The sequence below is a fragment of the Homo sapiens genome, chromosome 17 (assembly GCF_000001405.40).
Source record: "Homo sapiens chromosome 17, GRCh38.p14 Primary Assembly".
NCBI lineage: Eukaryota > Metazoa > Chordata > Mammalia > Primates > Hominidae > Homo > Homo sapiens.
In genome coordinates this window covers 73,145,377-74,181,939 of record NC_000017.11, presented here as the reverse complement: position 1 = coordinate 74,181,939, position 1,036,563 = coordinate 73,145,377, and the positions used below count along the sequence as shown (strand labels likewise).

At 49.6% G+C, this 1,036,563-nt stretch overlaps 7 protein-coding genes, 8 long non-coding RNA genes and 1 pseudogene across 44 annotated transcripts, besides 105 other annotated features; 8 read left to right on the top strand and 8 right to left on the bottom strand.

Moving 5' to 3' along the window:
* Positions 1,397-1,973: an enhancer, noted in NCBI's record as "H3K4me1 hESC enhancer chr17:72176106-72176682 (GRCh37/hg19 assembly coordinates)". NCBI's record gives its function as "activates a minimal SCP1, AML or CMV promoter by ChIP-STARR-seq in primed H9 embryonic stem cells {active_cell/tissue: H9 hESC(primed)}" and the evidence as "EXISTENCE:reporter gene assay evidence [ECO:0000049][PMID:30033119]".
* Positions 18,052-18,553: an enhancer, noted in NCBI's record as "NANOG hESC enhancer chr17:72159526-72160027 (GRCh37/hg19 assembly coordinates)". NCBI's record gives its function as "activates a minimal SCP1, AML or CMV promoter by ChIP-STARR-seq in primed H9 embryonic stem cells {active_cell/tissue: H9 hESC(primed)}" and the evidence as "EXISTENCE:reporter gene assay evidence [ECO:0000049][PMID:30033119]".
* Positions 29,844-30,398: an enhancer, noted in NCBI's record as "H3K4me1 hESC enhancer chr17:72147681-72148235 (GRCh37/hg19 assembly coordinates)". NCBI's record gives its function as "activates a minimal SCP1, AML or CMV promoter by ChIP-STARR-seq in naive H9 embryonic stem cells {active_cell/tissue: H9 hESC(naive)}" and the evidence as "EXISTENCE:reporter gene assay evidence [ECO:0000049][PMID:30033119]".
* Positions 31,913-32,414: an enhancer, noted in NCBI's record as "H3K4me1 hESC enhancer chr17:72145665-72146166 (GRCh37/hg19 assembly coordinates)". NCBI's record gives its function as "activates a minimal SCP1, AML or CMV promoter by ChIP-STARR-seq in naive H9 embryonic stem cells {active_cell/tissue: H9 hESC(naive)}" and the evidence as "EXISTENCE:reporter gene assay evidence [ECO:0000049][PMID:30033119]".
* LINC02074 (long intergenic non-protein coding RNA 2074) lies at positions 69,041-119,829 on the top strand. Of its 2 annotated transcripts, NR_184085.1 has the most exons (5): positions 69,041-69,294; positions 74,959-75,060; positions 85,212-85,307; positions 90,764-90,918; positions 119,096-119,829. It is a non-coding gene; the product is annotated as a long intergenic non-protein coding RNA 2074 (long non-coding RNA). The 2 variants fall into 2 exon arrangements; NR_184084.1 differs by lacking the exon at positions 85,212-85,307 and having other exon boundaries at positions 117,526-119,829.
* Positions 100,917-101,416: an enhancer, noted in NCBI's record as "H3K4me1 hESC enhancer chr17:72076663-72077162 (GRCh37/hg19 assembly coordinates)". NCBI's record gives its function as "activates a minimal SCP1, AML or CMV promoter by ChIP-STARR-seq in naive H9 embryonic stem cells {active_cell/tissue: H9 hESC(naive)}" and the evidence as "EXISTENCE:reporter gene assay evidence [ECO:0000049][PMID:30033119]".
* Positions 101,417-101,918: an enhancer, noted in NCBI's record as "H3K4me1 hESC enhancer chr17:72076161-72076662 (GRCh37/hg19 assembly coordinates)". NCBI's record gives its function as "activates a minimal SCP1, AML or CMV promoter by ChIP-STARR-seq in naive H9 embryonic stem cells {active_cell/tissue: H9 hESC(naive)}" and the evidence as "EXISTENCE:reporter gene assay evidence [ECO:0000049][PMID:30033119]".
* Positions 140,275-140,775: an enhancer, noted in NCBI's record as "H3K4me1 hESC enhancer chr17:72037304-72037804 (GRCh37/hg19 assembly coordinates)". NCBI's record gives its function as "activates a minimal SCP1, AML or CMV promoter by ChIP-STARR-seq in primed H9 embryonic stem cells {active_cell/tissue: H9 hESC(primed)}" and the evidence as "EXISTENCE:reporter gene assay evidence [ECO:0000049][PMID:30033119]".
* Positions 172,175-172,675: an enhancer, noted in NCBI's record as "H3K4me1 hESC enhancer chr17:72005404-72005904 (GRCh37/hg19 assembly coordinates)". NCBI's record gives its function as "activates a minimal SCP1, AML or CMV promoter by ChIP-STARR-seq in primed H9 embryonic stem cells {active_cell/tissue: H9 hESC(primed)}" and the evidence as "EXISTENCE:reporter gene assay evidence [ECO:0000049][PMID:30033119]".
* Positions 175,250-176,246: an enhancer, noted in NCBI's record as "H3K4me1 hESC enhancer chr17:72001833-72002829 (GRCh37/hg19 assembly coordinates)". NCBI's record gives its function as "activates a minimal SCP1, AML or CMV promoter by ChIP-STARR-seq in naive H9 embryonic stem cells {active_cell/tissue: H9 hESC(naive)}" and the evidence as "EXISTENCE:reporter gene assay evidence [ECO:0000049][PMID:30033119]".
* Positions 193,901-194,740: an enhancer, noted in NCBI's record as "H3K4me1 hESC enhancer chr17:71983339-71984178 (GRCh37/hg19 assembly coordinates)". NCBI's record gives its function as "activates a minimal SCP1, AML or CMV promoter by ChIP-STARR-seq in primed H9 embryonic stem cells {active_cell/tissue: H9 hESC(primed)}" and the evidence as "EXISTENCE:reporter gene assay evidence [ECO:0000049][PMID:30033119]".
* Positions 206,893-207,590: an enhancer, noted in NCBI's record as "NANOG-H3K4me1 hESC enhancer chr17:71970489-71971186 (GRCh37/hg19 assembly coordinates)". NCBI's record gives its function as "activates a minimal SCP1, AML or CMV promoter by ChIP-STARR-seq in primed H9 embryonic stem cells {active_cell/tissue: H9 hESC(primed)}" and the evidence as "EXISTENCE:reporter gene assay evidence [ECO:0000049][PMID:30033119]".
* Positions 207,591-208,290: an enhancer, noted in NCBI's record as "H3K4me1 hESC enhancer chr17:71969789-71970488 (GRCh37/hg19 assembly coordinates)". NCBI's record gives its function as "activates a minimal SCP1, AML or CMV promoter by ChIP-STARR-seq in naive H9 embryonic stem cells {active_cell/tissue: H9 hESC(naive)}" and the evidence as "EXISTENCE:reporter gene assay evidence [ECO:0000049][PMID:30033119]".
* Positions 231,080-256,384, top strand: LOC105371888 (uncharacterized). Of its 2 annotated transcripts, none has more exons than XR_001752997.1 (6): positions 231,080-231,259; positions 232,103-232,196; positions 234,851-235,066; positions 237,426-237,657; positions 239,767-239,940; positions 255,284-256,384. It is a non-coding gene; the product is annotated as an uncharacterized LOC105371888 (long non-coding RNA). The 2 variants fall into 2 exon arrangements; XR_934962.2 differs by having other exon boundaries at positions 231,988-232,196.
* Positions 248,294-269,816, bottom strand: LOC107985081 (uncharacterized). 2 transcript variants are annotated; one of them, XR_001752999.1, is made up of 3 exons: positions 269,705-269,816; positions 268,717-268,787; positions 248,294-248,422 (listed from the first exon to the last, which is right to left on the bottom strand). It is a non-coding gene; the product is annotated as an uncharacterized LOC107985081 (long non-coding RNA). The 2 variants fall into 2 exon arrangements; XR_001752998.2 differs by lacking the exon at positions 248,294-248,422 and adding an exon at positions 266,110-267,747.
* Positions 270,903-271,103: a silencer, noted in NCBI's record as "peak2991 fragment used in MPRA reporter construct". NCBI's record gives its function as "represses an SCP1 promoter by STARR-seq MPRAs in K562 erythroleukemia cells {active_cell/tissue: K562}" and the evidence as "EXISTENCE:reporter gene assay evidence [ECO:0000049][PMID:32103011]".
* Positions 275,129-275,630: an enhancer, noted in NCBI's record as "H3K4me1 hESC enhancer chr17:71902449-71902950 (GRCh37/hg19 assembly coordinates)". NCBI's record gives its function as "activates a minimal SCP1, AML or CMV promoter by ChIP-STARR-seq in naive H9 embryonic stem cells {active_cell/tissue: H9 hESC(naive)}" and the evidence as "EXISTENCE:reporter gene assay evidence [ECO:0000049][PMID:30033119]".
* Positions 303,382-303,882: an enhancer, noted in NCBI's record as "H3K4me1 hESC enhancer chr17:71874197-71874697 (GRCh37/hg19 assembly coordinates)". NCBI's record gives its function as "activates a minimal SCP1, AML or CMV promoter by ChIP-STARR-seq in naive H9 embryonic stem cells {active_cell/tissue: H9 hESC(naive)}" and the evidence as "EXISTENCE:reporter gene assay evidence [ECO:0000049][PMID:30033119]".
* Positions 303,883-304,383: an enhancer, noted in NCBI's record as "H3K4me1 hESC enhancer chr17:71873696-71874196 (GRCh37/hg19 assembly coordinates)". NCBI's record gives its function as "activates a minimal SCP1, AML or CMV promoter by ChIP-STARR-seq in naive H9 embryonic stem cells {active_cell/tissue: H9 hESC(naive)}" and the evidence as "EXISTENCE:reporter gene assay evidence [ECO:0000049][PMID:30033119]".
* Positions 307,698-307,877: an enhancer, noted in NCBI's record as "active region_12700". NCBI's record gives its function as "activates an Ori minimal core promoter by ATAC-STARR-seq in GM12878 lymphoblastoid cells {active_cell/tissue: GM12878}" and the evidence as "EXISTENCE:reporter gene assay evidence [ECO:0000049][PMID:35858748]".
* Positions 323,293-323,906: an enhancer, noted in NCBI's record as "H3K4me1 hESC enhancer chr17:71854173-71854786 (GRCh37/hg19 assembly coordinates)". NCBI's record gives its function as "activates a minimal SCP1, AML or CMV promoter by ChIP-STARR-seq in primed H9 embryonic stem cells {active_cell/tissue: H9 hESC(primed)}" and the evidence as "EXISTENCE:reporter gene assay evidence [ECO:0000049][PMID:30033119]".
* Positions 323,907-324,521: an enhancer, noted in NCBI's record as "H3K4me1 hESC enhancer chr17:71853558-71854172 (GRCh37/hg19 assembly coordinates)". NCBI's record gives its function as "activates a minimal SCP1, AML or CMV promoter by ChIP-STARR-seq in primed H9 embryonic stem cells {active_cell/tissue: H9 hESC(primed)}" and the evidence as "EXISTENCE:reporter gene assay evidence [ECO:0000049][PMID:30033119]".
* Positions 338,576-339,076: an enhancer, noted in NCBI's record as "H3K4me1 hESC enhancer chr17:71839003-71839503 (GRCh37/hg19 assembly coordinates)". NCBI's record gives its function as "activates a minimal SCP1, AML or CMV promoter by ChIP-STARR-seq in naive H9 embryonic stem cells {active_cell/tissue: H9 hESC(naive)}" and the evidence as "EXISTENCE:reporter gene assay evidence [ECO:0000049][PMID:30033119]".
* Positions 351,565-352,064: an enhancer, noted in NCBI's record as "H3K4me1 hESC enhancer chr17:71826015-71826514 (GRCh37/hg19 assembly coordinates)". NCBI's record gives its function as "activates a minimal SCP1, AML or CMV promoter by ChIP-STARR-seq in naive H9 embryonic stem cells {active_cell/tissue: H9 hESC(naive)}" and the evidence as "EXISTENCE:reporter gene assay evidence [ECO:0000049][PMID:30033119]".
* Positions 352,065-352,566: an enhancer, noted in NCBI's record as "H3K4me1 hESC enhancer chr17:71825513-71826014 (GRCh37/hg19 assembly coordinates)". NCBI's record gives its function as "activates a minimal SCP1, AML or CMV promoter by ChIP-STARR-seq in naive H9 embryonic stem cells {active_cell/tissue: H9 hESC(naive)}" and the evidence as "EXISTENCE:reporter gene assay evidence [ECO:0000049][PMID:30033119]".
* LINC00469 (long intergenic non-protein coding RNA 469) lies at positions 353,403-432,670 on the top strand. Its single transcript, NR_027146.1, has 4 exons — positions 353,403-353,492; positions 358,115-358,252; positions 420,914-421,005; positions 431,442-432,670. It is a non-coding gene; the product is annotated as a long intergenic non-protein coding RNA 469 (long non-coding RNA).
* Positions 353,557-354,066: an enhancer, noted in NCBI's record as "NANOG-H3K27ac-H3K4me1 hESC enhancer chr17:71824013-71824522 (GRCh37/hg19 assembly coordinates)". NCBI's record gives its function as "activates a minimal SCP1, AML or CMV promoter by ChIP-STARR-seq in naive H9 embryonic stem cells {active_cell/tissue: H9 hESC(naive)}" and the evidence as "EXISTENCE:reporter gene assay evidence [ECO:0000049][PMID:30033119]".
* Positions 360,431-361,007: an enhancer, noted in NCBI's record as "OCT4-NANOG hESC enhancer chr17:71817072-71817648 (GRCh37/hg19 assembly coordinates)". NCBI's record gives its function as "activates a minimal SCP1, AML or CMV promoter by ChIP-STARR-seq in naive H9 embryonic stem cells {active_cell/tissue: H9 hESC(naive)}" and the evidence as "EXISTENCE:reporter gene assay evidence [ECO:0000049][PMID:30033119]".
* Positions 361,199-361,820: an enhancer, noted in NCBI's record as "H3K27ac-H3K4me1 hESC enhancer chr17:71816259-71816880 (GRCh37/hg19 assembly coordinates)". NCBI's record gives its function as "activates a minimal SCP1, AML or CMV promoter by ChIP-STARR-seq in primed H9 embryonic stem cells {active_cell/tissue: H9 hESC(primed)}" and the evidence as "EXISTENCE:reporter gene assay evidence [ECO:0000049][PMID:30033119]".
* LINC02092 (long intergenic non-protein coding RNA 2092) lies at positions 381,145-395,118 on the bottom strand. The gene is made up of 7 exons (NR_040020.1): positions 394,126-395,118; positions 391,766-391,888; positions 391,230-391,377; positions 390,138-390,227; positions 387,293-387,615; positions 382,272-382,710; positions 381,145-381,502 (listed from the first exon to the last, which is right to left on the bottom strand). It is a non-coding gene; the product is annotated as a long intergenic non-protein coding RNA 2092 (long non-coding RNA).
* Positions 384,185-384,685: an enhancer, noted in NCBI's record as "H3K4me1 hESC enhancer chr17:71793394-71793894 (GRCh37/hg19 assembly coordinates)". NCBI's record gives its function as "activates a minimal SCP1, AML or CMV promoter by ChIP-STARR-seq in primed H9 embryonic stem cells {active_cell/tissue: H9 hESC(primed)}" and the evidence as "EXISTENCE:reporter gene assay evidence [ECO:0000049][PMID:30033119]".
* Positions 410,707-411,206: an enhancer, noted in NCBI's record as "H3K4me1 hESC enhancer chr17:71766873-71767372 (GRCh37/hg19 assembly coordinates)". NCBI's record gives its function as "activates a minimal SCP1, AML or CMV promoter by ChIP-STARR-seq in naive H9 embryonic stem cells {active_cell/tissue: H9 hESC(naive)}" and the evidence as "EXISTENCE:reporter gene assay evidence [ECO:0000049][PMID:30033119]".
* Positions 411,207-411,708: an enhancer, noted in NCBI's record as "H3K4me1 hESC enhancer chr17:71766371-71766872 (GRCh37/hg19 assembly coordinates)". NCBI's record gives its function as "activates a minimal SCP1, AML or CMV promoter by ChIP-STARR-seq in naive H9 embryonic stem cells {active_cell/tissue: H9 hESC(naive)}" and the evidence as "EXISTENCE:reporter gene assay evidence [ECO:0000049][PMID:30033119]".
* Positions 414,059-414,559: an enhancer, noted in NCBI's record as "H3K4me1 hESC enhancer chr17:71763520-71764020 (GRCh37/hg19 assembly coordinates)". NCBI's record gives its function as "activates a minimal SCP1, AML or CMV promoter by ChIP-STARR-seq in primed H9 embryonic stem cells {active_cell/tissue: H9 hESC(primed)}" and the evidence as "EXISTENCE:reporter gene assay evidence [ECO:0000049][PMID:30033119]".
* Positions 425,383-444,086, bottom strand: LOC100134391 (uncharacterized). The gene is made up of 6 exons (NR_164140.1): positions 443,985-444,086; positions 438,849-438,912; positions 431,213-431,355; positions 430,560-430,895; positions 426,020-426,266; positions 425,383-425,630 (listed from the first exon to the last, which is right to left on the bottom strand). It is a non-coding gene; the product is annotated as an uncharacterized LOC100134391 (long non-coding RNA).
* Positions 445,613-446,125: an enhancer, noted in NCBI's record as "NANOG hESC enhancer chr17:71731954-71732466 (GRCh37/hg19 assembly coordinates)". NCBI's record gives its function as "activates a minimal SCP1, AML or CMV promoter by ChIP-STARR-seq in primed H9 embryonic stem cells {active_cell/tissue: H9 hESC(primed)}" and the evidence as "EXISTENCE:reporter gene assay evidence [ECO:0000049][PMID:30033119]".
* Positions 495,363-495,941: an enhancer, noted in NCBI's record as "OCT4-NANOG-H3K27ac hESC enhancer chr17:71682138-71682716 (GRCh37/hg19 assembly coordinates)". NCBI's record gives its function as "activates a minimal SCP1, AML or CMV promoter by ChIP-STARR-seq in primed H9 embryonic stem cells {active_cell/tissue: H9 hESC(primed)}" and the evidence as "EXISTENCE:reporter gene assay evidence [ECO:0000049][PMID:30033119]".
* Positions 528,235-528,763: an enhancer, noted in NCBI's record as "NANOG hESC enhancer chr17:71649316-71649844 (GRCh37/hg19 assembly coordinates)". NCBI's record gives its function as "activates a minimal SCP1, AML or CMV promoter by ChIP-STARR-seq in primed H9 embryonic stem cells {active_cell/tissue: H9 hESC(primed)}" and the evidence as "EXISTENCE:reporter gene assay evidence [ECO:0000049][PMID:30033119]".
* LOC124904054 (uncharacterized) lies at positions 535,836-536,466 on the bottom strand. The gene is made up of 2 exons (XR_007065893.1): positions 536,246-536,466; positions 535,836-536,119 (listed from the first exon to the last, which is right to left on the bottom strand). It is a non-coding gene; the product is annotated as an uncharacterized LOC124904054 (long non-coding RNA).
* A 1,028-nt stretch (positions 536,467-537,494) lies between these two features.
* Positions 537,495-847,556, top strand: SDK2 (sidekick cell adhesion molecule 2). 5 transcript variants are annotated; one of them, XM_011524915.3, is made up of 46 exons: positions 537,495-537,915; positions 674,343-674,502; positions 709,722-709,828; positions 725,887-726,034; positions 734,192-734,325; positions 741,017-741,128; positions 743,786-743,976; positions 744,118-744,201; positions 746,296-746,490; positions 748,092-748,208; positions 750,271-750,438; positions 751,327-751,429; positions 757,848-758,024; positions 758,418-758,554; positions 759,506-759,653; positions 762,634-762,774; positions 765,948-766,129; positions 767,181-767,296; positions 779,799-779,994; positions 780,188-780,286; positions 780,729-780,920; positions 782,651-782,772; positions 783,511-783,620; positions 783,755-783,905; positions 786,548-786,785; positions 787,616-787,731; positions 788,191-788,380; positions 790,402-790,500; positions 791,459-791,653; positions 793,903-794,104; positions 795,392-795,495; positions 796,023-796,093; positions 797,929-798,064; positions 800,990-801,046; positions 802,391-802,492; positions 802,648-802,763; positions 813,347-813,533; positions 816,545-816,682; positions 820,095-820,256; positions 823,736-823,861; positions 829,303-829,467; positions 831,150-831,290; positions 831,565-831,703; positions 833,215-833,341; positions 843,000-843,156; positions 843,486-847,556. In XM_011524915.3, the coding sequence occupies exons 1-46, from the start codon at positions 537,852-537,854 to the stop codon at positions 843,569-843,571; spliced, it is 6,408 nt and encodes a 2,135-aa protein (XP_011523217.1). In that variant the 5' UTR covers positions 537,495-537,851; the 3' UTR covers positions 843,572-847,556. The 5 variants fall into 5 exon arrangements, with proteins under 5 accessions (XP_011523217.1, XP_047292269.1, NP_001138424.1 ...); XM_047436313.1 differs by lacking the exon at positions 800,990-801,046; NM_001144952.2 differs by having other exon boundaries at positions 843,000-847,556.
* Positions 555,999-556,524: an enhancer, noted in NCBI's record as "H3K4me1 hESC enhancer chr17:71621555-71622080 (GRCh37/hg19 assembly coordinates)". NCBI's record gives its function as "activates a minimal SCP1, AML or CMV promoter by ChIP-STARR-seq in naive H9 embryonic stem cells {active_cell/tissue: H9 hESC(naive)}" and the evidence as "EXISTENCE:reporter gene assay evidence [ECO:0000049][PMID:30033119]".
* Positions 569,365-569,901: an enhancer, noted in NCBI's record as "H3K27ac-H3K4me1 hESC enhancer chr17:71608178-71608714 (GRCh37/hg19 assembly coordinates)". NCBI's record gives its function as "activates a minimal SCP1, AML or CMV promoter by ChIP-STARR-seq in primed H9 embryonic stem cells {active_cell/tissue: H9 hESC(primed)}" and the evidence as "EXISTENCE:reporter gene assay evidence [ECO:0000049][PMID:30033119]".
* Positions 586,245-586,790: an enhancer, noted in NCBI's record as "H3K4me1 hESC enhancer chr17:71591289-71591834 (GRCh37/hg19 assembly coordinates)". NCBI's record gives its function as "activates a minimal SCP1, AML or CMV promoter by ChIP-STARR-seq in naive H9 embryonic stem cells {active_cell/tissue: H9 hESC(naive)}" and the evidence as "EXISTENCE:reporter gene assay evidence [ECO:0000049][PMID:30033119]".
* Positions 591,531-592,035: an enhancer, noted in NCBI's record as "NANOG-H3K4me1 hESC enhancer chr17:71586044-71586548 (GRCh37/hg19 assembly coordinates)". NCBI's record gives its function as "activates a minimal SCP1, AML or CMV promoter by ChIP-STARR-seq in naive H9 embryonic stem cells {active_cell/tissue: H9 hESC(naive)}" and the evidence as "EXISTENCE:reporter gene assay evidence [ECO:0000049][PMID:30033119]".
* Positions 592,036-592,539: an enhancer, noted in NCBI's record as "NANOG-H3K4me1 hESC enhancer chr17:71585540-71586043 (GRCh37/hg19 assembly coordinates)". NCBI's record gives its function as "activates a minimal SCP1, AML or CMV promoter by ChIP-STARR-seq in naive H9 embryonic stem cells {active_cell/tissue: H9 hESC(naive)}" and the evidence as "EXISTENCE:reporter gene assay evidence [ECO:0000049][PMID:30033119]".
* Positions 592,540-593,044: an enhancer, noted in NCBI's record as "H3K4me1 hESC enhancer chr17:71585035-71585539 (GRCh37/hg19 assembly coordinates)". NCBI's record gives its function as "activates a minimal SCP1, AML or CMV promoter by ChIP-STARR-seq in naive H9 embryonic stem cells {active_cell/tissue: H9 hESC(naive)}" and the evidence as "EXISTENCE:reporter gene assay evidence [ECO:0000049][PMID:30033119]".
* Positions 593,045-593,548: an enhancer, noted in NCBI's record as "H3K4me1 hESC enhancer chr17:71584531-71585034 (GRCh37/hg19 assembly coordinates)". NCBI's record gives its function as "activates a minimal SCP1, AML or CMV promoter by ChIP-STARR-seq in naive H9 embryonic stem cells {active_cell/tissue: H9 hESC(naive)}" and the evidence as "EXISTENCE:reporter gene assay evidence [ECO:0000049][PMID:30033119]".
* Positions 613,940-614,528: an enhancer, noted in NCBI's record as "NANOG-H3K27ac-H3K4me1 hESC enhancer chr17:71563551-71564139 (GRCh37/hg19 assembly coordinates)". NCBI's record gives its function as "activates a minimal SCP1, AML or CMV promoter by ChIP-STARR-seq in primed H9 embryonic stem cells {active_cell/tissue: H9 hESC(primed)}" and the evidence as "EXISTENCE:reporter gene assay evidence [ECO:0000049][PMID:30033119]".
* Positions 615,119-615,708: an enhancer, noted in NCBI's record as "OCT4-NANOG-H3K27ac hESC enhancer chr17:71562371-71562960 (GRCh37/hg19 assembly coordinates)". NCBI's record gives its function as "activates a minimal SCP1, AML or CMV promoter by ChIP-STARR-seq in primed H9 embryonic stem cells {active_cell/tissue: H9 hESC(primed)}" and the evidence as "EXISTENCE:reporter gene assay evidence [ECO:0000049][PMID:30033119]".
* Positions 615,709-616,299: an enhancer, noted in NCBI's record as "H3K27ac hESC enhancer chr17:71561780-71562370 (GRCh37/hg19 assembly coordinates)". NCBI's record gives its function as "activates a minimal SCP1, AML or CMV promoter by ChIP-STARR-seq in primed H9 embryonic stem cells {active_cell/tissue: H9 hESC(primed)}" and the evidence as "EXISTENCE:reporter gene assay evidence [ECO:0000049][PMID:30033119]".
* Positions 617,275-617,775: an enhancer, noted in NCBI's record as "H3K4me1 hESC enhancer chr17:71560304-71560804 (GRCh37/hg19 assembly coordinates)". NCBI's record gives its function as "activates a minimal SCP1, AML or CMV promoter by ChIP-STARR-seq in primed H9 embryonic stem cells {active_cell/tissue: H9 hESC(primed)}" and the evidence as "EXISTENCE:reporter gene assay evidence [ECO:0000049][PMID:30033119]".
* Positions 620,462-621,068: an enhancer, noted in NCBI's record as "H3K27ac-H3K4me1 hESC enhancer chr17:71557011-71557617 (GRCh37/hg19 assembly coordinates)". NCBI's record gives its function as "activates a minimal SCP1, AML or CMV promoter by ChIP-STARR-seq in naive H9 embryonic stem cells {active_cell/tissue: H9 hESC(naive)}" and the evidence as "EXISTENCE:reporter gene assay evidence [ECO:0000049][PMID:30033119]".
* Positions 621,069-621,674: an enhancer, noted in NCBI's record as "H3K27ac-H3K4me1 hESC enhancer chr17:71556405-71557010 (GRCh37/hg19 assembly coordinates)". NCBI's record gives its function as "activates a minimal SCP1, AML or CMV promoter by ChIP-STARR-seq in naive H9 embryonic stem cells {active_cell/tissue: H9 hESC(naive)}" and the evidence as "EXISTENCE:reporter gene assay evidence [ECO:0000049][PMID:30033119]".
* Positions 632,618-633,118: an enhancer, noted in NCBI's record as "H3K4me1 hESC enhancer chr17:71544961-71545461 (GRCh37/hg19 assembly coordinates)". NCBI's record gives its function as "activates a minimal SCP1, AML or CMV promoter by ChIP-STARR-seq in naive H9 embryonic stem cells {active_cell/tissue: H9 hESC(naive)}" and the evidence as "EXISTENCE:reporter gene assay evidence [ECO:0000049][PMID:30033119]".
* Positions 633,119-633,619: an enhancer, noted in NCBI's record as "H3K4me1 hESC enhancer chr17:71544460-71544960 (GRCh37/hg19 assembly coordinates)". NCBI's record gives its function as "activates a minimal SCP1, AML or CMV promoter by ChIP-STARR-seq in naive H9 embryonic stem cells {active_cell/tissue: H9 hESC(naive)}" and the evidence as "EXISTENCE:reporter gene assay evidence [ECO:0000049][PMID:30033119]".
* Positions 635,187-635,723: an enhancer, noted in NCBI's record as "H3K4me1 hESC enhancer chr17:71542356-71542892 (GRCh37/hg19 assembly coordinates)". NCBI's record gives its function as "activates a minimal SCP1, AML or CMV promoter by ChIP-STARR-seq in primed H9 embryonic stem cells {active_cell/tissue: H9 hESC(primed)}" and the evidence as "EXISTENCE:reporter gene assay evidence [ECO:0000049][PMID:30033119]".
* Positions 640,616-641,180: an enhancer, noted in NCBI's record as "H3K4me1 hESC enhancer chr17:71536899-71537463 (GRCh37/hg19 assembly coordinates)". NCBI's record gives its function as "activates a minimal SCP1, AML or CMV promoter by ChIP-STARR-seq in naive H9 embryonic stem cells {active_cell/tissue: H9 hESC(naive)}" and the evidence as "EXISTENCE:reporter gene assay evidence [ECO:0000049][PMID:30033119]".
* Positions 644,302-645,074: an enhancer, noted in NCBI's record as "H3K27ac-H3K4me1 hESC enhancer chr17:71533005-71533777 (GRCh37/hg19 assembly coordinates)". NCBI's record gives its function as "activates a minimal SCP1, AML or CMV promoter by ChIP-STARR-seq in primed H9 embryonic stem cells {active_cell/tissue: H9 hESC(primed)}" and the evidence as "EXISTENCE:reporter gene assay evidence [ECO:0000049][PMID:30033119]".
* Positions 646,642-647,354: an enhancer, noted in NCBI's record as "H3K4me1 hESC enhancer chr17:71530725-71531437 (GRCh37/hg19 assembly coordinates)". NCBI's record gives its function as "activates a minimal SCP1, AML or CMV promoter by ChIP-STARR-seq in naive H9 embryonic stem cells {active_cell/tissue: H9 hESC(naive)}" and the evidence as "EXISTENCE:reporter gene assay evidence [ECO:0000049][PMID:30033119]".
* SDK2-AS1 (SDK2 antisense RNA 1) lies at positions 663,170-668,257 on the bottom strand. Its single transcript, NR_135635.1, has 2 exons — positions 668,150-668,257; positions 663,170-665,339 (listed from the first exon to the last, which is right to left on the bottom strand). It is a non-coding gene; the product is annotated as an SDK2 antisense RNA 1 (long non-coding RNA).
* Positions 670,177-671,046: an enhancer, noted in NCBI's record as "H3K4me1 hESC enhancer chr17:71507033-71507902 (GRCh37/hg19 assembly coordinates)". NCBI's record gives its function as "activates a minimal SCP1, AML or CMV promoter by ChIP-STARR-seq in naive H9 embryonic stem cells {active_cell/tissue: H9 hESC(naive)}" and the evidence as "EXISTENCE:reporter gene assay evidence [ECO:0000049][PMID:30033119]".
* Positions 673,397-674,334: an enhancer, noted in NCBI's record as "H3K4me1 hESC enhancer chr17:71503745-71504682 (GRCh37/hg19 assembly coordinates)". NCBI's record gives its function as "activates a minimal SCP1, AML or CMV promoter by ChIP-STARR-seq in primed H9 embryonic stem cells {active_cell/tissue: H9 hESC(primed)}" and the evidence as "EXISTENCE:reporter gene assay evidence [ECO:0000049][PMID:30033119]".
* Positions 675,272-676,209: an enhancer, noted in NCBI's record as "H3K4me1 hESC enhancer chr17:71501870-71502807 (GRCh37/hg19 assembly coordinates)". NCBI's record gives its function as "activates a minimal SCP1, AML or CMV promoter by ChIP-STARR-seq in naive and primed H9 embryonic stem cells {active_cell/tissue: H9 hESC(naive and primed)}" and the evidence as "EXISTENCE:reporter gene assay evidence [ECO:0000049][PMID:30033119]".
* Positions 688,862-689,720: an enhancer, noted in NCBI's record as "H3K27ac-H3K4me1 hESC enhancer chr17:71488359-71489217 (GRCh37/hg19 assembly coordinates)". NCBI's record gives its function as "activates a minimal SCP1, AML or CMV promoter by ChIP-STARR-seq in naive H9 embryonic stem cells {active_cell/tissue: H9 hESC(naive)}" and the evidence as "EXISTENCE:reporter gene assay evidence [ECO:0000049][PMID:30033119]".
* Positions 689,721-690,579: an enhancer, noted in NCBI's record as "H3K27ac-H3K4me1 hESC enhancer chr17:71487500-71488358 (GRCh37/hg19 assembly coordinates)". NCBI's record gives its function as "activates a minimal SCP1, AML or CMV promoter by ChIP-STARR-seq in naive H9 embryonic stem cells {active_cell/tissue: H9 hESC(naive)}" and the evidence as "EXISTENCE:reporter gene assay evidence [ECO:0000049][PMID:30033119]".
* Positions 700,645-700,814: an enhancer, noted in NCBI's record as "experimental_47326 CRE fragment used in MPRA reporter constructs". NCBI's record gives its function as "activates a minimal promoter by MPRAs in K562 erythroleukemia cells, with activity observed for the introgressed 17:71477350 or rs372035646 variant allele {active_cell/tissue: K562}" and the evidence as "EXISTENCE:reporter gene assay evidence [ECO:0000049][PMID:34662402]".
* Position 700,729: a transcriptional cis regulatory region, noted in NCBI's record as "Neanderthal adaptively introgressed variant 17:71477350 (GRCh37/hg19 assembly coordinates) or rs372035646 in the experimental_47326 CRE". NCBI's record gives its function as "modulates activity of the experimental_47326 enhancer by MPRAs in K562 erythroleukemia cells {active_cell/tissue: K562}" and the evidence as "EXISTENCE:reporter gene assay evidence [ECO:0000049][PMID:34662402]".
* Positions 701,107-701,156: an enhancer, noted in NCBI's record as "active region_12699". NCBI's record gives its function as "activates an Ori minimal core promoter by ATAC-STARR-seq in GM12878 lymphoblastoid cells {active_cell/tissue: GM12878}" and the evidence as "EXISTENCE:reporter gene assay evidence [ECO:0000049][PMID:35858748]".
* Positions 743,386-743,886: an enhancer, noted in NCBI's record as "H3K4me1 hESC enhancer chr17:71434193-71434693 (GRCh37/hg19 assembly coordinates)". NCBI's record gives its function as "activates a minimal SCP1, AML or CMV promoter by ChIP-STARR-seq in primed H9 embryonic stem cells {active_cell/tissue: H9 hESC(primed)}" and the evidence as "EXISTENCE:reporter gene assay evidence [ECO:0000049][PMID:30033119]".
* Positions 752,436-752,485: an enhancer, noted in NCBI's record as "active region_12698". NCBI's record gives its function as "activates an Ori minimal core promoter by ATAC-STARR-seq in GM12878 lymphoblastoid cells {active_cell/tissue: GM12878}" and the evidence as "EXISTENCE:reporter gene assay evidence [ECO:0000049][PMID:35858748]".
* Positions 780,246-780,749: an enhancer, noted in NCBI's record as "H3K4me1 hESC enhancer chr17:71397330-71397833 (GRCh37/hg19 assembly coordinates)". NCBI's record gives its function as "activates a minimal SCP1, AML or CMV promoter by ChIP-STARR-seq in naive H9 embryonic stem cells {active_cell/tissue: H9 hESC(naive)}" and the evidence as "EXISTENCE:reporter gene assay evidence [ECO:0000049][PMID:30033119]".
* Positions 780,750-781,254: an enhancer, noted in NCBI's record as "H3K4me1 hESC enhancer chr17:71396825-71397329 (GRCh37/hg19 assembly coordinates)". NCBI's record gives its function as "activates a minimal SCP1, AML or CMV promoter by ChIP-STARR-seq in naive H9 embryonic stem cells {active_cell/tissue: H9 hESC(naive)}" and the evidence as "EXISTENCE:reporter gene assay evidence [ECO:0000049][PMID:30033119]".
* Positions 800,849-801,348: an enhancer, noted in NCBI's record as "H3K4me1 hESC enhancer chr17:71376731-71377230 (GRCh37/hg19 assembly coordinates)". NCBI's record gives its function as "activates a minimal SCP1, AML or CMV promoter by ChIP-STARR-seq in naive H9 embryonic stem cells {active_cell/tissue: H9 hESC(naive)}" and the evidence as "EXISTENCE:reporter gene assay evidence [ECO:0000049][PMID:30033119]".
* Positions 801,349-801,850: an enhancer, noted in NCBI's record as "H3K4me1 hESC enhancer chr17:71376229-71376730 (GRCh37/hg19 assembly coordinates)". NCBI's record gives its function as "activates a minimal SCP1, AML or CMV promoter by ChIP-STARR-seq in naive H9 embryonic stem cells {active_cell/tissue: H9 hESC(naive)}" and the evidence as "EXISTENCE:reporter gene assay evidence [ECO:0000049][PMID:30033119]".
* Positions 802,399-802,900: an enhancer, noted in NCBI's record as "H3K4me1 hESC enhancer chr17:71375179-71375680 (GRCh37/hg19 assembly coordinates)". NCBI's record gives its function as "activates a minimal SCP1, AML or CMV promoter by ChIP-STARR-seq in naive H9 embryonic stem cells {active_cell/tissue: H9 hESC(naive)}" and the evidence as "EXISTENCE:reporter gene assay evidence [ECO:0000049][PMID:30033119]".
* Positions 816,451-816,953: an enhancer, noted in NCBI's record as "H3K27ac-H3K4me1 hESC enhancer chr17:71361126-71361628 (GRCh37/hg19 assembly coordinates)". NCBI's record gives its function as "activates a minimal SCP1, AML or CMV promoter by ChIP-STARR-seq in primed H9 embryonic stem cells {active_cell/tissue: H9 hESC(primed)}" and the evidence as "EXISTENCE:reporter gene assay evidence [ECO:0000049][PMID:30033119]".
* Positions 817,418-818,393: an enhancer, noted in NCBI's record as "H3K4me1 hESC enhancer chr17:71359686-71360661 (GRCh37/hg19 assembly coordinates)". NCBI's record gives its function as "activates a minimal SCP1, AML or CMV promoter by ChIP-STARR-seq in primed H9 embryonic stem cells {active_cell/tissue: H9 hESC(primed)}" and the evidence as "EXISTENCE:reporter gene assay evidence [ECO:0000049][PMID:30033119]".
* Positions 820,211-820,882: an enhancer, noted in NCBI's record as "H3K27ac-H3K4me1 hESC enhancer chr17:71357197-71357868 (GRCh37/hg19 assembly coordinates)". NCBI's record gives its function as "activates a minimal SCP1, AML or CMV promoter by ChIP-STARR-seq in primed H9 embryonic stem cells {active_cell/tissue: H9 hESC(primed)}" and the evidence as "EXISTENCE:reporter gene assay evidence [ECO:0000049][PMID:30033119]".
* Positions 825,516-825,810: a silencer, noted in NCBI's record as "tiled region #1327; K562 Repressive non-DNase unmatched - State 21:Repr". NCBI's record gives its function as "represses a minimal TATA promoter and a strong SV40 promoter by Sharpr-MPRA in K562 cells {active_cell/tissue: K562}" and the evidence as "EXISTENCE:reporter gene assay evidence [ECO:0000049][PMID:27701403]".
* Positions 828,981-829,480: an enhancer, noted in NCBI's record as "H3K4me1 hESC enhancer chr17:71348599-71349098 (GRCh37/hg19 assembly coordinates)". NCBI's record gives its function as "activates a minimal SCP1, AML or CMV promoter by ChIP-STARR-seq in naive H9 embryonic stem cells {active_cell/tissue: H9 hESC(naive)}" and the evidence as "EXISTENCE:reporter gene assay evidence [ECO:0000049][PMID:30033119]".
* Positions 829,481-829,982: an enhancer, noted in NCBI's record as "H3K4me1 hESC enhancer chr17:71348097-71348598 (GRCh37/hg19 assembly coordinates)". NCBI's record gives its function as "activates a minimal SCP1, AML or CMV promoter by ChIP-STARR-seq in naive H9 embryonic stem cells {active_cell/tissue: H9 hESC(naive)}" and the evidence as "EXISTENCE:reporter gene assay evidence [ECO:0000049][PMID:30033119]".
* Positions 833,769-834,618: an enhancer, noted in NCBI's record as "H3K27ac-H3K4me1 hESC enhancer chr17:71343461-71344310 (GRCh37/hg19 assembly coordinates)". NCBI's record gives its function as "activates a minimal SCP1, AML or CMV promoter by ChIP-STARR-seq in primed H9 embryonic stem cells {active_cell/tissue: H9 hESC(primed)}" and the evidence as "EXISTENCE:reporter gene assay evidence [ECO:0000049][PMID:30033119]".
* Positions 844,309-845,208: an enhancer, noted in NCBI's record as "H3K4me1 hESC enhancer chr17:71332871-71333770 (GRCh37/hg19 assembly coordinates)". NCBI's record gives its function as "activates a minimal SCP1, AML or CMV promoter by ChIP-STARR-seq in naive H9 embryonic stem cells {active_cell/tissue: H9 hESC(naive)}" and the evidence as "EXISTENCE:reporter gene assay evidence [ECO:0000049][PMID:30033119]".
* Positions 863,241-863,993: an enhancer, noted in NCBI's record as "H3K4me1 hESC enhancer chr17:71314086-71314838 (GRCh37/hg19 assembly coordinates)". NCBI's record gives its function as "activates a minimal SCP1, AML or CMV promoter by ChIP-STARR-seq in naive H9 embryonic stem cells {active_cell/tissue: H9 hESC(naive)}" and the evidence as "EXISTENCE:reporter gene assay evidence [ECO:0000049][PMID:30033119]".
* Positions 869,561-869,720: a silencer, noted in NCBI's record as "silent region_8925". NCBI's record gives its function as "represses an Ori minimal core promoter by ATAC-STARR-seq in GM12878 lymphoblastoid cells {active_cell/tissue: GM12878}" and the evidence as "EXISTENCE:reporter gene assay evidence [ECO:0000049][PMID:35858748]".
* Positions 869,791-870,050: a silencer, noted in NCBI's record as "silent region_8924". NCBI's record gives its function as "represses an Ori minimal core promoter by ATAC-STARR-seq in GM12878 lymphoblastoid cells {active_cell/tissue: GM12878}" and the evidence as "EXISTENCE:reporter gene assay evidence [ECO:0000049][PMID:35858748]".
* Positions 869,939-898,316, top strand: CDC42EP4 (CDC42 effector protein 4). 2 transcript variants are annotated; one of them, NM_012121.5, is made up of 2 exons: positions 869,939-870,047; positions 895,328-898,316. In NM_012121.5, the coding sequence occupies exon 2, from the start codon at positions 895,440-895,442 to the stop codon at positions 896,508-896,510; it is 1,071 nt and encodes a 356-aa protein (NP_036253.2). In that variant the 5' UTR covers positions 869,939-870,047; positions 895,328-895,439; the 3' UTR covers positions 896,511-898,316. The 2 variants fall into 2 exon arrangements, with proteins under 2 accessions (NP_036253.2, XP_005257239.1); XM_005257182.3 differs by having other exon boundaries at positions 869,939-871,059.
* Positions 870,501-871,050: a silencer, noted in NCBI's record as "silent region_8923". NCBI's record gives its function as "represses an Ori minimal core promoter by ATAC-STARR-seq in GM12878 lymphoblastoid cells {active_cell/tissue: GM12878}" and the evidence as "EXISTENCE:reporter gene assay evidence [ECO:0000049][PMID:35858748]".
* Positions 871,061-871,190: a silencer, noted in NCBI's record as "silent region_8922". NCBI's record gives its function as "represses an Ori minimal core promoter by ATAC-STARR-seq in GM12878 lymphoblastoid cells {active_cell/tissue: GM12878}" and the evidence as "EXISTENCE:reporter gene assay evidence [ECO:0000049][PMID:35858748]".
* Positions 889,291-890,172: an enhancer, noted in NCBI's record as "H3K27ac-H3K4me1 hESC enhancer chr17:71287907-71288788 (GRCh37/hg19 assembly coordinates)". NCBI's record gives its function as "activates a minimal SCP1, AML or CMV promoter by ChIP-STARR-seq in naive H9 embryonic stem cells {active_cell/tissue: H9 hESC(naive)}" and the evidence as "EXISTENCE:reporter gene assay evidence [ECO:0000049][PMID:30033119]".
* Positions 889,955-890,024: an enhancer, noted in NCBI's record as "active region_12697". NCBI's record gives its function as "activates an Ori minimal core promoter by ATAC-STARR-seq in GM12878 lymphoblastoid cells {active_cell/tissue: GM12878}" and the evidence as "EXISTENCE:reporter gene assay evidence [ECO:0000049][PMID:35858748]".
* Positions 890,156-890,450: an enhancer, noted in NCBI's record as "tiled region #4436; K562 Activating DNase matched - State 5:Enh, and HepG2 Activating non-DNase unmatched - State 14:Gen5'". NCBI's record gives its function as "activates a minimal TATA promoter and a strong SV40 promoter by Sharpr-MPRA in K562 cells, with weaker activation in HepG2 cells {active_cell/tissue: HepG2 | K562}" and the evidence as "EXISTENCE:reporter gene assay evidence [ECO:0000049][PMID:27701403]".
* Positions 890,156-890,504: a biological region, named in NCBI's record as "Sharpr-MPRA regulatory region 4436".
* Positions 890,425-890,504: an enhancer, noted in NCBI's record as "active region_12696". NCBI's record gives its function as "activates an Ori minimal core promoter by ATAC-STARR-seq in GM12878 lymphoblastoid cells {active_cell/tissue: GM12878}" and the evidence as "EXISTENCE:reporter gene assay evidence [ECO:0000049][PMID:35858748]".
* Positions 890,795-891,014: an enhancer, noted in NCBI's record as "active region_12695". NCBI's record gives its function as "activates an Ori minimal core promoter by ATAC-STARR-seq in GM12878 lymphoblastoid cells {active_cell/tissue: GM12878}" and the evidence as "EXISTENCE:reporter gene assay evidence [ECO:0000049][PMID:35858748]".
* Positions 894,971-895,525: an enhancer, noted in NCBI's record as "H3K27ac-H3K4me1 hESC enhancer chr17:71282554-71283108 (GRCh37/hg19 assembly coordinates)". NCBI's record gives its function as "activates a minimal SCP1, AML or CMV promoter by ChIP-STARR-seq in primed H9 embryonic stem cells {active_cell/tissue: H9 hESC(primed)}" and the evidence as "EXISTENCE:reporter gene assay evidence [ECO:0000049][PMID:30033119]".
* Positions 895,526-896,081: an enhancer, noted in NCBI's record as "H3K27ac-H3K4me1 hESC enhancer chr17:71281998-71282553 (GRCh37/hg19 assembly coordinates)". NCBI's record gives its function as "activates a minimal SCP1, AML or CMV promoter by ChIP-STARR-seq in primed H9 embryonic stem cells {active_cell/tissue: H9 hESC(primed)}" and the evidence as "EXISTENCE:reporter gene assay evidence [ECO:0000049][PMID:30033119]".
* Positions 896,637-897,193: an enhancer, noted in NCBI's record as "H3K4me1 hESC enhancer chr17:71280886-71281442 (GRCh37/hg19 assembly coordinates)". NCBI's record gives its function as "activates a minimal SCP1, AML or CMV promoter by ChIP-STARR-seq in primed H9 embryonic stem cells {active_cell/tissue: H9 hESC(primed)}" and the evidence as "EXISTENCE:reporter gene assay evidence [ECO:0000049][PMID:30033119]".
* Positions 900,046-900,175: an enhancer, noted in NCBI's record as "active region_12694". NCBI's record gives its function as "activates an Ori minimal core promoter by ATAC-STARR-seq in GM12878 lymphoblastoid cells {active_cell/tissue: GM12878}" and the evidence as "EXISTENCE:reporter gene assay evidence [ECO:0000049][PMID:35858748]".
* Positions 910,442-910,791: an enhancer, noted in NCBI's record as "active region_12693". NCBI's record gives its function as "activates an Ori minimal core promoter by ATAC-STARR-seq in GM12878 lymphoblastoid cells {active_cell/tissue: GM12878}" and the evidence as "EXISTENCE:reporter gene assay evidence [ECO:0000049][PMID:35858748]".
* CPSF4L (cleavage and polyadenylation specific factor 4 like) lies at positions 918,162-939,839 on the top strand. Of its 2 annotated transcripts, none has more exons than XM_011525115.3 (6): positions 918,162-920,224; positions 920,957-921,007; positions 924,107-924,259; positions 927,914-928,009; positions 929,217-929,310; positions 939,508-939,839. In XM_011525115.3, the coding sequence occupies exons 1-6, from the start codon at positions 920,056-920,058 to the stop codon at positions 939,515-939,517; spliced, it is 573 nt and encodes a 190-aa protein (XP_011523417.1). In that variant the 5' UTR covers positions 918,162-920,055; the 3' UTR covers positions 939,518-939,839. The 2 variants fall into 2 exon arrangements, with proteins under 2 accessions (XP_011523417.1, NP_001123357.1); NM_001129885.1 differs by lacking the exon at positions 939,508-939,839 and adding an exon at positions 933,404-933,491 and having other exon boundaries at positions 920,060-920,224.
* Positions 926,240-926,369: an enhancer, noted in NCBI's record as "active region_12692". NCBI's record gives its function as "activates an Ori minimal core promoter by ATAC-STARR-seq in GM12878 lymphoblastoid cells {active_cell/tissue: GM12878}" and the evidence as "EXISTENCE:reporter gene assay evidence [ECO:0000049][PMID:35858748]".
* MTNAP1 (mitochondrial nucleoid associated protein 1) lies at positions 932,981-949,507 on the bottom strand. Of its 15 annotated transcripts, none has more exons than XM_011524961.2 (6): positions 949,311-949,507; positions 948,615-948,720; positions 944,945-946,464; positions 939,589-939,696; positions 938,937-939,044; positions 932,981-934,699 (listed from the first exon to the last, which is right to left on the bottom strand). In XM_011524961.2, the coding sequence occupies exons 3-6, from the start codon at positions 946,455-946,457 to the stop codon at positions 934,599-934,601; spliced, it is 1,830 nt and encodes a 609-aa protein (XP_011523263.1). In that variant the 5' UTR covers positions 946,458-946,464; positions 948,615-948,720; positions 949,311-949,507; the 3' UTR covers positions 932,981-934,598. The 15 variants fall into 15 exon arrangements, 14 of the variants coding, with proteins under 14 accessions (XP_011523263.1, NP_001338193.2, XP_047292293.1 ...); NM_001351264.2 differs by having other exon boundaries at positions 949,451-949,507; XM_047436337.1 differs by lacking the exon at positions 949,311-949,507 and adding an exon at positions 949,223-949,279 and having other exon boundaries at positions 948,615-948,784.
* VCF1 (VCP nuclear cofactor family member 1) lies at positions 949,546-974,587 on the top strand. Of its 7 annotated transcripts, none has more exons than NM_001098832.2 (4): positions 949,546-949,854; positions 954,676-954,775; positions 969,200-969,262; positions 972,172-974,575. In NM_001098832.2, exons 1-4 carry the CDS (start codon positions 949,634-949,636, stop codon positions 972,409-972,411), a joined length of 624 nt encoding a protein of 207 aa, NP_001092302.1. In that variant the 5' UTR covers positions 949,546-949,633; the 3' UTR covers positions 972,412-974,575. The 7 variants fall into 7 exon arrangements, with proteins under 7 accessions (NP_001092302.1, NP_001276340.1, NP_116226.2 ...); XM_024451008.2 differs by lacking the exon at positions 949,546-949,854 and adding an exon at positions 952,324-952,703 and having other exon boundaries at positions 972,172-974,587; NM_001289412.2 differs by lacking the exon at positions 949,546-949,854 and adding an exon at positions 954,227-954,304.
* Positions 950,053-950,829: an enhancer, noted in NCBI's record as "H3K27ac hESC enhancer chr17:71227250-71228026 (GRCh37/hg19 assembly coordinates)". NCBI's record gives its function as "activates a minimal SCP1, AML or CMV promoter by ChIP-STARR-seq in primed H9 embryonic stem cells {active_cell/tissue: H9 hESC(primed)}" and the evidence as "EXISTENCE:reporter gene assay evidence [ECO:0000049][PMID:30033119]".
* Positions 952,911-952,960: an enhancer, noted in NCBI's record as "active region_12691". NCBI's record gives its function as "activates an Ori minimal core promoter by ATAC-STARR-seq in GM12878 lymphoblastoid cells {active_cell/tissue: GM12878}" and the evidence as "EXISTENCE:reporter gene assay evidence [ECO:0000049][PMID:35858748]".
* COG1 (component of oligomeric golgi complex 1) lies at positions 973,433-988,885 on the bottom strand. Its single transcript, NM_018714.3, has 14 exons — positions 988,556-988,885; positions 985,189-985,433; positions 984,859-985,040; positions 984,544-984,714; positions 981,919-982,075; positions 981,164-981,374; positions 980,040-980,831; positions 978,794-978,940; positions 978,147-978,308; positions 976,260-976,387; positions 975,678-975,786; positions 975,123-975,232; positions 974,684-974,759; positions 973,433-973,626 (listed from the first exon to the last, which is right to left on the bottom strand). The coding sequence occupies exons 1-14, from the start codon at positions 988,868-988,870 to the stop codon at positions 973,489-973,491; spliced, it is 2,943 nt and encodes a 980-aa protein (NP_061184.1). The 5' UTR covers positions 988,871-988,885; the 3' UTR covers positions 973,433-973,488.
* Positions 978,236-978,530: a silencer, noted in NCBI's record as "tiled region #2581; K562 Repressive non-DNase unmatched - State 17:Gen3'". NCBI's record gives its function as "represses a minimal TATA promoter and a strong SV40 promoter by Sharpr-MPRA in K562 cells {active_cell/tissue: K562}" and the evidence as "EXISTENCE:reporter gene assay evidence [ECO:0000049][PMID:27701403]".
* Positions 980,932-982,131: an enhancer, noted in NCBI's record as "CDK7 strongly-dependent group 2 enhancer chr17:71195948-71197147 (GRCh37/hg19 assembly coordinates)". NCBI's record gives its function as "activates an origin of replication core promoter dependent on BRD2, BRD4, P300/CBP, MED14 and CDK7 cofactors, with strong dependence on CDK7, by STARR-seq in HCT116 cells {active_cell/tissue: HCT116}" and the evidence as "EXISTENCE:reporter gene assay evidence [ECO:0000049][PMID:35650434]".
* Positions 988,394-988,603: a silencer, noted in NCBI's record as "silent region_8921". NCBI's record gives its function as "represses an Ori minimal core promoter by ATAC-STARR-seq in GM12878 lymphoblastoid cells {active_cell/tissue: GM12878}" and the evidence as "EXISTENCE:reporter gene assay evidence [ECO:0000049][PMID:35858748]".
* Positions 988,654-988,933: an enhancer, noted in NCBI's record as "active region_12690". NCBI's record gives its function as "activates an Ori minimal core promoter by ATAC-STARR-seq in GM12878 lymphoblastoid cells {active_cell/tissue: GM12878}" and the evidence as "EXISTENCE:reporter gene assay evidence [ECO:0000049][PMID:35858748]".
* Positions 988,899-989,658: an enhancer, noted in NCBI's record as "H3K27ac hESC enhancer chr17:71188421-71189180 (GRCh37/hg19 assembly coordinates)". NCBI's record gives its function as "activates a minimal SCP1, AML or CMV promoter by ChIP-STARR-seq in naive H9 embryonic stem cells {active_cell/tissue: H9 hESC(naive)}" and the evidence as "EXISTENCE:reporter gene assay evidence [ECO:0000049][PMID:30033119]".
* Positions 989,564-989,613: an enhancer, noted in NCBI's record as "active region_12689". NCBI's record gives its function as "activates an Ori minimal core promoter by ATAC-STARR-seq in GM12878 lymphoblastoid cells {active_cell/tissue: GM12878}" and the evidence as "EXISTENCE:reporter gene assay evidence [ECO:0000049][PMID:35858748]".
* On the bottom strand, positions 1,005,307-1,016,930 carry SSTR2 (somatostatin receptor 2). Its single transcript, NM_001050.3, has 2 exons — positions 1,016,652-1,016,930; positions 1,005,307-1,012,712 (listed from the first exon to the last, which is right to left on the bottom strand). The coding sequence occupies exon 2, from the start codon at positions 1,012,618-1,012,620 to the stop codon at positions 1,011,511-1,011,513; it is 1,110 nt and encodes a 369-aa protein (NP_001041.1). The 5' UTR covers positions 1,012,621-1,012,712; positions 1,016,652-1,016,930; the 3' UTR covers positions 1,005,307-1,011,510.
* Positions 1,011,077-1,011,655: an enhancer, noted in NCBI's record as "OCT4-NANOG hESC enhancer chr17:71166424-71167002 (GRCh37/hg19 assembly coordinates)". NCBI's record gives its function as "activates a minimal SCP1, AML or CMV promoter by ChIP-STARR-seq in naive and primed H9 embryonic stem cells {active_cell/tissue: H9 hESC(naive and primed)}" and the evidence as "EXISTENCE:reporter gene assay evidence [ECO:0000049][PMID:30033119]".
* Positions 1,016,676-1,017,015: a silencer, noted in NCBI's record as "silent region_8920". NCBI's record gives its function as "represses an Ori minimal core promoter by ATAC-STARR-seq in GM12878 lymphoblastoid cells {active_cell/tissue: GM12878}" and the evidence as "EXISTENCE:reporter gene assay evidence [ECO:0000049][PMID:35858748]".
* Positions 1,017,556-1,017,805: an enhancer, noted in NCBI's record as "active region_12688". NCBI's record gives its function as "activates an Ori minimal core promoter by ATAC-STARR-seq in GM12878 lymphoblastoid cells {active_cell/tissue: GM12878}" and the evidence as "EXISTENCE:reporter gene assay evidence [ECO:0000049][PMID:35858748]".
* On the top strand, positions 1,018,556-1,019,170 carry POLR3KP2 (RNA polymerase III subunit K pseudogene 2; annotated as a pseudogene).
* Positions 1,024,452-1,024,761: an enhancer, noted in NCBI's record as "active region_12687". NCBI's record gives its function as "activates an Ori minimal core promoter by ATAC-STARR-seq in GM12878 lymphoblastoid cells {active_cell/tissue: GM12878}" and the evidence as "EXISTENCE:reporter gene assay evidence [ECO:0000049][PMID:35858748]".
* Positions 1,025,365-1,025,434: an enhancer, noted in NCBI's record as "active region_12686". NCBI's record gives its function as "activates an Ori minimal core promoter by ATAC-STARR-seq in GM12878 lymphoblastoid cells {active_cell/tissue: GM12878}" and the evidence as "EXISTENCE:reporter gene assay evidence [ECO:0000049][PMID:35858748]".
* Positions 1,031,080-1,031,229: an enhancer, noted in NCBI's record as "active region_12685". NCBI's record gives its function as "activates an Ori minimal core promoter by ATAC-STARR-seq in GM12878 lymphoblastoid cells {active_cell/tissue: GM12878}" and the evidence as "EXISTENCE:reporter gene assay evidence [ECO:0000049][PMID:35858748]".

The window sequence follows — 1,036,563 nt, the reverse complement described above, 5'->3', positions numbered from 1 at the left end:
AAGCAGTTACATGGAGGAAACTTCCGGAAGGCAGAGCTTTCAGGCAGGGTCTGGAAGAGAAGGGAGGGAAGCCTGCAGGAGGAGGGAGGCAGAGGCTGGGGGCCAGAGGGCATTTCGGGACATCTCCACCATTATTTAACTTTCATTTTGCAACTCCACCATCACTCACTCTGAATGCAGATCATAAAAATTACAATTGATGTTTCAATTAGTTATAATTTACAGAGCGATTACATTTAATTTCTCTTTCATTGTATTTTAATGGCTTCAAATTTCTTGTTGATGAGATTCAGCCCCATGCTCTGAAGCTACAGGCCCAGGGTGGGGAGGGGGCTTGGTTCTTAAGGGGGCAGGTAGGCCTGCGGAGCTCTGGGGCCACTTGCTGCCTCGGTCTCCCCCAGCCAACCCAGCAGCCTCTCACCAGTCTTCCCAGCCTGGGGTGGGGAGTGGGAAGCAGGTAGAAGGAAAAGCTGCAGGGCCTGGGGATGGGGAGGCTTCGGGCCCTGCCCTGCAGCCATCTGTTTAAATGATGCTGCTAATGGAGAAGGAACATTTGCCTCTTCTTAACTAAGGATCCAGGGGAATGAGGTGGAGACAAGGGGAGGGGTGGGTGAGGAGCCCAGGAGAGAATCAATGATCTGTGCTCCTTTCTCAGGCTGGAGGAGCTGGAGACAGCCTGGGCTGGGAGCTCAGCAGCTCAGAGCCTAAAGTGCAGAGGAGAGAAACTGGGGAGAACAGAAGTTGAGCCTTTGCACAACTTCCATTTTCTTCGTGTGCCTAGCTCAGTGTGAGACAGCACAGGGGCACCCCTGGCGCTTAGTAAATATCAGACCAGTTGTTCACGTTTGTTCACGGGAACTCCTCAGGTGCAGTTCTTTGGAAGTGCAGTGTTCTTTGGAAGAAGTTCCTTGCAGACTCCTCTCCCTCCTCCTGCTCTTGGGTGACGATGGGCACTTGCTGCTGGCTGCAGAGGAAGGGCCCACCAAAGGCACTGACAGGGTGATGGTGGGCTTGGTAATTAGAGGTGGCCCAGGGCTGCGGGGACTTTCTGCAGCTTGGCAGCTGCTCACAACACAGTTGGCTTTGAAGAGGCTTCAAAGTGTCTCCCAGGAAGGTCCCCAAATCATCTGAAAAGCAGCCTGGAGTCTGTCAACTCTTGGGAGTGGGAGAAAGGCGAGAGCTTTGCTGGGCTTCGCAGGTGGGAGGCAGGAGTCAGTACGTCAAAGTCTCAGAAGCTGGGGACCTGGGGGGAGATTAGAGGTCCTGAATTAGGCTGTGGAACCACCTGCTGCCTGGAGAAGCTGCCTGGGATGGGCTCTGGATTTCTCTGTGGAGGGGGCTGGGAGGGCTGGAATGGGAGGAGTCAGGAGCTGGGCTCTCCATGTTTTGTGTCCACTCCTGGGCCTGGGGGCTGATGGGAGAGGCCTGATCTCAACACGTCTCTCCCCGCCCCGTGCCTCCGGGCAGCGGCCACCATCCTGCCCCAGCCCAGGTCTCCCGGCAGGGCCAGAGCAGGCAGCCCAGCAGTGAGGCTGCAGTGAGGAGCGGTGAGTGTGTGCACAGATTGCTTGCCAGCAAGGTGGAGGCCTTGCAAACTGTATCAAGGAAAGAAGAATGTTTCAAGGAATGAAATCTCAGCCTGGAAAAGAAGAAACTAGAAAGCTACTGCACTTTCTGACTTCCAAACAATTAAATTAGACAAGGAGCGCGAAGGCTCAGTGAGGGGTTGAACGTCCTCTTGACCCTGTCAAAATCTTAGGCCAAAAAAATGCCCGCTTGATCTCCAGCGCTTTGCCCGTTGCTCAGAAGCATTTAGCTTCCTGACGATTCCAGTGTTCTCAGCAGTGACTATCAAACACTCCAGCTTTTACTAATTAATCAGATTTTTTAACAAAGAAGAAAGAAAGAGGTCATGTATCAATTTTACTGAAGAATTCTTCCTTGTATTCAGAAATTCTTCTAACTATCTGAAGGGGACAGGCTGTTTAGCTTCTCTGGGCCTCAGTTTACTCATAAGTGGTTGATGGTGGTGGTGGTGGGGAGGTCCTAAAATCTCTGGACACTTTAGGGTCTGCCATGTCACACATGTGTGCAGGCTCTAGACAGACAGTTCAGGGAGGAGTGGTCCTGAGCCGAGTCTCTGCAGCAGAGTGGCGGCTGGTGGGCGTGGCTCTGGGAAGTGAGCTGACACCTCCACCAGGTGCTTTCCAGCCCCCTAAAACATCTGCCACCCCAGAAAATGGCACAGTGGACGACTTTTGGTCTTGGCCTCCTGGGTTCTTTTCTAAGAGCTGCCATCACAAATGATCACACATTTGTTGGCCTAAAACAGCAGAAATTGATACTCTCCCAGTTCTTCAGCACAGAAGTCTGAAATCCAGGTGTCGGAAGGGCTGTGCTCCCTCTGAGGCTCTAGGGGAGGGTCCCTTCTTGCCTATCCCAGTTGCTGGCGGGGCTCCTGGTGTCCCTCGGCTTGTGGCCACATCACTCGAGTCTCTGCCTCCATCCTCACGTGGTCTCCTTCCTGTGTCTGTGTGTTTCCTTTTTTGTCTCTTAAAAGGACATGCTCTCTGGATTTAGGACCCACCCTAATCCAGGATAATCTCTTCTTTTTTTTTTTTTTTTGAGACAGAGTCTCTGTTGCTCAGGCTGGAGTGCGGTGGCGCGATCTCGGCTCACTGCCACCTCTGCCTTCCAGGTTCAAGCGATTCTCTTGCTTCAGCCTCCCAAATAGCTGGTATTACAGCCACCACGTGTGCCACCACGCCTGGCTAATTTTTGTATTTTTAGTAGAGATGGGGTTTGGCCATGTTGGCCTGGCTGGTCTTGAACTCCTGGCCTCAGGTATCTGCCCACCTCAGCCTCTCAAAGTGTTGGTATTACAGGCGTCAGCCACCACGGCTGGCCCCCCAAAACACCCTTCAAAGAGATTATCAAGAGGATAATCTCTGCTTGATCCTCACCCTAACTACATCTGCAAAGACCCTATTTCCAAATTAGGTCACATCCTGAGGATCAGATGGAAGTGAATGTTTTGGGGGACACTGTTGAAACACTGCACTTTCTCGGCATGTCTCCTTCCCTCTTCCTGGTAAGATACCCTCCCTCATTTGGAAGATTCTTCTGTCCTACTTCCCATTGCACACAATTCTGATGGGCAGGTAGTAACAGTGTCCTTTCCCCTCCCCTTGACCACAGGGGCAGACATGTGTGCCCTGGGACATTGTACCTGTCTCTCAGGCCTTAAGAATGGACAGGAGGTTGGGCAGTGGGGACTCAGGGATCGGAACTGGTCCAGACAGAGTCATTCCTGAGATTTAGATATTCCTCAAGATATGTCCGGGCACAGTGGCTCACGCCTGTAATCCCAGTACTTTGGGAGGCCAAGGCGGGTGGATCTTCTGAGGTCGGGAGTTCAAGACCAGCCTGGCCAACATAGCAAACCCCCATCTCCACTAAAAAAGCATAAAATTAGCCTGGCGTGGTGGCAGGTGCCTGTAATCCCAGCTACCTGGGTACTTGGGAGGCTGAGGCAGGAGAATCACTTGCACCCAGGAGGTGGAGGATGCAGTGAGCTGAGATTGCACCATTGCACTCTAGCCTGAGCAACAGGATCAAAACGCTGTCTCAAAAAAAAAAAAAAAAGATATGTTCAACAGGAGAGGGAGAGGGAGCCTCTGGGATCCTGTGCTAGGATCGTGCAAGCCTGGAAGAGCCTGTGGCCATCTCCCTTCCTCCTGCTGCATGAAGGCAGCTGGTATGCAGAAGGGCAGGCTAGGACCAGCAACAAACAGAAGCAGAGTCTGGAGATGGGGATATGGGCATGGCAGGGGGCTAAGGAAAACAGAATAAAAGGATGGGAAAACCAGATGTGGTCATCCAGGCCTGCCAGCACCTGACTCCGTTCTCTTTCTTACCCTCAATCCGCACCTGCCAGCACCCAACTCTGCTCTCTCTGCCTGTGCAGCTCCCTTCTCTACTCCAGTGAATCCGAGTTGCTGTTCTGTCCCTTGCCACAGAAACCTGACGGACACAACAGCATACGGAATAACCGGTGGCCCTTGAGGGGGCTGGGAGAGCAGCCATCGGTGACGTTATCAGAAGGGATTCCCGCTTTGGCAGGCGCTGGACTGGATTAATGACTTCAATAAGCACATATTAGGCCCCTTCTGTGTGCTAGCTACAGGGGATGCAGAGATGCAAGCCAATGGTAAAACAGTCTTTAACGTATGCAAAGTAGGTTAACTGGAGGGTAGGAGTGCGGGGTAGACCTAGCTACAGGGGATGCAGAGATGCAAGCCAATGGTAAAACAGTCTTTAACGTATGCAAAGTAGGTTAACTGGAGGGTAGGAGTGCGGGGTAGACTATTTTCAGGTAGCTGTCAGGTGGTAGGGTTGGGGTGAGCCCTTGGTGGCTTGGGAGCAGCTCTCTCTGGTGCACAGCAGGTGTTGGGAAGTATGTGTTGAATAAATGAATTTAGATTATTTTATGGTTCACTTGCTTATGTCTGCCAGTGACTCATGCTGTGTGCCTCTTCTTTCCTCTGCACACATCTCTCCCTGTGCTCATCCATGCACACACACATGCAGGCACACACTGTCAACAGCCTGGTATGATGCTGGGCACCTGGGAGTGCTGACTAAGTGTCTGGGGGGGGGGGTCACATGATGGAGTGGCTGGCAGATTGGCAGCCACCGTGGTAGGAAGCTGTCCTATTTGTCTGGAATTTGGGCTTGTGCTCAGCTCCTAATGACTCACTTTGTGGATTGGCCATGGGGTGTTTCATCCACAGGTTCTCTCCCCTCCTCATCACCAGGGAGGTGTCTGGGTGGTCTTCAGCAAGGATGGGCAACATGGCCATTTCAACACTGGTTCTTGACTCCCATGTTGTTTGGGGGTCTTGGGGGTTCTTCAGAGGGAGAGGGAGGGATGCTGCAGAGGGCAGTATGGAATACGGGGCTCCTTGTTTCTAGATAGGGCTGTCAGAGGCTTCTCCATCTATGGGCCCTGTTCTTGGAAGCCGGGTCTGCGCTGCAGGTCCCTCACACAACCACTAGATGCCAGTGTTTCTTAATGGATGGAAGGGGGAGCCTGGGAAGGGCTGGCGGAGAGGGAAGGTCTAGATGGTCCTAGGGGGATAACAGGGCCTGGGCTGTGCCCATCTTATAGATGGGAATAGTGAGTCCTGGGAACTTAGCTAAGGCACAGGTAAGCTTCTCTAGACACTATGCAGTGAATCTGACGAAAGCGCCAGGGTTCCGGCTTCCACTTCCTTGTTCAGTGTCTTTATTCGGGATGTCTCACCTGTGCTGTCCAAGAAGGGCGTTGCAAACAGGTAAGTGGGGAGGGGCCGGAGGGGATGAGGGTGGTTCTGGGGAATCCAGCTTGGGAGGAGTGGAGCCTGACAATGAGAGAGGGGGTGAGAGAGAGGACTTGGGGGACCAGCAGCTGGAAAAGCACTGTTCATCCCATTCCGGCATTCATCCTTCCTTCCTGCCTCTCATCCTCCTTTCTGTTTTAGTTTGGTATCTCAGAAGGCAGAGAGAGAGACACACACACAGAAAGAGAGGAGGAGAATCAACCAGGTGAGGAGGCTCCACTTTTTTTTTTTTTTTTTTAGACAGAGTATCGCTTATTGCCCAGGCTGGAGTGCCATGACACGATCTTGGCTCACTGCAACCTCTGCCTCCAGGTTCAAGTGATTCTCCTGCTTCAGCCTCCCGAGTAGCTGGGATTACAGGTGCCCGCCACCATATCCAGCTAATTTTTTTTTTTTTGTATTTTTAGTAGAGACAGGGTTTCACCATGTTGGCCAGGCTGGTCTCAAACTCCTGACCTCAGGTGATCCACCAACCTCAGCCTCCCAAAGTGCTGGGATTACAGGCATGAGCCACAGTGCCCGGCCTGAGGCTCCACTATTCAAGGGAGAATCCATCTCGTGCTGAAATGAAGTGCAGGTGTGGGACTTCTGTGCTGTTCCCCATCCTTGCCCCCTGCTCCCTGGCCCTTATTCCTGGCACAGGGCCAGGTGTGCAGGAGGCCCTCCGTAAGTGTGTCTGGGTGGAGGTGGGGGCAGAGCGTGGCCAAGGACGGGAGATGGAGCTCCCTCAGTACAGTTCCTTCTGGCTTCCCATGGGGCAGACCTGGGGATTCCAAAACATGGGGCGAAGATTGACTGTTGAGCCCCCAATACAGTCCCAGCAATGTCAACACCACTCAGGGAAGTCACAGTTAAACATCGGGGGCCACGGCCTCTGCTCAGCCCCATTGGAGGGGAGGAGTGGGGGTCGGGATGGAGGGCAGATCAAGAGAGAGGCTAATGTGGTTTAAGCAGAGATAAGAAAGGCTGTGTGCTGCCTGCAATGCTTCCCGGTGAGCCTAGGATTCTATCATTAGAGACTGATTTATTTAGGTCAAGCCGTGACTCCCCCTAGGAGTTTTACATAGTTTCTTGCATGTAATAGACCATTCAGTAAATATTTGTCAACGGAGTCTCCTTAAAATGAAAATACCCCGAGGAGCGATAAACCATTTTCATTTGCTAACACTTCACCGTGAATTAGTTTATCACACTAACTAGTGTCCTAACAAGGTTTCTGAGGGGGAAACTCAGTACAGATGTGTTCTGAGGAGGCGCCTGCCTGGGAAGACGGGGGAGATGTGGAGTTTGGGCAAGTGCTGGAGATGATGTGACTTGGCCGAGAGCAAGGGCCAGCGTGCTCAAGGTGGGCACAAGGATGTTGGGTGTCTGCTGCCGGCCATACAGTCATGCCTCTTCCCTGTTGAAACTCTCTAAGATCTTCACAGTCCCTGGGAAAATGTCCCAACTCCTCTCTAAGGTTGCAGAGGTCCTTTCTGATCCAATCACCTCTCTCCTCCCCAGCCTCCCGTCTTGACACTGGCAATGCTCCAGCCGGACTCTTCCTTGAACTTAATGAGGCCTTATTACCTCCTTCCCTTTGTACTTGCTATTTATTCCCTATGCCTGGCTTACTATCTCACACTCTTTGCCTGGTTAATTTCAATGAGTTTTTCAAATTTTGTTTAGATGTCACTTCCTCCAGGAAGTCTTCCATGACCAACCCAGTGTAGAGGAGGCTCTTCTTCTTCTTCTTCTTCTTTTTTTTTTTTTTCTGAGACAGAGTCTCGCTCTATCGCTCAGGCTGGAGTGCAGTGGCGTGATCTCGGCTCACTGCAAGCTCCGCCTCCTGTGTTCACGCCATTCTTCTGCTTCAGCCTCCCGAGTAGCTGGGACTACAGGTGCCCGCCACCACGCCCAGATGATTTTTTTTGGTATTTTTTTAGTAGAGATGGGGTTTCACTGTGTTAGCCAGGATGGTCTCGATCTCCTGACCTCATGATCTGCCCGCCTTGGCCTCCCAAAGTGCTGGGATTACAGGTATGAGCCACCACGCCTGGCCGAGGAGTTTCTTCTTCTAAATGGTCTGGCAGTACTCTGTAACTGCACTCTCCTTGCAATTACATTGCAGAATTGGAAAAAAGTAACAAAAAGTAGTATACATGCAGAATTTAAACAAATTCCAATTGTATAGGAGGCTTATAATAAAAAATTACAGTTGCCTGCTTGTATTAGTCAGAGTTCAGTCAGGAAAATAGAAACCACACCAGTTATCTTAACAGAGAATTTAATATAGAGAATTGGCTAAACAGGTATTGGAGGACTGAAAAAGCCCAAAGAGAACATTGAAGTAGCATGGTTAGAGGAACTAGAGAAAGAAGCCATCATCCCTAGGATGGGCAGAACAAAAGGGAGATGTCGTGGTTATCTGACTCTACAAGCTTGAAGAAGAGGCCCCATGGAGCTGGGTTTAGACCTCAGACGCTGCAGCCTGGCTGACTGGTGCTGCTATCTCTGAAGGAGCATGATGAGATTGTGCAGTAAAAACTGGCTACTGGAATGCACTGCTGCTGCTCGGGGGGAGATCTGTTGCTGGAGAGACAGGGACAAGAAGAATAAGCCAGCAGAAAGAGCATATGCCTCTTTTCTCTCCTCCAGCCTTTGGTTTCTCTCTAGTCCTCCTACAGGCAGAACCCAACAAGGAGCCAGTTGACGAAGGAGAGATGTTATGTGCAGAGCCCCAATCTTAGCACCAAAACGTAGAGTTTAGAAGAGTGAGCTCGGGCTGGGCGTGGTGACTCATGCCCGTAATCCCAACATTTTGGGAGGCTGAGGCAGGCAGATCACCTGAGGTCATGAGTTTGAAACTAGCCTGGCCAACATGGCAAAACCCCACCTCTACTAAAAATACAAAAATTAGCCAGGTGTGGTGGCAGGCACCTGTGGTTCCAGGCACTCTGGAGGCTGAGGCAGGAGAATCACTTGAACCTGGGAAGCAGAGGTTGCAGTGTCTGAGACTGCGCCACTGCACTCCAGCCTGGGTGACAGAGCAAGACTCCATCTCAAAACAAAACAAAAAAAAAATAAAAATAAAAATAAAAATAAATGAATGAATAAATAAATAAATAGAAGGGTGAGCTCGGAGTTGAGAGATGATAGCTTGACAGCTGACACAGTCCTCCACCCCTTTGGCTACTCAGCATCCATCTACATGTACTGAACACCATCTAATGATAACAACAAACGTACACCTTTACCTTATAACATGCAATTATCTTTTGTACAAAGACACTCACAGTGTTCTCAAAGAGAGGAGACATAAAATCCCAAGAGCTCTTATATCCTCCTCTGAGTGACAGTCATGGTACTCGTTTCTAGATGATGTTGATCACCCCTCAAAACTAGTCATGGTCCCATCTGAATATTTTGTAACTTAAAGATGAAATTGTGAAGTTAACCACTGCTAATAATCTTTACATAAAATAAAAACGGCAAAGGAGAGAGAAGAGACATTAGTTAATATGTGCCAGTGCAAACATGTATACATATCAACAGGCAAGGAAGAAAATATTCCTGCTTTCTATGTTCTTGTTTTTATGAGGTCGTGTTGATATTAACTTCCTTCTCTCATTGCCTGTTCCATATCCATTAGTCTTCCCTTAGACAAGGAAGTACTACACGGGTCACCAGAGAACTTCCTGGGTTCCTTGTCTCCTTTATATAGTAGCTAACTAGTTTCTCTTTGCTAACTAGGAAAGTGATTCTCTTCTCTGCCTGTTTATTCAGCAGCATAAAGAGCCTATAAAATGTCCAGGTGTTAGCCTTGATGTCCAGTTCAGTGGAACAATCACTGGGTCTCTGGTGGAAACATTCCTCCTTTGGTTCCTAAAACCTCCAAACCAGCAGAGTTCAAAGTTAAAGAGGGGATAGGAAACAAACATTCTGTGAGAGTTGTTAGGTATGATAGTGAGAGGTGGCTGAGTGTGGTGGCTTAGGCCTGTAATCCCAGCACTTTGAGAGGCCGAGACGGGAGGATTGCTTGAGGCCAGGAGTTTGAGACCAGCCTGGGCAACATAGTGAGATTCCTTCTCTACAGAAAGTATTTTTTAAAAATAGTAAGAGGAGTCACTTCCACTTCCACTCCTTGTTTCCCTGGCCTGTGTATTCTGGTCTGGGAAAAACATGGCTGTAGATTGGACATCAATTCACAGCATATGCTGCATCCTGTAAAACAGACCAATCTTTTGGAATGTTATTGTCCAGTTGGCAGACTGAGTTTTCAGTAGGTCATTTGCTTGTTCTGTCAGACCAGCTGCTTTTGTGTGATGGGGTATGTGGGAAGACCATTGATTTCCAGGGGCATGAGCCATTGCTTTACTTTTTTATTTTTATTTTTTTGAGATAGGGCCCTTGCTCTGTTGCCCAGGCTGGGATGCAGTGGCACGATCATGGCTCACGGCAACCTTGACCTCTCTGGGCTCAAGCAACCCTCCTACTTCAGCCTCCCAAGTAGCTGGGACTACAGGTGCATGCCACCAAACCTGGCTAATTTTTGTTTGTATTTTTTTTTTGTAGAGGTGGGGTCTCACTATGTTGCCCAGGCTGGTCTCAAACTCCTGGGCTCAAGAGATCTTCCCGCCTTGGTCTCCCAAAGTGCTGGGATTGCAGGCATGAGCCTCCTCACCCAGCCCCACTTTACTTCTACAAAGTGAGTTTCTTGATCAGAAACATTGTCATGTGGGTGTATTAGTCCGTTTTCACATTGCTGATAAAGACATACCTGAGACTTGGAAGAAAAAAAGGCTTAATGGACTTACAGTTCTGTGTGGCTGGGGATGCCTCACAATCATGGTGGAAGGTGAAAGGCATGTCTCACATGGCGGCAGACAAGAGAAGAGAGCTTGTGTGGGGAAACTCCCCTTTTTACAACCATCAGATCTCGTGAGACTTATTCACTATCACGAGAACAGCATGGGAAAGACCGCCCCCATGATCCAATTACCTCCCACCAGGTCTCTCCCACAACACATGGGAATTCAAGATGAGATTCGGGTGGGGACACAGCCAAACCACATCTGTGGAATATCATGATGGTGGATAACCTTATCCTCACAGGATAAGGCACCCTATGAGGTCATGGATAGTAGTACTAGCAGAAACTTTGTCAGCAGGGAAGGTACATCTATATCCTGAATACATATTATTCTAGGGAGGGCAAATTGCTGCCCCTTTCCATATAATCAACCTGTTACCACATGTCTGGCTAATCCCCCTGCAGAATGGTACTAGAGACCAGCTCAGTGTTGGTCTCTGCTGTTGTCAGTTTGGGCATGCAGCAGAGGTGGTAGCCAGGTGGATTTTGTGAGTGGAGTTCTTATCACTAAGCCCACACATAGACTCTGCTATTGCCACTGTGACTGTTTTGTATACTCTCCTATTGCACAACCATCAGGGGCCTGGGGAAAAATGTAAATGGATATCCACAAAATGTGTCATCTTGTTGAAAACCTCCTCTACAGTGGCTAGACTTTGGTGAATATTCAGACGGCACACAAACATATTTGTCCTCTGTGCCTACTCCAAGAAGTCCATCCACATTCCTCCTTCCCAGAGCTCCTTGTCTTCATCTTCCAATCTTGTTATTTCCAAGTCCCTGAGCATCCTGTCCAGCCATTAACCACAGCCCATAAGTTAGTGTAGATCCATACTTTTGGTTATCTCTCCATTCAGCCCAAGTAGACAACCAAAGATAATGCTGGAACTTCTGTCTAGTGGGAGGATTTCCCTTAACCACTGCCTTTAAGAGATGCTCTCGATTACAGTGGTAATGTATTAATAGTAGTCTTCTTCTGGTTGATGCCAATATACCATGCAGAACCATCTGTAAATTAGATCTGATTTAATTTCCTTTTTCAGTCAGCTGATCATAAAGAACTCCCCACGAGTCTATACGTGTAGTTCTGTCCTTCAGAGGCAACCACTGTCGTGTATGTGTGTGTGTGTGTGTTGTGTGTGTGTGTGTGTGGTCTTTGGTGACCTCTAATATTGTTAAACTTCCATTTCTTGATTTGTTAACTTTAGGCCCATATTGGTTCCCTACTGTGAGATATGAAGACTTTGCTTACTTCCCCCATCTACGTCCTATTTTGGTAATTATTTCTTCTACTGGTTACCTTATCAATTTTAATTAATACACTTAAAATATCCAATTTTGTTGGTGGCTCACATCTGTAATCTCAGCAATTTGAAGGGATGAGGTGGGAGGATCATTTGAGCCCAGGAGTTGAGACCAGCCTGGGCAACATAGAAAGACCCCATCTCTACAAAAAGCAAAAAAATTAGCCAGGTGTGTGGTGGCATGTGCCTGTAGTCCCAGCTACTCAGGAGGTTGAGGCAGGAGGATCATTTGTGCTCAGGAGGTCAAGGTCGCAGTGAACCATGATCATACCACTGTACTCCAGCCTGGGCAACAGAGTGAAACCTGGTCTCAAAAAAAGTCCGATTCTTCCAATTCTGTTTTTTTTTTTTTGAGATGGAGTCTCCATCTGTCACCCAGGATGGAGTGCGGTGATATGATCTCAGCTCACCGCAACCTCCACCTCTTAGGTTCAAGCAATTCTCCTGTCTCAGCCTCCTGAGTAGCTGGGATTACAGCCACCTGCCACCACGCCTGGCAAATTTTTGTATTTTTAGTAAAGATGGGGTTTCACCATATTGGTCAGGCTGGTCTTGAACTCCTGACCTCAGGTGTTCCAAGGTGCTGGGATTACAGATGTGAGCCACCATGCCCAGCCTAAAAAGTCCAATTCTTATTCCCTTAATGTAAGCCAGTAATTCTGTGTGCCCACCCTGTAACACGAGGACATGATTAGATTTCCTATTCTCCTTTCTCCTCTTCTCCCCACCCCTTCTAACTTCCCAACTTCTGCATCCTTATCTTTCACATTGTCAAAATTGGCGACATTGAAAGTTTGTTTTTTAACCACATTTATGTCATTCATGTTTTATCTATACAATGATTTTAAAAGTTGAAATCCAGTCAACAGCCTTTGTATTTTGTGATGATATAAGCATTGTTTTCTGCAGTGAACCAGTAGTATGGTATAAAGGGATTATGTTTTTTTCCTCTCCAATCTCATATCATAACCCTTATACAAAATCAAATCTTTTTGTATTCTCCATCACTTGTTCAAAATCATGCCACATTTTAATTTGCTTCATGATTCAGATCATGATTGTTTGGTACAATTTTTTTCTTGGCATTTTTAAGTGTGTGCATGTGTGTGTGTGTGTGTATATATATATATGTGTGTATATAGATATATACTTTTTTTTTTTAGACAGAGTCTCACTCTCTTGCCCAGGCTGGAGTGCAGTGGCATGTTCTCGGCTCACGCAACCTCTGCCTCCCAGGTTTAAGCGAGTCTTCTGCCTCAGCCTCCCGAGTAGCTGGGATTACAGGCACGTGACACCACGCTGAGTAATTTTTTGTATTTTTAGTAGAGACGGGGTTTCACCATGTTGGCCAGGCTGGTCTTGAATTCCTGACCTCAGGTGATCCACCTGCCACAGCCTCCCAAAGTGCTGGAATTACAGGCGTGAGCCACTGCACCCGGCCTTAAGTGTATATTTTTCTTCTTTTTGGTGGAAGCAAAATTATCTTACTCATCATTTCACAAACATCTTCCAATTTCTTATTAAGTCTACCTATCATTTAGAATTTATTTGTTTATTTACTTTTTCTTTATTTTGAGACGGAGTCTCTGGAGTGCAGTGGTGCGACCTCAGCTATCTTGCAACCTCCACTTCCCAGGTTCAAGCAATTCTCGTGCCTCAGCTTCCTAAATAGGTGGGATTACAGGCATGCGCCACCATGCCTGGCTAATTTTTGTATTTTTAGTAGAGATGGGGTTTCACCATGTTGGCTAGGCTGGTCTCGAACTCCTGGCCTCGAGTAATCTGCCTGCCTCAGCCTCCCAAAGTGCTGGGAGTACAGGCATGAGCCACTGCGCCTGCCTCGTTCGGAATTTACTGTGCTCTTTTTGAAGAACTTGTCTTTAGAGTACACTGACATTTGGTTCCAACCAGCCATTATCCTGGGATTTCCTTTTTAGTGAGAGTTCTGCTTTTTCTTGAATCCAACTTTCTCTTTTTCTTGGTATCTTGTTTATATTGTTAGAGTACTTTTTCTGGTAATTTCTTTGGAAGTGATGCAGAGGAGGTAGTTTTTCTGCATTTTTGGATGTCTGAGACTTTTTTTTTCCTTCATTGTTTGTTTGGGTGGGCATAGTTTTCTAATTTCAAAACAAATTTTTCCTGGGAATGTTGAGGGCCTCATTTTACTTCTGGATCCAGTACTGCTGATGAGAAACCACAGGTGGTGTCTAATTCCTTTGTAAGTAACTTCTTTCCTCTCTCTGGAGACTTTCAGGGTCTTTTTGTTTGATGAACTAATGTTTCCCAATATTATATTCCGAAAGATTCTTTCTGCCTTAAATAATGGAAAACCTTCTTCTGCTTTTATTTAGTAGTTTACTTATGTATGTTTTTTTCTCTGCTCGCTTTCTATAGGGTCTATTAGTCAGACGTTGGACCTCCTGGATTGATGTGCTATGTCTCTTATCTTTTCTTTCTTTCTGCATATGCAGGTTTTCTCTTTCTTATAACATTTTGGAAATTCTCTCAACTTTACGTTCTAACCCTTCTAATGTATTTATATTTCAGCAACTATATTGTTTCTTTTTTAAAAACCACTTTATTGGGGTATGATTGACATACAAAAGCTGTACATATTTAATGTATACAACTGGATTGGTTTGGGGATAAGTATATACCAGTGAAACTATTCCTACTATCAAGGTCATAGATATATCCATCACTTCTCTAAATTTCCTCTTACTGACTTTATTTATTTGTTTTTGTGTGTGTGGGGCGGGGGAGTATGAACACTTAACATAATATTTACCCCCTTTGTTTTTCTGAACACATTTTTAGGATTTTTTTTTATTTCTGTGAAAAATGACATTGAAACTTTGATGGGGATTGCATTGAATCTGAGATACCTTTGGGTAGTATAGACATTTTAACAATATTAATTCAACCCATGAACATGGGATATCTTTCCATTTATTTGTGTTATCTTCAATTTCTTTCACTAATGTTTTATTGTTTTCAGCATGGTTCAATTAACTCCTGTGTTTTTTTTGATGCTATTAAAAATGGGGTTGTTTTCTTAATTTCTTTTGCAGATAGTTTGTTAGCAGTGTATAGAAATGCTATTGATTTTTGTAAGTCGATTTTGTATCCTGCAACCTTACTGACTTCCTTTATCAGTTCTGACAGTTTTTTGATGGAGTCTTTAGGATTTTCTATTTATAAGACCATGCCATCAGCAAGCAGAGACAATTTTACTTCTTTCTTTCTATTTCGATGCATTTTATTTCTTTTTCTTGCCTAATTGCTCTGGTTAGGGCTCCTAGTACTCTGTTGAATAGAAGTGGTGAAACTGGGCATCCTTGTCTTATTCCAGATCTTAGAGGAAAGAGCTTTCAACTTTCTGCAATTGTGTACGATGTTAGCTGTGGGCTTGCCATATGTGGCCTTTATGGTAACAACCATATGATTTAAATTCTAAGAACTTTTTCTTGTTCTCTGATAATTCCTTTTTTCATTGCAATCTGTTCTCTTTTTTGGACGTAATCGGCTTCCACATTTCTTTGATGATACATTTGGATTGCTGTTCATTTTCTTTTTTAATCTTAGAGTTTCTCTTTCATTTGTCACATGTCTAGTGAATCTCATTTTTCTGTTTCTATTTAAGAATGAAGGACGGGGGTAATTATTCTAGGAGGTTGGCGTGGGTTTCCTGATTTTTATATGTGGTTTTATTTTCCCATTGAGTACCTCCCCTATATGGAGATGCTGCCTCGGACCTCTGGGTTCATGTGCAGGGCTTGCTTTACTATCTGGCTTTGCTTTATGAGGACTGGCCAGGGACGTGGCTGTGAAGCTAGGTTGTGGGGAGGCAAAAATGGCAGAACGAGATGAACTTTACTATGGAACACCAGCAGCCACAACAGCCGCTCTGTTCTCTCTTTCTCTCTTTTTTTGAGACAGGGTTTCGCTCTGCTGCCCAGGCTGGAGTGCAGTAGAACAATCACAGCTCATTGCAGGCTTGAACTCTTGCGCTCAAGTCATCCTCCAGCCTCAGCCTCCTGAGTAGCTGGTACTACAGGCACACATCACCATGCTCAGCTAATTTAAAAAAAAATTTTGGTATAGAGGGGGTCTCCCTTTGTTACTGAGGCTGGTCTTGGACTCCTGAGCTCAAGTGATCCTCCCGTCTTGGCCTCTCAAAGGGCTGGGATTATAGGCGTGAGCCACCGCGCCGGCCTCCCATTCTCTACTAGCAGTTTCATTGATTTAGCCAGGAGTGCTTTCTGGTTTTCGCTGTGTTGCCTATTGCTCTGTTAGGTGGGAGTGGGGTTGGAGGGTGGTGAATGACAAATTTGTTCCACAGAGTTTCAATTAACCCCTGTGTTTTTGGCACCACCTCCCCCTTTTCCCTCCCACCACAGGTTGTATTTGACAACTGCAAGCCCCAATCTCTCTAGCGTTCTTTATGCAAATTCAGTGGCTGACTCAACCCAGCCTCCCGGGAGCATATTCCAGTGGCAGCTTCCTCCATCTGCACACTTCCATCATTTTTCCCTTTCCAGATATTTGTTGCACTTCTTCATCCACAAGTGACCTTTTTTTTTTTTTAAATAATGTTTGGTTTATTACCCCTTTTGCCCCTTTACTATATATTTATTATTTTCTTCTATTTTGTTAAGTGCTAACTATGTGAAAGGCACTGTTTTGGACATAGGGGACAGAAGAATAAATGAGGTCCTTACTCTCACGGAGATTATATTTTGGTGAATGATAGACCATAAAGAAATAAATACATTAGAAAAGGACAGATGCATAAACCAATAAATAAATTTGAAAAATACCGATTTCTTTCTTTCTTTTCTTTTCTTTTTTTTTTTTTTTGAGACAGTGTCTCCTTTTGTTGCCCAGGCTGGACTGCAGTGGCGTGATCTTGGCTCACTGCAACCTCCGCCTCCTGGGTTCAAATGATTCTCCTGCCACAGCCTCCTGAGTAGCTGGGATTACAGGCACGCACCACCACACCCAGCTAATTTTTGTATTTTCAGTAGAGACGGGGTTTCACCATGTTAGCCAGGATGGTCTCGATCTCCTGACCTCGTGATCTGCCTGCCTCGGCCTCCCAAAGTGCTGGGATTACAGGCATGAGCCACCACGCCTGACTGAAAAGTACTGATTTCTATGCAGAGAAATCAATAGGTGACGGATACAGATCCACTAAGCAGCTTCCTTTTCTTTTCTTTTTGTTAAGACAGGGTCTTGCTCTGTCGCCCAGGCTGGAGTGGAGTGGTGAAGTTACCGCTCACTGCAACCTCAACCTCCAGGACTCAAGCAATCCTCTCACTTCTCCCAAATTGCTGGAGGTACACAGGCGTTTGCCACCACATCCAGATTATTGAAACAAAAACCTTTTTTTTTTTTTTTTAAGTGATGGGGTCTCATTGTGTTGGCTAGCTGGTTTTAAACTCCTGGGCTCAAGCAATCCTCCTGCCTTGGCCTTCCAAAGTGTTGGGATTATAGGCGTGAGCCGCCAGGCCCAGCCCTGAGCAGTTTCTTTAGATAGAGCAATTAGGGAAGGCCCACTGGAGGGGTGACTTTTCAGTCAAGAGCTGGGAGATCAGAGGAGCTGGTCACATGAAGATGGGACTTTAGGGTTTGGTGGAAGGTGTGGAGGGGGAAAAGCTGTCTAGGCAGAGTGGGTGGTTGCAAAGGCAGGAATAAGCTTGAATTATTGGAGAAACAGAAGCTGTCCAGCGTGCCTGGAGCAGAGTGTGTGTGTGTTGTGGGGGGATGGCGTGCAGTAGCACCTGGGGGATGGGCAGTGGCAGATCCTCTAGGGCTTTGTCGGTTAAGGTAAGGAGTTAGCGTGCTGTTCTGAGTGTTAAAGAAAGGCATTTAAGTAAGGACATGACATAATCTGGCTTATACATTTGAAATCATCGCTTTGGCGTTTAAACGGAGAATGGATTGTGGGGGACAGCAGAGAAAGGGAGGAAACCAGTTAGGAGATTATTGGGGTAGTGCAGGCAAGAAGTGATGGCTGCCTGATAGTAGTGGAGATGGCTGGAGAGAAGTGGATGAATTCAGCCTATGACTGATGAGCAGAGCCTGCAGGACTTGCTGATGGATTGGGGGTAGCGGGTTAGGGAAAGAGAGGAGTCTGGGACAACTCCTATGTCACTGAATGCTATTTCAATGGCATGGGGAAGTCAGGGTAGAGGGGGTTCAATTCACTCTGCTGAGTTTACAACACCCATGTGAAGATAGCATGATATGCAGGCAGTTGGATAGAGGCATTTGGAGATCTGGGGAGAAGTTAGGGCTGGAATGGAGATGTGAAGGTCATTGGCCGTAGATGACAAAGTTACGGAAGTGGATGAGGCCCTTGGAGAGTTACTGGCTAGAGAAGCAGGTGGGCCAAGGGCTGAGTGTCGGGGCACGCCAGCACGCAGAAACATAGGCCAGTGGAGGCGGAGGAAAACTGGGAGGAGGCAGGAGCCCAATGACCAAGAGAAGGACGCACTTCAGGAAGGACAGAGTGGGCAATCATCCTGAACACTGTTGAGAAATAACACAGAAGAGGAACAGAAAACTTACCTCTGACTTTGGTGATCATTAGGAGGATGGGAACTTGGGAACTTGGATGAGTGTGACCACAGAGATGTGGTTTTACTCCACGTGGAGCAGTAAGCAGGGAACGAGAGATAAGGAAGTGAAGACTGTGGCCCTGGGCAGCTCTAAGGAAGTTTTGCTGGAGGAGGAGATAAATAGCACTGCAGGGGTCAGCTTACAGTCGCGGGAACCATTTATTGCAGCTGTTGCTGTGAGCACTTCACCAACATGATCCCGTTTCAGGGACTAGGTTTTTGTGGTGTTCCCTGTTTGTCAACTGCCCAGCTACAGCCTCCCTTGCTTTTCTGGGAAGGATGTCTCTCCTTCACCCAACACGTGCGCACGCGCACACACACACTCACACACACATTCACACACAAACACACGCACTCACACACACACTCATACACACACTCACATACACACTCACACACAAATGCACTCACACATGCACTCACCCTCACTCACACTCACACACACGCACTCTCACACACACATGTTCCAGGGTGGGGTTCTGACACTTGAATTGGCACATCACAGCCTCACCATGACTGCAGGTGCTTGGTCCAGGCTAATCTAAGTCACTCAGACTTCTCTCTCTAGATTATGGTGCCTTAGCACGGCTGATTGGCCCACACGTGTCACTTGATCCACTGGGCCAGCTACTACTAGAAATTTGGAATTGGGACAGTAGACAGACACACGTACATACAAACACACACGCACACACACACACACAGAGACTGATGTCTGTAAAAAAAAAAAGCCAAATCTTTTTTTGTTTTTGTCTTTTTTGTTGTTGTTGTTGTTTTGTTTTGCTTTGTTTTGTTTATTTGAGACAGAGTTTCACTTTTGTTGCCTGTGGAGTGCAATGGCATGGTGTCAGCTCACTGCAACCTCTGCCTCCCAGGTTCAAGTGATTCTCCTGTCTCAGCCTCCCGAGGAGCTGAGACTACAGGCACATTCCATGGTGCGTACCACCACACATGGCCAATTTTTGTATTTTTAGTAGAGATGGGGTTTCACCATGTTGGCCAGGCTGGTCTCAAATGCTAGACGTCAGGTGATCCACCTGACTCGGCCTCCCAAAGTGCTGGGATTACAGGCATGAGCCACCGTGCTTGGCTTGTTTGTTTTTGAGACAGTCTTGCTCTGTTGCCTAGGCTGGAGTACAGTGGCGCCGTCCTGGCTCACTGCAACCTCCGCCTCCCAGGTTCAAGCAATTCTTGTGCCTCAGCTTCCTGAGTAGCTGGGACTACAGGCATGTGCCACCATGCCTGGCTAATTTTTTGTATTTTTGGTAGAGACAGGGTCTTGCCATGTTGGCCAGGCTGGTCTCGAACTCCTGACCTCAGGTGATCTGCCTGCCTCGGCCTCCCAAAGTGCTGGGATTATAAGTGTGAGCCACTGTGCCTGGCCAGGAAGCCAAATCTTAACATATAAACCCAGGCTTTTTTTTTTTTGTTTTTTAAATAGGGTCTCCCTCTGGAGTGCATTGGTGCAATCACGGCTCACTACAGCCTGAAACTCCAAGGTTCAAGCATTCCACCCCTCTCAGCCTCCCAAGTAGCTGGGACTACAGGTGCGCACCACCACGCTTGGCTGATTTTTTTATTTTTATTTTTTGTAGACATGAGGTCTCACTGTGTTGCCCGGGCTGTAACCCAGGCTTTCTTTTAGTTTTCTGGCTTTCTCTACCCTGGCTGGGAAGTAGAAGGTGCTGGCTGGAGAGACAAAGAGAGGAGGAGAAACGTGCGCCTGTCTTGTTGTCTCTGGAAGACTCCTGGTGCTCTATGAGAGCAAGTTCCCCTCCTCATTTTAAGGTAGTTTGTGTGTGTTTCCCATTACTTGTGACCGAGAGTCCTAATGAATTCTGTATTATTGCCCCATTTTTCTAAACATTGGAGTTGAGTTTTGGAGAAGTTAAGTAACTTGCCCGTGGCCATTCAGCGAGTGGTGGTGGTTGTTGGAGAGAAGCCAGGTGTGTGGGCTACAAAGCTCAATGCCTCCCACTGCCCATCCCTGAATTCTTCCCCCATATCCTGGGGACAGCGATTTCTACTTTGTCTGACTCCTGCAATTTGGATTCACCATGCAGTCACGGCAACCGTACTTCTCAGAACTCTCACGACAGCTCCAATTTCAAACATTGCCCCAACCCTCCCGCGGGTGCAACAAGATTTCTCAGACCTCAGTCCTGGATGGGCTCAGAAAATACGGTCCCCACTACGATGCTGCCTCGCCTTATTGCCTCACTCTTCATGGTGTCTTTAACGGGACTTGAGGGCTAGAGAGGTCCAGGAAGCAGCCCCAGAGGTTAGCGGGTGCAAGGAGCGGGAGAGGGTCAGGTAGGCACGGGAGTCAGAGAGAATGAAAGGCGGAGAAGAGCCAGGTTATGAAAGAAAAAGGGGAGGATGTAAGACACGCAGAGACTAGATGGAACGAACACAAGCAGCCGCCGTTTTCAAAGGCATATTGAGCTGTGTGAATTCCCTTGATTCAACCCTTTGATGGCTTCCGGCTGCCCTTGGAGGAAGTCCCAGCTCTCTGGCCTTGTTCAGAAGGTCCTTCGAGGGCTGATGCCTTCTCCCTCCCTACCCTCAGGCCACTCCGGCTGCCCCTTCTTTATTCCCCAGACACATGAGCCCCTGGGACCCCTTGGATATCTGCTCCCACTCATCCTCGCTGCCTGGGGTGGTCTTCCTTCCTCTCCTCTCGGCCTGTGCAGCTCAGTCCAGCCGTCACTTGCTCAAGGAGGCCTCTGCCTCAGCCTTGATTCCCCTGAGATGAGGGCTTACTGGCATGTTGTTTATTTGGGAATATGATTCTTGGAAGTGGGAGCAAGGAAGAAGGGAGTGAAGCAGGGAAGGAGGAAAAAGCAATATTGGAGGCAGCTGCAGCCACAGGCACTGGCGCTTTGCCCCATGGGGTTGTATAATGTGCACCTCAGGCCTGCCCCCCAGGATGAAAGGGAAAAGCCTCTGTGCATGGGCTCCTGTCCCCGTCGGTCCATTGGTCGGGGTGCCTCCAAGGACGTGAAGTCGCCCACTCTCCAGGATTGCACAAGAGCGAGAGCCCTCAGATGTTTCCTTCCACCGTGACAGAGGGCCTCAGAGTCACCGTGTAGGCTGAGGCCAGGCACTGCCCTATGGCACCTATGGGAGGCTGGTCTGTGCAGGACTGGGAGCTGCAGCAGATGATGGGGTAGGAGGTGAGGCCAGGGTGGCATGGCAGGTGCTGGAAACACCTTCCCTGACTGCCTGCCTCCAGGCTGTCCCTGTGAGTTTCACTAGCTCAGCACCTCCTCACTTGTCGTCCACATAATGCCTAACACAATTTGTGTTTAGTTTATGTTTGTTCACCTATTTTATATTTGCCTTCCACTCATATCGGCTTGCCATCTTGTCTCACTGCAGCCTTGATCCCCCCAGGCTCAAGTGATCCACCTGCCTCAGTCCCCCAAATAGCTGGGACGCACCACTATATGCCAGGCTGATTTTTGCATTTTTTGTTTTTGTAGATACGAGATTTTGCCATGTTGCCCAGGCTGGTCTCGAACTCCTGGGCTCAAGTGATTATCCTGCCTCAGCCTCTTACAGTGTTGGGATTACAGGCATGAGCCACTGCACCTGGTGGCATTGATTTTTTTTTTTTTTTTTTTTTTTTTGAGACAGAGTCTTGCTCTGTTGCCCAGGCTGGAGTGCAGAGGTGCAATCTTGGCTCACTGCAAGCTCTGCCTCCCGGGTTCACGCCATTCTCCTGCCTCAGCCTCCTGAGTAGCTGGGACCACAGGCGCCCACCATCACGCCCGGCTAATTTTTTGTTTTTGGTAGAGACGGAGTTTCACCATGTTAACCAGGATGGTCTCCATCTCCTGACCTCGTGATCCACCCGCCTCAGCCTCCCAAAGTGCTGGGATTACAGGCGTGAGCCACCGCGCCCGACCCATTGGCTTTTTTAAGATTGCTTTCACTGCTGTGTGGAGAACAGACTCCAGGTGGGAAGAGTGGGATGGGGAGACCATCCAGGGGCCTCTACTGGGGTACAGGAGAGAGGTGATGGGACAGGGGTCATCTGTGGTGGAGGGGGGTGTCAGATTCAGCATGATTTTGGAGTGGAGTTGATGGGACTTACTCATGAATTAGATGTGGGCAGTGAGGAAGAGAGGGATCAAGGAAGACGTGGGGTTTGGCTTGAGAAGCGGTGGACGTGGGATTTGCTTGGTTGCTGGTGTCCCCTGATGGACAAGAGCTCACAAGATCAGGGCTGAATCTGCTGTGTCCACTGGGCTGCCCCACATTCTGCTGTATGAAGGCGCAATCAATATTTGTTAAATGAATGAATACGTGGAAAAAGACAGCAAGAGGGGGAGGGAGAAGGAGTGAGCAAGAGAGAGCAAACAAGAGGCCCACCAGGGAGGAGCTGGGCCCTGGGCACCTCTGCCCTGTGGAGGTCCTGCCCCTGGGCTGAGGCTCCCACCTTGACATTAGGCATGGTGGTCTTTTGTGCTCTTTGCCCTCTGTGCATGTGAAGGATTGCACTTGCCTACCTCTTTTAAAGTTGGCAATCACTATGCTACTCACTCTAATCAAGAAAATATGAACACACATGTTTCACTTCTGGGCAGCAACTTTCAGAACGGGTGCCTGGTCTGTGACACATCCTTCCCACTGCTGTGGGCAGGGGGAGCACTGGGGGCAGGGGGAGCAAATGTTGAAATAATGCCCTTGCCAGCTTGGCTTCCTGAGAGATCATGATAAGCTGAGCCCCTTGCTGATCTGTGATGCCCATGTAGTCTAAGAGACAAACTCTTATCTATGCTAAAGGACTAGGGTATTGGGGATATTTGTTACTGCAGCTTATCCTATTCTATCCTGACTAATACACTGGAGAAGCTGTCTGGCCAAGGGTTCCACTAACATTATGGGGAAAAGTCCCCCTTTAATTCTAGTGCCTGCTATTCCATCCTTCTCCTGATGAGGCATTCCCTATTCTATTTCTCAGCTACAGCTGCCTCTTCCCTCCCTGGATATGAGATTCCTTCCAGCTGAAGGAAGGAGGCTGTAGATCAGTTGTCAGCTTTGCTTAGGCCTTCAAAATCCTGTTGAGTTCTTAGCTGTGTGTGTGTGTGTGTGTGTGTGTGTGTGACTCCCTCCAGTTGACCAGCCTAAATCAGTGCAGACAGCTCCTGTAAACATCTCTACAGTCTAGAGGGGTTGAGATATTTACTAGGGCTAGTGCTGAGATCTCACACCCAGCTTTGTATTCTGGTGGAGGCTGCTTTAGGAAGAGCTCAGACTTGACCCCTTAAAGAATAGTTGAGTGTCTATGGGCAAAGCTACTTGAGCCCCTCAATCATGACCACTTGACCAATCATCAAACATAGACTTAGGGGCTCCCAGACCCTGGTACCAGGTACTGTGGTCCCAAAGAAGACCCTGTCTTCTAAGTTCTCGAGGCCCAAATAGAGCTATGATGTCCGTCCATGGACCCAAGGCTAAGGACCGGAAGCAGCTTGTCAACAAGCACAGGCCTAGCGATGCATGAGAACTGTGGGGTTCAGCGTAAGAGGAGAGATCATCTGTGTGGGTGGCATAACCAAGAGAACCTTCTGGAGGCAGTGCTTTGGGGGAAGCTGCCTTCTCTTGCTTATATGGACTCAGCTTCCACTAGTGATTCCTTGCCACAGGGACAAGGAATCTGTCATGGTTAGAAAATACCAAGTGCAGTTGGTTGTGGACATTATGCATGAGGTGTAATCAAAATAAAATGGGATCATATTCAGAGGGGAGCAAACAGGATGACAGGTCTGAAAATCAGGACTTTAAAGAAATCGGGGAGGTTCATGAGGCAGAAGATTAAAAGTGGGCTTCGGACCCGCAGGAGGTTGTCTAGTATATCACGTGGAAGAACAGGGATACAGAAAACTTGGCTTAACATCATGTATTAGAGGGTTCCCAGAGGTACAGAACTAATGGGATCTATGTCTATATGAAAGGGAGTTTACTAGGGTGAATTGGCTTGCATGATCACAAGGTGAAGTCCCACGATAGGCTGTCTGCAAGCTGGGGAAGAAAGAAGCTGGTATTGGCTCAGTCCGAGTCCAAAAGCCTCAAAAGCACAAAAGCAGGGAAGCCGACAGTGCAGCCTTCAGTCTGTGGCCGAAGGCCTGAGAGTCCCTGGCAAGCCACTGGTGTAAGTCCCAGAGTCCAAAGGCGGAAGAAGTTGGATTCTGGGGTCCAAGGGCAGAAGGAGCAGAAGGAAGCATCCAGCACCGGAGAAAGATGAAAGCCGGAAGATTCAGCAAGCAAGCTGATCCCACCTCCTTCTGCCTGCTGTGACCTAGCTGCGCTGGCAGCTGAATTGGACGGTGCCCACCCACACTGAGGATGGGTCTTCCTCTCCCAGTCCACTGACTCAAATGTCAATCTTCTCTGGCAACACCCGTACAGACACACCCAGAAATAATACTTTACCAGTTATCTAGGTGTCCTTCAATCCAATCAAGTTGACACCTAATATACATTGGTGCGAAAGGAATTGGGGTCGTTGCTATCACTTTTAATGATGCGCCAACCTATATTAACCATCACACACAGACAGGCAGATTCCAGCTCAAAATCAGGACAGAGGAAACCTTTTACTGGTTGCATTATCATTCCTGAGTCTTCATGCATTCCTTTTGTCACGTGATCTTGTGGGGTATATCTCCCTACCCCATTGGCATTGCTCTTGGCTGTGTGACTTGCAGTGGAATTCTGTTAGATGTGATGCGAACAGAGGCCTCCGATGTCGTGTGGTTTGGCTCATCCTCCTGAGAGCTTGTGGTCTGTCAGAAGAGTGCTTAGGTGGATTCTGGTCTCCAGAGAATGTGTAGACACATAGAGCAGACTTGAACCCAATTGGAACCAAGCTCTACCAAGCCCTCAGCTTGAAGGAGAAACATCTGAGCCACACGCAGACCTATGAGCAAGAAAATAAACTACTTGTTACTTTAAGCCACTGAGTTTTGGGATGGTTTGTTACACAGCATTATAATTGCAACAGCTAACTAATACACCGTCACTGAAGGTGATTAGCCCAGGCTTAAGATAATCTGGTAAGGCATTACAAAGGGCATCCAGCATTGGGTAACAGTTAGGGCTAGGGCATCTTTAAGGTTTTTTTCAGCCTCTGGACCTTGTGGTTTTATGTTCCAAAGGGAGTTGTGGTTAACTCTGCTTGTTGGAGGCTGGTACTTGGAATTCTAGGAGGCAGGATCAATATAAGATTAAAATTTTAAGGTCCACATGGACCAGCTTTGCACCTCCCACCTCATCCAGGCATTTCATGTACCAGTCAAGGTCCAATCAGAATTACATACACCACTCTAAATTTTTAAAGCAGACGGAATTTGGTTACACAGGTAATGGAAAAACTGAGAAACCAAACAAGGAATGATGCAGAAACCCAGAGGTTAGCAAAGGCAGGAAGTTTAACTACTTGTGGTTGGAGGAACAAGGAACAGAGATGGGTCCTTGACCCCAGGGGCTGGGGAGACCCAGCGGGAACCACAGCCAGGGGAGCTGCCTCCTGGGAGCTGGAGCCTCAGAGGAGATAACACCTGCTTCCTGGACTCTGCTTGAAGCAGAGAGGGAGGGAGATGTCCCAACTCCGCTACTCTTGCCCTTCAATCCCCTACCAGTGTCTCCCACTGGCTGAACCCAGCTGACACAGGAGCCTGGGAAATGCTGAGGTCAGCACCCCTCTGAGACACGGAGAAGGGCAAGGGCAGCATAAGGGATGGATTTGGCAGCAAACAGGCTGTGGACCAGCACTTCTGTCCTGTACATGCCTTTAGCAACCTTGTCCTCCTTGGCAGATGGCCTTCCCGTCCACCCAGCTGCTCGGACAGACTCCGGGAGCATCTGCTCCATCCTCTCCACATCGTCACACCTCCATTAACACTAATCCAGCTTGTGGCCTCTTCTCCCAAACGCAAATAGGTAAATATCCTTCTTGCTATTTCCTGTCACCTCCCAGGTCCCTGCAGCAGCCTCTGCTGGTCGCCCAGCCCGCATGTTCTCCATGTTGTCTGTTGCCCATCCATTCTTTTTTTTTTTGAGACAGAGTCTCGCTCTGTTGCCCAGGCTGGAGTGCAGTGGCACGATCTCGGCTCACTGCAACCTCCACCTCCCGGGTTCAAGTGATCCTCCCACCTCAGCCTCCCAAGTAGTTGGGATTACAAGCATGCACCACCACACCCAGCTAATTTTTGTGTTTTTTAGTAGAGACAGGGTTTCACCATGTTGGCCAGGCTGGTCTTGAACTCCTGACTTCAAGTGATCCACCCGTCTTGGCCTCCCAAAGTGCTGGGATTACAGGCGTGAGCCACCATGCCTGGCCTGCCCATCCATTCTTTACCTGGCAACCGAATTGATATTTTCCAAATACAAATCATATGATTTCGTCCCTTTGGTTAAAACCTACCAATCGGCTTCAAATCCAAACTCCTTTGTGTCATGTGGCATCTCTTCTGCTGCCTTTTCAAGCTCAGCTTATGCAATTCTCCTCTGTTCTCACTGTGTTCTGGGCACTCATTAGCTTTTACACAGCTCTAAAGGCCCAGTAAGATGTTTTTGCCCCATGGCCTTTGCATCTGCTGCCTTCTCACCTTTGACTGTAACGAACCACTTGTCCTCACCCTCATGTTTTAGTGGGCATGTCACCTCTTCAGAGACGCCTTCACTGACCACCCTAATGTGTCCCTGTGTGTTGCTATCCACCCCATCACCTGTAAGTTTTTTCTTTTCCTTTTTTCTCTTTTTCTTTTTTTTGAGACAGAATCTTGCTCTGTCACCCAGGCTGGAGTGCAATGTCACAATCTCGGCTCACCGCAACCTCCATCTCCCGGGTTCAAGTGAGTCTCCCGCCTATGCCTCCTGAGTAGCTGGGACTACAGGCACCCGCCATCATGCCCAGCTAATTTTTGTATTTTTGTAGAGATGGGGTTTCACCATGTTGGCCAGGCTGGTCTTGAACTCCTGACCTCAGGTGATCCACCCGCCTTGGTCTCCCAAAGTGCTGGGATTACAGGCGTGAGCCACTGCACCCGGCCCCTTTAAGATTTTTTCATAGTTCTGGTGATGTGCTGTGGTTCTTGTATTTACAGGTTTCCCTGTGTACTCTTTGTTTCCCAGACTGGAATGTAATCCCCAGGAGGGCAGGGCCTTGCCTGGCTTGTTCACTGCTGTGTTACTTGCTCCTCTCTCCATGGCTGCTACAGAGGTGACACTCCACAAATGTGGTTGAATAAAAGACTAAATTCGGACGAGAGCAAGGGACTGAGAGGGGCCAGGTGGCCCAGTAACACTCAGCCAGACCTCTGGGGAAAGAAAAGAAGTTGACATTTCCGTGGACAGCCAAGGGTCAGTGGCCCGATCTTTGTATGGAAAGACTGTGGAAAGGCTGTATCGAGTGTTTGCAAAACCAGGCTCCTGCTGTCACATCATGCTAAAGGGTTGGAGGTGGAGGAGTAGAAAGGTGCTAAATAAAGCCAAATTCTCATTGTCTGCGGTCTTCTGATTACCAGGCACTTAGGCTGCAGTTACACAGTCAGTGGTGATGAGCTGTAATTGCAGGCGTTTTCCATGGTTATTTTTTCCCCTGGAAAGATAAAGTGATACCTGTAATTTCCCAAAAGATACGCTCCAGGCTCCCATCCCCAAGCAGAGGCTGAGCGGCCTTCATTACCCGAGAAACAGGAGCTTTCCTTGCACCTTCCTGGTGAGTAGGTGGGCCGGCTGGGGGTGAGCGGTTCTGTGTCCTGGTCTAGATTCTGGCACTTGCTTCCCGGGTGATGCTGGGCCTCAGCTGGCCTGTCCAGAAGATGGAGGCTGTGTTGGGTCCTCAGAGAAGTGAGCTGGGGATTGGGGATTGAGTCCCAGTGGAGCCCATAGACATTGAGGGAGGAGCTTCCAGGAGCTGTGGTCTGAGCAGCAGGGGAGAATCCAGGAGGCTGGGAGTCAGCCTTAGCCACAGGCGCTGGTGACTTGTAGTGACTTCCATCTAATCCTTGGGCAGAGGCTACCCTCTTCATCCTAAGATACGGCCAGAAAGAGGGTACAGTGCCACCTTCTCCTGGGCTTTCCCCTGTGCCTCCTCAGCTCCTGGAGATGAATCTGAGCTTCAGAAGCCCCTCAAGTTCCTCCAGCTTCATCCCGGTCCTGTTTGCTGGAGTCCTCGCTCTGGCTATAAGATTGCCATCAGAAGTTTGGAGCTTGGAAACTGCCCCATGCCACTGCCCAGTAGTTGAGAGGATGGGAAGAGGAGGATCCCCTGACCTTGCTGCCTAGGGAACTCTGTGCTTCTAGCTCCCTGAGTTGTGACCGTGATTGTGCTTTCCAAGGGGACTCTATGACGTGCTCACCCCGTTGATTGCATGGTGTTTTGGTGGGCCACGCTCAGTGGGTTTCCTGTGAGTTGGGCTGGGGCCTGAGGAGCTGTGCACAGTCTTATTTCAATGAGAAGGTGCTTTCCAGTTCCAAACAGCAGATGTTTCAAAACACTTTTTGGATCCCAGCCTATTTTCAGGGTGGGGATAGCCTGTGCTGGCTTTTGGACTTAGAAAGACAGGCAGGCAGAGGGGAGCAGGGATGTCTGGCTTGCTTCTCTCCTGCCAGCCACCCTGGCTGCTGGGATCTCTGCTCCAGGCCACTTCTGAAGCAGACACGATCCCTGATTACACTGTGCTCTGTCCCCGAGCAGGCCTGCCCGTCACCGGAGGGTTTCTTGGGCTGGTAACACAGGGAAACTTAACATCAAAAGCTCTCAATCATGTGCCACCCTCTCTCTGTTTTTCTTAACCTAGACCTGCAAGGGGAAGACAAATTCCCCACCTGGGTATAAGTGATGAGTCATTCCTCAAAGGTCTGCAGAAAGATTTATCTACTGAGCAGGCAGTCTGCTGCCTGACCTGCATCTGCTCCGCCCCACCTCTGATCCAGGCCAGCCAGGAGACGGTGCCCTGCAGGCTCCCACTGTGACCACACTGATGCCATCTTGCCCCAAGCAAGGGCATACATTTCCCATCTCTGCCCCCGGCTCCTCCAACCTGGAGGATGCTGGTGGGAGCTTCTAAGGTGCTTGTCTGGTCTATGAGCATCTGCAGCCAGGCAATGTGGGGGCAGTGGGTTATTGCCCCCGCCCCTAGTCCTACAGGGCACAGTTCTGGGCAGCATTCTGTGCCATTCATTCTTCAGAGGTCCCGGAGGAAGGAGTTCCTGCTGCTCACAGTAGTGGTCTCAACAGCACTCCTGTGCTGGCTTTCTTCTGTCCCTATGTCACCCTCTTGTTCTTTCATTACTGCTCCCTGGGGTGGCCTCCCAGATAGGACACCCCTACTACAAATGTCCTCATCTCAGGCTCTGCCTTGGGGAGAACCTGGCAGGCTCAGACACTTATTTCAGGGGGTCTCCAGGAGGAACACAGAAATAAAGTGGGGCTATGGTTTCCAGGTGCCAGGCTAGTTCTGAGTCCTGGTTGGTATTCTCCCGGGGACTCAGCAGGGAATGAAATGCCTGCAGCCTGACCTTACCTGTCTCTTCCATTTGGAGTGGGAGTGGGAGGAGGCAGAGAAGACTTGGCACTGACTTGAGTCCCTGGAGCTGGGCTCAGTGGGGTCAGGAGGTGGCCCATGGCCTGGCCACTTTGACGTTGCACAAGGCAGGGCTACAGATGGAGCAAGGCAGCACTCTGGCCTGGTTGAGCATGGGAACGGCTAAAGTCCTGGCCATGTGGCTTGATGGCTGGAGCTCCATCATTTTCCCCAGCTCCAGCGGGGACCCTAGGCAGCCCCGGAGCCAGGGTGATCCACTTCGCTCCCACTCCCTCTTTTGGTTTCCACTTTTCTTGTGGTTTCTCGGTCTGATCCGCTATGTTGGCCTGGTGCATGAGTTTCTCGTTGCTGCTGGAATCAAGATCTGCAACTGGGTGGCCTCAAGCACAGAAATGCCTGGTCTCACAGCTCTGCGGGCTAGAGTCTGAAATTCAGGTGTCGGCAGGGTTATGCTTCCTCCGAAACCTACAGTGCAGGGTGCTCCGTTGCCCTTTCCTAGCTTCTGGTCTTTTCTTGTTATCTGCGGCATTCCCTGGCTCCGTAAGGATGCATGTATAACGTATCGTTCCAATCTCTGCCTCCATTGTCATACGGCTGTCTTCTCTTTGTGTCCACATTTTCCTCTTTGGCTAAGGACACTGGTCATATTAGATTAGGGCCCAACCTAACCACCCCATCTTCACTTGATTGTGTCTGCAGAGACCCTATTTCCAAATAAGGTCACATTCATAGGTACTGGGGTTTAGGAGCCCAACGTATCTTTTTTGGGGACATAATTCAACCCATAACACTGAGTGTATTCCTGGTACATTGGCAACTGGGCTGGGCTGGGCTGTCCCAATCAGTTAGCCCTGTTTCACCCAGCCCAGGTGATCAAGATAGTGGCACTGCAGGGTGGACAGAGGTGGGCACAGATGAGAGATAGGGAGTGCATGGGATGGGCTGGGCATGGATGTTGAGGGGCAGGGACCAAGAAGAAAAGTCAGGATGCCTTGGCTTCAGGAGTTTTTTTGTTTTTTTTTTTTTTTTTTTTTTGAGATGGAGTCTCCTTCTGTCACCCAGGCTGGAGTGCAGTGGCACCATCTCAGCTCACTGCAACCTCCGCCTCCTGGGTTCAAGCAATTCTCCTGCTTCAGCCTCCTGAGTAGCTGGGACTACAGGTGCATGCCACCACACCCGGCCAATTTTTTTTTTTTTTGTATTTTTATTAGAGACAGGGTTTCACCATATTGGCCAGGCTGGTGTCGAACTCCTGACCTTGTGATCCACCCGCCTCGGCCTCCCAGCCTTCAGGATTTATGTCTGCTTAATTGTTTGAAAGTGCTGCTAGCATTGAAGTGGAGCAGACAGGGGTATAGTGACAAGTCATAAGACCCAGCTTCCTCCCTGGGCAGGTGGAGACCTCATGTCACAATAGGTGTTCCGGCCTTCAGGATGGCGTCCAGCTGTTCGGGGAAGGGTCTCCCATGAGCCCCTTGAAACCTTCTTTGGAATAGGGTGATCCACCACCCTGGCTTTCGAGGATTTTCCTGGTTTCAGCACAGAAAGACCCGCATTCCGGGAATCCACTCAGTCTTGGGCAAACCAGTCCTTTTGATCACTCCCTTGGGGAACTCAGGGAGCTCTGGCCGGGCAGTGATAAGAAAAACATCAGGTCAATAAGAATTACACCCTGGTCACCGAGGAATGTGTGTGCCGCAGCCGGGGCATTCCTGGTGGCATGAAAGAGGAGGAAGTGGCCTGAGAAGGCAAGACAGGTTCTGCAGGGGAGGTGGGGTGGCGGGGGGAGGGAGGACTCAAGGCCAGGGAGCAAGGAGTACACTCCCTTCCCTCTCTCTTAGGTGAAAGGCACCCTGGTCTCATCAAATTTAGATTAAAAGAAGTCATTCTGTTGGAACGCCTGCTGCTCTGAGAGGCTGCTGTATTTCTCAGTCTCAGGCACTCCCGCCTCGTCTGCATGTGCGGACTCCCGGCCAGCCCTCCATCTCCCTCAACGCCCCTGCTTCTGCCTGGCTTTCCCAGGCAGGGGCCTTGCCTGGGGGAGGGAAAGTGGATTTTCTCTTTCTGATTCCTAATTTCTCCTTTGTTCTCAGACCCATAGTCTCTGTAGCACCCCCTGGGTGATGGGGCCCATATTATAGGGTAGAAGACCTTTTGGGTCTCAAGAAGCTGCCCAGACCCTGGAGGCCACCTCAATCCCTGAGTAGCTCCCGGTCCATCATTTCCCGAGAGCCCAAATAGAACGCAGTGTGAGTGTGTGTGGGTGCTGGGATGAGGTGGGGGTGGAGCAGGTGCCAAGAACAATGGCTTCATTAAGAGGCTCCCACAAAACAGAGATCTTCCAAGGCTAATGTTAATTGCAACCTGCAAATGCAAACATTTCTGGGATGATGAAGAACCCCGCAGGAGGGGAAGCTGAGGACCTTGTCAGCTGAGCGCAGCCAGGGAGATGTGGCCGGGCTGCTTTGCTCCCAGCAGGGCCATCCCTTTGCCCATTTTATCCCAGAAGTGCAGGGGCCCTGAGTGGGCCTCTGAGTGTGGGGCAGCCCCACAGCTGCCCTCTGAGCAAAATGCTGGGTTTGTCTTAAGTGTTCCCATCAACTTTCAGAAGGTTTTCCTCGTGCTGTTTAGGCTGGGGATATGGCTTAGGTTTGGGTTACTGTACACCTGGACAGAGATTCCCAGGGAGGCCGGGGAACAGCATGCGGAATGGGAATAAATGAGGTGGGACAACAGCCCACTTCTTTCCTTCCTTTCTTCCTTTTCTCCTTCCTTCCTTCCTTCCTTCCTTCCTTCCTTCCTTCCTTCCTTTCTTTCCTTCTTTCTTTCTTTCTGTCTTTCTTTTTTGTTTTCTGATACAGGGTCTGGCTCTGTCACTCAGGCTGGAGTGCAGTGGTGCAATCATGGCTCACTGCAGCCTCAACCTCCCAGGCTCAATCGATCCTCCCATCTCAGGCCCTGAGTAGCTTGGACTACAGATGAGCACCACCATGCCTGGCAAATTTTGTTTATTTTTTGTGGAGATGGAGTCTCACTTTGTTGCCCAGCTGGTCTCAAACTCCTAGGCTCAAGAGATCCTCCTGCCTTGGCCTCCTAGAGTGCTGGGATTACAGGCATGAGCCACGGCGCCTGGCTACTTCTTTTCTTAAGGGGTTGATCTATGCTTTCACTCAAGAAGTACTTATAGAGCATCTGCTGTGTTCCAGAAACAGATCTAGTCATTTGGGATGTATCAGCGAACCCAACGGACAACCATTGCTGCCCTCATGGGGCTTACATTCTAGTGTGGAGCTCAACCTAACAATGATCATAATAACTTAGGAAGCCATGTGGTACGTTAGAAGTCCACAGTGATATTGAAAAAAAAAAGTAGAGCAGAGAGTAAAAGGAATAGGATGATGGGGAAGGGTCAGGATGGGGAGTCGGTTGCAGAATTAATAATGTGGTCAGGGAATGACTCGCTGTGGAGGTGGGATTGGAGCACAGCTTTGGAGGAGGTGAGCCATGGTTCCCTATGCAAGCCCTGTGGGTGGCCCATCTTTGACTTGCACCAGGCAAATGATGCTTCCTGTTTCTCAGCGCCCAAGCCCTCCTCATTCAGGACTCCTGCGAGAGGAACTCAGGAACAGGTTCCCTGCAGGGAGATGAGCCTGTGTCCTGTCCACCTTGGTTTGAGGTCCCAGATGGAGACAGTCCTCTAAGAAGTTCCAGAATGGCTTCTTGGGATTTTTGGAAGCCACCCCCTCTTCCTGGCCCAGGTGGCTTTGCCTTCATTCCCTGGCAAGGTCTCCCTCCCCTCCATTTCCCCCCACCTCCCCCCAACCAATATGAGGACATCCCACAATAAGTGCATTGAGACTTGTGAGTTCATGCAAATGTATTCAAATAGCTGCAGTGCACTATGGAACAGCCATAATCCTGTAGCGTGCGATCTCTGTCTGTGGTCCCCAATGGCCCTCTCTAGCTTAGCCACTTCCTAACAAACCTTTATGCAGAAAGGAGGTGGGGAGGGCAGGAGCAGGGAGAGGCTCAGGATGGGGCACCAGCTGCAGAGGTTAAACTCACAGCCAGCAGGGTTGTGTGTCCCCACTGGGCTCCATGCTGGGGATGACAGCAAGGCCTGGGGGAGCTGATGTTTCTCCTGGGAACAAGGGTTCTTGATAAGGTTGGGGGGTGGTTATACGGCTCCTACTCTTACCGGAAGGCATCCAGGTCTGAATCTGGCTAGCAGCCAGGAGGCTTCTTTCCTCCTGGGCAGGGCCATCCTGGTCCTGGGGCTAATTTCCCAAGAAGAATGGACAGAGTGAGAATTGACTCAGTGCTGGGAATAGGTGACGCCAATTTTACGATTTACTCAAGATCACACAGACAGTGAGGAGTGGGGCTGGGATTTGAACCCAGGTTTCCCTAAATGAGGAGCTTGCCCATGTATCCAAAGCCTCCTGCTACTTCCAACCACCATCTCGGGCATGGCATCTGTTGCACCCCAGCTGTCTGAAACATGGCTAGGGACCTCCCTGTTACCCACGCCTGCACAGGGTGGGATCTGTGATGTCAGAGCCATCTGTCATGCATGGGCAGCTTCCTGCTTCCTGGATCCTTATCTACTCCCCATCCTCCTGCATCAGGAATCCCCTGCCCACCCTCAGGGCTCTATGCCATGCCCAGAGCGTGTGGCCAGTGCTGGGCTATGTGCACACAGGGCCCTCGACCCGGTAGGCGCTGACTCCAGGCCTTTCTGGGAATTGCCCCTTGCCCTCCCCTTCCCCTTTTCTACTTTAGACCTCACTTTGGCCCTTCTTATGAACCAGGGAAAGAAGTAGTCTCTCCTGGTAGGAAACATAATAAGATCTATGGGATTTAATAAGATCATCCAAGACTTGGCACTGCGGCAGTTTTCCAGTGACATTCGTTCTTTTGGGAGGTAAATTTCCTTCTCCTTAATCCACTGTTTCTTAAGCAGGTGACCCACTCCGTGTTATTACAGGCCGGTTATTATTTCCATAAATCCTTCTGCCTCCGCTTCTTCCATTTACATTAAATACAGTCTCTGTTATGGTGTCTAAATTAGCTTTCATACACGGAAATCTTTGTATAATTTAAAAGGGATGAAGACGTCGAGTGAGGCTGGGGAAGGGGAGGGCAAACGAGGGAATGCAATGAAGGTCTCGACCCCAAATAGGGGAAGGGGCCTGGGCTCACTGCTCCATGGGATGCTCCAAACCCTACAGAATGTGGGCATCTCTGAGTCCTTTCATCCATTCATTTGTGTATTTGGTAAATGTTTGTGGAAGATCTGTAGTGCCACAGGGGTCAAAATGATGGAGATACTGTGTGATTCTCACTATATGCCGTTCTGGACAAGACAAAACAATGAAGACAGTTAAAAGATCAGTGCTTGCCAGTGGCTCATGGGGAGGGCACAGAGATGGATAGGTGGAGCACAGAGTTTTTTTTAGGGGAGTGGAACTGTTCTGTATGTTATCGCAATGATGGACACATGTCATTCTACATTTGTCAAACCAGCGTAACATAGAGCAAACCCTAATGTAAAATATGGCCATTAGTGAATCATAGTGTGTCAATATCGGTCCATCAACTATAACAAGTGTTCCATACTAATACAAGGTATAAATAGCAGGGGAAATGGTGGGGGCAGGGAGAAAGGGGATTGGGGAAATTTGTACTTTCCCATCTTTTTTTTTTTTTACAAACTTAAAACTGCTGTAAAAAAAAAGTGTGTTAATTACAAAAAAAAAAAAAAAAAAAAAGTCTGGAGAGAATGTGCTAGCTTGTGTCTGGCAGCCTGCTTGGGAGGCAGTAATGTACCCATCTGCTCATTTTCTCAAAGGATTTATGGCAGACTGTGCATCTGTTTTAAGTACAAGGCACTGTTCTAGGCACTAGGGATACGTTAATAGATAGGACAGTCCCCAGATTCCTGGGGTTTATATTCTAGAGGAGGGGCGTTTGGTAAGCAGCAAGCCACCAAATAAGAAAGTAAGATGAGTTCAGGTGGCGGTAAGTACCATGAAGAAATTAAGAAGGGAACGGGACCGAATCGCTGTGTAGGTGGGAAGCCAGGGGCAGTGTCTGCATTGAATATTATGTTTGATCCCCTAAATTTCTTCTCCATCCTTCTCCACTCCGTGTCCAGGGGCTGACCTATAGCCGAGGGCTCCCTTGCCCTCTGAGTTCTGATTCAGTTTGCCCATGGGGAGCACTGACAGGGACAGGAGGGAGGAAGGAGAGTGAAGCTGGGTTTTATTTCCTGGCTCTCATCCGGACAGATCAACACTTTCTGGAAAGGGCTTCCCGTTCTCCTCCCCTACCCCTTTCAGGCCCAGGGGCATGAGCACCAGGCACTGTATTCTATCTAGTGGGCTCCCTACACTCTGGCCTCGGCTTTGGAAATGGTCTCTTTCTGAACTCACCTCCATTTTCCCTGTTTCGCCTGCCATCCCTTTTCTGCAGGAAACCTGATCCATGGAGCCTCTCTTAGGAACACAGTCCTGCAAGGATCTGGGAAAGAACTCTGGAAATGGCGGCAGGGGGTGGTGGGCGCGGGGGAACACAAATGCAAAGGTTCCCAGGGGTATGAGCTTGATGTGCTTGTGGAACTAAAAGAAAAGCTGGCAAGGCAAGAGCAAGGTGAGTAAAGGAGTGAGCTCTGCCAGATAGGGTCCTGTCTAGGTAGGGCCAGATCTTATAGGGCAGGCAAACCAGGCAAAACCCATTAGGTTTCCCATTGTGTCGTGTTCTGCTTTTTTTTTTTTTTTTTTTTTTTTTTGCTGACAGGGTCTCACTCTGTCACCGGGGCTGGAGTGCAATGGTGCAATCTTGGCTCACTGCAGCCTCTGCTTCCCTGGCTTAGGTGATTCTCCCACCTCAGCCTCCTGAGTAGCTGGAACTACAGACACATGTTACCATCATGCCTGGCTAATTTTCATATTTTTTTGTAGAGATGGGGTTTCATCATGTTGCCCATTCTGGTCTCCAACTCCTGGGCTCAAGCGATCTGCCCGCCTTGGCCTCCCAAAATGCTGGGATTACAGTTGTCAGCCATGGCACCCAGCCCAGTTCTTTTTAAACTTGTGCTTTTGTAGCATTTTTAAAGGTAAAATTAACAAAAAAAGGAAATGCACAGATCTTAAGTGTACAATTTGATGAGTTCTGACAATGGAAATACCCATGCAACCGAACCTCTCTCCAGTCAAAGTATAAAAATTCCCTGTGCTTTTTTCCCGTCAATCCCACTCTTTCCAGAGGCAATCACAGCTCTGATTTCTATTACTGTTGATGAGGCTTGCCTGCTCTTGAACCTCATATAAAGGGAACAGTACAGCAAGTACTATTTTGTGTCTTTCTTCTTTTGTTCAACACAGTATCTGTGAGACTCATTCATGCAAGTTTGTACCTATCACTAGTTTGATACTTTTAATTCCTAAGTAGTATTCCATTGTATCAGTACACATATAATTAATAAAGTACAGGCCGGGGCACAGTGGCTCACACCTGTAATCCCAGCACTTTGGGAGGCCGAGGCGGGCAGATCACCTGAGGTCAGGAGTTCAAGACCAGCCTGGCTAACGTGGTGAAACCCTGTCTCTACAAAAATACAAAAATTAGCTGGGCATGATGGCGGGTGCCTGTAGTCCCATCTACTCGGGAGGCTGAGTTGGAAGAATCATTTGAATCTGGGAGGTGGAGGTTGCAGTGAGCTGAGATTGTGCTATTGCACTCCAGCCTGGGTGACAGAGCAAGACTCCATCTAAAAAAAAAAAAAAAGTACATACATACATACATACATATAATACACATATATGTATAATTAGTACATGTTACTATATATATTTTCTCTGTATATTAATATGTACTAATATACTATCTCTTCTTCTGTTGATAGATATTTGGATTGTTTCTGGTTTGTGGCTTTTGTAAATGATGTTGCTGTGAATTTTCTTGTGCAGGTATTTCTTACGGACATTTGTTTTCCTTTCTCTTGAGTAAATACAGCTGTGGTTTAAATGTTTGCATCCCCTCCAAATTCACATGTTGAAATCCTAATTCCTAAGGTATTAGGAGTTAGGGCCTAGTGTTAGCAGTACCTCCTAGTATTAGGAGGTAGAGCCTTTGGGGCATGACTAGATCATTAGGGTGCCCTCATGATACCTATCCCCTAATAAGAGGCCCAAGAGAGACCCATGTGAGAAGACAGCAACAAGGTGCTGTCTGTGGCCAAGAAGCCAGTGATACAATCTGCCAGTGCCTTGATCTGGGACTCCCAAGCCTCCAGAATTGTGAGAAATAAATTTCTGTTTATAAGCTACCCAGTTTATGGTATTTTGTTAGAGCCACTCGAATGGACTAAGACAATATCTGGAAGTGCAGTTGCTGAGCCATAGGATAGGTAAAAGTTTAATAGTTTTCCAAAGTGGTTGCACCACTTCACTCTCCACCAGCAGTGGATGGAGTTCCATTTGGTCCACATTCTTGTCAACACTTGTTAGTCCTTTTGATTTTAGCTTTATAGTTGTATCAGTTGGTTCTCACACTGCTATAAGGACATACCCGAGACTGGATAATTTATAAAGGAAAGAGGTTTAATTGACTCACAGTTATGCAGGGCTGGGGAGGCCTCAGGAAACTTACAATCACGACAGAAGGGGAAGCAAACATGTTCTTCTTCACATGCCAGCAGCAAGGAGAAGTGCAGAGCGAAGTGGGGAAAACCCCTTATAAACCATCAGATCTTGTGAGAATTCACTCATTATCACGAAAACAGCATGTAGGTAACTGCCTCCATGATTCAATTTTCTCCCACTGGGTCCCTCCCACAGTACATGAGGATTATGGGAACTACAATTCAAGATGAGATTTGGGTGAGGACACAGACAAACCATATTAACAGTTTTATCTTTTATGTTAAGGCCTGTGATTCTTCTCAAACTAATTTTATTTGTGGTATAAGGTTGGAGTTCAAATTTTATTTTTTTCTATATGAATACCCAGTCATTCTAGCACTGTTGCAGATATTTTTTCCTTAAATTGCCTTGGTGCCTCTAAAAAATCAATTGACATGTGTGAGTCTATTTCTGGACTCACTATTCTACTGCATTGATTTATTTGTCTATCCTTACACCAATAACATATTGTCTTGTAGCTTTATAGCAAGGCTTAAAACCAGGTAGTATGAGTCCTCCAATTTCCTCCCTTTTTCAAAATTGTTTTGGCTATTCTAAGTCCTTTGTACTTCATATAGATTTCCTTTTATTTTGAAAAAAACCGTATGCAGCACCATTCCCTGTTTATTCTCAGCACCAGCAAGGGAAGAATGTGCCTTAAAAGCAGCTCTGCCCAGGGCTTGCCCAGCGGCTTCTGTGAGGTTTCCTATCAGTCCATGCAGTCATCTTCTTCCTCATTGGTGCAGTTAATGAGGCTTTCCACCCTCCTAGTGAAGGGCTCCTGAACTCTAGTTCACAAGTTTATTTTATGCAGAGAAGAGGAAAGAATTAGATATATTGATTGTTCCTCATTTAAACCATAACTTGATTTAAATACAAAAAATGGGAGGGGAAGAAGGGCCAATAGAGCATACACCATGCTGACATAGAGACTTTACATTTTAGTCTGAGTTAAGACTCATTAAAAGCCAACAGATAAATTTTAGAATCACATTATTTTCTACAAAATGCCTGCTGGGATTGTGATAGGGATGTTGAATCTACAGATCAATCTGAGGAGGAATTACATCTTAAAATACAGAGCCTTCCAATCTATGAACATGATATGTTGTTTCATTTATTTAGGTCTTTTTAGATTTTTTTCAGTTGCATTTGTAATTATCAATGTAGAGGTCTTGCAAATGTTTTGCTAGATTTATTACTAAGTATTTTACATTTCTGGATGCCATTGTTAATAGGATTTATTGCTATTTTATTTTCTAATTGTTTGCTGATTATATATAAAAATTAATTTTGGCCTTTGTCCTTCAGTTTCATTAAATTAACGTTTTAGCTCTAGTAGATCTTTTTCTTTAGTAGATTAGTTTTTTTTAATGTAACCAATCATGTCATATGTGAAAAAGAGAGTTCACTTCTCTCCCAATAAGTATACTTTTAATTTCTTTTCCTTATTTTATTGCTGTGGTTAGAACTCCAGTTTAATTTTAAGTAGAAGTGATAAAGGCAGAAATCTTTGCATTTTTCCCAATCTTAGGAGAAAAGCATTCAGTCTTTCACCATTAAGTATGATATTAACTATAGCTTTGTTGTATATGCCCTTTATTTGCTTGAATAATTTATCCTTCAATTCTTAGTTTGCTTTTCCTGAATCCTTTGAGATCTTGTGCTTATTCTCCTTTAATTCATTAATATACTGAATTACATTCCTTGGAAATTGCAGTGTTGAGCCAACCTTGCATTCCTGAGATAAACTCTACTTGGTTGAGTTTATACATTCATATGCATGAAATGTGCTATACATTTTATATATTGCTGGATTTGATTTGCTAATTTTCTTAAGAGTTTTTTTTTTAAAGCTATGCTCATAAGGGGTATTAGTCTGTAATATCATTTTCCAGGGTTTTGGTACAGAGTACCATAAAATGAATTGGGAGTATTCCCTTACCCTCTATTTTCTGAAAAAGGTTTTTGTAAGTTTTATGTATTATTTCTTTTTTAAGTGTTTAATACCATTACCAGTGAAGCTATCTGGGCCTAGCATTTTCTTTGCTGGAAGATTTTTTTTTTAATTAGGATTTTAATTACTTAAATAGTTATATAGCTATCCTCATTTTCTATTTTTTTCCTTCAGTCCGCTTTGGTAATTTGTGTTTTCCAAAGAACTTGTTCTTTTCACAGAAGTTGATAAGTATTTTGGCATAATGTTGTTTATAATATTGTTTTATTGTCCTCTGCATTTTTGTAGGATTTGTCCCTTCTTTCACTCACTGGTAAATTATGCTTTCTCTTATTTTCATTTGTTAAAAAATTTATTAATTATATCAATCTTTTAAAGGAAGAATATTTTGAGCTTTGTTAAATTTCTTCATGGTTTGTCTGTTTTCTATTTCATTTACTACTGCTCTTATCTAGTTTCTTTTCTTTTCTTTTTTTTTTTTTTTTTGAGATAGAGTCTTGCTCTGTTTTCCAGGCTGGAATGCAATGGCTCACTGCAACCTCCAATTCTCATGCAAAGCGATTCTCGTGCCTCAGCCTCCTGAGTAGTTGGGATTACAGGCATGCACCACCATGTCCGACTAATTTTACATTTTTAGTAGAGACTGGGTTTCACCATGTTGGTCAGGCAAACTCTTGACCTCAGGTGATCCATCCACCTCAGACTCTCAAAGTGCTGGGATTACAGGCATGAGCCACCATGCCCAGCCTCTCTCTTATTTACTTTCTTTTGCTTACTTGGTTTCAATTTTCTCTTCTTTTTCTAGCTTCCGAAAGTAGAAACCTAGATATTCGATTTTTAAAGCTTTCTTCTTTTCTAATAAGGGCATTTAAAGGTACAAATCTTTCAACAATCACTGCTTTGGTGACATCCCACAGTTTTTAAAAAATGACTTTATTGAAATACAAGTTGTATACAACAAAATTCACCCATTTTCAGTCTATGATTCACTGGGTTTTGACTAACGTTGTTACTCATGGGTCCACCACAACATCCAAAGTATAGAATATTCTCATCGCCCCAGAAAATTCCCTTGTGGCTGTTTTAGTCAATCCACTCCAACTGCTATGCCAACCACTGGTTTGTTTTCTGTCACTACAGTTTTGCCTTTTCTAGAATTTCACATAAATAAATTATGCAGCTTGTAGTCTTCTGTGTCTGGCCTCTTTCACTACGAATAATGCTTTTGAATTTACCCATGTTATTGTATGTATCAGTAGTTTGTTCATTTTATTGCTGTGTAGAATCCCATTTTGCACCACAAATGGTTTATCCATTCTCTTGTTGATGGGTATTTGGGTTGTTTCTAATTTGAGGCTATTATAAATAAAGCTCTTACGGACATTCATGTACAAGTCTTTGTGTGGACATATGCTTTTATATCTGGTAGAAAAAGATATTAGAATCACTGGGTCATATTGTGAGCATGTGTTTGACCTTTTTTTTTTTTTTTTTTTTTTTTTTTGAGATGGAGTTTTTTGCTCTTGTTGCCCAGGCTGTAGTGCAATGGCACAATCTTGGCTCACTGCAACCTCTGCCTCCTGGGTTAAAGCAATTCTCCTGCCTCAGCCTCCCGAATAGGTGGGATTACAGGCATGTACCACCATACCTGGCTAATTTTGTGTTTTTAGTAGAGATGGGGTTTCACCATGCTGGTCAGGCTAGTCTCGAACTCCTGACCTCAGGTGATCCGCCCACCTTGGCCTCCCAAAGTGCTGGGATTACAGGCGTGAGCCACCGTGCCCGGCCAACCTCTTAACTTTCCAAAGCAGTCGTACCATTTAGCATTTTAGAGTAAATCCATTTTCTGTTACTCCATCTTGGCCAGAAGTAGAACTATTATGTGGATTTAAGCAGCTAGTTATCTTTTGAAGAGATTGAAAAATGGATATTATAGATATCCACATATTAACCATTTCTGACATTCTTCCTTTGTATAGATTCAGATTTCCATCTGATATCCCTTTCCTTCTGCCTGAATATCTTCCTATTACATTTCTTAAAGTTCAGAACTGCTGGTGAGGAGTTCTCTCAGCTTTTGTATGTCTGAAAAAGTCTTTTTTTTTTACTTTTACTTTTGAAATATATTTTCACTAACTAAAGATTACTAGTTTGACAGTTATTTTCTTTCCCTTCTTTAAAGATGTCATTCCACTGTCTTCTGGTTTGCACAATTGTTGAAGAGTCTGCTGTCATTCTTATCTTTAATCCTCTTCAAAATGTGTCTTTTCCCCTTGGTGTGTGTGTGTGTTTTAATGTTTATTCTGTTTGGGGTTTACTGAGCTTCTGGATCTGTGGGTTTATCATTTTCATCCAATTTGTAAACAATTTGATTATTCTCTCTCTCTCTCTTTTTTTTTTTAGATGGAGTCTCTCTCTGTCACCCAGGCTGGAGTGCAGTGGTGCAATCTCAGCTCACAGAGGCCTCCTGGGTTCAAGCAATTCTCCTATCTCAGCCTCCTGAGTAACTGGGATTACAGACATGCACCACCGTGCTCAGATAATTTTTTATATTTTTAGTAGAGACAGAGTTTCACCATGTTGGCCAGGCTGGTCTTGAACTCCTGACCTCAAGTGATCCACCCACCTCAACCTCCCAAAGTGTTGGGATTACAGGCATGAGCCATGACACCTGGCCAATTATTATATCTGCAAATATATATATTTTTTGGAGTTTCAATTACACATAGGTTAGAACATTAATACTGTTCTGCAGGTCACTTATTTTCTGGTTGTTCTCTTTTTTTTCTATTCTTTTTCTATCTGTGCTCAATTTTAGATAGGACGTATTGCTCCACTTTCAAGATCAGTGATCTTCTGTAGTATCTAATCTGCTGTTAGTCCCCTCAAATGCATTTTTACTTTTTCTTTTGGATATTGCATTTTTGGTGTGTCTGAAAGATATTTTGGGGATTTTACATATATTTCATTTCTCTATTCATCATGTTCTTGTTTTCTTTCATAGTGTCTAGCCCAGGGGTCCCCAACCCTTGAGCCACAGACTGGTACTGGTCTGTGGCCTGTTAGGAATGGGGCTGCACAGTAGGAGGTAAGCAGTGGTCCAGCAAGTGAAGCTTCATCTGTATTTACAGCTGCTTACCATTGCTCACATTACCACCTGAACTCCACTTCCTATCAATGGCAGCATTAGGTTCTCATAGGAGCATCAACCCTATTGTGAACTGTGCATGTGAGGGATCTAGGTTGCACGCTCCCTGTGAGAATCTAATGCCTGATGATCTATCACTGTCTCCCATCACCCCCAGATGGGACCATCTAGTTGCAGGAAAACAAGCTCAGGGATCCCACTGATTCTACATCATGATGAATTGTATAATTATTTCATTATATATTACAATGTAATATAATAGAAATAAAATGTACAATAAATGTAATGCAGTTGAATCATCCTGAAATCATCCCCCACACTGTCCGTGGAAAAATCGTCTTCCACAAAACCAGTCTCTAGTGCCAAAAAGGCTGGGGACTGCCACTCTAGCCTATTAAAGTATTTGTCATCATTTTTAAATGCTTTTATGTCTTAATGCCATTATTTCTGTAATTTCTTGCTCTGTTTTCTCTTCGTCATGGGTTATATTTTTCCACATCTTTTCATGACTTGTTATTTTTGATTAAATGTTGAACATTGTGAATTTGTGCTGGATTTTATTTCTTTCTTTAAAATGTTTTGGATTTCATTCTGGCATACAATTAAATTAACTTGGATCAGTTTGATCCCTTTGAGGCTTGCTTTTAGTCTTTGTTCAGGCTTTTTCAGAACATCACTTAGCCTAGAGCTAATTTATCCCCACTACTAAATCAATACCTTTCTGAGGACTCTATGAAATCCTGTGTGTTATGAAGTCCTGCCACTCTGGTTTGTGGGAAAACAAGCTTGGTAAACATTCCCAGACCTGTGTGAACTTTAGGAATGGTTGAATCCACTGCTTTCAAGTGGTTCCTTCCCCTGCCTCGTGGAATTTTACTCCCCACAGAGGCAGATCAATGCTTAGCTAAAGATTTGCAGTGACTCTTTTGGACATCTTCTGCACGCTCTCTCTCTTTGTGTCTCCTTTCTGCCCAGTGTTATGCCCCCAATTTCGGTCCCTCAGCCTCCACAAACTCCAACATTTCTTTTCTTATCTTAGCCAGACCCTTTGCTCTGTTTGAGTTCCTCCTTGCTTTGCTGAGGCTTGGAAATCCTCTTAGCTGTAAGCTGGGGCTTACCTTGTTTGTTCTTTTATTTAAGGGATCACTGTTATGTTCTGTCCATAGTCCAGTATCTGAAAACAGCTGTTTTTTATATTTTCTCCAGTTCTCTGGTTGATTACAATAAGAGGGCAATTCTTGCAGCAGTTATGTCTCCATGAGTGGAAACAGAGTTTTTCCTCATAGATTTTCATATATTTTCCTTATGATTCAATTCAACATGTTTTCTTATTTTCCTTCTATGGAGAAGTATGCTGTAATATTTTAATGTTTCAAGTTTATCAAGACTAATGTTGCAGAATATAGTCTATCTTGGTGAATATTCAGTGATAATTTGAAAAGAATGTGTGCTTTGCAATTGTTGGATAGAATGTTCTATCAACATCGATTCGGCCAAGTTGATTGATAGTGCTATTCACATCTTCTATGTCCTTTGATTTTTTTTCTAGTTGTCCTATCAAGTATTAAGAGAGAAGTGTTAAGATTTCCAATTATGATTGCAAATTTGTCAATTTCTTTGTATAGTTTTGTTAGTTTCCTTCCATATATTTTGAAATTCTGTTAGTAGATACACATATTTTGGGGCTGCTATGTCTTTTTAATAGACTTATCCTTTTATCATTATGGAATGTTCTGTTCTATCTCTGGTAATATTCTTCACCTTGAAGTTTGCTTTATCTCATAGTAATATAGAGACATCACCGTTCTGATGTTTATTGTTTGCATGATATATCTTTTTTCATACTTTCACTTTTAACCTAGGTGTGATATTTAAAATATATCCTTTTTATTTTAAATAGTAAGTTACCCAATCTGATAATCTCCCCATTCAGGGGAAGAGATACGGGATACCTTATCAAGGAAGCAGAGGGCTTCTCTGCCATTTCCTTTTCAACCTGGTACCTTCCCTTTAACAACACCCAAGGGACCAGGCAATCAGAATCTGGAAACGGTGTCCTTTCAAGTGTGGCTATTTGCTGGTGGTGTCTCTCTCCACTGGGTCTTGTTCAGCAGACAGAGTCTCCCAGCCACCGATGACAGCGGGAAGTAGTCATGGGTCACAAACCGATCCAAATGAGGTGGGGGACAGGGACATAGACAGGTCCTGTCTTTATGATCTCTTCCATCCCCCCCAGCTCCAACCCTGTCCACACACTGAGCCAGATCTTCCTGGGTCACCTGCTGGGCCACAGCCCACCCTGGTTCCAGTCACATGTCTGCTCTTGAACACTCAAGCCAACCCAGGGGAGAGTCTCTGGGAGGGCTGGATCCAGGCACACTCCAGGGTGTGCTTGTTCTCTTGTAGGAAACCTGAACCCGGGTCCCAGAGCCAAGAGCTCAGGGGCACTGGCCTTGCCTCTTCCTGCTGGGACCAACATGGTTAAGATTCTGGACACCACCTCTTCACATTTATAATCCTCCTGACAGCGGCTGATGAAGGATGGGGAAGTGTGTCTATTCTGGGAGGTTCTGCCCTGAGCCAGATGCTGCGGGTTGAGGCTGTCTCTCAGCCCCTCCATCTTCTTCAGTGCCCACCCCACAGCACCTGCCACCTTGCCTCCCTTCTTGCCTGAGTCAATATCCTCCTCCCAGACAGCCTGGCCAGCGAGTGGGCACTGGGTGGCACCACTGGCCTTTCCAGCTCTTTGTGTGATGGATGAGTGGGCTGCACACCTCCTGTCCCTGCTCCCAACCTGTCCCCACCCTCCCCACCCTCACTTTCAGTGCAACGGAGCGTCCCTGGTTCTCTGGGTCCCCTGGGGCCTGAAGTCACGATGCCAAGAGTTCGTGAGGGAGGGAACTGGTTAAGGCCTGGGAGGAGCCTGGATTCCTGGGGTGAGCTCAGCTTATTTGGGGGGAGTGTATTTTGTCCTGCTCTAGACCCAGAGAAGCAGGACCCATCCTCCTTGCTCGTGGGCAGAACTTTTCTTTAGAAAAAACTCAAGCCTCTCAGCCAGTCCTTCCCAATCCAGGTCTTTCAGATGGTCTCATCCAGTCATTTTCTGACTTCAAAAAATAATCTTCAGAGCCTTATACTCAAATGCAATCAAATCCAGAGGCCTAACAGCTTAAACAGATTAAAATGGAGCTTTGCTTACTCATCTCCCTGCTACCTGCTCCTGCTCTTAGCAGCCCTCTAGGGGCCTGAGATTAAACCCCGGGGCTCCATGGAAACCAGCTTAGAAACCAGGGGTACAGGAGAAGGGGAATGGGGAGTGTTCAATGGGTGTAAAGTCTCAGTTCTGCAAGATGAAAAGGGTTCTGGAGATGGATGGTGATGACAATTAGGCAACAGTATGACTGTACCATACAAATGTGAATGAACCATATGAATGTAATACCGCCGCGCTGTACACTTAAAAATGGCAAAGATGATAATGGCATTCAGGACATGCTATACCCAGATACGCACCTTGGCATTTGAGGAAACAGCAGAAGCGGGAAGGTCTCTCTCACCTTCCCAAGACCTTGGCTTGAAGTGGGTCATTAGACCCTCATGTGAGATGAACCCTCCCTTATACCCAGAGGAAAGGAACGTCCTTATCTCCGAAGACCCAGGGATGCAGAGAAGAATCTGAACAAGCAGGCTTTGCTAAGTGCCCCCAGTGTATGACCGTTAGATCATATATATTTTTGGAGACAGAGTCTCGCTGTCACCCAGGCTGGAGTACAGTGGTGCAATCTCGGCTCACTGCAACCTCCACCTCCCGGGTTCAGGCAATTCTCATGCCTCAGCCTCCCGAGTAGCTGGGATTGCAGGCATGTGCCACCATACCCAGCTAATTTTTGTATTTTTAGTAGAAATGGGGTTTTGCCATGTTGGCCAGGCTAGTCTTGAACTCCTGAACTCAGGAAATCTGCCCATCTTGGCCTCCCAAAGTGCTAGGATTACAGGTGTGAGCCACCGTGCCCGGCCTAGATCATACTTTTTCATCTGAACATACTTCTCCACAACTGTTCACTTCTTTAGCAAACCTAGCATAAAAAATACATAGGCTTATTTGTTTTTTCGGATCTTCATTTCCTTATGAAGTCTCCTGTGTCATGTAAAACATTAAATAAATGTGTATGCTTTCTATGCTTTCCTCTTGTTAATCTGTCTTGTTACTGGGGCTTCGGCCGTGAACCTAGGATGGTGAGGAAAAGATATTTTTTTCTCCCTTACGATGGTAAGTTTTGTTATTATATTTTACTCACCCCCACACAAAAACGTAGTGGTGCAGTCCCATTTGCTGATGGGAAACAGGCCGAGAGAGAGGAGAAATGCGGCCAAGTTCATGAGCTGCTCGGCGACCAGGTTAAAACCTGAGTCTGTGGTCGCCCAAGTCCTGAGGTCATCCCACGCAGGCCCTCTCAGCCAGGCTGGGCTGAGGTCAGCGAGGCATCACGTTCAACACAGGGAGAGTAAGAGGGAGAGTGAGGCAGAACGCACCACGTTCCCGGGTAGGAAGGTGAGATGGAGGAGGCGCCGCTCTTCGAAGTTCTGGTCGGGAGGGCCCACCGGCATCGCTCGTTTTGGGTGGGTTGCTACATTTTCACCAAACGACATTTTTAATTGCTTGATTTACTTATCTCGTCTCGGATCTGCTGATATACTTTGCTGCCTTTTAATTGCTTGAAAAGTTGAGCAGTTTTTCATGTTTTAAGGAGTGCTGAATTGTATAATTAAAACACTAACAGTGTAAATCAACAGTGCAGAAGAAAGACAGCAGAGAATTAAGCAAGTGTGTTGGCATAATAATAAAATCAAACCAGCATGAAGAGGGACCATTACCGAGAAGATGCTGAATACTAATGGCGCCCTGGCCTGGGGGGCAGGGAGAAGACCCTGACCTGCCCCCTCCACCCTACCTAGAATGGCTGGGGAGAGAGGGGAGTTGAACAAAAAGATTGCAAACTGGGAAATCCTGTGTGGCTGAGGCCCAGGGCTCATGACAGATGCAAAGCCTCTGTCATGGAAATGTTTTTTGTTCTTTTTTTTTTCTTTTTTCTGAGGCAGAGTCTCGCTCTGTCACCCAGGCTGGAGTGCAGTGGCACGATCTCGGCTCACTGCGACCTCTGCCTCCCAGGCTCAAATGATTCTCATGCCCCAGCCTCCCGAGTAGCTGGGACTACTGGCATGCACTACCATGCCCAGCTATTTTTTTGTAGAGATGGGGTTTTGCCATGTTGGCCAGGTTGGTCTTGAACTCCTGCCCTCAAGTGATTCACTAGTCTTAGCCTCCCAAAGTGCTGGGATTACAGGCGTGAGCCACTGGGCTTGCCTGGAAATGGCTTTTAATTCATGTGTGATTGGTGATGTTTGGTTGGGAGGGGGTGGAGGTGGGAACTGACTGAGGAAGATGAAGGGGGTACTTGGGAGGGGGACGCCTGTGCCTGCTGAGCCTTCTCTCATGCCTGAGATTTTCTCTCACTTGAGGATGGGCTGTAGGAGCTGCAAACCCCAGGATCACGTTGACTCTCCCCACTTCTCTCTTCTCTCTGTATCTTTCTCTTCTCTCCCTTCCTCCTCCTTCTCTTCTTGTGTTCCTTTTCTTTCCTCCTTCTCTCTTCCCTCCCTCCCTTCTTTCCTCTCCTGTTTTCTTTTTTCCTCTCTCCTTCCCCCCCGTTTAGTCAATGCACCTGATAGCAATATCTTAAGCACATCCTGAGAATGACCCTGTATGGCAGACACACCTGAATGCGGTTTGGAGTTCTGAGCTAAGGAATCCGGAGTGGCCAACCCAGAGATTCATTCCTTATCTATGAGGAACATCTGAGCCGAGAGGGTGCTAAGTGAAACTGCTATAGAAACTGCATGCCTTTTGCAAACAGTTGCGGTTCTTCTCCCCAGCCTGCTGCCACTGATCTCTCTCCCCTCTGTATAAGCTCCCAGTAAAACCCCATGTCCCATTTGCTGGCTCTGGGTCCTTTCTTCAGCCTCTTGAATTTGTTGCCATTTCCATTGGAGTTGATAGGGGTCGGCCCAACACTCCCCTTCTTCCCCTGTCCTCTTTCTCCCCCTCTTTCCCTCCCTCCTCACAAAGTAATTCATGTGCTGTGTGAGACAATCAAACAATATAGAAATAGTTAATGTAAAATCTGAACATCCTTCCTGGGCTTCTCCTAAAGCCCCTCTCTCCTCTTCCTTCCTCTTACACCAAGGCAAGCTAAGTCGGAAAATGGAGTACAGCATAGAGGTCGATGGGGTTTAGGAGCCGCTACCCTAAAATATGGCACCTGGCACTTGAGGAGCAGCAGAAGCGGGAAGGTCTCTCTGGCCTTCTCCTGCCCTTCTCCCCGGAAACAGGCCATAAAGGAATTCTCTGCCCTTCCTCTGAAGCAGGTCATAGGACCCTAATGTGAGAGGTGCTCTTCCTGTGTCCAGAGAAAAGGAGCATCCTTAGACCTGAAGACCCAGGGACACAGAAGAGTCTGAACAAATGGGCCTTGCTGAGCCCCCCTAGTTTATGATGTTAACATCAGACCTTATGTGTCCCATTCACTTCTGCGCGACTGTCCGCTCTTTGACAAACCTAAGCACAGGAATACATGGGTTTGTTTCTTTGGGTCTTCATTTCCGAAGGCTCCTGTGCCACATAACACTTACATTAAATACATTTGCATGCTCTTCTCTTATTAAGCTGCCTTTAGTTACAGGTGTCTCAGCCATGAATCTAGGGGTGAGAAAAGAAACCTCCCCTCACCTACAAGGTCAAAGCGCAGGTATGGGTCCTGGCAGGACCCATCAGCAGAATCTGGCTGGAAAACTCTCACGCTAAAAACAGGTCAGTATTTCTTGACTATATAAGATGGACAACTGACCCAGGGAGATGTTCCATGAAAGAAGAGTTTTGAGGTCAATGAGTTTGCAAAATGCTGAGTTAAAATCAATTTTTTTTTGGAACTGTAGAACTGCCGAGGATCTTTGATGTCTTCCTCATGATGGCCCTCCACGCACATCTGCGGGTCACGCTTCTCCAACCGTGAAGGCAGTCCTTTCAGGTCTCACAAATACACAGCCCCTGGAATATGGGTTCCAAGGATGACACTTTGGGAAATGTTGGGTTCTGGTGAAAAGAGCATTTTGCTAGAACCGCATCCCAGGTCCACTACTGCTCAACCAGCTGTGTGAATCTGGCGAGTCCCACAGTCTCTCTGGGCCTCAGGTTCCCCACCTGACAAAGGAGGCTGACGGTGCCCACCTCTCAGGAGCTGGGTGAGGGGCAACCAGATAGTGCCAGAAAGCATGCAGCTTGGGGCTGATGCGGGTACTCCCTAGGGAGAAGGCATTGATGGCAGGAGCTCTCCTCCTTGCACTGCCTCCGCCACCAGATGCAAAGGCTGATCGTCACTGAGGTGGGTCGTGAGACCATGGGGGCTGGGGTGGGCAGTGGGGAGATGGAGTCAGAGTCTAGAAGACTAGGAAGGTCGAGTTGGAGCCAGCTGAAAGTGGGTTGGATAACTGGAAGCCGAGAGCTGGTAAGCAGGGGGAATAATCCCAGAAAATGCAGTCACTTGCAGAGCTGAGGGTGGGGTGAGGCATCATGCTGGACACAAAGTTTAAGGGGACACCAAAAATGCAGTAATCAAGATAAATAATATTTTAATGCAATATAAAAATAATCAAAAGCCAACATTAACGCAAAAAAAATTATGATGAATGAAATATCTCCCAGGCTTGGGCACAGGCTCATAGCCGTAGGTCTGGGCTCCCTCCGCGTTTGCTAAGAACAGGAACATCCCGTCCAGCTCCTGCTCTGCACGGGGCCCAGGCTGGTGGGTGAGCTTGGATCCACTCCCTCCTTTTGCTGCCGACTCTCGGCTCATTTCCAGGAAGCCCCTCTCGACTCCCCTCAGCTGGACATGACCTTGCTCTTTAAGCCCCTGGAGCACTCAGCACCCCTCCAACAGCACTTGCTCAGCCTCAGGTTTTAGGTGTTCTGGTCCCTTCCCCCACTGTAGCTTGAAATTCCCGAAGGCAGAGACCGCGTAAGGACCGGCTGATTTCCGAGCCCCATGTCCTGTGCCTTCACGAGCTGTGTGGGCATTCAAACTGAAATCCACCAGGAAAACCAAACTGGGGCTTGAGGGGTATGGCTAGGGTTAGGCTGCTCCTTCCTCAAGTGTGATGTCACTTTACTGGGCACATCTTCTGGAGGTAGTGATGGGACACTCTGGATTGGAGCTGTTCAGCGTCATGCCTCTGATATGGTTTGGCTCTGTGTCCTCACTCAAATCTCACCTTGAATTGTAATAATCCTTATGCGTCAAGGGTGGGACCAGGCAGAGGTAATTGGATCATGCTGGCAGTTTCCCACATGTTGTTCTCGTGAGAGTGAGCGAGTTCTCACGAGATCTGATGGTTTTATAAGCGTCTGGCATTTCCCCTGCTGGCACTTGTTCTCTTTCCAGCCACCCTGTGAAGAGGTGCCTTCTGCCATGATTGCAAGTTTCCTGAGGCCTCCCCAGCCATGCAGAACTGTTAGTCAATTAAACCTCTTTTCTTTATAAATTACCCAGTCTTGGGTATTTCTTCATAGCACTGTGAGAACAGGCTAATAGGTCTCATGGCACCAGGAGCCCCTGGCCACTCTGCATAGTAGTCATACCTACCATGGACACTGGTGGTTATAGACGTTGACCCATTTAATGTTCACAACCTTGCCGATTGCTGTCAACATTCCCATTTTACAGATGAGTAAAACCAATGCTTCAAGCAGTTAAACTTGTGAAGTTGACGAAGCTGGCAAACAGTGGGCAGGGCAGGATTCCATGCCCAGGTCTCCCTGACTCCACACCCACGTGCTAAACCTTAGGCTATGTTGCCTCAGCATACATGGGGATGAGAAACCCTCTCTACCCCGGGGTGGAGATTTGGGGAGCTCAGATGACGGCTTTTCCTGCCATGGTAAAGGAGAAAAGGGGAGGCTCTCTTTCTAGAATCCCTGCATATGAATATCTCCTTTCCATTTGAGGGGTCCTCTGTCTCTCCCTCCCCCTCACAAACCACACACACTGTGGCGGGGGTGGTGGCGGGAGGTTGCTGGAGTTGCTCTCATTATAAAATTGCCTTGGGGACTGTCCCAGCCTTAGACCACCTATATTGATAAGTCTTGGGCTGCAGACTTATTATTTGATATTTATAACACCCTGTTCTGCACTCTCATGATGGATGGCTCATATGTTGGGATCAATATGGCCCTCGTAACATTTACATATTTATATTATTAATAAGCAATAAGTCACCCAGGCAGCCCTGCTCTGGGTGTTCCATGCGTTCCCTACAGACAGCTAACCTTGTCCTCCGTCTCTTGGCTCAGCCCTGATGGCTGGTATTGATCCACTCGGCTGGAAGGGGGCACAGAGCAGAGCATGGAGCCATGCAGTGTCAGAGCTGGGGAAATGGCACTGGTGTCTTTTGCCTTCTGTCTGACAGACCAGCTCTTGACATTCCAGTGTGGAGGGGGACCTTCCTGTGTGGTCCTCTGCAGACAACAGCCACCCAGTTGGGGGATGGCTCTTTCCTTAATGCCTCCTTATCCACCTTGCCCTCTCTGTCCTCTCTGCCCTCCCTCCTGGTCCTCGGTGGTGCATGCCTGGATGCTGACCAGCCTCCTCTCTGCCTCCAGCCATCCACACTCCTGTGTCCCACCCGCTCTGCCGCGAGGCTTTGCTACTCGCTGCCCTGCTGAATGCCTGCCTGGGATCACCACTCTGCTCTGAAATCTCCCATGCCTTTCACATGCCGACTCCTCCACCTGCCTTCAAGACCCTTGATCATCTACCCTTGCTGGCTGACCTGATGTCCCACCTTTTCCCAACCTGCATCTCTGCTAGTCTGGCCCATCTCCTCCTGTCATCCAAAACACACACACACACACACACACACACACACACACACACACACACACACACACACGTTATACTCACCTCTTGGTTTATTCTGGTCTGTTCCACCCACCCAGAATGTCCTTCCAAATGCCTCCATCAACACAAAAATCTACCCCTCCTTTAAGGTCACCTCAAGTCCCACCCACCTCATAAAATGCTGCCCAGGTTTTCTAGCGAGTACTAACCATCTCGCCTCTCAGCATCTGCCCCACAATTATTTTTGCCCTTTCCAAAACATTTAATTTTTACTTTTTTTTAAAAATATTTATGTATTTATTTATTTTGAGACAGTGTCTCACCTTGTTGCTCAGGCTGGAGTACAGTAGCACAATCATAGCTCACTGCAGCCTCGAACTCCTGGGCTCAAGCAATCCTCCTGCCTTAGCCTCCTGAGTAGCTGGGACTACAGGCATGCACCACCACACCCAGTTAATTAAAACAATTTTTCTGGTAGAGACAGGGTCTTGCTATGTTGCCCAGGCTGGCCTCTAACCCCTGGACTCAAGTGATCCTCCTGCCTCAGCCTCCCAAAGTGCTGGGATTATAGGCGTGAGCCATGGTCCTCAGCCTACACATATTTATTGAGTGCTTACTACGGGCCAGGGCACTGAACTAGCTTTTTGGGTTATAACAGTACCAAAAAACAGTCATAATCTTCAAGAGCTTAAATTTAGCATGAAAGGAAGACATTCATCAAAGAATCACACAAAGGAATGTAAAATTAAATGGAGATTAGTGCCAGGAAAGAGCGTTACCATTTGGTACCAGTGGGGTTGGTCTGGTCAGAGAGAGCAGGAAAGGCTTCTTAAAAGTGTTGGAGGCCAAGGCGGGTGGATCACTTGAGGTCAGGAGTTTGAAACCAGCCTGGTCAACATGGTGAAACCCCATCTCTACTAAAAATGCAAAAATTAGCTGGGCATTGTGGGAGGCACCTGTAATCTCAGCTACTCTGGAGGCTGAGACACGAGAATTGCTTGAACCTGGGAGGCGGAGGTTGCAGTGAGCCAAGATTGTGCCACTGAACTCCAGCCTGAGTGACAGAGCAAGACTCCATCTCAAAAAAAAAAAAAAAAGTATGTGTTGGTTAGCTGGATGTGGTGGTGTGAGCTTGTAGGCCTAGCTACTTGGGAGGCAGGATTGCTTGAGCTCAGGAGGTTGAGGTTGCAGTGAACCAAGATTGTGCCACCGCACTGCAGCCTGGGCAACAGAGCAAGACCCTGTCTCAAAAAAAAAAAAAGATGTATGTTGGAAGGGGGTAAGTCGAATGCATCTTCGGCTGAGGTAACAACAGCATGTGCAAAGGCCCTGTGGCAGGAGGGAGCACAGAGAGTTTGGCGAGCTGAAAGAAGCCCGTGTGGCTGAAACACAGACAGCAGTGCAGGGAGTGGGAGGTGGTTACAGAGGAGGTGGAGTGGGTGGGTTTCACAGGGGCTGGGCCTTGCAGGACCCACTGTAGATAGTGACAGGACATGGGCCTTTAACCTAAGTGCACCAGGAAATCAGTGGAAAGTTTTAAGCAGAGAGATGATTTGGTATTTTACAAAGCTTGCTGTTGCTGTGAGGGCAGGTGAGAGGGGAGAGGCGATGGGGGTGGGGGAGGCTATTAAGGAGGCCATTGCAATGGCTATGCAGGAGATGGTGGTGGGGGACGGCTGTGGGATGGAAAGCAGTGGACCAGTTTGAATGGTATTTAGGAAGCAAAACCATCAGGACTCAGTGACATTTAGGATATGGGGAGGGGGGCGAGGAGGAGGAGGCAGGGTGGCTAGCTGATGACTTGTGGCCGTGGACAAGCTACTGTCTGACCTGGGCAGAGCAGAACAAAGTCAACTTGATGTTGGGAGGTGGGGGTGGGCACAAGGTTGGATCTGGACTTATTGAGGGTGAGGGTCTTTGATGCACCCAGGAGGTGATGTTGGATATACAGGTGGGGGACTCATAGGAAAGACTATCTTGGGACATACACAAAAATTAAGATGTGGCTGGCAGAGATGAGAACCCTAGGGAGAGAGAAGAGAGGGAGGAAATGGGCCAGGACTGAGCAGTGTGGGATTTCCCCGCCGTCTGCTTCCCACAGTTCTGTACTTCCTTCTACTCCTTCCCTGGGCACACGGTAGGAGCTCCAGCCCTCATTTCTAAGTGAATGCACGCTTATTCCACCGTCTTTCAGTTTCACATCTGTGTTGTCCTCCAGCCGTACTGGAGGCACGGCTGTGTTTTGGCTTAGTACCTGCCTGCCTTTGCAGTCATATCAAACACCTGCTGGCAGAGGAGGCCCTTCCCCATGCCAGGCACTCCATGGACCCTTGAAGGCTCACAATTCAGATAAGGAAACGGAGTCTGGGAGGGGTTGATTGACAGTTATTTAAAGATGTTCCAGTTATCTATTGCTGTGCAACAAGCCAATTTAAAACTTTGTGTCTAAAAACAATAAGCATTTATTTTGCTCAAGAATCTGCAGTTTGGGTAGGCGTGGTGGGGACAGCCCATTTCTGCTCCACGCAGCATCACTTTAGGAAGCTGGACTGGGGCTGGAAGATTCATTTCCAAGGTGACTCATTCACGTGGCAGGTGGGGTCTTGTTGTTGGTAAACGCTATTGATTAAAACACCTTCCCGGCCCGGCATGGTGGCAAACACCTGTAATCCCAGCACTTTGGGAGGCTGAGGATAGCGAGACCCTGCCTCTACAAAAAAAGAAAAAAAAATGCCAGATGCGATGGCAAATGCAAATGCCTGTAGTCCCAGCTGTGCTTGGGAGGCTGAGGTGGGAGGATTGCTTGAGTCTGGGATGTTGAAGCTACAGGAAGCCATGATTGTGCCATTGCACTCCAGCCTGGGAGACAGAGCAAGACTCTGTCTCTGAAACAAAAATAACAAGTGAACAAACCATCCCTTCCCTTCCCCTGACTTTCCTGTAAACAGAAAATACAACAAAACAAGATCCTTTCCTGGGGGAGGGGTTTCGACACCCTAGCCTCTGTCCATCTTCTCTCTAATCTTCCCCTCTGGAGAGTGACCCCTCTGGGTGACCCACACTCTGCCCAGACACATCGTCTGGCTCCCACCTGTCTGGTTTTGCCTTCTCGACAAGCCTTCATGCTCTGTTTGTCCTATTTCCCTCCAGGCAGGTGTCTGCCTCTCTCTGACGTCATCTCCATGAATATTTACCCTGACTGCAGTTATTTATTTAGCTCTTTGTACTCTCCCTTCTTCTAGAAAAGATTTAGGACAGATAAAAAGAATGCATAAAATATAAGAAGACTTGCATAAATGAAGAGTTTGGTCAAAGAAGAAATGATGTAAAATGGAGCAGACATAAGACTAAAGATGCATGTCCCTGTGGGATACACCCTGAAACATCTTTGATTCTAAGTTTTCCAATAATCACAGTGAAATGGGCCACATGGTCAAGTACATGGTTCACGGTGTCTAGAAGATGAAAGGGTTCAGGAGCTCTAACTGAGCCAGGGGAGAAGACTTCAAACAGATCCAGAACTGAGAAAATACTGCAAATAATACTTTAAGCATCACTCTAACCCAGCAGTTTTCATCTGGGGGTTATTTTGCCCCCAAGGTGAAGGTTGCTGATGTCTGGAGACATTTTGGTTGTCATAGCTGCAGAAGGGTTGGGGGACTTGCTACTGGCATCTAGAGAGTGGAGGCTGGGGGTGCCACTAAGCATCCTATAACGCACACAGGACAGCCCCCAAACAGAATGATTTGACCCAGAATGTCGACAGAACCCCAGTTAAGAAATCCTGATCTGCTGGGCGTGGTGGCTCATGCCTGTAATCCCAGCACTCTGGGGGGCTGAGATGGGTAGATCACCTGAGGGCAGGAGTTTGAGACCAGCCTGACCAATATGGTGAAACCCCGTCTCTACTAAAAATACAAAAGTTAGCTGGGCGTGGTGGTGGGTGCCTGTAATCCCAGCTACTCAGGAGGCTGAGGTGGGAGGATTGCTTGAACCCGGGAGGTGGAGGTTGCAGTGAGCCGAGATCGTGCCACTGCACTCCAGCCTGGGTGACAGAGTGAGACTGTCTAAAAAAAAAAAAAAGATGAAAAAAAAAAAGAAATCCTGATCTAGCTTTTTCTTTGGGCTGGAGATATGGCACTGCCTTCAAAAAAAGTCATTTGGGTTAGTCTGTAACTTATCCCTCTGGGAATGTCTCAGCACACCCTGGCCTGATACTGAATACCTTCTCTGGGGAATAGTGTGTTATCCTCCTGGAATCTTACAACAAGAAAGCTAGATGATCTCTGAAAGGCAGTGTGACTTACAGCAAAGACGTTTGAGTTCATAGTGAGCGCTGGGTTCATGGGCCAGGACAGAAGCACACCAGATGCGTGCCGCTTTCTATGATACAGCATGCGGGCAAGCCCTTACCTGTGTATTGATGATTGCAAACATCCTACGCTGAGCTCGGCACAAGTCGGGGGGCCTGGGAAAGGTTTTCTTTCTCTTCCTTTATGTGGTGGTCTTAAAAACATGGCCCTACAATTCTTTGTTGCTTCTCCATTGGAAGGTGGAGTCTATGTCTCTTCCCCTGGAATCCAGGCTCTGTGACCACTTCATCGGTAGAAAATGGTGGCAATGACACTGCATTTGTTTCTGGGACAAGGCCTTCAGAAATGGGAAGCTTGCCCTACTTGCCTCTCGGGGCAGTGCTCTTAGAACTCACCGTATTGTGAGGAAGCCAACAGCACATGAAGAGGCCAGGGTAGGGTTCTGGCTGATGAACCCAGCTGAGGTCAGAGGTGACAGCCAGTAACAACCACCAGAGAGCAGTGATGGCTTTGAGATGACTCCAGCCCCCACTGTTGGGTCACCCCTGCCTTTGAGCTTCCCCAGCCTATGTCATGTGAGCAGAGATCAGCTGTCTTCCCAGACTCTGCCCAAATTGCATATTCAGGAGCCAAATACATGATTGTTGTTGTTTTAGGCATCCTAGTTAAGGTGGATGGGTATGAAGTGGTAGATAACTGAAATACTTTTCTTCATGTTCCCTCCTTCTGGTGATTCAACAAATATTTTTTAGCATCCTGAATGAGTCAGCCACAATTCTAGATGCTATGAATAGAGTAGTGAAAAAACAGACAGGGATCTTCATGGAGCTTACGATCTGTGGGGGAGACAGACAAGTAAGAAAAACAAATAAAATAGATGGTTTGGAGGTGGTGAAACATGCTAAGAAGAAGAACAAAGGCAAAGAAGGGAATAGGAAGTTTATAAATAGGGTGGTCGGGGAAGGCCTTCCAAGCAGGGGGCACTGCATAAAGACTTGAAGGCAATGAGGAGCCAGCCAAGTGGATGCCTGGAGGAACAGCTTTCTTTTCTTTTCTTTTTTCTTTCTTTGTTTTTTTTTTTTTTTTTTTTTGAGACGGAGTCTTGCTCTGTCGCCCAGGCTGGAGTGCAGTGGTGTGATCTCGGCTCACTGCAAACTCCGCCTCCCGGGTTCACGCCATTCTCCTGCCTCAGCCTCCTGAGTAGCTGGGACTACAGGGCGGGCGCGGTGGCTCACGCCTGTAATCCCAGCACTTTGGGAGGCCGAGGCGGGTGGATCACAAGGTCAAGAGATTGAGACTATCCTGGCTAACACGGTTAAACCCCGTCTCTACTAAAAATACAAAAAATTAGCCGGGCATAGTGGTGGGAACAGCTTTCTAGACAGAGGGAAGAGCAAGTGCAAAGGGTCAGAGGCAGGAGTATGCTAGCAATATCCAGGGGGGCCGGATGGAGGGTGCAGGGCAGTCATAGGATGTGAGATTAGGATGGTGGTGGTGGGGTCAGACGGTGAAGGGCCCTGTGAGGATTTTCTGCCCTCATGAGAGGGTTTCAAGCAGAGGAGTAATGCATTTTAACAGGATCACTATGACTGCAGGGGGCTCAAAGATGGAAGCAGGGAGACTGCTGGGGAGGCCATTGCAATCATCCAGGTGAGAGATGATAAGGCAGGTGCCTTAAATCAGGATGGCAGCAATGAGGGTGGTGGAAAGTGGTCAGAATTCCAATATATTTTAAAGGGACAGCTACCAGGATTTGCTGAAGGATTAGATGTAAGTGGATGGAAGGGAAGGAGTTAAGGATGTCTCCAAGTGTTTGGCCTGAGCAGCTGGAAAGATGGATTTGCCATTCTCACTGAGATGAGGAAGACAGTGCAGATGGCTTTGTGCACGAAGGCAGAAACTTTGGGAGTTCCATTTCGGGCATGTTAAGTTTAAGATCCTGTGGTCACCAGCCTTCAATATGACCCCAGTGACCATAACCATTTTCTTTTTTTTTTTTTTGAGATAGAGTCTCACTCCATCACTCAGGCTGGGGTGCAGTGGTGTGATCATGGCTCACTGCAACCTTAACCTGCTGGGCTTAAGTGATCCTCCTCCTTAGCCTCCTGAGTAGCTGGGACTATAGGCATGCACCACCATATCCAGATACATTTAAAAAAATATTTTTCTGTAGAGATGCAGTCTCACCATGTTGCCCAGCCTTGTCTCAAACTCCTGGGCTCGAGTGATCTGACCACCTTGGCTTCCCAAAGTGTTGGGATTACAGGTGTGAGCCACTACAACTGGCCAGGCCCCACCTCTTGGTATTCACACCTGTGTGTAGTCCCCTCCCACACTGTACCAGAGTTGGTCAGTGTGACCAATAAAATGTGACAGAAGTGATGTTATGCCAGTATTTAGATTAGGTTGTAAAAGACTGTACCCCCTGCCTGTCTCATTCTCTGTCTCCCTTTCTTTCTTGGGTTATTTGCTCTGGGGGAAGCCAGCTGTGATATGATGAGCAGCCCTATGGAGAGGGTGTGTGGGAAGAACCTGAAGTCTCCAGCCAGCAGCCACATGAATACATCATCTTGGAAGCAGATCCTCCAGCCCCAGTCCAGCCTTCAGATGACTGCAGCCCTGGTCAACATCTCAACTGCAGTCTCATGAGAGACTCCAGACCAGAACCACCCTGCTGAGCCTCTTTTGGATTCTTGACCCTCAGAAACCCTGTGAGATCATAAATGCCAGTCGTTTTAAGCTGCTAAGTTTTGGGGTCATTTGTTAGCCAGCAAGATAACAAATACAGATCTGCATGAAACATACAAGCAGAAGGAAGTAGGCAGTCAGGTCTACAAGTCTGAAATTCAGGGAAGCAGTTCAGGCTGAAATATAAATTTGAGAGTTATTAACATATAGGTGATATTAAAAGCCATCAGGAGCAAAGGTTTCTCTTTTTATGGAAGCTTTCTCCACTTCCCTACTCCCTCTTCTGCGCTCTGATGTTGGCTTGCCTTTGCTGTGAGGTTGCACGGCGATGGCTTTGCTGTGCGCCCATCTGACCATTAGGTTCAGACATAACTGAGTCTTCTTTGGATCTTCTTCTAAACTTGGTACAAACTGGAAGTGCTTAATAAATGCTTTTGGGATGCTATGAATGCACAGGGGAGCTTAGAGGGTGAAGCGGACACTGTAAGTGTTATGACTCTATCCCTTTTTGCACGGTTGGGCTAACTTTCAACTGCCAGCTTTGGCCTCTCACAGCCTTGGTACCTCCAACCCCTGCATTGGGAGGCCCCAGAAAAGCCTAGAATGACCATCTCCCAGAAGCAGCCCTCAGCTGAAGATCATCATGAGTTGACATATAAACATCTCAGCTTACCCCTTATGTAGGTTTGGGAGTGGATGGTTCCAGATCCTGTGTTTTGCGTTGTTTCTCAGTTTCCTCACAGGATGCAGCCCTAGTGCCCACTTTGGCAGTGGGCTTAGAACAGCCCTTCCCTGGCTGCCTTCCCTTCTCTGGGTCATTTCCCTGCTCTCCTGCTGGGGCTCCCCCCATAGCCAGTACCTCTCAAATAAACAATTTGTGCTCAAATCCGCTCAGGAACTGCTTCTTAGGGAACCAAACCGTGATTATGGAGAGGCAGAGCGTGGATATGTGGAGAAGTAAAGCACCAGCTCAGGGCTCAGCATTGCACAGAGGGCATCTGGGGAGCTGAGCCCCTGGCGGTGTGACCTTGCCTGACCAGCAGAGAGGACACTGGGTCTTCCAAAGCTGGACCCAATTTTAGAGCGTTGCTGAGCCACACCTCTGATCTGGGAGCCCTGTGCTTGGTTTCATACTTTCACCTTGGCAAGGTCACTGTCTTCCTTGGAAGGGGAGAGCAGGTCCAAGGGTAGTGCCAGCTGCCCAAGCACACAGCCTGCAGCTGGCACCACCAGGAGGCATGACAAGCTTTCTGCACAGAAGGAGGCTGTTCCTAGGCAGATGGCACTTGGCTAACATGTTGGCGGTGTGACCGCATGGTTTCCAGTGCTGAGAGTGTTTGTGCCCCTCACAGGGGCTTCCCCTGAGGGGTTGCAGGAGGGAGTCAGACCGCATCTGGCTTCCGGAACACCCCAATTTTTACCAGCCTCACCCTCCACCTGGAGCCCCCTCAGCTCTGCCCTTAGTTCTCTCACTTTCATCCTAGTCCCTTTCTTTACCTCTTGGGGTGTGGCTGCTGTGTCCTGCGGGGCTCGGCTTGCACCTGACATATGAGACTCAGAGCTTGGTGGGCACTGGCCTGCTCGGTGTCTCCCTCCTTGTCCTTGTTCACCAGGGAATGCAGATTCCAGGGCAGCACCAGATTCACTGTGAAAGAGCTTGAGCCGGTGGCTCCCACTCACAACCAGATTCATTCAATGACTTCCATTACCTAGGTACTGGCTGTGTTCTCAGCTGGGAGATGCCACAGGGAGTGGAAAGACGTCTCCTAGTGGGTCCACCCTCAAGAGAGGAAGCAAGTTAGAGCAGAGGAACAAGAAAGTCATCAGTGCTCCAGGAAGAAGCTGAATAGCTCTCACAGGGCCTCCTTGTGCTAGACGCCTTCATGCACAAACATTCATGAGGTCCTCCCAGCGAGGCAGATAGCTGCTCATCCCCATAGCCACCCTCAGCCCTTCTCCCGCTGCTCTGCGCTCGGAGGCAGAGCTCCGTGGACCGCATCACTAGGCTCCCGACTCAGGTCACAGAGAGAGGGTGGGAATTTCCCCAGCCCTCCGACCCCTGTCAAAGCTCTGTTCCCATTCTGAGGCCTTCTACAGCGAAGGGACAGCTATGCTTTCTCCAGGCCACTCACTTGTCGCACAAGGAGTGGTTTCCCTAAACCCTGCCCACATCTTGGTAAAAAGCCCCTTCCAAGGCCAGCTTTGTGGGCCTGTGACCCATGACGTCATCCTGGGCCCGGCGCTTAGAAGGGCCCATTCCTGGTCTAATGCTCCGCTGTTATCATCTTGAAATTCTTAACACTTTTTAACCATGGGGCTCACATTTTCACTTTGCTCCAGATCTGTTGGTTATGTAGCTGCTCCTGGTCCCTTGGTTAAGGCCCTCTGGTCAGCCTGTTGGCAGGTGCCATCCGCTTCCTGCCGGGTTTGTTTTTCATCAGCAAATGGAGGTTGAAGGGAGTGCAATAACTTGCCTGAGACCACAGAACTAGTAAGTAGCAGAGCTGGGATTTGAACCTGGGACTTCCACCTTTGTAGTCCCTGTTTCTCCCGGCTTGAGTCCCCGGATGAAATGCCTGTGATGTCAATCTGCAGCACTTTGCATATACACTGATTGCTCCTCCCTGATGGGAAAGTCACGAGGCTTCCGGGGGCCTCTATTTCTCTCCTCCTGATTCTGGTGGTTTTCCTGATTGCCTTGGCCCAGCCGGCCTCAAAGCCTCCTGCTGGCCTGAATCACATATGCAGCTGCCCTGACCGCCTGATGATGGAGAAGCCAGGCCTCTCCCTGGTCACCTGAGCTGGGTTCCTCCCTCCTTGCCAGCCCCCTGTCTGCCATTTGCTGCTCCCAGCAGAGAGACCCTCACTTCCCAGTGCAGCCTCGAAGCTCCGGCCTGGACATGACGGATGAGAAAGGGAAATTTGGAAAGGACTTAATGCTCTTCCCGGCTGCCTCTAATTTTATTTTGAAGGGAAGAAAAAAGAGAGGGGCAGGGGCAGACAGGAGACGTTTCCCCTGATGGAGATGAGCTGGGAATCAAGATAAATGAAGGCTCCTTTTGGACACTTGTTCCAACCCTCAAACTGTTTTCCTGGCAGACAGGCACATGATCAAACCCCTGCCAGGCGGCCCTGGGTGAAGCTGCTGCTCAGATGCCCATCGGATGCTGGGGGTCTGGAAGGGAGGGTTCCACTCCCTTCAGCCTTTGGTCTTGGCCTTTCTGGTCAGCCCAGTCCCTTTGGAGACCACTGGTCCTCCAGAAAAATGGGAAGGGCTTCGACTCTGGATTCAGACAAATCTGGGTCCATTACTCTTTCATTTCCTGTAGGACTCCAGGTGCAATACTGAACCAAACCCGAAAGGCCCTGCTGTGCGTGAGTTTGGTTGCTGTCTCTGCCACTTCCTAGTGAGGCAGCCTTGAGCAAGCTCCTAAACCACTCAGAGCTTTGTTTTCTTCCTCAGGGACACAGGGAATGTCACACTAATTCTCAGCATAAATGTGAGCATCAGAGTTTGTGCATATAAGATCTTCGTCCTAAGTCTGACACCTTGTACCAACTCTAATACACTAACCACTGGCTTTTTTTGGGGAAAGAACGGTAGGCAAGACACGGCTTGGAGGGCAGTGGTCCAAGGGGGACGGTGTCTGGTGTCCCAAGTTTGTGCCCTGTTTATAAATGCCCAGGGCCCAGCCCCGCACGGAGGAAACAATTGAAAAAAAAAAAAAAAAAAGAAACCCTCAAGTCGGCAGCATCCTCTTCCAGCTGCAGGCTCACAGCTCCAGGGGGGACCCAGCTCTCCTTCCTCCCTTGTTATTTAAAGTCGAAGGGGTGTGTAAATCAACCAAAATAATTCACGCGAATCATTAGCGACTCCAAGGTGGCATCTTTTGACCAGCAGCATTAAATTAAAAACAGAACAAAACTGCGGCTTCTAAAAACACATCGGCTCTGTTTCCTCCCTCCGGCCTGCTGTAATCGAAAGCTGCTGGGATCTAATGAAATGGAATTAGCATCTCCAATCCCTCTCTGGCTACTGCTTACATAAAAACATCTCTCTGGATGGAGAGCTGAAGGGAGATGTCAGAATTGCAAGGGAGTCCCACCCTTCTCTGCCGGCCCCCTCGCTCTGTGGCGCCCACCTGTCCAGTGCCGCCCGAGCTGCAGCGACCATGTTGCAGAGGGGTCCGAAAGGAGTGGTCGGTTCTGTTTGTTCATCTCTCGTTTCTGCCTCTGCAGAGACCCGGCCCAGCTCAGCAGTGCTCACACCAGCTCCTTCACGGTTTCCTGTGACAACTGCACATCAAGACTGTCTCCCTCTAACCCCATTTCAGGTACCTTTCACCTGCTGTCCTCTCTCGTATCCCTAAACACTCAGCCGGCTGGGCATGCAGCCTAGAAGCTTTGCCATCCTTTCTCAGTTACCTGCCTCCCACTCCTCTTCCTGGGTGAATGGGAAGTCCTGCAACCCCCCTGTATCATTCCCCTGGGCTGTTTCTAAGTGTTCTTTCAGGGGTGTTCAATGGGGGAGCTGTGGCATTTGGGTCATGAGGAGAGTAACAGGGGCCCCTGGAAGCCTGGTGGCTTTCCCAGGCGCCAGGTCCCTGGTGCCTTGTAAATGCTTGGAAAATGATCCTTTCTTCTGTGGTTATGGTTGCAATAGGCTGTGAATTCTATGAGAGCAAGAGTGGGTGTCTCCCATTCCCTGCTTCCTCTCTGATATCCTGAACTCTACTGACGGCAGCAAACACTTGCTGAATCGTTGTTGAAAAAGGAATGAATGAACACTGGGTTTGGAATCAGGGTCTGTCTTTCATTTACCAACTGTGACTGGCCCCTGGACTGAGCGGGCCGCTCTTTGCTGCTGGGGGACTGTTGTGTGTATCGCAGGATGCCTCTCATGCCCACTTGATTCAGGAGTGCCCTCCCCGGTCATAGCAAAAAGGAAAAATGCCCAATACCTTTCAAGTGCCCTGGGAGTCTGGTGCCAGCTAGCTGAGAAACACTGATTCCTTTCCCTCCTCCCAGACGCTCTCTTGTTAACTCTCTGATTTTTCTAATATGAGATCATCTCCACATTTTCCTTAGAAAACTTTGCTGACTCCCAGGGACTTAATTCTTGGTCTCATTGTCACGGCCAGCATGAGGGTGTGTCTGCACAGCAAGGGGCAGGTGTGGGTGGAGGGAGTGGAGGGGATGTGGGCGTTACCTCTCCTTGGCAGGGGTTGTCCCTGACCTGACGCCTGCCTCCCACAAGCCACAGACTGTACATCTCCTGGCTTTGCTAGTAGGAGGATGTCCCCACATGCCTGTGATTGGTAGAAAATAGAGTCCTAACTCCTTAGCGTGGTGCCAGAGAGTTGCAGCTCCTGCCTGAGCCATTTCTCCTGCTCCCAGAGCCTAGTGCCCTCTTAGCGCATCCCTGCTGTCCTGGCTGTGATGCTCTGCCTGTGGCTTTGCATCGTCCCCTTTCCAGAGACAAAGCTGAGGCTCACACAGAGGTGATCCTCAGGCAGAGAGGAGGCTGCTTTTGCACTCCCAGGTCCACGCCCTGAAACTGTCTTAAAGTTACTCTTTCACTCCTTCATTCACTCACCCATCCGTGCTCTGAGTCTGCATGCCTCGCCCACTTCTGATTTGTCTGTAGCTGTGGGGGGCAGTCCATGCATGCTGAAACCATCTCCCAACCTCAAGTGCACCCCGAGTCTCTGCCTGGGGCTGTCCCCGGAGCAGGAAGGAGTGTCCCTGCAGGTGCAGTTGGAAAAGCAGGAGAATCAAACCTCAGCCCATGGGCAGGGGCCCGTGGGAAAATGCCTTAGTCTGCGGTCTTCCAGAGGAACCATTACAAGGCACCCCATGCCTGGCTTTGCAGAGGGGTCCCAGTGGGGTTGAGTCCCATTGTCCACAGTAGTGACAAGCCCAAGAATGCACCCCTCCTTGCTTTTCTCCCTTCCGAGTCTCACTCTTCCTGCCCCTCACTCCTGCTTCCTGGGGTCATCTCCCAAATAAAACACTTGCACCCAAGTCTTCGCTTCAGGACCAGCATCTCCAGTTTGTCTGGGGTGTGGAGAGGACTCTACATATGCTGCAGGATGAGGAGACCAAGCACTGTCCCCTCCAGCATCCACTTCCTCCTCACCGCCCCCCACCCCAAATAGAGCGACAGCATAGCTGGACCACAGATCTGCCTGAGACAGGCCTGCTAGTGACGGCCCAAGGAGGATGCGCAGACCAGCTCCACTGGCTCCCCAGCTTCCCAGTTCGGAGCCAGCTTTGCTCCGCTGTCCAGCTTTGCAGAGAAGTGATGGATTGTGTGGGGAGGTGGCGGTGATGGTGGGGAAGGCTAGGAACAGAGCCCTCTACTGTGGTGAGCAGGCCCTTTCATGGTGCAGCATGGGGTCTCCAGGAGCCTGAGGGGCACTGCACAAACTCCGGGTTGGCCCGGGGGAGGCTGAGCACCAGCCTGAAGACTCACCACCCTGGTCAGGAGCAGCTGGCAGCAAGACCACACCCTGATGGGCAGGCCAGGCAAAGCTTGAGGCTGGAGAACCCAAGGTTGGGAGCTTGACTGAAATTGGGGGTGTCTTTGATCACCTGTTGAACTGCTACACCATCGGAAGTGGCTTATCCACTGGGGGATTCCCTCCTTGCCTACTCAGCGCCTTGCAGGTGACAGGTGCTGAAATCAGTGCAAACAGAAATGAGAGGATCCCCAAATCAAAACCAGGAAATATTCCTGCCACTCAGCAGCTCTCCTTCCCGCTCCCCGGAGACAGGTGGCAGAACTCCCTATTATTGTCTTTGGGGGCAAATTGAGCCTGGGGCAGAGGAGGGAGAGAGAAAGACAGCTCAACTTGGGGTGGCAGGTCACAGATTATGTCCTGATTGTAAATGTCTGACCCCTGGCCCACCAGCTCTCCGTGTAACCCTCTTCCCCAAACAACCATCTCCTGATTTTCCTGTATCCCCGTCCCGTCTCCACCTCCCGCCTGCCCCTGCCCCCACCCCCTCCCCAGTTCAGATCTGCCTGGAGGCCTGGATGGCGACCATATGTTTAAGATGTTCCACTGCTGCTGTTGAGAGCCAGAAGGGCTGCCTGGGAGAAGGCACTCAGTCAAAGCTGTGTTTATATACACAAGGGCCGGCGTCTTTTTATTATGCATAATTATACGCTTCTTAATGTACAGGCATTTCGAGCCATTTTTCCTTCCTTGGTGAAGTCGCAGCAGAGGCGGGTGTGAGTCCGGGTGCTTGGGGGCCGGGAGATGGCTGCTCTTGTCTCCTTAACTCGGGGGTGCTGAGCCCTGAGCATGGCGGGTCCCTCGACCGATCAGCGTGCGAGGTCGCTCTGACCGAGAGAACGAATTCTTCCAAGGGGATCGGGGAGCCGGGACGCGGTGGTACATCGTGGAAATGTTGTAGATCATGAGGTGAAGCCCTCTCTCTCCCTCTTTGTCTTTGAGCCAAAGCCTCAGATACGCACTCCTGCCCTCATCCTGAAAGAAAATGTTAGATCCTTCCTACAAAGCATTGTTTTACATCTATACCCAGCGATTCTCCTCTTCTTTCTAAATTTCACAAACTTAGACTCTGAAAACCTGACATTGAGAGGTGACAGCATGCTGGCAGCCCTCACAGCCCTCGCTCGCTCTTGGTGCCTCCTCGGCCTCGGCGCCCACTGTGGCCGCGCTTGAGGAGCCCTTCAGCCCGCTGCTGCACTGTGGGAGCCCCTTCCTGGGATGGTGGAGGCTGGAGCCGGCTCCCTCAGGCTGCGGGGAGGTGTGGAGCAAGAGGCACGGGGGCTAACCGGGGCTGCGCACAGCGCTTGCTGGTAGAGTTCCCCGGGCGTGGGTTTGGCGGGTCCCGCACTCGGAGCGGCCGGCCGACAGTGAGGGGCTTAGCACCCGGGCCAGCAGCTGCGGAGGGTGCGTCGGGTCCTCCAGCAGTGCTGGCCCACCGGCGCTGCGCTCGATTTCTCGCAGGGCCTTAACTGCCTCCCCGCGGGGCAGGGCTCGGTACCTGCAGCCTGCCATGCCTGAGCCTCGCCCCTGCCCTCGCCCCCGCCCCCGCCCCCGCCGTGGGCTACTGCGCGGTCCGAGCCTCCCTGACAAGCGCCGCGCCCTGCTCCGCTGCGCCCAGTCCCATCTACCGCCCAAGGGCTGAGGAGTGCGGGCGAACGGCGCCGGGCGGGCAGGCGGCTCCACTGGGTGAAGCCAACTGGGCTCCTGAATCTGGTGGGGACTTGGAGAATCTTTATGTCTAGCTCAGGGATTGTGAATGCACCAATCGGCACTCTGTATCTAGCTCAAGGTTTGTAAATGCACCAATCAGCACTCTGTGTCTAGCTCAGGGTTTGTAAATACACCAATCGACACTGTGTATCTAGCTAATCTAGTGGGGATGTGGAGAACTTTTGTGTCTAGCTCAGGGATTGTAAACGCACCAATCAGCACCCTGTCAAAACGGACCAATCAGCTCTCTGTAAAACAGACCAATGGGCTCTCTGTAAAATGGACCAATCAGCAGGATGTGGGTGGGGCCAGATAAGAGAATAAAAGCAGGCTGCCGGAGCTAGCGGTAGCAACCCGTTTGGTTATCTTTCTGTGCTGTGGAAGGTTTGTTCTTTCACTCTGCACTATTTTGCAATAAATATTGCTATTGCTCACTTTGGGTTTATATTGCCTTTATGAGCTGTAACACTCACCATGAAGGTCTGCAGCTTTACTCTTGAAGCTTAGCGAGACCACTAACCCACCAGAAGGAAGAAACTCCGGACACGCCGCCTTTAAGAACTGTAATACTCAGTGCGAGGGTTCACGGCTTCATTCTTGAGGTTAGTAAGACCAAGAATCCACAAATTCCAGACACAACATGGTAATATATGGGGTCACTATCCTTATAGTGAGGGTTAAGCTTTAAATCATCACAATGAAAGCTTTTTGTTTCTCTAGCGTAGCAGCAAGGGAGAATAAGGCCTCTGGAGTCCAGGACTTGGGTTCAAATCCAAGCTCCACCGTAGCTGTGTGACCTGGGTTTATCATTTCGCCTTTTTGAATTTCGGTTTTCATTGAAATAATGGGAATAACATTAGTTCCTATATCATGGAAAGTACCTAGCACGGTCCTTGGTGCCTTGTAAATGCTTGGAAAATTATCCTTTCTCCTGTGGTGATGGTTCTAATAGACTGAGTTTTATGAGAGCAAGAGTGGGTGTCTCCCATCCACTGCTTTCTTTTTGATACCCTGAACTCTGCTGATGGCAGCAAACATTTGCTGAATCGTTGTTGAACAAGGAATGAATGAACACCGGGTTTGGAATCAGGGTCTTTTTTTGAGACAAGAGTCTCACTCTGTCTCCCAGGCTGGAGTGTGGGGGCTCCATCTCGGCTCACTGCAAGCTCCACCTCGGAGTCACGCCGTTCTCCTGCCTCAGCCTCCCAAGTAGCTGGGGCTACAGGCGCCCACCACCATGCCTGGCTGATTTTTTTGTATTTTTAGTAGAGACCGGGTTTCACCATGTTAGCTAGGATGGTCTCAATTTCCTGACCTCGTGATCTGCCTGCCTTGGCCTCCCAGAGTGCTGGAATTACAGGTGTGAGCCACCGCACCCGGCCAGGGTCTGTGTTTCATTTACCGACTGTGGGGCCAGGCCGTACAAGACCTCTGAGCTCCACAGATGCAAAGTGAAGAAGTTATGGATTGGCCCCATAGGCATGTGACGATGAGATTAACTGAGAGGCGCTGAGATAAAGCACGTGAAGTGTTTAGCTTGGTACTCGGTGTCAGGTCATGTCCAATTTTATTAGGAGCTTATATTCCATTCTGTAGCAGCTTGCTATTTTTATTTTTTTTTACTTTTTTTTTGAGACAGTCTTGCTCTGTCGCCCAGGCTGGAGTTCAGTGGCGCCATGTTGGCTCACTGCAAGCTCCGCTTGTCGGGTTCGCGCCATTCTTCTGCCTCCGAGTAGCCGCTTGGCTAATTTTTCTATTTTTGTTTAGTAGAGATGGGGTTTCACTGTGTTAGCCAGTATGGTCTCGAGAGATCTCCTGACCTCGTGATCCACCCGCCTCAGCCTCCCAAAGTGCTGAGATTACAGCGTGAGCCACTGTGCCCGGCCGCAGCTTGCTATTTGAAAGCATTTTTATTTCCATCACCCCATGTGATCTTCAAAACAACCTGTGGGCTGGGCAGTCTTCATCCCACAAATAAGAGGGTTTCAAGCCGGCCAGTGGAATCCCAGCGCTTTGGGAGGCGAAGCAGGGGGATCGCTTGAACCCAGGTGTTTGAGATCAGCCTGGGCAACATAACAAGATCCTTTAACTATAAAATTAAAAAAACCAGTTTCAGAAGGGTGAAATGACTTGCCAGCCACAGTGTCCAAGCCCCATGGCACTACCCGCCCCCTACCTATCCCGCCTTCCTGTTTGTCACTTTTGTTCCAATGCAACTTATTTGGTCCTTTGAGAGTGTCCCAGACTTTTAAATGTAGGAGATGCTGGAGCTCTGTGGTGTACATAAATCTTTCTTTGAAGCCTGCTTCCACCAGGAAGGCCCCCTAGGATGAAAAGACTTAACAGTCCAAAATGTTATCAGCCCACTTTGGAGAGCCCTTTTCTGGGCCCCTACCCTAGTGGGGAAGCACACACAGACTGCCAGGCTGTCATTCATACGGAGTTCACCCTGGGAGGAGCAGACAGATTACTGTGTGTGGGGCAGGGCACTTCCCACACACTTGCGTGGGGTTTCGAGCGGGGACGGTGGCCAGGGGCCCTGTGTATACACATTTTTTTTGTTTGAGACAGGGTCTTGCTCTGTCTCCCAGGCTGGAATGCGGTGGCGTGATCACGGCTCACTGCACCCTTGATCTCAACAAGCAATCCTTTCATCTCAGCCCCTCAAGTAGCTGGGACCACAGGCACGTGCCACCAGGCGTGGCTCATTTTTTTTTTTATTTTTGTAGAGACAGGGATATCCCTATGTTGTCCAGGCTGATTTTTGAAATGTGCTCAAGCGATTCTCCCACCTTGGCCTCCCAAAGTGTTGGGATTACAGGCATGAGCCGCCGTGCCCGGCCAACGCATATGCTCTGTGCTGACAGATTTCTTCTGAGCTAACAGATGTTGTCCTTTGACCCATATTGACCCTGTTGGAACACCCTAAATATTATTTAGCTGTCTCTCACCAAAACATTACAAGTTAGGCAGTTAGAGCTGTTTTTCAGATTTACCTGGCTGTTATGTCTTTTTTTTTTTTTCTTTTTTTGAGATGGAGTCTTGCTCTGTCACCCAGGCTGGAGTGCAGTGGCGTGATCTTGGCTCACAGCAACTTCTGCCTCCCGGGTTCAAGTGATTCTCCTGCCTCAGCCTCCGGAGCAGCTGGGATTACAGACACCCACCACCACGCCCAGCTAATTTTTGTATTTTTAGTAGAGGCAGGGTTTCACCGTGTTGGCCAGGCTGGTCTCGAACTCCTGACCTCAGGTGATCTACCTGCCTCGGCCTCCCAAAGTGCTGGGATTACAGGTGTGAGCCATCACACCTGGCCCATCCTGAATTTTCATCTGCTAAACGTAGCAACCCTAAGGACTGGTGACTTCCCAGCGTTGGGGCAGCTGCAGCTCTTCCCAGCTCCACTCTGAAGAGCTGGGGACCAGCCTGCCTTCCGGTCTCACCAGGAGCAAGGGAGATGCCAAGCTCCTTGGATGCTTCTCTGAGGAGACTGCGAATCCACAATAAAGGAAGCGTCCTTGGTAATGGGGAGATTTACCATCTGAAGGGCACCCCTCCCACTCGTAGGGGTGATTAGTTCCTAAGCACTTTTCTTGCAAGTGCTCTGTTTGTTCAGGGACACAGGAGGAGGCCCCCATCAATTCTTTCTCGTTCCCACCGCCCCCTGTCCCCCAGAGATTGAGAGTCAGGAGGTGATCTTCCCTCTCGCTTCCATTACTTTAGCACCTGAGTTACTGAGCCATTATCCCTTTAAGAGTTCTTTATTCGACCTCAGGCAACAAAATCCAAGGAGCTGCAGAAGCGCTTCCCTCTGCTCCGGGGCAGTACCTGCCCACTGGACTCGCCATTCATTTAGCTCTTTTATGGGCTGCCTCTGTGGCTCATGGCTAAACAACCTTGGGTGAGACCTTAAACTCCCCGAGATTTATTTTCCTAATCTGTAAAATAAGGTGGTTGAAATAGGTGCTCTCTAAGGTCCCTCATTTTCTGTGATTTCTTGCAGCCAATCTGGAGACAAAGCCCCCCATCCCAACATAATAGAGTTAAAAGGCCATGGCCCAGCCCAAGGGGCCATCAACTTTCTCCAGCTCACCTCCCCAAACCTTCACCCACCTCATCATGCAAAGCCAGCAACTCAGGAGGTGGGAAATTGACAAAGTTAATAGAAGACAGGAAAGGACAGAGTTGGGTTGAGATTCCCTCATTCAATGAGCAACGTGCATGAGGAATTGATTTCCCCCACCTCCTGTTTACTATGGTTTTTTTCCCCCTCTGGTGCAGGGAAGAAAGGCTTTGCATCAAGATGAGTCCTTCCACAGTGAGACTGCAACTTACCCAACATGTTTATTATTTCGGGAGCCCGAACACCTGTCGCAATAACTTGATTCCCTTGCCCTTGCTTTTCTTTGGCTTGTTTCTTTTTTCCTGTAGACAAACAGTTTCAGAGGAAGATCAATTCCTCCTCAGTTGTAGGTTCAGGGTTCTGTGGAGGTCTCGGGGAGGGGCCAAGGTCTCAGCAGGCCTGCTGTGGTGGGAAAGCTGCTGGTGCCTCTGTCTCTCCAGAGGGGCACTTTATTGACCGAGGACGTGAGCCTCCCAGCCAGGAGTCCAAATGGCTGAGGAGCCCCAGCGACACCTTTGCAGGCTGGGGTACCAGCAGCTCCTGCTCATGCCTTGGTCTCTGAGTAATCAAGATGGCTGGTGTGGGGGAAGGGAGAGCAGGTGGCTCTGATAAGGATGAAACAAAATGAATGTGTTTTCAAAGTTTCCCCCAGGCCCCAGCAGGATTCTGCAAAATTGTAATCCTATTTTGTAAATGGAATTGCCTTCTCTTTTTTAACCCATTGGAGATGCAAAGCCAGCTGCTCTCTCTCTGTCTTAATGCAACCGGTGAGAGTGGGGAGGCTAAGCTGTCGATTAGTCCCGGCACGTGGATGAGGTAAGGGAGCTACAGCGCGGTGAGGGCCCCAGAAACCTGTGCTGTTTGTCTCTGAAGCTTGGACGAGTCGATGCCCAAACCAGTGGTCAGTTCATACAATTCGGAATTAGACTTGGCAGACCCAGTGGGACACTGTGAGGCAGAGAGAACTGGTGGCTTCTCTGAATCTGTTCTGAGTCTTTTCTGACCAAGGGTCTGGGCTGATGTTCTTGGGACAGAGACTGGGGCCACCCACAACTGTTGCATTTCCAAAGGTGACAAGGGGACCTCAGCCAAACACCTGGCAGCAGAGCCTTAGCATGGGGACTGGACCTTACCCCAGGCACTGGAGCTGCTGGATGATGTGAAGGCTGGGCACAGTGGCTCACACCTCTAATCTCAGCCCTTTGGGAAGCTGAGACAGGCGGATAACTTGAGAACAGGAGTTTGAGTCCAGCCTGGGCAACATGGGAAAACCCTATCTCTACAAAAAATTAAAAAAAAAAAAAAAAAAAAAAGCTGGGCCTGGTGGCACGCACCTGTAGTCTCAGCTACTAGGGAGGCTGAGGTGGGAGGATCATTTGAGCCCAGGAGTTCAAGACCAGCCTGGGAACATGGCTAAACCCTGTCTCTACAAAAAATACAAGAATTAGCCAGGTGTGGTGGTGCATGCCTGTGGTCCTAGCTACCCGGGAGGCGGAGGCAGGAGGATCGCTGGAGCCCAGAAGGTCAAGGGTGCAGTGAGCTGTGATTGCACCACTGCACTCCAGCCTTGGTGACAGAGTTGGACCCTGTCTCAAAAAAGATGTTAAACCGGGCACAGCGTGATGGCATGTGTGTCTTAGATGCCTTTGCTGGCCAACTGGAGGTGGGGGTGGGTGGCTGGGACTGCAGGAAGGAAGACCAGGTGGCAGCGCTGTGGGAACCCAGCTCAGAGTGATGATGGTGGCCTTGGCCAGCGTCGCCCAAGAGCAGAGCATGAGCTCTAGGCCCGTTAAGGATGGTGGGTCATGGCTGGGTGGTGTCTGCTTGGGCACTGGGTGGGTGACAGTGTCATCCACGATGGTAGGGAGTGCAGAGGAGGAGTCCGTTTGGTGAGTGGAATTTGTGACGTCCCGCATTTGAGGTCCCTGGAACTCAGCGGCAAGGTCTGGACACGTGTCGTCGCGGGCACAGAAGGTGCGGCACGAAGACCAGCTCTTATCCAGAGGCAGAGGAAGAGGACCATCAAATTGGAGCAATTTTGATGACACATTCATTAAAATTTGTTGAATTGTACACTTAAAGTGGTGAATATTATGATGTTTAAGTTATACCTCATTAAGGTTGCTTTTTTTTTTTTCTTTCAAAGAAAGACAACGAGGAGGGAGCAGCTAGAGGGGTGGAAATGGGATCACGTGACCTTGCGAGAAGCAGGGAGAGAGAACACTGCGTCTGCTCCCTTTTAGAACAGGTGAGTGGGGTCAAAGGGCTGGAAGGTTCTGTTCTACCCAGCAGCTGGCAGCTGCCATGACCCCTGGCCAGGCAGTCTCAGGGAGGAGGTGAGAGCAGGAACTTGATCACGGTAGACTTGGGAGGCTTGGCAGGGGGTCAGATTGGGTCTCCTTCGGGATTCTTAAGTCATTTCCTAGACCTTTGCCATCTCCTGCCCTCAAAGATTGAGCTCAGGAAAGCAGAGTGAATTACTGGTGTTCAATAATTCACCAATAATTAGGGATACCACTGGCTGGAGTTTGGGGACTCTTAGGACTAATTGTGACGAGCAGTACCAGGTGTCAAAAGCTATTTATTTTTTAATTGTAATTTTTAGTTGTGGAGTACATGGGCAGGATGTGCAGGTTTGTTATGTAGGTAAATGTGTGCCATGGTGGTTTGCTGCACCTGTCAACCCACCACCTAGATATTAAGCCCAGCATGCATTGGCTATTTTCTTTTTAGCTATGTTTCCTAATGCTCTCTCTTTCCCCATCCCAACTCCCAACAGGCCCCCCCCCCCCCCGCCCATGTCCATGTGTTCTCATTGTTCAGCTTCCACTTGTGAGAACATGCGGTATTTGGTTTTCTGCTCCTACATTCGTTTGCTGAGAATAACAGCTTCCAGCTTCATCCATGTCCCTGCAAAGGACATGATCTCATTCCTTTTTATGACTGCATAGTATTCCATGGTGTATACGTACCCCATTTGTCAAAAGCTATTAAAAAAAAAAAACGTAATTCATAGGACAAGGGTTGTCATTGCACAGAGAGGGGGATGACTTGTTAGTGGGCCAGGTGCGCACCCTGGCTTGTCCCTCATCTCCAACCGGTGCCCTGACAGCCCTGCGTGATCAGGCAGGAAAAGAAGGGCTGGGGACAGCTGGAGCTTTCTCTGGGGGCTGCTGTTGTGGGGAGGAGGTGCCACTGCGTGGCTTAAATAGGTGCTGGGGGACAGTATTCACAGGCTGTCCTCTCAGGCATCTCTTCCTTCCCCTTTCCATTCTTCGAGGCTCCAAAGTCTTTTCTGAACTTCTTCAGTGAGTCAAGGCTGGGTATAATCTACAGCTGGAATGAGGTCTTTTCTGGGAAGCCACAGGGTGTGGGGCTGAGTGAGGAACAGAGCACCTGCCTGGCTTCCAGAAGAGACTTTGCCCAAGACCAAAAGCGACCTGGGGCTCCATGGAGCTTGAGGTGAGGTAGCCCAATTTCCCAAAGGTCATTTTCCTGAAATCCAGTGCACCCCATGGCCAGTCCTCCAAAGGGTCCATTTGCTGAATTTACTTGCTGCCTTCAACTCTTCATTTTTGTTGACTGGTTTTCATTTTGTCTTCATAACAGCATTTTAAGGGATTGACCTACAGCTGATAAGAGGTGCTTTAGGTTGTTAGGCCCGGAGGCTGACACAGGCTATTTCATGTAATGGGGTTTATGGACAGACAAGGCAATACGAAGACAGAAACCTCATGGGGATCTGGGAGCAGCCAGACTGTCAGGAAAGAACAGGAAGAGAAATGCAGCCAGCATCCTGGAGACTGGGATGAAGGTCATTTGGGATCATGGCAGCTCCAGGAGCCAGGTGTCCTTGCCACCCAACAGCTAGGCTGCATCCTGGTCCTTACCGATGAGTGAACACATCTGTGGCAGCTTGACCAGGTGGCTGTTGGGTTGCGTGCAACACGAGGGCAGGAACTCTGTCCCATTCCTTACTGTGTCCCCAGTGCCTGGCATGCAGCAGGTGCTCCAGGATGTTGGCGTACATGAAACTTGCCACTTCCTCTCTTGGGCTCTTCCCCTGTATTCTGAGGTTAGTTCCGATTCACATCTGCCTGTCAGGGCAACAGCACTTACATTCTTCTGCAAAGCCTCCTTGCATCCCAGGAAGTGGACAGGTGGGGACAGCCACAGTCATCCTGGAGGCTCCTGCTTCCTCTCCACCAAGCCCAAGCCCCTAGAGTTTCCTGGGCAGACCCAGGATGCCAGGACGCTGTGGAAAAGTACTCCATCCCCGCTACCACCCCTGGGCCCCTGCCCCCGGGGTAGTCTGTCTGCAGCAGCCCTGCTGGGTTTAAGTTCTTTTTCTGAGAAATAGAGGTGGCTTTGCCCCTCAGGAGGCTGGTACCTTTGGAGCCCTGATGCCCTCTACCCACCAGCCACTAGATAATGGGAAATCATTTCTGGTGGGAGGAAGCAGCATGGGGCCTTCTGTGCATTGGAGTTGTTGCTGCGTAACTGCAGCAAAGGGAAATGTAGGGCAGTAACCCTTCTGGCTCGCCACTCATGCTGTTGAGAGCAGCATCAACCAGAAAATACCCGCTAATGGCCTTCACCCAATCTCCTTCTAGATAATGATAAATTATGTGTATTTTTAGTTTGGAATTGAATTTCATCTCTCCATTGCTGGTGTTTTTCAGGTGTCTTTTTTCCTTCTCCCTCAGGGTTGGAAAACTAGACGTTTGTGCATTTACTGTGTGCATTTATTCCTGGCCAAAAATTGACATATGGACTCATTAATTCCTTTACACTTGTTCTCACCACCCCTCAAACACACATCTGGCTGGACCAGGAAGGGAGCTGTATCTAAGAGGGCTCTTCTGAAGGCATCCTGCAGACCTGGGGAACAGGTGTGTCCTGGAAGCAGGAGACTGGCCCCTCTCAGTGACCATTGGTTCCCACACTTGTGTGTGCCCCCAAGTTCCCAAGTCAGTAGGTTGGGATAGAACGCAAGAAGGTGCATTTCTAAGGAGCTCCTAGGTGATATTGAGGCTGCCAGGTCAGGGGACTGCACTCTGAGAACCAGTGGCCTAAATCCTTCCTCCTGAAAGTGTGGTCCTAGAACCAGCAGCATCAGTATCACTGGGGAGCTTGTTATAGATGAAGACTCTGGGCCCTCACCCCAGTCTAATAAAAGTTTTCATTTTAACACAATCCCAGGTGATTTGAATGAATATTAGTTTCAGAAACACTGGCCTAAACGATTTCTCAAAACTCAGCCCAGTGGCCTCGACCTTGGCTGAAAGATTAGAATCGTAGGGAGATTTTAACATTTCTGTAAGCCCAGGCTGCACCCCAGACCAGTTAAGCCAGCATTTCTGGGGCTGAAGCGCAGGTATCTGTTTTTAAAAAGCTTCCTAAGTGATTCCATGTGCGGTGACATCTGAGAACCACTGTTCAGGCTGGAGGAATCAAATCAGAAACATACCTCACCCAACCCTGACCTTGAACGGAGAAGGGCAGAGTTCTTCCATGGCCACTCATCCATACCCGGTTTTTGGCCCAGAGAGAGTTCAGCCTTGCTTGACCCCAGTGGTTGCCCATCTTTCCAGTGTGCCTTGCATGGGTTTTGGGAGCCCAGTGGCTGCAGCAGAGCATCCTTCTCTCTGATTTCAGTTTAGCCAACTGCGGCAGGTGGGGAGTGGGAGAAACAGCCAGGATTGGCCAAGCCAGCCTTTGCTCACCTCATTGGCCTAATTAGAGCAGGGCTCATGTACAGTTCTGGAATTTCACTACATAAGTCCTTTTGAATTAAATCTGGAATGTCAAATACCGAGTGAACCTACTAGGACTCTCCCCATCCTGTGTCCATGGCAGACATCACCAATTGATCAGCGTACTCTTTCTCATTGAGCCCAGAGGTGGCTTCAGAAGACTTTCCTAGTCTTCCCGGGGTGCTCTAGGCAGCCGGGGCCAGCTAGACCGGGCATGGGAGATGGAAGTTACTTGCCTTCCCAGGTCGAAAACATCAGCCCCTGTCACAGGAAGACACACCTGGGGCGAGAGTATCAAGTTCTTGTTGAGTGATTCATACTCTAGTAATACACACTCTAGTATGAATTACTTACCTGTTCCTTTCCAGGGTTAACCTAGAGCAGGTTTCTAAGTGGGCAGGAAGGAGGTGGTAGGGAGAGGTCTGAAAGGTGAGATGCTGTCCTGGGAGGCAGGGCTGGGGAAGCTCAAGTCAGCACCGGGTTTTGGGGGAAAAGAGGATCCCTTCTTCTTTGTCTTCTCCTCCTCTTGCCTCCAGTGCTAGAAGGTTTTGGCTGAGAAGACCCAAGGGTGAAATTCTCTTATCCCCTTCTCTGTACTTGAGGCTGGGGCTCAGTCTGACAATTTGGGGAAGGCTCTTTCCTCTTCTGTCATGCATTTCATTGTGGCCAGTTCTCAGACTCAGCCAGGATGGTATGGATGTGCAGAAAACAAGCGGGGTTGGTGGGGTGGAGATCCCCGTGCAGAGCCTGGCGTCCTGGGCCGGAAGCACCCTGGGGACTGTCGAGTGGATGACAGCCGGACACTGCGAGGCCAGCTAGAGGCACTATTCTATCCAGCTGCGGGGTGAGGTGAGGAGTGTGTGGAGGAGGAAGGACCGGCAGGGCCCCTCCTCCAATCCTGATCTTAACTCCTCCCGAGTGGACCTGAGGAAAAGGAAATGACATGAGAAGAAAGCAAAGAACAGATACTGGAGTGTGTCCTCCAGAGCAGCGGGAGCCTGCTCAGTAGAGTAGTGTGGCAAGCAGGTAGAACACAGCACCTGAGCTTACAGGCAGGAGAGGATATGACTTTCAGGAGGAGAAGGAAAGAAGAAAATAAAGGAGATGAGCATGAAGAGGCTTCTCCTCCAGGGCTGTGCGTTTATTCATCCACGAATGCAATACTTCTTATCAAACACCTACTCCACAAAAGGCTGGAAGCTGCTTAGCCCTTTCCCGTGTGGAGGAGTCCACTCTGTAGGAGAGGAGTGGCTTGCAGGTCATCTTGGTGCCATAGAGCTTGGGGGCAGAGGAGGTCTCACCAGCTCGAAACACAAGAGGCACTTGTAGCCTGGGAGGATGATGGAGACCCTCAGGAGACTGGTTCAGCCAAGAGCTTGGTCTTCAGAAAAGTGACAAAGCCTGGTCCCTACTTGCCCCAGTGCAGATGGAAGGCAGCCAGTTGGATGTGTGCTCAGTAGCAGACCCTCAAGGTCAAAGGATGCTAAACTAATGGAGCTTGGAACGTCCTCCAAATAGTCTGCCAAGTCACGGGGAGCTGCAGAGGAAGGGAGGTTAGGCACAAGCAGCCCTAATTGCATTTCATGACCTGATATTCATGCCGCAGAGGATGCTGGCCACTGCTGGCTGCCTGCTTCACTTCTCACCCCTTCATTCCCCTCCCCTGCCAGGCAGGCCTAGCAAGCTCTGAACTGCCCCTTTGCAGCTGGGGAGATCAAACGGAGAAGTGGACCCTGACCTCTTTGTCTAAGAGCCTTCCTTCCTTCCTTCCATATTCTATTCGTGGGCTTTGGGGAAGAGGTTGGCAGTCTCAGGCTCCATGAGTGTCCCCTGCAAGAGTGAAGGGCAGCAGCATGAAAAGGCTGGGCTGTGGGTCTTTGAGAAATGGTCGGAAGGAATTTAGGTGGGTGAAGAAGAGCCTCGCCTGTCTTCCTGGTTTTGTCCCTGGCATCTGAAAGGTACCCCCAGCTTTTCTGGCAGTTAAGAGTAGGAACGAAGTGTGGGATTGTTTTGTTTCATTGTGTGGCTGTGCAAGTGGAGCTTTGGATCTCTATGAGCAGTTTGACAGTGTATACATGTGTGCATGCATGTTTGTGTATGTATATATGTGCATGTGTATATGTGCACATGTGTAAGTGCATACATGCCTGTGCGTGTGTGTGTTCTGGAATACCTGTTTATCTGCCGTACTTGAGAATGTGTGTTGGGGTGAAGCTCTCTGCACGGACCAGGTCCTATGAATCTGTAACAGAGGAGAGGTCACCTCCGGAAGTAGAAATAGGCTACAGTCCTCATGGGAGGGGACATATTTAGAAGCTGGAGTTATTTTTCCATCCCTTAGGTGTGGAGCTCAGTGTTGCCCTGCACGGCCCCACTGAATGACCCTTTCCCTGAGAAGAAACTGACACCAGGAGAGGCTGCCATAAACTGAGGATGGGTTTAGTGAGGTGGTCCCGCTAAGAGGTGAGGCAGGGGGCTTGATGACCTCTGATGAGCCCCAGCTCACATGGACAGCCCCATCCATGTCCTGGACCTCTGCAGCCTGGCCCAGGCTCCCCTCATGTCCTAGCACCATCCTAGCCCCAGCACTCATGGACGGAGGCTTTGCTGACTTTCAGTGACCTTGACTCCTCACCCTCCCCACTTACATAGAGAGGCTTCTGCACTGCATGGTCTGTCTTTGCCACTCCAGAGCCAGCCTTTAAAATGACCTGCTTCATCTCTGCCGTGATGGGAGTCTGAGGGGTTGAGAAGCGATACCTTCCATTTCTACTTTTGATGACAGTGCCAAATGCGGTGACGCGCCCACCTCTCCCCGTACCCCACCCTATTTCATCCCTCAGAGTCCCCAGAAGCCCCTTCTCCCTCCTGCTCCCAGGGCTCCTGCCTGCCCTTCCCTGGCTGCCAGCAAAGCCCATCCTGCCTGGATGGATGGACCTGTTTGCTGGGGAGAGTATTTATTTCAAGAGGCATTTCACCTCGGCTTGGATGTGCTTGGCTTATTACCCATAAATATCAACTAACAGAAAAGGGATGGTGTCTGAAAGGAGAAGTGGATGTTTTGGAGGGAGACCAAGAGCAGACAGATTCCCAGGGGAATGAGGGAACCGTTCACGTGGCCTCTTCAGTGCCATCCAAAGGGACCCCGGATGTGCCCTGCCACTGAGCCAGGCCTGGCTGTAGCAGTGGGTCCACTACACAAGACCTGTGCCCTCCAGGACCTGGGTCTCTTGGAGCTAGATCCTAAGCCAAAATCCAGCCGGGGGCAATGGGACAGGCTAGGGGGTATGCGGAGGGCCTGGTTAGGAACCAGGGTTGAGGGACTGTGGCTTGCAGGGGTTTCATGGCAGAGACGACTGTTGGAAAGGTCTTGTTGATTGAGCGGAGGAGGGGAAGGGCATTCCAGGAGGGAGAAGAGCAAAGGCATAGGGGCCCACTGAGGAGGGCCAGGAGGCCTGCAGGGGGAAGGAAGGGTGGATGAAGAGCCGAGCATAGGGAGGGGGTAGAAAATGCCCACAGGCAGTGAAAGGCTTTGATGTCTGGGTTTCCAAACCACGCAGGGGAGTTAAAGTGGCTTTCCTTTTTGGACTCTGGGGAGTGAGCTTTGAGGGTGGTAATGATCCGAGGTTCCCTGCCTCAGCCAGGACAGATCATGCAGCTGACAAGGCAGACCCTGCCCAGGGATCGCTCTCCTCTGATTTCACGTGGGAGTCCACCATCTCCCAGCTGTGATCTCTGCAGGAGGGAAATGGAGTCGACCTCGTCGACCTGTCCCTGAGTGGGCAGCTCTGTGCTGGGTGCCATTTGATCTCTCCTGGTGTCCCCTGGGTGGCCCTCGAGGCAGGCATGTTGACTTCCACCAAGCAGGTGGAGAGAAGGACTCAGAGAGGGTGCAGAGATGGTCTGGGGGTGCACAGTTGCAACCACAGTCTAGGAATTCTCAGGCAGGGCGACGGGACAGGGACACCTTCATTGAGGATGTGCTTTTGGCTGCCAGGCAGTTTAGAGACACCTTCTTCTCTCTCCTTGCTTTCCCTGGGCATTTTCTCTGGAGGCCTTAGAAACAAGACAGAATCTTTCCCACTGGGATGCTCAGGCTAAGGTGATCCTGCCTGGAGGGGAGTGGAGGGGACAGTGTGAGACTTTCCCAGCCAGGAGGGAGATGCAGCCAGGTGGCCCCGTGTCCCCTGTGGAGCCAGGGGAGCAAACCCACAATGTGCTCTCAGTAAGGCCTGTGTGGAGGCAGTGGGGGGTACCATCTGGACCTTCAAAGAGACTACGTGACGGAGGAGTGTGTGTGTGAGAGTATGTAAGAGCATATGTGAGAAAGCGTGTGAACGTGAGCACGTGTGTGTGTGCAAATGTGTGTGAGCGTATGTGTGAGTGGGACCATATGTGAGTGCGTGTGTGTGTGTGAGCAAGTGTGTGAATGTGTGTGAATGTGAGACAACATCTGAGTATGTGTGAGACTGAGTCAGAGTGTGGGTGAGAGCATACGTGACTGAATGTGTGTGTGTGAATGTGCATGTGTGAGTGAATGTGTGAAAGTGAATGAAAGTGGTCTGAGTGAGTGCGTGTGAGAATGAATGTGTCTGAGTGTTAGTATGTGTGGGTGAATTGTGAAAGTGTTGCATGTGTAAGTGTGCATCTGCATGAATGTGTCTGTAAATTGTGTGTGTCAGTGTGAGTGCATCTGTTTGAATAGGCGCCCATGTGTCTGTATCTGAAGGAATAAGCACGTGTATGAGTGTGTCTGGTGAGCATGAGAGTGTGTGAGTGCGTCTGTGTATGTCAGTGTGTTGATTGTGTGCAAATATGTCTACAAGTGTGAGTGCGTTTGTGAGGGTATGGTGTGTCAGTGTGTGTGTGTATGCATTTCTGTGTGTGTCAGGGTATGTCTGGTGGGTATGAGGGTATGCGAGTGTGCATCTGTGTGGATGTGCGTGAGTGTGTGTGTGTGTATCCGGAGGCTGAACCTCACCAAGCATCATCCTCTGAGGGCCAGGGTGAGCTGCCCTCAGCCAGTCCTGCCTGGACCCCTCCACACACTGAAGGCAGAGCCGCCCGACTCATGGGTCAGCAGGTGTGAGGGAGGGAATCCCACAATGACTGTCAGCCCACGAGGACTTTCCCAGGGGGAGGTGAGCGGCCCCTCCTCTTTGCTCCAAGATCCTCCTTCACCACCCTCCCACTCCCCTGATGCATCCCAGGGCTGACCCTAGACCCCAGTAGAGGTTGCTATTAAGGCCCTTCACTCTTCTTGAGCCCCTAGGGACAGGCATGGAACCCACGCCTGACAAATCACAGGGCCTATCCCTCGTACAAAAGTAATCAGTCCGAGGGGGGTGGGGGGCATGAGAGCAGGGCCAATCAGAGTCCTTCCTTTGAGATTGGGCCATGGATCCTACCAGCAGGAACTTTTCTCGGGGGATGCGGGAGTGGGAAGGTGTGAATGTGAGGTGTCTGGTGGCCGTCTTCATCAGTGCGGAAGAGAGCCTGTCTGCGACCAGAGACAAGCACAGATGAAAACTGGGTAGGGGTGTGTGGGAGAGGCGACAGATGGATGGACTCATGGATGGAGTTGTAGACAGAATTGGTCCCAAAGTCCTGGTCCCCACAGTCTTTTCTTTAATTCTGTGAGCTGTCCCAGAATCCTCTTAGCTGCAAGAGCCAATAAATCCCTGTTTTGCTTAAGCTAGTTGAGTTCAGTTTCTGTCACTTGCAAATTCCAGAGTTCTGAGTGATTTATCGGTCTCCACGGGGCTGTGCCCAGCCCCACTGTGCAGCCTTATCTCTTGACTATGGGGGTGGCATTATATGCATCGGCTCTTTTCTCCTTCCTCTGCAAAATGAGAGTCAGATGTCCCCTTTCAAGCGTCTCTGTCCCTCTCCCTTCCCCTACTTGGTTGCTGATACGGTACATGGTCTCCAGTCTTCTCCCTGCTGCAGAAATACAGTAGCATACTTAGAGAAGTTTCCAAACGCCTGGGCTGGAAAAACGTTGAGAAACCCTGAGTGAAGACATAACTCAGGTTCTCCTGGGCACTCTGACATTGAGGACCAAGGGAGCAGGACTGAGACGGACGGGAATGAGGCCTCCTGGACCATGGTGTTCTGTTATCGTTTGTTTTTGTGGAGATGGGGTCTTACTACATTGTCCAGGCTGTTCTTGAATTCCCAGCCTCAAGCAATCCTCCCTCCTTGGCCTCCCAAAGTGCCGGGGTTACAGCCATTGCGCCCGGCCCCAGTGCTCTGCTTTTCTTGACATGGAAGCTACTTCATTCACAACATCCCTTCCTTCACTCTCCTTGTTTATATTCAATGACATGAATATTTATTATTAGGCTTCAGCCAGTTTATTGACTTTATTTTTTTCTAAAATGGAAATATCTGGGATTTTCCACCTCCTTCTAACAGTAATTCACAGTCATGATAATAATAGTGAAATAAAACCAAGTTACAAAAAGTGGAAAATTTCCTGACTTCAGTGCTGGCCTGTGCTGTAATTAATGCTACCTGTGTTCCCTACAAGGTCTATCTTGAGTTTGGTTTCTCACATGAGTCCTTCCCAGCAAACTCGTGTACATCTCTCCCCTTCTGGTCACTTGGCCCCTCTGGTAATCCTGGCCTCTTTTGTCCCCAGACCACGTTCTAGAATTGTAGAATCCTGGCAAGAAAAAGGCAGCTCGTCCAGCCTTCTGTCCAGTGGAACAGCCCCAGCCAGAGCAACTGACAGATGGTGAGCCGCTGATGTCTGCACACGGCTGAGCCAGGCAGCTCACTACTTTCTGTGGCAGCACTTCTACCATGGGGCAGCTCTAATTGCCAGAAAGTTCTTCCCTTTATTTAGCTGAAATCTGGCACCAGGATGCCCTTGGTTGAAGGCCTGTCCTCTGGAACACCACAAAGTCAATCTGTTATTCTTCCACATGACAGTTTTCACACCGTTGAAGACAGAATATCCCTTGTGGATTTGCTGTTAAACACCCTGATTTCTGAAAAAACACATCAGAGGAAGAACAGCGCGAGTGCCCTCACTGACCTGGTTTTCTCCTGGTCATGCTCTCTGTCTTAGTCCGTTTTGTGTTGCTATCACAGAATACCACAGATGGGTAATTGAGAAAGAAAATAATTTTATTTCTTACAGTTCTGGAGGCTGGCGAGTCCAAGGTCATGGGGCCCGCATCTAGTGAGAGCATCTAAGCTGCATCATCCCATGGCAGAAGGTGAAAAGGCAAGAGAGTGTGAGGAAGGAAGAGGGCAAGCGGGGGTCGAATTCACTTTTATAACAAGTCCACTCTCACAATAACTAACCTTTTCCTGGGATAATAACATTAATCCATTCATGAGGGCAGAGCCCTTATGACCTAATCCATTCTTAAATGTCCCACCTCCCAACCCTGTTGCATTGGGGACTAAGATTCAAACACATAAACTTTGGGGGACACATTAAAACCATAGCACCCTTTAGTATTCATCTTAAAGTGTGATACCTGGCCAGAGCAAAATTTTCCAGGGGAGTTAGACTCCAGGAATCAGCCAATGAGATGTGGTGATCCCATGCTGCAAACTTGGCACTGTGTGTGCAACAGAATCACTGGTAGCATTACACAAATACCTGGGTCTTATCCCCAGAGATTCTGCATCAGTAAGTCTGGGGTTAAGCCCAGGAATGTGTACTTTAAAGGAGAGCTTCACAGCCCTTTCCATCCAATGGTCGTTTTTCTGCAGGAAAATGGAGATGTGCAGATAAGATGCACTGGGCATGGCACTGTGAAGCCAACATATTAGTCAGGACTCACTTATTTGCAAGTGATAGATATCCAACTTAATCGGCTCAAGCAAATGGGGAATGTATTAGTCCAGGAGCTTTGAGGGATTCTGGGACAGCAGTAGGAACCTGCCTTCAGGGATGAGACTGAGGATGAAAAACTGTTGCTCCTCTGCCTGCTATCTTGTTTGGCTTCATTCTGGGAAATAATCTCTCTGTGTGGTGAGAAACATGGCCACAAGTAGCCCTAATTCATATTTTCCAAGCTTATCAACCTCAATTGGAAAGTAAATTTTGTCTTTTAGTGTATTTAAGTTAATTCTAGGGAAGGATTTTTATTGGACCAACTTGAGTCTTTTAACTGACCACTGTGTCATGTAGATGGAATGTTTTTTATTGGATCATGGACTTACCACTTCCCTAGATTGGAGAAGGCTCAGTATTGGGTGAGGGAGAATGAACCATCAGGAAAATGATGCTGGGCACATGCCCGCTATAGTCAACCTACACAAAGGGCTGGCTAGATTTTTCTCAGGGAAAGAAAGCTTTATTGCAACTTTTAGATGGAGGCAACATTTTTCTAGTAATAACCAGATTTTTAAAAGCCTTTAAGGTCACCAGATTAGGATGATGCTACTGGGATGAAAATAAGAAGAAATGTTGGTTCAAATGCTAGTTCAGTCATTTATGAAACTTGATTTATGCCAGCAGAGACTGGTGATCACATCTGTCTTGAATTAATCTCTACTTGTTTCACTGGCACAAACCTTGTCTCATCAGTCAGACTGAAAACAGCTCAAAGCCTGGAATTACAAGATACACAATTTTTATGTTTCTTCTTATACTCAGGTCCAGTATGTTGCTGGTTACCCAGTGAGTAGAATGCACATAATGTATTTCACCTCTTTAATGGACACAGCTTTATGTCTGCCTCTAGTTTGTATTCCCTCCCATGAAAGGCCTAGGTCTGCTATGGTTTGTGTGCCTCAAAATTCATGCATTAGAAACATAATCCCCAATGTGAAACTGTTGAGAAACAGGACGTTTAAGAGGTAATTAGGTCATGAAGGCTCTGCTCTCATGAATGAATTAATGGCATTATCACAAGAGTGGGATGCTGATTAAAAAAGGGTACGTTTGTCTCTGTTTCTCTCTTGGTTTTGCTCATGTGCGCTCTCTTGCTCTACCACCAACTACCATGGAATGATAACAGCAAGAAGGTCCTCACAAGATGCCGGCATCATGCTCTTAAACTTTTTGGCCTCCAGAATCATGAGTCAAATAAACTTCTATTGTTTATAAATTTCCCAGGCTGTTGTTTTCTGTTGTAGCAACACAAAATGGACTAAGACAGGAAATTGGTACTGAGAAGTGGGACTATTTTTTATAACAAATACTTGAAACTATGGAAGCAGATTTGGAACTGGGTAATGAGTAGAGGCTGGAAGCATCTAGAGAAGCCGGTTAGAAAAAGTCTAGATTGCCACGAATGGAGTAGTAAAGAGTGATTCTGCAGAGGGCTCAGAAAAAGAGAAGAAATGTAGGTAAAGTCTGAAACTTCTTAGAGATTACTTAAGTGGTTGTGATCTGAATGTTGGTAGACATATGGATGGTAGAGGCCATTCTGATGAAGTCTGAGATGGAAATGGGGAAGAAGGTATTGGGAACTGGAGTAAAAGCTATCCTTGTTATAAAGTTGCATAGAACTTGGCTGAATTATGTCCATGCCTGAGGGCCTTATGGAAGGCAAAAATTAAGAGTGGTGAACCAGGATATGTGGCAGAAGAAATTTTTAAGCAAAATAGTGAAGAAGCTGTCTACTTTTAATCATATACATTAAGGAAATAAATGATTTGAAGATGGAATTTATAATTAGCAGAAAAGAGAAGAAGAATGAAAAGATCTTAAAAATTTTCAGCCTGACCATGTGAAGAATGAAAAAACATGTTTAGGAGAGCAAACTAAGGATGTGGTTAAGTGACCATTCGCTAAGAAGGTCAGTACTGATAGGAATCAACAAGACAATGGGAGAGTGAACCTACTGTGGTTTGAATGTCTCCTCCAAAAGTCACATTGAAATTTAATCATCAATGTGACAGTATCGGGTGGCAGGAACTTTAAGAGGTAATTAGGTAATTAAGAGGTCTTTTTCCTCATGAATAGATTAATGCTATTATTGCAGGAGTGGTTTAGTTATTGCCAGAGCGGGCTCCTGATAAAGGGATAAGTTGTGCCCATTTCTTTCTGTCTTTTGTGCAAACTTCTGCATTCCACCTGTCTACCACAGGGTGGTCATTCCCTGATGCCAGCATCATGCTTTTGGACTTCCCAGCCTCCAGAACCAAATAAACTTCTTTTGTTTATAATTTACATAGTCTGTGGTGTTCTGTTACATTGGCAGAAAACAGACTAAAACAGACTCCAAATGCATTTCAGAGCTCTTTGAGGCTACTCCTCCCATTACAGGCTGAGAGCTCTAGCAGGGCAGAATGATTTTGAGGGATGATCCTGGGGTACCCTTCATGGGCTTGCTGCCCAGAGCCACGTTGGGCTTCTGTTCCCCACATTCAGGTGCAGAGCTCCTCAGCCACCCCAACCATGGCTCAAGTAGGCCCAGATGTGGCCTGACCCACTACAGAAGTTACAAGCTGTGAATCTTGGCAGCATTCACATGGTGCTGATTTTGCACATGTACAGAATATAAGAGCTATGGGGGCATGACTTTCTCTACCTAGATTTTAAAGGATGATGTGGACAGTCGAGGGCTGCAGCCACAGACTTGTCACCAGGGGCAGAGCCACCATAGAAAGCAGCCCCTACTAGGGCAATGCCAAGTGGAAATGTGAAGTCAGAGCTATGACGGAGTCCCCACTAGGGCAATGCCGAGTGGGGCCATTCCCAAGACCCCAGTACTATAGAGTAACTAGCTTGAGCTTGCAGCAACAGACTAAGAGAGCTGCTGGCGGCCAGGCATGGTGGCTCATGCTTGTGGTCGCAGCACTTTGGGAGGCCGAGGTGGGCAGATCACGAGGTCAGGAGTTCAAGACCAGCCTGACCAATATGGTGAAACCCCTCTCTACTAAAAATACAAAAATTAGCTGGGTGATGTGCACCTGTGGTCCCAGCTGCTCAGGAGGCTGAGGCAGAAGAATCACTTGAACCCTGGAGGCAGAGGTTGCAGTGAGCCGAGATTGCACCACTGCACTTGAGCCTGGGCAACAGAGCGAGACTCCATCTCAAAAAAAAAAAAAAAAAAAAGGCTGCTGGTCTGAGACTCCAGTCCATGAGATCTGCTGGGTGAACTGAGCCCAGTAAAACCATGGTTGTGGGGCCCAGTCTTTATCCTAGTGTTTCCAGAAGGCAGGGCATGGAGTCAAGAAAAGTTATTTGGAAGACTTAAGACTTAATGTTGTTTTCCCCATTGGGTTTTGGACTTACTTGGGGCTTATTACTCTTTTCATCTTGCCTATTTCTTCCTTTTGGAATGGGAGTGTCTCTTCTATACCTGTCCCACCATTGTATTTTGGAAGTAGATAACTTACATTGATTTCACAGCTCATAGCCGGAGGAAATTTGCTTTAGGATGAATCATGCCTTCCATCTCACCCACATCTACTTTAGGTGAGACTTTGGATTTTGGTCGTTTGAGCTGATGCTAGAATGAATTAAGACTTTGGAGACTATTAGAATGGGATGAATGTATTTTGCAGGGTGAAGATATAAATTTGGGGACCAGGAGTGGAATGTTATAATTTGAACACATCCCCCAAAATTCATGTATTGGAAGCACAATCCCCAATACAATTGTGTTGAGAGGTAGGACCTTTATGAGATGACTAGGTCATGAGGGCACTGCTCTTGTGAATAGGTTAATGGTATTATTGTGGGAGCGGGTTCCTGATAAAATGGATAGGTTAGGTTCCTTTCTCTCTTGCTCTTATTGGCACGTACTTTCTTGCCCTTCCCCTTTTGCCATGGGATGACATGGCAAGAAAGCCCTCATCAGATGATAGCACTATGCTCTTGGACTTCCCAACCTCCAGAACCATAAGCCAAATAAATTTCTATTGTTTATAAATTACCCAGTCTGTAGTATTCTGTTATAGCCACACAAAACAGACTAAGACAAGATCTAACATATTTTTGATATCATAGCTTCAAGTTAATACCGTACCTGAGGGTAAGAGAAATAGTTAGCTGACCAACAAAAATATGTTCCACATCCATGGTGTATCACCATTTCTGGAAAATAGCTGCTCAGTCATGGATTATATTTTCCAGCCCCTCTTGCATCTAGGTAGGTCCATATGATTAGTTCTCACCAGTGGAATTTGAATGGAAATGATGCATATTACTTCCAGGCCAAGGTGGTTGAGCATTGGGTGGGAGATTCTCCATGTTTTCTTTCTTTTCTCATCTTTCAGCTCAATATAGGGAATCCCTAACAGAGGACTTCCAGGATATCCTAGGGACAGCAGAGCCTCAAGATCCAGGGAGGATCCTGGATACCTGAGTCACCACTTGGAGGGGAATCTCCTGGAAGAACTGATTGATCAGCAACATCTACATTCAACTTGAGGTGAGTGAGAAATAAACCACTGAGCAGTTTTATTAAACCACCAAGATTTTTGGGCCAGTTGCTAGCTTTAATTACCCTAATTACTACAGTCAGTAGGCTCAGCTGGTGCTCAGTGTTGCTCCTACTCCCCCTTTCTGTGTCAAATTACCCCAGAGAACAATCAAACTTCTCATCTTAACCATTACCAAATCAGATTGTCTTGGTGATTTTAGCCTGTGCTGGGCTCTGTAAGAAGGGGGGTGCCATGTCTGGGTCTGGAACAGACTGCTCCATGGTTGATCATTTTTATTGTATTTATTAATTCTTTTGTCCATTCATTCACTTACTCCTTTATCAGTTCAGCCTAGTGTGCCGATTGAGCACTAGAGGTGGCATAGTTCTCTGCTGGTTTTTTTGCCCAGCTCTGTGGGCCAGTGGGCCACACTCCCCAACACAGGTGTGGCTGTGGCACCTCTCAACACACCTTTTCCAGTTTACAGTTGGACACCATGCAGGGTGTAGGGCAGTAAAACATCAGAAACCACACCAGTTATTTTAACAGAGAGAATTTAATAGAAGGAGTTGGAGTATTGGAGAACTGCAAAAGTTCTGTGATACTTATGAAGCAATCATAAAGGTAGCAACTGCAAGAAGCAGCCACCATCCCTAGGGCTGAGGGAACAAGGGAAGAGATTGGGATTATTGGAATTTAAAAGCTTGGTGGAGAGGCCACTAGGAGCTGGAACTCAGAGCTCTTCAGGGATGGGGCAGGTGCCAGTTGCTGCTGGGATCTCTGAGAGGGCACAATAAGGCACCTTCTGAAGTGTGGGACAAGCACATTGCAAACTAGGACCAACTACTGACAATAGAACCAGCTCCACCACCAGATTGAAGACCCATCACCAGAGAGGGACAGGAAGCAAAGGAAAGGAACAAGTCCTCCTCCCTCTTCTTGCCTGTCTCCCGAGTGCCCCCTACTGGCAGGAGCTAACTGGGTGCATCAGGCGAAGCACAACCATGGTTTGCAGAGTATGACTGGGAGGTTTGGAGGTAAGAGTCAGCAGTTTAAGAACCAGCACAGAAAGTTCTTAGCTTGGATCTCCTGATAGGTTTGCCGCGAGGGTCCTTCTTGGAGTCTGAGATCCTAGGAAACAGCTCTTGTCCACAGCCTCCCAGCCAGTCGCAGGGCTGACTTCTTGGTCACACACTGATACCTGAACCCTGGTTTCCAGGTCCTAGAGAGACTCATGTAGACAGACACCAGACTTCTCATGTGTGGTCTGTACTGTAGGCTCAGAAGGAGGAATTTTGCATCATTGGCTATTCAAGGTCAGCTGCAGATTGATGCTGGGGTGCAGGGGTAAGATCAGCCCTGTGGATCCTCCCCCTAAGAGGAGCAGCTGGAGGACTGCAGCTCCTCTTGGATTTTCCCAGGAAGGCAGCCATTACCTCTCAGTGTTCTGGCAAAGAGGACTGCAGTCCTTTCATTTATTGCCATGTGACCTTGAGCGAGTGAATTACCCTCTCCAAGTCTTGATTTCTTCCTCTGAAAAATCCCCTCCGAGGGTTGTTATGCAGATTAGGGCTAATGTATATAAAATACAGTGCCTGGCACATGGTAGATACTCCGTAAGTGGCAGGAATTGTTGTTATTTATCAGAGTGGGGGATGACAGAAGCAGCCTTTGCCCTTGAGGCCTGTGGGATGGCATCAATTCTCCGTGGTTGGTGAAGGGGTCCCAGGGAGCAGAAGCATGGGCAGAGAGAGAGCACCTCAGTGCTAGATAGTCCTGAGCCCTCCCCCAGGGGTAAGCCTTGGCCCAGAAGCCCTGGAGGGCCCAGACCCGCAGGGAGAAGGCTGCCCCACCCTGATGGGGCACTTGGAGGCCCAGGGCAAAGGAAACTGCCCTGCCTAGTGGGCGCCTGCCTTCCAGCCTGTGAGAGCCACAGGACAGCTCCTGCAGTGGTCCAGGGGAGGTGTGTGGAGATGCCTGAGCTGCATGCACAGTTTCCAGAGCCTGCTGCTGTGGAAGTTTGGATCTGAGCGAGTGGGTGTAAAGAATGTCAAGCAAGATTCGATTACAATTTTTATTTTGGAAAAACCTTCATCAAAATATGTATATCTAATTAGGACAATTACAGCACAGGAACAAAAAACTGATTAAAAATCAGACACTCCATAAATTACAAGTGTTTTGCTCCAGCTGGGGCACATCTCCGGCTGCTGAGCTGCAAGGCCAATCAATGGAGCTGGGGCTCTGGGAGCAGGAGTGGGAGGTGGTGACACTCAGGACAAGACATGGAAGGGGCTGCTGAGTGCAGGCTGCAGGGGACAGGGAGGCAGCTCAATCTGCTCAGGGCCAGAAAAAGTGGCAGTGCCCTCTCTGAGCAGGGGCCTCTGTCAGTGGGGTCTGGGGAGATGTGGACATGCCTATATGGGACAAGTGTGTGCGTGTCTGTGTGCACTTTGCTGATCTGAGTGGCAGATCATGTATGTGCACATGTGTCTGTCAGCATATGAACATCTGTGCAAACATCTGTGGCACTGCAAGAGGATGCAAATGCCTGAGCAGAAGCAAAATGCACAGCAGCATCTGGAGCCTGCGCCAGAGGCAGGCTGTGTGCAGAGGGACAGCGGGCAGCAAGCCTGTCATATGTGCCCTGGGTGCTACGTGCATGCTGGCCTTGGTGTGATGTGTGTGCAGGGGATGGGGCACAGTGTGTCACAGGCAGGCGGAGCTGCCCTTGGAAGACATCACAAAATGAGGCCATGTCCATGAATACAGCTGCCCTTTATCGAGTGGTTTCTGTGTACCAGGCATTGTGCTAAATCCTTGCCTTAAACCCGCTCAGCAACACTAAAAAGTAGATGTGGTAGGCAGAATTATACTCCCTTCTCCCAAAAGATAGGCACATCCTAATTCCTGGAGCCCTACATGGCAAAAGGGGCTTTGAAGATGTAATTAAGTTAAGGATTTGGGGCTGGGGGGTTTATTATTATCATAACTTGGGTGTGTCTTTAAAGCGGAAGAGGGGTCAGAGAAGGAGATGTGATGACAGGATGGTCAGAGAGATGCTGTGCTGCAGGCTTGGCAGACAGAGGTTAAGGGACCATGCGCCAAGGAATGTGAGCAGCCTCTAGAAGCTGGAAAAAGCAGGGGAAATGATTCCCCCCGAAGCCTCCAGAAGGAACGCAGACCTGCTGACGCCTTGCTTTTAGCCCCATGAGACCCATGGCGGACTTCTAACCTATGGAATTGTAAGATTATAAATTTGTGTTGTTTCAGGCCATTAAATTTGCGACAACATGTTACAGCAGCAATGAAAAACAAATACAGTAGGCAATGCTATCCTGCTACTTTATAGGTGAAGAAATGGGAGCTCAGAGACAGACATAAAGTGGTTTCCTGAGCTCACCCAGTCAGTAAGTGGCAGAGCCACACCCAGAGAGGCAGCCTCACCCCCAAATCTAAGCTGGCGTCTCCAGCCCGACCACTGCACTGCACTGTCTCTCACAGAGCAAATAGCAAGGGGCAGACTTATAATTTCCAGGCAAAGTTAGAGATGTCCTTCCTTAGTTGCCAGCTCAGAGAAGATGGAATTGAGGGCCCTATTCTGGGAAGAGAACATTGAAATGCCTGGACACGTTCCATTTAAAGCCTTCATTGAAAGCAGCTTGTGTATTTTCCCTCTAAGGAGGGGAAGGGGGCTTATGTCTGAGCTCGGATCTAGCTTTGACATACGGTGCTCTCGGCGTCCACAGCCAGTCCCCTCAGAGCACAACTCTGGGCCTCAGCCCCCTCCACTCCCTTTCTTCCTGCTCAACCCAAATCCCCCTTAAGTCTGCACTCTTCTGGACAGAGCTTCTGCAGCCTTTGGAAGCTCAGGGGATTGCTGTGGGCTCAGAAGCTCCCTGCCTTGGGCAGAAGGGTGGGGTGGGATGGGCTTAGAGGCCTACTGGTCTGCCCCACACTATCCTTGTCTGTGGCCATGAGCTGGCCGTGCTGTGCTGAGAGACCTAGAGCCCCTGTCTGAGACGATATGGCATTGGGAAGAGGGGGATGCTGGAAGAGAGTGTGGGGTTAGGAGACAGGTGAGCTGGGCCCCAGCCTTGGCCAGCCCAGCCGCTGATCCCTTTGGGAGGCTTTCTAGACTTACTCCCCCTACTGGGCCTCAGTTTCCTTATCTGTGAACTGAAGCACTTAAATAACATTGCTGAGATTCCGTCTAGCTCGGGGAGTGAGGGTTCTCTTCCTGCCTGCATGCTGTGGTCCAGCATCCTGGGGCCCACAGGTGTTCCTGCCCTACTTGGGTTTTTTTTCTTTTCTTTTCCTTTTTTTTTTTTTTTTTTTTTTGAGACAGAATCTTGCTCTGTCACCCAGGCTGGAGTGCAGTGGCACAATCTCGGCTCACTGCAATGGCCACCTGAGGCGATTCTCTTGCTTCAGCCTCCCGAGTAGCTGGGACTACAGGTGTGCACCACCACACCCAGCTAATTTTTGTATTTTTAGTAGAGACAGGGTTTCACTGTGTTGGCCAGGATGGTCTTGATCTCTTAACCTCGTGATCCACCCGCCTCGGCCTCCCAAAGTGCTGGGATTATAGGCGTGAGCCACTGCGCCTGGCCCCTACTTGGCATTTTCTATAGGGAGAGGTAGGTGTCACAGGAGAGGAGCAAGGGGGCCCTGAAGTGGGTGTCAGGTTTGTGTTTTGGCCTCTCGGGGACTGGGATTGGGGTGGTGAGAGCTGCTTGGCAGGAGGTTGTCCTAAACTCAATGCTAGGGGCCACCCCTGATACAAATCCCACATTGTGCATTGTTCCTCACCCCAGGAGGATGCTTTCTTCCAGGTCTGCTGTCCTGGCAGCTTCCTATAGCCGCAGGGCATGGGGGATGTTGTATAGTAGGAGAGATACTTGCCTGGAGCCACTGCCACCTGATGTAGGTGAGGCCTTCAGAGAGCTTTGTCCGCATCATCTGTGGGTGCACTGGAAGGGGACTTCTGGCTCTTCTCATTCTCTTTTTCCAGTGTGGGGGGGAGGGGATGTTAATAAAGAAATAAAAGTGAACATGACACACCTAAGGTCACACACTGGATTAATGAGAGGCTGGAATCAGACTTTTAAGCTCTTGACCTTCTAGCCTTAAACATCTTTTGGAAAACATGACTTGATCTTCCAGTTTGGGAGGCAAATATATTACAGCTCTTATTTTTTTCCAGTTGTTTGCCAGAATACTCACAATGTCCAGGATCTCCTCCTGTGGCCTCCCTCACACTGGATTTGTCCGAGAATCTCAGGGACTTACTCTGCACTAAGGGGTACAGCCCTATTCCAACAGAGACTTGACAAGTACAGTCTCATTGGTCAATCACTGCCATTACTTCCCACTGCCACCTGATGTCGCTGTTGGAGACTGGGCCTGCAGAGCTCAGTGAGTGACACTGACTAATTAATGGCAGGTGCTTCATGGTCTCAATCCCAACTCAGGGTACAGCAGTGCCACCCAAGGGCATCGAGGTCACAGCCCCCTATAGTTCAGATTTCCATGCTTGGCCAACAACTCCCACTGTGCAACCAAGTGATAGGATGATTTGATCTGGGGAGCTTCCAACATCAGCCTTAGTTTCTAGTAAAATCTACTCTTCTGAACAAACCTTTAAGCCATTGCATTGAGCTGGGTCACCAGCCTAGACTCTTCCTTTCACATGGCAGTTTTATAAAGCAAGAGTTCTCATTGTTTTTCTCAGCCACTAAGCTTTGTGCGTAGCCATGCTGGTCTATCTTGCTTTATCCACATAAATCTCTTTACCTTTGAATCTCGGGAATGGGAGTTGAAGTTTCTTTTCTTTCAAGTCTTGGGTTATATGCTCATTTATCCATTGATTTATTTCATTGGGGCTTTTTTGTTGCAAGTAACAGAAACACAACTTGAATTAGGGAATTCATTGGTCCATGTATCTGAAATGTCCAAGAGTTGTGCTGACTTTATGCATGAGTGTTTCCAGGGGTTCAAACAATGTCATCAGGACTTTCTCTCCTCTTCGAACTTCAATTTGGATTCATTCTCATGACAGGGTCCTGCACAGCACAGGCAGGATAACTACTGGCCCTGCAGGCTCTCATTCACCCAGCACTAGCAACTGTAGTGCAAAATATTATTACAATATTCAGACTCAATAAAAATGATTTTTTAAAAGATAGTTACAAAGGGCCTTTCATACCATCTCATGCCCCATACACAAAAGAAATTCAATAGCAGCTAAGCTATTTAATTCCTGTATCTAAATGCCCCTCCCAAAATATATAATTTCATAGAAAAAGCTTAGTTTGCATTTATGATTTTTAAAAAGATAGTTGCAAATGGCCTTTCCTACCATCTCATACCCCATACACAAAAGTTCAATAGAAGCTAAACTATTTAAGTAATTCCTGTATCTAAATGCCCCCCAAAATATATAATTTCATAGAAATAGCTCTTATTTTGCAAAGCGCAATTCCCAGCCCCTCTGCCTCACACACAGAAATATTTCAACATTAAATTATGATATTATTTCTTCCTTTTTTTTTTTTTTTGAGGCAGAGTCTCACTCTGTCACCCAGGCTGGAGTGCAGTGGTGCGATCTCCACTCTGCAACCTCCACCTCCTGGGTTCAACTGGTTCTCTTGCCTCAGACACCCGAGTAGCTGAGACTACGGGCATGTGTCACCATGCCCAGCTAATTTTTGTATTTTTAATAGAGACAAGGTTTAACCATGTTGGCCAGGCTGGTCTTGAACTCCTGACCTCAAGTTATTCACCCCCTTTGGCCTCCCAAAGTTCTGGGATTACAGGTGTGAGCCACCACACACAACCTGTATTTCTTTCTTTTCTATATTGGCATCTATCTGTTTTTTTTTTCCCCCGATTTAAAGACCTTAACCTTTTTGCTTTTAATAGACTTTATTTCTTAGAGAGTTTTAGGTTCACAACACAATTGAGTGGAAAATACAGTGTTCTCGTATACCCCCTGCCCCTCATACTGAGAGCCTCGCCTCCTATCTATGCAGGCACCTAGGGGTACATTTGTTACCATCTGTGAACCTGCCAAAGTATCATTTTTCCAACAGAGTCAATAGATTTGCCCCAGCAAGACTACTTGGCTGGCTTGAACTCCATGTCCATCTCTGAACCAATCACTCTGATCTGGGGAATGCAGCCCCGAGACAGTTCAGTCACACGATCACATGCATGATGTCACATGATCACTCTGTAACCAGGAGGGATCACTCAGGCCACTGTGTTTGAAGCTCATGTAGTGCATGAGGGGTCTCCCAAAAGAGCCCAAAGAAGGGCTAGAAATTTAAGCAGACAAAAGTGCTTTCCTAAATGCTCACCATGTGCCAGGTATGGTGTTAAGGCGCTGCTTTGGGCCAGCTATCCTGGGCGACCTTTGGACCATCTATTCCAAGTGACCTCTGAATCCCGGGGCTCTCAGGGCATGTCACAGTTTATACCCTTTACCTGCAACAGGTGGTGGCCTCCTTGCCATACACCTGTAGCTTTCAAGGGGTTCCCTCTTGGAAAAGGTCAGCTATGCTGCTGTGAGTTCTCCTCCACTAGATAAGGAAGGGGCTGAGACTATTTCTAAGTGCCCCCCTTCAATGAGCATCTCATTGACTCCCTGCTTTAATAGATATTCTGTTGCATTTTGACATGGTCTGGTCTGAGAGCCTTCCCAGGGAACTTTAATTCTGGGACACCTTGGTATGTTGTGCCCGCGCATGCATATAAGTGTGTCTAGTGGGGGTGGGCGCTAGGGATTTGGACACCCAGTCTTCATAGCAAGGGAGTGGTAGGGGAAGGGGCGGCCATCTGGGCTGCTGCCACACTTTCTCTGTGTCTGTGGCTCCCTGATTATCATTCTGGGCCAAGATAGAAGCAGCTGCGTGGTGGGGGGAAAGCTGACAGGCAGTGGCAGGTAACACCGGCTGCTGGGGTTGGAAGCTGACCAGATCCCAGCAGGGGTGGGAGGATGGGCCTGGAGGAGAGAGAGCCAACTCTCAACACCCCCAGCCCCTAGCTCCCTTTTTATTCAACTCAGCTGCGCTGTCTCCACTGACTCCGGTGCATGGGACAGGCCTGTGGTGCCTCTCCTCCTGGGTCTTCTTCCTCACCCTCCTCTTCACAAGTCCCCGGCAAGGCCTGAGGGAGGGAGGGGAACAACATTTGGTTTGGAAGTTCTTGTGCTGGTCAATTGCCTGCTGGTTCTCAGACCCGTTTTCGATGCTCCTGCTCTGCTTAGCACCTTGAGGGGCTGACCGTGGCAGCTGGCTCCTGACTGGTTTGGACATTAAGTCCCGGCAGGAGATGGGAGCAAGCAGGAGGGAGAAGCTAGAGTATTTTTCCTCCTCCTTTCCAGCATTGCTGGATTTCATCATTGCTTCTGCTCTCTTTAGATAGATCCACCAGCTTCCACGATGGACCTGGCTGTGGGGTCCACTGATGCCTTCTCCTCCGTTTGTCCTCCAGCCTGAGGTGGTAGCAGCTTCCCACTGTTGCTAATTCCCAAATTGCCTCCCTATCCCCTTCTCAGTTCTTCCTTCACCTGTGCAATCAAGTCCCTGCATAAATCTCCCCCTTTTAGACACTCAGAGTGGTGCCTGTTTTCTGCTTGGACTCTGATGCTGCAGCCATCTGATTGGGCCTCAGGCAAACTTGAACTCAGAGCTCCCTCTGCCACTAATGAGCTGTGTAACCTTGGCCTAGTGGCTTTGCTTCTCTGGACTCGACTTTTCTTATCTTGAAATGGAGAGGGGAGTGTAGAGAGCAGCCCCTTCTGAGCGCTGGATCCTCTGCCTGGGGCACTCAGGGCTTTTCCAGCGTTCTTCTGCTGTGGCTCCTGGGCCCCCTCCAGCTGTCTCCACCTCACTTGGAAGAGAGTGAGACACATGCTCATGGGGTGTGGCTTTGAGTCCTAAGCCCCCTTCTCCATGTATGTGGGGTTCATACCCAGGGCCCTGGGTAACACTTCTAGCCCCCAGGTGAGTTGGGAAGAAGACTAGGTGCCTCTGAGGAAAAGCAAGGGTGCCAAGGTGGGGCAGGCACCCCGAGGGCAGGGCTTCTCAGCCGCAGCACTTTCGGTATTTTGGGCTGGATCATTCTTTGTTGTTGGGGTGGCCAGGGCTGTCCTGCACATTGTAGGATACTTAGCAGCATCCATGGCCTCTACCCGCTTGATGCCAGAGCAACACTTCCCGGTCACAATCATCTTCAGACATTGCCAAACATCTCCGGGGGGGCAAAGCTCCCCCTGGTTCAAAACCCCTGATTTCCAGGGGTTTGGACCCCGAAAGTAGGGCTGAGGAGGTGGAGTTGGCTATACTGGGCAGTGGGAACCAGGGAAAATTTTCAGAAGAATCTCTTCCTCTCCTGCCTCCAGCTGCCTCCCAAAATCATTTGGGAGGTGGTAAGGGGAGAGGAGGGGAGCACGGGTGAGGGGTGCGAGGGCTGGGAGGGAGCAGCCAGAGGGTGCCAGTTGTTTTGGGCCCCTGTACTCAGGCCCCAGGTCCAAGTGAGGGGTAAGAAGGCGATGAGATCTGCTGGAAACCCCCCAGGTCCCCTCCCCCAGGAAGCCTGCCTCTCACCCTGATCAGGCCCAGATGGTTGTCATTGTGGGGAGGGGGTAACAGTCCGGGCTGGGAGCTGGGAGGGAGGGCAAGATCAGAGCAGAGCTGAGGCCTTGTTTTGGGTTTGAAATGCCCAAGCTGTTAATTTGAGAATAATCAATGCTAATTTGCACATATCTGGTTGCTACAGCAGGTTATCTATTTCCCGTCAAGATGTCCCAGAGGCTCCTGCAGCTCTTCCCGCCGCTGCCCACCCCGTCTCCCGCTCCCCACCCCGAGGTGCTGTGGGGCCAGTCCGACCAGGGGAACAGCAGCTCAGCACCCTCCCTCCAACCTCTGAGTCCACCCCAGCTGCACGGTGGGCTGGAAGAACTCTAGGGCGCAGGAGCCAGGAGCAGAGGAGTGAGGGGGCTAGCGGGGCAGCCAACTGAGCCTAGGAGGAGGAGAATTAAGCAAAAGTGCAAATTACCCAAACCCGTGATTAACATTTCTTCCAAATCTGCATGAATATTAAAGCACAACCCACCCTGGTCCCCACACAATGAATTCTGCATGAATCTTAAGATAAATCGTTTGGATAACTTAGCGGCAGCTGTACTCCCCTGCTGCCAGCTGCCTCCCAGAATCATTTTGAGGCGGGTAAGGGGAGAGGAGGAGAGTGTGGGTGAGTGGTGGGAGGGCCAGGAGAGAGCCAAGTGGTGCCTTTTGGACTCCTGCGCTCAGGCAGCAGGGCCAAGCAGGGCATCGAGCTGAGGGTGACCAGTGAGTTTCGCCAAGCCTTGGTCCCGCCCAGTTGCTGAGGCTAGAAAGGCACAGGGAGGAGCCGCGATGGAATCTCTGCCTGGCCGAGGACCCCATTCTTGGGTTTCTCCCCATGCTTGCTCTGTGCTTCTCCTAAGAAGCAAACCAGCCCAGCTAGCCCTCAGCTCATGCCCCACCATTTTGGAGGTCAGGGTTTTCAACCAGGGGGTACTCTCCCCACCAGGAGATGCTTGGCAATGTCTGGAGATGATCGTGACTGGGAAGGGGTGTTTCTGGCATCAAGTGGGTAGAGGCCACAGATGCTGCTAAATATCCTACAGTGTAGAAGACAGCCCCGGCCACCCCAACAGCAAAGAATGATCTGGCCCGGAATACCAGTCGTGCTGAGGCTGAGAAGCCCTGCCCTCGGGGTGCCTGCCCCACCTTGGCATTTTTGGACTCCTCGGAGGCATCTAGTCTTCCTCCCAACTTACCCTGGGGCTAAAAGTGAGTTACCCAGGGCCCTGGGTGGGGGTTGGGAGTCAGGCTTTTGAGCTTCAGAGCATGGCAACATCATCGTCATGACTGTCGTTGTGCCAGGCAGGGTCCCGGCGGGAAGCAGATGGTATCCTTGAGGGGTTCCAGCAAAGGCAGTTTACTAAAGAGGCCATTTATAGATTTGTGAGAAGAGTTAAGGAAACCAGCTCCCCTGGTGTAGGATCCAGGGGCCAGCAAGAGTGGGGAGGCTTTGCCACCTTTAGGTCCAAAGGGACAAGGAAAATAAGTGGAGGTATCGGAGCCTGGAGCCATGGAGAGGGAGCCACCCAACAGGAACCATGGCCCTGGTAGAAACAGCTGCTCTCAGAACAGCAGCAGGGAGGGAGGGAGAGGGTGGAATCAGTACCCCCATCGCTCCCTCCTCCTGCCCTCTGTCTCCTGCCAGTGCCTCTGATAGGCCAAACCCAATTAGAAGGCAGGAGACAAAAGGGCCCAGCTGACACAGCCTGGAGAAGTCACCCTTCCAAGGCACAGAGCAGAGGGGAGAAGAGAGCATGGTTTGGCAGGGCAATGGGAGGGGACGATGGGGGAGTCCAGTGGAGTGCAGCCAGCACAGTCATTTCCATCAGTACCAATGGAAGCTGCCTACAGGGCAGCCCCGGGAACTGCTCCTAGGAGCTCAATAAGTGGCACAGTAGTTAAAACCCATGGAACAACCCGTGACCAGGAACATGAGTGGGTCAGTACAAAATGCCTTTTGGAAAATTCTAGAGTCTTCCAGCGGTAGAGATAGGGTTAAAGTATTAGGATTCCCTGGGGAGCCAACCTCAGTGAGAGCTTGGGTAAGCCAATGGCATGCTGGGGTTCAATTTACAAAAATGCAGTTTAAGCCCAAATTTGCAGGAACACATCCATTATAAAAGGAATTCCACTTAGAGTGTCCAAAGAAACGGAAGTCAACCCCAGCCTGTCAGAAGAATGGACACAGACTGGTGGGATTGCTTCTCTGGAAAGGACTTGGTGATGGTTGGATGTAGGGGTGAGAAAAACAGGAGTCAAGAGTGAACACACGAGCTTCGGTCCTGAACAGTTGGGTGACTGTGGTGGTGCTTCCCAATATGGGGAAGACTGGGAACCCGGTTCTGTTAGACTCCAAAGCCTGGCTCAGGGTAGACAGCCACTTTCTGTTCTTGCCAGGCTGCTGGTCAGTGTCCCGGGACTGTGGTCAGGTCCTCTCCTCTTTCCAAAGATGCACTCTGTGTATCTTCTCCTCTCTGGCTACAGGCGGGATGGCAGCATTTGTGGAAACTGCTGGGGGACGTGAGGAAAGGGGTTTGGCCCAAAGAGCATGAAAGGCAAGTGGACCAGAGGGACTGCCTCCTGTTTCTGCTTTGAAGCAGCAGCCTAACAAGAAGTAGACAAACAGGAGCGCTTCTCAGCTCAGCAGGACGATGGGGGAAGCGAATTAAAATCCCATTATGAGAACACTGCGGAGGCTGCTGGCAGCCTGGCTGATGATCATTTACACCAATGTACACACACGAAAGCCTTCTTCACTGTGACTCAGGCCACAGAGGCAGCCTTGGGAAGAATTCTGAAGTCCACCTGGCTTTCTCACCTCCAAGCTTGTGTCCTTGGGCAAGTTGCGTAAAGTTTCTTAGTCTCAACTTCTTAGCCTCGGCTGTGCTGGAAGGTGTCCGTTTACTTTGCCGACCACCCTCCCTTCTTCTCCACCTGCTCTGATTGGGAGGCTGGTCTCTGAGGACCTTAGCTCTGGCTTGCACAGATGTGGCAGTGACAGAGCTCAGAGGGTAAGATGAGAGAAGTGACGACATTGGGTCCTGGCTCCTTCCAGGCCAGGCAGTGGCTTGGCAGTAGCTGTCAAGGCCTTCCCCTATAGTCCCCTCTGTCTCCAAGCTCTTCCTTTACCCACTCAGTCCTAGGGGCATACTGGCTTCCCTCTCTGGCTGGGCGCTGGGTGCGACACCCACATTCCTTGGATCTCCTTAGCCTGTTACACCATTGTCAATGGTTCTTTCATCAGGACTCTGTTAATACAGAGTCCAATTAGTCCATTTTCATGCTGCTGATAAAGACATGCCATGTGAAAGCAGAAGCCCCTTATAAAACCATCAGATCTCGTGAGACTCATTCACTAATTCACTACCATGAGAACGGTAGGGGGGAAACTGCCCCCATGAATCAATTATCTCCCACTGGGTCCCTCTCACAACACGTGGGAATTATGGGAGCTACAATTTAAGATGAGATTTGGCTGAGGACACAGCCAAACCATATCAGACTCTCTCCCATCACACCTCTAAGTAGGCCAACTGCTCCCTCCCAAGACCTCGGTAGCACACCTATTGCATAGAACTGAAGCCATCATGGAATGCAACAACTCATAGAAAGATGCAGAGTGCAGGGCCAGGCTCATAGCAAACATCGGAAGGCAAGAGGCCAGGTTGAACAGTGGTTAGCAGCTTAGACTGCCTGGGATTTGTCCAGCTCTGGCTTGGCTAGCTGTGACACTGTGGGCAGCTTGCTTGTTCTTCGTGTGTCTTGTCTACAGTTTTTCCTCCATAAAATGATGATGATGATGATTGATGATGATAACCCATGCATGATAGGGTTGCTGTGAGTTCAAATAAGTAAATTTGTGTGGTTTTTAAATGGCACATCACAAGCCATCAGAAACATTAACTATTACTTTTTACTGTAGTAAGTTCTCAAAAAATCTGTTTTCTTCCAGGCCACACAAAAGGCTTAGTCAGCAGCCAGTTTATGCATCCTTGAATAATGTGATTAAGGCACAATGTCTATGGTTAGAAGGACTCTGAAGCCATCTTTCTCTTAAGGGAGGTCCAGGCTTCCCAACTCCTAGATTAGGATACTCCTCCCTGAGAGCTTCAGGAAATACTTTTGAATCCAACTGTGGATATTTCTGGTCCTCAGTTAAACTATAGCTTGCTGAAGGGTTTGTTTGTTCATAAATGTGTATCAAGGGCCTGTTATAGGCCAGGCACTGTGCTGAGCCTTGGGAGTGATGTGTTAAACTTACAAGGACCCTCCATTTGCATTGGGTTTTTAACTTAGAATCAGTAATAGCTCTTGAGCCACAGTGAGCCAGATTTAGAACAAACATAGGAGAGAAGGCAAGTGTCAATAGCTCTGAGGCTCTTGGCTGCTGGAAGAGTTTGGAAGGGCCTTATATAATCAGCTCTATTCTATGGATGCCAAGTACCATGCCCATCTCCTTTTGTTGGACTTTAGAGGAGAGGGTTTGGCATGATCCTGGCCAGAGGCCTCCCTTTTCTGCAGAGAGGGTCCATGGCTTTTGACTAACACCAACGCCATCGTCACTGACACCACTATCAACACTACCATGCCTACCACCAACACCACCATCATTTCCACCACCACCACCATCATTACCACCACCATCATCACCACTATCACCATCACTGCTAACACCACTACCACCATCACCATGACCACATCTACAATCACCACCACTGTTGCCTCCATCATCACCACTAACACCACTACCACCATCACCACCATTACTACTATCACCATCATTGCCACCACCATTATTACCACAGCTACCATCATCACCACCACCAGCACTATCATCACCACCACTACCTCCATCACTACTATCACCACCAGCACTACCACTATTACTAGTATCACCATCACCACCACCACCATTACCATCACCATCAACATGACCAAAATCATTACCATCACCATCATTATTACCGCCACCAACATCACTACCATCACCACCACCATCACTACTATCACCATCACCACTACCACCATTATCATCACCACCATCATGACCAAAATCATTAACACCATCATCACTACCATATCCACCACCGCCACCACTATTACCACCACCACCACCACTGCTACACCACCATCACCACCATAGCCATCACCACTACCATCACCACCACCACCATCACTATGATCACCACCATCACCATTATCGCCATCATTACTATCACTACTACGATTTCCACCACCACTCACTACCATTCACCATCATCATGGCCATCTCCACCATCACCATCACCATCACCATCATGACAACAACAATACCAGCAAAACAGCTCTTCCCATTTTGGTCATTGCCTTTCCAGAACAAAAGACAGCACAGGAGGGAGGCTTCTCTCTTAGGTTCCTTGTTCTTATGTCAAAAAATAGGCTTTTCTGTAGTCCTCAGCAGGAGAATAAAGAGCAACATGTACTCCAGATAAAATCTTGAAGTGAGGCATCCAGAAAAGAGGTCAGGCTGGTGTCATGAATAGTTAAGGTCTGCCTGAGTTAATTAGGCCTAGAATTTCTATTACGTTCACTCTCAGTTTCACACTCTTACCTGTGCTCCACACCAGACGTATCATGATCATGGACGTTGAGGTCAGGAGAACCTACTCCATGCTAGCTGTGTAGCCTCAGGAACATTATTGAAACTCTCTAAATCTAAGTTACTGTTTCTATAAATGGGAATAAGAATACCAGCTTCATAAGATTGTTGTGAGAATTAAAAAAGAGATAATGTCAATAAATCCCTTGGTCTAGTGTCAATGACTACTATGAACACATAGTAAGTACTGATTTGATGTCTCTCTGTTACCCTATTCCACCTCCTCATCCATCTGTCCATCCATTCATCCATCTATCCATCCATCCACCCATTGATCCATCAATCCATCTATCAGCTTATCTATCTATAGATCATCTTCATGATTATAGCATTATTGCTTGGTTTGGGTTGCCTGTAGGTATGTAACAAACAAACTCAAATGTAGTGGTATGAAACAACTGTTGATATGCTTTGGATTTTTGTCCCCACCCAAATCTCATGTTGAATTGCAATCCCCAATGTTTGAGGAGAGGCCTGGTGGGAGGTGACTGGATCATGGGGGCAGACTTAGCCCTTGCTGTTCTTGTGATAGTGAGTGAGTTCTCAGGAGATCTGGTTGTTTAAACATGTGTAGCACCTCCCTCTTCTCTCTCTTCCTCCTGCTCCAGCCATGTAAGACGTGCCTTCTTCCTCTTCATCTTCCACCATGACTGTAAGTTTTCTGAGGCCTCCCCAGTCATGCTTCCTGCACAGCCTGCAGAACCATGAGCCAAGTAAACCTCTTTTCTTTATAAATTACCCAGTCTCAAGTGGTTCTTTGTGGCAGGGCAAGAACAGACTAATACAACTATCATTAATTATTACTATTCCTCATGATTTTTGAGGTTAACTGGTTTTAGCCAGTCAGTTATCACTTGGGTTCTCTCATGTGGTTTTATTCCGATGGTGGCTAGAGTCATCTGAAAGACTTCCTCACTCTCATGTCTGGTAGTTAATGTTGGCTATTGGCTGGGACCTTGGCTGGAGCTGTCTGACAGGACACTTACACATGGCTTCTCCGTGTGGCCTGGGGTTCCTCACAACATGGCAGCTGGGTTCCAAGAGTAAGCATCCCAAAAGAGAGGCAAGTGGAAACTGTGTCACCTGTTATGACCTAGCTTTGGAAGTCATGTAGCATCATTCCTGCTATACTTTGCTGAAGGAGTCACTAAGGTCTGATTAGGTTTCAGGGAAGATGTTGACTTTCCTTTTTGATAGGGGAAGTGGCAAAGTCACATTGTGAGAAGACCATGTAGGATGAGTGATATGGTCAGAGCCATTTTTGTAATAAAATTTTAACACTTTGATAGTGCCATTAAGCCTTGATATTTTCTTGTCCTCAGGTATTCACCCTCTCGGCCACCCTAAGCAGTCTTTTCTGGATCAGATAATGTGCTTTCTTTGCCCTTTAGGAAATCTAGTGCACTAGAAAGAGCACTGTCCTGGAAGCCCAGATTTCTAGTTCCTTGACCCAACTCTACTCTTTGTAGTGCTTTTGAGCAAATTTGGAGCTAACCACTGCTCCTTCCTTCAACTTCCGTGCCTTCCATGCCTTCAGGGCTCTGTAGCTTCAGAGGGAGGAAGATGGCATATCACATCTGATTTTTTCACTCTGGTTATCTCAGCACTTCTCCTCCATCCCAAAGAAGAAAATGAAATCATTTAATAGACTTTGGTGTTGGGATGTCTGCAGCCAAGACTTTTCAACATCAGGTCATCTGGGCTAAGTGTCATTCCCAATAAGCTCATCCCTGATCCACCATCCTGGCAGCTCAGGGTCTCCCAAGAGTATCTTTTCTTCTGTCTTCACTTTATTTAAGACTGCATAAAAATTAGCCTAAAATGGAGTAGCTTAAACCAACACACATACAATATCCTCTCACAGTCTAAGGGTCAAGAATCCTGGTGATCTTTGCTGAGTGCTGTGGCTCAGGGTGTCTCTCCAGGCTGTAATCAAGCTGTCAGCTAGGGATTCAGTCTAATCTGAAGTCTTGGTTGGGGAAGGATTCACTTTCATGCTCACTCATGTGGTTGCTGGCAAGCCCTAGTCCCTAGAGGGCTCTTGGCCAGAGGCTGTCCTTAGTTCTTTGCTACATGGGCTTCTCCATAGAAAAGATTACAACATAGCAGGTTGATTCAACAGAGAAAGTAAGTGATCAAGCAAGAGACTGAGAGCAAGCCAGAAGTTACAGTGTTTTACAGCCTAATCTTGGTAGTGACATCCCATCACTTTTGCTATATTCTGTTTCTTAGAAATAAGTCACTAGGTCCATCCCATGCTCAAGGCAAGAGGATTACACAAGAGCGTGAATACCAGGAGATGGGAGAACACTCAGAGCCATTCTAGAAGCTGCCTGCCGTACTCATCCTAACGCTGGGTTTTGGGGAAGACAAATATGAAATTCTCACTATTTCGCTAATGGTAAAAGTGGTTAGGGGTTCACGCCTATAATCTCAGCACTTTGGGAGGCCGAGGCGGGCGGATCACGAGGTCAGGAGATTGAGACCATCCTGGCTAACACGGTGAAACCCTGCCGTCTCTAATAAAAATACAAAAAATTAGCCGGGCGTGGTGGCAGGCACCTGTAGTCCCAGCTAGTCGGGAGGCTGAGGCAGGAGAATGGCGTGAACCCAGGAGGCGGAGCTTGCAGTGAGCCGAGATCACGCCACTGCATTCCAGCCTGGGAGACAGCGAGACTCCGTCTCAAAAAAAAAAAAAAAAAAAGTGGTTAGGGGTTGTTCATGAATTTTCACAGCAACGTTATTCAGAATAGCCAAAAAAAAAAAAAAAACACCCATATGTCTATCAACTGATGAATGGATAGATATGATGTTATATATCCATATTATTCAATAATTGAAAGAGACGAAATACTGATACGTACTAGAACATGGATGAACCTTGAGAACATTGTGCTAAGTGAAAAAAACCAATCACAAAGGACAGCATATTGTATGGTTCCATTCATATAAGATGTCCAGAATAGACAAATCTATATAGATCAGTGGTTGCCAGGGGCTGGGGAAGACAGAGGCAAAAGGACAATATAGTGGGTGGACGTGTGTTCCCCCAAAAGATACGTCCATATTCTAACCTGAAGAACCTGTGAATGTGGACTCATTTTTGTAAGATTCATAGCAGATATAATTAAGTTAAAGGTATCAAGATGAGGTCATCTTAGATTTAGGGGGGACCCTAAAGATGAATTCATCCTAGATTTGGGGTGGACACTGCAGATGAGGTCATCCTAGACTTAGGGTGGACCCTAAAGATGAGGTCATGCTAGATTTATGGTAGACCCTAAAGATGAGGTCATGCTAGGTTTAGGGTGGGCCCATTGACATGTGTCCTTATAAGGAAAAGGCTGAGAGAGATTTGGTCCTCAGAGGCACAGGGGAGAAGGCCGAGTGAAGACAGAGGCACAGGTTGGAGCGATGCAGCCCCAAGCCAAGGAGTGCCTGGAGCCCCCAGGAGCTGGAAGAGGCAAGGAAGGACTCTCTCCTGGAGTCTTTGGAGGGACCGCGGCCCGGACCACACCTTGATTTCAGACTCTGGCCTCCACAACAGACAGAGGACCAAGTTCTGTTATTTAAAGGCACTGAGTTTATAATTAATCTGTTACAATTGCCCCAGGAAACTAGTACAGGGGTGATGGCCAAGGGGTGCAGGGTATTTATTTGGGGTAATGAAAATGTTCGAAAATTGATCATGGTGATGTGTGTACAACTTTGTAAATACACTAAAAGCCATTGAATCGCAAATTTTATTTTTATTTATTTATTTTTGAAATGGAGTCTCACTCTGTCGCCCAGGCTGGAGTGCAGTGGTGCAATCTCTGCTCACTGCAACCTTCGCCTCCTGGGTTCAAGCGGTTCTCCTGCCTCAGCCTCCTGAATAGCTGGGATTACAGGTGCCCACCTCCATGCCCGGGTAATTTTTGTACATTTTTAGTAGAGATGGGGTTTCGCCATGTTGGCCAACTGGTCTCGAACTCCTGACCTCAAGTGATCTGCCCACCTCGGCCTCCCAAAGTGCTGGGATTACAGGTGTGAGCCACCATGCCTGGACTGAATTGCACGCTTTAAGTGGCAAATTGTATGGTATGTGAATTATATAAGACTGGTTAAAGAAAAAGTCTAGGGGATTTGCCCCTCTTACAGCCAGGTAGGGAAAGAGGCAGGACCAGAAGGTGGGATGGGAAGGTGGGTTGCTCCACGCTGCCAAGGCACTTCCCCTGGACAGCAGCACTCCTGTCCCCAGGGCCATCACCACACAAGCAGAGGTGACGCGTGCAGGTGGTAGGGAGCCTGGTCACGTGGCCTCCCCTGCCCCTCTGTCTCATGCATGTGATCATTCCCTCCTGCTGGTGTTTAACTTTATCTTTTCCCTACCTCAGTTTTCACGCCTCACTGCTCCCCACCTTCCCTTTGTGAGCTGTCTTCATCCCTGTACCCCCTTCCATCGGCCCCTCCAAATAGCAAACCTCCAGGGGCAGAATCCATTTCCAATCCCTTAGATGTCAGGGGAATTGAAAGCACGGCAAATATTTCCAAGATCTAAATTACACCGACCCCGGAAGGCTGAACTCGCAGTATAATCCAGGTTATGAATTGTAAATCAGATGCCATGCAAAGTACTCGCGAAAATTCAATAAAGCTTTCTTTGCTCCCAGCACAGCAAAGTTGGGCCTAGGGAGGCAGGAGGAGGCATGCTGGAACTTGGAGGAAAGGAGACCTGTGACTGGGGAGGAGTGGGTAGGGAGTGGGTGGGCAGGGTGTGGGGGCTCTGACCCTGCTTGGCCAAGACTTCTCAGGGGGAGGAGCTGCCCATTTTCCTGTTGGAGGAGTCAAGAGGTCTCTGTGGCCATTGGATAACATGCCCTACAAGATTTAGTCCAGCCTTGCAAATAAGAATGATACAGTTACCAGCCCGTCCAAGCTAGGGAGGCCGTGGAAGGAAAGGTGGCCTTCTAGACTACTCATGTGGCACAGACTGTCAGGCTGTATGTACATGCATGTATATAGTCAGAGGTGGAATGGATCCTGATATTAAGATGTTTTTTTTTTTTAATCCCTGCTTTAGTAAGAAAGCAGCCAGAGAACTCACTTTGGACCCACTGATGATAGGTACCCCTAGAATGGAGAAAGCAATGCACACTGGAATCTCTCAAGAGTTTTACTTGGAAGGGAGGCTGAAGAGCAAATGGCGCCACTCTATGGCTGGAAGGGGATTGCATAGAAGCTTTTATGTTTCAAAACCTGGCAATCTCTAGAGAAAGAAATGCGGGTGGGACAATGGCAGGTGTTCACTTCCAACCCTGGAGGTACACTGAGGCATGGCATCTCTACCCTGTCTGAATTGGAAGCCGGGGGTGCTGGGAGGGTTACATTTTGTATGGTTACATCCCTGGGGCACCAAGAAGGTAAATATTTACAAAAGCACTCAGCCTGCTAATCTCAGGTGTTCTCCCCTCTGCCTTGGTCTTCTGGCCATTAGAGAGTTTGAAAACATCCCCCTCACCCAAAGATAGATGGGAAATCAGAAGCTGGTGGAGACTAATTTTCCCTGCTCAAACTTGGTCTCATGGGCATCCTACCACATCTGCATAGATGACCCCTGTGGGCAGCCACTGACTCATCTCATGCACTGAGGCCCACCTGCCAGGCACTGTGCTGGCTGCCAGGGAGACAGGGCTAGGAGATGAGGCTCTTCCCTTGAGCAGGTTGGGTGGTGACGGGTTGGGTCTTTCACCCTTGTCTCCCAGATGCTCAGAAGACCAAGTTCCAGGCACACACTATACCAGCCTTGGGGAAAAGGCCAGGTGTTGCCCTTGGTTACTGCAGGTCTGTGGGGCTGGTGTAAAGAAGGTCTGGAGAAGACTTGAGCTGCTTGTGTTGGAGGGAGTGGGGGTTGCCAACCCTGGGCTTGAGCAGCCCTGAATGTTCCCAGCCTATTAATAGTCATGATGAGGAGGATGTGGCAAGTCTCCCCTTTAGGTGCTCAGGGCTCTGCCAGGCAATTAAAATATAGCCCTGCTCATGACTTTAATGAGGACACCATTAATATTGGGGGCAGCCTTAGCTCTGGGCTGTGTCCTGCAGGAACAGCCTCATCAGTGTAGCCTGGCCAGGAAGAGCTTAATGCATCTTTTTGTTCTATAGAAAAGTCTCTCTCTTTCTCTCTCCCTCTTTGCCTTCCCCCACGCCCTGCCTACCCTTGAAGAACATGGAGAAAGTATAGTGCAATGATATGGGCTTGAGCCTCCTCTACAAAGCCAGGGTGCATGTAGCTTGGCTTTCTAGCACCCACAGACCTTTGGCAAGCACGGTGGGAAGACTCCGAGATGGTCCCCCGCCCTGATTCCCACCTCGTGGTGCTCATGCCCTTGTGTTAGTCCCCTCCCCTAGAGTGTGGGCTGGACCTAGTGACTTGCTTCTAGCCAACAGAAGACAGCAAAGGTGAGGAGGTGCTCTTCGATGACAGGCTGCATCAGATGACAATCTCTGTCTTGTTAGATTCTAGTGCCTTCTTGGCTTGCCACTTTCATGAAGCAAGCTGCCATGTTGGAGAGGCTCATGTGACAAGAAACTGAGAGTGGCCTCCAGCCACCTGCCAGCTAGGATCCAAGACACTCAGTCCCTTAAGGAACTGAATCACAATGACCACATGAGCTTGGATGTGGATCTTTTCCCCAGCTGAACCTTCAGATGAGACCCCAGCCCCTCAATTGCAGCCTACGAGAGACCCTGAGACAGAGGACAGTTGAGCTCTGCCCAAATTCCCAGCCCATAGAAAGTGTGAGATAATAACTGTGTTTTAAGCCACAGTTTAAGTTTTGGGATAACTTGTTACTTAGCAATAGATAACTCATATAGCAAGTTATTTAACCTTTCACTTTTCTATTTCTCATCTTAAAACAGTTCTAATCCTACTACCTTTCAAGAATGCGGAGAAGTTTAACTGAGTAGATGCATGGAAGGTGTGTTGTGTAGTGTTGGGCACCTAGGAAGCAAGAAATAGCAGCTTCATTATTAATTTACATCATCCTAAATAGTAATGGCTGTTCTGGGCCACGGCATTTAGAGCCCCTGTGCTGGCTTGCCCTTAATACACACGCATTTATGCAGCTCACTCCCTTCATGTCCAGCCCTGCCCTGGCTGCATTCAGAATAACAATGAGATCCTAAATAATGCCCCAGTAATAATGTCTGCTTACATTTATAGAGAGCTTTATAGTTTACAAAGCTCACTTATATTGCATTGACTCAAAAGGCAGAGTGGGGACTAGGGGCCTTTGTTTTCTTATTTATTTGGGGTGTGTCTCCGGGGAAAACAGATTCCCATTTTCCTACTTTTGGGTGCCCTAGCCTGGTTCCTGTACTGCCTGGATCTTAAGCATTCACCGAAGGTTACAGCTGGAAGTTCCTTTAATTTTTTTTAGTTTAGGTAAAATTCTCATAGCATAAAATTAACCATTTTAAAGTGTATAATTCAGCAGCATTTAGTACATTCATCACCTCTATGTAGTTCTAAAATATTTTTTAAGCACCCTAAAAGGGAACCTGGGACTCATTAAGCAGTCATTCCCTACTCTCCTTCCCCCCAGCCCCTGACAACCACTAACCTGTTTTCTGTCTCTATGGATTTGCCTATCCTGGATATTTCATAGAAATGGAATCATAAAATATTTTTGTGTCTGGCTTCTTTCACGCGGCTTGTTTTTGAGGTTCATCCGTGTTGTAGCCCATATCAGTGCTTCATTCTGTTTTATGGTTGAGTAATATTCCATTGAATGGATAGACCACCTTTTGTTTATGGAAGGGGCCTTTTAAGAGAAAGAAACTGAGGCCTGGAGGAGGGACTGGCCCAGGTGAGAGGAGCCATCCATGGCAGAGTCAGGGCCAGGACCAGGAGCTGACATGGCATGGGGGTAGCTGTCCATCATATCTGGGGTTCCCTCCTTGCCCACTGCTGAGCCAGGTTCACCCTTTGCTGTTAAGTGGGGCCAGTAGCCCATGGACAGAAGTGATATCAGTCACTTCCAGGCCTGGCCCCTCAATCTCTCCACACTGCCCCTGAGCTCATTGGCCAGCTGGATGTGAATGATCCAGTGGAGGGCCCTGAGGCTGGGGGTCAGTGAGCCATGAGTGGGAGGAAGCCTGGGGCTTGAATGACTGTATGGAGTAAAACCCATTGAAGAGCAGGTCTCTTCAGAGGAGTAAGCAGTAAACCTTTGTGACGTTCAGTTGCTGGTTAAAAAAGAAAAAATTCAGCTCAGTTGTTTTCATCTGGGGGTGATTTTGCCTCCAAGGAAACATTTAGCAATGTCTGGAGACATTTTTGATTGTTATAATTGGGGGATAATTCTGGTAACTAGTGGGTAGAGGCCAGGGATGCTGCTAGACATCCTATAATGCCTGGGACAGGCCCCTGCTCCCTCCAACACAAAGAATTGTCTGACTCCAAATGTCCATAGTGCCGAGGCTGAGGAACCCTCCCTTAGCTAGTACGTCTGTCTTCCAGTTCTAGCTCCTGCTATAACACTTTGCTGCCTCCCAACTTCACCTGAGTTACGACCACTGAAGACTCGCTTGCCGACCTGCAGATGTCTGTCCTTGCCTAATTCGTGATCTGTCCTCTCTGCCTGTCTCATCTCCCATCCACTGGGATCTGTCTCTCTCAAGCATCTCACCTGCCCCTCTACTGCCTGAGAGCTGCTCTCTGCTGTCCCTATCTGGCACAGACTTCCTGCGCTTTGTACAGGTGGACATACTGGGGCCAGATTCTGGATTTCCTTCTCATGGAGTCTTCCCTAGCCTTCTGGATTTGTCACCTTACGAGACATGTCCCCAAGCCTGTGGCTTCCTCTCACAGAGGACTCTCCAGCTCACAGCTCCTCTGGTTTCTCCTGGGCCCCAAGGTGACCATGTGGGCTGCGTCTAGTCCCATCCACTCCCAGCGGGAAGCTGCCCAAGGAATGTGTCAGTGGAGCTCCTGCTTCTGTGCCACATTGACAACAGCTGATCCAATTTTTCTTAATTAGTACGTTTAATTATTAGTAACATTTTACTTAAGTAGAATTAATTACTCCATCGCCAGCTCTGGCCAACTATGTCTTCTCACCATGGTTTCCTATTGATATTCTTCTATTGAGGCCACATTTCCCCTCTCCCTCCCAGGGATGATCTCCTGGCAAAGACTCCTGGGAATAAAATCTCCCACTCCATGCATCTGTTGCGGACTCCAGCCAAAGCATCACATCGAGTCAGAAATTATGGTGGGTGTGGCTGAGCCCCAGGTGGGGACAGAGGGGCAGCTGCTCAAAGTGATTAGTGTCTCTATTCCTCTGGGCTGAGTCTAACCACTGGAAAAATCCTTTCTGCCTTTGGCTGGAAGGTTCCAGAACTGGTATCCAGCCAGGAGCATGATGAGGAGGAAGAGCGTGGAGTCCATCCCACCTTCCTCAGCTCCCTGCTTCAAGGTGGCCCAGGGAAGAGGATAGAGAGGTGGAAGCACTGGTCCCCATCCAGCCAAAAATTTGGATTTTCCCCAGGGGCTCCTGCCTTTGGATTCAGGCCCCCCACAGCGCAGGAGCTTCCCTGGGGAACAAGAAAGAGGCACTACTCAGAGACCAAATCAACTTGCATTTGCTTCTAGGTGTGCCGTTGAACAGAGCTCTGATAGCTACCTGAGCTAGCCGGTCAGGGAAGCTGCTTAAACCAGAGTTCTTAAATATTCCACAGAACCTGAGTCCCAGGAGGTGCTCTGGGACAGAACAAAGGATGGGGCAGATCCAGAGTTGAGTAAGTTTGGGAAGTGTTGTGTTGTCTACCTGCCTCTGAGTCGCTGCTGATTCTAGCTTGCTCATCTTGTCTCATCACACCAGAACTCCTGGCCTTGGGCAGGTCACCTCCTCTCTGTGTCTTGGCTTCCTGAACTGTAAAATGGGGATAGCAGTATGGAAATGAGTTAGTATTGGAACAGTGCTGGGCACATTGGGCCACAGGCAACATGGGCTGTTCTTATTAAAATCAAGATGATGGAGGTTCCAAGAAACCCTGGATCAAAATAATCTGTTTAATTTTAATTAACCCAAAGTTCCCCAAATTTATTTGACTGCAAAATTGTTTCAGAACTTCAGACCCCTTGTTCCTTGGGACACACTGTGAAAAAGGCTGGTCTAAATACTCTAGGGTTGTGCTTTCCTGGACGGTGCCTGGAGAGACCCCACAACTTATGGTACAAGTGCATTTGGGGGCTTTGGCTGCCTGACCCCTCTTCTTGGTTGGTGTTTCAGAAATGCGGGTCTTGGGCTGGGTACTGTGGCGCAGGCCTGTAATCCCAGCACTTTGGGAGGCCGAGGCGCGTGGATCACCTGAGGTCAGGAGTTTGAGACCAGCCTGACCAACATGGTGAAACCTCGTCCCTACTAAAAAAAAATATATATATATATATATGTATATATATATATATATATATATATATATGTATATATGTATAAAATTAGCCAAATGTGGTGGTGCATGCCTATAGTCCCAGCTACTCAAGAGGCTGAGGCAGGAGGCTCGCTTGAACCTGGGAGGTAGAGGTTGCAGTGAGCCGAGATTGCACCACTGCACTCTAGCCTGGGCGACAGAGTAAGATTCTGTCTCAAAAAAAAAAACAAAACAAAACAAAAAAGGAAATGCAGGTCTCAGGGGGCTAAGATGCTCCCTGTGATGTTTTGTGCTACTTTCTCAGGGTTCTTCAGCCTTTACCTTGTGCTGGTGTCATGTCAACTCAATAAACAGTTTCGGAGGGGTCATGGGTCAAGTCTACAGTGTGGCATTCTGACAGTTCCAGCTGTTAGTCTCTAAAAGCCATGTCTCCTGCTTTTCCACTTTAATACGTGCATTGAGAGCTATGGGGCATCTCCTTGAGTCTGCGTCCAGGCCTGGACAAAGAGTGGACGCATGATCCACAGCGCAGACAGCCATGCAGAAGCCCAGAGGACTCCACCCATCTCTAGTCCTGTCTGGATCAGACGCACCATTTACAGGAAAGGGCAGGTGGCATGAAAGGGGTCCCAAATTGGAAGTTGGAAACCAAGGTTCAAATTCTAGCTTATTAGCAGCATGATCTTGGATGAGTTGCTTAACTCTGCGGATCCAACCTAGAAAACTGGGAATAACTCTCTCCTTCCTGACTCCCCCACGTGGTGGTGTGGAAGATCAGTTCACATGCTAGATGGCAAAGTGTCTTGTCCTGAGTAAAATGCCATGATGTGATGCCTTGGCCACTGTATTCATCTATTTCATGTTGCTATAAAGGAATACTTGGGGCTGGGTAATTTATAAAGAGGTTTATTTGGCTCATCATTCTGCAGGCTGTGGAAGCATGGCACCAGCATCTTCTTGGCTTCTGATGAGGCCTCAGGAAGCTTTTACTCATGGTGGAAGGCAAAGTTGGAGAAGGCATGTCTCATGGTGAGAGGGGAACGAGAGAGAGGGGAGGAGTTCCTTAAACAACCAGCTCTCCTGTGAACTAGTAGAAGAAGAACTCACTCATTACCACAGAGAGGGCACCAAGCCGTTCAGGAGGCATCTGCCCCCAGGACCCAAACACCTTCCATTAGGCTCCACCTCCAACATTGTGGATCACATTTCACCATGAGATTTGGAGAGGACAAACATCCAAACCATGTCAGCAAACCCCTCCTCTCCCTTCCCACCCTCCCCTGGCCTTACCCCACCTGAGTCAGGCACGGTGAGCAGGACCAAAGCCCAAGCAGTCACAACAATGCGGGAATGAACGTTATTATGCGCTGTGACGATATTTGATGAATTCATATGCGCCTAGGGGAGCAGACTAAGTAGGTGAATAAAGTGAGACTATTCTCTGTGACAATCAATATTCCTTCAATTGAACCATCTCTGCAGATCTGACATTTTGATTTTTCTTTTTTGGACACATTAACTGGATTTATGCCTCCATATGGTGGAGACGGCAGGGAAGACGACTTGGAGACAGCGCAAGTAGAGAGATATGGTGGCGCCTCCACAGGCACCTGGGTAGGTGGGTGGGAGCAGGTGCATTTGCATAAGACCCTGGCTCAGTGGGAGCCACTGCCCCAGAGCACTGTGCTCACCTGGCCGCTGCAGCTCAGAGCTGGGAGGCCCCACCTGCCTGTGGTTCTTTCACAAGCAAGCTGAGAAAGGAGCCAGCTCCAGCTCTGGGAGTCCTTCTGCCCTGGAAGCCTGACCCAGGCTCCCGGAACACCCACTCAGCTCTGGACAGAACGGGGGCATGGTGGGGGCAGATGACTTCTTCAGGGCCCTCCCAGGGTCGACGTGAAGCCGACAGGCTCTGCTGACTGCTTGGTTTCAATTTCTGGCTCTGCCATTTGCTCATAAATAGTGCCAGGTGAGTGATCTTGGACAAAGTCCATAACATCTTTTGTCCCAGTGTACTGATCTGCAAAATGGAGCTGATGATAACACTGACTTAATAACTTGAGTACCTTTAGCTGCCAGGCATTCGTTTCAGAGCTTTACTGAATCAGTGTACCCAACTGTCACAATAATCCAGCAGGGTGGGTACTAGAATAGTCCCATTTCCAGGTGAGAAAACTGAGAGACGCAGCTATGCAGTTTAGGCACATGAGGGTTTGAAACTCAGTTCTGTCACTTAATAGATGTGTAAGTCAAGATTCTTTATGAAAAAATAAAAGTACAACTCAAAGGAGCTTAAGCACCAGAAGGATACAGAGATACTGTCTTTGGTACCCGGAAAAGGATGCTGAGGTTGCTTGAGGAATCCAAGGGAAGAAAGGCTCTAGAACCTTCTAGAACCTCCTAAAGGTTCCAGAGCCATAGGGGCTAGAACCCACCCCCAGCCCCATCTGCAATCTTGCTCTGTCATTGCCCATCATTATTTCTCTCTGCTTTTCTTTCCAGGTTGTTCCGTAAGACAGGATGGCACAGAGCTTTAAGCAACAGCTCTGGCATCTGACTTCCGTGTTTGCATCTGGCTTTGAGTGTGACTTTGGACAAGTTCCTTAGCTGGCCAGATACTCTTGTCCTCATCCATAAGATGGAGCAACAACGAAGCCTTTCTCATAGGTTATTGTGAGGATTGAATGAATTAGTATATGCCAAGCATTTGAAGCAGTGCCTGACATGTAGTAGATGCTGAGTAACACTGGGGATCTGCCTTTTCTTTTTCCTCTATGTGACTGGCAGCCTTAGCCAGACCACATCAGCTGAGATGATTTTCTCTGTAAGTTACCAGGATCACCTAGATCTGGCCAAGGACTTGCCCCTGTAAGGAAATTTGGAATAAGCAAAAAAGATCACTAGGTGTCGCCGATGGAAAACTAGGTTGTTTTGAGCATACCTTTGCATGTTATCTGATTTTAGCCTTTCAGGGTCTTTGAGCTATTTTATGGCTCTGTAGGTTGTACATAACTGATAGCAATGCAAAATAATTCTTGTCTATAGACATGCAAATAAATCCTGTCCAGCGGTTCAATTGACTACCCTCTTCCCTAAGGAAAAAGCCAGTTTCAGTCTATTTGTAAATTCATTTCCACTTTCCTTACTCCCTATAAATTTCTGCTTTTCAGATTTCTCCTTTGTTAACGTCTGCCTGGTTCCCTCATTAAGTCAAATAAAATCTTTAACACGTTAAAGTATGAGAGTCATGATCTCACCTGTTTTAGGAAAATTATCTTTTAATACTTCTGATAGGAAAGTTTCCTAAGCAGACCAAAAAGTAGGTACCACGGTCCCGTCTCCTAGTGGTGTGACCTTGATCCAGCTATTTTTCTATCCTGGTCTCAGTTTTCACATCTATGAAATGGGAGTAACATTATACACCTAAGAGTACGCCTGAGTATTTCTAAGAACTATATGGAAAGCATCCAGCCTCCACCTGGGCACAGAGAAGCTGCTTAAGGAAAAGGAGCTGGCATTGTTGCAGGGATGGTGATGTTTAATCCTGGTTATTGGTAACTCAGTCAGCAGAGGTAGCATAGGTGTCGAAACATAGGGAGAAGGACAACAGACAGGATGTGCTTTCTAAGGCTAACATGGATGGGAACAGAGAGGAGAGGAGACCTTCCTGGGCCGAGCTGCCTGTCACCTACCCGTGCACTCAGCACCTCTGCAGCTGTCACTGGACACATCCAACCCAGAGTGCAATTGACATGGGAAAAAACTGCACATGTAGACGTTTCAGTGTGGTGAGAGTATGTTGGCATGGAGATGGCTGCGTCTGCCCTCGTCAGGATGAAGGAGGGGACGGTCAGTGAGGTGCCAGGAAAAGAAGAGAAGTGCAAATCTGGGTGTGTCGGCTTGTTTCCCGGGGAGGTGTTGCTTTGCCCTGGGCAGATGTGATCATCTGGCTCTTTGTTCAGCATCTTCTGTGCTGCAACTCTTAGCTAGTCCCTAGATTATTCATCAGCCATGCAACCACTTGGTTAGCTTGAGTCTGTTCCCTCCACCTGGAGAAACCTTGGTGCACTCATAAAATGGGGTCTGCCCTGCTCAAAGGAAGAGCAGGCTGTGTGCTGGTTGTCAAATCAGGAATGTAACTGCTTTGAGGCAGCAGTAAAGTGCTAGACCAGCCTTCTAGATCTAATACATAGTCCAGCAAATTTTATCTCTAACTGTTCCTAGTTTTCACTCTCCCTGGCTTTGACCTGAGAAAGAGAGCAATCGTTTGAAAAGTATTAATGAGACTTTTCCCTTTGTTTCTTAGCCTAAATCAGCATCCAGCGGCCTTGAGGAAAAAGACTGAGGTTGCTACAGAGGAGAGCAGAAAGAAGAAGGGAGCTAACGTTCAGCTTTTGATATTCAAAATGAGATTTCTTGGCAAAATAATAGGAGAGGAAAAAATTTTTCCAAGTTTCTTTAGCTCCTATTTAACAGATCAAGACTGGCTTTGATGTGTTGCTCCAGTTCCCCTACCCTCTCCTGCCCTGCTTAGGCCTTGCCTCTTGGTTACATAGAGGGAGCAGTTGTGGGGAGGAAGAGGCCACCTCTGCTGGTCTACAGTCAAGGTATTATCTGGGGCTGGGGTCTCATCTGAAGACTCAACTGGGGAAAGATCCACATCTAAGCTCATGTGATTGTGGGGGAGGAAGGGAGGGAGAAGGATAGAGAGGGAGGTGCTGTGCTTTCTTCCCTGAGCCTTGGGAGGTGGGAGGTCTGGAGGTGGCCTTGAGACCAGCCTGCTAGGAGGTTATGGGACCTGAGGGGCAGGGGAAAGCTTTTGCCCAGCTACAGGTGGAGTGTGGTCACATCTCACATGCTCAGCCTGCTTGGGCTGAAGGAGGCCTGAACATTTCCATCCCCAAGCTGACCTCAGTTTATACTTGTTAGAGTAGCTGACGGATTGCTGAGAAGCTGGCTACTGGGGAGGACAGTCATTGTGGTTAGTCGTCTTTTTTTTTTTAACAGGTTGGGCAATGTTGAGGTCATCCTGCAAAAAGCCTGGGGTCCTGCTCTCCTAACCTTCAGCACCCCTTGAGTGTGGTGGAAGAGGGCTTTGAGTCTTGAGCAGTCAGAGAAACCACGTTGTGACTTGCTGCAAGGGCAAATGACAAATGATGGCCAGGCAAACCACCTAGGGACTTTGTCAGGCAAGACACAGGACTGTGGAAGTCACAGGAGGTATGGGGCAGCTGTCCCTCCTGGCTGGAGAACACAGCCAGCTATGCTCCTCCCCACTGACACCCAATCCCATGTGGCACACATCTCAAGGTCTGCCCTCAGTCCATTCATCCACTCAGGCTCCAAGAGACTCAAACCCAAGTGACTGAATTGGATGGAGATTAATGCATGGGGTTGCAATCAAGTACTTTCCTCCTCACCCCCACTGCTTTCTCCCTGCTACTTAGCTAGTGGGAGTTTGTGTAGACAGCACATCTCTTATAGGCAATAAAGTACTAGTGTGAGGGATTTTGTGGGCTGCTCCACAAGGCCTGTGATCCTCCTCTTACTATCCCCACCCCGATGTTTTTCCTTTGCTCACCAGGGCTGGCCAGGAAGGCTGCCTCTTTCAACGTCCCCAAGGCAACCACTCTATGTCAGCAAGGACTCCTGAACCCATGGCAACCCACCAGCTGCTGCTCTGGGAAGTGAGACCTTACCAGCTTGCTGCCTCCCCAGCAATGCAGCTGCCCTGTTGGTCAGGACAACCTCTCAGGAGGGTATCAGGCCCTGGTGTACAGTCCTTTCTTCTAGAAAGAGACAAACAGTGCAATCACCACAGCCTCCCACTTCTTCTTAGACAGATCTCACATCGGATTCACAGGGGCTTCCTGGGAACATAATTCTGTTGAGCCTTAGAAATCAGGTAGGATTTTGACTGATTTGGGAGGTTGGTTAATTTTACTTTTATTTTGTTCTCTACAGCTGCTGTTAAGCCTGGCTTAGGGGTCCACCCTTTCCCAGCCCCCTTCCCTTTCTTTATAACCTGGATTTTGCACAATCTATATCTCTCTATATCTCTGCATCCATCCATCCATCCATCCATCCATCCATCCATCCATCCATCTCCCTCCCTTTGCCCATTTGTCTCTTTCTTGATATAGGCTAGACTTTCCCAAAGTAATTTCAACAAAAAGTAAAGGAAAAAATCAAATGAGATGCACACCTTTCTCTCCAAGCCACAAACAGTGCATAACATCATCAGGTAGTCAGGCTTCTGAAGGTTCTCTACACACGCCTGATCTCTCCAATAGCTAAGGCTCTCACTTTCAGTGTGGTTAGTGGTTAGGGAAATGGACTTGAGAGCTGGACTGCCTGGGCTCAATTCTCAGCTCTGGTACTGGTCTCATGGCCTTGGGAAAGTGTTTTGTTGTTGTTGTTTTGTTTTTACATTTCTCTGCCTCAGTGCTTCTTCGGTAAAATGGGAATAAAAAGAGTAACTGTCTCATAAGATGACTGTGAGAATGAAATCAGTGAATTAATATGTACAAAGAGCTTAAACATCACTTGGAACATAGTAAGTGATATATGAGAGTCAGTTCTTATGACTAGTACTGGGCACATAAGGTGGCAAGACCCCCTTATCCCCATTTTTAGTTCTTGGCAAGTCCCCCTTTGACTCCAGGTTGCTAAGCACAGCTATGCAGGTTGCACACTACATACCCCATCTCCACAGACTCACTCACTCACTCTTCTCCTGTGCAGGGAGGAGTTAGGGTGGCGTTTCGGGCAGATCATTATGGCAAATGGAGTTTGCAGCAGGACTAACAGGGTCACCTTCAGGGTCCTGGATGAAGTTCATTCTTTCAGGGCCACAGAAGCGTAGAAAACTCTTTAGTCATAAGTTGGTGGGGGTGCCAAGAGGAAAGGCACAGCAGAGAATGCTAAGAGCCTAAGGATGTGACTGGAGAATCTCCTGAAGTTATAGATCCTGCAGGCAGGGCTGGCTTCAGGGAAGTGCAACCTGTGCAGTCGCACTGGTCCACATGCTTGGAAGAGGCCCCTTATTTTCACTTTGCACTGAGTCCTCAAGTTACATGACTGGTCAGTCCTACCCCATAAGGCATGGATTGCAAAGGAGAACAAAGAATCCACGGAGGTGATCGACTTTGAGGTGAAGCTGGGAGAGGAAGATGATGGTGCCATCAACAGAAAAAGGTCAGCCAAAGAGCTACATTTCGGTGGAAGAAAATGTTAAATTTGGATGTGGCCCCATTGTGTTAGCTTTCCCCAAGCTCACAGGGAGGCAGTGCCTTCTGTCTCCCAGGTGGAGGCCTGTGTAAACACACACACCTGGGGACGGGTTTGTATCAGACATGTCTCATACATGGCTTCAGTTCTCTGGGGACCTCTTTCTTCAGCTACTGAGGCAGCAACCAGTTCTATGCGAGCTCCGATTGCCTTTCTCAGCACCTGTCCCATCCCGGACTCCCCTTGTATCCTGTTCCTTTCTGACAGCATGGTGTGGGCTGTCCTAGGAGCCTGCTCTAGAACCCTGCACATGCAGCCTGGAAGCATGGGGAAGTTAATAGCAGTGGAGCCACCCTTGACCTCAGGGGTCAGTAGCTGATTGATGGTTAAATTCTTTCCCCTTTTGTTCCCTGGGCAAAAAAAAGTTCCCCTAGTTTTACAGGATTGAGCACTGGGTGCCTGTAGCCACGGCCAATTCCAAACAGCACGTCTTTGAGTTGTCTTTTTCTCCTTCCCTGCTGCTCCCTGAGGACACACCTGTAAATAAACTTGTGCCAGGGAGACTCTACAATGATGCCCAATCACCCCTTTCTCCTGAAATTCATTGTGCAATTCTCTCCCCTTGGGTATGGGCTCAGCTACTTGCCTTTAACCAATAGAATATGGAAAAAGTAATGGGATGTCCCTTCTGTGATTAAGTTACAAGAGAGAATAACTTCTGTCATGTTACAGAGTCTTTCTATTGCCTTCTTGGCTGGCAGGCTTTGATGACTCAGGCTGCCATACTGAAGATGCCCACATGGCCAGGAGCTGGGACCTTTATTCTAACAACCCTCAAGCAGCTGAATCCTGCCAATAATCATGTGAGCTTGGATGTGGGTCCTTCCCTACTTGAACCTTCAGATGAGACCCCAGCCCCAGCTGATACTTTGACTGCAGCTTTGTGAGAGACCCTGAGACAGAGGACCGAGATGAGCCATGCCTTGGCTGCTGGCCCACAAAAACTGTGAGATCAAAATGATGTGTTGTTTTAAGCCATTAACTGTGTGGTAACTTGTCAAACAGTGTATTAGGCCATTTGTGTTGCTACAAAGGAATACCCGAGGCTGAGTAGTTTATTAAGAAAAGAGGTTTAATTGGCTTATGGTTCTGCAGGCAATATGAGAAGCATGGTGCCAATATCTGCTTGGCTTCTGGTGTGGCCTCAAGAAGCTTACAATCACAGCGGAAGGTGACAGGGAGCCAGCATGTTACATGGCAAGAACAGGAACAAGAGAGAGGAGAGGGAGCCAGGTTCTTTTAAACAGCCAGCTCTCCAGTGAATCAGCAGAGCAAGAACTCACGCATTGCCATAGGGAGGGCACCAAGGCATTCATGAGGGACCCACTCCCATGACCTAAATACCCCCACAAGGCCCAGCTTCCAACATGGGGATTACATTTTAAGATGAAACTTGGAGGGGACAAAACATCCAAGCCATATTCCATAGCAACAGGTAACCAATACACCACATGTACCAAAGCCTTGGTCCAAGGCCCTGTCTTCATAGAGCCCAGGCTGTCCTGCGGTCTGCACTGAGCTCACCCTCCAGGAGGCATACTAGAGATCTTTGCACCTCCTTCTCCTCTTACCCACAGGACAGATATCTTGGCCAGTCTTTCTGAATGCCCAGCTGTCCGAGGATGCCTTTCTTTGCTTTTCCCCTCTGTATGGGGGCTGGAGGCAGGTGAACCCCTTGATGAACAGGGTCTCTCTCCTGGGTTTTGCCCAGTTGCAGTTCACACCCCCTTCCCCATGCTTTGTGCCTGTCTCCCAGTTGCTGGGTGGTCAGGGGAGACTCTGCAGAAGGGGCAGGTGCCTGTGCCTCTGGATGGTTCCACTGAAGAACTGATGTAAGGGATGACGTGTGGGGACTGTAGGGCTTCCAGGATCAGGAAGCGGGTGATGGAAGCACCTAGGCAATATGGCCCCAAGCTCCTGAAGACCACCTTCTCCCGTCTCCCTCCTCTCAGCCCCAAAACAACAGACAAGCAAACCTACCCTGAAACAGTGTCGTCACTGCACGAGGCACTGTGCCCATGCAATATCCCATCCGGTGCCAGCCTTGGAGGGAGGTGTCTTCATGCCCCTTTAACAGATGGGAAAGGCAGCATGGTAAGTGACTGCTGGGAAGTCACAGGGCAGCATTCGGCCCAGGTCTGTCACACTCCAAAGTCTGCGAGCTCTTCAGATTCCACTTGGAAGGCTCCTCCCCTTGGCCTAATGTCTCAGGCACACAGCAGCCAACTCAAGACGAGGGTCCCTATTTGGGGAGTCTGGATCCGTGTTTCGCAGTGTGGTCAGTCCATGGGCCAATCGCATCAGCATCAGTGTCTCCTGGGGTCTTGCCAGCAACCACAGATCCCCAGGCTCACCCCAGACCTGCTGTCTCAGCCAGCTAGGGCTGCTGTAACTACAGACCACAGACTGGGGCTTAAACAACAGGCATTGATTTTCTCATTGTTCTGGAGGCTGAAAGCCTGAGATCAGGGAGCCAGCATGGTCGGGGGTTGGGGATGCTCTCTTCCAAGGTTGTAGAGGGCTGCCTTCTCAATATGTCCTCACATGGTGGGGTGGGGTGGGATGGGGAGGGAGAGAGAGAGAGAAGGGGAAAAAGAAGGGGAGAGAGAAATAAGGAGAGAGAGAGAGGGACAGAGAGAGAGGAAGAGAAAGAGAGGGGGAGAGGCCGGGCGTGGTGGCTCATGGCTGTAATCCCAGCACTTTGGGAGGCTGAGGAGGACAGATTGCCTGAGCTCAGGAGTTCGAGACCAGCCTGGGCAACATAGTGAAACCCCATCTCTACAAAAAAGAATATATATGTATACACATATATAAAAACACAAACATTAGCCGGGCATGGTGGTGCATGCCTGTAATCCCAGCTTCTCAGGAGGCTGAAGCAGGAGAATCACTTGAACCCGGGAGGCCAAGGCTGCAGTGAGCCGAGATCGTGCCACTGCACTCCAGCCTGGGTGACAGAATGAGACTCCTTCCCATCCAAAAAAAAAAGAAAGAGGGAGAGAGAGAGAGAGAAAGAGGGAGAGAGAGAAAGGGAGAGAGAGGGAGAAAGGGAAAGGGAGAAAGACGGAGACAGAAGGAGAGAGAGAAAGGGGAGGGAGAGAGAAAGAGGGAGAGTGAGAGAAAAGGAGAGAAAGAGGGAGAGGGAGAAAGAGGGAGAGAGTGAGACAGAGAAAGAGGGAAAAAGAGGGAAAGGGAGAAAGAGGGAAACAAAGGGAGACAGGGAGAGAGAGAAAGAGGGAGAGCAGGTTCTCTGGTTTATCTTATGAGAGCACTGATCTCGTTATGAGGGCCTGGCTTTCATGACTTTAACTCATTATCCCCCCAAAAACTCCACCTCCAAATACCAGCACACTGGGGGCCAGGATGCAACATATGAATCTGGGGGGGGGACACACACATTCAGTTCGTAACAGCCACTGAGTCAGTGGTGATTCTGATGTACCCCAGCGTTTGAGAGCCACGGGAGAGTCTGTATGGAGGTTGTGGGATCTGATTGTTCCAACTGTGTCCATGCATGTCCTTGGGCTGTTCTTGAGGAAAGTTTCGTAGACAAGGAGAAAGTGTCAACATGTTTACAGAGTGCTTTGAGCTGCTGGGCACCCCAGATGCTGTCTCAGCATTTCCCAGATGGCAGGCCTTGAAATCAGTGTCCCAAACCAAGTAGGGGGCTGCTTGTGACTAATTATTGCTGGAAGAGAGATGGCTGGTAATATTCTTGCGCATCATCAGCCTTTGCAGGGAGAATGTGTGTTGGTTTGACTCAAAAAGACTGAACTGCAGTAGGAGAGACTGAAGTTAGACACCTTGAAGAACTTCCAGGCTGTTACGTATCTTACTAATTTTTCGAGTCAAAAAGGAGTAGGTAAAGGCAGCCAGGTCTGGAAGCCAGGGTCACACAAATGGCTACGTTGGATCTTTCTTAGCAGCTGGACATGTACTTCAGCAAACTAACCTCATAAGCATTCATTACGTGTGTGGCTGGGACGCTAACAGCCTTCGTTCAACATCACTTTGCTCTCTGTCTTAGCAAGAAGGAAACACATAAAATAAATAAAGGGAAGGAAGAGATTTCATGTTTTTCTAATAGAACGGGTGGGCCGGGGGGTGGAAAATGATTTCAGCCCAGCACTTCCAAGCTGCTGTCATAGCCATCCCTCCCCTCAAAGCAGCAAGAACCGCAAAGCCAAATTCAATAAAGATGAAGAACAGCATGTGTGAGCTGCTCTGGAATGAGCCCGTCATTCCCAGTGAGGCCCGAGGGGAGAGCAAGATGATGGGCTCCTGGAGTTCCACCACCGTTTTGAGATGGTGGCCTCTTCTGGCTCTGGAGATGGAAAGGCAGCAACAATCAGAGGTGCGGGCTGTCATGGGGCTGGGCCTCAGAGGCTCTCGGAGCAGCCAGGGTTGTGACTGGTGTCAATCAGGGCGGACGGTCTCCAGGTCAAGCTGCTGCAGCTCTGCTACCTTGGAGTGGCAGGTGGGAGCGAGAGAGGGAAGGCAGGAGGATGGGAAGCTGCTTTTCGGAGGCCTCGGGTTCTTGATCTGCTTTAGCTCGGAGCAGCTGTTTGCTCCCGGGCTGGTTGCCGCTCCTCTGCAAGCCTCTTATTTCCTTATCTGTAACAGGCAGGGGTGGGACAGACTGGTGGTTCTTCAACCTGGCAGGGCTGGGGTCCCAGCATTGCTACTGTTAAAAGGTTCCCAGAACATTCTCATGCTTTGGGCTGAGGACCACTGGCTTGGAGTCTGCACGGCTGAGCCTGGGGCCTCAGTGATCGCTAAAGACTCTCCAAACGAGGATACAAAACCATACTGCAACACCCTAGCCTGTCCCTCACCAGGGCTCCCGGGATCTCTCCACCAGGAACAACAGAGGGCGCTTGGAATCCCTGTAAGTGGGGTCATGCTGGCACCCCTCGACAGCCATGGAGAGGTGGTTATCAGAGTTTGCAGGGTTCCCTGGCCCGGCACTGGAACGCAATGCGCAAGTCTCGGAAGGACTTCTGATAGATCACTGCTTCTCTCTCTCTCCGGTGCCCTGGGGAAGGGAGATCAGGATTATGCAAGGACTGCGGGGAACCAGGCAGGTCCCAGCCCGGGTTCCTGTCGCTCAGGGGTCTGCAGCATCAGCACTGAGCTTCTCCAGGCCTGTTTACCCATCTGTGAAATGCAGATGAGAATCCTACCTGCCTCACAGGTGAGGGTGAATGACAGCAGTGCCTGGTGCATGGAAATGAAGCCCACTGTCCGTGTTACTGGCTTTCTGATTAAATGATGCCTTTCTGGAGGGCAGGGCTGGCCAGTGCTGGGCTGAGCTTGCACACCCGGCAAGCCGGAGAGCAGGCTGTCCACACACATCGTTGAATGTATGGAAAGAAAGACGGGAGGGGAGCAGGGAAGAAGAGATAAAGCGGGGTGGTGCTTACTACTTCTAGAACGTGACCAGCAGTAGAATATGCCCAGGAAGCTTTGAGGTGGCCCCTGCAGGGATGTGGCCCCACCGAGTGGGCCTAGACACAAGTGAAGATGGAGGAGGAGGAGGACAAGGAGGGCTGACAAGGGGACCTCCCTCCTTCCATCTCCTAAAAACCAAATCTTTGCCCCAACAAGTGGAATTCAACATGGAACACCATGGGTACCCCAAGGGTTGGTGTCAGAGCTCAGCTAGTTTTACAAGCTCGAAAACAACAACTCAGGCTGGGCGTGGTGCCTCAGGCCTGTAATCCCAGCACTTTGGGAGGCAGAGGTGGGAGGATTGCTTGAGTCCAGGAGTTCAAGACCAGCCTGGCCAACATAGTGAGACCCTTCACTATGTCTCTTCCAAAAAAAACAAAAATTATCCAGGTGTGGTGGCGCGTGCCTGTGGTCCCAGCTGCTCTTGAGGCTGAGGTGGGAGGGTCATTTGAGCCCCAGGACTTCAAGGTAGCAGTGAGCTGTGATCATGCCATGGCACTCCAGCCTGGGCGACAGGGCGAGACCCTGCCTCAAAAAAAAAAAAAAATGACAAACATTTTACTTGTTTTTTTTTCTTTCGCTGTCACATCAAAGCTATTTTGTTAGTATATGTTCAAAAAATGTTTTTTAATCTCTGAAATTATAGCTTCTCTAAGTGTTCTTGTTGTCGTAAATTACATTGTGATTCCCAAGCCAATTTTTGTTGTTGTTGTCATTTTTTGCTGGAGTCAATTAAAAAATTCCCCCCAGGGGCCTCTGCGGTGGAGTTCTGCCTGCTCATCCTACACCCCTGCAGTGATGTCCCGGCCCTGCCTCTGTTTTTTCCCACATCTTGTTTCCAGTAACCTGCAGGTGCACCAGCCTCATTTTCCTGTTCCTCCACTGGGGAAGGCTGTGATGTCTCTGCCCTCAGCCTGTGGGGAGGGCAGGGCCCTCCAAGCAAACCCAAATCCATGCTCCCTGGGAGAAGCGTGAACCCCACAGGCCCTTTGCTCTCGCGGGGCCCTAGGGCTTCCCCAGCCCGGGCAGAACTCTGGGCTCCACCAACCCCCCTGGCTGCTCCAACCTGTTGGCCTCACTAATTGCCCAGCACAGGGCAGCTCTCTACTCGTCACCCAGCCTCCCCAGCTAATGACTCATCCTCCCATTGCCATTTGTTTGTGCTGGTTTCGGACAGACTAATGGTTTTAATGGCACATAATCATTTTTCAGAAGTCATTTGATGCCACTAATCATCTCGGTAATATGCTGCGATGGAACGCAAAATGACATTTGGAATAGGACAAATGGCAGCGTGATTCCCGGCTTTCCCAACTCTGATCTATATTTTGCCACGTCCTGGGCTGCGAATGCCACCAGATGCTGTTAATAAGCAACTGCTTTAAGGATATTTTCCCCCTTTGGTGGTTGGAAGGGACGTGAGGGCACCCATTAAAGATGGTTCCTTCTGGAAGCGCCCGTGGGCAGGTGGGAGAAGGGGAGGGGATGTGGCCCTGGGGAGCCTCCCCTCCTTGCAGGGGTAAAGGCCTGGCAGGGGTTCATTTTGCCCAGGTGGGATGTGAGTTTCCAATGAGAAGATCAGGATGAAAGAGGAGAGAGTGGGAAGCCAGAGAAGGAGTGAGAATTGCTGACCAGGGAGGCTTTCAGCCACTTCCCCAGAGCCAGAAGGTTCTTCAGAGAAATGATTGTACCTGAGAGAGGTGGAGATGGGGCTCCGAGGAGACAGGTGGGGAGGGCAGAGGCGTCTTGCAGAAACCTGCTGGCCTTCTCCTTATCTGCCAAGGCCTTGGGTCACAGGGAGGGTCAGGGTCAGTGTATGGAGCCTTCGAGGGCTTTGTGGCTGCAGTAAACTCAGGAGAGACTCGATGTGAGTAGATGGGCATGTATGACACGCGTCTTGCCTACAGAGCCTCCTCAGGCTGGGGAAACTGGACTCGAGCTGTCCCTCCATTAAAATGGGCACGCGAGGCTCTTGGAAGATCTGAAAGTCAGCCACCTGCTACCTGGAGTTTCTGAGACAGTTAGTTCCATTCAGTTGCAAAGTATAAAATCAAGGATCCCCTCCTGGTCCTGAGTCTTAGGGGCCTCCAAATTGCTGTGATCAGATTTTCTCACTGACTGACTGTCCTTATGACAAAGCTTTTAACAATGATTTAAATGTGATCACATTATACCTACTGCCCGCCAGAGACTTGGTGCTCAATAAAATGCAGCAATTACAATAAATAATAATGACAGGGCAGGCTGGACACCTCTTCGGGAGACCCGTGGACAGGGCAGAGGGCAGGGACCGTGACAGCTGCCTCACCACAGCAAACGAATCCTGGCAAGCAGCCCGTTGTCATCCTCTGGGTCCTACCCACATGAAGCGGGGGATGTCCAGAGAGGAGGGCTGAGCTCGTTCCAGCATTTTCTTCCCTGTTCCTCCCTTTTTGGGCCTCCAGGGAGGATGTGAGCATAGGAAGTCGCCAGTGGTGATTCTCCCTGGGCACTCTCAGGCCAAGGGGAGCTGGGGAGGGTTTCAGAGTCGGTGGCCAGGGGCCCAGGGGGCAGCACAGTGGAGAGGTTAGGCTGGAGATGTCAGAGGGACATGGATCTTAGCCCTGGCTCTGTCACTTAGTGAGTGTGCAACACTGGGCAATAAGCCACTCTGGGTCCCACGTGCTCATTTATAAAGGGATGTGAATGACACCTCCCTTGCAGGCTCACTGTGGAGATTAAATAAGAAATGCGAGGGAAATGCTGAGCACCAAGTAGACCCTCATGCAACATTAATTATTACAGTTGCTGCTCTGGGCAGGTCTGGTGCCCCGCTGGACTCAGAGAGCCCCTTAGCAGGGGGACAAGAAGCAAAACTGACACAGGTGAGTGAACCCGACAGGAGCTTGCAGGGACAAGGTGGGCAGTCTCCACGGGGGTCCGCAATGCCTTTTCCTCCTCCAGTGCTGCATCCCCGGGCTGTGCCCAATCCCCTGTACATATCACATCAAGATGATGCACAGAGATTCAGTTGAGAGCCATCTGTTAACAAATGGCAAAGCCCCTGGCGTCCTTGCCGACGTTTAATAATTTAGCGTAAGCTGCAGGATGAGGGCCGACTGGAGCTCTGACATCCATCTTAATAAAGTCCTTCTCCATCTCTCCTCAAGCTCAGGCCTGAGGGGCCAGGGGCTCCACCAAAACCTGCAGGTCCCCAGTCACCTCAGCCTCCCACTTGCAGGTGGGCAGAGATGCGGGGGTGGAGAAAGCAATTAATCCAGACACACACAAAGCCTGGTGCTCAGAGAGTTCCAGATGCACATGGAGCTGCCAGCAGGGACAGCTGTCCTGCAGCTTGGGCAGGAATGAAGTCAGAGTCTCCAAGAGGGTCCATTCTCACCAGGGGGTCCCGGCCACGGCATGGCCTGCCCTGCTTTCAGGCCAGAACCAGGAGGCCTCTTTTGCTAAAGTCAGAAGAGCAGCAGCAATAGCTACTTTTGATTGGCGGTTATTCCATGCCGGGCATTAGGCTGAGGTCTAAAATGATCTCATGTAATCCTCCCCCAGACCCTGAGAGAGAAGTATCCATATCCTTGTCGTATAGACAAGGAAACCGAGTCTATGAAAAGTAAAGTAACTTGTGCAGCTAACAGGTGGTAGAATGGGGGTTCGGCACTGGAACCCCAAATTCCTGCTCTTCTCCAGCTGGTAAGCTTAAGATTTTTCTCTGTTTACTAAGAAACTCAGAAAGGATTGCCTCTAGGGGTTTCTCTTTCTCTCCCTCCCTCTCCCCCTCTCTCCTTGTCTTTCTCTTTCCCTTCTTCCTTTCATTCATTCATTATTGCTCAAAAGCTGCTTATTAAACCAGGCACTTGGCTAGGAGCTGAGAACAAATACAAACTGTGCACTTTCCTGAGGAGCCTTCAGAAGCCCAGTGGACTGCTCTACCGGGGGCCTCTCAGGAGGAAATGAGCCAGAGCCTTCTCCATCCCCACCCTGAAAGCCTCTATTTAGGGATTCCCTCTTATGATCTAGGCCAAAAACGCTGGAGCCCACACCCCTAGGCAGAGCTGTGGGACAACAGCCACTGCTGCCTCTTCCCCCTGGAAATCTATACATCCAGCAAATTGTTGCTTACACTGTATCGGTCAGAGGATGACCCCAGGCGTGTGTATGGCTGATAATGGCAGGCCATGAAGTGGGTGCCATCTTCCCCAGCAGGTTGGTGAGCCTCAGGGCCATGTGCCTGGAACAGGGATGGAAAAAGCCAGGAAGTGATGCCTAGACCACTTCCTCCTCCCGACCCCTGCTACTCCCCCCACCATCCTCTCTGTGGTTTTGTGGCCCAAGTCCAAACGACAGAGACTTGGTGTTGGAGGGCAGCAAGCCTCAGGGATCGCTATATTTACTTGCAGGCAGTGGCTGGCATGTCTGTCTAGTGAAACCTGCAATTTCATTGTTTTCAGAGCACAAATGTGCTGAGAAAACACGTCTCCGATCGCCTTTCTTGCGCTTCCTGCTGCCGATTCCCCAGGGTCTTACAGAAGGCTGAGTCTTTTCTCTCCCTACACATACCAGGAGGATCACCTTATGTGGGCCACACACTCACCAAATGTGGCGTCTTCAGCCTCAGGTACAAGAAAGTCCAGTGGGCTCACCCTGCAGGGCAGGTGGAAGCACAGTCCTCGACTGTAACCCCCTCTGTGCAGGGCTGTATGTGCTTCCCCATTGCACCCAGCACTGTGCCCTGTCCTGCGAAAGGGCTCCAGGAGATGCTTGTCCAACGAATGAATGATGGAGTGGATGGCCTCTCCATGGTGCTCGTGGCTGTCCCTGGCCCATCCCTTCTTTTTCTAGCTGCATGGCCCTATTCTTACCTCCAAAATGGAGATAGAGGAGTACCTACTGGCTGGGTGTGGTGGCTCATGCCCGTAATCCCAGCACTTTGGGAGGCTGAGGCCGGCAGATCACCAGAGGCTGGGAGTTCAAGACCAGTCTGACCAACATGGTGAAACCCCGTCTCTACTAAAAATACAAAAAATTAACTGGGCATGGTGGCGCATGCCTGGCATCCCAGCTACTCAGGAGGCTGAGGCAAGAGGATCACTTGAACCTGGGAGGCGGAGGTTTCAGTGAGCCGAGATCATGCCATTGCACTCCAGCCTGGGCGACAAGAGCAAAACTCCATCTCAAAAAAAAAAAAAAAAAGGAGTACTTACCTCACAGTTTTTCCTGCAGATTAATTGAAATAATGTATGTTCAAGTACCTGGCTCAGGGTAGGTGGGTGCTCAGTGAACACCCTTGGGCCTCATCCATAGCTTGTGGTTTGTCTATACAGTGAACTTCTTTTTTTTTTGAGATGGTGTTTCACTCTTGTCACCCAGGCTGGAGTGCAATGGTGTGATCTCGGCTCACTGCAACCTCTGCCTCCCAAGTTCAAGCGATTCTCCTGCCTCAGCCTCCCGAGTAGCTGGGATTACAGGTGCCCACCACCATGCCCAGCTAATTTTTTGTATTTTTAGTAGAGAGGGGGTTTCACCATGTTGGCCAGGCTGGTCTCGAACTCCTGACCTCAAGTTATCCGCCCGCCTTGGCTTCCCAAAGTGTTGAGATTACAGGCGTGATCCACCACACCCGGCCCATACAGTGAACTTCTACTCAGCACCAAAACAGAACCAACTACTGATGCACAAAAGTGCCTGGATCCATCTTAAATGCAGGTGATTAAGTGAAAGACGCTGGAATCAAAGGGCTTCCCAGTGTATATGACATGATGGCAAAGGCCAAACTATAGGGAAAGAAAACAGATCAGTGGTGGCCAGGGGCTGGGAGTGGGAGGAGAGGTTGACCATAGAAGGTGCAAGGCAACTCTCTGGGGTGACAGAACTGTTCTGTGTCTTGCCTGTCTTGGTGGCCACACAACTGTATGCACTTGTGAAAACTCTCGGAGCCATTCCCTTTTAGAAAGCGTGAGTTTTACTGTATGGAACTTCTACTTTAATTAAAAGAAATGAAAAAATCTATGGACCTGAAACAATGAAAAATCCAAAAGAGCCTCTCTGGCCTTTGGAAGACTTCTGTGGTTGGCTGCGTCTTGATTTCTCTCATCATCTTTGGCTCAGAAGGCCACGGGCGGTGTTGGTATTTCCTGCTGATGGGAAGATGGAGTCCAGGACATGGCTTGGCTCAGATGAATACTTCTCCGGGGAAACATTGCCAAAGTGGAAAATTCACACCTGGATACCTGAGAGTTGGCTAATGAGGGCCCAGTGGTTCATGTCCGGGAAATAACTAATGGTAGCAGGATCATTGGGTTAAAAAAGCCTGCGTCCGTTAGGGAGAGGGGCAGCGTGCAGCAGAGGACACGGAGCTAATGTGGAGTGTGTGTTGGGGAGGGTGGTGAGTTCCCGGCCTGATGAATGGCTTCAGTCAAGTGGCAAACCCAAGAGCATAAAATTGCCTCCTGCAATAGGTCAGTTTCGGTTCCAGCAGGCGGCAAAGGTCCTGTTAGTGCCTCCGTCATTAAGCAATGTAGACACAGGTAATTTGCTTCACTCTTCAGATGCAAAGTTAAATGGCTCATCATTATCTTATTAATGAAATCAGAGGCTGAAAATGAAGCTGCACTAGCATTTCTCCACACCAGCACTTTCTGGAGGGGTCAGATGTTCATGGCCTCTGCGGTTGACTTCCTTGACACTTTCGCTGCCATTCGAAGAGCTCATTTGTTTGCTCTCGGTCTCCCTGGGCCTCTGGGCAGGCAGTGGCATTCGGAGCCTGGAGGCAGAAGCTCTGTTGCTGCTGAGTCAGTGAGGCTTCTTCTAAATCCCAGCCACTGGGTGGCTGCCTCGGCGCCTGGGCTGGGCTCCGGAAAGAGCCCTTTTTGCCTCATAGGACTAGTTGGTTTTGGAGGCATGAAGTTTAGGTTTGGCTAAAGAGAAGAGGGGCCACGTGTTGTGGGCGTCCTTTGCATGCTGCACACTGCTGCACAATTCACAGGTGTCATGTGAACCTTCTCATGGCAACCTTCCAACGCTGGCAGTATTCCTCTCTTGACTTGATAGCTGTGCCCGTTAGGGCTTGGAAAGGGGGTGTGCTCTGCTGCAAGTAACAACATACAGCTAGAACGGACTTAAATCATTTATTTCCTCACACAAGACTCTGGAGGCGAGTGCTCTGGGGTGGCTTCAGCAGTGTGGTGATGCCAGGGCTCTGGCCGGCCTCTTTGCAGTTTTCTCAGTCTTCCCTTTGCATTAAAAGATAGCAACAAGCCAGGTGCGGTGGCTCACACCTGTAATCCCAGCACTTTGGGAGGCTGAGGCAGGTGGATCATGAGGTCAAGAGTTTGAGACCAGCCTGGCCAAGATGGTGAAACCCCATCTCTGCTGAAAATACAAAAACTAGCCAGACATGGTGGCATGTGCCTGTAATCCCAGCTATTTGGGAGGCTGAGGCAAAGAATTGCTTGAACCTGGGAGGTGGAGGTTGCAGTGAGCCGAGATCGTGCCACTCCAGCCTGGGCGACAGAGCGAGATCCGTCTCAAAAAAAAAAAAAAAAGATGGCGGCAGCAGCCCCAAGCCTCTGTCTTCACCCATCCATGTGCACAGATAGCCAGGGGCAGCAAGGGCTGCCCCTTGCCTCCCTTCTCTCACTCTCTCCCTCGCTCTTTTAAATGAGGCAGGACAGTTCATTTCTGTAGACTTTCAACAGATTCCTTGGGTCTCATGGACCAGACTGGCCACATACTCATTCCCAGCCAAAAGGGGGCAGAGATGTGAGTCCCAGTCAAGTGGCAAACCCAAGGGCCTCTTCTTACGTCTTTTAGGGGATGAAGTTATTGGACCTTCCTTAATATTCACAGAGCATTTCCTTGCCTATATTTCTGGGCTTTACCTCCAGGTCAGATGCAATTGCCGAAGTCCTCACCGTCAGACTCACGGGGGTATCACTGAGCATGCGTGGCACTAAAGGCTGAGCCATCTCAGAGGCAGGGCTGTTGCTGAGCTTTAAGCAGCTTTGAGGAAGGAGAGGGAAGCAGATGGGACCAGTGAAAAACTCAGAAAATAAAAGGGGGGCCGGGCATGGTGGCACCTGCAATTCCAGCACTTTGGGAGGCTGAGACAGGCGGATCATGAGGTCAGGAGATCAAGACCATCCTGGCTAACATGGTGAAACCCCGTCTCTACTAAAAATACAAAAAAATTAGCTGGGCATGGTGGGACGTGCCTGTAATCTCAACTACTCAGGAGGCTGAGGCAGGAGAATCACTTGAACCTGGGAGGCAGAGGTTGCAGTGAACCAAGATTGTGCAACTACACTCCAGCCTGGACGACAGAGTAAGACTCCATCTCAAAAAAAAAAAAAAAAAAAAAAAGAAGAAGAAAGAAAGTGAATATTTACTTAGTACCTGCTCTGCCAGGCCAGATTCTTGGCACACCTCTGAGGAAAGCACTTTGGCCCCATTTACAGGTGATGAAACAGAAGCAAAGAGAAACTAAGTAACTTTCCAAAGGCTGCACAGCTGGCAAGGGGTAGAGCTGGAGGACTTGAAGCCATCTACATTAACTCCAACACCCTGGCATCCAGGCAGGCAGCGTGGCCCGATGGTCTGGTCCAGAACTAGGCATGACGGTAGTGTTGGATTCTCACTGTGCCTTAGCTCTCTGCTGAGCCAAGGCCAGCCTCAGTTTCCCCACCTGTGCAGAACTGGCCTGAGACTGTGCCTGATGTTTCCAGCTGTAACTCTTGCTGGCAAGGAGTTCTTCCCTGATACATGAGCAGACCACTTGGGGCTGTGGCTTCTCACTAGGAACCAGGTGGCTAGAATCTTTGGGTCACACGGTGCCGTGCTGCTGGCCTTGGGAATCAGGGCTGGGTACATCTACAGGGTGGGCTGCCTGTATGTGTAGAGAGGTACTGGCCAGAGCCCCAGGGAGTGTGGTCACTCAGGGGCCTTGGAGCAGTCCATTGCTGAAGGCCAGGTGATGCCCCCCATATCTGATGGAGGTCATTGGGAACCCTAGAGCCTGCCAGCAGGCTGTGACCTCTGGGACCCTCCTGGTATCACCCATTTGTCCATGGCTGGGTGCTCTTTGACTTCTGATTCCTGTTGCAGGGTCTTCTTGCTTGGTGAGCCTGGTGGTTGGCCAACAGCTCTGGCATTGTGGGACCCACACCAGCCAGGTTAGCCTCCCATCCGCTGGACATCATGGGAGTACTGAGCATCAGTTCCTCCTTAGTCTTGCAACAGGTGTGTCCTGAATGTGTGGTTATGAAACCTGCAACTATTTCCTGCATGAAAGATTCTTCCTTTTCCTCCCCTGGACTTCCCCCCATCCTTCCTCCCTGCCTCCCCTCCCCAAGAAAAGTGCGGGCAGCTTAGGGAGTGGAGGGAAGGGGTGGCTTTGTCAAACACAGTCTGGCCACATTCTACCTGGAGTAGGCCAGGCCTCTAAGAAGAACATCCAGGGCTCACACCAGTTTCTCATCCTTCTCTTTCCTCTCCCCATCTGAAAGAGAAAAGAGAGGGGACCCTAGAAATCTCAGAAGATTCCAGTCCTGCTTAGGATGATGAGCCAACAAGCCATATGACAGCTATTGTCATGTGACTCATCTCAGCCTCAGGTTTCTGTCCCACTGTGCCACCTGTGAGTCATTCCTGCGAAGCCTCCAGCTCTCCATGGAGAAGGCTTTGGGCTGCCAGCAACTCCCTCACTGAGTCATCTCGCACTGCAAGTGAGGTTTTTCATGACATCCTGCTTTCCACGCAGACTCTCGGAGGGCCCAGAGAGTGAGCTGAGTTGGGCTCATGCAGTTATTTTGGGTGGCTTGAGAGAGGGCTGAAGAGAATAATAAGAACGATAAATCACGTACAGTGGGCACTGCTCACGTGTCAGATACTGGGATTTGTACGGATAACCTCGTCTAATTGTTCTGTCTTATGAGGGAGAGTCTATTACTTAGACCATTTTAGAGATGAGGATGCTGAGACTGGGGGAGGCTAAGTAACCTGCCCAAGCTCCCACAATTAGCCAGGGTGGAGATGGGGTTTGAGCCTCCTTCCTCTGGTAACCACTGCATGGCTTTTTCCACAATACTAGTTGCCTTTTTAAAACATTTCCAACATTCAAAGCAAGCTCTCTGTTTTCAGGATGGAACGGTTCCCAGGGCGCTGGCACTTCCATTGGCAGCAGCAGAAGAACCAAAATAGGACACACCAAATGGATCTAATTTTGCCTGAACCTCGGTCTGCAAGGTTTGGGGGTACACCCTGGGGGAGGATCAGAGCTGGGTCCAGAGGGGCCTTTGCTCTCCCTCCTTGCTCCTTCTACCTTCACCCCATTTGACGAGCTGTGCCATGTCAGGGCTTGGCTCCATAGTGCTGGTTTTAAAAAGGCGCCTCACTCATAGCTATTCAGATTTCAGAAATAAATGCTCTACACCACTGATCAAAACGCCTGGAGTCAACAGAGCCGGTGACATCTTAAGAAATGCACCCGGTACTTAAGGCTTTCTTCTTAATTATACATGTTCAAATCATAGACAGATTTTCTCCTTCTGGTCCTGAATATCGGAGCTGCCAAATCCAATTGAATCATCTTCTTTTAAATGCATTTTGCAGTACGCGTTTCGCCGTTTTCCCAATTTCCATTGTAAACGAGCACCAGAATTGTGCTGAGGGCCCTTTTCTTACAGGCTGCATTATTCAACCAGCAAATGAAGAAAGGAAAGTGCTGATTGCAAAAGAATTAAAAAATGGTCCCGGGCGGCCTCTGGGTTTGGCTAGGGCTTGGGTGCAGCCAGGCCCAGGAACTATCTTTGTTAGGGGGTTTGGATCCTTTTACCCCATGCAGGGACAGAGAGAGGAAGGTGTTTCTCCTAGGAGGGCATGGCCATTCTGAATGAGCCGGCTCTGAGGCTGGCTTCCAGGGCTGGGCAGGCAGGAGAGCCGTGGATGTCTGCAGGCCTGTTGTCATTGTATCACCACTGTCGTCAGCGTACAAGCCACATACTGTAACTTCTGGGGCGTCCTGGTTCAGAAGCCTGGGGAATGTGGCTGTGGATCCCCCGGGGAATGCCTTCTGATGGGCTGTACTCACCATCAGTGCCCTTCTCCACCAGCTGTGCCCACTGGTTCCATCTCCCCTGGGGTGAGAATGGGAGGTGATGGACTCTTAGACTTAGGGTGGTGACAGTAGCTGGTGGTGGAGGAGCAAGCCAGGAACCCAATGCCTGGAAGTCTGCTGAGGTTTGTCTTCCATTTCTCGCTTTCCATTCTCTTTCTGCTCAGGCGGAACTCCATTGTCAGCACACACTGTGGTTCTTTGCCTGTGTGGTGTGGTCTGCGTTCTCCTTTCCAATCACTTTCCACTTGCTGATTTCACTAAAGGCCAAAGCCCAGTGCAGTTATCAGAGCAGAGGTCTTTGGGCCCATTTTACAGAGAAGAATGTGCCTTTGCATCAGACAGGGCTCTGGATCCCAGCTGTCCCCTTAGGCAAACCAATTAACGTCTCTATTCTGCAGGCTGCTAATCTGTAAAGTGGGGGTAGAGACGATGCAGAGATTAAATGGATTCGCCCTTGTAAGGCGCCCAGGGTAGTGCCTGGCAAAGAGTGAGTGCTCAATCAGTGTTAGCTCTTGTCACAAGCTCTTGGGACATCACACAGCGTGGTGGGGGCAGAGCTGAGGGTGGAGCCCAGCCGTCCTGCACTCAGGCAAGGCTCCTCGGCCCCGCATCCATTCACCTGCTCACATGTGCGCACCATTTCTCCTTCTGTTTCGCAGGATCATGATTTGCCATCTGGGCACAAGCTTAGGGAAGCTCTGGGAACAGCTCTACTCCCAGAAAGCTGGGTGAAAATCAACTAGACCCAGCAGGGAAGTCTCCGCGTTGATCAGTGGGGCCTTGCTGGGCTGCCCTCCCAGTCCCCACAGGTGTTCCAAGGAGGGGCCTGAACACCAGGCTCTGGAAAACCTGAGGATGATGTTGCTGGAGTTGGTGCCGGGGCTCGCTCTAGGACAGGCGTGGGCTCCTCCTCTCCACTGGTGAGTGCTGGCTCTTGCCTGCCCTGCTGCAACCTCTCGCCTCCATCCTGTTGTATGTAACCACCCTGAGGAGGCCTGGGCCCCACCCGCCGGCCAGCTCCCTGTCATAGCTGGGCCTTGGAAGCAGATGGTTTGGTGTCCTGTGTCATATCCTCCAGCTGACTTGGAATTTCAGCCCTAGCTGTGGTGGGCAGTGTCCAGGTACACTCACAAGCTCCCACGGCTGGCACCATCGCGTGCTTTCCTTTTATATTCTGGATTTTTCCTCCAGCTGCTGGGGTTGCCACCTGGAGTGCATGGCAGCCCAGAAATGCAGGGGAGCTGACATCCTTGGGGGTGGGAGGTGGTGGATGAATGTCTCAGCCTCCTGATCTTCTGGGGGGCGATTCCGAGGCCCATGCTGCCTGGTTCCCCAGCAGAACTGAGGTCAGTTGCCACAGCAGGGATGCTATTTGATGCACTCTCTGTTGGCTTCTCCTCATCCCTCACTCTTCCTGCTTCTGCACACCTGCTAATGGACATTCTACATTTTTTTTTTTTTTTTTTTTTGAGACAGAATCTCCCTCTGTCGCCCAGGCTGAAGTGCAGTGGTGTGATCTCAGCTCAATGCAACCTCTACCTCCTGGGTTCAAGCCATTTTCCTGGTGCAGCTTCCTGAGTAGCTGGGATTACAGGCTCCTGCCACCACAACAGGCTAATTTTTATATTTTCAGTAGAGAAGGGGTTTCGCCATGTTGGCCAGGCTGGTCTCGAACTCCTGACCTCAGGTGATCTGCCTGCCTCAGCCTCCCAAAGTACTGGGATGACAGGCATAAGCCACCATGCCCGGCCCATTCTATGTTGTTTAATCCACATTTTTTGTTTGCTTGATTCAAGGGCAGAGAAAAGTAAAAGCTGAGACTTTAATAAACTCGAAAAGTTACATAGTAAGTAGCAGAACCAGGAACTTAACTAGCTCTGATTTAGCTCTTTTATATTTAACCACCTCAGGGCAGCACCACTGAACTACTCTACACTTAAGGACCAGGCTGATCCTGCTGGGTCTGAACTGCTACCAAGTTGCCCCCACTGGGTCACTCTCTCCTCACCTCCCCAGCTAAGTAGATGTCAGCCAGGGCTTAGGCTTGAGACATTGGCATGAGTATCTCTTTCTCTACATTTATTATTTAAAAACACATGCACAGTTGCAGAGAGGGAGCAATCGAGCCCTGAGGTTGTGGTTTTTTCAGGGGTATGTGACTTCCATCCCTCCATCCCCCATATCACCTCATCCAGAGCCTTGCACATAGCAGGGTTCGATGTGTCTGTCAAATGATTGAACGTAGTAGTCACAGCTGATCAGAGGGCTGGGGGAGCCCTGTGAAGCACCCCCAAACCTGCCCTGAAAGCAGTGGGCAGGCTCAGCTACATAGTTGGTAGAGCCCAATTTAAAATGGGGCCGGGTGTGGTGGCTCACGCCTGTAATCCCAGGACTTTAGGAGGCCGAGGTGGGAGGATCACTTGAGGTCAGGAATTTGAGACCAGCCTGGCCAACATAGTGAAACCCTGACTCTACTAAAAAAAAATAAAAAAATTAGCTGGGCATGATGGCACACGCCTGAAGTCCCAGCTACCTGGGAGGCTAAGGCGGGAGAATCGCTTGAACCTGGGAGGCAGAGGTTGCAGTAAGCTGAGATTGGGCCACTGCATTCCAGCCTGGGCAATAGAGTGAGACTTGGTCTCAATAAAAACCAACAAACAAAACAAAACAAAAAAACAAAAATAAAAGATAAATAAAATGAAAATGTAGGGATCCTTACTCAAAAAGGAAAAAAAAAGCTTGTTCCTTTCTCTTACTGTCTTTCTCTTCTACCCATCATGATGTTTATATTTGTTGTAAGTTTCCCTCCTTCAGTATGGGGATATCTGTGGGGTGACTGCAGATGCCCACAGATGCTTGGGGCCCCACTTCACAATTTGGTCCATGGGGTACACACCTCCGCAATGACCCTCTGGCACCCCAGTTTGCCACAGGGGGATGGCAGGGCAGCAGCAGTTGCTGGAGGAGGTGGAGTTAGCAGCTGAGAATCATCCCAGGGAGGTGTGGAAACAGAGGGAGGGGCCCCCACCCAGGGGCCCCAAGCCCCCAAGAATGCTCCACTGTCCCATTGACTTCGCTTACTAATCACGAGTTCAAAGATAGATAGATAGATAGTTTTTATTTTGTTTGGTTTTTTTTTTTTTTTTTGAGACAGAGTCTCAATCTGTTGCCCAGGCTGGAGTGCAATGGCAAGATCTCGGCTCACTGCAACCTCCGCCTCCCAGGTTCATGCCATTCACCTGCCTTAGACTCCCGAGTAGCTGGGGCTACAGGCACCCGCCACCACGCCTGGCTTTTTTTTTGTTTTTGTATTTTTTAGTAGAGACGGGTTTTCACCATGTTAGCCAGGATGGTCTCGATCTCCTGACCTTGTGATCCGCCCGCCTCGGCCTCCCAAAGTGCTGGGATTACAGGCGTAAGCCACCGCGCCCGGCCTTTTTTAAAAAAATTTTTTTTTGAGGCGGAGTTTCGTTCTTGTTGCCCAGGCTGGTGTGCAGTGGCACAATCTCAGCTCACTGCAACCTCTGCCTCCCGCACTCAAGCTATTCTCCTGCCTCAGCCTCCTTAGCAGCTGGGATTACAGGCACGCGCCACCATGCCTGGCTAATTTTTGTATTTTTAGTAGAGACAGGGTTTTGCCATGTTGGCCAGGCCGGTCTCGAACTCCTGACCCCAGGTGATCTGCTCGCCTCAGCCTTTCAAAGTGCTGGGATTACAGGTGTGAGCCACCGTGCCCGGCCTTAAAGATAAAATTATCAAGTTTTAAGAAGGTGACTTCAGAGGATCAAACTCCAAGCATGGGGCCCCCTCTGACTGCAGACCCTGGGTGACACTGCATTGGTCACATGATCAGGAAGCCGGCCTGGGCAATGAGTCTTGGAGCGTGGATACTTTAGGAGGTGTGTGTGTGTGTGTGTGTGTGTGTGTCACTCTTTCTCCCTGGCTACTTGGCAGTTGGCATTTCTTTGCACACACAAGATTCCCTGGGTTACTCCCACTGGCTCAGTGCCCAGGAGATTCAGTCTTCTGGTCTATGGAGGTGCAGCTATCTCTAGGCAACACACACACATCCTCCCAGCCCCTAGCGTGGGAACTCAGGAAGGCCCCTCCCTCCCGAGCCCTGCCCAGGCCCCTGGGCTCAGAGCTGCCTGATGCTCTCTGGCATTTACACTGTGTGGGGATGGGTAGATAAAGGTGCTAATAAGAGTGCTAATTAATTGCAGCAAGCTTTATAGCGTTGCTGTTTTAATGCTGAAAGAGAAAGGCATTTACGGTTTTCTCCCTTCCGCCCGCTCTTCTGTACAGTTATTTCATCTGCCGTAGAGAATATGCAGATCACTAATAATTATTGAATCTGATCATCATTGCCTCTGAGCTCCAAGGAGCATGCACAGCACATTCTTGACTCCTGCCCTCGGTCACAGAGTTCAGGCATGGACGGGAGGCAGAGGAGGGACGATGACCCGCTTTCTCGGGGGATCAGAGAAGACTTGATGTTCCTATTCTGACCTCTTGCCTTTTACTAGAAAGAAGATCTTGCTCCTGCTTTCCTGTGCATAGCTGTATATAAGACTTCCAGGGTCGGCCAGGTGTGGTGGCTCACGCCTATAATCCCAGAACTTTGGGAGGCCGAGGTGGGTGGATCACTTGAGGCCAGGAGTTTGAGACCAGCCCGGCCAACATGATGAAACTCTGTCTCTACTAAAAATATAAAACTTAGCTGGGTGTGGTGGTACGCACCTGTAATCCCAGCTACTCGGAAGGCTGAGACAGGAGAGTTGCTTAAATTCGGGAGGCTGAGGTTGCAGTGAGCTGAGATGGCAACACTGCACTCCAGCCTGGGCTACAGAGCAAGAATCCATCTCAACCAAAAAAAGAAAAAAAATACTTCCAGGGTCACTTTGTGTATGTATTGGAGGTGGGAAATCGCCTATGAAAATATCTATTAGATCTGCTTGCATATCTAAAAGCTTATTCTAGAGAGACTCGAGTTCTGTTTCAGGTGTAGTTAATGACCAAGCCCAGGGCCCAGGTGAAGAAAATCCAGGTACACTCTTGGGGAGGAGAGAACAGGGTCAAAGGTAAGCATAGGCTGCCTTTTGATTTAGTGAGGGCCCTGCAGGAAGCAGCTGGCACATTCAAAGGCTTAACAGAAAAGTTTAGTAAGAGGATGATTTTAGAAGTCTAGGGAGGCATATTAGCCATGTCCTAGCTTCTCTACACTTAGTGCTTTAATATCAGCCCTGCACCCATAGGCTGCACATGTCTGAGCAACTGGATGATGCTCGAGTCGTTTTTTTTGTTTTTTTTGTTTTTTTTTTGAGACGGAGTCTAGCTCTGTCTCCAGGGTGGAGTGCAGTGGCACGATCTCGGCTCACTGCAACCTCTGCCTCCTGGGTTCAAATGATTCTCCTGCCTCAGCCTCCTGAGTAGCTGGGACTACAGGCATGCACCACCACACCCAGCTAATTTTTTTGTGTTTTTAGTAGAGATGAGGTTTCACCATGTTGGCCAGGATGGTCTTGAACTCCTGACCTCATGATCCGCCCACCTCAGCCTCCCAAAGCGCTGGGATTACAGGTGTGAGCCACCGCGCCCAGCCATTGCCAGAATCCTCTTGCTTCAGACTCCTGCATTCCTCTTTCCCTCCCGCACCCACTTCCTCGGGAGGAATCTTCTTGGGAGGCAGTATATGAACCTTTCAAATACAAACCAACTGATCCAGAGTCTACGCCCTCAATTCCATCCCTTGCTGGGCTCTCACACTCTGACCACATCTGCCTGCACTAAACACCCCAGGGCTGGGTGCCAGACATCTAGGGATGGCTCCGATGCCTCAGAGTCCGCTGAAATTACTCACACTCACCAATGCTACACCTGCCCACTGTGCCTTGCTCATTTCATCCCAAGGAACCACAGTGAAGGCTCTTGCCCATGGTTGTCGCCTTCCTCTGTCTCAAAACCAAGCCTGTTGCCTTTCCGTGTGGCCCCTGTGAGTACCATAGACAGCCTTTTCAATGGCAGTTGTCTGCTGATCGGTTGACCTTGCAGCACCTAAGTAGTAAAACCCATTCGACAGCAGGGCTGAGGGAAACGAGGAGAATGAGACATCCAGGGAGTAGCTGTTGTGCTGAATCCCTATTAATTCCAATGGGGATGGCACCAGGTTCAGGAGACCAAAGAAGAGACCCAGAGCCAGCAGATGAGACATGGGGCTTTGCTGGGGGCTTACATGCAGGGGAGGGTTCAGCGGCAGTGAGCCCAACAGGATGAAGCACAGCTCCGTGGCTGTGGGCTGGGTGGGAGAACCATCACTGGTTACAAAAGCATGCAGTTTACATGGCATTTTTACTTAGCACCCTCCCCTAACCATCTCCACCTGGGCACCTTCACTTAACCCAAAACCATGGGCCTTGATCCCCTGTATGGCCTGTGTTCCACAGACTGGCTGGGGGCTCAGATGTTCCTCATAGATAAGGAATGACTCTCTGGGTTGGCCCCTCATGGATTCCTTAGCTCGGAATTCAGAGCGTGCATTCAGGTGCACCTGCCATACGGGCTCATTCTTGAGGTGTGATCAAGTTATTCCCATCAGATGCATCTGCTAAACAGTAGCCAGGAAGCCGCTGTGCCTCTTAGGCCTGACCAGGCAAGAGGAGGGAGCCAGGTTAATAGAGCTCAGCATAGAGCTTAGCCTTGGAGGGGGGTGCCCAGCAGATGTGAGCAGAAGGAGAAGAGCAGAGCAATTGAAGGGGCTTCAGTTTGAAGCCCTTTAGGGAGAGAGTCAGGAATACATTCCCCAGCATTTCTCTCTTCCTGCCTCCCATCGGCTGGATCCAACCAGACACCACAGGACAGTTCCTGAAGCCCCAGCAGAGCGGTGAGTGGAGGACTGATCTGCTGGGGAATGGAGTTGCATCAGAAGATATGGAACCATTGAGAGGACCTTTCTTGGTGAATGGCCAGATGCTTTAGAAATGGGTGGGGTGACCCAGAAGACTCCATGCCCTAAGGAGCCTCCACCGTTGGTGCCTGGGGAAGATCAATACAGGATGGGTGGGTCTCAGAGTGGGATAGACCAGCATCTCTCAAACCTGTACTGTGGATACAAATCCCCCCAGGAGTCTTGCTAAAATTCAGATTCTGACTGAGGGGCTTGGGGTGGGGCGTGAGATGCTGCATTTCTTACAAGCTCCCCAGGTGATGCCCGTGCAGCTCTTCCATGGACCACACACTGAGTAGCCAGCCAGCCGAAGGTGGCCTGGGTCTCTCTTCCCCTCTGCTCATGGGGACTGGGCTTGTCATGCTGTCCTAGTCACTCATTTCTCTCTGACATATCCTCCCCAGCTCTTTTCTATCTTTTCATTGCTCCTGAGTGTCTCTGAAATTTATTTTTCTCCTTCCACCTCAGGTGAGAGTAGATAAAAGCATTTCTTACCGTCTGGCCAGAAATCCACTTCCCTAAGATAGCCTGACCTGGGGTAACTTAAAACTTAAAAAAAGAAAGAAAAGAAGTTTAATTGGCGGCAGTTAACACAAACAAATTGGTTTGACACAGCTGCAATTATCAGTTTTCCCTTCTCACCCTGAATCTGCAGTTCATTTCTCCCTTTGCCAAAGACAGACCCGGGAAGGATTTTTGAGAAGCTGGTGGTCCCCACCCAGCTTGGGTGGGCTCTGTGGGTCCCTGACTGATAGTTGCCTTTGCAGTGGGGGTCTGGGGTGTGGAAGGACTGGGCAGAGGAGGGAGCTGCCATGTTACTGAGCCTCTGCTCTATGCCAGGCTCCGTGCCAAGGTCAGCATTTGTTAACCGTCTCACCATCAGCCTGCAGTGGCACTAGTAGCCCATTTTTATGGAGGAGGAATTGAGGCTTGGCTAGGTGTCATGGCAAAGCTGGACTTGGTTTTGTGTCTGATTCTTAATGTTCATTTTTCACTACCCTGTATGGCTTCCAAACAGGACCAAGGGTTGGGTGAGTAAGGCATTCCCCTTGGGCACTAGATTTGGGAGGGGGATTTTTTAAAAACTAGGTAATCAAGATATACAATATTAAAATCAAAATTCAAAGCTCCTCAATCCACAACGAAAAAAATATGCAAATTTTAAAATAAAGACAGGGTACCATAGGGCTAGGACTAGAGTGAGAGGCGGGAGGCCGAGGGCAGGGCTGGGTCTGGTCTTTATTTAACATTTGGACATTTTGTTTATCATGGATTTTTTTTTCTCAGGCCCATTCTGCACAGGTGGGGAAACTGAGTTGACCCTGTAAATGGGGGCAAATATGTCTTCCTTGGGGGTGTGCAAAGAACCTGGCCTGGCAGGGCAGGTACTAAGCGAGCATTAGCCCTCTTCGCTTCCTTTCCTTTCCCTGACTTCCTCTCTCTCCCCATCTGGCTTACTCTCCTTCCTCAAAGCTGCTTAAAACTTAGTTCTCACCTGGGCCTCTGGGAAGGTGTTGCTTTAGCAGGGATTCCCTGGGAGTCTAAAATTGAGGACCCTGGCAAGTGCATCTGCCGGGGAGACAAACCTGGCAAATATGCTGAGTTTTAGGGGGGCGCCCCCTTAAATTTGGAGGCAAATGCTTCACTGGCCTTACCCTAGTTTACCCAGCTTTTCTTCAAAAGCATAGGGAAATCTTTACCCTGTCCCTTTCCCACCTACCCTGCCGGCCTCCCTGGTTGAACTGGAGGGAAGTCGGGGGTGGTCCACAGTGTTGTTAGAGGCTGGGGGAGGGGAGGAGAGGAACCGGGACCCCTTGTAGATGCCTAATGGTGTTCATATTTTGAGATCCAATATTGCCTCCTCTACAAATGGAGAGGCTGGAATGCTCGGTGCCTTTAACACCTTTGAATGATGTAATTTCTTCCAGATGTGGTGGGTGGGGGGATGCTCCCAAATGGCCCTGCTTTCAGGCTTTATTCGTGAGTTAGTGGTGGGCAGGGGGCAGGGCCTGGGTTTACTAAGCTTAGGACACTGGGTGAGAGGAATACCGCACGGACCCTCGGCCCTCCTGAGGTCACCTGGCCTGACTCCTTCTCCCATCCTCCCAGGTGTGCCTTTGGGAAGGGTATCCTCCACCCACTGTGCACCCACCCGACCTGTGGCTTGGAGCAGGCCCTCCCTGGCCAGCAGCTCTGCTTCTGCTGAGTGAAGAGGAAGGAGCACTTGGCTCTCCCTCCAGGAGGTGCATGAAGATTAATTAGGTAAGTCTGTAAAGAATTTGGAAGTGAGAAGCATGGCCCGTGTCTTTCTCCAGGGACAAGATATTTCAACGGGGTGGGGAGAATTCCCTGACCTTGGCCAAGGTTCCTGGGGCTCAGCCCTGGGAGGGGACTGTCCCTCTGTTCCTGCCTTGCTCTCCTCGGTCTCCCAAACCCAGGGTGATCCTTTCCCTCTGTCTCCTTTCCCAGCAAATCAGTTTGGGCAGGGAAAGGAACAAGGCTATTAAAGTTAACACCCACTCCACCCGACAGTCGCTGGGCCTTCGCTATGCATCATTCCTAATTAATTAAAAAGTAATTACTTATGGATCTGACTTTCATTATTTACACCCCCCGGGCTGTGAGGATATTACTTTCCTCAGTCCCTCTGGTTCCCTAAGCTGCTCTGGCGCCAGCAATTGCAGTGGCAAATGTGACGAGGTCCAATCACACACAGCATCCCAGTAAGGGGATTTAAATCCCCATCAGAGGCCGTGCACCTGTAGCCCCTGCTGATGGCCCAGGAGGGGACTCTGAGGAGGCAGAGATACCCTGTCTGCTCCATGTGGCAGGTTAACCCTATGAAGATTGGAGCTGCCTCCAAACCTTGCTGCTCATTGTGTGGCCATCAACCAGCATCCATATCATCTGGCTGCTTATTAGAAATGCAGATGCTCAATCTCCAGCCCAGATCTGCTGAATCAGAATCTGCATTTTAACAGCATCCCCCAGGCCCCGGCAGCACATTCGAGTGTGAGAAGCGCTGCCCCAGTGGACAGAAGCAAAGCCTATCACACCCGCACCGACTCTCCCGGGTTCTGCACACAGCTGTGCAGGTTGTATACTGCACTGCACCTGGGCCCTCACTATGCCGGCGGTGGGCGGCGGGGAGGGGGGTGCTTCCTAGCCTGCTCCCCCACCATTTAGTCTTCTTCAATGGCTTTCCTGCTCTGAAAAGTTATTTGTTCAGGGCTCTATCTGCTCCCTCTTGTCTGAGGTGTCTAATCTGGTAAATGAATCCAAGCTAATTACCCATGGGTGTGTGGGTGATACATTTCCCTCCTCCTGGCCTGTAACAAAGTTGCAATATAAAAGGGCATTGGATGCCTGAGGTTTTGTCTAAGGCTCATGAACTGTGTGCATTTGGAGAGGTGATTTCTCTGGGCTTCCTTTCCTCAGTGGGAGATGCGGATGCTCCCAGTCTTAGAGCAGCTGTGAAGAGTGACCAGGCACAGGGCAGCTGTGAAGAGTCACTGGGCACAGGGCAGACACGGTTAGTTCAGTGGTTATCATCATCGTTGCCCAGCCTGAGGCTCAGCCCCAAAGTCTCCGCAAGCTGACTGGGGCACACCTGGACCTGGGACACGGTGTCTAGGGAAGGTCTATTATTTTTCTGTGTTTGAGGCTGGAGTCTTCTGGGCAGAGATGGGGGCCTTGGGGAACTCTCTAGGCAGGTCTAGAGTGCCATGAATTTCTCTAACAGAGAAAGAGTATCGAGGCTTGCCGAGTAATGGACTTGGGGTTTAAGATGAAGCCAGATATTCCATCCCGTTCCCCTGTCTCTGCTACTGGGGGTGCTGGGAGGATGAAAGGTGGAGTATGCTGTGGGTCTTGGCAGTCACCCTGCCTTGAGCAGGGACTATGAACGTTTTCAGAAGGGGGGGGTCCGAATGTTGTCAGACTCATATGGTAACACTGGCCTCACCAGGGAGGTGGCAGCCACAGCCACCCAGTTGTCTCTGGCTTTACCAGTGGATTTGTCTTAGTGTTTAACAGTGCATTAGAGATGAGCATAACAGGAGCTGGGGAGGGCATGGGATGGGCCAGGAGAGGAAGGTGGGAGCGGACCAGCGGGATGATGGAGGCAGGAGGGGGAAAGGAAAAACAGTCACGTCTGCAGGCGAGTCTCACTGTTTGTTTGTTTATTGAGCCAGGCTGGAGTGCAGTAGCGCCATCTCGGCTTACTGCAACCTCTGCCTCCCGGGTTCAAGCGATTCTCCTGCTTCAGCCTCCCGAGTAGCTGGGATTACAGGTGCGTGCCACCACGCCCAGCTAATTTTTGTATTTTTTTTAATTTTTTTTTAGTAGAGATGGGGTTTCACTATGTTGGCCAGGCTGCTCTTGAACTCCTGACCTCAGGTGATGCACCCACCTCTGCCTCCCAAAGTGCTGGGATTACAGGCATGAGCCACTGTGCCGGGCCGAGTCTTACAGTTTAGACCATGGACCCTGGGATGGGGCTTGGTATGCTGAGGAGGGAATCAACCTCAAAAAAGCTGAGTCTGCAAATGTTGTATGAGAAGGTATGACTCCAGCCTTCCCCTTCCCTGCGCGGCCTCTGGCCCTTTGTGTGCTGCTATCCAACCCTGATGACATTGCTGAGCCATCACCGGCATGGGCAGGCCACACCTGTGGTCACCACACCAGCTGCTTTCCACCCCCACAGTTCTGAGGATGGGGCTCCATCTCTCTTCCCTACAACCTTCTCCCTTTCTTCTCCTGATCACACAGGACAGGCTAACACTGATGTTAATTGGCGTGTTGTTTTTACTGGAGTGGAAGGCTCACACTGTCTGGGTTTGGTTCTTTGTATTTTCCACTCCCCTATCCCAGGGAGTCGTTCTGCCTGTTTGTCTTAGGGAACTTGCAGGGCTGAGGTAGAAGCTGTAAAGTCCAACTCACTCCTCCTGACTCCTGTGAAAGGATCGGCTCACGGAGGACGTGGTGCTGGGTGGCTGAGATTGGGAAGAGAGAGGGCTGAGGCTTTGCAGGGACAGAGATAAAAGTGGAGAAAGAAGAGATTCTCCCAGAATAGGAAGGGGATGGCCCCCACCCCTGAGTTCTGCAGCTGGCTCCCCTGAGATGCCCAGGGGTTGTGGAAAGTGGGTAGGGGTTGTGGAAAGTGGGGTGGAGGGCAGGTACCAGGGTTCCCCCTCAACACAGTCTAAGCCTTAACCTAGCACAGATGTTGAAGAGCTGCTGGACATCTAGGACCAGTGTAGACCACAGACAGGCTCCCCAGGAGTTTTACTTTGCAGGGATGTCTCTCTCCTTCAATATGACCCTGGGGAGGGAGCCCCAACATTGAACGGGATTGTTTCTTGCCATCCCCATGGGATGCGGCTTGCAGTCAGATTGAATTTGACTTAAAGAAAATAAAGTCATGCACCATTTCTTGCACCCTTGAGATGTTGATTGCAAATTTATTCATGGCATGGCCCTGGAGGGCGGGGAGGAAATGACTTCATTAAATGAATGGCTTTTCATTTCGAGGCCTCTTAACTTCTTGGTTCATCATCTCCATCTTGCCCAGCTAGTGGATGTGGTCAAGGGAAGTAACCAAAGTGGTGGCAATTTCTGGCCTTGGTTAAAGGTGTTTGCATTTAGCTGTCTGTGTTGACACGTATACAGACGTGGAGGAGCCCCACCCTGAGGCACCCTCTCTAACAGTCACACTGAGCTACCCAGAGGGTGCCCATCCTGCACGAGAAACCCGTACACTGCTCCGCCTGCCCACAGACGCATATTCTCAGGTGCCTTCCGCCAAACCTCCCATGATTCAGGAGCCAGTGAACACGGACGGACTGGAGAAACCCAAGGGTCGGGGTCTCGCAAGGCACTCTCTAACAGGCTGATGTCAGCCACGCAGGATCTAGGACTTAATGCCTGTGCTTCCCAAGTAACACTAGAGTCCCAGCCTCCACTTGAGCACAGGAAACCCAATCTGTTACAGATTCCTTAGTGCAGAGATTGTTGGGAACCCCTGAGGAATACTTCTACATTCCCAGATCAGGCCGTCCCAGCCAGTTATCAGAGCTTGCCTGCTGCTCTGCTCCTTTTTTTTTTTTTTTTTTTTTCCTCTCTCAGACAGTCTCTCTCTGTCACCCAGGCTGGAGTGCAGTGGCGCAATCTCGGCTTCACTGCAACCTCCGCCTCCTGAGTTCAAGCGGTTCTCCTGCCTCAGCCTCCTGAGTAGCTGGGGCATGTGCCACCACGCCTGGCTAATTTTTTGTATTTTTAGTAGAGACAGGGTCTCACCTTGTTAGCCAGGATGGTCTCGATCTCCTGACCTCGTGATCCGCCCACCTCGGCCTCCCAAAGTGCTGGGATTACGGGCTTGAGCCACCGCGCCCAGCCTGCTCTGCTCCTTTGGCCACTTGTAACCAGCTTCCCCAGGCTTCTGTCCACTGCTGCTCCATGTGGTTTTGCCCTAAGTGTAACAGGCGCACTGGCGCGTTGCTGGAGCTGGCTGATACCAGTATACCAGTGCTGATTGTTGAATTTCAGGAATTTCTCAAGCTCGGTAGCTTCAAATTGGCTATGGTGATTGTATTGACACCACGGAAATTGGCAAATGCTGCAAACCAGAAATCTTCCTCTCCCACTTTCCAACTCCCAGAGAGCGAGTTGTTAAATATTTGGCAGGACACCACTGGGTGCCTCCCTTTAGCTCCCCACAGGCTGGACTACCCATAGACTTCCCAAAGGCCTGGGCAGGCAGAGGGAATTATAGTTCAGAAAAGAAAACACAGGTGGCCTGCCTACTCCTGGAATCCATGGGGTTCCCTCCTTCCTCCCTCATCTCAGCCCTAACTTTGGCTTTGATTCAACCTTATGCTCCCTGCTCCAGGAGTGTCTGAGCCAGGTCTCCCTCCTAGAGTCCAGGCCTCCAATCCTCTGAAGTGCCCTGGGGAGAGGAAACTTTTATATTTTAAAGCAGCTATAATTTCAGAGGAAGTTTTCATTGCTATGCAGAGCATCTGTTCTCCATATCAAACTTGCTGGCTTCTTAGTATCTTCATTTTAATGCTGGAAGTGGGTGCCAGCTTTGCAAAACCAAGAGGCCCGTGAAGAGGGTAATCCCCTAAACAAGGGTTCAGTCTGCCCTCATTGAGAGATTCAGATTTGTGTCTGTAGATTAAAAACACACAACAGCAACTACAGGAAGCTCTAAAAATGAGGCTTTCTTGTCTGTATTTGTGTGTGCATGTGTGTGTGTGTATCCAGTGACGATGCTGAATTTCACCTGAGCCCCCCTGTTCCTGGAGAAGAGCCAAGGTTACAGGAATCCCCTCACCCTTTGTTCTGGAAAACACCTTGCTGCAAAGACTCATCTTTCTTCTCATGACTTAGATAAGACTCAGGGATGCCTCCCATGTTTACCTATGTACAGCAGGGACAGGCACAGGCCTTGCAGATTCTCGATCTTGGCCTCATAAGTGATTAGCAGAATGCTGGTCCCTATTGGTCAATGGGAACAAAGTGGCTCTTAGCCAAACTTTGGTTCTGCTTCTCTCCTTTCTCCAGACCCCTGCACTTTGGCCCACTCTCAGCACACCACCCCTCCTGAGAACAGGCTGGACTCAGGTGGAAACACTCTCTCTGTCTACTGTCCACCCAGTCTACCTTTTCATCCACTTCCCCACACTGATTCTTTCTAGCTTTGTTTTTTTTTTTTTCTGTTAAAAAAAACCTCTTTTTTTTAGATGGTATATAAATCCTTACCCCTGACTGTTCAGAGAGCCACTCCTTGTAGAGTATTCCCATGTGCATGCAACATAAACCTGCCCTTGAGACACTTGGAGATCTCTTGGTCACAGTATTCTCCCTATTGCAGTGTCCCCTAGACCCTCACCCCCTTGCAATAATAATCCTTTTGGATAAAGTCTCTCCTTACGGAGTCTGAATTTATTTATTTTTTTGTTTTGTTTTGAGATGGAGTCTCGCTCTGTCATCTAGGCTGGAGTGTAATGGTGATATCTCAGCTCACTGCAACCTCCGCCTCTCGGGTTCAAGCAATTCTCCTGCCTCAGCCTCCTGAGTAGCTGGGATTAGAGGGGCCCACCACCATGGCCAGCTAATTTTTGTATTTTTAGTAGAGACAGGGTTTCACCATGTTGGCCAGGCTGGTCTTGAACTCCTGACCTCCGGTGATCAGCCCACCTCAGCCTCCAAATTTGCTGAGATGACAGGCGTGAGCCACTGTGCCCGGCCAAAGTCTAGATTTATTTTCCCCCAACCCCAGCCTCTGTTAGAGTGTCAGGTGCATGAAAAGAATGGGCCAGTCTGGCAATAAGTCTAGTCTGGCTGGGGGACGAGACTTAGGCAAAAGAAAACACAGGTCCCATCAGAGGAGCCAGTGACGGGGAAGCAGGTCATGATCTTGCACGTTCGGAGGAAAGGGAGATCTGAAGATGAGGCTGCTGTCTGTGGGCACAGAGAGGGCTGAAGACATTCTCTGTCCTCTCCGGAACCTTATTAAGGAAACGAGAACTCCATGCTCACAGTCATATGGTGCCTGGCTCTGGTGGGAGGAGAACTTTTCCTCTACCAACTTAGGGTCGTGTAGTGGGGGACTGTGAATAAACAGGTTAACAGGAGAAAAGGCAGGTTTATGTCACATGCATGCGGGAGTACTCTGTAAGGAGGAGCTCTCTGAACAGCCAGGGCTAAGGATTTATATACCAGCTTTATGGGTGGGAGGGATGGGGTGGCTGGAGGGCAGGGTTAGGGCTTCAGTGGGAAAGTATAAAAGGCTTGGACAGGCTGGGCACAGTGGCTCACGCCTGCAATCCCAGCACTTTGGGAGGCAGAGGTGGGTGGATCACAAGATCAGGAATTCGAGACCATCCTGGCCAACATGCTGAAACCCTGTCTCTACTAAAAATACAAAAAAAAAAATAGTTGGACATGATGGCACGTGCCTGTAATCCTGGCTACTTGGGAGGCTGAGGCAGGAGAATTGCTTGAACCTGGGAGGTGGAGGTTGCAGTGAGCCGAGACTGCACCACTGCACTCCAGCCTGATGACAGAAGGAGACTCTGTCTCACAAAAAAAAAAAAAAAAAAAAAAAAAGGCTTGGACAAGGCTTATGTCATGGATGTAATGTTTGTTTCCCTATCAGATTCATGCATTGGAGCCCCAACCCCCAGTGTGATGATTAGATAAAGGGCAATTGAGGGGTCATTAGGGCAAGATGAAGTCATGGAGGCGGGGCCCTCAGAGGGGATTAGAACCCTTGTAAGAGACACCAGAGAGCCTGTTGTCTCTCCCTCTCTGCCATGTGAGGACATAGTAAGAAGGCGGCTGCCTGTAATCCAGGAAGTGAGCCCTCACCAGAACCTGACCCTGCCGATGCCCTGCTCACAGACTTCCAGCCTCCAGAACTGGGAGAAATAAACGTCTGTCATTTAAGCCACCTGGTCTATGGCATTTTGTTCCGGCAGCCTGAGCTGATGGGGACAGCTCGTTTACACAGTATTCCTGGAATGTCACAGTGTTAAAGGTCAGTTGCCTTCGTGTCTGGAGACTCCCCAAGTGGGGGCGATGGCAGCTGACTTCTCGGGAATCTCTGTTTTTGTCAGATAAGGGAAGCTCAGAAAAGGTCCCTTTGTGCATCTGCCACATCTCAAATGCCTTCAGTTTAAAAGAGTCTTTCTGTTATCCTGGTTGGCTGTCAGCCCTTCCCGCTCTGTTGTGCTTTCGGTCTTGTTACAGCTGGAGACCACCAGGCCCAGAGGCACGCAGGGCCAGGGACACTGAGGAATCAGAGAAACCTGCTGGGGGTGGGCAGGACTTGGGCTCAGCCCTTCAGCATACAGTGGCCTCCTCTCATTGGCGAGGCATCTCTCCGAAGCTTTCACATGCTTCGTCTCCATTCTCTCAACCTCTCCTTTTGACATAGGCAGGCAGCAGCATCCCACCAACTGGCAAGGAACCCTCTGACCCATGAGGTTGGAGGATTGCAGCATGGAAGCCTGCATGACTCCTGGGAGAGTCGGGAGGAGAACCAGCTTGCCCGCGATTTCCACCAGGATTTCCACCAGTCATTTCCACCAGGATTTGGATAAGCGGAGGGAAGAAGAGTCTTCTAGGATTGGGGGCTGTGGAACAGAGGCACAGGGATGAGGGCGAGCCTGCGGGGTGGCAGGGAGAAAGGATGCTACCCCAAGGGAGCAGAAGGGTGCATGGAGCGAGGTCATGAAGAACTTTACATGTCAGGCAGAGGAATTTGGTTGGATGGCATGGGGAGCTGAGTCAGGAGTGACACGTTAAAGGCCTGCAGTGGGCCGGGCGCAGTGGCTCATGCCTATAATCCCAGCACTTTGGGAGGTTGAGGCGGACGGATCACGAGGTCAGGAGTTTGAAACCAGTCTGGCCATTATGGTGAAAGCCCGTCTCTACCAAAAATACAAAAATTAGCCAGGCGTGGTGGTGCATGCCTGTAATCCCAGCTACTCAGGAAGCTGAGGCAGGAGAATCGCTTGAACCCGGGAGGTGGAGGTTGCAGTGAGCCAAGATCATGCCACTGCATTCCAGCCTGGGCCACAAAACAAGACTCCATCTCAAAAAAAAAAAAAAAAAAAAAATTGCTGCAGTGTTCTGGGATGTAATATACCCCTAGACTCTGAGATGCAGAGACTCATCATACATTGACTGCCAGTGATTCCCTACCGAGCACAGCCAGGACGTCTCAGCCCAGGGACCTGAGACTCTGCAGCCTGCAGAGCTTTGTCTACGTCTCCTCCCCTAGCCTTCCAAGGACGAGAGACTTCTCGCATAGTGGATTACACATGTGTGTGGTTTTTAACTGTCCAGTGTCCGTTCTCCTCTCTGACAGCATTCTGGTTTTCATATGCAAGGTCCCAGTTTTCATAGGCCTGTGGTTCTGCTGTAGCTGGTTCCAGCCCAGGCTGGGGTGGAGCACATGGCCTAGGCTGAACCAGTAAGTGGCTTCCACCCTCTGGCCTCTGGGATTGGCTCAGGGATGGACACATGACCTGAGTTGGACCAAGTAGAGCCAACAAGCCTTCATTCTGGGCCTTTTGAATTGAGCTCCAGGGCCCGCACACTCTCTTCGTCTGTATTGGGGGCTGGGGTTTGTGAGCTGGGGATTCTTATAGAAGCAGAATATGATACCAGTTCAGAAAGGCAGAGCCAGGAGAGGAAGAGGAGCTGGGTCCTGAGCCACTCAACACCAGTCCCACTGATCCTTGGAGGTTCAAGTTATGTTGGCCTAAAAATTCCCTTTTTTGATTGTGTCAGCTTGAGTTGGGTTCTTCCAAGTTCAAGCAGAGGAGAACCAACCTCCACCCTGGGTGGGCTCCTGGGTCCTCCTGGTTGTAAAGAATCAGGGGAGGAGGCAGACACAAAATAAAGCCAAGCACCCCTCCACACCCCGACAAAGCAAAACAAAAGCCAAACAAGGGAGTCAGGGGAACTAAGTGCATGCACCACATAAATGTTAAACCAGAGGGAGGCGGTGGGAGAAATGAGGAGTGTGGAAATGAGAGACAAGTTTCAGGAGTTGGCTGCAGGTGATGAACAGAATCACCTTTGATGTTCTTTGAGAAGTTCCAATAGAGATTTTAATTGAATTTCATTCATTCTGGGCTAACAAAGTGGCATTTACTTGTAACATTCCTCAAAGCGTAGATCGCACAGACTTTTTGCCCGGCTATAATAAGAACAACGGCTACCATTTATTGAGTATGTACTACGTGCCAGGCACCATGCTAAGTCCTTTATGTGTTTTATCCTCTTATAACAACCCTAGCAGGTGGGCACTGTCATTACCCTACTTTTATATGTGAGGGACCCAAAGTTTAGAGGATAAGTAATTTGCTAAGGTCACACAGCTGGGAAGAGGACGGGGAAGGAACATCCACCCCCAGAGGCTGAGTTATTTAATGTGATGCTTGGATGAAGCACGCCACATGTGGAAGTGTGCTTTTATTTTTTTACTTTTTTTGAAATTTTGAGACTGGGGTCTCGCTCTGACACCCAGGCTGGAGTGCAGTGGCACAATCATGGCTCACTGCAACCTCCATTTCTCAGGCTCCAGCAATCCTCCCACCTCAGCATCCCAAGTAGCTAGGACGGCAGGTGTGGGACCACACCCAGCTAATTTAAAAAAAAAATTTTTTTTTGTAGAGACAGGATCTCCCTATGTTGCCCAGGTTGGTTTCAAACTCCTGGCCTCAAGCAATCCATCTGCCTTGGCCTCCCAAAGTGTTGGGGTTACAGTTGTGAGCCATCATGCCTGGCTGAGATGTGTTTTTATTTATTTATTTATTTATTTTTATCTTACTGTAGCTCCTGGCCATCTTGGCATGGCCTGGGTGTTTATTAGAAATGCAGTCTTAGGCACCACCCCAAACTTACTGAACAAGAACCTGTATTATAACAATACCCACTGCATCCCTATACACCTAAGTGTGAGCCGTATCCCTGCAGCCAGCCTCCCGTTGCCCATTGTACACTTCCTTGCAGACCTGACCCTCATAGGCAATTTAACCCTGAGGCTGGACAAACTGCTCTTATGTCTGCAGGAGGGATTTATGGAATTCAAACCTGAGGTGCATCTTATTATACCCAAACCCTTATTATACCCAGAAAATGTTTGTCCTTTTGCCAGTGAGAGAGAGGACAACCATCCCATCCATCAGTAGGAAGATTCTGGCTCAGCTCATTTTAAGGGACCCTCCCTATTTTAACTGGGACAGCCAGTGGTAACATTCTCCAAGCCATACTCCTTTTCACATTCTACCAGTTGGCATGCTTTGTGTTACCACATACAGAAAACTTGACTCAAAGTGTCTTAAAAAAATTAAAGGGATTAATTGGTGCATGTGCAAGTCCAGAGATAAGGTACACTTCAGGTGGGAGTTGATTCAGCAGCACAGTGGTTTCTCCAAAGAACAGTATATTTCCCCTCCATTTCCATACTGTGCCTTCCATGGCATGGCCTTCTTCTGGGGCTGCCTGGCTCCTCACCACTTGGAAGGATCCATGCTTTTTTTTTTTTTTTTTTTTTTTTTTTTGATGGAGTCTCACTCTGTTACCCAGGCTGGAGTGCAATGGCGCGATCTTGGCTCACTGCAACCTCTACCTCCCAGGTTCAAGCAATTCTCCTGCCTCAGCCTCCTGAGTAGCTGAGATTGCAGGCGTGCACCACCATACCTGGCTAATTTTTGTATTTTTAGTGGAGACAGGGTTTCACCATGTTGATCAGGCTGGTCTCGAACTCCTGACTTCAGTTGATCAGCCCACCTCAGCCTCTCAAAGTGCTGGGATTGCAAGCGTGAGCCACTGCACCCAGCAGAGCCATGATCTTTCAATCCAGGTAATGTGGGATCCTGCCATCTGATTCCACCCAACTCACTGCCACTGAAGCTTCCAGAGTCTGAATTGCCCTGGCATTTCCTCCACATTCCTCCATTCACTTCTACTTCTGTGCTTTGTTAATGCTATTCCTCTCTGTTTCCTTAAAAAAATATATATCCTTTTATGATTGTAAATGTGATGCTTTTTCATTGTAGAAACTTACAAATCCACAGAAAGTTTGAAGAAGAAAGTGAAAAAACTTCCTACCCCCATCACCTCAAGATATTCACTGTGGGTGTGTTGGTGGACTCCTGATGGACACCCCAGCTTCTCAATACCTGGGAGTGCAGGCACAAACCTGTAATGTTCTGTTGTTTCATTTGCTGAGGAGGGAGGGAGCCTGGGGCAGGTGTGCGAGTAGCCCTTTGGCTGAGGCAGGAGCTGCTTGCTATTTGGCGTGGGTGCCTGGATGCAACTCTGCTGGGCTTCACGCCCCTTCCTCTGGGCACTCTCCAGAGGGGAGAGGCTTTCCTTCCTGTGTGAAGTGGCCTCTGAGTGGGAGATCAAACTTTAGAGAGAGCTGAAAAAGCAATTAACTTCACTCAAAGTGAAGGATATTGTTTTGTGCCACTAGATGATTTTCTTTCCCCAAGAAAAATTACACCCTCAAAATCAACATTTGATTTAGTCTTTGTTCGTTTTAAGAATGATGTGAGGATATGTCCAGACAACATGGGACTTTATAAAAAACTATGATGCAGTTGAAATGATTTTAAGGCTGGATATAATTTTGCATTTCCTTTCTGGAAAGCCTGTACCAATTTACACCCTACCAGCGGTGCACAAAGAAGGCCTAGTTCTTCATAACCTTAGCAGCATTGAGAATTATAATTTAGAAAACATTCATTTGATGGCAAAAATATTGCTTTCTTATATGTTTCTTTGCTTACAGTGAAGCTATTAATAAATATTCTTCCCTGTGGTTCTTACTCTCTTTCATTTTCTATCTTGTTTTTCAGAAAAGGTTTCTGTTTCTGCCCATTTTTTCTTCATTGCTTTCTATGAGCTCTTTACATTTTGTGGTTAGCATCCCTTGATCTTATACAGAGGTCCTTGGTTCTCATATTACTACAGTATCAGTTCCTGAAGTTATAATATTGCAACACAAAAATATGCATTCTTGGGCGTATTTTTGCTTGGGTGCCATGGCTTATGCCTATCATCCCAGCACTTTGGGAGGCTGAGGTGGGTGGATCACTTGAGACCAGGAGTTTGAGACCAGCCTGGACAACATGGGGAAACCCCATCTCTACTAAAAATACAAAAATTAGCCAGGCATGGTGGCGTGCCTGTAATCCCAGCTACTTGGGATGCTGAGGCAGGAGAATTGCTTGAACCCGGCAGGCAGAGGTTGCAGTGAGCCGACATCGCACCATTGCACTCCAGTCTGGGTGACAGAGCGAGACTCTGTCTCAAAAAAAAAAAAAAAAAATTCATTCTTGGCATGATCTCTTATAAACTCTGCCCGTCTTCCTGCATCCCTTAAACTTAACTCCAGCATATTTCCCCAGCCTGTATTATCATATTTGTGGGTCTGCCTGTTCCTGTTGGCCATATGTTGCAAACACTCTGGAGGATAATGCAAGACAATTTCAAATTTTGCAAAAGATGCAGAATTTCCTGAGGTTGATCAAAGTGATTACGGAGAATCACGTGCATCATGTGCAAAGCTACTGGCCAATGAGGATACGGCAGAGTTCTTAGCCGGTTAACAATTACAGAAGGGAAAATCTACAAGGCTGATGAAATGACAGGCACTTCAAACGAGAGAGATTTGAATTTTAGAGGATTAAGACAGGCCATTGGGAAAATTGATGCCTTCCAATATTTTTTTTGCAAAAATGTCCTTTTGGTGATTTTGCTGAGAAAGTCAAACGTGAAATCAAGGCTGTTGGATCATACGTGCTCTCAGACAATCTCGTCAGAAAAAGTATGTCCCCACAAATCAATATCTTGTTCTTTTTTCATCTGAAGAATTAAAAAGTTGCATTAATAGCCTACTTTGTCAAATGTAAGCTAAAATAAACTTTCATAATTTGTCTTTTTTTCTAAATATAAAGTTACAATCAAACATTTATTTCTTTCCATCTTTTTTTTTTTTTAAATGGAGTCTCACTCTGTCACCAGGCTGGAGTTCAGTGGCACGATCTCAGCTCACTGCAACCTCCACCCCCTGGGTTCAAGCAATTCTCCTGCCACAGCCTCCTGAGTGGCTGGGACTATAGGCGCGCACCACCACGCCCAGCTAATTTTTGTATTTTTAGTAGAGATAGGGTTTCACCACGTTGGCCAGGATGGTCTCGATCTCTTGACCTCATGATCCACCCACCTTGGCCTCCCAAAGTGCCGGGATTACAGTCATGAGCCACTGCGCCTGGCCTCTTTCCGTCTTTTTAAGTGGATTCACTTTGTGGTCTTTCTTTCCCCCCAATCCCAATTTTTCTTGACTAATGAGGACCTTCAATATTTTAATTTGGGCTTTCATAACAAGGATATATGCTGCCCTCAGTTCCCAGTTTGAGGCACTACAGGATCTGCCGGCCCATACCTAAAGTTCTGGTGCAGGTGTCTTCCCTTGGTTGATCCTCCTAGTGCCTGGGGATCCCCTTAGAGTACACAGGGAACCCAGGACATGAAGCATCTCTCCTGGAAGCCAATTTGTGGTGCAAAGGCTCAGAGGCCTGGCTGTACAAGCTCCCATCAATACTATGGCTGGGCCCTGCTGGACTAGACTCTGCAGCAAAAGCCAATCATGGTTCCTACTCACAGTAGAGCCGTTGCCAGGCTTGTCGCCCCTGGAAATGCTTCTGTGTCAAACAGCTCCTGGATGGACAAAGGGCGTCTTTGCTGTAGTTCTGGGTTGACCACATGCCAGGGTGGCTTCACGTGTCCTAAACTTGGATGAAGATTTCTTTTCCTGCTTCTCTCCTTAGGACTGTGTTCCTCTCTCTCCTTGATCCTAGACTTCTAGATAGAAGCTATTTCTTTTTCCCTGACATCATTTTAGCATTGTGTATTTAAAAACCTCTTCCCACCCCTCTGCCAAAGGGGGCTGCCTTGGATCCTTATACACGTCCCCTCCATGGCTGCTTGCTTTAGTGTCTTAAGGAAATGGGACTAAAACTTTTTAAGCTTAATCTTTAGCAGGTGTTATGTTATGTTTTCAATTGGCTTATAATGCTTTGTGATGCAGAGTCGTTTAATACTTCTGCAGTTAAACCCATCCATCTTGTTTCTTCATAATATTTCATTGCTTTTTAGCTTTGAGAGTCTTTTTAAAACTTATTTATGCTTTGATTTTTTTTCCTTTAGTTTTAAGTGCATCTGGAATGTATTTCTGTATGCAGCGTGAGGTGCACTGTGCCAGTGAGTCGTGGTCACGTAGAGTCCCGTAGAACAGCCGTATAATCTTGCTGGCGCACACCAGTGAGCCTCTGTTCTGGTGCTCATTTATTCTCAGCAGGTCGGCTGGGGCTCAGCTCATCCAGCCCAACCCCTGCTGACCCTGACTCCAGGCTGGGGCTGGAATCAGATCCTGCTCCATGAGTCTCTCATCTTCTTTGGACCAGCAGGCTACCAGAGTACGTTCTTTTTGTGGGGGTGGCTCAAATCTGAGGGGGCAAGGCCAGTCCTGTGGGCTCACACTGAGCCTTTGTTTCCTTAGCATCTGCTCCTACCCCACTGGCAGAAGCATTGTATGCAGCCTGAAGTCAGGGGTGGGGAGGTTCTCTCTGCCTGCCTTGGAGGCCCGGCCAAGGGCCACAGGGAGTGAAGGACCTAGACCCAAATTCTGTCTCCCACACTAGCCAATTTCACCAGCATCCGCTTGAATAAGCCACGCTTTTCCCTTAAATGATGGACCTAGAAAAGTGAGAGGAAGGAATAACTCTCCAAGGATCCTCAAACCCTCGTATAGCATGAAGAGAGGACATATATGCGTAAGACAGGACAGACAGGGGCCACTAAGGCCTGAGATGGCTCAGCTGCTGGAGCTCTGGACCCTGCAGGCAATTCTCCATCCAAACAAGACCACAGACAGCAGATCCGAGGCCCTGCCCTGGTCCTTTGGGCAGGTAACTGGTCGATCCAGGTCACTAGTTAGCCAGGTGTGGATGTATGCATGTGTACACACGTGTGTGCTTGCACACATAATTACATACATATGTGAGCGAGATTGTACCTTTCGGGTAATGAGAAGAATAGTAATAAAGGCAACTGATCTTTTTGCACACTCCCTGAGTTCGAGGCACTGTTTGAGCCTGAACATCAGGAGGCGTGGTGGGAGAGGCTGAGCATTGATTACTTTCTACAAAGAGGCCATTGTCCTAAACTTTTCCTTCTCGGTGATCAGCTGCTCCTCTCCTCTCCTCTTGGTCATTTAATAAAGATGGGGAAGGCAAGAGAGGATGATGTAAAATCCAATTAACTCAGGCTTCAAAAGGCACGATCTCCATGTGGTGCCAGTTCCCACCTCCGTAACAGTCAGGCCCAGCTGCCTTGCTGGCTTCGTAGAGGCCAGTGCTGGGGAGCAGGGCTGCTGTGAGCATCCATTCCCCAGACAGAGCAGCAGAAGTGAAGGTTGCTCCCTCCCCGTCAAGGCAGGGGTGGGGGTGGAAAGGATGGGGAGTGCATTGAAGTGCGTGGGCCCTCAGCTGCCTGTTGCTGCCCGTTGCTGCCCAGTGCCCCCACTTCTCGGCCCCTCTGTTTTGACCAAACTCTCTGCTCCCTAAAAGTCACCACATGTTTCTCTCAGCCTGAGAGTGAGCCTGTTCTGAGGTTTGCAGAGACAGTCCCAGGCCCTGTGCAGGCAGCCAAAACCCATCTTGGGCAGAGGTGGGAGAGAGGGCTTTGCTGCAGGCAGATGTTTCTGTTCTCCAGCGGAGACGGGGGATGCAGAGACTCAGCGTGTGCAGATGGGTGGGAGTGGAGAGGGAGCCTGGGGGACTGTGAGCAGGATCGATGCAGATGGTGTCAGTCGAACGCAATTTTGGTGACAGACGCCGATTTTGATAAAGCGCAGTGTGAGCTGTGCATGGCACATGAGCGCTTCTGATGTTTCCTGATGGCTCCTACTCCCTCGGTGCTGTCTCTCCTCCCTCTTCCACAGCGGTTTCCTCTGCAAACTACCATCTCCAGTGACTTCAGCTCTAGCCCCTCCGGGTCCTCCTTGCACCCAGGGCTCATGATTCCCAAATTTCCAACCTCTCTGACCTTCAGCTCCACTCCTGCCAACCTCTCCAGGCTCCTTCGTTGTCATCAGAAATTTTCTACCTCCACAGTCTCACTGTGAGCCCCTCCCTCACCGCAAGTTCCTTCCACTTTCTCCACCTCCAGTGGTTGTAAAACAAGCCCACAGATTCTTTGGCGCTCTTGTTGTGGAGAAGGTGCATCTGTTCACCCCCCTTCAATCTGGTGGACTTGTGACTGCTTCTCCTACCAGTAGATCATGGTGGAAGTAACACGATGGGGCTTCTGAGGCTAGGTCGGAAAAACCAGATAACATCTGCCTGGGTCTGTTGGGACACTCACCTTTGCAGCCCTGAGCTACCAAGTAAGAAGTTCAACAACCCAGAGGCTGCCATGATGTAAGGAAGCTCAGGTCACATGAAGAGGCTACATGCACATGCTCCTGCAGAGTCCAGCCGAGGTCGCAGCCCACAGTCAGCACCAACCGCCAGACAGGTGATGACCATGCCTCCAGATGATTCCAGCCTCCAGGAGTTATCTCCAGCCATTGAGTCTTCCCAGCTGAAGCTCCAGACATTGTGGAGCAGAGATAAGTCATTCCTGCAGTGCCCTGTCTAAATTTCTGCAGCATCTCTAAGCATAATAAAATGGTTGATGTAAGCCACTAAGTTTTAGGGTAGTTTGTTATGCAGCAGTAGTTACTGGGGCCACATCATCCTTTATATCTCTCCAAGGCTGGCACAGAAATGCACTTCAGGATCTTGAACAATTATCTTTTCCACCCCACCCCCTGTAGTTGTAGGGAACAGGAGAGGGTAGAGAGGATGTGTTGTGGAGGGAAAACATCAGAGGATCGCCGGATAAAATGCAGGACACCAAGTTAAACTGAAATTTCAGATAAACAATGAGTCATTTTTAGTATAAGTGTGTCCCATAGGATGGTTGGGATATATTTATATTAAATAAGCTATTTGCTATTTATGTGAAATCCAAATATTTTCTGGGTGTCCTCATTTTTATTTCAAAATCCAGAAACACTAAAAAGTAGAGGCCTGAGGTCCTGAACACCCTTCCCAATGTCCTGATGTCCAAGGAGGTCATGTTGCTTCTGAGATCCAGTCTCTGAGTGGTCACAGCCAGTGCTCCTGCAGTGAGGATGAGCACAGATATTTTCTGTAGATAAGATGCATCTGTTCTTCCTGCTTCAATCTGGTGGACTTGTGGCTGCTTCTCCTACCGAAGATCATGGCAGAAGTAACATGATGGGGCTTCTGAGGCTAGGTCAGCAAAGCCAGACAACGTCTGCCTGGGTTTCTTGGTACATTCACCTTTGTAGCCCTGAGCTACCAAGTAAGAAGTACTACAGGTCAGGCTGGACATGTTGTGATGGGATCGATCCTGGGCCCTCCCTCTCCAGGCAAGCCATGCCCCTTGGACTGAGGGAACCTTCATCTGAGGAAACAGGGCTTCTCCTTTTGCATTGGTTTCCACAATGGGCAGTAGGGGCTTTGCCTGTCCCCAAGACCCAGATGCTCGTGGTGCAGGCTCCAGAAAGTGTCATTCTCTGTGGTCGGCAAGCATTCTGATACTTCAGGAAGTTGTCTGCAGGGGCCAGACAATGGCTGCAACCAGAGGCAGAAGCTGGTTCTGCCCATAGGTTGATTTCCCTGTTCCTAGAGTGAGGATGTCTTCATTCTCTCCAGAGCAAAACAGAGAGATGTCCATTCGGGTTCTTCTCCTCCTCCCAGCCAGGTGCACCCCTAACTTCCTCGGCTCTTGCCTGACAAAGGAGAATGGGAAAAGGCTCTCATCCCCTTTTTCCAGCCAGCCGCCCCTTTCTTAGATCGTATGCGTTCATTAGCCAGGAATGAAAACCAGCTCACTCTCAACTTGCCGCAGTGTCTCCTAAATAATAGTGGGCAGAAAACTGTCTAGTCTACCTTTCAATCCCATAGTTCTCTCATTTAACTTCTCAGTCCCAGCATATTAGGCCAAGTGATATTAATGAGTCATTCTATTTCTTCCTTCTGCCTCCCACCCTTCCCTGAGCCCCGATTGCAGGGGAGATAAGCCCATGCTTATCTACAAGGCTGAATAAATGACTGATTTAATAGAGGCAGATGACTGGGGCCAATCTCTGAAGGTGTGCCCTAACTTTATATGTGTGTGCGTGCTCTTTCAAGAGAGTATAATCTCTTTCCTTTTTGTAGTGACCACTCTGTAATGCCACTATCATGCTCAGTTGTCCTGCTGTAGCTGAAATCATTTCTGCAGCAACCTCTTGGAATTACCTTGAAGAAGCAGCCCAGACAGATCCTCTGAACATTCTCTAAGGTAAGAAAGCTGTTTCTTTGGGGTCAGATTTGTTTTGGGGGTGGTGGTGGTCAGTCAGTCACCATTTGGAAACTGCTCCAGCCCAAACAATTTCAGAGTTCTGACACCAGAACCACCCTCACCCCGACCTTCGCCTTCGCCCCCTCCCCCTACACACACAGCCAAGGTTATGGCTTTGTGCTATAAAACATTTCTCACGAACTCACTCTAAAGGGAGTTTCAAAAGGAACATTTCAAAATAAGGTGTTTTGAGTAATGGCTACATTCCAGGAATAAGGCTACAGCCTCCCAGAGGGACAATTTGGATTTGAACTCCTCCTCTGATGGAGGAGTTCTCAAATGTTCTTTCCAAAAAGTTTGTTACTTTCTACATAGACCATATGATTTCCACCATTGGAGATCACAAGAGCCTGTCTGTGGTCTTCTTTTCTTTTCTTTTCTTTTCTTTTCTTTTCTTTTCTTTTCTTTTCTTTTCTTTTCTTTTTCTTTCCTTCCTTCCTCCCTCCCTCCCTCCCTCCCTCCCTCCCTCCCTCCCTCCCTCCCTCCCTTCCTTCCTTCCTTCCTTTCTTCCTTTCTCTCTCTCTCTTTTTCTTTTTTCTCCTCCTCCACCTCCTTCTTCTTCTTCTTCTTCCTCTCTCTCTCTCTGTCTTTCTTTCTGTATCTCTCTCTTTTTCTTGTGTTATATCTGGTTATCATAGGTTTGGTTGGGAGGGCACCTTTTCTTGGTAAAGATGAAGTGGGTAAGGACTGGCCATTCCTCTTGTCATCACCACCTTTTAGCCCCCTCCTCCTCTTTCTTCCTGGCCTGCCAGCTGGACACTCAGGCCTGGGGCTCCTTGGGGGCCGGCAGTCCCATCCTTCTGGCTCTGCAGTGCAGCTGTCTTCAAGGGCCCCCTTGCCACTTTCTTTTGGGGAGGAAGCAGATGGAAACACGCAGACTTGCTCAACTCTGTCTCTGGCACTTTGTCAACATCCTCCCCCACCCCTTTTCTCTGTCATGTCACCTAAGGATGTCCTCATCGGTTGGTAAATAATCACTCCATTTGATCTGTGTTCAGTCTGCCCTCTCTTCCTGTCAGTATGAATAATTTGGCGACATAAACAGTGTCATCGGTGATCGTTTGCAAGCTCCTTTCCATCAAGTGTGCTTTATCTATTTATTTACTTTTTTTAAAAAAAAAAAAGGGAAAGAAACTGGAAGATATCAGAGGAGGTTATGTTTCTTCTGTCTGTAGAATTTCAGGAGATTTGATAAAAAAAGTTCTGACAGCTGGTAAGCTGAGGCTACTTTTAAGTGAGGGCTAATAAATATCCCCTGGGATTCGGGGATGGTGTCTAAGGAAGGGGATTGCCCCTTCCCTGTGTTGTGGTTCTCGTGTCACATGCAAAGCCCGGCTCAGCTGAGCAGGCTGGAGTGGTGTTGAAACGAATCCAATACTTCACCATCTGGCCCTGATTGTAAACATGTGTATACAAAGTGAGTGTCACTTCAGCTAATTCACCAGAGCCAGGCTGCTTTTGTGGTGGCCGCAGCTGTCCCTGGGTGGAGGGCAGAACGGTGGCCCCAGAAGACAGCAGGTACAGGTGGCCAGCCTGTCTTCCAGCAGGGCCTGTGACCGGCAGAGGGAGGTGGCAAAGCTTCAGTCCGCTGGCCTGAGCATCGCACGTCCACATTTCCTTAGAGCTGATGGCGGCCTCCTACCCAGCTGCCTGGTCATCATCGCTTTGAGAGTTAATAATTTTCCTTCTGGACTGTAAATATCTCAAAGGCAGGTGGTATTACTCACCTGTTTCACCTCATCCAGAGACTTGCACTTGAGAAGTTATCACTGAGCTAGCAGCTACTTCTTCAAGTCGACCTAACAGCTTTTCTGTTCTCTATTATTATTATTTTTTTTATTTTATTTTCTTGAGACAGAGTCTTGCTCTGTCACCCAGGCTGGAGTGCAATGGTGCAATCTCGGCTCACTGCAACTGCTGCCTCCCATGTTCAAGTGATTCTCCTGCCTCCTCAGCAGAAGCTGGGACTACAGTTGTGTGCCACCACGCCCAGCTAATCTTTGTATTTTTAGTAGAGACAGGATTTTGCCGTGTTGGTCAGGCTGGTCTCAAACTCCCGACGTCAGGTGATCCACCTGCCTTGGCCTCCCAAAGTGCTGAGATTACAGGTGTGAGCCACCGTGTCCGGCCTCTGTTTTCTTTTGCATTGATTTCTTCTACATCTGCCTCTGTTGGGCAGAGAGAGGGTGGAGCCCTCATCCTTCTGGGGTGGAAGGATCTATTAATTAACGAGTTCTCTTTGTCTCTTGAGCAGGAAGCAGTGAGCTCTTAGTTCTCACAGTCTCCCCTAGGCCTCGGTTTTATCATCGTTCCGGTGGGATCACGGGCCCCACACCTTCACATGCATCCTCACAGGCCTCCAAACCCTCGTCCTTGTGGGAGGAGAAGGAGGCTGCAGAGTGACCTCGGATGGACAAGTGCTGCAGGGGGCTGGGTCCACTTCACAGTGACAAGTCACTACCTTTCATTCGCTGCAGCCCAGCCTCGTTCTTCCTGCACCCCCTGCAGCCTGTCTTGGAAAGTTTGGATGTCACCGGGTAGGCGTAGCTGTTGCTTTGTTCTAGGAAACTAAGAGTTGCTCCATAGGTTTGTTGGCTCCATAAATGTCTTGTTTTGAGAAGTGTCTCTTCATATCCTTTGCCCAGTTTTTGATGGGATTGTTTGTTTTTTTTTCCTTGTAAATTTGTTTAAGTTCCTTCTAGATTCTGGATATCAGACCTTTGCCAGATGGGTAGATTGCAAACATTTTCTCTCAGTCTGTAGGTTGTCTGTTCACTCTGATGATAGTTTCTTTTGCTGGGCAGAAGCTCTTTAGTTTAATTAGATCCCGTTTGTCTATTTTGGCTTTTGTTGCAATTGCTTTTGCTGTTTTAGTCATGAAGTCTTTGCCCATGCCTGTGTCCTGAGTGGTATTGCCTAGGTTTTCTTCTAGGGTTTTTATGGTTTCGGGTTTTACATTGAAGTCTTTAATCCATCCTAAGTTAATTTTTGTATAAGGTGTAAGGAAGGGGATCCAGTTTCAGTTTTCTGCACATAGCTTGCCCGTTTTCCCAGCACCATTTATTAAATAGGGAATCCTTTCCCCATTGCTTGTTTTTGTCAGGTTTGTCGAAGATCACATGGTTGTAGATGTGAGATATTATTTCTGAGGTCTCTGTTCTGTTCCATTGGTCTATATATCTGTTTTGGTACCCGTACCGTGCTGTTTTGGTTACTGTAGCACGTGTATCCCAGGACTTAAAGTTATAAAAAAAAAAAAAGAAGAGTTGCTCCAAGGAGGAGGCGGTTTCCAGGCAGGACCAAGAGGCCAAGTCTGCAGCCTGGGTCAGCTGGCACCTCCCAGCCTGTCCCTAACCAGGCATTCAGAAGACTGGAGCTTCTCCCATCCTACTTTCCACCCCCGACCCCTAGTCTGCTCGAATGAGTGAGTGACATTTCCCCCAACTCCCCCCTCCCGTGCTCCACAAAAACACAACAGATTTAATTTTCTACACATGTGAAGAAAATGTACTTTTCCAAACAGCCCCAGGGATCTGCAAAGAGGGAGAAAGCGAATCATCTTTCGTATTTTCTTCTATGAGGGAGCACAGCAGTAGGGATGGGAGAGAAGACATTGGCAGGGCTGAGAGCAGCCCTCAAGGCAGCCTCCTGGACACCAGTGCTGGGGGGCTGCACTGCTGGCATTCGGGAATGAGGGGTGAGGGGGTCACAGGGAGCCTGTACTTTCTATTCCCAGAGCCTGGCATCTGGAGGGTGCATGCAGGTCCCCACTGCCACCAGGCAGTCCCACAGTGGGGGTCTGCCAGGGTCAAGTCCCCTGGTGAGCCGGTGCTATAGGGAGGCCACCAAAATGGGACTGCTTGGGGACAAGCCCCTCCTCCTTCCTCCGGGCCCCAAACAGCAGGCGGGAGGTGAGGGTGGAGGGGAGAGTGGCCCAGGGAAGACAGAGCTGTGATTCTCAGGAAAAAGGTGTAGGTGTGGGGATCTGGCAACCCAACATCCCAAGCCTAAAGAATCAAAATGAGACAATTCCACTGCGTGACACCCTCCTTGTGACAGACGCCTAATTAAAACTGGACGGAAACAGGCAAGAAAACCACTTAATCTAGACTCTATTTGCCTTGCTAATTTAGGTGCCTGTGAATGTGTGTGCGTATGTGTTTTCCTGTTGGGTGAGTGTTTATGAAATCTTAATTAGGTTGTGCGTATTGGAACAGAGATGGAAATACGTCTTTTTTTTTTTTTTCTTTTCCTGTAATGGTCTCTTCCCCAGGGGACATTAAAGCTCCATACCCAATATTCTCTGAGTAGGGAAAGTAGTAATGGCCTTTGACGATGGGTTTCAGGGAGGAGGGAGAAGAGGCTCTCTGATTCAATCACAGATGGATGGCTGATAGCTTACATTAAAAAAAAAATCAAAACCTCAAATTGGACTCAAAGAAGCTATTTATAACCTGTCAGGAGAAGCTCGTATTTGAATATCAAACTCATTGAATACATTTTTTTTAACAACCTCTAATGTGGGAGTTCAGCAGGGACAGAAGGGACTCACTGTGCTGAGTGCATAGTAGGCGTTCAAGTGTTCCTTGAAGTGAACGGAAGGGAGCCCGTGAGGAAGGAGTCAGGGAAATCCCACAATATCCTCTTCTCTCCCTTCTCTGTCTCTGTCGCCCGGCCTGAGTCCCACTCCCGGAACTGAGGTCCGATGCCACTCTTCTCGGTGCATTTGAGGAGAGCGTGCTTAGGGAAGGCTGAAAGGGACAAGATTGCAGGAGAGAGGACGAGGGAGCAGGAGGCTTGGCTTAGATGACAATCTTGGGGCAATTCAGACTGTTACTCCTCAGGGGTGGCCCTTATAAAGCAAGCCAAGCTCCCTGGGCAGTTGCAATGGGTCCAGTTCAGCACTGGCCCATGTTCAGGGATGGTGCTAGAATGTGGTCAGCTGGGATGCAATCACCTCAGAGACACATCTTCAACTTGATCGTATGCGGATAAGGGGCTGTGCCATTTGTTTCTTGGATGACCTTTCTGGAATCTCTCTGTAGGCTCCCAGCACCTGCAGCTTGTGATCAAGGCTGAGATCTCCTGGAACAGAGTGGGGGATGGGGACATGGCCCTCGTGATGGGGGGTGATGAAGCCTGCCAGCCCTTCCCTTTTCAGGCAGTCCGTCGACTCATTTCCTGAAGAGGGCAGCACTTCTCACATTTTCCCCAGCATGCACACCCCCCGCACATCCTGTTAAAATGCAGATTCTGGCTGTTGCGGTGGCTCATACCTGTAATCCCAGCACTTCGGGAGGCCAAGGCGGGCACATCAGTCGAGGCCAGGAGTTCAAGACCAGCCTGGCCAACATGACAAAACCCTATTTCTACTAAAAATACAAACAGTAGCAGGCATGGTGGTGTGCACCTGCAGTCCTAGCTATTCGGGAAGTTGAGGCAGGAGAATCTCTTGAACCCAGGAGGTGGGGGTTGCAGTAAGCTGGCATTGTGCCACTGCACTCCAACCTGGGTGACGGAGCAATACTCCGTCTCAAAAAAATAAATAAATGAATAAATAAAGATTCTGATTTGATAGATCTGGGATATGGTGTGAGATTCTGCACATCTAACCAGTTCCCAGGTGAGGCCGAGGCCACTGGTCCAGGGACCACTCTTTGAGTAGCTGGGTCTAGAGACCAGCACAGTGACTCTGGAACAGGAACTCTCAGCAGCCTCACCCAGGGGGCTGGTGAAGACCCAGATGGCTGGGCCCCACCCCCAGGGTTTCTAACTTAGTAGGTATCGGATAGAGACTGAGAATTTGTCTCTCTAACATTTTAGAGAATGGTTGGTCTCTAGGAGTGCAGGGGCTGTTGGGGGAATAAGACAGGAAACAGGAGACAATGAACAGGGCACACCCTGTCCTGGGATCAGAGGAAGATGAACTGAAATCAGGCTTTGGAGAGTCAGTCAAATGCAGGTAAGCGGAGGGGAAGGGTGCATTCCAGATGGGGGACCATTTTGTGTAAGGCTGCAGAAGTATAAAAAAAAATACAGAAATTTTCAGCATTGAACTACCTTCTCCCTCCCAGTCCTTCTCTCCTCTTCAGGATCACAGAGGGGAAGGGCCATCCTCTGCTGGGACCAGGAGCAGCTCCACTGTGACCACACATTCCCACATTCCCAGAGTACCTGGAGAGGTGGTGGTGGTTGTTGTTTTTTCTGTTTTTTTTTTTTTTTTTTTTTTTTTTGAGACAGAGTTTTGCTCTTGTTGCCCAGGCTGGAGCACAATGGCGCAATCTCTGCTCACTGCAACCTCTGCCTCCCAGGTTTAAGCGATTCTCCTGCCTCAGCCTCCCGAGTAGCTGGGATTACAGGCATGCACTACCACACCCGGCTAATTTTTTGTATTTTTAGTAAAGATGGGGTTTCTTCATGTTGGTCAGGCTGGTCTCGAACTCCTGACCTCGGGTGATCCGCCCACCTTGGCCTCCCAAAGTGCTGGGATTATAGGTGTGAGCCACCACACCTGATCCCTGGAGAGCTTTTAAATATCATTGATGCTTCAGTCTCTTTTTCTGAGAGATTTTGAATTAATTGGTTTTAGGTGGGGCTCAGACATTTGTGTTTTATCTTTTTTTTTTTTTTTTCTCAAATAAAACTCCTTCCAAAATCAGGGCTGAGAACCGCTGGCCTAGACCCAAGCATACTGCCACGTGCCAGCTGCCGGTTAGTTGGGGAATCGGGCAGAGGATTGCCCCCTCCTTTATTCTCTGCATCCTTACAATGCCCCCTGCCCCAGAAGCAGTTAGCTGAGCAACTGGTAAGCACCTGCCCTGTTCCACCAGCATGGGGTGACCTACTTTTTTTGCCTGTGGCTTCTCTTGCACATGGGGACTCTGGGGACCGAGGGGCAGATGGAAATGTCAGCATGTCTGTATTGATGCTGCATTTGGGTGTCACCCAAGCACTTGTTTCCCTGTCAGATTCCGGATGCAGCGTTTAGGTGGTGAACCACTGCCGCCAGGCACTTGCTAGGGAGATCAGAGCACCCGGCAGCATCCTGAGACATCCTGGGTTCTGGCTGCCAAGTGCTGGCAGCTTGGGGCTCAGGGCAGAAGCGGGCCCGTGCCTGGACTGCTGCTTGAATGTGGACTCCGGGTGGACAGCAGTGTGCCTGAGGCAATCTTCACTCCCTGCAGGGCCTCCTTCACCTCCACGCTGGCTTTCCCAGCTACCAGAGAGCACGCGGGGGCACACCTGTCCACATCCAAGCTTGTCTGGGACACTGACCAGGGTGCTGTGATGCTGAGGGCTGCTTGCAGGTGTCCCCACTCAGTAGCCTTCATTGTGAGGGGACGCAGGGTCATGCAGGGCAAGACAGCCAGCCCCGGAGGGTCCATCTCGAATGGTTCCAGCATGGGACCAGACCCCTGGAAGCTGGCCCAGAGGCTCAGGACATGACACTCTTCTCCTTCTGCCTCTTCCTTTTAAGGAAAGATAAAGAGAGGCTGGATTCCATCCTTTCTGTGGGCCCAGTGAGGGCGTTTGGGCGGGACATTGCCCAGCCTTCTGATTTAGAAAGTCTTGCATGTCTGTCTCCGCCCCTGGGTGCCTCAGAGGTGTCTTCTGGGACTAGCAGACCAAAGGCAGGAGCAGGAGGAGCTGAGCCTGTGAGACGCACCAGCCCTGGGCATAAACCCAGGCATGAGCTTCCTTCTGGGAAGTGTTTCTGCTCACCGCGAGTCCCCAGCCACTGCCCTGTGTCACCCGTGTTTATTAACCTTTCTACATGCAGCAAAGAATATCGTGCCTCTCCACACAGCTCTCAAGAATTTCAATTATTTAGTGTCTGCCCCCACCATCCCCACTTTTCAGTAGGATCTGCTATGAACATCTCTTGGGCTGGGTTTCTGGAAGAATTGTTTGTCTCATTTTGACGAGAGAGTTTGAGAGAAGTGTGTGGACGTGGATGTACCTGGCTCAGGGCGGCTTTGGCCTCTCCTCCCCAGCCTTCCACTTCTCTAGAAATGTGAGTTTCCCCCCATCCTGCTCCCTAAGCGCTGCTACCAGTTCCAGAGCTGCTAGCTCTGGCCTCCCATTGGAATCACTGTTCCCCAGAAGTTTTGTCCTGGAAGGTTTGGGGGCATTTTTCTAGCCCACAGCCACTTCTCTCCCTGCTTAGAAAGGAAGGGTGGGAGGGGAGGTGAACAGGAAAGGGGCTGTTCTGGGCACACTGGAGGACACACTGATAGGAAAGGGGGCGGGGAGGGCTCCCCGCCCAGCAAAAGGTGCTGCTCGGGTTCAGCATCTTCTCCCTCCCTCCAGTTGGTCTCCAGAGAGTGTGCAGGTGTGTGTGTGAACAGGAAGTCATCCCTTGGGCTGGGCTTCAGAGGGTGGGTGGGTTTGTGGCCACGGGAGGGATGCCCCACCTGCCGCTGCAGGACTGTGCTGCTGGGCTGCAGGGGAGGAAACCATAGGTGCTGGAGCAGGAGGGGCTCCAGCCTCAGGTAGAGGCAACTGTCTTGAACATCCCTTCCAGCCACAAAAGCTAGGGCTTCTAAGGCTCTCAGAATAAGGAACAATGGAGAGGGCCTCCCAGTCCTCACCTTTGAACACTTAAACATCTATTGTTTTCCCTTCAGTGTAGAAAGAGGGAACAGCAGTGGTGGTGTAAACCTATGGAACCGGGTCAGGCTCCAGCCTAACTCAGTCCCCACACCTGCCTTCATCTCAGCCATACCCAGCACCCTCCTCCTCCCCAGCCTGCTCACACAGGCATGCTGCCAGGATGCCTCCAGCCTTGATCCTTTTCAAGGTTCAGCTCAAACGCCTTTAGCCTTCATTCGGTGTTGCCTTCATGCCTTCGGCCTCCTCTCCTGCCCCTCCCACCCTCCCAAGCAGGAAGCATTCCTTCTCCTTGGAATTCTCGGAACGCTTTCTCTACACTTTGTCAGGGTGCACATCAGTTTCTCCTTTTTATCCTAGTTTCCTACCTGCATATCTTGTATCATCTCCAAGTTGGCAAGCTTCTTAACGACAGGAGTCATAGCTCATCCGCCTTTATGGCCACACTGCACCCAGCCCTGCAAATGCTGATTGAATGAACAGAAACTCAACCTCATGACATTCTGGTATGTTTGTCATCGTGAGGTCGTTCATCTCTGCTTTGCTATTGAAGTCGGGGGCATCTCCTGGTCTAGGGAAGGTGGAGGAGAGAGATTCATTCTTCTGAGTTGTCAATTTACAGCTGTTTCCTGGGCGCTTACAGTGTGGTGTTGTTAGGTGCTGAGGGGCTACAGGCACAGACAGGACTCAGCCGGATGTCACTCTCTACCTCCCAGCCTCTCCCTCATGGATTAACAACTCCTCAGTCTAAGCTGATCCCCCATCTAGTCCAGCCACAGCCAGTGATACGGATCCTACCGTGAAGGCTTCTTGGTTCTCCTGGTACCTCTCCTAACCTTACCTCTTGACCCTCTTAGACCTGCCCTTCTTCTTTGTTTTGCATGTCTTTAATAAGAATCATTTATTTTCATTCTTAGTCACTCAGTTTGTCCATCCTCTGCACATTGTTTCATATACGAGTGTCTACTGTACTTGTGAACTTTAGAGGTTAAGGCCATACACCCCTCGCAAGCAACCTTTTGAGATTTACCCGGTAAAACATGCTGCTGCTTCCCCCAAGGTGGCTCGTGTCCATTGGTTTATTTGCCTTGTAGTATAGTTCTTGTATTAGATATTGTATTAGTATTGATAAAAGACTAAGCTGCTATAATACAATTGTTTAAGCAATAACGCAGTGGTTTAAATAACAAAGTGCCTTTCTCTCTTACCCAATACTTGAGGGGTGAGTGGTTTGGATTGCTGGGGCCTCTCTGCTCTTCATGGACATGGGAGAACAGTTTGCTCTGCTCTGTTGTTCTGCCTTCCCCTAGGTACTGTTGTCCTGCCTTCCCCTAGGTACTGTTGTCATAGACATGGCTCAAGCTGGGTTGAAGTAGGTTCAATCCAGTAGGAAGGAAAAAGAAAGCTTGGAGAAGGCTCTTGCTGAGGCGTTACTTCTCAGTGAGAGCTATCTTGGACATCGTGAGAGCCAGGTTTCTGTAGTGCTAGCACTGTGTAACAAACAGTCCCAGGAACCCTACATTATAGGTTGTGGTAGACAGAACCCTAAAAATGTTTCCAACATTCCCATCCTTTTTGTCAAACACTAATGTCTGAGCAAGGTTAACATAACCCCCACATGTCATGGGAGGGACCTGGCAGTGGGTAATTGAATCATGGGGATGGGTTTTTCCCATGCTGTTCTCGTGATAGTGAGTAAGTCTCATGAGATCTGATGGTTTTATAAAGGACAGTTCCCCTGCACATGCCCTCTTGCCCGCCACCATGTAAGACAAACCTTTGCTCCTCCTTCGCCTTCTGCCATGATTGTGAGGCCTCCCCAGCCATGTGGAACTGTGAGCCCATTAAACCTCTTTCCTTTATAAATTACTCAGTCTCAGTTATGTTCTTATAGCAGCGTGAGAATGGACAATACACTCGGGCTATCTAGGTGGACCCTGTGTAATCAAACAAGCCCTTGATAGCAGATGGAAAAGCAGAAGAAAGGAGAGATTCCAAGTATGAGAAGGCTTCAATGTGCCATTGCTGCCTCTGAGATGTCAGAACCAGAGAGAGAGGCCTCTGGATGCTGAGAGCAGCTCCCAGCCATCAGCAAGTAAAAAAATGAGAATCTTAGTTCTGCATCCACAAAGAACTGAATTTAGCCAATGATCTGAATGAGCTTGAAAGAAAATTCTTCCCACAGCCTCCCAGTAAAAGCCCAACCAGCAGACACCTTGATTTTGTCCTTCTGAAGCCTGGAGCCAAACTGGACTTCTGACTCACAGAGCTGTTGGGATCATAGATTTGTGTTGTTTTAAGTGGCTAGGTTTGTGGTAATTTGTTATGGTATCAATAGAAAACCAGTACAGAAGTCTTAAGTCATATTTTATTTCATGTTAGTGGTTGACAGATTGGCTGCGATTGGGCTGAGCAGGCTGGGTGGGGCTGAGCCAGGCTGACTGCAGGCTTCATGCACCTGGGCATGCTCTTCACATAGCAATGACAGAGGCACAGGAGGCCAAACTAAGGCTCACAAGCACACATGAAGCCTCTGATGCATCAGAGCAGTTGACATCCCGTTGGCCCAAGCAAATCACACGGCGAAGCCCAGCATCATGGGGCGGAAAAGGTATTACAACTCCTCTGGGTGGGAGGGGCACTGCTAAGTCACCCACCAAGAGCCAGGATATTAGATTCTGTTACCAGGAGGGTGTGGAAAACTGGGGACAACAATCCACTCTATCCACACTCCCTCCTGAAAATTCAAGCCAGGTTTGGTTCCTCATTCCTGAGCCTGTGATCCCAGCTACCCAGGAGGCTGAGGTGGGAGGGTTGCTTGAGCCTAGTGAGCTGCAGTGAGCTGTGATCATGCCACTGCACTCCAGCCTGGGCAACAGAGAAAGATTCCATTTCTTAAAAATAACAAAAAAAAAAAAGAAAAAGAATATTCAGTGTGCTTCCTCATTCTGCTCTATTTTATCCTAGCACTCTGCCTTCCAACATACAATTCACCTACTTCTTGTGTGTGTGTGTGTGTGTGTGTGTGTGTGTCTCCACACTAGAACACAGTAAGCCCCATGAAGGTGGGAAGTATTGTCTGTTTTGTTTTCTTATATATCCTAATCACTTAGATCAGGCTTGGAACATAAACTGAAGTCAATACATGTTTGTTGAATGAATGAATGATCTCAGTTGTGGCACCACCACCAAAGTCCTCATCATGGTCTGTGGTTCATTTTGTGTAGAAAAAGCAGCTCCTACCCCCTATACCCTAGTGAGGTGGACAGAAGCCTCATCACACTGCAGAAACAAACTTAATTCCCAGCCCTGGTTTGGAACTTCTGATGGTCTCAAGGGGTTGTAGGAAATTCTAAAAACAACTCTCCAAAAAATCCATTGTGATAGCAACCTTTTCCTCCCTCTGGCTGGTTATTGGAGGGGCCCATGTCTATAAATTCAAACAATAGGGCATGCCAAGTCCCCAAAGTCTTCACTCCTGGAGCTAAAATAATAATCAAGACTTGTTTTTGGCAGGATTTTCTGGATACCACTTAGCTTCTCTTGGGCATGAAAGGATGGGCAGTCCCTGCCAAATGTAACCACCATACCGAAAAGTTGGCCAAGGTTGTTAGCGCCTTTCTTTCCGAGTCAGCTAATTGGTGGATTTAACTGGTGTTGCGTGCCAGGCGTGGGCTTCTGTTAACCCTTTCAGTCCTCAGAAGCATAGATGTTGTTACTCCTTGTATAGATGGGAAATGGACTCACTTTTCCAAAGCTGAGCAGACAGAAGTGATGGTGCAGGGCTTCAAGGTCAAGCCTGTGACTCCAAGGCCAGTGCTCTTTCTACCACTTCGTTTATCTGGAAGATTCTAGAATTTCTAAAACTGGACTTGCCCAGGGGGTGACCAGAACAGTTCTGGGCCCTGGGGGCTGGCTGGTGGTGATGTGTACACATCTGTGTGATCTTCCATAACCCATGACCTGGCTTTTTGTGTACCCTTAACCTTGTGTGCTCTGAACTTTCCAGGACTCCCAGGCTCTGAATATAAAGGCAGTGCTAAGGCCCTGAAGGTGGTGGTGGGGGGGTGTGTACAAGAGCACAGGTGAGGGACAGAGGCTGGCTTGATAACACGGCCTTGACTGGGAACCACTGCCCTATGGACCTGGACCCATCATCATCATCACCACCTGTGATATTAGAATATCATCTATGCTATGTTGGTTTTTGTCCATGGTTCCTGGCTCATGACTCCCATGGTCCTTATTATACTGTTGGGGGGCTTTAGGCCTCAAAAGCAGGCCTCGAAAAACAGAATCTCTCTCTCTGAACTTCTCCTGCCCTCCTTTTACCTGGCCAAGGCAGGACTCCAGTCTTCCCCAGCTTTCTGTCTTGGGGCCAGCCATAAAGAAATTCTCTGACCTTCCTTGTCTGATTATAAGTCAATAGGGGCCCCCATTTCAGAAGAGGTCCTGCCCTATACCCTGGAGGAAGGAAGGCTGCACAGAGAGGCCAAGAAGAATCTGAACAGACAGGCCTGGCTGGGTTTTCCCCCTCAGTCTGTTAGTATTAAGATCAAACCCTTTTTGTTTAGTCACATATGGTTGTCTATATGGTTGTCAATCATGCCTATCCAATGAAGTCTCCATAGAGGGCCAAAGAGGACAGAGTTTGGGGAGCTTCTGGATAGCTGAGCATATGGAGGTTTCAGGAGGAAGGTATGGAAACTCCACACTCCTTCCCCCATACCTTCACCTGTGCATCTCTTCATCTCTATCCTTCATCTGTCCTTTAGAATATAGCGGTGAATGTGGTGTTTCCCTGAGTTCTGTGAGCTGCTCTAGCAGATTAATCGAACCCTAGAAGAGGATTGTGGGAAGCCAAGTTTACAGCCAGCAGGTCAGAAGCCCAGGTGAAACAAACTGGGGCTTGTGATGGGCACTGGAAATGTGGGGGTCACTCTTGTGGGACCGAGCCCCCAACCTGTGATCTGATGCTATTTCCAGGTAGATGGTGTTGGGATTGAATTGGGGTGGGAGGATACCTAGCTGATGTTCCCTGCGGAATTGATGACTTGCTTGGCATGTGGGGAAAAAGCCCACATGTCTGGGCACAGAAATCTTCTGTGTTGATTGTGATAGGAGGAGAGAGGAAAAGCAGCTTAAGTTTTTTCCACACAGACCATCATGACACGATTACTAATAATATTTATTGAGCATTTGCTGCACACCAGGCATCCACAGAAAAACCCCTAGTGTAGAGAGTAGAATGATGCTCGTTTTGCAGAAAAGGAAACTGAGGCATAGTTCAGGATCCTGACTAAGAATAGCCATTCAGTCAGTGTCGGAGCTGGGGTAGGGCTCAGCTGGCAGATTCCAGGGCCCTGAATCGTAATCTCTATGCTACATAATATCTGGAGAAAACAGATATTATGCTTTCATTGAAAATGCTACATTTATTGAGTGCTCCAGACTCACTCACTCAGAGAAGGGAACAGGAGGGCAGGGTGCCAGGTGACCTAGGATCAGAGAGGCCCTGATCTCCCCGGGATGGGGGGTGGGGGGAGTGATACCAGCAGTTGTATTAAAATGCAAATTTCTGCCTTGCTTGCTGGTTTATCATCTGACTCGTTATACAATTTGCCAGTTATAGAAGAAAAATTATCATAATATGGCCCTAGGGAATGGTTGTAAAAAGGAGACCAAACGTTACTTATCGGCCGTTCCACTACAATTATCTTCCGCGTTTGTTCTTTTTCTCTCCAGAAAAATGAAACCATCAATGCCAGCGACAGGGTGCTGACCAGGCGGAGGCAGCACGGGGGAGCACAGAGGCTGGGTGTTTACTTAGCTTCCTCCCTCTGTACTCTCTCCACCCGGCCCCTCAGCCCACCGCTCTTCTCTTCCTGGGGCAGTTCCCTCTGCTGAGCGGGCTGGATGGAGATTTTCCAAGCAGGAAGAGGAGTAGAGCCTCGGTAGATTAAGTTCAGCTGTCTCCTTCATTGTACTGGCTCAGGGCTGGCCGGGATCCTCTCTGCTAGGGGCTTGAGGTGGAGGCAGGACGGCTCAGGAGGACCCACTGAGGATCATTCTGCAGTCTCTGCAGGTGCTGGTCAGGTTCTCAGCGCTCAGGCTGCAGGTAGCTGGGCTTCCACAAGGGGGCAGGTGCTCTGCGGGGTGCACCCCTGGATCACCCGTGCCCTGGCAATAATTCATGCTCCTGAGATACCTTTCCAATCGGTATCTTCCAGCCTTCCCCTGCTCCCAGGCTCCGTGTGGGCAGGAGCTGAGTCTTCTTCAACTTGATTCTCTCTGCATCTAGTCCAGTGCTTGGAACAACATAAGCAGGAAATAAATATTGGATGAATGAATGAAAGTGTCTGTCTGCAGGCACGTGTCTGTGTATTTTCAGGTTATTCTAAAGTTGTCCTCCCCATGGGCTGCCTTCTTTTAGCTCCAGCCAAATCTTCTCCAAGCCCTGCAGCCTCCGGTGATTTATCAGGCTTCTCTACCCAGCATATTAAAACAGTCAGGGGAGCAGATAATGATGCTCTCCAGGCTGCCCTTGCATACCGTTGAGATATTTATGGTTTTTACAAACCTTGGGCTTCCCTATCATTCTTGTGCACTCCACTATGGACTGAGAACTTCCTCTGTCTTCATTCCTGGGGTACCTGCTCCTCGATTATTTATGCCACAATATGAAGGGCAAACTTTCTGTGCTTCCTCAAGTTAAATTTACAAAGGACAAATTCTAAGCAGTGCACCAGGCACTCTGTGACTATGTCTAGCAGTGAGGCCTCCAACATCCAGTGTCCTGGACTCTCTGCAAAGAGAGTCGAGGCATGGATTATTTGTTTTCTCACTTCTTTTTTTTTTGTTTTGTTTTGTTTTTTGAGACAGAGTCTTACTCTATCACCCAGGCTGGAGTTCAGTGGCATGATCTCAGCTCACTGCAACTTTCGCCTCCCAGGTTCAAGTGATTCCTCTGCCTCAGTCTCCTGAGTAGCTGGGATTACAGGTGACCATCACCACACCTGGCTAATTTTTGTATTTTTAGTAGAGATGGGGTTTTGCCATGTTGACCAGGCTTGTCTCGAACTCCTGAGCTCAGGTGATCCACCCGCCTCAGCCTCCCAAAGTGCTGGGATTACAGGCGTGAGCCACCATGCCTGGCTGCTTTCATGCAACTTCTTAGCTCAAGCTGGAGGAGCCAAATGCTGGAATCTGGGGGTTAGATGGCTTAGAACACACATTTCTAGTTTGATTTCTGGCTGTCCACCCCCATTAGAAGCTAAAAATGTGAGTATTCACATTCTCGGGTGGCAGGCGATCTAGAAGCCTCGTAGAGAAAGCAGTGCCTTGTTTGTACCTCTAAGCCTTTTGTCTGAGGGAACAGGCATCTCCCCATGGCCAGAAGGTTTTTCCAAGAGGAAGATGAGAATGTGGAGTAAGTGGATGCATGCCATCCAGTGACCATCTCACAGGTGCTTGGAGCCAGGGTCAGCAAACACAGCCCACCAGCCAAAGCCAGCTCGCCATCTTGTTTTTATAGCCTGCGTGATAAGAATAATTTTTTTTTTTACTTTTTCAAATGGTTGAAAAGCCATCAAAAGAGTATTATTCTATGACATGTGAAAATGATATCAAATTCATATTTCAGTGTCCATAAATAAAGTTTTATTGGAACACAGCCACGCTCATTCATGTACATATTGTTGAGGGCTGCTTTGGCATTACCACAGCACAGCTGAGAAGCTGTGACAAAGATGGTGGGCCTGCAGAGCCTGTACAATTTACCATCTGGTCCTTTACAGAAAACATTTGCTGACCCCTGCTTTGGAGACAAAATCACCCCTCTGCCCTCACCCCATCTCCTGGTGTGTCACCTGAACAAGCTGAACATCATGGGAAATTTTCTTGCCTCTTAGGTAGATTTTCTCCTACCTAAACTTATGCTTTTCAAAATGAAGAGAAAGAGAGATATTGAAGGATGAAGCTGGGAAGTAGTAATTCTTGGAATATCATATTTCTTGTGACCTGGCTCAAGTCATCTTAATTTCTCTCTGGGCCTCATCCTTCTCCCCCTGAAAAATAGGGCTGCTGGGAGTGAGGGGCGAGCCAGACGCACGGCCTTGTCAGTGTTCATCTTGGAGCCAGACGTCTGAGGACTGGCCTTACTTAAAGTGCTTCATCTGTGCCTGCCTTGGGTGTCCTTGTCCTAGTCAGACATGTCCCGATTTTTGTTTTTGAAGATATATATCATAACAACATGCATATGTTTTTAAATATCCCATTGAAAGACATTTATGGCCAGGCGTGATGGCTCACGCCTATAATCCCAGCACTTTGGGAGGCTGAGGTGGGTGGATCATGAGGTCAGGAGTTCAAGACCAGCCTGGCCAACATGGTGAAACCTCACCTCTCCTAAAAATACAAAAATTAGCCAGGTGTGGTGGTGGGTGCCTGTAATCACAGCTACTTGGGAGGCTGAGGCGGGTGGATCACGAGGTCAGGGGTTCAAAACCAGCCTGGCCAACATGGTGAAACCTCGTCTCTACTAAAAATACCAAAAAATTAGCCGAGCATGGTGGTGGGTGTCTGTAGTCCCAGCTACTTGGGAGGCTGAGGCAGGAGAATTGCTTGAACCCGAGAGGCGGAGGTTGCAGTGAGTCGAGATCGCGCCGCTACACTCCAGCCTGGGCGACAGAGCAAGACTCTGTCTAAACAACAACAACAACAACAAAACAACAACAACAACATTTATTTAGCACCTACCATGGGCGAACGTTGCACTGTACACTAAGGCGATGCGGGGAAATCAGTGATACAAAGGCCCTGTGCTCAGAGAGCTTTAACACGCGCGATGCTATTATGTGCACACTCGTCACAGGACAAAGACTCAGATGGCTGAACACCCATTGCAGTGTGCCCACCACTTTGCGTTCACAATTCTCACATCCACCCCCTGCAGGAAGACAAAATTAGCTCCCTTTACAGAAGAGGGAACCAAGGCTCAGTACCCAAGCTTCCCTCATCTAGTGGGTGGTCTCCAGATCTGTTGGGTCCAAAGCCCAAGTCTGTCCCACTGCTGATAAGAGTGCACAGCTTCTGCCTCCGAAAAAGAAAGATGGCGCTGCTGTTGCTCCCTAGACTCAGCTCCGCGGAAGGGGAAAAGGAAGGGTGAGCTGGTTTATTCTGGGGAAATCTCCCCATTCATTCTTAGGGTCCACTCAAGAAAGAAATTTTCTATACTCTCTGGTCCCCAGGGAGCTCTGCTTCACTTCCAGATGAGCAGCTGAGACCAAAGAAACACCAGGAAATGTACTTATTTCATTCCACCTTGAATTACTCCCCGGCACGTCTGGCTTATAAAATCCTTGGCTGCAGGGATAGTCTCTCAGTCACCCTTAGATCTCCCAAACACGCCAGGTGCGGTGGCTCATCCCAGCACTTTGGGAGGCTGAGGCGGGCGGATCACCTGAGGTCAGGAGTTTGAGACCAGCCTGGCCAACATGACGAAACCCCGTCTCTACTAAAAATATAAAAATTAGCCAGGCGTGGTGGCGCATACCTATAATCCCAGCTACTAGGGAGGCTGAGGCAGGAGAATCACTTGAACCCAGGAGGCAGAGGTTGTAGTGAGCTGAGATCGTGCCACTGTACTCCAGTCTGGGCTACAGAGCGAGACTCCATCTAAAAAAAGAAAAAAATCCTAAACAAATATTAAATACTTACTGTATGCCAGGCCTTATGCTAGCTGTGGGACACAGTGCTTTGTATATGGTAAGTGTTCACAGAATGCTTATTATGTAAATGAGTCTCTGCTGATTAAGTTCACATGAATGCCAGACTTTTTCTAGGAGCTTCCAGGAGATACTGGAGTCCTTGAAAAAAGAGGGAGGACACGGATATTCAGGGAATCTGTATTTCTCTCTTCACCTATTCCATCCTGCATCTCTGCTCTGAAAGGGATGTTCTCTCCATCGCTGGGTGGGGCCAGCAAGTTCATTCTCGGAGTTGCTGCTGCTTCCAAAGGCCATTTCTGAAAAGCCACAAAGGAGGTGAGGTTTCTCCTCCAGTCTCTTTCTCTTGATTTTTTAGCCTGTCCTGGAATCTCACTTTCACTGTAACCTCATTACCATTTTCAGTCCTCATGGACTCTTATTTTTTTTTATTTTTATTATTATTTTTTTTGAGATGGAGTCTCGCTCTGTCGCCCAGGCTGGAGTGCAGTGGCACAATCTCAGCTCACTGCAAGCTCCGCCTCCTGGGGTCATGCCATTCTCCTGCCTCAGCCTCCTGAGTAGCTGGGACTACAGGTGACTGCTGCTATGCCCAGCTAATTTGCTGTATTTTTAGTAGAGACGGGGTTTCACCGTGTTAGCCAGGATGGTCTCGATCTCCTGACCTCATGATACACCCACCTCGGCCTCCCAAAATTCTGGGATTACAGGCGTGAGCCACCGCACCCGGCCTATGGACTATTTTTAAGAGTCAAAAATCAAATGATCCCAAATAACAAAGACTTCAAGTATTACTAGGAGAGGATCCACCATTTCCCTTCATGCTCTGGCAATAGAGGAGGCATGGTGTGTCCAGAGAGAAGTCAGGCTTCCTTCCCCTCCAGCCTCTGAGAGCCTCCTTCCATGCTGGGTCTATTGGTAAAGTCTTCAGGCTGGCTGTCCCTCCTGAACCCTCTAGGTCATGCATGGACACTTGGTTGCTGAACATTTTGTCAAAACAGTACTCAGTGTCAGGGGAACCCAAAGGAAAGAAAAATGGCTGCCGGAGCCAGGTGACCCAGCTTGCAGCCGACGGTTTGCTCTCTGAAGCTCTTGGGCCCTCTTCCATCTTCCTCCCAGCATGATCCAGGTAGTGACATCACCTTGGCATCTGCCATCAGGAGTCCAAACCTGCCATCAGGAGTCCAAACCAGGGAAGGTCCAAGAGGTGAAGGCCAGAGGCTCATCTCTGTATTCCAACGTCCAGTCTGAGGTCACACTGCCACCTTGGACAATTGACAATGGGTGGCCGTGGTACTCCATGCAGAGAGGTGGGCTTCATACCTGTGGATCCACCAGGACAGCATCTCAGAACACCCTCAAGTCAACCCAACATCCATCCAAGAGATGGCCACAAATGCTAAGTGGCCATTTTGTAACTATGACTTGTCTCAAGAGTCTGGGGTGGTGGACAGAGCTCCAAAGAGAAAACACCTCCTTAACTTTCAAAGACGGTACCCTGCCACCTCTGTCCCCAGGATGTCTCTGTCTCCTCCTCTTTTCAGCTCACACAATTGTCAAAGTGCAGCTTGCTCCCCAGACACTGTCCTACTACTTTACAGGCAAACCCTGCCTTGCCGAACCTGAGAAGGGGGCAAAGTGTTTGCGGGTCCCAAGGTTACTCCCCAAAGGCTCTTAAGAACATTAAGAGAGTGTGTGAAATCATGAGCACGAAATTTTCACAGCTGCACCCACACCCTGTGTTCTCATCCCTCCCGGGTTCCATCCACTTATTTTTCTTGACCTCAGTGGGGTAGACTGAGTCACCCCATACTAGTCTTTGGGATTCATGACAATCTGCACCTGTGGATCTGGAAGGGTCTAAGTGCATGTTACAAGCAGGCAAGAAAGACCAAAGAAGAGAAGAGAATGCTGGGTCCCTCATTCTCAGCACTCCTGACACCTGGGGCCCACCCATTCTCTGTGGTGGGGGCAGGGGGCAACCTGTGAACGGTAGGATGCTGCATCCCAGAGCAGCATCCCTGGCCTGTACCCACCAGATGCCAGTAGCATCCACCCCCCAGTTGTGACAACCAAAAATGTCTCCAGACATTGCCAAATGTCGTCTGGGGGACAATGTCACCCCTGGTTGAGAACTGATGAAAAGAAGAACAAAAATGCTTAGAGGGCTTCATTTATTTAGAATTCATGACTGTGCCACGGAAGCTTCCTGCTGGCCCCCAGCCCTTGACCTTGGGCTGTTCCTTTTACATCGGTCTCTTAGCCCTGCTCACCTATACCCTACACACACAAACACACGCGCACACACACACACACACACACCCCTCCCCAGGCAGGCTTCATGTCCCCATTTCACCAAACTCCCAAAGGAAAGCTCTCTTGGCATAAGCTCTGGAAAGTGCGGTGGGGAATGCTGATGAAGGAATCAACAGGGTGGAGGGTGAAAGGGCCTGTCGTGGAGGGGCGAGCAGGCTGGCCGGGGGCCGTGATGGCCAAAACTGTAGGATGTCCTAGTTCTGAGAGAGGTGGGATGACTGAATAGGACACAGGAGGTAGCTGCGTTTGTTGGAACTTAAAATTGAAGCCATTATCTTCTTCGACCCTCTGACAAATCGACTATTTGATTAACTGTGAATCTCTTTGCCTTTTAAATGTTTGACTTTATAAACGGTTGACTCCGGGTTAATGCATGCCGTTGTCTTTCTTTCCTTCCTGGGTTGGCCTTCTCCTGGCCAGGGGTGTGGACAGCCGGAACCTTGCCCTCTGAAGGGCTAAAACGCAAGTGGAAAAGGCAAGGGGGCCCTTACAGGCTGTTCTGTTGGGTGAGAAAAGGCTCATAATATCATGTTAATTAAAAAGAGAAGGACTCAAAAGTGCATATAGTATAATCCTAACTGTGCTTTATAATGTAGACACATAGATGTTCGTGCGCGTACACACACGCACACACACACACATGCGCACACGAAAAGTCTCAAGGAGAATACACCAAAACGTTAACAGTATTTACCTCTAGCAGTGGATAAGCCGATTTTAGTATTGTTCCTTATACTACTACGCATGCTTCAGGTATTCTACAATCACTATGTATTAACTTTATAGCTTGAAAATAAAAACCATATTAAATGTTTTTTGTGTGTGTGTGTGAGAGACAGGGTCTCGCTTTGCTGCCCAGGCTGGAGTTTAGTGGTTCAGTCATCGCCCATTGCAGCCTCAACCTCCTGGGCTCAAGCGGTACCCCCACCTCAGCCTTCCAAAGTGCCGGGATTACAGGCATGAGCCACCACACCCAGCCTAAATGCTCTTTATTTTGTGTTATCATTATTATTATTACTATTATTATTATTATTTAGTGCCTGCAGAGGCTAAGAGGAATATTCATGTCTTTTCTGGAAGGGAATAATGACACTAAGACAGCTGACCCTGGGATGGGGTGAGGCAAAGGCAAGTCACATTGTTTGGGGTTCCTGTTCCTGCAACCCCCCAGAAATGAGAGGGTGCACATCTTGGGTGATGTCTGATGTGTGTCCATAGCCTCTGCTCATCTTTGGGGGCATCTGGAAGCCCAGAGCTCAGTACCCAGGGGCTGGAGTAAAGTTAGCCCCCTGCAAAGCTGCAGTCACTCCACCAGGGTCTCTGCCACTCCTGTGGCCAGCTGCAGGGGAGAGACCCAGCTGCTGGGAGGAGGAGCCCCACACCCATTACAGACAAATAGCACAAGATCAAGGGAGGGTAATGGCCCAATTTCACTGTTGAGAATGCAGTCCTGACGGCAGGGCGTGGCCTGGTAAACACTCCACAGTTGATTTGCAAGTCAGATTCCTAGGGCACCTCTGAGTCCTCCGGGTTCTAAAGTGAGTCCACCACTTCCTGCCAGGAGTGTTGGAAGAAGGTGGTCTCGGAGGGGCCAGCGAAGAGAGTTGGGCACTTGTCCACCCAAGTCCCTTGTGGTTGGCACTGGGCCCACCTGTTGGGGGAATAAGGTCAGAACGTTGTCCCTTGGCCACTGTGCAGCATCTCAATGAGTCAGATGTGGGGTGGGGTGGGGTGCGCTCCCACCTCCCACCCCTGTTGCTCCCCTGGTCCCAGGGCCCCTGCTGGCAACTATTAATATTAAGAGATGCCAGAATACAGTCCATATCTTCATACCCTGCTTAGGCCACTAACATTAGATCTGTGTAATTTGGGGTCCTTCCCAGGCCTTGGGCAGCCTCTTCTGGGGTCTCTGAGAACCTTCCAGAGCAGCAGGTTGCCCTCCTTCAAGGGATGGTTCCTGGGGCCTCGCCATCCTGCTGGTGGCTAATTCTGAAGCATGTGTGGTGGTGACCAGGCTATAGGAGGTGCCCAGGGGGCAGGTGGGGAGGTCAGGAGGAGGCCCGGCCAGGGGCTCTCTGCCCTCCATGCCGCACCCCCTAACGAGCATTCTTGCTGCCTACGTATTTTCTAATTCTACTTAGATTGTTTATATATATATTTTTTCTTAAAATAATTGAAAAAATACCCAACCAGAATATGTCTCAGTTCAAATCAACAAACATTTCTGGAGAAGCCACCACATATTATAAACATGCTGAGCACTGGGTGGGAATACGGGGAAGGTCTGAGATAGCAGAAGACAAAGGTCTCTGGCCTCTAGGAGCTTCCAGTTTTCAGGCTTAAGGAGCTACAGAAGTGTCCACATGTAGAGGGAGCAATTCAACTGGGAAAATCTGGGAGGGCTTCCTGATGGAAGTGTCATCTCAAAGCACAAGTAAGGTTTCCATAGTCCTGGAAGCAAGCGAAGGGAGGGGTGGTTGCATTCCATGCACAATCCCAGCAGCATGGAAGCTCAGCCTGTTCACCCGCGGCGCTGGAAGGGGAGCGCTCAGAGGATTCTCTAGGGCTGGTCCCAACTCCTGCCAGCGGGCTTGGGGCCCCACAGCCAGTGTCCCTCCCACCCAGATATCCCAGCCCCAACAGCAGCATTCCCATTTCACTTCCCTCCTGGGAAATGGTTACTGACCCTGAGCTCACCAGCCTTCCCCAGTCAGGTGTTCCATGTACAGTCAACTCCATTAATTTGGAAATTGTGATGATTTCATTGGAGCGAGGACGATGTTTGGCTTTGCATTAAAACTCTGGCTTATAAGCAAATTATTTCAGTAAATAAAATTTCAAGGCCAGCTGCTTGTCCTGCTCCAGCAAGCCCTTGATTCAGGCAAGGGCACTCCAGAGGGAGGACAGTGACGGACAAGAAGGAAGGCGCTGGGCTGGGCGTCTTCTTGTAGCTGGCCTGCCCTGGCGAAGCCGGGACCTTGTGGAGCAAACCTTGCCTCATCTGGAAAGTGTCAGCGGGTCCCAGAAGCGCGATCCCTGCCTGGGCTTCCTGGGAGTGTGTGTGGGTTGCTGGGGTAGGTCTAGCCACACCTCACTGACCCGCCTCCCATGCTTACACGTGGACATGAGAGAGGCCCCGTCTGCGTGTCTGTGTGCCTGTCTATCCCCACTCACAGTCAAGAGCTTTAGCGCCGACACCTGCTTTGGAATCCTGACTCCACTACTTACTAGCTGGTTGACCTTGGGCAGGAAATTTTCCCTTTCACCCATTTCTAAATCTGAGTGTTTACTAACTTCCAGCCACTGGGCTTCTCCAATAGAAGGTTATTAGTATTTCCACTTTGCAGATGAGGAAAACTGAGGTAGGGAGAAAGAGCGAGCAAGCAAGAGACAGACACACACACACACACAGAGCGAGTGAGCGAGCGCCAAGTGGTTTGCCTAAGATCACACAGCTGGTAAGGTGCCCGAGGGCCCTTTATCTTACAAGGGTGCTGCGAGAGTCAAGTGAGTAGCAGAGGTAAAGCTCCCGCATCTGGCACATAATGAGTGCTGGATAAATGGTCGTTATCATTGATATTCTATTGTCTCTACTCCCTGCCCCACCCCAGCAGAGCCTCCGTGGAGAGTGGGAGCGCAGGGCCATCTGTCCGTCCTGGGAGGCTGCACAGGTGAGGCTGGAGCCCAAGGACCAGGGCGGTGGAGAGGAAGGTTTTCTCCCTCCCAGCAGTGCTCTGATTGGAGCCCATTTACATCTTAAAACCCAACTTAGAAAACCACAATCCATCAGCCAGTGATGGTGTAAATTGCTTTGCTAAATATATTTCTGGGTACATGGTAAGTAAAAATATCATGAATTTAATAAGCCTTGGAATTCACATTTTTCCAATCCTAATTAAGTTTCTCCTCTGCTTTGGACGTGCTCCTCTCTTCGGTAAGATTGGGAAGGGAAGGCGTCTGTGCAAGGGCTGGGTCCAGCCTAGGTGCTTTACATCCGCTGACGTATTGCCTCCTTTCAGGGGCCCCGTGCAGCTGCAGTCACTATACTCATTTCATGGAGGCCAGACTGAGTCTCAGGGAGGTTCCCTGTTCTCTCCACAGTCATAGCCAAGAGCCAGGATTTAAACCCAGTTCTGGTCACCTCCTTCTACAGTCCCCACCCCCAACACTGGGTCAGTGAAGTGGTCCTTCTGGCCCCAGGATCTGGGCATAGCTTGGCTCACCTCCTGGGGGTATCCAGTGCCACGGGTCCCCTTTAGAGCTGTGTGCATGCCACATTTTCACTCGTGAGTTCCCACATCCCTAGGGATGAACCATGAACACACAAACACCAGCTGTGGGTGCCTTTGGCAGCGGCAGCATCTCTGCTCAGAACGGCCGCCACGGGTGTGTGTTCACTGTTGTGATGGCTAATTTGCTGTCAACTCGGCTGTGCCCAAATAGTTGGCCAAACATTACCCTGGATGTTGCTGTGCAGGTGTTTTTTGGATGAGATGACGTTGACAGTGATGGACTCTGAGCAAAGCAGATGGGCCTCCATGGTGTGGTGGGCCTCACCCAATCAGTGGAAGGTCTGCACAGAACAAAGCCTGACGTCCCCCGAGAAAGAGGGAGTTCTGCCAGCAACGGCCTTCGGACTCAACTGCATCTCTTCCTCCCTTTTCCATCCTGCCAGCCCACCCTGCAGATTTTGGATTTGCTGCCCTCATCAATCGAGTGAGCCAATCCCTTGAACTAAATATCTCTCTAGACCTAGATATGCACATCCCGTTGGCTCTGTTTCCCTGGAGAACCCCAATCAAATGCAGCCACGTTGCAGCCCTGTGCCAGGCCTTCTGCCAGCACGGACTCCTCGCAAACTCTGGAAAGCGGGAGCTGTCATCGGTCTTTTACAAATGAGTAACGGGAGCTCAGAGAGCATGAGTGGCTTGCCTTCTGTCCTGGCCGAGGAGCTGAGAGCCTTGAATTAATCAGAGCAGAGTTTGAATTCCCAGTCCTGATGTGTGACCACCGTGGTAGGCTTCTGTTTCCTCAATCACAGAGTGGGGAAAACACCTTCCCCACAGGGCCGTTCCAAAGGTTTAACTGGGTGAAGTCGGCAAAGCACTCGGCAAGTGGAAGCTGTTAGGAGTGGGGGGCAGAGTCAGGTTTTAACACAGGTGCACCAGCTGCTACAGCCATCTAGCTGGGTTTGTGGCCTCCGAGGGTCCCCCTCTGAGCACCATAGGGTTTTCTGGCCTCTGTCTTTGTGTTCAGGCCAGGACGGGCTCCTCCAGGATGCCGCAGGGCTGGTGCCTGGGCTCCTTTCTCATTTCCTGGGAGGCCCCAACATAGAGCAGCTGGGCGGCAGGGCAGGCCCTGTCTGCGGGAGGGGTGGCCTTCCATCCTCTGTTGCTGAGTCTGCGGTGGCACCACTGTGTAACTGTCCACAGAACATTAGTTGCACATTACAGGGTTATCTTCCATAGCTTGATGTATTCCCGAGATGGGTGGGATTCCGGAGAGCTGCGTGCAGGACCCCGAGGGAAGGAGCAAGGCAGGAAGCCTCAGCAGTCCCTTCCTTTGCTGGGCCTTAGGCTGCTGCACAGATGTTCTGAGTCACCTTAGGGAGGGTCCTCAAAGCACTGGGTAAGACCCGTCCACCTCAGTTCTCCCCCAAGACCCCCCACCTCTATTAGGTTGGATGGGGTGCAGGAAACCAGGCCAGGGCAAACCAGGCCAGGGCTCAAAGACAGCCCTGTTTGCTTTCCAGCAGCCGAGGGCCCTGTGCTAACTACTTTTCCCCTTGGGTCCAGTCTTTAGGATCTGACCTAGCTCTGCTTAAATCCTTCCAACTTTCCATTGCTCCTAAGACAAACCTCACGTCTTCAGCACAGCCTCCAAGCTATGCACAAGCTGTCACCTGCCCAGGACTCCGCCCCTCTCTCCTCTCACTCCAGGTTCCATCCCTTCCCTCCCTTCCTCCAGCAACCCAAGTGCCTCTTGCTACAGGCCCCGCCTGGTCTTTTCCATGAGGTGCCATCAGCCCCATTTCTGGAAGAAGTAAGTGTCCCTGTCACACGCTCCTGCTGCCCCCCTCTGCATCCCGGCCCTGACAGCAAGGCTGCAGGTAGCTGTCCCAGAAGGAGAGGGAAAGGGCTCAGCGCACCCATCTTACGTTTGGAAAACTGCCACCTGCTTCCACCCCACAGGGCTCAGGGAGCTGCTTCAGAGCCGGGTAAGGGTGTGAGCTGCAGAGCCAACTACTGGCACTTTCTGTGTGATCTTGAGCAAGCCACATCACCTCCCTTTGCCTCAGTTTACTCATCTCTAAAATGAAGATATTGGGCCGGATACAGTGGCTCACATCTGTAATCTCAGCACTTTGGGAGGCCTAGGTGGGCAGAGGTGGCCATGGCTGTTCGGGGTTTTGGGGTGGGGTGGGGGTCCTGTTCTTTGTACCTTGAGCTCAGGAGTTTGAGACCAACCTGGACAACATGGTAAAACCCCGTCTCTACCTAAAAAAAAAAAAAAAAAAAAAAAAAAAAAAAATTAGCTGGGCATGGTGGCAGGCACCTGTAGTCCCAGCTATTTGGGAGGCTGAGGCAGGAGAATCGCTTGAACCTGGGAGGTGGAGGTTGCAGTGAGCTGAGATCACACCACTACACTCCAGTCTGGGTGACAGAGTGAGACCCTGTCTCAAAATAAAATAAAATAAATTGAAGATATCAATAGTACTGGTATCACAGGTTGTGGTGAGGATTAAATGAGTCAGTGAGAGAGCCTGGAAAATGGGTACGGAACCTATTATTATTATTATTATTATTATTATTATTATTATTATTATCATCATCATCATCATCATCATCATCATCATCATCATCTCCCTTGCCCCAAGTCAACCAAAGGCTGGAGGAAGCTGGCCTTGCTGAAGTGTGGTTTCTGAAGGAAGGCTGTTCTCTCCCTTTCTATGGAAGAAGGAAAGGGGGACTTTCTCTCCCACATTATGGCAGCTCCCCGCTAGGCCAGCAGCGTAGCCAACAGACTGCCTAGCTATGCAGGCTGAGGACGGGAATAACTAGGGCAGCTGCGTCCAGGGAACGGTGGCCAGGATGTCACCTGCTCTCCCACCTGGCGGGCAGAGTTGTGTGCCCCTGCCTTGCATGGAGTGAACCCCATGGGAGGGAGCTGAGATGCAACCATCGTGCAGGTGCCCCACCCAGGAAGGTCCCTGGCTGGGTGAGAGGCAAGGGGCTGGAAGCGGTGGGGGCGGGGATGAAGTTGGCAGGAGCTGGACCTCCCAGATCAAGGAATGGTGCTGTGGGGGCCCCTTCAGGGTCCATGTGACCCCCATCCTCACAGTGGGACCAGGGACGGACGTTCAGACTTAGAGAGGCCACCAGCCAGAGCCTCCTGAGGTCTCCCCAGCCCCTCATGGCTGGGGGAGCCAGACAGGCAGGGAGGCAGTGGCTGGAGAGTACAAAGAGCAGGACCCCCACCCCGCCCCAAAACCCCCAACAGCCATGGCCAGGCCTGGCCTGCTGAGGATGGTGATGGGAAGGGAGGAGTGGAGCTTTGAACTTTGCAAAGACAGAAATTTTAAAACAAACTGGACCAAATACAGGGGTGAGATGGCGCTAACAGCTGGGCACAGCTGAAATGTATATAATTTGACCAGATGTCTTTAAGAGAGCAGGCAGGGGAGGCTTGACGGAATGTAGTTAGGGGGAGTTACAGGGACACATAAAACCACTTCCTATTTGCTCTAACAAACCAGAACTCCTCAGTGCATGGGTTCAGTGGATTTATTTGTCTAGTATCTGTCTTCTTATGTGAGTCGATCTGGGCTTTCCCTGGTGGAGGTGCTCGCATCCCATTGGGCACATAGTAGGCCTTTAATAAACGTGAGGTGGATGGATTAGGGAGTGGGTGGGCTTTGCTTTTCTAACCCTGGAGTCCAGGGAAGAGGAATTCTTTGCAATTGCCAGTCACCCTGAGAGTGGAGATCTCTCTGCCTCCCACCTGCCTGTGGCTAAACCTGGCCCTGTGTTTCATTCCTGGTTCCAGGTTGGAGCAGAGGGTGGGGAGGGTGAGGTGGGGGGAGGTGGGGAGGGTGAGAGGTGGGGGGAGGTGGGGAGGGTGAGAGGTGGGGGAGGGTGAGAGGTGGAAGAGAATCCTGGCGTGTGTTTCTGACACTCAAATATCTGCTCCTGGTGTTCTTTATTATTTATTTATTTTGAGACAGGGTTTTGCTCTGTTGCCCAGGCTGGAGTGCAGTAGTGCGATCTCGGCTGACTGCAACCTCCACCTCCTGGCTTCAAGCAATTCTCCTGCCTCAGCCTTCTGAGTAGCTAGGATTATAGGTGCCCGCCACCAAGCCTGGCTAATTTTTGTATTTTTAGTAGACGCAAGGTTTCACCATATTGGCCAGGCTGGTCTCGAACTCCTGACCTCAAGTGATCCACCTGCCTCAGCCTCCCTAAGTGCTGGGATTATAGGCATGAGCCAACACGCCTGGCCTCCTGGTGTTCTTTAAACTTGAGATTTTACTCAAAGTAAAAGGTGAAATAAGCATGCCATTGACAATGGCAAAACAGAGAGAGATGGAGCCACCTCTATCTTTCAGCCCGGTGGGAGCTGCATTGCAGGGGGCATGGAGGGGGATCGCTGGCTACACTGGAGGAAGGGTGCTGGCCCCAGCCGCATGCAGATCCAGGGCCCTGCGAGGAGCCAGCTCTGGATAAAATGTACCATATGTGTCTCTGGGGTGGGGGACAGAGCACATGACACTTTCCCCCAACTTCTGCTTTCTTCATTTTCCTGCAAAGCCTGGACTGTAAAGAAGGGAATCTCTGCATCTCATAAGCCCAGAGGCCCATAGATGGTTTATTTGGGAGTCCAGGTTCTGAGGCCACAGTCTGGAGAGAGCCCTGTCCGTGGCAGCTTCAAACCCGTGTCCAGCAGCCTGGTTCCTGGCAACTGGAGATCCTGGAGGAGACAGCCCCCGGTGGCTTTGTCGCTGACCTCCTCAGATCATTTTTTCAGACACATAGAACCTTCCTCGCTCCTCCTTAATAGCTCCCACAGCTGCCAGCCCTGAGGGCTTTTCTTCTGTTAAATCAAATTCCTCTCTGGGTTTAATACACACGTGCGTGCACGTGCTCAGGAGCCCACGAGGCTGAAGTGGACCGCGCCTTCTCAATTTGCCCAATTCATCCCTTTCTTGTCATGATGGCTTCTGGTCACTTGGTGAGCTGCTGCAATCACCTGTGGGCGGGTGGGGGGTGGTGGTGGGGGTGGGGTTGGTTACTGTCCAATTTGCTTCCCCTGGAGGAAAACCCTCTCCTCCACCACAGTGAGCACCCTGCTCGCTGACTGTCCCACGGCTGCCCTTGTGGGCAGGGCTGGGCGAGGGAGCATGTGTGGCTCAGGGAAAACCCATCCCCACTCCTGGTAGCACTTGAGATTTTAGTCAAAGTAAAATCTTTATGTCCCCCCATGGAGGGACATAAAGAGCAGTGGAGTCGCCTCACTTTCTCTGCCTCCTGTTTTCTTCTGTCAATCTGGCAGCCTCAGGACAGGTGCGCCTCTGTAACCAGCTGGGGACGTAGGTGCTGGTCCTCTGAGTCCAGAGCTGTTTCTCCCTCCCGAAGCTGGCTTCGTGTTCTAGAGAGGCTGGAGCCACTGAGGCTGGGACTCAGGCACGTGATCGTACTAGAGGTATTTTTAGCTTTCTCATTAACCGAGTGCTTTCAAATTAGCCTTGTATTAACCTCAAAGGAAAATGAAAGTGTTTTTTTCTCTTCCCAGAGTAAGTCTCTAATGCAGAATATCAAGGTTTCCATGATTAACGTTTCATGCGCCTTGAAGCTCTAATAAAGTTGGATTCGCTAATATCTAACTTGATGGAATAATTGGCTCATGATCTTTGCAATGGTGAGAGGGAAGCTGCCATGCGTGGGAAGTGGTCTTTCCCTTCTCATCTCACACATCTTTTGTTTCTGCCTCCCCATCCTCTCCACACCCTCATTTCAGAAGAGTCTAAGGGACCAACGCTCGGTGCCTGATCTCTGGAAAGCATTGCCTGTTCTGAGTGGATGATTCCAGACTGACACTCAGCCACCTCCTTTCTTGGAAGCCAGGAAACCAGGGTCACAGAGGAGGGCTCTTGACTTTGGCGATGTCCCTTAAAGTGGGCTTATTTCTCTGCATCCAGGGTTCAGGCTGGAGAGGGGAGTAAATAGTCTTGCAATTTCTGAGCAGTCCCAGGTATCAAGTCTGACGAGGTGAATCCAATTTCCACTCCCCCACCGGAGAGGCAGGCTTGATCTGTCTGGCCAGGATTACCTGTGAGCAGTGTCTTTGTCTCAGGAACAGCAAAGATGGGCTTTTTGGAGGGGTTGTGGTAGACCAGACCCTCAGAGGAGATTGTAGCTGGGAGTGGGTACCTGTCCCAGACAGAGTGAGCTGCTGAGACCATCTGTTCCCCCAGGTCACTGGAGGAAATGGGAGGGTTGCTTCCGAAGGACTCCAGTCACGGTTTTGATCCTTTGCTGACTGGTCTCTCCTGTCTCTGGGCCCCAGGGTGACTCCTCTCTGCCCTCCCCTTGCTCCCTCTTCTCCTTGAGTCCTCACCATTGCTTGCCTCTATCATCCCTACTTTGTCTCCTCCCTCTCTCCCTTCATTTGTGGGTCTGTGCTTTCTAGAGTTATAGCAAAGAAGGGCTCTAGGCTTCTCAACCGGAGGCCTCCTAGGGAGACAATTTGCTTCTCATCAGCATTTTGCTCCCTATGTGAGCAGCTCTGAGGAAGAAGTTTTTTGTCTTGTGTGTGGGTGTACTGCTTGGTCCCAGAGCTCCGTCTCACAAGTGGGACAGCGGGGGCTGCGGGGAGGGAGGTTTCCTCTCTGGGGATTCCCACTCAACCTCCCTTGCCATCCCAGCAGCCTCTGCCCTCCCCAAGTGGCTCACTTACTCTGCTCTAGATGTGGCCAGGTTCCTGGAGGCATAAGAAAAGACAGCAGGCCCATGATTTAAATGACTAAAGCGAAGATCCCAGAGCCAGGCATGCATGGATGACCTACATAGGCCTACACTCCTGCACCATGTATCCAATGGCCTCCTACCTGTCTCTACCTGAAGGCCCCTGCCACTCCAAAATCAACATATCCAAAAGCAAACTCAGGTCGGGCTCAGTGGCTCACACCTGTAATCCCAGCACTTTGGGAGGCTGAGACAGGTGGATCACCTGAGGTTAGGAGTTCAAGACCAGCCTGGCCAACATGGCAAAGCCCTGTCTCTACTAAAAATACAAAAAATTAGCAGGGTGTGGTGGTTCATGCCCTTAGTCTCAGCTACTTGGGAGGCTGAGACAGGCGGATCACCTGAGGTTAGGAGTTCAAGACCAGCCTGGCCAACATGGCAAAGCCCTGTCTCTACTAAAAATAAAAAAATTAGCAGGGTGTGGTGGTTCATGCCCGTAGTCTCAGCTACTTGGGAGGCTGAGACAGGAGAATCGCTTGAACCCAAAAGGTGGAGGTTGCAGTGAGCCAAGATTGCACCATTGCACTCCAGCCTGGGTGACACAGTGAGACTCTGTCTCAAAAAAAAAAAAAAAAAAAAAAAGCAAACTCATCACTTCCCTGTCAGACTCCTTCCTCCTTCTGTGTTTCTTACCCAGCTCATAGTGTCACCCTCGACCCTGTCCCCAAGTCAAATCTGGGGGTCATCCTAGGTCCCTCCACATACTTCCAAGTCATGTCAACACCCCTCAGATAGGCCCTGTTGTCCTCTGTCCCCATTACTCCTGCAGTAACTCCAGACCTTGCTACCTCTTCCTCAATTTGTCTTTCCGCTAAAAAATCCTTTTTCTGCAGTAGAGTGCTTGTTCTAAAATGTGCTTCCCCCTTGCTGGTATCTTTCAGTGGCTCCCAGTTACCTCTGGCCAAAGCCCACACCCCATGGGCAACTTGGAAATTCCCTAGGAGAGGGACCCACTGGTTTCTCCTACCTTCTCCCCAGTTGCTCTCCCTCCCTACAAATCTGTATTCATCCAGACCCATCAGCTGCACATCCCTTGACGTTTCACACTCTTGGGCTTTGTACACAATGCTGCCTCTGCCCGGAAGGCTCTTTCCTCCTGGCCCATTCAGTGAACTCCTATTCATCCTGCAAAACTTCCTCAAATGTAGCCCTCTCTGGGATGCTATTGCAGCTGAGAGGTTCTCCATGATGCCTAATGGAATCCCTGCATGTCACCATCTCATGTCCCCTAGATCTCACAGGTGTTTACACTAAGGCCTTACAGAAATGTGAGCTCAGGAGAAATGTTCCCTGGCTCTTTTGCATTCTGAGGTGCAGTTACGAGGGTGTGTCATCCTTCCAGGCTTTGCAGACATAGCCAGAGTTGTAGCTGCCCAAAGTCATATCGGTGTCTTCATTCTCCTCCTTTCTCCTCATTATCCTTCCCTCCATTTTTTTTGTTTTTTGTTTTTTTGAGACGGAGTCATCCTCTGTCACCCAGGGCTGGAGTGCAGTGGCGTGATCTTGGCTCACTGCAGCCTCTGCTTCCTGGGTTCCAGTGATTCTCCCGCCTCAGTCTCCTGGGAAGCTGGGATTACAGGTGCATGCCACCACAGCTGGCTAATTTTTGTATTTTTAGTAGAGACGGGGTTTCGCCATGTTTGCCAGGCTGGTTCCCACCTGTCTTCTATTCTGTTTATTGCAACTTTCCTTTGAGGAGAGTGAAGTCCTCACTAGGGTGTTGCTCTTGGAGGCTGGATTTGCTTTTCTAAACCAGAGCCTCCTACGGTCTTTCCCCTCTGCTGCTTCATATTCCTTGACCTCATCCTCTTCCTCCTTCTCCCCACTGGCAGAGGCATTGCCTTCTCATCTCCACGGCCTGCAGGCTCTTGTGTCTGGGAGAAGGAGCATCAACCTGTAACTACAGAACTGCCGTCACGGTCCACATCGGTACTGCGTGGCTGCTCGCAGCCCTGGGTCCCTCCAGCACTCATTAGTACCTGCACCAGAGCTAGATGGGGAAGGAGGAGGGATGGGATTCATTGGAGTCCTTGTTAGGAGGAATTCAGGCCAAAAGTTTGGAGAAGAGGAGGCTGGTCCTACTGGGCACGGCAAGGTGGGTGGATTTTCTGTTTCTCATCTGCCCATTGTCCCCCGTCCCCGCTTGGCTTCCTGCCCCTGTTCTCTATCATTAGCCTGCTTGGGAAAGGCAGCAGCACAGGTGAGGTTCATTTTGAAAAAGCCTCATACATTAAAATCTAGTCTTAAAGTCAGGTGGGGGGTAATTAGTCATATTTCAAAAGAATTCTTATGTTTCAAAGGGCTTCGTGGCAGGGAGCCTGTAATTGCCCACTCCCTGGAGTATGGACATCCGTGAGGACAGCCAGGCCACGTTGCACCCGCTGCGTTTGCCAGGTCTCACCAGCTTATTTTCCTTCCTGTGAGTTACAGAATTGTCTTTTTGTTTTAATTAACTTTTTTGTAATCAAGCCTTGGGGGAGGAGCCTGGGTTGATTTTCCTCATTTCACAGATGTAGAAAACTGAGGTTACAGTTGCACAGCCAGAAGCACAGAGAAACAGGATCCAAGGAGGGGCAGAAATGCTCATTCCACCCAAGAGCTGTCAACCTTTTCCTCCTTAGTGAGAGAATCTCTGTTATATTTGGGGAGGTAATGGAACCAGCTATAAAAGACCATATTTTCTGGCTTTCTAAGCAATGAAGTGTGGCTGTGGGAATAAATTCCAGCCTTGGGATGAGAAAGGCCATGCTCCATGGGACTTTGGGGCAGGCGGCTCAGCTAGGAGGGAGCACTGCCTTCAGATGCTCTTCCCACTCCCTCCCTCCCTGCTACCTGGAAGGTGATGGCTGGAGCTCCCGCAGCCATTTTGGACCAAGTCAGGGCCTTGGAAATGGAAGCTCAGCCCTAGGGTGGCAGAAGCAGAAAGACAGAGGGATACTGAGTTCTGATAACCCCAGAATTGCCTTACTAGCCTGAGACCACTTACCTCTGCACTTGTTCTGTATAAGAGAAGAAAGAAGTTGCCATCTTGGTTAAGCCACTGTTAGTTTGGGTTTTGTGTTGCATGTGGCTGACCCTAATTCTTGCTAATAAATTAAGTTTCCTGACTCTTATCTTCAAGACTACGTCATGCCCACAGCCTGGAGGCAGATGGGACAGAGCTGGTTTGCCCAGTCTGTGTTTACAACCCGCTTATAACTTTCCCAAAATCTAGTGTTTTTCGCCCTCTACTCCAGCTTTTCCTGTGGGCCTATGGACGTAAGTGATCTGGTAGCATCAAGGGGGTGTTACAGGAATGGGGTCCAGATTCTGACCCCAAGAGAGGGTTCTTGATCTCATGCAAGAAAGAATTCAGGGCGAGTCCCATAGAGTAAAGTAAAGGCAAGTTTATTAAGAAAGTGCAGGAATAAAAGATTGGCTGCTCCATAGAGCAGCCCTGAGGGCTGCTGGTTGCCCATTTTTATGGTTATTTCTTGAGAATATGCTAAACGAGGAGTGGATTATTTATACCTCCCCTTTTTAGACCATATAGGGTAACTTCCTGATGTTGTCAGGGCATTTGTAAAGTGTCATGGTGCTGGAGGGAGTGTAGCACTGAGGATGACCAGAGGTCACTCTCATTGCCATTTTGGTTTTGGTGGGTTTTTGTGGGGCTTCTTTACTGTCACCTGTTTTATCAGCAAAGTCTTTATGACCTGTATCTTGTGCCGACCTCCTATCTCATCTTGTGATTAGAATGCCTTAACCTCCTGGGAATGCAGCCCAATAGGGCTCAGCTTCATTTTACCCAGCTCCTATTCAAGATGGAGTTGCTCTGGTTCAAACGCCTCTGACAGGAGGACTCCTGAAAAGGGAGATAAAAGACTCTCCTGGGGCCACACCACTTAGCTGGAAGCACTAAGGGACCCCAAACCTCATGTCAGCATGTGCAGTGCCACAGAGGTGAAGCCCACTGCCCTTTTGTAGTCAGCTCTCTCTGTGGCCATGCGCACTCATTCAGGCTCCTCCCTCCTCTCCCTCTTGGCTGGGATCCCCGTTTGCTCCCACTACTTTTCAGCTAGTGCCCTTCCCTTAGCAGGTGAATACCCAGAGGGTGGGCACAAGAATCCGCACTGTGTCTTCCGTCTTACACAGGCATGTCTGACACACGTCACTTTGGCGCTCATGAGGTCCGCTGAGTCTGTGTAGCTTGGTGTGGGTTTTAGCCTATGCCAGATCTCCACTTCTCCTTCCTGTTCTCATCCCCACAGTGTAACTTTGGGCAACTCTCTTTGCATTTTTGGACCTCGCTATTTGCCCACCATAAAATAAATGAGTTGGATTGATCTCTAAGACCTTTCCCAGCTTTTAATCCCCAAGATGGCCAAGGTGGAATGAGCTCAGACAGAGAAAGTCACCAGCACCTAGTCTCCAGCCAGGACTCCGACCTGCCAAGCTGCCTCCTGGCTCCCATATCAGTGCTGGCAGGAGGCAGGCAGGTGGGGGGTTTCTTCCCCACTCTAAAGCCTTCCTTGGGTCCCTGCCAGGTGACATCTCTCACGGGAGCTCAAGTGGAGAGGAGAAGGGGTTGTGCCAGCTGGCTCTCCTCCTCACCTCCCATTACCCAGGTCCTCCAGGGCAGGAAAGCCATGGAAGGGGTGCTTTTAAAACTTAAGGATCTTCCTGAGCTCTTTAGCTGGCAAATGGTGTTAACAGTCCTCCCAGGGCCCTGGAGAGAGAGATTTGAAGGCCGCATTCATTAGCAGAAGCCGCATTAGCGGAGGTGGCCGCCGTGGCTGTGGCTCCGAGCAGGTCTTTGCGAGCGTCCTGATTTCCTGGCCTTCCTGGACAGACTTCTCAACACATTTCAGCATCGATATTTGCGGGCTTAACTTGCCGTGTGGGCCCTGATGAAGTAGCTTGCGGTTTTTAATCTATTCATTCTTTTCACATTAGCTGGGTGTTCCATCTCCTGTTCTGCCAACTCTTCCCTTCAGCCGGTGGTTATCTCAGCTTCCAGCAGTGGGTGGATGGGACTCCTCCCACTCCGAGGGCAGTGAAGCATCCACTGGGAAGCTGTCCTGGCGTCCCCTTCATGGGACATTAGTAAAAGCAGCGACCCAAGTTCTCAGAGTCCTGGATGCCGGCCAGGGGCCTGTTTTGTAGAAAATGACTGATCTTAGTTCCAAGATTCAGTGGATAGTATTTGAGTGAGATACAAGTTCCACCCCAACCCCAGGTCCTGTTGTCCCTGCTCCATCTCCCTAGGATACTGTCTATAGACTCCTTTCGATACTGACTGATGCTTTCCCTAATCCTGAAAAATTCCTAGAGGAGACTCCGCTGTATTTCTTAGAAATGCTTTTTTGTCAGGTCTCAGGACTCCTCAAAGAGAAGAACTTTTTTTTTTTCTTTATAAAATCATACAGCTAGAAGAGCCCCTAGGGATTATCTGGTGTAACCCCCTCCTTTTACAGATGAAAAAACTGAGGCTCAGAGAGGTGATGAGTCAGAGACCCAAATTTGCACAGTTTTCTCAGAGGCTAGGGCTCCTGACTCCCAGGCCACCACCGTTCTTTGACTCCTGATTAGCTCCAGGCAGCTCAAGGCCTGGCTGGAAGCACCAGGCCCTGTTGCATGCTCTAGGCCTCTGATAAAACCAACTCTCTTGAAATTGTTACTACTGTTGGGGCTCTAAGAATTCTCAGAGATTTCATCTAAGAATTTTCCTTTCCAGACTTGACCTTTAAGGATTCATCCTGCTAAGAAATTCTTCCATGGGGATCCTAGGGGGGGCTTGGATACATGCAAGCAAAGGGCCTGGGACTTCTGTGAATGCCTGGCGATCTATGCTTGTGCTTTGTGAGACAGCTGACCTCAGGGTGGGAGTGAAACCATCACTTCGTTGGGTGGGCTCACAGAAGACCTCTTGGGAAGGACAGGGACAGAGGAGAGTTTGGCAGGGGATTGGGAGGCTGCTCTCCCAGATGGCTGCCCGCTGGTATCATACCTCAGTCCTGGGAAGAGGTATTCCTGGACCAAACTGAGGGTCGGGCTGCTATTTCTCATGGCCCAATAACGAGATGCAGATGAACTGGGGAGGAAGAGAGTTTTTATTTCTGCAACTGGTGACAGGGAAAAGACCTGGAAAATATTGCCAGACGAACTCAAAATTACAAAGTTTTCTAGAGCTTACATACTTTCTAAGCTATGTATCTAAGTATAAGTGTACATTCATCTAAAGACATAAGTTGGGCTGGGTGCGGTGGCTCACGCCTGTAATCCCAGCACTTTGGGAAGCCGAGGCGGGCGGATCACGAGGTCAGGAGATCGAAACCATCCTGGCTAACGCGGTGAAACCCCCCCATCTCTCCAAAAAAAAAAAATTAGGCGTTGTGGCGGGTGCCTGTAGTTCCAGCTACTTGGGAGGCTAAGGCAGGAGAATGGCATGAACCCGGGAGGCGGAGGTTGAAGTGAGCTGAGATCGTGCCACTGTACTCCAGCCTGGGTGACAGAGCAAGACTCCGTCTCAAAAAAAAAAAAAGAAAAAAAAAAAAAAGACGTAAGTTGGCTGGGTGCAGTGGTTCATGCCTGCAGTACTTTGGGAGGCCGAGGCAGGCAGATCACCTGAGATCAGGAGTTCGAGACCAGCCTGGCCAACCTGGTAAAACCCCTGTCTCTACTAAAAATACAAAAATTAGCCACACATGGTGGCAGGCACCTGTAATCTTAGCTACTCAGGAGGCTGAGGCAGGAGAATTGCTTGAACCCAGGAGGCAGAGGTTGCAGTGAGCTGAGATCACACCATTGCACTCCAGCCTGGGTGATGATAAGAGCGAAACTTCATCTCAGGAAAAAAAAAAAAAAAAAAAAAGAAAAGACATAAGCGATTAACTTATTTTAATCTATACCTAAGGCCTGAGTCCTGAAGACCTTCCTCTGAAGCCTCAGTAAATTTACTTGATCTAAAATGGGTCCAGGTGCTGGGGTGATTACCCTTATCTTGTCTCGGGCTAAGTCACAGTGGTTTGGCAAGTTTCTTCAGACCCCCAGTAAAACTTGTTTAATCCTAAATGGGTCCTGTTAAGAATTCCTTTGTTATCTTGTCATGCTTTAAGGCCCAGGAAAGGCCTAGGCAAAACTCCTGGTGGGCCTTTGTTACATTCCAGCCTTTGTGTAAGGGTGCTGGCTTTTAATATTTAGCTTAGCCACTCAGTCAGTACTGAAACAGTTGTTATGGAAGCCTGCATCTGTGAGACCTGCCTGCCACAGAAGGACTAGAGTGGAAAGGAAGGGTGTTTGTCATACAAGACCCCCTGCCTGGTGCTGGGGATGCAATGGGATGCTTCCTGCACTCACCAGAACCGTCTGTGGGCCAAAGGGACATGGGATGGATGGGAGAGGGGATTGTCCCCTTGTCCCACCTGACCGCATTAGCAAAGGGGCTTCAGCCAGGTGGCATTGGCATTGTGAGGCTCTGGGGGCCATCAGTAGACAGGGCATGGGTGGCCCTAGGTGGCAATGGCAGCTGGTTTGTCTCAGCCAGATGGCCCCAGAAGCAGTTGTCTGGGGAGGTGATCCCAGGAAGCACTGATAAGGGACTAGGAAATGAGCGTGGAAGGGGAGCAGCTGGCTCTGGGTGTGTTCCAGGCCCACATCCTGCACCTGGATCCCTTCACAGGCCTCAGGGCCAGGTGCACCACATCATTCCAAATCATCCCTCCTGAGGGGTGAGGAGCTGAGATGTTTTAACATCCATAGGGGTTAATTCTCTGGCAGATCCGGCTTCCCCAGATGTGGGCTGTGAACATGCTCCTGGCTCCTGTGAAAGCTCCCAGACTGAGTCATGGGTGTTTGCAGTCAGAAGCCACGGGCGTTGGAACCGTCAAGGCCAAGGCTGAGTAGCTGGGGCACCGACAGTGTCTACTACAGGGGTGGTCCCCTGCCCGGAACTCCATGAGAGATGAAGGCGGCCCAAGCCGACAGGAGAGGGAGAGCAAATAGCGCAGGGCAGCTCCAGAGGCCTGGGGGGGGGCGGGACCCAGGCCAGGATGGGGAGAGCGAGGCACTTGCCTGCAGCCACGTTTAAAAGGGGCAGCCAAATACTCAGGAGTCAAGACCATCACACATAGTCGAAGCAGAGAAAATCTGTGATGAGCAAACTGTCTGCTGTCCACATGTGAAATAAAGACAGGATCTGGCCGGGCTGGGACTAGGGTGTGGGTTGTCCAAGTACAGGGACAAGGCCTGTCTTTAGTCCACATTTGGATATTTTGTTCGTTGTGGATAGTTTTTATTTCATGTTGGTTTCCTAAGAATGCCGCAATAAATATTATCTTGTTTAGTGAGTTTCTGGGGTCCCCCTAAATTTTCTGCCTGGACTGAGGGCCGGACTTGCTTCACTCTAGTCCGGGCCCTGTCGCACCCCTGAGGACTTCCCCCAAAGCTGGGAAGGCTGTGTCAGGGACAGAGCTGGGGCGATTGGAGCCAGGGCGCTGGGTGTGTGCACTCTTCTCTATGCTCCAAACCCTGCTGGCTCCCAAGGGTGAAGCAAATACAATCAGTCCCTGCTGGGAGGAACATGGCTGAATCTCAGAGCTGGAAGGACTAGGAGGTCACCTGGCCCAACTTTTCTCCTAATGCAGGAGGCCCCTCTGCAGCACTCTGGAGGGGAGAAGTGTCTGTTTCAGCCCACTGTGCACAGACAGGCTCTACTGTGTGGGGAATTTGTCTTCTCCGGTGATTGAAGCAGTGAACAATGTCTTCCTTGTCATTGCAGTAGACACCTCGTGGCTTCTCTGACATTGCTTATGGGCATGCTGGGGGCTGTTTAAGACCCTAACCTCTGTCTGCCCTGGGATTCAGGAGAGGTCCAGCCAGGAGGAGACGTGCGGGAGGAATGCAGGAGGCTTATGGGCAAAATAAACAGACCAACCCATCCTGAGAAAAGGAGTCGGAGTGTAGAGTTGGTTCTTGGGCACAGGTGCAGGGCCCGAGGGGAGGGGTCACTTAGTATGGTGGGGAGTGTTTTTTACGTTGTTGCCGTCTCTCTGTCCTGGGGTGTGGAGAAGGTAATGACAGACACAGGAACACACCAGCTGTTCTGGGAACTTCTGTCAGGCAAGGATACAAATACAGAAGCTCATATTGCTCTGTGGCCCACGTACCAGCATGTAATGCAAGGGTGATGGGGTACAGCTGGTGTCTGAGGACGACAGGGCAAAGTTCCAGAGAAGGCAGAGCACCTGGATGGCAAGGTAGAGCAGCTGCAGCCAGACCAGGAGCCACCGGCGAGTGACATGGGACTAGTGTACAGGGGACACCTCCCTTGTACCTGCATGAGCTTGAGGTCTCCCCTCTCCTCCCCTCCCCTGTCCTGCCCTTCCTTCCCCTCCTCTTTCCTTCTCAACTGATGAAACTCCGTTTTCACTCCTGTGTTGGTGTGACCTGGAGAAATATATGAGAAGTTTTCCAAACTGCTGTTGGGGAACGAAATGGAACCCATGAACCCATGAACCCAAAGTGCAGAAAGGGTGTGGTCAGGGGCTATGCTGACTGTCGCAGATGCGGGAGCAGCCCCAGAGCTTCAAAGGAGTGCAAGTTGCAGTGATCATCAGCGCGGTGGCCCCCGCTGTGGGCACGTGGCAGGACACACTCCCCAGCCCTGGAAGTAGGCACGGCTGTGTCTACTCTGTGAGCCAATGTGAGTCACTGCATCCCCTTACCCTGGCTGAGACAGCGTCTCTCGTAGCCATTGAAGTCACTGCAATGAGCAGAGCATCCATGAGCAAGATCATCATGGCATTTACTTAGCTTTTGGGGTTTCTTGTGGTCTGTTTTCACAGCACAGGGTGGCCTATCCTGAGGAGCATAGGAGGATAGGATCCACTTCTACTCGGCACTCATTGGTGCATCATTGTCCAGATGGGGACCCCATGCTATAGATTAGGGTCTTGGTTGCCACTCAGGCATCCATGCTGGGGGTGATGCTCACAGTTTTCCAAAAACAAATGCAAAGACACAGTGGGTTCAACTACCGCCTCCAGGCTGAGACATAAAACCGCCACTCAGATGTAAATCTCCCAGGTTTACCCTTGTATCCAGCTTTAGGCTCAGCTAAAAAAGAAAGTAATTAGTCTTTCTTGATTTCTTCCAACTCAATGGCAAAAAAAAAAAAAAATTCTAGTAAATAAATCTCTGGAACTGGAGAGGCAAAAGAACAAGCTGCATTGTTTACCCCCTCCATGCACTACAACTAATGATAGCAACAAAGAACTCGACTGACTTAGAAATTCTTTGTGATCCTTTAATACCACAGAAAAATAAGCCTGAGACAAGGATGGGGAAGTTGTAGGCACCCATGTGCGCAGGAGTGTGGCTGAATGCCTATTGTGTACCCTCAAGAGCTCTGTGGCATCTTCACAGTAGCAAAGATGATATGCAGACTCACTTGAAGCCAGCTTGATGGACATTGCAGGAGGAGTGTGGAATGACAGGTCACTATCTGGTCACCCACGCTGCACTTGCTGTTTCTTGCAAAGCGGAAATGTGATACTAGTTGAAAGCAGAGGCACAATTTGAAATTTCTTTTTCATTTTCAAGACTCTAGATTCATGGTGGAGTTGATACCTGTCTGTAAATACCCATGAATCTGGGGTTCAAAGGCCACCTGTCTGAGAGTCTGGAGCTGCCGTGGAAGGAAATGTGGAGTTGGATGTGAAAATACTTGTTCTTAGAATTGTTTGGTAGACTTCTGGATGGGCAGTGGCGAGGAGGGTAGCAAGATTTATGAATGGACAGATGGCTGAGAACTCAGTGTTCAAGAGAGAAGGAAAGCCGGGTGCAGTGGCTCATGCCTGTAATCCCAGCACTTTGGGAGGCCAAGGTGGGCAGATCACTTGAGGTCAGGAGTTTGAGACCAGCCTGGCCAACATGGTGAAACCCCATCTCTACTAAAAATACAAAAATTGCCAGGACTGGTGGCATGCCTGTAGTCCCAGTTACTCAGAAGGCTGAGGGAGGAGAATCACCTGAACCCGGGAGGTGGAGGTTGCAGTGAGCCGAGATCGTGCCATTGCACTCCAGCCTGGGCACCAGAGTGACACGCCGTCTCAAAAAAAAAGGAAACTCAGAGATGCAGAAATACCCAACAGATAGGGATGGGAGTGGTGACAGGGAATGCTTAAAAAACAACAGGAGATTATGAAGCAGGACATGTTCTTGGTGGCTACAGAGCATCAGGGACATGAAGACCCGAGACGGTGATGGCTGGAGGCAGATCAGTTAAGTAGGCATGAGACGAGGGAGCAGACCCCTTTGGGGGTGATCTCCAGGCTGAGCACAGACTGTTGGAGAGACAGCAGAGGCTGCATCAGGAGGGAGAGGACGTCTCCTACCCAGGCAAAAGAGACACCCTGCAGGAGCTAGAGCCAGAGAGGAGCCCAAGCAGGTGACGTGGGATGAGAGGACGGAACAGAGGGGCACCAGGAGAGGACTATCTCAAACTCGGGCAAAACATCTCATACCCTCTCTAAAGAGATGGCTCCCACTCAGGGATGACAATGAAGCGTGTCTGCAGTGATGGTGGGGGTGCATGGTGGAGGGAGACTGCTCAGTAGGCATCTATATGACACACACACAGTAGGCACTAAATAAATGCCTGTGGAAACTGATGAATACATTGCAGTAGACACAGTCGTACCAGTTTTGCGCTAGGAGCTGTTGCGTAACGGCAGCTATTCTAGAGAGTTATGGCTGTGATGAAATCAGCTGGGCTGCTGAGCGGCTCAGGAGAGTGAGGGCTGGTAGGTTTGGGACTTGGAGTTTACAATGAAGAGGAAGTGAACTAAACTAGCAGTGACCGCTGTGGCCATCTCTGAACATGAAAATGAGCAGCAGGAAAGGAGTGGGGCAGGGTGAAGCCTCCTCACAAAGACACACTCTAGGGTTGCACAAAGCGGTGGGTTGACTCCCCAGAAAACACCTCTTCGGGCCAGTGCAGAATAAAGGCAAATTCTGGTAAATATTGACCCTGTGCTCTCTGAAATTCAGGCCACTTCTTGCCACCACTGTGCTAGTGATCTCGGACCAGCAGGGTGGACCGGAAGAGGACTTTCGTGTGACTTTGCCATGTCTTGCTAGTGTAGCTAACATTAATTGAGCACTTAACATGCACCAGACATTGTGTAAGTGCTCTACAGGAATTAACTCTTCTAATCCTATGTGCCAGTAATAATTGCCTCGTTTTTACAGCTGAGTCAACTGAGGCACAGAGAGGCCATGAGCTAACCCATGTAGACCCAGGAACTGAGCACAGGCAGGTGGTACCAAGGCTTGTTTTCAGTCCCTTCCCTGTAGCTGCCTCTTCGAGTGCATGCATGTGTGTGGGTGGCTCTGGTTCCATGGAGGGCACGGCCACTGGACCCTTCAATCTTTGATGCTGCTGTTGCCTCCCTACCCGGCTCTGGAAGGCATGAGAGTATGGACTGTGGAATCGCATTTGCTGGGGTTTGGATCCCAGCTCTGCTTCTTAGGATTTGGGCAACCTCATTTATCTCATCTGTATAATTTGTGCTGTGAGGATTAGAGAAAACACATACATACAGTGTTTTGTATGTCTTGTGATGTGTAGTGGGTCTTCTATGAGAAGCCTGCACTCAGTCAACACTTGTTGTTCCTGTCCTAAGAAACATCCCCTGATGGAATTAACCAGTTCCTGCAGTGTGAGCATCTGCCTCTTCTTACCTTGGTTTTGGATCCTAATAGCATCCTTAGAGCTGATTCTTGGTTATGCCTATTATCAGTGCCTGGGATAGATTTCTCCTTGTTCACCCAGTAACTGACCTTGAATGGCCTCTATGGTCCTGACTCTTGAGTCACTGGCTGAATCAATTTGGTGTGTGCCTTCCAGACAGAGGAGGCCCGTGAGTGATGGCTGGGAGAGGAAGGAGCTCCATGCAGTGGGGCAAGTTCAGGCAGCTTGGTTGTGCTGGGGCATAAATTACAGAGAAGAGAGGCTGGAGGGGGCGCCAGTTTCAAGGAAGCCCTTGTGGTACAGCTTAAGGAGCTTGAGCTTGATCCTGCACTCAATGGAATGGAAGCATTTGAGGGTGTTACATAGGAAGGCAACCTGGTTACATCAGGGAGCTCACTCCAGTACCTGTGCGGAAAATGGGTTGGAGGCAAGCAAGACTGGAAGCCAGGATGCCTGCTAGGAAGTTGCTGCTATTGCCTCGGCATCAGCTGAAGGAGGGGCCCTACAGGATTTGGCCTCATTCAACTTCTTGGGCTCACTTCCTGCCTCCCTGCCTCCTGCTCTCTCTGCTCCTGCCTCATTTTCCCCTTGTCATTCCTCAAATTCAACAAGGATGCTCCTGCTGCAGACATTTGCCCTTACTGCAGCCTCCACCAGACACACTTCTCTAAGGTGTGTGCATGGTCTTCAGGTCTCTGCTCAAATACTATCTTACTGGGAAGGGTTTCTTAAGCACTCTGCAATAAATAACTCCTTGACTCCCTCACTTTCTAGCCTTTGATCCTACTCTATTATTTTCTTTACTTTCTCTCTTTATTTTTAGAGACAGGGTCTCACTCTGTTGCCCAGGCTGGAGTGCAGTGGTGCAATCCTAGCTCACCTGCAGCCTTGAGCTCTTGGGCTCAAGGGATCTTCCTGCCTCAGCTAGGACTATAGGCCTGAGGCACTGCACCTGTCTTCGGCTTCTCTGTTATTTTCTTCCTCAGCACTTATCACTACATGATATTATATTTATCCATTTGTTTATTATCTGTCTCACTGCACTATAATATAAGCTACTCCAGGCAGGGCCAGTGGCTATTTTGTTCACTGCTGTCTTTATACAGGTAGACCCTCAATAAGCATCGAATGAGTGAATGAATCCAAGTGATAACTTAATATGAGGGTGGCTCAACCTAATCTGCAATGAGCAGGGAGGCATTTCAGGGAAGGATTCAGTACTGCCTGTCTGCACTCACTGGCAAACATCTGATTTTTAGTTCTAAGCACTAAAGGCAAGTCTCCTTCATGGGTCCCGGGGACTGGTTCATCATTAGAAATAAATCCCCCATAGCCTTGTGCAGGTAGTTTGTAGGGACAGGCTTGCACAGATAGTTGGGGAGCAGCTGGACTCCTGTGCAGACAGTTTGTGGGTTGTTCCTCCTGCGATGACATTGTTCTTCAGTGGTAAGTAATTAGAGCCTCAGGGCCACCTCTCATTTTGTGGATAAGCACGGCTCCAACACTTTAGGCGAAGTGCCCATGATAAGAAACAGAACATTGCAATGTGCTCGCACAAAGCAAAAAGTCAATAACTGCTTGACATTCTGAGAAGCAGATGTTCACTGGTAGATCCAACACCTTGGAAGGTCTTTTCTCAGTGGGCACTAAAGTGGTTCAACGATGGTTGCCTTTTATGGAAGATAAAATGAATGAAAAGCCCTGGGCAGGTTGGAAGCTTTTGTCCAGTTTTGGGGGCAATGCAATCAGGTTTGCATGAATTTCATCTTAGGACAGGTGAATGCAAACAGCATTAATTCATTAGCCTAAGGAAGTGACGATGGAAGTTATGATGTCACAGGTTTTCTCATCTGGATACTAGATGATTTAAAGGGACTTATTTCTTGGATGATCCTGTAAATTGGAGGACTGCATTGAAAAGTGGTCTTGCACCAGGAATCCTATGAAGTATAGTTTCCATGAAACTGTAGGAAATTGAAGCAGTCCTCAGAAATTCTGAACTGAAGATGCCATGTTCAGGGTCACTCTGGGTGAGTGACAAGTATCTAGACAACTATTACTGATGTGGATAAATTTGGGGAATTTCTTTTTGCTGGTAAGACTTTTCCTCCAACTGGAATTTCAAGTGGTTAATGGTAGAGACCTCAAGTGCATTGTATACAGATCTTAAGGAAGCAGGGGAGGAAACAGAATTCTTGAGAGTCTTCTGTTAGCAACAGTATGATAGGTACTTTCTATACTTTAAAAATTTAACTTTCTTAACAACCCTACAAAATAGATACTATTATCCCAAATTTACAGATGAGAAAACTGTGGCTTAGAGCAGTTAAAAAAAATTCTCAAGACCACACAGCTAAAAAAATGGCAAGACTGGGTTCCCTACCCCCTGCCATATGCAATATGCCTTCTGAGCACCCGCATGCACATCTATCATCCGATTACTACTGAACTGTTAGGCTTCTGTATGAGCATGATCTATGCATTTAAGGAGGTGGTTTAAGGAGAATTTTGGGGGGTGGGTATAACAATGGGGGTGGGTATGATAACAATGCTGATTCGATTCTCAAGCTCTAACATTTCTTTCCATGGAAGAGAAAGCAAAAGTTGTTTCTAGGGATTGAAGGTAATTGAAGGAAAGGTTAGGTCAAGTTAGGACTGTGATATTTTCCTCTTACATAGTCTGTGTTCCTTAGTAATCACTGACAACTGTAACCTAGAGGTACTGATGACTTTGGACTCTGACAGCTAATGGTATGAGGCCAGGCTTTGCGTTTCCTCTATGCTATCAAGAAGCTTCTCCTCCTAAGATGATATGCCTTAATGTTAATAGTCTTCAGCAACACAAACTGAGTGACTATTTCAGTTTACTATAAAAAATAAAAACACAAGGTGGGAGCTACTGCCTTCTGGTAGTAGTGTAGTAATTTGGTCACAGTAAGTCTTCCACAGATGACAATTATAAACTCTGAGCAAAACACAAAACAGCACAGAGGAATACCCAAAAGTAGGCAGAAACCAGAGGTGAGTCTGCCCTTGTGAGACCGCATGAATGATATTTGTGAGTTGGAAGCGTTTTGCCTGGAACTCCCAAATCTGTGCATAAATTGAGGTGGTAGAAAGCTACAACTGTATTGGCTTGAGGTATCAGAGGACAGCATTCCGGACAGGAAGAAAGAAAGTTGGCCGGGTGCAGTAGCTTACTCCTGTAATCCCAGCACTTTAGGAGGCCAAGGTGGATGGATCACCTGAGGTCAGGAGTTCAAGACCAGCCTGGCCAACATGGTGAAACCCCATCACTACTAAAAATACAAAAATTAGCCAGGCATGGTGGTGGGCGCCTGTAATCCCAGCTACTTGGGAGGCTGAGGCACAGAATCGCTTGAACCCAGGAGGCGCAGAAGGTTGCAGTGAGCTGAGATCATGCCACTGCACTCCAGCCTGGGTGACAGAGCAAGACTCTGTGTCAAAAAAAAAAAAAAAAAAAGTTAAGAAGGAAATACTTGAAGGAAGTGTGCCTCAAAGGAGGAGAGCCCAAAATACATATGAGATTCACCCAAATTCTTGGCACATCTAAGATATGTATATTGAGAAGAGACTTGACAATTTTTTGGGTGGATTTGATAATGATATTGGTCTAATAATAATGATAAGGATCAGGAAAAAAAAAAGCAACTGGAAGTGGAAGAAACTGGTGGAGATTTTAGTTGCTACTGGTCAAGGGGGAGATGATTTTTGGAGATTGAGATACTCAATTGGCTTGCATGACTGAATAAATTGACAGAAAAACAAAACAGACTTCAGAGTCTTTACAGTGTATTTAAAAAAAATGTTTAGTATCCAATCAGAAATCACTAGACACATAAATAGGAAAATGTTGCCTCTACCAAAAAAAAAAAATCCCATCAGTAGAAATCAACCCCAGGATGATCCAAATGTTGCAATTAGTAGATAAGGAATTGAAAACAGCTATTATAAATATGCTCAAAGACTTAAAATATATACATATGGAAAATACATACAAAATGAGAAATCACAGTAAAGAAATAGAAATTATCATAGAGAGCCAAATGGAAATTCTAGAGTAATGCTGTTCAAAGAACTTTTGCAGCAATGGAACTGTTCTATATCAGCACTGTCTAACACAATAGTCACTAGCCTCATGTGGCTCTTGAGCACCTGAAATGTAGCTGCTGTGAATGAACCAAAAATTAATTAGAATTTTAAAAGGCACACAGTGATTACATTATTGGGCAGTACAGTTTTACACTTAAAATGTATATAACTGAAATAAAAGAATCCCTTGAATCATTCAGTAGTAGATTGGAAATGGAAGAAGAAAGAGTCAGTGACCTTGAAGGTAGGTCAATAGAAAGTATCCAGTGGAAAAATACAGAGAAAGAAAGTAATAGAAATGCACAGAACCTCATAAATATGTGGAAAATATCAAGCTAAAATATGTGTAATTGGAGTACTAGAAGGAGAGGGGACAGAAAATCAGGCAGAAAAATATTTGTAGAAATAATGACTGAAAATCCCCAAAATCTAGTGATGAATTTATAGATCCAAAAAGCTCAATGAATCCCAAGTAGAATAAATACAAAGTGGACCACATCTAGGCCCGTCATAATCAAATAGCTAAAATCTGAAGACAAAGGAACAACTCTTGAAAACAGAGAAAAACACCACCACATTCAATTACAAGATACTAATGGTGCCTGACATCTCATCAGAGACAAAGGAGGTTGAAGATAGGGGAACAATAACTTTAAAGTGCTGAAAGGAAAAGAAAAGAACCTACTACCCAGAATTCTACACCCAGCTAAATTGTCTCTCAAAAAATAAAAACAAAATAATCTGCTCAGGCTACCATAACAAAATACTGCAGACTGGGCAACTTAACCAACAGAAATTTATTTTCTAACAGTTCTGGAGGGTGGAAGTCTGAGGTCAGGGTGCCAGCATGGTGGGGTTCTGGTGAGGGCTTTCCTCCTGGCTTTCAGGTGGTCATCTTCTCATTGTGTTCTCACATGGCCTTGTCTAGGTTTGTGCTCATGGAGAGAGAGAATGAACTCTCTTCCTCTTCTTTTAAGCCACCAATCCTATCAGATTAGGACCCTACTCTTATGACCTCATTTAACCTTAATTACCTCCTATATCTCAGCCCTATCTCAAAATACAATCACATTGAGAGTTAAGGTTTCAACATGAGAAGTTTTAGGGAACACAGTTCAGTCCATAGCAGAAATACATTTTTTTTTTTTTTTTTTTTTTTAGTTGGAGTCTCACTCTGTTGCTCAGGCTGAAGTGCAGCGGCATAATCTCAGCTCACTGGAATCTCTGCCTCCCAGGATCAAGTGATCCTCCCACCTCAGCCTCCCAAGTAGCTGAGACTACAGGTGTGCATCACCATGGCTGGCTAACTTTTGTATTTTTAGTAGAGACGGGGTTTCATCATGTTGGCCAGGCTGGTCTCAAACTCCTGACCTCAGCTGATCTGCCTGCCTCAGCCTCCCAAAGTGCTGGGATTACAGGCATGAGCCACTGCTCCTAGCCTCATAGCAGAAATAAATTTATCAAAAGGTCTGCAAGGTCTGTATACATAAAACTACAAAATACTATTGAGACAAATGACAGGTTCTGTAATAATTTCCATAATGTATTTTTGTATTTCTATAATAATTATCTCTGTAATAAATGGAGAGACATACCATGTTCAAGAATTAGATGACTCAATATTGTTAAGATGTAAATTCTCCCCAATTATATTTCAATTCAATCCCAATCAAAACTCCTCCAGACTTTTATAAAATAGAAATTGATAATATGCTTTTAAAATTCATAAGGAAAAACAGAAGACCTAGAATAACCAACCAGTCTTGAAAAAGAAGATCAATGCTAGGAAACTTATACTTTCTAAACTTAAGACTCACTGTAAAGTAATTAAAACAGTATAATAGTAGACAAACTGGTCAATAAAAAAGAATAGGCCAGAAAGAGATTTACATGATCAATTGATTTTTGACAGTGGGACTAAAACATTTACATGGATAAAGAAAAGTCTTTTAACAAGCGCTGTTAGAACAACTTGGTGTCTACATGGGAGAATAAAAGAGAATTTCAACCTTTATCTCACACAACATACAATAATTAATATAAGATGAATGATAGACCCAAACATTAAAGCTAACATTTAAAAGCTTTTAGGAAAAAAAGAATATCTTTGTAATCTAGGGTAAGAAAAGTTTTTTGTTGTTGTTGTTGTTTTTTTACAAGACACAGAAAATAATAACTGTAAGAGAAGAAAATGGATAAATTCTTAAAATTAAAAACTTCTCATCAAAAGACACAATTAAGAAAATAGCAAGCCACAAACTGGGAGAAAACATTCACAAAATATGTATCTGATAAAGGATTTATATTTAGAATACAAAATCAACATCTAAAAGTCAATAATGAAAAGAAAATCAACTCGCTAGAAAATGGTGAAAGGATTTTAAGAGACACCTTACCAAAGAAGATTTATGAATGGACAATAAGCACATATAAAAGAGCTCAACATTGTATTCATTATCAAGTACATGCAAATTAAAGCCATAAAAAGATATACTACATAGTCACACCTACTGGAAAGTCTAAAGTGGAAAGACTTTCAACAAGAAATGTTGACAAGGATGTGAAGCAACTAGAAGTCTTATGTGCTTTGTGGGAGTGCAAAATGTTATAGCCACTTTCAAGAAAGTTTTGGCAATTTCTCATAAAGTTAATCATGTACCTATCTTTTGACCCAGTAAATCTACTTCTAGGTGTTTATCCAAGAGCAAGGAAAACATACGTCCAAAAAGTCCTATGTGTAATTATTCATTACAATCCTATTAATAATAACCCAAATTGGGAAGAGTGCAAATGTCCTTCAACAGAAGAGTAGATACACAAGTGTGGAATAAACCTACAAGGGAAAACTGCTGAGCAACAAAAAAGGAACTAGTGGTTCATGCAACAACATGGAATAATCTTACTGTAGTTAAGCAGATAGAATTAATCCAGACATAAAACTGTATATACCATATGGTTTTATTTATATACATTTTTAGAACCAGTACAACAAATCTATGGTGAAAAAAAATTTGAGTAGTGGTTGCCTGACAAAGGTGGGGGATATTGACAGGGAAGAAACACTATAGATTATTCTAATAAGATGAAAATGTCTATATTAGGCCATTTTTGCATTGCCATAAAGAAATACCTGAGGCTGGGTAATTTATAAAGAAAAGAGGTTTAATTGGCTCATAGTTCTGCAACCTGTACATGAGGCATGGCCCCAGCATCTGCTTCTGGTGAGGGCTTCAGGAAGTTTACAATCATGGTGGAAAGTGAAGGTGGAGCTGGCATATCATATGGTGTGAGAGAGAGTAAGAGACAGCAAGAGGAAAAGTGCTATATGCTTTTAAACAACCAGATCTCTTGCAAACTCAGATTGAGAACTCACTTATCACCAAAGGGATGGTGCAAAGCCATTCATGAGGGATCTACCACCATGATCCAATCACCTCCTAATAGGCCCCATCTCCAACACTGGGAATCATGTTTCAACATGAAATTTGGAGAGGACAAACACCCAAACCATATCATTCTGCCTCTGATCCCCCAAATCTCATGTTCTTCTCACGTTTCAAAATACAGTCATGACTTTGCAATAATCCTCCAAAATCTTAACTCATTCCAGTATTAACAGTCCCAAGTCAAAAGTCTAAAGTCCAAAGTCTCATCTTTCCACCTACAAACCTGAGATCAAAAACAAGTTATTTACTCCCAAGAAACAATGGTGGTGCAGGCATCGGGTATACATTCCCATTCCAAAAGGGATAAATCTACCAAGAGAAAGGGGCAACAAGTCTGAAACCCAATAGGGCAGTCATTAAATCTCAAAGCTCTAAAATCTTGAAATGACATTCCACGTTCAGGGCACAGTGGTGCAAAGGGTGGGCTCCCAAGGCCTTGGGCATCTCTGCCCCTGGGGCTTTCCAGGGTGCAGTCCCCATGGCTGCTGTCATGGGTTGGAGTTGAGCTCCTGTGGCTTTTCCAAGCTGAGGATGTAAGCTTCCAGTGGCTCTACCATTCTGGGATCTAGAGGGTGGTGGCCCCCTTCCCACAGCTTCATTAGGCAGTGAACTGTGTGGGAGTTCCAACCCCACATTTCCCCTTTGCATTTCCCTAGTAGAGTTTCTCTGTGGGGGCTTTGCCCCTGTGGCAGCTTCTGCCAGGCACCCAGGCTTTTCCATACATGCTCTGAAATCTAAATAGAAGCCACCAAGCCTTCTTTATGCTTGCATTCTGAGCACCTGCAAGTTCAACACCATGTGGAACCCACCAAGGCTTATGGCTTGCACCCTCTAGAGTGGTGGCCAGAGCTGTACCTGGGCCCCTTTGAGCTGAGGCTGGAGCAGCTGTGATGCAGGGAGCAGTGTCCTGAGGTTGAGCAGCACAATGGGGCCCCAGGCCTTGCTCCTGCAAACATTCTTTCCTCTTAGGCCTCTGGGCCTGTGATGGCAGGGGCTGCCTAGAGGATCTCTGAAATGCCTTCAAGGCCTTTTCCTCATTGTCTTGGATACTAGCACTTGGTTCCCTTTTACTCATGAGAATCTCTCTAGCAAGTGGTTGCTCTGCAGCCTGCTTGTTTTATCTCCTGAAAATGCTTTTCCCCCACTCCCAATCACATGGCCAGGCCACAAATTTTCCAATCTTTTACACTCTGCTTCCCTTTTAAGTTGGAACTTAAAGTTCCAACTTTAAGTCATTCCTTTGTCCTGAATCTGATAGTAGGTTGTTAGAAGCAACCACACTACTTCTTGAATGCTTTGCTACTTAGAAATTTCTTCCACCAGATACCCTAAATCATCACTCTTAAGTTCAACTTTCACAGATCCCTATGACCTGGATACCATGCAGCCAAGCTCTTTGCTAGGGCTTAACACAGGTGACCCTCACTCCAGTTCCCAATCTGTTCCTCATTTCCATCTGAGACTTTGTCAGCCTGGCCTTCACCGTCCATATTCCCTCAGTATTTTGGTCATAGTCACTTAACAAGTCTCTAAGAAGTTCAAAGCTTTCCCTCATCTTTCTGTCTTCTTCTGGGCCCTCCAAACTCTTCCAACCTTGCCTGTTACCCAGTTCCAAAGCTGTGTCCACATTTTCAGGTATCTGTATAGCAACACTCCACTCCTAGGCACCAATTTTGTGTAGTAGGCTATTTTTGTGTTGCTATAAAGAAATATCTGAGGCTGAGAAATTTATAAAGAAAGAAGTTTCATTGGCTCATGGTTCTGCAGGTTGCATACAAAGCATTGCACCACCATCTGCTTCTTGCAAAGACTTCAGGAAGTTTTCAATTACGGTAGAAGGTGAAAGTAGAGCCAGTGTACCACATGGTGAGAACAGGAACAAGAGAGAGCAATGGGGGGAGGTACCACACACTTTTAAACAACCAGATCTCTTGTGAACTCAGAGTAAAAGCTCACTTATCACCAAGGAGGTAGTGCTAAGCCATTCGTGAGGGATCTACCCTATGATCCAATACCTACCACAAGGCCCACCTCCAACATTGGAAATCACATTTCAACATGAGATTTGGAGGGGACAAACACCCAAACCCCATCAATGTCCTATATTGTAGTGGGGAGTTGGGTTACATGGCCGTATCCATTTGTCAAACTTGTAGAGGGAAGATTTTTGTGCATTTCAATGTATATAAATCTTATCTAAAAAACTGCAAAATAAAACCCAATAATCTAGTGTAGAGGTGTTGAGTAGGAGGGATAGATGAAACCAGAATGACAAAACAATGTTGATAATTGTTGAAGCTTCGTGATGGGTTCATGGGGATTCATCACACTCTTCTGTTTATTTGTACATATTTGTCCTTTCTTATAGTAAAAAAGTGAAAGAAAAAAATGCGGAGGATTTCACATACTTTGGCTCAGGGCCTTGTTGGAAATGATCAGAGAAATGTCCTTCGAGTGAAGCCCGAAGCCGCCAGCATTGGTGTCTTCTGACCCTCCTGGCTGTTTGTATACACCTGCAAGGACTGTAATATCCGGAGGCGTCTTGCCAAGAATTGTCTGAAAATGCCTCCCTCCTGGGCTTTGCTGTCATGTGAGGAGTCAAGATTCACTGGTGTCAGGGATGTGAGGTTCTTTGACAGTTTTCCAGGCTTCTTCTGACAAAGTTTTGAACCGACTCTTCCTCAAGGTGACCTATCTTCAGCAGAGCTGGATCTTTTCTTCCTCAACTCTGTCAGGAGCAGGAGTGGGAGCTGGTCGCCTGGACCAGGCTGCAGAGCTGAGGCACCCAGCACTTTTTCTGCTCTGTGGTTCTTACTCTCAAGAACTGAGAGGAGTCAGTTATGTTAGAAGCAGCTTTCTCCAATTCCGGGGTTTATGCCTTTTCCTTGCTCAGGACCTAGTATTGCATCATTTGTTATCCATGGCAATTTTGGTTCACTCAAGAGCCACTGCCAGAAAGTTGTCTTTCCCCACCCCCAGCAGCAAAGCAGCCCCCAAACAAGTCATCTTAGGAATTCCTCAATTCCTGCAGATGGGAAGGAGACAGCCACAGCGCAGCTCACGATGGAAGCAGCACTGTCTTCCCCAGGCTACAGCCTCCATTTGTAAAATTCAAAGCCATGCACAGAGACTGGGGGTGTGGAGCCTGTAAACCCTTTCAAGAAAAAAATAAAATAAAAACAAGCATCATAAGTAAATATCAAAACTAAGAGAGATTTAGGATGCTGGTGAGAAATGTTTTCTATTTAATCTGACCAAGTTATCTAATATCAAGTCTTAAGTGATGCTGGGAGCTGCGAATGGTCATCTCACTCTTCCAGGGGTTTGTCCTTCCTCTCCACCCCCCAGCAAACCCCACACCTGTCGGGCTCAGCGGCATCCTTGCTTACCCACCTTCACCTGAGCTTGCATATAGATGCGATGCAGGCATTTCAACACATGCATTTACCATCTCCCAGGGAAGGTGCTTGGTTTTGTTCATTTGGAAAATTCAAAAACTTTAAAAATTATTCAAAACTTTAAAATATATGTACAAATTAATAATTGAAAACTCACATCCCTAACCCCACTCAGCTCTTTTCCCATGCCCTCTCCCACAAATAACCACTGAAAAAAACTAGCACATTGTTAGCACCCGGGTTTTTTTCTTCTTGTGTACTTTTTGGATCAGGGTGGGGCAAATAAAGAGATAAACCCTAGGAAAGAAGTTGGTCAACATAAACTCTTCAGTACGGCTCCCTCCCTGCACCCCCAGCTGTGATTTTCATCCTGAGGTGTGTCCCCAGGGAGGTGGCGGAGGCAGCTGTACTCAGCGGCTTCTCTGTAGTGCTGGAGAGTGAATTAATCCTGCCTGCCATTGCAAGCAGATTCTTATCCACATTATCAGAAAAGATAGCAGGAGGAAGCCGGCAAGGGTGAGCAGGCCACCAAGCAGACGGTCCTTTATTGTGGCAAACTGCTCCTTTAATTTCTGTGACAGAGTAATACAGAGTCCCAGGCTATGACCTTTTCTCAGGCCATTATGGAAGTCAGATTTGGCTCTGTCAGGAGGCATCATTGGAAGGCTTCATCACACACTCCACACATAATGTGACCCCGCGAAGTGCTGGATAAAAATGGATGGGTGGATCCCACTCTTCCCCAAGCAGCACACACAGCAGGAGAGCCCAGACAGGCGGCAATGTGTGCTGGTACGTGGGCCTGCAGCTACCCTGGACCACACTGCCCTAGACAGGTGGTGGAGGGGAAGCAGAGGTGGAGGGCCCAGCGCTGAGCTGGGCTGAGCTGGGCTGGGCTGGGCTGGGCTGGGCTGGCAGGAACGAGGAAGGAGGAAATGAACTTGATGTTGCACCCTCTGAATAAGCTGCTGGGGCGCCCAAATCACCCCACACTGCAGCAAGGTACGTCCTGAACTCCTGCTGGCCAGAGCTTAGAGGAGCTCAGGGTATCCTTGGACTTGGCAGCTGTCTGGGACGTTGGAAGGCCTCTAGGAAAGAGGCCTAGGACTGTCAGGGGAATTGCCTGCAGCCACGGAGCCAGCCAGTGGCTTAAGTGTCCTGGAACCTGGGTCTCGTGTCCCCTACTCCCATGTTTATGCTTAATCCTGGGTGCTAAGAAGATTGGCAAGAGGAGGAGTGAGGCGGGAAGAAGACAGGCAACTGTTGACTCCAGGGAAGCCATCTTCGGAGGCAAAACCCTAGTGTCCCAGCAGCATTCCACAGAACCTGTTTTGTAGGCAAACGTTCCCACTGCTCCCAGAGGCCTCAGCCCTGAATTGAACAGTCCCAGGAGGCCAAGGCCTGCAGGGGGCACTGTTGGTTCTGTTGAGGCCCTGATGGTGCTCAGCTGGGCCTGGGGGGAGGCGTGAAGATACAAAAGCACCAGGAACTGGCAGCAAGGCTATCCAGCGTGGCCTAACTTGGAGAGACCCCTGTTCTAATTGCAGCTCTGTCACTAAGTCGCCCAGATGACCTTGGGCAAGGAGTAGTTTCTTTGCCTTCATCATCGGCCTCATCATCATCAGCCTTTATGCAGCACTTGCTATGTGGAAGGTACCATGCCAAGCGTTTTATATGGTCTGAGTCACTGAGTCCTCACAGCAATCTGTGATGTGGGTGCTATTACCACCCCATTGTACAGATGAGAAAATCAGGAAATGAAGCCTCCTTGCATTCTCTGGGGTTTCTCAGCTCCAGCACTGGAGGACTCTGTGCTGCTTCTTTGTTGATTCAATCTAATCTAGCCAGAATCAAGGGCACACCCAGGTAGTTAGAGTAAATTACTGCACTGCACCACTGCATTAATATACAAGCCTGGAGACTTCTGGCAATTTGGGGGAGTTTCTGGATCTTTCTGGAAAATTCCTGCATTTTTCTCCCTTCCTTTTCTTCTAGAAGCAGGAGTAAGGGGAGTAGGGGCATGGCAGCCAAGGTTGTAGCATGGGAAAAGGCGTGTCTGTCTGGCAGTTCCAATTCTGTACCTGCTGAGGGCCCTCTTGGGGCCCGCCTTTCCTCCTTTTTTTGGGAAATGTGGCATTGGATTCTCTGACAGCCTTGCCATCTTCTCTATAAGTAGGGGCTCTCCAGGAGGGCAATTAGATACTTCCCTAGGGTCTGAAAATGACCAGCACTCAGATACTTTCCCATAAAGGGGAAGACATGCGTGGCTGTGGCTAAGGAAGTCCCTCTCCCATTCCATCTCCATGGACACCAGCCAGAACATCTACTCCAGGAAGCATCCGAGGTGGAGCTGCCCATGCCAGAGCTTCCCCCAGCACCGTCCAACTAGGGGGTGACCCAGGTGTCTGGCTGGACACTTGCTGCTGGCAGAGTTGTGTCATCATTGCCAAAGAAATCTCAATGGAAACAGCCCGATCTGCTCAGGGGGAATTACAGACTAATGGGAGAAGAGGTGATGGCGATAGGTTCACACATACTCACACATCTAGGAAAGTGAAATGGCTAACCTCCCACAGGAATGGGGCTCAGGTTGAATTCATTACTCACCAAAACGATGCCCAATAAAGAGGGAGATCCGAGTGGAGTGGAACGATTCCAGAAAGTGCCTTAGAAGTGAGGTTTTTAGTTTTTGCTTTTCGGATCTCCCCTCCCCTTCCCGTCCCTTCCTTCTTTTCTGTCTTTTCTTCTTTTCTTCCTTTCTTTTTTTTTTTTTTTTTTTTTTTGACAACATCTTGTTCTATCATGGCTCACTGCAACCTTGACTGGAGGGGCTCAATTATTCTCCCACCTCAGCCTCCCAAAGTGCTCGGATTACAGGCATGAGCCACTGTGCCGGGCTAAGTAGTGAGCTGAGGCAGAACTCCCATCTTTTAAAGGCCACACCCACCCACTACCCTCCCATCTTGACTGATGCCTTGATTGTACCCAGACCTGTGCCAAGGTGCAGGGAAAACTGCTTGCTGATTTAGTCATTTATTTATTCATGCCACAACCCAAAGTTGAAAGTCTACTTGCCAAACACACAGTGCCTGCGGTGATGCAGGGAGATTTTCTTGGAACGGGGATTTTGTCAATCAAGGCTCTAAGTCAGGAAGTACATGGAATACAGGCAGACAATTAAGGACGTTGACATTCTCCATTCTCTTTTTTGGAGAATGGCCCAGTGGTTTTATCCAAGGCTGCTTTGAAGCTCCAAGTTCAACCTGTAAAATGGCGGCCACTATGCATTCTTACGTACATTGAAGCTTGGGTAGCTCCTGTCTGCTCATTGAAGAAACACTTATGATGAACCTGTGTGCCCTGCACTGTGCTGCATGATTTGGGCGGGGAGGGGGAAGATGCAGAGAAACAATAGGTGATGTCCTTGCCACCAAGGTGCCCTTGGGCTCATGATGCCTCTGCTCAGATCCCACCTGCCTGACCTGAATACGCCTGTACCTCTCACCACTCCACTGTCCACAATGTCTGTGTAGCTGGTAGACACTGCCTGGGCTTCAGTACGAGATTGTGTGTGTGTGTGTGTGTGTGTGTGACTGTGTGAATGTGTGTAAGCATGTCTGTTGTGAGAATGTGCATAATAGGGTGTGTGTGAATGTGCCTGTGTGAATGTGAGTGTGCCTGTGTGAGTTTGTCTCTGTCATGTATGTGAATGTGAGTCTGTGTTGCTGAGTGGGTATGCAAATGAGTATGTCTGAGTATGGGTGGGTCTGTGTGTTTATAGGTCTGTGTATGAGTGTGCCAGTATGTGTATTGGTGTGTAAGTGGGTGTGTGGTGTGCAAATGAGTGTACCTGTGTGCATTGGTGTGTGCATCTGTGAGGGGTCTATGTGTGTATTTGTGTCTGCGTGTGTCTGTGTATTTGTAAGGTATCTTGCATGAGTGTGTGAATGGTGTGTGCGTATATGTGTGTAAGTTTTGTGAGTCTGTGAATGAATGTGGGTGTTGGTGTTGTGTGTGAATGAGCATGCGTGTGGTGTGATCTTGTGTGAGGGGGTGTGTCTGTGTGTGAATGAATCTGTGTGAATGTGTGCATGAATGTGTGCCTGTGCGTCTCTGTGTGTATATGTATATGTGATTCTGTGTGTGTGTATATGTGATTGTGTGTGTCTGTGTTTATGTGATTCTGTGTGTCTCTGTGTGTATGTGATTCTGTGTGTCTGTATGTATATATGTGATTCTGTGTGTTCTGTATGTGTATATGTGTGTGTCTCTGTGTATATGTGTATGTGATTCTGTGTGTCTCTGCGTGTGTATGATTGTGTCTGTGTGTATGTGATTGTGTGTGTATATGTGATTCTGTGTGTGTCTGTGTGTGTATATGTGATTCTGCGTGCATATGTGATTATGTGTCTCTGTGATTGTGTATCTCTGTGTATATGTGATTGTGTGTCTGTGTGTATATGTGATTCCGTGTATATGTGATTGTGTGTCTGTGTATATGTGATTCTGTGTGTGTATGTGTGTGTATATGTGATTCTGTGTGTCTCTGTGTGTATGTTTATGATTCTGTGTGTGTCTGTGTGTATGTGTATATGTGATTGTGTGTTTGTGTGTGTGTGTCTGTGATTGTGTGTTAGGGTGTGTGAATGTGAGTGTGTGGGCATGGGCATGTGGGAATGTGTGTGTGAGGGTGTAAATACGTGAGGGTGTGGGGGGGGTGTGTGAATGTGTGTAAGAGAGTGTATATGAATGTGTCTACGTGTAAGTGTGTGTGTGAGCGCGTGTGAGGGTGTGTGAGCGTGAGTACCTGTGAGTGGAGGGGGGGGGGTCTGCGTTTCTGTGTGCGTGTGAGGGTGTGTGAATGTGTGTGAGGGTGTATGTGTGTGAGGGTGTTTGAATGTGTGAGGGTGTGTGTGTAAGGGTGAGTGTAGGGGGTGTCTGCATTTGCGTGTGTGAGGGCGTGTGTGTAAATGTGTGAGGGCGTGTGTGTAAATGTGTGCGTGCGTGTAGGGTGTGTGCGTGGAGGGGACTTCCTTCGGGAAGTGCAGGCTGGGATTTGCCTGAGCCAGGGCGGTCGGGCCGGGGGAGGCCGATGGACTGGAGCGTGTGAACTCCCGTGGTGGGTGACAGGAGCCTGGGTGGAGAGGGCGGCGGCAGCAGGAACGGAAGGGCGGGGAGTTGTGGAGGGCGTGGGGCGGGGAAGCGCTGACCTTGCAGCGGGAGAGGAGCCCCAGTGGGACGCGGGAGCCGGCCGGAGGGAGCCGGCAGGGGGCGCGGCCGCGGCGTCCGGGGAGCTTTGGGGGACCAGAGGGGAGGGAGGGCCCCGTCCTCTCCCGCCGTCCTGGGCGGCCCCGCGCACCCGCTAGTGTCTGAACCGGGGGCTGCGTCCACGCGGACAGAGCAAGGAGGGTGGAGGGTGGAGGGCGGAGGTTGGAGGTTGGAGGTTGGCGGGCGGGGAGCGCCCGGTCAGGCACATCGCCGAGGGGACATCCTCAAGGGCCCGGGCGTGTGGGACGCTCCCAGGTGGCGGATGGGGCGGCCTCCTGATGAGGTTGGGCGTCTTTGGGAACACGTGAGGGCGATGGCCTCGTCTTTGTCCCCGCGCAAGGGCCACATCGCGGGCCCGGGACCCAGGAGCCTCCTGGCCTGGCCACGTCTTGCGGCCGTTTTGCGTTGGCGCCTGAAGATTATCCATCCCCACCCCGCCCGGTTCGTCCAGCGCTGTCTCCTAAAGAGCGGCTCCCGTAAGCCCCGGGGGATTTGCGGCGCGCTGCAGCCCCTCCTGGGCCCCTCCAGCGCGTCTCTGGCTGATCCGGTGTCGTAATCCTGGGTTCTGGCATCGGAGCCGTTGCTATGGGGATCTCACCCACCGATTCAGCATTTTGTGGGTGGGTTCGGTGGGGGATGAATGCGAGGAACCGGGAGATGAATGGAGTGGGGGAGCAGCTCACTGCTGGAGGGCTGGGAGGAATTCTCTGATCCTCTCATGGGGGAGAGGTTTGGAAGCTGGCGCGGAGGAAGTAGGAAAGGGGATGTGTGAGTTTCCTGGGACTGCTTTTAAAAACTACCACAAACTGGTGGCTTAAAACAACAGAAATGTATTTCTCCACAATTCAGGAGGCCAGAGTCGAAATTCGAGTTGTCAGCAGAGTTGCTTTCTAAGGGAGGCTTTGCAGGAGGATCCTTTCCAGGGCTCTCTCCCAGCTTGGGGGCTGCACAGTCCTTGGCGTGGCGTGGCTCCCAGACTCGCATCCCTCCAGTCCCTGCCTCTGTCTTCTTGTGGCTTCTCTTCACAGGAGGAGTGAGCTGGGAGTCAGGGCCTGGTTAGCAGGAACACAACATCCATGGGATCAATCCTGAAGGCTGAGCACTGTGCAAAGGGCTTCCTGAAGGTTATAGGAAGGAACTATTATCATTCGTTTTGCAGATTGGGAAACTGAGGCACAGAGTCCTCTTTCCTCCTGTGGCTTTCTCTTCTGTGTCTCTGTGTCTGTTCCTTTTCTGTCTGGTATAAGAACACCCTTCCGTGGGTTTAGGGCCTACCCTAAGTCAACGATGATCTCGTCTCAAGATTTTTGTTTGTTTGTTTTTGGAGACAGGGTCTGGCTCTGTCACCCAGGCTGGAGTGCAGTGGTGTGATCTTGGCTCGCTGCAGCCTCTGCCTCCCTGGTTCAAGTGATCCTCCCCTCTCAGCCTCCTGAGTAGCTGGGACCACAGGCACACACCACCACGGCTAATTGTTGTATTCTTTGTAGTGATGGGGGTTTCACCATGTTGCCCAGGCTGGTCTCGAACTCGTCGACTCAAGTAATCCGCCCGCCTCGGCCTCCCAAAGTGCTGGGATTACAGGCCTGAGCCATCGCGCCCGTCCCTCATCTCAAGATCTTTAATTACCTGTGCAAAACCCTGTCCCCACATAAGGTCAGTGAGGTTCCCTTTACAGATTCCAGGGATTTGGGACTTGGACACACCTTTATGGAGGTCACTGTTCAACCCATTACAATGGGGAACTCATACAGAAAAGTAGCTTTGCCGTCTTGGACCCAACATGCCAGCCTGTGAGCATCAGGATCAGGGCTGATTCTGCTAGAAATCTGCCTCTTTGCATCAGCAGAGAAGCCCTTTCCTCGCTCTGGAGATCATGCTTTGGAGTGAGTGGTTAAACACACTTCCTCTGCAACGAGACTGGCTGAATTAGGGCCCCGGCTCTGCCACTGACTAGCTGTGAGATTTGGGGAAGCAATGGAAACATCTGTGTGCCTCAGTTTCCCAAGCTGCAAAACGAATGATAATAGTTCCTTCCTATAACCTTCAGGAAGCCCTTCGCACAGTGCTCAGCACTCAGGATTGATCACATGTACGTTGTGTTCCTGCTAACCAGGCCCTGACTCCCAGCTCACTCCTCCTGTGAAGAGAAGCCCTTTACTCCGTCCTCCTCAGGGAACCCTACAGAAAGCTTCCCACCTGCAGTACCTTTGTGCACCAGCATGCTTCAAATGGGTGTCAGGTGGGTGGAGACTTTGACCCCCCTCAGCCCCGGAGAGCCTGAAGCTCCGGGTCCCCGCCTCCACGGTGGGCAGCTTCTCTTGTTTGCCTGGGTGCGCCATCCCAGCCCTCTCATTTCATCATTTCACAATGTTCCCAGAGAGAAACTTCCCTTGTCTTTGGCAACATGAGAAAATCAAGGACAAGTCAGTGAGTTTTTCCTTTAAGTTCACTTTTTTTTTTTTTCAAGCTGCAAAGACTATCTTTTGTTCAGATTTTTGGCCTTCTTCCATTTTTAGCATGAAGTGTGTTCTGCCTTTGATGACAGAATAGTGACGATGGGCAAGCCACCGCTTCGTTGCTTGCTTGTGTTTCAGTGTCCTTAGGTGGCAAAATAGAACGCTGGAATCCTTATGTAAGCTCCAGATTACTGGAAACTTCCCTCGTCTATGAAATCTCAAAGTCTGGGAACCACTGCTGTGGAATTTACAAAACATTTTCAGGCACATAATCTCACTCATTTCCCATTTGACAGGTAGTGACAGATAATAAGGCTCCAGGATATTTTTTTTGACTTGGCCAAGGTCACATGGCTGGGAAACAGGGAAGGCAGGACTTCCCATCGAAAGCCACGCCTGCTTACCACGAGGAATAACTGAGACTCTTTTCTCTAGCACGGGAATCTCACACTGAGTCCCCCATTTCAGAGCAGCCGTCAGTCTAAAATGGGTCTGTCTTCTCCTCCTGTAGGAGTACAGTGTGTGCTGTTCTCAACGAACGCCCCCCTCCCAGCACCCTTTAGGTGCTGTGGATGCCCCTGAAACAAGGCCTCAGACTTGGCTTGGACTATGGGTTCCATCCATAGGGTTGGCCTCATTGATCAGCGTTACAGGAAGGCTTCGAGGTGGCTCCCTGTGACCGTGTTGTGAGCAAACCATTCCTGGCATCCCACCTTGCAGGTGAGGAGACTGCCTCCTAGCCGTGGTAAGTCCCAGCACCCCACGCTGCCTCTGTGGGTTTGGAGGTCTGGCTCATTCTGTTCACGTGGGATGGTGGGATTCAGCAAAAATGGGAGAGTTGGGCTGTGAACTCTTGAAGGTCAGCTCGTCCAGGAACTCATTTCGTGCATGTATACTGGCACCTGCTATGCAGTGGACACCGTTCTAGGCACTTGGGATACATCAGGGGACAAAACAGATGAATAGCCCTGCCTTCCTAGAGCTGACATTGTAGGAAAGAAGGAAGATGGATAATAAACAATAGATCAACAAATAAGGAAATTAAATCGCAGGTTGGCAGGTGGTAAGTGCTACAGAAAAGAGGAAAAGTGGTGGGAAAGGTGGGAGTGTCAGGAGGGGGTGAAGTGGGTCAAACCTACAATGGCCTGGCTAGAGAGTCTGCTAGTTTCCTGTTTCTCACCAAAGCATCCAAAAGATTCTTTAAGATAAGATGTAGCAAGTAGCACCCTGTTCCTCCAGCCCATGCAGTCAGCGGTTCTTTACTCTGATGGAGGAATCTACCTAACTCTGTAGCTACAACGGAGGCTTCAGCTGGTCCCCCTAGGAGCTTGTAAGCCAGATGGTCCACTTGAGGTGTCCCAAATGTGGCAGGGAAGCTGTGTCAACCGTCTCTGGGTACAGGCTGTCCCTGGGGAGGGGGTGTGACTTTCAGCATCAGCAGCCAATACTCCCAGCAACTGGGGAATGGCTGTGTTGGCCCTGACAGGGCATCGGGGCAGCACAGCACCTCACCCACAACAGGGAAGAAGACCCGTGGAGTGTGGTGATGCACACAGAGTCTTCAGCAAATTGCCTGGCCTATAAGGATGCTTGCCAGTGTGATGGGCAGTTTTCTGAAAGGTAGTGCTCCCTCCTCCACGAAGCATTTTCTTGACTTGACTTCCAGGAGCTCACAGACTCCTGGTTTCCCTCCTACCTCCCTGGCCACTGTTGCTGACTGTTGCAAACATGCCTCAGGACTCAGTCCTTGGAGCGTTTGTCCCTGCCAGCTGTGCACGCGCTCATGCATTCTCATGCCTTTAAATACCATTTATGAGCTGAAGACACTTAAATTTTTATCTCTTCCTTGAACCTTGCATTGAACTCCAGACTCATATATCTAAACTGCCTACTAGATATCTCCACTTACGTGTCTAATAGCCTGTGGCGGCTGTAAAATTGCTCCACTCACAACTTCTGTTGAGGGGACCATGGTGACCGACACCCCACCACTGCCCCAGTGGGCCCACCCCTATGGTGTGCTGAAGCCACACATGATGTGGGCTTCTCCCAGGCAATAGCTGAGCAGGTGGGATGGGGTTAGAGGGGGCAGTGTCAGGGCAGGCCCACACATGTGGGATGTTGGATACCCCCATGGGAGGTTTTGGCTCAAGGACCTCTCATCGGTCTGAATGAACACTCTTGGAGCTGTGCTGTGGACGGAAGCTCTTCCTCTCAGGCCTCCTTCCATCCCCCTCTCCTTTCACAGGTGCCAGGCCTGCATGGCAGTCTGCCAGCACCTGCTGCCTCCCCTTTGTCCTTCACAGACTTTGCCCCCAGTAAGCCTGTCCCATGTCCAATCCTGTCTTGGCATCTGCTCCTTGGGACATCCAAAGCGACACAATGGCATCTGAAATTTCACATGCCCAACACTGAATTAACCAGCAGCTCCTTCCCCTAGAAACGCTGGCTTCTCCCCTAGCCTTCCCTGGCCTCATAAGTGGCAGTGCTGTCTTTTCATCACTCAGGTCATCCTCAAGCCTCCTCTCTCATCCCTTATCTGGCCCAGCAGCAGATCCCGCCGACGCTCAGTTCAGAGGCCATTCAGCATCTGACCATATCCCACCCTCGCTGCTCCAGCTCAGGCTCCCATCCGCTCCCACCTGGTTTCTAGCAGGTTCTCCTGCCAGCTCCCTTCTCTCCTTGCCCTGCCCCTCTCACCAGCTGTTCTCAGCAAGCAGCCCAGTGGCCCTTTCAGAATGTCAGAATTCCCATTGCCCTGCCCATGGGCTCCCATGTCACTCGGTGTAAAAGCCAAAATCCTCCTGGCAGCCCACGAGGCTCCTCCCCACTCCTCCCTGTCCTCTCCTCCTTCTCTCACTAAACCCTGCGTCCTTTCCTGCTCTTGCTCAGCACCTCGGCGCTTGGGGTTCCTGCTCTCATGAGCCTCCCACCCCTACCTACCTCTTCATCCCCCCACCCCCACCGCCTCCTCTCCCCAAGTCTGTGCCCAGCTGCCACCTTCTCAAGCTTTCCCTAACCAGCCCCACCTGGCATGCCTCACTCCCCTTCCCAGCCGCCACCTTCTCAGGCTTTCCCTGACCAGTCCCACCTGGGATGGCTCACTCCCCTTCCCAGGCAGACACTGAGATGTATTTTGCTCTTGGACTTTGTTGGTCTCACTCCCGCCATGAGCACAGATGCTCCGTCGCGGCAGAATGTTGGCCTCCGTTTCTATCCCCATGCCTGCACAATGCCCAGGGCACAGCAGTTGCTCAAAAAATATTTGTTGAATGAATAAAAAGGGAAGTCTCAAAAAAAAACTGACATATAATAATATTTGATAAATATTGGCTTTATAAAATTTTGTTTGCTTTTATTTCATAAAATTCAAGAACTTGTGGAGAAGAAACAAAAATAACCCATAATCCCACTGTTTTGATGCCACTTACTGATATTTGAAAAGAGGTAAAAATAAAATATGAAGACAGAAAATCCCATCATGTATCCAAAGGCATGAATGAAAAGAAAGAGCCTTCTACCAGGACCTCCTGCACCACCCAAGAGTGCCATTTTCTCAGGGGCTGAGAAGAGCCCCTCCAACAGGGCAGGTGAGGCCGGGGAAGGAACTAGGAGCCAGCTGTGGGCAGTGATAGGACTCTATGACATCAACATCCTATGGCTTCATTTCTCTGCTTAGAACCCCTTAGGGCAGTGGTCCCCAACATTTATGGCACCAGGGACTGGTTTCGTGGAAGGCAATTTTTCCATGGGTGGGGTGGGGTGAGGATGGTCTCAGGATGAAACTGTTCCATCTCAGATCGTCAGGCATTAGATTCTTACAAGGAGTACACAACCTAGATCCCTTGCATGCTGGTTCGTAATAGGATTTGTGCTCCCATGAGAATGTTTTTGTTGTTGTTGTTTTTGGGTTTTGTTTTTGTTTTTTTTGAGACAGAGTCTTACTCTGTCACCCAGGCTGGAGCGCAGTGGTGTGATCTCGGCTTACTGCAACCTCCACCTCCCAGGTTCAAGCAATTCTTGTGCCTCAGCCTCCCAAGTAACTGGGATTACAGGCACCCGCCACCACGCCTGGCTAATTTTTGTATTTTTAGTAGAGACAGGGTTTTGCCATGTTGGCCTGGCTGGTCTCGAACTCCTAACCTCAAGTGATCCACCTGCCTTGGCCTCCCAAAGTGCTGGGATTACAGGCGTGAGCCACCACACCCAGCCTCTTATGAGAATCTAATGACATTGCTGAGCTAACAGGAGACAGAGCTCAGGCAGTAACACTCACTCGCCCACCACTCCCCTAGGCTATACGGCCCGGTTCCTAACAGGCCACAGACTGGGACCCCTGCCTTAGGGGATCCCGGTGGACTTAGAAAATTCACACTCTTTCCAGTTGTTCTAAGGCACTGAAAGGTCTGATTCTCACACTCCCTCCCTATACCCTTGCCCTGGTGGTCTTTCCTGCCTCAGGGCCCCAGTCCATGCTATCTTCTCCACCTAGAAAGCCTTCTTTCTCCCCACCACTTGGCCAGCTCCAACTCCTCCTTCCAGTCTCAGCTTACATGAGCAGTTCTCACACTTGTGGGAATATTGGAGTTACCTGGAAAGGCTGGTGCCCAAAGTTTCTGATTCAGTAGTTCTGGGGCAGCCTGAAAATGTAGATTTCTAGTAAGTTCCTGATGCTGCTGCTTCTGTGACTGAGAGAGCCCCACTTTGAGAGCCAATGGGTTATGTGATGCTTCTTTAAGATACAGGCTCCAGATTCCTCCCCCACCCCTTTCTAAATGAAATCCTCCCATATCACCCTGTGCTTTTTCTTTATCCCAGTTATCACAATTTTTAATTACACATTCGTTTGTATCTAATGATTGTCTTCTAATCTAGATTAGGCCAGAGGGAACATTTTAATTTCACCCCTCTATTCTTTTTGTGTTAAAACAATAAAAAGACCAATAAACAGACATCGTACCGAGATAGTGTCTCTAGAAGTGAGGAAACTAACATTTATTGAACATGAGTATACATCTTGCACTATCATAGATACTTCCAGAAGAATGATAACCAAGAGTGGCCACTACTTATTGAGCACCTACTGTGCACCAGGCAATGTACTTGGGCGGGATCAATGACGGCTTTGTTCACTTCTATATCCCCAGTGCCTGGCCGATAGTGATGCTTAATAAGTGAATGAATGAATGAAAATAAACAATTCTCCTTCATAGAACACTTTCTCCTCTCCTGGATGATGGAGAGCTGTTCCACTCTAGGATTTGTTTTATGGACCCATCTCCTATCTGGGGCAGGAGTTTGGGATCCTTCAAGATGGTGATCGTGGTCCCACCTCCCCAGGAAGATTGACAAGGCCCCTGGGAATACTGAGCTCTCACAGCATGGTGCAGAGATAGAGAGTCGGGCAAGACAGACGCCTTCCCCTCTGCTGTCTGTTATATAAAATAAGAAGAAAGAAAGAATCGGGGGAAAATTCATAGGCTGGTCTAATTCCATTAAATACAAAGCAGAAAATAACAAGAAGATCAAAGCAAGGCCAAAAGGAAGGAGACAGAAAAATAAAAGGAGGGGGACGGAGAGCCCGGAAGGGAGGAAGTAGAGGAAGAAAAAGAAGTGGGGGAGGATGTCCACTGAAAATTGGCTGTCCTCTTCCTAGGTGTCTGTGGACTACCTGCCAAATCAATTGATTACATCTGTAGGCAGAGTTGCCTTTTTATTTCACACCAGTTTTCACGGGCAGCGTAAGATAAAGATGGAAGAGATGAAGTGAATGGGAAAAGATGATTGAATGTTGATGTAAAAAAGGAAGGTGCAAGGAAGGGGGGGCCGCTGGACATGCAGTTACAAGAGCTTGCTGCAGAGGAGATTTTGGATCATGTGCCCCTCCCACCCCTTTATTCTTTTCTTTCCTTTATATACTCTTTGAGAACGCCTGTCTCCTATTCCCAGTGACCCGCTTGCCACAACCCACCTTGGCAAAAGCAGTGGATATGCCCCAGGACTCCAGGAAGCAGTGTGGCCTCAGAGAGCTTGGTGAGAAATGTGTGTGGGAAGCAAAGGGCAGCTGATGACTCACTGCATGCCCTTAACTCAGTCTCTTCGACTCCTGAAGCCTCAGTTTCCCCACCTGGGGTATGGTGATAATCACCCACTCAGCCACGATGCTGGGGAGTGCTAACAGGTGAGAAGTTTGAGATGTGCTTTGCAAAAATCAGGAACTATATGCAGGCTCCATAATCTCAGCAAACAAAAATCAAATCCTGCAAATGCAAAACAATGGCACCTTGTGGGAGGGTGTGTCCCATAGTGGGCTGTCCTGGTCCATGCTGGTGGGCTCTCGGGGGCTCAGTTCACTGCTCTCTCCCTGGAAGAGTCCTCCACTTATTTGGGCATCTGAGCTCTGTCTTCATAGGCCAGTGGCCAGCTATGAGGGTCTGTTTCCTAGAAACCCTTTGGTTTAGGCCTACCATCTGGGGACTGTGGAGAACAGGGCCTTGCTAAAAAGCCCTTCTGCAAAGAACTTGCCTCCCAGATCCTGAGGCTGTTCCGCACAGTGTCATAGGCAGAGACACTGGGGAACTGCCCCTCCCAGCTTCCCAGGCACCATTCCAAAGCCAGTTTTAACACGACCCTCTCTGCTGATACAAGCAGAGTTGAAGGTGGGAGAAAGGGCTGGCTTGCTGGCTGGTGTGTCACTTTAGTGAGGGGGTGTTTGACATTCTTCCCATGCTGGACCAGATCAACCTAATCCAAGGTCTTGATCTCTGCTGCAAAAAGGGCAAAGCAGGATGCCACCAACCACCCATACACCTACTTCTTTCTCCTGGCAGGCCTGGGCTATCACCATGGCAGGTCGTGTCCGAAGGTGGACTATGCCTCCTTGGAGGAGAGGGCCAACAGATGCCTCTGCTGTCCATCCATGGGACTGTAACTTCTCTGGACAGGGAGCTGAGCATCCCTGGGGGTTCTTTAGAATCATCACGACACAGAGGAGAAAAATAAGGCCCCATGAGGGCCATGACGCATCCCAGGGCTCGGAGCTACATACAGGCAGAGGGGTGGCTGGAATTTGGGCTGGCTGTCTTTTATTCAGGTGCTTTCCATGTGTGCCTCCATATGTGCGTATGTTTGTGCACACGTGCATTTGTGCATGCGCATGCATGCATGTATGTGCAGAGAGGGGCAGGGGCTAGGCACAGGGCACCTTTTGGGGAAGCAAGCCACATGGGGAGGCCCAGATTTCCAGGCTGAGGGGTGAGCTTGGCTCCTGGGACATGAGGCAGAAGTGATAAATGCATTTGCCTTGTAAACTCAGGGCATGCCCTGTCTGGGGAAAGCATGTCAGGAATTGTGTCAAACACCTGATGACTGCTGCTTGTATTTCTTCTTTATGGCCACCTGCACTGGGCACTCCTGGGCTCCCGAGTAGATCCCCGTGCACAAACCCATCATACCTGCTGGGCTGGCCAGCTCCCAGGCCCCCATCTGCCCTCCATGAGGAGCATGGGGGGCTGGGAGGGATCTGCTTCATCCTCCTATCTGTCCTGACACCCACATTGTCCCTCATTAGGAGCTCTGCAAATGGGAGGTGCCCAGCAAGAAGGGGCCCACAGAAGCAGCCAGGCTACTATGTCAGGCAGCCTTTTCTTGCACATGTGGGAGGAATGGCTGGAATGTGTGGCACCCCCAAATATCACCTGCCACATGTCATCAGACAGTGCGCTTTTCCTTATGTGCCATCAAAGTCCCCATGACGATATATATCCCTGGGGTGGGGAGAGGGTGGGGAGCACCATTCTTTCATCTGACACCTTGGAGCAGAGATTTGTTCCTATCAAAAAGAGAACCGGAAACAGATGTGAAAGAAAGTTGGGGCACCAAGGTCTACTCCCATGGATGGGCAAGTGTTTCCCAAACGTGGCATACCCTGTGGGTGGCCTGCCCTTCATTCCTTGACCCACCCAGAGGACACCCTAGCTGCGGTAGACAATTCATGCACACGCCAAGGCTCTGTACCCCCAACAACCACTGCTCTTTGCTTTTATGGGTTCTTTGGCCATGGAAGGGGGCTCAGCCCTGCAGGGCAGGCTAGAAGTGCTGGGAGTTAACTCCCTAAGTGGGGCTCTCAACCCTGAGGGACAAGGGCTCCTGGAGAAATGCCCTGGCTTCCTGGTGAGTTCTGCAGCCTCTTGGAGGCCTGGAGGGGTTGGGCCCCCAGGATGCACAAGGGAAACCTACCTCTTTAATCAGCTTTCCTCTTTCCTCTTCTTACTTCTCCCCTCCCTCACAGTGCCTCCTGCAGCCACCTCCCAGATAAACCACCAGTACTCCCATCCTTGTTGGAGGGCCTGTTTTTAGGAAAACCCTGACTAAGGCAGGAAGCTCCCCGCACTGCAGCAGAGGGAGTCAGGATGCTGAGCTCTGGGTGCCCCAGCTGTCTGGCTCACCAGCCATGAGATGCCAGGTATGCCCCTTGACTTCTCAGAGCCTGTTTCTGCATTTGTAACAGGAGGGTTAATGCTCCACAGTTCTGTGATTCTGCTTCTTAAATGCTGGAAGAATTAAATTCATTCAGGGTTGCCACCAGGCAGAAGCACAGGCTATATGCTATAGATCTGGATTACAAGATTAAAGATCAATACAACATTGTACAGAAGCAAGCGTTAAATTGGGTGACAAATGCTAAACAGAGCTGGGAGTGAGAGAAAGGAAGGATATAGTTGAAGAAGTCTTCTTGGAAGAGGTGAGGATTTAGTTGGCCTTAAAGGAGGTAGGTTGGGGCCCAAAGCTTGGGAATAGAGCTTGGGAAGAAGCCTCTGGAGCCAGCCTGCAAGGGTGTGGGAGCTCCTACACCTATCATGGACTCTTTTCAATCCTGGCCAATGGCAGTGGGTCACTAACTGCCATGTATTGTGCTACACAGGAGATGTTGGGGCTGCAGGGATGTTTCTGTTCTAATGACTGTCTGTAATTTTCTAGGAAAAAGGGGTGATGGGAGTGTATGGATAGTTTAAAAAGAGAGTGTCGGCCAGGCGCGGTGGCTCACACCTGTAATCCCAGCACTTTGGGAGGCCGAGGCGGGTGGATTGCCTGAGGTCAGGAGTTTGAGACCAGCCTGGCCAACATAATGAAACCCTGTCTCTGCTAATAATACAAAAATTAGCTGGGCGTGGTGGCGGGCGCCTGTAATCCCAGCTACTCGGGAGGCTAAGGCAGGAGAATGGCTTGAACCCGGGAGGTGGAGGTTGCAGTGAGCAGAGATCATGCCATTGCACTCCAGCCTGGGCAACAAGAGCGAAACTCTGTCTCAAAAAAAAAAAAAAAAAGCCAGTGTCCACCCTTTCCCTTCTCAACTCATCGCGTATCATTCCTTTTCTGCCCCTTTCCCCCTCTTCCCATTGTACCCTCCTATCTCATTCCATTGCGTGCCTTTCCTTCCCTTTCCTCTCATCCCACCCTGTCCCATGTTGTTCTATCCCCTCCCTTCTATCTCCTCCCCAGCACTCATTCCGTCTCATCCCTTCCCATCCCATCTCTCCTGCGTGAGAAGGGGATATTGGCACATGAGGAGACTTTGGAGACCTGTCCCCTTTATTTGGCCAGGGTGAGGGGAGCTGCAGCTGAGGCTGTGGCCACTAAGAACCACCTCTGGGGTTGTGGACCTGGAGTGACAAATGGTCTGAGGGGCTCTGACTGAGGAAGCAGCTTAGACACTGTTATTTCTAGAAGGAATGGAAGATTTTTGTCTCTGTGGCCCGAGCAGGGAATCTCTGGGAAAGCTGCTCTCCTCTGCCTGGTGAGCTGGGGGCCAGTCCTCACAGTGTAGCCACCGCCCACAGGGAACTAGGACTCTTGCCTGCTTTGAGCTGAACTCTCTCCATCTCTTTTGACTCTGACTTCCTGACCACTGTGGGAGGCAATGCGTAGAGTGGCTGAGAGCACAAACACTGGGGCCCAGCAACTGGGCTAAACCCCCAGCTCTGCCACCCACCAGTGCTGGGACCTCACAAAGTCTCTGAAAAGCTCCCTGCCTCAATTTCCCCACCTGCAAAGTGAGTCTAATAACAACGTATCTTTTTGGGTTGTTGTGAGGATGAGATGAGCTACCATATACGATGAGTTTAGAAGAGTACTTGAAACACAGTGAGCTTTGTCATTGTTAGCTGCTCTCTTCATCATCATCATCATCATCATCAATCATTTATCCATATAGGAAATGGAGGACCTGGCATTCTCTCCTCTTCTCTCTCTCTATACCTCTTCTCTCCTCCCTCCTTCCCCCTTCTCTGTATTTGTTCTCACAGAGGAGGCTGAATCTGGGAGGTCTGATAGCGCTGGTTAATGGCTTATAGATCGTTGACGCGTCAGGCCTGATGGAAGTGTCTGTTAGGGTTGGCATTGGGAGCCCGAGTCAAATGGCCCGAGACAGATTCATGGCTGTCTTCCAGCCACGGCAGGAAAACACTCCCAGAAGGATACAAGGCTCTCACAAGCTGGGGAAACTTAGAGCGATGGAGGGGGCCTTCCTGGGAGGCTGCAACCCTCCAACTATGCTGCAGGGCCCCAGGGCCCTATCTACAATGTGGGGAACCCTCCAGAAGTTAGAATGGAAGTGCTGAGTGTTAACAAAGTGTGAGCAAAGGACAGATGTCCAGATTCACTCAGAAACAAGTCCAGGAAGACCTAACTAATGAGCACTAATTTGGAAAGAGACCAGACTGACCTGGTAACAAATTGTGAATTATGGATTTTGTTTTTTTTTTTTTTTGAGACAGAGTTTTGCTCTTGTTGCCCAGACTGGAGTGCAATGGCGTGATCTCGGCTCACTGCAACCTCTGCCTCCTGGGTTCAAGCAATTCTCCTGCCTCAGCCTCCCAAGTAGCTGGGATTACAGGCATGAGCCACCATGCCCGGCTAATTTTGTATTTTTAGTACAGACAGGGTTTCACCATGTTGGTCAGGCTGTTCTCGAACTCCTGACCTCAGGTGATCCACCTGCCTCGGCCTCCCAAAGTGCTGGGATTACACGCGTGAGCCACTGTGCCCAGCCGAATTATGGAATTTTAAAGCATAGTTTCACCATTCTCAACTAAATAGACCTAAATAGAGCCCTATAGAAAGCACCTAGTGTGTGTGTGTGTGTGTGTGTGTGTGTAGGGGACAGAGAAGAGAGTCTTATCCGTGTGTGTGTGTCTGTGTGTGTGTGTGTGTGTAGGGGAGAGAGAGAGAGGAGAGAGAATCTTATCCTTGTCCTGAAGGAATTCACAAATGGGGTGATATACAATTGTATTACTTGGCACTTAGTAAAATTAAATTACCAAAATGGCAAACCAAAGGTTCTTGGGGACCCACTAGATGAATGATGTATAATTACCCATTTGTGTGTTTGCATGCAAGGCGGAGCTCTGCAGGGCTGGCATGCAGTTTGCTCTTTCCTGTAGGTTAAACACTTCTCTTTCACTCTGGTTTACACCAGAGTTTGTTTGTTGCGTGGCCCAACCCTCCCATTTCCTAACTTGCACAGGTACATTTCTGGCCCTCCAAAGTGGAAACCTGCTTGTTCTTCAATGAACAAAGGGGCTCTTGCTGAATGTGTGTGTGGCCCTGGAGTTGAAATCCATCTCCTTGACCTTGGAGGCTGGTTTTTCCCAACTCAGGGAAAATTGCTAAGAGTCCAGCAGCAGGCTCAGTGTCTTTTTGGAGTTTTCAGAGCTAGGATGCTCCTCTCTCTCAGGCTCTTTAAGAACCTTCCAGCATCCACCTCCAAGGGGGAGGTTTGGCATTTCCATATCCTTGGCTGGCAAATTGTAAATTTGGATATGAGCAGAAAATATAGTGACATCAAGGTTATGTGGTCTGCAGCTGACAAGATGGATAGCCCTCAGCTAGGCAGCATTTCCCAGCTTCTTCTTGGTTTGCACTCTCTGCACCTCTCTTTCTTTTAACCTTTTTTTTTTAAGGAAAACATTTTTAGAGACTTTAATAACTGTGGAAGGATGCTGTAAGGCGGGCAGGGAAATTGATCATTTTTATTCGGTTGTGCGTGATAAAATGTAAGTTTGAGCCATGAATCTTCTTACCTTGAGGGAAAAGAACGGTGTGCCTGGCTGTTAATATGACTCCCTTTTTGGAGATTTTAATGAAGGAATCCCGCTCCCCACCGCAGATTAATTCATAGCTGTGGACAGGGCGGGGCTGAGGCGGGAATACACTCTTTCCTCCAATCTAGCAACTGCTGGTTCCGTCTCTCTCCACATCTGCGTGTATTCGCTGTCTATTATTTTTAATCAATGTCTCACCAAACACATATAAAGCTCCCACTGTGTGCAAGACACCATGCCTAGCACCAAGGAGGGGAGATGCTGAGGAGTATCTCAGAGTCCTGTGTAAGTTGCCCAGAAGAGGGCTCCTCTCCAGGCCCTGCCTGTGAGCACCCCAGATACCTCCCCACTTGTCTTGGCCACAGCTATATCCCCCTACTGGAACATGGCAAGAGATGAGGCACACGGCTTGTGTTGGCCACAGGACTCCATTTTGGGTACCCTAAAAGGAAAGGCAGGGCTGCAGTCTCAGTCAGCTTGGGCTTCCATAACAGAATGCCATAGACGTTTATTTCTTACAGTTCTAGAAGCTGGAAGTCCAAGATCAAGGTGCCAGCTGATGTGGGTCCTGGTGAGGCCTCTCTTCCTGGCTTGCAGATGGCCACCTTCTTGCTGTGTCCTCCCGTGGCAAGGAGGGAGGGAGAGAGACTGACAGCGCATGCATGCTCTCTAGTCTTTTCCTTCCTCTTCTTATAAGGCCATTCATTCCATCATAGGGGCCTTACCCTGTGACCTCATCTAACCCTAATCACTTCCCAAAGTCCCCACATCTAAATACCATCCCACTGGAGTGTTAGGGCTTCAATATATGCATTTTGAGGGGACACACATATTCAGTCCGTAACAGACCTGTGTTGTGGAGCTCATTTCCTCTTTCTTCTTCTTAGGGGGTTGAGTATGGTGGAGTTGGAAAGTGTGATGTATGGTGTGGGGAGAGGACAGAAAGCGACCTCTGCTGCCAGGCGGAAAAATGCCCACCCAACTACTCCTGCCACATCAAGTCTGTGGCCAGAGTGTAGGAGGGTTCAGGCCACTGCTACCTCCCGCATCCTTGCCCTAGCATCCCTTCCTCAGGTCCTAATCCTAAACCTCCATCAGCTCCCTGCTTTCTGGATCCCTCCCGCAGCCAGGCCCCTCTCTTGCTGTGGCTCACCAGTCATCTGGACATTGCTGGCAATAAGCTTCCTTAAACATCCATGGTGCACACGCTGCTCTGCAAACAAAGACAGGGCATCCAATTATTCCAAAAACAACCTGTTTCTGTTTGCTTATCTGACTCGGACTGTTTGCCCCTGACATCGCTATTGATCAATTTGAACTTTTCCCCTTCAAGTCCAACATGATTCATAATTTGTGGTTGGGAAAAGCCACCTGGGCAGTGGGCCCCCTGGGACCAGGCCCTGTGCACCCATAATCTCATTTAATGCTCTATGTGGTTGGTATCATGATTTCTATCTGAAAGACAAAGAAAACAGGGGCTGGGGGAAGGTGAGCATTTATCCAAATCTCCCAGCTTATAGGTGATGGTTATCAGAATTTGAACCCAGGTCTGTCTGTTCCAAAGACTGGCCCCTCTCTAATACATTGAGATGCCTCCTGTGTAGGCACCCAGTTTTGATGGTCACCCCAATTCAGAATTGCAATCAGACAACAAACACCAGAGAATACAAAAGGCTGATTGTGACTCTGCGTAGGGAACAAGTGTACCAAGCTGTGCCGACAGTTTGATGGTGGGTCAGTGTGACATCTTGGAAAAAATAGCAGCTGATTATATTTTTCAAATCGACATGTGTTTTTAAAGACTTTTGAATCAGATGTGAGTCAGGAGCATTAGGGCAAAAGTGTAACACTTTTTTTTTTTTTTTTTTTTTGAGACGGAGTTTCGCTCTGTCGCCCAGGCTGGAGTGCAGTGGCGTGATCTCGACTCACTGCAAGCTCCACCTCCCGGGTTCACGCCATTCTCCTGCCTCAGCCTCCCGTGTAGCTGGGACTACAGGCGCACGCCACCATGCCCGGCTAATTTTTGTATTTTTTTTTTTTAGTAGAGACGGGGTTTCACCATGTTAGCCAGGATGGTCTCGATCTCCTGACCTCGTGATCCGCCCGTCTCGGCCTCCCAAAGTGCTGGGATTACAGGCGTGAGCCACCGCGCCCGGCCAGTGTCACACATTTATATTTGGTGAATGTGGGAAATTTCTCCCATGAAAACAAAGTGAGCAGTCACTCTTGAGGTCTGGGTGCATAAATTATAGTACATTTATACCATGCGATATTATGCCCTATTGAAAACAATTAGAGCAATATTGGAGGACAGAGAGAGAGTTCCCCAAGGTATTGTTGAGTGAGGAAAACAAGATGCAAGAAACTGAATATCATATATTTCTGCAAAACAAATAATGACAAAAGGCTGGCTATACATGTATAAGTGCACACATGTGTATAAGTGAATGCATGTGGGTGTGTATAAAAAGTTACATACATGTATGTACATACATGTCTACCACATGTAGTGTGTGTATGTATATATTTATACAGGATAATATGATCATGAAGAAAAATGTGGAAGGATCCCTACTAGGCTATTAGCATGAATTTCTAGTGGTTATGGGTGGAGGACAGAGGAGAGGTGTCAAGGAAAGTCAAACTAACAGGAAAAAAAACTAAGAGTCTGCACAAACACACACACACACATACACATGAATCATGTAATGACAACATTTATGCATTTAAATAAAGGTATAGGCATTCATGTAAATACATTCAAAGAAAAGTTGTAAGTTATTTTCCTACAGCAACAGAGCACTTACCCCAGAGATCTGCATGAAGGCATGACAGTGAACAGGCCTCTGCAGATCCAGACGGTACAGTCTAGAGGCTGGGGACAGCTACTAGGAAGCCACATCACTGGCTTCCCACTCCCTGCAATGGGAAGGGTTGGTTTATTCCTTGGCTTTACAGCCGGCACAAGGAAGAGGGGTACCTGTGTGATTTGGGGGTCTTCTCCAGCTGCTGCCTTAGAGTCCCCCACCTGGTTCAGGGGTAAGTGAAACAGTAGAAGGGGAAAATAAACTCTTTTCTACTTCTACTAACATTAGGGTAACCGTAACACTGATCATTTAAACAGGGACCACTTTGAGAGTGAAGAGCAGAACTATGAATAATTCAGGTGCAAACCACGACTGTCCCTAGCACACCTGGCTGTAGGGTCACCCTAGCTATAGCTCCTAAATGGGGGGTCTACATTCTAAATTTCACCATCTTCTCCATGCAAATGTGAGTATTAATTGATCCAGAACCCTGTAATTGTTGTAACTGGAGCCCAACAGGACTGAAATTACTCTTAATTATCATCCCATCCCAGGAGGGAGGGTCCTTTTCCCTCAAAGTTACAGAGACACGTGGTGAAACCAAGGGGGACGGGTGTGTGGCTTCCATGGGGCCCTGCTTAACCACAAATGTCAATGCTCTGGGCTGAGCAGGGCTGGGATTCCTGCACATGCTCTGTGTGGTTGGCCTGATCTATAAGAGACTAAATAATGACCAGGCTTGCTGCTAGAGCACTTTGTAGCTGATGTGTCTGGCATCACCAGCTTGGATTACTAAATGGGTACATGCTGATTAATCTACAAATTAGGTTGATGAACCCCCACCCTAGCTGTCTCAAGGATTTGTATATCTCCCCGGTGCCCTTCTTCCCAAGCATCCCTTTGTTAATTCAAGGGATCTACACAGAGACTGGTATTTGGACCAGGGCAGAGAGAAAGATAGAGGGGGAAAGATTATTTTTTCCCAAACTATTAATATCTACTAATCTGAAATGCCATAATTGAGGGCTAGAGGCAGCATTTTTCTTGGCTAGCAGGGGGAAAGCTATTTGAAATGGCCTTGAGAATATGACTAACATGAAGGAAGCAGACTGCAGAGATAAAGATGAAAGAAAGACCCTGATGATACTGTTTGAGCCACTTGCACCCTCTTCCTTGTGCTGGATCTTCAGGAGCACCTGAAGTCTGCTCCCCAAAGTTGGCAGAAAGAATAATGGCCCCCAAAGACATCCACATCCTCACCTCTAGAATCTGTGAATATGCTACCTTACATGACAAAAGGGGTACTGCATATATGATTAAGAATTTTGAGATGGGGAGATTACCCCAGATTATATGGGTTGGCTCAGTGTTATCACAAGGGGAAGCAGAACAGTTAGAGTCAGGGAGGGAGATGTGGCCATGGAAATAAAGGTCAAAGTTATGCCATTGCTGGAAGTGGGCTGTGAGCCAAGGAATTTCAGGCATTCTCAGAACCCAAAAGGCAAGGAATGAATTCTTCCCTACATCTTTTAGAAGGAATGCAGCCTTGCCACCATCTTGGTTTTAGCCACATAAACCCATTTCTGGATTTCTGGCCTCCAGAGCTGCAAAATAACACTTTATGTTGTTTTAATCCACTCACTTTGTGGTAATTTGTTACAACAGCAATTAGAAAACCAATACTCTCAGCTTTCTGGTGGCATGAAGCAAATTTTCTTGAGTTAGACTTGATTTTCCATCATTTGTAACCCCAAGAATCCTGTACTAGTAACCAGCTCCAGGAGGACTAACATCCCTTTCCAGAACAGCCCAACTACGATACTCTCCCAACTTGTCCTTTACCTCAGAAGTCCTATAACTAGGGCTTGAGAGGAACATGGGGACAGATTCGTCAACTTTCTCCTGCAAATGAAAAATCCAGTCAGGCTCAGATAGATCCAATGACTTGCCTGAGCAGTTGAAGGGGTTTCTACCCAGCATGGGTTCTAGATCTGGAGTCCATGGACCGGCTGCTGTGGCCCAGTGGACCTGTGAAGTCCTAGAAAAGAGTACAGGTTTGAACAAGTATGTGTGTCGATACCTTTCTTTCTGCAGCCCCTTGGGTGGTCCAGAACCACATCTCCCTGGGGCTGCTTTTGCAGCTGAGGAACCTGGAGGTCTAGCCCATCCTGACCTTGGCTCTGCCCTGTGCTCCACACCCAGCTAACCCATCTCTTTCCATGACACGCCCTAGATGGCCTCCCCCACGGAGCACATTTCTGAGTGGAGCTGCCTGGAGCAACCACTGAGATCAATCTCTTGGGATGCCAAAACGCAGACACCATCCCGCCTCCTAGATCTGATTGTTTTGACAGCTTCACCAAATTACAAAGCAAAGGCCCCATTTGGTGATGAGAAAAGCAATATTGTGGCAGGGGCGGCTCATTTCTTTGAAAATCAGCAGTAAGTGAATTTGCATCCACTTAGTAGTAAATACATCTGGCTGGCCCCCTCTACAGCAACTGCGAGGGATTTACATGCACTTGGGTTTGTTTTATTATTTTATGATGGAGAGAGGGGGGAGAGGGAAGAGGGAGGGGAGAGCAAAAGAGAGGAGATTGAGAGGGATTTCTTGGGGAGGAAAAATTGAGGATGGGAAGTTTCTCATTTTTTTTGCAAAGTTTCTTAGCCTGTGCCTGGGGTGGGTGAATCACTGAATCAGAGTGGGCAAATCATTCTTAGGAAAAGAAATAGCCCTCTTTCGGTTCTGTGCGTTATGATTTAGAAGACTCTGAAGAACCCTTGTCATGACGCGCTCTCTAAAACCCTCTTTAAAATTCAGCTGGAAAGGCCCAAGGAAAAGATATACAGGCCTTTGTAGAGAGCAGGAGAGCCAGAGACATTCTCCAGGATGGTGCCAGAGGGAATGTTCCATGCAAATGTGTTTAAAGTCCCAGGTCGGTAGCTGCTGGGAAGACCGTTTTATCCTTTTTAATAATAAAGTGGACACCATCTCTTTCTGATTGGAGAGAAGCCAGCGCCGAATGTTTTATGTTCTCTGCATAGGAGCACCCTCGGTGACCCTCTTCTCTTATTTGCTTCTGTAGCCAGGAGGAAACAGGAACCTGGGTGAGCAGACGGGGGAGCAAGTTGCCCGGGCAGTGGGTGTTCAAGGGGGTTGTTGTGCGCGTGATTTCCCAAGTAAGAACAACATCAGAAATGGAGTAGCCAGCAAGAGCCAAGACCAAACATCCTTAGCATGGCCTGCAAGGCCTCCTGGATGTGATTCCCAGCTTGCTTTCTGGTGCTTTCTATCACTGCTTAGTCAGAGAGTGTTTTTAGTTTGCAAGGTACAGAAACCCACTCACACAAACTCTAGGAAAACGCAGTTGATTGGAAATGGGCAAGGGCACTCTGAGAAAGGCATTTGGGTCACCCCTGTTTCTCCATCACTGAACGCCCTTAACTGCTTACTCCCACTGTGTTTGCTCATGGGCTCAGCTTTATTCTTCTGATACAACAGCCGAACAGACCGCTACATAGACAGTTGTTCTAGGGAAACTCATTTTATCCATAGAAGAAGCTAACATTCATTTATCACTTATGATGTAGCATAGAGAGGCAAAGGGCTCATTCAATAGGGACAGGATGAGAGGGTGGCAGGTGAGGAGCCACCTTAAATTTTACGTCCTAGGTGCCTCACTTGCCTCACCCTATTCTAGCCCAGTCATCCACGGTGACCCTAGGCCACACAGCTGGAAAGGGGCTGAACTAGGAATTTAACCCCGGGAGTCTGGCTCTTATGAACTCTGCCATATTGCCTCTCTAATAATCACAGATAATAATGTGCTCATTAAAATAATAATAATGATAGCAATATGCTTATTTAGCACCTATATGTGCCTGGCACCATGCTACTTTCATTGACATTTATCCCTTCTGGTAATCCTCACAACAACCCTATAAAGCAAAGATGATTATTATTTCCATTTTACAGATGAGGAAACCAAGACACAGAATGGTTGAGTAATGTATTAGTCTCTGCTCTCTGCTAATAAAGGCATTCCCAAGACTGGGTAATTTATAAAGGAAAGAGGTTTAATTGACTCACAGTTCTGCATGGCTGGGGAGGCCTCAGGAAACTTACAATCATGGTGGAAGGGGAAACAAACACGTCCTTCTTCACATGATGGCAGCAAGGAGAAGTGCAGAGCAAAGCAGGGGGAAAGGCTCTTATAAAACAATAAGCTCTCATGAGAACTCACTCACCATCACAAGAACAGCATAGAGGTAACTGCCCCCATGATTTAATTACTTTCCACCGGATCCCTCCCATGACACGTGGGGATTATGGGAACTACAATTCAAGAAGAGATTTGGGTGGACACACAGCCAAACCATACGAAGTAACTTACCCAAAATTGGACAGCCAATAAGTGGGAGAAAAGGCCTTTAATTCCATGCCCAGCTGACTCCAGGCCTGTATTCTTAGCCTCTAAAGGACCTGACTTCCCAAACAGCCAGGAGAGAGCCTCCCAGATTTCACAACTCAACATTTGCTGAGCCTTGTTCTGCACTGCACACCGTCCTGGGCAGTAGGGATTCCTGGTCCGTGTCCTCAGAGAATTCAGAATTGAGTGGAATGATAGACGTGTAAATGGATAATTACAAAGCAGGGAGAAGTGCTAGAGGGAATGCCAGCATTCCAAGGACTTCAGGAAGGCGAGTCTGCAAAGCCGGACTCTACTGTCTTGGCTCTGGGTTTGCAGACGTATCGCCTGTGAGTAGCCTATAGTGCTCAAACTCTCTCCTTCTTTCACATGTGGCACAGTTGTTGCTACGAATGGAGATGGCTGCTTTGCTCAGTTACTTAAAGGCATCAGGACCTGGGGGTGTGTGAGCAGGCGCTGGCAGAACTGCAGCCAAACACCATGGCTTCCCCTGCTCAAGAGACAGCCAGAAAGGCAAAGCATCGTCCTCAGCAGCCAGCCAGCTGTGCAGCCCCCACAGCGCTCACCTGGTGGCTGCCTCAGGCTTGTTTACTGTTGCTTTTATTGAATCTGACTAGTCTGGAAATAATTGTACTAATATTATTGACATTAATAGTACACCAGGATGTATTTATAACTTGCTTCTCTCTCAGTTGAAATCCAATCTCATCATCACCCTTACATGGGGTGGAAGTTGCAAGCAGAGCTGCTGCAAAAAAGGAGCTCCCTAGCATGGAAGTGGGAGAAGTCTGGCCCAGGTACCACACCTGTCTGGGAGGGACAGGCTTTGGAATCGGGGGATCTGTGCCCCAGACCGCAGAATCTTGAGTGTCTCAAGAGTTAAAGCTGCCTGGCTGTGGCTCCCACAGCCAGTAGGTGGGGTATTCTTTTAAAGGTAGTAGAAGAAAGGTTTGATGAGGTTTCAGAAAGTAAACGTGGGCTTTTCCAAAGAGCTTCCCAAACTGATGACATGGGAGATGATGTGTCTCCAGCCCTTCCCCCTGTTCCTTTTCTCTTCTCTCCTGCTGTTCCAGGAAGTTACCCACCCGCATCCTCTGCACTGGCCCACTCTGCCCCATGTCAACACGTGGATGCAGTTAGCTTTCTGTACTTACTCTGCAGTCCTGCCCCCTCCTGTCTCCTTGTCTGTCGCTGGGAGTCTTAGATGGAAAGAGGGTGCGTGTCCCGGATCTTATTTCCTGGGTGTCCAATATGGCATGACTTGCAAACTGAGATGTCTGCATGCTTTATTTCAGAGGTGCAAGTACTCCTTGATTCTCAAAATTTAGACTTTTCATAACCCACTAGATTTATTTTACTAGTCACTGGGGACTTAAATACAAAAAGGCTTCCTGTTACTTTTTTATTCAAAAGAGTGTAATGTATATATACACTGCTTAAAGAGTAATAATAAAACACCCACGTATTCACCATTCAGCTTGAGAAATAGAGCATTAGCAGCTCCTGAGAAGGCCCCTAGGTATTTATTTCCTATCACCTTCCTCTTTCCCTCCACCAGAGGTAACTTCTGTCTTGAGCTTCATATTAAGCATTTTCTTCCTTCTCTCTCTCTCTCTTTTTTTCACAAAGTTTTACAAGGTATATAAATATTCCTAAACAATATAGGCCTACCTCATAGGTATTGTGGGTTTTGTTCCAGACTACCACAATAAAGTGAATATCACATTAAAGTGAATCACACAAAATTTTTGGTTTCCCATTGCATATAAAAGTTACGTTTACACGATATTGGAATCTATTGAATGTGCAATAGCATTATGTCTTAAAAACAATGTACATACCTTAATTTTAAAATACTTTCTTGCTAACAAATGCTAACAATCCTCTGATTATTAGCAAGTCAATCATTTTTCTGGCAGAGGGTCTTGCTTTGATGCTGATGGCTGCTCACATCATCATCCAAGGGTGGTGGTTTCCAAGGGTTGGGGTGGCTGTAGCAATTTCTTTTTTATTTTTTTGAAGACAGAGTCTCAGTGTATCACCCAGGCTGGAGTGCAGTGGCACAATCATAGCTCACTACAGCCTTGAACTCCGAGGCTTAAGTTATTCTCCCACCTGAGCCTCTGAGTATCTGGGACTACAGGCACATGCCATTATGCTCATCTAATTTTAAAAAAAATTTTGTACAGATGGGGTCTTGCTATGTTTCCCAGGCTGGTCTCAAACTCCTGGGCTCAAGCATTCCTCCCATGTTGTTCACGCAAAGCACTGGGATTACAGGTGTGAGCCACCATGCCCAGCAGCAATATCTTATAATATGACAGCAATCAAGTATGCTGCATCCAGTGACTCTTCCGTTCATGAAAGATTTCCCTGCAGCATGAGATGCTATTTGATGGCTTTTTACCCACAGTGGACCTTCTTTTAAAACTGCAGTCAGTTCTCTCAAACCCTGCCTCTGCTTTATCAATAAAGTTTATGTAATGTTTTAAATCCTCTGTTGTTAATTCAACAATGTTCACAGCATCTTCACCAGGAGTAGATCCCATCTCAAGAAACCATTTTCTTTGCTCATCTGTAAGAAGCATCTCCTCATCTGTTCAAGTTTTATCATGAATTGCAGCATTTCAGTCACATCTTCAGGCTCTACTTCTAATTCTAGCTCTCTTGCTATTTCTACTGCATCTGCTGTTACTTTCTCCACTGAGATCTTAGACCCCTCAACATCAGGTTGGACTCCACTTCTTCCAAGCTCCTGTTAGTGTTGATATTTTGACCTCCTACCATAAATCTCAAATGTTCAAATGGCATCTAGAAGACAGAGTCTCTAGATGAAAAGATGGTGAATCCTTTCCAGAAAGTTTTCAATTCACGTTGCTCATCACTACTTATGGCAACTATAACTTTATGAAATGTATTTCTTAAATAGTAGGACTTGAACATCAAAATTACTTTTAGATCCATGGGCTGCAGAATGGATGTTGTGTTAGCAGGCATGAAGACAACATTAATTTTGTGCATGTTAATCAGAGCTCTTGGGTGACCAAGTGCATTGTCAATGAGCAGTAATATTTTGAAAGAATCTTTTTTTCCTGAGCAGTAGGTCTCAACAGTATGCTTAAAATATTCAGTAAACCATACTGTAAACAGAGGTGCTGTCAAAAGGCTTTCTGGTTTCACTTACAGAGCAAAGGCAGAGTAGATTCTGCATAATTCTTATGAACCCATAGGTTTTTAGAAAGGTCAGTGAGCATTAGCTTTAACTTAAAGTCATCAGCTACTTAGCTTCTAACAAGAGAGCAGCCTGTCCTTTGATGTTTTGAAGCCAGGTATTGACTTCTCTTCTCCAGCTAAGAAAAGCCTAGATGGCATCTTCTTCCAATAGAAGGCTGTTTCCTCTACATTGAAAATCTGTTGTTTAGTGGAGCCACCTTTGTCAATTATGAAGCTAGATCTTTTGGGTAACTTGCTGCATCTTCTCCATCAGCACTTGCTGCTTCACCTTGCACTTTTAGGTTATGGAGATGGCTTCTTTCCTTAAACCCACCTCTGCTAGCTTCAAACTTTTCTTCTGCAGCTTCTTGACCTCCCTCAGTCATTATAGAATTGAAGGCTAGGGCTTTGCTCTGTATTAGGCTTTGGCTTAAGGGAATGTTGTGGCTGGTTTGATCATCTATCCAGACCACTCAAACTTTCTCCATACCAGCAATAAGTCTATTTTCCTTTTTTTTTTTTTTCTCAACTTTTATTTTAGACTCAGAGGTTAAATGTACAGGTTTTGTTACAAGGGTATATTGCATGATGCTGAGGTTTGGGGTACAACTGAACCCACCACTCAGTTAGTGAGCATAGTGCTTGAGAGGGAGTTTTTCAGCCTTTACCCCCGTCCCTCTCTCCTTCTTCTTGGAGTGCCCAGTGTCCATTGTTTCCATCTTTATGTCCCTGCATATGCAATGTTCAGCCCCCACTTAAAAGTGAGAACATGCAGTATTTGATTTTCTCTTTCTGTTCACTTAGGATAATGGCCTCCAGCTACATTCATGTTGCTGCAAAGGACATGACTTCGTTCCTTTTTTTTATGACCACATGGTATTCCATGGAATATATGAACCACATTTTCTTTATCCAATCCAGCGTTCATGGACACCTAGGTTGATTCTATGTCTTTGCTATTGTGAATAGTGCTGCATTTCACTTTCTTATCACTAGTATGTTCACTGGAGTAGCCCTTTTAATTTCCTTCAAGAATTTTTCCTTTGCATTCACAACTTGGCTGTTTGATGCAAGAGGCCTGGCTTTTGACCTGTCTCAGCTTTTGACAGGCCTTCCTCACTAAGCTTAATCATTTCTAGCTTTTGACTTAAAATGGGAGAGGTACAGCTCTTCCTTTCACTTGAACACTTGGATTATTAATTGCCCTAACACCTAGGGTTACTAATTGACCTAATTTCAATATTTTTGTGTCTCAGGGAATAAGGGAACCCGAGGAGAAGGAGAGAGATGAGGGACCAGCTCCTCGGTGGAGGACGCAGAATACACACATTTATTGATGAGGTTTGCCATCTTTTATGGGCACAGTTTGTGGCACCACAAAACAATTACAATGGTGACTTTGAAGATTATTGATCACAGATCACCATAACAGATATAATGATGAAAAGGTTTGAAATATTGTGAAAATTATCAGAATATAACAACAAGACACAAAGTGGGCACATGCTGTTGGAAAAATGATGCTGATAGACTCGCTTGACACGGGGTTGCCAGAAACCTTTAATTTTTTTTTTTAAATGCAATATTTGTGAAGCACACTAAAATTAGGTGTGCCTGGGTATTATTTAGCTCTGCCTGAGTTTTGAACTTTATATAATGGAGTCATACTGTATATTTTCTTCTGTGCCTTGCTTCTTTTGCTCAAGAATATATTTGTTGGATTCATCTATTTTTAATGTGAGTGTTTGTGGTTCATTCATTCTCACTTCTAAATAATACTCCAGTGTATGAATATGCTGCAATTTATTTGCCCAGCCTACTGCTGGTGGAAATTTGGGGTTTGAGCTATTATGAATATTGCTGTGAATATGGATTTATGAAACTCAAGGTTTGCTACTCCAAGTGTAGCCCTCAGAACAGTGGCAGATTTTCAGGGTCCTATCCCAGATCTACTGAATTAGAATTTGCATATTAGCAAAATTGTATGCATGCTAGAGTTTGATAAGCACTGCTCTATGTACCTAGGTTTACACTGAGAAGTAGAGTTGTTGATCCTAAGGTAACCATGCATTAAATCTTACAATGAACAGGCAAACTGTTTTCCAAAATGGTTATGCCCATTCCCACTCTACCCTAGTGAAGGACCAGAGTTTCTGTTGGCCCACATTTCATCATCTCTTGGTATTGACAAACTTTTACATTTTACCAACCTGGTAAGTATGAGATGGTATCTCTGTAGGATTTTGCTTTTCATTTTCCTTATTACAGACATGTCCCAAAGGATACCACTGTGATCTAAGCAGGCCACGCTTGGAGTAGCAGCCGGGAGCCACAGCTTTTCATATGGTGAAGGGCCATTTTGCTTTCTTTTCTAGCAAATGCCTATTTATGTTTTTGCTCATTTTTCTGTTGGGTTTATTTCTAATGGGTTCATGAATTTTTTTTTTTTTTTTTTTTTTTTGAGACAGGGTCTCACTATGTCATCTAGGCTGGAGTACAGTGACGTGATCACTGCTCACTGCAGCCTTGACATCCTGGGGCCAAGCAATCCTCCCTCCTCAGCCTCCTGAGTAGCTGGGACTACAGGCATGTGCCACAAAGCCCGGCTAATTTTTTTATTTTTTGTAAAACAGGGTCTCACTATGTTTCCCAGACTGGTCTCGAACTACTGGGCTCAAGCAATCCTCCCACCTTAGCCTCCTGAAGTGCTGGGATTACAGGTATGAGCCACTCCACCCAGCCCATAAAAGATTTTTTGTTCATGACTTTTACATATTTGTTCATGTGGCAGAAACCACACAATGTGCTTAGCCCACCATTTCCTTGTCCTGGACATAAAGAAGAGCAAATCTGCCAGCCTCCTTTGCAGTTAGATTGGGACCATGTGACTGAGTTCCTACTAAGGGAATGATAATTGGATTAGTTTGCCAGGGCTTCCCTAACAAAATACCACAGACAGAATAGCTTAAACAATAGGTGTTAATTTTCTCACAGTTCTGGAAGCTGGAAGTCCAGGATCAGAGGGTCAGCAGATTTGGTTTCTTCTGAGGCTCCTCTCCTTGGCTGTCAGATGACCGACCTCTTGCTGTGTCTTCATATGGTCTTTCCTCTATGCATGAACAGCTGTGTCCTAATCTCTTCTTATAAGGACACCCGCCATATCGGATTAGCACCCACCCCTATGAACTTATTTTAATTACCACTTCTTTATGTCCAGGAAAAGGAAGTGGTGGGCTAAGCACATTGTGCGGTTTCTGCCACATGAACAGAGATGTAAAAGTCACAAATAAAAAATATTTTATGGGCTGGGTGGGGTGGCTCGTGCTTGTAATCCCAGCACTTCAGGAGGCTGAGGTGGGAGGACTGCTTGAGCCCAGTAGTTTGACACCAGTCTGGGAAACATAGTGAGACCCTGTTAAAAGTGGTAATTAAATAATTTAAAACATCATGAGACCCTATCTCCAAATTCAGTCACATTCTGAGGTACTCGGGGTTAGGACTTCAATAATTGAATTTTGGAGGACACAAGTCAATCCTCAACAATGGTGTAGTCACTTCTCTGCATGGACCTTAAAATCATCCCACGATTTTCCAGCCTGCACTTCCCCTTTTGTGGAAACTTTGGAAGCCGCATGTTCTAGGCGGTATAGCCATAAAAGAGAAGCAGCCTGGGTTCCTGTGTTACTGCCTGGAGCGGAGCTGCCTGTCCTGCAACAGGCTGTGACATGGAAGAGAACCAGACCTCCATAGTGCAAGACCACTGACATTTTGAAATTTGTTACTGCAAAATGATCAATTCTATCCTTACTAAGCAGTTTTTGCATGAGATTAGACTGATTTTTCTTGCCCATATCATCCTTGTCAAGTTTTGGAATTAAGATTTTGCTAATCTTTTAAACTGATGGGGGCAGGTTTCTTCTTTTTCTATGACCTGGAAAAGTAGTTCCTAAAACATTTTGTAGAAATTGCTGATAAATCATTTGGACCTAGTTTTTTTTTTTTTCTGGAAGATTTTTATCTAATAATTCAATTTCTTTAAAGGTCATTAGACTCTCCAGGTTTTCTACTGCTTCTTTGATAAATTGTATTTTTCTAGAATTTATCCACTTTTATCTAAGTTTTAAAATTTATCATAAAGTTTTTCTTAACCTCGTCTCATCTGTTTAATAATTGCAGCTTTTGCAGTAATAAGCCCTTTTTAATTCTTAATATTGTTCCTAATATTGTTTATTTTTTCATTCTTTCTCTCTCCACTCCCCATCCTGTTTATTTTCTTCTGAGTAATCTTGCTAGCTAAGGAATGGTCATTTTAAAAGCTTTTTTTTTTTTTTTCCAAAGAACCAATTTTTGGTTTTGACATTTCTTTTTATTGAACTTTATTTTTGCCTTTAGTTTTGTTCTTAGCTTGAATATTTTCTTCTTTCTGTTTTTATTGGGTTTATTCTGCTATTCTTTTGACTTTTTAAATGGAATGCTCAAGTCACTAATTTTGAGCCTTTAGTTCTAATATAAGCAGCTAAAGTTATATATTTTCCTCTAAATACTGCTTTAGCTGCACCCCCAAAATTTTTATATGAAATAATTTTATAATTCAGTTATTCATATTTCTATTTTCAAATTTTCATTATAACTCCTTTTTAAAGCCATCAGTACTTAGATATTGTAAACTTTCCAGACATAGATTTTTAATGGGTATATTTTTATTATTAAATTTCTTACTTGAGTGCATTAGAGCTAGATAATATGATATAATTGTTGAGGCTAACTCTGTGGTCAAGCACATAGTCAATTTTTGTAACTATTTCATGTATGCTTTGAAACAAATGTATATTCTTCTATTGTTGGGCACAGTATTCTATATATGACCATAAGAGCTTTCTGATTTGTACTGTCCACATTTTTAATATTCTTAGTAATTTTTTTGTCTGCTTGATCAATCACTGAGATGGATGAATTAAAAATCTCTATGTTGGCTTGGTGCTGTGGCTCATGCCTGTAATCCTTGCACTTTGGGAGGCCGAGGTGGGCAGATCACCTGAGGTGGGGAGTTTGAGACCAGCCTGGCCAACATGGTGAAACCATATCTCTACTAAAAATACAAAAAAAAAAAAAAAACTGAGTGTGTGGTGGTGCACACCTGTAATCCCAGCTACTTGGGAGGCTGAGGTGTGAGAATCGCTTGAGCCTGGGAGGCGGAGGTCGCAGTGAGCTGAGATCACGCCATTGTGCTCCAGTCAGGGTGACAGAGTGAGACTTTGTCTGAAAAAACCAAAAATAAAAATAAATAAATAAATAAAAATCTCTCACTTATGATTGTGCTTTTCTATTTCTTCCTGTAGTATTGTCAATTTTTACTTTACATATTTTGCATTTTGGTTCTGGTGCATGAAAGTTTAGAATTATTACATTTTTTTGATTAAACATTTTATCATTATGTAGAAAGTCCCAATGTTTTTAGTAATACTTTTAGTCTAAAAGTCTGTTTTATCTTATATCAATATAACTTCACCAGAATTCTTTTGTTCAGTATTTTCTTGTTAAATCTTCCTCCCTTTTTAAACTTAACTTTTATGTTTGACCTTCAAACTTCATGTTTTTTCTGTCTTGTCTAAGCCACATTTCGCTAGATTAAAGAAAATAGTCTGATAATCTTGGGCTTTTAATTCAAAAATTGAATTCATTCTTATTTATTATGAATACTGCATATAGGTTGAATATCCCCTACCCAAAATACTTGAAGCCAGAAGTGATTTTGGAATATATGCATATACATAATGAAATATATTGAGGATGGGACCCAATTCCAAACATGAAATTCATTTGTTTTATGTACATCTTATACCTATAGCCTGAAGGTAATTTTTTACAGTATTTTAAATAATTTTGTGCATGAAACCAAAGTTTTGACTGCGACTCATTACATGAGGTTGGGTGTAGAGTTTGTGGCATCATATAAGTGTTCAAAAAGTTTTGGATTTTGGAACATCGCAGATTTTGAATTTTCAGATTATAGACACCCAACCTGCATTTAGATTAATTTCTATCCCTTTAATATGCTTTTCATCTGGATTTTTGTATTTCTCTTTCTTTTAGAATGACTTTTTAATTTCTTTTTTTTTAATTATTATTCCATTTTTCCCATCTATTTCGGGATTATGTACTCTATGCCCATCTAATTTCGGAGTTATTCTAGTTATTTTGTATGCATACTTGGTTTAATAAGGCTTAAAGTTAACCAATACCTTTCCATTTCTTCTGAATCACATAAGGCTATTCTGATCGCATCTCCAAAGTTATTTGCTATAATCTTTTCTAACTACTGCTGTAGTTTCACTCCCCTAATTTCAGAATTCCCTGCCATCAGCATTCTAGTTGCTTGAGATTTGGAAGGCATGAAGAAGTTGGCAGTAAACCTTCCTCTGGCAGTGCCAGTGGACGCATCAGCAGTGATGGCAGTTTCCAAGAGCATGCACAGACTTCATGGTCCACTCTGCCTCCAGCTTTGGGGCCTCCCCTGCAGCTTCTTGCTTCTGATTTCTGAGTTTATCACCTGCAACATCTGAGTCTCACTCCTCCAGTGCTTCCAACAATTTTGCAAGCACCTAATTTCCTATGTTAATTCTTTCTTTTTTTTTTTTTGCTTAAAATATTTAGACTTATTTTTGTTTTGCTGACAGACTCTGACTGATTACATGGAATATTGAATGGTAGGTTGGCAGTAATTTTATTTCAGGATATTGAAGCTAAATTATTCTATGGTCTTCTGGCTTCCAATGTTGCTGTGGAAAAGTGAGCCACCAGCCTAATGACTGTTTCTTTGTAAGTTTTCTGTCTTCTCACTCTTGATGCTTTTAGGATAATTTCTTTTGCTTTGGCATTTCGTACATTTTTTCAAGCTAATTGAGGCATAATTTATATACAGTAAACTGTATTCCTTGTAGGTATACAGTTCTATTAATTTTGATAAATCCAGACAGTCATTTAACCATCACCATCAAAACATAGACCATTGCCTCACCCTAAAAAGTTTCCTCATGCTCCTTGATAATCAGTTCCTTCCCCACATCCCTTGCTTCTGGTGACCACTTATCTGTCTCCTATTTCTACATTTTTGCCTTTTCCATAATGTCACATAAATAAGACCATGTGGCATGGAGCTTTTTGATTCTGACTTATTTTACTTAACGTGGTGCTTTTGAGAGTCCATGTTGCTGCATGTATCATTGTTTTTTGTTTTGTTTTAATCAATGTGTAGTATTCCTTTGAATAGGTGAATCGTAATTTGTTTACTTACCAGTTGATGGGCATATTGGTTGTTTCCAGTATGGGACAATTATGAATAAAGTCATTCTAAACATTCATGTAAGGGTTTTGTTTGGATATATGAATTGATTCCTCTTGGGTAAATATGTGTGAGGGAGATTTTCTGGTTATCTCGTGCGTTCGTTCCCAAAAGCTGCCATAACAAATGACCACAAACTTGGTGCTTCAAACGACTGCAGTGTATTCTCTCACAGTTCTGGGAAGCCAGATGTTCAAAATCAAGGCATCAGCTTGGCTGCAGTACCTCAGAGGCTCTAAGAGGAGAATCTGTTCCATGACTCTCTCCCACCTGTGGGTGGCTGTGGTCGAACTTTGATGTTCCTTGACTTGCAGCTGCGTAATTTCAATCTCTGCCTCCATCTCCACATGGCCTTCTCCCTGTGCATCTGTCTCTGTCCCAGACTCCCTCTGCGTGTCTTTCTCCTTTTTTTTTTTTTTTTTTTTGGTGAGACAGGGTCTCACTCTGTTGCTGAGGCTCGAATGTAGTGGTGCAATCACGGCTGACTGCAGCCTTGACCTCCTGGGCTCAAGTGATCCTCCTGCCTTAGCCTCCTGAGTAGCTGGGACCACCATGCCGGGCTAATTTTTGTATTTTTTTGTAGAGATCGGGTCCCACTATGTTGCCCAGGCTAGTCTCAAACTCCTGGGGTCAAGTGATCAGCCCACTTTGTCCTCCCAAAGTGCTGGGATTACAGGCATGAGCCACCACACCCGGGCCCTCTACCTCTCTCTTATGACGATACATGTGATTGAACTTAGGGCCCACTGGGATAATCCAGAATTAACTATTTTCAAGGTCCTTAACTTAATTACATCTCTTGCCATATAAGATCATACTCACCCATTTGCCGTATAAGGTCATATTCACAGGTTCTGGGGATTAGCATGTGGACATATCCTTTTAGGGGGCCATTTTTCAGCCTACCACATACAGTCAGCATATGTTTAACTTTATAAGAAAATGCCAAACTGTTTTCCAAAGTGGCTGTACCATTTTTCATTCCCACTAGCAGTGTATACGGATTCCAGTGGCTCCACATCCCTGCCAGCATTTGGTATTGTCAAAGTTTTATTTTTGTTTTGTTTTTTAGCCATTCTAATAGGTATGCATGGATATCTAATTGGCTTTTAAGTTACATTTCTCTAGTATTAATGATTTTGAGCATATTTTTATGTGCTTATTTGCCATATGTATATAAGTATTAGTCCATTTTCATGCGGCTGATAAAGACATACTTGAGCCTGGGAAGAAAAGAGGTTTTAATGGACTTATAGTTCCACGTGGCTTGGGAAGCCTCACAATCATGGCAGAAGGCAAGGAGGAGCAAGTAACGTCTTACATGGATGGCAGCAGGCAGAGAGAGCTTGTTCAGGGAAACTCCCCTTTTTAAAACCATCAGATCTCATGAGACTTATTCACTAGCACAAGAAAGACCTACCCCCATGATTCAGTTACCTCTCACCAGGTCCCTGTCACAACACAAGGGAATTCAAGATGAGATTTGGGTGAGGACACAGGCAAACCATATCAGTATATCTTTTTTCATGAAATATATGTTCAAATCTTTTAACAAGTTTAAAACGTTTTTAAAATTAGGTTATTTTCTTATAATTGAGTTCTGAGAGATCAAAATGTATTCTGGTTACAGTCTTATCAGACATGTATTTTTCAAATATTTTCTCTTCCTATATGGCTCGTTCCTTTTATGTTTTAAACATGCCTTTCCAAAAGGCAGAATTTTGAGATTTTAATGAAATCTAATTTGTTAATTTTTTTCATTGTGGTTTGTGCTTTTTGTTTTCTTTCCAAAATAAAAACAAGTTTACAAAGATTTTCTCCTATGTGTTCTTCTAGAGGTTTATCATTTTAGAGCTCACATTGTCTATGATCCATTTCAAATTATTTTTTGTATATTGTGTAAGGTATGTGTCAAAGACTTTGTTTTGCACATAGATGTCAAATTATTCTAGTACTATTTGGTGAAAAATAATCCATACTCCATTGAATTACCTCGGCACTTTTGTTGAAAATCAGTTAACCATATTTTTATGGCCCTGTTTCTGGATATGTTTTCATTATTACCACACTGTCTTTATTAGTGTAGATATATAGTATGTTTTGAAATCAAATAATATAAGCCTCCAAATTTGTTCTTTTTCAGAATTGTTTCGGCAATTCTAGTTCCTTTACTTTTCTAAATGAATTTTTTAAATAAGCTTGTTGACTTTTATAAAGAAGTCTGCTGAGTTTTGATTGTAGCAAATTTATAGATCAATTTTGGGGAAATTTACATCTTGACACATCCTATATATCATCATGTATTTATTTAGATCTTTGATTCTCCTATCCGTGCTTTGTAGTTTTCAGCATATAAATCTTATACATGTATTTTATTGGTTTTGGTAATATTGTAAGTGGTACTTTAAAAAACTTTCAAAATTTCATTTTTTTTCTTTTCTCTTTTTTTTCTTTTTCTTTTTATTTTTGAGACAGGGTTACCCACTGTCACCCAGGCTGGACCAACCTTGCATTCCCACGATAAACTCCTAACTTGGTCATGATGTACTGTCATTTCATATACTGCTGAATTTATTTTTTAAATATTTTGTTAAGGATTTTTTGCACCTTTCTTCATTAAGGGTATTGGTCTGTGTTTATAGTTTTCTGTGTATTTTTTTTGTAATGTGTTTGGTTTTAGTATCAGTGTGATACTGTTCTCATCTTAAGTTAGGAGGTGTTCACTTCCTTTCTGTTTTCTGGAAGTGTTGATGTAGTGTTTACATTATTTCTTCATTAAATGTTGGAAAAACTTGCCATGGAGCACATGAAGCCATCTGGGCATACAGTTTTCTTTGTGGGAAGGTTTTTGACTACATACAGTGTGCAGTTTTTAATTATAAATTTAATATCTTTAATATATGTAGGACTATTCAACTTATCTATTGCTTTTTGAATAAGCTTTGATAGTTTCTATATTTGAGGAAAAGTGTCCATTTAATCTAAGTCACTAAATGTATTGGCATATAGTTGTCTATAGTATTTTCTTTATATCCGTTCAGTATTTGTAGGCTCTGGAGTGATAGCTCTCCTCTTTTTTCCCATCATTGGTAATTTCTGTCTTTCCCTTTTGATTTCTTATCAGTCTGACTAGAGGTTTATCAATTTGATTGACCTTTACAGAAAGCCAGTATTTCATTTTGTTAATTTTTATCAATTTTTTCTTTCAATTTTATTGGTTTCTGCTCTTATCTTTATTATTTCTTTCCTTGTGCTTTCTTTGGATTTAAATTGCTCTTCCTTTTATAGGTTTTTAAAGCCAAAACTTAGGTAATTGATCAGAGACACTTATTTTTTTCTAATACAGGTATATAATGTTATAAATTTCCCCAAACACTCTATTAGCTGCATCACACAAATTCTAATATGTTGCCTTTATTTTTACTCAGTTCAAACATATTTTAAAATTTCCCTGTGTCTTCCTCTTCAACTCACTAGAAGTGTATTATTTCATTTCAAATATTTGTTGAGTGCTCATATATCTGTCTCTTAGTGATTTCTAATTGAGTTGTGGTTAGAAAACATACTTTGTATAATTTCGGTGTTTTAAAATGTGTTTTGTGGCAAGAATATGGTCTATTCTATGGAATGATCCACATGCACTTGAAAAGAATGTGTCACGGGCTGTTGTTGATTGGGTTGTTCTATAAAATGTCAGAGTAAATTGGTCGATAATGTCATTCAGGTCTTCTATGTCCTTACTGATTTTCTGTTTACTAATTCAATCAATTAATAAGAGAGGAATGTTGACATTCTAACTCTATTCGTGGATGTATTTACTTATTTTCAGCTCTGACAGTAATTGCTTTATATGTTGTGAAGCACTGCTGTTAGGTGCATATACCTTTAAATTATTTCATTTTGATGAATTGATCCTTAATCATTATGCAATGCCCCTCTTTAATTTCGGTCATATTTCCTGATCTGAAGTCTACCTTTACTACTTTTAATGTAGCTACTCTAGTTATTTCAATTAATATTTGCATGGTTTGCATGAGTGTATCCTTTTCCATCATTTTACTTTTAACCAGTTATGTCTTTATATTAAAATTCTGTTTCTTGGATATAGCACATAGTTGAGTCTTGCTTTTTTATGCAGTCTGACAATCTTTGTCTTTTAATTGGGACATTTTAATTATTTAAATTTAGTGTTATAACTGATATGGTTTTATTTAATTTTCCTATACTGCTAAATATTTTCTATTTAGTCTCATCTCTTCTTTTTTTTCTATTTTTCTGCCTGATTTGTGACTAATTTTTATGATTCAATTTTATCTCCATTATTGGCTTATTATACTTTTTTAAGAAAAGTCTGAGCCAGGTGTGGTGGCTCATGCCTGTAATCCTAGCGCTTTGGGAGACTGAGGGAGGAGGATCACTTAAAGCCAGGAGCTTAGAGACCAGCCTGTGCAACATAGTGAGACCCCATATCAACAAAAAATAAAAATAAATAAAACTATCAGTTGTTGTCCCAGAGTTTTTAACATGTTTAATATATCACAGTCTACCTTCAAATAGTTTTATACTAAGTCACTATATTATATAAGAACTATATACTTTCAATTTCTTCCACCTATGCTTGTGCTATCGATGATACACATTTTATTTTCCACATTATAAACCCCAAAATATCTCCAAAATATAACTTTTTTTTGCTTAACAAGACAACTATTTTTAGAGTAACTAAAAATGAGAAAATAATATTTTTGTATTTACCTTTATTTTTACCATTTTTGAAGGTGTTTTTTTTTGGTATAGTTTCTGTGTGGTATCATATTCTCTGGGCCTCAAGAACTTCCTTTAACAGTACAGACCTGTTAGTAATAAATTCTTTTGGCCTTTGTCTGTAAAAGTCTTCAGTTTTTCTTGATTTTTGAAAATCATTTTCACTGGGACTCCAATTATATATATATTAGGCCATTGTGTATGTCTTTAGCTCATATATATTCTAATCCAGTTCTCTCCCCTTTCCTTTTTCTTTTTCAGTTTGTGTAATTTCTATTGACATATTTTGCTGTCTTGGGTGTACTAATGAGCCCATCAAAGGAAATTTTTTTCTCTGATTTTGTCTTTTTTCTTGTTTCTTGTATTCCCAGTTTACTCTTTCTTACAATTTCTTTCTCTTAGCTGAAATTCTACATCCATTCATGCATGCCGCCCACTTTTTCACTAGCTCCTTTAGCACTTTAATCATAATTATTTTAAAGTACTTGTCTGATAGTTCTAACATGAAGATCATATCTGAGTCTTATTTTTTTGGTTGTTTTATCTCTTTTAAATAATTTGCGTTTTCTTGCCCTTTTTTAATGTCTCATAATTTTTGATTGAATGTCAAATATCACACTAAAACTGGTTAGCAAAAGATAGATCATATGCATGCCTGGAAGTGGGCATGCTTCTTGTTTTGGGTCATTAGGTGGAGGGGTGAGTCATGCTAGCTACAGGTTGAGCTGGATTTGGATTTTGCTGTTGCTATGGTTACCATTATTGGACCGCAGGCTTCCAGGTTTCCGATCAGTGTGCTGCTGTTGCCTATATTTAGGGTCAAGGCTGGCGTGCTGGAGGGTTTTCACAGTGTGAGTGGTCCACCCTCAACTCACCCAGTCTTTCAATGCCTGTGTCACAAAGTAGATCTCTCTCCATGCTTTGTCCTTCCCCAGCAGTAGACTGCTGTTTCTGGGTACTCCCTGATAGGCTTGTGGAGGGGGCAGGAAGGTTCTCTGTTGCCTTGTCCAGCTTTAGTCTCAGGGAGACTCTGTGTACCTGAGCTTTGGGGGTAAAGCCTTTCCAGCACTGTTGCCCCATGTGGTCTCTTCCTTCAGTAGTCAAACTGCTTTGGTGGGTCTTAGACAGGCGTTTCCTGCTCTTCCTCCAGTGGTAAGAGACGTCTACTTAATATCAACATGGGCCCTTGAGCCCAAGACAGTTACCTGCTCATCACCCAGCATTGGAGTTTTTGTTACATCTTTTCATTAACCACGTTGTGTCTTTGCCTGGGTGCAAGAGGCTTTGCTCTCCCTCTTCAAGTGATTTATGGCTTTTGCTTTGTAGGAGAGAAGGGTCTGGACAGGGTGTTGCACCTGCTCTCTCCACCCCTATAGCCACTGATCACTAACTTTGTGCCCAGTGGGCAAAAGGGTTTGCACTTCCTCCTCTAGTGGTTTAAGGCTTTTGCTTCATATGAGAGGAAGCTCTAGGGAAATGGCAGAGTTTTCTGTCTCCTTCACGGTGGCAGCTGATCACCTTCTGCTGGTCTGCGCTGCAAATGGTGGCTCTCTCAGGTGTCCTGCCGGCCCAAATCTTTCTCAGAGCACCCGTCAGAGGCTCGTGGGAAATATCCTGTGAGTAAACAGGAATTCCTGTTTTAGCAGATGCTTGCATCTATTTCAGACTGATACACTAGTGCACACGGGGCCTTCAGCGGTTCTTTAAAATTGTAGCTGACTCTCCTTGCCACTTAGGCTGCAGAACCTCCTCCTCCCTTGTTCTGCCACGAGGGAGGTAGGTCATTCATGCATCTCTTCTCTCCTTGGAGGGCCTTGCTCCTTTGTGGATTCCAGGCTACTTAGTTACCTTGTGACTTCATCTCTCTGATGGGTCCAGGAAGAGTTGGTATTCTGTAATTTATCCAGCTTTTTCTTGATAGGAGGAGAGCAACTTTTTTTTTTTTTTTTTGGCAACTTTCTACAAACTAAGAAGAAGAAGTAGAAAGTAGAAGTGCCAAACATTTTTTCAAGGCACCAATCCTCCCATCCAGGAATAGCATCAGATACCACCAGAGCTTCCTGGATATAAAAATGTGTGTCTTACAAAAATATTTTGAAAGTTCTCAGCTATTATCTTTTTGAATACTATCTTTTTCTCATTTTCTTGTATCATCTCCTTCTGGAATTTTGATTAAACATATGCTAGACCTTCTCATTCTCTTTTTCCTTTTTTTAAATTCTGTCTTCCTGGAGTCCTAACAGGATAATTTCTGGGGACCTTTGACTTTGGGCCACCATATTTCTTAGAATTTTGTAAGTATTCTGTAAGTCATGTGGAAGCAGAGTTTCCCAGAGGGGATTTGCATTGGTTTCTGCCATGGTCTACCAAACTAGGACAACTTGTTTAATTTCCCCCTTGAGGTTTTTTGGACTACAGGTAGCTAAAATGATGACCATAGACCCTTGTGAAGATTGGCTCATGATTACACAGTCTCAAGTAAGTTTGTTTTCCTCCCTCCCCAAATGCCAAGGTTGAACAAGTCAAGCAAGTTTCCCCTTCACCTTTTTCTACGTGGCAGGTGTATTGCCTGCTCATCCTTACCTGATGAATACTCTCTGTGGTCCCAGATTGATGTGTGCTTCTATTAGATTGAGGATATTTCTCTTGTTGCCCTGTTTTAGACAACCATCAAAACAGAAGTCTGAGGCCAGGACAGTGGCCACGTCTGTAATCCTAGCACTTTGAGAGGCTGAGGAGGGTGGATTGCTTGAGCCCAGGAGTTCATGACCAGCCTGGGCAACACAGTGAAACCCATCTCTAAAAAAAAATACAAAATTAGCCAGGCATGGTGGTGTGTACCTGTAATCCTAGCACTTTGGGAGGCCAAGATGGGTGGATTGCTTGAGCCCAGGAGTTCAAGATCAGCCGGGAAAACATAGCAAAACCCTATCTCTACAAAAAATAGAAAAATTAGCTGAGCATAGTGGCAGGCAGTCAGCTTCTGTCCCAGCCACTTAGGAGACTGAGGTGGGAGGATCACTTGAGCCTGGGAGGTGGAGGTTGCAATGAGCCAAAATCACACCACTGAACGCCAGCCTGGGCAATAGAGTGAGACTCTGAAGACAGGAAGGAAGGAAGGAAGGGGAAGGGAGGAAGGAAAGAAAGAAGGAAAGGAAAGGAGAAGAGAAGAGAAAGAGAAAGAAAGAGAAGGAAGGAATGAAAGGGAAGGGAGGAAAGAAAGAGAAAGAAAAGTGAAAGAAAGAAAAAGAAAGAGAAAGGAAAGAAAGAAAAGGAAAGAAAGGAAGGAGAGAGGAAGGAAGGGAGGAAGGAAAGGGAGGAAGGGAAGAAGGAAAGAGGGAGGGAGGGAAGAAAGGGAGAGAGGGAGGGAGGGAGGAATTGAAGCCAAGTTCTCCAAGTTTCAGTAGAAATTCTCAGGGTAAAAGTTGGCTTGGCTACTTTCTGTTCCACTTTGGGGGTTCTGTGGAGCCCTTCCTCATGTGCCACATGGGCATTTCCAAAGTGGTATTTAAAAAAATTTCCCCCAATAATTTTAGTTGTTTCAAAAGGAATGTGAAAGTATCTAACTCACCATACTGCTGGAATGGAAGCCTATGCGTTAGTATTTCCCGGTGTGTGGCGTGACATGTTGGCGTCACACATTAGTCATCTCCCTCATCCCAGTCCTGAGCAAAGGAGCATAGTCACAGAGGAGCAGCTTGATGGGAGGGGTCCACTCTCATCTGTTATGTAAGAGGTGGGGGGTGGGGCAGGACTGTTTATGGGATGAGGGTGTTTCAATCATCAACATTTAATGTTTGCATATTACATGTGACTTTTGATGTGGCATGGAGGAAGGTGGCATGTGTCAGGGGCTATTGAAGACATCTAGAGTGAATGATGACAAGCACAGGACCCAGCACAGAATAACCATTGATTTATTGAGCATCTACTATGCATCAGATATTCTTCTGGCTCCTGAGGATATACTGGGGTTTTGAGACAAACAAGATCCACAGTTGGGGCTAATGGGAGCTTCCACGTCTGTGGCACCTGAATTAGGCAATCCGTTTTGTGAGTATAGTAAGATTGATTCTGTGTTTAATGCTTGCTGCACTCTCCTATGAGGACTGTGCTCTTCCAAGCTTGTCTGATAGCTGGAGATACTGAATCCTGATGGAGATAAGCACACTACCTAGGACTACACAATAATTGCAGAGTGTAGATACCCCAGATGAGTCTTTTCAGTATCAGAAGGTGGGGCACACCCTGGGATGAGGAGTGGGGAGCAATCCAAGTAATTTTCTCTGACAAATAGCATGTCCCTGGCCTGGACCATTTTCTCCTGGGCTGGATGGACTTGCTGCCAGGCATCTTAAAGGTGCTGTTTAGCCTTTGACAGTCTGATGATGCCAACATCAGTGAGAAACGATGGTGCAGAAAACCTAAAACAAAACAGCCACTTTGTTTAGTTGAAGAGGTTTGAATATAGTAACAAATCCTGATTGTTTGCCAAGTTTTTTTTTCACAGATGTTTCATTTTAGAACAGTTTTAGGTTTACAGAATTATCCCAAGGATCGTACAGAGAGTTCCTTTTTCCTCACTCTGCTTCCTCTATTATTTCCCTATTATTAACACCTTAAATGAGTACGGTACATTTGTCACAAATAATGAACCAATATTAATACATTATTATTAACCAAAGTCTATACTTTATTCTGATTTCTGTAGTTTTTTTTTTTTTCTGTTCCAGGATCCCATCCAGGAAACCACATTGCACTTGGTAGTCACGTCTCCCTGGCCTCCTCCTGCCTATGAGTCAGGCTTTTTTGAGGGGGTTTGATGACCTTGACAGTTTTGGGGCATGCTGGTCAGTTATTTTGTAGAACGTTCCTCAGTTGGGGTTTGTCTGATGTTTTTCCTATAATCAGATTGGGTATGTTTTGGAGGGGAAGACCACAGAGGTAAAGTGATCTTCCCCTCCAAAACATATCACCCAAGTTAATCACAGGATCATAATCTTCTTATCACATCCTATCAAGGGTGCATACAGGTAGTCATGCTGGGTTTCTACCCTGGAAAACTTCTCTTTTCTTTCTGCCTTTCCATACTATACTCTTGAAAGAAGATCACTATGCACAGCCCACACTTAAGGAGTGAAGAGCTGTTCTCTACTCCATAAGGGTGGAGTAACAAAGTCAATGATTTGAAATTCTTCAGCATGTGAGATTTGTGTCTTGTATCCACTTATTTATACCCTTCAGACAGACTGGTAGCGAAGCTAACTGTCCCCCATCTCTCTGCCCTCTCCCACCTCCTGGTTACCCTTAGTACCAGTGTTCTTTGTTCTCTGGGGCTGCAGCTGGGCCCAGACAAGCATGGTTGACTCAAGCCCATAGTCACTGTCACTTCTGTGATGACAGCCGTGATATGCCCTCAGATGCTCAGGAAGCCAGATTCTTGTCATCAAATCAGGGGACAACGAGCAGATGAGCTAATGAGTTGGGAAACAAGGCAACATTCCACTGCTGAAGTGAAGTGCCCTGGTGTTGAAATAATGGGCAAATTGAGGTCTGTGGTCCCAACTCCCTTCCCTGGATGGGGCGTCTGATGAACTGGAGGCCCTTTTGTTTGCCCAGCATCCTGATGGGTTGCAAATGTGGGCATAAAAGCTGGAGTGTAGTCAAATTGTTCAACACATAGGAGTTGAGGCAATTGACATTTCCAGAGCAGAGACCACTGGGACAGCTGCTGAGTGGAGAAAGGGGCCTGACACATGGGATTTGGAGAACAGAATGTCCAGTGTGGATGTTTTCGTTCTTGTGTCTTCAAGACAACCCCATTCTCTCCTCTCTAGAGAAGTCCAGGCTGATGATTAAAGTTGTCTGGGGAGCAGGAAAGACTCGAAGATGTGCCAGGTTCTGTGTCCAGGTGGAGGTGCGGAGACAGATAGCACATATGAACACTGGCAGCAGAGAATGCACCAATGGCTGCTATTTGGGCTGTGGGAATGATAATCACCCCTATAGCTGTAGAGTCTTCCACTTTTCTACCCACTGTGACAATGATCTTCCCAGGATTCTAAGTCAACCCGGTGAGGTAAGCAGGGGAGACAGTGCAGATGAGGAGATTGGGGCACAGAGAAGCTGCTGCCTGCCCAGAGTCACTGGTCACTGTTGTCTGGACACCCTATTCACTGCCCCTTTCCTTCTTCTACACCACAACCATCTATCCCCCTTTTTTTGGCCCCTGAGAAAGAGCCCAATTGCTTATTGCGCAGGGAACAGCAACTTTCAAGTTGGAAAATTCTGCTCAAGTCCAGGGCTCTAAAGAACATGCCCAACAAGGCAATCCACTTAAAATGCAAATTCCACTGACATTAATAAGCAATATATATACACATGCATTTACACATGCAAATGAGCAGCACGGAGCGCAGGACTTCCCTCCATTACACTCTGCACGGGATAACTACGTTCAAGACATTTCATCAGAGTGGAGCTGAGAGGCTGTCTCCCACCTCCCCTCCTCAGGCTCGGTCCTTCTGAGGTACACCTGGCTCTGCAGAAGCCAGAGCACCGCCCAAGTTCAAGGCTCCCTCTTAAGCTGGCTGGTGTGGCATAAGTCAGGCCACCTCTCTAAGCCTCAGTTGCTTGTCTTGCTGATCTTTCCCTACCTACCTGCTGAAACCTCTCTCAACCTTCAAGGTCCAGACGGATCTTCCAGAAACTCCTTAGTCATCATTGCAGCCCACACCTGAAGTCAGAACACCTGCTCTCATTCAGCCATCTTGGACTCACTGTTTAGCACTGACCCCATCATTGCCAAAACAGACCCTTCTCTGGAAAACCTCTACGTTCCTAACACCATCAAGCTTTCCCTTCAAAGGGTTTGAGATTCCTGGCAGGCAGAGAATATTTGGGGACTTTGCCTTTGGTATCCGCAGCCTAGGGACAGGGGTGAACAAAATCGATTCTCATAGGAAGGTGAGAGATGCTGATTATACTCAGGTGCACAGATATTCATCTGGAACATCAGGACATGCCCTTGTTTGTCCAACCATTTAAAGTTTCAGTAACACCTATCTCCATTCTCTTACTGTCACGACTTTTGTGGGGTCCTTTTGAATGGAAATCTTTCTAAATTACTCACACATTCGGCTGCCTTCCTAAGAGATGCTTGGCTCCAAGGTGCTTGTGATAAACATCGTTTGTTAGAGGTCTGTGTGACAACGTGGATGCTCTTGGGACCAGCAGGGTTCACAGCTCTCTCAGCCCCTACTCTCAATGATCCCATTTAGTTTTTTAATAAACTTCCCTAGACCTTTTAGGAAGAGGGGATGAGGAAGGCAATAGAATAATTACTACTATCTCATTTGTGAATAAATAAGTGTATGTATAAAAATGGCCAGAATTATACACACCAATATTATAGAAGTTATCTCTTGATGATGGTTCACAAGCTTTTTCTGTATACCAATAATTATTTTTCTTAAGTGGGAGGATCACCTGAGCCCAGGGAGGCTGAGGCTGCAGTGAGCTATGATCACACCACTGCACTTCAACCTTGGTGACAGAGCGAGACCTTGTCTTGAAGATAAATATTTTTCTACCACATGCATTTGAATGTTGGCATGGCATTTCATTATATGGATGTACCATAAGTTGCAGAACTTGTTTCCCAGTTGCTTTTCTCTGCTATAAATAATGCTCTGATAAACCTTGTACACGCATCTCTGTACACATTTAGAATAATTTCTAGATGTGGAACTGCTGGATCAAAGGGCATGCATATGGAAAGCTTTTTATACCTGATTTCAAATCACCCTCTAGCACTCTTGTACTGTTACTTCCACAGGGGTGTTTGCGGTTTCAGCCTCTAACAGCTAATGTCCCACCTCTCTTGCCCCATTGTGAGTCTGGTAGGAGGGTGTGTCCCCTGGCCCTGTGGCACCGTTTTTCTCTCTCCTTTCAGTACCTGCACTTCTATGTGCACAGCCGACTCCCAATAAATATTTGTGGCTTATTGAATGAGAGCTCCATCTCCCCAGCCCCAGCCCACCTCCTGGCACTCCCGGTGCAAGCCTGTCCTCCTCCTCCAACAGAGGCAGATAATAGATGACTACGAGCCCGCCTCAGCCTCGGCCTCCATGTGGTGATGAGGGGCAGGATAAATGCGAAGCGAATGGCAATATTTCCTGAAAGCAGGAAAAGGCAGAATCTATCACTCCACACCAGAGTCCCTGTAGCCTGCGAAGGCGCTGTCAGTGACAGAGTGCTGAGGAGGAGCATGGGGTCCAGGCTGGGGGCTGGGGCTGGGGCCACGGAGGGGGCAGGCAGCAGGACCAGGATGCCAAGGGGCAGGCTCAGTCCCCATCTCTGAGCAGGAAGGAGATTTGCAACCACCTGAGGTAAAACTAAAAATGAGAAGTTTCTGTGCAATCAGTTCCTGGCTCACCACATTCAGAGGCAGGTGTGGGTGGAGGACATGGGAGAAAAAAGGAGGGGAGGCAGACAGCCCTGTTAGATGAAGACCAAGGGCAAATTCACACCTCTGGGGCTTGCTCTGGTGTTTTATTTAACTCCTCCCTCCTCCCTTGCCCACTACCCACCATCCTTTCATCCTCAGGCCCCCCGTCGCCGGGACCCCAGGTGAGATTGGGAGGCTGGCTGGATACTGCTGATCTCCAACTAATCACAGCTGGAGATGGCTTGCCTTCCCGTGGGGGCCATTCCTGCAGCGGAAAGACTGGGCTTCTTTATCCCCAGGCTGCAGTGACCAGCACCGACTCAGAACTTGGACTCTGGCAGCAAGGCTTCCAAAGCTTTGGGGAGGGGACACCTCCAATCCCTTCTGACTGCTGCAGGTCCTGAGCTGGTCTTTGTAGGAGACTGATTGCGTTTGTGGCCTTGCGAATGGCTTCCCTCTATCCAGGCCCTGAAGTCATGACCTCCCACACTCCCCAGGAGGTTGCTTTGGTCCATGGTCGTAACTTTGACTCAAGCACAACTTGAAAAAGTGCTTGTGCATTTCCACCACACACCTATGCTCCCACTATGAGAACATGCCTAGGCGAGCCTGCTAGAGTGATGCGAGAGGCACCTGAAGGGGAGCCAAGGCGTCAAAGCCCAGATCCTGGGCCAGCCCACCATGGGCCAGCTCACGAGCTGATCACAAACGCCTTAGTAATTCCACATGAGATCAGTCGAACCCAGTCCAGTTGTCCTGTAGACGCATGATCAATAATAAATGCTTGTTTTAAGCCACTGAGACTTGGGATGTTTGGCATACAGCAATAGCTAACTGATACATCTCCCTTACTTATACATTAAAAGCCATTCCAGAGATCAGCCTGAAAGCAGTCAGCCTGGGCCCTAGAATCTGTGTAACTAGAGGGGGGCAGGGGTTCACACTATGTCTCTGATGCCCAACTTTCCATTTATGAAATGAGCCTGGAGTTGTCCTATGAAGACCCAGGAAAGTAAAGCAGGAACTGAGAGTTGCTAAAATCCTTTTCAATTCTACCTATTCCCCGTGTTTCAGATTTGATTGGTTTTCATTAAATTGCTCATCATAAAGATAACAAACCAAGTAAGAGTATAGAAAAACATTCCACTTCACTGCACCACTGCCTCCTACCACCTCCCCTGCTTGTCCCCACTCTGATCTCATTCCCTAGAGGTCACCATCATTAACAATTTGCTGTGGAACCTGCCAGATCATTTTCAATGCACACACATACAAACTGTAGATATAGTTATTTATTTTACAAAAATAGAATAATAAAATAGTGTTCGGAGACCTTCCTCTATTACTTAAAGGACCTCTGACAAGTCTCTCTCATTCTTTTTAATAGCTGTATAGTATTCCAGGGTATGTACATGCTATTTATTTATTTATTTTTGAGATAGGGTCTTACTCTGTCATCCAGGCTGGTGTGCAGTAGCATGATCACAGTTCACTGCAGCCTCAACCTCCTGGGTTCAAGCAATCCTCCCACCTCAGCCTTCCAAGTAGCTGAGCCTACAAGTGTGCACCACCACACCTGGCTGATTTTTTTTTTTTTTTTGATAGAGAAGGTCTCACTACATTGTCCAGGCTGATCTCAAACTCCTGGGCTTAAAGTGATCCTCTTGCCTTGGCTTCTCAAAGTGCTGGGATTACAGGTGTGAGCCACCATGCCTGGCCTGGATGTGCTGTACTTTAACTACATCCCTCATAGACACTTAGACTGGCTCGAATTTTGTTAGTATAACTGAAAGGAACTTCTTTGTATGTAACATCTTTGTGCATATATGGTGATACTGATATTTCTGTGGGGTACATGCCTAGCAGTGGAACTGGTCAAGGTTCATGCCCACCCTTCATGTTTAATGCATATTGCCAAACTCGTCTCTGAAAAGAGTGGACAGCCTGAGAATGTCTCTCTCCCCACACCCTCACCAACCCTGGCTGGTATCAATCTTGTAAACTTTTTGCCAATCTGATGGGGAAAGAATAATACCTTGTCTGAAATTATGTTTTATTACAAATGAGATAGAAATAGTTTTAGTTATTTATTGGCAATATGCATGTATTTTTTGGTGAACTGCCTGTTGGTATAATTTGACTGTTTTCTCTGTCAGCTTGTGATTGCTTTCTTATTGAATATGGCACGGCTTTATATATTATGGCTATAAACTCTTTTGTCATATCTATCCCAAATTTTCCTAAATTCATCATGGGTCTAGCTCTTCGACAATCCCATTAAAAACCCAGAACTATGGGTCTTAATTCATTCTCCAGGCATTTACTGTCTCTTTGTTTATTTACTTTATTTTTATTTATTTATTTATTTATTTATTTATTTATTTATTTATTTATTTATTTTGAGATGGAGTCTTGCTATGTTGCCCAGGCTGGAGCGCAATGGTGTGATCTTGGCTCACTGCAACCTCCACCTCCCGGGTTCCAGCGATTCACCCACTCCAGCCTCCCAAATAACTGGGATTACAAGAGACCACCACCACGCCTGGCTAATTTTTGTATTTTTAGTAGGGACGGGGTTATGCCATGTTGGCCAGGCTGGTCTTGAACTCCTGACCTCAGGTGATCTGCCCGCCTCAGCCTCGCAAAGTGCTGGAATTGCAGGCGTGAGCCACCACGCCCAGCATGTCTCTTTGTTGAAACACTGTAGTTGGACGATGGAAACCTTGGAACTATGTGGATAAGGAAGGCATGAGGAACTCACTCTCCCAACTCATTTGCACCCCTACCAGCAGCCCTAGAGGACTTGAATTTCTTTCTGAAATTTGCTCTGGGGCTTTTAGGGTTGGGGGTTATAGCAAACACTTTTCATAACCTCTCTGTCCACCTGTACCTGTAGCCTCAACCTCCTGGGTTCAAGCAATCTTCCCACCTGTACCTGTCTGTGCTGGCAGCCTTCTACCTCAAGCACCTGGGGTTCTCTGATGTTTTGCTTCTGATCATTCCCCAGTGCCTTAAGAGCTTGCACAGCCTGTGCAACCTATGCACTGAGCACCCTAAAGTGCTGGGAATTCAATACTGTGAATTTAATAACCCTCCGCCAAGGCAGGGCAAGTCTGAGGATAAAGGCTTCAGCTCCCCCATCCTTTGGAGGGGGACAGTCTCAAAGCATGTTCTCCATGATTCCTGAGTGGGTCCCCAGCTTCTTGGTATCCCTCTCCAAATAAGCTACCTGCAACCAAGTCCTTGTCCCAGGGTCTCCTTTGGAGAGAACCACACTAAGACAGGAGAGCAAAGCCATCTGTGAATTTCATAGTGCCTTGGTATAAACTCTGATAAAACGGTGATTTTTCCCAAGTCTCAGAGTTGGCACTGGGGTAGGCTTTACTCCTCTACATGAACGAGTCTTCCCCTGCAGACACAAGCAAGCACGCTTTGACCTCCCTTTCTGTTCTCCTGCAACCCACTGAGAAAAAGAGAAGGTTCCTGGGTAAACAGCCAAGGCTACGATTTCCCAAACTCCCAACAGGTCTCAGCACCAGGGAAGAGGGTGTGGCAGCGGGGATGAAGAGCCAGGCCTTGTGCTGACAGAGAGACCCCCAGAAAGCTGGGTCTTTTCTCAGCCAGCCATAGGAGGGACAGCACTTAGGTCAACAGGTGTCCCAGAGACACACAGCCCCCTCCTGTGAAGGCCTAACCTTAACTGGATAGCCAGAAGAGTAGAGGCTGTGGCAGTAGCTACCACATCCCAAGCCTGGGGTCCTCCAAGCAAAATTCATTCACCAGTCCTTCCTAAACAAGATTACTGGGAACCTTTCGCATGAGACAATGCAGAGGACATTCATCCATGAATTCAAACTACTGCATTATAATCAAACAGCAGCACCAGCTGGATCTCCAAGAACCACAGGCCGGAACCACTTCACCGGGAGGTCTGGAGAACAAAGACAGAGTGAAGAGTTACCAAGTGGCACTGGTTTAGGATTCCAAGTCCCGGAAAGGGGCTTCTTCTTGCACGAACTTCATTCCAAGACAAGAAACTTGGGTTACAATGATGTAGGATATCCAGCTTTGGCCAGCGTCTCGCCTGATTCCGTAGGGGTGGTGGCAGTTTCAGGGTCTAAGGTGTTTTTTCCAGGCTGTGTTTGACCGCAGCATCCAGGCTCCCTAAGCTGTAACCAGCCTGTTTTCTTCCCTCTTTATCCGCCTGGCAAGGTTCCTTTCCCTGTCCCCGCCCCCTTCCACTCCTCCCTAGCTTAGGGAACCTAAACTTCCCTTTACTTTATGATGCAGAACAGGCCAATGTTTCTTTGTCTCAATCTTCTCCCATCTAGACGGTACCCAGAGGCCAACAGGCCCATTAAGGTGTTTTCTTAAACAAAAGAACGAGTAAATCTTCCATTGCCTGCGAGTAAAAGGCTCAGAGTATGGCCAGCTTTTAAAATAACGGTTTCTGGTTTTCTCCGCAACAACACCTGTAAAGCACTTACCAGCTGCCTGGCACTGAGCCAGCCCTCGACGCGGGAAGCTCTCGCTAAGAGAAGCAGGTGGGAACTCCGAGGGGAGAGGCCGGCAGGCCGGCCTGGGGATGTGGCGCCCTGGGGTACTGGCCAGACAGGAGGCCTCTGGCACAGCCCCGGAAGACCCAATGGGGGCACACGGGGAATCAGAGGCCCTGGTCCGGTGACAGACACAGAGCCGGGAGGTGGAAAGGAGGCGCCGGATGGATCCTTGGAGTCCAACCCCTCTTTCCTTTTTCTCGGGGGACTCCAGTTGGCTTGTGGGAATCTCCTGGAAGCCTTGCCAGGAAGCCAACTTCTCTGAAGCCAAAGGAAGATCTTAGGAATCACCAGCTCCCCTGCCCAGGCCAAAGCCAGCGGTCTCCGTTGGAACTCGGGTAGGAGGAGGCTCGGGTGACCTTGAGCAGGCCACCTCTCTTCTCCTGATCTCCAGCTGGCCTGGAGCTCCCTGGCTGAGAAACTGACGGTCTGAGAAGGAAGGAAAAGGAAGCAGAGCTGGGATCCACCCTGGAGAGAAGCCGACGAGCCCCCTCAGTCCCTGCAGAACCCAGGCCACCACCGGGCGGCAAGCATCTGCCGCCTAATTGCGGACGGCAGGCGGGACCAGCAGGGCGGAGCGGGGCGGGGAGGGAGGCAGCGAGGGTGGCTGCACGCGGGGCCCAAGAATCTGCCCGCCTCTTTAATGAGGAAGTAATTCAGTTAGCTCGGATTTCCCGGTCAGCAGCTTTTATTAAATGCTGGCGCAGCCACGCCATTAGGGACATGAAGAGAAGCTCGGGAACCAGTGGAGATGGGGGGCGGGGGGAGAGCAAGCGGGAGAGCGAGGTAAGTTGTTAAGCAGGTTAGGAGCGGGGAGAACCGGCGAAATAAAGAAGAGAGAAAGCGCGCCATGGGGCGGCGAGAAGGAAACGAAGCGCAAACAGCCCAGCAAAGGCGGCGAAGGCAGGGCTGCGGGTCCGGGCGCCTCTGTTGTGTCCGCGCAGCGTAATCAGGTGCGAATGCAATCCCGCCTCCCTTGAAAGGCCCTCCTCATTCCCTCCACTCGCTGCAGAACCAAGATGTATACTAGTCACGCTGAAATAAATCATAACGCAGGTAGTCTGAGGTTCGCAGTCTCCCAGCCACGAAGTCAAAGTGATGTGCTTGGCCACAGCACTCAGCGAGGCACTGCTGGGGCCTGCCCCGCTCCTCTGGGCAAGGATGCAAGGTGAGGGATTGCCATAAAACACAAAAACCCAACATGATTGTGCAGTTGTAAGTACTTTTGTTTGTATCAACTCTCAGTGGTCATGTTAAGGCATTATTGTCCCTATATTATAGGTGAGGAAACTGGGTCAGAAGGGTAAATCAGGGTCAGCAACCTATGGTCCATGGGCTAAATGTGGCCCACCTCCTGTTCGTGTCAATAAAGTTTTATTGGCATACAGCAACACCCACTCCTTTATAGATAGTCCATGGCTGTGTTTGAGCTACAAGGGCAGAGTTGAGTAGCTATGACTGAGACTATGTGGTCCATAAAGCCTAAAGGACTTACTGTCCAGCTCTTGGCAGAGTATGTTTGCCGATCCCTGGATTAAACAGCCTGTTCAATTACAGAACCAGAAAGAGACAGACCGGGTGCCCAATCCAGCTTTATTCCTGAAGTTCTGCGACAATGGGGGGCCTTAAAAGGCCCCAAATGGGTCAGGACAAGGAGCACAGTGTACTAGGGGGAGAGAAGAGGTCAACCAGCTGGCCTGGTGCACCTCAATGCTGGATGGTGAGAGGGGAAGGTGCGGAGGACCCAGGCCATGCAGGGTGGTGTACAGGAAGCATAGTTATCTTAACTGTTCAGCAGCAGCCTTACCTGCCAGAACTCAGCCTTTTTTGGCCGGAGAGTGATGGACTAAGATCTCAGCTCTTGCAGCACCCATTCCTGGAGACTGGAGAGGGGCTCCATGAACCTGGAGCCAGCTAGACCAGGCCTGTGGGTGGAGGCTGGCAGGTTTCCCTGTATTCTCGTCCATTCCTCTTTCAGGCCAGCGGGCCTCCTCTGAACTGGACTTTGCTTCAGGCATTCCTTCAGGCTGTGTGATTAATGCTCAGTGGAAGCCTGAGAGGGCAGAGGGTGAGAGGAAGGACAACAGGGACTGCCTGCCTCCCATCCCTGATGGACGGGCAGGGCTCGCGGGCTGTGTTGGCGCTCCTGCTGGTGGTAATCACATCTGAGGAGCTTGGAACCCAGGAAATGCAATGAGCCCATCTGGAAAACTGTGGGCTGAAGCACCTCCCAGGTCGGGGAACAACTGCCCTCCTGAAACATGCAGTCTGGCAAAAGGGATAGGTTAGGGGGAGGAGGAGTCAACTCAAAAAAAAACCTCCAATGTGCTTGGCTATCCTGGCCAGTTAACTCCATACACTATTGCTAATGATGTTAGTGTATACTGTGAATAATCGTAAACTATAAAATTACGTATCATTTCATTCATTCAGGAAGTGCTGTTTGGGCACCTACCACATGCCAGGCACCGTTCTGGTCTTGGAGGACACAGTCGTGAGCAAACAAGTCCCTGACCCTGAAAATTACCTTCCAGAAAGGGAGACCAAACATCCCACTGCATCCAAATAACATATGATCTAATTTCAGGATGCAGAAGTATTAGGAAGAAACCAGGCAGGGAAGGGGCTAGAGCCAAGACCTGAGGAAAGCAAAGGAGTGATCATGCAAAAACATAAGGAAAGGTGTTCCAGGCAGAGGGAACGGTCAATGCGAAGGCCGCGAGTTTGGGAAGAGCTTGGTGTGTCTGAGGAACATGGGAAAAGAGTGGGTCGTCTGGAGGCAGTGGGAGAGGAGGTACAGAAATCAGCAGGGGACAGGTCGCGCAGAGTGTAGAGGCCATGGAAGGTCTTCGGCTATCACTGAGTCAAGAAGAAGCCCTTGGAGAAGGGAAATGGAGCTGGAGCACATAGGCAGTTTTGGAGGAGTTTTTCTATAGAGGAGCAGAAAGATGGGGTACTGGCCAGAGAGGGGAGAGGGCTGGGAAGAGATTGTTTTTCTTATTTTTAAAGAGGGAGCTGGGCGGGGCACGGTGGCTCACTCCTGTAATCCCAGCACTTTGGGAGGCTGAGGCAGGCAGATCACGAGGTCAGGAGTTCAAGACCAGCCTGACCAATATGGTGAAACCCTGTCTCTACTAAAAATACAAAAAAAATTAGCCAGATGTGGTGGTGGGCTCTAAGTAGTCCCAGCTACTCAGGAGACTGAGGCAGGAGAACTGCTTGAACCCAGGAGGCGGAGGTTGCAGTGAGCTAGGATCACACCACTACACTCCAGCCTGGGCAACAGAGCAAGACTCCATCTCAAAAAAAAAAAAAGAGGGAGCTATTAATGCGTGTTTATGGGTTGGTGAAATGGCCCAGGAGAGAGGAAGACAACAATGACGCCAAAGAGAGGGGGACAATTATAGTAGAAAGTTCTGTGTAGACAAGAAAAGCCAGGAACAGCCCACATGCTCCTGCCGTCTGTTCCAGGAACGTATCTACGTTTCCTGCTTGCATCTGTACAACGTCCCCATTTGGAGGGTGACACCACGCACTGAGATTTTTGTGGGATTATTCCCAATGATGCCTTTCTCCTGATGTAATTATGAAGAATTTTTATAAGTGTCCCAGTTTGGACAATAAATTAGGTGGTCGTTCTATCTATGAGGTAGGTAGTTTTTTTATTTTGTTTTGTTTTTTTGTTTGTTTGGAGACAGTCTCTCTCTCTTGTCCAGGCTGGAGTGCAGTGGTGCAATCTCAGCTCACTGCAACATCTGCCTCCCAGCCTTACTTGATCCTCCTGCCTCAGCCTCCTGAGTAGCTAGGACTACAGGTGTGAACCACCACACCTGGCTAATTTTTTGTATTTTTGATAGAGATGGGATTTTACCATTGCCCAGGCTGGTCTTGAACTCCTGAGCTCAAGCAATCCACCTGCCTTGGCCTCTCAAAGTGGTGGGATTACAGGTGTGAGCCACCGCGCCTGGCCTGTAGGTACTATTTTTATCCCCATTTTACAGTTGAGAACACTGAGGCTTAGAGAGGTAAAGTAAGAGGCCCAAAATTGGAGAGCTAGTAAATAAAACAAGGCCTGCAACTCCAAGTCCTTGACCCTGAACCCCCGTGGGTGGAAGTTTGGTTCTGAGCACAACAGCAGACACAAGAAGCAGAAATGAATCCCTGTAGGCACATGAAAGGGTTAGGTAATAGCTGAGCATGGGGAAGGGGCAATAGAATTTCCCCTCAAAATCACACATGGTGGCCGGGTGCGGTGGCTCACACCTGTAATTCAGCACTTTGGGAGGCCGAGACAGGTGTATCACTTGAGGTCAGGAGTTTGAGACCAGCCTGACCAACTTGGTGAAACCCCGTCTCTACTAAAAATACAAAAATTAGCCGGGCGTGATGGCACATGCCCGTAATCCCAGCTACTCTGGAGGCTGAGGCAGGAGAATCGCTTGAATCTGGGAGGCGGAGATTGCAGTGACCCAAGATCGTGCCACTGCACTCCAGCCTGGGCGACAGAGCAAGATTCAGTCTCAAAAAAAAAAAAAAAAAAAAATCACACATGGCATGAGGCCCCTTTGCTTTTTTTCGGCAAGGACCATAGGACAAATAATTTAATTATAAAGAGGTTAATATGGGTTTGGAGCTCTTCCAGAGCTGCCTGATTTTCAACGTTAGCCTGTCCTGTCTGATGCCTGCAGCTGTTACGTCGTACCCAGCTGACTGGTGACCATGTGGCTTGACCATGTTTCCAAATTCTAACTAAGAGAACCAGGAAAGGTTCAAGGCCATGGAAAACTGATCATAGACCCATAAATGCAGCCATGACTCTCCTCCTGCACCCAGAGTAGACATAACCACCCATCATGCCATCTTTCCAGCTTAGCCGGGAATGTGCAGCAGAATCCTTCTTAATGCAGTGTTCCTGTCAATTACTCTCCAAGTCAAGGCTGGTCTTGAAAAGGAACCTCGTAGCCATACTTTATTTAGGCAAAGTTTTTCCTCTAAGTAGGGAGATGGAATAAATAGTCTCTAAAGGTGCAATCCTAACATTTATTTTATGCCCCATATCCACATTTGCTTATACTATCCATTCCAGAGCCAGTGCCCTGTTCTCTGATGAGAGCAGAGAACAGGATTGAGTTAAACATGTTTCTCTCTTCCCTTAAGAAGGCACGTATTTTGCTGTGAGAATCAGCCATCATGACAACCTTCATTTTGATGCCAGACCAGCTATTTTCTTTATCCTGAAATTTTAAAAGTAGACTGTCACCTCTTCCCTCTTTCTTTTTCTCTGTTACCATTTCTACAGCAGTAAATCACAGATCAAGGTCTAGGTACATGGTCAGAAGGCTTCCAGCAAATTAGCGACGCAAACTGTGATATCAGCCAACGACCTTGATTACATTTACTTGTAAAAATCAATGGAAAAAAGTGAAAGAAAAATGCAGCCAATTCTTTTTAAGTGTAAACTATATTTGCTGGATATTGTAGTAATTATTACTCCTGTTTATTGCCTACCTAATAACCATCAGGTATGTAATGTATCATGCTGCTCCAGGTTCTTTAAATACTCCGCATCCATTATTTCATGCCATCTTTACAAAAATTCTTGCAAGATAGTGACTGTCATCTTCGTTGAACAGATGGGGACGTGTCCAAAATCTTACATCTAGTAAGAAGTGAGCCATATGTTTCAATTCTTTCTACTCCTTCAGTGCTTTAGCATTTCCAGAGATGAACAGGGGTCTGGAGTCTGGCAGACCATTCTAGAAATGAATGATCATCTAGCTCGCTGACCAGCCATCAGAGTAGGTCAGGGGAAGTCACACCAGGAGCAAAGACCAAGAAATGGAAACTGCAAATGCTGATGGAGACCAGATGTCAGAGCCATAGATCCAAGGGCAAACTTATGGCTGTTAGGGGAGGGGAGGGAACTAGACCTTTGCATGGTGAAATAGGGATACCAGGGAGGTCTGGAGTAGCCAGCCCACGAGCTTATTGCCGGAGGCTTTAAACACAATGACTCAAGAGGTAACATCTTCATTGACCTTGCTTCTAGATCCTCCTCCAAACCCTGATTAGTTGGAGGGTTAAAACCTCTGCATTTCCATTTTACTGCTAAAAACAGTGAGACCAGGAGAAGTAACTTGATCAAGGTCACACTGCTGAAAAATGACGGAGTTGGACCTACGTGGGCCTGACTCCGACTCCAGCACCCAGAGGGCAGGTTATCTCTGTGGATCGTCAGCGGAAGGTTTGTATCCTGCAGCTACCAACCAGCAGTCCAGCTTGCCTCTGGCTCCAGGGAGCTCCACCTCACCTCTGAAGACAGGGCACAGAGGAGCCTGACAGGTTACTTTTATTATGAAATAATTCTCACCTGTGGAAACAATGAGCCATGTGTATGTAAGTTAGAAAAATTAATACAGTGAGTTCCCGTGAGCCCCACTTATGAAACAGATGATTATAGGAGCTGGGAGGACCCCGGGTATCTGTCTTCCTTTCAGTTCTCCCCTAACAGAGAAGCCCTGTGCTGACTTCTGGGTATAGCATTCACACTCCTCGATATAGTTTTACCATGCACGATTGTGTTCCTAACAACAGGTTGTTTATTTTTGCACATTATTGAGCTCAATATAAATGGAATCATAGCTAACACTTACACAGGCTTACTATGTGTTTATTCAGCTTCATGTGTACTTTATGATAATCATCCCCATTTTTAAGATGAAGACACTGAGGTATGGGAAACGTAACGAACTCTCCCGAGGTCACACCACTGGCAGGGGATAGAAGCAGGATTTGAACCAGCCAAGCAGTCTGGCTCCCAAGCCGGCACTGTCACTGGGATGTGGTGTGGTGTTATCCTGGAGCTATTCCTTGGTGACTTGCTTATGTCTGTTGGTGCCTGTAGCTACCCTTCATTAGTTTTTGTACTGCATAGGGCAAGCTGCTGGGACAGGTTAGTGATGTTCACGCAGATGACTTTCAGGGGCCGGCACTGTGGGATGCCCGTCTGCTGTTTGATTCCCCTTTCCACCCCTCTTTCCTTCTCACTTAGCTGAGCTCTGTTTGAGCAAGTGTGTTCAGTGATGATGACCCCACCCACTCGCCCACAGCCCCAGGGTGTGAATTATGGTGGGTTAAAACCTATTTGATTCAGTTTGCTGGTGTTTGGTTAGGCGTGGACATGGGGTCAAGGGGACAAGAGCTAGATGGCTTTAAGAAAGGGTTTTTTATTTTTATTTTTATTTTTATTTTTATTTTCACCAATAAAAAGGTGCAGGGAGAGAGGACGGTAGTGCAACTCTACAGTGGAGAAATCTGGCAAACCCTATCCTGATCAGTTGGCCAAGGCCAACATCATTAGAAATGTCGTGTGCTATCATGTACCCCCTGATAGAGTGTGATGAGGAGGGACAACTTCCCCTCTGTGGTCCCTTCCCCAACAGCTCATAACCTCAGTTAACGGTGAGAAAAACATCAGACAAAGCCACGTGATAGTACATTCTAGTAAATCCCTAACTGGCACTTCTCAAAAGTGTCAAGATTGTCAGAACCGAGAAAAGACTGAGAAATTATCATAGACCAGAGGAGACTGAGGACACGGGACCACTAACTGCAATGCAGCATCCTGGGTGGGACCCTGGATCAGAAAAAGGGAAGAAAGTGGAAAAATTAGTGAGATCCGAATAAAACCTGCCTTTTAGTTTATAAGAGGGGAAACTAGATGGGGAGTATACAGGAACTCTGTGTGCTATGTTTGCAGCTTTTAATTACATCTAAATGTATTACAAACTAAAAAATGTAACAAAAAGGAATGAGGGGTAAAAGATGCACAGAGAGAAGCGTCCTCCTGTTTGCAAGACCCCACCCTGCATGTGGGAGAGAGCTGCAGCTGCCACCAAGTGACATCACTCACCTGTGAAGGATGGCAGAGTGGATAGAAGAGAGCTGCTAGTAGCTGACAATATCATCAAGCCTCAGATTTATCCAATTTTGCAACCCTATCTGTCCCCAAGCTTTTCTTTATGTAAGATAATAAACCCTTATTGTTAATGTTCTTTTAGGCAGGGTCTTTTTCTTTCTGTTACTTGCAGCCAAAAGCATCCTAATTTGTCCATTCCAAGACTCAGGCTTCTGACATGCCTGGATCAACTGTTACTTGCCTAGGCTGCCCTCTTGCCAGCTCGGGGTTGTGTTGCCTGGGGCAAGGCACCCTCATGGCCATCGTGTGTGTGTGTGTGTGTGTGTGTGTGTGTGTGTGCTCATCTCCAGCTTAATTAATCTTGTGTTGAGTGAGGGTGCTGGAGTGATCCCAGCAGAGCCTGGGAAATGACTATGCTGGAGTGAAACAAAAGGGACCCGCTGGACTGTGACAGCTGATATTAAAATACTACAACTCACTTCATACCCAGAGTCAATGCATTATATTCCTAATAAATAATGGGTTACTGCAGGTTAAGTGTTGCTGCATTCCAATTGTTGATATTTAATTAGCTCTAAAATTAAAGTGTTCTTTTATCACCACACTGCTAGGACTACTTTATTCCTAATTGATTGAGATTAAAGTGTCTCCCAAAGATCCCGGTGTCCCTTTGTCAGCCCAAGTGTGAGAGGATTTAATGAAAACGTTTGACATTTCAAAGTGTCATATAAATATCTTGAAATTAAGCAAAAGACAGGTTTTTTGTTATATTTTACAATCAGGGTGCTGATGGGTGAGGAAACACTTTTTAATAGGGATGAGGTTTTATGAGAGGAATAATAATGGCTGAGAGATTATGCAAGTGGGTCGTGACAAGGTGGTGGAAAAAGTCAGCTTGATGTGAGGTTTTCCTGGGGCCCATCTGATTGCCTGGAGGGTGGGTGGGAGAATGAATTCTAAGAGAAAGAGGACTGGCTTTGGGGCTCAATGTGGGTTTGAACCCAGCTCTGCCACTTACAAGCTGAATGACCTTCAGCAAGTTATTGGTCTGCCTGAATTTCACTTTCTAATCCTCAAATAGGAATAATGACACCTGCTTCTCAGAGTCATGAGAATAGAGGTCATGTTGGCAAAAGAACTGAGCCTGAGCTATAGCAGGTGCATAATAAGTGGTAGCAATTATTGGCCCCCTTAATATAGTTCTGAATGTATATTTCAGGATGACTCAACTGATCATCTATGAGTAGGACAGGGTGAGGCTCTCAGCTGGCCTGGGCTCTTTGAAAGTTAAGCTACTTCTCCATCTGGCTCCAGACCTCTCCACTTTACCGACATCTTTGGCAGGTATTAGGGGTCCCCAGCCAGGCTCAGCAAATGTTCTAGCCAACCCCTTTGCCTGAGACCCCACTTGCCACTCTCTATCTAAACTTCTTGGGTCAGAGCCTACTTGTTTTCCTCTCTGACTTATATCCAGCCACAAATCTCAAACACTAATACCTGTGCCACCCTCCCCTTCGATTGACCTCCTTGCATTAGTTACCCATTGCTGCATAACAAATTGCCATGAAACATAGTAGTTTAAAGCAACACATGTTTATTATCTCACAGTATCTGTGGGTCAAGAAACTAGGTGTGGCTTACCTAGGTCGTCTGTTTCAGAGTCTCTTGCAAACTAAAATCAAGATGTTTCCCAGGGCTGGGGTCTCATCTGATGGCTCCAATGGGGAAAGATCCACATCTAAGCTCACGTGACCTCAGATTGGGAACCAAAACCATAATTAGCCTCAGGAGCACCATGATATAAACATGGAGCTAACAAAGGGAGAACTAAGCCCACAACAGGAGTTCGTGTATTCACCTGCCTCACCTGAATCTCCAACCTCAACCCTGTCTCTCAATTTCAGTTTTTCTTTCAGATTGCTAGTCCTTCGCAAATCTGAATGACCAAATCCTTGTGACAGGGTGTCTTAGCCCGTTTGTGCTACTATAACAAAATATCTGAGACTAGGTAATTTATAAAAAACAGAAATTTATTTCTCACAGTTCTGGAGGATGGGAAGTCCAAGACCAAGGTGCCAGCAGATTCAGTGTCTGGCGAGGGTTTTGTCTCTGCCTCCAAAATGGTGCCTCATTGCTGCATTCTCCTGAGAGGACAAACACTGTGGCCTCACCTTGCAGAAGGGATGAAAAAGAGCAAAAAGGGCCCAGCTATTTCCCCCTAGCCCTTTTAGAAGGTCACTGATCCCATTCATGCAGGTGTCTGCATGCCCCCATAGGGTCTAAAGGCCCCACCTGTTAATACTGTTGCAATGGGGATTACATTTTAACATGAATTTTGGAGGGAACACACACATTCAAACCATAGCACAAGATTATTTAAGACCAGGTGAGTGGTGGAGGCTAATTTCATTCATTTGGAAGGGATCTTAAAGATTTAATTTCACCCCTAATAATTGTTGGAACCACCTCTACAAATGTCTGTGCCACCTCCACTGGTAATTCATTTCACTCAAAGAAGTCTCTGGAAGTTTGAAAGTTTATCTCTTAAGGGTATTGAATCTGCTTCCTTGTTGCTTTCTCCAATGAGCCCCTGGACCATTTTAACTACCTTTGTGATGGTCATAAGTGCCATCTTTTGCCCAATACTCTGCCTCTTCCATACTCCAGGCGTATGGTAGAAGTACACTAACTGGCCCCCTGTGGTTGGATGGAATCATGTGGCCACTTCTGGCCGATGAATTGTGTCATTTTGGGCTGGGGATTTAAGTGCTGATGGTAAGACCCACTATGGCTGTCTTTTGCCTCCATGCGGTGATCAGCAAATTTCCTGGTGGTGGCTGCTCCATCAGCTTAGATTCCAGAGCAAGGATGATGACTATGCAGGGGAAGAGCCCCATGGAAACATAGCGGGAATTAGAAAGGGGCTCTTCACGTTTCTGCAGCTGAGACTTTGGTGTTGTTTGCTACTGGAGCCTAACTCTTCCTATCCTGACTGATACACTCCTCTCCTTATCCCCACTCTTTTTTTTTAATTATTTTATTTTATTTTATTTTATTTTATTTTATTTTTGAGACTGAGTCTTGCTGTATTGCTCAGGTGGACTGCAGCGGTGTGATCTTGGCTCACTGCAAACTCCACCTCCCAGGTTCAAGTGATTCTCTTGCCTCAGCCCCCTGAGTAGCTGGGATTACAGGCACCCACCACCACACCTGGGTAATTTTTGTATTTTTAGTAGAGACCAGGTTTCACCATGTTGGCCAAGCTGGTCTCGAACTCTTGACCTCAGGTGATCCACTCGCCTCAGCCTCCCACAGTGCTGGGATTACAGGCATGAGCCACCACGCTCGGGCCTATTCCCACTCTTTAGTTTAGTAGCTCTGCCATTGAGGGAAAGGGAAGTTAGGTAAATTCTAGGGAAATTGGATGTTTCCTTGCAAGGCTACAGATGTTTGGTCCATCAAGAGTTACCTGACACAGATGCACAGCATGAAGGCTGTGGGAAGCCAGAGGTAACAAGCTGCAAACCTGTATAATCCCATTTCCCACTGAACATGGCATGAAACCTGCCGAGATCCTCACCTCAAAGAACATGACTGCCTGGAGACAGCATGCACACTGCAGATCTGATTCGAGCCCCACACGGGTGTGAGGTCTCAGCTGCTGCACTCTGGCTCTCCTTGAGCATGCCCCGGCTGTTAGGGAGAGAAATTCTGTGCCTGCGCACATCCTGCTGTTCTTTGTCCCCACTGGGTTCAACACATTCATCGAGTGAAAAACAGTCCCTGACTCTGGTGTGAGAGGGCTAATTGGCAAGTTTGTGCATCGAACGTCTGTTCAGCTTTCCTTCTATAACTTCAGTGTTTAGTTGAGAGGGACAAGATAGGATACAGGATGTATTATTTTCTGAGTTGTTGACTGTCTGCTAAAAAATCACTTGGCTTGTGAAGTTCAAACACATTTGTGAAAAATAGCAGATGCCTATGAAATTGGACAATTAGCTTTTGGAAGAGAAAGCTAATCAGAAGCATAGCTCTGACAGCAATTATTTGATCCTGTCATCCTGAGAATCTCTGTGGATGCTCATTAGCCATAACATGCACATTCATTCATATGCACTCATGCACACACCAGGTCTCATGCAGGCAACAGGCCCTTGCAGCTTCCTGCATTTTCTAACATCTCTGTACCATCACCTTGAGGGAATGGGAGAACAAAAACACAAGGCTTCATATCCCAGGAGAGGCCCAGGCGGCAACACTGGCGATACCAATCCTCAGAGGTGTCTGCGTGCCCATAAGCAATTTTACAAAGTAAATGGGGGTCAAACTCTATCAGGGGAAGCGAGTGACAGGCTCTCTGTGGCCCAGGACATAAATTGTGCTCAGACTCCCGCTTCTAGAATGCTTCTTCTCCTCTTATCCTGCCATAGAGTATTTCCATCTTCTCTCTAATACGAACAGCTGGCCTGCAGGCAATCTCGCATGTTGTGTTGACTTTGTAGGTAGCTTGACTGCAGGCTAGGGCAAGCTTCCCAGTGCAAACTGGGAAAATACAAGGTACAGAAGCCCAGGTAGAGGTGCTCAGGCCCTTGCACAGGAGGGATGGAAATCCTTCTGGTTTCCCTCCCCAGCTCCCTCCCCTCCACAACTTACACCACACCCACAGAGGCCTATGTGCTGTAGCAACCACACACCTTGAGATTTGCCAAAGTTGGCCTGGTTCTATGGTGACAGCTACAGGAGGAACCGTTCTGACTCCAGAGCAAACTCTTGCACTGAGCCTGCCCTAGACCACCACACCTCTAACAGACCCTCTTCCTGGACACAGGTAGCTCTGCTACTGGGCTGAAGTCTGGAGTCCTCCAGGCTGGAGGTACCACTCAGCTGTGAGCCCTGGGGGCAGTGAAGCTGTGGCTTGCGCTACGTTGGTGTTTTCTTGCCGAGAACTGTTTTAGGTTATGACTGTCCATAATGGGATTGAATTGTAATGATTTGGTATTGAATTCCCCTTAACATTCAAGGGAAATGGATCCTGACTGTTTGTAAATGTGTTTGCAAATAGTGGAATGATCAGACTAGACCTGTGTGTGCAACTCCTTTCTTGGTATGCCAAAAGCAGGGGTGGTCGGGATGCTGAGCAGAGAGGAGGAGGTGAGCTTTGAGGTTCCAGGACCAGGCCTTGACCTTCCTGGCTGTGGTTAGAGAAGGCTGCTGTCTGCCCCAAGGCCTTCCTTCTACTGGCTTGTGGTAGGGCTGGGTTGTATGGGTGGTGTGTGGTCAATTGCATGTGCTAATGTAAGTAGAAACTTACCATGAAGAAACTTAGCCGTGAAGAATAAATACCATCAACACTTATATGATATAATGGACAGGATGAATGTTACAAATATTATCACTGCTCTAAGCATTGTACATGTAGGATCTAATCTAATCCTCATGACAGTCCTAAGAGGTAGGTAATATTCCTATGTCCTTGATGAGAGAGCTGATGCTAAGTAACTTGCCTAAGGTCACACAGGCACAAAGTAGAGGCCCTGAGATTTGAATCCAGGCCATATGGCTCTGGCGTCTATGGCTTGACTGTCTTACTGTGCTGCTAACAGCAGAGTCAGGTATGATCTGGTGTTGATGAGCGCTTGGGAGAGCATGTTAGTTATCTACCGCGTTTAACAAATCACCCCAAATCACTCCAAAACTTCACAGCTTAAGGCGATCACATTTGTGATCTCAGTCTTTGTGGGTGGGGCCTCTGGGTGTGGCCTGGCTGGGCCCTCTGCTTTGGACTGTCTCTCAGGCTGCAATCGAGGTGTTAGCCAGGGCTGGAGAGTGGGCACTGTGCCATTTGTGAAGGCTTGACTGGAAAAGGCTTCACTTCCAAGTTCACTTTTGTGGCTGTTGGCAAAATTCAGTTCCTTGACAGTTGTTGGGCTCAGGGCTTTCGTTCCCAGCTGGCTGTAGGCTGGAGGCTTCTCTCAGTTCCTTGTCGCACCAAAGAAGCCAGCAAGAGAGAAAGTCCACTAGCAAGAGAGAAGTTACAATCTTTTAAAACTTATCTCAGAAGTGACAATCATTATTTTTGCCATATTCCTGTGATTAGAACAAGTCACCAGGCAAGACCATGTTCAAGGAGAGGAGATTACACAAGAATGTGAATACCAGGAAGTAAGGATCATCTTAGACCACCTTAGAGTCAGCCTGCCACAGAGAAGAGGGTAGCCAGCTCCAGTGCCTATGACCCAAATCTAAGATTAGGTGAACATTCTGCAAAGCTTAGAGGCATGGGTTTCCTACCTATGGGCAGGGCAGCTCACTTCTACTCCAAAGAAGCTTATTGAGAGGATGACCTCCTGATAGTTTTATCTCCTATCCTTTTGTGTAGATATCAGAATGAGTAGATAGAATCTTGTTTCTGAAAATGATGCTAAGATCTGCTACACAACCATCATTTTAAAACAATTTTCCACCATGTTCCTAACCTTCCTTCCACCTCTCCTTGTTGAGGGGTTGATCCGTTTGTTGATGCAGATATTTGCTGCTATGCAATCGGCACAGCACCTGCTAGTAAAGACCTACAGATAAAACACACAGTTCCTGGATTTAAAAGAGCTCAAGTGACATTTATTATGTTAGCCATATTCCTTTGGTTAGAACAAGTTGCCAGTCTGGCCCACATTCAAAGAGAGAAGATGACACAAACGTGAGTGCCACGAGGTGGGGATCAGCTTAGACCATCTTAGAGTCCACCTGCCACAGAGAAGAGGTATCTAAGCAGAAGATCCTCTGCAAATGCGACATAGCTCTAGGAAGAGAAGGCTCAGACTCCTTTCCATTATAACCCAGATGCCATGTGTTACAGCAGAGATTATAACAGCATGCCATGGGTAAGCTCAGGTAGGCTTGGAAACTCGGGGCCTATGGAATTTTCCCCAGGGGAGGTGATAAGATTAGCTGCATCCGGAAGGACAATGAGGAATCAGGGAGGTGGTGGATGAAGGAATCCCCAGACAACACACACAACTTCTAGAAGAGTCCAGAGGCTTGAGGGAGCTCAGCACTTTCTGGGAACTAGAAGACACCTGGTGGGGCTAAACTCAATGAGGTGGTATGAGGAAGCTGCAGGTGGTTGAGAACATGTCCCAGCCCTACTGGCTGCATTTGGAAGGTCTTTGTGTCAAGAGGAACCTTCATTATCAATACATACTTCATGAGCACTTACTGCATACCACTTGTGGTTCTATGCACTAAGAAGATAGTGGTAAATAACACTGAAAAGGTCGTGGGTTCCCAAGACCACTTCCCTTCTGACACCAATGGAAAAGTTTGGGGGTTATCCAAGACCAGCCTCAGGTTCAATGATTCACTGGAAGGACTCAGAACTCAGCAAAGGCATTATACTTATGGTTGTGATTTATTACGGTGAAAGGATACAGATGGAAATCAGTCAAGGGAAGCGGTACATGGGGCAGGGTCCAGGAGAGACCAGGCATGAACTTCTGTTGTCCTTTCCCAGTGGAACTTTGGACAGCACCTGTTTCTTCCAGCAATGATGTGCGATAACACACACAGAGTCTGGCCAACCAGAGATGCTCACCCAAATCTTGGTGTCCAGAGATTCTATTGGGGCTCAGTCACATAGACACGATTGACTGCCTGCCAGGTTGACCTTAGTCTCTAGGCCTTCCAGAAGTCAAGCTTATACCAAGTGGTCCAAGACCACCCCCCCAACCTACCACAAATCATATTGTTAGCATAGAAAATTTAGGGTGGCCCAAGACCCCAGGTAAACAAAGATGCTCTTATCAAACAGGGCATTCCAAGGACATAGAGGTTCCCTCCCAGGAGCCAGGGCCAAAGACCCAAACCTTTCTTTGGGTAAAGTTGATCCTTTACTGCACAAATACAGACTTGGTTCCTGACTTCAAAGAATATGCTTCCTAGTGGGGAAGACAGATCACACCCCTCCCCCACACACAACCACCGCCACCACCATTACTACCGCCACCAACACTCAACCAACAATATAACTACAAATGGTTATGAATGCTGTGAAATAAAGAGTCAGAGGTATAGCAGGACACTGACCTAGAAGCGCAGAGAGAGACTTCATTGATAGGGTAGGGAAGGAAGACATCTCTGAAGAGGGGACTTTGGAGTTAAGACCTGAAGAATGACAATGAACCATCATGCATGACAAGAGCTGGAGTTAAATCATTCCAGGCAGGTAGAATGGCAAGTACATAGTAAAAAGGAGAAAGGGTCTTGGTGTGTTCAAGGAGCAGAAAGGAAACAGGTATGAATGGAAATAGTGAGCCAGAGGGAGGGGTCATGTAATGGAGCTGGACAGACACATCATGCATAGCTTTGTAGGTCACTTTAGGGAATTTGAAATTTATTCCAAGAGCAATGGATATCCAGCCAGCTGATTGCATTTCATTCTAACTCTACGGAAAAGGATGATGAGTGTGAAGCACACAGAGCGTCTAAAAGCCAACCTATACAAAGCCAGTTATCATGCAGTGGTGCACCCCGGGGACAGGGCCTCTTAGAGAAAAGGCATCAGAAGGCGCTCTGGGGTCAAAGGGATAGCTGAGGAACAGAGAGACTGTCACAAAGGCAAGAAAAAGAATCTAAGACTCTCTTCTCTTTGCAGACCTGGAGAGCACTCTGGGTGTTATGTAGGTCTTAAGGGGGACCTGCTGACAGCTGCTGTGTGGCCTGAGATGGAGCATGGAGGAGCAGAATGGGCGTGAATCTCCCAGGACCTTCCCTTAGCCTCAGGAATGTCAACAGCTCCGTATAAGGTTGGAAGCCTGCAGTGAAAATCAGCATGTGTGTGCGTGTGTGTGTGTATGTGTGTGTGCGTGTTTCTAATTTTGTGGCCTCATTGACTCAATTTTTTAAGGTGAATCTTAAAAAGTCTTAAACGAATGGAGGCTGTGATTGCAAAAGCTGCAAGTGGATGAGGAGCAAGTGGCTTCATGTGGTAGAGTGTGCAAGGAAACACCTTCATGTTCCCATGCAGGAGAGGAGAAGAGAATGTGGGTGCTCGAGAGGCGCACAGAGGGCCCAAAGTGGCCATAGAGCCCTCTCCAGGGCACAGAAGAGCAGGGAGGAGCCTTCCTTTGGGAGCCTCTGCACCTGTCATTCCCCATGAATGTGCCAGAGGAGGAAGGGACCAGAGTGGCCTGAGCTTTGTTCACTTGTCTCAGTGGCTTCCCCTCCTCTCTCAGGAATTAGTGAAGACTGCATAGCAGCAGTGGGGTCGGGGGGGAGGGTGGAGGTGACCCTCACACCTCACAGAAACTGCCACCGACCCAAAGAAACTGCCACTGGCCCAGGGTAACCCTCATACCTCAGAAAAACTGCCACTTGCCTAGAGAAACTACACTGGGCCACTGGCAGTTGCCACTGTAAGACGTGGCATCGTCTTGCCGCCATGATGCCCTGAAAAGCCAGACCCGCACATCTTCAAGTAAAGACCTTGAAGCTTGGGGGAGTTAATCACCCACATCCAAGGCCACATACCCTCTTGTGGGCAGAGACATGATTTAAGATGGGCAGTGGGACTTCAGTGCCACCTGCCCAGCCATTGGGACCTCTGTCCTCCTGGTGGCTGTTATGTTCAGTCTCCACTGTAGCTGGATCTTGGGGGAAGATATTCTAGTTCCTTTGAAGGGGCAAGGACGGATCTGTGGCTGGTCACAAAGGGAGAGAAGAATAAAGCAGAGGAAGGTGTCTAGAGCGTGTCAGTGGAGGTGGGGAACAGAGATCTCAGGCTTCTGCTCAAAGGCCCCTCATTACTGGGTCTTCTCTGACCATTCTATATGGAATAGCAGTGGCCCGGAGCTGCCCAGCCTCTGCCTGACCCTCTAGGCCAGCACCCTGTCCTTCCCACCCTGCTCTGTGTCACAGGAGGCTGACTGAGTGGGCTGCATCGACCAAGCCCCCTTACCCTCTGCCTTCCAGTTGGGTTTGGCCAAACGAAGTCACCCACAGGAGACCAGAAGGCGGGAGGAGAATCAGATTGGGGTACTGACTTCTCAGCTCTCTCATTAGTGGGCCACAGGGTCACTTTCACAGCGACAGCCCACTCTCAGCTCTGGCAGCTCCTCTCTTTCCGTGCTCCTAGGTCTAGAAGTGGCAGCAGGCAGCTTCCCATGATGCTGGGTCCAGGGTGACTGGCCATCCCTGAGTGGGTCCTCTGACTCTGTCCACCTCTTTGTCCCTTTATTAATTGTCCCCATCACACTAGTTGAGGAGGGGTCTGCTTTCTGCCTTGTTACTAATATACTCTCCTCCCCTTAGTCTGTAGCCCCCCTTCCCTGCTTTATTTTGCTTTGAAGCATGGCTCATTACCTTACATTGTATTATCTATTTCCTGGTTTATTTTTATAGTCTGTCTCCCCTACTGAAATGAAATCAGAGTGAGGCAATGCCTCACTGAAATACCCTTGTTGCCCAGGACAAAATGTGCACGTGACGAATGTTTGCTGAATGAACCCCCAAGGGGAGCAATGCACCCCACTTTGCCATCACTCTGCCCTACTAGCCTTTTAGGAGTTTCTTCTGCAGAGAGCTGGGGTTCCTGATGGGGTGAGGCTCTCAGGAGCTCGGGCTTTGGGAGGGTCTCGGAAGATGCCAGAGACAAGGAGGCCGGGAGTTCATGGGGAGGAGGGAGCAAGGCGTTCTGTCGTCTAAGCCACACTCACACCAGGAAATGAAACGCTTTCACCTTTATTAGCACTGATAAGAATAATAGTCCATTCTCCAGGCTTTTAAATCTTACTCTATCATCATTTTCCAAGCAAAACTGCTGAGCATAGTGGGAAAGACAGGCTCGATGTGGTTCAATCATTCTCAGTGGCTGAAGCTTCTGTCTGCACAAGGCCTTAGGGAGCCCGGGGTCTTCCCTCTTCACCTTGGAGGTGCCCTAGAGGAAGGGGAAGATTCTTGAGGACAAGGGCTGAGCCAATGCACTTTGGGCTTGCATCTCTACTCCTAGCCTGACCCAGCACAAAAAAATAGTACCAATGGCAGGACAAAGCATGTAGGTGCAAGACCCAGACTGCCTGGGTTCAAATCCTGACACCACACTTACTAGCTCCGCAACGTTGGGTATGTTATTGACCTCTCTGGGCCTCTCTTTCCTCATTTCTAAAGTGGGAGAGATAAAAATCACAGGTAATCATGGGATCATTGCAAAGAATCAATGAGTTAATATGCATAAAGTACTTAGACAAGCATGCGGCAAATACCAGTTGAGTATCCATTATCCGAAATTCTGGGGACCAGAAGTGTTTCAGCTTTTGAATTTGTTTTGGATTTTGGCTTTTGGAATATTTGGATTATGTTCGGCATCACTAATCTGAAAATCCCAAATCTGAAATGCTCCAATGAGCATTTCCTTTGAGATCACGTTGGTGCTCAAAAAGTTTCGGATTTTGGAGCGTTTCGGATTTTGGAGCATTTCGGATTTTGGAGCATTTCGGAGTTCAGATTTGGGGATTAGGGATGCTCAGCCTATGCGCTGGCTGTTGTTGTTATTAGTTGGGTGCTTGCTCTGTGTCAGGCAGGAACCCGTGGAGGATCGCATCATCCCTGATGAACAGATGAAGACCTTGAAGCTTGGTAGGGTTCATCACCCACATCCAACACCACATACCTTCTTGAGGGCAGAGATGTGATTTAAGATAGGCAGTGGGACTTCAGTGACACCTGCCCAGCCTTTGGGACCTCTGGCCTCCTGGTGGCTGCTATGTTAGTCCCCCAAAGTTAGTCACAGGCTGATGATTTTGCCTGGGGCTTGGGAGGCAGAAGAGTGGGGCTGGAGATGGGGGTGCACAGGGCAGGGGACCCTCCTCCCAGAAACTGCACATCCCAATGTCCCCTGCACTCAGAGTGAACACACAGCCACTTCCCTGGGATTTAGGTTTACTGTCTTGTTGCTTCTGAAATGAAAAAAAAGGGTTAAGTCAGGAAATAGTGAGCAGATTCAAATAAGATGGGGAGGGTGGGGGTGGGAGAGTGAGGAAGGGAGCGGGGGTGTGGGCACCCCCGAGGGTGCGTGAGCACGGACACATGCACTGCTCATGGACACACGTGCTCCTCAGCAGATGGTGCTATTCATATTGATCTACCTGATTTTCAGAAGCAAATTGATCTTGGCTTTTCACAACTTATCTAGGACAGAGAAGTCTCTGGGAAGTCTTTTCACATGGTAGACAGCCTGGGGTGCTCATGCTTTTGACAGCAGAACCATAGACTTCATCTCCCAAGTGCCCAGGCTGGTGGCAGAGCCTCCAGCCTCAGCAGGGTCCCAGGAGAAGGCACAGTGGAGATGGCATGGAAGGGGGGTTCAGCCCTGGCTGGGGAGGGAAAGGAGGTCATCTGGGACAGTCAAGGCTCAGAGATCTGGAGAGGGGTTAGGAAGCAGACACCTCCCATTGAGGAAGTGTGGGAGGAGATCGGGAAGGACAAATGCCCAGGAGAATTCTGCAAAACAGCTTGGCCTCCTCTCTCCAGAAGCCCTGCCCAGGGGGAAGCATCTCCCCCTTTGAGAAGAGCCTGTTGCCAAAAATGCCAAGACCATTTACTTATAGAGCAGGTGACAAAAGCACCTCTCTCCAGCGATTAAACAGGAGGACAGTTATTGGAAAGCAAATATCCTCGTGTTCTCGGGCACAACAACAGTGGCAGCTGCTTTGGCATGGGCACCGCGGACAGGGGTCATGATGGGACCTTTTCAGGCCCCACGGGCAGTTGCCATGGCAGTAAAGGCACTGGTGGGTGGGCTCCAGACCCAGGAGGTGAGGAGCCCGCAGCCTCTGAGACCTCGGGGCAAGATGTGTGTGTTATTGTTCCCTCCGTGCGGAAAGACAAGAGCCATGTCTCTTCATAAAGGGAGGGAGGTGAGAGTTATTACCCATCACACGAACCCTGCATGAAATCTAGCAGCCCGAGGTGGGCATTCACCACTGATAGAAATCTGTCTCCCTGCCAGCTTAAAGTGCTACTTAAAAGGCAAATGTATAATTTACCTGCAATTTGGGAATGTGCTTCTATAGGGTGACAGCTAAGACTCTCCACCTTTGGGGAAAAGGCCCTGGAGGAACCGTCAGAGAGGGGTCATCCTTCTACAATTGACTAGGGAGGATGAGCCACATGGCGGAGGTGGGGGGGTGTGGATGGGGAAAGTTAAAGCAGGTGCTAGTTGTTTCTTTGTTTTTTGTTTTTTGTTTGTGACAGAGTCTTGCTCTGTTGCCCAGGCTGGAGTGCAGTGGCATGATCTCGGCTCACTGCAACATCTGCTTCCCGGGTTCAAGCGATTCTCATGCCTCAGCCTCCTGAGTGGCTGGGACTACAGGGGCACACCCCTACACCCGTCTAATTTTTGTATTCTTAGTAGAGATGGCGTTTCACCATGTTGGCCAGGCTGGTCTCTAACTCCTAACCTCAAGTGATCCTCCCGCCTCAGCCTCCAAATTGCTGGGATTACAGGTAGCAGGTGCTAGTTTGTTAAGAACAGGTGACCAAGGTGTGGATAGGGATCAGCTGCATCTCAGCCAAATGAGCAGCTGGCATGTTTTCAGGGCTAAGCTGTGCTTCCTTGGACTCCGTAGGGAACCCCAAGTCTTCAGGGAGTAGTTGGGCGAGGTGATGGCCTTGCCTCTGAGCAGTTCTTGGGGTGGGACAGATAGAGAAGTGTCCTTGGAGGGAGTGCTGACTGCAGGGGACCTGAAGATGACTGGGGGTGGGCCCTGTTAGGAGCCCCTCAGGCAGAGTCACCACCCCCAACTCCTGTAGCAGATTGAATGGTGTCCCCCTAAGTTCATGACCATCCAGAACCTCAGAATATGACCTTAGTTTAGAAATAAGAGCTCCACAGATATGATTAGTTAGGATGAGGCCAAACAGGGTTAGAGTGAGCCCTAAATCCAATGACCAGTGTCCTTATAAGACAAGGAGAAGAGGCCGGGCATAGTGGCTCACAGGTGTAATCCCAGCACTTTGGCAGGCCGAAGCAGGAGAATCACTTGAGCCCAGGAGTTTAAGAACAGCCTGGGCAACATATCAAGACCCTGTTTTTACAAAACAATTAAAATTTAGCCAGACGTAGTGGTGCACACCTGTAGTCCCAGCTACTAAGTAGGCTGAGGTGCGAGGATCACTTAAGCCCAGGAGGTGGAGGCTGTAGTGAGCTATGATCATGCCACTGCACTCCAACCTGGACCACAGAGCCAGACCCTGTCTCAGAAAAGGAAAAAAGAGACACACAGGGCCACGCACAGAGAGAAGGTCATGCGATGACGGAGGCAGAGATGGGAGTGATGCATCTGCAAGCCGGGAAATAACAAGGATTGCCGGCAACCTCCAAAAGCTAGGAGAGACGCACTAGGAGAGACACACTAGGAGAGAGGTATGGAACGGATTCTCCTTTGGAGCCTCCAGAGGGAACCAATCCTGCTGACACTTTGATTTCGGACTTCTGGCCTCCTGAACTGGGAGAAAACACATTTCTGTTGTTTTCAGCCTCCTGCTTTGGGAGAATTTGTTGTGGCAGCCCTAGGAGTTGGAGGCAGCCTCCACGCCCCCAGGCCCTGCAGGGCTGACCTGCTAATGTGCAGACTTGCTTAGTCCAGGCTACCCTGGAGGCATTCTGGGCACCTGGGCCCAGCCCTGGACGTCATGTTTTGGCTTCTTGCCATGTACAGCCTGCATCCTGTCCTCCCGCAGCTCTGTGGAACAGGCAGGGCTCCTGTCACAAATCCCATTTTGCAGATGGAGAAATCAAGGCCTGTGGGGCTAGGACCTAGATCTGGCTCTCTGTGATGTGCTTGTCAATAAGGAGAACGTGGAATGAGGCAGGTCGCATGGCAATTCTCAGAGTCCCCTGCACAGAGGACCTTGGCAGAGTTTGTCACTCATGTACCTTGGCCGGCACAAGGGCAGGCAGAGGACCTCTGTGTCCTGAGGCTCTCCCCGCTGTCCTCACTGGCCCTGGTCTCTCCCTGCAACCTCAGGGCTGAGGTCCCCTCCCTCCTCCTTGACTGCCACCCTCAGCTTCTCAGAGACAGGAGCCTCTCACCTCTGTCTCTCCCAGACACCAGCCCACCAACTCTTCCAGCCTCCACATGGGGCTTGTGAGCCTGCAGGATAAAGGGAGCCGCTTCCCTACAGGCTCAATGGGACCCCGGGTGGGTCGGTGCTGGTGCAGGCAGCATGGGTGCCCTATAAGCACATCGATAATCATAAAAGGAGGTAAAGTTTATTGTCTTGGCTATTTCAGGTACCAGAGGAAAAAAACAATATGAATTGCAACGATGAAAGATTTACTGCATCTGTCAGCGCAGATAGAGGGGTTGGCTGGAATTATTGCAGCCGGGAAGAATTGTGTTTTAGGATCTGCCCCAGGTATTAATTTGTGGCAGGCTTATCCTGTCAGGAACATACAATGCTCATGGTGTCGAGAAGTAATACTTTAAAGGGCCTTAATGCCAATTGGATGGGAGCTGGGAGTCGGAACCTGGGAGGCAGCTGATCCCCTTAGCGAGGTTTTCCAATAAGTTCCAGATGAAAAGCGTGAGGCTGCTGAGTAATATCATCTTCGGAGACTCTCAAACTAGATCTGTCTCCACTTATTGTGCTGGCTCGTGCATCATTCTCCTCCCTGATGCCCAAGGTGACGTCGTCTCTACTTCCAACCAGGGGCTGGACAGACCGCAGGGCGCCGGGGATCCTGGCCGATGGCCTGGACTCCCGAGTCCCTCGTGCAGGTCATGTGTGGTGGGCTCCGCCGGGTACCTTGAGACTCAGAGTCTTGCAGCCCCCAAAGACTGGCCTGAGGCCCCTGCCGACTCTTCAGGAAAGGGCATTCTGTGACCCTCAGTTCCCACCCTCTGTCATGGGGCCTGGGTGCCTCCTCTCTGTGACCTGGAGACAGGCTGTCCTGGCTCTCTGATTTTGCCAAAGACCCAGTGAACCCAATCCTCCACCTCTTTTTCTCCATCTCGGGGATGTCCAGTCCGACCTGATTTTTGCCAAATGCCACATGCAAAGATGGGGAATGGTTCAGAGAGCATACGGCTTGCACTTCCTCCTTGGAGACCTTTCCGGGTTTGAATATCATCAGGATCCTGAAGGTTTTCACACCTTAGCGGCTTCTGTGCCTTGCTTCCTCTGTATTTACCCACCTCCTTTGGTCCAGGTCTTTCTGGTGCTGGAGTAGATGGTGGGGATTGGAGCCAGTGGGAAGAGAGATGAGGAGACTAGAGTCCCGGAGCTCTCTGGGAGCAGCAGCACCACAACCACCTCCCAACCCCAGCCACAACAGCAAAGGGAGGCAGCCAGAGGCAGAAGAACACAGCTTCAGGAGGGACCACATGGAAAAGGAGCTCACATCTGTGCCAGCTCTGGTGGGCCTTATAAAGGGAAATGGTAAAGGGGCCGCCTCCAGGTTTTTCCATTTGCAAAATGGGATTGTGACACTGGCCCTGCCTGTTCCACAGAGCTGTGGGAGGACAGGATGCCATCAGTGGTTAAAAAAACGAAAAGAAAAGAAAAATCCAGGGCTGGCCCAGGTGTTCAGAATACCTCCAGGGTAGCCTGAGTGTTCTGGTGTCTACACACCCCCTGAAGACCCAGGCGGCACTAGGCTGTGGGCCTCCCTGGCTGAGAGAGGAGAGGCTCCTGGAGCAGCCCCCCTGCGGTGCTGAGCCAGGACAGGGCCTGCTGGGCACGGGGGCGGCTCCAGCCACCGAGATGGGTGGATTGTTCCTGTGGACTCAGGAGTTGCTCTGGAGGTCGGTCTCTCCCTCTGCCCTTCACCCCCGGCCGTCCCTCTCCTCCCCTGGGGCACAGGGGCAGGGGATCTACTGAGAGCAAGGCATTGGGAGGAATTGGGGCAATGTTGCCCATGTGCCAGGCATTTGGAAATGGGGCAGGGGTAAGTTGTCGCAGTGCAGAGGGGGTGCTGCTGGCATTTGGAGCATGGAGACAAAGGATGACCAGGGAGATAAGTCTGTTCTTCCACCTGGAGCCCTGGGAGTGGCTTGTGGGGGTTAATTGGCTCCTGGTCAGTGCCCCAAGGGTTTCCCCAACATAGCCCGGGCAGCTCAGCCTGGGGTCTGAACCCGAACTCACCTGGCATCTTGAGGGGCTTCCTTCCTGTCTGGGGATAGCATCTACTCGGGGACAATGGGCCGGGCTGGAGTGAGGCACACAGGGAGAGTGAGAGTCAGGGTGGGTGTGATGGCCAGAAGATGGCACAGATCCTGCTTGGGATGCATGGTGGACACTCGTGTATTGGAAGCTACATTTGGAGCAAGGCTGGGTCAGCTTCCAGAGCTGGAGTTGGAGCTGGAGGGTCTGGAAGCTGACCCAGCCTTGCTCCAGCTGTAGCCAGGATTCCTCTGTGGATGGGAGGTGAGGAAGGATTGCTTGCCTTCTTTATGAAGTGAGGCCCTCTTTCAAACAGCCACAGACGGGGACTCCAATCTCAGGCAAGCTCACCAGGGCTGAGCAGTTGAATGTGGCTGGTTTCTCACTCTCTCTGGAGCAGTGAGGCCTCCCTCTCCACCAGCAGCTCCATGGCAGGTGTCACCTCTTCTCAGGTGAGTTTTCAAACACCACAGCCCCTTGCTGTTGCCCAGGAAGAAGCAGAAAGAGCTGCAAGGGAGAGGAAGGCAGGCTAGTTCTTCCCTTGACCTTGACCAAGGTCAGAAGAGGCAGTTCTGGCCTGGACATCTGGGAACTGCCAATAAATCTGTCTTCTAGTGGTTTGGAGCCAAACACAGAACAACTGTAAAAGGTGCATGGGGTGCAGATGTCCTCATGGCCAAGAGCAATTTTAAAATGAAAGAACAATTTTCTCACATCGATCAGGTGTATCAAAGGCCTGTTTTTAGCCCTCCCTTCCCCCATTGTCCTTAGACCAAAGGAAAAGGAATCTTTTTCCAGTTCAGGTGCTGGGGCTTCATGGCTGCACCCATGATGCCCTGGGTGTCTACAGAAACCTGATCTCCAATGCACAAGGGAAGCAGCAGGGCAGAGAAGGTTATAATGAAGATACACAAAAGCGTTTCCAGTGCTCATGTTGGAGACGGGCGGGAATGCCCATTTCCTGGAAATGCCCTGGATGGGTTTTGCTGGTTGGATTTGCAGGCTCCGGGCCCAGACCCTCCTAACCTCCCCAGCAGGGTCTGTTAGGCTTTGAGCACTGGTGGTCAGTCACAACGGTGGTCCTTTCTCTGAGTTTGGAGCCAGATGAGAGAGGGACTCTGGCGTCAAACTCCTTTGGAACCAGGAGTTCAAAGATTGCAGCCTTATTACCATAAAAGCTGTATTGGCACAGCTGTGGGGCCACAGGGGGCTGCTGTGTCCTCCCTGCTGAATTGAAAATACTCCCCAGAATGGCAGCCAGCACCTGGCAGGGCAAGATATCTACAAGGATGGAAATCTTTCCGCAGCTCAGAAGGAGTGCAAGAGGCCAGAGGGGCTGAGCCAGGCATGCGTGATTAGGTCACGCTCCCTGATAGCCTGGAGAGAGTGGGGGTAGGAGGGGGTGCTGGGAAGGCCCCTGCTTCATATTTCTCAGCAGGGCAACTCGGGGATTGGGGGGTGGCGACTGGTCACCATGTGGGTCTGTGCAGGGCACTGCACGGGGCTGGTTACGCTTGGCGTCCATGCTCCAAATGCCAGCAGCACCCCCTGGCCATTGCGACAACTGCCCCTGCCCCATTTCCAAATGTCCAGTAGATGGGCAGTATTGCCCCAGTTGACAGCCACTGAGTCATGGAGTTCTAAGAGGAGGGGAATGGCCACTCCCAAGCTGCACCACCGTTTGTGGGTGAGGCACAGGTTGGAAAGTCCTTGGGGTAACTTCCTTGAATGGATAGAGAGGCAGGTCTAGCCCGAGGTTTGGGGTTTAGGAGGGTGGGTCAAGACAGGCTACGATGACAGAGGGGACAGAAGACCAACGAGATGACCATCAGATGAAGGGAGGCGTGCACAGAGGACTTGGAAACCCAGAGTGAGGAGGGGCACAGGATGCGGATGGCACTGGGGAGCCACAGGAGAGGGAAGCAGGGATGCAGCTTTTCTAAGCTGTAGGTGAGACAGAAAGGGTCCTGCCCCCTATAAGAGCCACCTATCCTCCTTGGCTCCCAAACACCTCAAAATGAGATCCTCCCTCTGTGGCATTCTTGGGGGCTCCCTGGACCCCTTAGTCCACTCTGCTGAGGATGACCTTTGATTGCACACAAGGTCACTTCCTCAGCTCACCCTGGGAATTCCCTCTGCTAGGGAGTTGCGTAATTCAGTGCTTTGCACACAGTAGAAACCCAGTAAGTGATTGTTGAAAAAACGAATGAATGAATGAATGAATGAATGAATGAATGAATGAATGTTACAGCTTTTGTTGCTGCTCCACCCTTACTTCCTACCCTCCAGTCCAACTCAGAGTTGTACCTGTTTGCCCCCAAGTCTGCTGGAGAAGCAGGTCCTCTTCTGCTTTGAGCCCAGATCTCTCCAGTTTGGCGTCTGCCTGAAGCAGCTGCCCAGCAGCCACCTTTCCCATTAACCCTCCGGAGCCCTCTGGCCTTCATCCGCCCCTAGGAATGCTAACGGCTTCATCTTTACTTTCTCTTGCCCTTCCTTCTGGCCTTTCTCCTCATCAGATCTGCTCTGCCACAAATTATCCAGCTTCCGCTGACCTCCTTCCTCTCTGAAATCATCATTTCCTAAACAGTTCCTCCTGGATCAGACCACCCTTCCTCCCTGCCCCTTGCCAAACCCCTCAGCTTAGACTCAACCCTTGCACTGCACACATTCATTTCATTAAAGCAATCCCTGTCTCTCTCTGGGAAGTCACCACCATAATCCACCACCACAATTAACTTTTCAGAAGGTTCCCTATTTATATATAAGCACAAATGCCAGTCCTGCCTGGGGAGATTCCTTTAATCCACAATTATTTCAGTGGGGCGAGAGAGGCACAGTGGGATCTAGAGATGAGTTTAGTGTTGTTTGAATGAGATTGCAGAACCTCCTAAGGGGTTCAGCTGTCTGCAAACGACATGAGTTGGATTGAGCTGCCCATGGCTGGGTGTATGCAAGAATCAGGTGGCCTCTGAGAACCCTTATGAGTTAATGGGGGTGCATTGAAAATAAAAATGGCAATGCAGATTGAAAATCTTTGGGACAGAGGGAAAAAGCAAAACCAGCTGCTTCTATGAGATTCAGTTGGTTGAAAGGAGGCTGGGGAGGCTGGGGCCGGAAAGGACCCTGAGAAGGCTTCTGTGCCTTGGAGGCAGGAGCCCAGGTGGGGATGTGGAAAGGGAAGATGATGGCAGGCTTTGGGTCATGCTCAGCAGGAGGGGAAAATGGGGAACCACGACTCTGCTCCATGGCAGGCTATAAACACAGAATTTCTCCCTTGCCCTCCTGTGAACTCAAGGGCAGGGGATGCTGCACATATGATATAGCAAGACCTCAGGGTCAGCCAGACCCCAGGTTGTCACACCCACACTGATATGGCCCACGCACTGACCTTGCTGGGGGCCAGGGTGGAGATGGACACCTGTGTCTGTACAAAGGCGGCTGCTTCTGAGGGAAAGGCCTGCAGGCAGGGACTCCCCAGCCACGCATGAACTTGTTTCTGTCTGCTTCTCCCTAGTGTGACTCAGCAGCTGCTGTGTACTTTTCTTCAAACTCCCCAAGACACAGGAGATCCCCTAGTGCACTGTCTGGCACATAACAGGCACTCAATAATATACTTCTTAAAATAACTGAATTTGAGTAGATTGCTGAGGCCCTGCTTAGGCGCAGATTACTGGGGCAAAGATGGCCCCAGTAATATCTCCTCTTCCAGATCTGTATTAGGCCATTCTCACGCTGCTAATAAAAACACACACGAGACTGGGTCATTTATAAAGAAAAAGAGGTTTAATGGACTTACAGTTCCACATGGCGGGGGAGGCCTCACAATAACAGCGGAGGGCGAAGGAGGAGGAAAGTCACGTCTTACATGGCGGCAGACAAGAGAGCATGTGCAGGGGAACTGCCCTTTATAAAACCATCAGCTCCTGTGAGACTTACTGTCACAAGAAAAGCACAGGAAAAACCCGCCCCACGATTCAATGACCATGTGTGGTGGGGTCCTTCTCATGACACGTGGGGATTATGGGAGCTACAATTCAAGAAGAGATTTGGGTGGGGACACAGCCAAACCATATCAATGTCCATCTGACCTTGACATTATTCTCCCTCAGTCCTGGAAGGACCTCTGTGATTGCCTTGACCAATAGAATATATAGAGGTGACATGAAGTGACTTCTAAGGCGAGATTATAAAAAGGCCATGCAATCCCGCCTAGCTCTCCTGGAGACTCTCATTCTTGGAACCCAGCAGCCATGATGGTGGGAAGCCCAAACTAGCCCACTTAGATACCATGGAGGTGTTCTGGTTGGAAGTCCAGCTGAGTTCCCAGCCAGTAACAGGCATCAACAACCTGACTTGTGAGTGAAGATGCCTCCAGATGATTTCAGCCTCAAACTGTTGAGTTGTTCCTAGCTTCTTGACTTCCCAGCCAAGGTCCCAGACATCAGAGAATAGAGATAAGTTCCCACTGTTGCCTGTTCAAATTCCTGACCCACAGAAATCATGAGAGATAATAAAGTGATTATTGTGTTAATCCGCTAAGTTTTGGGATGACTTGTTACCCAGTAATAGACAACTGATACAGTCAGTATCCACATGGAACACCCTGGCTGGCCTCCCTTGTGTCTGGCTTACCCATAACTGCTTTTGGCTGGAGTGCAGTCTCCCTGGCCCAGCGTGGTTGCCAAGGTAACCAGGTCCCCTGGCACAAGAGGTGGGAGCAGACTTTTCAAGGAAGCGCCTGGGGCTGCTTTCCTTAGAAGAGAATACTTGCATTTTCAAGGCCTGGCCAGTGCAGAAGAATCTAAAGCTCTTCCTTCTAGTTCTTACTCTGACACCAGTTCTCTCAGGACTTTAGACACAGCCTCATCTGTCTGCAGCTTTCAATTTCCCCCTCTACATAAGGAGCAGGTTGGATAAGGTGAACTTAGGCCCCTCTCAGCTCCAGGCTTCTATCAGTGGTTTCTTTTCTTTTCTTTTCTTTTCTTTTCTTTTCTTTTCTTTTCTTTTCTTTTCTTTTCTTATTTCTTTTTCTTTTTCTTTTTCTTTTTTTTTTTTTTTTTTTTTGAGACAGGGCCTCACTCTGTCACTTAGGCTGGAGTGCAGTGGTGTGATCGCAGCTCACTGATGCCTTGATCTCCTGGGCTCAAGCCATTCTCTCACTTCTCAGCCTCTCGAGTAGCTGGGACTACAGGCATGCGCCACCACACCCGGCTAATTTTTATATTTTTTGTAGAAATGAGATCTCACTATGTTGCCCTAGTTGGTCTTGAACTTCTGGGTTCAAGTGATCTGTCTGCCTCAGCCTGGGATTACAGGCGTGAGCCACTGAGCTCGGCCCCTATCACTTGACACCTTGACCTGGCTTTGCATGGGGGCTCTGCATCTGATCTTGGGGGTTTCACTACCCAGTGCAAAGAGGAGGGAGAGGCCTGAGACTCCATGGAGGAAGTTGGTGGGGGGGGGGGGTCTCTCCTTCCTTCAGCAATTTATTGAACATTAACAATGTGCTAGGCCTTGGTTGTAAGTAATAACGCTCTGAACACGTTGGCTTTCTTTATTATTTTCTTGTCCCCACAGAGGGTCATTTGCACATGATTAATCTAAATCATTATTTAGATTCTGTCTAATCACTTTTTTAGACCAGCATTGATAACCACAGCTGTCTGTAATCTATCTGAGAGGTGATCATTTTCCATGAAAGGGGCTGGCTCATTGGTTTATCCTCCTAAGGGGAGGGGTGATTCCCAAAATCAGGAGACTTGTGTTGACCATTGCCTCAGTTTCCTCACCTGTGAAGTTTCCCACCAGGGGACCCCAAGGGCATAGAAACTGGTCTCCCACTCATTTCCTAGTCATGTGACTTAGAATGTCTCATCTTCTCTGAGCTTCAGTTTCTTGGAAAATATTGTCCCCTCTGCCTGAAAACACTCTGCCTTTGTACCTCACTCCTCCCTCAATCCCAGCCTGTCGGCTTCTATGCATCCCTCAAGCCTTGGCTTCCATAGCACTTCCTCCAGGAAGCCCGCCCTCAACCCTTCCTTGCTGCTGCAGGCTCAGGTGCAGCAGGGACGCTGCACCAATGGATGTGTCTCCATTCCCTGCCAGAATAGAGCTGCTTTCAATAGCAGCCACCAAATCTGTTGTGCCCCCTGATCTGTTCCCAGGTCCTCACACAGCCTCAGGCTTGTAGTAGATGCTCAATAAATAGTTGCTGAACAAATGATTGATAGAGAGAATGCCAATGCCTCTGCTTCCTAGGATCTGGTGGCATAATGGATGTGCGAGCCGTCCTGCAGAGTGGGACCCAGGTGAGGCATCATTAGTATCAATAATGATGATAAGCAGCCGATGCTTATCATCAGCTGCTCCTCGGCTGAAGGACACACCCGCATCCAAAGGAATTCCAGCTCCTATCCAGATCTGCACACCGAGAATGCCTTGAATGAAAATGCCATTCCCTCATAGGCACAGCCAGGCTTCTAGAGATGGAAAGGGCTCTATCAAGGCTCCTAGATGCTGTGGGAAATCTTCCCAGGGCAGACAGGAGGGAGAAGCAACGGGCCATTCCATCTAGCCTTGGCAGCTCATCCGTCCCTTCCTCCCTCAGCTCTTTCATTTTACCTCCTCAAGGAAGAGGATGCAAAACACCACAGGGAACACAGGGCATTGGGTCTGGGGGTGGCAGGGAGTTCTGTTTCCCCATCTGGGGCTGCCAGTCAAAGGATAGTTGTAAGTAGCTTTTCAGCAGATAAGGGAGAAACGAGTGGTCATGTTTTGTGGTCTCAAGGAGGCACACTTCTCCAGGTGCACTGGACTTCCCAGGGCTTCTAGAATAACCGGGAGGCTGGACAGAGCCCTTGGTCTTATCCTGGGGAGACCCTGCAGCCATCTTCTCCAACAGGCAAGCAGCCCCTCCCCCCAGCCTATATTAGGCTCCAACTCCAGAAATTCTGCAAGTAAAACTCCAGGGCATAATCTGGTGTGGAAGGGAGAATGGAGTGTGGGTATTACACTGTGAAAACCCCCAACTGCCTGGCCTGGCAAATGAATTAACTTGTTAAACAAAATGCATACATCTGCATACATTTGAATACATGAATAGGATCAACTCAGACCCTGCCCAGGTCCAACTTATCCTCTAGGGAGGAAGAGGAGGAGAGAAGAGAGGAGAGGAGAGGAGGATCCCAGCAAAAGAGGGTTGGACAGTTCTCAAGGCTGCACCTTAAAGAGCGCATGGCTTGGCATGCTGTATTTATAAATTAAATGCAAAAGCATCTCACTGCTGCATTAAAAACTACCCATCAAGGCTGAGGACTCCAAGGAGCAGTAAAATCAATCTCATTGCATAAAGACAACAGCAAGCAATTGGCATGACATTTTAAGTAAATGCTACAGCCATTTGTAAATGTTCATTTTCTGGGAGACCCCATCTATTATATGACAGCTATTTTCTTAGCATCCCAGTGTGAATTCAGTCAGTTTACAGATAAGCCCGTTGAGGAGAATGGATATCAAGATGTAAAGTGCTATAATACGGACAATTTGTTACCGCCGTACCAACTCGCTCTGTCATTATCTATCTGCCTCTTTCAGGGCTTGGAAATCATTTGGCTATTTTTGCAGGTTGGAGTTAATAAGTGACGGTGTGTGAAGAGGGTGGAGAAGAAGTAGGTAGGGACAAAGGAGACAGCAATGGCTTAGAGGTGGATGGAAGACAGCAGACTCAGAGGCAAAGGCAACTTCCTCCATAAAGTCTTCAGGGTTGAGATTTGCCTTTTCCCTTGCTTCTTACCCAAAGAGGCCCAGGTGGGAGAGACAGTTCCCTCCCAGAGCAGCAGAGAAGGGTAGGCCCAGTACCTCTCTGGTTACCAGCAAGGCCCCAGTTCCAAGAGGAAAGGGTTCGTCAGAGGCCAGAAACATTAATTACAAGGCTGACCACTTTGTTTCTCAGGTGCCTGTGCAAAGACAGGCTCGTTGGACTGGACTCAAGGAAGAACTCTCTTTCCTAGGGTTTCATTCCCAGCACCCTGTACCTCCTGGCAGAGCCAAGAGGGCAAATTGGGGCTGAGAAATATCATAGCAGCTGCAGGGAGAACTGTTCAGGAGCTGTCCAGGTTGAAATACGTCCTGAGAGAAACTGAGGGCTCTCCAGCCTCATAACTCATCACTAACGCTGATGACAGATGTTTCCAGGGAAGAAATAAATGACCTCCTGCATGAATCCAGAGTTGTGCAGGGGAATTGCAGCATGAGATGGGTGACAGATCCAGCCAGGCTCCCCAGGGGGATGAGTTCATGGGAAAGGACTCAGGTGTCAAGAGGCCCAAATACTTGAAAATTAAAGTCCATTTTCAAAAAGGGTAGACGTCTAAAGAGATCGACCACACTGCTGGTCATTTAGGGCACAAACCTCAGGGCACCTATTTACCCATCAAGCAAGCCCCCTCCCAGAATTTACAGGTCCCTATGCTTGCAGCAGCTTCTCTTTTGCCATGCATTCATTCAGCAAACATTTGGGGGCCTATCGGGTCTTTCCCCAGGCAATCCTGACTTCCTCAGGCTTTGCTTGCAGTCAATCAGGCTGAGCATAGGGCAGACCATTTCACCTGTTAACCCTTCTAGGGTCCAAACTATATCTTCCATGCCTAGTGGTGTTTGGCACATGGCAGGACACAAATAGCTGTTGAATAAATGAACAAGCGAGCAAACAGGTGGATGAATAAACAAATCAATGAGTGCACAAAGGCATGCTTGCCTCTCCCCATCAAGTGCTAGTTCTCCAGGTGGCTGGTGCCTCAGCAGGGCCTCCCTGGGGGCATTTGACTCCTTCCTCTCCCTGTGGTTGGTTTGGACACAATTCCTCAACAGCAAGTCCCACGGCCTGAGTTTTAATCCCAGGTGTGGTGTGAGCCAGCTCTGAGCACCAGCAAGTCAAGCTGCTCCTTTGTGAAATGAGACCATGTGGTCTGTAAGAGGCCTTCCATCCATTAGATCCTGCGACTCCAGCAGAGACCAGGATAGGCAAGGAGAGGCTTCAGGGAGGGGTGTACACTCAGGACTCAGTGGGGTGGGGGACACCTCTAAAGCACTGTGCAGGTTCTGGCCCGAGGCTGGTCCCCAGGAACAGCAGCTGCTCTTTTCCTTCCTCGGGGTGGAGGGTGCAGAAGTGGCTGCCACTCACTGGGGAGTTGTGGGTCTTTCCAAGAAGTGTCCATCTGTGCTCTGATCAGGCTTGTAGAGGTGGTCTGCTCAGATCCACTCTTTCCTGGTCTGCTTTGACTCCAGCTCACAGTGAGAATGAGGATCCACTCAGCGTCCTCCTAGGAAGCTGCTCGAGGGGTCCCAAAGTCCAGAGCCTCCCCTGAACTGCTCAGTGGTGACCTCCCCTGAGCATGGCCCTCATGGTTTCAGGCTGACCACACTCCAAGGTGGACATGGTTCTGTGGAAGGGGCAAGTGAACACGCCACATGTGGGTGGCCACCAGTAGAGGGGAGCGAGCCGGGCAGAAGGTAGAGGGCTGTTCTGAGTGACGAAAGATCGCATCTGTAGAGCGCTGAATCCATGCTGGCCTGAACTGCTAAGCGTTTGGAGTTTATGAGCAAGGGTATAGGTGCAAAGATCAGCTCTTCTTTTAAGATAAACAAACGAGGCCGGGCACGATGGCTTATGCCTGTTATCCCAGCACTTTGGGAGGCTGAGGCGGGTGGATCGCCTGAGGTCAAGAGTTTGAGACCAGCCTGGTCAACGTGGTGAAACCCCGTCTCTACTAAAAATACAAAAAATAGCTGGGCGTGGTGGTGCGCATCTATAATCCCCGCTACTCAGGAGGCTGAGGCAGGAGAATTGCTTGAACCTGAGAGGCAGAGGTTGCAGTGAGCTATCACACCACTGTCCTCCAGGCTGGGCGATAGAGCAAGACTCCATCTAAAAATAAAGAAAGAAATAATAAAAAAATAAAAAACAAACTGTGGATCACATGGGAAGGAAAACCAAGGGGGACATTATTCTTTCTGGGCAAACTGAGGCAGAATAGAGTAATGATTAAGCGATGCATTGTTAATGACGATGAAATGCATTGTCAGAGATAACAATGAGTTGTAAAACGTCCCAGGCCTCCTTGTAGAGGTGGACAGTAGCATGGTGATTGCCAGGGGCCGGGGGAGTTCAAGATTTTCATTAGGATGAATGAGTTCTGGGGACCTAGCATGCAGCATGGTGGCTAGAGTTAGTAAGAGTGTGTGCCATACTTGAAAGTTGTTGAAAATTGCTGAGAGAGTAGATCTTCAATATTCTTGCCACAAAAAAATGACTGTGCCTGGGACAGAACAGACATTTAAAAAGTGGGAGCCGGCTATGGAAATGTGGGGTGACTTGGCTCGAGCAACACAGTGGGCCAGCGTGGGGATTGAGGTCCGAAACTTCAGTCTCTCCATGCTCAGTCCAACGGTTTCCATAGCAACAAATCCCAACTTGGCAGCGAGTACGCTTGGTTTTGTGACACCCCACAGTACATAAAAGTATCTGAAGGCCGTCACACGATCATTCCATCGCGTGCTCAACTGTGCTTCCTCTTTGGTGAGCATGTCATAAAGATTTAACAACAATGACAGGATGTCAGTTTGGCTCCTAAGGACTCAGACGTCTCAGGTTCAGCCCATTGAGATGATTTTTGCCTTTAACTCTGACATGCGAAAAGTTGGAGTTGGATTCGATTGTTTGGGCCTTTCTCATTTGCCTCTGGGTACTCAGCTCCAACGGCCCCAGCTCCTTTATCCCTAAATGTCCCACTCATTGCTCTGTCACCCCAGAGCTCCAGTCCATAGCTCCCACCCTCAAAAGCTCTTTCCTAACCCCTGCCCTGCCAGGCCTGAACCCAGCGCCCAAAACACCAAAGCCATGCTCCTTAAACGTTAATGGGTGAGGGAAGCACCTGGGACCCTCGTGGAACTGCTGATTCAGATTCAGCAGGTCTTGAGAAAGCTGAAGATTCTGCGCTTCTAAGAAGCTCCCGGGTGATGCTGCCTCCTCTCCCTTTGAGTTGCAAGGTAGTTAAGCAGCAATTCTCCAACTCTGGCATCAGAATCACCTCTCGAGCTTGTTAACACAGATCGCTAGGTTGTACCTCTAGAATTTCCGATTCAGCAGGCCTGAAGTGGGACCTGAGAATCTGCATTTCTAATAGCTTCCCGGGTGACGCTGATGCTGGCTGGTCCAGGGAACCATTGCACTAAAGGCCAGGGCTTTGCCAGGTGATGCAGAGAGCCTCCCCGCCCTTGCCCCTAATCCTCCCACCTGTGCGCTGACCCGGCGTCTCTCCTCTGGGCCTCCTGTTCCTGCCCTCCTTCCATCTCTCCCTGGATGAGTTTTTCTATGTGAGATTCTCTCTTATCACAGGGCAGAACCACCCCTCCGCCCCTGCATGGAGTGTGTATATATATATACACAGAGCTAGATGGAAAGAGACTAATTTTGCAAAATCTGCACAAAAATCGGCTGAATTTATGTTTCCCCTGCAAGAGAAATGCTGCTGAGTGGAAATAAAATGCAGGATTCCTGGGTACTTCTATTACCTTTTCATGTCACTGGCAGTGACTGATGGCAAAAAGTAAGATTGCAAACGGAATCGTTTTTGCTTTGCCCGGAACAAACTCCGCCCGGCGATGGAGCCTCCTTCAAATCTGCAGTTCTCCCTAGTGTCACCAACAGCAGCCGAGAAAGAAGCTGGGAGAGCAGCCAGTGTGGAGGAGAGAGCGTTCACCCAGCCCAGGCCCTGGGGGTCCGTCCTTCACCTCAAAGCAGGGGCCCCTGCGGGCAAAAGGAAATCCAGTTTGATTTAATATGGTTCATTTTTCTTCCTTGTTTTAATCACGGAGTAAAAATAATAATAAACTCGCCTTTATATAGTGTCTTTCATTGCCAGTGTATCACCGAACACTTTACAGATTTAATAATAGAGTTTCAGAAATAAATAATGGGGAATAATAACAGGAGGGATAAATAACGTATTTATGGAATTGTATTGTGGTTTATGGTGGTAAACAATTCCTCATACAGCCAGCAGCAGGAAATTAAGATGTTTGGAAGGGAAAAGGGAGAAGAAGAGAGAGATGCCTTCAGGTAAGATTTGAGCTGAGCTGAGGGGTGTCAGGGGTAGAAAGAGTGAAGATGAGAGGGTCCTGCGTGGGGCGTTCCCACAGAGGGTGGGGCTGGGAGAGCAGCGCAGTGGGCGCCTGTGCTGGGAGGAGGTGGCTGTCCTTGGTTGGGTTCTGCAGATAGAAACAGGCCAGGCACAGTGGCTCATACCTGTAATCCCAGCACTTTGGGAGGCCAAGGTGGGCAGATCACCTGAGGTCAGGAGTTTGACACCAGCCTAGCTAACATGGTGAAACCCTGTCTCTACTAAAAATACAAAAATTAGCTGGGTGTGATGGTGGGCACCTGTAATCCCAGCTACCCGGGAGGCTGAGGCAGGAGAATTGCTTGAACCTGAGAGACGGAGGTTGCTGTAAGCAGAGATCATGCCACTGCACTCCAGCCTGGGTGACACAGCAAGACTCCATTTCAAGAAAGGAAAGAAAGAAACTCCCAGAGGGCAGGTGCATGATATTTATGGGGGATCAACTTTGTATAGGGAGGGGGAGGATACAGGATTAGACAGAGGTAGAAGTTGGGCCCAAACAGCCAAGCCTTTAGCCCCCCATGACCTGGCTCAGTCATGAGATGCAGGGCTGCCCAGGAGGGCTGTGACCTCAGGTCAGGCCACTCTCTACATAGGCAGGGGGAGATGTCCTGGATCCAATCCACCTGGAACGATGCCCTTGAAAAGAAAAGCAAGTAGTGGTGCAGAAATTTCTCTGAGCAGATTGAATTTTCTCCTGAGCCTTTAGCTGGTGCCAGGCTGGAGGGATCAGTGGAGTCAGAGGTGCAAAGAAAGGAGACAGGACCTGGCCCCTCTGCCAGGCTGAACAGAAACTGGGGTTTCTTCTTGCTTTATAATAGCCATTTCTCTTCCCTGGCCGATGGTGTTGAGACTGGAGAATTCATCCCTGAGAATATCAGCAGGCCGGCTTCCTTGCTTAATTGCTATTGGCCTGGCAGTTTTCTTAGAGCTTTACATATATCGTCTCTTTTGTAGAGGAGGACACTGTGACTTGGAGGCTGAATAACTTGCCCAGGGGCAGCTGGGAAGGTGTGGCTAAGTCAAGACTTGACCCCAGCCCCATGCGAAGTCCGTTTCCCTCTGCAGACTCGAGGTTTTAGTGGAAGCCAAGATGTTGCCAACATCAAATGCTGAGGGTCGGTCAGTCCCCTGGGCCTGTTTCCAGAGGCTGAAGACCTCTGAGAGATGCCAGCTTCCATCTGTAAATGAAGTACCAGGTGCGGCAGCTGACTCCGCCGGGCCTGGAGGCTGGAGGCAGGAGCTGCTGGGGGCAGCTTGTCACCGAGGCCTTGGCCTGCTGCTGGCCGGTTCTGCAGCTCTGTGCTCTGGCAGATAACCCCATACAGGGAGACCTGCTCCAGCCGTGTGCCCTGTTTTGGCACCAGCCACTGCCCAGCAGGGAGCTACCTGGAGTTGGTCTGGCCCAGCAGAAGCTCCCGCTGGGTGGATCTTGTTTTCATCGGAAAATGCTGGACCCATACAGGCTTGTACACAAGTAATGCTCACCTCGCTGCTGCCTTATGTTGGCTTTAAATTAATTAGTCCTTTTTATTGTCTTGTAGGAGGCAGATCGCTAATTCACAAAGCACGCGTCCATCTCGCCAGAGCATCTCTGGTGTCTGGATGCTGAGCAGATGTAACTCTGTACCTGGCTGGGGGTGCAGGAGGGAAGAGGGGCCGAGTGCTGGGCTGTGGGATTCAGCCAACTCTCCCCTCTCAGTCCCCAGTTGCCACCTATTCCTGAGATGCATGTTTTTTGAGCACCTACTGTGTGTCAGTGCTGGGCAATGCCCTCTGGAGAGAGCCGTGAATAAGTCAGACAGAACCCTGGCTCACGCCTGTAAGCCCAGAACTTTGAGAGGCTAAGGTAGAATGATTGTTTGAGACCCAGAGTTCAATACCAGCCTGGGAAACAAGGTGAGACCCCTTGTCTATAAAAATCAAAATATAAAATATAATAAAATAAAACAGAACCCCGGCCCCTCAAGTGATTCTAGAACTAACTCTAGGTTTGCAATCCTGCTAAGGAGATCCAAGCGCTGGGTAGATGTTCGCACTGATGACATTGATAGAGCATCAGTTTCCACATCTGTAAAGTGGCAGGGATCCCTAGTGGTCAGTGACTTGGAAACTTGCAGGGAAACACAGCAGCCAGTGTGTGGCCCAGGCCCCCACTCTTGCCTGCGAATGCTGCGATGTGATTTTCGTGGAGATGGCATTTGTTACTGTTTCCTCCTTGTCAGCGCTGGCAGGCTGCGCAGGGATCTCCTGTTGGGCACGGTGTTTGGCATTGGAGTCAGACCACCAATTTGCACTTTATTCTTTTGAAAAACACAAAGCCTCCCTCACTGCTTCCATTCCTGGAGGTAGGTGCTCTCTATCAGGCATGATGGGCAGAGACCAAGGCCACCTTGGGCTCTCAGGTCGTCCACTCCCAAGGTTTAGTGAACTCTGGGTGACGGTGCTCCCGTACTCACCTTCCATCACTGGTCAGCCAGGCCCCCAGTGAACAGAGATCTGTCCAGGCTGTGTGGGGCAGGGTGTGGTCACTATCAAGGTGTCCCTAACCTCAAGGAGTATAGAACGATGCTCAGAAGAGAGCACAAATAGAAGAAAGCCTGTTTACAAAGCAGCAGACCAGCAAGTCCTGGTGAAAGCAGGCCCTGCTATTTATAAAGAGCCTGGTGTCACCTGCAGAGAGCTGGAGGAAGCCTCGGAGGGAATCAGGCCCCCACGCCCAGCTAGGCAGCCCTCACCCAAATGCTGCCAGCAAGGGGACACCCTCTCTGGCTGCAGACCCTCTGAATGGCTCATGTCATTGAGCCTTACTTTCTCATTACAAGTCCCACTGGCAGCATGAATGGGGGGTCTGGAGTCCCCTCTATGTGGCTGTCAGAGGTGTTTGAACAAGAGCAACTCCATCTTGAATGGGGGCTGGATAAAATGAGGCTGAGACCTACTGGGGCTGCATTCCCCAGTCAGGGTTAAGGCATTCTAAGTCACAGGATGAGACAGGAGGTCAGCACAAGATACAGGTTATAAAGACCTTGCTGATAAAACAGGTTGCAGTAAAGAAGCTGGCTAGAACCCACCAAAACCAAGATGGCAATGAGAGTGACCTCTGGTCATCCTCATTGTTCATTATATGCTAATTATAATGCATTAGCATGCTAAAAGACACTCCCACCAGCACCTTGACAGTTTACGGATGCCATGGCAACATCAGGAAGTTACCCTATATGGTCTAGAAAGGGGAGGAACCCTCAGGTCAGGGGATTGCCCACCCCTTTCCCCGAAAACTGATGAATAATCCACCCCTTGTTTAGCATATAATCAAGAAATAACCATAAAAATGGGCAACCAGCGGCACTCAGGGCTGCTCTGCCTATGGAGTAGCCATTCTTTATTCCTTTACTTTCTGAATCAACTTGCTTTCACTTTATGGACTCGCCCCAAATTATCTGGTTGTGCAGGATCCAAGAACCCCCTCTTGGGGGTCTGGATCAGGGCCCCTTCTGGTAATGTGGCTAACACAAATGTCACCACCAATATGAATCCAGGGCAAGGTCCTGAGCCTGAGTCTCTACTTTCTCATCTGTAAAATGGGGATGATGACAGCATGGACCCCAGGGTGCTTTTGGAAGATCTACCAGGTTAATGGGTGACCCCCAAGGTTCCAATTGACAAATGGGAGCATCGATCTTTCACCCACCTTGCCCTCTGAACTCATGGAGCCAAATGCGTGTCAGAGTCTTGGAGGCCCAGTAACTCTCAAGCAGATTGGCAAACTCTGGCCCACAGGTCAAATCCAGCCCTGCTGTGGCCTGCTTTTATAAATAAAGCTTTATTAGAACACAGCCACTCTCATTCATTTACATATTGTTTGTGGCTGCTTTTGCATGACAATGGCATCGAGTGGTTGCAACAGAGACTGTTTGGGGCAAAAAGCCCAAAGTATTTACTATCTAGACCTTTATGAAAACATTTGCAGACCCCTGCTTTAATGGGCAGGGTCTCCTGAAAACGCTTGAGTGGAAAATGCTCATAGGGCCAAAGTCAGAGTCTTCTACCTACTTCTCTCTCAAACTGAGACATTAGAGTCTGCCCGGAGGAGACCTGGGCCCACCAGGCAGGCTCTGGACTCACCACCTCACCCATTGGTTCCCCAAAGGGTTACTGCCTGCCTTGCAGACCCCGTCATGCATGGAACGGAGAGCTGGCACCAGGAGTAGAGAGCGGTGGGTGGTGGCCTCCAGGCTAGCCTGACCCAGCCATGAATCTGTTTATCAGGCTGGGATGTGGCCCAGTTGAGATCAGGTATCTCCCAACTAGGCCCTGATTCTCTTCGTTTAGGAGGGAGTGAGGACTCTCCCCACACACTCTGGGTCACACAGGAGGTCCTGGAAGGCTCTCACCTGTAGACCAAGGTGGAATCTTAGGGGTAGGAGGAAGAGGGCCCTGCGTGTCTGAGACATTGCTCTCCGAGGCCAGTAATTGTGTGCCATTACTGTTAGTAAGGGTTAGAAAGCCAAGTTTCTCCCTGTTCTTCTGCCTTCTGGTCCTAACACAACCTTTGAACAATTCAGAATAAATCAATTCCTTTTTAAATAGGACAACTTTAAAAAATATTTGAAGATCCCAGCCTCGAGTCACCAAGGGGGAAAGTGGCAACCGGGTCCAGCCAAGTTCTAGCAGTTTCCATCACATGGAGTCGCCTCCTGGCAAATGATGCATTTCATTGTCTCAGAGTTGAGCCTATTTACTGTCTAAAAATGTGCAAATAAGCCTAAAGCTTACGTAGGAACACTGTGAGCCACCGTGTTTCATTAGAATGTGTTCCTGGACTTTCTGTGTTCATTGATCCTGACACACCCAGAGGAATGTTTGAGTTCTCAGCTGGTCTTGGGCACATTGGGTGTGGTGTGGGGTGAAGGAGGAAGCGGATCAGAATTGGCAAGAGAGTAACTTGTTTAATTGAGTCGTTGCCTCTTTTTTTTTTTTTTTTTTTTGAGATGGAGTCTCACTCTGCCGCCCAGGCTGGAGTGCAGTGGCGTGATCTTGGCTCACTGCAACTTCTGCCTCAGCCTCCTGAGCAGCTGGGACTACAGGCACCCACCACCATGCCTGGCTAATTTTTGTTCTATTTTTTAGTAGAGACGGGGTTTCACCATGTTAGCCAGGATGGTCTCGATCTCCTGACCTCATGATCCACCCGCCTTGGCCTCCCAAAGTGCTGGGATTACAGGCGTGAGCCACCGTGCCCGGCCCGTTTTTTTTTGGCTGTACTTATACACACACTCATAGGACTTAAGGGAGTCCCTTGCCTCCCTGAGCCTCAGATGTAAAATGGAAATCCCCTCACCCACCTGTGGGATTACAGGGACCGTCTGTAAATGCATTCCCAGCCTCCTGACCACGTTGGGTGGAAACGGTGCACGCCAGGCGAGGCTGCATCTGGGTTTGCAGACACATGCCTGTCTGCACTTCAGTCCAGGTACTGCTTTCTGGGTATCTTTGATAAATGGCTGAGCTTTTATATTCTAATTGGTGACAGAGACAATACCTCAGAGGCTCAGGGGAAGCCCCAAATCCAGCTCAAAGGGGAGATGAAAGTGTTTCCAATGAGAGAGACTGATGCAGAAGAAAAATGCAGGAGGCAGTTGGGAAAATGCTCAGGAAGTGGGGACCAGGGGAAGTTTGTTCTGGCAGAGGGGAGAGTGGGCTTGTCTGGGCCTAGAGATCAGAATGGCTACTCCATAGGCAGAGCAGCCCTGAGTGCCGCTGGTTGCCCATTTTTATGGTTATTTCTTGATTATATGCTAAACAAGGGGTGGATTATTCATCAGTTTTCCAGGAAAGGGGTGGGCAATCCCCTGACCTGAGGGTTCCTCCCCTTTCTAGACCATATAGGGTAACTTCCTGATGTTGCCATGGCATCTGTAAACTGTCTTGGTGCTGGTGGGAGTGTCTTTTATCATGCCAATGCATTATAATTAGCATATAATGAACAATGAGGATGACCAGAGGTCACTCTCATTGCCATCTTGGTTTTGGTGGCTTTTAGCCAGCTTCTTTACTGCAACCTGTTTTATCAGCAAGGTCTTTATAACCTGTATCTTGTGCTGACCTCCTGTCTCATCCTGTGACTTACAATGCCTTAACCATAACTGGCGCCAGTAGGTCTCAGCCTCATTTTATCCAGCCCCCATTCAAGATGGAGTTGCTCTTGTTCAAACACCTCTGACAGTCACATATAGGGGACTCCAGACCCCCCATTCATGCTGCCAGTGGGACTTGTAATGAGAAAGTAAGGCTCAATGACATGAGCCATTCAGAGGGGCTGCAGCCAGAGAGGGTGTTCCCTTGCTGGCAGCATTTGGGTAAGGGCATTCTTTTTTCCTTTACTTTCTGAATCAACTTGCTTTCACTTTATGGACTCGCCCCAGATTATTTTCTTGTGCAGGATCCAAGAACCCTCTCTTGGGTGTCTGGATCAGGGCCCCTTCTGGTAATGTGGCTAACACAAATGCCTAGAGATCAGACCCAGCCAGCTGCCTCCACGAGCAGGAGGGGAGGGGGTCCAGGGAGTTGGAAGTAGGGGAACTTCTCAAGTGGGGAGTCAACATTCTCGAATATCCAGAGTGAAGGCCGGGATGTGGCTAGACACAGGTGTCATCCGGCCCTGGAGGTCAGCAAGTGAAACATCTGGTAAGCTGGACCAAACTGGCCCAGACGAACTCTGCACCTGCCCCCAGTTCCCTGGGTTCCTTAGAGCCTCTACATGCTCATCCCCCTCCATTCACCCCAACACCCCCCACCCTCCGGGAACGTAGCACTTGTCCTGGAGAATTGTCACTGTAATGCACCCTGAGTCCCCAGGGTCTTTATATGAAAGTGCGGATGCCAATTTCATATTCTAGGGTGGAGCTGGGATTCTGTGACTCTAACAAGCTTCCAGGTAATGCTGGTGGTGGGGCGTGTGGACCGCTCAGGGGGGCGACCAGGGGGACAGTGGGGCCCCTGCTACTAAAAGGATGGCCTTTGGAGTCAGTCGAGGGTGGGAATCCTGGGTGTCCTGCTTATTTACCAGCTCTGTGACCTTGCAGAAGTTACTTAACCTCTCTAAAACTCGGTTTCTCCATTAGTCAAATGGGAATTAAACATCGTCATGCGATGGCCGAGAAGATTTGGTGATGTGAGTTCAATACGTTGAGCTCTGGGCTCTGCTAAAAAGTAATAAATAAGGGGGCTTGCATTATTACTAATAATACATCACAGCCAGGCCAAAGCTTAACTCGGAAGATCAGGGCAAGAGGGGAAACGCCTGTTCTCCAGGCTGCTGCCTCCACAGGTCACCCCAAGCTCTGAGTGGTGACTCCAAAGGCAGGGAGCCTGCTCTCAGGGTAGCTCCACTATGAGGCCTCCTCATAGTGTGCCCAGGAGGGACAGAGCCTGGCATCAGGGCGGGAGATGACACAAACACAGCCTCACACCTCTCAGACCTGTCACCTAAAGAAGCCTGGTCCGGATTGAAGCCACTGGGCAGCGAGGGGGCCCTGAGGGAGGAGGGAGGGCTAGGCCAGGTGCCTGGGATGCCCCAGCCACCCTCCCCACACCCCTGCTTATACAGTGAATTTCCTGGGATTAAATAAGAGATGGGACCTGCAGGGGTGGGAGGGGAGGAGTACTTCATGCATTTGTTTGTTTACTACCTACCCACTAAATTCCACACCCGGTGTAGCCTGTCTTCACAGGAACCTGAAGGGTGAATGGCACTATTGCTGTGAGCACGTGAGACCCCAGCAGGAAATCTCCTGCCCCAGCCAACCCTCAACTCTATCAGGACCCCTCTGAGGCCACATCATTTGGGGGGGGGTGGGGTATGTATGGAGAACCTGCGTAGGTCGTGAATGTGCTAGTTTGAGGATCGAATATAGATGGGGAAAAAGCCAGATGACTCCACCCAGGAACAGGTTAGCCTGGTCTCAGTAAAGCCCCTGCCACTATCTGGCTTTCTTTCCATAGAGCGGGGTTTCTCAAGCTGGGCTTTGCTGACATTTGGGGAGGGATAAATCATGTTGTGGGGCTGTCCCATGCACTACAGGTTGTTTACCAACATCCCAGGCTCTGCTCACTAAATACCAGCAGCATCTCCCAACCCCAGTCGTGACCATCAGGAAAGATCTCCAGATATTGCTAAACATCCCCTAGGCGTCAAGTCGCCCCCAGGGAGAACCACTGCTATAGAATCCCGATACTTCCACTCCTTGGACTCAGACACCTGTGGAGGCGATGAGGGCTGAAGACCTGTGAACTTGGCAGTGGGCAAGGGGTTCAAGAGGCGGATGATCTCCATTTCCTCCCTGCAAGCTTCCAGGAGTCTGTGGCTGCCAGCATCTCGGAAGCCTTCTGGGTGGACTATTTAGTGCTTGGCCATCAGCTCCCTGGCTTCCTGGCCTCCTCCCGCTTTGGTCGGAGAAAGGAGCAAATAGAGGAAGCTTTGGTGGGAGGAGGGCTCCGCAGGCAGCAACCCCCACCCCACTCCCACCCCTGCATCTTCAAGGGCCCGGAGGTTCCTGGGAAAAACACCTTTGGAAAGGGCAGGGCTGGAGTTGGCACTGGGAGTTCTTGTTGGAGAAGTCAAGGGATGCGGAGGCTGAGTGGGGGAAGAGAATGTTATCACAGAAACCTGATTTTTCTACACACTCTATCAGCTCCCCATCTGTTCCTTGATTAAATGTATCGCTGCCCTCCCTCCCCACATGCCCGCTGCCAGGACGTCTCCGGAGCCCTGATTACATCTGTGGAGAGAGCCTCAAGCCTCACAGATGAGCAGGCTTATCGATCAGCCTGGCAGCTGACGTTTGTTTCAAAATGTAGAGGAGGGTGAGCAACAGAGCTGGCCGGGTAGGGTTGTCAGAGGTAGGGTCGTCAGGGGAACCTCATGCCCCAAAGGGAACATCCTCCATTCCCCTTCCGGCCTCTACAAGCCAGGGCGGCCACTTAGATTAGCATCAAATATTGATTTCCGGCTCTGTGACCTTGGGGGAGCCACCTCCCTCCTCTTGGCCTCAGTTTCCTTCTCTTTAGCATGAGGGTGTTGCAGCAGGTGATTTTAGAATTGTCTCCAGAGTCAGTGCCTTGTGACTCTGAGGATAGGCCATGGGCCAGCAGCCCGGTCATGCCCGGGGGGGACCTGTTAGAAATGCAGGCTCTCAGGCCCTGCCTAGTTCCGCTGAATCAGAAGAATCAGAATCTGCCTTTTAACAAGATCCCCTGGTGCTTCATACGCACATTACAGTGTAAGAAGCGTGTCTATGCTTCTGTTCATTTGGCTACTTCAGAGATGAACATGTATAAGAAATCTCTCAAAGGGAATGACTCACCATCTTCTCTGGCCTCAGAAAACTTCTACGGAGATTAACTTCCTGCCTGAGAACCTTAGCTCTGCGAAGGAGCCAGCTCCAATATCCCAGCCGCCTCTTGCGGTTTGAACCTCGAGATGAAAATCTTCATTCGATGAACCACTTAACAAGCCTGGGGATAAAGTGAGAAGCAGGACCCACTCCCTGTCCTCAGGGGACTGCCTCTCTCGCAGAAACAGGAAGACTCTCTCCCACGAGGCTGAAAAGATGCCAGAGAGAGAGGCTGGTCCCACGGGACTATCGCCAAGCATCTTGTCCTCTTGGCATGGGAATCTGATCACATTTCCAAGAGCAGCACCAGCCTTTTGTGGCTCTCTATATTAGTTTCCGGGGGCTGCTGTAACAAATTACCAGAAACTGGGAGGCTCCAAACCACAGAAATTCATTTTCTCACAGTTCTGGAGGCCAGAAGTCGAAATCCAAGTGTTGGCAGGACCACGTGCCTTCCAGAGGCTCTAGGGAAGACTCTTCCTCTGCCCCTTCCAGCTTATGGGGCCTACCAGTAACCCTTGGCTTGTGGCAGCACCACTCCCATATCTGCCCCTGCAGTCACAGTGCCTCCTTCTCTTCTCTGGGTGTTGAACGCCTTCTGCCTTCTTATAAAGACACTCGTGCTGGCATTCAGGGTCCGCTCAGATAATCCGGGATAATCCCATCTCAAGATCCTTCCTTATGTCTACAAAGACCCTTTTTCCAAACGAAGTCACTTTCACAAGTCCCAGGGATTTGACGTGGCTATCTTTTGCAGAGGGAGCTATTTTTCAGCCTACCACACTCTCCGACCAAGACGTGGCCTCACTGTGGGATCCTGGGTGGGTTACTTAACCTGGCTGAACCTCAGTGTCCTCCCCTGTACATTGGGGCAATTCCCCTAGGGTAGTTTTATGCTTGAATGAGTATCAGTATCACCTTGTTGAATGCAGCTGGCTGGGCCCACCCCCTGGTCTCTAATTTAGTGGCTCTGGGGAGAGCCTTAAGACTGTGCATTTCTAGGCTGGTTGGGGCGACTCACGCCTATAGTCTCAGCACTTTGAGAGGCCAAGGAGGGCGGATCACCTGAGGTGAGACCAGCCTGAACAACATGGAGAAACCCCGTCTCTACTAAAAATACAAAATTAGCCAGGCATGGTGGTGCATGCCTGTAACCCCAGCAACTCGGGAGGCTAAGGCAGGAGAATCGCTGGAACATGGGAGGCAGAGGTTGCGGTGACCCAAGATCGTGCCACTGCACTCCAGCCTAGGCAACAAGAGCGAAACTCCGTCTCAAAAAAAAAAACCAACTGTGCATTTCTAACAACTTCCCAGGTGACACTGAGAGCCACTGGATTAAATAAAGTGATGGGTCTAAAATGCCTTAAAAAGTCCCCACCCAAAATAAGTACTGAGTAAATAAATATTTATTTTTTCTAGAGACAGGGTCTTGTTCTGCTGCCCAGGCCGGAGTGCAGTGGTGCAATCATAGCTCACTTGCAGCATCAAATTCCTGGGCTCAAGTGATCCTCCTGTCTCAGCCTCCCAAGCAGCTAGGATTACAGGCAGGCACCACCATGCCTGGTCTCACTATGTTGCCCAAGTTGGTCTCAAACTCCTGGCCTCCAATGATCCTCCTGTCTTGGCTTCTCAAAGTGTTGGGATCACAGGCATGAGACGCTGTACCTGGCTAGTACTGAATAGGTAAATGTTGGTCAACAGCTGACAAAAATGTCACTCACCATGGCCACTTGGTTAATTGGAAGGCAACACAGCAAAAGGGCCAGTGTCCCATTAGAAGGTGAGCTCCCTGAGGGCAGGGCTGTGTCTATTCAGCTTCTCAGTCCCAAGTGTGCTGCTTGGGGTTCAACATGGTTATTGGCCTTGAGCTAGGCACTGCGCTGGGGCTGGGCCTTGCCTCTATTTGCCGTCAGATATGTCAAGGGTTTTCCATGTGTTAGTTTTCATGCTGTTGATAAAGACTTACCTGAGACTGGGTCATTTATAAAGAAAGAGAGGTTTAATGGACTCACAGTTCCATGTGGCTGGGAAGGCCTCACAATCATGGCAGAAGGTGAAAGGCATGTCTCACATGGCGGCAGGCAAGAGAGAATGAGAGCCAAGAAAAAGGGGAAAACCGTTATAAAACAATCAGATCTTGTGAGACTTATTTACTACCATGAGAACAGTATAGGGGAAACCGCCCCCATGATTCAGTGATCTCCACTGGGTCCCTCCCACAACACATGGGAATTATGGGAGTTGCAATTCAAGATGAGATTTGGGTGGGGACACAGCCAAACCATATCACCACGTAAGTTAACAGTGACCACATATGTGAGGACCAAAGGTATCAGAAGGTACAGAAATCATACCCAGGAGATGGGGATGATCCCTCCTGAAGGAGGCCCTGTGGAAGTGGGGATGCCTGGCAGGGTGCTGGGAGGAAAGTCAACTTGCCAGCAGTTCCAGGGAGCGGGAACAGCATGCGCTGGCCTGCGAAACATCAGTGTGGCAAAGTTATGGCATCGAAGTGCTGGGCAGTTGGGGAGATGGGCCAGAGACCTCAGCAGCAGCCAGGAAGAGACCAGCTTTTCGTGCCTTACTTCAGAGTGACTACCTGTAGCTTGTAGGTAATGGGAAGGACATTACAGGGTTTCTTTGGGAGAGTGACTTATTTAGCTTCATGTTGGGGGAAGATTGCCCTTGTGGCCCCACAGGGGGCAGGCTGGATGAGGAAGAGACTGGACACAGGAAGATCATTTAGGCAACTGGTAAAGTGATTCAGGCAACAGATGATGAGGGGCTAGACTGAAATGCACGCTTGGCACTCATCTGGCTTGATGGATGAAGGTGTGAGCGAACAAATGAGCAAATCATCAGTTAAGCCAGTTTCATCCCGTCTCAGAAGAGATGGACTCAGAGAGCAGTGGCAGCAATGCCCTGGTGTCCTTGGGCAGTTTGGAGTAGGGACACTGCTCTACCCTCCTCTGCATTCCCTCCATCCTTGAGGGGAAATGGCGCCTCCTTTGTAATTACCCAGTGCAGGTTTTGCTAAGCATCTCCCAAATGTTAAACTGGCTAATTTCTGTAGGGATTTTTCTTTAAGCCAGCATGACACAGGCTTTAAATCAATTTGAAATCTGTCGTCTACAGATCCACACAGAGAGGGTCCTTGGAGGATGGGTACCAATTATTCTCATCAGTCAATGAGGACAGAAAGACTGTGATAGGTCTGGGTGGCAGTGGGGAGACTCAGCTTTAGATTGTGGGAAACAAGTTAGGGGCCCAAGGCTGGGCCAGGAAGGTGCGATGCTGAGGACACATGGATGTCATCCAGGCTGCAGGGAAAGGGCCCCCAGTGTGACTCTGAATGAGAGGTAGAAAGATGGGAGACTTGGGTAACAAATGAAGTGATAGAGAAGAAAGGGGCAGGGTCTGGGCAGGGCGATGGTGGTGGTGGGTAGAGGGAAGGTCAAGGGGTTCTCATTAGAAGCTATTTGCAGGCTGCTTGAAGCTCAAGATCACTGAGAATATTTATGAATAAAATCCATCTTGCCCCCGATGCAGGGAGACAAGCCAGATTTACCAGCTCCATCTTCCCGTCCAAATGGCTCTCTTCTCCTTCAGAATATTGCTTTGTAATGGAGCCCATCCTCCCATCCTTCCTCCCACAAGGGAGGTTTCCAATTTGTCTGCTGTAAGTGGAGGACATGGGAAGTTGCCAATATGGCACTGCCCTAGTGGGACCAACAGGCAAACTGGGGAGGAGGCAAGGGAAAAAACTTCAAGGACAGCAGCAGACTTGTACATCTGGGGTTGCCCCCATTGTAGGCAGTGTGGCAAGGCACAGTTCCCCAGAACCTTCTGCTCAGCCCAAGGGAGAGACCTTCTTCTCATTACTCTGATAGCCTGGGTCAGTCAGGTGACCTGTCTTGACCAATCCCAACAGCCAGGACCCAGTCAGGTGACCAATGTGACCAATGTGACCAATCCTGACAGCCACAGTTGAGTGAGGTGACAGGATTGGCCAATCCCAACAGCCAGGGTCCAGTCAGGTGACCCATTATGGTCAATCCTGACAGCTAGAGTCCAGTCAGGTAACTGGTTTGGCCAATCCCAACAACCAATAATGTCAGGTGACCTGTTGTGGCCAATCCTGACTGAGTCCAGTCAGGTAACCGGTTTGGCTAATCCCAACAGCCAATAATGTCAGGTGACCCACTGCGGGCCAGTCCTGACAGTCCAGTCAGGTAACTGGTTTGGCCAGTCCCAACAACCAATACCCAGTCAAGTGACCCATTATGGTCAATCCTGACAGGTAGAGTCCTGTCAGGTGACCCATTGTGGCCAATCCTGACAGCCAGAGTCCAGTCAGGTGAGCAAGCTTAGCCAATCATACATTCTGGCTTTGACTTTGGCTGAGTAGTGAAAAGACATAGAAACAGTTAGAATTTGCTTGTAGTAGCCTCTTGACATAGCGGCTGTGTGTGGAGACCATGGAGGCAGAAGTGTCAGACAGATTCTGCTTTCCAGCTTCCAGAACCCTCTTGCTCCCTACTTTCCAAGCCTTCTTTCTTTCCTCCCATCAACAGTGTGTGCCCCCATATCCTTCCAAAACATTCCTTCAGCATCAGTTTCCATTGCTTGCAACCAGAACACTGATAGATTCAGGAGGAAGTTCCTCAAAGACTGTGAAAGGCAGACAAAAATACACTCATGTGCAGGGTGGAATGAAGTGTCCTTGGCCTGCTCAGAGGCTGAGATGAGACACTGGGTTCCCCTCCTTCTTCCTCCTGAATTTTCCACTGCAATGACTCCTTTCTGGAGGTGTATCACAGAAAGCTGACCGATTCTCCTTTTTTTTCCGCTAAAGAACTGGAAGCCCTTTATGCCCACCTCCTCCCTGTGGTCATGATGTTGCTAAGATACAGGAAGAGGAAGCTGACATCCCTGCCCATGTCAGCAAGTCAGAGGTGGCACAAAGATTAATGAAATATTATCTCCCAATCCTGAGAGCAGCAGCCTGGCCTTGTTTGTGGCAGGGGCAGCCTCAAGGGGTCAGTAGGGATAAATCATGACCCCCAGTGCTTTCAGGGCTGTCTATGCCTGGGCATTATTCCAGACACTTTGCAGTCCATGGTGTTATTATTCCCATTTTACCGTTCAGAAAACTGAGGCATAAAGAGGTTAAACAACCTGCTCAAGGTAACCCAGAGAGTATACAGTGGGATTTGGATCTGAGCATCTGACTCCAGAGTCCACGAGTTTGCAGAAAAGCCTCAGAGGAAAGAAAGGGAGGAGGCGGCCTCATGAGCCACGTGGCACACAAGTCCTGGAGAGGGTGGATTGGGGTGGGGGTCTCTGCAGCCTTTCCACTGGTCTCCCTCTGACTGGAGAGGTTAAACCAGGTGCCCAGGGCAGCCTGCCTCCCTGCTGACCAGGGCCCAGCCTTTCTTGAGTAATCTGACAAGTTTAATGATTTATCAGTTCCTATTTTGGAAGTGGCTGTGCTGTTGGCATTGTCATCCCCTGTTAGTAGGAGCGGTAACAGGTTTTCCTCTGAGTCCTGTGCTGCCTGCTCGCATGTGGCTCTGGCCTGGGGGGCTGGAAGGGGACTGAGGAGTCATGAACCCCAGGCAGCTGGTCCTCTGAGGATGTGGCCTTGACGGTCAGTCCTCCACCCTTTCCCTTCCTGGCCTGCTTCAAGGGTAGAGTGGGACTCTCTAGAAGGGCATTCCAGCCTATGCCTGTGACCCTTGCACTGACTTTCAGGATGGAAGTGGGAATGAATCCACATCTGGAAGCCCACCAGAGGCCAGGTGGATTAGACATAACCAGATGTCAGATGGAGCCTCCCTGTCCCTTGAAATCTAGAGAAAGGGTCCTATGCCCCTTTCATACCCCAGGAGGTCAAGCCATGTCCTCATGCCCCCCTCCAGCTCCAGAACCCTGCTTCTGTGGATTTGATTTCATTTCTGGACTGAATATCCACCCCCCATCCCATGTGGGCTGTCTCTGTCTTGGGCCTTGAGACAATCAAGTCCTTTCTTGGTTTTCAACAAAAAAAGGGAAGACTCACTCCTGCTCCTCTTCCAGCTTTGGGGTTTGGAGAGGGATAGAGAAACTGCACACAGCTCTGTGAACTTCCTAGACATCGAGTTCTTTGGTGGCACAACAGTGTCGACTTCCAATGGTCACTTGTCCCCAGGATGGTCTCCGCCATCTTCCTCATCTTGCTGGCCCCCCACCTTTTTTTTTTTGTTTTGTTTTTGTTTTGAGATAGAGCCTTACTTTGTTGCCCAGGCCGGAGTGCAGTGGCGCAATCTTGGCTCACTGCAAGCTCTGCCTCCCGGGTCACACCATTCTCCTGCCTCAGCCTCCCGAGTAGCTGGGACTACAGGTGCCCACCACCACGCTCGGCTAACTTTTTGTATTTTTAGTAGAGATGGGGTTTCACCGTGTTAGCCAGGATGGTCTCGATCTCCTGACCTCATGATCCGCCCGCCTCGGCCTCCCAAAGTGCTGGGATTACAGGCGTGAGCCACCGCGCCCGGCCTTCTTTTCTTAGTCATCCTCCCATCTCTTCATGTTCCCTTCCCCCCTCCGACCTCAGAGCTGTGAATTTTCCTCTGTTGTTCATTTTCCTTCTTTTGTGCAAAGAAGTTCATTCAGTGTTCTCAGGCACTCACACTAACCCCAGGCACATTTCTGTGTCTCCAGACTCATCAAAGTACTCAGAACACAGAGGCCTCCAGGGAATGAGTCCACTCTTTAGGAATCAGTTGTAGTTATACATGGAGTGGGGAGGGAAATAATCTCTCCCTTGAATGCAGTTTCATTCAACCTCATCACAACTCTGCAAGGTGGGTCCCACCCACTGCACTACACTGCACACGAAGCAGAGGCTCAGAGTTTAAATGACCTGCCCAGGGCTCACCACTGCAGGGTAGTAGAGACCAAATGTATGCCCAGGCCAGGTTCCAAAGCTCGCTCTGCATTGGTTGGCTGCCAGGAAGCAGCGAAGGAGGCCAGGCTGCAGGACATGCTCAGGGGGTGCTGGGTGGCATCTGAGTCCCGAGAGCAGAACTGTGTGGCCTCCCATGTCCAGAGAGGAGGCACCTGATGGAAGGACAATAATGAGCTGCAGTCAATGGCAGTGAGGAGGGTCAGAGGTCAGAAGTAAGTAAGGGGCTGGGTGACATGGTGGGTGTCGAGCACTGAGCAGGGAGGGGACAGAGGTGGGTGGAGAGAAGGACAGAGGGGAGGCCTTGCCAGGGAGCCAGGTCCAGGTCTGGAAGCCCATGCCTAGAACACCAAGTGCGTTTGGAAGCACTAACCTCAATCCTTTAGTCCCAGCCGTGTGTAGCCAGACACGGACCTCCAGCTTCCCAGCTTCTGTGCCTCCCATAGGCTCCAGGTGTCTGGACAACTAACAAACCTGGAGCCTGGCTGCCCCTTCTGTGCTCACACGGGCTCCTGAGCAGGGCTCCCTGTGTCTCCTGCCCATCCACAGACTGGCTGGCTCGGGTCCTCTTCATGCCGTGTTGGGGGAGGCCTTCCAGATTCATCTTGCACGTTCTCCTTTGCTCCAGGCTGCTCCTGGGAAATGAAAACCCACGAATCAATGCCAGAAAAATGACCATCTCCACTCACCCTCGCCAGGAAACCAGCTTTCAACTCTCCCACCTTGGGCACAAGAGGCGCAGTGGGGCTTAAATTCCTTAAGTTCTGTCTTCTCTTGGGGTGTGCTTCCTATAGCTCAGGGCCAACTCATTAATTTATCTGTCAGGAGCACTGAGGCGGCCACGAAACATTGATGAGGCCATTAGGGCATGAGGGTGGACGGTAAAGTGTGGTGGGGGAGCCTGGACTGTGTGCCCCTGGCGGTGGATTTGGGGTGCATTCCCAGCTCCCGAGCACGAATGTGGCGCTGCTTCAGGCAGATCATCACACGCCGCTTGGAAGGCCTGAGTTAGGATTAATGGCCGGGCATTGTGCAGCTTTTCATCTCCCGCTTGTGAATATATATGAGCACTGTGTTCTCGCCGCAGCTGGAGTTAAAGAGCTGCCACCACCTCACTGAAGACTGGGAGAGAAACATTCAGCTCAGAAGCAATTTGGCTCCCAGGCTGGTCCCTGCGTGGTGGGCTTGTTTCTGCTTTTCCCTTGCTTATTGGTATAATTAAAGCAGTGGGGGCAGAAAAGGAGTTGGGGATCTTAGTGGCTGAGGATTCCATGTCTTTGAGGTCAGTAAGACTTGGGTTTGAATCCTAGCTCCACCAAAAGCTCTGTGATCTGGGGAAAAATTACTCAACCTCTCTGAGCCTCAGTTTTGCTGAGATAAAGCCACCTTCCTCAAGGCCTGGGTAGGGCTAAAGGAGATGATGTGAGTAGACTGTGGAGTTCCTAGCCCAGAGTTGGCTGCTGCAATTAGGGTTCTAGATCCAAGCAATAGAAACTGATTCTGGCTAATTGAAGCAGCAGAGAAATTTGCTGAAAGGGTATCAGGAGGTTGCAGAATTTCTGGGAGGGCTTGTGTCTTAGTCTGTTTTCACACTGCCATAAAGACATACCTGAGGCTGGATGAGGTGGCTTACACCTGTAATCCCAGCACTTTGGGAGGCTGAGGTGGGCTGGATCACTTGAGGTCAGGAGTTTGAGACCAGCCTGGCCAACATAGTGAAATCTCCATCTCTACTAAAAATACAAAAATTAGCCGGGCCCGGTGGTGTGTGCCTGTAGTCCCAGCTACTCGGGAAGCTGAAGCAGGAGAATTGTTTGAACCTGGGAGGCGGAGGTTGCAGTGAGCCAAGATCATGCCACTGCACGCCAGCCTGGGCAACAGAGCAAGACTCTGTCCAAAAAAAAAAAAAAAAAGACTTACCTGAGATTTATAAAGGAAAAATATTTAATTGACTCACAGTTCAGCATGGCTGGGAAAGACGCAGAAAATTTACAGTCATGGCGGAAGTTGAAGGGGAAGCATGGCACCTTTTTCAGAAGGCGGCAGGAGGGAAAATGAACACAGGCGGAACTACCAAACACTTGTAAAACCAGCACATCTCGTGAGAACTCACTATCATGAGAACAGCATGGCGGAAACTGGCCCCATGATCCAATCACCTATACCTGGTCTCTCCCTTAACACATGGGGATTATGGGAATTATAATTCAAGATGAGATTTGAGTATGGACACAAAGCCTAACCATATCAGCTTGGCTTTGTGACAATGTATACAGGACCACAGCCAAAGTCACAGCCTAGGCATGGTCTGGTGAGGACCCTCCACCACCTCCATGGAGCACCAGGGGCCCCATTTTGTGGGTCCTGGATACAGGATGCCACTGCAGCCACTACGAGGCCACTGTCCCCTGGGAACTGGATAGAGGCTGTTAGTAACCACGACCACAGGTTCTCCATTCGTCCTGCATCTGTCTATCTTGCATCTGTGTATCCTGCATCTGTGTGGCCAGCTCCAGACAAAAGGTCCAGGAAGGGCACATCCGGTTGTCAAGCCTGGTCACAAGCAATGCAGGCTGGCAGAGTGCGTCACTGGCATGCTTAGATTCTATATCGGGGACTTTTTCCAAACATACAGAGGGGAGGTGGATTCTGGATGGCCCAAAATAGCCATCTTCTTTGTGCTCTAGTATTGTCACTGGAGTTGGGACATACGCAAGGCAGTTCTCACCTGCCATTTATGTCCAGAGCCAGTTCCGATGGGTTCATGCCTGTGCCGATTGCTAAATGACACCCAGTGGACCTTCCACTGCTCTTTCCTGCTACATCTCTTCAAGGCGGGTCTCCACCAGCAGCATCCCCACTATTGGCTGGAACAACAGCAGTGCCCCCAAGGAAATGGAGAACTTTGGTGCCCATGAAGGAAGTCCACAGCCTCACTGAGTCAGGGTCCTCCAGAGAAACAGAACCAACAGGAGATTTTTACATCATGTAAAATTTTATATGCGTGTGTGTGTATGTGTGTGTGTGTGTGTGTATGTGTGTGTGTGTGTGTGTGTAAAAATTTATCATGAAGAGCTGGCTCTCATGGTTATGGAGCCTGAGAATTCCCAAGATCTAGAGTCAGCAAGCTACAGACTGGAGACCCAGGAGAGCCAATAGCATAGTGACAGTCTGAGACCAAAGGCCTGAGAGCCAGGAGAGCCAGTGGTGCAAGTTCTAATCAGAAAGCCAGCCGGCTTAGGACCTAGGCTGAGTCTAGGCTGGAACAGATCCATTTCTGAGCCCAAGCAGTCAGGCAGGAGGAATTCACTCTACTCAGCCTTCTTGTTCTATTCAGGCCTTTAACTGATTGGACGAGGCCGACCCACATCAGGGAGTCCATCTATCGGCTTTACTCTGTCTACAAATTCAAATGGGAATCTCATCCAGAAACACCCTCACAAAGGCAGCCAGAATAATGCTTGACAAACGTCTGGGCACCTTGTAGGGCAGTCAAATTGACCATAGAATTAACCATCATACCCACCCAGTGAAAAACACCAAGATCTTTTTTGTTTGTTTGTTTGTTTGTTTTTGAGACAGTCTCACTCCGTCACCCAGGCTGGAGTGCAGTGGCACGATCTTGGCTCACTGCAACCTCTACCTCCCGGGTTCAAGCAATTCTTGTGCCTCGGCCTCCCTAGCAGCTGGAAGTACAGGTGCCTGCCACCACACTCACTAATTTTTGTATTTTCAGTAGAGATGGGATTTTACCATGTTGGCCAGGCTGGTCTCGAACTCCTGACCTCAAGTGATCCACCCAACTCGGCCTCCCAAAGTGCTGGGATTACAGGCGTGAGCCACCGCACCTGGCCAAAAACACCAAGATCTAAGCAGAGAGAACCAAGCAGAAGTGGGGAGAGATCCCCTTTCCAAGATCCTCTTCCGGAGCTTTGTTCTCTATCAACTTCAAGGACATTTATAATAGTGGTTAGGAGCCCACTGTGAATCCAGACCCCCTGAGTTCAAATCCTGCCTCTGCAATGGAGAAGCTGTGTGATGCTGGACAAGTCAGTGAAACAGTCTGTGCCTCCATTTTCTCATTTTCAAAGCGGGGATAATAATAACACCCTCCTCATAGAATTGCTTTGAGGGTTGAGTGAGCTCATATATGTAAAATACTAGGTGCTGGGCAAACAGTAGATACTTAATAAGTGTGAGTTACCTTCATTCCCCTCCAGGAGATAGGATGCTGCAGGATTGGGTTACAGCTGTAATGTTGAAAGTGCATAGTTAGGTGGGAATGAAGTGGCCATGAGATGGTGTGGACTTGTCAGGAGAGCTGGGACTAGGAAGCTAGCCCTGCTGCCAGCTCCAGGTCTCACAGGGGTCTTGTTGGAGATTCCAAGATGAGAAGATCCAAGGACAGGCAGATTCTGTCTGGCGGCTACCTTTGGGAAACTTAAATTCCTGCCCAGATCCTGCCTTTGCCCTGACCGAGGCATCTCCGTGAACAACAAAGACATTCATGAGTCTGGCATGAGTCTAGTGCAAAGCCTGGCACTTCGGAGTGGCCAAAGATGCCATCTTGAGCTAGCTTGAGTCCCTTGGCCCGAGCGTATTGTCTCATCTCCTAAACTGGTCCTTGGCTGTGGGCTTGGTGACCATTTTAAGGCCTTTTTGACAGCAGCAGAAATCCGATTCCTTGTCAGCACAGGCCTGCGATTCTCTGTACCCACCCTCTGCCTCCACCTGTTAGGACGCTATCCCGACAGTCATTCAAAGACAAAATCCCAGAGTTCTGATTCCTGAGCTCACTGGATTCTGAAGTAAGACTGGTGCTTCTAGCCACAGCACCCTGAATCCCACATTAGCTCTGATCAAGAACTTCAAAAAGTTAAGGAGACCACCAGTCCCTCCCCTCCTAGGTATCTAATGCAGAAAGACCTTCATCTGTGGACCCAAAGGCTTTCTTTGGGAGGGTGACAGCCTCCTAGGGAGAAAGACATTGTGGTTTCTGGAGTTCAGGTCCCTAAACCGCTTTCCTCAATTTTGAGAGAAGGGGCACTGTCTCTAGAGTATGTTGCAGCCAACAGGACAAGAGCCCCCTGGACCATGCAAACCATTCCTTTGCCTTCAGAAAACACCTGCTCCCAACCAGAAGTTGGTGCCCACACAGCACTAGTGCCAAGCTTCAGGGGAGGGGGCCTCAAGTTTGGGTTTCCCCAAAAGCAGATGCTGAGACAAGGATTTGGGTGCAGGTAGCTTATTTGGGGGCATGAGGGGAGTGGGGAGACTGCGGCAGGGAAGGTGGGAAAGCCAGTAGAAGGTGTGTAAATGAGTGGGTCACTGCTGTGGGCCTCTGGCCCATCCTGCCCCCCAAGGTGAGGGCCCCTCTGCATTAGAGACCTAGGATAGGAGGGGCTGGCAACCTCCTCAACTTCCTGAAGCTCCAGTGAGATTCAATGAGGGATTCAGGGCCGTTTGGGTACAAGTACCAGTCCCAGCTCAGAATCCAGCCCTGAGGCCCGTGGCCCACAGGGGAGCCTCTGTGAGACTGTGGGGAACATGTCTCAGGACTGGGGTCCTTCCCACGGACTCTACCACTTTGGCTGGGGGTTGCTCCTGGAGGATGAAGATGAACCCACAGGGGTTGGCAGCCTGCTCCATGACTAAGATCACCTTCAGGTCAAGGATGGGACCCGCCTACAGATGGCCTCTGCAGTAGACTAAGGGGCTATGGGTGGGCACTGACTGCGTTGGCTAGGGAGAGCTTCTGGAAGCCAAGGGACCTTGCCTGACATTCAAACAGGTGGCCAGGGGTTCATACAGGACTGTGTGGCTGCCCTGGGTGGCCCAAACACAGTGACTCCTGGGTCAAGCCCCCTTTCTCATGCTCCATCTCCCCTTCCCACCTTGCGTGATCTCTGCACGGCCAGCCCAGGGACATTTTGCTTCCTAGAAGAAGCAGGGAAACTGGCCAATGCCAGGAATCTAGCCTCTGCAGGCCAAGGGGAAAAGAAGAACAGAAAAGGAGAACCCTTAAAATATCCCTCAACTGTTTAAGGATTGGAGATCTGCACTAAATCTTGAGAAAAAGGAGTAATTACACTGTCAGCAAAGGTGATATAATTTTTAAGACTCAGTTCCACAGCCGTAATTTTTCCTCATCCTCCCCGTGTCTCCTGGGGGATTTAGGGGCCAATTACCTGTCAGTTTGCCGAGAGGTGCTGTTCCCAGGCAAGAAGCCGTCACTTGCCACAGCTTTCATAGAAAATCAGTTGGCTGGGAGGGGCACCCAGGGCTGTGAGGGCCACACCATGGGCAGCCAGAGGGGAGCGGGGGAGGACAGAGCACTGCTGGCCTCTGACCAGCCCTCAGCAAGAGAACGCCATCTAGGCCTCTATCCTAGCAAGGCCAATCCAGACAGAGGCTTGGGGTGAAGGCTTGGGGGGTCGTGCAGGGAGCAAAAAGGTTCTGGGGTCCCCGGGCAGAGGGGCTTTTCTAACAGAATCTGAGCATCTCAGGGCAGACCAGGTCCTTCCAGCCCAGTGTGAGGTTGCCATACAGAGGTGAAGCAAGGGTGGCCCTAAACACAAGAGCTCTGAAGTTGGGGGCAGCCTGAAGGGAATCCTGGCCCTATGTGATCTCAAGCAGTTTCTTAACCTCTCTGTGCCTGCAGATTCTTAGGGAAAAATGGGTTAAGAAGGAGACCCACCTTATCAGGCTGATGGTAATTACATTTTAGCCTTACCTCCACCTAGTGCTTGATTCCTGCCAGGGGTCGCCCAGCCTCTCTTGAATACCTCAGTAGACAGGGAGCTCACTAGGTGGAGAGGTGATCCATTTGCTTTGGACCACAGGGCTGACCCGGACTGAGTCAGAATTTCTTCTTAGTGTTCCCCCATTGGTGCCCCGTTAACCCATCTCAACCCTTAATCGTGTGCCCCAAGCTCTAGGGCTCAACTATCAACACCAGCTACCCACTCCCCGCCACTCAGGAGCATCACAATCAGCCACTCCAGCTGTCCTCGGGCTCTGAAACATACAAAGTTTCTACTCCACCAAGACAGTCTGGGCACCCCTGGGCTGGGGGACTTGACCCTGGGATACCCTCCCTGCCTGTTTATCCTGAACTTAGGATGTGTCTTTGAGGATCAGTGGAGTCATCTTGTCTTTATCTCTTTTCCTGCTCCCTCCTTGTTCTCAAGGCCCCAGAAATTCCTTGGAGCCTCTCTCTAAAATCATATGACTCTGGAGGCCTAATTAGCTTGGGCTTCCTTCTGGTTTGGGTTTCTCCCTGGGGCATGTTCCCATTCTGGTCAGTAGAGGATGCTGTGCTCCATGGCATCAGTGCCACCAGGCCATGCTGGGCACTGTTGGGAGGTGGGGATTCAAAGACAGGTACCACATGGTCGGGACCCACCAGGGGCTCACTTCTCCTCCAGGGACCTCTTGCTGTCCCAGGAGCATCTCATGGGAGGAATGTGGCCACTGGGCTATAGGTTAGTGTGGGGCACAGTAGGAAACCAATATTCTGCCAGGAGAGCCCCCTCCTTTGCCCTTCCCTCAGGGTGAGCACAACTTCTTCATCCAGAGACAGTATGAGTAGGTCATACTGACAGTATGAGTAGGACAGTATGAGTATGAGTATGTGAAGGTCACACAGCCCTGCAGCCAGACCATCTAGTTTAAATCCTGCCTCCTCCATTCCCAGGCTATGTAATCATTGCTCCATGCCTCCGTTTCCGCATCTGTTCAATGAGGATAATATTTGAGTTAAGTGACTTGAATGCACGTGGAGCATTTAAGAAGTGCCCCATGTGTGTCAGCCCTAAGCTTTTGGTCATTTGTCCTTGACCCCAGACTTTCTGCCCCTTGGGGATACAAAAGTCCCTCAAGTAACTGTACCATCCTCCTTGGAGAGCAAGGGGGCTGGGCTCTCTACCCCACACTGGGCTGGAAGGGCCTGGTCTGCTCTGAGATGCTCAGATTCTTGCTCTCCTTGGAGAGCAAGGAGGATAGTGCAGTTACTTGCAGGACTTTTGCATCCCCCAAGCTGCTCATCAGAAGATTCCTTTCACCCTCACCAGGATCTCTAGCAGTATTCCAGTGATTTCTACTGAGCTGTGTGAGCTGGCATTTGGGCACCTGCCCTATCTAGCTGCCCTGCCTGCTGACCTGGCTCTGATGTGGAGGTCACTTCCTCCAGGAAGCCTTCCTGGGTTTGTAGGATGAGAGGAACAGGCTCTATCCATGCCACATCTTCAAGACATCTGATGATATGTACTCCAATCTGTTCCACTCTGAGATTTTTTTAGACCTTGTCACTTGGAGACCCGGAATTTGAACCCCTGACAAAATGCATGAGTCACTAATGTCCACTCTTCTATCTAATGGCTATCTTCCCTTTTCTCTGTAGAAATACACAAAGTCATATAAGTCATTCATTTCTTTAAGTTTTGTGATTTGGGTATTTTATAGTTACAGCTTCCAACTAAGGTTGTGAATCTCAGACTGTAGGGATGGGGACTGTCTGTTTGAATTGCTGTCCCCACACCCACACCTCCACCCCCACCCCAGCCTCGGGACCAGAAGGTTCTTTACAGAAACCAACACCGGAGCTGGAAGAACTGTCTAACCCCTACCCCTTACTTTCACAGGTGGGAAGACACTGCCACTGTCAAATGCACACAGTTAGGGTGAACCCAAGGGCCCTCCCTTGTTCTGGGATCATCTTGTCTTGCTAGGCTGCTTTGATGGGGGTCTCACGTGCCCAGGTGGGTGTTTCCTCCAACTTCTGGGCCTGAGCATCCATGCTCTGTCTTCCTTTCGCCTCCCACCTTTGCCTGTGGCTCTCAGGCAGCTCTTCCTGGCTCCAGCCATTCCCCTCCACCTGGAAGAAAGAAAGAGAAAAGGGAAGGGCTGCCTGAGGGAACAGGGCCTTCCTCATGCAACCTCTTCAGCTTTGTTCCAACCTTCAGTGAGTGCTCAAGAAACGGAAGAAGTAGCAAAGAATTGGAAAAGTTTGGGGCAGGATGAGGAGGCTAGAAAAGCCTTAAAGAGCCACAGGATAATGAAAAGTGTCCATCCTAGTAACTGGGAAGGAATCTTCCCTCCATCCACTCACCTGCCCACACACCATGGACCCACAAGACACACCAGGATCTAACAGGCCACCTTTCTCTAGCAGTCCAATCTTAGGGAGCATTTGCAAAGGGTACAACCATCAATCTACCCAAGGCTCTTCCCTCATTAGAGCCATGGAGAGCTGTGGTTGAGCATGGGGTAGTGGTTAAGGGTAGGGGCTTAGTTAAGGGTAGTGGTTAAGTCAGGGCAACCTGGGTGTCATCCAGCTCATGATCCTATGGCAGGTGCCATGACTGCAAGTGCTACATCAATAGAATGGAGATGAACAGTATCAGGTTATGGGGAGATTTAAATGAAATAAGGCATCACAACACCAAGCACGTGGCACGCAGAAAGGCTCAATAAACACATTGTTTCTATTTTTACTGGAAAACAGAAGGAGAAGGAAGTTCACCGCTCTTTCTCCACTTCTCACATCTCAGAGCGCTTGATTTCCGGCCACTGGGGGGACATCCAGGTTTCTGGATGGGAAAGCAGGGACCCCTCCCCAGTACCTGAAGGCCAGCCCCGCTCCCAGGAACCACGGGAGCTGCATGTGTAAGCTCTGCGCATGATCTAAGCAGTTAGGAAAATCATTAAGTGCTAACTTTTCATTTTTTAAATGAAGTTCTGGAGTTAGAGATTTATAATTGCTAATGAGCCAGACTAATAATTAGTTGCTTTATAATAAGGGTGATGATCACTCAGACAGAGGTAGAGAGAGCCAGGCTCTGGCCTGATTTTTCTCCTGTAATTATGTGACATGCCCAACTGCATGGAACTCCTCTTCCCCTTCTGTTCTTTTGCTCCACTGTAGTGCCAAACTTCCCTGGCACTGTCCCCACACCCACACCTCCACCCCTACCCCAGCCTCGGGACCCTGAGTGCCCAGTGCCTCCTCCCGAGCAGCTGTTGTCCACTGCCTGCCTCCTCTGATGTCCTGTGACCTGAGTCCATCTACCCTTTCTCGGTACCAGGGTGGGCTGGAGGGCTGGCTCCCAGGGGATGCAGAGCCAAGCTGGGCTGGCAGCCAAGTGAAGAGGGCTGGGATTGAGCGGACTCTTGTCTGTGGGCTGCTGCCTCCAGCTGTCACCTTGGAGGGAGGTGGAGACTCCTGCTATCCTCCATGGTGGCCTACAGCCCGAGGGAGGCTGGCAGTAGAGCTGTTCCCCAGCAGACAGAACGGGGGCCTCAAAAGGCCATGAATTAAACTACCCTGGTGATGGAAAGCAGGGGGCCAGGAGAGACAGCCAGCCCAGGGGACAGGCTGCCCAACCCCCATGACCTTCAGGGGTCTTCCCAGTTTCTCGAAGGTGGATTGGAAAGAGCTCTGGAGGGCATGCTGTGACATGGTTTAGAGTCACGCCCACCATTATCTGGCTGTGCGACCTGGGCAAGCCTCTTGATGTTCCAGGGCCCAGATTCACCTGGGTGTAAGGTGACAAAGCTGGACTAAGAATAAAGTCTTCCTGGTCACTGAGCCTCTATACGTTGCTTTGACATGGGCATGGCTTTAAGAAGAATGCAGGAGAACACAAATTTGTCCCCTTCCAGCAGTGCTGAAGCCTCTAGCACCCCTTGGGACATGGGGGCTCACAGGAGGGAAGGGTCCCAGGGGAGCCAGTGAGGGAGCTGATGGAGACAGGCACAGAGACAGACAGGTCCTCTGTCACCGTTCGCTTGTGGCTCTGGACTTAAATATTTATACCGTTTGGAAGTAGACCAGCTCTCCAGCAGCCTGTGACTTTAGCCTCAAGTAATTGGTATCTGTTTTGAACCAAACAGGTTAACTATTCATTTTTCCCTGGTGAAAATGGTGATTCCCTCACTCCTACCATACATACTTCCTACAGCCTCTTGAGGCTAAGGAAGTTCTCTGTGACTTGGGAATTATTTTAGTAAGAAAGCGGACACCTCTGTGCACAAAGCACAAAAGATACACCAACCTAATGTGAGCTCTACCTTAGAGTCCATGACAGAATTCAAGGGGTCTGCACACTTGGGTGGAGAATAATACATCCTTATTCTCACTGGCCTCAAATAAAAGTTATCATTTACTTCTGTTATGAAGATGGACAACAAACCACAGAAATATTAGCAACAACCGAGACTTTTGCACCAATGGAAAACACAGATATTTTCATATTACATTTTAGTTGTCGTAGATATCTCAAAATATTGTTTCTGCTCATCACTACTTTGAAATTATGGTAGCCATTAGACCTGTTAGACCTGCTGCTAAATCTTGCTATTTAACATGTTAATAAAGGAGCACACAAATGAACAGATATTCAGTTTTTAAAATGCAAATCGGCCAAGTTTGGTGCCTTACTCCTGTAATCCCAGCACTTTGGGAGGCTGAGGCGGAAGGATTACTTGAGCCCAGGAATTCAAGACCAGCCCAAGCAACATGGAACAATCTTGTCTCTACACACACATAAAAAAATACAAAAATTAGCCAGGCATGGTGGCATGTGCCTGTAGTCCCAGCTACTCGAGAGACTAAGGTGGGAGGATCGCTTGAACCCAGGAGGTTGAGGCTGCAGTGAGTCAAGATCATACCACTGCACTCTAGCCTGGAGCAAGACCCTGTCTAAAAAAACAAAAAACAAAAAAACAAAACCACACACAAATTACTACAGATTTGCTCTTTTGAATAGTTTGATAGCCATGTCATAATATAATTTCTCTCCTTTGTAACTCTATATATTTTGTTCTCCCTCCTCCCTCTTCCCACTCCATATTTAAGATCCACACTTTCCTCCCCTCATCTCTTCCCAACACGGGGCACGTTGGAAAATCACTGTTGACCAGAGACTGACAGATCATGTTGGACACGACCCAGAGGAGGCCAGAACCCCAGGGGGAGAAGGTGTTAATGTGATCCAGGGAGAGTGTATTAGTCCATTTTCACGCTGCTGATAAAGACACACCTGGGACTGGGTTTATAAAGAAAAATTTATAAAGACTAAGAGGTTTAATGGACTTACAGTTCCATGTGGCTGGGGAGGCCTCACAATCATGGCAGAAAGTGAAAGGCACATCTTACATGGCGGCAGACAAGAGAGAATGAGAGAGCCAAGTGAAAGGGGTTTCCCCTTATAAAACCAGCAGCTCTCTTGAGACTTATTCACCACCACGAGAACAGTATGAGGGAAACTGCTCTCATGATTCAATGATCTCCCACTGGGTTCCTCTCACAGCACATGGAAATTATGGGAGCTACAATTCAAGATGAGATTTGGGTGGGGACACAGCCAAACCGTATCCGACAGGGAAGGAAAAGACATGAGGAAGACAGACACTGAGGGCTCTGCCCCCACCAGCTCCCGTGTGGCCCAGGCAATGGCCACACAGGTGCCTAAAGTCTGGGTGGGGCAGTGGCTGGCCAGAACACTAAACAAGCATCCGCACACCAGAAACAGCAAACAGACAAAACATCTTCTGGAGTCCTGAGTGGGGCTGACTGTGGGGTCCAATCCACAACTACTGCTGGTTTCCTCCAGTCTGGTGGCTAGGTATGCAGGGAGAGCCGCTGGTGGGCCCAAGTGGACAGCAAGATTTCTTGGTGCTGACTCTTCTGGTCACTTCCTACCAAGGTAAAGAGCATGTTTCAGGAATACACTTGTGTCCATTTTATTCAACAAGTATACTGAGCATCTCCTAACGGCATGATGTTGAACACAGTAGTCAGGCACAACCCCACTCAGGAGCTCAGGATAGAGCGATGGGGAGGCGGGGGGAGCACCATTAGGAAAATAGCATGCCAATAATTAATGACCGTTAATCGATAAATAATGACAAATAGTCGATGTTTGGGGCAGTGAGAGACTATAACAGAAAACCTGATATCATACAATAAGCTCAGCTCTTACAGGTGCCCCTAGACTGCCACTGTGACGTGTCATTCACTTCTGATCTTTCATTTTGTAGCAAACTTAAAATTCAAGATGAGATTCCCTGGACCCACCACGGTCACCACACTCCCTGGACTTTTCAGAACAGCTCTGATTTCAAGAATTCTATTCCTTTGTTCTCATAAACCATAGAAACGTCAATATTTTCAGCAACCAAACAATGTCTCCTAGATTGCCTTCTCTCAAATCCACTTGCACGCAAATCTTCCAGGGCTCCGGGTCCTGATTTGAGGTTTGGAAAATGTGTTGTGGGGGAATTATACTGCTCAGCCACTACTGCTTCCTCCTCCCCTAACTCCCACCCTTCTCTGTCCAGTCCCCCACCGTCTATCTCAGACAGTGCTTACGCAGGAAATGAAAAGCCGTTTGGAAATTAGAGTAAGCAAAACAGAATAAGCGAGACAGGTTGTGGTGTAGAGAGGTCACATAATTCATTCTCAAGCCCAGTGGAAAAAAAGTGTTTCTTTCCTGCCGTTTGTATAGAAAATTGAGCATTTTCTGTTTCCTCACCCAGTACAGTCTGTCTTCAAAGACTCTGGGTACACTAGAGGAGAGGAGTAAGTTGTAACGGATGGAGTAATTGGGCGAATTAAGCCTGGAAGTAAAATTCTTTCTACTTGGAAGGGGCAGGACTCTGCAGAGGAGGCAGGCAGCATTTCACTGAGGTGGGTTTGGGCAGGGGTGTTTTGCTTTTGTTTTTCAAATAAGAAGAAAGATTTCTTTATTAATGGCAGTTGTAGAATAGACTTGCAGTCCTCTAGGAAACCACCGGTGATCAGGGTCATGGTTCATGAGGATGATGGGTAACAGCTGTCATTTATTGAACACATACTACGTGCCAGGACCCAGGAAAGCGTTTTATATGGGCTGCCTCATTTAACCCTAACAGCCCTACAGAGCACGTACTGTTTCTAACGAGAAACTGAGAATTGAAAGAGATAAACATCTCATTCACTATCACACTGCAGGTGAGCCCGGGAGCCAAGATGTGAATCTCAAAGCCCGTCCCCAGCCCTCACTCTTAGACACCGCCCTGTGCTGCGAAGGGCAGGGCCATGCCAAAGTTCAATAGCACCTAGGTAGAGGGAAGACTTTCTGGAAGAGACACACCCCTAAGCAAAATTTTAGAAAGGACGTATTCTAGCCTGGCAAATGTCAAGAGGGAAGAAAAAGGAAACGGCGGCTGTGTCCATCTCACAAGTAGCTGGTATTGTGTCAGAATCTTTACCTACGCTCTTGTTTAAGCCTGAAGACGTGAGTTAGGTATAATGACTCCCATTTGACAGATGAGAAAACTGAGGCCACACCGTAATCGAAGATTCGAGTCAGTTTATGGAAGGACCAACCTCCTGACACTCATCCCCATATTCTGTTCAGGGCTTCACTTAGCAAGCCAGCAAGGCAGGGAGAGTTCAGAAGGTTGGCAGGGAACGACTGGCAGAAGCATCAAAAAATTAAGTTAAAAATCGGCTCCAAAACACCTCCTCCAAGAATCCTGCAAAAATTGGTAGCGGGCTTGGTTTTCATGGCACCTGAGAACCTTGAGCCCAGCAGACCCTTTAACAAACACTTGTTGAATAAAACCTGTGAACAAGTGACTGAATTTTAAGGTCACCTTTTTAAAAGCAGGCGTTGTCTCTTGATTGGGGTCCCTCACCCATCTCTTTGGCCCTAGTTCTGTCTTGTCTCTCTCCGCCCGCCTCTTATCTATCACGCTCGCTTTTCCTGCCTTCTCTCATTAGCGCTGGAAGGGAAATGCGCCACTCCAATTCTCCGGCTGCCTCCTCACTGCTGTTGAGCTTCAGAGCACAGTATTTAAATCCTGTTAAATAACCTGTTTTCATGGGCAATCACAGCCAGGTTAGTAAATTCCCCACACGCTCACGCTTTAGACAAAACCGACATCCCAGGTCCACAGAAAATTGGCCATTGTCCTTTAATGGTGAAATTGAACTGAGCAAATGGTGGCACTTTAAAAGAAAGTCGTTGCCATTCACACAAAAAGTTCAGCCTACTGCTCTGGAAATTTCCAGTTCACAGCCCATTTCTCTCCAGGTATAAAGGAGAAAATAAATACCCTTGCAAGGCAAGTGATTAATTTCAGCCAGCATTTTTGAGGCTCCTGCTGATGGCTGGCTCTCGGGCTCTTAATCGGTGGCCCTGGCCAGGTGGGGGGTCCCATCTCTGGGATTTCAAACTGGCAGCTTCTCTGCTTCCACGTGACTGCGAGTCACAGGAGGAATATGCCTCTTGTCATGCTCCAGAAGATGGAGAGGCAGTGAGCGGAAGAAGCTGGGAATTACTCATTTTTTTTCATGACTCTAATGGGCTACGAACCTAGCTTCTGTCATGTTCTCCACCACCACCTCCATGCCTTTAATAGGCACCACTGTGTGCATGGCTGCACATTAAGGGGACTGTAGAGAGATGCCAAGAGGTATATGAGCGTGCCTCCATTGGTGAAGGGATTCAGTAGCTTTATTATTATTATTATTATTATTATTATTATTATTATTATTATTATTATTTTTAGAGACAGAGTCTCACTCTGTCGCCCAGGCTTGAGTGCAGTGGCACCATCTTGGCTCACTGCAACCTCTGCCCCCTGGGTTCAAGTGATTCTCCTGTCTCAGCCTCCCAGGTAGCTGGGATTACAGGCGCCTGCCACCATGCCCAGCTAATTTCTTGTATTTTTAGTAGAGACGGGGTTTCACCATCTTGGCCAGGCTGGTCTTGAACTCCTGACCTCATGATCCATCCGCCTCGGCCTCGCAAAGTGCTGGGATTACAGACGTGAACCACCACACCCAGCCAGTAGCTTTATTTGATCCTGAGGGTGGCTCAGAAGATGCCTAGACTTCCTGCCACTAGTAGATGGTTTAGATCCAAGCCTTTAGTTTTTTATTTTATTTTATTTATTTATTTTTTTATTTTTTTGAGATGGAGTCTCACCCTGTCACCCAGGCTGGAGTGCAATTGCACTATCTCGGCTCACTGCAACCTTCACTTCCCAGGTTCAAACTTCTGCCTCAGCCTCCCGAGCAGCTGGTACTACAGGTGCCTGCAACCATGCCCAGCTAATTTTTGTATTTTTAGTAGAGACAGCGTTTCACCATCTTAGCCAGGCTGGTCTCGAATTCCTGACCTCGTGATCCTCCCACCTCGGACTCCCAAAGTGCTGGGATTACAGGTGTGAGCCACTGCGCCCAGCCAAGACTTTGGTTTTTGTTATACGTGGGCAGCACCCAGAAATGGCACTCATCTCCCATTTGCCCTAAACCAATAACACCTTGTGAATCAGTCATCGACTACTGTGTAACAAATAACCCTAAACTTGGTGTGGCCTCAAACAACAACCATATACTCAGTCTCAATTCTGTGGTTTGCCAATTTACAGTGGACTCAGCTGGTCTGAGATGTTCTACTGAGCTTCACTGAGCTCAGCTGCATTCATCTGCACAACTGCTGGGTGGGCTGGAGGCTGGTTGGCCTAGCTGGGCCATGGGCTAGTTCAGGCTTGTTCACAGGTGGTCTTAGTGTTCCACGGTCAAGAGTGGAGGCTTCATGGCCTTAGAGTGGACACATTGTCACTTCTACCAGCTTCTGTTGACCACAGCAAGACAAATGGCCAGTTCAGATTCAAGGGGTGGTGTAGTAGTTTGAATAGTGTCCCCAAAAAATGCGTGTCCATCTGGAACCTCAGAATGTGACTTTCCTTGGAAATAGGGTCTTTGCAGATGTAAATAATTAGGGATCTCCAGGTGCAAACATCCTAGATTTAGAGTGGGCTCCAAATCCAATGACCGGCATCCTTGTAAGAAGAGAGGAAGACACAGAGACAGAGAGACACAGTGAGAAAGACACACAAAGTCAGAGGCAGAGATTGGAGTGATGGAGCTACAAGCCAAGCAAGTCCAAGGATTGACACCAGGAGAGAGATCTGGAGTGGATTCTCCCCTAGAGCCTTCAGAGAGAGCATGGCCCTTCCAACAACTTGACTTTGGACTTATTCTGTTGTTTCAGCCACCTGCTTTATGGCAATTTGCTACAGCAGCCCTAGGAAGCTAATATGGGAGGGAAATAGACTCCAGCTCTTGATGGGGGAAGATGCAAAGTCATATTGCAAAGGATGAGAATACAGGAAGGCAGGGGGAAGTAGAGCCTCTTTTGCAATCTTGCACCTTGGTTTACCAGTCCCCACTTTGTTCCTGGCAGGTGTCTTAAAACCGAAGAGCATCACAGAATGCCAGACACCAGACACTCACCACACGCAGTGGGTGCTATTTCTGCACCAGGCTCCAGAGAGTGCGTTCCTGGGTGCTGACGCTCCTACAGCTGCCTCCTCTGCAACAGCCTCTCTTCCCTGTACAGATTCCTCACCACATCCAGCCAAATTGCCTTCATCTCAGCAGAGGCTGTAGAAGGCAGACGGCCAGGAGAGTGGGGCCGTCAATGCACTGGGTACAGCAGTGATCCTCCAGGATTTTCAACACCTCAGGTCCTAGTGGCCTGGGATGATCTGACCCCAGACACCCTCCCCAGATGCAAGTCCATCCCCAATGCACAGGAAGGAATACATCTCTGGATTGACTAAAACATCATACTGGAAAGGAAGTTTGACAGAGGAAGGTCATTCTCATTCCACAGGCACTTCAAAGACAGGCTTCTCTCTTGGGAGTCGAGCTGTAGCTTCCATGAAGTTTTCAGCACGTTTTCTGAATACCCACCTGTCATCGATGCTTGGAGGTGCAAAGTGGGTTGGATGACTGAATCCTGCCCTTGAGAGCTGACACTGTCACCAACGTTGTTGAGATGGGCTGGAGTCACCCACTGAGCACTCAGTGACTGGTACGCCAAAGGCCAAGGCCTCACGGTGGACACCATGATGAAAACAACATACAATTAGATGGGAGGAAAACATTCTGTTCTTCTCTGGCACAGAAGAGTGGCTATTGTTAATACTAATGTACGGAATATTTCAAAATACCTAGAAGAGAGGACTTCGAATGTGCTCACCGCAAAGACATGACAAATATTGGAGGTGATGAATTTGCTAATTACCCTGATTTGATCCTTACACAAGCTATACATGTGTGGACACATCACACTATACCCCATAAATATGTACAACTATATGTTCTTTTTAAAAGATGGAAACGATGCCAATGTCCATCAACTGGTGAATGGATAAACGGAGTGTGTGTGTCCATATGATGGGATCGCATTTGTCCATGTAAAGGAAGGAAGTGCTGATACACGCCACAGCGTGTGTTGGTGGACTGCTCGGGGCCCATGCACACCTTGTGTCCAGGCTTCCTCTTGCAGGACCAGGATCTTCCCTGTCTCCTTCCACGTTGCTGAAGAGTCACCCTGCATCAGGCAGTGGATCACAGTGGCAGAGTGATGAGCTTGATAGACAAGGAGCAGCCTTCAGGGAGCTTTCACCCAGTAGGGGAAATGGATGAATAACCAACAACAACACCTACTTACAGCTTGTGAAGGTGCCAAAAAGAAACCAGAAAGGTGCCCTGGGAGAGGGGAGCTGGGGTGGGGATAGTGGGTGAGAAGGAGTTGAAATCTGAGCTGGGACATGAGGAACTGTGCTATACAGGGTTGAATAGTGCCCTCCCCTGCCCCCACCACCATTCATATTTTCTCCAGGAACCTCAGAATTTTTTTTTTTTTTTTTTTTTTTTAAAGAATCAGGGTCTTAGTGTGTTGCCCAGGCTGGTCTTGAATCCTGGCCTCAAGCAATCCTCCCACCTTGACCTCCCAAAGTGCAGGGATTGCAGCGTGTGCCACCATGCCCTGCCAGAATATGATCTTATGTGCAAATAGGATCATTGCAGATGTAGTTAATGTGAGGTCATACTAGAGTAAGATGGGCCCTTAACCCAATATGATTTGTGTCCTCATATGAAGGGAGAAGAGACACAGCCATGCACAGAGGAAAGACAGTGAAAGCACAGACACGCAGAGGGAGATGGCCTCGTGACAACAGTGGCAGAGGCTGCAGCGATGCAGCTACAAGCCAGGGAACCCGGAGGATTGGTGGTAACCACCTGCAGCTGGAAGAGGCAAAGAGGATGCTCTCCCACAGCCTTCAGAGGGAACAGGCCCCTGGCAAGACCTTGACTTTAGAGCTGGGCCTCCACAATGATGAGAGAAGCCATTTCTGTTGTTTGAAGGCACCCAGTTGATGGCAATTGGTTACAGCGTCCACAGGAGGCTGAAACAAGAGCGAAGACTGTTCCAGCAGAGGGAGGAGCCAGCGCAGATGACTTCACGAGAAAGTTCCTAGGCCTGCTGGAGCAGCGGCCGGGACGCCCAAAGGAGCGGGAGCCCTACAGGCAGGCAGGGATGGTCCCAGAAGGAGTTGGTGCCCAGCCACAGGGTCTTGTAGACCATGGTGATGATGTTTGTTTTATTCTAAGAACGCTGGGAAGTCATTGAAGGATTTTACAAGAAAGATGAAACATGATTTGAAGTTCATTTTTGAAAGATCGCATCAGCTGCTCTGTGAAGAGGAGTTTTGAAAGAGGCAAGAGAGGAGGCAGGACAGCCACTGTGGCCTGCAGGTCCTCAAACGATTACACAGAGTTACCGTGTGACCCACAGTTCCACTCCTCTGTATAGACCCACGAGAAACGAAAACATATATTCATACAGAAACCTGTACAAAATGTTTAAAGCAGCATTATTTGTAATAGCCCAAAGATAGAAACGACATAAATGTCCACCAATGAATCCATACAATGAGGTAGTTATTTGGCCATAGAAAGGAATGAAGTGCCGATAGGACAGCATGAATGAACCCGGGAACCATCACGATAAGTGAAGGAAGCCATTCACAAAAGACCACGGATTGTATGATTCCATTTAGACAAAATGCCCAGAAGAGGCAAATCTCTAGAGACAGAAAGTAGATTACTAGTTGCCTAGGGCTGTAAGGGTGAGCGTTGGGGAGGGGAGATAGCTGAAGGGTCAGAGCTTCTTTTTGAGGTGATACAAATGCTGTAAAATGGACCACGGTGACGATTGCAGCTACATGGAATATACTAGCAACCATTGAATTGTATACTTTTTTTTTTTAAGTGAAAGCAAGCTTATTAGAGAAGTAAAGAAACAAAAGCATGGCCACTCCATAGGCAGAGTAGCCTGAATTGTCCACTTTAAATGGGAGAATTACATAATATATGAATTACATTTCAATAACGCTGTTTAAAAGAAAAAAAAAAGAGTGAAATCTCAGAGGAGGCCACTGAGCACTCTGGTGGAAGAAAATGGTGACTTAGGCCAGGGTCATAGAAGTAGAGACAGCAAGAAGGGATGAAAACAGTGGATTGTGGAGGCCGAATAGACAACCGATGAATAGGTCAACACCTGCTGTCCATCTGTACGAGGGAATATTATTCAGCCATAAAAAGAAATGAAATGAACCTTGCTGCAACATGATGTTAGGTGAAATAAGCCAGACACAAAGGCCCCATATGGAATGATGTCACTTACACGAGGTTTCTACAATAGGCAAATTCATAGAGACAGAAAGAATGGAGGTTACCAGGAACTGGGAGGAGAAAAGAATGGGACATTATTATCTCACAGTTCCAGAATTTGTTTGGGATGATTTAAAAAAAAAAAAAAAAGCTCTGGAAATAGATCATCAGGATGGTTGCACAATGTTTTGAATGTAAATGCCACTGAATTGTACACCTTAAAAGGGCTCAAATGGTAAATATTATGCTATGTATATTTTACCATGATGAAAATAAACGTACAAAAGTGAGACAGCAGTGAGTCTAGGCCTCCCTTTTAAGAAGCGATGGCATCAAAGAGAGCAGAGGAAGAGAGATGGAAGTTAGGAAGGGGTTTTTCAAAGAGCAGATTCACGGGAAACGATTCATTCGTGCAGGAGAGAAAGGATGAAGGAGGAGCGGGGTCCCTTGAATGTCCACAGGCAGAAGACGAGGGCAGAAGGGGAGGAGGTTGTCTTTGTGGCGGACAGAGGAGCTGTGAATAGGGAGGGAAACAAGGGTGTGCCTTCCGTTTACTCAGCACAGGAAGAAGCAAGGCGAGGAAGAACAGGCTCCTTTTTGAAATGCAAAAGCCTGTTCTTATCTAAACACTCTTGCATAAGACAAACAAGAGCGCTACCCAGTTGGTGACTTGGGACAGGAATGCCTGCCACCCTCTTAAACGTTCTCTCCCCTCCCCTAGCCTAGACTGAAGACCTCGGCCTCCAGCTTCTCTCCCAGACCCTTTCTTGGCTGGATGAGGTCACTCACCCCTTTTGAAAGCTCCACAGGCATTTCTGGACCAAGTTCCCTCACTCTTTTAAATGGTTCTGTAATTGCTTCATTCGCATAAACCTGCCCTCCTGGGCATCTGAACAGCCCCAGGGCAGGGCCTGACTGCAGAGCCAGCTTCCTTACGCCAAGGCCCTCGTGCCTGCGTCCCTCCTCGCCTTCAGCCATGAGGTTGCCTGGCCAGCGGTGGGGGTCGCCTGGATCGTGGGGATGTTCCCCCCACCCACCTGGCCCCACCAGTGAAGGGCCCCAGCTGACACCATCTCTCTTGTTTCCTGTTTTCCTGGGTCAGACCCAGCTGGAGGTCTGCAAATTCTGAAGCAGTTCTCAACCCTGGGTGCACATTTTAATCATTTTTTACAAAATACGAATGCCTGATGTCCAGCCCTGACACTGGTCTGCTTGGTCTGGGGGTGAGGCCCTGGAACGGATGTGTTTAGATTTCCCATGAGACTCTGATGTGCAGCCAGGGTACCAACCTCTGCTCTAAAGCAGGTGAGATTGCCCTGGGGACTTCATTAGAATCAGTGCCCAATTCCTCCACCCCCGCAGAGATTTCGCTTCTGGAAGTCCAGAGTCGAGGTCCAAGAATCTGTGCATTTTAACAATACAGCCCCCAGGGGAGCTTGATGAAGGTCCCTTGGGAAGTTCAGGGCATGGTGCAGGGGACACTGTCTCTCTCTCCTTCCCTCTCATCTGCATCAGCTCCCCAGGCAGGTGGCACTTTCTCTGGACAGGTCTGGAGTCAGGGCTGCAAGGCTGGTTTATGCCTGGAGGTCGGGGGATGATGTGAGGTGTGCATAGAGAGAAGCCCCTGTGAGGAACGGGGACCACTCCTGCTCACCCACATCAGTGACAGCCCAGCCTGGGGCTGGCCCTGGAAGGCCAAAGAGTGAACAGGTCTGGGGGCTGGTGCTGGGTTGAGCTCAAGGGCCTGGGGCTGGGGTCTCCATTCCAGATTCCTCCTTCCCTCTGTCACTTCAAGTACCATCAGAGCCACCTGGGGATTTTGTCCTGAGTCACTCTGAGGCAGAGCAGGTGAGGCTGTGCTGGGGAGGAACATGGGGGCCTGAGCCCCCGACTCCTCCCCATTCCCCCACCTGCCCTGCTTCAAGGACTTGTCTAAACTACACAATGCCAGGCCGGCGCTCCCAGCTTGGGCTCTCACCCCAGGTCCCATTGAGAAGGTGGAGAAGGGTCAGGATGGAAGTTTCAGGCAGGTGGTCCAGGAGAGGACAGTCCTGGGTGGAGTCTGGGTCTTGGGTGCTCTGGGCAGCTCATCACCTTGAGTGTCCAGACTGTCAAGTCCGAGCGAGACAGGCAAAACCCCTAAGTGGACAAGAGTTGGCAGGGACCAGGGCAATGATTAAATCCACTTCAGATCATTTCTGTGGCCGTCTTGTTACCCAGCCCTGGCTATGTGTTTCAATAACGGCTGACAGCGGGTGCAGTGAGCTGGGCTGGAAACTGCCACATCCATCCACCCTGCTCAGGGACAGCTGCTCCCCTATCCACAATTCCCTTGTCCCAGAGGCCAGGACTGAGGCCAGGACACTGACTAGACACCCAGGCCTCCTGGCCTCTAAGAGCCACTCATGGGAGTCATCCACGACATCTGGGGAACCTCCTTGACTTCAGAGGAGGATATTGGAGCCCAAGCTAATTGATGGGTAAGCCAGGACCTGAACACAGGTGGTCAAGCTCCATCCTCCCCTTGGAGAGAGGACACAGTCCTACAGAAAGCCAGACTGCTTGGATTTGAATCCAGGCTCTGCCTCAGACGAGCTGTGTGACTCTGGACCTGGGTCTCAGCCTCTCTGTGTTCCAAGTGTCCTGTCTATTAATGTGGACGATAACAGTCCCTACCTCTTAGGGTTACCATGGGGATTAAATCTGGTAATTTAATTTTTGTCTTTCTTTTGAGTCAGAGTCTCGCTCTGTTGCCCAGGCTGGAGTGCAGTGGTGCGATAGCTCACTGCAACCTCTGCCTCCCGGGTTTAAGCAATTCTCCTGCCTCAGCCTCCTGAGTAGCAGGGATTACAGGTGTGCACCATCACGCCCAGCTAATTTTTTTCTATTTTTAGTAGAGACGGGGTTTCTTCATGTTGGCCAGGCTGATTTTGAACTCCTGACCTCAAGTGATCCACCCACCTCAGCCTCCCAAAGTGCTAGGATTATAGGCATGATTTTTCTTTACACCTCTTTATATTAGTGCTTACCACGTGTCAAATACTTTCCTAAGCACTTTATAAAAATTAAGCTATGGATAGTGACCCCGATGAGGTAGGTCCCACACTTTATACACAAGGAAACTAAGTCACAGAGAGATTAAGGTTATACAGCCATTAAGTGGCAGTTGGAATTCAAGCTGGAGTCTGGTTCAAGGGTCCATCCATGCTCTTCGCTACTTACCATGCTGATGCCCATATGCGTACCAGAAGGCAGTAGGTGCTTAAATGTTTACAGCACCAGTGATTACTATTAGACCTGAGCTGCAGAATTTGTGGCTGATGGTGGCTGGTCTGTGATCATTGTCTGGTGGGTGGGTTGCCCTAGCCCCCAGGCCTTCCTCTTGCTTTTTTTCCCCTCCACTCTTGAAAGGGAAGCTGAAGCTCTGGAAATCTACAACTATCTGCTGTGGGGGCTGCCTGAGCAGGTGGCAGGGCCCTTCTCTCCTGTTCCACAGACGATCTGATTCACGGTGGGCCCCTCGTGGCTGCTCCTGTCCACCTGGGCTACCACTCACACCCCTGCAGCCCTCCCTCCGATCTTCTCAAAGGCATGTGAGATGGTTTGCAAAAACACCCTCAACCCTGAAGAACAATCTAACTGTAAAATGCTCAAGGCTGGGCACAGTGGCTCACGCCTGTAATCCCAGCACTTTGGGAGGCCGAGGCGGGCAGATCACTTAAAGCCAGGAGTTCGAGACCAGCCTGGCCAACATGACAAAAACGGGTCTCTACTAAAATACAAAAATTATCCAGGTGTGGTGGTGTGTGCCTGTAATCTCAGCTGCTCCAGAGGCTGAGGCAGGAGAATCGCTTGAACCTGGGAGGCAGAGTTGCAGTGAGCCAAAATCATGCCACTGCACTCCAGCCTGGGTGACGGAGGAAGACTCCCTCTCAAAAATAAAAATAAAAATAAAATGCTTAAGAAAAATGAAACAAAACAAAAGCAATATCATTGAAATAAATGGCAGGAGGCTGCTTATTGAGGGGGTGTGGGAGAGACAGGGAGAGACAAGGAGAGAAGGTCATTTCCAGGATCTGTTCCTCAGATGGAGCCCAGTATGCACCGCTCTTTCCCAGAGCGGCCCTCTACAGATGAAGTGTCACAGCAAACAGAAAACCACAGATTCAGCCCTGGGGGCTACCAGCTTGGAGACTGGAAGCTTTCTGCTCCTCCTCTTAATTACTTTGTGCTTGAAAACCCTCGTGGCATATTGACCCTCCCAAGAAGCAGTAGGACGGGGGAGGACTCAGGACCTCCTAGACAGTCCTCTGAGTCCTGTCCCTTCATTCCCTGACAGTCAAAAGTGAGATTTTTTCCTCCATAAAGGAAAGGTGAGTCTGCCACTTCAGATTCTCAGCAGGCACTGCCGTCTCAGTGTTCTGGCCTGAACTCTTTGGAGGAGTCGTGTGACTACAAGCCTGAGAGCTGAGGACAGGGCACCCAGGGGATCCCAGGGACCAGCAGAGAGCTCTTTCCAGCTTCCTAGGTGGGTGTCCTGGCCAGTCCCACAGGCCCTTGTTTAATGGTCTGCTGTTGCTGTCTTGAAATTTTAAATCATTTTTCACAAGAATTGCAACATTTTCATTTTGTGCCGCCCTGCCAAGTGAAGTGGCTGCTTCTGCCTGGGGGTGTCAGTGTCCCATGGACATAAGGCACTGAAGTTAAGGGGCTCCTTTCTCCTCCCTCCTGGCATTTTTCACAGCAGGTTTCTCAACCACAGCAGTGGTGACACTTTGAGCTGAATTATTCTTTGTGGCGGGGGCTGTCCCGGGCCTTGCCGGATGTTTAACACCACTCCTGGCATTTACCCACCAGACGTCATCAGCACCCACCCTCCCAGATGTGACAATCAGAAATGTGTCCAGACATATCCAGATGTCCCTTATGGGGAAGGGAGAATCGCCCTGGCTTTGCAGACTCCAGCTGGAACCCCTGCTGCAAGCGATGGAGGAGGTGAGCTTTTCTTTCAGACTGACATAGAAAATTCCTTGGCAGGTCTTGTCCTGGGTTCACTCAGACACCACCAAAATAAGGAAATAGCTGAAGAAGAAGGCCAGAGCTTCTGAACGAAGAGAAACCCTACCAAATTTGGGTAGGGGGAGACTCTGAGGAATATTCCATAAGGTTGGGAGGGAGGTAGACAGGTGGATCCCAGACACCTGGACTCCTTGATGGAGGCAGGTCTAGCTCCCCTTCGCAGCTTCTGAGCATGCCCCCTGGCCTCCTCTTTGGACTCCTGCATCAAGAGGGCAGATGGGAAACCACCAGGCTTTGGGTCAGAAGACCCAGATTTAAATTTCAGCCACCCGCTATGTGACCCTGAGCCAGTTTCATAACCTTTCTGAGCCTGTTTTCTCACCCACAAAATAAAACTAACCATACCTACCTCGGGAGTCACGAGATGAAAGAAAAAGTGTGTCAAGCCCCTGGCAGGTGCTCAGTATCAGCAGCTATTAAGCTTTTTTCTAACCAACTCTGAGCAAATCCCTGACCCCCTGGAGCCCTCATTTATCCTCACCTGGGCCACAGAAAAAATAGCTGACTGGCGTCTTTCCCCCAGCCAAGGAGACAGAGACAGCCTGAAGATAAGACTGAAGTGAAGAGCCAGGCGCAGTGGCTCACACCTGTAATCCCAGCACTTTGGGAGGCTGAGGCAGGCAGATCACCTGAGATCGGGAGTTCGAGACAAGCCTGGCTAAGATAGTGAAACCCCGTCTCCATCAAAAATACAAAATTAGCAGCGCGTGGTGGCGCGTGCCTATAATCCCAGCTACTTGGGAGGCTGAGGCAGGAGAATCACTTGAACCTGGGAGGCGGAGGTTGCAGTGAGCCGGGATGGCGCGACTGCACTCCAGCCTGGACGACAGAGTGACTCCGTCTCAAAGAAAGAAAAAAAAAGGATTGAAGTGAAGAGCGAGGAGTGTGCCTGAGAAGAGGCAACCATCTCGTGCTTTCGTGAGTAATTAAAAATGGTATTTGGTCTCCGGTGATACCGCCGTGAAAGAACCTTGACAAAATGAGCTTCAAAGGTGCGGCGTTCCCCAGGTGTTTCCTCCCGAGTCCCACATCCTAGCATCTCAAACCCCATTAAGGGGCATCTGTGGCTGTGGGCAAGGCCAGGCCCGCTCTCTCCTTGAAAGAGATCAAATCCTGTCTCAGAAATTTGATTTTAATTGCGACTGTTCTTATTCATCTTGAAATTCATTTGAGGCCGTAAATCCACTCATCCTGCCTCACTTTCTTCATTCTATTTGGTATAAAGTGATGGAGAAAAAAATCATACTTCGCTATAGGTAAAAGGAATTGAAGTTTGAAACCTGGGCAAGGGTTGGCTCATGCAGGGGAGGGGCCTGAGAATTGTGCATTAAGGGAATTGTGTGTCCAAGTTTGAAACCTGGACAAGAGTTGGTTCATGCAGGGTGGGGGCCTGGGAATTGGGTGTTAAGGGCTCCAGCACTGCACTAAAATTCTCTTACGAGCTCAGCGTCTCCTTCTGATACTGCTGGGAATCTAGGAGGCATAGCTATGCCCTTGAGGAGGTGACAATCTAAAGTTTTTAGGGAACAGATGCCGACCAGTTGTCCAACTCCATATAGAGCTGAGCAGCAGAGAATCTTCCAGACACGTACGCTGGACTGAAGAAGTTTTGCTCCTATAAATTCTAGAGCTAGCAGAACTCTTCTGCCTGAAATGTCCTTCCCCACAGCCACTCACTCCTTTATTTGTAAAAATAACTCCTTTTTATTCTTCAAAACCCTGAGGATGAGCCACCTCCTCTGGGAAGCCTTCCTGGAATATTCCCAAGGGCTGAGTGAATCTTCTTATTCTATTGACTCACTCACTGTACTGCATTTACTTATCTATGTGTCTTGTGACTATTGCTCTATTCATCTTTGAGTTCCTAGGGGACAGGGACTTTGCCTCCCTTGTACTTTTTATTTTTATCTGGTTATTGGATTTAGCTATCAAGCCACTTAGAGATGGGGACCTGGACCAATGGCTTCTGGAAGTCCTTGCTTTCTCTTGGAGTTTCAGAATTGCTCTTTCGCCCCAAGATGAATACTTTGTCCATTTAGTAGGGAAAGTGGAAAGATAATTTCCTGACCCTAATATGCAAGCTGAGATATTCTCAGCCCTTAATGATCAAAGGGCTGCTTGGGCCTCCCTAGACACAGGAGTCTCAGGGAGGACTCTGTAGCTCCCAGGCTTAGTAAATGGCTTTAAACCTTGCGATAGCCCAGGCCTCCGTAATTAAATTTTACACGTTAATCTGAACGGGAGCTCTGCGAAGCGCTTCCTTTGAGCCCTGCAGGGCTAATTCAGCAAAGCAGCAGTTAGGACGCTGCTGCGGTGTAAATGGAAATAGAATGGCCGCCACCTGCAGGCTGGGCATTGGAAGCGGCCATATGTTAATGGGGGTACCCTGCTGACTTAAGGAGCATTGTGGAAACATCCTGTGTCCCATCAATGGGCTGCTGCCCCACGTGGGGTTTCACTGGATCAGTCCCTCTGTTTCCAGGACCATGTGCGGTGATGCCAGCAGGGATCTTAACGGTTCAGTCTTAATTGGTTCCGGCTGATTTGATGACTCACCACAACCCTAATATCAAAATGAGTGGGTGTAATGCTGGTGAGCTCCAGCATCCCTGGGTCTTCAAAAGTACGAACTGTGTTAAGAGGCAGTGGAGGAAGGCTGTCCAAGGCACCCGCCGTGATGAGGTTAAACCTGTCTCTATGTGGTTGAAGCCCATAATTCTTAGAACTTTCCTTGATTATAGTCTCACCTTACAACTCCTTCCAGAGTCCCTAAAGACCTAAGCGGGTTATTCCTTCCTGAAATAGCACTTGTTTTACAAGCTGTCAGCGAGGGAGTGGGCAGAAAGAGCTGTTAGTTGGGCAGCAAGCCACGCTTTCTCAGACTCTCACATACTAAGAGGTCACCTGGGCACCTTGTTAGATTCAGATTCTGAATCAGTACGTCTATGGTAGCCTGGGTTTTGCAATTGTTGTTTTATCATTTTTGTTTTTAGCAAGAGCCTTGCTCTATCACCCAGGCTGGAGTGCAGTGGTGCAGTCACGGCTCACTGCAGCCTCAACCTCCTAAGCTCAGGCGAGCTCCCAAGTAGCTGTGACTACAGCTGTGTGCCACCATGCCCACCTAATTTTTTGTATATTTTTGTACAGATGGGGTTTCATCATGTTGCCCAGGCTGGTCTTGAACTCCTGGGCTCAAGTGATTTGCCCTCTTCGGCCTCCCAAATTCTTAGTGATGGCAGTAGCAGGCCATCTGGTGCAGCTACTAGCTGCCATCACACTGGCCGCTGCAGGGAGGACACAGGGAGGAGGCAAACAGCCCTGCCCAGCAGCCCGCCACCCTGGGACCTCTGCGATGGGGCCAGGCCGGGTTGTGTGCTGGGGGAGGGAGAGCTCCCGGCTGCCCCCGAGCGTCAGGGCCACAGCGGGCGTTCGCAGCAATGTCACTCCTGCCCGGATGATGACCCAGACCCAGTGAGGACCTGGAGCCCCCAGCCCAGGCTGCAAGGGGTCACAGCCCAGTGCCATGCTCCACAGAGCTGGTGGGAGCTGGGGACAAGTGGGATCCCTGCCCCTTCCAAGTTGGTGGGGCAGGAGCTCCCAAGGTGCAAACTGCAGCCACCCAAGCCACAGCTGTAACTCAGGCACCCCTGTGCTCTTGGGAGCCGGGAGTAGGCAGGAGTCCCACCTCCCTGGGCAGGGCTGTAGCTGCCCAAGTCATAGCTGTGGATCTGGGCCTCGAACTCCATGGAGCAGGCAGGAGCCCCATGGCCCTGAGCACAGCTGCAGTCACACAAACCAGGGTTGCAGACCCAGGCATCCCTGCACTCTTGGGGAGCCTGGGAAGGCCCCCCTTGCCCTTGCAGGCTTGGAGGTTCCTGCTCCCACTGCCCGGCTCTCCCCACTCCAGGCTCCTGCTCTGATCTTGGAGCAGGGTTTGGGGCCAAGCCTGGGTGTTGTCACAGCCCGGCCAGGTATACACAGGCTTGGGGTGGTGCTGACATGCCAGCCCCCTGCTGCGTCAGCCCCCTCCAAACTTTGGGCACCAAGGAGCGTGGGGTGGGGGAAGTTGAAGGGGGGCTGAAGGTGGCTGGGTGCTGGCCTGCAGGTGCCCCTTGGTGCCAATAGCCTGGGCACCATGGATGGCCGAGGGAGGCAGACAGACTTCTGGGTGGAAAGGGGTGGGTCCCCAGTGAAGCCCTACCTTCAGGACAGAGCAGGCCTGAAGCCTGGGGGCCAGGCTGCCAGTCCTACAGAGCAGAAGGGGAATTACAGTGCTTTCTCCTGGGCCTGCCCATGGCTGCCCATGGACCAATCCACACACACTTCCCCCCTCTGAGGCCCAAACAAGCCCTGGGCTCAGCCAGAGGAGCCAGAGGACAGAGAGACAATGGGATGACCAGCTGCAGAGAGGAGCTACCCTCTCTACTGAGAGCTGCAGACATCAGGACAACCAGTTGCAGAGAGGAGCTACCCTCTCCAGGGCCTCCTCTCTGCTGAGAGCCGAACACTCAATGGGACACCCTGCTGACAGAGAGGAGCTACCCACTGCGGGTCTCCTCTGAGCTGTTGTAACACGCAATAAATCTCCTCTTCATCTTGCTCACCTTCCACTCATCTGTGTACCTCTTTCTTTCTGGACACGGGACAAGAACTCAGGCAAAGGCACCACCGGCCACAGACGTTTCTGGCCAGAAAAGCAATACCCTAAAGATCCCATAATACTAGGATTACAGGCATGAGACTCTGCACCTAGCAGGTTTTGCATTTTTAACAGTCCCCTTAGTCAAATGCCATAATTGAATGGCAAGAATCTACCAGCATCACCCCATCCCACCCTCACTGCAGTGTTATGAGGAGGGAAGGAGACTAGCTTTTCAGGAGCACCTGTTACCTGGCAAGTGGAGTGGTCAACAACCATGCAGAATGTGCTTGTTCGAGACTTTGGACAAGAAGGTTAACCATAGATCAAAACCTGGTGTTTATCACCTTTCAGCAAGTGGGGAAATGGAGGCTACAAAAGTTAAGGGGAGGTAGGCCCAAGGGAGAAGAGGATCGATTGAGGGGTGATATGTGATAGGAGTGGCCTCAAAAAGATACAACAGCCTTTCGGTAGTTCTGTGTTTGGAGGATGGGCCCTCTTATTTGATTCTTCCCACTGTTCAGAAATGGAGCGTTATAGGTGACCTTTGATTCTGGGGCCTTAGGGGAGGTGCATGGCTGTGGGGTCTGTGTACACTTTTAGGCTGGTGGTGAGGAAGCACACTCTTGCTCCAGTTGAAAACATTTTTCAACCCCAAATTTAGTGTGCACAGGAATCAGTTGAGGGTGGTAGTTCAAGTTCAGATTTCCAGGCTCCACTCCCAGGAACTCTGACTTGGTGGGTCTGGAGTGGCTCTGAGGACCATCTGAATGGCAAGCAAAGCAGCTTCGTTCTGATATTCAGGTGATCCTGATGTAGCGGACACATGGGTCTCTCTTGGAGAAAGCTCTGCCCTGTGTGTTTAGATTAAGAAAGACAGATATCTAAGGCAACCACAAGGACCAGAGAAACCTCAAAAATCCTCGTCATCAGAAAGTAGAACCTTTACTGAGTTTTTAGTTATAATGGACATTGTGCAACTGAGACATTCTCTCTGCCTTCCAAAACATGTGGCCATTAACTCATATTTGGGGAACATAACAGAATAAAATTATTACAACCATTTGGGTAAAGAGGAAGTAAGTTTTCTTAAGCATCTTACCATGTGGAAGACTAACTAGGTACCGGTATGTGGAATCTCATTTATTCCTCCTTCAGCCCAAATCGCTAAACATTATTATTATTCTCACTTTCGAGCTGAAAAAAACACGAGCTTAGTGAGGATGATCAATTTGTCCACAGTTGCACATGTAGGGCGCAGCAAGGACTGAAACCTTCTAACTTATGTTCTTGCCACAATGTCTTCTGGCTGCATTTAACCACTGTGTAGGCCCACTGTCAACACTTGGGCCCATTTGCCCAGACTGTTTGAATCTAGCCTCCGGCAGGAAGGCCCACGAGTGCAATGAGAGGCCACGGTGTTCTGTGGTCTCTCGCATGCATGCATTCATTTGCCCACTCAACAAATATGAATACCAAGCACAACGTTAGATATTAGGGGCATCTCAGGAAAGATGACAAACCTGGGCCCTCTCCTCCTCTCCCCTGGTGCCCCTCTTTGGTTGTGCCTAGTTTGAACTATGAATTCCTGGCCGGGCACAGTGGCTCACACCTATAATCCCAGCACTTTGGGAGGCCGAGGTGGGCAGATCACTTGAGGTCAGGAGTTTGAGACCAGCCTGGCCAACATGGTGAAACCCTGTCTCTACCAAAAATATAAAAAGTTAGCCAGGTGTGGTGGTGCATGCCTGTAATTGCAGGTACCCGGGAGGCTGAGGCAGGGGAATTGCTTTAAAAAAAAAGGAACTATGAAGTGCATGGCACAAGGGCCTTGCCAAGACTGTGCCAAGAAACTTGATTGTCTTCAGCTTGGCTTCCATCTGTACTAGGCCGTGTTCTTAAAGGTGACCCCAGCCCCTGATTTTTAACAAGTGCCGTTTAAAAAGTATCTGGTACTTTTTTTTCCTCTTTGTTTTTTTGTTTTTTTGTTCGAGACATGGTCTCACTCTGTCACCCAGGCTGGAATGCAGTGGTGCGATCCTTGCCTCAACCTCCCAGGCTCAAGTAACTCTCCCACCTCGGCCTCCTGAGTAGTTGGGACCACAGGTGCTATGCCACCATGCCCAGCTGATCTGTAAAATTTTTTTGTAGAGGCTGGGTCTGTATGTTGCCCTCGTGTTGCCCAGGCTGGTCTTAAACTCCTAGGCTCAAGTGATGTTCCTGCCTCAGTTCCCCAAAGGTTTGGGATTATAAGCGTGAGCCACTGTGTCTGGCCTGATGCTGTTTTTCATTGATGCTGGCATCCTTCAGAATGCAGAGACGAGGTTAGAAAGGACTCTGGAAAGTAGATATAGTTTGGACTCCATGATAAGGAGTTAGGACTTTATCCTCTTGCCAGTTAGGGAATAATTCTGCCTGTGAAGCCGTGTGGAATGAGATAACCCAGTAACTCTCTGCATAGGAACAAGAAGCAGCAGGCCCTGCCTTTTGTTCTGTTCTGGGTTAAATACCCTGGTTTCCAACAATTCTCCAAACTGAGCCCCTCTCCATTCTGGTTGCCTTCTCTGGATTGAATGTGCTATAATGATTGATGAAAATATTCATTGTCCTATTAAAATGTACTTCTTGAATGTTACTTTTATGTGTTGATATTAAAGCTATTCTCTGATTCATTCGACCCTTATAAAGAGGGGAGTCTGTATCAGAAAACATATGTATTTTCGTTCTTGTGAATAGCCACTGCACTCCAGCCTGGGCAACATAGTGAGACCCCATCCCTAAAAAAGAAAAGAAAATGCGGCCGGGCAAGGTGGCTCACGCCTGTAATCCCAGCACTTTGGGAGGCCGAGGTGGGCAGATCACGAGGTCAGGAGATCGAGACCACCCTGGCTAACACGGTGAAACCCTGTCTCTACTAAAAATACAAAAAATTAGCCAGGCGTGGTTGTGGGCGCCTGTAGTCCCAGCTACTCGGGAGGCTGAGGCAGGAGAGTGGTGTGAACCCAGGAGGCGGAGCTTGCAGTGAGCCGAGATCACGCCACTGCACTCCAGCCTGGGTGACAGAGTGAGACTCCGTCTCAAAAAAAAAAGGAAAAGAAAAGAAAACATATGTATTGACCCACATATGAAAACTGGATCACTGCTGGTCACGGACCTCACTCCCTGGCTCTAGGATCTGAGTGACCTCGACCTAGCTCTGTATCCAAGAGGCCCAGCTAAGCTGTCAGAAGCCTTTTCTGAGATTTTCCATACTGAGGCTTGGGTGAGACAGCCTCTTTTCTTTTGGGTCTTCTGGAATGTGATGTGATCCTCATGGCCGTATTCCCCAGCAGGTGAAAAGAGCTCATTTGCAAGAGAAGAACAGGAAGCCGAGAGGCAAACGTAAACCTGAACTGAGAGATGGGGAAGAATCCTGATTTATTTTTTAAAAAGCCAATTTATTTTATCTTTTTAATTGACAAGTAATTGGACATATTCATGGGGTACATAGTGATGTTTTGATACATATAATGTATGGTGATCATATCAGGGTAATTAGCATATCCATCATCTCAAAATTTTATTATGTTTGTGTTGGGAACATTCAATATTCTCCTTCTAGCTATTTGAAACTATATATTATTGTTAACTGTAGTCATCCTATGGTGCTGTAGAACAGGGGTCTCAGTGGTCCATGGCCTGTTAGGACCAGGCCGCCCACAGGAGATGGGTGGTGGACAAGCGAGCATTACCGCCTGAACTCTGCCTCCTGTCAGATCAGCAGTGGTGTTAGATTCTCATAGGAGCACAAACCCTACTGTGAACTGCGCATGTGAAGGATCCAGTTTGCGCGCTCCTTAGAAGAATCTAATGGTAAATGTAATGCCTTGAATCATCCCAAAACCATCCCCATCCCCACTCCAGTCCGTGGAAAAATTATCTTCCATGAAACCCGTCCCTGGTGCCAAAAAGGCTGGTGACCACTGCTCTAGAACACTAGAACTTACTCCTCCTATCTACCTGTAATTTTGTATCCTTTGTCAAATCGCTCTCTATCCCTTCCTTCCCCTTCCCAAATCTTGTTTGAAACAGTAACAGCTGCTTTTCACCTAAGCAACACTGATGTCTTCTGATGCCCACCGATTTGGGTGGGTGGTGGAGAGAGCATGTTAGCAAGGTGGGCCGTGAAAAACCTTCTTTAGAGAACGAAAAGATGAATTCTGCACTGGAAAGGAGGTTCCCCAGGGCTGTGCTATTGATGATAGCCACTGTTGTCCCTGGATGGAGACTACCAGGAAGGGGTGAGTTTTTCTTTACTGAGATGAATAGTTTAACAGGAAAGTGACAATTTCCAAAATCTCAAGGTAGTAGAGACAATAACCTACTCTCAAAGGGTGGTGAGAAGTTCGCATGAGTTACAGACATGTTCTGTATAACCACAGGTTATATCTGAGTCCCTTAACCCTGTCTGCACATTCGAGCCACCTAGGAAGCTTTTTGTTTCAAGCCCCTTCCCTTACCAGGCAGATGTAATTGGTTTAGGGTGGGGCCTCAGCATTGAATATTTTAAAAGCTCCCCAGGTGATTCTCACGTGTAGCCAAGGTTAAGATTAAACCAGCAGTTCTCGACATCAGCATGAATCAAATTCACGTGGAGGACTTGTTAAAGCAACTGCTGGGCTCCACCCTAGAGTGACTGAAGATGCAGCAGGTTTCCGGAGGGGCCCGAGAATTTGCATTTCTGACACGTTCTGGTTGACTCTGCCTTTCTGAGAACCACTAGCTTTAACTGGTGATGAGTCAAGCATTCGTTTAAAAAGTACACAGGTATCTTTATTTCTTTAAATATTGCTTTAATTGACTACCACTAGTGACAGTAATTCATAATTCTAGAATCTTTTTTGCTTTAATAAAATGTTATAGCTTCTACTTTGTAAGAAGGGTTAGCTGTTGGGGGTGCCGAGGTGGCGCATAGGATTAATTTCTCCATTAGCCCTGCTCATGGGCTAACTTGGCTTCTTAGCCCACTGAGCCTAAGGAAGTCTCTGCTTGCCCAAATTTCAGACAAAATACCAAACAGAAAACCTGTCTTTCTTTCTTTATAAATGTAGGGAGTACAAGTGCAGTCTTGTTACATGATATATTGCTTAGTGGTAAAGTCTGTGCTTTTAGTGTAACCATCATCCTGAATACTATACATTGTACCCATTAAATAATTTCTCATCCCTCATCCCCTTCGCCCTCCCGCCCTCTGAGCTTCCAGTGTCTATTATTCCACACTGTATGTCCGTGTGTACACATTATTTTGCTCAAACAGGAAACATTTCTGAGTGTTGGGCTTCTAAATCAACCTCTAGTATTGGAAAGATGAGCATTCATAAAAACACATTCAGTGAACATTTGCTGTTGTTTATCTGTCCAGCAAGTGTCTACTCCCTTCCTAAGTGGCCAGGTTTTCCCATTGTGATGCCTGGTGGACGGCAGGAGAAGGAAGGTGCTTAAAGGGGCCCAACATTCCCATTCTGCCCCCACAAATATGTTGAGGACACACAGCTGGGCCAATCAATTCAACACTCTGAGCCGGCCTTGTATGGAGGGAGTGACACAGAGTTATGGGGTGCGCTGGGTGAGTCGCTACTGCAGCATGGCTGAGAGTCCTAGGGCTCGGATGGAAGTGGGGGCCACCAGCAGTGGCACCCTGGCCACTTTATTTTCATTGCTTGACTTCCTTTGGTTCCTGTTCATTTTCCCAGACTGGTTCACCACCCCTCCTGTCCATTCTGTGAGTGCCCCTGCTTTCTTTCCAAAGCAATCTCTTCTGCACAAGTTAGCCAATGTTGGCTTTTGTGGCTTGATACTTTACCGTGACTTGCTACCCATTTGACACACCAAAAAGGTTCCTGATGGGTGAATGCCCATCAGGAACTTTCAGATGGCCATGGCATGAGGGAACAGAGGCAAGGGGTAAGGAAGAAACTGAAAGATACTTGCCATTGTTGTAGAGGAAAGCCAGATGCGGGAAGTCAAGAGGTGGATGGAAGAGCCTGGCCGAAGAGCAGGGGACCAGACTTGGCCATGCAGGGAGGAGGTAGCACAGCAGCAAGTGGGCAGAGGGTGGTACCCAAAGAGCTACTCGTGGCTGGGCCTTCCCCAAAGTGACAGCTGTGCCAGGTGGAACATTTTATTGTTGGGTTATCAACAATGATGGTTTCATTACATCATTCCTGCTTTTTCTTTCTCCCTAGACTGGTAGGAGGATTAGCTTTTTCCCGTTTCTGATGTTGGTTAAATATTGACAAGAATTCATAAGAAGGCTAAGAGAGAGAGATGCTATCACCATATTTCATAGAATCTAAGACACCACCAACTGTAAGGTGCACCACTATTTTATACACCAAGAAAGAAAAAAACCTGCCAAATAAATTATGACATTGATTGTAAAATGTGCCCAATTTCTGGAATACTAAAATAGGAAAACACTGTCTTAGAATCAATAAAATATGGTAGTAATAATAATAATAAAATACGAATCTGAGCTCTTGCTTATTAAACCCTCTGCCAAACTCTACCTCTGTTTACTCATTGAATCCCTCAAGAACCCTTATGTGACAGGTGCTATTATGAAGCAGAAAAAGTGAAGCTTAAAAATTTGAGTAAATTGGTCCCGCAGCTGGTAAGTGATGGGTGTTGAACTTTGGGCTCTCTGGATCCTTTAGAGTGAGCTGAAGGAAGACTCAGAGCAGAGACAGGAAGAATCTTGTCTCATCGTTGTGTTGCTAGAAACATAGATGCTCAATAAATAATTGAACGAAATGGCTAGTCCAAACAGGTAAAAGACTTTCAGTTGAGGTTTCACAGTGGAATAGCCTCTGTTTACATCTGCTGTGCACCTGTTTCAAAAATCTACGTACAAGGCAATACATGAACACCATTGTCCTTTTAAAAAATTAAAGCAATATAATTAAGGCAAAAGGCCCATTGGCCCCTTACCTTTCTCTGAGTCCTCTTCCCCATCTCTATCCAGAGGCAAATAATACAGTCATTTTGGTTTCTATCCTTCTGGATGTTTCTACGCACTCACATATATATATGGGAGTGCATGTATTTTCATGCATTTGGAAAGCATAAGGTATTGTACTATAGGGTGGACCCATTTTTTTAAGAACTAAACTTATTGAGATACAATTTACATACAACAAAATGTACTCAGTTTGATCAATTTTGACAAATATATACATTCATCTAACGCCAATGCCAATAAAGATGCAGAAGCACACAAAGTGTCCTCATGGCTATTTATAGCCAATCCCCACTCCCCTCAGCAGCCCTGGCAACCTTCGATCTGCTGTCCATCAGCACAGATAGTTTTACCTTTTTTAGAATTTCATATAAACGGAATCATACAGTATGTACTCTTCGGTGTCTGGTATCTTTCACTCAGCATAATATTTTTGAGGTTCATGTCATTGTTGCACATATCAGTAATTCATCCTCTTTTATTGCTGAGTGGAGTTCCACTGTATGAGTATGCCACAATTTGTTTACGCATTCTCCTGTTGGTAGACATCTGGGTTCCTAGTTTGAGGCTTTTAAAAATAAAATTCTTTTTTTTTAAATTTTATTATTATTATACTTTAAGTTTTAGGGTACATGTGCACAACGTGCAGTTTTGTTACATATGTATACATGTGCCATGTTGGTGTGCTGCACCCATTAACTCGTCATTTAGCATTAGGTATATCTCTTAATGCTATCCCTCCCCCCTCCCCCCACCCCACAACAGTCCCCGGTCTGTGATGTTCCCCTTCCTGTGTCCATGTGTTCTCATTGTTCAATTCCCACCTATGAGTGAGAACATGCGGTGTTTGGTTTTTTGTCCTTGCGATAGTTTGCTGAGAATGATGGTTTCCAGTTTCATCCGTGTCCCTACAAAGGACATGAACTCATCCTTTTTTATGGCTGCATAGTATTCCATGGTGTATATGTGCCACATTTTCTTAATCCAGACTATCGTTGTTGGACATTTAGGTTGGTTCTGAGTCTTTGCTATTGTGAATAGTGCCGCTATAAACATACGTGTACATGTGTCTTTATAGCAGCATGATTTATAATCCTTTGGGTATATACCCAGTAATGGGATGGCTGGGTCAAATGGTATTTCTAGTTCTAGATCACTGAGGAATCGCCACACTGACTTCCACAATGGTTGAACTAGTTTACAGTCCCACCAACAGTGTAAAAGTGTTCCTATTTCTCCACATCCTCTCCAGCACCTGTTGTTTCCTGACTTTTTAATGATCACCATTCTAACTGGTGTGAGATGGTATCTCACTGTGGTTTTGATTTGCATTTCTCTGATGGCCAGTGATGATGAGCATTTTTTCATGTGTTTTTTGGCTGCATAAATGTCTTCTTTTGAGAAGTGTCTGTTCATATCCTTCACCCACTTTTTGATGGGGTTGTTTGTTTTTTTCTTGCAAATTTGTTTGAGCTCATTGTAGATTCTGGATATTAGCCCTTTGTCAGATGAGTAGATTGCAAAAATTTTCTCCCATACTGTAGGTTGCCTGTTTAGTCTGATGGTAGTTTCTTTTGCTGTGCAGAAGCTCTTTAGTTTAATTAGATCTCATTTGTCAATTTTGGCTTTTGTTGCCATTGCTTTTGGTGTTTTAGACATGAAGTCCTTGCCCATGCCTATGTCCTGAATGGTATTGCCTAGGTTTTCTTCTAGGGTTTTCATGGTTTTAGGTCTAACATTTAAGTCTTTAATCCATCTTGAATTAATTTTTGTATAAGGTGTAAGGAAGGGATCCAGTTTCAGCTTTCTACATATGGCTAGCCAGTTTTCCCAGCACTATTTATTAAATAGGGAATCCTTTCCCCATTGCATGTTTTTCTCAGGTTTGTCAAAGATCAGATAGTTGTAGATAGGCGGCATTATTTCTGAGGTCTCTGTTCTGTTCCATTGGTCTATATCTCTGTTTTGGTACCAGTACCATGCTGTTTTGGTTACTGTAGCCTTGTAGTATAGCTTGAAGTCAGGTAGTGTGATGCCTCCAGCTTTGTTCTTTTGGCTTAGGATTGACTTGGCGATGCAGGCTCTTTTTTGGTTCCATATGAACTTTAAAGTAGTTTTTTCCAATTCTGTGAAGAAAGTCATTGGTAGCTTGATGGGGATGGCATTGAATCTATAAATTACCTTGGGCAGTATGGCCATTTTCATGATGTTGATTCTTCCTACCCATGAGCATGGAATGTTCTTCCATTTCTTTGTATCCTCTTTTATTTCATTGAGCAGTGTTTTGTAGTTCTCCTTGAAGAGGTCCTTCACATCCCTTGTAAGTTGGATTCCTAGGTATTTTATTCTCTTTGAAGCAATTGTGAATGGGAGTTCACTCATGATTTGGCTCTCTGTTTGTCTGTTATTGGTGTATAAGAATGCTTGTGACTTTTGTACATTGATTTTGTATCCTGAGACTTTGCTGAAGTTGCTTATCAGCTTGAGGAGATTTTGGCCTGAGACGATGGATTTTTCTAGATATACAATCATGTCATCTGCAAACAGGGACCATTTGACTTCCTCTTTTCCTAATTGAATACCCTTTATTTCCTTCTCCTGCCTGATTGCCCTGGCCAGAACTTCCAACACTATGTTGAATAGCAGTGGTGAGAGAGGGCATCCCTGTCTTGTGCCCATTTTCAAAGGGAATGCTTCCAGTTTTTGCCCATTCAGTATGATATTGGCTGTGGGTTTGTCATAGATAGCTCTTATTATTTTGAGATACGTCCCATCAATACCGAATTTATTGAGAGTTTTTAGCATGAAGGGTTGTTGAATTTTGTCAAAGGCCTTTTCTGCATCTATTGAGATAATCATGTGGTTTTTGTCTTTTGTTCTGTTTATATGCTGGGTTACATTTATTGATTTGCATATGTTGAACCAGGCTTGCATCCCAGGGATGAAGCCCACTTGATCATGGTGGATAAACTTTTTGATGTGCTGCTGGATTCGCTTTGCCAGTATTTTATTGAGGATTTTTGCATTGATGTTCATCAGGGATATTGGTCTAAAATTCTCCTTTTTGGTTGTGTCCCTGCCAGGCTTTGGTATCAGGATGATGCTGGTCTCATAAAATGAGTTAGGGAGGATTCCCTCTTTTTCTATTGATTGGAATAGTTTCAGAAGGAATAGTACCAGCTCCTCTTTCTACCTCTGGTAGAATTTGGCTGTGAATCCATCTGGTCCTGGACTCTTTTTGGTTGGTAAGCTATTGATTATTGCCTCAATTTCAGAGCCTGTTATTGGTCTATTCAGAGATTCAACTTCTTCCTGGTTTAGTCTTGGGAGGATGTATGTGTCGAGGAATTTATCCATTTCTTCTAGATTTTCTAGTTTATTTGCATAGAGGTGTTTATAGTATTCTCTGATGGTAGTTTGTATTTCTGTGGGATCGGTGGTGATATCCCCTTTATCATTTTTTATTGCGTCTATTTGATTCTTCTCTCTTTTCTTCTTTATTAGTCTTGCTAGTGGTCTATCAATTTTGTTGATCTTTTCAAAAAACCAGCTCCTGGATTCATCAATTTTTTGAAGGGTTTTTTGTGTCTCTATTTCCTTCAGTTCTGCTCTGATCTTAGTTATTTCTTGCCTTCTGCTAGTTTTGAGTGTGTTTGCTCTTGCTTTTCTAGTTCTTTTAATTGTGATGTTAGGGTGTCAATTTTAGATCTTTCCTGCTTTCTCTTGTGGGCATTTAGTGCTATAAATTTCCCTCTACACACTGCTTTGAATGTGTCCCAGAGATTCTGGTATGTTGTGTCTTTGTTCTTATTGGTTTCAAAGAACATCTTTATTTCTGCCTTCATTTCATTATTTACCCAGTAGTCACTCAGGAGCAGGTTGTTCAGTTTCCATGTAGTTGAGCAGTTTTGAGTGAGTTTCTTAATCCTGAGTTCTAATTTGATTGCACTGTGGTCTGAGAGACAGTTTGTTATAATTTCTGTTCTTTTACATTTGTTGAGGAGTGCTTTACTTCCAACTATGTGGTCAATTTTGGAGTAGGTGTGGTGTGGTGCTGAAAAGAATGTATATTCTGTTGACTTGGGGTGGAGAGTTCTGTAGATGTCTATTAGGTCTGCTTGGTGCAAAGCTGAGTTCAATTCCTGGGTATCCTTGTTAACTTTCTATCTCGTTGATCTGTCTAATGTTGACAGTGGGGTGTTAAAGTCTCCCATTATTATTGTGTGGGAGTCTAAGTCTCTTTGTAGGTCACTAAGGACTTGCTTTATGAATCTGGGTGCTCCTGTATTGGGTGCATATACATTTAGGATAGTTAGCTCTTCTTGTTGAATGGATCCCTTTACCATTATGTAATGGCCTTCTTTGTCTCTTTTGATCTTTGTTGGTTTAAAGTCTGTTTTATTAGAGACTAGGATTGCAACCCCTGCCTTTTTTTGTTTTCCATTTGCTTGGTAGATCTTCCTCCATCCCTTTATTTTGAGTCTATGTGTGTCTCTGCAGGTGAGATGGGTTTCCTGAATACAGCACACTATGAACATTAGCATACAAGTGCTTGAACACACATTTTCACTTCTCTTGGGTAAATATGTAGAAGTAGAATTGTTGGGTCATATGTGAAGTATATACTTAGCTTTATAAGAAACTCCCAGATTGTTTCCCAAAGTGATTGGACCACTTTACATTGCCACCATCAATACGTGAGAGTTCAAGTTGCCCCTTCTTCTCACGAACTCTTGGTATGGATAGTATTTTTTATTTTACCCTGATAGGTATGTAATGTAGTACCTCGTTGTGGTTTTAAGTTACATTTCCCCTGATGCTATAGACTGAATATTTGTGAATTCATATGGCGAAACCTAATCACCAAGATGGTACTAGGAGGTGGGGCCTTTGGGAGGTGATTTGGGTGGGTAGTGCCCATGAATAAGATTAGTGCCCTTGTTCCTACCACCATATGAAGACACAGCTAGAAGATGGCCCTCTGGGACCAGGCAGTGAGCCCTCAACAAACACCAAATCTGCCAGTGCTTTGATCTTGGACTTCACAACCTCTAGAACAATGAGAAATACATTTCTGTTTTTTACAAGCCATCCAGTCTATGGAATTCTCTTATAGCAGCCCATATGAACTAAGACATCTAATGACTAATAGTGTTGAGAATCTTGTCATGTGTTTCTTTTTTTTGGTTAAGTGTTTGTTTAAATATTTTCCTTTTTCTTCCCATTGAATCGTTTGTCATATTATTGAGTTATAAGAATTCTTTATATGTCTGGGTACAATTCTTTTGTGAGATATGCATGTTATAAATATTTTCTCACAGTTTGTGGCTTGCCTTTTCATTTTATTAATGTGTTTTCGAATAGCAGAATTTCTACATTTCTGTAAAGTATAACTTATCAATTTTTTTCATGTTTTTTGTGTCCTAAGAAATTTTTGCCTATCCTAAGTTTACAAAATGTTTTTGTATGTTTTATTCCAGAAGTTTTACAGTTTTAGATTTTATGTCTCTGATCCATTGTAAGTTACACTGGAGATAAAAAGATGACAGATTCTGACTCTCTCTGCAAGGAGCTCATGACTTAGTGTGGGAAATACACAAACTGATTGACAATTATAATATGGTATGAAAAGCACTAGATAGAGATGTGCATACATGCACCACTTCCTTTAATTTAATCATATAAATGCAAGTGATTGCTAACACTACAAGATACAATCTTCTTGGTGCCAATTTCACCGTGTGTGGTGTGAGGTAAGGGTCAGAGTTTATTTGAATAGGGCTGTTGCCTTTCACTTTCCAACCACTCCTACTGGTTTCTAAATTTTCCATCCAAGCCAGGGCCATCCATGTTGACAAATTGAGGAGCCACTTTTCAATCCTCATTTTATTTGGTTTTTCTGCAGAATTCTACCTCATGTACCACTCTCTCCTGGACCATCTCTCTCTTCACCTGAAGGGCAATATGTTCCTTTGTCTTTCCTCCCACCTCCTTCTCTTTGGCTGGCATCTGCCCCCACCAGAGTGCAACCTATGTGCACCTGATCTCTTTCTCTGTTTCTCTCTCTCCAGGTATTCTCCTCCTATCTTATGATCTTATATCCCATCCAGATGCCAAGGACACCCAAATTATCCCATCACCAGCCTATATTGTTCTTGAACTCCAAAACTGTTGTCAAAATCCATCCAGCTCCATGTTGTTATCTAGCAGTCATCTCAGGCTTGACATGTGTAAGGAAGAACCCTTGATTCCACCGTTCTCATATTTGTGGCTCCTTCACGTCCTACATCTCAGTACATGGGACACATCTCCTGGTTGATCAGGACTCTTTGGCTGAGGAACATGAGTCAGGCAGGTTCATTCTGAGCACGCACAAGTCCAAGGAATGAGGTCTACCTGATTCTGTCCACTCCCCTACATTCATCACAATCTGTTATGATGATGCCCTGTGTGCAATGAGGAAAAAGACTCCTAGATCTTAAGCCCTCATCATTGTTCTGGGGCATCTTCAATGCCCAGCATAGGGGCCTGCATGTTCACTACACTGCTCTAACTTCATCATGACAAAGACAACCTTAATACTCTTGGATGGGGATAAGGAGGGATCAATATTTCAGATACAGACCCTCTAGTTGGATGCAAAAAAGAAACTTTGCTCTCTTCCCCATCACTCCCAACTCCTATCCCTTTTCGCTGCCTTTTGAATTCTTACCTATCCATCAGAGCTGCCTTTTTAGTGAACCCACCGTTGACCACCGTGTGCAACGGTGAGCTCTCCCAACAGGGAACAATTCTATTTTTGCTATCTGTGCTGCTCAACTGACACTGAGCAGACCACACCTTGTAGTATTAGCTTTTTATGTGCACTCACTTAAATTTATGTGATTAAATTAAAGGCGGTAATGTGTGTGAGGACACCTCTATCTAGCACTTTAGACTCGGTATCATAATTGTCGGTCGGCTTGTGTGTCTTCCCACTAAGCTGTGATCTCCTTGCAGACAGAAACATCATCTGTCATCTCTGTCTCCAGCACCTGGCACCCAGTAGGTGCTCAGCAACACTGGAACACACTAATATCTGAAGGCACTCTGTGAAATGTAAAGCACTGAACACACTTAGAGCATGGTAATGATGAGTTTGAATGATGATGCTGTTTACAAGTCATCTCCCTAGCAAGGGCTGCATTTTCTTCCTCCGGGAGCACATCAGAATACTCAGCCCGTGTACATGGTGGGCAGTGCCTATACCTGGGGCTGAATTTTAAGGAGCCTCCGGTTACCTCCTGCTCTGCCGCTTAAGAGCTGGGTAATCTGGGCAACTTCCTGTCTTCGCTGAGTCTACTTTCCCATCTAAAGAATGGAAGCCTGGGCAGCTTGATTCCAAGGTGCCGTGGAAGGCCTTAGGTCTCAGCAAGGGGGCTGCGTCAGCAGCAGGGGCCAGGGAGGGCTTGGGTGTCATTTGATGTACACAAGTGCCACCTATTCCACAAGAAGACTGCAGGGCAGGGGAGAAGGGCTGGGGGATCAGCAATCAACAACAACACAGCTGTGACAGGGAGGAAGCTCAGAGCAGAACCAATCTCCCTTTAACATTCCAGGCCAGCGGTGTGTGCCTTGGATAAAGTTCAGGTAATTGTGCCTTCAGCCTGCCTCCTCCCCTCCCCCACCTTTCCCCTGCTCTGTGCTGACAGAGTTATAATAATTGGGTGCCGCTGCTTAAACTCATCAGCTCCAGCTTCCTGAAAGGAAAGTTGCAATTAGCAGTCCTCACCCTGTAATAAAGCCTTTAATATCCACTTTCATGGTTCATATTACAGTCATTCAGGCCTGTCCCCTTGCACACAGCCTGTCAGGCAGTGGGGCTGTGTGCCCATGAGGGAGCTGCCCGCTGAATGGCTCAGCAAACAATTGCTCCCAAGGCCCAGCAATCCTGGCCAGGCAGCTGGGGAATGGTGCCGGGAAATGAGAAGGGATATTTCTGTGCTCCATGGCTCCAGAGGGCCAATGGGGAATGGGAGGGAGAAAGGAAGGGGCTTCCTCTCCCTTTGCCTCCCACCAACCCTCCAAACTTTCCCACACTCTTCCCTCTTTCATGGAGCCACCTTTCATTCCACTGCTGGAAATTTTAAAACAGGAGCAAGAAGGTAGAGGTGGTATTGGGGAGAATCAAAGGGCTTCACCTGTGCACACCTGCCAGCAGGTAACAGATCTTACATGGGAGAGGCGTCCTGAATGGCAGCAGTGAGGGCCAGGTATGTTTTAGTTGAGGAGTAGCTTCAGCCAGGGCTTCTGCCCACAATTGCCTGAGTGGTGGCCATCCTGGGAAGTCACTTCCTGCTCTGGAAAGAACATTCCTTGCTATGGGTTAGCAGGTCATACTCAGTCTCTCACTTCCTCAGTGAGTAATTTGCAAGCAATTAATGAGAACCAACTATGTGCGAAGCACAAAGATAAGTAAAAGATAGCCCATGCCCTCAATGAACTAAACTAAAAAATAATGACAGCACATATGGTGGGGAATACTAGCAAGAGGCACAGGAGTAGCCTGGAGGAGGGAAAGGGACATCCAAGGACTTCTTGGAGGAGGGGCTGTCATATGTGGCAGATTATATTTTCCCTCAGTGGCTGCAACAATATTTCCATCCCACATGCTCTCTTCAGAACCTTGCCATTCCCTCATCACGAAGTGAAATATCCCCTTCCTTTGAACCTGGGCAGGCCCTTGTGACAACCTTGATGAGTAGACTGTAGCAGCAGTGATGCTACAGGACTTCCAAGGTTAGGTTAGAAAAGGTCAAGAAGCTTCTGCTGATCTTTCTCTCTCAGTATGCTTGCTCTAACAACATGGCCACCATGTTGGGAGGAAGCCCAAGCCACATGAAGAGCCTATGTGTAGGTGGTACCCACTGACCCAGGCAGACATGTGAGTGAGAAAGTCCTCAAGATGACTCCAGCCCAGCCACTGTCTGACTGCAGCCATATGAGAGACCACGAACAAGAACAGAACCCAGTTCTGAGCCCAGTCAAGCCCAGAACTATAAGATATGGTAATAAAATGATTGTTGTTTTAAGCCACTAAGTTTGGGGTTATTCATTACATAGTGATAGATCATCAGAATAGTGATTCTTAGATTACAATAGAGGTTGACCAGATGGCGGATGAATGATGCTCCAGGCAACAGGGACAACACATGCAAGGCACAAAAGCATGAGATGGGGCCTTTGATTAGAGACACAGGAGCTGGTATTGCCATGGGTGCCTGCTGGAGATGGTGTTGGAGGGTGTACAAACCATGTAAAATTAGGCAGCATGGGGTGAAACTATCCTGGAAGTCACGGCATGTTATGGAGGTTTTCAAGCAAGACAAAGATATAATTATCTCTGGATTTTAGGAGAAGGACCACTAGCAATGTGGACAATGGAACGGCCTGAGATGGGGCTTATTCATTCAGTAAATATTTGCTGCCATTTACCCAAGTGCCAGCCTCTGGGCGAGCTCAGTAGGGAGGATGTACAGATGAAAGACTACCCGATGAATCTGCTCAAGAAAGGAAGACAGTGTCAGTGAAGACAGGAAAGAGAGTCCTGGGCTATTTTGGGCATAAGATCAGTTTTGTGGCCAGATGAGTATGAGATATAAAGAGAAAGGGGATTCTGGAAAGCCTCTTGGATTTCTGAATTATGAGAGTAGGGGAATGCCAGTCCCTGAAATAGAAAATAGGAGGAGAAGCAGGTTTAGTGGGGAAGATAAAGGGCTCCATTTGGGCACAGTGATTCTTAAGTAGATAAAGATGTCCCACTGCCAGCTGTATTTACAAATTCTGGAGCTCAGAAGCAAGGGTTGGGATTTAAAGACAGATATAAAATTTATCTGTGCAATCAAACCATAGGAGGGCCCAGAAAATGGGAAGAGAGGAGGGCCAAGGGCAAAATGCTGGAGGGGGCCAGTGTTTAAGGGTGGCAAGAGGGAGAGGAGCAAGAGGAAAAGATGAGGAGAGGCGGGTGCCAAGGATGGAGCCTGGCCAGGTGGGCGTGGCCAGGGATGGCACACCATGCACATGGCAGCATGGGCGCCCGCCTTCTGGATTCCATTATGTGTGTGGCGATGGGAGGAGCAGGGAGGCTGGGCACGGCAGGGAGCCAATGGGAGTGGAAGGGAGAAGACAGGCATTTCTCTCCTGGGAGAGAGTAAATTGGGCATCTATCTGTTGGGCGAGGCATTCTTAACTGTGGGGGAAAAAGGCTGGATAGGATGACACCGCTCACCTCTTGGCTGAGTGGCTGATGTGCTCAGGACATTGGGCAGCAGGGATGTTGGAGGCCAGCCAGGCCAGCTGTCCTCCACTGGTGCCCTTCTACAGGTGAGGACATGGAGATTCAGAGACAAAGTGACTTTTGGTCTTTGGGCTAGAAGAGTGAGGACTAGAACCTAGGGTCCCAGCCTCCCAGATCAATATTCTCACTCTACATCCTTGCAAAACAAGGATAGCAGAAAGGCTGAAGTGCTAGGCTATTCTGGGTCTTGGGGCGAACATTTAAGCCCTAGGCCTGTCCCCTCTCATCCCTTCTCCCTCCTCCGGCAGAGGGTGGCTTCTGCTTTTTCTCCTTCTGCAGACGTTTTCTCTCAGCCAGTCATCGGGGAACCCTGAATCTCTCAGCTTTGCCCCTCAGGCTGTCACTAGCTCACGGAGGTCCCTAGAAGTGGGTGGCAGTAAGGCAGGCAGGGGAGGGAATGGAAGGAGGAAGGGAGAGGATGTTTGCTTGGTTTAAGGAAAGCGAGTAGGGGAAGGAGAGAGAAAGGGCATCAAGTATGTGTGTGCACAGATCTCCCGAGACGCCCCCACCGCTGCCACCCTGCCAGCCTCCTCCCACCTCCAGTGCCCAGCACCACTGAACCAAACTGCATTAAGGGAAGGCAGGCAGGTGCTTAGCGTCTCTAATGTGTTCCATTACAAATGCTCCACAATAAGGTAATTATGTTAGAAAATAATACACGTGTCAGTCTTTCTGGAAATATTTTTACTTCTGGCGAGGGGGAAACAGCACTATTGTTTTTCAAGTGCATCTCTGCTCCTGTACATATTAATTAACTGTGCTCAGGCTCAGCACCTCACAGCATTTGTATTATTCATAAATGTCTTGGGGCTGCAGTAACTTATGTACTCCCCTCCTCAGCTTGGAATCATTTTTTAATTTCAGGGTTTTTTTTTGACTAATTGCACTTGTGGTTTGCGCCTCCTGGACCAAGAGTTCTGTTCCCTGGCGGTTTCTCCATGTTCTCTTCCTCTTCTTTTCCCTCTGCTTTTTCTAGGATCTCTGTCTTCCAGGGTCCTCGCTGGGCCCCAGAAAGAGGCAGATTTGGGCTTTGGGAGGGGAGAAAAACTTCAGGAAATCCTGGGAAATGGTATTTGCTCATCCCTGCAGTCTGTAATCTTCCTCCTCCTCACCTGCACCCAACCCCCTCTTTATGACTCACCCCTTTCAAGGAAACTTCCCAGAATGATTTCACCCTCTCTTTATTTCTTCATCCTGCAATTTAGAAAAAATTAATAGACTTTATTATTTAAGCAGTCTTAGGTTTACAGAAAAATGGAAGGTACACAGAGTTCCTGTATACCCTTTTACTCCCACTCCAGCACCCCCTGTTATTAGCATCGTGCATTAGTGTGGTACGTTGGTTACGAGGGATGAGCCAATGTTGATGCATTGTTATTAAAGTTCACAGTTTACATTTAGGGTTCACTCCTGGTTTTGTACATTCTGTGGTTCAGGACAAAGGTGTGGCATGTATCCACATGACAATACCATCTGGAAAAGCTTTACTGCCCTAAAAGTCCTCTATGCTCCACCTATCCATCCCTCCTCCCCACCTCTGAAACCACTGATCTTTTTTTTTCACTGTCTTCATAGTTGCCTTGTGCAGAATGTCAGATAGTACTATGCATACAGTACAGAGCCTTTTCAGATCCCCTTATTTATTTATTTATTTATTTATTTATTTATTTATTTTTTTTTTTTTTTGAGATGGGGTCTCAGTTTGTCATCCAGGTTGGAGTGCAGTGGCACAATCTCAGCTCACTGCAACATCTGCCTCCCAGGTTCAAGTGATCCTCCCATCTCAGCCTCCCAAGTAGCTGGGACCACAGGCGCACGCCACCACGCCCGGCTAATTTTTTGTATTTTTGGTAGAGATAGGGTTTCACCGTGTTGCCCAGGCTGGTCTTGAACTCCTGAGGCCAGGTGATATGCCTGCTTCAGCCTCCCAAAGTGCTGGGATTACAGGCTTAAGCCACCGCACCTGGCCCCCAGCCTTGCATTTTTTTAATTTGAGTCTTAGTTCTTGAGTTGATGGAAGATACAGTCTGTCCCCTGATCAAGCTGTGGGCTCCCCTGGAACAGGGAACACATAATTGCATGGAATCTTCCTGGCTGTCCCTGGAAATATGTAGGCACACACCAGGATGCTGCAGGCAGGGGCAATCCAGAAGGGGCCTCACCATGCATTGGATGGTTGGACCAGAAAGCCTTTAAGATTTGAGATTCTGAAGACAAACCAGGTGTCTGGAAACAGCTGTGCCCCTAGACATTCATCCAGTCCATGTGAAGCAGGAAGTTCTGGGTTCCAGAGAGTGGTCACAGCTCAGGATGACTTCCCAATGACCAATCCTCTTGATTGGTCTGAGGAGATGAGCAGTGATGTTGAATCCTCTGGGAGGAACTGGTTGTGACATGGTTACCTTGTAGGGAAGCAAGTGGGTTGGTGATTATAGCTGAGCCTTCTTGTGTGGAATTGAATAGGGACATGTGACCCTCTGGCTCTATAGTAATAACCCCCTTCAGCCCTATCCTCTCTCTCTCCCTCCCCCTCACTATTGCCTATTGACCATATCTCTGGAAAGGACAGTATTTCTGACCAAGCCAGACCTCTGCTACATGATCCCAGGGAGCCAAGAGAAAACTGCTCAGGAGTAGCCATTCCTCCACATTTTGCTGAGATTTTAGCTAAAGATGAAGTCACTGGAGAATTCAAGGGCACAGAAGAAACATGGATACTCCTGGTTCCATTCTTTGTGCAAGGTGATGATAAATTCTTCAGAATTTAAATACCTCTTGAGAATAAGTGGAATGCTGTCCTTTTTTTTCTTTTTCTTTCTTTTCTTTTTTTTTTTTTTTTTTTGTAGAGATAGGGTCTTGCTATGTTGCTCAGGCTGTTCCAGAACTCCTGGGCTCAAGTGATCCACCTGCCTCGGCCCCCCCCCCCCCGGCCAAAAGCACTGAGATTACTGGCATAAGCCAGTATGCCAGGCCCAGGGAATGCTGTTCACCATCGTCCATGTCAGACCTTCCTGTTGGGAAGCTTTTGCTGATGTGTAAATTGCATCTATCAGGCAAAAACTGCAGTATATCATTTGTTGCTCAACTCCCTTTGGGGTAGGAAGAATGGCTGAATCATAGTTGGCAAGGGTCCAGGAGGGCTATAAGTCCAGTCATCCATCTAAATGGTTGGGATCCAAACCACTCAGATTCTTCACATGTAGAGAAATCAGCGAAAACAAGAATATTTGCTGTACAGCCTGAGTCAGAAGTCCAGGTTGGAAGAGCTCCAGAAAGTAGGGTTGGAGAGCTCTGATCCCAGGCCACACACAGCTATCTCTCCCCTGGTCAACCCTTGGACCCTCCTGAGTCAACAGTACTAGCTGGACAGTGTTGATTCAAAGCTTGAAAGAGGATTCGGCACCAGTTGACTCAGGATAGCGATTTGAAATGCTCAGTGCTTTCTGGCGGTTTAAAGCCTTTCTATTCTGGGCAACTTCCCCAAGGCTTCTATTCTCTTGCTAGCATTTTTGTTTTCACATAAGGAATTAAGCTCTGGATGACCGATGGCTAGAGTTGAAGCTAAGGCTTTGGAGCACATACATGTATCTTGGCCAGGGTCCCCAGAGTCCCCAAATCAAAGGACACAGGTGAGGGCAAATAAAGTCCTCTTGTCCCAGGGGCACGCATTGGCACTACCCTTCTCCTTGGGTTGGGGTGTCTAGATGAGCCTTCTTCCCACCCATGAAGACTGGGAATTGCAGGTGGCAAGAATCCACAGGGACAGCCTCTGGCTCAGCAGCCACTGCAGCTTGGAAAAACGGCCACTGCTGGCCCTGGTATGCACAGCTCTGGCTGTGTTGCTGAAGCAAGGCCCCAGCTGGTGCCCACCCCTCTGGGCCCCTGGCCATTCCTGGCCTGACATCCTCAAGCCCAGCCTGGCTGGCTCCTCTGAAGGCAGTTCTGGGAGGAGGTGTGGATGGAGGCTGGGAGGGTCGGGATGGGAGCAGCAGCTGCCCAACCCTTACTACCTCCTCAGCTCACAGGCAAGGTGAAATGGGAGGTGTTTCCTCCTTACTCAGTCTCCCAGTTGGCCCTCTTATAATCTGGGTGCTCCATTCTTCTCACTGAATAGGGATGCCAAAGTTGAAGCCTTGTCACCTCCTTTTCCGCTGATCCCTGCTCGCCCAGCCAGCCACAGAAACAGACCCTCTGCGAAGAGAACCCTGTTCGTGGAGCAGGTGGAAGGGTCCCTGGCAGGATGAGTAGTAGGTGTGGCCACTTTGGGATTCTGATATTTGTCCCTGTGCTGCAGGGGACAGCCTCCCAGCTTTGAAGCCACAGACCCTCAGATTCAGATCTGACTCAGTTACTCCTGGGCTTTATGAATTTCAGGCAGCTTAGACGCCTCAAGCTTCAGTCTCCTCATCTGTAAAGTGGGGGTAGCCGGCTCGCCTTCCGAGAGTGTTGTGAAGATAAAATGGGACACAGTCTGTAGAGACTCTCACTGGGATCTGGGTAAATAGCTGCTCAGATGCTGCCAGCTCCCGTTCTGTCTTCTTTTCAACCAGCTGCTCCTTTCTTCCCTCCCACCTGCCTTTCTTTTTCCTTCTCTCTCCTCACTCTGTGAGTCACCTTCTTATCACACAGCCTTTATATTTATTTCTTGTATATTTCACCCAGCAGTCGAGTTTTGCGGCTATTTCCATTTGCTCGTCCAATAAATATTTATCAGATGATTATGCTTGCAGCACGCCGTGTGCTGGGCAATGGGGTTACACCCAGGAGAAAGACAGGCATGCTTTTGGCTCATGTCAAAAATCACAGTCTGGTGAGGAAGACTGGGGCTGAACGAGTCATTTTAATGGAGAACAAGAGTTAGGATCATTTATCATGAGGTGATTCATCTGGTTCAGATGATCAGGAAAGGCTTCCTGGAGGAGGTGGCACATATGAGGAAATCTAAAGCTAGAGGAGGTCTCTTTAACCTGCACTTGGTGTCCTGTGGCTGCAGACACAAGCTCCATTATCATTATACACCACTTCCGTTTTGTTCTTCATAATTTTTTTTTTTTTTTTTTTGAGATGGAGTCTCACTCTGTCACCCAGGCTGGAGTGCAGTGGCTCCATCTTGGCTCACTGTGACCTCTGCCTCCCAGGTTCAAGCAATTCTCCTGCCTCCACCTCCCGAGTAGCTGGGATTAATATTACAGGCACCCACCACAACGTCTAACTAATTTTTGTATTTTTAGTAGAGACAGGGTTTTACACATGTTGGCCAGGCTGGTCTCGAACTTCTGACTTCAAGTGATCTGCCAGCCTCTGCCTCCCAAAGCGCTGGGATTACAGGTGTGAGCCACCATGCCTGGCCTGTTCTTTATAAATGTAAATGCCACTTTATTCCCTAAACTATTCCTGGTACCGATGTGTAATTCCATGAAGCAGTGAAGTATAATAAAAAATTAAGACCAAGGAAAATAGAGGAAACTAAGATCAGAGGCAAAGGCTATCTGCAGCTGTTGGAGCCACAGGACCTGTGTCATTGCTAAAATTAAACTGCACATTTAAGCCTGTGGGTCCAAGCAGTCAATACAAAAGACAAACATGATCATTTACAAAAATTCTCATTGTCTAAGAAAATAAAGCTGTGTGGTGAACACAGACTAAAATAGTGGGAGACACCACCAACTGCATCGTTTCTAGAGTAAACACAGTGAACAGGTGTTGCAAGGCCTGGAAATGATCTGATATAACCCAGGGATAAAGCCCAGAATGTTTGGGTCAGTGTTTCTCAACCCTGCCTGACATCAGAGTCACCTGGAATCCAGCAGACACTGGGGCCTTTCCCTTGTGGTTTGTGCCGCAGGGTACAGGTGAGATTTCAGCCTCTGTATTTTTCCAAAGCTCTGCAGCCATTTCTGATCCATAGCTAATGCTGAGAAACACTGATCTCTACCAGGGATTCTTATATTGTTCCACAAAGCCCCCAGGAACCTGCCAGCAGTCCTGGGAGCTGCTCCAGGGAAAAGGGAGCTACAAGGCAAGGATCACCCAGGGCCACCAGAAGCTGGAGGAGGCAAGGAAGGACCTTCCCCTAGAGGCTGTGGTCCATTCAGGTCAACCCCCAGGGCCCAGTGCGGGGTAAAGAAGGGCAGAGAGCAAGGTGGAGCTCGAACCCAGGGCTGCGGGTGTCCTGGTGGCTTCCTCCTCACTGCCCCTTCCATTTCCCATTCTTCAGAATACTGCATTTTCAGGGGTGTGGTTTTGTTTTGCTACACCTGACTCTGGAATGGCCAGCTCCATAAGAGCCCAAATGTGGAATTGACATTATTGGCCTTGCTCAGTCACTGATCCCCTGCTAGGAAACAAGAGCTGAGGTCATGCCTTTGAGGAGCCCACCATGGTATTTTGAATGATACCCTAAGCATCTGGATTTCCCATTGGAAGTCAAATGTTTCTCACTCCACTTAGGGCTTCTCAAGGTTCTAATCAATTGGGCTCCATTATTGGTACTGGTCTCAGTAGATCTTCCCTGGCCAGTGAGTCATGGCTCAGATACAGGGTCAGGATGCAGAGGTCCACAGGTTTTTGTGTCTCAACCAGGAAAAACCTCAGTGAGGGATGCCTTGGCCTCCTGGTTTGCATGTAAAGACATTATAACTTTTCAGAAATAAGACCCCCAGCCTCCAGAAACCCACCTGTGCCTCTGTCTGAAGCCCTGGGAAAACGCCAATTAGTTCCTCTCAGATTACAAAGACAGGAAACGGTTACTTCCTTCCTAGCTCAAAATATTCATCCCAAGAAAGGCAGAAAGCTTTTCTAAGGTTAATCGTATGACTTGGGTGATCTTGGACAAGGAAACTAATTTCTGTGAGCCTCGGGGCTGCTCTCCTGTGTAAAATGGGGATAACACACCTCAAAGAGCCCAAATTCTTAAAAAAAACTCATGGAAGGACCCCCCCCATCGGGCCTGACAGGTGGTAGCACCTAACCAAAGTCACTTACCATCTCCCTGCCCCTCCGCGAGGGTTGAGAAGTGCGGAATTCGGTCACTTTCCTTAGGAAGTTCATGGTCTGCTTGGGAATGGGGAAGCCATACATGCGGAGAAGGTCTTATGCTTGCTGTGTAAATCTGCATAATTGTAGCATGTCAGGACATCAGAACAGGCCTCTGTCTGGCACTCACGCTGCAGGGACAGACCAGAAGGCAGGCAGGGATGGATGAAGGGGGCATCAGAGGGGGCAGAAAGGGAAGACCAAGGGAGGGGTCCCAGCAGAACTTTCTCTTGAGAGTTGCTTAGTCTCCAGATCCTCAAGCCTTGACTCACCTAATGGATGGAAAATTTGTTTTCTAACTTGCTTGTTCTTTTATTAATAATATATGCATATGCTATGGTTTCACACATACAGCACTGTGACCAAGAGCCCTGGCTTTGGAATTGGACACACTTGGGTTGACTCTCAGCTCCGTCATGCATTGCAGGGCTCTCTGAGCCTCAGTTTTGCCATGTGTACAATGCGGATAATCCCATCTTCACAGATGTTATGAGAAACATGAGAATATTGTAAATCACTTATCAGTGTGCCTTATCAACACATTGCCTATCTTCTCACCATCATCAGCTATACCCTTGGCCCACCCTTTTTGGTCCCTAAGTTCATTTCAGCCCAACTATGTGCAAGGGCTCTGGTGACAAAGATCAATACAGCAGTTTGCACTTTCTATACACTCAGCAGGACAGCCCAACACCTAGATAGGTCATCCATAGAGAAACTTCCTCCATAGCCATAGAAGTTGGTGCAGGCTTCTCTCAGAGCTTAGAATTTGGGACTCTGTCTCAGTCTGGGACCTCGAAGGAAAAGATGTTTAAGCTGAATCACGAAAGATGAGCAGGTAGACACGGAGAGTGGAAGCGTTTGGGGTAGAGGGAATCGCAGAAGCACAGAGGGAGGCCAGGCATGGTGGCTCACGCCTGTAATCCCAAGATTTTAGGAGGCTGAGGCGGGTGGATCACATGAGCTCAGGAGTTCGAGACCAGCCTGGGCAACATGGCAAAACCCCACCTCCATAAAAAATACAAAAAATAGCTGGGCATGGTGGTGTACACCTGTAGTCCCAGGTACTTGGGAGGCTGGGGTGGAAGGATTGCTTGAGCCCAGGAGGTAGAGGCTGCAGTGAGCTATGAGGGCACCATTGTACTCCAGCCTGGGTGACAGAGCAAGACCCTGTCTCAAAAGAAAAAAAAAGCACGGAGGGGCGTGAGGTCTTTTTTAACTGGTCACTGAGAGGTGGGTGGTTCATGGCTTGGCCATAGGGTATGGGACAGAGAAGGTCCACAGACTATCTCAGGTCGAAAAATCCTGGGGGGGGATTCCTCTCCTCTTGGTCAGCATCATAAGACATTATAACCTCCCAGAGATAAGACCCTAAGCCGCCTAAACCCAGGCAATGCTGATGTTTACTCAGTGCATCTCTCTGAAGCCCTGGGCAAACATCAATTAGTTCCTCCTCCTTCCAAGCTCTGCTGCAGCCTGAGGAAACTTCTCCCGGGGCAGGTCCTCTCTTCAAGGGGCACAGAGGTTTGGGGCACAGGCCCCAAAGCTGCTGCTCCCCTCCCTGGCTGGGCTTATCATTAGGGATTTGTCATAGGCCGGGTTGATGGCTCCTGTGTATCCCTCCATATCTCCAACTCGGAAGTGAAAAGTGTGGCTTAGTTTGGGAGTATTCACCCATATGTATGTCTATATCTGGGGACAAAGAGGAAATGAGGTGGAGGGGAGGGCTGAGGGCAGACAGAGAAAGAGAAGAGAGAGGAGAGAGCATACAAGGGCATAAGTGGTGAGAGAGAGACATTTCACAGATTTTAAATATAGGAATATAAATATTTGAAAGTCTGGAGAGCTGTACATGTGTGGAAAATGCAGATTGGACTTACAAAGTCAGATACCAGGAAGCAAAAATGTTCATTCTCTTGAAATATTGTGAAAGAAAGCCCATGTCTATTAAGAACTCTCTCTCACATACATACATGACACACAGATGCACACACTTATATAACCATACAAAAACTATGACATATACATAAATGTGTACTGATACCCAAACACATATAGGAATGCATTAAAAATATGTACAAGAATTAGCCTTTTACTCAAAGGCACATATCCATCCATTCATTCACGGGTATTTATTACCTCCTATGTGCCAAGGACAATGCTAGGTTATGAGGATGTGGTGGTGAACAGGACCTGTGTCCTCTCCTAATGGTGTTTACAGCCCACTGGCATAGCCAAGACATGATCCTACACGTGCACAGAGCTGGAGCCAGAGGCTGGGGCTGCTGAGGAGGTGCGCCAGGGATTCTAGACTACCTTAGATTCATGTGTGCTCTTAAGCCTCTGAAGCAAGGTGAAGGGTTTACATATTCCAATTATTGTGTTTCATGACTGCTGTAATCCCTGATCCATAGATCATGAATAAATGAATAAGTTAGTGAATAATAGATGAATGAATGAGTGAAGAAATGAATGAATGGATATTCTGCCAACTAGCAATGAAGTAGACATGGCCTTGGGCTGCCCAAAACTGCAGAGTTCCATTCCATTCCTGAAAGAGAGGAGCCCCAGGTGCTCTCAGCTTTCAGAGGTTGAACCAAGGAAGGTGATCGGCCTTCCCAGCTCAGACCCTTGGGCATAGACAGCACTTCCAGGCTGCCCTCCAGCTGCTGAGCCTCTAGGGCCTGTGCAGGGGAGGCTGGTCAGGCTGCAGCTCAAAAGAAAGCCAGCTCTCTAACAAGCTTTGTACATCCAACGCCTCCTGTGTGTCCCCAGACGGGTGGGTGGAGCTTACTGCTTCTTCTGTCCTGGAGCAACTCCCATCCCCAAGGGATCTCTTCTGGGGTTTCAAGCTCTTCACGAAGCTTTTTGGGAAATTCTCCAGCTTCGGCGGAAAAGACATAGACCTTTACTAGCTGGTTCCTAATAAACCTCATTTAATGAACTTCATTACCATGCAAAGGAGCACCCTGACCATGGACAGGGAGCAAGAGGGGAGCCCAGGGGTGGAGGAAGGTGCTGTACTGCAGCCATATTCCTATCCCACTGTGTGTGTGCGTGTGCGTGTGTGTGTGTGTGTGTGTGTGGAGGGGGTGTGGGTGCACCTGCACATGCAGGGGTTCAGATGGGGGCCAGGCTGTCGCAGATGCTCTGGTCATTCCCCCTGCCATATCCCCCAGGCCTGACCATTTTGTGCTCTCAGCCAACCTCCCACTACCAGTGTCTATTTCTCTGCCTGAGAACTTTATCCAAAACTGCAGAGGCTGCTCTGCCCACATGTGCGTAGCTTGCCAGGACAGCGAAGGAATTTGCACCCCTTGGAGGAGCCTCTACCAGAGCCTGCTGGGAGTTGGTGTTTTCCACACCCAGTGTCTGTATCCCTGGACAGGGGGAGGGGTAACTCTGAGCTGGGTGTTTTACAGAGTTTCCTAGAGTTGACTCGGAGAGTAAGAGCTGGTTTCCTGCTGGGGCAGTGGGTTCAGGAGCCCGCCCTTCAGTGGCCACCTTCCCCTTCTTGTGTCCCTTCCCAGTGCCCTCCCCACCCCACCCCACCAGTGATCCCTATACCTCCCAACCCAAACTCCAAGCACTCATGTCCTTCAGGGTCAGCTTCTGGGGGAAACCAAGTGAAAACATCTGCACGCCAAACTCTTTGCCAAGTCTGACTGACCCCAAGGCCACTCTGGCAAAGCCTTCCTCGGGCAAAGTCAAATTTCCCCAAGGTGCCTCTATAGAAGGAAGAATGAGGGGCTTCTCTGGGAGGGCTAGCTGTGTCTGAAAGGAGATGGTCTCTTCCCTGTTCATGAGATACAAGGCTTGAGTCCAGGCTGGAAGAAGTTTTCTGGGATCCCCAACCCTTTCATCATCAACTCACACCCAAACTCACCTCCCACATAACCACCTGGGGCAGCCCTTAGCTCTTCGGAGGCACTTCTCAGTGGTCTCTTGGCAGAAGGAGGAGAGAAGAACTAAACCCAGGGAATATCAGAGGGAAGGCACAGGTCTTTTTTGGCAATTCTTAACCTCTCAGTAACCTGGAAAGGCAACCCATTTATAAATGAATACGAATATACTGCAACATTTAATGCAGAGAGAAGAAAACGCGTTGGCTTTTTTAGAAAGAGACTTTATAAAAGGCAGTTGGTTGGGGCTGGGGAGGAGGAGTGATGGAGGGTGATAACTAAAGTCTACAGGGTTTCTTTTGAGCGTGAGGAAAATGTTCTAAAATTGACTGTGGCGATGGTTGCACATATCTGAGGACTTACTAAACCCATTGAATCGTACGTTTTAAATGGGCGAATTGTAGAGTATGTGTATTATATCTCAATAAAGCTGTTTTAAAAAGGGGACAGTTGGTTATTAGAAAAGTCTGGCTTTGGGGGCTGGACAGATGTGACCTTGGGTTCCAGCTCTGCCACTTACTAGCTGTGCATGCAAGATATTCAACCTTGAAATCTCAGCTTCTTTGAGTGAAAATATTTCACTTTTAGGGTTGTAGAGTAGATTTAGGATACTTTATAAAGCACCTTTAAAAGTTTCTGGCACCTGAAGAGTATTATGATTAATAATTTTTAATAATTAGCGGTGAAAAATTATACGAACCTGCTACTAGAAATCATTGCATGTAAACTTCTCATCCATCAGAAGAGAAGCTAATTAGCACTGAAACGAAGCCATCCTTTCGAAATTGACTTACCTGGTAACTTAGCTGGTTTTAAAGAATTGTGTTAGGAAAGGCCTTTTGCAAATATTGAGAATGAGACTGTGATTATAATCAGTCTTTTGAAAATTCTGGTCTCAAAGAGGAATGGTCACAAATGAAGGGTCACGCAGGCCGGTAGCATTAGCACCCGAAGAAAGATCATTTCTATTTGAAAGATAAGTAGGTCAAGGGGGTAATAGGCTTCTAACAGCCACAGAGTGAGTGGGGTATGGGTGTTGAGGCGAGGCTAGACCCAGATTTTCTTATCAAGGCCGAGAGCCAGTTGATGGGATCCAGTGAAACATCCTTGAGGGAAAACAGGAACTAGCTCAGAACTGAAAATCACATGGAACCTGGAACCCAGAGGGCACCTCATGGTGCCCAAGTGTTGTACTTCTTTTAACTCTTGATACAGAATGAATCTGTTTATGTATCTCATAGAAAGGAGAAAGGGAACTAATTTCTGTTATTTTATATCTAGAGAGAAAGTGGTCATTGATGGAGAGTGTTTTGTTGTGTTTTAATATCTCCTCTTGCTTACCCATCTCTTAAATGCACAGGTTTTAGAGGAAAACAGATTTAGATTACATTGTCAAGAACTGTGTGGGGTCTGAAACCTTGCCCCATTTGCAAGTTAACAAGTTAGTCTGGCCTGCTACGGTTTCATGGATGCTGGTGGAAGACATGAGACTCATGGATCAGAGACAAAGGACAGTTTATTACACAATAGTAGCAGCCAGAGTATTAGGGTTTTGTGCCAATTCTCCAAGCCATGGTCTCCATAAGGCAGCACAAAGAGGGCCCTAGGTGATACCTGCTCACACAGAGTGGACTGTGTTCCAAAAGAGGAATCCTGAGCTTAAGGAATAGGAATCTTTTATAATGGACAGTAAGCATGCCTACCCTTTGCTCCAGAGGAAGATATTGGATTTTCCAAAGCTGTTCACCAGGCAAGCATCCTTATAAGGATAGTTCAGACAAAGGCAGTCAGTGTCTCTCTTTGCAAGACACACAGAAATGTGAGGGGCCCTCAGAAAATTGTCTCCCAAAACTCAATAGCTGTATAATCTCAGGCAAAATTACACTTATCCTTTCTGAGTCTCAGTTTCCTCATCTGTAAAGTAGGAGTAATGCCCATTTGCCATGTGGTTGGAAACAATAAATGAAATATCAGTATAGTCTTCCAAGCACAGTTCCTGGCACGCAACAGATACTCAAGAAATATCGATTACTTCTTCCTGCCACCTCTTCCCTCAACTAATGCCAGTTTAGTGAAGACTTTACTCCAGGCAAATCTATACTCATACCAACTCTTATGTAGATCCATTACAATCACACTCATATGAAAACCTTACATCACTATTTTGTTTCAAGATAGCAGCCCACCAGGTGCATAGAATCTAAGCCTGTCTTGATCCCATCACACTTGATCAATTTCAGCCCAACGACTCATCATTAAACAATTCAAAAATCCCAAATCCTCCAGCTCAGGGGCTCTCAGGCTTTGTGGCATGTTTAAATCACCAGAGGAGCTTTTAAAAAATGCCACTGCATCCAATACCAATTAAATCATACTCTCTGGGGGTGGGACTCAGGTTCCAATCATTTAAAACATTCTCCAGGTGAGTCCAATATACAGCCAGGGCCCAGCGCTCTAGCTCTTACTCAGACAACTAGCAGAGTCTGCGTGTGTGAATTTGCAATGCTTAAGCTGTTTCAGTTGAGTAATTGGGCCAACTCTAAAAAGGTCATCAGGCATCTGTAGGTACTTCACGGAGCCCAGGAAGGAGCTGTGGCCTGGGGAGGGGGAGTGGGCACAGAGAAGAAATTGAAAGTGGGGGAAGGTGGTCCATGCTCTAATAGAAGACAGGAGACAGCCCCCTTGTCCTTTGGAATTCCAGCATGGCCTGAGAATAGGGTCTATATACCCTGGGTACTCAATTAATGCTTTCAAATGGTCTCAGGCTTTCCAGCTCCTCCCCCCAGGCATCAAGCATTCTGCATGCACACTTCGGGTTGAAAATAGCTCCAGTCCTTGCCTTGCTCCCTGGCAGACTAGATTATAGGATTAACTCTTCACCTCCCAGCTGGGCTATGGGAATCCTCTTGCCTCTTTTCCTTAGGTATGAACGATCAATAATATAGATTTTCTCACTTTCTTCTTCCATCTTTGGAAGCTGTTCTTAGGCAGTTACCTTTGTTTTGCTGGCAGATCCAGAAGGAGAAACTAAGGCCTGCGTGGCCCTGGGGAGGGGTCGTGCTCCCTGATGACTGCCCTGTGGTTATGTGACATCCGCTGATCTGCTTGCTGGGGAGCTACTCTGTCCTTCCTCCTTTCTGGTAGGGAAAGTAAAGGTGCAGCAAAGGGGCTCCAGGGCCCCCAAAGTCAGGATTTCAAATTTGCTTTCTGCTACTGTGCAGTCCCCTTCACTCATAAACATGCAAATCACCCAGGTAATTGAGCCACCTGAAGTCCAAGTGAGCCTAATTTGTCTAACGAATTCAGGCTGCACAGCAAATTACCTGAAACTCAAGTGAAAGTGGGCTTTTCAGACTGGAGAGAGCCTGCCCGAGCCTTTGTTTCCAAACGGTTGCTGCATTTTCCTCATGGTGCCTGGCTGGAACAAAAGGGACCACAAACACCAAGGGAGGCTGGGGGAGCTGCTTTTGTCGGTCGCTGAAATAGCCGCCACGTTGCTAGCTGAGGCTAGTTTTGAAAGCCACTTGGCACTGGGGCTTCCTGCAGAACCCATGCTGCGATGAGGGAGCCCTGGAGCCTTATTTTTGCAGGAATGTGGGGCCTGAGCTGACTAGGGTGTGCCTTCGGGTCATAGTTCTTGGAAGGTGCAGGGCTGACTGGGGAAAATGGTGCACAGGGGAAACTGAGTCCAGCACACACTGGCACACTTCTCTTCATGACTCGATGGCTTTTAAAATCATAGCTGTTCAGGCAGGAGTGTGGAGCCTGCATAGGTGCCTGGGGAAGGAGTTGGAGGAACTTTTTCTGCCTTCTCTAGCTGAGCCTGGCGATGTCCAAGCAGGAGTGGTGAGGGATGGCTGCAGAGTCAGATCTCCCCACTCCATTCCCACCCCACCCCTACCCTGGGTTTTCATTATGTATCAGGGATGATGGCACAAAAACAAGATCTTTGTTCCTCCCCTCCTCCTGGGCACCTGCTGCTGTCATCCTACCCACCTGAAGGCTCACAGGCCACCACCAGTGACATCACAGGGCCGTCGCCACGGAAACGGGCAGTGAGGTCAGACAGCAGGGGCTTGATGGCTTCAGGCAGGGAAGGAGGGGAGCCAAGACCGAGGGGGCCAGGGTTTCAGGAATGGAGCTTGCTAGGGATTAGAGCAGACACAGCGAGAAGGAAAATGTAGCCAGTGAGCTTCCCTGAATCAGGAGAGGGCCAGGTTCCCGCTCGAAGGCCCTATCAATTAGTCACTCACTGCATGAACCACACCCGCCCAGCGCCAGCCTCCAAAACCTGATTGCCATTCGGGGGCTGGTTCTACTTGTAATTTGCTGGCTCAAAGGTCGGAATGGATTCCTAAGGAAAACGGATTTCCTGGTAGCCATTCCTTGGGGACTGAGCTCCTGAAATCAATTGGCCCAAATTTCAGCACAAATCAAGCCTTTAAATTCCCATTGAGGGTGGGAGTGGCTCACTAGGGGGATGGAGAAAAAAGAACAGCCAGAGGCTGGGGAGAGCTGGCAGAGAGGCCAGGATCTGTATGTCCAGAGGGTCAGGGGCCAGCAGGTGGGGAAGAGGGGGAGGGACAGGGGGAGCCGCTGGCGCCCTAGGAGGCAAGGAGAGAGGGCACTCTATAAATCACCAGCGCCTTTTTAAAAATGGAGTTTAACCTCCCCTAGCTTTGCTTTTGATTTTATTAGCGGTTTCATTTCCTTGGGTAATAATTCATTATCTCATTCCCAGCCTGGGGAACGGTGCCGGCCCAGAAGTGGCATTTACCTTCCTCACCTTAAAGTGATGCTTTTTTAGCTCTGTCATCTTCAGATCACTCTCAGCCCTGGCCCTGTTATCCGGCTGCAGCTCCACGTGGCCCCCCCCAAGACCTCACAGCTCCTAGGCACTGGCTGACCATGTGAATGAAGGGTGGCCCAGCTGACCTGGCCGCCCTTCCCTCCCCTCGCCAGTGCTCCAGCGTCTGCTTCTCCGACGCTATTTGCACCAGAACTGTCTTTGGGGCCCCAGCTTCTCTCTGTTGTGAAGCGAGACAGCTGGCAGGCTGCGGTGAGATAGAGCCGTTCTGCTGGAGCCGAGATAACTGCTCCTGGGAGGGAACCCAGTGGAGGATTGAAGGGTCCACATGTGTCAGCTTAACTGGAGGATCTGAAAAAGCTATTTCAATCTCGTCCCCAAGTGGGAAATTGGCAGATGCCCTTCTGTGGAATGAAAGTTTCCTCTTCCTCTCCATCCTCTCTGCCAAGGAAGAAAGCTTGATTAACGAGGGTGTGACAATGTTTTTCACAAGGAATAAGTCCTCCCAAATCCATTCTGGAGTCACAGAAAAGATCCCCTCCTGATGGGAAGTATGGCAGGCTGGAGATGAGGATGCAGTGCTCTCCCCATCACTGGCCAGCATCCGTTCCTGCGGTGCCCCCTGTCCATCATCCCCCCGTCCCACCCCTACCATGTTGCAGATGCTGGGCACTAGGTGTATCCATGAACAAAGCCATCGTTGACCCTTCCTCCTGGAACTGACAGTCCAGTGGCCTGTTCCTGCTCTCTGGTAAATGACCTGGAGCGTGTGTGGAGTGCGAGGAGCAAGCGGCATCTCCTTTGGTGGTCTAGTTCTCTAACGGCTGAATGAACGGCCGGTGTTTATCCTCTAATGAGTTTTCCATCTCTTCTTCTCCTCACAGGAGGTCAGCGTCATTACAATCACTTTGTTCTACACACGGGTACAGGTGTCCCACAGTGGAGCTCAAGTCGCATGTTAGAATCTCCTGGTGCCCAAGCCTGGACCATTATATCGGAATCTCTGGGGTGGAACCCAGTGTCAGTGTGGAAGGCCCCCAGGGGATTCCCACATGCCCACAGCCCTACACCCTTGCTACTCAAGTGTAGCCTGGGAGGCAGCATCATTTGGGATCTTGTTAGAAATGCTGGATCTGGGTCTTACTCCAGACCTGAGGAGCTGGAATCTGCATTTTAACCAGATCGCCAGGGGACAGCTGAGTATCCTTCCTCATAGGCACTGAAATCCCCTGAAGGAGCCACCCGGTAGAGCTGTGGTCCTGTCACCTCTTCCCTCTGCTCCCTCAGCCTCGCTGTACTGTACATGGGGGGTCACAAGTCCCCAGCATAGGAAAGGAAGCCACTCCTTTCTCCCAGGTTAGTTGTCAACCTGCTGGAGCTCAACCCTGCAGAGAAAGGAACTGGAGACAGGGGAAGGGAGGAGACGCGGGGACCTCAGATCCAGCATGCAAATCACATGCAAATCAGCATCCTGGAGGCTCTTTGCATTTGGGCTGGGGAGAGTCTTGGAACCCTGCAGTGAGGTTAAGAAGTGGCGGTAAGGTTGGGGTTCGCCAGCGCTCTGCATCCTCTCTCCAGGCCAACAGTTCTGCTGGCTCAGGCCTGGCTCATGCAGCGTCTATCTCCGGGCTCCCAGGCAGATGAAAGGCTGTGAGGAGTGGCACCTGGTGGGCCCCCTCCCAGCTCCCCTTCCCCGTGCCCAGCTCCTCTCAGCCAAAGCCTCCACTCCTGACCTCCTTCTTTCATGCCAGCAGCTAGGCCTGAACTCTGGGGCTCCTGGCACCTCCTGCTTTTGTGTCTTATTTGTCAAAATTGTGGCATGTGTCAAGGGCTTAATGCGGAGTGTTTCCTCCTGATTGGCGCTGTTCCCCTGTTAATGGGCAGCACCTGTTTTCCAGGCTGTGGGAGAAAGTGCAGGGAATGGAGGAGAGGTGGAGAGACAGCCCAGCTCATTCCGCTGGGGTGGGGGTCTCAAACTATGGGGGTGCCACTCACGAGCCACAGGCAGCTTGCCCAGACTGAGCTCTGGGTGTCCTCTTTGTGGCCCTAGAGAGCCACGTACTGGGCAGGAGCTGTGGCTCAAGGTGCAGCCCCTCTGGGTCTCCTAATTCAGTGGATTTCTGGCATCTCCACAATAAACATCAGACACGTGCAGACCTCTGATCACCTAGGAGAAACCTTTTCCCAAGGGCTCCTTCCTCCTCTGCAGGTTCCCCTGGTACTGTTTCTATCCCAAAACTAGGTTCAAAAAGCAATGGAAAAGTAGACAACTGAAACTGACACCCAGAGGTCAGAGTTCAAGTCGCAGGACTTCAGGAGAGTCACGTAGCTTCTCTGAGCATTGGTAACTTCGGTGGAAAATGGGCAGAATGAGGCCCATTTTGCTGCTTTCTGGTGAAAATAAAATGAAATATGCGAACGCTCCTAATACAGTGGTGGGCACATTGTAGGTGCTCAAATATGTGTTCATTTCTAGATGGATGCCAATACAATCTGAGTAGTAAATTAGTCCAGTGGTTCTCAAAGTGTGGTCCCTGGACCAGCAGCAGCATCTGGGAACTTGTTAGAAATGCACATTCTCAGGCCCCGCCCCAGACCTGCACAATCAGAAGCTCTGGAAGGGGCCCAGCAGGCTGTGCTCCAGCAAGCCCTCCAGGTGACGCTGTTGCATGCTTAAGTTTGAGAACCAAGGGTGTGGACGCTAAATGTTACAGGTAATACGGCATGAGTCTCTGTGCCCTTCCTTTGAAGTCACATCGATTTGGTGGGAAAATGATACATGGAATGAGCAGAGCAGCTGGCACTTACATGGCATGTACCATGGGCCCATGTGTGAGGTGCTCTTGCATTAACACACTTAATCGTCACAACCACCCTGAGTGCTAGGTGCTGGTGTTGTGCCCATTTTATAGAGGAGGAAACTGAGGCACACAGAGGTAAAGTGATGTGCCCAAGGTGGTAGGATCTGAAGCCAAGCATCCTGCTTCCAGAGGCTGTGGGTGGTGCTTCCTCATAGTATGCAGAGGATGTGGGGACAAGCAGAGGTGGGTAGGGAGAGCCTGGGGACTGAAGGGAACAGGATGTGTGGGAGGAATCCAGACCACATGGCTACTTTGCGACAGAGCTGGATGGAGGACCGGTGTCCAGTCTGGAGCCCTGTTCCCTGCGTCTTCCTATCCTGCCAAGCCCAGATGTTTCAGCCGCGCATCAGGCAGAGGTGCCCTGGGCTTGCTTTGCAGGTGTGGCAAGCTGCACTCCAGAGGCAGAGAGCCTGGACCTGGGGAATCAGTGAGGTCCAAGGTCAGAATCTGGTGGAGGAGGAGGCTGTTGCACACATCAGGCTGAGGGGAGGACAGACAGGAGGTTGTGGGGAAGCCGACTTCGGGGAATTATCTGAGCTCACAAGTTCTCTGATATTAAACTCTCATAGCTTCCTGTACGTCTTTCAACACCTCTGTCACAAATGCAAATCAAAGATGTATTATGTTATTTGCTCAACGTCTACTTGCTCACTATAAGCTTCATGATGGCAAGGGCTGTATCTGTCATGGGACATTGTATCCCCCCGACACTAGCAAGGTGCCTGGCACACAGTAGACAATTAACATTTGCCAAACGAATGAATGAGCAAAGTAAGAACATTGGTGTTCTTTCACCAATGCTCACACCCTCACTGTGATTATTTTCACATGTTTTCCTTCTAGACTGAGACCCCTATGACCACACAGAGTCTTATTTATCTTTGTGTACATAGTTCCCAGAACAATGGCTGGCGTTATTTGTTTTGTTTTTAGTTGAACCCAATCAAATTCTAAAACTCCAGCGGATCCCGTTGCTGAAAAGATCATCTTCCCTGCCCAGGGAAGGAGGGGATGTCAAAGTAGGAGTCTCCAAAATATTGGACTGAATTCCTTTTTCATGATATACTCATAGATTATAACTCTCTGTGTGGGTAGGACCAACAGTCGCATTTCCTGGGTACCAGGACTGAGCCAGGGCAGGGCTCAGCCTTGAGCAGCTTAATCCACAGGGTGGAGAGGTTGAAGCTTTGAGGTAAATAACTCCTGCAAAAGGGCTCCACCTGACCCTCTTTTCTGCAAATCTAAGATTGTGAGTCAACTCTCAATTAACCTCTTCTCCTAGATTCTGTTCATTGCAAAAGGTTTTATTCCAAAGGCAGAAAAACTATTTTAAGGTTACCTCTGTTATTGTGTTGATACCAAACCAGAACAGGTCAGTGCGCTTCCTGTGCAACCAGAAATACGTAGTCTCAGTCACCAAGTGGATGGAAGATTCCATGCAGCAGGAGAGGCTGTCCTGGCTGTTCCTCCTCAGCCTCCTGACCCCTCCCTTCCCTTGTCCACAAGGGCAGCTGCAGAGAGGTGTTGCTTTTTTAGTTACAAATCTCGTTAAAATGATGAGGCTCCCACTTTCGCTTCCCATCCATTGACTCCCCTACATTTCTTGTCCAACCCGCAAACCATCTTTGATAGCCAAAATGGTGCCTTTTCATACAAAAGGACAGGCAGCAGCCAGGCGTGGTGGCTCACACCTGTAATCCCAGCACTCTGGGAGGCCGAGGTGGGAGGATCACCTGAGGTCAGGAGTTCAAGACCAGCCTGGCCAACATGGTGAAACCCCATCTCTGCTTAAAAAAAAAAAATACAAAAATTAGCCAGGCATGGTGGCATGCACCTGTAATCCCAGCTACTCAGGAGGCTGAGACAGGAGAATTGCTTGAACCTGGGAGGTGGAGGTTGCAGTGAGCTGAGATTGTGCCACTGTACTCCAGCCTGGGGAACAGAGCGAGGCTGTCTCAAAAACAAAAAATAAAAAATTAAAAAATTAAAAAATAAAAACAAAGGGCAGGCAGCAAGTCCTAGAGAGGTCTATTTTTGGAAAATTACTAGGCTCGTATCCCAACCTTATTTTTATCCCAAACCTATTTATTCATGAGCTTATAGTTTAGGTAGTTTTGTTCAGGGCAACCTACCAGGAAAAAGCCAGGAGACATGAAGACCCAAGTGAGATGATGCAGAGAGCTCAGGGCAGGTCACCTTACTCCCTGAAACACAATGCTAAGGGCTTCTGTGCCTTGAAGGAAGATGCGTCATGGAGATATTGATTTGCTTTGGTCTGTGCCCTATTTATATGAATGAACTCCTGACTTTGATATTCTCCAGAATGCTCCAGATATACATTCATTCAGCAGGGACTGTGAGAGCCACCGTTTCTCATCTAAGTAGTTAGGGTATTAATGGGGGATGAGGAGGGTGTGAGGAAAGTTGATGGTGGATGGAATGGATGGATAAATAAATAATGACATATCTGTGAAGGAATATTATACAGCCATTAACAATATATGTGCAAAGAATCTTTAATGACATGGAAAATGCTCGTGATATAAAATTAAGTAAAAAAAGTTAGGCTTTAAAATTATATATTGAGCACAAGCCCATGTCATATGTTGAAGAAAGACTGGAAAGAAATATATCAAAGATTGCCTTCTTTATACATGTCTGTATTCTCCCTGTTTCCCATGATGTGCCTTTATCCTGTCTGTTTATTTTTATTTTATTTTTGAAACAGAGTCAGCAAGACTCTGTCCCTCAGGCTGGTGTGCAGTGGCATGATCTCAGCTCACTGCAGCCTTGACCTCCCAGGCTCAAGCAAACCTCCCACCTCAGCCTCCCAAGTGGCTGGGACTACAGGCGCATGCCACCACACCTAGCTAATTTTTGTAGAGACAGTGTCTTGCCATGTTGCGCAGGCTGACCTTGAGCTCCTGAGCTCAAGTGATCCTCCTGCCTCGGCCTCCCAAAGTGCTGGGATTACAGGCATGAGCCACCACGCCCAGCCCCTGTCTAGTTTAAATTTTTCATTTTAAAACCTTTTTGAAGTATAAAAGTAAGACATTCCCCATGTAGAAATAAATGCTAATTATACTGAAAAATAAATTCAAATTATGTAGACATGAAAGCTATACCCCGCCATTAACTCCTATTAATCATTTGGTATATAGTCTCCAGAGATTTATGTATAACGTATATGTATTTTGTACACAAATGTACACATGTATGTGTATATGTATGGGTATATGAATTTTAACATGAACGAGATCAATTTATCTAGATACATGTTATTCATATTTTTTATGTTGAGGATATCAGGCTACTTTTTATATTAAAAATTGTTTTCCTTTTTTTCCTTTTTTTTTCTTTTTTTGAGATGGAGTCTCACTCTGTTCCCCAGGCTGGAGTGCAGTGGTGCAATCTCGGCTCACTGCAACCTCCACCTCCCGGGTTCAATCGATTCTTCTGCCTCAGCCTCCAAAGTAGCTGGGATTACAGGTGCCCACCACCATGCCAGGCTAATTTTTGTATTTTTAGTAGAGACAGGGTTTTGCCATGTTGTCCAAGCTGGTCTAGAACTCCTGACCTCAGGTGACCCAACTGTTTTGGCCTCCCAAAGTCCTGGGATTATAGGCATAAGCCACCGTGCCTGGCCTAACGTTTTTCCAAATACACAATTTTTGGTTTGCAGATGTCACTTTAAAACAGGGAAAGTATCCTGTATTACCCAGAGAGAGTATCCTATCATTATACAGGTAGATCTAATGTAATCACAAAGGTTTCTACAGGAGGAAGGCAGGAGGGTCAGAATCGGAGAGGAGACTCGATGAAGGAAGCAGAGGCCTGAGTGAGGTGGTTGCTGGCGGAAGGGGCCATGAGCCAAGGAATGCAGGCAGCCAGTGGAAGCTCGAAAAGGCAAGGAGCGGCTTCTTCCTGGAGGCCTCCAGAAAGACAAAAAGCTCTGCTGACATCTGATGGGGCTCAGCCCCCTGAGACACCCACTTTAGACTTCTGACCTCCAGAACTGTAAGACAATATATTTGTGATGTTTTAAGCCACTAAGTCATACTGTGTTGTAGTGGCAATAGAAAACTAAGACGCTTTATCTGGCTGGGCGCAGTGGCTCACTCCTGTAATCCCAGCACTTTGGGAGGCTGAGGTGGGAGGATCATTTGAGCTCAGGAATTCAAGATCAGCCTGGGCAACATAGCAAGAGCCCATCTCATTCTTTTTCATATAGTTTTTAGTAAATTAATAAAAGAAAAAAAAGAAAACTAATACACCATATCTCAGGTTACCTTCTGGAAGAATCTACCCCAAGACTCAGAATTTCACTTAATTCTCTTACGTTCAGTATGGTGCCTCCACCATGCATGGCTTCTGTAATGGGAACTTTTCTACATATTTTCCTTATATAATAAAAAAACACATACTTTTTAACCGAAAAGTTCTAATGTGTAGGTGAGGGGGTATAAACTTGCTAAACGACTCTTACAGGCCAAGTACTGTGTAAGCATGTAGGTACCATAGTGAGCAAAACACAGATTTCTGTCCTCATGGAGCTTGTATTCTAGCAATTCTGGTTGGGGGAGACAGTAAATAGCAACCAAAAGAAATAAGTAAATTATGTAGTAAGAAGGGATACATACAATGAAATACAAGCAAAAGCACAGGAGAGGAGAAAGACTGGGAGTGTAGGATGGAGGTGAGAAGCCAGTGGCATGTTTGTCTTTCTTTTCTTTTCTTTTCTTTTTGAGACAGAGTCTCGCTCTATCACCCAGGCTGGAGTGCAGTGGTGCCATCCCAGTTCACTGCAACCTCTGCCTCCCGGGCCCAAGCGATTCTGCTGCCTCAACCTCCCAAGTAGCTGGGACTACAGGCATGTGCCACCAAGCCCAGCTAATATTTGTATTTTTAGTAGAGACGAGGTTTCACCATGTTGGCCAGGATGGTCTCGAACTCCTGACCTCGAGTGATCCACCCACCTTGGCCTCCCAAAGTGCTGGGATTACAGGCATGAGCCACCACGCCTGGCCCTGGCCAGCATGTTTAAATAGGGTGCCTGATGTCAGCTCATTTGATTTATTCCTTTGGTAGTCGCTTATTTCACATTCATTCTGGCTATAAGTCCTTTACAAATATTAAATCATTGAATCCTCATTATAACAGTATGAATTAATGTGATTATTTCCCCATTTTACAGAGAAGAAAACTGAGGTAGGGAGAGGTGAAATACCATTTGCAGTGTCAGGTGGTCAGTAAATGTCAGCAAAGGCCCTTGAGGCCAGGCAGTGGGGCTCCAGTCTGTGCTCTTATCCTCTGCACAATGCTGCCTTATGCCTTGAAATAAGAATCTCAAGGCAGTAATGGAGTCAGCCATCAGCCATGCAGGTCTCTGTGGGACAAGCCTTCCAGGCAGAAGGAACAGCCAGTGCAAAGGTCCCGAGGCAGGGGACTGCCTGGGTTATTTGATCATAGGGCAAGGCAGCCAGTGGGGCTGCTGTGGGGTGGGTAGGGCGGGCAGCTGGGGAAGGGGTGGTCAGAGCGGTCACTCAGGCCACATTGCAAGGGGCCCTGAGGCCATGGCGAAGACCCAATTCTCGTTCTGGGAAAAGGAGGAGGTCTGAACGGTTTGAGCTGTGAGTGGCTCACCCTGGCTGCCATGCTGAGCATGGGCTGCCAGGGTCAGGATGGGGCAGGAGTCCCAGCTGGAGCCGGAGAAAAGCACTTGAAATGGGGAAGAATGATGTGGGATTCTGGGCAGTTTGAAGCAGAGCCGGCAGCATTTCCCAATGGATGGAATGTGGAGTGTGGGAGAAAGAGATGCATCTGTCCTGGCTCATAGATGTGTGGCCCGAAGAACAAACTGGAAGGACAGGGTTGCTCTATGCCGAGATGTGGGAAGAGTCTGTTTGCTTTCTGAGTGTGGCAGCTCCCTCTGAGGATGAAATCACAGCATAACACATTGGAATGGCAATAACTGCCTTGAGACAGAGGTGTTATATCCAAGAAAAAGCGCTTTCAGAGGAGGCTGTGGTTGAAATAATAATGATTGTTTTGATGCATTCCGTATCCAACTGATGGAAAGCACACTTAGCAAGTCAAGAAAAACATGAAAGAATCCAAAGGGCTCCAGGCCAAGACCCAAGTTGACATCCTAAAGCCGCCTGGGAAGTTGAGAGGAAATCGTCTCCCTGCCCCTCCTGGGAGTTGGGGCAAATGGCACCATGAGGACCCTAGCCTCCACCGGGGCGTCTTGGGCCACATCTCGCTCCAGCAGTCAAGCCTCCGAGCTGCCGATGTACGGATGTGGTAAGGATTGCCGATGACTTTTTCATCGCTTTTACGGCAACTCTCACTGCATCCGCCATTCTTTGCAAGGAGAATGTGAATGAACTTCAGATTGAACTACAGACAGAAGAAATTCTTCCTGCCAAAGACACTTAAAACCCCTCCCGTCGGCACCGAGCCCCAAGAATTCTGATTGTGGCAGAGAAAAAACAGCCAGCAAAGATAATACCAAATAGTATAAAAATAGAGTGGGCTTAAGGCAGAGAGACAGAGAGCTGTAGTGTCTCACGCTCACTACAAACATTTACAGAGCATGCAGCTGGGAGGCAAGACCAGCCAAGGAGATACCAACGCCACGAAGCTCTGGGCGAAAGAATCTTGCTAATACTGACATCCATTTCTTCGGGCCTTCATTTGATGAATATTGAGGTGTACAAAGCTCACAAAGGTGTCACGTCCAACATGTCTCTGATGGCGCTGATAGACCGAAGGGGACTGTTTTCAACAATTTGAGCCAAGGTGCTGATGTCCGGCGTGTGAAACCTGGGTAAGCAACCATCTCCAACACAGGCATCTCCATGGGCAGGGCATAAGCCACGCTGCCCAGGACCACCTGTCCCCGCTCCCTGCCTTCACGATCATTCTGTTTTTACCCCTGGGGTTAGGGATCGGAGGAAGGCTGCAGTTTCCTAGCGACCATCTGTCCCTCATCCTTACTATTCCCTGTTTCTGCTTGTGAGGGTGACGTGGGTTTGCGCCTGGGAAGGGCATCTTGTAAGGCTTTCTGTTTGTCAATCTGTGAACAAATATCTATATCCAGTTTACTTCAGGCCAGGCCTGTGCTAAGCGCTGTCATGTAATAGGCTCTCAATAAATATTTGTGAGGCTTCAGGGATATAAACCTTATGAGCCTACCTGGACAGAAAGCCAGGTCCCTTCTCCAAAAACTTCCAGACATTTTCCCTCGAAGCAATGTCCAGGGAGAGAGGCCAGTGGGACATGGACGGGGGTACCCAGGATGGGTAGGGGATGGGACCTCAGTTCTCTGCATAGAGTCCCCACGCACCAGGCATTTGCCAGGTCTGCTGTGGCAATGACGTCCCACCCTGTTAGTTTCTCTCACTTCCAAAGCTCCAGGAAAAGCACTCAAGCCTTGGTAAATACAGTCTCTCAACTGCAGCCCTCACCTTCAAACCTGATTCCTTCTCTCCAGCCCTCAGCCTTGACTGTTCGAGTGAACCTGGTCAGCATTTCTGACCGACCTGTCACTTGGGTCTCTAGTCTCATGCTCTGGGACTAATGGATCACATCATCTGGGACAGGTGCCCATGCCTGGGCAGACCCATATACATGCAGTCCTACTCGGTTATAAATATCTATGGAGTGCAATACCAAATAATTGTGGGGCATATTTCACCCTGCCTGTTGAACACATTGCAAGAAAGGAATTGATCCCTGCTGTTTCATTTATTAGATGGTGTAATACCACAAAAATCGTTTCCACAGTATCCCAAACTAAATCATTTATTCTTGACAAAAATCCAATAAAGAGCTCAATCCTTCTCCATAGGCAGATAAAGCACAGATTAATGGGACTGCCTAGATCAAAAAATGCTGGGAAAATGAAAGCAAGATAGAGAGAGAAGCCTCCTTCCTCCTCCTCACTTCCCCAAGACTGCCTCGGCTCAGGGTTTTATTACAAAAAGCCGCCTAAGTATTACAGGCTAATCCGTAAATCCCAGCCTAGTAAAATATGTGACGGATTTGTAAATTGTGCCCTTTACAAATCTGATTGAACTTTTTTTTTTTTTTGGCTGGGAATTTTGCCTTTCTCCTTTTCCTCTTCTTCTCACCTTGTCCCATCTCGCTGGGTCCCCAGTGACCCGGAACCCTGCATCTGACAGTGTGGGCCCCCAGCACTGGCAACATTCCTGGTATGTTCAGCCCTTCCATGACCCTTCTATGACTTGACTGACAGAGGGTGGAGATTGTTGGTGGTACGAGAGGCTGAGAAAACCATCATTCTCTTTATTTACCATCTAAGGGGAAATGAGATTCAGATGGGGCCAGGGCCCCAGGGCCAGGCGTAGCAATGTCAGGGGCACAGGGCATGCTTGCAGCCAAGTATGAACGTGGTGAAGGATTTGTACATTGTTTCCAGTGGAGACAGGAGTAGATCAAGCTGGTGACCTTCAGATCCACAGACTGGCTGCTCAGAAGAGCCTTTGCCTTGGCTGGGCGCGATGGCTCACGCCTGTAATCCCAGCACTTTGGGAGGCTGAGGTGGGCAGATCACGAGGTCAGGAGATTGAGACCATCCTGGCTAACACGGTGAAACCCCATCACTATTAAAAATATATATATACAAAAAATTAGCCGGGCATGGTGGCAGGCGCCTGTAGTCCCAGCTACTTGGGAGGCTGAGGCAGGAGAATGGCGTGGACCCGGGAGGCTGAGGCAGGAGAATGGCGTGAACCCAGGAGGCAGAGCTTACAGTGAGCCGAGATCATGCCACTGCACTCCAGCCTGGGTGACAGAGCGAGACTCCATCTCAAAAAAAAAAAAAAAGAAGAAGAAAAAAAAGAAGAGCCTTTGCCAGCAAATCTCATTCTGCCCACTGACTTGAGCCCACTACCTTCAACCACCCAGAGCAGGTGGTTCTCCAGGGTCCATCCACTGTACCTGGTCCACACTGTCCTTGGCGTGCACTCCATCTAGGGTACCAACCATCTCAGTGTGCCCGAGACTGATGGGGCTCCCAGAAGGCAAGACTTTCAGTGCTAAAAAGTCTCAAGCAAACCGAGATGAGTCACTCGCTGGCTGTGCATCCTCTGCCTGAAGTTCTGGGCCTTCTGCACCCTGAGAAGAGCTAATCACTCAGGCCAGCTTTTAGCTTTCTCTGCCTGAAACCACTTCCCTTGCAGAAGCAGAAAAGTGCCCGAGCAATAGCATGGGCTTGGTAGTCATCCAGCCCTGGGTTTGGGTTCAGGATACCCGTGGCCATTGGAAAGTCACATAGCCTTTCTCGGCCTCAGTTTCCTCATATGAAAAGTGGAGATAATAATACCTACTTAATTGGATCATTGTGCTAATTAAATGAACAACAAAAGTGAAGCATCTAGCATAGAGTAAGCACACGGCAATATCATCATCATCATCATTGTTTGAACACATCTCCTTAAGTAAGACTGAAAAAGAAAAGTATGACAATGGTGAAAAGCCCTTTGAAAGCTGGTGCAATGACAACCCCCCGACCATCTCACTAGAGATATAGCTCCTTATTCTTGCAATCTGAGCACTGGCCAAAGCCCAGATGTCAGTCTTTAAAGGAGCCAGTAATGCGAGCCGCTGGGACGCAGATGATAGGATGGAAACCAGGTCTTTCTGCTTGGTGCTGTGCCTCACATAGTTTCAATCTATGGGGCTATACCCCAGCGCCCCAGGAAAACGACTGCTTCCTCTTCTTACAGATTTTACAAAGGCAAAGGAAAGAGCCACCTGGGATGGTTGCCCTATCAACTTTCCTCAACCACCGCCCCCTACACACTTAGGCCTGTCCAGCATGGAAGCAGGGCTAGAGAAACAAGGAAAGGAGAACGGTCCTGGACCAGCAGCCTGGAATGGCATTTCACAGGCTCTAGAAATGTGATAGAGAGTACCAGCCCTGCAAACAAGAGTGCTGCTCCCTGATCCTGCTCATCCTGTTGCCGTCTGGGGGTGAAATTGTCTTCAGAATTCTAGATTGATTGACTGCTGGGAAGTTCGTCCTGCTGTTCCACCTCCATCCCTCCCAAGGATGAGGGTGCCTTTGGAAGGGACAGGTGCCCATGCTTGGGCAGACCCATATACATGCAATCATACTCGGTTACAAATACCTAGAGAGTGCAGTGGAGGCAGTGGGGCAGTGGAGAGCTCAGGACCTTTTCCAGGTCCAAGAGCCTAACAACACTGCATCTTGCTTGGGTCCTAAGATAGGCCTTCTGCAATGAGGCAGGGAAACTAGGAACAACTTGTAGATAGGGGATTTGCCTCCCCAGAACACTCTAAAAAAGTGGAGTTCCCATCTGCTGTGTTTCTGAAAGCAGAAGGAGTGGATTCTGTGAGCTCAGGCTGCTCCCACAGAGCCAGGGTCCTCCTTTTTGTCCCTTGGAACATCCAGTTGGCGCCTCCACTGCCCCAGTCAACCTTTATCCCTCTATTTCCTGCTGAGAGTTAATCTTATTTCCTGCCTTCTGGGTGTTTAGCTTGGCAACCCAGAGAGCCACTCAGCTGGACCTCTCCCATTCTGCTGATCACAGCTGGGAGAAGGTTAGAGAATGTGACTCCCACAGCCATGGCCCTGGATGGGGTCTCCCGGGCAGTTTATCCTGCCATTGTGGTTCTTGGCATTGAGATGCAACGATTCTAGTTCTGTTATTGAGGGGGTGCTGTGTGGGTGTGAGGGAAGCAGGTGATCGGTCAGGGGGTTGAGGGGCAGTTGCCAGGGTGTGGGAGGGGAGGGGGAAAGCTGTGCCCATTACTCTTTTGTGGACTTGGAGGTGAAAAAAAAATCAATGAGACATCCTGTTTCAACTCATCCTGAGTTCAAGTTTAAGGGCATTTGAAAAAGTGCTCGTTTTCTTTTCTGGGGTGGGTGGTCATGACATGAAAGAGGACGTACCAAAGGATGGGGTTCCCATTCAGTGGGAGGTTTCATGGTGTCATCCCTCCACCCATCACTCAAAAGGCCTAAGATCTGGGAGGCAAGATGAGGTCTTTGTAGATAGCACAGGCTGGGGTCTAGGTTTGGGAGCCCCTTGGTCATGACCTGGCTCCCATTCCCATACCCCTGTTGCTCCATCGAGAGCCCATAGATCAACCACCAAAGCTCCATTCAGGGTCTTGTAGATTTCGTTCCCTCATGGAGGATTTTAAAGGGAAGGAGGGCAGCTAGCAAGGCCAAGAGGCATGAGAAGCAGGGCCCCTGTGTTACCACCACACCAAAGCTTACCTGAGTGGAGCTTGGCAGCTCTGTTCCCCCTGATTCTCCCAGGCATCCTTCCAGAAGTCCTAAAGTCAAAATGCCAGAGATCTGGCCACGTGGGTTCCTGCTAGCTTGTCCCAGCCAGCACCCAAGAGACCACAGGGCATGATGAGTAGAGGGAGTGCCAGAGCAAACTCATTGGACTCAGGGTGAGCATCTCAGTAATTTCTTATTTATTGGCCTCCTCCAGTCCCACAATCACTGGTTCTGCTCAATATTTTATTCTTGTTGCACCTACTCAGGCGGCAGAGCTGCAGGCATTTTTGATAAATGGATTGAAAGGTTTGTCTACTTTTGCTGAAGCTTCCATAAGTGCCTCTGTATCCTCCACTGAAATTATATTTCCCAACTTCCTACAGTGATTTCTCTCCCCTCGTGACTCCTCTCTTCCTATTTGCTAGGTCTTGTGCACTCTGTCTCTCTCTTCTCCCCATCTCCTACAAACACATACACACACACACACACACACACTCATGCAGAGATGCCCATATCCATGAACTCACAAACTTAACTACCCCTATGACCACTCAGGGGAGCAATATACAAGGGACCAGAGAGTATATCTATCCATTGACAGGGACGCACATACAACAGCCATGCACACAGTACATCCCCTCAGGCACACGAATATAGATGCACACATGAGCTGTGGCTTGTGATTGAAATCTCCATGCTGCTCTTTCTAAGCTCATCCAGACTCAGACCCTGATGGCAGGCTGCAGAGACCACAGGTCCACCCTGAGCAAGGGAGGACACAGATGGGCAGACGCCAAGGAGAAGCATGGTGCCCCAGTGATCCCCGCTGGGGACCCCAGTGAGCCTTCGAAGAGCCCTGCCCCATCAGCGGGCTGACTCCCCCAGCCCTCCTCCAGCCCTCCTTCATCCTCACCCGCCTGCCTGGCCTCAGCAGCCCCAGTGGGCCAGCTGGAGGCTTTATCCCAGCCACATCTGAAACAGCTCAGGAGCTGTGCCTGGCCGCCAGCCGTTTCCATAAATAACTTGCTGGGCCTGGCTCCTTGCCCTCCTGGTGATGTCATTGGCCTTGGCCCAGATGATGAGGTCACAGGCTTCCCTTCCCTCGCCACTCCCTTGGGGTGGGATGGGGGAAGCATGAGACCTTCTTCACAGAGCCTGTCTGCCGAGAACCTGCCTGTCTGCGCCCCATCCTGTTCCAGCCCGGCCAGGCAGTGGATGTGGGTTCTCCACCATCTGGGACTGCCTGCATGGTGGTGCCAGATGGCAGCCTTCCCCCTCCTTGTCACCAGTTCCTGAACAGCCTCCCAACTTTTCCATCTCCCCACTGCCTTCTCCCCTTGTCATGATGTGATTTCCAGGGGACAGTGGACTTGGTGCCCGGATGGAGCTCCCCCTAGGTCCAAATCCTGGCTACCCCACCCACTAGCTGTGTGACTCCGGACAAGATGCTTCACCTCTCTGTGCCTCTGTTTTCTCATCTTTAAAATGGAGGCACTGATAGGACCTATCTCAAGGGTTGTCGTGAGGCTGACATGGGCTCATACCTATAAAACACAGTGCCTGGCGCATTAGTAGACAAATAAATTGATTCCATGATCACACTTCCCTGTGCCTGCGTGTGCTGGGGAGAGGGGAGGCTCTTGCTTTGTGCATTTTCAAATATGTGGCAGGCAGAGGCACCCGTGATCTCCTGTCTGTGGCTCTCACATCCCCCACAGTCACCAAAGATTCCATTTTCCCAACTTGGGCTCTCCCCATCGCCTCATTCTATTCCAGTGGTGGCCCCAGCTGATTCCCAGAATCATTGCTTTGGTCCTGGAAGTGGGAATGGCCAAGATGTGAGAGGGTCTTTGAGAGCTCCAAGGTGTTCTGAGGCCCCACAGCCACCCCACTCCACAATTACCTCCAATAGAAGAGAGCCAGACTCCCTCCCTGGCCAGCACTAAGGTCACCAACATGAACAGTATCAGACAACACAGAATGACCAGCCAGGAGCCCGTGGGCATTGGCTCCAGATGTGTGAGTTTGGAGAATGCCCTGCGGAGGCCATGGGGAGATGGCCGTCTCTGGACTGGAGAGTGGAGAAGTTTCACTGTGATTTCATCACTGTGCTGTTGGATATGACAGCCCTGAGCCACATGTGGCTATTGATCACTGGACACTGGGCTAGTGAGGTGCCTGAAGTGTGGGATACACACAGGACTTTTAGGACCCAGTATGAAAAAGAGATGGCAAGATATCTCATAAATAATTCTTTTATATTTATTATGCATGGAAATCATGGCATTTTTCATATATTGGGTTAAATGACGTATGCTATTGTGAGCAATCTCACCTGTTTCTTTTCACTTTTTTTTAATGTGGCTGCTGGAAAATGTAAGGCTACACGTGTGGGTTGCGGTGTCTTTCAATCAGGTAGCCCGGGCCTGTTCTCTCACTGAGTGCTAGAAAACATTCTTTGGCTCCCATCCCGAGGGTTCTGACTTGGTGAATGTGGTGTCTTCCGGAGCTTAGGGCTGCTGCCTTCAGCCAAAATATGCCCGCACCCCTTCATCAGTATCTGGAGAAGACCGGGACTGGGCACTGTACCAGGTGCTCTGGTTTCCTCCCCACGTGTGGTCACCGCCTGCCCACCATCCTGAGCTCAGCCTTATATATTTAAGGGGGGGCTCCCTAAATTTGGCCAGAACACCCCCAGGACATCAAGCACTCAGTGCCACGTGGCCCCTCCTATTCTTCCCGCCACAGCTTGTAGCACCTGCCTAGAAGTTGTGCCTCTCTTCTCCCTTCATGTAGATCTTATTCATGCTTTAAAACCTAAATCAGAAGTCACCTCCTCCATGAAGCCTTCCTGGACCCCTCCACTGGATGAGTCACTCTGGACCATCATAATACTTTGCCTCAAACTCAGTGAAGCTGTTTCTCAGAGTGTGTGTCCTGATAGAAGGTGTTACATGCCAGGCCATTTCTGTTCACATAAATCTTCATCACAATCTCAAGAGGCAGAAAGTAGGATTATTCTTATTTTCTATATGAGGAAACTGAGGGAGAAAGATTAAGCATCTTGCCAAGGTGGCAGAGTTTATAGTAAAGAAGCAGAATTCCTGCCCATGGGGTCTGATTCCCAGGTCATGCTCTATCTGTCATGCCTGATGGCCCAGTCACAGGTAGCATCATTCCTGGTACCCCCCCAAAAGACAATGACAGTATTGAGAGTGGGGCCCCAGTTTATCCATCACTGTAATCCCCATGTTATTCACTCAGGTTTAGGCACACAGTAGGTGCCCAATAAATGTGGACTGAATGAAACCAGCATTTAGTTATTAGCCTTACTGTGCTTTGAAATTGGGTCCTAGTACCCATGTCCCCAAGGCCAGCCCTGGCCATCTCCCACCCCTCACTCCACCCACCTCCATCCTGCCTTCAAGGCTCAGTGGCCTCTCCGTACCTCCCCAGGGAGTTTTGAACTGTGCTTGTTCAAAACTCAGTTATTGTCGTGCGACCTCTGTTAGCCAGAAATTAATTCCCCAGGTTACCACTACATAAAAACTCAACTCTTTTTATGGTCTCTATATGCCTTGCCCTTTCCTCTTATGCAGGTCTCTCTGTACTTCTAGGGAATAAATAAATACAGTGTAACTTTTAGCAGACTTTATCCACTGTAGCCCTCCGGGCACCGTGGGGCCTGGAGCCAGCTAGAACCCCAGCTGCATCTGGGGGTTGGCAGGTGGGGCATTGGGAGGATTCTGTGTCTCACCCTAGAGCTCTCTGTTCTGGGGACTCCCTGGGTCTTCACCAGCCAGGCACAATCCCCATCGTGGTCCATGGCTGCACCCCTCCTGCCAAAGCTCCCTTGAGGAGTTGTTGCCCCCTGCTGCACCCACTCCTTGCACCTGTAACCACACTTGACAGTGGTGAAATTGGCAGCAGCGGAAGGAACGCCCACTGAATTTCAGTAGTGGGTCAACCCCAGTGCTGATAGAGGCTGGGCCAAGGGGCACAGCGTTCGGGGACTCCAGCTACTGAAACCCCCTCCCATCCCAGGGAAAGGCATCAGAGAAGATTTTTGTCTGGCTTCTAGACCATGCCCTGTGATTCCAGAGGGTCCCTCATGTAGGTGGTGGGGTCTACGACTACCCTGGAGCCATGAAGCTCCCCTCCCGCATTTATATCAGGGCTGAACAATCTCCACCTTGCTCATGTCCCAGTGGGACCTGGACTCAATGGTATGCTTGCTAGTCTGGGATCAAAGGCCAGTAACTCTGACAATGTTTCTCATCAGGAAGGCAGGGGGACATCTCTGTTCTCCTAGTTCCCACAGAAAGATCTATGTGTGGGTTGAGTCAATACTCTGTTGGAAGAGAGAAGCTCTAGTCTCTGCAGGGACAAGCCAGCTAAGGGCCCTGTCAATTTCATTTCCCTTTCACCATTTAACCAAGAAACATCCCAGTCTTTTTTTTTAAAAAGTCTCCATGTAGTAAATGATGATTAACACCAAAAAATAAGGGCCTCTTTCCTTTCCCCTTCTAGTTTTCCTATGTTTGAATCCCAGGGCAAAACCACCTTGTTAGGTTGCCTGGTCCGTATATCCACCTCAAACTGGCTCTACAAGAAACCCTTTGGATTTTTGTACCAATCCTCAGAGCTGGGAATCCTTCGCCTCCGGCCTACAGTCCTCGTGCTGCCTCTACTGGATCCAGCGATTGCTTGGGGACAAACGATCATTTCTCAGCTTAGGAATTGTGAGAAGAAGGTATTTAGGCTCTAGGTAGAACTGCCAGATTTAGCAAGTCAAATCACAGAATGCCTAACAACAAAACTAAACAGTGGGTAGGGTTTTGGCATAAGTATGTCCCATGCAATATTTGAGATATACTAGAATTTTCCCCATTGTTTCTCTGAAGTTCCACTTTAGCTGGGTATCCTAGCCCTGGGCTGCAGCCTCAGGCTCCCAGAAGTGATTGTGGGGTCTGTGGGTTGTCAGCCTACAGAGAAGGATTATGTCTATAACTAGTCCCACCAGTGACGACACACAGTCTTTACGGTAAGGTGGGGTAAGTTTTGTGCTCGGGATGAGCTGTTTAGGGTGGTCCGGCTCTCCCTTTGCCATGGAAGAATGAAGCCTCCCTCTCTTTCTGGCCTTGAAAATGCCCCAGCCTTTGCTCACTCTCTCTTTCCCCGCCCTAAGTCCCTGTAATGGACCTCAGGGTCCCCTGTGGGCTCCAATCTCCTGTAATGAGTCGGTTGCCATGGGTGTGTTTGGCTCCAGCAACCGTGGCTCTTGGGACCAGTTGACTCATGTTCAAGTACACCTTTGGAGTCCACGTGCTCCTCTACTGCTGCTGCCCTTGGCTCAGCAGGAATCTCACAGCTAGAGTGTTTCTATATCTGGGGCCTTCCCAAGCTCTACACCCCCATCTCACCGCTCCCTGCCCTCCATAAGAAAGTTTCCGGGGATGGGAGCAGCTATCTCTGAGATAATTGCTTAATTAGGGGAAAATTACTTAAATTTCAGCAGCAGCAGCAGCGGTAGCAGCAGCAGCCACTGTGCTGCTCTGACTATAAAATCCTCTAAAACCCAGTTCCCTTAGAAAGGAGATCACTGCCCACTCAACACCTACTCCTCCTTCTCCAGGGAGAGGGCAGGAGAGAACCTGAGCGGGATGTCAGGGGCCTCTCGCACACACACTTGGACACACACACACCCCTACATCCATGCACACACGCACAAACACTACATCCGTGCATATGCACACACACAGGCCCTCACCATCGCAGCTGGGCTCTGCTAGACGTTGGTGAGCTTGTGATTTTATCAAAGTCCAGAGGCGGACATATGTTACGGACTGAATACTTGTGCCACCGCAAAAGTCGTATGTTAAAGCCCTAACCTCGAATGCAATGGTATTTGGGGTATTTGGAGGTGGGGACTTTGGGAGTAGATTAGGCTTAGATCAGGTCATGAAGGTGGACCCCCAAGATGAGATTTGTGTTTTTTGGAGAAGAGGAAGAGAACAAGGCTGCTTCTTTGTGCCACATGAGGATACAGTAAAAAGTCAGCAGCCGGCACGCCAGGAAAAGATCCCTTACCAGAACCCAACCATGCTGGCACCCTGAGCTCGGACTTACATCCTCCAAACTGTGAGGAACAAATGTCTGTTAAGCCCCCCAGTCTATGATATTTTGTTATAGCAGCCTGAGCTACGATAACACACGTTCTGGAAAGAGCCTGAGAGCAAACATGTTAGGCATTTGTTTCAGCTACTCAATGAGGCCAATGTAGCATGAGCAGTCACAAACGATACTGAAATGCACAAGCAAAGCTGCATTCCAATAACACTTTATATGTGGCCCTGGAGCCAAAGTTTGCTGACCCCGTCAAAGGCTAACTATTGGGATGCAGCTGGAATGATTGGGCTTAGGTGGTTCTCGGCGCCTTGGGGGATGATCTCTGTGAGCAGCCCGGCTCCACCAAGGCCCAGGGAGCTCCGAGAAATGATTGTGCTTAGCTGTGAGGCTGTCACAGTTGCAAATATGGGCCATGGGGGCAGGCAGTTCTGGCCCAAATTCTTGCTATATGATCTTAGACCAGGTATTCAACTCTCTGAGTTTCCATTTTCTCATTTCCAAATTGATCATCATAATGGTTCCTTCCTCTCAGGGTCATGGTGGCAGGGCCCAGGGATCATGGGGTGAAGCTGAGTCTGGTCCATAGTCAGTGCTTATGGGTGTCAGCTTCTGGGAGTGTGTTTTGGATCTCAGAGGAGAGTCCTGGTAGGAAGGTTTTAGGGTTTCTCTTCCCTTTTCCCCTCCAAACTTGTTACAATCCTATCTTCCCTTGGGATTGTGCCTCTTCTGAAGAGTCAAAGAGAAGACAGTGGAAAGCCACAGGGTTCCTGGCTTCCCTGCTGCCCCGACAGAGGCAGATGCTGGCCAGGGTGAGCCGACCCCACCCCACCCACCCCTGCCCACCCGTGGCAACCCTTTGTCCTGCCTAGCTATCCTGGCAGCCCTGGCCTGCAATGAACATTATCCTGGAGGGGACCGACCATCCTCCAGGCTACCCACAGTGGGTGCTGGAGAGCCCCCTTCCCCAGCATCCCTGTCATCCAGTGTCTTCCCTCTCCTCCTTCCAGGCTGCCTCCTGCCTGTCAGCTCTCCTCTACACAAGGCCACCCATCCAGAGACGCTCCCTTTTCCCCTGGGAGCCCAAACAGCCTCCTATAACATCACCATGGGCCGAAGAGAAACCTCAGTCTAGAAGGAGTGGTCCATAAACTGTGATCAGGCATTGGAGACAAGATGCCCATGCTGATATTGGTATCAGGAGAGATGGTGCAGGTACCCATCAGGCCAGCTGCCAAAGGTGGAGCAGAGGTGGCAACCCGGGGGCAGGGAGGGGATAGAAATCCCGGTAGTGGCCATGAGCAGGAAAGTGGAGCAGAACAGGTGCAAGGGAGCTTGGGGCCATGGGTTCAGAGAGTCTGGAAGCAGGAACAATTCAAGACCTGGATCCTAGGAGAGCCAGATGCTCAGGAAGGTTAACCAGGAATAACCGTGCTTGGGTGAGAACTCTGGGAGGGAGATGGGCAGGAGATCCGGCAGAGCAGTGCCTGCACGTATTCTTGACTGGCAGATGGACAGACAGACATCAGGCCCAGCAGCGAACTTATTCCACTGTGAAGTGGGTAATAAAACTTTATATGAGGCCCTAGAGTCAGGGCCACATCTAGCCTGAGAAGCCAGTTTGTTGACAGGTCTGAAAAATCCTCCGGAAGTTAATTAGATCACTCAGATCCCATTGAAGCCTTCGCCATCCTCCTGGTTGCTCTTCTAGGTGCTCTGAGTCCCTTGCACTGCCTCTCTCCTAGAGATAGTTTTAATGTATTATAATTACTCGGGAACATATTGATCTTCCTTATTCGCAGTGAGGTTCTAGAGGCAAAGATAATAGTCTTATTTAGCATTATATTTCCAGTGCCAACCACTGGGCCAGTGCAGAGTAGTTGCCAATACGTATCTATTGACGGCAGAAACCAATATAACTTTTCCTGGTGTCTATCAATGTCCCACCCTCACCCCCAGCCATCCTACCAAGCCCACCCACCCTACCATCTTGACACAGCGCCCACTGCCTGGACCCTCAGGGCCTCCTGCTTAAAACATAACTAAGTGGTGTAAAGTCTAGATACCAGCTTCCTTTAAATCATGGTCTGATGTTTTGTGTACTTTAAATAAACCACTGAGTGGATGAGACTGGCAAGACCACCACGGGAGAAGAGACGTCAGGGCTAAGACACAGGGACACAGCCTTGGGGACAGAGGCAGAGATGAAGGTTGTCCCAGCACCAGGAAGTTGGTGGAGACATCCATCTGGGCTCTGTTAGCTGAAAACCTCAGGAGCACCCCTTCCTGGGGTCTGTCTGCTCACCCACTCCCCTTCCAGTCCCCTTGCCTGCTCCTAGGCTGCTGAAAAGAAATGGAATCAACTTCCAGCTGCTCTGCTTGTGGCTGGATTCTTCACTCTTCCCGGGAGATGTCTCCCTCCCACAGGCAATTGGACCAGCAGCCAGGCCTTGGGACTAAAAGAGAGGTCTGAGCGGCGCTTGTGTCACTGGGGCTTAAGTCTTGAACAAAGCCTGTCTGACTGGGTTCTCCCAGGCTGGGTGGGCTGCCACTTAGGGGCCAGCAACAGGGTGCCCTTTTTTTTTTTTTTTTTTTTGAGACAGAGTCTTGCTCTGTTGCCCAGGCTGCAGTGCAGTGGCGTGATCTTGGATCACTGCAACCTCCAACTTCCTGGTTCAAGCAATTCTCCTGCCTCAGCCTCCCGATTACAGGCACCCACCACCATGCCCGGCTAATTTTTGTATTTTTAGTAGAGACGGGGTTTCACCATGTTGGCCAGGCTGGTCTCAAACTCCTGACCTCAGGTGATCCGCCTGCCTTGGCCTCCCCAAGGCTGGGATTACAGGCATGAGCCACCGCGCCTGGCCGACAGGGTGCTTTAACTAGGCTGGCACCTCACTGCACACAGTGAATCAGAGTCTCTCCCACGCTATTTCTGGGCCTGCTCTGTGGGATTCACGCCCTTGTGTGCTCCTGACCTGCAAAACCAGGCCCATTTGTAGCTGTGTTTTTCTCCCAGAAATGAGGCCTAATTGCCTAAAAGCAGAGAGTGTAGGAGTCTTGGCCCACTGCTCACCTCCTCAGCCAAATGAGTTGGAACTCTGACCCCAGCCCCAGTCTCTGGCTCTGTCCTTGCTCCCTTGGGACCTCAGCCCTGCCTGGGATCCTGTTCCCATTTCCTGGCTTTGCACTTCCTTGTCCTGACCATCTTCTGCTGCTTCAGCCCCTCCAAAGCCATATCATGATTCTGCTACCCACTCCCTGCATCTGAGCCCTGCCTCTCCCCATCTGCACCACGCCATCTGCCTGCCCCGAGACCTCAGTGGTCTCTCAAGCCAGTCTCCTCATCATCTCTCATTTTATTCCCATTTCTTTCTACCTGCTCTCCTTGCTTCCAGATCCTGCACAGATCCTCTCTCCAACACAGTGGTTCTCAAACTGTGGTCCCAGGACCCAAAGCAGCAGCACGTGGGAGCTTGTTAGGAATACAAATTCTCTGGCCACAGCCCAGCCTTGCTGAATTAAAAACTCTTGGGCTGCAGGGACCAGTGATCCGTGTTTCCACCAGCCCTCCAAATGATTTTGATGCAGTCAAGGTTGAGAACCTCTGTGTCTGGCACATCCTCCCTGTAGCTTCTAGAGTGTTCTTTCTAAAATCCAGGACAAGCCCTCTCATTCTCCTGCCCCAAAACAGCACATACCTCTCTCTTGCCTTCAGAATTAACTTTCAACTCTCTTCTTAAGAACAGTATCCAAGGCTCTTTACCATCTTGCCCACACTTTCCTCTCCAGCCTTCTCCTTTCGACTATGGAAGGCCCGGTGGTTCCAATGTTGCCTTTCTGAAGCCTTCCCCATCTTCCTGGTTGCTCTTCTAGGTGCTCTGAGTCCCTTGCACTGCCTCTCTCCTAGAGATAGTTTTAATGTACCATAATTACTCGGGAACATATTGATCTTCCCTATTCTCAGTGAGGTTCTAGAAGAAAGGATAATGGTCTTACTTAGCATTATATTTCCAGTGCCAGCCACTGGGCCGGTGCAGAGTAGTTGCCAATACGAATCTATTGATGGCAGAAATCAATATAAATCTTCCTAGTGTCTATCAACATCCCAGCCTCACCCCCAGCCATCCTACCAAGCCCACTCATCCTACCATCTTGACACAGCACCCACTGGCTGGACCCTCAGGGCCTCCTGGGATCTCCCTCCATCCCATCGTATTCCTGTGAGTGCTTCTAGGCCAGGTCACTTCCAGCCCAGTCATTCTGCTGTCAAACAACTCATAGGAAGAGTGAAGGTGAGGGCCTTCCCGGGACCCCTTGCGCTGGTGGAGATCTGTTCTCCATCCCAGGGGTTTCGGGGGAGACAACCTCAGTATCTCCTTCAGGCCCCATCCAATGGTATGAATGATTCCCAATTCCCAGAGGAAACATGCCCCTGCTTCAAACTACCCTCCTGTGACTGGACTTAAGGCTGCAGGACAGGGCTTGGGGTGATATTCATTTTGCCTGCTCCCCTCTCCCACTAGATTTACCTTCCCAATGATGTCTGCTTGCACCAATATTAAAATGAGCCTTCATTCCCTGTGCACACAGCAACAGCTCGGCAATCTGGAGGCAAGGTGGGAGGTGGAGAAGCACGGAAACGAAGTCTCTGGCTCAACCAGCAAAAGTGAACCACTCCCCAGGTAGGTCACCAAGGATGGTAGTCATTGTTTCAGTGGGATCTGAGTGATCTAATTAACTTCCAGGGGGTTTCTCAGACCTGTCAACAAACCGGCTTCTCAGGTGAGTTTTGCCAAAGGACGGAGCAGAGATGCACAGAGGGGCTCTTGCCGGATACTCAGGTTCAGGTTTAAGGAGCACAGGCACTTTTGAGGCGGCGATAGAACCAGAGTCCCCAGTTCTCTTGGAGCCACCCTTTAGGGCCTGGCCCAGGCTCCTCTGAGCCCTGAAACCCCTCCCACTTGAGCCCCTCCTGTGTCCTTCAAACTGCAGCTTCCGAGGCCATTGGAAGGTAGTGAAGGGGGCGTGGTGTTTGTTTCTCTGTGACTTCCTGGCTGTGGCTGCAGTGAGCAGTTGACTTGTGTCACACTCATCCTCAGTCATGATTAGGCACACCCACACTGTCCCGCTGACCACACTCCAGAAAAAGAGCCTGCAAGGGTCCCTCTGTAAGTGGAAGCAGCCTCCATCTCATTGGCCCTTCTAGAGACCGCCCGGGTCCCCTTCTGCGATGATGCCACACAGACCCACTCCATCCTCTCCCCACACCTTGCCCTCAGGTCGCCTAGCAACCTCAGGGCGGCCAGCCTGGCCAATCACCTAATCACCTGTGGCTGCCAGCATCCACCTGCCTCCCCAGGCTGGAGGGAGCAGGAACTCAAGTGCTCCCCTGCCCCTGGCTTCACCTCCACCCTTCAATCCCCCCCACTGCCCCAGACCTTACAGAGGCAGCACAGTGACCAGCATTTCGCATCTCACCCTTTGCTCCCTGCCCAAGGCCCACTCTGCGGCTTAATCTGTGACATTTAACATAAATGGTTTTCTATTCCCAGCTGACCTTTAATGGCTTTTATCATCAGCTGTGGTTCCTGGCAGCCGTACAAGAGCTGGTGTCGGCTGCCCGAATCTATTCCAACAGAATACCCAAGGAGAGCCCACAGTTTTCGCCACGTGAAGCTGGGGGGGTGCGCCTGGAGATGTCTGCCGAGACTTGAGCTTGCCACTCTCGGCCCGGAAATATCATTATGTGTTTCAATTAGAATTAGTGGGGAAGCCAGTTATTAAGTGGTTAGTTATTATGGTAATGGAGACACTCCACAGTAGCTGGTGCGGGCCACTCTTGCCTTCCTCTAACGGCCACTTTTTAAATCCCTAATCCCTCCCTGATGCTCTGTTTCCAAGTGCAGTAGGATGGAAATGGGAGGGAAGAGACCAGAAAGAGGTGGGTTTTGCATCCCCCTCTTCCGCTCCGTGCCCCTTCCCCCGCCAAGATACCATTCCCAGCAGGTGTGTGCTGTAGTGACATTAGCAAACCCTCCGCCTGAAATCCCAAGCTGTGTCTTCACACCCTCAGAAGCAGAAGTCATTGTGAGGGAGCGCCCACTTCCACCAACCCCTCCGGGCGTCTTTCCTCCCACTCACAGATGGTCACCGTGTCATCATGGAAAGGATGTGAGAGGACCCCTGTGGAGGTTTGGGTTTTGGCAAAGACCCTGCAGATACTGAAGGTGCAGAGAAGTGAATGAGGACTCTCAGGCTGAAGGGCAGGAGAGTGGAGCTCTGGGCCCATCCTGCGAATAACCTTAGGCAAGTCACATGTCTTCCAGGAGCTCCAGCCCCTCCCTGCATACTGAAGGTTCCGACCAGCTCTCAACCCTTCCTCTGCTCACCTGAGGGACATGGCATTCCCTCCTCAGGGGTGACAGCCCATAGCCGGGTAAATCAGGGATGCTTGCCCAAAGTCACTGCAGCAAAGTTGGGCAGAGGCATGGCAGAGTCTGGAGTGGGGGTCCCGGTACCCTGCTCCCCTCCCTCACTGATACTCAGTCCTCTCTGCCTGGAGGAGATACTTGCAGAGGTGCCTTCTTATCTTGCCTTTTTTTTTTTTTTTAGGCAGGGTCTTGCTCTGTCACCCAGGCTGGAGTGCAATGGCACAGCTCACAGCTCACTGCCGTCTCAACCTCCTGGGCTCAGGTGGTCCTCCTGTTTCGTTTTTTTTTTTTTTTTTTTTTTTTTTTTTTTTTTGTAGAGATGGGGTCTCACTATGTTGCTTGGGCTGGTCTCAAACTCCTAGGCTCAAGTAATCCTCCCACCTCAGCCTCCCAAGTAGCTGAGACTACGGGTATGTGCCACCACACCTGGCTAATTTTTTTTTTTCTCTCTCTTTTTTTTTTTTTTCTGGTAGAGACGGGGTCTCCTATGTTGGCCAGGCTGGTCTTGAACTCCTGGCCTCAGGCAATCCTCCTGTCTCAGCCTCCCTTAGTGCTGGGATTATAGGAATGAGCCATCATGCCTCGCCCCCATCTTGCTTTCAAATATTCCTCTCCCACCATCCCTCCCTCCTCCTTCCCCAGGCCTGAGTAGGTCGGTAGCTTCTCTGCAGTCAACAGGCAGAGCTCACAGCCTTGGTTCCAGCCTTCACCAGCCACAAACCCTGAGGCAAGTGCAGAGCCCCTGGTCCTCCCTTTCCTTATCTGATAACGTATCATAAGTGATGCAAGGGAAGCCATCTACACGGGCTGGCAAGAGGCGAGGACGGTTATTGGTCATGATTATTGCTGTTATTATTTTAAAGACCATCAGAGCGGAAAAAAGAAAAGAAAAAAAACAAAAAAAAAACAAAAACAAAAAAACAGGAAGCAGCCCACAGTGGCTTCCTTATCCTTGAACTCTGACAGGTCTTTAAGGAGGGGAAGGAAAAGAGATGCAGAGACCAAACAGGAGGTGAAAGGGGCAGAACAGAATGGAGATGACTAGGAAGAAAAACAGAATGGGAAGCAAAGAGAGAGAGAGAGGAGAGAAAGGAGAGAGAGAAAGAAGAGAGAGAGGAGACAGAGAAGAGAGAGGAGAGAGAGGAGAAGAAAGAAAGAAGAGGAGGGGAAGGGAAGGGAGGGGAGGGGAGAGAAGGGGAAGGGAGGGGAGAGAAGGGGAAGGGAGGGGTGAGAAAGGGAAGAGAGGGGAGGGGATGGAAGGGGAGAGGAGGGGAAGGGGAAGGGAGGGGAAGGGAGGGGAGGGGAGGGGAAGGGAAGGGAGGGGAGGGGAAGAGGAAGAGAGGGAAGGGGAGGGGAGGGGAAGGTAGGGGAAGGGGAGGAGAGGGAAGAGGAGGAGAGGCCCGTGGGTGGTGGGGTGGGAGGCTGGTGGAGGGAGAGCTGCTTAGTTTGTTTCCTTCTGCTCAGCTGTGCCAACAAAAAAGAAAAGGAATCTGTGAAGCCCAGACAAGGTGGCCGAGTCGCAGTGCCGAAGCGCAGCTCAGTGGAGGAGGCGGCAGGCACAGGGCCCAGAGAAAATTATCTTTCTAACCACTACGTTGGTACCATAATCACCTTCACGCAGCAGCTCTGGTTCCTGGGGGAGGGGCCACTGGAGAGCCACTTGGTTTGATTCCTTTAATCTTTTGACACCGCCTGTCACGGAGGAGTGTGTAATTAGGCCGCACTGTACCTTCCCAGCAGCCCAAGCCGCATGCACCTCACAAGATGAGAGCAGGTGCTACTGGAGCCGCCGGGCCAGCCTGGGCTCTTAATTGGCTTATGTGCTTCTCCTGGAGTCTGTCCTGTTTTTCCAGGTTTGCAGCTACCTCCTGGACCGTGGTGGGGATTGCTCTCTCAAGGGGTCTCTGAGGGACCAGGGACCCTGCCGTGATGCTGGTCTGGGGGCAGGGTGGTGGCAGGTGAACTCTGGCCCAACCAGCTAATGGCCTGAGAATGTGCTCTGCCTGCCCTGAAGAGCTCCCTGACCCCAAAGACCCTGCTGTGCACACATCTGAACCCCCATCCCTGGTGTCTGCACCTTGCTATAAAGAGTCAGCCACGGAGACGTGTGGCGACCGCAGGAGCACCGGGAGGGAGGCTCTCCTCGCCTGGGAAGGGACCAGCCTCTTGTTTTCTATGGTGGACAGGCCAAAGAGATACAGCCTCAAGCGTTTGAGGATTTGGAAAATGGAAGAGATTTGAGGATGGCCAGGAGGGGTTTGGAGCCCTGTTTTGCTCAGCAAAGAGCAGAGTAAAACAAGGCTGTTTATTCAGGCCCTAAATGATGGGGATGCTGGCATCTGCCCAGCAGCCCACACGCTGGGGGCATGTGCTCAGGCAGCGCTGCTCCCTCCTTCTCCCTGGAGCCTCAACCTCTCCTTGGGTATGCAGGAATCTTCCTCTCCATCCCGCAGCGGCAATTTTAGACAAGGGTGGCAACTTTCCCCTCTTCCACAGCCAGCCCCTGCTCAGTAGTCTTCCTGCATGAAAAGCTGAACAGGAGCCCCTGGTCTAATCCCCCATCTGGGAGCAGCGGGGCTTCATGTAAAAGTGTGGAGCCAACCAGAGCAGGGATTGGGGGTGACCTAGGGAGGGGCCACGTACAAGGATGCCCTGGCCCATCCCTGAATGTCCTACACCACTCTGCTAGTCCTGGAAGGCCCAGGCATGGACAGGAGGGCAGGGCACCCTATTGAGGGTCTGCAGGATTCTGGAAGGTTGAATGTCATGGTGATAATCAGCTCAGCTCTGGGGTCCAAACGCCACTTCAAATCTCAGCTTCACCGATAGGGGTGACCATAGGCATGGTTTAACCTCTTTATGCTCTGTCTTCTCCTCTGCAAAATGGGGTAGTAAAGCAATTCTTGAATCATAGAATTGCTGTGAGCACTAAAGCGGATAGCTAAGGCAAGAGCTTGGCATGGGAGACAAGCTCCACAAAGTCAGCTGTAGGGTTCCTTCAGCATTGTCTCATCAAGTCCCTTAACCCCAAACAGGACAGGAGCCCAGGAAGTTTTGAGATCCTAGATTATTCTACCGAAAGGTGGCTTCTAGGTCTCCCAGCCCACACTTCTCCAGGACGCCCATCTCAGCCACCCCAGGTCCCACTTTTTTGTTCAACAGCATTCCCGGAAAGGAAAGCTCTGGCCCAGCCTAAGTTGTAGCAAGGTGAAATACCTTCCCCTGCCCCCTCTAAATAATAGTTCCGGGTCTTCTGGAAACTCACCAGCAGCCACTCTGGATCCCTGTGGCCTGTGGACCTGCAGCATCACTGTCCTCCGAGGGCTTGTGAGAGACACAGCGTCTGGAGCCTCAGCTGAGGCCTGGGGTGTCAGAATCTGCCCCTGGACCAGATCCCCCGAGGATGTGTATGTGCAGAGAGTGTGGGAAGGCTGCTCCACGCCTCCTAGGAGACCACAGGTCTCTCTCACCACCGTGACAAGCTTCAGCAATGTGTCCCGGGGAAATGCGAGCTACCTGCAAGTAAATTATTATTAATAGTTACAGTACCAACATTTGCAAATAATGCCATTTTTGAAAAAGGAAATTAGAGCTGACTCAAAGTTATTCCTATCAAGACATCACTCTTATATGTGCATTCCAACATGCTTTCTTGAAGGGGAATTACTGTCATGATGCACACGCACAGGGGACCCTGTCAGCAGGTCTCCACTAAGGAGGGAGGACCTAACCCACCCTTCCTCCTGAACAGCAGTCCTACCTGCTATGTTCCCAAGAGGTGGTCAGTCCGATGCTGTAGGAGGCAGAATGGCCCAAGGCAGCCACATCGATGCTGGGCAGGCCTCGTTCTTGGAAATTCTTCCTTACATTGGTCTGCAAGATGCCCCCCTGGAACTCTCACCCTTCCTTGCTAAGTCTCTGGCTGCAGATGGAACTAGCCCACCTCCTCTTTCATAGGACACAGCTGTTCATTCCCGTTGCTGCCAAGTAACTAATTGTTACAAACTGAGGGGCTTGCAACAACAGAAACTGATTCTGTCACAGCTGTGGAGGCTGGACGTCCGACAGCAAGGTGTCGGCGGGACGCGTTCTCTCCGAAGCCTCCCGGGGAGGATCGTGCCTTGCCTATTCCCAGGCGTCCCTTGGTTTGGGGCTGCCAAGCTCTAATCACTGCCTCTCTCATCTGTGGTTTTCTCCTCCTCCCTCCCAAATCTCCCTCTGCCTTTCTCTGTCATGACACCTGCCGCTGGATTTGGGGTCCCCCCTGAATCCAGAATCTCATTTTGAAATCCTTAACTTAGTTACATCTGCTAAGATTCCTTTTCCAAATAAGATCACGTTCACAGGCTCTGGCAAGCAGGACGTGCACAAATCTTTTGGGGGCCACTAATCGACCCATAGGAGGTCCATTCAAATATTTAAAGGCACGCTCTCAACCCATCGCCTCTTCTCCACGCAAAGACAAATCCCAGAATCTTTCAGTACATCTTCTGTGTGATCTACCATCAGTCTGACTGACACCCCTGGCCCTGGACAGAATGTCCGTCTCCTCTCAGACAAAGGACTTGAATGATTTTTTTTTTTTTTTTTTTTTGAGATAGAGCCTTGCTCTGTTTCCCAGGCTGGAGTGCAGTGGCGCGATCTTGACTCACTGCAACCTCTGCCTCCCGGGTTCAAGTGATTCTCCTGCCTCAGCCTCCCAAGTAGCTGGGACTACAGGCGCCCGCCACACGGCCAGCTAATTTTCTGTATTTTTAGTACAGACTGGGTTTCACCATGTTAGCCAGGATGGTTTCAATCTCCTGACCTCATGATCCACCCACCTCAGCCTCGCAAAGTGCTGGGATTACAGGCGTGAGCCACGGTGCCCAGCCAAGGACTTGAACGATTTTAACCTTGTAGGATAGGATGAGTTATGATGGGCAGTGGGTGGTGTCATTTAGTAGAGAACTTGAAAAGGGAGGTTCCCAAAAGCAGGGCTGGCATGTGGGTGAGGCAAGAGAAGTCCCTGGAATCTAAGGCACCGCTCTCTGTCAGTCTCATGCAGGCAGGCCCATGAGTGTGAGTGCCTGCTTACATCCACACCCTGGGCCTCGCTGTCCTCTCCCTAGCCCCAGCCTGCCCTAAAGAAGCCAGCTGGGGGACTTCCGGGCCCCCCTCTCTAGAGAAATGTTCCAGAACTGAACCACCCACTGACACGAGTGAGCTTCCTGCGAGAGTGAGGGGTGACTCCCTGAACCTCTGCTGGGTGATCCCCACCGCTGCCACACCAGGTTCCCAGGGGTCGGTCCCATCCCTGCCTGGGGCAGAGTCAGAGAGAGTCCTGGGAAGAGGAAATGGCACATGGTGGAGGGTTCCTTTCCCTGAGGGTCTCAGCCACTGCACCTTATTCACCATGCATGGGAGAGTATCCAGGGATAGTGCCCCCTGGGATTGGCCAGTGTACAGGTTCTGCGGTGGTTCCAGGTATTTCTGGGCACACAACCACCGGAGACTCGGATTCTTTCATGGACCTCCTCTTCTAAGCCCCTCTGGAGGTTGAGGGTGAGTCCTGCCTGGTGCGGTGCCCACCCAGCCTCATCTAGGTAGCCGCTGGCACTGCACCAGTTAGTAGTTTACGGCTGGTCCCCCAGCCTTCCTCCCCCTCTGCCTCCTGGGCTCTTTTAACAACCCTCATTTACATAGCTGTTTTGAAGTTTTGCAAAGAGCTTTTTACCTCTCCTTTAATGGGACCTTCACAATGACCTTGACATTTATTCATGAGCCCCATTGTACCAAGATGAACCTGAGGTGAAGGCAACAAATCCGCTGCCCCGGGCTCCACAGCTCAGAATCTGGGGTCAGGACTGGTCTCCGGGTCCGTCCCTCCCAGTGATCTGCCCTTCCTTTGCCAAGCATCTTTGACTAGATGTGCAGCAGGAGTGCCCAGTGAGTCCAGGGGAGGCACAAGGCCTGCGGGCACAGGCCTGGTCACCTAGAGAGTTGCATCTTCTGACCAAGAGGAAGAATTCATGAAGAGCCAGCCTCCGGGCGTGGCAGGCAAGGGTTTTACCTGGTCATCAAACTTTTTCAAGAGGCACCAAGGAAGCAAATAGCAGGTGGCCAGGCCAGGATGGACATGGTCAAAGTGAGTCAGCTGGTTTCCTGGAGCTGCTAACCCAGTCGCCACCCTCTCCTGCCTTCCAAGTAGCAAATTCTCTGGTCCCGCTCGCAGTCAGCCTGGACCTGGGTTGCTCATTCTTGAAGAATGCTCACTGCTGGGCCTGCCTCTGTTTCTGAGATGAGTCCAGGAAAGCTGGGGTGGTCTCGGTCTGTGTCCCCGTTCCGCCACACCCGACCCCTGGGACAGCTCAGAAATCTGCAACCTTTCACAGCTGGTTGGCTTTCAGCACAAATGGGCAGGTGCCTAGAGCAGCCAGCAGGATCCACTCATCTGAAAACACTTGGGAAGCTCAGGGGAACAGCTCTCCATCCAGGCTGGCGAGAAGTGAGGTGGGCCTCAGCCTGGGCCCAGATTCGTCAGGGTAAATGCCACCTGTGGGAACTCGGGCTCTGCCTGGCAGGGGCCCTCAGAGCCCTTCTGAGATGACTCTTGCTTCTGCTGCCAGCAACTGCGGGTTCCATCTTAGGGAGGGCAGGGAATCAATCCTCCATTAATCCTCGGGACTGGTTCTTTAAGTCCACCTGGGTTTAGTCCTTGACTTCACTATTTACTGGGTGACTTCAAACCAGTGACTCAACCTTTCTGAGTGCAGGCATCCTTCTCTGTTAAGTGGAAATAACTGTAGAACCTCCAACCTTACAGGTTGTTAAAAGGATCACATTAATTGATGGATGGAAAAGTACTTGTAATGCATAAATATCTGGCAAATGCACTTCCTGGTTTTATATATATTTTTTTCTTTTGAGACAGAGTCTCGCTCTGTTGCCCAGGCTGGAGTGCAGTGATGTGATCTCGGCTCACTGCAACCTCTGCCTCCTGGGTTCAGGTGATTCTCCTGCCTCAGCCTCCCAAGTAGCTGGTATTACAGGTGCCCACGACCATGCCCAGCTAATTTTTATATTTTTAGTAGAGACGGGGTTTCACCATGTTGGTTAGGCTGGTCTCAAACTCCTGGCTTCAAGTGATCCACCTGCCTCAGCCTCCCAAAATGCTGGGATTCCAGGTGTGAAAATGCAGTTAGTGTTAATGTCATTACTGTTGCAATGGGAAGCATGCAGAGGGTCAGGCAGCAGCCATGCCCTGCCCACTTACCTACCTTTCTGCTCTCCTCATGGTCCCCCCAATACCAAGTTTCATAGTGCCAAGGCCCACTGCTACTGTTATGAGCGGAAATGGGTCCCCTCCAAATTCATATGTTGACATACTAACTCCCAGCACCTCCAAATGTTACCATTTTTGGCAATAGGGTCTTTAAAAAGATAATCAAGGTAAACCGAGGCCACTGAGGTGGGCCCTAATCCAGCATGACTGGTGTCCTTATAAGAAGAGGATATGTGGACAGAGACATGTGCAGAGGGAGGACCATGGGAGGACACAGGGAGAAGACAGCCAAGTCGCCAACCCTGCCTACACCTTGATCTCAGACTCCCAACCTCCAAAACTGTGAGAGAAGGAATTTCTGTTATTTAAGCCCCCCAGTCTGTGGTGTTTTGATAGAGTAGCCCTAGGAAAAGGATACTGTTATATGACGCATCGTAGGTTCTGGAAAGCATTTGTTCTGTAGGACGTCAATAGGGCTTGTGTGAAAACAGGGTTCTGCAGTCAAAGGAGTCTGAGAACAACCGGGTCGAGCATAGCTTACCAGGTTTTCTTTAGTGGAAGCCTCCTCACAGCCATGACTGTGCTCATGGGTGTTTTGAATCCCTAGGAGGGGAGAGATTTCCCAGCCTTTCTTGAACATGGAATCCTCATCATTGCAAAACACGGGCTTTGGGTTCTGCAGAACAGGCCTTCCAACATGCTGGAAGCCGAGACCAGCTGGAGTCGGGAGGAGGCACAGGGGCGGGGTAAGACCCAGGGCCCTCTGCCTGTGCTGGCGAGTCCCTCCATCTCCCTTATCAGACAAGCAGCAGGGCCAGCCAGGAGTGCCACATTTTATGGCTCTATCATGTGTGAGATCTTGCCCATTAGGGAGAAGCTGTCAACACAAAACATAGATTTCAAGATACGCTTTCTACTCCAGGATTATGAATAACCTCTTCGATCATTAGAACCAGAGCATTTTTTAAAAATCCAATTTGTTTCCCACTTCAGAACCCATTTAGTTTGCTTCTTGCCCTCCCTCTGGGTTAGGGAGGGAGGGCTGGAGGCTGGAGCCTTCCAGAATCCTGGCTCTGGAAACCTTGCACCCCCAGAAATTGTGCAGGTTTTTCATCTGAAACCTTGATTTTCCTAGGAATCATCTGTTATCCATTTCCTATAACCCAGCTGTGTATTTCTGTTGGAAGGTATTACCTTTATAATCAGACAGAGCTTCAGGGAGCCCTGTGGAGTGGGCAGCATCCCCCAGAGGGCCAAGGGGAGATATTCCAGACAGTCTTCCAGCAGAGAAGTTTGGGAAGATGCTGATTTCATCTGTCCAGTCCTAAAGCAATGCACTAATCCAAAATTAAACGAAAACAAAAATATTCACCAGGCAAAGGAGTGTGAAAAATCCCCATTTCTGTCTCTCTCTCCTCATCAGCAGTGGAAACCGGGGCTTCCTAGAAGAAACGATGCACTCCCCACCTCCCTCTGTTTGTGCTGCAGTGAAAACTGACACGAGAGATTCATTGGAACATGTGCCCTCGTTCCACTCTCATCAGCCCACCGCAGGGACAGGAGCTGTTCATCTTTTTGGCTGTGCTCGCAGCCTCCAGAACACTTATGAGGGGCACCTTGTGGGCGCCGTGGTCGGATGAGGCCCCTGGGGCTCTTCCAGAGGCTGGCACTCTCTGCAGTTGTCGCTCACATACCTGCTCAGGCCAGGCCAGGCCAGAGTGGACAATGTCTTCCCAGCAGGCCAGACCAGTCTCCCAGGAGGCTGAGGCTGCTGTATCACTCACCAAACCCTCTCATCTGCCGGCCTGACCCTGTGCTATGCTGGAAATAGCACTCGAGCCAGACGCCCTCCCTGACTTGGACAAGGGCAGTGCCCTGGAAGGAGAGGGCACAGAAGCAGCTGTTTACAGAACCTCCGAGGGCTGCAATGGGGCAATGGGGTGTGCAGGAGAGTGACCAGGAGCCCGGGGCAGCTGGTGACCCACCCCTCCAGGCATTCGTGAGGTGTCAGAAGAGGGGGCCCCTTGAACGGGGCCTGCAGAGATGGCTAAGAGTCCATCAGGCAGATGAAATGATTTGCTTTCTTCACACTTACCAAGCTTAGAAATGACCTCCTTCATGCATGTGAATGACTTTATTCATGTATATGACTCACCTTCCTCATGCATGTGATGATCTTATTGTATGTGACTCACTTTCATGCACGTGATGACCTTATCCATGTATGTGACTCACCTTCATGCATGTGATGACCTTATTCATGTAGGTGATTCACCTTCTTCATGCATGTGATGACCCTATCCATGTATGTGATTCACCTTCTTCATGCATGTGATGACCTTATTCACGTATGTGATTTGCCTTCTTCATGCATGTGATTACCTTATACATGTATATGACTCACCTTCATGTATGTGATGACCTTATTCACATGTGACTCGCCTTCTTCATGCATGTGATGACCTTATTCACATGTGACTCGCCTTCATGCATGTGACGACCTTATCCATGTATGTGACTCACCTTCTTCATGCATGTGATGACCTTATCCATGTATGCGACTCACCTTCTTCATGCATGTGATGACTTTATCTATGAATGTGACTCATTGTTTGTCTTCCCATCCCCCTAAAACATAAACTCAATGAGAGCAAGGCCTTTGTCTACTTCTTTTTAATCAGCATATCCCCAGTGCCTAGCTCAGTACACCATAAGTACTCAAAACTACGTGTTGAATCGTTGGGAATGAAGGCCAAGGGGGAGTCAGGGTGGGAAGGACCCTGACAGAGGGTGACAGGTGCCTGCCCCATCCCACCGATCTTAACAGGAATCACCCCCTGACTTCCCCTCTGACAGGTCCCAGGACGGCCTCACCAAGAGGTGCATGGCCATGACCCATTCACCTTCATAACTCCCAGATGCACCAAGTTGCCATGGAGAAGGCCCAGATGAGGTCCCTGGGCTGCACCAGCTTGCCAGCAGGTACAGAGCAGCGGGTGGGGGCCGCTGGCTGGCCCTGCCACGCACCCCTCAGGCTCCCGCTCCTGCCTCCCCGAGCCTCAGTCCTTTTAGCTCTCATTTGTAAGTGGGCCTCAACCCAAGCGCAAGATTCAGTGGGAATCCGGCCGGGTTCCCCGACGCTTAATTGGAGCTGGGCTCTTCATTACCCGCACACCTGTTCCCCAACACCATATGGTCTGAGGTAAATAGACTATAATTGTTTATCCAGAGTCTGTTCTGCCGTGAGTGAGTGAGTGCAGGGCCGCCTCCGCCGCCACCTCCACCTCCCCCGCCATCACACCTGCCACTGATCCCTCACCGGGCTGCTGAAGGACGAAGCCCCACACAAGGTTAAAGAGTTTACAGCTGTCCCGGCAGAGCCATCTTCCACGTCTGGGGCCCATCTTGGAGCAGCTTCTCCAGCTCCAAGGAAAAGTCCCTGCCCAGCTATGCAACTGCCGGGAGCTTGGCAGCCGGGTCTCTCTGCCCTTCCAGTGTGGCTGAGCAGCCGGGCCCCTCGCTAGCCCTGGGATCATTTATCTCTTTCCCTGTGGAAGCTGGAGGACGTCTGAGAAGGGCCTGGGCTTTGGAGCCTGGAAGGCATGGGCCTCACCTGCATCTCCGCGCGGCCACTTTCCAATTTAGTGGCCTCAGGTGAGTTTCTTCACATCTTAGGCTTTGGCCGCTGCGTCTACCAAAAATCAGGGCATGATTTTTTCTGCATCACATGGTCGTTCATAACAGAAGGCGTTAATGTTCACGGGGTACGTCCTGTTGGGTCAGCATGCTGCTGTGTGCTTTAGAGAAAGGACCTCTTGGAGGAAGGCGCTTTGATTATAAACACTTTACAGAGGAACAAAGTCAGGCTTAGGCGGGTGAACCCACTTGCCCAGTGCTACCCAGCCAGAAACTGGGGGAGCTGGAATTCTAACCCAGTTCTGTCAATTTTGGAAGCTGATCTCCTGACCACCATCCTATATTTACATGATGAGATCATGCATCAAAGGGGCCTGGCCTGGTGCCTGGCATATCGAAGAAAATCAATAAGTGCCCATTCTTTTCTCTCTGCCCTTCCTTCAGTGAACAGATGCCCCCGCCACCGCCACTCAGGCTTCTGGGAGGCATCCAGAGCGCTGGGCTGCCAATGTGCCCTACCCCAAGATACAGTATAAATAGAGCACAGCCCGGTCCCCTCCCCAGTCCCCTTGCCTTTGTTCCTGGCCAGCCCTACCAGGAAGAAGTGGCCCTTTCCCACCATGCAGCCGATCCCCAGATAGTCCTGGACCGCCACGCAGCCAGGCAGAAAAAGGAGGAAGGCAGGACGGCAGGCAACGCCCCAACAGAGCTGAGCTCTCAGCCTCGGAAGGAGTCAGATGAGTTGATCTTAAGAAACAGCAAGGGCCCCTGAGCATTCTGGGGGCTCTGGCTGAAAGCATGACCCCATGCAGGAGGCAGAGTGCTGGGCACCTTGGGGGGAACCAGAGCCACATGAGAGCCTGGACACTCGGGGCACCTGGGACCTCTCTTCAGGGGCACGGGAGAAGGCTGCTCTTCACCATCTCGCCACCTGAGTTTTTCCCTTTCCTGCCCAGAGCTCCTCCGCCTGCCCAGAGCTGCTCCAGGAGGATGGATGGCTTCCCCAAACCCAAGAGAACAGATGCTGTGTCCTCTTAATCTGCACAGAATTGGTCTTTAATATGATGAAGGGCTTCTAGACCTTTCAGCTCTGACGGATCCCCTATGTAGCAGAGTCACTGGCTCTTACCAGAGCCTACCTGGGCAGGCAGACACCCTCAGGTGGGCTCAGAGACGGTCTCACCCCCAGCCAGTCGGCAGCAGCTTCCCCAGCCCAGAGAAAGGATGAGACCCAAGTCCTATCCTTCAAGACACTGTCATCCCCCTGGATAGACAGACACCAAGTTCCCACTACGCACACACTCATCGGTCCACAAAGAGGAGCTCCACACGTGAAGCACATGGCCACAAGGAAGCCAGAAAACCACGGGGAGCAGAAACAAGCAATGCTTGTGGGATAATTGGGGAAGTCTTCCTGCAGGAGGTGCCCCCAGGGGCCTTGAGAGCTCTGATCCCCATCAGTTACCTGCTGGCTCTGTGGAAGGTAGAGAATCAGGCAGGAACAAGAATTGCAACCAAGAAAAAATATATATGAAAAAAATAGGAAAATCTTTTCCTAGCAAGTTTTCCATCTGCCTACGGGGAGACCCTTTGAAGAAGAGCCTGGGGCCTGAGCAGCAGCAGCAGCCGCCTCCCCCATCTCCGGGGAGGGGAAGAAGTTTTAAAAGATACTTAAGCTGCTGTATAAATTGGCCCCTCAGGGGATGCCATGCAGATCTGCCTTGGCCTGATGAGCATGGGGATATCTGCAAGCCCAGGCATCAGGCAGGGCTGCTGGAGTGGTCAGCAGGGTGCCCCCTGCCCTGGGCATGGGAAAGATGCAGTGTCCTGGAAACAAGAGTCCAGCTCCCTGGGAATGTGAGCCTCTGAGGAAATCTCTGTAACTCAAAGACTTGGAGGGCCGGGCACGGTGGCTCACGCCTGTAATCTCAACAGGTGTGGGGCCAAGGTGGGCGGATCACGAGGTCAGGAGTTTGAGACCAGCCTGGCCAATATGGTGAAACCCCATCTCTACTAAAAATACACAAATTAGCCGGGCGTGGCGGCATGCACCTGTAATCTCAGCTACTCGGGAGGCTGAGGCAGAAGAATCACTTGAACCTGGGAAGTGGAAGTTGCAGTGAGCTGAAATTGTGCCATTGCACTCCAGGCTGGGTGACAGAGCGAGACTCCATCTCAAAAAAAAAAAAAAAAAAAAAAAACCAAAGACCTGGAAACTGGACTCAGGTGTTCTGGTCAGGGTCCTGGTTGGGGGCTGGAGCCCTGCATGAAAGGGAAGAGGAAGGAATGTGTCCTGGACTCCTGTTCTATGGCTGGACACGGGACCAGGCACTTTATAGACACTCTCTCATTTAACCTTCGAAGACCTTCCTGCTAGGTATCATTGCTACTCCCATTTCACAGATGAGAAAACTAAGGGCCAGAGAGATGAAGTCACTTGCCCAAGGTCACAAAGCCAGAAGGGGCCAGAGGCGGCATTTGAACCCAAGCCACACACTGTGCCTCTCTTTGAACGTTCCACTTCAGTTAGGGAAGGTGGAGGAGCTGGAGACAGTCCCCAGACCTCTGCAAACTGTCCTGGACTTTGTGGCACAGCCTTGGGCCCTAAGATGCAAGGGACACACAGAGCGGGCAGGGTTTGAGATGAGGGAGAAGGACTTTTCTCCTGGGCTCGTTCCCTTATCAGAACACCTGTGTCCAGCTTCAAAGCCACGGCTGTCACTGCCAGGGCCCCACCCACACCTCCTGGGCACCCAGCAGTCAGCACATGGCACAGACATCTAGGACTCACCTGAGGGCTTCTCTCAGCCCAGGTAGGGGCTGAGCTCAAGGGGCTGGGGAGTGAATGTCCTTGGAAGCAGCCTCGGCCAATGTCAGATGGACTCAGAGGATGAAACCTCCAGGTGCCTAAGTTCCCCAGTGGAATTTGGCCCCACTGCCCATGGCAGTAACCTGCTCAATAGCACAGCATCCTGTATTCACTTCTTCCTGTCCCCATCTCCTTCCCCACTCCCCTACTAGTACTTCCCAAGATCACCTCCCAAAGAAATAAATGCATGCAACCCCTTGTCTTGGGTCTGCTTCTGGGGGAACCCAAGCTAAGCCCTCCCCTGTGCATCCTTCCTGCACCCATCCCTGTGCCTCCCGTCCACCTGACCCCCATGCATCAGGAGAATGAAGGTAGGTTTTCTCCTTGAGGAAACATAACTAATAACAAGATCACAAGCAACCCAAAGACACAGACATCAAATATTACACACCCGGAGTGAGATCCGTATCTCTCTATCTGGAGCGCCGTGCTTTAGAGTGATGGCGCGGCCGCCGACCCTCTCATTGATGAAGTATGTTATAAGTGCTAAGTAATAATAATACTGTAAAATGCCTCAGTGCTCAAGCATGAGCTCTGGGCTCCAGATAAAATGCCAGACAGATAGATTAGCAGGCGGAGGAAACGCTCCAAAAGCCATCTCCCCACAGCTCCCTGGGCCTAATAGACGGGTCCAATCAGCCCACTTCAATTACTACTTGGGGACTATTAGCCAAGAGGCTGATTAAATCCCCTGCTTAAGCACCTGTGCTGTGCAGAGCTGGTGACAGCAGGACAGCAGGACGTGAGAACGAGGAGAATGAGATGGTGTGCGCTTTCCTTCCCTGGGATAGGGGAGTGTGCAAGTCGTCTGGGAAGATCTGGGCAGATCTGGGCTAATCCTGCTGCAGTTCCCCATCTGTCCTTACTGAGCCATGTCCGAAGCCCAGGCCTCCATCCCCCAGCACTGGCTGGGCCCGGAGCAGGGCTGGCCATCCTCTGCTGTCCTCCTTGGCTGACTCCTCTCCACTTTCCATCAAGAGAAAATGGAGAGGCTGAATGAGGCCATGGAGAACCGGAAGGACAGCTGATTTGCTTGTCCTCGGGGGATAATTTGGGGGAAGGAGGTGGTTTTGCCTCAGTGGAGAGCCATCAGAACCAAACCCAGGTGGAGGGGAGCACCAGGCAGTGAGGCCTATCTCAGAGTGAAAGGCAGGAAGAGGGAACGATGGCCAAAGCATTAGACAAGGGCCCTTGAGGACTGTGGGCCCCAGAGGCTAGAACTTGAGTAGGGGCCATGAGAAATGCAGAGAAGGAGAGGTTCCAACTCCCAGATACTGCCTTCCACAGGGGCTGGGGGACAGGTAAGAGCACCCCAGGAGCCACAGGTGGGTGACTGTCAGCCTCAATCTCCACTGGCCCCCAGACACCTGCTCCCTGAGCCCCATCTGTTCCAAGGTATAAAAGTTCAGATGACAGCTGTCGCTGCAGTGGGAGGGGCAAGGCCTTCCCCAATGGAAATGTATCATGTGTGTCCTGCTGAGCCAGGGAATCTTTTTTCATATAGGGCCTTTGACCTTCAGAAAAGTATTTGAATCAAGGAGTGCGGGAGGAGGAAAAGGACGAAGAGAGAAAGGGGGGAGGGAAGGAAGAGGGGGAGGGGAAGGAGAAAGCAAAGAAGAGAAGGAGGAGGAAGAGGAGCGGGAGGAAGGGGAGGAGGGAAAGAAAGAGGAAGAGAAAGAAGAGGAGGAGGAGGGGGAGGAAGGAGAGCGTGGGAGAAGGGAGAGGAAGCAGAAACAATTTACGCTAAATTTTATATTTGAGAGAGAACGCAAGGAAGCATTTGATTTTTTCCTAGTCCATCTGAGAACAAAACAGTGTGAATGTTGCTGAACAAGTGTTTTTTAAAAATGAAAAACAGAGAATGTAAAATCGTATCCAGGCCTCCCAACAAGTAATATCTAATGCTCACAACTGGGTCTGCCGATCCGAAGGGACAGGGCTGTGTGAGGGAGGAGGTGGGGAAGGGGGTACCTTTGACAACAGGCTAGGAAACCTCTGGGTCCCAGAGACCATGAAGCCGGAGGAACTCGCCCCTCCTTGTTGAAGAAGAACATATAAATGCTCCACATATGGAAACTCAACTTGTAAACTCTCATTACTCATGAGCCGGAGGTGAGCAGATGGGAAATGAAACGGCACCAGCAGCAAGCCGGGGAGCCCAAATGTGAGCGTGAACCGGCGCGGGGAGGCCGAGCCTGGGAGGGGCAGCCAAGGGCGGGAGGAGGCGGAGGTGGGGCCGCGGAGCAGGAGCAGGAGCGGCCCATGGGGGCTGTAACCGGAGGGGCCTGGGATATGGGAAAGACACCAGCAGGGAGGGCCGCTCACCTGCAGGTGGGCACAGCGGGAAACATGAGTGAGAGGCTCTTTCTTCCTTTTCATTCCAGAGGGTCTAAGAGAGAGGAGAAGAGGTGCCTGTGGATGGCAGAACAGACCCCGCCTGGGCCAGGTCTGGGCTCTGCTGCCACAACCGAAGTACATCCCACAACATTCCAAATTCCTCCGTAACCCTCTTTCAGGTTTTTATTCTAACAAAGGAGACGCCAGACTGGGGTCCTGCTCCGTGGAAACAGGTCTCTGCTCTGCCTGGGGGCCCCTCTCTGCTTTCTTCCGTGTTCCTTGCTCTTCTCCCATATTCCTTGGGCTTCCACCCAAGCTTCAGAAGCCTGCCTGGTCACCTCAGTGGGATATGCGGCTTGGCGCATGAATCCGTCTGCTAGGGCCGTCATGACAAAGTGCCGCAGGCTGGGAGGCTTAAACAACAGAAATTTGTTCTCTCGCAGTTCTGGAAGCTGGAAGTCCGAGATCAAGGTGTCGGCAGGGTTGGTTTCTTCTGAGCCTCTCTTCTCCTTGGCTTGGAGGTGGCTGTCTTCTCTGTGTGTCTTCACATGGTCTTCCCTTTGTGTTTGTCTGTGTCCAAATCTCTCCTTCTTAGAAGGACACCAGTCATACTGGATGAGGATCCACCATCATTTTAGCTTGATCATTTTTTTTTTTTTTTTGAGACGGAGTCTTGCTCTGTCGCCAGGCTGGAGCGCGGTGGTGTGATCCCGGCTCACTGCAACCTCTGCCTCCCAGGTTCAAGCGATTCTCCTGCCTCAGCCTCCCGAATAACTGGGAGGCATGCACGGCCACGCCCAGCTAATTTTTGTATTTTTAGTAGAGACGGACGGGGTTTCACCGTGTTAGCCAATATGGTCTCCATCTCTTGACCTTGTGATCTGCCCACCTCGGCCTCCCAAAGTGCTGGGATTACAGGCGTGAGCCACCGCGCCCGGCCTTGATCGCTTCTTTGAAGACCCCCCCATCTCCAAATGCAGTCGCTTTCTGAGGTGCTGGGGTTGGGTGTCCACATCTGGATTTGAGGGGGTTGCAGTGCAGCCCATGGCAACACCCAGCAGAGGAGATGCATAACAAGGGCAGGGCGGGGAAGGTAAGAGGCAGAGGTTTGGGAGGCTGAGGTGGGAGGATCACTTGAGGTCAGGAGTTCGAGACCAGCCTGTCCAACATGGTGAAAACCTGTCTCTACTAAAAATGCAACAACAACAACAAAAAAAATTAGCCAGGCAGGGTGGCGGGCACCTATAATCCCTGTTACTTCTTCTAAAAAGAAAAAAGAAAAAAAAAAAGAAAGAAAAGAAGAGAAAAAGAAAAAGGAGGCAGGGGACAACTGCACAAACAGACCCCCTTTTTAAGCCCCCAAGTGATGGTGCTAATGGTCACCAGGGCAGAAAGTGGGCAGCCCCTCATCCAGGCAGACCTCAATTTACAACTCATGTGGCTTCTGTTTCTCCTTCTCCTCCTGCTTGGGCAAGGCCTGCTGTGTTCTGCCACCCTAAGTCTCAGGCAGCAAGTGGGACAGAGGTCTGAGAAGGAGGGGACCCGGCTGTTGTGGTCAACAACCCCCTTCCACCTTCTCCCGTCCTCAGGGCTCAGTGGGGAGCAGGGAGAGGGCAAGACCTTCATCAGCTTAAGTGACAATGATTGTCGGGGAGACTTGAGGCCAAGCCGCTGAAGGTGAAGGGAAGAGGAAGGGAGAAAAGGCCAGGGATACTTGGTAACGCTCAGAAGAAGGGAAACCGAGTCCATCTCTGCCACATCCCGGCTGTGGAGTGCTACACATGCCTTCTGGTGTTTCAAACCCTCATCGCCGCCATGAATGAGGATGGCATCATCAGTGGCTCCATTTTCAGAAGAGCAAACAGAGGCCCAGAAGGGTCTGGTGACTTTCTAACACCATGACCGGCAGGTGGAGGACGTGGAGTTTGAACCTAGGTTTGTCCGACTGGCCAGCTCCCTTTCTGCTGCGTTTCCTGCCCTGCACTGCCAGGCTGTGCCTGTGTGTTAGGTCCCCAAGCGGGAGGGTGAGCCCCCGAGGTTACCAGATGTCAATATCAGGCAGATCGGCAGTCCAGGACCTCAGGGAAGGTTTAGAGGACGGCACAAACCACAAGTCAGAAGTGAGCCCAAAGTCAGGAAACCCGGGATGACTGAATGCTGGGAAGAACAGGTGGTCTCCCAAATCTAAGAGGAAAGGCTAATTTGGTCAAAGCCCCAAACATGGGAGCCCTGAGGTGTGCTCTCGAAATGCATCTGTGTAGGTCTTGCCCTAACCCCATGCAGTTGCAGGCTCCCTGGGCCAGGAAGTGAAGGTCAAAACTATGCTTGCAGCATGATCCAAGTCCAAACGAGGGGGACACAGAAGTGAGTCCTTAATGTCTCAAGTTCCCTCTATTAAGGAAGACAGTCTCCTTGAGGGATCAGCCAGGTCACAGCAGACAGGAAGAAGCAGTTGAAGATGCAAACTCAGGTCACCCAGCACTGACCTGGCCCAGCCATTGCTCTTGGGAGCAACACACTGTTGGGTAACCAGGAAGGAAGTTCTTAACAAGAGCTGGGGTGGAGCTGTAGTAGAACGGGGTCACACGTCTCCTCCGGAATGGCTTTTCAGCATTAATAACCGGGTGGGGATGCAAGGTCAACGAGTGAGCTCTCTCTCTCTAGCCCATCTATGTCCAGGATAACGGTGATGACAATAAGACCAGTGCCGGGCTTCCTGGGTTTACTGTATGACCTTGGCCGAGGGACTTAACTTACCTATGACTTAGTTTTCTCATCTGTAAAACGTGATAAACATAGCACCCACCTCACTGATGAGCCAACCCAGGCAAACATCTCCCAGCCTGCCTGGCCCACAGTGAGCACCTCTGAGCGTTAGTTGTCAGTGCGTGCAGCGGACAGATGTTGTCCCGCCCTCCCAGCAGCTGGTAGAAGGTTCCTCTTAGAGTGAGAGAACTGCCTTGCTTTTGAAAACTCCTTGATATGGTAAGGCCCCTGGTGAAAAAAGCTAGGACTTCAGAACCCGATGGGGGATTAACTGCTCTGTAAAAGACAAGGGAGGAGTGTGTTGGTTGCACTGGAAGGGGAGGAAGGACAGAGCCAGGGTCAGGAGGGTGGGGAAGCCAGGGAGTGCAGAAGGCTGGGAGGTTGCCCAGGGATTGTGGAAGGCTGGGAGGTTGCCCCCACCCTGCACCCCTCGAGTCTCACTAAACTCACAAAATTCTCCAGGCCAGTGGATGGTTCTGGGGAAAGGGTGAAAGGCTGTGTCTTGTATCTGTGTCTGCCCAAGTAAGGTCCCCAGTGGCCTCAGGCATGACACTGAGGTTTGAAGCAAGGTTTCCTAAATCTCCAAGGGGTGAGGGATGCTATATTTACCACTGGGCTTCAGCTGGATCAGCTAGAGGCCAAAAAAAGTGAGCCACACAACAGAACCAGCTTCCTATGGACACGTCAGAGGGGGAAACCAGCATCTCAATAAAACCAAATCAGCTCCAACCTGAGGTCTCTGCCTGCTGGCTGCAACACAGCCCTCAGCTACCACCCTGTGTAAGTTTTGTCGCATTTCAAACAGCAAAGACAGTTGGATGTCAGAGACAGTTTGAGTCTCCGACTTTTGTGGAATTCCCAGTGCGAGAGCCTGCGGGCTCAGGGAAAATTTCCCCAGTGGCAGTGCTTTGCTCCCAACATGCGCCTCGCCTCCCAGCCTCCCCGCTATTGAATCCAGCATGATTGGTTCTGGGGCCCATAATGGAATTTTATCAGGGATTCCTATAACTGGATTGCTTATTTGCAGCCTTCCGCCGGCAGCAGCTCCAGATAAAGAATGCAGAGTATGTGCTTCAGTGTCACAAACTGTGCCTAGCCACCATCCATCATCCTGTCAAGACATCACTCCAGACAGCCCGGCTTCAAGCAGAACCAGGTTGGGGATTTTCCTCCCAAGAATAACAAACAGCAGCTAAGTCAGGTTAGGAGCCTCTGCTTCCCCCCGATCCCTTCATTACAGATGAATGAATTTTGGGTTTCCCTACGTTGTCCAGCTAGTCCTCCTCCATTTCCTCAGGGCGTAGAGCAGCAAAAGTCACCAACCCTCATCCAGTTCAAGAAGCCTCTAAATGTCACGTAAGTTTATGCAACCCTTGGCAGGTAGGATATGGAGTTTGGAATAGCAGAAATTCTTTGCAAGTAGAGAGCATTTATAAAATTCATCCACGTACCTTATCCTGTTGATCTTTACGGCCACCCTATAAGGCAGGGATTGTATTCCCCAGTTGCCAGTTGAGCTGAATGAGACTCAGAGAAGTTAAGTGAGTTCTCCAAGGTCACATAGAGTCAGGGGAAGTTGGGGTCTGCTCCCAGTTCTTTTGACTCTAAATCATGCACTCCTGGTACTCCTTATGTTGCAGCTATTCTTTCTTCCCCATACTCCTCCTCTCCTCAAACTGTGTCTCTCTGTTGCTATCTGTCTTTCCATACCTAGTCCCGAGCATACAGTGAAGGTCTGACCATCTCAGAAGCTGCATGGAGGGAGGGTCTGGCCATCTCAGAAGCTTCATGGAGGGAGGGGCTGGCCATCTCTGTAGCTGCATAGAGGGAGGGGCTGGCCATCTCAGAAGTTCCATGGAGAGAGGGGCTGGGCATGTCACTGGCTGCATGGAGGGAGGGGCTGGCCATCTCAGAAGCTGCATGGAGGGAGGGGCTGGCCATCTCAGAAGCTGCATGGAGGGAAGGGCTGGCCATCTCAGAAGCTGCATGGAGTCGGGGTCTGGCCATCTCAGTGGCTGCATGGATTGGGGGACTGGCCATCTCTGTAGCTGCCCTTGATTGTCTCCAGAGAGGCACTGACTGATCATCGGCGAGTCTGCCTTCCCCTCCTCTGAATCATAACCAACCAGGATCAGCGAGGCTGGAGCTATGAGGGGGTTGCTTAGAGTGATCTAGTTCTCCTCTTTGATTGGATAGATCCAGGAGCCAGCTGAGGCCAGCACAGTTCTCTCCCTAGTGAATGTGACAATAGGCCTGGGTCCTGATTCCCCACATCCTACTGCCTAACATGATGCACCCATCATCTCCAACCAAGAGACAGGGATCAGAGACTCAACATGTTAGCAAACTACAACTCACCCACATGCAAGCCAGCTGTCCAATGGGAATTCTCCTGATTGAGTGATGGGGTGGACTGAGGTTTCACACTTGCTTCCTCCAGTGATGCAGAGCACCATTTCCAAACCCAAATAGTCCTCTGGCTCCCAAAATGAGGGAGAAGATAGGAGGGGAAGGAGGAGCTAAGCTGCACCCATTATCAGTGAGCACAGGTGCAGGAGAGAGGGGGTGCCAGACACATCTCCACCTCCATCCCTGGATCTGTGATTGACAGGCGCTCATGTAATTCACAGAGGCCAAAGGGGATGAGGTAGGCAGAATAACAGCCCCCTAAAGATACCCATGTTCTAATCCCTAGAACATGTGAATGTTAACCTTATATGGCAAGAAAAGGATTTTATAGATGTGATTAAGTTTAAGTTCTAAAAATGGAGAGGTTATCCCGGATTATCTGAGTGGGTCCGATCCGCAATCACGAGACGGAGGCAGAGGCAGATGATCGACCCCAGACAGGAGAGGAGAATGCAGCAGGGCCCGCAGAGGCAGAGGCTGGAATGGAGCAGCCCCAAGACAAAGCATGCTGGCCACCACCAGAAGCCAGAGTACATGAGGCACAGACCCTTCCCTGGAGCCTCCAGGGAAGCACAGCCCTGCTGACACCTTGATTTGCGCCCATTGAGACTTATTTTGGACCTTTGGCCTCTAGAACTGTGACAGAATACACTTCTGTTTTTTACACACTTTGTGTGTAAGACTGTGTTACCGCAGTTGCAGGAAACTCACACCAGGGACTAGAGCAGCACTGGCGGTGACCGCTGGTGCTGGCAGATCTGTCCAAGTGGACCAGGCCCTGGTTCCACAAGTGAGGCCCTCATGCAGAGGGCGGGTCTGCACACCTGGAAGGGAGGTGGTGATTAGGTAATGAACAGTTCTTCCATTCCTGTCCCAATTGAACATGGTGGTCCCCTCTCTCCTATTCACCCTCGTCCAGCCTCCTCCCCACCAACCCCATCTGCCTCCCGAAAGGGCACTTACCTTCACCTTGCTGCTGCTCTGATGTATTTGTTTTTGCACTGCTATAAATAAATACCTGAGCCTGGGTAATTTCTAAAGACAAGAGGTTGAATTGGCTCATGGTCCTGCAGGCTGTACAGGAAGCATGGCGGCATCTGCTTCTGGGGAGGCCTGAGGGAGTTTTACTCATGGTGGAAGGCAAAGTGGGAGCAGGCGTCTTACACGGCAGGTGCAGGACCCAGAGAGAGAACAGGGAAGTGCCACACACTTTTAAACAACCAGATGTCACTAGAACTCACTCACTGTCTCAAGAACAGCACCCAGGGGGTTGGTGTTAATCCATTCATGAGAATCCACCCCCATCATTCAGTCACCTCCCACAAGGCCCCACCTCCAGCACTGGGGATTACATCTCCACCTGAGATTTGGGTGGGGACACCGATTCAAACCACATCACCCGATATTTACCCATAGGTCTCAGGGCTTCTGCCCTCTCCCCAGGGTGTCAATATAGGCTAAGTCTATGGTCTGTCCAGGAACCCAAGCCTGAAGCAGGGGGCCTGACTGTACATTGTGAAGTCTGACATGGGTGGTGAGTGTCCGCCTCACTCCCTGCCACCTCCCTGCATCGGAGGTGAGTGGAGCCAACTCACCTTCTTCTTCCTCAAGGCCCCACTGAGACCCAGGACCAGCCCCAGGGTCTTGTGAACTCTCCCTTCTTTCCTGCCTGTCCCCACCTGCCACACACACACACACACACACACACACACACACACACAGAGAGAGAGTCAAAGGTTAAGAGGCACTTTTTTCTTTCTTTCTTTCTTTCTTTTTGTGATGGAGTATTGCTCCATCACAAAAGAGATCTTGGCTGCAGGCTGATCTCGGCTCACTGCAAACTGTGCCTCCTGGGTTCAAGTGATTATCCTGTCTCAGCCTCCTGAGTAGCTGGGATTACAGGTAAGCTCCATCACAGCCAGGTAATTTTTGTGTTTTTAGTAGAGATAGGGTTTCACCATATTGGCCAGGCTGGTCTCGAACTCCTGACCTCAGGTAATCCCCCCGCCTCAGCCTCCCAAAGTGCTGGGATTACAGGCATGAGCCACTGTGCCCGGCCAAGAGGCACTTGTTAAAGACCACATCCTTACAGGTGGAGAGGGTGCCTGGAGGGGGGATGCTACAGGGTGAGGAGGTGGTGGGCAGAGCTGTTCACCTGAAAATGGCACGCACATGGCCCGGGGGTAAAAGTGGTGAGTAAGGGGGGGCAGGGCAGGAGGGCATCACGGGACTCAGCTTGAAGGTGAAGAGTGAGGGAATAGGAAGAGAAGGAGGGCCAGGGCCACAGGAGCAGAGTTCAACATAGAGAGAAGCCAGCCTCCTGGATCAGGTGCCTGTGTAGTGACCCCTCCCGAAGGAGGAAAAGGTGGTCAGCAGAGGAGATGAGCCGGTAGAAACCAGGCAGCCTTTGGAGGTGCCTGGCAACAGGGAGCAACAGTGGAGTTCATGCGAAGTGGCTGGGCAGCTGAAACACGGTCCAGAGAAGCCCATTAATCATTCATTCATTCATTCATCCAGGAAAACACTCACTGGGCTCTGACTGACTGGGCTAGGCTCTGGAGATACAGAGATGGGTGAGAAACAGTCCGTGATTTCCAGACATTTGAGCCAGGCAGAGAGATGGCAGTGCTACCAGTTCCGCTGTGGGAGGCTGGCCAGGTTCTGTGGGTACCAACTCCACGTGAATAGCTCTGTCTTCTCCTTCCTCTGCCTGTTGCACCCACCCCTCCAGGCACCTGCTCTACCTGAGGAGACATGGTTTTGAAGAAGTTCCACTTAACCTTTGAGTGTGTGGCGAGTGGGGATGGATGGGCATCCAGTCTCCTGGGGGTGGTAGGAGAGCACTTTCTCCTCATAGTGACCCTAAACCTGCATCTTGAAATGTAATTCAAACTGAATATGCAAGCAAGAGGTGGGGGCCGTGCAGGCAGATGGTGTCCCAGGACCAGGCACAGAGGCCTGAATGCAGCTGCTCCCTGTGTGGCTGGAGCAGCAGGTGGAAGGGCCATTGGCTGCGCTGGATGCAGAAGGATGCTGTCCCAAGAGGTCTGGACATTCTCTCAGGGGCAACGCTGTTCAGGTGGAGCAAGCTTCTTTTTGTGTTTTATAAAAGTAGGAAAGATGCATGGGTGAGGGGAGGGGTGGGAACAGAGCAGAGGGAGGGAGGGAGATCACCTGGAGGCTGTTGTCACAGACCATGCATTCCATAAGGGGGTGACATCACCCCCAAAGTGGCAAAATTGGTTCTTGGGGCGTGCCAGAAATCTTACCTTTATGTTTAAAGGCATAAAAATACACACAGCATAGAAACAGACACACAGTCTATCTGTGGCATTGCAATTTCATAGGGGCAGGTGATTAGGAAAAGACTTCTTGACAGGGAATAATGAAAAGAAGATTGGCCGACACTGACCTATGCTGTGCAGGTAGGGGCCACCCCCGCAAGTCAGAGGGGAGATGAGGGATAGGAGGGTGTGACTAAGGAGTGTCAAGAATGACTGGAGTAGAGGATGAGAAATGGAGAAAGGAGAATCTGCATAAGCCCCACGCTTCTTGGCTCTGGGTGACTGGGCTGGGGGAAGGAGGGGGGATGTAATTTACCAAAAGAAAGCTTGTTAGGGGGTGAGCTAAGGGTGTACCAGGATGAGTGGCGACCCTCTAAAATGCATGACCACCTGGAACCTCTTCATTTGGAAATAGGTCTTCCAGCTCTAATTAATTAAGATGAGGTTATACTGGATTATGGTAGACCCCAAATCTAGGGTCTCAAAGGCTGATGTCCTTAAAAGGCCGTGTGAAAACACAGAATGACACACAGGGAAGAAGTCCTTGTGAAGACAGAGGCAGAGGCGGAGGCGATGCAGCCACAAGCCAAGGAATGCCAAGGATTGCCTGGAGCCCCAGGAGCAAGGAGGGATCCTCTTGCGGAGCCTTCAGAGGGAGCACTGCCCTGCAACATCTCGATTTTGGATTTCCAGCCTCTAGAACTGTGAAAGAATAAATCCCTTGTTTTAAGTCTCCCAGTTTGTGGTACTTTGCAATGGCAACTGCAAACAGCAGGTTCTGTTTGGGTCCCTTGGTTTGGAGGTTCCTGTGGAATGTGCAGCTTGACAGATCCAATAGAGACCTGCAGTTTAAGGAAGCAGTGATGGGTGGAGACACTGATTGCCACCAGCGTGCAAGCAGCAGTGGGAAGAAGGAACTTGGCTGAGATGATTCAGGGTGAAAGTGGAGTGTGAGAAAGGCAGGGAGATCAGGACCAACCCCAAGGAAATACCATTCAAGGACAAGCATGAAAGATGCCCCCTTAAAAGGAGACACCAATGAATGAATAAATGGGGAAACAGAGAGAATAGTGTCCCAGGACCCATGGAAGGAGAGAATAAAAACCAGCAAAAACACTCTGCAGTCCCAGGACCGGCCTCACTCAGTGCTGGGATCCTTGGGAAGTTGCTGCAAGGAGTATAAAGCCGTGGCATCCATGCCCAAGGATATCACAAGGGGGCACGAAGCCAAGACATAAACAAGCAAATTTTAAATCACCCTCAAAGAGTTAACTATCAGCACAAGGCTACAGGAGAAAAAAAAATGATGTCTCAAGGCAGCACAGTGGATGATTAATTAACGAACGAATTGCACAGGCTAAAATTATATAAGAGTTCAGAGGACAGAGAAAGCACTTAGGGCTTCAATTGTCGGGGATGGATTTGCTGAGAGGTAAGATTGGACCTGAGTTTTGAAGAAGGAGGATATAACTTGTACAGGAAGACACGTGAGGAAGAGCTGGTTGGGAACTGCCAGGCTGGGAGAGGAGAAAAAAAAAAAAGACAATAACTCAGGGTGCATTTGGGCAGAGGGGAGACAGGGAAACTGGTGCAAGGAGTGGGTGCTCAGGGGTGAGGCTTGGAGGTCATGGTACAAAGAGGCCTTTCTACCTCAACTAGAAAGTTGATGCTGGGCGCAATGGCTCACGCCTGTAATCCCAGCACTTTGGGAGGCCGAGGCGGGTGGATCATGAGGTCAGGAGATCGAGACCATCCTGACTAACATGGTGAAACCCAGTCTCTACTAAGAATACAAAAAATTAGTCAGGCATGGTGGCAGGCGCCTGTAGTCCCAGCAACTGGGGAGGCTGAGGCAGCAGAATGGCGTGAACCCGGGAGGCGAAGCTTGCAGTGAGCCAAGATTGTGCCACTGCACTCCAGCCTGGGCGGCAGCAAGAGACTCTGTCTCAAAAAAAAAAAAAAAAAAAAAAAAAGAAGGGTTACCTGAGGGTTTGCAGGTGAGACCAACAGTTCCAGATAGGTCCTTCCCTGGTTTGGGACAAATAGAAGATTTTAAACAGGGAAGTGATATATCCAAAGCAGTATACTAAAGTGAATCTGCTGGTAGGGTGAATTAAAGAGGTGTAGAGGGAAAGAAGAAAAGTCATTGGTTGGGGAGGTCATGAACAGTGAGCAGATGAGAGTGCTGGTGGCAGGAATGGAAAAGAAGCCAGCGGATGAGAAAGAAGTTTCTGGAGAAGAATGGATGGACAGGAAGACTCGAGGTATGAGACAGAGGAGCAGAGAGGGACCAGGGGGACTTTGCCTGCCAGCTGTAGTGCTCAGACTCTGGGCTGGGGAGCCCCAAAACCACCCCACACCTACCCACACAGGAGTACTTTGTCTGTTTGCTTTTATTTTACTTTATTTTGTTTTACTTTATATTTTGTTTTTGCCCTGGTGTGGGACCAGCAGGGCTTGAACCCCAGAGCTCTACTCAGTAGCAGCATCTGAGATGGTGTGGGGAGCTCCGACTCCTCACGCGGCCTCGTGAACTAGGTGACACCCAACTCTACCCCTCCATGCGACCCTCAATGGAACTGCCTCCTGCACAGCCTGCAGGGCACGAGCTGTCTGCTCCTTATCTCCCACAGCGCCTTCTGCAATAAACAGACCAAAGTGGGAACTGGAAGAGAGAAATTCATTCTCATTTCCTCTCCCCAATTCAGAGCTGTATCTTGCCCACAGGCCTATTTTGCAATCTCTCCTCTGGCACGTTTTAATATTTATAGCTGCGTGGACAGAATGTGGAGTGTGAGGGCTTGTCAGCATCAGGAGCAGAGACTTAGGAGAGCTGTCACCCACCCGAGGCCCCAGAGATCTTCAGGAGCTGTCCCCAGGGCCATCACTGGGCAGCCCCATCTGAGAGGGCCGTGGTGGTCATCTGGTCACTCCCTGTCCCCACCCAAGTTTCACCTTCATGTCATTGTTCTCTTCCACGTCCTGCATTGCCACCAACCCAACCCCAATTACCCTACTGCTTGTGAGGACCAATTTTCCTTCCTTCATTAAAATATTCTTCATTGGTTTATTAGTTTTCTATTGCTGCATAAAAAATTACCCTGTAACATATTAGCTTATAACAACCCACAGTTGTTATCTCACAGTTTTTTGGGGTCAGTAACCCAGACATGGCTTAACTGGGTCCTCTGGCCAGGGTTTCTCACAACGCTGGAATCAAGGTGTGAACTGAGGCTGAGATCTCATCTGAAGGCTCAACTGGAGCCAATCCACTTCCAACCTCGTTCTGTGGTTGTTGGCTGGATTCCATTCCTTATGGGTTGTTGGACTCAGGACTTTTATTTCCTTACTGGCTGGTGGTCAGAAGCCACCCTCAATTCCTTGCCACACGGGCCTCTCCAACATGGCAACTTACTTCATCAAAGAGTGTATCTTGATCAGGCAAGAAGGAGAATGAGAGACAGAGTACCTGAAAAAGGACTATAACCCAGTCTTTTAAAGCCTAATCTCCTAGCACTTTTGCTGTATTCAGTTCATTAGAAGCAACTCAGTGGGTCTGGCTCACACTGGAGGAGAGAGGATGACACAAGGACATGAATCTCAGGAGGGTGCTTCTTTGGAGGCCATATCAGAAGCTGCCTTCCACAGTGGGTATCTACATGTCTAGCTCTTGCTGCTTCACAGTAGAAGTGATGGAGTTCTCTAGGATCCCACAGTGGAGTGACAAGAGAGATAAGTAAACCACAATTGTGTACTGAGCGTATATGTTACGGTACAGCAGGCCACAAAGAATGTGGGCATCATTGACTATATTCTATGGGAATGCACAGGATGGTTCCTAACCCAAACATGCAGGGAAGGCTTCCTGGAGGAAGTGATGGGCAGGGACTTCCTCTGTCCTAGGACCTGCCATAACCCTGATAACTCCATGAATATGGCAATAACCTGGGGCTGCCTTCATAGGAACTGCTTCTGGATTGGGGAACCTGAAGGGCCAATTAGAGATGACTACAGAACTCCTAGACAGGAAGAAGTGAGAACAGAGAAACAGAGGGAGGGAAGAGAAAAGAATGGCCTCTTCAGTGACCTACAAACATCTTGCAAATGCTATGGGACATGGTGAAGAGATGGAAATTTTAGAGCGCACCCTTCATGCAGTGTATTAGCCAGGGTAGACCAGCTGCTATAACAAACATCTCCCAAATGTACTATGGTTTAACACTATACAGGTTTAATTTCTTGCAGTAATAGCCTAAAGTGAGCTAGCTGGGATGTTCCACTCCTCCCAGTCTTTTGGGGACAAGGCACCTCCTTTCTAGTATCTCGGTAGTCTTCTAGGGCTGGAGAGTCCTCCACTGCATCAACTGCATCTGGGTGGGCTACCAGAGAAGGCAGAGAGAGCCTTTTAGGGCCCAGCCCTGGAAATTGCAGCAACCCTTCTGCCCAGATTCCATGGGTCAGAGTTCAGTCTCCTGGACCCACCTAACTGGGGGAGGGTAGGGAGGCACAGAAATGCAGACCAAAGCGGAAGAGACCAGGCATATCTGTGAAACATTCCCTGGCTTCTGCCCCATGCAGGTGTCATATAATAGACGAATGGTCAGGGATGGAGCTGGGCCCTTCCCAGCCTAGGTCCTCCTTCCCCCTGCTGCCCACCCCTTCTGCCCCCACCATGAAATGTTCTTTCCCAGTGCCTCCCCCAGATTTCTCTGGCCATCTTCCCCCAAGTCTATAGGCAAATTCTTGGGTTCCTGAATGGCCCTCTCTCATGTGATGTCTTCTCGAGCACCTCTTACTCGCCTCATGAAATCTTCTTTGCAGGCAAAGAGTTTGTCTCACTGTCCCACAAGCAGAATACATCAAACACTGGTCTTGAAGTGCAAAACCCAACTTCAAGTCTAGCCACTGCACTTTTCTTTAGACTTCTAGGTCTTGGTTTATTAAATGGGTGATAGGAAGGGGACGGGGAGATTTGAGCTAAGTGATCTCTAACATCCTTCCAGTGCGTCTCACATGAACTAACTCAAGCCTTGATTTTCACCAGATGTTCTCACTCATGCAGCTGTTTTCTGGGGCTGCAGTGCCCTTCCCCACCCAAATCACACACTTTTGAGTTTCCACACATCTGTCACTTGCCCATCCACCACCTACACCCCCATGCCCCTGCCACCAAAGAGAGAAGCCGCCATTCAGGGAAAGCTGGGGTTGGGTCATTCTCTGCACATGACTACACTGTCAGACACTAAACCAACACTGCTCAATAGAATTTTCTGTGATAAGGGAATTGTTCAGTAATCAGTGCTGCCCAATATACCAGCCACAAACCACGTGTGACTACTGAGCACTTGAAATGCGACTTGTGTGACCGAAGCACTGAAATGTGTCACTGTACTTCATCTCCATTACTATACCTTTGACCTTAATAGCCACACATGGCCCATGGCTGCCATATTGGGCAGCACAGTGCTAGAAATGAAGTCTAGAGCTTCGCCCGCTGACTTGTGTCAGAGGCTCTTTCTCTTAGTTGTTGGAACTCCAGTAGAAGCTCAGTATGATGGGGGTAACTGAAACCTTCCCTGGGGTCGATAACTAACACTGTGCTTCTCAAGCATTTCAGTGCATGTAAGTCATCTTATTAAAAAATACAAAAAGAATTAGCCAGATGTGATGGTGCACACCTGTAATCCCAGCTACTCAGGATGCTGAGGCAGGAGAATCCCTTGAACCCAAGAATTGGAGGTTGTGGTGAGCTGAGATTGCACCACTGTACTCCAGCCTGGGTGACAGAGTGATACATCTCAAAAAAAAATTAAATTAAGAAAAGAAAAAGGCAGACTCTGGCCAGGCCTGATGGCTTGCGCCTGTAATCCCAGAACTTTGGGAAGCTGAGGATGGAGGATCGCTTGAGGCCAGGAGTTTGACACCAGCCTGGGCAACATGGTGAGACCCTGTCTCTACTAAAAATCCAAAAAATTAGCTGGGCATGGTGGCATGCACCTGTAGTCTCAGCTACTCAGGAGGCTGAGGCAGGAGAATCGCTTGAGCCCAGGACGTGGACGTTGCAGTGAGCCGAGATCACGCTGCTGCACTCCAGCCTAGGCGACAGAGCCAGACCCTATCTCATAATAATTTTTTGAAAAAGCAGGTATCTGATACCCTAAATCTGGGGTCGGTCTGAGGTTCTGCATTTCCTACAGGGTTTCCAGGTGGTGACAGTTCTGCTGGCCCATGGACCCCACTTTCAGCAGCAGGGCACTGCAGTGTCCCTTCCTTCCCCAGCAGGCAAACAGTCCAACTTCCTTCCACCCGGCTCCTTCATGCCATTGGCTCACGCCTCCATCTTCTGCATTATTCCATATATCCCTTTGAAGGAAGAGATGCCTGAACCCTCAGCTCCCACTCCCCCGGAGCCCTTAGACCAGGCTGAAATCATGGGAGAAGGGCCTCACGGGTCCCGCCCTCAGCCGCACTTAGATGCACAGCACCAGCTGGGACGTTTAATAACCATTAGAGCAGCCTCACCTGCTCAGCACCGGCCCACTGGCCCCAGAGGACCTCTGACTTGCTTGCTCTCCAGGCTGCAGGAAAGAACATCCACAGGAGAGCTCTAGAGCCTTCCACTGGAAAGGTCTATTCAGAGCTGCACAGTACCTGGCTGTAGGCTCTGGAAAGCACTGGTTCAGCCATGAGATTGAGCCCAAAAGGCTGAGATACGAGTCCCAGATCTCTTTTCCTGCAACACATAAAGCAGCCTTCTCAGCAGGTTATACACACCAACTTATCTCACCCTCATCACATGGTGTGAAAAGTGCTTCTATCAGCTCCTCTTACAAATGGGAAAACTGAGGCACAAGGCGGTTGAGAAAGTGATCTGAAGGCCACATAGCTTGTAAGTGGCAGAGCCCAGAATCCAACCCAGGCAGCCAACGCAGCCCACTTACCTGCTGCGAGTGCTGACCCGCCCTGCCTTACCTGTTAAAACGGAGATCCCAATGGTGTCAGCCTCACTTGCTGCCCAGGGAGACTGAGATGTGGAAAGCCTTGTGTCCACCGCACTAGAGAAATATTGGCTATTGTGGATGGGGTTCGGGAAGGTCTGTGGGTGGTGTTTCCAGGGAGCAAGTGCGCCCTTTCTCCTCCACACACACCCAGGTGTACACACACCTCCATGACGCACACCTGACGCCCTCCTGGGAACAGGGCCTGTCAGGCTCATTATGGCTGCACCCTGGTGCTTGGTGCTAAGTTCTCCCTGTCTCTGAAGGGAGCCTGCAGTACTCACTGATCCACATACACATACCTTCCTCCCTCCCTCCCTCCCTCTCTTCTCTGGACACACCTCCATTCAAGAACTTTCGGGCTGATCCAGGTTGATACTGTCCCTGTTAATGGGCAGTGATGGTTCCTTGGGCCACCCAGCCTTCACTCCTGTTCTTGAGCTTTAGGACGCATCATCCTCCCCATGTCCCCTGTGAACCTGACCCCACTCCTGACTCCCAGAGCACAGGACTGGTCCATGGATGCCCATGTGACTCAGTCAGGCACAAACTTGGCTTTTATTGGTTGAGGAAGAGAAGCTCGCTCTTTCTCCCAGGGCCGAAGCTGTGGGCCACCATCTTGCCCCAATTGCCTGAGCAGGGACCAATGCAGAAAGAAGCAGAGCTGAGAAATCCAGAGACCAAATCTCGATCTCACCATCACGCCCCGGGTTCGGCCAGACATGGGTATTTCAGTAAAGGGAACCAATGAGAGACATGACTGCCGACATGGGTATTTCAGTAAAGGGAACCAATGAGAGACATGACTGCCGACATGGGTATTTCAGTAAAGGGAACCAATGAGAGACATGCCTGCTGACGTGGGTATTTCAGTAAAGGGAACCAATGAGAGGCATGCCTGCCGACATGGGTACTTCAGTAAAGGGAACCAATGAGAGACATGACTGCCGACATGGGTATTTCAGTAAAGGGAACCAATGAGAGACATGACTGCCGACGTGGGTATTTCAGTAAAGGGAACCAATGAGAGACATGACTGCCGACATGGGTATTTCAGTAAAGGGAACCAATGAGAGACATGACTGCCGACATGGGTATTTCAGTAAAGGGAACCAATGAGAGACATGACTGCCGACGTGGGTATTTCAGTAAAGGGAACCAATGAGAGGCATGCCTGCCGACATGGGTACTTCAGTAAAGGGAACCAATGAGAGACATGCCTGCTGACGTGGGTACTTCAGTAAAGGGAACCAATGAGAGGCATGCCTGCCGACATGGGTACTTCAGTAAAGGGAACCAATGAGAGACATGCCTGCTGACATGGATATTTTAGTAAAGGGAACCAATGAGAGGCATGCCCGCCCTTTTTGTCTTCATGAAGCCATTTTGAGGTACATCTTCTCTCACTTCTGGCCAGTAGATCTGACACAGCCCTTTGCCTCCTTGACCCTCTATGAGCTCCCCTCCCAACCCCACACACCACCCTGTCCCACAGCTGGACTCTTACAGGGAGGCAGGCCGGCTCTGCTCCAGCCTGAGAGGCCCAGGTTTGTCACAGTTCAGCGGGCACCAAGAAGGGGGTGCCTGCTGCCCTTCTGCTGCCATCTGGCAGCAGCCGGGCTTGGCCACCCACCACCAGGAGCTAATTCTGCAGTTCTCAAAGAGAGAGAGCAAGGACGGCGCCCCTGGCATGGCTGCTCATAGCCCAGGCTACCCTCCACATGCCTTGCCTTGGCCTGGGGTACCCTGGTAGAGAGCCATGACCCCAGAACACCGTGCACTTAGCAGGCTAGGTCTTGCCCCTGTCCAGGACCTTAATGAAGACAGAGCTGCCATATTGATGGGGTACTGGGACATCTACTCCAGACCCTCAGACTACAAGTCAATAGCCTGCAGCTTTCTCTGCTCATGTTGTCAGGAGCACAAATAAATGTGCAAAGCTGTCATATGTTCCAACACCCATCCTGCATCCCCAAGGCCTGGATGATGATTCACAGCCCTGGATGGTGAAGGGTGCATGGGACACCACCCTCACAGCAGCTTCCTTAGCCTCATCAGGGCTAAAACCCACTTTTTCCGGGAGCTGGCCTAGCTTAGCCCAACTCTGCCCAAGTGTGTCAGATTCAGGGACAGTCCAGCATAGGGCCTCCAAAAGAGACAGCAGCCTACCAATCCTAGTTTGTCACTTACCAGCAGTGGGACCTTATTAATGGGCTTCCCTGGTCATCAGCATCCTCTTCTGTAAGACGGGGCCCTAGTGCACCTGCCCAAGCACAAGACAAACCAAAGTGATGGGTGAAATTATTGAGCCACCACAAGGGTGAGGGAGATGATGGTTGTTATCAATATGATTATATGATTATCAGACATCATCATCTGCAATTGCTGTCACTGGGTAGGGCCTCCAGGGTCTCTGCCTCCCGCAATATGCACAGACCCTTCATCACAGACGTGCATATGCACACGCACACACATACACTCCAAGTTACATCAGCATTCATTCCCAGTTTGCCTAAAGCAGATTTTTCACCTGAAAATTCAGGATTCCTTGCCAGGTCCCTCTTTCTGGCCTGGCATGCAGGGACCCTGCCCTTTTTCTGCTGTCAGAGACACATGTCTGCAAAGCCAAGCTAGTTTAGGAAAGGAAATTTGTTGTAAATTGGAATCCTAATGCATTCCAAATGAGGTGATTTTTGCATTATTGGCTGTGTAGATAGAACTGTGCCACCGCCTCCCTCCATGGGGTCGGGAAGGGCAGGAGTACAGCTATTGTTCCGCGTTGGATGCTGGGTTTGAGTCCGTCGCAGAATCACAGTCCGGAATCTCAGAGTCGAGAGGCAGCTTTAAGGTCATTGCATCCCTAGCAGCTCTCACAGAGGCTGCTCCGGGCAGCCTGATTCCCCTAGGCCCCGGCTCCTGAAGGCCTGGCCCAGGGCTCTTCATGCAATTTTCCAGGTTCCTTGGACTGTATCTGTTTGGTCCTGAGAGTCTCCTGCCTAGTTCTTTCAACAGGGATGCTCACAACAGGACTCCACAGCCAGTGCTGTGTGTGCCCTCTGTCCCATGCCCCACAGCGCCTGCAGCAGCTAGATCCAGGTCTCGTCCATCCATGGTGACATCGGCCAAGACCAGAGCTGGAACATCCTTCCCCTCCCAGCAAGCCTGAGTGTCCAGAAAGCCCCTTTCCCTCAGGGATCTTTGGCTGGGCTCTAAGATCTCAGAAGTCTCTCCCATGTGTGACTATCTGAATTTTGTCAACACCCTCATAGCTGCAAAAAATCCCAAAGTGGGCACAGCAGGGAAGAAGCTATTGGAAGGAAGCATTTCCTGGGACCTGCCCCAGAAGGGAAGTGGGGACTGCTGGACAGGCCAGCTCCACGCCCTCTCCAGCCTCCCTCTCCTAGCACTGCTGAGCAGGACGTTGATTTTAAGGGAAGGACGTTGATTTTAAGAGCTACCCATTCCAGTGGCAATTAAAAGGCTCTGGCAGTGGCACGGGGCTTGTGCTGAGAGCTGGGAAGAGGCTTAATTAATTGCTCTAGTCCCTGGGAGCCTCATCAGCTCAGCCAGGAGCTCCATCGCTCTGTACTCTCACACCTGATAGAGCCTTGGCAGGCGAAGCCAGAGGGGACACAGGGCTGAGGAAGGGACTGAACCCTAGGCAGGAGAAGGATCTGCTTTTGCTCAGCGCCCCATAGCACACCCACCAAATTACACCCACCCCTACACACACATCTGGCACACACAGATGCACCTTCTCATACAAAACTAGAGGGCCTGTGGGCATGGGGATCCTATATTCCTGTTTGCCTGGGACACCTCCCATTTTACCTGTTATTGTGATGTAATCATTAATAGTACCTTTCCTAGTTTAGAGGATAATTTACCTGATCACCTACTTGAGGGGAGCTTAGGAGAGTGAGAGGGATAGGAGCAGATTGGAGAGATGCTACCGAGGATGGAGACATCAGTCCTATTTGCTTTGTTCTCTGTCCAGATCCTGTATCCTGGACAGAGGCCCCCTGGGAGTGGCTACTGAAGATTGCTATATCCTTCTCAACTCAGATGAGGATTCCCCATGTCAAATTCAGGAACACGAATCACGTGATACTCTGCTTCAAAACCTCACAGTATGGCAAAAACCCTTAGCTTTTAGGCAGGGTGAATGATTATATCTGCTATTATAAATCACAAAGACCTTTCTTATCGAGGTATCTGCATATCTGCTGCATGGTTATTGGTGTCAGGGAATCAGTTTTAAACTGTAAGTCCCCAGGGAAGATGTGGAAAGCATGTTGCATCTTGGGTGTCAGCTCTGGATCTCGGCATTCGTGGCTGCCTGCTGTATTGGAGTATGAAGAAGGATTCTGAGGCTGTGTCCCAGTTGAACATAGGAATATCATGAATTACATCTGCTTGGGCCACGGGAGATGAATTAGTGAAATCCTTGACTGGTATCTGTCAGTCTCGTCCCAGAGGGTATCAGAAGTCTCAGGGTGTCTCTCGCTGCAGAGCCTTGGCCTAGTGCCCTGCTTGAATGAACGTTTGGGAATGACCCTGGGAACACTCTGCATTGCCTACAGGGCTCTCCCTCCAACTGCAGTACAGTCTCACTGCAAAGAGGGCACATTGTTGGCTGCCTGTCATTGGGAAGAAAATTGGACAAGTCTGGGACCAAGAGATAGCTTGGGTGGGCAAGATACCTTCTCAGAATAGCATCAGCCCTTGAAGAAATGGTCTGCCCCTGCCTGGTACCAGGCACAGCTGTGATACATCCAGAAAGATACATGGACATCCTGCCCCTCTCTTCTTCCTGTCTTCCTCCATCAGACCTCAGCCTCCAGCTTCTCAGGCAGGACAGCAGGGAGGCTGCCTCTCCCTCTTACTCTCAGAACCTTACCGTGGCCTGCTTATTAAAAGAATTCCACCCTTAAGGAATGCCTAATGTAAATGATGAGTGAATGTGTGCGGCAAACCAACATGGCCCATGTATACCTATGTAACAAACGTGCACGTTGTGCACACATACCCTAGAACTTAAAGTATAATAATAATAATAAAAAGAATTCCACCCTTAGACAGAGAGGCAGCAATGCAGAAGCTTTCTTGGCTCCACAGTCAGAGCTGCCACTTCTGTGGCAGGTGTTTCTTTGAGGTCTGTTTGGTCTCTTCAGTCACAACCACCCACCTCAGACAGGATGTTGTCTGTTCTAGGGTATCAGAGGAAGTATTTGCAAACAGGCCCATCTGTTCAAATGAGAACCAGGCTTCTCTCCCAAGCCTCACAAGGTCGCAAAGCCTGCGGTGTCAGAAGCTCTGCCGAATCCTTTATCATGTGTCTTTCCAGCCAGCGGCTGATGAGAGATCGTGTGTGAGAGATCATGTTGATTTGAAATTCAGCTGGTCCAGAAGGGGCCGGTCCTCCCTGTTGGCCATTTCAGGTCAGCTCCATAAAGGATGCAGAGGATGGGTTTTCATGATGGAAACACACGGCTGATATTTGCAAAGCTAGTTCATCCAGGAACATGAGTACAGGGTGAGTTTTTGGGGAGTGGGTGAGGTACAGGTGGCGATTAAGTCACTGTGGTGTGACTCCCATGTTGTCACAAAAAGATTGACCTTCCTGGCTGGGCACAGTGGTTCACGCCTGTAATCCCAGCACTTTGGGAGGCCAAGTGGGGTAGATCACGAGGTCAGGAGATCAAGACCAGCCTGGCCAACATGGTGAAACTCCGTCTCTACTAAAAATACAAAAAATTAGCCGGGCGGGGTGGCGGGCACCTGTATTCCCAGCTACTCGGGAGGCTAAGGCAGGAGAGTCACTTGAACCTGAGAAGTGGAGGTTGCAGTGAGCCGAGATCACGTCACTGCACTCCAGCCTGGGCAACAGAGTGAGACTCTGTCTCAAAAAATATATAAAAATAATTAAAAAAAATAAAAAAAGGCCAGGCACGGTGGCTCATGCCTGTAATCCTAGCACTTTGGGAGGCTGAGGTGGGCAGATCACGAGATCAGGAGTTTGAGACCAGCCTGACCAACATGGTGAAACCCCATCTCTACTAAAAATACAAAAAATTAGCCAGGTGTGGTGGTGCATGCCTGTAATCCCAGCTACTCAGGAGGCCGAGGCAGGAGAATCACTTGAACCCAGGAGGCGAAGATTGCAGTGAGCCAAGATCATGCCATTGCACTCCAGCCTGGGCAACAGAGCAAGACTCTGTCTCAAAAAAAAAAAAAAAAATTGACCTTCCTGATTCTATGACTGAACCTTGGCTGATGTCATGATTACCCAGAAAACAATCCCACTGGCTGAATTATGAAGTTAAAGAATCCGAACCCCAGAAGTTCCACTTCGCCAGTGACAACAGCCAATGAATGAACCATGTCCACAAACCACGCTGAAGCTAAGCCTCCGGACCGACTGCTCCACTTTTCCCTTAGATTTTGTCTCAGTGTAGTCCTATATGATGTCAAAATAGCTACCTAGGTTCAGCCCAAATCTCTGACTCTGGAATATGGAGGTTTAAATGGCTTAAAATGTTCCTGTATGGAGGCAGAAGAAAGAGACAGAGGAACCCTTCCCTTCAGCAACTGTGGGGTTGCTTCTTATAAAGGGCCGATTTTGTGCACTTTTTCCGAATTTGAGGCACGTTCAAAGCTGATTCCAAGTAAAACTATTGAGCAGTTCCACTTTTAATGTATTTGTCCCACAGGTTCTTGGTACCTGTTTGAACTGCCCTAAAAACAATCCCTAAACCCATAGACCTTTGCTGTCACTGGTCTTAGTTCAGGTTCACCCAAAAGCAGGTCCTGGGAGAAGGATCCAGTACACCTTTAGGAGATACAAGACCACAGTCAGGGAGGCGGGAGGGGACACAGGGAGGACAGGCAGCAGGGGAGGAGGAGGAGGAGCAGGGGATCAAGCCAGCACCCACGCTGGCAGCTGGAGCTTAGTCCTCCGGGGTCCTCTGGTGACCTGTAGAACAGATGCCTCCAAGTCCTCCCTGCTGAGGGCAAGGTAGCTGGGGTATTTATACACCCAATCCCCTCAGCCACCAGCTGAGTAGGCTGCTCTGGGGGAGGGTATTCATTTCCCCTCTTCTGACAAAGCAAACTTTTACAGCTTTAGAAAAAGCCCTCAGGCAAAGAGATGCAGACACTGGCAGGTGGAGTCAACAGGAGACCATGGAAGCCACCAGGCCCCGTCTAGCGCAAGCCACAGCACATTCTAGCTCAGAGCCCAAGGTTACCTTCCTGTCCTGTGCACAGGAGACAGGAGATTCAGCACCAGCGCTGGGCCTCAAGGCCTGCAGTGGCTGTTGTCTCGGGGCCCAGGGCTGGTGTCAGCCATACCAGCAGGTGGCTACGGCGGGTGACAGCCACATCGCTGCCTTCTTCCTCCTTGTGTGCCCTGTTCTATCCTAGAAGGTGGAAGCCTCAGGACACACTTACAGGAGCCTCTTTGCTCGGTCCCAATGCCTCTACCCTTTCCTGCTGCCACCTGGACCACAGAAGGCACAGCCAGGCCTGGGGCAATAATATGCTCCTAGAAACATCTTGGAAGTCCTTAAATCCATGACCAAAACACAAGTGCCCTACGGCTGGAGACAATCAAGAGTGATTACAAAAGGGCCACTGTGTCCTTTTCTTTCTGGCAGCAGCTGTTCCTGTCATGTGGTCTGAAGAAGTCCAGATGTGTTTGTGCAGGGTGCGGAGCCAGGCCCTCCCAGGAGCAGGGATGAAAGAGCGGCGGCCGGAGCAGCTGGTACACAAAAGAGGCTGGTGCAAACCAGACCCGGGGCGGGAGGCCTCGCAAGCCGCTGAGTGGGCTGGGATGTTTCTATGGACAAGGAGCCGGCGCCGCGCACAGCACGGCAAAGAGGCAGCAGCATCCACAGGCCTGGGGGCCCAGGGCTGGTGCTGAATTGCCTGACTCCCACGCCCAGGGTGGGAAGGTCACCTTGGGCTCTGAGTGGCAGTGTGCTGTGGTTTGCACTAGGCGGGGAACCCTGCAAGGACAGGCATTTTCTCCCAGCAGCAACTGGCCTTGAGCAAAAAGGCTTGTGCAAAAAGCCTGGCTGCTGCATTTGCAGCACAGAGGTCAGTGCAAATGGTGCATCAGCCGAGGAAGAAAGGCCGACGCAGGGGTCACAAAAAGACAGGGCACATCACAGCACCGGTCAGGAACTGTGAGGCGGGGGAGGCGGGGGGGGCACGTGAGAGTCCCCTGGGACAACCGTCAAGTGCTACAGTTATGGGACAGAAGTGGCTTCCCCCAAACCTGTTTCTCTCCCAGGCTCCTCTGCCTCAGTAAACAGCAACTCACTCCCCAGTTCTCAAGCTGGAAACCCTCGAATCATCCTCCACTCCTCTCTGTCTCCCACACCCCTCGCTCTAAAAGCTCTACTTTCAAAATGCATCTACAGTCCAGTCACCTCCAGCCACTTCCTCTGTTGCCACCACAGTCCAAGCTGCCGTCGTCTCTGCCTGTGTATAAACATGGACTTGCCCTCCGTCCTCTCTCAGCTGTTCTCTGACTGAAGTCTCTTCCTTGCACTCCTCTGCACTTGACCCTATGCACTTGACCTATGCACGTGCGCCTTCGACGATGATCTCTTTCTCTTTCTCCCCAGTGGAATATGGACTTTGCCTCTTTGGCTCTTCTGCTTGCCCAGTGCTTTGAACAGTGCCTGGCACAAGGTGAGTATTTGTTGAATTCATTCCAGCTGAAGACTCCAGACCCCGCAGGTGTCACTCTGCTATAGGTTTGTCTTGTCCCCTTGCTCAAGGGTCCTGAAGCAACTCCTAATATTTACCCCACAGGGGGAATGAGAAAGAAGCAGTCTTATCCTAGAATGCTGGAAGAAATACTCAACAATGATAAGCAATATGGGGGTAGGAACACTGGCACTGCACCATCTCTGTCTAATCCTCAGGGGGTCTAGCCTACACCATTGTACTATCTCTGTCTAATCCTCAGGGGGTCTAGCCTGTGCCACTGCACTATCTCTGTCTAATCCTCAGGTGGTCTAGCCTATGCCACTGTACTAGCTCTGTCTAATCCTCAGGTGGTCTAGCCTATGCCACTGCACTATCTCTGTCTAATCCTCAGGTGGTCTAGCTTGTGCCACTGCACTATCTCTGTCTAATCCTCTGGGGGTCTAGCCTAGTGCAGCTACTCCAGACACTTGCTGAGATGAATTGAGTGAACAGCCTCCCTTCCTGGTAGCCCAGGCTGGCTTCTCCCTCCTGCCTAGGGGTTTATCCTCTGTGTTCTCTTAGCTCCCTGAACGTTTTTCTAAATTAATGCATGTGACACGGTCTTAAGTATGACTCCTCTGACGCTAGCAGTGAGACTTTATTCTTGGTATCCCTGAGTCCGCCTGGTATTACTAAGTCCGTATTCTGACACATGACAGCTGCTCAATAATGTCAAATGGTGAATGAATGAATGAGTGAGTGAGTGAAAAAGTAAAAGCAAGATGGTGAACCCTAAACCAAAGTTAGCTGAAACCTCCTATAACCAGCAGGGACAACTACCACCCAAAGATGGTAGGATTAGATGATCCATCGGAAAGACAATCCCTGCCCAGGCTAATGGGAGAGGCAGATGCCCACATAAGAGATGCATGTGGATACGTCCAACAGCCACATCACAACACATGCATAGCTGTAGGCAGCAGCTCAGAACCAGCAGGTGACAGGCAGGCCAGAGCCATCCAGTAAGGCTCCCTGAGCCCTGGCAGGTCCAATCCAGGCAGAGCCCTAACTCTGTTCAATTGCAATCTGTGTTTATGGGCCCATAATCAAATGGAAACTGAAAGTTTCTCATGAGAATCATCTGTCAAAATTGCGTGGTGTCCAGGCCCAGCGCTGGGAGGCTGGGTTGTAAATTCTAAGCTCCGCTCCAGCTCTGCTCCATCTCTAGGGACATATGGGTCATTTTTCAACCCAGCCTCAATCCGAGGAACTCGATCTTCGATCAAACACTATGTCTAACAGGCTGGGTATTTGGGATACTGAATGTCCCCTGTGGGATCGGTGGGGGGAGGGGGGAGGTGGGAAAAGTGATCACGGGAGGAGAGTCCATGAGCCAAGCTCACCTATCCTACAAGCTGAGCTGCTTGCATAGCCACCTGCCTCCTGGACCCCACCTGGCAGCTGCCCTTCCCTGAGCAGACACCTCCAGGCTCCCACCACAGCCCGTGGCAACTACAGAACGCTGGACCAAAGGACCTGTAACAGAACCACCTCTTTTAAAAACCTGGTTTTCCTAATTACAAAGGAGCTCAATGTAGTAAAAGTGGAAAACCAAAAAGCACAAGAAAAAGAAAAATTGCTCATAATTCTCTACCCTGGAGGAAACCTCTTTAACATTTTTGCTGCAGAGATTTCTAGCCTTCTTTCCCTCTCCTCCCAGTCCTTTTTCTTTATAAACACACGTACCATTGTACATACTATTTTCTAGCCTGCTTTCCCTATCATTCATGCCCCCCTCCCCTGATACTAGTCCATTATGACCATTCTGCCACGTCACTATCTTTCTTACAGCACGGTTTTTAATAGCCACATTCATTTTCTTGGTCAGTCCCTTTTATTGAATAATTAGTTGGTTTCCGTTTCTCCGATAGCATAGAAGATTCTGAGAAGAACATATTGTACATAGATCTTTGTACAAATCGGAGTCTTTCCTTAAGATAAATTCGTAGGAGTAAAATTGTGCAGGCGGTCAAAGAATCTGTACACTTTAAAAAGTCATTTGATACTTTCTACACTGTCTCTCACTGTGTTTTCATGTCTTTAGAAATAGCCAACTATGAGCCAGGCGTGGTGGCTCACGCCTGTAATCCTAGCATTTTGGGAGGCCAAGGTGGTCGGATCACTTGAGGTCAGGAGTTTGAGACCAGCCTGGACAACATGGTGAAGCCCCGTCTCTACTAAAAATACAAAAAAATAGGGCCGGGCGCAGTGGCTCATGCCTGTAATCCCAGCACTTTGGGAAGCTGAGGTGGGCAGATCACTTAAGGCCAGGAGTTCGAGACCAGCCTGGCCAACATAGTGAAACTCTGTCTCAAAAGAAAAGAAAAGAAAAGAAAAGAAAAGAAAAGAAAAGGAATAGCCAACTATTGGGGGGATAATCTTAACTGGTAACCACCTTTGAGTAATAGCAGAGTAAGGAAACTTTGTATCTGCCACTAACAGGACCAGACGGTTCCTCTCTCTGCTTCCACTGGTTCATAGTTCCGCTTCCCCAGAGTCACAGTTCATCTCCTCTGGCTACAGCTCTGGAGACATGGTATGGTTTAGAGTAGAGGTTCCTCTTAGAAAATCAACTCTGAGCCCCCAAACTCCTTCTGACAGTGTTGGGTCTTTAGAATTTATTTAAAAGGTAACACGGTACCTGCTCTTGGTTTGTGAAGACTTTCACCTGAACATGGTTACTTAATTGGGTGACCTGGTGTGGGGAGTGGTCTGATGGAGTATGAAGGTAGGGAAGACGAGTCAGCTGGCTTAGCGGGGGAAGAACAGCAACGTAACAGCAATTAGAAGGGTTAAGAAGAGCAATTAGATGAGAAAGGTTTTGAATTGCCTGGGACCAGAGGGAATGGAGAAATGTCTTTTCCGTTGCTGAGCTCTGTGAAAGCTTGCATGCACACGTGGGCAATGACAGCTTAGAGTCAACCCGGGTGGCCCATTTAAATGCACCTAAAGAGTCACGAGGCGCAGGGAGGCAGAACAAGGCCCATTGCTATTTATCATCCATTCCTTGTACGAACTCACAGAGACAACCTCTGAGCCTCCCACGCAGAATGTTCCCTTGAAGAAAACACATCAGGGCACCCAGGGGCAGGGTCAACCTTTGGGAAAATTGTAAATAGAGACAAAATTGTCTTTGGGGGTCCTTCCGCCTCCCTGGCAGTGGCTTTCTTCCCTCCTGGTCTCCCCACCCTCCAGAAGTACACCACCAATTACCTGCTGCTGCTCTCAACAGACAGCTGGCAAGGCGAGAAGAACACGGGCTTTCGGCCGGAGGGATCTGCATCTTACCTCACTGTGCAATCTGGGGAAATTACTAAACCTTTCTGATCTTGTTTTTGCATCTGTACAATGGGGGGAAATGCTGGCTTGATTTCTTCTTGTTGTGAAGTGAGATGGCTAATATATTCAAAAGTACCAGGCCAGGCGCAGTGGCTCACTCCTGTAATCCCAGCACTCTGGGAGGCGGAGGCAGTCAGATCACTTGAGATCAGGAGTTCGAGATCAGCTTGGCCAACATGGTGAAACCGTGTCTCTACTAAAAATACAAAAAAATTAGCCGGGCGTGGTGGCACATGCCTGTAATTCCAGCTGAGGCATGAGAATCGCTTGAACCTGGGAGGCGGAGGTTGCAGTGAGCTGAGATCATGCCACTGCACTCCGCCCTGGGTGACAAAGTGAGACTCTGTCTTAAATAAAATAAAATTGTTCAAAAGTACCCAGCACACAATTTGCACATAATGGACACTTATTGAATATAATTTACCACATTTTCCATCTCGACATCCAGGGCTACCATTCCCAGGAGGGCTACAACTCTGTGCTATGACCCTGGCTCCAGCCTGTATGCTCTGATCCCTTTGGAAGGGACAAGATCAGCTACATGACGCTAAATGTTGGTGATGCTTCAGGCATTGAAGTAAATAATGATGGATGTAACTACAAAATTGTTCTTGACAACATTGTTTCTAATACCTGAGAACCAGATGCAATCCAAATAGCAAACACAAGATGAAATAAAATATAAAACATCCATATAATAAAACACCATCAATATAAATTTTGGTCAATCTGTGAGGTTAAAAAAATGATAATCCAATTGTTGGTATCCATTTGCATTTCTTTAATCTTTTTGTTGGCTGTCTTTCTTTCAGTGTTGACTGCTTACCCACATTGTAGGTATGTCTTTATATTTAGTTATTTTAATTTTTTTCTTATGCGTTATCTAAATGCATCATAAGTTAATAAATTGGCTTCTTGTCTGTGATTGGTGCTACAAATATGACTTCCCATTTACTCCTTGTCTTTCGACCTCAATAGTCTTTTGTCTTGATTTTACCCACACTGATGCTTTCGTTTTTCTGAACTAGATTGATCAGTCTTTTCCTGTGTGGCTCCTGGTTTTCGTTTCCCACTTTGGAAACTGGTTTCCAACTCCAACATTGTAAATATATTTACCCAAATGTCTTCCGTAACTTTTATTGCTTCATTTTTTTCTTTAGTATGTTAATCCTTGACCCATCGGGGATATATTTGGGTATAAGGAGTTAGGTAAGGATACTGCTTTATTATTTTTTTTCAAAGGGTTGGCCAGTTATTCTGACACTATTTACTGAATAATCCCCCTTTTAGACAAACCATTTCAATAAATCCTTTCATGAGGGGGGTCACAGAACCCTTTGAGAATCTGATGAAAGCTACAGATCCTCTCCCCAGGAAAAAATATGTGTCTATAGCACACACTAAATTTCACAAACAATTTCAGCAGGGCATGTGGACCTTCCGGGGCACATCCGTTGACTCCCAAGAGGTCTGTAATCTCCAGTTAAGCACCCTCTCCTTTATATGGAAGAAACAGTTCTTAAATAGTGGGATTCAGCCTCCAACACAGGTCAGTGAGAACTCATTTTGTAGTGGAAAACGTGCTAAAAATAGTCCCACAACCTCCTCAAGGCAGAAAACTCCAGCCTACCATTAGGGCTGTGGGATACCTCAGACTTCCACCATCTTATGTCCTGGGAGCTTAAAACCTTCCACTCACCATTCTGCTGGCCCAGTGCATCCAACAGACAGCACGTTAACCTTTCTCTAGAGTGCAAGTAGCCCTCATTGAACAACTTGCTCCTGAACGAATGGGGCAGGTACAGGTACGTTGCTTCATGTGACTCAGTTCGCTGCCATCATAGTTCGCTGCAGCCTCGAACTCCTGGACTCAAGCAATCCTCCCTCCTCCGTTTCCCAAAGCACTGAGATTACAGTCGTGAGCCACCATGCCCTCCCAGCAGCCAATTTCAGACTCCGTTTTCCACCCCAGATTTGCCTACTCCTTCTGAGATCTGATCTTTTGGGTTGTGTATGTCCATTCTCACACCTTCACCCTCAATTCCTTCCCGTGCATTGAAAGCCAGCGCTGGCCTTTGGGCTTTCTGACCCTTTGAGAAATAAAGGTTTGAGCTGAGCTGGCCCCCTTGCACCCTCTTGACTTCTGACTCGGAAGCAGCAGCAGCTGTGACCCGGCCACAGAGCTCGTCTGGACAAGCCTTCCCTCTGCTGGGATCCCCCGGCGCTACCCCATTCCTCTGGCTCCGAGGATTCTCTGAATCAGAAATTCTTGGCAGGTACCCAGCAACGTGGGTTTTTACAGGTACCTCAGGGAGGGCCAGCTATGTCCTTTGTGGGGATCAGGGCAAAATGAAAATGTGGAGCCCCTTATTCAAAAAATATTAAGAATCTCAGGATGGCAACAGCAGACTACTAAACCCTTCTGAGTGCGGGGTCTTTCTGAGTGCAGGCGTCTTTCTGAGTGTGGGATCTGAGTGTGGGGTTCTTTCTGAGTATGGGGGTCTCTCTGAGTGTGAGGGTCTTTCTGAGTGGGGGGTCTTTCTGAGTGCGGGGGTCTTTCTGAGTGTGGGGATCTTTCTGAGTGTGGGGGTCTTTCTGAGTGCGGGATCTGAGTGTGGGGGTCTTTCTGAGTATGAGGGTCTTTCTGAGTTTGAGGGTATGTCTGAGTGTGGGGGTCTTTCTGAGTGTGAGGGCCTTTCTGAGTGTGGGGGTCTTTCTGAGTGTGGGGGTCTTTCTGAGTGCGGGTCTTTCTGTGTTTGGGTGGGACCTGTGAGACTGTGCACGTTGCCCTTGCTGACACTGATGAGAACTCGAGTTTTAGAATCGCTGTTGCAGCCAACGCTGACACTCACTGACCCAGGCATTTCTCACCTGGCTCCAGGAATGGTTCTGGGCCTTGGCAGGTTCATCTTCTCACTGCTCCAGACCCCTTGTGCACAGGCTGCCCATCACGGGGACCTGAGTGATCTCTGGAAGTCTCTTCTCCTGGCACTCCCTTCCCGGTTCTTGCCCTGTTCAGGCATGCATTAACACTCTAGTTAGTGCCTCTGTGGCTAACTATGAGTGCCTTGTTCTGGCATCAGCTGGATAAAATAAAATCTCACATCCTTATTTTTGTGGGGATAAAAGTTTCTCATTTACACACACACACACTCACACACACACTCTCTCTCTCACACATAAACACACACGGTTTTCCCATGTGATCCTCAGCTCCTCCGGCCCCCACATGTGCACGCACACACAAACACATACATTCAAAGAGGACCCTGCCTCGGTTTTGACCTGGCCTGACCAGGATGACAGCTTGGCATGCAGCAGCCCCTCTACTTGTCCCGGGAGAATCGAGCCCTGGAAGGCTGGCGGGAGCCAGGACCTGAGGCTGGAGGCTGAACCTCTCCTGGTTTCTCCACAAGCTTCTCCTGTCAGATGCCCAGATGTGACATCTGTTCCCAGCCCAGAGGCCTCTGCTGCCCCTGACAGCCCACTGCACCTGCGCTCAGTTTGAAATGTGAGTCTGTCAGACAACATCCACTCAGAGGAGGAGAAAGGCAGTGTCCTGTTGGGGTGCGCCATCCAGGCAGCCTCTGCCCCTGCCCTCTATGCTCTGAAATCCATCTCATGTCACCAACATTAATTTAGCAGCTACTAAGCTCCAGTCACTGTGCAGGGCACTCGGGGTCATGAGTTATTAAAACCTAGTCCCTGCTCCTGAGATACAGAGAGCTGTCGCAGTGACACATTGCAACCAGTTCATGCCAGTTTGTACCAGCTCATGGGAGCCTATGGCTAAATTTTCAGGAATACTACAAGCCCATCATCAAAGCATCATTAGTTTAAAATTATCATCCTTGGAATATTTACACCATGGAAATTGGCAAATGCCCCAAATCAAGCCCTTTTGTGGAGGACCACTGCAGCTGTGTGAGGCTGGGTGAGTGACCTATCCTCTCCAAGACCTCCTTTTAGTATATCCTTAAACAGGTTAACAATTGCACCTCCTTCACTGACTACTGTGAGGCTGAAATGAGATCATCCACAGCACGCTCACCATTCAGTGCCTGGCAGACAGAAAGTGCCCAACAATTCATAGCTGCTGTCATTTTTAGAATGTAATGATGTTATTATGCAAATAAGTAAGTACCACAGTGCGCTTGGTATAGCTACAGTGTTAGAGGCGCATAGATGAGGAAGTGGTTAACTCTGCATGGCGATCAGGGCAGCAGTCCAGGAAGGCCTTGAACCAAGCCCTGAAGAACAAGTTGAATGTGCCCGAGTAGACCAGGTAGACCAGATGGGCCAGGAAAGGAGAGGTTGTCCAAGAAGAAGGAATGGTGTGTGCAAAGGCGGGGAGGCATGGGGGGCTTGCGGAGCAGTCTGAAATGACCGGCCTACAGGGCTAGCAAGGGAGTCGTAATGAGCACCTACTGTCAGGCCCTTTGGAAACCATGATATCAACGGGTCTTCTCCATAAAGCCCTATACCCTGCCCGCTTTGCAGGGAGCACATCTAAGCTGGGAGGGGCTACATGCTTTGTTTGCTTTGCTTTGCTTTGCTTTGCTTTGCTTTGCTTTGCTTTGCTTTGTAGGGGAGCACACCCAAGCTGGGAGGGGCTACCGTCTTTGACCACAGAGCAGGTCAGCAGCTGAGAAGAGCTGAGCCTGACTCTGTTCTGTCCGACTCTAGGACAGAACAGGGAGAGGACTCTGTTTCACACCAGCCTCCAGGATGGCCCACCTCTCCAAAGGCGGTGGAAACTATCTCCAGGAATCCCTGGCTGACAGAGCTCGAGGAGGGGTGGCTGCTGACCTCCGGCACCCCAAGCCTCCCAGTACCAGGAGCATTGGCCACTCCCAAGATTCTCAGATGCATGTCCCATTGTCCCTGAGGCTTCCACAGCTGGTCCTCACTACCCCATTCCCTTCTAGCCCTTTCCAGATGAGAGTGGCCAGGGTTCATGGTCATGCTCACATCCTCCCTGGACACACACTTTTATTCTGCCTCCCTCTGATGGCTGGCATAGGATGACACAGCCACTTAGGGAATAACTGAAGAGACGAGTCATAATAGATATTCTCATTAGTCCATTCTTCCCCGCCAAGGCCTCCCTGGCCGTTCACCTCTCCGCCTGTCTTCCCTTGCTAGCAAATTTATGTCATTCCTCCATTGGCCAGAAGGGGTCACTGCTTCCATATGCCCCTAAACTTCCCGGGTAACAGGCTCCTCTCCGCCCCACTTCCAGCGGTGCAGCCGGCCGTGCTCCACACCCCACCCACCAAAGCCTGTGTCACCTTCAGAGAGACTCGCTGCTGAGTTCCAGCAAGCGAGGATGACGGACAAGCCTGCGTGCCAGCAATGCTCTCATCGTGTAAGCCAACCAACTGCCCTTTGCTGGGCAGCGGTCAAGGTCTGCAGATGGAGCTTGGCCATTGTTACAGCTATTTAAAATCATGTTTAAATAATATGATGTGATCATCTCTAATGCCATCTTGATCACCACTTAACACAGGCGGGGGAGATGAGGCAAGCTCAGCCTCTTTCATACACCTTTGATGTTCTAAGGAGAGCCAAAACCAAGACAGGTTGGAATCAGCTTCTTTTCTTCTGCTGGAGGCCAGGTCTGGGTCAGGGTGTGTAAATTACCAGCAAGCAGTCAACAGTCCCCACTCCTGTGCCTGTTGAAGGCATAACTCATGGAACCCAGTTCTCTCCCCCGGGAGGCCAGGGGCAGACCCACATCTGGAGTCTGCATGAACACAGAACTTCTGGAGTCATTGCTGTTTAGTCATGCTAGAATTTAAAATGTCTAGATTAGCCTTTCTGGACTGAAAAAATCATGGAAAAGTGGTTCTCAAATCATGAATCTGGGCCTAAAGCATGGGGCAAGTACATCCTAGTCTGTGCAGAACACACTGAGAGCTATTGAGGTATTGGAGTTACCTGTGTAATGCCACGCTAAATCACATCCCATTTTATATGAGATTCAGGTATTGACGATAGGATGATAAGTGCCAAAAGACTCTACAAAAATGTGGAAAACAACAGAATAATCAAAGAAATTATATGTACTAATGTATTCTATCTGCAAATTGAGGAAAGACAGTCATTATCCCATTAACCTGTAGAACAGACTCCTCGGTTCAGCGTATAGAACGCAAGTCAGTTCAGAGCAGAAACTAGGAACTACAGCATCAGAGAAACAGCCTGGAATTTGAAGTCAGGAGATAGGATTCTGGTCCAAGTCCTGATAGGAATAACACATGACCTTGGACAAGATGCTTAATGTCTGCGCCTCAGTTTCCTCAACTGTAAAACAGGGACCATAATGTCTACTCTGCTTGGCTACTATGAAAATTAGGAGCAACAACAGAAGCAAACATGCTAAGTCCTGAATCCCTGCTTCTTGGACCTGGCTGAGATCGGGAAGTAGTAATCCTGAGCTGAAGCAGAGAAGATGTGTCATCTCCCAGTGCAAATGAGAAAACCCAGTGGGTACCAAGGCTGACCAGGACACTGGTACTGTCCATTTTCTCCAGAGGGAAGTTGGGGCTATTCAGAGAGAGTCCCATCCATCTCCCATCTTTGCACTTCTTTGTATTTTTCTTCCTCCACTCTTTCGGTTCCCTCCTCCATCCTCTAAAGACAGAAGAGTCTCCAGTTAGTATCAGGTCAGTATATGCTCATCTGGGCAAGTGGGAGCCAGGACATGTACCTGGGCTGGGATCTGGAACAATGGTGGAGTGCACAGCAGAGGGAAAGGGCTTGCCCATGGCTACATAGCACAGAACTGATGGGGACCAAAAGGACACTTTTCCAGGAGCAAAGCTAGAGTTGAGAACGAAATAGCAAGTCAGATGATGTTTCAGTCTGAGGAGACAGGCAGAGAACCTGGTGAAAGGCATGGGCTGGGCTAGCAGCCAGTGCTGGTGAGAAGCAGAGGGCAGGCTCAGATAGGTGGGTGGGGAGAGCTGAATGCAGGGGAAGCCCTCCAGGAATGGTGTAGCAACCCAGGGTTCCAGGTATGAACAGTAATGGATGGGAGCAGGTACCAGAATATTGGCGAGAGCAGATGCATAAGAGGACAGCTTAGGCAGAAAGGCGTGGACAACCCCAGTACCTGCAAGGAGGGACCTAGGGAAACCATGACTCCAGTTCCCTCTCCTCTTGCTTTCTGATCTCCAGTCATGCCTTCCACTGGTCTACCCCAACTGAAACCAGAAGGCAAAGCAGCCCCTTGAACATCTCTATGAAAGTCAGCTGGCCAGGCGTGGTGGCTCACGCCTGTAATCCCAGCACTTTGGGAGGCCAACGTGGGTGGATTACCTGAGGTCAGGAGTTCGAGACCAGCTGACCAACATGATGAAACCCCATCTATACTAAAAATACAAAAAAATTAGCCAGCGTGGTGGCGGGCACCTATAACCCCAGCCACTCGGGAGGCTGAGGCAGGAGAATCGCTTGAACCTGGGAGGTGGAGGTTGTGGTGAGCTGAGATGGCACCACTCCATCCTGGGTGACAGAGCGAGACTCCATTTCCAAAAAGAAAGAAAGAAAGAAAATCAGCCCCTTGGAGCACAGAGAGAGGTGGAGAGGAGGGTGAAAGGAGATCTGGGGAAGTAGCCTGAACACCAGCACTGCCAGGAACTGGGGGAATGCCAAGAGACAGCAAGCAGGTTTGGGGGCACTGGAGGTGAGGATCCAAGAGAATCACAAATGCCCAGAAAATAGAAAAAGAAAGCTTTGTCGAGAGGTAGAAGGAGCCTATGAACAACACATTTCCAGCTTCCCTTACGATGAGGGAGACACAGAGCATATGCACCACCTTGGGCCACTGGCATGTGAGGAGAAACTTTTCAGGGCTTCTGTAATAGATTTTACTACCAGATACAATGAAATGTGGGGACGGAATGGCCATTGGATATGGCTGTGTGCAGTCAAGATGTTTGGAGCAATGGCAACCCTTTTGCAACCATGAGGAAACCAGTGTCACACTGAGAACGGCAGAGCTTTATAAAGATGAAAGAATCTGAGTCTATGATAAAATCACTGGATCATTACATCAGCTCTGGAACCACCTTGACTCCAGGCTTGTTAGGGGAGAAAATAAATATCCTTGTCATTTAGGCTACGGGCAACTGGCTCTTCTGAAATGCAGTTCCAAGTATCTTGGCTTAAATGGATGATCCCAGGACCCAGCAGAATGCCTGACTCATAGTAGACGTTCAATAAATACATATTGATGAATTAACAAAGTAATGATTGGATGGATCCGTAACATGTGAGTGAACACCAGGTGTCATGGAACCCTTTCTCTCCACCTCTGCTGATAGAGAGCTCGGAGAAACCTCATCTTCCTGGGGGAGGAGAAGGTTGGCGGCTCCTGAGCGCCTTTGAGGACGAGCACAGGAAGGCCACGCTGCTACACACACACAGATGACTCATAAAGACGTATTTTTACCCCCTTCAAATGGTGATGTTCCTGTAATAAAGAATTTAATAACCCGCTGTGCCTGTGCGGAGAGAAAACTCATTTGTTTAATAGGCAGCAGTTGGGCTTTGTCATGTTCATTTAGTTTTTAATGACACACAGTTGTGCCAATATTGATTTTAGCTTATAAGGACTCAAAAAATTTACTGTCTAGATGGATCCAAGATGCAACCATTTTATTTTGCCTGCGTTGAAGGCACACAGTCCCCAGCCCTGGCCGGAGAGGGGCTCGGGAGCGCAGGTGGAGAACTGAGAACTCTTTGCCATCTCCGTCCCTCCTTTCTGCTTCCTCCCTGCCTTGCCTCTTGCCCTCATCAGATGGGAGTGAGGCGGCTGCTGTGGGAGGTGATGTGTTTTTCGTCTTGGAAAGCAGAACAGGACTGTATCAAGGAAACGAGAATTAATTTTCTGGGCACATTTTCAGCAATGAGTGTGTGTGTGTGTGTGTGCACGCCTGTGTGCCCACTCAATAGCAAGCCCAAAGCATGCATCCCAGAACAGGAACGGGGCCCTGCCGGTTATTCCGAGTGACTTCAAATACCATTTGGATCCACTGGGCTGGAGCACCCCTCCTTCACATTACTTGCGATTTTGTTTTGGTTTTTATTTTTAACTAGGGAAGGTATACGAACAGCAAAAGGGATTACCGAGACGAGCCGAACCTACTCTCTGTTTTCTAAACAGTCAATTTGAGCATAAATTCATAGAGCAGGCCCTTGGTATTTCTGGGTTTGACATTTGTCATCTTAACTGTGTGTAGTTTCAATTATTCAAGAACAGCACTGAAGAATTGACTGGAATAATAATAGTCAACATTTATTCAGCGCATACTAGGTGCCAGGTGAATATGATATGCCCAACTTACAGGAATTACCTCGTTTCATCTCTGCATCACACCTTGAAGGTAGGTAAGTGACTATTTTAATCTTCAGTTTAAAGGAAAGTTCTGCTTGGAGAGGTAAAATAACTGGTCCAAGGTCCCAGGGAGAGTAAATGACCCCAAACCTGTGAGCATCATTGGTTTCTGCATTTTCAATCGTGCGGAGTTCATGTCTTAAGGGAATGCTGGAGACTGGTGTCTGGAGTGCATCCCTTTCCTGGTGAGTCAGCTTTGCTGACGAGGCACTGTCTGCATCTGGGGATGAGTGCGTGCCAGGCAGGGACTTAGCTCCATGTCCAGGCCATGGTCACGTGTGTAACATTTATTTCTCCGCTACAGTTTGACACAGGCAGACTTTCCCCAGGGAGCCAGGGGACATTTGCTCAGTGGCTGCCTTTCCTAACCCAGTGTTGCCATTAAAATAAGGCTGGCATTAGGGGGAAAAGACACAGCTCTGTAGACAGCACATTATGATAACGATTCATATTAAATCTAATCTCATGTCATTGGCCCATTTAATCTATTTATGTAAGTTTTAGCGAGTGCTTTGTTCGTGATGGGAAAGTCATTGAGGATTGATTCTTTGATTCATGGGATTTGAAAGGACCTATAAATCATCCATACAAGTCCAGTTCCCGGAGAGGTGAAATGACCCACCCAAGGTCGTGCAATTCAATTTGAAGTTGTAGCCTTTCCTAGGAAAGCAAGGCGCTGGGACCCTCAGCAGGAAAGCTGCCCCCGCCAGAACCTTGGTCCTATTGGGTATTGGTTTTCACCTACACCGTTTCCCCTTCGAGTGCCATTTCCAGGCGAGTGCTCCCAGGCTCATTAACCAGAGCCCCTGACACCCACAACTACTGCTTCCATTGCTCTTCTTACAAATGCCCAGATCCTCAGCATGGCATGCAAGCGTGACCCTGCAGGGTCTGGGCCCCATGTCTCTCTCTGGCCTCTCCTTGTTCCCCACTCTGCAACTTCTCTGGCCTTCTTTCAGCATCTCCTTCCTGCCCCAGGACCTTTGCTCGTGCCAGAATACTCTTCCTCTCACCTCCTGTGAAATTCCTGTTTTTCCTTCAGATCTCAATCATCACCCCTTTCCTCAGGGAACGCTCCCCAACCTCTCTGGACCAATGCACTCTCCTAGTTCTACAGAGCTCTTCAATGTTGCTATGATTTCTAGTACAATTTTATGTGGGAGAGTTTAATATCTATCTTCCCACGTGGACCATACGTTCTTTGAGAGCACAGTCCAGTCACCTATTGCTGTGTAGCAAATGACCCCCATGCTCAATGGTTTAAAACAACCATTGTATTTTGCTCATGATTTTGTGTGGCAGAGATTTGCGAAAGGCTCACCTAGGCACTTGGATCTCCTACACAGCTGCAGTCAGATGTCAGCCAGACAGTGGTCATCTGAAGGCACGACTTCCAAGATGGCGCACTTACTGGCCTGGAAGTCATTGCTGTCAGCCAGGAGCCCAGGTGACCAGAGCACGTACATGTGACCTCCCCAGCATGGCAGTCTCAGGTACTCAAACTTCTTACAGCCCACAAAGTGGGCTTCACGGCTTCTTCTAATCTGAGGAAGTCACACAGCATCACATGACTTCAGCTGCCTTCTACTAGTCATAAACGAGTCACTAAGGCAGGCTCAGTTTCCAAGAGAAGGCCACAGACACCTCCCTTGATGCGAGAGTGGCAAGACCACATTGCAAAGCGTATGTGGGATGGGAAATATTTTTGCAGTCATCTTTGGTAAATGCAATCTGCTACACAGCAGGAAGAATGCCATCCTTCCTTGTTGCATTGACTCCCTAGTACCCAGTATAAAAATTCAAAAACGATTGGATAAATAAATAGGTAGATGGATAGATGAATAAATATACATAGGTACATAGAATCAGGAAGAAAAAGTAGGAAGGAGGGAAGGAAGGAAGGGAGGAAGGAAGGAAGGGAGGAAAGAAGGGAGAGAGAGAGGAAGGAAGGGAGAGAGGAAGGAAGGAAGAGAGAGGAAGGATGGAAGGAAGGAAGAAGAGAAGGAGGGAGAAAGAAGGAGAGAGGAAGGAAGAAAGAAAATGAGAGAGCAAAGAAGGAAAGAAGAAGGGAGGAGGAAGGAGGGAAAGGAGAGAGGGAAGGGGGAAGGGAGGGAGAAAGGAAGAAAGAAAGATAGAGAAGGAAGAAAAGAGGAGGCTCTTCTGCCCTCTCTACTGAACACATTCTGGTACAATTCCTTGTCCGTTTGTAGGTGTGAACTCAGAAAGAGAACCTCATTTAATATCAGTCATAGGAAAACAAATCTGCTGTTAAAAAAAACTAAACTACAACAACAAGCCAGTCGGGCACACAGCACCTTTGAAAGTCCAAAAGAGCTAGACTTGAATTATTTAAGCATCCTGATTTTGCGCCCGTCACGGGAGAGAGGTGCCGTGTTTTATGCTGTGCCATGCAGCCAGGGGCACTCGGGGCAGAGACGACGTCTATGTTCCTAAAGCTGATGATTCAATAACGTGGACTTCTTTGATTTACTCCCCTTGGTGGGTGGCAGGTTAATAAAACTTCAGTCAACTTGGTAATTGCCCTTCCTGGTTCTCATGACAGGGTAGAGCACATGCGGGAATCTCAAATTGCAGTCCAGTCCAGGCAGCACCTCACCTGGAGAGAGAGAGATCTGCCTCTCCCAAGCCTGCATCGTCATCCCCAGTGCTTCCAGAGGCCCTGATACCATTAGCCATGGTGTGGCCAGCAGGGATAAGTCCAGCCAGCCTCACTGCTCAGCCCGGCCTGCACAGCCCCTCCCCTGGCCAGGCCTTCGGCAGGCACAGTACTCAGTTGACCAGGAGTACAAGGTGCAGTGAGCCCACAGAGCCTGCTGGTCAGATGGGTTGGGAACACTACAGGCCTACACTGGAAGGACCCAGGTGCCTCTGTGCCCCTAACTGTTAGCGACCCCCCCCAGCCCCTGAGTCCATTAGCCCTGGCACTGTACCAAACGATCATTTACAGAAAACCACCCTGAGGCCATTAACCAGAGTGGAACTCAGCTGTGATTCCTTGGGACTCCCAACAGGCAGGAATATTCAGGACCATCAATAGCTGAGAGTTATTCTTTAAAAAGGTCTCCATCTGGAGAAGGGGGTACAGGTACACCTCATTTCGTTATTCTTTGCTTGATAGAGCTTTGTAGATAACTGCGTTTTTTACAAATTGAAGGTTTGTGGCAACTCTGCGTCAGGCATGTCTCTCGGCACCACTTTTCGATAGCATGTGCTCACTTTGTGTCTCTTGTCACATTTTGGTAGTCTAACAATGTTTCAAGCTTTTTCATTATTATTATATCAGGCCGGGCGCAGTGGCTCACACCTATAATCCCAGCACTTTGGGAGGCTGAGGCGGGCAGATGGATCACTTGAGGTCAGGAGTTCAAGACCAGCCTGACCAACATGGTGAAACCCCATGTCTACTAAAAATACAAAAATTAGCCGGGCATGGTGTCACATGCCCGTTATCCCAGCTACTTGGGAGGCTGAGGCAAGAGAATTGCTCGAACCTGGGAGGCAGATGTTGCAATGAGCCGAGATCGTGCCACTGCACTCCAGCCTGGGTGACAGAGTGAAACTCTGTCTCAAAAAAAAAAAAAAAAAAGAGATGATTATTATTATATCAGCTATGGTGATCTGTGATCAGTGATCTTCGATGTTACTGTTGTAATTGTTTTGGGACATCACAAACAGATGTGTTGTCACCAAGATAAGACAAAGAACTTAATCTATAAATGCTGCGTGCATTCCGACTGCTCCACAAACCCGCCCTTCCCCTGTCTCTCTCTCTCTCTCTCTCTCTCTCTCTCTCTCCTTGGGCCTCCCTATTTTCTGAGACACAGCAATATTGAAATGAGACCAATTAATAACCCTACAATGGCCTCCGAGTGTTCGAGTGAAAGGAAAATTCGTACGTCCCCTCCTTTAAATCAACAGCTAGAAATGATTAAGCTTAGCGAGAAAGGCAGGTGGAAAGCTGAGATCAGCCAAAAGCTAGGCATCTTGTGCAAATAGTTAGCCAACCTGCAAATGCAAAGGAAAAGTTCTTGAAGAAAATTGAAAGTGCTACTCCAGTGAACACAAGAATGATAAGAAAGTGAAACAGCCGTATTGCTGATATGAAGAAAGTTTTCATGGTCTGGATGGAAGATCAAACCAGCCACAATATTCCCTTAAGCCAAAGCGTAATCCAGAGCAAGACCTTGACTTTCCTCAATTTTATGGAGGCTGAGAGAGGAAGGAAGCGGTAGAAGAAAAGTTGGAAGCTAGCAGAGGTTGGTTCATGAGGTTTAAGGAAGAAAAAAAGCCAGCTGAGCACAGTGGCTCACGCCTGTAATCACAGCACTTTGATAGGACAAGGCGGGCGGATCACGAGGTCAGGAGTTCAAGACCAGCCTGACCAACATGGCGAAACCCCATCTCTACTAAAAATACAAAAATAAAAATAAAGTAGCCAGGCATGGTGTGCATGCCTGTAATCCCAGCTACTCAGGAGGCTGAGGCAGGAGAATCGCTTGAACTCAGGAGGCGGAGGTTGCAGTGAGCCAAGATCACACCACTGCATTCCAAAGTGGGTGACAGAGCAAGACTCCATCAAAAAAAAAAAAAAAGCCATCTCCATAACCTAAAAGTGCAAGGTGAAGCAGCAAGTGCTGATTGAGAAGCAGCAGCAAATTATCTGGAAGATCTAGCTGCACAATTGATGAAGGTGGCTGCGCTAAACAACAGACTTTCAAGGTAGACAAAACAGCCTTCTGTTGGAAGAAGATGCCATCTAGGCCTTTCATAGCTAGAGAGGAGAAGTCAGTGCCTGGCTTCAAAGCATCAAAGGATGGCTGACCCTCTTGTTAGAGGCAAATGCAGCTGGTGACTTCAAGTTGAAGCCAACGCTCTGTGTCATTCTGAAAATTCTAGGGTCTCTAAGAATTATGCTAAATCCACTCTTCCTGTGTTTCATAAACAAAATAAGAAAGCCTAGATGACAGCACATCTGTTTATAGTATAGATTACTGAATATTTTAAGCCCACTGTTGAGACCTATTGCTCAGAAAAAAATATTCTTTTCAAAATAGTAGTGCTCATTGGTAATGCACCTGGTTACCCAAGAGTGCTGATGGAGATGTAAAAGGAGATTCATGTTGTTTCATGACTGCTAACACAACATCCATTCTACAGCCCATGGACCAAGGAGTAATTTTGATGTTTAAGTCTTATTATTGAAGAAATATATTTTGTAAGGCTGTAGGTGCCATTGATCATGGTAGATCTTCTGATGGATATGGGCAGAATTCATTGAAAACCTTCTGGAAAGGATTTTTTTTTATCATTCTATTAATAGATGCCATTAAGAACATTCATGATTTCTGGGAGGAGGTAAGACTATCAACATTAACAGGAATTTGGAAGAAGTTTCCAGCCCTTGTGGATAACTTTGAGGAGGTCAAGACTTCGGTGAAGGAAGTCACTACAGTTGGGTGGAAATAGCAAGAGAACTAGGATTAGAAGTGGAGCCTGAAGATGTGACTGAATTGCTGCAGTCTCATGGTCAGATCCAAACAGATGAGGAACTGCTTCTTATGGATGAGCAAAGAAAGTGGCTTCTTGAGGTGGAATCTACACCTGGTGAAGATGCTGCAAGCATTGTTGAAATGACAACAAAGAATTTACAGTATTGCATAAACTTAGTTGATAAAGCAGCAGCAGAATTTGAGATGATTTGGAATTAGACTCCAACTTTGAAAAAAATTTCCACTATGGGTAAAATGCCATCAAACGGTACACATACTACAGAGAAATCTTTCATGAAAGGAAAAGTCCAACAGCAAACCTCATTGCTGTCTTATTTTAAGAAATTGCCGGCCAGGTGCGGTGGCTCATGCCTGTAATCCCAGCACTTTGGGAGGCCGAGGCGGGTGGATCACCTGAGGTTGGGAGTTCGAGACCAGCTTGACCAACATGGAGAAACCCCGTCTCTACTAAAAATACAAAATTAGCCAGGCATGGTGGCACATGCCTGTAATCCCAGCTACTAGGGAGGCTGAGGCAGGAGAATCGCTTGAACCTGGGAGGCGGAGGTTGCAGTGAGCCGAGATCGCGCCATTGCACTCCAACCTGGGCAACAAGAGCAAAACTCCATCTCAAAAAAAAAAAAAAACAAGAAAGAAATTGCCACAGCCATTCAGCAACTTTCAACAACCACCACTCTGATCAGTCAGCCACCATTAACATCAAGGCAAGACCCTCCACCAGCAAAACAATTATTTGCTGAGGTTCAAATGGTCATTAGCATTTTTTATAAATCACATATTTTTAAATTAAGATATGTACATTTTTGAGACATAATGTTATTGCACATTTAATAGACTGCATTATAGTGTAAATGTAACTTTTATAATATATGCACTGGGAAACCGATATATTTGTGCGACTTTTTTATTGCAATATTTGCCTTATTGCAGTGATCTGGAACCAAACCTGCAACACCTTCAAGGGATGCTGTATCTCTAAATAACACACTGTCCTTTCTGGTATACATCTTACCTTCTTTAATAAATAGCGTTTAATAAGTAGCTCTTATAAAATTTACTATTATTAGGTACTTAAAATATTATTACATCCTTACTATAATGTTATGAGGTACATAGTATCATTGTTCACTTATAGATGAAAATACTGCAGTTCGGAGAGACTGAATGACAAGGTGAAGGTACCATGATTGGTAAATGATGGAAGGAGACTGAAGGCCAGGTCTGTGATTCCAAACCTGGATCTCTTCCTTCTGTAAGTGGAGGTCCCTGCCAAGTGCATTTGCCCTTCCTCTTGGGGACAGCAAGGCTCACCGTTCAAAGTGGGAGACAGATAGTGTGCCCATCTTGCAGCAGCACAGAGGTCTGCCGAGGGCTTCCCTGGCATGGGTGGAACAGGTGCAGGGGTCCGTGTACAAACCCAGCCCAGATTCCACCAGCACTGGCAGGCTCTCAATTCTCTGTTTCTCAGATGTGAGAGGAGGTGGTCACTGACCTTCACAGAGGCTCAGCCTGAGAGGAGAGTGGTCCAGGAGGGGAAAGGCACGCCTGCACAGCCTTCTAGCTTGAGCTTTCAGAATCCGCTGGTATCAGCTCATACTTGGGGGAGGGGGCTGCCTTGGTGCTGGGGATTGTTCTAGATACTTTCTGAGAATCTGCATCCTCATAAGCACCCTGTGAGGTAAGTATTGTCATCGTTCTATTTTAGAGATGAGTAAACTGAGGCATGGAGAGGGTGAGGAACTTGCCCAAGGCCACACAGTGATGAGCAGTACAGCTGGGATCTGACACTGTCCCAAGCAGTGCCCTACCGTCCACTCATCCCTACTGGCTAACATGTGGTTTGGTAAAAATGGCTTTTTCACCCAGTTTCCAGGGCTGCCATAACAAAAGATCACAGCCTGGAGGGCTGAAACAACAGACAGTTATTTTTCCATCATTCTAGAGCCTGGACGTCCAAGATGGGGATATCAATAGGGTCAGTTTCTTCGGAGGCCTCTCTTGTTGGCTTGCAAGTAGCTGCCTTCCCACACTGTCTTTCATCGGTGCACGCAGGTCCCTGGTGTCTCATCATGTGTCCAAATGTCCTTTTCTTATAAGAATATAAGTCAGATTCAATTAGGGCCCCCCAATACCCTCATTTTAACCTAATCACCCCTTTAAAGACCTTATCCCTAAAATAGAATCACATTCTCAGGTCTTTGGGGGCAAGGACTTCAACCTCTATTCGGTATGAATTTTGAGAGGACATAATTCATCCCATAACACCTGAGAACTGGAGAGCACCCACGAATGGGGACAGAAATGAAAGGAGAGGAAAAAAAATTAAAACGTGTGGGGTTGCATCTCTTCTTCCCAGAAGCTGGAGTAGCTTTTCTTTTTCCTAAAAAAGAGGACAGTAGGAACAATGGTGGTTACGCAAAGGGAGCATGGCAAGATTGGAGTGATGCCAAGAACAAGCTGGCTGCGACAACAAGGCTCAGAGCACCTGCTGGGACAAACAGGGACAAGGTTCACGAGGAAAGAGCCAGGCAGGCACTGAGGCACACTTGGGAGAGTGACCATGGCCAAGGACACCGCTAGGGGCCTCACAAGCCAAAGATGTGAGTCTCCTACTGGCTGTCCTTACCCCATCACTCCCCAGTTCCCCATGCCAGTAAGAGGCCACCCAACCCATGCCAGTGAAGAAGCACAACTTACTCCTGCTATCCTGTTCATGGAAAACAGGGTCTGGGGTTTAGATCTCTACAGGCAATCTGCAGATGGAGTGTGGGGCGAAGATAACTTCTCATAATTTGGGTGATGCTGGCAAGTAGGGGAACTGAGGCTGTTTAGTGGGGTCTATCTCTCAGGTTCCAGGCAGGGGCATAATGTTTAGTCAATGAGTTATTCACAAAAAGCGGACCTAGACACTTCCGGCAAGGGGAATTTCCACACAAAGACAGCAGTTTTAAGCCCTCCTGTGTCTGTACTGTTTGCCGCAAAAGGAGGAAAAACTAACCAAGAAACAAAACAGGTTATACATCTTTAAAACTAATAAGGAGATGGGCTCCTCTGAAGCCGGATTTCTCTCTGAGCACAGGAGGACACTGGGGAATCCCCTGCAACCCCTGCCCCTTTGATTCCAGCCACCGCACTGTTTGACAAGGATCAATGAAAGAAGGATTGCATTTTTCTATGCCCTGAATTGGAAGCAAACTGCATGTGGAAATCAAGAAATCAATTTCCAACCTTAGAGACTTCCTGGGAGACCATCCTTCTCCCCGGAAAGGAAAAATGAAGGGGAGAGTGGAAATGCTGAGCCTTCAGCATGACCTTGGCCTTGAGGGAAGGCCAGTGGTTGGTAATCAACTCCTCTCACCTCTCAAATTCCAGAGAGCCACAGGAGCCTCAGGGAGGGGAGATGTCATGCCAAAGACCCCCCAAGCCCAGTGTGTGCTGTGTGCATGCACAAATGTGTGGTTGTGTATACATGTGGTGTGTGTGCATGCATGTGTGTGGTTGTGTGTGCATGCATGTGTTTGATTGTATATGCATGTCTGTGGGCTGTGTGTGCATGCATGTGTTGGATTGTATATGCATGTGTGTGGCTGTGTGTGCATGCATGTGTTTGTATATGCATGTGTGTGGCTGTGTGTGCATGCATGTGTTGGATTGTATATGCATGTGTGTGGCTGTGTGTGCATGCATGTGTTTGTATATGCATGTGTGTGGGCTGTGTGTGCATGCATGTGTTTGATTGTATATGCATGTATGTGGCTGTGTGTGCATGCATGTGTTTGATTGCATATGCATGTGTGTGTGGTTGTGTGTACATGCATGTGTTGGAGGTGTGTGCATATGTGTTACTTTATGTACATGTGTGTGGTTGTGTGTGTGTGTATGTGTTTGGTTATATGTACATCTGGTTCTATATACATGCATGTATGTGTGGTTGTGTATGCATGGTTGTAGGTGTGGTTGTATGTGCATGGCTGTGTGGTTGTGTGTGCATGCACATGTCTATGATTGTGTTTACATGTATGCATGTGGTTGTGTGTGCACACATGTGGTAGCATATGCATGAGTGTATCAGGGGTGTGTGTGCATGCATGTGTGTGGTTGTGTGTGCATACATGTGTTTGTATATGTATGCACGTGTGGTTGTGTGTACATTCATGTGTTGGAGGTGTGTGTGCATGTGTTATATGTACACACATGCATATGGTTGTGTTTGCATGCATGTTTTGTTGTACGTACATCTGGTTCTATATACATGCATGTATGTGTGGTTGTGTATGCATGGGTGTATGTGTGGTTGGACGTGCATGGCTGGTGTGTGATTGTGTGTGAATGCACATATGTATGGTTGTGTTTACATGTAAGCATGTGCTTGTGTGTGCACACATGTGTGGTTGCATATGCATGAGTAAGATAGGTGTGTGTGCATGTGTGTGCAGTTGTGTGTGTATGCATGTTCTTGGTTGTGTGTACATGCATGCATGTCTGGTTCTATATACATGCATGTATGTGCAGTAGTGTATGCATGGGTGTATGTGTCGTTATATGTGCATAAATGATATATGGTTGTGTGTGCATGTATGCATGTGGTTGTGTGTGTGCACATGTGTGGTTGTGTATGCATGAGTGTATCATGGGTATGGGTGTGCATGCATGTAATTGTGGGGGTGGGAAGATGAGGGTCATGCCAGAGAACCCCAAGACTTGAAGCTCCCCCAGAGAGTTGAGAGCAGGTCTTAGAGGCCTAGTTGTACTCTAACCACTGGTGGCCCTATGGTGTGAGCTCCAGGGCCTATGGGACACCATCCCAGGACAGGTTTCCTGGAAGCAGAGTCTGACAGAGGGATTCCTGGGCACGTGGTTTATGAAGGGAATGACATCAGGAGAAATTTGTAAGGGAAAGAGGGAAGTGGGCTAGGGCAGGAGGGAAGTTAGGCAAAGATGGTTTGAGGGAAGTGTAGCCTCAGCCTGGCCCCATGGGGAGCTCTAGGATGTGCATTGCACCACAGATATTATCTGCCCCATGTGTCATCAAAACTTAGCCAACACATCACCTTCACCCCATGCAGACCAGCCCTCCAGGCTCTGGATAGCAGGTCTCATAGATGGAGAGAAACCAGGCAGGAAAGGTGTGGGCTGGGCTGTGGACTCTTGCACAAGGCAGAGCAGCTGTAGGATGTGAGGACTTCATGTCTGCCAGCCTCTCTTATCCTCAGGGCCCTCCCCTCAGCTGGCACCAGGGACTGGGCATGTCTGGGCAGAGTGGGGCCTGAAAGTCCAGCTCTGGGGTAGCAGAGTCCTCCCGACCCTCCACCTCCATGTGCATGTGTGGTTGTGTGTACATTCATGTGTCAGAGGTGTGTGTGCATGTGTTATTGTATGTACACACATGCATGCAGTTGTGTGTGCATGCATGTTTTGTTGCATGTACATCTGGTTCTATATACATGCATGCATGTGTGGTTGTGTATGCATGGGTGTATGTATGGTTGGATGTGCATGGCTGGTGTGTGATTAGAGGCAGGAGAGACCATTGGAGGCCAGCTGGCCTCATGTGTCTGGAGCCAGGTCTGACAGCACAGCAGGTGCTGAACGAGACATAAAGAAGACAAAGTCCTGCCCCTTGGGGCTCCCGTCAAGCCCAGCAAGCAGCTCTGGCATCAAACACTCACTGAGATGCAGGTGAAATCTCTGCCAGGTGGGCCCTGTAGTGTTCTTCTTTCCACAAACTCCATGTGGAGAGAGAGGGCAGCTGGGCCCACTGCTTCAGTCCCTAGGCCAAGGTAGGCAGGCCACCAATGGAGCTGGCAGCCTGGAGCTTAGAAACCCCACCCCTCACCTTTGTCCTTAGCTTTCATCCCCCAGACACCATAGCTCCCTCTTCCCACCACCTCATGGACTTCCCTGGAACCCTGAGCACTAGAAAGGAGGCAAGCATTATACCCACTCCCTCCCCAGGACAGGCGGGAAGCAGGCCCCCGAGGTGAAAGGATAACCAGCCACAAACTCACCATCTTAGTCCATTCAAGCTGCTGTAACAAAATGCCATAAACTGAGTGGCTTATAAACAGCAGAAATCTGTTGCTCACAATTCTGGAGGCTGGGAAGTCCAAGGTCAAGGCACTGGCAGAGTTGGTGTCTGGGGAGGACCACTTCCTAGTTCATAGATGATGCCTTCTTGCTGTGTCATCACATAGTAAAAGGGATGAGGGAGGTCTGTCTTTGGGGTATCTTTTATAAAGACACTCATCTCATTCATGAGGCTCCACCCTCATGACCTAACCACTTCTCAAAGGCACTGCCTTCAAATACGGTCACACTGGGGATTAGGTTTCGACATAGGAATTTTGGGAGGACACACATTCAGTGTATGTCGCTCATGAAGGACGATCTTGAGATGATCCTCCACCAAGGACATAATAAGAGAATTAAACCGCAAGAGGAAGACATGCAAGAGGAGAACTTCCAATGGGCTATGGAATCAAACAGGGAAGACTGCGAATTTTACCTCCCACCCCTCACCAGCTGCCTAATGCAAGCAATGACTGTGCCTAAATCTTTGTATCCTCCGTGGTGGGATGGGGGTAAAATGCAGAGTGATCACTAGGCCTGGAAACAGAGGTAAATATCCAATAAAGAGATTATTGATATTGCAATGGTTGGTAAGATCATCATCTCTGTTCCAAACACCATGGCCACCCCATAGTACACACCTTCCAGGCTTGTCAGGAAGATTGAATAATGAACTTTTATTGCATGCTCCCCAAGTGTCAGACACTGTTCTGAGTGCTTTACGCACACAATACAAGTTAGTTATTCAACTAATAAGTGTTGGGATTGAATGTGACCATATCCATCAGGCACAAAACCAATATTCCACAAATTGTAACTTGCTGATGGTGGTTGTCATGGAACACTAGAACAGATGAGTTAAAGATTACACGATCAAGGGGCATCCTGGAAGTAGAGGTTTTCATCCTACCAAATGTCCTCAGCTACAAGAGATATACCTTGTTCATTTGGTCTAAGGGCACGTGATTCTGACAGGATCCTCTGAGCAGAATTTCGGTCCTTTTGGGAGGGGCGTGTGTGTGTGCGTGCTCCTGGATCTATTGTATTTCCGTTGATGAAGAGTCAGACGAAACTTGCACCAATTAGCAAGCATGATCTTCCCCTGGCTTATGCTTTGCTGCTGTTTTCAAGATGCGATCCGGTCCCAGCCAAAGCAAGGAGACAGACGCCTCGTCCCAGGACTGAGAGCTGCGCGGTACTCACAGCCCTTTGTATCCCCTGGTTTCACAAAGTACAAAAATAGGAGGCAAGCTCGAGACAGCTCAGATGCCTGGCTCAGGCAATCACAGTCAGGAGAGAGGAGAGGAGGAGGGGGAGGCGAAACACAAGGGAAAGAGAAAGAGAGGAAAAGCAGCCACTTAAGGTCAAAGCACTGAGAATAACATGAAAATGCTGCCAACCGAGTGGAATCAAGACGCCTTCAAGGTTGGAAATGTGACAACCGAGCTGTTGTTGCCTCTGGGCTGGTGTCACCATTGTAGTCTCACAGGAGCTGGGATGCTAGATAGAGACTTGTTGCGGGGGGCGAGGTAGGTAGGCTGGGTTCAGCTCTCAGACAGGGGTGTGCCTGGGTCTTCCTAAGGAGGGCTGAGCGACTGCCCGTCATGGCCTCGTAACCAAGAAGGCAAGCCCAGCCTCAGCAATTCTTGAGGGCTGATGAAATGGAGCTTTGATGGATGGCATTTGATTGGACAGCATGCAAATGTATGCAAACAAGGCCTGGGAGAACCTGGTGGTGCTTTTCTTTATTTGTTTATTTAGTTGAGACAGGAGAGATACATGTTCATTGTAAACAAATCAGAAAATTGCAGATTTGCACCAAGAAAGAAGTCAAAATCCTTTATTAGCCCACTACTCAGGAAACAAAGTTTTAAAAAAAGCAGAAAAACTATTGCTAACATTTTGGTGTACAGTCATTCTTCCAGACAATTTTTGGCCCATACATCTATAGTTGGGAAATTTTTTTCTAACCAAAATAGGTTCTTACTTCACAAACTGTTTTGCAACCTGCTTTTTTTGCATTGAAAATATATCATAAGTGCGCATATGGCACTGTAATTTATTTAACAAACTCCCCATTGTTGGAAATCTAGATCATATTCTGCGTTCTTAGGCAAGGTTAGAAGACCCCAAACTCAACTGCAAGAGGCAGATGGAGTAGAACAAGATGTAAGGGAAGCCTGCCCTCCAGGGAAGTGTGTGTGTGGTGGGGATGGGGATGGGTAGAAGCAGCTCAGACCATACTGCTTTGGAAGCCAAATTAATTTTATTGTCTCCAGAGCTGGGGGAACAATTGCTGCCCAAATATCAGGCCCGAAGACCAGAAGCAAGTGACATAGACCCCTCGTAGCCACCCTCGTAAATAACTCTCCAGGAGTCCCAGCCAGCTGCGAGTGTGGCTCAACAGCTTCCCCGGGGGAAAGAGAAAGAAGACTTATCCCAATAATTCACCATCTCATCTTTTTGCATCACGAATTTGGCAGCCCCAGCACGTGGACCCGTGTTTCAGCTATTGTAAGGAAGGACAAATAGAAGGAGTGATCACCTCAGTCTAATGGGAAGATACAGTTAAAGAACAAAGAATATACCCACTGCAATATGAACTAGATGTTCTATGCAAACTGGGCCCCTAAGTGTGGAAAGGTGTGGGGTAAGAGAGCCATTCCGTTAACTTTAGTTAAATACCTTCTATGCCTCCTACGTGCCACCTCTGTGTAGGCCCCTTTGTTTGGAGTATCTTGTTTAATCCTCAAAACGCTCTTCTGAGAAAGCCACCCTTCTGCCGCTGGGGTCACTGAGGACCAGAGAGAGGCCTTGACTTGCCTAGGGTCACATGAGTCATTCAAGGGCGGAGCTCAGGGTGCAGCTCCTCCCAGACCCCAGAGAGGCCCCATGTGAATAAATCGTCTGCAAAAGGTGGGCTGTATGAGGGAAAGCTGCTGGGAGGCAGTGACTTCGGAGACCAGCTTTGCAGAAAGGAAGGGGCATAGGAGAGGGGAGACAGGGAAGACTGTAGGAGAAGGGGGAAGCTGGGGGTGGCATGGCCATGAACAGACCAGGTGCAAGGCGGGGGGCAGATCAGGCTGACAGCGGAGGAAGTTCTGAAGTTGGAATGAAAAGCATGCAGCCGGGGACTCGGAAGGAAGAAAGGGCCAGGCTGTCCCGAGAGCCCCAAAGACAGGTCAGGGTTGGGTCACAAATGGGAAATGAGAGGTGTCTGTCGTGTCTGCCTGCATGGGGGGAGCTCAGGACCCAGTGGTCAGAGCAAAGGCAGAGAGGGAGCTGCTCCCGCCATCACCCCTCCAATTACAGCCTCAGGCCCCAAGTGAAAGCCACTTTGGGCAAGATTTATTAGGCTTCTCCCTTTGCAGTTGAGCTTCATTTGTTTTGCTCCATATTTGCTGGTGGCTCTGGAATGGCATTAATGGCCTATTTGGGGTCCATGATCCTCCCATGTCCTCTCTGAGGCCGGAGGGGCCATCTGGGCTTTTTATTTGCCCAGTTGGCTCGCTTTTTAATTACACGGAGTGGGAGAGCAGGGGCTCGGGGCAGCGTGGATGGCTGCAGCCAATATTTATCATGATTGTTAGTATTTTCACTGCTAATAATCCCCGCAAATGAGAAACGGTAATCCAGAGGATTGGGGTTGTTAATTGAGAAATCATGCAGTGGAGCTACACCCATCATGTGGGTGGAGCCGAGAAAGGAGGAGGAACTGCAAGCTTGCTCCTCCCACGTCGCCTGGGATGAGCCCAGGCCCCTCCTGGCCAGAGGAAGCACTGATCTGTGTCCTGGGAATCCAAGATAGAGTCATGGATTGTTTTGTTTTTTTAATTCTGGAAAATGGGTTTGGGAGTACTTAGGGGCTGCAATGGATACCCCAGGGAGGGCCATCGTTGGGGAGGTCAGAAGGAGCCACCAAGACTAGTTTGAAGTCAGCTCCTTCATCAGCCACCCCCGCCCCTCAAGCTGGAGAAGGCAAGAGAAGAAAAGGTCATTCCCAAGTCGAGGATACCGGCAGTGGCTCTCCCTCACAGTCGCCACAGTGACAGAGTACTTGCGTGGAGCTTTTCCGGAGAGTGCTTTGAAAATAGGAACAGAGAAATCCTAAAAGCATTCCTCCCCTTTGACCCAGCCATCCTGCTTCTCAGAATGCATCCTCATGACGCTAGAGATGAGGACAAGGGTGGGCGTGGCAACCAGGATTTGGGGGAAACCTCCAGTCCTCCCCGCTCCTAGAGGAAGGTCTGGAGTTGGGTCCAACAGGACAGCCGCTGGCCATATGGGGGTATTTACATTTAAATCAGCTAGCTGAACTCAGCCCCAGTCACACGAGCCCCATTTCAGCTGTTCCACAGCCACTGGGAATGAGGGGCTGTTGTGCCAAACCCCTGTTAACCTCCGTAGGGAAGGCACCAGGTTCAAGAGGCCAAACAGGAGACCCAGAGCCAGCAAACAAGACATGGAGTATTATTAGAGGCTTACATACAGGAGAGAGAGTCCAGTAGCAAAGGCTGACAACACATCCACCTTCCCTACAGTACAGTGGCGTCGGGCTGGCCAGGAAAACCCCAACTGCCTGCAAACGGTACACAGTCTCCATAGCATTTCACCTAACACCCTCCCCTAAATGACCTCCACCTGGCACCTTCATTGATCCCAAAACTCGGGGCCTCAATCTCCTGTACAGCCCATGTTCCACGGGACAAACTGGGGGCTCAGATGCTCCTCACAGGTAAAGAACGAATCTTCGAGTTGGCCACGCCAGATTCCCTAGCTTGGGACACACATTTAGACGTGCTGCCACAGTGTCATTCTAAGAAAATAAGTTATTGCTCTTAGGTTCATATACCCTACAGGGGCCGCTGCACTGGACACTGCAGATGCAAACACTTCCAACATCTCAGAAAGTCTTATTGGAAAGCAGGGATCTGGAGACTCACCTCCAATCCAGCCTCCACTCAGGGACGAGAGGGATTATTTATAAAAATGTAAATGTTTTCATGTCATCACTCCCCTGGAAATCCTTCAGTGCCTTCCCATTGCCCTTAGAATGGGGTCCAAACTCTTCCCACGGGCCCCTCTTGGACCAACCTCTACCTTGTCAAGAGTTCAGCAGCGCTGATCTCCAACAGCTTTGGAACATGGAAACCCCAGGGTTTTTGCACTGGCTCTTCCCTGAACCTAGAACCTGCTACCCTCACTTCTCAAGCCTGCTAGCGGGAGGTGGCTGCACATCTGAAAAACAGACTCAGGAGCAAATTGGTTAACCAGATCCCAGCAGGGAGGGGTCTCACATGTCAATCCAGCACTTCCTCAATAGGCCCCCTAGAGAATGGGGTCTCCTCAGAGGTCTTTTTGTCTTTTTATTCACAAAGAGGGAGGTCCAGACTCTGAACCCAACTTCTGGAGCTTTGATGTGATGAGTGTAATGAAAGAGAAGGGTCCAGAACTGTGGCTCCATCCTCCCCACCAGGAAATATACCTCTGAATTTCCTGCTTCATGGCAAACACAGGTTGACAAGCTTGGTTTTCAGGGTCACTTTAGCTCATCTTCACAGTCATCATTCCAGGCAGCACCGATGAATGTTAGCTATGCTTTTGTTCAGCCTCTCTGGGCTGCAGGCTCCCTCACCCTAGGACACACTGACCTCCCCTCCTCTGTGTTCCTCGGGACTCCCCAGCCACCCTGAGTGATCACTGACCATTCCCAGGGCCATCTGTTTCCCTAAAGAACAAGGTCCCCGAGGACAGGGCCCTGTCCTGTTTCTCTTTATATCCCAGTCCCAGCTGAGAATGTGGCATCTAGTAGGTGCTCAATAAATGCTCATCAAATGAAGGAAAGGAATAGGGAGTTTCATCTTATTCCGAATCTGAATTAGATGATTCCTGAGAAAACCTTTGAGAAGCTTACAGCTGGGATACTAAATCGAGTTAAGGTGTTCTTAATGATCTTAATGGGTATTGTTATTTCAAATTAACTAATTACTCTGATTTTAATGTACTCTGGCAATGTAGGCTCATCATTATCATTATTATTATTTCATAGCCCCTATGAATCCAGCCTTAGATGTGTCTGTTCAGCAGGTGTCTTATCATCACTGACTGTTTGTATACAAATTTCTAGATTCCACTAAAGGCACCCAGAATTGAGACTAATGTGAATTAATAGCCATTGGACTGCCCTGTTATATTAATGTTATTATTCAAATTCCGATGTCAGGAACATCGTTTAAGAGTCACTCTCCAGGGAGTAAAATGAAAACAATCTCAAGTAGAGGGGATCAGTGAGATAAACCATGTAGTGCACGTAACGTGGTGCGATCCTCATTCTCTTTTCTCCAAGCATCCAAGCTTGGGTCATCATCAGTGATACCCTCTCCTCCACACTCTGTGGTTAAGCAGCAAGTTCTCCTTGAAGTCTCTCCTGCCTCTCCTTTCTTCCTCATTCTCCCTTCTCATGATTAGGGCAAACTTCCTCCCACTATCCCCATTGCTGTGTCTGTTAGCATCATTGCTAGTTGATTTCCTGCCCAGTTCTCCTTCTGAAAACCATCTTATCCAGCACACCCAGATTTACTTTCCTTGTCTCCTCCAATCAGGCCTCAAATCCTCTCTTCAGCCTGCCTTCCACTCCCTGCCCACCTCTAGCCATGCTCTCCTTCTAGGTGTCAGCCCTGTGCTGGGTACTGGAATAACAAATATATGGACTAGCCAAGCCCCAAGCACACAGCCTCCTAGAGTAGACACATGTAAAAATAAAGAATAGAGCACAGCAAGACAAGCGCTGATAGTGGTGGATACAAGGTATAGAGGTGCCCGGAGGAAGGGGCCTGCAGGTCTTGATGGAGAGAGGGAAGTCAGGGAAGGCTTCTCAGAGGAGGGGCTGTTTGTGCTGTCAAGAGGATGAGCTGTCATTCAAGTCATGTATTAGGCCATTATCACGTTGCTATAAAGAAATACCTGAGAATGGGCAATTTATATGAAAGAAAGGTATAACAGGCTCACAGTTCTGCAGGCTTTATAGGAAACATGGTGCTGGCATTTGCTTGGCTTCTAGGGAGGGCTAAGGAAGCTTACGCTCATGGTGGAAGGCAAAGGGGGAGTAGGCACATCACATGGTGAAAAGGAGAGATAATTAAGAGGGAGACGCCACACACTTTTAAATGAGCAGATCTCACGACAACTCACAATCATGAAGACAGCACCAAACCATGAGGGATCCACCCCTATGATCCAAACACCTCCCATCAGGCTCCACTTCCCACACTGGGAATTACAATTCAACGTGAGATTTGGTAAGAGGGGCCACAGATCCAAACTATATCATTCTGCCCCTGGCCCCTCCCAAATCTCATGTTTAAGTCCAAAGTCTCATCTGAGATGAGGAAAGTCCCTTCCGCCTGTGAGCCTCTAAAATCAAAGGCAAGTTCTTTACTTCCAAGATACAATGGGGATATAGTCATTGGGTAAATATTCCCATTCCAAAAGTGAGAAATTGGCCAAAAGAAAGGGGCTACAGGCCCCATGCAAGTTCAAAACTCAGCAGAGCAGTCATTAAATCTTAAAGCTCCAAAATAATCTTCTTTGACTCCATGTCCCATATCCAAGGCACACTGGTGCAAGGGGTGGGCTCTTAAGGCCTTGAGCAGCTCCACCCCTGTGGCTTTTCAAGGTACAGCTACCCCTGGCTGGTCTCATGGGCTGGGGTTGAGTGCCTGTGACTTTTCCAGGCACAGGGTATAAGCTGCTGGTGGATCTACTATTCTCATGTCTGGAGGATGTGGACCACTTCTCACAGTTTCACTAGGCAGTGCCCCATTGGAGACTCTGTGTGGGGGCTTCAACCTCACATTTCCCCTTGGCACTGCTCTAGTAGAAGTTCTCTGTGAGAGCTCCACCCCTATAGCAGGCTTCTGCCTAGACACTTAGGTTTTCCATACATCCTCTGAAATCTAAGCAGAGGCTGCTAAGCCTCAACTCTTTTACTCTGTGAACCTGCAGGCTTAACACCACATGGAAACTGCCAAGGCTTATGGTTTTCATTCTCCAGAGCAGTGGCTTGAGCTGTGTCTGGGCCCTTTAGAGCCACAACTGGGGCCAGAGCAGCCAGGATGCAGGGATCAGTATCCTGGGGGCCTGTGGGGCAGTGGGGCCCTAGCCCTGACTCACAAAACCACTCTTTCCTCCTAAGGTTCTGGGCCTGTGATGGGTGAGGCTACCCCAAAGGTCTCTGAAACACCCTCAAGGCCTTTTCCCCATTGTCTTGGATATTAGCACTTGGCTCCCTTTTAGTTATGCAAATATCTCTAGCAGGTAGTTGCTCCACAGCCTTCTTGAATTCCTCTCCCAAAAAAACTTTTTCTTTCTTTGCCATATGACTAGGCAGCAAATTTTCCAAACTTTTATGCTGTGCTTCCCTTTTAAATATAAAATACAACTTTAAGTCATTTCTTTGCTCCTGCATCTGAGCATAGGTTGTTAAGAAGCAGCCAAACCACTTCTTGAACACTTTGCTGCTTAGACATTTATTCTATCAGATACCCTAGGCCATCACTCTGAAGTTCAAACTTCCACAGATGTTTAGGGCATGGACACAATACAGCTATGTTTTTCACTAAGGTGTAACATGCATGACCTTTGCTCCAGTTCCCAATGAATTCCTCATTTCCATCTGAAACAAGCCTGTCATTCATCAGCCTGGCCTTCATTGTCCATATTTCTATGATAACTGTGATAGAAATATGGATAGTGAAGACCAGGTTGGTGATGCTTGAGTAAGTCTCATCTTCCCAGCTGGATGGAAACCCCTTTGCTAAATTTCATCTATCTGAAATGGTCTTCAATGTCCTTCAAATGTCCCCAGGGCTCACGTCTCACCTTCTTCAGAGTTGATCAAGGTCACCCTACACTAAGGCCTTCCCTGACCACACTATTTAAATGAACCTCCCTCTCCCCAACATATACATCCAGCTCTGGTACTCTCTGTCCCTCTTCCTTCATGAAACTATAAACAAATCTCTTCTATTTTTCTCCCTAGCTCCTATCATCATGTAATATACTATGTGTTTTCATTTGCTTATTGTATGACTCCCTCTTCTACAATGTAAGCTCCAGGAGGGCAAGGATTCAAGTCTATTTCATAAAATGTTGCAACTCTGATGCCCACAACAGTGCATAAGGCACCTAGCAGGTGCCTAATATGTGACTGTTAATCTAGTGACATGAATGAAGGTAACAAAGTTATTTTATGTCATTTCCCATAAAATAGCTTTGCAGTGCAGTGCCTCTGCATAGGATCTAATCCAATGTTAGCAGTGGTCTCCATGCCCCTTGAAGAACTGGATAAACCAGACCCTTGGTTTCTCTATCCCTGTCATTCAAAGAGCCCTATCTGTGATTGCTGAGAACTGCTGGGGCTTCCTTCTGCACACCTCTCCCTGTGTCTGGGTCCTGCCCCTCTTGGGCTGCCTCAGTCTAATTGATTCTCATCAGATCAGACATGGAAATCCACAGGTTCTCAAGGGCCTCCACAAAAAATGTCCACTTGCACCAAGGAGTTTGTGAGCAGAGAAGGTTGCTGGAATATTGGGGGAAGGCTGGGGTTGGCCGCCTTCCTCATCAGTCCCAGAGGTTTTGGTCTCCTGATGATTTGCCACTGCCCACCCCTCTCTGCTTCCTTCTCTTTCCAGTTGCTGCCACCTTCCTTCCTGGGGCTCAGCAAGTCAGCTCTGCCCACACCCAGAGCCTCTGAGGCCTCCTCTTTAACCCTCAAGCAGTTCTAATCAGAGCATTCCTCCAAACGGGAGCACTTCACTTTCTAAGAGGAATTCCAACATCATTAATTTACAGCGGGTTTGGTTTTTATTTTGTGTCTATTATTTGCATTATACAGAGACAGAAGAAACTGGCCTCAGAGATGATAAGCAAAACACAAGGTTACATAGCTCATCAAAAGCAGTTTCCCTAGCTACAAAGAATAAATCAAAGAAAACCCACCCCTGTACCCATACCAACTATCTGCCTTCTCCCTGCCTCCCTCCCAGGCAAACTGCTTCAAAGGAACGACTTTGCCTACCCTTTCTTTTTCCTCACCTCCCACTCACATGCCTCCAACCATCCAACCTGGCTTCAGTCCAATCACTCCCAAGAAAAAGCTCCCACGGACGTCAACAGTGACTTCTTGGTGCTGTATCCCATGGGGATTTCTCAGGTTCAAAACACTAGTCTTTTCAGCAATTTGACACTTTCAGTGATAAAACCTTGTGCCACCCCCACTCCATCCTCTCTCAGTGAACTCCAGTGCATCCTTCACTCTCTGCTCAAGTGTCACTTCCTCAGGGAAGCCCTCCCTGACTTCCCAGGGTAGGTCAAGTTCTATTGTATATGCTCTCATATCTCCTATGCCCAGCAGTATCCGGCATGGAGTAGGTACTCAATGAACACCTGTTAAATGAATGGAGTGAATGAATGGATCTGTGTTTACTTCTTTCAGAGCCTTACAGTTTCACATTCATTAGCACATGTCTCCCCCACTAGGCGGTAGATGCCCAGAGAACAGGATCCATGCCTGGTTTTCCCTGTATCATATTTCTGGCACCCACCCCAGGGCCCAACACATGGAGGAATCTCCCCCATATGTGCCACATGGAAGAGCTGGGATTCACACCCAGGTTGCCGGTTCCAAAGCCTCTGCACTCAGCAACTACTGGTTGATTGACGGACGGTAGGTGACCCCTAGCCGTCTCTACTAACGCAGCCTTCTGAAATTTTAATGTGCACAAGAATCACCTGGAGAACTTGTTAAAATATAGATTCTGATCAGTAGGTCTGAAGTGGGTCCCAAGATTCTGCATTTCTAACAAGCTCCCAGGAGATGCTGACAATGGGGTCTGTGGACCCCGCTTTAAGCAGCAGGGGTAAATACAAGGTGCTGATCTGTAAACAGAGCATCGTGGGCATCCCAGAATTACAGCAAAGAGTAGGGGGCAGGGCAGCAGGCTCCGAATCCACAAAGGCTGCCAAATAGTGCCTGAAATCAGAATCAATGATATGTCTCTCAGATATATGCCACAGTATCCCTTATTCTGGCTAGGACGAAAAAAATGCTTTCATTTAAAAGCATTAGTGAATTCATAGTAACTTTCCATTGTTATGCATTTAATCAACTGACTGATAGGTACTAAACATATAGGGATGGTGGATAGGAAATCTAAGGGACCTTTTAACATTAGGAAAATGTTGGGAGGCGATAGGACTTTAAGACCTGCCTGGACGATGAGGTGGCCTTGTGTCCTGCTCTTTTCAGGGGCCAATTGGCTGGAAACATAGAAGAGCACCCTGTGGGGACTGATGAAAAAGACAGACAGAGACGGATGGACAGAGAAACAGAGAGAGAGAGGCACAGGCACAGGGGACAGAGACCTGAGGTGGAGGCTGGAAGCAGGGCAAAGGCCACTGTCCCTCCAGGATGCTCTCTGGGTTGGCATGGCAGCAGTCAACATTCGTGTCAATAGCTGACCCATATTTAATTAACAAAAAGAAAACAAGAAGATGGGAGGGAAAGGAGGAGGGCAGAGCCTGGCTGGCTCCTCGCCTGGCATTGCAGGGATTAATGGGCCTTTCTCACTGGGCAATGGATGCTGGCAGAGAGCAAGAGACACCAGACACGTAAGAGTTCTTCTCAGGCAGCCGCCTGCTCCCAGCACTAAGTAGGGGTAGACTTTCCTTCAGAAGAGTAAGGCCAGGGCAGGGCCTGCACGGTGTAGGGGCTCCGTAAACACACATTTCTGCAGTGACAGCAGCAGCAGCAATGCACTGATGATGACCATCATTACTCTAGGCCAGGCACCCTGCCACACTCTTTGCACGTTACTTTATCTAATCTGAACGAGGACACTATGAAGTAAGTGATAGGATTATTCCCATTTCCAAGATAAGAAAATTGAGGCTTGGAGAGGTTGAATAACTTGTCGAAGGTCACATGGCTCCTTAAGTGGCTGTAATAGTCTGTACATTAATGACCTTGGTGTGGCCCCCTCCCCTTGAATCTAAGCTAGCCTTGTGATGTGCTTTAACCAGTACAATACAATACAATACAATACAATACAATACAATACAATACAATACAATACAATACAATCAACACAGTACCAATACAATGTGGCAGCGCCCCACTAAGCCTTAAGAAAGTCTACAGCTTCTGCTTTGTGCTCTTGGGAGCCCTGAGTCGCCATGTAAAAGATCTAGCTATCCTGCTAAAGAGACCACATGGAAAAGAACATGGAGAACATGGAAAGAGAGAAAGGCCCAGCCAAGCCAGCAGTCCCAGCTGAGCTCAGTACACTGAAGACCACCAGACCAGCAAGATCAGCAGAATAGTCACCCAGCTGAGCCCAATCCAGATGACAAAATCATGAGCTACTAAAGTGGTTGTTCTTTTAAGTCACTCAATTTTGGGGTAGTTTGTTTTGGAGCAAGAGGCAATTAACACAAAAAGGTTCCACTGAGTGATTGGCAGGATTGGCCTGCCCTTCTGCCCAGCCTCACCACCAGCTACATCCCTTCTTCTCACAACAGTGAGTAAGGATCTCCAGCTTACAAACGTGCTCTCGTTTCTCTACCTGGTTGCAAAACACATTTCACCAAAATATGACTGTACTGCCAAAAGTGAATAAGAATAAGATACTCTGTTTCCACCTGCCCCTGCCTAGCCCAATCCCCAACCAGGTCTTGCCTGGATGAGTGTAGTAACTTCCTAAGAGGTCTCACCCTTCTCACCTCTTGCTCTCTCCCATCCATTCTTCCTTGCATCTGATCATGTTTTCTTTTTCTTACCTGGCCCATAAGGTTTAGCAAGACCAAGTCCCATCCATCCTACACACTAGCCCATCTACTGCCCTCCTTTCTCCTCATTCTCCAAACGCCTCTGGTTCCTCTCTGTTCTTGGAGTACACTAAGACCTTACCCACCTCATGAGCATCCCAAACATGGTTCCTTCTGCCTAGAATGCTCTTCTCCCCTTCACCCAAGGCTAATTTCTACTCAGCCTTCAGTACCTTAGGTTTCTTTCCCATGAGAGAGAGGTGAGGTATATTTTACATAAAATAAAATGCATAGATCTTAAGTGTATCATTTGGTGAATTTTGACAAATATTTATACCCACATTACCATCACCCAAATGAAGAAATATAGAATGCTTTCATCAACCTTCACCCAAATCAAGATATGCAGAATATTTCTACCACAGCAGAAAGTTCCCTTGTGTTCCTTTCCCATCAATGTCCTACCACCAGGCGATCACTGCTTTGTTTAGCTACCACTATGAGATTAGTGCTGCCTGTTCTTGAACTTCATATAAGTGGAATCAATTCGTATTTGCTCTTTTGTGATTGGCAGCTTCTTTCACTCCACATAGTGCTTTTGAGATTAATTCATGTCATGGTGTGTATCTGCAATTTGTTTCTTTTTGTTGCTGAGTAGTATTTCTTTTTTTGTTTTGTTTTGTTTTGTTTTTGAGATGGAGTTTCACTCTTGTTGCCCAGGCTGGAGTGCAATGGCACAGTCTGAGCTCACTGCAACCTCTGCCTCCTGGGTTGAAGTGATTCTCCTGCCTCAGCCTCTCAAGTAGCTGGGATTGCAGGAACACGCCACCACGCCCAGTTAATTATTATTATTATTATTTGTATTTTTAGTAAAGACAGGGTTTTGCCATGTTGACCAGGCTGGTCTTGAACTCCTGACTTCAGGTGATCCACTTGCCTGGGCCTTGCAAATTGCTAGGATTACAGGCATAAGCCACCGCACCCAGCTAGTATTTCATTACATTAATGTACAAGACTTAATTTGTTCATTCATTCTCCTGTTGATAGACATTTGAAGTTGTTTCCATTTTTGGAAGTTGATAATCCAATTGCTATGAACATTTGCATACAAAGCTTTTATATGAACACATATTTTCATTTATTTTGTGTAAATACCTAGGAATTGATAAATCAAAGAGTAGGTATACATCCAACTCTATTAGAAACCAACAGTTTCCCAAAGTGGTTGTATTGTTTTACATTCTACAGGCAGCATATGGGTTCCTGTTCCTCCCAAATTGTTGCCAACACTTGGCATTTTCGGTCTTTTTAATCTATCCATTCTGATGAGCATGCAGTGGTATTGCCTTGTGCTTTCAATTTTAATTTCACTACTGACTAATGATATCGAACACTTTTTCATCTGCTCATGGCCATTCAAATATGCCCTTGTGTGAAGTATTGGTTTGGATCTTTTGCTTATTTTTAATTGTATTGCTTGTCTTTTTATTGATCTATAGGTCTGTTTTCATGTTTTTCTCAGGAAAGTTCTCCCTGAAGGCATCCTTCCTCCCACCTGCCATAAACACAGACACACACACACACACCACACACAAGACACACATGTAACATAGACATACAACACACACATCTCACATACACACATCACAGACACATACCACTTACACACACATCACAGACACACACTTACGCACATACCCCATATACACACATGCCACACAGACACATACCACATAAACACATACCACATATATACACATAACACATATATACACATACCAAATACACACACATACACCACACACACACACCTCACAACAGACATGACACACATGCACACAGTTAAGTCCCTCTGTTGTAGGCTCTCACAACAGAGAGCCTGGGAGAGGTCTTGTGCTTCTGCCAGCTGTGCCTTGCACAGTTGAAACACATCACACAACCATGCCTTGTACAGTTGAAACACGTCATCCCATGGCCTTCCCTTGCACAGTTGAAGCACATTGTTCCACAGTCTTGCCTCGCACAGCTGAAACACATTGGCTCATGGTCTTGCCTCACACAGCTGAAACATGTTGGCCCACAGCTAACATTGCTGCTCCTGCAAACTCTGCTCCCCGAAGGTTTGAACCACATCTGCCCTGTTCACTGCTCGTTCTCCAGCTCTGAGCACAGTCCTGGGCACAAAGAAGACCTCAATAATTTTTTTCACTGAACAAATATTTATTGAATGCCTAGAATGCACCAAACAATATTCTTGGTGCTGGAGGTACCACAGCGAAGAAGACAAGTGAACCCCTTGCTCTCATGAGGCTGCTATTCTGGGATAGGAATGGGAATGGGGTAGGCAGAGTCATTGAACAAGTAAACCCAAGTGTAGTAAGTGCATGGAGTTGAATAATCAAACTGATGAAGGAGGCTAGAGAGTGGTGCTGAATGCAATGACTGGGGAAGCCTCGTTGGTAAGGCAACAAGTGAGCAGGTTGCTCACTTGCTGAGTGATGAAGATGAGGAAGGGAGCCATGCGGATGCCCGGGCAGGAACTGGCACGATGGATGCACGGCAAGGGGGTTTGCAGGGCAGGAGGGAAGAGAGGGTGGGGAGTAAAGCAGACAGACAGGAGGGGCAGGGGCCGGGGGCAGATGAGGTAGAGCTGTTTCTCAAACTTTTCACCACAATTCAGTGAAAGAAACGCACACATGCACATACACAAACAGGCACTCAAACAATTTCCTATAGAAATTCCTATCTTTACTATACATGTAATATTCTCTAGTATCTTTCTTTCTCACTCTTCTGTTCCATTTCATATAATGAAAATGCTGATCATGATGCACTAGATTGATTTCACGACCCACTGACAGATTTCTGTGTACATGTCAAAGATTTTGGGTTTTACTCTGAGATGAGACGTGCTGGAGGATTTTGAACAGAGGAGTGACATGACCTAATCGATGACTAATTTTTAACTTAAATTTTATTTTTTAAACTGTATAGTGGAAAATTGTAAACAGACACAACAGAGATAATGTAGTAATATATCCCCTTCATTCAGCTTCAACAATTATCAACATTTTGCCAACTTGCTTCACTATTCCAGTCCACTTTTTTGGCTGAAGTATTTTAAAACAAATCTCAGACGTCTTATTATTTTGCCTTCATATACTTCCATATATATTTCTAACAAATGACAGTAATACCTTTTTCATACCCACTAAAAATAACAGCAATTGTTTAATACCTTCTATTACCCAGTTGATGATCAATTTTTCTTGATTGGCTCAAAATGTGTTTTTACAGTTGATTGCTTTGAATCAGGTGATAAACAAGGTTCATATATTGCTTTTGGTTGGGATTTCTCTTACGTTTCTTTCCTCCCTCGTCTCGCTTCCTTCTCTCTTCTTCCTCCCTTCTTCCTCTGATACTGAGGTTTAAGCTACGTAAAATTAAAATGAACAATTTGGGCAGGGCTCAGTGGCTCACGCCTGTAATCCCAGCACTTTGGGAACCTGAGGCTAGAGGATCCCTTGAGCCTGTGAGTTTGAGACCAGCCTGGGAAATATAGTGAGACCTCTTCTCTACAAGGAATTTAAAAGTAGCCCCAGCTACTCAGGAGGCTGAGGTGGGAGGATCGCTTGAGCCCAGGACTTCAAGGTTGCAGAGCTATGAGTGTGCCACAGCACTCCAGCCTGGGAAACAGTCAGACTCTGTCTAGAAAAAGAAAAAAAAATTGATGGATATTGGCAATTGATACAGCCCATGCAACAACCACCCAAATCAACATATAGAACACTTATCACCTCAAAAATTTTTCTCATGCCTTTTGCCAATCAATCCATGTCACTCTCACCCAAAGGCAACTGTTTTCTTCGCTTCTACTACCATACATTTTCTTTGCCTGTTCTTGAAGGTGGTAAAAATGGAATCATACTGTGTTTTATGTCTGGACTTATTTGTTCAAATAAGGTCCGTGAGATTCTTCGCCATTGTTGTGCATCCATAATTCGTTTTTTAAATCACTGAGTTGTATTTCATTGTATGAATGTACTGCAATTTGATCAACTACTCTCCTGTTGATGGACATCTGCGTCGTTTTCAGTTTGAGGCTACTAAGAATGAGGCTGCTTTGAACATTCTTGTACCAGTCTTTTGAGGGTTTATGTTTTCATATTTTTGGGTTAAACTTTGTTGTTGTTTTTTCAAGACAGTTTGGCTCTTCTGGGCCTTTACTGTTTTCATATAAATCTTAGAAACAGCTTGCCAATTTCTATTAAGAATTCTGTTGTGATTTTGATTGGAATTGTATTGAATGTATAGATTGATTTGGGAAGAATGACCATCTTAAAAATGTTGACTCTTCTAATCCATAAGCGGGGCATTCTCTCTCCATCTAATTATGTCTTCCTTAATTTCTCTCAGCAGTGGTTTGAGTTTTCAGTATAGAAGTCTTGTATGTCTTCAGAAAAACTTATTCCTAGATATTTCATTTTTTCTATGCTATTTTAAATGGTATTGCTTGTCAATTTTATTCTCCAATTGCTCATATTAATATATAGAAATCAGTTGAATTTTGTATATTTGCTCTTGTAACCTAAAATCTTGCTAAATTTACATATTAATCATAGGAATTATTATATAAACTTATTAGAATTTTCTACATTTACAATCACATTATCTGTGAATAAAAACAGCTTTATTCTTTCTTTCCAACTTTTATAGTATTCATTTCTTTTTCTTGCCTTGTTGCACTGGCCAGGCTTCGAGTGCAAGGCTGAATACAGAGGTAAAAGTAGGAATTCGGTTTTATTTATTTATTTATTTATTGAGACTAAGTCTCACTCTGTCACCAGGCTGGAGTGCAGTGGTGTCATCTCAGCTCACTGCAACCTCCACCTCCCGGGTTCAAGCTATTCTCCTGCCTCAGTCTCCCAAGTAGCTGAGATTACAAGCACCCGCCACCACGCCCAGCTAATTTTTGTATTTTTAGTTGATATGGGGTTTCACCATATTAGCCAGAATGGTCTCAATCTCTTGACCTCAAGACCTACCCGCCTTGGCCTCCCAAAGTGTTGGGATTACAGGCGTGAGCCACCGCGCCCAACCAGAATTCTTACCTTCTTTCCAATATCATAATAATAATAAAAGCATAATAATATGTCACCATTAAGTATGATTTACCTTCAGGTTTTTCATAGATGCCCTTTATTAAATTGAAAAAGTGTGTTGTTTTGATCTTTAAAATGCCGCATTTTTTTTAAAATCGAGAATGGAGGTTGTGTTTTGTCAAATGCTTTTCCTGCATCTATTAAGATGACCAAGTGTTTTTTCCTTCATCATTCTGTTATGTGATCAATTATATTAGTTGATTATTAAATGCTAAATCAACCTTGTGTTCATGGAGTAAACCCACTTGGTATTAAAACATTATCATTTAAAAATACGGTTGAATTTGGCTGGCCATTGTGGCTCACACCTGTAATCCCAGCACTTTGGGAGGCTGAGGCGGGCAGATCACCTGAGGTCAGGAATTCAAGACCAGCCTGGGCAACATGGTGAAACCCCGTCTCTACTAAAAATGCAAAAACTAGCCAGGTATAGTGGCAGTCACCTGTAATTCCAGCTACTCGGGAGGCTGAGGTGGGAGAATCACTTGAACCCGGGAGGCGGAGGTTGTAGTGAGCCAAGATGGCGCCACTGCACTCCAGCCTGGGCAACCGAGTGAGACTCCATCTCAAAAATAAATAGATAAATAAATAAATAAATAAATAAATAAATAAATAAATAAAATATTGCTGAATTAAATTTGCTGGGCTTTTTAAAGGGAGTTCTTCTGTCTGCGTTCATGAAGGAGGTTGGTTTATAATTTTCTCCTCGTTTGAAATTGCTTTGCAGGTTTTGGTATCAGGGATATGCTGACCTCATGAACTGAGATGGGGAGAATTCCCTCATGATCCATCCTTGTAAGATGGGTATTTTTTTCTTCCCTAAAAGTTTGAGAGAATTTGCTAGTAAAACTATCTGAAACTCTTATTCTTTATGTGGGGGAAGGGTTTATTTTTAAATTCAATTTCTATAATTGATGTAAGACTCTTCGGGTTTTCTGTTTTATTGTGACAAATTGTGGTTTTCAAGGTATTCATCCATTTCACCTAGGTTGTCAGATGTATTGGCATACAATTTTCATAATATTACCTTATCATCCCTTTATTGTCCATGGGATCTGTAGTGATGATGTCTCTTTAGTGCCTGATATTTACAATTTGTTTTTTCTTTCTTTTTTTAATCAGTCTTTCTGGGCTTCATCAATTTTATTAGCCTTTTTAAAGAACAAACATTTTGCTTCTTGGTCATCCTTATTGATTTTATCTATCGCTTTTCCATTGTCTGTTTCACGGATTTCTGCTTGTGTTTTTATTATTTCCAACCTTGTAGTTTGGGTTTAATTTGCATTTTTTCCTTTCTTCCTCAGGTAGATTTTAAACCATTCTTCCTTTCTATTATGAGCATTTAAAGCTGTAAATTTCCCTTAGAACCCTCAAATAGCTTCATTTCACAACGTGTGATATATTGTGTGTTCATTTACATTCAATTTAAAATATTTTCTAGGGATTACATCAAGCTAAAAAGCTTCTGCACAGCAAAAGAAACAATCAACAAAGTGAAGAGACAGCACACAGGGTAGAAAAAAAACTTTCAAACTATCCATCTGACAAGAGATTAATAACCATAATATGTAAGGAGCTCAGATAACTCAATAGTGAAAAGAAAAGAAAAGAAAAGATAAAAACACCAAAGAATTTGATTTAAAAATGGGCAAAAAATCTAATATTTCTCAAAAAAAGACATACAAATGGCCAACAGGTATATGAAAAAATGCTCAACATTACTAATCATCAGAGAAATGCAAATCAAAACTACCACCAGATATATTCTCATCTCATTTAAAACGGCTTTTATATAAAATATGGGGAGTAACCAATGCTGGTAACAATGAGGAGAAAGGGGAATGCTCATACACTGTTGGTGAGAACATAAATTATCATAACAGTGGAAAACTGTATGGAGGTGCTACCAAAAACAAAAAATAGAAATACCATACCATCCAGTAATTCGCTACTGGAATTCAAAAGAAAGAAAATCAATATATCAAGGAGATTCTGCACTCCCATGTTTTTGCTGTACTGTTCACAATAGTCAAAATTTGGAATCAACCTAAGTGCCCATCAACGGATGAATGGATTTTTTTAACGTATATATACACAGTAGAATATTATTCAGCCATTAAAAAGAATGAATCCTCATGATTTGCAGCAACATGGATGGAAATGGAGATCATTAGGTTAAGCAAAATGAGCAAAACACAGAAAGACAAATATTGAACATTCTCACTCATATGTGGGAGCTAAAAATTAGATCTCATGAAGATAGAGAGTAGATTGAATCTAATCAATTTCTATAATTGATATGATTCTTCAGATATCCCAGAGGTTGGGAAGGAAAGGATGGGGTATGAAGAGAGGTTGATTCATGGGTACAAATATATAGTTTGATAAAAGAAGTAAGATCTAGGGTTTGTTAGATCAGCAGGGTAAATATAGTTTACAATAGTCAGTTATATATTTCAAAATAGCTAAAAGAGAATAATTCAAATGTTTCTAGCATAAATAAAAGACAAATATTTAAGGTGATAGATACTCCAATGACACTGATTTGATATTTACAAGATACATGAATCTATTAAATTATCACATGCATCCTGAAAATGTGTACATCTATTATGTATAAATAAAACATTAAATTAAGAAAAGAAAAATAAATAAATAAAACATGTTCTAATTACTTTTTTTTTCTCTGACCGGTGGTTTATTTGAAAACATATTGCTTAATTTCCAAATATTTGCAGATTTTTCTAGAATTTTGTTATGGATTTATGATTTAATTATATAATACTTAGTGAACATAATTTGTGATATTTCTTTTTTTAACCTTTGAGATTTTTTTTTTCTTGATCCAGCACATGGTCAGTCTCGGTGAACGTACACATACATTTGAAAACCATGTGCATTCTATAATTGTTGAGTGTAGCTGTGTTCTATAAACATCAACTATATCAAGTTGTTTAATGACATCGTTTAAGCCTTATGTGTCCTTTATTGATGTTCTGCCTATTTGTCATGGCAATGAATGATTAAGGGGCACTAAAATCTTCAACTATGATTGTGTATTTGTCTGTTTCTCTCTTTATTTCTGTCATTTTCTGCTGCACATATTTTTAAGTTCTATAATTAGCTACACACAGGTTTAAGGCTCTTAGATGGTTTTGACAAAGTCACCCCTTATTAATATTATTAATATGAAATGTAAGGTTACGAAATCCTGCTAATACTTCTCATTTGGAAGTCCACTTTGATAATCTTTTTTTTTTTTGAGATGGAGTCTCCCAAGGTGGAGTGCAGTGGCATGATCTCGGCTCACTGCAACCTTCTCCAGGGTTCAAGCGATTCTCTCGCCATGGCCTCCCGAGTAGCTGGGATTACAGGTGTGTGCCACCACTCCTGACTAATTTTTGTATTTTTAGTAGAGATGGGGTTTCGCCATGTTGGCCAGGCTGGTCTCGAACTCATGACCTCAAGTGATCTGCCCGCCTCAGCCTCCCAAAGTGTTGGGATTACAGGAGTGAGTGATCACCTGGCCTTCTTTGATAATCTCTAGGCACAACAGCTTTCTGATACTTGGTGTTTGCATTGGGATATCTCTTACTGTTTTCAACTTGTTCATGATTTTATATTAAAGTATGTTTCTTAAGATATACAAAGGGCCAACAAACATATGGAAAAATGCTCAACGTCACTAATCATCAGGGAAATACAAACTAAAACCACAAGGAGACACCACTTTACTCCTGCAAGAATGGCCATTATTAAAAAGTAAAAAAACAATGGATGTTGGCATGGCTATGGGGAAAAGGGAACGCTTATATACACTGCTGGTGGGAATGTAAATCAGTACAACCTCTATAGAAAACAGTGTGGAGGTTCCTTAAAGAGCTAAAAATAGATCTATCATTGGTTCCAACAATCCCACTACCAGGTATCTACCCAAAGGAAATGAAGTTATTATATGAAAAAGACACTTGCACATGTATGTTTATAGCAGCACAATTTGCGATTGCAAAGATGTGGAACCAACCTAAGTGCCCATCAACTAATGAGTGGATAAAGAAAGTATGGTACATATACACCATGGACTCAGCCATTAAATGGATGGAAACAATGGTATATATACACCATGGACTACTACTCAGCCATTAAATAGATGGAAATAATGTATTTGGCCGGGCGCCGTGGCTCACACCTGTAATCCCAGCACTTTGGGAGGCCAAGGCGGGTGGATCACAAGGTCAGGAGATCGAGACCATCTTGGCTAACACGGTGAAACCCCGTCTCTACTAAAAATACAAAAAATTAGCCGGGCGTGGTGGCGGGCGCCTGTAGTCCCAGCTACTCGGGAGGCTGAGGCAGGAGAATGGCGTGAACCCGGGAGGCGGAGCTTGCAGTGAGCCGAGATCATGCCACTGCACTCCAGCCTGGGCGACAGAGCGAGACTCCGTCTCAACAACAACAACAACAACAACAACAACAACAAAAGAAATAATGTATTTTGCAGCAACTCGGATGGAGCTGGAGGCCATTATTCTAAGCGAAGTAACACAGGAGCGGAAAACCAAAAACTTTATGTTCTCACTTATAAGTGGGAGCTAAGCTATGAGTACATGAAGGCATATGAGTTGTATGTAGGCTTTATAAAGAGACTCAGAAGGGGAACGATGGAAGGGGGACCAGGGATTGGAAAAAACTACGCATTATGTACAATGTATACCGCTTGGGTGACCAGTGAACTAAAATCTCAAAATTTGCCACTATATAATTTTTTTTGAGATGGCATCTCACCCTGTAGCCCAGGCTAGAGTGCAATGGCATGATCTCAGCTCACTGCAACCTCCGCCTCCTGGGTTCAAACGATTCTCCTGCCTCAGCCTCCCGAGCAAGTGGGATTACAGCTACCCGCCACCCTGCCCAGCTAATTTTTGTATTTTTAGTAGAGACAGGGTTTCACCATGTCGGCCAGGCTGGTCTCGAACTCCTGACCTCATGATCCGCCCACCTCAGCCTCCCAAAGTGCTGGGATTACAGGTGTGAGCCACCGCGCCCGGCCTCTATAATTTATCTATGTAACAAAAAAACCACTTGTACCCCAAAAGCTATTGAAATAAAAAATAATAATAAACCATGCTTCTTAGAAACAGCATGTAGTCAGACCTTGCTTTTATCCATTCTGATAATTTCTGTCTTTTAATTTGAGAATTAGGTCCATTTATAATTTTAAAAATTATTCATATTGTTAAATTTAAGTCTACTTTCAATATTTGCTTTCTCATTGTCCTATTTTTTGTTCCCCTCTTCTCCACTCCCTGCCAGCTTTTTGGATTAATTATTTTTCAGTATTCTATTTCATCTCTTCCACTGATTTTTTTTCAGTAATACCTTTGTGTTAATATTTCATGGTTACTCTAGGGTGCAATATGCATCTTCAACTTAACACAGTTTGTCTGTAAATAATGTTGCACTATTTTACAAACAACGTAAAACTCTTACCGCTGCATAATGTGCCCTCACTGCTATATATTTTACTTCTACATAAGGTAAAACCCCACAATACATTGTTATAATTTGTACTTTTGACAATAGTCTTCTACAGAAGTTTAGAAATATATTTACATAACACATAAATATAATTTTTAATATCATCAGGCTTATACTTTTTGATACTCTTCATTTCTTCCCACAGGCATTATTCTTCATTTCTTCCCATCTGGTATTATTTCCCTTCTACCCTGAAAAACTTCTTTTAGCATTTTTTGTCATTTTTTGTAATCCAAATCTGCAGGAGAAAATTTTCTCAGCTTTTGTCATCTGAAAACATTTCTGTTTCACCTCTGTTTTTTTAAGAATATTTTCACTGGGCATCAAATCCTAGATTGAAAATTCAGTTTTTGAAAATTCAGTTTTTATTTTTCACACTTTAAAGATGTCATTCATTGTCTTCTGGCCTCTAATTTTTGTGTGTGTGTGGAGTCACTCATCATTCTCATTCTTATTCCCCTTAAAATATAATTTTAGTTGGTGGCTTTAAAGTTTTTATTTCTCTTTAGGTTTTCAACAGTTTGATTATGATATGGGTGGGTATGGTTTTGTACATGTTTACACTGATTAGAGATTACTAAACCTCTTGAATCTATAGGTTAATGTCCTTAACCAATTTTAATATATTCTTTCTTTTTTTTCTTTTTTTTTTTTTGAGACAAAGTCTCTCTCTGTCACCCAGGCTGGAGAGCAGTAGTACAATCTTGGCTCACTGCAACCTCCACGTCCAGGAGTCAAGTGATTCTACCATCTCAGCCTCCCAAGTAGCTGGGACTACAGGTGTGCACCACTGTACCTGGTTAATTTTTTGTATTTTTTGGAATGGACAGGGTTTTGCCATGTTGGCCAGGCTGATCTCGAACTCTTGGCCTCAAATGATCCACCCACCTTGGCCTCCCAAAGTGCTGGGAATACAGGCATGAGCCACCACGCCTGGCCCTCAAATATTCTTGACTATTATCTGCTCAAATATTTCTTCACTGCATTTTCTCTCCTCTTCTTCCGGGGCTCCAATTATATGTATATTAGGTCATATTGGTATTTTTCCCAGGGCCCAGATGATCTGTTAGTTTGTTGTCATGTTCTTAGTCAGGTGGTTTCTTCTGGCCCAACTTAAAGTTCACCAATCTTTTCTGCTATGGTGTCCAGTCTGCTATTAAGCCCATTCAGTGAATTCTTTATTTATGATACAGTAGTTTTCTGTTTTAGAATAACCATCTGAGTTTTTCAGTAGTTTGATGCTGAAATTCCCCATCTGTTCACGTATGTTGTTCACTTCTCAAACTGAATCCATTAAAATATCTAAAATTGTTACTTTAATATCTTTGTTGGCTTATCGTAACATCTGGAATATCCATGGATCTGCTTTAATGACTTTTTTCCCTTTTGATTATAGGTCACATTTCTTGCTTCAACAAGTGCTTTGTAATTTGTAATTATATTTCAGACATTGTGTATAGATGAACAGGAGAGTCTAAAGTATTAATAATAGAGTCTATATTACATATAGTATACCACATACTATATAATATTTCTATTATAGAATATAATAGAAATAATATAATATAATAAGATATAATATAATATAATAGAAAGCCACCATACTCACACAAAAGGAAGTAGAAAGTAGGAAGTAAGAAATATATATACTATATAATATAAATAAATACTATATAATTTCTACTATATAGTATATATGTATATATACTATATATACACCATATAATATGCATATAATATACATGCATTACTTAATCTATATATCATATATTATATATTATTTCTTATATATTATATATCATATATTATATAATTATATTACAATTATATATAATACATATATAGTAATATAGTCTAAAGTATAATTACTCACTGAAGTGAGAGGCTGAGTCAACTTATTCTGTGGTTGAGTTGAGTTGAGTCTCAGCTCTAGTGACAGCCAGTTCACTATGGACTTCAAATGTTTTGAGGGTTGGATCCCTGCAGCAGGATTCGGGATCTGAATTCCAGCAAGTCTTCTGAACCACAGCTGATCGCGCTCTGCTTTGGCTTTTGGGTCCACTGAGTTCGGCTTTCCCTCTGGGGTGATGTCTCTTCATTCCACTTCTCTGGCCATGTCCTCTCGCTGGCATCTGCCTTGCCCTTGGTGACATCCTGGAACACACCAAGGACATATCTCAGCTCTCCTGATTTGCCTCCACCATAGCCATACATTTGGAGGTAAAGGTGGGAATTGTGACTGGGATCCACGGGCTACAAATCTGTCATGTTGGCCTCTACATGACTATTAAAAGTTGATTACACTTTGGCAGGCTGAGGCAGGCAGATCACGGGGTCAAGAGATAGAGACCATCCTGGCTAACACGGTGAAACCCCATCTGTACTAAAATATACAAAAAGTTAGCCGGATGTGGTGGCACGCACCTGTGGTCCCAGCTACTCGGGAGGTTGAGGCAGGAGAATTGCTTAAACCCAGGAGGCAGAGGTTGCAGTGAGCCGAGACTGTGCCACTGCACTCCAGCCTGAGTGACAGAGTGAGACTCCATCTCAAAAAAAAAATAAAAAATAAAAAAGTTGATTATAGTTTGGCTTGTTTCTTTGTACCCCTATCCATGCTGGGTTTACCCCTCCTCTCACCACCCTCCAGTCATGAGTCTCTTCTGTCCTAGGAAGGGCTTGCAAATTTATGTCCTCAGCTCTCTGATGGATTTTAAAAGAGGTGATTTTGTAACTTATGTAGCTTGTTTTTGTTTGGGGGAAAGAAAATCAAAGTGATGGTCTCTTGTAATTTTCTGCATCCTAACTGATAGCAAAAATCCATTCTAACCAGAAGCAGATGTTCTAATAAGCAGTGATTAAGTGAATGTATGTTCCTTCTGCCCGGGCAGCTCCTGAGCCTCTTGTCTATCTGGAAGATGCTCCCTCAGCCTCCACATCTTCCTCCTTGAAGTCTTTCCCAATTTCCCCATAGCCTTGGGCACTTCTTATACTAGTCTCCTCTGTTCTTTGATCCTGCCTACATTAAAGCTATTTTTCTCAAAATATCATAATTGTTTTCATGTCTGTCTTCTCTGTTGAACTTTGAGTTCCTTGACAGCAAAAACCCTGTAGTTAATAAATTGTATACATATATACACATGCACCCAAATGCACACACACACGTGCATATATGTACTATATACATATACATACATTATCCACAGAATACACTCATCACTAAACCAAAATGTGCTTACTCAACAATTAACACGTGATTTCCATCTTTTGTGATCAAGTCCTCATGCCCTGTCTGACACATGGTAAGCGTGCAATACGTGTTTGTGGCGTTCATGAATAAATAAATAAAAGAGCAAACTCCTGCCTCTGTCCTGAAGCTTCATCGCCATTAGACATAGTTACTGCTGGCTCACGTGATCTTTTACTTTCTGCTTCGTTGGGAGGGGACTGAGTGAGTGGACAAGTGTTTATGTGCATATGCAAATTTAAAATTCAGCCTGATTATTCTAAGTTTGGGGTGTTTGCTTTGAAGTTACATTTTTGGCACCAAGAGCCAGTGTCCAGAGGTGGCACTAGGCAGAGGATTTGGAAATCTGCCCAAAGCTGGCCCATGGTTGGTTAAATCTACCCCTGACAGGAAACAGGGCTTTGAGAACTGAGCTGCTGTACCAGGAAATGGTCTTGAGCAAGTTTGGTGCTCTCTGTTTCTATTCTTAGAATTTCAGATCCAGGGCAGGATAAGGACATCAAGGGCATCTATTACAACTCTTTAACCAAATCAGATGCTTGAAAGTCCTCATATGTCTCCTCCGTCCCCAGAATCCTTCTTTCCAACACAAATGTTCAATTATGCATGAGACTGGAGTCAGACAGAGTTCCAATCTCATCTCTTAAACTCTCTGAGCCTCTGTTTTCCTATCTGTTAAATGAGTATACTAATGCCTACCACCCAGGATTATTTTGAGCACTCAGTGAAATCCTGTTTGCAACGTGTGAGCACCAGGTTTCTTCTCTTTCCTGGCATCTTCTACCCACCTCTGTGTGAGCATCTTTCCATCACCATCGGGAAAAGTCACCACTCTGGCCGAAAGGCAGAGTCAAGGCACAGTAGGGTGTTCGCTTTCTCCTTCTCCTTCTCCATCATCTCCAAAGTTGCACTCAGTCCAAGCCACCCTCAGCAGGGCAGGGCCTAGGGAAAGAAGAGGTGGGAGAGATTCATCACCAGGGCTGCTGGGAGCTTAGAGGTGACCACGGAGAAAGAAAGGAAGAGAGAGAAAGCAGACGGGAACAGGGAGCCACAGTACTCACACAGAAGGAAGCTGAAACAATGCTGCCCAGCAGAGGCCACAGACAGCCCCTGCCCCTGCCCTGGGCCTGGAGAACTGTGCCCAAGATCAGCTGTGCCTTCATGCAGCCAGGCCAGGCATACCAAGGTGGATGAATAAGTGGGCCAATTGCTGAAAGCATGGCCAGTAAAGACAGATTAACACAGTTTGATCATAAGAGAGAGATATTAGTCTGTTCTCACGTTGCTCTAAAGAACTACCTGAAACTGGGTAATTTATAAAGAAAAGAGGTTTAATTGACTCACATTTCTGCAGGCTGCACAGGAGGCATGGCTAGGGAGACCTCAGGAGACCTACAATCATAGCAGAAGGCAAAGTGGAAGCTGGCACGTCTTCCACGGCCAGAACAGGAGGAATAGAGCGAAGGAGAGGGTGCTACACACTTTTAGACAACCAGATCACTCACTATCATGAGAAGAGCAAGAAGAAAACCTGTCCCCAGGATCCACTCACTTCCCACCAGGCTTCTCCTCCAACACTGGGGATTACAATTTCTCATGAGATTTGGGTGGGGACACACATACAAACCATACCAAGAGGATTTCAGCGCAGCCACATGTCCATTTTTTTCATCTTTTTATCAGTGGGGAAGCAGGAATAAATGAATATGGCAGAGAATGTGAGGGAGTGAGAGCAGAAACTACAAGTGGAGAGTCCTGACCTCTCAACTTGGCAAGTATCATAATAATAAAGCCTGAACTTGGATTTATGAAACACCTACTAGGTGCCGGTCACATACAGACAGAATCTCCATTCTTCACATCAAGGTAGGTAGTATGCCCACAGTACAGATGAAAACACGTGTCGGTCATAACACTCCAGGATTTGCTCCTAGGAGTGTCTGATGCCACAAGGCAAACTCTTTTTACTAGATCAATCTGCCTGATCTTCAATCAGGTAAGCTTGGGTGGGTTAATACCTGTTCCAGTAACCAGGTATCTCTTTCCAAAGTCTTGTGGATGTCCCTATAGGATTGAATGTGACACGGAGGGGAGGAAAGTCAGGAAGAAGGGAGACGCGGGAGGGAGAGAGAGGGAGGGAAGACAGAGACAGAACACACATGGGTGTTTCTCTCCTTTCATAGTAATGGATAGTAATTCTGAGAAAGTTCCCTTTGCAGGATTCAGGCTATGTTTGGGAGTTTGTTTTCCCACTCTCTGCAAGAAAGTTAATCAATTTTAGAACCAGCCCCTTCTGTGCCAAGATGACAACTGGGAGAAAAGGGATTGGTTTTTTAGCTGCTGGGTTTGCTGGGCAGCCCCCCTCCCACTTCCATGGGGCCACTTATTGACATTGAAATATCTCGACAATAAGCAGCTATTGATGGCTCCTGAGGTCAATACCAAGATTCATTGACCCAGGCTGCAAATATGGAAGGCGGTGAGTCCAAGGTCACTATTACCTGAAGCGATGCAAAATAAATCTTGATAAGAACCAAAAATAGAAATCAATATGCATACTGTGGTATGCATTGCATTACCTCTCTCCAGCAGGAGGCTATTTTAGGAGGTTTCAGGGCTCTTCTGCCATCAGAAGCTGAGCTCAGGACTGGAGAGGAAGTAGGAATAGAAAATGATCCTTCTCTGGTTGCCCCAGTCAAGGAGAATGAGCAACCTACACCACCGGTAGGGATCAGCCTGGTCTCCACAGAGAACCTCAGCACCTCCGGTCACTCTTCCAACCTGGAGAAAGAGCAGAGTGAATTTCCAAACCGTATGTGCCATGATGGGTGAGGCAAGGTGGCCATTTCTTCAAAGCATACTTTAGTGAACAGTGCCAGGAGAAGCACCTTTGGGGTAATTAACATGACCTTCACCTTTTGGGGAAACTTCTGCTTCCAAAGAGGATGTAACCTGGTGAGGAAGGGGAGACCCAGGGCTCAACCAACTACTAAACCCAGGGTCGAGCAGGATTCACTGATACAGCTGGCTACCTAGTGACATATGCCTGCCTTTCACAAAGATTTCAAAGGGCTAAGTTGCCGTGATGTGACATATCCTCTCCTTTCAAGGCTATTTTTTTATAATTATTTGTTTAAGCTTAATTAACTTCTTTTCCAGTTACAAAAGAAATTCGTGTTCTTTGTAGAAAATGTCAAGCCTATTTATGATGATCCTTTTAATCTCACCCAGAGTGTTCATGCTGTCTGAAAAAGTGAGGAGAGTATGAGTTTTGAATTCAGACAGATCTGAGTTCTAGTTCCAGTTTTGCAATTTAATAGGCATATGGTCTCAGGCAAGTAAAGGAGTAATTTTCTGCTGCCCTTTTCTCACAATATAAACCTTCTTTGTGAAGTTGATGTAAAGCTTAGAAAAGGATTTATGTAAAGTCCCCAGCAAAATACTAATAGAGTAAACAAATGTCTGACAATTTTGATCATGAAACACACATTCACATAAAAATAAGTAACTTAAGAAACAGAAATGGGAACATAACTACTAAAGTAAAGATGATTCTTAAAATTGTAAGATAATATATACAACTTTATTCTAACAAATTTTAAATTCAGCAAGAAATAGATGACTCCTTAAGAAAAAGTACATGATCAAAATTGATTAAAGGAGAGGTATCAAATCAAGGTCTTAATGAATCAAGAACCAGTCAGAACGTAGAAATCATGCTAGGTATTTCAAACCAGGGGAGTTTAATACAGGAATTGGTTACATAGGTGATCATAGAGCGGAGAAACCCATTAGGGTTGCTTAGCAACAGTAGAAAGCTGTAAGAACAAAGGGTGGAGGCACTTATATCAGAGACCAGTTCAGTGGGAACTGGGCCCATTGGGGCAGGGGCTGAGAACAGTGACTGGAGCCACAAAAGCAATGCAGGTGCTGTCAGCTATCTAAAATGGGGGCTGGAGGACAGGAAGGGAATGTCTTTGCTTCTCACCACTTTCTTTCCTCCATTTTTGAGCCAGTGCCTCCCATTGGCCAACCCACCTGGAAGCCTGAGGGTAAACAAGCCTGAAAATGCAGTTCTCTGAGATACAGAGCAAAGCAGGGCAAAGGCAGGGAATGAAGCTGATGGCAAACAGGACTATGGCTCAAGGTCATGATTGTAGGGAGTTCATGAACAAGTTCTACTAAATCTTCAAGGAAGAGTTTTTTCCCATGATATAGAAACTATTCAGGAGCATAGGAAATGAACATGTTTCACATTAATTCTATGAAGTACCATGACCTGGTACCAAACCCAGAATGGCATAAAAAAGCAAGCAAACACCTAAGAGCCAACCTCATTAATAAAAATGAGAGGTGAAAGGCCAGGCATGGTGGCTCACACCTATAATCTCTGCACTTTGGGAGGCCAAAGCAGGAGGATCACTTGGACCCAGGAGTGCGAGGCTGCAGTGAACTATGATTATGCCACTGCACTCCAGCCTGGGTGACAGAGCAAGATACTGTCTCTAAATGTATATATACATCAAATTCTTTAGTGTATTAAAAGAATAATACAATATACTCAAGTTTAATTTGTTTTAGGAATTAAAGGTTGGTTTGACATTGGGAAATGTATTAATGTAATTTTTTACATTAACAAATTAAGGGAATAAGCATTCTGATCATTTCAATGGGTATTGAAGAGAAATTTGATAAAACACAACACACTTTCTCACTAAAAACACAAAACCTTGGCAGTTATGAAGAGGTTTCCTTTTGCAAAAGGTAAGGCTGTGGTAGAGAGTAATTTTTCCCCCTGTTCTCAGGAGGAAGAATGAATCAGCTTTGTAACCAGCTTCATCTGACGGCTTAGATGGCCACTAGAAGGGAAGGTGCTGTGATTTGAACGATGTTGTCCCCTACAACATTCATATTGAAACTGAATCCCCAATGCCACAGTATAGTAAAAACCTGTGGCTTTTGGGAGGCAATTGAGACATAAGGGCTCCATTTTCAAAAATGGGATTAGCCTTTTAGAAAATGGCTCAAGGGTGAAGAGAACATTCCCTTGGTCTTCTGACTTCCACCACTAGTAAGGACACAGCAACAAGGTGCCATCTTGGAAGCAGATGTCAATGCCAGCAGCTTGGTCTTGGACTTCCCAACCTCCAGAACTATAAGAAATAAATTTATGTTCCTTATAAATTATCCAGTCTCAGATATTTTGTCATAGCAGCACAAAAATACTAAGACAGAGGTTTGAGCTTATCAGCTGGTCTCTTAGGCAAACCTCTCTTATTTTCACTGAGTTGCTTACTGACATTGAACCATCTCGATAATAAAAGATTGACAGGATAGAAAAAAAATTTTTCAACCTGGTGAACCTTCCTTCATACTATAGCAAGGTAATCACAAATATCATTCTTAATGGTCGCATATTAAAATCATTCCCACTAAAAGCAGTTTCAATAAAAGTTTAAACACTATCACCTCTACCATTTAACACTGGAGTGGAGGCATGAGGCCAATGCATTAAAGAAATGAAGCAAAACAAGGTCAAATATTGGTAAAGGAGAGACCAAACTGTTGCTACTTGCACACAATATGATTATCAGCCTGGACAATACAGGAGAATTAACCACAAAGCTATTAGAACAAATCAAGTTAAGTTACATTTAAAGTCACCATACAAAATCCAATAGCTTTTCTATTCACCAGCAATAACCAATTAGAAAATCTAATGGAAAAATAGTTGCTATTCACAATTGCAACAGAAACTATAAAATACTCAGACAAACCTAATAAAATATATATGAAAAAATGTATAAAACTTCACAGAAGAGCACCAAAAAAAAAAAACTTAGATGATAATATTCCACTGGGGAAGGCTCAAGTTTGAAAGTACAGTAATTCTCTTTATATTGATATATAAATATAAAATGGCCACAATTAAAACTCAGACAAGAGATTTTTAACTTAATGAGCTGATTCTAAAATCCATATGGAAAAAAGCAATGCCCAAAAATGGCTGACAAATTTTTGAAAAAGAAGTACAATGAATAAGGTCTTGCTCTATAGGCAGCAAAACATACTATACAGATATTTGTTAAGATAACATAGCTATGATGCAGAAATAGACAATCAGATCAAATAACCAGAATAAAGAACAGAAACAGATACATTATAATTAGCTGTGGTTTCCATGCAGTGGAATTGATCACTAAAACTTATGTCTCTAGTGTAAATGAAACATCGTACCCTTTGATCAACCTCTCCCTTCTCTGCGTTCTTCCCTACCCAACCCCAGCCCTAGTGCGCAGTAACCACTTGTCTACTCTCTGTTAGTATGAGATCAATTTTTTTAGATCCCACATATCCATGAAATCATACAGTGCTTGTCTTTCTGTGCTTGGCTTATAGTCTGCTCTGGCGAGGAGGGTATGAGACTTCCACGTGCTGAAGCAGGAGACTGGGCTCAACCTCCACTTCCCGGGTTCAAGCGATTCTCCCACCTCAGCCTCCCAAGTAGCTGCAACTACAGGCGCATGCCACCACACCAGGCTAATTTTTGTATTTTTAGTAGAAATGAGGTTTCACCATGTTAGCCAGGATGGTCTCGATCTCCTGACCTCATGATCTGCCCGCCTCAGCCTTCCAAAGTGCTGGGATTACAGGCATGAGCCACTGTGCCCGGCCCAAATTACTTTTAAATATACAGATGCTCCTCACCTTATGATGGGGCTACATCTTGATAAATCTTAGGTAAGCTTCAATCTTAGGTTGAAAATATCGTAAGTAGGAAATGCATTTATTGCACCTAATCTACCAAACACCCCTAGCCTACTTCAAATGTGCTCAGAACACTGACATTAGCCTACAGTTAGACAAAATCATCTAACACGAAGCCTATTTTATAATAAAGTATGTAATATCTCATGTAATGTATTGAATACTGCACTGAACATGAAAAACAGAATGGTTGCATGGGCACTGAAAGCATGGTTTCTACTGAATGAGTATCACTTTGGCACCATCGTACAGCTCCAGGAGATAAGGACCTCACTGCCAAAGAGATCCTCTGACTTTCACACTTTGCTCTGAATTGGTGATTAATAAACTTGGGCCCGCCATTTCTTTCTTTGCTGCACTAGTGTCTCTCAGAAACAGCCTCTCAATTCCATAATCCTTATAATTACTGTCTCTGCTATAATGCTCCAATGCCAGAAATATTGCAAAAGCCAGTACATCCCCTTCCAACTGTAAGCTGTCACAGAAATTGTATCGCTACCAAATGCCAGGAGCTATCATTTCTCCTTCTATCACCAGTGTTGAGTTTCTCATTGCCAGCGGGTTATCCAACTGCAGACTCCCGTTCTTAGCATTTGCTTCTCCTGGCACCAACTGTCTTATGTCAGGGTCCTTAGAAGAGTGGTTCTCAAAGTGTGGTCCCTGGACCAGCATCATCAGCATCAACTTGCTAGAAATGCAAATTATGGACCCTTTCCTAGACCCACTGAAACAGGCAGTGGAGGGGAAGCCCAGCGATGTGTGCTTTAACAAACCCTATTGGTGTTTCTTTTCTTTCTTTTTTGAGACAGGGTCTTGCTCTGTTGTCCAGACTGGAGTGCAGTTGCCCAAGTATGGGTCGCTGCAGCCTTTACATCCCAGTCTCAAGTGATTCTCCCGCCTTAACCCGCCAAGTAGCGGGGACTAAAGACACATGCACCATGCCTGGAAAATTTCTTTGTTTCATTTTTTGTGGGAACAAGTTCTCCCTATGTTGCCCAGGCTTGTCTCAAACTCCTGGGCTCAAGCAATTCTCCCACCTCAGCCTCCCAAAGTGCTGGGATTACAGGTGTGAGCCACCACACCTGGACGGTGATTCTCATACATGAGAAAGATAAAGAACCATCACCCTCAAAGCGGAGCCTGAGATGAGAATTCTGGTGCAGGAGAGTTCTTAAAGGAATCCTCCCAGGAGGAAGACGAGAGGACATGAGGAACACAGAATAAGTCAGGAAAAGCAGCGAGGCAAAGATGCGGGCTCTGCTGATGTCCTCCCACAGCCCACAGTGAGCTCTGGAGCATGAATGGTACCACAAAGCTGTCCCCGCTTGAGACAATAAGGCCAGCCTTGTACACCTGCATCAGTCAGCCATTGGCTAAAGCAACCCCTGCCATGCGGGGCTAAGGGAAGTTTCCAGACATCTCCAGCTGAGGCCACTCTAGTGGCCATGGGCAATTCTCTGAGGAAGGGCAGCTGTGACCTTTCAGCCACCAACACTTGCAGCCCCTGGGGGATGGGCACAAGCTCCCGCAAAGGCCCATGTATCTGGTTGGGGTCCTAGCAGCATCTACGCCAAAGTGCCCAGAGCTTGTTGATGTTCTTTGCAGCAGGAAAACACAGCAAGGCAGCCTGCGGTCATGGAAAATGCCCTGGACAAAAAGTCAAATGACTGGGATTTGAGCCCAGCACCAAACTACAGTTCTGTGGCCTTATCTTTGGCCTCAGTTCCCATGTTTATAACAAGGGGCTGACACTGCTACTATGCTTGTGAACGTCAAATTAGGTAATATATGTAAAACTGCATTAGAAACTTGAAATCATAAAAGAATATTATATATTTTATGCTTTCCGTTGAGCAGAAAAATAAATACGTAATTTACCTTTGGTGATAAGGATTTATGACAGAGGTATAATTCCTAGATCACCGGGTTGAGCATTTTCGCCTTAACTAGATATTGCCAAATTGCTCTCTAAAACGATTATGTCAATTGTCACTCCCACCATCAGCAGCATATGAAAGGTCCCATTGCCTCGCCACCTGGCCGGTTCTCTCTCATTTGCTTTGGCCAGTCTAATGGGTCAGAGAGACATGGACAGAGGGGACGCACATTCAAGTACATTCTTTCCAGCCTTTTTGTCAAAGATAACACTGGAGATAAGCCAGATGTACCTCATTAAGGGGATGAATAAATCAATTGCGATGTATTCCTACAGTGGATTGCCATATAACAGTTACAATGGATGAACTAATTTATAATATATATGCATCCACACATATATATAACAACACTGAGTGGAAAACATTAGTTGTACAATATTATGTAGCACAGAATTCCATTTACATATTTTTTAAAAGCACGTAAAACCATACCATATATTGTTTATGGATACGCACGTTTGTCATAAAAATATTAAAAGTATGAACTGAATACACACCAAACTCAGACAGTAGTTACTTAGGGGGAAGGAAGGGGGATAGGTCTGGGGAGGGAAGCACAGAAGACTATAATGTTTCCTCTAAATTTATTTTCCTTAACGAAAGAGAGAATGATCATCAAAAAAATATGAAAAGGGGCCGGGCATGGTGGCTCACGCCTGTAATCCCAGTACTTTGGGAGGCCGAGGCGGGCGGATCACCTGAGGTCAGGAGTTCAAGACCAGCTAGACCAACATGGCAAAACTCCATCTACACTAAAAATACAAAAATTAGCTGGGCATGGTGGCACATGCCTGTAATCTCAGCTACTCGGGAGGCTGAGGCAGGAGAATTGCTTGAACCCCAGAGGTGGAGGTTGCAGTGAGCTGAGATCATGCCATTGCACTCCAGCCCGGCAACAGAGGGAGACTCTGTCTCAAAAAAAAAAGAAAGGAAAAGATGCTTAACATTTGTTGATCTGGCAGAGTGGACCCATGGCTTCTTGCATTTGTTGTCCTTTTTTTTTTTTTTTTTCATTTTAATTATTGTTTTAACTGCCTAGGGCAGTTTCTTCAGAGGGGGACCGAGGGTGTGGCTGCCATCTCACTTCATTTGGCAACATGTGCTGGGCTTGACGTATGCACCACTGAACAAAACAGCTGTGAACTTTGCCCTCATGGAACTTCCCTCACGGGGAAAACAGACCAAAATTGTGGTAAGCACAAAAATGAAAAATTAAAGGGTGCAGTGAGAAAGTAAACTTTAGTTAAATTTAAATCAGGGCATTGGAAAGGGCATTTTAAGTTGAGACCTGAGGTTAGCAGGAAGGAGCCAGACTGGAGAAAGGAGGCTTCATCCCATACCTTGGGGATGATAGAGGAGACGCCCCCTGGCGTCGGTGGGAATGGAAAGGAGCCCGCATGGACGGCTGCGTGGTGGAGCCTCGGAAGCCAGGTGGGAATAGCAAGAGATAAGGCCAGAGGTGCTGGCAGGGCAGGCCACGGTAAGGATGTTTGTTTGCCTTAGTCATATGAGAAATGCAGAATCTTTGCCATTTTTTAAACTTTTTCATTATAAAATTTTTCAAACACATGCAAAAGTAGAGTAGTCCAGTGAAGCCCTGTGTACTCGTTTCAACATGACCAATTTCTTACCTCCCTGACCCACCTGGTGTTATTTTGAAGAAAATCCAATACATCCTTTTTTTTTTTTTTTTTTTTGGAGACGGAGTCTCGCCCTGTTGCCCAGGCTGGAGTGCAGTGGTGCAATTTCGGCTCACTGCAACCTCTGCCTCCAGGGTTCAAGCAATTCTCCCTGCCTCAGCCTCCTGAGTAGCTGGCATTACAGGTGCCTGCCACCATGCCTGGCTAATTTTTGTATTTTTTAGTAGAGACGGGGTTTCGCCATGTTGGCCAGGCTGGTCTCGAACTCCTGACCTCAGGTAATCTGCCCACCTTGGCCTCCCAAAAATGCTGGGATTACAGGCATGAGCCACCTTGCCTGGCCCACATCATTTCTTATATGAATACTATGATATGTACCTCTAAATGAGAAGCACTCTCTTTCAGAGGGCAGGGGGAATAACCAAAATACAAGATCACACCTTAAAGAATAATAATTTCATAATAACATCAAATATTAAAGAGTTTTCAGCAGGGGAATCCCATTATGTGATTAACTTTTAAAAGACTATTGTAGCTGGGTGCAGTGGCTCACATCTGTAATCCCAGCACTTTGGGAGGCCGAGGCAGGCAGATCACTTGAGGTCAGGAATTCGAGACCAACCTGGCCAACATGGCGAAACCCCGTCTCTACTAAAACTACAAAAATTAGCTGGGTGTAGTGGCACGCACCTGTAATCCCAGCTACTCCAGAGGCTGAAGCAAGAGAATCTCTTGAACCAGGGAGGTGGAGGTTGCAGTGAGCCGAGATCACACCACTGCACCCAGCCTGCGTAACAGAGTGAGACTCTGTCTAAAAAAAAAAAAAAAGACCATTGTGCTGCCCTGCCTAGAATGGACTTGAGGGCTGGAGAAATGGAAGCAGAGAGCTAGCAGGCCAAGGTAGAGGCCCAGGCGGGGCTTGGTGAGGCTGGACCAGGACAATGGCAAAATACACAGGGGGAAGTACAAACGTTGGGTCTATTTCAGAGGTAGAAGCATAGACTAGGTGATGGACGGATGAGATAGGGGGATGCCAGGGAGGGCCCACAGGGCCTGGCTGGAGCATCAGGAACAGTGGAACTGCTGTTACTGAGCTGGAGACCCCTGGGCAAGCAGTGATGGGGATGGGTGGAAGAAAGGCAGAGGGAGCGCTCAGCTTTAAGGATCTCTCTTTGATTCTATGAGCTTGCTCAGAGGAGTGATGGAAGAGGTACCTGCCTTCCCCCCGGCCTCCTCTGCCTCTCCTCCTTCCATGCCCTAGACAAGGAGGCCCAGGCTGTAGGCGGGGATGCAAAGCAGCCACTCGGTTTTCCGAAAGGGCCACAAACTGTCTGTGGGCAGCCAGGGGCTTCAATCTGGTTTGAGGAGTGAGTTTTGCCTTCTACATACCCACAAGATGCTTCTACACCCTAGCCCCGAGCAGTCACCTCTGAAATGTTCTCACATCATGAGTATGAAAGGAGAAGAGAGACTTTTCCAGACACTGAGGCAATTGCACTGACAAGATGCCCCCAAGCTGGGACAAATATCCGAAAGGGCACAGAAGAGGTACGAGACTGTTCCAGGGGCACGGCAAGCCCACAGAGAACCTTTGGGTGAATTCGAAGAAAACACCCCCTTGGGAAAGATGTAGTCCCCAGGCACATGGCTTTGAGGGTTGCCAGTATCTCTGTGAAGATGAAGAAACGATATTCCTTTTCATGATGGTTCAGCCCCTTGTCTAGCTGTCCTTGGGCTGTGGGAACAGACGAGGCAATCAGTCACAATAGCACAGACTGTGTCCTTGCCCCTGGTAGCTTTAATTTGGTTGGTGAGATGGAAAGGTCATTGCAATAATTACATTATTATTACTATTATTATTATTTTAAACAGATTCTCGCTCTGTCGCCCGGGATGGAGTGCAGTGGCATGATCTCAGCTCACTGCAACCTCTGCCTTCTGGGTTCAAGTGATTCTCCTGCCTTAGCCTCCCAAGTAGCTGGGACTACAGGCATGCATTACCATGCCCAGCTAATTTTTATATTTTTAGTAGAGACGGGGTTTCACCAGATTGGCCAGGCTGGTCTGAAACTCCTGACCTCAGGTGATCTGCCCACCTCAGCCTCCCAAAGTGCTGGGATTACAGGAGTCAGCCACTGTGTCTGGCCAATAATTACATTATTATATACCTTGTCTGGTCTTTGTGTGTGTGTGCCAAAAGGAGAACACTGAATGGAGTCCGTAGATCAATGTGGAATGCAACCGTTAGGAAAAGTCTCTCTGAGGCGGCCAGATTGGGCTGAGCACTTAGGGAAGGGCAGAAGAGGGAGGTCATCCCAGAGGAGGGCATTCTCACGCTTTCTTCAGTGGGATAAGGCAACACCAAGGTGTCATGAAAGTCATGGGCAGAGCATGTTTCAGAAGGTCACAGTGGCCAGCCGTAGCCAATGCTGCCAAGAGGACCTAAGAATAAAGGCTGAGTTAAGGACTTTTGAAAAAGTTTTTTTAGAGCAGGGAGTCAAAAGCCAGGTTTCCAGCAGTTAAGGAAGGGGCTGTGCAAAGAAACAGAAGTAGAGCCTGTTTTGCATGAATTCAAGAAATTTGGCAGGAAAAGCCAATTGAGAAATTGGATGGGAACTGGAAGAGGCAAAGGGGTCAAGTGAAGCTTTTTCAGGTTGGGAAATACCTGTTTCTATTTAGAGATGGTATGAAAAGAGCTGTAGAAAGAAAAAGACTGAACATGCCAGAGGGGACCTGGTACAGAAAGGAGAAGGATCCCTTGGGAGTTAGAGGGTTTCTCATCCCTGATTTCTAATCCTGGGAAGATGTGAGAGGTTGAGTCCAGGGACAGTCGTGGTAAGAAGTGAGGGCTCTTCTAACATGTCGCCCTCATATTCAACAAAATCTAAGGTGACAGTGAATTAAAGCAGCACTTCTTAAAATGTCATGTGCACGCACATCATCTAGGAATCTTCTTAGAAAACAAATCCTGACTCAGCAGGTCTGGAGTGAAGCCTGAGAGTGCATCTACAACACGTTCCCAGGTGATGCCCATGCTGTTGGTCTGCATGGACAGTATCCAGCTGCTGAGAGTCCTAGAAAGTGGGAACAGAGAATATGGAGGCGGAAATGACCAAATACTCAACAGAAGGAAGTTTCCTTAAGGAGAATGAAGACCCATGTCCCAACCTAGAGTGAAAGGGCCCACTAAGCAGGATGAATGAAAAAAGGCCAACACAGAAATACAACCTGGTGAAATTTCAGAATGAGAAGCATGAGTTCTCTCTAGAGAAAACAAACAGGTTGTCTGCAAAGCTATAAGCATAAAACTGACATCTTAGGTTTTATCAGAAATGCAGGGGCCTCAAATATCTACAGTGTCCTGAGAGAAGATTATTTCGAACCTAGGATTTTATATACCCAGCCAAACTATCACTCCAATGGAAGGATATGGTATAAAGCACAACTTATTGAACAAGAATCTTATGGCTTCTGCCTCTTGGGGCTGTTTCTCATACCATCTTTCAATGAATCAACTGGCATAATGGCAATCTGAAATTCAGGAACAGCAAGGCAGTAAAAGTTATGTAGTCTAGGTATACAGGTCTAATTTTCTGACTTTATCTAGAAGTCAACAGTTGAATAATATAGAGGTAAAAGGAGGTACAGTCATTTAGGAATGGGGGAGTAGGTCATGTCATTTCACCTTTAAGATGGGGAGGTGAAAGCAAGATGCAAGGAAAGTATTTTAGTGTAAGGAAATGCATGCCTGTGATGGAATGGGCTTCAAAGGAGGCAGTAAAAAATAGGTTTAGGGAGATTGATTGGCATGAGGGTGAGGTGGGACTAGGATAGCAAGGAGAGAACAGCCTTAGATAAAATGCTTCAGCACAATCAGCGGGAGAGAAACCAGGATTTCCCGGGAGCCTTTCAACTCTTCCAGTTGACAGGATTTATGGAGATTTAGTCCCATTTAGGGTATTTAAGAGGAGTAAAAGGAAAGGAAAGGGCCCCAACCTCAGTGTTCTCAACTAAATGTCCTCATTGTGTTTACGTGAGCATTGGCCGGCAGTGCTTGACTGGCTATGGGCAGACCCAGTCCAGGCAGATCTAAGCCAGGAGCTTATACATAAAGGGGTGAGAAACTTGAAGAGGCCATGAGCTCAAAACAGCAAAGGCAGAGGAAGAGGGGGAGGTGGGGTGGAGCAAAGCAGGAAGGACAACATCCAGAGAAGTCTGCGAAAGCAGAAAGAGGGTACCTGCAGGCTACAGGGCCCTCAGGCTAAGAAAGTGATACCAGCAAGCCAGGGTAATGTTTCTGCACCCAAGGCAGAGGATGTTTGTTCTCTGCCCCACTTCTTTACATTGTATAGGTTCTTGCTAGGTATGATTTTTAGCCAGATAGCAGGTGCAGGGAAACTGAGATAACCTCACATCACTGAGCTGCTGCCCTAGATGGCTTCAGGCAAGTGTGGAAGGACTGACAGATACTTTTACCTACAAGACAAATGGTGAGAGCAGACCTAGGCAGGAGTATAATCTAGAATCCAGATCTAAAAAACATGTGGAATGACTTGCATTCATTTGCTTCTAGAGCAAGAGTCAACAAACTTTTTCTCTAAAGGGCTATATAGTTAATATTTAAAATTTGCAGGCCATACAGTCTCTGTTACAACTACTCAACTCTGCTGTCATAGAGCACAAGTAACTGCAAGAATAATCACAGGCAATATGCAAAGGAATGCACATGGGTGTGTTCCAATAAAACTTTATTTACAAAAACAGCTGGTGGGCCAGATTTGACCCATATATGATATCTATCAACCCCTGCTCTAGAGTAAATTCTACTGCCATTGTCTCTAGAAATATTGTTCTATTATCTCTAGGAGTACAGTAAGCAGAATTGTTCCATAAATCTAATCAACAATTGAAGAATGATTTTTTAATCTTAATAGCTAATATCATTGAGTCCTTATTAGTTGCCAGACCCTCTGTGTTATCCCACTTAATCTTCACAGCATTATAAGGCAGGTACTTGTATCCATCTCCTCAGAAATGAAGAGGGTTTTTTTGTTTTTGTTTTTTGAGATGGAGTCTTGATCTGTCGCCCAGGCTAGAGTGCAATGGCACAATGTTGGCTCCCTGCAACTTCGGCCTCCCAGGTTCAAGCGATTCTCTTGCCTCAGCCTCCTGAGTAGCTGGAATTACAAGCACATGCCAGCACGCCCAGCTAATTTTTGTATTTTTAGTAGAGACGGGGTTTCACCATGTTGGCCAGGCTGGTCTTGAATTCCTGTCCTCAGGTGATCCACCTGCCTCGGCCTCCCGAAGTGCCAGGATTACAGGCGGGTAAGGCAGTATCTTCTGCTAGTACCTGTGAGGCAGGAATTTGAACTCAGATCTCTCTGAGGCTGTGTTCTGGCACTCATTCAATCTTGCATTTTGCCTCCTAAAAAATGCTTCCATCATCCTGGCTAACACAGTGAAACCCTGTCTCTACTAAAAATACAAAAAATTAGCTGGGCATGGTGGCGGGCGCCTGTGGTCCCAGCTGCTCGGGAGGCTGAGGCAGGAGAATGACGTGAACCCGGGAGGCGGAGCTTGCAGTGAGCCAAGATCGTACCACTGCACTCCAGCCTGGGCGACAGAGCAAGACTCTGTCCCCCCCCAAAAAAAAGCTTCCATCTTATCCTAGCATGGGTAGGCTTTGATCCTAAAATGTAAATGGAATCTTATTTTATATGCATTGGCTTTGAAGGATTCTGTAGTGTAAACTTTTATAAAAAGAAGTATCGTTTTCGGAAACCAAGTAAGCAGCCCTAACTCATTCATAGCCTAACTTAGAATGTGTATATTGTGCATAGCTGTTGAGAAGTGGCCTCAGGCCTAAAACTCACGCTGCCTTTCAACTTATTTGGCTCTGCAAAGCCTTATTTCTTAGAAATTAATTTAATGTATGCGATTGTATATGTTGCAGATATTTGTCAAATACTGGGTTAATTTTTAGGGATTAGTGAGTGTTTGCTGTAAATCCAGATATCAGAAAACACACATTTGAGGTGTAAATAGCTTAATTTGCAGGGTCAACTGAAGTAAAGACACAGTAATAAAATTGAAAGGCTGTTCACACTTCATGTATATTTTCTCTCATTGTTTTGATTACATTGAACAAATATCATCGCTTGGTCTGATTTTGATTAAATACACAGGGACAAATAAGCAAAAGTTCTTGCCTTCAAGCTGCTTGTATTCTAGCAGGGGAAGGTAGGCAATAAATAAACAAGTAAAATCTATGATATATCAGATAGTGGTAAGAGTGCTAAAGGGGAAAAGGTAAGAAAGGGGGAGTAGGGAGAATGTCTGTATGTGTGCACTGCAGTGAGTGCATGTGTGTGTTGGTGAGTTGGCAGGGCTGACACACAGCAGGGCATGCTGGTGGAGAGGATCAGGCAGTAGCTTCTGTGATTGGTCAGTACCTCTGCTTTTCCAATGTTGACTATTTTGAACATCACGCAAGAGTGGGATTGCCCTTTCAAAGCAATTGACGGGGAGGTCTCACTGGCCGGGTACCTTCTAAACGCGGATGCAGCGAAGGTGGGGACGTTTGGAGGGAGGGCATTTCAGACACAGGGATCTCCAAGAGCAAAGTCCAGAGGCAGGTGTGGCTATAATCGGGCAAGGAGGTCCGCGAGGCTGGCCAGGAACATGCCCAATCAAAGGCACTCACCCTCTAAGTTGTGACACTTGGCTGTGTAGACTCTGAGAGGCAAATCCACTAGCTTGCTCTCGTACTAGGCAGATTAAATAAACATTGTTGAAGTTAGAGTTCATCACTCTGTGATTTCGAATGGCCCTAAATGATTCTAATTCTTTGTGCAATTCAAAGATCAATGTCCCAGCCACCCAGAGGCAGACTTCTCCCTGGTGTTTACATATCTTATAGTAGACACATTAAAGACATTCATGAGTAAAATGGGTGCTATTTTTCTTTCTGAAACTACCACAAAGTACACATTCTGACCCCACCAACCTCCTCCTTCCTGAGTCTTCCAGCAGCATGTTTATAGCACCCTCTCCTGTCTGGCAGTTGCACTGGGCTTCCACCAGACTTGGCTGAGCACACACCCTCACCTCCCCATGCTCTGCCCGTGGCTCAGAATAGCTAAACTGGCCCAGAGAGAGAAGATTCCCATTTCTTATGCACTCATGTCCTCCTCTAGCCTAGCCTACATTTAGCAGCTTTATTGTTTAAAAATAATGTCTCCTGTGGTCTCTTAACGTCTTTTTCTCTCCGGCTTGCATCTGGCTCCCAATCAGCAAGCTAGTGAGCATTTCTGCACCAGTATTGGTGGTTTGGGGATATTCTCTTCCATTTCTCCATGTCTCTTTTCCTCTTTTCCTGGAGAACTGGTGGGCACAAGCAGGGAAGAGCATAGAAGTTGGAACCTCAATCTGTTTAGGTCTGTGCCCAGCCAATCAAATCCCAGGGCTTGAAAGCCAGGAGTAGACCCCACAGTGGTTTTGACCTTAGCACAGAGAAGCTGAAGATACAGGCTTCCCCTAGCCCAACCCAGCCATGGACATGCATTGAGCACTTAGGCCCATTCCCATAAAGCAAATTTTAATGGGTAATTGAGGGTGGGGACGGAGCCTGGATTAGGATTGTGTCTAATCCCAAATTCAAATGTTGAAACCCTAACCCTCAATGTGATAGTATTAGGGGTGGGGTCTTTGGGAGGTGATTAGGTTTAGATGAGGCCTTAAGGATGGGGCTGCATGATGAGATTAGAGTCCTTGTAAGAAGAGAAAGAGACACACTGTCTCTCCCTCTCTCTCTCATTCTCTACCCTGATTCTCCCTCTTTCTTCCTCTCTCTCTCTCTTGCTCTCTCTCCTTCTGCCTCGTGCAGACCCAGCACACAGCAAGAAGGCGGCTGTCTACAAACCAGGAAGAGAGGACCTCTCACCAAGAACTGAATCAGCCAGCACCTTGATCTTGGTCTTCCCAGTCTCCAGAACTGAGAGAAATAAATGTCTGCTGTCAACAAAATTTAGCTCTGTACATTGGTAAAGATGGCATCAAAGCAGAAAAAAAAAATTAAGTGCATAGGGTGTAAATGAAACAAGAAGAGCCGCAAGCTGATGACTATTGAAATGGGCATAGATAAGTAGGGGGGTCTATGCCAACACTGTCCAAAATACGTCATGCGAACCATATGTGTCATTTTAAATTTCCCAGTAGTCATATTTTACAAGGTAAAAAGAAATAGGCTAATTCTTTTTTAAAATTATCTTTATTTAACTCAATAGCTGCAAACTATAATCATTTCAATGTGTGTCAGTAACCCAGTCTGAAGTGCTCTGTCTCACACATGGCTGGTGGTTATCATACTGAACAGCAGAATTCTATGCTAGACACTCTACTAGTATGCATGCTGAAAATGTTTTCCAGAATAAAAACAAAAAGTTGACAAACAAACCAAAATGCATGTTGCTTACACTGCCCAGTCTATGGTATTTTGTTATGTCAGCTGGAGCTGAGACAGGGACTCAGGGCTTCTCTCTCTCCGATTGAGATTAATAAACCACTTCTACCTCTTCCACTACTTCCCTTTCTCCACCTTCAACACAGAACAAAAAGGAAAAATGAATGCCATGAGGTATTTACTGGAAGCCCTTGTTTCAAGGCAGTGAGGTGTCTCAGTTCCCTGCAGGTAGTATAGATGGCTTTGCTGAAAGTCTCTACTCTGGGGGGCCCTGGCCCAGCCCCACCTACAGCAACCCTGAGAACAGCCTCACTCTGAGGAATGAGATGCTGGGAACGGCGTAGTTGGGAAGCACGAATGAGTGATTTTGTTCTGTAGACCCATAGTTTAAAGGCCACCTCCACTCTGCCTCCTCTTCTGGCCTCACTCATTTTTCTTCTAAACTGAGTTGTGTCCAACCCTTGCGCTCACTCCTTCCACCTTCTTTTCCCAGGCAAAATCGCCACCAGAGTGCATTTCTTGGCTAAGGGCAGCCCCCAGCAACTTGGGAAGCAGAGAACTTGGGATGAGGGAGTGGGTACAGGGAGTGGGTACAAGGCGTGAGGAGGGAGCAAAAGCACGTGCCGCTGCCTCCCTGGTATCACCGTCACTGCCTCCTGGCTGGTCCCTGCCAGTCCCCGACACAGATCCGGGGCTGCCAGAGGATACAGTCTTACTCTGCAATTGCACACTCTGTTCTAGCTGCTGTTACATTTGAGATTGAAAATAGAAAAAAAGAGACACAATAACCATATTGAAAAGCTGATTCTGTCCCTGCCCAGCCTTTGGGTTCTGTGTGGGAAATGGAGTGTGATGTAGAGGGACGGCAGGCTAAGGAGGATCTGGGCCTTCTGTGGCTGAGCAGCTCATCTGACTGTCCTGGGTTTCGCCTTCGTGCTCCTTGGCTGGGGCATGGGGTAATTCTCCTCCCACTCTGAAGCCTCCCTCACAAGATTCTGCAGGGCTGCCCTTTCGTTGACTATGTGTGGGATGGAAGGCTAGGAAAAGGGCCCTATCTGGGGTTCAGTGAGCATTTTCCTAGAAGGGTAACATTTGAAAATCACATCCACTTGGAAGGGAGAAGGAGACAGAGCAGAATGATCTAGGCTTTTCCTTCTCTTTGGAAATGTGTTGTGATGCTCTCTGCTTCCGCCGCCCCCCACCCCGAACTAAAAGAGCCAAAGGTATGGAGAGGAGGGTCTTCAACAAGGTGCAGACCCCGGGCATGAGGGAAATGGGATATAGATGAGGAAGACCCAGGTTCCGTCCCGAGTGTTCCGGGAGAGCTGTCCGTGCGGGCTCCAACAGGAAGGGGCAGGCTTGCAACAAGGAAACAGAGTGAGCCTGGGAAATCCTCGCAGCCCTCCTGACGTGGCGCCCACTGTAACTGTACCGATGCAACCTCTAATTATACCGCTGGTGGCAAGAATGAGCTCATGGTGTCTGCAAGTGACTTTCCCAGTAACGAGCCCCTCTCAAAGTGGCAGACTCCCAGCTCAGCCTTCTCCTGGGCCAGCAAAACTCTGGCAAGAGGCAAAATCAGAGAGTTCCTTCCTGTGTGTGTATGTGTATGGGTTGAGGCCAAAAAGAGCTCAAATCTTCTTCTTCATCCTAGATGGATGGAGACCGAAATCTGCTGTAGGAGCTGCAGGAGTGGTGTCCTTTCCTCTCTAACTGGCAGGCATGCCTGGAGACTTCCAACAAAGAAAAGGAAACCTCCTTCCTCACACCAGTCCCTGATGGGTCCCCGTCTCACGTGTTAGGGATGAAACTCCCAGAAGAAGGTTTGTAGGGCTCCAAACGGTTGTGCAAGAGGCCTCCTCTTAATAAGGGAACGATGCTATTCGAGGCCCTAGGCACGTGGAGCTCACATTCCTGCCTGCTGGACTTCTGGGAATTGGGCACGATCAGGGTGGAATCCACCCAGGTTTCAGACTTTTATGTCCACGCGAACTCCTACCCTCTGTGATGTAAACGGAGATGCAGCCCTTTCTGCTATCTGGCCTAAGAGACAGAAGGAGAGGTTCCCCGCAAATACGGCTCTCAGGCCCCCTCTGTGAGCGAACAGAGTAACAGCACCCTAAAGACCAGAGCTCTTCCTGACAGTCTGGGAAGGGCCTGAGCTCACAGCTGGGGACATTCAGAGTATGTAGGGGGTGTGCACTGTCACATCTGGGCATCATTAAGCAGGTGGGAGTGACATGGCCACCAAGGAGAAGGAGAGTTGGTCACATCTAGGCTGCCTGCCCCCAAAGCCCTCGCATTTACAAATCAGCCAGCCAGAGGGGCTTCAGCTGGGGATGGAGCAGGTTGCCAGGGGGAAATGTTGTTTGAATTAGGTGATTGAAACGCTGTAGGCAAGGCAGGCCAGCTTCTCAGACATTTTTAATAAATGCTTACGGTTCTTCTTCCAAAGCAGGTGAAAGGAGAATATATAAGTAACGATATATTTGCGGTGGCTATGCCTATTCCACAGCAATCACAAGGGGTGTCCTTGGGGTGGGAGTGCGCCTGGGAAAGAGTTGGCAATCAGTGAGTGACAGTCCTAGACTTCAAGGACCAGAAAGACTAGGCAGCCGTGGGGGACCAGACTAAGTAGGACCACGAGAGAGAGTAGAGAGAAGCACTGTGGCAAAAGATGGAGGGTCTCACTAGCTCTTTATTTCCCAGAAGAAATATCAGACACGCAGGGTAGACTTCTGCATTAAGCACCGCAGGCCCAGTGCCAGGGACCATAGTCTTTTGGGGCCCATGAAAATGTTTTGATTTCTTTTAAAATCAGAAAAAAATAAGTAAAGCTTTAGGCTGAAGAACATGTTTTAATATGCAATATTAATATACTTTTCCTTATGCCAACGCAGTTGCAAAATCTTATTTTTAATAATTTTGTTAGCAGGGAAAGGAGTCCACCGAGGCGAAGGCACCTGAAATTTTCCCAGTGCCCGGGAAATTTTAACAGAAGCCTGTTAACCCCAGCTGAGCTTCGTGGAGTAGGCGCTAGCTCTGGGCCACAGCAGAGGACGCCTCCGGGCTCTCTTGTTTGAATTCCTCCACCAATGTCCGGTTCTTCTACTCTTTACAAGCTGGGCTCCGAAGGAAAAAAGAAGAAACAAAGAACGCACGCTCCTTGGCACCAACTTCACTTTCTCAGGCTTCTGCAGGTCCCAGGCCTCCCGATGTCTCCCCCTCCGCCCTGAGCATTTCCAGACCTTGGAGAGCCTGACTTGGGAAGGGGAAACTGGAATCAATCGGTTGACCGACCCCCTTTTCCCAACCGCCGCCTCCCCACCAATCACTCCATGTCCGGAAGGGGGCTGGGGGCTCCCGACTATAGGAGACTCTGGGAGTCCTATGAGGCCTTTGAGACAGGGGCGCGAGCGAGGCTGGAAGGAAAGGCTGGGCAGAGAGCGGAGGGGCTCGCGCGCATCTCTCCCGGCGCGGCAGAAGGTTGGCACTGCTGCCCCCCTGCGGGTCCCAGAGCCGCTGGGCGCCCGCGGCCGCGCAGTCGGATTGTATTTCTGCGGGGCTCGCTCCCGGGCCTGGCTCGGGGCCGCCGCCGCCGCCGCCGCCCCTCCCGGCGCGCAGGCTGCTCTCCAGTCGCGGCCACGGGGTAGCGCTCGGCCCCCCTCTCCGCGTCTCCGCCTCCGCCGCGCTCGTCCCCGGCTCACGCTGCCCCCGCAGCTCCGGCTCGGCGCAGGCAGGAGCGGCTCTCTGGACGCCGAGCCCGGGAAGCGGAGGGCGGCGGGCTCGGCGAGCGGCAGCGGCGGCCGAGGCGCTGGGGCGGCCGTTGCTCCTCCGGCCCGGGAGGTCGGCGATCGCCGGGCGTCCGAAGGGGCGCCGCGTCCCCGGAGCCGGGGCTGCCCGCCGGGCTCTCCGTGCGTCTTCCCGAGAGCTCCGGCCGGGGCGCGGCGGAGGGCAGAGCCGCCGGTCTCCATCCTCGGGCCGGCAGGAGGCTCTGCGCCCGGGCGCCGGCGACAGCCCGCGTCGCGAAGCCCAGCACCCTCCCCCGCCGCCCCGCGGCTGGCGCGGACATGGGCGCTCAGGGCTGCGCGCCCGGCTCCGGGACCCGCAAAGTTTGCTAGCCGGCTGGGCGCGGAGCCGAGGGCGCGCCCGGCCCCAGCGCCCCCGGAGGAGACCCGGCGTCTCCCGATTCGGCGCGAGGGCGGTGGAGCCCAGAGGGGGTGGTTCGGCCCCGCCAGATGCTGCCTGCAAAGTTAGAGAGAAGAAAACTTCAGCTCCAGGGAGATTCGGACCGCTATGCTCACCGCGTCCCCCGAAACCGGCGCCCCTAAAAGAACCCCCGCACCCGCGTCTGCCACTGCGCTCGGCTCTGGCCGGGTCCCGGGGGCCCGGCGCCTGGAACGGCGGTGACTGCGTCGGCCGGGAGAACCCAACCAGGGGGCGGGGAGGGGGCGGGCAACGTGGCCACGGGAGGAAGTTTCCTGAAGTTGTCCATTTATTCCGGAGCTCGGCCGGCGACCCGGCCGGATCGCAGAGGCCGCCCTGTTTGGGAGAAGTCGGAGTTGGGGTGCTAAGGGAGAGAGGCGCCCTAGTCCGAGAGGGCGGCCTGGCCTCTTTCTCCCTGCTCGCCCCTCGCCTTCCGGGCGCGCTGCCGGGCTCGGACTAGTACAGAAGAGGAGGAAGGGTTGGGGTAGCCAAGCGCTGCCCCTCCCGGGCATATTACACCCCGGGGCACGGAGCCGCGTAGACTGACTGTTTCCTGGGACTAAGCCACGGGGTATCGGACCCCACCAGGATTATAAAACAGGGCGGAGGGAAGGGAGACCCCGAGGACCCCTCTCCAGGCTGGTCACCATGTGGGGGCTTTTGATCTGGACACTGCTAGCTCTGCATCAGATCCGCGCGGCCAGAGCCCAAGGTAAGGAGGGACCCCCACGTGGGGACAGGGAGGGGGCTGGGAGAGTGGGCGGGGGAGGGGCGGCGGGAGCTGGCCGGCCTCACGGTGACCTCCTGGACACCCGGCTTAGCCGTGGCAGAGCCCTCTCCAGGGAGTTTCAAGACACCCCATCTCCCAAGTTTTGGGGCTCTTTTGGGGGTGGGGCAGTCTCTCCGAGACTTGTGGCTTCCGAATGGGGGAAGGTGGGGACGACCTGGGGAGGCAGAGAAGAGCCCAAGGTGAAGTGGGAGGGGCGCTCCCCTCCCCCCGTCTGCTGTGGCTGCCCTGCGCCGGCTTGGGAGGGGAGCGACATTCCGTGCCGGGCTCCACGCTCGGCTACGCTGAGCTTCCCAGACCGAGCTCCTGGTTCCCTGCTCGGTGTCTGCGGGGAAGGGCAGGGCCCCTGCCGGGCAGGCGATGGCCTCCCCGGGGCGAGGGAGTGGGGTGGGCGAGCGCTGGATGCCGGGTTGCTCGCCCGGGGAGAGCAATTGCCCGGCTTGGCCACGTACGGGAGCCCGCCCCTGGCTGCTCGGCCAGCCGCTGGGGCTGGGGGTGCTTCGCTGCGCGGGCCTGGAGCCAAGGTCGCGGGTGCAGCCGCGGACCCACCGGGGGGTGGTGCACAGGGAGGGTCTGAGGCCTCCCCTCCTACCCATCCACCCACACCCAGCATCCCCGCCCCTGCCTCCAGCCTCCGCTGTTCGCTCGATAGTCTGTGCAGCCGCTCGCTGCTGTGACCTGTGGCTGCCGGGAGCAGCCTCGCGGTGGAGAAGGGCTGGTGGCTTTGGGTTTGGGAGTGCTACGAAGGATCCGAGGTGTGATCTGCGCTGCCCGCTTCCTGAGGGTGGATGCCCAGACGTCCCCCTGGTCCCCGGGCAGGTCCCCGAGGTGAAGGGCGGCTGCACCGGCGGTTCCTCGACTTTGGGGTTCGCCGATCCAGACAGTGGTGTCAGCGGTGTCCGAGCGGCGCCTGCTGGGGGCGGAGGGAGACGAAGCCTGGACCGAGCTCCAGGACTCGCAGGGCTAGGCCTTCACTCTCGCAGGCTCAGGAGGGGGCCAGACCCACCCTAGGGGTCCGGACTGTGGGGGCTGCAACCCACTCCCCACGCCGCCTCGTGCGCCAGGCAATCCAGAGAGCCAAGATCAAAGAGATGAAAATAATCAGCTCTCACTCACAGGGCTGAGGGGAGGATTTTACGAGGTAATTTACATAAAAGCACTTCGAAATTTTGTAACGAGCCCTATAAATGTAGGGTAATAAAAGTTATTATTTTTATGATCATCATAAAATCTTTGAACAAGCGAGGACCTCAGAGGTCATCTTATTCTAGTAGCCATTTAACAGATAGGGAAACTGAGGCCAAATGGCATTAAATGACTTGCCCAAGGCCACTCTGTGATCTGGGGGCAGAGGCAGGTCTGGAACCAGATGAGTTCTGAGCCTCTCTCCCTCAAACCAGGACTAGCTGCATGGGGTCTCCTTGGTCTGGGCCCCCTCTCTGAGGGGTCCCAGGAGGACCCTGATGCTGGCAGAATAGGAATGGGTTGTCCTTCATCCTGGAGCAGCCTCACAGTTGTGCTCTGGGACAACCAGTGTTACTAGCCAAAAGCCTGGACGGCGTGGAGGGACGGGATGCCAGCATCTGTCTGGACCCTTCTAACTTCATTGCTCTACAGACTTTTCAACAATGGTATGATTTCCCTGGGCAGGTGGCTCACCAATTCTTGTCTCATCTAGGACCAGGCCCTTATAGAGTCCCCAGGGCACCTGATGGCCCTTGCTTTGGGGTCTTCATGTGTCCCTTCCTGCCCCACGTCCACACCTGTGCCATCCACTTGAGGCCAAGATCCCACCCCTCCTGCTGAAGTTAAGGCCAGGTGGCCCCCTGTCCCTGCGCCTCCTGCGGGAGGGGCTTCCCTGTCAGAAGCAGAGAAAGTCTCTGTGATTGATTCACTTCCTCTCTGCCTTTCTTGTTTGCTGGCTTTTTGCGTGTCAGGCTGCCCAGGTCCCCTGCTGCTCCGCTCGTGTTCTCTGGCTCCGAGAGTGTTTTCCAGCATCGAGCCCTCTCCTGCTGTGTGTGTCCCTGGAGGCAAGCCTTGCAAAGGATTGTGGGAACGTGGTCCTAGGCTTGGCAGTGCTGGGTTTGAGTGTTGGAGGGGGTGGGATTAGGGCATGAGGTCCTTTCTTATCTGCTTTGGGGTTAGAGAGTGAGTTTTTTCCAGTCTCAGGCCATGACATTAATCCTTTGGGGGGTAGCTGAAGCCACTAGCACTGTCATTTCTGAGCCCACAAGCCTGCTTCTCCAGGCATGGCACAGAACGAGGGACGAAACAATTGTTCCTCCCTTGAGACAAACTTCACATCGACCACTGTCACCAGATTTTATCTGAGCCTAGCCTGGTTGGTTTTTTTTGGGGATGGGGGGTGGGTGCTGGACCTGAGCGACATCACCTGGGTATACTGAAAGCTAACATTTGACCATTGGCCGTATGCCCGATGGGTCACATGATGCAAACTCATTTCCCAAGCAAAGTGCAGTGAGGTTGTAGAAAGAGCATTGGCTTTGGCAGCAGAAAGAACGGGCTCTCATGATCTGGCTTTGCCGCTTCGCTGAAGAGAGGCCTTCTGCAAGGCTCTTAGCCACTAAGAGCCTCAGTTTCCTCATCTGTACACTGGCAATAATAGCTCTTGCCTTGTAGAATTGCTAGGAGAATTCAAGATATTCCAGGGGCAGGGCCCCAGCCAGTGCCTGGCACATAGAAGGTACTTAATACATGGCAATTATTATTCTTGTTATGACGGTTTTAACATTAAGCTAGAAGTCCATGAAGAATGGTACCCTGCCACCCACCAATAAGACCTTGAATTCTTTTTCCTTACCCAGGAGGTTTCTTTAAATTCCTTCCATGGCCACATCACTGTGTCTCAAAGAGTGGCCCTCAAGCACTTAGCTCCCAGGGAGTTGTAGCAATGCAGATTCTTGGGCTCCGCTCCCAGACACTGATTGGAAAGGTCTGGGTGAGCCTGGAAGTCTTTTAACTAGAGTCTCGAGAGATTTCCCATGTGCTTGGAAGCTTGATTACTGCTGGAGGTCATCCTGGCCAGCCTGAGAGGTTGGGAGAAGGGCAGGAGCAGCCGAGCCAGCTGCTCCAGAAGTTTCTTTCAAGAGAATCATGCCTGGGGGGAGAACAGAAGGAAGGGAATCTGAGCCGAGAGAACAAGGCAGTGGGGACAACCCTGAAAGAGGACTGGAACCCCCAGCTCTAGAGGCTCCTGAAAGGCTCCAAAGGGAGAAAGTTTAGTGCTGGGAGCTAATCACAATAAAAGCCAACAGTACACAAGGGAGCGGGATGAAAGTTTAATTACATGGTGTGGCTAAGCTGTAATTATTAATTACTGACAGCAAAAAATAACTTATTGATCAGGGCCTTTCGCTAATTACCAGGAGGCCGAGTGTCGTGCTTGCCTGGGGCTCAGCTGTCAAAAGCCCCACTCGAGAGTGGAATGGGGGTGTCCCTGCTCTCCCATGCCCCTCTTTCCCTCACCCTTTGTACCCCTTGGCTTCCGCGGGGGAGTCCGGAACATTCTGGCAGTGGTTAGATGAGGGATACAGCTTGGTGCTTCCACTGGCTGCAGAAAATGGCCCCTGCCTGGGAGGAACAGAGTCAGGACCCCCACCCAGAGGCTACATCCCGCTGGCAGCCTGACACCTGCCTCGGAAATCCCACCCTCGACCCCCCCACACACACACCCCACCCCCGCTTCATGCATTTGTTCGGCAAATATTTATCGACTGCCTCTTCCTCGTGTCCTCTACTGGAAGGCCGGCATAGGGGCCAGGAACCTTGTTCTACAAGGGAAAGGAGGCTGGGAAGGAGGCCAAATTCTTTACAGCGATCCTCTGTTTAAACAGCGCCTGAATGGCTGACTTTAAAATGAAGTGTTAACCTGCATATTGGTCCACATTTGACTTTGTACCACAGGACGCAGTCGGGCTGTAAGCTAACAAGGAGGGGAGAATGGGCTTATCTTCTGTCCTAAGGACTAATGGGAATCATTGCATTTGACTTGAAAGACACACGAAAAGTCATCTAGGACCGTCGTCTGCCCACAAGGCCATCTGGTCTCTGCTTGCATACCCTTGATGATGGAGGACTCACTACTGCTCAACACCAGCTGGCTGTTAGCTATGTTTTATGCTGATGAAGAAATTGTCCCCTTATAGCTGGTTTTCCTAGGATCTGGCTGTGGTTGAAGGGGTCCTCTGATTGGCTGGAACCCTCTCCCTGTCCCTACGGACTCCCAGCCCCTCTGGGAGGCAGGAGGCTGAGTTGGAATTGATGTCGGGTGTTAGTGTGCGCCCTGCGGGGTTTCTACCCCGCTCCCCCTGGAGCATGTTGCCACAGACAGCCCTGGAGCTGCCTAAAGCGGTGGGAATTAGTCATCATAATTTGGGGCCTTGGGATGCCAATAGCAACAAATGGGCCAGCAGCAACTGGCGGCTGCAGCCCACTGCCTGTAATGGAAAGGAAAACAAGCTGGTTGCCGAGACACCCCGGGTGCCCCCTCCCCTAGGTGTCCCACCCCTGCTGTCCATGTGCTGGGCAGGAGGCAGAGCCAGTGAGCAGCGTTGAGCAGGGATGCTCAGCATCCCCGGGGGAAGGGAGAGAGGGGACTGCAGGGCTTGTCCCCTCAGACTCCCTGGGCCTGGTGCCTGGACCAAAAAGCCTCTTGCTGAGCCCAGGGAGCCCTGGGGAGACCCTTCTCCTGCAGACGTGGTGAATGGCTCCCAGCGTGGCTTCTGCCCCTTTGAATCCTGCCTCCATCACTGGGCGATGCTGAGCTGAGCCAGTTTTCTCATCTGTAAAATGAGTAAAGTTAAAAATAGTTGTGTCTACCAGCCAGGCACAGTGGCTCACGCCTGTAATCCCAGCACTTTGGGAGGCCGAGGCCGGCAGATCACTTGAGGTCAGGAGTTCGAGACCAGCCTGGCCAACGTGGGGAAACCCCATCTCTATTAAAAATGAAAAAATTAGCCAGGCGTGGTAGTGGGAGCCTATAGTCCAAACTACTTGGGAGACTGAGGCAGGAGAATCTCTTGAACCTGGGAGGCGGAGGTGGCAGTGAGCTGAGATCGTGCCACTGTACTCCAGCCTACACAACAGAGCGAGACCCTGTCTCATTAAAAAAAAAAAAAAAAAAGACTGTTATCTACCTTTTAGAGTTGTCTTGGATAATCAAATGAGATTGTCCAGATCACTTTGAAAATGCCCTTTGTAAATGTTAAGTTCTTATAATGTGTCCATTACAGTCCAGGAGGGTGTCCTGATCACTGCCCCTCTACTCCCCAGACATGAACCTCCCCTCCCACCTCATCTCCTCACTCCCCCTGCATTCACTCCTGTCCCCACACTGACTGCCTGTTGTTCCTGGAATTTACCAGGCCTCCAACCTGGCACTTGAAGTTCCTGCCTTTCCATCAGTGGTGCCCACACCACCCAGATGTCTACAAAGTTCACCCTTGTTTCCTCCAGGACTTCCTCCTAATATGTCTTATCCATCTCGGAGCACCCTATAACGTGGCATCTTCCAGCACCCACTCCCTCGCTCTCCATCATTTTCTCCATTGCACTCAGCTCCAGCTGACATATATTGACTTGTTTGTTTATTATTGGTGTCTCTGGAGGGCAGGGGCTTTGTTTCATTCACTGGTATATTTCTAGCCACTAGGGCAGTGCCTGGCACGTAGGAGGAGTCAGCATAATATGAAGACTGAATGAATGAATGAATGCTTACTGGAGGCATACAGCCCACGGTCATCTGGCCCCTCCCAGCTCTCCAGCTTCCTGCCAGGCCTCTCGCCCCATCTCCAGAGCTGATTGACTTGTGAAATGCCTCTCGTCTCTGTACATCCAGCACACCCCATGCCATGTAGCCCTCAGCGCACTGAGCAGCCAGGTACCTCAAGAGTGGGGGCCCCGCCCTCCAGCAGCTCCCGCAGATGCATCCATGGAATGGGGTAGTGTTGCCATTGAGACAGGAGTCCCTGCTCAGATTTTCTGGTCATTTTCCCAGCTCTTCCTGATTCTGGCCCGACAGATGAATCTGCCTCTTAGCAGGCCTGGCATCTGGGTTGGGCAGCCCCTGGGTCTCTGCTGAAGCCCCATCAGCTGAACTCCAACTTTATGATGTGAAGGAAATTGAGAGGAGGGGTAGAAGGTTTAGGGGGTAATGCCATTCATACATGGATGTACCATTTGAAATACACAAGGTCCTTGATTAATGCTCCAGAGGAAAAGGGAGAGGAAGATCTTGCCTCAGCACTTATATTCCCCTCCAGGCGCGGTGGCTCATGCCTGTAATCCCAGCACTTTGGGAGGCCGAGGCAGGCAGGCTGAGGTCAGGAGTTTGAGACCAGCTTGGCCAACATGGCAAAACCCTGTCTCTACTAAAAATACAAAAATTAACCAGGTGTGGTGGCGCATGCCTGTAATCCCAGCTACTTAGGAGGCTGAGGCAGGAGAATTGCTTGAACCTGGGAGGCAGAGGCTGCAGTGAGCCGAGAACACGCTACTGCACTCCAGCCTGGGCGACAGAGCAAAACTCTGTCTCAAAACAATAATAATAATTATTTAGCCTGTGTTTCTTCTGATTGTAGCCCATTCATTAGAGTGGATCACATGGTCCCACCTAATGGCAAGGGAGCTAGGAAGTGCAGGCTTTCGTGTGCTGGAAAAAGACAACAGGATCTCATGCACTGGCAATGCCTAGTGTTCCTTCATAACCACAGAGAAGACATTGTGGTCTCTGCATTTCATACAGAGGGTGACTTTACACAAGACATTTTTACCTTGCACATTCCTAAAGCAGAACCCCAGTCTGTGCTGTTACTTCCTTGTTTGGAGGCTTATTTTATTCCCCCTTAAGCTGTTAAGAAGTGGTATGTATAGGATCAGTGCCTCAGAATTGGGCTGACCTGGGTTCAAGCTCTGTCAGCTGCTATCTGTGGCACTCTGGGTTAAGTCACTTAACATTCTCAACCTCTGTTTCTTTGTCTGTAAAACAAGGAGAAAAACCTTCCAAGGCTTAAATGAGATAATACACATAGAGCAGTGAGAATGGAGCCTGACATATCATAAGCACTTGTTTAATAAATGACTTTAACTATATTTGTACTTCTGTGCTTGCCCCTCCAAATGGCCTTAAGACTGCATTAAGACGGCTTTTCTTCTCTGGTATCTTTGCTGTATATTTCACCCATATCTTCCACATCTTCTCACCTTTTTCTTTTCTTTTCTTTTCTTTTTTTTTTTTTTTTTTTTTTTTTTGAGACAGAGTCTTGCTTTGTCACCCAGGCTGGAGTGCAGTGGCATGATCTCAGCTCACTGCAACCTTCACCTCCCAAGTTCAAGTGATTCTCCTGCCCCAGCCTCCCGAGTAGCTAGGATTACAGGCACGTGCTGCCACGCCTGACCAATTTTTTAGTAGGCACAGGGTTTCACCATGTTGGCCAGGCTGGTCTCAAACTCCTGACCTCAAGTGACTCGCCCACCTCGGTCTCCCAAAGTGCTGGGATTGCAGGCATGAGCTGCCGCACTTGGCTCACCCCATTTTCTTTTGCTTCTTCCCCAGTTTAGAATCTTTTTGTCTTCCCTTCCATCCCGAGCTCACGTTTGGTGCACAGTTCTGCTTGTCAGACATGGCAAGGTGCATTACAACCATCGTCTGCCTCAGTCCTCCCTATCACTCTGACATGTGGATAAAGTGAGGCTGAGAGATTAACCACCCAAGACCTTCTAGCGGGGAAGTTGAGGAGTCAGGATGTGAACCCAGGCCTCTCTGGTCCCAACATCTGTCCTCTTTCCACTGCTCCAGGCTGCCTTTGGCTTCCACGGCATACGTCACTGTCTTCCCAAGAAGAGACAGCTATTCTCCAGGGAGATGCCCAGACAATTGTACTGTTTGAAGACGGGCTGGTCCAGGGAGGGGTGTAGAGTTTGGAAAGAGGCCTTGGAACTCCTCCTCCTCCTCTTCCTTTTCCTCCTCCTCCTCCTGCTCCTCCTGGCTCTTGCCTCCACCCTGGCTGTGTCCTCACTAGGCCTTAACTTGGCAGAATATTGAAGGTCTTCTGCTCTCCTCCTTGTCTCCATCTCTCTCTGGGGTTGGGATGCCCCAAAGCTATTTGAGGAGTTCCCTTAAGGTCATTTGGGGCATTCAGAACTGGCTTGCCAGTAACTGAGCCACACAAATGCCTTCTAAATTGAATGAGGTGTGAGGGTGGGGAGGATGAGGGGAAGAAAGGCAATTAAAGTTTGATGCCATGTAGGAAGCTATTAGTGACCCAGAGGGGTGATGAAATTTTGATGATGTGACAGTCCTAACGGAAGGAAATATTATTTGCCATAATGAGGCTCATTCAGGGAATTTGGCATCTGGGGCGGACACCAGTGACTCTCAAGGGCCTCGTAAAGCCAGGACTCTGGAAATTTCCCCCTTCCCTGGGCACCTCCCTGGAGGTACAGATCTGGGAGGCCCAGAATCTGAGTAAAGGTCAAAAATATCACTGGGCACCTGAACAATTGGGCTGTCACCACATAATGTGAGTTAATTATGAATCTGGAGCTGATGCTTCATTTGCTGCTTCGAGCCGTGAGAGCCAGTGCAGAAAGTGGCAGCAGGGGCCCAGACGGGACAGCAGAGAGCACCAAGAAACCTGAAATGGGCCGGGCGCAGTGGTTCACACCTGTAATCCCAGCACTTTGGGAGGCAGAGGCAGGCGGATCACTTGAGGACAGGCGTTCAAGACCAGCCTGGCCAACATGGTGAAACCCCATCTAAAAATACAAAATACAAAAATGAGCTGGGCATGGTAGCACGTGCCTGTAATTCCAGCTACTCGAGAGGCTGAGGCAGGAGAATTGCTTGAACCTGGGAGGCGAAGGTTGCTGTGATCTGAGATGGCGCCACTGCACTCCAGCCTGGGGTACAGAGTGAGACTCTGTCTCAAAAAAAAAAAAATAGAAACCTGAAATGCGGGTGACTCCCTGGGCTCAAATCCTACCTGTCATTTACTGCCTGGGTGACCTTGGATGAGTTACACACCCTGTCTATGCCTCAGTTTCTTCATCTGTAAAACGAGGATAACAGTTGGGTTGTGACAGGGTTTAACGAGCTGTGCTAAGCTTTTAGGACACAGTGTTCTGTGTATGTATCATAAACACTGAATAAGTGTTTGTCATGTCATTGTCCTTAGTATCTTTATCTTGGAAGCAAGGTCCGTTTGGGGCCTGCAGTTTGACAGGTGCCCCTGCCCCGACAGCTTTTGTTCCTTTTGTCTTTCACACACCTGCCAGTGGCATCTAAACTTCTGCTGTTAAGGATTTATTGATTTGGTTAAGACATTCTCTGTCTCCAGCTTAAAATGCAAATATGGCACAGAGAACCCACCTATTAAGCTATTATCAGCTGTTCAGCCTTAAGGTGAATGTATTTATTGGATCCTGCCATAAAATCTCAAATGTATGTGGGTAGCTTTCATAGACATCGCATTTGCTCTTCACCCCAGTCTATGAAGGAGGTTGGCCAGAAAGTATTAATGTTATTAACATTGTTAGTATGGAAGTTCAGAAATATTAAGTAACTTGCCAAGGTCGCTTGACTTGTAAGAAAGAGATGATGAATGCAGGTCAGCTGCCTCCCAGGCCATTGCCTTAGATTTGGCCAAGATACCCACATTCAGGAACTGTTTGCCATGCTGCTTTGGGCTGGTGGACCCAGGGTAGGCTCATTTGACCACAGGCTTCTCCTTAGCTTGGGTGGGCACAGGAGGAGGACACAGGGGGCACCCTGGGCTGGCCTCTTCTTTCTCTAAGGACACTTGGAGCCCCCTCTTGATGTCCATAGGGTCTTAGTGATGGGGTCTGGATGCTGAGACCTGTCATTATCACGCCCTTGCTCTTAGAACCCTGGTAGCTTCCCCACAGCTGTGGCCTCAACGGCAAACTCTCCACAATCTGGCCCTACCTGCCACTGCAATCTCGCCTCCACCTGTCCCCACGCCAGCCTTCCACCAAGCTCACACTGCCCTCCCCACCCTGCCAGCCCAATAGCACCTTCCTTTCTCCCCTTTCGAACCCCTGTTCTCCTCTCCACTGACCCCAAAAAGTCTAGCGTGAAGCCGTCCCTGACTTCCAGCTGGGACTCCTCCTCCCAGTTGTTCCAGTCTAGATGTCTCGCTGGGCACTTTGGCCTTGTTGATTCTGAATTATCTTTTAATATCTGTGTGTAACTGATTTCTTTAATTGTGAACTCCTTGAGTTTAGATAATAACCCTTCATCCACAAGGACTGAGGTACTAGACGTAAATTATTTCTTGAATTAATGCACTTAACTCTTTTAAGGGTGCTATGGAGGTAATTGTGAAGTCAGAGAGAGAATATAACAAGTTCATGACTCTGTGTGGGCCTCAGAGGCCACAGTGGAAGAGTCTCATTGGGTCCTTTTGGGCCAGGCCTTTTAGCCTGTGTGGCCACAAGTGTCCTCATTGGGAAAAAAATGGGAAGGTAAATGCAGCTTTTCCAAACTCTTCCATGATGTTCCACTCATGGTAAGGAGGGTGGACACATGCCCTGGGGTATCCGGCCATGCAGCCTGAAACCACCTACTATCCCATGACCTTTTCCTTATATATTTCTAAATTTTATTTTATATTTAATTTTATATTTTTTGAGATGTCGGTCTCTGTCAGCCAGGCTGGAGGGCGGTGGCGTAGTAAGAGCTGACTGCAGCCTCAACCTTCTAGGTTCAAGCGATCCTCCCACATCAGCCTCCTAAGTAGCTGGGACCACAGGTGTACACTACCATACCCAGCTAATCATTTTATTTTTTTTGTAGATACAGGGTCTTGCTCGGTTGCCTAGTCTAATCTTGAATTCCTTACCTCATGTGATGCTCCTGCTGCTGCCTCCCAAAGTGCTGTGGTTTCAGGTGTGAGCCACCACACCCAGCCTATTTTAGTTTTAAAATGTGTGAATATGTGCATTCTACTCCATGGGCTATCTAAATTCTATCCCAACACATAAAGGATATGTTAAAGCTGGTTGATGCTGCTGGAAGATGTGGCTTGTCGTCCCCATGGCTTCCTGGACCCCCTAGAACATACATCAAAATCTGGTCTTGAAAGACTTGAATGAGTCACAGCATCTGTAAGATTCTAAGATGCTTTACATGTATATATTTAAGCTGTTTGTGTTTAAAATTTTCTGTGCTGTTTTCTAAAGCAGTTGGACCTCAAACATAGTTGAGTCACTCTACCTGTATTAGTCAGGGTTCTCTAGAGGGACAAAACTAACAAGACAGATGTGTATATGAAGGGGAGTTTATTAAGAGTATTGGATCACACAGTCAGAAAGTGAAGTCCCACAATAAGCCATCTGCAAGCTGAGGAGCAAGGAGGTCAGTCCAAGTCCCAAAACCTCAAAAGTAGGGAAGCCGACAGTGCAGCCTTCAGTCTGTGGCCAAAGGTCTGAGAGCCCCTGGAAAATCACTGGTGTAAATCTGAGAGTTCGAAAGCTGAAGAACTTGGAGTCCGATGTTCAAGGGCAGGAAACCTCTCACACGGGGAGAAAGATGGAGGCTGGAAGACTCAGCAAGTCAAATTCTTCCACGTTCCTCTGCCTGCTTTAATCTAGCCATGCTGGCAGCTGATTAGATGGTGCCCACCCAGACTGAGGGTGGGTCCACCTCTGCCAATCCACTGACATAAATGTTACTCTCCTTTGGCAACACCCTCATAGACACACCCAAGAACCATACTTTGCATCCTTCAATCCAATCAAGTTGACACTGAATATTAACCATCACACTGCCTATCTGCTATGGCTGGCCTATGGCCATGCCTTAAGGGTGGTGGGAGTGAGGATACGGCTGTTGCCCCTCCCAAGGGGACCCTGCTGCTTGGGTGATTGGGTGGTAGTCTGGGTTCTTCTTCAGCTTCACCCAAACTGCTCCAAACCATTAGAGGAGCTGTCTTGGACCCTCCCACCTCCCCCTCTTAATTTGGGCCAGGCAAGCCAATCAACACCAGCAGTGGGGTCTTATTTGGAGACTAGTTGAGGGCTTGAAGACTCTCTTAGTCAGAGGTTTGGGCTCTGGGATCACTATGTCCACCGCCCAGGGGCCTTTTTCATTTAGATGTGTGGGTACCTTCCAGAAGAGCTGAGGCTCCCAGAAGACCAGCCCCTTGCAAAGTAGGTCCTTACTGTGTGTGGCTGGTGCCCCATACAGCTGCAAGCACCTTGCCTTCCCCATGCATCACTAAGGAAATGTTCTTGATTAGGTTCAAGCACCTCCTCCCAAAACATCCACCCAGTCCCCCACCAGGGTTTCTGGTCAGCAGCCCGCCTGCTTACCCAGTTCCCCGGGGTTCCTGGCTGGCAGCCCACCTGCTCACCCATTCCCCTGGGGTTCCTGGCCGGCAGCCCACCTGCCCATCCCTGATGTTTGTCTCTGGCTGCCCTGGCTTGAGGACTCAGAACCCAGAATGGAAGAGGGGCTTCTGCCCTGAGACGGTGCCCGGTGCTCAGACCTGATTGCTCGGTCAACCCCAAAGTCTCTTCCCCACGGGCAGTGTGCGTGTTGGCTTTGGACAGCTCTGGCTGGCTCAGCCTGGTGACCCTTGACTTCCCCATTTGGAGTTCCTTTCTGTGCCCTGGTGTAGTGTCTACAGGCAGAGAGCGGGTTGGCCGGCAGACCGTTGTGGGGCCTGGGCTGCCAAGGAGGGCCGAGGGGAGTTCCTCATTAGCTGGGCTCCAAGCTCATTATCCGCCTGCGCATCACTGGGTGAAAAATGGTAGTCGTCGGGACAGTAATAAATACGCGGCTGTCAGTGTTGATGTGATGGCTCTAATGAAGAGAAATCAGCCCCAGAGAGGAGGCGCTTCTGGCTGTGGCTTCAGGTGGCTGGAGAGCTCTGTCCACTGCCCATGCTCCTCTGTCCCAGAGCCCCACGAAGACAGAGAAGGGAGGTGTTGGCATTTAACCCCTTCCTCCTCAGGCCCTGGTGGACGAAGAACCTAGAAAGTGCTGGAAACCACCAAGAAGAAGGAACACCGTTCTGCTTCAGGGAGGGGCGGTGTGCTGAGGGGTTGCCAGCCTCAGCCTGGGCCTTGGGCAAAGGCAAGCAGGACAAGCGGGGTGGACAGTGGTGCTTTTGACAGCTCAGCCTCCCTTGCAGAGCCCTGGTTTGAAGCAGGAAGGCGTGGGGACGAACACAAGGCCCATTGTCTGTGCCCCCAGGCCTGCCACCTCCCCGGGAATGTTAGGACTTATTGTGTCTCCAGGAACTTGGAATGTCCAGCCCCAGGGTTTAGGGATTAGGCCTCTGCTGAGAAAGATCTTGAGGGGTCCTGGGTCCTTAGAGCCCAGGCTGAGTCCAAGCTGAGGCACAGCCATGCCTCCTAGATGCTGGCAGAGAGAGGGACGACACTTAGGCCCCTCATAGTGCCAGGCCCTGGGGGAACCTGGGGGTTGAGGAGGGAGGAGGGCGGGATGGGAGGGATGAGGGGGTGCCCTTTCATCTGAGGCATCAGGAGCCACATTCTGAGAGCCCAAGTGTCACCTGCCTCTTGATGGAGGTAAGGGAGTGGCCTAGAGCAGTGGGTCTCATACTTGAGCACCATTTGGGGACCTGTTAGAATGCATATTCCTGGGCCCCATTCCCAGAGCTTCTGAAGCAGTGGGTCTGGGAGGGGCCTGGGAATTTGCATTTCTGACAGTTCCCAGGTGTCGCTGCCACTGCTGCTGGTCCAGGGAGCCCACTTTGAGAAGGCCTGGCATAAAGATTTGAAGAGAAGGTGCTTCTCCTAGGGCCCGAGTCTAGGTGTCATGGTGGTGGCTGAGCTGAGCTACTTCTGCCCATGGACTCCGAGTCGGCTGCTGCAACTGCAGAGGGCTACAGCAAAGCTCAGTTAACACATGAACTTGAACGTGGTGATGGCCTTGCACCTGGTGGGGGGTTGGTATTGACCAGCACTCATTCTTCACTTCTTCCTTCAGGAGGCTCTTGCCCCTCCTGTCCTGACTTAAAAGAAAAGGAAAGAAAATCCAGCCCAGAGCCCTCCTTCCTGGGAGAAGGAGCTTTTCTAGAAGCTCCAAAGTAACCCCCATGAGCCAATGGATAACCAAAACCATGAACCTCTTTTGCTTCTCATGCACTTACTAAGCACCATCTGTATACTAAGTGAGGTGCCCAGGATCCAGCCCAGTCTAAGGCAGGTCCTTGCCCTCAAATTGCTCACGGTCAAGTGAAGGCAGCAAGCCTGTGGTTGGTACTATAGGACAGGTGATTTGGGAGTCCAGAGGGATGACCTGAGATGCTGCCCCAGAGGAGGAGGTAACATAGAAGCTGAGTCTTGTAGGATGGGAGGGGCCCCCGTCTTCCCTAGGAAATGCTGGGGTCTTCTTTTTCATCCTTACTGATACCAAGCAGCAATTATAGACAGCAAATACGCACCTTGGTCGTATCTAATCACTAAGGCCAAAGTGTACCTGGCCACACCCCAAGTGGCTTCTGCCCTCAGGTGCTTACACTCAGGGTCACTTGCATTCCTGGGCAGCAACCATCTCATAGAAGCTATGCAAGCGTCAGGAGGGAAACAGCAGCTTAAACCACGGTGAATCATCTAAGCACATGTGGGACAGGCAGATGCGTCTGGGGCTTGTGGTCTTTCTTCCCAGCACCCTCCTTGGGCTCCAGATTCTGGAGCCTCCCTGAGGGCCCGTATCTGAGCTAAAATGGTAGGGAACAAAGAGAATTACTAAGGTCAGATTACAAAGGGCTACCTCACTTTATAGAGGAGGATGTGCAGCCAAGAAAGGCAAGTGAGGTGCGAGCTCAGGAGCCTGGCTTTCCTGCCCCCTCCGCAGGCTCCACCCACTGCAGCTGCTGGCCAGTCTCTGGCAGGACTGAGTTCTCTGGACCCTCCTTGGCACCATCCCCCACGTAGGAATCAGCAGAATTGGGAGGTGGGAGAGCTGCAGAACAGCTGGACCCATGATCTGGCTTCTCCAGCTCACGTCCAGGGGGGTCTGGGCATGGACACCCCAGATCCACATCTGGGTAGCCACCAGCCTTTGCCAGGGGTGGGAGGGGGTGGCTGAAGAGCCAGTCTCTGGGGCGTGGCTTTGGAAGGGGGCCACACTTCCTCTCGTGTGCCCCAGCACCTCTCTGAAGTGTGGTGAGTTTGAATATCCTCTGCAGGGCTGGGAATCAGGGAGGAGGAGTGACCAGCCTTGGGCTACCCCATGAGCAGCACAGACGGCCACTTCCCTGGCTCTCCTGACCCCAGAACTGGCTGCTTGTTTAGGGGTGTGGCTCTCTGGGCCCGTCCCAGGTGGTCAGTTTAGCTCTCCTATGCCACACCAGCCCCAGACACTCAAGGCCCATGAGTGGGGTTAGGGGAACCTGCAGGTCAGCTCCCGGATCAGGAGCTTTTGGGGTTCCCCAGAACTCAGGGCATCATAAAAGCTCACAGTGACTGAGCCTTTGCAGGTGCAATGTCAATCTAGATGCTGTCTGTGGATCTGCCCCTCCAATCCTCTCAGGCGTCTAGGAGGAAGCATATTTTCCCATTATATGGACCAGGAAACCGACACAGAGAGCCCAGCAGCTTGCCCAGAGTAGCATGGCTTATGAGTGCTGGATTCAGGAACGGACCCAGGAACTGGGCGCAGAGCCTGTGTTCTCAGCCACGGTGTGTGCTGGGTGGCATCCTGGCCCCCCTGCCTCCTCTCTGTGCTCCTGAGGAGGCCATATTCTCAGGCTGGCCTGTAATGTGGCCTAGTTCTGCCTGCTTGGCTAAATGACCTTGGCCAGATGACTTAGCCTTTCCCTAGCCTCAGTTTCCTCATCTGTTAAATGTGGTGTTTTTTGGTTTGGTTTTGTTTTGTTTTGTTTTTGAGACGGAGTCTCGCTCTGTCGCCCAGGCTGGAGTGCAGTGGCACGATCTCGGCTCACTGCAAGCTCCGCCTCCCGGGTTCATGCCATTCTCCTGCCTCAGCCTCCCGAGTAGCTGGGACTACAGGCGCCCACCACCACGCCTGGCTAATTTTTTTTTGTATTTGTAGTGGAGACGGGGTTTCACCGTGTTAGCCAGGATGGTCTCGAACTCCTGATCTCGTGATCCGCCCAATCTCGGCCTCCCAAAGTGCTGGGATTACAGGTGTGAGCCACTGCGCCCGGCCAAATGTGGGTTTTAAACAAACAAAACATCCTCACACTCGAGGGTTGGTGGGAAGATTGTCTGATGTACGATTTGGGAACGTGGCTGACCCAGCAATGGAATTACTATGTGAGCCCGAGGGGCTCTGTTAGGGGCCTGTCCCACCCACTGCCCACCGTGCTCCTGACCTGTCCGCCTAGGGCTCAGCCAACCTGGGCACCCTTGGCCCAGGACTTTGTGCTTATCCCTCATGCCCTTGGGGTCTCTGCTCCCTGGGGCCTCCTGCTCCCTGTGGCCTCTGTGCCTGTTTCCACATGGGTGGGGGAGCTGAGGAGCACCCCAGGACTCAACTCACATGGAAGGAGGCGTCGCTGAAAGATGCGGTCTTAAGAATACAGTGTTCCTTTTCATCCCATATTTGACTGAACCTAAGACACATCAATTATAAGGCATGTTATTTTATGTGCCGCCAAGAAAGAAAAAAAAAATGCTGCCATTTAATCCACAAAATACATTCTGACTCCAGAGATATGAAAATGAAAACAATGTGCATTTAGAGGAAATATGGTAATAACCACCATTTATATAAAGCCTATCCCCTTCCCAGTCTGTGTTCTAAGCGCCTCACATGTATTAACACATCGAATCCTTTCAACAACCCCCATGAGTTTGGAGGTGACCATCCTAGCAACTAGAAAATGGGCTGGTAGAGTTGGTTCAAAATATACAAGATGCTCATGCTGGCAGTGTTCACCAGTTGTCCGATATTGCAAAGGTTCTTTTTGGATTTTACACCCCCCCGGCTAGTGTTGGGTTCTGTTGATTGGGCCCCCTGCGCAGGCCAAGATGGAGAAGGGGTCACAGGGTGAAGACGCTACCCAAGGAGACCGAACACTGCCCCTCTGTCCTCAGCACAGCAGGTCCAAGCTCATGGATAAATCAGGAAACCCTCTGGGGTCCACATCGAAGACCAGCCCCTGGGGCTCAGACAACCTCAGGCCTGTCCCCAGGTCTCCAGAGAACCCTCCCATTCCATCGCTGTCTTCCTAGAATGTGCTGGGCTGATGAAGTCTCTCTTCTGTCCTGCCTCCATCCCAGAATTCCTTCCTCAGCCCTGTCTGATGCCAGCACCTGTCTTCTGGGCACAGGACAGTGGCCCAGAGGAATGCATGTCTGGCTGGCTTTGCTCTCCACCAGGCCTGAGTAACCAGTGGTGGGGGATGGGGAGCTGGAGGGAGGCCTCTTGTCTGAGCTGGAACTTGCAGGCCAGGCTGGAGCTTCTGAATCCAATCCACTTGGCCTTTTCCTTCTCCTTTGGCCAACCCAAAATCAAAGTGAAGGACTTGGCTTAAATTCCCCAGAGCCCCTGGGACAGGCTGGCATAGCTGGGCGCCGTGCATTTGCCCAGCCCTTGGGGTTTGGGTGTGGTGGGGGTGGAGGTTTCCTTGGAGAGGCCAGGGCCCTGAAGACAACTGGCCCCTGTCCTCCCCCTCCCGAGCCCCGGCCAACGCATTCATCTGTCACTACAGACAAGAGAGGAGGACTTGGGATCTGTTCCCCAGCTCGCTCAGGCGCAATTCTGGCACATCTCTTGCCCTCTCAGAAGGTCCTTCCTCCCTCCTGGCCTCTCCTGAAGTTTTCTTTTGTTTTCCAGCCTGCCAGGCTCCCGCTGCCTGGAGGTTGGGGCTTGCAGCAGCCTGCCCAGAGACGGCTCTGTCTCGCTCAGTGCTCAGGTCTTGGCCTCCAGGAGCAGCTCGGAAAGGGGGTATAGCCCTGACGTGTTCTCTAACCCACTGGCAGGACCAGCGGCATCTTTTGCAGGATCCGGTGCAAAATGAAAATGCTGCAGGACTCGGTGATTCACGCCTATAATCCCAGCACTTTGGGAGGCTGAGGTGGGTGGATCACCTGAGGTCAGGAGTTCAAGACCAGCCTGGCCAATATGACAAAATCCTGTCTCTACTAAAAATACAAAAATTAGCCAGGTGTGGTGGCGGGCACCTGTAATCCCAGCTACTCGGGAGGCTGAGGCAAGGGAATCGCTTGAGCCGGGGAGGCAGATGTTGCAGTGAGCCGAGATTGCACCACTGCACTCCAGCCTAGACAACAGAGTGAGACTCTCTCTCAAAAAAAGAAAAAGAAAAAGAAAAAAGAAAAGAAAATGTGGTGTTAAAAAATTAATCAGAATTTCAAGATGGCAGCGGAGAAATATTACACCAAGGGTGGTGCCCTTCTAGGCGTGGGGCCCAGGGTGACTGCCCAGGTCGCAAGCCCAAGAACCCTGCCCTGCCCACTGGTGAGACCTTCAGGTGTTCCCCTCCCCTCTCCAGGCCTCAGTTTCCTGCTCTGGAAAGCAGAGAGGCCACCACCTAGGACCCTGTTCTCCTGCTGCCCCCTCTCATGGGGCTGACAAGGCCAGGGGACCCTCTTCTCTCAGGCTCCAGGAATACGACAAGGGTGAGGTAGAAGAATGGTGAGCAGGCCTAGAAACTTCTCCATGAAGTTCCCCAGTTTTGCCTAGGAGACTGTCTTGGGCGTCACAGGCAGGATGTGGAATTCCGCCTCGCGCCCTGGTGCCTGCTTGTCTGGTCCTGCCTGGTATGCACTGCTCTCTCTGCCTCTGTCTCCCTGTCTCATGAGAGGCTGTGTTCAAATTACCATGGTCTTGAAAGCCAGAGCACACCTCAGCTGGAATCCTGGCCCTGCTGCTTGTGAGTTATGGGACCTCGGCAAGCTACCAAAGCTCTTCCAGCCTCAGTTACTTCGTCTATCAAATGGGGCAGTGAGACATATTGCAAAGAAAATGTTAATCCTCTTATATTCAGTTTCCTCCTTCCCTGTTGACTCTTGGAGAGAGATTAGGAAAATCCTGCAAGGCTGGATAGATTTTCCTTCTGTTGTACCACAGTGGCATGGAGTATCTGGTGCAGAGTAACTGCTCAATAACCACTCCTCCTAGTAACAACATCACCACGGCCACCCTTATTATAGTTGCATCTTCCCCTCGTGAAGCCGGATTAGTTCAGGGCTTTTGGATGCACCAGTTCCTTGAGTGGCTGAGAGCGGTGCTTATGCCGGCAGCCTCAGCATCACTCAGCGGTTGCTAAACATGCAGAAACTCAGACCTCACCCCAGACCTGATGAATCAGAATCTGCATTTTAAGATTCCCCAGGTGCGGCATGCACATTAAATTCTGGGAAGCACTAGAGTTCATTTGCTGCTGTTGCTATTTTAAGATTGATTTTAGGAGGGTCTCTACTCTTCTAAAAAATAGGAGTGATCAGTTCTATTCTTTTTTTGGAGACAGAGTCTCTCTAGAGTGCAATGGCACAATCTCGGCTCACTGCAACCTCTGCCATCTGCCACTCCCGGATTCAAGAGATTTTCATGCCTCAGCCTTCCAAGTAGCTGGGACTATAGGCGCACTACCACACCAGCTAATTGTTTTGTATTTTTAGTAGAGACAGGGTTTTGCCATGTTTCCCAGGCTGGTCTCGAACTCCTGAGTTCAGGCAACCTGCCTGCCTTGGCCTCCCAAAGTGCTAGGGTTACAGGCGTGAGCTACCACGCCCAGCCCAAAAATATGAACTATCAGTTCTATCAGCTTGCCTGGAGTATGTATGGAGAAGCTATTGGCTTCCTAACACTGGTCTATTTTGAATCCCAATTTTCTGCTCTCAGAGGGAAGTCCTCCTCCCTGCTCCTGCTCCAGCCAGCAGTGAGGGGGACCTGGGAGGGAGCCTGGAGGTTGAGGAGGCCCAGCAGGCTGAGCGGCCCTGCCCAGTCCTCCTCCTGGAAAAACAACCCGGAGGCCCTGCTTTGTTAATGGTCTGTCTGCCGTGCTGTCTTTGATACAGGAAGGAGAACATGAAAAGGAATCACCCCCTTAAGTAAACAAAACAGAAAATTCTCTGGAGGGGGAAAGCACAGGAGAGCTCTTGGGGGAACTCATCACTTATTGAAGGGCAATTCCCTCTGCAGTATGGATCTGTTTCACATCCGGGAAACGGGCAGAGCAGTCCAGCCTGGGCCCACAGGCGTGAAGAAGCAGAGAGAGTCGGGATCTGGGGCGGGGTGGGGTGCAGTGGAGCTGACCGAAAGGGGATCAGAGTCCCAGTGTCAGGTGAGATCAGGGGGCAGCTAGGCAACCAGAGAGAAGACAATCTGTGCTCTCCCCACCCTATCCCTGCTTTTGCAGAGCAGAGAGGCACTGAACTCGGTTAGGGTACCATCTTATTTCCTCAGTCTTGTCCAACTGGGCTTGTCCTCCTCAAGCTCTGGGGGCCTTCAGGGGGAAGGCCTCCTCCCCCTCACTCCTTCCTTCCCCCCAGGGCTCTTGGCAGAGTGCCAGGCTTTTCTATTCCTCTACTTAATCAATTGATGAGGCCTCAAGCAGTTTATAGAGCAATAGAGAACAGAGAGGGGGAACCCCAGAGCCAGACTGCCTCTATGATGACCCTAGACAAGTGACCCAGCCTCTCCGAGCATCAGTTTCCCTATCTGTAAATGGAGGATGATAGTCCTCACTTCATGAGGTTGTTGTGAGGATTACCCAATTATTTGTAAAAGCTCTTAGAAGAGCTTCTGACAGATAGTTATCTATAGCATAACAAAAATATTGAATAAATCAAAATGAAATAGAAAGCAATGACTCAATGGGGAAGAAATACCTTCCTCATGGGGGCATCAGAAAGGACTTTAAGGAAGATGGGACATTTGAACTGGGGACATAAAGATACTTAGTCACTGGAATGTAGGGATGCAGGCTCAGGAGGAGGATTCCAGGCAGAGGGCACTGCAAGGGCTGGCCGAGGCCTACAGATGGGAGCATTAGCCAAGTGCAGGATGGGTGAAGGGGAGGGCTGGGCCCCCGCTACCTCTCCAAGGAATGACAAGGAAAGGACCAGATGGTCAAGGCCCTTGAATTCCAAGATGAAGACCTTGGAGTTCAGGGCCCCAAAAAATGAAAACCAGAACCAGCCCCAATCATGCGCATGCAGGCATTGGGCATCTGAGCATTGCTCTTGGGCCATGATAGATCTAGGAAATCCACTGAAGAAGCTGCTTCCCCTGTGGTCCTTCTGAGGCCCTTGTCCCATGGGAGGAGGGGGTGAGGCACGGGAAGAAAGACGCACCTCTCCTTACTTTCCCTAAGTGTCTCTACGTACCCTTTGCAAATCACTCCAAGTGAGGCAGTGGGTGGATTTCCACCTCTGCACCAGCCACAGCACTCTTTGCCTCCCTCCCTCCTCAAACACTGAATTGTGGGGAAGAGGAGGAAAAAGACTGGGAACTATTACTTTCCTCCCTGAGCCAAGAAAACTTGTCCCAGCTATGAAAACAGCCCTAATTTCTGGAATCCAGAAGCATCATACTGTAGTTCAGGAGGGACTCACAGAGGGAGGAGAGACCTCTGCATCGGGCTTGGGGAATCAGCTGAAATCTGCACATGCAGATAACGGGGGCATGAGGGAGGGCCCTGGGTCCCCTTTCCAACGTGTTGCTGACTTTCTGGCAACCCAGAGATAAAAGGTTATTTTCTCCCTTTGGTTGACCTCTCTGTTCAACATAGAGAAAAGGACTTATAGCCCATGGCTGGGCAGGAATGAGCCTGGGCAAAGCCTTCTGAAGTTTGGGCAATTGGAGCTCAGCATTCCCCATACACTATGGTAGGAAGCTGACTCTAGTGGACACATGGATTGGTGTCCAGGTCTGTACCAATTGTCTAATTGTTGAAATGCACAGGACGGGTAGCTGAGAACTGGATGTAATATCCTCTTGTCCCCACTTTCTTTATCTTAGGTTTTCAGAAGTTTGACTATGATGAGTCGTTGGTTATCCTGCTTAGAGTTCACTGACCATCTTGAATCTGTAAATACATGTCTTTCACCAAATTTGGGAACCATTATTTCTTCAAACTTTTAGCCCCATTTTTTCTTTCCTTCTTGAGCTTCACTAACACCTATGTTAGATGTTTTTATATTGTCCCTGTTCACTTTTTTCAATCTTCTTACTCTCTGTTCTTCAGATTGAGTAATTTCTATGGATATATATTTAAGTTCATTATTTCCTTTATTGTCTCCATGTTTTGGTTAAGCCCATCCAGTGAATTTTTAAATCTGATATATTTTATTTTTCAGTTCTAAAATTTTCATACATTGTATATATGTATATATATAATGTATAAAAAAGTTATATTTATATATAACTTCTAGCTTTCTAAAGATTTACTATTATTTACTAAATGAGCACATTGTCATTTATTGCATGAAATATATTAGCAGCTTTAAAATTCGTGTCCGCTAATTTCAACATCTCATCATTTCAGGGTCAGTCTTGATTATCTTTTATCTTGAGAATGGGTTGCATGTTCTTTGTATGTAGAGTAATTTTGAATATATCTTGGGCATTGCAATAAGTCAGAGAGAATCTAGATTCTATTACATTTCTTCAACAAGTATTGATTTTACTTTTTGTTTTAGGGGGAACTAACTTAATTGATTCAAACTGCAAACTCTCCCTTGGGGCAGTAGCTCAAATCTCAGTTCAGTACATTTATCCTCAGCTGGGTTACTTGCAGTCTGCCCTGAGTACATATAGTTCAGGGGTCAGCCAGAGATTTAGGCATCATCTATACAAAGAATTTGATGTTCCCCTCACTGGCTCTCCACTTTCCAGGATCCATCCTCACTTTCTGGTGCCTGTGGTTGCCCTGAATTCTAGACTGTGAGTTTCCTCTTGGAGGTTTTTCTTATGTTGTAATTGAGGTGAAATTCACATGACATAAAATTAACCATTATAAAATGAATAATTCAGTAGCGTTGAGTACATTCACAATATTGTGCAACCATCACCTCTATCTAGTTTCAAGACATTTTATCACCCCAAAAGGAAACCCCTTACCCATTAAGCAGTTGCTCCCCACTCCTTTCCAGCCCCTGGCAACAACTCAGCCACAATCTGTATCTGTGGATTTACCTATTCTGGATGTTTCACATAAATGGAGTCATACAATATGTGACCTTTTGTATCTGGCTTCTTTTACTGAGCATAATGTTTTCAAGGTCCATCCGTGTTGAAGCTTGTAGCAGTACTTCATTCCTTTTTAATTGCTAATTACTATTTCATTGCATGTATATGCCACGTGCACTTGTTAATGGACTTTTGTGCCATTTCCCCCTGTTGGCTGTTGTTCACAGTGCATGAATAGGTGTGTGCATGTGTTTGTTTGAGACCTTGTTCTCAGTTCTTTTGGGTCTATACCTAGGAGTGGAACTATTGAATCATGTGGTAATTCTATGTTTAACTTTTTGAGGAACGAACAAACTATTTTCCACAGTTACTGAACCATTTTACAATCTCACCAGCAATGTACAAAGGTTTTGATTTCTTCACACCAACACTTGTTATTTTTCATTTGTTTAATTATAGCTGACCTGGTGGGTGTGAAGTGTTACCTTATGGGGGTTTTGATTTGTATTTCCCTGATGACTAATGGTGCTGACCATCTTTTCATGTGCTTGTTGGCCGTTTGTATATCTTCTCTGGAGAAATTTCTGTTCAAGTCCATTGTCTTTTTTTTTTTTTTTGAGACAGGATCTCACTTTGTTGCCCAGGATGGAGAGCAGAGGTACAGACACAGTTCACTGCAGCCTCAACCCCCTGGGCTTAAGCAATCCTCCTACCTCAGCCCCCCACATAGCTGGGACTATGGGCACATGCCACCACACCCAGCTAATTTTTGTACGTTTTGTAGAGACAGGGTTTCACCATGTTGCCCAGGCTGGTCTTGAACTCCTGGGCTCAAGCAAACTGCCTGCCTCAGTGTCCCAAAGTGCTGAGATTACTGGCATGAGCCAGCCACCACATCCAGCCTAATTTTTAATTATGTTTTGTTGTTGTTGTTGTTGTTGTTCAGTTGTAAGGTTTCATTACATATTCTGGATACTAGACCCTTGTCAGATGTATGATTTGCAAATATTTTCTTTCATTCTATAGATTGCCTTTCACTTTCCTGATCATGCCCTTTGATACACAAAAGATTTTAATTTTGATGAAGTCCACCTTACATTTTTTTTTCTTTTGTCATCATATCTAAGAATCCATTGCAAAATCCAAGGATTTTAAGATTTAACCCCATGTTTTCTTCTAAGAGTTTTATGGTTCAGCTCTTCTATTTTGGTTGTTGATCCATTTTGAGTTCCTTTTTGTATATGATGTGAGGTAGGGGTTCAGGTTCATTCTTTTGCATGTGGTTATCCAGTTATCCAAGCTCCATTTGTTGAAGAGACATGTTTTTTCCCCATTGAGTTTCCTGACAACTTTGTCAAAAATCAGTTGGCCATAGATGCATATAGACTCTCTGTTCTGTTACACCGGTCTCTGTGTCTGTCCTTATGGTAGTACCACACTGTTTTGATTTCTGCTGCTGTTTTGATTTCTGCTGGAGGGTTAGCTGTCTGTGCTGTGCTGACTTCAGCCTGCCCTCAAGTTTTGCTATAAAAAACAGGAAACTCACGTTGTGCCATCCATTTCTTCCAAGCAGCCAGTTCTCTCCGGTGTCTGCCCACTTTGGTTCACTCCCCAGGGCCTCCTAGGATTTGCTTTTTTTTTTTTTTTTTGAGACAGGGTCTCGCTCTGTTGCCCAGGCTGGAGTACAGTGGCACAATCTTGGCTCATTGCAACCTCCACTTCCCGGGTTCAAGCAGTTCTCTTGTCTCAGCCTCCTGAGTAGCTGGAATTACAGGCACGCACCACCACACTCAGCTAATTTTTGTATTTTTAGTAGAGGTGAGGTTTCGCCATGTTGTCCAGGCCAGTCTCAAACTCCTGACCTCAAGTGATCCACCCGCCTTGGCCTCCCAAAGTGCTGGGATTACAGGCATGAGCCACCACACCCAGCCCTAATAGTTGCTTTTTTGGTGTTCTGTCCAGGGTTCATAGTTGTTAGCTGTGGGTTTTGTGCTCTGGTAGGCATTTGCTCTGCTGTGCCAGACACAGACCCTCCACCTGTCCATCGCCTTTATTCCTGGCATTGCTTTCCTTGGCCGTGAGGATGGCAGGGGTGATCGGGGAATAGGAAGTTGCCTGTCTAAGTACCTTCCCTGTAGAAGAGTCTTGCTTGGCCTCTGCTTCCCTGACTCCCCCATGCCGTTCTTGGGCACCACGTGGACTCTAGATTCCAAAGGGAAACACCCTTCCTGTTCATGGGGCAGAAATGGAGACTCCTTTTTCCTCTCTCATTTCTCACACTGTCCTGGGCATACAGTAGGTTTTTTATAGTTCCTTGCTGATTAATTAAGAGGTCATGATTCTAAAAGGGCAAAGGAGTGATGCTTCCTTGAATCCTTGTGGCTCCATAGCCCTTGGGCTTGGCCGACCACTGCCTCCCTGGAGAATCTTGTTTTGACGACTATAAATGAATCCACAGGCACAGCGAGCTCTCCCTCTCCATGGGGAGAGGCCAGTTGGCATGAACGGCCATTTCTGCCCCAAGCCAGAAGCAAAACATAAAATGAGGCTGGGCAAAGGTATGGGGTCTAATTAAGAGGGACACTCCTAGGTATAAGAGCTGCGTCATTTACAGGCTAATGAATGGGTTTGGGTTAGCAAATTACCATTTCCCTACCTGCAGGTAAGGAAACCTATCTATTGGTTCAAGGTCTCTTGCATTTGCCTGGTATTAAATTAAGCACCTCTCTCCCCTTTAACAGGCTTCTCTCCCTGGCCCATCACACTCCATGGGACCTCCCTGGCTCCTTGGCCTGGTGGGTTCGGTCTAGTGGTTAACTCGTCAGACAGCAGCTTGCCCTCCTGACATCTTGTTTTTCTTTGTTCTGTTTTGTTTTAAGGCGTTTAGATCTCGATGTGTTCTCAAAACAGGGTTGTTGGGTATTTTGTTTTGTTTTAGTTTTACCATATCCCAGAGGCCGGGGGATGGATGAGATGACTTCCAGAGGCCTTTTCAGGCTCCCTCTTATGATGTCCTGTTTTTCTGGAGGTGAATTGGGAATTCTTTAGTTAATGGGCATAAAGTGCTTTGAAAACACAAATTGTTAAGTGGCATCAGGGACAGACTCACTAATTATTTATGAGTTCAGGAGAGCCAGTTAATTCTCCAGGAGATGGAGTTGTATTGGCAGGGGGTTGGTAAATCACTCAGGAGAACGCAAATAGCTGGGACGCCCCCTTCGTAAGCTCCCCTGGAGCCTGTCGACTAGGTATGCTGGACAGGGAGAGATCTCTGCAGCCAGAGGACAGCTCTAAGGGCCTTGTTGCCTGTCACCCTCCTCCCCACCTTGGCTGAAGTTAAAAATCAGAGCCAGGAGCCAGAAGGGCCCCTGGGGGTCTCTGGGTTCATTTCCTTGCCTTAGAGCAAAACTGCATTCAAACCATCCTAGAAAGAGAAGCATTGACTCTTTGCCTCCTAAGAACCCCCTGAAGCCCTCTCCCCTCCCCTCCGCAGGAGGCCTCTCCCCTCCCCTCTGCAGGAGGCCTCTCCCCTCCCCTGGAGCCCTCTCACCTCCCCTCTGCAGGAGGCCTCTCCCCTCCCCTCTGCGGGAGCCCTCTCCCCTCCTCTCTGCAGGAGGCCCCTCCCCTCCCCTGGAGCCCTCTCCCCTCCTCTCTGCGGGAAGCTTCTCCCCTCCCCAGAGGCCTCTCCCTTCCCCTCTACAGCCCTTCACCTTCTTTGCTCAGTGCGAGGTCAGCTCTCTCAACCACCCCTGCCCACAAGCATGCTCACAGCTATGGCCTTCCATTCCTTCATTCATTCAATAAACATGTGTCGTGGGCCTCCCATGTGCCATGCATGGGCCTGTGAAAACCCGCCCTCTCATCCCAGCACCTTTTCTAGACCTCCGCTCTCCCTAGGAGAGCTGTCTCTCCGCCCACTTTGTCTCCCCTCTGCATTCTCAGCTATCCCCACTTCAGAAGGGGCTTCTGTGTCCCTGAGCCCTGGAATCTGACCCCTTCCCCAGGCATCTCATGGTGGGAATGCGCACAGTGCAGTGCCTGCAGCTCTGAGAGCACCTCCCTCACCTCTCAGGCACCTCTCTAAGGGCTGGGCCCAGGAGGAAAGTGGCTTCCTATCCTGTAACTCTCACAGCATTCTGCAAAAACTAGCTGGACTAGTTAGTTTCTTATCTTCCTTCGTTTATAGCATCATGGAACGTTCATTTTCTCAGCCCCAAACACCCAGGACTAAGATTCCATTACTCCAGAAAAAGGATCTGCTGCCACGTGGTAATTCAGCCAGGAGAACGAAACAAACCAAAGCAACAAACCAAACAAAGACAAATGCGTGCTCAGGCCTAAGCATTGCGACAGTGGTCCTTGAGGCCACGGTCAGCCTGCCCAAGTGAAAGGAAATCACCGTTGCTTGCCTCTTTCCCTCTTGTTTTTTTCTCCTTCCTGAGCCTGCATGTGTGTGTGGGATGCTGAGCTGGGGCTGGGGAGACTGTTGAGGTGGGGAGCCGGGGGTGGAAATTTGTCTAGCTCAGACAGGCGGGGAGAGGGTGGGGAAGGCAAGCAGCACCGGGATGCCTGGGGCTGCCGAGCACAAGGTTCACAGTGCCCTGAGGTCAGTTTGCAAGGTAGCATGCAAGTGGCTTGCCTTTCTGGTCGCTTCCTGATGTTCTGGGGAAGAGGAGGTACCGATTCCACAAACTGGATCATATGTCTACTTCATGCACACTGTCAAGCTCAGATGCAGAGGGAAGAAGTATGTATGTGTGTGTACGTGTGTGTATGTGTGTTCATGTGTATATGCATATGTGTCTACATGCATGCGTGTGTACGTGTATTTGGGTTGTGTGTTCATGTGCATGTGTAGGCATGTGTGTCACATGCATGTGTATTTGTGTATATATGTATGTGACTGTGTGTACATATATGTATGTGTGAATGCACATGTGGTTGTGTGTATGTGTTGTATGTTATTGTGTGTATGTGTATTTGTGTATATGTTTATGTATGTGTGTATATATTTGTGCGCATGTATACTTGTGTGTGTGTGTTGCTTATTTCACATGACTCTGGTTTAAAAACGTGGCCTCCAGTGGGCTGTCGGACCAGCTTGTGCATCACTCTGTCTTCCCACATCCTCACCCTGGGCATCACCTAGCTGAGAGTTTTATTCCAGAACAACTTCCACCGCAACCACCATCAGACCCTGGGGTCACGTGTGGTGGACAGGAACAGGACTGGGGATGGAGGGAGGGACGGGGCTTGGGGAGAAGGTCTGTGTCTCCCTTCTTTTTGGTGAGCCGAACAGAACACTGGACCTGTCTTATCCCTGATGTTCTCTAAGTGTTATGCAAAGACCTGGACTCTGCAGAGAAACCTAGAAAGAGACTTGCTTTGCAGCTCAGGAGCATATAGCTCCACTGGGACTAGGGCTTATGGTGAGGAGGGCATCCGGGCAGAGACTCATACTTCGTTGGGACATCAGGAGGCCCAGTTCTAGACTCAGCTCTGCTAGTGGCCAATTCAGGGGCCTCTGACAACTTACTTTACTTCTGGGGCCTCAAATGCATCATCAATGACAGCAGAACGTTAAAGTCAATGATGTTTGAGGTTATCTTCTTGCTAGATCTATCTAAGACTCTGAAGTCAACAGTTGTAACATCAAGTATGTACTCATTGTGTGTCAGGCACGGTTCAAAGAGTTGAAAAATAAAAACAAGGACAATGAGAAAAATAATAACCTAGAGGTGGCTGACACTTACTGAGCACTTTCTTCTGTGTCAGGCACGATTCAAACATCAGTTTAGGAGCAGCCTTTACAAACTTTCTTTTTTTTTTTTTTTTTATCTTCTATTCAGGGGACACACATGCGGGTTTGTTACCTGGATATATTGTGTGATGCTGAGGTTTGCGCTTCTAACCATGCTGTCACCCAAAAAGGGAACCTAGTACCTGATAGGTAGTTTTTCAATCCTTGTCCCCCTCCCTCCCTCCGCCTTTTCAATCCTTATGCCCCTCCCTCCTTTCCCCTTTTCAATCCTTGTCCCCCTCCCTCCCTCCCCCTTTTCAATCCTTGTCCCCCTCCCTCCCTCCCCCTTTTCAATCCTTGTGCCCCTCCCTCCCTCCCCCTTTTCAAACTTTGTCCCCCTCCCTCCCCCTTTTCAATCTTTGTCCCCCTCCCTCCCCCTTTTCAATCCTTGTGCTCCTCCCTCCCTCCGCCTTTTCAATCCTTATGCCCCTCCCTCCCTCCCCCTTTTCAATCCTTGTCCCCCAGTGTCTTTTGTTCCCATCTTTGTGTCGCTGTGTACCCAACATACAAAGTGTCTTTCAAACATGCCCAGGACATGTTTCCCCAACCTCCAGTCTAGCCTGACTCACAGTCATCTAGGGGGAAACGAGTATAAGCAGGTAAATCCAATATGATGTTTAAATCAAGGGCTAAGAAAGAGGTGTCATCAAGTCCTTTAGGAAACCGAGGCAGGGCAGGAAACGTGGTCCATCCTCGGGTTCGAGAAGCTTTCTGGAAGAGCGAGACCCCTTCCTGCACTTAACTGTAAAGCGAGGCAAGAACCAGGCCTGCCACAGAAGGTGGGGGTACTTTCCAGGCTAAGTGAGTGAGCAGCCAGGGCAAAGGCCTAGAGGCTGCAAGGGCCCTGGCATGCTTGGGAAATGAAAAGCAGCTGAGTATGAAGTACAGCAGTGGGAGGGGAGGGGGAGGGAGCGAGGGCTGGGGAAGGGCAGGGGCCGGCAGGGAGGCCCAGTGGGCCAGTCTGGGAAAACTGGACTCTGTTGTCCAGATCTCGTACTCCAAAGGGGTGAGGAGCAGTGGTGTTTTCTTTTGTTTTTGTTTTAATAGCTAGATCTCTCTGGCTGCACTGTGGAAGATAAATTGAATTAAGGAGCACTGGTCCTTTGACTGCTCAAAGGTCCTCCTTCTCTCTCTCTTCATTTGCAGAAAGTAGCTGACACTTGGCTAATTCCTTCCCTGTGGAATCTGAGAGGCCCCTCTCCACGGCTCCCCCTTCCCTGTCCCCCTCCTCATCGCAGGGGGCTTGGCTGAGGCATCCCAGGCCTGTCCTGCTGTGGACCCAAAATAGAAGAGGTGGGGCAGCTGGGAGGGGCGTGAGGCCCTACGTGCCACTGGATGGGGGTTGGCCGGCCAACAAAGGGGTCCGGCCAGCAAGACTGATGGATGAGCATATGTAGGGGGAGGGGGCTGGGGGTGGGGGTGGGGGTGGGGCCGCACAGTGGCTCCGATTTCAGAAACCTGCCTCCCAAATGCCTGCAAACAGCTGACAGCCATGGAAAGCGGATGAAATGGGATTAGAACATCCTTTCCAAAGAGAGCACGGATGGCAGAGCGTGACAATACGGTGCCTGTCCTGCTGGCTTCACGGCTAATTCCGCCAGCCTGGAACCATCTCTCTCCAGGGGCCTGGGGCCAGGGGGACCTGGAGGGCGGGGGTGGGGAGAGCAGAGGGGGAGGGAGCGAGGTGAGCCGGCTGCTCATTGGCGTCTCCAGGGAGACGGGGCTTGGAGTCGTGGAGGGCCCCTTGGCTCCTCCAAAGGTCAGCTTGTCCATCTTCCTGCCCCCTGCCCAGCCACAGGATTATGGAGATCTTTTTCAGGGAAAACTAGTCTTGCTGTCTCTAACCCGGGCCTCACTTAGCGCTGCAGGAGAAAGTCTCCTGAAATGAAAATCTCTCGTGCCGCTTTGTGCTCCTCATTCCTCCCGCATCAACTTGAGCAGGACCTTGGTGTGTTTGTTCATCTATAAAATGGGACCGTGTTTCCCACCCCACAGGGTTGGTGGCAGATCAGACAGCATGTCGCACAGAGCCTGGTGTATACTAAACATCTGGTAGGCTGCTATTATTACCATTACTATTATTATTATTATTATTATTTGAGACGGAGTCTCGCTCTGTCACCCAGGCTGGAGTGCAATGGCGCGATCTTGGCTCACTGCAACTTCTGCCTCCTGGGTTCAAGAGATTGTCCTGCCTCAGCCTCCTGAGTAGCTGGGACTACAGGTGCGCACCACCAGGTACAGCTAATTTTTGTATTTTTAGTAGAGACGGGGTTTCACCATGTTGGTCAGGCTTGTCTCAAAGTCTTGACCTTGTGATCTGCCCGCCTGGGCTTCCCAAAATGCTGGGATTACAGGTGTGAGCCACCTCGCCTGGCCTACTGTTACTATTATTATTATTATTTGGCTCTCTGGGCTTCTCATTTTGCCACCGCCCCCAAGTTCTGAAGGGGTCAGAATGGGGAAGCCGGGACCCTCAGGCTGCCACCCTGGGCTTGTCGGCTGCAGAACTCCCTTCCCTTGGCCTCCTCTTCTACCCTCACCCCGGCAGGGCCACAAGGACCCAGTGAGGGTAGGGGACCTTGGGAGGCCAGCCTGCAGCCTAGGTGCAGCTGGGCCACAGGGACCCGGTGAGGGTGGGGACTGTGCGGGGCCAGCCTGCAGCCCAGGTGCAGCTGGGTCACAGTGACCCGATGAGGGTAGGGGACCATGCGGGGCCAGCCTGCAGCCCAGGTGCAGCTGGGTCACAGGGACCCCGTGAGGGTGGGGGACCGTGGGGGGCCGGCCTGCAGCCCGGGTGCAGCTGGGCCACCACTGTGGTGTACTTGCATTTATCTTTCCTCGCTTGAAGAGGCTGCAGCGGGGGTGAAAGGAATTGCTGTTTATTTTCATAACGAGTTCTCAATGCGTTTGCAAACTAATAAAATCAACTCATTAGGCCACATGTTTAATTCACAACTGTACTGTGGGGAGACTTCCCTGGCGGCTGATGGGTAATGTGGGCTCCCTCCTGAGACAGGGAAAGTGTCTGTGGTACTTACAGTCTCTGTGACCATCAGCACACGTTGGGGTCCTGCTTCTCCCCTTCCCCACGCAGAGTTGGGCATCAGTTTCTGTCCAAGCCCAGAGCCGGGAGATACTTTCATCTGACCCTGGGCTCTGGTGGCGACTCCCTCCAGCTTGGCTGCAGGGGCAGGGGCCGGGCAGAAGCTGGGCTGGACTGCCTGCTCCAAAGCTGGCAAGGACGTGGGTCCCAATAGGAGGAGCGTGGAGTGGGTAGGCCTTACAGAGCTGGGGTGGGGGCAAGGGACCCTCTCACTGCACCCTAACTTGCTGGGAAGCAGCATGACTGGCCATGAGGGAAGGTGGGGAAACTGAGGCTGGGAAAGCCTCTGCAGGTCACAGGCTCAAACTCAGGCCTCCATGAGGCCGTGCTCATTCCACTTACCATGTGAGCAGAGGCCACAGGGGAACTAGGGAAGCACACACCCAGCCAAGGTGTTGGGGTCCCCCCAGGGCACCTCTCCCAGGGGGACTTGGGCGTCCAGCAAGGAGGGGCCACAGAGGCGGGCCCCAGCCTTGCTATGCCATAGCCTGGCCTCCTGGAGGCCTCTGAGTGGCCCTGGGGCGTGCTCCACACTGGTCAGAGCAGTCCCTGACCCTGCCAGAGAGAGGACGCTGGCTTCATCATGGTTCTCTGTAGAAAGTGCCAGGAAAGGAGAGGACAGAGCCAGAGGCTGAACTTGGGTGAGGGGTCTTTGTCCATCAGCAGTGGGGGCAGAGAGAGAGAGAGTGGGATAAAAGGAGAGAAAGTGAGATTCTAAATCCCCCTCCTGGGAGAGAACCAGAAGTCTTTGACCCTCAGAGCTGTGTGAGCCTGCGTGGCACCACAACCCCTCGGAGCCCCTGGTCTCTTGCAAAATCGCAGCACGACCTAGGGCACGATGACTTGGATTTCTAGCAAAATGCAATTTCAGACTGTGCAGAGAATACAGTATTAAGACCTGTAGCTGACTTCACATCCTTCAGAACATTCTATAACATTTCTGACAGATCCTTGTGTTCATTCTGAGAACTGGGAGGTGGGGGGCACAGGCCCCCATGTTCTCTTGGTCTCCATACTCCTGCCTGACCCTCCATCTCTCTGTCTCTCATACACACACACACACACACACGCACACGCACACCACACATACACTCCTCCACTTGTACACATACCAAATGCATAGATATATACATGAACACACATATATAGATACATATGCTCACACACCCTCTCCATCCTTCCTGGGCACACCTAACACACACAGACACACATTACACACATGCCTTACACACAGAAAACACATGCACACACAGAAACACCAGTTGCACACATAAACATGCACACATACTCACTCCCCGCCTCCCTCGTGGCTACTGTGGGGGAAATTAGCAATGCCATGGGCTCTCCTGGCCGTCTTGTGGCTGCAGTGAAGCAGTCCTGTGAGTCAGATCCCCAGTGAGTGACCCAGATACCAAGCGTCATGCATGCTGTCACTGGGATTTGCAGCCACTTGGAATGCGTGCTGGGCCAAAATTCAGGCTGAGAACAAAATGGTCAGTTGATTGATTTTTTTCCCCCTTTCTGCAGTGTCTGGGATGGGGCAAGCAGCTTTTGAGCTTGGAGCAGGGCAAAAGGTGCATTTCGGGGTGCCCTAAGTGACTGGCTGGGCCTCCGCATCTCTCCTGAGGATATAGTCCCCTTCGAAGAGCTGATGAAACCTACGGGTTTCCTCCCCAGTCACATGCCTGTGCATGGGCACACAACTTTTAGGGTATACTTTCAGGGAGCTTCAGCCCCTCTGACTGGGGATCCCTGGAGAACAATGAGTCCAAAGCATCCTAGGCTTTTAGTGTCTCCCCGAGACCAGTGTCATCTCCCCAGGGACGTGGAGGAGAAAGACGGGGTGTCTTCCCCATGTCTCCGTGGGGCTGATGGGCTGCACAAGCATTTGTGGGGGACCCTGCTTCCATCTTGTTCAGCAGGACACCTGTTTCCCGTGCAGCTGCCTGGCTGAGCTCCGCACCTACTACCAGTCCCAGCCCTTGCTCCAGTGAGCTGTTTTTGTCTCCTGACAGCTGCCTGTTGATTGCTGGAATGGGAGGGACATGGCCAGCAGGGACTCTGTCTCCTTGGGCCCTGGGGGCTCTCGAGGTTTTCTGGAGGTTCTCATGCAACTTCTCTTTCCCACTTTGGCCCCAGCAGTTCCCTCCCTCCCTCCTGTGCTTTGGCTCCTTTGGGATTTGGAGAGACCCTGGAGAACTCTTGTAAACTGCACGTAGGTAAGAGGGTACCCATTACCTCCCTTGAAAGTCATTCCCATTAGCAGAGAAATGCTTTGTGATTTCTCCCATCTTGAAAAAACAAACCTTCTCTTGAGCCGTTTTCCCTGTCAGCTTCCACTGCATGTCTTTGCTCCCTTTGCAGCAAAATGTCATGAAAAAGTTGCTAATGCCCCTGTCTCTAATTCCTGTCTTCCCTTTCTGTCTTAAACCCAGTCGGGCTTCCACTGAAGCTGCTCTGCTGGGGCTGGTTCTCAGCCCTGCGACTAGGTCCATCGTGGTCTTCTCTTGGCTGGCTCTCAGTTTGGTGCCTTTCTTGCTGGCTCCTCCTCCTGGTCCAGCCTCTGATGTCAGGGCGTTCTGGACTCAGTTCTGGGCTCTCTCCTCCTTTCCATGAGTACCCACCCCTTGGTGATCTCATCCAACCTCTGCCTGCGATACCCATGTGTATTCCCTCCAGCCCAGACCCATCTCTCACACTCCAGGCTTATCTCTCCAACACTGCATTCACTTTGATGACCAAGTCATCCCAACTGAACACACACAAGGTCTTGCAAACTCCTGATCTTCCCCAAAAAGGCTTTCCTCCAGCGGCCTTCCCAGGCTTTACTGAGGTCAATGCCAAGATGCAGTGATCTGCAGCCCAAACCTCAAGGCTAACCCTTGACTCTTTCTCTTACACCCCACATCTAAGCCAATAGAAGAATCTGATTAACGGAAGATATTTGATTCGTATATGTAGAGTTCAGTTGCTTCTCATCATCCTTCTCCGCTGCGACACGGTGCCAGCCACCATCATCTTTGTCCTGAGCCACTGCAGTCACCTCCTCACAATAGACAGTAGCCACGGTGATCCTTTAAAAATAGACATGATCTCCCTTCCCTTGAGTGTGGGCTGCTGTTAGTGCAGCTGCTTCCTGAGAGTACCATACAAAAAGGGAAATTTTAGGCCTGGCACAGTGGCTCACACCTATAATCCCAGCACTTTGGGAGGCCAAGGCAGGTGGATCACCTGAGGTCAGGAGTTCAAGACCAACCTGGCCAACATGGTAAAACCCCATCTCTACTAAAAATAAAAAAATTATCTGGGCGTGGTGGTGGGTGCCTGTAATCCCAGCTACTCGGGAGGCTGAGGCAGGAGAATCGCTTGAACTCGGGAGGTGGAGGTTGCAGTGAGCCGAGATCGCGCCATTGCACTCCAGCCTGGGTGACAAGGGCAAAACTCCCTCTCAAAATAAAAGGAAATTTTAAAAGTAACTTTGCAGTGGAGAATGCTGGTAGCAAACCCTGTCTCCCCAGGTGATCAAGGTTAACATAGTCAGCGACGAGGCATGTTGCCAGCAGGCACCCTGACACGATGGGATGAGAAGGGCCCTTTACCTCCGTGATCGTCCTCCCCAAAACCCACAAGCTCAGTCTAACCATGAGAAACACATCAGAGAAAAATAAAGGGAGGGACAGTCTACAAAGGACCCGACCAGCACCCCTCAAAACTGTTGAGGTCGTCCAACACCAGGCACATCTGAGAAACTGTCACAGTCCCAAGGGGCCCAAGGAGAAGTGACGGTGAAACGTAATGTGGGATTCTGGATGGGATCCGGGAACAGAAAGGGACATTAGGGAAAGACGAGGGAAGTCCAAGTGTACTGTGGGGTGTAGTTGGTGGTCATGGACCCACATTCTTTCCTTGGTTGTGACAAATGTACCGTAGTGTGCAAGATGTTAACAAAAAGGGCAACTGGGTGATGGGGTGTGTGGACACTCTTTGTTCTATCTTTATAACTGGACTGTCATCTGAAGCTGTTCTGAAATAAAATATTAACAACAACCAAAAAAAAAAAAAGCACACAGAAGTCAGAGCATGTGTCCTTCGCTCAAAAGCCTGCAGCGTAAAACCCTCAGAGTAAAAGCCTTTTCTACAGAAGCTTAGGAGGTCCCCGAGATCCGACTCTCTGTTGCTTTCCAGCCGTGTGGCCTCTGTTCTGTCTCCCAAGCCTGCCCTGCAACCCCTTCTGGAAAACCTTGGGGTGTGCAGATCTGGCTGCCCTCAATGCTGCACCCCAGGTGACTCCTTGGCTCAGTGTCACCTCCTCAGTGGGGTCTGGCCCACCTCCCAAACTGAACACCGTAGCCTACTCCTGACACCTGCTCTCCCACCCGAGACCCCTTCCCTGGCTCAGCGTTTTGCTTTTTTTCATGAGCTCCCCAGGGGCAGCAATCTTTGTCTTAAGGGTCCCCCGGTAGATCCCAAATGCCCGGATGAGGGCCTGGTACATGACAGGTGCTGAACACACACACACAGTTGAATGAAGAAATGAGTGCGTGTGGGCCTCTCCCTGCTCTCAGGCCAGGTCCCAGCTAAGATATGTGCCAATCGCACTGGTTGATCAGAGTGGACGTCTCAGCTGTGCTTTTCTACAGCTGCCTGCTAGGGCCTCTTCTCAGCAAGGCTGTGGTGGTGAGGACAACTCCTCTCTTCCTCCTTAGAGATCTGGAGGATCCTGTGAAGTCCTCTTGACCACTTGTTGTCCACACCACTTATTTGGCACTTGAATCAGTAGTTGCCTCTTCTTGAGGACACATTTCTCCCAGGGAGCATGGGACAAAGAGGCCACTCATGAAAGGGGTAGGAATGAATGAGGGAGGAAGGGACTGTCTCCCTTGCCTGTCCAGCCTCATGGTCTAGCTTGAATATTGGAGACCCTCAAGAAGCATTGGCTCTTGGGCCATTCCAATGCTTTTCCATCTTGGAAGCCTGGAAAACCACCCTTCTGGTTCAGTCATTGACTGAGCTGCTCCACTCAGCATGCCATGGGAAGCTTTCCCTCCGCCTGATCTGCACCCCTTCTCACCCACTATGTCACCACTCCCAGAATGGAGAATATGTTTCCGTGACTAATAGAGCCTGTTCCCTTCCCCTCTCCATTCTCGGAACTGAAAATCTGGATTCTGCGTGGATGGGGTGGATAGTGGCTTTTTCTCCATGGATAGAGTCGATCGTGACTTTCCAAAAGAAAACAGGCTCTGCAGGGAACCAAACCTGGGTTTGAACCTAATTTCACCATTCACCAGCCACAGCACGTTTGTCGATTTATGACAACTCATTGAGCCTCATCTGTGGAGTAGAAACGGTGAAACCCGCCTTCGTGGCTGTCGTAAGGGTTACAGATGGTGCGGGTAAAATAGGAGAGGACCCGGCCCATACCAGGCTCTGAGGAGGTGGCAGCTGATGTTGTTTTCTTACCTCCTGAAAGCCCCTTCCAGCATTTACTCACCAGCCCCAGCACCCATAAGCACCTGCCCTGCCCCCCCTCAGAGGAGGGGCTCAGCAGACCACCCAGAGCCCCTGCCCCATCCATCTTTCCGGGAGGGGGGCCCTGCCCCACCCAGCTTCCCCAGGGAGCTCCTGCCCAGCCCAGCTTCCCTAGGGAGCTGCCTCTCACCAGCTTCTGGGCTCCTGCTGCTGCCCCTGAGAACGTCAGCCTCTTTTCATCATGAGTCCATTGTGCTAGTCAAGATGTGAAGCAAAAAGTAATAATAAGCAACAAGCATGGTGTGCCCCTCCAAGCACCCTACAAAATAAATAGAATCTTTGCAAAAGAAAACCAACACAGCCCCATCTCTGCTAGTGAGATCCCATCAGCACGTCAACAAGGCCATCTCATTTTGTTTGTTTGGTATGAGTGGGGTTTTTTTTTTCTTATTTTCCTTAAAACACAGGAAGGAAAAAACCAAACTCTACAGTTTGCTGTGGTCTTGCTGGGCAGTCAGGGAAATGGGGTGTCAGCTTTCCCGGGCTTGGTGAAGAGCAGGAGGCTGAGTCCAGAGAAGGGACTACCGATCTGCCAGTCACTCAGCAAGCATTTTGAGCGCTTATTACGTGCTGAGCGTGCCACAAAGGGCTGGTGTTGTATACGTGCATCCGATCTCTTGGCACATGCTCATAGTTAGTGAGGAACCCAAACAGGTCATCCCGGTGCCAAGGTCAGTGCATGGAGGCACACCAGGGTATTGCCCGAATTTGGAGGAGTGACAGGGAACTCATCCAGGATTAGGTAACAAGGAGGCCTTCCTGGAGGAGGTGATGCTGGGCTGACTCAGGAAAGGAGAGCAGGAAAATCTGACACAGGAGTTATGGGTCATTATTACCATCTCTCCCACCCTCTCCACTCCCTCCTCTCCTTAGCTGAAGGCCCCAACTGCCTTCTCCAAGACATGAAGAACCCCTCAAGTGAGAATCTCCGGGATTCCAGCCTTCCTTCTAGCAAGACTTTTTCCACCCCCTGTGCTTTCTTCTCCACACCCATTTCCTGTGGTCAAGGCCGGACCTCCACCTGAGCCTGGATCCCGCCCCCTCACCTGGACCTCCATCCTCTCTCTCTGCCAAGTCTTTCCCCTCAGCCTGACCTGCTACGTCCCTCAAACCTTAGCAATTTCTCTTGACTGCTCCGGCCTCTTCCCTACATCTTTCCTTCACTCAACCTCTTGAAGGGGCCGTCACTCTTTCCCCCACCTCATTGCCTGCCCACATCACCCCAGGCCTCATCCCTTTTTCGAAGCTTCAAGGTCAAAGTTGCCTGTGATCTCCATGTTGGTAAACCAGAGGGACCCTCTTACGGCCTTGCCCCCTTGCCCATAGTTGGCCTTGCCCAGTGGTGGCCTCTCCTTTCTTCTCAGCTTTCAGGAACACTGCAGCCTTCTGGGGTTGCCTCTCTAACTCTCCTTCCAGGACCACTGGGGGCTTCCTCTCCCGCAGTGGTCCACTAAATGTGCATATGTGCCAGTGTTCCCCAACCCCCTCCCACGTGGCTTTAGTTGCCATCACTGTGCTGATGGCATCCTCGCCCACCACGCCTGCTGCAATGGCTGTGATGAGCTCCAGACCTCCTGGACCTCGGCGTGGTCTTCCAGTCCTTCCCTTAGCCCCACCGCCCAAGCTGAGCCTCCTCATTTCTATACCCACATGCCTGTTGTGAGGCCCACTTGGCACACTAGCTTAGGCCTGAAACCCTAATGCTATCCTTTCTCTCTCCACACCCCTCAGCCCCGCACTCCTCATGCTGGGTCACCAAGGTCTCCTGGACTGTTGCAGCAGCCTCCTGGCTGTCATCCTGCCTCTCTAGTCCCAGGGCTCAGCAGGGCAAGGAACAGGAGGTGGCAGTGGAGATCCCAGAGCAACTGTTTGTTCCTTTAAGCCAGCTGCCCACCGGCCTTTGGGGATGTAAAGTGTCATGTGTGGTTGCAATGCCGTGTTTTGTGGGCTGGTGACTTCCCTGGCAAACCAGGGGTATCCCGAGTGCCAGGTCCCTTCCCTGTGCCCTGAGTTTGTTTTGTCCTCCTGGGAGATGATGCGAAGGACAAGGGGGTGGTGGAGGAGCTGGCTCTGACTGGGCGTTCCTCTCTGAATCGCCTTTTCCACCCTGCCCGGAATGCAGGCCATGAGCTTTGCGGGTCCGCTCCTCTGGACAGGCTGAATGGGGCTCTGTTCGCTCAAGAGAGTGTGTGTGAGCACGTTATTTCCACGGACCCCCACCTGGAAACCACTCCTAGCCTCGCCCTGGAAATAAACACTCTCCTGGCCAGGAAGGCTGACGCTGGCGCTGCCCGGCGCGGGCGTTCCCTCCGCGTGGCAATCTCCAGGGGATCTGCTGCCCATTTGGCCCTGGGTTCTGAGACAGGCATTGTCCTCCTGCCAGCTGACGTTGGTGGGTTCTGCGCTTCCCCCTCTCTCCCCATCCTCCTCTTTATGACACCTCTTCTCCAGGGCTCTGCTAAGAGGACACTCATTGTGGCCGCTGACCTCTGATCCCAGGAAGTGTCCCAAGTTGGGGACATCCTTACAAGGTTCCAGGTGTGCCAGGATCTGTGTTGTAGAAGGAGCCAGACAGGCCTAGGTTGAAGGCCCAGCTTTGCCACCCACAAGCTGTGTGACCCCTGGCAACTTTCTTAACCTCTCTAAGCCTTGGTTTCGTCTTTAAAGCAAGGCTAATATGTCTTCTCTAGTAGCGTAGCTTTAAGGAGAAGCTATAACTGGATCACTGAAAAGTTCCTGGCACAGAACTGGGAAGCGTAAGTGGCTGCTGCCATGTTTATAGATTCTGAGTTGAGAGTGGGAGCTACAGGGACCCAAGCTCCCTGCACACTGGGAAGCCCGTCCTGCCTGGTGTAGCATCCTAGGCTCCCCTGGGTGTGCATCACCTTGGGACCCAGGCTAGCTACATTTCAGAGGAGAAAAGAGTCGTCTCTCCAACTTATCAGTGTGATAGATGCCCAGAGCATTTTTGAATCTTCTAGGGGAAGGGACATTGGCGGTCAGTATGAATCCTCTCAGTCCGGCCCAGAAGTCTCTCTCTAGCGCAGGGGGCCAGCCTCTGCCCGCATGGCCAGGCAGCAATGGTCACTTCCAGGATAGATACACTGATCTGCTAACCCCTCACTCTCCACCAAGTAGGGAGGTCTCTGAGGCCGGGACCTGGAGACTCTTCACCTGTGCACCCCTATGGCCAGCACAAGGTGGTCTCAGCAGGGAATGACATTGCCCTCCAGGGGACATGTGACACTGTCTGCAGACACTTTTGGTTGTCACAACCTGGGAGGGTGGTGAGTGTCTCAGGTCATCCTCCACCAAAGAATGATCCCACCCAAGCTGTCAATAGTGTCAAGGTTGGCTGGGCACAGTGGCTCATGCCTATAATCCCAACACTTTGGGAGGCTGAGGTGGGTGGATCACTTGAGGTCAGGAGTTTGAGACCAGCCTGATCAATATGGTAAAACCCTGTCTTTACTAAAATACAAAAATTAGCCAGGCGTGGTGGCAGGCCCTGTAATTTCAGCTACTTGGGAAGCTGAGGCACGACAATCACTTGGACCTGGGAGGTGGAGCTTGCAGTGAGCCGAGATCACGCCACTGCACTCCAGCCTGAGTGACACAGTGAGACTCCATCTCAACAACAACAACAACAACAAAATAGCGCCAGGGTTGAGAAACCCTGCTTTAAATCAACATTCTCACTTAAGGACAGTGCCCAGACCCGAACATAGATTTCCTTGTGTGGGTTTCTTGGGATTTAAGAGACTGAGAATGGGAAAAATGTCATCCAACTTTATTTCTATCTGGCATCAAAAAAGGAGGATTCTGCAAAGGAACTTCATTAAAAAAAAAAAAAAGAACTTAGACTTTTTTTTTCTTCCATCCATGTATTCATTTATTAGTGTCTGCCAGGCAGCCGGCACTCTGCTAAGAATGAGAGAATCCTGGATACTGAGTCAGAGATGGTGCACTGTTGCCAAGGCCCTGTTACAGGTCTGTGTGTGCAGCTGAGGATGCCATGGAGGAAGAGGCTCCCCGTCCTTGCTCTGCCCAGGCCTCGCAGCCCTCGCTTTCTTCCTAACAAAGTGGCTGAGGCATGCAGGCCTGGGCTCCTTCTCAGTCTCTGGGCCTCACAGAGGATTCATGGAGTGGGAGTGGGGATCTCAACTCCAGCCTCAGTTGTGTCACTGCCTTGTTTTTGTGACCTTGGAGTGAAGCACTCCAACTTCTGGGCCTCAGTTTCCCAAACGTGGCCAACTCACCTACCTACCTGTATTGGTTTCCTGTGGCTGCCGCAACGAAGCACTACAAACTGGGTTGTTTAAAACACAGTTCTGGGCTGGGCGCGGCGGCTCACGCCTGTAATCCCAGCACTTTGGGAGGCCAAGGCAGGCGGATCACCTGAGGTGAGGAGTTCGAGACCAGCCTGGCCAACATGGCAAAATCCCATCTCTACTAAAGATACAAAAATTAGCCGGGCATGGTGCTGGGTGCCTGTAATCCCAGCTACTCGGGAGCCTGAGGCAGGAGAATCACTTGAACCCAGGAGGCGGAGGCTGCAACGAGCCAAAATGGCGCCACTGCACTCCAGCCTGGGCGAAAAAGCAGGACTCTGTCTCAAAAAAGAAAAAAAAAAACAGTTCTGGAGTCTGGATGTCCAAAATCAAGGTGTCGTCGGCAGGGTTGGTTCCTTCTGGAGACTCCAAGGAGAGCTTGTCCCGGGACCGTCTCCTAGCTCTGGGCGCTACTGGTGATTCTCCACATGCCTTAGCCGAGAGATGCCTCACTCCAGTCTCTGCCTCCGTTGTCCCTCGGCCCTATCCCTATGTCTCTGTGCTTCATCCCGTCTTTTCTCTGTGCGTGTACCTGTGTCTAAATTTCCCTCTTCACAGGACAGCATATTGGACTAGAGTTCACCGTAATTCAGAACATATGCAACAACCTTCTTTCCAAATTAGGCCACATCGTGAGGTTCTGGGTGGACATGAATTTGGGGGGACACTATTCCACCCAGCATGCCACCTCAAAGGGTCCATGTGCTTAAACTTAGATCATTCGTAAGGCCAGGCGCGGTGGCTCACACCTGTAATCCCAGCACTTTGGGAGGCCGAGGCGGGTGGATCACCTGAGGTCAGGAGTTCGAGACCAGCCTGGCCAATATGGTGAAACCCCGTCTTTACTAAAAATACAAAAATTAGCTGGGCGTGGTGGTGCATGCCTGTATTCCCAGCTACTCGGGAGGCTGAGACAGGAGAATTGTTTGAACCTGGGAGGCGGAGGTTGCAGTGAGCTGAGATCATGCCACTGCACTCCAGCCCGGGCAACAGAGTGAGATGCCATCTCAAAAAAAAAAAAAAATTTTTTTTTAAATAATAAAATGAAAAGATCATTCATAAAGGCACCAAAGGCCCTGAGGCCTCTCTTGGGTGGGTTTCTGTGCACAGAGTCCTGCCCCCCAGACTCTGGTATCCTGCCTCCTGTTCCCTGGTGGGCCCAGACCAGCCGGAGCAGAGATTGGAATGCAGAGGAGTGAGCAGCTCTGGATTAGTCCGTCTGAGCTGCTCCAAGGACAGGGAAAGGGTATCCGGTGGGGAGTGGAGATAGGATGGACCAGGCACTGGGGAGGGGACTGTTTGTTTTCACAACAATAAATGCCTCTTGATGGGCTGTGGTTTGCACAGGGACTTGATGCCAGATCAAGTTGTCCGCATCGACTGGATGGCCACAACACCCTGTCGCAGAGCAGGAGAGGAGCTGGCAGGGGCTCTTGTCGGCCTCTCCCCACACTGTCTGCTGGCACCATCGGAGTCACTTGGGGAGCTAGGGGCTGAGTGACCAGAGCAGGTGAGGCTCTGCCCCAGAGAAGCCCTGGGTGTCCCCCTAGGTGGGACAGCTCTGATCCTGGGACCAAGGATTGCTGTCGCCCTCTCCACACCCCGCCTCCCCCAGGGGAGGCAGAAGCCAGGGAGGCCTGTTGGGAAGGCGTCCCGTTTTTAATGAACAAATTACTGCCCTTGTTAGCAGCACGAACAGGGCTTTGGGAGGATCAAGAGAGCCAGAGCTTGGGAAACAGCCACCAATTTAATGAAGAGAATGAATTCCAGATGTGGCCTCTGGCCCAGCACACGGCTGCCATCCATGGGCTCCTGGAGGGAAACCCAGTGCTGCTGGATGGGACCGAGGAAGTGGCGGGAGCTGCAATGGCCAGGGAAGGGTGAGGGTCTGCCCCGGGCTCAGGCCACCTGGGACCAGGTCCCCTCCTGTCCAGCACAAGGACCCCTTTCCCCAGGAAAGTCAGGGATCTCCATGTGCTTGTGGTTGTTTATTTAGCAACCACTGTTTGAGAAAACATAGTGACGAGGGGCTGCTACGGGTTCAGTATCACTTTTAAATGGACGTCTAGCGTATTAATCACAACAGCAGTCACATACTTTGACAAATAACCGTAGGTGTGTGAGACAGAGTGACTGTGTTGGCAGACAGGACTTGGCACCTACCTTCACTGAAGGACCCCCCATCACAGCTGAGGAGCCTGGGCCCCTGTGTCAGAGACCACTGGCTGAGCTCCCTGCAAGTGGGGAACAGGTTGGGCCTGGCAAGGACTGTGGCACAGCCTCTGCTTTTAGCCTGAGTCTCAGGATGGAGAGGAATGGCTTAGGGTGGTGGAATGGATTTTGAGCTATGCTTGAAGTGAGAGAAAAAAGAAACTGGCTTAATGTGTGTTCCCCTCCCTCCCTCCTTCTTCATCCTTTCCTCTTCCCCCTTTCCTCCCTCCTTCCTTGCTCCCTCTCTCCTCCTCTTTTCCCTCTCCCCTTTATTTTTATTTATTTAATTTAATTTTTTTTTTTGAGATGGAACCTCACTGTCATCCAGGCTGGAGTGCAGTGCCGCTATCTCAGCTCACTGCAGCCTCCGCCTCCTGGGTTCAAGTGATTCTCCTGCCTCAGCCTCCTGAGGAGTAACTGGGATTACAGGTGCCCACCACCACGCCAGGCTAATTTTTGTATTTTTGGTAGAGATGGGGTTTCGCCATGTTGGCCAGGCTGGTCTTGAACTCCTGACCTCAAGTGATCCACCCCCTTCGGCCTCCCAAAGTGCTGGGATTACAGGCGTGAGCCACCGTGCCCAGCACCTTCTCTCCTTTCTTTTCTCACTCCCTCCTACCTACCTACCTTCCTCCTTCTGTACGAATGTACTAAGCACTACAAGAGACACATCAGTGGGCCAGGCCCATTGCACAGGACACAACAATGAAAAATATCCAGCCTCAGCCTTCTGGAAGCTCGGAGACTTCAGTTGGAAAAACAAGAAAAGGGGTAACTCTTTCTAGGGGGATGCTACATTTTCCACTCGCTCCTTACCCGGAAAAGTCCGTTTTCTTCAGCACTCTCATCTATTGGGGATCTGTCTAAAATTTTACTTAAAGAAAGGGTTCCACTACTTGAAGAAAAATCGAAGCAAGCCGGCGCTTGGTGCCTGATCCATTCATTTTATTGTGTAAATGGAAACGGAAAGCAGGAGAGGTGCTGTGACTTACACGAGGCCTTCGAGCTCACAGGTGCCAGGCCCTGGCCAGACCACGTCTTCTCAGCACCTGTCCAGTGCCTCTCCCACCTTCCCCTGCTGGAGGGGACATAGGTATACAGCTAGGGGTGGTCCCTGGAGGGGGATGGGCTGCTCCCGGTGGGACTATTTTTAACCTCTGTAAAGAAAAAGGCCAGCGATCCACGTCGTGCCCGCTGCCTCACACTTACTGGGCAGCTTCCTCTCCTGGAGGGTCATTTACTGACAGTGATGGGTTTCAGGTGGGCCTAGTTTAGCAGGTGGTTTCTATAAAGAGCAGAGCTGCATCCCCAGGGAACGAGAGCCGGGCAGAGGGGAAGCCAGGGGAGACAGGCACTGTCCGTGTTATGGATTTTATCGAGTCATAAACAAGGCTGGAGAATAAACAAAACTGGCTGATGCATGGGGCTGCCTCGGCCAGCTGGCTGTCAGGGAGGCCTGTGCCATCTGAGCTGCCCTGCATGAGCCCGCACAGGTGCCGTCGGCCAATGACCCAGCGACCTGAGCCAGGAGGACAGGGGGTTAGCGTCTAGGAACTCACGCCCCACACCGAGTCTCCCAAACCCAGCAAACTGCCTGTGGGTCCGGCCTACTCCTGTCACCTGTATATGCTTAGATGGCTCCAAAGTCATGGCAGTGGTGAATGGTGGGAGGGTGGCTGTTAACTGGGGTTGGGGCACGGGATCCTAGCACCCTCCCCCTGGGGAGATGGGATGGAAAAGTTCTAGGTTTGGGGCACCTGAGAACAACTCGGACACCAGCTGGCTATGTAACCTCAGAATAGTGACCCAAACCCTCTGAGCGTCACTCTTCCCATCTGTAGAAGTAGAAAGGGAATATTTCACCTTGTAGGGGTATCATAAAAATGAAATAGGCCAGGCGCGGTGGCTCAGGCCTGTAATCCCAGCACTTTGGGAGGCTGAGGTGGGCGGATCACGAGGTCAGGAGATCGAAACCATCCTGGCTGACACAGTGAAACCCCATCTCTACTAAAAATACAAAAAATTACCCGGGCGTGGTGGCGGGTGCCTGTAGTCTCAGCTACTTGGGAGGCTGAGGCAGGAGAATGGCGTGAACCCGGGAGGCGGAGCTTGCAGTGAGCTGAGATCGTGCCACTGCACTCCAGCCTGGGCGACAGAGCGAGACTCTGTCTCAAAAAAAAAAAAAAGAAAAGAAAATAGTCCAGAAGCACACAGTGAAAACTCCTATGAATACATATTTATAAGGATAGCGGTGGGCTGGGGGCAGGATCGGCAGAAGCCTGTCGTTCCATGAGCCCTGAGAGACAGGACGGTAATGTCCATAGTTCTGTTGATTGTGTGTCTCCCACGAGCCCAGGAACTATTCCAGACAGATACGTCCACATCGCAGAGTTCTATAAGCAAAGTATCACAGGAGAGGCCCCTGCTTTATAGAACTGAGATCACAGAAGTTAAATAATTTGCCTATGGTCAGAGGGTCATACCTGGCAGGGCTGAGACTTGGTCACAGGTTTCTTGTGCCCAGCTTCCAGAAATCTGATTGCATCCTCTCATCTTCCACCCAGGGCAGCTCCCCGTCTTGTGTCAGTAGTGGGGTGCTGGGTAGCCAGCACCAGGGAGAGTCTCCACCCTTCAAGGCCCCGGTGAGGTGAAGGAGAATGAAAATATCCAAAACCCATCAGGAGAATACGTGTTAAAGGACAAGAGAAAGACAGATGAGCTTGGGAACATCTTGGCTCTTGACAGGCACTCCCACAGGGATGATTCAGATGAGGTGAGTCCAGGTGCACTGGCCCGGTCCCTGGGCATGGAGCAGGTTCAGACTGAAGTGAGGAGACGATTCCTAGGGCGCCGGACTCCCGACCAGAGTCCCCAGAATGGAAATGGCCGGGGTTCTGCCTGCGCATCCTGGACTAGGGGTGGAGGGAGCAAGCGGGCAACTCCGAAGACAAGGTTAGCACCTCCCATTCCAAGCCAGCTTCATCTCCCTCTTTTGCTCAGACACCGCCAGCCATGGCAGGGAGCTATCCCCAGGGACTTGTCATCTGGAGGCCATGGAGGGAGGATGAGAGCTGGAGAGGCCACAAGATCAGAGTGGAGCTGGGAGGGTCGGGGAGGCTGGAACCAGCCACCCTGTCCTGTGTCCCCTGTTTCTGCTCCTCCTCATCTCCCTTCTGGGGGTGGGGGGAACATCAGAGACCACTGGGAAGGGGGTTGGCTGTGGGTTCCGGGGACATGTCACTGCGGGAAACAGATACATCATGAGCCAGCGCCCCCTTTCAGAGGCTGGGACGCTGGGACAGGGAGGCCAGAGAGAATGCAGAATATGTATATGCAGAAATATATTGAGAAGTAAAATGCACTGATAGGAGTTTTCGTACATTCACACAAACCCATTATGCAGATGAGGAAACTGAGGGTCGCAGAGGTTGACTGGAGCTCCGGCCAATGTTCATACCGTGTCATGCCCCTCTCCAGGGAGGGGAGGAGGCTTCCTCCAGGTCCCCAGTTGGAGTGGGGACCCAGGTGTGTTGACACCTTGCCCTGATCACTGCCCCATATGCCAGGCTGCCTTCTCTCATAGAGGTCGCCACTGCCTCCCCACTCACCCTGCGGGTCCCTCTCCACTACCCCTGCCGCCCCAGATTGCCCAGTGGCTCTGTCCCAAAGCTGCCCAGGACCCAGGTCTCCAGGCTACCACCACCTGCAGCTGGGACTCCCTGTGTGTGCATCCCTGCCCAGGACAGCCCAAACGTGTTGGGGCAGGCACAGGGGGTAGGTGAGGGCCGTCTGCCTGGGACATAAGACTGGGAGTGCCGAGGCCTCACTGTATCCCCCTAAGGCCAAGACCTCTGACTTCTGCAATCCTATGTGTCAAGGGCTTCTCCATCAGGCCGCCTAAGCCATGTCTGCCACACTCTCGGGCTGCTTGATGGCTGCTTCTAGGCAGCAGGGAGCCCCACAGGATGGAGCCTGTCCTCCCAGCTCCCCTGGCCCCTCTCAGCCCCCCTGGCTGCCTCCAAGCCTTCTAGGGAGGATAGGCCCTTGCCAGGGCCTGCCGGTGAGGAGTGGATGCCAGCCTTGAACTGACACTGCCCCCACCAGGCCCCCCTCCAAACTGCATGCTGGTTCCCAGTGGGTCAGCGGCTACTCCCCGCACCCCAGCTTCCTGCCTGCCCTGGGGCTGTGGTGAACAGCTGGGGCCATCTGGGCCTGGCCTGGGCCCCAGGCTGCCTTTCTGGTGACTCCATACCTCCCTAGGAGGGAGCCTGTGCCACTGGCCAGTCCAAGCGAGGAGGAGACAGCGTTTCCTCTGATGACCCGAGGCTGGGTCCCCTCCAGGGCCCAGACTCATGGCTGTGTGGGAGGCTGGTGCTGTGTGGGATCTCTTGGAAGCACAAGGGCCTCCTTCCCAGGCCCTGGCACACACCAATATTGTGCCCAGACATCCTTGGGACACCCCCTCAATCTGGAGCCATAGGGCAAGAGAGTCTCACCACAAACGGCATTCATTACCTGTGGCCACCCCGACTCTATTTCTCTGTCTCTCCGACACAGGGCCACGCTCTCCCCCAGGCCTGCCTCTCCCCATCTCTCAGACCTCCCTTTCCTCCCTCCTCCTCCTCCTCCTCCTCACCTTCACCCACACTCGAATTCTCACTGACACCCCTTCTGTGGCTCATGGCTTCACTTATTCAGCAAGTGCCCACCCAATGCCCACTTATTTCAGGCACCGTGCTAGGAGCTGTGGGTACAGAGGTAGAAACAACAGAAACAGGCCGAAGTCTTTTCTCGTGGTGATGGCGTTCTGATTGAGGAGGTGATCCACAGAGCAGAGGGTGACAAGGGCTGGGGGAGTGAAGCAGGCAGGTAGTGAGGCCTGTTGTATGTGTGTGTGCACGTGTGCTGTGTGCAGGTGTGTGCTGTGTGTATTTGTATATGTGCAGGTGTGTGCTATGTATGTGCTGTGTGTATTTGCATGTGTGCATGTGTGTGCTATGTGTGCATTTGTATGTGTGTCTGTGTGCTGTGTGTATTTGTGTGTGGATATGTGCTGTATATTTGTGTGTGTGCATATGTGCTAAGTGTATTTGTGTGCATCTGTGCTGCATGTATTTGTATTTGTGCATGTATTTGTGTGCATATGTGTGCTATGTATTACATGTATGTGTGCATATGTGTGCTATGGGTGTATTTCTGTGTGTTCTGTGTGTATTTGTATGTGTTGTGTGTGTGTGTGTTCATTGTCCCATCATGAGGCAGGCAGGGAGTCTTGCAGGAGCAAGCACATTGCTGGGACTCCAGCTTGCTTCTGTGATATCTAATATATTCTCTCTCTCTCTCTCCCCCTCCCTCTCTTCCCATCTCCTCATCCCCACCACCAACACTTTCCAGGGGAGCAACCAAGTTCTTGCCTCTAGGGTCTTAGGGAGCAGCACTGGGGGAGGGAAGGGCATCTTTATACTCAGGAGAAGGGCTTGAGACCATCTGATCTGGAGCAGTCTGAGGACATGAGACTCAGGCCCTCAGCTGCTGCCCGGGGGAAGGCCAGCACCCCAGCCTGAGGGGGTCAAGGGTCGAGGGAGCTGTCCAGTGGCTGACCTTCCCCTACAGCCCACGAATCCCCATCAATGCCGCCTTCCCGCTGTCCAACACTCAGCCTCAGAGGCTGGCCAGAGTGAACCACCTGCTGGCTCCCAGACGTTGGGAGGCCTGACATGACCAGGTTTGGGGAAACAGTTTTTGAGTTGGAAACGATATTAGATAAAGCTGGATTGGAATTCCAGACATATTTATTGCTGTGGGTTGTGGGGCCATTTTCTTAACCTCCAAGCCTCTGTTTTCCCTTCTGTTACATGGGGAGGTTGAAACCTACCTTGTAAATTCCCTGTGGGGATTAAAGGAGATAATGCAACCAAATTGTCCAACACAGACTCGGCCACATGGCCAGTGCTCAAAGAAGGACGGACAGTGAGATATGGCCAAGGAGGGTAAGTGAGGAGCCAGGGACAAAAGAAGAAGAGGGCTGAGGAAGCAGGGTCCCCTCAGCCCTGCCGCCCAGGCCCCTGTGTTATTTAATAGCCACTTTCAGCTGGTGTCTCCTGGAAGCCTTCTGCCTAATCCAGTTAACACCTTCCGTGATCCGATTACTGCATGTCAGAAACCCCAAATCTGATCAGTAAACATGTGAGTGGCACACTTTGGGGGGGCACTGCAGAGAAGGGGTTCAGCTTGAGGTACCATCTGCTCCTTCCCTGGGGGGCTCTGGCCCTTCCAAGCTAGGTGTTCTGCCTCTGGGTCTATTGTCCTGGGCCACTCCTGGTCCCTTAGAGGCAAATGTTGTCCAGGTTACCCCAGGGCCCAGAGCGCATGCCTCATGGTCTCTGGGGGAAGCCCCCCACACCCCATCTCTGTTCCTTTGGGTGGGGGTTTCCTGCACAATGAGGAGGAAGGATGCTCTTGTGGCCAGGATAGGGAGTGGGTGCTGAGGCTCCTTCATTCTCTGCTCCCCACAAACGTTTTGGGCCTCACAGTAGCCCAGCAACTTGAATTACAGAGGTGTCTGGGCCCCCAGGAGTAACTCTGGATCCAGGGATGACAGAAGGACCACAGAGCCCCACATCCACACTGAACACAGCCCCCCAGTGGCACAGACGTAGGCAGAGGGTGGGGTGGGGTACCCAGCCTGTCGAGGGAAGACCTGCAGCAGGAGCTGGGGTGGGGAGGAGGAGGAGGGACGGCATTTGCGCGGTAAGCTTAGAAACAATCCCCCCCACCCAACCCTCCCTGGGCCTCGAATGGGGAATGAGCTGGCTGGACCGGCTGAACTCCAAGTGTACGTCCCACACCACTCTGGGGTGATCCTGTGACACCGGCGAGCTACGGACACCCCCATGCGCTGCAAACACAGCATTACCGGGGTGAGCTGAGGTTAAACCCTGAAATATGCTTGGGAGACGGGCATGTGGCCAGGCCATGTGTCTGTGACTCTTTGATTCCGTAGATTCCCCAAAGCTCTTGGTGTCACGCACGGTGGTTACAATAGGCTCTCCCTGGACCTCCGTTCCTGTCCTCCTTCCGGAAATGGGGAGCCGCCAGGGTGTGCCTGACTGTTCCGTCTTCCCGTCATCTGAGCATCCTCAGCCAGCCACCAAGGTCCCTGTCCTCGCGCTTCCCCGGCCCTCTCTTCCTGTCTTCATGCCCCAGGCTTGACTCAGGGTGACAGCTCCTGGTGTGCCCCGGTTAGACTCCAGACAGTCACATTTCTGGAAGCCAGCTAACCAGGCCAGGAGGTGGTGGGGACAGATGGCTGGAGGTGCTGCCGGGGGCATGGGGAAGAAGTCGTCCCCACCTCCATGTGGTTGGCCTGCTTAAAAAATAAAAAGCTGGAGACTCTTTCCCTCCCACACTCCCTCTTTGGCTGGGTTCTGACTCCATTTTGGTCATTTTAATTTTTATTAGTCCAGTAAAATCTGCTCTTACACATTTCTGATCATACAGGTGTAACCCTGCTGGCAGGTGCAATGCAGCCACACGGAGCCAGCCTCTAATTTCGGCATGATGGGGGCCGAGAGGCCTAGATCTTTCCAAGAAGTGTACAGTGCCAGGCCCACGGAGGCATGGCTGTGGCCTGCAGCCCATGATGCTTTCTTCCAGTTGTGGATTTACCTTCCTTTTTCTGTGGTGCAAGGGCTACTGGTAGACAGGCTGCAGTTCCCTGCATTCATCGTTATTGACAGATGAAGTCCGGAAGCCTGGGATCAGCATGAGGTTTTTAAGCTGAAGGGGACCGCAGAGATCAACTCCCCCCTCATGTGGGTGAGAAACTGCAAGGTGCATTCATAGCACGTACCCCACGTCCCCAGAGAGGCTGGGTGTGCTCTTGGCAGCCTTTTATCTCTCCTCGAGTCTCCGCTGCACTCCAGACCTGGCCACTCTTACCGTTTTAGTGCTTGATGCTCTTTGAAGATGAGGAGGCTTCCTGACAGCCGCGTGATGGCTGCCCTCTGGTATTGCCCCACCCCACAGATAAGCATCTCCGCAAAGCTCAGTCATGTGCCTGCATGAGTAGGGGGTGCTGGATGGGGACCAGGTCTCCTTGTGTCCTCTCATACCTTTCGCCATGCCATGTCCTAGTTCTTGTAAACCTGCATCTCCAAGTAGATAGGGTGCCAGATAAGAGACAGGATACCCAAGTAAATTTGGACCTCAGATAAACATTGCTTCATCTTTGAGCACCAGCATTCCCCAATTTGCGAGAGTATTCTACACGTCCTACAGGTTTGCACTGTTGCAAACCCCAACTCTAACAGCCTTGGGTCTGAAGGGAAGTTCAAGTGTAACCGAACATCCTGTGTTTGTGTTTTTGCTAAATCTGGCAACCCCACTGTGGCGTCCCGGAAGAGTGTGCTGGTGGCCGGGGGAGCAGAGAGCTCAGGGCAGGTGTTGTGCTGAAACCCTGTTAACCTCAATAGGGAAGGCACCAGGTTCGAGAAGCTGAAGAAGAGACCCGGCGCCAGCAAAGGAGACATAGGGTTTTATTAGGGGCTTACATCCAGGGGAGGGTCCAGTGGCAGCTGTCTGGACAGGAGAAATGCCTTACATATAGAAACAGTTAAGACCGGGTGCGGTGGCTCACACCTGTAATCCAAACTTTGGGAGGCCAAGGCAGGTGGATCACCAGAGGTCAGGAGTTTGAGACCAGCCTGGCCAACATGGCGAAACCCTGTCTCTACTAAAAGTACAAAAATTAGCCAGGTGTAGTGGCAGGCGCCTGTAGTCCCAGCTACTCAGGAGGCTGAGGCAGGAGAATCACTTGAACCTGGGAGGTGGAGGTTGCAGTGAGCCGAGATCATGCAACTGCACCCCAGCCTGGGCAACAAGAGCGAAACTCTGTCCCAAAAATAAATAAATAAACATAAACAAATAAATAGTTCAATGACAGCTAGCTGGATAAGATGTCCGCCTTCCTACAGTCCGGTGGTGGCAGTCTGGGCAGGAAAACAGCAACCATTTGGAAAGGGCATACCAGTTTACATAGCATGGCCACTTAACACTCTACCCTTAACAACCTCTACCTGGCAACCTTCAGTTAACCCAAAACTCAGGGCCTCAATTCCATGCACAGCCCATGTTCTGGATGGGCCCAGGGCTCGGATGTTTCTCATAGACAAGGAGTGACTCTCCGGGTTGGCCATGCCCAGATTCCCCACCTCAGAACACACAATCAGGTGCGTCTGCCACCCAGGGTCATTCTCAGGGTGTGTTGAAGACTTAGAGTCACTAACCTGTATTTTCCCCAGGTGTGCCCTGTTAAAGACTACTTAGGCCAGGGTCTGAAGGAGCAGCCCAGAGCCAGACGGGGCAGAGCAATGGTGTTGCACAGCAGGTGGTGCGGGTCTTGGCAACGAGCAAAGTCAGCTTCAAGTTGCTGCTGTGCTTCTTGTGGGACCTTTGAGCTTTCCAGCATCATCTCCGACAGGGGAAGCGAATGCCGGGGAAGGAGGTGCTGGTTGCCAGGTCCTGTCAAGTCTCATGTGTTCCTGGTACTCCTCTGCATTAGCACATGCCTGGATTACAGTAACAGATTCCGAACTGACCCCTCTGGTCCAGCCGTACCTTTCCATCCACCCTGCAGACAGCCGTCCAATTCTCGTCTTGCTAAATGTCTTCTTTCGTCAATTGCCTCCCCCTTCTCAAAGGCCCTCATCGGCTCCCTGTTTCCTGATGAGCCCAGACTTCGATTCCGTGTGGGTTTAAGAGGCAGCATGTAAGAGTCTGTAACTGGCTGTATCCTTTCTGGCCACCTGAATGGCCCAGGCCCTCTGGCCGTGGGAAGGAGGCCACATTCTAGAGAGGAGTGGACACATTGGAAGAGATTCCTGCCTGACAGCTGCTTGCTTTCTCTTTAAGGCGCTCCCCTTTTCAGTCCCTTCTCTGTTCACCTGATTACAGCAAGGACAAAGGCGTAATTAGGTGCTAATGGCACTCAGCACCTCTGTAACACCTGCTAATCCGCAGTGGCTCTGCGGGGCTGCTCAAAACCAAATGTGCGGCTTGCCTCCTGCTGCCTGGGGATGAGGCTTATTGCTCTCTTGTCTGCCTTGTCCGATTTCACACCCCACTTTGGGTTCCAGCCTGTGGTGACCAGATCAGCATTATCCTTGGTCAGGGCCAGCTGATGCTGACATAGGACAGAGTGACGCAGAGTGCCTGTCTGAGCTTCCCCTTTTATCCTGCCTAAGGCTGCGGAGCCAGTAGCAATGTCCCCATTTTGCAGATTGGGAAATGGAGGCTTGTGGAGTAAGCAGCTTGGCCAAGCTTCACGCTGCTGGAAGTGGTGGAGCAGAATTCAGAGCCACATCTGTCCAACTCCAAGGCCACGTCCCTTGCCTGTGGTTTTCCGGCCTCTTTTCCCAGCTCTGCAAATCTGCCCCACACCTCAATACCCAGCTCCCCAACAGGGTCACCCTCATTCCCATTCTATTTTTCTGAATGCTTTGAGCACCTACAACTCTGCACCTTGGGAGGGACTAGAAGAGACATCTCCTTGCCCTTCAGGGTTGTGTGTTTGTGTGTGCACCTGCACTCACGTGCATTCATCACTGTGAGCTGGAGCGTGAATTTCTTGCATCCTGGGACTACTCCAGCACACAGTAGAATAATTGGCTTAGGGAGGAGCATACAGTAGCCACTGACTAGACTGAGTGAGTCAGGGACTGTGATGCCTGCAGTTTGTCTTTCTTGCTCGAACAGATCATTTAGTAAGAACCAAGCCTCTCTCCATGCAAGGTCAAGTACGTGGCATCACAGGGAGGACCCCGGCTCTGGCTTCACTTGCTCTGGGGCCCTAACCCTGCCCTGGTGCTCACCAGCTGTGAGATCACGGATTAGTGGCTTCTCTGTGCTTCAGGCATCTGGCGCCTTCTGTAAAGTGAGCCATCAGGAATGAAGTGCGTATGGCACCTGCGCCACGTAGAGGAGTGTGCCCCACGCCTGTCCGGTTGTCACCCAGAGCTGCTGTGCTTGTGCATTGGCCCTGGAACTGTGCCGCCCCGGCCCTAGGCACAGCGAGACTTCCCAGTCTCCGCACTACTGACACTTTGGGCCAGATTGTTCTTAGAGGGGAGGCTGTCCTGAGCACCGCAGGAGGCTGTCCTGAGCACTGCGGGGTATTTCATAGGATCCCTGGCCTCTACCCACTAGATGCCAGTTGTGACGACCAAAAATGCTTCCAGATGTCCCCTGGGGGGCAAAGTTGAGTTGGCCCTGATGAGAACCAGCAGCCTAGAGCACTGGTTCTCAAACTTCACTGTGCATCAGAATCACCTGGGATACTTGCTCAGTCACAAACTGCCAAGCTCCACACCCAGAATTTCTGATTCATCAGGCCTGAGACAAGGCCCAGAATTTGCATTTCTTTCTTTTTTTTTTTTTTTTTTTTTTTTTGAGATGGAGTTTCGCCCTTGTTGCCCAGGCTGGTGTGCAAAGGCGCGATCTCGGCTCACCGCAACCTCCACCTCCCGGATTCAAATGATTCTTCTGCCTCCCCCTCCCGAGTAGCTGAGATTATAGGCATGCAGCCCCAGGCCCAGCTAAGTTTGTATTTTTAGTAGAGATGGCGGGGGAGGGGGGGGGGTCTCTCCATGTTGGTCAGGCTGGTCTCGAACTCCTGACCCCAGGTGATCCACCAGGCTCGGCCTCCCAAAGTGCTGGGATTACAGGCGTGAGCCACCGCGCCAGGCCAGAATTTGCATTTCTTACAAGCTTCCAGGTGCTGCTGTTTCAGCTGTTCCTGGGACTCCCTCCTCCCCTCACTTTGAAAACCACTGGACTAGAGTCTTATGAACATGGTGGGCTTTAGAGATGGTGAAGTGAGTGGCTAATGGGATGCCAAGAGCAGATAACAGGACAGGGAGTTTCTTAGAGAGATGCCTCCCTGAGGGTGTGAAGAATTGTAAACAGACTTCAAGATTTTACAGAAAAACAAAAACAGACTCACAAAGCAATGAGAAGACTTTAAAAGCACCTGTGTGGTTAGGAAAGGAGAAGCCAGTTCAGGGAAATGTAATGAGCCAGATCCAGAGAAGCGGGCCTGAGGGTTTGATGGGCACAAAGAGGGCTGTTTGCCAGAGCGCTGGGTCTCAGATAGGAAGGTGATTGTCCCCCGGGGCTGGAAGAGTCAGGAGAGGCTGCGGAGCTCGGCTCTGAATGGGCAAAGCAGCTCCAGAAGTGGCCTCAGAGTCCCGTCTCATTTATGAATGAGCCTGCACCAGGATGACATGAGTCACGCCCCAGTAACACAGATAACGTGCAGAGATGGCCCGAGCCACCCTGCGGCCAAAGGGAAATTGCTGGAGACTGTCAGCTGCTAAGTAGGGTGGTGATGCTGGAGTGACCCAGGGACAGAGGCGTGCCAGAGGGCGCCCCAGTTGGTATTGGCTCAAAGTTACTTGGCAGCTGGAGCAAGGCTGGCAGTTGTGTCCTCTGTCCAGGCTCTGCCCTGGCCCGTCCAGGCTCCTGGCTCCACCTCGGGCCAGTGGCTTATGGACATGTACTTGGGGTGGGCATTTGACAGGCCAGAAGGAGGGGGCAGCTGAGCTGATTTTGCCTAGGGGACCTAGCCTGGGGACCTCAGGCTCTAGAGCCTGGAGATGGAATTCCAAGGGCATGGAATTTGAGTTGAAGCCTATGGCCCAGACTGCCGATTTGTAGCTGGGTGGATAGTCTTGGGCAGGTCACTTAGTGGAATATCTCTACCCTGTGCAGCAGCCACAGGCCAGGCACCATACCGAGCCCTTTACATATGACAGTTAATCCCATTCGCACTTCAAAGCTGCAAGAGGCATTCTCTTTCCCCTTGGACAGATGAGGAAACTGAGGGTCAGAGTGGCAGCTAGAAAGCAGCAGAGGAGGAATTCCATTCAGATCTGACTCTAAAGAACATGTTAGACTTAGTTTTTCCATCTCTAAAATGGGGCTCATATTCCCAACCTATTCCTCCTCATAGAGCTTGCATGAGAATCGGATGAGATAAAATCTCTGAAAGCCTTTAGAATGCCAACGATTATAATCATGCAACGAAACTGCTGGACCTTCAGGCTTAAAGAGTCACACATGCTTTGCCTGCAGACGTCATGGGAGGTGGTTGAGTCAACCCAGCTGGTCGACCAGGGGTCTGGTTCTGGGACTCAAGTTTGGGTGGCCCCCAACACAAGACCACCCACCCACCCCCTGCAGTCCACCGAAGCATCAGAAATTAAATTTCACGGCTGGGTGCACAGAGATACCAACTTGAGCTCCATATGTTTATGGCTCGAGGAGGAGATAAGATTTGATTAAGAAGACCGCTATTAATTTATGGCGAGTACACTGGCGCGAAGGGAGAGGCTGCTTTTAATTAATAGCCAGAAGGAATTTACGCTCTTGGTCTCAGCGAGGGGGAGAGGGGCGGAAGGAGGAGGGAAGTGGAGCCAAGTGAGCGACATGGATGAATTGATCCAGCCACACACACCCCTTCCTTTTGAAGAGAATATAAATAAATAAAGAGCAACAGGAGGGAGGGAGGCAGTGCCATCCAGGAGAATGGCAGGAGGGCAGGGAGAGCTAGCCAGCAGGAGAGGCATGGTGGGGAGAAGGAGGAAGAGGAGGAGAGCTAACACCTTATCCAGTGCTTGCTATATGCCAGGCCTTATGCACAACCCTTTGTAGGGATCACCTCCATTAGCCCTACAATAGCCCATGAGGCTGGTAGAACATTTTTGGAAGAATAACACAAGCATGCAGTAAGAATGCATACATCCCCAAAGGATCTTCACTTCCCACTGAAGTTCCAACTGTCCGTTTCTTGTCCCTTTCCGAGTACATCCTATATATATATTTCCTAGGACACACATATGTATGGATGCGCTTGGTGTGCCGTTTAATGACATTCAATTCTGTATGTCTTTCCAGTCTTTATGTTAGAGACGTGGAAATTGGAGCTCAGAGGGGTCTAGTTACTTTCCCAGGGTCACACAGGAAGTGGAAAAGCTCATTTTCAAATCACAGTGCTGGCTCCTAAGTCCCTTCTGGTCACTACCACCCTCTGTTGGCTCACACAGAGAGCTGCATTCACAGTGTGGGGTTGGGGGCTCCCCCTGGACTCAAAGGTGTGTGGCTTCTGAGTGTAGGGGGTAGTCAGGCCTGAGGGAGGATGGTGGGTGGTGAGGACAGGAACACCACAGGGTTTTAGCCAGTATTTCCCCGCCTGGCCATGGAGATGGGGGATTTTTGCCAAAAGGAACCCAAGAGACTTGCTAGTTAGTAGGTGCTATTCAGAGTGTGGCCCACAGACCCGCAGCACCTACTCAGGACCAACCCGAACAGAGTATCTGGGGAAGGCTCAGGAGTCTATGTTTTAACACCCCCTCCGGGGGATTCCTGCTCACAAGAGAGAGTAAAACTGAGGCCCAGAAAGAGCTCCTGTGTTATCCGTGGCACACCACTCCATGGCAGAGAAAAGCCTGGCCTTGCACAGGCTCCAGACTTCTCATCGCCCTAGACTCTGCCACCCACTACGAGAAGCGCATGGCATAGGGGAAACAGAGTGCATTCTGAGACAGTTCTGGGTTCAAATCCCAGCTCTGCCTCCAGCTGTGTGGCCCTGGGCAAGTTACTTAACTTCTCTGAGCTTCAATTCCTCACATCCCCAACAGGATCAGCACCACTTTCCCCGCTGGGTGTCTGAGCAGCCTCAGTGAGGCTGGGCACTGTTGTGTGTGCTGGGCACTGCCCCCTGACTTCCCCATGGCAGAGAGCAGGACCAAGCCCTGAGCAGTGTGTGGACCCTACTCTGCCCCCAGCCTTTAATCTTCCACTGGAGACTGATTTCTAATCAGCAGCAACCACAGATGAACGGCCATCAGCATCCGTCACCTGTAACAAATCAACGGGCTTCGACCTGAGCGTCTTCCTGTTCTGAATCACTCCTCTTCTCCTGTAGAGACTCGAGGGCCAGGGATGTGGTGGCAGGAGAGGCAGGGGAACCCTGCAGGGACACAGGCAGAAGGGGGAGAAGCACAGCTGGGAGACCCCATTAAGATGCGGAGCCTGACCCTCCCATTTGACAGTTGAGGAAACTCAGGCTCAGAAGTCACTATCACCCTCTGCCCAAGCTCACTCTGTAAGTCAGTGGCAGAGCCAGGAATACAATTTCAGCCCCTGGACTCTTCATCTGGAGCTCAGGGCCTTTGATCCAGCACTGGTCCCAGAAGGTGCTCCCTGGGTACGTGCTAGGGGCTGACTCTCTCCAAAGCCTCCTACAGTCGGAGAGCAGGGCAAGGCGGAGGTGGCACAGTCCCGCCCTCGGAGCTGACTGTTTCCCTCTTTGGGGAGAAGGGAGACATCCTATACCCGGGCATCAGGGCGCTCAGGTCTGGAAAGCACTGAGAGGGTGACCCTCACCCAGCCCTTTTCTACCGACAGCAACAACCTTATTGGAAAAGCTGGTGCTAGGTGGGGCCGCCAAGGCAGCTTCCCACCCCTGTAGCACCGGCCAGCCCAGTGAGACCCTCACTCCCAGCCCCATGCTAGGGCCTGCCAGCCACTTCATCCTAGCACTGGGAGAAGGTGTGCAGAGCAGGCGAGGTCCCGGCGGCCAGGCCAACTGCCCAGCTCTCTCGGTTGGCCAGTGTGCAGGACACAGCTGGGAGGTGTTTTGCCTGCCTGGGTGCCCACTGGGCAGGGAGCTGGAGGCATGCTCTCCCCTCTCCGTCCGTACTGCTAGAGAAGGCCTTGTGAGCTTTGAGTGATGTCTTGCCAAGAGCCGACATCCCACAACCCCAAGTTTCCTCTGCTAAGGAAACCATTCCAGGTGGGCTCCGTGGCCAGGGTCCTATCATCGGAAGTCAAAATCTGCATGTCAATGGGACACTGATCCCTGGTGGATTTGACAGTTGAGGAAACTGAGGCTCAGAAGTCACTACCACCCTCTGCCCAAGCTCACTCTGTAAGTCAGTGGCAGAGCCAGGCATAAAATTTCAGCCCCTGGACCCTTCATCTGGAGCTCAGGGCCTTTGATCCTGGGGGCAGGCAGCCTGGCACTCTCCCTGCCCCCAGCCCACCACCCGTGTGCTCACCCTGAGCCTGAAGCACTCTTGGCCCTGCATCTTCCCTCCAGGCAGTGTCCATGCAAGCCCAAGTGTTCGCTGGTTTGTGAACAGGGTGAGGGCCGGGGACTGTCATCACAGCCAGGGCACACCGCACAGGGTGGCCCTTCTAACTTTTCATCCTAGTTCTTGAGGTTTGGGGGCAGTGGCTCAGTGGGTGAGAGGCGGTTGTTGAGAGCCCTCCTTTCTCTTTATTTGGTGGGGAGCTGGCCATGCCTTAGAATAGAGATGGGATGCATCACGAGATGCAGGGACTGTTCCAGAAGGGAGAATTCCACCCTCGTAGCAGACCCCCAGCAGCCCAAAGTGCTCACCCGAGTGGGAGAGAAGATGGGAGGTTAGAGTCTACAGGAGTCAGGGCTTGTTCCTGGCATTCATGCCTTCATCCATGGATATTTATTAACTGCTGTATGCTAAGAAGATAGCAGTGGGCAAGAAACCACGGTCTGCTGTCAGGGAGCATGCAGACTACAGGGAGAGACAGACATTCGATTAAAAACTTTCATTACTACAGTGATTGGTCCCATAAGGCAAGGATTCTGTGAAAATATTGAACAGGGGATCTGTGACCTAGTTGAGCGGTCCAGTAGGGCTTCCCAAAGGAGGTGACATTTCAACTGACCCCTAAAGGATGCATAGGAGTTGGTATGCAAAGAGGCAGGGGGTGAGTGTCCTGGGAGAGGAGGCGGGCTGTGTAAAGGCCCTGGGGCAGGCAGGAGGGCACTTGCCACGTTAGAGGGTTGTAAAGGAAGCTAGCGGGGAAGAATGTCTCAGCCCCAAAGAGCTCACAGAGAGGGGCGTTGCAGGGAGGCTGACGAGACGTGAGTCCTGACCACCACGCTTCTGCACACAGAAGTGAGAGTGCAATGCTGTGGGGGAGCACAGAATCTTCCAGAAGGCTTCTTGGATGGACAGATCTAGACCCTATATCTGAAGGGCTGAAGGGGGGTACCCAGGAGGAGAAGGGGTTCTGTTCCTTTCTGGGGGTGCTGGCTAAGAAGAGCAGATGAAGGCACCATTCAGGACACAGCCTCTCCCTACATCCAGGCTGCCCAGCAGGGTCAAGGGTGAACAGGCAGCGAGCAGGAGCCTTCCGGGAGCCTGGCCCCTCGGCTATCACTCTCTCTCTTTCTGACTGGCAGGCTAGCGGGGCTTCTACATTATTAATAGTGACACATAGTAAACATTTTGATAATTGTCACAGCCACAGGCTCTGAGAGTCAGCACCAGCTGTTGCCAGCATGAAAAAAAGGCAAAGTGTTCGTGCCTGCACAGTGTGTACCCCCAAAAGCTGATGCCTGCGTGGTGTGCACCCCCAAATGCTGATGCCTGCATGGTGTGCACCCCCAAATGCTGATGCCTGCGTGGTGTGCGCCCCCAAATGCTGATGCCTGCGTGGTGTGCGCCCCCAAATGCTGATGCCTGCGTGGTGTGCGCCCCCAAATGCTGATGCCTGCGTGGTGTGCGCCCCCAAATGCTGATGCCTGCGTGGTGTGTGCCCCCAAATGCTGATGCCTGCGTGGTGAGCGCCCCCAAATGCTCGGGCCTGTGCAGTGTGTACCCTACTCACTACCTTGTCTCTTCTCTTCCTGCCATAGATCAGACACTGTCCCCTGCTCAGCCCAAAGTGGGGCACCAAGTAAGATACGAGAGGGCCTCTCCACACCCTATCCCATCCCAGTCCCAAGTCTCACCCTGGGTGAGGTAGAAAGATGCAGGAGAGAGCCCAGGCTCCAGACAGAGTTCTCACAAGGGCTCCTATCCTGACCCCTGAGGGATAGTGTGGGCTGTGAGTCCCTCCTAAATAGGCCACACCACCCTCAGGTGGCTCTGCCAATGGCTGTCTGCCCCCTCCCCAAATAACACCATCCCCCACTCCTGGCCCACTCGGGGCTCATTGCCCTGGGGGTGACCTGGGCTGTCTGAAATAGGCCCTGCGTCAGGTGCAGACAGGCTGCAGAAGAGGGGCTGCCTCCCCGAGGTGTCCTTTGAGAAAAGCCCTGGGCAAGGCTGGCATTCCGAGAGTGTTGCCTCCTGCCATGGGCAAAGATGCAGGGGTGGGCAGCAGCTGGTCCAGCGAGCACCAACTGATGAATAGCTGTCAGTCCTGCAGAGAGAGGTCACAGCTCAGCGCCCACTGCTGTCAGGGCCTAAAAGCCTCTAAGCCTTGAAGGTGCGCTTATCACAGCCAAGCTGGGGCAGGCGGGGCTGGTATGTGGACCCCAGACCCAGATTCTCTGTGTGCCAGAACAAAGATGATATGTGAGAGTGGGTGCAGAGTTTCCTGTGGAAGGCCCAAGAAACTAATGAGGAAGAGACTAGCCTTAGGACCAGTTTAAGGGGAGCTGACCTGGAGCGTTTCCTACTTTGGGCATGGGACTGGCTACCTAGTTTGCAGGGCCCAGTGTAAAGTGAACTTGGGGAGTCTGTGTTTGAAAGACCAGCAAAAGTGCTGTTAAAGGTACAGATTGAGCACCCCAAATCTGAAAATCTAAAATTCAAAAAGTGCTGAGCGCAGTGGCTCACACTGGTAATCCCAGCACTTTGGGGAGGCCAAGGTGGGTGGATCACTTGAGCTCAGGAGTTGGAGACCCACCTGAGCAACATGATGAGACCCTATCTCTGAAAAAAAAAACCAAAAAATACAAAAATTAGCTGGGCATGTGGTCCCAGTGACTTGGAAGGCTGAGACACTTGAGCCCAGGAGTTCGAGGCTGCAGTGAGCAGTATTCATACCACTGCACTCCAGCCTGGATGAGAGAGCAAGACCCTGACTCAAAAATTCAAAATGCTCCAATGAGCGTTTCCTTTGAATGTCATGTCAGTGCTCACAATTTTCAGATTTTGGATTTTCCTATTTGGGATGTTCAGTGGTAAGTATATAACGCAAATATTTCAAAATCTGAAAAAAATCGCAAATCCAAAACGCTTTGGGTCCCAAGCCTTTTACATACAGGATACTCAGCCTGTACTAAAATACCAACCTTTTTCCTTCTTTGTGTAGCTCCTCCGCTTACACATATGTGCCATTGTTCCACTTCACTTACAAAGCACAAGTTCAAAGATGAAGGCATTAAGAATTTCAAGATGGCAACAGCAAAACATTAAACCAAGCACGGGTCCCTCTGAGCTTGGGGCCCTGTGTGACCACATGGATCTCATGCCCATGAAGCTGGCCCTGGGTCGGCGTGAGCCCCGGTGTTCCGGAGAAGCCAGTGCTGGTCAGGAAGGCTGTCCCTGCGAGGGGGCAACAGCCTTACTCAGGGTACAGTACAGAGCTGGGGGCCCCATGGAAAGGGGTGCTAACACCAGGGAGTGGTTATAACAGATTTTGGCCTGGAAAGCAAACCATGTCCTCAGAGCATCTGTGGGAAAAGAGGGGGCTTTGCAGCCTGGCAGAGGCTGTGTAATTACACGTTGGTATGTGCCAAGAGGGAGAGGAATGAGGCAGGCGGGAGTGTCTAACAGAAAGGAGAACCCACTGCAGGTGAGGGGGCAGGGAAGGCGTCTGTTTTCATTTGCTAGGATGGCCATAACAGAAATGAATTGTTCCGCAGTCCTGGAGGCTGGAAGTCCAAGACCAAGGTGTCTTCAGGTCGCTTTCTTCTGAGGTGTCTCTCTTTGATCATAGATGGCCATCTTCACATCATCTTCCCTCTGTGTGTCTGCATCCTAACCTCTCTTTTTTTTTTTTTTCTTTTTTCTTTTTGAGACGGGGTTTCGCTCTTGTCCCCCAGGCTGGAATGCAGTGGTGCGATCTCAGCTCACTGCCACCTCCACCTCCCAGGTCCAAGCAGTTTTTGTGCCTCAGCCTCCCTAGTAGCTGGGATTACAGGTGCCCTTCACCAACCCCCAGCTAATTTTTGTGTTTTTAGTAGAGATGGGGTTTCACCATGTTGGCCAGGCTGGTCTTGAACTCCCGACCTCAGGTGATCCACCTGCCTTGGCCTCCCAAAGTGCTGGGATTACAGGCGTGAGCCACCGCGTCCAGCCTCTAATCTCTTCTTATAAAGACATCAGTCATATTGGATTAGGGCCCATCCTACTGACCTCATTTTACCTCAGTGACCTCTGCAAAGACCCTATCTGCAAACACTGCTGCATGCTGAGGTGCAGGGGTTAGGACTTCAACATCTGGATTCTGGGGTGGGTAGGGCAATTCAGCCCATCACAGCTTCCTGAGAAGCGCTACGTGAGCTCAGTCAGTGAGGGTCGGGGAGACTCTTCAGGGAGGGGGAGCACCGTGCGAGAAGCCTGAGTAAGAGGATGCAGGGTGCTGCCAAAGGGCTGTGTGATAGGCAAGAGCATGAGGAAGATTCTGGAAAGCAGTGCCCCATAAAGTTGCAGAGGGCAGCAGAGGCCTGACCCCTCGGGCCCTGATAAGAAACATGGTCTCTATTCCCAAAGCCTGGTAGGATTTAATCTTGAGATGATCACTTGGATCTGTGACTGCGGTGATGAGAAGAGCCTGGGGAGACTGCGGAGGATGAGTGAGAGGCTCTTGAAGGGGCAGGCAGAGGTGGCAGGAGCTCAGGCCAGACGTGCAGCAATAGGGATGGAGAGATGTGGAAGAACACCAGAGGAAAGAGCTAGAACTGGCAGGGCCCAGGAGGAACCAGTGAGGATGCCGAGGGGAAGGGAGGGGTGGGGATGGCTCCTGGGTCCCTGACCCGGCCGACAAGGGGTGCCCCTTCCAGAAGGAGACCACGCTGGAGAGGAAGCCTGAGATGGTGATGTGGGGAGCTTGGTCTGGGACAGAGTGACTTTGGGGTGCCTTAGAGACACTGGGCAGAGAGAGAAGTGAGGGCTGGAGCTCAGGCAACCTGTGACAACCCAGGGATGAAGCTTCGAATGGGAAGTGGGGTCGGCCTAGACTGTGCCTCAGGTTGGGCTGGCGCGAATGGCTGGGTGGATAAGCTGAGTCCACCTTCCCTGCCTGAGGTGCTCCAGCTAACTCAGCCTCTCACACTGTTGGCCCAACCCCAATCCCTGCCCCTGACCCTTTGACCTGAGTGTCCTCTGTGCCAAGGGCTCCGGGACCTTCATGCTGTCTCCAGTAGGAGCCCCCAACCCAGGCCTGGTCTGCAGAACCATGTCCTCCCAGCTCCCCAAATAATCACACTCCTCTGTTTGCTGTGTGTCACCGAGTCATTAATTGTCACAACCCTGGGAGGTAGGGACCACTGTGGTGTGTGAGCTTCTGGGATGCTGTAACAAAATGACCCCAAATGTGGTGGCTCAAAACAATACAAATTTGTTATCTTACAGTTTGGGAGGTCAGAGGTCCAAAATGAGCCTCACTGGGCTAAAATCAAGATGTTCAAGCTGGGTGTGGTGGCTCACGCCTGTAATCCCAGCACTTTGGGAGGCCGAGGCGGGCAGATTGCCTGAAGTCAGGAGTTTGAGACCAGTCTGCCCAACATGGTGAAACCCCATCTCTACTAAAAATACACACAAAACATTAGCCAGGTATGGTGGTGTGTGCCTGTAATCCCAGCTACTCGGGAGGTTGAGGCAGGGGAATTGCTTGAACCAGGGAGGTGGATGTTGCAGTGAGCTGAGATCGCACCATTGCACTCCAGCCTGGGTGACAGAGCGAGACTCCATCTCAAAAAAAAAAAAAAAAAGATGTCCATAGGGCTCAAGACCCTGGAGGAGAACCCATCTTCTTGCCTTTTGCAGTTTTTAGAAGCTGCCTGCTCTCCTGCCACGTCGTTCTGACACTCACTCCCCTTCTGCCGTCCTCTTCTGCATTTCAGGACCCTCATGTTACACTGGTCCCACTCAGAATTCAGGATAGTCTCCCTATCTTAAATCATCTGATTAGCAACCTTAATTCCATCTTTGCCACATAACAGAACGTATTCACAGGTTCCAGGGATCAGGGCATGGACTTCTATGGAGGTGTCATTCTGCTGACCACAGACAATCATCATTGCTATTTTACACGTGAGGAAACTGGGGCATAAGAAAGTCAAGGGTTTACCTAGTGTCACCAAGCTCATAAGGGAGGAGCAGGATTCACGCCCAGGTAGAGATGGTCTCCTCCCTCCCCCACAGCACCTGCCTCTCTCAGGGAGAACTGACTCCAGCACTGGTAAAAATGAAGGACACCTTGATATCCTGGAGGAAACTGACCTGTGATATAAACAGTCCTATGCCCGCAGCCCTGAAGGGTAGAACTATTGCCCTCCACTCTCCACACCAGCTGGGGACCCTCTCTCCCCCACTGAACTTACGGCTTCTTGAGTGCAGGGACTGTCAGCTTTCTGCCTGTCTGTCTCTGGGACCCAGCCCAGTGCCTGTGATGGGGTGGATGCTTAGTATATGTTTGTTGAGTAAATAAGAAAATGAATAACTGGGATTGGTCCTGGAACTTTGGTGCCAATGGATTCCACTTAAGAGTTTTTTTGGATAAATTCCACTGAAGACTTTACAGGTCTCTTTATGGGTTCCTAAACCTCGGCTAACAGTACCTGTGGATGAAATTCCTTCACTCTTCTGTGTCCATCTCTGGACCCGGATTTCAGGTCCAAGGATCTGCTTCCAGGACAGTCATTCCAAGGCTCTTTGGGGTCTACACCTCCATATCCAGTCCGTGTCCTTTCTCTAGCCTGGACCCTCCCATAGGGGACATGCTTCCTGGAAGGGATTGCAGGTGAGGCTGCCATGGGACCTGGGAGATGGCAGCAGGGCCACTCCCACGCTCCGAAGCCTCTGCTGTTCAGAGGCCACAGTGTATCCTTGGCGATTCCCATGGCATCCTGGGGGCCTTGGTAATCAGGGCTTGTTCTCAGAATTGCACAGAATGCTTTGGACGCTAATAGGGCAGCATTAGTGGTACCCTGGGGTTGCCAGCCATAGCAGAGCAAGGTAGTTAAGGCTGAAGGTTTTATAGCAGTGGCTGTAAAAATTCACTGTCAACAATAGCTTGGCCAAGTCCTACTGGGTGAGGGAGACCTATAGGTACTGGCAACCCCCTGGCCTCTCTGGGGGAGTGTACTACACCTGTGATCACGAGGTTCCTTTTACATGCACCAATTTTGTATTTGCAGTACATTGAGTTGCATTTTCTTAGGCCATGATGTTGGACAGTGATGAGAATTTGTTCTAGCCAGCTGTGCCTTGGATGTCTCACCCTCTCTCATGGAACTCCACCTGTGTCCGGCAAGCCTGCCTGGCTCACTCTCCCTCAAAGCCCTTTCCTCTCTATCCATGCCTCTTTGCTTCTGCCATTTTACTGCTTGGAATGACATGCCCTTCATATCCTTGTGACACCCCTCCCTTCCTTGGGATGTCCTTCCCATCCTTGGGACGCCCCTCTCATCCTTGGGACGCGCTTCCCATTTTTGGGGATGCCCTTCTGATCCTTGGGACGCCTTTCCCTTCCTTGGGGACACCCTTCCCATCCTTGGCATGCTCTTTCCCATCCTTGGGATGACTTTCTCATCCTTGGGACGTTCCCTCCCCTTCTTTGGGATGCCTTTCCCTTCCTTTCCTTGGGACACCCATCCTCATGATTTCATCATCTTAACTTTCCCACACTCACCTTCCTCCCAGGCATCCCAGGCAGCCCCTTTTGCCTCGAGAATTTGGCTGCCTTTTGGTCCTGTTCAATAGGAACCTAGTTGCCCTGCCTCTGTCCTTGGTGCAAACTTCCTCATCCCACCACAGGCGTGTCTTTTGCTGAAGTCATCCCCCACGGCCCCCAGCTCAGTGCTGCATGTATTGGGCTGCAGACGGTGTGGAATTTTGGTTGACTTTGCTCTCCCTTTTTATACCTCCTCTCCCCCTTGAGACTGTGAGCCCCTCAAGAGCAGGCCCTGCCCCTTCGTGAGAATCCACAGCCCCAGCTTTTGTTCGTCTTCCTCTCCTAGCCCTAGCGCTGCTGCGTTGCCGTTGTCTGTGTATGCTCTGTCTCCCACGCTAAGCTGAGCTCCTTGAGCACAAAGATTGTCTATTCAACTTTAATTCCATAATTACAAAGACAACAATCATATCTTACTTGCCAAGTGCCAGACGCAATCCTACATGCTTTACACATATTAACTCGTTTAATCCTGATCACCACCTGGTGAGATAACTGTGATGACTGCTCTATTCTGCAGATATAGTACAGACTGGCACGGAGAGATTACGTGTTTTGCCCCCAGGTCATGGCTAGCAAGAGATAGTGCTTCAGCCCCAAATGAGTCTACCTCAGAATCCAAGCTCTCGTCCACATTGCTATGCCACTTTTCACAGCCTCACATGATGCCTGGAACTGGCAGGCGTTCTGGAAATACCTGGTGAATGAACGAGTGAAAGAATGAAGTGCTGGTTCAGAGTGGCTCCTTCTGAGAGCCCTGGAGTGATTGGGGCAGATTTGGAGTCCATGAGGGAGAACCCAGGGTTTCTTTGATTACAAGAGTTGTCACAGGATGGCCCAGGTCAAATTAGAACTCAGCAGTGGCTTTGATCTTCCCGATGCAGGTGTCATTCGCCCCATTGAGGAGCCTGGAGCCCAGGGAGCTTCAGCAGCCTGCCCAGGATCACCCCAAGGGGAAGCAGCAGAGCCAGGACTGTTTGATTCCCAGGGGATATGCCCATCTTCCAGATTCCCAAACCCAGGCAGAGCCCAGCCTCCCACTAACAGGGGCTCAAGGAAGGTTAATTGTCTGAGACTATACGAGCAGTCCTTTAGCCAACCAGTCACTGAAACCTTGAGCAGAGAGGACAGATGGCTTCCCTAAGTCCTAGGGCTGGCCTCTACTAAGGTGCAAGACTTGAACTCTTGGTCTGTTGGTATAGCCTCCAAACCCAGCACCCTCTAGGGTGTTCCACTGGGTTTCCACCAGAGACTCATACTTCTCAAGACTCAAGACTCACCCTCTTGGTTAAGTTGTACTTGGGTCATTATTACCAGGAGCATCTGATCTTCTAGCATAAGCCAGGGTGGTAGAAAGTGTCTAGAGAGGTGGAGAAGGCCAGTATGGCATTAAATGTTTAGGAAGGAAGCAAGGGCAAGGCATTTAGAGCTTGCCTTGGTTCCGAAGGGGAGGTAGAGGTGATGGTGTGCCCACAGAGGACCTTGTCTCCTGGCTGATAGCTGAGCCTGGTGGGGAGGGCTGGCCTTGAGGGAAAGATCCACCCCCATCTCCTGCACTCACACACAAGGTAGTCTCCTGAAGTTGCAGCTACTGGGAAAAAGGGAGAGAAAAAACTAATAAGGCTGATCAGCGAGGCGTGTATGTGTGCATGTGTGCTTGTGTGTGCACGTACACATGTGCATGCACGTGATGTCAGCTGTGATCAGGGTTGGATCTGATGTTCTTTTATAAACAAATTTAACCAAGGGGAACTGATCAATTAATCAACAATGGATTTAAAAGTATCCATTCATGTAACAAATACTTGTGTCACCTACCCCTAAATTAATAGATATTACATAAATATTCATGTGATAAATATTTATTGGTGTATTAGGCAATGTTCTAGGGGCTGAAGGGACAGGAGCCAAACAACACAGACAAAAGTCCTTGCCTTCATGGAGCTTCCATTCCTGAGGGTCGGGCAAACAGTGAGGAAATGCATAGATGTGGGCAGAGCTTCCATTCCTGAGGTCAGGCAGACAGTGAGGAAGCGCATAGATGTGAGCGGTAGTGTCAGGAAGGGACAGGGCCCACGAAGGCCAGGAAGAAGCCAGCAGGTCTGGGGAGTGGCACTGGAGTGGTCCTCATGGTCGGGGAGGTGACATTTGGAAGGGGGCAGAGACGGCGGAGCCCAGGGCCCCTGAGAGCAAGGCCCGGATAAAGGGCAGGGTTGGGCATGTGTGGAGAGGAGGCTGGAGCACAGGAGAGCCAGGGGCCCATCCACACAGGCCTTTGCAGGTTGCAGTCTGGACTCTGGATTTGACTGGGTGTGAGTGGCAGTCACTGGAGGCTTTGAGCCAGGTAGTGGCATGATCCAATTTATGCATTAAATCAATCCCTCTGGCTGCCATGTGGGGCTAAGGCTCAGGGAGCGGAGGGGAGCAGGCATGCCTGGGAGGAGGCTGTGGTCCAGGCCAGAGCTGGTGGTGGTGCTGCCCAGGGTGATGGCAACATGGGTGGTGAGCAGCAGTTAGATTCAAGGTGCGTTTGGCGGGTAGAGCCAGCAGGATGTGCCGAGCTGATGGACTGAATGACGACTCCAAGGTTTGGGGTCCTAGCAGCTGGGTGAAGGGTAGAGGTGACCATTCCTGAGATGGAGAAGCCTCTGGGGAACTGGGTTGGGAAGGGGGTGCAGAGTGACCTATCTACTGGCTGTGGGCCTGCTAGTGCCAGGTACCAGTGTCCTTTCCCTGGTGCAGCAGTGAGGCAGGAAGCTGATGGTTGGGTCCCCAGCCCACCACGCTGGAGCTCTGAGGCTCCTCACTCACCCTCCTTAGACTCATCATTGTCTCAACCCAAAGAGAGACCCGAGCCACCTCGTGCACCCACTTCCATTGCCCAACGACCGCCTGCTGGCCCAGAGTGTGTTCTCTGCAGAGTTTTGCTCAGACATTGGGAAGGTGTCTGGGGGTGCTGATTGTGAGGAAGTGGAGGATGGAGAGGCCCCATCCTATATGAGCAGGTCATCAGCCTCCAAGGAGGTGGTGTTGCCCCATAGTAGCAGGGCCATGGGGCAGTCACCCGTTCCTTCATGTGGCACACCTGCACTGGACACCTTGGCATGTGTTGACACTAGACACCTGTGCTCTGCTTCCTGGTCCAGGAAGAAAGAGATAAGAAGGCGCCATTACAAGTGAGCATGCTGGGTGTTTGACGGCGCTGGGAGGCTCCCCGGGAGGAAGTATCTCAGATGAAAGATAAAGGACAAGTAGATACTGACCAGATTGGGGTGGAGGAGTAGATGGAAGACACATCAGTCATGAGGGCTGAGGACACAGAAGGGGTCAATGATAGGAAGATGTTGATGCCCCTTCTCCAGCAAGCTGAGCATCATATGCTTAGACCATTCATTCATTCAGTCAGTCAGTCAATCTTTATGGACTGCCTGCTGTGTGCCTAGCACTGGGCTCATGCTGGAGATGAGACAAAAACAGACATGGTCTTCCTCCCTACAGAGCTCAGGGAATAGGAAGGCGATAAGCAAATAACTACACAAATAGAAATATCACTGGAAAATGTAGGGGTATGCTAAGAAGGTGAAGAGCTGGGTGATAAGAGGGAGGCTGGCATGAGAGGAAGGGAGGGCAGGGCTGGGGACAGGGTGCCATCAGGATGTGGGGGTGGATGGGAGCTGGCTAGGAAGAGGGGTCGGAGCGCTCCAGGCACAGAAAACAGTGCGTGGTGCAGGCCAGTGGTTACTAAACTGTGTCTGCAGACCCCAGAATTCTACAGGGATAACTGAGCCCTCACGGCAGGTAGGGGATAGGACAAAGTGGGGAGGGAGGGAAACAGCAAAACAGACAGGCTGTGGACCCCACCCTCACCCCCACTTAGATGAGGACAACCACCCTTACCTCTGTTATATCTCTTGGGACCCTCAACAGGATTTTGTGGGGACCGAATCTAAAACCATTTGGACAGCTCTGATTTGGTAGAAGACAACACCTGCACTGAATGCCGAGGTCTTGTCCGCCTGCAGTTTAGGCCCCAGAACTGTCCATCTTTCCCAGGCACATCCCCATCATAGGGAGGAGGGGAGTCTCTGTGGGCACCCGCCTGGCCCGGCATGCCCAGGGTGCTGGCCCACCCAGGGGAGCTGGCCCCGCGGGCGCTCCTCCTTCCCCGTGGGCCGTGAGGTTGGCCATGGAAAGCCCGGCATGTGTTGTCAAGGGGGCACCTGGGGCTCTGCCTGTCCTGTCCCTGGGCCCCTGCAGGCTGGGAAATGCCCAGGGAGGAGAGAGCCCCTGTGGAGGGTCAGACCCCGGTCAGAGAGGGCAGGGGAGGGCAGGGCGCTGGCCGGGCCCCAGCCGGGCTCACCTTTCCTGGAAGGCAGGCCGGGCGGGAAACGGTGTTTCCAGTAAGAAGGCGTAGCCCCCGCTGGGCACATGCCCCACACCCGAGGAGGAGAGCTCTCGGAGCTCCTCGGCCCTAATGAGTGCTGTGGAGAGCTGTTTACAGCTAAGTGAGCTGTAATGGCTTTCTGCGGTCATTAGGCACAGGCTGCTTAGAGCGCCCGGGGGGCCACCGGGCTGGACTCCCACATGTTCCCCCCAGGACCCAGATCGATGGGCTCAGGGTTGGGCCTGGGTGGGCCACCGAGCTCCCTGAGTGACCCAGAGTGTCCTGTGGGCATTGGAAAGGGCAGGGAACTTGACTATCTACTGGCTGTGGGGTTGCTAGTACTGAATATCAGTGTCTTCGCCCTGGTGCCTCAGTGAGGCAGGAAGCCGGTGGTTGGGTCCACAGCCCACCATGCCTGGGGCTCAGGGGGCTCCTCTGTCACCCTCCTTAGCCTCTTCATTGCCTTGACAGAAAGAGACCCGAGCTGGGCATGGTGGCTCACGCCTGTAATCCCAGTTACTCGGGAAGCTGAGGCTGGAGAATCGCTTGAACCTGGGAGGCGGAGATTACAGTGAGCCGAGATCGCACCACTGCACTCCTTCCAGCCTCAGTGACAGATCAAGACTCCATCTCAAAAAAAAAAAACCCGAGCCACCTCCTGCAGCCACTTCCCAGCAAACTCCTGCTGGCCCAGAGTTCGTTCTCTGGAGTTTCACCCAGGCATTGGGAAGGTCCCAGCAGCCACTCAGGACCAGACCAGGGCTCACAATAGTCACCCTTGACCCCAGGCTGTGGGCTGAGGAGGAATAGGGGAGCAGAGACCCTAAAGGGGGCACAGAGCATGTGAGGTCAGCCATGTCCCTGCAGGCCTGGGAGGAGCATTTCGGGCTAAACTCAGTTCAGTCCAGTGAGGGGCAGGAAGAACACAGGAATGGGTAGAAGAGGGCCCCTCCAAAGGGCTCCGGTGTTAGAGACTGACCTGGCTTTGATATGAGTTCTGCCACGGGCAAGGACTTGATCTTCTCTGAGCCTCAGCCTTCCCATCTGTAAAACAGAGCTAAAGCAGTGCCCTTTGTGGGTGGCTGCGAGATGGCGGTGAGCTGATGGTGGTGTTCAGTGCCTCACGGGTAGTCAGCGCTCAGTGGAAGGTGGCAACATCACCACCATCAGCCTCACCATCACCATCACCGCCATCATCACAAGAGGGGTGCTGGGTGGGTCCCCCTCTTTTTGATTTTTGGGCTAATCTAGTGGCAAATGGCAAAGCGGCACCAACTGCTCACCCAGCCAGCAGTGGGAGCCACCTCACCCACCCTCACATGCACCTGGAGGCTCTTTATTGAGCATATGCTCTGCTGCGATTTGAGAAAACAGAGCCAGGAGCTCACAGAACCTATGGGTTGTGTGGTTTCTGGACCCGGTGTAGACGGGGTCTACCACTCCTATGGGGTGGTAGGAGATGCATGTTGAGGCCGGGCTGTGCTTAGGAGGCAGGGGTGTAAACAGGGAGGGGAGGTAGCAAGGCTGGGCCCCTGGGGTGGTCGCCCTGTGTCCACCAAGCTCAGCAGTCCCAGTCTCTCCCCAAGAGGGGCTCTGGGGGGCCGTCCCGAGGGGCTCTGGGGAGAGTCATGGGGCCGCCTGACTCTCTTCCTTCCCCAGCCGAAGCCTGAAAGAGTTAGAGCGCTGAGGTCCTGCTCCTCATCCTTCACCCAGAGTAAGTGTCCCGTGTCCATGGCTGCAGCCTCCCGTAACTCAGGACCTGCTGCAGAGAGGCTCCTCGGCCGCTTTTATCACCCCCATATCTTCTGGACCTGAGAGTGGTGACAGCCGTGTAGCTCCTAGAGATCAGGAAAAGACAAGGAAGGAAGGGTACAGGCTTACAGATCAAGGCTCGGAGCTCCGTTCTGAGGACCTTTGCGGGGGTTCTCATCGCCCATCTACCAATGTGAGTGGGATTGACCCAGTTTTCTTTTCTCGTCTGATCTTTCCCAGAGTGCAGCATAGTGTACAACAGTGACTTTCAATCCACATCAGACCTTAAAATCACACAGAGGGGCTGAAAAAAAAAAATTCCAATGCCTGGATGCAGCCCTGACTAATTCTGATTTAATTCGTTGGGGGTGGGGATTGCTTTTGAAAGCAATCCCCACCCCCATCCCTCACCACGTGATTCCAATGTGCTGCAAGGGTTAATAGGCACGAATACAAAATAACATGGGGCCCAGCACGGTGCCTCACGCCTGTAATCCCAGCACTTTGGGAGGCCCAGGTGGGCAGATCACCTAAGGTCAGGAGTTTGAGACCAGCCCAGCCAACAAGGTGAAACCCCGTCTCTACTAAAAATACAAAAATTAGCTGGGTGTGGTGGCGTGCGCCCGTAATCCCAGCTACTCAGGAGGCTGAGGCAGGAGAATCACTTGAACCTGGGAGGCGGAGGTTGCAATGAGCTGAGATGACGCCATTGCCCTCCAGCCTGGGCGACAGAGTGAGACTCCATCTCAAAAAAAAAAAAAAAAGAAAAGAAAGAAAGAAAGAACATGGGCTTTGGAACTAGGCTTTCAACCCCAGCTCTATCTCTTACTACTAGCTGTGTGATCTTAGGTGAGTTACTCAACATCTCTGAGCCTTAGTGCTGATTTTGGTTTTTAAAAAATTAATAATAAAACAACTTGGAGACAGCAGTTCCTGGTTCTTGTGGTTACTATGAGTGTAAATTAAGAAAATATACACAAAGGCCATTAGCACATAATAGGTGCTTTTTCAACCTTTGCCCCCTGTGTGCACTTTTTAGGGAGACGATGGCAATATTGTCATGTGATGTATCACAAAAGTACATGAAGCCTGCAGAGAGGTGGGCCCTGCTGTCCAGCGGTTTGAAGATAAAGCATGTTCCTTCCTTCTGCAGTCGCCTGTTTAACGACTCTTCTCCTTGTATTTATCCTGCTTGGGGTTCATTGAGCCTCTTGAATCTTCAATTTGTCTTTCTCCAAATTTGGGGAATTTTCAGCCCTTATTCCTTTAACTACTTTTTATGCATTCATTCACTCCTGACTCTTCCTAGACTTCATGTATAATATATGTTAGACCTTCATCTCCAGTCTGAGGCTCTGGGCTTTTTTTAAAGTCTTCTTTTCTGCTGGTTCTTCAGGGTGGGTATTTTTTATTGATCTATTTTCACATTCATTGACTCTTCTGTTCTCATCAATCTGCTGTTAAATCTATCCAATAAATTTTTAATTTCAGATCTTGTATTCAGCTTGTATTAGTCCATTTTGCATTGTTATAAAGGAATACCTGAGGCTGGATAATGTATAAAGAAGAGACGTGTATTTGGCTCACGGTTCTATAGGCTGTACAGGAAGCATGGCACTAGCATCTTTCTAGCGAGGGGCTCAAGAAGCTTCCACTCACTGGCAGAAAGAAAAGAGGGAGCAGTTGTGTCACATAGAGAAAAAGAGAGATAGAGGGTGCAAGAGAGAGGGGGAGAAGGTGCCAGCCTCCTTTAAACAACCAGCTCTCTTGTGAACTAACAGAGCGAGAATTCACCCATTACCGTGGGAAGGGCACCAAGGGATCTGCCTCCCAACACAAACATCTCCCCCAGGCCCCATTTCTAACATTTAGGATCCGGTTTCCACATGAGATTTGGAGGGGACACATATCCAAACCATATCATTCCACTCCTGGCCTCCTAAATTTCATGTCATTTTTACATTGTAAAATATAATCATTTTTTTCCAATAGTCCTTGAAAGTCTAAACTCATTTGAGTATCAACTCAAAAAGTTTAAAGTCTCATTTGAGACTCAAGGCAAGTTGTTTTAAATTTATGAATGTGTAAAAGCAAAACCAAGTGATTTACTTTCAAGATACAATGGTGGTACAGGCATGAGGTAAACATTTTCATTTCAAAAGGGAGAAATCAACCAAAAGAAAGAAATGACAGACCCTACCCAAGTCCGAAACCCAGCAGGGCAGGTGTTAAACCTTAAAGCTCTGAAATAATCTCTCTTGACTCCATGTCCCACATCCTGGGCACACTGGTGTGAGGGTTGGGCTCCCAAGGCCTGGGCAGCTCCACCCCTCTGGCTTTGTAAGGCACAGCCCCCCTGGCTGTTTTTAACGGGTTGGAGTCTGGTGCCTGTTCATGTTGAGGTTGTAAGCTGTTGGTGGCTGTACCACGCTGAGGTCTGGAGGCTGGTAGCCCCATTTCCACAGCTTCACCAGGCAGTGTCCCGGTGAGGACCCTGTGGGAGCTTCAACCCCACGTTTTTGCTTGACACTGCCCTAGCAGAGGCCTTCTGTGGGGGCTCCGCCCCGTGGCAGGCCTTGTCTGGGCACCCAAGTTTTTTAATACATCTTCTGAAATCTAGGAGGAAGCTGCCAAGCCTCTTTCACTTTTGTATTCTGTGTGCCTGCAGGCTTCACCATGTGGAAGCTGCCAAGTCTTATGGCGTATGCCCTCTGAAGTGGAGCCCTGAATGGTACCTGGGGTTCTTTGAGCCCTGGCTGGAGCTGAAGCAGCCAGGGATGCAGGGAGCAGCCTCCTGGGGCCGCAGAGGGCAGCAGGGATCCAGGCCTGGCCCCTAAAACCATTTTTTAGGCCTCTGGGCCTGTCATGGAAGGGATTTTCCCCAAAGACCTTCCAAATGTCTTCCAGGTCTTTTTTTTTCCAGTGTCTTTGTTATTCGTGCTTGACTCCCGTTTAGTCATGTAAATTTATCTAGCAGGAGGTTATCTTACAAGTGCCTTGGGTTTCTCACTGGAAAGGCACTTTTGTTCTCTACCTCATGGCCAAGCTGGAAATTTTCTAAGTTTTTACACTCTGCTTTTTTTTTTTTTTTAATTATAAGTGTTAAATTTAAGTCGTTTTTTTGTTCTCATATCTAGTCGTAGGAAGTTAGAAGCACCCAGGCCACATTTTGAGTGCTTTGTCGTTTAGAAATTTCTTTTGCCAGATATCTTGGGTTATTACTTGTAAGTGGTGTCTCTCATAAAGCCCTAAGCCATAGACACAGTGTAGCCCAGATTTTTATTAAGGCATAACCAGGGTGATCTTCACTCCAGTTTTTAATAAGTGTTTGTTTTCCTCTGAAACCTCATCAGCCTGGGCTTTGCTATCTATATTTCTATCAGGACTTTGGTTACAACCATTTAACTAGTCGCTAAGAAGTTCTAAACTTTATGTCATGTTTTTGTCTATTTTTGAACCCACCAAACTCTTTCAACCTTTGTTCATTACCTAATTTCAAAGCTGTTTCAACATTTTCAAGTATCTTTATAGCAACACTCCACTCTCAGTACCAGTTTTCTGTACTTGTCTGTTTGCATTGCTGTAAAGGAATACCTGAGACTGGGTAACACACACACACACACACACACACACACACACACACATATATATATAAGAATTTTATTTGGCTTATAGTTCTGGAGGCTGTACAAGAAGCATAGTGTTGGCACCTGTTTCTGGTGAGGCCTCAGGAAGCTTCCACTCATGCCAGAAGTTGAAGGGGAGAGCAGATGTGTCAGATGGAGAAAGAAGAAGCAAGTTAGAAGGCAGGAGGTGCCAGGCTCTTTTAAACAACCAGCTCTTGGCTGGGGGCAGTGCCTCACGCCTGTAATCCCAGGACTTTGGGAGGCCAAGGTGGGTGGATCATGAGGTCAGGAGATTGAGACCATCCTGGCCAACATGGTGAAACCCGTCTCTACTAAAAATACAAAAATTAGCTGGGTGTGGTGGCATGCGCCCGTAGTCCCAGCTACTCAGGAGGCTGAGGCAGGAGAATCGCTTGAACCTGGGAGGCGGAGCTTGCAGTGAGCTGAGATTGCGCTATTGCACTACAGCCTGGCGACAGGGCCAGACTCCATCTCAAAAAAACAAACAAACAAACAAACCAAAAAAAGAAAAAACAACTAGCTCTCTAACAGAACGAGAGCTCACTACCATGGGAAGGGCACCAAGCCGTTCATGGGGGAACCCCCTTACCCAAACACCACCCGCTAGACTGCACCTCTAACACTGGAGATCGCATTTCCACATGAGATTTGGAGGGGATAAATACCTGAACCATATTAGAGATCTAGAATTTTTATGTGGTTCTTTTTATGCTTTTTATTTTCCTACTAAGATTTTCTATTTGTTCATTCATTATGACCACATTTTTCTTTATGTCCTTGAGGATAGTTATAATAGCTGTTTTAAAACAATCTGTATTGATTGCCTTTTCTATTGTGTAGGGATCACATTTTCCTGTTTCTTCATGTGCCTAGGAATTTTGGAATGTATCCTAGATGTCATGAATTACATGTTTTTTAGCAAACAGGTAACTTCCCTGCACTCAAACTCCAAACTTGCTCTCCCCTGTGGTTGACAGTAGCAGAAATCTCTGTTCAGTCCCTCTAGCCTTTGCTGGGCTGCTTGGGATTGGCCCCATGTGTACATATTTCAGAGATCAGCCTAAGGTTTGGGTAGAATTTATATACAGAATTCAGGTCTCCTCCCTCTGGCTCTCCTCCTTCTGGGATTCCTGCCCTCAACTTCCAACTGCTGCGGTTGCCGCAAACTCTGTCCTCTAGTTGTTTAAGCCAGTAAGACTGGATTTTCTATCTGGATTTAGCCACCCCACTTGGCAGGAGCTAGAGCCTGACCTCAAACAAATACCCATAAATATGGGAAGTTCACCCAGTGCCATTTCTATCTTCTAAACATTGACTTCCCTCTAGTGTCAGCCTGCTTTTGGTTGTTCTCCAATGCCTCAGGCAGTTGTTTATTGCTATCTGGGGAAAGGGTTGACCTAACTAACAGCAGCCACTCCACCCTTACCAGATGCCCAAAGCCCAGCTGTTTAGTCTTTTGTTTTGGGTTTGTTTTTGTTTTTTGTTTTTTTTTCAGACAGAGTCTCTCTCTGTCCCCCAAGCTGGAGTGCAGTGGCGCGATCTCGGCCCACTGCAACCTCCGCCTCCCAGGTTCAAGCGATCCTCCTGCCTCAGCCTCCCGAGTAGATGGGACTGCAGGTATACGCCACCATGCCCAGCTAATTTTTGTATTTTTAGTAGAGACAGAGTTTCACCCTGTTGGCCAGGCTGGTCTCAAACTCCTGGCCTCAAGTGATCCACCTGTCTCGACCTCCCAAAGTGCTGGGATTACAGGCGTGAGCCACCATGCCCAGCCCCAGCTGTTTCGTTTTAATGTCATGGGGAGGGAGCAGGGCAGGACACCAGGCACCTCTCTGGGTCACACGTACATCCAGTGGAATTAGTTAAATCAGTTGTTCAGATGACGACACAGCCCAGGGGCTCAGATGCAGGAGAGAATACACACCTGCCTCACTTTAAGCAGAAATGGACTCAAGTGGACTTTATACTCTAAGCCAGTAGTGTCCAGTAGAACTTTCTGTAGTGATAGAAGTATTCTGTTGTCTGTGCTGCCCAACATGGTAGTCACTAGCCATATGTGGCCAGTGCTACTGAGAAACTGAATTTTTAATTTTATTTAATTTTAATTAACTTAAATAGCTATATGTGGCTATTGGTTACCGTATCGAACAGCTCTAAGTAAATCCAAGAAATTGAAGTGTGAATTTACAGAAAAACGTAAAGCAAGGTGAATACAAAAGAAGTTTTCAAAAAGATTTACTGGGGGCTGGGCACAGCGGCTCATACCTGTAGTTCCAGCACTTTGGGAGGCCGGGTGTGTGAAACAAGGTGGGTGGATCGCTTGAGCCTAGGAGTTTGAGGCCAGCCTGGGCAACATGGCAAAGCCGTGTCTCTACAAAAAATATAAAAAATTAGCTGAGCGTGGTGGCACATGCTACTCGGGAGGCTAAGGAGGGAGGATGACTTGAGTTGGGAACGTTAAGGCTGCAGTAAGCCATGATGGTGCCATCGCACTCCAGCCTGGATGACAGAGGGAGACCCTGTCTCAAAAAAAAAAAAATCAGTGAGAGAAAAAAGAAGACTCACCTAGGCCATTTGAAATGGGATTTCACTCATCTCAACCCTGCCCCCAAAATATGTATACCTAAAATTGACCCTTTCAGAGCACTGTTGTACTACAAAGTTGCTCAATGAATATCAAACTCAGAGATAGATATATTAGAGAATGATTACAAAAGGGCACAAAGATTTTTTTTTAAGAGACAGAGTCTCATTCTGTCTTCCAAACTGGAGGGCAGTGGCCTGTTCATAGCTCACTGCAGCCTCAAACTCCTGGGCTCGTGCAATCCTCCCACATTCAGCCTTCTGAGCAGCTGGGACTACAGCCGTGTGCCACCGCACCCAGCTAATTTTTTATCTTATTTTTTGTAGAGGTGGGGTCTCACTGTGTTGCCCAGGCTGGCCTTGAACTCTTGGCCTCAAGCGATTCTCCTGCCCCCGCCTCCCAAAGTGTTGGGATGACAGGTGTAAGTCACTGCACCCAGCCAGAAATGTTTATAAGTTGTGAATTCCCTAAGATATTTGAGCTATAATGTGATTTATAAAAATTAGATTTGCCTGATACTTCTGGGGGAGGATATTTCTGGTTCGAAGAGAAGTTGACAGTGACTCACTTCATCTTATCCCAGCCTTGCCAGAGGCCATGAGTCTCCTCCATGGTGCGTGCCTGTCCAAGCCTCCTCGCCAGCAATGGCCCGAGGACCAGGGTGGGGCGGCAGGCAGTGAGGCGGTATCAGAGCGGAGCTGTCCTTCCCCTCCCCTGCCTTCCTCCTCCCTTCCAGAAATGGCTTCAAGTGCCCAGGTCCGAGTCAGACTGCCTGGGCTGGTATTCCAGCTTCAGCACAGCCCTACAGCCTTGGTGCTTCTGCGTGCCTCAATTTACCCATCATCAAATGGGAAAAGAGGTATAACCTGCCTCGTGCGGCTGCTGCCAGGATGAAATGAGTTAGCACGTCTTAGTAAAGCTTACAAAACGCAGACGTGGCATTTCCAGCAGCCCGTGGCGCCTTCCGCACAGAATGCCTTGCTGGTAATTTTTCTTTCTTACTTCTTTCTCTGTGCTCTGCTTCTCTCTCCCTTTTCCCCACTCTTTCTGACAGTCCCAGCCCCAGGTCTCATCCTCATCTCCCCATCCTCATCCTTGTCCGGCAGCCTGGACAGACACTCAGAACCACCTCCCAACCCCCTCCCACGCCTGCCTTCTTCTCCCCGCCTCTCCTGTCTCTCTCTCTTCTTTGAGAAGTGCCTGGCCTCATGTTCCCCCAGATTCCACGTGGCTGTTGTTCTCTTGTGTTTTCACCTGGCCTAACTTCTGGAGGGAGGTGGGAGGAACAGGCAAGTTAATTGGATCTAAAAAGAGAACAGATACAAGACCAAGCCCAAAATCTTAGGGGGGTGCTCCCAAAATTCAGTAATTAAACAAATGATATTTGAATGTAATATTTTTAAAATGCAAATTAATGCAAAAATTCCACAAGGAACAAAATATCAAAACGTCCGATAAAGATGGGAACCATCCTGGTACCTTGGAGGCTGTTGCAGCCCCGTTGGAGCGTGTCTTTTTGTAACATTTTGGTGGTGTTCATATTAAATTTTTTGCTTTGACTTGGATCCTTTGAAATATTATATTAAGATGTTATTTGTCTTTTTTTTGAGACGGAGTTTCGCTCTGTCGCCCAGGTTGGAGTGCAGTGGCAAGATCTCGGCTCACTGCAACCTCTGCCTCCCGGGTTCAAGCAATTCTCCTGCCTTAGCCTCCCAAGCAGCTGGGATTACAGGCGCACACCACCACGCCCAGCTAATTTTTGTATTTTTAGTAGAGACGGAGTTTCACCATGTTGATCAGGCTGGTCTCGAACTCCTGACCTCAGGTGATCCACCCGCCTCAGCCCCCCAAAGTGCTGGGATTACAGGCGTGAGCCACTGCACTTGGCCTACAATGTTATTTATCTTGATGACTAGGATTTTTGATAGCCCCTCCTTTATATGTTGCACACAGTCCCTCATTCGGCTCCCTTCATCCAGCCCTGGAACAGAGTCCTTGAGAGCAGAGACTCAATTCAGGGGAGGCCGTACAGGAGTCTGCACAGTGCTCCCCACTCTAAGGCCACTCTACTTGTTCCTGGCCTAGGCGTGTAGCCATTGGAGGCCACCAGAGGCCAGACCTCAGCCACGTACAGGAAGATGGCCCATGACATAGTGATCCCCAGTGCCCCCAAAATGACCCTGTGTCATGTCTCCTAGAGCCCAGGACAACAACCACACAGTATGGCCTGAAGAAGGCGGCTGACTGCTCCTTCTCCATGGCAGCCCAGAGAACCATGGCTTCTTGGCCACAACTCTGCAGCCACGTCACCATTTGGGGTCCTCCCAGGTGGCCCTGTGCTGACGTCTTCTCTCCCTACCCTAGCCCCTTTTGGAGACTTTCCTCTCTACCTCCCACTTCCCCCTAGGTCTCGTCATCATCTGTGCTGAGGCCAGGCTGAGGGCTGACCGCAGGTGGGGTGGGTGGTGTGGGTGGAAGGCATCGGCCCTACCAACCCCGTAATTGTCTCCCTTTCACACCCACCACAGCTCTTTCCAGACCCAAAATAGCTCGCTTGGCCCCTCCCTTGGCCCCATCTCGGGCACAGCTAGAAATGCCAAGTTGTGGAGTCTGGGGTGGAGCACTGGCCAGGTCCCCAAAAGCTTGGGCAGAGTGACCAGGAGCGAGGCTGGGTCTCTCCTCTTTCCTGTACCTGTGGGTAGTGGGGTGAGGAGGGGGTCCTGATTTTGCTGTGCCTGGTCTGGGTGGGATGAGCAGGGACATGCCTGGCCCAGTGGCACACCCCACACGCCCCGCTTCCTGACCTCAAAGAGGATCCTGTCTCCTGCCACAAGTCCTTGCTGGCCCAGACGCCACCCACTGGTCGAGGAGCCTGTGTGCTCCTGAATCAGGATCGGGAGGGGGTGGGCACCAGTGGCTCCATGATCTGACCAACCCTCACAGTAGCCCTGTAAGCAGGGTGTGTGGTCCCCAGGACTCCCCACCAACATGCGGGTGCTTGGATTTTGAAGTTCTGTATTTACACAGCTGGTAAACAGCTGCTGTCCTGACATCTCTGAAATGTTCCATGTTCCACACCTGAAGGGTTAATGAGGCCAGGCGAGGTGGCTCATGCCTGTAATCCCAGCACTTTGGGAGGCCGAGGCAGGCGGATCACTTGAGGTCAGGAGTTCGAGACCAGCCTGGCCAACATGGTGAAACACCGTCTCTACTAAAAATACAAAAATTAGACGCGCATGGTGGCGCACGCCTGTAGTCCCAGCTACTCAGGAGGCTGAGACAGAGAATTGCTTGAATCTGGGAGGTGGAGGTTGCAGTAAGCCAAGATGCACCACTACACTCCAGCCTGGGCGACAGAGCAAGGCTCCGTCTCAAAAACAAACAAACAAAAACAATAAAGGGTTAATGCGAGGCACGGTCGGGTGCAGAGCAGCCTCCAGCCCAGCTCCAGCCCTGCAGCCCAGCTGTCATTTCCATGAACATTTCTGGTTATTCAGTCTTTCTAACAACACCTTGTCTGTCATTTATTGTGGTTTTTGGTGGTGGCACTAGGAGTGACTGCATCCTTTTAGTGAGGAAACTGAGGCTGTAAGAGCTTAGGCAGTTTGCCCTTAGCTGGATTTGAACCTGGCTCTGTGTGCGGGTCCTCCATAGTTCACTGCCTGGTCTCAGTAGGGCCAAGGCAGGACCCTTGGGGCCATAGACCCGCTTCCCGTGGTGTGATGGCCCAGAGGAACCCCCAGCCCTTCATGCCATCCCTCCCAGGGGTGACTGCCACTGAGCCCAGCAAGCTAAAGATACAGAGGAAATGCTTAGTGAGGCCAAGACAACCAGCTGGTGCCCAGCCCTGGGGGGATCAGGCCAGGGACTAAAGGCTTTGAGTTGTCTCAGACCCTCTCTTTCTCTCATCCTATCTCAGCAAGGTTTTTGTGGCATTATGATTCGGGAGCACAGGCATTAGGGGCACTTGTCTCTAGCAGGACAGGGAGGTAGGGAAGAAAAGAAAGGGGGAGGGGCCAACCTTACCTGTCCCATCCTGTTCAGGCTGCAGACCTGCCTGTGGGGTGGCCCTTCGGAGGCTGGAGAGCAGCCACAGTATGGTGACATGTGTGGTATGGTGGCGGGGGCGGGGGGCACAGGGAGCGGAGTGGGGAGTGGCGGATGGACAGAGCTTGCCCCCACACCATCCTGCTCAAGACTTACTGCTCTTATCTCAGTGTTCTTCCCATCTGCCCCTCTCATTCTCCACGTTGGCAGAGAGTTCTCATTCTCAAGAGCCCGCAAAAAGAATTATAATACACATTACAATGTAATTGTTATATCGTCTATTCCATTTATCAACTCCTTGCTTCTTGCCAACAGTCTTGCGTACATTGTCCCATTTCATCCTCATTGCCACTCCATGGCACATGTATCGCCACCATCTCTACTTTACCAGCGAGGAAACCCAAGGCTCAGAGAGGTTAAATAGTTTTCCCAGAGGCAGGCAGGAAGTGTGTGAACTCGGCAGGCATGCTCTGTCCTTCGTGGGTCACTCTGCCCCATTGACTGGAACAAATACTTTCAGGATCTGGGTGTTGCTTGTGGGGCCCCGGTGCAGGCAGGAGAGTCCAGTTGAAATCAGTATTTAGGTTTTTCTTTCTCCCCATAGAGAAGAGAGAAAAGGGGAGGAGATGGTGCATTCTTTCCTTCCCATGGGTGGTTTTCCCATCTCAGCTAACTTTCGTTTGTTTCTCAGCTACCTTTTTAGTCTTTGAAATGAGGCCACGTCCTGGGAGCCAGGCTGCAGACAGAGCCAGGGAGGCAGGCGTTTTCTCTCCAGGCCGCTACTGCAGTGAGTGAGAGTACCTCTCATTCTGTAGGGACTGGTGGCCCACAGTTCCAGAAGCCAGGCAAAGAGCTCCTATCTAGGGGGAGGGTTGAGACCCCATTTGAGAGCCCATCCTCCAGGATCTTGTAGGAGAGACACATGGCTTGGTGCGGGGGCCCTGAAGTTCTGTTAACTTGGGCACTGACTTCCCATGTGAGGTGGGAAAGGCACTCCATCTCATTGGGCCTTGGTTTCTTCATCTGTCTAATGAAGCTGGATTTGAACCTGGCTGTGTGTGGGTCCTCCATAGTCCACTGCCTAATAATGCTGAGCTGTGAACTTCACAGGCTGGATGATAAAAGGAGATACAGTCAATGCAAAAGTGCTTGAACATTTTAAAGTGCCATGAAAAAGTGCTTGAATATTATTCTGTTCCTCCCTCCCTTCCTCCCTTCCTTCCTTTCTTCCTCCCTCTCCCCTCCCTCCCTTCCTCCCTCCCTCCTTCCCTTCCTTCCTAACTGAAGTTAATTTCAGAATAAGGCATCCGAGTCTCTTTCCATCTCTACCTGGGCATGGTCGTTGTCATTAATGGAGAAATTCTGGAAGGTTCCACAGGAAATCTGGCAGAACCCTAGGCAGAGCTAGTCACAGCCACATCTTTTCAGATTTGCCAGCCCCTCTGACATGTGCTCAGTGAGGCTGTGGGGTCAGAGTCTTTACTCCCCATCAATCTACTGGCAGAACTTTGGGGCTGCCCCTTTACAGCAGACCTGCACCCCTCCTGCCTCAGCAGAAGGCGCTTCACTCCCAGGTGGCAGCTCGGGCTGCTAAGTGCCCCCAGGGCACCCAGCCCATGGTGTTGGGGATGGGGCAGGACAAAGGGGGATAGAGCAACAGGGTGAGGAGGGTCCTAGAACAAGAGAGCTGGACTTGGTTGTCCAGGGAGCCCTGGGGAGAGGCTGAGAGAGAGGATGAGTGAATCCAGGTCAATGCCACTGGCTGCCATTTCTACTGCTGAGTCCAGAGGTGCCCATCGTATCACTACCTGGTAGAGGCTGCAGGCAGACCTTACTGAGGGCAGGAAATCTGGACTCACAGAGTTTAAGGAACTCCTGTTAATGGGAAAGGAAATTAGAATGGCAGGGCTTTGACACTTTGGGTTCTCTCTACCCTCTATTGAAAGAGGACCTCCAACCCAAAAACAAGGAAGGAAAGAAAAGAGGGAGATTAGGAGGCAGGGAAAGAAAGTAAGAGAGAAAGAGAGAGAGAGGAGGAGGAGGAGGATGGGAAGAAGAAAGGAAACATTATAATATTTTATCTGGCTGGGCACAGTGGCTCATGCCTGTAATCCTAGCACTTTGGGAAGCTGAGGTAGGCAGACCACTTGAGGGCAGATGTTCAAGACCAGCCTGGCCAACATGGTGAAACTCCATCTCTAATAAAAATACAAAACTTAGCCAGATGTGGTGGTACACACCTGTAATCCCAGCTACTCAGGAGGCTGAGGCAGGAGAATTGCTTGAACCCAGGAGGTGGAGGTTGCAGTGAGCCGAGATCGTGCCACTGCACTCCAGCCTGGGCGACAGGCAAGACCCTGTCTCAAAAAAAAAAAAAAATCTCGAGGTACAGCAGCTCCTGCAAAGCCTTTGAGGTAAGCCTTGGCAAGGTCGAGCTTGTTCACTGGGGCAGCCACCATTTGTTGAGCGTGCGCTATGAACTGTGTCATTCCATGAGCTTCAGTTGAAACTTACTTCTTATGAGGAATGAGTTCTCATTATTCCCATTGTATAGATAAGGAGGCCAAAGCCCAGAGAAATTGATTTGCTCGGTTTTATACAGCCAGAATATTCTGGAGAATTCAAACCCACATAAGGCCAACCCCAGTGTCTGCACTTTCTAGCTGCTGCGTGGCCTTTGCCTAGCTTAGAAGAATGAAATTTGCTAAGGTTTGTTTCCAATCTCAGTAATCATAGCCCCATACTGTCAATCTGGTGCTAATTTCCTTGTGTGTTTAACTCACACAATCCTCACAAAGCCCCTGTGAGAGAGTTTCTATGATCATCATCACCCCCATTTTACAGAAGAGAAAACTGAGGCTTAGAAAATCCCCTCAAAAGCAATACAGGGCAGAGCTCAGATGTGAACCCAGGTGGTCTGGCTCCAGAATTTGTGCTGACAGCTGCCAGGTTAGACTTCCACCCAGGCAAGCTGAGTTATTAACATCTACTGAAGTCCTTTCAAAACCGGAAACAGGTTCCCAAAGGGGAACAAATGGTAACAACCATACAATAACAGCAATGCCAACAGCCGCATAAGAATTCAGCAAATATTTTTCCTAAAATGTGTGCTTAAAAGAAGAATCATGTGCAGGTCAAACGTGAATGCCTCTACCAAAAATGAGTCACGGTACATAAACATCTGACCATACACAGCCTCATGTCCAGTGAGCATCGCCCAGATGGGCTGCCCAGACATACCTGGCTCTTCGGAGGAAGCCAAGAGAGAGCCATTGTATTTCTTTCCCATCTGGATAAAGTGAGCTCTGTCTAATCAAAGAAAGTCGTCTTCCTTTATTAAACAACAACAACAATAAAAAAAACCCAAACTCCGAAGGTAAAAGCTTGCCGCTGGCTTCTTGGAATTATTTGTATTTAACTAAAGCTGTTAGCTGTTTTGCTCTGTTGATCTGTTTGTTTGGAAAGAACCTGCCGCTTCCCATCTTGGTGATCTGCCTCAGTGGCTGTGCCTCCATTCCCGATGTCTGGGGTCATTAAGAGGGAGAGGAATGGTCCCTGCATGTGTCGTTTCCTGGCAGTGACTTCCACTGAGTGCCATCACTTTGCCAACTGTCCACCCCAAGCCCAAGCCCCATGGACAGTGCCCCCATGTCTCCCAAAGCCCCTGCCTTTCCCTGGAAACCCCAGAAGCTCAAGCCCATCTGTGCATCCACTGCCTGTCTCCCTGCAGGGACCATCCACTGCTTCTGGCCAGCAAGGAGGGCTGACTCCCTGGTCCCCCCTGACTCTCTGTGTCTTTCCCAGGAGCAAGGTTTCAAGCCGCCAAACCTCCCCAGGTGTTTGGAGTCTGCAGCATTTCAGTCCCGTGTTTGCTTTTTATGAAAGAGAAGTGATCCCCTCTGCAGAATATTAAGTGGCTCCGGCAGCTTTGGGAAGCAGAGCTGCTAATCCGCCGACATCTGCTGCTTATGTGGTCTTGGCGCCTGGCAGCCCCTCACTTCCTCTACCCCCACCTGGGCCCTTCCTCATCTTCCCAGTTGAGCTCCGGGACATTGAGGCAGAGAGGGAGATGATAGGGGATTCAGGCTAATCCACCATTCTTGCCTGATGGCAGGGACTGGAATAGTGACCTCCAAGTCCCCTCTGAGGCCCAGGGGCAGAGAGGCCTGACCACAGTGAGCAACCTTGGGCCAGCCCCTTCCTTTCCTGGGCCTCAGCATCCTCAGTACATAGAGACGAGGATGAGCTGCGCGGAGTCCAAGGTCCAGTGCACCGCTCCCAATGGCGCCTCCCCCAGGCCAGGAATACTCCCATTCACATGCCACACCTTTGCATGAGCTGTTCTCCCCACTGGAGATGAGCTCCCCCTGCCCTCAACCAGTCCAAGTCCTGCCAGCCTTCAAGGCCAGTTCCAGACTCAAGCCCTCCATGAGGCCCTCGCTGGCTCATCTGTATAGACAGCACTCCTGTTACTCCTGCTCTCTCTGGTTACCATCCTCTCCTCTGCTCAATTCATAGCCTCCCAGGGCAAGACCAAGTGCCCATAGCCCAGCTCGGGGCTGCATATGCAGCTAGACAATGCAAGCTCTAGGGTTCACCAGGGCTGGAGATGGGGATTGGCGCTGTCAGAGGGCCAACCCAGAACAAAGCTCCCCCATCCTCCTTCCTCCCAGCCTGGTCCCCAGCCAGTCTGGGCACCAAGGCCCTGCCTGAGCTCAGAGCACCTCGAGGGCTCCTGAAGATGGAAGAGACTCAGGTCTTGGCAGGAGGAAACTCACAGAGTTTTGATCCTGTAATAAAACCCAAATATGGGTTTGTAACATTTACAGAACAACCCATAAATAAGTGTAAATCAATACTCTACAAAGGATGCCCAAGAGCTCCACAGCACAGCTGGCTTCCTGGAGAAGGTGGACTTTGAGCCAGGACTTGACATACAGAGCTCACACTTGCAGAGATAGAGGAGGATGCATTCCAGGGAAGGAAAGAGATTTGCACAGAAGTGTGTATTAGTTTCCTACAGTTGCTGTAACAAATACCAGACTAGCTGGCTGAAATGATGGAAATTCATTTTCTCACAATTCTAGAGACCAGAAGTCCAAGACCAAGGTGTTATGGGGGTTGTTTTCTTCTGTGGGCCATGAGGGAAGGCTCTGTCCTTGGCATGTAGATGGCCATCTTCTCCCTGTGTCTTCACATGTTCTTCCTCCATATGAGCCTGTGCCCTCACCTCCTCTGCTTATAAGGACTTCAGCCACATGGGATTAGGGCCCACCCCAATGGCTTCATTTAACCTTAGTTACCTCTGTAAAGATCCTATCTCCAAATTTAGTTGCATTCTGAGGTACCGTGGCTTAGGACTTCAACAGATGAATTTTGGGGGCAGGAAGTTTGGCTCATAACAGTGTGGAAGTGGTTCTGCTTCATCTAGGTGCCTTTACATAATGGATTGATGAGCTGCCCCTGTGTGCCTGGCATTGCGCAAAGCACTGGGCTTCCAAAGGGGAGGATGACTTGCCCCCTGTCCTCATCAGGGGGCCTCCTGGAAGAAGTAGAAGACCTGAAAGGGGGCAGAGACCATGGGTTGATGAGGACAAGGGATCTGCTCCAGGGTTAGGAATAGGTGGTCCCAGCTCCCCCTGGAGGACATAAAACCCCTCTCCCTGTGAGCCTCAGGGCCCCAGCTCCCCTAGTAACCCTCCCTCCATGCTCCTGTCCTCTCCTCAATGGGAAGAAGCCAGGGCTTCAGGGGGATGTGTTGGGGCTGCTAGGTATCTCCCCTTGAAGAGGTCTTCTGCAGGCCAGATTTATACCTAGGGAGGGAGTAGGGAAACCACCACTCCTGCATCCAATCTTATGCCCAAAAAGCCTGAAGGGAATCTGAGGCTCAGGCTGGAGCTGGTCATGCCCCCTCTGCCAGCACCTCCTCAGGAAGGGGGTGACTGGCATCCCTGGGTGAAGGCTATGCTGTAACAAGGGTGGGGGTTTGGGGGTGGTGCTATTCACCTGCAGGAGGTGTAGGCCCGAGGAAGGAGATTGCAGGTGGGATGGAGGCTGTGGCCAGGTAGTGGCTCAGGGGTGACCCTGGGCCTCAAACCTCTCTGTCCCCCCCTGTCCTTCCTTGTGCTATCCTGGCTTCTGAGAGGGCAGCTCCCTGCAGGAAACACCATCATAGGAATAGGTGCAGCCGGCAGGGCTTGGGGGTGACTCACCACTGGGCTGCTCACTGGCCCAGTGACTTTGGGCAGGACTTGTTTGATCTCTTGAGGCCTCAGTTTTGTCATCTTTACCAAGGGGATAATAACATCCACCTTCCAGGGTCACTATGGAGACCCTGGTATTAAATAGGCAGTAAGTCCTGGCTCAAAGCCCTTGACAGTGAGAATGGTCTATCAATATCAATTTCCCTACTGGAGGCAGCCTTGGGCTCCCACCACTGGCCCCCCGTGGCCTGTCCTGCCCCATCTCTGCCTCTTGCCTCTGATGGTATTCAGAACACACACACACCCCAGAAGGTGCTTCCATGCTCAAGGCCACCTCCATGCCCAGAGTGGGGCCAAGAGCTCCCTCTGGCCCTTCCCTCCCAGCCCCCACAGAAGCCTCTGCCTTTGCATTCATCCATCCAGAGAAGCAGCGTGACGCTGCAGCCGTCTGCCCTACCTGGGAGCTGCAGCCAATCCCAAAGGGTTGGGATTAGGGTGCTCGAGGAACCCAGAACCCAAACGGGTCTGAGCCTCTCCTCTACGGCTCCTCTCCAAACAGTTCATCCCATCTCTGAGCGCCAGCCAGAGGCTCAGGGCAAGGGCTCTCGAGTTGAGAACTTGCCAAGGAGAGGGCTTAGAGTGCAGTGTAAACGAAGCCAGAGCGAGAAGTGCAAATGAGTTGGTTCAAAGATGAAGTCGCTTAGGGAACTTCGTCTGGGAAGCAGCCTACAGCGGGGTCCATTGGCAGGGTAGTAGCACCGTCCTCAAGCTCTGCAGTCAGCCTGGCCGGGCTCAAATCCTGTTCCCCCGTATCCTGCCAAGTGACTTAACCCATTTATGCCTCAGTTTCTCATAGCTCAAGTGGGCGTGATGCTCGTACGTACTTCTTGAGTGCCGAGAAGCTAATCTAAGTGGCTCATGATGGGTACTCCGGCCGAGTACACTCAGACCTGCGCCTCGACCACTGACCGCTCGGCCATCAGCTGGCAATGTGGACGGCCACCCCCTCAGGAGGGTCCCCTGCGCCACTCCAGTTTCAATGCGTGACACAGATGTCATGCGTCCTCGCCAAGCTGCCTTAACATGAGGGGGTTCTATCTCAAATATGTTTCACAAATGAATAATAAAAACAAAGGAAAATTACCCTCTTTATTGAAACTCATTTTATGAATAAGACAATTATTCTGGTAATTGAAAAAATGTGTCGTTAAATTAAATGCAGTGGTTCCTATTAAAATTTTAGTGCGTTTCTGCTGCTGCCGGCTAGAGGCTGGTAATTATAGACGAGAGTTTCGCTTTCTCTTTATTGTTTTTTAATCTCTCTGTGCTGTGGCTCTCCGACAATATTTTATGTCAGAGAGATTTAGAGCTGGGCCCCAGACAGGGGGGACAGGCTGGCCGAGGGGTGGGGGGCAGGCGGTGGGGACTGCAGCGGCACCTGCCTGACTCTAGGTTGCCTTGCCACCCTGGCTGTCCCACAGTCTTGGTTGGTCTCTTCACCCATCTATCAGTCTGGTGGCAGCCAATCACAGCCCCCTGAATCTAGTGCCCTCTCCTCTCTGACCCTCTTTTTACTCAAAAGGGGTTGGAGACAGAAGGGAAGCCTGGAGTTGGGTCTCCAGATGGACTGGGTCTCAGCTTCCTCTTGGAAGCTGAGTTTGGAAAGCAGCGGGGTGGGGTGGTCTGAAGGTCCCCCTGCCCTTAGGGGGACAACTAGGGAAGGTTGCAGAAGCTCTGCGTGTGTAAGCACCGTGAGGGCAGGGACCAGGCCTGTCTTGCTCGCTATGGCATCCACAGCGTCCATAGCAAACAGTGTGTTGGAGGCTTTTAATCCATGTTAAGGAAGGAGGGGAGGGAAGGAGAAAGGAACAGCTGTATTAGAGCCTGCTTGGTCCAGGAGGGGTTAGGTTGAGAAAAAGGTGGAAGAATGGCCTAGAGAAACTTGGGGTATCCTTTCCAAGTCACCCCTGACACCAGAGATGGAAGGAGGGAGAAAACCGAAGGCCTCGGCCGCTCCGCCCCCTCCCCATTCCTGGCAGGAGCTGCGAGGCTCCTGGGCTCACTTAGACCGTCAGTGACTCCCGGCAACATGTTATATGTCTCTGGCCCAGGCCGCGTTTCTGTTCTTTGTCTGGGAGATTAAGCTCCTGGTGGGCAAGGTCTCTGGCCATGCAACGTGCCACGGGGAGCTTGATGAATCGGGCTGGGGTGGGAGCGTGTGGGCATTTATCACGAAGGCACCAGAAGCTGATGGGGAGCCGGCCGCCATCACCCAACAGTGTGGGAGGGAAGACAAGGTGCGCGTGGAGTCCCCGGCTAGCGTGCTTTGTGGCTTCAGGCTACCACCTCGACCCACTGTGTCCTTCGTGGGCTGTGACCTCTCAGGTCCTTTCCTTGTCCTGCCTCTGCTCTGTCCTGTATCACAGGTGGCTGTCTTCCTGGCTTCCCAGGCTCCCCGGTCAGCTGGCTTCAGGTTAGGCTTGGCCAGTGGGAAGCACTGACAGGAGACAGGAGGTAGGCAAGGGAGAGAAGCTGGGGTCTCTCCCTTCCCTCCTGCCTCCACTGGCTTCCATGAGCAGCTGCGTTTGGCTCATGACTCCAGCTCCCTGTGGACGGGTGACTCGCCCTGGGATCCAGCAACCTCACTTCCTCCCTGGACCCCTCCGGCCTAGGGATGGTAGAGGCCTCTTGTGTCACCGATCTCTGGGTTACCTCACTGTCCCCCGCTGGGCTTCTCGCTGATTATCACCTGCAACCAGTTCCCTGTAGCAAATTCCTTCTGTGCGAGTATAGCCAGTAGTTTCTGCTTTCTTGAGTGGACTCTGACTCCATGCCAGCCTCCTTAACATCCCAGGAAGAGACGTGTGGCAGGAAGCTGCAGGGTAGGGGTGGGGGAATGGGAGACGGTCAAAAGCTCTGTGGCTTCCTTGGGTCCCTCCTGCCCTTCCACCGCCACCCTGACTCCCCCGCCACCCAGGGTCTCTGTGTCGTGGCCCTCCACCTTTCCAAACAAGTGGCTGCTCATGTCCAGCCCATTCTAATTATCCTTTGGTGCTACTTCATCCACCCCAGGACAGCTTCTCATTTTGGCAGTAATTGAGCTATTTTCCCAGCGGGACAAAGGGCTAGCAGGTTAGGGGTCCCTTCCTGGGGACGTAGCATTAAGCAGCATATATTTCAGAACCGTTAACCCTAGAGCAGAGTCGCTAGGAGGCCGGGGAGAACCAGAGGCTCCTACCTTGGCAGTCTGCCACCTCCCTGACCCCTGGCCCCCTGCTGCAGCAGGCTTAGAACTCCATCAAGCATATTTCCAAGCCAGGCCAGCTCAACCTGACCTGGAAACAGTCAGGAGCACTAGACCTGCCATGCAGGAAAGGGGCAGGTAGGGAGGGGGCCTGGCTGGTGCAACCAGAGGGAGAAACCCGGGGCTCAGTGCCCCCGGGACACAGTGCAGAGCAGCGGGAGGGGTGCATTAGTGTCTTGCATGCATCTGCCTCTATGCACCCCCGGCGGTCCTCACCCACAGTCTCATTCCAGATTCTGGTCACCACCACCCCTCCACCTGGTTATGACCAGGTCCCACTTGGCGTTCCCCACTACGTTGCAGCCAGAGTGATCTTTCTGTTACAGAAATCTGATCTGTTGCTGCTGAAACCCTTCAGTGCCTCTCATCATGCCACCTCGCTCACATCTTGAGCCCCGCTCTCACCCCTCTCCTTGTCTCTGCCCCCCATCCCCTCTCCCACACACTGTGGCTGATGGGACCTGCCGCATTCTGTCTGACCGGGTTGCTGTTTGTGTGTTCACCTCGCCTAAAACTTGCCCCCATCTCTGCTTGGCTGACTCCCATCCATCCTTCAGGGCTTGACTTAGACACTCCCTCTTCCGGGAAGCCTTCCCTGACCCATCCAGCCCCATCTACTTCCCCCATAGCATGACACCTTACCAAGACTTCCTCTTCAGTTGGTCTATGAGCAACTTGAGGGCAAGGGCTGAATCTTTGTTTGCGATTCCCAGCACATGCCAGGTGCTCCAGGAATGGTTTTTGGGTGAATGGATGACGGATCAAATCACTTAACTGAAAATTAATTAATCAGGTACAAGCTAAAGGGCAAAGAGTACCTGCAGAGCTTTGAGTCATGAGGAAGTGATGGGAAGCTTTCTTCAACAGTGAGCAGCCCAGGTGGCTGGCAGCTGCTCAACAATCAAGGAGGGCTGCCAGGAGGAGGCAATTGCCTCCTCTCTTCCCACTCCTCTCTCCTTCTACTCCTCCCTGCTCCTCACTCCGGCTTCTCTGCCTGCCTAAGAGCTTTCTCATGAATGAAAATTGCTGCTTGCTACGTTTTTCCTTCGCAGGGAAATTGTTCCTTTATCAGCCAGCAACAGGGCCAGGGTGGGGGCTGCTGGTGCCCAGCACCTCGGCCAACAACGGGAAGGCTGATGGCGTCATTTGGACAGGAGTCCTTGACGTGTCTCTTCAGGAGGCAGCCGGGGTTGTCATTGAGACTCTGAGTGGTGCTGAGAAGGAGAGAGCTGACAGCTTCAGCGGCTGGCATGGATGACGCATCTTGGGGTGTCTGAGAGAGTAACTGGGGCCAGAAGGAGGCTGGGCTGGGCCCCAGGGAAGCCACCTTCCAGCTGCCCTCCGTGGGATAGCAGCAAGCTTAAGTGTGCAGGCCCAAGGCCCCCCACCATGCAGAGCCTGGTTGGTGAGAGAGAAGCCTGATTTCCTCCCCCTCTACTTCCCCCAGACAGTGTGCAAGGACTGGGCAGTGCCCAAGGTCATTTCCTCCCCAGGGAGGAGACAGGCTATCCAGGGCCTCCTGGGAGCAGGGCACACTGCCCTCTGGGCATCAAAAGCTAGGCCACTGGGAACCCCAGCAAGCTTGGTCTGCAGAGGAAGCCCAGTGCTCCCAGCTTCTGTGCCAGTTGGACCTTGGCATCGGTTTCTGTGTCCCACAAATGGGATCAGGATTATCTGTCCCCCACCCCAGGAGGAATAATCATCCTGTGCCTAGGAAGCTGCAGGGGGAGCTTAGAGAGCAGCAGGAAAGCAGGGTTTGATGCTGTGTGGACAGGAGGACCCACTCGGGGGCAGGGGGGATAGGGAAGAGGGTTTCTGGAGGCACAGGTCGCACCACCAGCTGGGTGACAGAATCCTCTCTCTCCCAACAGCTGCAGCACTAGAATTCTCCAAGCTGCAGGGCAGCAGAAAGGGCATGTGTCCCAAGATTGAATGCCACCACTGCCACTTCCTAGCCCCGTGACATTAGCGTGTGACTTAACCTCTCAACCTCAGTTTCCTCAATCTGTAAATTGGGCCATTGATAGGGTTTGGCTCTGTGTCCTCACTTAAATCTCATGTGGAATTGTAATCCCCACGTGTTAAAGGTGGGGGGCCTGGTGGGAGGTGATTGGATCACGCCGTTCTCGTAATAGTGAGTTCTCACAAGATCTGAAGATTTAAAAGTGTGTGGCACTTCCCCATCTCTCTCTCTCCTGCTCTGCCATGGTAAGACATGCTTGCTTCTTCCCCTTTGCCTTCTGCCATGATTGTAAGTTTCCTGAGGCCTCGCAGCCATGCTTCCTAGTAAGCCTGCGGAACTGTGAGTCAATTAAACCTCTTTTCTTTGTAAATTACCCAGTCTCAGGTAGTTCTTTATAGCATTATGAGAATGGACTAACACAGCCATTAAGAACACTTCAGCAGATCTGATCAAATGAGATCAAAAATCTAAAAAGCATCCAGCACAGCCCCGGACCCCCTGAACTGCTCAAAACAGACTTTTTCCTTTGCCCTCCCTCCCTTCTGACCAAGAGCTTGAAGGAGACCATTGAGGACCTTCTGAACATCTTCATGGTGTCTCTACCCTATCTGGGGTGGTACAGACAGGCCCTATTGGGAGGTGGGGAATGGGACACAGGACTTGCTGAGCCTCCGCTGTCCCCATCCCCCGATCTGTACCCTTCGGTGGCTTCCTTGCTGCAGACCAGCCCTATTGAGCTGGCAACGTACATGCAGCACAGAGAGGTTCGTCCTGTCCCTGGGCACAGTGGTTGGTCTAGCTTCAGAGCCTTTTACCCAATCCAAGCCCAAAGCCTCCGTGTCTTCAGTAAATCAAAGGCTGCAGGTCACTCATCCCTATTCATAAAATCACAGAAGCAATAAACGAATAACAGCATGGAAGGACCTTTAGGCTCCCCTCTCCCATCCCCTGAGTTGCAGATGAGGAAGTTGAGCCCTAGAGACCTGCCTGCCCTGCAGAGGGGGCGTGGCTTAGAGCCTTGCAACATGCCTAGGCCTGGAGGGCGTGGACTCTGTGAGACACTGACTATATCACTTGCAGCTGTGTCCAAAAGAGGAGACTTGGCTAAAGCCAGACCAGATGCCCTAGGCAGGGCAGGCTAGGACCAACCACCCTGACTCAGGGGGATGCATACAGAGGAGGGAGGGAAGCACCTGGATCAGTGCCTGGCTCCAGAGTCAAGTCCGGCTTTCCCAGTGTCACGGCAGGACAGCACAAGGACGTGGCTAAGAGTGCAGACTGGGGGTTCCAGGGAATCTGAGTTTGCATCCCAGCTCTGCACCTGTCTGTACCATCCCTGCACCTCTCTGAGCCGTCCTGTTCTCAAGACCCTGATAACTTGAGTGGTTGGGCATTTGAAAAATCAGTCTGCTTATTCTGAAATGTACCTTCCCCAACAGATCATAGATCTTGCCATGTCAGAACTGAAAGGGACTTATGGGTCACCTGGCCAGGTCACTCCACAGACCCACAAGGGCCCCAAGACCCAGAGACAGGAAGCGAGGTCTCCCCACCACCATGCCAGGGGTCTCTGAGCCACACCTGCTGCCCAGTCCAGGCCATGGCCCCAGGCAGGCCTGAGAGGGACCTTGCCCAGACACCTTGCTCCCTCTGGTCAGCCAGAGAGGAGGCAGTGTGGCCTGTGTGGTGACTGGGCTGCAGTGTGGCCTGCCTAGTGACTGGGGGTGGGGGCCCTTCCCTTCTCTGGCCAAGGCTGTTCCACATTCTCCTGCTTTCTCTGCCCTGCCTGCGGCTCCCTCCTCTTTAAGCGAGCCCCGTGCTGTGGCAGAAGCTGCTGGCCCAGGTATCATTTCAGAGCAAAAGTGCCTATTAAACCACCACTGGCCGCCAGGCCCGTCAAGTCCCGGGAGCCATGTTCACAGACGTGTCAGCTAATGAACTAATTGATTCTTTCCTCCTCCGCCTGCATCCGCCTGCACAGGAGAGAGGGCAGGTCTGAACTCTGCCTCCGCCTGCCCTGGCACCTTCAGGGAGGGGAGAAAGGCGGAGGGGGCAGCTGGGGTGGGTCCAGGCTTCCCATCTCTCTCTCTGCCTCTCCTCACCCCCCGCCCCCGACAGCACTCCTTCCCCCAACACTTTCCTGAAAAGCCTTTCTGGTGTCTTTTCCCCAGCCCCTCCCCAGTCCCATCTTTTGAGCCCTGGGGTCTGAGTCTATGTAGGGATTGGCCTCATCTGAGTCCCGGGTTGCACAAGCCTCCTTGCTCTACAGCCTACCTGTTCCACACCCTGGCCACCTCCTAACTTGTCTGATCCAACCCAGTCCTGAGAGGCAGAGGAGGAACTGACCCCAGCCGCCTCAGAGACCCTCTCCCAGGCCCCAGGCACACTGTGAGGTTGGTGGAAGAATGAGACCAGAACCAGTCCTGGACAGACAGGCGGGGCATCCCAGGGCAGCCTTGCAGCGCTGGGTCACCCTCCTGAGAGTAGCTGATGGTTGTATCATCCAGCTCAGTGGGGTCTTCAATTAATTGGCCTTAATCTGGTTGGAGGAGCAGCTGGAAATGGCGGTGCTGTCCCCCAACCTCCCAGTGTGATGTTTGTGATCCGCCTTCTGAGGCCCCAGGCAGTGGTGGGTGGGGATGGGGACTCCTCTGTTTCCGGTCCCTTTGCCTGCTTGCGGCAGGGCATGTTTAGCTCAAACGCACCCCTTCTCTCCCTTCCCTTGTTCTTGCACATTTCCCCTCAACCCCCTCATCTCTAACCCCTACCACCGGTGTCTCTCAAGTAGCTCGTGTGTGTGTGCATTCATTTATTTAGGAAGAAAGTCTCACTGAGGTGGCGACACAATCACTCTCCACAGGGTCCCCCTCCTGCCATGGGACCCGAACCACATACAGTAGGGGTGGGTCAGAAGCAGGGCGGCAGGCTCGGCAGCTGGGGAAGAAGCAGGGCGGGGTTGAGCGAGTCCAGCAGGGGCAAGCTCCCTGCAGTTCACTCCCTAAAGGAAGGGATTTCCAGGGGAGGGGAACCCCAACAAGATACAGAGGCCACAGCCCCCAAGGTGGCCTTCTTCCTTGAGCCTCCACTTTGTGTGTGTGTGTGTGTGTGTGTGTGTGCGTGCACGTGCACGCAATGAGAATGCTTTATTAGGCAAAACCACATACTATGAAAATCTTTAAAATGCAACAGGAGGGGGCCCAAGGAAGAAGGAGTGGAGGCCCAAGGAAGAAAGAGCCTTGACAAGGGGGTGTGCTTGGGAGGCCTGTCTCTGCAGAAGACAGGTCCAGGGAATGGTTGAGGTCCCAGTGACCTGAGATCTGTAATTCACTCCTGATGGTGAAGGACCTGCCGCCCCAGCAGCCTGGATGAACAGCAGGTCCTGGCATGGGTGCTGCACACCCGAGCTCTGACCCCTGCTGCTCCCTTGTTCCCCTCAAAAGTGTCATGGAAGCCATTTCCCCTCCATGATCTGTTTCCTCCCTGTGAAATGAAGAGGTTAAGTTAGATGCTTTCTGAGGTGATTCTTGACATGATGCGACTTGAATCTGGGACTGCTAGGTATCTCAACCATCCATCCACTATCCATCCATCCATCCATTATCCATCTGTCCATGTATCCATTCTGTCCATCCATACACACATGCATACATACACATATTCATCCATCCATCTGTTTATCCATCTATTCATCTGTCCGTTTGTCTTTCCTTCTTTCCATCCATCCATCCACTCCTCCATCCAATAAGTGGAGTATCTTCTTTCTGCCAGATCCCATTGCAGACTTTGACGGTGACACAAAGATCAATGTGCCAGGCAAGTCCCTGTCCTCACGGAGCTCAGTGCGGGTGGGGAGACAGGCAAGGGAATGGCAGTGATGATGCTGTGAAGAGGAGGAACTATGAGAACAACATGGCAGACCCCAGCCCATCCACTGGGGAGTCCAGGAAGGTTTCCTGAAGGAAGTCACTGAAGCTGCAACCTGAGGATGACAGGGCCAGGCCAGCTTCACAGTTTGTTGTGGGAGTTTAAGTGAGTCCCTCGAAGGCAAAGGATGTGGAAAGCCTCTTTGTACATACAGGGGACCGTCATTATGGGATAAACCTTTAGCATCTCCTTGCCTCCAGGTGCCCTGACTTTTGGCCACGTGAAACTATCTCCTGTGTCCCAAACATGCTGTGCTCACGTTACCTCATTTCCACTCATCTTCAAGACCATGCTGAAGGGTGACTTTGTCTGTGGAGCTCTCCTGGTGTCCCCTAGATGTCCCTCTGCCTGCAGTTTCAGAGCACTTGCATCTCTCTCTGAGTGACTGCCTCTTCCCCGTGATGAGTGTCTGGGACCCATGGGTGGCCTCACCCAGGAGGCACTCAGTTCACACTTGTAGAGCGGCATCACCCAGGGACAGAAGCTGCCTCTCCCCCTGCACCTTGGGATTCCTGGAGGGCGGGCCTGGCCCTTGTGCCTCTCCTAGTTGGAAGCTGGTCAGGCTGGACTCTGGAAGAGGGTGGGAGGCTGGCCTGCCCCTATCCCCCAAGGGCAGTGCCCATGCACCAACCTGGGCCAGTGGCTCTTCTTGGGCTCAGACTCACGGCCACATCTGCATCAAGGTGCACTTGCCCAGCCCACATCCCTTGTGTTAATAACTCCTGTGTCGATTGCCGGAAGAGTCTGGGGAAGGTGATATTTTCCTCTGAAGAGTGGTTCTCTGTCTGGTGGGAGGAGGAAGCAATCATTGGGCTGTCGCTTACATAGACTCTGCATCTGCACATGGAGGAATAGGGATGGGCTGTGCCACACACCTGTCCTCAGAGTGGGGAATCTTTTCCCAGGGGATATGAGCGGCATGGCACCTGCCCTGGTGTGCCTTCTTTGAGGACATCGGAAGGACAGCCCCACACACACCACACCTGCGAGGGTGCGGGCACCATCACTGCCTCAACCCCAGGGAGGGCAGGCCATCCCACTCCAGCCTCTCCTCCTCCTCCCCTCCCCAGCCCTTCTGGAGTCCTCACATCCTGGATGAGAGGGCAGGGAGCTGAGTGCCCCCAGTAAATGGAAGGCTGCCGGTCACTCATCCCTATTCATAAAATCCCAGAAGCAATGAACAAATGACAGCTGGGAAAGACCTTCAGATTCCCCTCTCCCATCCCCTCTTTTGCAGATGAGGAAACTGCGCCCTGGAGGGGACCTGCCTATGCTGCAGAGGGGGCGTGGCCTAGAACTTGTGTGGCCCCCATCCCAGGACTCACACCAATCTCCCCAGATCCGAGTCTCGCTCTCCAGGGCCTAGGGGAGGGTGTCTTATGAATGTCCTCACTTCTGGGTGCTTGTGGGACTGCAGTCATTTCCGGGAATCTCCTGCCCTTTCCGGACTTTGGCACCTAATTTTATATTTGATATTTTGTGTTCTTAAAGAGGGCCACCAAATGGCATGAATTTCAGGCCTGTTGCAGGCCCAGGGAGGGAGACCAAGTGTCCTCGGTTCCCAGCCTGGCCCTGCTAGAGGCCCCGAATCCCAAGACCCCTCCACTACTGCCTCTCCGTGGCTGGCCCTTCCCCTGGGTCCTCCCTCTCCCCTTGCTGCCTCATAATCCTGCCCTGCCTCCACCCCTCCTCGTTGAGGGGACGGAGGCCCAGCCTGCCCAGCAGGGCACAGCTCACGGAGGGCCACTGTGCTGCTTACCAGGCCCGGCTGCTCATTGAGAGCCCTGTGCTGCTCACCACCAGGCCCTGGCTGGAGTTCGCTTGTGGCAGGTTTCCCTCATTCCTGCTGAGCTGTTTCACCAGCCCCCTCCACCAACAGGCACCCAGGAGGCCAAGCCAGGGTCGCTCCAGGCACGTACAGATGGGAGGACCCCTGCTCTCTCTTGTAGCACCCCCTCCATCACAGGAGCAGCCATCCCCACCAGAAGCTGCCCCTGCTGCTGTCAGGCAAGTCACAACCTCAGTTTTGTTCTCCCAGCCATGCTGGTCCCTGGGAACCCACCTCAGAAGGCACCAGGGATGGGAAGCGTGGAGGGTCAGACAGAGAGGCACAGCCCCCAGAGAGGGACTTGGGGCCAGCGCACTGCCTGCACTGTGATGAGATGGGCCAGTCCCAGGTACTTTAGACATCCCTGGAAGCAGACAATCCAAAAATACAACCTCACCATTGTATGACACTTGGCAGTTGGCAACACGCACTTCACAGATGCTGTTTTATTTAATCCTTGTCGCGACACTCCTGTAAAAGAGATGCCATTGACACTGTTTATCAGCAGAAGAGGCAGGCTCAGAGAGGTTTGGGGCTCTCCTCAGGGCACACAGGCAAGAACAGGCCTGGACTTGCATCCCAGCCTAGGTGGTTTCCACCAAACCATGAGCCCGATTGACGAGGATCTTCCACTCGGCTCTAAATACATTTTGAATTTTCCGTAGCCGGATTCTGTTTGTGCCAAGCTGCTTTTAATTCAACGTCTGCACATTCCTGTCACTCAGCGTGACTCCGCCCCGCGCCCCCTTCCTTCTGCCGCTGTGCATTCTGGGCAAACTCATTTTCATATCAAACCAAACAAAAGCAGGCAAAATCAGGAAGGTAAACACGCCACGAGAAATGAAGAGCCAGCAGGGAGAGACGGAGGGAGGGTGGGGCGAGCTCTGGCCTTGAAGTCGCCATGAAGTAGACCACGGGCACTCACCCCTCTACCTATCTCGGGGTCCTTGTCTGTGAAATGGGGGTGGTGCGGTATTGCCCTGCTAAGATAGAGGTGAGGATGTTGAGAGGGGATGGGATGGAGCACCCAGCAAGGCGCCCATGTGCTAAGTGTGCTGCCCGAGCTAGCCTTGGTCCTTCTGATGTCATCTGCAGCTTGGGGATTAGCCATGCCCCACATCCGCTCCACCAGCAGGGAGAGCCTGGCTCTGGCCCTGGTCCACCTTTTAGAAGGGTGGAGAGCTCCTGGCAGGCAGCTCTTTCCACACACTGCAGCCCATCCCCTGCAGCCCCCCGGGCACCTCCCTTCACTGCTGCCCCAGCCCTCTGGGGCCCAGCTGCCTCTCCCCAGCCAGAGCTGTCCTCACAGCTGCTCTGAGGGTGCTCATACCACTTTGGCCAGGAGTAGCGGGAGGGGTGCCCCATGTTAGGGGCTGGGCAGACACTGGCAGACACCTACTCTCAGGGGGCCTAGCAGCTTACCATTGGCAGCTTGATGGCCGAGACCACATTTGCCAGGAAAGTGCTGTAGGGGAGGCTGGGGTGTACGGTGTAGCCACAACTCAGCACCTCTATCTCTGGCTAGGGCAGAGGTTCTGCAGGCTTAGCCCCAGCTCCTGCCCCAGGGAAGACTCTGGACCACCCACTTATCTCCTGTCAAGTGCTCACCTGCCTTCCGGGTAGGGCCTGACTTAGGGGTAGATTAACCACAGCCCACGAGGGGAGAGGCAGAAGACAGGTCACTGGCATGGGTGCCCAAATGTGAGACTCTCCTACCAATTGATGGTTGTCCTCCCAGTTACCCCTCCTAGCTAGCCTCAGTTTCCTCATTTATCAAATGGGAAGAGGCCCAAGGACCTTTTGGTGAAAGCAAGTGACATAGCACCAGGGTCACGCACGAAGTGTTTTGCTTAAGTGGGAGCAATAAATAAATAAACATTATCCTCAGTTATAAAATGGGTATATTATATATATATTATGTTATGGGTTTAATAGCAAATATCATACCTAGTCCCATATTCTGTTAGGAGAATCACAGCGGTGATGAGAGACCCTGCTGAAGCTAAAGTAGTCTCATTGCGACAGCAAGAAGCATTGACGTTAGACACAAAGAAATATGTTTAGTATATTGGGGACTGTGTGTGTGTGTAAAGTTCCAGTGTTATTGGAGAATAAAGTCAGGGATGGAATTCACTCCTGGGATTTGCAGTAACAAAGTCACATGCTGAGTGGCTTAGAACCACCGAAATAGACTCTATTGCCATGCTGAGGATGGGACATATGACCTCAGCAGGGCCCTGCTCCCTCGGAGGCTCTGAGCAGAATCGTTCCCCACCTCTTCCAGCTTCCAGTGGGGACAGCCCATCCTGGGTACCGTGGTTCACAGCTGCATGACCCCGTCTCTGGTGGGGGCTGCTCCTCCTGGGTACCGTGGCTCACAGCTGCATGACCCCGTCTCTGTTGGGGGCTGCCCATCCTGGGTACCGTGGCTCACAGCTGCATGACCCCGTCTCTGGTGGGGGCTGCCCATCCTGGGTACCGTGGCTCACAGCTGCATGACCCCGTCTCTGGTGGGGGCTGCCCATCCTGGGTACCGTGGCCCACAGCTGCATGACCCCGTCTCTGGTGGGGGCCGCCCATCCTGGGTACCCCAGCTCACAGCCGCATGACTCCATCTCCGCCTCTGTCATCACATGGCATTCCCCCCGTGTGTCTCTGCCCACGTTCTCTCTTCTTCTCAGGACATCAGTTAAATTGTATTAGGGGCCACCTTTGTGACCTCATCTTAACTTGATTACCTCTGCAAAGACTATATTTTCAAAGAAGGTCACATTCACAGGTCCCAGGACTGAGGGCTTCACTGTATCTTCTGGTGGGACTCAATTTTACCCATAACAAAGCTCTTGCTGCCACCCAAGCAAAATGCTTCATATGTGACTCCGGTGCTGTGTCACTTGCTTTCACCAAAGGGTCCTTGGACCTGAACCCTAGCCGTGCTTTTGCCCCCCACCACCCCCCAGCTCCCTCTCTCCTCTCCCCATCAGCGTCCCCATCTGGCCCTCCCTCTCCTGCTGGCCTCTGCCCACTCCTGGCTGTGCTGAGCCGAGCAGGGCTGATGTACAGCTGGGTGTTTAATCTCTCCCTTCCCGCTGACCCTGCCCCGGCGCTCCCAGGCTGTCTCCCTCACAGACTTCACTTCCCTTTGATGACAGACGAATGATTTCTGGCTGTCCCCGTTAATGGTTGTTTTTTCACTTTAAGGGGCCTGCTCAGCCTGTCCAGTGAGTGATGGCCAAACACATTTCAAGCGACAAGGAAACATCTCCAAAGCTTCTCCTTAGTTCCTTGGGAGATTTGGGGTGTGGGACATAGCCTGGTTCCTCTTCTCTTTGGGGATGGGGACTTCTAAGGAACTGAGGCAGGGCAGCATGATAAGGCCACTCCACCTGTCCTTTCTCCAGCCTTCTCCTGAGGTCACCTGCCCCCTTCCTCTTAGAGGGAGGCTCACTATGTTCTACAGAATGCTCCCAGGGTCTACAAAGGAGATCAGAAGGACAGCTGGTGGTTCAGAAACTAAGTGCCCTGAAGGTTAGAGCAGCAATGGGGTGACCTCCTAGGCCCAAGGCAAGGGAGTCCAGAGGCCTGGCTTCTAGGCCCACTCTGCTTCTAACTGGTCGGTGCCCCATCTAGAAAGTGCTGACACTGAGGCCAAGGTGGGACTCCTAGCCTCTTCAGGCTGAGACGAAATGGCTGTGGCATACACTGGGTGCCTGCTTATGTGATTTTCTGTCCTCTTCCTCTCCTCTACCCTGATGTGGTAGAGGTGGGTGCTTCCAGAGGAATCATGATGTTTCTCCAGAGCTTCCCTCCCCGAATCCCCAGTGTGGGCTAGGCGTGGGCGAGAAGTTGTTTGACTCTGTTCATTCGGAGGCCAGGAGGTGGTTTGCTCATCCATTCATCTTTTCAAATGTCACCTGTGCACATTTAATTTACTTATTTTTGTATTTATTGAAAGAGCTATGCTTGCACATTTTAAAGCCGGAGTCCTGGCTGGGTTAGGGCTCCGAGGCCCCAGCATCACATGGTGGGTTTCTGGCAGAAGACCCTAAATGATCCATTTAAAAGGAGACAGAGAGATGGGTGGAGGCCAGGGAAAGCTGGTAAGGGGAGTCCAAACAAAGAAGAAATCAGAGGCCTGGTGGAGCCGCTGGAGTACAGACTCAGGAGCCAGGAGACTGGTCAGCTGATTTTTATCTGGGTGGCTTTGGAAAGCTGCTTGACCTATCTGTGCCTCAGTTTCCCTGTCTATAAAATCAGCACAACCGTGGCACCTACTGGAGGTCAGTCTGTCTGGCTTCTGAGTCTGTGCTATTACTACAAATATTCACTGAGCCTTTCCAGCCAGGCCAAGTGCAGTGAACACCGCCGTTCCCGGGAGTCAGAAGTCTGTCTCCCAGGTACCAGCTGTAAGTTACCTATCCACACTCTACCATCTGCAGAATGGAAATAAAACCACCCATCCTTGAAGGGATCAGTGGGTACTGTGTTCCAGGTCAGGTCAGTGCACAGGTGACCCCTCCACCCTCTTCATCCTCTTTTCTTTCAGCCTTTGGGGGGTTTGTGAATGGAGAAACTGTTTTGTTATTTTTCCCGCGGTGTCATTTTTTATTTTCACTCATAAGAATGGGTTCAGGCTGCTTCCTGGCAAGACAATAGAAGAGCAAAGTGAATTTGAAGTGGGGAATCTGAGTCTATGCAGCCGGGAGATGCACCATCAGATTGGCACATTGAGAAGGGCCTTCCTTCCCCCTGCTTACAGGCAATTCTCCCTCCCTGAGTTGGTTTCTGCCTCCTCCTACATCCCAGGCTGGGCACGTCCCCACCCACACAGGCTTCGGTCTGCTTTGGCAACCTCTTCATCCCCCCAAACCTCCCCCTCTCCCCAGCCCCCACCCTCCAGGCTGCAGAACCCACTTCTCCATCCCTTCCACCCTCTGCCTGCCTCTCCATCAGCAGCTCTGGAGCCCGATGAAAGGAGCCCTTATGAGCTGGGTCAATAGATCCAACTTTGGGAGATAAAAGCATGGGGGCTGGGGAACAAAGTGGGAATCGAAGGCAGAGGAGGCTGGAGTCGGGGCAGAAGGGGGAGGTGAGCCACCGAGTTCTGAAGGCCCCAAAGCGAAATCGGCAGATTGGAAATCTGCTTTGATGGCCTCTCCGTTTATCTCCCTCGTTAACAGACGCGGCCATTTGGCAGGGGCAAGGCGAGCAGGGCAGGAGGTTGGCTGAGTTTCAACTTTGATTTCTCAGGGCTCACAATCCATCGTCTCTTTGCATAGAAAGGGATTAATATCTGCGGCTGAGTATTAACTGAGCGCCCAGTCACACATGATGCGCGCCCGCACACGCACGCACGCACATGCGTCGTGATCCTGAGCCGCCACCTCCAACCAGCACCATGCTACGATCCATCCTCACAGTCCCCAAAGCCTCAGGGTGAGCTAATGCTCCTGCACCCCAGATCTCACTCCTGCCCCTCCACCCAGCGGTCCTCCAACCTGGTTAGAGGAAGGCCTCCCTGACCCATTATGTAAGTAAAGTGCAGGGACAGAGATGTTGATCCCATTAGGGGGATTAGTTACTCAGGAGGCCGAGATTAGACTATCAGCAGGAAGGCGGAGTAGGGAAGGAGGCGGGGCTACAGTCTCCTTCACCCTCTGGAACCACTTTTATAGCCCCCCAACTTCAGAGAGGCCCCCAGTGGACCCTTGTCACCTGCCCCCAGCATGGCCAGGGGATGTGAGGCAGAAACTAGTTGTGCATTGCTTGCACATGGAACCTTGGAGAAGGAAAGCAACGAGTGATTTTGCGACCCCCGCACTGGCGTGGGGGCAGCGTGTTCTGCTGCCTCTAGGACAATAGCCAGCAGCCCCAGCTGTCTCTGTGTGGCCCCCCTGGTCAGCTCTCCCCTTGCCTGAAAAGGCTTCGGCACACCTAGCCCTGGTACAAAGAGAGGTGGGAGGTGCCCAGGTGGCCCAGCCTGGGGGTTTGGAGGGTGTAGATGGCAGAGAGGTGCAGGGGTCAGCGGAAGCCTCGGAAGGAGGCTGGAGAGGGGTTGGGGTGGAATGCCAACAAGGAAGTAAGTCGTAGGCTTTTCTGGGGCTGGAAAAGAGCCTCTGAACTCCCAACACCAAACCTTCCACAACAGCACAGCCTGCAGCTGTCTGGATCCCAGTGACCTGCTTGCTGATCCAGGTCCAGGGGTTCTTAAAGGATGGCCTCTAGGGCAGCAGCATCACCTGAGAACTTGCTAGAAATGCAAATCTCAGGCCCACCCAGACCTGCTATATTAAAGGCTGTGAGTGGGGCCCTGCACCTCTGTGGTCTAACAAGCCCTCTGGGTGATGCTGATATAGCCCAGGTGTGGTCTCGTCCATGAACTGCAGGGCGGGGAAATTGGGATTTGCTTGCTAGTGTAGGCAAAGCACGTGGAACCAGCTAAGAGTTTCTAAGATGTGTGAAATCAGAAAAGGAAAAGTGTCAGAGTGGGCGTGGAGGAAACAGAGGAATTAGGAAGAAAGGATGTGCTTGGTGGGTGGGCGTGGTCCTTATGGAGGGCATGCATCACCCCCAGCCGCCCCCTGCCTTCTCCCCACATGAACAATGATCACTCTGGTCCAAGCAGCTTTGTGTGGCAGGAACTCAACTGACCTCACCCAGGTTCCTAATCAGCCCCCTGCCAGCCACATCCATGGATAGAGAGATTTCTGCTCCACACCCTACTTTGGTGATGGCAGGCAATGGTGTGCCAGAGCCGGTGCTCACTGTGTGCCTCTCTTCCCAATCCGTAGCCCATGATGTCCCACTGATAGCTTCAAATCAGCCACAGCTAGAGCATTTACACCAGGGAAATTGGCAATGGTGGGCAATCAGGGCTTTTTTATATTTCCTGGGGAACAGGATGTTAAGTGTTCACCAGCACACATATAAGCACACACGTGTTGCATGTGAAGCAAGACAGGCGAAGAAGGAAACAGTCTATGTTCCCCAGGAGGCAGCCGGACTGCAGAATGCCCCACCCCGCCATTCACCCAGCAGATGCACACCAGTACCAGGCACCATGCTTAAGATGAAGGCATCATGTCATTTTTCCTGTCAGCGACACCAGGAGGGAGGGTGGAGATCCCCATTTGACAGATGAGCTCAGAGAAGTTATGCAGCGCCTTCTAAGCCACACAGCACAAAGTGGCAGAGTGGGGACTGCAACCTGAGTGGCTGTGACTCCCATAGTCCTGCTCTCAAGGAAGGTGGGATGGGAAATGTACGCAGCCTATTCACAAGAGAGGGCAGCCCCCTGCTGTCCTCACACATGGATGAGGCTTGGCGTCGAGGCCACCTTTGGTTTCCTGGTCAGGGCTATAGGGGATTGGCGGTGTCTTCTGGGATGTCACTATGAGATGGGCAGGGAAGAGGTTCCACTCTTTCTCCTCCAGATTCCAGGATGTCCTGGGGGCTCCTTCTCAAACTGTGCACCAAGGCCTGGGCTAGAGACCCCACCTGCCCCTTGGAGTTTCAGGCTGCCTCCCTCCTCCTGGGTTCCTTAGACCCAGTAGCGGGCTGATCGGCCGATCGCAGAGTATCCAGTATCCCCACAAGGAGGCCTAGAAGATGCAAAGGAGTCCAGGGAGCCCGGCCCGCTGCCCCCAGCCTACTGAGAAGAAGGGGAGTTTAGGTAATAGAAGCCGCTTTCCCCTAGATGAGAGGAAGAAAGGTCAGGGCCTAGGCCTACTCCACTCTCAGCTGTCAGGCAAATGGATGGTTTCAATCCCAGGCTGCAGAGACCTCTAGGATGCAGTCACACCTCCTCACCAGAGCCAGCCAGCACCAACACTCCAAGACCTCTGCCTCCCCTCCACCGGCCTTCCCTGCTGCCTTGCTGGTCTCGCGCTCTGCCTCTGTGCATCTTCCCATCCCTCCCTTTTGTGACTTTACTTCTCCTTCCTCCTCCCTCCTGTCTGTCTTTTCTCCCAGCCCCCACACTGTCCCTGAACCTTCCCCCACATAGCCCCCAGGCCTCTCAGAGGTCAGGCATCTGTCGGCAATCGTCTCTTTAGCACTGCCTCTGTCCCAGGAATGCTTTTTTCCTGGTCCCTGCCTTGCCCAGTGCCACCTTCCTCAGAATCATGGACAGCTGTGTCTCCCTGCCGCCAGCTATTTAATGCCACTCCCCTTCCCCCAGCAGCGGACCCGCTCTTGCATCTGCTTTTTGATCCTCATTCGTTCATTACACATGCATTCATTCCTTCAGCAAGGATGTACTGAGTCTCTCCTACCAGCCATTGCACTGCATTGTCCCGTGGTTGCTGAATAAAAGTGCAGACATCCCCAGGCCTTCTAGGGGCTTATTGGAAGGAGAGTGGGAAGGAGGAGGAGGAAGAGGAGGGGAGGAGGCGGGGAAGGAGGAGGAGGAGGAGGAGCAGGGAGCAGGCGGAGCAGAATGGCGTCTTGGCTGCAAGCGGAGGTGCAGATGTTGCCGCATCACTGTGCTTTTCCTGCTGCCGCATTGTGTTTGGAAAGTGATGAATTTCAGCACCAGCTAATTAGTCTCTAATTAGCAAGTGGAGTGTAAACAATCACAACAGATGGGGGAGAAAAGGCATTAGCAATAATGACCCTTCTTTGGGGGCAGAGTCTCAAAGAGACACTTCCTTGAAGGAGCTGGAGGGCAGGCTGAAGGGGCCTGCTGGTGACAGGGAACCTGGCGAAGACAGAGAGAGCTGCAAGAAAGGTGCTGGTGATGCCCAAGTGGGTTCCCCAATTTGTCTGGGGGGGTGGGGGGGTGGGGGGCTGGGGGAGGGCCCTTTCTGGGAGCCTTGCTGGCCCATCTGTAGCTGAGTGTGGTCCAAGTGGCAGCACAGAGCGTTTTGGAACCTGAGTCTTGGAGGTGGAGAGGACCTCCCTGTGCCAGGGAAGTGATGGTGGGCAGTAGTGATGATCTGGAGCTAGGCGTTTCCCCTAGAGGGCCTCAGGGCCTGTGTCCAGGGACGTGGGGTGTCCCAGACTGTTTGCACTCTTGCTGGGACACAAACCTGTGTGGCTGGCCACTGCCCAATGACCAGACAGACTGCCAGGGGATGTGCCCGCCAGCTCTGAGGATGTCATTCCTCCAGGCTCGGCAGCCTGCCTCTGAATCCAGGCCAAGCCACCGTGCCAGTCGGCCCCGGGGCCCCAGAGTGTGGCCTGGCTGCACGCCCACCTGTGTCCTTGGCTGCGGGACCAGGGATGCTGAGGAATGGGGTCAGGAGGCAGTGACTGGCACATCCCGCCAACACATACCAGCCGAAGGGGATACCGATGAGGGGACCTCTCTGGGCCTTGCTTGATGGAGCGCTGCACTGCCTGCGTCCCGTAGGGGCATGAGGGTTACACAGAGGGCTGGACAGAGAGACTCTGAGAAAGGCAGGAGCAAGATGGGCATCCAAGGAACGGCTGGAGAGGAAGAGAGAGAAAGATGGATCCTGAAAGGGGAGAGGGGCCCTTTGATGTTTATACTCATCTTTATTAAATGCCTTTATTAAGTGCCTGTCTGGGTAAACCGCTGTGCCGAGGGCCACAATAGAGTTAACTGCGCTGTGCCCTGCCCCTGGGAAGCCTGTGACTGAAGACAGACACACTAACCACCCTTTCAGGCCCAGGCCTCGTGGGGCCATGGCCACGGTGAGATGAGCCTTCCTTCCTGTCTGGGATGCAACTAAGCCCCGCTGCATGCCCCACCTCTGGTGGGACAAGAGAGAGCCTCCAGCCCCCCCGTTTCCTTGGAAATGTTGTACCCTTTGCAGCTGCCATTACAGGCCTAATTAACAGGCTTGTTTGTCTCATCAGTCTGGCAGTCCATGTTGATAAGAAGGGCGATTTCATTGTCTGGCAACGTCATCACAGCCCTGACAACTTGTTAGCTAAATTGGTTGCATCCGCCCTGGCTCCTGGAGGAAGTGGCTCTCTCTGAAGGACAGTACTCTCCTTAGCCTCCTCCCCTGCCACCTGACTCTGGGGCCTGGGAGGCAGCTGGCACCTTTTCTTCGCAGCCCAGGCCTCCTGTTTGCAGAAGAAGTGATCCAATTTCACTCTAGGCCTGGGGTGGAGTGTGGGGATGTTCACTCAGCAGACACACGATGCGGGCCTACTGCGTGGCAGGGTCAAGGCAAGGCCCTGGAGGTGGGAATGGACAGACAGGGAACTTGCTCCTGTCTAGCCCAGAGTTTCTCAGCCTCAGCACAGTTGACATTCCGTGCTGGATCGTTCTTGGTTGGGGGTGGGTGGGGGGGCTGTCCTGTCCATTGTAGGACATTTAGCCTGGCCTCTACCCACTAGACACTAATAACATCCCCCTCCCTCCAGTTGTGACGACCAAAAACATCTCCGGACATCGCCAGGGGTCCCCCGGGAGCTGGGGGCAGGAGTACAGAATGACCCCCCCTTGAGAACATCTGGTCTCTAGAGAGAGACGAATGCATAGAGATCATTGTAATGCACCACGATGGAGATTAGAAGGCGCCGATAGGTACAGGCACCTCAGCCACTCTAGGGCTAGACTGGCAGTGTCCAGGAGAAGCTGGTGGGTGGGCACAGGCCGCAGGCATCAGGCAGTGGATTGACAGGAGTGAAGGCCTGGGGGAAAGGGTGTGTGGTTTGTGAGGAAACCACAAGTTGTTAAGCCCTTCCATGGAGTCAGTATTTCCAGAATTTCCACCATGTCTCTGGTTCAGTGACAAAAAGAGCTATGTGTTCCCCATTGAGGAGTATTTTATCCTGTATGCAATGGAGTGCCATTGAAGGAATTTGAACAGGAAGCACATGGTTAGAAATACCTTTAATTAAGTAGATTGGGCTAATGACTGGCGGCTGGGAGGCGATAAGGGCCTGGCAGATGGAATCTAGATCAGAGATGGGGCAGGGGTGGCTTGCCAGTTTAAGGAATACTTAGCAGGTGAACCCAGCAGGACTAATTTGTTAGTTCAGAAAATATTTATTGAATGCCAACGGTGGACCAGACGCCGTGTTATGCACCAGAGCTGGAACAGGCAGCTGGGCTCACAGGGCCTGGGGGTGAGTGGGTGGTCAGAGGTGGGGGAAGGGCAGAGAAGAATCCAAGGATGGCACTGTTATTTCTGGATTGGATGACTGTACAAACAAGACCGCTAAGTATATTAGAAAATTACGGTACCTCTACAAGCTTGCAGAGACCAGAGCTCAGCTGTGGATATTTTAAACTTTTGAGCATGTTGGAGGTCATCAAAATACAGTTGACTTATTCAGGCAAGAAATCAGGGTTAAAGATCTGGGAGGCATTCACATCCAGGCCATAGCTAAAAGCAGAAAAGAAAAGCAGCTGTACTTTCCAAGGGATGAGGGTGGGAACAAGGAAGATCGGAGCAGAAAGCTGGAAACATCAACATTTCAGAACCACAGGAGGAAGGCAGGGAAGGAAAGGCGGGAAAAGGAGGAGGACTAGGAGAAGGTGGTGGAAACCAGGGTTACAGAGTCAGGAAGTGAGTGACTGGCATATTCAGACACCCCAGAGAGATCCCTCAAGCCTCCCTAGGGCTGGTGATTAGGGAGAGTCTTATGCCCCTTGTCAGAGAACACAGACGGGGTCCCCTTTTCCTATGGGTTTGTAGCTAGATGCTCTACTGGGGCCACAAGGGGCATGGTTGTTCTCACTAATAGATGCTCAAAATGATTCCCTTCTGAAAATTAACATGGTGCCGTGACATTTGTTAAGGCCATCATGGGGAGAAGGTTGGAGAATGCCAGGGGTAATTGAGACTGTAAGACCAGGTGAAAGGGATGCATGTGGTAGTGCCATTTGGACATCATTGCTCCCACCCAACCAGCAGTACAAGCTACACCCCTGCGAGGGGCTTACAGCCCCTACCATTGTATATAGGGTCCTTGTATATAGGGTGTTCTGTGGATCCTAGGGAGGTGATATGGTTTGGCTCTGTGTCTCCACTGAAATCTCATCTCAAATTGTAATCCCCAGGTGTCGAGGGAGGGACTTTGTGGGAGGTGATTGGATCATGGGGACGGTTTCCCCCATGCTGTTCTCATGATAGTGAGGGAGTTCTCATGAGAGCTGATGGATGATTTTATAAGTGTTTGGTAGTTTCCCCTGCACTCTCTCTCTCTCCTGCTACCATGTAAGACGTGCCTTGCTTCCCCTTCGCCTTCTGCCATGATTGTAAGTTTCCCTCGGCCTCCCCAGCCATGCAGAACTGTGAGTCAATTAAACCTCTTCACTTTATAAATTACCCAGTCTCAGGCAGTATCTTTATAGCAGTGTGAAAATGGACTAATGCAGGAGGGGACTGTCATAAACAGTTGCCAGAGAGGAGACAAGAAGCTAGAGCAAAGCATAAAGAAGCTAGCTGTCCCATTCTTCAGGTATGGGTTCGACTGGAATGCAAGATGTGGAAGGGTAGTTTTGCCCCCTTCCTTCCACCTTGCCCATGTCCATAGAGAATTTCACTTAACCCCACTGGGCAGCAGGAATGGGTCCTGCATTAAGGACATCTCTCCCACTACCGTGTTAACAACTCTATGTGTTTCCTGTGGCTGCCATAACAAATACCACAAACTGGGTGGCTCAAGTAACAAAAATATATCATCTCAGAGTTTTGGGGCACAGAAATCCAAAGTAAAGGTGTCAGCCCAGCGGGTTCCTTCTGGAGGTGCTGAGGGAGGACCTGTTCCATGCCTGTCTCTAGCTTTTGGTGTTTGCCGGCAACCCTTGGTGCTCTTTGACTTGTGGATATATTGCTGCAATCTCTGCCTTTGTCTTCCCATGGTCATCTTCCCCGTGTGTCTCTGTGGCTTCACCTGGTCTTCTTGTAAGGGCACTAGTCATTGGATTCAAGGCTCATTCTGATCCAGTATGGCCTCATCTTAACAGGAAGAATTACACCTGCAAGGTCTCTATTTCCAAATTAAGGTCCCATTCTGAGGTTCCAAGTGGAAATGAATTTTGGGGAACGCTACTCCACCCAGTGCCCTGACCTAATTTGCCTATGGTTTATTAACAAGGCAGCCTTGTTAATAATCCTAGCCTGCCTTGTTTAATAATCATTCCACTCTTCATATTGACGGTGCTAGCTCCATTTCAGATGAGAAAATTGAGGCACAGAGGGCTAAGGTGGCCTTTCCAAAGTCTCCCAGCCTCCAGTGGTGGAGGCAGACCCGAGTGAAATCTCTGTTTTCCAGCCTGGTCCTCCCTCAGCTGTCCCCAACCTCGGTACTGACTGTAGGACTCCCCGGTTCCCACTCATGCATGCTTTTCGCTCATTACAGACGAAACCACCTCCTCTCTTCCCAGAATCATCTTTCTTCTGGACAAGGAAATAGTTTCCCCATATGACAGAAAAGAAAGCTAAGCCCCTAAAGGAGGTATTTACAGAAGGCTCAGGTAGACAAAATGGTGTAAGAGGACTCAAGAAAGACAGAAGAGGGGGCAACAATGAGAAGACCTTGTGAGAGCCACCAGAAGGAGCTGCAGAAGCTGGGCAGAGCTCAGGGACCTCAAGGATGGCAGAGGTGCAGGGGCGAGGCCTGCTCCCCTGGCTCCTTGCACCTGTGTCGGTGCCATGGTCCAAAGGGTAATGGCTGTATTGATTGGTCCGTAAGTTATCTGTGCCTGGGGATGGCCAGGGGACGCTCCTCTCACCGGGAAATAAAAGCTTCGACCATCAGGGGATAAATGCAGTGGGAGCAGATGAGCCGTAGAGAGATTGATCTGCTGTACTGGATGGTGACCCTGCAGTGTCAAAGAGTCAACAGAGAGCAGGAGAGAGATGGAGGAGTGGAAGGCCTCAGCCCCTGGCTTAGGGGATCACAGTGGAGAACAGAGAGCAAGCAGCCCTCGCTGTTCACCTGGGGCTTAGTGAGGCAGTAGGTCGCCTTGGGATGAGAGCAGGAGCCAAGGACTTGACCGGCCCCAAGTGTGAATCCCTCCACTGCTCGCTCCCAAGTGACCTTGGGCAGATCCTCAGCCTCACTGCATCGCTGCTTCCCCATCTATTAGAGAAGTGGTAGTGACCTTGGAGGATTGTCATGTGGACTTGGTGCATCGCCTGGGACAACCTGGCACATTGCAAGCTCTTCATACGTGTTACTTCTTTCACTGCACCTGCACAGACTAGGAATGGGGCTGAGGAACCCAGGATGGGAAAAGAAGCCGGGGAGACTTTGGAGATGTACTCAGCAAAGACTGCCGGGCTCCCTACCTCTTCACTCTCCCCTGTCTCTCTGGGAATTTTGAAAGGTGTGCAGCTCCAGTTCCCCTATATTTGCTAACTGATGGCTCCACACCCCTCCTCTGGGGTCCAGGACTGGCTAGCACCTGAACGTTCCACCTGGATAACCAGCTGGCCACAACATGCCCAAAACTGGACCTGGCATCTTCTCTCCAAACCAGCTGCGGTGTTTCCATCTCGGTCACCTCGCCCTCACTGCTGACGCTTCCCTCTCCCTCAGACAACCCCCGCCCTCCAATCTAACACAGGTCTTCTTGGTTCCACCTCCAAAACAGCTCCACAATCCCCATTCTTCTCACCACCCCCATCGTCAGCACCAGAATCCTAGCGAAAAAGCCACCTCCTCTCCCCTCAGCATCATTTTTCTTCTGGACAGGGAACAGTTTCCACATAGGATGGAAAAGAAAACGAAGTCCACCAAAGGAGGTATTTCTCCCTGGGAGATCGTCTCTGCCCTGGAGTCTTACAGCAGCAGCCTCCAAACTAGACTCTCAGCCGGCACACCTACCTCCTTCCATCCACGCTCCTCTGCACTGCCAGGAGGGGTGCAGAAAACTGCCAGGCTGGCAATGTCACTTCAGGGCCTTCTTATCGGCATTAGGATAGAGCCCTGGAGCCTGGATGTGGCTCACTAATGAGGCCAGTGCAGGCCCTGTGCATTCTTCTCCTGTTCCCTCTTCCTTTCCTCTTCTTGCCATTAGGACTCCAACCATAGGAGTCCCCCTCCAGTTCTGAGCCAGATGTGAATGGGCCAGGCTGTCTTTCCCTCCAAACTCCCTACCCTGCTGTTCCCTCTGCCTGGCTTCTGTCTGCCATAAGGGTGACCTTTTTGAGAGGTTTCTCCTTTGCATTATGCATTCCCACTGTCATCTGCACACCATCCACACCCCTTCCCCCACTCTTGCAGTCCCTGCTTCACGTTGCATTTCTTGGTAGATGCTAAGCTCCATGAGCTCCAAGACTGCATCATCCTGCTCCCCTCCCCCTGTGCAGAGTGACAGTCCAATGCCATTGGATTGATCCGTGAACAAATGACTCACAGGGTCCCCTTCCTCCCTGGAGCTCCCCTGACTGCCCCGCCAATCCTCAGTGGCCCCACTCTTCCCCAAGTGCCCATCCGCCTAGCTCCTGTATCCGCAGTGAGCCCATGCCCGGTGATGCCTCACACCGTTAGTCATCCCTCACAGTGTGAATCCTATCTCTCAGGCCAGCTTGTGAAGGCCTCCAGGCAGGGCCATGTCTACACCTCTTTGTGTTGCCAGGGCCTATAACTGGTGTTCACTGATCAGGAAAGGTCAACAAGACAAGTCATGACTTTGAGATCCTCTGTGTTGAGGAATTGAGGGTCCTTTATTGCATGCTCATCAAAGATTATTCAGGACCATCCTCAGCTTCATCTTTCCTCACACTGCACGTAACTGTCCTCTAAGAAAGGCTGGAGATGGAGACATAAGTGGGTTTGTGGGGCCTTGGGCTGATCCTGCCACCCAAACAAGCCCTCAGGACACAAATACACACATATGCACACAAACACACACATATGCAAACACACACATATGCACACATACACATGCACACACACACCTATGTACACACACACACGCTCAAAATCTCCAGTGCCTCGCCACCACCCACAGATGACATCCAAGCACCTAGGCATAATTTATAAGCCTAGGACTCTGATCGTCACCATTCATTCATTCATTGATTCATTGAAAGCCCAGAAGCCAAGCTGAGAGATACGTCTGCATTTTCTCCTCCAAAGCAGATATTAATACATTATTCCCACCCCCTTCTTTCTCCTCAAAGAGGAACCAGATCAAAGAAGTTACCTGACTGGCCCAAGGTCATGCAGGTCCTAATTGGCAAAGCCAGGGCTTGAATCAGAGTTCATCTCACCCAGGCCTGCTCTTGCGGCCCCTGTGCTGGCCGGCCACATCTCCCCCAACCTTGCAGCCCCCAACCCTGCACCCTCCAGCCCCATCATGCTGAAATAGCTAAAGTTCCCAGAAGCCACCGTTCCTTGCACGCATCCTGGCTTTTCACAAATGACACCGTCTGCCTGTGAGTGTTCCCGACTGCCCCACCTGGCTTGTGCCATTTAGGATGCTCATTGGAGACACCTTCCCCAGGGCCATTACGGTCCTGTAAGCTGTGCCTCCGCAGCAGCCAGATGTATCAAGGGCTTCACTCTGTCGCGCACTTGTCCCACTGCCAAGTGGCTCATCCATCTCCCCTGTGAGCCTGGGAGCTCCTTAAGGCAGAGATTTCCTTCTTGCTCACTCTGACATTTTGTGGCACGTAGTACGTGCTCAAAAAGCATTTGCTGAATGAATGAATTGACCTTTGAGTGAAAGAATGAATGGTTGAAATGCATATTCTGCATTATGGCTAAGAGCTGAGGGCATTTGCATGGGATGGGAGTCAAGGGCACCGAAATCTAGGGGGCAAGGTAGGGGGGAGCCTTCTTGGGTAGGCAGGGATGGGGGAGCCAGTGCAAAAGGGAGGGAATTACTTCTAGGATAGGGATGGGATCCTGCGGGGCCGTTTGGAGAGAAGGTTCTGATGCCAGCATTGATCTGAGAAGAGGCAGAGGAGGTGGTGGTGCAGTGAGGAGAGCCACCTCGCCGCCTCCCACAGGCTGCTCAGTGAGCCTCCGGTTCCCATTCTTTCCCCCATTTCCCTCTTCCCTTCTCATTCATCCTATTGACAATCTCACATGGGGCTTTTTTGGACCACGTGTTTTATTCCCTGTCACCAGCCAAGCACCCTATTATATTAATTTATTGTCCTTTCCGGTAACTTGTCGCCTTCCTGTAAACTCTCCCTTTCCCTTGCTGGCTTTGTCCATTGCCAAACCCTAGCTACCGGCCTGCCCTCCTGCCTGCTGTGCCCCTGGCCTGGCTAGAGTGAGCAAAGATCTCCTAGGACCCTCCTGGCGTTCACCCCCTCGAGGGCTGCTTCTGGGGCCCTCCCTCTCCCTGTGTCAGTTCCCCATGGAGAGCCTGTCTTGGATCTCACACAGCTGGGGACAAGACCCATGGTTCTCCGGGCTTCTTGCCTCAAAGGCCAGCTCTCGCTTACTCCTTGGTGCCCTGGGGAGGGGTGGGCAGAGACGAGCCTCATCATGCCCTAAAGGGAATGAGGCCCAAAGAAGTAGCCTGGCTGCCCAGGGCCACACAGGCCTAGGAAGGTGAGTCTTGGACAGCCATCCACGGCCTCACCCATGGGATGCATGTGATGGTTTGGCCTTTCCCAGGCAGCCCAAGTCCATGGGAATGATGTGCGCAGAGGCGAGATGGAACCCTTGCTCCTGCCTGAAACGTCTGCATGATTGAGGAGGAAGCACCCAGCGATGGCTCTGTTGCCTTTCCAAACCGCTTCATGCATTGTAGTGGAAGGAGCGTGGGCTTTGGAGATAGACAGCTTGGCATTCCAATCCCAGGGTCTACACTGACCATGTGTGTAACCTGGGTGAAGTCACTTCATGTCTTTGAGCATCAGTGTTCTCATCTATGCAATGGGACAGTCGTGCTACCTGGGCTCAGGGATCACACACAGAGAGCACAGAGGTGCCTGGCCCTCATGACTGCAGACAGGGGTCCTGGGAAGGAGGCCCCCTGCTCCAGTCATGCTAGAGGGAAGAGGGCACAGTAGGTGTGTGACTCTCACATCACTCTGTCTGGATGTGGGTGTCCTGGCAGGAAAAAGGGGAATACAAGGAGCCCCTCATTCTCTGCCTGAGCCCAAGAATACTAAACATCCCATCCACCTTCATCCCCAGCCCACCAGGGGAAGGGCAGGAATTTTAGTTCTGGGAAAGAGGGGAGGCAACAGAAAAAGAAGGGTGAATGGCCGGGGCGGGCGGGGGCCATGTTGGTCTCCTTGCCAGAAAGCTCCAGCCTCTGGGGAAGGGGTTGGAAAGGACCTATCAACACGTAGGCTATCAATCACACTGTGCCTCCTGCCAACATGCCAATCCTGCTGCCCGAGGGTCCCTGCTACACAGAATGTCGTCAGTCACCATTAGCTGAGCTCAGGCCCAACTGCAGAGCAGCTGTCATGACATGATTCTGGGGCCAGGGAGGGCAAATGGAGGCCCAAGCATGGAGAAGTAGCCAGTAGGAATGAGAAGCGATAGGTCAGAGGGATGCAGGGGCAGGTAAGGGATGATCACAGAGCCTGGAAATGAGAAAATCCCTTTCATTCATTCCCTTGCTCAATGTCCACTGAGGTCCTATTCTGTGGAAGACACCAGATTAAGGACTGAAGGTACAGAAATGACCAAGATGTACCAGGTCCAGTAAGGCTCTCAGAAGTTTAGGGCTGTCGTGATGGACATGTGAGCATACAAGAGGGGGCTCGCTTCTGCTGGGGCAGCATCTGGGAAACCTGCATAGAGAAAGGGGCTCTGCGCAGTGCTGGCCTGTTATTTGGGGGGTGCAGGTGAGGGGGTGGTTCCATTTGCTGCTATAAGAAAGTACCTCAACTGGGTGGCTGCAAACAACAGAAATTTCTTGTCGCGCAGTTCTGGAGGCCAGTAGGCTGAAATCAAAGTGCCCAGCAAGGCCACGCTCCCTCTGCAGTCTGTAAGGGAAGTCCCATCCTTGCCTCTTCTGGTTTCTGGGGCTGCTAGCGATTCTGGCGTTCCCATGCCGGCAGCTACATTGTTCCCATCTTCACCTGTCTTCACGTGGCCATCTTCTCCTTGCGTGTTTCTCATCAGTCATGTGGGATTAGAGTCCCCTCTCATGACCTCATCTTAACTTGATTACATCTGCAAAGACCACTTCTATAATAAATAAGATCACAACCACGGGTATCCAGGGTTAGGACTTCAGTGCAATTCAGCCCTTAATATGGGGTATAGCAGAAGTCCATGAAGAGCATTCCACAGCACCAGCCCTCCCCTCATCAAGAGGGGAAGCTTGGTCTCTCTCGGGGAAGAGAGGCTCTCCTGGCATAACCAGACATCCTCAAAAAGGCCCAATTGCAGAGCCTAGACTTGGAAGGGGACAGCAGGTGACTGTGAAACCTTCATGCCCATTTTAACAGGTGGAAAAAATGAGGCTAAGAGCTATCAAGTGAGACAGAGTGACTTGGTATCAAAATCTAGCTCCAATTCTCCCTTGGTCTCTTCTGCGTCGGTTTTCCCATCTGCCAGCAAGAGAGGTTGGGCTAGATGAGTTCCACAGATGCTTCCCACTAGAGAAGCTAAGAAGCTGTGGCAGCCACAGCCGGGACAGGGCCTGGCCTCCAGCCCAGGGCTTTCCCTGATGTCCAGCCTCAGCTGCCTCTTCCTGCCTCATCCCACCCGCAAGAGGAGCTGGGGACCAGAGACAGAGACACAAACTCCATTTGAATGTGAACCTTGGCACCATGGAGATGCTCAGGGTGAGCCCAGTCTGCTCTCTCATTAGTATGAATTTCCTTGTGTTTCTGTCTCTCTCCTCTTCCCTGGTATCAGCTGCTGGCCCCAGGTTCCTCCAGAGAGGAGCGGGGGTGGGTGGGGTGGTGCTGATTAAATCTGAGGACATGACATTGAGCGAGAGAAGCAAGGGGAGCTGCTGACCTCCCTGGATGGATAACCATCAGGAGGCGGTAGCAGAGTCCACATACCATCACCTTCTCCTGCAGATGTTGGTTCAGCCACCTTTCCTCTACCACAGATGGGCTATGTGTTTTCAAAGCAGAAGAGCAGAGACGGCAGAGAACCCCAGCTGGTTCCCAGGCAAGGATAATGAATACAGTCCCCTGGAATGTGGGGGCCTGCCGCCTGGCCCTCCCCACCACCAACTGCCCCCCTTCAGCAGACTCCTCTGCTTCCCCAAGCAGGTGGGCCAGGCTGTTGTCTGGGAATGCCACCTGCCACCAGGCACATGAGCAGCCAGGCCAGGATGAGGTGGGCAGCAGAGGTGGCTGCAGCCTGGGGCAGGGGTCAGCACAGCATCTCTCCTCCCTGCCTTTGGGGCAGCCCATCCGCCCACCCTGGAGCTCCGCCAAAGCAAAGCCCTGCCTTCTCTCTCCGGGGCGCTCAGAGTTGCACACTCTGGGTTGGTCTTTGATGACACCGGCCTTGTGGAAGGAGCAAAAAAACAAACCTTTAATGTGGACCTGCAACACCTTCCATTCCACTTCCATTATGTAATCTTGGGAGTCACTCAACTCTCCAAGCCTCAGTGCCCTCCTCTGTAAAGTGAGGCCGTGAATAGTTCCGACTCCACAGCATTGCTGTGTGGTGCAAATAAGAAAATACACTTGACGCACCAGCACGAGGCCTGGCACCTGCCTGGTTCCTATGATCTCTGTGTGCCAAGCCCTCAGCCAGGCAAAGTGTCCCCGGGTTTTTCTCCAGTTCTATGGCATTGAATCCTAACAAAACCCAGCAAGGGAGGTGTCACAGGACTTCCTGGTACGCGCCAGGAGACTGTGGCTCAGAAAACAGGTGTTGACTCTGTCTCGAGCAGTCTGTAAATGTGGAGTTGGGGCTCACCCCCGCCCCCAACTCCCATCCTCTAGCAAAACCAAGGCCTTCTGTCATTGCAAATGGCCTGCAAACTTGAGAGTGATTGGAAATGCATCCCCACCCTCCAGAACCCAGAGGAGACCCAGCGCCTGAGCCCACACATGGGAGAAGCTCCTGAGTACAGGCAGGGCAAGGGCGGGAGGCAGGAAGGCAGGAGCCAGATGATGGATTAGCACAGGAAGGAGCACAGCACCTGGAGTTGCTTTTTAGTCTTCTTCCCAAGAACTGCATGGGGCTGGCAGGGAGAGGAGGGGAAGTAGGAGGCCACACGACACCTGGCACCCATTGTATGTTTTTTATTTTTTTTTATTTTTTTGATGGGGATAAGATTTGCATGACATAAAATTAGCCATTTTAAGACTGACTCATGCCTTAATCCTAGCACTTTGGGAGGCCGAGGTGGGTACATTGCTTGAGTCCAAGAGTTCGAGATCAGCCTGGGCAACGTGTCAAAACCTCATCTCTACTAAAAATACAAAATATTAGCCAAGCATGGTGGCACGCGCCTGTGGTCCCAGGTACTCGAGAGGCTAAAGTGGAGGATCACTTGAGCCTGGGAGTTCAAGGCTGCAGTGAGCTATGATTGCACCACCACACTCCCGCCTGGGCAGCAGAGCGAGACCCGGTCTCAAAAAAAAAAAAAAAAAAAAAATCATTTTCAAGTGAGCAATTCAGTGGCACTTAGTACATTCACAATGATGTACAACCACCACTGAGTTCCAGAATACTTTCATCACCCCAGAAGGAAGCCTGTACCCACTCACAGTCACTCCCCATTCCCCTCTCTCCCAACCACCTGCCAGTCACCAATCTGAGCCCCATCTCTATGGATCTACCTACTCTGGATATCTCATATAAATGGCATCATACAATAGTTGACCTCTTATTTAGTTTGATGGCAAGAGGGGGAAGGAGCTGCTGCTGGAGCCCCTCCAGGCCCTGCCTGAAGCTTCTGCTTCTGGGGAAGTTTCTAGATGCTCAGAGGGAGCAGCCCAGTCTGCCCTAGACCTTTGTTTACCTCCCTCCTTGGGGCTCCGCTGTGTAGTGGACTGGGTGCCGGTGGTCCTGGGCTTTGGTCTCAGCTCAGCAGCTGATGCAGAGTCCTCAGGGAAGCTGCTGCACCTCTCTGGGCCCCAGGGGTCTCGTCTGTGAAGCGAGCGGTTGAACTTGTGGGTCCCTGTTGCTGCTTTTGCACCCCCCCACTACTCCCAATAAGTTCTGAGGAGAGACGGGACTCCCTGTGGTAGAGACAAAGGGCCACTGCTGATTGGAGGGGAGGAGGTCCAGAAGCTCCTTCTAAAACGGAAAGAAAGAGAGGGGAAGTGGCCTTGACCTTGGTCCAGCAAGGGGCAGTGGGCCACCAGACCTCGTGGGTTCTCTGCCAACCATGAGAGCCAGTAAAAGGGATAAAGAAGGTGACCAGGGCAGGAGCAGAGCCCAGTGTCCAGGGGTGCACAACGGCCTGCTTCCCTCCAGATTGGGTGCAGCCCCAGATGGGTGACACCAGGATGGCCGTGGGCCCTAGGAGTGACTGGGGAGGAGGCCGCGTGTGTGTGGTGTGTGCTGGCCGGCAGGCATGTGCAGGCTTCTGTGTATAATCTGGCTTGTAAATTGCTCGGGGACTGTAACTGCGGAAAGGGCCATAGAGCCGCGTGGTGTTATTATTTATGATAAAGCACAGAGGTGCCTGCCAGGGACTAGAATGGGCTGAGCACTGCGTGCAGGATGGACGGCAAATTGAACTCCAATTTTCTGCTCGGCAGTCTTTGTTACACGCCACAAAGCGCTGGTACACCGGGGTCACCAGCCTGATGAATGTGTGTTCTTCCTCAGCGGTGGCTCCATCTCTCAGCCTCCGTGCAGAGAGCGACTCGTGCTTTGTTTTTTCCTCCCTGCGGGGCCCAGCCTTGGAATCTGTTCCTGGGCTCCAAACGCAGCCTGGACAGAGGGGAGGTCAGAGGCCTTGCATGGAGGCAGGCGGCTATGGGTTCAAAACCCAGCTCTGCCACTGACACACATGTGACTGGGTACCTCTCTCATCTGAGCTTCAGATGAGAGAAATAAAAGAGAAGTCCTCATAGCACTCCCCTAAGGAGGCTGGGAGGATTAAATGGGTAAACATGCGCTGCTCAGTGTGGAGTAGGCCTTTAACAAATACCCATCTTTCCTTCTTGTCCCTGGGCTGAGCAGCCTCGCCCTGAAGCCAGGAAATTGAGGAGAAGCCCCTGAAATTGGGCAGACAGGCCCCGTCTGGGGGTGGTGAGGTCAAGCCCCTAAGGACACCTGCTGTCCAGCTCAGCCCTCTTTATTCAATATTGGGAAACCAATGCTGGTGTTAAGTCAGAGCCACTGCCCCTAGCTCCCATCTTCCCCCAGCTTCCATCTCTCCCTCCTCTTAGGTGATGGCCCGTCTCCAAGGGTGGGCAAGAGGAGGAACAGGGGCTGCCCCTGGGAAGCATGCCAGCCAGAGCTCTGGGGTGCTGGTCCTTCCTCACGGCACAGCCTTCCGTGCCCTGCATCTGGTGGCACCATCGCTGACCAAGGAGGTAGACACTGGAGACCCCCAGGCTGTGGGTTCTTGGACGCATCCCTGGGCCTATGAGTCCTCGCTCTGGGCTCCTGCAGACCTGTAGGAAGACAGTGTCTCTTTGTCACCAGAGTCCCCAGGCTTAGGGGATGGGCAGAAGAGTGGTACCTGCATGGTGGACAAAGTCACCTGTGAGAAGGGTGACAGAGGTGAGGCAGAGCTGAGTCTCATGAAGCCACCCAGGCCGGCCAGGCCATTGATCAATTTCTAGGGGGTCTCAAGTCTCAGCTGTAAAACTGGAGAATTGCTCCAAGCATGCTGTCCTGCCTTGGGGCCACTGAGGGGAAGAGGACTGTGGTCCATGTAACACCATCGGGCTTCTTGGGAGGAATTCCAGGACTTAGTGAACATTTTATTATCGCCACTTTTATAGCTCAAATGAATCTGAATACACTAAAATGATACTAGCACCGTTAGGCCAAAACATTCTAATCGATGGTATAAGTTTAATCTCTGAACCCTCCAAGGGAAATGTAAGAAAGAGCTCCCTTCCCCTCTGTTAACTGCAAAATAAACCTATTGGAAATGAGAACCGTCTTTTTTCCATGCAAGGTTGGAGGTGCTTTGGCCCTGTTTACCTGTGTGGTTCAAACAGGAGGCCCCGGCTATGAGAAGGGCTTGCAGAGGCTGCACCAAGCCAAGATGAGGAATAATAACAGCCTTCTTTCCAAGGGCTCTTTCTCTGTGCCAGGCACTGGTTGAAGCACTTACCCCTTTCCATAGGCCAACGAGGTAGGCACTGCTATCCCTATTTTTCAGGAGAGGTGCAGCAGAGTTACAGAATGATGCCCAGGGAAACACAGCCTGTGAGTGGCAGAGTCCACTGGGTTTGAACCCAGGTGGTCCCATTACAGGGCCCAGTAAGGTCATCCCCCAGAGGGCTACTCGGCTCTTATAATGTCAGGGCTGGAAGGGAACTTTGTGATCTCCATTCTGGTCCACTCCCAAGAAGGGAGGGACCCGCTGGTCCACAGCAAGTTTGCTTGCCCACTTTCTCATGGATCTGGGCTCTTCTGCAGGCCAGGCTGTTGCCAGGCTCTGGGGCTAGGAAGATGAGGGAGCCCCAGTGTGCCCAGCAGTGGGGGATGTAGCATGGGAATCACCAAGCATGCTGGGAGGGAGGCGATCTCAGGAGTCTGAGGAGGACATCTGGAGAAGAGTTACAGAGGGCATGGCATTTGAGCTTTGAAGGGGTGCTGGACAGGAACTAACATGGATTGAAAACCAACATTTTCCTGGTAAAGAAGGTAAGAAAGGGCTCCCCAGGGAAGAGAGTGGCATGGCGCACGTGATGTGTCTGGGAAGGACCAGCTACATCCAGCGAGGCAGGGCTCGGACTTCCTTCTGGTTCTCTGCCATGCTGCCTTCTGTGGAATGACGGACAAAGCTTCCTGTAGGCATTGCATGAGTTTCCTGGGCTGCCATGACAAAGCACTATAAGCTGGGTGGCTTTAAACAGCAGAAATCTGTTCTCTCACAGTTCTGGAGGCCAGAAGTCTGAAATCAGGGTGACAGGGGCATGCTCCTTCTGCAGGCTCAACGGGAGACTCCGTCCTGCCCCCGTCCTAGGCCTGCCTGGTGGCTCCCAGCAGTCCTTGGCATTCCCTGGCTGGTAGATGCGTCGCTTCAGTCCCTGCCTCTGTCTTTACTTGGCTCTTGTCTTCTCCTTGTGTGTCTCTTTCCCTGTGTTTCTTCTCCTCCTACCAAGACACCAGTCACGGAAGGCCCATCCTACTCCAGCGTGACCTCATCTTAACAAACTACATCTCCAAAGACTCGATTTCCAAATCAGGTCACATTCTGAGGTTTTGGGAAGGACATGAATTTGGGGGAGACATATTCAACCCAATACAGGCATCACCTAGTCTTGTCCCACAGATGACTTTATTAAACATCCCTTGGCTTCCATGTTGGGCCTTACTGTCATTCATTTGCCACATATTTCCCAAGCATCTTCTTTGTCTCAGGCTCTGTGCCCAGTGCCAGGGCTATAGAAAAACAGGAGTCTTGGGCCCAGCTCTCCTGGCATCTGTGTGATGTGTTCTGCTTTTCTCTGTGACTTTTTTGGCTGGACGTACCATGGGCTGAGCTCAAGGAGGGCTCGGTGGCAGGCCCAGGGCACACAGCCCTCCTTCCCTAGACTGGCCCCGCCACCCCACTTATGATTCCCTGGGGCCATGTCAAGGCTCAGTTGCACTAGCTGCCCTGGTGGCCAGTGCCCCCCTAATCAGATTAGATGTGTATTCAAACAAATTGATGATCCGTTCCATTAGATGCTTTTCAAACACGCTTCTCTGAGCAAGAAATCCATTCAGGAACAGCTGCGGAGGCCACGGCGTAATTGATGATTGCACCATCCCAGGCTCCCAACGTCAGAAGGTGCCTGGTTCCTGAAGGTCACTGGCGAGGATTAGACGAAGGAGGGCAAGAGTCTTCTTTCCCGGCTAATGAAGCGCTTGGCATGCAGGCAGCACCGGGGCCAGAGCTGGGCCAGGCATCTGCTAGGATACAGGGAGGGGCATAAATTAGCATCTCATTTGTGGGAGAAGGGAGGAGGAGGGAATCCAAGGGGAGGGGGCTAGGGTGCTCTGGGGCCCTGGCTGGTGAGGCAGGAGCAAGAGGCCTTGCCAGGCATGGGGCTGGGAGAGGGAAGGGACTCGCCAGGAGCCCCAGGCCCTGCAGCCTTTATCAGGCAGCTAGAGAGTCCCTGCCCCACCTAGCTAGTGTATGACGTGCAGACATTTCTTCTGAAGGGCAGGGGCCGAACAGGGCCACAGCAGCCTCCTCCTGGGCCCTCGGCACCCTGACCAGTACCATCTCCCACCTGGGTTTGACCAATGTTGTGGGACCAATCCACGCAGGCGTTTGCAACCCCTCCCCAGGCTCCAGCTGTCTCTACCAGTCCTGACCCTGCTCAAAACCTTATGAGCCATCCCAGGCAAGACCCAATTTTTGAGCCAGCTTAGAATGGCATTGAGGGGGCTGAATTTGGAAGCCTCAGACGTAAGAACTTCAAGAGACTGCGGGCTTCTTAGGGGAATGGTTCTGAGAAGCGGGAAACAGGTGGAATGATCATAACAGCCCCTGCCCCTCTTTCCCCATCTCCTTCCTATGTGGTCACCCCCAATGGTTTGTGTGACAGAAAGGGGCACCTCTGAGGCTTCAAGCACTGTGGCTCCAACCTCACCCACATTAGCTCATTTGATCCTCCTGCAGGCTCTGGGGCAGGAGTTTCCATCTGTTTCACTGATGAGACAGGTAAGGCCCAGGAGGTGAATTTGCATAAGGTCAAACTCTAGTTAGCATGGAAATGGGATGTAAACCCAATTTATCTTCTCCCACTGGGATCTTCAAGCCAGATTCTTGAAAAGGTGGTTCCTCGGGAGCAGGGCTGCAGGGTGGGGTCCCCCAGCTTAGCCCCTTCTTCCCAAGAAGCCCCTAAGGCTCTGGCCTCTGCTTCATTTTACTTGGCCCCCACGCCTGCATGCGTTCATCTTCTGTGCTATTTGACCTCCATTTCCAGGCTTCTCTCCCTGCCCTTTCTTAGCTCATCCACCTGAAACCCTCACCCCCTGGGCGGACCAGTCTCTTCTGGGATATTCTGCCTCCTTATCCTTCTAGCTAATTCGCAGGACTCATTCCCAGCTGGGCCGCCTGTTTCGCCCTCATCCCAGAATCTGGCTCTGGGGCTGTGACATCGCAGGCTGGAGTATGAATGCTGCGTGACCTTTGCTTGTGGAGTCAAAACCAGTTCCCTGAGAGAGGCCACCAACCTCCTTGAATGTCCCCCGTCCCTCTCACCACCCCTGGTGCTACAGGTTGGGGTATGAAGGGTGAGACAGCTTTGGGAAGTCTTATGCTAATAATAGAAAGATCCAGAGCTCTGGAACCTGCCAGATCTTGGCTTATGTCTATGTGGCAGAGTCCAGTTACAGAACCTTTCTGAGCGTTGGTTTTCTCCTATTAAAATGGGGAAAATGATAGTGGTTTCCTTGAGATGAACTCAGGCCTCTTAACTAAGATGATGAATGTAAAGTGCTTCATGGATAGAAAGTTCCATGGTTAGTATGGAATAAAGGCAGCAGCAAGACTAGAAGTTTGGAGAGAAGTGAGGTTTGGTGAGAGCAGCCCACCCTGAGCCCCTGCTCCCTCTGACCCCGGGTCCATCCTGCTCAGGTGTGTGGTCCACCAGGGGTAAGGAGCACAGGTTTCCACCCCTGGCACCCATTAAGAGGCCGTGGTAATCAGTCCAGGACACGGTGGTGGGGCCAAGACTAGGAGATGGTGGGAGAAAAGTTTGCGAGTCTAGAAATCCCAGCTCCCACCCTGTTTCCAAGCATTCCAGGGAAGCTCGTGATGACTGAGCCCTTATTCTATGCCTGAGAAGAAGCCGCAAAAAGAGAGAGGTTTCTGCATGTTTCAGAGCTGGGAAGGGAGTTTGTCCAGGCTTGGTACTCCCTGCAGCTTATTCTGGAGGGCAGATGGACATCATTTGGCCAATTAGGTGGCTGGCAGAAGCCATCACCCCCTTCCTCCACCCACCGACCCATTCCCAGCAGAATGGCTCCACAGGAGGTGCGGTTCCCAGGGCTGGGCTGGCTGGGAAGTCAAATCCCCTGAACAGTGAGATGGACACAGCCTGGGGACTCCAGAGAAAGATGACATTATTTTGCAGAGAAGGGGAAAAGTTGAAGTTGAGATTGGCTTCTGTATGGGGCCATTTAGCCTGGAGCCTAGGGAGGACAATGGGGGTATTTAGTGCGAATATCAAGGGAAGATGGCAGTCAGCGATCCCCTGACCTGTTATGGGAAATTACAAGGAAGCCCCGGGCTGAGGCCTCTTGCTGGCCTCTGAAGGCCGCTCTTCATTTAAGCAGCTCAGGCTCTGCTGGTCCGGGACCTCCGAGCCACGTGACATGCCTAAATGACACACAGAGGGTCTGTCCTCTTCCCTGTCATCAATGGGATCACCCTGTGAACAGCTTACCATGCACACTCACATACACGTATGCACATGTATACATATATCTGATCATAGATAAGTAATTCATACCTGTGGTCCACAATATCAATGTTACACAAAGGTATAGAGTGAAAAGCTAGTCCCCCAACCCAAGTCCCCGGGCACCCAGACCTCCCTCAAGTGTCACTGGGATCCATTTTTCATGGAGCCACTAGAAAAAGCCTGTGCCAATACAAGCAAATTGATTTTTATACTTGAAGAAGAAAAGCTTCTACGTAAACAGTAGCAGATTATCCACCCTATTCCATGCCTGAGCTTATCCACCCTATTCTTGTTTTTGTCACTTACCAGTAGTTCTCAAAGATCGCTCAGGCGCCGTCTGCTGCACAGAATTCTGTTGTTTGGAGGGACAATCGTTTCTTTAAGCAGTGCCCTCTTGATAGGCATTCAGGCCATTTCCAAGCTTTTGCTGTTATAAGCTGAGCGGCTCTGAAGTACTGTCATTTCACACATGCACAAGTGAGTCTGTGGAGGGTGAATTCCTTGAAGAGTTGGCGAATTGGAGGATGTGTGCATTTTTAGCTTTGATAGCATTGCCAAATTGCTCTCGTAGAGGGCGTACCAAGCTACAGTCCCGCAAAGCTGTCTGCGAGGGTGCCTGTTGCTCTACAAATTCACCAGCCCAGAATATCACACTTTTACATCTTGGCCAGTGTGATAAGGGAAAAAATGGTATCTTATTGAATTTTAGTTTTCCTTTTTCTTATCATGAGGCTGAGCATCTTTGTGTGAGTTCCAGGGGCATTTGTAATTCTCTTCTGCGAACTTCATATCCTTTGCCCATTTTTCTATTGGTTTGTTAATCTTTTTCTTACTGATTTGTGGGAACATTTCTATATCAGGAAAATTAGCTCTTTGCCCGTGATAACAGTTGCAAATATCTTTCCCCAGTTTGTCATTTGTCACTTCTTTTTGTTTATGAGGGTTTTTTTTTTTCCAGGCAGAATTTCTGTGTAGTTGAAGGTATCAATCTGTTTTATGACCTTTTGGAGCTTGCATAGTACTTAGAAAGTACTTGGCGAGTACATTGCTTTGCCAAGACAGTATATTTTTAAATCTCTGATTTTTTTTCTAGGTCTTTTAGAATTTCATTTTTCATGTTTAAAACATTGATCCATCCAGCATTTATTTTGAGGTAAAAGTGCCAGAAAGAGATTCATCTTTATTTTTTTATCCCCAAATGGTTCCCTAGCTGTTTCAAAACCATTTATTGACTAATTGGTGTATTACCCACTGATTTGAAATTCTACTTTCATCATACATTAAATTTCCTCGTATGTATTTGGGTCTATTTCTAGACTCCCGGACTATTTCTTCATCAGTCTATTTTACAAGAAGGCACTGTTTTCATTATTGCAGCTTTGTAATGTAGTTAAATGTCTATGCTAGTTTCCTCTGTTTGCTATACTTTTTCAGAATTTGTTTGGCTATTCTTTCATGGTTGTTGTTTTGATGTGAACTGTAGAATCACTTTGCCTACTTAAAAAAATTCCTTCGTATGTGTATGTGTGTGTGTGTGTGTGTGTGTATGTGTGTGTGTTTGAGGTGAAGAAAAGTTTAAGAGAATGACATCTTTATAACGTTGATTCTTTCTATCCACAATTCTCCTTCCTTCTCAATTATCTCCTTTTCCACAGAGAGGGTGGCTAACAGGGCTGTTGTGTACAGTTGCACAGGTTGTTTACTGCACCATCCTAGTACTAAGGCTGAGGGGAGCCACTGGCAGCTGCCAACAGGATATGAGCTCTTCTCTCTGGGCTGATCTGTCCATCTTTATATAGATCAATAGTGTTAATAGCCACCCCTCCTAGCACGTGCCAGGCTCTGTTCTAAGCACTATATATTTATTAATGTATTTAATCTTCAAAGCAAACACATCTCCAATTTATAGCTAAGGAAAATGAGGTACAAAGAGGTTAAGTAACTTTCTCAAGGTCACTGGTTTGTGCTACCCTCCTGAGCATTCACAACACAGAAATCTGTCCCTGCACATAAATACACACACATACACACAGATATGTGCACACAGAAACAGACCACAGACACACATACTTGAACACAAAGGCTTGCACACACAGATGTGCACTGACACACACATTGACATTCACAGATATGTGAATGTCCACACATGGACATACATGCAGACACACCTGCACACACACACACCTGCACACATAAACACGTGCACACATAGACACGTCCACACGTTCTGTTATCCCAGCAGCATCTTCTTCCCCTCAGTCTGTCATTCTTCCTACAGCACACACCCTGCCAGCCCCCTGCCATCTCTTGCTTTCAGACGAGGCAGGTCCTGGAGGAAAATCAGCTGTCACTGCTCAGAGTCCTAGGTAGGGCGTCCCTCCCAGGATCCCTGTATCCAGGGGGCAGGTTGACTTTCGGGAGGGGGTGACTTCACCGCAGGAGCTTGGGGAGAGGAACCTTGTGAGGACCACAGGAGGCGAGGGATGTGGAGCCCCCAGCCCAGGGCCTGGTACCCAGCAGGCTCTCAGGGAAAGGCCTCCCCTTCCCTCTCCTCCTCCCCAGAGTCATTATCTCCAGCAGCCTCTGGAGTCAACCCATCCAAGCAAAAGTCATTCTGCTGCAGGCTGGCACCCCCGGGAGGGCTTGAAGAATGAACTGGCAAACGCGGACCTGGGAGGAAATTGCCCAGTGAGCAGGTTTACAGAGGCGAGGGCGTCTGGGCGCAGAGCGTGTGCGTGCTCGCGCGTGTGTGTGTGCTCACACATATGCACATGTGTGCATGCAGATACACACACTGCCCAGCCCCTCTGACTGTTCTGGCTCTGAGTCAGCCCCACATGGAAGGGATTTAATCACCCAGGGGCTGGATCGTTATTGTTTTAAAACAAACGAGTGATGACAGCAATGAACAGAGGGTTTTTAAAAGCGCGATTCAAAGGGCTCTTGAAAGCTGCTGGAGAATATGAATGCGCCTTTGAAGTAAGAATGTGCCCATTTGTTAAGCTGAGAGCAGAGCTGGCTGCTGCCAGCCGGGCGGCGGGCAGTGGGTCCTTTTCCTTGGCAAATGGGTGCCCATCAGCCTCTCCATCCTCCCTAGCACCTGGCCAGAGGTGGCCTAAGACCCTGGAGGCACAAGTGCCCCTGGAAGGGACCAGCAGTGGTAGTCACACCTCCAAGTCCACACTCAGAAAGAAGCATCTTCTCAACTGTTTTTAAGACGCTGCGTTCACCTGACGCTTGTTAAGAGCAATGGAAAGATGTGCATGAATGAGCAGGGAGAGATGCATGATTGAAACATTAGCAAGCCGGGCATGGTGGCTCAGGCGTCTAATCCCAGCAGTTTGGGAGGCTGAGGCAGGCAGATCATTTGAGGTCAGGAGTTCAAGACCAGCCTGGCCAGCATGGTGAAACCCCATCTCTACTAAAAATACAAAAGTTAGCTGGTGGTGCACGCCTGTGATCTCAGCTACTCAGGAGGCTGAGGTGGAGGGATCACCTGCGCCCCAGAGGTCGAGGCTGCGGTGAGCCAACATTATGCTACTGCACTGCAGCCTAGGCAACCGACCGAGACCCTGTCTCCAAAACAAAATGAAACATCAGCAGTCAGACAGACGTAGAGGGAGCAGTCGAAGGCAGCCTCTGGGCAGCAGCTGCCCTCTGAGCCACCCTGAGGCCACCCTCAGGTTTGCCCCTCTGGTGGTCCCCACAGTGAGGGTTAGTAGCAGCCAGGGTGGGAGTTCAAGGAAAAGCCTCCCAACCTGCCGCAGGTTATATATTAATAAGATTGAGCCCTCAGGCCTGTGGGGTGCAAGGTTTGGGGGTGCTGTGCAGCAGGGCCAGCTGACTTGGGCCCCACATGTATATGATGGCTTCTGTTAAGTTGTGAATCTCTACCTGAACCCAGTGAGGCCTGGAAACAAGGGCTGAACCTGACCAAAGACCAGGATGTCCAGTACTGGGCAGATCTGATGGTGAGAGGATAGACCTGGGTCCTGGGCTCTGGGCCTTCCTTATGCTCCAGCCTGGGGTGCAGGAGAAGGCCCGCTGCACCCAGCCACAGCCAGCTACCACCTGGGTCCACTCCCTTCCAGCTGCAAACTGCCCCCTCCCTAGCCCCTTCCTCTTCTTCGGTTGGTTTGTTCCATTTCTCTTTTACTTTTTCTTTCTTTCCTTCTTTTTTTTTTTTTTTTTTTTGTAGAGATGGAGTCTTGCTCTGTTGCTCAGGCTGGAGTGCAGTGGCACGATCTCGGCTCACTGCAACCTCCGCCTCCTGAGTTTAAGCGATTCTCCTGCCTCAGCCTCCCAAGTAGCTAGGACAACAGGTGCCTGCCACCATGCCCAGCTAATTTCTTTTGTATTTTCGTAGAGATGGGATTTCACCATATTGCCCAGGCACCGTGTTACTCCTGATCTCAGGCAATCCACCTGCCTCAGCCTCCCAACTTTCCTTCTTTTTTTTTTTTTTTTTTGGTGAAGAGGGGGTCTCACCATGTCGCCCAATCTGGTATTGAACTCCTGGCCTCAAGCGATCCTCCCACCTCGGCCTCCCAAAGCACTGGGCTTACAGGCATGAGCCACCATGGCCAGCCTGGTTTGTTCCATTTCTTAAGCCAAAAGAAGGCTGTCTGGTGTTTTCCACCTTCCAGGCTCACAGGGTAAAGTTAGCTGTCTGACCAAGATGGGCCTGGGGCATCAGCCAGCACTGAGGGTGGTGGAGCCCCTTCCCTGGAGGGGACACCGTACTTTAGGGTTCAGGAAGGAAATGAACATTGGCAGAACATGTACTCTGGGCCGGGCACAGAGCCAGCATTTTCACCATCACTATTTCCTTCCATCCTTAGACGTGAAGGTAGCTATTTCTTTTCCTGTGTCCACTGATAGAGAAATAGAGACTCAGATAAAGGAACGCTTGTCCACCGCACGCCGCTGGGAAGCGGTGGAGTGAACGTAGACAAGTCCGTAGATGACAGACCCCCCACCACTGGCCTGAAGGTCGGGGTGCCCAGGGCCTACCCTGACAGCAGCAGCCTGCACAGCTTTAATTACATCCCACCCCTCTGGGCACAGTGTGGTCACTGGAAGGTGCATGGAGTTGGGCTGGCAAGCCTGGACTCCTCCCCGCCGGCTGCTGCCTCAAGCCCGTGGCACATAGTAGGTGCTCACTAGGTGAGCTGTTGAGTGGTGCTTTCTAGAACCCACTCCCTCGAATCTGTCAAATGCAAGGCTCATTGGCACAAGCTCTGGGCATCTGCAGGTTCTTCCCTGATATCTGTCCTCTCCTCCCACCCGGGTTTTGGCTTCACGGAGGGAGGTGTGGGCTCAAGTGCTCCAGCTCTGAAGCTGTCTGTGGGGCTGAGCACCTCCCGCCCAGTTGTGTGACCTTGGGCAGGTTTCTAACCCCTCGAGGCCTTGGTGTCCCCTCTCCAAAATGTAGATTGTAATCCTGTCTAGTCATGAGGTTGCTGTGAAGATTAGACGAGCATATGGTAGAGCCCCTAGAACAGCCCGGAACAGAGCAGGTGCTGTCATCTTTGTGGATATTGTTACCAGATGCTGGCTCCTGCCGCCCGGCCCCACCCTATCCACAAAAAGGCAGGTATCTCCTTGACGGATTAGAGCCCCTCCCCTTCCCTCCGTCTCTCCCATTGTTCCATCAGTTCCCTTGTGTACACTCATGTCCACCCTCTCCCACACTGGCCAGAAGGGCAGAGGCCCCATTTCCATCCAGATCAGCCAGCTGAGCAGTCTTGTGAAGTCTGGGGCGAAATTCACGGTCTCTGTCGAGAGAACCGTGGCGGGGCAGGGAGGTCTGCGAGGCTGAGTCAGCTCAGAGGATAAGGGTGACTGCAGAGAGGGGGAAGCAGCTGTTCTGCTCTTCACCCATCATCTGGGCAACCAGGCGGCCAGCCTAGAGTGAACGGGGAGGTAGAGGCAGGCTGGCTCCAGGACCCAGGATGGAAGAAACAGGCAGCTGGTGGCCATGGGGCCCTGCTGGATGGACTCTGTGATTGACACTTTGAGGGCTTCCCCCAGCCTTGGGGAGCAGGACTCAGGAGACCCTTTACCCCCTACAGTTGTCAATCTGCCTCCCTATTCTCCTTGTGACATTGATATTCCCTTTGGCTGGGCCACAGAAAGTGCCCCTCTTGCCTCCTGCCCTGGAGGGGGAACCCATGAGCAGAGTGGATGGAGTGGATGTGTATGCTGAGAGGGAAGTGACAGAAGATGCTGGAGTGTGGGCTGGCAGCAGGGCAATAGCCCAGCGTGGTCTGGGGAGGAAGGAGGCAGGGCTCTGGTTGGCAGATGTCGGTGACTCCCGCTGAAGACCAAGCCTTGGAGTCAGACTGACCCAGGTTCAAGTCCCTCCCAGCCACGGGACCTTGGGCAAATTACCTGGCTGCACCTGCTCCATCTGCCTAAGGGCCTTAGGATACTAAACGCACCAGGTCACATAGGTGAGCAAGTGATCACTGGTGGCTTTGTCTCCCTGTTTCTGCAGATGATGTGTCCCCGTATTTCAAGACAGAGCCTGTGCGGACACAGGTGCACTTGGAAGGAAACCGCCTGGTGCTTACATGCATGGCCGAGGGCAGCTGGCCACTGGAGTTCAAGTGGCTCCACAACAACAGGGAGCTGACCAAGTTCTCCCTGGAATACAGGTAAACTGCCCCTCCCCGCCCTTCCTCCTGGCTGCCAGGACCACTGCCCTGCTTTGAAGAGGGCATGGTGAGGAGGGGGTTTGTGTGACAGTGTGGGGCTCAGGGCTCCTAGAGCCTGGAGTTCTGGAAGTGAGTGGCAAAGGCAGCCCTGCCCCAAGGTGAGATGGCTCCACCCTACTGATCCCTGCAGAGGATGGCTGGGTTGTGGACCAGGGGCCAGCGCTGCCTGGACAGGATGGTCTGTACCACAGTGCATAGGAGCAGAGGTGGTGTTGGGCACAGGGACTCACTAACAGCAGCTGTGGCTGTGGCTGTGACTGTGGCCCCCTGCTCACTCTCTCGAACACTGCCATCTCCAGGGGACTCTTGTTGTGGGGCCTGGGTCCAATGGAGGGGTGGGCTCTGCAGCAACCTGGGATCAGTGAAGGAGGGGACATCTTCTATCTATGGGAAATTCAGGTGGGACACAGAGATGGCCCTCTCAGGGCCTCTTGAGCTTATCTTCACTTCCTATCTGTGCCCGTGCCATGGAGCTCTTGGGCCTGACTGGCCTTTCCCTGCCGGGACATTGCCAGGTGGGGAGAAGGAAGAGCAGGGAAAGAGAATAGGGTCTCAGCAAGGGTGGATCTGCTGCCAGCAGGGAAGCAGCCCCTCACCCAGGCCACCCTGGCCTCCAGCCTTTCCTCGCAGCCACAGACTGGGGCAGGCACTCCCTCCTTTCTGCTCTTATCCTCCCACCTCCGCCTGTTTTATTGGCTCCAACCCTGTGGCTGGTGATTAATCCCAGGGCCTGATGTGCATAATCGGTTTTGTTGGGGAAACAAGATTGTCTTGCCCTGGGGATGTTGACACAAATCTGCTGCCAGGGACAGGTATGCAAATAAGAGGAGGGGGTATCATTGCTTGATCTGTCCTTCTGGAGAACCAGCCTTTCCTTTAGGGAGTGCGGAGGCCAGAGTTTGGAGTGACTCCCCACCCCAGTCTTTCTGCCTTAACCCTGGACTGCATGGGCTGGTGTAGTGTGGCCACATTGGCAAAAGAAAGCCCAGGACAGGGCACCCCCTCCCCTCCTGCAGAGGGGAGAGCTGGATGAGCAAGCAAGAGGTCCTGCAGGGCTGGCCACTCTGGGCCTCCGGTTCTCCAGGAAGCCCACAAGGAGATCAGAAAGCTCTCCCTGAGCAGCCCCTTCTGTGGTTTTCAGTTGGGGGCCAGAGCCTCTCCTGGCCACCACCTGGCACACCCAGGAAGTTGTGACCGTCTCTGTGAAGGGCCCCTGCATCATCTTAGACTTTGGACACGCTCAAGTGGGTGACCAAGAGCATGGGATGGCATACCACACGTGCAAGTAGTGCCGGGCCTAGCCTGCCCCTGACTTCTTCCGGCTGGGAGCCGGAGGCAGGATCCAGGAGGAGGGGAGGAGGAGAGTTGGTTCCTTATCTGGTTCAGAGCTGCTCTTCTGGGGCCCTGGCACTGCTAGGATGCAAGGGCGGGTGGTACACAGAAGCAGGTTCCAGCTCAGTGGAAGGACCATGTGGAATGGCCTGCCTTTGAAAACAGTCAGCCCTTGTCCCTGCAGGCATTCAGGGAGTGGACAGGGTCCAGCTATTGGTGGTGATGATGATGATGATGAGGTCCAGCTATTGATGATGATGAGGTCCAGCTATTGACGATGATGAGGTCCAGCTATTGATGCTGATGAGGTCCAGCTATTGACGATGATGAGGTCCAGCTATTGATGATGATGATGATGAGGTCCAGCTATTGACGATGATGAGGTCCAGCTATTGATGATGATGATGATGAGGTCCAGCTATTGATGATGATGAGGTCCAGCTATTGACGATGATGAGGTCCAGCTATTGATGATGATGATGATGAGGTCCAGCTATTGACGATGATGAGGTCCAGCTATTGACGATGATGAGGTCCAGCTATTGAGGATGATGATGATGATGATGACAATAACAATGATGATAGCAATCATAGACAATGAAAAAGAATTTCTTATATGGCAGACATTGTGATGTCCCTCTGCGATTATCTCATTTAATCCTGCCCACAATCCTATGAGTAGTTTCAGTTATTTCCCCCCATTTTACAGATAAACACACTGAAGCTCAGAGAAGTTAAAGACATCACCTAAAGTCAGATGGTTGAGTTGGGCTTCAAAAATAAGTTGTCTGACAGCAGAGTGGGAATTTGTTACCATCCACCACACTGCCTCTCATTGAAGAAGGATTGCTGCAATTGCTTCCTTAATGTGTATCCTAAGCAATCTTTCGGCTAACTGCTCTGCAAATTCTAGAAAACAAAGCAATCGGGAGAATGCAGATACTCCATTTTATAGCTATGTTGGGTGGAAGTTATTCAAGGGAAATAGATGAGCGCGCACTTGGGAAACTCATTCCTTTACCTCCTCGCCCCTAAGAGTGTTGGATCTGGTGGCCTGGGGGCAACGGTGTGCCTGAATGCAGGTCCAATCAGGATTTTCCTTCAATTAAAAACTTGCTGTGCCCCTGAGGCAAGGTCTGCACTCCTTAGAAGGGCCTTAGAACTCTTCCTGATCTGCTCCTGCTGGCATAGTCTCACCTCCTGCCACCCCCGCTAGACCATCAAGGGTCTCAGGACAGTTCCCTGCAAATTCCCTCTTCTCGGACTTTGTCCAAACTGTCCTATCCCCTCCACGGGAATATTTCCCCTTTTGAAAACTTTTTTTTCTCCTGCAGGGCCCAGCTCAAATTCCTTCTCTTTTAGAAAACCTTTCCTGATAATGCATGTATTCTTTTTTTTTTTTTTTTTTTTTTTTGAGACAGAGTCTTGCTCTGTCCCCCAGGCTGGAGTGCAGTGGCACAATCTCGGCTCACAGCAAGCTCTGCCTCCCCGGTTCACGCCATTCTCCTGCCTCAGCCTCCCAAGTAGCTGGGACTACAGGCGCCCGACACCATGCCCAGCTAATTTTTCGTATTTTTTTTTTAGTAGAAACGGGGTTTCACCGTGTTAGCCAGGATGGTCTCGATCTGCTGACCTCGTGATCTGCCCATCTCAGCCTCCCAAAGTGCTGGAATTACAGGCGTGAGCCACCGCGCCTAGCCAATAATGCATGTATTCTTAATTTCTCTCTCTCTCTCTCTTTCCCTCTCTCTTTCTTTCCCTCTCTCTCTCTCTCTCTTTCACACACACACACACACACACACACACACTTTCTCTCTCTCTCTCTCTCTCACACACACACACACACACACACGCACGCACTGCTCCATCTCCTCTGTCCTTTGTGACTGTCCAGAAAGTATGGCCTTACATATCCCCTGACACCTTTTTTGCCTTCTCATTATTTACAGAGGAGACCACAAGTGCACCACAGAACCGAAGTCAGAGCTTCCAGAACCTTGGCAGTTCCTGGAACCTCAGGACTTAGACCAAGAGCTTGATATTGCCAGGCCCTCTTTCCTCCAAGTCGCTCAGCTGTGCCCACCTCTGGGTTCATACTTCATGAGTCATGAGTGACACTGAGAAGTTCAGGGCTCACAAGCTATAGCTGCCTGATTTCTGAGTAGAAAGAACTTTTCTGGAAGTTTCACTTAGAAAGTCCCAGGGAAGGATTCTGATTGGCCCAGCTCAGACCATCCCTGACCAGTCGTGGTGGGCAACAGCATGGAGCACCCTGATTGGCCAGGCCTGCATCATGTGCCTACTCCAGGGCTTGAGACATCAGGATTGGCAGCCCTCACACTACAGCCACGTGGTAGGGAAGAAGGGTGAAAGTTGTTAACATAAGAAGGGAAAAGAGTGGTGGTTAGATGGAAGCCACCTGTGTCCCTGGCTCATAGCAGGTGCTTCTTTCTTCTCTCTTTTAATTTTGATTTTTTTCAAATCTTAGTAAAATCGTTAGTACTGTAAACACCTGCATACATGTACCATCACAATTGCTAACATTTTGCTCATTTGTGCTCTCTTACTGTCTCCCTACACACGTATAAACATGCACGTTTTCTGCTGAACTATTCAAGGATTTGCTGTAGACATCATGTCACTTCATTCATAAATAATATTTCCTAAGAGCAAGGCATTTACCCGCAGAACCATGCACGACACAATTTTCACAGTTGGGAAATTTAACAATGATACAATACTGCAATCTAAAAAGCAGCCTATATTCAAGTTTCTCCATTTGTTCGGATGGACGTACCTTTATCCCAGTGTCCTTCATGGCCATGGTTGTTGTTCTTCTTCAACGCCGGACCTAATCGGGGATCACGTGTGACCTTTAATTGCCATGAGTCTTGATACACCTTAAATCTAGAACTATTCCTTATTGTTTCTTTCCTACCTTTCATGGCTTTGGCACTTCTGAGAGTCCAGCCGGCTTTGCAGAATTTCCCTCAATGTGGGTTTGTCCAGTTATATCCTCATGATTAAACTCATGTTAAGCCTTTTGGGAAGCATATTTGTAGGTATGTGTCTTTGATGCTTCACACTGGAAGGTGCCTGATGACAATTTGCCCCGTTATTGGTGATGTTAGGTTTGATGAACTGGTCAAGGTGATATCCACCAGATTTCTCCATTGTCAAAAGGTTGAAGTATCTTCTTCCCTTCGTTATTGATGAGTGGACTATAGAGGGATAACTTGGGACTATGTGAATAATCTCCTTCCCACGACTCTCCCACCCAGTGGTTTAGTATCCATTGAAGAGTCTTACCCGAATCAGTTATTACTATGGTGGTTGGGATAAGGAGATTTTCTTGTATTCCTTTTACTTAGGTGGCATTCTTTTGTAAACAGCTTTCCTTTCTGACCCCCTTTAAAGTAATTTAGCATCAGTATAAACTCATGCATTATGGTTTTTATTCAATGTGCTTTAATCCACGCATGACATTGTTCATTTCCATACTCATCTTAACCTAAATTTGGCCAGTGGAGCTCCTTCAAGCTGGAGCATGGGTCCTTTGAATATATCCCCATTAGATTCTGAACATTTCCTTGTTTTGGGCTCAAAAAATGTTCCAGGTTCACCTTTTAAATAAATGCATACTGAAAAGTGCATTCCATAGGAGACTGTCCAGCTTCATAGCCCACGGCTCTCCAACCACTGCTGGATACTGAGGACTTCCCTGTCTTTTACAAACCCCAGGCTCTGAGTAAGATGATAATATCCAATTTTCAGGCAGGAAAATGGCTAAATTTACTCAGCAAGTTGAGAGAAAATAAGATTAGAAGTGCTGCCATAAATTTATGTTTCCAAAGGGAGGAAAGTTTATATTCATGTCCAGTCTCTGAAAGTCTTTATTCTTGGGTTCTGTAGCCAAATGGGTCTGGTGTGTGTGTGTGTGTGTGTGTGTGTGTGTGTGTGTATGTGCACTACACAAAGGCAAGCCTGTGCACCCTTCTGAGTATGTGTGATTGTGGCATAAATATGTGGGTCCACATCCATCATTGGGGTCAGAGTGAAAAGAGCATAGACGTTGAAGTCAGGCCTGCATGAATATGACCCTGTCCCTGCTAGCTCTGTCACCTTAGGCAGAAGTGGTTAGCCACCCTGAATTTGTTTTCACTTCTTGGAATCAGGCGCAGTAATGCCTGCATCAGAGAATTATTGTAAGGAATACCTGGGATTCTACAGGTCAAGCCCACCCTGGTGCAAAAGATGTGACATGAATGGTACCTGTTAGGATTATTCAAGGTGTCTGTCTCGACAAGATCCTGGAACAGATCTGATAACAAACCCCCTAGAAAATCACGTGTGTAGGTAGCTTGTCTCCTCTGAGTGGCCACCTGGGGCTCTGTACACCTGTGCAGAACTCCTCTTAGGCAAGAGCTGTGAGAACCCTTTGTTGGTGACAAATCATTATCCATTTCGAAACCAGCCTTGAATTCCCAGTTTGAGAAATGAGGTGGCTCTAAGAGCTGGGAGCACAGCAAGGAAACAAAGCAAAATCTGACTTTAAAGAAATGAGATCCTTTCTCTCATGTGAGCAGGAGGATACTGCATGGGAGACCCTCCTCAAGGTGTGGACACTGGCCCCACGGCCTGCCTCTCCCCTGGAACAGGCACGCAGCTTCCCAGAGTGATTCCTGGGGCATGTGCTGGGGACAGGTGGTGGGGGGGAGGAAGAACACAAAACTTATTTGGATATACAGAGTCTAATGTATGGAGTCTAATGTGTCTGCTAAAATATGTGTGTGTGTGTGTGTGCATGCACATGCATGTATGTGTTTGTGTGTGTATGATTCCCACACAGCCTTGTGTGCAGGTTAACAGTTAGTCACGAGCCTGTCTGAGTACAGCAGGAAGGTGTGTGTGCAACTCACATAAAAGCCCTAGAGGTCAGGCCCTCTAGTGTTAGTGCTGGAGCCTCTCTCATCTGACCGCTCTCAGCTCCCTCTTCTCCAGGAGCCATCTCCCAGGTTGAATCCTTTCAGCTTAAGTTTACATCCACTTCATCAGCAAGGGCAGCATGGCTGGAGACAACCCCCCTGGCTGGAGAAATGACAGGACAGGGGATGGAGATGGAGGAGGACAGAGGGAGGATGGATGGAGGATGGAGGAGATGGAGGGAGGATGGATGGAGGATGGAGGAGAATGGAGGGAGGATAGACAGAGGATGGAGAACTGAGGGAGGATGGAAAGAGGATGGAGGAGAACGGAGGGAGGATGGACAGAGGCTAGAGGAAGGATGGATGGAGGATGGAGGAGAATGGAGGGAGGATGGACAGAGGATGGAGGAGACGGAAGGAGGATGGAGGAGAATGGAGGGAGGATGGATGGAGGAGATGGAGTGAGGAGGGATGGAGGAGAATAGAGGGAAGATGGAGAGAGGATGGAGGAGATAGAAGGAGGATGGACAGAGGATGGAGGAGAACAGAGGGAGGATGGAGAAGGATGAAGGAGAACTGAGGGGGGATGGATGGAGGATGAAGGAGAACAGAAGGAAGATGGACAAAGGATGGAGGATAATGGAGGGAGGATGGATGGAGGATGGAGGAGATGGAGGGAGGATGGATGGAGGATGATGGATAATGGAAGGAGGATGGACAAAGGATGGAGGAGAATGGAGGGAGGATGGAGAAGGATGGAGGAGAATGGAGGGAGGATGGAGGAGATGGAGGGAGGATGGAGGAGGATGGAGAAGGATGGAGGAGATGGAAGGAGGATGGAGAAGGATGGAGGAGATGGAAGGAGGATGGACGGAGGATGGTGGAGAAGGGAGGGAGGATGGAGGAGATGGAGGGAGGATGGATGGAGGATGGAGGAGAATGGAGGGAGGATGGACAGAGAATGGAGGAGAGTGGAGGGAGGATGGATGGAGGATGGAGGAGAATGGAGGGAGGATGGACGGAGGATGGAGGAGAATGGAGGGAGGATGGATGAAGGATGGACCCTGCCACTCATCCTTGGGTCTGTGCCCTGGCAACGTCATCAACCAGATGATTTTGTCCCACCTTGGTAACACCTTCTGGCATAATTATTCTCACACTTAAAATCGAATAGAAGAAAAAAGAAAAGATGAGCAAGGCGATCACTCAAACACACACACACACACACACACACACACACACACACACACACACACACACAGATTCCCATGCATAATTGGGCATGCACGGATTAATGTTTATGGAGGCTCATGGGTGCCAAGTCCTTTACTGCCGTCATCTCACAACAGGTGAATCTCATTACCTTCATTCTGCAAATGAAGAACCTGAAGTTCAGAGAGGGTCAGAAACTTGCCTGGGATTATCCAGAGAGTGAGCGGCAGATCTGGGAGCACTGTTGGACCTGAGTGTGCTGCCCTCTCTGCAAAGGCACACATGGTTTCCCATTGGGCTCCTTCTGTCCCTGCCCCACATCACTGTGTGTCATTCTTCTGCCCCGGGGGCCATGAAGGCAGGACCCCCTTCCGAGAGGCAAGCGTGAGGGTGTGAGACCAGCTGAGGCCGAGTCCCACCCCTGGCCCATGTGGAGAAGAGCAGATGTGTGCAGGGGAGGCCCAGGAGAGCCAGGTGGGCATCTGGCCGGCCCCAGGCTGGGTCCCCAGCCCCCATGCCATGCTGAGGTCCTTGTGGCAGAGCTGTGGTGTCTGTGAACTGCATGGGCTTGGCAGCTGGGAGAAGAAAGTATATCTGAGGCAGAGAAGCCCTGCACATGTGACGGCCCCAGCAAGGGACACAAAAGCAGGGGACGCACGCGGAGCCACTGGCAGCCTTTGAAACTCCTCAGATAAGAAGATGAAGAGAAATTCCCCAGGCCAGCGGCTTTATCTCTGGCTTCTCTGGCCCTCTTTCTGGCCTCCCCTTAGAAGAGAGAGCAGGCAGCAGAGATGGGGAGGCAGAGGCCAGTGGGCCTTCCCAGAGGGCACGGGAGCACAGGCATGGCACAGGGTAAGTGCCAGGAACCGAGCCAAGCTCTTACGGGCAGCAGTTCTGGAAGACTAGTGCAATTATTATCTCTGCTTCCTAACTAGAATTCACAGCTCAGAGAGGTTCGGCAACCTACCCAAGGTCACACAGCCAGTACACGGAGTCAGGTTTCACCCAGGATCTTCAGGACCCCAAGCCTGCGTCCCTCCCCTGCTCTGTGCTGCCTGGCTGAGCTTGTCCTTCCCCCGGGCAGTGGCACTTTCTAAGCCACTGCAGAAGGAGAAATAGTACCTTAACTCTTATTAACAAACACTCCAAACGATCACCTACCTCATGCCAGGCCCCACACTGCGACTTTTACTTCGGTTCTTCTGAATCCCTTAACATCAGCAACTCCTATAAGGAGAGGCGTCTTGATACATGAGGAACACAAAGGCTCAGGTTTCATTTCTTGTCCAAGATCTGAAATCATAAAGTTAAGACAAGTGCCAGGCCTTCTGCTTCCAAGCCTGGTGAAGGAACAGCAGGAGATGCCAGCATTTGTTCATTCATCAGGCAAGGACTGGGGGCCTTCTGCCTGCCCGGCACAGAGCTAGGCAAGGAGGACAATCGGAAAGGCAGTGCCAGCCCCGCCTGCCCTGCCACCTTTGGAAATGTTTGTTCTCACTGGAGCTAGAGGTGCTCACAGGACTCTAAGTACCATGGCTGAGGAGCAACAGCAGGGGACTGAGGCCAAGTGAGCGTGGGAGTTTCAGGAAGAGGCAGAAAGAGGCGAACAGGAGCTGGAGGAGTTTGGAGCAGCACCTGGGAGACACAGAACTTGAGTAGTGTGGACAAACCGTGAGAGAAGGAGGTGCTCGTGTCAGGAGACGCCAGCATCCCTGGGTTACTACAATGGGTGCCGGTTGTGACCAGATACCGGCTGCTGGTGATATGGTCCTAAATAAGACAGGAAGATCCTGGCCCCCATGTGTAGAAGCAGAACTAAATAATAGTGCAAGTGTGGGTGGATCCAGTTTTGATGCGTGCTTTCAAGGGAAAGTAAGGTCAAACAGATTCCACTGGGGAAGTTGGGACCCAGAGAATGAGTGGAGGTAGCCAGGGCAGGGGGATGCCAAAGGAATGGTCCCTGCGGCTCCATCCAAGGACCTTGTGTCTGGAGGATCTGAAAGAAGGTCCACGTGGCCAAGGAGGACACTGGGGCGAGATCAAGTAGGGGCGTTTAGCTCTCTTAGGGACTTGCATTTTCTGCCAAAAGCTATGTGGAGCCCTCGAATGGTTTTTCCCAGGGAATGGACATGATCAGATGCTCATGTTTCAAATCTTTGCTCAGGAAGCTGGGTGAGAAGCGGGTGGAAGAGAGCAGAGAGGAGGTGTGGGTCCATTGTGCTGCGAGGGGCGGCTGGGCCATCTTGGTGGGAGCGGATGGGTCTGAGATGCATTGAGGAGGGATAACTGGTGGGACGTGAGGCTCTGCTGGCCATGCAGGAGAGGGAGGAAGATGGGCATTGAGGTGGTTGAGGAAGGAATCCCAGGCGGAGAAGGAGCTTTCTGGGAAGACACTGTACTCAGTTTTGGATGCTGGATCGGGATGTCCAACAGGCAACTAGAAGAAAAGTCTGAAGATATTAATTTAGGACTCACTGGTGTTGACATGGCAGGATGAGAGAATGAACATAGCATCAGAGGAAAGGGCTCTGTGGTCCCACCAGGCCATATATAAGGGAGTTGGAAACCAGCCTGGCAGAACAAAACCTAGAGGCTGGATGGGAGAGGGGAAGCCTGGAGATTGCAGTGTCTTGGGAGGAAAGAGGGTGTGTTCTTGGTTTAGGAAGGACCAACTGTGTCAACCGCTGCTGGATTCCAAAATCATGAGCTCAGGCTGGGCGCAGTGGCTCACGCCTATAATCCCAGCACTTTGGGAGGCCAAGGTGGGTGGATCACCTGACGTCAGGAGCTTGAGACCAGCCTGGCCAATATGGTGAAACCCCCGTCTCTACTAAAAATACAAAAGTTAGCCAGGTGTGGTGGCTCGTGCCTGTAAGGCCAGCTACTTGGGAAGCTGAGGCAGGAGAATTACTTGAACCTGGGAGGCAGAGTTTACAGTGAGCCAAGATCACACCACTGCATTCCTACCTAGGCGACAAAGCGAGACCCCATCTCAAAACATAAATAAAAACAAATAAATAAATCGTCAGCTCAATTTAGGGACATAGAAGTCTGGTGACCTTCAGGAGGGGGAGGATGGGGCAAGTTGAGGAGTTAGAGAGGGATGAGCAAGTCGGGGCAGGGAGTGGAGGGGGAATCCTCACAGGCAAGTAGGAATCAAGAATTGGAGACTGGAAGGGGCATGACAGGTTGAGCCAGTTGCCCTAGGAAGTGGGAGACATGGCTGACCCAAGATGGCAGAGGTAGGACCTGGAACGCCAGGAAGAATCTTCTCGGATATATCCAGCAGGCAGTGGACAGTCTCGAAAGGATTTTGGTCGAGGGAGTACAAGACCCTGTATCACCGGGTCCTGTCCATCTGTCCAGCCTCCTCTCTCACTAACTCCCTTCGCTAATGGGCAGAACGCATCGTGCACCCGTGGTCTCTGCTCTTTCATGCCCTCGTGCCCATGCCCACCTCTGTCCTCCACCTCTACCGTCCTCGCACGCCTCTGCTACCTGGCAAACCGTTGTTTATCTTCCCAGATCCAGCCCCAGCATCCCACCTTGTGATGTCCAGTCCTGCCCCTGACTCACTGTGTGCCTTTGAGCAAACTGCCTAATCCCTGCCTCGGTTGCCTAGTCTGGGAAATGGGAATAATAAGACCAGTAGCTACCTCCCAGGGTGGCTGGGAATGTCATGCAAGATGAAGCGTGCAGAAGAGTGTCTGGTCACAGATGGCTCCATCAATGGAAAGGATGGTCTGAGAGCCACCAAGGGCATGACGCTGACTCCCACCCAGCAGGGCAGGCTCCTCCCACCTCATTCTTCCTGGCCACGGTTCCTTCCCACCCTCCCGGGAAGTCCAGGTTCCTTTTCCTCAATGAGGCTAGATCCTATCTGCCTGTTCCAGCCCTTTGGAGATTTACTCCAATTTGGCCATGAGCTTGGACATCTTGTCTGAAAATTGAAGGCTGATGGTGAGAAAACTGAAGTACAGGAATTAGTTATGATGGGCATAAATTGAATTTTAATAGAGATGTACGTGGCATGGAGCCAGTGTACTCAGGCAGAGGGAAGGTAGTAATTAAAAGTTAACGAGTTTGGAAATGGCGAAATCCTCAGGGAGGAATGGGAGAGGTGGGCTGGGAGGAGGAGCAGGCTGTCCTTCTCCCGACCTGAGGCCAGCTCCTCCCACTCCTGAGGATCGGGGAAGGTGGGGAGGCTGAAGGGACCCCATCTGCCTACATAGCACGCATGCACACACACACATACACAAACAAACACACACACACACACACACACACACGGGGCAGGCCTCCAATATCCAACAGCGAGGCAGAGGGCGAGGCAAGGGGTATCACTATTTGAGGATCCTCAGGCCACAGCCTTATGCTGCCTGGGAGGAAGGCACCAGCTAGAAACAGCTAGAGCAGGGCTTCTCAGCCTCAGCACTGCTGACATTGGAGGATGGAAAGTTCTTTGTTGGAGGGTGGGAGTCTGTCATGCGTGATGTAAGGTGTTAAGAGGCAGCCCTGGCCTATAACCCCTAGATCCCAATAGACACCTTCTGGATGTGACAACCAAAAATGTCTCCAGATGCTGCCACCTGTGTCCTGGGGCAACAGCACCCCCATTGAGAACCATGACCTACAGTGAGGTGCTGGCATCCCCTGGACTCTCCCAGCTGGAGCTGAGCTGCCCTTCTGTGCATAGGTGCCCTGGCACATGGGGTCAGGGTCCTGGCATGGAAGGAAGGGGTAAAGAGCTGGCTGGCCACCCCTCGCTCCCTCTTGGGGGTCCCTCCAGCCCCCTTTCTCATAACAATTCAACTAGAAGGCGCTTCCTGCTGTACAGGCCACCTTCCTTGATGCTCTGTTGGATCCTCAGCCCGGGGCAGGTACAACACCTCCACTGCGCAGAGAAGTCAGAGGCTCAGAGAGAATGATTCACTCCCGCCTCCTCTGATCAGTCCTGCTAAAACCATTAGCCAAGAGGTTGAGGCCACTGGTGCCAGAGGACATGGGGTGGTGCTCCTTACGACCTGCTTCCCACAGATGCACGCGGTCCTGCACGCAGCCCGTGCCCCCACCCTGGCCTGGGAGGCCCCCTCCTGCTTTAGGACAGGTTCTTCCCGACATGAGGGGACCGAGTGTGGCCTCAGGATTTGCTAGTCAGTAGCAGGGAAAGGCAGGGTGGTGGCAGATGGGAGGGAGAGAGGCAGCAGGGAGCATCCCCAAGGGTCAGTGCTGGTGCTGGGCAGCGAGAGGCACAGCTGGCTCCTTGTGCCTTGAGTTGACAACCTCGCAAAAATTATGTCAATTAAGACTAATAAGTTCAAAGTGTAAGGGGAAAGGCGGAAAAAAGATGCAAAAGTCTCTCAAACCGTGACTGGCTTGGTTTCCATAGCAACCTGTTTGCTCACACTCTCCGTAACGGGTCCTGGCTTGGGGAGAAAATGGGTCCCCCACTCCCGAGGAAGCTGGAGATGGACGATGGGTGTGGCCTCGCTGGACCTGGGCTGAGGACACCGGTGCAGGGGGCAGGCAGGGGAAACTAGGAGCTATGAGAGAGTCACGCAGCCACAGAACACCTCAGCTGGCATCCAGGCCAAGCCCTGTCTTACAGGGGGGACATGGTGGCCCTGAGTGGAAATGACTCCTTGGGGGACATGGCATGAGTTCACATCAGAATTAAAATTCAGACCCAGGCCCCCTGAGTCTCCGTGCAGTGCTGCTTGGATCTCACTGGGCTCCCCAGCTCCTCAGCATCCTGGCGTGATCAGAGGCAAAGGTGCCAACATCAATTTCACTCAGTGTCATTTCCCTGGTCAGGCTGGGCCCCTGGGAACAGGAGAGGGACTCGCCGGGTCAGGGATGGGAACATTGCCAGGCCCGGCATCCCCAGGTCACATGTTCTGTCCTCACCTCTCTCTTCTGATGAGATGTTTGCAGAGTTCCCTCGGTGTCCTTGTTTGATTGCAGGATCACACAAGGACGTCACAGCCCACAGAGAGCTGTAGGTGGGACGGGGAGGACATTTCTATGAAACTGTGGAGCTCTCTGAAGCTGGGGCAGGCAGGGCGATGCTGCTGTCTCTCAAAAGCACCCTGTGTGCCCATGCACAGCTCTGGATGTCCATCCATAGTCCACAGAGCATGACCCCACACACAGCCATGCACAACATGCCTTCATTAGTGTTAATGCATTTAATTCTCACAAGGAGGGCTGTGAGGATCCAAAACACCTATTGCTTTGCTTTTACTTAATACAAAACACTTAATGCCTCCCATTTTATAGATACAGAAACTGAGGCCCAGAGAGGTAAAGTGACAAGTCCAGGGTCACACTGCAAATTAGCGGGGAGCTAGGGATGTGGACCTGCCACCAGCTCCTCTGCATGGAACAGTCTGGAATGCACAGGTGCGCACACACAGCCACACCCTCACTTCTTCCTGTCATCTCCTCCCACTTCCCAGCAACGGATGCATTTTCCATGGCCCATCCTGGCAGCCCTGGGGCCCCGCTGGCCACATCCGCCCAGACTCTCCAATGTGCCGCACAGAACATGCAAATGAAGCACTCGCCGCCGCCTTTAATGAAAGGCTCCCGAGGAAAGCTCTTCCCTGATGAACTGAGGCTATTTATTTCCACCACAAGGAAATTTAACATGCAAATTAGGAAGGGTTTCATCATTCATCACCTGAGATTGACATATTTGAATTTGGCCTGAATCCCTGGTTAACGGGTGCACAGACATGGGTGCAGGCCATGTGTGGCCCACAGTCCTTGGGGAGGGGAGGGTGGGCTCCATCGGAGGCACATATGTTTTTTATCTGGAATGGTTCAGTGCATGGAAATGAGAGTTCATTCTTTTTCCGCACACAGCTGGGCTGGAGACCCCGCTTACCCTGAGAATCTCCCGCTTTCCACCCCCTCCCAGGTCCTCCTGCGCCCGGCCTTGGCTCTCAGCCAGGACACAGAAACTAATTAGATCTTGACTCAGTTATGCGCTCAGGCAGGCAAATGGTCTAGACAGACGCCTGGGGAGTTGGTAATGACCCCTGCTTCCTGGGGGCTGCCGTGGCGCCTGACTCCCCTCCCCGCCCCCAGCCCATTCATAGGATTCCTCAGTGTGGGAGGGTGCAGGTACCTCTCCCCTGTGTCTTCGTCGCCCTGAAGAGGAATATCTGCAGTGGGCCATTTGGCAGGGGAGCTGGGGTTTCTGACTTACCAGTCCAGTCTTCTCCCAGGGTCGCCCAAGTCCGCTGGGATGGCAGAGACTCCTCCTGGGAGGGGGTTGAAAATAGGGGTTTTGGCTCTAACTGGCAGCCCCTGGGGGCTGAGAGATGCTGGTGTGTTCTGTAACTCAAGATAAACAGAAGGCATAGGAGGGGGTTCCAGGCACTGGTGGGCTCACAGACAGCTGGAGAAGGAAGAGGCTGTTCTTTCTGCAGAATGAAGACTAGTGACTAAGAGAGACAGTCTCTCCAGGGGAGATAGGGCACAGTCCCTGGAGGCCAACCCACAGCACATCCACAGGCTCCAGCCACCGCGGCACTCAAACACCATGGGCCTGGGAGTGCACAGTGAGGTCCTGCCTGCAGGAGCGTGCCGGCCGGGCCACAGATAGCTACTCTGCTCAGCTACCTACTGCTGCTTAGGAAACCAAATCAGCACTCGGTGGCTTAAACAACCGGGATTATTATTCCCCCTGGTCTCTCCTGGGCTGGCCATGAAGTTGTGCCCATCTGGCAGTCGGCTTGGGCTGGGCTTGGTGGGGACAGCTGGGTGCAGGATCTCTTTCTCCACGTGGTTTCTCCTCCTTGGTAGCATGGTGGGCCACCATGGTGTTGGGGCCCTGATCTTAGAGGGTGAATGTAGAAGCTACAAGGACCACATTCTGTCAATGAAAGCGAGGCATGAAGCTGGCCCAGATTTCGGGAGTGGGGAAATGGACTCCACATCCTGATGGGGGTCACTGTAAAATATCAGAGCTGTGCTCCTCAGTCCCCTCCTGGCCTCCTCTCAGATCTGGCCATTACCCCAAAGCCCACACCGACCACCTTTTCCAGATGGCGGCTCGCAGGCGGGTCCCCAGCGCTTCCTTAGCACAGTTCTGGTCCAATTCTCCCACTTGGTATCTCTGAAGGCACCCGCAAGGGTGACTTTGGAACACCCAGAGAGAATGGGCAAGGATTGGAACTGAGTCACGGAGGACAAAGAGCAGAAAGCTCAGAGCTGGTGGGATTGAATCTGGGACCTGCTGCCTGTGATCTGAGCAGACGTTGAGGAAGGTAGAGAGAGGGGCCAGGCACAGTGGCTCACGCTTGCAAGCACAGAGACCTGTGCAACATAGCGAGACCTCGTCTCTACTAAAAATAAAAATGTTAGCTGGGCATAGTGGTGCACGCCTGTAGTCCCAGTTCCTTGAGAGGTTGAGGTGGGAGGATCGCTGGAGCCCAGGCGGTCAAGGCTGCAGTGAGCCGTGATCGTGCCACTGTACTCCAGCCTGGGTGACAGAGCAAGACCCTGTCTCAAAAAAAAAAAAAAAAGCCAAAAAACAGAAAGGCAGAGAGAGGAGTTGGCTCTGGGGCGTAAGGCTCCCAGCAGCCAGGGTCATAGCTTCTGACACCTGGGACTGAAGCTCCCCAGGCTGCTTTGCTGGGCCAGGGCTTGTCCTAGATAAGGATATGTTGAGCCATGTCAGGGTGCTGTTAGAGGATGCTGAGAGCAAGGACAGATGAAGGAGTAGTAATAACATTAATAATAATGGCAACAGCTAACTCTTAAAGATTGCCGACTATGCCTTACGCCAGCCCATATCCTAAGCACACTACATGTATTAACTCATTTAATCCTCACACTGGATCTTCAGGTAGGGGCTATAGTAGGGTGGTTAAGAGCACAAAATCTAGAAGCCCACTGGGGCTCTGCCAACTACTGGCCATGCAAACTTGGGCAAGTTCCTTAACATCTTTGTTCCTTGGTTTCCTGATCTTTTTTATCTGCCACATTTGGATATTATTATTTCTGACCTCGTAGGGTGGTTAATAAGGAGTAAATGCATTATCACATGTGAAATGCTTAGAACACTGCCTGGGGCCAGGTGTGGTGGTTCACGCCTGTAATCCTAGCATTTTAGGAGGCCAAGGGGTGGTGGATCACTTGAGCTCAGGGGTTCGAGACCAGCATGGACAACATGGCAAGACCCTGTCTCTTAAAACATAATAATAATAATACAAAAATTAGCCAAGTGTGGTGGTGCATGCCTGTAGTCCTAGCTACTTGGGGGGATCACTTGAACCCAGGAGGTCGAGGCTGCAGTGAGCTGAGATTACCCCACTGCACTCCAGCCTGGGTGACCAAAAAAAAAAAAACCCATCTCAAAAAAAAAAAAAAAAAACACTGCCTGGCCCATATTAGTAAGTATTGTTACAACTCCTATTTTATAGATAAGGAAATGGAGGCACAGAGAGATTAGGCAGCTTGCCTAAGGTCACACAGCAAGTGGAATACCCAATCAAAAACCCTCCTTCTCCACCTGTGTCTACCATCCCTTAGAGCAGAGCTACCTGGGCAGAGCAAAGCCGAGTAGTTTGACTTGGGACGCCTTTGTGCTGTGCTTTATCAGGGTGCCCTCCAGCCCTGCAAGCAGTGGGCCTGCCCCGGCTTCTTGATCACCCACTGTGAGTTAGACAAAGTGTCAGGTACCAGGGGCACTCCAAAAACAGGTGGAGCTTGCAGCCTTGCTAGGGAAGTCAAGACAGGCCGCCAAAAAAGTCAGAACGCAACCCCAGAGAGCAGGGCGGCTCTGAGAAAGGACACAGTTCTCAAGCTCTGGTGCTCAGTCGTGGAGGAAGGCCCGGGGTGGTGGTGTAAGAAGTCTGCTGTGAACTAGTCAAAACCAGGGCCACGTGGCAGGTTCTCATGATGGTAAATCCACTCTTTGCAGAAAACTCTGTGCCCTTTGTCCTCTTTTGATGTTAAAAATGGCCTTTTTAACAAAGAAAATGAAATCTGCATGACAGATTTTTTGCTTTTGTTGTTTCACTTTTTTGTTGGCCAAATTAAAGTTAGCTACTCTACCTAGGTTGAAATAGACATTGATGATATAGCGGTGGGCATAAGTATAGATACAGATCCCAGAGCAGAGAGCCTCAGCCACACCTGAAGCCTTGCAGCAGATATAGAGGGTCAATGCTGGCCTTCAGGCAGGGCTGCCAACAGCAGGCACACCAGGGCGGCCTCTTTCCAGCATCCCTTGACCTACCAAGCTCGTTATAGGGAAGAACCTGGAGACTGTGGCTCATCCTCCAGCCTTATCAACATCCAGTAATCCTGGAACATCTGGTCTAAGGAAACCCAGAGCCTGGTGAATCCCAGAGAGCAGGACTCAGCGGGACAGGAAGCTCCGGCCATCTGGGCGGTGCTTGGCAGGGTTCATGCCATCACAACTCACCAATCCCTGCCTGGTACCCCCCTCCAAGTTAATGCTTCCAATCCACTTACCCCGCCACCTCCAATCGTAGTATGAATTAGCTTGACAAAGTCATTCCTCCCCAAAGATGACCAAGTCTTCATTCCCTTAAGGTCCCTGGGATTTGGAGATGCTGAAAGACCTGATGTTTAACTCCTTCCCTCTGGCCTCCAGGGAACTGACCACTATTGTCTTCGTGGGTAGCAACAGGAAATGAATGGACTCGAAGTAGAGCTGGGGAACAGTGCATTTCTAAGCCAAGTGTGGCAGCAGCAGTAACGTTTTCACCTAAACACAAGCAGCTGCTGATACCACAGTACATGGAGACAAGGGTATTGCTATTGCTTTTGTTGTTGTCATTATTACTGCTAATTCCCAGTGCCTAACACAGTGTCTGGCATGGTGTAGCTCCAGTATGGGTAGAATGATTCATAACAGTGGGAAACCACATAAGGACACATTTCGTGACTGCTTACCGAACGTCAAGCGCTGTGCTAAGCACTTTGCAGTCAGTTCTGCTGCTGTGTGACGGATACGTTGGTAGAAATCACCATGCTATGCCAAACTGTGCGATAAAAAACAAAGGGCTTACGGGGGAAATGGAGTGGGGGCAGCAACACGCAAAAACTTCATTAGCAACACATTAAAAAAGAAAGGAACTTAATGAAGATAATTGCACAATTTTACACATATTAAATGGTTAAGAAACGCATAACTACTATAATACTTATGGCACTTTGCCTTGGAAAAGGCTCCCAGTGTGCTTGCGGAAGTGGGTGTCAGAAGGGGTGCAGCTTATAAGTTACTGTTAAGTGGTAGAAGGAAGGTTGTCGGAAATTGGAAAAAAAAAAAAAAAAGTTGCAACACCAGGTGTGGGTGTGTAACATTTGCAGTGAGCTGGGGACCCCAGAGCTGTGTGCATTTTGTGCACAACTGTGCATCCCACCTCAGCTGGGTGCAATTTTCTGTATTGACTCCTGCTTCTTGCAGACAAAACTGTGCACAGCAAATGCAAAATCCACAGATGCTCATATCGTTCTCTAATATATCAATCGCAGTGGAACAAATGTGTGTTTGAAAACAAGCCTTACAGCGAGCTGCCTGAACTTGTATTTTCTATAAGACAGCCATCTTGGCCGGGCGTGGTGGCTCATGCCTGTAATCCCAGCACTTTAGGAAGTTGGGGCAGGCGAATCACAAGGTTAGGAGATCGAGACCATCCTGGCTAACACGGTGAAACCCCGTCTCTACTAAAAAATACAAAAAATTAGCCAGGCGTGGTGGCAGGCGCCTGTAGTCCCAGCTACTTGGGAGGCTGAGGCAGGAGAATGGCGTGAACCCAGGAGGCAGAGCTTGCAGTGAGCCGAGATCGCGCCACTGCACTCCAGCCTGGGCGACAGAGCAAGGCTCCGTCTCAAAAAAAAAGGGACAGTCATCCTTACTTTGCCCGTTATACAGATGGAGTGTCCGAGGTATAACAAGGTTCTATCCCTTGTCTGAGGTCACGTGCTCAGTGAGTGACAGAGCTGGGACCAGAGTAAAGGGTTGTCTGAAGCCACAGCCGAGGTTGTTAAAGACTGTGACTCTTTGGGGCTATGATCAGCCTTTTCATTAACTATGATCAAAGTCATCTCACAGACTGGGAACCTGAGGACCGATGAGGCAGCACCCTGACCTCCGTCATCACCTAGACCCGTTTCCCATTTGAAGCCTTGATTCTGACCTCCCATCTCCCTCACACCCGTGGCTCCATCTCATCACAGAGCATGGTAAAGTTGTGTGTGCAAGGACTCACCCTGGGAACACCACACATGCAGATTCTGATCAGCAGGTCTGGGGTGGGGCCCAAGATTCTGCATTTCTGACCCGCTCCCAGGTGACGCTCCTGTGGCTGGTCCCCACACCTCACTGTGAGCAGCAGGGCTGTGGAACGCCTTCCACCTCTTACCCTGGCCCTCCCGCCCCATCTGTCAGTTGCCTGCTGGCTGAACCTGCTTCCCCAGCCAGTGGACCCAGTCATCACCATCTCAGCCTCCCTCTTGCCAGTGTCTTCAGCCCCCTGGCATTGGGGTCCATCTGTCACAGCTTCCTGGAAGAGCCCCAGCCTTGGGTCAGCCCAACTTTCAACCCACCTTGCTCCTTCCATAAGGCTACTGAGCCCTGCTGAAGAAAGCCAGCCACCTGTGTAGATAGCACCTGTACAAAGTCAAGGTACTGGCTGGGCACAGTGGCTCACACTTGTAATCCCAGCACTTTGGGAGGCTGAGGCGGGTGGATCACCTGAGGTCAGGAGTTCAAGACCAGCCTGGCCAACATGGTGAAACCCCATCTCTACTAAAAATACAAAAATTAGCCGGGCATGGTGGTGCGTGCCTGTAGTCCCAGCTACTCGGGAGGCTGAGGCACGAGAATCACTTAAATCTGGGAGGCAGAGGTTGCAGTGAGCCGAGATTGCGCCATTGCACTCCAGCCTGGGCGACAGAGTGAGAGTCCATCTCAAAAAAGCAACAAATAAAAAACAAAGTCAAGCTACTGCCCTCACCTGTGCCTTCCCACAGTTTCCCAGTCAGGTTACTCATCCTCAACAGATGCTGTTTTGAACCGCCAGCCCACCGCCCCTCCCTTCACTGCCCCCTTCCCCAGGAAGTAGGAGCATTGTAAGGAATTGATTTCTCCCACTTCCTGTCACCCTGCTTCAGTTAACTCTGCCCTACCAGGCCTCTCCTTCTGCCAGGGACTGCACTCCACTGGGTACAGGACCCCAGACCCTCAGGAGCTGGCTGTTGGCTCCATCACTTGCCCTCTCTTTCTGCCTCTTTTTTTTTTTTTTTTTTTTTTTAGAAGCAGAGTCTCACTCTGTCACTCAGGCTGTAGTGCAGTGGTGCAATCATAGCTTACTGTAGCCTCCAACTCCTGGTCTCAAGCAATCCTCCTTCCTCAGCCTCCCAAGTAGCTGGGACTACAAGCACATACCTCCACACTTGGCTAATTGTTTTATTTTTTGGTAGAGATAGATTCTTGCTATGTTGCCCAGGTTGGTCTCAAACTCCTGGCCTCAAGCCGTCCCCCTGCCTCGGCTTCCCAAAGTGATGGGATTACAGATGTGAGTCACTGCTCTCAGCCTCTACTTCTCCTAACTGCTCCCACCACCAATGTTTAAACCTGCTCAAGTCTCACATCTTTAAAAACCAAAGTCCCTCCTATAGACTTCCCTCTGCCCCACATTCCCTCTCTTGCCGGGAGCCACTCTCCTCTTTTTAGCACACAACTTTGCATTCTCCACCTGTCCAGACCCCTCCTCTCCTTGCCAGCTGTGCCCACTGAAACTGCCGCCTACCCCAGACCATCAGGTGCCCCCTCATGCTAGCACCAGTGACATCTTTCCACTGTCCCCTGGCCCCCCAGCATCATTGTACATGGTCAGCCCCATCACCTCTCTCCAGTCTATGGCAAAGACCAAATTGGCCTCTAACCCTGTGGCCTTGACCAACTCCAGTTCCCTCTCCAGTCTGCAGTCAGAGTGACCTTCGTACACATGTAAACCTGCCTATTTTGCACCAGGGGTTGGCAAGCATTTTCTGGTCCAGGACAGACAGTGAATGTTTGAGGGTTCACAGGCCACACAGTTTATGGCAACCTTCAACTCTGCCTGTGCAGCAGGAGAGCAGCTGCAGACGCTGTGTCCACAAATGTGCATGGCTGTGTCCCAGTAAAACTATTTATGGATACAGAAATTTGAATATCATATAATTTTCATCTGACATGAAACATTACACTTGATATTGTTATATTTTGCTAAAAATGTGTGAACTCTTTCTTCCTGGTACACCTATTGTAGAGGCTGTGGCTGTAGATTTGACCCATGAATATAGTTTGCTAAGCTCTGTTTTATAGCCCTGGTTAATACCCTCAGCATATTTCTACTATCCTCAGGAAAAGGCCCAAATTCTTCAGCCCAGCCCATAAGGCCTGGTGGGGACTGGCCCAGCCATGAAGTCCAGCCTCCCCGTTATCCCAGCCAGGCTCTTTCTCTGGCCAGCACCACAGTCGATGTCTCAGGAATCTCTGTCTCTGACATCTACTTATCACGCCTGGCACTCTTCAACCATCCTTGCCTTCCCCTCAGGATCAGCACTGGACAGCACCTCCTCCTTTTCTTCCCTCGCCCCCTCAGCCTCCATCAGCACCTGCACTTACCTGAGCCTTCCTGCCCTCAGGAGGGAGGTGGAGAGGCCCAGCTCCCACCTCTCCACATACACACACCCTACCAAGTCCCGCCCATCTCTAAGTCACCCCACGGCTCAAGCCTCAGCTGTTATGAGTTGAATTGTGTCTCCTCTAAAAATATATGTTGATGTCCTAACGCCTAGTGCCTCAGAGTGTGACCTTATTTGGAAATAAGGTCATTGCAGAGGTAATTGGTTCAGCTGAGGTCATACTAGACTAAGGTAGTCCCTAAAGCCAATACGATGGGGTCCTTTTAAGAAGACAGGAGAGCCCAGGCACAGTGGCTCATGGCTATAATCCCGGCACTTTGGGAGGCCAAAGAAAGAGGATCATTTGAGCCCAGGAGTTCAAGATCAGCCTGGACAACATAGTGAGATCCCATCTCTATTAAGAAAGAAAAGTGGGGGAGGAGAGAAACCCAGAGAAGAGAACACCAAATAAAGGCAGAGGCAGAGATTGGAGTGATGTGGCTGCAAGCCAAGGAACACCTGGGGCCCCCAGAGCTGAAGGAGGCAGGAAGGATTCTCCCTGGGATCCTTCATGCAGGGCATGGTGCTGCTGAGCTTGACTCAGACTCCTGGCAGCCAGGGCTGTGGAAGAAGAAATTTCTGTCGTTTTAAGGCACCCAGGCCATGGTGCTTTGTTACAGCAGCCCTGAGAAACAAATACGCCCCTGGATGCCCCAGTGTCCTGCTTCCCTCAAACAAGTAGGGCCTCTCGCATCAGGGAACCCACTCACTGTGAGGGAAGAGGCTTCTCAGCCAGCACCACTGTGCATTCAGCAGGTCTTATTAGGAGGCCGCTTCTCCCAGTTTGAGAAGCAACTGAGTCTCCCCTGCACACCTGGGAGGCTGGAGTGAGCCCGGAGAAGTGGGTCCATGGGGCTGCTCTGGCCACCCACCATGATTCGGCCACAGAGCCCCAGCCCCTTGGTTCCCTGAAGCCTGGTTTCCATGCAGCCTCTTTATCAGCTTGTCTTAATTTGGTTTCTTTCTGATCCACCTTGGCATGAAAAGAATCATAAAGAATTTCAGCCGGGTGCCAGGAGCCCGGGACAAAGGAGTCCTCCCCAACCCCAGGAGTGGGAGCTGGGTGGCGAGGCTTTCCTCCCCGAGCCGGAGGAGCGGGGAGCGGTGAGGAAATTCTAAAGCACAATTGTAATCGAGGTGAGAGGAGATGCTCCTTTCATTTTGCTTTTCTGTTTTCTTGTTTTTTAAAAAATAAAATAAAATAACCACACTGCCTCCCTCAAATCTCAGCATTTCTTTTTTCCCAGCCATTTAAACTGAAGACTGAGTTTTAACTCCTTATACCCTGGACAGGGCTTGTCTTCTGTGGTTTTTCATTCCTTTCTGCTCCTAGTAATAAAACGTTCTGTCTGGCTGGGCGCAGTGGCTCATGCCTGTAATCCCAGCACTTTGGGAGACCGAGGCAGGTGGATCACTTGAGGCCAGGAGTTTGAGACCAGCCTGGCCAACGTGGTGAAACCCCAACTCTACTAAAAAAAAAAAAAAATATATATATATATATATATATATAAATATATATATATATATATATACACACACACACACACACACATATATATATACATATACATATATATACATATATATACACATACATATATATACATATATATACACATACATATATATACATATACACATATACATACATATATACATACATATATATATACACACACACATACACACACACACACACACACACACACACACAAAGATTAGCCAGGTGTGGTGGTGCACGTATCTGTAGTCCCAACTACTCGGGAGGCTGAGGCAGGAGAATTGCTTGAACCAGGGAGGCTGCAGTGAGCCGAGATCGCGCCACTGCACTTTAGCCTGAGCAAAAGGATGAGACTCCATCTCAAAAAAAAAAAAAAAAAAAAAAAGTTCTGTCTTGTGTCGGTGCAGAGTTGTCCGCGGGTCGCCCCACTCTCCTCCCATCTATGTAGCGGCTCTCTCCCAGCTGGGCTCAGACACAGCTCCTGCATCAAGGCAAGGCCTGGGCAGCTCCCCAGAGGAATTTCTTTCTGGATTGTGAAGCAAAAACAAGCAGAGAAGACCTACCGCAGAGCAGTCTTGAGGGCCCCAGGACGGGTCAGGGCGGGCAGGTATAGGGCAGGAGCACGGATGGGGTCACATGGGCCTGAAAGGGAATCACTTTGCTGCCTCCTAGCTGGGTGACTTCAGGCCACATGCTCAACCTCTCTGAGCCCAGGTCCCCTGGCTGTAAAATGGGAAGAGGAGTCCCTTCCCCTGTAGTTGACCTGGGAATGAACCAGATAGCGTGTGTCAAGTGTTTGGCTCACAACCCGATGCTGCTACTGTGGTTGTTATTTAGGGAGGGATCCCTGCTTATTTTCTCAAGCAGTGGGAGTCCCGCTCACCCAGGAGGAGTAGCCGTCTTGGGCTCCCAGCCCTGTCCTGCCCTCATCTCACCTCACTGGCTCCCTCAGCTCTCTCCTTTGCTTTCTCATCCAGCCAGACCTCTGTGGGGACCACTGGGCTGATGGATCACAGTTTAATGAAGTCCTTATCCTTGTTCATTGAGAGCACTTAATTGGCCCAGAAGGTCCCAGGGCCGACAGACGCCTTCCCCCAGCCATCGCAAGCCAGAGCTGTCACCGGGATAGCGGCCCCCAGCTCGATAACACCGCCATCCTCTCATTGACCGCAGGGCCGGGGGATCAATCGGAGCCTCACGGGCTTTTCTGGCAAAGCGGGGGAGGCTCAGTGGTGGCCAGCAGGCCCTGAGACATCTCCTCCCCTTATGAAGCAAACCGCCCAGCAGCAGGTGCTTGTGCAAGCCCCAGGTTGTGCCTCGGCTGAGCAGCCGCTTTCAGACACATCTGTATCCTGCCCTGCTCAGCCCTATGAGGAACCAGAACCAACAGGAGACAGACCTGCTTCTTCTTCTTTTTTTTTTTGAGATGGAGTCTTGTCACGCAGGCCAGAGCACAGTGATGTGATCTTGGCTCACTGCAACCTCCAACTCCCTGGTTCAAGAGATTCTCCTGCCTCAGCCTCTTGAGTAGCCAGGATTACAGGCACACGCCACCATGCCCCACTAATTTTTGTATTGGTAGTAGAGGTGGGGTTTCACCATGTTGGCCAGGCTGGTCTTGAACTCCTGACCTCAGGTGATCCTCCTGCCTCAGCCTCCCAAAGTGCTGGGATTCCAGGCGTGAGCCACCACACCCGGCCTATCTCCCATATTCTACGGTCGGTGTATTAGTCGGGGTTGTGCAGAGAAGCAGAAGCAATGGGAGAGAGACAGATGCACGAGGTTCGTTATGGGACTTGGCCCATGTGGTTATGGAGGCCAGCCAAGAACACCAACTGCCGCCTGCAAGCTGGAAACCCAAGAAATCCAGTACCGTAATTCAGTCTGGGCCCAAAGGCCTGGAAACCGAGAGCCCATGGGTGTAAGTCCTAGAGTCTGCAGGCCGGGAACCAGGAGCCCCAGCGTCCAAGGGCAGGAGAAGATGGGCATCTCCTCCCAAGACAGCACATTCCTCCTCCCTCCGCCTTTTTGTGCCATCCGAGCCCTCAGTGGATTGGATGGTTCCGTCCTGCGTTGGTGAGGGATCCGGCTACGTCCTGCGAGGGGAGAGGGCTTTCACCACTCTGTCTCCTGTCTTTCTGTCTCTCTCTTTCTCTGTCTCTGTTTCTCTGTCTCCCTGTCTCTCTCTTCTTTACTCCATCTGCTGATCCAAATACTGATCTCTTCTAGAAACACCCTCACAGACACACCCAGACCATCCTTTACCAGCTGTCTGGGCAGGCATCCTTCATCCCAGTCAAGTTGACACCTAAAATTAACCATCACATCAGAGTCAGGGGTTCCTCCCTGTTCTGTCCACTGCGGGTACCCCCTCTCCACCCTCAGGTTCCCTAGAAGGTGGGGGGAACACACTGTGCCCAAGTCCCCCCTCCTCCGAGGGACACAGAATCCTTCCCTATCCCAGTGTCTGTCCTCTGGGAGGGGACAAGTCCAGGGCCCTCCCCCACCTTCCAAGGATTCTGGAACCCCGTGCTCAGCTCGCCTGGGCTTGCCTGTCCCCTCCCCAGTGCCTGCTCCAGAACCAATTCCGGATCTTCCCCTAACCCTTCCCCTCCTGAGGCTGCTGCCTCCCCTTCAAATGGCGGCCCTGTAGCCTCCCAGCCAGGAGCACAGCATCCTTCCCCAAGTACCATCCACAGAACAGGCTGTGCCTGTCACCAACTCTCACCGAAGATGTGGGAGGGGAATTACAGCACAGGACAGAAACTGCTTAAAATAGAAAAACAGACATTGCTGTTCCTGAGGTGCCCTGGCTGTCCTCACCACAGGGTGCAGCTGACATCACCCTCCCTGGCCAGCCTGCTCCCAACTACCCGGCCTCTGGCTGTGTCCTACATGGGGAGAGGGCTTTACCTCTCTGTCTCTGTCCCCTGTCTCTCTTTGTCTCTTTCTCTGACTCTGTTTCTCTGTGTGTGTCTCTCTCCATCTCAGCCTCCCTGTCTCTCTCTCTTTCTCCCTAGATCTCTCTGTCTCTCTGACTGTCTCTCTCTGTCTCTGTCTCTCATTTTCACCCCCACTCACCCCCAGCAGATCCTTAGGGCTGCTACCAGAAGGGAAATTCAACATTACAGCCACTTGATCATACCGAACAGGTGAGCTCTGTTTGCCTCAACCCTTTCCATGCCTGAGCCTCTCCTTCCACAATCAAAAGATCCACTAAAGGGGCTGCCCAAGCCATCCAGCTCCTTCTTCCTGGGCCTCCAGTGTACTAGACTGGCCAGCACTCAGCAACAATTTTTGATTAACATGGCCTAGATCAAAATTTAGGCCCTGCCCAGAAATACTCTGCCTCTGTCTATGTGAAGCAGGAGGAGGTAGACAGCCGAACTATCCTCTTCTTACCCTAGGAATGAGAGACCCCAAGCCATCGGATACATATCCCGTTAGGTTCATGTTGTCAATGGGCCAGACTGTCCCATCATTCTAGGTACTTAGCTGTGTGACCTGGGGTAAGTTACTTTCTCTCTCTGGGCCCCGTTTTTCTCATCTGTGAACCGAGGTTTATGTTAGCACTGCCTCTGCAGTACTGTGAGGATCAGATGAGTGGATACGTTAAAGTCCTAGAGGGAGAGGAGCAGAAAAAAATAACTATTGGGTACTAGGCTTAATACCTGGGTGATGATAAAGAAAATAAAACTTAGGTCAGGTACAGTGGCTCACGCCTGTAATCCCAGCACTTTGGGAGGCCAAAGGAGGTGGATCACCTGAGGTCAGGAGTTCAAGATCAGCCTGGCCAACATGGCGAAACCCCATCTCTACTAAAAAATATTAAAAATTAGCCGGGCATGGGGGCAGGTGCCCGTAATCCCAGCTACTTGGGAGGCTGAGGCAGGAGAATTGCTTGAACCCAGGAGACGGAGGTTGCAGTGAGCCGAGATTGTGCCATTGCACTCCAGGCTGGGTGACAGAGCGAGACTCTGTCTCAAAAATAAATAAATAAAAATAAGACTTAAAAAATAAAATACAATTACAGCAATGTGATTAAAAAATATAAAGTCCTTAGAGCAGTGACATTTATTATAATAATAGTTATTATGTTAATTGCATAATGGTATATTGTTATTATTTATTACCTGGTACATGTTCTTTTCCCTTTTGATCGCCCTGGACAGAGTTTTGCCCGATTTCCTGAAGAATCTTTGCAAAAGCAAATCCACAAATATAGTCAGTCTTTTTCTAGCCGGCCACCAGTCCAGTGGCCAGGTCCTCGATCACCACCTAAGTCTTCCTGCTGCAGGAACAGGCCCAGTGTGTGCTCACAGGTGTCTGAGGACACACACACACACACGCACAGACATGCACATGCTCAGCACTTGCTGCTTCTCCTGCCTGCTGCCCAAAAGTCCATGGGGAGAGGGAAGGAAATCTGGGTTCCCGAGCTCAGTGGCCCACTGCTGTTCCTGGAACCTGTGTTGGCCTCAGACATCTGGGGCGACACCTGCAGGCAGCAGGCACACATGGTCCCCTGACCCCCCAGTGGACATGATGACCCACCTGCCTTCTCTACCTGAGCACAGTTCACTTGAGGAGAGGAGGCCTCATCCAAACATGTGTGTGCACAAATGTATGTGCACAGTCATGTATGAGTTTGCAGGGAGGTGGATTGCATGAGTTTGCATGTGTGTGCACAGCACGGCGTGCATGAATGTGCGTTGTACCATGGGTGAGTATGCATGAGTGTGCTCCGTGTATGTGCACAAGTGTGCACATGTGCACTCACACACACCTCCTTCCTCCATGGGAGCATCACCGCGTGCATCTCCAGGCGTCTGATTTATTAACGAGGACAATACAAGGAGAGTGTGCCTATTATTTCTGGTGTCCGCATCAGCTCCTGACAGCTTCGTGGAATTGAAATATCTTATTTAATGCGAGTAAGAATCATTTTAAATATCAACTGTGACACTCAAGGACTCGAACCAAAAAGGGCATTGTGTGTTTCCTCATGTGCTGGAGAAGATGCCACATTTGTTAGGCTGTTATTGTCCCCCCTGCTCCTCTCTTGTCGCTAAAAATCCAATTATCTGTCCTGGCTCTTCCTCCCACTGTTGTCTTGCGCCCTCCACCCTGAGCTCATCTCTTCATCTTCGAAGAGTGGACTGAGCCGCAGGGTCCTGCCGGATTAAAATCAGGACAATCTGTGATGGAGATGACGAGAACGGGTGTGGATTCTTGGCGTATCTTCCTTCACTGCCCTCTTTCTGCCCCCAGCCCCAAGCCCAGCCCCTGAGGTGCTCTCTCTACCGCCTGCTGCTTTTGACCATTGAACTGGGAGAAAGCAAATCTTCCTCCACCCGGAAGATTCCTCAATACTCTGCAGCTGTCAAAAAGCCCGAGGAAGCTCCATGCACAGCTACGGAAAGATTTTTGAGATACATTGTCACTTGCACAAAGCAAGGAGCAGAACAGTGCCTACAGGAGGCCATGTCTCCTGTTTATAATGGGGAGGGATTCTAAATGCGTATTTGCTTGCATTTGCATAAAGAAGTTCTGAAAAGACACTCAGGAAACTAATGACAGTCGTTTCCTCCCTGTGTATGTTGGGGATCAGGATGACAGGGCAGCTGGGGGACAAGGGTGGGAGAGACGTTTTGCTGTGTACTTTTTCTTTTCTTTGAATTTTGAATTGTGAATATATTTCCTATAATAAATAAATAAAGAGCAGTCCTTTGAAAGGACCTAGGGGTAGGTGAATGCAGGTGTGTGCTGGCTCCCAGAGGCCACAACCCAGCAGCTCTTCCTCGTTGAATAGAGATTAAGGTTGCAGGTCACCCAGCCACCGTCACTGTTCCTCATCCCTGGAGGAGCCAGGTTCCTGCTCTTCCACCTCAAGGAGGCACATGGAGGTGACTGGGAGGTTGAGGGGTCAGAAGCCGAGGAATGTGCCAGGCAGGGGACTCCATGCTCCCCTAGTGCTTGGCTGAAGCCCCTAGAGGATCCCCATTCTAGGGGGAGGGCCTCTGCTTCACCCTCCTCTCTGAGCCTCCCCGCCAATGACTCTTACATTTGCCCCTTCACTTGGCAAGCATTTGTGCAGGCATTTGTATCCACGGCCTCGCTGGATGCCCACATCAAAGATGGCCATCATTATTCCCATTTTACAGTCAGGGAAACTAAGGCTTGCAAGGTCCCATAACTTGCCTGGGCCACACATCTAAGAAAGAACAGAAGTGAAAGTCAAGTGTAAGTCCCCCTGAGGTGGAAGTCCTGGTGCCTTCTCCAACACTGCACTTCCTCTTGAGTGGATCAGGTGTGGACCCTTCAGCTCCGGCCCTGCTGCTCCTCCAGGAGCCATTTAATCCACCCCCCACCCCCGGGGTGACCTGGATGGGGCTGGACTCAGCCAGTCTCCTGCTGGGCTGGCAGCTACGGGTGAGTGGGGCAGGCAGAGCTGTGGGCTGAGTGTGTCTTGGTGGCCCAGGAGGGAGCGCATTGGGGATAATGAGTGCTGTTACTGTCATTATCGGAGGTGCTTACAGTGCGCTGGACTCACAAACCGAGAAGCTGGCCAAATGCCTCTTCCACCCGCCTGGGAGGCAGGGAGACGAGAGCTGCAATTTGGGTGGAGTGAAGTGGGTTTCCCTGGTAGGAAAGGCAGTGGGCGGAACTGTTACTTTAAATAATGTTGCCTACAAGCCAGAAATAGGTCTCCCAGGCAGGGAGCACCAAAGAGACAGCCCAAAGAAACGGAGGCGGAGGAGCGGGAGAGAGGTTGTACCCGCACTGCTGGGGCAGGGATTACCTGCCCTCGATCGCAGAGGGGTACAGAGGGCGGCCTGGGGGAGGGGAGGGGGCCAGCAGCCCACGGGCCTTCCTCATGGCCCTAATTAGACCCTAACTGGGACCTGGGTATTCCTGGCTGAAGCAAATAGACATAGTCCTCGCTACTTGGAAGGTTGAGGCAGGAGGATCGCTTAAGCCCAGGAGTCTGAAGTTACAGTGAGCTAGGATCTCGCCATTGCCCTCCAGCCTGGGTGACAAAATGAGACCCTGTCTCTAAAAAATAAAAAAAATGAAAAAGAAATGGGCTTTTATTAAAGTTTAAATTTCACCACGCCTCACTGACATCAGCAAACAAATCCAGATCCAATGAGCCCCTGGTGCCGTTTTTATAATGTATGCTTAAATTATGTGCACAATGTGCATCTTTTTATTTTACTTTTAAAATAAAAGCAATATATGCGTACGATAAAGAAAATTCTGATGGCATAGAAAGACATAAAATCAAAAAATAGAAGTTTCTTCCCTCCCCATCCCGGGTATCTCTCCCAAAAGGGAGATAACACATTCTGGAGTATCCGTCTTGAAAAAATTGTATGCCTATCCCAGTGTGTTTGTGTGGTTATAAGTGTGTGCGTTTGTGCTTGTGTATTTGTATACACACAATACACAGAAATATATATATACTATTTCAATTTACCCAAATGGCATCATAGCAAATACTATCATGTCATCACACTATTCTTTACCTTTTTTTTGTTTGTTTGCATTTTTGCAACAAACTTAAATTATTATTGGTTTTTTTGAGACAGAGTCTTTGTTGCCCAGGCTGGAGTGCAGTGGTGCAATCTCAGCTCACTGCAACCTCCACCTCCTGGGTTCAAGCGATTCTCCTGCCTCAGCCTCCCGAATAGCTGGGACTACAGGCGTGTGCCACCACACCTGGCTAATTTTTGTGTTTTTAGTAGAAACGGGGCTTTGCCATGCTGGCCATGCTGGTCTTGAACTCCTGACCTCAAGTGATCTGCCCACCTCGGTCTCCCAAAGTGCGGGGATTTTTATTGGACCAGTTTGTATGATGTAAAACATTAAGGGTTTGGTAGCCTGTATCAATGAACAGCAACCGATAAGAATATATTATCATTCTTGTCCCTAACAGTCAACTATGAGATTGTTTAGCATCTTGCTATCGCGTGCTTTTATTCGCAAACCTTCCCCTCCTCCCCAGCTCTTACTTTCTTTCCATGCTCTGTGTCTTGGACACCTTCCTACCTCCTCTCATAACATGTGTTCATTCTGTGGCTGCTGCATCATTTATTGATCCAATTCCATTTTGATGGACATTTAGTTTGCTTCTAGCTTTCGTTTGTTTGTCTCTGCGATGGCAAGCAAATGCTACAGTGAACAGCCTTGCACATATTTTTTTGTCACATAGTTGCTAGTGTATCTAAAAGGCCAGCTCGCTGGGAGCCATGGCTCACGCCTGTAATCCCAGCAGTTTGGGAGGCCGAGGTGGGTGGATCACCTGAGGTCAGGAGTTCGAGACCAGCCTGGCCAACATGGTGAAACCCCATCTCTACTAAAAATACAAAAATTAGCTGGGCGTGGTGGCAGGTGCCTATAATCCCAGCTGCTTGGGAGGCTGAGGCAGGAGAATTGCTTGAACCTGGTGGGTGGAGGTTGCAGTGAGCCAAGATCACACCACTGCACTTCAGCCTGGGCAAAAGAGTGAGACTCCATCTCAAAAAAATAAAAATAAATAAATAAAAGGCCAGCTCCTAGGAGCACAACCTCTGAGTCAAAGAGCTGGCATATTCTAATTTTCATAGACTTTTTCCCAAAGGCTGGACCAATTTCCAGTACCACAACAGTACTGCAGGTATACTTTCCCCTCCCCCTCACTCCTGCCGACACTGGGTTTGACCACACCTGAAAATCTTTGATGATCTGCTAGGCAAACATGGTCTTGTCGTCTTGATTTGAATTTCTTTCACTATGACGGAAGTTGAGCATATTTTCATGAGTTTATCAGCCATTTCTATTTCTTTTCCTCTCTCTGGTGCTTTTTAATAATATCTGATTCCATTTCCAAAGGCAGAGAGCTTTTCCGGCCCATCTCTTCTTCCATCTCCCCTCTAGGGTCACCCCATCACTTTACAGACTCAGACAGTTCCCCCACAGTGGCCTCCCCTCGCCTCGGGAGAGAGGGGACGCAAACAGGAGAGAGGGCTGAGGGTGGATTTGAAGATGAGGTGAACGGAGGAAGAGAGATTTACCAGAGCTTGGGCACTGCTGTCTCCCCGCCATCACACTGCGCACAGTAGCAAGAGACAGATAAGAGCTGCAGCCGGTGGCAGAGATAAGGGGCTTGGGCAGCCAGAAGGTTCTGGAAAATGCTGCAGAGCCAGAGCGAACTTGGCACGTGGCCAGTTGTGAGTCAGCCCTGCACAGACCCAGGATGGAGGGTGGGGCCCTTGGGATGTGACCTCAGCTTCACAGCCAGGCTTGGAGTCTGAAAGGCTCTGTGGGACTTTGCCTCTTACAATGTGTGAAACTTACAGGTTACTGACAAGATATTTCTGAGCCTCAACTTCTCCACCTCTAGAAAGAAGGTGCTAGTAGGGTTAGTGTGGAGATTAAGTCACAGGCTCTCAAGTGCTGACTGATGACAGTTTGCAACTGTCCTCATAAAAGTCAGGGTAGTGGGCTTTGTGTAAAATTTAAGTTTAAAAATTTGTTAAAAATTGGCTGGGTGCGGTGGCTCATGCCTGTAATCCTAGCGCTTTGGAAGGCAGAGGTGGGAGGATTGCTTGTGCCAAAGAATTCAAGACCAGCCTGAGAAACATAGAAAGACCCCCATCTCTTTTTTCAAAAAGTTTCTTTTTTTAATATAAAGAAGGAAAAATGTTTTTAAAATGCCTTTATGCTGAGATTAGGAGTTTTTTGTCATCCCAGAAATGTCCTTTTTAAATTAAATGCTGACCATTTCTATTTATTTTTCTTTCCCTGGCACTTTTTAATATTATCCCTTTTTAAGTGTTTTTGTTGTTGTTGCCTGATTATTTGTCTGTTTGCTTTCTGGTTGGTTGGTTTTAATAATCTTGGCAAAAGAAGAAGTTCACAGTCTCATGTTGGTCCCACTTTTTTAAGTGTTACTGGTTCATGATATTCAATAGGCTGGGAACTGCTGTGTGAAATGAAGAAACGTATGAAAAGTACTTAATACAGTGTCTGATGCAGAGATGGTGCTCCGGAAGGGGTGGTTGTTGTTTTATTCTTGGCAAGATGATGATGATGACAGGCCCTAGCCAGATCTCATGTATTAATAAAACCAAACTGGCATCTCCCAGGAATAAGGCTGCTGCATCCCAGGGTTGGCACATCTAGAGATACCCTAGAGGCAGGTGTCAAGGAACTTGTCCACCAGGTCTGCTGGGCAAACCCTAGGATACCAATGAATTGGAGAGAGGCATCCTAGGACATCCCTTCTTCCTCTGAGGGTCCTGTGGGACCATTGCCTAGGGATGGGAAAGGTGACCACCAAGGGTGAACCAGGAGAACTAGCCCCTGGACCCCGGTCCCCTTCATCCACTCCTGTCCCACTGTCAGAAGCTCCTCTCACTGACGTGCCTCCTCCTTGCCTCTCAGCTAGGTGAATGTACATACACCTGCTCCCAGCCGCCTGCCCCCCAATGCCAGAGTCTGCTGCTCTGTGGGTAACAAGTATTTCTGGAGTGGGCTTTCAAGGGGCCAGCCTGGAGTCCCACATCCTGTCCCCAGAACCCACAGAACACTAGCTTGTCTTATTCAGAAGGCTCTGCCCAACCCCGCCAGCCCAAAAGCTGCAGTGCAGCTGTATTATTAGTCCGTTTTCACGCTGCTGATAAAGACATACCTGAGACTGGGCAATTTACGAAAGAAAGAGGTTTAATGGACTCACAGTTCCATGTGGCTGGGGAGCCCTCACAGTCATAGCGGAAGGCAAGGAGGAGCAAATCACATCTTACATGGATGGCAGAAGGCAAAGAGAGAGAACTTGTGCAGGGAAACTTCCCATTATAAAACCATCAGATCACGTGAGACTTATTCACTATCACGAGAACATCATGGAAAGACCCACTCCCATGATTCAATTATCTCCCACCTGGTTCCTCCCACAACACTTGGAATTATGCGAGCTACAGGATGAGATTTGGGTGGGCATCAGGGGCTGTCTGTAATTTTAAGAAAGGAATGATACTGAGCATTTGGGAAAACATGTAAATTTCCCTGTCTCTGTCACCTCCATCCATTTCAACTAATATAGCACAGTCCTCTGCAAAGACAAAAAAAAATGCCCCCACCTTTCTCAGTCATGTGAGTCACAGGTCAGGGAGAATAGCTGCTTCCAACACAGCTGACACAGCCTTAGGGTCAGGGTCAAGGATTCGGGTGCAGCACCTTCCCTGCTTGGAGAAGGGCAGGCTAATTCCCAGGCAGCTGAGCAAAGGCCTCATTGGCTTTGGGAGGAACCCTCCTATTTATTGATAAAGACCTTTGTGTGATCCTATGACATGGCTAGAGAGTCAAGAGTTCCCTGGTACTCTTATTCCAAAAGAGGGTGACCTGGCGACCTCTGACCTCTGAGCCCAATCTGACCTCTGTACCCCTGCAGCTGCCTGACTTGCTCACTGGCTGTCTCGTCTGTCCCATAGATACATGATCACCAGCCTGGACCGCACCCACGCTGGCTTTTACCGTTGCATCGTGCGGAACCGAATGGGGGCCCTGCTGCAGCGGCAAACCGAGGTCCAGGTGGCCTGTGAGTACAATGGGGACCCAGGGGCAGGGGGGGCGACTGTGGTGCCAGAGTGGCACCCACCAGCCACATCCTGGGCAGAGCCAGATCCCGTCATGGCCATCAACACCCACTGAGTGCCCATGGTGCCCCTTCCAGCCAGCAACCTCATTTTGCAGTTGGTAGAACCAAGGCCCAGAGAGGTAGCAGGCCCTCTTCAAGGTCACGCAGCTGTAAGTCTCATGCACATCTGCTGACCCTGTGACCCCATCACATGTCCCGAGAGCCAAGAGCTCCCTGGTGCTTTTCATTCATTTTAGACAAGGGTGGCCTTGTCTGTGTCCTTTAAATGGGACCAGCTGATTTGTGTTTCAAAAAAGGGCCTTGCACCTGCTTCCAATGCCTCCTCTGTGGTCCACCTCACACCTGGGAAGGGGCATCTTCAGAATGGCCACTCTGAGCCTCTCCAGCTACAACCCTCTTCTCAGCAGACTTCCCAGGGCCTCCATGACTTTTATTTTGTTTTTGTTTTTGTTTTGAGTTGGAGTCTCACTCTGTCATCCAGGCTGGAGTTCAGTGGTGCAATCTTGGCTCACTGCAACCTCCGCTTCCAGGTTCAAGTGATTCTCCTGCTTCAGCCTCCCAAGTAGCTGGGATTACAGGCATGTGCCACCACACCCAGCTAATTTTTTGTATTTTTAGTAGAGATAGGGTTTCACCATGTTGGCCAGGCTGGTCTCCAACTCCTGACCTCAAGTGATCTGCCCACCTCAGCCTCCCAAAGTGCTGGGTTTACAGGTGTGAGCCACCGCGCCCAGTATGACTTTTATTTTCCATCCTCCAACTCGCTCAACCCTGGAGTGATAACAGCCTGAGGGTCTCCGTGATCTTCCGGGGGTGCTGGGAGGTGCCTCATGGTGAATGCTGAAACTCCAAGGGGAAGGGGAGAATGAGGAATGAATCAGGGTTCCCAGAAAGGCTGGGGGGCAGAGAGTGAAGTGGGAGGCCCTCACCAAGCCTTTGTGGGTAACGGCCTTCTCCCCCGTGCCGCCAATTCCAGAGGATCTCCCTCCGAAGAGGAAGGGAAGACAGCTTCAGAAGAACCCCAGGGCATCTCAGGGGCCAGGGTCCTAGAGTACCAACCGACACTCTTCCCCTAAGACCCAGTGTTACCTTCCCAGCCCTGTCCCGGCTTCCTCAAATATCTGCTGTCTTCTAGAAATGAGGCTCATTATGGGCTGTTGCATTCTGGGTTTTCCTAGGAGGAGAAGTCCCACGTTGTACTGTGGGACATAACAGGGTGGCAATCCTTAGGCCAGAATTTTTGTTAAGGCACCCTCTCATATGGAGCTCATGGGAGCATGCTTCTAAATTAGCACAAGAGAGAGCTTGCTACTTAAAGAGAAGTGCAGGAGAGAAATCTAAAAGAAAATCTCAAGTGAGGCAAAGAGTGTTTATGATAATTACGGAAAACAACCGTAATCAAAAGTGGAGGATGGATTGTCCCCATAAATCAGCACTAACGGCAACTCAACTTACTCCAAGGAGCAGAAAAAGCCCTGAATTAAAGTGATGGATCTCAGGCAGCTGTCAGCGGCTGGAGGGCTCCCCGGGAGCTTCGCTTAGTCAGTGCTGAGAGTCCAGGGGGCAGGGGGAAGCTGAGGCTGGGCCTCTAGAGAGACTGCATATGTGTGTGTGCATGAGTGTGTGCCAAGGTGTGTGCATGGGTGTGTGCAAATGTCTGTGTCCAGGTTGGTTGGCCTTTTTGTTCACATGTGTCTGGGAAAGAATGAGTGTGTATATGTGCGGGTGTGTGCACAAGGATATTTGTGTGTGTGTGTGTGTTTGCATGCATGCATGCATGTGTGCTTGGGTATATGTTTCTGTTGCCAGTCTGCCTCTCACCTGTGTATTTGAGAGAATGTGTATTGTAAGCATGAGTGTGAGTGAGTGCAAATGTGTGCCCTTGCATTGCATGTATTCATGTGTGTGCATTTGAGTATGTGCAAGTGTATACACATACATGTATTGGTTATGTGTTCAGATGTGCATGTCTGGAGTAATCTGCCTCTTTGTTTACCTGTGTGTGGGCCAGAACCTCTGTGTGTGTGTGTGTGTGTGTGTGTGTGTGTGTGTGTGTGTGCGCGCGCGCGCAGTCGCAAATGCCATTCAGGATGCCATTTAGTCCAGGCTGTGGGGTGGGAGTAGGTGGTAAGTTCCAAGCCCTTGGCTCATAGGAGACAGTAGAAACTTTCTGGAGTTGAGAGCCCCTGAGATGAAATGACACAGCCTCCCTGGGGTTGGCTCTGCCAATCAAAAAGAGAAAGGAAGGGAGGTCAGTGTTTCTGTGGCTGAAATGCTTCTCTTCATGGCTGTGATAGGAATCCCTGAGCCCAGACTCAGCTCCTTGATCCCCCTCCTTAGGCAAACTCCTTCCCACATACACACAAACCCAGGGTGGGGGGAACTCCCTCCACACCAGGCCAGACACGTGTGTGGTCCCTTCCCCTGGACCCACAGGTCCTTCTACCTTCACACTGGGGGAGGGGTGTGACCAGGCCCATCTGCAGGGCGAGCAAGCAAGTTGCACTGATCATGGGCAAAGGTCCTGGCATTTCCTAGGTGCTGCAGAGAAGGGCTCAGACAGACCTGGGCCCGCCCTCTGGGCACTTCCAGGCCATGAGAAGCAGATGGAAGGGGACTTGTGCTGCCTAACACCCTGACACCTGCTTCTGCCCAGGCACAGACCCTGGGGATGGGGGTACCCTGAGCTTCCCCTTCCCCACACTGCGGGTTCCAAGGGCCCTGGACCACCCTGGGTGATGCTGGCAGTGATGACCCTCAGTGGCAGTGACATATGGGGGCCTGGCTCAAGAGGGAGCTTCTGAGATCCAGGGAGTTGCTGAGCTCCAGGGTGACAGTGAAAGGGCTTTGCGGGTAGTGCCTTACAGTGTTGGCAGGCTGGGGGCTCATCACCATGACAGGCAGTGTGGCTTAATAAAAAGAGTGGTCTGGCCAGGTGCAGTGGCTCACGCCTGTAATCCTGGCACTTTGGGAGGCTGAGGTGGGCAGATCACAAGGTCAGGAGTTCGAGACCAGCCTGGCTAACATGGTGAAACCCCATCTCTACTAAGAATACAAAAATTAGCCGGGCATGGTGGCATGCACCTTTAATCCCAGCTACTCGGGAGGCTGAAGTGGGAGAATCGCATGAACCCAGAAGGCAGAGGTTGCAGTGAGACAAGATCATGCCACTGCACTCCAGCCTGGGCGAAAGAGTGAGACTCCATCTCAAAAAAAAATAAAAATAAGGCTGGGTGCGGTGGCTCAAGCCTGTAATCCCAGCACTTTGAGAAGCCAAGGCGGGTGGATCACAAGGTCAGGAGATTGAGACCATCCTGGCTAACACAGTGAAACCCCATCTCTACTAAAAATAAAAAAAAAATTAAAAAAAAAATTAGCCAGGCGTGGTGGCACATGCCTGTAGTCCCAGCTAATTGGGAGGCTGAGGCATGAGAATTGCTTGAACCTGGGAGGCGGAGGTTGCAGTGAGCTGAGATCATACCACTGCACTCTAGCCTGGGTGACAGAGCGAGACTCCATCTCAAAAATAAATAAAATAAAAAGAGTGGACTTTGGAGTCAGACAGACCACATTCACATCCTTGCTCTGTCCTGGATTGCTGTGTGACCCCAGGGAAGTGACTGGACCTCTCTGAGCCTCACCCCAGCTCAGGTTCTTCATCCCTAAAATGTATTAATAATATCGACCTCCTAGGCTCGTTGGAAGGATTTCTTGAGCTCATATGTGCCAAAGCGTCTAGCCAGCTCCCAAACAGTGCACCCTGCATCAGTGGGAGTGACTGCTGCAATTAATACTCTATATTATCACCTTAAGGAAGTAGAGAAGCAGGCCACAGAGCAGAATAGCCTTCAGTAAATGCTGTCCCAGCAAAATGCAGCAGGCTGGCACCTTCCCCGGTGCCATCCTGCCAGCCCGGCCCTGCCCCTCCACTACCTCTCACAGTAGGATTCCTGCCCTGTTCCAGCAGCCCCCTCAAAGCCCCAGAGCTCCAGGTGCCCCCAGACATGGTTAAGACCATGGATGTTGCTGCGTTCCACCAGGACCATGCTGTGCTGCCCAGCTGTGCACATATGGGTAAGGCCCCTGGCAAAGGAATAGGACACCTTGGAGTGGCTGAAGGGGGAGCAGAGAGAGAGACCCAGGTTAACCTCCCCCTGTCCACCAGCTGCAGCTCCCTGAAACCAGCGCTGGGAAGCTGCATCTGCTACTGTGCACGGCTTTGCAGGTGTGAAGCTGTTTCCTCCATAATGTCGTGAAGTGGTAACCACAGTCCACAGCCCTTTGGGCCCTAAAGCCAGGAAGTTAGAAAAGCCCTAGGAAGTCCTTCCGACCCTTGAGAAGAACGCAGTTCCTGACAAGCTAAGGAAGGTTTCACCCAGCCAGGATGGGAAGGAGAGAAGCATACCTCCCCCATTCATGCCCTTGCTGGACACACTGGCCTCATCCCAGGGGGCCTCCCTCTCTAGCTGTAGAAGCTGAAGAATCCTCTGTCCCAGCCCCACTTCCCTGGGATTCTGGGCCTAGGGAAACACAGCACTTGGCAAAACCATTCTCACTCATAGCAGTGCTCGTCCTGAGGGTCACTGTGCTGGGAAGGGCACAGTGGTTCTCGTCCCAGCCTGCAGAGTGCAAGTCCCCATCTCCATGTTACAGATGAGGAAACCGAGGCTCGGCCGGGTGACACACCTTGTCTAAGTCACACAGTTAGGAAAAACTGGGATTTGAACCCATGACTGCCTGATTCCAAAACAGCGCCACTCTACTGCTTGAGGACAAGAAGAGAAAAATCAAAATTGGGTGTGTGGGAGGAGGGTGAGGGTGAGCTGCTGGGGTCAGAGTTCAGACAGAATCAGGGACAGCCCTGGGCTGTAATAATCCATGTCCAAACAGCTCTGCAAATGCACAGGGTCTCCCACCTAGGGTGAATGTCTAGTGCCAGCGGGTGGGGTGGGGTAGACTCTACCAATCACATCGTTTTCCTTGCTCTCAGCAGGACGAGTAGATGAAAAGTACCTACACAGAGCTCCAGGGTTCTTCCGTGTGCCAGGCATGGCCCTTGTGCCTGAAATAACGGCATGTCTTGGGGATGGAGGTCCGAAAGCGTGGATTCTCGCCCCAACCGAGGCACTGACTAGCTTGGGACTTTGAGCACCTCCCTTCCCCTCTCTGGACCTCAGTTTTCCCATCTGTAAAATGAGATCCATTTCAGTTCTGATGTTAACAAGGTTAAAGTGACCTTCAGGGTCATGACCCATGGGGCCCAGCCTGGAAAGAACTGTCCCCCAAAGAAGCCCAGAGCCCCCCAAAGATGCAGAGCCTAAGCCGGGGGGGGGGGGCGTTCCCCAGAGCCTCCAAAATGATCCATCCTGCTGTGCCATTGTGTAAATGTCTTTCTTCTGTGGGCTCCCAGGACAGGTCTGAGAGGTTAGAAGGCAAATCGTTTGAGGAACATAAGAGGAGCAAACTGGGGCTCAGAGGGGTTGCAGAATAACCCACAGTTCCAGTTCCACAGCTGGCAGTTCCACTGTCTACCTTCTTCTGCCTGGCAGGGTGTAACCGTGGCCCCAGCTGTGAGCCCTGGCTTTAAATCCCGACTCACCTCCCACAAGTGACCTTAGGCAAGTTACTTCTCTGTAACTTTGGTTTTCATTGTTTGTATAACAAAGGATGCTACCATGAGTACGGACTGACCTGAGTGGTTGAAAGGATTATGGTATCAACGCACACAAACCATTGCAGTGGGTCCCCAGACTGGACGGCACTCAGGGAGAAATAGACTTTAGGTCAGCCAGGAAAGGTGTCCTGGAAGAAACAACCTTCTTGAATCTGTCTACCCAAGTAGATACATGCCTAGCCACCCTCTCTACTCCTGCTCTCCAGGGCTGGACTAGGCTGAGGCAAACCAGGCAGTGAGGGTGCCCAATTTAAGGAGGTGCTCATTCTCAAGTGCTCACCCCGTACTTGCATGACCCCAAGAGTGGGTGCCTCCTTAAATCTTTCACCCTCAGCACTTCAGTCCCCTCTCCCTACCCCAGTCTGGGGCCCTCCCAGGATTCTGTGCTTCAGGCCTGCTGCAGCTGCCTGTCTGCCAATCCGTCTGTCTCCTTACACACACACGCAGATGGCACACAGTTCTGAGAGAGGGTGGGGTATGGTCACTTTTCCCAAATGCCCCTCCCCTCCTTGGCTGTTCCTGTCTCCTGGGGTGACAAGGGCTTGTCCTGGGGCCCTAAGCAGCCAGTTCTCCTATCATGGAGCCAGGCTGGCCAACCCCTGGCACCCAGCCCCCTTCCCAAAGAGAACTGTGAATTGGGTTCTAATGAGAAATTAATAAGGCAGCTGTGCTAACAACTAATGATAATGGCAAAGTCGTTAAAAAAGGATTCTTTACATGTTTTTAATTACAGCAATTAAGGGGAAGTCAATAAAACATCTTCCCCCCTCCCCAGCCCCTTCCTGTCCCCACTTGGAGTCTCTTCTTTGTGTTTTTTTAAGTCACCATAAATTTCCAGCATTCAGCATGTGGGATGAATGGCTAAGAGGGTTGGGAGAGCCTTCCGGAGGTGGCAGAGGACCTCGAGCCAGCGTTTCACCACAGCCAGCGTTTCACCACATCCAGGTCCTGAGGGCACCTCTGTGTTCTCCTCACCTGGGTGAGACCTCCTGACCCCTTCCCCCAGCCCTCATCTGTGGGACTCAGACTTGAAACCATCCACTCCAGCACCAAACCCACGCACCCACCCACCCACAGCAGGGCAGAGCGCCTGCCCCATCCTGGGAGGCTGGCCAGCTTCCTTCCTACCAAGCAGCTTAGCAGCCACTCCTACAAAAGACAATTGGAGGGGAACAAGCCCGCTGTCATGTGGGTTAGGAGTAATCCTAAAATGCCACCCATAGGCCTGTTTCTCTTCATTTTCAGCCTGAGGTGTGGGTATTGAATGCAGGATGCTTAGGGGCCAAGTGACAGTTCCTGATAACATCAATGTGTCTTTCTGGAGCACTCATGTTACCTGAGTATTCAAATCACTCAGGAAACAATGATTGCTGCACACCCCCATATGCCAAGCACTGTTCCAGGCAGTGGGGACACAACGAGAGACAAAACCAAGACACACGTCTCTGCCCTCGAAGAAAGTAGCAAGAGAAACAAAAGTTAAAAGGTGAATGTATAATATATAGGTTATAGATAAGGCCCATGACAAAAACTAAAGTGTTCTAAGGAGAGATGAAGCTGGGCGAGAGGTTTGGAGGATGGGGCAGGGGTCTTATTTGATATGATGGTGGAGGGTGGCCATTGGGAGCGGGTGACATGGAATCGAGTCTCAAAGGAAGGTTGTTGGGGGTAAACCATGTAGACAGAGGAGGAGATCATTCCAGGTCAGATAGCAGGTGCAAAGGCCCTGAGGCAGATGTGGGTGTCTGAGGCCAGGTAGCTGAAGTGGAGTGGGGAAGCAGAAAGTGGAAGATGGTGAGGCTGGAAGGAGAGAACTTGGGGACAGATCCCGGCATTCTAAGCTGTGGTCAGTGCTTTGGCTGTGTATTAGCCTGTTTTCAAGCTGCTAATAAAGACATGCCCCAGACTAGGTAATTTATAAGGAAAGAGGTTTAATTGACTCACAGTTCCACATGGCTAGAGAGGCCTCACCATCATGGTGAATGAGGAGCAAAGCCACATCTTACATGGTGGCAGGCAAGAGGGCTTGTGCAGGGGAATTTCCACTCATAAAATCATCAGATCTCGTGAGAACCCACTCACTATCACGAGAACGGTATGGGGGAACCACCCCCATGATTCAATTATCTCCGCCTGGTCCTGCCCTTGACACATGGGGATTATTACAATTCAAAGTGAGATTTCGGTGGGGACACAAATCCAAACCATATCAGGATGCTACTTGGAATGAGAGAGAAGTCATGGGTGGTCGAGGGCAGAGGCATGAAGTGATCTGAAGTGAGCAGCTTTGTTTCCATGATAAACAACACATAAAACCACAACAAAGTACCATTCCGTGCCCACCAGGTTGGCAGAGACCACAGTCTAACAACACCAAGTGTTGGTGGAAACTCACATGGCTGCTGGCGTCAAGTTGGTAAATTGATACCAACTGGGGTTTATGCAAACGTTATTAGTAAAATGAATGTGTGTATAACCCCACAACCCACAATTCCATTTCTAGGCACATACCTTAGAGATTCTCTTAGCCATGTGTGAGGCTGCTCTTGGCAGGACAGCAAAGCACCAAAAACAAATGAAGCGTGATCCACAGAATTCCATCCAGCCGTGAAAATGACTCAATGAAGGGCAAGGACCAGGATGGAGCCCCCCCAAAAAAATGTTGCACAAAAATGCAAATCACGGAAGACTATATACAGGATAATCCCAGGTGTAAAATGTTTAAAAACAGAATACATTGACCACAAATTGTGTAAGTTTGCATCTCTAGGTAAGGAAACGTGAAAGGAAAGCAAAGGCACATGACCTCAATATTCAGGAGAGAAATCACCTGGTGCCGGGGAAGGGGGGAGATCCAGGGTAGGGGAAAGGTATTGTTAGTGTTCTAGGCCTTCAGCTGGGAGGTAGGTGCAGGAGTGTTTATTTTATTCTTCTGTAAACTATACATATAATTATATTTGCTCTTTTGTATGCGTGACATATTTCATGATTTTAAAATGTTTTTAAGTAAACACATAAAAGCAAGAAATATATTCTGAAGTGGAATGCACACTTTACAAGGCCTTTTAAGATATGACAAAGACATCAGGAATAATTTTCAGCACCTTCTACTGTGCCCCAGGCCTGCACTTCTTTGCTCTTGGGGGAATTTCTTGGGAATGTTGGATCAGCCCTGCAGGGCATAACACGGCGTATTAGCAAGCAGGTACCTCGGGGAGTCAGTGTGGCAAGCCCTTAACTGTTTTTGCCTTAGTGTGAGTGAGTTTTCCCAGGGGATCGTGGGGCCTCAGTCTCCGTTATCACCGTCATTGTCTCCACCCTCCCTTCTCGCCTCTAGCCTGCACTCCTGCACTGTCTGGCTGAACAGACCGCCTCTTAGCAGCCTCTTGCTGCTGTGGTTCAGTGCATACATGGCTGTGTGGGTGGGGCATACACACACACATATGTATGTATAAATACATTCACCCATGGCCTGCTCAACAAGGAACTCCCTGGGCAGATCCAAGAAGCACATTTGACAAAGTACAATGGAGAGACTGTGAGGGCCTTGGGGCCTGAGAGCCACAGTGAGGTGGGAAGATGTTGGAGTGGAGAAGTGGAGGAAAGGGGCAACTGCAGAACCTGGACCAAGGCCAGCTGTGCCCTACCTGCTTCCATCCACCTCACCATATAAACTTACGTGTATGCATACATACAACCATCCTTCCACCACATATACATGCGTGTATGCTTGCAAACATGTAGATACCTTTGTCCCACCATACAGGCACATATATGTAAACATGCATACACACAACCACCCCTCTCACCATACAAACATACATGCATACAAACATATACAACCATTCATCCCACCACACATGCATCCATACATGTAAACATGCATACATGTAAATATGCATACATATAAACATGTATGTGTGTGTGTATATATATATACCATCCCACCAAATGCATCCATATATGGACATCCACCATAAATATATTCATACATGTAAACATACATGCATACAACCATCTATTCCACCATAAAACATATACATGCATACATACAACCATCCATTCCACCACATATGCACACATGCACATAAACATACAACCATGCATCCCACCATACATACATACAGGTAAATGTACATACATACAACCATCTATCCCACCATAGACACTTGTACATACATACAACCATCCCACTATACATGTACACATATATGTAAACATACATACAACTATACATCCCACCAAACATGCATGCATGCAAACGTGCATAAACAACCATCCATCCCACCATACATGCACACGTGCATGTAAATATGCACATAAGCAACCATCTATCACATCATACAAACATACATGCATACATACATGCAACCATTATCCCATGACACATGCATACATGCATATGTAACCATCCCAATAATGCATACATGTAAACATACATACAACCATCCATTCCACCATACAGACATGTACATGCATACAAACATAGCTACATACAACCATCCATCCCACCATATAAACGTACAGGCATACAAGCAAACACAACCATCCATCCCACCATCCAAACATACATACATGTAAGCATATATACATACAACAGCCATACCACTATACAAATGTACATACATACAACCATCCATTCCTCTGCCCTTCCTCCATTCATCCACCCATCCCTCTGTCTATTCTTCCATTCTTTCCTCCATCCACCTATTCACCCATACAACCTTCCATCCCCCCATCCATCCAAACATCCATCCATCCACTGAACAAATCCATGGCACTGCCCCACTGGCCTTCTTTTATTTCCTCTGTGAACCCCTTCTCTCCTACCTCTGAGCCTTCACGTACTTCCCCTCCCATTCCCATATACACCCCTAGGGAATACCTACTCAGCTTAAGAAAAGCCTCACCTAAATCCCAGTCTGAAGTAGGTCCTCCTGCTATTCCTCTCCTGAAGAACCTCATTCCCTCCTTTTCGACAGTTGTCATAGACATCACCAAACGTTTGCTTTTGGGTTGATTTACTTATTCCTGTCTCCCTGACCAGACTGGAAGCTCCAAGAGGGCAGGCATTAGGTCTTCCTTCAGTGCCTACCCCAGAGCCTACCTGGCCCACAGTAGGGGCTCCATAGGGAAGTGGTGAATGCTGGCATTGAGTGAACTTAGAAAGTACTGTGTGCAGGGCACAGGCCCAGATGTCTTGTCAGGATTTGCTTCTGAATGTGACTGCCTCTCAAGGCTTAGCATCTATAGAAAGAGATAAAGAATGTGTATGCAGGATTGCAATGCAGGATGCGACTCAGGAAGGAGGCAGGGAGGGATGGCATGGGGAGGGCCAGGGTGAACATGGACTGAACCTGGCCCTCAGTGTTCACAGCTGCATAAGCCACTCGATCTCCATGAGCCTTCATTTCCTCACCAGCAAAATGGAGCTAATAAAACTAGAGAGGAGAAAGAAACACTATTACCATAAAATTGCTTTAAATTGTTCAAATATATCTTCTGAGTTCTGTGAAAAGTTTTTTAAGTAGATAAAATTATTTTAAGAACTGAAATCAATGTGATTCATTGATGTAATTTTTTATAGACAGAGCCAAGTAATGGAAATTAATAAACAACTAAAAACATATATTTATTTAAATTGAGATTGTCATGTTATTGTAAGGATCATGGGAAATCTACCTAGAAAGAAGTTCTTGGCAGGGTAAGTGCTCAACTGCTCTGTTTTTGAATTCTATTTGAATGGTTTTGGGTAAACTTCATTGAGGAGGTGATGTTTAAACTAAGCTGTGAAAAATATGTAGGCTTCCAATATTTTAACACTACAAATATTAGATACAATTTTTTAACACTTTTATATACTCTTCTAGTTTCTATGGCTATGTAACAAACTACCCCAAAACATAATGGTATACTGCAATCATTTATCATGTTCACAGATTCTGTGGCTCTAGAATCTGGACAGAGAATAGCAAGGGCAGCTTGACTCTATCCTGGGATGACTGAGGCCTCAGTTGAGGCTCAGTCTGGGGCTGAAGGCTGGGGCTGAAGTCCTCTCAGGGCGCACGTGTTTGTTCACATGTCCAGCGTTGGTGCTGGCTGTCATCTGACCTCAGTTCCTCTCCATGTGGGCTGCTCCCACATCTGCTTCGGCTAGATTGAGCTTCCTCACAACATGGTGACTGGATTCCAAGGGCGAGTATAGAGAGTGAGAGTCAGGTGGCAGCTGTATCGTTTCGATGACCTAGTCTCAAAAGTCACATGGCATCACTTCCTGCACATTCTACTGGTCAAATAGTCACAAGGTCCCTAGATTCAAGGGGAATTGACCTGTGCCCCATCTGTCAGTGAGAGGAATGTCCATCATACTGTAAAAAGAGTATGTGAATAGTAGCAAAATATTGATGCAGCCATCCCTGGAGAGACACAGCCTGACATACACATATCATCTCATGAAATACTCAGTACAATCTGTGAGGAAGGAGCCCTTCTTAACTCCATTTTATAGAAGAGGAAATTAAGGCTTGACAAAGTCAAAAGTTTTGTCCTAGCTGGGCACAGTGGCTTACACCTGTAATCCCAATGCTTTGGGAGACCGAGGTGAGAGCTTTAAGGCCGGAGTTCATGACCAGCCTGGGCAACATAGCGAGACTGTGTCTCTACAAAAAAAAAAAAGAAAGAAATCTACCCAGCATCATGGCTAATGAGTAATGGAACGACAGAACTAGGATTTGAAGTCAGGTCTAAAAAACTCCAAAGCCATTACCATTACACACACTGTCTACCAAGTATAGAACAAGGATGCCAGCAGCAGATTTGATCTTTTGAAACACTTAATTGACTACATCCTTCCAGGATGCTGTAGAACCATGGTGCCTTGGTGACTCTTGGCTTCCTCTGGTGGCATTCCAGGCAGTGGCCCAGCCAAAATACAGGCCGTGGGGTGGGAGGTGGCAGGACGTGGTGTGGGCATTAAGGCAAGAAAGGTTGTCTAGGGTCAGATTAGGGAAGAACCTTGAGTCCAGGCCAGGGAATTTAGACTTTCCCAGGGCAGTGAGGAGTTCCCAAAGGCTCCAAGGTCAGAAAAACTAATCAAGAACAGTGTGTAAGATGGACAGAAGGGGATCTGGAGTTGGGAGGCATATCCCAGGGTCTGTGCAGCTGGAGTAAGGCCAGCCCATTGGCAAGGCTGGAGGAACCAGAGGGACCTTGGTAAATGACAGTAATGTCCCAGAGAAGTTGAAAGGCTTGGTGGGGGCAGGGAAGGGAAGCTCCACCAAAGGCTCCAGGGGTTTGAGCTTAGGTGATTGGGTTTGCAGGGCATGAGGGGAGTTTTTTTGTCTGTTTGTTTGTTTTAGTTTTTGTTTTCTGTGAGATGGAGTTTCCCTCTTGTTGCCCCAGGCTGGAGTACAACGACCCCATCTCGGCTCACCGCAACCTCCGCCTCCCAGGTTCAAGCGATTCTCCTACCTCAGCCTCCCGAGTAGCTGGGATTACAGGCATGTGCCACCATGCTCGGCTAATTTTTGTATTATTAGTGTAGACGGGGTTTCACCATGTTGGCCAGGGTTGTCTCGAACTCCTGACCTCATGATCCGCCTGCCTCAGCCTCCCAAAGTGCTGGGATTACAGGCGTGAGCCACTGCACCCGGCCAAGGGGAGATTTTAACAGAACTTAGGATGCAAGGAGAGCTTGGCAAGGAGGTGACGGAGGGCCCTCCTTGGAGAAATGCCCAACAGACTGTTGGAAATTGGATCTCAGAGCTCAGGGCAGAGCCAGAGCAGAAGGCACAAGTGTCATTTGCAGGGAGATTGTGGTCAAACCATTAGGCCAAGTGAAGCTGCCAAGGGGCCAGCATGGCTGGAAAGAGAATCAAGACTAGGGCTTTGGAAAATGAACTTGTAGGCCCGCATTCTCAAACGATTGTGTGACAGAATCTGCAAACCAAGAGAGTGAATCAGGTACTCAGAGAGCCAGACGGGCCTTTCTGTGCCCTGGGGGATGCCTGGGAGGGAAGGAGAGTGGTGAGCACCTTTGTGAGTTTGCCAAGTCTCAGGAGATTCTGAGACCCACCCAACTCAGCCTTAGCTCACGTTGGAACTACCTGAACATCTTTAGAAATACTCAGGTCTGGTCTGGGCACAGTGGCTCACGCCTATAATCCCAACACTTTGGGAGCTCCAGACCAGCCTAGGCAACATAACAAGACCTCGTTTCTATTAAAAATAAAATTATGCAGGCATGGTGGTACACACCTGTAGTCCCAGCTACTCAGGAGGCTGAGGCGGAAGGATTGCTTGAGCCCAAGAGGTTGAAGCTGCAGTGAGCCATGATCACTCCACTGTGCTCCAGCCTGAATGATAGAGCGAGACCCTGTCTCTAAAATAATAATAATAAACAAATACTGAGGTCAGCCCACACACCCCAAAAGATTCTCACCTCTGGGAATATTAAAGGGTCCTCAAGGTTGCTAAAGTGCAGCCAGGTTGGAGAATTCCTGGTAGAAGGAGAGGAAGAAGAGTCAGTGGTCTTAGAGGAGTTGAGAAATAACACCCAATGCAGTAGGAGGGGACCCGGTAGCTTAGGATGCGGCCCCCTTGGTTAGGGAGGGATCTGCTAGGCAATGGGGAAACAAAGGCCTAAAGTCAGCAGTGTGAAATCTTTCTGCACGTGGGAATTCTGTGCACAGGTCCAGGCACATCCTAGTGATGGCTTGGGGTGATGTAGGCTGGGCACGGTGGCTCAGACCTGTAATCCCAACACTTTGGGAGGCCGAGGCGGGCGGATCACTTTAGGTCAGAAGTTCAAGACCGGCCTGGCCAACATGGCGAAACCCCATCTCTACTAAAAATACAAAAATTAGCTGGGCGTGCTGGCGGGTGCCTGTAATCCCAGCTACTCAGGAGGCTGAGGCAGGAGAATCACTTGAACCTGGGAGGCAGAGGTTGCAGTGAGCCAAGATTGTACCACTGCACTTGGCTGATTGAAGCCTGGGTTACAGAGTGAGATGAAAGAAAGAAAGAAAGAAAGAGAGGAGAGGAGAGGGGAGGGGAGGAGAGGGGAGGGGGGGAGGGGGAGGGAGGGAGGGGGGAAGGAAGGAAGGAAGGAAGGAAGGAAGGAAGGAAGGAAGGAAGGAAGGAAGGAAGGAAGGAAGAGAAAAGAAAATGGAATGATGTGAGATGTCTCCCATCCCCACACTCCACGCCAGTGAAATCAGAAGCTTTGGGGGTGAGGCTCCCATCAGCATTTTTTAATTCTACAGGTGGTTCCGACACACAGTCAAGTTTGGGACAAATAATATGCTCCTCACAGTTGAACATGGACACACTTGCCAAGCGTCTTGCTAAAATGCTGCTTCTGATCCAGCAGGTCTTGGGGGGCCTGAGACTCTGCATTTCTGACAGGTGCCCAGGTGTGGTGCCTAGGCACCTGCCCATGGGCCACAATCAAAGTAACAGGGATGTCCATTAATTTTCAAGGGTGTGGTAGAGACACAAATACCCCTTCCCAAACCCTATCTCCAAGCCTCCGTGTTGGAATTAGTCTCCCTACCCCCTTGTCCCGCCCCGGCAGGCCGGCAGGCTGGCTGAAGAGTTTCCTACCCGCGTCTCCTCTGCTCTGTGCTTACCTCCTGGCAGGCAGAGCCAGGATAAATGTTCCCCTCCTTATCTGCCAAGGCAGTGGCATGTTTTAAAAGAGCAATATGGTATTTATGTTCACACATACACACAAACTCACACACTACACACTACACACCCAAGGCGCAGGAGAGAAACGCTGTCTGCACCCATTTGCAAGCATCTAAGACCCCATTCTCTCAGCATGCCCACACTTCTCTCCCTGAAAGGGCACAGAAACCTGCCCTTCACCTCACACAGGAACCCCCGCCATGCTGAAGGGCACACTGTAGGGCAGGGGAGGAGGAGCTACATAGCCTGACTCCAGGGTTTAAGGTCCGAGTTCAAATTCTGACTCTGTCTCTTCCTAGTTAGGTGACCTTAGACAAGTTAACTAACCTCTCGGAGCCCATTTGAGCAGTTTTTTCCATTGTAAAATGTGTGAAATGATGACCAACCTCTCAGGGTGGTTGAACGAACTGGCCGATTGAAGGATATAGGGATATGAATGGAGACAGTAGCTTAGGGCAGGGTGCTAGTGGTGAGGCAGAGAATGGGGTGGCCCGAGCAAGGTGTCCTCCTTCCCTGTGGTCATCCTGTCTGCCCCGAATTTTCCGTCCATAGCCACCACTCCCAACCTGGGAGCTGGGCAGTCCCTGAGGCTGACCTCCCGCCCCTGATCCTACTGCCGTTGTCCCGGCTGCAGACATGGGGAGCTTTGAGGAAGGTGAGAAGCACCAGAGCGTCTCCCACGGAGAAGCAGCTGTCATCCGTGCCCCGCGCATCGCCAGCTTCCCCCAGCCACAGGTGACCTGGTTCCGGGACGGCCGCAAGATCCCGCCCAGCAGCCGCATGTGAGTGCATCGCTCTGAGGGGACGGGGAGGGGAGGGGTGTCTGGGGGAGGAGGTTTGGGGCCAGATAAAGTCTCCCTTGAGTGTGGAGGAGGGCCTTTGTGCAGAAGCCCCTTTCAGCTCCTGTGGGACACAGCCAGGTAGGGGACCTCCCAGGGGCTTTCTTAGGATGCACAGGCAAGGACTTGGGACCATGAAACCCATGCCCGGTCCCCTTCCTGGGGAATCCCAGGGCGTTGCCTCCACCATCAGCTGGAGAATAAATCTGCTTTTCAGAGCACTTAAAAAACCCAAACAGGCATATACGAAGGCGCTGTCACCGTGGTTACAGGCCCAGGACTCAGGCCAGTGGCGCTGGGGGACCTTGGAGAGGCTGGCGTCTCCTGGGCAGCCGGGAGGCCCTGGGCGCGTCCGTTGGCAGGGTGTTTACTGGTGTGTGAGGGCTGTGTGTGTCTTGGCTGTGCGGCGGAGGTGTGGCCAGGGAAGCCCTGGGCAGAGAAACACACAGGCCTCTGAGTGTTCACAAGGCCGTCTCTGTGTGCCCCCTGGGATTGGCTGGGGCAGCCCAGCCTGTGGGCAGGAGGATGGAGCCAACACCCCACACCTCCGCAGAAGGCGAGCAACAAAGCAGTTCCTCCCGAGATACACCCGTCTCCCCGCCCTCCTGAGCCACCCCCGGGTCTGGAGGCAGCTGGGGCTCTCCTCTTTCCAACTCCAGCTCTCCCCTGCTTCCAGAAGACCACCTTCTGATCTACCCAGGCTGCGTGTACACAGGACTGAGCCTGTCCTGGTCTCTGTAGAGAGTGGAGGCGTAGATGGATGGTTCCTGCCTTTGGGGAGCATTAAGTCTAGTTGGGGGAAGGAAGCATAGTAACAATAACAATAATAATAATATCACTATCACAGGCCGGACGCGGCGGCTCACACCTGTGATCCCAGCACTTTGGGAGACTGAGGTGGACTGATCACTTGAGGTCAGGAGTTGAGACCAGCCTGAGCAACGTGGCAAAACCCTGTCTCTACTAAAAATACAAAAATTAGCTGGGCATGGTGGCAGGTGCCTGTAATCCCAGCTACTCAGGAGGCTGAGGCAGGAGAATCGCTTGAACCTGGGAGTCAGAGGTTGCAGTGAGCCGAGATCGGGCCACTGCACTCCAGCCTCCAGCCTCCAGACAAAACCAGACTCCATCTCAAATAATGATAATATCACCATCATCATAATAGCAGCTGCCGTTTATTGAATGGCTGCTATGTCCTGAGGACTGAGCTAAGCACACCACACACATCCCCTCTCTTTCCGGACAGCCACACTCTGTGAGGAAGAAGATGCTCTCAATCTCGTTCTCCTTCCAGTCCGCAGAGCACCTGCAGAAAGGAGGCGTTGTTGAATGAATGACCCTCACAACAACCCGGTGAGGTGCTGGGTTTCTCCCCGTTTTACAGGCAATCAAGTGAAGTTCCCAAAAGTTTAACTACTTTGCCAAATCTCACACAGCTGGTCAGCACTGGAGCTGCATCCAGCCCTGCCAACTCCGGAGTCAGGTTCTTTAATTCTTGTATTATGTGAAAAGTGCCTGAAAACAGGTTCACAGACTCGATGAAAAGATAGTGTTTGTGGGGAACAAGCCCTGTGGAGTATCTCAACGTAGCTACCTGTTGAAATCATTTGGGAGTTTGGGGATACAGTCATGTGTTGCTTAATGGCAGAGATACATTCTGAGAAATGTGTCATTTGGCTGTTTCATTGTTGTGTGAACACACACCTAGATGGTGCAGCCTACTACACACCCAGGATGTATGGTGTAGTCCATTGCTCCTAGGCTATAAACCTGTACAGCATGTTACTGTACTGTAGGCAATTGTAACACAATGGTAAGTATTTGTATAAATAAACATATCTAAATATAGGAAAGGTACCACAAAAATATGGTGTAAAAGATTTTTTTAATGGCACACCTGTATAAGGTAGTTTCATTATAATCTTATAGAACCAGCATCATATATGTGGTCTGTTTTTGACTGAAACATTATGCAGTGCGTGACTGTGTACTGATCCTTGGGCTCTATCCTAAGACTCTCTGACTTAATTGAAATGGGATGGAATTTGAGCATCAGAAATTTTAAAAGCTCCCCAGGTGGTTCTAATGTGAAGCCAGGGTTAAGAACCACCATGCTAGTATGTATCAGCTACCCACAGCCACAGATATGCTGCGTAACAAAACAGCTCAGTGGGCCAGGTGCAGTGGCTCATGCCTGTAATCTCAGCACTTTCAGAGGCCAAGCTGGGCAGATCACATGAGGTCAGGAGTTCAAGACCAGCCTGGCCAACCTGGCAAAATCCCATCTCTACTAAAAATACAAAATTAGCCAGGGATGGTGGCACATGCCTATAGTCCCAGCTGCTCAGGAGGCTGAGACAGGAGAATCGCTTGAACCTGGGAGGCAGAGGCTGCAGTGAGCCAAGATTGCACCACTGCACTCTAGCCTGGGTGACAAGAGCAAGACTCCATCTCAAAAAAAAAGAAAAAAAAAAAAAACCCCAGCTCAGTGGCTTAGAGCAATACACATTTCTTTTTCTTGTGAGTCTGCAGGCTGGTGATTTAGGCTGGGCTTGGCTGGGTGGTTCTTCTGGTCTTGGCTGGGCTCTCTCACTTGTCTGGGACTGGCTGACTTGTCTGGGTGACTGGGGTGACTTGGCTGTGCTGCACAGGAACATACACTTTTCCAGCTTCTGCTAACATCCCATGTGCCAAAGCAAGAACATGGCAGAACTCAGAATCAAGATGTAGGAAAATAGACTCTGTTCCTTGAGCAGCAGGACCTGCAAAGTCACGGGACAAAGAGTGTGGATACAGAGCAGGGTGAAGAATTGGAGTGGCACCCCAGGTTAACAGGGGACTCATGCTGTGTGAGTCAGAGTGTGCCCTCTTAGGCCTAACTTAATGCTCAATAAAACCAGCAGAGAATGGTTCTTAGCATGGATGTTTCTTAGCGTGGATGTTGAGATTTTGCTGTGGAAGGGGAATGCTCTCCACACAGGTTTTGGGACAAGTAGACGAGTCCCAGCCCCATCCCAGCTCCCTTTCTGAGGTTATTTCCCATGGCCTATTGCAAGCCAATCAATTGGTAGTGGCTGCCTGGAACACTGTGTTGAGAAGGATTCTGATGTCCCATCTAGACTCATTAGAATGAATATCATGATTGATTAGCAATGTCTGCCATGGCTGCATGAGGGGTGTGCTGGCACTTTCCTGCTACATTTGTTGTGGTGGGTGAAACCCTTTCTACAACCTACTCCCATCATCCCTTTCCTAACACCTCTTCACCTCCTTTTCTCATTCCAAGCCTCTGTCCTCATCCTCTTTTAATTCCCACAACCCTGTGGCACCAGGACAGAACACCCTGGCCTGCACACACATGCATACCTCCCTGGTCACACACACCCCCAGCCCCTGCACACCACCGCAATATTCCTACCACCTACATGATAGAACACTCTGGGGGTTTTATCCTGGCAATTACAGCAAATTAATATTCATAAGTGAGCAGAAAAGGTCCCTGGCAGCAAATTCCCTGGTGTCTGTGTGTCAGAGATACACATCTGATGAGTGCTATCTGCCAGAGGGGTGTGCAGGGCACAGAAGGCGCTGCTATCTACAGAGAGCCGCTCTCACTGGTGGGGCAAGAGCAGAGATTAGCACCACCTCATGCATGCCCCGGTGCTCATTGTTGCAAAGGAGACAAGATTCCTCATAAAGATGCATGCTGGGGGCTTTGGACACATTCTAGGATAATTTATTTCATGCATAATTAAATTATCAATGGGGGCTGCAGGGAGCTGAGAAAAATGGCCTGGATTAACAGGAGCAGTGGGGGGAAGGGAGGGCAGGGCTGGGCCAATCAGAGCCATAGCAAAAGCCTAGTACATTGAAACCAGGGGGTGTGGCTGAAAAATGGAATCCAGCCCCTGCCCAAGAGTTGAATTCTGCTGTCTGTGTCCCCCAAGAATTCTTCCTCCAGCTTCTTTCCATCTGGGTTGCCTCTGGGGTGCAGTGCTGCAGGTTGGAAGCCCTCCTGAGTGCCAGGAAGAGCACCCAGTACAGTACAGTACAGCATCATCCCAGGAATGTCTATCAACGAGATGGACATTCTGGAGAGAGCCACAAGCCCAGGGACCTTCCTTCACTGCCTTTGGGGGTCGCAGAGAGGGCAAGTCAAAAGGTATCTCTGCCTCCTGTTCCACTCTGTGTTTAAGACTTGAACTCAGGCCCTGGGGGTCCCAGTCCAGGGTGCTTCCCTCCAGGCACTAGTTAAAGCAGAGCCCAAAATCTCAGTGACTTCACACCATAGAAGTTGAGTTCTTGCCCATTTATTGTTGTTGTTTTTGTTTATGTTTTTGTTTTGAGATGGATTTTCGCTCTTGATGCTCAGGCTGGAGTGCAATGGCACGATCTCAGCTCACTGCAACCTCTGCCTCCTGAGTTCAAGCAATTCTCCTGCCTCAGCCTCCAGTAGCTGGGATTACAGGCATGCACCACCACATCTGGCTAATTTTGTATTTTTAGTAGATACAGGGTTTTACCATGTTGATCAGGCTGGTCTTGAACTCTTGACCTCAGGCGTTCCACCTGCCTCAGCCTCCCAAACTGCTGGGATGACAGGCATGAGCCACCGTGCCCAGCCCCATTTAAAGTCCTACCATGATGAGAGGCAGGAGTTTTGCCATCATCAGCACACAACCTTCCAAGTTGTCCTGCTCTGCCAGAGAGAAAGGGGGCAGACATGAGGATCGCGCAGGAGGCGCTCATGGTCCAAGCTTAGCAACGGTGCACATCCCTTCCTCCATATCCCACTAGTTCAGCCTCACTGCCCCACCTGGATGCAAGCAGAGATGCAAAGTCTGTCTCTGGCTTCCCAGCCACTGCAGTCCATGACACAAGGGAAGCCTGAGACTGAGGTGGGCAGCGGCCATCTCTGCCATCTTAATATACACTCTACCTAGGACAGACCATGTCAGGCATGGCGCTCTTGACATCTGGGGCCTGATCACTCTTCCCTGTGAGGGCCTTCCTGTGCACCACGGGATGCGTGCTTAACAACACCCCCGGCCTTGACCCCTATTGTTAGTGGCGCTCCCCGAGCTGGCAACCAAAAGTTGTCCAGACATTGTCATCCCTGGAGGGCAAAGTCAACCCTGGTTGAGAACCACTGACCCAGAAAGCTTGATCATGATATAGACAAAATACAGTGAAAGGAGCCTTCCTGATCAAGAAAGAGATGAAATTGGAGGTGGGAGCCTTCTTGGAGACCAAAAGGGTCCTAAGACAGGTGGGTGAACTGGAACGTGGGCCAAGCTGTGCCCAGTGTGCCCACTGGAGGCTTGAAGCTGCTTCTATGATAGTCATGGATGTGGCGTGGCTGGGGGAGCTGGGCCGGCATGGTCCCGGCACATAGTGCTCATGAAAATCCTGTCAGCCCTGAAGCTGGCCATGTCCCGGTCTGCGGGGTGGGAAGAGACAGGTGGCGGGCTGCAGGGCTATCTTGGGCCTAATGAGGAAACAACAGAAGCAGCAACAGGAATCAGAATCCTTCAACCTCTGGGCTGGAAGAAATCTCACAGAATACCTGCTTCCACCCCTGCACAGAGGAGGAAACTGAGGCCCAGCAAGGAGGAAGCTGCATGCCCTTTAGAGGCTAGGGCCAGAGCTCCATTCCAGAGCTCACCCCGTGCCCCAGCCAGAGCCCTGCACGGGGAGGACCCCTCCTCCAACTCTCAGCCACCCTCACATGCTATACCTAAGGACAAGTCCCTGCAGGAAACTCTCAGGTGGGAAAATGACCACTATCCCTGTCTTATTTTAAGCTTTTGAAATATTTTCGCCTGGCTCTGGCCCCACCTCCTATTGCCTCATTAGCTGGAGGTTAAAAGGACTCTCCTGTTTTTTGTTTCTTGTTTTTTTGTTTGTTTGTTTGTTTTGTTTTTTTGAGATGGAGTTTCGCTCTGTTGCTCAGGCTGGAGTGCAACGGTGCGACCTCGGCTGGCCGCAACCTCTGCCTCCCAGGTTCAAGCGATTTTCCTGCCTCAGCCTCCCGAGTAGCTGGGATTACAGGCATGCACCACCACCACACCCGGCTAATTTTGTATTTTTAGTAGAGACAGGGTTTCTCCATATTGGTCAGTATGGTCTCGAACCCCCGACCTCAGGTGATCCACCTACTTCAGCCTCCCAAAATGCTGGGATTACAGGCGTGAGCCACTGTGCCCAGCCAAGAGCTCTCCAGAAAAAAAAAAAAAAAAAAAAAAAGAGGTGGGGGGGCATCATTAGGGTACCCAGGAATTGGGGGCAGGAGGGCTTGGCTTCCTGCTTCCCAGAGCTGTGCCAAGAGTGTGATTCTCAGCATGTGAAGCACCAAAACCAGGAGAGAGTGGGGCGAAAACCAGCACAGCCGGGCTGGGAGAGTGCTGGGCTGGAGAAGCATTAGTGGGGATGTTTATTTGAGAGCCTGTTTAAAACTCTGTAACATTCACCTAATGGGAAAATTTGAAAAGAATTCAACTGGATTTGTCCTTGTTAAACTAACATTAAGGATGTTTAACAGCTGTCTCAGGCCCATCGCATTAAAATCCAGAGATATACTTGACAAACTAATGGCTTTGTTTGTCATTGGGAGAATGGGTGGAGGGAGGAAGAGCCGGTGTGGGTGGCGCTTCTGGCTCCATTGCACCCACATTCCATGGAGCCTCCAGCTTCCTGCTTGGACAAGCCCCTTTTCCCTGCCAGAAGACCTGGCCTGAGAAGGGGCTGCATGATGGGATCCCAGCAAAGGAAACCAGCTGAGGTAAACAGCCCATCACCACACCCCAAAACACACCAGCCTCTTTTTCCCTCCTAACCAGCCCACCTAGTCCCACTCTTGGTTATGAGCTTCAAAGAGGTAGAAACTCCAGCTGGGTACAGTGGCTCACACCTGTAATCCCAGTACTTTGAGAGGCCAAGGCAGGCAGATCACTTGAGGTCAGGAGTTTGAGACCAGCCTGGCCAACATAGCAAAACCCTGTCTTTACTAAAAATATAAGAATTAGCCGGGTGTGGTGGCATGCACCTGTAATCCCAGCTACTCAGGAGGCTGAGGCAGGAAAATCACTTGAACCGGGAAGGCGGAGGTTGCAGTAAGCCAAGATCGTACCATTGCACTTCAGCCTGGGTAACAAGAGCAAAACTCTGTCTCAAAAAAAAAAAAAAGACTGGGCACAGTGGCTCACGCCTGTAATCCCAACACTTTCGGAGGCCAAGGCGGGCAGATCACAAGGTCAGGAGATCGAGACCATCCTGGCTAACAAAGTGAAACCCTGTCCCTACTAAAAATACAAAAAATTAGCCAGGGGTAGTGGCGCGCACCTGTAGTCCTAGCTACTCGGGAGGCTGAGGCAGGAGAATCGCTTGAACCCGGGAGGCAGAGGCTGCAGTGAGCCAAGATCATGCCACTGTACTCCAGCCTGGGCAACAGATCGAGACTGTCTCAAAAAAAAAAGAGGTAGAAACTGATACCCAGAAAGGGGACTGAAGGGAGACAGGACTTCCAGAAGTTGATGTCACCAGGTGACCTGTGGCCTTTGAGTCCATCAATCCTGAACAGATTTAGGATTAGGGTTAAGGCATGGACTCTGGAATGGCCCTGCATTTCTAAATTCATTAGCATTCATTTGTCATTTACTTATTCATTCACCGACATTCACTAATCCATGCTGAGAACATTTCTTCAGTGTCTGGATGTACATCATGCAGAAATAACCACACACAGCCATGGAGGCTGTGACCTGGGAAAGGGCAGAATTCCAAGGGGATACCTGGAAGCCCCTTGCCCAGTCTTGGGGTAGGGGCCAGGGAAGCTTCCTTTGGGTGGCCTCGGCGTCTGGGCATGAACGTGCTGTCTCTGGGTCTGGTTGACAGCATCAGCACCGTGTTTAGCATTCTCTGCAAACTAAACGTGGCGGGATGTAGGCAGTAAGAGGTTGGGGAGGGGGTGGCAGGAGGGGCCCTGGGAGGCTGGGGACTGGGAGATATGGTCGGGCTTCCCCCTTAGGGTTTCCACTCCCACTCCCTGGAGGTTCAGAGCCCCTTAGGCCCCTGTCAGAGGAATCCTTTTCCTCTTCCCAGAGCCATCACGCTGGAGAACACCCTTGTCATCCTGTCAACGGTGGCCCCTGACGCAGGTCGCTACTATGTGCAGGCTGTTAACGACAAAAACGGGGATAACAAGACCAGCCAGCCCATCACGCTCACCGTGGAGAGTAAGTACGCACAGGGCCGGGACCGATCTTGGAGCGGGCCATTAAATCTTAGCAATGGTGCTCCAGGGGATCATTGGGAAGATGGAGTGGCAGAGGAGGGGGACAGGGAAGCTAGGGGACGGCCGGGGGGAGCCTTCCCAAGGAGGACGAGACACAGCAGAGCCAGGGGTGCCTGGGCAGGAAAGGAGCAGCTGAACGCTGGAGCCCGTTCCCATGACACGCCTGAGATCCTGCATCGGTAGAGAGGATGCTTAGCACAACTGTTAGCAGGGCTACCAGGGACCCAGGGAGGGGTGGGGCAGAGGAAGAGCGTGTGCATGTGTGAGTTGCAGCCACTATCGGGGCTCAGATGCTGACCAGGAGGGCATGTGGGTGATTGCAGGGCTGAAGCTTGTTTTTACAGAAATATACTAACTGTCTCTACTTGGCTGTCACATAAGAAGTGCTGTCTATATTGGGAGCCAGGTGGTCCCTGCTGATGGGAAGACAGGCCCTCTGCCCAGGCACCCACCTAAAACACCTCCATCCTCAGACACCTCCAGCTCCCTGGGCGAAAAGGGCAAAGCCCTCCCTAGAACTCACCACACAGTGAGACACACACAAAAGCGTGATTCCCTTGGTGTGCTTTGGCAAAGAGACGCTTGTCCAGCCGAGACTGAAGCCAGTTTTCTTTGGAGGGACGAGATGCTGGGATGTTCTTTCTGGCCTGGTTCTCCCTACTGGACGAGCCCCTCCCTCCATACTCCATTCCCAAGACAGAGAAGGAGGGAGGGGTGGACAGCCCAGGAGCAGCGTAGGCCCAAATCCCAGAGTATGTGGGGCGAGGCCAGAGCTTCCTCCTCAGCAGCAGCTGAGCCATCACACAAGCTGGGGGAGGCAGATGTTCACCTCCCTCCACATCTGTACAACTCCTGCTCCCAAAGTAAGCCTCATTTATCATCCTTGGTCACGATGGTACTTGCCCACCAGCGGCAAGATGAGGGTGTGGACCAGCCTGGGGCCTTTCTGTGCTCTTATTCTGATCCTAGCCTCTGCTGTCCATGTCCAGAGGGCCCAGGACATTCCCAGGCCTTGCCATCCCCATTCCAGGGCCTTTCACACTTCAGCAGGAACCGCTTCCCATTATCCCAGGGATCTCCTTCCCCTACTCAGCATCCAGTCTGCCTAGAAGGAAATCTGAATGCGGGGAGGAGAGTTTCATTCTGGAGACTGACCCATCGGCGTCACAAGTATATCTGGAGACTGACCGTCAGGGTTGAGGGTGTAACCTCTGACATCGAGTCAGGGTCTCAGTCAAGTCTCAGCAGCCTGGGCCCCAGCCCATACCCTGGGGCTGCTGTTTCTATAGGAGAAGGGAATTTAGTCATCAAAGAGAGATGCTTCTCCCCATATATTTTCTAGTGATCAGATTCCCTGGAGTCTCATGGAATCCCGTCATTTGGTAAGAGACAATGTCAAAGACACAGGAGTGGTTCATGGTCCAAGTCAAAGCCAGGCATCCTCCTAGGTGACTCAGTTTACCCTGAGACAGAGTCGGGGCCTTCCTGTCTGTTCCCCTTCTCCGGCATCCAGCTCCTCCTCATAGGCGTTAAACTAGGCTACTCTTCTTGTCTGACTTTGGGAGTCATTCGCTCTCTGCTCCATCCCAAACCACCCAACCCTCCAGCTGGCCCCAGGGAGGTGGGCAGGTCACCTCTGACCCCCTGTACCCACCCAAGCCCTGCCTAGTCACCTGCTTCTCCCACCCCACTGCCTCTTGGCCTCCTGCCATCACACGCTGATTTATCCTGAATTCAGAGCAGAATCCGCTGATTTTTAGCTAATTTCTCTTTCCACAAGTGACTGCACTTGAAAACCCTCTTCCTCTCTGTGACACAAATCCCCAGCCTGCCTGCCTGCCTGCCTGCCTGCCTGCCAACCAATTTGTGAGGAGCAATTGACGCTTCGCCCACCACCAGCACCAGCTCCCCTCATTCCTCTCCTGGGCCTCACCCCTCCGTCTGCTCTCCCCTCCGCACCGCTTCCTCCATCCCTCCTGGACTCCAGGAAGTCCAGCTTTCTGCACCTCTTTATAGGGACCCTATGCTCTTCAGAACCAGAGAAGGAAAGAGCAAGTCTGGTGACCCCAGAAGTTGCCCCCTGCTCAGGATAACCCTGGTGACCTCATTCGGACTGTCACAGCTCCTGAAAACCCCATGCTTGGGTGGATACCGGGGATCAGGGCTACACTGTCGAAAGGAAATAGAATGTGAACCACATGCGAAATTTTAAATTTTCCAGTAGCCCCATTTTTTTACCAAGTAAAAAGAAATCGTTGACATTCATTTTATTACTCTATTTTATTTAACCCAACATAACAAGAAGTTATCTTTTTAACATACAATCAATGTAAAGAATATTAATGGGATATCTTCCATTGGTTTTTTGCATACTAAGTCTTTGAAATCCTTGTGTATTTTACGCTTATATCACATCTCAATCTGGATGTGAAATTTTCACCCGAAATACGTGATCTGTATTTAGATTTCACAAAATTTATAGCTGAAAAGTAGAGTCGTATGCATAAGTTGTTCCGTACATGCTTAAAAGTGTTCTAATAACTGAATTGGGGATCCATTCTTAATTAAATGTAAATTAGTTAAAATTAAATCACATTAAATCAAAGGGACACCAGCCACATTGCAGGAGCTCATAGGCACGTGTGGCTCATGGCCCCTGCATTGGGTGGTTCAGGTCACAGGGCCTGGATACCCTGGCTCCTGGGCAGCTGGAGAACAGGCATCCCAGAAGCCTGCCCAAGAGAGGGGAGCAGCTCACACCCCTGCCCCACCGCTCACCGACCTGTGGCCCAGGCGAGTCCCATGGTCCCTGAGCCTCAGTTTCCCCATCTGTAAACTGGTGCCTATGGCAAAGTTGGGAGGACTAAATGAGGTGGCACAGGTGGGTCACATGGTCTCTGAGCCTCAGTTTCCCCATCTGTAAATTGGTGCCTATGGCAAAAATGGGAGGATTCAATGAGGTGATTCAGGGAGGATGGATCACGTTAGATGTCCCTTGTCCTGGCTGTTACGCAAAGCGTCTGGGGCAGTGAGATCCAGTGAGGCCCCCCGTGTGGGGAGCCCCGTACACTTCCTCCCACCCCAGGGCCCACCCTATGCCAGGAGCTCACCGGGAAGACACCCCTCCTCTTTGCTCGGGCTCACCTGTGATTTTCATGGTCTGGCCTTTGGAGCCCCATTTACCCCAATAACCCACTTGTGCTGGGGTGACCTTCATTAACAGTAAATCTGCTCCAGGACTCACTTCTCTGAGACCCACTCAACTCCCGCTGTCTCCCAGGGAGCCACGCCATGAAATGCCTGAGGCCTTGCCCGGTACCCTGCAGGGCTTAATGTGCGTCCCCGAGCCTGCGACTCCCACCTCTCCATAGCCTCTGAGTCTGTCACTTGGACTAGGGCTAGCAGGGAGAGCTCTTCCCTGCACAGGCAGGCAAATCTCCAGGAGGGGAGGCTGTCATTTATTGAGCACCTACTGTGTACCAGGCACTCTGCAGTCACCCCAGACCAGCTTAGCTGCCCCCTTCCCGGCAACCATCACACGCTCTTTCATTCATTAACCCCACGAGCATTGGTTCGACTTCCTCTGGGACATCACCCTCCATGAGGACAGACCCTGGCCATCTCGCTTGGTGGAGAATCTCTGGTGCCTGGAACACAGCCTGGCACGTGTCAAGCATTCACCTAGGAAAGATTTGTTGAGCTGGGGCCTGAATTCATACAACCCTGAGAGGTAGTGACTTTCATCCCCATTTCCCCCCTGAGAAGACTGAAACTCAGTAGGATGAAGTCACCAGGATACCTGGGGGCAGAGCTAGGCTTTGAGCCCAGGTCTTCCTCACCCCTGGGACCCTTTCTCACTGTGCCAGCATCCCTGGCCACCTCAGCCCCCATCGAGCCCTGCAGGCTGCCACCTGGGCCTGAGCACATGGCCATCTCTCCTCCATTCCTTCCAGAGCCAACGAGCCAGCCCTGAGCCCTGGGGCAGCCCTCGTATTTTTAAACTCAGAACTCGCCTTCCTTGAGGTCTCCCTGTTTACCTGGCTGTGCCATGCGGCGCTCTGGCTTGGGCTCTAACTGTCTGTCTCTTACTTGTGCCCCATTAATCTGAGCCGTGGTACCTGCGCGCCCCCGCATGTAATAAACAACTTAGAGCACACTTTTATGGATTCAGCTATATCAGCAGCTTTCAATCCGATCGCTCGTTATGGCACCTACATGAGGCTTTTATATTGTTGCAATTATTTTGCTTTATATGCTTCCTTTCTTTCCCCCTTCATTTTACTTTATTTTTTACATTTTATGCGCATTCTTCCTGGGCCTTTTCTAGCAAGGCCTGGAGTCAAGGAAGGAAAACCTGCCCAGGGCTGACAAGGTGGCCCAGAGGGGCAGTGGGGCCACTGTGCACCCTGCCCCTAACCCCATAAAGAACAGCCTGTCACTGTCACCGCAGGGCCCAGCATGTCATCATGGCCTACTACCTCCAGAACCTTCTGGAAAGGGGCCAACTGGATAGATTTGTTGTGGAGAAAAAGTCCTCAGAGGTTGTATTTTCAGGAGCCATGGATCAGGCATACACAGAATATTGGAGTTTATGCCAATATCGGGCCTACACTGACCCATCAAGATGAAAATCTGGCCTCTACTTTAAAAAAAAAAACTCAAAATATAAAAAAAAGGAATTGCTACCACCTCTATTAGAAGAGGAGTTTGGAGTGTTTCTCTCTCTTTTTTTTTTTCCAATAAAACCCACTTACAGGAAGTTCTTGTTCATTTCAATCATCGACCCTGGGAGTTGGATGATGGTAACTCTAGATCCATTCATTTGTTCACTTAACACACGTATTTGAGCACTTACTGTGTGCCAGGCATCCTTCTTCGTGCTGGAGGAGAGGTGGTCGTCAAGACCGCAGGAGTTGGCCAGGCGTGGTGGCTCACACCCATAATCCCAGCACTTTGGGAGGCCGAGGCGGGTGGATCATCTGAGGTCAGAAGTTCAAGACCAGCCTGGCCAACATAGTGAAACCCCGTCTCTACTAAAAATACAAAAATTAGCCGGACGTGGTGGTGGCACCTGTCATCCCAGCTACTTGGGAGGCTGAGGCAGGAGAATCACTTGAACCTGGGAGGCAGAGGTTGTGGTGAGCCGAGATCGTGCCACTGCACTCCAGCCTGGGCAACAGAGCCAGACTCCGTCCAAAAAAAAAAAAGACTGCATGAGTCAGCTCTTGGTGCCATAACAAAGCACCACAGCTGGGGGCTTACAAAGCAAATGTTCTGGCTCCCACCATCCTGGAGGCTGGAAGTCCCAGATTGGGAAGCCAGTATGGTCAGCTTCTCTTCTCAGCTTGCAGATGTCTGCCTTCCAGCCGTGTCCTCACATGGCGGAGAGAGAGCCAGCTCTGGCCTCTTCCTCTTTTTATAAGGACATGAATCTGAAATATGGAAATATACACACCTAACAAGTACCTGGAAACCTGCTTTCTGAGAGTTTCATCCTTAACTCTTTCATTTCATTCAATGAGAGAATTAAAGTATTACATGCTTTTCTAAGCAAAAGTTGACAATATGTTAAGAGAACATTTTTCTTTTTCCTTGGGACCCTCATTGGCCCTCATGAGGCCCGGCCCTCGTGGCCTCATCTAATCCTAATCACCTCCCAAGGGACTCCTCCAAATGCCATCACTTTGGAGGTTAAGGCTCAACATATGAATGGGTGGGGGACACAGCTCAGTCCACAGCAAAGACCCATGAGGTTCCTGGTCAGGGAGAATTTTAGTCTCTTATGGCCTGCACAACAAAGTACTACCAGCTGAGTGGCTCACAACAGAAATTGAGCCTTTCACAGTTCTGGAGGCCAGAAGTCTGAAAATCAAGGTGTCAGCAGGGCTATACTTCTCTGAAGATTCTAGAGGAGTCTCATTTCTTGCCCCTTCCTGGCTTCCGGTGGTGGCCAGCAATGCTTGGCATTCCTTGGCTTGTGGCCACATCTCTTCACTCTGCCTCTGTCTTCACAGAGTCTTCCAGGCTGTGCATCTGTGTCTCAATTTCCCTCTTCTTACAAGGACACCAGTCGTATTGGATCTTGAGCCCACCCTGATCCAATATGACCTCACCTTAACTAATTACAAACCTGTAATGATCCTATATGCAAATAAGGTCACATTTACAGGTGCCAGATGGGCATGAATTGGCGGGAGGTGTGTTGGGGGAGGGGGCCGGTGACTCTGTTTGACCTCGTACAGAGAGTTTGCATTCTGGTGGAGGACGTGGACAATGCAGAACTAAACCAACAAGGTCAACCCGGGCAGAGGGAAGGATTTGAAGGGAATGGAACAGGACAGGGTGGTGGTGGGGAGAGGGGGGTGTGGCTGCTTTACAGGAGGGGTGGGGAAGGCCGTCAAGGTCAGCGATGTCTCTCCTTGGACCCTGGTGTGGTGACTCATCAACAGAGGAAGTAGAGGGATCAGGTAGTCCCTGGGGTCAGTGTCTGGAGGTCTGCTCTGGGGCTGCCCCCATGGCCACCTGCTCCACTCGGTAAGGACAAAGACCTCCCAGGGCATCAGCCTCTAATGAGGCTGGGCAGGGATAGGATTTCCAGCCTCGCCCCCAGCTAACATCTGATCTCTCTCCAGATGTAGGGGGGCCTGCAGACCCCATCGCACCCACCATCATCATCCCACCTAAAAACACCAGCGTGGTGGCCGGCACCTCAGAGGTTACCTTGGAGTGTGTGGCCAATGCCAGGTAGGTAGTGCATCTTCCCTCGCTCCCGCACCCGTAACTCCAGCTGCTGCTCCCAAACTGCGGGCTCCAGGGAGAGCAGCCAGAAGCCACATCACCTGAGGATCCAGGACAGGGGAGGAGGGATGCAAGGAGACCTGCTGGCTGTTGTCAGAGGGTTGCTGTGTACAACCAGGGCTGGCTTGTTCTCTGTAGCCCAAGAAGAGAAAACCAGGCCCTGGATGGAACTTACAGGGAAGGGGACGTCAGCCTGGGACGTACAGGACTGGAGGGAGGGTGGACTCACTTCTAACCCTTGGAGGAGCCCAGAGGGAGTGGGTGGCCTCTCAAAGCGAGCCCTCTTGCATGCAGGGTTGTGCAGGAGGGAAGTGTGCATGGGAAACGATTCACATGGTGGTTAAGAGTACGGCTTTGGGCGCGATGGCTCATACCTGTAATCCCAGCACTTTGGGAGGCTGAGGCGGGCGGATCACCTGAGGTCGGGAGTTCAAGACCAGCCTGACCAACATGGAGAAACTCCATCTCTACTGAAAATACAAAAATTAGCCAGGTGTGGTGTCACATGCCTGTCATCCCACCTACTCTGGAGGCTGACAGGAGAATCGTTTGAACCCAGGAGGCGGAGGTTACAGTGAGCTGAGATTGCACCATTGCACTCCAGCCTGGTCAACAAGAGTGAAACTCCATCTCAAAAAAAAAAAAAAAAGAGTATGGGCTTTGGAGTAGGGCAGATCAGGGGTCAGGAGCCACCCGAGCCCTTCCCAGCCATGTGCGGCCCTCACCTCTCCCACACAGGAAACAATTATGAAACCCCTGAGCCTCATTATGTGTGGCTAAGTGCCTTCCGTGCCCTGCATCCTGCTAAGCACCTTCCCACAAGACCTCTTTCCTCCCAAAACAATGTATGGCATAGGTGTCACCACTTCAGAACCCAGAGAGGGCAAGTGGCCTGCCCAACGTCACCCAGCTGGATGATAGCTGAGTTGAAATGCACTGCCCCCTCTCCCCCAGGCCTGTACTCACTGCCGCCCTCTGGGCCTCAGTCTCCACATCTGTAAAATGGGAATGATCTGAGCACCAACCCCAGCGGAAGGCGCATAGGCAGCGCGCTGACCCAGCCTGACCTGACCCTTCCTAAGTGCACTATAAAGTTAAACCAATGGGATGGGCAGGGGGTTAGACTGATGATCCCCCTGAGGTCCCCTTGACCTGAAACTTCCTGGAGAGGGAGAGCATGTCCTGTAGCAGCATTTTTTTTTTAAGACAGGGTCTCACTATGTTGCCCAGGCCGGTATCAAACTCCTGGGCTCAAGTGATCCTCCTGCCTCAGCCTCCCAAAGTGCTGGGGTTACAGATGTGAGCCACCGTGTCCAGCCTTTTTTGTTGTTGTTGTTATTTTTGGCAGCATTTCTAAAAGTATGCTCCTCCCATCCCAAGTTTCTCACAGGCATGGCGTATTAGCCCATTTGCATTGCTATAAAGGAATACCTGAGACATGGTAATTTACAAAGAAAAGAGGTTTATTTGGCTCACGGCTCTGCTGGCTGTACAAGAAACATGGCACCAGCATCTGCTTCTGGGGAGGCCTCAGGAAGCTTCCAATCATGGCAGAAGGAGAAAGGGGAGCCAGCGTGTCTTATGGCAAGAGAGGGAACAAGAGAGAGGGGAGGAGGAGCTAGGCTCCTTTAAACAACCAGCCCTCACATGAACTAACAGAGTAAGAGCTCACTCCATCACCAAGTGGGTAACACCAAGCATTGTGGATCACAATTCCACATGAGACTTGGAGAGGACACACATCCAAACCCCAGGACTTGGGCAAGGCCACCAGGGTGCAACTGTGCAGTGAAAGCCCTGAGAAGCCCCTCGATGAAGAAACTGCCCAGCGTCACCTCAAGCTACTGTCACTCAAGCCGCTGTTTCCCAGACGTATGCGGCCACAGAACTCCTTTTCCATGGGGCCCTTCTGAATACCCCCATGGCACTAGCAGGGGCCCACTTTGGAAGATCCGTCCTCAGGGACCCACCAGGTGCTAAACAGGAGTGTCTGGACAGACCCAAGTCTCGGGGGCTTGGGGGTGCAGGGGTTGGTGATGGTGGAAAGCCAGGCCAGACTCACACCCTTGCTCTTCTCTTGCAGTTGGGGAATGGGTTTTTCTGTCTGTCTGTCTGTCTGTCTGTCTTGTCTGCCCTTATTTCCCCTTTTCAAACTCTGGGTGTTTCATGTTTCTGTCTGTCACTTGCCCTCACCTTCATCTCCTCCGTGTCACTGATCTGTGGTCAGATGGGGCACAGCACACAGGGAAGACCAGAAAAAAGAGCTGCAAGCCAGGCTGCTTTCCTGCTTTGCCTGAGCTGCCAAGCCCTGAGTTCCAAGTCCATCAGCAGGCCCTGTTCCAAGCACTTCACTGGCACTAATGCATTCATCTTGGCTACAACCCCCTGGGCGGGCACAGATGCGCCCACTTTATAGAAGAGGAAAGTGAGACCCAGAGCCCTGTGGGAACTTGCCCAAGATCTTGCATCTACAAAGTGGCAGGAAGGTGGCAAACCCAGGCAGCCCGGCTCCCAAGCCCACACTCCTTACCACCCCCTGCCCTGCCTCTCAGGCCTCTGGGAGTCCTCATGGCTGAACACTGGCCTTCCCTTGCCCTCTGCAGGCCCCTGATCAAGCTACATATCATTTGGAAGAAGGACGGGGTATTGCTGTCGGGCGGCATCAGTGACCACAACCGCCGGCTCACCATCCCCAACCCCACCGGCAGTGACGCCGGCTACTACGAGTGTGAGGCTGTCCTGCGCAGCAGCAGCGTCCCCTCTGTTGTCCGGGGCGCCTACCTCTCAGTGCTGGGTGAGAGAGGGTGGGGCTGCTAGGGCTCCCCTGAGGGGTAGGGGCAGCACGGCGAGGGTCCTCCTTAAGGGTGACCCCCTACAGTGGCTGGATCAAAGCGAGCATGGCTCTGACCCCCTCCCCTGGTCCTTCCTCCTGCAGAACCGCCTCAGTTTGTCAAGGAGCCAGAAAGACACATCACTGCGGAGATGGAGAAGGTGGTGGACATCCCCTGTCAGGCCAAAGGTAATGAGGTGGCACCGCTGGAGGGGGACAAAGACCCCAGATCTTCAGCCTCTCCCATCCTCATTGTGGACATTTCTAAATTCCAGCTTCTTCTCGAGACCATGTCACTAGGCAGAGAGTCTGTCTGGCTGTCTGAGCAGGCACCCCAGGAAACAAACAGGCCAAATTACCATAATCTCAGGCTGGAAATCAACCTTTACGGTACCAAAACTTGAGGGTTACAAATGAACCCAACTTACAGTAATTTCAGGACAGGTGACAGACCCAAATTTCCCAAAATTTGAGAGCTGTAGACAATGACAAATTACCGTAATGCCAGAACCAGCAGCCCCCGGGTGCATCTCACCTGAGATGTGTCTTATAAGCTCAGCCTGTTTCCTGGGCCATTTTGCTCCATCTCCTCTGCCAGCTCCCTCCGCTATTCCTACTTAACCCCCCTTGAAAGAGTTCCTGGAGAATTTCTACTTTCCCCTTCCCCACCGTCCTTCCTTCTGATTCATTTCCGCCAAAAGACAGCCCGCAGCCAGGGTGAAATCCGGGATGATAAAGAGAGAAGAGCGTGCACAGTGGGACACGCTGAGCAAAGGGGCAAAATGTGTCTCTGCAGGAATGAGGACTGTGCTGGAGGGGATGAGTAATGACTTCCCTTCTGAGACTCCACAAGGGGAAGGCAAAGATCCATCCATTCAGGCAGCAAATATTTTTTGAGGGCTTACCATGTGCCGATAGTGTCCTCAGGAGTGGGGAGATACATAATAAACCAAACAGCCAGATCCCTGCTCGCGTAGAATGTAACATTCTCGGGAGGGAGATGGGCAAGCTGATAAACAAATAAAGAGAACTTATTTCATCTCATCTAAAATGCCATGGGTTGTAAGATGCCCCATTATTTTATGGACCACTAAGAAAGAAAAAAGGCAGCCAATTAAATTATGACATGCTGTTGATTATAAGACACATCCTGATCTCGGAGACGTGACCATGGGAAAGAGAGCGCATGGTGGATTGGATGAAATGTGGCATCACAGGCTGTCAGGATCAAAGGGTGCCGGGAAGGGAAGGCAAGCAGGCTTAGTGGGGACAGGGCCGTGGGGTGCTCCTTGGAATAGGGTGTGGCCAACTCTTCTGGGGAAGTCTTTTTTTTTTTTTTTTTTTTTTTTTTGAGACTGAGTCTCACTCTGTTGCCCAGGCTGGAGTGCAGTGGCACGATCTTGGCTCACTGCAACCTCTGCCTCCCGGGTACAAGTGATTCTCCTGCCTCAGCCTCCCAAGTAGCTGGGATTACAGGCATGCATCAGCACACCAGGATAATTTTTGTATTTTTAGTAGAGACAGGGTTTCACCATGTTGGTCAGGTTGATCTCAAACTCCTGAGCTCAGGTGATCCACCCGCCTCAGCCTCCCAAAGTGCTGGGATTACAGGCATGAGCCACCACGGCCCAGCCCAGCTGGGGGAACTTATGAAAACAATGTGCCAGGCTGAGAGCGAGGAGAGGAGCCTCCTCCTTTCACCTCCATGTGCAAAGCCGGTATGGGGGGCTTCCAAGTGCCCCCCAGGGAACACTGGACCCTCTACGTGCTCTTCGACACAGGGCGCCATTCGTTTGGGAAAGCATCCCCCACTTGGAGGTTCCCAGAGCACACATACATGTCTGCTAAGTACTGCAATAAAAAATAAGAAATTAGGCCAGGTGCAGTGGCTCACACCTGTCATCCTAGCACTTTGGGAGGCTGAGGTGGGAGGAACGCTTGAAACCAAGAGTTCTAGACCACCCTGGGCAACCTAGCAAGACTCCATCTCTACACAAATAGAAATAAAAAATAGAATAAATAAATTAGTTTGTCCAATCCAGTTTCCATGCTAAACTGATTCCCGGATCTTTACTCTGTCCCAAAGACTTTGAGAATTACCACTCAAAGAGCATCTTCCTCCTCTCCCTAGACCCAAAGTGGCACCTCTGAGAAGGTTCTAGACACCAAGATTCACCAGGGACCCCCTCGCAGATTTCCGGGCCCGGCCTCCTCCCAAGCACCCCTCCTAGGCGGAGAGGAGGCAGGAGGCAGGTTGACGGTGGGCCCACGTCTTGCCCACAGGTGTGCCGCCGCCCTCCATCACCTGGTACAAGGACGCAGCCGTGGTGGAGGTGGAGAAGTTGACCCGCTTCCGGCAGCGCAACGACGGGGGCCTGCAGATCAGCGGCCTGGTGCCCGATGATACCGGCATGTTCCAGTGCTTCGCCCGCAATGCAGCCGGCGAGGTGCAAACTTCCACCTACCTGGCTGTCACCAGTAAGTTGGGCCTTCCCTTGTGCTGCCCGTGAGCCCCTCTTCCCAGGACGCAGCTTTCTTCCAAGGTCTTCCGAGGGGCCTCTTGTGCATAGCACGTTCCATTAAGCAGATAGGATCCCCAAAGGCCGCCTGCTGCCCAGCAGCCTGGGGGCACAGCCAGTTACCGCTGCTGCCTCTGCAGCCCTGAGTCCAGAGCCCTGGAGGAAATCTCTGGTCCCTAGAAGTTCTCTCCAATGTCCTGGGGCCCAGGTTGCGTTCACGGCTTTTTGAGAAAAGGAGCTATGAAACCAACCACGGGTACCAGCTCTGGCACTGCGACTATCCCTGGGTTCCCAGGCAGGGCTGGAGTAACCCCATTCCAGAAGACCTGCTCATGTTTCCAAAGAAGAAAACTGGTGTTTTTCTCTTAGTTCTCCTGCTCGCAAATCCCTTTCTGCCCTTGGAGTCTCTGTCAGGGGTTGCCATAGTTGCCCTGGCCGCTTCCCAGAGCTGTTTTTAGCAATCAAAGGTGATAACTGTGGGCCGGGCACAGTGGCTCACACCTGTAATCCCAGCACTTCGGGAGGTCGAGGGGGGTGGATCACTTGAGCCCAGGAGTTTGAGACCAGCCTGAGCAACATGGCGAAACCTCGTCTACCAAAAATACAAAAAATTAGCCAGGCAGGGTGGCACACACCTGTACTCCCAGGTACTAGGGATGCTGAAGTGAGAGGACCACTCAGGCCCAGGAGGCAGAGGCCAAGATGGCGCCACTGCACTCCAGCCTGGGTGACAGAGTGAGACCCTGTCTCAAAAAAACAAAAGAAAAAAGATGATACTGTGAGTGGCCCATAAGCTCAAAGGTCTGTGTAAATGCAAAGCACTGGTGGGCTCCTCAGGAAGAATGGGGATGTTCAGGGGTCTCCTTGAGCTCCACGGTGTTCATCACCCAGACCCACAGAGGCCGCGGACAGGGCAGCTGTGGGGCAGAGAGCTTGTAGGTGTGCCCCAAAGGTGGCTACCAAGGGGCTGCCGTCTTGCTTCTGGCTTCCAAGTGCAGGTGAACTTAGCTCTGTTCCCACGCCCATCTGGCGAGCTCCTTCCTTGAGGGCTGGGATGGGGCAAGGAGAGTGCAAAGCCAGGAGGCTGCCCCAACCCTAAACGGTGGCCATGGCCGAATGGAGCTCCTGGGGCAGGGCCACTTAGAAAGTGGCAGAAGTCCCCCTCTTGGCTGTGGCTGTTTTTCTTTTAAGAAGCCAGAGCCTTCCTTTCACTTTTGGCTTGTAAACCCCAACAACCTTGTCAGGGAGGATGGGAGCTGCCTCCTGGGGTCTTCAGTTTCCCCCAAATGCAGGCCTGAGAATCCAAGCAGTGTGGGGACTGGTGTCACCTGGGTCCTTCCACAGGGCAGGTGGCATAGGGGAGTCCTCATGACCCCTCCGGGCTTCTTCCAAACACTGGGGCTCCATCAAGATGCCTACATCCTTCCTCGTGGAGGGCCCCTCACCATGGCAGGGGGAGGATGAGGGCCTGGCCCTCGGTGGGCTTGGAGGCCCCTGGCCCTCTGGCTTGGGGGACATCTCCCAGGGTGTGGCTAAAAGGCCCCACTTCTCTGTTTGCAGGCATCGCCCCTAACATCACCAGAGGCCCCCTGGACAGCACGGTGATCGATGGCATGTCAGTGGTGCTAGCATGTGAGACCTCGGGGGCGCCCCGACCAGCTATCACTTGGCAGAAAGGTAGATGGAACACACCTTCAGAGAGTGTGGCTGGGTGATAGCCTAGAAGAGTCTTCAGAACTAGGCTCTGGAGCCAGCCAGGTTGGGTTCCCCACGTACACTTGTGAAGGTCATACACTGTACAACCCAAGAGAGCATCTCTCGGCCGGGCGCGGTGGCTCATGCCTATAATCCCAGCATCTTGGGAGGTTGAGGTGGGCAGATCACCCTGAGGTCAGGAATTCAAGACCAGCCTGGCCCAAAGTGGTGAAACCCGGTCTCTACTAAAAATACCAAAATTAGCCGGGCATGGTGGCAGTTGCCTGTAATCCCAGCTACTTGGGGAAGGGGCTGAGATAGGAGAATCGCTTGAACCTGGGAGGTGGAGCTTGCAGTGAGCCAAGATTGTGCCACTGCACTCCAGCCTGGGAGACAGAGCGAGACTCCGTCTCAAAAAAAAAAAAGAGCATCCTTCACATCCCAGCCTTGCCAGGCTCAAGGTCCAGCTCTTCATCTTCCAAGACCTGCCACCCTGGTGAGTTACTAACTCACTCTGAGCCTCAGGTTCCCCATCTGTAAACTGGTGACAATAATATATATACCCCAGGGTGATGTGAAGACTAGACTATAGCGTGCATGTGAGGGTCCTGCATTATGCCTGGGAGTCCGAAAGCCCAGGAAACGATAGGTGCTTGATGATGAATATTATTCTAGTGGTGGCTGCTGCCAGTCTCCTACCCCAGGCAGCTCAGAGGGCTCCAGATGGCGGAACCAGCAAAGCCCAAGCCACCTCCCTAAGGCCATCTGCCCTGTGTGCTTCCTCTTCACCTCTGTGTGTGCACACTCACCTTCACAACTCTCCCCTGCACACACACACATATGCACACACACGCATGTGCACACACATGCACACACATACATGCACACGTACATACACATGTGCACACATATGCACACACATGTACATACACATGTGCACACACACGTACAAACACAGTTGCTCCTTCACACCGGCAAGCCCCAGCTCAGAGGTGCCTCCTCCAAGGACTCACCCTGCCCCAGCCCCCAGCCCTCCCCTCCAGCCCTACCTCCTTCACTCCCCACCTTCTCATGCATTTGGTCATCGGCTTATTTACCTAGCTCATGGCCTGTCTCCCCACAAAGTCAGGGGTGTCGGTTTTGTCCACTGCCGTCTCCCAGGACCTAGAACAGAGTCTGGCACACGGTAGGCACTCAATAAACATTTGTGGGGATAATAGGGGCACACCTAGGCACGTGCTTACACATGGAAATAAACACATCCACCCAGCACACTCAGTTCACTGTGCCTGCACGCATGTACAAACGGACATGCGACCCCCAGATGGACACATGGAGATTCCCTTCCTTACGGGGGTGGGGGGTTCTTTAAAATAGACATAGTCACAAAGACCTGCATTCCCAGGCTCACTCCTGCAGGTGCACTTGCACTCTCTCTTTCTCCCCCTCTTTCTCTGGCCAGGACCCTCCCAGGCTGGGCCCCAGGCTCCCTGGGTCCCCCTGCAGAAGGAGGTCTGTCCTGACCAGGGCTGCTGCTGGGGGACAGCGTGTCCCTCTCTACCCCACCCCCACTCCAGGCAGCTCCCGTCACTTCCCTTCACTCTCTTGAAGGTGACTCTCCCCAGAAGCATCCTGCCGCAGGATGCCCGTCATCACCTTGTCAGAGCTGTCCCCCCGCCAGCTCCCCCAACCCGGGTGCCAGCTGCCTCTGAGGGCTGTGCCGGGCTACTGCTCACCGTCATCAGGAAACTGCGCCCCCTTCTCTGTTGAAGGGCACGTGGTGTGGCGGGCACAGGAGCATCAGGGGACCTGGGCTCTAGGCTGCCCGCTCTGAGACCCTGTGCCCTCGTGTCCGTCCCTAAGCCAGAAAGCTCTCCAGGTCTCTCAGCCCCCACCCCAGCCCCACCGCCATCTGTCCTCATTCCTTCCAGCATTTCCAGAGCCAGGGGCCTGTGGGGGGACCATGCTGCCCTGGAGCGGCCAGGGAAGGGCAGGGTGTGCCCTTGGGGGCTACAGGCTGACCCCCACCCTGTTTTGCCCTCAGGGGAGCGCATCTTGGCCAGTGGCTCTGTGCAGCTGCCTCGCTTCACACCCCTGGAGTCGGGCAGCCTCCTCATCAGCCCCACACACATCTCCGATGCGGGGACCTACACCTGCCTGGCCACCAACTCTCGGGGGGTCGATGAGGCCTCAGCAGACCTAGTCGTTTGGGGTGAGTGTGCAGAGCCACAGGGCTTTATACATTTGTGTGTGCGTGTGTACATCCCTGTAGGTGCTGAGGACTCAGGACAGCTACGGGGCACAGGCTCATACCACCAGTGTCTCCATCCCCAGTGTCTGTCCCAGTCAGGGCCCTTCTCATCAGAGGGACAGTGACAAAGTGGTTCAGAGGCCAGGGACTAGGAAGATTCTGCCGGTGATGCTATGCTTGGCCGACTTGAGAGAACATTGAAGTTATAGGAGAGCTGCCTTCATATATTTTAGGGCAGAAATCGGCAAATATTTTCAAGAAAGGGCCAGATCATAAATATTTTAAGCTGTGTGGGCCAGACGGTCTCTGTCACAACGACTCAACTAGCTTCCGTTTTATCTAGAAAGCAGCCACAGACGGTATGTCATCCAATGGGCGTGGCTATGTTCCAGTAAGGGTTTATTTAGCCAAAAAGGCCACCTGCCGGATTTGGCCCCCAGCCTGTAGTTAGCCGACCCCTGCTGTAAGAGAGCTTCTCAAGCCACTTCCAACTTTGGATCCACACCCAGCATACCTGTGGGCCACTTGTCTGGGCTGAGCCCAGGGGTCCTGGTGCATGAAGCACTAGACTGGAAATCAGAAAGCCCTATTTTTACCCTGGCTGGACCACTGATATGCTGAAAATATGGTCCTGATCGTCCTTAGAGTTTGGTCTCTCCATCCCATACATGGTTTGTGAGAGCAAAATTTAATGAGCCCCAACTATGACGTGGCTTCCAAGAATTAAAGTACCAGGGAGCTCATTGTTCTTTTTAACCATTTGGGGGCTTTCATATGGTATCCACCCAGAGTCCAGCCACACAGCCCCCACACCTCTTCTCACCATGCTGTCTCCGCTGTATCTTTCAGCTCGGACCCGCATCACCAAGCCCCCCCAGGATCAGAGTGTCATCAAGGGCACCCAGGCCTCCATGGTGTGCGGAGTGACCCACGACCCCCGAGTAACCATCAGGTACTGGCTCTGCTGTTGACTCCAGGCAAGAGGGGAGGGGGAGCCTCTGGCAATAGCTTGTAGCTGGGCGAGTGTCCACATTAGGGAGGTAACAGCTGCAGAGCCACGCCTTCTCCTGGGCAGTGGCATTTCCAGAGCTGAGTGCAGGGCTGAGAGGTAGGGGGTATGAAATAAACACCCGGGAACTGAGCTACCCTGAATTGAGTTAAGCCAGTTTCCAAGGTGGGAGGAAAAGAGGAAGGGGTGCAGAAAGATGAAGTAAGAGGAATGGAGGAGGGGGTGAGGGAGGGGAAAGGAAGAGGCTTGTGGGTTAGTGAGCATGGAAGGGAAGGAGCTGCTGTCTCTGGCCCTGGACGCCACTGCTAGTGTCCCCCAGCCCACCCCAAGTCTTTGGCCCTCTGGCCTCTGAATGGGCAGCAGAGGGGTCTGGGCAGGCGGATATGGGATCAGCTATAGGGGTGGGGCAGGAGATGACCCCTGGGGGGACCCTGCAAGAGAAGCACATGTGGGAAACTGAGCCTCCAAACCGAGGTCACCCCACCATCTTCCATGGCCAAGCCGGGACCTTGGCAAGGGACTTGGCTTCCAGGTAACTCAGTCCCGCCTCTGTGGAAGCCACTAAAAGGGCTGGGAGGAAGCAGCCAAGAAAGGTATAAAAGCCGGGACCCCTCCCAAGCACCTGAACCAAACCCTACCCCCACCCCCAAGGCTTTGGAAGCTAAAACCAGGAGGAGATTGTCCCTGCCTTCTCTTCCTTGAGCTCCAGAATGCTGAGGGAAATGCAACTGCTTCCTTAGAAATAAATATTCCCTGCGTGTTGCTTCTCTATTTTATGAGCAATATCACTGTCAAAGCAACTGGCACCGAGGCTAGAAGGGGCCGGCGCTCCTGCACTGGGAGAAATGGCCTCCTCCTCATGCCGAAGGCAGCTGCGTCCTGGGGCGCCATCTGGTGGCCACTGGACCTATGACAGTCTGTACAGCCACCCCCAAATGAGACTCCGGGGAGCCCAGGTTGGTACAAGGGGCTCCAGGCTTTTGGCCAACACTGATTCTCAGAGAACATATCAGCGGCCCCAGTTTGAGAAACACCTCATGAAGTGTTGACCACTTAAGGCAGTCATCACATGACGCTAGCACAAATGCAAAAATGTACATAGATGTATTAATAGTTAGAAGATTTTTGACTGAGATTCCAGAATATGCTTATTTCTGGGTTTAATAGATTTTTCTTAAAAAATTAACATACCAACTGTAAAAAAGGTCCTGGGAGAGAACCCACATAGAATACTGCTGTGTATCTCGGGCCCATTCATTGTGTAGTAGCTATACTTTTAGCATTCATTAATAGGGAAATTCTGAAATTCAGTATACTTTAAATCAGACTTTATTTATAAAAAAGATGACTTACTTATAAAAAGTGTCAACTTATTTGAGAAAGACATACATTGTATTCATTCTCTAGACAGTTACTGATGCATAATGGGATTCGGGGGTCTCTTGCAAAGTAACCTGCAGACCCACTCTGTAGGCCCTTCCAGTGAACTGCAGGTCAGAAATCCCTGTACCAGGTTACTGAAGGGAGGTCCTCGCCTTAAACGGAATTAACCATCTAGGACCATCTTTTCATCAAAGGGATGATTCTGGGGAGCAGAATCATCCCTTTATCCCCCCCAAAATTGGCAAAGTCTATGCCCAAGGCCACCCCAGCAGCTCCCACCCCAGTCTGTCTTCCTTGGACTGGGGGGACGGGGACATCCCTTCTACCCTCCGTCTTGAGGTAGATCTTGGGGATGGGGTGAGACCCAGACCTCAGCAATTTTAAGAAGCTCCCCAGGTGATTCTAATGTGTCACCAGGATTGAAAACCCTGTTCTATCTGCAAAACACAGCAGGGTTCCCTAAGCAGACTATTAGGTGGGTGCAAACGTAACTGCGGTTTTTGCCTTTGAAAGGAATGGTCAAAACTGCAATTACTTTTGCACCAACCTAATAGAAAGGATCTCAACAACCAAACCAGACTAAAGTGGTGCCGCTGAATCCTGAGTGACACGTCCTCAGAGCAAAGCCAGGTGCAGGGGTGAGGGCCTGGGCGGGTGCAGGTTTCTAGCATGAAAACCTCCAAAATAGTTCTAGAAAAAAACACTCTGGCCAGGCGCCGTGCCTCACGCCCATAATCCCAGCACTTTGAGAGGCCGAGGCGGGTGGATCATGAAGTCAGGAGATGGAGACCATCCTGTCCAACATGGTGAAACCCCGTCTCTACTAAAAATACAAAAAAAATTAGCTCAGCCTCCCAAAGTGCTAGGATTACAGGCGTGAGCCACTGTGCCCAGCTGGATTTTGGCCATTCTAATAGCTGTGCTGTGATATCTCGTTGTTGTTTTAATTTGCATTTCCCTAATGACATATGATGTACAGCATCTTTTCATTTGCCTGTTGGTCTTCTGTGTACCTTCTTTGGTGAGGCATCTGTCAATGACTATTTTTTAATCAGATTGTTTTCTTATTGCTGAGTTTTAAGAGTTCTTTGTAGATTTTGGATAGCAGTGCTTTATCAAAGATATCGTTTACAAATATTTTCTTCTAGTGTGTGGCTTCTCTTTTTATTCTCTTGAAAGTGTCTATCAAAGAGCAGCAATGTTTGATTTAATGAAATCCAGCTTATCTGTTCTTTCTTTCATGGATTGTGCCTTGGGTGTCGTATTTAAAAAGTCATTGCCAAACCCAAGGTCATCTAGATGTTCTCCTGTATTATCTTCTAGGAGTTTTATAGCTTTGCATTTTACATTTAGCTCTGGGATCCAATTTGAGTTAATTTTTGTGAAGGGTGTAAGATCTGTGTCTAGATTTTTTTTTTTTTTTTTTTTGCATGTGGATGTCAAGGTTTTCCAGCACTGTTTGTTGAAAAGACTTCTTTTTTATTTTTATCTTTGTTTTTGTTTTGTAATTGATTTGTTGGAGAAACCAGGTTCTAGAAGACAGAGGTCAGCAATCTTTGCTGTAAAGGACCAAAAAGTAAACATTTTAGGCTTTAAGAGAGCCATATGGTCTTGTCATGACTACTCAACTCTGTTTATAGTGCCAAAGCAGCCATATGTAAACAGGCACTAAGTAAACAGATGGGCATGTCTGTGTTCTAATAAAACTTTATTTACACAGACAGGCAGCAGGCCATAGTTTGTTGATCCTGCTATGGAATATTCAACACTCTGGATTGGCCTGGCTGCTGTCTCACAGTGTTGTTAACCTGTTCTTCTATCCTCTGTATTTATAATTCAATTTCAGTAACTGCTAATTAGATTCATGTTCAATTGTTTTGGCACAAATACTTCACAGGCAGTGATCTCTGCTTCCTAAAGCACCACATTCTGAAGCAAAGAATGTCTGCTTGCCATAGGCTATTTCTTTTTTTTCTTTTTTTTTATGAGATGGAGTCTCGCTCTGTCACCCAGGCTGGAGTGCAGTGGCACCATCTCGGCACACTGCAAGCTCTGCCTCCCGGGTTCACGCCATTCTCCTGCCTCAGCCTCCCGAGTAGCTGGGACTACAGGCTCCCGCCACCACGCCTGGCTAATTTTTTGTATTTTTAGTAGGGACAGGGTTTCACCGTGTTAGCAGGATGGTCTCAATCTCCTGACCTCATGATCCGCCAGCCTCGGCCTCCCAAAGTGCTAGGATTACAGGCATGAGCCACCGCGCCCGGCCCCCATAGGCTATTTCTTACATGGGAATTACTCTCTGCAACTAAATTTGCTTTTAAGTAAAATTCTGCCCATCCTGTGAGTGCTGGCAAGTCCTTTCTAAATAAAGGGATGAATTGAAGGTGATTACTGTTGTTGATTTGTAAATAGGTATTAAAAGACTTAAAAATTAACTCAACGATTTCACTGCTGAGAATTTGTCCTTGAGGAAATGATTTGGAATGGTTGTAAACATTTTGCCATAAGGACCACAGCTTTAACTATAATATTAGAAACCAAGGAGCTAAACTGGATGTCCAACATTATGGGATCGGTTAAATTACAAAACAGCTGTACTGACACATGTGCATCCAATAAAAAATCATGGTGTGGAAATATCACATCAAAAAGAGTTTATGATATTTTTATTGAGTCAAAAAGCAGCTTTAAAAACAGGATGACTGGTCAGGCGTGGTGGCTCAAGCCTGTAATCCCAGCACTTTGGGCGGCAGAGGCAGGCGGATCACCTGAGGTCAGGAGTTCAAGACCAGCTTGGCCAACATGGCAAAGCCCCGTCTCTACTAAAAATACAGAAAAAAAAAAAAAAAAAAAAAAAAAAAAGCCCAGCATGGTGGTGCAGGCCTGTAATCCCAGCTACCAGGGAGGCTGAGGCAGGAGAATTGCTTGAACCCGGGAGGCGGAGGTTGCAGTGAGCCAAGATCGCACCACTGCACTCCAGCCTGGGCAACAGAGTGAGATTCTGTCTCAAAATAAAATAAAATAAAATATAAAAATAGGATGGCTGAATAGATTGCTGTATACCATTCATGTAAATATACTGTATCATTTAAAATATGTAACAAAGGCTAACTGTTACTGACCGCTTGCCGTGGTTCAGGCACTTCTCTATTTTATATTAGCTTGCACAATCCTCACAGCAGTGCTATGAGGTGGGTGGTGTTAGTTTCCTCATATTACAGGTGAGGCAACTGAGGCCTAGCAAGGTTAAATAAACTCACCCAAGGCCAGGCGTGGTGGCTCACACCTGTAATCCCAGCACTTTGGGAGGCTGAGGCAGGTGGATCACTTGAGGTCAGGAGTTAGAGACCAGCCTGACCAACATGGTGAAACCCCATCTCTACTAAAAATACAAAATTAGTCGGGCGTGGTGGTGCTCGCCTATAGTCCTAGCAACTCGGGAGGCTGAGCCACGAAAATCACTTGAACCTGGGAGGTGGAGGTTGCAGTGAGTCAAGACCGCACCACGGCACTCCAGCCTGGGCGACAGAGCCAGACTCTGTCTAAAATAAATAAATTCATTAATAAATTAGCTCACCCAAGATCACAAAGCTGGAAAGTAGCAAAGCCAGCATTTGGCCTGAGAGTCTGACTCCTGAATGCAGCAGTGCTGCAGTGCACTGCCTATCCGGGCGGGGAAGAAGGGTCTGGAAGATATGCACACATTCAAATGTTAATCGTGGTTCCCTAGTATCAGAAAACTTTTGAGTTTTCTTTTTCTTTTCCTTTCTTTTTTTATTTTTCTTACCCGTACTTTTTACTTTTCTGTTGGTTCTGCTTCTGTTTTTTGGGGGGGCTTTTTGTGTGTTTTTGAGATGGAGTTTTGCTGTGTCGCCCAGGCTGGAGTGCAGTGGCACCATCTCGGCTCCCCGCAACCTCCACTTCCCGGGTTCAAGTGATTCTCCTGCCTCAGCCTCAAGAGTAGCTGGGATTACAGGCACTGGCCACCACGCCCGGCAAATTTCTGTATTTTTAGTAGAGACAGGGTTTTGCCATGTTGGCCAGACTGGTCTCAAACTCCTGACCTCAGGTGATACACCCACCTCGGCCTCCCAAAGTGCTGGGATTACCGGTGTGAGCCATGCACCCAGCCTGGTTCTGCTTTTGAAACTTAGGTTAAAAATATTACAGATTCACTCTCCCTAGTTATCTGACATTATGTAAACCCAGATAGTCCTGGGAGCCAGCAGCTCAGGCCCCCACCCTGTACCCCAGCTGAACGGGGCTATTTGCAAAGCATCTCAGCCACCACCGGGTTCCTCACACTTGTACTGAGAACCAAGGCCAACCTCGCCTGGGTTCATTGTGTGGCATCCTGCCCCCCAGGGCTGGCACTCCCTGTATGTTGATGACAATGATAATGGTTCTATTTCCTCAAGAACAAATTCAGAGAAGATATTTTTTATTGTCAAGCACTGATGCGTGTGTAATTTCTCAAGCCCCATTTGTATTGACTGACCGAAGCTAAAGGGATTTTTTTGGACACTATAGTCAATTTGTCACACTGATGCATTGATATAATGATTCCCCTCATAAAACTAATTCAGAAATGTGACTATGAGGAAACTTGCATTCCTTTTTTCAGCTGTAATCTTTCAGCCTCTTCAGAAGAATACCTTTCACTGGCTGTTTTGCAAGCGCTTCTGGCCAGAAGCAACAACGCTTTGACCCAACCTGAACTGAAGGTGTAACGACCAATAATGACTGAATGCGTTCGCTCTCCCACTCTCCTGCACCCTCCCCGCAGGAACGATGGGCTTCCAGACTGTTTGGCCTTCAACAGTGTCCCGCTCCCCGATCCCAGTGTCCTGCCTGGCTGTTGCCTGCAGTTGTCCTCTGCCCAGCTTTGGAGCTATTTTCTCGGGACAAGCTTCAGGCTAGGCCCACTCCCAAGGTACCTTCCTCTCCCTCTGTACTTACGGGTTCTTCTTACTTTTAGGTACATCTGGGAGAAGGACGGGGCCACCCTGGGCACGGAGAGCCATCCTCGTATCCGCCTGGACAGAAACGGCTCCCTGCACATCTCACAGACGTGGTCGGGAGACATCGGCACGTACACCTGCCGGGTGATCTCAGCAGGAGGCAACGACTCTCGCAGTGCCCACCTGCGAGTCAGGTAAGGGCAGCCCTCCCAGACCCCGGCAGAGGCGGTCCAGGCAATAGCAACTGGCATGCTCAGAGCCAGCCGAGTCCCTTTTTTCAGATCCCCAGGCCACGTGTGACCTGAACTGTTCAGCTTTGCTCAGGACATACCCCCAGCATCCTTCCAGGCCTTTCTCTCAGCTCAGTTAGGCCCTCCGTCAAGAGCAGGGGGGTGTGAGGATGGCTTTAGCAGGAGGGCTCTGGTTCCAGAGAGAAAAATCTCCAGGTAGATGGCCCGAAGGCCACATTTTACGTCTAAGCATGCGGTATCATGGAAGGTCAAGGCCTACACAACCTGTGTCCACAGCGCCCCCGTCACCTGCCTGCAGACCACATAGGGATGCCTGACCACGTGTCTCTTTTCCAGGCAACTGCCCCACGCGCCCGAGCACCCAGTGGCCACTCTCAGCACCGTGGAAAGGCGAGCCATCAACCTGACGTGGACCAAGCCCTTTGATGGCAACAGCCCCCTGATCCGCTACATTCTGGAGATGTCGGAGAACAGTAAGCTTCCCGTGGTCACCTCCAACACCTCCCGCCCAAGCTTGGACTTAGGAGTCAGCCCTGGGCTGGGGTCCCAGCTCTCCTGCTTCCTAGTTCTGGGCCTTTGAGCAGATCCTTCCCTCTGGCAGCCTCAGCGTTCCCATCTCTGAAGGAAACACAGGCATCTGCCTGTCAGGCCCTGTTACAGTTGAAAGAGATGACGCACAAAAGGTGCTTAACTCAGGGCCTGGCACAGCAGAAGCTGCAAAGAAAATGGCCAGTATTTATTTATTATTTATTTATTTATGTATTCCCCAAGTCAAATGAGCAGGCATAATTCGCATTGCATTTTATTTATTTATTATTTATTTATTTATTCATTTTTGAGACGGAGTTTCACACTTGTCACCCAGGCTGGAGTGCAATGGTGCCATCTCGGCTCACTGCAACCTCTGCCTCCCGGGTTCAGGTGATTCTCCTGTCTCAGCCTCCGAAGTAGTTGGGATTACAGGCATACATCACCATGCCCAGCTAATTTTGTATTTTTAGTAGAGATGGGATTTCACCATATTGGTCAGGCTGGTCTCAAACCCCTGACCTCAGGTGATCTGCCCGCCTCAGCCTCCCAAAGTGCTGGGATTACAGACATGAGCCACCACACCCAGCCTGAATGGCATTTTAAACACAGCTTGCCTAGAGCTCATCAATTTGTGGGGGGTAGTGGGGGAGACAAATGCATCTCAGTTCCCATAAGCCCTTACTTTCCTCCGGCACCCTCCACCGTCTCCTCCCCAGGGTCGTGTGAGCTAATGGGACCTAGAAAAATGGCATGGCGGGCCACTCCTGCACCAAGCTGGGGAGGCTCTCTCTTGCCAGCCCCAGTGAAGCTGGACCCTGCTGGGAGTGGGGAGTAAGAAGCATGCTTCATCCCACCCAAGATACCCACTTCTGCCCCACTCACTGTCCCTGCAGATGCCCCCTGGACTGTACTCCTGGCCAGTGTGGACCCCAAAGCTACCTCAGTGACAGTCAAGGGCCTGGTTCCTGCACGCTCCTACCAGTTCCGTCTTTGTGCCGTCAACGACGTGGGGAAAGGACAGTTCAGCAAAGACACCGAGAGGTGAGGGCACTGGCGCTCTACAGGGGCGTCGCCAGGACTCCAACAGGCAGGGGCTGCAGCCGAAACCGATGTGGCAGATTCTGGCTCAGCTCCTCCTGGCCCCCTCTAGGCTTCCGCCTCTGTAGAAGGGGAGAGCAATCCTGATGAGTGCCTCACCAGGATGTTGCAAAGGTTAAATGGGGTGCTCTGAGTAGGGCACTGGGGAACGCGGTGAGCACCAACCAAATGTAGTCATCCCAGTTACTGGGAGCTGTGCAAGCAAAAAGGCTCACCTCCTTCCACTCCACATCCGCATGGGCTGCTGTCATTGTTAAATGGATGCAAAATTCCAGAGATACAGGATCTACACAGATCTCCATATCCATGTCTTGCACGACGCCAGGCCCTGCTAGGGTTCCCGCAAAGCTTTTATAAAATGATGGAAATTGCTGGGCACGGTGGCTCACACCTGTAATCCCAGCACGTCAGGAGGCTGAGGCGGGCGGATCACCTGAGGTCAGGAGTTCGAAACCAGCCTGGCCAACATAGCAAAACCCAGTCTCTACTAAAATATGAAAATTAGCTGGGTGTGGTGGTGGGCGCCTGTAATCCCAGCTACTCGGGAGGCTGAGGCACAAGAATCCCTTGAATCAGGGAGGCAGAGGTTGCAGTGAGTCGAGATCCAGCCTGGATGACAGAGCAAGACTGTCTCAAAAAAAAAAAAAAAAAAAAAAGATGGAAATTGAATAAAAGCTGCAGATGCTTCATATAAAAACATCACACGGTGATACCCATCTATGTAGAAGGAGAATTCTATCCTCTCCAGCTCCGTAGAACAAGCAGCCACCTCTAGCAAGAAAGATGTCATGGGAGAGGTCAGAACAACCGTGATACAAATCACGTGCGCAAAGCCTTGCACTTGGCTCTTTGAAAGACGCCTGGGGCTTAAATCAATCATGGTGGTTTTGCCACAGTTGCAATGAGCTTGGGTCTCTCTGGCTTGTACTAAGGTAGCACCACTGGGGTCAAACAATCTCACGGGAGGGAGCAGTGGCAGGTGGCAGCCCGTGTGGAGAGCAGTTACAGGGGGATTTACATACTCACTGTTTACTGAGCAGCTACCGTGTGCCATGCCACGTTTGGACCACTGGAGGGAGGACAGGGAATGAACAGACATAGCCCCAGTGCATCTGGAGATACACAATCCCAACAACAGAGAGGCTGAAAGTGTAGGGGAAGCTACCCTGCAACTTCTCCTGCCCTGCGGCTGCACCGCATCACACTGACTCACCTTCCTAATGTACCTTCATGCAAACCGCCCTGAGTCACCAAGAAAAAGGCCAAATCCTCACGCTTGTAATCCCAGCACTTTGGGAGGCTGAGGGGGGCGGATCACTTGAGGTCAGGAGTTCGAGACCAGCCTGGCCAACATGGTGAAACCCCATCTCTACTAAAAATACAAAAATTAGCCAGGCATGGCGGCACGTGCCTGTAATCCCAGCTATTCAGGAGGCTGAGACAGGAGAATTGCTTGAACCCGGGAGACGGAGGTTGCAGTGAGGTGAAATCGTGCCACCGCACTCCAGCCTGGGGGACAAGAGTGAAATCTTTCCTCAAAAACAAAAAAGAAAAAGGCCAAATCACCCTTACCCCAGCCTCTACAAAAACACAGGAGCGGGCCAGGTGCAGTGGCTCATGCCTGTAATCCCAGCACTTTGGGAGGCAGAGGCAGGTGGATCACCTAAGGTCAGGAGTTCAAAACCAGCCTGGCCAACATGATGAAACCCCGTCTCTACTAAAAATATAAAAATTAGCCAGCCCTGGTGGCAGGCACCCATAATCCCGCTACTCTTGAGGCTGAGGCAGGAGAATTGCTTGAACCCGGGAGGCAGAGGTTGCAGTGAGGTGAGATCATGCCACTGCATTCCAGCCTGGGCGAAAGAGCAAAACTCTCTCAAATAAAACACGGGAGCGAGCAGCATGCTTAGGAAAGCTATCCATCAAAAAGCAAAAACATAAACAAAAAGGGAAAGTCATCCATCAAAAATAATTAACTTTTGTTTGGAGTGGACACGTGTCCGTGATGTGAAAAGTACACTTAGGCAGAACACAGCATCCCCCAGCAATGCCAGAGAAAGACGTGCTGTCGCGCTTGGCTCCCCGAGGCAGGGTGGGTGTCCTTGGCTCTCTCCCTCACACGCCATGCCCGCCCTGCTCCTGCCTGGGGCTCAGCTGGCCAGCAAAGGAGGCCTAGTTAAGGTACACCAGCAGCTGACCAGTGGGATGTGACCAACATTTCTGCTTATAGAACACTTGGACACTCATGACCTCATCAGCCCCAACAGCAGCTTCCTTGACAAATAGGAAACTGAAACTTACATCCCTCAACGGCACCAAAAACATGTACATTAATTTTTTTTTTTTTTTTGAGACAGGGTCTCTGTTTCCCAGGCTGTAGTTCCGTGATGCAAACACAGCTCACTGCAGCCTCAACCTCCTGGGCTCAAGCCATCCTCCCACCTCAGTCTCCCAGGTATTTGGGATTACAGGTGCAAGTCACCAGGAGGGAGTTTTTTTGGGTTTTTTTTGTTGTTTTTTTTGGTAGAGACAGGGTCTTGCCATGTTGCCCAGGCTGGTTTTGAACTCTGGCCCTCAAGCAATCCTCTTGCCTCAGCCTCCCAAAGTGCTGGGATTACAGGCATGAGCCACAGCATCTGGCCTTATAGTTTTTAAAAGACATATACATATATCCACATATACACAGAGACTATATATGTAGTATCATTTGAGCCTCAACTAGTCTCATAAGGCAGGCAAGTAGAGCTTTATTATAATTCTTTTATAGAACAAGCTCAGAGAAGTCAGGTAACTTGCCCAGATGCACACAGCAGTTGTACCGAATTATCCAGAGTCAGAGCAGGCCAGGGTTCAGCCTTCTCATATCCCATTCAACTCCTGTGTTTGACCCCAAGACTAAGAGCATTGGTGTTTTGTGATCCAGGGTCTCCCTCCCCGAGGAGCCCCCCACGGCCCCTCCACAGAACGTCATCGCCAGCGGTCGAACCAACCAGTCCATCATGATCCAGTGGCAGCCGCCTCCTGAGAGCCACCAGAATGGAATTCTCAAGGGTTACATCATCAGGTGGGTGTCCACCCTGGGGACAGGAGCCCAGTCCCAAGGGGAAAGGCATGGGGGAAGATCGGGAGTGGACTGGAAAACAGTGCAAATTCATGGCAGGCCCTTCGCCATCTAGGAAGGACTAGGTAACAAGAAATGCCTACTCAGTGGTAGGAAGGATTTAGGTTGGACACCTAGTAGAACTTCCAGTGGCAAGACCCCTGGACACCAGCGAGGAATGCGTGAGAGGGGAGGCTATATGGGCTGACATAGGAACAGGCCTACAAGGAGACAGGAGAAGAAATAAGTAACTTTCCAAGGGGCAACGCTCTGGGAAGCCGCGAATATTCCATCACAGGCCAGAATTCTCTTGACCCGTGAGTGGAGAAACCAGCTGGCCGAAGAATTGATGGAAAAGTGAAAGTTCTTTCTTTGGTTATTACTGGAAATGAAGCCCAGTTATACAGACCCTTATCTTTGCATTTGACTGAGGGACTACTCTTCTAGTAACCTAAATGGGAGTCATTAAGGGTCACTAAAATGTGGTATTCATAAGTTCAAATTCATAAGTTATCTGAGGTTACTGAGAACTCTCATTGATATTCTAGATTCTGGCTACAAAATGCTATGCAACTTCGTGTGTCTCATTCCTGCATGTACACACCCTCACAGGGGTTTAACTGCTCCACTATTGGTTAATTTTGTTGTGGGTTTTTCACTAATCCTGAAGGGCGGTGGTTCTCAAAGTGTGGTCCCAGCACCCATGGCATCAGCCTAACCTGAGAACTGGTCAGAAATGCAAATTATCAAGTCTCTCCAAGACCTACCAAACCAGAAACTTTAAGGATAGGCTTAGAAACCTTTGCTTTTAAAAAAATCTTTCAGGCCGGGCGTGGTGTTTCACGCCTGTAATCCCAGCAATTTGGGAGGCCAAGGCGGGTGGATCACGGGGTCAGGAGATTGAGACAATCCTGGCCAATATGGTGAAACCCCATCTTCACTAAAAATACAAAAATTACCTGGGCATGGTGGCACACACCCGTAGTCCCAGCTACTCAGGAGGCTGAGGCAGGAGAATCACTTGAACCCAGGAGGCAGAGGTTGCAGTGAGCCAAGATCGCACCACTGCACTCCAGCCTGGGCGAGACTCCATCTAAAAACAAAAAAAAAAAAAAAAAACTCATCTAGGAGACTTTGATGCATCTTCAGGTTTAGAGAAGCAGTGTTTTAGGGCATTGTAATGCATCAGAATACTTTGAGGTCCTTAATTTTCCAATAATTAGATGCTGAATTATATATGCATCGTGTTTCTCAAATGAATGACCCATCCTTTGTGTCTGACCCCCAAAATTTGCTTGTACACATTTACTTCTTTAGTGCTGTGAGTTCTTTTTGCCAGTGGAGGTAGAAATGGGTCGAGTAGGTAGCCCAGGTGTTTCATTCCACCTGGGCGAGTAACTTTCAGAAGAGGGAGCCTTGTATCCTAGAGGAGGAAAGAAAATGAGCCCAGGCTTCAGGGACAGCTCTCCAGTCCATGACCCCTCCAAGGCTGAGACCTGCAAGTTCTGCCCTGGGACCTCTCAGTGCCCCTGGTTAGCAATCCTCCCCCATCAAATAGAATAGTCCAGACACATCCCCTAGACCTCTGCTACCCAGTAAGGTAACCATTAGCTAGCTCTGGTTACTTAAATTACAGTTGACCCTTGAACAGTGTGGGGGCTAGGGGTGCTCACCCCCTCACGGTTGATAATCCATGTATAATTTATTTTCTTTTTTTTTTTTTTGAGACAGGGTCTCACTCCATTGCCCAGGCTGGAGTGCAGTGGCGTACTCTCAGCTCACTGCAACCTCCACCTCCTGGGCTCAAGTGATCCTCCTGCCTCAGACTCCCGAGTAGCTGGGACTACAGGCATGTGCCACCACATCCGGCTAATTTTTTTTTTTTTTTAGTAGAGACAAGATTTCATCTTTTTGGCCAGGCTGGTCTCGAACTCCTGACCTCAAGTGATCCACCTGCCTGGGCCTCCCAAAGCACTGGGATTATAGGTACGAGCCACCATGCCCGGCCCAATCCACATATAATTTTTGACTCCCCAAAAACTTAAATACTAATAGCCTACTGCTAGCCAGAAGCCACACCTATAACCAGTCGATTAACACGTATATTTTTATGCATTTATGATATAACTTTTTCTTAATTTTTTCAATGTTTCTAGGCCATGTGATTCATCTGCGAGTTTTTTCAAATTGTCACAAATCTCTAAAACTTTTTCTGATATGTTTATTTTTAAAACTCTGTGTAGCTGGGCATGGTGGCTCACGCCTATAATCCCAGCACTTTGGGAGGCTGAGGCAGGTGGATCACGAGGTCAGGAGTTCGAGACCAGCCTGGCCAGCATAGTGAAACCCCATCTCTACTAAAAATACAAAAAATAAGCCAGGCATGGGAGCGCATGCCTGTAGTCCCAGCTACTTGGGAGGCTGAGGCAGGAGAATTGCTTGAACCTGGCAGGTGGAGGTTGCAGTGAGCCAAGATCATGCCATAGCACTCCAGCCTGGGTGAAAGAGCGAGACTCCATCTAAAAAAATAAAATAAAATAATAGTTCTGTGTGTACGCCAACCTGTACAGTTCCAACCTGTGTTGTTCAAGGGTCAACTATAAGCAAAACTAAAACAAATTCTAATTCAGGCCAGGTATAGTGGCTCATGCTATAATCCCAGCACTTTGGGAGGCTGAAGTGAGGTAGGCAGATCACCTGAGGTCAGGAGTTCGAGACCATCCTGGCCAACATGGTGAAACCCTGTCTCTACTAAAAATACAAAAATTAGCCAGTGTGGTGGCACATGCCTGTAATCCCAGCTACTCAGGGAGGCTGAGGCAGGAGAATCACTTGAATCTGGGAGGCAGAGGTTGCAGTGAGCCGAGATTGCGCCACTGCGCTCCAGCCTGGGTGACAGAACAAGACTCCGTCTCAAAAAAAAAAAAAAATTGAATTCATTTCTTCGGTTGCACTAACCACATTTCAAGTGCTCAGCAGCTGCATGTGCTGGCGGGCACCCTGTCGGACAGCACAGGTGCAGAGCACTTCCGCCACCACCGGAAGTCCTATTGGACAGCGCTGCTCTGGACAATTTCCTGGGTACGAGGCCAAGGAAGCTGACTCTGACTCCACTGTGCCTCGCCTCTTCCCCTCAGGTACTGCCTGGCCGGGCTGCCCGTGGGGTACCAGTTTAAGAACATCACGGATGCTGATGTGAACAACCTGCTGCTGGAGGATCTCATCATTTGGACCAACTACGAGATCGAGGTGGCTGCTTACAACAGCGCTGGGCTGGGGGTCTACAGCAGTAAAGTCACCGAGTGGACGCTGCAGGGAGGTAGGTAGAGACTGTGGTCTCAGACCAGGCGCGGTGGCTCATGCGTGTAATCCTAGCACTTTGGGACGCCAAGACGGGAGGATTGCTCAAGCCCAGGAGTTTTAAGCCAGCCTGGGCAACATAGGGAGACTCCATCTCTACAAAAAGTGAAAAAAATTATCTGGGTGTGGTGGCATGCTACATGCTACAGTGGCACAGCTACTCAGGAGGCTATGGCAGGTGGATCGCTTGGGCCCAGGAGTTTGAGGCTAACCTAGGCAACATAGTGAGACCCTGTCTCTACAAAAAATGAACAGAACTAGCTTGGTGTGGTGGTACATGCCTGTGGTCCCAGCTACTCGGGAGGTCCCCAAGGCTGGAGCCTGGGGAAGTTAAGGCTGCAATGAGCTGAGATCGTGCCACTGCACTTCAGCCTAGGTGACAAAGTGAGACTCTGTCTCAAAAAAAAAAAAAAAAAAAAGTGAAATGAAATGAAAAGAGACTATGGCCTCAGAGGAGCAGGTGCTTCCCCTTCTCCCAGTCCCATGCCTGTTGGGTTCTGTGCCTGTCCAGGCCCGAGAGCCTTGGCTGTGTGGCCTGTTCTCACCAGGCCCCTACTATTGCACCCTGGGGCTGGAATCACCACCCCAGGCCAATCTACCCCACAGGGTGGGAGGACTGAGGGGAAGAGGAAGAGGAGGCTGGCTTGGACATGGTGAAGGGCAGAGGCTCCAGGCATATGGGGACCTTCTGTGAATTTCATGTTAAGTAGATCATGAAACAGCTTACTTTTAGCATTCCACCTGAAAACCATGCCAGAGCATTTTTCATCCGCACCCCTCTTATTTACCAGTACCCTGTGAGGTGGGTCAGGCAAGTTTTATTAAACGCAAACTAATCCAGAGAGAATATGAAGGCCTCTTAAGTCTACACAGCGAGGGAGGAGTTGGGGTGGGGTAGGGGGGTGCAAGGCAGAGGCTATAGCCCCCACCCCTGCGTTTTCTCTACTGAACTGGGCAAGAGAGACTGACTGGGCCCCCTCCACCCCACCCCGTTCTCTCATCTCCTCTAGTTCCCACGGTCCCTCCGGGCAATGTGCACGCGGAAGCCACCAATTCCACGACCATCCGCTTCACCTGGAACGCCCCCAGCCCCCAGTTCATCAACGGCATCAACCAGGGCTACAAGGTACATGAGGCATCTCCTCACCCAAGAGGAGGCCCTAAGATCTTCTGGAGGGGGTGGGGAGAGGGGACAGAGTGGGCAGGAGGAAATCCCCCCTCTGTTTCTGAAGTCATTGGCTCGAGTCAAGCTAGGGACACACATTAGAGGAAAAGAGTTCCAGGCCTTCCCCAAGGCTACATGTGGGCCACAGGAAGTGCAGACACTGCCCTGACTGACACTCAGTGCTACGGTCCTTCCCAGCGAGACTGGGTTATACACAAAACCCAGGTTATTTCAGGCTCAGAAACACCTGGTGTAGGGGCCGGGCACAGTGGCTCACATCTGTAATCCCCAATTTGGGAGGCTGAGGCGGGCAGCTCACCTGAGGTCAGAAGTTCAAGACCAGCCTGGCCAACATGGTGAAACTCCGTCTCTACTAAAAATACAAAAATTAGCTGGGCTTGGTGGCAGGGGCGCCTGTAATCCCAGCTACTCGGGAGGCTGAGGCAGGAGAATCACTTGAACCTGGGAGGCGGAGGTTGCAGTGAGCCGAGATTGCAGCCATTGCACTACACCCTGGGCCACAGAATGAAACTCTGTCCCAAAAAAAAAAAAAGAAGAGAGAGAGAAAAAGAAGAAAAAGAAACACCTGGTATAGCCATGGCCCCATGAGAAAAATCCACCATTCACTTCTTACCGTGGCTCTTGTGGGCTTCATGCTCAAACGTATCCCCAGGCTGTACTCGACTCCACGTAGTGTGTGGTTAATGGCACAGGATTAGGACTCAGACAGACTTGGTGGTTAAAGTCCCAGCTTTGCCTCTTGCTGGCAACCTGCGCATGTTCTTTAATATGTCTCAGCTTCTGTCCTTCAATCAATATTTATTGAGCAGCTACTCTATGCACTGCTCGCACCGCTGAATAACTAAAATAAACTCAGTTTTCTCATTTGCAAATGAAGATGATAATACCTGCTTCTTGGAGTTGTGTGAGGATTAAGTGAGATAATATTTCTAATTTGTTCAGCACAATGACAAACACATGATAACCACTTGGAAAGTGATTTTAGTGGTCGTAGAAATGCATTTGGGCTGCTATAACCAAGTACCACAGACTGGATTGCTTAAAGCAACAGTCCCCAAACTTTTTGGCACCAGGGACCAGTTTCATGGAAGACAATTTTTCCATGGATTGGGGTGGGAGGAGGGATGGTTTCGGGATGATTCAAGCACATGACATTATTGTGCACTTTATTTCTGTTACTATCACATTGTAGTATATAATGAAATAACTATACAACTCACCACAATGTAGAATCCATGGGAGCCCTGAGCTTGTTTTCCTGCAACTAGATGGTCCGATCTGGGGGTGATGGGAGACAGTGACAGATCATCAGGCATTAGATTCTCATAAGGAGTACGCAACCTAGATCCCTCACATCCACAGTTCACAGCAGGGTTCACGCTCCTGTGAGAATCGAATGCTGCCACTGATGGGAGGTGGAGTTTAGGTGGTAATGTGAGCACTGGGGAGCAGCTGTAAGTACAGATGAAGCTTCACTTTCTTGCCTGCCGCTCACCTCCTGCTGTGCAGCCTGGTTCCTAACAGACCACAGACTGGTACCTGGTGGTCCGTGGGGGATTGGGGAACCCTGGCTTAAACAACAGAAATTTATTTTTGCACAGTTCTGGGGATTAGAAGTACGGGATTACTGTGTGGGCAGGGTTGGTTTCCTCTGAGGCCTCTCTCCTTGACTTCTAGGTGTCTGTCTTCACTCTGTGTCTGTGTCCAAAGAGATCTTGGCTCACTGCAACCTCCACCTCCCATGTTCAAGCAATTCTCTTGCCTCAGCCTCCCGAGTAGCTGGGACTGTAGGCATGTGCCACCATGTCTGGCTAATTTTTTTGTATTTTCAATAGAGATGGGGTTTCACCATGTTGGCCAGGCTGGTCTCAGACTCCCAACCTCAAGTAATTCGACTGCCTCGGCCTCCCAGAGTGCTGGGATTACTGGCATGAGCCACCGCGCCTGGCCTAAATGTCCTCTTCTTATAGGGACCTCAGTCACATTGGATTAGGGCCCACACTAATGACCTCATTTAACTACCTCTTTAACAATTCTGTCTCCAAATACAGTCACATTCTGGGGTGCTAGGGGTTAGAATTTAAACATACAGATTTTGCAGACACAACTCAGCCCATAACAGATAATAATAGTAATAATAGCAGTAGACCAGGCATGGTGGCTCATGCCTGTAATCCTTGTACTTTGGGAGTCTGAGGTGGGTGGATTACCTGAGGTTGGGAGTTCAAGACCAGCCTGGCCAACATGGTGAAATCCCATCTCTACTAAAAATATATATATATACACACATATATATATACACACACACACATATATATATGTATATGTATATGTTCCAGGATATATGTATATATGTATATGTGTATATGCATATACATATATGTATATGTGTGTATGTGCATATACATATATGTGTATATACATATATACGTATATATACATATACACATACACATATATACGTATACATATATACGTATACATATATACGTATATATACATATACATATATACGTATATATACATATACGTATATACATATATATACGTATATATACATATACGTATATCTACATATATATGTGTGTATATATATACGTAGATATATATATACGTATATATATATATACACAAACACACAAAAATTAACTGGGCATGGTGGCGCATGCCTGTAGTCCCAGCTACTCGGGAGACTGAGGCAGGGGAATTGCTTGAACCTGGAAGGCGGAAGTTGCAGTGAGCTGAGATTCTGCCACTACACTCCAGCGAGACTCTGACCAAAAAAAAAAAAAAAATAGCAGTAATAATAGTAGTAGTAGTACATTTGCTCTCCTTCCAACTGAGCTAAAGGTCAGGACTTCTCAGTCCTCCCATCCTGGAACACAGACCTCAGAGCCCAGGCCCGGTTCTCTCGTGTCATTCCATGTGGGCCCCGTGCCTGTCCTCCCCACGGAGGACTAAAGACAGAGCACAGCATGGGGGATCCACACTATGTTTTAAAGGGGTAGGACCTGCCCCCAGCAACGTGGGGCAGACGGAAGGATGCCGTCCACTCCCTCCAGATGTGGGAGGGGAGGCAGAGCATTTGAGGGGAGGCCAGCTGTGAAGCGGAGAGCACTGCAGGCCCTGAGCTTCAGTCCAGGGAACGCATGACCTCGAGGTGACCACTGACACATCCCGAAGGTTCCTGCACCCCTCTGCACTGTGCTTGCCACAACTAAGATTAATTCTAGGACTCGCTGCCTTAGCGGTTCTTCCTCCAAAGTGGGGGAGGCTGGACAAGAAGGGACTGGGATGAAATAATGAAGAGGAGTTTCTGCTAGTGTTGCAAGCAAACAAAGGAGGGATGGTCCAGAACTGGAAATGACCCAGCTTCACTCCGGCCTTGGCCCTCTCAATCCCAGGAAGGCAGTGAACCCAAGGTCGAGCAGAGCTTTGCAGGGCAGGGAGCAGCAGCTGAATTCTTGGAGCACTCGCTGCCGGAAAACTCTCCTAATTGGGACCCTGGGGGGAGGCAGAGGAAGGAAGGGGAGGCCGGCATTGCTGAAGAGCAGAGGAGCTGAACTGGGAACAATTAGCTTCTTGCTACCAATTCTAAGCACAAGTTTTATTCTACATATGGGAGGGCTGAGCTACAAACTTTTAAGGCAAACAGCTCCCCCGAGGGCCAGGAAGGCCAGCCCATGGCCAGGACAATTAGGGCAGTGGCCCATGGTGACCCAGAGCAAGAGGAGGTGGCAGAGGCCACTGAATTCCCAGGTCCAGTCAGTGCCCAGCCCCCAGTAGCTACTCGATAAAGGTCAGCAGGAGTGAATTGCCCAGACGTTTTGAGCACAGAAACTGGTGGAGGAGTAAGGAGACCTCACACTTACAGGGCCCTTTCTCTGGGCCAGGCAGTACACTAAATGCTTCGCTCACATTTATCTTTCATGCAAGCAGCACAGGGACTCTAAGAAGCAGCATTATCGGCCGGGGGTGGTGGCTCATGCCTGGAATCCTAGCACTTTGGGAGGTCGAGGCAGGAGATCACTTGAGGTCGAGAGTTTGAAAACAGCCTGGCCAATATGGTGAAACCTTGTCTCTACTGAAAATACAAAAATTAGCCAGGTGTGGTGACACACATCTCTAATCCCAGCTACAGACATAGGAGGCCGAGGCAGGAGAATCGCTTGAACCCAGGAGGCGGACATTGCAGTGAGCTGAGATCACGCCACTTCGCTCCAGTCAGGGAGACAGAGCTAGACTCTGTCTCAAAACAAACAAACAAACAAAAACAAAAAGGAATATTACCATCACACCATTTTACAGAGAAAGAAACTGAGGCACCAGAGGGAAGTTACTTGTTCAAGGTCAAACACAGTGTCAAGGTCATGCAAAGCTCAGATTCAAACCAGAGCCTTCACTTTTCCTTACATTAAAAAGAAATGTCAGGCTGGGCACCGTGGCTCACGCCTGGAATCGCAACACTTTGGGAGGCCAAGACAGGGGGATCTCTTGAGCCCAGGAGTTTGAGACCAGCCTGGGCAATATGGCAAGACTCCATCTTTACACACACAAAAAAGTTAGTCAGGTGTGGTGTTGAGTGCCTGTGATCACAGCTACTCAGGAGGCTAAGACAGGGAGGATTGTTTGAGACCACGATTCAAGGCTACAGTGAGCTGAAATCACGTCACTGCACTCCAGCCCGAGTGACAGAGTGAGACCCTGTGTCAAAAAAAGAAAGAGAGAGACAGAGACAGACAGACAGACACAGAGAGAGAGAGAGAATGTATTATTTTTAATTGTAGATAACATTTTCAATACCAATGAATAAAAGCAGCAGAGATTTTTTTCCTCTGCTTCTTTAGCCTTCAGCATATCACAAGGAGAAAAAAGCAGTGTTTGTCCCTTGTATACCTCCAATAAGAATGAGCATTTTTCCCCTTTTGTGTTTTTTTTTTCTTCCTTTTTTTTGAGATGGAGTTTTGCTCTTATTGCCCGGGCTAGAATGCAATGGCGCAATCTCAGCTCACCGCAACCTCTGCCTCCCGGGTTCAAGCGATTCTTGTGCCTCAGCCTCCCAAGTAGCTGGGATTACAGGGGCATGTGCCACCATGCTCAGCTAATTTTTTTTTTTTAAGACAGAGTCTTGCTCGGTCACCCAGGTTGGATCTCGGCTCACTGCAACCTCCGCCTCCTGGGCTCAAGTGATTCTCCTACCTCAGCCTCCCGAGTAGCTGGAACTACAGGCATATGCCACCATGCCCGGCTCATTTTTGTATTTTTAGTAGACATGGGGTTTCACCACATTGACCAGGCTGGCCTCAAACTCCTGACCTCAAATGATCCACCCACCTTGGCCTCCCAAAGTGCTGGCATTATAGGCGTGAGCCACCACACCCGGCTGCCCCCTTTTAATTGTGAAAATTTTCAAACATCCACCCAAGTAGAGGAAAGACTGCAGTGAACACCTGTATCCCCATTCCCAGCTTTAACAATGCCCAACTCCCAGCCAGGTATGTTCCATCTCTGCCCCAACCCTCTGCCTTTCCCTTGGAACATTTTGAAGCAAATTCCAGGCATTGTATCAGTTCATCCATGAATGTTTCTGGAAAGAAACAGTATAGATGAGATCTCTATTTAAAATAAAACCACAGTAACTGCATTATCATTATGATAGCTAAAAATATCAGCAGGCCCTGTAATATCATCAGATATCCAGTCAGCCTTCAAATTCTCTTGATTGCCGCATAATCTGTTACTCGTGGTTTTATTTGCTTCAGGATCTAAATGAAGTTCACACAATTGCAGTCAGTTGAGGGGTTTTTTTTAGGTCTCAGTCGATCTATAGATTCTTTCTCTCTCTCTCTTTCTCTCTCCCTTTCTCTTTCTTGTAATTTATTTGGGAAGAAACTTAGTCATTTGTCCAACAGAATTTTCCACAGTCTGGATTTCGCTGATTGCATCCCTGTGGGGTCATTCAATGCATTCCTCCAAACAATATAGTTACAATGAATTGTAACTTAAAGCTAGAGGCTAATCTGATTCAGGTTTGATTTTTTGTTATTTGAAATATTTTACTTCGGGGTGTGATGGCTCACGCCTGTAATCCCAACACTTTGGGAGGCCAAGGCAGGTGGATCACGAGGTCAGGAGATCGAGACCATCCTGGCTAACACGGTGAAACCCCGTCTCTACTAAAAATATTAAAAAAAAAAAAATAGCCAGGCGCAGTGGCAGGCACCTGTAGTCCCAGCTACTCGGGAGGCTGAGGCAGGAGAAAGGCGTGAACCCGGGAGGCAGAGGTTGCCGTGAGCTGAGATCGCACCACTGCACTCCAGCCTGGGTGACAGAGCGAGACTCCATCTCAAAAAAAAAAAAAAAAATTAGCCAGGTGTAGTGGTACATGCCTCTAATCTCAGCTACTCGGGAGGCTGAGGCAGAAGAATTGCTTGAATTCTTGAGGCAGGGGTTGCAGTGAGCAGAGATCACACCATTGTACTCCAGTCTAGGCGACAGAGCCAGACTCTGTCTCAAAAGAAAAAAAAAAAAAAAAAGGAAATATTTTACTTCCTAGATGGTGTTATGTATTTTGATCAGAAAGCACAAAGTCCGGCTGTCTCTCTTACTGTGAAGTCAACCACTGACAGTCATCTATGAGCTATCATTTCAATAAGGGTTATAATATGGGGATAGGCAAATATTATCATTTCTTCTTGACTTAGTAGCTGAAATGCTTTCAAAAACAAGAATTTTCCCTTTATCAACTTTTTGGTTACCTGAAGTTTCAGTTTATCTAGGAAAAGCAGGGTAAGCATTTAATTATTTTTCCTTACTTACCAAATTTTTCGTATAATGAATTGGTTCTGGCCGGGCATGGTGTATCACACCTGTAATCCCAACACTTTGGGAGGATGAGGCAGAGGCTTGCTTGAGGCCAGGAGTTCAAGACCAGCCTAGGCAATATAGTGAGACTCCCCCGCCCCCGCTATCTCTATTTCTAAAAAACAGAAAAAATAAAGACTAAATTGATTCCTTATTGTCTTATCAGGTAACAGATGAGCTTGGGTTGGAGGGGGACGTCTTTCTGTTTTGTTTTGGGTTTGGTAGTATTATTAGATAACCAAGGATTTTTTTTGTTTTGTTTTTTGTTTTACAAATCTGACATGTTTCAATCCATTACCATTATTATGCTTCTTAAATGGTACTGGGTGCTGCCAGTTCAGTGGTACAAATGGACCCATCATTGGCCTCTTCGACTTGATGGTGAGCCCTCTTGACGTGGCCCCAGTAGTCTCTGATAGCTTCCTTGCAATTTGGTATGACAAGATGTTCCAGACTATTATATATACATTCCCCTCACTGTGCCAGGCATCGGCCATTTCTTTAAGGGGCTCTTGTTGCTTTCAGTGAGAAATGATAGTTAGATACCACAGTTTTAGCACTTGCATTGCATTTATTCCAGAAATGGTTGTTGTTTCTAGGCCCTGTTAATGGCTAGCTAAACAATATTTTTTAAGATACTATAGATACTCACACTTTCAATTCCATTTCATGATGACAGACTCTTTAATAATCTCATTGGTCTTTTGTCCATACTGAAAATCCAGTTCCTACAATACCAGCATTTTACCCACCTACGTTATTCCCACAAACACACACAACAGTTTCAGAATAGTCATATCCACACTATGATTACTGAACGTAGTTTCCAATTATTGCCATTCTTCTTGTTCCTGAGGTATATCCCTCTAGGGATGGACTTCGCACTGCATTGCTAAGTCTTTTGAAGTCATTTCTCTCTGTAATTTTACCACAGCTCAATACTCTATTAGTTCATTTGCTTCATTGTGGTTTTGATTTTTAGGGATTGATTTTTTAATTTAATTTTATTCTATAATTACGTTGAATATTTACATAATAAAGTCAAATCCACAAAGCAAATTCAGAGAAAATCAGCTTCAATCCTTGTCCTCTCACTCCCCTATAGGTCTGATTGCTTTCTGTTTTCTTGGTTTGGTTTTTTCTTCCATTTTTTTAATATAAACAAGTACAGGCCAGGCGCGGTGGCTCACGCCTGTAATTCCAACACTTTGGAAGGCCGAGGCGGGCAGATCATTTGAGATCAGGAGTTCAAGACCACCATGGCCAACATAGTGAAATCCCATCTCCATTAAAAATACAAAAAAAAAAATTAGCTGGGCGTGATGGCAGGTGCCTATAATCCCAGCTATTCAGGAGGCTGAGGCAAGAGAATCGTTTGAACTGGGGAGGCAGAGATTGCAGTGAGCGGAGATCTCGCCACTGCACCCTAGCCTAGGCAACAGAGCGAGACTCCATCTCAAAAAAAAAAAAAAAGAGTGTAGTAGGCCCTTCTTAGCCATGGATTCCACATCTGTGGATTCAGCCAATCTCATAAGGTTCTGAAAATATTCAGACAAAAATGCATCTATATTAAACATGCACAGAGTTTTTTGTCATTATTCCCCCAAACAATACAGTATAACAACTATTTACATAGCATTTATATTGTGTTATGTATTACAATAATCTAAAGGTGATTTAAGATATATAAGAGGAGGGGCCGGGCACGGTGGCTCATGCCTGTAATCCCAGCACTTTGGGAGGCCAAGGCAGGCGGATCACGAGGTCAGGAAATCGAGACCATCCTGGCTAACACAGTGAAACCCCGTTTCTACTAAAAATGCAAAAAAAAAATTAGCCGGGCGTGGTGGCAGGCGCCTGTAGTCCCAGCAACTCGGGAGGCTGAGGCAGGAGAATGGCGTGAACCCGAGAGGCGGAGCTTGCAGTGAGCGGAGATCGCGCCACTGCACTCCAGCCTGGGCGACAGAGCGAGACTCTGTCTCAAAAAAAAAAAAAAGATATATAAGAGGAGGTGTGTAGGTTACATGCAAATACTACACCTTTTTATATCAGGTACTTGAGCAGCTGTGGCTTTTGGTATCTGCGGGCGGTCCTGGAACCAATCCCACATGAATACCAATGATTTGCTGTACATGCATACATAAATGTGTATGCTCTCCTTCTCAGATAAGTGACAATGTACTTTCCACATTCTCGATCTTTATATATATATATATATATATATATATATATATATATATATATATATATATGGTTTTTTGTTTGTTTTTTTTTTTTTTTGAGAAGGAGTTTTGTTCTTTTGCCCAGGCTGGAGTGCAGTGTCGCAATCTTGGCTCGCTGCAACCTCTGCCTTCCAGTTTCAAGCAATTCTCCTGCCTCGGCCTCCAGAGTAGCTGGGATTACAGGCGCCAGCCACCATGTGCGGCTAATTTTTGTATTTTTAGTAGAGACGGGGTTTCACATGTTAGCCAAGCTGGTCTCGAACTCCTGACCTCGTGATTCACCCACATTGGCCTCCCCAATTGCTGGGATTACAGGCGTAAGCCACCATGCCCAGCCTAACTTTTATTTTCTAACTTTAGTAGCTAGATGCCATATACATCATCCTACACCTTCAACCCTGTAGAGTACTGCCTCCACCAGGGACAGGAGACATTTCACCTGCTCCTCCCTGAAACCCAGCAAGGCAGCTGTTTCTATCCCCTAGAATAGCCTGAGGCTCAGAGTGGTCAAGTGACTTTCCGTGAGTCCCACAGTAAGTGACAGAGCTGGGTTCAGGTTCAAGTGTGCCAGCTGCAAGGCTGCCCTCCCCCAACACCCTCCATCAGCAGCACTGCTGCTCAGTTACAAGGCTTGCCTCCCTGGGCCTCTGCTCTCTAAGGGGGAATTTCATATCCCAGGAACTCAGGTCTAATGCTCGTTCCCCAGAACACACCCGAGCCTTCTCAGGGGAGCCCCGTCTACTTAGAACCTGAGACTAAGGACCTAGTATGGTAAATCAACACTGAAACTGACTAACAAGGAGAAGGCACAGAGATGTCCTAAAGAACACTCATCTCAGCAGCTCTGTGTACCTTTGAGAGACAGAGGTCATCATGAAAGGTCTCAGGGTCCACAAACTGAGCCAGCTCTTAGTAGGTCCATGTGCAAGCTCCTTAACCTTCCTGAACCTCAGTTTCCTTTTCTGTAATAGCATAGGACAATGATTTCCATCTGCTCCTCATCGTGATGATTAAATAAGGCCAGGCACACGGTAAGAGTTCAACAGGTGGAAGCCCTGTTGTGTGTTGAGCTGAGCACTGAAGTTCCATCCCACGGCTGCCCAGAGCCCAATCCCTTTAGGGCAATGAAGGACACAAAAGGCAATTTTACTGTCTCTCTCCCTGGACCTGAGGCAGGGAGGCCTCCTATCCCCAAGCCTCCTCCTCTCCACGTGCAACTGGAGAAGGACAAGTGGCTCACATCCCAGAGTAAATATTTTGAAACAGCCACAGGAACCCATGACCCTGCTGCCATCTTGGATCCAGGCGTCAAGCTGTAGGATAATGAAGTCAAGAGCGTGACTCCACAAACCACACTGCCATTACCCTGTGCACTTCCTCTGGGTCATTTTTGTGGGTAAGGCCCAGTGATATTGTTTTAAGGCACATGTAAAGACACCCTTTTTCCTTTATTTAAAAAAAATGGTAGAGCTTATAATTGGCCTAAGCCCAGGAAGATAATATTTACCCAGATTTTATACTTGCTGGGGAACACACCACACAATTAATTCTAACAGCATAATTAATTTGAATGTACATTAATTAAATTAAATTAAAACATTAAACTTGTTTCTTAATCTACTCCAAAGAAGTTCGGCAACATAATTGCTATGAAACAAGATAATCGAAATACGGAGGATATTTAACACACTTATTAAATGCCACTTAGTATTTCTGTTTAGTATTTTGAGGGTCTAATTAGTGTCTAATTAACTTGCTATAGGCTATCTTTTCACAATACCAATTAAATTTCAAAACATCCTTTATAAATACACAGCCATGAAAAGGAGAAGATTAAGCATTGTTATAGGCATGAGTTAACCGGGAGACATTGGCGTGGTATTGTTTTATATCTATAAATACCCGTGCTTATTAAAACTCATCAAGTGTTGCTTTTCACCATTAATTGCTATTTAATCAACTTCAAATAAATGAGGAAATCTCTGAAACCAGCTGTCATTATTGGAGACAGATGAAGGGCCTAGAAACAGGAGCGTGAGGTGAGAGCAGGAGGCGAGACAGGCGGGAGGGGGCGGGGGCCAGGTGTGATCTGCAGAGGGGAGATGAGCAAGAACTTGAGGGATTTCCAGATGGGACTTTCTTGCCGATGCCCCGCCTCTACTTGATATTTAAGATGGAAATCCCAACTTAGAAGGAGTGTAAGAGGATAATAGTTACCCACAAACTGAAGTTCCCAGCTCTGTAGGAAGTAACCCTTGGAGAGCTCCAAAGACGAAGCTGCCCCAGCTCACATGGGGCAAGATGTAGGAGCTCAGGGCTTGGAATCCCAGAACCAGCTTCCCCCTACCTGTGTGAGCCTCTTTGAGCCTCAGTTTCCTCATCTGTAAAATACAGGGTTGGGCTGGGCACAGCGGCTCATGCCTGTAATCCCAGCACTTTGGGAGGCCGAGGCGGGCGGATCACTTGAGATCAGGAGTTCGAGACCAGCCTGGCCAACATGGTGAAACCCCCATCTCTACTAAAAATACAAAAATTAGCCGGGCATGGTGGTGCATGTCTGTAATCCCATCTACTCTGGAGGCTGAGACAGGAGAATCACTTGAACCCGGGAGGCAGAGGTTGCAGTGAGCCTAGATCTTGCCACTGTACTGCAGCCTGGGCGACAAAGTAAGACTCTGTCTCAAAAAATAAAAATAAATAAATAAATAATAAAATAAAATACAGGGCTGGGCCGAGCATAGTGGCTTACACCTATAATCCCAGCACTTTGGGAGGCTGAGGTGGGAGGACTGCTTTAGCCCAGGAGGTTGAGGCTGCAGTGAGCTGTGATCATGCCGCTGTACTCCAGCCTGGACAGCATAGTGAGACCCCATCTCAAAAAAGGAATACAGGGCCGGCTTCATGGGTGTGCCACCTGTGCAGTCGTCCAGGGCCCCACGTTTGGAAGGACCCCACACTTAGTTAAATGCTCTGATGCTATCATCTTAAAATTCTTAGTCGTTTTTGAACAAGGGCTAAATTTTTCATTTTGCACTGAGCCTGCAAATTATGCAGCTGTTCCTGGTGAAATGCCTCCCTCCTGGGTCTCTGTGAGAATTGAGTACGAGGCGATTCCTGGGAAGCACCCAGCACGGTGCTTTGCATAAAGTCAGTGGCTCAAGAAGTGGAGAAGCGCCCCAAAGTGAACCCCAGTACCCCGCAGGTTCCCTGCACTGCCTGTCCCTTCCCTCGGAGGAGGCACCACAGGGACTCCGGTCCCCGGACACCATCTGTTGATTGGCCCAGCCTGTGGGAGAGGGCTTGGCCTCCTCTGGAACCTTCCTGCTGCCCTGTGTGACTTGCTCGCCTCTCCGCAGCTGATCGCCTGGGAGCCGGAACAGGAAGAGGAGGTTACCATGGTGACCGCCCGGCCTAACTTTCAAGACAGCATCCACGTGGGCTTCGTGTCTGGCCTGAAGAAGTTCACCGAGTACTTCACCTCAGTGCTGTGTTTCACCACCCCCGGGGACGGGCCACGCAGCACCCCGCAGCTGGTGCGCACCCATGAGGATGGTAGGCACCCCCCAGCCCTGCTCTTTCTGCCCCCCCCCGCCCAAGGCCAGGCTGGGCGCCCCAGGCAGAAGGGTGGCCCAGGCTTGTCTCCCAGGCTGAGATACCCCCAGATTACCACAGGCTATCTCACAGATGGTGGTCTCTCTCTGGCTCTAACTGGCCTTGGGGGGTGGGGGTTCCTTTTGGGGTGCAGTGCCTGGGCCCGTGGGACACCTGAGCTTCAGTGAGATCCTGGACACATCGCTGAAGGTCAGCTGGCAAGAGCCGGGAGAGAAAAATGGCATCCTCACAGGTAGGCACTGCAGTGTTTCTGAACCAGAGGGCAGGACAGGGCTGGGAAAGGTCAGAGCTGGTCCATCCCCTGCCTTTGAGCTACTTTTCACCCAAACTCTTGAAGCCAACCCATGCTTTCTTAGAAACCACTCACAGGAGGCTCTTGGCACCTCCACTTCATAACACATCCCAGAGTCTGCAGCCCCACACCTTCTGCCACAGATCTCAGTGGCTGCCATGATGACTCACTATGTCCCCTGCAATTCCCTAAAGTGCTGGCATCCCACTGAGGCGACACCTGAGACCCAGGGCATGATGCCAACAGCTCCCACCTCCCTTGGCCCCATTGCTCCCAGCGTGGATCTAATTGCCAGCCTAGTGGAGAAGTGAGAAGTGGAGTAGTGGGTCAGGCCAACTTGTGATCACAGCCAAGCTCATGCCAACACGGCGGCTCTCCCCAGGGTACCGGATCTCCTGGGAGGAGTACAATCGAACCAACACCCGTGTGACCCACTACCTGCCCAACGTGACCCTGGAGTACCGTGTCACGGGCCTCACCGCGCTCACCACCTACACCATCGAGGTGGCCGCCATGACCTCAAAGGGCCAGGGCCAAGTGTCCGCCTCCACCATCTCCTCTGGGGTGCCCCCAGGTAAGTGCCCACTCTCAAGGCAGGACTCTTTGAGTTCTCCTGAGCAGCGTCCCATTCAAGAGGCCCCTTGTCGGCTGGGCGTGGTGGCTCATGCCTGTAGTCCCAGCACCTTGGGAGGCTGAGGCAGGCGTATCACTTGAGGTCAGGAGTTCGAGACCAGCCTGGCCAACGTGGTAAAACCCTACTAAAAATACAAAAATTAGCCAGCTGTGGTGGTGCATGCTTGTGATCCCAGTTAGTTGGGAGGCTGAGGATGGAAGATCGCTTGAACCCAGGAGGTAGAGGTTGCAGCGAGCCGAGATCACACCACTGCACTCCAGTCTGGGTGACAGGGCCACATCGCGTCTCAAAAAAAAAAATAAAAAGAGGCCCCTTGTCTTTCAGGAATACCAGCGTTCTTCCCACAGGCTCTCCCCTTCCCTTGTGCTGTGTGGGTCTGGGTCCCCTCAGAGCAGGCGGAATCCCTGGGATCCCAGGTCTCTGGACAGGGGCTCCCCTGGCTCCCTGCTGCATCCTCCCACAGCTCTCAGAAAAGCAGAGGCCCCCTGCCTTGTCTCATTTCCCCACCAGTCCCTCCCTTCACCCATTTCTCACCAGATTCCACACCAGGCAATGGTATCTGTGATTCAGGGGAAAATTTCCCACTGTCGCCCAGAGGGTCCACCTTGGATTCCAGCGTGTGGAAGGGTTGGTTGGGAGGTGGCAGAGCACGGTGGGGCTACTCCTAGGCCTGGCACAGAGAGCAAGCCGAGGTCCACTCTCAGCTCTGCTTCTGCCAAGCCCTACAACCTTGAGCAAGTTCTGTGTCCCCTCTGTGCCTCAGTTTCCCCATCTGTATATATGGGAAGTTGGACCAGATAACCATGTGGTCCCATCCAGATCAGTCAGGCAGTGCTTGTTTGACCTGCCAGCATCCCTCCACCTGCTGCGTAGATGGCTGGGCTGCCTGAGTCTCAGCCAAAGCCCAGTGATAATTACAGCCATGCTGGCAAATAGGTATGTAGTGTTCACGGGGCATGGTGCTGGGAGCTTTGCTCACGTTGACTCATTTAATCCTCACAACAACCCTGAGGGAGGTGTTGCTATTATCCTCTTCATTACCAAGGAGGACATGGAGGCACAGAGAGTTGGATAACTTGTGCAAAGACACACAGCCTGTAAGTAGTGGAGTTAGATTTAAACTCATTCTGACTCCAGAATCTGTGTTCTTTCTGTTGTTCCTGAGCTCCAAGAGCCCCAGGATTCCTGGCCAGAAAATAAGCTTCCCCCTGTCCCCACCCATCCTCTCACCTTCCTGAGCTGTAATTAGGCGTAGGAGGTGTGCAGGGGTCTGGGCGGATGGAAGGGAGGATCGGTCCCGTTTGGTTTCTTTCTCAGCACAGCTTGGTTTTAATGCAGCTTTTAGCTGCCTTATGATTACCTCACTCACATCCAGAACTGCCAGGAAGAAGGCGGCATCCCGGCCCCTGTTTCCTGGCCCTGAGAGCCTCCTCTCAGCCCTAGGAGATCCCCTTTGACCCCCAACTCTGTCTCAGCCTCCTGGCATGAACATGGTTCTCCGTAAGACACAGGAACAAAGACTGTGGGTGGAGTGGGGCCGTGGCTGTGCTTCTCCTCAGACATTTCCAGGAAAAGCGTGACACACAGCCCCCTCCATGCCCAACAGTCCCGTTCAACATGGGGGGCCATTCTCACCGGATCTCCTTCCCCACCCTGTTCTCCTTTTCCAGAACTCCCAGGGCCCCCCACCAACCTGGGCATTTCCAACATCGGCCCCCGCTCTGTGACCTTGCAGTTCAGGCCAGGCTACGATGGGAAAACCTCCATCTCCCGCTGGCTGGTGGAAGCCCAGGTAGGGCAGGCCTGGGGCCTGACCAGCAGCCCCCGCCAGGGCACCCCGTGCCCTTGAGTGCAAAATCTTATGTGTATTTCGGCCTGTGTGAATTTTCATGTGCAGCTCTCAATGGCCCATTATACTCCAAATGCTCACACTTGCCAATGTTGTCTCCAACTCCCCCTGCCCCTCACCTGTGTACATGGAAAAACACACACACACTACAGTCCCCTCCTGGGTCGGGGGGTGCCTAGAAAAATACCCAGTTGCTGGAATATAAAAATATCCGCCTTGGCTGTACCCTGGAATCATCAGGGGAGCGTTCAGAAGCGCCAACACCTGTGCCCCTACCCCAGAAACTCTGATTCTGATTTAGCTGATTTGAGGGGCAGCCTGGGTCTCTGGAAGTACCCGGGGTGTTCAAGAGAATCACCTGGGCTGCTTGTTAAAAGCACAGATTCCTGGGCAGCACTCGAGGGATTCTGTAAGTAGTGGAGTTAGATTTAAACTCATTCTGACTCCAGAATCCAGGAATATATTGATCACAAGCATCCTGAGAGATTCTAAGGCAGGAGGGTTGAGTCACACTTGCAGTCATGTTTAGGGGCCTGGAAAGATGGTAGCCCCATATGGTGCCCTCCAGATGAGCCCTGGGTTCTGAACCAACTTCTTCCCTGGCAGGGCTTGTACTGGGGCTCGGAGCACCCCGTGTGGGCCCTGTAGGCTGGACAGGCCTAAGATCCTGCCCTTTTCCAGGTAGGCGTGGTTGGGGAGGGAGAGGAGTGGTTGCTGATCCACCAGCTCTCCAATGAGCCCGATGCCCGCTCCATGGAGGTGCCCGACCTCAACCCCTTCACCTGCTACAGGTAATGAGACTGGCCCGGGGAGAAGGCAGCAGCCTCAGGGCTGGGGGTGGGTGGGGGCTATGGCCCAGACCAGGACAGGGTTGAGAGTTGGGTGAGCTGCCCTTACCATCTTGCTCATCTCTCCCCAACCCCAGCTTCCGCATGCGCCAGGTGAACATCGTGGGCACCAGCCCCCCCAGTCAGCCTTCTAGAAAGATCCAGACCCTGCAGGCACCCCCTGACATGGCCCCAGCCAATGTGTCTCTGCGCACAGCCAGTGAGACCAGCCTGTGGCTGCGCTGGATGGTAAGGCTCCCTCGAGGGCAGGGGTGGGACCTCTCCATGAGCTTCTGGTCATTGCCTCCTAGAAGGTGCACATCAGAATTCCTACAGCTCCTTTCTCCTCTCTTTCTGTTTTCTGATGAGATGCCTGATAATCAACATCTTAGCCCAACGAACAAATGCCCCCCCGCCCGCCGATGAGAGGAAGGAGCTCAAAAATACTGTTTACTGAGCATCGCCAAGTGGCAAGCATTTTAAATTTTCATCCCATTTGATTCTCCCAATAATCTTACAAAGGATACATGATCATCCCAATTTACAGCTAAGAAAACTGAGGCTCAGAGAGGTTAAGAACTTGCCCACAGCCACACAGCTCCCAAGCGGCGGGTCTGGGGTTCAAGTGCCACTGTGGCATTCAGAGAGTGTCCCCAGATCCGGGCTGTGTGTTGAGGGTCCTGACCGTGGGCCATCCTGCACGAGGTAGTGACAGTAACACACCGAGGCTTCCTCTCCTACCAGGCGCTGTTCTGACAACAAGCCTGTGACAGCAGAGTGATCCTGGTCCCCCTTTTGCAGATGAGGAAACCGGGGCAGAAGAGAGGTCAGATCACTCGCCCAAGTTCTCCCGTATCCTCCCACGTGCTTTCATGAACAGCAGGGCTGAGGTCCCAACCCGGGGAATCTTTACCCGCAAGTCCACAGCCCTAACCATCGGGCACACTGCCGTCTCATCCTCTGGAGAACAGGCCACTTCTCCCCACCAGGCCCTCTGGAACATCGTTTCCCAGCACGTGTCCCACAGAGCAGCAATCCCAGGAGGCGTGTGGAGCAAACAAGAATTCTTAGACAAATAAATGTGGGAACAGCACCACATACCACAGCTCCATAGAGAATCCAGGAACACTAGCATAGCAGGAGCCCTCTTGACCCTGCTTCCCCAGGCCCATCTGACCACACAAACCCTTTGTTTCCACGTAAGATCTCACTCATTGTGCAAAACACAACTTGCAAACACACCACACTGTGAAGTCATTATTGCCGTTCCTGTGCGCGGACAGCTTGATGCTAGCGGCCATGAAAGCGCTTGGCGCCGTCAGTCCTCGATAAATATGAGTTATTGATTGCAGTTCCCTTCCCAGAGTGGCTGGTGCCTGAGCAGAGCTGCAGAGCTGTCTCGGCCCACCTCAGTGCCCCGTGCACAGTGTGACTATACCCACCTCCTGCCTCTTTGCTCCCAGGCATCCCCACCCCAGGCTGGCTCCCTGCTTCCTTCCTGAATCTCACTTTAAGGTTTGCAGCTACTAAAAGGTTAGAGCCTGATGCGGAGGGCAGGGACTGCATGGGGGAATAGAAAGGCAGCTGCCATGTGGCACAGGGCCCTAGACACTTCTCAGGCCCACGCTTAATGGTGCGTGGTCCATTACCTTTCCTCAGCAGGTAAAGGAACTTGCACTTAAGCCCCATCTCCGGCTCTCAGGACCATCGATTGCTATCTTAATGGTCTTTGGTCGGCTTCACTAAGTGTCTGCAGGAGGGAGGAAGCGTGTAGTGAGCAGGGGAGGTTGGGGCCGAAGGTGAGGAGTGGGGTAAAGTGGGTCAGCCTAGGGTGAGCCTGTGGACCAAGGGCCCTCCAGAGCCCCTGGGGAAGCAGAACTGGGGGAGGTGAGGGCTGGAGATGCCCCCACCCCAGCTCTGTGCCCTTCAGAGTAGTGGAGGCCAGGCCCTGGGCTCCCCTCCCTGTGTGCACACCTCCACTCTCACCAGCACTGCCCATGGTCATCCACACAACCTTAAGCTGGTGACCACAGCCCCATCAGCCTAGTCCTAAGGCCCCAAAGAAATCTGACTTTTCTTTTCTGTGAGACTCAAACAAGAAGGAGGAGGCTGGTTGGGCGTGGTGGCTTGTAATCCCAGCACTTTGGGAGGCCGAGGCGAGCAGATGACTTGAGCTGAGGAGTTTGAGATCAACATGGCGAAACCTCGTCTCTACAAAACTTAGCAGGCATAGTGGCACACGCCTATAGTCCCAGCAAGAGATTGCTTGAGCCCAGGAGGTAGAGGTTGCAGTGAGCTGAGACAGCACCATGGCACTGCAGCCTGAGAGACAGAGCCAGACCCTGTCTTAAAAAAAAAAAAGAAAAGAAAAAGGAGGCTGAAAATGCAGCAGGAGAGGCTGAGGTTTGCTGGACAGAAGGACTTCCTGACTGGCAGGTGCCCCACTCATCCTGCTCTCTGCCCATGCTCACTCAAAGGCAGGCATGAGCTGAGACCAGGTGCGGTAGGCAATTAAGTGTGTGCTGGCAGCCTGAGTGACAGAGGTAAGCAGCAGAGACAGCAGAGCCAAAGGTGGCGGTGCTATCGGTGTGTCAGACACACAGCCTTTGTGGCTCCTGACTCCCTTGGCAGGGTAATAGATTTGTCACATACACAATAAAGAAAGGATGCTGCTTCTCTGTCCTCCCTGCAGGAAGATAAGAGCCCATCAGAAACACAGTCACACAACCTAAGCCACACTCGGGTGAGAGAGCCTCATGTGGACACTGACCGGGTGACAGTGGGATGGATAGCCCTGAAGGCGCCCTGGAGGAGAGGGTAGCAGGGCAGTTCCTCCCTGCACAGTGGGGGGCCTGGCTCATAGCAGCTTTGCCACCCCTGCCCCGCTGCAGCCTCTCCCGGAGATGGAATACAATGGGAACCCTGAGTCCGTGGGCTATAAGATCAAGTACAGCCGGTCAGACGGGCATGGCAAGACGCTGAGCCACGTGGTGCAGGACCGTGTGGAGCGGGACTACACCATCGAGGACCTGGAGGAGTGGACAGAGTACCGCGTCCAGGTCCAGGCCTTCAACGCCATCGGGAGCGGGCCCTGGAGCCAGACGGTGGTGGGCAGGACCCGGGAGTCAGGTACCAACCCCTCACACCCAGCCACCCTGCTGCCTGTCCCCTCCTTGGTCTCTATGCCCTCAGGGTCATCCAAGCGCGTGCCAGGCTGAAGGTGTTGTTCAAAAACAGCCTGAGCTCATTTCCTCTGCTTATGCTCAATGTCACAATGATGTTGCCGCCTCTCCCAGCACCTGCCACTTCTCTGCAACTGTGCCTGCTATTCCCATATTCCCAAGGGGGGCGGGGGTATCCCTGCCTCTGGAGGACAGCTGGGTAGGCTCCACCATTCATACTGCCCACTCTCCTGCCCTCAGCTTTAACCCTGAAACCCAGTGGTGCCTGAAAGACCACAGTGGAGGGGTCGAGGAAAGGGTTAGCTCTCAGGACATTCCAGAATCACTACCGGAAGCTCCTGGGGGCCTGCCCAGGGGTGACCCACAGAATGTGAGCCCAGCATTCAGGCAACTCTCATCCATCCACACATGGTTCACTGCTCTGTGGCTTTTTCCTGGCACCCTTTAAATGACAGACAGCTCTCCTGGGCCACCCTGGTCCCTCTGCCAGCCCTCTCTGCTGTGCTAGCAGGAAATGCAAGCTCATCTAATCCTAACCTGAGCAGAGAATCCTGTGAGGAGGCTCATCTGAAACCGGAAACGGCATCTGCAGCATTCCAAAACCAAAGGCCATCTTAGTGGGATTGTTTGCAGTTTGGGGACCATGTGTGCCACGTTTCTTCCATAGAGAGGCAACATCGAGCTGGCCCCTCCCTCGGCCCCCTGTCCTGGTCCACTTCCCTTGCACAGTCAACGTTGGGTCCTGAGTGCCTTCTCTCCACTCCCTTTCCCCCACAGTTCCCTCTTCCGGCCCCACCAATGTGTCTGCACTGGCCACCACCTCCAGCAGCATGCTGGTGCGCTGGAGCGAGGTCCCCGAGGCTGATCGCAACGGGCTCGTGCTGGGCTATAAGGTGAGTCCCGGGATCCCAGGAGGTGGGGTCCCTACACTGGCCCCTCCAGCCTCTCCATCCAAGGGGCCTTGTCCTTATCACCCTCTAGGTCTCTGCCTCCTAGAGTGGATACAGGGGATCTGCCTGGCGTCCTAGCCAATGGTCACCATGGCAACCATGAGTCATCCCTTGTGGGTGAGGAGGCACCCAGAAAGGACCCAGGGCCTAGGGCTGCTCCATCTCTCCCGGGAGGCCACGCTGGATGCCCCCAGCCTCACTCAGCTCTGTTGGACCCAGTTTTGCTTTTCATTATCTTTTAGAATTCCTTTTAAAGCTGTGCCTAGCCACATGGTCCAGCCCTGGTCTGGAAGTTGGGAGATGTGTGACACACAGCTGCTCATCCTGGGGATGAGACTCGGGAAAAGTGTAGATGGGTGAGATGCAGGCCTGAGGCCCTCACCCTGTGCTGGGCCCTGACAGGTGATGTATAAGGAGAAGGACTCGGACACCCAGCCCCGATTCTGGCTGGTGGAAGGCAACTCGTCTCGCAGTGCCCAGCTCACCGGCTTGGGCAAATACGTGCTCTATGAAGTCCAGGTGCTGGCCTTCACACGCATCGGGGACGGCAGCCCCAGCCACCCTCCCATCCTGGAGCGGACGCTGGATGATGGTGAGTCCGTATCCCAGCAAGCTTGGGGAAGGCTGGGAGGAGCCGCCCTTCCTCCTGCCCATCTGGCCTTGCCCTTCTGGGGTCAGGCTCTGCCCCACAGGGAGCCATGGCCTCAGATGCCTCCGGTAGGGATGGGTCACCCAGAGCTACCAGCCCCACTGCAGGGGATGCTAATTACAGCCTGTGTATCCCTGAGGACAATGCGGAGGCAGTTTGACGTCTGATTCAGTCTCTTGGTCTCTCTGCAAAACAAGCATACAGAATAGGGACTTGCACCCGTTTTAATTTACTTTTCTTTTTTTTTTTTTTTTTTTTTTGATAGAGTATCACTCTGTCACCCAGGCTGGAGTGCAGTGGTGCGATCTTGGCCCACTACAACCTCCGCCTCCCAGGTTCAAACCATTCTCTTGCCTCAGCCTCCTGAGCAGCTGGGATTACAGGCGCTGGCCACCACACCCAGCTGATTGTTGTATTTTTAGTAGAGCTGGGGTTTCACCATGTTGGCCAGGCTGGTCTCGAACTCCTGACCTCAGGCAATCCACCCACCTCAGCCTCCCAACATGCTGCAATTACAGATGTGAGCCACTGCACCCGGCCAGTTTTACTTTATTTTTCAACTGGAGCAGGTTCACTTTGAGTAAAGGTCTGTGAAAGTATTTTTCCTGGACGCACGAACCTCCTGGTCCTGTTTGCAAAAGAATGTCACCAGTGGGCTGCAGGCATTCATCCCTGTAGCAAAACTCCCCATCAGAAGCTCACCAATGCATCCCTTGCCCCCTCCTATCTCCCCGCACACGCCCCCACCTACTGCCCACCACAGACATTTGCAGGAACCGGACCAGAGTGCAGAAGGAAGCCCAAATACCATATGTTTGCATATGCTAACATTATTCATCAAGCTAATGAACCGTTAAATATGTTCTATCCTCCTGCCTTGACAGATATACCCTTACAACGATCTGGAAGGCCAGGTTCAAGTTTAGAAATCTCAGGCTGGGCGTGGTGGCTCACGCCTGTAATCCTAGCACTTTAGGCAGCCAAGGCAGGCAGACCACTTGAGGTCAGGAGTTCAAGACCAGCCTGGCCAACATGGTAAAACCCTGTCTCTACCAAAAATATAAAAATTAGCCGGGTGTGGTGGCACACGCCTGTAGTCTCAGCTACTGGGAGGCTGAGGCAGGAGAATCGCTTGAACCCGGGAGGCGGAGCTTGCAGTGAGCTGAGATTACGCCACTGCACTCCAGCCTGGGCAACAGAGCGAGACTCGGTATTAAAAAAAAAAAAAAAGTTTGGAAATCTCAGACATCTTATTCTGTTCTGCAGTGCGGCAACACAGAAGAGTGCCCCTCCCCAGCTACCCTCCCCCACCCCCTGCCCCATTCTCTCCTCACCCTGTCCTTTGACCCACTCCATTCAATCTTCATCTCCACACCTGCAAAATAGCTACCGCTTGGCCTTCCCTGGAGCCAGGGGTGCATAGCCTACCCTCAGGAGGGTGGATGTGGGGACGAGGCCCATGCAGCCTCTGGAAGCGTGCTTAGGCCTCTCTGGGCAGGGAATTCCGGGGTCCCAGGATTCCAGAGCAAGGTCTAGAGAGAGAGAGGAGTGGTGCAGGCTGGGGGTGGGCATTTCCCATTACCCCACGGCCACTTCACCCCATGGGTGGAAGGAAGTCAGAACAGGACCTTCTGAAGCACTGACGCATCCATCCAGGGCCCACGCGCCCAGCTCTGAGGGCAGCCCGGTTCTGGGGCGTGTATACAGACAATGAGCAGAGGAAGCTGGAGCCTCAGGTCGCTGCCAAATGATGCCTATTTTGAGGGCAGAAAGCCCCCTTGGTTCCACGTTCTTGCCCCTGGCTCCTAACACAGTGTCAGGCACAGGGCAGTACTCCACAGAAATTCACTGAGCTGGGCGGCCCCTTCCCCCTCCACCCTGCCAGGCTGCTCTGCCCGAGCTGGGCTCATCCCCAGCTGAGCGGCAGCCTCATGGGTCGGCCTCCTCTCCTTTGCCCCCTCCAGTCCCAGGACCACCCATGGGCATCCTGTTCCCAGAGGTGCGGACCACGTCTGTGCGGCTGATCTGGCAGCCCCCTGCCGCCCCCAATGGCATCATTCTTGGTAAGCCTTTGCCCTTCCCGTGCCCCGGCTGCAGGAAGAAGGAAGAGGCATGAGCTGCAAAGGAGGCCACTTCGTTACCAGCTTGAGGGAGAGTAGGTCCAGGGAGCCTCCACATCCCCTCTAGAATGGGATCTGGGTGTTAGTCCTCCTGCTAGAAATTCCAGTGTGTAAGATTATCTTCCGGAGGGCAAGATCAGAGTTGAAGTCCCTTAAGAGTCATGGGTTGGCTTTGCGTCCCCAAATGTCCCCAGGCCCCCAGCCTGCCGGCCATCTGGTAAACCTCGGACGCTGTTCCTTAGCATGGCCAAGTGAGGGCACGCTGGCAGGCTCAGCACAGCTGGAAAAGAGTCTCAAGGCGCACAGGAGGGAGGCTACAGATGGGAAGCTTCATCTCACATTTAGAGTTCCCCCAATACACACACCCAGGGTTCCGGTCGGCAGCTGCGTGAACTTGAGCAAGTCTACTCCCCTCTGCGGCCTCAGTGCCCTCACCTTTAAAATGGGGGCTTGGACTACCTGTACCTGTCCCAGGGTTCTCAGTCCTGACCTCACGCACCACCTGCCCTAGAGCAATGCCACATCCCCAAGACAGAGTGGGGGCAGGAAGGACAAGTGCATTAGCCCAGAAAGACCTGGGCTGGGATTCCAGCTCTGTCACTTACCAGCAGGTGGTCTGGCCTCTCCGGGCCTCAGTTTCTTCACTTGGGGCTGTTACGGGGGTCACAGACACTGTGCATAGAGTGCCTCTCCATGCCACCCACAGTCCACCCTCCCCAGGTGGCAGCTGAAGACTGGAGAGTGACCCAGAGACCTCAGGCAGACAGACCACAGCCAAAGGGACCACGGCAAGGTGGCCATGTACAGACACAGCTGTGGCTTTGGACGGAACAACCCTTCCCGGGGCCCTAGGAGCGGCTTGCCTTGCTTGCCATAATAGCCATGTGCTTCCTTCCCACAGCTTACCAGATCACACACCGGCTCAACACCACCACGGCCAACACCGCCACTGTGGAGGTGCTGGCACCCAGCGCCCGGCAGTACACAGCCACGGGCCTCAAGCCAGAGTCTGTCTACCTGTTCCGCATCACGGCCCAGACCCGCAAGGGCTGGGGAGAAGCTGCCGAGGCCTTGGTGGTGACCACCGAGAAGAGAGGTGACTGCCCACGGGGGCCAGGGAAGGCTTGGGGGCAGCTGAGGGGGGGCCAGCCAGTGCTCTGAGCTGTTCCTAGTGGATGGCTGGTATGAGCTGCAGTGCCCTGGATGAGAATGGAAGGTGGGCTCCAATCTCTGAAGTCAAAGTCAGCAAGGGGTCTAATAGACTCCCAGAGATGAGCCGCAAGTTCACACCCAAGGACCCTACTCTGGTCTGGTCTTCTAAAGGGAAAGTTTGTGGCCAGGCTTAGTGGCTCACGCCTGTAATCCCAGCACTTTGGGAGGCCAAGGCGGGTGGATCACTTGAGGTCAGGAGTTTGAGACCAGCCTAGCCAACATGGTGAAACCCCGTCTCTACTAAAAATACAAAAATTAGCCAGCGTGGTGGCACACACCTGTAATCCCAGCTACTCAGGAAGCTGAGACACGAGAATCACTTGAACCTGGGGGACGGAGGTTGCAGTGAGCCAAGATCGCACCACTGCACTCCAGCCTGGGTGACAGAACAAGACTCTGTCTAAATTAATTAATTAATTAAGGGAGGGTTAGTGACCATCTTCCCTCTCCCCTCCCCACTCACAGCCCTGGCCTTGTCAACACAGATGGGCGCAGGATCAGGGCTGCAGCCTGGAGCCCCGGCTGCCACTGCACTGCTGCCCTGAGCTGGCACCTTGCCTGATCTTGGACTCCCCAAAAGCAAGCCTGGGACCCCGACTGGCCTGATAGGGATATATTAGAAACTACTCTCAACCTGGGCCACATAGTGAGACACCATCTCTACAGAACATAGAAATATTAGCTATAGGCCGGGCATGGTGGCTCACACCTGTAATCCTAGCACTTTGGGAGGCCGAGGCAGGTGGATCACCTGAGGTCGGGAGTTCAAGGCCGTCCTGGCCAACGTGGTGAAACCTCGTCCCTACTAAAAATACAAAAATTAGCTGGGCATGGTGGCACATGTCAGTAACCCCAGCTACTTGGAAGGCTGAGGCAAAAGAATCGCTTGAACCTGCGAGGCGGAGGTCACAGTGAGCTGAGATCACACCACTGCACTCCAGCCTGGGCTACAGAGCAAGACCGTCTCAAAAAAAAAAAAAAAAAAAAGAAAGGAATATCAGCCAGGTGTGGTGGTGTACATCTGTAGTCCCAGCCATTCAAGAGGCCGAGGTAGAAGGATTGCTTGAATCAAGGAGTTTGAGGCTGTAGTGAGCTATGATCGTGCCACTGCACTCCAGCCTGGGAAACAGATACAGACCCTGACTGTGTTTTAAATAACGAAAGAAAAAGGAAGGAGGGGAAGGGGAAGGGGAAGGGAAGGGAGGAGAGGGGAGGGGAGGGGGAAGGGAAAGGGAGGGGAGGGAAGGGGGGAAAAAGGGAGGGAGGGAGGGAGGGAGGGAGAAGGAAGAGAAGGAGGGAGAAAAGAGAGGGAGAAAGAAAAGGAAAGGAGGGGGGAAGGAAGGAAGGAAGGAGAGGGAGGGAAGGAAGGAAGGAGGGAGGGAAGGAAGGAAGGAAGGAGAGGGAGGGAAGGAAGGAAGGAGGGAGGGAAGGAAGGGAGGGAAGGAAGAAGAAAATGTACTCAGGAAAAACCATTAGTACAGTGCTTCTCAACTGGGGACTTCTTTGGCCACAGGGGACATTGGACATGTCTGGAGACATTTTGGTTGTCACAGTGTGGGAGTGCTACTGGCATCAAGTGGGTGGAGGCCAGGGACACTGCTGAGCATCCTGCATTGCATAGGATGCCCCCGCCACAGAGTCATCTGTTCTGAATTCCAGTACTGCTGAGGTTTGAGAAGCCCTGCAGAAGGGGCGGGGCAGCGAGGCTGGGGAGAGAAGGAAGCCAAGCTAGGGCCTGGAATGAAGCAGCGCTTCTCGTAGGGAAACAACCTCATCCTGCTCAATCAGGGACAGCGCAGGGCCCGGCTCAGCCTCGTTTCAGGCAGGAGCAAAGGAGCTGGGTGGGTGTTTGTCACTCCTCACCGTCAATCCTTGCTTAGGGCTGCCCTGAGGAGCTGTAAGTTCCCAGGCCCTGGGGCTCTAGGAGCCTGAGGGTGGGCCTCTAACCAGGAGAGGGGTGCTGGCTGTACCCAGGTGTGAGAACCTGCAAGGATCCTGCGTGCATGGAATTGGGATGGGAAGGGGATGCCAGGCCTGAGCCCAGATCACCTCCTTTCCTCCCTCGAGAAAGTCCAGCCCCCTCCACCATGGCCTGGCCCACTCACCTGCTCCTCCCCCTCTGCCACCTCCCAGACCGTCCGCAGCCCCCCAGCAGGCCGATGGTGCAGCAGGAGGATGTGAGAGCACGCAGCGTGCTGCTGTCCTGGGAGCCAGGGAGCGACGGGCTCTCCCCTGTGCGCTACTACACCATCCAGACCCGCGAGCTGCCCAGCGGCAGGTGGGCACTGCACTCGGCCTCCGTGAGCCACAATGCCTCCAGCTTCATTGTGGACAGGTAAGGCTCGGGTCCATGCCAGCATCCCCACTGCCCCTCTCCCCGCCGGGACCAGCGGTGCTCCTCCACTGGGTAGGGGGCCTTCTGAAAACACCTCCAGCCTGCCCCCAGCTCTCCTCCTACATGCACCACCCAGGCGGCCCCCGCGTCCACTCTCACCCTCGCAAATCAGCTCTATCCTGCTCTTCCTCACTCTGTTCCCTCTGGAACTCTGTTAGGTTGCCTCTTAATTATCTATTTCTGGAGCCTAGAAGTCCCCCTTTAGTGAAGTGCCTGTCATCCTTCATTAGTGATTCTTCCAGCCGGGCGGTATCTTCCTCTCCAGCTTTAATAGGGGAGTGGAGCGTCACTCCGAAATTCTAGCTTCAATTTAATTCCGAGTGGGTTGAATTTTTTATATTCCAGTTGATGTGACCGGGAGTTTTGAGCAATACTTTCTTCCCCACCTCTCCCACCCCCCATAAATCTAAAAGAGAGACGTTTGCTCCCAGAGGAAATAAGGCTTATAGAGATGAAGTACTGCTTAACTCTTGAGAACCTCAGCTCCTCCCTAATTTACTACATTTAAAAAAGAGAGGCCAGGAGCGGTGGCTTACGCCCGGAATCCCAGCACTTTGGGAGGCCGAGGCGGGAGGATCACTTGAGGTCAGGAGTTTGAAACCAGTCTGGCCAACATGGTGAAAACCTGTCTCTACTAAAATACAAAAATTAGCCAGGTGTGGTAGCACATGCCTGTAATCCCAGCTATTCAGGAGGCTGAGGCACAAGAATCGCTTGAACGCGGGAGGCGGAGGTTGCAGTGAGCCAAGATCGCACCACTGCACTCCAGCCTGGGCAACAGAGTGAGACTCTGTCTCAACAACAACAAAAAAAGACTCCATCTCAAACAAAAAAAAAGAAAGAGATGGCAGTTTGTTGGGGGCAGGGGAGGAGTTTGTTCCGAGTGGAGGTATTGGTGCTTTTGTGACTGCATGGTTCTGCGAAGTGGGGAAGCTGCAGACATTTCCTTCTCGGGATGCTATGGCTTACAACTGGGGCTAAAGGCACCCCAAGCTGGCATGGTCTGGAGGACCTGGTCTAGGTGCTTGGGACCCCTGGGGCCGGGTCCCAGTTTGTCCTCTTTGCAGCAAAGCTCCTTTCTGAGCCTCAGTGTGCCCTTCTGTGTAGTAGGCTGGCACCCTGCCCCCTTTCCCGAGCAGGGCCAGATCAGGGAGACTCCTTGGTGGGAGCATGGGGCGAGGCCTTTAAGGAGCACCTTGGCTCATTGGCCCTGATTTCTCCCTACAGGCTGAAGCCCTTCACGTCCTACAAGTTCCGAGTGAAGGCGACCAATGACATTGGCGACAGCGAGTTCAGCGAGGAGTCGGAGTCACTGACCACCCTGCAGGCTGGTCAGTACCCCTTCCCCAGCAGTCTCTCTCTCAGCCCACTGGCTGCTTCCTGGGCATGGGGCATTTTCTTACGGGGGGAGGGGCCTCCAAAGATGAGAGAGGCGTGGGACCCACTGGGCCCTTCAGCTCCCGGGGTAGGGTCTCAGGGAGGTTTGGGCCAGAGACACTTTTGCCAAGGGCTCAGGGTCCCAGGCCCAGCCTGGCCTGTGGCGTATTCCTCCTGTCCCACAAGCTGCCAGTGAGCGGGACAGGAGTTCTCAGCAGCAGCAGAAGTGGTCTATGGCTCTGAGGAGCAGAGCGGAGGGGGCTCTGGGACCCTTGGGTTTGGGCTGAGTCAGCTCACAGTCCCTCCCTCCCTCCCCTTTACACCAGCCCTTTGTTCTGCAGAAATCGGGCCAGCAGGCATGGAGGGCGATGCGATCTGGACCTGCCCCGCAGTCCAGTATTAGCAGAATCTGGTCTCAGTGGGCTCCTGGGGAACTTGAAGCTGCGGCCCCCAGAACCCACCTGTCTGCTTCTCTCCACAGCCCCCGATGAAGCACCCACCATCCTCTCCGTGACGCCCCACACCACCACCTCCGTGCTAATCCGATGGCAGGTATGGCCCAGCGGGCAGGAAACCTCCGTGAAGACCCAGACGAGCTCTGCTCTGGGACTGGAAAGCCAGCAGTCCCCACCAGGGCTGCGTGGAGCCCCCAAGTTCTCTGCCCCCAGAGCGCCTGGGAAGCCATGAGAAATCCAGGCATGTGCATGTCACAGAACATTCTATACACCGTGTGCCCACACATACACACTCCCATAACACGCCTCATTACACTCTCTAGATAGTCACATCAGGCAGGTGCTGTCATCCTCTTCTGCAGACAACCACTGAGACTCAGGGAGGGGACCCGAATGGCCCCAGGTCACATAGCCAGTGAGTGGCAGGGCCAGGTGTATTAGCCTTAGGCCTGCTGAGTCCTTGGGCTGAAAAGTGCTTGTGGCTCTCAGGGCCCCCAGAGTCTCCATGAAGCCCCACTGGTCGGTGAAGGGATTCCTTGCAGAGACCTATGCCCGTCATCATCACTGTGCAAGTAGAGAGAAATGCCCCCCTTCGTCCATACCCCTTCCAGATGCCCACTCTTCAGTGGGCACTGCCTGCTCTGCCATGGCCTGGGGAAGACCATGGGCAAACCTCAGCGACCAGGCTGCTCATGGGTCCTGCCCCGCGGAGCCCTCCTGTGCCCTCTGAAGTTCAGCCTTGCCTCAGCAGGTCACCCACATGAGAGGGACCCCTGGCAAAACCCCATCTCTACTAAAAGTTAAAAGCACTGAACTCCCATCACCACTTCTCCAGATCAAAGGGGCAGGCACTCCCCTTCAGCCATCTGCCACTCCACAAAGGGAAAGCCCTTGAAGACAAAGCCAGGAGGGTCCCCCCAGCCTGAGACACACAGCTCAAGGAGAGGACGCTCCCGTAGATAAACATGACTTAGTGCACCTGTGACCGGGACGAGGCTGGAGCAACGTGGCAGAGGGAGGGGGCAGGGAGGTGCCCATGGCAGCCGGGGAAACCATTAAGGAGCTAACAAAGCCTGAGCTGTTTCAGCAGGTTTTTGGTTTTTTGGGGTTTTTGTTTTGTTTTGTTTTGAGACACAGTCTTGCGCTGTTGCCCAGGCTGGAGTACAGTGGTTCAATCTTGGCTCACTGCAACCTCCGCCTCCCAGCTTCACACGATTCTCTTTCCTCAGCCTTCCAAGCAAGACTACAGGCACATGCCACCACACCCAGCTAATTTTTATATTTTTAGTAGAGACGGGGTTTCGCCATGTTGGCCAGGCTGGTCAGACCATTCTTCATAAGCAGTATCATTAAGAAGTAGTTTCCACCTTCTCCCGAAGCCGGTTCTGCAGCTAAGCTGTAGACGGGAGAGGAAGCAAAGGAGAACTTGATGAAGGGGTGAGGGGCACACTCACCCTTGCATGTACTAAGAGTAGGAGAGGGCTCAGCTTGCAGGAAACACCAGGAAGTGTTATCCAGATGCTAAGGCAGGGACCAGCAGGCCTGGGGAGGCTGGTGATCAGGTGAGGGCAGCTCTTGAAGACAAAGGAGGTGAACAAGGAGCGGCTCTAGGAAAACAGCTGTGTGCTCCAGGCCCCAATGATGCTCTGTGATCTTGGGCAAGTTCCTTAACATCTCTGAGCCTCAGTTTCCTGCTTGGATAAAAGGCGATTACTGATTCCTGCCCTTCCCTCCTTCTAGGGAATGCTGCAGGGATGAAATGGCCTCATCAGAAGTGCTTTGTAAATTTAAAATGCCCAATATTATCTTGATTTCTTTTCCTGGTTAAAACATAGTCCCTGCTCTGTGGCTGCAGGAGGCATGATGAGAGAGCGTGGGGAGGGGTGGGTGGTGGTCCAGGTGCCCTCCCCATGCCCTACTCCCTTCCTGCAGCCGCCAGCAGAGGACAAGATCAATGGCATCCTCCTGGGCTTCCGGATCCGATACCGGGAGCTGCTCTATGAAGGACTGAGGGGCTTCACGCTTCGAGGCATCAACAACCCAGGGGCCACATGGGCTGAGCTTACCTGTGAGTGACACTTGGGAGCCAGAGGAATGGGTGGGATGGGGGCGGTCACCCTCACCTTCCCGCTCTGGAGCTCTCAGCTTCCTGGAACCACTCTAACCTGAAACCTTGCCTCCCTCCTCCATGTGTGCCTCTCCCTCCTCCCATCCCATTCATTCATTTACTGAATATTTACTGAGCACCTTCTATGGGCCCCGAGTCACTGTGGGGCACACCAATGATCAAGACAGACAGGGTCCCTGCCCTCTTGGAGTTGCAGGCTGGAGGAGGAGCCAGGCGAGCTGGGAAGGAAACATTCTAGGAGGACCTAAAGCCAGGGACAGGCAAGGCTTCCCCGGCACCAGCACTGGCGCTAACACGGAAGGATGATGCCAAGTTAACCAGGACAAAGGGACGGGGACAGCCCGGTGCATGAGAAGGAGCACCCTGCCCTTGAGGGACCAGAAGCCTCACCTGGTCACACCCCTAGAGCAGTAGTCCTGGCCCCCTCTTTTTCCTGGGGGAAGCCACTGCCCTGCCTGTCCCCTGGAGCAAAGGAAGGAAAGAGGGGAGCCCAGGTGGAAATGTCAGGGAGAGCCGATGCCCAGAAGACCACGGCAAGGGAAAGACGTGTTTGGACTTTTGTGTTAGGAGCCACTTTGGTGGCATGAGGATGATGGCTTGGCCATGGTGGGAGGATGGAGAGCCAGAGGCAGGCGCCCAGATAGAGGCTGTTGCAGTCACGTGGCAAGAGAGCAGGAGGTTGGAACCGAGGCACAGACTCGGGGTGGACCGAGGCCAGTATGGGAGATGATATGTGATGGGCGCAGATGCTCCAGGACTTGAGGTTTTTTTGTTTTTTGGGTTTTTTTAGACAGAGTCTCGCTCTGTTGCCCAGGCTGGAGTGTAATGGTGCCATCTCAGCTCACTGCAACCTCCGCTTCCTGGGTTCAAGTGACTCTTGTGTCTCAGCCTCCCAAGTAGCTAGGACTCCAGGCGTGTGCCACCACGCCCAGCTAATGTTGTCGTTGTTGTTGTTGTCGTTGTTGTTGTTGTTGTTAGTAGAGACGGGGTTTCACCATGTCGGCCAGGCTGCTCTTGAACTCCTGACCTTAAGTGGCCTGCCCGCTTTGGCCTCCCAGAGTGCTGGGATTACAGGCGCGAGCCACTGTACCTGGCCTGTTTTTGATTTTTCAAAGTAAATCAGCCACTCGCATCATAATTATTTAGTATTCCGCATTGGCGGACAGTTAGGTGCATTTACGACAGTTAAGGGCTTTGGAGAAAATGCTGCAAAGTGGTGCAACCGATAAAACACGTTACAGCACAGCAGGTAGCAACGATAATTAGAACACCTTGGTACATAACGAAAGAAAAAACTGAGGTTTTCCCAGTGGCTCAAAACTGATGTTCATCTACACCTTTGGCTTGTTTGGGTCTGAAGTGCTTGCGTTCACCTAAGATTTGGACTCAGACCACTAGAGATTTTTATAAAGAGCCTCCTTCCCTAAATATCCTCTATCCACCCACCTGGGACTCCATGACTGATTCGTAGTAGAAGACGGCAGCAGGCAGGGGTACCCCAGAGGACTGGGTACTCAGGTGGGTGTGGGACACTCACCCAAACAGACTAGCAGGAGAGGGGTCAGTTTAAGAGCCTCTTCTTTTTTTTTTTTTTTTTGAAATGGAGTTTTCACTCTTGTTGCCTAAGCTGGAGTGCAATGGCACCATCTTAGCTCACTGCAACCTCCGCCTCCCAGGTTCAAGCGATTCTCCTGCCTGAGGCCTCCTGAGTAGCTGGGATTAACGGCGCACACTACCACGCCCAGCTAATTTTTTGTAATTTTAGTAGAAACGGGGTTTCACCATGTTAGCCAGGCTGGTCTCGAACTCCTGACCTCAGGTGATCCACCTGCCTCGGCCTTCCGAAGTGCTGGGATTACAGGCATGAGTCACTGCGCCCGGCTTTTGTTTTTTGTTTTTTGTTTTTTTGTTTTTTGTTTTTTGAGACAGAGTCTTGCTCTGTCACCCAGGCTAGAGTACAGTGGCATGATCTCAGCTCTGCTGCCCAGGTTCAAGCGATTCTCCTGCCCCAGCCTCCCAAGTAGCTGGACCTACAGGCGTGCACCACTATGCCCAGCTAATTTTTGTGTTTTTAGTAGAGACCGGGTTTCACTGTGTTGGCCAGGCTCGTCTCGAACTCCTGACCTCAGGTGGTCTCGAACTCCTGACCTCAGGTGATCCACCCACCTTGGCTTCCCAAAGTGCTGAGATTACAGGCATGAGCCACTGCGCCCGGCCCAGCCTCTTCATTTTCACGTTTCCTCCCTTAGTTCTCTCAAGCCTTTTGTGCCTTGTCTTCTAGTGAGTTAGCAGACAACAAAATGATGAGCATGTAGCAAAGGAATATTAATAGAAAAACTCTGAAGTAGCTGATCCAACAGCTTGCGTTTTTGGTGGACTTTTTTTCCTTCTTTTTTTTTTTGCCCATATGTGCTTGTGGTTGTGATTTTATATTGCCTGTGTATAATACAGTCATATTTCCTAGTAGTAAAATTGTTTCTGGTTCATATGAGGAAATTAACGACTCCAGTATTTCATGCTGGTTTCCAGGAGCTCTGCCCTGAAACAAGGAAGAGAATTGGGGTGAGAGGGTCCCCCAGAGATGTCCCTAGAGATGCTGGGCTACAAAGAGCTCACATCACCTTGGGCCAGTGCACACCAGGGTGGGGCAGACTGTCCAGGGAGCCTCCACCTTCCCCTGCCCCCACAACCCTGTTATCCTGGCCCGTAACTCAGCATTGGAAATTTGGAAACACTCTTCCTGTCTGTTCACGCCGTCAGCCCCGCCTGGCCGGGGTTTCTTTGTGGGGTGGGGATGTGTGAGCACTAACCTCCTCTGTCTGCTGTCTCCCTCTGCGCCCCCGCCCCGGCACCCCCACCCCATAGCCATGTACTCCATGCGGAACCTGAGCCGGCCCAGCCTCACGCAGTACGAGCTGGACAGTAAGTCTCCTTGCATGGTGGCTTCATCGCGGGCCCAGGCCTCGCAGGGGATTGGGAGTGGGGCCTCCTTGAGAGACCTGATCACAGGTTGAGGGGGTGTGCCCACCCCAGGGGGCTTAAGAAACGGGACTACCCTGAACACAAGTGATAACCCTAAACACACGGAAAAGTAGGCCGATGACAGGGAAAGTCTCCTTCAAGCCTGCCCTCTGTTGGGTGTGGGCTGGAAAAGGGAAGTCTGTAACCCTGTGCTCGGCTGGGTCGGGGGACAGTGACAGCGGGGCCGCAGCAGAAGCTGTTGGACGCTGCTGGGTAGGTGGGCAGGTGTCCACGTGGTTGCTGCCCCATCTAGTCCCATCGAAGGCACTTCTCGGCCCAGCTGGGTCTTACAGTCTGGCCCCACACCTGGAGGGAGGTGACAGCAGTTTTAGTCACCTGCGTCCGTCGTCCTCCCGTGCACCAGACATGTTCCTGCTGCTTGCATGCCCCAACCCTTGATCTTTCTCTAAAGCATCAGCCGTGGTTCTTCCTGAAACCCAGGGCCTTAGGCAAGAGGGTTTCGTGCTCAGGAGAAAATAGCACTAGTTTAAGGCTAAATTCTCTTCCTCCTTCCTCCGTCAACCAATGACCAACCCAGGCTGCATAGACAGCTAGGCAAGGGTGACACCCCTCTCACAACCCTGTTAAAGGGTAGACCTACCCAGGGGAAGGAAGCAGGGGCAGGGAACCCAGAGAGAAGAGTGGAGAGGGTGGGAGAAACTTTCAGCTACGGGGGACAGTGACTGCGCCCGTTTCTTGCAGCTGCGTCCCATTCCCAAGTTCTGCCAGGCATTCTCAGCCAAGCACCTCAAACTTGGCAGAAACATCAGGTTTCTTAGTCCAGAATTCACATCCAATGCGCCCCTCCCCCCTGGAGCTGAGCCCCGCTGTGTAAAGAGTTGGTGGATGGGGACTCTGGGCATCTGTCACGGTGGGGAAAGAGGACAGGCTGGGGGTAGGGGGTGACCCTATGTCCAGGCATGCCCAGGACAGCTTTGGTTTACACTGGTTGTCCCGGTGTAAATATTCATAGTGGTTTCAGTCTCAAAAGTGTCCAGTTGAACAATAAAATGTACGGCCACCCTAGGCCAAGAGGCCAACCAGCATTGCCCTATGTCCAGATTGGCACAGAGCGTCCCCTGGGGGCCCCGCCTCTCACCTCCTCCTTCATGCACCTTCACAGAGGGGGCTAGAATGGCGGGGGTGCCTCATTCCTCCCCCTGCAGCCTCCACCCTCCCTGGGGACACCTTCCCAGCAATGACGGTGACCTCAGTGTGCTTCCCCTCCCCCACTCTCCCCCACAGACCTGAACAAGCACAGGCGGTACGAGATACGGATGAGCGTGTACAACGCTGTGGGTGAGGGGCCCTCCAGCCCCCCGCAGGAGGTCTTTGTTGGGGAGGCAGGTGAGCAGCGCCCGCCCTGTCCGGCCCCAGCATGCCTTTCCCAGCCCCACCCAGTTCAGCTGGAAGAAACGGGATCTGGGCTCCCCATCCCGCCCAGCCCACCTCCCCTCCCAGGTTTACTCGCATGCTCACTGCCTACCCTGCACGCCCTCCAGTGCCCACAGCAGCACCTCGTAACGTGGTCGTCCACGGCGCCACGGCCACACAGCTGGACGTGACTTGGGAGCCACCTCCGCTGGACAGCCAGAATGGAGACATCCAGGGGTACAAGGTAGGGTGCCCTCGGGCAGAGCAAAGGGGTGCACGGATGAGAAGCCAGGTCGGAGGCTGGGGAGTGAGTGATATGTGGGAGGCAGGCAGGTCCCCAGGCCCTCCATTCATCCAGCCAGCTCCTCGGCCCTTCAGGCTCTGTGGTACACCTGCCACCTTGGCTGTTTGGACCCAGTTCGCAGAAATATTTGTACAGCTGAAGCTGAACCACATCCATCCCCTCCAGCTTCCTGAGGGCAGGCTGAGCTTAGGTGCAAGAAACTCTAGCCATCCCTAGGCTCGTACCATCTCTGAGCAGCACACACATCCCTCCCCACCAGCCCCCAACCCCATACATAACTTAAGACCCTCCAAGGGGCTTTTGGCCCCATAATTACAATATTGATATTAATCAGATAGCCAGTTAGCAAAGCATCACTGCCTAGTATTTGGAAATCTCTGTTTAAAAATCATTTCTAGGCTGGGCGCGGTGGCTCACACCTTTAATCCCAGCGCTTTGGGAGGCCGAGGCGGGCAGATCACCTGAGGTCAGGAGTTCGAGACCAGCCTGGCCAACATGGTGAAACCCCATCTCTACTAAAAATACAAAAATTAGCCGGGCATGGTGGCAGGCACCGGTAATCCCAGCTATTCGAGAGGCTGAGGCAGGAGAATCGCTTGAACCCAGGAGGCAGAGGTTGCAGTGAGCCGAGATTGTACCACTGCACTCCAGCCTGAGCAATAGAGTGAGACTCTGTCTCAAAAAAAAAAAAATTAAAATTAAAAATCATTTCTAGGGCTGTGTGTGGTGGCTCACACCTGTAATTCCCGCACTTTAGGAGGCCAAGGTGGGCGGATCACTTGAGCTCAGGAGTTACAGAACAGCCTGGGCAACATAGTGAGAACCTGACTCTACAAAAAAAAATACAGAAATTAGCCAGGTGTGGTGGCATGCGCCTATAGTCCCAGCTACTTGGGAGGCTGAGGTGGGAGGATTGCTTGAGCCAGGGGGGCAGAGTTTGCAGTAGGCCATGTGGAGCCATTGCACTCCAGCCAGGTAACAGAGCAAGACACTGTCTCAAAAAAGAAAAAAATCATTTCTAGATTTAGGATGATGTCCTGTGCTATAAGGGGATTCAATTTCTCCCTAATATTCACAAAGCCCTTTGGAACTCTTGAATCTTCATGAAAGGCCCACGAAGCTGGGAGGATATGGGTTTTTATGCCCAAATGAGGAAACTGAGTTCCAATTTAGTTGACCTGGTAAGATCACAAAAACAGCAGGCAGGCCGGGTGCGGTGGCTCACACCTGTAATCCCAACACTTTGGGAGGCCAAGGCGGGCAGATCACCTGAGGTCGGGAGTTCGAGACCAGCCTGACCAACATGGTGAAACCCCATCTCTACTAAAAATACAAAATTAGCCGGGTGTGGTGGCGCATGCCTGTAATCCCAGCTACTCGGGAGGCTGAGGCAGGAGAATCACTTGAACTTGGGAGAGGGAGGTTGCAGTGAGCCGAGATTGCACCATTGCACTCCAGCCAAGAGGTCTCAAAAAAAAAAAAAAAGCAGGCAGCAGAGTCAGATTCCAAGTCTGGCAGCTCTCACCCCCCGAGGGGTGAAAAGTAAGCACTAACCAACCACATGAGCACTAGGGGAAGTAGATTTAAAAAGGAACATGGGCCAGGTGTGGTGGCCTACACATGTAATCCCAGCACTTTGGGAGGCCGAGGCAGATGGATCACCTGAGGTCAGGAGATCGAGACCAGCCTGACCAACATGGTGAAACCCCATCTCTACTAAAAATACAAAAATTATCCAGGCGTGGTGGCGGGTGCCTGTAATCCCAGCTATTTGGGAGGCTGAGGCAGGAGAATCGTTTGAACCCAGGAGACAGAGGTTGCAGTGAGCCAAGACCGTGTCACTGCACTCCAGCCTGGACAACAGAGCAAGACTCTGTCTCCAAAAAAAAAAAAAGAAAAAAAAAAAAGGAATGTGTCTGTCTGGTTGGAAGAGCTGGAACACATAACCCTTAGCTGTGTCTGCCTCCCGCACCAGTGTCCAGTTGACTCTCATTCTTGGCGGCTGGTTGTTACTCCAGAGAAGAGCCCCAGTGCCATGGCTTAAGTGGGGAGTAGGAGAGACGCAAGGCACCTCATCCCACAGGTGGGGAGTAGGAGAGACACAAGGCACCTCATCCCACAGGTGGGAGGAGTGTCAGCAAAGGGGAAGAGCTTACCCAAGTCACACAGCTCATTAATACAGGTAGTCCCGATTTAGGATGGAATCCAGCATAAGAGTCTCATTCCATCTGGGGTGAAGGAGGAGGAAGGAAGGAGGAAAGGCATGTTGCCAAGGAAGCCCTAAAGATGGATGACACCCCTCAAGGCATTGCCCAGGAGCACCAGCTGGGAAAACTAAATATTGCCCCCCTAGCATATGCCTCCCATGGGAAAAGAAAGGGGCCAGGGCAGCGCCAGCAGCAGTGTGGCAGCCACCAGACTGTCGAGGCTTGTAAGTGGTGAGTTAATAGACAGACCCAGGAAAATGTGCAGGTGCACAACACCATACAGAATACAGCAGAGGCCTACATGCTCCAGAAAACATGACCCGTACCTGAGCGGCAACTGTGGATGTGAACGGAGAAAGTGCTACCTCCTGGACCTGTGATAACCAAGGTACTGACATCAACACGCACGAACATCAGTGACGCATTAACTTCATCAACCCATGAGCACACCGAAGCTGATACTGCATTCCAGTCAGACTGCACCCAACTGGTGCGTGGCAGGCACATTCATGCACGTTCTGAGAGCTCCAGTCTTTCAGTTGGTCAATGACACGTGTTTATTGAGCAGTTATTGTGTGCCCAGCATTGTGAGCTTAGATGTTAGGGAGGGAAGGCCAACACGGGGCAAAATAAATAATACCGCCAGGTGGTGGTAAATGAAGCAGGTTAGGGGAGAGCCAGGTCCATGAGGAGGTTTGAATTTTTTTTTTTTTTTTTGACACGGAGTCTTGCTCTGCCGCCAGGCTGAAGTGCAGTGGTGCAATCTCAGCTCACTGCAACCCCCACCTCCCAGGTTCAAGCGATTCTCCTTCCTCCGCCTCCCAAGTAGCTGGGATTACAGGTGCCTGCCACCATGCCCAGCTAATTTTTGTGTTTTTAGTAGAGACGGGGTTTCACCATGTTGGCCAGGATGGTCTCAATCTCTTGACTTCGTGATCCACCCACCTCGGCCTCCCAAAGTGCTGGGATTACAGGAGTGAGCCAGCGCATCCAGCCTGAAATTTTATTTTATTTTAGTTTAGTTTATTTTATTTCTTTCTTTCTTTTTTTTCCTGAGATGGAGTCTTGTTCTGTCACCCAGGCTGAAGTGCAGTGGTGCGATCTTGGCTCACTGCAACCTCTGCCTCCCAGGTTCAAGTGATTCTCCCACCTCAGCCTCCTGAGTAGCTGGGATTACAGGTGCCTGCCACCATGCCCAGCTAATTTTTGTATTTTTAGTAGAGACAGGGTTTCACCATGTTGGCCAAGCTTGTCTCGAGCTCCTGACCCCAGGTGATCCGCCCTCGGTCTCCCAAATTGCTGAGATTACAGGCGTGAGCCACTGTGCCCAGCCAGGGTTTGAAATTTTAAATGGGTTGTTAAGGGCTGGGCTCAGTGGCTCACAACTGTAATCCTGGCGCTTTGAAAGGCCGAGGTGGGTGGATTGCTTGACTCCAGGAGTCCAAGACCAGCCTGGGCAACATGGTAAAAGCCTGTCTCTACAAAAAGAAAACAACAACAAAATTAGCCGGGTGTGGTGGCACATGCCTGTAGTCCCAGCCAACGGGGTGGGAGGTGGGAGGAGTGCCTGAGCCCGGCCGAGTGAGGGTGCAGTGAGCCATTGTTGCACCACTGCACTCCAGCCTGGGCAACAGATCAAGACTGTCTCAAAAAAAAAAAAAAAAAAAAAAAAAAAAAAAGGTTGTTAGGAAAGGACTTAATGAGAAGGTGATATTTGAGCAAAAACCTGAAGGAGAACAGGGCACAAATCACATGGATCCAGAAAGAGAGGAAAAAAGAGCAAAGGTCTCAGGGTAGACAGGTACTTGGGGTATACGGAGAGCCTTGTGTGTCCCCAGAGTGAGTTCCAGGGAGCGCAATGGGAGATGGGAAAGCCGGGGCTGGAGCACCTGGGGTCCTTCGGGGCTTTGGCTGTCACTCTTGAGTGAAGTCCTCTGAGTGGAGGACTGGGACCTTCAGAGGGTCCCGCTGGCTGCTGTGCTGAGCAGAGTCTGAAATGGGGAAAGCCCAGAAGCTATGGGGAGGCATCTGAACTATCCGGGTGGGCCATGAAGGGGGCTCAGATCAGGTGAGAGCAGAGTGAGAAGTGGCCACTCTCAGTTAGTCCCAACAGCAGAGCTGGTAGAATTTGCTAACAAATCAGGCTGGGCACAGTGGCTCACACCTGTAATCCCAGCACTTTGGGAGCCCAAGGCGGGCAGATCACTTGAGGTCAGGAGTTCGAGACCAGCCTGGCCAACATGACGAAACCGCATCTCTACTAAAAATACAAAAATTAGCTGGGTATGGTAGCGCATGCTTGTAATTCCAGCTACTGGGGAGGCTGAGGCAAAAGAATCCCTTGAACCCAGAAGGCAGAGGTTGCAGTGCACCAAGATCACGCCACTGTACTCCAGCCTGGGCAACAGAGCGAGACCCCATCTCAAAAAAAAAAAAAATTACCGACAAATCGAACATGGAATGGGAGAAAAGGGAGGCAACAAGGACAGCCCCAGGGTCCACAGGATGATGGAGCAGGAAAAGACAAAGCTGGTGAAGGAGGAGGCTAGGGAAATCTGGAGTCTGGTTCCAGATGTGTTTGGTTTGAGACGTCTGTTGGACATTCGAGGGGAGACAGAACAGAGTCAGAGATGCATGTCTGGAGTTCAAGAGAGAAGGATCAAACCAGAGATGTGAATTATAGAGTCCTCGGCATATAGATGGTACTGAAAGCTAGAGATTAGACAAGGAAAGATAAAGAACAAAAGAAGTCTACAAATTGAGCCCTGAAACCAAAAACTGAGTGATGTCTCAGAGCTCATGGGAAGAACATGCTTCCAGAAGGAGGGAGAACCTCTGGAATGGGAGAAATATTTGCAAACCATACATATGACCAGGGGTTAGTAGCCAAAATATGTAAGGAACTCATACAACAAAAGTGAAAGAAAATGGGGCAAAGGACCCAAATGGACATTTCTCAAAAGAAGATACATAGGCTGGGCACGGTGGCTCATGCCTGTAATCCCAGCACTTTGGGAAGCCAAGGTAGGCAGATCACCTGAGGTCAGTAGTTCGAGACCAGCCTGGCCAACATGGTGAAACCCCGTCTCTACTAAAAATACAAAAATTAGCTGGCCATGGCGGCAGGCACCTGGCTGAGGCAGGAGAATCGCTTGAACCCAGGAGGTGGAGGTTGCAGTGAACCCATATCATGCCACTGCAGTCTAGCCTGGGTGACAGAGCAAGACTCCAACTCAAAAAAAAAGAAAAAAGAAGATATATAAATGGTCAACAGGTATCTAAGAAGGTGTTCAACATCGCTCAGCATCAGGGAAATGCAAATCAAAACCACAGTGAGATATCCCATCACACCTGCAAGGATGGCTGTTATCAAAAAGTCTAGAGATAAGTGGTGGTAAGCGTATGGGGAAAAGGGAACCTTTGCACGCTGTTGGTGGGAACGTATATCAGTACAGCCATTATGGATAACGGTATGGAAGTTCCGCAGAAAATTAAAAATAGAACTCCAATGATCCAGCAATCCCACTACTGGGTATTTATCCAAAGGAATTGAAATGAGGCTCTTGAAGAGCTATCTGCAGGCCCATGTTAATTTCAGCATCATTCACAGTAGCCAAGATGTGGAAATAGCCTGAGTGTCTGTGAATGGATGAATGAATGAAGAAAATGTGGTTTATACACAGTGGAATACCATCCAGCCTTGAAGGAAATCCTGCTGTTTGCAACAACACGGATGAACCTGCAGGATATTATGCCAAATGAAATGTACCAAGCACAGAAAGACAAATACTGCATGACCTCGCGTATATGTGGAATCTAAAATAATCAAACTCATAGGAACAGAGAGTAGAACAGCGGTTGCCAGAGGCTGAGGGAGTGAGGGAAATAGGGAGAAGGTCCCAGGATACAGCGTTTCGGTGAAGCAGGCTGAATACGATCTAGATCTAATGTACAACATGGTGATGATAGTTAATGATACCGTATTGTACACTTGAAATTTGCTCAGAAGGTTCTCACCACAAAAAGATGATGAACATGTTAATTAGCTTGATTGTGGTAATCATTTCATAATGCATGTGTATATCAGAACACCATGTTGTATACCTTAAACACATACAGTTTTTTGGGGTTTTTTTGTTTTTTGATTTTTTTGTTTGTTTGTTTTTTTCGAGACAGAGTCTCACTCTGTCACCCAGGCTGGAGTGCAGTGGTGTGATCTCCACTCACTGCAACCTCTGCCTCCTAGGTTCAAGGGATTGTCCTGTCTCAGCCTCCCGAGTAGCTGGGATTACAGGCACCCACCACCATGCCCGGCTATATATAGATCTTAGATTGTCAATTATACCTCAATAAAGCTGAAAAAAGAAATGAAAGGGCAGAGAATTGGGCATAGTAAATGGCAGGTTCGTGATTATAATGGTGCACTCCCATGCTTGCCCCTGTCCACATAAGGCATTTATTCATCCAGCAGATATTGATTGAGGACCATGGATGTGCCAGCCATGATTCTAGGTGTTTGGGTCCCAAGGGGGCCACATGGACCGAGATGCCTGCCCGCTGGAGCCTGCATTCTGGCAGACTCCTGGTTACCCATCAATGTGCCCCATGCAGCTCAGCAGTGTGCCCCATGGGAACCAGGATCTGGGCTCAGTCCCTTTATGTCCTTTGCACGCGTGTCAGTCCCTCTCACTGTGAATCATCAGCTAACAAAGGTCCGCAGAATGCAGCGCTCACAAACAAGATGCACCTGCCGGAGTGCCTGGTTTGTGAAGACAGCTGTCCCTGGGTTCTAGGCCCCGACCCACTCCTCACCCAAGAGCATGACTGCAGCCATTGGCCCTTCCTCTCCTCCACCTCCCCAGTGGATAGCTCCCACGGGCAGGGCAGAAAAGCATTCTGAGATATGTTTCCTCTTTTTATGCCTTTTCCTGACCTCACTTTTTTTTTTTTTTAACGGACTCTCGCTCCGTTGCCCAGGCTGGAGTGCAGTGGTGCTATCTCAGCTCACTGCAGCCTCCACCTCTCGGGTTCAAGTGATTCTCCTGCCTCAGCCTCCTGAGTAGCTGGGATTACAGGCATCCGCCACCATGCCCGGCTAATTTTTGTATTTTTAGTAGAGATAGAGTTTCGCCATGTTGGCCAGGCTGGTCTCAAACTCCTGACCTCAGGTGATCCACCTGCCTCAGCCTTCCAAAGTGCTGGGATTACAGGTGTGAGCCACCGCACCTGGCCTGACCTCACATTTTCTTCCAGTTGTCACCCATTTCTTTGGCCCCTTTACAGCAGAATTCCTCAAAAGAATCTTCTGTACTCACTCCCTCCGATTCCTCTGCTCTCTTTCTCCCTTGAACTCGCTCCAAATAGGTTCTCATCCCCGCCACCCCACCGAAGCTCTTCCTGCCAAAGTTGTTAATAATTCCCATGTTGCTCATATCGAGTCAAACCACAGGCTTATCCTGCCTGACTCAGCAGCTGTGTTTGACACATGGATCTCTCCTTCCTCTCAAAATGCTTGCTTTCCTCAGCTTCCCTCGCTAGCTCTTCCTCCCCACCAACCACTGAATGCTGGAGGCCCCCAGGGATCAATCCACAGCCCTCTTCTCTACCTAAGAGAATCCATTCATTCTCCCAGTGTGCACTCACGGAAGACCACCTGTGTGCTAATAATGGCAAACTTTTAGCATCAGCCATGACCTTTCCAAATCCAACAGGAACTTTGTTAACTGTTGTACCCCCATTAGTATGAATGCATGAGTGAATGAATGATTTCATACATGACTGCCTCTGCTTTCATTCATCTATCCATATGAGAAGAATCTGCTTTTCGTTATTTTTATGTTATTTTAGAGATGGAGTCTTGTTCTGTTGCCCAGGCTGGAGTGCAGTGGTGTGATCTCAGCTCACTGCAACCTTCACCTCCCGGGTTCCAGCCATCCTCCTGCCTCAGCCTCCCAAGTAGCTGGAACTGCAGGTGCACACCACCACTCCTGGCTAATTTTTGTGTTTTTAGTAGAGACAGGGGTCTTGCCATGTTGCCCAGGCTGGTCTTGAACTCATGGGCACAGGCGATTCCCCTCTCTCAGCTTCCCAAGTGCTAGGATTACAGGTGTGAGCCGCTGCACCCGGCCCTCTCCCCCTTTCTAAAAAAGAAATCACTACAAAAGAAATCCCCATCTCTACGAAAGAAATAGCCAGGTGTGGTAGCACTCATGTAGTCAGAGCTACCTGGGGGGCTGAGGCGGGAGGATTGCTTGAACCTGGAGGTCAAGGTTACAGTGAGCCAAGATCATGCCACTGCACCCCAGTCTGCGTGACAAAATGAGACCCTGTCTTGAAATAAAATAAAATAAAATAAAATGGGAGAGAGGGCCGGGCACAGTGGCTCACACCTGTAATCTCAGCACTTTGGGAAGCCAAGGTGGTTGGATCGCTTGAGCCCAGGAGTTCAAGACCAGCCTGGGAAACATGGCAAGACCCCGTCTCTACAAAAAATTAAAAACTTAGCTGGGTGTGGTGGTGCACACCTGTAGTCCTGGCCACTCAGGAGGCTGAGGTGGGAGGATGGCTTGAGCCCAGGTGGTTGAGGCTGCAGTGAGCTGTGATCGTGCCACTGCACTCCAGCCTGGGCAACAGAGTGAGGCCTGTCTCAAATAAAAAAATAATAATAAAGGGGGAGAGGGATTGGAGAAAAGCAAGGATTTCATGGTAACAAGATGTCCTAACTGCCACCCATACATGCCAGTGGGGACACTTTTATTAGCTCTTTCTCACTTTATGGGCTTCCTCCAGGGAAATGAGAAATTGAAAAGCCGGTGACATGCAGAAACCTCATTGGCCAGCAGGGGGCGCCAAATGACCTCCAATTTTGCACGTGGCTGGGCCCAGCTGGCCGCTATCTGGATGGCCTCAGTCCTGGAACTAGCAGAAGTGTTAACCTGTGCTACAGAGGAAATGATTGAAAACAATGGCTGGGCTTGGTGGTTCGCGCCTGTAACCCCAGCACTTTGGGAGGCCGAGGCGGGCGGATCACAAGGTCAGGAGATCTAGACCATCCTGGCTAACACGGTGAAATCCCGTCTCTACTAAAAATCCAAAAATTAGCCGGGCGTGGTGGCGGGTGCCTGTGTCCCAGCTACTCGGGAGGCTGAGGCAGGAGAATGGCGTGAACCCGTGAGGCGGAGCAAGATCGCACCACAGCACTCCAGCCTGTGTGACAGTGCGAGACTCCATCTCAAAAAACAGAAAGGAAGAGAAAACACCAGGGAGCATCTGTTGTGTTCCTGGCCTAAAGCCTTCTGCAGCCACGGGGTTCCTTAGGAAACTGGCCAAGTACCTGGGTGAAACCCTTAGAACCTGCACCCCTCACACGGACCCCAGGAAGTACGTGTCCTTAACCTCACTGAATGTACGACAAAACTGCAGCTCTGGGAAGTCAGCTGGCCAGGTCCCGCTGCTGTATGCGGTGCAGCTGGGATTCAGCCTCCCGCTGCCCGCCGTCTTGGCCGAGGCCTTCCTCTGCAGCGGGCCTTGTTCCTGTTAACCAGCAGCTGCTGGTGCAGCGGGCCCGGGGTGGCCCTGAGACTCTGCATCCCTCACCAGCTCCCAGGTGACATGAGGCCACCAGCACTTGCACCACACTCTGTCTGGATAGACTCCACACTGCCTTATCTCCCCAGCTCAGCCTCCCGTAGGACGGATTTGCTTTATTCCTCCAGGAACTGTACTAAGTGCTGATGTGCCAGCGCTATGGTAAATCCTCCAGGCATGGCGGGAAACACAGACACTTGGGGGCCATGCCCTGGAGTTTACTGTCTGGCAGAGACCAGGGTCTTGGCTGTGAAAAGGAAGGTTCCAGAAAGGTTTCTAAAACAGTTCTTAAATTCTTTTTTTTTTTTTTTGAGATGGAGTCTTGCTCTGTCACCCAGGCTGGAGTACAGTGGCGTGATCTCAGCTCACTGCAACCTCCACCTCCCAGGTTCAAGTGATTTTCCTGCCTCAGCCTCCAGAGTAGCTGGGACTACAGGCACTTGCCACCATGCCCGGCTGATTTTTTTGTATTTCCAGTAGAAACGGGGATTCACCATGTTGGCCAGGCTAGTCTTGAACTCCTGGCCTCAAGTGATCCACCCACCTCTGCCTCCCAAAGTGCTGGGATTACAGGTGTGAGCCACCGCACCCGGCCTCTTAAAGACTTCTCCGCTGTTTCCCAGGTGACTCACAGCAATGAAGGTGTCTCTGAGACTACAGGTCAGCAGGGACAGGAGGGACTCTCATTGCCCCTGTCCCCCTCACTCCCACATCCTTCTGTTCCCACAGATTTATTTCTGGGAAGCCCAGCGGGGGAACCTCACAGAGCGAGTGAAGACGCTTTTCCTGGCTGAGAACAGCGTGAAGCTCAAGAACTTGACTGGCTACACGGCCTACATGGTCAGCGTGGCCGCCTTCAACGCCGCTGGGGATGGGCCTCGGAGCACCCCCACCCAAGGCCAGACCCAGCAAGCAGGTGGGAGAGGGGGCCCTGAGGAGGGGAGGGGTAGGTCGGCCACGGGGGGTTGCAAGAGGACCTACCTGGCATCCGGGCTCTTGGCAGGCATGGGGGCAGCTGCCTTATCCGCCTGAGGATCTGGTCGTGGTACCCAGGTCCCCAGAGACACCCTCCCAAGTGGGAGAGCCCATTCTCAGAAAAGAGAAGCTGTCCCCATAAAGCCTTGAGAAACCCCCACACCTCATCCCTGTCCTCCCCACCGTTTGCCCCGCCTTGCAGACGGACAGTCAGCACCCCCAGCCCCTCCCAGCCAGCCTACTTCTGCTCCCTGCCTTCTTCCCACCTGCCTTCCCTCTGTCTCTCTGGCTTTGTTCATTCCACAAATACTGAGTGTCTTATGAGCCCGTGCCATGCTAGATGCTAGGGACACAACAGTGAGACCAGCAAGGTCCCCACCCTAGTGCGGGGGACAGATCATAAGCAAGTTGATGAAGTAAATGCAGACGGGGGTCAGCACAGGTGACCTAAGAGTGAGGCAGGAGTGGGTGGATGGCTCTGGATAGGCTCACCCACAAAGCCCTCCCTGAGGAGGTGAGATTTGAATGAGAAGAGGCCGGCAGGGGCCAGGCATGGTGGCTCACGCCTGTAATCCCAGCACTTTGGGAAGCCAAGGCAGGTGGATCACCTGAGGTCAGGAGTTTAAGACCAGCCTGGCCAACATGGTGACACCCTGTCTCTACTAAAAATATAAAAAATTATCCAGGCATGGTGGTACGTGCCTGTAATCCCAGCTACTTGGGAGGCTGAGGCAGGAGAATCACTTGAACCCGGGAGGTGGAGGTTGCAGTGAGCCGAGATTGTGCTACTGCTGCACTCTAGCCTGGGTGACAGAGTAAGACTCTGTCCCAAAAAAAAAAAAGACAAGAGGCCAGCCATGAGATGCTCTCAGGAGGTGGCAGAGGGTGCTGGGGGCTCCAGGCAGAGGGAACCGCAGGTGCTAAGGCCTAGGGGCTGGAGAGGAACCCGGGAACGCAGAGAAAGCCAGGTGGCTTGCAGGAAAATGGGGCGAGAGCTCAGGCTGGGGGATTGGGATTGGGATTAATTATAAGTACAATGGACCACACATGGTATCTCACACCTGTAATCCCAGCACTTTGGGAGGCCGAGGTGGGTGGATCATTTGAGGTCAGGAGTTCAAGACCAGCCTGGCCAACATGATGAAACCCTATCTGTACTTAAAAAACTACAAAAATTAGCTGGGCATGGTGGTGCACCCTTCTCCAATCCCAGCTACTCAGGAGGCTGAGGCAGGAGAATCGCTTGAACCTGGGAGGTGGAGGTTGCAGTGAGCTGAGATTGTACCACTGCACTCCAGCCTGGGTGACAGAGCAATAATCTGTCTTAAAAAATAAAAAAATTTAAAAAGTATGCTGGGAAGCCATGGGAGGGCTTGAGCAGTTGAGCAACAGGGTCTGGTTTACATTTAGAGAAAAGTGCTCCGGCTGCTGTGCAGAAGATGGCCTGGTGGAGGGGAGAGAGTAGAGGCAGGGAGGGGAGATCGGGAGGCTGAAGGGTGGCGGGTGCAGAGGAGAGGGCGCTGGTGAGAATCCTGCTGCCTGTGTGCAGAGCGAGCCTGGTAGTCAGGCACTGTCACACTTAACCCTCCCAGAAGCCCCGTGGACAGGCAGGGCAGGCAGCACCCTCATCTCACGATGAGCCGGGGTCACCCAGGAAGTTATACTACTTGTCCAGGGTTGCCCAGCTGGTCACTGGGGCAGCAGAGGCTGGAACCCAGGATTTCTGAGAGAACCAAGTGTTCTGTCCTCGTGGACTGGAATACTGGCCTTTTGCCCCGGCCTCCCTTGAGCATCTTGTTCAACCTGCTGCTTCCTATGCTGTCAGTGACATGTGGCTTTTAAAGAGCTGCAGAGGGCACACCTGTGGCATCAGTTCCTCATTATGACCCTCTCTGGGGACAAGCCCTGGCTCCAGGGAACCCTTTCCCTCCACTACCCCCAGGGTCTGACGGTGGCCAGAATGAGCGTGAGCTGCTGAATATACAAGTCTGTCCGTCCGCCTCCTGTCCCGGCCACTCTTTTGTCAGTGCCATCTGCCAGATGCGAACCCCAGGGAACCCGAGGCTTCCGTCACTGCGGCAGCAGGACAACATGTTCTGTCCCACGTCCCTGTAGCACAGGGGAGGCAGGAAGGGCCCCCTGAGCTCACCTCCCTCCTTCAAAGACACTCGCTGACTCTGCCTCCTGGGGCTGGAGCCGGAAGCAGGTCCGGATTAGCTCCAGCGTGGTGGGGAGGCAGCGCCGGACAATAATAGCCTGGTCATCCTCCCTGGGCCAGCTGGGGATGCCGCAGATTGGGACGCTTCCTGCCCTTCCTCTGTCCTCCCCATCAGGGGAGCCCCCACCCCCATGATTTTGGGGTTGCCACAGGGTTCTTGGTCCGAGAAAACATTTCTCCCAGAGGGTCTGACTGTCCTTGGCGTGGCTCCCCCTGACTGCGTGGGGCCTCTGTGACAAGCCCTGGAGCCCCAGGAGGAGAGGAAGGCCATCTCCGTCTGCTGTGGTTCTGGTGTCTTCTTTGTTTAGCGCCTACCGAATATTCTGAGGCCCAGACACCCCCACCTTCTCCACGAAAGCCAAAAGACGAACCCCGCAAAGCCAGGAAATGGCCTTGCCCCACGATGACCCCGGGGGTGTGACAGCTTGTCCCACACTCATAGCCCGGGCTCAGAGCCACTTAGCAGGGAGAAGCCTGAATTCTGCAACTTGAGGGAAAAATCGAGTTCTCTTTCTTCCCAGTTCTTAGGACTCTGATACTGGAAAGTTGAGAGAGGAGAGGAAGGGGGCCTGATGGCCTCCAGTGACCCCTCCTGCCCGCCCTTTCTGCCGAGCCCCACGCTCTTGTTCCTCCCGGGCTCAGACCCAATACTCCCGCTAGCTCCTTGGAGCTGAACCCGAGGCTTTGAACTTCCACAGAAGAAGGAAACAAAAACCCTTTGCTGTCTCCCGCAGCCCCCAGCGCTCCCAGCTCGGTCAAGTTCAGTGAGCTGACCACAACCTCAGTGAATGTGTCCTGGGAAGCCCCGCAGTTCCCCAATGGCATCCTGGAGGGCTACAGGCTGGTGTACGAGCCCTGCAGCCCCGTGGATGGTGAGTGGACCCCCCAGCACAGCTCCCCAGCCCCCCACTTTGCAAAAGCTCGCTCTCATCTCAGCGCCCATCACAGCCACTACACATGAGTGAGATTCGGTGAGAGTCTCCCCATCTTATAAACACGGAAACTGAGTCCCAGACAAGGGAAAGTGCATTTCCAAGGTAAAACAACAGCAAGTTGAGGGCAGAGTTGGAAGAGAGATCCAGGTCTCCTAACTTCCAGGCAGAGAATCGTTAAATATATTCTTCCCCCTTTGGTCAACGGAAACAGGGAGGAAAGGAAGGGAAACCTGAGTGGACAGGGCTCTGTTGAGACCATAAAGAAGGGGGGCAGCCAAGGACGGTGGCTCACGCCTGTAATGACAGCACTTTGGGAGGCTGAGGCGGGTGGATCACCTGAGGTCAGGAGTTCCAAGACCAGCCTGGCCAACATGGTGAAACCCCGTCTCTACTGAAAATACAAAAATTAGCCGGGTGTGGTGGTGGGTACCTGTAGTCTCAGCTACTCGGGAAGCTGAGGCAGGAGAATCGCTTGAACCCGGCAGGCAGAGGTTGCAGTAAGCCGGGATCACGCCACTGCACTCCAGCCTGGGCGACAGAGCTAGATTCCATCTCAAAAGGAAAAAAGAAAAGAAAAAGAAGAGGGGAGCCCCTGAGGGTCCTACTTTGCCCTTTCCCAAACCTTAGGGTTCTCAGCTTTACTGTGGGTTAGTCCTTCTTTAGCTTTGGTGGGAGTCAGGAACCCCTTGGAGAATCTGATGAGAATCTGACCAAAGCTTCAGAGCCTCTCCCCAGGAAGATACACAAGACCAAGGAGGTCCCTGCACCCCCCACTGCTATCTGCGGACCCCAGATCAAGAGCCCTGCTCTGCAAATGACCTCGCTCTTGTCCTTAACCCTGTTCATCTGACTGGTCTTCTGACCCCTTCCTCCGGGCCCCAGCTGGGAACCTGCCCATTTCTGGGCTCCTAGGCTGGGCTGCGCAGCCCCTGACAATGGGCATCTGGTACCTGCCAGCTTTCTACCCCTGGTAACATGCCAAGAAATCCCTGCCATTTTGTTATGAACAACCATCCTATGAGGATGGGATTTAGGCAGGAAGGAAACTGCGTTCCTCACTGCCTGGGACTAGTCCCAGCCAGGTGCTGGGGGTGTGGCTGACCTCTGGAGCCACCCCTCTCACTCTCACCCCCTCCAATCACGGAGCCTGGCAAGAACAAGGGGCAGAGACCTGGGAACATCGTTGTGACCAGCAGTTCTCGGTGAGCCTAGGGAACAATGGCCCTCAGTCTTCCCTGCTACCACCTGGGTGCCAGCAGCTCGTTCTGCAAAGGGGAGCTGTGTGTTAGAACACCAGGGGGGAGCCAGGCCCCAGCAGGAGATCCAGTCAGGTGCAGGGCCGGAGTGGGGCAGAGGACAGCAGTCCCCGAGACAAGGTACAGGGGGCCAGCACAAGCCCTCTTCACAGGGGCCTCAACCTGGCCTGTCCAGGACCCTCTCAACTTGAGGATGTGAGCTCTTTGCCTTCCAATTCCACAGTCTGGTGGGATCTGGACTGTGTGGCTCAACTCCACACCCCTACACATTCCCATCTTCCCATAATAGTTCAGTTAATAAGTACAGCAAGACAAGGCCCCGCCTGGACAGCCCAGTGTCCACACCCCAGTTCATCCTGGGTTCAGGTCAATAGCAAACCAGCCTCACAAAAGCCCAGCAGCCCCCACTGTCCTGTAGGGAAAACCAAGGTCCAGGCAGATGAGGGCTTTGTTCAGAATTGTCAAGGAGCAGGTAGCCAGAGTCCCTGTTCCTGGTCCCAGGGTCATTTCATTCTTTCAGGAAGCCCCTCTGAGCCTACATTGTTCCATCATTTAGTAATCCACTTAGCGGCCGGGTGCAGTGGCTCACACCTGCAATCCCAGCACTTCGGGAGGCCGAGGCGGTGGATCACCTGAGTTCAGGAGTTCGAGACCAGCCTGACCAACGTGGCAAAATCCTGTCTCTACTAAAAATACAAAATTAGCTGGGTGTGGTAGTGGACGCCTACTCGGGAGGCTGAGGCAGGAGAATCGCTTGAACCCAGGAGGCGGAGGTTTCAGTGAGCTGAGATCGCGCCATTGCACTCCAGCCTGGGCAACAATAGTGAAAATCCACCTCAAAACGATAATATTAGTAATCCACTTAGTCAATAAATAGGTCAGGCACCTACATGCTCTGTTATTTTACTTAAAGCTCATAGCATCCCTGCCTAAGATGCTGTGGACACCCTCACTCGGCAGAACAAACTGAAGCCAAGTTAAGGGACATGCCGGGGCCGGCGCCATCACTGGGTCTGAGCCCAGCCTATTGGCTGCAAGGCCTGTCTTTCACTGGTGACTGGCGTGCTCGATGGACATGGGAAATGACACTAACCCCGGCTCCCAGGGAGGCTGGCAGTCAGGAGTATTTGGATTCGCGAAGCACAGAGTGCAAACCCCCACCTCCTGAAAGCTGGCTCAAGCGTCCCCTCTAGTTGCTGTGATTTGGGGTGCTGAGGCATCCTCACTTTTGCCCTAAAAAGCTTGGTGGACTGGGCATAGTGGTTCATGCCTATAATCCCAGCACTTTGAGAGGCCAAGGTGGGAGGATCACTTGAGGCCAGGAGTTCGCGACCAGCCTGGGCAACATAATGAGACCCTGTCTCTACAAAAATTTAAAAATTAGCCAGGCATGATGGTGCACACCTACAGTCTTAGCTACTTGGAAGGCTGAAAGTGGCAGGACGGCTTGAACCCAGGAGGTCGAGGCTACAGTGAGCCATGATTGTGCCTGAGCAACAGAGCAAGACCTTGTCTTAAAAAAAAAAAAAAAATTGTGGCAGATATAGGTGCTGGAGGGCCATGTGAGCTCCTGGCTGAACCCCAGAGGTGGAGCTGGAGTGGGGCTCAGGTGGAGGACCTGGTCAAAAGTGTGTCCCCGCAACTCTGGGCTTTTGGTATTTTTATGGAAGCACTTCCTGAAAAAGGATATAATTCTAGTCCCATGGGATGCTGCATAAGGGAATAGCAATGGAGCCGAAACATATTTGGGGTGCAGAGGTTACATTAAACAGGATGGCGAGTGTTCTCTTTTCTGTAGATGCTGATGATGGACCCTGTGGCTACTCAGTAGACACAGACAGTAGTAGCTTTTCCCAAACATACTGAACCATGGAGCCGTTCTCCCTGAGAACAGCAGGCAGGACCGTGCTGTGAGAAACACAGCATGGGCAATGTGGTTGTGTGGGCTGGGGGTGCATTTCAGCCTGACCTCAAGGAGTGAGGCCCCTACCCAGGGTCCCGGGGCCCAGGCCACGGCCGCTTCCCCTTCCCCATGGCCTCCAGTGCCCTCGGTGGGCCCTGTGCCCAGTCCCCACTTGCTGTGCCTCCCCCAGGAGTCAGCAAGATCGTGACCGTGGACGTGAAGGGGAACAGCCCCCTGTGGCTGAAGGTGAAGGACCTGGCGGAGGGGGTGACCTACAGGTTCCGCATCAGAGCCAAGACCTTCACCTACGGGCCGGAGATCGAAGCCAACGTCACCACGGGCCCCGGAGAAGGTAGGAGAGCAACGGACCAGGCATGTCTTCCACACGGCGGTTCAGCGTCCCCAGTCAGAAGGGGCCCCCGGTGTCAAGAGCTGTGCTGGACCCTGGAAACAGAGTGGAGGACAGAGCTCACTCTTTCCCCTGGTGCCCAGTGACCCCTCCCCCCGCTCCCTCCTCCCGGGCTCCACGCTTTGATTAATGTGTCCTCAGGTTCCTCAAGCCACAAACCCTGGAGCAGCGCCCCCTCCTCTCCCACTTAGGCCCAGCCCACAGGCCTGGCCTGGCCACTGCGCCTGCTTCGTTCTTTCTCTCCCTGCTAATTGCATGGCCTCCTTTACTTCCGTCCTGGAAGGATGCAGCCTGGCAGGTGCCCCTGCCTTTCGCCCAGCCAGAGCCATCTTCCCACGCCCCTGAACCACCCCTACCCTCCAGGCAGCGGTTCTCAGAGCAGGGCGCACTAAAATGCACGTTCCCAGGGTGGATGCTCCGAGGGGTTGATTTCCTGGGGCTGAGGTGGGACCTGGCAGTCTGCACTTAGACAAAAGCCCCTGGAGGCCGTGACAAAGTGGCACCTTGAGAAACACCTGATGGAGCAGGTCACCTATTCACAGCCAGGGCCCTGCCTCCCCCACCTCACCACCCACCCCCTCCGCAGAACGCCCTTTTGTGTGTAACTGCCCGCCCCTCACCCCAGGAAGTCTTCCTTAATCTCCTGTATTGTTTCTGTTGTTGTTGTTTGGGCTTTTTTTTTTTTTTTCTGGAGACAGAGTCTCGCTCTGTCATCCAGGCTGGAGTGCAGTGGTGCAATCTCAGTTCACTGCAACCTCCACCTCCCGGGTTCAAGCAATTCTCAAGCTTCAGCCTCCCAAGTAGCTGGGATTACAGGTGATTTCTACCACGACCAGCTAATTTTTGTATTTTTAGTAGAGACAGGGTTTGGCCAGGCTGGTCTCCAACTCCTGACCTCAAGTGATCCACCTGCTGCAGTCTCCCAAAGTGCTGGGATTACAGGCATGAGCCACTGTGCCCAATCGCCTCCTTTAAATGTCCTCTTCACCTCCCTTCCCCTCCCACCCCTCATCCCCCCAGGCATTTGCCATGGTCAAGGTTTAGCCCTCCAAAGTCCCTGTTACTGGTCAGTGTAGAATGTCCTGTCCTGAACACAAAAGTCACCTCCCAGACCACTCTGCTGCCTCCCTCCCTAAGAAGGGGTACAGCCCATCCTGGACTTCCCCTAAAATCCCATCTCCTCCTCTGCCCACCCCCTTCAGCCAAGAATGGCGCAGGCCTCCCCTCCCCAGCAGTCCCAATTAGCCTGACTCAGGAAGAGAGTCTTCCCCTAATGGCTTAGTCTGGCTGCGCTTCACTTTTTCTTTCTGGCCAGTCACTTTCTATTCCCCACAGTCTGGTTCTGCAAAGAAGCCCTGTAGCTCTAGGGCAAACTCAGGACAAAGCCTGCAGGAGGCAGCCCAGGAGCCACCCAGCCGCTGTCCTTTCATCTGCCTCCAGCCCCGCCCCGCGCTGCCTCTCACCTGAGCCAGCTTCCTGGGAAACAAAAGTAGGAGAGAGAGCTGGCAAGCAACTGAGGACCAAGCGTTGGCAGTGGCCTGGGGACAGGAGAGGGCTGTGCGGAGGACAGGCTGTTCTATCCTGAGGCTTGAAGTGTCCCAGGCTGAGAGGTGGGGAGGTGGGAGGAGATAAAGGGCAGAGGGTTCAGAGAAGGTAGTGGAGGGCACTCTGAGAAAGAAAGAACCAGCCGGGTGTGGGGGTTCACGCCTGTAATCCCAACATTTTGGGAGGTGGAGGCGGGTGGATTGCCTGAGCCCAGGAGTTCAAGACCAGCCTGGGCAATACAGCAAAACCCCATCTCTACAAAAATAAAATTATCCAGGCATACTGGTGAATACCTGAAGTCCCAGCTACTCAGGAGGCTGTCGTGGGAGAATCGTTTGAGCCCAGGAGGTGGAGGCTGCAGTGAGCTGTGATCGTGCCCCTGCACTCCCGCCTGGGCAACAGAGTGAGAACGTGTCTCAAAAAAAGAAATAAAGAAGCCATCCTCCCACATGGTGTGGGTGCAGGGGGCGGTCTGCAGGCGGGGAACATGCAGCCAGGCAGTGGCTGGACTCGCTGGAAGCTCCTGGCCCCGGAGAAGGTGCAGGCTCTGTCCTCAGCCCTGAGTACTGTCCTGTGCAGGATGAGTACAGGGTCCTGAGGGCTGCCTGCCCTACCATACTCCCTCAGGCGTGTCCACCCCACCTGACCCCGCAGTTACTCTGCCCTTGTGCTGCAGACAGGCTGCTCCATAGGGAAGGAAGGAAATGGTGCCCTCCAATGCTGTGGGGTGGGCATAGGGGCCAGGCGGGGCTGCCAGGCTGTGTGAGCGATGGGGTGGGCATAGTGGCCGGGTGGGGTTGCCAGGCTGTGTAAGGAGGGCCTGCTGGCCCTCCAGGGCCCTGGGGGAGCATCAGTGTGATGCTAGACTCTGCTCCACAGAGACCCCCCACCAACAAACCAGGTGGCCACCCACTCATGCACTGGTTCCCTCCCTCATCCCCTAAGCACAGAGGAAGCACCTACTGTGTACCCAGCTCTGGGGGTACAGAGCCCCACCTTTGGTGGGGAGCAGGATTGGAGGTGACAGCATGTGGGGTCGGGATTCTGGACGGGCACCCCCAAGAGAAGGGGCTCAGAGCCCCTTGCAGACAGATACCTGGCTCACTCCTCTCATTGCTGGAGTCACCTCCTCTCATCTGCTCCAGCTCCTAGGGCCGGCTCCCTCACTGGCCCACATCCCAGGCTGCTCCTGACGTACCTTCATTCCAGGAGCGCGGCATGGGGCCCAGTCCTTCCTCCCTCCTCCTAGCAGCACAGGCCCCAAGGCCTCCTGGGGCATAAACCCCCTCTCCCCTTGTCTAACCTAATAGGAAATGCAGTTGGGGTTGGGGGATTTTAGGCAGGAATGAGGGAGGGCGGACATCATATCACCTACCAGGAGGGAGAAACTGGACTCTTCAGCCCCGCTCCGACCAACCCCCTCCTCTCATGGGCCCACTCTGCCATCATCGCACCCACCTCTATTCCCCACCATCCAGGACACAGCCTTCAAGCCTTACCTTCCAAAAGGCCCTTATAGAGGGGGAAACGGAGGCACTGGAAGGCTATGTGAATTGATCAAAATCACCCATCTAACACGTTCTGGGCTGGAACCCAGGTCTCCTGGCTCTACTCCAGGGACCTTTCTGGACCATTCCATTTGTCTTCTGCCCTGGGATTTGGAATATGGAGCATAGGGGTAGCCCAGGGGGACAACAGTCCATCCTGGCAGGCCCAGCCTGAGATGTACTCTCAGGCCGCGACATTTGCAGGGCTTCCTGGCGGCTCTCTGTCCAGGGTTGGTTTTGTCACCCAGTGTTCCTCCTCGAGCCCAGGGTGACGGGCTGGGTGGCTGTTCTGGGTTCCATACATCCCTCGCCTCTGTGTGCTGTCTGCAGGTGCCCCAGGACCGCCTGGCGTGCCCATCATCGTGCGGTACAGCTCTGCCATCGCCATTCACTGGTCCAGCGGAGACCCGGGCAAAGGGCCCATCACCCGCTACGTCATCGAGGCCAGACCTTCAGGTGCGCCCCGCCCTGCTGGGCTGAGACCCCACAGCTCATTATCTCCCTTCTTCCTGGGTCCCTCCACTTGGGGCACTTGCCTCTGTCCTCCGCCTGAGAAGGCGCTTGTGCTACTACAGGTGAAGTCACCTGGCCCTGTTGAGGAGTGGGAAACTGGGTTGGGGGGCTCCTAGAGCTGGACTCCTAGCTAAGTAACCCCCAGGAGGCCCCCAGAGAACGGCTGTTAGTGCTAACTGAGGACCAGCTTGGGTTGAGGATTGCTCAGGAAGCCGGAAGCCTGAGCACGTGGCTCACGTGGGTCACACACCGAATCCTCCACACGACCCCACTGATGGGTGCCCCATAACTAAGAAGACCCTGGCTGCCTCTCGAAGCCCTGTCTCTGCCATCATGGCTGTCTCAGTGGCTGCTATAATCGTACCAGCCTCTCCTGTCAAGCCTGAAATTGAATCACAAGAACTTCCAAAGCCATCAGGAGATGAGTGACAGATAAGTCAGTCGGGGGGCTGCTCCCCACTGCTCCGGTTTCACCCATCCTGACACCCGCTTGCTGGGCTCTGCTTACTCTCAGGAGCTTGCAGCCACTGCCAGCTCCCTGCGTTGCTAGGTTTCCAAGTTAATCAGAGGTGCCAGAGTCAGCAAGAGCAGGAGGCCTGTTCTCTGTATCCCATGGATCCGCGGTTAGGTGATTAAAATTGAGAAGGAAAACAAGATTTTGTTGCTCTAGCCCAAATAGCAAATAACAATCATAATGGGACGCCACCAGGCATCTCGGTAGCTAGTACTTCTAATGGGGAATATGGAAACATCCCAGTGATGAATTGTTAATACTTCGAGGTAGCTGGGCACTAATCATCCCAATAGCAGAGAGTTAATAATTCTAGTAGCTCCTGGAAGACATTACCACCGCTCCTGCCTTAATCACATGCTAATAATCGCAGTTGCATATAGCGAATACATCTAGCTGCTCAGATCTGCTGTGTGGCCGGAGGATGCATGCGGGGCTGGCTCTCTCCCCACTCCAGATGGTCCCTCCCTGGCCCTCTGGTGCCGGCTGCTGAGTTGGCCAGGAGACCACTACGTGCTTCTCCCAACCAGGGCCTGCACCTGTTTATTCCACCCAAGTTGGCCAGTTGGGGTGCCAGGCTGTGGAATGTTGGCCCCTGACTCTGGCTCTGTTGATTCTCAGTGTTTCCTGGGAGGCCCAGCGTGGGACTCTGGTGTTCCAAGTTTGTGGGCTGTGACTTGGTCCACACTGGTGGAATCAAGACCTGAGCATAAAAGGAAGGACCAAGCCAGGGCCCTGTGAGAAACCAGGACTCGGAGCAGGGCCAGGGCCAGAGAGCAGAGGACAGGATCAGTAACCAGGCACAGGGAGGAGGGAGGAGAGGGGGCAAGGGGCATGGTGGTCTGTCCCTAAGGCTGTTTGAGAGCAGGCTGCTGTTATGGGGTGAGCATCTCTCCCCTCCATGCCCCCTGCCCCTTCTTCTGTGCTCCCCTTCTCATCTTCAGGATGGCATAGCCCTTGTCATACATTTGCCCTTGAATTGCTTGTGCTTCGTGCTAGGCAGGATAAACTAAATACACCCCCTTTCTATAAGCCAGGAGCTGCCAGGCGCTGCAGACCCAGGGAGAGGTTCGCCCAGGGATTTGCAGCCCCAGGAACCCGTCCTGCACATCAGCCAACTCCCGGGGCTGGCGGCTAGAGCCCCAGCGTGACATTCCAGCAGCTTCTGGCCTGGCCCGGTTGACTCAGCCCCACCCTTTGTCCCTGTGTGGGGTGGAACAAGGGGGGTTAAACAGCAGGCAGGAGATCCCAGCTTCTGGAAGGCAGCAGCAGGGGCCTCAATGATCCCAGCCCATCCAGCAAACACAGGTCCAACACCTGACTGCGTTGGGCAGGGAAGTTCGGTGCCAGAAATGAGGTGGCCCCAGGCAGTAACACCAGCTCTGCTGCTGACAGCGTAGGACCTTGGGAAGATGAGTGAAGCTTCCTCCAGGCCTTGGTGTCCTCATCTGTAAAATGGGGACAGTAGTTCATCCCTCTCGCCATTGCTGTGGATTTGAAAAGGAAAGCACGTAGACCCAGGATGCTTGACAGAGGCGTAAGTGCCAGCTGTTGTCACCGTCATCATCATCATTATGATATCATTCAAAGATGAGTGAGAGAATTCAGAGGCATGTGAGGAAAATGGATTTGTACCCCAGTACTAAAATTTCAAGGCATGAAGTTCCGAAACTGGGCAGCTAATGCTATGAAAAGGCCAGGGAGGAAAGGTTCCATTTATTTATTCAATAAATGCTGAGAAGGTGCCTGTGCTGGGTGCTGGACTAAGGATGACTTAAGACGAATTAGTCATGATCCTTGCCCTTGAGGGATTTCACAGCCAGCAAAGGGGAAAGAGAGAAAGAGAGATATTAAACAAAAAGATGGGTCAGGCACGGTGGCTCACGCCTGTAATCCCAGCACTTTGGGAGTCCAAGGCAGGCGGATCACGAGGTCAGGAGATCGAGACCATCCTCGCCAATATGGTGAAACCCCATCTCTGCTAAAAATAAAAAATAAAAAATAAAATAGCTGGGCTTGGTGGCGTGTGCCTGTAATCCCAGCTACTCCGGAGGCTAAGGCAGGAGAACCCGGAAGCCGGAGGTTGCAGTGAGCCAAGATCGTGTCACGGCACTCCAGCCTGGGTGACAGAGTGAGACTCTGTCTCTAAATAAATAAATAAATAAGTTAGCCGGGCGTGGTGGCGGGTGCCTATAATCCCAGCTACTCAAGAGGCTGAGGTAGGAGGAGAATCTCTTGAATGGGAGGCGGAGGTTGCAGTGAGCTGAGATCATGCCATCACACTCCAGCCTGGGCGACAGAGTGAGACTCCGTCTAAAAAAAAAAAAAAAAAAAAATATATATATATATATGGAGGTGTAGGAGGCAGAGGCTCAAAAACAAGTAAGACCAACAGTGAGGCCGAGGTTCGGGACCCCGGAGCCTTCTGCAAGGACAGCTCTGATGTAGACTGGGTCCCCATGGCCTTCCCCAAATTGGAAGGATCCACACTGGAAGTGGGGAGACAGCCCCCTCAGCAGTTCCCACCACTGGGTCCAAAATTCAGACAGGACGCCAGGGTGTCGAGGCGCCTCTGCTGCAGTGCTCGACTTACACGGCTGGGTCTATGAGAAAGTATGGTGAGGAAAACAAAACCATCAGCCCTGGGGAAGGGCGGCCTTGAACTGGGCACACCTCTGGCGGGAGAGCAGCTTCAACCAGAGGGTGCAGAAGCAGAACGGCGAGAAGAACGGGCCCTGCATGTGAGAGACTGGAGGTGCTTGGTTGGGGCAGGCTAGGGGAAGTTAAGGCCTTTTAGTCCCTGGTGGCAGCGGCCTGGAAGACCCACTGTTGGCCACTGGGTGACCTCCCTGGAGCAGGCCAGACAGAGAGGACCTGCGAGCTGGCCTCACTGACGTCCTTCTACTGTGAAGAGGGGTCTGGCTAGGCCCAGGGTGGCTTGGATACCTCAGTTTCCAAATCAGCCCCGCACTGCCACCAGCAGGAAGACGCACCCTCTCTCAGGGCCAGGCTGACCCCATCAGCCCCACCCAGAGCATGCAGCCAGGGCCCCTCCTGGCCTTCCCACCAACATGATGGATGCCCCAAGGCTATGTCAGGGGCTTGCCTCGTCCCTGACCCAGGCAGCACCCGCACCGCTCTGACTGAACAGCATGAAGGTGAATTATGTCCCACGAGGGCAAGGCCCAGAGAGCCACGGATAAAGAGGGGAAGGGGATCTGAGGGAAGCTCAGGTGCAAAGGACAGAGGTGGCTGACGCCAGCACAGGGTGGAGAACAGACAGGAAACCCAAATTTTTCCTGTTGGCTGAGCGCGGTGGCTCACACCTGTAATCCCAGCACTTTGAGAGGCTGAGATGTGAGGATCGCTTGAGCCCAGGAGGTTGAGGCTGCAGTGAGCCAAGAGCACACCACTGCACTCTAGCCTTGGCAACCGAGCGAGACCCTATCTCAAAACAATTTTTTTAAAACCAAATCTTTCCTGCAGCTGTTACTAAAAAGAAAAGAAAAAGACCGGGCATGGTGGCTCACACGTGTAATCCTCTTTGGGAGGCCAAGGCAGGCAGATCACCTGAGGTCAGGAGTTCAAGACCAGCCTGGCCAACATGATGAAACCCTGTCTCTACTAAAAAATACAAAATTTAGCTGGGCGTGGTGGAGTAAGCCTGTAATCCCAGCTATCCGGGAGGCTGAGGTAGGAAAATAGCTTGAACCTGGGAGGCGGAGGTTGTGGTAAGCTGAGATGGCACCACTGCACTCCAGCCTGGATGACAGAGTGAGACTCCATCTCAAAAAAAAAAAAAAAAAAAAATTGGCCAGGCACAGTGGCTCACACCTGTAATCCCAGCACTTTGGGAGGCTGAGGTAGGCAGATCACCTGAGGTCGAGAGTTCGAGACCAGCCTGACCAACATGGAGAAACCCCGTCTCTACTAAAAATACAAAATTAGTCAGGCATGGTGGATTTGGAAAGCTGAGGCAGGAGAATCGCTTGAACTCGGGAGGCAGAGGTTGCTGTGAGCCGAGATCCTGCCATTGCACTCCAGCCTGGGCAACAAGAGCGAAACTCTGTCTCGAAACAAAGAAAAAAGAAAAATAGCGCTCTTATTTTTGTCTCCTGCCACCATTGTGTATGTTTTGAATTAGGAAAGGGGGTTAGTTAAGTAAAGAAGGGTATTCCCATATGATAATGTCTTAGGCAGTCACTTAAAATCATGTTTCCAACCATTTTTAATGAAGTGGAAGACAGAATCCATAGTGTTCTGCTTGCACAAGTGCTAATTCCTTGAGCCTGTTTCTCTGGACGGTGGTTCTGTCATTGGTTGTGACAGTACTTTCTGCACAGTACGTATCTTTTAATGTAGTACAGATATTTTAATAAAAAGAATAAAAGAGATGCTCCAAAAGGTGTCTTTTTTTTTTGAGACTGAGTCTTGCTCTGCTGCCCAGGCCAGAATGCAGTGGCGTGATCTCAGCTCACTGCAACTTCCATCTCCCAGCTTCAAGCAATTCCCTGCCTCAGCTTCCCCAGTAGCTGGGATTACAGGCATGTGCCACCACACCAGACTAATTTTTGTATTTTTAGTAGAGACAGGGTTTCACCATGTTGGCTAGGCTGGTCTCGAACTCCTAACCTCAGGTGATCCACCCACCTCGGCCTCTCAAAGTGCTGGAATTACAGGCATGAGCCACCGTGCTTGGCCCGAAAGTTGTCTTTTTAAGAAACTTCAAGGGAGGACCAAGGCCTGCGATTCAGTGTGGAGCAGGGAGGATCCAACAGGCCCAGCCCTCAGGGAGCATAGTCAGAACGGGGCTGGGAGCGGGATTTGGGGCTTCCCCTCACCTCCCAGGGCCTCCATCTCTGTGCTCCTGCAGACGAGGGACTATGGGACATCCTCATCAAAGACATCCCCAAGGAGGTGAGCTCCTACACGTTCAGCATGGACATCCTGAAGCCGGGCGTGAGCTATGACTTCCGGGTCATCGCGGTCAACGACTATGGTTTCGGCACCCCCAGCAGCCCCTCCCAGTCTGTGCCAGGTACCGGCCTGGGGGCTGAGGGAGTGGGGGAGCCCCACAGCAGAGCCTGGGGGCTGACACTGGGCAGGGCGGAAGGAGGAGAGGCACCAGGGCACCAGGAGCATGGGGCGGGAACAAAAACACATTGTCCCCTCGGGGCTGTGAAGAGGCAAGTGCTGGTGCCCAGGCCTGGGTCAGCCCTCAAGACCAGAGGAAACTAGGGATCTTCATCTTTGGGGCTCCCTTTCAAGGAACTCCAGAAGCCCTGGGTAGGGGCAGAGCAGAGGGCCCAAGATGCAAACTTCCATGCACTCATCACCCAGGACATTCATGGGCACCAGGCCATAAACTATCTTTCCATGGAAACCTCCAGCCCCAACGTGGCAGGGTCAGCAGCCTGCAGAGCAGCAGAGACACAGGTGGGCCTTAGGCCTGACCTAGTGCCTGGGTGCAGCAGGGTCACCACCCCTCCCATTTTCCTCCCCTCATTCTTCCTATCTGGCATGTCTTGGAGCGCACAAAGGGCTCTGCTATCTAAACCCTTGACCCAAAATGTTATCACTAACCACCCAGAATACAAAGGCCCCTTCCCCCAAGCAGAAGCACAACTCAAAGGAACCCAGCCTCCTCCCCCTGCCACACATTGCCCACATTGAAGAACCAAATCTTCTCCTTTACCCACATTGATAAAACCAAATCCTGGGACAGAAGTGCTTCAAGGCCGAAACAGAGAGCCCATCTCTTGTCCACACAGCATGGGTAGTCCTGGCTGGGTGCAGAAAGCACAGTCTAGGGGTTTTGAGAAAAGGGAGCTCTACCTGGAAGAGACATCCTAAAGACCCTCTCACCACACTCTGGTTTTTCTTCAGATCGTGTAAATCTTTCACCTTTTACTAAAGAACCCCTGTGTCCATCCTCCCAATTCCCCCTGCCTTCTGCTACCAGCAAAAATTTCACTCCAAACTAAACCTCAGGAAAAGCTCTCTCATCCTCCTGCAGGCCAGAGAAGCACCTTTCCCCACACAGATTTAGGTATGCTTATCAAGATAGCTCCTAGACAAGTACAAAAGAAAAAAAGAAAAGGGGCCGGGAACGGTGGCTCACGTCTGTAATCCCAACACTTTGGGAGGCCGAGGCAGGTGGATCACCTGAGGTCAGGAGTTAGAGACCAGCCTGGCCAACATGGTGAAACCCCGTGTCTACTAAAAATACAAAGATTAGCCGGGTGTGGTGGCAGGTACCTGTAATCCCAGTTACTTGGAAGGCTGAGGCAGGAGAATTGCTTGAACCCGGGAAGTGGAGGTTGCAGTGAGTCAAGATCATGCCATTGCACTCCAGCCTGGGAAATAAGAGTGAAACTCCGTCTCAAAAAAAAAAAAAAGGGGAAAAAGTAGCTAACACACTGCCACTCTCCCCTCCTATGTCCCTGGCAGACATCACTAATCAATCTTAGCACTCTTTCCTATTGAGCCAGGTAGCCATCTCAGAACTCATCTGACATCAGCCCTCCAGGCAGCCCTTTACCGACTGATCAGAGCGGATACTTGAGGTGAAACTGTCCTTACAGAGGTTCTGCCTCATTCGGAGGGTACAGACCCTGCCTTCCCATAGATTGTAGCAGTTAGTAGGGTCCCAACTGGAGCAGGAGATTTGGAGGGAGGAGGGGGCTGAGCACCCTATATACCTGACTATCTGTGCTCCAGCCCAGAAAGCCAACCCCTTCTATGAGGAGTGGTGGTTCTTGGTGGTCATTGCCCTGGTCGGCCTCATCTTCATCCTGCTTCTGGTCTTCGTGCTCATCATCCGGGGCCAGAGCAAGAAGTACGCCAAGAAGACAGACTCGGGTGAGTGAGCTGGCACCAGCCATGCTGGCTGGACTTGAGTTTTATGTATCTCCTTTTTGGCCAGAACAGGGGTGATCAGGTCCCTCTCCTGGCTCCTGGCAGCGCACCTGCTCTGGTGGGTGGGGCAGCCTAGGGTTTCTACACACAATCTCAATCTCTTATTTTGGTCTCAACTCTACCAAGAGAAAGAGGGGATAACCCAGCCAGGTGGAGAGTGGTATGGGAGAGGGGAGGCCACACAGTCTAAAGGGTGTCAATCTCCCGCCGACTTCAGGGAACAGTGCCAAGTCTGGAGCCCTAGGCCACAGCGAGATGATGAGCTTGGATGAAAGCAGCTTCCCTGCCCTGGAACTCAACAACAGGCGGCTCTCCGTCAAGAACTCTTTCTGCCGAAAGAACGGCCTGTACACCAGGTACTGGGCCCTCTGCGTGGGTTGGGGGCCAGGCCCAGCAGTGCCCAGGTGGGGAGAATGCTGGGGAAGGCCATAGAGCAGGGAGTGCCCACCTGGCCATACCTTGTCCTGGGAAACACCATTCAAGCCCCAGGGCTGGGAACGATCAGCAGAAAGACACAGTGGGGCCCAAGCAGGACAACTAGGGTCCCAGTCCCCACCATGCCCAATCACAGCCTGGGGGTGAGGGCGCACTGGGGAGAAATTTACAAGGAGGTAGCTACTAAGAGTTCCTGACAGTGACAGTAGAATGCAAATAACTGGCAAAATTTTTCAAACCAACCTACTGATGTTCGGAGCCAACTGCCAGGGAAACAGCCCTGCAGATCGTCACTGGCCCCAAAGGCAAGACAGGCCCAGCCAACGCAGACCGAGCAAAAACACCTTAGCGAAGGACGCCTGAGCACCCGCATTATCGCTATGCCCTCCTGTCTTCCTCCCCATTTGGGAAACCCTCTCCCCCAGGTCCTTATTTATACCTATTAAAGGACAACCTCCTATCCCCATCAGCCTCAAAGGGCAGCATCTGAAAGCAGCCCATGAGGACAGGACAAGGCTCGTGGTGCAAGCACAGCTCCTATTTTCTTCTGACTTCTTTCTAACCCCAGCCCCCTCCTAGGCCCTACTCCCTGTGGCCATCGGGCTGCCCATTTCCAAGGGCAGGAGCAGCTGCTGGGGCCCACCTGACCCTCCCCTGATGTGTGGCGGTTTTCTGTTCCCCTGAGCTCAAGAAAGACTGGGCCAGAGGGCTCCTGTCTCCAGCCTCAGCCCTATTGGCATTCCCAGCTCATTGGAGGCGGCAGTCAGGAGGAGTCCAGCCTCTCTCAGGAGCTCACAAAGCTTCCCTCTGTCTCTGTCTTAGAGGGACGAAGCTATGTGTGTGTTCATCTAGAGGATGGAGGGAGGAGCTCCCAAAGCCGAGCTCTTATCCTCTGCCAAATCCAGCCTTCCAAAGAAAGAGCTGTTTGAGGCCCCCACAGCAGGCCCAGCCAGGCCCAGCATGGCCATAGCAGCCCCGCCAGGCTGGCTCCGGGGCCCTACTACATGTAACAAGGGGGCATTTCACACGTGGCCTCACCTTCCCCTGCCCTTCCCAGCCTCTCCTACCCACAGTGCACACACATCCAGGCCCCTGTGTGCCCCCAAAGCCACTGTGTGTACACAAAAATCCCGTTTGCACCAAAGCAGCCCCAGGATGTGGGGTCCTGAACCCAGCCACGGTGACATCCCCCCTACATTCACCCTGCATGTTGCCATGACAGCATTAGCCGGGCACCCCATTTTTCCCTCTTTGTCCTCCTCCAGATTCCTACCTCCCAGGCCCGGGCCCCTGGAAGGCAGACCCAGGAAGGAGGAGGAGCACAGGGTGGCAGGGATCCGTGTTCCCCAGGCCCCCACTGTGGTCTCCCTAGGCCAGGGGAGGCCGCTCTGAGTGAGTGCACCTCTCGGCCCCACTCCCCCGCTCTCTCCAGGTCTCCCCCCAGGCCCAGCCCAGGCAGCCTGCACTACTCGGATGAGGATGTCACCAAATACAACGACCTCATCCCTGCAGAGAGCAGCAGCCTGACGGAGAAGCCCTCAGAAATCTCCGACTCTCAGGTGAGGGCAGGAGGGCCAGGTGTCCTGCAGGGGGCAGGGAGCAGCGCCTCCCAGAGTGGGGCAGTGAACGTAGATGGGCTTTCTTCCTTTCCTTCAAGGGGCAGCAAATATTAAGGGGCCCAAGAAACCACCCTGAAGTCATATATGGGCCATCTGTCCCCTCCCAAGTTCTGCTCAAAGTTTGCGGCCAGTGCCAATGGGGTCCCGGGAACCTTGATCATAGGGGGTACCCCGAAGAAGACGGCCCTCTCTACGTTCAGGGGTCACCCCACAGGCTTAGTTACTCATTAGGGCTGTCCTGCAAGAGAGCACGCTGAAGGTGCGGAGAGGGAGACTCTGGGGAGAAGGTTGACACACAGCCCTGCATTCCAGGCCAGAGACCTGGAAAAATGCTCAGCTTCACTACTCACGCATCAAAACAGCTTCAGAAACAAAGGGCTGGGTGCCCTGGAGCCCTGAGGATGAGAAGCAGTGTAGACCAGGGAGACATTAAGCTTTGGAGGTTTGGACCTGAGTGTGAATCCTAGCTTTGCTGCTCGTGACCTGGGATGTCCTGGGTGTGCCAAGTAACCTTTCTAAGCCTCAGTTTCCCCATCTGTGGAACAGGCAGGGGTGATACTAGGCTCTGTCCGAGGCTGTGGGGAGGATCTGCTGAGTTAGACACTGGTGAACTCAGTGTAGAGCCAGGCACACGGCAACCATTCCGTAAATGTCAGCTTTTATATGAAGAGGGGGTCGGTGCCTCTGGAAGACACAGAGCTTCAGAGAGCGGCCATTAGGTGGGTCACGTGGGGACACTGTCCCAGGCTGTGTGGGGAAGGGGCTGTGTGTATTCCAACCATGCAGCCTTACAGCTTCCCACCCTCACCCTCTGCCTCAGCCAAGCCCAGTGGTTATTGAGGAAAGGGCCACGAAAGGCCACTGCATCCCACGCCCTGGACCTTTCTGCCCAGGCCTGGGAGAGGAAGTGAAGGAAGAGGTGCCAGCAGGGAGCTGGGCTGCTGGCTGTGCAGGAGGTGCCAGGAAGCCTGGGATCACGCTGTGGGCCCCGTGGGCTGAGGGCCTCCCACTCACTGCTGTTTTGTTCAGCTCCAGGGTTACTGATGGGCTTGGCAGAGCTGAGAAGGCTGGACCTAACTCCCTAGCTCAAAGCTGGCAGGGACAGAGACCCCCAACTTAGCATGGCTTACCCAGGAACTTATTGTGGGGGACAAAACCCACGTGATCCAAGTTATGAGTTTTTTTGTTGTTAAGCCAGGGTCTTGCTCTGGAGTGCAGTGGCGCAATCTCCACTTACTGAGACCTCTGCCTCCTGGGTTCAAGTGATTCTCGTGCCTCAGCCTCCAGAGTAGCTGGGATTACAGGCATGTGCCACCACCCCTCACTAATTTTTGTATTTTAGTAGAGATGGGGTTTCACTATGTTGGCCAGGCTGGTCTCAAATGCCTGACCTCAAGTGTTCCCCCGCCTCAGCCTCCCAAAGTGCTGGGATTACAGGTGTGAACCACTGTGCTGGCCCCACTGTGGTCCTTATGAGGCTCCTAAATAAGTCAGTGCTGCTGCCACTCAGCCACGTGAGAAGCAGCTCGGCTACCAATCAGCATCTGCAATGCGGAGCCCCCACCATTGCGACCTTCAAGTGGGGGCTGATGGGGATGCCACTGGTAGTTCTCCTGCCTGTGACAGTTTGTGCAAGGGTACGTCCCTGAGGATCAGCAGCTGCACAGGCCAGGGCCCCTCGGTTTCAGCCGCCAGGAAAAATGACTGCCTCTCTTTTCAAGGACACCCCTTCCCCCAGGTCTTTGGAGAGTGGGTTTTGCATACGCCACCTGGTTTATATTCTGAGACAGACCACCCAAAACCCACTCTCCAAAATTGGCAGAAATCTGCCCAGTCGTTTTCCTGTGATATGGCAATAAACAAAGCGTCAGTTTGACTTATAAACAAACACATATGATGTGATGTGAGAAAGGCTATAATTCAGCTGGGGGTGATGGGCTAGAGGAGAGAGGGGCTGGCTCTCCCGTAGAGGGCCCAGGGTGCAGGAGAAGGGGGCACCAGGCAGAGGGCAGGATGCACACAAAGACTGGAGATTTAAAGGCCTGTTTGATGGAACTTTAACACTGCAGCCTGGCTGGACGGCAACTTCATTTTCAAAAGAAGAGCCCAAGTTTTGTACAAAAAAAAAAAATGTATATACTTAGCACACAAGTAAATCTCAATGGAAAAGAAATTCCGAGCCAATGGCACACACCATCTAATCTTGATCTTCAGTTCTTGCAGTATCATGGACAGCCTCTTCAAGTGCGTTGAAATCAAATTAAGCACACTTTAAAAAGGAGATACACAGAGCAAATCATGTTTTCTTTTTCTTTTTTTTTTTTTTTCTTGAGACGGAGTTTCGCCCTCGTTGCCTAGGCTGGAGTATGATGGTGCGCGATCTCAGCTCACTGCAACCTCCACCTCCCGGGTTCAAACAATTCTCCTGCCTCAGCCTCCCAAGTGGCTGGGATTACACGCGTGTGCCACCATGCCCAGTTAATTTTGTATTTTTAGTAGAGATGGGGTTTCACCATGTTGGTCAGGCTGGTCTAGAACTCCTGACCTCAAGTGATCCACCCACCTCGGCCTCACAAAATGCTGGGATCACAGGTGTGAGCCACAGCACCCAGCCGTGAATCATATTTTCTGTACTATTTATTATGCACCGATTTATAATAGCAAACATTTATGAAGTGTTCAGTAGAAGCCAGGAAGGATTCTAAGGATTGTTCGTGAATGACACCACCTAAGCTTCAGAGTCCTCTAGGAAGCACTGGTGGCATTAAGGCCATTTGCAAGTAAAGATGATGAAAAAGAGAGTTGGGAAGGCCCCCACCCCTGACAACAAGCCCAAAATGCATCCCGCCCCCATTCTCCCTATTGACATCTGCCCTGCATACCAGCACAGGTAAGACTCTGTGTGGTACGTGGGAGGAGTAAGTGATGGGTTTGCTCTCTATGAAGCTCATTCATTCATTCCTTGATGCATTTACTCAACAGCTATTTGTTCTGTACCCACAAAATGGAATCAGACGCTATATAGGAACGATGGCTACAGTAGTGGGCAAGACAGACTCTAATGAATGTTGCGTTATAATATGTTATGATTTACTAGGGAAGACCATACGTGTATAAATAACCACGTTTTCATTTCTCATTCAAATATTATGGAACCACAGCAACCTGAGGAAGAAAGTGGTGAACAAAAGTCTTTCTCTTTTTTTTTCTTTTTTTTTTGAAATGAAGTCTCGCTCTTGTCCCCCAGGCTGGAGTGCAATGGCTTGATCTCAGCTCACTGCAATCTCTGCCTCCCAGGTTCAAGCGATTCTCCTGCCTCAGCCTCCCGAATAGCTGGGATTACAGGCACCTACCACCACACCAAGCTAATTTTTGTATTTTTAGTAAAGACGGGATTTCACCATGTTGGCCAGGCTGGTCTCAAACTCCTGACCTCAGGTGATCCGCCCACCTCGGCCTCCCAAAGTGCTAGGATTACAGGCGTGAGCCACCGCACCCGGCCAAGTCTTTCTGTTTCTTTCCTGCGATGCAGAGGCAGATAAAGCACCATAAGGAGACCACTTCCCCTGGAGGCTCAGAGAGGGCTGCCTGAAGGAGGTGGCATTTATTTGAGCTGGGCCTCAAAGTGTGAACAGCACTGGGTCATGCCTAGAAGGGAAGCGTGCAGGTTTGCAGCTGGCTGGAGCAGGGTTATGTTCTGCCGTCACCATTCTACTGAACGGCTCTGACCTTTTGCCTGTGTTTGCCTCTTTTCCATCAGATTGGGCCATGAGTCCAACAGGCTCAGCTGAGACCTCGTTGATAGCCTGACCATCCCCCAGATCCTCGCAGCCCAAAGTTGTGCCAAACAAGAAACGCTGTGGGGCAGAGACAGGCCGGGGAGAGGCAAAGCTACATACTGTGTGCCAAGCCCTGTGCTTTGTATATTCTCATTTAACATCTAGCTGTCCTGCCATGCAAGTGAAACTATCCCCATTTAACAGCTGGGGAAACTGAGGTTCACAGAAGTGAGGCAGTATGCCCTTGGTCACAGAGCTCAGAAGTACAAGCAACTGGGATTCAAATCTAGAGCCAGCTTGCTTGGAGGGTCATGCCTACTGCAGCCTGGCCTCGTGCAGCTGCCCAGCACGGAGAGGAGATTGAAGGAAAGAGGCCTTCACTGCCTCCAACCCCACCCCAGTGACCTCCCTTGAGCCTCCTGACCACAGACATCTCTGACAGCCGGTTGTGGGTGTGGGGGGAGGGGTACACATTGGCTGTCACTTTACCTATAAGGGCACAGGTGGCACATATGACATTGCTTCTGAGCTGACATTTTTCAAAGGACATTCTTGGGAGATTTCCAGCTATCTTAACACAGGGAGCCCAGAGCCTCGACAAAATTGTGCCTCCAGGGGCACAATTCTGAGGTTCTTCAGAGACACACAGGAGACACATCACCCCTACCCCACCTTTAATCCAGAGGCTGCAGCCCCTGCAGAGAGACCCTGGCTGGCCCCCCGGGTAGAGGCATCCAGGGGACAGGCGGAACACCCCGCACAGATGCGCTGCCGGCTTCAGGCTAGAGTCAGTGCAGAGCCCCTGGGACCGTGGATGAGGGAGGGGCTCCTGCTTCCAGTCTCCCACGGAGTTTCACAAGGTGACTTCTCTGTCATCTAGGGCAACACATTCCTCCCAGACTTCATGAGATTCAACAAGATAAGGGTCCCCTGCCTGACCCCAAGGTCTCAACACCATCCCTAAGGCTGAGTCTGGTGCCAGATCCTTTGGGCTGGAGATGAACAAAAAAGCAAAAGGGCTTTGCTTTGCTTCCTCTTTTCTCCAGGGGTCCTGCCTCCTTCTGGCCCTCCCTCCCCACTCCCATCACCAGGCCTGGAGTCTGTGCTCCCCCTCCGCAGACCCCAGTAATTGCTGATTGAGTGGCTTTGAGGAGCTGTTAAGAGACCAGGGAGACGAAGCAGTCACTTGATTGCCTGGCGGCCTGGCAGGACAGCCCCTGAAAGGCCCCCTTTGTGCTGGGCCGGTCCCTGGGAAGCTGCATTCAATTACCGAGGCCCGTGAGAATTGAAAGCTGCAATAGGAGCCCCTGGTCTCCCCCTCGCTTTCTTCTCTTCTCGCCCTACCCCCACTCCGAAAAGAAACAGATGTTCAGGGAGATGGAGGCGGGAGCAGCAGTCGCTGATGCAAAGCCCTCCTGCCTTGGCTTTGGAAGGCGGAGCGGGGGAAGAGGCAGACCAGACTCTCGCCTGCCTGGCCCCTCCCGCAGCGCGGGCTCTGTTTGGCTCCCTGCTCTCCCTTCTAGTGCCTTCCATCCCCGAGATGCTGCCCATAGAGTGCCTGGGATCAGTAGGCATTCTGCAGATAGTAGCTGGTAGGACGGGGATGGTCTAGATGAGTGGGCTTTGGGATCTGGGCCCCTAGGAGGGCTAGAGAATCCCACTCCCCACCTTGCTTCCAGTCCGGACATGCCTCTGTCTTGGAGTCGGGGGTTAGTGGGTGGGGTATCAGCTAACCTTCTACTCCCATTCCACCTGCCTGAGCACTGAGTCAGCCTCCCCGGCTTCCTGGCCCCTTCTAATCCCTCCCAGGGGAGCTTTGAGGCTTCTCACTCCATCTCTTCCCTTTCCCACCCAGGCCCACCCTCACTGTCCCCATTGATAATACCTTTTACAGCATTCTCTCCTGGGTTAGCTCATTTCACCCTGTGAACTATGGAACTCTACCCATTTTACAGACAAGGACACTGAGGCTGAGAGAGCCTGAGTGATGGCTTCCTCTGCTGGTAAGAGCCAGAACTTCCCCGTGCCACAAGCTCCTCCCCCCAGAGACTCGTTTCACTGTGGGATGGTCCCACAGTCACCCAGGGGTTCCTTCCTCTGCAAAGCTGGGGCCTGGGGCTAGCCAAAATTCTAGAACCCCTGGAGCTGATGCTAACAACTGTTCAAGTCAGTTAGTGGGTGGAAAGACCGAACCTGTAGGGAAAACTGGGGGACATCCCTGTCTGGTCCCCCGCATTCACAGACCCTCACTGTTCCTGGGCGGGATGGACCCCCAGCCTCCTGCCTCACAGATCCCCGCTGCTCCAGGCCAGCCTCACTCGGCCCAGCATCAGGTGCCCCCGCTCGGCATATGGAGTCTCCCTGGCCTGCCTGTGCCCCCTCTTTGTTCTCCTGGGCGGGCAGCTGGGCAGTAGGCACAGAAAGGGGCTTGTATTGTGCTGCATTGCGTCATGGGGCAGACCGAGCCCAGGGACTTTCCATTGTCTTGGGCAGCCGGCTGTGCCTGCCAAGAGGATTGAGGTCCTGGCGGGGGAGTGTCTGCTGCAGGGGTGGTAAGGAGAGTGGCTGGGGTTGTAGAGGGGTGAGGAGAGGGAGGGGAGGGGCCAGAGAACATAAATTAGCAGATGGACTAGGGAGTATTTAATTCCTGCTGGGAGTCGGGGTGGGGGGTTTGGGGGGAGCTCTCGTTCCCATCCTGTGGTCTCCAGGCAGGAGTGCAGGAGTGTAGGAGTTAAGAGGTGTGTGGGCTTTAGAAAATCAGGCAGATTGGAGTTCAAGCCCGGCCGGATCACTTCCCCAGCAAAACCCTCACCCTTCCTGTACTTTATGTGCCCGTCAGTACCCAGGCAGCGTCGGTGCTCAGGTAGCAATAGGAGCTGCCGCACAGAGGTGTGAAAACTAAATACAGTTATGCATGTCAGCGTTTCAGACTGTCTGGCAGAGGGCCTGCTCCATTAGCGGGGATCATTATAGTTCTATTCATTGTAGCTACATCCCTCGAGATGTATCCCCATGTTATGAAGGACTCCGAGTTCCTGAGAACAAGCCGTGCATCTCATTTCCCAAAGCCCAGACCCTCTGGACAAAGGTCCCCACTCCATTTTCTTTACCTGTAAAGCAGGACACAGCTCCCCATCCCAAACTTGTCTGGATTGGGCTAACTGGCTTTTATGTTCTACTTGGATTGCTGTGATTCGCTAACTGCCCCCAGGCAGGGGCATTAGCTGGGCAGGACTGAGGAGGCCTGGGTGGGGTCCTCTGAGCTGCAGTGCACTGATCGTGTGCTGTGCGCTAAAATCGGAGCACTTCTCTTCCAGAGAGTTCTGAGGGGGGGCCCATCTGTTGTCTTATTAGCTCTCAAAACATTGCTGGGAGCTCAGGGTAGGGGAAGGGGTGCACCATGTTTTTAGCTCCACAATTCAGATTTTACTTTCCAACCGAGATTGATTCTTGTTTGGGGCTGATGTCCCCAATAGATAGATGAAGCCTGTGCCTAGGACATCAAAGTGTCAAAAAAAAAAAAAAAAAAGTCAGGAATAATTTAATATTTTTATCTTTAAAAGTAAAAAAGAACTTCAGGCTGGGTGTGGTGTAATTATGCCTGTAATCCCAACACTGGGAGGCCGAGGCAGGAGCATAGTTTAGGCCCAGGAGTTTGAGACCAGCCTAGGCAACAAAGAGAGACCCCTGTCTCTTAAAAAAAAAAAAAAAAAACAGACCAGCCGCGGTGGCTCACGCCTGTAATCCCAGCACTTTGGGACGCCGAGGTGGGCAGATCACCTGAGGTTGGGAGTTCGAGGCCAGCTTGACCAACATGGCGAAACCCCATCTCTACTAAAAATACAAAAATTAGCCAGATGTGGTGGCACATGCCTGTAATCCCAGCTACTCAGGAGGCTGAGGCAGGAGAATCACTTGAACCCGGGAGGCAGAGGTTGAGGTGAGCCAAGATCGTGCCACTGCACTCAAGCCTGGACGACAAGAGCAAAACTCCATCTCAAAAAAAAAAAAAAAAAAAAAAAAAACTTTAAGGTTTTCATTACATGAAAATTCTGAACTTTGGTTTAGATTTTTCTCATGCTTAGTTTGTAACCAAGTGTTGTTTTTATGTTGGATCACACGTGGACAGGCACAGGCATTTTTCACTGTCCAGAGCCTCTAAAGGTCTTAATTAGGCTCTGGCTTTGTCCCCAGTCACAAAGTAAAGCAGAAGCTGGACCAAGATGGTAACTTAGTAGGTTGTGGTTGAACCTCAAAAACATGACACTGTGTCAGAGAAGCCAGACACAAAAGACCACATATTATATGATCCCATTTATAGGAAAGTCCCAAATAAGTTAATCCCTGGAGACAGAAAACAGATTAGTGGTTGCCAGGGGCATGGATATAGGGAGTGACCGGTAGGGGCAGAGATAGGGAGTGACTGCTTCCTGGGTACAAGGTTTTACTTTGGGGTGATGGAAATGATTCAGGGCTGGATAGAAGTGGTGGTTGCACAACACTGCGACGGTCCTAATGCACTGAGTCATAGACTTTAGAATGGTTCACTTTCGGTTATGTGAACCTCACTTCAATTGAAAACAAAGGTAGACTGGGCACGGTGGCCCACGCCTGAATCCCAGCACTTTGAGAGGCCAAGGCGGGTGGATCACCTGAGGTCAGGAGTTCAAGACCAACCTGGCCAACATGGTGAAACCCCATCTCTACTAAAAATACAAAAAATTAGCCAGGCATGGTGGCAGGTGCCTGTAATTTCAACTACTCCAGAAGCTGAGGCAGGAGAATCACTTGAACCGGGTAGGTGGAGGTTGCAGTGAGCCCAGATTGCACCATTGCATCCAGCCTGGGCAACAAGAGTGAAACTGCGTATCAAAAAAAAAAGAAAGAAAGAAAAGAAAACAAAGGTAAGGTAAAGTAGCTCACGCCTGTAATCCCAGCACTTTAGGAGACCAAGGCAGGAGGATCACTTAAGTCCAGGAGTTCTAGACCAGCCTGGGCAACATAAGGAGAGCTCATCACAAGAGAAAAATTTTTTTAAGTTAGTGGGGCGTGGTGGCATGCACCCATAGTCCTGGCTACTCAGAAGGCTGACATGGGAGGATAGCTTGAGCTTAGGAGGTTGAGGCTACAGAGAGGATCACACCACTGTGCTCCAGCCTGGGCAACACAGTGATTCCCTGTGCCCCTTCCACTCCCCGCCCCCCAAAAAAAAGAATAAAAAGGAAAGAAAATAAAATTTGCCAGGGATAGTGGCTGACACCTGTAATCCCAGTACTTTGGGAGGGTGAAGCGGGTGGATCACTTGAGGTCAGGAGTTCAAGACCAGCCTAGCTAACATGGTGAAACCCCTAAACATACCAAAAAAATTAGCCAGGCGTGGTGGCACATGTCTGTCATCCCAGCTACTCAGGAGGCTGAGGCAGGAGAATTGCTTGAACCAGGGAGTCAGAGGTTGGAGTGAGCCAAGATCATGCCAATGTACTCCAGCCTGGCAACAGCGAGATTCTGTCTCAAAAAAAAAAAACAAAAACAAAAACAAAAAAAAACTCAGGTCTTCTGATTCTATCAGGTATCTCCCAGCTCTGGGCCAACCCCATAGTAGATCCTTCCGGTTCCGGATCTGCTGTGAAGGAAGCAGCAGGCGGGCACAAACGGGCACCAGACCCCCTTGGCAGTGAGGGGGCTGGGAGGCCCACAGTCCAAGTCTTGAAAGAGGCAGAGCAGAGTTTTGAACCAGAATGCCCTGTGCCTTCCGGCCCCAACCACAATGGCCTGTCCCTACGGGGCCACTGACACACCCTGATTCTCTGTCCTCCCAGGGAAGTGACAGCGAGTACGAGGTCGACTCAAACCACCAGAAGGCCCACTCCTTTGTCAACCACTACATCAGTGACCCCACATACTACAACTCGTGGCGGCGACAGCAGAAGGGCATCTCGAGGGCACAGGCCTACAGCTACACGGAGAGCGACTCGGGTGAGCCAGACCACACCACCGTCACCAACAGCACCAGCACCCAGCAGGGCAGCCTCTTTCGGCCCAAGGCCAGTCGGACTCCAACGCCCCAGAACCCCCCTAACCCCCCAAGTCAGCAGAGCACCCTCTACCGTCCCCCCAGCAGCCTGGCCCCAGGCTCCCGGGCTCCCATAGCAGGATTTTCATCATTTGTTTGACATCAGAAGAGGAAAAAGCAGAAAGAGAAATGGCACCAAACTCCTCCTTCACCCCTCCTCTCACTGCCTGCCAGAAAACAAAAACACCAAGAAACCAAGTCAACTTTTCACCTCCTGAGTTTATTTTTCCAGAGATTCCAGGGCCAGCAAAGCCGGCGTTCAGAAGGAGGGAGAAAACCGTGAGAGGATGTGTGTGGCCAGCAGCTCTTCAGCTTTGAGATGGTGGGGTTCACTGCTCCCTTGGGAATTACACGGAGCTGGGGAAGTGGCTGTGTCACTGCTATGGACACGGAGTGGGGCGGGCATCTGGAGAGAGAGAGGGAGCGGAGGCTAAGGACTGGAGGCCGCCAGGCAGGCGTGGCCGAGGGAAGAAAAAGCTTCTGGATGTCCAGCCAGCTGCCCCCTTCCAGCCCCTCCAGGACCCCTGGACCCACTGCCGCTGCTCTCTGCAAAAAGAATGGGCATCCCGGAGGCCACGCCTATCTTCTCTCTCTGCTCCTCCTTCCCTCCATGCACCATCACTGTGGCTGGCAGGCATCGGACAGCCTCATCCAGACCCCCTGCCCTGTCTTGGCAACCTCTACTGCCCATCTCCCCTGCTCAACTTCTCCACCAAGCATTTGGTTTATTTAGAAAAAGGAAGAAAAACAAAAAACAAAAAACTAAAGGGTGAGAATTTGCTTAGCGCCTTCCTTGTTCCTGCATATTTTTTAAAATATTGAATCCAAGGAAGAGAGCCCAAGGGTAGGGGAGAAACCCCCCACAACTGACCCCTGCCTCCCTGTGCTGGAATTGACTTTCCTGAGCATGGACAAGGAAAGGTGAAGTCTGGGGAGCAGAGGTGTAAATAAGGCGACTGGCCTTGGCACTGTGGGATGATTAGGTTTAACGCATTGTGGGCAAGATAAGAATGACACTTTGACTGTTCTCTTTCTTCCAATCCAGGTTCCATCCGTCCTCTCTTTAAAGGGGTAGTCAGCTTCCCAAGGCTGGGGAGTGGGGCACAGCTGAGGGATCTCCCTCTGGGCAGACACGTCACTCTCCACTGGATAGATCCTCACCACACACACACACACACACACATCTCCCATGCACTTACAAGGAACAGGGTCTAGGGATCCTCTCCAGAACAAACTCATCTGGGCCCTCCTAGCCAGACAGCACACTCACTTTCAGATCTGTGTCCCTCTCACTGCCACCCGGCAGCCTCCTAAGCACAGAGGCACAGGAGCCCAGAGGGGTGGCCCAAGTCCCTGGTCCAGAGGCTGGAATACCCAGAGTTTGCTCAGTCAGCCTAGCACCCAGTTTACAGGCAAAAAGGCAAAGACACCCTAACCCCCAGTAACAGCTTCCAGGCTGGGCTCCGCCTGGCCAGGGCGGGGAGGGGAAGGGGCAGGTCAGGAAGCTCAGTCCAAAGTGGACCCAGCATTTGAATTGCACGCCCAGCAGGGGCAGGTCAGATGGGACCAAGTGACAAGAATAGCTGATGGGAGGGAATGCTTTTACACACACACACACACACACACACACACATACACATACACAATCTGCTCCAAGGAGTGTTCTGCAAAAAGCCACATCCAGTGGCCAGGATCTTCCCGTCCACTTGGTACTTACGGATGCCAGGGTTTAGGGAGAAGCCTTTCTATCTAACTCCATACATTGTCCAAGGCCCTCTGTGCCCTCAGCCAGCCCTGTAAGGCCAGCCCAACACCTGCCCCACCGCTGAGATGGGTGGCAGATGGCCCACAGGGGCCTGTCTGATTCAGCGTGAGCCCCTTCGTGGAGCAGGGCTCCCTCTGTGCACTGTGTACAGGCGCTGCTGGCCCTGCCCAAGAGATGATGCTCTGTTGGGGTGGGTGAGCAGAGTTCAAGGAAGCCCAAGTAGGAGATTTGGGAAACATGCCAAGGTAAGAGAGAGCCTGGACCACTCTCCTACAGCCCCAAGTCAGTCACTGTGCTAATGGTGACCGGGAAGGGAAGTCAGGGTCTGGGGCCCAAAGAACGGGCACACCCAGCCATGAGTTTTTCCTGAAGCACTTGACCCCTGGGAAATGTGAACGGGGAGATGCTGGAAGATGGCTCAGCAGACAGGCCAGCCCAGCTCCAGTGTCCAAAAAGCGGTTTCTCCAATAAGGAGGCCTGGGAAGGGAAGCACAATCTTCCCCAAAGGAGAACCAAGGGCTGAGGTTCTGCCCCTCCAGGAAGTAAGGTGCTCTCGGGGCCTCCTTGGACTTGTCTGGGGGCTGCAGTGGAGTCAGCTGGACACCTGCTCCACCCCTGCCACCTCCGCCCCCACCCTCTGCAGCATCTGGCATCTCCATGGCAGCACATCTGCAGCTGCCGGCCTGTGATCGTGCCGCACAGCTTTCTTTTCTTTCCTCTCATCTTTTTTTTTTTTTTTTTTTTAAATAACTTCATCCCTTTCCCTCTCTGCTGAGCATTTAACCATTTAAGGAAGTTCCCAGTTTGCATTAGGGAATTATTTAAGCCCAGCCCAGTGAGGGATTATTTGGGAGGAAGCAGGAGTGAGTAAAAACATTGTGTCTGTGTATATATTGCACATGAGGTCAATTTTCCTTTGCCTTTAATGAATCACCTGGTGCACTAAGATATTCCACCCCCCCACTCCCCACACGCTCATTCGCACCCATGCTGACACCTACGTGTACATGCGGGATGGTGCCCATGCACGCCTGTGCTTACACACATGCACACACAAATATGCACAGAACACACATCTGTATGTGTGTTAGCAAAGAGACTCCTGAACTCCCTCTGATGGCTGAAGCCATCTCTCCCCTGTGAGGCACAGGTGGCCTGGGTTGCTTGCACTTGGGGCGTGGCTGGGATCTATTGTCTGAGAGGGTGAGGACACCACGCAAATTTAGACAAGCCCATGAGATCAGGCTGGGCCCATGGTGAAAGTCCCACACTTAGTCAATACCCACTCATCTGGAATATTGTCTCCACAGCCCCAGCCACAGCTGGAAGCCCAGGCCTGCAGCTGTGGAACTCTAGATTTTTTCAGGACACGTCTCTTTGCCCTTGTTTACATATCTACTGGCACAGCCGAGGCTCCCAACCGTCCTCCCAGAAACCTGGCCACATTAGAAAGGGGTGGTGGGCCCTGCCCTTTGTAGAAAGAGTGGGACCCTTTCTGGCCTGTGATTTTCCGTGCCAGTGATGCCAGGGCCCCTGCCTGTGGGACTCCACCCAAAGCAGGTTCACACCAGGACACACCTGGCACCTTTGGCATTGCCTCCTTGTGCCCTAAGCAATCTCCCAGTGTTGCACCCAGGAGCCCATGCTGGGCACACCAGGGCTTTCCCCTTCCTGGCTGCGCCTCCAGAGTTGACGTCAGCTCCACACCCACACTGCCAAGACAAACCAAAAAGATGCTCTGGGCTCCAGAACCACCATCCTCCTAGGGCTCCAGAGAGTTTGCAAACCCAGGCTGCCTCCCCTTCTGTCCATCCCTCACCCCCCGGCCCCCAAAACTCCTACCCCCAAACCTGGCACTGCCGTGATTTAGAGGAAACAAGGACACAGCGGGGGCTGCCCCCACCTGGTGCACGCTGCCTCAAGGCCTTCTGTTGCTGCCCACGCCTCCCTGGGCAGTGCTTCTAAAGGTGCCAGAGCCTCACCACAGTGCCACTCTGGCTGGGCAGGGGCTTCCCTCAGCTTCCCAGAGTGCACATCTGAAGGTGCCTACCCTGGGTGAGGGGCTGGTGGGCAGGAAGGTAAAGGGGAGACCATCTGAGCAGCCGCCACCCGCTCCCCAGTGCCTCTGTATGGCCCTATCCAGGGACACCCATGGGCATGCGCACATGGCAATCCTGACCACCACCTGAGCACAGGTGCCCCCTCGGGACCACCCCCCTTCTCTTTGTTTCCATCAGAATAACCAAAAGCATTTAAACGTGTTACCTTTCTCCATCCATCTAGACTCCAGAAACAAAAATCAACACAAATCTTTATTTTTTGATTTAAAAGATATAACAAAAAATTATGGGGAGAGTATTCATTATGGCAGGTGTCTGTCTGTAAGAAAAAAATATATATCTCTATGTCATATAGCGTGTTAGCAGGTTTATTTTTTAAATGAAAGGTAAGAAAGAAATTGATTTGAAATATATACCACAAGAAGTCCCGTGTCCTGTCAAACTGTCAGTATTTTATAAATAAACTTTTTTTTTTGGAGATTTGAAGCAACATTCTTTTCCTTCCTGTTACATGAATGGGGTCACCTGTCCCAGTATCATACCCAAGCAGTTCATTCCCCAGACAGCAATTTTTAGCCATGCTGTGCTTTTGCAGAGAAGAGTCAAGGGTCTGACTTATCTGCTCTCTTAATGCATAAGTGAGTGCCTTCCAGTGAAATGCACTATTTTATTTATTTTAAACTTTTAGAATAAGAACCTACTTGATGCAATGTGCAAATTATAGTGAATAATAATAATAGCAATAGCTAATATGTCTATGGCATTCACTCTGTGCCAGGCACAGTTCTAATCACTTTACGTTTATTAACTCATGGAATCTTTGCGACAGTCCCAAGGAGGAAACCTGGGACAGGGAGACTTTAAGTGGCTTGCCCTCGGGGAGTGGTGGAGCCAGGATTTGTACTAAAGCCTTCTGGCTCTCAAAACATAATGCTGCCTCTCTGATATTTTAAGGCAAGCTCCTTGTCCATTTTTATTTTAATTTCTACAGAGCTAGCACCCCACTTCCCAGTGATCTTAATGCCATGAGAAATGCTATGTTGTTTGGTGGATCTAACCCAGTTAATCTACCCAGGGTTAGAGTTAGGGCTTAGATTGCTGAATTTATGAGTACAGCGGTGTTGCATTATACCACATTTATCTCACATTACTTAAGTCATGTGGACTCAATAGACTCAAGAGAAACAGAGGGAAAATCTCTCTCTGTCTACTTTTTTTTTTTTTTTGAACCGGAGTTTCACTCTTGTTGCCCAGGCTGGAGTGCAATGGCGCAATCTCAGCTAACCGCAACCTCTGCCTCCAGGGTTTAAGCGATTCTCCTGCCTCAGCCTTCCCGAGTAGCTGGGATTACGGGCATGTGCCACCACGCCTGGCTAATTTTGTATTTTTAGTAGAGACGGGGTTTCTCCATGTTGGTCAGGCTGGTCTCGAACTCCCAACCTCAGGTGATCCACCCACCTCGGCCTCCCAAAGTGTTGGGATTACAGGCATAAGCCACCGCATCCGGCCTTTTTTTTTTTTTTTTTTTTTTTTTGAGACAGAGTCTTGCGCTGTCACCCAGGCTGGAGTGGTGTAGTGGCATGAGGCATGAACACAGCTCACTGCAGCCTCAACCTCCTGGGCTCAAGTGATCCTCCCACCTCAGCCTCCCAAGTAGCTGAGACCACAGGTTCATGCCACCACACCCAGCTAATTATTTATTTTTTGTAGAGATGAGGTCTCATCCTGTTGCCCGGGCTGGTCTCGAATGCCTGGGACCAAGAAATCCTCCCACCTCAGCCTTCCAAAATGCTGGGATTACAGGCATGAGCCACCATACCTGGTAGGGAAATCATTTTAATAGGACATGTAATGCCACTCAATGAGTACACTTATTTTGCACAGTGTACATTATTGCATAATGCACATCAGACATTCATACAGAGGCTGCTTAACTAACCAAACACAACTAAAGCAGGGAATTTCATATATATATTTTTTTCATATATATATATTTTGTTGTTTTTGTTGTTTTTTTTCTTGAGATGGAATCTTGGCCTGTGGCCCATGCTGGAGTACAGTGGTACAATCTCTGCTCTCTACAACCTTCTGCCTCCCTGGTTCAAGTGATTCTCCTGCCTTGGCCTCCCGAGAGCTGGGATTACAGGAGCCCACCACCACACCTGGTTAATTTTTTTTTTTTTTTTTTTTTTTTTTTTGAGACGGAGTCTCGCTCTGTCGCCCAGGCTGGAGTGCAGTGGCGGGATCTCGGCTCACTGCAAGCTCCGCCTCCCGGGTTCACACCATTCTCCTGCCTCAGCCTCCCAAGTAGCTGGGACTACAGGCGCCCGCCACTACGCCCGGCTAATTTTTTGTATTTTTAGTAGAGACGGGGTTTCACCGTTTTAGCCGGGATGGTCTCGATCTCCTGACCTCGTGATCCGCCCGCCTCGGCCTCCCAAAGTGCTGGGATTACAGGCGTGAGCCACCGCGCCCGGCCTAATTTTTATATTTTTAGTAGAGATGGGGTTTCACCATGTTGGCCAGGCTGCTCTCAAACTCCTGACCTCAAGCCATCCACCCACTTTGGCCTCCCAAAGTGCTGGGATTACAGGCATGCACCACTGCGCCCGGCCTCTAACCCACTCTTTTATTTATTTATTTATTTATTGCAACTTTCTGTTTCCAAAACATTGAACATAATTTTCAGAAAAATAGTTATTCTCCTTTTCTACTCTTATTTTATCTACTTACATCATATTTAATTAAATTATGTAATTACTATAAAAAGTACAACTGGCATAAACAAGTTCAGAAACAATGATAATTGACTCCTTGTAAACATACAACTCAATTCAGTAGGAGCAGACGTATGCTGGCCTGATAGAAAGCAGCCTACTACCTTCAGCATTCAGGCTACTGTGTACATCTCTTTGTTTTGCAAAAGGAATATAGGGTATCCATCAGTATGGCTAGTTCACTAAACGGGGGTCAGATGAGACTGCTTCTGGACATATCACGCACAAACCGTGTATACGGTACTTTATGACCGATTTTCAAGGGTAATTTTGACTACAGATAATTTTGATCTTATACATCATTTGGAATCCCACATTACACATAACCCCATGCCCGCTGCTCTGAGGATGTTTGGTTAAAAGATAATAACATAGCCGGGTGCAGGGGCTCACGCTTGTAATCCTAGTACTTTGGGAGGCCGAGGCAGGCGGATTGCCTGAGGCCAGGAGTTTGAGACCCGGGCAACATGGTGAAACTTCGTCTTTACTAAAATACAAAAAATTAGCTGGGCGTGGTTGTGGGCACCTGTTAATCCCAGTTACTCAGGAGGCTGAGGCTCAAGAATTGCTTGAACCCAGGAGGTGGAGGTTGCAGTGAGCCGAGATTGTGCCATTGCAGTCCAGCCTGGGCAACAAGAGGGAAACTCTAAGAAAGAAAAGAAAAAAAGAAGGAGAGGAGAGGAGAGGGGAGACGAGGGGAGCGGAGGGGAGGGGAGGGGGGAGGGGGGAAAGGAAGAGAAGGAAAGGAAGGAAAGGAAAGAAAATAACATGGAAGACATTCTGGACCTGGAGTCAGAAGAGTGGGTTCTGATTCTAGAATGGTCCCTTGCAAATGGAGAGACTTAAAGCATCTTTTCTCAGGGGAAGTGAGTGGCCCCTGATCTACCACCAATCAGGTTATTATAAAGATCAAATAAAATAATGGGACTTGGAGGAAAACGCTTTGAACACCAAAATGTGGCAGGCACAGAAGGCATTTCTGTTCTAGACCTGCCAGAAGGCTCACAGTGTCCCTTAATTCCTTTTTTCTTTTCCTTTTTGTTTTTTTAGACAAGGGTCTCTCTGTTGCCCAGGCTGGAAGGCAGTGGTACAATCTCAGCTCACTGCAGCCTCAACATCCTGGGCTCAAGTGATCCTCCCACCTCAGCCTCCTGAGTAGCTGGGACCAAAGGCACACGCCACTACACCCAGCTAATTTGTGTGTATGTGTGTATTTTTAGTAGAGATGAGCTTTCGCCATGTTGCCCAGACTCGTCTTGAACTGCTGGGCTCAAGGGATCCACCCACCTTGGCCTCCCAAAGTGCTAGGATTACAGGCATGAGCCACCGCACCTGGCCAGCGTTCGGTTCCTTAATTCCAATCTTCCTCTTCATTGATTTTGAATCCCAGACTGGCTCCTCCCTAATTGTGGCCAGTGAACTTTGGCCATCTACAGCTCTGTAACCGGTCAAATACAGTAGGGGGGAAGAAACAATGACTACACACACACACACACACACACACACACACACACACACACACACACACACACACACACAGTAAGGTAAATCTGCTAAGAAGATGGGTGGTGAAATGGCGCTTTCGAAAACCAAGGAGAAGCTGGGCGCAGTGGCTTATGCCTGTAATCTCAGTGCTTTGGGAGGCCGAGGTGAGTGGATCACCCAAGGTCAGGAGTTTGAGACCAGCCTGGCCAACATGGTGAAAACCTGTCTCTACTAAAAATACAAAAAAAGTTGGCTAGGCGCGGTGGCTCACTCCTGTAATCCCAGCACTTTGGGAGGGAGAGCTGAACCGACCTTTCCGAGTCTATCAGTCAAGCTGGAAAGCAATGGCGCACTCAACACAGGCCCATTTCAGGAGTTTCAGGAAGAGACCATTCACCAGATTGTGGGTAAGGACCCGGGGTAGTGAGAGCTGGGGTCATCACCACCCCAGGCCTGGCTGGCAAATGCAGGGAGAAGTCACTGGAACCTGCAGACAGAGATGGCTGGCAGGAGACAGAGACGCCCAACAGAGGCAGGGAGGGTGCTAGGGGATCCATAGCTCCCAACCTCGCTCTCCTACCGTCTTCCATTCTCCTGGGCTTTTTCTTTCTTTCCTTATTATTATTTTAATAATTTATTTTTTTTTTTACTTTCTTTTAAAATAGAGGGAAGTTCTTGCTATGTTGCCCAGGGTGGTCTCGAACTCCTGGGCTCAAGGTATCTTCCTGCCTCAGCCTCCCCAAAGTGTGAGCCACTGTGCCTACCACCATGTCTGGCTTTTTTTTTTTTCCCTGAGACGGGGTCTTGCTTTATCACCCAGGCTGGAGTGCAGTGGCATGATCATGGCTCACTGCAGCCTTGAACTCCTGAGCTCAAGCCATCCTCCTGCCTCAGCCTCCCAAATAGCTAGGACTATAGGCATGCATCACCATACCCAGCTAATTTTTTTTTTTTTTTTTTTTTTGGTACATAAGGGAACTCACCATGTTGCCCAGGCTGGTCCTGGGCTCAAGCAATCCTCCCGCCTCAGCCTCCCAACTGCCTGGGTTTCTTATGGTCCAAACCAAATGAGAATTTGGAAGACACTGAGATGCCATCCACACGGGGCAGCCTCCCAGTGGGGCGCACAGCAAGGTCAGGGGATAGGAGGGGCCAATGGGACCAGCAGGCCCACGGCAGTGCTTCCCTGTGCCTTCCGGTGCTGCTGTCCCCATGACCCCTTACCCTCTTTTACCCAGGGCCCATCATATGCACGTCTCATATACTCTTTTCTTAACGCCCATAAAGAGTGAGTGAAATTGGATCCAAAGAGGTTTGCTGAGCGCTTCTACCACAAAGGGTGGGATTTTCTAGTGTGTTGTAGAAGGTAAGAAGTCTTTGACGGGGGACTGGGCGCAGCGGCTCACGCCTACAGTCCTAGCACTTTGGGAAGCAGAGGAAGGCAGATCACCTGAGGTCGGGAGTTCAAGACCAGCCTGACCCACATGGAGAAACCTCGTCTCTACTAAAAATACAAAATTAGCCGGGCATGGTGGTGTGCGCCTATAGTCCCAGCTACTTGGGAGGCTGAGGCAGGGGAATCACTTGAACCTGGGAAGCAGAGGTTGCAGTGAGCCGAGATCGGGCCACAAAGTGAGACTCTGTCTCAAAAACAAACAAAAAAAAAGATGCCGTGAGTGGAGAGGTGAAGGGACCTGCCATGGAAGTGCCAGAACCAGAATTTGAACTCCGGCTGCCTGGCTTCGTTGTGCCCCCTCTTTTAACCATGAAGCAGCTTTCACCCAGGGTTAAGACACTGCTTGACCTGGAGGAGAAAAGTAGGGGAGACCTCCAAACTCTGGGTGGGCCACAGATGAGGCAGGAAACGTTGCTTCCAAACAACATTGTCCTTTAGCTGGGCATGGTGGCATGCACCTATAGTCCCAGCTACTCGGGAGGCTGAGGCAAGAGGATCACTTGAGTCCAGGAGGTCGAGGCTGAAATGGGCTATGGTTGCATCACTGCACTGCAGCCGGGGCAACAGAGCAAGATCTTGTCTCTTAAAGAAAAAATGTTCCGGCCGGGCGCGGTGGTTCACGACTGTAATCCCAGCACTTTGGGAGGCCGAGGTGGGCGGATCACGAGGTCAGGAGATCGAGACCGTCCTGGCTAACACGGTGAAACCCCGTCTCTACTAAAAATACAAAAAATTAGCCGGGCGTGGTGGCGGGCGCCTGTAGTCCCAGCTACTCCGGAGGCTGAGGCAGGAGAATGGCGTGAACCCGGGAGGCGGAGCTTGCAGTGAGCCGAGATCACGCCACTGCACTCCAGCCTGGGCAACAGAGCGAGACTCCGTCTCAGAAAAAAAAAAAAAAAGAAAAAATGTTCCTGGGGTCGACAGACTTTCTTTTGTTTTGAGACACAGTCTCACTCTGTCGCCCAGGCTGGAGTGCAGTGGCATGATCTCGGCTCACTGCAGTTTCTGCATCCTGGGCTAAAGTGATTCTCCTGCCTCAGCCTCCTGAGTAGTTGGAATTACAGGCACGCACCACCACACCCGGCTAATTTTCGTACTTTTAGTAGAGGCAGGGTTTCACCATGTTGGCCAGGCTGGTCTCTAACTCCTGACCTCAGGTGATCTGCCTGCCTCAGCCTCCCAGAGTGCTGGGATTACAGAGGTGAGCCACTGCGCCCGGCCTCAGCAAACATTTTCCCTAAAGGGTTTTGCCGGCCACAGAGTCTCTGTCATAGTGCAGAAGCAGCCACAGAGAATACATAAACATATGTGCATGGCTGTGTTCCAATCCAATTTTATTTAAAGACTCTGAAATTTGAATTGTATATAATTTTCACATGTAACGAAATATCATTCTGGCTTTTATTTTTTTCTGAATCATTTAAACATGTAACAATCATTCTTAGCTCATGGGCCATACGGAAACAGATGGGGTCAGAAGTTTGCAGAACCCTGGTCTAAAGTAGTTTGTGTCAAGTCCACACTTGCTAGAACCCCTGTGGGGTTCTGGTGTGACTCCCAGATAAGATTGTCAAGGGCAGTGCAGTAGGCTAAATGTTGTCCCCCCAAAAATCACATCCACCAGGAACCTCAGAATGTGACCTTATTTGGAAGCAGGTTCTCTGCAGATGTAATTAGTTAAGATGAGATCATATTGGATTAGACTGGCCCTAAATCCAATGATTTGTGTCCTTATGAGAAAGAAGAGAGAGGCTGGGCGCGGTGGTTCACGCCTGTAATCCCAGCACTTTGGGAGGCCAAGGCGAGCGGATCACGAGGTCAGGAGATCGAGACCATCCTGGCTAACACGGTGAAACCCCATCTCTAGTAAAAATACAAAAACAAAATTAGCGGGTGTGGTGGCGGGCACCTGTAGTCCCAGCTACTCAGGAGGCTGAGGCAGGAGAATGGCATGAACCCGGGAGGTGGAGCTCGCGGTTAGACGAGATCGCGCCACTGCACTCCAGCCTGGGCGACAGAGGGAGACTCCATCTCAAAAGAAAAAAGAAAGAAAGAAAAAGAAGAGAGGATGGCCAGGCACGGTGACTCACCCCTGTAATTTGGGAGGCCGAAGCGGGAGGATTGCTTGAGCCCATGAGTTCCAGACAAGCCTGGGCAACATAGTGAGACTTTATCACTACAAATAAACAAAAACAAAAAAAAGAAGAAGAAAGCCAGGCGCGGTGGCCCACACCTGTAATCCCAGCACATCAGGAGGCTGAGGCGGGTGGATCACCTGAGCCCAGGAGTTTGAGACCAGCCTGGCCAACATGGCAAAACCGCATCTCTACCAAATATACAAAAATTAGCCAGGTATGGTGGCACGTGCCTGTAGTCCCAGCTACTTGGGAGGCTGAGGAAAGAGGATCGCTTGAACCTGGGAGGCAGATGTTGCAGTGAGCCAAAATTATATCACTGCACTCCAGTTTGGGTGACAGAGACCCTATCTCAAAAAAAAATAAAAATAAAAAATAAAAAGCCAGGTGCAGTGGCTCACGCCTGTAATCCCAGCATTTTGGGAGGCCGAGGGAGGCAGATCGCTTGAGGTCAGGAGTTCAAGACCAGCCTGGCCAACATGGTGAAAGCCCATCTCTACTAAAAAATACAAAAGTTAACCAGCTGTGGTGGCGTGCGCCTGTAATCCCAGCTACTCGGAAGCCTGAGGCAGGAGAATCACTTGAACCTGGGAGGTGGGGGTTGCAATGAGCCAAGATCATGCCACTGCACTCCAGCCTGGGCGATAGAGCGAGACTCCACCACAAAAAATAAAGCACACATGGCCGGGCGCAGTGGCTCACGCCTGTAATCCCAGCACTTTGGGAGGCCAAGGCGGGTGGATCACAAGGTCAGGAGATCGAGACCATCCTGGCTAACACGGTGAAACCCCGTCTCTACTAAATATACAAAAAAATTAGCCGGGTGTGGTGGCAGGCACCTGTAGTCCCAGCTACTCGGGAGGCTGAGGCAGGAGAATGGCGTGAACCTGCAAGGCGGAGCTTGCAGTGAGCGAAGATTGCATCACTGCACTCCAGCCTGGGTGACAGAGCGATACTCTGTCTCAAAAAAAATAAAAAATTTAAAAAAAAATAAAGCACACAAACACACCAAAAAAAAAAAAAAAAGAAAGAAAGAAGGAGAAGGAGAGGGAGAGGACATGGGCTGAAAAACTCCCTATTGGGTACTATGTCCACTACCTGGGTGACGAGATCAGTCACACCCCAAACCTCAGCATCACGCAGTATACCCAGGCAACAAACCTGCACATGTATCCCATGAATGCAAAATCCAAGTTGAAGAAAAGAGAGAGACGACACAGACACACACACAGAGGAGAAAGCCATGTGAGGACACAGGCAGCGCTTGGAGTGATGAAGCAACAAGCTAAGAAATGCCAGGGACTGCCTGGAACCCTCAGAAACGGGAAGAGCCAAGCAAGAATTCTCCCCTAAGCCTTCAGAGGGAGCACAGCCCTACTGATAACTTGATTTTGGACTTCTAGCCTCATAACTGTGAGAGAGGACATTTCTGTTGGCTTAAGCCGCCCAGTTTGTGGTCATTGATTACAGCAGCCCTAGAGAATGAATGAGCAGCTCTCCTGGGATCTCCAATGTGCATCTTTTCTCTTTGGGAGTTTAGGTTCAGTAAACTCCCGGACTCCAGCGGGACCCCAGGACGGCCCCTCTGGGACCTTGGGCCTCCCCTCCACTCCCCTCCTCTTCCTCCCTGCTCCCTCCCCCAGCCGTCTTAGATTTCTGCAGAAAAGCATCAGCCAACCCTGGGTTCAATTGGCAACTATGGGATACTTGTTTTCCTGTTTCTTCCCAACCTCCCCCTCCCCCGACTTTTAAAATTGTTTCCACCCCTCACTAAGAGCCAAACAAGTCGTTCCCCGGGGTCAGGAAAAATGCTCACCGGCCATCAACCTGCAAAATATTAATCACAGATGCCGGGACCGGAACTCCAGGGCCTCTCCCCTGTCATCTGTGTCTGGCTCTGGGTACAGGCAGGGGCTCTGGGGAGCACTGGTGCATTGGAGGTGGGGCGCAGAGGGAGAAGGAAGGACATGCTGTTTTCTTGGCCTGGCACAGTACCTGGTACGTGGGGAAGCAGGGCAGGCTTCTATCCTGCTGCCTGGGCTCACTTCACCCTCGCGCTACTCTGGGAGCGCAAAGGGCAAGGCGAGTCTCTCTACATTGGCCAAACTCTACTAGAACCCAACAGTATGTGGCTAGATGAAGGAAACGGAACTTCATCAAAGATGCATGCAAGTGTTAAAGGCTTTGCACAGCACTTTGCATAAGTTAAATCACTTAACCTTACAAAGGCAGGAGCAGGAGATACAGAGATGCTAAGTAACTATGGGAGGTAACAGCTAGGGTCTCCAGGGACATCCCTATTGCCTGGGGACTCTCCCAATCCAGGCTTGAAGAGGGCTCTGCTTTCTGGGTGATGGGACCGGCCCACACTCCTACACAGGACCCGGCACAGCAAGGACCATTCTCTGACCCAAGACCTGGGCTGCTTCTGTTCCGCAGACTCTTCCACGGAGAAAATTATTGCTCCAGTTGGAGGCTCCTAAGACGACATAGAAACAGCGTTGGCAAACTTGGTGTTGTTTACTTCCGTAGCATTTTCGGTAAAGGGATTTGGCCAGTCACAGGGAAGATCTGGGAAGGTTCTAGAAGATACATGTGGATGGGAAGGGCGGGAGGTCAGGGAAGCTACCTCAGAAGTAGCCCCAACATCATTTATTGGAAGGAGGCCCGTGGGGGAGGGGCAGAAGGAGGCGGCGCTGGTGGGCCCCACGAGGGTGGCTATGATGACCACATCTGTTTGCAGTTTTCCAAGCAGCCTCCCCACCCCCACCTTGTCCTTCCCCCTGCAATCAGCTAGCTGCCTATGCTTGTCCAGCCTCGTCCTCCTGCCCGGACCAGTCCCGCAGATACTGGGGCTGTGAATCAGGGGCCAGGCTCACGTCTGTTGCCTTCTGTTGGTTCTCAGGGTAGCAGGGTGGGTTGTGAAGATCATGACACTGTGATTTCACCCTGGGGGAAGTTTCTGGGGTTCCACCCCAAGGACCTCCCTCTGCACAACCTGGGGCAGAGGGACAGAGGGTGGGGGGAACAGGGAGCACCCTCAGTTGCCCAGGGATCTTATTCTGCACAGCCTGGGGGTGGGGGACAAGGGGACCCCCTCAGTTGCCCAGACAGCAGGCAGCAATTACTGACCCGAGAGAAGCAGGCTGCGTGCAAGGGAAGTCACAGCTCTGCATGGTGAGTAATGGCAACTGATATGGTGGGGCCTCAGAAGGGGGTACCCAGGAAATGGGTCAGCTGGAGCGCCCTGCCTCCTAAAGGGGGCAGCTCTCACTGGCTGCTGCCATGGGGAAATCAGAGCCCAATGCTGTTGGGTTCTTCTGATTTTTTTAAGAACAAGAAATCAAGTTTTATGTAAATTCCCCTTATGCTTAAATACTAGCAACTAAAAATAAATGTTTTTCAAACACTGTCTTGGCAGATTGCATCTTCTAAAAATGACTGCAACAGTATCTCCCACCTTATATGCCCCAGACACACTTCCCATCAAGAGGGAGTCCACGCTCCTTCCCCTTGTTCCTGGGGGGAGGGGCTGGTGACACAGCAGAGGTGATGCCATGTGACTTTCAAGGCTAGGTCATGGTTATGGGTTGAATAGTGTCCCACTCAAAAGATGTGGAAGTCCTGGACGGGCGTGGTGGCTCAGGCCTGTAATCCCAGCATTTTGGGAGGCCCAAGCGGGTGGATCACTTGAGGTCAGGAGTACCAGACCAGCCTGGCTAAGATGGTGAAACCTCTTCCCTACCAAAAATGCAAAAAAAAAAAACAAAAAAAAACATTAGCCGGGCGTGGTGGTGGGCGCCTGTAATCCCAGCTACTCAGGAGGCTGAGGCAGGACAATCGCTCGAACCCAGGAGGCAGAGGTTGCAGTGAGCCAAGATCAAGCCATTGCACTCTAGCCTGGGCGACAAGAGCAAAACTCCATCTCAAAAAAAAAAAAAGTGATAGTTTCCTGGTTCTCTTGGGACTCTGGAGCTTGACATTTGGCTGCCATATTGTGAGGAAGCCTAAACTACCCCATGTGGAGAAACTAGGCAGGTGTTCTGACTGACAGCTCGGCTGGCACCAACCACCAGACATGTGAGTGAAGATGACCCAGAAGGTTCCAGCCCCTAACCACTGAGTCCCCTCTCATCTTTGAGTCTGCCTAGCTGAGACCTCTTGAATCGGGAGCAGAAACAAGCCATTCTGTGTGCCGTCCAAATTCCTGAGATTCATAGACTCCAGAGGCATAATAAAGTGATTGCTTGGGGAAGAGTTTATTTGGCAGTAATTGTGGATGCCAGACAGAATATAGCTTTAGGCTGCCTCTGATCGAGTTAAGGGGAGGCAAGTGGTTTGCCTTTGGAGAACCCAAGCAAGTCTGCCTATGGGTTCTTCGAGGCTAAAAGCTTCCCAACCTGGAGCCACATCAGGGGTGGCGGTGAATTAAAAAACAGGGAAGGAAAGGGGAGGAGATGAGGTAAGGTTCAAGGGCAGGGTTATGCGACAGGATATCTGAATAAAAAGTCACCCTCTACTAGCAAAGATTCCATTTCAGGAGCCCAGATGTCAAAAGATTTTTTTTTTTTTTTTGAGGCAGACTCTCACTCTGTCACCCAGGCTGGAGTGCAGTGGCGCAATCTCAGCTCACTGCAATTTCTGCCACCAGGTTCAAGTGATTCTCCCACCTCGACCTCCCAGGTAGCTGGGACTACAGGCACATGGCATCAGGCCCAGCTAAGTTTTGTATTTTTAGTAGAGATGGGGTTTCACCATGTTGGCCAGGCTGGTCTTGAACTCCTGACCTTAAGTGATCTGCCCGCCTCAGCCTCCCAAAGTGCTGGGATTACAGGTGTGAGTCACTGTGCCCGGCCTCCAAGAGATGTTGTTTGTCAGGACACGCATGTGGAGGAGGGACCTCTGCAAAGCTTACAACTCCTGCAGCCCCACTGGTGTGGGGGTCTCACAGGGTTTCTGGAAATTGAAGGAGCTACTACATATAAAATTCAGAATAATACCTAGGTCTTATGGAAACTGTATTGAGGGCTTATTATTGTTAGGGTTAGTGCTGTAGTCTTCAGTTTCCTGAAGGCTTAGGACCTCCCAGAGGTACCCCAAGAACTGCATCGAAAAAGGCAAAGCAGATGGGGTTCTGGAACCCTCACCCCACTTCACCACATAGTGGGACCACCTTGATCTGTTTGACGTCATGTATGTTTCACTTGCAAGGTGGCGGGGGAAGGAGAGGGAAGGAACCCCCTGCTTACAAAAATAAATGTTTGAAAACCACTCATGTAGCAGAAGCACTGGCCCTGGGTTAGGGGAGTTCATGTCTCTTATCCCAGATTCTTCTAGTAGCTGGCTGTGTGCCCTTGAACAAGTCACTTGACTTGTCTCTTTTTTTGAGACAGAGTCTTGCTCTGTTGCCCAGGCTGGAGTGCACTGGCACAGTCATGGCTCATAGCAGCCTCGACTGCCTGGGCTCATGCATCTCACGCCTCATCTCAGCCTCTTCAGTAGCTGGGACCACAGACATGCGCCACCGCGCTTGGCTAATACTTATTATTATTGTTTGTAGAGACGAGGTCTTACTGTGTTGCTCAGGCTGGTCTCAAACTCCTGGGCTCAAGCAATCCTCCTGCCTTGGACTCCCAAACTGCTGGAATTACAGGCATGAGCCACTGCGCCCGGCCTTCACCTGACATCTTTGGATTTTATTTTCTGTTCTGAAAACAGAGTGGCTTAGGCGATCCCTAACATTAAATCATTCTCCTTAAATTAGCCAAATTCTTTGCTCATACAAAAGAGAGAAACATTCTCTTCCACACACTTTCATGCATGTAATTAGTTTATTATAGATTCAATTACGAGGCTCCTGAGCCTCCTCACCCTATCTCTCTGTCCTTGTTGCCTCTTGGTGACCTTGGATGAGCCAGGTTTTGCTTTGCTGGAGGACTCCCAGGCCACAACTCAGCCGGGATTTCACTGGCTACTCAAAAACATGCCAGTCAGGGGCTGGGGTCTGGGCCCAGGGCAATGTGCTCCCTGACTCCTCATTCCTAGCTGACCTAACATGTCTTTTGCCTTCAAATACAACTGCTTTCTGGAGAGCAAAAGGCTTGTAGAGGTAACAGAGGGGTTGGAGAGTGGAGAAAACTCATGCCCTGCAGCATTCAAGCCATCAAGCTGGGAAGTATAAATTAGCCTTGACATCAGACTAGGATGAGTTATTGTTATGAATCAAAGGCTTCCCAGGACCAAAGGACACACACGCGCGTGCGTGCACACACACACACACACACACACATGCACACATGCCAACACTCAGGAAACTGAAAGCTGGAGAAGAGAAAACAAACTCCATAGCCACAATGATCAGCTTTGACAGTTCCATCCAGTTCATACATACCTTTTCCTCACTCTCCCCACAAGAAGGGACACGGAGATGCCAGGCCCTTCTCCCTTCTCACTCCTTTTTTTTTTTTTTTTTTTTGAGACAGAGTCTTGCTCTGTCACCCAGGCTGGAGTACAGTGGCACCATCTTGGCTCACTGGAACCTCCGCCTCCCAGGTTCAAGCGATTCTCCTGCCTCAGTCTCTCCAGTAATTGGGACTATAGGCATGTGCCACCATGCCTGGCTAGTTTTTTTTTTAATTACAGTAAAAAAATTTAATTATGATTTTTGTAAATTATAGTAGAGCTGGCCCTATCTCACATGTATCTTAAAGCCCATTTTCTTCTAGAAGAGTCTCCCTTTCTGTGCCCAGGATGGCTGGGAAAATGCAGTGAGACCCTATGGTCAAATAGAAGTATAGAAGCATCAGAAGTTTACCCAAGGGTCTGGGATTTTGGGAGCTCAGTAAAAAGAGAAGGAAGGAGGTGGGAGTGCCCCCAACAAAAGGTACAGATACCAGAACCTACTGATTTGAGAGGGCTGCTCCTTTAAGCACTGGGAACATCTGGGCAGAGGTGTCACATCACATTGGGATGGAGAGAATGCTGAGTGATGCCATCAGCTCTAGTAATCCTCACCCCTGGGCCATGTGCTGAGCTCTAGGAAGGGATTTAATCGGGGCCTTTGGTTTAGATGTGGTCTTGAGCAGGGAGCAAAGGGTGATGGGGGCAGGTGGCGATTTGAGATACTACTATAGCTTGCTAAGAGGTGCCTTCAGGCAGGGTGAGTCCGTTCTCTTTGAAACAATGTAGACTCCTCCTGGGCACACAGAAGCCTGTCTGCTTGGTGAAGATCATGCCAGTCTCCCCTAGCAACCTCCTCTTGCCCACTGCGGCTCAGTATAGTAACGGGATCATTTCTGTTTCAGCTGGAAACTTCCTTTCCTACCTTCTCATGGTTCTGTGGCTGGACTCTCACCATCAACGTGTTTCCAACCCAAGATCTGGCCTCACTAGCTGCATAATCCTGAGCAAATTACTCAGTCTTTTCTGTTTGTTTTTTTGTTTTTGAGATAGAGTCTCGCTCTGTCGCCCAGGCTGGAGTGCAGTGGCGCGATCTTGGCTCACTGCAACCTCCACCTCCCGGGTTCAAGTGATTCTCCTGTCTCAACCTCCCAAGTACCTGGGATTATAGGCATGTGCCACCACACCCGGCTAATTTTTGTATTTTTAGTAGAGACGGGGGTTCACTGTTGGCCAGGCTGGTCTCGAACTCCTGACCTCAATTGATCTGCTTGTCTCGGCCTCCCAAAGTGCTGGGATTATAGGTGTGAGCCACTGCATCTGGCCTTTTCTGTTTTTTATCTGCAATGGGAATCATAATGGCAACCACTTTGTAGATTTGAGATGCAGAAATCTTTACATACAGTAAAGTACTCGATAAGTAAAGTACTCTAGAAGTGGCCCTGCCTTTTCTAAGTGATCCTTATTCAAGTCCCGTTTGCCACTGACCCGGGCTCTCAGGGGAGAGGCCTTTTCTGGATGCAAACAGAAGTGCTTTGCTTCACCTAGTCTCTTTTCTTTCCATCCCTCTAGAAACCCTGAGGGCTTCTGGCTATCACCGGCTGTTCTCCAGCAGAGCTGGGTCCCCGCCCACCCTTCCCCAGAGACAATGACATAAGGGGGGCCCCTCTGGGTGAGCCCACCAGAGCCTGAGTCCTTTATCAGAAGCCCAGGACTGCTTCTTGCAGATAATGCTGTTAATTTTTGTTTTCTGTTAGCTCAGTTCTCAGAAACACTAACAGGGATGGCCCCATTCTGTGGCAAGGATGAATGTCAGAATGAAGCTTGCTCCAGAAAGTCTAACTTCGGTCCTATTTCTTTATTTATTTATTTTTTCAGAGATAGGGTCTCACTCTGTCACCCAGGCTGGAGTGCAGTGGTGTGATCTTGTCTCACTGCAACTTCCGCCTCCCAGGTTCAAGCGATTCTCCTGCCTCAGTCTCCCTAGTACCTGAGATTACAGGCGCCCGCCAACTCCTGACCTCAAGTGATCCACGCGCCTCAGCCTCCCAAACTTAGGTCCTTTTAACTGTGAGACCAGCCAGCATCCAAGTAGTGACACCTTGGTGTGGTCCTAGCTTGGGGATGAGTTCTGACCTGCATTAGCCACCAACCCCACGCCATCAGCATGAGTGGGATCTCTTGTAGTCTCCATTGTGCAAATGAGACCAAGCCCTGGGGGAGCTCAAGGGACTTCTCAGATCACAGTGACAATTTAGATTCAAAGCCAGTATCATCTGGCCCTAGGGCCCGTGTTTCTAACCAGGACTCTCAGGCCTTTGGAGCACCAGGTGGAATCCTCTGCTCAGAGGCGTGGTTGGGCTCCCCCATTTTTGCCACGGGTCACAGTGGGTGAAGCTCTGGGCTTCAGAAATCCGGGGGTCACAGGAAACATTCTTCCCAGGGCCCCTGCTTGCAAGTTTTACTGACTTTAGTTGACTTCTCTGCTAATTTTCTCAGCAGCCCAGAGCTTTTGCTGTATCTTTCTTGCCCACTCTTTTCTCCCTGCTGGATGAACAAGAAATTTAATATCATCTCCTGCTTTCTTGGAAATGTCCCAGCTCAGTGGTCAGGAGTGGCCTGTTAATAACCTGACAATGCACAGTGACAGATTCCTGAGTGGGGTGTGGGGAGGCCTGGCTGTCTGTCTTTTCCCTGCAGAGGGAAGGAGGGAGCCACAGTACCCAGAACCCTAAAGCTCAACTTAGTAACAACCTAATAGTAGCTAGGGCCTTCCTTTAGACTTTTCAGGAAGCAAGATCACACGCCTTATCTCCTTCCATTCTTCTGATAGCCTCCTATGGCCTGAATTATTACCATGCCCCCCTTACAGGTGTGACTCAAAGCGATAAGACGACTCCTCCAAGGTCACACAACAAGTACAACCCAGGTGTTCTAAGCCCCACATCTGGACTCATTTCCTGTAAATTTCATGACCCCTCTGCTCTGCTACTGCCCCTTCACACACCTCATCCCATCTTTGAGCCTAGTTCAATCCTATTTTCACCTCCTGCCTCCAGAGAACCCCCAGCCTTGTGAACGGCGTCTCTCTGGGCCAGGGGACCTCTGACACACAGCGGCCTCCCTCACCTCCTGGGCCAATTTGTGCTGTGAACCCTTGGGAGCTGCCGTTCTGGGACGATGTGTGACCCTGTGGGCCAGTACAGCTCATTTCAGGGAAAAAGTGACCACACAGAGCTTAGTTGAGGCTGGGGTTGCAAATGGAAGAAGGGAGGGATGTGGGCTGTGAACTCTGCTCATTCATTTGTCTAGCAAATGCACTGTGTGCCAACCCACGCTGGAGGTTCAGACATGAACTGAACACCACCCTGTCCCCAGGGAGGCCAAGGGGAAATCGTATTGCTTTACTCTCTAGGCATGCACTGGCTGCCCCAGCCCCCTGATGTGCGTGAACTCCCCCAGAAAATCAGGGTTATGCCCCTGAAACCTGGGGCAGAAAGAGCCCCCAGATGCAGGTACTTTTCCCCACCATGGTGGAGGAGTCTTGTCTGGAGCCCCAGGCACTCTGCCAGTAGTTTGGTATTTTCAGGATTTTCCCAGCTGCTCAGCAGGTTGCCCCAGCCCCATGAAAGGGCTCCAGGTGGTTCCCAAGAACGGGGAAGCAAGGCGTGAAAGAGCCTCTCTCTTGCAGGCATGGGAGTGGACAGCCCAGCGCCAGGCCACCCCAGCTGATGGGCTCCTGACCTGGATCACCAAGGCTCCACCCAAACTGTGCTGACATCAAGCCATGGTGGCACCTTGAGGTTCAGTCCAGGACCATCTTGTCTCACCTCAATAGGGGAAGGGGGGCTCAAAATAGACTTGAAAGCCAGGCACGGTGGCTCACACCTATAATCCCAGTCCTTTGGGAGGCAGAGGAGGGAAGATCACTTGAAGTCAAGAGTTCGAGATCAGCCTGGCCAACAGGGTAAAACCTGCCTCTACTAAAAAAAAAAAAAAATTAGCCAGGAATTGGCTAATTGGTAGTGGGCACCTATAATCCCAGCTACTCAGGAGGCTGAGGCAGGAGAATCGCTTGAACCCAGGAGGCGGAGGCTGCAGTGAACTGAGATTGCGGACTGCACTGCAGCCTGGGCGTCAGAGCAAGAATCCTAAAAAAAAAAAAAAAAAAAAAAAAAAAAAAGGGGAATAGACATAGAAAGTTGTAGTGTTCTTGCTTGGGGAGATAGCTTATTTCACGAAGAGAAATGACCTGCCCAGAGTCATACTTTAGGACAAACACCAGACTGGAATGAGTGGAACTTCCAGCCCCTCCAAGGAAATAGGACAAATTGGCCGGGCGCGGTGGCTCACGCCTGTGATCTTGCACTTCGGGAGGCCGAGGCGGGCAAATCACGAGGTCAGGAGATCGAGACCATCCTGGCTAACGTGGTGAAATCCCGTCTCTACTAAAAATACAAAGAATTACCCGGGCGTGGTGGCGGGCGCCTGTAGTCCCAGCTACTCAGGAGGCCGAGGCAGGAGAATGGCGTGAACCTGGGAGGCAGAGCTTGCAGTGAGCCGAGATCATGCCACTGCACTCCAGCCTGGGCAACAGAGCGAGACTCCGTCTCAAAAAAAAAAAAAAAAAAAAAAAAAGGAAATAGGACTAATTAACCTCTTAGAGCTGGGACAAAATAACATGAACTAAAATGCCCAGAACTCCATGTTAACAAACACTGGGATGTGGTATGTTGGTGCAAAAAAGTAATTGCGGTTTTTGCCATTGAAAGTAATGGCAAAAACCGCAATAACTTTTGCATCTACCTAATATGTGTTGGGGGTTGGGGGTGGATATTAGGGAGGGGCAAGTCCATGAAGCTGCAAGGATCATGCATGCCCAAGTCCCAGAGGCAGGCAGGCCCCAGCGGCCCCAGACAGGCAGAGACACACGCCTAGGCCTAAAGGCTTACAGGTCAAGTTACACCAAGGGTGCAGTTAAGACCTCAAATCCCTCTCCAAAGTCAGGGGCTTAGAGCTTGCCAGAAATTTCAAGTAGGTATGTATTCAAGCCTCAGATTTTTTATTTTGTTAATTTCCTCTGGTTACTCATAGACAGCTCTAGCCTAACGGGTTGGAGCAAAACTTGCTTCAGTGGATCCTTCGGAGAGAAATCCACAGGTCTGGGATTCCCACCATCAAAGAAAATGATCTTCTAATCACATCTTCCCTCAGAGGGCTAGGATGCAGTCTAGAAGCATCTACGGAGCCCCTCCCTGAAGCAGTTTGTTTCTACTCTAGGCGTCCTGAGGGCAGGGACTGGGCTTCGTTGTCTTTGTCCCCAAAGGCAAGCCTCCACTGTTGTTAAATGTTTGTGGAAGGAGCCTGAATTTGGGTAAGGAGCAGAATTACAAAGGGACCTAAAGACTTTGTCCCGGAGGTGTGCTTAATAGATATGGATGATAATTGGGAAAAGGAAAACAGATTACTAACAGCTAGCCCTAAGAAAACCGAAATACTTCATTTAAAATGGAAGGAAAGAGATGGGGAGAGGGAGATGTCTCAGAGAAAATAAGAAACGTTTTTTTTTTGTTTTTGTTTTTAACTTAAGCTATGATTTCAGGAGAAAGAGGTCCTGGAACGCCAGGAACCAGGGAGGACTTCCACCTGGAAGCAATGTGGTAGAAGGAGACCCACTGAGGGCCTGCATATGCCCAGCAAATGGCCAGGTGCCTTTGTTTGTTTGTTTGTTTGTTTTTTGAGACAGGGTCTCCCTCTGTTACCCAGGCTAGAATGCAGTGGCATGATCTTGGCTTACTGCAGCCTCAACCTGCAGGCTCAAGTGGATTCTCCCATCTCAGCCTCCCAAATAGCTGGGACTACAGGCATGCACCACCACACCTTGCTGATTTTTGTATACTTTTGTAGAGATGGGGTTTCGCCAGGTTGCCAGGTTTCTCTTGAACTCCTGGGCTCAAGCGATCCACTGGCTTCAGCCTCCCAAAGCAGTGGGATTACAGGCATGAGCCACCGCGCCCAGCCTAAGTGATCTCTTTTAATATTCACCCCAATAGGGGAAGGTAGAGATTGCTGTTCTCACTTTACAGATGGGGAAGCTGGTGGATAACTTGTCAGCTCATAAATGGCAGAGCTAGAATTCCAATCCAGAGGCGTCTCCAAACCTCTATCCAGCGAGCCTTACCCACAGTCCTGTTGCAGCTCCTACTTCTTTTGAGGACACCTTTGGCACTAGGTCATGATGACAGCAATCACCTCCATTCTGGTTGCTTTCTAGTCATAAAGCGCTTTCACACCTGATATCTCATTCCTCTTTACACCCTCCAGACGAGGCTAGCAGAGGGGTCCTGTGCTCTTTGGACACATAAGGACAGCCAGGCTAGCTAAGGGTCAGAGGTGGGAATTAGCGACTTCCCCATGTGAAAGGGAATAGAATCTCGGGACCCCAAATTCACTATGTCAAAGGGAAAGTTTAATCCCAGCACTTTTGGAGGTTGAGGTGGGTGGATTGCTTGAGCTCAGGAGTTTGAGACCAGCCTGGGCAACATGACAGAACCCTGTCTCTACAAAAGAAAAAGTACAAAATATGTAGCTGGGCATGGTGGCGCACACCTGTAGTCTCAGCTACTCAGGAGGGTGAGGTGGGAGGATCGCTTGAGCCCAGGAGGCCAAGGCTATAGTGAGCTACGATTGCAGCACTGCACTCCAGCCTGGGCAACAGAGCAAGACCCTGTCTCCAAAAAAAAAAAAGGGGCGGGGCTGGGGGGGACGTTAAGCTTGGAAACCACAGAAGCTGCTTTCCTTTTGTTCCCAGATAGCTGCAGTTTCACAACCCTGTTGACACAGGGTTTCCTTTGCTCCCCTTAGACGTACTGAGTAGGAGACAATGCATCATTGACTTTTTCTTCTATTCCCTTTCACATGTAAAATGTAGACTTACAGACACTAAATCAGAGCCTCACACGCTTGTGACCTCAATGCCTTTCCTCCCTCTCTCCCTCTTCTTTTCCTTTCCTGCTTGCTTTTTCTCTTTTAAATACAGAAGTTCCCAAAACCTTTTTGGAAAAAAGGTGATTTTTCCCCGGTGGATCCTCAACCTTGGCTAACTAAACCTCTATTTGATTGAGATCTGCCTTAGTCACTTTTTGGTTTACATCCATGATAACCCCGCCAGGGTTTGAATCCACAGTGTCTGCCTCCCAAGTGGCTCCAAACCCTACCTTTCCCTCCAGATGTCCAGTTCAGAATTTGATTTTACTTATTATTCATTTATTTTTTTTTTTGAGATGGAGTCTACCTCTGTCACCCAGGCTAGAGTGCAATAGCGCGATCTCGGCTCACTGCAACCTCCACCTCCCAGGTTCAAGCGATTGTCCCGCCTCAGCCTCCTGGGTAGCTGGGATTACAGGCGCCCACCACCATGCCCGACTAATTTTTGTATTTTTGGTAGAGATGGGGTTTCGCCATGTTGGCCAGGCTGGTCTCAAACTTCTGACCTCAAGTGACCCCCCACCTGCCTTGGCCTCCCAAAATGCTAGGATTACAGGCATGAGCCACTGCGCCCAGCCCAGAACTTAATTTTCACAGCAGGATGGAGTGGCCAAACCATTAGCTCTCAAGAGCTGGTTGCTGTCGCACTGCAGAGGGAAACGGAAATGTGCTGTCCCCAGAAAGCAGAATGTTCCTGAGGGCTTAGGGACCTCGCAGCCATGGGGAAAGTCTGGGGCCTTCACCCTCACTTCCTTTAAAAACCGAGGGTGGGGTTCAGCTAGAGGCAAGGGAACTTTTCACTTTGCGCCTTGTCCACTTTAGTTGACTACTTCGCAGCTGGCATTCTACCTTGATAATGATCATTTCAACTGAAACTATTCCTCTAAAAAGAATAGAGTCCAAGGCCTGGGACTTGGATTCAGGCTCTGGGACTCAGGAGTTGATCCTCCTTGACGTTCACCTGGTGCAAATTTAGCCTCAGCTGATACTTAGGAGGCAAAGGCACAGACGGGGATGCGGGGAGCTCAAGGGCTGTCACCCTGTAGAAACATTTCTGACGCCCAGTCCAAGCCTGGCCTCGGGGCTGGCCGGCTCCTCCCCGCTCCCTCGTTTACAGCGAGAGTCTGGGATGGCACCCACGAAGCTGGTGGCGCCAGCCCTCCTGCCCCATCTCCCGACAGTACTGCAGCCAGGTGGTTAGCAGGTCCGGGAGGGAGCAGGAACGAGGAACGCCACCCGGGCTGGAGTTCTTGGTTTCTTGCCCCGGCTCGAATGGGGAAGAGCCTCAAAAGAGCCTCGCGCCAGGCCCCCGGAGGGAGACGCGCCCCTGGCCCTGGGGGCCCCAGTGGGGGTTCGCGGCCGGAGCGCAGGCTGGGGCGGGAGTGTCTCCCGGAAGCCGGGCGGGCCCAGGCTGCCCCATACGGAGTTGGGAAAGTCTCAGGCTTTCAGTTTGAACCGAGGAGGCCGAGCAGTCGGGCAGAGGTTCCCGACGGCCATTGGCTGCTGCGGCGCCGTGACATCAGCGCAGAGGGGTGCGCGGGGAGGGTTGCGCGGGGCGGGCGCGGGCGGAGCCTGGAAGGGGAGTGTCCTGGAGGCTCCCAGCCCTGAAAGCCCGAGAGCCAGAGGGAAACAAACGCCGGCGCTGACAGGGGCCGCCAGCCCCTCCGCCGCGCGGAGCCCACGAAGGGGACAGCGCAGCCGGCCCAGAGCTCGGGTCTCCGGGGACCGAGGTAGGCGACGGGCAACCGCCTCTGTCTGTGGTAGCCGCCTTCGCGCTGGGTGCCCTGGGTGGGCTTGGGGGTCTCGAGTCCCCCTGTGGGGCAGAGAGGATCGAAGCTGGGGATGCGAGGCCGCGGCGCGGGGAGAAGGGCGCGGAGCCCCCACTTCTCGGCGCTCGCGCTTTTCACCGCGCCCACCGCGGTGCCTGGGACCCTAAGCTGCGCACCTAGTGTCCTGGCAGAGCGGGATGTGTGGAGGAGGAGGTGGCAGGGAGCCGGGCGCAGCGTTGCCGGGACTCCATTTCCTCTCTCCACGCTGGAACTCCCGGCCCTGGCCAAGGGTGCCGCTGAGGGGGTTGGGGGCCGGTTTTAAAGGGCCTCCCCCTTCCCAGGAATGGGGTGTGTGTCGGTGTGGGCAGGAGCGCAGCAATCGGCGGCGCGCGGCCCGCGATCTCCGCGAGGGGGGCGTGTGTGCGCCCGGAGTTCTCCATGAATAAGAACCGAATTCTCCGCCTGTACGGGCAGAGGCGTGTACACATCTCGCTCTCGTACACACACTGCAGCACACGCCACCCAATGTCACCCGGCCGGGAAGCCAGAGGGAAGGAGCTGTCTGGAAGGGAATGGCCGAAGGAACAAATGGTCCTCCTTTCCCCTACTCCCGCCCCGCGAACCCTTCCCTCCCCCGCCAGGCTCCCGCCCCGCCCGCTCCCTCGGAAGCCCGGGAGGCCGAGGCGCCTCCTGGCGGGGTGCGGGGGGAGGGCAGTCGAGCCACCCGCCCCCTTGGAGCCGGGGAGACGGCCGCTCCTGGGCTAGTGCGCCCCGAGCTCAGCGCGCTCAGCGGGATCGCAGGCGGGAGCGGTCGGTTAATGATTTAATCGCCCGCTTGGGGCGGGTGCGCGCGGATCGGCCGTCCCTGGCCCCGCCCCCTCTCCGGAGCGCCCCCAGCCGGGGTTACAAAACTGCCCCCTGCCCCCGGCGCGTCCCCCAGGAGCCATCCTGCCCGCGGGGATCCCGTCAGCCGGTGAGTGCCCCGGCCGGGAGGGCTGGAGAGCTGGGCGGGAGCCGGGGCTGAGGCTGAGCCAGCTTCCTGGGAGAGGACTGAAGTGCGTGTGTGTGTGTGTGTGTGTGTGTGTGTGTGTGTGTGTGTGTGTGTGTGTGACTGGGGGAGGGGTGCTCGCTGCTAACTCAAACCAGGTTCCCTGTGTTTTCCCAGTGACTGCGGCCTCGGCTTTGGAAGTTTTCTTTTTCTCCCTGGGAGAATGGAGGGGAAATACAATGCCTTTTCTTTTCTCGTTGCCTCTGGAACTTCTCTCTCTCCACGACTCCCACCCCTTGCAATCTGACCGGCTCCCACATCCCTTACTGTGTGCCCGGTGCCCACTGTTTGCCCAGATAGCTGAGCAGCTGGATCCGGGTGGAGTCCTTGGGAGCCCCCGTCGCTGCGAAGCCCCCTGCCCTCCCCTGAGGGTCCAGGGTGCTGGAGGGAAAATCTCTCTCTCGTCCGAACCCCAGCAGCCATCTGTACCAGAGAAATGTCCCATCCAGCGAGTGTAAATAATGAGGGGCCGGTGACAGGGGCCTCCTGCAAGGCGACTTCTTTGGCAGTCTGGGTTTCCAATAACTCCCTCAGCCCCCGCCCGCTTCTGAGGCTAGGGTGGAGGAGGGACCACCAGCAGGGTGGACTGAATTTTAAGAGAACAAAGAACAGGCCACAAAGGAAGGGATTGCTGAGCTGCGGATTTCTGATTTCTCCCAGAAATCGGGAGTTGGCTGGGACTGAGCCAGGCCCTAAGAGAGCCCCTGGCAGCCCCAGGGGCTCCTGGGGCAATAACAGGGCATCCACCAGGATCTCCTGAGGCTCTATCTCTGCTGAGAAGCCAGTGCCTACTGAATGCGGGGGTGCCCTGCCGGTTCCTGCTCTCATCAACTGCCCTGTGTGAGCTGCACATGTGACTGACTGATTAGTGGGGTGGCTTATCTCCTCTGAACTTGGACTTTGCCTCTCCACTCCTTGAAGACAGCTGCTCCTTCCCACAAGGGGTGTTCAGTGAATTTGGGGAGATCCCAAGTGGATTCCCAGGCATCCTGGTGGACCCCTGCAGGGACTAGGAGGGGCCCGCTGTGATCATATGGGCGGTGGTTCTGGGGTGAGTCTCAGCGCCTCCCCTCTGAAATCTCCCTGAAGTCCTAGGGTCCCTGCACACAGAGGGCAGCTTGCTCCTGCTCTGCTGTACAGCCTAGGCCTGTGCTGTGAATGATTCTCCATTTTCTGGGGTTTCTGCCTCTCTCTTTTTGGATTCCTCTTCTCTTTTCCCCTCGTTTCTCTCTTTCCCTTGCCCACCCACCGTGCTTGTCCCCATCCTCTGTACCCTGCCTCCACTGTGCTGCTGCCTCTGGAACCCGACAGCACCTCACAGAACCAGAGACCAAGGAGTCAGAAGCAAAGGGAGGTCTCATGTATAAAGGTCAGGGGAGTGAGTGTTGACCTGGGAGAGGAATCTTACACCAGTCTTTTGATTTTAAAAATAATTTTTATTTTATTTATTAATTTTTTGAGACCAGGTCTTGCTCTGTCACCCAGGTTGTGGTGCAGCGTCATAGTCAAGGCTCACTGCAGGCTGGACCTCCTGGGCTCAAGCTATCCTCCCACTTCAGCCTCCTGAGTAGCTGGGACTACTGGCGCCCACCACCACGCCCAGCCATTTTTTGTATTTTTTGTAGAGGTGGGGTTTCACCATGTTGCCCAGGCTGGTCTTGAACTCCTGAGCTCAAGGGATCTTCCCCCACCTCGGCCTCTCAAAGTGCTGGGCATACAGGTATGAGCCACTGCACCTGGCCAACCCTTTTTTTTTTTTTTTTTTTTGGAGACAGAGCTTTGCTCTGTTGCCCAGGCTGGAGTGCAGTGGCACAATCTTGGCTCACTGCATCCTCCACCTCCCGGGTTCAAGCAATTCTCCTGCCTCAGCCTCTGCAGTAGCTGGGATTATAGGTGCATGCCACCACGCCCGGCTAATTTTTTTTTGTATTTTAGTAGAAACAGGGTTTCACTGTGTTGCCCAGGCCGGTCGCGAACTCCTGAACTCAGGCAATCCACCCACCTCGGCCTCCCCAAGAGCCGGGATTACAGGCGTAAACCACTGCACCCAGCCCTGGCCAACCCTTCTTAACAAGTCCAGAGCTTTTCCAGAAGGGCCTTGGGTTGGCAGTGGCCCAGGGCTTCCACCCCTTTGGAGTGACTGATTGATTTCTGCGGCCCGGACTGTCTGTGCGCAGGTGTGGCCAAAAGGTGTTTGATGTTGGCCTCTCCCTTTCACTCTCCCCCACCCCACGCCCCTACGTTTGGATTGGGTTCGAAGTGAAGAAGTCAGAAGTCAGAGTGGTCAGGGTTGCACTTGGTTAGCAGTAAGTCCAGCCTTCTGTGTTCTCATTCTGGTTCTGCAGACTCAGAGGAGTTTGTCCCTGTGGGGGGAGGGAGGAGTCCGTCCCTTGGAGGAATGGGGAGCTGGGTTGATGCCAGAGATAAGGCCTGTGGGCGGAGGGAGAAGGGTTGAGCAATCTCGCCCTGGAAACAGAGCTGACCTGAGCTCTGCGTAGCTCTTCTGACCTACGTACTGGAGGATTTTTCCCGACCGTGAGGAAAAGAACCAAATTCTGGAGCTGGGGACACTTTGAGGGGTCATCCGGCAGAGTGTCCTGAAGGCCAACTCCAGCCAGTGCTTCTGGGGTGCTCTAGGAAGGCCAAGCCCATGCGTGCCCTCTCTCGGCAGGGAACTGGATGGTAGTGCTGGAAGGAGCCCGCATGTGGCACTGGACACAGCCCTTTTTGCTTGAGTGCGTTGGGAAGGAAATTCAGACATTAGGGCCGGGCACAGTGGCTCACGCCTGTAATCTCAGCACTTGGGGAGGCCAAGGCGGGCAGATCACTTGAGGTCAGGAGTTTGAGATCAGCCTGGCCAATATGGTGAAACCCCGTCTCTACTAAAAATACAAAAATTAGCCGGGCATGGTGGCGTGCACCTATAATCCCAGCTACTGGGGAAGCTGAGACACAAGAATCGCTTGAACCCAAGAGGTGGAGGTTGCTGTACTCCAGCATGGGCGATAGAGTGAGACTCCATCTCAAAAAAAAAAAAAAAAAAAAGAGAGAAATTCAGGGCCAGGCGTGGTGGCTCACACCTGTAATCCCAGCACTTTGGGAGGCCAAGGCGGGTGGATCAGGAGGTCAGGAGATCGAGACCATCCTGACTAACACAGTGAAACCCTGTCTCTACTAAAAAGTACAAAAAATTAGCTAGGCTTGGTGGTGGGCGCCTGTAGTCCCAGCTACTTGGGAGGCTGAGGCAGGAGAATGGTGTGAACCCGGGAGGCGGAGCTTGCAGTGAGCCGAGATCGCGCCACTGCATTCTAGCCTGGGTGACAGAGCGAGACTCCGTCTAAAAAAAAAAAAAAAAAAAGAAAGAAAGAAAAATTCAGACATTAGTCTCCCACATTCCCGCTCACCGTGCCCCGAAAGCTCCAGCTTAAAATACGCCTTCTTGAGGAGACTTGGGCTTCCTTCCAACTAACTTACATTGGAGTCTCCCCCAGGCACTGCCAGCTTGCAGCTCTGGGCTCTGTGCCAGGATGGCAGTGCTGGCATCCAAAGCCCTCCCTTGCCAGGAACAGGGGAACTGGCTGTCTCCACTCAAGCTGAGGAAGGGTCTCTCTTTTGGGATTCAGGTGAGCACAGTTTAGGGTGTGGTCATTAATGAAGGCTTACAGTTCCCCACCTGTAAGAAACTGCTCTGCACACCTGGTGTTTCCCCTTCACCCCAAAGATGGAGCTGAAGGCATCTGGAAAAACCACAGTGCCAGGCAAGAAGGATCCCTGGATGTCTGTGCTCAGCCAGAGCTGCTTCAGCCACCATCTTCTGCCTTGGCCATCACGGTAGCAGAGGTTGTCTGGGGCAGCCTCCACCTCCCAGCATGAGACTCTGGGTTCTTCTTTTGCCCAGACACCTGCAGTTCTGGCAGTCACTGAACTTGGTCTGGAGACCCCAGCTTTGAATCTCTCCAAGTGTGCCAACAAAGCCAGGTTCTGTGTGCTGGCTTCTCTTTCCTGCCTGTCCTTCCTCTCTACCTCGGGTCTTCACTCAGTGCAACCTTCTTATTTCCTTACACTGTTGCCTCCAACCCTGAAGCATCAGAAAGGGACCTGTTCCCCTCAAGTCCTGGAATTGGGCTTAAGGCTTTGTCAAGTGGTACAAGGAGTAGAGAGCCCAAGAGAGCCCAAAAAGAGCCTAGGGGCTCGCAGTACGATTTGTGGTTACCTCTAAGGAGAATCTGGTTAGGTCCAAAAGATCAGATTATATTTTATTGGGGGTTGATCATATTGAAGTTTTGTGCATTATTTTTTTGTTTTGAGACAGGCTTTTTGCTGTGTTGGCCAGGCTGGAGTGCAGTGGTGCAATCACAGCTCACTGCAGCCTCAAACTCCTGGGCTCAAGAGATCCTCCCACCTCAGCCTTGAGTAGCTGAGACTATAGACGTGTGCCGCCATGCCTGGCTAATTTAATTTTTTTTTTTTTTTTTAGAGACAGGGTCTCACTGTGCTGCCCAGGCTGGTCTCAAGCTCCTGGGCTCAAGCGATCCTCCTGCTTCTGCCTCTGCCTCCCAATGTGCTGAGATTTCAGGCATGAGCCACGGTGCCTGGCCTGTGCATTATTTGTTGCTAGTAGCACCCGGGGTCTGGCAAATTCCTGAGTTACTTTTACCCTTATCCTAGGAAGGAATGGAGGAGCTTCTCTTTTCCCACCTCCACCTCACCATCTTGTCTGAGAGAAGCCAGGCTCCTTCTTCTGGCATCATTAAAGGTTAAAAGGTGACGGGATGAGGGAACTCAGATCAGGAAAGAAACCAGATCCGAGGGTTTCCTGCCCCCGACTGCTGGCAGAGACTACAGAGGGAGGGCAGAATCTGTACCTGGGCTTCAGCAGCTTGGGGGACCCTTCCCCCTGCATCAGATAATCCTGGGAACCCCCAGGACTTTGAAAAGGGTCAACCCATTGTCTCAGCCCACGTTTCACTGTACAGACTTTTGAATTAGGTGCTCTCAGGTGGCTGTTCTCTATGAAGTTTGCGAAGTGACAGTGGCTGGAGTGTCACTGGGTGTGACAGCATCATCTTTATAGCACACATGGAACTGTGCTCACCCGAGCACAGCACTTGGGAGTTATGTAATGTTATCAATTGTTCTGAGAGCTAATGAGGAAACTGAGGCACAAATAACTTGACCCACGTGGCAGGCCACCTTGTGACCTAGGGAGTGGGGCTCTTTGTCCCCAACTTCCGGCAGGGCCAAGATGCAAGATTAGCCTGTCTGCTCTGGAGGGAGTTTAGATCTGCCAGTCTCCTGGAGACCCCAAGGTGGCCATGAAATTCCCAGTTCTTAGCTGAGCACCCGGCTCTTAGGAGCGGCAAAGTGAAACCAAACAAGGCCTGGCAGATCTGATTTCAAGCGCGGCACTTTCCTCTGCGATCACTCCCGAGCAGGAGGGAGGCACCCTGCTGCCCAGTAGTAGCACCACTCCTAGAGGAGGAGGGCCCAGCCTGTATGGGGGCAGTGGGGCCCCCCACCAGGCATCCATCCTGCCTGGCCCAGATGGTCCCTCTGCTGGTGGCTGGCTTCGGGTGGTGGCTCCGGGAAGCACACATTTCCAGGAAGGGCCCTGTAATCAAGTGAAGTTGCCGGATGTCCTTGAGTCACTGGCTCCTCTTCGTCTTGACTCCTCCGTTGTTGCTTCCGGTCACTCCCTAGTCTTGGCTCCTTTTTCTTCCCTTCTCTGTGCTGTTCTAATTCCCAGGAGGTGAGGGAAGGTTTCCCCTTCACCTCCTGCTGACCTGCTTCTCCCCTGGCCTGAAGCCTGTGGTTCTGGGATGGGGATGAGGATAAGGATGAGGTGGGTGCAGGAACGAAGATGAAGGAGACAAGCAGGGCAGCTGGTTCCCAGCCCACAAGGAGCAGGAGGCTCCCCTGGATGGACCTGGGGTGTTGGGCTGTAGCCTGTATTTTCCAGGATTAATCTATAAGTTCCCTGGAGTGGTGGGGAATGAGGTGCTCAGACTCAGGAGATGTTAACCTGAAATTGTGTGCACAACTGCGTATCCTGTGTGTACTCATGCATCCAGAGCCTTGAGCAGCCCTCCCAGGCCTGAGCCCCAGGGACACTTATGATGCACTGTCCCCCTCGCACCACCCGCCCCCCCCACCCCGATGTTCCTTATGGTGGAGTGGAAAAAACCCAGAGTCCAGCACATCTGGATTCTTGTCTCTCTCTCCTAACCAACCGTGTGTGACTTGAGTAGAGCACGTGCCCCTCTAAGTCTCGGTGCTCTTATCTGTGAGCTGGGGATGATAGTGATAACTCCATGGGATTGTTGGGAAGAATACATGAGATAAAGTTTTTCAAATGCTTGGGACCGTGTATGACTACAAAGTTTATCGTCCCAGCACTTTGGGAAGCAGAGGTAGGAGGATGGCTTGAGCCCAGAAGTTTGAGGTTACGGTGAGCTTTGATTGCACTGCTACAGTGTACTCCAGCCTGAGGGACAAAGCAAGACCCTCTCTCAGGAAAAAAAAAAAAAAGAAGAAGAAGAAAAGAGACAGTTTAATCAAAATAAATCACCTAACACAATGCCTGGTGCAGAGTAAAAAGCTCAACAAATCTTAGTTCTTTCTCGTATTTTCTCCATGACATGTGGCCCAGGAATAGTTACTGCAGAGTCTGGGGAGGGGTCTACCCCTGAGGTTAGGTAGGGTCTAGAATAGTATTTCCTTAGAGTGGGTTCCTCAGCACACAGTCTTGCTATCTGTTGGGATCCACATGGAGAGATGTTATTCCGGAGTGTTCTTGATAATGAGTCACCATTTAAACTAGACTAGACTCCTTATGCTATATCTTCCAGCAATTAAAGGGTAAATTATTTTAAGCCGTAGTGTGTTTTCCCATAACTCAGCCTGGCTGAGTGAGTTATTGGCATCATTTTCCCATAAACTGTAAGAATTGTGCATTCCTTAAGGTGGTGGAGAATACTTGTGTGATATTCAAATCACAGTGAGCAGGATGATCAGTGGGACTAGCCCTAGGATGATGCTGTCAATAGGAATGTGACGCTAGTCACATATGGAATTTTATGCTTTCTAGGAGCCATGTTTTTAAAACTAAAGGAAGGGGGAATTAATTTTTTTTTTTTTTTTTTTGGAGACAGAGTCTTGCTCTGTTGCCCAGGCTGGAGTGCAGAGGCATGATCTCATCTCACTGCAACCTCCACCTCCTGGGTTCAAGCGATTCTCCTATCTCAGCCTCCCAAGTAGCTGGCATTACAGGTACCCACCACCACGCCAGGCTAATTTTTGTATTTTTAGTAGAGACAGGGTCTCACCATGTTGGCCAGGCTGGGGTTGAACCCCTGACTTCAAGTGATCCATACTCCTCGGCCTCCCAAAGTGCTGGGATTACAGGCGTGAGCCACCGTGCCCGGCCAATTATCAGTTTTTGTTTGTTTGTTTGTTTGTTTTTGAGATGGAGTTTCACTCTTGTTGCCAAGGCTGGAGTGTAAGGGTGCGATCTCGGCTCACCGCAACCTCTGCTTTCTGGGTTCAAGCCATTCTCCTGCCTCAGCCTTCCGAGTAGCTAGGATTACAGGCATGCGCCACCACGCCCAGCTAATTTTGTATTTTTAGTAGAGACGGGGTTTCTCCATGTTGGTCAGGCTGGTCTCGAACTCCCAACCTCAGGTGATCCGCCCGCCTCAGCCTCCCAAAGTTCTGGGATTACAGGCGTGAGCCACCGCGCCTGGCCAATTATCTTTTTTTTTTTGAGACGGAGTCTGATGCTGTCCCCCAGGCTGGAGTGCAGTGGCGCCATCTCGGCTCACTGCAAGCTCTGCCTCCCGGGTTCACGCCATTCTCCTGCCTCAGCCTCCCGAGTAGCTGGGACTACAGGTGCCCGCCACCATGCCCAGCTAATTTTTTTTGTATTTTTAGTAGAGACGGGGTTTCACCATGTTGGCCAGGATAGTCTCGAACTCCTGACCTCGTGATCCGCCCGCCTCGGCCTCCCAAAGTGCTAGGATTACAGGCTTGAGCCACCGCGCCCGGCCAATTGTCAATTTTTAAATGTAAAATAATTAAAATTTAAAATTCTGGCCACGTGTGGTGGCTCGTATCTGTAATCCCAGCACTTTGAGATTACACTTGAGGCTAGGAATTTTAAGACTTGGCTAGGCAACATGGTGGTGCACACCTGTAGTCCCAGCTACTCGGGACTGAGGTGGAAGGATTGCTTGAGCCTAGGACGTTGAGGCTACAATGAGCTGTAATTGTGCCACTGTACTTGAGCCTGGTTAACAGAGTGAGACCCTGTCTCAAAAAAAAAAAATTAAAAATTCAGCTCCTTAATCACACTAACCACATGTTAAGTACTCAGTAGCCTTATGTGGCTTGTGGCTGCTGGATTAGATGCCGGAGGTTTAGGATATCACTGTAAGTGCCAGAAAGAGAGATGTTTCATGTCAGTGGTATTATTCAACATTATATTGGCAGTGTAACAAATATAACGAGATAATGAGGAATGGAGGAGGCAAAATTATTATTAGTTGCAGATGATGAGCTTATCCACTTCCAAAGCCCAAAAGATTCAATCATATAGTTGCTTAGAGCCTGTAAGGTAGTATAAGCTTGGTGGGGTGGCCATTAAATATGTTAGGGGGAAAAAAAGGTAGCCTGCTGGCCGGGTGCAGTAGCTCACACCTGTAATCCTAGCACTTTGGGAGGCCAAGGCTGGTGGATCACCTGAGGTCAGGAGTTCAAGACCAGCCTGGCCAACACAGTGAAACCCTGTCTCTACTAAAAATACAAAAATTAGCCAGGCAGGCAGGGCATGGTGGCTCACGCCTGTAATCCCAGCACTTTGGGAGGCCGAGGTGGGTGGATCACCTAAGGTCAAGAGTTGAAGACCAGCCTGGCCAACATGGTGAAACCCCATCTCTACTAAAAATGCAAAAATTAGCTGGGCATGGTGGCGCACGCCTGGACGCTGAGCCACAAGAATCGCTTGAACCCTGGAGGCAGAGGTTGCAGTGAGCTGAGATGATACCACTGCACTCCAGTCTCGGCAATACAGACTTGGCCTCAAAAAAAAAAAAAAAAAAGCTGGGCATGGTGGCGTGTGCCTGTAGCCCCTGCCACTTGGGAGGCTGAAGCACAAGAATTGCTTGAACCCAGGAGTGGAAGGTTGCAGTGAGCTGAGATACACCACTGCACTCCAGCCTGGGGGACAGACTCACAAGAATGTATCATCTGGAAATAGTTAAGGTTATGCACATAATTGCCTGAAAGGACCTTACAGAGTTTCAACTGAAAATGGAAACAACCTAGCCATTCAATCCCTGATTGGATGTAAAAATTAGATATTAAGATTTAATTTAAAACAATGTAGCATAAATTGTTAACATGTAAATATTTTGACCCAGCTGTGAACAATGGTTGGCTTTATTTATCCATCTACAAGGGAACATGCTGCTTGTGTAATAAGGGGGAAAATGTCTAAATTATTGCTCTCCAATAGAAGTCTTAGGCAAGTGCCATACATAATTTATATTTTAATAGTTACATTTTAACAAGTAAGAGGAAATGGTACATTTTGACTCACTATATTCAGAATATCATTTTAACACATCAGTCTAAAATATTAATGAGATATTTTATACATCCTCTTTTTTTATACTAAATCTTAGAAGTCCAGTGTGTATTTTCCACTTGTGCACATATCCATTTGGACTTGCCAGATTTTTTTTTTTTTTTTTAATTTTTTTGAGACGGAGTTTCACTCTTTTTTGCCCAGGCTGGAGTGCAATGGCGTGATCTCTGCTCACCGCAAACTCTGCCTCCCGGGTTGAAGCAATACTTCCTGCCTCAGCCTCCCAAGTAGCTGGGATTACAGGCGCACGCCACCATGCCTGGCTGATTTTGTATTTTAATAGAGATGGGGTTTCACCATGCTGGCCGGTCTGGTTTCGAACACCTGACCTCAGGTGATCTGCCTGACTCAGCCTCCCAGAGTGCTGGGATTACAGGGGTGAGCCACCGCGCCCTGCCTATTTTTTATTTTTGTGTGTTTATTTTTATGTGTATAAATATAAGGAGTGCAAGTATAGTTTTGTTACATGGGTATATTGTGTAGTGTGAAGTCTGGGCTTGTAGTGTAACCATCACCCAATCGTGTACATTGTACCCATTAAGTAACTTCTCATCCCTCACTGGGTTCCCACCCTCCCAGTCTCCAGTGTTTATTATTCCATGCTGGCCACATGTCAAGTGCTCAGAAGCCAGAAGTGGCTGGTGGACAGTGGAGGGTCAATTATTATTAACTCATAGAGAGAAGGCATAAAGTGGAAGTAGCTGGGAGGTTCTGGTGTGCACTATTGCTTTCCTCCTTGTCCAGGTCACTCTATGATCCCTGCTCTCCCTGATTCACCCCCCTTCCCAGTAGACTCCTCCCTCCCTGACCCACACCCGGTAGGGATACCTGGGGAATGGGCACTGTCTTGTAGCTTGGAGGCTGGGGGTGGTGGGGGGAAGACATGGCATGAAATCTGGGACCTTGCCCTTTCTTCAGGAAGGGGCCATCAAAGTAGAGGATGTTCATCTCCAGGAAATGGGATCTGCCCCAGGGTGGCTGTGCAGTGGCACCTTTGCATCAATGATCCTGGCATGGATTGGCACGCGGGCAGTGAGGGTGGGGCAAGTGGTGTTGGGTCACGGTTCTGGTTTTTCTTCCTGGGAGCTGGAATAACCAAGGAACACAAGATGGAGTTTGGACAGAGCAGACAGGAACACACTAGAAGTGAGGCCTTGTGCTGATCTACTCCTGACTATGCCGGCAGAGTCCTGGCTTGTGCTTCAGGGTGATCCTTCCCATCCCTCACCTCCCAGAACACCAGAACATTGGGAGGTTCCTGAGAGCAGGAAGTGGGAATGGGCTCCTGGGTAAGAGAAATCTCCTTTCAGGAGGTTTCAAATGCAGCCATGCCTGGGGATAGAGCTTTAATGGGGGAGGCAGTAATGTGAGTCTTAGCTCCAAGAGTCTTAGGTTAACCGGCTCCCAGACCCTTCCTACCCCACCCTGCTCCACATGTACATCCTCAGCTGCAGACACCTGCACAGGTCAGGCAGCATCACCTCATATGGAAAATCACATGCTCCAAGGTCTGCCAGAAATGGGCTCAAATAACCACTTAGAAGTTGTGAGAGGCTGGGTGTGGGGTGCAACGGTTCGTGCTTGTAATCCCACACTTTGGGAGGCTGAAGCAGGAAGATTGCTTGAAGCTAGGAGTTCAAGAGCAGCCTGGGCAACAAAGCGAGATGCCATCTCTACTAAAAATGTGTGTGTGTGTGTGTGTGTGTGTGTGTGTGTGTATTTTTTTTTTTTTTAGGACGGAGTCTCGCTCTGTCACCCAGGCTGGAGTGCAGTGGCATGATCTCGGCTCACTGCAAGCTCCGCCTCCCGGGTTCACGCCATTTTCCTGCCTCAACCTCCCGAGTAGCTGGGACTACAGGCGCCCACCACCACGCCTGGCTAATTTTTTTTTTTAAATATTTTTAGTAGAGACAGGGTTTCACCGTGTTAGCCAGGATGGCCTCGATCTCCTGACCTCGTGATCTGCCCGCCTCAGCCTCCCAAAGTGCTGGGATTACAGGCGTGAGCCACTGCACCCAGCCTATGTATTTATTTTTAATAAACCAGGCATGGTGGTGCCCACCTGTGGCCCCAGCTACTTGGGAGACTGAGGCCGGGGAGGATCACTTCAGCCCGGGAAGTTGAGGCTGCAGTGAGCCATGATAGCACCACTACACTCCAGCCTGGGTGACAGCAATGCCGTGTCTCAAAAAAAAAAAAAGCTGTGAGATGTGAGAGTGAGTAAAATAATTCACTCTGTCTGAGTCTCCGTTTCTCGTTCTTTAAAATAGGGGCAATCAGGGCAGCCTCCTTGCGAGTTTGCTTTGAGTTTCAAGGGCATAAATGTATGTTGTCCTCAGTACAGTGCTTGGCACGCAGCGGAGCCCAGTGAATGAGAACTGTTGAATGAGGAGGTGTACTGGAGGGATGGGGTAGGAGGGGATTAGGGAGCCTGTTTCTCTGACTCTTGAGCTAAGACTCACTTTAGTGCCTTCCCCATTAGAGATCTACCCCCAGGGATGATCTAATTCTGCACACAGCTTGGCGGTCAGTGGTGGCTGGAGCACCTGGGTGCTGGTTGCCCTCATGTGACCCCTTCTTGTTTTCTCTGCTCCCTTGTAGTGACAGTCTAGCCAAGCTAGAGCTATAGAAGTAAAACCTTCACCTGCACAGGATCTCTCTGAGAGGATCCCACTGTTATGTGGGAGGCTGGCCTCCAGCTTGGAGCTTCAGTGTCACTGGAAATAGGCCGATCTCCGGTAGGGTGGGAGTGATCCTTATCGCTCATCTCCTGCTCAGCTGGGGAGGCTTAAGCATCAGGAAGCAGCTGTTGGAGAGCGAGTTCTGTTTTTTGAGAGGGTCCCGATCTCCCTGTGCCCCCTGATGTCAGGTTAATAAAGCTTGCCCACTTCCTCCGCCCAGGCAACTTAGAATAAAACAAGGACCTAATAAACGTGTCTGGCTTGGGGGTGATTTTGAGGGAGGAAGAGAGAGAACAGACATCAGTGGGAGATTTTCACGCAAGAGAGGCAGAGTACGGATGGAGACCAGTTCTCACTCAGTCCTCAGTTGGCATCTTATGCTGGGATGTGGCTGCCGAACCCAGAGAACTAGATAGTCTTAAGCTGGTTTTGAAATGAATGCTTTTTCTTTAAGCCTTTGATACTTTGGGTTTTTTTTTTTTTTTCGCTGTTGTTGTTTGTTTGTTTGTTTTAAAAAGAAAAAGGCCAGGTGCGGTGGCTCACACCTGTAATCCCAGCACTTTGGGAGGCTGAGGCGGGTGGATTGCTTGAGGTCAGGAGTTCAAGACCAGCCTGGTCAACATGGGGAAACCCCGTCTTTACTGAAAATATAAAAATTAACTGGCCGTCATGGTGTGCACCTGTAATCCCAGCTACTTGGGAGGCTGAGGCAGGAGAATTGCTTGAACCTAGGAGTTGGAGGTTGCAGTGAGCTGAGATGGTGCCACTACACTCCAGCCTGGGCGATAGAGCAAAACTCCATCTCAAAAATAAATAAATAAATAAATAAACAAAAAGAAAAAGAGGCTGTTTTCCTCTCAAGGCTAACATAACTTCTTAATTTCTCCATGTGCCCTTTTAGTCTTTATTCACAGATGCATATTTGTGTAGAGTTGTAACCACTATACATAAACAAGTATATGTTCTGCCTGTTTTTCTATTTATTTTAAATTTTTATTTATTTTTTTTGAGACAGAGTCTCACTCTATTGCCCAAGCTGGAGTGCAATGGCGTGATCTCAGCTCACTGCAACCTCCGCCTCCCGGGTTCAAGAGATTCTCCTGCCTCAGCCTCCCGTGTAGCTGGGATTACAGGCACGCGCCACAACACCTGGCTAATTTGTGTGTGTGTGTTTTTTTTTTTTTTTGGAGACGAAGTCTTGCTCTTGTCCCCCAGGCTGGAGTGCAATGGCGCGACCTTGGCTCACAGCAACCTCCGCCTCCCGGGTTCAAGTGATTCTCCTGCCTCCGCCTCCCAAGTAGCTGGGATTACAGGCGCCTGCCACCACACCTGGCTAATTTTTGTATTTTTAGTAGAGATGGGGTTTCACCATGTTGGCCAGGCTGGTCTTGAACTCCTGACCTCGGGTGATCTGCCCACCTCGGCCTCCCAAAGTGCTGGGATTACAGGTGTGAGCCACGGCGCTTGGCCTTGTGTATTTTTTTTTTTTTTTTTTTTTTTTGAGACGGAGTCTTGCTCTTTCGCCCAGGCCAGACTGCAGTGGCGCTATCTCGGCTCACTGCAAGCTCCGCCTCCCGGGTTCACGCCATTCTCCTGCCTCAGCCTCCCGAGTAGCTGGGACTACAGGCCCCCCTCACCGCGCCTGGCTAATTTTTTGTATTTTAGTAGAGATGGGGTTTCACCATGTTAGCCAGGATGGTCTCTATCTCCTGACCTTGTGATCCACCCTCCTCGGCCTCCCAAAGTGCTGGGATTACAGGCGTGAGCCACCGTGCCCAGCCGTGTATTTTTTTAAAAGTAGAGACGGGGTTTCAACAAGTTGGCCAGGCTGGTACTGCACTCCTGACCTTCGCCTTGGCCTCTGTTCTGCCTTTTGTTTGCACTTCCATTTAATGCCATTTGGTAAACATTTGGTCCATGTTGTCTATGGTCTTCATAGTTCCCACTTTCCATGACTGCTGAATGGTGCTCTGAGTTAATGGCTCCCAGCTTTCTTAGCCATTCCATTCCTCCATCACTGGGCATTAGGCTGTCTGTCTCCAGTCTTTTTTTTTTTTTTTTTTTGAGATGGAGTCTCCCTCTGTTGCCCAGGCTGGAGTGCAATGGCGTGATCTCGGCTCACTGCAACCTCTGCCTCCCAGGTTCAAGCCATTCTCCTGCCTCAGCCTCCTGAGTAGCTGGGATTACAGGCGCACACCACCAGGCCCAGCTAATTTTATTTTTTTATGTATTTTTTAATTTTTTTTTTTTTTGTATTTTTAGTAGAGACAGGGTTTCGCCATATTGGTCAGGCTGGTCTCAAACTCCTGACGTCGTGGTCCACCCGCCTCGGCCTCCCAAAGTGCTGGGATTACAGGCGTGAGCCACTGCGACTAGCCTGTCTCCAGTCTTTCGCTATTATGAATAAGGCTTCAACAAATACGTGTGTGACTTTTTTCGCCTTTGAAATAGTTCCACAGGGTTAAGTTCTAGGAGGTAAATCATATTCATTTAAATCACATTCATTTTAAAGCCATTATTTGAGGAAACTGAATCATATTCATTTTAAAACCATCATTCTTTTTTTTTTTTTTTTGGAGATGGAGTTTCACTCTTGTCGCCTGGGCTGGAGTGCAATGGCATGATCTCAGTGTGCTGCAACCTCTGCCTCCCAGGTTCAAGCAGTTCTCCTGCCTCAGCCTCCCTAGTAGCTGGGATTACAGGCACCCGCCACCATGCCTGGCTAATTTCTTTGTATTATTAGTTGAGATGGGGTTTCACCATGTTGGCCAGGCTGGTCTCAAACTCCTGACCTCAGGTGATCCACCTACCTCAGCCTCCCAAAGTGCTGGGATTACAGGCATGAGCCACCACACCTGGCCAAAACCATCATTTATTTTAAAGCCATTATTTGAAGAAATTTTGCTGGAGTTTCATGTACCGCAAGACCACCCCACCCTGGGACCATTTTGACTCTGAGCAGCTCTTGGATCAGAGTTTTGTAATGTTCCCCCTGCCTGGTGGCACCTAGTACCAATTGCTCAGTGGGAGGAAGGTCCTTCCCTCTTCTCTTTCCCAGCTCTTAATTTGGGCAAGATGGTAGCAAACATCAGAAGGTTGTCCTAGTGCCTGGCGGTGAGCCCATTGAGGTGTTATCTGGGGAAGATCTTTGGGGTGGGAGTCAAGAGACTTGGGCTCCAGCACCGCCCGGCTCCCTTGTGAGTTCTGTGGCCTTTGGCAAGTCACCTCTCCTGGTCCCAACAGCCTAATCAAGACCACTGGGTTGGATCCTCTCCCAGATGTCTACCATCTCTCAATCTCAGTGGGAGTCATGTGACACAGTGGGTGCTGCATTTTAGCACCCCAAGGAGTACATAAGAAAATCCACTGGGGCCAGGCGCAATGGCTCAAGCCTGTAATCCCAGCACTTTGGGAGGCCGAGGCAGGTGGATCCCCTGAGGTCAGGAGTTTGAGACCAACTTGGCCAACATGGTGGAACCCCGTCTCTACTAAAAAAAATACAAAAATTAGCCGGGTGTGGTAGCAGGTGCCTGTAATCCCAGCTACTCAGGAGGCTAAGGCAGGAGAATTGCCTGAATCTGGGAGGTGGAGGTACAGTGAGCCAAGAGTGCACCATTACATTCCAGCATGGGCAACAAGAGCGAAACTCTGTCTCAAAAAAAAGAAAGAAAAAGAAAATCCACTGGGATTTAGAAAGAACACACCAAAACTTGTGCACATGCGTGTGTGTGTGTGGTGTGTGTGTGTAAACTAAAACTTACTAATGCGTGGAATGACAATAGACATGAATATAACCTATAAAAATATATATGTGTGTAGATATATACACATATATGTATATACACAAATTACATATTCAGTGTTTGTCCTGTGATGCCCCCTACTTTTGATAGTACATTGCTGTTTAAGTGAATGGAGCCCTGGGGTGGGAATTAAACTCTGGCTTCAATCCATGACCTAGGGCAAGTCCCTTAATTTGGTCTTTCCATCTTGAAAGTATGATCCCTCCACACCCAGGTATTTTAAGGAGATATTTGACACAGATACATAAATGGTACAGGAGTCCTGATGGTGACATTTCATGTTCCCATCCTGGGTTTGTTTTTTTGTTTCTTTGTTTGTTTTTTTTTGAGACAGAATCTTGCTCTGTCACCCAGGCTGGAATGCAGTGGCGCGATCTCAGCTCACTGCAACCTCCACCTCCTGGGTTCAAGCGATTCTCCCTGCCTCAGCCTCCTGAATAACTGGGACTACAGGTGCACACCACCATGCCTGGCTGATTTCTGTGTTTTTAGTGGAGATGGGGTTTCACCATGTTGGCCAGGCTGGTCTCGAACTCCTGACCTCAGGAGATCCACCCGCCTCAGCCTCCCAAAGTGCTGGGATTACAGGTGTGAGCCACCACGCCCGGCCTTGTGTTTGGTTTTTGATTGTGGTTACTTAGGCTCAGAATATTACAGCAGTGAGCCTTAACCTCCTTGCGCACGCAGCACACTTCCAGATGCAAGGGCTTTTGAGCAGGGCACATGAAGGAGTTAAAAGATCCCCAAGAATACTAAAGTCAGCTAAAATCACAACACAGTCGGCATTGAAGTCCTGCCTGGAACATGTAACCACGTGTATCTAAGCGGTCACTGTTCTCGCCCATTCACTTAGCTGCCCTCAGCCCTGCCACAGTTTGAATGAAACACAGTCTTCCGCCTTCCCTGTGCTTTCCTATCTTTGCAGGGTAAGGCTGGTGAGTGTTCCAGAAAGTACTGGATTTTTCTCTGGTGACTAAAGCCAGAGTCCCTCACCTCTTAGAGTTGTGGCCCATGTCCCAGTGAGCCTCTTGCACAACCCCCTCCAGCGTGCTGTTCCATCTGACAAGCCTTGTGTAGCAGAATGCCACCTGTGTTTCGGCAAAGTGAAGTTCCGCCTAGGGGTAGGATGTCAGCCCCTCCTGTGAGAAGGGGCCGTGGCCTGCCAGGCAAAACCTGGGAAAGGATGGCCAGGACCAGAGGCTGCCCCTGGAAGGCCTGGAGTCCCATTTGATCCTGTCTTTTCTCTCCTCCCTGGTCTGGGCCCTCCACAATCCCGGGTGTCTCTACCTCCAAAACATGGCCTAAATGTCTCCCACTGTGTCCCCCTTCGCCAGACCCACATCCTGGTCTCCATCCTCTTTGACCTGCATTTCTGCAACAGCCTCCTGACTGAATTCCAGCTCCCCTCCTTCATTCCTCCAATGCCAGGACCTCCGGGAGCTTCCAGATACACAGATTGAATCACTCGCCTGCTTACAAACAGCCGCCGGTTTCCTTGTACACCTATAATGACCTCCAAACTCCTTACCTGGGCTGGGTGCGGTGGCTCATGCCTGTAATGCCAGAACTTTGGGAGGCCAAGGCGGGTGGATTGCTTGATGCCAGGAGTTCGAGACCAGCCTGGCCGACGTGGTGAAACCCCATCTCTAAAAACATAAAAAAATCGGCCAGGAGCAGTGGCTCCTGTAATCCCAGCACTTTGGGAGGCCGAGGCGGGCAGATCACCTGAAGTCAGGAGTTCAGGACCAGCCTAGCCAACATGGTGAAACCTGGTCTCTCCAAAAAATTCAAAAATTAACTGGGCATGATGGCAGGTGCCTGTAATAAAAACTAAAAACAAAACAGAACTCTTTATGTGGCCTGGTAGGGAGGGCTCTATGTAACCTGGGCCCTGGCTGCATGGATTTTTATTCTATTCCATAAATGCCACAAGCCTGTTCCTATACCCCGGCGTTTGCACGCGCCGTTCCCTCTGCCTGGGTCGCTTCTGACCCGGCTGGTTCCTTCTCATCATTTGGTTCTCAACTCATGATGCTCCTTCCTCAAGAGGGGCCTCCCCCAGACCCCCTGACTCCCACACCCACTCATACCACCCCTTTCCCTCCTTATACTGAGGAATATGAGATACCATTTATTTTATTTATAGGTTTACACCTCCATTCCCCACCCCCACCCCCCACACTCACACTACACACGTGCCCTGGGAAAACAGCGTGCTATTTTCACTGCTCTATCTCCAGGGCCTAGAAGAGTTTGTGAATATCAGTGGGTCTGCAGGAAGTCATGGAGTGAGTGACTGGATGATGAGTAATGGAACAAAGCCTCTTGTAGCCGATCCAGGTCACAACTAAAGTCATCGTGCACTAAAAGCCCTCTGCTATTCGGCCACATTGCCTGGACCTGGCATCGGGTGGTTGGTTAGAACAGCTAGGGGAAGGCCCTGCAGAGGGCATGCTGCCCAGCAGCAGTGGCGGAGGCAGTGGCAGTGGGCATTGAGGCATGTTGTGTACCCTGTATACCGGGGTGAACCGCAGGGCAGCTTCAGAGAGCGAGGCCTGCCTAGCTGCCCCATGAGAGCTCAGGTCTGGCGCCTGCCTCAAGCCAAGCTGCCAGGGACAGGCCACTGCCCGGTCACTTGGAGTGAGAAGTGTTGGTCCCGTCTGTCCTTCTGCTCTGGGTCTGCTGGGCTGGCCAAGCTGGGAGGGCCAGGGAGGATAGGCGAGGGGTCCAGGCAAGGGTGGTCTTCCGTAGTCTCAGGAACAGGGCTGAACTAAAGGTGTGGTTGCTGTGACCCAAGCAGGGGCCTGACCTTCTGGGGAGGGCTCCTCGTTCCCACCTTAAAGGAAGGTTCCGTGGTCAGTGGGCTGAGGGTAGAGGAATCTGTTCCTCCGGAGGCTCAGGAGAGCTAGGGAGGGCTGTGAGCTGTGATCCATTTTCCCTCTCCCTGCCAAGAAAGTGGGATGTGGTTTCTGGGGTGGGGTGGGGGTGTCCCGCCCAAGGCAGGCTATGGGGAGTGCCTGCCCCACGTTGGGCAGCCTATTTTAGCCACTTCCCCAGAGCTGAGTCACCATGCTTCTGAAAGCCCCGCCCAAAGCCACAATGCCCTGTGGCCTCCCAAACCATAGCTGCCCCCAGGACCTGCCCAGGCCTCTGGCGAGACTCCCACCACCTACTTTCTCTTAAACTCTATGATCCAGCTCGTCACCTCCAAACTGTTCTCTGTTAGAAGCTCAGAGTGACTCAAGGTCACTCAAGGCTGGTGAAACCAAGCTGTTGCTGACCCTCAATCCTGCTGGGTGGCCTGTCTAGTCTGAGCTCCAGACACCCAGGCCTCATCCCCAGTGTGGACTGCCAGGTACTGCAGCCCCCTCCTCGCTGGGGCAGTGGGACAGATGCGTGACTCCCTCTAGGCCCCAACTCTCTCAGGACCCTTCCTTGCTGGTTATTGAAGATGGCTTTCTACAAGCCACAAAGTCTCGTTCCCAACCCCCCAGGAAGCGAGACCGTGGCAGCAGGCAGCACTGGGTAGACCTGTCCCTGTCTTTCTGGGGTGTGGGGTTGAACAAGATCCTGGGGACCCCAGGGCTAGCCCAGGATGGCCGTGATTTCAGCTGAGTTTCCCTGCTGTCCCCTCTGACCTACCTCAATAGTTCTACCCGCAAGGATGTGCTGGGTGGTGTGGCTAATGGGATGCGGGGAGCTGTCCTCCCCTGTAGCCATCATGGCCAGGATATTTGGTCCCTTTGGGCAGCCACAGTGACCTGCAGCTTCTCTGGTGAGTCCTGGGGAGCCGGGTCTGTGGTTTCCCTTTCTTTCCTCTCTAATGAGCGTATAAGATCGGGAAACCACAGGACCTGACATCACTCACAGGGTCTGGGGGTTCCTGCCTTGGCGTTGAAACCCTTAACGCAGCTCTGGGGGCTCGTGCCGCCATGTTCTCACCCGGTTCTGACCATCCACACCCGCCTCCCTGCTTCTCTGTCTTTGTTGTTTACCTGGTGAGCATACCTGCTCTATCTTCACCTGTGTGTTCTCACTCAAGGCTGCTGTTTCTCAACTGGGGCAGTTTTGCCTCCTGGGGGACATTGGGCAATATCTTGAGACAGTTTTGCTTGTTGTGACTGGGGGGTGGATGCTACTGGCATCTAATGGGTAGAGACCAGGGATGCTGCTGAATATCCTACAGTGCACAGGGCAGGTCCACCTCCCGATGAGAAATTATCTGGCCCAAATAGCAACAGTGTGGAACCTGCTCTAGGATTACACAAGAACCTTCTTGAAGCAGCTGTTGGGTACCCCCTTCTCTGTACCCTGCCGGCCAGCAGTGGGGAGGAGCACTCAGTGGTCGGTGGTCACTGACCAGCAATGCCGCCGCCAGAGCTGGAGAAGGGCCTGGAGTGGAGCGGAGAGAGCTCTGGACTCAAAGACCCAGTTTCTAGCCCAGCTCTGTTGCTTTGGGCTAAAAACCTGGATAAATCACTTTCCTTCAATAAACTTGTTTCCTCATCCATAAAGTGAAAGTGCTGCACTGAATATCCCCTCCAGTTCTTTGAGATTCCTGGATGCTGTGCGTAGAGCCAGGAGTCGGGGTGCAGGCAGGTGGAAGATGGGGTCCCCTCCGTTCCTGACTGGTGTCCCTGCTGGTGGCAGTAGAAGCCTGAAGGATTTGCCAGGAACGAGAGTTCGTTTGAAGCTTGGCCTTTTTCCCTTCTATGCCCAACGTGACTGAGGCAGAGTCTACCTTCTCTTTTTCTTTTTCTTTTCTTCTGCTGCTTCTTTTTCTCTTTCTTTCCTTCCTTGCTTTTCTTTTCCTTTCTTCCTTTCTTCTCTTCCTTTCCTTTCCTTCTTTCCTTTCTTTTTCTTTCTCTCTTTCTTTTTTTCTTTCCTTATTTCCTTTCCTTCCTTCCTTTCCTTCCCCTCCCTTCCTCCCTCCCTTCCTCCCTCCCTCCCTTCCTCCCTTCCTGTTTTCTTCAGAGTTTTGCCTAGGAGCCCATGGCTGGCCAAGAGGGTCATATATGATATTCAGGAGTCAGCAAACTACAGTCCATGGGCCAAACCCAGCCTGCGTTTGCTTTTGTAAATAAAGATGTGGCTTTTTGGTGGTTTTTTTTCTTTTACTGGTTTATTACAAAAGATACGACTCAGGAACAGCCAAACGGAAGAGCTGCATGAGGATGCGTGGGGTCAAGTGTTGGGGTGGGGGGCAGGGCACGCACCACCTTCCTGGCACCTCGATCTGCTCACCAACCCAGAAGTTGTCTGTAAATAAAATGTTATTGGAACATAGCCATGCCTACTTGTTTACATGTTGCTATGGCTCCTTTCTTTCTTTTTTTGATTTTGTGTAGAGATGGGGTCTCACCGTGTTGCCCAGGCTGGTCTGGAACTCCTGGGCTCAACTGATCCTCCTGCCGTAGCCTCCCAGAGTGCTGGGATTACAGTTGTGACCCACTGTGCCCGGCCAACGGCTAGTTTTATACTAAGAAGACAGTTGAGTAGCTGTGACAAAAACCCTATCAGCCACAAGGCCGAGAATATTTACTCTCTGGCCCTTTGCAAAAAGTGTTTGCTGACCTTTGGTCTAGCGGTTCAATGTCTAATTGTTTAGAGGTTGAGGTGGGGCAGGAGGGTGGGGCCCAGAGATAATCCAAGTTAGAGTTAGGGGAAGGTCACTTTCCTAAGGGTAGGGAGGAGAGAGAGCTGACCTATGACCCAGAGTAGAGTATCATCTCAAGGCATCCCTCACGTCCTCGCCCACGTCACTGTGTGGCAAGTCTGCCAGGTGCCTGGCTCCCCCTCCCTGCCCGAGAGAACTTTGTGTTTGCTGGAATGATAAGCGGTATGGCGTGGGCACTGGGAGGGGGGACATTGCTGGTGGGGGAAGCCATGAGGCTGGGCAGCAGAGGCTTGAGAGAACAGGGAAGCGGATGGGGGTGAGGATGCAGAGAGGTCAGGCTGGGAGCCCTGGAGCCAGGCTGTGGGCAGAAGGGGAGGAGAGGAGGGAGGTGCTGGACTTCCAGTGGGTGCTTGGAGGCGGTTGGAGGCGGACCATGTGTCACACCCTGCTGGACCAGACTCGGTGGTAAACAGACCTGTTAAAACCCTCTGGATGGACCAGGCGCGGTGGCTCACGCTGATCCCACGTCCTGATCCCAGCACTGGGAGGCCGAGGTGGGTGGATCACCTGAGGTCAGGAGTTCGAGACCAGCCTGACCAACATGGTGAAACTCCATCTCTATCTCTACTAAAATTACAAAAAAAAAAAAAAAATAGCTGGACGTGGTGGTGTGCACCTGTAAATCTCAGCTACTCAGGAGACTGAGGCAAGAGAATCGCTAGAACCCGGGAGGCAGAAGTTGCAGTGAGCCAAGATCATGCCATTACACTCCGGCCTGGGGGACAGGGCGAGAATCTGCCTCAAAACCCTAGAAGTTTGTACTGCAGTGGGAAGATGAGAGTCCAGCCAGCAGGGACAGAATAATGTAGCCAGTATCTGCTGGAAGAGGGGACATCTCCCAAAGTGCCGTGGGGGGCAGGTGGTGGCTAAAGGTTTCCTGGGAGTAGTGATGTGTCCCAGCTGAGCCCTGAAGGATGCTGGGTGTGGCAGGGGTTGCATTGGGGAACTGTTTGTATCCACTGCAGCTCAGGGGATAGATCAGGGTACAAAAGTAGGGGACACTGAGGAGCGAGGTGGGGACTAGTCATTGGATCAAGGGGTCTGCACTGGGTAGGGCGTCATGTGGATGGGTTTTGTTTTAGCCAAGAGGTGAAGGATGGACAGGAGGGAGACCAACAGGGAGACCTGTCAGGCTGATGTCAGGGGCCAGGTGGGGTGTGGTGGGCTTGTGTGACGCAGCGGCAGGCATGCGGAGGAAGCACCCAGCATCTGAGTTTTGCAGTGGGAAGAGTGGGTCTGGACTGGGGGTGCCTCTCAGAACTGTGCTGCTGGCTGGACTGGGAGGCAGGCAGGTACCTGGTGTCCAAGCATCACCTCTCACCCACCATACTTTGTTAAATCCCTGCACCCATCTCTCCCCAACCTGCCCAGCTCTGCTGGGCTTAGTATTTGGGGCAAGCCCCTCTAGGGAAGAGAGGGGCTGGTTTGGCCCCAATGCTGAACTTCAACTTGGCCCTTGTCAGGAGCTGTGAGAGTGGTGCCTCCAGGCTCCTGGGCTCTACCTCTGCTGTTTTTTGGATTTCTGGTGAATCACCTAGGAATCAGTCTGCAGATCCTGGGGGGACGAAGTCATTTAGGGTCCAGTCCCTGCCTCCCACTCCCCTAATGATGAAAGAAACTGGAAGTTGCCCAATCTTGATCTCCCCGAGACACCAGAAGGTGGACCCTCAGCAAAGAGCCTGGGGCTCCACAGTGGAGACGTCACAGGCGGGATCCTCATTTATGGGATACCAAGCGAAGGCTGAAAGGCTGGGGAGCTGGTTCTGTGGGTCCCAGCAGCCCCACCCCAGTTCTGATTCAGAAAGAGGACTGTGCCGCCCACGCAGGGGGAGGAGCTGGTCAGCCTCTGTCTCCCTGAGCCCGTCCTGTCCTTTCCCTTCTCTCTCTGAGGACCAGGACTCAGGGTGGGGTGTCCACTAACTCCACAGGGATCGAGGTTAGACAGCAGGAAGAACTTACAGCACATCTCCAGGCTGACTGTTCATAGGAGCCAACTCATAGACTCCATCTCTTCCCTGGCTTGCTGCCTGGAATTGCTGGATTTACCTTCGCGTCCTTAAATGTGGTCATGTTTACTCTGGCAGCATCCTGGCTTGCAGGGGCAGGGGAGGCATTGTCTTCTGCAAGAAAGGTTCTGTCTCTCTCAAGTTTCAGGGAAAGTGTGTCCGAGGCTACTGGAACTCTAACCAGATTTGCAAAATCACTCCTCTACTCTGAATGCCTGCGGATGAAGAAACAGGCAGGGTTATACCATGGATTGCTGGCTTATTTCACAGCATTTAACTTTGGTAGGAGCGCTGGGGTTTAAATGACAGTCCCCTGGCAAAGAGGCTTTTGTGCCGTGTGGCCAGCCCGCGTTAATCCTTTGCCTCTCATTCTCTGCTTGCAGCCTTATGATCTCCTCATTGCGTCCCCCTCTGCCCACTGGACTTGGACTTCAGATCTGACCCCAGACCTGCCGGCTACCTCGGGAGGGCCCACCTCCCCGCCCATCCAGCAAGATGCCAATCCTCAAGCAACTGGTGTCCAGCTCGGTGCACTCCAAGCGCCGTTCCCGAGCGGACCTCACGGCCGAGATGATCAGCGCCCCGCTGGGCGACTTCCGCCACACCATGCACGTTGGCCGGGCCGGAGACGCCTTTGGGGACACCTCCTTCCTCAATAGCAAGGCTGGCGAGCCCGACGGCGAGTCCTTGGACGAACAGCCCTCTTCTTCATCTTCCAAACGCAGTCTCCTGTCCAGGAAGTTCCGGGGCAGCAAGCGGTCACAGTCGGTGACCAGGGGGGAGCGGGAGCAGCGTGACATGCTGGGCTCCCTGCGGGACTCGGCCCTGTTTGTCAAGAATGCCATGTCCCTGCCCCAGCTCAATGAGAAGGAGGCCGCGGAGAAGGGCACCAGTAAGCTGCCCAAGAGCCTGTCATCCAGCCCCGTGAAGAAGGCCAATGACGGGGAGGGCGGCGATGAGGAGGCGGGCACGGAGGAGGCAGTGCCCCGTCGGAATGGGGCCGCGGGTCCACATTCCCCTGACCCCCTCCTCGATGAGCAGGCCTTTGGGGATCTGACAGATCTGCCTGTCGTGCCCAAGGCCACGTACGGGCTGAAGCATGCGGAGTCCATCATGTCCTTCCACATCGACCTGGGGCCCTCCATGCTGGGTGACGTCCTCAGCATCATGGACAAGGAGGAGTGGGACCCCGAGGAGGGGGAGGGTGGTTACCATGGCGATGAGGGCGCCGCTGGCACCATCACCCAGGCTCCCCCGTACGCCGTGGCGGCCCCTCCCCTGGCAAGGCAGGAAGGCAAGGCTGGCCCAGACTTGCCCTCCCTCCCCTCCCATGCTCTGGAGGATGAGGGGTGGGCAGCAGCGGCCCCCAGCCCCGGCTCAGCCCGCAGCATGGGCAGCCACACCACACGGGACAGCAGCTCCCTCTCCAGCTGCACCTCAGGCATCCTGGAGGAGCGCAGCCCTGCCTTCCGGGGGCCGGACAGGGCCCGGGCTGCTGTCTCAAGACAGCCAGACAAGGAGTTCTCCTTCATGGATGAGGAGGAGGAGGATGAAATCCGTGTGTGAGGCGGACAGTGGGTGGCCACCGGGAGCTCTTGGCTGCATCTTCTCCCTGCCCCCACCCCACTATGACCTTTGACCCTACGGCGCAGGGGCAGCCAGGACCCTTGATTCAGACCATGGACCCTGGACCTTGTAGATGAGGGACACTGGCCTGGCCCTCGGGTCTTCGGAGGACGTAGGGGGCTGGCATGGGTGCCGACTGGCTGCCTGACTTCATCATGCTCCCTGCACTTAGGCTGCGTGGGACAAGGGCTGTGTTGTCACAGCAGGAATAGGTTTTCCTCTGTTGGCCTCCCTTTCCTCCACCCTGGCCTCAAATGGATGCCAGATGCCAACCCCAGTTCTGGCCACGTACAGCCAGCGGGTCAGCCCAGAGGCAGCCTCAGCTCCAGGGCTAAGGACTCTCGGCTCCCATTTTCTCTGCTGGCGTTTCTGCTGTGCCCAGCAGTGGCTGCTGGGGAAGCAGCTGCAGCAGGAGGGAGACGGTCTTGCCTCTCAGCCCCTCCCTGCCCCACCCCAGCTCCTGCCCTGGAAATCTGGAGCCCCTTGGAGCTGAGCTGGACGGGGGGCCAGCTGCGAGCATGTGCACTAAACGCAGCCCTTTCCAGGGGAAGAGAACAGGATGGAGAATGGAAGGAAAGCCCCCCAGGCTTCGTGAATTGCAAGAAGGGACCCTTCCAGGATGACACTAGGAACAGGGCTAGGGCACTCGCTCAGTCCCTAGGGGCTTGTTTGTTCTTTATTATTGTGTTTAAATCCTTATAGAGCAATATCAGGATGGTGTTAATAGGTCTGCCTCAGAATGAGAATCAATCCTTTTAGAAAACCTTTATACTAAGCCTCCTCTTCAAAATTCACAGTGGCGATTAGCGGACTGGAGTCTGGTGGCGATTAGCGGACTGGAGTCTGGGGACATCCGTGGCAAAGACACCAGCTCAACTTTAGTGCTTCCCAACTTTATTTAGAATGACATGGGGTGGGTGTCTGGTGTGTGTGTTTTCCCTACGCACCTCCCATAGCTATTAACAACTGAGGAAGGCCAGTGCAGAATATTTTTGGAGAACGATTTTTTTTTTAAATAATATATCATTCCTATGGGGGGAAAGCCTTTTTTTTCTTTTTGGCTGAGTTATTCCCTCCCTCCCCTCAATACCCTCAGTACTGACTACTTCCCTTTCTTTTCTCAGGCCTCCCCCCACCGACTTTTGAGGCCAGGGTTGGCCAGATTTAGCAAAACCAAAACAGAGTGCTGAGTTAAACGCAAATTTCAGGTAAACAAAAGATAATTTTCTAGCATTAATATGCCCCACGCAATATTTGGAACACTTATGTGAAAAATGATTTGTTTTTCTGAAATTCACGTTTCTCTCTGAGTCCTGTAACTGTCCCCGAGGGGATTGAGCAGAAGCTCGGGTATGAGCCCTGAGGTTGACTGCCGGTTATTTTTCTGTCCTGGGAACAGCCTGACCCACCTCCCTGTCTCCATGTAGCCAGTGAGGGGAGGGGGAGACACAGAACCAACCACAGCCAGGGGCGTCCCCATGGCGACTGTGGCCCGGCCCCTCCTCTCTTGCCTGACTCTCCTCTCTTGCCTGACTCTAGACACTAACTTAGTTCCAGGTTCGGTGCCCTGTTGGTGCTCCTGTTTCCAATAGCTTAGGTCCCATGGTGGGGGAGGAACCTCAGGGGCTATGCAGCCCCCGCCAGCTGCCCTCGAATCCCGTCCAGGCCAATTCCAGATTCTAAACTGATTTTTTTCATGATATTGTCAAAACAGTGAGGAAACATTAAAAAAAAAGCCCTAAAGCACGCCTGGTGTCTGTCTCTGCTTTTTGGGAGGGCTATTTCAGGATGGGGGTGGGGTCTGGACCCAGGTCCTAGAGCTGTCCAGGGGGGCCTGAGGTGGCTTCTGTCTCTCTGTCCGTGAGGACCCGCCCTTCCTGCGATGCTGTCTGCCTGGGCAGGCCCCTTCAGAGTCTGGGGACTCAGGTGTCCCTAACTGCCATCTCTTGGAAGCCCTTGGCACTTGGTCGCTTAGCTGTTCTGTGCCTCCCTCTCCTGCTCTGTAAAATGGGTATCCTGCCACTCTTAGAGGGTTGAGGCACAGAAACAGTGACATGGGCTTTTTGTGGGGGAGGGGGTTGGTTTTTTGTTTTTTTTTGTTTTTTTTTTTTGTTGTTGTTGTTTTGTTTTTTTTGAGATGGAGTCTCACTCTGTCGCCCAGGTTGGAGTGCAGGGGTGTGATCTCAGCTCACTGCAACCTCCGCTTCCTAGGTGCAAGCGATTCTCCTGCCTCAGCCTCCCAACTAGCTAGGATTACAGGCGTGCGCCACTACACCCAGCTAATTTTTGTATTTTTAGTAGATACTGGGTTTCACCATGTTGGCCAGGTTGGTCTCCAACTCCTGACCTCAAGTGATCCGCCCACCTTGGCTTCCCAAAATGCTGGGATTACAGGTGTGAGCCACCGTGCCGGTCGACATGGGCTTTTTATACAGTTGTGATTAGGATGAGAGTGACTGTGTTCTCCCCAGCCCCCTGGTGTCCTGGTGCACGGAACTGTCACCACCAGAAAGTGGCTGGCCCTGAAGGCAGTTTCTGCATGATGCTGGGAGCGGGGCTACCACCTCCTCTTTCCCCTTTTACCGTTAAGCCTGGAAAATCAGCTTACAAGTGGCAGGTCCTCAGTTCAACCTCACTTCTCAGGGAGATAGAAGCTCCACATCCCCATTTTCCAGATGGAGAAAGATGATCAGATAAGCCTCGAGGCCGCCTTCTCTAATGCCCAGAATTCATTCAAAACTCCTGCCCTTCTCACCCCACCACTCCTGGGCACATCAAAACCTCGGGATATAAAGTCAGGGGGTGAGGGTCTAGTGGCCCCTGAACCCACTGCCCTGCCCCTGCCCTACCACCTCCTTCCCTTGAATCATGTTCCCCTCTTTCTGGACAGCTTCAGAAGGGAGCCCTGGTCTGCGTAGGGCTGGCTCACTGCTTGTTGAAGCCCCCGCTTGCTCTCAGGAAATCTGGGGAAATCTTGGGGATCTCAATGTGGCTGAGTTCCTGGTGGAAACCCTGCACTCTCCCCTGAGCACCCACAGAGAAATGTGAGTTCCCCACTCATCTCCCTGGAAAGCAATTAGAGGCATAATTAAAATGTCACTCAGGTCCCTCCCTCTGTCCCTAGACAGGCTCATTCGTGTGGGAGTTATGAGCGGGGACTTCTGGCTGCCCCAAGGGAAGAAGAGAGAGGGAGGAGAGCTGGGGCCCATTGGGAGACGGGTCCCTAGGGGCTACAGTCTAGCTCAGGGATGACTGGGGAGAGGAAGGTACTGTTCAGGCGAGGACCAGGCAGATGAGAAGGGGCTGTGCCTCCCAGACACAGTGCAACCTCCCAAGAGAGAGAAATGACTGTACCTACACCGACTAACCAGGGACTCCCTAGGGGCCCAGAGAAACCAGCCGCCCCGAGCCCCAGAATCTGTTTCTTGACCATTGATGGAAAAGCTCTGAGCATTCAAGAAGACCCGGGGACCTGGCTTGATTCACAGCTTTAAGGAGCATACCTTCTGGCTGGGGGTTCAGTGGACCCAGGAGACAAGGATGAGATGAACACGCAGAACCAGCCAGGCCACAGAGCTCTGTTAAGATTTGCTGGGAGCCAGGCGCCGTGGCTCACACCTGTAATCCTAGCACTTTGGGAGGCTGAGGCAGGAGGATCCCTTGAGACCAAGAGTTTGAGATCAACTTGGGTAACAGCGAGACAACATGTCTACCAAAAAATAATTTTTTTTTTTTGAGATGGAATCTCGCACTGTCGCCTGGGCTGGAGTGCAGTGTCACGATCTCAGCTCACTGTAACCTCCGCCTCCCAGGTTCAAGCAATTCTCCTGCCTCAGCCTCCCGAGTAGCTGGGATTATAGGCGCCCACCACCAGGCCCAGCTAATTTTTTGTAATTTTAGTAGAGACGGGGTTTCACTATCTTGGCCAGGCTGGTCTCGAACGCCTGACCTCATGATCCACACACCTCGGCCTCCCAAAGGGCTGGGATTACAGCCATGAGCCACCGCAGCCAGCCAATAAATAAATTTTTTAAAAAAGATTTGCTGGGTAGCCTTGGGCCAGTTATTTTCTCGCTCCAATTGGCTTCAGTTTCTCCATCTTTAAAATTAGGCAGTAGCTCAGTTGTTTTCAACTTTTTACCAGAAGCTTTGTTTGCAATGAGGTCATGCTATTTTTTTTAATTGATTTTTTTTTTTCTTTTCCGAGAACGGAGTCTCGCTCTGTTGCCCAGGCTGGAGTGCAGTGGTGCAATCTTGGCTCACTGCAGCCTCCACCTCCCGGGTTCAAGCAATTCTCCTGCCTCAGCCTCCTGGGTAGCTGGGATTACAGGTGCACGCCACCACACCCGGCTAATTTTTGTTTGTATTTTTAGTAGAGACGGGGTTTCATCATGTTGGCCAGGCTGATCTCAAACTCCTGACCAGGTGATCCGCCCACCTCGGCCTCCCAAAATGCTGGGATTACAGGTGCGAGCCACTGCACCCAGCCTTTTATAATTGATTGATTATTCATTTATATATTTATTTATGAGATGAGGTCTTATGTTGCCCAGGCTGGTCTCAAAATCCTAGCTTCAAGCAATCCTCCCACCTTGGCCTCCTCCCAAAACTCTGGGATTACTGACGCAAGCCACCACACCTGGCCTCATATGAGGTCATACTTTGAACCTCTATGGAGGCTGAGCCAGAGCTTCCCTGGGTGGGGTTGGATTTGGGGGGTCCTTACTCTTTCCCCGTTGGTCTCTGAGGTTCACCTGAGAAACCTAGGGCCCCGCAGGGCACTTCTTGCTTTAAAGATGTTCTGTGGGCCCTTTCTGTCTAAAGGAACCAGGAACTACTTCTGGGTAATAATTTGGTCATTTAAATTCAGATCTCAGTCACCATTTTCCAAAATGGGATGGGACCCAAAGCCTTCTGGCCCGATGATGTCCTGGCACCAGCCCCGCCACCTGCCCCAGCGGGTCCAGAGCATCTCCCTCCACGTCCCCCATGTGGATAGGGCTGTGCGCCCGTTTACTGGGCACACGCCGCTCTGCACCGCTGTGATACGGGCCATATGTCTTAGCAGCTATGACCGCCATATGCTAGGCATTGTTCTTTGCATTGGCCTCAGTTCATTCTCATAACAATTCCGTGAGGTCCATGCCATTCATATCACCCCCATTTTACAGGGGAAGCAGCTAGAGGTGAAAGAACCAGCCCACCCCACAGGTCTAGGAAACAGAGGAGCTGGACATGGAATGACAAGGTGGGGCCGGTGGCCTGGCTTGGCCAAGCAGCACAGAGACGGGGCTATCAGCCTCTCAGAGTGGGGCATGCCCATCTCCCACGGTTCTGTGTGCCCAAGGGAAGTGTCAGGGAGGCACTGGCTGCTCCAGCCCCCTTCAGCGGCAGCTGCTGCTTCCCATAGGTCACCTCTGCCCACCAGGCGGCCAAGGCCCTGCCCTTCTCAGGGTTGCTCTGCCTGGCCTCTGGCTCTGCTGGGCAGGACCAGGGCTCTGGGTTGGGCCCCTTGCCTCTCAAGCCTGCAGCCTCGGGCCTGTGCTCCTGCTGGCATCCAGGCTACTCCTGCGTGGTGTCCATCTTTGACCCCAGAGTTACACACGCCCAGCCACTCCTCCTCTCTCCACCAAGGTGGCACCACATTCCCAGAAGAAAGTAGAACAAAGGGACAGAGGCTGTCAGGACACATGAAGGCAGCAAGGGATTCTCAGGATCCTCAAAGTTTAGGATCTAGTTTCCTCTCCCTGCTCATTTTATTTTACTTTATTTATTTATTTTATTTTATTTAGACGGAGTCTTGCTCTATCACCCAGGCTGGAGTGCAGTGGCATGATCTCGGCTCACTGCAACCTCTCCCTTTCAGGTTCAAGCGATTCTCCTGCCTCAGCCTCCCGAGTAGCTGGGACTACAGGTGCCTGCCACCACACCCGGCTAATATTTGTATTTTTAGTAGATATGGGGTTTCACCGTGTTAGCCAGGCTGGTCTTGAACTCCTGACCTCAAGTGATCCGCCTGCCTTGGCCTCCCAAAGTGCTGAGATTACAGGCATGAACCATTGTGCCTGGCCCCTGCTCATTTTAGAGATAGGAAGACTGAGGCTGGGAGGACAAGAGATTAGCTAAAGTCCCACGAGTAGAGCAGAGCAGAGCAGAGCAGGTGGAATTCTCTGGGCTGGCCTGGGTGCTGCAGCCTGGGAGGTGAGGGACAGGTTGAGGGATGGCGTGAGCAGCAGACTGCGTGCAGAGCTGGGAGTGGTATAGCTGCAGGGGTGGCTGGAAGATCCCTGAACGCAGGGCGAGATGGAGGGGTGGGACTTTCCAGGTGTGTGTGGCACTCCCCACCCCTGCCTGGCTCCCCTCGACCCTCATATGACAGACTCCCCAAGGCCCCCACTCCCTCCACACTTGGGCAGGTGCCCTTCCTGGCCACCCTTCACCCGCAGCACTTAACACGTACACGATCTTTCCCTGAGCCCTGAGGGCCCTGATTTAAGATGCCAGAAATAAAAGTTAGGAATGAAAATGGGAGACCTTATCTTTATTCTTCCCCTTTCCGATCTCCTCTAGGCCCCGTGGCTTCCTGCCAACAGACAGATGGGAGACTGGGAAGAATATTTTGGTGGGAGGGAGTGGTGCTTGCAGGCAGATGGATACTGGCTCTACCTCTAAAACCTGTTGCTCTAACCTACTGAGCTGCTGTTCTCCACAGAGACTCCCAGGAGAGATAGGAGGAGCCAAGGATAGCTGCCTTCCCTGGCCAGAATCCAACCCTAAATGACACTTGGCATGTTAAAACACACTTGTCAAGGCCACAGGGTTCTGATGAATCTTGTTTTCTTCTTCTGCCCTGCTTTCTTCCAAAAAGGATTAGAGGCAGCTTACAAAAATTCATAAAATACAATAGGATAAAAATAGATCAGAGAGAAAACAACACTGGAACACATGGTACAATGAACCAAGAGGGTAGGACACAGAAATGTTCTTTGGCTGGGGCTCCACAATCCTCAAAGGTGGACTGCAAACAGGATTCTGAGCTTCGTATCAGTCAAAACAAAGAGGGAAATCTGCCGGTTTTGAGACTCACAAAGTCCACAAGATTAAAACCAACCCTGGCCGGGTGCAGTGGCTCATGCCTGTAATCCTAGCACTTTGGGAGACCAAGGCGGGTGGATCACATGAGGCCAGGAGTTCGAGACCAGCCTGGTCAACATGGTGAAACTCCGCTTAAAATTAGCTGGGCGTGGTGGCAGACACCTGTAATCCCAGCTACTAGGGAGACTGAGGCAGGGGACTCACCTAAGCCTGGGAGGTGGAGGTTGCAGTGAGCCGAGATTGTGCCACTGCACTCCAACCTGGGCAACAGAGCAGGATTCTGACTCAATTAAAAAGCAAAATAAAACACTCAACCTAGAAGCAGCGCAGCTATTTCTGACACTAAAGTCTGAGAGGAATTCTCGTGGGACCTTTGAAGGGATGACGGGTAGTGTCCCAAGCAACACCGTCAACGACAGTCCTTTTTTGTTTTAGAGACAGGGTCACTCAGTCTTGCTCCGTCTCCCAGGCTGGAGTGCAGTGGCGTGATCTCGGCTCACTGCAACCTCCACCTCCCGGATTCAAGTGATTCTCCTGCCTCAGCCTCGCGAGTAGCTGGGACTACAGGCTCACGCCACCACACCTGGCTATGTTTTGTATTTTTTGGTAGAGACAGGGTTTCACTGTGTTGGCTGGGTGGGTCTCAAACTCCTGACCTCAAGTGATCTGCCTGCCTCGGCCTTCCAAAGTGCTGGGATTACAGGTGTGAGCCACCGTGCCTGGCAAATTTTTGTTGTTTATAAGCCACCCAGATTGTGGAATATTGTTTATAGCACTCCAAATGGACTAAGTAAGACACAGATACAGTCACACAAACCCTATCAGCTGCTTTCTACAGAGTTACTCAGGATAAATTGAGGGTTTGATACCAAGGCACAGATCAGTAAAACCCACTCTATGGAGGGCCAGACCCACATGATCCAAGAGGCACAATTTAGATCCTCCCAGAGGAGGGTTTCTCAACCCAACACTATTGATATTTGGGGCTGGCTCATTCATTGTTACTGGGGACTGACCTGCGCACTGTAGTGTGTTTGCAGCATCCCTGGCCTCCGCCTGGTAGATGCCAAGCACTCCCTCAAATTGTGACAGTGGAAAATGTCCTCAGACCGGGCTCGGTGGCTCATGCCTGTAATCCCAGCACTTTGGGAGGCCGAGGCAGTTGGATCACTTGAGCCCAGGAGTTCAAGACCAGGAGTTCAAGACCTGGCCAACATGGTGAAACCAGATCTCTACAAAACATATAAAAAATTAGCCAGGTGTGGTTGTGTCCACCTAGTGCTCCCAGCTACTGGGGAGGCTGAGGTGGGAGGATGGCTTGAGCCCAGGAGGTTGAGGCCGCAGTGAGCCGTGATCACACCATGCACTCCAGCCTGGGCAACAGGGTGAGACCCTGTCTCAAAAAAAAAAGTCCCCTGACATTGCCAAATGCCCTATTAGGGGCTGAAAACCACTGCTCATAAAGGAGGAGTGAGCCACTTTCTTAAAAGGTTGGTGCAAAAGTAATTGAGGGTTGGGTACGGTGGCTTACGCCTGTAATCCCAGCACTTTGGGAGGCCAAGGAGGGCGGATCATTTGAGGTCAAGAGTTCGAGACCAGCCTGGCCAACATGGCAAAACCCTGTCTCTGCTAAAAATACAAAAATTAGCTGGGCGTGGTGGCGCAAGCCTATAACCACAGCTACTTGGGAGGCTGATGCAGGAGAGTTGCTTGAACCCGGGAGGCGGAAGTTGCAATGAGCCAAGATCATGCCACTGCACTCCAGGATCTGTCTCAAAAAAAAAGAAAAAAAAAAGATGTAATTGCATTTTTTGTCGTTAAAAGTAATGGCAAAATATAAAGACCAATTTAAGACAAATAAAAGTGTTTTCAGGGCCGGGCATGGTGGCTCATGCTTGCAATCCCAGCACTTTGGGAGGCTGAGGCAGGCGGATCACAGGGAGTTTGAGACCAGCCTGACCAACATGGCGAAACCCCGTCTCTACTGAAAATACAAAAATTCGCCGGAAGTGGTGGTGTGCGCCTGTAATCCCAGCTACTCATGAGGCTGAGGCAGGAGAATCGCTTGAACCCGGGAGGCAGAGGTTGCAGTGAGCCGAGGTCGTGCTACTGCACTCCAGCCTGGGCAGCAGAGTGAGACTCTATCTCAAAAAAAAAAAAAAACAAAAATAGTTTTTAGGTCACATTCTTTTCTTCAAAGCAAAAAAAAAAAAAAAAAAAAAAAAAAATTTATGCAGTCCCTTGAGGAAAAATGTATATACTTACATTTTTTAATTGCCTGCTTGATTGAGAAAATTGATACTTCCTATTAGCCAGTAAAATGTTTCTACATGGGTATACTTGAGAAGTGGCTGTACCAAGGCAGCTTTCTAATTTTTCATCCTGAAGTCAGATCGAGGATTGTATTGAGAAGGTGGCATGGGCCAGAGGGCTTCTCCTTGCAGATCTAGAGTAGTGAGAGGACTGTGTCATCTCCTGGCTGACTTGAAGACAATCCTGCATCAATATCATTTCTCACAACCGTGGTTCTTCCCCAACCCTCCACCAAATCTGGGCTGACTGCAGAGAGTTTGCTGTTGTATTCTCTGAAAAAAAGAAAACTATAGTGCAGATTCCTTTATTCATCAGATATGTACTGAGCCCCTGCCATGCTCCAAGTACTCTGGGATGTGTTGGGAGGTATAACAGTAGGCAAAGCCAACACAGTCCCAGGGTGGCACTGTAAGTTGTGTGGACCCCTTCCTCCATAAAAATTGTGAAAATTATATTTATGACTCTGCTGCTATAAACCTACAGGTTTGCATATTTTCTTCTGTTTGTTGTTTTTTTTTTTTTTTTTAGAGGGAGTCTCGCTCTGTTGCCCAGGCTGGAGTGCAGTGGTGCAATCTTGGCTCACTGCAACCTCTGTCTCCTGGGTTCAAGCAATTCTCCTGCCTCAGCCTCCCGAGTAGCTGGGATTACAGGTGCGCCCCACCATGCAGGGCTAATTTTTGTATTTTAGTAGAGACAGGGTTTCACCATGTTGGTCAGGCTGGTCTCGAACTCCCGACCTCGTCATCTGCCCGCCTTGGCCTCCCAGAGTGCTGGGATTGCAGGTGTGAGCCACCACGCCCGGCTATTTTCTTCTGATTTTCAAATAAATTAGAACACGTTTGTGGGCCCCTAAAAGGGCAGAGGGCCCTGGCACTGTGTCTACTGAACTGTTGCCGAAGTCACCCGGATGGGCCTTGGCCTTAAGGGTTTGGGTTGGAGGGCTTGGGAAACAGACACTCAACAAGCAAGAAGATAAGTAAAAGCAGCAAACATGGTACTGATTTGAAGGAAACACACATCTAGATGCTGGGAGGGAGACTAACGCTCAGAGGGAGAATAACCCGGGGCCTCACTTTGGATAAGGTCACTGGGGGCTGGGTGTGGTGGCTCACGCCTGTAATGCCAGCATCTTGGGAGGCCAAGGTAGGAGGATTGCTTGAGCCCAGGAGTTTGGGCAACATAATGAGACTCCATTTCTGCAAAAAATAAGCTAGCTGGGCGTGGTGGTGCATTCCTGCAGCCCCAGCTACTTAGGAGGCTGAGGTGGGAGGATCACTTGAGCCCAGAAGTTGAGGCTGCAGTGAGCCATGATTGTACCACTGTACTCCAGCCTGGGGTACAGAGTGAGACCCTGTCTCACAGGTCATGGGGGGTAGGTGCTCCCTGAAGAAGTGGCATTTAAATCAGACTCAGAGGATGAGGAGTCCGGGAGGTGAATGGCGGGGACAAGCATGTTTAGAGAACCAAAGATTCACCTAGCTTTTGGCCTGAGTGTCTGGGCAGTTTCACTTTTTCTGAGCAGGAAAGACTGAGGGAAGAATGGATTTGGGGGAGTTTGAGTTTGATCTCAGATACATGGAAGCTGATTCAAATGGAAATGGCAAGCTGTTGTGAAGCGAGTGTTATGGACCAAATGTTTGTGTCCTCTCAAAACTCACACACAGAACCCTTAATCCCAATGTGATGGTATTAGGACTTGGAGGTCTTTGGGAAGTGATTAGGTTTAGGTGAGGTCCTGAGGGTGGAGACGCCATGATGGAATCAGTGTCTTTGTAAGAAGAGAATGAGGCCAGCGTTCAGTCTCTCTCTCCTCGCCTTGTAAAGACACAGCAAGAAGGTGGCCATCTGCCAGCCAGTAAGAGAGCCCTCCCTGGGAACAAAATCTGCCAGCACCTTGATCTTGGACTTCCTAGAACTAAGAGAAATAAGGGTCTGTTGCTTTTTTTTTTTTTTTTTTTTTTTTTGGAGTTTCGCTCTGTTGCCCAGGCTGGAATGCAATGGCACCATCTCATCTCACTGCAACCTCCGCCTCCCGGGTTCGAGTGATTCTCCTGCCTCAGCCTCCCAAGTAGGTGGGATTACAGACATGTGACAATATGCCCGGCTAATTTTTGTATTTTTAGTAGAGATGCGGGTTTTGCCATGTTGGCTGGGCTGGTCTCGAACTCCTGATCTCAGGTGATCCACCTGCCCCAGCCTCCCAAAGTGCTGGGATTACAGGTGTGAGCCACCTCGCCCAGCCAAACATCTGTTGCTTAAATCACTCTCTACAGTATTTTGTTACAGCAGCCCGAGCTGACTAAGACAAGGAGCAACTGTCTCTTTGTCTGCAGAAAACACATCCAGGAGTGGGAGCCGTCAAATGAGAACATGGAATTGAAAGCCTCACCAAAAGGAGAGAGCAAAGACAGCGCTAAGTCAGCGGCCAGGCGCAGTGGCTCACGCCTGTAATCCCAGCACTTTGAGAGGCTGAGTCGGGCGGATGACGAGGTCAGGAGATCAAGACCATCCTGGCTAACATGGTGAAACCCTGTCTCTACTAAAAATACAAAAAATTAGCCGGTCATGGTGGCAGGCGCCTGTAGTCCCAGCTACTTGGGAGGCTGAGGCAGGAGAATGGCATGAACCCGGGAGGCGGAGCTTGCAGTGAGCCGAGATGGCGCCGCTGCACTCCAGCCCGGGTGACAGACAGAGACTCCGTCTCAATAAAAAAAATAAATAAATTTAAAAAAGACAGCGCCGAGTCTGATGAGCCCCCGACCGGAGGGAAGGTCAGGATGTTGGTGGTGGGGTGGCCTTGGTCTGCCATGCTCTACTGAGTCTCCCTCCAGCACCCCCTCCAGGGTCAGGGCAGTTTATCCAGGCGGGGAGTGAGTGGGGCCCGCGCTTTGCCTCCCGCTCCCCCTGCCCACACTCACTGGGCTTTGTACACAAAGTGGGTACAATCGACTCTTTGTCAATAGTCGGGGCCTGGAGGGTTTTTCCATCTTACTCTCTGTCTGCCTCATGACCCAATAATTATTTAGAGATAACAGACCAGAGGGCAGTCTATGGTGATGAAAATAGAGTTTTTCTTCCAGACTCAGTTGACCCAAAGACAGATCAAACTTGTGACCCTGGACCCACCATCCATCAAAGTGAGCACCCTGGGCCACGGCTGGGAGAATTAATCCAACACAGTGTCCACAGTCAGCGGGCGGGTCCCTGCTCTACAGAAACTTCCCTCTCTCCTCCTCCCCATGGGGGTAGGGGGTTATGCGTCCCCAGGGGAACACAGGACCATCCGTTAGGGCATAGGAATAAATATTAAAACTTTGTTGATAATTGTGGTTTATCTTGACCTTCTGCATTTTCCCTGTTTTAGAAAGTACAGAATAAAGCAGGACTGGGGAAAGACGCCTCCTTTCTTGGAGCTGCTTTACCTTTTTTTTTTCTTTTGGGATGGAGTTTTGCTCTCGTTGCTGTGGCTGGAGTACAATGGCACAATCTCAGCTCACTGCAACCTCCACCTCCCGGGTTCGACCGATTCTCCTGCCTCAGCCTCCCAAGTAGCTGGGATTACAGGCATGTGCCACCACGCCTGGCTCATTTTTGTATTTTTAGCAGAGACGGGGTTTCACCATGTTGGTCAGGCTGTTCTCGAACTCCTGACCTCAGGTGATCCACTTGCCTTGGCCTCCAAAAGTGCTGGGATTACAGGCGTGAGCCACCGCGCCCGGCCACTTCTTTCTTTCTTTTTTTGAGACGGAGTCTCCCTCTGTGGCTCAGGCTGGAGTACAATGGCACGATCTTGGCTCATTGCAACCCCCACCTCCCAGGTTCAAGTGATTCTCCTGCCTCAGCCTCCCAAGTAGCTGGGATTACAGGCGCCCACTACCACACCTGGCTAATTTTTGTATTTTTAGTAGAGATGGGGTTTCACCATGTAGGCCAGGCTGGTCACAAACTCCTGACTTCAAGGTGATCCACCAGCCTCAGCCTCCCAAAGTGCTGGGATTACAGGTGTGAGCCACCGCGCCCGGCCTGGAGCTGCTTTTCAGCCAATTCTAGATTCTGGCAGTTGGCTGCCGGATGTCCTTCTTTCATGCCTTCTCTAGAGAGTGGCCCCAGGACTTTGCAGCCAGAGGGCTCTTTCTAAAATGCAAATCTCGACCAGTGCAGTGGCTCACGGCGCTGGAGTAATTCCAGACCTTTGTAATCCCAGCCCTTTGGGAGGCCGAGGCAAGAGGATCACTTGAGGCCAGGAGTTTGAGACCAGCCTGGCCAACACGGTGAAACCTTGTCTCTGCTACAAATACAAAAATTAGCCGGGCGTACTGGAGCACACCCATAATTCCAGCTACTCAGGAGGCTAGGCAGGAGAATCGCTTGAACCCAGGAGGTGGAGGTTGCAATGAGCAAGACTGCACCACCACACTCCAGCCTGGGTGAGAGAGTGAGACTCCATCTCAAAAATAAAAAATAAAGTAAAAATGCAAATTTCAACAACATCGTAAAGTGGGCTTTCAGTGACTCCTCAAGGTCCCAGGTTTGAGGCCCTTCGCAAGCCTGGACCTCCCAGTCCCCCGAGCCACCCCCAGCAGCCAGTGTGCCAGATCTGATCCTATAGAACCAGAAGTGGTTTCCTAAACGCATGGCGGCGGCTGGAACCATTGTCCCCCTTCTGCCTTGACAAGACTCTACATGTCTATGCCTTTGTTTCACTTCCTCCCAGAAGCTTTCCTGCAACACCTAAGTGAGAGCTCAGCAGCCTTGTAGTAGCTCCGCCAGTGCCTTCTGATGTCACTGCCTGCTTATTGGTTACGTTCCTCTCTATACTAGTTTCCTTATTGTTGCTGTAACAAATTACCACAAATTGGCCGGGTACAGTGGCTCATGCCTGGAATCCCAGCACTTTGGGAGGCTGAGGTGGGCAGATCACTTGAGATCAGGAGTTCAAGACCAGCCTATCCAACATGGAAATGATCCCGTCTCTACTATAAAACAATACAAAAATTAGCCAGGTGTGGTGGTGCATGCCTGTCATCCCAGCTACTCAGGTGGCTGAGGCGCAAGAATCACTTGAACCCAGGAGGTGGAGGTTGCAGTGAGCTGAGATGGCACCACTGCACTCCTGCCCTGGTGACAGAGTGAAACTCTGTCTCAAAACAAAACAAACAAATAGAAAACACAAATTGCCACAAATCTGGTAGCTTAAAACTGTACTTTTTTGGCCAGGCATGGTGGCTCACGCCTGTAATCCCAGCACTTTGGGAGGCAGATCACGAGGTCAGGAGATCAGAGATCGAGACCACGGTGAAATCCCATCTCTACTAAAAAATACAAAAAATTAGCCAGGCGCGGTGGCGGGCGCCTGTAGTTCCAGCTACTCGGGAGGCTGAGGCAGGAGAATGGCGTGAACCCGGGAGGCAGCCCTTGCAGTGAGCCAAGATTGCGCCACTGCACTCCAGCCTGGGCGACAGAGTGAGACTCCGTCTCAAAAAAACAAACAAACAAACAAACAAACAAACAGCACTTTTTTTTTTTTTTTGAGACAGGGTCTGGCTCTGTCGCCAGGCTGGAGTGCAGTGGTTCAATCTCAGCTCGCTGCGACCTCCTTCTCCTGGGTCCAAGCCAACCTCTCACCTCAGCCTCTTGAGTAGTTGGGACTACAGGTGCAGGCCACCACGTCCAGCTAATTTTTGTAGAGATGGGGTCTCATTATGTTGCCCAGGCTGGTCTCAAACTCCTGAGCTCAAGCAATCCACCCTCCTCCACCTCCCAAAGTCCTAGGATTATAGGCATGAGCCACCATGCCTGGCCCACAAATGTAATATCTCACATTTTTAAAGGTCAGAAGGCCCAGATGGCTTTCACTGAGCTAAAATCAAGATGTGGGTAGGTCTGTGTTCCTCCTGCAGGTTTGAGGGCAGAATCTGTCTTTTCTACTTCTAGAGGCCACCCGCATTCCTTGGCTCATGGCCCCTTCCTCCAGCTTCAAAGCCAGCAGTACAGCATCTTCACATCTCTCTCTGTTTTTTCCTCTCTTCCTCTGTGTCTCTCCCTTCCTCTGACCCTGCCTCCTCATAAGGATCTTTGTGGTGCTATTGGGCCCACTCAGATAATCCAGAATAATCTTCCCATCTCAAGATTCTTAACTTAATTGCATCAGCAAGGTCCCTTTTGCCTTGTAAGGTAACACACCCACAGTTTCTGGAAATTAGGATGTGGGCATCTTTGGATGGGAGCACATTATTCTACCGAGTGCAATCTCCTAGGCAAGTGGCTGTGTCTTGTTTGTTCTGTGTCTTCCAGAGACGGCAGCAGTTAAAAAATACTTTTGAGCGAGTGAGTGAGTGAATGAGTGAGTGAGTGAGTGAGTGAGTGAATGAGTGAGTGACTGAGTGAATGAGTGGGTGAATGAGTGAACAAGTGGGTGAATGGATGAATAAGTGAGTGAATGAGTGAGGGAATGAGTGAGTGAGTGGATGAGTGAGTGAATGAGAGAATGAGTGGGTGAATGAGAGAATGAGTGAGTGAATGAGTGAGTGAGTAAGTGGGTGAGTGAATAAATGAGTGAATGAGTGAGAGAATGAGTGAGTGGGTGAGTGAATGAGTGAGTGAATGAGTGAGTGAGTGAATGAGTAAGTGGGTGAGTGAGTGAATGAGTGAGTGAGTGAATGAGTGAATGGGTGAATGAATGAGTGAATGAGTAAGTGGGTGAGTGAATGAATGAGTGAATGAGTGAGTGAGTGAATGAGTGAGTGAATGGGTGAATGAGTGAGTGAATGAGTGAACGAGTGAGTGAATGAGTGAGTGAATGGGTGAATGAGTGAGTGAATGAGTGAACAAGTGAGTGAATGAGCAAATGGGTGAATGAGTGAGTGAATGAGTGAATAAATGAGTGAGTGAGTGAAAGAGTGAGTGAATAAGTGAATAGGTGAGTGAGTGAATAAATGAGTGAGAGTGAATAAGTGAGTGAATGAGTGAGTGGATGAATGAGTAAGTGAATGAGTGAGTGAGTGAGTGAATAGCTCCCCAGAGGAGGGAGGGTAAGAGCCAGACGTGGGAAGCCAGAGGACTGTGGTTAAGGAGGAGGAGACCAGAGTGTGACCCAAGCTGCCCCACCTGCCACCTCTGCCACTTCGGCTTTGCGGACAGGCCGGGCCTGCAGCTGTGGGTGACAGGCTCCTTTCTCACAGGTCATGGGGGGCAGGGGCTGAAGCCTGTGGAGTTTCCCTCTGAGCCCAGGGAGGCTTTGGGCAGCCTCTGCTCAGCCTGGAGAGGCTCTGGGCACAGAACCCCAGGCAGGGCGGAGGATGACCTGAAGACCAAGTGAAGAAACGTCGCGGCAACAGTGGACAGGGAATGCTATCTGCACACCCCTTTGAGCAGGGCTGACTCCCTAAGCCCAAAATGTCCTATTTCCTTGATATTTGGACCAAAAGTAGAATCTGCATCCTACCTACTCAGGAACAAGCAAAGGCTCAGTAGCTGTCTTGGGCCTCAGGGGTCTGGGTGGTCTTCCCAGCCCAGGGGAGGTGGAGCCGTCTCCCACGCTTAGCTTGGTAGGCTGGAAGGAGCTGGCTTTGGGGCCAAGCAGACCTGAGCTTGTGGTCTTTAGGAAGCACATCTAAGCCTTTAGCCTCAGCTTTTTTCAGTTGTAGAAGAGAAAGAATAATAGCTCTCTTTGCAAGGTTTTGTGGGAATTAGAGAGAATACAACGTAAACAGTGAACCTAAACCAATTAAGTCCTAGTAACTGGTAGCAAAGGTTGGATTCTAGGCCCCCATTCCCACATCTACTGGCTATATAAGCTTAGGCAGTGGTTTCACTTCTGGGCCTTGATTTCCTTACCTATAAAACGGGTAGAGCAGCTTGGAAGTTTACCTTGAGAATGGGAGGAGCCTTGAATGAGAAGTGTGGGTGGTTTATTAGTCCTGTGGCTATTTCCAAGCCCCAAGGGGAAGTAGATGTCTTTCCCTGGGTGCAGGTGTCAGAACTGACGGACTCCTAGAGACTGAGTTCCTGCACAATGACAGAGCAGGACCATCCTGGCTGCAGGGCCTCCCTGCCCTGCACTTCAAGTGGCCACTGTGAAGCCAACAGCTGTCCCCTCCAAGTGGCATTCTTGGGGCACAAAGGGCGGTGGAGAGAGCAGGGAACACTGGCTCATTGTCCCTGGGACTGAGCAGCAGCAGCGGCGGGTGAGGGGCACCCCTCCTGACCTCCAGCCCCTCCCAACCCCGTGGCTATTCGGCTGCCAGGCCATCACTGCCGGATCTTACAGTAGCCCCCAGCAGCACCTGAAGCATCATGGGACCCCTTCCCCCATGGCATCTTTTACCAGGGGCCCTTAGGAATAATGCATTTTAAGAAGGGATAGGTCCAAGCGCAGTGGCTCATGCCTTTAATCCCAGCACTTTGGGAGGCCGAGGTGGGCGGATCACTTGAGGTCAGGAGTTCGAGACCGGCCTGGCCAACATGGTGAAACCCTGTCTCTACTAAAAATAAAAAAAGTAGCCAGGCATGGTGGCAGGCGCCTGTAATCCCAGCTACTTAGGAGGCTGAAGCAGGAGAATCGCTTGAACCTGGGAGGCGGAGGTTGCAGTGAGCTGAGATTTCGCCACTGTACTCCAGCCTGGGGGACAGAGCAAGACTCTGTCTCAAAAATAAAACAACAACAACAAAAACCACTCCTGTGACAGGCAACCACGTGTACTTTCACTGATCCTCAGTCCTCCAGGGACATGGTGTGCATTGGTCCCATTTTACTAATGCAGAATCTGGGGTTCAGAGAGGCGATTAAATGCCTGACCCAGGATGTAGACTGGTAGCTGACAAAGGCTGGATTTGAACCCTGACCTGCCTGACGCCCCTGTCTGCACTGTCGCCATAAAGGCAGGGCGCTCCGTGGAGAGGAAGGCAGGTACTCCAGATAAAAGAAAGGTGGTCATGGCCACGATCTGTCCAGCAAAGCACTGGCTGCCGTTGATCCCAGGCCGGGGGCATGGGCATGAATGACCTTGCCAGGCCCTGCAGCCAGAGAATTCCAAAGCTCCCCCCACCTCCACCCCCGCTTTTCAGAGCAGAGCATTAATAAAGGGGAAGGAGCTGGATGATGACGATTCAGAAATTTGCAGCCCGAGCTAAATGAGAGCCTCATAATGATGGTGATTAAAAATTCACACTTCTGTTTGTACAGCGATTTGAGTGTCCACTTAGCACCATGAATCAATTAATAAACGGAAACACAAGGGCTAGGGATAAGCTCCAGGGCACAGAAGAGGGGGCTGTGAGGTTTCAGAGGGGACATCCCAGGGCTGGGGCACTGCTTTTTGTTGTTGTACGATGGGGACACTCGTTGGCTTCAAGAGCCATGAGGTGGGGCAGCTCCCCCGGCCTCAGCAAAGCTTAACAATCACTCAACTTCTCTGGGTGTCTGTTTGCTCATCTGTAAAAGGGGTGAGGTCGGCCAGGCACAGTGGCTCACACCTGTAAACTCAGCACTTTGGGAGGCCAAGGCGGGCAGATCACCTGCGGTCGGGAGTTCGAGACCAGCCTTATCATCATAGAGAAACCCCGTTTCTACTAAAAATACAAAATTAGCTAGTCGTGGTGGCGCATGCCTGTAATCCCAGCTGCTCGAGGGGCTGAGGCAGGAGAATCGTTTGAACCTGGGAGGCGGAGGTTGCGGTGAGCCAAGATCGCGCCATTGCACTCCAGCCTGGGCAACAAGAGCAAAACTCAGCCAAAAAAAAAAAAAAAAAAAAAAAGGTGGGATCTTCCCAAACCAAATTTCTTTCTTTCTTTCTGTTGGGACAGAGTCTTACTTTGTCACCCAGGCTGGAGTGCAGTGGTGCAATCATGGCTCACTATAGCCTTGACCTCCCGGGCTCGAGGGACCCTCTTGCTTCAGCCTCCTGAGTAGCAGCTGGGACTACAGGCATGCGCCACCATGATTAGCTAATTTTTAAATTTTTTGTAGAGATGGAATCTCACCATGTTGCCCAGACTGGTCTCGAACTCCTGGGCTCCAGTGATCTTCCTGCCTTGGCCTCCCAAAGGGTTAGGATTACAGGCATGAGCCACCGCGCCCAGCCTTGAATCTGAATGCCAAGTGAGAAGGTCTATTCATTTCCTAGAGCTGCTGTCACAAATTACCACAAAGGTGGCTGAATACAATAGGAATTCATTCTCTCACATTCTGGATGCTGGAAGCCTGAGGTCAAGATATAGGCAGGGTTGGTTCCTTCTGGAGGCTCTGAGGGAGAGTCTGTCCCACATCTCTCTCCTGGCTTCTGGTGCAGATGGCAATCTTTGGCCATCCACGGAAGCTGGGTCACCCCAGTCTCCACCTCTGTCTCCCCATGGCCTTCTCTGTGTCCCCTCTGTGCCTGTGTCTCAATTATCCCTCTCCTTTCTCTCATAATCACACCAGTTACTCGGTTTAGGAATCATCCTAATTCCAGGATGTCCCATCTTGAGATCCTTACCCGAATGACACCTGCAAAGACCCTGCTTCTAAAGAAGTTCATGTTCACAGGTACCAGGGGTTAAGACTTTGATTTTTTTTATTTTTTATTTTTATTATTTTTATTTTTATTTTTTTTTTTTGAGATGGAGTCTAGCTCTGTTGCTCAGGCTGGAGTGCAGTGGTGCAATCTTGGCTCTCTGCAACCTCCGCCTCCTGGGTTCAAGCGATTCTCCTGACTTAGCCTCCCAAGTAGATGGGACCACAGGTGCTTGCCACCATGCCCTGCTAATTTTTGTTTGTTTGTTTGTTTGTTTGTTTGTTTGTTTTTGAGACAGAGTTTCGCTCTTGTTGCCCAGGCTGGAGTGCAATGGCGCGATCTCGGCTCACCACAACCTTTACCTCCTGGGTTCCAGCGATTCTCCTGCCTCAGCCTCCCAAGTAGCTGGGATTACAGGTGTGCGCCACCACGCCTGGCTAATTTTGTATTTTTAGTAGAGACGGGGTTTCTCCATGTTGATCAGACTGGTCTCGAACTCCCAACCTCAGATGATCCGCCCACCTCGGCTTCCCGAAGTGCTGGGATTACAGGCGTGAGCCACCGCGCCCAGCCAATTTTTTGTATTTTTAATAGAGACGGGGTTTCACCATGTTGGCCAGGCTGCTCTTGAACTCCTGACCTCAGTTGATCCACCCACCTTGGACTCCCAAAGTGCTGGGATTACAGACGTGAGTGAGCCAACATGCCTGGCCTTTTTTTTTTTTTTCCTTTGAAGAAAGGGTCTTGCTCTGTCACCCAGGCTGGAGTGCAGTGGTGCAATCATGGCTTACTGCAGCCTCAACCTCCTGGACTCAAGCAATCCTCCTGCCTCAGCCTCCCAAGTAGCTGGAACTACAGACATGTGCCACCATGCCCACCTAATAATTTTTTAATTTTTTGTAGAGATGGGAGTCCTGCTTTGTTGCCCAGGCTGGTCTTGCACTCCTGGGCTCAGGTGATCCTCCTGCCTTGGCCTCTGAAAATGCTGGGATTACAGGCGTGAGCCACTGCACCTGGCCTAGACCTAGACTTTTTGGGTAGCCAGTTCAATTTACTGCAGAAGGTATTTTGAATAAGCAAAAACTATGAATGCAAGCCCCGTTGTTTGTGTGCCAAACTAATGATGAGCCACTGGGAGAAGGGATTTCATCCATGTGACACCCACCACACACCTCTGCTGGCCAGGCACCTAGAAGTGGGATGGGAAGCCCCTGGTGGAGGAGCAGAGAAGCTGGGGTGCTGGAGGGAGGAGTCTTAACCAGGAGTCTCCTTCATGTTCATCCCTCATCAATTAACTCTTGCAGGCCACCAGAGTAGCAGAAAGATCTCTGGGCTATATCCCCAGGGCTCTCATGATTTTAAAAAATCATCCCCAGGCTGGGCACGGTGGCTCATGCCTGTAATCCTAGCACTTTGGGAGGATGAGGCAGGCAGATCACCTGAGGTCAGGAGTTCGAGACCAGCCTGGCCAATATGGCGAAACCCTGTCTCTACTAAAAGTACAAAAATTAGCCAGGTGTGGTGGTGTGGGCCTGTAATCTCAGCTACTCAGGAGGCTGAGGCAGGAGAATTGCTTGAACCTGGGAGGCAGAGGTTGCAGTGAGCCGAGATCGCGCCACTGCACTCCAGCCTGGTCAATAGAGCAAGACTCAGTCTCAAAAAAAAAAAAAAAAAAAAAATTCATCCTCTAAGCAGCCCCTGTCCAGTCTTCCCCCGACCATCCCTCAGAGAGCCATGTACAGTTCTCAGAGCCCTGTGGTGGCTCTGCTGCCTTCACGATCACTTCCCCCCAAAGCTGGCCCCAGCAGGCCCCCCAGAGTTGGGTCCCTTCTCAGCTCTTAAGCCTCATTGCCCCCATTCCACCTCTTTACCCCCGCTTCTGCCAAACCAAACCCTTGAGCGCCTCCTCAGCCTTCACATTGCTCCATGCCCCAACCTTCATACTGCTGGCCTTCTTCCAGAACATTCTCTCCCCATCATCATGACTCTCCATTGAGAGAGCTCTGCCTGCTACCCCTTCCTGCCCTGCTGGGCCCCTCATGCCTCCATCGCATTATTGTGTGAATGGCTAATGTCCCCTCCTTGATGGGGCCATCTCTGAGGATAGGGACGTGGCCCTAGTGCAGAGATGCTCAGGGATGTTTAGGGAAGGAAGTCATCAAGAGACCTAGATGTGAACCCCATCCATAGCGCCTCCCAAACCATGTGGTCTTGGCCTCCCTGGGCTTTGATTCCCTCATCAGTCCTGCCTGCGCTGCCAGGCTTCTGTGAGCCTTTAATGAGCCTGTGTTGACAGATGAATGCATTCTTGGGACTACTAATCAACGCATACAACTAAGGCCAAGAGAAGCCAGGGTTTCTACCCCAGGGACCCCCTTGGCCCCACCCTCTAGCCCTGGAGCTGGGTCCCTCTGCCTCTCCCAGGATGCAGTCAGAGGCCTGAGCTTCTGGAAACTCTTGGATCTCGTCCCTGCTCCTCCCAGTCCCACCTCGGCTCCAGGTGTCTATCTCTCCAGCTATTTTCTTTTCTGATCTGGAGTTCAAAAGAACAGATCTAGGAGCAACAGCCACGGGGAACAACAGCCAGCAGGCTAGTTCATGTTGGCCCAGCTGAGAGCCTGCGGGGCTGCCCACCTCTCCCTGCTGGGTTTGGGCACCCAGAAAGGAGGGCGTATGGGTTCTGGTTCTATGGGCATTAAAAGCCAATGTGACTGAGAACAGCAGCTCTAGTTAGAGGCAAGGCCAGTTTGGGGCCAGAGCAGGGGGAGGGGGAACCTGGTCTAATTAGAGCCCTAACATGCTCCTTTGAAAGCATTGTCAGATGTCCCCAGCCCTGCAGGCAGGGGTGGTGTAATAATAATAAAACAACATTTGCATAGAGATTTCATTTATAAAGCACTTTCTCAGGGGTGGGGTGGCACTGGGTGGCCCTGTGGAATCCTGGCTGGGAGGCCGCCCTGGCCTTGGTCGGTTCCGCCCTCCCGCCAAGCTGGCGATTGTGTGCGAGGTAAACAAAGCGCCATTCATCCAACTGTTTCAGTTCCTCTCCTCTTCATTCCTTTTTCCCTGTCTCCCACGAAGAGCTCACTCGGGGCTTGTCACTCAGGCCAGAAAAGGGGTGTCAGGGGCCCCAGAGGGAGACCCCTTCCCTCATGGGAAGAAGCGGGGAGGTGGGACGGCTCCCTCCCTCTGCAAACCCCCACCACCCCCAGCTCTGGCAGAATAACAGCCTTGCTGCGGTTGGTTTGTGCAACTCTTTGCTAACCTGTGGCTGTGTCTTCATGGACAAAGTATGAGCCCAGGTTTGGTAATGTCTGTGTGCACGCCACGTTTGTGTTCGGTAACATGCAAAGATAAGCAGTTTGTGGGGCTCTGCGAATCCCTCCCTATCCGAGTGAGCCTTGTGTACACAGTGTGGGGGTGAGGGGCCCTGGGGTGTCTGCCCCTGCACTGGGTGGGCCGGGTGAGGCAGCTGGGCCCTGCTCCTGTACAGCCCAGGCTGGAGCGTCCCCTGCAGTCACCTGGCCACTGGCACCCTGGGGTGAAGGGGGAGGCATTGGGCGCTGGCCCCTTAAGGGCCTCTGATGAGCTATATTGGGCCCACCTGCCTGGGTTCCAGCAGCTTCCGCAGCCCCAGCAGGAGACGGAAGATGCAAGAGGTCATTGCGGGGCTAGAGCGGTTCACCTTTGCCTTCGAGAAGGATGTCGAGATGCAGAAGGGCACTGGGCTCCTGCCTTTCCAGGGCATGGACAGTGAGTGAGGGTGGGGCCACTTTCCCTCCCCTACCTTCTCTGTTTTTTTTTCTTTGAGACGGAGTCTCGCTCTGTAGCCCAGGCTGGAGTGTAGTGGCACAATCTCGGCTCATTGCAAGCTCTGCCTCCTGGGTTCACGCCATTCTCCTGCCTCAGCCTCCCGAGGAGCTGGGACTACAGGCGCCCGCCACCACGCCCAGCTGATTTTTTGTATTTTTAGTAGAGACCGGGTTTCACCATGTTAGCCAGGATGGTCTCAATCTCCTGACCTCGTGATCCGCCCGCCTTGGCCTCCCAAAGTGCTGGGATTACAGGCATGAGCCACCACGCCCAGCCTCCCTCCCCCTTCCTTCTCTACAGGCCTCTCTGCTCAACTCCCTGATGCGACCGCCCCTTCTCTGTCTCTCTCTTCTGTGGCTTCGGGGCAACCCATTTTCCAGACTGAGAAAGAGAGGCACAGAGAGACGGTGAATTGAGAGAAGCCACACTGGCCTCCCGAGCTCCTGGGCCAGGCTTGAGCCCCTCGAGCTCCTCTGTTTCAGAGTTGGGGGGTTAAGGGTTGAGGTCTGCTGGCTGGCTCTGCAGGTTAACCTCTACAGGGCCCAGATTTGGGATCCCATAGGCCAGAGCCTGGGGGAGGTCTAGGTGGGACATGCCGATGGAGGTGGAGGCTTCCGGAACAGCTGCAGCCTCTGGGGAAGCTACCTTCTCCGTTCCCTCTTCTCCTTCCAGAGTCGGCCTCAGCTGTGTGCAACTTCTTCACTAAAGGGCTCTGTGAGAAAGGTGAGTTAGCAGACAGGCCTGGGCCCCAAGCTGGGTGAGTGTAGGGTCTGTCTGAGCTACACCCAGCAGGGGCTCTGCCTGGCCTGGGATAGGGTGTCGAATTTGCACCTGGGGAGGGAAAATTGGGATGGAACGGAATTTTATTTTTATTTTATTTATTTATTTTTAGATGGAATCTCGCTCTGTTGCCCAGGCTAGAGTGATCTGGCGTGATCTCAACTCACTGCAACCTCTGCCTCCTGGGTTCAAGCGATTCTCCTTCCTCAGCCTCCCGAGTAACTGGAACTACAGGTGCATGCCACCAAGCCCGGCTAATTTTTGCATTTTTAGTAGAGATGGAGTTTTGTCATGTTGGCCAGGCGGGTCTCAAACTCCTCACCTCAGGTGATCCACCTGCCTGGGCCTCCCAAAGTGCTGGGATTACAGGCGTGAGCCACCATGCCCGGCCATGGAGCAGAATTTTAGACTTACAGGTAGACAAAGGATAAGTGGTTGGATCCACCGAGCAGCCTGCCCCTCCCCTAAGATTTTCCCGCCTCAGCAGCAGTCTTCATAGTTTGCAGTTCGCATCAGGGTAACCAGGCTGCCTGGAAAGGGGTATTTTTTTCTTTCTGCCTTGCTGGGATGGGCGTGTGTCTGAGCTTTGGCCTGTGCATTCCCAGGAGGCTCCAGCTTCTTAATGTTTTTCTTGATTTCCTCCCAGCTAGAAGAGAGGCATCCTTCTCCCCCAGTCCCCTGCTCTGACTCAGTTTGTAAACTGGTCAATTGTCTCATCCATTCCCTATGCCCTGAGGTAGCACCTGCCACCATCTTTGAAATGCTATCAAAAAGCATCCTCCACTTCTCTCCTGCCCTGACTTTGGGTCAATACTGTCTTCCTAGGCCCCTCTCCCCAAATGCAGCCATTCTGGGAAGGCCTGATTCAAATATAAGAGTTTTCAACTTTTCTTCTGGCTCATGGCTCATGTAGAGGCTCTTTCAACAGAAATATACAATTGCCAAAAAAAACTGGCTTCCAGTTTTAGGGTTTCCCTGTCTTCCTCCCGCTTGCCTATACATTTAGGTTAAGAAATCTCACTGGTGTGAGAGTTTAGGACATGTTTTCTGATCCAAATGAGTCTGTCCCTGGAAGCTGGGGGGCTGGAGGGGACCAGGAAAGGAGGACCTGGGGCCATGTTCGCCCACCTGCCTTGTTTGTCTTGGGGCCAGCCCTAGACCATACAGGGAGAAGGGAAATGGGATCACTGGTCGCCCAAGGCCTTGTGCACCCAGGACCCTGCAGGCTCAATGTGGACTGAGTGGCATCTCCTCAGCTCAGCCCAACCAGTCCCTAGAGCAGTGGTTCCTAGCAACACCCTTCTGCAAAGAAAGAAAGCTATTATGGTGGAAGGTCAGAACCAAGCAAGTCAATAGCCAGGGGTGGAGGTTAGGGGTATTTAAAAAGAGCACCTTGGCCGGGGGAGTAGGCTCACACTTGTAATTCCAGCACTTTGAGAGGCAGAGGCTGGAGAATCGCTCAAGACCAGCCTGGGCAACATAGCGAGACCCCATCTCTACAAAACATAATTTTTTTTTTTTAAAAAAGGAAAAATGGAAAGAACACCTCCCCTAGCCCCCAAATTATGTCAGAGAACTGGCCAGGCATGAGGCTGGACCTGCTTAGAAACTCAGGAACTGCCAGCCTGGATGACATGGCAAAGCCCTGTCTCTACAAAAAATAAAAAAATTAGCTCAGTGTGGTGGTGCATGCCTGTAGTCCCAGCTACTCGGGAGGCTGAGATGGGAGAACTCCTGAGTCTAGGAGGTTGAGGCTACAGTAAGCCATGACTTTGCCATTGCACTCCAGCCTGGGCAACAGACTAAGATCCTGTCTCAAATAAATAAATAAATTAAAGAAACTTAGGAACTGGGTGTCCTTCCTGCTAATAGCAAGGCAGACTTGAGTGAAGATGATAAAGCAGTTAAATGTAACATTTCCATGGAATATTCCTTATAAATCATTACAAAGTTGGCTCTTCTGTCACCCTGTTAGGTCTCTGGAATCGGGAAGCATAACATTTGATGTTTTTAAAGATGGGAATTCAACACACCCTTACTGAGCACTTACTATGTGCCAGGGGCTGGGCTGGGTGTGGGGATTCTGGGCTGGAAAGCCTGGCCCCGCTCCCTGGCAGGACGAGAGGGGGTGTTAGGCACTCTGGGAATGAAAAGGAGGCAGCTGTTCTGAGCCCAGGTACTTCCCTGGAGAAGGGCATGGCACTCCAGGCAGATGGGAAGGATGGGCAAAGGTGTGGTAGTGGGAACAGCTGTGCTTTAAGAAGAGCTTGCCCTGGCCAGTCACGGTGGCTCAAGCCTGTAATCCCAGCACTTTGGGAGGCTGAGGCGGATGGATCACCTGAGATCAGGAGTTCGAGACCAGCCTGGCCAACATGGTGAAACCCCGTCTCTACTAAAAATAAAAAAAATAGCCGGGTGTAGTTGCAGGTGTAATCCCAGCTACTTGGGAGGCTGAGGCAGGAGGATCACTTGAACCTGGGAGGTGGAGGTTGCAGTGAGCTGAGACCGTGCCATTGCTCTCTAGCATGGGCAACAGAGCGAGACGCCATCTCAAAAACAAGAGCTTGGCTGGGCGCGGTGGCTCACGCCTGTAATCCCAGCACTTTGGGAGGCCGAGGTGGGCAGATCACAAGGTCAGGAGATCGAGACCATCCTGGCTAACACGGTGAAACCCTGTCTCTACTAAAAAATACAAAAAATTAGCAGGGCGTGGTGGCTGGCGCCTGTAGTCCCAGCTACTCAGGAAATGGAGGCAGGAGAATGGCGTGAACCCAGGAGGCGGAGCTTGCAGTGAGCCAAGATCGCGCCGCTGCACTCCAACCTGGGCGACAGAGCGAGATTCTGTCTCAAAAAAAAAAAAAAAGCTCTCCCTTCATGCTGCCTCGGCTCCCAGTTCCAGCCCCTACAGGGTCCAGGTGAAGGGATAAGGGGACAGCCGCTGGGGACTGAGTCAGGTACCCTCCTGGGGAATCCCCTGGAGGGCTGAGCTGGGCCCAGGCTGTGGATGAGGGGCCTCCCAGCCAGGTGCTCTGGCATCTCCAGGGAAACTCTGCCCCTTCCGACATGACCGAGGGGAGAAGATGGTGGTATGCAAGCACTGGCTCCGGGGGCTCTGCAAGAAGGGTGATCACTGCAAGTTCCTGCACCAGTATGACCTCACCAGGATGCCTGAGTGCTACTTCTACTCCAAGTTTGGTAAGGCCTCTTCCTGGCTCGGTGCCTCACCCTGGAGGGTGGCAGTGTGGGCTGTGAGATGGGAAGGTTTCTAGAGGAGCGGGCACGCAGAGGAGGCTGGACATGTCCCTGGAGGCCAGAGAGACCTGTCTGAGTCTCAGGTGTCTGTTCTCCAAACCCCTAGACAAGCAGAAGTGCACCCTGAAGTCCCTGCCCTTTACTGCCCCCTGGATCAAGGTGCATACCAGATACCCCCAAAAGGGAAGAAGGGATTGTTTCTCTCCCCATTCTTGGTTCATCACACACCCAGCCTGACTATATTGAAATGTCTCAAATGAGCCATCTCTCAGGCCCCGGCTAGAACTTCTCGAATATCAGGCCTTCAGAGCCACATTCACGATGCCTGCTGTACCCTCAAAGCCCCAGCACCACTGTCTGCTCTTCCAACGGTCTTGCTATTTTAACTCTTACTTTAGAAGAAACTTTGCATTGTTTCCATAAACGGAGAACTAGCATCACTTGTTGGAAATCAAAGGTCATTGTAAACATAAATCCATGAGGTTCAGAGGTCTAGCACCTAAAGTCATCTTGTGCGGTCAAGCCTGGACCAGCATCTTACCTCCCTCTGGCTTCAAGGCATCCTTTGTCCTTTTATTTATTTTTATATATTTTTTTGAGACAGCGTCTTGCTCTGTCCCCCAGGCTGGAGTGCAGTGGCGTGATCTTGACTCACTGCAATCTCCACCTCCCGGGTTCAAGCCATTCTCCTGCCTCAGCCTCCTGAGTAGCTGGGATTACAGGTACCCACCAACATGCCCGGCTAATTTTTATATTTTTAGTAGAGACGGGGTTTTGCCACGTTGGCCAGGCTGGTCTTGAACTCCTGACCTCAGGTGATCCACCTGCCTTGGCCTCCCTAAGTGCTGGGATTATTGGTGTGAGCTGCGGTGCCCGGCCTCCTTTGTCCTTTTAATCAAGGGACTGTTTATGGGGCAGCTGCAGCCACTTTCCCGCTTACTTAAGAAAGGAATTTGTAAATGTGCTTCAGGTCTCACCCTTCACAATACGATTCTACAGCTCAGAGCTTTTCGGAGCTGGAAGGAGCCTTACGGATTATCTAGTCCAGTGGTTTTCCAACTGTATTCCATAAAGAGTGACCTACAAAGAGAGAGCTGGCAGAATCCCCTGGATGCCCCTGACTCAGGAGGCTTGGCTTCCAAATGTGGCTGCAGCCAGCTTCAGGGCCCCCCAAGCGGCTGCTCCTCATTAGTGCCAATGGGAGGGTCCTGGGTACCTGAGAAGGAGGCAAAGCATTGCCTAGGCCAGTCAGAGCCCCACCCAGGCTAATATTCCATTTCCTGCCTGCTCCTGGGAGGCAAAGGCATGGCAGTTCCTGAGAGCTGCCCCCATGTCTCCCCTGAAAGGACAATGTTTATCCAAGTTCCCCTTGGTCACTGCCTAGCATTCTGTGACTTTAGTAATAAAATGCCACCTACTTAGTTATTCCCTCAATAGCCCTCGGTGTTTGTTTGGGGATCAGGTGCTCCTGGGCATGGATACAGGAACAGGACCAGGTCCCCCTCCGCCCCCAGATAACTCCAATTAGTAGAGGACAGACTTGTAAGCCCATGATTACAAGATGTAATCTACTGTTCTTACAGTAAATGAATGCATATGGCTTTCGAATATCAAAGTGATGATCACTCTAATTGGAATCAGAGTGTTGTTGGGGAGGTGTAGGAGTGGGACAGAGTCACTGGAAGGGACTGGTGTCCGGGGTCTTCAGCCCAGTACCCCCGTCTCTGAAAGGCGGATTGAAGGCTGAGGTGCTGCTGCCACCTGCTGGCCAGGCCAGGAATGCAGAGACGTGCACGCAGCAGAACGGCAACCAGTGTAGATGACTTTCTGTTATCTCCATCCATCAAATGCTGGCCAGCATCACCTAGGGGGTGATGTCACTTTGATTCATTAGAAAGCTCAAGCCCAGAGTCAGCACTCTGCCCAGTGCTGTATACTGACAATGAACAAATGAACCCTTCATGAACGTGAGGAAGCTGAATGAAATGGATGTGGCCTTTTCCCCTCTCTGAGCCCTGGCGTTCTCTGTGAAATGAGAGGGCTGGGAAAGAATGGTGGTTTTAAACTCTTAGGAATCAGGGGTACTCTCCTTTTTTTTTTTTTTTTTTCTTTTTTTGGAGACAGAGTCTCGCACTGTTGCCCAGGCTGGAATGGAATGGCACAATCTCGACTCACTGCAACCTCTGCCTCCCAGGTTCAAGCGATTCTCCCACCACAGCCTCCTGAATAACTGGGACTACAGGCACGTGCCACCATACCTGGCTAATTTTTGTATTTTTAGTAGAGATGGGGTTTCACCATGTTGGCCAGTCTGGTCTCAAACTCCTGACCTCAGGTGATCCTAAGGATCACCACCTCGGCTTCACAAAGTGCTGGGATTACAGGCATGAGCCACTGTGCCTGGCCTAGGGGTACTTTCCTTTAGGCGAAACCTTGCTCTGTAGAGGCCCAGTGTATAAAATAGATCTTCCTGGAGCAATTTGAAAATCAGTGGAATAGACGCTACGACGCTCCTTCAGCTCTGAAAAGCACTGAGCTGTAGACATTTAAGGAGGATGAAGTTGGAAAGATTCATGAGTTCTCAACTTGAATGAAGTGAAAGTGGGATGAATCTTCCCCCATGCTTCCTTCAGAGCTTTCTTCCTAAGAGAAATCTAAGAGAGCTCTTAAAATGACACCTGGGTCCGGGCGTGGTGGCTCACACCTGTAATCCCAGCACTTTGGGAAGCCAAGGTGGGCGGATCACGAGGTCAGGAGTTCAAGACCAGCCTGGCCAACATGGTGAAACCCCATCTCTACTAAAATACAAAAAATTAGCCATGCGTGGTGGCACATGCCTGTAATCCCAGCTACTTGGGAGGTTGAAGCAGGAGAATTGCTTGAACCCGGGAGGCGGAGGTTGCAGTGAGCTAAGATTGCGCCATTGCACTCCAGCCTGGGCAACAGAGTAAAACCCTGTCTCAAAATAATAATAATAATAATGACACTTGGGTAGCCTGGGCCTACTGGGCTGGCTCCCTGTAGGAAATAAACTAAACCTGAGACTTGGTCTAATCCATAGAGAGATGATGACGCAGGCTTAGTATAATGCAGGTGCCCACTCTGTAGAATGTTTCTTTTCATACCTGTGCCACCTTGAGCAGGGCTCTGCTTTTCTTTGCATTTCCACCAAGGGGAACAGCTTCCCTAGGCTCTGCAGGCAGCATGGGTTTTGTAGTAGAGATGAAGAGGGGGCTGCAGTTACAGCGACATGGAAATATCTCCACTTAACGTCGCAGGCCTTCTCGGCTCTCCTTGTTCCTGCTAGCCTCTAATGGCCTTCAGTTCCAGTGCCTCCTTCTCCATCTGGGGTCCCTCACTCTTACTCTTCCAGAGGTGTATATTCAGACCATGCCCTGCTTAGCAAATAGGACTGGGATCCACCCTTTTTAGACTGCAGCAAGGATTAGGCATACTTTCCATCTTCAAAAAGCTGGTGACTCCCAGAATAAAGGCCAGTGTCTTCTGTGTTTGTGAGGGGCAAGGTCAATCTGGTTTGGGGACACAGAAGTGATCACAAAGAGAAACTGCTTCTACAGAGAGTGCTGGGATTTTCAGGTGACTGCAGCAACAAGGAGTGTTCCTTCCTCCATGTGAAGCCAGCTTTCAAGTCCCAGGACTGTCCTTGGTATGACCAAGGTTTCTGCAAGGACGGTGAGGCCTTGGAAGCCAGGGAGCCCTAGGGGCTGTGGGGATCAGGGTGGGAGCTCTCAGCAGGGGAGGGGCCATTTTCCTGATGAGGCTGTGCCTTGGAGAAACCCCAAATAGAAGGCCTTTCTGTAGTTCTCCTCCAGCTCTGCTGTGACACACAAAACACAGCCTGGTGTGGGGCCATAACAGGCTTGAGGCAGACTGACTTGGGTTCAAATCCTACCTTCAGCATGTATCAGCTGCATGCCTTTCTCCAAGTTACTGAACCACACAGGAAGCTCTTGACACAGGGTCAGGCCCATAGGAGACGCTTAGTTCATGTGTGCTCTCTTCCGCATTCCACTTACCCACCTGGGGGGTCCTGAGTGTTGCTTAAGCATGTCCTACCTTTCCCATTGCTGCCAGCCAAATTTAAGAGGCAGCTTACCCCAGCAGGGTTCCCATGCCCTAAGCAACAGGGTTTCTCCCTCTCCTTTGTCTTCAGATAGGTTTTTCTTACGGAGTTCTTAGTGCTGTTGGTTTTAGGGATCTGGGCGGGGGTGAGGGCTGCTGAGAAGATCAGTAGGATTGTGGGGTTAGCTTTTTTCTTTCTATCACCCAGGTTGGAGTGCAGTGGTGCGATCTTGGCTCACTGCAACCTCCACCTCCCAGGTTCAAGCAATTCTCCTGCCTCGGCCTCCCAAGTAGCTGGGGTTACAGGTGTGTGCCACCATGCCCAGCTAATTTTTGTATTTTTAGTAGAGACAGGGTCTCACCATGTGGCCCAGGCTGGTCTCGAACTCCTGGGCTGAAGTGATCCACCCACCTTGGCCTCCCAAATGCTGGGATTACAGGTGTGAGCCACCCCACCCGGCCAGGTCAGCTTTTTCTCAGCTGTACCTCCCATACTTAAATAAATAAAAGGCAACAAAGTGTGGTTCATATCCATGCAGTCCTCCAGGACACAGCATGTCAGTGACATTTCCAACTCTATTTCAGAACTTGCCAGCTGACACCTGCTCCAGCACATTCCAAGGTTCCTTTTCCCCATCCCTGTCTCATGGCTAGAAGTGGATGCTTTAGGGTGGTACAGAAAGGATGGGAAGATTTATCCACCCCTATTAAGTGAAGCCCCTATGACCATCCACACCCTTCCTAGGGAGCTTTTTCATGTGTGTTTTCCCCTCTTGCTGAAGCGGATCCTTCTCATCACTTTCTCTTTGCTCAGCAGGTCCTCTGTGTAAATACCGCCATGTCCCCAGAATAATGTGTCTCAACTATTTAGTTGGCTTCTGCCCCGAGGGACCCAAGTGCCAATTTGCTCAGTAAGTATGATCCCTCAGTTACCAACTCCCACCAGAGTGCTAGGCCTGGCCTTCTAGTTCTAGATCTTTCCATACCTTCGCTGGTCCTTAGTGGAAAATGAAGCATCTGGCAAGCATCCGCTCCAGTATTTTCCTGGCACCACTGCCTGACCCTGGCAATCTCAGAACTCTAACCCATCCTCTTAATGTGTATTCATGCTGGGGATAGGTGTCGATCTTTTCACAAACTGTTCTAGTAATAAGAGAAGAAACACTTAATGCCCATTTCTCCCCAGTCCTCTGTAATTCTCCCTCACGCCCTGGCTAAGGGAGGGCAACTTCCCTACAGGGTTCTGAAATATGAAATCTGCAGCAGGCTGGCGCAGAGCATGTTAATGAGCAGAAGATGGGAGGGCGAGAGCTGGGCTGTAATCGTCTCTCTCTCCACTTCCCTTAGTCCCAAGATGAATCTTTTACTCAACCCGAGTTACATGAAGGTGAGTGCAGGCAGGCACGTGCCGTCATCCCTCATCCCTTTATTCCCACTCCTTTCTGCTCCCCAGGGAAGCTCACCCAGCAGCACTGCATGGTTCCCAGCGAACCCTCACTCTCCTTTGAAAGGCATGTCATCATGCATGTGGGACACATATATGTGGTTGTTCCTCCCAGACTACTCTCCAACCTCTAGAATCTCTGCTGTGGGTAGGGTAGGACTTCTCTGTTGACCAGTCCAAGGCTTTCCTTCTGCTAGCTGGGTAGCACGCATGGTTTTTGGAATCAGGGCTGGCCCTGATTGAGAACTGTGCTCAGTCCCTATGGAGAGACACACACACTCTATAGACCCAAGTGTTGATGAGCACCTATGTCAGGGGTTGGTAAACTACAGCCTGTGGGCCAAGTCCAGCCTGCTGCCTGTCTTTGTACAGGCGAGGGGCTAAGAATGGTTTGTAAAAAGTGGGAGGAAAATCAAAATATTTTGTGACATGTGAAATTAATTCCAGTGCTCATAAAGGGTTTTGTTGGGACATGGCCATGGCTGTTCTGGTGCTTACAATGGCAGAGTCCAGTGGCTGCAACAGAGACCCAGTAGCCTGCAGAGTATAAAATATGCACTGTTTGGTGTTCTATAGAAAAAGCTTGCTGACCCCTGGTCTAGATGACTGAATGTTGGACACCTGTTTAAGTATCACAGAGGCCAGACAGCGCCAACACTGGGGCAGCTACTGACGGCTACTGGGGCCTCCGAGCACTGGATGCTGGGAGGGTGATGGCCTGGGAGGAAGACAGTCCCTGCTGGTTCTGAGCAGGCTTTGAAAGAAGGTGGGAGGCGATCTGTGGGACTGCGGGGAATTTACAAGCCCATTTACAATGAAAGCCTAACTTTGATGGAAAGGTATGCTTTTGGCACTTAAAACTGTAACTAAAGGCATCTTGAACCCTGGTTTCACCCTAAATGCATGGCCAGCGTCCCGGCCCTCTGTGAAGTTGGTGTCTGCACACAGGGACTATCTGCAGTAGGTGTTTTCTCACGACTGCACTTCAGCTGTAGCTTGCCAGCCGGCCCCGGGATTCAGCACCTCCTATTTCTGCTGTGGAAGCTTGGAAACCCCCATCCCCAACAGAGTGCCTGCTCTCCTGCCTGGGGATCAGGGGTCAAGGGCAGGGCCTGTGCCACAGGGTGGACAAAGGAACCCACAGGGCTGGGCTAGTGCTTGGCTGAGAGCTGGGAGGGCAAGGAATGATCAGGGAGCTGGAGAATGACTCCTTTTCTGCAGCAGATAGGAGTGTGAATTAGGGGAGAATGAGAGGATACTGTAAACCATCCTGTTGGCATCTCCTGCTAGACAAGACTGTTCCTGCAAAAGGAACAGTCATTTCCCACTTTGTTGCCTACTACTATTCAGTTACTTGTACATAACGTCCTTAAAATTCTTCTTTGGCAGGAGGGCAGAGTATGGTTAAGGGAGGGAACGTATCACCTGGTTCCTTTTTCTGGTATCTTCTGGTTTATCAGAAAGAAAAAAAATCATGTTTGATCATATCTTCATTCTCATAGCTTCTAAACTGTCCTGAGCTTTGCAGTCTCCATTCTGCAAGAGAATAGTTTTATTGGGATGACAGGTAAGAGTGGCAGAACCCTTGACTTTTCTTGTACAGTTGCTTTTATGTGCCAGCCTCGTTCTCTGGGATTGTGATGCTGGGCTTGAATGCCTGAAATAAGCTTCACCAACAAGCAGAATCCATCCAATTCCTCACAAAGGTAGCTAACCATCTCCTATGGTTCCCTAGACATCTTTAGAAATCTGAATTTACAAAAAGTCATGCCATTCACTTTTTCTGTTTTTGTGTCAAAGACCAGGCCATTATGCCAGTAAGTACAGTAAGACTCAACTGATAGGAGTTATTAAAAACTAACCTATGGTCAGGAGAAGATGCTCAATGGTCTTACTATGGGATTCTGTTTCCCAAGTTCCACAGTAAGCCTGCTGTCATCCTAAGCAGGGTATGAGTGAGGTGCAGAAGTAGCCTGTGGCAGGCAGGTTTATTTCTTTTGATCCTGTAAGTGAACGAGCTACTAAAAATACAACAGGTTTGGAGGCAGATTGGCAGGAACGAGTTATCCATAAAACGGGAGCAAAATGTACATAAAACCAAAAGCTCGAGTCTATGGGAAATCCACGATCATTATACTTTGCTCAGCTCCTACCAACAGGTCTGGGTTGCACGTGGCAGCTCCTCTGTATATGGCTTCAGCTGCCGCTATCAACTGGCAATTAACTCAAATGGCTTTCTTTAGCATGACAGCTGCTTCCCTGTATGGCTTATTTAAATCTAAGAATATACTCTGTACCTTATGTGTGGAGTATTATGGGGCAGTAGATGGAATAAAATAGGCTTATCCTGGGGAGGTAAGGTAGTAACACAAAAATTTAACGGTATTACCATCTTTTAATGCCATCATGAAAGGCCAATACCAAGCAACTTAATCCACTGGGAAAGGGGGGGTAGTGGCTGTGCTGAGCCTTTTGGAATAATGGAGAAGAGCAATGGGATGTGTGAGGAAGAACTGGCCCCCCACCTTGGTAAAAAGACAGGTGCCTGGCCTGCCTGGAGCTGGAGTCCCCAGTCAGGGCAGTCTAAAAGAATGGAGCCCAGGAGTCGGGTTTTGGGGGGTTGAATGCCAGTTCAAACCAATGGGGGCTGCTATGTGATGAACAGCACAGAGCTACGTAGGCAAATCACTCTACCTCAAGCCCGTTTTCTTTTTGGAAAATGAGCAGGATAGCACCTACGCCACAGGACTGTTTGAAACTAAAAGGAGAAAACACATGTAAAAAACCTTGCATGGCACTCGGCACAAAGCAAGCCCCAGATGTTGGCTGGATCTGCCTGTGGATTGCAGTAGGGCCTCTCTTCCTCCGTTCAAGGTTGGAATTTATATATAGTATGATGGCACATACTACAGGCTTTAGAACAGCTGCTGTCAATGAGTTCCTACCATCACAGACGTTGCTGGAATTAACACATGTAAGACTTCTAATCTCACCAAATGTCTGCAAAGTAGGAATAATTATCCCTAAATTACAGTACAAAGGAGGCTCCAGTAAACTGGGTAACTTACCCAGGGACACACCCACCCATTTCACAGGTGAGGCTCTAGAAGAGGCATATAATCAGCTCAGGGGAGTACTTTTTATATTTTACAAATAATTTTATTATGAAGAGTGGCGGAAGTAGTATGTAGATGCCCCATAAAGTATAAAAGAGTCTGCTGATAATAAAATGATTTTATTTTTAACAGCTAAAATAAATTTTAATGTGCATTAGAAAAACTACACATTCCCAAGTAAACTCAGTCTTTCAGATATTATTCAGGATTAAACAAGGCCGCCCCGAGGTTAATCCACTTACACAGACCACGTGTGAGTTACAGCCGGGGTATTCAGGCATGTCCGTGAATATTCCCAACTTGTAGTAACAGAACCTTCAAATACGTCCTCTCAAGCATGGACAGTAGCCTGGGTGTCACCATGCCTCTTCTGCGGGATGGATGGGAAGGTGAATATGGATTACGTGTATGGATTCTCACGCTGCATTTGTATGCACCTTGCAGGAAGATTCGGGAATTCAAGCTGCTGCCTGGAAGCAAGATCTAAGCGTTGCTTCTTACCTAGCGGGGCACTCCAATGCCACAGACAGGGCAGAACACGACTTTTACCCCCTCCTTCTGCAGCATGATTTTAAGAGACAAAACTTATAAGGCTGTTTAAAATGGTAAATCATGTTAGAGACGTTCTTTTTCTTTCCTTGGCTCTGTGAAGAGATGAGTAGTTACCCCGCCTCACACCTGAAGCGTACTGGCTTCTGTGGGTAGCAGTCTTACTTGTCTACTATTCGTTCTGAGGAGTCTTGTCTTTCTGGATGAAGCTTTTAATCTGGTGATCACATACATGATTGGAACTGGCTGTGCAAATGAACTGATAGGAATTTTGCATACATGAGCGAAAAATGTATCCTCACGAGGCAACTTTACATCAGTATTGCACCCTGGAGCTGTGAAGTGTGCTTCCTCGTCATGCTGAGTTTGTTTAGATCTAAATCTCAGAAAATAATCAGCTATCAGTTTACCTCAACAACGCTCTTAAACTATTCTGAACATTAAGAAGAGATTCTTGAAGGACTTGAGAAAACATCTTCAATTATTTTCCCAACCCAGGTGGCAGCAATGAGCAGACAAGGAAGCCTTTCCTTCCATTACTCTGTAGACATTTACAAGTCATCCCAGAATGTGGAGATGTTTCCAATGGCTTCTTGAAAGTTATCCACACTACTGTATTGTGGATTCTCAGTATCTAATTCAAAGAAGTCAGTGGAGACTTTTTGTTGTTTCCTACTATATGTGAGTTAGAATTCTTGGTACTTACCAATGTCAAACAAAAAAGCTGTCTTCTTATTAATACAGGATCTCACCTTTGCCTTAAACTTGGCAATACAAGGCAGATATCCTTTTAGGACTCATGGATCATTAAATAGTTCTATTCTCATTAAATAACTTATTTTCAGGGATATAAAATATTTACTGTGACTAAGTTAAACCTTTTCATTATGTTTCAGCACCCTGATTATGACAAGTGATACTACTTTATTTATAGCAGTGATACAAATGCTCCTGATAACCTTGAGGGCTGAAAAGCTATCCCTTAATGCTACCACTACACTTAGGTGTTACAGGGCAATTCAGTGGGCAACACAGGGCACGAAGGCACTAGAGAGAAGTCACGAAGGCTTCTCCTACTTAAACGTGCTTCCTAATCCAAACATGTTTTAGAGCGGCAATCCCCAGTCGTCTTCGCCACACCAATGCATGGAGGTACTGTGCTCTTCCAGGGCAGGGGTCGGCACAATTTTTCTGTAAAGGCCAGATAGTAAATATTTTCAGCTTTTCAGGGCATATGGTTTCTGTCGCAACTACTCGACTTTGCTGTTGTTGTGTGAAACAGCCATGGATGCCACCTAACCAAATGAGCAGGGCTTGTTTTTGTACATTTTGACTACATACAAAAACAAGGCAGTGGGCTGGCTTTGGTCCGTGGGTCACAGTGGGGTCTGCTGCCCCTGCTCGAGGGAACTGGGGGACCGGGAAAGAGGGTATTACTGAAGGTCATTCTCATCTACCTTCTCACCTTGAGAGTTTCTGGTCTTGAGTAAGGACACATGGGGAGGTGTGGAGAGAATCCTTAAGCATCTCTCCTAAAGAGCATTCACAGAGAATGGGCACAAAGCTCTTTCGGCAGGGAAGATTGTTCTGGGTTCCAATGAAGTTCTTAGTAATATTAAACTAAAATAACTGAATGTAGAACTCTTCCCCTCAACCACAACTTTTTTCCTTACAGAGAATTCTAGGATACAGGGATATATTGCTGAATACCTTAACTATGAGAATTTGTTGCAGAATTAAATTACTCCCACTAGGGATGGAAAGGAGCAGGGGATTGGGAATAGAAAAGGTAGGTAAAAAGTAGCCCCAGCATTCCAGCTTTGAGAAGAGAGAGAAACGACATACAAGTCAACACATGCTGGCTGTGGCTTTCCTGTAGGTTTTTTGGGATTTTTGAGACAAGGTTTCACTTCCATCACCCAGGCTGGAATGCAATGGCACAATCTCAGCTCACTGCAGCCTCCGCCTCCTGGGCTCAAGTGATTCTCCTGCCTCAACCTCCTGAGTAGCTGGGACTACAGGCGTGTGCCACTGAGCTCAGCTACTTTTTACAATTTTTTTTTTGTAGAGATGGATTTCACCACATTGCACAGGCTGATCCTGAACTCCTGACTTCATGATCCGCCCGCCTTGGCCTACCAAAGTGCTGGGATTACAGGCGTGAGCCACCGCACCCAGCATTCCTGTAGTTTTAAAAGAGCTGGGACATAAGAGGAACTGACCTCATGTATTTTGGCATGAGGACACCACAAGCAAAGCTGAGACAGACGGGTGTGTGCGTGTGATATATAACTAACCCTCTACGTTAGAAAGGAGGTTGGGGAAACACTTATCCATCAACGTTGCCTAAATTTCCTCAAAGCTTTTTCTACCTGTAAGTATCCAAGTTACTCTCTGTGGGCCAAAGCAGAAGTCAAAAAATCAGACACTGAATAGTTTGATGAGATGAAGAGACACAGAAAACCCACCAGCCAAAAACAACCCTAACAAATGGAGAGGAATTTCTCAGTAATGCACAGAAACTCTTGAGAAAGGGATAGATAGGGGTGGGATTCTGAAAAGTTTCCAGGAAGAGATGATACATTAGCCACCGGTTCATTATTATACTCAATTAAGATGTATAAAATGTGATTTAACATTATAGTTAGTGTGCTATTTTAAAAATCAGCTTAAAAATATTTGTAAGCTTTTTTTCGGAGGCTTACCTGCAACTCGAATGCCCATCCTTAGCTCTTGTGTTTCTCACACCTTATCAAGATCTGGTCAAGGGCCCCAAAGAAACTAAGGGGAAGGGCCTGATGTGGGCTTATTTTCTGCCAATTCAGATACTTTCCTGTATCAACATATAGGTAGTAGTCTGGTATCTCATATAGCTGAATGGTAATGAGATACTAGCTTTTTACTGAGAAGTGACTTCTTAATTTTAGTGATGAACTTTGTCATCTTCACATCTCCTTGAATAACAACTTTATGGTTAAACAAAACTAGTTTTTCTCTAATTCTCAGTTGCTCCTGAGAGCAAGCCAAGAACATCCAGACAGAACCAGATCTGTCTATATTAATAATACGTTTACTTCCTGTATCATTATTTTAGATTCCAATAATTTTATTCTTTATTTTTTTCACTCCCCTCTCCCTGTCCCAAATATTATACATTTTTAAACTGTTAAGTATGTATTGCAGTCGTCTCCACTGTACGCCCTTTGCTGTTCCAGAGCTTTAAGTGATGTCCAGGTCAACACTACTTACGCCACCGCTGCAGCTCTTTGGATAAACAGAGACAAATGTAAGGATCCGAGAGGCCACTTCCAATGACTGTTACTATCTTTTGCCTCTACAGATCATTCTCTTTTTGTTTTATAAGTTTAGAAATAGAGTATTAAGCACAATGAGAAGTTTGTTTCACTTTCTTCAGTCTCTGTTCATTAATGTCAGGTATCAAACAATCCCTTTCAGACTGGTAAAACTTTAAGAAAAGCCCTTTTCTCTGTGGGAGAAATGACTCTTGGTTTTGGGCCTCTCCATTTATGCAGGACGATCAGAAAGGCACTTCTTTTCCTCACCCATGGCCAGGTGTCTGATACAAGAGATGGCGGCGAGGCCATCCCAGCCAGCATGCAGGAGTGCTGCCGCCTTGTTCCTGCTGTCGGACCTACCCGCTACTCACTAGGCACTGATTTCATCAAACGAATCCCAATTAGCATCAAATTGTGATTTTTTTTTTTCTTAAGAAGTCCAGTGTGTGAATTATGCTGGCCTTCAGAATTCATCGTTATCTTGTACTTTTACACCTGAAGTTTTCATCTGAAAGTGGGCTTTTTGTTTTAATTGTACAAAAATACTGGTGGTTTTTTTTTTTTTTTTTTTTTTTTGAGATGCAGTTTCACTTGTTGCCCAGGCTGGAGTAGTGGCGCGATCTCGGCTCACTGCAACCTCTGCCTCCTGGGTTCTAGCAATTCTCCTGCCTCAGCCTCCCGAGTAGCTGGGACTACAGGCGCCCGCCACCACGCCCAGCTAATCTTTGTATTTTTAGTAGAGACAGGGTTTCACCACGTTGGGCAGGCTGGTCTTGAACTCATGACCTCAGGTGATCTGCCAGCCTCGGCCTCCCAAAGTGCTGGGATTACAGGCGTGAGCCACCGCGCCCGGCCCCAAAATACTGGTTTTTGATTGTACAAAAACCAGCACAAAAATTTAATTATACAAAAATGCTGATATTTTTGATACCCACTCATCTTTTTAACTAGAAGGATTTTTTTAATAATACAATAAGAAATGAACAAACACATCTTGAATTAAGATAAATGAAATTAAGGTATTTTCCTTCTGGTTAAGACTTAGTGCAAGCTGAAACTTGGAGAATGGCACTTTGTTTTTTAAGTGTTCAAAGTAGATTAACTGAGATAGCAATAAGACTTAGACACATTGGTAAGTGACAGCTGTATTCTATTCCTCCTTCTCTCTTTTGTGGTGTAAAGGTGTTTGGTTTCAATGCCAAAAAGGTGCTCTTAGGCACCAAGGAAAAGCACCTTCCATTGGAGCAGGGTAACAGTTCTTAGGTACCTGACCTTTTAGCAGGGAAGGGAAAAAAGCTACAAAGGCTGAGTGCGGTGGCTCATGCCTGTAATTCCAGCACTTTGGGAGGCCGAGGCAGGAGAATCATGAGGTCAGGAGTTCGAGACTAGCCTGGCCAATATGGTGAAAACCCTGTCTCTACTAAAAATACAAAAACAAAGTTAGCCAGGCATGGTGACACACACCTGTAGTCCCAGCTACTCAGGAGGCTGAGGCAGAAGAATCACTTGAACCTAGGAGGCAGAGGTTACAGTGAGCTGAGATCATGCCACTGCACTCTAGCCTGGGTGGGAAAAAAAAAAAAAAAAGACAACATGAAATGGAGGACAAGGGCAATTATGTAAATTCTAGTCAAATCTTATACAGGCCATTACAACCAAGCCTCTAATAAAACCCCGGAGCCTGCCAGGTGCAGTGGCTTATGCCTGTAATCTTAGCACTTTGGGAGGCTGAGGTGGGCGGATCACCTGAGGTCGGCAGTTCGAGACCAGCCTGACCCACATGGAGAAACCCCGTCTCTACTAAAAATACAAAATTAGCCGGGCATGGTGGTGCATGCCTATAATCCCAGCTACTCGAGAGGCTGAGGCAGGAGAATCACTTGAACCCAGGAGGCAGAGGTTGCAGTGAGCTGAGATCGTGCCATTGCACTCCAGCCTGGGCAACAAGAGCAAAACTGTATCTCAAAAAAATAAAACCCAGAAACCCCAGGCAATAGCTCATTCACCAGGGCATGCCAGATACTGTAAAGCTGTAAAAAAAAAAAAAAAAAAAAAAAATTCAGAGAATCCCTTGGAGGTCCACATAACGGAATGGGACCTGTTATTTAGGCTAGAAATATAGAAAGACTTACTCAGACGTCTGAAACTCCAGCTACAACACAGGACGAAGTATCCTGTGAAGAGCATCGTGATGCCACCGAATCCACTCTTCCTTATGGTGGTGTTGCACCTGATCCAGCCTGTTCAAAAGGAAACACGGCTTGTTGTTACAGCAACTGAAACTAGGGCCAGTATCCGCGAGTCATTCAAGTTTTCCCAGTTAGCCTGAGTGATGGAACTGTAATTCAGAGATTTACACGCACATATTTTAAACACATAAAGGCTAACATCAAAGAACCTTAACTTGACTAGATTCAAATTAGTTACTCTTGTTTTGGGTGCTTGGTTAAAATCTTTAGTGGGAGGAGGCTAATACAACTGGTTAACTTGAGGTTTAGAGTTTTTCTGGCTTTGGGAGGAGGCACAATCAATGTGGGCAAGGGAAAGTTGGGGGTAGGTATTAAAAAATACAAGCTGTTGAATAAATGGTAGCTGTTATTAGCTTTGGTGCTTTCAATTATGTCCAACTCCAAAATGAACACAGACAAATGGAAAACTAGGAAGACAACACACATTTTAACATTTTTTTCCTCTCCTCTTTAGCCTTGCTTAACAGCCCGAAGAGAAACTTTTCCAAATGCCCAGAACCTGCAACAGAAGACAACAGTCAAACTCCAGCCTCACCTTTTTGTACAGCTCCCAAGAGCCTCATTAGAGAGAAGTTGGAGGTTGTAAGTCCGGCAGGGGGTTCCAAACTCCTTATATGAGTTGAGCTTCGTTCCAACAAAGAAACTATGGTTCCAAACAGAAGTCACTGTCATTGTTTACCGAAACGTACCCCCTTCCCTAACATCCAGTGCCGAAGGATCCACGGCTAAGCCTCAGGAAGAGCATATTCTAAACAGGTGCATTAAAGATTTCTGCATTGGACTGCAGCTAAGTGTTGAAAGTCAAATCAATTACAGGTTGAAAAAATGTTTTTCAAAAGGCCAAGGGACCCCTGAAAATCAGGGCGTCTACTTGTTTTTTGGTCTGCTGAGTACCCTGGCCAGGTGATTGATGCGCATGTGCTTCATGAAGTGAGTCTCTTACATCATCTTTTTGTTTTTGACACAGTCTCACTCTCTCGCCCAGGCTGGAGTGCAGTGGCATGATCTTGGCTCACTGCAACCTCTACCTCCTGGGTTCGAGTGATTCTCCTGCCTCAGCCTCCCGAGTAGCTGGGATTACAGGCACACGCCATCACGCCAGGCTAATTTTTGTTATTTAGTAGAGACGGGGTTTCGCCACTTTGGCCAGGCTGGTCTTGAACTCCTGACCTCATGTGTTCTGCCCGCCCCAGCCTCCCAAACTGCTGGGATTATAGGCATGAACCACTGCGCCTGGCCTCTTTTACATATTCTATCATCTGCTAAACATGTCAGCTAAAAGCGTGACTTTCTCCTTTTATGATTGTGACTTGCCCACAGTCAACATGCCTGTTCTATCACCCTATCGCTATTATTGGCCAGCAAACATTTCCTATTTATGTTCAGTGCATGAATAACTTAAGCAGAACCAGAAAAGAGGGCTTATGCAGGCCGGGCGCGGTGGCTCACGCCTGTAATCCCAGCACTTTGGGAGGCTGAGGTGGGTGGATCACGACGTCAGGAGATTGAGACCATCCTGGCTAACACTGTAAAACCCCGTCTCTACTAAAAAACAGAAAAAATTAGCCGGGCGTGGTGGCGGGCGCTTGTAGTCCCAGCTACACGGGAGACTGAGGCAGGAGAATGGCGTGAACCCAGGAGGCGGAGCTTGCAGTGAGCAGAGATCGCTACACTGCACTCCAGCCTGGGCAACAGAGCAAGACTCTGCCTCAAAAACAAAAAAAAGAGGGCTTATGCTCCTTAATCACATTTCTCCTGTACATGGTTTTCTCCATGTTTTATGACAGGTAATCTCTACTACTGATAGTTCTCTAGTCTTGGTTTGGTTCATCAAGATAAAGAAGAAATTAAACACCGACAACAGGTTTAGCAAGTGTGGTAAAAGTTGCTGTGGATGTAAAAATATCCAAATGATCATTAAAGAACAATGAAAAGAATCATGCTGGCTTCCAAGAAATTGCACAGAAGATAATTCTCTTGCAAGGTGAAGGTTAGTCTCTTAAAAAAAAAACCCATTCATCTTGGAAAAAATTTGAGGAAAACGGTGTAAAGAGACAACTTCCTGAAAATTGCAACCATGTTGTCAGCAGTGTCAGGATCACGTGGCTCCCTGACCTTGCCCTGCTTTCTCCAGTCAGGTGAGCCTACTGTCCTGACCTGCAGTTAATTCAGTAACTGTTAGCTCACTGGCCCTGCCTTTTAAGTACCAAAGGAATGAGTTGGCTTCCTGAGAAGGGCAAATGACCTATCAAAGGTCTTGCCTGAGTGAGAAAAGGTATAGCCCATTCTCTTGTGCAAAGATTCCAATAAAACTCTAATTTGCAGTCATTGGAGACAGTCATTGCCTGGTGAAATTACAAAGCTTTTTAAGGAGCCAATGGCACCATCTTTTAATCCCTATAGATTGATATGGCCTTGAAGTCCTTGGCCAATGGAGGGATCAGGGCTTGACCTGATCCTAGGGTCTCTCTCCTCTAGTATCTTGTGTTCATTTGGTGGTAACATCAAAGTCTGAACACTGATCCTGGATCCAACTTCAATAGTTTTTCAGTTTATAATAGAAGTAGAGGCCCTATGATGATTACACCTTATTTACTGTCTTGATGTAGAAGTCCCAAACTAAGTACAACATTTATTAGTTACAGACTATGAGCAATAAAAGGGATTAAAATAGTTTCTCACCACTATTTGGAAGGAACTTGTTACTGAAGAAAAAATTCTATTTTCCCTCCTATATCCTGTCTCATAACCTTGGTAATTTAATGTTTTAAGTTACTGTATCTTATTATTGTATTCTTAGGAGCTAACAGTGAAATGTATCAATAACATATCAAACAAGGTATTGACTTCTATCTGTGGTCTTTAAACTCTACTTGAGGCTTACTGTTTGGGAGAGTTAGTAGTTAATACCTCCAGGTTCACCTGACTCTTCTATCTGTGGTCTTTAAACTCAACTTGAGGTTCACTGTTTGGAATAGTTAGTAGAGTCAGACGAACCTGGGTTTGAATCCTGATTCTGTCACTTACTGCATGAACATAGGGAAGTCACTTAATGTCTGAAGCTCAGGCCAGGCCTGGTGGCTCACACCTGTAATCCCAGCACTTTGGGAGGCCAAGGCGGGAGGATCACCTGAGGTCAGGAGTTCGAGACCAGCCTGGCCAACATGGCAAAACCCCATCTCTACTTAAAAAAAAAAAAAATTAGCTGGGCGTGGTGGCAGGCACCTGTAATCCCAGCTACTCTGGAGCCTGAAGCAGGAGAATCGCTTGAACCTGGGAGGTGGAGGTTGCAGTGAGCCGTGATTGTGCCATTGCACTCCAGCCTGGGAGACAGAGCAAGACTCTGTCTCAAGAAAAAAAAAAAAAGATGTCTGAAGCTCAGATTCCTCAAGAGGAATAAGAGGGTGGGACAGTGGTGTCACTCAGAGCTGTTATGAGGATTAAATGACATAATGTATCTAGCATAACGATAGTCATAGTCATCACAGATAAACGTCAGGTCCCTCACTTTTTCCTCTAAAATGAAAAGTGTGTATCAAGGACACTCCTAAGCACTATAAAATGTAGTACAGAAAATACACAAGTCCTTCAATTTGGTAGAGAGATTTATCATGGGGGGAGTGTGTGCATCTGCAACTGAAAAACACAGAAGGCTGGACACGGTGGTTCACACCTGTAATCCCAGCACTTTGGGAGGTTGAGGCGGGCAGATCACCTGAGGTCACGAGTTCAAGACCAGCCTGACCAACACGGAGAAACCCCATCTCTACTAAAAATACAAAATTAGCCGGGCGTGGTGGCGCATACCTGTATCCCAGCTACTTGGGAGGCTGAGGCAGGAGAATCGCTTGAACCCAGGAGGCAGAGGTGAGCCAAGATCACACCACTGCACTCCAACCTGGGCAATGAGCAAAACTCTGTCTCAAAAAACAAACAAACAAAAAAACAAAACACACACACACACAGAAAAGTATGGCACTATAACAAACATGGTTTTAGTTATGGTGTATTTTCTACAACATGGTTTAGTGGAAAAGATTAAACTAGGCCTCAGGAAACTAGGTTCTCCTTGCAGCTCTACTATTTATTGGCAACACAAACTTGGACAAATCACTTATGCTCTCTGTGCCTGTTTCATCATCCACAAAATAGGATAAATTCACTCTGCCCACCTCTCTGTCCACCTTGTGCCCAAAATAAAAAAAATACAGATGGAGGCACTCTGAAAACCACAAAGCAACACAAATGTTAATATAATTAAATGTGTTTATTACGGAGAAGGGGCTTGACTTTGTGACTACAACTTTGTGCAAAAAGGTCTAGACGTTAGGCCTGTTTATAGAAGGTAGTTAAAGAAAATGTAGCTTTGGGCTAGCAATGTTCTGCTTTTAGTACACATCCATTTTGAGACCAGGCAAATAGAGGTTTAGTGAATATGAGATCATTTGCAAAATCTACCAGAGAAGAAAATGATTTCCCTTTAGGAAGAGATAATACCAGTTTTTCTCTTGCAAACCTATTCTGAGTTGTTACAGGTCTCCTGTCAAAATAAGCATGAAAGCACCAATGGCCACTACACACGACAGGTATGCTACTTTACAAACGACAGGTATGCTACTTTACAATCACCCTGCCCCTAGAAAAGCTTAAGAAACTTTATGTATTTTAACTAGAGAGGTGGTCTCATAACTAAAGATGAGATTCAGCAGAGAAAAGCAAAGATATTTCAAATGACTGTCAGGAACTTCCTGGCTCCTTGGGCCTTGGTCTTCCCTCCTGTTAACCGATTCCAGCCATCAGCAAAAGGAGCCTCTAGGAAGCTTCTGAAGTTTGATTCATAATCAAGGTGAGTTTCAACGTTCAGTCTTTCGCCCCAAGCCCTTCTCGCCTCATCTCTCCTGTTTCCAGGCTCAATCACTGGTTTTATTCTTGGGTCCTAGTCTCTGTGGCCTACATTTTTTCTTTTGTTTTTGGCCACATCCTCCGTTTCTGGTCCTTGATCTTCACTGTTCATTTCCTGAGCCTCCACTTCCACTTATCTGCCTTGCCTGCCCGTCTTACCTGGCTAGTTTTACCTGTGTCCTACCACCTGCATCCTACTTTGCTACTCTAAATTCCTAGATGTTGCATTTGCCTGAAACCTAGAACCTATTTCTTGTCCTGTAAACTTAGAACCTATTTCTTGTACAACCTGGTCCTGACTGGATTCTGAACACAGTGCTTATTCTATCTAGCTGAATTTCAAGTCTTTATATTTTTCTCCAGTCTGTTTACCCATCCAGTTTCTACTGGACATGCCTCTTCTCAAGGCAGAAACTCAACTGCTTTCAGTATCGCCAGCCTGCCCTAGTGTAACCCTCAACTCTTGGGGGAGAGAAAAAGAGAGGGATAAACCACCACTACTGACCACTGAAGCAAGAAGTAATGTTTTCAGGACAATTTTTTTTTTTTGAGACAGGGTCTCATTCCCGTCGCCCAGGCTGCAGTGAAGTGGCACATACTCGGCTCACTGCAGCCCTGATTTTCCGGGATCAGGTGATCTCCCACTTTAGCCTCTCAAATAGCTGGGACTACAGGTGCGCCACCACACCCAGCTAATTTTTTGTATCCTTAGTAGAGATGGGGTTTCACCATGTTGCCCAGGCTGGTCTTAACTCCTGAATTCAAGTGATCCACCTGCCTTGGCCTCAGCCTCCCAAAGTGCTTAGATTACAGGTGTGAGCCACTACACCCAGCCTCTTTCAGGACAACTTTATATGCAGTCTACTGGCATGCCTAGGTGAAAATAAACTAAATGACTGAAAATGTTAGTATTTTGACCCTTATAAATTCAAAAGGCAGAGAGAGCATTTTGGATGGGACAGATGGCAATTGAAAATAAGCTTGTTTACCTTGTGAGAGTCTTTCCCCCTGGGGACTGATAAGTTGTGGCTTCTGGGTCATTGCATTCCAACACTGAGGCTTCCCTGGCAACACCCCTAGTCCAAGGTAACCAGGATAGAGCTCTGGAAACCACTCCAGCCCCATGCAGCTGCGAAGAGTCTTCCTGCCAGCAGCTGCAGCATGATTGGTGAAGGGGCTCTGAGGAGTGTGACGCTGGGCTGAACATAAAGGGCTCTGGCACCCAGTGTGTGATGCTTGGAACTGACTATCAGATTTGGGCTCCAGAGATAACTGTCCCTCGGGACTCTCCATTAATGCCTTTACATCAGGGACACAATGATGATTCTGGGCTTCTGCTTTCTTTTCTTGAAGAAATGTTGTAGCTAGAGAGGCAAGACTTTGACTACTTGACTGCGATACAGAATGAAACTGGTAAGTCGTCTCCCTCGGAATGAACAAACTTAAATGTGGTCTTTCCCCTTGAGACTCCTTTCCTGTGACTGAATCCCTGGTGTTGAAGTTCTCACAGCCATGGCTCATGACAGTCCGTTCCTGCTTTTCTGTTGCAGACATACTTTTCTCTGCATTTCCTTTGCTCCCACACGTCTCTACTCCCAGGGTAAGTCCTTTCTCTTGTTTCTCCATGACTTGGATTTTACCTAATGAGCTCATTTTAAGGCTTAAAATGAGGGATTCTGTGTTCTTTTCTGGAGTCTCAGTAACTGTAACATCAGTAGGGACTCCTGAGAGGTGATCCCTGCCTTTGGAATCTCTCTCATTGCTTAATAATGTTCTTACCCTTTTAACCCCATCACTGACATTCTTTGGAGAAATATGACAATCACCAGTAGGCACATCTAGTAATTTTACTAGAAGTTCCTGTCTTTGGGGATCAATTTTGTCCAATTTGAGATCACCAGAGGTAGTTTGTACATCATTAGGTAGAGTTGAGGAATATTTTCTATCTTGATTTGACAAAGAAGGTTCTATTGAGCCAACCAGTAAAGACGCTCCAGCTTCTGAAGGATTACATCGACTTTCTCCTGATTTAGGCAAATCTTTGGCAAGTTCTCTTTTAGGAGAGGTTTTCTCTGATGCGTAAAACTGAGCCTTGGTTTCTTCTTGGAAAGTAGTCATTGGTTTAGTATTTTTTAACATTTTGAAGGATGGTTGGATTGGATTCTTGATGTCTTTATCTGCCTTTGTAGTAGCTGCTCTTTCCAAACCAACAGCTGGCAGTGGAAAGGTCTTCACTGTCTGTTCTGGTTTGTCCACCACCAACTTAGAATTTCTTTCTTCATTCTCTGTCTCTAACTCTTTCCCTTTAGCTTTAATTAAATCTTTGATTGGTCCTTTCATCTTTTTAGCACGTGGGAGTGTAGCTGGCTTGGACTGATAAACTTTTTGATCAGTAGGTATGGTTGGTCCTATCATCTTACAGTATGGCAAGTGGGATTTTAATCGTTTAAATGGCTTCTTACAGTAAGGACACACTTCCATTCTGGGTGGATTATCACTCATCCTATTCCTGAAAAAGGTAAATGTGAGATTATGAGAAGCACATAGTTTGTACATACCAATATTTTACTTATGTGTTGTATCTTTTAAATTCATTTGGAACAAGCTAGATGTTTGCTACTTACGGTTACAGCAAGTCAACTAGTCATTATATGAGTATAAAAAATTGTTTAAAAACCCTTAAACACGTTATTCAAGGACAGAATGGTAAAGAATAAAAAACTTAGGCCAGGAACCAAAGGTTATTTATTTATTTATTTATTTTGGAAACAGAGTCTCACTCTGTCACCCAGGCTGGAGTGCAGTGGCACAATATCTGCTCACTGCAAACTCCGCCTCCCAGGTTCAAGCAATTCTCGTCTCAGCCTCCCAAGTAGTTGGGACTACAGGGGCATGCCACCACGCCTGACTAATTTTTTGTATTTTAGTAAAGACGGGGTTTCACCGTGTCCGTGTTACCCAGACTGGTCTCGAACTCCTGAGCTCTGGCAATCCACCCACCTCAGCCCCCTAAAGTGCTGAGATTACAGGCGCGAGCTACCACGCCCACGCCCAGCCAAAGGTTACTGATTACAGCAGAGGTTTCCAAAGTGATAAATAGAATATGCACTAGGGTGTAAGAAGAAAATATTAGAATTACCACAATCAAAGAATGAGAAATGAAGCTCTACTAACATTTAGTAATATGCATATACACACACACACACACACAGATATACATAAAATGTATGCATAATGCACAAATATATACATGGCCAAGGACACAGTCCTGTTTTTCACTTATACTTTTTTTTTTTTTTTTTTGAGACAGAGTCTCACTCTGTCACCAGGCCGGAGTGCAGTGTCGGCTCACTGAAACCTCCATTTCCCAGGTTCAAGCTATTGTCCTGCCTCAGCATCCCGAGGAGCTGGGACTACAGGCATGCGCCACCACGCCAGGCTAATTTTTGTATTTTTAGTAGAGACGGGGTTTCACCATGTTGGCCAGGATGGTCTCAATCTCCTGACTTCGTGATCTGCCCGCCTTCGGCCTTCCAGTGTGCTGGGATTACAGGCGTGAGACACCACGCCTGGCCTACTTATAGTTTCTAGTACAACAGATTACTGGCAAATTAGTTTGACATCTTTGTTAAACATATACGATGTAAAAAATTAAAAAAAAAACATTTATACCATGTATATTTGTACCTGTTATTCTTTAGAGTCCAGAAAAGAAAATGTTTAATTCCAATGTTTAGTTGAAAGTTATTTCCTTTCTACATCTCTTATTCTTTCTATAAAGTTCCAGAGGGCAGGAAACATATCTATCCTGCACACAGCTGTATGTAAAAACCTAGCACTGAGCCTGGCATACAATATTTGTTCACTTAATTCTTTAGATATAAACGTTTAAATATTATTCAGTACTACAACTGATAATATCTTCTGACTACCAAAGAGATTAAAAAGGGTGACTGAAACCACTTACAAAATAGACACAATCTTCACCAATCCATTCAATAAAGCAACCAACCCACCTTATCCTGTACGAAGTCCTTCAAAACAAAACTGTTTTCTGCCAACAGATTACAGTAATCATTTTTACTTTGTTGTTGTTTGGTCTTTTTTTTTTTGAGATGGAGTCTTGCTCTATCACTCAGGCTGGAGTGCAGTGGCGCGATCTCGGCTCACAGCAACCTCAGCCTCCCAGGTTCAAACGGTTCTCCTGCCTCAGCCTCCCGCGTGGCTGGGATTACTGGGATTAAGGGCGTGCGCCACCACGCCCAGCTAATTTTAGTATTTTTAGTAGAGACGGGGTTTCACCATGTTGGCCAGGCTGGTCTTGAACTCCTGACCTCAGGTGATCCACCCGCCTCGGCCTCCCAAAGTGCTGGGACTACAGGCGTGAGCCACCGCGCCCAGCCTGCTGGGATTACAGGCGTGAGCCATCATTCTTTCTTTCTTTGGAGGTACACACTAACAGGATGAAAGCCACAGACTGTTTGTTTACAATAATACACACAAATGAAGCCAGTCCATGGACCTTCGGCTAACAACGTTAGGAAGGGCTTGACACCTGCTAGACGTTTCTGCCTCCACTCCACCTCACACTCAACCCTACTTGAAAGATCCCGGTACATTCCCACGATAACGTCTATACGTGGGTGTCTGTTTTCTTACCCGAGCTCCTCCAGGAGGATGCTAGTTTTGTGGGTGCTTCTCCCGGATCCCCATGCTTCCCCGATCACCGTTCCCGAGTGTGGCAGAATGAAACGTGAATGTCAGCCTGTGTAGGACACGATCAGACAGGTGACTTGGCAGCATGCACAGTGAGTAAACGCGGCACGATACTGAACCAAATAGAAACACAGGTTCCGGAAAGCAGAGAGTTAAGACCTCCCCAGCCTCCGGGCTCAAGGAGGACCTCAATAGTTCCACTAATCCTCACCCTCACCTCCGGCGCTCTCCAGCCGCCTTTCCCTCCTCCCGCTGCGTTACCAGCCTGCCCACCTCCCCGCACCCTTCCTTTCCCTGAAAGCTGTTCTGATTCTGCCAGCTGTTCTGATTCTGCGGAGTGGATGGGGTCGGCCCGGCAGCTCCTGGGTCAGGGACAGCCGTTCCCGCAGCCCCACCGAGGATTTCCTCCTGCGGTTCCAGGAAGACCCTCCGCCGGCCCCGGCACCCGATTCCCTACCCTCTCCGCTCAGGAGAGTCTCCCCCAGACTTAGAACGTGGGCCGCGGAAAACAAACCCGCCCTTGCAAGCTCCCCACAGAGCACCGTCCTCACCTCGGAAGACCTGAAAGCCCAGGCGGCCCCGGCGACAAGCCCCCCAGGGAAGCCCCCCAGGCCCCTGCCCAACCCCCGGCCAAGGAACCTCGTCAGGCCGTCTGCACCACTGCCGGATAGGTCCGCCTGTTTTAAAATATGTTACACGGATTCAACTCAAATACTTGTATGATATTATTATGACATAATTGAATTTATTTGAAACCTGGCTTGACTTTTATACCGTACCCTCCGTTGGCTGTGAACAGGCGAGCGCTTCTGCCACCCCAGGGGAGGTCCTTTCTCCCAGAAGCTCCTAGTCGCTCCTCCCGCTCCGAGCCCGCCTCTTCCCGTGGGCGGGGTTACCAGTCGGTGCGGTTGGGATGGTGCCACTGCGCAGCCGCGAGAGGGCGGTACCACGGCGGCAGCGACATGGGGGGGCGCGGAGCAGACGCCGGAAGTAGTGGTGGTACGGGTCCGACTGAGGGGTACTCGCCACCGGCTGCGTCCACCCGAGCGGCTGCGAGAGCCAAGGCCCGAGGGGGTGGGCGTGGCGGCCGCCGAAACACAACCCCCTCTGTTCCCTCTCTTCGCGGAGCGGCGCCGCGTAGCTTCCATCCGCCAGCTGCCATGAGCGAGCGCCTCCGTCCCAGGTGAGAGGGAAGGGACCCCCTTTCCATTCGTCGCCTGAGGATCTGGGAGATAGAGCCGAGGGGGCGCGCGAAATGGGGGTCGGAGCAAGAGTGGACCCGGCGGGGCTCCCTGTGGGGTGCACTGCGGGCCGGGGGAGGAGGGGAGAGGGATGCGCGAGTGATCGGATGCTTGGTTCCTGTGGGTAGCTGGAAGGTGACTCTCCGGGGTCCAGGTCTCCCGCCCCTCCATCTTTTTTCCCCCCTGTCTTTTCCTATTTGGAACGAAGTGTGATCGGTCCCGGAAGAGAGACGGTGGCCCTAAAGCTTTCCTGTCCTAAATTTAGGAGGGTGGGGGGATGGGATAAACGTCTCATCTTGGAGAGGGAGCCCCCAAAGGCTTTTGTGAGGGCACCGGGCGGGGAGCTGCCGGCTCCCCAAGGTCAGAAAGAAAGGTTGGGCTTAACCCCGCAGCAGGGAAAGATTCGGTTAGACCGAAGAACTTGTGCCCTGAACGGTTGTGAACACAGAAGGGCAGATGACCAAGGCGGGTTATGGATCTTCTCTTGACTGTGGCATTAAGAACAAGCTGGATTCTAAACTGTTTGGATTGCGGGGCCGTTTGACTCCGAAGGCGGGAGGAAAGATTTTATCGCGATGCACTCGCTACCTTCCCGAGGGAGCCTGGCCTCGGGACGCGGGTCTTAAATTAGGGGTTCTGTGCTTGACATGTACTACTAGAGTCCGGACTAAGTTGGGATTTCTTAATTTTTTTCTCTCTCTTAATTTCCTCTGCAAGAATGTGTGGAGGAGAAAGTTGGGAAAGGTTACCTCAGAATGCTCTTCCTGTTACGGTCTTTCCACAAGGATCCTTCTCTGAAATAATTATTTCATGTGATTGAAGTTCTCAAAAGTATTCTGAGTTTATTTGGTCCCATAGTGAAAACCTAGGGTTCCCCAAGCTGCTGCATTGGATTATTGATTTGGGTCATGTAGCAGGTGGAGCATAAAGCCTCTCCTTGTATAGAAAAGAAGAGTGGACTAAATTTGAAATTGGGGGCCCAATTACAGACATGCCATCGGAATTAGGAGCAAGATCTTTAGATACAGTGAATCTGACCCGACTGCCATATTATTCTTTCCCAAACCCAGTTTATACTTACGATATTCTCTTGGGGTGTCTCACATATCTGAAAAAAAATCTAAATATTTCCTACAAATAAAAATTCTACTGTACATAACTAATCTGAATGCATTTATACTGGCAGTAGATTCCTTTTATCTTGTACACAAATAATCTCAACATGTTTTAAAGAAGTTATTTGATTTGGACAGGCTTTTCCTGCCAGTGTTTAATGGAGTATGATGGGCCAGCTCTGCCAGCTCTAGGATGGTCTAAGACGGTGGTTTTTCGGCTGGGTGCGGTGGCTCACGCCTGTAATCCCAGCACTTTGGGAAGTCAAGGCGGGCGGATCACCTGAGGTCAGGAGTTGGAGATCACTCTGGCCAACATGGTGAAACTCTGTCTCTACTAAAAATACAAAAAAATTAGTTGGGCCTGGTGGTGGGCACCTTCATCCCAGCTACTTGGGAGGCTAAGGCAGGAGAATCGCTTGAACCTGGAAGGCGGAGGTTGCAGTGAGCGGAGATCACTGCACTCAAGCCTGAGCAACAAGAGCGAAACTTCCATCTAAAAAAAAAAAAGGGTTTTCAGGCTCTCCCACAGTAGATTGGATAGCCGCAGAGAGGTGAGTGTGTAGTGAGGGAGTCCCTGCTTATTGATTGATTGATTGGTTGATTGATTGACTGATTGATTGACAGAGTCTCACTCTGTCGACCAGGCTGGAGTGCAGTGGCCCCATCATGCCTCACTGCAGCCTCAACCTCCCAGGCTCAGGTGATCCTCCCACGTCAGCCTCCTGAGTAGCTGGAGCACAGGTGTGAGCTACCACACCCAGCTAATCTGTGTATTTTTGGTAGAGGTGGGGTTTCACTATATTGCCCAGGCTGGTCTTGAACTCCTGGGCTCAAGGGATCCACCCGCCTCGGCATCCCAAAGTGCTGGGATTACAGATGTGAGCCACCTCACCAGACTGGGAGTCCCTACTTTAACAGATCCTTTATCTCTTATATAGAGAGAATTTTTTTACAGTAAGAAAGAAAGAGTTCTGTTACTTTTTAAAATAAAGTTTGAAAACCACTAGTTTCCATACTCTTTTTTTTTTTTTTTTTTTTTTTTTTTGAGATGGAGTCTCACTGTGTCGGCCAGGCTGGAGTGCAGTGGTGCGATCTCGGCACACTGCAACCTCTACCTCCTGGGTTCAAGCAGTTCCCCTGCCTCAGCCTCCCAAGTAGCTGGGATTACAGGCACACGCCACCACGCCCTGCTAACTCTTTTGTATTTTTAGTAGAGACAGGGTTTCACCATGTGGGCCAGGCTGGTTTCGAACTCCTGACCTCAAGTGATCTGCCTGCCTCAGCCTCCCAAAGTGCTGGGATTACAGGTGTGAGTCACCGTGCCCAGCCCATACTCTTAAGATTATTTCTATGCCGAGTCTCTAGGAGATGACAGGAAGGTTGGAGAGAAATGAAATAATGCAACGTGATGGAATCAACCATCTGTAGAAGTAACAGATGCTAACTGGTAATCTGCACCTAGATGGTTAGGGAAGAATATAATCAGTTATAGGGGTGCCTGCTAAAATCATAACCTGGTCTGTGGCATTAATGCCAAAAATTGTAATCTGATTGATTGAACTGATAGGGATGAGCATGAAGCTGTAATCTTGCCAGTTGTTAACACCATTGTTGAAAGAAGAATGTTTCAAGGATGAGATCTGCTAAGAGCCTAGAAAAAGGCAAATGAAGAGCAGGTAGGACTCTTTCTTAATCTGGTACCATCCAGAGGAGAAGGCTACCAACAGGCCAAAGAGATTATTCTGGTGCCTTGAGAGATCAAGTAATTTATGAGGCAGGGATATTTCATGTGACTCTCCCAGAGATTAGTTGAAATCCACAAAATCATCTCATCTTTTTTTGTTCTTACAGTCCCTCTGCCATGCAACCTCCTTGACATTCATAGTCTTGTCCCTGGAAAGATCTATCCCCCATTATAAATGAGGAGATAGCAAATTTTGATCAGGCTCCTAAGTTTGGTTAGAGTGACTCAGCAGCCCAAAGCCCAGTCAGCTGTTGGCACGCTGATAAAATGGGTGTGTGAGGACCAGCAGCTGCTACTTACTCAATGACTTTCTCTTTGGGTGTCGACTGGCCTCCCAGCAGACATTGCTTTGCCTCTGCAGAACACTCCCACTCAAATTCCCTGATCATATTAGGATGAAATTAGCAGTTTCTTGGTTCAAATTTATGATAAAAGCACACCCATTTAATGATTATTAAAACCTGATATTCATCTATTTTTTTTTAACCTCCAACTACTTCAAAGTAATGTGCAGCTAAGATCTGATCTCCTAAGAGAAAGGTGGGGAGCAGAAATGTCTTAGAATGAAGTAAATTACATAGCCCAGTGCAGGATGGTTGAAGCTTTATCAGAACCACACACTCTTTATTATTCCAAACTTAAGCTGGGATCCATACTCATTATTAAAGTTAGACCTATTCAGAATGTTGCAGAGTACAGAGAAGTGAGCTTAGGGTGATCATTTATTTTCTCTAATATTCAAACCTCAACTCAAAACCTTTAGGATTAAAGGCCTGCCACTGTAAGCCACCCTACTCTCATAGAAAGTGTATAATTATTTAGAAGACACTATATCCTCCAAATGTACATGCTTTCCAAGAGCTGTGTGTCCACACTAGCCTTTTGTCTCTTAACTATAGAAAGCTGAAACTTCAAGGGTTTTGTAATAGGTGCTGCTGCCATGTACATACAGACCTCTAGCCTGTGCTGCTCCGGAGAACGTTCTGCAGTGACGGAAATGTCCTTTATCTGTGCTGGTCAGTGCAGTAGCCACTAGCTACACGTGGCCACTGAGCACTAGAAACAGGGCAGCTGTGACCTAGGAACTGGATGGTTAATTTTAGTTAATTTAAATGTAAATAACCATATGTGGCTAGTGGCTACCGTATTGGACAGTACAGTTCCGGGCAATTTGACTGAAAATTATACCTCCTTTAATTTATTTCTGTTTTCTAACAGGTTCAGAAATCGTTTTGACAGCACATAATTCTTAAATAGAGTACATGCAAATTTGGTCTTTCTTGCATGTCCGAGAACACTTGCCTAAGAAAGATGTGTGATTTTTCTTTAAACCTGGAAATTTTAAGCAGCTTATGCTATCATCTCATAGTAACAATCTAGTGAAGTAATTGTTATATCATAATACCGGCTAGTGTTGCCAGAATAAGCAGGTGAATGTGACCAAGAGGTACTTTTATAAGGGTTTTCAGGGCAAATAGGCAAAGGCAGCCACTCTTATATCAAATGTTGTCATATGGAAGGGAGTACAATTAGGTAACTCGGAATCCTAATTTCAGGGAGTGTAAAAAGAAGAAAACCTTAATTAGGTTAGAGGTTGAAAGCTTAGTCATTAACCTCTTCCTGTTCTTGTTTCAGTCCCAACAGACATTTAAAATTGTTAAGCTTCTTTTTAGAAATGAGTTTTACTAACTTAAGCTTGACCTCGCTGCTGCTGTCTTGTATTTTTGCTCTTAGTGTCCAGTGATGCTGTACTTCCAACTGATAACCTATTGGGATATCATATGCTGAATTATGTTTTCTCAGGCCAGAGGGCAAATTTATATGTTGTTATGGTTTGCAATTCAAGTGTCCAAAACATCGGTTGTTTGGGTTTTTTTTTTTTTCTCCTTGTGATTTAATTTCAGGAAAAGGAGAAGGAATGGCAACGAAGAAGACAACCATCTTCCCCCCCAGACCAAAAGAAGTAGCAGAAACCCTGTCTTTCAGGATTCCTGGGACACAGAGGTAGGAAGTGTGGTCACATAGTCTGTTGTTTTCACTGCTTGAGTTAAATAACCTAGTATCTGCTGTGTAATTAAATTTACTTAAACAGTAATTTAAAATGACCTTAGTTGATTATACTGGTTTAACCTTTCTGTTTCCAAATCAGGGTCCCTTTGAGGAAGCTGTGTACCCTGTCCCCAGCAAAACAGTACATATGTGCACATAGTCATATATGTACACACTCATTTGTATTTGTTAGAAATTTCGTGGCTTTTTGAAAGCCTATGTTTGAACTCACTGTTTTGTATTTCAGCAGCGAACTTCTTTTCTGGTAGTTTATAAACCATGAATTGTCCTTAAGATAAACATATTTTGTTGCTTCAATTCAAATGCCTTTTAAGAGAAACTTTAAGCATGTAAAATATGTAAGGTATGTGTATGCAGAATCCCATTTCTCAGTGTTTTTACTTTTCATTATCTTGTTGTGAAAAGAGCTCCTGTGGTGAGAGGGAAGGGGAGTTGGGTGTTCTGGAACTTTTTTACAATTTTTGATTTCATGAAAGAGTGCTTCAGTACGCAGACTGAGGATACATTTTCTGTGCAATTGGAAGGCTGCTCTGTGCTGGGGAAAGGAAACCAATATAAAGTAATGCTGCTATTAAGTTATGCACCTAGAGATTTTGACCCTTAACAGTTGTCACACTAAGAGAAAAGCCTCAACAACAAAGAGCCCTAGCCTCATAACTCACAGTAGAATTCTCCCACACCCAAATAATTTGTACTTTAATTAGTTCCTGATAATAGGATTTGACCTATATCCAGTCTGTCTTTGCCAGCAATTCAAAGTAACTCCCCCAAGGGGGAAAAATCAGGAACTTTCATGTAGGTAACAGTCATTCAGAGACAGTGAACAAGTGCAGAGTAGAATCCTTCTGTGTGGAGACCTGAGTTTCTATAGCTGTTTTTCCTCTTCAAATATTTTCCTGGCCGAGCGCAGTGGCTCATCCCTATAATCCCAGCCCTTTGGTAGGCCAAGGTGGGCAGATCACGAGGTCAGGAGTTCGAGACCAGCCTGGCCAACATGGTGAAACCCCATCTCTACTAAAAATACAAAAAATTAGCTGGGTGTGGTGGTGCACGCCTGTAATCCCAGCTACTTGGGAGGCTGAGGTGGGAGAATGGCTTGAACCCAGGAGGCAGAGGTTGCAGTGAGCTGAGATCGTGCCGTTTTACTCCAGCCTGGGCAACAGAGCAAGACTCCGTTTCAGAAAAAAAAAAAAAAAAAATATATATATATATATATTATATATATATATATTTTTTTCCTATTTGCTTTTTTCTTTTCTTTTTAAAAAATGATTATCAGAAAGGTAATTGAGCTTTGTTTAATGTAATAGTTGGGAATCTCAGGGATGAAAGAAAACAAGATTAGAGGCTACCATGAATATCTAATGATAAAACCCTGTAATAGTAATTGAGTTTCCATTCTTTTGAATTGTAAGACTATTCATTAAAAGAGTATGCAAAGATTACTTCTATGGTGTTGGCCATCAGTATTTCCTTACTTGTGTCTGTATGTAAGTCCTGCTATATGATGTTCATTTCAGTCAAGGGTATGGTAGGTCTAACTCTCTGTATTAACGTTTTTTTCCCGTATCTGCCAGTTTTGAAGCCTGAGAACAGCAATAGAAATTGCCATCTTTTTCTTGCTTTTGTCTCTTGGTTAAAAAAAAAGAAAGAAATTGTCATCCTTTTTTAAAAAAATTAACATTTCTGATCTCTTAAGTAAGGCAGATATTGTAGATTTTTAAATTTTATTTATTTATTTATTTAGTTTTTGGTACAAAATGACCTTTACTCTCTTTCTAAAATCCGTGCATTGGTCTCACAGAAGAAAACAACGTCTTGTTACTCAACCTCCTGGGTTCTCTAGCTGAGCTTGTCCTTACTTGTCCAAAGAAATTCAGTTGTTGAGCCACTCCGTAATCATTATCTGAAGGAAGGACTAGATTGTCTTCCTTATCGTTTAAGGTCATTACTGGTAGTTTCTGTCTGAACTCACTGGTAGATCACCTAATGGGGTGTTACAACCATTAGTTTCAGCCTTGCTTACTGAACATTGACCAGAATAGCCTGCTGTGCCGTCCTGTGCTGTCCTGTCCTGTCCTATCCTATGCTGTCCTGTCCTGTCCTGTGCTGTGCTGTGCTGTGCTGTGCTGTGCTGTCCTGTCCTGTGCTGTGCTGTGCTGTGCTGTCCTGTCCTGTCCTGTCCTGTCCTGTCCTGTCCTGTCCTGTCCTGTGCTGTGCTGTCCTGTCCTGTGCTGTCCTGTCCTGTCCTGTCCTGTGCTGTGCTGTGCTGTGCTGCGCTGTGCTTCCTGGCAGTGGTATTAACAAGTAACAAGGACAAGTGAATGATGAGAGAGCCAGAGAAGCAAAAGGCAGAGGGAATATCTTTTAAAATGGAAAGTTAAGCCCCAAATAATGAAGTTTTCACTACTGGAATAAATGATTATGTTTGTAGCAGCAAAAAATCAAGTTTAGGGACATTTGGCTGGTTTTTGATGATTGTGTATAAAAGGGAAAATAAAACAATTCATTTTTAATTATATTAACAATTTAGACAAAATATTTTATTAATAACATTACTAATGAAAATGTTTTCTTTTAATTCTGAGGTAGGGCCATGAGGTCAGTTTCCTTGAAACTTAAGTTATGTAAGAGAAACCATTTCCTATGTTTTCCCTGAATGAATAAGCTTTGTCACCCAGACTGGAGTGCAGTGGTGTGATCTCAGCTCACTGCAACCTCTACCTCCCAGGCTCAAGCAATACTCCTACATCAGCCTCCCAAGTAGCTGGAACTACAGGCACATGCTACCATGCTGGGTTAATTTTTTAAGGTTTTTTTTTTTTTTTTTTTTTTGGAGAGACGACGTCTCACTATATGGCCCAGGCTGGTCGTGAACTCTTGGGCTCAAGCGATCCTCCCACCTCAGCCTCCCCAAAATGCTGGGATTACAGACTTGAGCCACCATGCCTGGCTAGAATTCCCTTCCTTCCTTCCCTCTGTTCTCCCCTCCCCTTCTCTCCCCTACCTTCTCATCCCCTCCCCTCCACTTTCTTCTCTTCCCCTCCTTCCTCTCTTCCTTTCTCCCTCCCTCCCTTCTTCCCTCCCTCCTTTCCTTCCTCCCTTTCTTTCTTTTCTTTCTGGCAGGGGCTCCCTCTGTTGCCCAAGCTGAGTGCAGTGGAATGATCATGGTTCACTGTAGCCTCAACCTCCTGGGCTCAAATGATCCTTCCTCTTCAGCCTCCTGAGGTGCTGGGACTACAGGGATGTGCCACCAAACCTGGCTAATTTTTTTAATTTTTTGTAGAGACAGGGTCTTGCTGTGTTGCCCAGGCTGGTCTTGAACTCCTGGCCTCTGACCCTCCTCCACTGGGCCTGGCCAAATTCTTTTTCTTATTTTCTTTTTTTTGTTAACCTGGCTGTTTAAGAATTCTTTTTCTTATAACTTGAACTTCATGAGGAATTTTTTTTTTAATTCTAAGAGAGATTTAAAAGTTACTTACAATTCATTTCTAAAAGTTAACCTTTTTGCTTAAGTACAATAATAATGGCGAGTACTAGGAAATATGTGAGGTGTTTTATTTATGTTAAACCATTAAATTGTGCCACAAGTAAATCACAACTATCTGTACAGTGGAGATAATAGTATCTGCCTCTTCTTTCCTAGATACTATAAAGCTAAATAATGTGAACTGATTTGCCGGATTAGTTATATAGAGAGAAACTTCATGTGTGCATAAATTAATGTGTGCATAAATGGCTTCTTTCCCCCATTTTATTTTTTTATTGTTTATTGTTTTTTGAGAGGGAGTTTCACTCTTGTTGCCCAGACTGGAGTGCAATGGCGCAATCTCGGCTTGCCATAACCTCTGCCTCCTGGATTCAAGCGATTATCCTGCCTCAGCCTCCCGAGTAGCTGGGATTACAGGCATGTGCCACCACACCCTGCTAATTTTGTATTTTTAGTAAAGGCAAGGTTTCTCCATGTTGGTCAGGCTGGTCTTGAATTCCTGACCTCAGGTGATCTACCTGCCTTGGCCTCCCAAAGTGCTGGGATTCCAGGCGTGAGCTACCGTGCCCAGCCTGTTTTAGTAGGTATTATTATCTCCACTTCTCAGATGGAAAACTTGGCACACAGAAAAATAGTCACTTGTCCAAAGAACACAGCTAGTAAGAGGCAGAGGAGGAACGGAGCCCCAGGGTGTGGTTGTTGGGCTGCACGCTCCTGACCATGGTGTGTGCTCTCCCAGAAGATAGAACAGAGGTTCTGCGAGACTTTGCTAAATATATCCAGGAGCAGCTAGAGCCTAGTCTTCTCTTTTTTTTTCTTTTTTTTTTTTTTTGAGACAGAGTTTCGCTCTGTCACCTAGGCTGGAGTGCAGTGGCATGATCTCAGCTCACTGCAACCTCCACCTCCCAGGTTCAAGTGATTCTCCTGCCTCAGCCTCCTGAGTAGCTGGGATTACAGGCACCCGCCAGCTCGCCCAGCAAATTTTTGTATTTTTAGTAGAAATGGGTTTCACGATGTTGGCCAGGCTGGTCTCAAACTCCTGACCTTAGGTGATCCATCCGCCTTGGCCTTCCAAAGTGCTGGGATTATAGGCGTGAGCCACCGCGCCCAGCCCTAGTTTTGTTTTGAGTCAGGAACAGAGAAGAACAATTTTCCTTCTCTTTTTATCTAGAAGCTGTTTTTTCCAAGTACATGGCATGATATGATCTTAGCTATAAAGCAATTTTAGATTTCTAGCAAGAAAAAAAACAAAAATGTGGTCTTGTGTTTTTTTTTTCCAAATCTCTGATTAGTGCTTGAATTGAAGACTTTGAATTTTAACTCCAGTAACTTGGACTTAATGACTTATGAGCCTTAGAATACTATTTTTTTAAGTTGAAGTATTTACTAATTTAATTTTTTTTTTTTTTTTGAGACAGGGTCTTGCTCAGTTGCCTAGGCAGGAGTGCCGTGGTGCTGTCATGGCTTACTGCAGCTGTGAACTCATGGGCTTAAGCACTCCTCCCTGCTCAGCCTCCCAAACTACAGGTGTGCGCCACTACACCTGGCTAGTTTTTTTTTTTTTTTTTTTTTTGAGACAGAGTCTCGCTCTTTCCCCAGGCTGGAATGCAGTGGCGCATCTCAGCTCACTGCAGCCTCCGCCTCTGGGGAGGGTTCAAGCAATTCTCCTGCCTCAGCCTCCCGAGTAGCTGGGACTACAGGGGACCGCCACCACGCCCAGCTAATTTTTGTACTTTTAGTAGAGACGGGGTTTCACCATGTTGGCCAGAATGGTCTCGATCTCTTGATCTCATGATCCGCCCGCCTCGGCCTCCCAAAGTGCTGGGATTACAGGCGTGAGCCACCGCGCCCGGCCCACCTGGCTAGTTTTAAAATTTTTTTTGTGGAGATGGGGGTCTCCTCATGTTGTCCAGGCTGATCTTGAACTCCTGGGCTCAAGCAATCCTTCCACCTTGGCCTTCCAAAGTATTAGGATTACAGGTGTGAGCCACCATGCCCAGCCTAATTTTTTGTTTCGTGTAAAGCCATTCTAGATGAATCACATTAGTTAACATCTATCTCAGGCTCAGTTTTCTCTTCACTGAGCAAGAAGTGAAATGATTTTATCAATTTTTTTCTATCAAATCCTGATCTTGGGCAACTATTTGGATGGGTAAAAACTACTTAGATTTAACTTAAATTTTTTTTTTAGGGTCTAGTCTTTTTAGGTTGAATTCTATTATTTACATGTAGAAGGAGTAATGTTCTTTACTTTCAGTTTTAATATCTTTATCTACAAATTACACTAGAAGTTTCTGTGTAAATCTAGCTTCTGTTACCTAGGTATATGCCTTGTAAAAAGTGCTTCTACTTGAGTAAATAAAAGCAGTATCTTCTCATCCTTAGGAGGGAAGAAATTAAAATCTAAATTTGGCTGGGGCCCGGTGGCTCATGCCTGCAATCCCAGCACTTTGGGAGGCCAAGGCGGGCAGATCACGAGGTCAGGAGTTCGAGACCAGCCTGACCAACATGGTGAAACCCCGTCTCTACTAAAAATACAAAAATTAACCGGGCGTGGTGGCGCGTACCTGTAATCCCAGCTACTCAGGAGGCTGAGGCAGGAGAACTGCTTGGACCCGGGAGGCGGAGGTTGCAGTGAGCTGAGATTGCACCACTGCACTCCAGACTGGGCGACAGAGCGAGACTCCATCTCAAAAAAAAAAAAAAAAAAAAAATCTAAATTAAAAAAAAAGCAATACCTTTTAAAAGTACAAAGACCTCAATTTTTTTTAATACCTTTAACTTAGCTTAACAAGACCATTTTGATTTTTTAGACCAGTGTGAAGTAATATCAGATAGAGAGTGAAAAAATGTGGAGATAAAACAGAAGTGGCTGCCGGGCCATGTCTATAATCCCAGCACTTTGGGAGACAGAGGCAGGTGGATCACCTGAGGTCAGGAGTTTGACACCAGTTTGGTCAACATGGTGAAACCCCGTCTCTACTAACAATACAAAAATTGGCTGGGCGTGGTGGTGCATGCCTGGAGTCCCAGTTACTCAGGAGGCCTAGGCAGGAGAATCACATGAACCTAGGAGGCGGAGGTTGCAGTGAGATGAGATCGCACCACCGCACTCCAGCCTGGGTGACAGAGCGAGTCTCCATCTCAAAATAAAAAACAAAAAAAAGAAGTGGCTTACCTAGGACAGCTTCAGCCCCTTTGTCTCTACTAGAAGGCAAAATTTTTGATGTTAATATTAAAATCCTAAGGGAATTCTTAGTGGGAATGCGGAAGTGTGAGAAATTAAAAAAGAATAGAACCAGGGGATCCATTTATCATAAAGTTAGGAGTCTATAAATTCATTTGTTTTAACTGATAAGAATTAGCTGAGTGTTGGGTGATTTTTTAAAAAATAATGTGAATTCATATGACAATAGGAGTATTTAGAATAATTTTTTTAAATGTTATTTTAAGCTCTTCATTCTTGCCCATTCTCATCTTTAATCCGTCTTAGAGTTGTAGTATTAATACATTCTAAGAGACAGACTGATTTGGCCGACTCTTTTCAGTGAAACTGTTAGGATTGTGTGTTTAGAACCCTGTAGCAAATTAACTCTGAAATTAAGTTTTGTTTTTTTTTTTTTTCTTTTTTTGGAGACAGGGTCTCACTCTGTCTCCCAGGCTAGAGTGTGGTGGTATGATCATGGCTTACTGCAGCCTTGACCTCCCCAGGCTCAGGTGATCCTCCCACCTCAGCCTCCTGAGTAACTGGGACTACAGGCGCGCACTGCCATGCCCAGCTTATTTTTATATTCTTTTTGTAGAGACAGGTTTTCACCATGTTGCCCAGGCTGATCTCGAACTCCTGGACTCACGTGATCCACCTGCCTCGGCCTTCCAAAGTGCTAGGATTATAGGCATGAGCCACCATGCCTGGCCTGAGATTAATTTCATTTTTTTTTCTTTTTTCTTTTTTTTTGGAGACAGAGTCTCGCTCTGTTGCCCAGGCTGGAGTGCAGTGGTGTGATCTCCGCTCACTGCAAGCTCTGCCCCCCAGGTTCACACCATTCTCCTGCCTCAGCCTCCCGAGTAGCTGGAACTACAGGCGCCTGCCACCACACCCGGCTAATTTTTTTGTATTTTTAGTAGAGACGGGGTTCCACAGTGTTCGCCAGGATGGTCTCAATCTCCTGACCTCGTGATCCACCCACCTCGGCCTCCAGAGGACTGGGATTACAGGCATGAGCCACCGCGCCCAGCCGAGATTAATTTCTTAAAAGATCCATTCAAAAGGGAGGAACAGTGCTGTTAGTCTAATTTATAGAATACATTTACTTTGCTTACAGTTTAAGTCCTTGATATGTTTGTAAATACCTCAATTCACAGCATACTAAGCTACCCCAAGCAGTTTCGTCGTTTTTTTTTTTTTTTTTTTTTTGAGACGGAGTTTTTCTCTTGTTGCCCAGGCTGGAGTGCTATGGCACAATCTTGGCTCACTGCAACCTCTGCCTCCCGGGTTCAAGCGATTCGCCTGCCTCAGCCTTCCGAGTAGCTGGGATTACAGGCAATGCACAACCACACCTGGCTAATTTTTTGTATTTTTTTTTTTTGAGACGGAGTCTCGCTCTGCCATCCAGGCCATAGTGCAGTGGCATGACCTCGGCTCACTGCAAGCTCCGCCTCCCAGGTTCATGCCATTCTCCTGCCTCAGCCTCCCAAGTAGCTGGGACTACAGGCGCACGCCACCACGCCTGGCTAATTTTTTTGTATTTTTAGTAGAGACGGGGTTTCACCGTGTTAGCCAGGATGGTCTCTATCTCCTGACCTCGTGATCCGCCCGCCTCGGCCTCCCAAAGTGGTGGGATTACAGGCGTGAGCCACTGCGCCTGGCCATTTTTTGTATTTTTAGTAGAGACGGGGTTTCTCCATGTTGGTCAGGGTGGTCTCGAACTCCCGAGCCCAGGTGATCTGCCCACCTCAGCCTCCCAAAGTGCTCGGATTACAGGCGTGAGCCACCGCGCCCGGCAGCAGTTTCTTATTGAAACAGAATGTTAAAATCTGTTATTAAGTACTGAAGATATACACATACACATCTTTTTCTACTGCTGGGCCTTATTTTTTGGCCTGTTGAAATGGAAACAAAGTGAAAGTGATACTAATAATACAGTATTTCCATTCAGAAGGAACTTTAAACACATTGTGTGGTCCAGTTTCACCTTATAAGGGTAACAAAGGTATAGAAAGGATGTTATTTATTCATGGAGACAGAAAAGTTATCACCTGCATTTTCTTTCCTTGCTTATTTATAAAGTGGTTTTAATTAACCCACTGAGTTCATTTGGAATCTTGTGTCACCAATATTGGTAGATCTGAAGTTTTCTGAAATTATTGGACACTTTGGAAGCACAAAATTTTACATTAGATGCTCTGATAGACTTGGCTGGGATCATCTCTTGCATTTAATCCAGATTCTGTGGCAGCCTTAGAATGAAAATGAGCTTCATCATGACTCCAGAGATGGAGTATATACTATGGGTAAGATTCCTCTTTTAAGGTTCACATTAATTGAAAGCACCATTGAAAGAGGGGATGGAGGTAAGGGGAAGCTGGGGCTTGACAGAAAATAAAATACTACATTGATCTTTTATTTTCTTTTTGGAGGTAGAGTCTCGCTCTGTCGCCCAGGCTGGAGTGCAGTGGCGTGATCTCAGCTCACTGCAACCTCTGCCTCCTGGGTTCAAGCAATTCTCCTGCCTCAGCCTCTCAAATAGCTGGGACTCCAGGCGCACGCCTCCACGCCCGGCTAACTTTTTGTATTTTAGTAGAGACAGGTTTTCACCATGTTGCCCAGGCTGGTCTCAAACTCCTGAGCTCAGGCAATCCACCTGCCTCAGGCAATCCACCTGCCTCGGCCTCCCAAAGTGCTAGGATTACAGACATGAGCCACTGCGCCTGGCCTTTATTTTTTATTTTTTATTTTTGAGGCAGAGTCTCACTCTGTCGCCAGGCTGGAGTGCAATGGCACGATCTCAGCTCACTGCAACCTCCGCCTCCCAGATTCAAGTGATTCTCCTGCCTTAGCCTCCCGAGTAGCTGGGACTGCAGGTGCACGCCACCACGCCCAGCTAATTTTTGTATTGTTAGTAGAGACAGGGTTTCACCATGTTGGCCAGGATGGTCTCGATCTCTTGACCTCGTGATCCACCTGTCTGGGCCTCCAAAGTCCTGGGATTACAGGCATGAACCACCACACCTGGCCTTTTTTTTTTTTTTAATTGAGATACAGTCTCACTCTGTCCCCCAGGCTAGAGTGCAGTGGCACATTCTCAGCTCACTGCAACATCTATCTCCTGGGTTCAAGCGATTCTCCTGCCTCAGCCTCCCAAATAGCTGTGATTACAGGTGCTTGCCATTATGGCTGGCTAATTTTTGTTTTGTTTTGTTTTGGTTTTTTGTATTTTTAGTAGAGATGAGGTTTCACCATGTTGGCCAGGCTGGTCTCGAACTCCTGGCCTCAACTGATCCACCCGCCTTGGCCTCCCAAAGTGTTGAGATTACAGGCATGAGCCACTGGGCCCAGCCCTGCTTTTCAAATTAAGAAGAGAAAGCATTTGGTTCTAGATAATATACACATAGCTCTCTTTTTATGAAGTGGAATGGCTTAGTGATTAATATTTCTGTCTGAGGTGGGGGTGCTTTCTTAAGGTTATTAGTAGAAATGGTGTTTGGAGTTGTTTAGTTTCTGCCATGGGTATAAGTGAGTTGTCTCTTAAACTGACTTTGCACACTGGAAAAATAAAATGAAAGGCAGGCCTGGCTGAGAGACCAGAGCTTCTGTGCCCTTTGATGTATCATTTGAGCCCTTTGGACTAAGAAAATGAACTTCAACTTCCCCGTCCTCTGCTTCACAATTTAGTTATATCTAGCCCTTCTGCCAAAGAGAGTAGTGTGTCCTTCTGCCTTTTTGCTCTATATTCTCTCAAGACTCCTGAAAGCTTTTTCTAGTATTTCTCCCTTCTTTTCGGCTCTTCAGATTCCTTTTACCCACTGTTTCTTTCCCTGGCCTGCTAGTGGGCTCTTTTCCCCACTCACCTCCTCTCTGCCTTGTTTTCCCCTCAGCTTCCTGTGTGCCTTCTCCCTCTCCCTCCCGCCAGTCACCTTCAGTTGCCTGCAGCCACTGCTGGGACTTTCTCATCGGCCTTCCCTCCCTTACTCTCTGGATCCTGGCTTCCTCCTTGACTCTATTCAAACTTTTTGCCAGGCTCACCAATGGTCTTTCCATTCAGCAAACAGTTCCCAAACACCTGCTGTCTGCCCAGCACTGTCCTGATGCTCGAGTACCCTATGTCTTCTTCCTCTCCTTCCGGAGTTCTTTCTGTCCTCCTCGGGGGTGGTGCGTGTTCTCCTTCCTTGTCATTTCCACAGTCCTCCTGGGCCTGCCTTCCTGCTTGTTGTATTAGGAAAGCTCCCAGTAGGGCTCTGCTTTCAGATCCTTAACCTCATTCATCTCCCACAGATTCCTAGGATCCCCACTCGTAAGTATAGACCTGAGCCAGTCTTCCATGCTCAGGACCCACCTGTTCCTGCAGCCCTCATGGCTCTTGATAATCTAGCCATCACCTCTTGTGCAGTTTCCCTCTCACTCACTCCTGTCAAGGGCCCACCCACACCACACCTTGCTTTTCTGAGTTTGCTCTTGTTCCCATTGGTCATACCCTGCCTGTGAAAATTCTTCCTTATCCTCCTGGGCCCAGCTGAGACACCATTCATGTTAAGGATCCTCTCCTAGTACTCAGTCAGCATCCATTGCTGGATTCCCATCACCACAGTAGCTGTGAACTGTTGTTACCAATGGGTATGGTGCCACCATTTTCTTGATTCAGCTCAGTAAATATTTACTGAATGCTTCAGCAGCCCTAGTGGAACGCCTTGTACATAGTAAGCACACAAACATTTCTTTGCCCAGTGGTTGGATGTGAGAACAAGCTGCACCTTCCTTTTGCCAGCATGGTGCTGAGGTGGGGCCCTGGCATTTACACTTTAAAAAGCCCCTAGTGGCCAGGTGCAGTGGCTTACACTTGTAATCCTAGCACTTTGTGGGGCTGAGGCAGGAGGATATCTTGAGCCCAGGAGTTCAAGACCAGCCTGGGCAACATAGTGAGACCTCGTCTCTACAAAAAATAGCTGGGCATGGTGGCATGCGCCTGTAGTCCCAGCTGCTCAAGAGGCTGAGGCAGGAGGATCGTTTGAGCATGGGAGGTCAAGGCTTCAGTGAGTTGTAATCATGCCACTGCTCCAGCCTGAGTGACAGAGCAAGACCTTGTTTCAAAAAATGAAATAAAAAGCCCATAGGTAATTCCAAAATAGATTGTATCATGGCAGTTCTCTTCTGGGTCTTACCCAGATGTCTGCGGTTATAAGGATACAGTGGTAGGTTTTATTATTACCGAAACTAACCTAGAATCCTTTTTCACACAGATCTTCAAGACAGGACTCTTTGTATATTGTTGAGAGAGATTCTTGGCCAGAGCCTTCATAAATTTATCTTGCTTGTGTTCACAGACCTGCAAGGGGTTTTTATTTCACAGATCACACGCAGCTTTATTCTCTTTGGATTGTGTCATGAAAATAGCCTGGTCAGATGTCATGTCAGCACTAAGCCTAAATGGACAATTCAGAGAAAAGAAAATGAGCTTTGTAACCGTTGATTTGGTTAAACTGTTTGATGAGTCTGTAAGGAATCAGGATCATAAGAGTGGGATTCCTATTTGATGGTCCTTCTCAGTCCCAAAGTCTTTGGACCCTTGTTTCTCTTTTGGTAAAAGAATTTGGTGTCTTTTCGAGAACAAATGTGACAAGGTAAACACTTCTCTACTAAGATAGCAGTTTCCATTTCCAAAGCCGTGCATCATCAAGTATTGGCTTTTGCCCTCAAGCAATCTGATATTAAAAAGCTTCAACTAAGTGAGGGAAATAGGATTTTTTCCTGTTTCAAGATGTTTACTTTAGGAGACAAAAATGTTTTACTTCTGTATATATCTTAAGGCACTAATACAGACTTCAAATTTAGTTTTATGCCTTTTGGGTTAAAAGTGAAGAATGGTCTTTCCTTTATCCCATAAAGCAGATGACTTTGGTGGCTGACAGTGTTAAGATCAACTACAGTAACTTCAAAAAATTTTTTGACCCTGTTCCATAGAAATGCTTTATTTTGTAACCCAGTACATACCAAATATATTTGTGAATAATTGAAAGAAAGCTTCACAGAACAATATCCTTATGTTGCACTCTGTTGTCCTTTTTTTTTTTTTTTAATGCTGGTTGTAACCCACCAATTTGATGCTGGTTTCACTCTCAATTTGAAAAATCCTGGTCCATCTATAGATTGTGTGACACTCCCTAAGCCTCCACAGTAGTGAGAAAACTGGTCTGAATTGTCAGAAAATAGAAACCAAAGCCTCAGTAGTTTAACACTATCATTGGTCTGCTCAATGCAAGTTAATACAACTGAAGCAGCTTTAGAAGTTCTGAGGTAGTTAAGGTGAAACAATCTTCTCAAAATCATATTGGCAGTATCAATACTTTTCAGTCTCCATTTTGAAGTTAAATGTAATTGAAGACCTTACTTGGTTTCCTAGTAGCATTCTTTTTTTTTCTTTTGAAACAGAGTCTCACTTTGTCACCCAGGCTGGAGTGCAGTGGTGCCATCTCGGCTCAGTACAACCTCTGCCTCCCAGGTTCAAGCGATTCTGCTGTCTCAGCCTCCTGAGAAGCTGGGACTACAGGGATGCGCCACCACGCCCGGCTACTTTTTGTATTTTTAGTAGAGACGCGGTTTCGCCATGTTGGCCAGGCTGGTCTCGAACTCCTGGCCTCAAGTGATCTGCCTGCCTCAGCCTCCCAAAGTGCTGGGATTACAGGTGTGAGCCACCATGCCTGGCCCATGGTAGCATTCTTTAGTTCACTTACTCATTATCAGTTTCTTCCTCAAAAGAAATGTTTTTTGATAGACACTTGAGAAAATAAATTTTAAAATAAAATAGAAGATCCAAATCGTAAATATTTTGTCATATATATCCTTCCAGATTGTTTTTGGTGTATATAAATATATGTATGAATACACTTGAGAAAAACATTTTAAGAATCAACTGATATACTATATATACTGCTTAGTATGAACTGAAATGATGTAAAAAATGATGCCAAAGACTTCGATGTTAGTATATGTATGTCTCTATGATCATTGCTAATGGCTGAATAGAATTTCATCATATATGTATATTAATGGATGTAATATAATTAAACCAATTCTCTATTAGACATTTAGGTTGTTTCCAATTTTTAGCCATTATAAACAAGGCCCAGTAAACACTTTTTTTTTTTTCTTTTGAGACAGTCTTGCTTTGTTGCCAGGCTGGAGTGCAGTGGCGTGATCTCAGCTCACTGCAACCTCCGCCTCCTGGGTTCAAGTGATTCTCCTGCCTCAGCCTCCCAAGCAGCTGGGACTACAGGCACACACCACCACGCCCAGCTAATTTTTGTATTTTTAGTAGAGACGGGGTTTCACCATGTTGGCCAGGAAGGTCTCGATCTCTTGACCTCATGATCTGCCCATCTCAGCCTCCCAAAATGCTGGCATTACAGGCGTGAACCACCGCGCCCAGCCAAGATTTTTTAAATGAACTGGAAATTGCAAATCTACCTAACCCTAAAAAAAATAAAAAATAAAAAAAAATTATGTACAGAAATCTTCCCTAATCTGTTTAAAGAACTTTTGCCTTTTCTTAGAGTAGCATCACCCTTGTGCTATTATAGTACGAAATAGATATAATTTGAGATGAAAACTTGACTTACTAGAAACTGATTGTAGTTCTTGCCTTGATTTTCAGACAGTACCTGTAATGAGAAACAGTAAAGAAAACAGACTAAGAGGAAACAAAGCGTTCTGCGCGGTGGGTTTCTAATTGAGTGTAGTGACCTGTTTGTTAAATATTCATGATTCGCAAGGTGCAAGTGGCCATTCTACATTGTTATACTAGGTTAGGAGACGCCTTTGTAGAATACAATTTTTGTTTTTGACTTTGACTTCTTAAGCCTCTAAGTAAATACAGTTGCAGCTGGCTGCAAATCCTGCTATCTGACTTCATCAGCCCGGCCCATTATCATCCTTTCATGAGGTTTTTATTTTTTTATTTTTTTATTCTAGAAAGAGGGGTTGTCCCCTGCTACCTGTAGGTATTGGGGTATGTGACCATAGCTCCAATGGCCTCGGCACCATCACAAGTCTTGGTTTGAGTCTTGTTAATGATGGCAGCTTTGTGAACATTGCTTGTTTTCATTGTTTCAGATAAGTTATCTATATGCATATTATTGGATGTAATTTTTGGTCAAAAAAGGGATAGAACTAGGATTTTAAGAATCACTTTAAAATATATATCTGTAAACAGCATTTTGTTTAATTTATACATTTTTATAATAAAAATACATAATAACCACATTGCAAAAAAGTTGAAGTGTAGAAAAAGTCAAGCAGCTATAATCTTTCCATCCTAATATAACTACTGTGATTTCGTTCTTTCTTTCCAGTCTTTATTTTTTTTGAGACAGTCTCATTCCGATTGCGTAGGCTGGAGTGCGGTGGTGCAATCTTGGCTCACTGCCACCTCGACCTCCGAGGTTCAAGTGATTCCCCCACCTCAGCTTCCTGAGTAGCTGGGACTATAGGCGCGAGCCACCACGCCCAGATAATTTTTTTGTTTTGTTTTGTTTTTGAGATGGAGTCTTACTCTGTCACTAGGCTGGAGGGCAGTGGCGTGATCTCGGCTCACTGCAACCTTCACCTCCCGGGTTCAAGCGATTCTCTTGCCTCAGCCTCCCTAGTAGCTGGGACCACAGGCACACACCACCATGCCCAGCTAATTTTTGTGTTTTTAGTGGAGATGGGGTTTCACCTTGTTGGCCAGGATGGTCTCGACCTCTTGACCTCGTGATCCACCTGCCTCGGGCTCCCAAAGTGCTGGGATTACAGGCATGAGCCACCGCGCCTGGCCTTTTTTTTTTTTGAGATGAAGTCTTGCTCTTGTTGCCCAGGCTGGGTGCAATGGCGCGATCTCGGCTCACTGCAACCTCCACCCCCCAGGTTCAAGCGATCTCCTGCCTCGGCCTCCCTAGTAGCTGGGATTACAGCCGCCTGCCACCATGCCCGGCTAATTTTTGTATTTTTAATTGATACGGGGTTTCACTATGTTGGCTAGGCTGGTCTCAAAACTCCTGAGGCATGAGCCACTGCACCCGGCCAATTTTTTTGTATTTTTAATGGAGATGGGGGTTTTGCCATGTTGGCCAGGCTGGGGTTTTGCCATGTTGGCCAGGTCTCGAACTCCTGCACTCAAGCAGTCCACCTGCCTCAGCCAACCAAAGTGCTGGGATTACAAGTGTGAGGCACTGCACCTGGCCTCCAGTCTTTTTTTTCTTATGTGTAGACTTTACCTAGTTGTAAGCAGACATTTCAGAACCAATGTCTTTGCCTAAGGGAACATAAATGTGGATGTATTAAACGGCTAAGTTTTAAAAAACAATTATATGCTAGATATTAATTACTAGAATTCTTTCTCATGTGCTGAATACAATATTGTATTGCACTGTAAACACAGAAAGGTACTGCCAATTCAGTTATCAGGGTTGTCATTTATTAGAAATGCAATAGTAAAATTGTAAAATAAGGCTGGGCATGGTGGCTCATGCCTGTAATCTTTCCTGCCTGGCACTTTCAGAGGCCAAGGCAGGAGGATTGCTTGAGCTCAGGAGTTGGAGACCAGCCTGAGCAACATAGCGAGATCTTGTCTCTACTAAAAAAAAAAAAAAAAAAAAAATAACGAGGCATGGTGGCGTACGCTTGTAGTACCAGCTGCTTAGGAAGCTGAGGTGGAACAATTGCTTGAGCCCAGGAGATTGAGGCTGCAGTGAGCTTGATCCACTGCACTCGAGCCTGCGTAACAGAGTGAGACCTTGTCTCCAAAAAAAATTGTAAAATACCATAATTCTGAAATGGGTCCTTCGTGTCACCCTCCCCTTTGAGAGTCCTAGTGGTGGAAGGCGGGAATTTCTGAAAGTGACTTTTTTTTTTTTTTTTTTAAAACATGAACTGCAGAATGAAAGTGACTCTTATCAGGGATCTCCGAGTAGCCTCTCCAAGATGACTAAAACACCAAGTCATGTTAGTTACATTAAAGAAAAAGTTAGGCACGCTCATGTACACACATGTACATATGAACTGCAATAATGCCAACATAAGATAACTTGACCAGAAGTCTATTAAAGTCCTTTCAGGGTCTGTGTCCTGCAGTTACAGAATACCATTTTGTGTCTATGATGATCACAAAATTGGCATAGGCTTTTAGTTTTTATCTTCGCTTATACCCAGAAGCCATCTTATTTGTCACCTTTTTTATACTCTGTCCCAATGACTCATACATTCCCTTGGAGGCTGAGAACTGCCTTCTTTGGTTGGAAATTATTGAAATGAATGGGAAAAGCAGGTATAGAATATGTGCAAAAGAATTAGGATATAGTTGAAAGGATTTGGAGTTAGGCAGCCCGTGCTTGAACCTGGACTGGACCCATCCTCCTAGAGCTGTGTATTAAGGACAATAAACCCTGCTCAGCCTGACAGGGTGGCTGTGAGGAGAGGATGAAACGTTTTAGGAGAGCGTACTTTATCAATTCCAAAGCCCAGTATATGTCTTCATCCTCAAGCTGAACTGGAAAGGTACTCTTAATAGAGCGCTGTACATGAAACCACAGTAAAGCTCTTAAACAAAACAGCCTTATTGTGACCCTGTTTCTTTCTTCTTCCTTCCAGTCTTCAGGCAGTGACAGTGGTGGGAGCAGCAGCAGCAGCAGCAGCAGCATCAATAGCCCGGACAGGGCCAGCGGGCCGGAAGGCAGCTTGAGCCAGACCATGGCCGGATCCAGCCCTAACACGCCTCAGCCCGTGCCCGAGCAGTCCGCGCTGTGCCAAGGCCTCTACTTCCACATCAACCAGACCCTGAGGGAGGCCCACTTCCACAGCCTACAGCACCGAGGGCGGCCTCTGACATGATGTGCCGGCAGTTTCTTGCCTTCTGTGAAGGGACAGCGCTGTGCAGATTTGATATTTCAACTTACAACTTGTTTTAAAAGAAAAATTGCACACGAAAAATGCCTGTTGGCTTTTCAGTCTATATTTGAAATAACAGGTTAACAGGCAGTTGTTTACTTGTGGTTTTGCTGCACTATTGCAATTTCAAAGGGGCTTTGAAGCAATTTTTTATAGGATTCTTTTGAGGGAGGGTATCAAATCTATGTCAAGGTAGTGGTTTGAGGAAAACTCATTCTGTGTGTTGAATCCATAGTATGTCCCATTCAGACTGATTTCCAAATCTGTCAACTAGAAACTCTACTTTATGTAAAGGGCCTTTTAAAAATGCGGGATCTTCAATTTTTTTTATTCAATAAACTAGTAAAGAGTATCTAGTTTCCATGAAAAAACATAAGTTTTTTTCCAAAATATAGGAAGCTTGATTCAGTCTTGCACTGAAATTAACTGCCATACTACCTCTCAGTATGTAGATGTTCTATTGAAAGTACTCTCTCCTGTGTAACAGGAGAACAATCAGATCCAATTCAGACTGTCAGTGAAGCACACTCCCTAATAATAGTCTCTACTCTTTGTTATATATTTGTATTTCCAGAGAGAATGTCTTTTAGATTCTTGTATACCCAGATAACTTCTGTGTCACTATTCCACCAGAGTCTGCACCTCAGACTTTAGTAGGAAACATGGCACAGTTCTGCAAGTAAAGTAATATGTAATGACTTTTTGTCCTACAAACTTGGTCAGTCAGCAGCTTACATGATCTCATTGACAATTCCACCTTGTAGTGTCAACAATTAAGGTGTTGTTGAACGCTGATAAAATGTAAGCTACCTGAACTGATGTCTAAAGCAACAAGTATTGTGAAATTTTGGGACAAGGATTAACTTGATGCTTAAAGTAACCCCCAACAGTAACTAGGGGGCCACATTCCATCAGTGAAACTGGAAAGATTGGTGTGGCTGAGAATCAGATGAGCAGAGGCACCTTTAGAAGAAATAATGTGGTAGTATTTATTTAGGGAGAGACAGATGTGTTGCCATGTTACTTAGTCATACTAGAGAGCCAGCCAAGTTTGAATAATGAAGGTGCAGACGTGTTGTCTTCTTCACTGACAAGCTGTCTGAACAAGGAGCCAGGAACTGTCGGGTCACCAGCTGTGGAGCGTGCCGGGGGGACAACCTGCCATTGGATGTAGAGAAAAGTGCCTTAGAGTTGGCCTGAGCCCTCCTGCCCACTCGCCCTCCGCGCGACGCCACTCGGAGTCCACACGGCACACACAAGCGGAGCTGAGAAGCACGATGGCTCTAGTCAGAGGACTTTGCTGTCGGTCCAGATTTGAAGAGGACACGGAACAGCATGAGCCTTTGTGACAAAACTAGAATTTGGAAATGAGGACTGTCTTGGGAAAAGGGTAGACACAGGCACTTCTCTCCACAGCCTGCTAACCTAATGTGGGCAGAACTGAAAGATCACTGCAGTGGAAACTGTTCTGGAAGAGGCTGCAACATAGCCCATGCTTAGGGACTGGATGGTTTTTGCAAGAGCTTTTTTTTTTTTTAAACTACCATCTCCCAACTTTTAAAGCCAGATACTTGACAAGGATTTTAGATCTTAATGGGTTCGATGGTAGGGAATACGGAAAGGATACACTGCTAATATTGTGTCTAACAATAAAGCAAACAACTCGATGCTGTAAGAAGACAAGCTGTTTGAGCTTTCAAACACACATGCACACAGCACAATTCAGAAATACCCAGGAGGATTCCTGCAGGCTTAACAGTTGGCATCGTACTGAAATGAAACGTGTATTAACAAGAAAATGTCAAACTTTTGGGGAAACAAATTTTCTGTTACTTCCCACCCAACTAAAAGGGAAGATAAAACCATCATCACCAGAACAAAACAGATTTTCTCCAAACAAGTACAATGATAGTGCCGGGTTGGCAGTTAACTCTTTCACCCTACTAAATTCAAGAGCTCATCTCCACCCTGTCCTGTATATTTTCTACATTTCTATTAAGAGGCTACTTGGTAGTGTCAGCGGGCATCTTTTACACCTTCTAGTAGCTCAAGCTAGTAAAACCTTGTACTTCTCTATTGCGCCGCCATTAAAAGCAGCATTAGTGCATTTTGTCATTCAGTTCTTAATCAGTTATTTAAAAGGGAGCTGATCATGGGTGGCTCGGTGGGAGGTGGGGACCCATCCACGGATGAGCCTCTTGCTCTTGGCACCAACCTGAGCTTTTGTTTCGATGTTTCTGGTTGATTTAGCCTTTCGAGTGCTTGTCATGCTCAGTGGGAGAAGTCCAAACCTCCAAAACAAGAGGAAAGAATTTAGTAGCACAAACAGGCAGCTCTGGGGCCCAGCAGAAGCCTCATTTTTTTTTTTTTTTTTTTTTTGAGACAGAGTCTCGTTCTGTCGCCCAGGCTGGAGTGCAGTGGCGCAATCTCGGCTCACTGCAAGCTCCGCCTCCTGGGTTCACGCCATTCTCCTGCCTCAGCCTCCTGAATAGCTGGGACTATAGGCACCTGCCACCAGGCCAGCTAATTTTTTGTATTTTTTTTAGTAGAGACAGGGTTTCACCATGTTAGCCAGGATGGTCTCGATCTCCTGACGTGATCCGTCCACCTTGGCCTCCCGAAGTGCCCCGCAGAAGCCTCTTGGCAGCCTTTACCTGATCTGACTGGATGCCAGTGGCAGGATGTTATGGGGTTCTTGGGAGTTGAACGTACTGCTCCGGGGGGCGAGCTGATTCTCTGTACCAGTCACCAATCCAAACAGAACCTGGCAGACAAGAGGTGGAGCAGAGGTTTCATTGTGCAGGTAAAAGAAAGGCAAAAAAAAAAAAAAAAAGGTTAGTCACCCATCGCTACCGTATTTCTAACTGTCATTTTGGGGAATGTTCTGAGTGCATTTATGCTTCACGATTACTTTTTATCACTGCCCACAGGTCAGAATCTGAGAGGCAGGGAGTTTTTATTCCTCTTTCTGAGGCCTGGATAAAACTGTAATAATCCTTATTTACAACTTAAGGGGCCAAATCTTGGTTGCCTCAGTGTGTGAGATTTTATCTAATCCTCTTTCAGTCCTTATAACTACACTCGGCTATTTGTGTCTTATTCCCCTCCCTATGCTGCATCCTGGAGTATTACGTGCTTGAGCAGGTTAATTTTGTTATTTGAGCCTGTATCGCTTCGTTCGCACTAAGCATGTTTTTGATTTGACTCACAGAAGTTCGCTGCACCAGGCGATGAAGGTTGCTGTTGAGGTGTGGCGTGAAAACGTCCAGGTCAAATGGATCAATGAGGGCTTCCAGGTGGTCAGTCACTTTCTCAATTCTGAGAAAAGGATTAGGATCATTACTGTCCACATTTTTTAGGATCAAAAACAATCTTATGATATCCTACTGCTGTAGAAATCTTGGAGTTGGGTTTTATTCTACTTAGTTGCTGGCTTAGTACGTTTGTCACTGATGATAGTGCTTAAGTCACCCTCAAGCATGATGTCTAAGTGAAGTCCACCCTTTCCCCCGTTCTGTCTATAAGGAGGGCACTAAGGGCTCAAATGATACTCAGCAGCTGCTAGGCTGACTCAGAAGAGAGGGGAATAAGAGTCCACCTATTTCACTTGACCATTGCATTTATCCAGCAGGCGGCCATTATTTAACTTGCTGGCAATATGAGCACTTACTGTTCAAAACAAACACAATGAATGTGCAGTATAACAGGCTGACTCTGGTGGCTTCCCAGCAAAGGGACTATTTGCTTTTGGAAGAGACCGCCTTGACATAGCTCCCTAGAGGATACGACACCTGGAGTCTGGCTTGCTCCGGCCACTCTTCACCTCGTCACCCTTGGCTGTCAGAACAATGTTGAGGTAACGCAGATCATAAAGCAGCTGCAGCGCCCGGTTCTGGGTGACTGGAAATGCACCTTCTTTCTGCAAATGAATTCCCAGTCCCCACCCATGAAGAGAGAGGACTTGGTATGTGAGCGTAATAAACAGCTTCAAGTTTTGGTTGAGTTTCAGCTTGCTATTTCAGAAGCAGATGGTTTTAATGCTCATATGGCCAGTTTAATCTCACAACAACAAAACAAATTTTGTTAGAAACTTGACCTTAAAATTAAAAACCTAACAGCAGGGAAGAGACCTGGCCCTTAAAAAAGGCCTCAGATGCTGTAAATGGTTGTTCTAAAGGGGAAAAAAAGGCTCCTTGCCTGAAGGAGAAGTGTTTTGAGGAGGCTCATTAGAGAAGACTTACTGAATTCTTTCCAAAATCAGGATTTGTTCCTTCTTGGGTTTTTGTTTGTTTGTTTGTTTGTTTGTTTTGAGATAGAGTCTCGCCTTGTTGCCCAGGCTGGAGTGCAGTGACACAATCTGGGCTCACTGCAACCTCCACCTCCCAGGTTCAAGCAATTCTCCTGCCTCACCCTCCTGAGTAGCTGGGACTACAGATGTACGCCACCACACCCGGCTAATTTTTGTATTTTTAGTAGAGATGGGGTTTCACCATGTTGGTCAGGCTGGTCTCGAACTCCTGGCCTCAAGTGATCCACCCGCCTTGGCCTCCCAAAGTACTGGGATTACAGGTGTCAGCCATCGCACCTGACCATGTTCCTTCTAAAAAATGTTACTGGCCAGGCGTGATGGCTCCTGCCCATAGTCCCAGCACTTTGGGAGGCCGAAACAAGCGATTTGCTTGAACCCAGGAGTTTGAGACCAGCCTGGGCAAAATCGCAAAACCTGTCTCTACAAAAAATAACAAAAATTAGGTGTGCTGGCGCATGCCTTGTGGTCCCAACTATTCGGGAGGCTGAGGTGGGAGAATCTCCTGAGCCTGGGAGGTTGAGGTTGCAGTGAGCCGAGATGGTGCCACTGCACTCCAGCCTGGGTGACAGAGTGAGACTCTGTCTCAAAAAAAAAAAAAAAAAAAAAAAGTTACTAATGAAATGGGATTATACACCAAGGGCAGAACGCTTCCTAGACAGTGAAAGCAGTGTGAAGGGTTGGGAGACAAGAACTCCCCGTAAGTAAGCACCTCTGTGTGTCACACTTTGTGGCAGGCAACTGTTCTCTCTAACTCCCCACAGTCACCCCTGAGGTAGGTGTGCTGTGGCTGGGGCCGGGGGCTGTCTGCCTTTTACAAGTGAGGAAACCACTGAGCGGTTTATCTACAGGATCACATTTGGCCCTAAGGAAACGGAGGTTAATGATTTGCCCGGAGCCCCCAGTGAACCAGTGGCAGCACTGAGGTTGGAAGCCAGGTCTTTTATTTTGAAGCTCTGATCCTTTTCATTGTTTTTTGATTTTTTTGTTTTGTCTTTTTAAGAGACAGGGTCTTGCTTTGTCGCCCAGGCTGGAGTGCAGTGGTGAGATGATAGCTGCTCATTGCAGCCGTGAACTCCCAAGCTGAAGCCATCCTCCCACCTCAGCCTCCCAAAGTTCTGGGTCTTGGTGTTTCCATCTGTGCTGAGCTGCCTTCTTAGCGAAGATCTGCTGACCCTTTAGAATGAGTGTAAGTAAACTCACAGCGCTGGGTGCTACTCCTAAGATAGAGCATTTTTACAGGACCCGATGCCTGGGCTGGGTGATCCTTAACAGTTTGAGTCTTTGATGTGAACTGCTCAAACCCAAGACAATGCTAAGGTTTTCTTTTGTTTAATTTGTGTTTTTAATGGGCAAACATTCAGACACCTACCTTAATCTGTTTTTCTTCGGAGAGTTTCTCATAGGCAGCTACTACTTGAACCATACAGCTTTTCAGCATCTCCTGTAATGTCACCTTTGGCAAGGCATGGCCTCCAACCCGATTAATTTCCTGGCATAAACTAAACAGGAAGGACTGTACATACCAGGACGGCTAAAAGAACAAAGAAATGTCACATTGCCAACTTGCACCAATTAAATGACACACAGTGAAAGTGAATCCACTTAATCTTACAAGGCCTATGTGCCAGGACTTTGACCCCTCTCAGCAACGCTTCTTACAGGCAGACTGTTCAGCAGACACAAGGCCCCTGGTTAAGTGCAATTTGCTGTTACTGCCTCCACGGTCTGAGGCTGATCTCGAAGAGGTGCCTGTGTTTTATGCTGCTGATTTCACGGCAAGTAAGTGGTTCCCTAATTAGCACAGAGCCTATGCTACAAAAGGAAAGAATGGTTAACTGACTTCTTGAACAGTCTGCCATTTACTTAGCCCTACATCTACTATGCCCCCACAGTAGAAAATTACAGATGTTACTTTCAGCTATTCCTCAGAAGTTGTATGTTGAATGATTTTCTAAAATCTTTCTTCTTTTCCACGGAGCAGTTTATTCCCTTTTTCAGCCCATGGTCCCTGCTCACCTGTGCAGGGAGTCGGATCTTGGATGTGACACTGCTGCCAGACTCTGCCTCCTCCTGAATTTCTAGCTCATCCCAGCTGGTGGCTGTGGCCAGAACTGAGCCAGCATCATCTAGAAGTAATGACTGGGTGAATCCATGAATCAAAACCTGGTAATAAAAGGCAGATATCCATACAAGCCACTCAGATCCTCTGTAGAGTTTCTTTAAAACAATCTGTGTAATCCTGAGAACAGCTCAAGCTGCTGAAGTTGTAGGTACAGTGATGGTATCAGTCCTCTTTTGGCTAATTATCAATGATATCAGCCATGGGAATTTTGTTGCTAACTACCCTATAAATGTCAAATACCACTTCTTTTTTTTTGAGACAGGGTCTTGCCCTTCTCCCAGGCTGATTGCAGTGGCACAATCACAGCTCACTGCAGCCTCGACCTCCTAGGCTCAGGCAATGCTCCTGCCTCAGCTTCCCAAGTAACTGGGACTACAGGCGTGCACCATCACATCCGAATAATTTCTGTACTTTTTGTAGATAGGGGGTTTCATCATGTTGCCCAGGCTGGTCTTGAATTCCTGGGTTCACACAATCCAACCATCTCAGCCTCCCAAAGTGCTAGGATTACAGGCATGAGCCGCCATGCCTGGCCCAAATACCACCTCTTAAGGTACAAGTGGAGGCTACTGGGAATATGATATTTAGGTTAAAGAGAGGAAATCCAGGCAGAAAGTCTTTCATTCTCATCTGATGCAAGGAAAAAATGCAGCTTTTCTGTCTACTGAATCTAAGCTAAAAATGAATGAAAAAGTTTTTTTTGAGACGGAGTCTCGCCCTGTTGCCCAGGCTAGAGTGCAGTGGTGCGATCTCGGCTCACTGCAAGCTCTGCCTCCCGGGTTCACACCATTCTCCTGCCTCAGCCTTCCGAGTAGCTGGGACTACAGGCGCCCACCACCATGCCCGGCTAATTTTTTGTATTTTTTTAGTAGAGACGGGGTTTCACCATGTTAGCCAGGATGGTCTCGATCTCCTGACCTCGCGATCTGCCCATCTTGGCCTCCCAAAGTGCTGGGATTACAGGCATGAGCCACCGCGCCCGGCCAAAAAAGTTTTTACTGAACTTTCTGGCAGAGATAAAGTTAACCGTATGAAATCAGAATTGTTTTGCCTTTACTACTGAAGGAACTGATTGAGGTTGGCAAGACTGGAATATGACAGAAGTGAGACAAGACAGGGATAAGAAATTACATCACTCACTTTCACAACTGCACTGCTCCAGACCTGGTAGCCCATCACGCTCTGCTGGAGGAGTACTTCTTTAACCTCTTGCCACTTGGCCTGTGTAGGAATGATTTCCTGAGTTTTCACCTTTCCCTGTTTTCTCAGAGCCCTAAACTCCCTTGCTGGTTTCTCTGAGCTCTCTGATTTTCCCAGGATGCACTGCTTCAGATGGGGGCACAGCTCTCCCAGGGACTGGCAGAGTCTGGCCATGAAAAGAACTGAGTGCAGCTTGGCACTGTTGAGGGCATCCTGTTGCCCTTGCACACCCTCTTCAATGCTCTGTAGCTCTGCCCGGATGCAGTCCACGATGTGCTTGATGCATGCCACGGACTGAGTCCGCAGCATCTCCTGCACGGTCCCCGCATCTGCGTATCTGTCAAAGGCAGAACTCTTGGCCTGTGTGGGAGAAACGTCCTTGGGCAGTGATGAGTCATCAGAGGGGAGGTAAGCCAGGAGGTCATCTAGTTTAACCTTCAGCTTAGAATCCAGGGCAGAACAGAAGTTCTGTACACAAGGGCTGATGGCTTGTGCTTTCATGGAGAGGCCGCTACTGGCAAACTGACCCCGGTTTGCCACGCTGACCCAGGCCGCATCGGAAGGCAGGTCATTAGGACTCTCAGACCAGAGGAAGAGCGACATGTTGTACTCAAAGTGGATGTGCTTATTTGAAGGGGAGTTGCTGGTGCTGCTTTCAAGTTCCTGCAAAGCTGAAACCAAGAGCTCCTTGGAGCTACTGGAGATGGAGTCAAAGCCTTCTTTTGTCAGAGTCTAAAAGAGAATGAGAGAAGAGTTCTAATCACAGTTCCTTTAAGGACATTTCAAAACAAAAGTACCAAATGGTAATTTATCCTAGCATTCAGAAGGTTCACCATCTTCAGAAAGATGGCATGGTGTTGGCAGAGAATAAAGCCATTATTGATGAACATGGGCCCATTCCCGATCAAGTGACAGAGGCCTGGTGTATTTTCAGCTCTAGACTCTGGATCTGTTACTAAGCAGGAAAAGAATATACTTGGGAAGCGACAGAAATCTCCCAAGACAGTCAAAATACCACTAGGATTGGCCATAAAACAGGTAGACCATGTGACTGTCCAGCTCACCTGTAATCGGTCAAGGAACAGTTGCTGCATCATATCTTCCCAGAACAAGAGCGGCTTCTCCAGAAGCCGCCGACATAGCACATCCCAGCTGTGATTGGTGGACTCATTGGTAAGTAACTCCCACATGGCGTCCCGGATTCCCGCGAGACCCTTCATGCTCTTCACGTACATGAGCAGGTTGGTGATCCCATTTTTAATGTCTTCATTACACCTGCAACAGAATCATGTTCTTTGGGCTCCATCAGAGGCATGGTGTTCACATCTTTATTAAGAAAAACATCAGAATCCCATTTGACAATCTCTTATCTGAGTTCCAGTAGATAAATATCTATGTGTCTCAGTGTTGATAGACCTGTAGCAACACAGAGCGTTTTGGCTGGGTTGGGGCATGCAGTCTGTTGCCCACACCAGGCCTACCCTTGCTTCCCCGAGGATATACGCAAGTCTGGACCCTGCGGAATGGCTTAAAAAAACAATGCATTAAGTAAAAACAGGAGTTGCAGAACTCTCACATAAAGAGAATTTAAAACTCCCACATAACCTTTTGAAAGACAAATTCCTTCTTGGTTCTCCCACAGCGGGTGCTGAATGACCTCAAAGGTGGCAATGGGTCACAGAGTGAGAGGCTGGCTGATGGGCAGCACGCCATCCAGGACAGGCTTTCTGCACATGCCTCGCTGACCCTTGTAATGCCCCGTACAAGGCTGCATGGGTGGCTCCTGCCAGCTGCAGGGAAGCTCTTTCTGGTTACTTACATGTGGATCCATTTCTGCAGCGTGTCTTTCAGGTATTCCTGACTGATGGGATGTGCAAGGGTTCGGAGTGTTGGCTGGAACTCGACGATGGATGCTGGCAGGTGTTTAAACCAGCTGCAGAGTTTCATCTCTTCCTGCAGGACACCAGTGCCCTTTCCTAAAGAGAAGGCCAAGTGAGAAGCCATCTAGGCCACCCTTTGAAGTGCATATTGAAACAGGGAGTTAGGCCAGGCCAGCTTGGGCAACACAGTGAAACCTCACCTCTACAAAAAAGAAACAATTTGCCAGGCGTCATGGTGCACACCTGTAGTTGCAGCTACTTGGGAGACTGAGGTAGGAGGATCATTTGAGCCCAGGAGGTCGAGGCTGCAGTGACCCATGATCATGCCACTACACTCAAGCCTGGGCAACAAGGTGAGACCCTGTCTCCAAAAAAATAAATAAATAAAAGATGGACTTAGAAGAAATTTCCAAAACTTATCAAGTTTTCCTTTGGAAGGTCAAACTGGACTTCTGAAATACAAGGAAAGAGAAAGTACGGGACACGTGTGAGGTCCCATCAGGGAGTGTGGCAGCCGCCCCACAACTCTGGTCATTCTGTTGGTTGAGAAGAATGGCAAAGATCGGGAGGAAACAAAAACGGGGATCAAAAGAGTAGAAAGAAGAAATGAGTGCTATGCAGTCCTGGGGGTTTTCAAAGTAGAACTTAAGTTGTCAAAAAAGCAAAAGGTAATGGCTTCCCTTTCCTCTCAATCCTCCTACCTCCCCCGAAGATGGAAGGAAAGAATCGATGACTGCTTATCCTGATTAACTGAGTCGTTCATAGCTCTTCAGAGGTGACCTGTCAAGAAGGGGACAGGCCTGCACTGCGCAACTCTGGGAGGCCCCGTTCACTGTGTTCTGAGCATAAGGCACCCTCCGGAGTTTGAAACCCAGGGCCCTCCCAAGGCCCCTTGTACTGCTTTCTAAAGCCATGACAAGTCAGCCAGTACCCACCCTTCCTGAGTGGGATGAGGTACTAAATGTAAGCACCTTGAGGGAAAGCGAAGCATAAGGAGGTGGAGTTGAAAGATAAAGTGAGCCAAGATGAGGTGACATTAAGCACCTCTCTCTGGAAACAGCCACGTGGCCACCACCGCACTCTTCTGTTTCCTTTCTACCTTTGGCTGTATCTCCTTTGTCAATTTTGCTGACACCTCCATTTGACCTTGGATTTCTGGAGTTCCATAAGGCAGAGTCCTCTGTCATCTCCTTACTGATGATGTCATCCATTCCCACAGCTTGAAATAACAGCCACATGCAGATGTACAACAGTGTGTCTCCAACTAGACCTCCCAGCGATCTGTTCTGGGCCCTCAGGCACCTGCCCGCTTCACAGTCCCATTCCAAGGCCTCAGCCATCGCCAATGCAACGTTTTCTCTCTTTCGTTTTTTTAAAGACAGGTTCTCGCTCTGTCACCCAGGCAGGAAAGCAGTGGCACAGTCACTGCTCACTTCAGCCTCAACCTCCCTGGCTCAAATGATCCTTCTGCCTCAGCCTCCCAAATAGCAGGGACCACAGGGGCATGCCACCACACACAGCAAATGTTTATCTTTTGTAGAGATGGGGTCTCACTATGCTGCCCAGGCTGATCTCAAACTCCTGGACTGCCTCAGCTTCCAAAGTGCTGGGATTACAGATGTGAGCCACAGCACTGGGCCATTTCAAAGTGAACCCATCATCGGCCACTTCAAACCAGCTCCATTTCTACTTAACTTGGTCACCTCCCTTCTCACATCCTTACAGCCAATCTGTCACCAAATCCTCTCCTCCTAAACAGACGTCCGAACATGCAATTAGCTCCGTCTCTATTGTTCCTTCGTAACCCAAGCTCCCAGCGGCTGACACCTGGATCGTGGCAACAGCCTCCTAAGTGAGCTCTTGGCATCCATTCTAGCCCCAAGGGGATCTATTCCACCTAAAAGCCAAATTCATTTATTTCATTTCAGTTGCGATAAATGCTACCAAATAAAAGTACAGGATGCACGGGCACACATAACAGAGGGTCCGCACCAAGCCTGGAAGGTCCCAGGAGGCTTCCATTGTTCTTTGGATAAAGTCTAAATTCCCTAGCCTCGCTCACAAGGCTGGGCATTATCTGGCCCCTGGCCCCACCTCCAGTCTCTGCTCAAGCAGCTCTCCCCCTCACCCAATGCCTCACTGGCTGTCTTACAGTTTCTTCTTGCCTCAGGATCTTTGCACATCCTCTTCCCTTTGCCTGAAAGCCTGTTGCTTGCCTTCTTCATCTAAGTGACTCCCACTCAACCTTCAGCTTTCAGGTTAAAGGCTTCTCCAGGGAAGCCTTCTCTGACCTTGGTGAGTTACTTCCATTCAATGTTCCCAAGGCAACTTGTACTAAGCCTTTCTAGCAATGACCAATATAGACACTAAATGGATATTCGCATATTTGTGAGTCTGATACCTGCTTCTACCACTCAACTGTGGCCTCGATGAAGGAAGGGCCTCTATTTGTCCAGTTCACTGCTCCATCCCCAGAGCCTAGCATGGTGGCTGGCACACGGTAGACGCTGAGCAAATTATCAGTTGAGTGAACCAGAATTTAAAAAGCTTGGCTAAGAGCTCACCGGCAGGATGCTGGCCTGTGATGGTCTCCAGAGTAGAGAAGAGCAAGCCACATGGCAGGGCTGGATCTGGCAGCAGTCCTTCTGGCAAAGTGTAGAAAAGGGCATGAGCTTGCTTCAGAGTGGTGGCCAGCAACTCCACTAATGAGCAAATCTGAGCCTTGATACCAGCACCTAAAAGAAGAAACCATCCTCTTTGAAACAATTACCTTTCCCAAAGTGAAAGACAGAGGACGCTCTGGAGGCTTCAGTCTCCCGCAGCTCACCCTTCTCCATCCCATATTTAAGGACCAAATGTTGGCCAGAAGCCACACCCACCATGGTGTGGCTGGTTGAGAAGTTTCTGAATAGTTGCCTTTCTGGCCAGCAGGAAGTCTGTGAGGGCTTGGCGAGGAGAACTCTCTTCTAAGAGCATTATAGAGCACAGGGCCTCGGCCACAGCTTGGTCAGACACACCTTGGCATTTGAGCAACATCTTGCTTTCATGCAGAATAGTTGACCTAGAAAAATGATGACAGAAGTCGCCAGGGTGTTTTTCACATCTTGGGTAAAGAGCTTTGGTACATCAGGAAAGAAGACAAACGCCATAAACCCGTAATGTGAAGCCTGGCCACCACCAGAGCAGCTCTTTGCGCTGGATCCACTTACCGGAAGTGGCTGGCGGCTGCCACCTGCCGGATGAGTATAGGAAACCGGGAGAGGACGGGACTGTATCGGGAACTAGAAGAATCCAGCTGGAGCAGGCTGTGGAGGTGGCAGCAGAGCAGGTAGAGCTGTGTGGCGTGGAGACACTGAGAGGCTTCCATCGAGCTCCAGATCTTCTCCGGAATTTCTAAGAGTAGCTTGATCTGGGCAGCCATGCTGTAGAACTTCTCCTGGGATGGCTGCTGTGGCTGCAGGGGAAGGCACAGAACTAAACCAGAAGAACGAACAAAAGCAATCTCAGTGTTCTGTAGGCTTAGGAAGAAATCTGGGGGTATTTAAGGATACAAAACTTCTATTAAGCTGGGTTCAGTACAACTCAGCAAGTCATCAAAGCCCAGTGTAGAAGAGTTGCCAGAGTCAGGAGTGTTGTAAGATCCCATGGTTTTTCCTACACACGCGTGCATTTTTGCTCAGCCCCACGAAGAGGCAAACTTTCGTCTCCCACCAGGCCCCACCTCCAACATTGGGGATTATAATTCAACATGAGATGTGGGCAAGACACAAATCCAAACCACAGCAAATGGATCAGTGCCTCATAAAAGGGCTGGAGGCAACTTTTAGGTTCTTCTACCTTCCCCCACGTGAGGATACAGCAAGAAGGCCCTCACCAGACATCAAAGGCCAGTGCCTTAATCTTGGACTTCCCAGACCCACAACTGTGAAAAATACACTTGTGTTATAAATTGCCCAATCTCAGGTATTTTGTTATGGCAGCACAAATGGACTAAGAAACCTAAATTCCAAATCTCATCATGCCCTTAAGGTCCCTCCTTACTAAGAACAACCCAAGCCTAAACTGACTTCCTTCAGAACTCCTAGGGTAAATATACACAATTATTTTGGGAATCAAACATCCCGGGTTCCAGTGATTCTCCTGCCTCAGCCTCCTGAGTAGCTGGGATCGCAGGTGCGTGTCGCCACGCCTGGCTAATTTTTGTATTTTCAGTAGAGACAGGGTTTTACCATGTTGGCCAGGCTGGTCTCAAACTCCTGACCTCAAGTGATCCACCGCCTCAGCCTCCCAAAGTGCTGGGATAACAGGCCTGAGCCACCGCGCCCAGCCTTTTTTTTTTTTTTTTTTGGGACAGCATCTCACTTTGTTGCCCAGGCTGGGGTGCAGTGGTGCGATCATGGCTCACTGCAGCCTTGACCTCTTGGGCTCAAGAGATCTTCCCACTTCAGCCTTCCAAGTAGCTGGGACCACAGGCATGTGCCACCATGCCCGCTCACTTTTTGGTATTTTTTGTAGAGATGGTGTTTCACCGTGTTGCCCAGGTTGGTTTCAAACTCCTGTGATCAAGCAATCCACCTGCCTTGGCCTCCCAAAGTGCTGGCATGAGCCACAGCGCCTGACCTGTTATTCTAAATTTTTTTACATTTTTTTCTCGTCAAGTTTCCATGGATTTATTTCCTCGACCAGGTTGTAAGCTCCTTCAGAGCAGGAATTGGGGGACTTCTGTTTCTTTGTAATGTGAACGAAGAAGACACTCAAATTTTTGTAGGGTTAACCGAGAATAAACCAGATATAACAACTATGAAAATCAATACGTTTCTAAAATCAGGCATAATTCAAGTTAGCGTTTTAATAAACCCTGAAGCATGACTCAGTTACAGCAAAGGCTGGCCACCTAAGGGGACACGTGTACTAAATGTTAGCTTTGGGAGGGATGAGGTCACTCATTTCAAAAATATGCAAACTTATTTGCAACTTCCTATAGTTTTATTGTGTCAGTCCAGTCTACTGACCAGGATTTCTGTAAAGCTCAGATAGCATGAACAAGTTCCAAATTGGAGTTAGACTGTACTTTTCAATTTTTTCTTCTATGTCCCAGTAAGTTCTCCCAGGCTGTTAAAAACAACTAACTGTTTACCTTTTTCACCCTTCATGCCCTTTCACTTCGTTCATTGCTAGGTCTATATTCTTTAAGGGGCCGTGCGCGGTGGCTCTCGCGCCTGTAATCCCATCACTTTGGGAGGCCAAGGCAGGCAGATCACATGAGGTCAGGGGTTGGAGACCAGCCGGGCCAATATGGTGAAACCCCGTCTCTACTGAAAGTACAAAAATTAGTCGGACATGGTGGCAGGTGCCTGTAATCCCAGCTACGCGGGTGGCTGAGGCAGGAGAATCGCTTGAACCCGGGAGGCGGAGGTTGCAGTGAGCCGAGATCGCGCCACTGCACTCCAGCCTGGGTGACAGAGCGAGATCCTGTCTCAAAAAATAAAGAAATAAAAATTCTTTTTTTTTTTTTTTTTGAGACAGAGTCTCGCTCTGTGGCCCAGGCTGGAGTGCAGTGGCGCGATCTCGGCTCACTGCAAGCTCCGCCTCCCGGGTTCATGCCATTCTCCTGCCTCAGCCTCCCAGGTAGCTGGGACTACAGGCGCCGGCCACCACGCCTGGCTAATTTTGTGTATTTTTAGTAGAGACGGGGTTTCACCGTGTTAGCCAGGATGGTCTGGATCTCCTGACCTCGTGATCCACCCGCCTCGGCCTCCCAAAGTGCTGGGATTACAGGCGTGAGCCACCGCACCCGGCCAATAAAAATTCTTTAGGAACGCAAGCTGCAGCTCCAATATGAGGATGTGTTTGTTTACCTCCCATCCTTCCTCATTGTGTCTAATCAATAGCGTTTGGGGGGAAGAACACGGGATAAGGAGAACCTGAATGAAAAAAGCCTTAGTTCTGAAAATGAAAATGTTCAGCTATTAAAAGGTAAGGGCTTGGCCGGCTGTGGTGGCTCATGACTGTAATCCCAGCACTTTGGGAGACCCTGTCACATACATACATAAAGTTAAGGGCTTGATAGCTGGTACCCTCAACAACTCCCAAAGGGTAGAACAGCTATTTGGGGTTGTGGAAGTTATTCTTGGGGAGATAAGGGGAAGGTTGGGATGAGGAAGAAATGACTTGGAGTGCAGGTGTCAACATAGGGGAGAAACCTGAGGAAAAACAATGTCAGGACATGTTATATAGGTGAGCGTTGAACTGTCAAGACAGAAACTCCTGGCGTTTTCCGCTAAAATTGAAAGGAGCCCAGTGAGGTGTAGGAATCAAGGCCCGGAAGTCGGGGGAAAGCGCCTGAAGAAACTGTTGAATGGCATTTCCAGAACGGATCAGCAGCCGCATATGTGCAAGGAAGGCTGGCACTGTCCTCTGAGGGGGGCCCAAAGGGTGAGGGGCGGATAGGCTCCTGGCTAAGGAAGGTGAGGACTCGCGGGGTCTGGGACTGACAGAGGGGGGCGGGGTTGACCTGCAAGGCCAGGGGCTCCGGGACCCGCCTGCGGGTCGCAGGGTGGGGGCACGGGGACTGACCTGCTGGGCCCGCGGTGGCCGGGGCGCGGCCGAGCCGGCCTGGCGGAGGCGGGCGCAGTACTGGTCGGTGGCCTTCACGGCGTCCACTAGCCCCACGGCGCAGCGGCGCATCTGGCCGATGGTGTCGGCCGCCTCGATCAGGTCGCGGTACCGTTCGCCCACCATCTGCCGCAGCTCCTCCTTCTTGTGCTCGATCTCGGCCCGAACCTGGCGCTCCAGCCCGCGGATCTCCTCCGCTCCATGCGTCTCGAAAAGAGCCGCAGGGTCGCGCAGATCCAGCCGCTTCAGCGCGGGTGAGGTTGCCGCGGTGGCCATGGTGCACTCGTCAGCCCCCGGCGATCTACCTACGCCCTTTTAGTCCCGCCCCCTCCGCCATCTTCGTTGGGGGCGGAAGCGCTTCCGCCCCGCCGGGGGCCATGTTTGTTACCCGAGGGGGCGGGCGCGAGGGGGCGGGCGCGAGGGGGCGGGCGCGAGGGGGCGGGCGCGAGGGGGCGGGCGCGAGGGGGCGGGCGCGAGGGGGCGGGCGCGAGGGGGCGGGGGCGGGCGCGGGCGCGGGGGCGGGCGCGGTCCTGCGCGGGGTTTTCTTAAACGGAGCCGGCTGGGAAGTGAGGTCGCCAGAGAGGTGAGGTCGCCAGGTTGGCTGCGAAACTGTGGCTGAAGTCTTCCCTTTCCCTTAGGAGCAGAGCTTCTCTGTGGAGTTAGGTGTCGGGATCGGGCCCCGCGGACTGACGGCGTTGGCGCAGGCGCAGCCGCCGCTCTCCGCGCGCCTGGCGCCCGCGAGCAGACTCGGGCGCGCTCGCCGCCGCTGGGTCTCGGATCGCACCCCGCGTGCAGTTTTAGGAAGAGGGACATCCGCGCCCCTCGCTGTTCCCCGGGAAGAGCTACCACGCCGCCCCTGAAGGGGTTCTGAGCGCTTGTTTGGCGTCTGCTTTTCCTCTGCTGTTGATTCGTGTTGGAGGTTTTCCATTTCGTTTAAAACCGATGTTTAGCCCCTGAAGACGTTTTCCCTGCGAGAGCCTGACCTTGGTGGCCATGGGGGAGGAGGGCGGCGGGCTGGGCGGGAGAGGCTGGGACGCCCCGGGGAACGCAGCGCCAGACGGGTGGGCGCTCCTCACGTGGCCCAGGAATAGTAGAATCTGGAGATTGTGGCTTGTTTCTGCTAAGTCCCAGACCCTTCTTTTTTTTTTTTTCTGTTTTAATTTCTTTTGGAAGATTTCACCCACACCAGTGTCGACAAAATGATGCAATGTGCGCAGCGGCCATGCTGAGCCCCCAGCAACTCAGGGCCTACCCTGCATCCCTGCTCATTCCCTCTCCCACCCGCCACCTCCGGACGCACAGAATTTCAATCTGCAAATAAATGGTGCATTTATAATATTCCAGTTTAACCCGCAAGAGCCTTGCGGCGTAGGGAGTATCATTCTCACTTTACAGACTCATTTTACAGATGGGGAAACGGGGGCCCGGAGAGGCAAAGGGTTTTTTACTCAGTAAAAGTGCAGTTTTCAGAGCCTGTCCACGAGATTATCTCATTTTCTCGCACATCGGCCATGCCAGGTAGGTAGGAGTAATATTCCTAGTCCATTTATGAGGAAAAAAAAAAAAGAAACAAAAGCTTATTTACCTGCCCAAATTACATAGCTGATAGGTGACCCAGTGAGTATTTGGACGTCGATTTTTAAATTACTGGCTCGCGCTCTTTTCTACGTTTTCACATAATTTCCCACAGAGCACCCTCTGTTGGCAGGCCTGCAGTTTGCAGTCTCTAATCCCATTCTGCAAGGGACACTTACTGGTATTCGGCTGATAAGCATCCGCAGTATCTCCTTTCTGTGATTGGGGAATTCATCGCTATCTAGCAAAATCTTTTTTTCTGGCGCCCTTTATAGCTACGGTGCCAGCCTGCGGCCTGGGACTGGCACAGCAGGCACAAGCGCCTAGGACTTGGGTGAAGAGTTAGTGACATTAAGAAGCAGGCTGTAATCCCAGCACTTTGGGAGCCCAAGGCGTGTGGATCCCTTGAGCCCAGGAGTTCAAGACCAGCCTGGGCAACACGGCCAAACCCCGTCCTTACAAAAAAATACAAAAAAAGGGGCGCGCGCCGGGTGGCTCATGCCTGTAATCCCAGCACTTTGGGAGGCCGAGGCAGGCGGATCACATGAGGTCAGGAGTTCGAGACCAGCCTGGCCAACATGGTGATACCCTGTCTCTACTAAAAATACAAAAATTAGCTGGGCGTGGTGGCGCACATCTATAATCCCAGCTACTCGGGAGGCTGAGGCAGCAGACAGGAAGCTGAGGCAGGAGAATCACTTGAACCTGGGAGACGGAGGTTGCAGTGAGCCGAGATCGAGACACTGCACTCCAGCCTGAGCGACAGAGTGAGGCTCCGTCTCAAAAAAAAAAAGAAAAAGAAAATTAGCCGGGAGTAGTGGTGTGGGCCTGTGGACCTGTAGTCCCAGCCACTTGACAAGAGGCAAGTGAGGCAAGAGGATCACTTGAGCCTCTGGAGGTCGAGACTGCGTCAGTGAGCCATGATTGGGCCACTGCATTCCAGCCTAGACAACAGAACAAGACCCTGTCTCAAAAAAAAAAAAAAAAAAAAATCGCAGGTGACAGGGGCGATTGCATTTTGGTGGTGGCACAGGTATCACCGGCAACATCCACTCCCTAAGGACAGCAAGGGCAGTGAACTTAGCTCCAGCTCCCAGCTGCTAATGCTGGCGGTGGTGCTGGTGGCAGCCGTGGGCACCCACAATGACGTCCTCGACAGAATCACCATGTGGTGTGCTCGTCTAGGTTTTAAATGTTCTGTTTCCCTTCCTTCCTTCCTGCCTGTCCCCTGAACCTGCCTCCCCATCTTTCCCAGAGATTCTATGAACTGTGCAGTGTCTTACTGATCAATTTTGTTTCTTTGAAAATCAAAATCGGTTTCCCTGGTTTGCCCTAGCCCTAACTGATATACACTGCACTAAGGTTCCAGCTCCATGAGAGTTTGGTTGAAGCCTTTCTTACAGCAAGGGGAGAAATGTCAACATATCAGGGATAGTGGGGGGCCCAGGGCTTTGTATGGGATGGTCCTTGCGCTTGTGCACAATACCTGTAAGCTCAGGTAGAGAAAAGACAAACTGGCCAGCTGTCAACACTGCAGTGTGTGTGTGTGTGTGTGTGTGTGTGTGTGTGTGTGTTCTGAGTCAGGTAGAGAAAAGACAAACTGGCCAGCTGTCAACACTGCAGTGTGTGTGTGTGTCTGTGTGTGTTTGTGTGTGTTCTGAGACAGGGTCTCACTGTTGCCCAGGCTGGAGTGCAGGGGTGCAATCACGGCTCACTGAAGCCTCCACCTCTTGGGCTCAAGCAATCCTCCCACCTCTGCCTCCCTAGTAGCTGGGATTAACAGGTGTGCACCACCATGCCCGGCTAATTTTTTAATTTTTGTGTAAAGACAGGGCCTCACTCTGTTGCCCAGGCTGGTCTCAAACTCTTGGGCTAGAGGGATCCTCCCACCTCAGCCTCCCAAAGTGCTCGGGTTACAGGTGTGAGCCACCTCACCTAGTCCAGAGTGTGGTTTGAAATCAGGGTGTTCCCTGCCTTTCCTCTGTATTTCCCTGGCCAAGTTCATCTGACTGGCCTGAAGATGCCACTGTTGTTCCTCTGCCTGCAGAACTGAGCACTGACAGAAGCTGTCACCTGACTGCCTGGTCACTGGAAAAGCTCCTGGCCCTGGAGGAAATGTGTCTTTAACTCTTTCCTCTCCATGGCTCCTTTCCTTGTCCTCTGCCTCCCAGGACAGCACCACCCCCTTCCTCTGCCTTCTGCATATCAGCTGGGACCATCAAAACCACGGATCAGGGGCAAAGACCTCAGCTGCCACAGCCGGGCCAGGCACTGTGCCGGGGACAGCAAGACAGAGATGAGAACCTGGAGCCTTTTTTTCTCAAGGTATTAGGAGGTACCTGAGTGAAAGAGGCACCTTTTCGCCTTATTGCCATAGTTTAGTTCTGGTATAGGGATGAGTTCATGTGTGTTGTGTGATAACCTTTAGCATCAAGCAACCTGCGTGAGTTCACACAGGTGCCTGTCTTCAGATCCCCTGGCTCTAGAAGTCCTTGATCTTTCTACATTGTCACATTATTAGCTTCAAAGAAAATTTCAGAATATCAAGAAACAGATGGCTCAAACAATTCTGAGCACCATTCGGATGGTACCCACACTGCTTCCTGATCTCTGCCTAAGGGTGGGTCTCTACAGTCAGTTTGGGCACCCAAGTTGGAGTGGCTATCCAGTGATTTGGGGGCAGATGACACATGGGGTGGCCATGCCTGGTAGCCAAGCATCTGCATGCTGGAGGGCAGTCTTTCAACACAGTGGATATATTCTGACATTTTAGTTTCTTTAGACCCATCGGCACACTCTTTTTTTTTTTTTTTTTTTGAGACGGAGTCTCACTCTGTTTCCCAGGCTGGAGAGCAGTGGCATGATCTCAGCTCGCTGCAGCCTTCCCATCCCAGGCTCAAGCAGTTCTCGTGCCTCAGTCTCCCAAGTAGCTGGGACTACAGGCGCGCACTACCACACCCGGCTAATTTTTTGTATTTTTAGTAGAGACAGGGTTTCACCATTTTGGCCATGCTGGTCTCAAACTCCTGACCTCAGGTGGTCTGCCCGCCTGAGCCTCCCAAAGTGTTGGGATTACAGGCATGAGCCACAGCGCCCAGTCCTGATCAGTATAGTCTTATTCAGAACATTGAGCAGACAGATTTCTCCTGTTATTTATTTATTTATTTATTTATTTGAGACTGGAGTACAGTAGCATGATCACAGCTCACTGCAGCCTTGACCTCCTGGGCCCAAGCGGTCCTCCCACCTCAGCCTCTGGAGTAGCTGGGACCACAGGAATGCACTACTACATCCAGCTAATTTCTAAATTTTTTGTAGAGATGGGGGTTTCACTATGTTGTCCAGGCTGGTCTTGAACTCCTGGCCTCAAGCCATCTTCCTGCCTCAGCCTCCCAAAGTGCTAGGATTACAGGTGTGAGCCACTTACCCAGCTCTCTTTACTTTTTAATAGAAATATAGAAAGCAAGCCAGGATAATGCCCAAAGTGGAGAGTTTCAACATTGCAGATTTTGTAGACACCACATGTTCTTTCCTTATGCAATCTGTGATCTAGCATCTGGGAGCATGGGTCCCATAGATCTTGGCTGTCAAACCAAATGATTCAATAAATATTTGCAAAATATGCCAAGCATATATGTTACATAATCACAGTGTCTACACAAAGGATGCACTGGAAAAGGCACAAGGGCTTTTCGCCCTCAGTTGTCTAATTGAAATAATAAAAGCAGTAAGACAATTCTCACCCATCTCATCTCACATCCACTTCAACCCTTCTTCCAATACCTCCTCTTCGATGTAAGGTGGCTGCGTTTTTGGCACGTCCATATAGACTCTGAAGAGTGAACCTGCTGAATCTTGTACCTGGGCCCTGATGATGTTGGACGAAGGGTCATTCTCTGATAAACTTAGGAGGGAATTAAAGCTGGGGATACCTGGAGAAGAGAAAATAAATGGGAGAGACAAAATTACCCAGGAAAATGAAAATAAGAAATTTAATTCTAGCTAAGCTAGGAGAAATGGAAAGGGTGAAAGCGAGAAGGAAGAAAAAAGGAAAGGAGAGGAAATTGGAAATTGATCACAAATTAACAAACAGGGGAGGAAAGAAAGGGAAATTTGATGTTGTAAGGGATACACTGTCAATAAAAGTAACATCCGGGGCAGGACAGGAGGTTGAATTCCACACTATTGCTCAGTGGGATTCGGACAGTTGGTGTTTGCTCTTGGCTGAGATGCCAATGGGATCAAGAGAGCCCTAATGTAGTTGTCTTGACATCTTATCTTTATGGCAGTGTTTATCAGCCTGTGTCTACTGGAGGTGACATTTGTGGTAGAAGCGGTGGTTATTTGACTTAACTGTTTGCAGATACCTGAGACTCTGCCTTCAGCAAACAGCCAGGCAGGCATGTTTGCAGAAACTCCTACATTTGTTCCTCCTGCGCCTATACTCCTGTCTTGTACATCTGGCTGCCTCCTTAGAAACTCCACTTGGGGCCGGCGACGGTGGCTCATGCCTGTAATCCCAGCACTTTGCGAGGCCAAGGCCTCCCAAAGGATCTCCTGAGGCCAGGAGTTCGAGACCACCTGGCCAATATAGTGAAACCCTGTGTCTACTAAAAAAATACAAAAATTAACCAGGCGTGGTGGTGGGCACCTGTAGTCCCAGCTACTCAGGAGGCTGAGGCAGGAGAATTGCTTGAACCCAGGAGGCAGAGGTTGCAGTGAGCCAAGATTGTGCCATTGCACGCCAGCCTGGGTGACAGAGTGAGATTCTGTCTCCAAAAAAGAAAAGAAACTCCATTTGGATGTCTAAGAGACATCTCAAATTTAACACATCCAGAATAACAACTCTCTTCTTAGTGTCCCTCCTAGGCCCTCACTCCAAGTCATTCCTATCTCAAGAAATGGCACCGCCCAGCTATTCATGGCTCAGACTCAGGAAGTCTTCCATCTCTCTCTCACTCTGCATACCCAGTGCTTTCACAAGCCCTATCGGCTCTTCCTCCAAAACACAGATGGATGAGCTTTTGCTATAAAGAGCCAGATAGTAAGTGGACTTTGCAGACCCTGCAGTCTCTGTCTTTTTTTTGGGGGGGGGGGGGGTGGCGGTAAAGATGGGGTTTGACCATATTGGCCAGGCTGGTCTCGAACTCCCGACCTCAGGTGATCCGCCCATCTCAGCCTCCCAAAGTGCTGGGATTACAGGCATGAACCACTGCACCCGGCCAACCTTGCGGTCTCTGTCAACACAATTCAGCAAGCCCGTTGTCGCCCCAAAGCAGCAACAGGCAGCACATCCGCAGGTGGGTGTGGCTGTGTCCAGTAAGACTTTACAGGCATCCCCCAGTATCCGAGGGGGATTGGATCCAGGACCCCTGTATATCTCCAAATTCGTGCACACTCAAGACCTGCGGTCAGCCTTGTGAAACCTGTGAGTATGAAAAGTGGACCTTCCATATACACGGGTTTTGCATCCCACAAATTCTCTATTTCCAATCACTGTTTGGTTGAAAAAAATCAGGAAAAAAATGGACCCGTGCGGTTTAAACACGTGTTGCTGAAAGGGCCAACTGTATTTAATAAAACAGGCGAAGGGCCCATTTTGGCTCTTGGACCATGGTTTGGTGACCCCTGCTCTTTTTCCATTTCCACTGGTCCAGGTTAACAGCTTCTCATCCTTTCTTTCTTTACTTTTTTTTTGAGATGGAGTCTTGCTCTGTCGCCCAGGCTAGAGTGCAGTGGCATGATCTCGGCTCACTGCAACCTCCACCTCCCGGGTTCAAGCGATTCTCCTGCCTCAGCCTCCCAAGTAGCTGGGATTACAGGCATGCACTACCACACCTGGTTAATTTTTGTATTTTTAGTAGAGACAGGGTTTCACCATGTTGGCCAGGCTGGCCTCGAACTCCTGGCCTCAAGTGATCCGCCTACCTCGGCCACCCAAAGTGCTGGGATTACAGGCGTGAGCTACCACGCCCGGCCCTTTTCTTTTCTTTTTTCTTTTCTTTTCTTTTTCTTTTCCTTTCTTTCTTCCTCTTTCTTTCTACAGAATCTTGCTCTGTTACCCAGACTGGAGTGCAGTGGCACAATCACAGCTCCCTGCAGCCTTGACCTTCCCAGGCTCAAGCAATCCTCCCACCTAAGCCTCCTGAGTAGCTGGGACAACAGGTGTGTGCCACCACAACTGGCTAATTTTTAATTTTTTTTTTTTGAGAGGGGGTCTCACTTTGTCACCCAGGCTGGAGTGCAGTGGCAGGATCTCAGCTCACTGCAACCTCCACCTCCAGGCTCAAGCAATCCTCCCACCTCAGCCTCCCGAGTAGGTGGGGCCACAAGCACGTGCCACTGTGCCTGGCTAATTTTTGTGTTTTTGGTAGAGAAGGGGTTTCGCCATATTGTCCAGGCTGGTCTTGAACTCCCGAGCTCAGGTGATCTGCCCTCCTCAGCCTCCCAAAGTGCTGAGATTATAGGCATGAGCCACTGCATCTGGCCTAATTTTTGAATTTTTTGTAGAGACAGGGTTTCACTGTGTTGCCCAGGCTGGTATTGAACTTCTGGCCTCAAATGATCCTTCTGCCTCGGCCTCCCAAACTGCTGGGATTATTGGCGTGTGCCACCGTACCCAGCCTCTACTTCTGACCCCTTTTAGTTCATGCTCCTTGCTACAAAGCCGACTTTTAAAAGTGGAAACCAGGTTTTGTGTATCCTCTGCTTAAAACCTCCCCCGGCTGCCCATCCCTCTTGGCCAGATGCAAACTCCCATCAAAGACCTTCAAGTCCCTGCGTGGCCTGACCCTACCTGACCCCACTCTCCTCCTCCCTCACCCCACTCTCCTCCTCCCTCACTCTACTCTGGCCTCCCTGGTCTTCTTCCTGCTTCATAAACAAGCTTTGGTTCCCTCCTTCCTAAAGCCATTGTTTGTGCTGTTTCTTCTGCAGATCTTCATATGGCAGTCACCTCCTCCAAGAAGCCTGCCTGAACCACCCATCTAAAATAATAAAAGCTAGTGTTTATCAACAACTCAATACATGTCAGCCACTGTTATCACTCTTATAAACCTTGAAAGTGAACTATCTTGATCCTGTCCTTTTTTTTTCTCTTGAGACAGGGTCTTGCTCTGTTGCCCAGGCTGGAGTGCAGTGGTGTGATCACAGCTCACTGTAGCCTTGACCACTTGGGCTCAAGTGATTCTCCCACCTTAGCCCCCTGAGTAGCTGGGACCACAAGTGTGTGCCATCACACCTGGCTATTTTTTTGGAGAGACAAGGTCTTGCTATGTTGCCTAAGCTGATCTCAAAGTCTTGGGCTCAAGCAATCTTCCTGCCTCGGCTTCCTAAAGTGCTGGGATTACAGGGATGAGCCACCATGCGTGCTTCAGATCCTGTTGTTATCTCCACTTCACTGAGGAGGAAACTGGGGCCAAGGGAGGTTATGTAATTTGCCCCAAATCATTGAGGAAGTAGCAGAGTTGAGATATAAACCAGCTGTGTGGCTCTCAAACCCAGGCCTTTGACCCCCACTCTTTACTGCTTATGCATTTTCTTTTTCTTTTTTGTTTTGAGAGGGCGTTTCACTCTTGTCGCCTAGGCTAGAGTGCCGTGGTGCCACCTAGGCTAGAGTGCAGTGGCGCCGTATCGGCTCACTGCAACCTCCACCTCCTGGTATCAAGTGATTCTCCCACCTCAGCCTCCCAAGTAGGTGTGTGCTACCACACCCAGCTAATTTTTGTGTTTTGAGTAGAGACGGGTTTCACCATGTTGGCCAGGTTGGTCTCGAACTCCTGACCCCAGGTGATTCGCCCACCTCGGCCCCCCAAAGCATTGGGATTACGGGCATGAGCCACTCACTGTGCCTGGCCTGCTTATGCATTTTCATCATAGCGTTTGTCACGGTATTGGAATTACATGTTCATCTATTTATGTGTGTTTGTTGAGTGTCTCACAACAAGGAGCAGAGACCTGGTCATTTATTTATTTATTTATTTATTTATTTATTTATTTATTTATTTATTTATTTATTTAGAGACAGGGTCTTGCTGTGTTTCCCAGGTTGGTCTCGAACTGCTGGGCTCAAAGGATCCTCCCAACAGCCTCACAAGTAGGTGGGACTACAGGCGTGCACCACTGTACCTGTCTTCTGCTCTACCTTTTGTCTTTCTTACTAAATTCTCAGCTTCTAAAACAATCTCTGTCACACAGTAGACACTCAATAATCATTGAGTGCCTGAACGCAAATTTAGCTTTGTAATAAGGTAATTTCCTGATATGCTAAAAAAAAAAAATCCGTAAATATTCCAACTACGTGTTACCCTACAATTCTTAAATGAGAGAAAGAAAATGACCAGATTGATTTAGTCTAGTTTCAGAAATGCTGAATTCATTCATATTTATATTCATGTCTAACATCAGCCCTTCCCTCCCCGTCAAACAATGTGAAGTCTGGACTTTTGAATGTTCCTTATGGAGTTAGAGAAGGCTTCTGTCCCTTTTAAGCCTTTGTATTCCCTTATTCCCATGCCCAGTCTCCAGGCACCTCATCCGTCTCTTGGTGGCTCCTTTGCACCTGCCCCCACCTCTGTATGTAGCTCCTTCATTCCATTCATTTCAACTAAGCCCTTGCGAGTGTGCCATCTGTCTCCAGCTGGACCCTGGAGCAGTGCAGATGGTGATAAACCCAGGATTCACTGCACGCTCCTCTCTCTATGGTGAGCGCCAGGCCCCAGGCCAACCGTGGTCCCACACTGGAGGGAGGAGGAAAAGAGCTCAGCGATTTGTAACATACCACGAACTGCTAAGTTTCCAGAATGCTTTGGCAAGACGATGAAGCTCTGTTTAGGGAGATGGAAGTTTATTCCCGGTCCCGTGTGGTAGAGACCATTGAATTAGGGTTAACAGAGGAGTAAAGTCCTCTAGCCAGAAAGGAACACTCTTTGTGCAGCGTGTGCCACCTTATCAGGTAGCCAGCTAATTGCATTTACTTTTCTGCACTCCGATTTGCTTTCATCTTGCGTCACATGGCTGGTTTTGTTAGTGCTGGCCAAGCTTTCTACCGATGGCAGGATTAGAAGCCGTAGTTTAATATTAGCAATTTTGGAAAATGATCAGCTGTTTAACAACCAAAACATTTCTGGTCTTCTTTTGCTCTGATTAAAGGTGAAGGGATGCTAATATGTACTGGGTACCTCTCTTTGTCTGATAATGTGACAAATTGTCTTCAATATTTCTTTTCATCTGATCGTTACAGAATTCCTTGAGGTACTTGGTGTTATCCCTGTTTTGCAAACGAGGAAGCATGGTCTCTGGAAGGTCAGGCACTTGCTCAAGCTCACACTTTCTGTAGGTGGTCATGCAATGTGGAGAAGTGGGTAAGAGTGCAGGTACTGGCTGGGCATGGTGGCTCAAGCTTGTAATCCCAGCACTTCGGGAGGCCGAGGTGGGCGGATCACGAGGTCAGGAGATCGAGACCATCCTGGCTAACACGGTGAAACCCCATCTCTACTAAAAAATACAAAAAAAATTAGCCGGGCGTGGTGGCGGGCGCCTGTAGTCCCAGCTACTTGGGAGGCTGAGGCAGGAGAATGGCGTGAACCCAGGAGGCAGAGGTTGTGGTGAGCCAAGATCACGCCACTGCACTCCAGCCTGGGCGACAGAGCAAGACTCTGTCTCAAAAACAAAAAACAAACAAAGAAAAAAGAGTGCAGGTTCTGGTCAAGTGACTCAAGTATGCTATGCCTCAGTTTGCTCATCTGTATAATGGGAATAAAAGTAGCACTTACTTCAGAGAGCTCTTATGGGAATTGAATGAGATGATTCATATTAAGTGCTTAGAACAGGGCTTGGTACATAGTGAACAACCAGCTAATTTTTTTCTGATGTTAGCGTCTGATTTACTCTAACTTAAGCAACTGGAATTTTCTTATGTTTTGGATTTGAGTGAAAGATGAGAAGATGGTAACAAGTTGGTTTTGGGGGCCTAATTTCTAAACTCTGGGCATTTGTCTATAGTCAGCTTTGCTATCACTGAGACCTGGTGCATCTTTATGGCACTTTTAGGGCACCCTTTTGTCATCTGCTTGACGATGACTTAGACATTCTGTTTAAACTAGGCTACAAAATCTGGAAGAGACCAGATGGGGCCATTAAAAATTAGTCTCTGTGGCTGGGTGCGGTGGCTCACACCTGTAATCCTAGCACTTTGAGAAGCCGAGGCGGGTGGATCACCTGAGGTCAAGAGTTTGAGACCAGCCTGGCCAACATGGCAAAACCCGTCTCTACTAAAAATACAAAAAAATTAGCCGGGCATGGTAGCAGGTGCCTGTAATCCCAGCTACTTGGGAGGCTGAGGCAGGAGAATCACTGGAACCCAGGAGACGGAGGTTGCAGTGAACTGAGATCATGCCACTGCACTCCAGCCTGGGCAACAGAGCAAGACACCGTCTTTAAAAAAAAAAAAAAAATCAGTCTGTGGACAAAATGGGATTCACCAGTAGTTGCCAATTTTCAAGGTTTTTCTTTTGTTTTTTTCTTTTGCTCTCAGACAAGTGATAGCCAAGACCTTGGTAACATCTAGAAAAGACTTTGTAGGCTTTCTGTTGGGCTTAGAGTTTTAAAACAAATTGTGAAATTTTAAAGCCTATTTCTAGTTCAGGGCTTTAGGGAACTTAGAAAGTGTAGGTTATGTCACTTAGGACTCTGGCCCTCTTTCCTGAGCATGTAGGATATTTTTCAGAGGCAGGGGACAGAGGTGAGTTCACGTAGCTGGCCTAATGAACAAACTTCGATCTGAGTCTCTTTGATTGAGAATGTGATTTTGTGTGAAGATAGCTATAAAATGGTACACTTGTAAATTTTTTAAAAAGTCACTAAAAAGAAACATTTGCTGCTTGTTTTCTAGGATTAGGATTATACAATCACTTTTAACAGCAAATAGGAAGGTAAATTCATCTGACAGAGAAACACAGCCAGTCACAAAGTCTCATTAGAAGGCAAATGCAGTTTTAACTGTTTTATCGAAATACTGGACATGCAGAGATGACATATTATTAAGAATAATTACATTCAAAAATACCATAATAATAATAATAATAATAATAATAATAATAATAAGCATGGTGGCTCATGCCTGTAATCCCAGCACTTTGGAAGGCTGAGGTGGGCGGATCACTTGACGTTAGAAATTCGAGACCAGTCTGGCCAACACAGTGAAAACCCATCTCTACTAAAAATATAAAAATTAGCCAGGCATGGTGGCGCGTGCCTGTAATCCCAGCTACTGGGGAGGCAGGAGAATTGCTTGAACCTGGGAGGTGGAGGTTGCAGTGAGCCGAGATCACACCATTGCACTCCAGTCTGGGTGAGAGAGCAAGACTCTGTCTCAAAAAAAAAAAATAATAATAATAATAAAAATTCTAGCTGTGGACCATGTGCACACCTACTCTTGACATGTTAAAACCACCAATCACATCACATAATTGAAACTGTTTTTGCAGTCAGGGCTGCTGAAGACTTTTCCTGGATGTCCCAAGCTTCCTTGTCTCCATTTAGTCCTCAAAGACTGGGGTGATCTCAAAGGCTTCTCGGCACCACCCAAAAGGACAGAGCAGGGTGAGGTGTGTGTGGGAGCCATGTGGAAAGAGTGTTCAGTTTCCTTTGATCATGATTGATCTACTGTTTATAAAAATCCACTGTTGTTTATGGGTGAGTGACAGCCAGAGAGTGATGGATAGATTAGCTATGAAATCAGGAGTAGGTAGGCTTCAGGAACAATGCGCTGTTCAGATTATACTAGCTTTTAACCAGTCTAAATGTCAGCTCCCTGTACTCCACGCCCTGCTCTTTACTGATGAGATGGCTCTCAGGTTGTTAGACCCTGGAGTGGAGACTTCCCTGGGTCTTTCCCCTTGAATTGTCTGCTGCTACTTTTTGTTGGCAATCAGAGCACGCATATGAGACCTCTGTGAGCTGGCTAAGCTGGCTGGTTGACCCCTCCAAGTTAATGGGAACCCTGTCTTAACTGGCTTTTCTAACTAGGAGCCCTTTTCCCCTGCTCAGCTACATATTAAATTGTTTCTGTCAAAGGGCAGGCAAGACCAAAAGGAGGGAGAGATGGAGAAAAAGAATGAGACCCGGCTCTGCTCCATCCACCCTGGGATGAAATGCCTTTGTTGACTCTTTCGAAATTGCTTCCCAACCGCATTTTATGAAAACAAAGTGTCCCTTTCGAGTTGTTTAAAGGAAATATTGTGGAATTCTCAAATGCCTCTTTAAAAAGGGATTTTAAGGCCAAGGTGGGTGGATCACTTGAGGTCCGGCATTCAAGACCAGCCTGACCAGCATGGTGAAACCCTGTCTCTACTAAAATACAAAAATTAGCTGGATGTGGTGGCCCACTCCCGTCATCTCAGCTACTGGGGAAGCTGAGACATGAGAATTTCTTGAACCCGGGAGGCGGAGGTTGCAGTGAGCTGAGATCGCGCCATTGCACTCCAGCCTGGGCAACAGAGTGAGACTCCGTCTCAAATAAATAAAAATAGAAAGGCATTTTAAATTTGTATCTTATTTTTATTTTTATATTTTATTTTTAGAGACAGAGTCTCTCTCTGTCACCCAGGTTGGAGTGCAATGGCATAATCGTGGATCGCTGCAGCTTCAACCTCCCAGGTTCAAGTTATCCTCCTGCCTCAGCCTCCCAAGCAGCTGAGAGTACAGGTGTTCACCACTACACGTGGCTGATTTTTAAATTTTTTTTTGTAGAGGTGAGGGTCCTCTGTGTTGCCCAGGCTGGTCTCGAACTGCTAGGCTCAAGCAATCTTCCTGCCTCGGCCTTCCAAAGTGCTGAAGTTAAAATTTTAAATATAAACTATAAGGGGACATTGTTTTGAAAGACAGATCAAGGGCATAGTTAAAGGAAACAAACTCTAATTGCTAAATTTTAAACATGTGAGACTCCCTGCTCAAAGGCAGCTGGTCTCCTGTCTTGACTTTGCTGAGAGCAAAGTGGGCCTCCACTGACCTTGACACTCTCTAAGGTGAAGCTGATCTCTGAAAACAGACGTCACTGCTGAAGCAGCCTGCCACATCAGTGCCTCACCTTGGTTCTTCTCCAGCAATTAACATTTACTTTATTGGTCCTGGAGGCAGGAAGGAAGCCCTCAAAGTCCCAAACTCTGTAAATACCCATTTCCATGTCTGCCCAACATCCCAGAACCATATTACTGATATCCAACCAGATTTTGTGTCGGCTCAGCTGGACTAGAAATGTTCCATTTAAAACCAAGAAGCAATAGGTTTCCTGGGCTGCAAAGACAGACCTTCGAGGAGGCCACATGGTATGGCTGAAGTTGCATGTTCTGCTACCTTTGAGCTTGCAAACCCTTGGAGACAGGTGGTCACGTGAAGGTGCAGAGAAAAAAAGTGGAACAGCTGTGGTCTGTCATCTCCCGAGCCCATCCACCTGGGAGTTTGGAAGAGATATTTAGGACAGGATTTTCATCTGCCAAAAAGTGCTTAAGCTGAAGGCAAAAAAAGTAAGTCTTCCTTCCACCCAAGCCTTTGCTCTGTGAGTGTCTAGCACGCTGGGCTGGCAGCACAGCTGAGACTAGGCTAGCTTTAATTAATCTTGAGAATGAACCCTGGAGATCAGACTTCTGTTCCTCAGAGGAAGACATAACAATACTCTCTTCTCCATCACACACTGGCTGATACTTAAGCAAACAAGATGAGCCAAGGTAGATATCCCAAGCCACGGAAATGAACAAGCAGGACCATGGACAAAGGGAAGGTTTCCTTTCTGTTTAAGAGACTCTTTTGCGGAGGTGTGCTCACGGGCAAGGAAGACAGCGGCCATTCATTTTCTCACTGGCAGAGTATCACAGCTTCCCCATAGCGTTCAGCCTTGGATTTGTATTAAGAAGCATGGTCCGGGGGACCAGGGGGAAGAAATGTCTGTTAAGATGCTGTCATTGATGAGACTCAATTTAAGAATTATTTTCAGTGATTTTTCTATGAAGAAATTGTATCATTTTTCTTATGCAAAAATGTTGCTGTTAGCAGTACAAGTGCTTCATGCCAATGGACCGGTGGGGGTGATTTGCAGGAAGCCGTCACACCCTTTTGCCAACCCTTTTTGCTGGTGGTGTTGAATTGAGGCAGGGACAGCTGGCTGGGGCTGGGCATGCTAGGCATGCAGTCTGTGATCTAGCATGGAATTCTCTGGGTAAAAAACTAGTTTATGCATAATGTCCTCCTCCCTATCGTGGCAGCAGTCTAGAAAAAATGACTAACTGGCCAGGCGGGGTGGCTCATGCCTGTAATCCCAGCACTTTGGGAGGCCGAGGTGGGTGGATCACTTGGGGGTCAGGAGTTCGAGACCAACCTGGCCATCGAGGTGAAACCCCGTCTCTACTAAAAATACAAAAAAAATTAGCTGAGCGTGATGGCACATGCCTGTAATCCCAGTTACTTGGGAGGCTGAGGCAGGTGAATCGCTTGAACCCGGGAGGTGGGGGTTGCAGTGAGCCAAGATCGCACCACTGCACTCCAGCCTGGGCAAAAAAAGCGAAATTCTGTCTCAAAAAAAAGACTAACTATCCCTAGATTTGAGATGAGTTAGTCAAATTATATTTATCACCCTCTGTTTAAAGCTGCTGGAGAATCTCTGCATTGAGGTCTTGCCGAGGCAATACAGGATGTATACTGTGTGTACACATCACACACATGCCTCCCATGTACACATGTGCATCACGTGTGCCTAACATGTATGTGCATGAATATCACACACACGTGAGCATGTCTTTCACATGCATGGTACTTAAGCAAACAAGATGAGCAGATGTAGACTGAGCCATGGAAATGGGCTGGAGCAGGGCAGTGGACAAGGGGAGGGTGACATACATGTGAAGCATCACACATGTGTTCTGTCATGCCACCTATATGCATGTACATTACGTGTGTGTTTATGTGTGCATGTGCTTGGGAGCACAAACTAGAGTGAAGGTACAAGTTGGGAACTTGAGAGCCTTAGAACACCATCCATGTCTCCTGAGAACTGGGATGCTGGTTAATGTTGAGAAAGCCACCAAGCCTTGGTTATTGTATTAGTCCATTCTCACACTGCTAATAAAGACATACGCAAGACTGGGTAATTTATAAAGGAAAGAGGTTTAATTAACTCAAAGTTTAACATGGCTGGGGAGGCCTCAGGAAACTTACAATCATGGCAGAAGGGGAAGCAAACACATCCTTCTTCGCATGGCAGCAAGGAGAAGTGCAGAGCGAAGGAGGGGGAAAGCCCCTTATAAAACCATCAGATCTCGTGAGAACTCACTCGCTATCACGAGAACAGCATGGCGGTAACCACCCCCATGATTCAATTACCTCCCACTGGGTCCCTCCCACAACACCTGGGGATTATGGGAGCTGCAGTTCAAGATAAGATTTGGGTGGGGACACAGCCAAACTATATCAGTTATGTTACACGAGAACCATTTAGCTTTCTTGTTAAAAAATCATACCCATGAAAAAGATATCAGCGTACTCAGCAATGTACATATCCCCTTACATGGGGACAGGACCCCTCCCAGGAACTGATAGCCCAGCCTACTGGGAGGGCAGAAGAAGCATGGCTGCTCCCTGGCTGCACCTGCTGAGTTGACAGGTAGTCCCAGAGAGCTGGTCGTGGGTCTTCCTCTCTTAAGACAAGCAGATTTCCTTCGGGGTCCTTGGCAATGTATTCTTTGTAAGGATCTGGGATGACTGTGTCTCCCTCTGTGTCCAGGGCTAAAACAGTCTTATTTGGTGGCCCCCAGCAGCCCTTAGGACTGGGTTCATCCTGGGCTTCCCTTTCTGTCTTCAGTGACTCCCACTGCAAAGGGGCCTTCTCTATGGCTTAAGCAACTGGAGCCCTGTCACTGAATAATTGGGGTGGACAAGGCTGTGGGGTATCATTTCAGATTTCGTCGAAGGTGGCTTTGCATCATATTCCTTAACAGGCTTTTCTAAAAGGATAGAACAATTTTATCTCTAACCAGGACATTTCTTTCCTGCTTCCAGGCCTAGCAGGATCAGGAGATGAACTTAGTATCCCCACTGTCGACACCAATGTCTAAGCAAAGAGGTGTTCTTTCCCTGCACCTCCCCCCAACGCAGCCCGTCCAGGAAAGAGAGAGTTGAGGAAAAATTGGCTGAGCGCGGTGGCTCGTGCCTGTAATCCCAACACTTTGGGACACTGAGGCAGGCGGATCACCTGAGGTCAAGAGTTCAAGACCTGCCTGGCCAACATGGCAAAAACCCATCTCCACTAAAAATACAAAAATTAGCTGGGCGTGGTGGCACGTGCCTGTAGTCCCTGCTACTTGGGAGGCTGAGGCAGGAGAATCACTTGAATCCGGTAGGTGGAGGTTGCAGTGAGCCAAGATCGTGCCACTGCGCTCCAGCCTGGGTGAAAAAGCGAAACTCTGTCTCAAAAAAAAAAAAAAAAAATTAGAGGCTGCCCATGGGAATGTTCCCAGAAATTCACATATTAAAAGCAAAACAAGCACTTAGGTAAAGGTTTACTCTGACAGAACATTTGATGGGAAATTTGGTGTTTTTGAATTTGGCAAAAATGTGGGATGAGACAAGTGATTGATTGTTGTTACTATAAGTTCCACTGCTTGGCTTGCCAGCTATTGGGATTCTTAGAATGATAAGCATTTTGGAAACACTAATCAGATCTTCCCAACCATCTATGGAAACTTTTGATAATTCTCTTGCCACCTTTCTTTCTTTCTTTCTATTTTGACTGTTTAAAGAATTTTTATTAAAGCAAGAATTTTACAATCCAAATTACGTTTCCCTGCTCAGTTATCAATTCTGTTACTTAAAACAGAACTGATATTTTGAGCTGTTCTACAGTAAAGAATTACAAAATTAAAGAAAGGAATGCTTTAAATTTTTGTACTTTGCTGAAAATTCTTTTCCCCAGGGTCTATAAAACACTAATTTGTTTTTATATTTTACTATTTTTATGGGTTTTTGTTGTTGTTGTTTTTAAATCAACAGGTAACCTAAGACAAGCATTAATTTGCTAGACCTTCAGCCACTCTTCTTTAGCAAGGCCAAAGGTCATGTGTGCCTTACACTGTAACTTTACTGTCTTCATTGAATAGTCACATTCAGAGCTGATCAGGAATATGAATCTTTTTTTCTTTTCTTTTCTTTTCTTTTTTTTTTTTAAGGGCAGGGTCTCACCATATTGCCTAGGCTAGTCTCAAAATCCTGGGCTCAAGCGATTCCCCAGCCTCGGCCTCCCAAAGTGCTGAGATCACAGGTGTGAGCCACCATCCCCAGCCCGGAACATGCATTTTAACAGTCCATTGCTTCCTACCTGTCTCTGTGATCAGCCTGTGCACTTTTCCAGCACGGTGCTCCTCATCTAGGGCAGCTGGGGCTGCGAGTTTTGGCAAGAAACACTTGTATTCCATCATGGAGAGAAGGTTAAATTTGTGTAAGCAAATAGACTCCAGTTCACTGCCAGGTCTAGAAGCCTCATCCACTGGCCCGCGTGTTCCTCTCTGCATGCCATTTTATTCTCCAGTGTCCCTCTGCCATGCTATGTATGAACCCCACTTAAGTTTCTTTTTCTTCTTCCTTTTTTTTTTTTTTTTGAGATGGAGTCTTGTGCTGTCACCCAGGCTGAAGTGCAGTGGCGCGATCTTGGCTCACTGCAACCTTCGCCTCCCGGGTTCAAGCGATTCTCCTGTCTCAGCCTCCTGAGTAGCTGGGATTACAGGCACACGCCACCACACCCAGCTAATTTTTGTATTCTTAGTAGAGACAGGGTTTCCCCATGTTGGCCAGGCTGGTCTTGAACTCCTGACCTCAGGTAATCCACCCGCCTCAGCCTCCCAAAGTGCTGGGATTACAGGCATGAGCCACCGTGCCCAGCCCTGCTAAAGCTTCATCTACACGTCCAGTATTACCCAACTCTGTTACTGAAACACAAGCTAACATCATTCAACATAGGCCACAATATCATATTATTTTTCCCAATATCTTTTTCACTGAGTCCACTTAGGTTTAATCAGCACTTAACTACCCATGCTAATGGCGGGTAAGTAGCAGCTTGCATAACCCAAGTGATCAGATACTCTGAAATCAATGGGGTGCATTACTTTTTATTCCCTCCCAGCACCCAGCAGATTTGTCTTCATCATTAAATATGGAATGGAGACTAAAATTTTTGAATTAAAATGATGTTAACCTTTAAATTAGCATGTTGATTCTCTCTTTTAGATAAAAGAGAACCAGAGAGCAAGTTATCTTTGAAACAGATACTTCAAAAAGTAGAGAATAGCTTTCCCTATGGTAGAAACCTAACTGTGTATTTGGATGGAATTATAGCATCAGATTTAAAGGCCTGTCTTTTAGCCTTAGAATGGTCATCCTGCTGATGAAGACCCACAGATGCCTGGGTCTGCGTTTCATTTTCAGGTTACAGGTGGCTGCTTTGGACTCTGGCCTCCCTACAGGCAGTTTCTCTGGTTGCAGGGTCATGGGTACTATAGAATTAGTCTTTGTTTTTTTTTTTTGAGATGAAGTTTCGCTCTTGTTGCCCAGGCTGGAGTGCAATGGCACGATCTCAGCTCACCGCAATCTCCACCTCCTGGGTTCAAGCCATTCTCCTGTCTCAGCCTCCCAAGTAGCTGGGATTACAGGCGCCCGCCACCATGCCTGGGTAATTTTTTGTATTTTTAGTAGAGACAGGGTTTCACCATGTTGGCCAGGCTGGTCTTGAACTCTTGACCTCAGGCAATCCACCCACCTCAGCCTCCCAAAGTGTGGGATTACAGGCATAAGCCACCACGCCCGGCCTGTAGAATTAGTCTTCTCTGCCTTGAAATTATTTCTACCAATTCTTGGTCCCTTGGAATCATTTCCCTAAAACTCAGCATTTATTCAAGGACCCTGGAACATCTTATGTTATAATAATTGTAAAGTTAGGTCTAAAGCATTTTCTTCCAAATCTTTGCTTGTTTTTGTTTAAAAAAAAAAATCACACTTCGCTAAACATGGCTGCTAGGAAGCCCTGAGCTGAACTTACAGTTGACCTTACTTTTACTAATGGTGTGGGATTTTCCTGCATGCAATTTCTGCCACAACTTTTTCTGTAGTCTTGTTTTATAACTATACCTCTTTTTATTTTTGTATGGATTTATCTATCCAAAATCTTATTGAACATATTTTTCTGAGCCACAGGAAGTACTTTTGGGAGTGAGGTGGTGTGAATTTATACAGAACAAAAGCAGCACATTAAGAAGGACACCCACAGGTGGAGCACTTAGTCACTCCCACCGGCCAACAGCGCTTGCTTAGGGAGCCGGATGAGGAAAGCTCATTTAAAAATATGGTAACATCTATGTGTGAGATGCTGAGTGATGCTCTCAGATGAAACCCAAAGATGATGACATCCTTGCAGACACCCAGGTGTGTATTTCTTCATACTCTAGAAAATGATCAGTCAATGAAATGGATATTGTCTCTTTTCTTATCGCTTGTAAATGTCAGTTTGGGGAACGAAAAAAATGCCACTTTATGGTGTGAAGTGCCTGTCTACAATAGTCCTTGCAGAGCGGCTCAGTGAGTCCATGGCATTAAAGATATGACAGTTACTATGTATACAGTCAGTGAGGAAGGCAGCACAGCAGTATCTCCGAGAGGTGGGGCCCCACCAACACTCACACCACACCCCCTGCACGCTGCATATTCATTGGCAGGTGAGGGTGCTTTTGTTTTGTGAACAATGTCTTCTGGTCTTTAGTACGCATTGTGGTTTTCCTTTTTTTTTTTTTTTTTTTTTTTTTTTTTTTTTTTTGAGACTGAGTTTTGCTCTTGTTGCTCAGGCTAGAGTGCAGTGGCACAATCTCAGCTTACTGCAACCTCCACCTCCCAAGTTCAAGTGATTCTCCTGCCTCAGCCTCCCGAGCAGCTAGGATTACAGGCACGTGACACCACGCCCGACTAATTTACATATTTTTAGTAGTGATGGGGTTTCACCATGTTGGCCAGGCTGGTCTCGAACTCCTGACCTCGGGTGATCCACCCACCTCGGCCTCCCAAAGTGCTGGGATTACAGGTGTAAGCCACCACGCCCGGCCATGCATTGTGGTTTTCTTAATGCCCAGCTTTGTATGAAGTCCTCTAAAGTCCCCTTTGAGGAGTCGTCGAATTACATTTCCATTTTCTTTCATTAGGAAGCTATGTCTGGCCTGAAAAATAAAAACAATTTTATGGTTTCTCATAAAGGTGTAATTTTGCTTCACTCTTATTCACTTATTTTCACGATGGAGAGAATGAAATTGTTTCCCCACAGGAATCATAGTCCATTTTTTGCCTTTCATGTTAGTGATTTTTCCCCCTCATAGCTCCCTAAGAAAAACTAAAGCAATTTGAAAAGAAAAAAATGCAATCTTATAACAAAGTTGGCTTTGTCTTGATAAATACAATGATGGATGACCACAACCACTTAAGTCCTTTTGGGCAAATGAATAATTCTCTGACTATATCTGAGAAGTGGAAACACATGAATTTACATTCTGGTTCTTCAAATATCTTCTCCCTTTCCCTTCTTACATTGACCTCACTTGCCTGAAATTAATGAAGCAAATCCCCAAGGGCAGAGGCTAGAAGGTTTGTGAGGCTTGAAGCTTATACGAGGTTCCTCTTTAAGAAAAACAATACAAACATATCTTACTTTCACAATTTTTTACAAAAACATATGACCACATGAACATACTGCCCAAGTCCCTCCTGGGCCTTGGCAAGGCCCGTGCAAGAGAGATCCCTGAAGCTTGAACTTTATTGGCTTCACGGTAAGTCCATTTCTGCGGGCAGTGTGTTGTGGCAAATGTCCATCTACACTATGCATACTCGAATTTGCTACTTGTGTATGTAAACACAGGAACGTAGGTAATGCCTATACAGAGAATAAATAGGAATATACAAGTATACATATAAAAACACAAGATTACATATTGAGTTTTCAATACACAAACACACAGATACTTATTTTTTTCTATTTTTGTTGTTTCTAAAGATCATATCCAGGCATGATCCCTCTTCTCCAGACTTTGAATTGTCTACCTGCATTTCAGTGTTCGCTTTAAGGGGGAGGTAATCAATTTAGCACATTATCATTCAATCAGACAAGCTGACTCAAACACCGTTCTCTGAATTGGACTCATGCTGAGCAATCCTCTATTCTAGAAGCCAGGTGTGAGGGGTGGGAGGCAGGAAGCCAGTGTGGGTAGGGAGCCCATTGCCAGTAGACAGAGCATGGCTTGGTTCTTTCCCACCCCCCAAGCAGTTCAGATACTGGTTTGGAGGTCTCCATTGAGGAGGGTCCTCTGGGTCTCCGTGGTCTCATTCAGCCGGGATTTGTCCTGCTTACTGTCACTCCGCTCCCCATCATCTGTGCCGCTCACCTTGACCAAGCAGAGGACATTCTGGAAGCTCTTCTTGAAGTTGTCAGACAAGAAGGCATATAGGATAGGGTTGGCACAGCTGTTAGCATAGGTGAGGACCACCACAAAGTCAAACATGCCTTTAAGGGCTGGGGTGGGGCTGATGGCCATGGAGACGGAAGAAACGTTGAATATGTAGAAGGGAAGCCAGCAGAAGATGAAGACAGCCACCACGATGGACACCATTCGGGTGACCTTCTTCTCAGACTTCTTCCTCTTAGAGGAGCCCACTCGGATTCCAGAGGACTTCACCTTGATGATAATGAACAGGTAGCAAAGACAGATGATGGTGAGGGGTACCAGGAACCCCAGAATGAAAGTGTAGATGATGAACCCTGTGTACCAAGCCCCAGATTCACCTGGCCAGTTGATGGTGCAGCTGCTTCTCCCCCACTGGTTGCTCCGGAGCCCAGCATATATCATGATGGGCAAGATGACCAGCAGAGAGACTCCCCACACAGCCATGGTGATCATCTTGGCCGTCCGGGGTCTCCTCCACTTGGCCGACTTGATGGGGTGGACCACAGCCAGGTATCGGTCGATGCTCATGACTGTCAGGCAGAAGATGCTGGTGAACTGATTGATGCCATCCACAGTCATGACCACCCGGCAAATGGCCTTGCCAAAGGGCCAGTGGACCAGAGCCACCTGCATAGCCAAGAAAGGCAGACCCAGCATGAAGAGCTCATCTGCGATGGCCAGGTTGAGGATGTAAATGTTGGTGATGGTCTTCATCTTGGCATAGCGGAGGATGACATAAATGACAAGTGTGTTGCCACACAACCCAATGATGCAGACCACAAAATAGATGAATGTGAGGACTGCATTGCTTGTCAGGTCATAGTACGGCTCTGTCTGGTTTGAGGTGTTGGTTGACACCACAGAGCCATTGAGGTCAAATGGAATGGATAGCCATGTGTGGCTTCCATTGAGTGGCTCATCCGCCATGTCCATGGCTGCTTTTCAGTCTTAGGCTAGTTCCAGCCAGCCCAGAGATCTTATTCTCACCTTAATGGACCCTGGAGGCCAAGGATCCAGTGTGACATCTGGAAGGAAAAGAGGAAGATTGGCCCGTCGGTCACAGGCTGTTTAAAGTCTCACCAAATTTACACATTTCTGGTTTAGCCTCTCAGACATACTCTTAAATTGAAAAATGTATTATCTTTCCACATCAACATTAAGCTCTAGAGTTCCTCATCAGTGTGCAGACTTTTTGAGTTGTTTTTCCAATAGTAGGGAAGGGTTTGGGTTCAGCCATCATCTGCTGACGCACATGTCGGGGAGGGCTGTGGCTTCAAAAAGCACATACTTTGACCCCTAAGAAGTTGACTGATCTAAACTGCAGAAAGGCAGAGCTTGGAGAAGTTCAGCGCCTGACCTCAGAAGGGTCTGACACTGACATTCCTGGCCTCTTCCCTACCAGGAAATCTATGCTGACTTGCTGACTGCCTTGGAGTCTTTCCATTCTGAAAATGCCATAGTGGAAAAAACCCAGACTCTAGAGGCAGAACAAACCGGGTTCCACTGCTGAGCCCGTGTGACCACATGCCTGGTCCTTAATGGTTCTGACTCTTATTTCTTCACATGGGGGCGTCATGAAGGTTAAATGATGGAATATATGTGAAAATGCCTAGCCTTGCGTTGGGCTCATAATGGGAACCTCGTAAGTTGTTTCCCCCCATGTTTTCCTCTACCATCTCATTATCTCTGATTTATTGAAATCTACCTACGTGGTGAAACAATTTATAGTCTTCAGTATTAAAAATAAAAGTCTGGTTTGCTTTCATTTTTGAAATGTAGGCTTCAGTTTATTTTTTGTTTTTCTTCTATTTTTGTTTTCCAATACCTAATGCTTGACTTCCTCAAGAGCTCTTTCCCAAAGTCCCTAAGGGGATGCTGCTCCCAAGTGCTGTAACACTCCAGAGAATTTGCCTGCCATTTTCTAATTACGGACAAAAACGGGAAGCAGGTGTGGGACACAAGCTCTTTCACAGAAGTAAGCAGAAGGCTTCCAGTACTGATATAATTCATTCACACTCACGAGTCCCTTGATCTCCCCAACTGTCCTAGGTGGTAGGGATAATTACCCCCATTTTAGAGATGTGGAAACTGAGGCTTAAGAGAGTTTAAGGAGCTCACCCCATTCTCTTGCACATAATTGGTGGAGCTGGGATGTGAACACAGGCCACCTGGCCCCAAGTCTTTTGCACGTCTCAAGGCATCCCCTCTGCTCCTCAGTGGCCTAGAGACCGAACGGCTGATAACTGGGCTTTGGTTTGAAGCAACTGACTCCTGTGTTACTTCCTTGCTGAGAAAATAATTGGAGCACTATTGGCTTGGCTTAAGATCTAAAACAATAGTTCATCCCATAATTAAATGATTGATATACAGCCATTCAAAAAATATCACGGGGGTTGGGGGCCTGGAGAGGAGGCTTCTTTGTGCTGACAGCAGGGATGTAGAAATGAACAAACTTGGCCAGTGCCCTCTAGGAGGTGATAATTTAAAAGGGGAGATAGGAAAGGAAGCCAGCTCATATAGGGTGGGCATTGCACGAGAGATAAATGAAGGACTTAAGAATGCCTTCCTTTCCTGGGGGACTCAGAGGAGGCTTCCAAAGAGAAGTGTTTGAGCTGGGTCTTGGGTATATGAAGAGTGAAGCAGGAGGACAGCAAAGAGGCCAATCTAGGAAGAGGCGAGATGTTCAAAGGGTGGTGTGTTCAGCAGAGTGGGACTAATTCACTTGGCTGACACATTTCCCCTGAGCTAGGTCCTTTTCCTGGTGCCTGGGTGTAGATGGAAGATTACTTCTTAATCCTTGGAAAGACTGCAGATCAGTTAAAGGAGACTTGGCCAGCAACAAGTACTTGAGGATCCTTGCTCACCTTTGCTTCTGATTGATTCTGAACTGCCAGGTGCATTGCTCGTTCCTTCTGTGCTCATTTCCCTACCACACAACTGTCTGTGAAGTGAGATCTGGGCTTTGTGGCTGACCATTTTGTGAAGTATTTGAGGCACCTGGAATTTCATGTCTGCATTGCGTAAAAAAGCATAGACTGGCAGCAATTAAAACAGAAGCTGTACAGAAACTGTGGTTAGTATCCCTGGATTAACTTGGGTAGTTTCGTTATCACTTCTAACCATCTGGTCAGTTGGTTTAATTCTACAGAGCCAGAATCCTATTCAAGCTGCCTGCAATCAGAGTGTACCTTATCATGGGGATTTCCAGGGGCCCATCTATATAACATGAATGGTCACACTCCAATGTCTGAGTAACACGGAATCCCCCTGGGTTGGCAGAGCCCCTGTCTAAGAGCTTTTGGGCTAGGAACGATGATGGTGCAGGGAGTATGAGAGAGGGTTGAGTGTTGCTTTCCAGCCCTAACTCGGTCATTTTAACTGGAGTTTGAGTCAACAGGACAGAATTGCTTAATGGTAGCAACAGACAGGGTTCAGAGTCTTGGTGAAGGTGGTGGAGGTGGGAGGCTGGGGAGCCGGCTGAGAGTGGGAAGGCTCCTCTAAGCAAGAAATGAGCTTAAATCATGGGGAGTCTTATTTAACAAAGAAGTCAGCCGCTTAAGGTCTTCCAGAGACTTCTGTTTCATTTTTGTTTCAGAGAAAGAATATTCCAATGCCAGGCAGACAATTCTAGATGAATTGTGGTTAAATTAAATGTACAAGGAAGTTTCGTTTTCTGCATTCTTTGTTTTTCCAGCCCAAGAATTGTTAGATGCTGGAAATGGCTAGTGGTTGGTTTCCTCTGAACCATGTCCAGGCTCTGTAGAGAGGAGGGTGAGAATGGTCTCACGCACCTGCCCCCCCCGCCCCCCTTTTACATAGGGGCTGTGATTACCAGCCCAAGAAATGAGTGTTGGGATGGCGACCCGACATCAGGGGAGGTCCTAAATCCTACTCAGCTTCAGTTTCTCCTCTCCCCATCATGTTTCCCGCATTCACTTCCCACCCCCCGCCTCCCTCAGGGCCTGCAGAACCCGGCTTGGTCTCTGTGCGGCTAGAGCGAGAGCCCCCACTGGCAGGGTGACAAAAGCCCCTGAGGGCCACCGCGGCGCGTGAGCGCCTGGGAAAAGCCGGGGCGGTGCTGGCCTACGGGGTTGAGAAATGGAGGGGCGAGTGTCAGGACCGCGGAGCCGGTTGCTCCCGGCTGGCACAGAAAGTCCTCCTCCTGGCCATCCAACTCGCTGATCCTCAGAGCAAGGGTTTCCCAAAGAACTCTGTGCCATTTCCAGGAAGACGAGGCAAGAGCGGAGATTGTGGCGCCAGCACGCCCAGTATCGAAACGCACAGCAGGGGTGCCGGGTGTGGGGGGGGGGCGCTGAGGACAGAGACATCGGGGCGCAGAAGACAGTCGCTTGGGGGACTTGGCCAGCGGCTTTTGGGCACGGCCTATGCAGTGGTTTTTTCTCTCCAAACCTAGACAAACTGTCCTTTCTGTCCCGAGGTGGGGGACGGGGACGGATCCTAGATCGTTCAGCGTCTAGGGAGAGAAGCCCCTCTTTCTCCGCTCTGCGCCCGCCGCCTGCCTCTGGCAGGCTCGGATCTCCGGGTGCGCTCCCGCAGGAGCCCCAGCTGGCATCTCACGGCCTCGCTCCCCTCGCGCCAGGTCTCTTTTGTAGGGGGCTGGGAGAGAAGTTGTCACCCGTCGCAGCTACCTGAAATCTCGGGCTAAAGGGCACACGCCACGCACACGGGCATGAGGCTGCGAGGACACGTCCGTTCCAGCACACTCTACCCACAGCCCCCTTACTCAGGCAAGGGTACCCGTTGTCGTTCATTCCTACTACAATCACCCCAAAAGGCACAAGAGCGGAGAATCACGCACCGGGACCTAAGCTCAGGCACTCGGATGGGCACACCACCATCAGCGCAGATGCACACAGGTGCCCAAGTGCGCTTCTCGCTCCCTCCATCTCTCTTATCACACACACACACACACACACACACACACACACACACACACCCCTCACCTTTGCTTTTCCGCTGCAATCCGCTAGCTCCGGTCTCCGACACCCAGCGGCTGTCCCCGAGCCAGCTGGGCGCCGGGGCGCGCAGCAGCTTGGCTAGCGCCTGGCGCCGGACGTTTGGGGTTCCTGGCTCCTCGACCCTCTTGTGCCGGCTCCCGCTAGCCCCTCGCACGTAGAGAGCTCCCCTCGCCCGCAGACCCCCGGCGCCAAGCCTCAGACTGGGGCTCTGGGCGCTGGTGGTCTTGCGAGCGCGCGCGCATGGGTGGCTGCGCCGCTGGGACTGGCCCAGCCAGCCCGGGCCCCTCGGCACATTTCCCCACGCCCCCCTCCCGCTACGTCACAGCGGCTTCGCTCCGCCCCCCCAACCCCTCCTCCCGGGTCCTGCAGAAGGACAGGGGTGAGACCGGCTGAAACGCCTGCGGGTGGCCGCAGGCAGAGCTTACAGACAGCCGGGGAGCGGGGAGAGAGGGGACCCGCCTGCGGGGGCGTAAAAGGTTAAGCGTTTTCGGTCTCCTCAAGACTCATGGCAAGGACAAGCGCTATTTTCCCTCTGATTTCACAGAGTCGATTCCCTTCCACCCATATATTCTAGGCAGCTGGAGTGGCGGCCGGGGTGACCCAGACTTATACCGGGACCTCTGTGATTTCCTTAGCCAAACAAGTTAGCAAAGCTGTGTTTACCGTGGGCCAGCCCCGGGCGCAGGGCGCAGGGCCAGGCTAAGAGTAGGGAGAAAAAGGGCTCAGGGGATAGCGCTTCTCCATGCAGTTCCCAATGAGCGCAGGGAGTGTAAACCCGCACCTGGAGTCCAAGATTCAGTCCTAGGAGCCATCAGAGGGCCAGTGGACGTCGACTGGTCCCAGCTGTCCCTGCGTCCCACAGCTTGGAGGTGCAGCGGCCATACAGGTGGTCCCCTTGCTGTAGCCACGTCAGTCAGCACCTGCTGGTCTGACCCAGCACAGTCTCTCCTACATGCTGTGAGGGAGCAAAGGGGAGCAGGCAAGAAGTGGGAGTCGCATGGAGTTGCAGCTGTTTATTTTTGACTGTGATGATTCAGCCTCTTTTCCAATAGTTTAATAAGTCATAATCAATCCTGCAGCCTCCCCTTCCTCACCCTCCTCCAAGTACATAGGTATACACACACACACACACACACACACACACACACACCATCCTCAGTACAGTTTTAGAGGATGTGAAAACAGAAAGCAAACCCCAACTAGCTTTCTCTGTGAGCTGAGCTGCCTTGATTTGTCCATCCTATTATCTGATTTCCAATTCACCAGGGAAAAGTAAAAGTCCAGAAGCTGTGTGGCAGGTGGGGTGAGCCTTAGAGATAGATGAGTGACATGGAAAAGCAACCACCAGGTACAGCAGCAGCCAGCTCTCTCTTCTATCTGGGCCAAGCTGTATCTTGGGGTACCCACTGTGAGATGGGGATCAGGAGTTTCCATCTCTCTCTGAGACGTTGGTCATGATAGGGCTTAAATCTTGGCATCCTGGAGCTCAGGGTGAGATGGAAATTGAGCTGCAATTGCCTTAAGTTCCAGGAGTCAATCTGGGAGCCAGCATCTCTTTTAGACATGTGTATGCAAGTGGAAGGGCTGGGGTGGCTAGCTCACTGGAAGAGGGCTGTGTCTGCTCACCGTCAGTGGGAAGAGGGAGAGGCAGAGAGGTAATAGTAATATCAGGAGGGCATCGTGGAATTGTGCTCAGGGGAACTCGGCATCCTCTGGCCACACAGTTGCTACAATGCCTGTTGCCACCTCCAGTTTAAAACCAGTAATCTGACTGGTTTCCAGGAAAAGAAGGAAGAGCCAGGAAGTGCCCACTCTGCCCTCAAATTCCTTTCCTAAAAGTTCTCAAACTGTTAATACCAGATTTACGTTTCATTAAAAAAAATAATAACTGGAGCCAGCAGAGTCCGAGATGATGCTGCTGTTCTACCCTGGCTGCAGGGATGGGCTGATCGTGGAGGAGGGACAGCGCTGCCGCTGCCACTCCCTCGCCTGCAACACGTGCCTCTGTGTGCACTTCACCCACAAGGTAACAAATTGGAAGTACTCAAAGCTGAAAGAAGTGGATGATGGGCTTGGGGGAGCAGCTGCCTGGGAGGATGTTGACTCTACTGCAGAGCCATGTCCTCAATGAGAACCTCCTTGTGCTTACTACATGTAGCTTCAGACCCACTCTGCAGATGAGCCGAAGACCACCTTCTACCAGTGCTGCAGGACTCAGTGTGGACACCACTGGAGGGATTAGGGCAAGGACGGCCCAGGTGCCTGAGCGTCTGCTTACCTCCGGGTAGATGCTCAGCTGGGAATATGAATCGTGTGTCCTGAGGGTCTTTGCTGGTGTGGTGGAAAGCTAACCCTTTTAAGGTGAAGAGACAGGGTGTCAGGAAATGTGGCCTATCTGCCAGTCCGAATGGATGAAGTCATTGATGTCCAGGGAGTTTTTCTGTGTGGGGAGGGGACCCATAACTAAGTATGCTCTGTTTGAAGTCCTGTTCTTTCTTCCTTCCTTCCTTCCTTTCTTTCTTTCTTTCTTTCTTTCCTTCTTTCTTTCTTTCTTTTTTGAGACGGAGTCTCGCTCTGTCGCCCAGGCTGGAGTGCAGTGGCACGATCTTGGCTCACTGCAAGCCCCACCTCCCGGGTTCACACCGTTCTCCTGCCTCAGCCTCCCGAGTAGCTGGGGCTACAGGCACGTGCCACCGTGCCTGGCTAATTTTTTGTAGTTTTAGTAGAGATGCGGTTTCACTGTGTTACCCAGTATGATCTTGATCTCCTGACCTCGTGATTCACCCACCTCGGCCTCCCAAAGTGCTGGGATTACAGGTGTGAGCCACCGTGCCTGACCTCTTTTTTTTTTTTTTTTTTTTTTTTTTGAGATGGAGTTTCGCTCTTGTTGCCCAGGCTGGAGTGCAGTGGTGCGATCTTGGCCCACTGCAACCTCCACCTCCCAGGTTCAAGCGATTCTTGTACCTCAGCGTCCCGAGGAGCTGGGATTACAGGTGTGCGCCACCATGCCCTGCTAAGTTTTGTATTTTTAGTAGAGACGGGGTTTCACTATGTTGCCCAGGCTAGTCTCAAACTCCTGACCTCAAGTGATCCACCCGCCTCGGGCTCCCAAAGTGCTGGGATTACAGGCATGAGCCACCACGCCTGGCCTAATTTTTATTTTTTTTGAGACGGAGTCTCACTCTGTTGTCCAAGGTGGAGTGCAGTGGCGTGATGTCAGCTCACAGCAACCTCTGCCTCCCAGGCTCAAGTGATTCTGCTGCCTCAGCCTCCTGCGTAGCTGGGACTCCGGGCGGTTGCCACCATGCCTGGCTAATTTTTGTAATTTTAGTAGAGACAGGGTTTCACCATGTTGGCCAGGCCGGTCTTGAACTACTGACTTCAGGTAATCGCCCACCTCAGCCTCCTGAATAGGCTGAATAATCCCAAAATGCTGGGATTACAGGTGTGAGCCACCACATGTAGCCCTGTATGCTCTTTAATGTGGATGACCAAATAAAGCAACATTCCCCTTCATGCACTTTCCTTGTCGAGCCTTCCCCTCCTTATCACATAGGGCAGACCCAGCCTGGAAAAAGTACTGATGCACCCACGTTAGGCACACCTGTCTTACTGCAGCTGGCTGAGTGGGCTCTGAACAACATGGACCTTGACAGCAGAAATGTGTCATCTAGGATGATTGTTGATTTTGTCCAGAAAATGAATGCCTCCTCTCTTCTCCCCTCCCCACCTTTGAAGGCCTCCAAAGAGCAGTTTGGGCTGCCAGCAGCACTCAGGGGCCAACCTCGAGTTCCTATTCCACCTTTGGCTCCCCCAGGCTATTTTGACTCTGCCCTCCATCTGCTGAATGAAGTCTGAGCTGTAATCCACATGGGGCTACCTCTTCTTCCTCTGCAGCTTGGCTAGTAACTAAGTAACAAAACCTTGAGCCAGAAAAATAGAGGGGTTGGGGAGGAGATAACCTTCTAACTGGCTTGTTTGATATCTTTAAAGCAATTAAATAGCACCCTTCCCTCTGTCAGCAGTTATCAGAGAGACAATAGGTGGCAGGAAATTAAGAAAAGGAGGAGGACAAAGGGCCAGGCCAGTGTCCAGCCCCTTCCATGGGGAGGGGCTGCTCGGTTCACTCTTGCCAAGAGGAGTTCATCGTCTAGGAGCTCCACAGGGAAGACACAACTCCCAAATAGGTCATTATGTCTCTGAGTGGCTTAATAAATTAAATGGGGGAAATTGTTAGTCTGCAATCAATTTGGTGAAAGTAAGTATTGCAATTAAGCCTGGAGGAAAGCAAGAGAGCCCTGAGGGGAGGATTGGATGTGTTTGAGAGTGTTAGATACCAGTCTGAGCATCCAATGTGGTTTTTATCATCTTTACGGGAATGCCAGGGTGAGGTCTGCCATTTCTATTGATGAGAAAAGAGCAATGCTTCTGCCGTGGAGAACATCAGATATCCGGTGGTTTGAGGGGGCGGGGGAGAAGATACTCGGCATGGTGATCGTAGTACCTTGGCTTCCTGGGACACTCCTGTTTTTAGCTGTTATTTCCCTTGTCCCCCACAAACCATCCGCATTTTACGAAAATGGAAATGTCAGCATGTAAAAGCCTTTCTGATACCATGGGTCCTGATGTTTAGTTTGGAAAATATAGAGTACAGTCACCATATCACTGTTTAAAAACTTGAGGGCTGGGCACAGTGGCTCATGCCTGTAATCCCAGCATTTTGGAAGGCTGAGGAAGGAGGATCACTTGAGCCCAGGAGTTTGAGACCATCCTGGGCAATATAGTGAGACCTCATCTCTACAAAAAAAAAAAAAAAAAAAAAATTAGCCAAGCATGGTGGTGCACACCTGTAGTTCCAGCTACTTGAGGGGCTGAGATGGGAGGATCTCGTGAGCTCGAGAGGTGGAGGTTGTAGTGAGCCAAGATCATGCCACTACACTCCCGCCTGGGTGATAGAGCAAGACCCTGTTTCAAAAAAAAAAAAAAAAAAGGAGGTTGGGGGGGCATTTGGCATAGTCGATTTAATAGTCTCTTCAAATACACAAAGAATTCAAATGAGGACCTTTCTTCCTCTCTCTGTCCCCTAGCCCTCAACAGCTATGAGTCTGGCATGGCGTGTCACCATTTTTCTCTATTAGCAACCTCGACCCTCAGGGAATACATTGGCCAAGTGAGTGAGTAGGCATTAGAAGCTCTTTGGAAACCACCCCCAAACAAGTCTAGAATCAGGAATCGTGGTTAGAAGACACTGTGCTCTAGATAGGATTCCCTTTTTTTCTTCTCATCCCCATTTTGGCCGAAATGCATATAGACATAAAATCCTGGAGCCAGAAGGGTCCTTAGACATTCTCAGGTTTATAGCCTACATCCCATCATTATCCAAGTAAAGATACCAGGCTCAGAGAGGACAGGTGACTTGACCAAGGCCACCCAGCAAGGGAGTGGCAAAGTCAAGAGTCAAATCAGCTCTTCTGAATCGCGGACTCATGCCCCTTCCACAGGGACCCCACTCGCACGGGGTATGAAAGCTGGAGGAGAGAGGAGTCCCCAGCTCCCCCACCGTCTGTCCCAGCACTTCTCTGGCACCAGTACATTCTTCCTGATAACCACATCTCTGCTGCTCTTGCCTGGTCCGGCTCCTCTTTTTCAGTGCCATGGTGACAGAGTTGGAAAATTTGAGGCTGTCTCCTGCTGTGACTTTTTCCAGAGTGTGCTTCCTGGACCACTAATTCTCAGAGCAAGATGCTACGTAGAAAAATCGGCTGGGCATGGTGACTAACGCCTGTAATCCCACTACTTTGGGAGGCCAAGGCAGGTGGATCCCTTGAGCCCAGGAATTTGAGACCAGCTTGACCAACATGGTGAGACCCCTGTCTCTACCAAAAATACAAAAAATAGCCGGGCATGGTGGTGTGCACCTGTAATTCCAGCTACTTGGGTGGCTGAGGCACGAGAATCACTTGAACCTGGGAGGCGGAGGTTGCAGTGTGCTGATATCACACCACTGCACTCCAGCCTGGGCAACAGAGTGAGACTCTGTCTCTCGAGAAAAAAAAAAAAAGAAAAAGAGCACAGGCAACTCTGGGAAATGGTGCACAGCTGCACATTCACCATTCACCCCATGTCCTGCAGATTCACATTCATATATATATCATATGTCTCTCTCTCTCATTCATATATATATATGTCTCTCTCTCTCACATTCATATATATATATATATAGAGAGAGAGAGAGAGAGAGAGAGAGAGAGAAGAGAGAGAAGAGAGAGATAGGGTCTCACTGTGTCTCCCAGGCTGGAGTGCAGTGACGTTATCTTGGCTCACTGCAGCCTCGACCTCCTGGGCTCAAGCCATTCTTCCATCTCAGCCTCCCAAGTCACTGGGACTACGCCTGGCTAATTTTTGTATTTTTAATAGAGATAGGGTTTTGCCATGTTGCCCAGGCTGGTCTCGAATTCCTGAGCTCAAGTGATCCGCTGGCCTCAGCCTCCCAAAGTGCTGGGATTACAGGTGAGAGCCACTGCGCCCGGCCTCACATACTTATTATAATGTCCATTACGTGCAGGGTGCACTGAGTGTTTCACACACCTTTTATCTCATTTAATTCTCTCAACCTTTGTGGCACATGCCTTTATCAGTAGTAACATTGGTATTTTGAGAAATCTTGCAGGAAAGACAGCTGTTGATCTTTAACCCAGTGTTTCCCAACTTATTTAGCCATGGATTCCCTATGAGTAATTTTCCCTGTATTTCCCTGAGTAATTTTCAACACCTATTCTGTGCTTACTGTGTGCCAAGCACTGTGCTAGATGCTTTCTGTTAACTCATTTAATCCTCACTGTAATCCTATGAAATACCATCAGCATTATTAATCCTCCTTTTTGTGAATGAAGCAAGGCACAGAGAGGTTAAGTACCCTGCCCAAGGTCACACAGCTAGCAGTGACAGTTTAACTACCAAATCCTGAACATAATTATGCAGAGCAAGAATCCATTGGCAAATGGGACTCCCACCTTCCTTAATCGTTCTTAGAGGCTGATTACAATACTAGAGACAATCCCTTCCCCTGATCGATAGCCACAATTGTTTGTTGTGTTGTTGTTTGAGACAGTCTCATTCTGTTGCCTAGGCTGAAGTTCAGTGGCTTGATCACTGCTCACTGCAGCCTTGACCTCCTGTGCTCAAGCAATCCTCTCACCTCAGCCTGCCGAGGAGCTGGGACTACAGGCATGCACCAGCAGGCCTGGTGAATTTTTGAATTATTATTATTATTATTTTTTGTAGAGACAGGGTCTCGCTATGTTGCCCAGGATGGTCTTGAACTCATGGGCTCACGTGATCCCCCCCATTCCCACCTCGAACCTCCAAAGTGCTGGGATGACAGGTATGAGCCACCACGCCGGGCCCACAATTGTTTTAAGCCCTTCTCCAGGCAGTTACTTTCCCATCCTAAGAACGTCTTTGTGGATGAGTTCTGGATTGTTTCCAAGTTCTCTGAGGCTCTGACAATCATCCAGGCCTCCTAGAAGAATTTTTTCCTCTCCCTTCCAGAATGACCCAAGTGACAGAAGTGCCTGGTGCTTTCCTGCTGTGTGACTCCCTCCACCCCCACCCTCCACCAAATGCTGAATTGCCTGATTAGCCTAATCAGAAGAGCAGCCTCTTCCCCAAAAGAGGAGCTGCTGCTGGGGGGTGGGAGGGATTTATAGACTCACAGCGGCAGAACGCCCCTCTGAGAGCACCTGTCAGGGCTTTGAGACAAGGCTGCTACATGGGAAAATCACCTGGGGAATTCTAAAACTAAGGGTGCCCTGGCTCCGTCCTTAGCTATTCTCATTTAATTTTTGGCATGGGGCCCAGGTAATTTTTTCAAGCTCCCCAGTTGATTTTCATGTGAGCTAGAGCCGAGAACCTCTGAGAGTTAAACTGTCTCGATTCTGATGTGGAGAAACTTTAGATCAGGAAGGGAGAAAGACTGTCCTGGGTGAAGCCACAAGCAACTCAGGAGCTCTCCTCCCCCAGGGAGGAGACTGTGGACTCACACTGCACTCCATCACCCTGGGAACCCTGTTATCTGGGCAGAGGGCATTCTGAGCAGGGTTTGTGCAGCCGTGGGGCCTGGAAGTCTCTGTTCCATGAGCAGATGGAACCAGAGTTTTCTCTCTCATAAGGAAAATCCCCTTCAACTACCTCTCCTCTCCTAGTGAGATAGCAGGGTAGACACCTCACCTCACTTCCCTTTGGCAAGATGCACTGGTTCCTGTAGAATGGGTGTTTCACAGCTTGTGAAAGGGCAGCAACTTCACAAATGGGCCAGAACCAGTAATTCGGGTCCTCGTTGTAATTAGAGCGACGAAGGTCAGGATCTAATTTAATCATGGCCAGAGTTGACCACACTGGCCTTTTCCCTCCTGGGGTCTGTGTTCCTGTGTGTTGCCAGCAGCTGGGTACCTGGGTGAGGCTCCCACCCTGTCCCGTCTCCACGGATAGCTCCTCCTTGCTCTGGAAATTCTCCTCGTCCTAGTCTCCTTGTGCTAGTGGCCGAAACGGTAGTTCCTCCCTAACGGGACACAGAATATTTAAAATTTAACAGGGCTTTGGGAAGGTGCAGACCCAGAAGAGAGGATTTCCAAGTGGAGATGTTGGCCCAGCGTTGGCAGGAGTTGGGGGTGGGTGGGTCTTCATGCTGAGCGGCGTCCCATCTCTTATCACAGAGCCTGTTTCTTTCTCTCTCTCACTTTCTGAGTCAGGAATTTCTGCTGCTGAAGGGCCTCTGCTCCCCGGAAGAAGCAAACACCAGGAGTGAATCCAGCCACTGCAGCTGATATAGTTCAATTACGTTTCCAAAGAGGCTGCAGTTCCTTAGCCGGCCCCGGGGTGGGGTGAGCGCACAGAACTCACCTCCGGGGCGGCCTCTGCGAGCTCGGCACCCGGCCTTGCAGGATGGGGCCCAAACGTCCATCCCAAGGCCTTTCTTTTCTCTTTTCTCACTCCCCTCCCCATCCTCCTGCCCATCTGGGGATGCGATGCTGCCCTGTTAGAATCAGGATGATGGCAGTGCCTTGGAATCCAGATCCTGGCGTTTTCTGTCTCCCCTTCTCATGGTGGCTTTCCTCTCTCTGGCCTCACTGACAAAGAGAATCTCCTCTATCCGAGATCAGGGTGCCCTTCTTGGGAAGAGGCAGGCATGAGATTGCTAGAGGCCCAGGTGAGAAGTCATTGAGGGCAGATGTCAATTCTGCAAAGGGAGTGGATTCTGCAAAGACAAATGGATTTGGAAAAGGGTCTTGAAAAGCTATCTGGGGGTGGCGGGGTAGCACTTAGTGCCTGTTTGGAGGCTGAATGCTAAAGCCGCAAAGGATGCTTTTGCTGAGGGCTACAAACGTTTCTGTAAGGCTGAAAGGGTGGGTTTTCCTTCTTTGACACAGGAGGTGACTCCACAGAGCCCATGGGCATCGGAATGGGTTCCAGTCGTGGGACCAGGAGGGACTTTGTTCAGCCAGGTGAGGCCCTCGTGATGGGACCTGGCCACTTTCCAAAAGTAAGACTTCCCTGCTGGCTTCTTCTTGCTCCCTTGTAGCGGAGCCAGCTTGTTGGCTTTGTTTGCTGGTTGGGCTGCCAGTCCCCAAGCTTCATGGTACCCGCCTGCCTGAGGCCCCAGAGCAGATGGCCGGCCTGGTGAGGGGGAATGGGAGCCCTGCCCCCGCCCCCGCCCCCGAGTCATTCATGTGTCTCCTCTCGCCCTCACAGCCTACAAACGGCTGCTCCTCCTCCCCCTCCCTGGCTCTCTCCCACCTCACTCTCCAGCAGCCAGATCTGACAGATTGTCCCTGTGCCTGCCACTGAAACCTAATTTCTCCATACCACTTCAGACACTCAATCTTTCTCCCTGGCAAGACCCTTTTACTTGGGGTTGCAAAGCATGACAGTTCTAGGCTTTGTTTCTAGCCTGTTGGAACACTGGACTCTTTTGAATAATTGGATTCAAGACTTAGGAGGTGTCTTCACTCCCAGTAGAGATGGGTAAGGACGTTGTAGGATCCTAACATGACCTGCCAGAGCAGGTGTCTGGGGAGATGAGGCTTGGCCTCACAGTGTGACCCTGCAGAAGCGCTCACTTTAGTGCTCCTTCAATAATGAGCCCATTTAAATAGAACTTAAACAAATTTTTTTTTGAGATGGAGTCTCGCTCTTGTTGCCCAGGCTGGAGTGCAATGGCACCATCTGGCCTCACTGCAACCTCTGCCTCCCAGGTTCAAGCAATTCTCCTGCCTCAGCCTCCCGAGTAGCTGGAATTACAGGTGCCCACCACCATGCCTGGCTAATTTTTGTATTTTTAGAGTAGAGATGGGGTTTCACCATGCTGGCCAGACTGGTCTTGAACTTCCAACCTCAAGTGATCTGCCCACCTCGGCCTCCCAAAGTGCTGGGATTACAGGCATGAGCCACCGCGCCCAGCCAGAACTTAAACAATTTTTAACACAACTTTTGCATGTATACATAGCATATAAAAATTTTAAACAACTTACCAGAATATGACTGGTTCTAAAAATCCTATCTCCCATCCCCCCAAAATGAAGACTTGACACCAGTGAGTCTATTCTAAACATTCTGATTTCAGCTCCAAAGTGAATTTTTAAGGACAAGTTCCAGAAATGAATTGGCAGTGGTGATATTAAATGCATATTTAGTTTTCCAAGATGTGCACTTTTTAGTGCTGTTGGACTATTTAGGAATAGCCAGTACTCACTTTGATGTATAGTTCTGATGTTATTGGCAAAAATAAACAAGTCAAAAGCACAAAACAGGCAACTGACAATGTCATGTCTCTGAAGAGCATGTCTGTATATAATCCTCCTACACAGGTATACACACCTTCATCCATCTATTCTAAACACGAAGAATGTATAAGAGAAATGGGGAGAAAATTGGTTTCTAAGCCCTGCAGTCCAACTCTTTTTTTTTTTTTTCTTTTTCCTGAGATAGAGTCTCACTCTGTCACCCAGGCTGGAGTGCAATTGCACGATCTTACCTCACTGCAACCTCCACCTCCTGGGGTTCAAGGGATTCTCCTGCCTCAGCCTCCTCAGTAGCTAGGACTACAGGCATGCGCCACCACCCCGGCTAATTTTTTTGTATTTTTAGTAGAGACGAGGATTTCACCATATTGGCCAGGTTGGTCTCGAACTCCTGACCTCAAGCAGTCTGCCCACCTTGGCCTCCCAAAGTGCTGGGATTACAGGTGTGAGCCACTGCGCCTGGCCTATGCAGTCCAACTTTTGACTGTGTCCTCTCAGGATAAGGGAACTCAGAAGCCTATCCCAGGCCTGAAATCCTTTGCAAGTGTTCAGAAATCATGCAGGACGGTAGTTGCTTTTGATGTCCTCCTGCCCTTCACAGGCCTTTCAGAAATCCAGTGTTTTTTTCATGGCCTCATATATTCTATTTAGGAGAGATGCTATAAAGGGTTGTCATTTCTGAAACTGGTTTTGTTCCTGTTTTCAGTATCTTGTCACAAAACTGGCAGTTCATCACAAAGCAATTAATGCTGCATGACTTAATGAACATTTGATGCATTTTTTTTTTTTTTTTTTTGAGACGGAGTCTCGCTCTGTCACCCGGGCTGGAGTGCAGTGGTGCAATCTTGGCTCACTGCAACCTCTGCCTCCTGGGTTCAAGTGATTCTCCTGCCTCAGCCTCCTGAGTAGCTGGGATTACAGGCATGTGACACCATGCCTGGCTAATTTTTGTATTTTTAGAAGAGTCAGGGTTTCACCATATTGGTCAGGCTGGTCTCAAACTCCTGACCTCAGGTGATCCTCCTGCCTCAGCCTCCCAAAGTGCTGGAATTTAGGCGTGAGCCACCGCACCCAGCCTGATGCGTTTATTTAGTTGGGTGGGAGGCAGAGTAGCTCTGTAGCCCTGAGTAGATAGACGCTGCCTAGTGGGCTGAAATAACTCATCCTGGTTAATTTCTTCTAAAATTATATAATTCTCTATAATTTGAGGTCCAGATAGTAAAATATATGCTGATAATATATGCTGATCTTCAGTGCAAACCAGTAGAAGGATTTGTTTGACCAGTAAAATCTTTTTATTTTAAATTTTATTTTATTTTTTATCAAACCAAACGGTAGGATTAGACTTCTAAAGAAAAACAGCAGACTATGGCTGGGCACGGTGGCTCACACCTGTAATCCCAGCACTTTGGGAGGCCAAGGCAGGCAGATCACAAGGTCAGGAGATGGAGACTATCCTGGCCAACATGGTGAAACCCCAACTCTACTAAAAATACAAAAATTTAGCCGGGGGTGGTGGTGCACGCCTGTAGTCCCAGCCATTTGGGAGGCTGAGGCAGGAGAATCGCTTCAACCGGGAGGCAGAGGTTGCAGTGAGCCGAGATCGCGCCACTGCACTCCAGCCTGGTGACAGAGTGAGACTCTGTCTCAAACAAACAAACAAACACCCAGCAGACTCCTGCTCTATCCTTCTCCACTTCTGACACTTTCCCTAAGTACAAAAACTTTCAATTCTTTTTTTTGTTTCTTCTGTTACTGAATTTAACCTCTATGTTTTCTAAATGGCATACTTATACTTCTATTTCTTGATTTTTCTGTTTTGGACTCTATTGGCTTCCTATGAAAGAGCCCCAACTCACCACCTATGTGATGAACTTCCCTATTTCCTTTCCTCCCAATATAGTTACTGTGTTAGTTCATTCTCACACTGCTATGAAGAAATACCCGAGACTGGGTAATTTATAAAGAAAATAGGTTTGATTGACTCAGTTCCGCATGGCTGGGGAGGCCTCATGAAACTTACAATCATGGCGGAAGGCACCTCTTTACAGGGTGGCAGGAGAGAGAATGAGGTTCAGCAGGGGAAATGCCAGACACGTATAAAACCACAAGATAAGATTTCATGAGAAGTCACTCTCACGAGAATAGCATAGGGGAAATTGCCCCCATGGTTCAATTATGGGGGTTATAATTCAAGATGACATTTTGGGTGGGGGCACAGCCAAACCACATCATTTGCCATCATTTTTATCAAGTCAGTAGTCAATGTTTGCATTACTATAACAATGTAAATATTATTTACAGCTGAGCCAAGCACTATGCTTTGCTGGCCTCTTTTTTTCTTGTAGAGTCTTTTGTTTTCCCTGAAGTTAATGATTACCTCTTTGTTAAAAAAAAAAAAAAATTTTTTTTTTTGAAACAGAGTCTCACTCCATCACCCAGGCTGGAGTGCAGTGGCATGATGTCGGTTCACTGCAACCTCTGATTCCTGGGTTCAAGTGATTCTCCTGCCTTAGCCTCCCGAGTAGCTGGGATTACAGGCGTGCACCACCACGCCCAGCTAATTTTTGTAATTTCAGTAGAGACGGGGTTTCACCATGTTGGCCAGGCTGGTCTGTAACTCTTGACCTCAAATGATCTGCCCCCCTTGGCCTCCCAAAATACTGTGACTACAGGCGTGAGCCACCATGGCCAGCCCCCCAGATTTTTTTTACTTCCTTTTTTGTGTACCTATTAATGATTCATTCCTAAATTCTGCAGTCAAAAATCTTCTCTAACTTTATTCAACATATTGATTTCATTTATGGCTTAGAGGCATTCTTCCTGGAGATCATTATCCTTCTGCTCAATCTAGACCAGTTGTTCTTGAAGTCTGCTGCGCAGCTCTCATCTCAGGACTTCTCTTTACCATTACCCTGAGGATTTCTTTCTTGCTTCCCAATGTTCGTCTTCTGTTTGCTCTCTCTTGCTCTGTCTGGCTTACTTCTTCGTTTTGGTGGAGCATCACCTCCAGGAGTTTCTTGAGAAAGGGTATGTGGTAGCCAGCCTCCAAGATGAGCCCTAATAAACCCCATCTCCTGGTATTTACACCCTGCACGGCCCCTCTCACATTGTACCAGGATTGATCTGTATGACTAATACATATGATGGATGATGGTATGTCACTTCAGAGATTAGGATATGGAAAGCATTGTGCCTTTTATCTTGGAGGCTCTCACCCGTCTCCACCTCTCCTCCTCTCTCCTCCCTCCCCTCTCTTCCCTTCCTCTCACCTCCCCTCTCCTCTCTTCCCCCGTCTCCTTTTGAGGAAAGGTCGTGAGCCCTGTCTTGAGCAGTCCTATAGGATGGGAAGGTGGAACCTCCAGCCAACAACCACAGGAATGAGCTTAGAGGTGGATTCTTCAGCCTCAGTCAAGCCTCAGATGACTGCAGCTTTGGCCGATTCCTTAATTACTCCCTGATATGGTTTGGCTGTGTCCCCATCCAAATCTCATCTTGAATTGTAGCTCCCGTAATTTCCACGTGTTGTGGGAGGGACCCGGTGGGAGATAATTGAATCATGGGGGAGGTTTTCCCCATACTGTTCTCATGGTAGTGAATAAGTCTCACGAGATCTGATGGTTTTATAAGGGGTTTCCCCTTTCACTTGGCTTTTATTCTCTCTTGCCTGCTGTCACGTAAGACGTGCCTTTCACCTTCGGCCGTGATTGTGAGGCTTCCCCAGCCACATGGAACTGTAAGTCCATTAAACCTCTTTTTCTTTATAAATCACCCAGTCTCGGGTATGTCTTTATCAGCAGTGTGAAAACAGACTAATACACTCCGTCATGACAAATCCTTAGCCCAAACCACCCAGCGAAGCCCCTGCCAGCTAAGCCACTCTCAAATTTCCCTCTCATAGAAAATAGGAGATAATAGATGTCCACTTTTTAAACAACCAAAATTTGATGTGACTTGTTATACAGAAATAGATATGACAAAGGTAAATTTTTTGACACTATGCTTATGTAAAGATGTCTTTATATACCCACACTTCTGACTGATGGTTTAACCGTATATAGAATTCTATTCAACCATTGGAAATCCTCTTCCCTCAGAATTTTAAAGATATTTATCCATTAGATCCTGGTTTACAGCGTTGATGTGGGTGTGTCCAATGTCTTTTCCCCAAAACTTTTTTTTTTGAGACGGAGTCTTGCTTTGTCGCCGAGGCTGGAGTGCAGTGGCGCAATCTCGGCTCACTGCAAGCTCCGCTTCCCGGGTTCATGCCATTCTCCTGCCTCGGCCTTCCGAGTAGCTGGGACTACAGGCGCCCGCCCCCACACCCAGCTAATTTTTTGTATTTTTAGTAGAGACGGCGTTTCACTGTGTTAGCCAGGATGGTCTCGATCTCCTGAACTCGTGATCCACCCGCCTCGGCCTCCCAAAGTGCTGGGATTACAGGCGTGAGCCACCGCGCCCGGCCCCCAAAAACTTTTAAAATCTTCTCTTCATTGCTGGTATTATGAAATTTCATCAGGCTATGCTTTGGTGTGAATCACTTTTTTCTTTTATCATTTGTGTGGTTTGCATTCAGTGAGCCCCTTTAATCTGGAAATGTATGTCTCTTATTTTTAAAAGATGTCATTACATTAATTTTTTAAATTACTCCTCTTCTGTTGTCGTTGGTCCCTCTTCCTAACACCTCTATTACTCAGACCAGTTCCCTGATTCCCTTGGCTTTTCTCTTTTATTTTCCATATATTTGTCATTGTCTGACTTTCTGGGTGATATTTCATTTCTAACCATTCTATTGAATTTTTTATTTCAACAATTGTATTTTTTTTTTCTTTTTTCGAGACGGAGTCTCGCTCTGTCACTCAAGCTGGAGTGCAGTGGCATGATCTTGGCTCGCTGCAACCTCTGCCTCCCAGGTTCAACTGATTCTCGTGCCTCAGCCTCCCAAGTAGCTGGGATTATAGGCATGCGCCACCACGCCTGGCTAATTTTTGTATGTTTAGTAGAGACGGGGTTTCACCATGTTGGCCAGGCTGGTCTTGAATTCCTGATCTTAAGTGATTCTGAAGGGTTTGAGAGGGAAGAATCTGGAAACCTAGTGGCTTATTAGATTTAGGGAACAAGAGGATTGGGGTACAGTAGGGAGATGGGGATTCCTGGATTTCTGGCTTTGGTGACTGGATGGGAGTGGTACTATTCACCAAGAGGAATAAAGAGGAGGAGCACACACCCCATGGGAAGAGAGGGTGAGTTCTGTTTGGGTTCTGCTGAGGTTAGGATGCCCATAGGATGGCTAGAAAATAGTTTGATCTATGAGTTGAGACACTTGGGAGAAAAAAGCTGAGCTAGACATTTAATAGATGTTTAGGTTTGGGACATTAAGTTTGTTGTTGTTGTTGTTTTGAAACAGGATTTTCCCCAGGCTGGAGTGTAGTGGTGTGATCACAGCTCACTCAAGCCTCAACCTTCCCAGGCTCAGGTGATCCTCCCACTTCAGCCTCCTGAGCAGCTGGACTACAGGTACGCACCACCACCCCTGGCTAGTTTTTGTATTTTTTGCAGAGCTAGGGTTTTGCTCTGTTGCCCAGGCTGGTCTCAAACTCCTGGGCTTGAGCAATCCTTCCTCCTCAGCCTCCCAAAATATTGGGATTACAAGCATGAGCCACTGCACCTGGCCAAATCTGGGAGTTATTATCTATGGGTGATAGGTGGAAGTGAGAGAGTAAATGAGATCACCCAGAAGGAATGTAAGGGGGAGAAGAAGAGAGGATGGGGAATGCTGACTTTTAAAAGATGCCAGGATGCCAAGGCTGGTGGATGATGAGGTCAGGAGTTCGAGGCTAACATGGCGAAACCCCGTCTCTACGAAAAATACAAAAATTAGTCTGGCATGTTGGGTGGGGGGGTGCCTGTAATCCCAACTACTCGGGAGGCTAAGGCAGGAGAATCGCTTGAACCCAGGAGGCAGAAGTTGCGGTGAGCCGAGATAGCGCCATTGCACTCCAACCTGGTCAACAGAGCAAGAATCTGTCTCAGAAAAAAAAAAAAAAAAAGTCACACACACACACCCACACACACACACACACACACACAGAGACGGAGAGAGAGAGATGGAGAGAGAGACGGGGGAGAGAGAGAGAGAGACGGGGAGAGAGAGAGACGGGGAGAGAGAGAGAGACGGGGAGAGAGAGAGACGGGGAGAGAGAGAGAGATGGGGGGGAGAGAGAGAGACGGGGAGAGAGAGAGAGACGGGGAGAGAGAGAGACGGGGAGAGAGAGAGAGACGGGGGGAGAGAGAGAGATGGGGGGAGAGAGAGAGACGGGGAGAGAGAGAGAGACGGGGAGAGAGAGAGACGGGGAGAGAGAGAGAGACGGGGGGAGAGAGAGATGGGGGGGAGAGAGAGAGACGGGGAGAGAGAGAGAGACGGGGAGAGAGAGAGAGACGGGGAGAGAGAGAGAGACGGGGAGAGAGAGAGAGACGGGGAGAGAGAGAGAGACGGGGAGAGAGAGAGAGAGACGGGGGGAGAGAGAGAGATGGGGGGGGAGAGAGAGAGAGAGAGAAAGAAAGTAGCAGGGAGGAAAGCCTGCTTGGCAAGAGGAGAGAGGGTCTCATAGGTAGGGGCATGAAGAAAGTAAGGTTATGGAAGAGGAGAACTGAAAAGTGAATGTTAGATTGAACATCCAGGAAGTCACTGGGGCCTGGCAAAGTGGCGTGGGTAGAAGGCGGATGGCAGCATGTTGAGGAGGAAGGCGGCTTGGATGAGAGGTGGTAGAGATGGCAAGTGGAGTCAGTTCTTTCCAGGAGCTTAGCTGAGAAAAGGAGGGAAACAGCAATGGTTAGTTAGAGGAAAGCATACGGCTGAAAGCAGTTTTTAAAAGGTGGTAAATGTTATATATATATATAAAAACACACGCGCATGCACGCGCGCGCGCGCGCACACACACACACACACACACTGTGACAGAAAGACAGCAAGTGGGGCTTCCCTTGCATTGTGTTTGGAGACACTCATACAACAGGGAGTGACTGCAGGCATTGGCAGTAGGTGGGTATGGCGGTGGATGTGGGTGTGTACAGGGTGCATATGGAAGGAGCAGGAAGGATCTGAGAGCTCTTTTTGTCTCAGGACCATCCATACAACAAATTCTTTCTGGGCATTTACTCAGTTCGAGACCCTGTATTTCTTGCTGGGAATAGGGAATGAAAAACGCAACCCCAACCTTGGGAAAGCAGGCTTCTCAGGATGTTAGACATAGGTATACCAAAAAATGCTGGGGGCCTCCTGCTCCAGCCTGGGAGTGGGGGTCAGGAGATGACTCTAGGGCTCACCCTGGAGCCAGATCTGAAAGGATGAGAAATAATTTTTCAGGTGGACAAAGCGAGAAGGTGCACTCGGCTGTGCAGTTTAACCACGAATCTCTATGAGGCACCTTTGCATGCCTGTTGGGCATATTGGGCATGCAAGGATGGTGGCAAGGGAGTCAGCCACCATCATTTGCATTGGGCAGAGACTCAAAAGCAGGCAGAGGAGTGGGAACGCTTCATAATGGAACGTGGGGAAGGCCCTCGTTTTGCCCTGAATGGAGACGGTTGTAATGGGGAAGCTGGAGGCAGGCCAACCTAGAATCCCACACTGGATTCAAGGCCAATAAGGTGCCGCTCCCACGGAGCAATATACAATATCCAGTGGAGGAGACAAGCAAATGGGTTTGATGTCATATGCTAAATCTGGGGACATAGAAGGTAGCTTCTTGTGGAAGGAAACAGAATATGGGAGAGGGAAAGGCAGGGCAAGGGCCTTAGGTGATGTTGTGGGTTGCATTGCATCCCACAAAAAGATATTTTGAAGTTCTAACCCCTAGTTTCTGTGAATGTGATCTTATCTGAAAATAGGGGTTTAAGCTGGGCATGGTGGCTCATGCCTATAATCCCAGCACTTTGGGAGGCCGAGGCGGGTGGACTGCTTGAGGTCAGGAGTTCAAGACCCACCTAACATGGTAAAACCCCATCTCTACTAAAAAATTTTTAAAAAATTAGCCAGGCATGGTGGCGGATGACTGTAATCCCAGCTACTTGGGAGGCTGAGGCAGAAGAATTGTTTGAACCTGGGAGGCAGAGGTTGCAGTGAGCCGAGATCACACCACTGCACTCCAGCCTGGGTGACAGAACAAGACAGTCTCAAAAACAAAAACAAAAACAAAAACAAAAAACAAGAAGAAAGAAAATTGGGATTTTGCAGATGTAATCAAGTGTGGAAATAAATAAATCCAGAACCGCCTAAATGAGAACAAGCAAAGGCTATTTGTTCAGAGCTTGCTATAGCAAGGGAGTCAGCCACCATCATTTGCGTTGGGCAGAGACTCAAAAGCAGGCAGTGGAGTGGGAAGACTTCATAATGGAACATGGGGAAGGCCCTCATTTTGCCCTGAATGGAGACGGTTGTAGTGGGGAAGCTGGAGGCAGGCCAACCAGGAGCAGGCTGACTGCGTTCTATATGGTTGGTTAGGGGAGTATATCTGGCTTTCTCTGATAGGTCCTAAGTTGGAAGTGGGAGCAATAATTAAGGAAGCTGTCAGTTACAAATCAGATCAAAACAAAACAAGGGTTATTGTTTAGCTTCCTGGACTGGTTGCTACAGGAAGTAGTTTTACTTCCTGGACTGGTTACTGCGGATAATGGGTTGGCTTCTTGGACTGGCTGAAGATTATGGGTCAGAGTTTGATTTTTATGTATGATCTGGCCATTGTCTCTGCATATACAGTCTCTCATGAGTTAAATGAGGTTATTAGGGTGGATCCTAATCCAGTATAACTGGTATGGTATCTTTATAAGAAAAGAAAACAGAGACACAGGAACAGACACACAGGGAGACAGCCATGGGCCGACGGAGGCAGAGATTTGAGTGATGCTGCTACAAGCTGAGGAATGCCAAGGATTGCTGGCAACACTGGAGGCAAGAAGAATCAGGGATGATTCTTGCCGAGAGCCTTTAGAGGGAGCGAGACCTGCTGACACCTTAATTTCGGATTTCTGGCCTCCAGAACTATGGGAGCATAAATTTCTGTTCCTTTTTTTTTTTGAGACTTTCCATATGCATCCAT

Bases quoted from the DNA above. Each gene is read 5' to 3' on its own strand.
- CDC42EP4 (NM_012121.5), top strand. From the start codon at position 895,440: ATGCCAATCCTCAAGCAACTGGTGTCCAGCTCGGTGCACTCCAAGCGC.
- CPSF4L (XM_011525115.3), top strand. From the start codon at position 920,056: ATGAGCTATATTGGGCCCACCTGCCTGGGTTCCAGCAGCTTCCGCAGC. The intron at 920,225-920,956 runs GTGAGTGAGGGT...TTCTCCTTCCAG, and splicing joins GCCTTTCCAGGGCATGGACA to AGTCGGCCTCAGCTGTGTGC. The intron at 921,008-924,106 runs GTGAGTTAGCAG...TGGCATCTCCAG, and splicing joins TAAAGGGCTCTGTGAGAAAG to GGAAACTCTGCCCCTTCCGA.
- COG1 (NM_018714.3), bottom strand. From the start codon at position 988,870: ATGGCCACCGCGGCAACCTCACCCGCGCTGAAGCGGCTGGATCTGCGC. The intron at 975,787-976,259 runs GTGTCGTATCCT...TCCTTTTCTCAG, and splicing joins CGGAGCAAGCCAGACTCCAG to AATTGAGAAAGTGACTGACC. The intron at 973,627-974,683 runs GTTGGTGCCAAG...ATCCAATGGCAG, and splicing joins ACATCGAAACAAAAGCTCAG to GTTGTCCCCCCGGCACGCTC.
- MTNAP1 (XM_011524961.2), bottom strand. From the start codon at position 946,457: ATGAGTGATAATCCACCCAGAATGGAAGTGTGTCCTTACTGTAAGAAG. The intron at 939,045-939,588 runs GTGAGGCTGGAG...CCTTTTGAACAG, and splicing joins CTTGGGAGCTGTACAAAAAG to GCTGGATCAGGTGCAACACC. The intron at 934,700-938,936 runs GTAAGTCTTTCT...TGGCCTTTACAG, and splicing joins CTGGAGTTTCAGACGTCTGA to AAAAATTGTGCCGACCCCTG.
- VCF1 (NM_001098832.2), top strand. From the start codon at position 949,634: ATGGGGGGGCGCGGAGCAGACGCCGGAAGTAGTGGTGGTACGGGTCCG. The intron at 949,855-954,675 runs GTGAGAGGGAAG...ATTTAATTTCAG, and splicing joins AGCGAGCGCCTCCGTCCCAG to GAAAAGGAGAAGGAATGGCA. The intron at 969,263-972,171 runs GTGGGTTTCTAA...TCTTCCTTCCAG, and splicing joins GAAACAAAGCGTTCTGCGCG to TCTTCAGGCAGTGACAGTGG.
- SDK2 (NM_001144952.2), top strand. From the start codon at position 537,852: ATGTGGGGGCTTTTGATCTGGACACTGCTAGCTCTGCATCAGATCCGC. The intron at 758,555-759,505 runs GTAAGCTTCCCG...CTGTCCCTGCAG, and splicing joins TCTGGAGATGTCGGAGAACA to ATGCCCCCTGGACTGTACTC. The intron at 802,493-802,647 runs GTGAGCAGCGCC...CACGCCCTCCAG, and splicing joins GGTCTTTGTTGGGGAGGCAG to TGCCCACAGCAGCACCTCGT.
- SSTR2 (NM_001050.3), bottom strand. From the start codon at position 1,012,620: ATGGACATGGCGGATGAGCCACTCAATGGAAGCCACACATGGCTATCC.